Source organism: Geotrypetes seraphini, chromosome 2 (assembly GCF_902459505.1).
Source record: "Geotrypetes seraphini chromosome 2, aGeoSer1.1, whole genome shotgun sequence".
NCBI lineage: Eukaryota > Metazoa > Chordata > Amphibia > Gymnophiona > Dermophiidae > Geotrypetes > Geotrypetes seraphini.
The window spans coordinates 7,954,162-8,979,317 of record NC_047085.1 but is presented as its reverse complement, the minus strand read 5'-3'; the positions used below and the strand labels follow the sequence as shown (position 1 = coordinate 8,979,317).

At 45.2% G+C, this 1,025,156-nt stretch overlaps 2 protein-coding genes across 2 annotated transcripts; both read left to right on the top strand.

Moving 5' to 3' along the window:
• Window positions 1–297,642: 297,642 nt before the first annotated feature.
• PLEC (plectin) lies at window positions 297,643–821,531 on the top strand. The gene is given in 72 exon segments (XM_033935291.1): window positions 297,643–299,805; window positions 404,084–404,145; window positions 435,267–435,356; window positions 442,391–442,468; window positions 446,769–446,861; window positions 463,622–463,788; window positions 478,085–478,200; window positions 479,013–479,119; window positions 481,482–481,601; window positions 493,337–493,432; window positions 498,685–498,812; window positions 501,340–501,433; window positions 502,800–502,954; window positions 505,768–506,074; window positions 507,245–507,322; window positions 513,100–513,261; window positions 514,488–514,592; window positions 515,661–515,756; window positions 516,270–516,395; window positions 516,527–516,679; window positions 518,443–518,597; window positions 519,893–520,019; window positions 521,327–521,510; window positions 523,244–523,401; window positions 523,891–524,069; window positions 526,718–526,856; window positions 528,061–528,417; window positions 528,643–528,726; window positions 537,245–537,349; window positions 538,017–538,115; window positions 548,955–552,335; window positions 558,662–561,397; window positions 561,399–564,995; window positions 597,695–597,771; window positions 599,477–599,606; window positions 636,729–636,875; window positions 637,342–637,487; window positions 650,405–650,564; window positions 651,832–651,916; window positions 656,638–656,879; window positions 659,203–659,322; window positions 670,953–671,060; window positions 674,408–674,626; window positions 680,192–680,395; window positions 683,247–683,478; window positions 683,558–683,784; window positions 691,016–691,138; window positions 692,427–692,528; window positions 696,180–696,281; window positions 705,096–705,251; window positions 713,342–713,497; window positions 717,882–718,082; window positions 721,465–721,593; window positions 722,793–722,963; window positions 723,071–723,226; window positions 724,634–724,840; window positions 725,869–725,988; window positions 732,519–732,688; window positions 735,916–736,075; window positions 748,942–749,139; window positions 753,392–753,517; window positions 757,304–757,447; window positions 764,078–764,266; window positions 770,157–770,271; window positions 774,617–774,786; window positions 776,775–776,937; window positions 782,648–782,802; window positions 803,285–803,359; window positions 813,281–813,398; window positions 814,901–815,076; window positions 818,390–818,510; window positions 821,384–821,531. Coding segments are annotated over 72 exon segments (21,390 nt in total). The 5' UTR covers window positions 297,643–297,875; the 3' UTR covers window positions 821,410–821,531.
• A 77,274-nt stretch (window positions 821,532–898,805) lies between these two features.
• On the top strand, window positions 898,806–1,021,319 carry LOC117355972 (epiplakin-like). Its single transcript, XM_033935175.1, is given in 4 exon segments — window positions 898,806–898,824; window positions 972,079–972,158; window positions 993,289–1,012,211; window positions 1,012,214–1,021,319. Coding segments are annotated over 2 exon segments (27,144 nt in total). The 5' UTR covers window positions 898,806–898,824; window positions 972,079–972,158; window positions 993,289–993,391; the 3' UTR covers window positions 1,020,538–1,021,319.
• Window positions 1,021,320–1,025,156: the final 3,837 nt, after the last annotated feature.

Below are 1,025,156 nucleotides of genomic sequence, written 5' to 3'. Positions count from 1 at the left end.
TTCAGAGTGAATGGTAAGCAATACACTTTTTTATCGGTACAGTAAAAGGAAAAAGAACTTTAGTGATGATGTAATTTTGAGTCAGCATCCGAAAAATTGCAAATAAAGTGAATCCGCAGATACAGAAACCGCGAATACGGAGGGAGAAGTGTACTTAATAGAGTTGTGATAATATCAATCTGTTTTTATTAGCAGGGATTGCTGAGTGGAATGTTGGGGGTGGGGGGAGAAAATTGGTTTGTACAGTTTGGTTATATATGTCTGAATATTGTTGGTTTATGGTATGTTATTTTGCTAAAACCAATAAAAATCATTTAAATATAAGTGTAACGGAGCTCGTTTTTGTATTGCTTTACCTCCCCAATTTATATTCATTGTAAACCACTTAGATTTTTACGCTGGTTTTATATTTGCGGTATATTAAATAAATTGAACTGGAACTTTAATATTATAATGGACATTAACGGCTCCTTTTACTAAGGAATAGCACGCGCCACGTTGCCGCGCACGCTAGACCTTAATGCAAGCATTGAGCTGGCATTAGCTCCAGAAGCGTAGTGTGTGGTGTAGTAAAAGGAGCCCTAAAATTCCCTAACCTGAGCAGATTTGGGAATCCAAGATGAATATCTGAAACACTCTGGAGTTATAGGGCAAGTGAGGACGGGAACCTCTAGGAGCTCCATATAAGAACGAAATGCACAAATTTAGAGCAGCTCATCGAAGTCTGTCCCAAGTAGCTGGAACTTGGTCCAGATTCTATCTGTTTGATTTCTGATTTCTTGGCATTTCGAAAAAGCCTGAAAGCCTATTTTTCTCGACTTGCCTTTTCAAATTTGGCCTCTTTGTAATCTTGTAATTGCTAGGCTTTAATTATTTTAAGCTATAGGATTAAGGCTGTTTAATGTAAGTTGTTATTTTATAATGATCTGTCATGTTTTGTTTTAATTTTCTACGTAGTTGTCATCCGCATAGATAGAAACATAGAAACATGACGGCAGATAAAGGCCAAATGGCCCATCTAGTCTGCCAGTTATCTCTTTCTCTCTCTGAGAGATCCCACTTGCCTGTCCAGAACTTTCCGTGGCTCCCCTGAACCTTGACCTTCTCAAAGAGCTGTGCTAGCTTCTTAAAAGGAGTTTGCCAAAAATCAGGTCTGCTGATTTTGCTCTGATGGCTCTTCATTTGTTGCTACCATTCAGAGTGAAATCAGATATGTCACCCGCACTCTAAAGGAGACTCGGCCTGCAAAACTCTGACCACCACTGTTGGGGGAATTCACAAATATATACTGCCTATAACAGTCCTTCTTCCCATTTAAAAAACTATAGCCTAATTAAAAAAAAAAGTACCAAAAATCACTTGGGGCAAATTTGGACCCATACCCATTTGCGCATGCAATCTAATGGAATAATGAGCCAATTAGTAACATAGAACAATGATGGCAATAAAGGCCAAATGGTCCATCCAGAGCATCCACTATCTCCTCCTCTCCCTATTGGCTAAGGCTCTTAACATTTGCATCTCCTCTCCCTATTGGCTAACATAGTAACATAGTAGATGACGGCAGATAACGACCCGAATGGTCCATCCAGTCTGCCCAACCTGATTCAATTTAAATTTTTTTATTTTTTTTCTTCTTAGCAATTTCTGGGCAAGAATCCAAAGCTTTACCCGGTACTGTGCTTGGGTTCCAACTGCTAAGGCTCTTAACATTTGCATCTCCTCTTCCAATTGGCTATGGCTCTTTACACCTGCATTGTGAGGTCATCGAAACATGATGGCAGATAAAGGCCAAATGGCCCATCCACAGCATCCACTATCTCCTCCTCTCCCTATTGGCTAAGACTCTTAATATTTGCATCTCCTCTTCCTATAGGCTAAGACTCTTAACACTTGCATTGTGAGGTCATAAAAACATGATGGCAGATAAAGGTCAAATGGCCCATCCAGATCATCCACTATCTCCTCCTCTCCCTATTGGCTAAGGCTCTTAACATTTGCATCTCCTCTTCCAATTGGCCAAGGCTCTTTACACCTGCATTGTGAGGTCATAGAAACATGATGGCAGATAAAGGCCAAATGGCCCATCCACAGCATCCACTATCTCCTCTCCCTATTGGCTAAGGCTCTTACCATTTGCATGTCCTCTTCCTATTGGCTAAAGCTCTTTACACCTGCATTGTGAGGTCATATAGCTTTATGGTTAGAGAAACCTGAAGGCAGATAAAGGCCAAATGGCCCATCCAGAGCATCCACTATCTTCTCCTGTCCCTATTGGCTAAGGCTCTTAACATTTGCATATCTTCTTCCTATTGGCTAAAGCTCTTTACACCTGCATTGTGAGGTCATAGAGCTTTATGGTTAGAGAAACATGATGGCAGATACTGTAAAGGCCAAATGGCCCATCCGCAGTAAGCATTATCTTTTTCTCTCTCCGAGAGATCCTACATGCCTGTCCCAGGCTTTCTGGAATTCAGACAGTCTCTGTCTCTACCACCTCTTCCGGGAGACTGTTCCATGTATCTACCACCCTTTCCATAAAAAAGTATTTCCTTAGATTACTCCGGAGCCTATCACCTCTTAACTTCATCCTATGCCCTTTTATTGAAGTTTGCTTTCAAATGAAAGAGACTCGACTCATGCGTATTTACATTACGTAGGTATTTAAACGTCTCTATCATATCTCCCCTCTCCTGCCTTTCCTGCAAAGTATACAGATTGAGATCTTTAAGTCAGTCCCCATACGCCTTATGACGAAGACCACACACCATTTTAGTAGCCTTCCTCTGGACCGACTTCATCCTTTTTATACCTTTTTGAAGGTACGGCCTCCAGGATTGTACACAATATTCTAGATGTTTGCTATGCGGGCTGCAAGTGTTTTAAATAAATAAATAAATAACAGATGTTTCAGCCCTGATAACAAGACAGAGGAGTGGTGATGACCGAATAGAGGGGCAATAGACAATTCAGAAGACCACCGGAATAAGAGACTTACTGTAAGTCCCAATCTCAAAACACTCATAACCACCCAACAAAGCAATGTTTCCGCATAGTGTGCTTGCGTCAGGAGTGTGCACATAAAAACAAACTTTAGAATCTGTTAATTCCGGATTTGGATCCAAGATGGCCGCGGTGCAGACGCTCTGAGAGCGACGCTTCTGATCGCTCCATTCTTATTTCCCTTCTTTCTTGTGAATTGGTTCGTTTCCTACCTAGGATGCCGAAGAGAAGGGGCAGGAATGCTGTTGGTGCCTCACGGCGCTCCGAGGTGCCCTCCTTCGGCAGGATCGAAGAAATGTTGCGGCGGATGCAGGAGGCAGCCCTGCCAGAGTCGGGAGCAAGCCCGCTGAGAGCACCAGATGGGGGCGAGACCGGCGATGTCTCTCCAGGGCTCGAGACCACCTTGAGCCCCGACCCGAGAGCTCCACCTCCGTGTCCCCGGTTGGCAAGTTCCCCAGGGGTGGAGGAAACCCTGGAGATGAGGGAAGTACTCCCCCTAGAGGCAGCAGGGTCATCATGGGAGACTGAGGCAGTACTCTCTGTTCAGGGAGCAGCTGCAGAAGAAGCCGGGGGAGGCCATGTAACCGGAGGTGAAAGATTCCAGCCAGGACCTAACCAGGGGAACTTTTCTTCTCTTGACGGTGAGCACTTTAGCATTCAGCACAGTTTTCCTATTATTGAAAAACCAGTACAAGTGACTTTAGATTCATTGTGGGATTTGATTGTAAATTTCACCAAGACTATTAGTCCCAATTTCCAACATATTGAAAGGAAATTGATTCAACATTCTAGAGAGCTCAAAGACTTGTCAACGGAAGTGACTATTTCAAAGACCACTACTCAAAAGCTTGATCAAGAAATATCTATGACCAAACAAGTTCAGCAGTCCCTAATTAAAGATAATATCAATTTACGGAAGAAAATTGAGACACTTGAAAATAATTCTAGGAATAATAATTTAAGATTAATTAATTTCCCTAGATTGACTTCGGTTACTCCTAGGGAAATGCTTAGGAGATATCTGATAGAAATTTTACAGGTTTCAGAAGAAACTTTACCACCATTTGTTCAAGTGTATTACTTGCCAAATAAAGAAGGGGCCCAAACGCAAGTTAATGTATTGAATCAAGCACCATTGAATGTATCTGAACTGTTGGAAACTTCAGAAATAGAAACAGTAGTACCCTCAAAAATGATCTTGACCGTAGCTCTCGCTTTGGATAAAACATGGTTGTTGAGACTTTTCTTTAAAAACAGAAAGAAAGAGTTCCTCGGTTGCAAAATACAAATGTTTCCTGATCTTTCTAAAGAAACTCAAAGACAGCGAAGAGAATTTTTGTTGTTGAAACCTGGAGTCACTTCACTGGGAGCAACATTTTACTTGTGACATCCGTGCAAATGTATAATCTGCTACCGTTCAATTAAATGTTTTCTTTGAACCACAACAATTAACAGCTTTTCTGGCCACGTCCAGATTGGATAAAGAGAAACTATCAGCTCCATAATTAATATATCTGCCTTTTCTCAGTTTGTCTGTAATTTATCTTCTAATAATATTACTTTAGCTCGCTTTAAGAAATCTTGGATCCACTTTTTGAGGACTTGAGTTGAGTTGGTTGGAAGATTTTTCCTGTTTTAATTTTACTTGGATAGTTTATGATTTATATTGTTATAGGTCATATCTCAACTAATTTACTTTCTGTACAAATGTAATTTGAAAATTAATAAATAATTATATCATAAAAACAAACTTTAATACTAAAAAAAAAAAGTGAAAACACGGCTGCGTCAGGTCACGGTAAATGCCTTGAATTTTTGTTATTACATCTGGCCTTACAGTAAATCCTCTGAATTATTTGGCGGAATCTGCTACTATTATTTTTTTATTTATAAAGCGCTACCAGACGCACGCAGCGCTGTACAACAAACACACAAGAAACTGTCCCTGCTTGCAAGAGCTTACAATCTGCATGGTCTGTGTCCCATATACGATGATTCGGTATAGGATGGGCTGGAATGGGCGTCAATGGGAATTCCACTAATTTGGAACATGGGGATGTCACTGGCCAGACTTTACAGTAGATATCCTGCACACAACGGGATGATTTGATGGGCTGGAGGGAGCTTGGATGTCAACTTCAGCATTTGGTGCCCGGGACAGTACCAGACTTTGCAGTCTATGGCTCGGAAATATCGAAAAAGAGACAAGTTCATTTGGTCATGTATTTTTGGGTGCGTATAGCTTATAGGCAGACTGGATGGACCGTTCAGGTCTTTATCTGCTGTCATTACAGTAAACCTCTGTGAATTTGCGGTTCACGAATCGCGGACTCGGTAATTCGTGGAATTTTCCGACCGTCACGTCCTTATACTAAAATCATGGTTACACCAATCAGGCTATCTGGCGTGTCAAATCAGCTCCTGATTGGTGTAGCCTGACTTTAGTAACAGGAAGAGGCGGTCGGAGCATACTGCGAGTGTTTTTCTGCACCTGCCAGCCTCTCCTGCCTTTTGACAGGTGAAAAACCGTATTCATGGTTTTTCAAAATTCATGGGATTTCCTGGAACAGAACCCCCGCAAATTTGGGGGGAGAACTGTACATAGTAATGCTACTTAGGTGAGGAATTATAAGGGACTAGATCAGTGTTCTTCAACCACCGGTCCATGGACCGGTGCCGGTCTACAGAAATTTTCTGCCGGTCCACAGGGCCAGCACATGCATCAGGCCCAAAACAGTGTTCTTCAACCGCCGGCGCGATCGATGCGGCGTTATCTTCGAGCCAGCTCCCTCTTCCTCTACGCTCGTCCTGCGCCTGAACCGGAAGCCTTCTCTCTGATGTCGCAATGTCAGAGGGAAGGCTTCCAGATGAGGCGCGGGACACGCAAGGAGCCGCTGCCCGCAGCTTTGTGCACTGCGTTAGTGAAGAAGAGGGAGCCGGCCTGAAGATGATACCGGGGGCGGCATAAAATGGCCAGGTTGGAGCAGGCCAGAAGGTAAGGCATAGCATGGAGGGAGGGAGACAACAAAGGTAGGGGGGAATGATTTTATTTTTGAATTTAGTGATTGAATTATGTCAATTTTGAGAATTTACATCTGCTGTCAGTGTGCTTTATATAGTTTAATTTTGTGGTTAATAAGATTATATTGGAAAAAATAGTGTTACAATTAGTACTATTATGGGGGCGGGGTCTGGCCCACGACTTAGCCTAGTGTTCTTCAACCGCCGGTCCACGGACCGATGCCAGTCCACAGAATAATTCTTTTATTTCTGCCGGTCCATAGGTGGTTGAAAAACACTGGACTAGATGTAGGGAATAAATTCTGCTGGGTTTCCTATCATCCCTCCCTTCTCTTCTCTTTCTTTCTTTCATTGGGAACCCCTCCTCTGGCACTTTCACCAGCCCTGATGATGGCATACTTGATAACAGAGTTGGCATATGGCAGCTCACGGACAACCAGCGTTACCTCTTCTTCCGGGGACGGGAGAACTTTGAATACAGAAACTAGTGACCCATAAAAGCAGCTGACTTTTGATTAGAGTGAACGAACTAACCTGAAGCAGCTGAAGTGAACGGACATTTTCTGCACACACAGCGAATACCAAATAATCTGTTGCACTGGTGAGTTCAAACATTGGGCATTATTAACAGAAAATGGCAGAATGGCCAGAAGAACCCAAATAAAATGAGAATTCCCATAAACACAGGAAATAACAGAAAATGAGAATTTTCTAGCTACCTATCCCTACAAATTTTATCCTAAGAATCTAACAACCCCCACCCCCCATGTCCCCAGCAATTGCTCTGGATCGGTGGCATGGAATGTTGCTACTCTTTGGGATTCTAGAATCTTGTTACGCTCTGGGATTCCGGAATCTTGCGTTTCTTTGAGATTCTGTATGGAATGTTGCTACTCCTTGGGATTCTAGAATCTTGTTACTCCTGGGATTCTGGAATCTTGCTACTTCTTGGGATTCTGTATGTATGGAATGTTGCTACTCCTTGGGTTTTGGCCAGGTACTAGGGACCTGGATTGGCCACCGTGAGAACGGGCTACTGGGCTTGATGGGCCATTGGTCTGACCCAGTAAGGCTTTTCTTATGTTCTTATAATTTCAAAACGTATTCAGCTATGATCTGAGCAGGACATTTCTAACGTTACCACTTCATCCACTTGTAAAGCCATCTTAATTCTAAAACGATGAGATAACAGGTGCCTTAATTGACACTACTTGGCACCAACTCACAGTTATGCACACAACTGCCCTTCGTTGAATGGGAGGAATAGGCAGAAGCTGATAAAGATAAGGCTGAATTGCTTAATAAATATTTCTGTTCTGTTTTCACAGCTGAAGCCTTGGGAACAGGATCGCAGAACAGAAAAATGAATAAGGACAAAGCGATGGGGCCAGATGGTATAAGGTTACCAGATTGTATGATTGTAAAATCTGGACATGTGGCCCTGAACACAGGCCCACCCGGTTATACCTAGCCCCGCCCTGTTCTGCCCCAGCCACACACCCCGAACCTGTTCTCCTTGAGATCGATGACGCAATGTGAACCTTTTCACGTTGAAACCCGAATTGGGTCTACAGCTCCATATTCTGAGGCTTTTTGACCCTGATTAATTGAGAATAATAAGTATCCACTATCTCCTCCTCTGCCTATTGGCTAAGGCTCTTATCATTTTCAGCTCCTCTTCCTATTGGCTAAGGCTTTTTACACCTGCATTGTGAGGTCATAGAGCTTTATGGTTATAGAATGATGGCAGATAAAGGCCAACTGGCCCATCTAGTCTGCCCATCCACAGTAGCCATTATCTCTTCCTCTCTCCGAGAGAGGCCCTTTTGAATTCAGACACTGTCTCCACCACCTCTTCTGGGAGACCTTTCCATGCATCTACCATGTGCCCCTCACTTCTTCTGCGTCGCTGTCAGTTACCTGTTTCAGGTCCTGTTGAAGCTCCTCAGCCCTCTGTGCCAGGTGATCTGCAATTGGTAACTTGGTCTCCTTCACCATGGGATTCATGGATTCCAGGCTCATCACCTTCTTCCGGGACTGCATTTTCCTCCAGGTCCTGGAGGTGTCAGAGGTTCTGTGGACTTAACACCCACCTCACCCAGAGAATTGTGGCTGTGGGGAAGAGTTCCTGAGTACGTTAGCTCAACAGACACTGAACTACGCAGCAAGTTTGTGGAAACATTTCAAGTCGATCCTGAATTTAAAAATATTTAAAAAAAAAAAATTCCTTTCAACCTTTGAGCTCATTTCATTTGTTCCTCTTTAACTAACCAGAAAGAAACAGATAAACCATTAACTTTGCCTTCACGCAGGGGTTGCAGCGCTTCTCTGCCCCACAGATCTTCTCCAGGTCAGGACATCTCCTTCTAATATTGGGATTAACACTAGATCAGGAACTCTCTTATCATAACCAAATTAGTTCAGTAGTTAAAAATTGCTTTTATAAGTTACGTCTCATCAGATCAATATCAAAAGCTCTCAACACTTTAATCCACTCATTAATCATTTCTAGGCTAGATTATTGCAAAACCAATAAAGAAATAAGGCGGCTACAGATAATACAAAATACAGCAATAAAAATGATGACAAATTCAGAAAAATATGACCACGTTGGCTCCCAATCACACATAGAATAACTTTTCAAATTCAACAATCGCATGCGCCGACATTTCTGGATCGAATCTTGATACCGTATTCTCCATTTCGGGCACTAGGATCAACACAACGACATTTATTAACTATTCCTCCTGTACAAATAATAGGGACCAGGAGATCTACCATTTTCTCGGTCATAACACCCGTTATATCTACGTAATGAACCTTCCTTAGAAAAATTCAAGCGGCTCCTTAAAAAGCTTTCGGTACAAGGACGCGTTCAAAATATAGATAGCAAAACTTACCAAGTACTAAATCTTCAGACCTTAATGAATCTTACGCCAAATTATTCTTCATTTTCTTTTTATGTGCTCCCACCATGTGTTCTTCCCTAAATGTTTCTTTTCTTTCTTTACATATTGTAGTTCATCCCCCTTGCCTTTTGTACCCGTTTGGATTAGAACGTATAGAATTTGTATACAATGTCTTGTTTTGTCCTCTCCCCTCAACCTCTCCCCTCTTCCTGTAATATTCCCCTACAACTCATCAATGCATCCAGCATCCACTACGTAACTTCTCTGAAACGTAACCCTTATTCTTCTACCTATCTTTTAATCTCTCCTCACGTCTCTAGTATGTAACCAGCTCCTTAAACTGTAATTTTTTCCTGGAAATGTCCAGTCATCTTCTGATGTAATCCGCCTTGAACTGCAAGGTACAGGCGGAATAGAAGTCATTAATGTAATGTAAATATATGATATTGCGTAGATAACAAAATTCTTTATTCATTTTTAAATGTACAATAAGTGCATCAATATAATATAACAAATAGATCATAAATATATCACTTAATAGTCATCAAGAGTACACATAAAATGCTATTAACCCCCACCCTTCCTATTATATAATCAAATCTTAATAATAAACAACTAATCAGCAGCCACACCTTAAAGGGCATTTCTCTGAGAAAGAGAAGCCTTGAGAGATTCCAGAAGGATCACCTGGGGATGCCCAATAAGAGTCAGAGAAAGGAAAATGGTAAAACCAGAGGACATAATTTGAGGTTGAGGGGTGGTAGATTCAAGAGCAATGTTAGGAAATTCTTCTTTACGGAGAGGGTGGAGGATGCCTGGAATGTGCTCCCGAGAGAGGTGGTGGAGAGGACAACGGTGACGGAGTTCAAAGAAGCATGGGATGAACACAGAGGATCTAGAATCACGGATGGACCATTCGGGTCTTTCTCTGCCGTCATCTACTATGTTACTATGTTCGGTCTTTTGAAGCCTCCAGTGCTATTTTCTCCTGCTTAATGCTCGTGCTTCAGCTTATATATTATTTTATTTATCTGTTTATTCAATTTTCTATACCTTTCTCCGAGGAGAGCTCAGAACAGTTAACACAAATTTATTCAGGTCCTCAAGCGTTTTTCCCTGTCTGTCCCGGTGGGCTCACAACCTTTCTTAAAACCAGCTACGCTCTCCGCTCTTACCACATCCTCTAGCAACGCGTTCCAGAGCTTAACTATTCTGAGTGAAAAAAAATTTCCTTCTATTGATTTTAAAAGTATTTCTCTGTAACTTTATCGAGTGTCCCCTAGTCTTTGTAATTTTTGACGAAGTGAAAAATCGATCCACTTGTACCCGTTCTACTCCACTCAGGATTTTGGAGACTTCAATCACATCTTCCCTCAGCCGTCTCTTTTCCAAGCTGAAGAGCCCTAACCGTCTTCGTTTTTCCTCATACGAGAGGAGTTCCATCCCCTTTGCCTTAGGCCATGAGAAACTTCCCCTGTCCCCCACCATTCCATTAGGAGATTTGTTTTCATAGCCCTCTAGGGTCATTGTCAGCCCCCATTGAACAGAGGACAAGTTATAACCTGTTTGGCTCCATCCTGGATTCAGAGGATTCGTTTCCATTGGAGACATTGGTGCAAAGAATTTTGCCTTCTGACTGGGAGTTTCCCATCCAAACTTGCTGACCAACATCTGCCGCAGTAGGTCAAGGCATGGAGCGTGCCAGCAGTGGCGTAGCCAGGGTGAGAGGCACCCGGAGGAGGTGTTGGCGTTCCTCCCCCGCCCTATTCTCTGCCCCTGCTCCTTCTCCGATCCCGCCTGCCGCGTCCACCCCCTTCCCTTCTCCCGTACCTCTAGTTGAAGTCGTTCCTTGCGTCTGTCAACAACGTGCTCCTCGCGACCCCATCTGCTCTCCCTCTGACGTCAATTTCTATGCGCGGCACCCAGAAGCGATGTCAGCGGGAGAGCCGACGGGGTCGCGAACAACAACTTCAGCTAGAGATATGGGGGAATGGGAACGGAAAGGGGGGTGCACGCGTGGAGGGGAGGAACGGGAAGAGGCCGGGGGCAGAGAGGAAGTGGGGTGCTGGCCCCTCCACCAACATGGTTCCCAGGGTAGACTGCCCCTTCATACGCCACTGCATGCCAGGAAAAGTCCACACCACCAAAATAGGGGGAAAGGACAGGAGGAGGGTGCAGCACGGTGGTTAGATCTGCTCCTTGTGGCCCTGCCGCCATCGTCATGTAAGCCCCCTGGCCCTTCTGCCACCACTTAAAAGCACCCCCCCCGACACCCCCTCCATCAGCTGGAGGGATGCCCACTCCCCCTGACACACATGCACCCCCTTCAATAGCAGGAGGGATACCCACTCCCTCTCATCGCTGATGACCCTCCCATGCCAGCGTCCCCTTTACCTTGTTCACAAAGACCAGCTGGAGGGATGCCTACTCCCTCCAGACAGCAGGCCCATCTCTTCAAAATGGTGGGCCTTCTCCTCCCATATGGGAGGGATCTTAGGCAGCTGAGCCAATCAGAGCCTTAGGCTTAGGCTTAGTCATAGGCCACAGCAGCGGTGATGGGAAGGAATGGGCTCCCTCCTGCTGCCAGAGGGTGCATGTGTGTCGGGTTGGGGGTGCTTGACAGTGGTGGTGGAAAGGAGTGGGCATCTGCATGCCTTCTGCTGCCAGAGAGGGTGCGTGTTTGTCGGTGGGTTGCTTGAGAGGAGGCAGGAGGGAATGGGCATCCGTCCTGCCAATCTTTGACTTGTGTTCTTTTTATAAAAAATTTGTGGGTGTATTCTGCGCATGTGCCAGTCGCTCTCACCAGCGGTTGGCATATGCAGATTTAGCGACTCTCCACGAAGCTCATTTGCATGCACAGTTTTTTGAGACTGAGTCGCTTTTTTTAAAGCGTTACATTAGCAGCCATGACAGCGACCCGTCAGAATCTACCGCGAGCATTAGAAACTTAGACGAGTATAAAGAGCTTTGGCACCTGCAGCCTTACCCTGGATGCATCAATGTAGGGAATGGTACAGGGGCAGTGGCTGGGGGGCAGCGCACCGTTTTTACTGTCCCAACCCCACCCAGCACGCACACAGGGTAAGGGGAACCTCACCACTTTTGCAGTCCTGGTCTCTCAAGAGGCATCACAGTGGACTGTTTTAACGATCCATTTTTTTCAGTCGGAAACGATATGTTTTCCTGCGGAATCCCTTTCTATTCAGCACTTTGTTAAGTGAATCCTCTGTGTCGCAGACCCTTTCTCTGAAGTGGCCGTGATAGGGCCGGAGAACAGCTTTGACAGCAGATGTTTCCTGGGGTGAGGGAGTTCCTGAAGACATTACGTTCATGGAAACACCACCAACCGTCTTTAATCAAGGCATCCTATCCTGACCTGCAGTGTAATCTCTTCTACAGATGATTCTCAGGGTTTTTGTGCCAAATGCCAAAGGATCTTCTGCACGTAGATGGGGGAGGGGAGTGAGATTCACCACACCAATGAGCAGGACCAGTGTTAAACACGCCGGAGCCCCCCCAAACCCACTGGCAGGCTGCACCTCTTTCAGATTTAGGTAGGCTTGGGACTCCCTGTAACATGGGGCTTGGGGCAATGCCCTATTTGCACCCCCTTTTCAACCAGTGCCATTGACATTTCAAGTTTATTAAAATTTTCTTGTTCAATATTTAACGCTAATCATGAATTCTAAGCCTTTTACCATTTATTTTTTTTTAAAAAAAGGGGGTAACATTAAACAGATAAGTACCGACTAGACAATATTTGACATATAAAAACAATAGGAAAGTGGGGAGAACTACAATTCTAAAAGCATAGGAAACATAAAAGGTAAAAACCAATAGGGAAACTAGGGAATAAAGATGAATAAACCACCTATTCAGCAATCATATGCATCTTGGAAGAGGAAGCATTTTAAAATTAGAGTTCCCTTAAATTTATCCAGGTTTTGTTCAGCCCTAATATGAGGTGGCAAGGAGATCATTACTGTGGGGGTCGTAATTGCAAATGAAGCGGCCCGACGCGTGCTAATGATTTTCAAAGACGGTGTGTGAAGAAGACTCTTAGAGGATCGTGTGGAATAAGGAGCTTGTGACTGAAGGCCGGTTCTTTAGTATTTTGGGACTTGGCAGAGAGAATAGCTATTTTAGATATGATTCAATGTGAGATTGGCAACCAGGGCCCACTTTTTAGTAAGGGAGTGACATGATCAAATTTTTTCCTGAAGGCCAGAAAGTGAGGGTTTTCAGGTGACGTTTTCAGAGGACAAAAAGGACAAACAGAATGCTAGGAATGATCAAGAAGGGGATCACGAACAGATCGGAGAAGGTTATCATGCCGCTGTACCAGGCCATGGTGCGCCCTCACCTGGAGTACTGTGTCCAGCACTGGTTACCGTACATGAAGAAGGACACGGTACTACTCGAAAGGGTCCAGAGAAGAGCGACTAAAATGGTTAAGGGCCTGGAGGAGTTGCCATACAGTGAGAGATTAGAGAAACTGGGCCTCTTCTCCCTTGAAAAGAGGAGACTGAGAGGGGACATGATCGAAACATTCAAGATAATGAAGGGAATAAACTTAGTAGATAAAGACAGGTTATTCACCCTCTCCAAGGTGGAGAGAATGAGAGGGCACTCTCTAAAGTTGAAAGGGGATAGATTCCGTACAAACGTAAGGAAGTTCTTCTTCACCCAGAGAGTGGTGGAAAACTAGAACGCTCTTCCGGAGGCTGTTATAGGGGAAAACACCCTCCAGGGATTTAAGACAAAGTTAGACAGGTTCCTGCTGAACCAGAACGTACGTAGGTAAGGCTAGACTCAGTTAGGGCATTGGTCTTTGACCTAAGGGCCACCGCGGGAGCGGACTGCTGGGCATGATGGACCACTGGTCTGACCCCAAAAGCGGCAATTTTTATGTTCTTAACAGACTTTGAAAGAACTGACTGTTGAATTTCTTTGCAAATGGAAGGAGCAAAACAAGTATTTGCCTGTAATTTAAGTAACAAAAATTTTGACCCGCATGCTCAAAACTCGCCCTGCCTTTAACGATGCCTTTTAGTATTTCAGCTATCGATGCCCAAAATGGTTAATCCCGATCTTTTCGAAGGTTTGTAGCAGCCTCCAATAGTCGTATGTGAAGGGATTGCAGTGAGGTCATTCTTTTTAAAATGAGTCCTTCAATTGATGCCCAGATAATGCACAAAACGAAGCACTGGCCTTTAATGATCTATAATTAGCAACAGGTTGAAATGCGTGTGCTAGAAGCATCTGCCAGCAGGTCTTGGCCGCTGATTGCGTGCGGAAGATCGTAAAAATACTTTTTATGCGATTGGGGACCATATAATATATGCATAGGTAAAGAGCACGCCTCATGCATGTGTGTTAGAGGCGCGTATGATGAAGCATATACTGGCTGGTCTGGGCCTGCCGATTGCATATGTCACGTTTGCATTGTTTGATGTCAGTTCTCCGCCCCTCCCCTCTTATGATGTACGCCAATGATGCGCTACAAAAAGGCACACCACTGCGTGCCAGGAAGAGTCCACAGCACCAAAATAAGGGTGTGGCACGGTGGTTCCTTGTGACCTTGGCCAAGTCACTTAATCCTCCACTGCGTGTGTCAGTTGCTTTCTCCTACGACCGATCGGATGGGATTGCAGAGATGCCAAGTCTCACTCGTTAGTGGCGATGCGCACAGAAATTTTCCATTTGCTTTGGCCATTTCAGGTGCCACTTATCTCATTTTCCATTAAAGGCAATTCTTCCTATTTTTGTCTCTAATATCAGGGTTTACCCTTCAAGTTTTACGACGCTTACAGAAAGAGGCTACCGGGCCCCAGAGCACTAAGGGCCTGATTCTCGAAATGCACATCCTAATTGCAGGCGGCGATATACATTCTGCCGAGTCTGGCAGCAAATCAGGATGCATGTTAAAAAAAAAAATAATATTGAGTGCGGACAGTCTACCGAGATGTATAGGGCATGGGGGTGGTTTTGCCCGGACTTGGCCTTGGGCATACTTAAGTGTCCCTATGCATTTCCGTCGGGCCGAGACAGACACCTTAAATGCTGGTCTACATTTAAGGCGTCTGTTCAGCAATGTAGATGCGATTCTCTTTAGGACATAGACACGTGATTGACACGCGATCAGAAGCTGCCTCTTAGGTGTCCCAAAGAGATCAGGCTCTAAGGGCCTCAGGGAAGGGGCGTGGGTGCACACGCGGTGGGGGGAGGAGTAGGAAGGGGAGACGGAGAGGAGGAGGGCCGGCGTCCCGAGGAAGATCACACCCAGGGTGGACCACCCCCCTCACTATACCACTGGCGACGAGGGCTCCTCAGCTTGGAGAAGAGACGGCTCAGGGGTGATATGATAGAGGTCTATAAAATACTGAGTGGAGTGGAAAGGGGAGATTTGAGTCGCTTGTTCTCTCTCTTCAAAAATACTAGGACTAGGGGACTTGCGATGAAGCTACTAAGTGGTAGATTTAAAACATATTTCTTCACACAACGTGTAATTAAACTCTGAAATTCGTTGCTGGAGAATGTGGTGAAATCAGTTAGCTTAGCGGGGTTTAAAAAAGTCATGACTTATTTCCTAAAAGAGAAGTCCATAGGCCTTTATTGAGATGGTTTGGGGAAATCCACTGTTTATTCCTAGGATAACATAGTAAATGACGGCAGATAAAGACCTGAACGGTCCATCCAGTCAGCCCATTAGTTATATCCATTAAAAATACATGATTAAATTAACTTGTCTCTTCTTTGATATTTCTGTAAAGTCCACCTGGTATTGTCCTAGGTTCCAAATGCTGAAGTTGCCATCCAAGCTCACTCCAGCCTATCCAACCATCCTGTTTGCAGGATATCTACCATAAAGTCTGGCCAGTAACATCCTCATGTTCCAAGTTAGTGAAGTTCCCATTCCTATACCAAATCACAAAATATAGGATACAGACCATACAAATCTGTCCAGTAGCGGTCTTAGTTCTTTAATTTACATCCTTCGTTTTCTAATTAGAGATCCTCAATGTTTATCCCATGGAATGTTGCTACTCTTGGGATTCTAGAATCTTGTTACTCTCTGGGATTCCGGAATCTTGCTACTCCTTGGGATTCTGTATGGAATGTTGCTACTCCTTGGGTTTTGGCCAGGTACTAGGGACCTGGATTAGCCACCCTGAGAACAGGCTACTGGGCTTGATGGACCATTGGTCTGACCCAGTGTACCCCCTTTTTATAAAGCCACTCTAGTGGCTACCTCGCTGCAAAAGCCCCCAAAGGCCTTTAAATCCCTATGGACTTCAGGACAGTTACCACAGTAGCAGCCGCTACTGTGGCTTTGTAATACGAGGGGTTAATAATGAAAATAAAGCATAAAAACTCATGCTGAATGTCTTAAATAAAATGTTATCATTGACTCATCACGATAGGATTTGATTCATTTAATCGATTTATTACACGTCTTGCTATCATTTCTGCTTTTATAATCGCATCTTTGCCTATTCATTGCACTTCCTTTATTAACATTTTATACCTCTTAATCCTCATAAATCACAGTGTAAATGATTATTTTACATCCATAAACAATTCAATGAGTTTTTATGCTTCATTTTCATTATAAACACCCCTCCCCCCCTTTACAAAGTCACCCTCGTGGCTGCCGCTGCAGTAACTTCCCCGAAGGGTTTCGCGGCTTTTGCCATATATAAATATTTTTCTATTTTATCTGTTTTTATAATGCATCTATTTCTTTGTAGATATGGGTCGTATAGTGTTATATTAATAGGGACTCATCAGTAGAGATTTATATCCCCGGCTGATTTTTATTTATTTTTTTTTTCCACATTTTTGGGATTTTGGCTTTGCTTTTGTGGAGAATTTCTTCCCTTTCTTTGTTGTTTCCTCCCAGAATATGCAAGTTTCCATGAAGCACAGCATATATGTATAAGTAGCATCTGTTCTAAAGTCATTCTTTCCACATGCATAATAGTTTGGATGTGCGAATGGTGCGTTATGTCGCAGGCTACATATGTTAATCAATATAGCCAAAAGGTGGCAGTGTAGCTCAAAATATCCAAACTAGAAACCCCACAGAGCACTCCCTTGCTTTCTCACAGTGCCTGTGTGTAATATTACTATGACACAGACGTTTAAGTATCTGAAAGGTATTAATATAAGCAGGAGAACTAGAGGACATGAAGTGAAGTTGAAGGGACGGGGGTCGACTCAGGAAGAAAGTTGTCATGGAAAGGATGATGCCTGGAAGCCTTTCCACTGGTAGGAGGGTGGGAGGAGGGGTAGGGAACATAAGAATAGCCTTACTGGGTCAGACCAATGGTCCATCAAGTCCAGTAGCCCGTTCTCACGGTGGCCAATCCAGATCACTAGCACCTGGCCAAAACCCAAAGAGTGGCAACATTCCAGAATCTCAGAGTAGCAAAATTCTAGAACCCTAAGAGTAGCAACATTCCATGCAGAATCCCCAAGGAGTAGCAACATTCCATGTTACCGATCCAGGACAAGCAGTGGCTTCCCCCATGTCTTTTGCAATGACAGACTATGGACTTTTCCTCCAGGAACTTGTCCAAACCCTTCTTAAAACCAAACCTACGCTATCCGCTCTTACCACATCCTCTGGCAACGCATTCCAGAGCTTAACTATTCTCTGAGTGAAAAATAATTTCCTCCTATTGCTTTTAAAAGTATTTCCCTGTATGAAGTATAGTAGGCCAAGGATGGTGAACAGTGTGACGGAGTGTTGTAGAACATTGTATGAGAAAACATGGCTTGGTTAGACATAGGATGAGGCGAATCAGCGTTTGAGATTCAAGTCAGTGGAGAGTCTGGTCCTTTGTCAGAAGGTCCGGGGAATTAGGATCAGTGCATTCCCATTGTTAACCTCTTTTAACTGAACCTTCAGAATTTGTGGGACTTCGTCTAGAATTTTTAATAAAAATTAATAATTTGGCTTCTCCCTCTGTTTCCCTGTCTTGCCCCCTCCTTTTTTTTTTTTTTTTTACAAAGCCGTTCTAGTGGGGGGTGGGGGGTTGGTTTGGACAAGACAATATAATGATAAAATATTTAGGGAGCATATCAACTGTTCAATGGCAGTAAAATAAATAATACTTTGGAATATACCCACATTCTCAGACTGTCTTTTGAATTGTGGCTACTGAACTTTGGAAGAGGTCACTGAAGTGGCATTCATTATTGCCATTCAGTTTTTGTGCTCACGTTTGGGTTGCTACGTCTTTACCATGGATTCAGCTCCTCTCTAGTCCATTCCAGGTTAGGCAAGTCCAGGTCAATCTGGCAATGCCCTGGATAAGTGGCCTTCTAATTCAGCAAGGCCAGCAATCAGCTCCTCTTTAGAAACATGGCGGCAGATAAAGGCCATCTAGTCTGCCCATGCACTCTGATTAGCGCTGTCACAACTGCTCTCTACCCCCAAACACACCCTCCTTGTAAAAATATTATTCATTTATTTATTCAATTTTCTATACCGTTCTTCCAGGACAGCTCAGAACGGTTTACATGAATTTATTCAGGTCCTCCAGCATTTTCCCTGTCTGTCCCGGTGGGCTCACAATCTATCTAATGTACCTGGGGCAATGGGGGGATTAAGTGACTTACCCAGGGTCACAAGAAGCAGCATCGGGGTGCTGAGGCTGACACACTCTCCCCTGGGCAGTCAATCAAATTTACCATGTGCGTATCTTATGGTAAGCCTTTTTAATGTGTGGTAAGAACATGCTAGCGCTTACTGCAACTTAGTAAAAGGATCCCATCGTGACAAGGAGATGAAGAAGATTACCTTAAAACAAGATATTCAGTGTATAAAGATCATCCTTGAGGCTAGAATGAAATTCTAAGAAGAAATGGCACGTCACATTTAATTCAAAGTATATGGCCACAGAAAACAGTAATGTGCGCTGAAAGCTTACAGGGATAAAAACTTTTGGGGTCAAATGTACAGGGAAAACTATAGGGTCCTTTAACTAAACTATGATAAGCGCTATTGCGCACTTACTACACATTAAAAAGGCTTGCCGCAATACGTGTGTTGCCATCCCTGGCAAATTTTCCCGTTTGCATGCAGTAAAAAAATATTTTGTAATTTTCACAAATGGGGCATGTATAAGAGCAGAGAGTGGGCTTGATGGCGCTAAGCCGTTAGTATGTAGGGCATTACCACTTTCTAATTTATTAGAATGGGGTTAGCGCATGGGCCCTTGCTGCCTATAAAATAGGCAACTTTTTTGGATGGCCATAGAGCAATGGTGAAATTAGCAAATGGCCACTAATTTGAAGAATGGGAAGACAGCCATTTTCCAGCTGTGGCACAAGTGGCCTTAGCTCATAGGAAAGACATACGTAAGCAGCACGCTAAGGTCACTTGTGCTGCAGCTTTAGTAAAAGATCTCCTATATAAATAAATAACAGTATGAGACCCATATAGCACAGCTCTCACTGTACCCCATCTTGGACTAAACAAGGAAAGAAAATATTGGGCAATCTTTATACACTGAATATCTAGGAATTTTACCTCCCTAGCACTTCCTCATGTAACATTTATCCAGTCAATATCAGGGTAAGTAAAGAAATGAGCCGGGGAGGGTGGGAGGGAATGAAGACTAAGCCAGGCCCTGCTTTGCCTGCCAGAGACTATCTCTAGCAGAAAGTTCAAGGTTAAAAACTGTAGAACTATAAAAGGCTATTATTCTATGAAGACTAAGTAAAGTTTGCTCTTTTAAGATGTAACTGTCTATGTAAGTGAATCTACAATTTAGCTTTTATCCACAAACTTATCAAAACTCAGAGCAAAATAATGTATACTTACCCAGAGATATGTCTTCTACTCCTCTCCTCTCAGAAAGATGTGTCCTCCCAGAAAGAGAATGTCTTCTTCCCTCTTTTCTCTCCTCTCAGAAATGTTACTAGTTTTTAGGGTTTTGCCAGGTATTAGTAACCTGGATTGGCCACCTTGAGGGTGGGCTACTAGGCTAGATGGATCATTGGTCTGATCCAGTAAGGCTATTCTTATGTTCTTATGTAGTTGACTACTTTGTGAGATCCTCATAAGAAAAGCTCTTTTAAGAGAAATGTACCCTCCATATAAGTATTTATACTATTGTTCCCTGTGAATCGCAGACGTCAGTTTCACTAATGGCTTACAAAGAGACCCTCCAGTAATTCAGCAGCAATCTCAACTCCCATGGGACCATGCTTCAACTCCCTTCTGAAAGTTCAAGACTGGCAAATCCACTCATAGAACGTTAAGAGTAACAAGATACTATAGGCATTACATCACCCCCCCCCCCCAGCAAAAAGGTCTCTTCCACTTGTTCCAAAAGTGGTATAGTCTAAGAGTAGAAGTATGAGAGATTCTGGTGAGTTTAAAAAGAGTAAAAGAGAGAGAAGACATCTCTGAAATCAGGAATTTTATTACAGGGCCGGCTGAAAGGACCATGGCAACCTGAACTAACTTTTGCATTGGCATCATTACCAAGGGTTACCATATGACTCCAGAAAAAGGAGGACAAATTGAAATATCCGGGTTTTACTTCCATTGGTGTCAAAAACCCTGATATCTCTGTCTGTCCTCATTCCTTCTATTGCTTTCAATGGAAGTAAAACCGGGATGTCTCAATCGGTCCTCCTTTTTCTGGAGCCTTATGGCAGGGGTCTCCAAAGTCCCTCCTAGAGGGCCGAATCTAGTCAGGTTTTCGGGATTTCCCCAATGAATATGCATTGAAAGCAGTACATGCATATAGATCTCATGCATATTCATTGAGGAAATCCTGAAAACCTGACCGAATTCGGCCCTTGAGCAGGGACTTTGGAGACCCCTGCCTTATGGTAACCCTAACCCCTATCACCCCAGCTCCTCAATCTGCTATCACTCTCCTTGCCCCCTCTCCCCCCCCCCACCTGTGATCCAAAATCTTTCCCCTCTCTTTCTCAAGTTTCATTGCATTGATGATAAAAGGTGCCAAAATCCCAGTCTGGCATCTATTCCTCTAAAAGGCTGAAGGTCTGCAATTTTGGCAGACTTTATCATCAGTACCCTGAGCTACGGCCTTACCTGGTCCATAGGTTGAGCCGGCCCTGAGAATTTGAAAACCAGAGTACAATTTGAGCAGACAGGTTCTGCCAGTGTGTCCAGGGGGTTCGTACTACTCTGTCTCTGTGAGCAAGGCTGCTCTGACAGCTGTCCAGACTTCGGCCTCTCTCTCTCTCCTTAGCTGTCTCTGGCAGCATGCATTCAGGAGGAGGAGCTTGAACAGCAGACACATCTGGAGATCATCTGGAAGCATACTGGTAAGGCCATGTCACACAGCTAGAGTTAATGCTGACTGCCAGGAAGATGAACAAACGCCGCATGCACATACATTAACACAGCATCACCCACTTGAGCCCAAAGGGGGTGGGCACTGAGAGGGCAGGAGCTGGGCAGCCTGGTGGAGAATGTGTCCCCTGGATTCTCAGCGACCCTGCCTGGTTCCGCCTTGCCTGGGTCTCTGCTCTGGTCCTGGGCACCATCTTTATCTGGATCCTTTTCATTTACTGCTCTCTGCGGAGCCGGCAGCCAACTTATTTCATCACATTTCAAGCAGGTACCGTACAGGACAAGATACTGGATCTCCCTCTCTGCCGTCCTTGGCTCTTTCTCTTCCTTTCAGCCTCTCTCTCCCTCTCTATGTTCTTTTTTCACCTTATCCCTTTCTCTGCTCCCCCTCTTACTTCTTGGTGTCTCTCGCCCTCTCTTTCTGTTTTTCTCCTTCCTTGTCTGTGTCTCCCTCTCCTTGGTCATCTCTTGGTATCTTTCTGTCTTTCCGCTCCTTTGCCTTCCCACTTTCTTTGGTGAGTCTCGACTTTCTCCTTCTCGGTCTTCCCATGCTCCCTTGTTTTTCCCACACACATGACATCTTTCAGGTTCCTTTAGCTCTGATGTAGTGCTGGTCCCAGAACTGAAATGAGAGTAAGGACGGTGCCCTACCTTTTCCTAGGCTTGCTGGGACAGACGTTGGCCACACAGCAGCAGAAAATAAACTTTCTGAAGCGTATATAATGGCATCGAGAGTTCCCAGTGATAAGGTTCGGTCCAGGAATACAGATGCTGACATCTGGATTCCATTTGCTTCTAGCTGATGCTGGCTGTAACACTCCTTAGAAATGTTTTAGATGGCACGTGGGACAGTGGAAAGAAGGAACAGAACAGGGGCAGAAAGACGGAGGATTGCGATGTCATAGGACACAACTCCTTCCAGGGTGTTGCATTAGCTCCCTGCTGCTCTGAGGATGTCACTCAATAATATTTACATGGGTAAGAGCGGATAGCGTAACTGGTTTTAAGAAAGCTTTGGACAATTTCCTGGAGGAAAAGTCCATAGTCTGTTATTGAAAAAGACATGGGGGAAACCACTGCTTGCCCTGGATCAGTAGCATGGAATGTTGCTACTCTTTGGAATTCTAGAATCTTGTTACTCTCTGGGATTCCGGAATCTTGCTATTCTTTAGAATTCTGAATGGAATGTTGCTACTCCTTGGGATTCTGGAATCTTGCTATTCTTTAGGATTCTGAATGGAATGTTGCTACTCCTTGGGATTCTAGAATCTTGTTATTCTTTGAGATTCTGTATGGAATGTTGCTACTCTTTGGGTTTTGGCCAGGTACTAGGGACCTGGATTGGCCACTGTGAGAACGAGCTACTGGGCTTGACGGACCTTTGGTTCTGACCCAGTAAGACTATTCTTATGTTCTTATGATTTGCGCTGTTTCTTATTATTTTCAGTTGGATCCTAAACTTTCTGTTTCATTTTCTATCTGGTGACTGAGATGCAAGAGAAAGTTAATAGGTGTTGCCCCCATCACATTCTCAAGAGGAACTCAAGTCACCATTTTAAGTAAGCCACCAAGACCTTTGTTGAAGGTAAAAGTGTTACTGCATCATACTACAGGTCCTGGCTGTTCTGAGTAACTTTTACACATGAAAGCTTGTTCTCAAAGGAGCTCTTTTGCAACAAAGCCAACCAGAATTAGGTACATCCTTCCGCTCTGACTCCTAATGAGATTTATAGAGCAGAGCTGAGGCTGTATCTCCTGCCTCCGATGTCACAATATTGTCATCTTAGAGTACCTAATAGATAACGTAGAAAGAACAAATGGCACGTCAAATGCAAGGCACCAATAAGGAAGGCAAAGAGAGACCTTGAAAAGAAGATCATGCTGGAAGCAAAAACACACAGTAAAAACTTGTTAAGGTATATTAAAAGCAAGAAGCCAGGATGAGTATCGGTTGGACCACTAGATGATCACAGGCTAAAAGGGGCTGTCAGGGGAGACGAGGCCATAGCGGAGATATGTGGGGAAGTTGCCAGTGCTAGAAATGGTATTCAGTTCTGATGAATCAGAGAAACTCAAACAAATCTCTAACACTGGATGATGTAATGGGTCAATTTGACAAATTGAACAGTAGTAAATCGCCTGGACCGGATGGTATACATCCCAGAGTACTGATAGAATTGAAAAATGAACTTGTAGAGCAGTGGTCTCAAACTCAAACCCTTTGCATTTTGGATTTGTAGGTACTTGGAGGGCCGCAGAAAAAATAGTTAATGTCTTATTAAAGAAATGACAATTTTGCATGAGGCAAAATTGTCATTTCTTTAATAAGACATTAATTATTTTTTCTGCAGCCCTCACAGTTAAAGTGTGACATCTTTCCTTTCTTAGAACTGACACATTTCAATCACTATATTGAAAATAAAATAATTTTCCCTACCTTTGTTGTCTGGTGACTTCATTTTTTTATGCTTTTAACTATGTTTTCAGGGCCTTCTTGTCCTTTGACTCTTTTTCTCTCCATCTTCACTTTCTGCCTTGCATCCATCTTTGGCATTAACTTAACATTCAGTTTTTCCATTTTTCTGCTTTCTTCTCAAAATCTACTTTTCCATGCCTTCCCTTCCCTTCCAATCTCTCTCACCTTCTCTCCCTATTTCCATGGTCTGACAACTCACTCCTTCCTTTCGTGCCCTCCCTCCTTCCTTTCTTTCCCCTGGTCTGGCATAGAAACATAGAAACATAGAAACATAGAAAGATGATGGCAGAAAAGGGCTACAGCCCATCAAGTCTGCCCACTCTTCTGACCCACCCCATCAACTCTGAGTGCTAATGACCCAGATCCTTAGCTCGACCCCCACAGGGATCCCAAGTGGATGTCCCATTTATTCTTAAAGTCTAGCATGCTGGTGGCCTTGACCACCTGCACTGGAAGTTTGTTCCAGTGATCTACAACCCTTTCTGTGAAGAAATACTTCCTGGTGTCACCATTAAATTTCCCTCCTCTGAGTTTGAGCGGGTGCCCCCTTGTGACCGAGGGTCCCCTGGGGAAGAATATATCGCTTTCCGCCTCGACACGACCTGTGATGTACTTAAATGTCTCAATCTGTCTCCTTCCCTCCCCCCTCCATGCCCTGGCATCTCTCCCTCCCTCCTCTATGGTCTGGTATCTCATTTCCTTCTTTCCTTTCCCTCCCTCAGACTTGGCATCTCTCGTTCCTCTCCTCTCCCTTGTCTTCCTTCTCCCTCTTTCTCTCTCCCCAATCAGGTGCAGCAGCATTGCCCTCCCCTCTTCCCTGTGCAGCAGCAGCATTTCTCTTCCTCCTCTCTCCTTCCCTGGATGCAATGATCGAGAGTTGGCTCCCTTTCTGCGGACTTTTTTCTATTCAAAGCCGCCGGGGGCGGCTCCTCGCGTGATGTGCGCCTATGTCGGAAGCCTTCTCTCTGACTCCGTGACCCTACTCCATCCTGGGACCTCAAGGTAGTTTTAGAACAGTTGATGATAGCCCCTTTTGAACCATTAGGGTCTGCATCTCTTACTTGCCTTTCCTGGAACACAGCTTTTCTTATCACATCAGCTAGAAGAGCTTTAGTCACATATTATCCTTACTTACAATTTTCTGCAAATAAAATGCTGTTACGGACTCATCCTAAGTTGCTTTCCTAAGTGGTTTCAGACTTTTACTTTAACCAGATAATCACTTTACCATCGTTTTTTCCACCTCCACACTCCTCTGAGACAGAGGAACGCCTTCATTCCCTAGGTTGCAGAAGAACACGTCTTTTTTACCTCAAGGCAACTTCTCATCTTCACAAATTGAGTCAACTTTCATTTCCTAAAACCCAGCTACCTCTGGCCAACCAGCAACAAAAAGAGCCATATCCTCATGGATTACACATTGCTTCGATTTTTGCTACACAAGAGCTCATATACAGCCCCCTGGTTCAATTGAGGCACATAAACTGTGAGCTACAGTGGCGTCGACAGCCAACTTGAAGTCCATCTTAATCCAGGATATTTGTAAAGCAGCTATCTGGTCTTCTGTACTAGAGGTCTGCACGGGAACGGGGATCGCGGGGATCCCGCGGGTCCCGCGGGGATCCCGCGGGTTCCCCCCCTGGCCCACGGGACTCCCACGGGGACGCCCCCTGGCCCACGGGACTCCCACGGGGATGCCCCCCTGACCCACGGGACTCCCACGGGGACGCCCCCTTGCCCACGGGACTCCCACGGGGATGAAAACAACCTACCTAAATTCTGGCGATGCAAGTATGCAGCTTACAAGTCTGGCGTCGGGTCGGGAAATAGCCATGTTGAGCAGTGAGCTCAGCACGTACACAGATGAAAGCCTTGCTTGCTGATTGGTCCGGCGGCCCCGCCCCACCGTGCCGCCGGACCAATCAGCAAGCAAGGCTTTCATCTGTGTACGTGCTGAGCTCACTGCTCAGCATGGCTATTTCCCGACGCGGGCATTAGGCTGTTTTTTGTCATTTCGGGTGGGGGATGGCAGCGGCAGCAGCAGCCTGAAAAAGAAATCATCCTGGCCGGGTTCGGTGTCATGCTCCGGAGCTTCTACAGCCTTCCTATCTCCCTCTCCCTTCTACCTGCGGCTCTCTTCGGCAACAACGATCGACACAAGCTTCTGGCGTCGGGGCCTACCCTCTGCGAGTCCCGCTTGTTTCAACTTCCTTTTTCCACAAAGGTGGGACTCGTAGAGGGAAGGCCTCGATGTCGGCAGCTTGTCTTGATCACCGCTGCTGACGAGTTGCTTAAGAGAGCCGCGGAGCAGGGGGGTGTTGCCAGGTGCAGGTAGAAGGGAGAGGGCCAGATGCAGGACTCGTGGGTGAGGGAGGAGAAGAGAGAGGGGAGAGAAACAAAAGGAAATATTTCATACTGGGCTGGGCCGGAGTGGAGAGAGGGTGGAAAGATTCTGGCTACAGGGTGCAGTAACAAAGGAAAAGGGGGGAAAGCTGAAAATGGAGATTGTGACACAAAGAAGAGAAAGGGTAAGCAGGACCTTCTGAATAAGGATAGAGATACAGAGGGGACATGAAGAGGAGGTGAAATAGAGACATAGAAGTAATGCTGAAAAAGTGTGTGTGGGGGGGGGGGAGATAAAGACATTGAAAGGGCAAATGGTGAATATGGGGTAAAGACAAGGACAGAGACAAATGAAGATTCTGAAAAAGTGGTGAGATACGGATATAGGTGAGATGGACACAAAGAAGGGTGATGCTGGAAAATAGGTGGAATGGTAATTCTGACAGACACAGAAGGGAAATGCTGGATCAAGGAGAGATGGGGCTCAGGCTGGATGGAATGAGGAGAAATGCCTTGTTGGCCCGGAACTTCCTCTCCTACGTCAGAATTGACGTCAGGGAGCGGAATGCTGGTCAGCGCGACGCTTCTGCAGGGAAAGCTTGGGACAGCGGTGGCTTGGGGACTATTCCCCGATGGCGGTGGCAGCAAACCGAGTGGCTTGGGGGAGGGCACGGAGAAAGAAAGAAAGGGGGCAGACAGAGAGACAGAAAGAAGGGGGAACAGGGAGACAGAAAGAAAAAGTTGGGGGAGAGAATGAGGTCTGGAGGAGAGGAAACATACAGGAGGCTGAAAGAAAGGAAGAAAGATTGGATGCACAGTCAGAAGAAGAAAGTGCAAACAGAGACTCATGAAATCACCAAACAGCAAAGATAGGAAAAATGATTTTATTTTCAATTTAGTGATCAAAATGTGTCTGTTTTGAGAATTTATATCTGCTGTCTATATTTTGCACTATGGCTCCCTTTTACTAAACCGCAATATTGTTTTTTAGCGCAGGGAGCCTATGAGCATTGAGAGCAGCGCGAGGCATTCAGCGTAACTCCCTGTGCTAAAACCTACTATTGTGGTTTAGTAAAAAGGGAGGGGGTGTATTTGTCTATTTTTGTATTTTGTTACCGAGGTGACATTGCATAGAGTCATCTGCCTTGGGAAATGTATATGGCAGATATCTTTGTTTTGTGTTCAAAAGAAAAGGAAATGCATTTCTGGTTTTATTTCTACAGTGTTGAAGTACTTGTTGGCCCTTGCTGTGACTGGTGGGGATCCCCAAGCACCGCCAGCAGAGGACCTCCTCTAGAGATGGTCAGAACTCCCCTCCACCAAGCGCAGCAGTCGCTGGCAGCATCCATGAGCCACTGAGGTGCCAGCATCTGTGACTCAGGGACGCTACTGCTGCCTGCCAAGCTTGGCAAAAGGGACCCCAGGCCAACTGCAAAGGAAGTCCTCAGCTGACAGTTTGTGGGTTCTCATCAGCTGAGTATTTATATTTTATATTTACATTAGAGGTTCTGGTAGAAACCCATTTACAAAGTATGTATTCTTCCCAATTAATATTTCCAAATTAATAGTCTCTTTGCTTATTTGTAAATGGGTCTCTACCAGAGCCTTTAATTCAGTAGCATAATTAAATAAAATAACTATTTCTGAAGTTTATAGGGAAGGATGGTGACGGAGGGGATTCCTCGCGGGGACGGGTGGGGACGGAGGGGATTCCTCGCGGGGACGGGTGGGGACGGAGGGGATTCCTCGCGGGGACGGGTGGGGACGGAGGGATTCCTCACGGGGACGGGTGGGGACGGAGGGATTCCTCACGGGGACGGGTGGGGACGGAGGGATTCCTCACGGGGACGGGTGGGGATGGGTGGGATTTTGGCGGGGACGGGTGGGGACGGGTGGGATTTCTGTCCCCGCGCAACTCTCTATTCTGTACATGCTTTCACCAAGCACTACTGCTTAGATCAAAGTTTGGCTCAAGTTGTTCACTTTGGTCAATCAGTTTTACGTAACCTCTTTGCATTATAGACTGTTTCCACCTCCCGTATGCTTTTTCAGGTTGGGACTCACCATCAAGTGGGGCTGCATAGCCCCTGCTTGTCTCCAGAGAAAGCAAGGTTACTTACTTGTAACATGCATCTCCTCATCTCCACTTCTTCTATTGCTAGAGACAAAACCAATAGAAGGAGGGGAGGGGGCTCAAGGAGTAGGGCTTCCTGCACATGCTCAGTAAGCTTTAGCTAGGGGAGGGCAGCGACACACTAGGCTCAGTCAGAGACTTCACGTCATGTCATGTTGGCCACCCTCCAGTCTTCCAGTACTATGCTGGATTTTAGAGAAAAATTACTAACAATAGCTCTGAAAGTTCATTTTTCAGTTCTATCAGTACTCTGGGATGTATACCATCTGGTTCAGGCGATTTTCTACTGTTCAATTTGTCTTCAAGGGTGATTTTTCTACAGGTGTACTGAAGTCCTGACCTGTTGTACTGCATTCAATGTATATTGACAGAGGAGATAACACATATTCATTGATGGTGCTAACAAGTAGCTGACTCTTGAAAAAGGCACGTGTTGAGTCCAGACTAATAAAGACTTTCTTTGTTGTACTACTTCCTGGTTGTTGACGTCTCTTTCTCATGACTCCTGTGTTTGGGTTCACCACACTTCCACATTCCGTTCCTAACATTTTGGATCCCTGTTGGTGAACCTGTGGTGGATAAAGCACTTTTTGATGTCTGAGTGACCTTCGGAAATAAGTCACATCCTGTATTTGTGACACAGCATACATCTCACCACCGTGTGAACCCCTGGGACTGGCTGTGGGGGAGCCTTTGCCAATAGAGTAGAGGCGGGGTAAACATTTCCTAGTTGACTCATTCCTCAGCAGCAGCTAGGTATACAAGGGAGTCCTGGAAAAGCAATCCTCAGCACTGCAGGGAAGGTGGATTTACAGGAAGCCTGTATGGGAGATTTCTGGATGGAAAAACATACTTTCTTAAGGAGAAACATCATTACCTGAGGGTGACCTTAAAGGGCATATTTTCAAAACCTTTCAAGACCCAGGTAATGCAAAATAAGTCAAATGCATGTCATTTGGCCTAGGAGAACAGGTCGGTGTGAAACTCAGGGGAATAATACTAGGAAATATTTCTGTTACTGTTTTACCCAGTCTAACTTAGAGCAGCCAAAGTAACTTTAACCCCAGCATCCACACTTGGGATTCAATAATGTCAGTTCGGTAAACAAAAAAATTAGACAATTTTGTTAGACATAATGCGATGGCCCTGGAATACCATGTGGAGCCTGATTTGGAGAAATGGTTGCCCCCTTTCTTTAGCCAAAAGGTATAATGCTAGAAAAGGAAGATCTTGCCAACGTTTATACTTAGGGGTTTGTGTAGCAACCTGAGAACCTGGGGAACTACGTTTAATTCCCACTGCACAAGACACGTAACCCTCCAATGGCCCAGGTACAAAATATGTACCTGTATGTAAACCAGGAGCATAGTTACAAACAGGCCTGGGTGAGCCCTGTCCACCCTATCTCAGCTCAGGCCCAGCCAGTCTCTCCCACGGTGGGTTTTAGGGTTATCAGCCATCCGGATTTCCCCAGGCATGTCTTCCTTTTGAGGACATGTCTGGGGGCCAGACAGCTTTTCAAAACCCGGCACTTTGTCCAGGTTTTGAAAAGAAATTGCGTCAGGAGGGGGCATCCACACGTGCGTGGATGGAACACGGTGTCAGCACGCATGTGACATCGGATGCCTTTATGTCTGACGGACAGGCAGTGGGGGCAGAGCTGGGGCATAACGGGGCAGGGATAGGGGGTCCGGATTTTACTGACATAAAATCTGGTAACCCTACCCGGATGATAGCCCAGCATTCTCCCATGCAGCGCAGGTCATGGAAGGGCTTGCCGCAGTGGCCAGGCTACAGCAGCGGTCCTTCCAGGCAGCCCAGTGCTCTGCCTCTGGGAAGGGCAAGTCCTGCCCGCCGCAGTCCCCGCTCTGGAGTTGAGGGGCAGGCAGAGCTCAATGGCGCGCTTGGTGGGGGATGGGAGGGAGGAAAAGAGAGATGCTGCATGGGCTGGGAGAGTGGGAAGGGAGGGAAAGAGAGAGAGATGCCCGCTTTGGGCTCAGGCCCACCCAAAATTGGCTGTCTGGCTTCACCGCTGATGTAAACCACTTTGATTTAACCAATGAAAGGCAGAATATCAAGTTCCATTCCCTTAAATTCCACACAGTACACTGGACAGAGCCCAAAATTCAATATATGAGCCAAAGCAATTGAATAACAACACAATATTAAAGACACTAAATAGAAATATGATGGCAGATAAAGGCCAAATGGCCCATCCAGAGCATCCACTATCTCCTCCTCTCCCTATTGGCTAAAGCTCTTATCATTTGCATCTCCTCTTCCTATTGGCTAAGGTATTTTACACCTGCATTGTGAGGTCATAGAGCTTTATGGTTAGAGAAACATAGACCTGATGGCAGATAAAGGCCAAATGGCCCATCCGCAACATCCACTATCTCCTCCTCTCCCTATTGGCTAAGGCTCTTAACATTTGCATCTCTTCTTCCTATAGGCTAAGGATCTTTACAGCTGCATTGTGATGTCATAGAACTTTATGGTTATATAAACATTGTAACCACTCAAGATGATATTCACACAAACGTGCTATCAGAAATAAAGTGCTCAACTTATACCAATAATGAAAACGGTATAGACCTCAGTGTTTCCCAAGATAAATCTTGTGAAACAATCAATGTCAGTATTAATACTAACATAGGAAATACATCCTTGGTCTAGTCATTTACCGTTCCTTCTTATTTCCAGATTTTTAATAATATAGTTTTCAAAATTTTATAGAAAAGTGAGCACTTATCTTATTTTCTTCTGATGGCCCAAAATCACCGCAGCTGCAGTTTTAGCGGTATTTACATACACCGCTTAGGATCAGTATCAAAATTGGTAAATATCCCAACTGGTAAATATCCCAACAGGCCCTGTTTCGCCCTACGGCTGCATCAAGGGATTATTATTTAAACATGAGCTACTGCTTCATTGATTCCTAGTAACGAAACTGAGGTCTATACCGTTTTCATTACTGGTATAAGTTGAGCACTTTATTTCTGATAGCACGTTTGTGTGAATATCATCTTGAGTGGTTAGAAATTTGAAGATATTCAGCTTGCTTTTTGCATAGTATATATAAACATTGTAACATGATGACAGATAAAGGCCAAATGGCCCATCCAGAGCATCCACTATCTCCTCCTCTCCCTATTGGCTAAGGCTCTTAACATTTGCATCTCTTATTCCTATAGGCTAAGGCTCTTTACAGCTGCATTGTGATGTCATAGAAATTTATGGTTATAGAAACATTGTAACATGATGACAGATAAAGGCCAAATGGCCCATCCAGAGCATCCACTATCTCCTCCTCTCCCTATTGGCTAAGGCTCTTAACATTTGCATCTCTTATTCCTATAGGCTAAGGCTCTTTACAGCTGCATTGTGATGTCATAGAAATTTATGGTTATAGAAACATTGTAACATGATGACAGATAAAGGCCAAATGGCCCATCCAGAGCATCCACTATCTCCTCCTCTCCCTATTGGCTAAGGCTCTTAACATTTGCATCTCTTATTCCTATAGGCTAAGGCTCTTTACAGCTGCATTGTGATGTCATAGAAATTTATGGTTATAGAAACATTGTAACATGATGACAGATAAAGGCCAAATGGCCCATCCACAGCATCCACTATCTCCTCCTCTTCCTATAGGCTAAGGCTCTTTACACCTGCATTGTGATGTCATAGAATATCTGGTTGGCCCATCCACAGCATCCACTAAAGAGGTTTTTAATCACTTTTAGAGATAATCATGCACAGGGTTACCAGACGTCTGGATTTATTCGGAAATTTCCTCCTTTTGAGGACTTGTCCAGGGGTCCGGATGTTTTTTCAAAACCCGGTTCTTTATCTGGGTTTTGAAAAGCCTCCTCAAATCGCGTCAGGCAGGGAGGAAGTCCGCGCATGTGCGGATGCCATGCTATGATGTCACGCACAAGCGTTCATGCGTGTAACATCTTTGCGTGGCATCCACACATGTGCGGCCTTCCTCCCTGCACAAGAGGAGGCAGCGGTGGGTGGGACTGAAGGCGGGATTAGGGCATTACATGGCAGGGATGGGTGGAACTGGGAAGGGCGGGGGTGACGTGACAAAAGCGCGTGAGACAATCGAGTGCCGACAATACAGAGCAGACAATTGTGCGCAGGACATCAGCACGATGGACTTAAACTTAATTTTAAAGTGCTCCGAGGGGGGGGGGGAGAACCCCCTCCCCACTTAAGTTAGTACTTTTGCCACTGCCATGGGGAGGGGGGGGGGGAACTCCCACACACACAGAAAACATTACAAAGGAAATTGACATTTTTCCCTACAAAAAGGGAAAAATGCTTCTTCTCTCTGTAATGGGGGGTTCCCCCACCCAACATCCCCACCCAACGGCAGCGCAAACAGTACTAACTGCGGGGGTTCCCTCCCCCAACCCCCCTCGGAGCACTTTAAAATTAAGTTTAAGTCCATCGTGCTGATGTCCTGCACGTTTTTGACTATGAACCGGGGGCAGGTCTGGGGGGGGGGGGTCCAGATTTTCCAATTGCAGAATGATGGGAGCTATATGGATTATATAGTCTGGAAAGGGATCTAAATTGAAATTCAACCAGCTTCACAGGTCCCCGAGGCACGGTGAATTGGACCTGCCTAATTTTAAATTATATTTCTAGGCCTTACAAGTGTCAGAAATTGCAGGCTGGTAGCCGAGTCTACACCCGAGTGGGGGATTGGCTTCTTCTAAAGAACTGCAAGATCTTCTGTATCAGGAAGGTCATGATGACAGTCTGGTTACTTGTCACATGTAGTCAGGGACTGTAAGTGGGTAAAAGCACAGAGGTTTGGGGAGGGAGGGAGACCCATGAGTTAACCCTATATAAAAAGCACCCAGATGTATTAAATCTAGAAGGATATATTTACAGGAAGACAGGAACTTACAACGCTAGAGACATTTACATAAGAACATAAGAGCTGCCATACTGGGACAGACCGAAGGTCCATCAAACCCAACATCCTGTGGCCAACCCAGGTCCCAAGTAGTAAAACAGATTTTACGCTGCTTATCCTAGGAATAAGCAATGGATTTCCCCAAGCCATTTCAATAATGACCTATGGAAATGAGCCAAGCCTTTTTTAAACCCTGCTAAGCTAATTGACATTTGAACAATGCAACAGAGTCTGGTGCTAGTAGATCTAGCATTCTGAAACAGTGGGTGGATAAGGGTCTACCTTTCTGGCAGTCCCCAAACACCAATCCTTCACTCATTGAGAAAAAGATCCGATCTTTCTAAAACACCTTCATTGGTTCATTCCCTAAAATATGCCAATAGTAGGAAATGTCCATACAAGAGACTCAGTCCTGCAGTGATAGGTCATCTCCCAACTGGATTACTCTTCTACCTGTCTTCCAAGATGTCCATCACCTCATGACACCTCGAGCAATCACCCAACTCATTCTATCTAAAGACTGCCCCTGGATACTGCTGTAGATATTAAAACTCACATTGAAGCTTCATGTTACACTGTGTTATGGTGTGCATATATACCACCATTCTTGAATCAAATTTTAACCTGAAAAAGTTTATAAAATGTACAAAATATACAACAGTAACACATAAATAATCAAAAATACGTCAATTACACTGGCCAACACTCCTTTTGGTGCCTGTTTCTGGGAATATTTGACCTGCTGATTTGAAAAATGGCACCAATTTTCTCCTATCAGCTCTAGGTTTTGAGATACAGAACATGTGCCATATACCACTCTTCACTCTGCTCGACCATTAAAAAATCAGGATATTCTAATGTAGTGTTTAAATTAATATCTGTTAAGCATGAAGGAAACATTAAAAATTAAAAGAAAAGTATACAACATGAAAATCTACTTATTTCATACCAAAAACAAAAGTTATGATACAAACTTTCCAGTCATTCAACACACAAGAAGCTCCTTTTGTAAGACTTCCGAGAGCGGGATCTGCCAGGACAATCCCGCATAAGATTCCAACAATAGTCGGCCATCTTGCTTGGTATCTGGCTTCCATTGTTTCTAGGTCTTGGTGAAATCTTTCACCTTGCTCTTTGTTTAAGTCACCAAGATTCCCTGGAAAGCGATCTACCGGTATGTGACTGTGCAAATAATGGACTCATGTTACAGCCAAGCCTGTTGAAATGAAAGTGCATATCCTCTACTAATTGTATATAGTTGTCTGCCTTCTTGTTGCCAAGAAAGTTTTTCCACAACAAAAACAAATGAAGACCAGGCAGATGATTCGATTTCATTCATCTAAGCTATGAAATGTGGGTCATTTATAAGTTATCTGATCTGTGGACCATCTAAAATTGCTGCCTTCAGTTTTTCCATGGTAAGTCCAGGTAACATATGCGCTCTGCATTCAATGCACTTTATTCAAAGCCTTTACAAATCGTTTCATCAGGCCTAGCTTTATATGTAGTAGTGGCAGTAGGATTCTCTCTCGTGCTACCAAAGTTCATCGATTACGTTTTCTCCTCCAACCACCATATATTCCCTCTGAGGCCAATCTTTTTTTGGCTCTACTATCTCAAAGGCATATCTACGGTACTGTCCCATACTATCTAAAAAACTAGAGCTGATGTGGTCTCTCCATAGCAATTTTCTGAATCAGTGCCCCAAATAACCCCAGGAACAGTTCAAAAAACCCAAGGCACCAGGAAAATTTTGTTGTTGTTGGCCTATGTTATATACAATGATGTTGATGTTATTTCTGTTGTCAAGGTAGATGTTTGATACAGATGTTGATGCTTGCTGTTGACATTGGATATTGGTGATGTCGATACCCAAGTTTAATTATTTATTTTGGGATTTAGCTCAAGCCTTTTCACATTCATGTCAGTAGGCATTTGCAATAGTGGTTAGCGGCAGTGTGAGAACCAGGGAGACCAAGGTTCAAACTCCACCGATGTTCCTTGTGGCATTAGACAAATCCCTTCATCCTCCATTGTCTCAGACACAAACTTAGGGTCTCATTAAAAATAAATAGTTTTATTTAAAACACATTAAAGAGAATTAACAAGCATTGAGTTGTTAATGCGTGTTAGCAAAATGAGGGCCTAACTTTGTACCCGAGGTGGTAACTTAGCCAAAGTCGCAAGGGGAGACTCTGGAAGAAGCAAGATTTGAAGCCTGGTTCCCCAGCCCTTAATCTGCTGCGCTAATGATGATGTTAATGTTGTTTCTGAGGTCTGAAGCAGAAGATGTTGATGTTGGATGCCGGATATGTTGGCAGACAAACTTAATTCTGTTCTTAGAAGTTTTTGATGTGGATTTTCCATGCCAGTATTGATGTTCGGTGCTTGCTGTTGATGTTGGATGATCTGCCCACAGTACTGGTGAGCTCCTTAGCCTCAGGAGTCAAACAAAATGAGCCAGAGACCATGTTACGAGGGGGTGCTGAAATGTTCTCAGTCCAACCAACCAGCTTCCTAAATTGTGAGCGTTATTTTGCCACTGTAGCTGAACATAAGAATTGCCGCTGCTGGGTCAGACCAGTCCGCTCACACGGTGGCCCTTAGGTCAAAGACCAGTGCCCTACTTGAGTCTAGCCTTACCTGCGTAGGTTCTGGTTCAGCAGGAACTTGTCTAATTTTGTCTTGAATCCCTGAGGGGTGTTTTCCCCTCAGGAAGAGCCTCAGGAAGAGCGTTCCAGATTTCTACCACTCGCTGGGTGAAGAAGAACTTCCTTAAGTTTGTACGGAATCTATCCCCTTTTAACTTTAGAGTGCCCTCTCTACCTTGGAGAGGGTGAACAACCATGTCATTCTCGTCTTGGTTGAGCTGAGAACTTTTCAGCAGATGGAAAAGAGAACTTAAATCTGTTAGAAACATACTGGACCTTATGAGTAAAAGACAAATATGATGATTTTCCAAAAAAAGACCATACCATTTCCCAAAAATGTCAAATTCTTGCCAAATAAACAAGAGCTTAAACACTCTTTAGAATATGTAGCTTAGCCTGAGGTTCAGTTTAGTCTGGCTATACAAATATTATAGGAAATATAGTGATGGCAGATAAACATAGAAATAGACGGCAGATAAGGGCCACGGCCCATCCAGTCTGCCCACCCTAATGACCCTCCCCTACCTTTACTCTGTGAATAGATCCCACGTGTCGATCCCATTTGGCCTTAAAATCAGGCACGCTGCTGGCCTCAATCACCTGAAGTGGAAGATTATTCCAACGATCAACCACCCTTTCAGTGAAAAAGAATTTCCTGGTGTCACCGCGCAGTTTCCCGCCCCTGATTTTCCATGGGTGCCCTCTTGTTGCCATGGGACCCTTGAAAAAGAAGATATCTTCCTCCGCTTCGATACTTGAATGTCTCGATCATGTCTCCCCTCTCTCTGAGTTCCTCGAGCGAGTATAGCTGTAATTTATCCTCGTACGGGAGATCCTTGAGTCCCGAGATCATCCGGGTGGCCATTCTCTGGACTGACTCCATTCTCAGCACATCCTTACGGTAATGCGGCCTCCAGAATTGCACACAGTATTCCAGGTGGGGCCTCACCATGGATCTATACAATGGCATAATGACTTCAGGCTTACGGCTGACGAAACCCCTGCGTATGCAACCTATGATTTGTCTTGCCTTGGATGAAGCTTGCTCCACTTGATTGGCAACCTTCATGTCCTCACTGACGATAATCCCTAAGACTCGTTCTGCTACCGTTCTTGTTAGGATCTCGCCATTAAGGGTATAAGTCATGCATGGATTTTGGCTGCCCAGGTGCATAACTTTGCATTTTTTGGCATTGAAGCTGAGTTGCCAGGTCCTAGACCAGCACTCCAGTAGGTCGTGCATCATGTTGTCGGGCATTTAATTTTTGTCCGTTGTGCTTTAGCCCACTACATTGCTTAGTTTGGCGTCATCGGCGAATAACGTTATTTTACCTCGGAGCCCTTCTGCCAAGTCTCTTATAAAGATGTTGAATAGGATCGGGCCCAAGACCGAGCCCTGGGGCACTCCACTGATCATCTCCGTCATTTCGGAGGGGATGCCGTTCACCACTACCCTTTGAAGCCTACCTTCAAGCCAGTTCCCAACCCATTTCGTCAATGTGTCGCCCAATCCTATAGAACTCATTTTGCTCAGCAACCTGCGGTGTGGTACGCTATCGAATGCTTTGCTAAAGTCCAGGTATAAGATGTCCAGGGACTCTCCAACATCCAGCTTCCCCGCCACCCAGTCAAAGAAGCTGATCAGGTTGGATTGGCAGGATCTCCCCTTAGTAAATCCATGTTGACGGGGATCCCGTAGATTCTCCTCATTCAGGATCATACCCAATTGGCGTTTGATTAGAGTTTCCATTAGTTTGCTCAATATTGATGTGAGACTCACTGGTCTGTAGTTTGCTGCCTCCATCTTTGAGCCTTTCTTGTGGAGTGGAATGACGTTAGCCATCTTCCAGTCCAACGGGACGCTGCCTGTACTAAGGGAGAGATTGAAGAGCGCGGACAGCGGCTCCGCCAAGACATCACTCAACTCCCTGAGCACCCTGTGGTGTAGGTTGTCAGGCCCCATTGACTTGTTAACCTTGAGCTTTGACAGATCACTGTAGACAATCCAGTCGGCCCATCTGCAGTAACCATGATCTCTTTCGCCCTCTGAGAGATCCCACGTGCCTATCCCAGGCCCTTTTGAATTCAGACACAGTCTCTGTCTCCACCACTTCTTCTGGGAGACTGTTCCACACATCTACCACCCTTTCTGTAAAAAAGTATTTACTTAGATTATGCCAGAGCCTATCACCTCTTAACTTCATCCTATGCCCTCTCATTCCAGAGCTTTCTTTCAACTGAACGAGATTCAACTCAGGCACGTTTACAACATGTAGTATTTAAACGTCTCTATCATATCTTCCCTCTCCCGCCTTTCCTCCAAAGTACACTTCCCCCTCTGTATTCGCGAATTCCTTATCTACGGATTCGCTTATTCGCAGTTTTAAATCAAAAAATACATTTTAATTTTTCAGGCTATTTTAAGCCCTGTAAGTCCCCTCTTAAGTCTTCCCACGCTCCTGCAGATCGATCACAGGAAATGGCTCGAGAGACTACGGGAACTCAAGGCAGCCATTTCCTGTGAGCGATCTGGATGGGTCAGAAGCGTGGGAAGATCGCTCCTGCCCTGAAAACCCGCTAGACCACCAGGTAAGGCTTAAGGGGGGGCTTTCAGGGTTTAAATAGCCAGGGGAAGCGGGGGTTAGGGGCAGAACCGGCCCGAATATTATTCACGTTTTTTAAATATTTGCGGGCCAGCTCTGCCCCTAACCCCCGCGAATACGGAGGGGGAAGTGTATACAGATTGAGATCTTTAAGTCTGTCCCCATTCGCCTTATGACAAAGACCACGCCCCATTTTAGTTGCCTTCCTCTGGATCGAGTCCATCCTTTTTATATCTTTTTGAAGGTGGGGCCTCCAGAATTGTACACAATATTCTAAATGAGGTCTCACCGGAGTCTTATGCACTGAATCATGTAGCCTAAGGCATTAGAAGGGAATACAATACAATCCAACTTTTATTTGTATTCTGCCAATACCTCTTCGAAGTTCACAGCGGTTCACAAACAATAAAGCAGTCAATATTAGATGCTTAGAAAATATCCCTAACTGTCCAAAATCAAGGGAAAAGTGTAACAGTAGTTAATACACAACAGCTGTCAACCTAGAAGAGATGCAAAATCATAACATCACTTGAGTGGCTATTCCTTGCATGGTAAAAAAATAAAATATGAGACTCTTATCTCAAAACAGAAAACTTAGGGCTCCTTTTACTAAGGTGCACTAACCGATTTATTTAAGCATTTATATACCACTTATAGCCTAAGTGGTTTACATTCAGGTATTCAAGCGTTTTTCCCTGTCTATATGGGCTCCCAATCTATCTAATGTACCTGGGGCAATGGGGGGATTAAGTGACTTGCCCAGGGTTTGAACCCACAACCTCAGGGTGCCGAGGCTGTAGCTTTAACCACTGCACCACCCTAGAAATCAAAATGTAGCAAAAGGGATCCAAGTGTAGGACAATCCAGCCATTGTGACATCACTGATGAGGTTGGCTCTTATTGGTGGAATAAGGCATTATGATGTCACAGTACCAGCTCTGGTTATCAGAAGCTGAAACGTTTCACGCTATTGATTTATTCAAATTTCTATGCCATTCTCTCAGGGAAGCTCAGAATGGTTTACATTAATTTATTCATGTCCTCAAGCGTTTTTCCCTGTCTGTCCCGGTGGGCTCCCAATCTATCTAATGTACCTGGAGCAATGGGGGGGGGGGGTTAAGTGACTTGCCCAGGGTGTGCTAATCGATTTAGTGCACGCTAATTGCTAAGGCACCTACAGAATATAAATCGGTTAGCTTGCCTTAGTAAAAGGAGCCCTTAGTGACAGACAAAATTTTTTATCAACAAAAGAGTTTACTGAATCTGTTTTCTCACCCTCGCATTCTCTAATCATGAACTCTTCCCTCTTATAAGAGTTTCCGTAAAAAAGAATGTAATTAAATAGCAGATGTGGCAGTTATATCCAACTGAAACAAGGTCGTTCTTTGAGCCGAAATGTGGTAGTTCACATCCAAAGAACTCGCATATGCCACGCAACTGAGACAAAGTTGAAAAATTAACTAGAAGCACCTCCTAAGGCCATATTACAACAAGTATGGCAATGTTCACGTACTTCTTTTTTTTCATACTGTATTTCTTTATTTCACACTAGTCTTTAAGCTCGTTACATTAACAGGTGCTAGAATAGATGTGTGTGTGTGTGTCTGTCTTTCTTTCTTTCTCTCTCTCTCTCTCTCCTTGGCCGCTGTCTGTTTTTTTTCTTTATCTCTCTCTCTCTCCTTGGACGCTGTCTGTCTGTCTTTTTTTTTTTTTGTCTCTCTCTCCTTGGATGCTGTCTGTCTGTCTGTCTTCCTTTCCTTTCCCAGAGCAAAGCATGATTGCTGTCTGCCCCCGAGCACACCCCTTCCCCCAAAGCAGCCCCCTTTCCCTCTCCCCCTGGCCCCCTGTTGTGCCATGCCTGTCTGCTCTGTGGCACCCTTCTTTTCCCCCCCTCCCAGAGCAAAGCATGATTGCTTTCTGGCCCCCAGCACACCCCTCCCTCCAAAGCAGCCTCCTTTCCTTCTTCCCCTGGCCCCCTGTCTGCCTGTATTGCTCCCTCTTCTGGCCCACCGGCACAAACCACCGCTGCTGCTCCTTTTCAAAGCAGCCTGCTGAGGATCGCTGGCCAGCTGTAGCAAACTTCGCAGGCCGCTCTCCACCTCGGTAGCACGTTCCCTCTGATGCACGGGATCGCGTCAGAGGGAACGTTCTACCGAGGTGGAGAGCGGCCTGTGAGGTTCACTACAGCCAGTCGGCGATCCTCAGCAGGCTGCTTTGAAGAGGAGCAGCAGCGGTGGCAGCGGTTTGTTCTCTGGGGGAGTGAAGGCGGGAGGGGGGAGTCGCCGGCATGTTCCCTGCCTCCATGTTCGAAAATGGAATTTTGCACAGAGGGACACATCACACTGTCAGGGAACACGCCATCCTAAGTGCGCATGTGCGCTTAGGGTTTTATTATAGAGGATTTCTTATTAACAATCAAGTATAATAAATACTACTTGAATCAGATCAATAATTTCCAAGGAAAAAAAAAGAAAGAAATATATATTCAATTATATAGACCACAATATTTTGAGAGCAGACAACAGGAAATTAAAAAGAATATACAATTAATCAAACAAGTGAACACAAAACCCTGTTAGTCCTAGAGCCAAAATTTTGACAAGCTATATATCTTAAGTTACAAATGCTGCATCTTCCCTAGATTCTACAAATTCTAACAGCTGTTTAGGCTCCAAAAACAAGAAATTATTTGTCTGATGTGTAATAAAACATTTCACAGGAAATTTAAAAAAAAAGTTCCCCCCAAGGCTCGGATTCTTGGCCAATGTTCACTTACTTCACCTAAGACCGGAAATTATTAGGACACCCTGATCCCACTCATACCTTAGCAGAACTCACACAATCACTCATATATCATGCAGAACTACTTTTGCACCAAGTTAAAATATATATATATCTTTCTTTTTTTTTTTTTTTAATTTATATTCTTTTACAAGTTGAAAATACATCACTTGAAAGGAAATATAATAATCTAAAAAAGATAAATAAACAACATAATATACCAAACTAATGACTATGACTAAAGTCCACATTGGAGAGGAAGGAGATCAATCACTTCCAAGGGAAGTTGGATTTTAAGGAATTTTTTTTCTAAATTAGAGTACAGTTGGATTCAAATATATGGCCTGATTAGCAACTTCCATGGAAGTCTCTGGAATTCTTGCAGTTGCTTTACCTTCAAGAAAAAATTGCAACTGATCGGGTTAAAAAATATATATATCTATTAGCTTGATATGTAATGCAACATTTACAGGGAAAACTGGAAGGTCATTCCTAAATTCAAAACAGACTGACGATAAATCAGGAATTTTTTATGCCTGACTTGAGTCCACTTTGATACATCAGGAAAAATTGACTTTATTTTTTTTAAATAATTTTTTATTGAGATAGCAGCCATCACCATAACAAGGAATCAGAGGCTACAACACAACAGTATTAAATAACAAATAACAAAACAGGCAGGCTCGGGAGGACGACAGTAACGTTCAACCATGGCATTTTGAATCCATGAAATTCAACATTCTCAGTCCTATAAAATAGGCGAAGAATTGCTTCTTTGTCTTGAAGAAAAACAAGTTACCAGTAAAGTGGCAGTATTCATACTTTCCACCTGAGACGACTCCAACATACCAGTAAGATCCAATTCTCCTGGATGTTCGTCCCCTTTTTCTTTATCATCTTTGAACACATTTAAGTAATATAACTTTTGTAACGGTGGCATATTATTTTCTGGATATTTCAAAACAGAAATTAAAAATGATTGAAATAAATCCCTAGAAGACTGAAATCTAGAGACAGGAAAATTTAGAACTCTTAAGTTTAAGGACTCCTTTTACGAAGCCGCGTTAGTGGCTTCAGCGGGCCAACTTTTCATCACGAGCTAACCCCCGCGCTAGCCTAAAAACTACCGCCTGCTCAAGAGGAGGCGGTAGTGGCTAGCGCAGCCAGTGGTTTAGCGCGTGGTATTACGTGCGTTAAAACGCTACTGCGCCTTCATAAAAGGAGCCCTAAGTTTCTATTCGCGTTCTCCAGATTTTCAATTTTTCTAGTAAGTAAGTTCTTATCTTTCAATTGCAAATTAGTAGAAATCTTCAATTCTGCCATCGAATTCTCAACTTTGTCCATTCTAATGGATTGTTGTTGAAATTTCTCTTAAAAATTCTTGAATTAAATTCAAATTCTTGAATTAAAAGGTAAGGAAGGCTGGAAATAATAAACAAACTGTTAAAGACCATATAATTAACCATCAAGGAATAGTAATTTGCAGTGTTTCTGATTACCAGATCAGACCAAAGGTTATCACATTTCATCAATGTCACTGGGATGAGATGGTTCTAGAAATTCAGCCAAAGTAATCGGATCCATAAAATCCTTGGTGTGATTGTTGATGGTTACCCTGAGACTGGCTGGATACAGCATGCTGAATCGGGCATTATGCTGCTTGAGCCGCAGCCTATATGCGAGCAGTTGTTTTCTTGTTCACGCAGTAGCTTTACTGAGGTCAGGAACAAAAAATATGTTAAGAGGAGCTTGGATCTTTGCACATTGCATAATATTAATGAGCTGCCTGAATCTGAGTGAACGAACCACCACAGGTCTTGGAAACTTGTCGTGGTTGGAGTTTTGTGATGGGATGAAAATGGTCAAAAATTTAATTAAATCTTGGCCTTCTCGACCCTCAGGGAGCCCAAGAAATTGAAAGTTGTTCTTGTGAGCACAGTTGTTAACCTCTTCCAGTTCTTTTTCCAGCTGAGCCACATGACTAATATGGCGTCACATTTCTTTAATAAGTTCAGTCGTAGCTGCCGGTTTATTTTCTAATACATCTACTCATTGTTGAAATTGTAGCATATCTGTTTTCAAGACAGCTATAATCTCCTTTTATATCATCGACAATGTCCTTCACATTGGTCATAAAAAGCTCCACCATTATTCCTTGAACACTTCCTCTCCAGCAATAGATCAAACAGCTTTCTTTGAGCATTTTGAAGAAGATAGTTTCTTGCACAGTTTTTCAGTGAACATAAGAGCATAAGAATTGCCACTGCTGGGTCAGACCAGTGGTCCATTGTGCCCAGCAGTCTGGTCACACAGTGGCCCTTAGGTCAAAGATCAGTGCCCCTGAAAGTTGTTTGACCTATTGCATCTGTGATATCCATCCCCACCAGCCCACCTTCACACTTCATTGTGGGGGCATCCTCAAGGTCATGAGCAATTCCAAATGCATCCCCTTTTGTCTGTTGTCCTTCAAGCATGCCGCTCTTCCTCCTATCCACTTTCTCCTTGATCCTGAGCAGAGAGACAGATTAGCCAACCCCCCTCCCCCCCCAAACAATTGAGGTGTCTAAGAGCCGCCATTGGCAAACACTGCTCTAGATAGTTGATATACACGTAAAGCTGAGCAAAATACCTTTGGTACCATGTCAGTTAAAACTTGAAAAACCAATAAGAGAACATTCTACTGAATTCTGTATTCTGTATTAGTTTAAATCTTCTAGATGCGTGAATACTTGATCAAACCTAGATAAAACACCCTCCAGGGATTCAAGACAAAGTTGGACAAGTTTCTGCTAAACTGGAATATATGCAGGTGAGGCTGGACTCATTTAGAGCACTGGTCTTTGACCAAAGGGCCGCCGCGTGAGCGGACCACTGGTCTGACCCAGCAGCGGCAATTCTTATGTTCCTATGCTACTGCGTTCAGAGCTATTTCTGATTGGTCAGACTGACTAAATTTGGGATGATTCTGTTTTGCAATTTGGTGGTTTACAGTTTAAATCTGAATCCCCAATTAAAGGTTTGGGGAGTTTTTATAAATAGCTTTTTGACACCAGAAGCACAAATTTCATATTTGGTTATGAGAATATTCCTTTTAATGAGGAAATCATGCAGAATTAGAAGTTTCTTAAGTGGACCATCATTTTGATTGATAATTCCCGAACTTACGAGGGGGTGCTGAAACGTTCTCAGCCCAGCCAAGAAGAGAATGACCTGGATATGGTTCAATCAATGATCATGAAACTATATCAAAACCCAGAATTTCGTTTCTGCAAATCGGCACTTAACCCTCTTTTCAGCTCCAGTGGCAAAATAACGCTCAGAATTTAGGAAGTTGGTGGGTTGGGCTGAGAACTTTTCAGCACCCCCTCGTACTTAGTTCTCAGCTTGACTATTATACTGGAATTTGTATTATTTTGGTGCATCTATTTTGTTACTTAAAAGATTGCAAACTACCGTATACAAAATGTCACAGCAAGAGGGACTTTTTCAGTCCTTTTTTCTTACACAGCCACGCCTCTGTTATGTTCTCTGCACTGGTTACCAATCAAGGCACTTCTAGAATTTAAAGTAGCTATTTGGGTCTATAAGAAGGGAATGGACGGGTTATGTGACTTCTACTATTTTTGGCATGATGTTACTCCTCTTAAGCTAGGAATGTTCTTATCCAAAAGGGCATTTTTTTTCATCATTCATATCAAGTTACTCATGTTTGGAATTTATTCCAGATTTTATCTTCTGTTTCAAAGAATTTTAAAGGCACACCTTTTTACAAATTATCTGCTTGCCCTGGGATTGCTAGCATGGAATCTTGCTGCTCTTTGGGTATTCCTTATGGAACGCCGTTCCTATTTAGGGTTCCGGAATCTTGATTACTCTTTGCGATTCGGGAATGTTGCTACTATTTGGGGTTTTGGCAGGTACTTGTGACCTGGACTTGACCACCATGAATATGGGATGGACCATTGGTCTGACCCAGTAAGGCTATTCTTATGTTCTTATGATGTTTGATGATAGTGATAGATTTGATGTTGAAGTATTTTATTGATTTATTTATAAACTACTGTATTAAAGGAACAAATAATTCACATATAAATCATAACATACAAAATGAAACATATAACAAATTAAATACAAAATCTCACACTAAGAAAACCCAAGATAACACCATTTTACAGATTTGATGCAACAATATCATAGAATAAGGCCCAAGCCCTCTTCATCTATAAAGGCTAGAACAACAGAAATGTTAAATTCAGTAACAGATGTTGACATCCGAAGGCTTCTAGGAAGCTTATTCCATAAACCTGGATAGGTCAGGGAAAAAACACAAGTTTCAAGTTTAATAAAAATTTGATTGATCGTCTATCTTAATTCTAGGCGATGTACAATAACGTTAAAAAAATACGGGGCATTACACGTTTAAAATAATCAACCAAAACAAATTACTAAGACAAAACCAGACAAAAGGGAGAAGGGTGAACTAGAACAAAGTCAAGAGAACAAACAAGGAAAAATGAGAAGGGAGGGAGAGGAGTTTCATACAAGAGCTGCCTTAACAGATTTGAGGAAGGGTAGATACTGTGTTTCCCCGAAAATAAGCCCTAGCATCATTTTCAGGGTAGGTCTTAATATAAACCCTACCCCAAAAATAAGCCCTAGTTCTGGGATTCGCCGTCAACTGTTCAACCCCCCCCCCCCTATGCAGCTGAACCCCTGATGACCCTCCATCCTTCCCTCCCTGATGACAGCGAGCGAGCCCCACCTTCAACTGAAGCAGCATTGGGCCGGCAGCACTCTAAACAGGCTGCTTGGCCTTGTCCGTTGGGGATTTCACTCTGCCGTGTTAGTGCTGCTAGCCCGACACTGCTTCGGATGAAGGTAGGGCTCGCTCGCTCGCAGTCGGCGGGGAGGGAAGGATGGAGGGTCAACAGGGGTTCAGCTGCGTGGTGGGGGGCTGCTCAAGGGACGGGAAGGAGGGCAAGATGGATAGAAGGTGGGCAAATTTCTGCTGCACAGGGGGATGGGAGGGAGGGATGGATGGATAGAAGGTGAGCAAACTTCTGCTGCTCAAGGGATGGGAGGGAGGGAAGGATGGATAGAAGGAGGGCAAACTTCTGTTGCACAGCGGGATGGGAGGGAGGGAAGGATAGAAGCTGGGCAAGGGTTATGCTGCACGAGGGATGGGAGGGAGGGAGGGAAGGAAAGAAGGTGGGCAAACTTCTGCTGCACAGGGGGATGGGAAGGAGGGATGGATGGATAGAAGGTGGACAAACTTCTGCTGCTCAAGGGATGGGAGGGAGGGAAGGATGGATAGAAGGAGGGAAAACTTCTGCTGCACACCGGGATGGGAGGGAGAGAAGGTTAGAAGCTGGGCAAGGGTTATGCTACACGAGTGATGGGAGGGAGGGATGGAAGGATAGAAGCTGGGCAAGGGTTATGCTGCATGAGGGATGGGAGGGAGGGAAGGATAGAAGGTGAGCAAACTTCTGCTGCACAGGGGGATGGGAGGGAGGGGAGGAAAGATGCTGCACATGTGGGGAAGAGAAAGGAAAGAGGAGAGGAAGGGAGAAGGAGAGGAAGGGAGAGATGACATGTGCATACTCTGAAAATAAGACCTAGTGCGTTTTGTGGGCCCAAACACGGTAGTATCGGTGCTCGAAAGCATCGCTATATACGAAACATTTGACGGTCCTTTGAATTTCTCTAAGTTTACATTCATTAGATGCCTGATTTCACCCTGTATTGCTAGTTATTGATGTTCAGTTGTGAATTTGATGTTGGTGTACAATCTTTGTTAATATCTGATGCTAATATTGATGTCTGATGATACCATAGATTATTTTATTTATCTATTTTATGCTCCCTCCCTTTTATGAAGCCGCATTATTTATTAATTTTTTTATTACCAACTGTGGCAGTATTAGTTCCGACGCTCATAGGAAGTCTATGAGAGTCAAAGCTACAACTGCCGTGGCTTCATGAAAGAGGGGTTAGTTTGCTACTTTGGGGGATCTATTGCTTTTATGAAGAGATTTCCCCAAGGCAGTACATTTTTAACATAAAACTTACAATTTTATTAGCAGCATAACAAGAAAATGAGTTGTTGATGAGGATATCATGTGTTGCTGAAGCTTTATGGTGATATTGATGATTGAAGTTGATACAAGATGAGTATTGTTGATGTTTGATGTTAATGTCTGATGGTTATGTTTGATAAGCTACGAAGCGTATTGTGGACGTGTGATGTTGGTATGCAGTTTGTCTTGTTGATGCTGATACCAATGGTAACGTTTGATGTTGGCACATACTAAATATTGTTGATATCTAACGTAAGCTATATTTTACAGGAACGCAGAAGATTGGCGCTAAGCCCCAGACTGGCCCAGAGGTAAGAGAAATGGGCACTGACATTTCGTAACCTTGTTTTGCATGAGGTGATACCAGTTCTGTTTACCCATCCATCCATATCCATCCCGCTTCAGATATCTGTGCACCCCCTTACACACACACTCTCCCTCTCTTCTCTTCCCCCATATACCCCATTTTACACATCCATGAACACCCCTCCTGCATTCACTCGCACATTCACCTTTTTTTGTACTCCTGAAGCTTTCCTTCCAGTCATTAGACCTCAATCATTCAGTCAGTCACTCAGCTCACCCACCACTCATACCCCCTTTCCATTCTCTGACTCAGCTTCTTTATAACCCCATCCACTCACCCACTGATAGAGACACATAATCCAACCATGCAATCTTTCGGCAAAACTCACCTTTGAGCAGGGATGGAGTTCAGGCTTCAAGAACCACAAACAGGTCAGGAATTCAGGATATCCGTAATGAATACGTATGAGTTAGATTTGCTTACAAGGAGGTAGTATCCATGCAGGTCTATCTCCTGCATATTCTTTAGCGACATCCTGAAAACCTGGCCTATTTGTGGCACTCAGACCTGAATTCCTGCATCCCTGGTTTAAAGTATGCACTTCTCGACATGCTGTACTTTCTTCTTGACTTGAGGTTCCTAAAACCTCTACAGTAGACGACCACAAGAGGGCATCCGCTCAAAATCAGGGGCGGTAAATTTCATGGCGACACCAGGAAGTATTTCTTCACCGAAAGAGTGGTTGATCATTGGAACGAGCTTCCGGTACAGGTAATCGAGGCCAACAGCGTGCCAGATTTTAAGAGTAAATGGGATGCCCATGTGGGATCCCTAAGAGGGTAGAGTTGAGAAGTAAGGTCATTGGGAGTGGGATCTCTGGGAAGGTAAGCCTAGGTGGGTGGGTCTGTTAGGTGGGCAGACTTGATGGGCTGTGGCCCCTTTCTGCCGTCATTTTTCTATGTTTCTAGACTTCATTTAGGTCAAACAAAAGCTGTGAAGATGTGTCATCAGGCTGTAAGGGTGGCCAGATGGCCCTTCATTCTCACATGAGGAACTGTTACAGAGACCTCCTTAACTCCTACTCCTCCTGCTCTTAAATTTTGGGTCTCTGCTCCCTTCCTATTTGACCGTTTCTTGCACTCCTACAGAGGGAGAAAAGGGAGGGCACCAGGTGAGCCATGTATTAAAGCTGGTTGTACGAACCGGCCTCTCGTTTCTCATACCAGGAACAGGTAGAACTTCCAAAACATGTTATTAAGGGCAGTTCTAGAAGTAGCACCTAGAGTTAGGCGCTAATAATGTACGCCTATGATTGCCACCAGTTATATGCCTAAGCCTTAGGCCTAAGCCTAGAATCGCAGCTTGATAGGTTTCAATGGCCTACATTTTTGCCACCTAGGGTCACGTCAGAATCGTGGCCGGTGGCTCGTAATGATGCTGAAGTACGATGCCGCCCCCCTAACCACACCCCCTTCTGGGCGTCACTATGTGCCATTAGCCGCCAAGGAGGTAGGCGCCAGTCGGGTAGGCTGCTTAGCGGTGGCTATTTTTTTTAAGCACACTTTAATTGGTTTTAAACAATATGCTCAATTACTGCATCATTTATCACCAATTAAAACAAGTTAGGCGGAGGTAGGATGCCTACTGCGGCCTAACTTTCAGCAGCCCAAGGAGAATCAGCCCCTAAGTGTGCAACTGTTTAGGGATGTTAAGATGTATGGAGCCCGTTTACAGCTGCCATTTACGTACTGTATGTAGCCACGCCTATATTTTGGTTCGCCGGATGCCTGTATTCTAAAACAGCTTAGTCCTGCCTAAATGCCATCATAGAATGGGTGCTGAGTACGGCTGTTTTGTAGAACCTAATTTATGCTGTTAATTTACAGAATTGCCACAAAGAGTGTTGACAATAGATTTAGGTGTTGCCCCTCCCCCCCACAATTTTGGAAGTCTCTCTACTTTTAAACTAGAACCTGGGAGAAAGCCAGCATCTGCTCAGGAGTGAAAAATTAGCCTAACGGTTAATGCAGTAAGCTGAGGACCTGGGTTTAATTCCCACTGCAGCTCCTTGTGACCATGGACAAACCACTGCCCCAGGTACAAATAATACCTTAGACCAGGGTTGTCAAAGTCCCTCCTCGAGGGCCGCAATCCAGTCGGGTTTTCAAGATTTCCCCAATGAATATGCATGAGATCTATTAGCATACAATGAAAGCAGTGCATGCAAATAGATCTCTTGCATATTCATTGGGGAAATCCTGAAAACCTGACTGGATTGCGGTCCTCGAGGACCGACTTTGACACCCCCGTCATAGAGCTTTATGATTATAGAAACATTGTAACATGATGGCAGATAAAGGCCAAATGGCCCATCCAGTCTGCCCATCCGCAGTAACCATTCTCTCTTCCTCTCTCTAAGACAGGGGTGACAAAGTTCCTCCTTGACAGCTGCAATCCAGTTGGGCTTTCAGGATTTCCCCAATGAATATGCATGAGATCTATTAGCATACAATGAAAGCAGTGCATGCAAATAGATCTCATGTATATTCATTGAGGAAATCCTAAAAACCCGACTGGATTGCGGCCCTCCAGGAGGGACTTTGACCCCTGCCATAGACTGTAAGCCCACTAGGGACAAAGAAAGTCCCTGCATATAATGTGTACAATGCTACTTATATCTAGTAACACTATAGAAATGATGCATGATTCAGAGTAAGGTTTCTTTGAAGGATATTATGAAGACAGGGAAGTTATGGCATCCTGATAGAGAGATTGCAACTAAACTAAACTAAAGCTTAACTTTATATACCTGGTCATCAACCTAAGGAAGCTCGACTCGGTTTACAACAATTAAATAAAAACTAAAGAAAGTAAAAACAAAGGTTTCAAAAGAAATTAATTTTCAAAATGTTTGGCAAAAAGAAAAGTTTTTAGAAATTTACGGAAAGATTGGAAAGAACTGGGGCTCCTCAGAATTAAGAGGAGTTGAGAAAGTATAAAAGCCAGAGATTGACTGAAGATCTTAACTCCTTTAATTCCTTTTCTAGAAGGAAGGGAGAGTTTGAATTGTTGGATGCCTCTTGCAAAGGAAAATCTGTAAACATTCCATGATAAGGGAACGAGGGGAATAAAAATGCCATATAAAATTTTGAAAGAAATGCAAGCAAGCGATGCAAGCAGTGCTTTTAAAAGAAGAGGAAACAGAGATTAAAGATGGCAAACTATCCCTGTCCATTGCCAAGCAGGGTACAGTTACAAACAAAATATGAAAAATAAAAACAATTTGAAATTTGTGCATTTATTTATTAGGATTTATTGACTGCCTTTTAAAAAAAAAAATTTACCCAAATCAGTGTACAGAAAGAATAATCTGGATATGGGCAAAGGACAATGACAGAAGATGAAACTATTCAAAGAACAGGACACATTATGGCATAATATGCTATCTGCTATGTTGACACATTTTACTAGACAGCATAGGGTGTAAGTGGAAATAGAACTATAGACAGCATAGGGTGTAAGTGGAAATAGAACTATAGACAGATAAAATAGAGTAACATGAGTTAGATAAAAAGTAATGATGACTCATTTAAGGAAAATTGCACATGAAGGCAGAAAAAGTGCATACAAATCATCTCAGCATAGGAGTGGATAAGCAAGTCCTGCTACGGTATGTGCAGATGGTGTTAGCTCATGTTTTTGTGACTAGCTAGCTGCTTCTTCCATTAGGGCTTGGGAGAAGAGCCAAGCTTCCACTTGCTTCCTGAAGTAAAGTAGTCTTCTTGTGTTAAGTGAAACTTCCAGGGAGTGTGGGATACTTTGGAGAAGGCTCACTAGCAGGTATCACATCGCATGACATCCTATGGAGAGGGTGTCATTAAGGATACTCTTGATATGACCTTAGTGACCTTGGAGGTGTTCTTCAAGTACTCTGACCCATTGCCTTTAAGGGCCTTGAAGATCAGACATAAATTTAGCCCTGTGAAGTTTTTGCAGAAATGGTGTGACATTGCTTATAACCTGCTGCTACATTCTGAATTCATTGGAGCTGGTGTGAACCTTTTATAGACAGGCCAATGTAGAGTATATGGTAATCCCAGTCTTGATGTTATTACGGCATGAACCAATGTGACAAGACTTGCCTTCTTGATGTAAGGAGAAAAACAGCAAACAGTTACTCCTGCAAACGATAGAAGTAGCTCCTGAAGTTTTTTGGATTCAGGGGATCAACTTAAGGGTTGAATCCAGCTGTACTCCAAGGTTCACAACCCGAATTTTAAGGGGGAGTTTGTAGCTCTCAAAATAAATTTTGATATCAGGGATGTGACTGCTTGTATTAAGAATTCACAGTATACAAATGCTAGAAGCCTAAAAAATAAGTTGAGACTCATATAATATGTTGTCTCAGTCCAGGACTCTCTAAGTGAACATATGCTATACTTTCCAGAAAGTTAAACTTTAGCGCACCAACGCACATGTGGGGAAACCTTATAATTTTCTGAAATATAGTTTATTGAGTAAATATAGTAGATGTACCCACAGTCAGTGGACTTCTGAATATTGCAACTGAGACTGAAGATGAAGATTTGAGGAACAGAAGTTTTGTGGTAGAGGTGAGAGAACAGTTAGACAGTAAGGTATTCCAAGTTCCAGAGATGAAATGCTGAATTATTCATGTGTGTGGTCAGATAGCTTAAGATGAAAAGATTGGTCCTTTGTTTGGGAAATAGAGCCATATGGGTTTCAGCTGGAGGAGAAGTATGACTGACCCTGAGACAAAGGATTCTCAGGGAGCACTCATAAGGCTAGAGAGTGAAGAGAAGAGACCAAAAAGGATAGAACCTGGAAGCAGAAAGAGGTCATACCTTTGCTGACCCATCAGGGCAAAGGTTGTAGAAGTGACCAGGAAATACAGCAGTGAGACAAAGGATGAAAGGAAAAGGGAGGTCTAGCAGAAGAAAGACCACTAGAAACAAAGCTTATACAGGTAAGCAGGGGTGTTTCCGGAATGTATGAGACTAAATTACACATAATGCATTGCTCACATGTCATGGCAGAAAAAGACTGCAGCACTACAGTTCTAAAAAGTGAGAATAACATTAAGCACATCTCAGAGCTATGTCATCAAACCAGTGCAAGGCTGCTGGGGACAGAACATACAGCACTCTGGGGTGTATGCCATCCAGTCCAAGTGATTTGCCCTTCTTTAGGTTGCTCCTACCTCTCTCTTCTCCCTCACAAGCAAATGAGATGGAACTCTCTGTCCTCTCTCTGTCAAACAGATGTTACAAAGCCCAACCTGGCTCATTTTTCTCTTCTCTCTCACACTTCTGCCGAGGAAGAAGCAGTTGGGCCTGCATGGTGGGACATGTCCCCTTACTGTCTAACGAAGTCAAGCCAAGGGGTGCACACTACCAAAACCGTTCTCCATGCCCTCATCACCTCATGCTTACACTACTGCAACTCGCTACTCTCAGGCCTTCTGCTTAGACATCTCGCTGCACTCCAATCTGTCCAGAATTTGGCAGCTCATATTCCGTGAGAGCGCTATACTCACATTACCCCTCTCCTGAGTTCATTTCATAGGCTTCCCATCCATTTCCAAATACAATTCAAACTCCTCTAACTGACCTACAAATTCACTCACGGCTGCCCCTCACTATCTCCCTTCACTTATCTCCCCCTGTGTTTCCCCCCTCCTGCGAGCTCCGCCCAGCTAAGTCCTTCCTATCTGTGCCCTTCTCTTCAACTGCCAACTCCAGACTCCGTCCCTTCTGCCTTGCTGTGCTGTATGCTTGGAACAAGCTGCTCAAATCCTTATGGCGGGCTCCATATCTGGCATCGTTCAAGGCCCAATTAAAAGCCCACCTCTTTGAGAGAGCTTTCGACTCTTAATTCCTCTAACCTCACCCATCCCCAACCCTATATGTCATGTCTGTCTGTCCAAGTTAGATTGTAAGCTTTTCCAAGCAGGGACCGTTTATTAAGTGTCAAAATGTACAGCACTGCGTACGCCTAAGTAGTAGTAGATTGGATGTCACACAGCATTTCCAACTCTTCGATCTCTGTCACTACCCTAGGATCAAGTCTAATAGGTTTGTGAAAAAAAATCAGGCAGGGAATCAGATGAGAAATTCCTTCTTCTCACCGGCCCTCTGACATCTTCCACTGAATCAAGCAACTCCCTGGCCCTTCACACTGCCCATTGTCTCTGGGCTGCAGTAGAAATCGTCTCTGTTCTTTATCTTACACTGTGCTGAATAAGCATCTGTCCTCGGGGCTCATTAGCCGCCAGGGCAGGGAGCTTTTATTGCCTTCTCACAGAGCACACAGACGGGCATTCAGTAAACTGAGGGGAGGAGAGACAGCAAAGAATAGTCACAGTGTCCCCCAGGTCTCTTAAAAAGAACGTTTCAAGCCTTTCTCCATCGCTTGAGGACTGGAAGAAACAGTGGCAGAAGCTGGACCCCAGCCATGGCGATCAGCAGAGCACAAAGACTCTCCATTATCTGACACAACAGCATGGATTTATGGAGAAACCACTGGAGATTTATTGTCCAGCTTCTCTCAGCTCAAAGAGTGGAACAGTGCAGGGGAAGCTGACAGCTCCTGCAGTCCCAGCCTCTCCCAGCAGGAGTCACTGTAGAGAATGGTGTAGGAGTGCTGTCAGAAGATGAATTTTTAGGTCTTTTCCTTGATGGATAAGTCTCCTGCTGTTGTGTGCTCAGAGATGACAAGTTACCCAGGTCCAGGATGAAGATTGTTGACCAGTCCTGGTTTTGCCTTTACAACCCAAAGCATTGTGGGATGTGTAGTGCCTGATTCTGCCCTCGGACATCAGTGCAAAAAGACCCACAATGCAACAAGATGGGGGTGGTCAAAAATCCAGAACTGCCTAAAATCTCCACTCTGGAATTTTTTTATAGCATTCTTCCCAGGGAGCTCAGAACTGTTTACATGAATTTACTCAAGCATTTATCCCCGTCCGTCCCCTTGGACTCACAGTCTTATCAAATGTACCTGGGGCAGTAGGGGGTGGAGGGGAGAAATTAAGTGACAACCTCGGGGTGCTGAAGATGTAACGTTTAATCCCTGCGCCACATGCAGGCAAAGCAGAACTGGATATCTTGACAGTGCTGTGCAATCATTAGGGGCAAGTGATGGCCTGATATTGATATGACACTTAGGAGAAGGGAAGATTGGGGCCCAGTGGTTAGAATTACAGCCTCAGCACCCTGAGTTTGTGGGTTCAAACCCATGCTATTCCTTATGACCCTGGGCAAGTCACTTAATCCCCCCATTGTCCCAGGTACATTAGATAGATTGTGAGGCCGCCGGGACAGACAGGGAAAAATGCTGGAGTCCCTGAATAAATTCATGTAAACCATTCTGAGAAAAATAAATAAGTTAAGATATTTTCCCCCGCCTGGTTGCTGTTTGAGGCAGGGCTAAGATCACTGCCCGTAGCTATGGAGGGCTCCTGTATTTACATGTTTGGGTGAGTTTCATTTTTTATCTTGCAACCACTGCAGAAAAGGAGAAGCGTCAGGCTCTCATCAGTGCCCGGAGATCAACGGAGCAGGGAGGAAGGAACCGAGCGCACCAGGAGTGCAAGAGGTTGCCAGACAGGTAGGAATGGGGGTGCTGTGCAGTCAGATGCAGGCAGAGCAATCCAGGGGAGATGTGGACCGAAGGGTAGGAAATGGTATTTTCTGTTATGGAAGCTTCAAACAATCAGGCCATATTTTGACCTTTCCTGGGTCTCTGCATTTCCCCGGACATGTTCTCCCTTTCGAGGACACGTGCGGGGGTCCGGACAGCTTTTCAAAACCCGGCACTAAGTCCGGGTTTTGAAAAGCTTCCTGTAAAAATCACGTCGGGAAGGGGCATCCACACATGGGCGAACGCAACGCGGTGACGTCAGGCACACACGCGTGTGATGTCATCGGGTTGCATCCATGCATGTGTGGAGACTATCTGGAGGCGTGGCTGGGAGCAGAAGAGGCATGACGCAGGCGGAACAGGGTGGAACTGGGTGTGCCTGTGAGCATAGCCATGGGTAGGGATTTTCCTTTGGGAATATCTGTTATTTGTCAGCCTGTAAGAGAAACATCTGAAAAAATTTGACCGTGGGACAAAATATTACCAAAAATTGCACTGGCTGCCAGGGTGTCAGGTCAAAAGCGCGCCGGGACAAAGGCGCGCCCAGACAATTGAGCGCAGCGCGGAGGTGCGCGCTGCACAAAATTACTGTTTTAAGGGCTCTGACGGGGGTGTGTGGGGGGGAACCCCCCCACTTTACTTAATAGAGATTGTGCCGCGTTGTGGGGGCGTTGTGGGAGGTTTGGGGAGTTGTAACCCCCCACATTTTACTTAAAACTTCACTTTTTCCCTGTTTTTAGGAAAAAAGTTCAGTTTACAGTAAAATGTGGACGGTTACAACCCCCCAAACCCCCCCATAACGCCGGCGCGAGCTCTATTAAGTAAACTGGGGGGGCTCCCCAACAAAAACCCCCGTCAGATCCCCTAAAAACTGTAATTTTCTTTGGCGCGTGCCTCCGTCTTGCGCTCAGTTGTCGCCACGCGCCTTTGTCTTTCGCGGGGTTGTCTATGAACCGGCTGCCAGTTGAGGCGAGAATAGAAACATAGAAAAAAAAAAAAACATAGAAAATGATGGCAGAAAAGAGCTATAGCCCATCAAGTCTGCCCACCTATTAACCCTCCCTAACTACCCTCCTAGAGATCACACTCAGGTGGCAATACCTTTACACTGCCCTCATAGAGATCCGACATGGGCATCCCACTTATTCTTGAAATCAGGCACGCCGTTGGCCGTGATCACCTGCTCTGGGAGCTTGTTCCAATGGTCAACCACTCTCTGTGAAGAAATACTTCCTGGTGTCGCCATGAAATTTCCCGCCCCTGAGTTTCAGCGGATGCCCTCTTGTGGCCGAGGGTCCTTTAAGAAAGAAAATATCATCTTCCACCTCTACACGACCAGTGATATACTTAAATGTCTCGATCATGTCTCCCCTCTCCCTGCGTTCTTCGAGAAGGTATAGCCGCAATCTGTTCAGCCTTTCCTCGTACGTGAGATCCTTGGGCCCCAAGACCATCCTGGTGGCCATTCCCTTTTAGGAAGCGTCTAAAAACACACCTGTTCCTGAAATACCTAGACAACTGACCTGTTCTCCCCTACTCACTCACTCTTTCCGCTCTCAAGTCCAATTATTCTGTACCTTCTCTAATCTTTTGTAAACCGCATAGAACTTCACGGTATTGGGGTATATAAACTGTTATTATTATTATTATTCCCTGAACTGACTCAACTCTCAGCACATCCTTACGGTAATGTGGCCTCCAGAATTGTACACAGTACTCCAGATGAGGTCTCACCATGGCTCTGTACAATGGCATAATGACCTCGAGTAGAGAATGACACGGTGGCGGTTTACCCGCGGCCACCGCATTTTAGCCGTGGGTCACCCGCTGAAAACGGGGAAGAAAACTAGCAGTCGCTGCGGCGACGGGGACAAGGCCATTCACCGCCCGCGGGGCGGTGAATGGGTCTTGTCCCCGCAGTGAGGCATGAAGGATCGCGCGGTCCCGGCAGCTCACACCCGCCTGCCCAATCGATTCTAGTGTTTAGCCAGCTCTCTCCCTTCTCCTCACCTTAGTTTGTAGATTTTCTTTTTCGGCGACCCGCATGCTATCAGAGAGCTGCGCACCCGCCGCTGCTCAGTTTCGATCTTCTGCTCTGACGCAACCGGAAACAGGAAGTTGCAGCAGAGCAGAAGATTGAACACTGAGCAGCCGCGCGTGTGCGGCTCTTTGGGAAAGCGTGCAGGTCGCTGAAAAAGAAAGCCTGCAAATTAAGGTGAGGAGAAGGGAGAGAGCTGGCTAAACACTAGGATCGATTGGGCAGGCGGGTGGGGGCTGCGAGGACCGTGCGATCACCCGTGTTCCCGGCTCAGACTGTAAGGAGGGAGTGAAAGGGAAAAGGATGCAGCGGGGACGGTGACGGGGCGGTGAATGGGATGGCGGTGGCGGTGACGGGGCGGTGAAGGGAACGGCGGTGACGGGGCGGTGCAGAGGATGGTGGGCCGGTGACGGGGCGGTGATGGGGACAGATTTTTTCCCCGTGTCATTCTCTAACCTCGAGCTTCCGGCTAACGAAGCTTCTAAGAATGTTGTCTAAGTTTGGTTGTATCTGTTTTAAGTCTTTACCTAGTTCTTTTCTTGACCCCCTACACGGGGTTCGGGGCCATTTGACTTTCCATCTATTAAGGGATGCGTTTACAAGCGATTCTTTGGCAGAATTCTCTCTTATCAGGCCGGTATATGGGATAAACATCTTGGTAATGTTACATCAAGTTCCAACACTTATCTGGCACCTAGAAAATTGTTGAAAACATACTTGTTTGGTAAATTTTTTAACTAATGGATTGTAATTCACTGTGAATGTAAACCGCACAGAACTGAGAGGTAGCTACGCCATAGGAGCATATTGTTAGGTTGGGTTAAGGTAGCTCTGAAGGGAAAATGACAGCAGGCTTCACGCTGGACGTCTGAGTCTAAGGGCTCCTTTTAACAAGGTGCGCCTCGGACATTTCATCACGCGCTAACCCCCGTGGCAAGCCAAAAACCTAACGCCTCGTCAATGGAGGCGTTAGCGACTAGCTCGGCAGGCGGTTGAACGAGCGGTATTCCGCGCGCCAACCGCCTACCGCACCTTGATAAAAGGAGTCCCAAGTGACTGCTGCGCACTTGAAACCTATTCATTTCAAAATAGAAAGAAAGGGGGAAAGAGTTCCTTGAAAGAAAAAAAGCCCCGCTTGAAACCATGTGAGTGAAGTGTTCCAGCCACCTACTGTACCAAAGCTTGCCAAGTGCCAGTGAGCTTCAAATAAGGATCCGCGAGCTTCTTATAACCGCACAGAAAAAGCAGTATATTGAGTCCCAACCCCTCGACTCTTGTACCCTTCTTAGCCCAGACTTTACCCCTCACTCCGCCCCAGCTAAACATCCCCTGTGCTTATCCCAGCCTTTACACCTGTGACTCCCCCACCGTTAGGGATCCCCTGTGCTTATCCCAGCCTTTACACCTGTGACTCCCCCACCGTTAGGGATCCCCTGTGCTTATCCCAGCCTTTACACCTGTGACTCCCCCACCGTTAGGGATCCCCTGTGCTTATCCCAGCCTTTACACCTGTGACTCCCCCACCGTTAGGGATCCCCTGTGCTTATCCCAGCCTTTACACCTGTGACTCCCCCACCGTTAGGGATCCCCTGTGCTTATCCCAGCTTTTACACTTGTGACTCCCCCACCGCTAAGGATCCCCTGTGCTTATCCCAGCCTTTACACCTGTAACTCCCCCACCGTTAGGGATCCCCTGTGCTTATCCCAGCTTTTACACTTGTGACTCCCCCACCGCTAAGGATCCCCTGTGCTTATCCCAGCCTTTACACCTGTAACTCCCCCACCGTTAAGGATCCCCTGTGCTTATCCCAGCCTTTACACCTGTGACTCCCCCACCGTTAAGGATCCCCTGTGTTTATCTCAGGGTTTACCCCTCATTCCTCCATAGCTGGGGATCCCTCATAGGGCAACAGTCCCTGTGTGGTGCATCGCCAGGATGCATGACATGCGGAAGGGTGCCATCACATTTCAAGATGGCGGCACCAGAGGGAGATGTGAGTGGGCATCACACTCCTACTGCCTGTAAAAGTATGCAGGGTGGGCCTGGAGGAGGGGTCAAGTGTGAGAGAGTGCCCACTAGCGATTCAATTTGTATTAATCAGGGAAAGGGGGTGTTGGGTCGGAGGAAAAAGGTGAGACATTTGACTACCAGGGAAATACTTTGAAGGCTGGGAAGGGGAGGAGGGAGGGGAGCCACTAGACCATCAGGTGGACCTCAGGGAAGGTCCCGAAAGAAAATCCTGATGCATGGCCACGCCTCCCAGGTTCACTTACTTCCACCCACATCATGCCCCGTCCCAACCCCAGTCACACACCCCCTTTAACCCGTTCATGCTGTCCCGACGTCGGAAGCTTTTCAAAACCCGGACAAAGTGCCGGGTTTTGAAAAGCCGTCCGGAACCCCTAGGGAAGGAGAAGCGGGACCAGTGCAGATGCTGATATGTTTATCTTTTTTTTCAATTTCAGAGTATGAGCCAGTTACCGCCCACGCACTGGCAGGAAGGATGACATTTAGCAATGAGCTGTGCATTACTGCCGCGATTTGAACGCAGCAGTCATTTGCATGCTCATTGCTTATTCAAGTCGGTAATCTTGCAATACAGCTGCGGTTCTACCATGAGGTTCTCTGCATCGGACCCTGTCTTTCCTGTTATTTTACTTTCTCTATCTCTCTGCAGTCCCAGCAGGAGTCATTAGAGGGAATGGATCACAAGCATTGGGTGTACACTTAGTGCTGCCCGATTCAGAGAAAAATATTTCGATTCGATTCACCCTGTTGAATCGATTTTTCAATTCAATTCACTATTAATGACACAGCTTTTTAAGTTTAAACATTTTATTTAACCAAGGCAATATCATATCAAAAATTCCCAGCTTCCATCCCCAGCCCCCCAGACTCACCAGCCCCCCTGCCGATTCTGAGCTTCCATCCCCAGCCCCCCTGACGATTTCAGCTTCCATCCCCAGCCCCCTGCCAATTCTCAGCCCCCCCCCCTGCTGATTCTGAGCCCCCCCCTGCCGATTCTGAGCACCCCCTGTCGATTCTCAGCCCTCCCTGCCGGTTCAGTTACTTACTTGACTGGATGTGGAATCGCGGGGAAGAGAGGAGAAATGCAGAGACAGCCAAAAAATACCCTTTGCTTCCGACTGGTCCGCTACACGAGATCTGCTTGCTCCCCCTCAACGCTCCCACGTCCTTTCGTTTCTTCTGATGTAACTTCCGGTTTTGCAAAAATGGAAGTTACATTAGATGGGAATGAGTCCTGCGGCCGGCAGTGAAAAAAGAATGAACTTTAATCGGGATGAATCGGTAAGTCCGTTTTTTTTACAAAAACGAACTGATTCGAATCAGTGAATCGATTCAAATTGTGAATCAGGCAGCACTAGTGTACACAGCTCTTGCAATCCCAGCTTCTCCCTTCAAGCGCCACTACAGGACAGGGTGCAGGAGTGCTGGGTATAGAGGGGAGCTCACACTCCTGCAGTTCCATCCTCCTCCCAACAGGAGTCACTGTCTGGAACAGTCCAGGAGGAGGGAAGGAGGTTTTTGTCCCTTTTGGTTAAAGACCATTTTTTTAAGTAAACCTTCTGGCTCAGGCTACCAAATTCTGGCCTGGACTGAGTTGTCAAGTGCCAGTGGAGAGTGTGGTCATTACTGATCCCTACCTGGACCCCTCTCACAACTGCATACCTTTTATGTAAAGTGTTCTGCCTAAGACGCTACCACTTAAATTGGAGCAAGGATGGGGGTTGTCCATCACTACTAGAACAACAGTAGTTTTCAGGGTGAAGGGTCAAAGATTGTGAGCTCATAGATTAAAATGCTAAGTCACTTCACAAAAAGATTTATGTGGAAAATAGTACTTAATGCCCCATAAACATTCAATAGTACTGAAAGGGCCCCGTTTTCCTTTGTTTTCCATGCAAAGCTCATTTTTGCATAAGTCAACTTTTGCATTTAGTCCCTACACACGAAAGGTCATTTCTGTTCTGCTTTAATGAGTGGTTGCAATGCAAAATTATACAAAGCAGCTCAATAAAGTACAATATGGCAAAAAAATGAGCTTATACTCTACATGCCCCGGAGTCCCTGAGGTGGTTTATGTCAGTGTTTCTCAAGGGAGCCACTTGTGTGTGTGTGTTTGGGGGGGGGGTCATGGTACGGGTCTCCCATCCCCTTCCTCCAGTGGAATGCCCCCCTCCGCCAAGAGCCTTCATGTCCACGCGCTTGGGAAGGTCCTGTCGACTCCACCCACTTTGACACATTTGCGTCAGGAGGCGGTACCAACAGGGCCTCACGAGCGATAGACTCGAAGGCTCTGCTTCAGTTAAGCTGGCACCAGTGCCAGGCTTTGTACAGACTCTGGACTCTCTGATAGGCAGCAGGAGGGTGGCAGAAGACAGAGGGCTCTTCATCGCTGGAGTTAGCTTGGGGCCACCTGGAAGGCTTCCCTCCAAAGTGCCGGGTTTGAAAAGCCTTCCCGTTGCCTGCTCTAAAAAGAGGACATGTTTGGGTAAATCCAGACATCTAACAGGGCAGGGCTGTGGAACCGGGTGAGACCACATGTCCTCTTTTTCTCCATAAAAAATATGGCCACCTTAGCTATATCCCTTTGCAATAATTTGAATAGCCTTTGGGTTAATGCTTTGTAAAACCTACTACCACTGCTTCTTATCATTCCGATATCACTACTAGGCCATATTCAGAGTTGTACACAAACATGTACAAGACCGTCTCTGCTTCTCAGATAAGCTATTCAAGATGGACACCTATTATAAGAATAATTAAAACAACATGGGTACCGGACAGGAGACTTAAAACAGGCCTCAACAGGTGGGCTTTTAGCCTGGATTTGAATAGGACCAGAGAGGGACCCTGACATACTGACTTAGGAAGTCTGTTCCAGGTAGGGTGACCAACTCCCTTATTAGAGGGCTTATTTCTGTAGCATCAGCAACAAATACATTTATGAGGGGCTGCTGAAAAGTTCTCGGCCCAACCAAGGAGAGAATGTTGTGGAGCCAGGAAACTTACAAGTGATTCCACACATTCTTGATACTTTGTTTCAATGAGGCAAAAAAAAAAAAATCAAGCCATTGTGACATCACCGATGAGGTTGGCTCTTAGGCATTGGTGGAATGAGGCATTATGACATCACAATAGGAGGGGCCACTGAAAAGTTCTCAGCACAACCAAGAAGAGAATGATGTGGAGCCAGGAAACTTACAAAACACACTTTTTTGTTTCAATGATATAAAACGAAATGAAAAGTGTGGAGTAACTTGTGCATTTCGTGGATCTACATCAACATTCTCTTCTTGGTTGGGCTGAGAACTTTTCAGCGGTCTCTTATAGGTTAGGACTAACAAACATGCAAATTTGTACATTTTTATTCTATATTGTGAATTGTATATTATATAGTACATGTAAATTAATTGTTTTGCTTAATATTATCCGTTGCATGAACATTTGCTGAAGTGACACAACTAAATCTCCCTTAAATTCATGGCTGACATTTTTGCATCACCCTAGTTCCAGACCTAACATAGAAAAGGGCCACAGCCCATCAAGTCTGCCCGCTCTAATGGCCCACCCTCTAACTTCCTCCATGAAGAGATCCCACATGCCTATCCCATTTTTTCTTAAAATGTGGCATGCTGCTGGCCTCAATTACCTGTAGTGGAAGATCATTCCAGTGATCAACCACCCTTTCGGTGAAGAAGTACTTCCTGGTGTCGCCATGAAATTTCCCGCCCCTGATTTTCAATGGATGCCCTCTTGTTGCCGTGGGTCCTATAAGAGAAGCAGCACTGCAAGAAGGGTACAGATAACAGTGACTTACCAAATGAATGGAGCTCCTGGCAATGGCATAGTAAGCGGAGGGGGATCGTACCGCCTCAGGTGCTGTCTTGGGGGGGGGGGGGGCACCAGCACCTCTCCACATGCCCTCCCTTCCCCACCCTACCGTACCTCTTTAAAATCTTCGCCAGAGCCTGTTGCTCGCGCCGACCTGGCTCCCGCTGAAATCACTTCCTTATCACGGGGCCAGGAAGTGATGACAGAGGGAAAGCCAGTACGAGCTGCAGGCTGGATAAGGTGCTCCCATGGAGAAGATATTAAGAGGTACAGGGTGGGAAGGGAGGGTGTGAGTGTGGTGCAGAAGGAGTGGGGGGGGGTGCCTCCGCCCTGGGCGCCTCCTAGCCTCGCTACGCCACTGGATCCTGGGAGAGAGACAAGTGGAGAGATACTGAGGAGCTGCATTTGTAATTCAGAAAGAGGAATTTGAAAAAAGAAGTGTACCTTAGCGATTAGTGTACTGGGATTAGGGAACTGGGTTCGATTCCCACTGCAGCTCCTTTGGACTTGGGGCAGGTATTAGTTTTCAGCATCCTTCCCTTCACCTGCAACACCACCACAGAGACCATGTATTATAGCACCTCACAGAAGCTCTTTGTAACTCTGCATTGTAGCGCCTTTGCAGAAGCTCCTGCAAATCGCTCTGAATTGACTCCCGGTCATTAGTAGCTCTCAATAAACAATAAACCTGCACATAATTTCTTGCTCCACTGGTTCTGTCACAGTCCTTCTCCCGCGCTAATGGTTGCAAGATGTTTTCTTCAAATGCTTCACCCCTTTTTTTCTCCAACGTAATCTAGTTTGGTTGTGGCCGAATAATTGCATTTTTCATTTCATCAGACAGTAGCACTTTGTTCCCCAAAACTCTAGCTCCTCGGGGTTCTGTTATTCATCCAGAGGATGACTTGAGCTATGAGGTTGCCTTCTGTCAACCCTTCCATGCTGAAAATTGCACGTGGACAGCTACTCCGGAATCAATTACACAGTTCAGCAGCTCGTTTGGAGAGGTCTGTGGGTGCCATTGTGCAGATCTGATCTTGGGTGGGTCTATCAGAGATTTTTATTGGTTTACCAAATATTGCCTTGACTTCAATGGTTTGATGTAACTTCCATTTCATAAGAACGGCAGGAAAGACCCCCCCCCCCCCAGGAAAGAGACTTGGGAGTACTTGTAGACAAGCCAATGAAGCCATCTGCGCAATGCGTGGCAAAAAGGGTGAACAGAATGTTAGGAATGATTAACAGGATCACAAACACATCAGAGAAGGTTATCATGCCACTGTACTGGGCCATGGTACGCCCTCATCTGGAATACTGTGTCCAGCAATGGTCGCCGTACATGAAGAAAGACATAGCACTACTCGAAAGGGTCCAGAGAAGAGCGACTATAATGGTTAAGGGGCTGGAGGAGTTGCTGTACAATGAGAGATTAGAGAAACTAGGCCTCTTCTCCCTTAAAAAGAGGACACTGAGAGGGGACATGATCGAAACATTCAAGATAATGAAGGGAATAGACTTAGTAGATAAAGGCAGGTTGTTCACCCTCTCCAAGGTAGGGAGAACGAGAGGGCACTCTCTAAAATTGAAAGGGGATAGATTCCGTACAAACGTAAGGAAGTTCTTCTTCACCCAGAGAGTGGTAGAAAACTGGAACGCTCTTCCGGAGGCTGTTATAGGGGAAAACACCCTCCAGGGATTCAAGACAAAGTAGATAAAGACAGGTTGTTCACCCTCTCCAAGGTAGGGAGAACGAGAGGGCACTCTCTAAAGTTGAAAGGGGATAGATTCTGTACAAATGTAAGGAAGTTCTTCTTCACCCAGAGAGTGGTAGAAAACTGGAACGCTCTTCCGGAGGCTGTTATAGGGGAAAACACCCTCCAGGGATTCAAGACAAAGTAGATAAAGACAGGTTGTTCACCCTCTCCAAGGTAGGGAGAACGAGAGGGCACTCTCTAAAGTTGAAAGGGGATAGATTCCGTACAAACGTAAGGAAGTTCTTCTTCACCCAGAGAGTGGTGGAAAACTGGATGCTCTTCCGGAGTCTGTTGTAGGGGAAAACACCCTCCAGGGATTCAAGACAAAGTAGATAAAGACAGGTTGTTCACCCTCTCCAAGGTAGGGAGAACGAGAGGGCACTCTCTAAAGTTGAAAGGGGATAGATTCCGTACAAACGTAAGGAAGTTCTTCTTCACCCAGAGAGGGGTGGAAAACTGAAATGCTCTTCCGGAGGCTGTTATAGGGGAAAACACCCTCCAGGGATTCAAGACAAAGTAGATAAAGACAGGTTGTTCACCCTCTCCAAGGTAGGGAGAACGAGAGGGCACTCTCTAAAGTTGAAAGGGGATAGATTCCGTACAAACGTAAGGAAGTTCTTCTTCACCCAGAGAGTGGTGGAAAACTGAAATGCTCTTCCGGAGGCTGTTATAGGGGAAAACACCCTCCAGGGATTCAAGACAAAGTAGATAAAGACAGGTTGTTCACCCTCTCCAAGGTAGGGAGAACGAGAGGGCACTCTCTAAAGTTGAAAGGGGATAGATTCCGTACAAACGTAAGGAAGTTCTTCTTCACCCAGAGAGTGGTGGAAAACTGGATGCTCTTCCGGAGTCTGTTGTAGGGGAAAACACCCTCCAGGGATTCAAGACAAAGTAGATAAAGACAGGTTGTTCACCCTCTCCAAGGTAGGGAGAACGAGAGGGCACTCTCTAAAGTTGAAAGGGGATAGATTCTGTACAAATGTAAGGAAGTTCTTCTTCACCCAGAGAGTGGTAGAAAACTGGAACGCTCTTCCGGAGTCTGTTATAGGGGAAACACCCCCCCAGGGATTCAAGACAAAGTTAGACAGGTTCCTGCTGAGCCAGAACGTACGCAGGTAAGGCTAGACTCAGGGCACTGGTCTTTGACCTAAGGGCCGCCTCATGAGTGGACTACTGGGCACGATGGACCACTGGTCCGACCCGGCAGCGGCAATTCTTATGTTTACCTAAAATCATTAAGTTCTTGCATTTAATCTGAACAGAACACTTGCCTTCCAAGCAGGTCATCTAAATGATTGGCTGAGCAATATTATCTCACGCTCCTCCTCCTAAACTTCAGGAAATTACTAAAAACTAACCTATTTAACCGATTTGTAACCTAAGACCTCCTGCCCGACCCTTGTCTCCCACGATCTCTTTTGCTATACTTCTGCTTCCTGCCCACCTTACATTTGACCCTTTATTGTACCTGTTTCCTCCTTACGCATATTCATTGTATCTGTATTCAATGACTCTACTTATTCGCTGATTGTCCAGCCCTTCTTTGTTGTAAACCGCCTCGAACTACTACGGCTTTGGCGGTATATAAGAAATAAAATTATTATTATTATTAACATGAATTAGTAGCCATAATTAGCTTGCTTTAAGTGTAAAGGGCTCTGCTGTAAACTGTTGGGGGGGGGGGCCCTGTCCAGCATTCCCCCAACAAAGACACGTTCCCTACGAACGCCCATACGTCTAATGCTACCTATTGAGATGGAATTATGTGAACCAGCGTTAACTGCAGACTCTCCGTTAGCGTGTGCTAACCATATACATTGACTGCAATCTCCACCCATACTCTGCCCAGCCCCCGCCCCACCCTAAACCGTTAGCAAGGGGCATTTAGAGCGATAGTCAGAGTTAGCTTACGCATTGGACCAAGTGAGGCTCTAGCCCAGGGCGCCACCAATTAAGGGTGCCATAATACCCAGCCTCTGACCTCACCTAGACTCCCCCCTCCCAGTCCCATCTCTCCCCCCCCCCCCACACCGCGGGTCCAGAACTGCTTCTTCACCTCTCTCACAGCATCACAGGTTGCCTTCGGCCAGCCCCTGGGTCAGGGGTGTGGAACAAGGAGGTGCAATCCAGTCAGGTTTTCAGGATTTCCTCAACAAATATGCATGACATCTATTTGCATGTACTGCCAAGCCCTCATTCCTCACCACAGCCCTGGGTCTTCTCTCGGCTGTGTCCCTCTTCTGATACAATTTACTGTGGCTAGAACATCACACTGCTGCTGCCACCAACAACCAGCATAAACTTTACAGGAACGTGAGGGAGTGAGAGAGGTGAGGGAGAAATGCTGGACCCGTTGGAAAGGGGATACTGAACCAGTGGGGATGGGGGCACCATGGGGGAAGAGTGGGGCACCATAAGAACCAATAAGACCAATGATCCATCAAGACCAGTAGCCCATTCTCACAGTGGCCAATCCAGGTCCCTAGTACCTGGCCAATACCCAAAGGGTAGCAACATTCCAGAATTCCAAAGAGTAACAAAAGATTCCGGAACCCCAAAGAGTAGCAACATTCCGTGCTACTGATACAGGGCAAGCAGTGGCTTCTCCCATGTCTGTCTCAACAGCAGTTAAGAACATAAGAATATCCTTACTGGATCAGGCCAACAGTCCATCAAGCACAGTAGCCCATTCTCACGGTGGCCAATCCAGGTCCCTAGTACCTGGCCAACACCGAAGGCGTAGCAACATTCCATACAGAATCTCAAAGAATAGCAAGATTCCGGAATTCCAGAGAATAACAAGATTCTAGAATCCCAAAGAGTAGCAACATTCCATACAGAATCTCAAAGAATAGCAAGATTCCGGAACTCCAAAAAAGTAACAAAAGATTCCAGAATCCTAAGGAGTAGCAACATTCCATACAGAATCTCAAAGAATAGCAAGATTCCAGAATCCCAGAGAGTAACAAGATTCTAGAATCCCAAAGAGAGCAACATTCCATACAGAATCTCAAAGAATAACAAGATTCTAGAATCCCAAGGAGTAGCAACATTCCATACAGAATCTCAAAGAATAGCAAGATTCTGGAATCCCAGAGAGTAACAAGATTCTAGAATCCCAAAGAGTAGCAACATTCCATACAGAATCTCAAAGAATAGCAAGATTCTGGAATCCCAGAGAGTAACAAGATTCTAGAATCCCAAAGAGTAGCAACATTCCATACAGAATCTCAAAGAATAGTAAGATTCCGGAACTCCAAAAAAGTAACAAAAGATTCTAGAATCCCAAAGAGTAGCAACATTCCATACAGAATCTCAAAGAATAGCAAGATTCTGGAATCCCAGAGAGTAACAAGATTCTAGAATCCCAAAGAGTAGCAACATTCCATACAGAATCTCAAAGAATAGTAAGATTCCGGAACTCCAAAAAAGTAACAAAAGATTCCAGAATCCTAAGGAGTAGCAACATTCCATACAGAATCTCAAAGAATAGCAAGATTCCAGAATCCCAGAGAGTAACAAGATTCTAGAATCTCAAAGAGAGCAACATTCCATACAGAATCTCAAAGAATAACAAGATTCTAGAATCCCAAGGAGTAGCAACATTCCATGCTACCGATCCAGGGCAAGTAGTGGCTTCCCCCAGGTCTTTCTCAATAACAGACTATGGACTTTTCCTCCAGGAACTTGTCCAAACTTTTCTTAAAACCACCTCCAAGGCAAGTTGGCTCAGGATGCCACTATACCTTGAGCCGGCCCTGGTGATGGCTGTTAACATGCACTAGCTGTCAACCCGTGCTAGGGATAACAGTTAGCCCATGCATGTGCGCTTTTAGTAGACATGGCCCAACATTTCAGATAGTTGAAATTGCTACCTCGAAGATCTCTGAGATTTGTCTAGCTTTCCCCTGCTTTGTAAGACTGGATTATCTTCATTTTGAAATGTTCACAATTGATTAGAGAAGTCCATAATTGCTGAAAGTAGAACAATCACAAGCCATTAGGTTAGAACTTGAAGGGTCAAAGGGTTTGTTCAGGTGCTTCTCTCTATCCACCTAACCTCGTCCTGACTTTTGTGACCACCTCCTCACACTATTTCACCGCCTTGAAAGCCTCAGACACTATTTCCTCGAGGTCTCTCTCCTGGTCCTTCCACATCAGCCTCTTCCCCCTATCGTACGCAGCTCCTTTGGATTTCTAGAGCAGAGAGAGACAGAGGTCTGTTGCCCAGGGATATTCAGTAGATGGTGAAAAGGCTGCAGCTGGTACAAAGGGCTAATTCTGCTTCTTTTTTTTCTTTAAATGACAGTCGTTTTTTGGTTTATGGTTTTCTTAAGATGAATGTGGAAGCATCGCCTGCAGCTGTAACAGTTCTCCATGGAAGCAGAGAGGGAGGGAGATGTGGGCTGGGTGCAGTAAGATGTCCACATGTGCAAGATGACCCAGGGCCCCCGTCTTGCTCAAGAGGTAACCAAGACAGCAGCTTCAGCATCGAGGCTTCACCACGCTGCCTTCCCACTTCACATGTGTGGTCCATGCATGTCCTTGCTCAAAAAAGATATGGCGGAATTAGAAAAGATACTGAGAAGAGTGACGAAAATTATAAATGGTTTGAGATGAATTCCCTATGAGAAGAGGGTTTTTCAGCTTGGAGCAGAGACAGCTCAGGGGGGATATGATAGAGGTCTATAAAATACTGAGTGGAGTGGAACGAGAAGATGTGAATCGCTTGTTTACTCTGTCCAAAAATACTAGGACTAGGGGACATGTGATGAAGTTACTAAGTAGTAGATTGAAAACCAACAGGAGAAAATATTTCTTCACTCAACGTGTAATTACACTCTGGAATTCTTGGCTGGCAGTATAATTTACTAAAAGAAGTCATAACCAGTATTAAAGATGGACTTGGGGAAATTCACTGCTTATTCCTAAGAGAAGCAGCATAAAATGTTTTTCTTTTGGGGATCTTGCCTGGTACTTGTGACCTGGGTTGGCCACTGTTGGAAACAGGATCCTGGGCTCGATGGACCTTAAGTCTGTCCCAGTATGCCAACTCTTATGTGAGCCAAGTATGAGAAAGTCCAGCCATTGTGACATCACTGCTGAGATTGGCGCTTAGGCATTGGTGGAATGAGGCATTATGACATCACAATCTCAGCTCTAGAATGTTGCTACTCTTTGGGTTTCTGTCTGGTACTTGGACCCTGGGTTGGAAACAGGAAACTGGGCTCGATGGACCTTTGGTCTGTCCCAGTATGGCAACTCTTATGTGAGCCAAATATAGGACAACTAAGCCACTGTGACATCACTGCTGAGGTTGGCTCTTAGGCATTGGTTGAATGAGGCATTATGACATCACAATCTCAGCTTTGGAATGTTGCTACTCTTTGGGTTTCTGTCTGGTACTTGGGCCCTGGGTTGGAAACAGGAAACTGGGCTCGATGGACCTTTGTGGCAACTCTTATGTTCTGTGCCACTTGACCCAGGTCATCTTGATCTAATCTAATCTAATTCTTAGTCTTATATACCGAATCATCTCCTAAAAATAGGTGCTCGATTTGGTTTACATAATTAGATCACAAAGAAAAATCCATTAACATTCATTGGAGCTGTGGAGGGGCATAATAGGTCCGATTTGGACACAGGGCACTGGTTGCCCAAAGTCAGCAGGGAACAAATGTCCATTCTCGAAAAATACATCTGAAGTATACTTCCTTTTTTTTACGTCCAGGCGTTTGATCGTCCAGACTGCCACTACGTCTTCTTTATACCACATTCTCGTCCAAGTCCCAAATGCCCAGTACAAGAGGATGTGGGAAGGGCCAGCAATGTGATGGACTGGCCACCCAGACATGGCAACAGTGCAGAGGGGCACCTTACAGGGCACTGCTGTGAACTTCACATAAAGGGTGCCACATAAACATCTCACCAGAACTCCCATATAATAATCATAATAACTTGATTCTTTTATACCACCAACACTAGCAGTTCTAGGCGGTTTATATAAAAGAGAACTGGACAATCAGTGAAGAAATACAATTGTATAAAAAGTATACAGATACAGCAATATTGAGCCCCCCAAAACCCACTCAACCTACCTATCTATAACCCCAATAGCCCTTATGGCTGCAGGTGGCACCTATATGGCAGTACAGTAGGGTTATGGTAGGCTCATATTTCCCACCGTGAATGTACTGGTTAGAGTGGCTTATGGGCCTGGGTCCTCCTCTCTATGGTTCACTAGCCCCCCCCCCCCCCCCCAGGCTACTTAAGCCACCTCTGTGCAAATCTACTAGGCTTTCCTATAGCAAGTGCTGATGTTCTGGAGGCAGATATGTACGTTTTGATTTTGATTTTTATGGTAGGGGGGCAGTGATCACTGGGGAAGAGTGGGGGAGGGTCTGTACTTTGTGTCTGGAGTGGTTATCTGTTCACTTTGGATACCTTTTGGGCACTTAGACCTAGTTTTAGTTCACCTAAGTCACAATATATAAGTTCCATCCAGGCAGTCTCATCAAACTTACGATTATCCCTGCAAAACAACTAAGTCTAGGTCGGCCCACGTCCTGCCCTCACCAATCCTCCAAAAACGCCCCTTTCAGCTCCAGGCGCATAGCGGCATTCAGAAACCTAAAATGTCCCTGGATGGGTCTAAAAAGCTATTTTGATTATTGCCACTTGGAAGACCTGTCTTTTAGGTCATCCAAGTGCCAACTGTGCCAATTTGGGTGCGTTTTTAGATGTATTTCCGTTTTGATTATGAGCCCCATTAAATTTAAATCATGTTTATTGGAAATGAGGAATCACAACTGAAATAATGCCCGACAGGAGGGCTGACCGCAATATACAGGAACAGAGCAAACAAGGGCAGTTAGGTACTGCCCCAAATTCCAGAACAACACTTCCATAATGTTAGATATCAACCACACCCATACCCAACCACCCAAACCCACCCCGCACATTCCCAGTAGGCACAAAATGATGACCACACACCAAAATTAAAGAAAGTGCAGAACTCTGCTTCATGCAACATGTGGCATTGAGTCATAAGAACAGCCTTACTGGGTCAGACCAATAGTCCATCAAGCCCAGTAGCCCGTTCCCTAGTACCTGGCCAAAACCCAAGGTGTAGCAACATTCCACTTAGAATCTCAGAGTAGCAAGATTCCGGAATCCCAGAGAGTAACAAGATTCTAGAATCCCCAGAGAGTAGCAACATTCCATATAGAATCTCAAAGAATCGCAAGATTCCGGAATCCCAGAGAGTAACAAGATTCTAGAATCCCCAGAGAGTAGCAACATTCCATGCTACCCATCCAGGGCAAGCAGTGGCTTCCCCCATGTCTTTCTCAATAACAGACAATGAACATTTCCTCCAGGAACTTGTCCAAACCTTTCTTAAAACCAGTTACGCTATCCACTCTACAACCTCTGGTAATGCATTCCAGAGCTTAACTATTCTCTGAGTGAAAATTTTTTTCCTCCTATGGGTTTTAAAAGTATTTCCCTGTAACTTCATCGAGTGTCCCCTAGTCTTTGTCATTTTGGACGGAGTGAAAGATCGATCCACTTGTACCTGTTCTACTCCACTCAGGATTTTGTAGATTCCCAAGTCCTTTAGAAGAAGACAGGGAGTTTACAGAGGCATTATAACATTCTTAGTCTTGTTTACCATCCTTTTTCTAATAATTCCTAGCATCTTCTTTGCTTTCTTGGCTGCCGCTACACATTGGGTGGAAGGTTATTGTCCACATCTCTAATTCTCATTAAGCTTCTACAATGTAAGTTCTAATCTACAGGTGAGACTGAGGACAGTGTAGGAGTCAGCAGGACACGTTTCCATCTATAAAATGTGACAGCAGGTAAGGACTATTAAGTCCACATAACCTGCTGGATTCTGGAGCCATGGATCTGTGAAATGTTTCTTATGTCTTGTTCTAACCTGATGGACTCTGGAGCCACGGATCCTTGAAATATTTCATATGTCCAGTTCTAACATTCTGGGACCTTTGTGTCCGGTTTTAACCTGCTGGGTTCTGGAGCCACAAATCTTTGAAATGTTTCATATGTCCAGTTCTAATATTCTGGGTCCTGTGTGTCCGGTTCTAACCTGCTGGATTCTGGAGCCACAAATCTTTGAAATGTTTCATATGTCTAGTTCTAATATTCTAGGTTCTGATCTGCTGGTTCTGGAGTCTGGGTCCTGTGTATCTGGTTCTAACCTGCTGGATTCTGGAGCCACGGATCTGTGAAATGTTTCATATGTCTAGTTCTAACCTGTTGTTGCTGACGCTGAGTTCTCTACTGTCAACCCAGATTCAGAAAACAGGAGGCTGTGCAGAGCTGGAAACACTTACTTTCACCTTATCAGCACTGGCAGAAGCAGCCAAGCCTGCCTCTGACCATAAAGAAGGAATCCAACTGTCCCCCTGTCCTGTCTCATTCACTTTCTCTCTCTGTAGCTTGCATCTTCTTCCTGTCAGTGTCACTTCCTTCTTTTTCTTTCTCTGTGTCACTTGTGGCTTTGCTTCTGAGCCAGAAGTGCTGCGTTGCCTGCCTGTGTTGGAAACCCTCTGTATGACCAGTGAACACCCGTTGTACATCGGTTGGCATTGAGCCTCAGGTGAGGCTGCGTCAGGCAGCATGCCCCAGGTAAGCAGGCCAGTGACTGATCCCTGCTATGCTCACCGTGAGAACTAGGGGGCAGCTCAGACTGTCCTAGGCATTGCCTCTCTTGCTCCGTGATAATGGGCCCTGAGGATCTTTCTTAAATTGAAGATCTTGGAACTGGGCAGACTTTTATGGTCTGGATCCCGCAAACGACAAGATGGTTTAAATAAGCTTTGACGGCAACTCCAGCAGTTAGAACCTAAGGACAGTTCTGGGTGAACTTCTATAGTCTAAGGCCCAGAAATTCTTTTTTAAAAGACAATTTAATCATGAATTTATAATGCGTGCAACTAATGGGCAGACTGGATGGACCATTCAGGTCTTTATCTGCCGTCATTTACTATGCAACTGTGTTATCACTGTCGATAGAGGAACTCTGATACAGGAGCACAGTAAGTGGCTGATGCTTCTCTTAAAACATTGCTGACAGGGTGAAGGGAAGGTAGAGTTGTGTATGAAGGTTCCCTGATGAGAGCTCGATGGGGAGAATTAAGGCATGACGGTGGGAAGAAAGGAGGTAGTGAATGATATCAGGGAAAAATAGGAAGTATGGATTGCCAACAAGCAATTGACCACCTCCCTTACACCCCCAACTCGCCAGTCCACTAAACACATTTTACCTTCCCTCCCCTCAGCCCCCCTGGGTTTCACCAGCAAAAGATACAGCAGGACACATTATCTCTTTTCTCGTCTGCCAGGGTGTGTGTGTTGTGGAGAGGGATACCTGTTGCTCCCATGACCCTGGCCTGACGTGGATTCCTCTCTCCTTTTGCCTAGTAGGGGTGAGGAGGTGAAAAGAGGAGAGAGATACCTCCTGACCCTCATCCCTGAGGCCCAAAATACTTCTCTCCCTCTGCCCACAGGGAATAGTACTGCTTTGTCTTTTTGCTTGAGGTGGGAACAATGTCACTCCTTACCCTGGAACTAGGGCAAGTAGAGGGGGTACTTTCCTTGCCCTTGATTGGATGGTGGTAGCTCAGATGGGCCAGGCCTGCTGCAGTAACCTTTGTAGTATCCACTGGCCCAAGTAGGTGCCTCCAGGGCAGAACCAGCTATGATTCGGTTTCCCTGGGACTCCTCCAGAAACTATGGCCTCTGGTGGGCAAGGGAAGCCATCTCAGCAGGCTCACACTGTGGCCTTTTTCCACCAGCAGCAGCTGCGACTCCAGTGGGAAGCAGTGGGCCAGTTCGCCCATCTTCAGGTTGTTCCCCCGCTGTGCACAACAGCTGCAGGAACCGCATAGAAGCCATAGTGTCTGTGCCAGACCCTGGGGTTTAGATCCTTGGTGGGTTCTGGCCTCCTTTTCTCTTCCTCCTGCACAGATGGACCAGTGCAGACAAGCACACAAAGAAGCTGACAAAGCAGACTACAGCAGCAGCGTAACAACACGGTTTCTACCCAGTTCTGGTCTTCTATAATCAGCATCTCTGCCTTTCCTGCTGCAGATTTTGAACTTGTGTAAGCAGGAGGGATAAGGAGATTGGTTAAGTTCCTCGATAAGTGCCAGATAGGAGAGCGCAAAGAAAGAGTGATAGCAGGAAAGAACAAGCAGGAAAAATAAAATGAAAGATGCTTGGCCTAACTGGGGAGGAGGAGGAAGAGGAGGGGGGAAATCTGGGAAACAGTGGGGTTGGCTTCTCTAAAGTCCTCAAATGTACAGACTGGAAGCAAAATCTTACCTTGCCCGTGTCCTCCGACGCTGGTTAGAGGGACTGCAGTCTCTGGCACCTCCACACCACTTTATCGGCAGCTTCAGGAACAGAAACAGCTGGTTTAAGTTTCAGTTATGTGTCAAGTGCAGGCTGCAGAGGCTGATAAGCAGTTGGAGGTCTGAGGCGTTCCTGCACGCCTGGAACTTGTGAAGCCACTATGAAAGGGGAAATTTCATGCCAAAAACAGAGGGTTTGTGACATGAAGGAAAGGTCCTGGTAGGAGTTCAGGTGATGGAGGTGACCAATGGAAAGAGGTATCTTCCCTTTCAGTGTGGGTCATTCTGGAAGTCAGGGAAGGGGAAAAGCATGTTATAGGCATAAAGGTCCCTCTTTAATAGCTCTAGCAGGGTTGACTTCCCAAATTAGAACCTTTCCCGGGCTATTTAGAAGCTTCACACTGATTTTTTTTTGAACCTCTGAGCTGGTAAGGAAGAGGGTGAACATAAGGGGAGGCAGATGACATCAATGAGAGTGTCAGAGGTGGGGAATAATGTGGAAGGCAGGACACATTTCACATGATGACCAAGTAGAGCCTGGATGAAAAATTAAAGCCACCTTATTCTGAGTTAGGTTCAGCCCCTGTGACCTTGTTTAAATGTTGTCCCGAGCAAATGTTGACTTGGATGCTCGACTGAGTAAATTCCTCATTGTAGCACAGTTGAATGAGGGAGGGGTGACACCCAATTTGGAAAAATGAAGGGGCAGACACCTCAGTTGTATTATTTTTTTGGCCAATGTCATTGATGCCAAGTAACCCAGTTCCAGGGTGGAGACTTTTTGGCCAGTCCTGGTTTTGAACTTACTTCCCAGCTCAGAGGTTCAAACCAGGTCATAGGTGCCTGGCAGAAACCCAAATATAATGGGCCACTGAAAAGTTCTCGGCCCAGCCAAGAAGAGAATGATGTGGACCCATGAAACTTACAAGTTATTCCACACTTTTCTTGACACTTGGGAGGACAGGATATAAATCTAAATAAATAAATATGTATATTCTGGAAGAAAGGTGGGAGAGAAGGGATACGATAGAGACGTCAATATATCTACATGGCATAAATATGCATGAAGTGAGTCTCTTCTAACTGAAAGGAAGCTCCAGAGTGAGAGGGCATGGAATGAAGTTCAGAGGCGATAGACGTGGGAGTAATCTAAGGAAATACTTTTTTACAGAAAGGGTGGTAGATGCATGGCATAGTCTCCTGGTAGAGGTGGTGGAGGCAAAAACTGTGTCTGAATTCAACAAAGCATGGAACAGGCATATGGAATCTCTTAGCAAGAGAAGGAGACATCTGCCGTCACAGTTCTATGTTATTCTATGTTATTGATCTGGCCCATTGAAAGCAGTGCTGCAGGTCCCATAGTGCACCAGGATGGAGTGATCAGAAATCCAGGACTGTTCCAAACTCTCCAGCCTGGATCGGTAGCATGGAATATTGCTACTCCTTGGGTTTTGGCCAGGTACTAGTGACCTGGATTGGCCACCATGAGAACGTGCTACTGTGCTTGAGGGACCATTGGTTTGACCCAGTAAGGCTATTCTTATTTTCTGAAAGGAGATGGCTCTGAGTATTGCTACCTGTTTCATGGTGTTATCTGTCCTGAATTATTGTCAAGTCTTTTATGTGGGTTTACCATCTAGGTTAGGAAAGACGCTGTAGACTGGGGAAAATGGAGCAGCTTGACTGATAATAGCTTTAAAAAAAAGTATGAGAGTGGTTGGCCTTCCTTGAGGAAATTACACTGGCTTCCTTGTAGAGAGCGGTGTTTATTGAAACTCTTGGAAGTGACTTTTAAGGCGATTAAGGATGGAGGCCTGGGTAGTTAAGAGACTGAATAGGGAAGGGAAGGTGGAAGGGAACTTTGCAGTCACTCCAAGGTCATTTTTCCTACATCCTGTTGTAGGGAAGGTGCAGAGAATGAGTATTTTAGGGGCATTTAGGGTAACAGATCTGAAACACTGGAATAGCCTGTCTGAAGGACTGAGGCAGAAGTCATCCTGTGAGTATTTCGGGAAGGGTTAGAGATATATCGGTTCCCAGAGGGAGAGGACAGATTGATTTAATGGATTTGGGAGAGAGGCGTTGGTTTGGATTTTTGAGATTGGGATCTATATTGGGGGGGGATTGTATAGGGGGTATGTTTAATGGATCTGGGGGATGGGAGTTAGCTTGGGTTTTTGAGATAGGGTTTTATTGCTTGCAGTGGGGGAGGGGGGAGTGGGATTGTTTATGGGGCTGTGCTTAATGGATTTGCGGGAGGGAAGGTGGTTTAGGTTTTTGGGATGGTTTCTTTGTCATCTTCTTGATGTTTCAACCGTCCATACACATGTTCAGGTGTTTCTTGTTTCACGTTTGGATTACTGCAATGTGGTCTTTGGAGGGCATCACTAGGTCTCAATTACATCAACTCCAGACTCTTCAAACTACGGAAACCTGCTTCCTCTTTTGGGCCAGTAGGTTTGACTCCACATCCCCTTTGTTAAAAGAATTACACTGGTCGCCAGTCCCATTTTGTCTTTAATTAAAAGTTTTGTGTCTGACTTCTAAAAGTAACACAGTAAATGATGGCGGAAAAAGACCCTTACGGCCCGTCCAGTCTTCCCAAGAGGATACCCAGAGCCTCACCCACCACTCTATATAGGCTCGGGTCAGCCATGTTTAAATGCTGGTTATGACATCATCACCATCCCAATCATGATGGGCCGATATTTGGTGTATTGCTGATAGTATTCAACTTACCAGTCAAGAGGCCTTCCCCTCCCTTCAAAACTGCTCAGTTTCCCACTTGCAGTATGTGACACTAAAATGATCAACACAATGGAGTTGTCTAGGGTTACCAGATTTAAAGATAGACAAGCCCGGATGCATGGCCCCGCCTTGTTCTGGCTCCAACCTAACATTACATTACATTAGAGATTTCTGTTCCGCCATTACCTTGTGGTTCAAGGCGGCTTACAAAAGATTTATAAACGGGGGTTACAATGGAAGAACAATTGTCATTACTAGAGTAGTAAAGAGTAGATCATTTGACATTTTGAGAGTTGTTAAGAGTAAGGCGGCTTACAAAAGATTTATAAATGGGCGTTACAATGGAAGAACAATTGTCATTACTAGGGTATTAAATAGTAGATCATTTGTCGTTTCTAGAGTTGTTAAGAGTAAGTGAAGTTAGGGTTGTTTCAGGAATTTCTTGAAAAGTATTGTTTTCATTTCTTTTTTGAATGTCTTGTAGTCTGGGGTGGTCATCAGAAGGTTGGAGATCTGGTTGTCTAGCCTTGTGGCTTGAGTGGCTAGGAGGCCATCGTGTAGTTTTGATCGTTTTACTTCTTTGATCGGAGGAGGTATGAATGGGGAATGCGTTTTTCTGTGTCTGGTTGTGGATGCTTGGATGAGGCGGTTGTTCAGGTAGGATGGGCTGTCTCCATTTAAGGTTTTAAATAACATGCAGTAGAATTTAAATTGTATTCTTTCTTGGATTGGTAGCCAATGTGAGTTGATGTAAGCTTCTGTTCTGGTTCCAACCTGCCCTGTTCTGCCTCTAGTCCCACCTCATTCCACCTCCAACCCCACCCCCAAAAGGCCTTGTTTCTTTTTCCCCGACCTCCACTGTACTGTTGGGAGACTTCAATATGCCTGATATAGACTGGAACAAACTTTCCGCTATGACCAGCGGCAGCAGAAGGCTACTAACCTCCATAAGGGGAGCATGACTCAAACAGATGGTATTGGAGCCTACTAGGGATCAGGCGATACTGGACCTGGTGCTCACCAACGGAGACAGTGTCACAGAGGTTTCGGTGGGTGATGCGTTGGCCTCCAGTGACCACAACATGGTGTGGTTTCACCTCAGGAAGGGTTTCACTAAGTCAAACACATCCACAAAGGTCCTTAACTTTAAGGGCACTAACTTCAAGAGCATGGAGATTTTGTCTATGAGGCGCTGCAAAAACAGGACACAACAGATAGTATGGAGGTACAGTGAGTGGTCAGCTCTGAAATCTACCCTACAGGAAGCAACCAACCTCTATATTAAGACAGTGAGCAAACGACGGAGAAATAATAAACCCCAATGGTTCTCCGCAGAGATCTTGGAACTCGTAAAACAAAGAGAGCATTTGAAGCCTACAAAAAATCACAACGATTGGAAGCTAAAGAAGCCTATCTGGTGAAATCCAGAAATGTTAAAACAGCAGTCAGAGATGCCAAACTCCGGATGGAAGAAAATTTAGCTAAGAATATTAAAAAAGGGGATAAATCCTTTCTCAGGTATGTTAGTGACAGAAAAAGGAACACAGACGGGATAGTGCGCCTAAAGAAACCCGACGGTAACTATGCAGAATCGAACACCAATAAAGCCGAAGCATTCAATGATTACTTCTGCTCAGTCTTTACCTGTGAGGCGCTGGGATCCGGTCCACAGCTTCAGACAAGGGAGAGCTCAGAAGACCCGTTCCTGAACTTTGAATTTACTGCCGGCAGCATCTACCAAGAACTATCAAAGCTCAAAGTTAACAAAGCCATGGGACCGGATAAACTGCACCCCAGAGCACTTAGGGAATTGAGAGATGTCCTGGCAGAGCCGTTAGCTGCGCTCTTCAATCTTTCCCTAAGCACGGGAAGAGTCCCATTGGACTGGAAAACAGCTAACGTCATTCCGCTCCACAAAAAGGGATGCAAGTCGGAAACTGCAAATTACAAACCATTAAGTCTCACATCAATAGTGTGTAAACTTATGGAAATGTTGATTAATCTCAAATTAGATACGATCTTGAGCAACGAGAGGCTGAGGGATCCCCTCCAGCATAGATTTACAAAAGGAAGGTCCTGCCAATCCAATCTAATCAGCTTCTTTGACTGGGTAACAAAAAAGCTAGATATGGGAGAGTCCCTGGATGTCGTGTATTTGGACTTCAGTAAGGCTTTTGATAGTGTCCCACACTGCAGGTTATTGAACAAGATGAGTTCATTGGGACTAGGAGAAACATTGACTGCATGGGTTAAAGACTGGCTCAGCGGCAGACTCCAGAGGGTGGTGGTCAATGGTACTCCCTCCGAAACATCGGAAGTGATCACTGGAGTGCCGCAGGGCTGTCTTGGGTCCAATCCTATTTAACATCTTTGTACGGGACCTGCCTCAGGGACTTTGAGGTAAAATTGCATTATTTGCCGATGACACTAAACTGTGCAACATAGTTGGCAAAAGCACCATGCCAGACACTATGACGAAGGACCTACACTTACTAGAACAATGGTCTGCAACTTGGCAACTGAGTTTTAATGCCAAAAAGTATAAGGTTATGCACCTTGGCAGTGGAAATCCACGCAGAACTTACACCCTGAATGGTGAGACCTTAGCAAGAACTGTTGCAGAACGGGACCTAGGAGTAATCATCAGAGAAGATATGAAGACTGCCAATCAAGTAGAGAAAGCATCATCCAAGGCTAGACAAATGCTGGGTTGCATCCATAGAAGTTTTGTCAGCCGGAAGCCCAAAGTTATAATGCCATTGTACAGGTCCATGGTAAGACCTCATCTGGAATATTGTGTTCAGTTTTGGAGGCCACATTATCAAAAGGATGTGCTGAGAATGGAGTCGGTTCATCGAATGGCCACTAGGATGATCTCAGGCCTCAAGGATCTCCCATATGAAGAACGTCTAGGTAAGTTGCAGCTATACTCTTGAGGAATGCAGAGAGAGGGGAGACATGATAGAGATGTTCAAATATGTTACTGGCCATATTGAGGTAGAAGAAGACATCTTTTTCCTTACAGGATCTACGGCAACAAGAGGGCATCCGTTAAAAATCAAGGGTGGGAGATTTCATGGTGACACTAGGAAGTATTTCTTTACCGAAATCTTCCACTTCAGGTAATTGAGGCCAACAACGTGCTCGATTTTAAGAAAAAAATGGGATAAGCATGTGGGTTTACTTCGAGGAAGTGCTTAGGGGGGAGGGTTCTTAGAGTGGGCAGACTTGTTGGGCCGAGTGCCCTTTTCTGCTGTCATATTCTATGTTTCTATGTTTCTAGGGTTACCAGATGTACGGATTTCCTATTCATTGCATGTGATGTCATCTGCGCATGCTTGTTGAAGGTCCTCCAGGCAAAACTGGAGCTTGAGACTTTCCAAAACTCAGTAAAACTCCAAGTTTATGCTCCCTCCCTCCTCCTTTCCCTCCTTCCTTTGTCCAAAGTTTGTGCTCCCTTCTTTCCTTGTGTCCCAACGCGACCCTGCTTCTTCCTTCTTGTGCCAATGCGACCCTTTTCCTCCCTTCCTGTCCCAATTCAACCCTTGTCATCCTTCCCTTCCCCTGTTCTATGTCCCAAAATTTGTGCCACCCTCACCTGGGTGTTTTCTTCCTCTGGTTATCTCCCTCCTCCCAGCTGCATTGCTCTTCACAAAGCCGCAGCTGTGGTTCCTACACACAGTACACGTCAGATCCAAAAGCCTTCCCTCTGACGTCAGAGGAGGTAAACACCCTTGGGAAGGAGGCATGAATTTAGGACACAAAACAGAGGAAGGGAAGGATGACGAGGGGGGGGGCAATGAGACACGGAAGGTAGGAGGAGGGTCGTGTTGGGAATGGAAGGAGAGGCAGGACCCCAGTTTGTAAGTACAAGTCTGATGTAAGTCAGACATTCTTAACCTGGGGACTGCCTGTACTCTAAATGAAGTCTCACAGAGATTTATATAGAGGCACTATCATCTCCTCCTTCCTATTGGCCAATCCTCTCCCTATGCAACTTAGCATCCTTCTAGATTTCTCCATCACCTGTTTGGCCACCTTAAGATCATCACATACAATCTCATCCAAGCCCCGCTCCTCTTTTGTGCATAAAAGTTCTTCACCCCTAAATTGTACCGTTCCCTTGGGTTTTTGCAGTAGAAATGCATGACCTTACATTTCTTAGCATTAAATGTAGGGCTAGTCTCAGTTAGGGCATTGGATTTTGACCTAAAGGCCGCCGCATGAGCAGACTTCTGGGCACGATGGACCACTGGTCTGACCCAGCAGCGGCAATTCTTATGTTCTTATGCCAAATTCTAGACCATTCCTCAAGCTTTGCCAGGTCTTTCTTCACGTTCTTCACACCATCCTGGGTGTCTACTCTAGTGCAGATTTTGGTATCATCTGCAAAGAGGCAAATCTTACCTGACAGCTCTTCAGCAATGTCACTTACAGAAATGTTAAAAAGAACATGTCCAAGAACCAAACCTTACGAGATGTAATCCCTACTCACGCAATCCTCCCGGTTTCCTTCTTGTTTGAAAAGGAGACGCTGCTGGCTTTACGTCTCACTTGAACAAGAAAGATCTATTGTTTTGTGGCCAAAAGGGACAGGTTTTTCCAGATACGGCTCTTACTACTCAGTTACGTAGGAAGCCTTTTCTCCAGTCGAAGGCCCAGGTCCTTGTTTTAGATGCAGCCTTTAAAAAAAATTTTTTTTGTGACTCTTGCAAGTGTTTGGTTAGCTTTCAAGGAACAGCGATGACCTTTCTGGAGCCTCTGCAAAATGGCTTTCGGATTAGAAGGCGCACTAAAGTTTCTGCTACCGCTACTATGTATCATTTCTCTAGCGCTGCCAGACACGCGCAATGCTGTACAGTACATTAACCATGGAAGAGACAAACAGGACAATCGGGGCGGGTGGGAGTTAGGAGTTAGCAGCTTACTCATCTCCAAATCAAAACACACAAAACATCTACATCTCAAACGGGTCCTGGCACCCTACTCTATGGTCAGACCATTTCAAATATTCATTCACCATCAATTGGGCTCAAAATAACAACAAACCCATCCCAAAGAAAACACTCATCAAATTCAGACCAAAAATCGAACCTCACACATTCTGGAACACAGTCGACCCCGAAATCGACCCCAACAACCCCAAAGAATTCATAAACAGCTGGCGGACCCTCAGTGAATCTACACTAAACGAACTTGCTCCAATAAAAAACAAAAACAAAATAGACAGACCATCTAATAAATGGTTCGACGACGAACTTCTACAACTAAAAAGAAAATGCAGACAATTAGAAAGATCATGGAAAAAACAAAAACACAACCACATCAAAGATGAATGGAAAATCCTAATCAAACAATACAATACCAAACTGAAGGAAAAACGAAAAAACTACTACTCCAAACTCATCAGCACCGAAAAACCAGACACAAGAATACTTTTTGACATCTTAAAAAATCTCACCGATACCAAACCATTTCTCGCCACCCAAGGAAACCAAACTCCCACAGCCACCCAATTAGCGGATCACTTCAAACACAAAATCATCACAACCAGATCCACATTCAACAATTCAAGAATCAACATAGAAGAAATACGAATCAATCCCAAAACAGATGAAGCAATCCCAGCAGACAGGATATGGACAAACTTCCCAAAGATACAATGGTCAGACTTGAACAGGCTTTACAAAAAATACAGCAAATCCTCATGTGACTTGAACAACTGTCCCTCATACTTACTAGCAACAGCTTCCACCAAATTTAAAGCTAGCCTCACACTATGGCTTCAAACAACACTAAGTGAAGGTCATTTCCCACCGGAATTAGGAGAAATCATAATTACACCTATCCTAAAAGATCCCAAAGGTCCTATAGATAATCCTGCAAACTATAGACCAATCGCTTCAATCCCTCTATACATTAAAATAACAGAAGGCCTTGTCGCACAACACCTCTCCAACTACCTTGAAGACCATCACATACTACATCCATCACAATCTGGATTCAGATCCAACCATAGCACAGAAACTCTACTGGTATCACTATTAGACATTGCCCGACAACACCTCAGCAAAGGAAACAAGCTGCTTCTCATTCAACTCGATCTTTCTGCGGCATTCGACCTAGTTGACCATCACACACTACTCCAGATATTAGACGCAATAGGAATCTCAGGTAATGTTCACAAATGGTTCCAAAGCTTCCTCAAAACACGAACATACAAAGTCAAATCAAAAGAGCACATATCCGAACCATGGTCAAACCCATGTGGAGTACCACAAGGATCACCATTGTCACCCATATTATTTAACCTCTTCATAGCATCCCTAGGCATAACCCTAGACGCCCTAAACACAGTATCATTCAGCTACGCAGATGATATAACTATCCTCCTCCCCTTTAATATTCAAGACCCCTTATCCACAAACCACCTGAAAATGATAATGGAAACGGTAGAAAAATGGATGTCAAGTCATAAACTAAAACTGAACTCGGAAAAAACTAAATTCCTACTACTGGAAAGGGAAAAAAAACCTTCTCTCACAGAACTAGAAGTAAATACAATCAAGTACCCAATGCAAAGCACACTCAAGATCCTGGGAATCCTACTAGACAGAAACTGCACAATGCAGTCTCAAATCCACAAAATCATCCAAAGAGCATTCTTCACAATACGTAACCTAAGAAAAATAAGAAAATTCTTCAACAAAGATCAATACAAGATATTAGTACAATCCCTAGTACTGAGTATTGTAGATTACTGTAACAGCCTATATCTATCATGCCCAAATTACATGATAAAACAATTACAGACAGTTCAGAACACAGCCCTCAGAATCGTCTACTCACTAGGCAAATATGACCACATCACCAAAGCATACCTAGACTCACACTGGCTACCAATAAAAGCAAGATCCCAGTTCAAATTCTACTGTCTACTATACAAAGTAATACATGGAACAGCACCCAGCTACCTAAACAACAGACTACACCGTAACCTCTCACACAGATCAAGGAGAACTCAGAGCCTATTCACTCACCCCCCCTCTCAAAGGAACACGACGAAAGAAACTATATGACAGCCTTTTAGCGACACAGGCAGCAAAGATCGATACTACCATCACCAATCTACTGACCAAATCAATAGACATTAAAGCATTCCGAAAAGAAATCAAAACTCATCTCTTCAAAAAACACTTCCCATCATCATAACCTCACAAAAGTATTAGAAAATGCTCTCATGACTACCCTAACACCACCACCAGCAACACCCGAATCCGGACAGTATTATCTCTATTCGTCTAAACAGCAGAATCCGGACAATATTATCTCTATTCGTCTAAACAACCTATCACTATCTACTATCTACTACCAATCTATCCTGGAAAAGTCCAGAACAACAATTGTAACTTAACGCATTCTTGATTATATGTACTGCAATGCTACTGGAAATGTCCAGTCTTCTAACTTGTAATCCGCTTAGAACCGCAAGGCACAAGCGGAATAGAAATCACTAATGTAATGTAATGTAAAAGCAGCCTCAAAAAAAGTGGGGTTTTAGTTTCTGCTATGGATACCACTGGGAACTGCTTTGATTTGACTTTTTTTGTTGTTAATAATGGCGGTATATCAAATAAAAGAACTATAACTGAAATGGGCTGGATGGTTTAGGGTTGCCAGGTTTTATTACAGTAAAATCCAGATCTCTAGACCCGCCCCAGGCCCTCAATTCCACCCTAGCCCTGCCCCCTGCTTTCGTCGGGCAGGAGGAAATCCGCACATTCACGGATGCCACGTGATGAAGTCACGTGCATGCACGCATGATGTCATTGTGTGACTTCCGTGCATGCGCGGATTTCCTCCTGCCCAATGCAATCTAGAGGAGGCTTTTCAAAACCTGGAAAAGTGCCGGGTTTTGAAAAGCCGTCCGGACCCCTGGACATGTCCTCGAAAAGGAGGACATGTCAGGAGCTGGTAACCCTAGGATGGTTTATTTAACAGATGTACCTGTGTGTGGGGGAGGGGGTTCTTCCCCCGGAAGCAACTTTGAATTTCTTTTCTTTTGCTTTTCTATTTCACGATCTCTTTTCCTTGAGTGCTTGACACAGTTTAAAATCAGATGGCAATGTTTATACCATATATACTCAAATATAAACTGAGATTTCGGGGCCAATGGCCCGTAAATGGGGGGTCTTAGTTTATTTTCAGATTAGCTCCCACCCTCCCCCTCCTGAACCTGTTGCAGGTCTCCACCAGGCCTGCCGTAAGACCTAGTGGTCCAGGACAGGAGGGATCCCCTCCTGTCTCCTGTCCCGACTGACTCTAATAATTCTCGCCTCCCTCACGCCTCTCCGATTAAAATCCCTGGTGGTCCAGCAGTGAACCGGGGCAGGAGCAATCTTTCTACGCTCCTGCCCCATGCAGAGCCACTATCTGAACGAGTCCCAGGCGTTCTCCATCCTGCTTAACCCCAGGGGTAAGCAGTGGCATTTCCAAGATCTACCTTAATAATAGTTTACAACGTGGGTGGACTGGCAGGGATCTGGGCCCCCAGGAATAAGGATCATTCCCTTTCCCAGCCATAATATCAGCTATGCTGGGTCAGACCAAGGGTCAATCTAGCCCACAAGCTTGCTTCCAAGAGAGGCCAATCCAGGTCACAAGTACCAGGCAGAAACTCAAATAGTAGCAACACTCCATGCTACCGATTCCACAGCAAGCAGTGGCTTCCCCATGTCTGTTTGAATAGCAGACTAAGGACTTTTCCTCCAGAAACTTGTCCAAACCTTTCTTTTTTTTTAATTTTAATTTGTCTTTATTTAACATCAAAGAAAATACCTTTGATAAGGAAAATAACAATATCCAATTAGGAAATAATACTCATAATATTAACATAAACTGTACTATGATAATAGTCCACAATTAAGGAGAGAGAATCAAGCACGTTCAAGGGTAGTTGAATTATAAGGAAACATATACTCATAAGTACAGAGCAAATTGGTTGTACAGTGGTGCCTCACACAACGAACTTAATTCGTTCCAGGAGCAAGTTTGTTATGCGAAAAGTTCGTTATGTGAAACGCGTTTTCCCATAACAATACATGTAAAACAAAATAATTCGTTCTGCAGCATAAAATATGCTAAGATGACATAAAAAAAGATAAATTTTTTGTTATTATTTTCATTTAGATACATCTAAAAACACACATTTTTTAAATTTAAAGACAGACTAAGTAGAGTCTATCGAATCTTGCACATCTTCACTGTATGTTTCCTAATGGAGTGAGCAGGCAGTGCCATGCGTTAAGGCCTTGCCAAATCCAGCATCTACCACCTTCTGCTGTTCAGCAAAGTAAAAGGAAGGGACCCAATACTGCAGTTAAACGTCCATTTTTTTAATCATTATTGGAAGTCCTAGTTCTTAATTTAAGCATCCCTGTAAAATAGGGCTAGAACTGGAAAACCTCCAGACACAGAAGCTGAAGTTAGCCCCAAACCCTTCCGGGAAGAAAGCAAACGGTGGCTCGAGAGGGTCCGAAAGGGCGGGGCCCATCAGACTCACCCCACCACCAGGACCGTCAGCGCCGCCACCGCCAGGTAGTTGGTCTGGTAGTAGAGCAGGTTGCTGACCACTCGGTTGTTCCATTTGTTGATGTCCTTGAAATCGGGCTTGGCGAAGCGATCGGAGCCCGGGAAGAAGTCGGCCCAGGCCCGGAAGGGAGCCAGTTGCACTTCCATGACGGCCAGCGGCTGCTGCTTCTCTTCCAATGGCCCTGGGCTGCACCGGCTAGAGCGGAGCGCGAGCGTGGGATCAGCTGAGCGGCGCGAGCTCCGGGCTCCTCCCTTCACTTCCTGCTCGGGGAGTGGAAGGGCTGCCTTTTATGTCTAAAACGCAACGAAGCTCCCTAACGAGCAAACCGTCCACTTTTCTTTTCTTTTTTTTTAGCATCGGGGAAGCGGCGAGAGTAGCTCCGCCCCCCCCCAACGCATCAGCAGTAGGCGCGGATGCAGCTCGGGCGACTTCGTTGTGTGAAACGAAGTCCGTTGTACGGATCAAGACAAGAAGTTCGTTGTGCGCAGCGTTCGCTGTGCGAGGCGTTCGTTATGCGAGACACCACTGTATTATTATTAAACAGTCTGGACGGTGGTATCAGTAGGCATCTGTGAGGCTACGGAAGCAGCTTTTCCCTCCAGGAAAAATTGTAATTGGTCAGGTTCATAAAAGACATATCTATTCGTTTGATAGTTAATACAACATTTACATGGAAAGCACAGCTGTCCAAACCTTTCTTAAACCCAGGTATGCTAAATGCTGTTACCACATCCTCTGGCAATAAGTTCCAGATGGAGGATTTGATAGGTACAATTTACATCCAGACCTTCTGCCAGAAAAGCCTTATCTGGTATTCTCCAAGACCTAAATTTCTCTAGTGATAAAATAATAATAATTTATTCTTATATACCGCCAGACTATGAATGGTTCTAGGTGGTTCACAGCAGATAAGGCTGAACATCCAGCGAATATACAGTTCAAAAGTCTTTTTTGAACCAGCAGCAATTAGAAAGGGAAGCATTTTCCCTATTTTGTCTGTCAAGAGTCCAAAGCGCTTTGTGACTTTAAAAAATACAAAGATTGAACTATGGCTGCAGATGGAAGTGGTCTATTGGTGAAGGACCAAAATTCAGACCATTGGCGATTAATAAGTTGTGTATTCATTTCTGGGGACCATGAATTTTGAAGAGTAATGATGGAAGCATTACTTTTCATACAAAAAGAACTTAAAGCTTTTTGAAGCTGTTTTGCCTAAGGAGAGAGCTTGCAACAAGTTAGCCAAAATATCTGAATGGCCATATAAGTCTTTCTGTAGCAGTTTGCTGCTATCCCTTATACAAAATCTCAGTTGTAGGTATTTATAAAACTGTGATGAGTGTAGATCATATTTAGTCATTAGGATATCAAAAGAAAGAATTGCATTGTTCGAAGTTATGTCTTTTAAAGTGAAAACACCATTGTTAATTCAATCAGCCCAGTGACAGTAGAATCTCAGTCAACTGGTATTCCAAAAACCAGGACTCTCATCCAACCTAAAATTTTCCAGGAAAAAAAAGGTCCCCTGAAGCTTCAGTGGCTGTGGTCCTGAGCCGTGAAGCCCCCTCACTCCCTCAAGCCCCAAAGCAGTAGAAACAGTGGCAGTCCTGAGCCGCAAACCACCCCCCTCCCATCCTGAAGCACCAGCATGACAGCGGTCCTGAGCCACAAATCCCCTCCCCCCTTCCATCCCCGAAGCAGTAGAAGCAGGCAGTGGTCCTGAGCCATGAACCCCCTCCCTCCCAACTTTCCTTACCCAAAGCGGCAGCCAGTCAAGAGGCTGTGCTCAAAACAGGCTGCTTGTGGCCAGCCCTGGCAGGGCCTTTCCTCTGATGCGTGACGCATCAGAGGGAAGGCCCTGCTGGGGCTGTCTATGAGCAGCCTGATTTGAGCACAGCCTCCTGCCGACCTGCTACTGCTTCGGTTAAGGAAGGAAGGGAGGGAGGAATGGGGGGGTTTGTGACTCAGGACCACTGCCATGCTGGTGCTTCGGAGCAGGAGTCAGGGGGGGGAGGGGGGAACTGAGTTCTGGGTTAGACAAGGTTTCTAATACAGCACTCTCAAGCAACCAGAAAAACAGTTTTCCGGCATCCAACAATCCCCTTGGGTGCTGGATAACTGAGATTCTACTGTATATTAGTTTATCATTGATAGAAAATGAAAGATTATTCCATATCGGTGCATCGAGTGAAGAGGCCAATTTTTCTAATTGCTATAAGGGCACTATGCGATATATTATAGGGTTGATCGATAAATGTATGAATGCACCAACCCAATCTATAATATATAATTTGTGTTCAATGGGTGACCATAGAGGAAGGGGGGGAGGGGAGTTCATCTTCAGTAACCCACCAGCTACCGCTCTTAAACTAAAAACATCATTGCCATTTTCAAAGTTTGGAAAATGAACTCCACTCGTGTCTTTAGGTGCCTTTAATTTTGGGAGGGCAATTCTAGGAGGCTTTTCACTCCATAAAAAAATAAGATCAATGTCTTTAAAAACTTGGGTGGGAATACAGAAGGCAACATGGATAGAAGTCCGGGGGGGGGGGGGGAGTGGGGAATGGGGATGATTTTTGTTTTCTTATAATTGAAGTTAATTGTTTGGGTATTTGGGGGGTGGGATATTTGATTTGAATTTGAATTTGTTAGAATATTAAGTGATCTTAAAGTATAAAATGTTTTTTTAAATCTTATTTTGCACTTAATAAAAGTTTTACAAATGAATAAAGAATTTCCAAACGAAAATAATTCTGTAAGGAGTGACTATTGATTTCATTTTAGCCCTTTGAGTATACACGTCCAGGGTGGGGCTATACCATGAATTTAGGGCTCCTTTTACAAAGGTGCGCTTGCGTATTTAGCACACGCCCTGGATTAGCGTGTGCTATAGCGCGCTAACCGAAAAACTACCGCCTGCTCAAGAGGAGGCAGTAGAAGCTAGCACATGCGGCATTTAAACCGTACGTATGTACGAAGGACAATTATAGAGACCACCCCCGGCAAAAGAAAAGATGTGATAGTAGTAAAGGCTGCAACATAAGCAATATCAGCAACTCATTTCTTAGTATTGCAACGGAAAGTGAAACGACACAAAAATCCATACGAAAAAGGAGATTATCGCTGAAAAACAGCTGGAAAGCGATGACCACAAATGCTCGCAGTCTAAGCAACAAAGTTCATGATCTGCAAGCCCTGATATTAGAGGCAGATCTAGATATTGTTGCTATCACAGAGACATGGTTCAGTGAATCACATGGATGGGATGCAAACATACCGGGATATAATCTTTTTAGGAAGGACAGAGATGGTCATAAAGGTGGAGGAGTAGCTCTCTATGTAAAGATCAATATCCAAGCGACCGAAATGCAAGGGACCTGGGGAGAGGAAGAAGCGATATGGATTGCTCTGAAAAGAGAAGATGGAACTTCTATCTTCGTGGGTGTAGTCTACAGACCTCCGACTCAATCGCAGCAAATTGATAAGGATCTGATTGTGGATATCCAAAAGTTTGGAAGGAAAGAGGAGGTTCTGCTGTTGGGAGATTTCAACCTGCCGGATGCGGACTGGAATGTTCCGTCTGCAGAATCGGAAAGAAGTAGAGAGATTGTGGATGCCTTTCAAGAGGCTCTGCTCAGACAAATGGTGATGGAACCCACAAGGGAAAAAGCGATATTGGATCTGGTCCTCACAAATGGAGAGAGTATCTCTAATGTTCGAGTGGGTGCTCACCTGGGAAGTAGCGATCATCAAACGGTTTGGTTTGATATAACGGCTAAAGTGGAGAGCAGACGCATGATACTTAAAGTCCTAGAATTCAAATGTACGGACTTTAATGCTATGGGAGAGTACCTGAAGAAAGAGCTGTTAGGATGGGAGGACATAAGAGAGGTGGAAAGACAGTGGTCTAAGCTTAAAGGAGCGATAAAAATGGCTATGGACCTTTATGTGAAGAAAATCAATAAAAACAAGAGAAAAAGGAAGCCGATATGGTTCTCCAACCTAGTGGCTGAGAAAATAAAGGCGAAAGAGTTGGCGTTCGTGAAATATAAAAAAAACCAAGAAGAGGAGAGCAGAAAGGACTACAGGGTGAAACTGAAAGAAGCCAAGAGAGAGATACGTCTGGCGAAAGCACAGGCGGAAGAACAAATGGCTAAAAATGTAAAAAAGGGAGACAAACATTTTTTCAGATATATTAGTGAAAGGAGGAAGATGAAAAATGGAATTGCTAGGCTAAAAGATGCTGGGAACCAATATGTGGAAAGTGATGAGGAGAAAGCGAATGTGCTAAACAAATACTTCTGTTCTGTGTTCACAGAAGAAAATCCTGGAGAAGGACCGAGATTGTCTGGCAAAGTTACACGAGAAAATGGAGTAGATTCTGCGCCGTTCACGGAGGAGGGTGTTTATGAGCAACTTGAAAAACTGAAGGTGGACAAAGCGATGGGACCAGACGGGATCCATCCCAGGATACTAAGGGAGCTCAGAGAGGTTCTGGCGAGTCCTATTAAAGACTTGTTCAACAAATCTCTGGAGACGGGAGTGATTCCTGGGGATTGGAGGAGAGCGGATGTGGTCCCTATTCATAAAAGTGGTCACAGGGATGAAGCAGGAAACTACAGGCCGGTGAGCCTCACTTCAGTTGTTGGAAAAATAATGGAAGTGTTGCTGAAAGAAAGGATAGTGTATTTCCTTGAATCTAATGGGTTACAGGATCCGAGGCAACATGGCTTTACAAAAGGTAAATCGTGCCAAACGAACCTGATTGAATTTTTTGATTGGGTAACCAGAGAGCTGGATCGAGGACATATGCTAGATGTAATTTACTTGGATTTCAGCAAAGCCTTTGATACAGTGCCTCATTGGAGGCTGTTGAACAAACTTGAAGGGCTGAAGTTAGGACCCAAAGTGGTGAACTGGGTCAGAAACTGGCTGTCGGACAGACGCCAGAGGGTGGTGGTTAATGGAAGTCGCTCGAAGGAAGGAAAGGTGACTAGTGGAGTCCCTCAGGGTTCGGTGCTGGGGCCAATCCTGTTCAATATGTATGTAAGTGACATTGCTGAAGGGTTAGAAGGAAAAGTGTGCCTTTTTGCAGATGATACCAAGATTTGTAACAGAGTAGACACCGAAGAGGGAATGGAGAATATGAAAAAGGATCTGCAAAAGTTAGAGGAATGGTCTAATGCCTGGCAACTAAAATTCAATGCAAAGAAATGCAGAGTAATGCATTTGGGGATTAATAATAGGAAGGAACCGTATATGCTGGGAGGAGAGAAGCTGATATGCACGGACGGGGAGAGGGACCTTGGGGTGATAGTGTCCGAAGATCTAAAGGCGAAAAAACAGTGTGACAAGGGAGTGGCTGCTGCCAGAAGGATTCTGGGCTGTATAAAGAGAGGCATAGTCAGTAGAAGGAAGAAGGTGTTGATGCCCCTGTACAGGTCATTGGTGAGGCCCCACTTGGAGTATTGTGTTCAGTTTTAGAGACCGTATCTGGCGAAGGACGTAAGAAGACTTGAAGCGGTGCAGAGGAGGGCGATGAAAATGATAGGAGGCTTGCGCCAGAAGACATATGAGGAGAGACTGGAAGCCCTGAATATGTATACCCTAGAGGAAAGGAGAGACAGGGGAGATATGATTCTGACGTTCAAATACTTGAAGGGTATTAACGTAGAACAAAATCTTTTCCAGAGAAAGGAAAATGGTAAAACCAGAGGACATAATTTGAGGTTGAGGGGTGGTAGATTCAGGGGCAATGTTAGGAAATTCTACTTTACGGAGAGGGTAGTGGATGCCTGGAATGCGCTCCCGAGAGAGGTGGTGGAGAGTAAAACTGTGACTGAGTTCAAAGAAGCGTGGGATGAACACAGAAGATTTAGAATCAGAAAATAATATTAAAGATTGAACTAGGCCAGTTACTGGGCAGACTTGCATGGTCTGTGTCTGTGTATGGCCGTTTGGTGGAGGATGGGCATGGGAGGGCTTCAATGGCTGGGAGGGTGTAGATGGGCTGGAGTAAGTCTTAACAGAGATTTCGGCAGGTGGAACCCAAGCATAGTACAGGGTAAAGCTTTGGATTCTTGCCCAGAAATAGCTAAGAAGAAAAAAAAAAAAAATTTAAATTGAATCAGGTTGGGCAGACTGGATGGACCATTCGGGTCTTTATCTGCCGTCATCTACTATGTTACTGTGTTACTATGCTTCCCTGGGGCAGTGTGTGGGGGTCGGTACTTTGTGTCTGCAGTACTTATGTGGCCACTTTGGATACCTTCTTGTGACCTAGACCTGGTTTTAGATGGCCTAAGTCTCAACGTCCAGGTTCCGTCTAGGCAGTGTTGCAAAACTTTCGATTATACATGCAGTACGACTAAGTCTAGGATGGCCCACGTCCCACCCAAATCCTGCCCTCGACACTCCTCCTGACACGCCCCTTTTCGCTCTGGTCGTTCAGCAGCACTGTGAAGGCCTAAGTCGTTTTTAAATACGTCTAAAACCTGGTTTGATTATTGGCACTTGGACAACTTGTCTCACTGATCGTCTAAGTGCTGATTTAGGCTGGTTTTTAGACCTATTTCTGTTTCAGTCATGAGCCCCATAGCGTAGCTGGTTTTAAGAAAGGTTTGGACAAATTCCTGGAGGAAAAGTCCATAGTCTGTTATTAAGACATGGGGGAAGCCTTAGAATGTTGCTACTCTTTGGGTTTTGGCCAGGTACTAGTGATTTGGATTGGCCACCATGAGAACAGGCTACTGGGCTTAATGGACCATTGGTCTGATCCCCACCGTGATAGATTCTTTAGGGACCAGGTTTCACAAGATTTAACTTGGTTTATGATACAAGTAGAATTGAGGATTATGCCTTTAACAGAAAGCTTGAAGGCAATACCTAAATATTTTTAATCCATCTTTGCACCAGCAGATAGGTAGGAATGGGAAATTACTTCAGCTTTAGACCAACTGATTATGTATCCAGATACATTTGTTCTATCAGCTGAAAAGGGGCAGGAATAGAGGCCTCTGGATAAGTTAAATAAAGTAGTATATGCAGAGAGTTTGATCTGTTGTCCAGAGGCTTCAAAATCTTTAATTTCTGAGATTGTATGATGGCAAGTTACAGGGCTTCTGAGGCTAAGGACTTTTCCTCCAAGAATATGTCCAAATAAAAGAGAGGAGTACAGGGGGCAACCTTGCCGGGTACCTCTGATTATAAAAAAAATATGGAGATAAAGTAGAATTCAGCAATTCAGGCAACAGATTCGTCCATCTTTGCTGGCATCAAGGAACATTTCCAGCATTTAATAGACACTTATTTTCATGATTATCCAGTACACAGTTTAGGTTTTCTTAGAACCATGTCTGAAAGACAATCCAATTACCTTCCTAGATGATGTAAAAACATAAGAACATAAGCCGTGCCTCTGCTGGGTCAGACCAGAGGTCCATCATGCCCAGTAGTCCACTCACACGGCATCCCATCAGGTCCAGACCTGTTACGTAACCCTCTATCTATACCCTTCTATCCCCTTTTCCTTCAGAAAATTGTCCAATCTCTTCTTGAACTCCAATACCGTACCCTGTCCTATCACACCATCTGGAAGTGCATTCCAGGTGTCCACGTTGGGTGAAGAAGAACTTCCTAGCATTGGTTCTGAATCTGTCCCCTTTCAATTTTGCCGAATGCCCTCTCGTTCTTGTAGTTGTCGAAAGTTTGAAGAATCTGTCCCTCTCCACTTTCTCTATGCCCTTCGTGATCTTGTAAGTCTCTATCATATCCCCTCTAAGTCTCCGCTTCTCCAGCGAAAAAAGCCCCAGTCTCTCTAATCTTTCAGTGTATGAAAGGTTTTCCTTACCTTTTATCAAACGTGTCGTTCTCTTCTGAACCCTCTCGAGTATCGCCATATCCTTCTTTAGGTACGGCGACCAATATTGGACGCAGTACTCCAGTTGGGGGCGCACCATCGATCGATACAACGGCAGGATAACTTCTTTCGTTCTGCTTGTAATACCCTTCTTGATTATTCCCAGCACTCTATTCGCCTTCTTAGCAGCCGCTGCGCATTGTGTCGACGGCTTCATTGTCATGTCCACTATTACCCCCAAGTCCCTGAATCTTTGGCCGGGGACAGGGCAGGAATGGCGACAAACTTTCTCCCCCGTACCATTCTCTAGGTGGAACGCGTTTAGAGCAGACTGCTGGTGGGAGATGTTGAGCTGCCTATCGTCTCTGGGCTCTCGAGCATTGCCTGGTTTCTAGTATGGTCAGTTCACCCCTGGTTTATGAACTTTTTCGCCAGGAACCTTTTTAAACCAAGCTATGCTAACTGCTTTTATCATACCCTTTGTCAGTGAAAGCCAGAGCTTCATTTTATCTTGAATGTTTTACCATAGCTAATCGTAATGTTAGATAACAAATCACTACTACTACTAATCATTTCTATAGCACTGCTAGACATTCAACAGACAGCCCCTGTTCAGTAGAGCTTATAATCTAATCAAACAAACAAGAAAAGTAAGGGGTTAGGGAGTTTCTCAGGCATAGGTGCTTTAAAAAAATGAGTGGGAGTTAAGAGCTAAAAGCAACCTCGAAAAGGCCTACTTGACTAGAAGACGGGAGGGGAAGGCTAATCTCATTCCTGCCACTCCCAGAATTATGTAACCCTATCCGCAACGAGATCTCAAGCCTGGTTGGTCTGAAATTTTTGAGTTCTTTCAGCACTGTTAAGTACCATCTGGTCCAGGAGATTTACTATTCATTAGATTCCCAGATCTACCTATCTACATCCGAGATTTCACCAAGAAAAAGTCTCAGCCTGTCTGTCTGATTTTGCTGCCTGGATGTCCCGTCGCCACCTGAAACTAAACATGTCCAAGACTGACCTGCTCCTCCGTCTCTGTAAATGATGCTATTATCGTTCCTGTCTTCTCTGCTCGTAACCTTGGAGTCGTCTTCGACTCTGACCTCTCATTTTCTACCCCTATCCAACAGACTACTAAAGCCTGTCTCTACAACATCACCAACATTTGCCCCTTCCTCTCTGAGCACACTATCTGGACCCTTGTCCACACTCTTGTAACCTCAGACTACTACAAACCACTTCTCCCCCTTGCAATCTCTACATGGCTTACAGAACATCGACTTAAACTGAATCCAGATAAGTCATCAACCATGACATTCTCACCTATTGATAAGGCTAGTTTATCACATCAATAACAAACATAGAAGTACCTATTGTAGGGATTATTTTCGATCCAAAATGAACTTACCAGCTACAGATTTAAAGTGTGGTAAAACGCTAATTTTTCAAACTGAGATTAATAAAATCCATCCGAGATCTATTATACCCTGAAGCTTTAAATATACCAGTCCACTCTCGTTATCCAACAACTAGACTATTGTAATGCTCTTTATGCAGGTATCAGATAAAAAGAAATTCGTAGACTGCAAAACATCCAAAATAAGGCAATTCGTTGAATTTGATCACATTACTCAGTGCTTGAAAATAGCACACTGGCTGCCAATTGCTTCCAAAATCCTACTACTAACGTTTAATGTTCTCCACACAGAAGAACCCCCTTATCTGGCATGTCTTTTGAATTTATAAATGCCTTCAAGATCCCTCAGATCAGAAAATCAAAAACGCCATCGTACCGTGAAATAGAGCCACAACTTTTTCCGTGAAGGGCCCTCAACTCTGGAATGTTTTACCATTAACCACTAGATTACTGAGGAATTTGGATAAATTTCAAACAGATTTAAAAACATTAATTTTTTTCTGATGCATATCTGTACGATTAAGAGGGGTTTGGCATGGAGACAACCCTGGAGATAACAGACTAAAGAAATATTAGGCAGTTTTCATGTTTTGCTGTTTGATTGAATTTTTTTGTTAATTTTATTTTGATTATTGTATTTATCTTATTTTTATCTATGTAAATTAGCTGTTGGTTTTTATTTTATTTATTTAAAAAATTTCTATACCGTTTAGACTGTAAGCCACCCAAAAGGCTATGACCCTTGGCGTGGGATAGAAAATGTTAATATACTTGGAACTTGGGCGATCTGTACAAAACGCTGCAGCACGACGTATCATCTGCCAACTTCGCTGCCCTCACCTCACCCCTCTCCTCAAATCACTTGACTGGTTTCCTATCCACCTTTGCATACCGTTCAAACTCCTATTGCTAATGGACAAGTGTGTTTGGTCTGCTACCTCAGGATCTCTCCTCTCTCCTTAAACTCCTCCCCGATAATTCTGCTCCTCCGCCAAATTGCTTCTCTCCTCCATTTCCAATTCCAGACTTCATTCCTTTCATCTCGCTTCCTTGTATGGCTGGAATAAACTGTCCGTGCGTCATGCCCCACCCCTTCCCTTGTTCAAAAGTAGGCTGAAAACCTTTTTGAGACAGCCTTCAACTCATAACCTTACTCCCCTCTGCCCTCTGCTCACTACCCTAGCCAGCGGTTTAACCTTTCCCTCTAACTGTAACCCCTACCCTGGCGTCTTGATTGTTTAGACTGTAAGCTCATTCGAGCAGGGACTGTCTCCTTTGTGACTCTGTACATCTGGTAGCGCTCTAGAAATAATGAAATACCACTTCTGGTATGGGTATCTCCCTTACACCTCAGTAGAGACTGGCACATATAATTCCTTGAGTCTCTCCACTATGACCTTCGACTTCTGCCAGCACCTCTGTAAACCTTGAAGTTTCCACTTTAGTTCCATTAATTCCTGATTAATCCACCCAGTATTACCCTTACCCTAATTCTTTATGGGACATAATGGGGCTTTCTGATCTAACACACTTCCCAGGTGTCACCTAGATGTACGTTCAGTGGGATTTTGATGGGTTTTGGAAGACTCACATGTTCCACCATACGTGTAGTAGTTAGAATGGGGGATGGGCCTGAGTCCCTGTCTCCATGGTTGACTACACCACCCACCAGGCTATTCCAGACACCTGCTTGCTGCCATAACACCTGAAGTTATCATACAGGCAGGTATGTACTGTACTATTTCATTCCCATCATTGGGGGATAGGGGGGAGTCAGTGACTACTGCAGGAGCATGTGTGTGTGTGTTGGGGGTCATGTCTTCATCCCTCCAGTCGCAAGATTACGGCGGTATAGAAAAATAAAGTTATTATTATTATAAAGTTATTATTTGATCAATTTGGGCAATGTGTTGGCACTTATTCATTGTGGAAACAGGTCTAGCCCCAAATGTTCAATTATTGCAACAATAAAAATAAACAAAATCCCACATCCAAAGCATAAGTCCCACCCAGTCCATACCTCATGACACCCCCCCCCCCCAGATGCACATATATTGTAGACAACCCCCATAGAAATACAAATGCCTTGGTGGATGGTAAATGAATGGGTTGATGGTTGGTGACAGATGGGTGAATGAGGTGATACCTAATGGGCAAATTGGTTGATGGTTTGGTAGACAGTAGGAGAACGGATGTACATGAGGTGAGTCTTTATCAATTGAAAGGAAACTCTGGAATGAGACGGCATAGGATGAAGATGAAAGGGACAGATCCAGAGAATACTTTTTCCCGGAAATGGTGGTGAATGCATGGAACGGCCTCCCAACGGAGGTGGTGGAGATGAAGTCAAGAAAGCTTGGGAGAAGTACGTTGGATTTCTAAGGGAGTGGAATGAATAGTTGATGGTCTGGATAGGCCATGTGGCCCTTATCTGCCTTCATTGTTCTCTGTTTTTTTGTCATGGGTTGATGAATGGGAAGTGAATGACTTGGCGGAATGAACAGCTTGATGGATGGTTGGCAAATGGGATAGTGAGTGGCTTGATGGGATGAGAGGCAAACAGGTTGCTAGTGGGTGAATTGTTTTTGGATGGTGGTGGTAGCAGTAGCATAAACAGCCCTGCAATTTAGGTGGGGCCCAGGAGTCGACTGGGGGACAACACATTCCTCTCTCTCCTTACCACTAAGCAACAGATTTAAAACAAACCCAAGAAAATATTTCTTCACACAATGTGTAATTAAACTCTGGAATTTGTTGCCAGAGAATACGGTGAAATCAGTTAGCTTAGCGGGGTTTAAAAAAGGCTTGGATGATTTCCTAAAGGAGAAGTCCATAAGCCGTTATTGAGATGGACTTGGAGAAAATCACTGCTTATTCCTAGGATAAGCAGCATAAAATGTGTTTTACTACTTGGGATCCAGCTAGATACTTGGGGCCTGGCTTGGCCACTGTTGGAAACAGGATACTGGTCCTGATGGACCTTCGGTCTGTCCCAGTGTGCCAACTCTTATGTGAGCCAACTATAGGACAATCAAGCCATTGTGACATCACTGCTGAGTTTGGCTCTTAGGCATTGGTGGAATGAGGCATTATGACATCACAATTTCAGCTCTGGAATGTTGCTACTCTTTGGGTTTTTGCCAGGTACTTGGGACCTGGGTTTCCCACTGTTGGGAACAGGATACTGGGATCGATGGACCTTCGGTCTGTCCCAGTACGTCAACTCTTATGATCTTATGTGAGCCAAGTCTAGGACAATGAAGCCACTGTGACATCACTGCTGAGTTTGGCTCTTAGGCATTGGTGGAATGAGGCATTATGACATCACAATCTCAGCTCTGGAATGTTGCTACTCTTTGGGTTTCTGCCAGGTACTTGGGACCTGGGTTTCCCACTGTTGGGAACAGGAGACTGGGATCGATGGACCTTGGGTCTGACCCAGTATGGCAATTCTTATGCTCTCATATCCCCTCCCCCCCCCCCCCCCCCCCGCAGCTGTGCTAATAGTTTCTTTGCTAGCAGGGATGCTGAGCCCCACCAGCCAAATGACTACAGGGCCACCCCTCCCAGCTGCTTCCTGTCTGCTCCAAACATGCAGGCAGGAAACAGCTGGGAGGGGCTCAGCCTTCTCACCAGCAGGGTAAAATGGGGTGCTGGAGTTCTGGGTGTGCCAAAGCCCCCCCCTCCCCTGTGGGTATACCATTGGATGGCAGGTGAATGGGTGGAGAACAGTGGGCAAATGCGGTGGTGGGTGAATGGTCTGATCTTCCTTCCTCCCCTCCCCCTCTGCCAGCCCGGTCCTGCGCTCACCTTGGGCTTTGAGCTGTGTCTAGTTCGTCCTCCCAGAGGCAGATCCCCGCTTAATAATGCATTAGGCTGCCTTTGCCAGGAGGGGAGGGTTGGCGATGCACGGGCAGAGAAATCCAGCCTCCTGCAGGGGAGGGGCCGATCCGGGCAAAGGAGGAAAGAGGCGAGCGTGAAGCCCAGCCGGATCCATGAGCAGGGCCGGCGGCACGGAGCCAGGTAGGGCTGAGGCTGGGCTTGGGGCGATTTTCAGAACTGGGCGGGCATCTCGCTCTGCACCAGGCTGCAGAAACGCGGACCCCAGGCTTTTGCCACCATCTCCAGGCTCCGGAATGCTTTGTGCTGCCGTGTGAGCAGAAAAAAGAAAGACTGAAAAACACATCCCTAGAGGATTTTCCAGTCTACAGATAGTGACGGGGTGCAGTGGGAGGGATCCCCCTAGATTGATGGTCTATGTGTGGCTTCATTTAGGAGAGAAAGCAGACTAGCCTTATACCAGTGTTCAGACCATTCAATATATGGATAGGCAGCATGGGGTGATGTATATGTAAAAAAAAACCCCTGGATATTCAGTGGCAGTTGCCTACATAATGGATGCCATGAAAGCCCATCAAGGTACATTTAGTTATGCAAATACTTAACCTAGACCAGGGGTAGGCAATTCCGGTCCTCGAGAGCCGGAGCCAGGTCAGGTTTTCAGGATCTCCACAATCAATATGCATGAGATCGATTTGCATCTCAAGGAGGCGGTGCATGCAGATCCATCTCGTACATTTTCATTGTGGCTATCCTGAAAACCTGACCTGGCTCCGGCTCTCGAGGACCGGAATTGCCTACCCCTGACCTAGACAGCGGCACTGAAAATGATGACTGCCGGGATAAGCCTCATCCCCTCCCCGGCATTTTCTGTGTAGGACATAGTCAGTGGCGCTAGAGAATGACACGGGGACACATTTTTCCCCGTCCCCGCGGGAACTCATTTTCCCGTCCCGGTGAGTTCTTTTCCTGCCCCATTCCTGCGAGCTCCGTCCTCAGCTGCACAAGCCTCAAACACTGTATAATCAAATAATTTTTATTGAGCCAAATACAAACAGTACTGACAACCCCCTCTAAGTGGCACTATTCGGATGGCGCGGTGGCGATCTGAGGAACCTTAGAGGTCGACTGAATTTTGTTTTCTGTTGTGGTTGTAGCACTGAAACCAGCCCCAAATCTGTTTTCTGCCCAGGTTCAGCAGAAAGGTTATTTTAATTTTCAGCGCTGATTTTGATTTTGGCTGGAAATGACCGCGTATTTTTGGCGGAAGCCCAAAATTTGTGCGTTGTTCCATTTTTCTCCTTCCCCCCCTCCCCATACAAGAGCCGTCCCTCCTCGCGAACTCCCCTCAAATGCCTCTCCCCCAGCCCGTAGGCTACCCTAGGCCTGCTTTATAATCCCTGATGGTCTAGGGCTGTCGATGAGGCAGGAGGGATCCTCAGTTACCCCTGCCCATTCTGGCTTTGCTCTCAAAACACTGGGGCATCACTCCTGCCCCGACTACACCACTAGACCAACAGGTAGTCCTGAGGGAGGGGGCTACGCCTTATATTATTTTTGTGTTTTGTTATTACATTGCGCTTACGAGTAATGCAGTTATGGTCTTGCATGAGACATTTTTCCATTTTCCCTCCGTATTCGCTGTGACGGGATTAACAGAAAAAATGTGAATACATTTTTCACATGCTATTCCCTGTTTTCTATTAAAAACCATCGTGAATAGGGTGAAACCGCGAATAACATGGTGGGAGACCTGGCCTGTTCCTGAAGGAGAGGCAAAACACGGTGAAGAAAGGGCTGGGAATCGGCGATTTCTCTATGCAAGCTGATGCAATTTGGGGGGAGGAGCCAGCAAGCTAAAACCCACAAATAATCGAAACCGCAAATATGGAGGGATAAGTGTAGTTTATATAAGGAACATAGACTGCTCCAAATAAATGCTTTTGATACAAAATTTTAGCAGGCAATTGGATGATATAAGCTTCTTGGGAATGAGCTTTTCTGTGGAGTTATGATGTCAACTTCACTCTGACTGTAACGCAAAGTTTGCCGCTTGACAAGCACCGTGGGTTTTCATTAGCTGCAGTCCACGTAAAGGGTCAGGGATTTGATATACCGCTTTTAAACAAAAGTGGTTTACCTCTATCGTATACAGGCAATTTTGTTTGGAGGTGAAATAGGGACTTTCCTTATTTAAATGATTATATTCTGGCCTGTGGGTTTAGCAGAGGGACGCAGATCGCAAGCTCTGAGGATCCCCAGCAGCTCTCACTGGTTCACAGTCACACAACATAATGAGGTTTCGGTTTCAGGTTTGGCCGAAACTGGGGCTCTTTTCCCTAGAGAAGTGGAGACTTAGAGGGGTCATGATAGCGGCCTACAAGATCATGAAGGGCATAGAGAAAGTGGAGAGGGACAGATTCTTCAAACTCTCGAAAACTACAAGAACGAGAGGGCATTCGGAAAAATTGAGAGGGGACAGTTTCAGAACCAATGCTAGAAAGTTCTTCTTCACCCAAAGGGTGGTGGACACCTGGAATGCATTCCCAGAGGGTGTGATAGGACAGAGTACGGTATTGGGGTTCAATAAGAGATTAGATAATTTCCTGAAGGAAAAGGGGATAGAAAGGCATAGATAAGAGGATCACTATACAGGTCCTGGACCTGATGGACCGCCGCGTGAGCGGACTGCTGGGCATGATGGACCTCTGGTCTGACCCAGCAGAGGCACTGCTTATGTTCTTATGTTTTTAGGTGATGGGTTTTGGCTGCCGTTTCAGCCGAAAGTTTCCGTGGTGGTTTCAGTTTCTGCCAAAGCTGGAACCCCTCCCTCCCCCCTAAAAAACAAAAACAGTTTCAGTTGGGCTCCAGAGGAACTATTCAATGATAGTATCCAGACAGTGCTGTGGCAGTCATGAAATATTCAGTGGCATTATTGAAATAGTACCTTTGAATATTGGGCTCGTTGGCATTTATCCCTGTAGCGGGATCTGTTTCTGGATAAGCCCTTTTGAATATCAGCTTCATGGTTTTTATTTATACTGCTCAGCACACCAGCTGAAGTTTGTGACCCATGAGGTTCTAAGACAGGGGTCCCCAAAGTCCCTCCTCGAGGGCCGCAATCCAGTCGGGTTTTCAGGATTTCCCCAATGAATCTGCATGAGATCTATGTGCATGCACTGCTTTCAGTGCATATTCATTAGGGAAATCCTGAAAACCCGACTGGATTGCGACCCTCAAGGAGGGACTTTGGGACCCCTCTTCTAAGGAATGTTGTCCCACTTTAATGATTAATACCGTTATGGATCTAAGTCAATGGTCTCAAACTCAAACCCTTTGCAGGGCCCCATTTTGGATTTGTAGGTACTTGGAAGGCCTCAGAAAAAAATAGTTAATATCTTATTAAAGAAATGAGGTAAAACTCTTTATAGTTTATAAATCTTTCCTTTTGGCTAAGTCTTAATAATAATTTTGTCATTTATAGCTAAAGAGACATATGATCAAGAAACTGTTTTATTTTACTTTTGTGATTATGATAAATATACCGAGGGCCTCAAAATAGGACCTGGCGGGCCGCATGTGGTCCCCAGGCCACGGGTTTGAGAACACTGATCTAAGTAGATCGAGGTGTGACTGTGCTGTTCATAATCAGAAGATTCTGCTTCTTGCCTCTGTTAAGTTTGTGTCTTTTCTGCCTGGCTTCTCTCCTTCCTTTCCCTCTGGTTCTCATCAGGAAGCTGTCAGTGATCTCCAGGGTTTTTTTCCCCCTTTCCTGCCTTATCCTGTCCCATATTGTCATACACCTTAGAGACCATCTGCTTTTCTAACTGGCTGGTGGCATTTTCCCTGATGCCTGTGAGTGCTACTTCAGCTGCATTTGCAGAATGTGCTGGACTGATTTCTAGAAGCTCTCAAGATTTTTATTTTTTCAAGCTGTGTTTAAGGTTTTGGGGGATGTTCCTGTTTAAGGGTTTGATTTTAAAGGACACCTGCGTACATTAGGTGCAGAGAGGGGAATAACAGCAAAATGCAGGTGCAGAAAAACACCAGAACTCTTGCCAACTTTATGCACTGCAAGGAAAGTGCGGTAGGAGGGAGAAAAGGCAAAACATGAACCTAGGGCCCCTCAGGGTGCCTAGTATCAGAATACTTTTTGAATAGACAGGGCTGTTCTCTGGGCAGAACTGTGCCACTTTAGGGATTTGGTCTTACTGGGTACAGAAAATATTTCTGCACACAACGTGTAATTTGTTGCCAGAGAATGTGGTGAAATCAGTTAGCTTAGCGCTAGGATAGTTTCCTAAAATAGAAGTCCATAGGCCATTATTGAGATGGCTTGGGGACATCCACTGCTTTTTCCTAGGATAAGCAGCATAGAATCTGTTTTACTACTCGGGATCTAGTTGGATACTTGGGACCTGAGTATGTTGTCATTGTGACATCAATGCTGAGGTTGGCTCTTAGGCATTGGTGGAATGAGGCATTAGGACATCACAATCTCAGCTCTGGAATGTTGCTACTCTTTGGGTTTCTGTCAGGTACTTGGGACTTGGTTTGGCCACTGTTGGAAACAGGATCCTGGGCTTGATGGACCTTCAGTCTGTCCCAGTTCTTATGTGAGCCAAGTGTAGGACAATTGAGCCACTGTGACATCACTGATGAGGTTGGCTCTGAGGCATTATGACATCACAGTCTCAGTTCTGGAATGTTGCTACTCTTTGGGTTCCTGCCTGGTACTTTGGACCTGGTGTGGCCACTGTTGGAAACAGGACACTTGCCTTGATGGACCTTTGCTCTGTCCCAGTATGCCAATTCTTATATTACTAGTCTTTAAGCCCGTTACATTAATGGGTGCTAGAATATATGTCTCTCTGTCTTTCTGTCTCTCTCCCTACCCCTGTTTCTTTCTTTCTGTCTCTCTCCCTCCCCCTGTCTTTCTTTCTGTCTGTCTCTCTCCCTGGCCCCTTATGTCTGTCTGTCTTTCTGTCTCTCTCCCTGTCTCTGTGCCTTTCTTCCTTTCTTTCTGTCTCCCTCCCGCTGTCTATCTTTTCTCCCTCCCTCCGCTGTCTGTCTGTCTGTCTTTTTTTTATGTGTCTCTCCCTGCCCCCTATGCGGCCGCAGCAGCATTTCCCCCCTCCTCCCCTTCCCTTCCCGCGGTCTGGATGGCTCCCTTAGTCCCTTGCCAGAGTTATTATTAAGTTTAAAGGTGTTGCGGCGGCTCCACTCACGATCCCCGCTTGCATCGGAAGCCTTCTCTGATGCAGGTACAGCTTGTGAGAGGAGCTGTGGCAGCGGCTTCGAACTTAAAAATAAACTTAAGGGAGCTGGCCAGACCACAACATTATCTTGGTGTCCGCGAGTGTGGGGCCTTGAAAGCGCGCATGCGCACTCCTGCCGGCCACGGACCTACGGATCATGGATCACGCAGGTAGGAGTGCGCATGCGCGCTTAGCGTTTTATTATGTTAGATATTCTTACATGCAAATTCTGTGTGAAAGCACTGGAATCATGCAGTGCCAGGGAACCCGCCCAATGGCAGCTGGCCAAGTTATGCCAGTCAGTGAGAGAGATAAAGGGCACGGAGGGAGGTCAGGTGCAGGGCTGGCCAAGTCACTACCCAAGCTTGGCCTAGCTGACCTAATGAATCTGCAGGTCTCTGTGCGAAGTCCGAAAGTCTGTCAGTAGGAACTCATTCAAGCAACTGCTGCATCTCCAGAAAAACAAGACTTTTAGTCTTGGAAACTAAACAAGAATGACAACTTTTCATTAGCTGGCCCCAAACTCACTTTCCTGGGCCCTCACGAGAACTCCTTGTGCACCGCGGCAGGAAGTGCGGGCCACAGTGTGTGGAAGGTGGTGGACTTTAGCAGAGGACAAGGAAGGTTCGGTGTTGGGTGGAAGGGAAGATTTGCTTGTTTGCAGATGGCGCTAAGATCTGCAGTGGGAAAGTGATCCGAGGAAGTTCGACAGGTAAGATTCAGTGTGAAAAGGTGAAGAAATCCAAGGGCACATGATTGGGGGGGGAGGGGGAGGAACTAACCTACACCAAAAAAGAAAGGAACCTTATTTTAATCCAAAGGCATATATATATCTATCTATCTATATATATATATATATATACTACTAGTCTTTAAGCCCGTTACATTAACGGGTGCTAAAATAGATGTGTGTGTCTGTCTTTCTTTCTCTTTCTCCTTGGCCGCTTTCTGTCTGTCTGTCTTTCTTTCTGTCTCTCTCTATCCTCGGCTGTCCACCACCACCCCTTCCCTGCTCCCCCTATCCAGCAGTAGCCCTTCTCCCTTCATTTTACCTCCCCCTATCCAGCAGCAGCCCTTCTCCCTTCATTTTACCTCCTCCCTATACAGCAGTACCCCTTCCCTGCTCCCCCTGTCCAGCTGAAGCCCTTCTCCCTTTGTTTTACCTCCCCCCTGTTCAGCAGCACCCCTTCCCTGCTCCCCCTGTCCAGCTGAAGCCCTTCTCCTTTTGTTTTACCTCCCCCCTGTCCAGCAGCACCCCTTACCTGATCCCCCTGTCCAGCAGTATGCCTTCTCCCTTCCTTATACCTCCCTCGTGTCCAGCAGTACCCCTTCTCTGCTCCCCCCGAATCTAGCAGCACCCCTTCCAGCAGGGAATTTTTACCAGCCAGCATGGGACACCTCACAGCAGCCGCACAACACCCTCCAGCTGTTCTTCAAGGCGCCAGCTATCAGTAGTGAAACCGCCACCGCCGCTCAAATTCCTGCATGCGCCGACAGCCATCGCAAGGCGACGCATGCACCTCAAGCCGCTGCGAGCCACAAATAGAATACGACCATGGAAGGACACAGCACGCATGCATGCGCGCTTAGGGTTTTATTATAGAGGATGACTACCATGTTTCCCCGAAAATAAGACAGGGTCTTATATTAATTTTAGCTCTCAAAAAATACATTAGGGCTTATTTTCAGGGGATGACATTTTTTTCATGTACAACAATCATCTCTCCCTTCCTCTCCTCCACCCCAATTCTTCCTTTCTCCCCCCATGTGTAACATCTTTCCTCCCCTCTCATCCATCCCCTTGTGCAGCATCTTTCTATCCCTCCATCCCCCCTGTGCAGCAGAACCCCACTGACCCTCCCACCATGAGAGTGACATACCTCTGCTAGGAGGCCTCCAAAAACAGCGGCGGTGGCAGCGCTCTGATTGGGCTGCTTCGTGGCCTTCGCCGCCGGGGCTTTCTCTCTGCTGCATCCCTGATGATGTCATCAGTGACGCAGCAGAGGGAAGACCCCGGCGGGGAAGGCCACAAAGCGGCCCGTTCAGAGCGCTGCCGCTGTTTTGGAAGGCCTTGGAGGTATGTTGGTCTCACGGTGGGAGGGTCGGTGGGGTTCTGCTGCACAGGGGGATGGGAACCCAGAAATAGTGGAAGCCTGAATTTTTTTTTTTTTAACTAGGGATGGAGTCGGGGAGTGTCAAGGACATTCAGGGGGGCTTCAAGGTTGATCTAAACTAGGGCTTATTTTTGGGGTAGGGCTTATATTAGGAGCATCTTTAAAAATCATGCTAGGGCTTATTTTCAGGTTAGGTCTTATTTTCGGGGAAACACGGTACTTATCATTCTTGTAATGCTACCAGAGGCATACAGCGCCGTACATTAAACACACAAGAGACAGTCCCTGCTCAAAAAGCTTACAATCTAATTTGACGGGACAAAAGGGTAAATCTAGACATCCTACTCAGGTAGGGAATTACAGAGGGAATGATAAACACATAGGGGGGCTTTGCAAGTGGGTTGGAGTTGGGATTTCAAAGCAGCTTCAAAAGGTGGGCGTTTATCATGGATTTGAATACCGCTAGAGACGGAGCCTGGCCTACCGAGTCTGGCAGTTTGTTCCAGGCATACGGGGCAGCAAGTAGTCGGGAGTTGGCAGTAGACTTTCCTGATGAACGGAGTTCCCGGGGAGGAGTATAGGAAGAGAAAACATAAGAACATAAGAAATGCCTGCACCGGATCAGACCTGGGGTCCATCCAGTCCGGTGATCCACACACGCGGAGGCTCAGCCAGGCATACCCTGGCGAATACATTAGTCACTCGTATCCCTCAATGTGTCCTGCAAAAAGATGTGCGTCCAATTTTCCCTTAAATCCTAGAAGAAAGGAGAGATAGTGAACTTTCGCATCTCCCATCTTTTCTTGATAAACTCATCATCCCCTCTTGCCCTCCCCGGACCCTTAGATCGGCTGATCAGAATTTACTGACCAAGAATTCTACTACACTAGAAAAACTAACTTTTCCGTTGTAGCTCCAACTTTATGGAACGCCATGTCACCTCAACTCCGCCTCAAAAATTCACTCGACAAATTCAAGATTAAACTAAAAACGTTCTTATTCTAAGACGCATACCATAACGTCTAAATATTTCCTTTCCAACAGTCTGCAAAATAAACACGAACTGCTTTTAAGAAGCAACCCCCATTCCTGGTGTTTTATCCTCCCCCCTCTTCCCTTTAATTAATTTGTTTTTAATGATGTAATTGTTAACTTCCCATCCCCCTTTCTCCTCAAGCTCATGTTCGTATTTGTAATTTGTCTATTTAATGTTCACATTTCCCCCCCCCTCTACAAAAATTTATTTTAACCATTTGTAAACCAGCCAGGTGCACGTCGATGGTCGGTATATTAAAATTAATTAAACTTGAGACTTGAAGAGCTTCAAAGGGAATACACTTGAGGTCAATAAGAGGAATTTGAACTGTATGCGGAAACGGACAGGGAACCAATGACGTGACATGGGAGAGAGGGGTAATTGTGAGCATAATGCCTCTGGTAGAATATGAGGCATGCAGCAGAATTCTGAACTGACTGAAGGGGAGAGAGATGGCAGTCTAGACGAGAGGAGTGTGGATGAGGGTCTTACCAATGTGTTTGGAAAGAAGAGGCTGGATTATCGATGTTGTAGAGAAAGAAATGTTTGGTGGGCGGTGTTGGCTATATGAAGAGAAGGAGAGAGATGAGTCAAAGAGGATCTCGAGGTTACGAGCTGACGAGACACAGAAATAGAGAATGGAGGAAGAGAAGAGGTGGGTTTAGGAGGAAAGATAAGAAGCTCAATCTTGGACGTTTGATTTAGATGGCGGTGGGACGTATGATGTGAGTTTATCATTAGCGGTGAGATGGTTCTTCAATGTTCTACTGTCATAGATATGTTGAATGTTTTTAAGGATGTAACATTTGTCTTTTAAATTTATTTTTTAATTTATTAATTCTTATACAAGTTGAATGAACATCACTTGAGAGGAAATATTAAAATTTCAAAAGGAAATAAGTAACACTTTATTCCAAACTAGTGACTATTACTAAAGTCCACATTGAAGAGAGAGTTGATCAATCACTTCCAAGGGAAGTTGGATTTTAAGAAATTATTCTAAATTAAACCAAATTACAGAGCACAGTTGAAATCAATTATTGGCCTGATTAACAATTTCCATGGAAGTCTCTGGAATTCTTGTAGTTGTTTTACCTTCAAGGAAAAATTGCAACTGATCAGGTTCATAAAAAATATATCTGTTAGTTTGATACGTAATGCAACATTTACAGGGAAAACGTAACTGAAAGGTCGCTCCTAAATTCAAAACAGATTGACGATAAGCCAGGAATTTCTTATGCCTGGCTTGTGTCCACTTCGATACATCAAGAAAAACAGAAAGTTTGAATCCATGAAATTCAACAATATCAGTCCTATAGAATAGACGAAGAATTGCTTCTTTATCTTGGAGAAAAAACAGTTACCAATAAAGTAGCTCTAATCATTTCTAACTTCAGTTTTGAAATATCTGGAAAATAATATGCCACCTTTACAAAAGTTATATTACCTGAACCTTCCTAAAGAAGATAAAGAGAAAGGGGACATAGAACCAGGAGATTTGGATCTCACTGGTCTGTTGGCGTCATCTCAAGTTGACACTATGATTAGAGCTGCTTTATTGTCTTTATATGTATTATTACACATAATAACCTCAATAAAATAAAAAATAAAAAAAACACAACAACTAGGCGCTGGGTTTTTGGGTCCTCTGTGTCTTCAGGCCCCCACCTGGCTCAGGTAGTGGGGCTCTGGGGCCTCTGAAGATCCTCACATGACTCAGGCAGTGGAGTTCTGGGTCATCTATGTCTTTAGGCCTTCATGTAACTCAGGCACTGGGGTTGTCTTGTGTGTCTGGCTCAGGTAGTGGGGCTCTGGGGCCTCTGAAGGTCCTCATGTGACCCAGGCAGTGGAGTTCTGGGCCTCTGTGTTTTCAAGTCCTCACATGTTGTCTTCTCTGGGTCTCTGGACCTTGCAGGAGACCGGGGCAGTGGGATCCAGCCTCCCATATGGTTCTCAGTTTCTTCATCTGTTCTGCCCCCTTGTAAGCTAACTGAGCAGAATATTTGGCTTTTTCCTTTACCTCATTGCCAGGGACCTCCGATTACCTCTTGGTTGCTCTACAGCAGTGGTCTCAAACTCCAACCCTTTGCAGGGCCACATTTTGGATTTGTAGGTACTTGGAGGGCCGCAGAAAAAATAGCTAATGTCTTATTAAAGAAATGACCATTTTGCATGAGATAAAACTCTTTATAGTTTATAAATCTTTTCTTTTGGCTAAGTCTTTTTTTTTTTTTTTTTAAATAAATCTTTATTAATTTTTAAATATTAACAGTGCAATACACAGGTATAAGAATGATGTACTCTCACTACACAACCAGATAAACCTAAACTTAACAAGCCAATGTAAATTCAAATGTTCACTGTAATGTCACTGTCTGTATACAGTCCCTTCCCTTGTAAACCGCTTAGAACTGTTTGTGGTATGGCAGTATATAAAATAAAGTTATTATTATTATTATTATTATAAGAAGTCAAGAAAAGTACATTCAACTTACAGATATTCAAAATCAATCATTTTATCCCACTCACCCATTGATTAATCACTATGTATAAACTCTTTCAATAATCTACACTTATTTAAAATAATACAATAACACAAGTTTTCAAGTTTATTTAAAATTTCTTATACCGCCTTATCATACCTTCAAGGCGGTGTACAAAAAACGATGTATCACAGTAAGTTAACAAAACAATTAAATATGAAACTGGGAGATAGACAATTTTTAGTAAGATGGATAAACTGGAATAAAAGAAAGGAGGGTTGGAACTACAATTCATAGAGAGAAAAAGAACATTTATGGGAAGAACAAAAGGAAGGGAAACTAAAGGTAAAACGCCTTTCCGGAAACTGGATCGCCCTTAAAAGGGCAGTTTAGGTGTCAAATGCATCGAGAAATAAGAATGTCTTTAACTTTGTTTTAAAATTGGCAAGACTAGTTGTTACGCGTAAGTGGTTTGGAATACTCTTCCAAAGCGAAGGGGCGCTAACGGAGAAAATTGTAGTCCTCATTGGATGGATGTGGAAGGAGATGGCACAGAATTAAAGACAAAAAGCAACTACAGAGAAGTAACATAAGATGTCAGTTTCAATACGTTCCTATGCCCCAGCATGTCAGCATTCATTTTTTCATACCTATAACTAGAGCATAGGTTCGCCCACCCAAAAGGAAAATTCAGGCGATCGTAACTTTTCCAATCACGGGTTATCATCTGCATGGCTATCCCATAATTAGGAAAAGACGGCATTTATATCGGTCCATGAGGGGGCTTAATATGTAATAATGTTCCACATATGACCGCTTCATAAGTCAATGGAATTGATGACTCAAGTATAACATTTGGCTAAGTCTTAATAATAACGTCATTTATAGCTAAGGAGACATATGATCAAGGAACTGTTTTGTTTTACTTTTGTGATTATGAGAAACATAATACCTGACGGGCCGCATGTGGCCCCTGGGCCATGAGTTTGGTCTGGTTTCTACAGGGGAAGACTGGTGGCTGGCAGAAATTTTGGGGTACATATTTAGCCAGCCGCAGTGAGCGTTTTCCTGATGTCTGCCCACTTTAATGTACTATTTTAAGGCCAAATGGGATAGACATGTGGGATCTATTCAAAGAGATAGGTAGGGGAGGGTCATTGGGGTGGGCAGACTAGATGGGCCGTGGCCCTTATCTGCCGTCTATTTCTATGTTTCTATGTTTCTATATTGTTTCCCCCCCTTTTTAAAATTTGTAATACGCTTTGAAATATTTGACAATGCGTGCACATCAAATTTTAATAAAAACTTGAAATTTGAAACTTTACTCCCAGATATTCATTGCCGGGTCATGTTCGGGCTTTGGAACTGAAAATCTAGTGTTTGGAGTCCTGGCTAACGCTGAGCAGGTTCAGTTGATATTCACCCCTGAATTGGCCAGGGGTTACCACATAAAGGGGTCCTTTTACTAGTGCGCCTTAGTAAAAGGTCCCCAAAGTTAGGACTGACTTTTATGCAGTCCCTTTATGCGGTTACCCTGGCTGGTTAAGTGCTTTATATCGGCCCTTCACCAGCCAATTGCCAACTCTGCCCCCAGAATACCCTCGTTCACTTAGGCACTCGCCGCTAATTTTCAGTGGCGAAAACCGGTTGAGTGCCGCTGATCTTTAGCGGATAGAGCCCTGAATGAGTGATTTCACTGGTCAGTGGCTGATTCCGGCCAGGCAAATCATTTTGAATATTGACCAGTTAGAACTCTACGGGAGAAAAGGGGAATTCGGCTGAATATCAAACACGATCAGACACGCCCCATTCTAAACGCTTCAGCACCTGAAGCAAATAAAACAGAGCCAAGGAATTGTTGATGGAATAGAAAGCTCTTTGATAGGACAAATGATTAATGCCGATTTTAAGCACAGTGGTAGGGTTCATAGACAATGGCGCAAAAGACAAAAGCGCGCGCCGACAATTGAGCGCAGCGCGTGCCGCCGCGCTACTCTAAATTACAGTTTTTAGGGGCTCCGACGGGGGGTTTTGTTGGGGAACCCCCCCAGTTTACTTAATAGAGATCGCGCCGGCGTTGTGGGGGGTTTGGGGGGTTGTAACCCTCCACATTTTACTGTAAACTGAACTTTTTCCCTAAAAACAGGGAAAAAGTTAAGTTTTCAGTAAAATGTGGGGGGTTACAACCCCCCACACCACCCCCACAATGCGGCGCGATCTCTATTAAGTAAAGTGGTTCCCTCCCATGCCCCCCGTCGGAGCGCCAAAAACAGTAATTTAGAGCGGCGCGGCAGCGCGCGCTGCGCTCAATTGTCTGGGCGCGCCTTTGTCCCGGCGCGCTTTTGACCTGACACCCAGTGGTAGAGCATGGGGGCTGTGAGGGAACCGGCGTGCACTGTCATGGATCCCAGGGCCATCCCAACCAACCCGGCCCAGCTGGATGACCGGGTGTGAGGAGGGTGGAGTGCAGGTGACTTGGGAATGGGGTTGGTTGCTTTTTTTTTTTTTTGGGGGGGGGGATTTTTCTGAAAACTCTCTCCCCCTTGCTGGCACATCATGCTTGCTGTGCTGAGGTGCGTCTGGGAGCTATATGTTCTTTTCTATTGCCCATCCTGGACTGGAGAGAGCTGACAGAAGTGGCCTTGATTGTGGGTTCAAATCCCGCACTGCTCCTTTTGATCCTGGGCAAGGTACTTAATCCCCCAATTACCCAGGTACATTAGATCAGTGTTCTTCAACTGCCAGTCCGCACAGAGCTGGCGAGATCGGATTGGGGACATCAGCATCTGGGCTGCAACAGCGATGGGCGGCATCGGCATCTCCCCCCCCCGCGATGCAATTCAAGTTTGGCAAAGGGCCTCCTCTTCCCCGGGCATCAACAGCACTTCAACGCGGTGCTCAGCCCAAAGCTTCCCCTCTGACGCAGCTTCCTGTTTCCGCCCAGGCAGTTCGAGTCAGAGGGAAGCTTTGGGCTGAGCACTATGTTGTCGATCTGAAGTGCTGTTGATGCCCGGGGAAGAGGAGGCCCTCTTGAGTGCCGGGGGGGTGAGGGGGGTGGGCGGCATTGCCCATCTTGTTGCCAAAATCGGAAAGAAAGGTGAGAGGAAGGGAGAGAGATGGGCCTGTGGTGGATGGAGAGATTGAGAGAAGGGGGAAGATGATGGAAGTGAGGGGAAGTGGGAGAGAGAAGAGGGCAGATGATGGAAGTGGGAAGAAAGAGCAGATGATGAAAGTAGAGAGAAGGGGGAGAGAGAAGAGGGCAGATGATGGAAGTGGGGAGCAGGAGCAGATGATGTAAGTGGGGAGAAGTTGGAGATGATGGAAGTGGGGAGGAGGAGGAGAGAGAAGAAGGCAGATGATGGAAGTGGGGAGAAGGGGGAGATGATGGAAGTGGGGAGAAGGGGGAGAGAAAAGAGGGCAGATGAGGGACGTGGGGGAGAAGGCAGAGCAAATGCTGAATGGAAGTGGAGAAAAAGAACATATACTGGATGGAAGGAGGGATAAAGAAAAAAGACATATGCTGGATGGGGGAAGAAGATAGAGTTAGTGAGATACTGGAGGGGTGAAGGAAAGGGGTGGCATGCTGTGGGTAGACACAGTGAAAAGAGGGAAACTGAGGACTGCATAGTAAGAATTTGATTTAGACGAAGGCAGAAAATAAAGAAAGAAAAACAGAGAAGAAAAGGAAAGGGAGGAGAGACAGATGCCAGAGAACGGGGAAGGAGACAGAGACATCAGATTTGAGTGGAGGAAATGAGAAGAGAGAGATGCTAAAAACCACAGGAAAGAGATATGAAAGGAGAAAGATTCCAGCCCATGAGGGAACAGAGGGAAGATGATGGATGCCAGACTAAAGGGGGGGGGCCTAGATGAGAGATGGCAGGGGGAGATAGACAGTTTCTGGAAGGGGCAGACAGAGGATGGAACAGGCAGATGCTGGATTGAAGAGACAGGGCAGACGCTGGAAGGAAAAGAAGATGAAAGCAGAAACCAGAGACAAGAAAAGGTAGAAAAAAAATAATTTTATTCCTATTTTGTCATTAGAATAAATCAGATTTGAACTATATATCCTGCTAGAGACATAGCTGGGGACTGCAAAGCCCAGGGAGTGATTCTTTAGCTTCCAGCTGGCTTAGGGCTCTCTCTGACCAGGGGGCAGTTGCCCTAGTTGCACTCCCCTAACACTATTCCTGTCATATGTGACTACAGTATTCTGTTAGCATGATATTTCTGTATAGCATTCTGTAATAATTTGGCTTGTTCAGTTTTCTTGCTAGTCCCCGTTACTCTTTAATATTTTTCTTTCACCGCTATTAGAAATTTGCCAATCCATAGGCTTTATTCCATTTTCATATGCTGACGACATACAATTAATTCATCCTCTTGATCCAAATAATACCACTGAAGTTTCTTCTATCAATTACAAACTTGAACAAATACAAGACTGGCTTACCTCAAATAAATTATCATTAAATATTAACAAGACCAAAACTATGTTATTTAATTGGAAAAAAGACATACTATTATCAAAACCGTTTGTACTTAACAATATTACTCTTAATCTAGTATCCACTGTGAAAATACTTGGAGTTTTTTTAGATGATAATCTGACTTATCATGAACACATCTCCCACATAGTCAAAAATTGTTTCTTTAAACTACGGCAGATCAGATCAATTACCAAATTTCTAAATTTACCATCATTAAAGATTCTAATACATTCTTTCGTTATATCGAAAATTGATTATTGTAATGCCTTATTTCTTAATATTACACAAAAAGAAAAAAGGAGATTACAGACCATCCAAAATACTGCTATAAAAATAATATATAATGCAAAAAAAATACGATCATGTCTCCCCACTACTTAAAGACGCTCACTGGTTACCTATAAGTCACAGAACTCTATTCAAAACAATGCTTCTCATCTTTAAGACTTTATTATACAATGAACCACAATTTATTTCAAAATCATTAATCCCTTACACAACCCAACGCCCATTACGATCATCGGAACAAAACCTGTTAACAGTACCGTCATTGAAAATCATAGGTACACGAAGAGCTGACATGTTTACAGTAATGGGACCACAATGGTGGAATTCAATTCCCCAATATATCAGAATGGAACAGGACATTACAACTTTTAAAAAATTGCTAAAAACTTATTTATTTAAAGACGCTTTTACTTCTGACTGACCTATAAACGCTTTTTAATATAGGCTTGAAACTTATTGTTTTATCTTTTTTAAATTACTTACTTAAAGAGTCTTTTGAATTTCAAAGCGTTCACTTCCTTTAAAGACAGCTTAGCTTGTGTTCTGATATAGTTAAACCTATCCTCTTGTTTTTTCCCTTTTTTTCCGAACCCACAGTGTAACTTTATGCTACTCCTTACCCCTCATGTAGGTTTTATATAAAGTGTAATGTGTAATTTGTCAATATTTGTTATATTTTAGCCTCTTGAATACTTTTATTTTGTTAATGTACATCGCCTAGAAATTTTGTAATAGGCGATTCATCAAATATTCAATAAAACTTGAAACTTGAAAACTATATGTGAAGAGGAGGGGAGACAGGGGTTTTGTTGGTCCTTGCTCTGTATATTTGTATTTATAAAATGACAATTGTACAGAATATTGTTTCTTTTTATACTTTAATAAAATACGTTCAATATAAAATCATAACTGAGGCTTTTGCGGATGGGATCAGATGGTTTGTGGGGACCGAGCTCGCGGAGATGGGGCGGAAACGGGGTTTTTAAATTTTAGTCCTAGTAGTTTGCCGGTCCACAAAATAATTCTTTTATTTCTGCCGGTCCACGGGTGTAAAAAGGTTGAAGAACACTGCATTAGATAGAGTGTGAGCCCACTGAGACAGTTAGGGATAATGCTTGAGTACCTGAATAATTTGTAATCTGCATAAATTAACTAAATTGCTGTTAATGCCCCCCCCCCTTTACTTTTCAGGTCCAGGGTAAGTGTGAGCTCCTGCCTCCCCAGCCACTGCATTTCCAGTGATGGGAGCTAGGCAGGGGTCATGGACTGGGGGCTGGGGGGGCACAAGTGTAAACACATTAGTGAATGAGTATTGGGATTTCTGTGCTGAGGGTCCCTTGATAGCAGGCGCTTCCTTCAGCCCATCGATCCCGGGTCAGTCTGAACGAGCTGCACAGATGCCATTAAAAGCAGCTTTTTGATGAGAAGGCAGAATGCGCTTAATGAACTGGAGTGTAGTTGTGCTGAGCCGGGGGCAGGGAGGGGAGGGGCTCCTTGGCAGAGAGTGAATTTTCTGCACCCGTGCTTGTTTTGGCTGGGATGTGGGAGCATTTGAGCAATATAAGAACATAAGAATAGCCTCACTGGGTCAGACCAAGGGTCCATCAAGCCCAGTAGCCCGTTCTCACAATGGCCAATCCAGGTCCCTAGTACCTGGCAAACACCCAAAGAGTAGCAACATTCCATTCAGAATCTCAAAGAATAGCAAGATTCCGGAATCCAGGGAGTAACAAGATTCTAGAATCCCAAAGAGTAGCAACATTCCATGCTACCGATCCAGGGCAAGCAGTGACTTCCCCCATGTCTTTCTCAGGGGAGAGATTAGGTAAGGTCAGTAACGAAGGAGTAATGGCTCCACAAGAAAGAGACACCTTTCATTGGAAGTAAAACCCAGATGTCTCTTATCCAGTAACCTCAGCTGGAAATCCAGTGGTGTTGTAAGGAGGGGGCAGGGGGTGTGGACCGCCCCAGGCACTGCCTCGATGGGGGATGCTGGCACCTCTCCTCCAAGCCATGCTCATGCCATCCCTTCCCCCCACCCCCTACCTCTGTAGAACTTCACCAGTGTGAGCAACTTCTCGCGCCGGCCTGGTTCCCCTCTGAACCACTTCCGGGTCACGGGGTCAGGAAGTGACTTCAGATGGAAACCCAACCCTGGCGCAAGCAGCATGCAGGTGAAGATATATAGAAGTACATGTGGTGAAGGGAGAGCAGGAGTGTGAAGAGTGAGGTTTGAAGGAGGAGTGGAGGGAGGCACCTCCTACCCTCGCTACGCCACTGTGGAAATCTATTTTGGTGTCTACCAGTATCTTAATGGATGAATACTTTTCACATTCCTTTTCTCCTTTCCTCCTTCCTTCATTGACCCCCTTCTCTTCACAAGACAGATGTACAAAATGGGATACCAAAGAGTCAGTCTTATGATTCTTACTGTTTATAACAAGTTTTCCCAAACCTGTCCTGGAGAGTCCATAAATTGTCAAATTTTCAGGATACCCACAAGGAATAGGCATGAAATCAATTTGCATGCCATAAGAGAACAGGAGATGCTTCCCTCCCAGGTCGAAAGGCAAGGAACATCCCTTTCCACTGACGAATACCCTCTGCCGCCTTCCACACAATCAGTTCTTGACCCAGGCAGGGGGTCTATCCCGAGGGCAGTCACTTTATTTATCAGATGCCTAGAGATCTGCTGCATGGAAATTGATAAGAAAAGCAGCAAAGGTGACCTGAAGGGCTCAATCTCTTTACTGTATATTTTGAGATTCGACACATATGGTTTTGGCCAAAGGGTCTGCTTCGGAATAGTAATCTTATAAAGAGAATTGCAAAGTGCCTTTTTATTGATATCCTTGATGAATAATTAAAAAGCCTGTGATCTATTGCAAGCCAAAGGTGTCAGGTACGCATAGCCAAAAGTAAACATGTTTTACCAGTGGTGTGCCTCAAGGTTCAGTTCTTGGACCTGTACTTTTTAATATTTATTTATTTATTCAATTTTCTATACTGTTCTCCCAGGGGAGCTCAGAACGGTTTACATGAATTTTAAACATAGAAACATAGAGTATGACGGCAGAAAAGGGCTGTTGGCCCAACAAGTCTGTCCACTCGAATAACCCACCCCCCTAAGCACTTCCTCGAAGTGAACCCACATGTTTATCCCATTTATTCTTAAAATCGAGCACATTGTTGGCCTCTACTACTCCAGCATTTTTCCCTGTCTGTCCGGCGGGGGGGGGGGGGGGGATGTGCTCACAATCTATCTAATGTACCTGGGGCAATGGGAGGATTAAGTGACTTGCCCAGGGTCACAAGGAGCAGCGTGGGATTTGAACCCACAACCTCAGGGTGCTGAGGCTGTAGCTTTAACCACTGCTGAAGGGCCATTGGGTAACATTTGCCTCTTTTTGGATGATACCAAAATCTGTAATAGAGCAGATACCCAGGATGGTATGAATAACATGAAGAAAGACCTGGCAAAACTTGGTCTGAAATTTGGCAGCTAAAATTTAAGGCTAAGAAATGTAAGGTCATGCATTTCTACTACAAAAACCCAAGGGAATGGTACAGTTTAGGGGGTGAGGAACTCATGTGCACGACAGAAGAGCGGGGTCAATGGTATGTGATGGGTGTCAATGGTATGTGATGATCTTAACGTGGCCAAACAGATTGAAAAGCTGAGGGTGAAAGCTATAAGGATGCATGGGGAGAGGTCTGGCCAGTAGGAAAAAGGAGGTATTGATGACTCTTGTGAGATCTCATTGAGAATATTGTGTACAATTCTGGAGGCCCCACCTTCAAAAAAATATAAAAAGGATGGAGTCGGTCCAGAGGAAGGCTACTAAAATGGAGCGTGGTCTTCGTGAACCAACAAAACTGGTGAAGGGTATGGAGAGACTGGAATATGAGGATAGACTTATAACACTAGGATTGTTCTCCCTTGAGAAAAGGAGACTGCGTGGGGATATGATCGAGACCTTCAAAATACTGAAAGGAATCGACAAAATAGAGCAGAGAAGATTATTTACACTGTCCAATTTGACACGGACTAGAGGACATGTAATGAAGCTAAGGGGGGACAGGTTCAGGACTAATGTCAGGAAGTTCTGCTTCACTCAGAGAGTGGTTGACACCTGGAATGCCCTCCCAGAGGAGATTATGACGGAATCGACCGTCCTAGGCTTCAAGAGCAAACTAGATGCATATCTCCTTAAGAGAGGCATATAAAGATATGGTGGACTATAAATTACGCCAGGTGTACACCTGGCAGGGCCTCCGCGTGTGCGGATCGCCGGACTTGATGGACCGAAGGTCTGATCCGGAGATGGCAGTTCTTATGTTCTTATGTGATAAGGCGTATGGGGACAGATTTAAAAATTTCAATTTGTATACTTTGTAGGAAAGGCGGGAGAGGGGAGATATGATAGAAGATGTTTAAATACCTACATGGTGTAAATGCGCATGAGTTGAGTCTCTTTCATTTGAAAGGAAGCTCCAAAATGAGAGGCATAGGATGAAGTTAAGAGGTGATAGGCTCAGGAGTAATCTGAGGAAATACTTTTTTACAGAAAGTGGTAGGTATTTGGAATAGTCTCCTTGTAGAGGTGGTGGAGGCAGAGACTGTGCCTGAATTCGAGAAAGCCTGGGACAGGCACATGGGATCTTTTAGGGAGAGGAGGAGATTGTGGATGGGCCATTTGGCCTTTATTTGCCATCAGGTTTCAATAGTTTCCCCTGATGCAGCGGTAACGCGAAACAGGGCCTTGTCGAGAAATCTATTTTGGGATATTTTCATCCAGTGCTTCACAGTAGCAGTAACACTAGGAGTCGGGCAATTTACCAATGCCAGAGAAGAGAACATTCTCACAAGATAAGGGCCAGTTTCCTATTTTTGCAAGACAACATATTTGAATTTGAATGATAAACTTTTAGTTTGGAAAAATTAAAATAAGATATGGAATTTTTCTAGACCGGGGATGTATTTTCCTATGGTTGATGTTTAGCTGTCATAGAGTTTTCCAGGCGACGACTATCCCTGGAAATACTGAGGTCTTTTCTCCATTATCGTTTTGAATTTTTCATTTGGAGACTATCTGTTGATTAATCTCTGGTATTGTTATTTGTAAGAATATCTTTTTGGTGGCTATATACAATGTTTCTATAACCATAAAGCTCTATGACCTCACAATGCAGGTGTAAGGAGCCTTAGCCTATAGGAAGAGGAGATGCAAATGTTAAGAGCCTTAGCCAATAGGGAGAGGAGGAGATAGTGGATGCTGCGGATGGGCCATTTGGCTTTTATCTGCCATCATGCTTCTATAGCCATTAAGCTCTATGACCTCACAATGCAGGTGTAAAGAGCCTTAGCCTATAGGAAGAGGAGATGCAAATGTTAAGAGCCTTAGCCAATAGGGAGAGGAGGAGATTGTGGATGGGCCATTTGGCCTTTATCTGCATCAGGCTTCTTTGTATGCAAATTGATATAATGTATATTCATTGTGGCTTCCTGGAAATCTGATTGGCTCTGAGGTCCCCCAAGAGAGTTTTGGGAAGCCCTGGTTTATAACTTGGCAGCTATCCATTGAATCCTGCTGGCCAACGCAGAAGCAGAGGCACAGAGGTTAGCACCAGTTGGCTCTCTGTTCCCCACCCTAACTGAACCATGCTTCCAGAAACACCCACTTTATGAATGGCCAAATATCGTCACCTAATCTAGGTTCGTACAGTATATTTAGACGCTCAGCGGTGATAGATTTTTTCGAACCGTAGGTTTAGCTCTCTGCCTCCGTACTTCTTTGAGAATCTGCTGCAACAGAAGTGTCGTAGGTGTTGGGAAATAATTAGAAACACAAATATTAAAATTAGTTTCTAATACAAGATAAAAACAATCAGTAAAAAGGATACATCAGGTAAAATCAATAAAAGTTAAGACAATTGCTCAATTATCAAGTAAAAAGAATCATAATAGATTTGATAGTAACACGACAGGCGTGTTTTTAGTGATTTTCTAAAGTCGAGATAGGAAGTAGCCTCAAGGATTCATCTTCCAAGCCATGGATTCAGTTTGGCGGCCTGGAATGATAAAAATCTGTCAAAGAACTTCTTGAATTGGCATGATTTAAAAGAAGGATAATTAAATAGGTTTATTCTACGAGTTCTCCTGTTGGAACTATTCATGGAAAACTGGGAGGCAAGATAATCAAGGAGCATCCCAAAAACTGCTTTGTAGCTCATGCAGGAAAACTTCCAGTTCAAAATTTTTATTGAAGTTTCCAGTAAAGACGTAACAAAAGAAAATAAAGACAATGAACAACTTGAACAGAATTCTAGACTCCATTGGCAACCGGTGAAGTTTTTGATAGTAAGGGGTAATGTGTTCCCATTTCTTTAGACCAAAGATAAGGCGAACCGCAGTGTTCTGGATTAGTCTTAATTTTTTGAGTATTTTTTTTATAAGCCCCTAAATATATTATGGGTTCAAATCCTACTCTGTTCCTTGTTACCTTGGGCAAGCCACTGACTCCTCCATTGCCCCAGGGACGTTACATAGATTGTGAGCCAGACAGAGAAAAATGCTGATTGATACAGTATCACCGCTTGAGTTGTAGATGGGTGGAGGGTGGTGTCAAGAACGGATGGGTCTGAGCAAGTGGGCTGACCTGGAGGGTTTTCCTGTTGGCGTAGCTTCTGGAGCTGCTCTGATAGTTCAGCTGTAGAATCCTTGATTGGGGACCAGGTGCTGGCGGTGTGGGGTACTGGGGGGAATTCTCTAATTAGGTGCCTCTGGGTGGCCCAATGCAGTGCGGAGTGCACCTTATAATAGAACGGTATCTAACCCACATCAGTGCATCTAAGTACGTAGGCACACCCACTTACAGCGGGTGCCTAAGAGTGGCAAGCAGTTGCCTGCTTAAGTAGGAGAAACGCCAGTGTCCTGTCCACGCTTCATTCAAGTGTACATCCCTTGCAGTTGCACACGAAGCCGCTCACACGTACCCGTATGGAATAGCGTTTAAAGCACCTGGGTGGACAAGTGGACAAGTTCCTGGAGGAAAAGTCCATAGTCTGCTATTGAGACAGACATGGGAGAAGCCATTGCTTGCCATGGATCGGTAGCGTGGAATGTTGCTACTATTTGAGATTCTATATGGAATCTTGTAAAGAATGTTGCTCCTATTTGGGGTTCCGGAATCTTGCTTCCTCTTTGAGATTCTAGGATGATGTTGCTCTTTGGGGTTCTGGGATGTTGCAACTGTTTGGGGTACTTGTGACCTGGATTGGCCACTTCCAGTGGAAACAGGATATTGGGCTGAACCAGCCTGGCTATTTGTATGTTCTTAATCTTAACTGACACTTTTTCCTATAGGTACTACTCCTGGGGAATTTCTGCACTATAGTACTCCCCCAAAATTCGCAGAGGTTACGTTCTCTGAGTGACCGCGAATGTTGAAAACCCGCAAATACCGGAAGAGTAGTGTAATTGGCACTCCCCCACCTCCTCCTCTCTTGCTCCAGCCCCGCCCTCTCACTGGCACCAGACAGAACACAGACCCAATGGCTCCCTCAGGTCACAGAAGCAATAGCCGTTCCGCCCCAGCCCTCTCGCCTCCCTCCTCCCCGCACCAGCTCCTCTTTCCACAGCGCACGTGTCCCGCCTCTTCCTTCACACCTGCGCAGTTTAGTGAAACGTTGTTGGAACCGCGCAAGCCCCTGGATGCTCAAAACCTGCATGACGAGATTAACTGGACAAGCCAATGGGCTACCTGTCCTTCTGCAGTCATCTGCTACGGCATGTCTGGGGTAATTCATTTAAGCAGTCGTTCCTCTTACCAGAAAATCCGTCTTCAGCAACTGATATGTGTGCAAGTCTCCCAGCCTGTGTCATGGAAGGAGGAGCGGCTGGAGACGAGCGCAGGGAGGAGGGTTTTAAAGAAAAACCAACCCCCGCGAATTACTGAGTCCGTGAATTCGGAACCGCAAATTCGCGAGGCTATACTGTTCTATGCAATGCAGAATTCACCACCTTCCCAGACTGCGCAAAGTTCTGTACGGTCTGCTTTTACAGTATAGCACAGCACAGATTCAATTCCCAGCATTGAATTTTTAGATATATTGCCTGCGGCAGCCACGTATCTACCGATCTGCATTTTTCCGTGGCAAGACTTGTGGTTTCTGTCTGTTTCTCTGTCACAAAGCCTCTGTGTACTGCCATTTAACTGCTCGCACACAGAGGTTAGACGTGCAGCTCTGCTTGACTGAATTTTGTCACTTCTGGATCGTTTCTGAGCCACTCCCTAACCGCAGCCTTTTTCCTATGGATATGATGTCATACACGGACTTATGCAGAAGCACCTATCCGCGTAGCCGTATGACCATGTTTTACTATTTGGCGGACTATAACTACCGAATACGAATAATGGGCATTGAGCTTTAACAGAACAAATCATAGAAGCAGCAAGGTGAAATCGGAGATCAAGTGCGTAATGCGCATGAGTCGAGTCTTTCGTTTGAAAGGAAGCTCTGGTATTAGAGGGCATCGGATGAATCTAGACTCAGGAGTAATCTAAGGAAATACTTTTTTACGGAAAGGGTGGTAGATGCGTGGAATAGTAATAGAGACAAAGACTGTCTGAATTCAAGAAAGTATGGGACAGGCATGCGGAATCTCTTAGGGACAGGAGGAGATAGTGGATGCTCTGGATGGGCCATTTGGCCTTTATCTGCCATCATTGTTTCTATTTTTCTATAACCATAAAGCTCTATGACCTCACAATGCAGGTGTAAAGAACTTTAGCCAATAGAAAGAGGAGATGCAAATGTTAAGAGCCTTAGCCAATAGGGAGAGGAGGAGATAGTGGATGCTCTGAAGTGGCCATTTGGCCTTTATCTGCCATCATGTTTCTATGTTTCTCTAACCATAAAGCTCTATGACCTCACAATGCAGGTGTAAAGAGACTTAGCCTATAGGAAGAGGAGATGCAAATGTTAAGAGCCTTAGCCAATAGGGAGAGGAGGAGATAGTGGATGCTCTGGATGGGCCATTTGGCCTTTATCTGCCATCATGTTTCTATAACCATAAAGCTCTATGACCTCACAATGCAGGTGTAAAGAGCCTTAGCCTATAGGAAGAGGAGATGCAAATGTTAAGAGCCTTAGCCAATAGGGAGAGGAGGAGATAGTGGATGCTCTGGATGGGCCATTTGGCCTTTATCTGCCATCATGTTTCTATAACCATAAAGCTCTATGACCTCACAATGCAGGTGTAAAGAGCCTTAGCCTATAGGAAGAGGAGATGCAAATGTTAAGAGCCTTAGCCAATAGGGAGAGGAGGAGATAGTGGATGCTCTGGATGGGCCATTTGGCCTTTATCTGCCATCATGTTTCTATAACCATAAAGCTCTATGACCTCACAATGCAGGTGTAAAGAGCCTTAGCCTATAGGAAGAGGAGATGCAAATGTTAAGAGCCTTAGCCAATAGGGAGAGGAGGAGATAGTGGATGCTCTGGATGGGCCATTTGGCCTTTATCTGCCATCATTGTTTCCTGTGGTTCTATATAGGTGTACAATACATGCATGCTCCCCTCCAACCCCCCATTTGATTAGTTTACTGACGTTGGTACTTTTCTGCCTGTCTATAGGAGCCCATCCTCCCTGCTTCAGTACACAGACCTTGGCGTAGGAGTTTGTAGGCCTAGCATGTGAACATGCGTGTGACTGAATAATACAGTGATAGCGTGCGTTTGTGTGCACATGTGACTGTGAATAGCATGATGCCAGCGTGTGTATGTGTCGATGTGTTTCTGTGGCCAAGTGTACTTAGCTAATGGCTTTCTGTGGAAACGATACAACTGTTTGCTTACAGACATGCGTAAAACTCTCCGTGTGAGCACATGTGTAGTAGGAGTTAGCACTGATGGTTTTCATTTTAAAGAGAAAGAAAGGATAGTTTGACAGTTGTATTCTTGTCTCCTTCCTTTCCTTGCGTGAGGGAAAGCAACTAGTAGCGTCAATGGAAGCTTCTGGAAAGTGGATGCGTCTGTCCCATCCCGACTTCCCTCTCAGTTTATGCTCTCAAAGACCTTCAGAACAAAAACTGCCTTTGACAGAAGAAAGACACGCATGCCATGCCAGAGGAAAGCAGAACTGGCAGGGGGACTTTGTAGGAGCTAAGCTGTTACCCAGATTTTAATTTATGCTGGAAAGCTCTGAGTGGGAGCATTGCAGTATCGGGTTAACATTTGACTCCCTGAGGGTCTAGGCTGGACCAATGTGGGTTTATCTGCATTCTATGCTTGGAAATGAAGGAAATCAGAGCATGTGTTTATGGGGTAGGGAGGACCAGGATGACTCAAGCTGTCAGGAAGCAAATTGGGTTAGCTGAATCCAGCTGATTTCAAATGCTCCTGTCCTGCTTTCTAGGGAGGTCAGTGCCAAACCAGAGCACAGCGGAGTCCCAAAGTAGAGATGAACTCTTCAAAAGAGAAATATTTACTATCTGAAGGAAGGATTTAGCTCATGGCTTTTCAGAAAGTTTTCTACAGGGTATTTCCTAGAAGGTTTACAGTCTAACTTTGTACCTGAGGCAGAGGAAATCCAGCTCTATTTTAATCATTCCCACAATAAGTAATTCCGTAATCCCTCAAGTCTTGACTAGACTGTTCTATTGAGCAGGAACTGTTTCGTATGTGTTTAGAGTCCAATCCAGTGTGACCACGTCTCTGTAATTGTTACTAAATGCAAGTTAGCCTCGAGATCCAGAATCTGATTTTGCACACTAGGGGTATTAGTATATACTGCTTTCCAAATGATTCCCCTTTGGTCCATCTATGTAGAGGTATTTAGAACTTCACCCAGTGCCAACGATTCTAGTTAAAAGCTTTCGTTTCTTCTTTAGTTGGGATGGTCTTGCTTCCTTCACTTCTAATTTTATGGAAAGTAGCGTTGGGATGTTGATTCTGCAGGTTCTGCTGATTTATATCTACTTATAGCTTCTTCTTCCCTTCTGCTAGAGATAATCGATGCCTTAAGAAACATTTCATCCAACGTATTTCTCGTTGGCAAGGATGCTTCTCTGCCTCGCCACCTCTCCTCTCAGTTCTTCCACTTGCAGAACGATCCAGCTGCTATTTGTACTCTGTCATAAGAACAAAAGAATACCCTTAACTGAGTCAGTCCAATGGTCCATCAAGCCCAGTAGCCCGTTCTCACGGTGGTCAATCCAGGTCACTAGTTCCTGGCCAAAACCCAAGGAGTATCAGCATTCCAGACTCCCAAAGAGTAACAAGATTCCATGCAGAATCTCAAAGAATAGCAAGATTCTGGAACCCCAAAGTATAGCAACATTCCATTCAGAATCTCAAAGAATAGCAAGATTCTGGAACCCCAAAGTATAACAACATTCCATTCAGAATCTCAAAGAATAGCAAGATTCCGGAATCTCAGAGTAACAAGATTCTAGAATCCCAAAGAGTAGCAACGTTCCATGCTTCCGATCCAGGGCAACCAGTGGCTTCCTCCATGTCTTTCTCAATAACAGACTATGGACTTTTCCTCCAGCAACTTGTCCAAACCTTTCTTAAAACCATCTGTGCTATCTGTTCTTACCACAACCTCTGGCAATGCGTTCCAGAGCTTAACTATTCTCTGAGTGCAAAAAAAATTTCCTCTTATTGGTTTTAAAAGTATTTCCCTAGTGTAGTGAGCTTAATTCTGAATCTATCCCCTTTCACTTTCATCACATACCTAGAGTTTTCTTTCAATCGAAAGAGACTTGTCTCATGCACAGTTATGCTATGTAAGTATTTAAACATCTCTACCATATCTCCCCTCTCCCGCCTTTCTTCCAAACTCCAAAGTATACATAGTGAGATCTTTAAGTCTATCCCCATATGCCTTATGATGAAGACCACGCACCATTTTAGTAATCTTCCTCTGGACCGACTCCATCCTTTTTATATCTTTTTGAATGTGCGGCCTCCAAAATTGTACACAATATTCTAAATGAGGTTTCACCAGGGGCATCAATTCCTCCTTTTTCCTATTGGCTAAACCTCTCCCTATGCAACTTAGCATCCTTCTAGCTCTCGCTATCACCTTTTCAACCTGTTTGGCCACCTTAAGATCATCACATACAATCACACCCAAATCCCGCTCTTCTGTCATGCACATAAGTTCTTCACCCCCTAACTGTACTTTTCCTTCTCTGGTTTTTTCAGCCCAAATGCATGACCTTGCATTTCTTAGCATTAAATTTTAGCTGCCATATTTCAGACCATTCCTCGTGTTATCCGCACCATCAGGATTTTGATATCGTCCACAACGGCAAATCTTATCAGACAACCCTTCAGTAATCTTGCTTACAGGCCAAAGAACCGGACCTTGAGGTACACCACTGGTAACATTTTATTTCTCAGAGTGATCTCTACTGACCACTATTCTCTGCCACTTTCCACTCAGCCAGTTCTTGACCTAGTTAGTCACTTTGGGCTCATACCGAGGGAACTCAATTTATTTATGTGACACCTGTGTGGTAGAACATTTTCAAAGGCTTTGCTAAAATCTAAAGACACCAAATCTAGCGCTCTTGCTCTATCCAATTCTCTGGTCACCCAGTCAAAGAAATTGATCCGATTTGTCTGACAAGGCCTACCTCTAGTGAATCCATGTTGCCTCAGGATCTGTATCCATTGGATTTCAGAAACTTTACTAGTCTTTGTTTTAAAAGCATTCCAGAGCTTAACTATTCTTTGAGAGAGAAAAAAATTTCCTCCTATTTGTTTTAAAAGTATTTCCATGTAATTTCATTGAGTGTCGCCTAGACTTTATACTCTTTGAGAGTGAAAAACATACCTGTTCCTGTTGTATCTAGACAACTGACCCATACATCTCCCTCTCCTCAATATCGGTTTTCTAGACCTTTTACCTCTCTCGTTCACCTCTCTTATGTTCAATCATTTTGTACCTTCTCTTAATCTTTTGTAAACCGCATAGAACTTCACGGTATTGCTGTATATAAACTGTTATTATTATTATTATTATTAAAAATTGATTCACTTTTACCCCTTTCATACCACTCAGGATTTTGTAGACTTCAGTCATATCCCCCTCAGCCGTCTCTCTTCAGTCTTTCCTCCTACGAGAGGAGTTCTATCCCCTTTGTCATTTTGGTTGCTCTTCTTTGAGACTTTTCTGTGGTTATAATATCTTTTTGAGATATGACAACCAGAACTGAACGCATTACTCAAGGTGAAGACACACCATGGCGTGACACAGAGGCATTATAATATTCTTGAGCTTATTTACAATCCCTTTCCTAATAATTCTTAGCATCCTATTTGCATTTTGGCCACCAGAAGATTTCAGCGTAGTGTCCACAGCGATACCCAGATCTTTTTCTTGGGCGTTGACTCCTAAGGTGACTATGATTCGGATTATTCTTCCCAATGTGAATCCCTTTGCATTTGTCCACATTAAAATTCATCTGCCATTTGAAACATACCGTGTTTCCCCGAAAATATATTAATTTTGGGTCCAAAAAAGGCACTAGGTCTTATTTTTGGGGAGGTCTTTATTTTTTTTCCACGTACAATGATTATCTCTCCCTTCCTCTCCTCCACCCTAATTCTTCATATTTCCTTTCTCTCCCCCACATGTGAAGCATCTTTCCTCCCTTCCTCCTCCCTCCCATCCCCCTGTGCAGTATCTTTATATCCCTCCCCCCTCCTTCTCATCCCCCTGTGCAGCCTATATCCCTCCCTCCCCTTGTGCAGCAGAACTCTTGTAGCTTCTATCCCTCCCTCCTTCCCATCCCATGTGCAGCAGAACCCTTGCAGCTTATATCCCTCCCTTCCTCCCATCCCCCCGTGGAATATTTTTTAGTCCCTCCCATCCCCCCACCACCGCTGCGCATCCCCCTTCTCCCTGCTGACCCTTTCATTTCTCCCACCCATCTGATCCCCGACTGTGAAACTGAAATAGAGTACCTTATAACAAACCGCATAATCGGCAGCACAGGCCCCCATCGCGGCTTTCTAATGCCCAAGCGTTCCTCTGTCGCATTGCCTATTGGCTAAGGCTCTTAACATTTGCATCTCCTCTTCCTATAGGCTAAGGCTCTTTACACCTGCATTGTGATTTCATGGAGCTTTATGGTTATAGAAACATTCTATGTTTCTAACATGGTGGCAACTAAAGGCCAAATGGCCCATCTAGTCTGCCCATCCACAGCAACCATTATCTCTTTCACTCTCTGAGAGATCCCATGTACCTATCACAGGCTTTCTTGAATTCAGACACAGTCTCTGTCTCTACCACCTCTTCTGGGAGTCTTCCAATTTCCTAAGATCTGCCTGCAATTTTTCACAGTCCTCTTATGTTCAGAAAATTTTGAATAGTTTTCTGTCACCTGCAAATGTAATTACCTCACTTGACATTCTGAATTCCAGATCATTTATAAATATGTTAAAATGCACCGATCCCAGTACAGAACCCTGTGGCACTCCACTACTCTTCTCCATTGAGAAAAATGGCCATTTAACCCTTCTCTCTGTTTTCTGTCAATAAACAACTCCCAATCCATAACAAAACATTGCCTCATATACTATGACTTTTTAATCTTCTCAGGAGTCTCTCATGAGGAACTTTGTCAAAAGCTGTCTGGAAATCTAAATACCGTACACTATATTAACCAGTTCATCTTTATCCACATGTCATGCCTTCAAAGAAACGAAGCAAATTGGTGAGGCAAGACTTCCCTTGGCTGAACCCATGCTGACTGTCTCATTAAACCATGGTTGTCTATGTGTACCATAATTACAGTTTTTATAATAGTTTCTACTATTTATAGAGCCATCCTGCTAGCTAAAAAAATTTTTTTAGAATTTTTAATGTTACGTTTGGAACTGTGATGAGCATGACTTGGCCTCATTTGAATTACATATGCAAAAGCCTAAAACAAATCTGGAATGGGTATGATACAAGTTGTGGGAAGGCTTTCAATATGTCTGCTATTGAGTGGAAATTATTCTCTCCTCACTCCTTGCTATATTTGGGAGACCTCAGAGATGACCAGAGATGACCATCTTTGACACTATGGAGCTCATTTTCAAAAAAGATAGATGTCCAAAAGACAGCATAAACCAGCACTTGGATGTCTTACTAGACAAAACGTCCAAGTGGGCATTCTCAAAACAAACTTTTTCGACATCTTTCTGGTCACTTTAACATAAGAACATAAGAGTTGCCTCCGCTGAGGCAGACCATAGGTCCATCTTGCCCAGCGGCGGCCCATCAGGCCTATTGCCTGAAACAGTGGTCCCTGACTAATTTTATAACTTACCTCTGCCTCTATTCTTATCTGTACCCTTCTATCCCTTTGTCCTCCAAATACCTATCCAAAGCTTCTTTGAAGCCCTGTAGCGTGCTCCTGCTTACTACATCCTCCGGCAGCGCATTCCATGTATCCACCACCCTCTGTGTGAAGAAGAACTTCCTGGCGTTTGATTTAAACCTCTCCCCTTTCAATTTCTCTGAGTGCCCCCTTGTACGTGTGGTTCCCCTTAATTTGAAAAGTCTGTCCCTGTCTATCTTTTCTATACCTTTCATGATCTTGAAAGTTTCTATCATGTCTCCTCTAAGTCTCCGCCTCTAAGTCTAAGCCCCAACTTTTTCAGTCTGTCAGTATATGAGAGGTCCTCCATGCCCTTTATTAGTTTAGTTGCTCTTCTCTGGACTTTCTCAAGTACTGCCATGTCCTTCTTGAGGTGCGGCGACCAGTACTGAACACAGTACTCCAGGTGTGGTCGCATCATTGCACGATACAGTGGCAGGATAACTTCCTTCGTCCTGGTCGTGATACCCTTCTTAATGATACCCAACATTTTGTTTGCTTTCCTTGAGGCTGTGGCGCACTGTGCCGACGCCTTTAATGTTGTGTGTCTAAATCTTAAGGGGGGGGGTGTTAGAGGCCTGTTTGGGCGGGCTTAGGACATAGACATTCTGCGGAAATAATCAAACTTTTAACAAAATGTCCGGGGCACCATTTAGACATTTGGGGCTATACCTGTTTTTAAAATGAATAAGGATCACAAAGGTGCCCAAACTGACCAGATGGAGGGATTAAGGCATAATCCCTGCCCTTGCTCCCACAGGGGTCACCGACCCCCTCCCACCATCCAAATATGTGAAAAAAACTGTACATTCCAACCTGTCTTACAGATTCACATGGCTCATCTATGAGGGGAATTCAATAATTTATTTACCTGAGTATGAACGAAAGTAGCAAGCAAGTTGAAAGAAGTCTGTCTCAAGGTTACTCATGCACAGCTGCAGCTCAGTGTGAGTCTAACATTCCAAGAGACAGGATGTCAGGAGCACCGTTCAGTGTTAAAATTTCTCACAAAAGAAGGGGAAAAGCCAAAGGAGATCCATGAACGCATGACTGGAGTTTGTGATGGGTCATAAAGTAACATTTTGGAGCAAGCAGTTTAAGTGAGGTAGGGAGTCTATGGAAGATGACCCTCAAACTGTACGGCCTGTGGAAGCAACTTCCTTAGAAATGTGCAAGAAAGTCGAGGATTTAATTTTGTCAGACAGATGAATTAAAGTTTCCCAAATAGCTGAAGAAATGGGCATCTTGGCAGCTACAGTTTGGAAAATAATTCATGAAAAGTTGGGCATGTCCAAGGTTAGTACAAGATGGGTTCCAAGAATACTGATGTCATGTCAGAAGGCCAGAAGGCTCCAGTGCTGTCAGGAGAACTTGGAGATGCTCCATGAAGACCAAGATAATTTTTTTCATTGTTTTATGACTGGAGATAAGACTTGGGTCTGTCACAGAGATCCTGAAACCAAAATGGAGTCAATGCAGTGGAAGCACAAGTCATCTCCCACCCCAAAAAAGTTTAAGACAGAAAAATCTGCAGGCAAAGTCATGGCAATTGTCTTCTGGGATGACGAAGGGCTTTTGTTTCTGGAGATCATGCCGCACAAGACAACCCTAACTGGGGAGAGTTACGCCAAGACAACGATCGCTTTGCAGGAGTCAATCAAGGAGAAAAGACAAGAAAAACTCACAGCAGGCGTGCTGCTTCTTCACGACAAAGCGCCGGTGCACATGTCACGAAAATCACAGGCTGCCATCTGAGAAGGTGGGTTTCAGCAGCTGAACCATCCACCCTACAGTCCAGACCGGGCTCCCTCGGATCTTTTCCTGTTCCAAGTTTTGAAGAAATCTCCGTGGATGGTGGTTTTCAAGTGATGAAGGCGTCAAGGAGCCTGTTGACGGTCAAACAAAATAATTCTTTCAAAGGGAATAAAGTAATTGCAGGAAAAGTGGATGAAGTGTATGGAGCTATCAGGAGACTACATTGAAAAATAAAACAAACATTTTTTGAAAACTCTTTCCTACTGAGATATATAAATTATTGAACACCCCTCGTACATCTCCACAGCAGAGCAGAGGGGCATTCTAAAGGTTACTGCAGTGAATGTCACATTAAAAGTTCCATGTATACACTATAACTTGTTTATATTGCATGGTGAACCTTCCAAAATCTACTGTACCTACATAGAGATGACACCTGTAGGCATAAGGGCTATTGTTGGGTGTACAGGTGGGTTCAATAAGTTTTGGGTGGGATTTGCAGGGTTCACCATACAATATAAGCAGGTTATACCTTGAAATTTTTATGTGACATTCATGACAGTATCTCTCCGAGTGCGCCTCTGCTGTGCTCAGCTGTCTGTGAACAGTTTGCTAATCTAATCTCATCTTCCACTTGTGAGTCGTACAAAACCTCAACAAGCAGCTGGCTACTTGAAAGACCGAAAAGCTTGCTTTTGTGCATTTTTCATGTGGAAGTCTTTATATTCGAGAATGACCAAACAAGATAGACGTACTAAGAGCCAAAACGTCTACATAAGTCACCTGGGTTGGCCACTGTTGGAAAGAGGACACTGGGCTTGATGGAACTTCAGTCTGCCCCAGTATAGCAATTCTTAGGTTCTTATGTACTAAGGGCCAAAACGTCTATATAAGTCATTTAAAAAAAAAAAAAAAAGATAGATGTCTTGCACTTTTGAAAATGAACATTTTCTCTACTGGATTTCTGGACGTCTTTCTCAAAATGTCCAAACTCAGACTTAGACGTCCTATTGAAAATGCCCCTCCATGACTCACACTATGAATGAACATCAAATAGATGATGCAGACAATGGAAGGATGAATGAGGAACGAATGTTGATATCATTGAGAATGAATGAAGTTTTGGCGTTCATACGTACTTACAAAATGGTGTTACACTGATTTTATAAATTCTAGTCTACATATGGAACTTTACTATTATTTTTATGGCCAGAGATGTTCATTTACCTTTTGTTGCTTTCACAGATCTTTGTAGTGTTATTATTTGACATCCTTTCAATAAGCACGATATTAAGAAAAAACAAACAAACATAGACTATCTCAGTAGAGAAGCTGTAGTAGATGCAGTCAAGTGTCAGCAAGTGCATTCAAATAAACAATAGACAGAGCTAAATGGTTTCAAATTATCTAATCAACTGCTATGTCAGCTTTGAATACAAATAAAAAGCATACATTAAATTGTCTAGATTGAATGCCAGAAATCTAAAAAAATAAGATTGGAGAATTAGAGTGTTTGGCACTAAAGATGTTGACAAAATAGGCAGGAGACCTGGTGGAATGAGACATTGTAATACAAGGGTACAAATTATCCCCCAACCTGTGTACAGTTCTGGAGACTGCACCTTCATCTTTATATATATAAAATTGTAGGTATGTATATATGTTCCAGCATAACTCCAAAACACTTACTATCTGGGAACAAACACTGTGGGGGTGGGAAGCGGGTGACATGTAAAGAATCATCAAAAAAGACAGATATTGCTTTGACCAATTGTATGAAGCTTGGGGAATGATGTCACACTGTGCTGTGCTGTCATTGCTGTAACAATGTCTTCAAGGAAACGTATTGTAATTGACCAAGTACATTGAAAGCTACATCTAGAGCAGTGGTCTCAAACTCAAACCCTTTGTAGGGCCACCTTTTGGATTTGTAGGTACTTGGAGGGCCTCAGAAAAAATAGTTAATGTCTTATTAAAGAAATGACAATTTTGCATGAGGTAAAACTCCTTTATAGTTTATAAATCTTTCCTTTTAGCTAGGGGCTCCTTTTACAAAGCCGCGCTAGAGGGGTTAACGCAAGCGACTTTTCATCACGCGCCAACCCCCGCGCTGGCCAAAAACTACCGCCTGCTGAAGAGGAGGCGGTAGCGGCTAGTGCGTCCGGTGGTTTAGTGCGCGTTAAACCACTAGCGTGCCTTTGTAATATTGTAATTTATTGCTAAAGAGACACATGATCAAGAAACTGTTTTATTTTACTTTTATGATAAACATACCGAGGGCCTCAAAATAGTACCTGGCGGGCCACGAGTTTGAGACCACTGATCTAGAGCTTCAGAGACAGTCCAGCAGCATAAGGCCTGACTACAGGATATGAAAAAGAAAGCTGCTGCATCTAGAGCTTCAGAGACAGTACAACAGTGTGAGGCTCGACTACAGGATATGAAAGATAAGGGTCTAATCCATAGTTTTTGGGCTCACTGAGACATAGAGAGGGCCATTCTTGCTGCTGAGATTGGGATATCTGGGATTGAGATATCCGGGTAACGCTGGGTGATCAGTTAGTATGATATAAATGGGATGGAGTCAGTCCAGAAAAAGGCTACTAAAATTGTCATAAGACTTATGGGGACAGACTTAAAGATCTCAATACTATGGAAGAAATCTGCAGGCACAGTCATGGAAACTGTCTTCTGGGATGATGAAGGATGTTTGCTTCTGGAGGAGAGACGTGACAGAGACATTTAAATACCTACGTGGCATAAATGTGACCAAAATGAGTCTCTTTCAATTGATAGGAAGCTCTGCAATAACGGGATATGGGATGAAGGTGAAATAGGATAGATCCAGAAATAACCTCAAAAAAACACTTTTTCACGGAAAGAGTGCTGAATGCTTGGATCACCATCCCAGTAGAGATGGTGGAGACAAAGGTGCGTTAGGGCCTTAACGCGCGGAATAGCACGCGCTAAATTGCCGCAGGCGCTAGCATTGAGCGGTTTAGCGCGTGGTAATTTTGTGCGTGCGCTAAAAACGCTAGCGCACCTTAGTAAAAGGAGCCCAAAGAGCGTATCTGAATTTAAGGCAGCTTGGGCTAAGTATGTTGGATCTCTAAGGGAGAGGAAAGGATAATGGTGGCCGTGGTTGGGCAGACTAGATAAGCCATATGGTCTTTATCTGCCTTCATTTTCCTGTTTCTCTTTATTGTCCAGATCTTCTTGCGTGTTAGCTGGGTTATAAGAACTGTAAAAATGTAACATTAGAAAAACCTCAACTGTTGTAGACCACTGCTGACAGAATGGTACCTACTCAAAGCAAGAAGACCTGATGGAGGAGGAGGAGAGAGTGTGGCACAGTGGTTAAAGCTGCAGCCTCAGCAGCCTGAAGTTTTGGGTTCAAACTCATGCTGCTCCTTGTGACCTTGGGCAAGTCACTTAATCCCCACCCCCATTGCCTCAAGTACATTAGATAAATTGTGAGCTCACCAGGACAGACAGGGAAAAATGCTGGGAGAGCGGTATAGAAAATTGAATAAATAGTGTGAAAAGTTTGAGTCTCTGATAACCAGAGCTGGTATTGTGACGTCATAATGCCTCATTCCACCAATAAGAGCCCACCTCATCAGTGATGTCACAATGGCTGGATTGTCTTAGATCTGGCTTACTTTATTTTGATTTCTAGGGTGGCACAGTGGTTAAAGCTGCAGCCCACGCTGCTCCTTGTGACCCTGCACAAGTCACTTAATCCCCCCATTGCTCCAGGTACATTAGATAGATTGGGAGCCCATCAGGACAGACAGGGGAAAATGCTTGAGGACCTGAATAAATTCATGTAAACCGTTTTGAGCTCCCCTGGGAGAACAGTAGAGAAAATTGAATAAATAAATAGTGTTACTCCTTTATTAAGTTGTCTTCACTGGCTTCAGATCAAGCCAGGGTCACTTTTAAATTAGCCTGTTTACTTTATAATTGCCTCCACGGGGAAGCTCCAGAATATTTGGTTAATTTTCAGGTATTATCTAAGCTTAAAGGAATTACAAGAGCTAACGATGTATTGCTTCTTTACTTTCCATCTGTAGGCGGTTTGTGTTATAAGAAATACTTTATAAGCTCTTTTAATTTTCAGGCTGCGAGAACCTGGAACAATCTTCTGACGCCAAACTATGTAATATAGTAAGTGAATGCAGTTTACAAAATTATATGGCACAGGACCTGCTTACATTGGAAAGTTGGTCCTCAACCTGGCAGCTAGGCTTCAATGCTAAGAAATGTAAGGTCATGCACCTCGGAAGAGGAAATCCATGCAGGACGTACTTCTTGAATGGAGAAACTTTAACTAGGACTTCAGCAGAACGAGATTTAGGAGTAATCATCAGTGCAGACATGAAAACTGCCAATCAAGTGGAGAAGGCTTCATCTAAGGCAAGGCAGATATTGGGTTGTATCAATAGAAGTTTCGTCAGCCGAAAGCCTGAAGTCATAATGCCGTTGTACAGGGCCATGGTGAGACCTCATCTGGAGTACTGTGTGCAATTCTGGAGGCCACATTACAGTAAAGATGTGCGCAGAATTGAATCGGTTCAGCGGATGGCCACCAGGATGATCTCGGGGCTCAAGGGTCTCTCGTACGAAGAGAGACTGAACAAATTGCAGCTCTACACTCTCGAGGAACGTAGGGAGAGGGGAGACATGATCGAAACATTTAAGTATCTCACGGGACGTGTCGAAGTGGAAGATGATATTTTCTTTCTCAAGCCACAAGAGAGCACCTGCTCAAACTCAGGGGCGGAAAATTTCACGGCGACACTAGAAAGTATTTCTTCACAGAGAGAGTGGTTGATCATTGGAACAAGCTTCCAGTGCAGGTGATCGAGGCAGACAGCGTGCCAGACTTTAAGAATAAATGGGATACCCATGTGGGATCCCTACGAGGGTCAAGATAAGGAAATTGGGTCATTAGGGCATAGACAGGGGGTGGGTAAGCAGAGTGGGCAGACTTGATGGGCTGTAGCCCTTTTCTGCCGTCATCTTCTATGTTTCTATATTAAGGCTATTGAATTCTTATAGCTCCTTTCGTTGTTCTCTAAACTATTCTGTTTGCTGTTTTTCACGATTGGATGGTGTACTTGGTGGTAATTTTTCTTAATCTTCTTGTATGGCTAATGTACTGCTCTCTGTAATCTGCTTCGAACTCTATTTAGGTGATTTGGTGAAATGTAAGTGTCTAGATGGATTGGACACTGAAGAAAACTGAACCTGTAGCAATGTAATTTTAAAAAGGAAGCCTAAGATGAAATGAGGAAATCACAAAAACCCCTCAAAGGAGTGATTTCAAAGGCTAAAAGTTTACAAGAAGTGTGGATTCTATTTAAAAATACTGTATTGGAAGCACAGATTAAATGTATTCCACGCATTCAGAAAAGGTAAAAAAAAAAGGGCCAAAACCAATATTGACACGCTTAAAGGGTGGAGGGAAAGAGGCTAATAAAGCCTAAAAAACACCTTTCAAAAAATGAAGAGTAAATCCAAGTGATGAGAAAGGAATAGGGTAAAAGCAGGACAACTTAGAAGGTAAAGGACTGAATTCTATATATTGTGCCTAAAAATTCTGCACTGAAAAAACCCTAGCTATGTACTATTCTGTAAGCAGGACCTAAATTAGGCGCGGTTTATAGAATTGCGCTTACACCTGGGAGCCACGCCTAAAATTTGCACCAATGTAAGCGTGGTACAAAACCTCATACCTCAAATTAGGCGTGGATGTCCCTTGTTCTATAATTACCTATGTAACGTTAGGAACATCCTCAATCTGCCTATGACCCTCCCATTTCTGGGTCCCCTTTTTGACACCGTGTAAAAATTTTAGGCGCGAATCCTGCGCCTAAATATATATGTATGTATTTATTTAATTCATTTTCCCCAACAAATTCAGAGTGGGTTATGGGTTAATATACATAATATACAGTTAATGGGTTACAATTTGCCACAGCTACAGTACAAGTTTTATCAATATAAGATTTTTTTCCTAATGTGGCATATACTGAGATCTAGTACCAATATACATTTCTTTGTAATCCATCAGTCATGAGTAGGGGAGTTAGGTTTTTATTGCTTTCCTACAGTTGAGGAGCCCTTCAAGGGGGCAGTCGATTCCAGTGGCTCAGTATGAAGTAGGAGTAGGAACGTCGTTTAGCGGTTTACAGTTGAAAGGCACGACGAGAGGCCATTTTGAGGCCTATTTCATCCTGAGAGCGGAAGGACCTGTTCGGCACATACTAGACATCCTGGATAGAAATTAAACGTTGAGTTGAATGATGTAAAAACAGGTATAAATGCCAAGAAGTTATCCAAAGTGACCAAAGTAAAGACCCCCACACACTCTCCCAGTTTTCACTGACTCTGTCGCCCCCCCCCCCCCCACAAAGATCAGAATAAAAACGTGCATATCTGTCTCCAGAGCATCAGCACCTGGTATAGGAAAGCCTATAGCCTGGGGGTGGGCTAGTGAACTATAGAGAGGAGGACCCAGGCCCATAAGCCACCCTAACCACTTCATTTATGATGGAACATGTGCACCCACCAAAACCCTCCCAAACCCTACTCTGCTGCTATATAGGTGCCACCTGCAGCTATTGGGGTTGTAGATAGGTAGGTACAATAGTTTTTGGGGGTGCTTTGGGGGGCTCACCATAAGGGAATTCAGGTGAGATGTTTATCTATCGTTCGTACGGAATCTATCCCCTTTTAACTTTAGAGTGCGCCCTCTCGTTCTCCCTACCTTGGAGAGGGTAAACAACCTATCTCTATCTACTAAGTCTATTCCCTTCAGTACCTTGAATGTTTCAATCATGTCCCCTCTCAATCTCATCTGTTCGAGGGAGAAGAGGCCCAGTTTCTCTAATCTTTCGCTGTACGGCAACTCTTCCAGCCCCTTAACCATCTTAGTCGCTCTTCTCTGGACCCTTTCGAGTAGTACCATGTCCTTATTCACATACATACCAACCACACCACCCATGTATATACATGTTCAGAGGGTTGAAAAGCTGTCCTGTGCAATGCTCTCCCAACTTGTTAAAGTTGGAGAAACGCCAGTCTGTTGTTATCCAAGCTGTATTTATGAAACTCTGAATATTGCTTTTGGATGAGATGAGAGTAGCTTGAAATTTGGGTGGATCTACACTCTTGCTTTGCCTGGAGCTTAATGATATCCTGCTATATCAAGGACGCGGCAGAATTAAGTCTTGGAGAGCAAATTGCTAATTGGCTTCGTCCCCATCTCTGTTGGGCTTTGAGTTCCAAAGGGATCTGTTTCGTCTCCTTTGGAAGGTTTTTTTTTGTTTGTTTTTTTTACATCTGTGTGATCTTCTCATTGATATACGTAATTAAACCTATTAGGATTATGTTTTTATGTGAATGATTCATATCTGTTTTGAGCTTTGGTCTGAAGCAGGCATGGTGATTAATTTATATCTATTTGAAATCTTTTAATTGATGAAGTCAATAAACATACATTCAAAAAATATAAAACAATGTTTGAGAATCTTTAGTTTACAGCTTCTAAACAATATCCACTCCTATCTTCCTCCCAACCTTGAAACCCCTTTGTGGTAGGTGACATGAGCCAGGCCCCTTTAATTAACAGATTAATTTGTATTTAGACGGTATTTTGTACAGGGTGATTGAGAATAGGTTAACGAGTAAATGCAGAGGGAAGTGAGGTTGTGTTACGTGTGAGCAGGATGAGAACTGGTTGAATTTTTGATGGAGTGTCTCTTCCATTAAGAAGTAAAGGCAAGAGATTAGGGGGTGATATGACATTCCACCTTAATTTGGGGGAAAAAACTGTTGTGAAAAGTGGCTACATCTGCTTTTCTAAAGTTACACTCTGCTTGTTTCAAGCCATTTTCACTTTTCTGCTCAAAGACACGTACATAGCTTTTAGTTCATGCTTTTATCTGTGAACCCTACATCATCTGGACCCCTGAGGAAGTCAGTTTCACCGAAACACAGACCATATAGGCTCCGGTAGGACAATCACACGTGTACTACAAACTCAGACTTTTATTTGTATTTTTATGTTTTTATTGCGAAGAGCGAATAATAAATAATCTTTCAAAACATCCACTTCCACATTTTTTTCTTTTTGTCCATTTCAGACCTCAGATAAGTTTGCTTTTCATCGGTGTGTCCTGGGCTGGTTTTATTAGCCAGGAGTATTCTTAAAATCATAAGAACATAAGAAAAGCCTTACTGGGTCAGACCAATGGTCCATCAAGCTCAGTAGCCCGTTCTCACGGTGGCCAATCCAGGTCCCTAGTACCTGGCCAAAACCCAAAGAGTAGCAACATTCATACAGAATCCCAAGGAGTAGCAAGATTCCGGAATCCCAGGAGTAACAAGATTCTAGAATCCCCAGAGAGTAGCAACTTTCCATACAGAATCTCAAAGAATAGTAAGATTCCAGAATCCTAGAGAGTAACAAGATTCTAGAACTCCAAGGAGTAGAAAATTCCATAGTACTGATCCGATGACGTCTTCATAGGCGCCATGCAGCCCTTCTTTCTCCCCCCTGAGCCAGTACCACCTTTCCCATTCTGTTCTCTCACTGTTCTCTCACACTCTCGAGGAACGTAGGGAGAGGGGAGACATGATCGAAACATTTAAGTACCTCACAACGAAGCTAATAAGAGGTATGGAGAACTTGGAATATGAGGAACGACTCAAGAAACTGGGACTGTTCTCCCTTGAGAAGAGGAGGCTGCGAGGGGACATGATCGAGACGTTCAAAATGCTGAAAGGCATCGATAAAATAGAGCAGGAAAATAAATTATTTACATTGTCCAATGCAACACGGACAAGAGGACATGGTTTGAAGCTAAGGGGGGACAAGTCCAGGACAAATGTCAGGAAGTTCTGCTTTACGCAGCGAGTGGTGGACGCCTGGAATGCTCTCCCAAAGGAGGTTATTAAGGAATCCACTGTGCTGGGATTCAAAGGCAAATTAGATGCACATCTCCTTACGAGAGGCATAGAGGGATATGGGTGACTAAAACTACATCAGGTGTATACCTGACTGGGCCTCCGCGTGTGCGGATCGCCGGACTCGATGGACCATGGGTCTGATCCGGAGATGGCAGTTCTTATGTTCTTAAGTGGAAGATGATATTTTCTTTCTCAAGGGACCCTCGGCCACAAGAGGGCACCCGCTCAAACTCAGGGGCGGAAAATTTCATGGCGACACCAGAAAGTATTTCTTCACAGAGAGAGTGGTTGATCATTGGAACAAGCTTCCAGTGCAGGTGATCGAGGCAGACAGCGTGCCATAATTTAAGAATAAATGGGATACCCATGTGGGATCCCTACGAGGGTCAAGATAAGGAAATTGGGTCATTAGGGCATAGACAGGGGGTGGGTAAGCAGAGTGGGCAGACTTGATGGGCTGTAGCCCTTTTCTGCCGTCATCTTCTATGTTTCTATGTTTCTTGAATCACTACAGATAGCAGCAGCCCAGCAATTCGTACAGGGAGCCTCGAGACCTTTCACTAGGCTTTGCCCCGCCTCCGTGATGCAACTTCCTGTTTCCTTAGAGGCACAGTGTGGCCTATCAAAGTTTGCAAGTCTGCCTGTAGGAATTGCTGGGATGATTAACAAGACTAAGAACGTTATAATGCCCCTGTATCGCTCCATGGTGCGACCTCAAATGGAGTGTTGCATTCAATTCTGGTCTCCTTATCTCAAGAAAGATATAATGGCGCTAGAAAAGGTTCAAAGAAGAGCGACCAAGATGGTAAAGGGGATGGAACTCCTCTCATATGAGGAAAGACTAAAACGGTTAGGGCTCTTCAGCTTGGAAAAGAGACGGTTGAGGGGAGATAGGATTGAAATCTACAAAATCCTGAGTGGAGTAGAACGGGTACAAGTGGATCAATTTTTCACTCCATCAAAAATTACAAAAACTAGGGGACACTCGATGAAGTTACAGGGAAATACTTTTAAAACCAATAGGAGGAAAATTTTTTTCACTCGGAGAATAGTTGAGCTCTGGAACGCGGTGCCAGAGGATGTGGTAAGAGCAGATAGCGTAACTGGTTTTAAGAAAGGTTTGGACAAGTTCCTGGAGGAAAAGTCCATAGTCTGTTATTGAGAAAGACATGGGGGGAGCCTCTGCTTGCCCTGGATTGGTAACATGGAATGTTGCTACACCTTGGGTTCTGGCCAGGTACTAGGGACCTGGATTGGCCACCATAACAATGGGCTACTGGGCTTGATGGACCATTGGTCTGACCCAGTAAGGATTTTCTTATGTTCTTATATTCTTATCTGCAGTGATTCGGGACAGTGAGAGAACAGAATGGGAGAAGTGCTGCTGGCTCGGGGGGAGAAGGAATGAGGGTTGCTCGGCGGAGATCCAGGTGACTCTGGGTTGCGATTAGAAAGAGGTGCTGCTTCCCTGGGGATAGGAGAGGGATGGAGGTTGTTGGACCAGAGAGGGTGTCTTCTAAACTCGGGATGTGTGTTGGCAGTGATGAGAGAGAAGGATACTGCTGGAGGGGGAGAGTGAGGCGATCTGTATCTGGGAGGGGTGAAAGGGGGAGCACTTTTGGACCTGGGGATTAGAGGGAAAGGTGCTGTTGGATCTGGGTGGCTGGCGCTGAGTGAGAGAGTTGCTGCTAGTCTAGGGGAGGGAGAGGAGATGTGCTATTGGACCTAGGGGAGAAGGGAGAGAGGAGTACCGTTGGGTTTGGAGATGGACATCGCGGGGTTGTCCAGAAAAACCTAAGATTGGAAAAACTGTGCGAATTGAAATTTTTCCTATGAATCTGATTGTGCTTGATCAGAAAATAATTAAAATAAAAATTTAAAGCCTATCCTGGGGTCTCTCAAAGCTCCTTTTTTCTTAAAATTTACTATTATTTTTGCTTATGGAGCAAATTTCTTGATATTATAGTTGTATCTTTTATGTTTTCACACACGGTAATGATACATTGATAAAAAGACATTTTATGCAAAAGAAATCTATCCTTATTTTATTAAATGAACTAAACTAAACTAAACTAAATCTTGGGTTTATATACCGCATCATCTCCACAGGTGGAGCTCGACACGGTTTACATGGTTAGGGAAGGAACGGAACTCCAGTGGATTTATAGAAGAGGTAAGAGAGAGGTAGGCGTGATGGTACTAGGGGGAACGGGTTACTTTTTGGAGAAGAGCCAAGTCTTCAGAGTCTTACGGAATGGTAGAAGGGGGCTCGAGTCGCGGAGAGGGGAGGGGAGACTATTCCAGAGCTGAGCGATTCTGAAGTGGAGGGAGGAACCGAGTTTACCGACGAGGGAGATACCTTTTGGGGAGGGGAAGGATAATTTTAATCTTTGCGTGGATCTAGTGGAGAATGGATTTGAACCATCAATATCTGCACTTTTCTGTGGAAAATAACAGAAATTTGGCATACTTTGCTAATAGCTAAACGCCTACACTTCAGCAAACAGTTTTCAAGCAGGTTAACTGAAGCACGTCACTGGGAGACTTGGCTGGACCCGTATCACATTTTCTGTTTTACGCTGTAGGTATTACCAAGAAATAGTTGGCAAAGCCAGCGACGCGAAGACACTGGAGAGAAAGCCCAAAAAAGCCTCGACGACGACAGAAGCCCAGCACAACGGAGGAGTCGTGAGGATGAGAGGCCAAAATTTCAGCCACGGGTATACAGTGCAAAGTAGGCAGTGCTACTACCAATAAAGCTTACTTTGATACCCGTGGCTGAATTACTGACATCTTATCCTCACGACTCCTTGAAAGGTATTAATGGAGAACAAAATCTTTTCCAGAGAAAGGAAAATGGTAAAACCAGAGGACATAATTTGAGGTTGAGGGGTGGTAGATTCAGGGGCAATGTTAGGAAATTCTACTTTACTGAGAGGGTGGTGGATGCCTGGAATGCGCTCCCGAGAGAGGTGGTGGAGAGTAAAACTGTGACTGAGTTCAAAGAAGCGTGGGATGAACACAGAGGATCTAGAATCAGAAAATAATAATAAAAATTGAACTAAGGTCAGTACTGGGCAGACTTGCACGGCCTGTGTCTGTATATGGCCGTTTGGTGGAGGATGGGTTGGGGGAGGATCTTAAATTGGGTCTCCTGCCAAGCCACGGATTTCACAAAAGCGTACAAGGTGTGAAAGAGCTCCTGGAATGTATCAGAAGTATAGGACGTTGCGAGGTCCCCATTCCACAGTTCCCACAGAGGAGTTACAAAATGCTGCTTCTTGGTGATCAGACCCTGTTGGAAGCACAAGGCCTCACTGTACCTCAGCGGTGATTTATTTATCTGACCTTATTGACACTTAAACGAACGATTTTACAGTATTGGACTCAGGAGGGGACCATACCTCTGGAATGTTGGCTCAGTCAGATGTCTGAGCTGGCACGGTTTGAGCTTTGCTATCATAAACGCTCTACCAATCTGGAGGTCAGAACATACCTGGCTTTGTGGAGAATGTTCCAGCGGTTACCTCTAGTCTCCCGGCATGGGGGTGGGGTGGGTGGGGGTGTTTGACTGGGGAGCATGCGTGGTGGATGAATGAATGATTGTATGTCTATCAGTGTTGCCAGGTGTGGATGTTGCCCCTTGAGTTGGGGATTCTTTGGGGTGGGTAATATACGTTGAAAAATGTATGGGGGTCGCTGGAGGAAATGGAATATTCTTGCTGGTGAATTGTCCTGAGAGGGGGGGTTTGGAGTTCTCTGCCTCTTGCTGTTTTCTTTTCTAGGCGGGTGGTACTCGCTCTGCTCAGTACCCCACACTCTTTTTGGCCGATGCACTTGTTTCTGGTTTGTCCTCGGTGGGGGGTAGTGGATCCCTCCTCCCCTTTCTGCGATACATTGGCCTTTGTGTCGTTCACTGTTTTATCTGCTGTTATTGATTGTATGGCACTGTTACCAGCCGTTTCTTTTTGCATCTGGTTTTACTGTATCATGCCTGTTTCTCTGGTTGACTCTAATAAAAAACGTATTAAAAAAACCCCCCAAAAGAATTGAACTCTAAAATAAACCGGGAGCCAATGGAGACTCTGGAGCAACGGAGTCACGTGGTCAAATTTACGTTTCCCCAAAATCAATTTCGCAGCAGTGTTGAATCAGTTGCAATCTATGAAGACAAGATTTTGTGATACTGAGGTAGATAACATTGCAATAATCGAGACAAGATAATATAATTGACTGAACTAATGTGGAAAAATGTTAGTGATGAAAGAGATCTAAAAACATTTCTTTTTAATGATGCTTTTAATATTTAATTCAACAATTTTAAGGCCAGTGATTTTATTATTTTATGTTTTATTGTTGTTTGTTTCCCTATTGTGCTTTTCCTTTGCTTTTGCTCTTCTTTAATCAATTGTATTTCAAACCCCTATCTTACCTTGTGTAATGAGAATAATGTATTTGTCATTTACCCGATGTTATTATTTAAAGTTTGTATTGTTTTGTCTCCCATTGAATGTATTTTAAATTGTTCATCGCTTAGAATTTGATTAAGCGATTAATCAAGAGAAATAATAAACTTGAAACTTGAAACCTTCCCTCAATAAACACACTTAAATTTCTTAATTATAACTTCTGGCACGTACTTAGATTTCAGGAGGCATTTGAAAACATATCTGTGTACCAAGTATATAGGCAGCTAGGTTACGCTATTCAATTGTAATAGACGTAGTTCTCTTTTGTAAACCGCATAGAGCGGTACATGAGCGGAATGTTATGTTATGTCATGCTGAACTGATAATTGACTTTGCTGCTGGCATTACCACAGACACCCAGGGGTCCTTTTACTAAGGCACACTACCGTTTTTGCACGTGCTAAATATTAGTGCCCGCTAAACGCTAACGCGTCCGTTATAATCTATGGACGCGTTGGTGCTATTTAGCGTGTGCTGAAACGGCTAGCGCGCCTTAGCAAAAGGGCCCCACAGTGCAGCGTGAGGCCTGAACACCATCCCGACTGTCTCAAGAAGTCATTGACCCGCCCCAGGTTCGGCAAACGGCGCCTAAATCGGCCGTCACCCAGAAAAACGGCGCCGTTTACAGAATTGCGCCCAGCGGCGCCTATGTAAAATCTTAGGCGCCAGAAATGTGGGCAAGAGTTTTAAAGGCCAGCATTTCTTGCGCCTAAGTTTGGGGGAATCGTGCTTAGCGGCACCTAAGTCACACTCCGCCCACTTAGGCGTCAGGCGCCACTAAGGTCCATGCCATTAGCGCCAAATTGGGTTTTTTCCAATTATTCAGGATATTAAGGGTATTTTGCCAATTAACCCCCTCCCCCCTCCAGATAGTGACCCGGAGCACTAAATATTACTCCAATGTTCATAGCAGTGTCGGCAAAAAAAACCAAAATGGAATTATCCAAATCAGAATGATGTGCACTAAAAAAGCGACCTCCAACTCATCTGATATTGTGAAGATCTTTATTCCTCTATGACTCGACATGTACATGTGTCGGCCAACAGGCCTGCCTCAGTGTCGGAACATTTAGTGCCCTGGGCTGCAGTAGAAACCTCTACCGTGGCTTAGTAAAAGAGGGCCTAAGTTAGGCCCCATTTTTAACTTATTTTAAGCCCCATTTATTAACTTTTTTTAGTCCCCATTTTTAACTTATTTTAGGCCCCATTTATTAACTTATTTTAGGCCCTAATTTATTAACATTATTTTAGGCCCCATTTATAACTTATTTTAGGCCCCAATTTATTAACATTATTTTAGGCCCCATTTATTAACTTATTTTTGGAAAGAGAAAGTACGACCATGTTTCCCCACTGCTGAGAAAACTCCATTGGCTTCCAGTCCATCTTAGGATCCAGTTCAAGTGGGCATGTGTAGTTTTCAAACTCCTTTATGGAATATTTGACTCTTTGATTCCCCTCAGTGGGAATTCCTTTAGATCCTGCTATTCAAGAATTACAACAATTCACAAATTGGCATTTCCTTCTCTGAAAGGTATTCAATGCACTGGGAAGCTTAGTAAATCTTTTACTTTTAAATTGGTGAGAATTTGGACTGGACTTCCAGATTCTCTAAGACTGGTAGATCAATTATTTCAATTTTGAAAAAGTTTAAAAACCTGGTTGTTTTCACAATAGCTAATTTGATTTTAGCTGTCGTAGAGTTAATTTAAGCAATTCAACATACTTTTTTTCTAACTTTTTCCATCCATCTAATCTAACCAATTTCTGATTTTATCCCACAGTTTTTACTTGTTATGTTTCATTTTTTAACGAACTGTAAACCGAGTCGAGCTCCTTAGGGAGTAGATTCAGTATATAAAATGAAGATTAGATTAGATTAGAATCTGGCCCTGAATGCCGAGTGTTTGGAACGCCATTGGTAGATGACTACACCAAAGTGTATGTATCTAGCTATTAGAGAAGTATGTTAAATTTCTGTTATTTTCCGCAGTAAAGTGCAGATTCTGAAGGTTCATTTAATTAAAAAAAAAAAAAAATGCTAGAGTTTTAGCTCCAGAGGCATCGTTTTACTTGAAATTTCCATGTAAATGTCTTGTCAAGATACAGGACAATGAATTTGTATTTTGGGATTCCATACAATTACAACAATTTTTAATTGCTCCAGAACGGAAATAAGTTAGTACTTAAGAGGTTTTTGTTTCACTACTGAGATTTAAGAAGAGGAAATTAATAATCCCTTTTGAGTACGGAAGGGTTCGCGATTCACGAGGGCGAATCGTGGAATCGTGAAATTATTCCTTTTCTCTTACTTATTAACTTGTTTTTGAAAATGTGCCATGTCTCCTCATTAATGTGGGCTTAGAAAGGAATTATGATGGAATGATTATGTAATGTTATGTTTAAGGAAGGCCTTTTTTTCTATTGTTTAATATGACAATGTAAATGATTGAAATTTATTTTAAAAAAAAACAACAAACACCCCACAAAAACCTGCTAGATTATTTTACTTAAAATGTCTTTTCATCAATGTATCATTGCTAAGTGTGAAAACATAAAAGTTCTAACTATAATACCAAGAAATTTGCTCCATTAAGCAAAATCAATAGCAAATTTTAAGAAAAATGGAGCTTTATGTAATCAGTGGCTTTGAGAGACCCCAGGATCGGCCTTATTTTTGGATCAAGCGCAATCAAATTCATGGGGAAAAAACTTTCATTCGCACAGTTTTTCAAACTTTAGGTTTTTCTGGACAACTCTAACGTCTCCTCCGTGCTTAATTTGCACAAAAACTGAGCACGCTTGGGGAGTCCTAGAGCCGGCAGCTGGAGGCACGCAGTAGAGATCTGCGTTACGGAAGCAGCGCAAGGAGTGGGGGGATCAGCTCGGGCACCGCGTGTCTTTCACTGGTGGGGCTTCGGCATCACCGCCGTCAAAGGTATGTTTGGCACATGACAGGGCTACACCCCCCCCCCCCCCCCGCCCGCTTGGTCAGTGGTGGAATGTCATTGCTCAGACAAAAGCCCATTTGTTCCAACAGGCATTTCAGGGGTGGACATCAGAATAAGGAGAGGCTGTTGTTATTGTAAGGCAGTTGATATTTGCAGCGTAAGGGTAATAAAAAATACTTAAGAGAGGTTTACAACAGGATTCAAAACAGGTTAAGTTTCATATTTCACTTTATGTGGTCAGTATTTGTCTTAGTTGTTTTATGGATTTTAATGCTCGGTTTGAGTCCATTAGAAGTTGAGATGGGTGGCGTACACAGCTTTGTATGTTGTCAGAGTGGCACCACGCCTGGAATGTCCCCGAATCGTACCCACTTTTCAGATGTCTTTCAGCGTAGCTTCTAGAAGAGGAGAAGGAAATTCTGTGAGCCACTCAAAAGTGTCACTTACAAGCCGGGTAGGAAACCCCCGATTCAGCAGGCTGAGTTTTCTATCTGGAGGCAGGATGGAAGAGAATTTGAAGCCTTTACTTTAGTAAAATCCTACACCCAATCCCGCTCTAGCCCCCCCCCCCCACCCCGCTGTCTGCTCTCATGGGGCAGGAGAGCATCAGCACATGGGCGGATGCAACATAATGATGTCACGTGCGTGTGATGTCATTGCGAGGCATCCGAGCATGCGCGGAAGCCCACCTGCCTGACGTGATGTCAAGGAAGCTTTTCAAAACCTGCACAAAGTGCCGGGTTTTGAAAAGCCGTCCGGACCCCTCGAAAGGGAGGCCATGCCCGGGGAAATCCGGACATCTAGTAACCCTACAATTTGTAACATATTGGGGGGGGGGAGGGGTTGGAGCACAACTTGTGGCCTTCCATTACTGTAAGATGGATAATTTTGGTTATGTAATGATTTATTCTGTTCACGTATACACCAGGGGTGTAGCCAGCCCTCCAATTTTGGTGGTGCCCAGGGGTGGACTGGGGGGCAACACTTTGTTTCCTCCTCCTCTTCCCCCCCTCCCTGCGTGTGCTAAACATACCCATGTTAACGAGGGGGGTGGGGGTTATTGGTTGGCAGAATCAGCATCTCTCCTGCTGCAAGGCGGGGGTCACCACTGCTTTGGGGGGGGGGGGTTATTGGTTGGCAGCGGGAGAGATTGAACACCTCTCCTGCTGTTGTGTTTTTAGAGGGGGGGGTTCTTTTTGCATTTTTTTCTGCGCATGTGTTCATCGCTATCACCAGCCATGGGCACATACAAATTTAGCGAATCTTCGCTGCTGTCCACCAACCTCATTTGCATGCGTGATTTTTTAAGAATGACTCGCTTTTTAAAATTCCCTATCAAAACGGCTACGTTAGAAGACCGTTGCTTTTTAACGCGGTTTTTGAGAATCCTGGCCTTAGTCTTGTTAACCATCCCTTTTAAAATAATTCCTAGCATCATGTTTGCTTTTTTGGCCGCCGCCACACTTTGGGCGGAAGGTTTCATCGTATTGTCTGCCATGACAGCCAGATCCTCTTCTTGGAGTTGGTGTCAGCAGGCTGTTTGAGTCACTGGTCACTTCCACCCACCGCTAGACACATGGGGAGTGGGGGGAGGGGTGGCAAGAGAGACAAGGGGCAATGCCGGGTTATCTGCTGGAGAGGGGACACGACAGAGAGATGCTGGATTATTTGTGGGGGTGGGGAGGGAGAAGGTAAATGCTGGACTATTGTGAGGGTGAGGGAGGAAGAGACAGTAAATGCTGGACTATTTGTGGGGAGGGGAGAAGATAAATGCTGGATTATTTGTGGGGGATGGAGAAGGAAAATACTGGATTATTTGTGTGTGGGGTGGGGGGAGAAGGTAAATGCTAGATTATTTGTGGGGGGAGAAGGTAAATGCTGGACCATGTGTGGGGGTAGGGGTTGGGTGGAAGAAAGTGAAATGTTGGCCTGTATGTGGGAATGTGCCTTGACAATTTTAGCACTTTGTAAGTGTGTGCGAGATGACAAAGACTGAAAATCTTTGGTTCCTCAGGGATGTCGCAGATCTTAGTATGATCTGCAAAAAGACAAAAATCTTTCTTCCTTACCCCTCAGCAACATTGGTGACAAAGATATTAGGCATAACCGTTCTAGGGCTGGTCATGGTACCCACTAGTCGCCTCTCCTTCCTCAAAGTAAACACCCTTTGCCACCACTCTCAATCTGTCTCTTATCCAGTTCACCATCCTGGACTCACCTCCAGACTGCTCAGTTTTGTTAATAAGCCCCTTGTGTGAAATAATATCAAAAGCTTTGACGAAAACCTCATTGGATCAGAAAGTGAATAAGTGGAGAACTGGAGCATTTGATAATTGAGCCCCTGAGAAATTCTTAACTCTTATGTGTCAGCCCCTGAACACATTCTGTGTGGAATCGTGATGGACCACACTTATGAAAAACAAGTGGCCCAGTTACAGCCCAGGTGGTACAGATATAACATTCCCCAGAGCTTGAAGCTATGTAGATCACAGCCAGGTTACATTAGAAGTCCGTGAAAGATGACTAGAGGAGATATATGGTAGTATCAGGTGAACTGACCGCAGTGGGAAATCGATCGGCTTGGTTGTTTCAGCTTGTAAACGATTTGTCGAATTCTGTTACTTTGAAAGATGTTCCAGAAACAGGAATGTTGTCGTTTGAGGATTTGTTTCTATCAGGACTAGTTTGGACCAGAGAACAGGGAAGCAGATGCTCTTAGATTCTGATGGAGAGTTAGCAGATGCATCGAGGCTACCGAACGAGAGAGACCAGCAATTCTGATGCTAGGCCAGTTGATGTTCAGGAAGAGTTCGGAGTCGTTGATCCCCCCATCCCGCCGCTTCCCCACTGTGAATATGATGGAAATGAAAGAAGTTGCTTGGATCCTCTGCCTTAAAGCTCAGGGCTTTTCTCTTTCACTAGTAATGTTGCAGGGCCAACAGAAGAAGCTGTGGTCAGGAGGACCTTGATCAAAAAAAGCAAAAGTCATGATTCTAAGGTTCTGATTAATCGTTATCTGGTTTTGAACTTGCTATTTCTGAGCAAAGTGCTTGAAAAAGTTGTATACCAGCAAATATCGGAATACACAGATGCTGCAGAGTCTCTTTTTGCTCTTAAACTGGGCACGGTATAGAGTTGGCCTTGTCATCTGTGGTCAATTGTATTCAAATATGCATTGCTTTGAACTGGATCTGTCCATTGCTTTTGACGTTGTCCACCATCATCCATTTCAGTGACGATGGACTTGATAGAACACTTGTGCATTCTTTCTGCTTGCCTTCTTAACAAGGTATTGAGAGACGGGCTGCATTAGACCACCAGGGTGGGAGAACCTTTTGGAAGGAGGGAGTGGGCATCCTTCCTGCCGATCTTCAGTAGGGGGTGTGGGGCATGCCAGCAGGAGGGACTGGGCATTCCTCCTGCCAATCTGCATGAGGTTTGGGGGGGGGGGATCAATATGGGGCCACTAGACCACCAGACTTGTTTGTGGGCTCTGCAGAAGAGGAGGGAATCGGGGCCATTTGTTTTCGCTGGTGGGTCTGAGCTGCTTTATTCTCCTGTCAGAGCCTGAGCCAATCAACGCTCAGGCACTGATAAGAAAGTAAAGCTATGAAAGCTCAGACCCTGCCGGAAAATATCGACACTGATTCCTCGTAAATGGAGGGGCGTTCCTTTTTGAGAATTGCACAGAGGTCATTTTTTATATTAATGACCTTGTTGTACTACTATTTGAATATTAATGACCTTGTTGGGCTACATTTGCATAGTACAATCGGAGGCTGCTAAAAGGCACAGAGAAGACCGCGGTGAGCCATTTTGAGAATTGGGAGATAAAATACATCCATTTAGCGATGGTTTAATGCCATCGTTAAATGCATAATGAATTTAGAGCAGTGTCCTGCAAACTTTTCGGCACCAGGGCACACTAAACCCAGTGCTGCAGCCAGAAGGCACCCAGAAGTGCACAGCCATTGACGCGATGACATCACATGCATGCATGACATCATCATGTCAACATCCACGTATGCGCAGAGGCCCTAAGGCCGGACCCTGAACCTGCATACAGTGGGGGAGAGGAGGAGAGTCATCGGCTTCTCCTCCTTGCCAGCGTCTCTGGTCCTCAGTGAAATAGGGTTCACTCTGCTTCGCATGCCGTGGAGTTTGGCGGACTGCGAGGGTTGGCGTTATAACTTCGGTCTTATCCCTATTCTGGAGATCATCTGAGGCCTGAGGCAAATTTTCAGTTATTTGCAGCCAGTTTACAGCTGCTGGCACTTCTGATGAGACAAAAAAAAGGAGTGGGGGACAAAATGCCCACATGAAGGGAGTGGGAGAGGGTCAGGCAAAGGTCAGTATCCAGATGGCCTTTATTATCAGTTGTCAACCTTGATTCCAGCAGACAATATACGGTATATACAATCTCAGCTGTGATGTAAGCAGTTACACTTCGCCCTCAATATTCGCGGGGGTTATGGGCAGAGCCGGCCCGCAAATGTTGAAAAATTGCGAATAACTTTTTGGCCAGCTCTGACCCATCCCCGCCTCCCTCCCGCCTTCCCCCCAGCATCCCAGACCTTACCTGGTGGTCTAGGGGGCTTTCAGGGCAGGAGCGATCTTCCTAAGCTCCTGCCCCGTGCAGATCACTGAGACAAAATGGCTGCGGGGAGATCCTGTAGTCTCTCGAGACTATGATGGGAACTCCCCGCAGCCATTTTGTCTCAGTGATCTGCATGGGGCAGGAGCATAGGAAGATCGCTCTTGCCCCGAAAGCCCGCTAGCCCACTAGGTAAGGTCTGGGGAGGTCCGTAATGCAGCGTTTCCTGTATGAAAAAAGAATCATGAATAACTGAATCTGTGGATACTGAAACCGCAAATTTGAAGGGAGAAGTGTAGTGTAGATAGGACCCAACAGGGTCTGTGTTTCGGCATGTAATGCCTTCCTCAGAAGTCCAATCTTCTGTAGTAAAAGAAAGTGTGATGCAGGGGTTAAAGCTACAGGCTCAGCATCCTAAGGTTGTGGGTTCAAACCCATGCTGCTCCTTGTGACTCTGGGCAAGTCACTTAATCCCGTAGAATTCAACTGTTCGCCTACCCCTCGCTTAAGCTCTGTCATCTTAAAAGATTCCTAGACAAAACCTTCGCCTTCCAAGCAGCCAAGATGAACCCATGGATCGCCCAAATGATTCTCGAGGCTCCCACTTACCTCGACTTCAGAAAAACACTCAAAACTTACCTATTCAACAAACAAGCCCCCTAACGCCCCCTCTCCGGAATTACCTGGCCACATGCCCGCCCCTTTCCCCCTTCATTGATCGCTGTCTTCCAGCTCACTTACCCTCCTCCTTCTTCATCAGCCAAGTTCGGCTAAAGTTGTTGTAAATCCAATAAATCATGGTAAATCGGCCCGTTCGGCCCTTCCCCCCCCCCTTTATTGACCGCTTTCCTCCTTCTCTACTTCTCACTCCCTCTTCTTCAGCCATGTTCGGCAGAAGGTGTTCTAAATCCAATACATTGTTTGTATACCCAATACATTGCCTGTAAACCCAAAACATTGTTTGTAAATCGGCATGTCAATGCGGATCCTAATGTAATTATTGTGAACCGCCTAGAACTCGATGGGCATGGCGGTATATAAGAATAAAATTATTATTATTATTATTATTAATCCCCCCAGGTACATTAGATAGATTGTGGGTCCGCCAGGACAGAAACGCTTGAGTACCTGAATAAATCCATGTAAACCATTCTGAGCTCCCCTGGAAGAACAGTAGAGAAAATTAAATAAATAAACTAATAAAAATAATAGTCTGTTTTCAGGGAGGAGAAAATCACACCCACAATCAAACACCTATGATAAGACAAAAGCAGTTCCCAATTTGGGGGAATGTTTACAAGTGAAGGGGGTCTGCTTAGAGCAACAGAAACCCAGGATGATCCTACAAAATTTCCAAACTATTATGGATCAAACAAAAGAGGTAACTTGATATCTTTGGGGAGTGTGGCACAGTGGTTAGAGGTTGTGAGTTCAAACCCCATGCTGCTCCCACTCTGCCTAGTACATTAGATAGACAGTGACCCCACCAGGACAGACAGGGAAAATGCTTGAAGTACTTGTATGTAAAAAGGCGGTATACAAGTCCCAACCCCTTTCCCTGATGTCATAATGCCTCATTCCACCAATAAGAGCCAACCTCATCAGTGATGTCACAATGGCTTCATTGTTCTATACTTGGCTCACTTATGATATTGTATTGGAGGAGAGTGTGGTGTAGTGGTTAGAGCTCCAGCCTCAGCACCCTGAGGTTGTGGGTTCAAATCCCACGCTGCTCCTTGTGACCCTGGTCAAATCACTTAATCCCCCCATTGCCCCAGTTACATTGGATAGATTGTGAGCCCACTAGGACAGACAGGGGAAAATGCTTGAAAGACCTGTATGTAAACCGCTTTGACTGTGGTGGTAAAACTACAAAAAGGTGGTATGCAAGTCTCAACCCCTTTCCCTGATGTCATAATGCCTCATTCCACCAATAAGAGCCAACCGCATCAGTGATGTCACAATGGCTTCATTGTTCTATACTTGGCTCACTTATAATATTGTATTGGAGGAGAGTGTGGTGTAGTGGTTAGAGGTCCAGCCTCGGCACCCTGAGGTTGTGGGTTCAAACCCCGCACTGCTCCCTATGACCCTGGGCAAGTCACTTAATCCTCCACTACCCCAGGTACATTGGATAGATTGTGAGCCCACCGGGACAGACAGGGGAAAATGCTTGAAGGACCTGTATGTAAACTGCTTTGAGTGTGGTTATAAAACTCTCAAAAAGGCAGTATGCAAGTCCTCGCCCTTGTTTTAGGGTTTGTCTCTTCTCATGTTGTGTTCTGGGGTGATTTCTTTCTTTCATCCTCTCTGTTCCTAGTTATTATCATTTTGTGAACCGCCTGTTTGGGTGTAAATACTGAAAAAGTGATAAAGCACATCAATAAGCGCATTATTTAATAAGCAGAAACATTAAGAATTATGGAACCAAATGTGCTACATCTTGTCACAGCCTCTGGTCCTGAGCTGCCAGAGGAAACTGAGAGCTGCGGTTATAGAACGCGAAATACTTCCAACCAGAGTATGGCAATCTGTAGAAAGGGTGTGCTTTTTATTTTAATTTTGTGTCTATTCTCTGCAAGCCCTCAACATGGTGTCCAGTCAGGCACAGTAGGCATTTTCCCGTTCCCAGAGGGTTCACGATCTGAGTTTGTACCTGAGGTCATAGTGGGTTAAGTGACTTGCCAAGGTCACAAGAGCTGATGTGGGGCTGGAATCAGGGATGCCTGAACGTCTAGTCTGGTGCTCCAACCACAGAACCTACTCCTCGAATCCAACTTGAAATCCTCCCTCTGGTCTTTAGATGTCTCCATTGAGCTGTTCTGAAAGGCGATATAATCAAGTCCCATTCCCTTTACTTCACAAAATGTGCCCTGTCGGCCTTCGTAGTGATCTGTGTATTTTAGCAGTAAAACTGGACTCTCCATCGCTGGGGCTCAGTTGGTGCAAGACTGTGCTGTGGATCTCCTGGTTATGGGGTGATTCAAAGCAGCCCCATGGGCATTATTATTATTATTTTTGTACATTTCTATTAAACAAACATTATTTATTTATTCAATTTTCTATATTGTTCTCCCAGGGGAGCTCAGAATGGTTTTTGTGAAGGTACTCAAGTAGTTTTCCCTGTCTGTCACTCACAATCTATCTAATGTACCTGGGGCAATGGGGGGATTAAGTGACTTGCCCAAGGTCACAAAGAGCAGTGTGGGGTTTGAATCCACAACCTCAGGGTGCTGAGGCTGTGGCTTTAACCACTGCACCACTCTAGAAACCAAAAGGTAGCAAAAGTGAGCCAAGTGAAGGACAATCCAGCCATTGTGACATCACTGATAACTTTGGCTCTTATTGGTGGAATGAGGCATTATGACATCAGGGAAAGGGGTTGGGACTTGTATACTGCCTTTTTGTAGTTTTACCACCATACTCAAAGCGGTTTACATACAGGTACTTCAAGCATTTTCCCTGTCTGTCCTGGTGGGCTTACACTCTATCTAATGTACCTGGGGCGATGGAGGGATTAAGTGACTTTCTCAGGGTCACAAGGAGCAGTATGGATTTGAACCCACAACCCCAGGGTGCTGAAGCTGTAGCTTTAACCAGTGCACCACTCTAGAAATCAAAATGTAGTAAAAGTGAGCCAAGTATAGGACAATGAAGCCATTGTGACATCACTGATGAGGTTGACTCTTATTGGTGGATTGAGGCATTGTGATGTCACAATTCCAGCTCTGGCTATCAGAGGCTGAAACTTTTCACACTATTTATTCATTCAATTTTCTATGTTGTTCTCCCAGGGGAGCTCAGAATGGTTTACATGAATTTATTCAGGTACTCAAGCATTTTTCTCTGTCTGTCCTGGTGGGCTTACAATCCATCTAATGTACCTGGGGCAATGGGTGGATTAAGTGATTTGCCCAGGGTCACAGGGAGCAGCACTGGGATTTGATCCCACAATCTCAGAGTGCTGAGCAGTTGCCTTTACTTTTGGAAAAGCTCCCTTAGGGCTAGAGACCGATTCATGTTACCCTGCCTGCCTGCTGGTGACGTTCGACATCGGATAAACGTACCGCGGTCTTTAGGACAATGTCCACGCACCTGTGTTTGGCTGTGTCCTGTGCACAGTAAGTATTCTGCACTCCACCGATGTGCTCAGTTGGTGTCAATGCCTTCAAGAGTCCGATTCAGCACAAGTCATACTGAATCTTAATTAACCACTATCCTTCTCTTCCCAAGCTCTGAGCGCTAACATTTTATTAAGAAGATGTATTAGACTATTGCAGTAATTATAAAGAAGTCACCCAGATGGAGAGGTCAAGTAGGCATCGATTTGTGGCCCATTTGATGAGGCCACCAAGGTGCAGGTGTGTTTTTATCAAATACCCTCAGTAAGCTGCACCAATCGCAACTAAAATCTAGCTCTAGATGTTTCCATGTGCCCAGGAGCAGGGAAAGATCTGCGTACAAAGTTACTTGTGAACACACATAAATTGTGACTAGACCCACCGTGCACCCATAGCTTGCCCCTGAACATGTCTGTCGCATACAAGAGCATTTGTCCCTGACTTCATGTGTTCTTGTTCATGGAGAGTAATTGCAGAAGCAGCATTTATGTGCTTATACTGTAATTTTATAAGTGAAAATGCCTTTATAAATAAGAAAATAAGAGTTGCCATACTAGGACAGACTGAAGGTCCATCAAGCCCAGTGGCCAAACCAGGTCCCAAGTACCAGACAGAAACCCAAAGAGTAGCAACATCCCAGAGCTGAGATTGTGATGTCATAATGCATCATTCTACCAATGCCTAAGAGCCAACCTCAGCAGTGATGTCACAATGGCTGGACTGTCTCATACTTGGCTCACATAAGAACATAAGAGTTGCCATACTGGGACAGACTGAAGATGTGGCTCACTGTTAGAGCTGCTGCCCCTGCACCCAGAGGTTGTGAGATCAAATCCTGGTGCTGCTCCTTATGACCCTGGGCAAGTTGCTCAATCCTCTAGTGGCCACTGTTTTGAAATGCCAAAGCCACAAAAAGGCAGTATAAAGTCCCCATTCCCTTCACCATGAATGCAGCTGCCATGACAACTGCCCCGCTCTTGCATCTTTTGGCACTGACCCCTATAACGCTTATGCTCCCTTTCACTGAACCCAGTACAGCCATTTGTCTGGGGCACTAGCTCCTCTCTCTGCAGCCAAGCGTCTTCCTGGTCTTGTCACATAGCGTAGCCACTTTGAGATCCTCAGACACCATCACCCCGAGGTCTCTTTCCTGGTTTCTGTGTATATCAGTTCTCCCTTCCTACTGCACACAGCTCCTTTGGATTTCTGTACCCTAATTTGCCATTCTATATTTCTTCTCAATAAAGTTTAACCATTCAGTGTTTGCCCAAACTTCCTCGACTTAAGTCTTCGCATCATCCACAAAAAGGCAAACTTTTCCTTCTGACCCTTTAGTAATATTACTGATAAAGACATTCAGCAGAATCGGTCCTAGGACTGGACTGATGGCCGAGACTCTCCACTTCTTCCAAGTAAATTTCATTGATGTCCATCTTTGTACTTTAGCCCTAGGGGAAGTCCTCTGTTACTTTCCCAGCCCTGCAACCCTCTCACTCTAACTTTAGAGGAGGTCCCTTGAGTTTTCCAGACCCTGTTCCCCTTTCAGCATTGTATTACCATAGTAGAACATAAGAATAGCCTTCCTGGGTCAGACCAATGGTCCAGTAGCCCGTTCTCACGGTGGCCAATCCAGGTCCCTAGTACCTGGCCAAACCCAAGGAGTAGCAACATTCCAAACAGAACCCAAGATTCCGGAATCCCAGAGAGTAACAAGATTCTAGAATCCCAAAGAGTAGCAACATTCCATACAGAACTCCCAAGGAGTAGCAAGATTCCGGAATCCCAAAGAGTAGCAACATTCCATACAGAACTCCCAAAGAGTAGCTAGATTCCGGAATCCCAAAGAGTAACAGGATTCTGGAACCCAAAGAGTAGCAACATTCTGTTATCTCAGAGTAAGTAAGATTCCGGAACCCCAAATAGTAGCAACATTCCATGTGGAATCCCCAAAGAGTTCCAACATTCCGGAACCCTAAAGAGTAGCTCCATTCCATGCTACTGATGCAGGGCAAGCAGTGGCTTCCCTCATGTCTTTTCTCAGTATCAGACTATGGACTTTTCCTCCAAGAATTTGTCTAAACCTTTCTTAAAACCAGATACGCTATCTGCTCTTACCACAACCTCTTGCAATGCGTTCCAGAGCTTAACTACTCCTTCTATTGGTTTTCAAAGTATTTCCCTGTGCTGGATGTTATGATAACCTGGGTTCTCACTTGTTTCCTCAGGACATAATGTCGATGGACAGGAAGGAGAGGCTGAGGATGGTGGAGGAGAGCTCCAGTGGCAGCAGCGGATCTCCCACTCCCGGTGACACTCTGCCATGGAACCTGTCCAAGAATCAAAGGACCAGGAGATCCAAGTCCGTCTCAGGGAACGGAACCGTCCTGGATGCAGCAGAGAGAGCCGTCATCAGGATAGCAGGTAGGATGGAAATGTATGGAGGGAATGTCTCTCAGTATGTGGGATGGAATATCTCTGTGTAGGAAGGGAATGTCTCTCGTTTATAACATGTCCATTGGTATGTAGGATGGCATATCTCTGTTCATGGAGTCTCTGTGCACGGAGAGAGTGTCTCTCGTGTAACATATCCCTCAGTTTGTAGGGTGGCATATCTCTGTTCATGGAGTCTCTGCGCTAAGTGTGACTGACATGTGGCAAGCGCCATTTTTCTAGGCGCCATTTACAGAATCGGCCCCTTAGACCCGGATTTTCAAAACGGAGAGTTTCAGTCTTTCATGGGGTGTACAGCAGGTGCAGATGTGTCCCTTGTTTTCAAGACCGAGCTCAGTGAAAGCGTGCGCGCACAACCTGTTGCTCTGAAACGCAAGTAACCATGTGTGACTGCGTGCTGGAGAAACCTATCATGTATGTGTATATGTTATGAAATTTGCTCGCCAGCGTCCATCCTGCTTGCTTCACCGTTCTCTGCCCCCAGGAATGCCAGTACAGGTATCGCATTAGTAATCTTTGTGGGGGTAGTAAGGGTTGGAGATGGCCAGGATGGTGGCACCCCTGCTCTCCATTTGCACTCTCCCCCTCCCCCCCCCCCATACCTATAAATCTTCAGTACATGCGAATTTTCTCTAGTGTGCCCCTCACACTAGCATTGGATTTCCCTCTGATGTCACTTCCTGACCCTGTGACCCGGAAGCAAAGATCTATAGAGGTACGGGGTGGGGGGAGGGGGGAGGAATGGTGTGAGCATGGCATGGCAGAGAGGCCCCGGCGCCTGGGGGGGCAGTCCTTCCCCCCCTTCCCTTACTACACCACTGGGGTGCCTGCTTTTTTGTGTATAGGACCCTAGTGTAACTGGATGTAAGTGCGAGTAGTCCAGAAATAGGTGCCGAACTGTAAGTCACACGCATACAAATGTGTCCCATACAGGCTCCGCCCTATGGAAGATGCTCATATTTACAGAATAGCACTTAAGCCCTTAACTTCCTGCTCATGAAGGTATTCACCCCGAGTGGTTTGCATTACATGGAATAATCAGGTGCTCTTAAGTATTTTCCTTATCTGTCTCAGCAGGCTTGCAATCTAAGAGGGTTAAGTGATGGAACTCGCAACCTCAGGGTGCTGAGAAAGCAGCTCTAAGCTCTAGACCACTCCTTTATGCTGGAGTTCTGATCATTTACACATTCTGTTAGCAGAAAATAACCCCCATGTACCTAACACAGTCAGTTTTACGAGTGACTACCCAAGCCCGTGAGACGCTGTTCTGTGCTCTTGTATTCTTCTTCCTTAATCAGCCACGAATCTTTGTGCATTTTGCCAACTCCTTATCTACCTGGCAGGTCACCTAAGTTTGTCACAGCTGATCACCCCTGGATCCCATGTTTGATTTTTCAGAAAAGAATTTGTCCTCTCGACCATACTGTTCCCTTCAGATTTTGTGGTCCACATGTCTAAGTTGAAGTGGCTTGCCCTAGGATTAGTGAGAGGAGTGGAATTTGAACCCTTGTTCTCAAGCTGCAGTTTTCGCCACTAAGCTACCCCTCATTAGTGGCACAAAAGCAGGACTCGGTCTCTTCAGGTTGACCTGGTTGAGGCCCCAGCCCTGCTCATAACTAACATGAATTTTTTGGTTCAGTCTGTGTGTCGTAAAGGCACTGTGTGAGGTTCTTATTTACTTATCAAAACCCAAGCATAGTGGTTCAAAAACTAATGTGTGAAAAAAAACCATAAAAATGATTTTATCATTGGTGGAAAGTGCTCCGTGCCCTTTTCTCCTGCAACCAGAGCCGCTAAAAGGACAATTGTGCGACCATCATTTCACTTTTCAAGAAATAAATTACATTACATTACATTACTTTTCTGTCCCTATGTTATCGCTTTTAATAAATTGTAAACTTCTACACTATAACAGTTCCAATAAGATTTTAAACTTAGTTGCACTTTTCTCCAGTTCATAGAAGTAACAAAGTTGTCTTTTTGAAAGATGGAGCACGATTCACTTTAAAGAAGGCAAAAGAAAAAAGAAAAAAGAAAAAATCCTGCCGGGCCACTTTGCAGCTCCATCTTTCAAAGACAACTTTGTTACTTCTATGAAGTGGAGAAAAGTGCAACTAAGTTTAAAATCTTATTGGAACTGTTATAATGTAGAAATATACAATTTATAACAGCGGAACCTGGAGCGGCTCCTCTCACCCCGACCCACCCATTCCTGGGTCCCAGTAACACACCCCAAACCGTCATTGGTGAAACCTGGCCGCAGCCCTGTTTATTGAAATAAACGGTGTCAGGTCAAAAGCGCGCCAGGACAAAGGCGCGCCCAGACAATTGAGCGCAGCGCGGAGATGCGCGCCACAGAAAATTACTGTTTTTACGGCTGCGATGGGGGTGTGTGTGTGGGGGAACCCCCCCACTTTACTTAATAGAGATCGTGCCGCGTTTTGGGGGCGTTGTGGGGGGTGGGGGGGTTGTAACCCCCCACATTTTACTGAAATCTTTACTTTTTCCCTGTTTTTAGGGAAAAAGTTAAGTTTACAGTAAAATGTGGAGGGTTACAACCCCTCAAACCCCCCACAACGCCAGCGCGATCTCTATTAAGTAAACTGGGGGGGGGGTTCCCCAACAAAACTCCCCGTCAGAGCCCCTAAAAACTGTAATTTTCTTCGGCGCACACCTCCATCTTGCGCTCAGTTGTCGGCGCGTGCCTTTGTCTTTCGCGGGGTTATCTATGAACCGAAATAAACATATAACTTAAATAAATTATAACCATGTTTAACAAACAGGCATTGTAAACAAACACATCTTGAACCGGAGCTACTATGGGCATTAAATGGCCCCCCGACCCCGCCGTGCTAGCAAAGGTCTGAGGGGCGGCATGTCTCCACATGCCCCATTGTCCAGGGCCATCCGGCCCACCAGGCCCGGCTCCGCGCCGGCCCACCGCTCATCCCTTGATGAGCCCAGCAGCCAGTAGCTCAGGATACCGCCTCCCGAACTACCCCTTCCCTCCTTGACTCAGCATCGCGGGCAGGCGGGTGGGGGAGCAATCTCGGAGGACCCGGTGACCGTTTGGGTCCTCCCAGCTCCCCCCCTATTTATCACCCTCCCGTCGTCCCCCTCACCGCGGCCTCCCCCAATCCTGAGTCTTCACCACGGCAGGAAGACCCGATCCTTCCCCCTACTCTAATCCCTCTCCAAACCCCGCCCTTCCCCCGCCCCAACGGGCGATGTTGCGGGCCTCCAACTCCGCGTTAAATGCGCCTGTTGAGACGGGCTCTCGGGCTTTCTATTAAAAGCGATAACATAGGGACAGAAAAGTGAAATGATGGTCCCACAATTGTCCTCTTAGCGGCTCTGGTTGCAGGAGAAAAGAGCACGGAGCACTTTTCACCAATGATAAAATCATTTTTATCCCCACACTTTTTTTTTTAAATTATTATTTGAACAAATATGCTTGGGTTTTGATAAGTTATCATTATTGAGCATATGAGAAAGTTTGTATAAGCTCCTAGCAATATTTTGGGCGGAGCCGACTCAGATTTCCTCCGTTTGGTAGATGGGGGTTGTGGTGTTTTGGGAGGGGAGTTTCGGAACATTTCTGGGAATCTTTGCGGCTTTTGACAGCTTTATTACAGCTCGAGGAGGTCTGCAGTGTGTCCAGAGCAGAGCCACCTTAGAACTAGTCCAACGAACCAGGAGAGACAGAATCCAGACACGTTGGCACAGAATAGAATGTCCTTGAGACATGTCCCCTTTGGAGTAGGATAGGGTGACAAGGATTCTTCAAGTTCAGTTTATTTAATATATCAATTTTCCATCTTCTCTTATTCTGTAGCACTCCCATTTCCCATTTCACTCCTTTCCCAGCCTTCTATTTCCTTCTATCTCTCCTCTTCTCTCCTCTTGGTCCAACATTTTGCTCCGTCTCTTTTCTGTTGTTCTTCTTCCCTCCCCCCTTGATGCTGAACAATGAGATTGAACGGAAAAAATAAAAACAAGAGATGCTGCATCTCTATCTCCCTTCTACCCCCAGGCCTAACATTTCTCCATCCCCTTCCATCTCGAGATTCAACTTCTCTCCCTTTCTATTCCCAACTGCCCCCCATCCCATCTCTCCCCCTGTCTGCCTGCCTCCCTCCCCCCAGGTCCACCATTTCTCCCTTTCTCTTCCCAATGGTTCTCCCTCTTTCTCCACACTACCCCAGGTCCAACCTCTCTCCCTTCATCTCGCTCTCTTCACAACCCGCCATTCCTTTCCCTCTGGCGCTGGTTCGATGTCACTGCTGGGCCGGGGAATCTGCCGGCCTCGGCGATTTGGGAGTGCTATGCGTGGGTCCTCCTCCTTTTTGCCTGCCGCGGTCTGTCTCCAATGACGTGCAACTTCCTGTTTCCGCCCGGGTGGACCGTGGTGGACAGAGGGCAGGAGGGGGAGCCACGAACAGCATTACCGAGTCGCTGCCGAGGCCGGCGGACTTTCCAGCGTGGCGGTAGCGGATCGTGACTTAGGTTATAAGTCATATATTAAAAAAAAATAGAAGAGTGACCAGGATGATAAAGGGGATAGAACTCCTCTCGTATGAGGAAAGACTAAAACGGTTAGGGCTCTTCAGCTTGGAAAAGAGACGGCTGAGGGGAGATAGGATTGAAATCTACAATATCCTGAGTGGAGTAGAACGGGTACAAATAGATTGATTTTTCACTCCGTCATAAATTGCAAAGACTCAATGGCCACGAATTTGTTACTTGGAGGATAAGATATACAGCGTCTGCATCTATGAGACAAACATGTTTTTTCTTGTTACATAGAGTTTTTTGGACCCCTGTTCCTTTACAGAAATTGGATAGTTCTAAGTCTAATAGATGCTGGCACTGTCATCTCGATGTCGGGACATTGGATCATTTACTGATCTATTGTCCATTGATACTTAAATTTTGGAGATCCATTTGGGGTCAAGTGAATGAATTGTTGGAAAATCCAGTAGCATTAACGTATGACACCGTGCTTTAATGAGGGCAAAAAGCCAAATATCTTGGGAAGGGGTAAAACGCGGACCTCACGGACCTTACAGACCTCGCGGATCTAAAACCGCATGTCTTTAAAAATCTGAGGTCCGTGCATTGACAAGTCCGCCTTCGCTTTCCCTGCAGCTCAGCTCAGGCCCCCGACTCCCTCGCGGACCTCACGGATCTGAACTGCACGTCACGTCCTTAAAAATCTGAGGTCCGCACCACTTTTAGTCTCTGGCTCTGACAGAGCTCTATGACAATTTAACTCTGACGGATCCTAATCCTTTTCCCTCCCTATGCTAGGATCCGTCAGAATTAAATTGTCATAGAGCTCTGTCAGAGCCAGAGACTAAAAGTGGCACGGACCTCGGATTTTTAAGGACGTGCGGTTTTAGATCCGCAAGGTCCGTGAGGTCCGCGTTTTACCCCTTCCCAAATATCTTCCCATAATAATAAACTTCTCTTCATTATGACAGGGGTTGCCATACAACTTATTTTGAGGAATTGGAAAAACTGGGATTGGTAAAATTTCTGGTGGGAATCTCTATGCCACACCAGGGACATTATAGTAAATTCTGTAAGGAGTGATTGTTGATTTTTCCCTTTGATCATACACGTCCAGGGTGGATGGAGATACTTTTAATTTGAGTGCAATTGTTGGATATTTAGAAAGGGGGGGGGAGGATATATGTATTTGTCATAAAATATAATTTGATAGAATTTTAAGTGCTGTTAAAGTGTAAAATGTCTGTAAAATATGTTGCACTTATTTTTGGTTTTAAAATGAATAAAGATATTTAAAATAAAAAAAAAATATGACAAAGATTAGGGGACACTCGATGAAGTTATGGGGAAATACTTTTAAAACCAATAGGAGGAAATCTTTTTAAGCTCTGGAACGCATTGCTAGAGGATGTGCTAACAGCGGTTATGTTCATGTATCCTACTCCAAAAGCCTGTCGTTTGAAAAGTTTTTGGAATAAGACCCTGGTTTTTCAAGCTGGAAGAATGAATTCTTGGATGTGTTCCTTGACTGCTCACTCACATTCTTATTATGTTTTTAGGAAGTTAATGAAAACTCATTTGTTTGAAAAATTGGTAATTTTTACTATTGTGCTTTTTTTAATTGAAATTGTATTTTTACTGAAATGTCTCAGTTCTCTTGATGTGAACTGGCCAGAAGTATTGGTCGGGTGGTATCCCAAAAAAATAAATTATTATTATTATTATTAATGTAGATGGGTTTAAAAAAAGGTTTGGACAAGTTCCTGGAGGAAAAGCCCATAGTCTGCCCTGTTTGCCCTGGATCAGTAGCATGGAATGCTGCTACTATTTGGGATTTTTCCAGGTATTTGTGACCTGGATTGACCACTGTGAAGATGGGTTACTGGGCTGTTCTTATATTCTTACCAGAGTAGTCAGACTTTCCAGCCTGTAGTTCTCTACCACTTCCTTACTTCCACTTTTGTGGAGAGGGACCACATCTGCCCTTCATCACTCTTGACTCTAGAGACTCGTTGAAAAGGTCAGCCAGCAGAGCCTCCAAAACTTCTCTAAGTTCCTTGACTACCCTTGGATGTGCACCATCCGGCCCCATCGCTTTGTCTACCTTTCTTTTAGCTAGCTCCTCAAGAACACAACTCTCTGAAAATTGAACAGAGTCTACCACTACTCCATCCCGATTCGTATTAGTCTTCTACGGTCCCGCTCCCGGTGCTTCAGCCGTAAACACAGAACATATTTCTCCCCTTCACTTTTGAGTCTCACAATGACACTTTTTCCTGTCACTAATATATCTTAAAAATGTCTTGTCCCCCCTCAATTTACCGTGTCGGCTATTTTTTTTTTCTCTTTCATTTGCCTCTTTGCTTTCCTGACTACTCAACCAGCATCTCTTAACCTTTCCAGATATTTTTGCCTGTCTTCCTCTTTCTGCGATCTTTTGTAGTTTATGAAGCTAACCTCCTATTCCTTACCTTTGCAGCAACTACTTTTGAGAACCAAAGTGGCCTTCTTTTCCTCTTACCTTTGCTTACTTTCTTTACAAGATGGTTGTTTACATTTTTATTTGCCAGAACTTAAACAGTGTATGTTGTTTACATACGTACATGGCAGCATGTACGAGTATACTTTGTAATACCATGTTTGCTGTGCTATGTCTCGCCACACCATGCTGTGTCATATTATGTTTTACCATCTCTATCGGACAGTGCTTGCCATGCTATCTTCTACCATACTATGAGATGGTTTGAATAGGCGAGAGTCAGTTTCAACGGCAGCTCCAGTAGTTGGAAACTAAGGTCAGTATCGGGCGGACTTCTAAGGTCTGTAGAAATAACAAAGGGGAAAGACATTTTAATTTAGTCACGAAATTGTGATTACAGGGCAGACTGGAAGGACCATTCAGGTCTTTATGTGCCGTCATTTACTGAGGTTGTGGGTCCAAACTAGAGAGTGGCGTGGGGACAGAAATCCTGTCTGTTCCCACCAGTATCCCGCCCGTCCCCCCGAGGAACCTCCTCCGTCCCCGCTTGACCCCACAAGGAATCCCCTCCGTCCCCGTGAGGAATCTCCTCCATCCCCCCTTAAAAGTTACCTGACTTGGGGGGGGGGGGGGAGGGCAACCAAAAGAGAAAGCTGAAGTGTGCAGAAAATCTAGGGTGATTGTCGTTTTCATTTTTTTTACATGAAAAGATAAGAGTTTTCAGGGTTTTTTTTTATCCTTAATGTTTTATGTATGAAAGTCCCCCCATCCCCCCCCCCCCACACTTTTATAGTGGAAACTGGAAAGAAACAGTAGTATAGCCAGATGGCCAGTTTTGGGGGAGCCTGACTGAATTTCAACCCATTTTGTTCATAATAACTCCCCCCCCAACTGAATTGTACAAAATGCTTCATTAGGAGAGCTGTATATCAGGGAGAGTGTGGCGCAGTGGTTAAAGCTCCAGTCTCGGCACCCTGAGGTTGTGGGTTCAAACCCACACTGCTCCTCGTGACCCTGGGCAAGTCACTCAATCCCCCCATTGCCCCAGGTACATTAGATAGATTGTGAGCCCGCCGGGACAGAGAGGGAAAACTGAGTGCCTGAATAAATGCATGTAAACCGTTCTAAGTTCCCCTGGGAGAACAGTATAGAAAGTTGAATAAATAAACAGTGTGAAAAGTTTCAGCCTCTGATAACCAGAGCTGGGATTGTGACATCATAATGGCTCATTCTACCAATAAGAGCCAACCTCATCAGTGATGTCACAATGGCTTGACTGTCTTATACTTGGCTCACTTTTACTACATTCTGATTTTTAGAGTGGTGCAGTGGTTAGAGCTCCAGCCTCAGCACCCTGAGGTTGGGGGTTCAAACCCACGCTGGCTCCTTGTGACCCTGGGCAAGTCACTCAATCCCCCCATTGCCCCAGGGACATTAGATAGATTGTGAGCCTGCCGGGACAGAGAGGGAAAACTGAGTCCCTGAATAAATGCATGTAAACCGTTCTAAGTTCCCCTGGGAGAACAGTATAGAAAATAAATAAATAAGTGAAAGCTATTTTTATATCTGGCTGTTATCTCTCGTCACATCTGAAAATGCCCCGTGTAGTCTCAAAGGTTATAGCCAACATCGAGTTTGACGCAAGGCAGAACAGCCCCTGGCCTCTGAGCTGCGGATAATAATGCGTGCGTAATTGACAGTGGGGACTTTGTGTAGCTCAGGTGTTGCCGATGATATTCGAACATTTATTGAATGTCTTTTAATGTCGAGAATTGAAATATCTATTTTCTTTTTTTTAATACACCACTGAGGTCTATCAAGCTTTATATAAAGATGGTATTCTAAGGTCATTTTTCTCTTTTTGAATGAATGTGAATGTTCTGCTGACCTTAGTAAAACTATATTAGCCCAGATGTACACCTGGCGGGGCCTCCGCATGTGCGGTTCGCCAGACTTGATGGACCGAGGTCTGAGCCGGAGATGGCAGCTCTTATGTTCTCCCCCCCTTCTGACCCTCTCCCCTCCCCTGTCTCCCTCCCTCCCCCCTTCTTCTCTCCTTGCTATTCGCAACTCTACGATCAATTTGATATGCAACCACTTGTAACTACTATCTCCATGTTGTTTGCAACTCTATGACCATCTGGACATGTAACCACTTGTAATCTCTGTCTAACCAATGTGAACCGCCTAGAACTCTTCGGGGTATGGCGGTATACAAAAATAAAGTTGTTATTATTATTATTATTATTTTTAAAACTCACAGTAAATGTAACATAAAATACAATCATATTATACTTTAACATCACTTAATATATCATCTTTTTATGGGGGATTTTAATGTTCGGGAGGACTTGGCCTCAATGGTGTGGTTTGTAAGTACATTTTTACCAAGCTTTGTACAGGAGGACAGAGGATCCACTTTCCAACACACCGTAAAGGGCATACGATTAGATTTATTGTTTGTTCCAGCAGTGTAAGGTAATATACTCTCTTATTTAGAGCTGCAGAAACCCAGTCCCATTCCATGGCCAGACCATGATTTACCAGCAGAGAGGAAGGTCAGAGCAGAGCCGACAGGGGAGCAAACAATGCCCTCCTCCCGGACACACTCCAAAAGGTTCTTGGAATGGCTTTCACGACTTCAGAATTTTTCGCTTCAAAAAAATTTTTTTTTTAACGTTGGTGATACCTGCTGCAAGATAGTCCGGCTCCGGCTCACTCCACCAATCTGACAGAAAGAGCTGGAGCCCAATGGCCAGTCAGGAGCATCTCTGCAAGGAAGCTGATTGGCCAGCTCTATTTCCCCACTGGTGGATGTATGGCAATCGGCAACTGGATCGATGGAACATTAGGTAGACCTCAGGAACCCCAGTTCCATCCCTTTGGGAATCCCTTGAGCCTAGGGGGGATCCCTGTGGGAATCCCATGGATCGGGGGATCCCTGTGGGAGTTCCATGGATTGGGGGATCCCTGTGGGAGTCCTGTGGATCGGGGGTTTCCCCATGGGAGTACCATGGATCGGGGGTATCCCTGTGGGAGTCCTGTGGATCGGGGGTTTCCCCATGGGAGTCCTGTGGATCGGGGGTTTCCCCATGGGAGTCCCATGGATCGGGGGGATCCCTGTGGGAGTCCCGTGGATCGGGGGGTTTCCCTGTGGGAGTCCCATGGATCGGGGGATCCCTGTGGGAGTCCCATGGATCGGGGGTTTTCCCGTGGGAGTCCCATGGATCGGGGGGATCCCTGTGGGAGTCCCGTGGATTGGAGGGATCCCTGTGGGAGTCCCGTGGATCGGGGGTTTCCCCGTGGGAGTCCCATGGATTGGGGGAGGGGATCCTCGTGGGAGTCCCATAGACCTGGGGGGGGTCCCCGTGGGACCCACAGGATTCCTACAATCCCTGTTCCCGTGCAGACCTCTAGTTCAAACTCACGCTGTTCCTTGTGACCCTGGGCAAGTCACTTAATCCCCCCCATTACCCCCATTACCCCAGATACAGTAGATAGATTGTGATCCCTCCGGGAAAAACGGAAAAATGCTTGAGTACCTGAATAAATTCATGTAAACCATCCTGAGCAGCCCTGGGAGAACAGTATAGAAAATTGAATAAATAAAATAAATGACATTTTCACTTGTACTTGCCAGTATTTAAACAGTGTATGTTTTTTACACATGTAATAGCATCTGTGTATACAGACAGGGCATTTCTCCGCATCCACTCTCTTCAGAATCCATCCATTGCTACATGGTGTCTGTCTGTTTCTCCACATCCTGCCCCCCCTTCCCCCCATCCCTTTCAGAATTGTTTGCTATGCGGGAGGGGAGGGGGAGTGGTCATTCATCACTTTCTATCTCTTAAACGCAGCTTCCGTAGGATACATTTAGCGCCCCTGGTACTTTTTGAGGACTTCCTCAGCACTGGGGATGTTTTCTTGTGGCTCTTACCCCGGGAAAAGCTCTCATTGCTTTCTTCCTCCCATCCCCGGTGGTGGGTGACGCTCCCTCAGAGAGCACACCGTCTCTGCTGGAGATTCTCTGTCTGCCCTAGGAGACCAGGCATCTCTTCCCCTCCTCACTCTCCAGTTTCAGATCCCAAATGTGCACTCTGCCCCTCCAGAGATTGCATTTTCCACTAATGGATGCTCTCCTCCGCTAATGGATGCTCCCCTGTGACTCCCAGCTCACTTAGAGGGCGATCAAGGTCCTACATAAATGAAAGGGACCCCTCAAAGTTTCTGCTGAAGCCAAGAGGCAGTAGTTCAGCTGATTCCAGTTGGAAAACCTGATACTTAGGGGGACATATCCGTTTGTCTGCTTAAAATGCACTACTTGAATACACACAGATGGTCATGAATCCCCATGTACCCTCCGTACATCAATATTTTACAAACACACAGAGGGGTTTCTGTGTACTGAGGTCTCTTCTCAGGTTACCCCCCTGAAATTCTGGTCTCCGAACGTGTAGAGAGGGAAGAATGCCCCAGGTGGGAGTTCTGCCCGCTTTCTGGCACAGACACAGCCCTGGCCACCAGCTTCTGGGGGGTAATTTCACACTGAGGCTCCTTTTATGTCGTCTGGGTGTCCGTACCTCCCGAAGGCCTAGTTCAGGCAGATGGCAGGCGCGTGGCTGTGGATTCCATGAAATATCCAGGTATACACCGAGAATTCGTGCACACACAGCCACCCTGTTGTGCAAATTACCTCCTGTGTCTGGGACTGGATGGAGGGCTTTGGGGTGTCCTTTTGGATTCAAATGTGTCTTTTGAACCTCAACTCAATCAGCTTGTGTCGTCTAAGTTCTCTAAAACCCTGCTCAGGTTATTTTAATCCTTCATTTTGGTTTATTGTAATTTCTTGTATTGTTCTTCTCTGAAGATCCAGTAAGGCTATTCTTACGTTCCTATGTAGGACACTTGGCAGTTATCACAGAAGTTGCGTGTTTCTTGGAGAGTATTGTCTGCCTATTTGTGTTCCTGGTGGTCCCTTAGCACAGACAGGCTCCACTCCACAGGTGAATATTGGCAAATGGTTAGTAATCGCATTTGGTGCTGTTGTAAGTATCTCGGAATAATATACTCCTTCTGGATCAGTATCTTTCAAACTGTGTGCTCCGTAGAGATTCCAGAATTTGACTTTTTTTTTTTTTAAATTCCCTTCATAAGTATACACTAGAAAAGATGACGTTTACGTCATGTATGCAAGAGTCTGTCAATGTTATCGGCATCTGTGTGCGTAAGGATACAATCGCCCAGACAAGCATCGTTCCTTGACGCGATTGGTTCTTGAAAACTAACAGCAAGTCATTCTATTTTTTATGCAATAGTTATCCGAACTTGAGCAACAAAGCAATCGAGGCTTTGTCACCGTTTGGATCTTCTTATCTTTGCAAACTTGAATTTTCAGCTCTGACAGAAATTAAATTGAAAAAAAAAAAAAAAAAAAAAAAAGAGAACGACAGCAGATGGTGGATGCTGAAAGGCGTGTTTGCTTGTCAACTATCGAGCTGCGTTTTGAGTTAATTTGCACTAAAAAAACAAGCACATCCACCGCATTGATTAGCAATTCTAGTCTATCTAGTTTACCTCCCTCCCCACCCCATTTTACAAAACCACAAAAGCGGTTTTTAGCCAGGCCGGCACACTGAATGCTCTGCATTGCTTCTGACGCTCATAGAGCATCTTTGAGCGTCAGGAGCAGCGCAGAACATTCAGCATGCCAACCTGCACTAAAAAAACGCTTTCAGGGTTTTGCACTGTTGTTGCAATTACCCATACATAGCTTGAAGAACTTTAAAGTAAAGTGCTCCCCCGGTCATTCGCGGTCGGTGATTCACAGTCCCAGTCATTCACGGTATTTTCTGACCGCGAATGACTGGGCAGGAGAGGGCAGCCGGAGAGGCAGGAAAGAGTAGCAGGAGCGCCAGCGAATGAAGGAAATCACTCGCGGTATGCTTTGACCACCTCTTTCTGCACTAAAGTCGGGCTTCACCAATCAGGATCTGTGTGTCAAAGCAGGAAGAGACAGTCTGAGCATATCACGAGTGATTTCCTTCACTTGCCGGTGCTCCGGCTGCTCTCTCCTGTCTCCCCCGCTGAAAACCGTATTCGCTGTTTTTCAAGATTTGCAGGGGGTTACGTACTGTAAATAACTCTCAAATTTTATTTTTTTGTTGATTTTGCGATTTTATAATTTCAGTTATAATGTGCCGCGAAAAACATTTGCTCCATTTAGTGTGCCGGAGCTAAAAAAAAGTTTGAGAGGCGCTGTTCTGGAACCTTTGAAAACCAAAGCACGAACAAGCGCCTAGGACGCATCTCGCTTCTGTTTTCCTGTAAGCAAATACCTGTATGCAAATGCTCAGATTAAACATTCACCCATCTGATACTGGAAGGATTTTACACAGTAACCATTATCTGCCGTCATGACCTTCCCGTACCATATTACTACCTTCAAACACAGTCCCTGCATTGCTCGGCTTCACTATCTTTCACGCCCAAGTGCTCAGTGTACTCCGGCACCTAAATTGTTAATGACGTTTGCAGGAAGGAACATGACTATGACACCAGGCACTTCACTGCCGTGTCATGTAGAACCATTTCTTACACACTGAAAATCCATAAAATACGCAAGCTCTTCTCATCTTCTCTTTTGTCTTGTAGGGATAAAGAATGTTGGAATTCTAAACTAAACTAAACTAAACCTTAGGTTTGTATACCGCGCCATCTCCACAAGCGTAGAGCTCGGCACGGTTTACAGGGTTAGGTTGAAAAGGAGCTACAATGAAGGGTTATAGGAAAGGAGCTAGGAAGATAAAGAACCAAAGAGCGGGAGGTGTTAGATTTTTGAAAAGAGCCAAGTTTTCAGGTGTTTGCGGAAGGATTGGAGGGAGCTTGAAATTCTGTGCGGGATGTAAGGTTGTTCCAGAGTTCTGTGGTTCTAAAGGGGAGGGATGTTCCTAGTTTTCCTACGCGGGATATACCTTTTGCAGAGGGGAATGATAGTTTCAGTTTTGGGGAGGATCTAGTGGAATTAGGGTTAGAGGAGTTCCAGAAGAGTGGGATAACGGGAGGGAGGATGCCATGTAGGATCTTGAAGGCTAAACAGGCACATTTAAAGAGGACTCTGGAGTGAACTGGGAGCCAGTGAAGTTTGGACAGGAGTGGGGAGATGTGGTCGAACTTGCCTTTAGCGAAAATAAGCTTGGCCGCGGCGTTCTGGATTAGCTGAAGTCTATTCTAGACTTCAATTTTTTTCTAACCTGGAACAAAATACAGCTAAAAGCTAGTGTCGTCTAGTGAGGCATCCATCTCCAGACGTCAACATCAATAGGCGATGGTGGATGCCTAGGGTTGCCTAATTTTTTTTGTTTTGATTAAGTTTTGAATTGGCTGCGGTGGCTGCTTTAATTGTTCCAGATCAAGGAGAACTCAAGCACACATTACCCACCCCACAATCAAAGGCATGCAAAGCAAAAAAAAAGTATATGACGGTCTACTAGCCACCAGAGCAGCGAAAATAGACCGCCACCTCTCAAATCTGCTGACTACGACGCCCAACTAAAAAACATTCAGGGAAGAACTGAAAACCATAATATTCAAAAAATTTGTCAAATGATCTAACCAGACCGTATCGACCATTCCCAGATCCTGACGCATACTAAAGCTATCAACCTTGTTATCTCACTGAGAATGCCCAGGCTAATTTCTTGTTGTAAACCGTCTAGAACTGAAAGGTATTGGCGGGAAAGAAGACATCAGTGTAATGTGCCTTCTTGCCTATTGAGGTCAGGATCTCAGTATTTGTTGGAAGTGCCTTCTTTACGAGATATTACGAAGGCTACAACTCAAGCGCGAGTTTTTAATGTTGAAGGTCCACGATTGTGGAGTGCACTCCCTGAGCAGGTTCGTCAGCTTCCTTTACCTTTATTGTTATCTTTTTGTAAGCCGTTATTGAGATGGCTTGGGGAAATCCACTGCTTATTCCTAGGATAAGCAACATAAAATCTGTTTTACTCCTTAGCAGGGTTACCACATAACTCCAGAAAAAGGAGGATGGATTGAGACAATCCGTCCTCCTTTTTCTGGAGCCATATGGTAACTCTACTGCTTAGGAACTTGCCAACTACCTGTGACTTGGATTAGCCACTGTTGGAAACAGGATTCTGGGCTTGATGGACCATCAGTCTGCCTCAGTATGACAATTCTTAGGTTCCTATGTCTTGACGTTGCCTCAATCAGGCAGTTTTATAGAGATGGGCCTGACACTGCTCCAGGAGATGTTCAGACATACTAAAATTTTCTTGTAGCCATCCCCCCACCTTAATGCTAAAGTCGTTTTTGGCAGCCATATGTTCAGTGTGTTTAGACCTTTGCTTCATTTTTTGTTTTGATTTGGTTCATGCCTCTTTCTGAAGTAGTTAAGGCTTATAATCTAAATGTGCACCTGAGGCAGTGAAAGATTAAATGCCTTGCCCCAGATCAAACGAGCATCATTAGGATTTCAACCCTGGCTTTCCTGGTTCTGAGCCATTCTAACCTTTTGGACACTCCTCCACTACGAATTCGCTTTGTACCCTTGATTCATCTTGTAAGAGAATTCGGAAGGGCTCAGCCACTGTGCTTGGACACAAGTGGCCTCCTCTATTCAGCTGGTTATAGGCCTCATTAAGGCAGTTTTTGGAGTTAATTTGGGTTTGCTCTATGGCAGGTTGTGTAAAGACCTGTGCAATCAGAATTTTGGGTTTCTTATTCATATTGCTCTTTCAAATTAAGAGTGGATCAACCTCTGCTTTAACGTATTTTGAATTGTATTCAAGCCAGTAGAACGTGAGCAACCTACGAGAATGTGAAAAGGGTTACCCGCCCGTTGCATCTCATGTTGTCTTCAACAAGGGGATCTTCACCTCCCCATTTCATTTCCCCTTTCACGCGGGATCTCCTTCCTCTAGCTAACCTTCAGAATTCTCCCGTAGTCTCATGTTACAAATGAAGGTGATCTCTTTGGCCGTTTCAGAACAGGTCACCTAGGGCAGAAGTCCAAAAAGACGCCTGGGTTGGTCCAGTTTGATGGGCAACATAGCATCCAAACACCAGCCCCAAGAGCGCACATGAGCACCCCTCCCCCTCCCCCTTCCGTTCCGCCCAAACCTTGGTCCCGGGAAGGCCAACATGCGGGCCACATAAGACCAGACACTCTTAAAATACTACGCTGGAAAACCCTTTGCTACCTATGGAACAGGCTTTACCCACGAGAACAACTATAGGCTATCAACCACCCCTCCCCCCACTCCATTGCCAGGATTCACGTTCATATTTACGACTTTGCCTTTACTCCCCAAATGCAGGAGTTCTGCTGCTAACCGGAGACTGTTCTTCTGCTCCTCATTGACACCCGGATTGGACTGTGCCGACCCCTGACATGAGATCTTTTCCAGGTCCGCCTGGCGCTGTCGCTTGTGGAGACGGCTCTGTGTGCCATGTATCTCCTGTGGCAGAAAAGACCCCATTAGACCAGTATGATAGGGTCACTGCAGAGTGTAGAAAGGACATGAACAAGGACAGTTTCCAAGTTCGGGTGGTGGTTGGGGAAGGGGGTTGTCTGGCCAGATTAGATGTCTTATTTCTCCCATCTCTATGCCTCTCTGACTGTCTCTGTCCCTTCTTCTGCCTAGCATATTTTGTCTCTTTGTCTCTAGCCCTCATTCCTTAACCCCCCCTCCCGGCTGTCTCATATTCCCTCTCTATTCTTGTTCCTGCATCACACTCCCTCTCCTCCTCTTCCCTCCTCTCTGTCTCTGGCCCTCTCCCCCCCCCCCCCCTCCCTCTCTGCCTGTACTGTGCCCTCTACCTCCTGTGACTTTAAGAGGCCGAGCCCGGCTGCTGGAATGTCCCAGCTCTGAGCACTCAGGCTGGGCTGTGCTGAGAGGGGCTCTGTGTCCCTACTCTGAGTGCCCCAGCTAGACACGGACCCCCGCGTCCCAGACACATTGCCATGGCAGCCTTCAGCTTCAAGAATCTGCCTCCAAACCCAGAGGAGAAGGACTTTATCCAGGCTTATGAGGACGTGCGAGAAAAGTACAAAGGTACCCTTCCTAATTCTCCTTTCCGGCTGGGATCCCCCCTGCCAGCCCACCAGAATGGAGAGCCCCTGGGCAAGGGCAGGGAGACCTCATACTCGGGACCAGTTTGGGGAAATGCTTAGCGCAGAGCCATTGGTGCTCTTGCACGAGATTATCTGTGATTGTGCCTTGTGACAGGTGTGTGCACCTGTGACACCAGCAGCTCTCTCTGCCCCTCCCCCCAACCCCTGGAGTCCTGTCCGCAGCCGCTGCTCTCAGGGATGCTTCTGACAGCAGAAACAAGTAAAGAGTCACGGAGGAGTTCGGCTTCCCGACTTTCCCATAATAGGAGACTCCGGCAGGACAGGGCCAGAGGCTGGCGGGGCTGGCCCAAGTCTGAGGAATATCAGGAGCTCAGCAGGGGAAAGATTTGACTTTAGAGGTGCAGAGAGAGTGAAAGTGCCCCGGGAAAGGTGGCGGAAAGGGTGTACGTAGCGCTGCCAGATGGTGTTTTGGTGCTGGCGTGGAAAGACTCGTGGTTCTGCTTGCAATGGTGCGTTTGTCTCAGCGCTCTACCCTTCCCCCTCTGCTTTGAAGCCTGTTTCTCTTCTCAGCTCTGTGTAACATGTAAAGGACGGCTATTTGTGCACATGTCTGCTGTGTACGAAATGAAATTGATCCTGGGATGACGCCATGGCTGGGGTGTTATGGTTCTGTAGGGAGAATGGCTTTTCACGATGCCCTAGGGAGTCTGGATGTCCTGAGGAAGATAGGTCATGATGCCCTAGGGTGAAGTGTTGTCGTGTGCCCTGGAGTGTTAAGGAGAGCCGTTGCGGGTGAGGCGTTAGTGCCATAGTCTGTGTCCTGTGATATTTGAGCGTCGTGTTATCACGCGATTGAAGTGAGAGTGGCACAGGTGTGTGTTCATCCTCAGCTGCCCTCCCCTCCCCCCCAGTCCCGATGGCTTTGTATCTGAACTACCTGGATCGCACCTGTGCAGAGTGTGTTCACCCACCAGTGCGTACTGGATGAACACGTACACACTCACAGCGACTTCACAAACACTTCACACTCGAGTCTCACACCCGTAGCTGTAACACTGACTCTCAAATATTCATACCCATTCCTACACGCTTGCTCTCACACACGTACACTGTTACACAAACACATGTATTCACTTGTGCCCGTTTCACATAAAGCTATGTTACACGTATTTACAGTGACCACATCCATATCCACATTCAGAGCAGCTTTCGAAAACAGAAACACAGTTAAAATTGTATCTCTTCCACACACACAGTTACAACTGTATCTCTCTTACGCACACAAACAGTTACAACTGTATCTCTTACACACACAGTTACAACTGTATCTCTTACACACACAGTTACAACTGTATCTCTTACACACGCAGTTACAACTGTATCTCTTACACACACACAGTTACAACTGTATCTCTTACACACACAGTTACAACTGTATCTCTTACACACACACAGTTACAACTGTATCTCTCTTACGCACACAAACAGTTACAACTGTATCTCTTACACACACAGTTACAACTGTATCTCTTACACACACAGTTACAACTGTATCTCTTACACACACAGTTACAACTGTATCTCTTACACACGCAGTTACAACTGTATCTCTTACACACACACAGTTACAACTGTATCTCTTACACACACAGTTACAACTGTATCTCTTACACACACACAGTTACAACTGTATCTCTCTTACGCACACAAACAGTTACAACTGTATCTCTTACACACACAGTTACAACTGTATCTCTTACACACACAGTTACAACTGTATCTCTTACACACACACAGTTACAACTTTATCTTTTACACATACACAGTTATAACTGTATCCCTCTTACACACAGTTACAACTGTATCTCTTGCACACACACAGTTACAACTGTATCCCTCTTACACACACACAGTTACAACTTTATCCCTCTTACACACACACAGTTACAACTATCTCTCTTACACACACAGTTACAACTGTATCCCTCTTACACACACACAGTTATAACTGTATCCCTCTTACACACAGTTACAACTGTATCCATGTTACACACACACAGTTATAACTGTATCCCTCTTACACACAGTTACAACTGTATCCCTCTTACACACACAGAGTTACAACTGTATCCCTCTTACGCACACATAGTTAAAACTGTATCTCTCTTACACACACAGTTACTATATCTCTTACACTCACACACACACAGAGTTAGAACTGTATCTTTCTTACACACACACAGTTAAAACTGTATCTCTCTCACACACACACAGAACTGTATCTCTCTTACACACACACACACACACACACAGTTAAAACTGTATCTCTCTTACACAAACACACATGTATATACGTTCACCTCACAACAGACACTCCCCCCAGAACTAATACACATGCTCACTCTCACAAATTGTACTGACGCGACACTGTCTCTCACCCCCTACCCCCCAGGATGTGACTTAAAGCATACACTCTCTCACAAGCGCCCTTGGAACTCTGTCCTTCTCATGATGTAATTGTGTTTTTCTCTCGCACACATCCATTCATTGGGAGAGGGGGTTGGGGGTTTAAAGTGTACCTTTCGGTGCAGTACATTTTGCATCAGAAATTCTAGACAAATTCCTCTTCCTGCTACAGTTTGTCACTCTGTGGCCTGTCCAGAGCACCCAGGTAATGATTAGTCAGGACTTGCGCTGTCTCCGGCTTCCTGCGACTTCACACCTCCTGGGATGTATATGTCAGATACTATATAAACCCCCACCTCCCCTGGCCGCTATACTTCCTCTGACTCTCTAAGCACCCCCTTCACCTTCCTCTCAGGATGTGTCTCTCAGACTCTCTCTAAGTAACCCCCTGCCTCTCCAAGGTGTGTCTCCCTGGCTGTCTCTATGCAACCCCGTAGAGATGTGTCTCAGGGTCCCTGTCAGGGGGTGTCTCAGACTCTCTATAACCATGAGCAATTCTCAGCCTTTCTTCTGTAGTGACACACTTGAGGGACAGTTTATACAATTCACAGCTGAACAAATCAGAAAACCCTCATATCATTTCAATCTTGCTAGTGGTACAGGTGGGGTTACCAGGTGTCCTAATTTATCCGGATATGTTCTCTTTGTAGAGGCCTGTTTGGGTGTCCAGCCGGATTTTTAAAAAGCAGCAGTTCATCCGGGTTTTCAAGTTTGAGGCCGCGTCTTGAGGGCTTCCGAGCATGCGTGGGTATGATGTCATTGTATCACATCTGCGCATGCTCAGAAGAGAGAGGAGTAGAGGTTTGGGGACATGACTTGGGTGGAATGGGGCGGGGCTGTGGGTGGGGCCATGTGTCCAAGTTTCAGCTTAACAAACTCTGGAAACTCTAGGTGCGGGGCCAGAGGCCTGCAACACATCCAGTTGGGGCTGAGGACAGAAGCAGTTAAGGAGATTTCCAGTACCTGACTGGTTCCCAGCTCTCTCCACACAGAAGCCACAAACTTCCTGCCTGTGAAACCACTTGAAAACCCCTGCCTTAAGGCTGTGTCCGAGACCTCCTGTAAGGCCCCTTGGGATGTATATCTCAGACTCTGAATAATCCTCCCTCTCTTTGGGCTGGGGGGGGTCTCAGGACTGTTTCAACTGAAGCTTTTTGTACCTCTCTACCCCATCCCTTAGGCTGTGGGTCTCTGGGTATGCGTTAGAGACCGTATAATCTGCTTTCTCTCAAGGTATAAGTCTTAAGTTCTATGTAAGCTGCTCCCCCCCCACACACACACACATTTTGGGGAGTAAGGGAAAGGGATTGGGACTTGTATACCACCTTTTTGTAGTTATAAAACCACACTGAAAACATACAAGTACTTCAAGCATTTTCCCTGTTTGTCCCGGTGGGCTCACAATCTATCCAATGTACCTGGGGCAATGGGGGGATTAAGTGGCTTGCCCAGGGTCACAAGGAGCAGCGTGGGATTTGAACCCACAACCTCAGGGTGCTGAGGCTGGAGCTCTAACCACTAAGCCGTACTCTACTCTCAGCCACTGTGTAGTCCCCTTCTTTTGGGGATAGTAATCTTAGGCTCCTTGAAACGCCCGTTCTCCCTCCTCCCCCATTTTGGGGGTATGTGTTTCAAGCTCTCTGAAGTTCCCCTCCCAATTTTGTGGGTGTGGGTCTCAGGCTTCCTGCAACCTTCGCCTTCCTCCTTTTCCGGCTATATAAAACTCAGGCTTCCTACAACCCACCTGCTCACTCCTCTCTCTGAAATCTCCCTCCTTCTAAGTCCTAACTCCCCCCCCCCCCCGCCTGCAAAGTACCCAGGTCTATTTTGCCACTCGCTCTGTAATTCCGCACCCCAGCTGTCCTGTTTGTATGATTAGATTGTAAGCTCTCTGGAGCAGGGATTATCTTTTACATGTAATGTGTCTTGTAGAGCTATAGAAATGACTTATTGGTAGTCCTTCCCCCCCTCCCCATCGTAGGGGTTATGTGTCTCTGCTCTCTGTAGGGGTTGTAAGCCCACCCCCTTCTTTCAGTGTAAGCTTGCACCTTGCAGTGACACGTTGTTATGCGGTCTTCGGGCTTTCTCTGAGTCTCTTACAGTTGCAAGCGTCTCACGCTGTGGAATGCCCAGTGGGACTGCTCTTATGAAACCAGGAACAGGCATGGAGAGTCCCAGTGTTGCAGCCCCACCAGTCCAGTTCTGCACTTTCTCCACCGCTCCTACCTCTGCAGTATCCAGATCCCTCTTTAAGAAGAGTCTGAGCAAAGAGAATATACTCTTATGTGTGTGAACTATGCTTCCCCCTCTGTAAAGGAGCCTGAGAGGCAGCAAGGAAAGATTCTCCCCCTCCTTCACTGGGAACTGTGGAGCGAGATGGAGGAGCTCCCAGCTCTGTTTAAATTTAGCCCCACTGGGTGGGAGAGACCTCAGAACCGCTGCCAGAAATAACACGGTGACTCATGACACGGGGCTGTGCACTTACCACAGGGACACCCGAGGGCCCATGGCAACCCCTCTCCCCAATCACTATTTTTGGCAAATAACTGCATGGCTTCTTTCACGTTTGCCTCAAGGGAGATCTGATTCTAGAGGTGAACAGCTGTTTTGCACGTTATTATTGGGTGACCGGAGACACCCACTAATTCTGAAATAGTCTTAAACTTGGGGTTTTAAAAAATGTCCTCTGAAAATGAGATCTGTGTGGTCTGGGAGGCTAAAATCTGGGATTTAGCTAGGTTGGGATCTGGGTTGGCTACTGTTAGAAACAGGATACTGGGCTTGATGGACCTTCGGTTTGTCCCACTATGGCAGAGATCTCAAAGTCCCTCCTTGAGGGCCACAATCCAGTCGGGTTTTCAGGATTTCCCCAATGAATATGCATTGAAAGCAGTGCATGCACATAGATCTCATGCATATTCATTGGGGAAATCCTGAAAACCCGACAAGGAGAGACTTTGAGACCCCTGCACTAGGCCAACTCTTATGTTCTTATGTGAGCCAAGTATGAGACAGTCCAGCCATTGTGACATCACTGCTGAGGTTGGCTCTGAGGCATTATGACATCACAGTCTCAGATCTGGAATGTTGCTACTCTTTGGGTTTCTGTCAGGTACTTGGGGCCTGGGTTGGCCACTGGGCTTGATGGACCTTCGGTCTGTCCCAGTATGGCTATTATGTGAGCCAAGTATAGGACAATCAAGCCATTGTGACATCACTGCTGAGTTTGGCTCTTAGGCATTGGTGGAATGAGGCATTATGACATCACAATCTCAGCTCTGGAATGTTGCCACTCTTTGGGTTTCTGCCACGTACTTGGGACCTGGGTTGGAAACAGGAAACTGGGCTCGATGGACCTTTGGTCTGTCCCAGAATGGCAACTCTTATGTTCTTATGAATAGCAGCCAAGACGAGATCCTGCCCTCTTCTGAGTCTGTCCTGCAGTTCTCTGTGCTGAATTTATGTATTTTGTTTGTCCGTGTGGTGCCTGCATGTGTGGGTGAGGGCTGTGATGATGAGCAGCATAGCAGCACCCCTGATTTACGTAGATTCATAGCTGTGGGCGTGCATTAGCAGGAGGCCCTTGCAAACTGTTTTAATGCAAAATGATTTAATAGTCAGAAATGGCTCCTGGACAGTTAAATCACTTGTGTGGGGCTAGCCAGATAATTGGGGGTGTTCCAGGGGGCAGAGTCGGCCATTTAATTGCTGATATTTTTTTCCTTTAATTGGCCTGGTTGACCACCAAAACATGGGCCCTATCTTTATGTAATGCCCCACAGGCGGTTAAATACTGAATATTGCATGTAACCAGCTGTGGTTTAGCTGGCTCTGGAAACGCAGATGTTCAATGCTGGAGCCCAAATATGACCTGGCATTGAATTTCCGGCCATAATACTGGGGGCAGTCAGCTCAACACCGATCCCAACCCCTCTCGTTGATCTTTTAGAATTCCCTGCTCGGTACTTGACATCGGGGTTTCCCAGGCTGTCCCGGGACCCCACAGTCAGTCTGCTTTTCAGAATATGCACATATATAACATAACATAAAAATTTATTTCTATATCGCAATACCATTCTATTCGGTGTACAAAATAGAATTAAAAAGCTGCACATATACAGTTGAATATAATACATTAATGTCCTAAAAAACTGGTAAACAAATACGTTTTCAATTGTCTCCTGAAATGCTGATATGAGCAAGAGGTCGCTATTAGAGAATTCAGAGCTTTATCCCATTTGCAGCTTGAAACGACAGGAGACGATGACGATATTTTTTTTATATTGACAATCTTTGACTGAAGGAAAGAGAAATACGGCGCGCGTCCAGAGGGCTGTGAATTTACAAATGGGAACGAATTCACAAGATAATTAGTTGCAAGGCCGATCAATACGTCAAAACAAACGCGACCAAATTTAAATTTCACACGAGCCTCGACTGGCAACCCATGCACTTCATGGATATACATGAGATAGAGCTGCAAGCCCCGCCTCCTTCATATGCAAATTGTCCGCCTGTAGCCATTACACTTTGTAGTCTGAGAGGGGTGTGAGCGTGAAATGAGGGTTCCTCGTGTGTCACTAGCGTGTTCACAGTGGCCCCTTCCTGCCCCTTTACCATGTCTTCCTGTGTCCTGTAATGCGTAAGGGGGGGGGGGGCGGCACATCTCTCTCGAGCCTGGTGAACAGCTGGGGCGGCTTCCTGAGTTACTCTCTGGAATGGCCACTGAAGCATCTCCTGGGACCCCTCTCTAGGCTATTTGTCCAGGCTCTCATGGATATCATGAAAGCACGGACCCCCTCCCCCCCTCCCCTTCCCAGCTGCATCTGTCCAAGTCTGTCAGCACTGCAGGCCGACTTGGGTTATCCAGTTACATGGTATAAATAGTTTCATGATCTAGGATCCCCTGTTTATAGATCCGTGGCAAAAGCAGTCTCTGCCCCCAAGAGCTTGTGAACAGCTGCTGTGGGTTTACTGGTGAACCCAGTCTGCCCATTGGTGTATCTGCTGGGATGTCGCAACTCCTGCTCCGTTTGTGGTCGCTATAAGCCCTTTTCCATCCATTTCATAGCTTCTAATACCACATTTCTAGGAGCCAGAGAGACTCACACAAAAAAAGCAATTAAGCTTCCAATAAATAAGCACTGACTTCCAATGAGTGCTTCAGTAACTTTTCCACCCACCCCTGACGAATCTACTGTGAAATCCCACCCCCCGCCTTTTCTTCCTACCACATGCTGCTGCTATAAGGTTTTTCTTCCTACCACATGCTGCTGCTATAAGGTTTTTCTTCCTACCACATGCTGCTGCTATAAGGTTTCTTTCAGGGAGGGAAGGGCAGAAAATTCATAGGTCCTGGTAAGCCTTTCCCTAATGTCGAGCTGTTATTGAAGAGACCTCTGGTGCCAGTTAGCCTCTGGTGGACGTCCTTGGTGATGGTAGAGCCCAACCACAACCATGGCATTGAGATTTTTATCAAAGCTACTTGGGGGTCATAAGAACAGCCTTACTGGGTCAGACCAATGGTCCATCAGGCCCAGTAGCCCGTTCTCACGTTGGCCAATCCAGGTCCCTAGTATCTGGCCAAAACCCAAGGAGTAGCAACATTCCATACAGAATCTCAAAGAATAGCAAGATTCCGGAATCCCAGAGAGCAACAAGATTATAGAATCCCCAGAGAGTAGCAACATTCCATACAGAATCTCAAAGAATAGCAAGATTCCGGAATCCCAGAGAGTAACAAGACAAGATTCTAGAATCCCAAAGAGTAGCAACATTCCATACAGAATCTTAAAGAATAGCAAGATTCCGGAATCCCAGAGAATAACAAGATTCTAGAATCCCCAGACAGTAGCAACATTCCATATAGAATCTCAAAGAATAGCAAGATTCCGGAAACCCAGAGAGCAACAAGATTCTAGAATCCCCAGAGAGTAGCAACATTCCATATAGAATCTCAAAGAATAGCAAGATTCCGGAAACCCAGAGAGCAACAAGATTCTAGAATCCCCAGAGAGTAGCAACATTCCATATAGAATCTCAAAGAATAGCAAGATTCCGGAATCCCAGAGAGCAACAAGATTCTAGAATCCCCAGAGAGTAGCAACATTCCATACAGAATCTCAAAGAATAGCAACATTCCGGAATCCCAGAGAGTAACAAGACAAGATTCTAGAATCCCAAAGAGTAGCAACATTCCATACAGAATCTTAAAGAATAGCAAGATTCCGGAATCCCAGAGAATAACAAGATTCTAGAATCCCCAGACAGTAGCAACATTCCATATAGAATCTCAAAGAATAGCAAGATTCCGGAAACCCAGAGAGTAGCAACATTCCATGCTACTGATCCAGGGCAAGCAGTGGCTTCCCCCATGTCTTTCTCAATAACAGACTATAGACATCTCCCTTCTGTACTAAAATATAAAAATTATCATCTTAAATATCTGAGCAGCCATCATGGCAGCCAGTGCCAGCTTATAAATTAATGGAGAGGCTTTAATTGTGCAGTGGAAAAACTCCATTTCTCAACCTGTACCCTGTACCTGAGTCCTGTGCAATGCTTGTACTCTGCCCATGGAAGTCTGTCCCAGGTCCTCACCACTCTCCATATGGAACAATATTTGCTTACATTTCTTGTGAGCTGTTCTCCCGTTTAGCTTCATAGGAGAACCTTTCATCCTCAAGCTTCTCATTCTCTGGAGAACATTTCCTTCTGGAACTTTATTGAAAAATAAAGCCGAGATCTGAATGTTCGCATCACCTTTTCCCTTCGTTCTTCTGGCCCCAGATCCCTGAGCAGGTTAATGGAGTCCTGGTGTTACCACATTCTGCCTGATATTCATCCAGTGGTGGGCATTTCTTTGAATAGGAGATCAGGACTTAAGTGGTCCTGCTCCAGAACACCCCCAACTTCTCTGGATTTTTTTTCAAGGTTAATAACTGAAAATGCCTGATTAGCCACCGAGATGGTATAGCTGGTTTTAAGGAAGGTTTGGACAAGTTCCTGGAGGAAAAGTCCATAGTTTGTTATTGAGAAAGACATGGGGGAAGCCACTGCTTGCCCTGGATTGATAGCATGGAATATTGCTACACCTTGGGTTTTGGCCAGGTACTACCAAGATTTGTAACCAAGTAGACACCGAAGAGGGAGTGGAAAATATGAAAAAGGATCTGCAAAAGTTAGAGGAATGGTCTAATGCCTGGCAACTAAAATTCAATGCAAAGAAATGCAGAGTAATGCATTTGGGGATTAATAATAGGAAAGAACCGTATATGCTGGGAGGAGAGAAGCTGATATGCACGGACGGGGAGAGGGACCTTGGGGTGATAGTGTCCGAAGATCTAAAGGCGAAAAAACAGTGTGACAAGGCAGTGGCTGCTGCCAGAAGGATTCTGGGCTGTGTAAAGAGAGGCGTAGTCAGTAAAAGGAAGAAGGTGTTGATGCCCCTGTACAGGTCATTGGTAAGGCCCCACTTGGAGTACTGTGTTCAGTTTTGGAGACCGTATCTGGCGAAAGACGTAAGAAGACTTGAGGCGGTCCAGAGGAGGGTGACGAAAATGATAGGAGGCTTGCGCCAGAAGACGTATGAGGAGAGACTGGAAGCCCTGAATATGTATACCCTAGAGGAAAGGAGAGACAGGGGAGATATGATTCAGACGTTCAAATACTTGAAGGGTATTAACGTAGAACAAAATCTTTTCCAGAGAAAGGAAAATGGTAAAACCAGAGGACATAATTTGAGGTTGAGGGGTGGTAGATTCAGGGGCAATGTTAGGAAATTCTACTTTACGGAGAGGGTAGTGGATGCCTGGAATGCGCTCCCGAGAGAGGTGGTGGAGATTAAAACTGTGACTGAGTTCAAAGAAGCGTGGGATGAATACAAAGGATCTAGAATCAGAAAATAATGTTAAATATTGAACTAAGGCCAGTATTGGGCAGACTTGCACGGTCTGTGTCTGTATATGGCCGTTTGGTGGAGGATGGGCTGGGGAGGGCTTCAATGGCTGGGACGGTGTAGATGGGCTGGAGTAGGTTTTAACGGAGATTTCAGCAGTAGAAACCCAAGCACAGTACCGGGTAGAGCTTTGGATTCTTGTCCAGAAATAGCTAAGAAAAAATTAAAAAAATGTAAATTAAATCAGGTTGGGCAGACTGGCGTCATCTACTGTGTTACTATGTTATGTTACTATGGATTAGCCACCGTGAGAATGGGCTACTGGGCTTGATGGACCATTGGTCTGACCCAGTAAGGCTATTCTTATGAGACATGAGTTAGCCAGTTTCACTCACTCTGAATATCGTCAAGATTATGTGAAGGGGCTTGTATTTTCAGTCTGTCTCTTGAGTTTCCTAAGAAAAGCAAAACGGAATCTATGGAGTCAGTGGAGTAAAATCAGGACTGGATTTACCTGTCGTGAGAATCCAAATCTAGCAAGCAACCCTGGAACGATTCCATAACAGCTTCAGGCTCTCCATTCTGGCTTATAGTACAGTTCGGACACCATTTAGGTGGCCTTTTTTTTCTACAACCTCTGGAGCTGTTTCCACAGCTGCACACAGTACTGAAGGTAGATCAGGGAGCATGTGGGTGGGGGTGGGGGTGGGGAGCAGAGCCAGCCCCAAGGGACCAAGGGTGGAGGGCTCAGGACAAATCACTCAGTGGGCTCCATACCTGAAGATGAAAGAGGGATGGTAAGTGCTGGGACTGACTTTTTCTGCACCTGGCACAGGTATACAGAATTATGTGCCCCCTTCCCCTTTGATTGAACATAAAAATTGCTATCATGTTGGCCCCCCCCCCCCCCCCAGTACTAAGCTGGATTTTAGAGAAAAATTACAAATTACTAACAATAGCTCTGCAAGTTCATTTTTCAATTCTATCAGCACTCTGGGATGTATACCATCTGGTCCAGGTGATTTGCTACTGAGGGGCAGCTGCAGCACACTGCTCTGTCTTTCTCCCCCCACCCTAGCAGCAGCTACCACCCTCTTTCCCTTTCCCTTCTGCTGCTGCGGGACCAGCAGGCCTGTGGGTAATTCCATGGTTCATTTTTAAGGAGGGTCCATGGATACAAAAAGTGGTCCAAATAAAGGGACCCCTATCTCTGGACCTGGTTAAGATCATGCCCCAATACTGTGGATATCTTCATTAGAGGTCCCAATGTATCCCCTAAAAACATTTCAGCAATGTCTGGGATTGTCGAGAGGAAAATTCTGGCCCACTTGACATGGAATGACCCCCATTCCAAAGACCTCTAGGTTCCAGAAAAGCCAAAGCAAGCCTAGGAACTCTGCAGCACCGGCACATATAGGCCTTGCGGTGACCACACTCACTTCTCCCCCAGGACTTCGCCGGGGGGTGTTTGTAATTGCCAGCCCCAGACTGTGAAGGCCCATCTAGAACTTAAAACATAAACATAAGAACATAAACATAAGCAGTGCCTCCGCCGGGTCAGACCATAGGTCCATCCCGCCCAGCAGTCCGCTCCCGCGGCGGCACGAACAGGTCACGGCCTGTCTGAGTCACCAGAAGGGGCCCCCTTGCCACCTTGGTTTCCCATTGAGTCCTATCTTCCCATCGAAGTCCTAACCCTCCGGTCTTGCACATGCACGACCTGGTTGGATTTCTATACTTATTACCTGGTTAGCTTTCTATACCTGTGTTACATCCCAGCACCTCTCTCAGTATCCCACGATCCCCCTATCCCTCAGGAATCCGTCCAATCCCTGTTTGAATCCTTGTACCGTACTCTGCCTGATCACTTCCTCCGGTAGCGCATTCCAAGTGTCCACAACCCTTTGGGTGAAAAAAAACTTCCTTGCATTTGTTCTGAACCTATCTCCCTTCAGTTTCTCCGAATGCCCCCTCGTGCCCGTTGACCCCTTCAATCTGAAGAATCTGTCCCTTTCCACCTTCTCTATGCCCCTCATGATCTTGAAGGTCTCTATCATATCTCCCCTGAGCCTCCTTTTTTCCAGAGAGAAGAGCCCCAGCCTATCCAACCTCTCGGCGTATGGGCAGTGTTCCAGCCCTCTTACCAGTTTCGTTGCTCTCCTTTGGACTCTCTCAAGTACCGCCATGTCCTTTTTGAGGTACGGCGACCAATATTCATGCCAACTTCATGCCATTCATCGCTCCTGAGGTGCCAAAGTGGCTGAAATCATACCTGCCAAATCTATGCACGTTACACCCTCTCTGTCATCTTTATTTCTGATTTCATAAGTGTGATGATGCCCCCGTGACGCCTTATTCCCTCCCTCCCAAGTACTCCTCGATCAGTGACCCCCAAATCACGACCCCATTTCTTTATTTTCACTTGTCTGCTAGGCATAGTAAAAACATCAATTACAACCCTCTTGATAACGGAACTAATCATGCCGCAGGGTTCGGAAAGAACGTGAGATGGAGTATGCCACCACCCCCTCCTACATAAAATCCAAACTCCCCATCTACATTCTCCTCTCAGAAACCGCCCGCAAACGCTCCTACAGCCACTTCATTCCCCAACTCTGGAACCAACTCCCCCCTCAACTCAGACTCCAGAACTCACTAATGACATTCCGGAAAATGGTAAAGACCCTCCTCTTCAACTAAAGGTCACCCTCAGTCTACGCCCAACCCCTTAAACCCCACCTCTACCCTTCTTTCTCCATTCTAATCTTCTGCCTAAATTTCTGTATAGTCCACTCTCAGCCTATACTCAAATAACTTGAATCTAAACTAAACTATTTATAAACTGTTCTTAATTTGCTGTATAGTCCCTATATTTACACTGCTACACAGTCTCGTATGTCCAAGTATTTAAATCTACTGTATAATCTTGTATGTCCAATTCACTCCATTGTGAATGTTTACTTGTAAACCGTTCTGAGCTACTGGGAGGACGGGATAAAAATCTAAATAAATAAAACCACACAAGGGAGACCAACCCGCAAGAGGAAAATGCACAGCCTCTAGACAATGAAGCCCTGATGGAGCAACATTTTGAGCAGTTTCCAAAAAGCTAATCCCCTGTTATTTAAACACTGCAGTGAGTGCTGGCTTATAAGTACCGGCCGAGGCCATAATTGCTGAATAGTCAATGCCTGCTAATACCAGGACATCGGCAGTGAAAATCTGGGTAGAGATCGATGCTGGGGAAGTTAGGAGAGCTGTCTTCATTGGCGCAGTAAGGGTAGGAGGCGCCCCCCCCCCCCCAAGGCCTTCCTCTCTGTGCCCCTGAGAATGACCCCGGTGAGCGGCCCTTCCACCGGATAAATAACACTGAATTTCAGCCTCAGTAAACTTTCATTAAAGTCCAGAGACATAAATAACCAAAAGATGACCAATACAAACCATGTTTTGATCCTCTTCCAAAACTATGGGCCTGGCGTGCAAAGGGACCGGCCGCTACTCAATGTACAAACTTTATAGTTTCTTAAAACTTTTCTATACCCCCTTACCGACTCCTAGAACCCAAGCGGTTTACCAACTAATTAAAGTACTGAAAGGAACGAGGACAGCAATACCAACCATGACGAAAAAGAAATTGGGACAAACAGAAAAGAGATAAGAAAGAAAAAAAAAAAGGCAGGTTAAAAGTAAGAAAGCCAGAAGGTCTGGTAGGAAGACAAAAAAAAAGATGAGACTCGGCCCCGCCCCCCAGCCCCACCCTGGCCACACCTCAAACCCCACCCCACCCTAGCTGTCAGCTGTGTGCAAGCTATAATTGCGCCCTCTGCGACTTGCCCTCCATAGCGCCCCCTCCCCCATCCTTTTTTGCGCTACCCCAGGTGAGTTTTGTACTTTATTCAAAATGACAAATTCATTTCTTTTTTTTTTGGTTGTGGGAATGAGGCGGAAAATGTCATTTGCGTATGACATTATGCTTTCGTCTTCGAATTTGATGTTACCTAGAGAGCTCATGAAGAGATTGAATAGGATGAGGGAGAGTGGGGAGCCTTGTGGCACACCACAGAAGGCTTTCCAGGGGTTGGAGGTCTCTCCACTCTTATTGATGATATATTCTCTGTTTTTTAGGAAATCTGAGAACCATTTTAGCACTGTGCCTGTTATGCCTATTTCTGATAGTTTTATTAGTAGTAAATGGTGGTCGACTGAGTCTAAGGCTGCTGAAATATCGAATTGGAGGAGTATTGCTGAGCAGTTGTTTGGTTTTTGTGATTAAGGTGTCCTATTTACATCCATTGCTTTCAAAGGAAGTAAAACCTGGATGTCTAAATCTGCCTTCCTTTTTCTGGAGCTATATGGTAACCCTCTTATAGCTGCGCTTCCTTTTGGGTTGCACACAAGAAGATTCAGCTGCGGATCTTTACAGATCTGCAATGAAATGCAAATTAGAGCCAATTAATGTCAATTATCGACTGTTAACGGCTCATTAACTCATTTACTTTTAGGTGGATGGCAGGATCATGCATAATTGTGGGTGCTGAAATGTGGGCACCATTTATATAATCCAGAGGTATACGGGTAATTGCAGAGCAGAGTTGGGGCATGGCTCGTGTGGAAGGCCTCTCGCATTATTATCCAGGGCAAATGTGTTTGTACTGGATATTCGCAGCTGCTGACAGGCTGCCCACATTGGAGAAATGTGGCTGTGGAGTGTCAGAAGAATGGGTTGATTTATGGCACAGGATGTTGAAAGAGATGGACAGAGAAAAGTCTGATTGTTAAGAAGGAGGTGGTGAAAAAGAGAGTCTGCTTTCAAGGAGGGGAGGGACAGGGTAGGCAGAGCAGCAAGCTGTGGGCCAAGATGGAGACCCTTGCAGGGAGCGGGGGCGGGCAAGAAAAAGGCCCACAATGCTAGAGGGCAAGGAAGGGGACCAATAGGATGAGACTAGGGCACTGGGCGTGTCACTTAAGGGCACGGAAGGCAGCACCTGGCAGGACTTCAGCGATTGGAGGGAGAGGGTCACATGCGCAGTGGCTGACCTATCAGAGCAGAAATTGTAAGGGCGATCAGAAGTGACATCAGCACTGAATACACGTTAGCCCTTTAAAATAGAAACAAGTGCAAACCATGCGCACACGACTAAGGGGCACAATGCGTCCATTGGGTCAGTGTTCAAGAGCGTTTGTCTGAATAACAGTACCTGTCTGGATAAGAGCTGCTGACCAGGATATTCAGAGTCACTATCCGGCTAGGTTGGAGAGTGTGGAGCAGTGGTTAAAGCTACAGTCTCCGCACCCTGAGGTTGTGGGTTCAATCCCACGCTAATCCTTGTGACCCTGGGCAAGTTACTTAATCCCCCCATTGCCCCAGGTACGTTAGATAGATAGTGAGCCCACCAGGACAGACGGGGGAAAATGCTCCCCTGGGAGAACGGTATAGAAAACGAAATAATTCACTAGGAGGATAGTACCATCAGGCCTGTCCCAGAACTTACCTGGGTAGTGGCGATATTCAGAATGCAATTCAGATAACTTATCATCTCTGCAAAGTTAGAGGGGAGGTTCTCTGTATAGCAGACTGAATACTGCCCCTCTCTGGAGAAGTTCCGGTGCTTTCCTGCGGCAGCCATTTTTTTTCAGAGACTGCACAAGCAGGAGCGTTTGAGGATCGCTCCTGCCCCAGCTCCACGCTGGACCGCCAGGGTTGTGAGGTAGGCCCGGGAGGGGCCTGCAGTGGGTCTGAGGGGAAGGCTGGGTGCAGAGCCAGCTGACTGGGGCAGGACACCTCAGGGAAGGGAGGGAAGGCAGGAAGGTCAGTAGGGCCAGTTATGGAGTTGGAAGGGGAGGGCCAAAGTGCTTGTCATCGGTTGGGGACTCAAATATAAACCAAGATCTCCATATTTGGGCCCAAACATCTTGGGTTGTATCTGAGTATCTGTGCTGAGACTTCACTTAAAACATTAGAGAAAAGCACTGGAAAGTTATTATTTTTCTGTCTATGGGATTATGACACTCCATTATCTTAGCTGGATTTTTCCATCCATTATTGTGACTTTTTTTGCTGCGTTCCCAGCCGACCCAGCTGTATTTGTTTTCCATGTCCTATTAACCGACAACATTACCTCCCTCTATTGTACCCTAGATAAAGACAGCCCTTCAGGCTATAGTTTTCAACTTAATTATAGCTGATAGATTATTTTAATTGTTTGATTGTAACCCTGGCCTTCTACGGTGTGCTTCACTTCTGTACTCGAAACAAAGAGCAAAGCCGTGGAACGGATGCTCTTGATGCAAAGGTTTAATAAAAGTCTTCATAATAAAAACAACACCGTTCATCTTCACAGATAATGCAACGCAATAAAAGCCTTCACCAATGAAACAATGCACGTGAAACCCAGCAATGAGCGTGGTATGGACCTGACACGCTCCGCGTTTCGGTTAATAAAAACCTTCTTCTGGGGTCCCTCCAACGCTTGAATGTGCCACAAAGCACACGAGAAACTGGGAACTCTTGGGTTCTGGACTTCTTTGCTGGGCAATGCAGTAAAAGCAGTTGGTGAGCATGTTTCTGGAGGAAAAGTCCACACACTGTTATTAAGGTAGACCTAGAGAAAGTCATATCACAACATGGCGTAAGGGTGAAGCCAGGGGAAGGCTGTGTAAACTGTACAACTCACAGATAGCTCTCGAAAGCCCTTGCTCGGATTGTGCTGAAAATCTTGCTCCGGGGAAGAAGCCAAACAATGTCAACAGGCAAAAGACTTTTATCAAGCCTTTGCATCAAGAGCATCGGTTCCATGGCTTTGCTCTTTCTTTGGTTTCTCCGTCTTTTTATGGAACGCGGCCAGGAGATGATATGATATGATAGAGGTCTATAAAATTCTGAGTGGAGTGGAAAGGGTAGATGTGAATCGCTTGGTCACTCTTACCAAAAATATTACCACCGAGGGACCATAGGAGCAAGGAGAAAGAAATGGAGGCTACAGGAACCCAGCGGAGCTACCCAGTTTACTGCGTCGAATGTCATATGTATGACTACCTCCCCTCCGGGAGGCGGGCATACATATGCAGTCGATGTCAGGAACTGGATAGCCTGAAGAAGGAGGTCGTGAGACTGCAGATTCGAGTACAGGAACTGGAGGGACTGTGCACCATAGAGGAGCAGTGCTGGGAAAATGAAGACATCACCAGGGAGAACCACATCACGGAGCAAGTCAGAGAGCTCGAGAAGTTCATCGAGGAGGCTTGCAGGATGGTGGAGGCACAGGACGACCAACTCATCAGGAGAGAATCACTGACGACAAAATCCACCAGACAGAATCGGACGACAAAATCCACCAGACACCATGGAAGTAGGGCCTTGCAGGGAAACTGGACAGGCCGATGAGGAGGTGACCCAACAGAACCCGGAGGAAGAACTAGGTGACTGCGCCACTGACACAGACCTGAGACCGGAGAGACATTTGAGGAAGGGGAGATCTGCTATTGTAGTAGAAGACTCAATCCTCAGAGGAGTGGACAGTCACATAGCCGGAGGGAGAGACGACCGACTAGTGACATGTCTCCCCGGGGCAAGAACGAAGGACGTCATCAACAGAATCGAGAGGATCCTGGAAGGGGCCGAGACAGAGGAGACAGCTGTAGTAATCCATGTTGGAACCAACGACATCAGCAGAAGGGACTACAACAGGACTGCACTAACTGATCAGTTCAGGATCCTGGGGAGGAAACTGAAACTGAGGGCATGCAAGATAGCCTTCTCGGAGATCCTGCCAGTACCGAGAGCGGACGCACGGAGGCAGAGTGAGCTATAAGCAATAAACGGTTGGCTCAGGAGATGGTGCGAGGAGGAGGATTTCCTTTTTGTTCGGAACTGGACAACTTTCTTGGGAAAAAATAAACTCTACAGGAGAGACGGACTGTACCTGAGCCCGACTGGGACGAGGATGCTGGCACGCAACGTCCAGAGCGTCATAGACTTGGCTTTAAACTAAGGAAAGGGGGAAAGCCAACAGTCAATCTGACACATCGGACAAATGTATCAAAAAAGGATACTGAGCAAGGACATTGTACAAGAGGGCATGGACATTGTAAAAGAGGGTATGGGACTGAGTGGGAACTTTTGGGAAAAGGACCTAAGGAAACAATACAAGGGCCTAGGGCCAGGGACATTGAGCAAGGACATTATGAAAAAGGGACCGGGGCTGAGTGGGAATTTTCGGGAAAAGGACCTAAGGACGCAATGCAGAGGACCAGGGCCAAGGATATTGAACAAGGGCACTGTAAAAGAGGGCTCAGGACTGAGTTGGAATTTTTTGAAAAAGGACCTAAGGATAGATCGCAGGAGTCTAGGGCACAAATGTCCTGGGTAAGCAGGACTAAAAGAGAACAACGGATCCCAGAAAGACAACCAATAATGGGGAAACAAGCTGAGGAGGAAACAGATACACCACACGAGGAGGATGACCGAGACGAGGCTTGGAGACTAGCAACTTACGAGGGGGACGCCAGGAGTGCCAAACCACGAGGAACACCAGCAAGAAAGGAGAACAACCGGGAGTTACATTGCTTGTACACTAACGCTAGGAGCCTAGGGGCTAAAATGGGAGAGCTGGAAGTATTAGCCTGCAAAAAGGGCCTAGACAAAATCGGAGTCACAGAAATGTGGTGGACTGATGACAATAAATGGGATGTGGCCTTACCAGGGTTCAAACTCTACAGGAGAGATAGGTCACACAAAAAAGGTGGAGGAATAGCGCTATATATAAAAGATTCCATACCTTCAACCAGGATGGAAACAACAGTAAGGGTGGACGACTTGGAATCACTATGGGTTAAACTACCAGGAGGAGCAGGAACAGACATAAAATTGGGTCTGTACTATTGCCCACCTGGACAATCGGAAGAAATCGACCAGTACCTGGAGGCCGAACTGAGGCAGTTCTGCAAAAGCGGAAGCGTTGTGGTGATGGGGGACTTCAACTACCCGGGAATAGACTGGAGCATCGGGCACTCAAGCTGTACGAGAGAGACCAAATTCATGGAAGTCACGAGGGACTGTTTCATGGAACAGCTGGTCACGGAACCAACACGGGAAGATGCCACTCTTGACCTAATCTTCAACGGACTAGGGGGACCCGCTAAGGAGGTGGTGGTACTAGCCCCACTAGGAAACAGCGATCACAACACGATCCAGTACAGGCTAGAAATTGGACCATCAAAGGTGAAAAGAACCACAACGGCAGCACTCAACTTCAAAAAAGGGAATTATGATGCCATGAGGAAAATGGTGGGAAAGAAACTCATCGATACCACAAGGAAGATAGAGTCCGTAGAAAAGGCCTGGACCCTACTCAAGGGCACGGTGCACGAAGCACAGAACCTGTGCATCCCCAAGTTCAGGAAAGGGTGCAAGAAAAATAGAACAAAAAACCCAGTGTGGATAACAAATGCAGTGAAAAAGGCCATAAGCGATAAAAAGGCATCATTCAAAAAATGGAAAAAGGACCAGACAGAAGACAACCAAAAGGAGCATAAAAGACACCAAAAGGAGTGTCACCGAGAGGTTAGGAAAGCAAAAAGAGAATATGAAGAAAGACTGGCAGGGAAAGCAACAAACTTCAAATCATTCTTCAGGTATGTCAAGGGGAAGCAACCAGCTAGGGAGGAAGTAGGACCCTTGGATGATGGAGACAGAAAGGGAGTGGTAAAAGAGGAAAAGGAGATAGCGGACAGGTTAAATGAGTTCTTCACGTCAGTTTTCACAATGGAGGACACAACCAACATTCCGGAACCCGAGGAGATCGGAAAAGGAGATCAGGATGAAAATCTGGTCCAACTAGAGGTGAGCAAGGTGGATGTCCTCAGGCAGATAGACAGGCTAAAGTGCGACAAATCGCCAGGTCCGGACGGCATTCACCCAAGGGTACTCAAGGAACTAAGGAACGAAATAGCTGAGCCACTTCGACAAATATGCAACCTATCCCTAAAAACTGGAGAGATCCCAGAGGACTGGAAAATAGCAAATGTCACGCCCATCTTCAAGAAAGGCTCAAGGGGAGACCCTGGAAACTACAGGCCGGTGAGCTTGACCTCGGTCCCTGGAAAGATGATGGAAGCGCTGATTAAAGACAGCATTTAGGAGCACATCGAAAACAATGGGCAACTAAAGTCGAGCCAACATGGCTTCTGCAAGGGCAGATCATGCCTCACAAACTTATTATACTTCTTTGAGGGGGTGAACAGCCAGGTGGATAGAGGGGAATCCATAGACATCATTTACCTTGACTTCCAAAAAGCCTTTGACAAGGTACCACACGAAAGACTGCTAAGGAAGCTATGGAACCACGGGGTGCAAGGGGAGGTCCACCGATGGATCAAAAACTGGCTGGCGGACAGGAAACAGAGGGTTGGAGTAAAGGGCCATTACTCAGATTGGCAAAGGGTCACGAGCGGAGTTCCACAGGGGTCGATGCTGGGACCGCTCCTGTTCAATATATTTATTAACAACCTGGAGGCGGGAACAAAATGTGAGGTTATTAAATTTGCGGATGACACTAAATTATACAGCAGGGTCATAACCATGGAGGACTGCGAAGACCTCCAAAAAGATCTGACAACGCTGGAAGAGTGGGCCAAAAAGTGGCAAATGAGCTTCAACATAGGGAAATGCAAGGTCATGCATGTTGGGAAAAAGAACTCGATATTCACTTACAAGATGGGGGGATCACCGCTAGGGGTGAGCAACCTTGAAAGAGACCTGGGAGTGATGGTGGACGCAACATTGAAGGCGTCGGCGCAGTGCGCCGCAGCCTCAAGGAAAGCGAACAAAATGTTGGGTATCATTAAGAAAGGTATCACGACCAGGACGAAGGAAGTCATCCTGCCACTGTATCGTGCATTGGTGCGCCCACACCTGGAGTACTGTGTCCAGTACTGGTCGCCGTACCTCAAGAAAGACATGGCGGTACTTGAGAGAGTCCAGAGAAGAGCAACTAAGCTAATAAAAGGTATGAGGGACCTCTCATATACTGACAGACTGAAAAAGCTGGGGCTTTTCTCCCTGGAAAAGCGACGACTCAGGGGAGACATGAAAGAAACCTTCAAGATCATGAAGGGCATAGAAAAAGTGGATAGGGACAGATTTTTCAAACTAAGGGGAACCACAAGTACAAGGGGGCACTCGGAGAAATTGAAAGGGGAAAGGTTTAGAACAAACGCCAGGAAGTTCTTTTTCACCCAGAGGGTGGTGGATACATGGAACGCGCTGCCGGAGGATGTGATAAGCAGAAGTACGCTACAGGGCTTCAAAGAAGGTCAGGACAGGTACCTGGAGGACAAAGGGATTGAGGGGTACAGATAGGAGTAGAGGTAAGGTTATAGGGACAGGATTAGAGGTAAATTACAAAATTAGTCAGAAACCACTGTTCAGGCAGTGGCCTGATGGGCCGCCGCGGGAGCGGACCGCTGGGCAGGATGGACCTCTGGTCTGCCCCAGCGGAGGCAACTTCTTATGTTCTTATGTTTTTATGTTTCCCTGAAAATAAGACCTAATTGCTGGCAGCAGCGCTTCCCTCTGCCCCCGCTGACCCTCCATCTCTCCCTCCCATCCGAACCTTGACTGCAAGGCCGAAATACCTGGTAACAAACGGCAGCGTTGTTGATGACATCATCAGTGATGCGGCAGAGGAATGCCCGGGTGTGAGAAGGCCGCAATTCAGCCTGTGCTGCTCATGCTGCCGTTTGTTGCCAGGCATTTCGATCTCACGGTCAGGGTTCAGATGGGAGGGGGAGATGAAAGGCTCAGCAAGGGGGTGAGCTGTGGCAGCGGCGGGAGGAGGGATGGGAGGGATAGAAAGATGCTGCACAGGGGGGATGGGAGGAAGGGAGGGATAGAAAGATACTATACAAGGGAATGGGTGAGGGGAGGAAAGATGCTGCACATGTGGGGGGAGAGAAAGGAAATAGGAAGAATTGGGGTGGAGGAGAGGAAGGGAGAGATGATCAATGTGCATGAAAAATAAATAAGACCTACCCCAAAAATAAGACGTGGAGGGGCATAATAACCCCCCCCCCCCCCTGTTTAAGTCCCCTTTTGGCCTAAGGCCCTAAACACTGAAAGTAGCAGCAGGGAAAATGTCTATTCTCAACAAAAAACATCCAAAATGAGTTTTTTTTTTTTTTTTGAGAATGGCCTGCCTCTATGTTCAGCAGTTCAATCGCCCAGACCACCACTACGTCTAACCTTAGAACACATTATCAATCCCAAAATTGCTCAAGTCCCAAACGCCCAAAACAAGACATTTTAGGTGAAGGAGGGGTCAGTCCTTCGCCTAAAAGCTGGATTCTGTAACCAGCGTCCGTCAAAAATAACACCGGTTACAGAATCTCCCCCCCCCCTGGCAAAAATCGCGGCAGGAGGGATGCCTCATCTCCCCTGCCACAATCGCAATCCCACCCCCACCCCACCCCCGCGATCTGGCTTTTTGATCGTCCAAGTACCAATTTAGGCCACTTTTTGGACTTTTTTTTAAAAAAATTATTATTATGAGCCCCCTAGTGCCTTTTTTGGGCCCAAAATTAATATAAGACAGTGTCTTATTTTGGGGGAAACACGGTAGGACTTGGGGGCATGCGATGAAGCTACTAAGTAGTAGATTTAAAAGAAACCGGAGAAAATATTTCTTCACACAACATGTAATTAAACTCTGGAAAGTGTTGCCGGAGAATGTGGTGAAATTAGTTAGCGTAGCAGGGTTTAAAAAAGGCTTGGATAATTTCCTAAAAAGAGAAATCCATAGGCCATTATTGAGATGAAATCCACTGTTTAATCCTAGGATAAGCAGCATAAAATCTATTTTATTATTTGGGCCCTGGGTTGGCCACTGTTGGAAACGGGATCCTGGGATTGATGGACCTTCGGTCTGTCCCACTATGGCAACTCTTTTGTTTTTATGTGAGCCAAGTATAGGACAATCCAGCCATTGTGACATCACTGATGAGGCTGGCTCTTCGGCATTGGTGGAATGAGGCATTATGACATCACAATCTCAGCTCTGGAATGTTGCTACTCTTTGGGTTTCCCACTGTTGGAAACGGGATCCTGGGATTGATGGACCTTTGGTCTGTCCCACTATGGCAACTCTTTTGTTTTTATGTGAGCCAAGTATAGGACAATCCAACCATTGTGACATCACTGATGAGGCCGGCTCTTAGGCATTGGTGGAATGAGGCATTATGACATCACAATCTCAGCTCTGGAATGTTGCTACTCTTTGGGTTTCCCACTGTTGGAAACGGGATCCTGGGATTGATGGACCTTCGGTCTGTCCCACTATGGCAACTCTTTTGTTTTTATGTGAGCCAAGTATAGGACAATCCAGCCATTGTGACATCACTGATGAGGCCGGCTCTTAGGCATTGGTGGAATGAGGCATTATGACATCACAATCTCAGCTCTGGAATGTTGCTACTCTTTGGGTTTCCCACTGTTGGAAACGGGATCCTGGGATTGATGGACCTTCGGTCTGTCCCACTATGGCAACTCTTTTGTTTTTATGTGAGCCAAGTATAGGACAATCCAGCCATTGTGACATCACTGATGAGGCCGGCTCTTAGGCATTGGTGGAATGAGGCATTATGACATCACAATCTCAGCTCTGGAATGTTGCTACTCTTTGGGTTTCCCACTGTTGGAAACGGGATCCTGGGATTGATGGACCTTCGGTCTGTCCCACTATGGCAACTCTTTTGTTTTTATGTGAGCCAAGTATAGGACAATCCAGCCATTGTGACATCACTGATGAGGCCGGCTCTTAGGCATTGGTGGAATGAGGCATTATGACATCACAATCTCAGCTCTGGAATGTTGCTACTCTTTGGGTTTCCCACTGTTGGAAACGGGATCCTGGGATTGATGGACCTTCGGTCTGTCCCACTATGGCAACTCTTTTGTTTTTATGTGAGCCAAGTATAGGACAATCCAACCATTGTGACATCACTGATGAGGCCGGCTCTTAGGCATTGGTGGAATGAGGCATTATGACATCACAATCTCAGCTCTGGAATGTTGCTACTCTTTGGGTTTCCCACTGTTGGAAACGGGATCCTGGGATTGATGGACCTTCGGTCTGTCCCACTATGGCAACTCTTTTGTTTTTATGTGAGCCAAGTATAGGACAATCCAACCATTGTGACATCACTGATGAGGCCGGCTCTTAGGCATTGGTGGAATGAGGCATTATGACATCACAATCTCAGCTCTGGAATGTTGCTACTCTTTGGGTTTCCCACTGTTGGAAACGGGATCCTGGGATTGATGGACCTTCGGTCTGTCCCACTATGGCAACTCTTTTGTTTTTATGTGAGCCAAGTATAGGACAATCCAGCCATTGTGACATCACTAATGAGGCCGGCTCTTAGGCATTGGTGGAATGAGGCATTATGACATCACAATCTCAGCTCTGGAATGTTGCTACTCTTTGGGTTTCCCACTGTTGGAAATGGGATCCTGGGATTGATGGACCTTCGGTCTGTCCCACTATGGCAACTCTTTTGTTTTTATGTGAGCCAAGTATAGGACAATCCAGCCATTGTGACATCACTGATGAGGCCGGCTCTTAGGCATTGGTGGAATGAGGCATTATGACATCACAATCTCAGCTCTGGAATGTTGCTACTCTTTGGGTTTCCCACTGTTGGAAACGGGATCCTGGGATTGATGGACCTTCGGTCTGTCCCACTATGGCAACTCTTTTGTTTTTATGTGAGCCAAGTATAGGACAATCCAGCCATTGTGACATCACTGATGAGGCCGGCTCTTAGGCATTGGTGGAATGAGGCATTATGACATCACAATCTCAGCTCTGGAATGTTGCTACTCTTTGGGTTTCCCACTGTTGGAAACGGGATCCTGGGATTGATGGACCTTCGGTCTGTCCCACTATGGCAACTCTTTTGTTTTTATGTGAGCCAAGTATAGGACAATCCAGCCATTGTGACATCACTGATGAGGCCGGCTCTTAGGCATTGGTGGAATGAGGCATTATGACATCACAATCTCAGCTCTGGAATGTTGCTACTCTTTGGGTTTCCCACTGTTGGAAACGGGATCCTGGGATTGATGGACCTTCGGTCTGTCCCACTATGGCAACTCTTTTGTTTTTATGTGAGCCAAGTATAGGACAATCCAACCATTGTGACATCACTGATGAGGCCGGCTCTTAGGCATTGGTGGAATGAGGCATTATGAAATCACAATCTCAGCTCTGGAATGTTGCTACTCTTTGGGTTTCCCACTGTTGGAAACGGGATCCTGGGATTGATGGACCTTCGGTCTGTCCCACTATGGCAACTCTTTTGTTTTTATGTGAGCCAAGTATAGGACAATCCAACCATTGTGACATCACTGATGAGGCCGGCTCTTAGGCATTGGTGGAATGAGGCATTATGACATCACAATCTCAGCTCTGGAATGTTGCTACTCTTTGGGTTTCCCACTGTTGGAAACGGGATCCTGGGATTGATGGACCTTCGGTCTGTCCCACTATGGCAACTCTTTTGTTTTTATGTGAGCCAAGTATAGGACAATCCAGCCATTGTGACATCACTGATGAGGCCGGCTCTTAGGCATTGGTGGAATGAGGCATTATGACATCACAATCTCAGCTCTGGAATGTTGCTACTCTTTGGGTTTCCCACTGTTGGAAACGGGATCCTGGGATTGATGGACCTTCGGTCTGTCCCACTATGGCAACTCTTTTGTTTTTATGTGAGCCAAGTATAGGACAATCCAGCCATTGTGACATCACTGATGAGGCCGGCTCTTAGGCATTGGTGGAATGAGGCATTATGACATCACAATCTCAGCTCTGGAATGTTGCTACTCTTTGGGTTTCCCACTGTTGGAAACGGGATCCTGGGATTGATGAACCTTCGGTCTGTCCCACTATGGCAACTCTTTTGTTTTTATGTGAGCCAAGTATAGGACAATCCAGCCATTGTGACATCACTGATGAGGCCGGCTCTTAGGCATTGGTGGAATGAGGCATTATGACATCACAATCTCAGCTCTGGAATGTTGCTACTCTTTGGGTTTCCCACTGTTGGAAACGGGATCCTGGGATTGATGGACCTTCGGTCTGTCCCACTATGGCAACTCTTTTGTTTTTATGTGAGCCAAGTATAGGACAATCCAGCCATTGTGACATCACTAATGAGGCCGGCTCTTAGGCATTGGTGGAATGAGGCATTATGACATCACAATCTCAGCTCTGGAATGTTGCTACTCTTTGGGTTTCCCACTGTTGGAAATGGGATCCTGGGATTGATGGACCTTCGGTCTGTCCCACTATGGCAACTCTTTTGTTTTTATGTGAGCCAAGTATAGGACAATCCAGCCATTGTGACATCACTGATGAGGCCGGCTCTTAGGCATTGGTGGAATGAGGCATTATGACATCACAATCTCAGCTCTGGAATGTTGCTACTCTTTGGGTTTCCCACTGTTGGAAACGGGATCCTGGGATTGATGGACCTTCGGTCTGTCCCACTATGGCAACTCTTTTGTTTTTATGTGAGCCAAGTATAGGACAATCCAGCCATTGTGACATCACTGATGAGGCCGGCTCTTAGGCATTGGTGGAATGAGGCATTATGACATCACAATCTCAGCTCTGGAATGTTGCTACTCTTTGGGTTTCCCACTGTTGGAAACGGGATCCTGGGATTGATGGACCTTCGGTCTGTCCCACTATGGCAACTCTTTTGTTTTTATGTGAGCCAAGTATAGGACAATCCAGCCATTGTGACATCACTGATGAGGCCGGCTCTTAGGCATTGGTGGAATGAGGCATTATGACATCACAATCTCAGCTCTGGAATGTTGCTACTCTTTGGGTTTCCCACTGTTGGAAACGGGATCCTGGGATTGATGGACCTTCGGTCTGTCCCACTATGGCAACTCTTTTGTTTTTATGTGAGCCAAGTATAGGACAATCCAGCCATTGTGACATCACTGATGAGGCCGGCTCTTAGGCATTGGTGGAATGAGGCATTATGACATCACAATCTCAGCTCTGGAATGTTGCTACTCTTTGGGTTTCCCACTGTTGGAAACGGGATCCTGGGATTGATGGACCTTCGGTCTGTCCCACTATGGCAACTCTTTTGTTTTTATGTGAGCCAAGTATAGGACAATCCAACCATTGTGACATCACTGATGAGGCCGGCTCTTAGGCATTGGTGGAATGAGGCATTATGAAATCACAATCTCAGCTCTGGAATGTTGCTACTCTTTGGGTTTCCCACTGTTGGAAACGGGATCCTGGGATTGATGGACCTTCGGTCTGTCCCACTATGGCAACTCTTTTGTTTTTATGTGAGCCAAGTATAGGACAATCCAACCATTGTGACATCACTGATGAGGCCGGCTCTTAGGCATTGGTGGAATGAGGCATTATGACATCACAATCTCAGCTCTGGAATGTTGCTACTCTTTGGGTTTCCCACTGTTGGAAACGGGATCCTGGGATTGATGGACCTTCGGTCTGTCCCACTATGGCAACTCTTTTGTTTTTATGTGAGCCAAGTATAGGACAATCCAGCCATTGTGACATCACTGATGAGGCCGGCTCTTAGGCATTGGTGGAATGAGGCATTATGACATCACAATCTCAGCTCTGGAATGTTGCTACTCTTTGGGTTTCCCACTGTTGGAAACGGGATCCTGGGATTGATGGACCTTCGGTCTGTCCCACTATGGCAACTCTTTTGTTTTTATGTGAGCCAAGTATAGGACAATCCAGCCATTGTGACATCACTGATGAGGCCGGCTCTTAGGCATTGGTGGAATGAGGCATTATGACATCACAATCTCAGCTCTGGAATGTTGCTACTCTTTGGGTTTCCCACTGTTGGAAACGGGATCCTGGGATTGATGAACCTTCGGTCTGTCCCACTATGGCAACTCTTTTGTTTTTATGTGAGCCAAGTATAGGACAATCCAGCCATTGTGACATCACTGATGAGGCCGGCTCTTAGGCATTGGTGGAATGAGGCATTATGACATCACAATCTCAGCTCTGGAATGTTGCTACTCTTTGGGTTTCCCACTGTTGGAAACGGGATCCTGGGATTGATGGACCTTCGGTCTGTCCCACTATGGCAACTCTTTTGTTTTTATGTGAGCCAAGTATAGGACAATCCAGCCATTGTGACATCACTGATGAGGCCGGCTCTTAGGCATTGGTGGAATGAGGCATTATGACATCACAATCTCAGCTCTGGAATGTTGCTACTCTTTGGGTTTCCCACTGTTGGAAACGGGATCCTGGGATTGATGGACCTTCGGTCTGTCCCACTATGGCAACTCTTTTGTTTTTATGTGAGCCAAGTATAGGACAATCCAGCCATTGTGACATCACTGATGAGGCCGGCTCTTAGGCATTGGTGGAATGAGGCATTATGACATCACAATCTCAGCTCTGGAATGTTGCTACTCTTTGGGTTTCCCACTGTTGGAAACGGGATCCTGGGATTGATGGACCTTCGGTCTGTCCCACTATGGCAACTCTTTTGTTTTTATGTGAGCCAAGTATAGGACAATCCAGCCATTGTGACATCACTGATGAGGCCGGCTCTTAGGCATTGGTGGAATGAGGCATTATGACATCACAATCTCAGCTCTGGAATGTTGCTACTCTTTGGGTTTCCCACTGTTGGAAACGGGATCCTGGGATTGATGGACCTTCGGTCTGTCCCACTATGGCAACTCTTTTGTTTTTATGTGAGCCAAGTATAGGACAATCCAACCATTGTGACATCACTGATGAGGCCGGCTCTTAGGCATTGGTGGAATGAGGCATTATGACATCACAATCTCAGCTCTGGAATGTTGCTACTCTTTGGGTTTCCCACTGTTGGAAACGGGATCCTGGGATTGATGGACCTTCGGTCTGTCCCACTATGGCAACTCTTTTGTTTTTATGTGAGCCAAGTATAGGACAATCCAGCCATTGTGACATCACTGATGAGGCCGGCTCTTAGGCATTGGTGGAATGAGGCATTATGACATCACAATCTCAGCTCTGGAATGTTGCTACTCTTTGGGTTTCCCACTGTTGGAAACGGGATCCTGGGATTGATGGACCTTCGGTCTGTCCCACTATGGCAACTCTTTTGTTTTTATGTGAGCCAAGTATAGGACAATCCAGCCATTGTGACATCACTGATGAGGCCGGCTCTTAGGCATTGGTGGAATGAGGCATTATGACATCACAATCTCAGCTCTGGAATGTTGCTACTCTTTGGGTTTCCCACTGTTGGAAACGGGATCCTGGGATTGATGAACCTTCGGTCTGTCCCACTATGGCAACTCTTTTGTTTTTATGTGAGCCAAGTATAGGACAATCCAGCCATTGTGACATCACTGATGAGGCCGGCTCTTAGGCATTGGTGGAATGAGGCATTATGACATCACAATCTCAGCTCTGGAATGTTGCTACTCTTTGGGTTTCCCACTGTTGGAAACGGGATCCTGGGATTGATGGACCTTCGGTCTGTCCCACTATGGCAACTCTTTTGTTTTTATGTGAGCCAAGTATAGGACAATCCAGCCATTGTGACATCACTGATGAGGCCGGCTCTTAGGCATTGGTGGAATGAGGCATTATGACATCACAATCTCAGCTCTGGAATGTTGCTACTCTTTGGGTTTCCCACTGTTGGAAACGGGATCCTGGGATTGATGGACCTTCGGTCTGTCCCACTATGGCAACTCTTTTGTTTTTATGTGAGCCAAGTATAGGACAATCCAGCCATTGTGACATCACTGATGAGGCCGGCTCTTAGGCATTGGTGGAATGAGGCATTATGACATCACAATCTCAGCTCTGGAATGTTGCTACTCTTTGGGTTTCCCACTGTTGGAAACGGGATCCTGGGATTGATGGACTTTCGGTCTGTCCCACTATGGCAACTCTTTTGTTTTTATGTGAGCCAAGTATAGGACAATCCAACCATTGTGACATCACTGATGAGGCCGGCTCTTAGGCATTGGTGGAATGAGGCATTATGACATCACAATCTCAGCTCTGGAATGTTGCTACTCTTTGGGTTTCCCACTGTTGGAAACGGGATCCTGGGATTGATGGACCTTCGGTCTGTCCCACTATGGCAACTCTTTTGTTTTTATGTGAGCCAAGTATAGGACAATCCAACCATTGTGACATCACTGATGAGGCCGGCCCTTAGGCATTGGTGGAATGAGGCATTATGACATCACAATCTCAGCTCTGGAATGTTGCTACTCTTTGGGTTTCCCACTGTTGGAAACGGGATCCTGGGATTGATGGACCTTCGGTCTGTCCCACTATGGCAACTCTTTTGTTTTTATGTGAGCCAAGTATAGGACAATCCAGCCATTGTGACATCACTGATGAGGCCGGCCCTTAGGCATTGGTGGAATGAGGCATTATGACATCACAATCTCAGCTCTGGAATGTTGCTACTCTTTGGGTTTCCCACTGTTGGAAACGGGATCCTGGGATTGATGGACCTTCGGTCTGTCCCACTATGGCAACTCTTTTGTTTTTATGTGAGCCAAGTATAGGACAATCCAGCCATTGTGACATCACTGATGAGGCCGGCCCTTAGGCATTGGTGGAATGAGGCATTATGACATCACAATCTCAGCTCTGGAATGTTGCTACTCTTTGGGTTTCCCACTGTTGGAAACGGGATCCTGGGATTGATGGACCTTCGGTCTGTCCCACTATGGCAACTCTTTTGTTTTTATGTGAGCCAAGTATAGGACAATCCAGCCATTGTGACATCACTGATGAGGCCGGCTCTTAGGCATTGGTGGAATGAGGCATTATGACATCACAATCTCAGCTCTGGAATGTTGCTACTCTTTGGGTTTCCCACTGTTGGAAACGGGATCCTGGGATTGATGGACCTTCGGTCTGTCCCACTATGGCAACTCTTTTGTTTTTATGTGAGCCAAGTATAGGACAATCCAGCCATTGTGACATCACTGATGAGGCCGGCTCTTAGGCATTGGTGGAATGAGGCATTATGACATCACAATCTCAGCTCTGGAATGTTGCTACTCTTTGGGTTTCCCACTGTTGGAAACGGGATCCTGGGATTGATGGACCTTCGGTCTGTCCCACTATGGCAACTCTTTTGTTTTTATGTGAGCCAAGTATAGGACAATCCAGCCATTGTGACATCACTGATGAGGCCGGCTCTTAGGCATTGGTGGAATGAGGCATTATGACATCACAATCTCAGCTCTGGAATGTTGCTACTCTTTGGGTTTCCCACTGTTGGAAACGGGATCCTGGGATTGATGGACCTTCGGTCTGTCCCACTATGGCAACTCTTTTGTTTTTATGTGAGCCAAGTATAGGACAATCCAACCATTGTGACATCACTGATGAGGCCGGCTCTTAGGCATTGGTGGAATGAGGCATTATGACATCACAATCTCAGCTCTGGAATGTTGCTACTCTTTGGGTTTCCCACTGTTGGAAACGGGATCCTGGGATTGATGGACCTTCGGTCTGTCCCACTATGGCAACTCTTTTGTTTTTATGTGAGCCAAGTATTGGACAATCCAACCATTGTGACATCACTGATGAGGCCAGCCCTTAGGCATTGGTGGAATGAGGCATTATGACATCACAATCTCAGCTCTGGAATGTTGCTACTCTTTGGGTTTCCCACTGTTGGAAACGGGATCCTGGGATTGATGGACCTTCGGTCTGTCCCACTATGGCAACTCTTTTGTTTTTATGTGAGCCAAGTATAGGACAATCCAGCCATTGTGACATCACTGATGAGGCCCGGCCCTTAGGCATTGGTGGAATGAGGCATTATGACATCACAATCTCAGCTCTGGAATGTTGCTACTCTTTGGGTTTCCCACTGTTGGAAACAGGATCCTGGGATTGATGGACCTTCGGTCTGTCCCACTATGGCAACTCTTTTGTTTTTATGTGAGCCAAGTATAGGACAATCCAGCCATTGTGACATCACTGATGAGGCCGGCTCTTAGGCATTGGTGGAATGAGGCATTATGACATCACAATCTCAGCTCTGGAATGTTGCTACTCTTTGGGTTTCCCACTGTTGGAAACGGGATCCTGGGATTGATGGACCTTCGGTCTGTCCCACTATGGCAACTCTTTTGTTTTTATGTGAGCCAAGTATAGGACAATCCAGCCATTGTGACATCACTGATGAGGCCGGCTCTTAGGCATTGGTGGAATGAGGCATTATGACATCACAATCTCAGCTCTGGAATGTTGCTACTCTTTGGGTTTCCCACTGTTGGAAACGGGATCCTGGGATTGATGGACCTTCGGTCTGTCCCACTATGGCAACTCTTTTGTTTTTATGTGAGCCAAGTATAGGACAATCCAGCCATTGTGACATCACTGATGAGGCCGGCTCTTCGGCATTGGTGGAATGAGGCATTATGACTGAGTGACCAGAGAACAGGATAGAGGATGTGCTCTAGATTTAGGTTTTAGCAAAGCCTTTACCACACAAATGCCTAATAAATAAACTGAGTGCCCTCGGGATGGGCCCTAAAGTGAGGGCTAAACTTAATTAAACTAAACTAAACCTTAAGTTTATATACCGCATCATCTCCACGGAAGTAGAGCTGGGCACGGTTTACAGGAACTTAAAAATGAGAAAGGGTAGGAAAAGGTTTAAATAAGTTTATAAGTCGAGTGGAAAAGTAAGGGAAAAAAGTAATGACATGTTAGAGAAGAGCCAGGTTTTTAGTTGCTTGCGGAATAAATGGAGGGAGCTCAGGTTCCGCAGCGGGATGGTAAGGTCATTCCAGAGACCTGTGATTTTGAATAGAAGTGATTTTCCCAGTTTACCATGTAGGGAGGGCTGGGTCAAGAACTGGTTGAATGGAAGGCGACAGAGGGTAGTGATCAATGGAGATCTCTCTGAAGAAAGGGATGCAACAAGTGGTGTGCCTCAAGCTTCTGTTCTTGGGCCTGTTCTTTTTAACATTTTTTATAACTGATATTGCTGAAGGGTTGTAGGGTAAGATTTGCCTCTTTGCGGATGATACCAAAATCTGCAATAGAGTAGACACGCTGGATGGTGTGAATAATATGAAGAAAGACCTGGCGAAGCTTGAAGAATGGTCGGAAATTTGGCAGCTAAAATTTAAGGCTAAGAAATGCAAGGACATGCATTTGGGCTGCAAAAACCAGAGGGAACAGTATAGTTTAAGGTTTAAGAACTTTTGTGCACGACAGAAGAGCGGGACTTGGGTGTGATTGTATGTGATGATCTTAAGGTGGCCAAACAGGTTGAAAAGGTGACGTTGAAAGCTAGAAGGATGCTGGATTGCATAGGGAGAGGTATTACCAGTAGGAAAAAGGAGGTATTGATGCCCCTGTATAAGACTTTGGTGAGACCTCATTTAGAATATTGTGTACAATTCTGGAGGCCACACCTTCAAAAAGATATAAAAAGGATGGAGTCGGTCCAGAGGAAGGCTACTAAAATGGTGTGTGGTCTTCGTCATAAGGCATATGGGGACTGACTTAAAGATTAGAGAATGACACGGGGATCATTTACAGCGGTAAACCCCAAGTCACCGCAGTAAATCTGCAGGAATGGAGACGTGCAACTGGTTTACCGCAGGAATGGGGACAAGACCTTTCACCGCCCTGTGGGAGCGGTGAAACGTCTTGCTCCTGTGGTAAAAATACTGCGTCCGTGTCAGACTCGGCATCTCCTCCCCAGCTCTTCTTGGGCCTATTTTACCTTCAGGAGCCAGCCATGCCACGATGAAGACAGAAGAAACCCAAAACCAAAGCCTGAGACCAATGTGATTTGAAGAATAAAATTACCAGACAACAAAAGGTAGAAAAAAATAAATTTATTTTATATTTTGTGATTAGAATATTTCAGATTTGAAATATGTATCCTGCTAGAGCTGGTATTAGACATAACTGGGTACCGCAAAGTCCAGGTGCTTCCAGCTGGCTTAGGTCTCTCTCTCTGACCAGGGGGCAGTTGCCCTAGTTGCTCTCCCTTAACACTATTCCTTCCATGTGGGACTGAAGTATTCTATTAGCTTGATTTTTCTATGTAGCATTCTGTAGTAATTTGGTTTGTTCAGTTTTAACATTAGTGGAGGGGATATTTGTGTAAGGGAGGGGAGACAGAGGTTTTGTTGATCCTTGCTCTGTATTATTTGTGTTTATAAAATGACAACTGTACAGAATATTGTCTCTTTTTATACTTTAATAGAATAAGTTCAGTATAAAATCATAACTATTTGAGGCTTATGTGAAAGGGATGTGACAGTTTGCAGGATGGGGACTGAGCTCGCGGGGACAGGGCAGGAACGGGGATGAGCTCATAGGGATGGGACAGGAACGGTGATAAATTTTTTTCCTCGTGTCATTCTCTATTAAAGATCTCAATCTGTGTACTTTGAAGGAAAGGCGAGAGAGGGGAGATATGATAGAAACATATGAATATCTAGGTAATGTAAATGCACATGAGTTGAGTCTCTTTCATTTGAAAGGAAACTCTGGAAGGAGAGGGCATAGGATGAAGTTAAGAGGTGATAGGCTCAGGAGTAATCGAAGGAAATACTTTTTTAGAGAAAGGGTGGTAGTTGCATGGAACAGTCTCCTGGAAGAGGTGGTGGAGACTTAGACTGAATTCAAAAGGGCCTGGGATAGGCAAGTGGGATCTCTCGGAGAGAGAAACAAACTGAAGTGACAGACCAAAACAACAGATATCACATATTAATATAAGAGTTGCCATACTGGGACAAATCGAAGGTCCATCAAACCAGTATCCTGTTTCCAACAGTGGCCAACCCAGGTCCCAAGTACCTGGCAGAAACCCAAAGAGTAGCTGAGATTGTCATGTCGTAGAAACATGGCAGCTAAAGGCCAAATGGCCCATCCAGAGCATCCACTATCTCCTCCTCTCCCTATTGGCTAAGACTCTTAACATTTGCATCTCCTCTTCCAATTGGCTAAGGCTCTTTACACCTGCATTGTGAGGTCATAGAGCTTTATGGTTAGAGAAACATAGAAACATGGCAGATAAAGGCCAAATGGCCCATCCGCAGCATCCACTATCTCCTCCTCTCCCTATTGGCTAAGGCTCTTAACATTTGCATCTCCTCTTCCTATAGGCTAAGGCTCTTTACATCTGCATTGTGAGGTCATAGAAACATGATGGCAGATAAAGGCCAAATGACCCATCCACAGCATCCACTATCTCCTCCTCTCTCTATTGGCTAAGGCTCTTAACATTTGCATCTCCTCTTCCTATAGGCTAAGGCTCTTTGCACCTGCATTGTGAGGTCATAGAGCTTTATGGTTATAGAAACATAGAAACATGATGACAGATAAAGGCCAAATGGCCGATCCGCAGCATCTGTTCCGCACTTTCTTAAAGATAATTATTTATTTTTAGCGCTGGGGGCATGTTTGGGAATGGAGAGTGGGCGTGCCCAGTGCTAATGGATTAGTGCAACTATATCACCAGATGCTAACCAGGTAAAATGTGGATAGCATTGGAGCCCTCACTTATGGCCACAGGCTAATTGGGGAATTACTGCATGGCCATTAGTTGAGGAAATCGAAAATGCAGCATTTTACAGCCGTGCTAAAAGAAGCCTCAGCGTGAGGGAAACCAACGTGCTAGAGGCCAATTGTTAGCGTGGCTTAGCAAAAGGTTCCCACGTCATCCGTTTAGCAAAAATTCAGGAGCCCTCCAGTAATTCCAACCTCACCTACTCTTAGCAAAAGCAAAGCGTGAGGAACTTGATCAGATGCTGCTGCAAAACGATTTCACCTCCTTTACTTAAGGCCCGTTTACTTCAGAAACAATTTTGGTTCATTCAAGTTGAATGCTGAAAGGTGATCTGAAGAAATCTGCTGATGCAAGAAAGAATCATTTTTTTCTCTAGAAGTCAAGACTCTAGAATAATGTAGTTATACTGCGAATATTAGCAACTGATTTAACCTTCTGCTTTAATAGGAGCATCAGATGATACTCTATGTCAGGAGTGCTCCCACTTTTTGGGCTTGCGAGCTACTTTTAAAATGACCAAGTCAAATGATCTACCAACAATAAAAATGCTAAACATATATTTATTTATTTATTTATTTTATTTTATTTTATTTATATGTATATATATACACACCGAGGGTATTTTGTATTTATGTTCAAATCTGTTTTTTTATTATACAGCAAATACAGAATACAAAAATACAAAGCCAACAATAAACAAGAAACACAAGTAGCACAGAGAAAAAGACAACCTCCCCTACTCATACCAACCCACCCAACCCCCAGGACCCCCCCTTTCAAAAGATTAACAGTACCGTTGGCAACCCATGATAAATGCAAAGGTACTCCCAGCCAAAGGAAACTGGAGAGATACCACCCCCCACCCCACCCCCGAAGGCCTGCCCTCCCCACATCCATTTACCTAATTCCAGCAGGGAACAGTCTGCAGAGAGGATAGCTGGTACTTTAGAGATCCTTGCAGGTTGCCATAGGCCTCAGGAGCTGTCTTCCCTCTGCCCCAATCCTGTCTCTGACTCAGAGGAGGGGCAGGACCACGGCAGAGGGAAGACAGCTCCTGAGGCCTATGACAACCTGCAAGAATTGCTAAAGTACTCATTCGTCCCCTTTGGAGATCCCCGCAGGAACAAGGAAGTTAAATACAGAAGAGACATACCTCCAAGAACTGCCCCATGTGTCACAATGCTCATTAGTGGAATCGAATAAAAGATACTTCAGTGTAGAGGGGAAGATGGGTCATAGTTCAAGGGGAAGGGGGCCAAAAGGAAAAAAGTTCTAGTGGAACCTAGACAAACACAATGGATTTAGAAGGAGGTGGCGGTCCACCCCAGGTGCACAGCTTGGAGGGGTGCACAGCCGGCCAGGTCCGGGTCATCCTGCCCTTTCTTTTTCCCTGGTCCGCGCTCGGGGCTTGCGCCTGCTTGGTCCCGCGCTGCCGCTCGAATGGTGCCGTCAACTCCTGCGAGTCTCGCAATAACCAACAGGACCAGGCAGGCGCGAGCCCCGAGCACGGACCGGGGGAAAGGAAGGGCAGGAGGACCCGGACGGCTGTGCACCCCTCCAAGCTGTGCACCTGGGGCGGACCTCCCCCCCCAGTACGCCACTGATTGCGAGGCCGATTTTTGGGTTTTTATAATTGTATATCGGGCAGCACTAGGCCTCAGCTCTTACCTCAATCAACAGGCGCTTCTATTTCTTGTGGTGCGCTGAGCTCCATCCCCCACCGACCTTCACCCCGCCCTGCCAGCACTCTGATTGGCCGGCGTTCTTCAAGAGGCGGGCCAGTCAGAGGGGAAAAAAGAGAAGGGAAAAAGGGAACCCGCTCTGCGATCGACTGGGGTTACCTCCCCAAGCTACCGGTCGATCGCGATCAACGTATTGGGCACCCCTGCTCTATGTGTTAAAACAGAAGAGAAAATTCCTTGATGCCAGCCTACCCACACTCAGCCTGTCTGAGAGCTCAGACTCTCCTCACTCAGCTTTTCAGCAATCTCCACTTTCCCTGATTCAGCCTGTCAGAGATCCCCAGCTTCCCAGATTCAGGCTGGCTATCTGAGAGTCCCAGCTGTCCCAGATCAGGTTGTCGGAGCGCCCTATGCACTCTTGCTCCAGAACTGCCAAATGACCCAACTGCATGAGGGAAATTTTCAGCCAGCCCCAGGATTCTGATTGGCAGGTCTGGTTGCAAATAGTGCAGGCAGGGACTACAAATACCATGATGCCATGGGATGCATGTTCAGAAAGCAGGATTGGCCAAGAGTCTCCCTCCTGGGCCTGGGCCTTCAGCTGGAAAAGGGTTTAATAGGGGCAGCTCTGAGTTGTGTAGAAAGTAACTGGGAAAGGACACGGTGAAATGCCCTTTATAGGTGATTTCCCAAACTGCCAGATCACAGGGTGTCACTGTGGGATGTGACTGTCTCTCCCACCCTCTAACAGCAGGGGGGCTCACCCACATACAATGCAGGTACCTGAACCAGTCTCTTCTCCTTTCTGCAACGCTGACCTAGCAGGGTAGGCTGTACCCTGCTCTCTACTCCTGTCCAGGCAAGACCAGGCCTATAAATAATGCTGAACTCACAGGAAAAGTAAAGCCTGACCACAGGGTGGGGGCTGGAATGTTTTAATCCCCTAATAATAATAATAAAAATGTGCAGTGCCAGCAGCGCCGTCTGTCTGTGAAAGTGCCCTCCAGCCAAGAACTTAGCACAGAGCGGCGGGCTCCAGATCTGTAGATAACAACACTGCGGGCTGGTCAACTCCCAGCTCGGTGCAATTACATGCTAAAAATGCCCAAGAGCCCAGTACCTGAGCTGGAGATGGAAGGTTGTGGGTTCTAATCCCACCCTCTTAGAAATCATTCTTCATGTTTCGAAAGCTGTGTAAGGGGAAAGGAGCGGCGGAGGTTTTTCGAGCTGGGAGCTGAATGCTATAATAATCCCAGTAACTCAATACAGGCAAACTTTGTATCACGCTAGAGACGGATTTCTCATGTGTGAGGCCTACAAATCTCATAAGTGACCACTAAGGAGCTGATAAGAATAATCACGTATCTGGGAGAAAGGATCTTACGTTATATAGCAGCACTGAGGAGCATACAGAACATAAGAACATAAGAAGCGCCATCTCCGGATCAGACCTTCGGTCCATCAAGTCCGGCGATTCGCACACGCGGAGGCCCTGCCAGGTATACACCTGGCTTATTTTATAGCCAACCATATCTTTATATGCCTCTCTCAAGGAGATATGCATCTAGTTTGCTTTTGAAGCCTAGGACGGTCGATTCCACAATAATCTCCCCTGGGAGAGTATTCCAGATGTCAACCACTCTCTGTGTGAAGCAGAACTTTCTGACATTAGTCCTGAACTTGCCCCCCCTTAGCTTCATTTTATGTCCTCTTGTCCGTGTCAAATTGGACAATGTAAATAATCTTCTCTGCTCTATTTTGTCGATTCCTTTCAGTATTTTGAAGGTCTCGATCATATCCCCACGCAGTCTCCTTTTCTCAAGGGAGAACAATCCTAGTGTTATAAGTCTGTCCTCGTATTCCAGTTTCTCCATACCCTTCACCAGTTTTGTTGCTCGTCTCTGCACCCTCTCCAGCAGTTTTATATCCTTCTTTAGGTAGGGAGACCAATGTTGGACGCAGTATTCCAAGTGTGGTCTGACCATTGCCCTATAAAGCGGCATTATAACTTTCTCCGATCTACTCGAGATTCCTTTCTTTATCATGCCCAACATTCTATTTGCCTTCTTTGCCGCTGCCGCGCATTGTGCCGACGGCTTCAGGGTCCTATCTATCAGTACACCCAGATCCCTTTCTTGTTCACTTTTTCCCAGAGTTGCACCTGACATTCTGTACTCGTATTCCTTATTTTTACTGCCTAAATGCATTACCTTTCATTTCTCCACATTGAACTTCATCTGCCATTTCTCCGCCCAGTTTTCTAACCGACACAAATCGCTCTGGAGTTCCTCACTGTCCTCCTGCGATCTGATTTCCCGGCAGAGTTTTGTGTCGTCTGCAAACTTGATGATCTCACTGGATGTTCCGTTTTCCAGGTCATTGATATAAATATTAAAAAGGATCGGCCCAAGTACCGAGCCCTGGGGTACACCACTAGTCACTTTCTCCCAGTCGGAGAACTTCCCATTTATGCCCACTCTCTGCTTCCTATTTTCCAGCCATTTGCCTATCCATCTTTGTATATCTCCCTCTATGCCATGGCTTTGTAGTTTCCTGAGAAGTCTTTCGTGTGGAACTTTGTCGAACGCTTTCTGGAAGTCCAAGTATATTATGTCCACCGGCTTTCCACTATCAATTTGCTCGTTCACGGTCTCAAAGAATTGGAGTAAATTCGTCAAACACGATTTCCCTTTCCTGAATCCATGTTGACTGGGTTTCATCAAGTCGTGTGTGTCCAAGTGCTGAACTATGCTATCCTTGATCAGTGATTCAATCATCTTGCCGGGGACAGACGTAAGACTCACAGGTCTATAGTTGCCCGGTTCTCCTCTCGATCCTTTTTTGAAAATTGGCGTGACGTTTGCTTTCTTCCAGTCGTCTGGTATCTGACCAGTTCTGATTGACAGGTTTGCAAGTTTTTGCAATAACTCTCCGATTTCAACCTTCAATTCCTTCAAGACTCTTGGGTGAATTTCATCCGGTCCAGGGGATTTGTCACTTTTAAGTTTGTCGATCTGATAGTATATCTGATCTAAGTTCACTTCAACTGTGGTGAGGCTGTCCTCTATTTCTCCTGTAAACAGTTTCTCCGCTTCAGGTATTGTTGAGGTGTCCTCCTTCGTAAAGACGGACGCAAAGAAGGAATTTAGTTTGTCTGCACTGATAATCTTCATCCTTTCCACAGTGATCCCCCCTCCTCCTCCTATCTCATGCTATTCTGCAGCACTGAGGAGCTCCAGCAGTGTTGACCTTCATCCCCTTCACAATAATCTCTCTTCCTCTCTTGTTATATAGCAGTACTGAGAAGCATACAGCACGGATAATCTTCATCCTTTCCACAATGATCCCTCTTCCTCCTCCTATCTCATGCTATTCTGCAACACTGAGGAGCCCCAGCAGTGTTTCCCACCTATCTACAAATATAGGTGGAGAACAAAATCACATACAAAGTCATAATTTAAAATACAGACAAATACAAAACAGAATGTAATAGCAGGAAGCTGCTTTGGCTCAAACTGCCACATGACTAGCACCCAAAAAGCGCTCAAACAAGGGAAGGGGTAAAACGCGGACCTGACGGACCTCGCAGATCTAAAAAATCTTAAAAATCCTTAAAAATCTGAGGCCTGTGCCACTTGTAGTTACTTTCTGGCTCTGACAGACCTCGGTGACAATTTAGCTCTGACGGATCCGTCTCAGCATAGGGAGGGAAAAGTATTAGGATCCGTCAGAGCTAAATTGTCATCGAGGTCTGTCAGAGCCAGAAAGTAACTACAAGGGGCATGGACCTCAGATTTTTAAGGACGTGCGGGTTTAGATCCGCGAGGTCCGCGTTTTACCCCTTTCCCCTCAAACAATACAGTTTTCACCCCCTTTCTAAACTGCAAAAGGATATTCGATTGGCATTGCAATGACAGCGGCAAGGCATTCCACAACGCCGGACCCTGCACTGAAAACATAGATTTATGGTTCCCTGTAAGACGCACGGCAACTAAAGACGGAATTTCCAGTTTCAAACTATCTGACGACCGTAGCTCCCATGAAGGGCAATACCACTGCCAAGGAGAACGAACGCTGGACGGGCCATTATGCCGAAGCAGCTTAAACTTTGAATTCGACCCGCGGGCCAACAGGTAGCCAATGAAGCTCACAAAATATCGGAGTAATGTGGTCAAATTTTGAAGCATGAACCATAATGCGTGTGGCAGCATTTTGTGCCAACTTCAGTGTGTGCAAGACACATTTAGGCAAGCCTAGATAAATGGAATGACAATCGTGCAATAACAGCGTGATCATCGATGTGATAACTGTTTGAAAATTGTCATCAGATAGATAATCGTGTAGCCTCCGCAATAGACACAACTTTAAAAAAAAGCCAGATATTACTGCCTTAATATAAGAACATAAGAATAGCCTTACTGGGTCAGACCAAAGGTACATCACGCCCAGTAGCCTGTTGTCACGGTGGCCAATCCAGGTCCCTAGTACCTGGCCAAAACCCAAAGAGTAGCAACATTCCATTCACAATCTCAAGGAGTAGCAAGATTCCATATAGAATCTCAAAGAATCGCAAGATTCCGGAATCCCAGAGAGTAACAAGATTCTAGAATCCCAGAGAGTAGCAGCATTCCATACAGAATCTCAAAGAATATCAAGATTCCGGAATCCCAGAGAGTAACAAGATTCTAGAATCCCAGAGAGTAGCAACATTCCATACAGAATCTCAAAGAATATCAAGATTCCAGAATCCCAGAGAGTAACAAGATTCTAGAATCCCAGAGAGTAACAAGATTCTAGAATCCCAAAGAGCAGCAACATTCCATATAGAATCTCAAAGAATCGCAAGATTCCGGAATCCCAGAGAGTAACAAGATTCTAGAATCCCCAGAGAGTAGCAACATTCCATACAGAATCTCAAAGAATAGCAAGATTCCGGAATCCCAGAGAGTAACAAGATTCTAGAATCCCAGAGAGTAGCAACATTCCATACAGAATCTCAAAGAATATCAAGATTCCGGAATCCCAGAGAGTAACAAGATTCTAGAATCCCAGAGAGTAGCAACATTCCATACAGAATCTCAAAGAATAGCAAGATTCCGGAATCCCAGAGAGTAACAAGATTCTAGAATCCCAGAGAGTAGCAACATTCCATACAGAATCTCAAAGAATAGCAAGATTCCGGAATCCCAGAGAGTAACAAGATTCTAGAATCCCAGAGAGTAGCAACATTCCATACAGAATCTCAAAGAATAGCAAGATTCCGGAATCCCAGAGAGTAACAAGATTCTAGAATCCACAGAGTAGCAACATTCCATGCTTACCGATTCAGGACAAGCAGTCCATAGTCTTTCTCAATAATAGACTATGGACTTTTCCTCCAGGAACTTGTCCAAACCTTTCTTAAAACCAGCTATGCTATCCGTTCTTACCACAACCTCTGGCAATGCATTCCAGAGTTTAACTATTCTCTGAGTGAAAAAATGTTCTATTGGTTTTAAAAGTATTTCCCTGTAACTTTATCGAGTGTCCCCTAGTCTTTGTAATTTTTGATGGAGTGAAAGATCGATCCACTTGCACCCGTTCTGCTCCATTTAGGATTTTGTAGACTTCAATCCTATCTCCCCTTAGCCGTCTCTTTTCCAAGCTGAAGAGCCCTAACCGTTTTAGTCTTTCCTCACACGAGAGGAGTTCCATCCCCTTTACCATCTTGGTTGCTCTTCTTTGAACCTTTTCTAGCACCACTATATCTTTCTTGAGATAAGAAGACCAGACTTGAATGCAATACTCCAGATGAGGTCACACCATGGAGCAATACAGGGACATTATAACACTCTTAGTCTTGTTAACCATCCCTTGCACCTTGAAAGACAGAGTGGAATCGAACCAAACTCCAAGACACCTGCGCTGCCTTCGCACTGGGACAACCTCACCAGCAAGAGAAATATCTGAAGGACACAAAGCCAAATTCTTTCCGCGACCAATATATAACACTTCGGTCTTCTCCTATCATGTTACACAACTGCATTGAGGGGCACACAGCACTAATAATCCCCCACTCGACCCAGTAATCCTTCCTCCTCCCACTTTATATAGTACGGCTCAGGAGCTGTTGTCAGAGAAGCATTTTGAAGCTTTAATCAGTCAGCTGCTGGAAGTGATGGTTTAAGGTGATAATTAGGGGGTTTCATAGGTTTGCACATGCTTCCCACTTATCTCGTCGTATTGGTGCCCAACTGGTTTCTCTTAGCCCTGAGCCTGAATCGCTGTCATGTAGACAGATCAGGTGGTGCACCAAGGCCTCTGTGGAGCTTCTGTGTTGAGAGATGTGGGTCCCCTGCAGGGGCTGGGTGGGGCTGGTTTCCTCGATTCCAAAGAGACTTTTTTTTCCCCAGGGACCTACACCCAGCCAATCCTGGATGCCAGCTTTTGAAAATGTCAGGGGTATTAAGCAGAAACGAGATTGCTCAGTGTTAGGGGCTGATCAATTATTCACCGCCCGCACACAGCAGGAAAAAGTGACACCATCACCAGGGATTGACATAGCCAGCTGCACAGAGGATACCGGACACCCCCAGGGCACATTGCCTAGGCATGAGGGTTAGGAGAGCACTGTCCTGCTGTAAGTGCTGTCCTTCATAAGCAGGATATCTTCATCTCCCAGTCTGGCATAGAGGTAGAGAGGCTCTATCTCTCATATGCAGGACATCTTCCAGCTCTTAGTCCCCATTGTGAGGGGTGCTGTGCTGTCCTGTCCTACATATGCAGGGCTTTCTCCATCTCCCACTCCCCAGCATAGAATGAGTGATGCTGTGCTGTACTGTCCTTCATAAGTGGGACTTCCTCCATCTCCCTGATTCCAGCGTAGTGTGAGGGATTTTGTGCTGTTTTAGGCACTGTCCTTCATAAGTAGGACATAGAGTGGAGGTGTAGTTCCCAAATTTGCGTGCACTATTTAGCAACATTTATAGAATTTGGGGGTAAGTTCATAAGTATACAGAATACTGTCATTGGCGTGTGCATGCTCCTCAGTATCCCTCCTCTCTCATCTCTGCCCACACTCCCTCCCCCCCAGGCACTATCAGTGCCGGGGGGGGGGGAATCAGGTAAATCTCTCTTATAATAATAATAATAACTTTATTTTTGTATACCGCCATACCCCGAAGAGTTCTAGGCGGTTCACATTAGTTAAACAGAGATTACAAGTGGTTACATATCAAATTGATCATAGAGTAGTTAAACAGAGATTACAAGTGGTTACATATCAAATTGATCATAGAGTAGCAGACAGCAAGGAGAGAGTATTTACAAGTGATTACATATCAAATTGATCATAGAGTTGCGAACAGCAAGGAGAGAAGTAGTGGGAAGAGGAGGGAGAACGGGGGAGGGGCGAGGATCAGAAGGGGGGGGGGAAGAGGATTGGAAAGGGGCATTAAGGGTCTTGGTCTCGGAATAGGTGAGTTTTGAGTAATTTTCTGAAGTCGAGGTAGTTGTGGGACTTGAGGACCATTTGGGCTAGCCAAGGGTTTAGTTTGGCAGCTTGGAAGGCGTAGGTTTTGTCTAGGAATTTTTTTGAGTGGCATAGTTTTAGGGAGGGGAAGGCGAAGAGTTGAATTTTACGGGACTTCTTGTAGTTGTGGTTAAGGGTGAAGTGAGGGGTGATGTAGCTTGGGGATAAACCAGATATAGTTTTGTAACAAAAACAGGCGAATTTGAATATGATTCTGGATTCTAGTGGGAGCCAGTGGAGTTTATGGTAGAAAGGGGTGATATGGTCCCATTTTTTCAGGCCAAATATGAGGCGGACAGCGGTGTTCTGGATCATCCTTAGTCTCCTGAAGGTTTTCTTTGTGGAGCTTAAGTAGATGATGTTGCAGTAGTCCAGTATGCTGAGGATGGAGGATTGTACTAAGAGGCGGAATGAAGAGTCGTCGAAGTATTTTTTTATGGTGCGGAGTTTCCATAGTATCGAGATACTTTTCCTGACTGTGATATCGGTGTGTTTCTCGAGGGATAGATGTTTATCTAGTGTTACTCCCAGAACTTTTAAGGTTTGTTCAAGGGGGAATGTGGATCCTTTCACTTGAATTGTGGTGTCTTTGATTTTGTCATTGGGGGTTGCTAGGAAGAATTTTGTTTTGTCTGGGTTTAGTTTTAGTCTAAAGGATAGCATCCAGAGTTCTATCTGACTAATTATGCTAGTGAGGGAGTTGAGGAGTTCTTGCGTGAAACTGGTTAGAGGGATGACTATGGTAATGTTGTCTGCGTATATAAAGAATTTTAGCTTGAGGCTTTGCAGGAGGTTTCCTAGGAAGGTGAGGTAGATGTTGAACAGGGTGGGGGACAGGGGGGAGCCCTGTGGCACACCACAGGAGTTTTCCCATGGGTAGGAGAGAGAGTCGTTTTTGAATACCCTGTAAGATCTGTTCCGTAGGAACCCATTGAACCAGTTAAGGACCTGGCCGGAGATGCCAATGTAGGCAAGGCAGTCTAGGAGAATGTCGTGGTCGACTAGATCGAAAGCACTGCTCAGGTCCAGTTGTATAATCAGGGCACTGGTTCCCCGGCTGAAGAGTGTGTGTATGTGGTCTAGGAGGGAGGCTATGATGGTTTCGGTGCTGTGGTTGGAGCGAAAGCCTGATTGGTTGTCATTTAGGATATCAAAATTTTCTAGGTATGTGGTAAGTTCGGCGTTTACCACCTCCTTCTGCTATTTTGGTGAATAGCGGGATACTAGCGATAGGTCTGTAGTTGGATGGGGAGCTAGATGGTTCTTTCTTGTTTTTTATGATAGGAGTTATTGAAATGTGGCCTTGTTCTGCTGGGAAACTGCCAGTGGTTAGTAATAGGTTTACCCATGCTAACATATTGGCTTTAAAATGGATTGGAGCAGTTTTCATAATGTTGGGGGGGCAGGTATCCAGTCTGCAGAAGGAATTTGAATATTTGTTAAAATATGTGTTGAAGGTTGGCCAGTCGATATTTGTGAATTGATTCTAGCTTAGGTCTGTTCTGGATCCTGGGTCTAGTTTGGGCCTGTCTGAGTTGAGAAGGATTGGGAAGTCCCCGTGGGGGTTGGCTGGGGCAGATATCGATGATCTTAATTTTTGTATCTTAGTGTTAAAGAAGTCTGCAAGGGTGTTAGCGGTTAAAGTGGATTCGTTAACGCAGGTGTTGGCGAGAGTTTCGAGGTTGTAGAGGTCGTTGACCAGTTTGAAAAGGTTGCTGCTGTTGTTTGAAACATTTCCAATTTTATGGGCATAGAAATTTTTTCGTTTGTTCTTGGTAAGGTTTTTGTAGTTTTTTAGTTTGAGTCTCCATGTAGTTCTGTGTTCTTGGGCACCAGATTTAATCCATTGCCTTTCTGATCTTCTTAGGTCCCTTTTTGCCTGTAATAGCTCCGAATCAAACCATCCGTCCTGGATTGGAGATCTAGTTCTGCGTGTTTTTAAGGGGGCAATTTCGTCTAGGATATTTGTACTGTCTTTATCTGTACCCTTCTCCTCTACGGCCAATTCCAGACTCCGTCCCTTCTGCTTTGCTGCACCCTATGCCTGGAACAAACTGCCTGACTCGGTACATCAGATTCCGCCTCTAGCAGTCTTCAGTTCTAAAACTCTAGCTCACCTGCTAAGCGCCAATATCTGTCTTATTGTTCCCTCTGTAATTCCCCCACCTGAGCACAGAGTATTGATACACCTTGTTGACTAGATTGTAAGCTCTTTGGAGCAGGGACTCTCTCTTCTGTGTTTTCATAGGAGCGCTCTAGTAATATAGTCAGGTTTTCAGAGAATATGTATGAGATAAATTTGTGTATATTGCTGTCCCACTGGCCTAATGTTTATCTCAGGGCTGACTGATTAATTAGTCTTTTGGCTATGACAGCAGTTTCGGGAGGGGGGGGGGGGGGAACGACTTCCAAGAGCAGCTGCAGTCAGTATACACCAGTGGGCCCAACAGTATGAAAACCTAACCACCTGTAAGGAGGGGAAGCAATTTTCTGCTTGGAAATAGGCCCATGTAGTGACATCTATCAAGTATCTTCAGAGGACTGGTATTAGAGGATTATATAATCCTTGAATTTAATTGGTAAAATTGTGGGGTGGGGGCCTGAAATTCATTGGGGAGGGGTATCAGGCTGAAGGTTTGCCCAGGATTCTCAGTATTCTTGCACCACCCCTGGGTTAGATCATGGAGATGGGAAGTCTGGGTTCAAATCCTGCCTCTCCATCTGACATTCTTGTGACCTTGAGCAAGTCACTTCACCCTCTTTTGTGCTTAAGGTATGAGGCTTTGGTTACAAGCCCTCCGGGACAGGAACTAATTTTCATTTACCTTGAGTTTGGATTCAGAAAGGCAACTAGTTAAATCTACAATCCCAACCTAAATCTGTGTTTTCATACATCTCTGGGGTCCCCAGTATGGCCTTCTGGACTGAGGGGTGACAGGGCTGGGGGCTGCATTTTCTCAGTGGGTGGCAATGACCCCTCCCTGGATGCTACAGTAGTAAGTTTGTAAGAAGCCTCCGTTACTCTGCAGGAATGTGTGATCCAGCATCAGAGGCAGCTCCCCGTGAATTCTCCTGTGATTCATGCTGAGGGAATCTGGGAGGATTAATCTGCCTCCCTGGAGAACTGCTGACAGGCAGGGCCCAGGCAAGGAGCTCTTGGCTGGTCCCACATTTAGCACCAGTCTCCCATTGCATTATGGGATCTGGAGTCCTGCTTTATCACCATAGAGCCTGCAGGTTCCCAGACAGGGTGTCAGAAAGTGGTTCAAATTCTGCCCCCAGCTCTTGAGTCGCATCAGGCCTCAGTGAACATGCGTGGGAGTCATTTGAATTCAGCGCTGCAATCGCAGGCGGATTTATCTCTCGGTGGGGATATCCTGAAACCCGGCCTGGCTCTTGCTCGCCAAGGGCAGGTTGTGAACCCCTGTCAGTGCAGTCCTGAGTTTTAGTTCATTTTGTCACGTCAGTCCTGGGTTTGTGTCTCTGTAGCTGAAGGGCCTTGTCTCTCCTGCTGCTTTGGAATGAGTTAGAGCAGTGTTCTTCAACCACCGGTCCATGGACCAGTGCCGGTCCACAGAAAATTTCCTGCTGGTCCACAGGGCCAGCACGTGCATCAGGCCCAAAACAGTGTTCTTCAACCACCGGTCCACGATGCGATCGATGCGGCATTATCTTCGAGCCAGCTCCTTCTTCCTAACTGATTCAGTGGAAAAAGCCACGGGCAGCGGCTCCTACAAGCATCCTGCGCCTGAACCGGAAGCCTTCTCTCTGACGTTGCAACGTCAGAGGGAGGGCTTCCAGATGAGGCAAGGGATGTGCAAGGTGCAATTAATACTATTATGGGGGCGGGGTCTGGGGTGGACATCGGGTAGAGATGGGCGGGGTCTGGCCAACGACTTAGCCCAGTGTTCTTCAACCTCCGGTCCACGGACCGATGCCGGTCCACAGAATAATTCTTTTATTTCTGCCGGTCCATAGGTATAAAAAGGTTGAAAAACACTGAGTTAGAGTATTCTCATGGTCACTGGGAGAGGGGGGAATGCATTGTTATAGACCACTTAATGCGTAAGTGGTTTACATACAGGTACTCAAGTATTTCTACCTATCTGTCTTGGTGGACTCACAATCTATCTACCTGGGATAATGGGGGGATTAAGTGACTTGCCCAGGGTCACAAGGAGCAGCACTGGGCTTGAATCTGCAGCCCTAACCACTAGGCCACTCCTCCACACATAGCACAGAGAAAGGGGGAGGGGGGAAATACAGTGCGGGACCCGAATAGAATAGTTACTTACCTGTAACGTAGGTTCTCCGTGGACAGCAGGATAAGTCAGTCATATAATTCCAAGCCAAAGAGAGTATGCAAGTCATTTAATCCCCCCATTGCCCCCAGGTACATTAGATAGAGTGTGAGCCCAAAGAGACAGGGAAAATGCTTGAGTACCTGAATAAATGAATGTAAACTGTTTTGGGAGAACAGTATAGAAAATTGAATCAATCAATCAAACTCACTGTTGTCTGGCCTCACTTGCATAGTCTATCTTGCTGCAGTCTCTGATTTACACATGGATCTCTGCGGAGAGAGGCTTTGCACCAGAGCTTACTGCTGGCTGAGGTCCAGGGTGCCCTGCAGTTGTCAGGGTCTGAACCAAGCTCCAAGAGACTTCAACACAAACTTATAGGAGAGATTTCACCAACAGAAAAATAATGCACTGGAGGAAGAGCTCAGGGGCTGGGTCCTGTGAGGGGAGAGTTGACATGTCTTTTTCCTGTGATGAGCTGACATTGACATCATTAAATGCTTCTGTTGCATAAGGTTGCCAACCAGATCCAGATTTGCCCTACAGAGTTGATCCAGTCCTGGGTTTACCCCATTGCATGCAGGGACTTCTAATCTTGTTTTTCATAGGAAATCAGAACTACAAGTCCCTGCATGCAGTGGGGTAAAACCAGGACTGGATCAGACCTGTCAGGTGAATCTGGATCCAGTTGGCAACCCTACGGCAGATCCTGTTCTGGTCTCATATAGCGTGCTGTCCTGATCCCAGAGAGTATAACCTGAACACACCAACATACACAGGCAGTCTCTCTTAACTTTCAGAAATTTACTTTCTTGTTTAAATGTCGCTGATTTAGTCACAATTCAGATTCTCAGAAGTTCACTGCCTGAAGGCAAGAGATTCTGTAGTTCTGAATGTTGCCGCAGAAGATGAAGGTAGAAATTTGAGAAGAAGGAGTGATTAGCTAGATTAAAGTATTCCAAGTTCCAGAGATGAGAGGCTGAATTATTCGTAAGTATTCTCAGGAGGTGTTAGAGATTTGCTTCTAATGCAAGGTGACGCGTGTCTGACCCACAGGGACAAAGGGTCCAAAAGGAATGCCCACAAGGCCAGGGGGGAAGTGAAGGGACCAGTAGGAACAAGGCTTGACAACAGGTTACAGAGAGAGGTCATGCCTTTGCTGACCCATCAGGGCAAAGAGAGTAGAAGTGACCAGGAAATAACACCAGGCAGACAAAGGATTCAAGCTCGGTTGAGACTACCAGGGAAGCTTATATGGGTAAGCAAGAGTGGTTGCAGCATCCATGAGACTACATTACGCACAATGCATTGTCCATATATCACGGCAGGAAATGACTGCAGGACTGAAGTGAGAATAGCATTAATACATAGGGTTACCATATGGCTCCAGAAAAAAGAAGGTGGATTAAGACATCCGGGTTTTACTTCCTTTGAAAGGAATCCATCCTCCTTTTTCTGGAGCCATATGGTAAGCCCAAATATGTCTTAGAGCCGTATCATTAAAAAAAACTCTCCTATAAGGCTGATCCTTGCACCCTCCGTCCTTGATCTCGCCCTACATTCTGTCTTCTCTCCAAATCCCTCTCTCTAGGTGTCTGGGTTGGGTCACTTTTTGGTACAACTGATTTGGGAATGTCTCTTATCTTCTCTTTCTGTGTGTCTGGGTTGGGTCTCTATCTCAGCTGTATCTCTTGAGTTCTAACCCTTCCCCCCTTTCTCTCTCTCTTGCTCTGTATCTGGGTTTGGTCTCTGTCTTAGGTTTGTCACTTCTTCCTCCTCTGTCTCTGTTGAGTCTCGCTTTGGTGCTGCACTTGGTGTCTCTGATTAGGGCCTTTCTCTGAATCTCTCTCTTTCGTGAGTCTGGGGTGGGTCTCTGACTTGCTCTCTCTCTGGGTTTAGTTCCTAAACGCCTTTTCTCTTTATGATCTGGGTTTGGTCTCTCTCTCTCTCTCTTTCTTGGTGTACAGTATCTGGTTTGGTCACTTTCTGGTAATTTCTTGATTTTGTGTAACTGGTTTCAGTCAGTCTCTGGCTCCCTCTGTCTGTGTGTCTGGACTAGCTCCATTTCCTGCTGACTTCCTGCTATTCCATTTATTATTGCACTTTTGCATTTATTTTATATAGTGTTGTAATTGGTTTGCTTTTAATCTCCTCCAAGTTTTTGCTGAGGTGTGTCCTCAAATGAAAATAAAGTGACTATCAGACACTAGGGCCTCAGGGAGAGACTGCACATGTAACTGCCAAAGAGAAAATTTGGGCCCCTGAGGGGTGCCAGATCCCTCTGTTCAAGAGGAAGCAGCTCTGCTGCCTGTATGAGGGGCAGGTTTGGTGTCAGGCAGAAAGGGCACATCTGGAAGCTGAAACCTTTTGAATATGGCACAGCTGTACCCCTCGTCCAGGCTCTGGCAGTCTGTGGCTGCAGAAGACTTTGTGTCAGAAGCTAATTTACAGATCTGATCTGACCAATGGCCTTTGTGATAATATGCACTAGTTTGACCCTGTGCCTCAGTTCTAATCCCGGTTCTGAGTGACCTTGGATGAGTCACTTTATCTTTCTTTGCCTCAGTTCTAATCCCGGCTCTGTGTGACCTAAGATGAGTCACTTTATCTCCCTCTGCCTCAGTTCTAATCCCGGTTCTGAGTGACCTTGGATGAGTCACTTTATCTTTGCTTCAGTTCTAATCCCGGCTCTGTGTGACCTTAGATGAGTCACTTTATCTCCCTCTGCCTCAGTTCTAATCCCAGTTCTGAGTGACCTTGGATGAGTCACTTTATCTTTGCTTCAGTTCTAATCCCGGCTCTGAGTGACCTTGGATGAGTCACTTTATCTCCCTCTGCCCCAGTTCTAATCCCAGCTCTGAGTGACCTTGGATGAGTCACTTTATCTCCCTCTGCCCCAGTTCTAATCCCAGCTCAGAGTGACCTTGGGTGAGTCACTTTATCTTTCTTTCCCTCAATTCTAATCCCGGCTCTGAGTGACCTTGGGTGAGTCACTTTATCTCCACCTGCCTCAGTTCTATCCCGGTTCTGAGTGACCTTGGATGAGTCAGTTTATCTTTCGTTGCTTCAGTTCTAATCCCGGCTCTGAGTGACCTTGGGTGAGTCACTTTATCTCCCTCTCCCCTAGTTCTAATCCAGGCTCTGAGTGACCATGGATGAGTCACTTTATCTCCCTCTGCCCTAGTTCTAATCCCGGCTCTGAGTGACCAAGGATGAGTCACTTTATCTCCCTCTGCCCCAGTTCTAATCCCGGCTCTGAGTGACCTAGGATGAGTCACTTTATCTCCCTCTCCCCTAGTTCTAATCCCTCCTCTGAGTGACCTTGGTTGAGTCACTTTATCTCCCTCTGCCCCAGTTCTAATCCCAGCTCTGAGTGACCTTGGATGAGTCACTTTATCTCCCTCTGCCTCGGTTCTAATCCTGGCAGTGATCCCTAAGTGTGACTGTGGGTGTGTTACTTTTTTGTCCTGTTCTCAGCCTCCCCCCCCCCCCCCCCCGAAGTTTTGGGTGCCTTCCAGCTGTCTTGAATTACCAGCTGTACTGAGATATTGTTAATAATAAGTTTTGTCTTTCTACCCCAATGTGTGTATTTGTGCAGACTGGGTGCCCAAACGCTTTTGCCAGTTCTTGCACCCTTGAGCAGGGTCTTGGACAATTTGTCGCAGGCCTTTCATTGCGTCTGTGTTGAAACGTCCCGCGTTGAATCCTCCCATTCCACCCTGAGCATGCTGAAATCCTGAAGCACTAGTGACGGCATTATAAATCTCTAGTGATTTAGAAGCTTAATTACTTCCCTGCTAAGGCCTACCCTATTCAATTATTGACAGCTCCTTAGTTTTCCAGGGCACAAATCACTGGTTCTTTCAGCATGGAGTCCTGCTTGGATAAAGGATACTGGACTGTCAGGGAACAGGGGTCCCAGGCTGAAAAAGAGGGAGGGGTGGGAAGGTTCCCAGGCGCTGGGTCCTGCAGTGGACTCAGGCCTCATAAGTATTTTGAGGGCTCCTGGCTTGTTAAACTTTCCTGACTAATAAGAAGGGGAAGGGGGTGAATCTTCCAACTTTCTGGGAATTTAAAATGATTTGCCTATGTTCCCACATCTGGTAGTGGTTTCCAGTAGGGACACATTATCTGGGCTTTATTTGCCTGGGAGTCTTGTGCCATTTCTTCATCACGTTTGCCATCTGTCAATCTCTTACGTCCATGAGAAATCTCTACTGTTGTGTCTCAGAAGTATTTATACACCCCGACTCCGTAGGAAGCAATGCGGAAAACTCTGGCATTCACATACAATGTTTATTACAGGGCAAAGCTTGCCACCAGAGGCTGTGGAGGACACTGACGACCCACGGGGAAGCATATAGCAGATGATGGCAAACGAAGACCTGCGAGGTCCGTCCACTCTGCTCAACAGGATAAACTCGTAGCCCGAGGGCATTAGCACGGCATTACTCAGGAAGCGGTTAGAAGGCTCCAAATCATTCAAAATAGGGCCATTGGAATCATCTACCATGCCAAAAAAATGTGATCTTGTAACCCCTTTGTTGAAACATGCTCACTGGATACCAGTCTCACACCGGCTAACGTTCAAAACTCTGCCTCTTTCATAACATAACATAACTTTATTTTGGCGTCCCGCCACAATCAAAAGAATTCTAGGCGGTTCACACAAGAGAGAAAAAGTGGACGATCAGCGAAATACAATGTTAAAAGTGAGAATACAGCCTATTAATTAAAAAGACAATAAAAATGTAAGTGAAAGCGGTAAAATGGTTATATTAGGAATAAAAACATCGAATTAAGAAATAAATTTAGCAAATAATACCGTCTTAATTTCTTTTCGGAAGGCGCCGTAAGATAACATGGCTCCGCTAATATAATTACCCATCCAAGACTGTTGTTTACTTGCTTGAAATGCAACATCCTGTCTAAAAGAGACCTAACTTTACCGTCTAAAATTTTCGGATATGCAAATAAGTTACAATTCCTGGTAACCCTCATGGGGTCGTATAGCACGGAATGAGATAACAGATAGGTAGGGGCCAATCCCCAAACCAACTTAAAACAGAGACATGCGAATTTGAACATTACTCGTGCCTCCACTGACCAGTGTAATAACCGATAAGAGGGGCTGATATCAGGTGAAAAGCCGTATTCTGCACTATTCTCAATTTTCTCACGACTTTCTTTGGTGCGCCCAAATAAACAATATTCCAATTCCTCCCCCTCTCCCCATTTCTCTCATGTCCCAATGTTATATTTCTTATGTAATTATATCTGGGTTTTTATTCTACCCCACCTAGATTTTCTTAGATAAGTCGTTTATTGAAAACCTAATAAACTTGAATCATGGTGCGATATAACGCATGCATTAAGAACATAAGAATTGATGTACTGGGAAAGACCGAAGGTCCATCAAGCCCAGTCTCCTGTTTCCAACAGTGGCCATCCCAGGTACCTAACTAGATTCCAAGAAGTAAAACAGATTTTATGCTGCTTATCCTAGGAATAAGCAGTGGATTTCCCCAAACCTTCTTTAAACCCCGCTAAGCTAATTGATTTCACCACATTCTCTGGCAACAAATTCCAGCGTTTAATTACATGTGTGTGAAGAAATATTTCCTCTGGTTTGTTTTAAATCTACTTCTTTGTAGCTTCATTGCATGCCCTCTAGTCCTAGTATTTTTGGAGAGAGTGAAAAAACGGGCAGGAGAAGAAGAGGGGACGGGAACAGGGGCAGAACGGAGTGCAGAATTCTGCCAGGAGTAATAGGGAGCTGCAACTGTCCTGAAATCTGCCCTAGTTCCCAGTACTCTGCTGCAGGAGGGAAGCTTGGCAATGTTTCTGACTGGTTGCATAAAAGAAAAGTGAAAGCTGCCCCCCCCCAGCCTGCCTGGATTATTGTGTCTGGTTTTGGAGGGTTTGGGGGGGTACCTCCCCAGGGATACAGACAGCTTTAAGGTTGGCAGACAACCACAGAAGTGCAGACCTTTCCAGCATGGTGTTTCTAGCCCTGCCAGACTGCTGCCTGAAGAGGGGTAACATGGGGACCCTTAAAGCCACTGGCCTCTCCTAGGGCAACAGACGCTCTGCTCCTTGAGCTTAAGAGCCAGAACCAGCACCCGGGGCCCCTGCCCTCATTTCATGAGGAGGAGGGGTGGAGATACTGTTGGAGGGAGGGGGTTAATTTACCTGCTGCCCACTACTGAGAAGAGGGGTACTAAGGACTTGAGCCCAGCTGGGGGCACAGGAGGTCAGTGATGTGGAGGGGAAGGAAGCTGAAGTGAGATGGGGTGTGGGAAAGGGGAGAGAAGAGTCAAGGTGGAAGTGGGAGTGAGGATGTGATGTGACGTATGGAGCTGGCATGAAGTGAGGTATGGGAGGGGGGCACCATTGGTAGCTCTAGGGACACCCATGGTGCATGCTGTTTTCTCTATTAATGATGTAACGTATCCATTAAATATATAATACTAGGCACATTGCGGGATTTGCATTGGCTCCTGCTCAGACGGGGTTTCAGTCTTTGCAGTTAGTGATTCCCCCCACCCACCCCTCCTTGCTTCCCCCCCACGTCACCCGCTATAGTTCTAGGATGTCTGGATATGAGCACTGCTAGCCTTCAATGCTATCCCCCCCGATATGCCAGGGATTCAGAGCTGAGTTATTGGAGCAGAGACCTGACCTCTTTCATAACTGTATTGCAGTCTGTGTTTCAAGTTCATTGGGAACAGCCGAGGGAGAATTTCTCAAGCCCAGGTGTCTTCTCTTCCTAGAGCTGACAGGCTTCGTGGCCTTTCTTTCGTGGTCTTGTCTCTGATATCGTGAGCCCACTCTGCATCTAGGGATGGGTCACACATATTGTGATGGAGTGGGGGGGGGGGTATTCGACTCTCCTAAATTCTATAGGGGGGGGGCCTCTGAGCCACAGGTTTATTCCCTGAACAGGACAGGAAACTGCAGTGAGATCCAGGTGGATGGAGTAGAGAATGTCTCTTCAGATAGCGCCTGGATTATGAATACATCACAGACAACTGAAGCAAGAGAGCAGCAGTCAGACACCCAGACTATATGAATACAACATGAACAGCTGGAAGGAAACATCCAAATGGACTGACCAAATTTCACTCTTCAGCTGTCCGTGCTGTATTCATGCTTTACATGTGCTACATGGTGTTCTAGTAGAGATCTCTTGTGCTGTATGCATGCTGTATTTGCATTAGTCTGATGCCTGCCTGGGGTTCTGAGAAAGCCCTGTTCAGTTCTCCGTGCTGTATTCACACTCTGTATGTATAATAATAATAATTTATTTATATGCCACCAGTCTGATGCCTGCCTGGGGTTCTGATGAAACCCTGTTCAGTTCTCCGTGCTGTATTCACGCCCTGTATGTATTAGATGCTTGCATGAGGTTCTGCTGAAGATCTGCTCTTCCGTTCTCTGTGCTGTATGCGTGCACAGGTAGCTGATGAGGCAAGGACTGAAAATGCTAAAGGTAATCCAGCAAACTGCAGAAGTGAAGGGATGGAAGCAGCTGAAAAAGAGTCATAACATGCGGAGAGCACATTGGCTGTAGCTGTTTGTGCTGAATGAGATTTCCAGCAGCTGGGGCTCAGCCTTTCTTTTGGGGGAGTGGGCCTGGCCAGCGGGAAAGGTGGCAGGTGCCTTCCCCTGGGCACCGGGTCTGGAGGTGTGGAGAGAGCCTTCCTGGCTCTGCCGCAATCCAGTGCAGGGCTCTCGCAGATCAATGAACGGGCCAAGCCCGGGACCCCCTCCCTCCCAGCCCTGATTGGCTGCTGCCTCTGCAATGCACAGCCCTGGAGAAGGAGGAAGGGAAGGGAGGGACCCCGGCGTGAATTCCAGCAGCAGGACCGAGAGGGGACAGCAGCCTGCAGCTTACCATGGATACCTCCAGGTCCATCCAGCACGAGATCATCTCTCTTAAAGGTACCATGCATGGCAGGGCTGGCACAGGGAGATTCTGGGAGCTGTGGGGTCCTGGTAGCTTTAGAAAGTGAAGGGAGAGGCAGAAGGAAAGTGATGCCCTAGCCAGAGGACACGGGGTGAGGCTGGAGGGGGCTGCCAGTCTTTCCGGGGTCAGCACTGCAGTTTCTCATGGTTCTGGGATTTGGAGCTGTGTTTCTGGGGTGCATTTGTCAGGATGTTGGGGTTCTGCATTATTTTAGTGTATGCTGGGTGGGCATTCTTCTGCTCTGGAAGGTGGGAGGGGGTCCTTCTAGGCTCCCTATCTGCTGAGAGGAGAGCAGAGGTGGGTCTGAGAACAGAACAGCTGGAAGCAACATAATCTTGTCCTGAAAGGATCAACCAAAGTTTGAAGTGGGGACTCTGCCTTCCCCACACCTCTTCCCCCTACTCCCAATCTGTTGTGTCGCACCGGGTCCAGGGGTCCTCAGTGGTCCCGAGTGGGGGGTCCATCGTCTGCTTTGGAACAGTGACATTAAGGGAGCAGAGAGCTGCTTTTGTGCTTCCTGGTGTTTGCTCGGAGGGAGGGAGAGGGCGTGGGGCTGGAGCTGATAGCATGGGAATTGGTCAAAGCCTGCACTGGCTCGGGGATTGGGAAGAGGTGTTTGGCTGCAGAAAAGTCCAGGGTTGCTGCAGAGGAGCTGTTAAGATTTAGGAGCTCTGACATTGGTGCCTGCTGGATCCTCTCCCAGGCAGGTCCAGTGCCAGAAGTCCTGGAGGAGGATGGGGCAGGGGTGTACCCCTGACCCAGTGAGAACCAGCAGGGGAATGAGATCCCCCTTCTCTGTCAGGGAAGAGGGAAGAGAACTTTGTAAGCATTTGGAAAATTTGGGCTGCTTTTGGGATTGATGTTTTCTTCTCATGAAGTTTAGTGCCTGGACCTCAACTGTCCGCCTGTGGCAGCTCCTGAAACTGGGGGATGGAAGCAGAGGCTGTAAGGCAGTGTTAGGGGAACCTGTTTAATTCGGAGACCCCTTTGACCAAAGAGGCAGGAGCGCCTGGCAAGAACCAGGGTTATTTAGGATCTGGGGCTCCACCTGTGTCATGACTAGGGAATCCACGAGACACTAAGCTCACGTGTGTGGCAGGGATCGGAGATCCACGGGACAATCAGCTCACAAAGACAAAGGAGCAGAGAGAAATGCACGCAGGAAGTCAGCGCGCTGGATTAAAAGTTTAATTTAAAGCGCTCCGAGGGGGTGCGTGGGGCTGGAACCCACTCAGTTTACTTAGAAGTGTTGGCGCTGTCGGAGGGGGGAACCCCCTCCCCATTACAGAGGAAAGAGTAATTTTTCCCTGTTTTAGGGAAAAATTAGTTTCCTCTGTGTGTATGTGGGGGGGCAGTGCCAACTTCTAAGTAAAGTGGGGTGAGGAGGTTCCACCCCCCCTTGGAGGGCTTTAAATTTAACTTCTAATCTGGCACGCTGACATCCAGCGCGCATTTGTCTGAGCTCCTTTGTTTGTGCACGATTGTCTGGTGCGCTTTAGTCCCGTCACCGTGTAATGGATCTGAGATCCATGGGACACCTAGTTCACATGTGTGGCAAGGATCCAAACATCCACAGGACACATGGTTCACACATGTGGCAGATATCGGAGATCCACGAGAGACTCAGCTCACACGTGTGGCAGGGACCGGAGATCCACGAGATACTCGGCTCATGCATGTGGCAGGGATCGGAGATCCACAGGAAACTCAGTTCACATGTGTGGCAGGGATCTGGACACCCATGGGACATTTGGCTCACACTGTGGCAGGGATTGGAGATCCACGGGACACTTGGCTCACGCATGTGGCAGGGATCGGAGATTCATGGGACACTCTACTCATGTGTGTGGCAGGGATCGTGGATGTATGGGACACTCAGCTCACGTGTAATGGACCTGAGATCCATGGGACACTTGGCTCACGCATGTGGTAGGGATCGTGGATCCATGGGACACTTAGCTCATGTGTAATGGATCTGAGATCCATGGGGCACCTAGTTCATATGTGTGGCAGGGTCCGGACATCCATGGGACATTTGGCTCACACTGTGGCAGGGATTGGAGATCCACGGGACACTTGGCTCACGCATGTGGCAGGGATCGGAGATTCATGGGACACTCTACTCATGTGTGTGGCAGGGATCGTGGATGCATGGGACACTCAGCTCACGTGTAATGGACCTGAGATCCATGGGACACTCGGCTCACGCATGTGGTAGGGATCGTGGATCCATGGGACACTCAGCTCACGTGTAATGGATCTGAGATCCATGGGGCACCTAGTTCATATGTGTGGCAGGGTCCGGATAGCCATGGGACATTTGGCTCACACTGTGGCAGGGATCGTGGATCCATGAGACATTCAGCTCACGTGTAATGAATCTGAGATCCATGGGGCACCTAGTTCACATGTGTGGCAGGGGTCCGGATAGTCACGGGACATTTGGCTCACACGTGTGGCAGGGATCAGAGATCCACGGGACACTCAGTGCATTCACAGCTATGTGTGCTTGTGAGACCAAACCCAGTCTTTTTGGTCATTGCTACAGTAACAGGACAGCATTGACCTGGAGGTTAATTCTGCCCAAGAGAAACCCAGCTTTGATGAAAGAGTGCAGTGGGGTAGGGTACAAATCTCCCACCCCTCACCTTTACAGTGACACTTCCTCAGGGATAAAACCTCTGAATTAAATAAAAGCTAATCCCCATGCTACGTAAACAGAAATAAAGGTGATGGGTTCCCTTCCCTTGGCTGGGGTGAATTTTCTCATCAGATGCTCATGGAATGGACTAATGAGAAAGAGCTCACCGCTCTTCTTATCCGCCCTCTGAGGATTTTCATCTGTCTGATCAGGAGAGGGGAGCTCTGACAGAGTGGTCTCACCCCGCACCCTCTCTTTCTCCCTGTTAAAGACGCCAGAGTGGCTTCAGAGGCTTAGACCCCCCCTTTCTCCCACCTCCCACCTCCTTTCCCCAGAGTCCTGCGGCCTTTTTCTGTCAGATTATACCACAGTCTGCTTCCCACAAACTGGGAAATGGTGGTCTTGATGGGTGAAACAAGTTATGTGGCATTTATATGGGTTAAAATGAGGCTGTTTTCGCACGAAATGGCCACGTTTTATCCACAGAAGAGGCCAGTATTGGATGGGACAAAGGTGCAACCGGCACTTACACATTGAACGGTGGTAGTTCGGTGGCTCTTCGTTAAAGGTACGACTCTTAACCTGGGCTGTCTGGGTACTGGCACTGTCTCTGTCAGACCCCCCCCCCCTGCTCTTCCTCTGCCACCGGAGCTTTTGCTTGTTCAAGTGTTTATCGTCTTACTAGTTTGTCAAAACTTTAGAGGGGTTATGGTTTAGCAGGGGGAGGGACAACCCCGCAATAGGGGTGTTTTGGAATAGAGCGGGCCTAGCGCGGCAGCCTCCCTGCGCCCACCTTCCCTGGCCGTGGTGAAGCCTGTCGGCACCTGCCCGCCCCGTCCTCGGCTTCAGGTGTGTGAGCGAGTGCGTACACGCTGCAGTCTGAGGCTTTTTCCTCTTACCGCAGGTGAACTGTGGCACTGGACTCTGTCGGCCGGTGATGTCATGGTGAAGCAGACAGTGATGTTATCGGGTGGTTGGCTGCCAGGGCTTTGGTTTCGACACTGCAGAAAAAGATATAATTGTTGTTGGCGTGCTTGATGGAGGAGAGGGGGGGGGGGATGCTGTGCATTCCTTCAGATGCTGGCTCCACCTGGTGAGAGCGATCCAGGGGTGGCCTCTTGGGAAGGGAGCAGGGGAAGACTGCAAAACTGAAGAAAATGTGTCCTCCAAACCCATGCAGCACCTACAGGGTGCTGCCTTCTCACCGCTGTGCCAACAAAGGGTTAAGGGTTTCTGCTTGAGTGGGGTATTAATTCTCTCCCACACTCGGCTGTGCACCTGGCGCTGGGGGGGTCCCTTCAGGGGAAGGAGAGCAGCGTTCACGCTTCATTTCTTCCCGCAGCGTTCACAATGCCGCCGTCCTGTGTTTCTCTGTCACCATTGGGTCTCCTTTCCTTTTTCAGGGCTAATTTATGAATTCTTGTATTTCACATTTACTGGGAATAAAGGAGGTTAAAGTGGGGGGTGGGGGTGGGTGGGGGATGCTTTCTGTGTGGTTTACAATTTACATGGGGCGATGAAGTGTTAAGTGACTTGCCCGGAGCCACAAGTTGCTGCAGTGGGAATTAAACTCGCAACCTCAGGATAAGAACATAAGAATTGCTGCTGCTGGGTCAGACCGGTGGTCCATCCTGCCCAGTAGTCAGCTCACGCCGTGGCCCTCAGGTCAAAGACCAGTGCTCTAAATGAGTCCAGCCTCACCTGCGTACCTGAGGCAGCTGCTGTAACCACTAGGCCACTCCTCCATGGAAGAAGCGTAACTTGTAACTTTTCTTTTTAATAATTAAAGCTGTGCTCTTTCTTTTCTACGGTGTTCTTTCCAGAGTCTCCCATTCAGCTGCCCATGTTGTGTTCACACTTCACATTTATCTGTATGAAACCTGCATTGGGTGGGGGGAGAGGGAGTTCTGATGGCAAACAGCACAGATGTATCCCTGATGGCAAACAGCACAGATGTATCCCTGATTTACTGTGATGCTTCATATACAGTGGGGGGGGGGGGGGGGGGTTAATGTCAGAAAGGTTAAGATATAGGTTTGAACTAGAGGTTCCCTACAGAGCTCTTTCTGGGCTGTCTGTGTCCAACTTGTTCTCTGAAATCTCCCGAAATTTTTCTGTGGAGGGGATACACACACAAAAAAGGAACATTGCATGGATTCCTCTCAAAAGCATCCCGCTTCTCATCCTTGTCGATCTAATGTGGTAGGCATCAGATGGCAGAATTAAAATATTAATTCATTTATCTAGGAAGGGGTCAGTGTGGGTCGATGTTCAAAATGATTTAACTAGGCCAGGGAGGCTCCTGCCTAGTTAAATCGTACTGGGCAGCCCTAGAGCTGACCTAACTAAACGATGCTGCTAAGTATTACCACTTACCAGTTGGTACCAGGGCAGTCTGAGGAGTCTCGGGGAGCAACTGAGGGTCTTTGTGGACACCAGTGACATCAAGTGCTGGGGCCTGAACAGCTAATCTTGCAAACTGGGCCACACAAGAGGCAGTCCTAGCTTTGTCCGGTTATCTACCCTGGTACGGTACTGGCCATCGTCTGTGCCTGCATAATTTCCAGGTGTCGCCAAAGACTTGGATATTAAATGTTGTTCCTCAGATGAGTCCTGGTGCTGAATATTTAGCTGGCTACTTAAAGGAAGCAGAATATTGACTCGAAAAGGTGGATTCCACCAATTTATACAAAAGTATTTATGTTGGATCACGGCTAACACAGGAAATAATCATTAACGGTAGGAGAGCGTGATTTCATGGATGCATTATGGATTTTGTGAAGCCCCTTGACCTCTGTCGTTATCCAGCTGTTTGTCAGCTTCAGGCTGGTCTCTTGGGTGACTTTTGGTGTATGTGTGTGATTTGGTGCTTTGAAAGCAGGAGGACCCATTACAGTAGCATCTATCTCGAAATGACGATGTGGTGAGGTTTTGTCTTGTAATACGGGGTCATACTACATATCAATTCTGCATTAGTGTGGTGTGAACTCTGAGCAGGTGTACCATGCAGAGCCTAAGAGGAGGATACCTGGTGACGATGGGTGTGTGTGTGTGTGGGGGGGGGAATACAAGACATAAACCGTTCACTAGACAGGCAGATTTATAAATCCAAGAGATTTCCTACCAGACATACACAGCACTGTGCAAACACATAGTAGATCAGTACCTTTCCTGTAGAGCTTACAGTCTAAGAACATAAGAATAGCCTTGTACTGAGTCAGAGCAATGGTCTATCTTCGCGGAGGCCAATCCAAGTCACAAGTACCTGGCATAAACCCAAAGAGTAGTAGCATTCTATGTTACCGTCAAAAGCAGACTATGGACTTTTCCTCCAGGAATTTGTCCAAACCTTTCTTAAAACCAGCTACACTCTCTGCTGTTACCACATCCTTTGGCAATGCGTTCCAGAGCGTAACTATTCTCTGAGTGAAAAAATATTTCCTAAAAGTTGTTGAAACGCAGGCGTATTGTGAAAAATTGCAGACGGACCTTAGGAAATTGGAAGACGGTATCCAAATGGCAGATGAAATTTAATGTGGGCAAATGCAAAGTGATGCACATTGGGAAGAATAACCCGAATCACAGTTACCGGATGCTAGGGTCCACTTTGGGGATTAAGGCCCAAGAAAAGGATCTGGGTATCATCGTAGACAATACGATGAAATCTTCCACCCAATGTGCGGTAGTGGCCAAAAAAGCAAAAAGGATGCTAGGAATTATTTAAAAAAAGGGAACATAAGAAGATAAGACTTGCCGCTGTTGGGTCAGACCAGTGGTCCATCGTGCCCATCAGTCCACTCACGCGACGGCCCTTGGTCAAAGACCAGCGTCCTAACTGAGACTGGCCCTACCTGCGTACGTTCTGGTTCAGCAGGAACTTGTCTAACTTTGTCTTGAATTCCTGGAGGGTGTTTTCCCCTATGACAGACTCCAGAAGAGCGTTCCAGTTTTCCACCACTCTCTGGGTGAAGAAGAACTTCCTTACGTTTGTACGGAATCTATCCCCTTTCAACTTTAGAGAGTGCCCTCTCGTTCTCTCTACCTTCGAGAGGGTGAACAATTTGTCTACTAAGTCTATCTCTTTTAGTATCTTGAATGTTTCAGTCATGTCCCCTCTCAATCTTCTCTGTTCGAGGGAGAAGAGGCCCAGTTTCTCTAATCTTTCGCTGTATGGCAACTCCTCCAGCCCCTTAACCATCTTAGTCGCACTTCTCTGGACCCTTTCGAGTAAGAATGTTATAATGCCCCTGTATCGCTCCATGGTGCGATCTCATCTGCAGTATTGTGTTCAGTTCTGGTCTTCTTATCTCAAGAAAGATGTAGCGGCGCTAGAAAAGGTTTAAGAAGAGCAACCAAGATGATAAAGCGGATGGAACTCCTCTTGTATGAGGAAAGATTAAAACGGCTAGGGCTCTTCAGCTTGGAAAATAGACGGCTGAGGGGAGATAGGATTGAAGACTACAAAATCCTGAGTGGAGAAGAACGGGTACAAGTGGATCGATTTTTCACTCCATCAAAAATTACAGACTAGAGGACACTCGATGAAGTTACAGGGAAATACTTTTAAAACCAATAGGAGGAAATATTTTTTCATTCAGAGAGTAGCTAAGCTCTGGAACGCATTGCCAAAGGATGTGGTAAGAGCGGATAGCATAGCTGGTTTTAAGAAAGGTTTGGACAAGTTCCTGGAGGAAAAGTCCATAGTCTGTTATTGAAAAAGACATGGGGAAGCCACTGCTTGTCTTGGATCGGTAGCATGGAATGTTGCTGCTCTTTGGGTTTTGGCCAGGTATCAGTGACCTGGATTGGCCACCGTGAGAACGGGCTACTGGGCTTGATGACCATTGGTCTGACCCAGTAAGGCTATGTATCTTCATTGAGTGTCCCCTAGTCTTTGTAAATCTTGATGCAGTAAAACATCGATCCAATTGTACCCGTTCTACTCCACTCAGGATTTTGTGGACTTCAATGATATCTTCCCTTAGCTGTCTCTTTTCCAAGCTGGACAGTAAGAGACTTGGCAATTTAATGCATGATATTCAAAGAGGTTCCTGCCTGGTTAACCCCTGCAGTGCCGGACTGCTGTCGCTATTCAGAGCACTTAAGTTACATTCAGGTACAGCAGGTGTTTTTCTGTCCCTGGAAGGCTGACAGCCAACGCTTGTAGCCGAGAGTTAAGCGAGTTACCCAAGATCACCAGGGGCTGTGGTGAGATTTGAACCTAGCTCCCCTGGGCCTTCAGTTCTAACCCTTAGTCTGCTCCCTGCAGGGGTCCTGTGATGTCCCTGTCTTGCCTTCAGAGTGTAGGCGCATCTTCGGTACCTGGGGTCAGGGGGAACCAGGTAGGGCTCCCGTCTTTTGGCATTGTCCTTCATTCTGTTACTGTGTGTATAGTTGTAGATCACTTGGACCAGCCTGTAGCAATGGAGCGACATAAATCATGAACAGCTTTGTTTCTTCTGCGTGGTCTGGTTTCTTGGGATTCGCTGTCCAGTTTTGGTCTTGGTGTTTCTGTATCTGGTGAGGGTCTGTCAGTGTTTTGCATGTATGATTGAGGTCAGGTGTTCTGCCAGTGTGCAGGTTTTGCATTTGGATCTGTTTTCCCCATAGGAGGGTGTAACACTGGCCCCTCTGCAATGCTTTTATCACCATCTTTCTATAGGAACTGGTTCCTCTCGCTCTGATTCGCTAATTTACCCAGTTTCCTGCAGAGTTGTCTGTGCTGCAGTGACACATAGCGGGGGAGAGCGGAGGGAAGGGGCAGAGCCGCATGGGACAGAGGAGCAAACAGTGTCATAGGCTGCTGGGGGGGGGGTGGGGACTGGGCGTAGAAGGGATAATTAGAGGTCTAAGTGCTGTAAGGTGCTGCCAGAGCCATGGGGGAGGGACCTGCGGCTCCAGCTGGTTCCAGCTGTGGGATCAGCTGCTCTAGTGCTTCGGCTGCAGCACTAGGGCCGAGGCAGCAGGTGGTATAGAAGCTTGGGCTCGTTAGGCCTGTGGCAGGGCTCTGGTATTTGTACTGGTGCTGGAGACTCACTCAGGATTGATTGCAGGCTGGGGGCAGCCATATTGGGCCAGCAAAGGGTTAGCCATTGGTGCTGATGGGTTTTGGAGAGGACACAGGGCTCTTCTGTCACACAGCCACATTGAAACCTGCCAGACATTCAGCTCGGTGGTGGAGAAGTGACCTGGAAGAGCAACGTCTCCCTCTCCTCATCCTCTCAGGCTTCTAGAGAATATTAGATGTTTTGCTCAGGCAGAGGGTCACTTTCCCTGGCTTCCTTCCCGTTATGGGTCCGGAGATTCACAGGTTAACTCATAATGGCGGCCTAGCACCACCTCGCCCCCTGCTTTCCCACCGTTTGTGACAACCGTGCCCACCACTCTCTAGCCTCTGGTTATATCTGTAAAACTATTTACTGGTTTATGGAGTTTTTTGTTTTAAATTTTCAAACCTTTATTTTCTACATAAGGGGCAGAGCAAAGGTCCATCAAGCCCGGTTTCCAACAGTGGCAAACCCAGGTAACAAATACCAGGCAAGATCCCAAAAGAGTAAAACAGATTTTATGCTGCTTAGCCTAGAAATAAGCAGTGGATTTTCCCAAGACCAGCTTAATAACGGCTTATGGACTTTTAGGAAATGATCCAAACCTCTTTTAAACCCTGTTAAGCTAATTGCTTTTACCACATTTTCTGGCAAGGAATTCCAGAGTTTAATTTCGCATTGATTGTTTTAAATCTACTACTTTATTTATTTGTTTTCTATCCCGTTCTTCTGAAAGAGCTCAGAACGGGTTACAGGTTAAACATACATAAAAATACAATTAATGGGTTAGAATGTACCATCGTTAAAGGACAAGTTTTTTCCTTAACTTGACACATACTAGGGATCTAATATCAATATACATAATATGCAGTAGCTTAGTAGCTTCACTCCATGCCCTCCCTCCCCCCCCCCCCCTGAGTAAACAAGCAATTTCACATCTACTCTTTCCACTCCAGTCAGAATTTTATAGACCTCTATCATATCTCCCTTGAGCCATCTCTTCTTCGGACAAAAGCTATTATAACCGTCTCGTCTTTGTTTCCATTCTTTTCCTAATAATTCCCTAAAGAAAATATCAGAATAAGAAAGGCCACATCAGTGGGAATAACAGCAATACAACCTAAGAAATCAAGAAGAAAACACAGAATTTAGAATAATCTTCACAACCCACTATGACTTTCCACATTATACAGTTCCGACCTCTGTGCTGTCCACCTACTTCTCCTCAGAAACTTCTTTATCAATTGGAAATTTTTCAAGCTGATTTTTTTTTTTTTTAGGCTCCATCTTAAACATCTTTACTCTTCAACTGTCCGTGCTGTGTTCATGCCTTAGGTACATCTATTCCAGTGGTCTCAAACTCGCAGCCCACGGGCCATATGTGGCCCACCAGGTACTATTTTGAGGCCCTTGGTATTATAAAGAATGATTCTTTATGGAAAATTTGTGCCTATGTGTCCGGCGCTCACGCCAGCAGTTGCTGTAAGCTCACGCAAGCGCTTTCCTGTGTCTGTATGTGATTGTGAGGTGGAGAGGACAATCGAGTACAGATGCAGGAAAGCACTTGCGTGAGCTTACAGCAGTGAGGTGGGCAATGTTCCAGAATGTAAGGTAACCATTGGAGGAAGTGCAGCTTGTGCGTGCGTCCAGTGCTGGAGGAGGTGAGAGCTGAAGGCGGTTGCGGACGCGACCGCCGGACACTTAAGGCACAGGTTTTCCATAAAGAATCATTCTTTATAATACCGAGGGCCTCAAAATAGTTGGTCCAAAATCTTGTCTCTTGCAGTTGATAGTTTTTCCACTTTCAGCCGTATAGAGCTGAAATTATCAGAAGCAATTAAGGAAAGATTTATAAACTATATGACAACTTTGCATGAGGTAAAACTTGTTATAGTTACTATAACTTTCAAGTTTATTAAAAATTTGATCTACCACCTTATCATTTATTTCAAGGTGGTTATACATTTTAAAATAGGGTAAAAACAGATAATACAATTTAACATAACTTTAACAAAATAAAACATACAAAATTAGATAAAACAATGACATTCACGATTAGACAAACAGGTACGAGTGGAAAAAAGGGAAGAACTACAATGATTAAAGAAAAGTAAGATATAAAGATATAAACAAAAGGGAGGGATTAAAAAACAAGTAAGTCCAATACGAATGGACTTATAAAAGATAAAAAAATTTAAAATCCTTAAAAAAGGACATTTACACTTGAAATGCATCTTTGAAAAGGAATGTTTTAAGAAAAGATTTAAATTTCTCAAGATCAGTTATCTCTCTTAGAGCATTTAGTGCCGAATTCCAGAGGGTTGGGGCAACTACTGAAAAGATAGTGTTTCTTCTAGTGTTAATATGGGATTGCTGATAAATTTTGCTCCAAGGAACGAAGAAAACGCGATGTAGCATACGGCATCAAAAATTTATTAAAGAATTCTGGCTGTCCAGTATTTCTTATTTTAAAAGTCAATAATAGAGTTTTATAGATGACACGGTGGTGGATGGGAAGCCAATGGGCTTTTATCCGAAGAGGAGTTACGTGGTCGAATTTTTTGGCCTTATAGATGACTTTTACTGCTGTATTCTGGATTATTTGTAGATGTTTTAACTCTTTTTTGGTAATACCATGGCAACGAGTTTTACCTCATGCAAAGTTGTCATTTCTTTAATAAGACATTAACTATTTTTTTTCTGCGGCCCTCCAAGTACCAACAAATCCAAAATGTGGCCTTGCAAAGGCTTTGAACTTGAGACCACTGAAATATTCTGTTCATTGCACTTAATTTACTATGTTCTTCCCTAGAATTAGGTCCTGAAGCGGTTTACAAAGCCACACCCCACACCCCCTTTTACAAAACTGGTTTTTACCGCAGGCCGGAGCTCTGTGAGTGGCGGGAGCAGTTCAGCGATCCAGGCGCTGCGAAAAACAGCTTTCGCGGTTTCGTAAAAAGGGGGGGGGGGATGTTAAATTACAAAACAGCTCAGTAAAAAAATAGAAGAACTAATTCAGGACAAAGACCTGCCAGAATAAAGGGGGGAAAAAATTCTTGAAAAATTTAGGCCGCCTAAGTTAATTATCAAATGTCGTTTAAAAAAAGCACCTACCGGAACCTAAATGATAGCTGGAATCGCACCTATGTAGGCGCTTTAGGTCACCAAATGCCACCATGGATGTGGCTAACGCCGGAAGTGGCATTAGGTGGCCCTAAAGCACCTATTTACGTGCGATTCACAGCAAGGATAGGCGCCAGACATGTAGGCTCAGAAACGCCTAGTCTGTGTTTCCAGGGTCTGTCTTTCACAGAGGCGCCGTGGCGTGATTGACATGGAGTTGGCGGCCGCCAATATCGGCACCGTATACAGAATCCGGGCCCAAATGACTTTGGGATGGGGCGAAACAGAACACAAGAACCGATAATTCTAAGCTTAGTTGGGAGAAGATTCCAAATAGCTGTCGCTTTCTTAAGAAAAAGAGTGAGGTGGGCACGGAAAGGGTTGCAGTACTTTGGCCAATTTCTGGAGGGGGAGACTATCCTTGCTTTTCCTGAGCTCCAGGCCCTTTATAAGTTAGATTCTAGGGACCTTTTCCCTTTTCTCCAAGTGAAAAGTTATTTGCAAAGGGCTAAACAGGCTAATGCCGCGGTTTATAACTGTTCTGAATTTGAGCCGTTGTTGGGGGTCCCCAGTGCGCAGAGGATGCATTTCACTGTTGTATAAATGGGTGCATCAGGACAGGGCCCGGAAACCTTTGTATCTCGTGGCTTGGGAACGGGACTTGGGGCAGGTGTTTGATGAGGCCTTATGGGAAAATATCTCGCTTAGGATACACCATCTAGCAGTGGCTCCTGTGCTGGTGGAGAATGCTCGCTGATACATGACCCCGGTTCACCTGAGTAAGATGTCTGTTCAGGGCATAGCCTTCTGCTGGAGGGGCTGTGGGGAGTAGGGGACCTTTTTTCATATGTGGTGGAGCTGCCTTTTGGAGACAGGTGTTTAAGTATGTGGGGGCTCTTCTTCAGGTGTCCCTCCAAGAAAGAGCGGAGGTGGCCTTATTGGGGTTTCCCATGGGAGAGGAAGATGATGCCCAAGATAGACTGGTACGGTTGGCGTTCACAGCGGCTAGGCTGACTGGCTCACCATTGGCGAAGCATGACTATACCCACGCTAACTCTAATGAGAGAAAAATTGGGATGGGTATGTGAAAGATACAGGCTTTTGGCCCTGTTGACTGGACGATGGCAGCACTATTACGATATTTGGGGGAGACACCTGGAAGTGGAGGGATTGGATGTGGGGAGTTGGACCTGGAATGGACTTGGGCTTTGGGGTTTGTCTTATTCTGCTTATGTGCTTCTGTTTCTTCGATTCTGTTCTTTTTCTCCTTCCTTTTCTTAGGGTGCTTTGACGCCCATTGGGGGGGATATCTGGTTTAAGGGGGATGACGGTTGTTGTATGCTGCTACCGGGGGGGAGATGGGGATGACCTCAGTGGGTCTTGCTGTTCTGCAAATGGACTGACTGTACTGTTTTTGTATCGTACTGATGTGTCGGTATGAGGTTCTTTGTTATAAATAAACAATTACAAAAAAGAAAGAGTCCTCAACACAGCTTTAAAGGAAGGACAGGTTATATCAACCTTCCGGAACAATCTCCGATCCAGTTTATCTTATCAGGAAAGAGAGATATAAGACCGGTTCTTCAGGTACATGAGGGTGACCCCTTCCTGGAGCTTTTCTGCTGCGCATTCTCTACTCATGCTTTTTTTGGCTTGATTGTGTGAAGCCTGGGCTCTCTCTCGGTATGTCTCTAGCACTCCCACACAGAGGCAGGGAGCGGTGCTTGGCATGTCTGACTGCAAGGCTCGTGGGTGGGGATGAGCAGCTGCAGTTTTCTTGGATCTGGGCTCTGTGTTTACCTGGGACCCTCCTCTGCGCTGGTATGTGGACCTGTGTTTGCTCTGTCTGCATGGAACAATTCTGGCTAAGGACAGGGAACAATGCTTTGGAGACCTGCATGAGACAGTCACACGCAGGGATGGAGCCCTCTGTTTACTGGGTCTCCAATTGGATGGTTCTATGCAAGGATGGAGCCCTGTGTTTACTGGGTCTCCTTTTGGATGGTTCTGTACAGGGCTGGACCCCTGTGTTTACTGGGTCTCCAATTGGATGGTTCTATGCAAGGATGGACCTCTGTGTTTACTGGGTCTCTCTTTGGATGGTTCTATGCAAGGATGGACACCTGTGTTTACTGGGTCTCCAATTGGATGGTTCTATGCAAGGATGGACCCCTGTGTTTACTGGGTCTCCAATTGGATGGTTCTATGCAAGGATGGACCTCTGTGTTTACTGGGTCTCTCTTTGGATGGTTCTATGCAAGGATGGACACCTGTGTTTACTGGGTCTCCAATTGGATGGTTCTATGCAAGGATGGACCTCTGTGTTTACTGGGTCTCTCTTTGGATGGTTCTATGCAAGGATGGACCCCTGTGTTTACTGGGTCTCCAATTGGATGGTTCTATGCAAGGATGGACCTCTGTGTTTACTGGGTCTCTCTTTGGATGGTTCTATGCAAGGATGGACACCTGTGTTTACTGGGTCTCCAATTGGATGGTTCTATGCAAGGATGGACCTCTGTGTTTACTGGGTCTCTCTTTGGATGGTTCTATGCAAGGATGGACCCCTGTGTTTACTGGGTCTCCAATTGGATGGTTCTATGCAAGGATGGACCTCTGTGTTTACTGGGTCTCTCTTTGGATGGTTCTATGCAAGGATGGACACCTGTGTTTACTGGGTCTCCAATTGGATAGTTCTATGCAAGGATGGACACCTGTGTTTACTGGGTCTCCAATTGGATGGTTCTATGCAAGGATGGACCCCTGTGTTTACTGGGTCTCCCTTTGGATGGTTCTGTACAGGGCTGGACCACTGTGTTTACTGGGTCTCCCTTTGGATGGTTCTGTTCAGGGCTGGACCCCTGGGTTTACTGGGTCTCCAATTGGATGGTTCTATGCAAGGATGGACCTCTGTGTTTACTGGGTCTCTCTTTGGATGGTTCTATGCAAGGATGGACCCCTGTGTTTACTGGGTCTCCAATTGGATGGTTCTATGCAAGGATGGACCTCTGTGTTTACTGGGTCTCTCTTTGGATGGTTCTATGCAAGGATGGACACCTGTGTTTACTGGGTCTCCAATTGGATGGTTCTATGCAAGGATGGACCTCTGTGTTTACTGGGTCTCTCTTTGGATGGTTCTATGCAAGGATGGACCCCTGTGTTTACTGGGTCTCCAATTGGATGGTTCTATGCAAGGATGGACCTCTGTGTTTACTGGGTCTCTCTTTGGATGGTTCTATGCAAGGATGGACACCTGTGTTTACTGGGTCTCCAATTGGATAGTTCTATGCAAGGATGGACACCTGTGTTTACTGGGTCTCCAATTGGATGGTTCTATGCAAGGATGGACCCCTGTGTTTACTGGGTCTCCCTTTGGATGGTTCTGTACAGGGCTGGACCACTGTGTTTACTGGGTCTCCCTTTGGATGGTTCTGTTCAGGGCTGGACCCCTGGGTTTACTGGGTCTCCAATTGGATGGTTCTATGCAAGGATGGACCCCTGTGTTTACTGGGTCTCACTTTGGATGGTTCTGTACAGGGCTGGACCACTGTGTTTACTGGGTCTCCAATTGGATGGTTCTATGCAAGGATGGACCCCTGGGTTTACTGGGTCTCCCTTTGGATGGTTGTGTTCAGGGCTGGACCCCTGTGTTTTCTGGGTTTCTGGGTTCTGTTCAGGGTGGGACGTCATGCTTAGATGCTTAGTGTGTCTGGAGGAGGAGGCGTGTCCTATGTATGACATGGGATGTCCTGTATAGTGTTGGGGTTACACTATGTTTGTGTGGAAGGTCCTGTCTGAGGGAGGGAATTTGCTCTGAATGGGTCTGCCTGGGTTATTTTGCGCAGGGATGGGGTGCAGGGGTTATACTGTGTCTGTGTGTGAGATCCTGTGTCTGTGCAGTTACCTGGGGGGGGGACCTGTAACAGAGGGAGGGGGGAGCTGTGACTGTTCCCTGTGAGGTGGTACCGAAACCAAAGTGCGCCGGAGAAAGGCGCAACGACAATCCCGCGACAACATTTGTCCGGCATGCTTTTGACGGGTCACCTAGGTTGACTATGGTGAGGTGCTGACAGTTTTTGGAGTCTGTCTCATTCCTCAGAGTCTCTTCCATTTCAAGCTCTTTCAAGGTCTTCCCTGGACATCCAGAGACAGAGAGAAACACTTTCCTGTCTGGACAGACAGAGAGACAGACACACTGTCCTCCCAGGCTCTTTGTTCTGTCGGAACCCCTCAAACTCCACCCTGTCGGGTCAATCTTCTTCATGCCACAGCTTGCTTCCCACCATTAACCCTTTTCATCCCCTTCCGCTGCCAGGCTTTTTGGCTGTCCCAGGTTGCTTCTCTCCCAGGGTTTAACTAAAAACTTTTACAGCGGTCTCTGTTTCCAGAGACATAAACTGATCCTTTCAGTGCCTCCTGCTGGGAGAGGCTGGGAGAGGCTGGGTCTGCAGAAGCTGTGAGCTCCTCGCACATCCTGCGCTCCCGCATCATTCCCTACAGGAGGGGGTCCTCAAATATAGTCTTCAAGGTCCATAACCCAGCCTGGTTTTCAGGATTTCCTCAATGAATATTCATGAGATCTTTTTGCATTCACTACTTCCATTGTATGCAAATAGATCTCATACATATTTATTATGGAAATCCTGAAAACCAGACTGGGTTGTGGACCTCGAGGCCTGGATTTGAGGACCCTACTCTATACTGACTCCTGCTGGGAAAGGCTGGAACTGCAGCAGCTGTGAGTTTTCCCTACATCCAGTGTTTCTGCACCATTCCTTACAATGACTCCTCTCCCGGGTACAAGTGGATCAATTTTTCACTCTGTCAAAAATTACAAAGACTAGGAGACACTCGATGAAGTTAGAGGGAAATACTTTTAAAACCAATAGGAGAACATTTTTTTCACTCAGAGAATAGTTAAGCTCTGGAATGTGTTGCCAGAGGATGTGGTGAGAGCAGATAATGTAGCTGGTTTTAAGAAAGGTTTGGACAAGTTCCTGGAGGAAAAGTCCATAGTCTGTTATTGAGAAAGACATGGGGGAAGTCACTGCTTGCGTTGTATTGGTATCATGGAATGTTGCTACTCTTTGGGTTTTGGCCAGGTACTTGTGACCTGGGTTGGCCACCGTGAGAACAGGCTACTGGGCTTCATGGACCATTGGTCTGACCCAGTAAGGCTATTCTTAGGTTCTTATGATGCAGGTTGACATTGAAAGATGGCCACATTGAGTCTTTCATCGATAAAGTCGCCTTTTACCACACTGGTGTTCTAGTTTCAAGTTTTATTAAATTTTGTTATGTACGCAATGTCATAACATTTTAAAAAATGCGGGGCGACTGTGACTTTGACTACCTTGGGTGTGACCAGTCTCTCTCTTGCTTCTGTGCAGTCATTAAAAGCAAAGAAACCACCACATGACCCCTTCCATGTTGTTCGATGTTTTACCACCAGGGTCTAGGTCCTTCTTTCTGGCAATCTGCTTATCTTCATCCGAGGATTCAAGATCTTCTCTTAAATCTGATTCTCGCCCAGTTGTCCACTTTCCTTTTGTCTCCAAACTTTCAGAGTGTAACAAAATGGCTGTCTTGCCAAATCCAACATCCCAACTAGATGGATTTTAGAAAATCAAAATAATACAGAGACTGCGCTCATTGGCGTTACATTTTATTTTGCTCAGTGACCAGGAGAAAATTGTACTCCTTCGACCTCTCGGCAGCCTTTCACTTCATTGGCCATGATCTTTTCCGTAGATTGCATGGTATTGCTCTTACAGTTTGCTCCAGTCTTATCTCGGTAGTAGAATGAATACCGTCATTTGGTGAGATACAAAACCAGATCTCCCAGTTCTCAGCAGTAGCCTCTGTATTGACCCCTGTCCTCGTTAATATTTTTGTCATTTATTTATTTAAAAATTTCTATACCACATATTAGCTATGTGGTTTACAAAATTACAAACAAATCATCTTAAATTCCATATGCGAACAGCACCAAATCAGCTCAGTACAAGGCTAACATAGAAAGGGGATTAATAGTCAGACATTTTTATACATCTAAAACAGAGATGATACTATTTCCACGCAGGGAGGGTCAGAAATTACTCCGGAGCACACATAAACATAAATAAAACTACACTTAAGGCAGTCACTGAGGTAAATAATAATAATAACTTTATTCTTCTATACCGCCATCGTCGTGAGACTTCTAGGCGGTTCACACCGAAGAGAGCTGGACAATCAGCGAATTACAATGTGTTGAAGTCCAGGATACAGTATACAGAAACTTACAAAAAGCATATAGAATCTTACAAAAGGTCCAGGATACAGCATGGAGGATCTTACAAAGAGCATATAGAGTCTTACAAAAAGGCAGAGAGATGCAGCATATGGAATCTTACAACAGGCAGTGAAAATACAGCAAACAGAGACTTAAAAAGGTAGCAGAATAAAATGTTAGACATTTCAGATTTGAAAGCAGGAGTGGACATATGTAGTGTTAGGTGTAGATACTTTTTTAGGTGGCGATTTTGTTGAATAAGGCCGTTTTTATGGCTTTTCTAAAGGCCTTATATGTCAGTCTTGCTCCATTGATGTAGCTGTCTAACCAGTGTTGTTGTTTGTTAGTTTGGTACATAAAGGTTCTATCCAGGAAGGTTTTGTATTTGCAGCCGGTGATGCTTGGGTATGCAAAGAGGTTGCTGTTTCTGGTTTGTCTCATAGGGCTGTATAGAGTGAAGTGAGGTAGCAGATGGGTAGGAGCTAGTCCCCAAACCAGCTTGCAACATATGCATGAGAACTTGAATATAATTCGTGCCTCCATTGGCAGCCAGTGAAGTAGTTTGTAGTAGGGGCTAACATGGTCGCTCTTTTTTAATCCAAATATCAAGCGGACCGCTGTGTTTTGGACAATCCTAAGTTTCCTTACGGTTTTTTTGGGTATACCCATAAAAACAATATTGCAGTAGTCCAGCGTTGAAAGCACTAGTGATTGCACTAGTAGTCTAAATGATAGGGGGGGTCAAAATATTTTTTGATGGACCTTAATTTCCACAGTGTCAGGAAACATTTTTTTACTACTGGGGGTCATATTGGACCAAAAACTGAGCTACCACGATCAAATAAGTTCACTTGTGAGAACATTTCTATAAGTTAAGTCTGATCAGATCATTATCCGCATTCCTTGAGGAATCATTGTTGAATATTCTAATACATTCGTTAGTCATATCAAAAATTGACTACTGCAATGCTTTGTACAAGGGATCTACCTTAAAAGAAATACGTAGACTGCAAATTCTTCAAAATACTGCAATAAAAATAATTACTAATAGAAAAAAGTTTGATCACGTAACTCCCCTCTTAAAGGTTACCTGTAAACCACAGAATTACGTGGACACTTGGAATGCGCTACCGGAGGAAGTGATCAGGCAGAGTACGGTACAAGGATTCAAACAGGGATTGGATGGTTTCCTGAGGGATAAAGGGATCGTGGGATACTGAGGGAGGAGCTGGGATGTAACACAAGTATAGGAAGTTAACCAGGTAATGAGAATTAAACCAACCAGGTCGTGCATGTGCAAGACCGGAGGGCTAGGACTTCGATAGGAAGGCAGGACTTAAATGGGAAACCAAGGTGGCAAGGGAGCCCCTTCTGATGATTAGACAGGTCTTGACCTGTTTGGGCCGCCGCGGGAGCGGACTGCTGGGCAGGATGGACCTGTGGTCTGACCCGGCGGAGGCACTGCTTATGTTCTTATGTTCTTACATATAAAATAGCATTACTCACCCACAAAATACTAATAAACAAAGCTCTGCATTCTTAGAAAGATTTCTAATCCCTTTTACTCCCACGAAATCTCCAAGATCCGAAGATAAATCTTGACTGTTAGTCCCTTCATTAAAATTCATTTATTTAAGGAGGGACGCGACTTTTTCTGTTACAGCCCCTCAAATTTGGAACTCGCTCCTGATTAATATAAGAGAAGAAAAATTACTAAATAAGTTTAAAAGTCTTCTAAAAAGCTGGCTTTTAACTGAATCATTTCTAAGGATACTTTACAGAGGACTAGCAAAAATTAAGTGGGTAACCTCCCCCCAGCCTTTGGTTTCATTACCTAACCCTTTTTATTTGTTTACGAATTGTATTTAATCCTTTCATTTTTTTTTCCCTCCCTTTTTCATATGTCTTGTTTGGTAAATAGTACTAATTGTATAGTTTAATTATTATGACTATTTTGGGGTTTTTTTTAAACTCAATTTTATAAATAAATGTAAATAGCTTTGGATTTGGATTTTGCGATCAAATCAAATATTTTAAATAAACTTGAAATATAGTCCTGAATTTCATCCTCCCAGGATATAGCTGTCATTTAATTCTTTCAGGCCCTGCTGAGCTGCGACAGAGGTTTCTACCATGGCCCGGGGGTACTTAATGCTCGTACGCTCATAGGAATTCCTAAGAGCGTCAGAGCAGAGTTGGAGCACTTAGTGCCTCGGCCCGTGGTAGAAACTAGAGGTCTGAACGGGGATCACGGGAATCCCGCGGGTCCTGCGGGAATCCCCCCCTAACCCACTGGACTTCCATGGGGATGGAAGGCTTTGGAAGCAGGGTTCGTCCATATAATATAATGGACACGTCAGCCTTAGTAAAAGAGGGGGTTTATAAGTTAATTACCTGAACAGAAAACAAAAAAAGGATTCCACCAAAGAGATTCCACAAGGAAAACAGCAAAAGAAACTGTGGAATTGATGATCCTGTCAGAAGTAATTGCTGCTTTTTATGGGGATGGGCGGGGATGGAGGTAATTCCTTGCGGGGATGGGTGGGGATGGAGAGGGTCCTGGCGGGGACGGGTGGGGATGGAGAGGGTCCTGGCGGGGACGGGTGGGGATGGAGAGGGTCCTGGCGGGGATGAGTGGGGACGGAGAGGATCCTGGCGGGGATGGGTGGGGATGGAGAGGGTCCTGGCGGGGATGGGTGGGGACGGAGAGGATCCTGGCGGGGATGGGTGGGGACGGAGAGGATCCTGGCGGGGACGGAGAGGGTCCTGGCAGGGATGGGTGGGGACGGAGAGGATCCTGGTGGGGACGGAGAGGATCCTGGCGGGGACGGAGAGGATTCTGGCGGGGACGGGTGGGGACGGAGAGGGTCCTGGCGGGGACGGAGAGGGTCCTGGTGGGGACGGGTGGGGATGGAGAGGGTCCTGGCGGGGATGGGTGGGGATGGAGAGGATCCTGGTGGGGACGGAGAGGATCCTGGCGGGGACGGGTGGGGATGGAGAGGGTCCTGGCGGGGACGGGTGGGGACGGAGAGGGTCCTGGCGGGGACGGGTGGGGACGGAGAGGGTCCTGGCGGGGACGGGTGGGGACGGAGAGGGTCCTGGCGGGGACGGGTGGGGACGGAGAGGATCCTGGCGGGGACGGGCGGGGATGGGTGGGATTTCTGTCCCGTGCAACTGTCTAGTAGAAACCTCTACCGCGGCTTAGTAAAAGAGAGCCTTAGTCACTCGACCTAACCTCTTCCATAATATCTGGATACCAGCCCACAACATAGCCATATCCTCAATGATAAATTTGTAAAAACAGCCAAATGGCTCAAAAATCACAAATTTACGTTGAACCCAGAAAAATTGTATGGTCTTTTTAATTTTTTCTCAAGACCTGGTCTCACTTGCTTCTCCCGTTCTCATAGCATATCTTTTTCTGTTTCCATAGTTTATTTATTCTGTTTTTTATACCGTTCTCCCAGAGGAGTTCAGAATTTATTACATGAATTTGTTACATGAATTTATTCAGGTACTCAAGCATTTTTTCCTGTCTCTTCTGGTGGGCTCACAATCTATCTAATGCACCTGGGGCAATGGGGGGGGGGGGAGGTTGAGTGACTTGGCCAGGGTCACAAGGAGCAGCGTGGGTTTGAACCCACAACCTCAGGGTGCTGAGGCTGTAGCTCTAATCACTGCACCTCACTCCCCCCTTACTAAAGGTCTCAGTTGGGATCCTTGGCCAGTCCCTGGATTTTCACCACATGTGTCTAATGTAATTAGCTCTTTTTTTCAAACTGAGGGCAGGATGCACAAAGCTCCAAAACCATGGTAAAAAAATACTGTTGGGGGCGATGTTTCTTGACTGGGTGACATTCACCAGAATAGCATGCTCAGAAGAGCGATCGCTGGGCCCAGCTCCTCTCCCACATCCCTCCTGTGAAGATTTTCTTCTGCCCCACTGCTGCTCTCCCTGTTGGCTCATCTGATCGCGGCAGGGAAATCCCTGATCAGTTGAGTTGGTAGGACTCCCCAAAGCCTATCTTTGTGCTTCGGCTCAGAGAGAGATTGGTGAAAGAGAGGGATGAATTGGTGGGGGGCACTCCTTGCTTTCCCTGCTGGCTCAGTTGATCACAGCAGGGGAATCCCCCATCAGCTGAGCTGGCAGGACTCCCCAAAGTCGCTGAAAGGCAGCTTTGGGGAATCCTGCTGTCTCAGTTGATCCATCAGCTGATAGTGGCGAGCTGTGGACTTAAAAAAAAAAAAATAAATAGACACAGCAGTTGTGAGTGTGTTTGAGAACACAACACACACACAGCAGTTACCGGCAGTTCCAGAGCTGCTGGAAATTTTCTGCACCATTTGATGGTGGGGAAGGGGGGCATTCCCATTAGTGCATTATAGGCAGTGGCGTACCTAGGGTATGTGGCACCCGGGGCCCATCATTTTTTGACACCCCCCCCCCCCCCCCCCATGTAAAAAAATTTTTTTTTTTTTTTTTGCAATAATCATGAAATGGAATAAATGGTCAGAATAGAAACAGGCAGTGAAAATTTTCTTTTATTGAACCTCATATATGTAACCATTATTCCAAACATAACATAACATAAATTATGTCTGAATTGTCATGACATCAGAAGTACATATGGAGTAGTTGCAGGTGATGCTTGGGACAGTTCTGATTGTGTTAGTTCGGTTTTATGTGTTTTTTGAATAGAAGGGTTTTTATTTCTTTTTGAAGGTTTTGCAGTCTGTGGTTGATATCAATTGGTTGTAGAGTTGGGGGTCGAGTGTTGCAGCTCGAATGGCTAGGAGGTTGTCGAACAGTTTTTTTCTTTTGACGTTTTTGGTTGGAGGGTGTGTGAATGGTGCACAAGTTCTCCTATGTCTGTTTGAAGTGGATTGAATTATTTAGCTGAAGAAATTAGTTACCCCCCATTCCACACACATTAATTCTCTTCCATTTTTGTTCCCATTATAAAAAACACTGATAAGTTCCCAGAAAAAAAATACATTAAAATAAGAAGTGAAAACAAAGGCCCCTACAGATGAGAACATAACATAAGAATAGCCTAACTGGGTCAGACCAATGGTCCATCATGCCCAGTAGCCCATTCTCATGGTAGCCAATCCAGGACACTAATACCTGGTCAAAACCCAAAAAGTAGCAACATTCCATGCTACCGATCCAGGGCAAGCAGACACTTCCCCCATGTCTTAATAACAGATTATGGACTTTTCCTCCAGGAATTTGTCCAAATCTTTCTTAAAACCAGCTACACTATCTGCTTTTACCATAACTTCTGGCCACTTCATTTTTAAGTTTAGATCTTTCCTTTCAAACAGAGACCTTGCTAGATGTCAAATACAGCACAAGGTAACTTCACATGGACTTAGCTGTGCAGGAAATGTGAATCTCCTCATACACCCACCATATAGTGCAAAAATGTGCAAAGGTCTGTTTTTTTCTTTCGATCACTACATAGCCTAATGCCACACAAGCAGCGCTGTTACAAACATATTCTGTAGGTCAATGCTAAGGATAACAAAGTTTCCTTCCTTGGACCAGAAGGAGATAAACCACTGGAAGAGATCCCAAAACAACACCCAAAGACCCACTCAGTGTGTGAATCAGTTGAGTGGAGTGGACTAACTGGGGGGTGGAAATGGGCCCGGAGTTTGCTCAGCAGAATTTCCCAGACCACCTCTTCCTCTCAACACATTGACACGCTGCCACCATCACCACTAGGAACACCTCACTGGGTAGGCCAGCTATGCTATAAACTTTATAAAACACATTATTATATTTTCTTATAAAGCACATATTTTAACTGACCTCTCTGACATCCTCAGCCTTTCCATTCACAAAAATAGAAGGAAGAAAAGTTCCCATTTCCTGCTGTCTCATGTCCCCGGCCTATACAATATTTTTTTTCTGCAGACCCTTCAAAAGTCTGACCAAATCCTCGTTTCACTTGCATTATAAAGTACTGAGGATGCCATCTCTCCCCAATCCCAGGTCCTAAAGTCTAAGACAGTAGCGCAAACTAATGCTGCCAGATACAGGAAAAAAAAATTTTGATTCGATTCAGCCCTATTGAATTGGTTTTTCAATTCGATTTTCCTGCCCAGTTGGGTGATTTTTTTCAAAACTCCTGGTGGGTTTTATAGCTTTTTCACCCCCTTTGGCTTCTCCTAACCACACTGGCGCTGTGGTGTAAATAAAATAAAGAAACAAAAAGGACTTTTCCTCTTTCTGTTAAATCCTAGCTCACGTTTGCAGTCCAACACCAGCTCTGGCAGGATACACATTTCAAATCTGACATGTTATAATCACAAAACAGAAAATAAAATTAATTTTTCTACCTTTTGTTGTCTGGTTATATTTCAAATCTTGTTGGTCCAAGGCTCTGGTTTTCTTCTGATAACTTGCTTGCCAGGGTCTCCTTCTTTCTGCATGCTAACCATCCATCTGCCAACTCTGTCCTCCCTTTCCATTTCCCTTCCCTTCCCAGGAAGTCTGGTATCTTTCCTTTTTTTCATCTCCCTCCACAGATCCACCTTTTCTTAAATACCCTTTCATCCGGCATCTCTCCCTCCTTCCCCACCACCCCAGAGTCCACCATCTCTCCCTTTCTTTTCCTAATTACCCTCCTATCCAGTATCTCTATCCCTCCTCCACACCATCCCTTGTGTCCAATTTCTCTCCCTTTCTGTTCCTTCCCTCCCTAAATCCCATGGTCCATCATCTCTCTCCCTCTCCTCTATTTTCAGACCCATTATTTCTTCCCCCCCCCCCAAAGTTTGGCATATGCATGTCTCTTTGAACACCCCCTTCCCTCCGTGTACTTCTAAATCATGGTCCCCCCCCAAAGGCCTGTCCACCCTTAAAGGTCTGCCTGTCCCACCTTGAAGGCCTGCACCCCCCTTGAAGGCCTGTCCCTTCCCCTTGTAGGCCTGTCCCCCCCTTGAAGGCCTGCCTGCCTGTCCCCCCCTTGAAGGTCTGCACCCCCCGAAGGCCTGCACCCCCCCGAAGGCCTGTCCCCCACTTGAAGGCCTGTCCCACCCCCTTGTAGCTTCTCCCCCCCTTGTAGGCCTGTCCCCCCTTGAAGGCCTGCCTGCCTGCCTTTCCCCCCTTGAAGGCCTGTCCCCCCTTGAAGGCCTGCACCCCCTTGAAGGCCTGCACCACCCCCCTCGAAGGTCTGCACCCCCCTCCGAAGGCCTGTCCCCCACTTGAAGGCTTGTACCACCCCCTTGTAGCTCCCCCCCCCCCTTGTAGGCCTGTCCCCCCCTTGAAGGCCTGCCTGCCTGCCTTTCCCCCCCTTGAAGGCCTGCACCCCCTTGAAGGACTGCCCCCCCCCCCCGAAGGCCTGCACTCCCTTGAAGGTCTGCACCCCCCCGAAGGCCTGTCCCCCCCTTGAAGGCCTGTCCCACCCCCTTGTAGGCCTGTCCCCCCCTTGTAGGCCTGTCCCCCCTTTAAGGCCTGCCTGCCTGCCTTTCCCCCCCTTGAAGGCCTGTCTCCCCCTTGAAGGCCTGCACCCCACCTTGAAGGCCTGTCCCCCCCCCTTGTAGGCCTGTCCCCCCCCCTTGTAGGCCTGTCCCCCCCCTTGTAGGCCTGTCCCCCCCTTGAAGGCCTGCCTGCCTTTCCCCCCTTGAAGGCCTGCACCCCCCCAAAGGCCTACACCCCCCCCGAAGGCCTGCACCCCCCTGAAGGCCTGCCTGCCCCCCTTGAAGGCCTGCACCCCTTGAAGGTCTGCACCCCCCCCGAAGGCCTGTCCCCCCTTGAAGGCCTGCCTGCCTGCCTGTCACCCCCTCCCCCTTGAAAGCCTGCTTGCCTGCCCGCCCGCCCCACCCTGAAGGCCTGATGCCCCGACCCACCCCGAAGGACCGCTCGCCCCTCTGGCCTCCCCGCACCACCTATGAACAGCCGCAGCAGGATCGCGAAGTCAGCGTCAGCGATCCCTGCGCTGCTTCCTGCGCCACGGTCCCGCCCCTCCTCTGACGTCAGAGGAGGGGCGGGATCGCGGCGCAGGAAGCAGCGCAGGGATGCTGACGCTGACTTCGCGATCCTGCTGCGGGCTGCTTCACAGGTGGTGCAGGAAGGTCAGTGGGGCGAGCGGTCCTTCGGGGGTGGCGGGGGACTGAACGGCAAGGCCGGGAACACCCCCTTAGGGCTGGTACCCGGGGCGGCCCGCCCCCCCCGCCCCCCCCTAGGTACGCCACTGATTATAGGGAAAGCCCATTAGAATACTATTGAGCTCCTTGTAATGCAGTAGCATAGGATTCTCAATGGCCTCTACATCCTCAAGGATCCCTGCAAAAGAGGCCTGCATCCTCTCCAAAATCCATCAACACCATCACCCTTAGCTGGCCCAGTATGGCTACCCCCAGCCTGCAATCAATCCTGAGTGAGTCTCCAGAGCCAGCCCTGCCACAGGCCTAACGAGCCCAAAGCACACTGGCAAGCTCATATGCCACCTGCTGTCTCGGCCCTAGTGCTGCAGCCGAAACACTAGACTGGAATAGTTGCTCCCACAGCTGGAACCAGCAGACAGCTCTTCCTGGAGCCACAGGCCCTTCCCCCATGGCTCTGGCAGCACTGTTGCAGCTTTCTCCTTTTTCCAGGCTAGACCTCTAATTATCCCTTCCTCTCCCAGCCCAGCCCCCCTCTCTCACCCCTCCCGCAGCCTATGACAATTGTTTGCTCCTCTGTCCCATGCGGCTCTGCCCCTTCCCTCCGCTCTCCCCTGCTATGTGTCACCGCAGCAAAGATAACTCTGCCGGAAACTGGTAAATTAGCAAATCAGAGCGAGAGGAATCAGTACCTATAGAAAGATGGCAGTAAAAACTTAGCTTTGTATACCGGGTCATCATCAAAAGAAGCTCGACACGGTTAACAACAGTTAATAAAAATATACCAAAATAGCAAGAGAATTAATTTTTAAAATATTTTGCCAATAGAAAAGTTTTTAAAGATTTGCGGAAAACTTGGAAAGGACTAGGACAACACAAGGTTAAAGGAAGTTCATTTCACAGTTGAGAAAATTTTAAAACCAAAGAAAGACTAAAATACTTAATTCCTTTAATTCCTCAAAATCTATACACTGGCAGAACACCTGACCTCGATCATACATGCAAAACACTGACAGACCCTCACCGAAGATAGAAACAGAAACACCGAGACTAAAACTGGACTGCAAATCCCAAGAAACCAGACTGCGCAGAAGAAACAAAGCTATTAGCGGCCACAGAGGACCCTTTGGTGCATCAGCAGGGGAACTTTCTGTGCTAGTAAGACTGATTTTACAAGTCTTACCACCTGGAAAGCTTTTGAGCATCAGAGCCTGAGAAGGATCTATTTGTAGATAACCTCTTTACTAAAATTGCTCTTCGTGTCCTTACACAGTCACTCAACTGTAGCAATTTAGACTACTGCAATTCTCATCTTAATGACTTTGGGTTAATCACATCAGATGGCTGCCAATTGTTCAAAATATGGCTAAGAAACTAATGACTTGATTGAAGAATTCTACCATTTAGCCCACCATTACGAGATGAACTGGTTGCCAGCGGTGCTATATGAGACCAAGGATGTATTTCACTATGACAATATCATAGTTGCCATAGATAGTTTCAAAGGAATTTTCCTGAGAAACACTGAGGTCTCTTCCGCTTTTATAAATTGAAGAATTTATAGCACTTCTTTTCTGATAGTAGAATTATATGAATATCATTTTGGTGGAGTTATATTTTTGAAGATATTCAGCTTGTATTGTGATACTGGTACACAAAATTCACAATTCAGGATCTCTGTGTTTTCCCTGTTGGTTCATCCCCTAGCCTCCAGTTCTGTGATCCTCTCCTCAAGACTTCCCTACAAGTTCTTTAATTTAGGCACATCTGTCTAGATTTCATTAGGTCAAAGATATTAAGTATCGCCGGCCCCCTGTTATGGAACATTTTTCCATCTCTGCCTGGAAAGATTTTCTGAGAAATTAAAAAATGGACGACGGGCATCCCTTTTTCAGGATGCATTTGGCTACCATCTCACCTCAGCTGCCTGTCCGTTCTTTGCTGTCAATTCAACAGCTACGTGAGAGCTGTGGCTTTTGAACTGGTTTAACACAATTACTCTTTCTCTCCATGTCCTTTCAAAGATTATATTTCATTTTCTTATGATAGAATAATTAGATTTATTGACAGTAAATAGGGTTATCATATTTGGAAGTCAAAAAAATGGACACATGGCCCTGCCCCTGCCTCCACCAGTCTTGCTCCTGCCCTGTCCTACCCCCACTCTTCATCCATTTCTTTAGTCCCCCTTCCCACCCTCTGAACCCTTTATTGCTTTTTGTCTCTTTCTCTAACCATTGTAGGTGCTTCTCTCTTTCTTTCTGTCTCCCTCCTTCCAGCCCCCTCTTTCCCTCCCTTCCTCCAACACCCCTTTCTTGTGGGTGCCTACTTCTCTCTTTCTCTATCCCCCACCCTCTAACCCCCTTGTGTGTGCTTCTCTCTCCCTCCCTCCAACTCTCCCCCCCCTCTCCAGCAGGATGTGGGGCTTTCTCTCTCTCTCTAGCCATGGCTCTCTCCTGCCCCCCACCTACCTCCTCTGCTAGAGTTTTCAATCTTGCGGCAGGCCAGCAACATCAGCGAGGTGAGCCTGCTACCGTCGGCCAGCCCCAGAAGCCTTCATCCTGCAGTGACTTCCTGTTCCTGCGTAGGCGGGACAGGTACAGAATGAAGGCTTCTGAGGCAGGCCGACAGCAGTGGCTTCACCTCGCTGGCGCTGCTGGCCTGCCCGAAGATTGAAAATTTCAGCAGAGGAGGTAGGTGGGAGACAGTTGAGCCAAAGTTACCAAGCGGTCCAGTTATCCAAACAGTTCTCTAAAACGAGGACATGTCCAGGTAAATCGGACCCTAACTTTGAACAGCTCAGAAAGGTTTCTAATGGTGGTAGATCAAATTTTAATTAAACTGGGATTGCAGAAACTGTGAGCTCCCCCCTCCCAAATATAGCACTCTTGCACCATTCCCTACAGCAGTGTTTCTCAACTCAGTCCTGAAGTCCCCCCCCCATGCCAGTCAGGTTTTCAGCATATCCCCAATGAACCTTGATTTGCATTCACTGCCTCCATTATATGCAAATTTCTTTCATGCACATTCATTGGGGATATCCTGAAAACCTGACTGGACTGCCCTTCAGTGACTCCTGGGAGAGGCTGAGACTGCAGGAGCTGTGAACTCCCCCACACTGACCACTGCCGAACCATTCTCTTCAGTGACTCCTGCTGGGAAAGGCTGGGACTGCAGGAGCTGTGTTTCCCTTTCACAGCCAGGGCTTCTGCGCCATTCCTTATAGTGGCTCCTACTGGGACAGGGGGCGCTTACAGGTGTTGTGAGCTCTTAAATTCTCCAAGGCTGTAATCGAAAGCAGAGTTCAAAGTTCACGTCTCTTTGCAGAATTCTCTCTCCCAGCTATTCCTTTTGGATAATCTTTCTTTGCTCTCAGGGGTGTGATAGGGAGGAGCTCACCCCCTGTGCACACCTGATAGGGAGGGGGGGGGCTGGCTCTGGTGAAAAAGAGAAATGGGAGAGAGGAGCTTGCGGCCTTCCTCTCAGTCCACGGATTGAATTTGAAAAGCTCCAGATATGAGAAATGTTTCACGTTGATAAAGGTAAGAAACGGGAGACGTGACCGCTTCATGGCAGAAGGGGTGCAGAGGACACAGGGTAGGAGGCCCTGCAGGGAGGGGTCTTACGGGATTGAGAATTTAACGTGAGATTGTCTACAGTAGGTTTTTGGTTTCTTTCTCGATTAAAGGTTTATGGGAAGAGATGCTGCTGTTTACATTAGAAGCCAGCTCTGTGGAATTAAGATAGTCCACCTCACTCCTACCCTGCAGCACCCCTTCTCTCTGGAGCTGGGACCCCACACACAGTTCTACCAGCCTGATGAAGTGCAGGTGCACCTCAGGTTCCTGTCTTGGACAGCTTATCGTGAAGCAGTAATTCACTCAGAAGACGCCACTACTCATGCTCAAGCTTGCATTCTAGATTTTGCATTCAAAAGGGCCTGGGATAGGCACGTGAGATCTCTTGGAGAGAGAAAGAGATAATGGTTACTGCGGATGGGCAGACTAGATGGGCCATTTGGCTTTTATCTGTCATCATGTGTCTATCTTTCTTTGATTATGCTGCTCTGAGCAGAGAGAGAGAGCAGGTTCTACTGTAAGCGGGGCCATTTCTTGGCAGAAATGGGTACAAGTGGATCAATTTTTATTTATTTATTTATTTTACTCCATTAAAAATGACAAAGTCTAGGGGACACTTGATGAAATTACAGGGAAATACTTTTAAAACCATTAGGAGGAAATATTTTTTCACTCAGAGAATAGTTAAGAGCGGTTAATGTAGCTGGTTTTAAAAAAAGTTTGCACAAGTTCCTGGAGGAAAAGTCCATAGTCTACTGTTGAGACAGACATGGCGTAAGTCACTGCTTGTCCTGGATCGGTGGCATGGAATGCTGCTACTATTTTGGTTTTTGCCTGGTACTTGTGACCTGGATTGACCACCGTGAAAATGGGTTAGATGGACCATTGGTATGACCCAGTAAGGCTGTTCTTATGCTCAGGGAGCTACAAATACTGGTGATAGGCTTCTAACTTGTAATTCACCTCCCCCCCCTCAAAGTTTACATGATCAGAGAATGTATTTAACCCTTTGCTACTGTACCTTCAGATACTCACACTATGGGATTGCCATTTGGCTCTGGACAAAGGAGGGTGAAAACACTGGAAATAAAATCCGGATGTCTCAGTCTGTCCTCCTTTTTCTGGAGCCATATGGTAACCCTATTACAATACCTAGAACCCCCTTTCCCTTCCCCTCTCCCAAACCTCCGTGCTAGAGCCCCTCCCTGCCACTTGCAGTCTCATGGAGAAAGGTCTTTCCTAAAATTCAAAGGGGGGGAGGCTCTCTGTAGTGAGGACTTTCCTGGCCCGGCTCACTAAATCTTTCCCCTGGGTGCTACAGTTGCTACCTCTGTACCCATCGTAGCTCTACGGGTGGGCAGAAACTCATGGGGGAGGGCAGAGTGGGTGTCAGACTTGCCAAGTGCCCAGATAAAACGTTCAGACAGTCCTGGAGTTCAGACCTTCCTCCCTGATCTCTTAGGGTGCCAGCAAGATGGACAGAATCACACCTGCCACCCTGTCGTCTATCCAGGTTCAAGCTCCAGGCGGTGGTGGTGAATGACCTTGGTAGATGTTCGGGCCCTTCAAACTGTCACGCTTGACTGACTTTTTTTATCCTGTTCAGCCTGATGCCCACTTTCCGACTGTGATTCTAGTTGGCCATGGTAGGAGAGAATGGGTAGCCCCTTCCTGTCTCCCTGGATGACGCTGTATCCTGTGACTCTTTTCCTGGTAGCTGCAGCCCTCCCTGTATCTGGGAAGGCTAGTGGTCCAACTCCTTCCCAGAGGGGGGGGGGGGGCATAAACCAGACACCAGATGTGTTGTGGCAGGGTTGGCGAGCCATTCAATGGTCAGGATCCACACATCGCTGCACTGTCCCTAAGGAATATGCGTGGCATTCATTTGCATAGACACTGCCTCAATAGTATGTAAATCTATCATGTATCTTCTTTAGGGGTAACCTGAAAACTTGCTTGGTGTGTGACCCTGGCTGTCCGGGTGACAGAATTAATTGGGTACTGTAGGGGTGACTTTTAAGATTCATGGCATTACTTGCCCTGCTGCCATTGGAGCGCTGTGACCTGTTCCCTTGGGCGCTGTCTCCATATGGATTTGCCATGTATAAGCAATAACAGGAATAAATGATTCTTCTAAGACAGGGGTAGGCAATTCCGGTCCTCGAGAGCCGGAGCCAGGTCAGGTTTTCAGGATCTCCACAATGAATATGCATGAGATAGATTTGCATCTCAAGGAGGCGGTGCATGCAAATCCATCTCATACATATTCATTGTGGAGATCCTGAAAACCTGACCTGGCTCCAGCTCTCGAGGACTGGAATTGCCTACCCCTGACCTAAGACAGGATAAATTATCTAGGATTTCAGATGTTGAAATTTGATTCTGAAACTTTTCTCCTCGGGAGTCATAAATCTCACCACAAGATGTCACTGTTGCACAGTGAGCAAGGCTGTCTTCTTTCTGGGACCCTTGAGAGCCTGCCCCACCCCCACCCCCCTCGCAGTGCTCTCAGCTCCTGATGACTTAAGGAGGGGAAAACCAAACCCAGATGTCAAATTAGGAACTTTCCGCATGGCGGAGCACGACAATTTGAAATGAAGGGCACTCCAGACCTGGAGGACATGGTTTGAAACTACAAGGAGGTTGGGATGGAAAGGAAATATTTCTTCACAGGAGGAGTGGTGGATGCCTGGGATGCCTCTCGAAAGAGGCGGTGGAGTTAGTGCTGGAATTAAAAAAATATATGGGATATACCCAGAGGACAAAAGGATGGAAACCAAACATATGAGCATGACTTTTTATGATTCTTCTAAAATAAAAATAAAAATAAAAATTGAGGAGATAACCTGCACTACATGGCAGATACAGTGTCCCCCCCCAAGAAAGGTATGGAGACAAGACAGTAACCTAAAGTGCATGACAGCTGCAATCCCAACACCACAAGCAGGGGAAAAGTAACCTGCCCGGTGTGGCTTCAACTTGCCCTTATGCAGCCTGCCTCTGGTTCTTTTTGCAAAGAGGGTCCCTAACTCATGCAAATATCAGAGGGGAAATGCTTGTCCTCCCCGCATTGGGTTGTCCATGTGGACTTTTCTCCGGATCCACACACTGAGCTCAGCAGCAGTGCTTCCCTCTGAAAATAATCCTCGAATCCCGTGAAATGCTGTGCCTTTGCTTTTTCCTTCGGTCAGTTCACGCTTTGCGTGCCGCCTCGGGGGTTTGTGGCATGTCCCAGGCGATAATTTTCTGTGCTGTTGTGCATGTGTCTGGTGCTGTCATTGCAGATTCTCTGGATGGTCTGGGGCGTGGCACTCACTGTACTTGACATCTTTTCCCTGCAGTGCAGTCTCACTGGCTCCATCTACTGTCGGCTGTCCTTAAGAGCAGCTAGAGAAAATTCCCCAGCATGCTAAGGCAGGATGGCTGTGCTCACCGCTTCTGTTCAGCATCACACTTTATTCTATCTAATAACGCAGATAAAGACTGAAATGGCCCATCCCGTCTTCCCAGCGCGCCTCACGGGCCTCCACACTTTGTGTCTGCAGGGTCAGTGATAAAGGATTTAACAGGACTGACGCTTGAGACCCTGCTCTAAGGCCCCGTCTCTGGTCCGAGGGAATTCCATTTCTACCACCCTCTTGCCTCTTTCTCCCTTCCTGTGATTCAGGATGTTTTTCTGTGCTGGAAAGGATGAAAATATTTTGTAGCACAGCGAAAAATAAAAAAACAAAAGACCCTCCCCGTTGCTGTCTCTGTGCTGAGGGATTCAGGCTCTCCAGGGTTGCTGCCAACCCTGTTCCTAGTTTAGCTTTGCCATAAAAATGGCTCTACAGTCCCTCCCTGTTGCTAAATATTTGATGAACTGATTTCATGAACAGCCCTTTTTTCTCCTTATCTCAGTGGCCTTAACAGTGACTAGCTCTTGCTTATCTTGAGATCTTGTCCAAGAAAGATTGTACAGTATCCTTGCCCAGCTGTTGACAGGAAAGGAACGTCCTGATCTGTAGATCCAGCTGTTGGAAGGGAGGCAGGGAATGTCCTGATGTGGGGATGCTGCAGAAACTGAACCCTTTTTATCTGTGATGGTGGTACAAGGAGTTCTTAGCTTTTTTTATTTTTTTTTTAACTATATATAATTTAGCAGACTTTGTTCAACTGTATTTGCTCGTATGGAAAAGGTCTTTAATAAGAAGTGAGCTGCACATATACAGGCAGTCCCCGGGTTAAGAACGAGTTACCGTTTAAAGCTGTTCTTAAGTCGGATTTGGATGTAACTCAGAACTTGTAGATTTTAAGATTCTGCTCCCGGCTGACAAAAGGGTAAATTGACCCTCTAAGGCAGGGGTCTCAAAGTCCCTCCTTGAGGGCCGCAATCCAGTCGGGTTTTCAGGATTTCCCCAATGAATATGCATGAGGTCTATGTGCATGCACTGCTTTAATGCATATTCATTGGGGGAAATCCTGAAAACCCGACTGGATTGCGGCCCTCAAGGAGGGACTTTGAGATCCCTGCAGGTACAGCATTTGCACAACCGCACACTTTTCTTAAAGTGGCAGGAGAAGCGTAGGAGTCTCTGCCATTGGACATTCTGCTCAGTGAAATCAAATGAAGCCACAACCGCGTTCTTAAGTAGCAACATTCCAGAGCTCATATTGTGATGTCATAATGCCTCATTCCACCAATGCCTAAGAGCCAATCTCAGCAGTGATGTCACAATGGCTTGATTATTCCTATACAGGCAGTTCCTGGGTTAAGAACAAGTTATGTTTTTAAAGCTGTTCTTAAGTCAGAACTTGTAGATTTTAAGATTCTTGCTGCTTCCCTCTGCTCCCAGCTGACCAAAGGGTCAAGTGTTCCCTCTAAGGCAGGGGTGCCCAATACGTCAATCGCAATCGACCGGTAGATCGGGAAGGCAACGCGAGTCGATCAGCCTTCCTCTCCCCGACGTCCCCCATCGCCGCCCCAAGCTCTCCCTGTAGAAGCGTCGGACTGACCAGCATTCTGACGTGGTGGCCAAGGTGGTGCTGATGGCAATCCGGGGCGAGGTCAAAAATTACATTGAAAGAGAGAAAAATAAAGGCTGATAAAAACCATATAGGCGGCTAGTCTATCTATGCCAGTGTATTGCAACCTGTTTTCCGTGAGAGTTAAGTGTCTGTCACTGCCGGAGTCTTCCCCCCCCCCCCCCCCAGTATACCAGAATTTTAGGGTTATCAGGTGGAGAGATTTCCAAAACCTAGCAGTTTGACCGGGTTTTGGAAGCCCCCCTCCCCCCGGAGCTCAGGGCCGCATCTGTAGGGCCTCCAAGTATGCTCGGACGTTGATGTGATGATGTCAAGCACATGCGTGTGATGTCATTGGTCAACGGAGGCCCTCTCGACACAGCCCTCAGTTTACTGTGCCGTGGCTAAATAAAGTTTGCGAGACACTGATCTACGCCATCCACTATCCTTTACTCTCTCTTAGAGAGCCAATATTTATTTCTTTAAATGTTTATAGCCTGCGTATCCAACAATTCTAGGCGGGTAACAACATGACATACATAATAAGATCATCAAGATAAAATCTTCCAAAAACATGTCCACCAACCCTTTTGAATAAAAACACAAGAAAAGTCATATCCCTCTTCCCCGCCCTTGCGTCTCACCTGACAAAGCAACACTCAAACGAGGCCATGTTCAGACCTTCTCCAAACTGCAGAAAGGTAGAAACCTGTCTTAATTCCAAAGGTAGGGCATTCCAACCTACCAATAGGCCTGGAAAACCCTGGCCTACATTTCTGGAGCTTCCTTTCAAAAGAAAGAGACTCGACTCAAGTGCATTTATGCCACGTAGGTATTTAAACGTCTCTATCATATCTCCCCTCTCCCGCCTTTCCTCCATATTGAGGTCTTTAAGTCTGTCCCGATATGTCTTATGATGAAGACCCTCTTTTTTTGAGGGGGTACATGGGGGGACTTGATGAAGTTACAGGAAAATACTTTTAAAACCAATAGTTTTTCACTCAGAAAATAGTTAAGCTCTGGAATGTGTTGCCAGAGGATGTGGTAAGAGTGGATAGCGTAGCTGGTTTTAAGAAAGGTTTGGACAAGTTCCTGGAGGAAAAGTCCATAGTCTGTTAATGAGAAAGACATGGGGGAAGCCACTGCTTGCCCTGGATTGGAAGCATGGAATGTTGTTACTCTTTGAGATTCTAGAATCTTGTTACTCTCTGGAATTCCAGAATCTTGCTATTCTTTGAGATTCTGTATGGAATGTTGCTACTCCTTGGTTTTGGCCAGGTACTAGGGACCTGGATTGGCCACCGTGAGAACGGGCTACTGAGCTTGGTGGACCGTTGGTCTGACTCAGGAAGGCTGTTCTTATGTTATGTTCTTTCCATTGCTTGAAAAAAGTGACGCAAGTGTTAATGAAAGAGCTCAGGTTCTGCCCACTCAGGCCCGGATTCTCTAAATGGCGCTGATTTTTTTGGCGCCAAGTGAAAAATGCTGTTTAAATGACATTTTAAATTGATTTTCAAGGCGCCTAAAGAAATGGCACTGGAAATGCGCCTCCCTAGGCACTTTGTTATCTAACGCCACTCTAGGCGGGTCTAATGCTGGAAGTGGCGTTAGGTGCCGTAAAGCGCCTACTGAGTCTCGCGATTCTTGTCAGAGGTAGGCGCTGGAAATGCAGACCTGGAAAACCTTGGCCTACATCGCAGGCACCAGAGGCGTAATTCTCTAAAGGGCACCATCACGTGTTTGACATGTGCCCGGCGGACTCCGACAACGACTCTGGTTAGAGAATTTGGGCCTCAGTGCTGCCTTTTCACGAATTCTGTGGCTGGTTGCAGGGGGCTCCTCAATGATCACCCCAAGAATGGGGCACCTCTTTACCTAGAAAAAAAAATGCACCAAGGAAGGTCGAGCTTAATGGGGAAAGTCATCCTCCGGTTTTGGAGAAATGAAGAGCCATCACATGTCATAACTGTGAAAGAGAGTAAGAAGCTGACACGGATGGACGGTTGAGAGTTGCGGTACCAGTTTGAGGAAAGGACTTCAGAAGAATGGCAGGCGTTGGCCTTGAAATCTAGACGTGCCAAGGAAAATAAGGTTGAAGTGTCAGAGGGAGAGAGGGTGGAGGACTCCCGAAGGTGGTTTTCTTTCTCACTCTTTGTATTAGTATTTTTAGATAATTGCATAATTTTTCAACAACTGGAGATCTGTAAGCATTTGTCTTCATGCTCCAGTGCCCAGGTATTAGGAGTTCAGCTGCTGGCAGACAGGAGTGTCCTAGTCTCGGGAGCCACTAGGAGGAGCTGTGCCAGTGTCTGGGTTTTCGAGAGCAGGGAATGTGCTGATCTGGGGACGGGGGAGTCGGTGGTAGGAAGAGATTGGCATAGGGTGCAAGGAGCTTGTTCAGGGAAGGCCTCTGCACCGTCAGGCTACCAGAAGAGTAATATAGTAGACTCTCAGCTATCCGGCACTCATGCTGGATAACTGTAGTTTCTGGTTGCTTGAGAGTTACTGTAAAAATAGTTTTGTCTCCCTTCCCATCTCCCCCCCACCCCCACATGTAGCTCCAGGATCTGTTCTTCCCTTCTTTCTGGGCCACTTTCTCTCCCCCTTCTCTCCCCACTCCCTGCCTTACCTGAAGCAGCAGAGCTGGTCCTGACAACCCCCTCCATCCCTCCTTCCGTTCCCGAAGCAGCAGAGCTGGTCCTGACCCCCCCTCCCCCCCACTCACCTGAAGCAGTAGCATCAGCCAGTGAGCAGCGGAAGTGCCAGTAAACAGGCAACATCTGGCCAGCCCTGGCAGGCCCTTTCCTCTGCTGCTGGAGGGAGGGGAGGTGTTGGGTCAGGAGCGTGAATTTGCACATTTGTCTGAGGAGCGTGGGAGACAATTTTTTTTCTGGTTGGTTGAGAGTGCCATTTAACTCGGGGCCGGATTCTGTACAGGATACCCAGTCTCAGCTTTTGAGAATTGCACACAGGAGTCCTATATAGAATCGCGTCTGTCCTCATGGACAGATGCCAAACCAGCCTAACACCACGATTCTCTAACTGGCGTCCATGTCACAGGTGCCGGTAAGAGATTCGGGTTGCCGCTGAGCTTATCGCGCCAAGGGATCTCCCTGCCATGATAAGTTTAGCAGCAATCCTACCAGCAGGATGGATGCCCAGTCCCTCCGTCGGACCCCCCCCCAGTAAGGTAGCCTTCCAGACCCCCCTCCTCCACCCCCTGCCAGACCCTTCTATCTTACTCCCTGGACTTCCCCTCATCTCCCCCCAAGAACCTCCCCCACTACCTTATGCTGATGGCCAGCTGGAGGCATCCTTCCTGCACCCAGCCAGCTGGCTCGCCTTCTCTCAAATGGTGGGCCTGCCCCTTCCCGGTGCATCATGGGATGCACCGGGGAGGGACCATAGACCCTGATTAGCCCTGGTGCTTAGGGCCCCTCCCTAAGGGAACTGGCCAATCGGAATCTTGGGCCACTCCCAGTGCATCCCACAATGCAGTGCGAGAGGGGTCTAAGATTCCGTTTGGCCCAGGTGCCTATAAGGGATTATAGCCAATTGGCTGGCTAGGCAGCAGTAGGCTGCCTACAAGTGGGACGCTGTTTATAGAATTTGCCCCTGAGAGTCTACTGTATTTGAATTGGTTGCTCTTGCTTTGCTGGACCCTATGAATTTGAAGCACAGGATTCTCGTTTTCAGGTGTATTATTGACCGGATGTCTATTGCTCTTCTCCCAGAGACCAGTCTTGTTTTCTGCAGGTCTCCAGATCCTTTTTTATTCAGTATTCCAGGCACACAAGTGTGGGTTAGGCCAAAGATTTATTGTATGTACCCAGCCCATCCCTAGGCCTTGCCCTCCGCTTCCCCCTTGGCGATTCAAACCCGCTTTCCTCTAGCGCTAATGTTTAGTGCTCGAGGAGGTGAAGGGTGATGAAAAGAATTATTCGTTTCATGAGATTTTCTTAGAGCTTGCCGTGGGGGTGATTCTCAGTCAGTAAATTTGCTGTTTCTTGGTGAGAAGAGTTGTGGTTATTAATCAGACTCCATTGTCTCTCCTGAAGCATCTTGGCTCTTTGTGCTCTGTGAATCGCCATATTGAGTTATACTGGATACACTTCAAGCTCAGAAAAACTGGTTATCATGACTCTACATTACAGTATGTGGCATGCTGGAATTTGACGTGGCTGTACAAACCTCAGGGTACTCAGTGTAAGAGCAAGGCCAGCCATGATCAGCCCTCCCAGCTGAGAAGGGTTCTTGTGGCTTGAGGCCTGGGACTTGGGATCAGTTTTCAGCAGTGATTGTGGTCATCCGTTCGTGGAACCTGCCACTGATGAGCTGGAAATAATCACAGATCACTGCCCGCCCGCCTCTTCCAAGACTGAATGTTTCTCAGTCTTTGTCTAGCCTAGTGTTGGGGTCATGGGGGTCACTGAACTCTGCTCCTGTCCCCCAGTGTGGAACCCCATTCTTTCCTCTTCGTGAGAGGTGGGCCCGTGGCCTCCAGAAAGTGGCTGTTGAAGGGATGTGTACAGATGAAGCTTCTGACCTGTTGGAAAAAGAAGTGATGCTGTCCGGGGGGGGGGGGGGGGGACATCCTGTGCTCTGTGAACGCTCCCTTGACCACATCTTCTCGGCTACTCCACCCGCTTCCCATGCCCCCTGTTCTAGGGCTCAGTGCCTTTCATCATGCCAGGAGGCACACTGTGTAATGCTGGCAGGCACAGGCTGCCTGCGAAGATGCCAGACTGTGTCGACATTTACGAGACTGTCGAGATTTACGAGCAAAGCTACAGAGAGCGTGGGAGAGAACTCCATAAACCAGGGAGAAGAGGGTAGGGGAGCTCTGGGCCAGTGCTGTGGTTGGGAGGAAAAACAGTTGCCAGGTTCTCATGCATCCCATGTAATCAAAGCAGGCGTGGGGATTGGTTCTATGTCCTCCTCCTTGCAGTGGGGATTAGAGCTCTGCCCTGTCGGGATCAACGTGCCATCTCTTTCTTCTCATCTTAAGAACATAAGAATAGTCTTACTGGGTCAGACCAATGGTCCATCAAGCTCAGTAGCCCGTTCTCATGGTGGCTAATCCAGGTCCCTAGTACCTGGCCAAAACCCAAGGAGTAGCAACATTCCATACAGAACCCAAGGAGTAGCAAGATTCCAGAATCCCAGAGAGTAACAAGATTCTAGAATCCCAAAGAGTAGCAACATTAGATTCCGGAATCCCAGAGAGTAACAAGATTCTAGAATCCCAAAGAGTAGCAACATTCCAAACAGAACCCAAGGAATAGCAAGATTCCGGAATCCCAGAGAGTAACAAGATTCTAGAATCCCAAAGAGTAGCAACATTCCGGAATCCCAGAGAGTAACAAGATTCTATAATCCCCAGAGTAGCAACATTCCATGCTACCGATCCAGGGCAAGCAGAGGCTTCCCCCATGTCTGAATAACAGACTATGGACTTTTCCTCCAGGAATTTGTCCAAACCTTTCTTAAAACCAGTTACGCTGTCCGCTTTTACTACAACCTCTGGCGCGCACTTTTAAGGTTTGAAGCGGCTCGTTTAGATGCTGTTTTTTTCAGTCTCTGTCGTAGTTTTTTCCTTCTTCAGTGTCGAAGGTGATGTTTTCGGGGAAAGGGTGGGTTTTGGGGTTTGTTAATTTGATTTTATTATATATGTTATTTTGTAATCCGCATAGAATTGTCGGATATGCAGACTATAAATTTTAAAATAAATAAATAATTCTTGGCAGGACCTCAGCTCCTCGCTTAGGGTGTAAGCTCTCTGAGGAAGGTACCTATTGTGCCTCAATTCTAAAAAGGCTGTAAATCACCCTGAGAATCTTATGGAAAGTTGGACTAAAGCCCCCAAATCCAAAAAGGGATTAGCTCTCCTAATATAAGCAGCTGACATTTCCCCACTGACCAAATGCTTCGTCCCCAACCTGAGGAGCTGACACCCTGTCCATAATTCATGCTGACACCAGATGTTTGTAAAATGTTAAAATCCGAGCCAGCGATGATGAAAACTTTGGCCAAACCCTGGAGCTGAGAATCCTTTTGGAAAGTTGGGCGAAACCCCTCAAATCCAGGCCTCTTGTTCTCCCTTATGTCTGGGGATTGGGTCTCAGGGCTTATCGTTTCCCTCCTGGCACCAGCCCCTGAGTCTTGCCCAGGTTTTTAGGTTTTCACTTGAGGAAACAATCAGAGCTGGAGGTGCCAGTAGAAGGCTGGGTGAGGCTCTGCTTGATGGGAGCTGATGTAAGTTTCACGTTTTCTGTATTTTTCAAATACCGTTTATCAGACAGCTATAAAACGTCGAAAGTAAAAGAAATATCATATGAAAAGTTGAAAGTACGGGATCGTTTACGCACCAATGTGCATGAGACGAGAGGGAAATAGGAGCAGGGAGGTTTGTAAATAGATCGAAATAAAAATAAAGGGAGGTACGTGGAGAAGGGACTTTTACTAAGCTGAGGTAGCGTTTTTAGCACACGCTGCAGAGCCACGCGGAGAAAGTAACGCCAGCTCAATGGAGGCGTTAGCGTCTAGCGCAGCTTAGTAAAAGAAGCCCTTAGGGTAGGGCTCGCTTCCAAAGTTTTCCAAACTTCTTCAGAGAGTTTATCCAAGGACTTTGCGGGAGGCTCTGGAGGTTTTCTCCCTCCCTGTGGACGACTGCAGCCAGGAGAGCCGATGGCAGCCCAGCGTGCTGTGCGGGGAGGGGGGTGAGGGGGGGCTCAGCCTTTCTGCACCTGTTCTGATAAGGAGGCTTGTTTACTGAAAATGCTCAGATGGCAGGATCTGGGCGCCAGTGATAGTGGCGGCTGCTGGCATTCTCTAGGAATCGAGGAGCAGCGTTTGCTTTCGCCCTTGAGACATTTTCATGATATTACAGTGAAACCCCCCCCCCCAAACCACCAACTTTTGAAGGCATGTGTTTCCTGTTTAAATTAGGGTTTGCAGATTTGTTCGTGCAAAAAAAAGAGGCCACGTGCTCCTGGCCACACGCAAACCTCATCTCTTCTGAGTCCAGGCTGCAGCTGGAGAGCCTCTGAGCATGCACGGATGTGACGCGATGGCTTAGATCACAAAATCGAAGCAAGTTAGGAGATACAAACACTTGAAAAACCAGAACCATTGCCCTTCAAAATAAAATAAATTATTTGCAAGCTTAAAACAAAAAGCAAACTATGGGGTCCTTTTATTAAGGCATTTTAACCGATTTATTGCATGCATCCATTTAGCCTGTAAGGAACCAGAGATGTTCCGAATCTCCCAAATCCACTCCTGGCATCTCCAAGGAATCTGTGACTCTGCTGCTACTTATAATTTCTATAGTGCACGGTCCCTGCCCAGTAGAGCTTACAATCTAATCGAATAGACAAACGGGACGAGTTAGGATTAGGGAGTTTCTCAGGCTTGGGTGCTTTATAAGTGAGTGGGGGTTAGGACTTAATAGTAGCCTTGAAAAAGTGGGCTTTTAGCCTGGAAACCCCCCCCCCCCTCAAGAACTACTCAGACCTTTTCGTAACTTAATTCACTCACTGGTTATATCACACAGACCATGTATCTGAGTCTCAGGGATCTTAAGTGCAGCTGATGATTGGGAAAGGGGGGGGGGGGCAGACTGTTAGTAGGTTTGCTGTTGACTTCCCCATTCTGTATCTCTGTGCTTTGTAGTACTGGGAACGCAGTAGCGTCTTCTAATTTAGCCAGTTCCTTTTTCATTCCACATATCTTACAACTCTATGTGGATTACAAATTGTTCAGGTCCTGAAGCATTTTTCCCTTTCTGTCCCAGCAGGCTCACACTCTATCTGGGGCAAAGGGGGGATTAAGTGACTTTCCCAGGGTCACAAGGAGCAGCGTGGGTTTGAATCCACAACCTCAGTATGCTGAGGCTGGAGCTCCAACCACTGCATCACTCTAGAAATCAAAATGTAGCAAAAGTGATCCAAGCGTAGGACAATCCAGCCATTGTGACATCACTGATGAGGTTGGCTCTTATTGGTGGAATGAGGCATTATGACGTCACAATCTCAGCTCTGGCTATCAGAGGCTGAAACTTGTCACACTACTTATTTTTCAATTGTCTGTACCATTCTCCCAGGGGAGCATTTTTCCCTGTCTGTCCTGGTGGGCTCACAGTCTGTCTAATGTACCTGGGGCAATGGGGGGATTAAGTGACTTGCCCAGGGTCACAGGGAACATTGTGGGGCTTGAACCCACAACCTCAGGATACTGAGGCTGTAGCTGTAACCACTGCACCACAGATCACCCCGTGCAACTCTGTTATTGCTCTGAGTATTTGATCAAGCCTATCTATATTTTCCTTCTTTTGACTCTCCAGGTTTCATATGCCTGAGCAAACACTCAAGCCTCCTCTCTCCATTTTTCTACCTGTCAGCCCCCCCCCCCCCCGTGTTGCCTGTTTCCTGCCCTTCCCAGTGTCCTCTGTGTCAGACCTTTCCCAGTAGGCTTTTCCAAGAATTTACCACCCTTTCAGCGATGACTATTTCCTCGTCTTTTCCGTAAAGAATCTTCCTCCCTTTGACATCATATCCTGACCTGTTTATCTTTATTAAGATTTGATAAACCGCTCCTGCATGTCACCGACCTAAGCGGTTTACAATGCAACAATTGATTTAAGAAGGGAACTCCATTGAAAATAGAGATAGAGATAAAATACGTAAATCCTAACAAGCATTCAGTGAGGATGAAAACTAAGATTGCATTAAAAATAAAAATACCAGTTCATTATAAAATTAAAAGATTAAGAAATTAAAATTAATTTAAAAAATTAGATAAATTAAATAAAATTAATTTCCAGCAGATCCTAGGTCCTGTCCAGTCCGAGACTCCAGCCCAGTGGAGACAAAGAAGCCTCTTGTCCTTGTGTAAGGAAGATCTCGCCTCCTGCTTTTCTTAAAGCTTTTCATATATTTAAGAATGTTATCTGGTTGCCTCTATTCCTTCCTTGATTCAGTGAGTTCTTTTGCGTTTTCTTTGTAGGGTATTTGTTACAGGCTTTACACTGTTTTAATATCACAAGGAGAGAAGTATTGGTAGATGCAAGGAGAGGTGATGAGGAGCATAAAAACATAAGAATAGCCTTACTGGGTCAGACCGAAGGTCCATCAAGCCCAGTGGCCAAACCAGGTCCCAAGTACCAGACAGAAACCCAAAGAGTAGCGACATTCCAGAGCTGAGCTTCTGATGTCATAATGCCTCATTCCACCAATGCCTAACAGCCAACCTCATCAGTGATGTCACAATGGCTCAATTGTCTTATACTTGGCTGTCATAAAAATAGCCATATTGGGTCAGACCAATGCTTCATGAAGCCCAGTAGCCCGTTCTCACGGTGGCTAATCCAGGTCACTAGTATCTGGCCAAAACCCAAAGGGTAGCAACATTCCATGCTACCGATTCAGGGCAAACAGTGGTTTCTCTCATGTCTGTTTCAATAGCAGACTATGGACTTTTCTTCCAGGAAGTTCTCCAGGAGCATCAGAATGAAAGAATGGATAGGGGAGAGGGAGTGGGACCTCCAGGGCATGAAAACAGATGGATAGCAAGACAGTTCATAGGGTGAAAAGCAAGGAACTCATAGATAAAATGAGATCCAAACTTACTCCTCCTCCCTGTTTGCTTTAGTTCTAAGCATATCCTGGTATATTTATTTTTCAGTTCTGATTAGCACTGAACCATGAATGAGTAATTGGCTGTTCCCACTTCAAAGCCATGTGGCTTCTAGGTCAGTGTATTTTTTTTGGAAAGGCTACGGGCATTAGTACACAAGACCTTCCAACCTCTGTGTGCGGTCAGGGACCAGTGATGCATGCCCGCTATTTTTTATCACATGGGCAGTGTACGCCGATACCAAAATGACCATGTGACGCCTGAGCGCACCCCGCGGTAAGGCAATTTAAGCTGCAGGAAGCAGGATCAGTGATTACTGCAGCTTTTTAAAAAGACCCCCAAGGCTGGTAGGTAAAGGAGGCATGGATCGGTGGTCCCTGACCGCACACCCAGGTTGGACAGTCATGGGTGCTAATGCCTGTAGCCTTTTCAAGAAACACACTGACATAGAAGCCATCAGACTGAACATTCTGATAAAAGCAGGTCTGAGGAGTAGCTTAGCGGACTGTAAACCAGGACCCCCTCCAGAAACAGACATTCTCCTCAATATTTGTTACCTGCAAACCTGAAGGCTATTGAGGATTATGGTTTATTTGCTCTTGATATACCGCATTCTCCAAAACCTGGATCTAAAAAAAGTATAGATAGAGACCAAGGGGGATTTAGGGGTTCAGACAAAGATCACCGTACAGGTCATGGGCCGCCGCGGGTGCGATGGACCTCTGGTCTGACCCAGCAGAGGCAACTTCTTATGTTCTTATATATAAAAGAAAGGAATTCCATTAAAACATATTAGGAAGACAGAGATAGACGGGCATTTTTGATAGTCTGAGTTTGGATGTTTTGGGAAAGTCCAGAAATCCAGTAGAGAAAATGTCCATTTTTGAAACTGCAAAACGTCTTTTTATTGTTTTTTTATTACCTTTTTTGGGTCATTTTTGAATACGAAAATGTCCAAATGAAAAACGCACAAAAAACAAGCCATTGGGACGTTTAAGCAACCAGCATTCTTAGCAAACTGATCATACAGATAGCTTTGCAGAGGGGCACTCTAGGGGGTACTGTGGTGGACGTCACATTATGGCACTTTAACCTGCTTATATTGTGTGGTGAGTCCTCCCAAATCCACCCCAAACTTACTGTACCCACAATAATACTTATGCCTGCAGCTGCAGTGGGTTTGGGAGGGCTCACCACGTGTACCTGGGACTTTTTAATGTGACGATCCCTGCAGTACCCCTAAGAGTGCCCCTCTGAACTGCCGAGCTATGTCTGGGTGGCCATCTGAACCTGGAACATACTGTTTCTTTCACATCTTTGGAGGGGGTCGGTGACTGCTGGGGAAGTAGGGGGCGGGGGTCAGGTCTTAATCCCTCCAGTGGTCATCTGGTCTTTTTGATCTAAATGATGTCCTGGATGTTCTGTTAAAGATTTGATTATCCTTGTTGAATGTCCAAGTCCTAACCCAGCCCCAAAATACGCCTCTAACATGTCCCCTTTAGATGTATTGGAGACAAAACGACCATAATGAGGTCTCGAAAGTCAGTTTCAAAAATGGCCACTCGGACGTTTTGACTAGTAAGACAACCAAGTGTTGGTTAATGCTGTCTTTTGGTTTCTACTTCCTAGCAAAGTTGATCAAGTGGATTCTAAATTGAGCACATTGCAAAAGAAGTGAGATTGCACGTTCTCTCAGCTGGTATCATGCTTGTTGCAAGTTTCCGGGTCTTGCTGCGCCTTGTAAGGTTTCAGTTGAACTTTGAACCGGCAATATTGGTTCTAAGTGAAAAAACAGAGGAAGATCATTATAGAGAATGACATGGGGGACAAAATTTTCCCATCCTGTCCCGATGAGTTTTTCCCTGTTCCTGCAAGCTCCATCCTCATCTGCCCTTTTAAATCCTAAGTAGCAACATTCTAGAGCTGAGATTGTGATGTCATAATGCCTCATTCCACCAATGCCTAAGCTCCGTCCTCATCTGCACAAGCCTCAAATGCTTTAAAATCCTAAGTAGCAACATTCTAGAGCTCAGATTGTGATGTCATAATGCCTCATTCCACCAATGCCTAAGCTCCGTCCTCACCTGCACAAGCCTCAAACACTTTCAAATCCTAAGTAGCAACATTCTAGAGGTCAGATTGTGATGTCATAATGCCTCATTCCACCAATACCTAAGCTCCACCCTCATCTGCACAAGCCTCAAATGCTTTCAAATCCTAAGTAGCAACATTTTAGAGCTCAGATTGTGATGTCATAATGCCTCATTCCACCAATGCCTAAGCTCCGTCCTCACCTGCACAAGCCTCAAACACTTTCAAATCCTAAGTAGCAACATTCTAGAGGTCAGATTGTGATGTCATAATGCCTCATTCCACCAATACCTAAGCTCCACCCTCATCTGCACAAGCCTCAAATGCTTTCAAATCCTAAGTAGCAACATTCTAGAGGTCAGATTGTGATGTCATAATGCCTCATTCCACCAATACCTAAGCTCCACCCTCATCTGCACAAGCCTCAAATGCTTTCAAATCCTAAGTAGCAACATTTTAGAGGTCAGATTGTGATGTCATAATGCCTCATTCCACCAATACCTAAGCTCCATCCTCATCTGCACAAGCCTCAAATGCTTTCAAATCCTAAGTAGCAACATTCTAGAGCTCAGATTGTGATGTCATAATGCCTCATTCCACCAATGCCTAAGCTCCGTCCTCACCTGCACAAGCCTCAAACACTTTCAAATCCTAAGTAGCAACATTCTAGAGCTCAGATTGTGATGTCATAATGCCTCATTCCACCAATGCCTATGCTCCGTCCTCAGCCGCACAAGCCTCACTTTAAAAATACTAAGTAGCAACATTCTAGAGCTGAGATTGTGATGTCATAATCCCTCATTCCACCAATGCCTAAGCTCCGTCCTCACCTGCACAAGCCTCAAACACTTTCAAATCCTAAGTAGCAACATTCTAGGGCTCAGATTGTGATGTCATAATGCCTCATTCCACCAATGCCTAAGTTCCGTCATCATCCGCACAAGCCTCAAACACTTTCAAATCCTAAGTAGCAACATTCTAGAGCTGAGACTGTGATGTCATAATGCCTCATTCCACCAATGCCTAAGCTCCGTCCTCATCTGAATAAGCCTCAAACACTTTCAAATCCTAAGTGTTCGAGGCTTCTGCGGTTAAGGCAGAGCTTACAGGAATGGGGCAGATACAGCGACAAAACTCGTAGTGCCGAGATGGGGAAATTGAGTTCCTACAGGGAGAAATTTGTCCCTATGTCATTCTCTAGATCATTCCTTAGCTTTGGTGCTAGTGGTGTGCAGTCAGGTAGAAAAGGCACTTCCCTCTTCCTAGTTCAATAAGACTAGGGGACTATGAACCTGGGTGCCTTGGTTTACAACCCACTGCACTGAACGTGAAGGTGCCCGCTTGCTCTGCAAGGACGTCTGTGTGCCCATTTCTGTCAAAATGTTTTGTCCATCTATATTTGGCGTTATAATGTGGACATTTCAGTTTGTAAAATGGCTGTTCACGTTAAGAACATAAGAATAGCCTTACTGGGTCAGACCACTATTTATTATTTCTATAGCGCTGAAACATTTTAACATACAAGCCCAGTAGTCCATTTTCATGGTGGCCAATCCAGATCCCTAGTACCTGGCCAAAACCCAAGGAGTAGCAATATTCCATGCTACTGTTCCAGGACAAGCAGTGGTTTCCCTCATGTCTTTCTCAATAACAGACTATGGACTTTTCCTCCAGGAACTTGTCCAAACCTTTCTTAAAACCAGCTACGCTATCCGCTCTTACCACAACCTCTGGCAACTGCATTCCAGAGCTCAACTATTCTCCAAGTGACAAAATATTTCCTCCTCTTGGTTTTAAAAGTATTTCCCTGTAACTTCATCGAGTGTCCCCTAGTCTTTGTAATTTTTGACAGTGAAAAATCGATCCACTTGTGCCCGTTCTGCTCCACTCAGGATTTTGTAGACTTCAATCAAATCTCCCCTCAGCCGTCTCTTTTCCAAGCTAAAGAGCCCTAACCGTTTTAGTCTTTCCTCATACGAGAGGAGTTCCATCCCCTTTACCATCTTGGTCGCTCTTCTTTGAACCTTTTCCAGCACCATATATCTTTCTTGAGATAAGGAGACCAGAATTGAACGCAATACTCCAGATGAGGTTGCACCATGGAGCGATACAGGGGCTTTATAACATTCTTAGTCTTGTTAACCATCCCTTTTAAAATAATTCCTAGCATCCTGTTTGCCTTTTTGGCCGCCACCACACATTAGGCGGAAGATTTCATTATATTGTCTACGATGATACCCAAGAAAAGGATCTGGGTATCATCAGACCCTAGCATCCAGTAACTGTGATTCAGGTTATTCTTCCCAATATGCATCACTTTGCATTTGTCCACATTAAATTTCATCTGCCACTTGGACGTCCAGTCTTCCAATTTCCTAAGGTCCACCTGCAAATTTTTACAATCTGCATGCGTTTCAACAACTTTGAACAGTTTAGTGTCATCTGCAGATTGAATCACCTCACTCATCGTACCAATTTCCAGATCATTTCTAAATAAGTTAAATAGCACCGGTCCCAGTGCAGAATCAATCCCTGTGTCCTTGAAATCTCTCTCTTCTTGCATTGTGTTGGGTGCTGTGTGGCTCAGTCTCTTTGGAACCTCTCTTCTTGTGTTGGCTTGACTTTATCATTTATTTAATTTTGATATAGTGCCAAATCTACAGTAGGTCCAGGCAGTTAAGAACAAAAGAGAGTAAACAGAAAAGAACTCCAGAGTCAATCGGAAAGCATAAAAAAAATCCGCCAGAATTTGACCCGTTCTTTCTCAGTCACTCGAAGGCTCCTTCAAGTCTCAGGGACCCAAAGCTGCATCTCCAAAAGCCTTACTGAACAGATGAGTTTTCAACAGTGTTCTAACTTGTTTGCAAGGAATTTCTGCCCAAATAAAAAATGGACGCTAATTCCAAAGCACTGGGCATGCCAAAAGAAAGCGTTGTCTCCGGCTGCTACCAGGCGAGCTGTAGGTGGCAAGAATTGCTACCTACAGGCAGCCAGAGATCTAAGAGATTTTCCAGGCATGTACGGACCAATCAAAGCAGCCAAATAAAGCAGAACGTTCCCTATACAAAGCTTACAGAATAAGGGCAAAACACCTCAAATTTATATGTCTCAAAAATATTTTATTTCCATTGTAGATCGCTTAGAAATTTTTTATAAGCGTTTTTATCAACTTTTAATAAAACCTGAAACCTGTCGTCTACATTAAGGGTTAGACCATATTCCATAAGCCACATTGATACAGCACCAAGATATAATTGGTATTAGTTTGTTTCTTAACCCTCCTTTTATACAAGTTTGTAAACTAGTTAGATTTTAACCCTGGTTTTATATTTGAGGATTGAACTTGAACAAAGCAGAACCTAGCGGCACTTCGCATATCATAGGACAGGCTGATGACATCCTACTGCTATCCAACAGCTAGAAAAATCGATCAGTCCAAAAAGAAATCGTTTCAGTACCTTCCCTGGAATTCCTATTGAGTGTAAACTAGATAGCTGAGACTGCCAATGCCATATGCAGGGACCTCATTAATGAATGCCACTGTCTCAGTACCGTGGCCTGCCCTGCTTGGTGATCTCCACATGATGAATACGTTGTTGTACCAACTTTTTCACAAGTTTTGCCGGAAAACAGAAGTCATATGTGGTTTAGACTCTTTGGGTTCTGTCTCCTTGGGTTAGGTTACATCTGGCTCAGTCTCTTTGGGTTCTCTCTCTTTGGGTTGGGTTGGGTTACATTGGGCTCAGTCTTTTTGGATTCTCTCTCTCTGGGTTGGGTTGGGTTACATTGGGCTCAGTCTCTTGACTCAGTCTCTTTGGGTTCTCTCTCTTTGAGTTGGGTTAGGTTACATCTGGCTCAGTCTCTTTGGGTTCTCTCTCTTTGGGTTGGGTTGGGTTACATTGGGCTCAGTCTTTTTGGATTCTCTCTCTCTGGGTTGGGTTGGGTTACATCAGGCTCAGTCTCTTTGGGTTCTCTCTCCTTGGGTTGGGTTAGGTTACATCTGGCTCAGTCTCTTTGGGTTCTGTCTCCTTGGGTTGTGTTACATCAAGCTCAGTCTTTTTGGGTTCTCTCTCTTTGGGTTGGGTTGGGTTACATTGGGCTAAGTCTTTTTGGATTCTCTCTCTCTGGGTTGGGTTGGGTTACATCGGGCTCAGTCTCTTTGGGTTCTCTCTCTTTGAGTTGGGTTGCGTTACATTTGACTCAGTCTCTTTGGGTTCTCTCTCTTTGAGTTGGGTTGTGTTACATTTGGCTCAGTCTCTTTGGGTTCTCTGTCCTTGGGTTAGGTTACATCTGGCTCAATCTCTTTAGGTTCTGTCTCCTTGGGTTCTGTTACATTGGGCTCAGTCTTTTTGGGTTCTCTCTCTTTGGGTTGGGTTGGGTTACATTTGGCTCAGTCTCTTTGGGTTCTCTGTCCTTGGGGTGGGTTATATCTGGCTCAGTCTCTTTGGGTTCTGTCTCCTTGGGTTGGGTTACATCTGGCTCAATCTCTTTGGGTTTTTTCTTCATATGTTTATTTGGGTACAGTTCATTAATCTTGTGTATCCAGCAGGTGTTAGAGACACTGTGCTGCTTTTTATAATTGGGACGTTCTTTACTCTCGGCAACCTGTTGGAGGAGTTGGCCTTCAGAGCAAGAACTCGCTCACATCCCCCGCATACCAATATGGTCTTAAGGAAGATGCGTTCCTGGTGGTACCGTCTTCCATAACTAGGACATGCTGCAGCTCCCCAGCACGGTGCTAGAGATATTCTCTTATCTAACATCACATTTGAAGAGGTCTCCTGAGGTTATACACCGACGATTGTCCTGTCTCAGTCTCTGCTTCCATCTAGAATTAAGAAACCCTTTTCTGTGTGGCTGACATAAGTGCACAAGGCCAGGTCACGAGACATCTTTTCTTAGCTGTAAGATGATGTTCTGGGTGATGAGCTCACCCCATAATCCCAGCCCTAGTTATGAAGGGCGGAGAAAGGACAAGAAAAGACCCAGCAGCTGCCGTACAGAGGGAGAGAGAAAGGGAATGTGAGGGGAGGAGGAGAAGGCAGAAAATAAAAAGAAAGACCGGGAGACTTGGCTCCCTCCTTTTGAAGACTATTCCAGTGTGTCAGAGAGAGGGGGGCTCTCTCAGAATTTTGTATTCAGACTATGCCTCTATGGGCAACCTATCCTGTGCCATGGTGGGAAGCCTGTGCTGTGTTGAGCAGTAGTCCTGCCATATACCAAGGCTCTGTTGTGTTCAGAGGAGTAATTGTCTTGTTACATCATTTTATCTCTGAAATCTGTGAGTGGGGCAGGCACATACAGAACATAAGAATAGCCTTACTGATGACCAATGGTCATCAAGCCTGATAGCCCTTTCTCACGGTGGCCAATCCTGGCCAAAACCCAAGGAGTAGCAATATTCCATGCTACTGATCCAGGGCAAGCAGTGGCTTCCCCCGTGTCTTTCTCAATAACAGACTATGGACTTTTCCTCCAGGAACTTGTCCAAACCTTTCTTAAAACCAGCTACGCTATCCGCTCTTACCACATCCTCTGGCAACGCGTTCCAGAGCTTAACTATTCTCTGAGTGGAAAAAAATTTTCTCCTATTAGTTTTAAAAGTATTTCCCTGTAACTTCAACGAGTGTCTTCCTACAATAGCCAGGCCCCCTGCAACCAACCAGAGGATTTATGAAAAAGCAGAATTGGTATGTGGAATCTGGGCTGTTTCATTAGTGCGTGGGGGCCATGAATCAATTATTTACGAGAAACTTGGAGCGATATGGGGACCAAAACTATGCCAGGGTACACCTGGCGGGGCCTCCGCGTGTGTGGATCGCCGGACTTGATGGACCTAGGGTCTGTTCCGGAGATGGCGCTTCTTATGTTCTTATGTTTAGCCGTTGTTGAAAAAGATGCCAGTACTCAGTACCCCTGAGCACCCTCCGACCCCAGAACCAGATGGATTCATTGCATATGCCATAACTTGTTACACTTCCAGCCTGATTCCTGGGGGCCCCCTCCCCAGTCTTCTGTGAGGGATTCTGTGTGTGGGCTGGCTGGTAATCAGATGCTGCATCGCTGTAGACAGAGCCCGTTACTCAAAGACGATTGCACATCAGGGTCAGAGGGAGCCATAAATGGACGCAGACATACCTAAATCACCAGCACCTGTGCTGAAGGGCCCCGTGCAGTGGCGTGTGATGGGCTCGGGGAGGGAAGAGAATCCTGGGATTGCTGTTGACCCACTTTGCTCCCTTCTCTGCCATGCTGTAATTTCACTGTGCAACAGAGGTTTTGAGGGCATAAATAGTGATTTGGGTTTGCTGAATTCAATCTGACCTTAATTTTTTAGTAAAACCCTCTGATTTTTGGCAAAAGAGCATTATAATGCAAAAATTAACATTTTTGCTATATTTTCTAACGCTTGGAGTAAATGTTATAACAATCTCTGAAATATTCAAGCAGTTTGCCTCATGTTGCATTTGAGATCACAGAAAGCTTTAAGCATCGTCTCCACCATTTGGACGTAGTTTGGTGCCTTCCTACTGCCCAGAAAATTCTCAATTACATTCTTCAATGCTATCATTAAAATTAATACTTTAGCTTACAAATCTAATTTGTCACTAAAAATTCATTTTCTCTACTTGCATCTGGATTTTCCCTCCGATAATCTCGGTAGTGTTGGTGATGAGCACGGGGAAAGGTTTCAGCAGGACATTGCTACGATGGAGAAACGATATCGGGGCAGATGGAATTCATCAACGCTGGCCGACTATTGTTTATAAACGCACTTCCAACAGCAAAACGATTCTAGAAAATAATATTTCTAGGAACTCTTAAATCAGCGCAGTGCGTTACATTATGATTTCTCATGCTATAAATATGTGCGATTTGCTCAAAAACTAGACATGACGGGAGAAAACTCAGGCTATTTTCATACACAGGAGGTCAAATTCCATAAAGTGAACCTTATTTTCTTCTTGCCCCATAAAAAAAGTTAAAATTTGTTGCGCAGTGTTTTCTGTCTCCTCCTCTCCCCCGTCTTGGGTTTTGTGTGTGTGTGTGGGGGTTTCTTATACACTTCCCCCTCCGGATTTGCGGTTTCCGTATCTACGGATTCGATTATTCACGGTTTTAAAACAAAAAATGCTTTTTCGTTTTTCAGGCTGTTTTAAGCCCTGTAAGGCCCCCCCCCCTTAAGCCTTACCTAGTGGTCTAGCGGGTTTTCGGGGCAGGAGCGATCTTCCCACGCTCCTGCCCTGTGCTGATCGCTCACAGGAAATGGCTGCCTTGAGCTCCCGTAGTCTCTCGAGCCATTTCCTGTGAGCGAAGATTGCTCCTGCCTGAAAACCCGCTAGACCACCAGGTAAGGCTTAAGGGGGGGGGCTTTCAAGGCTTAAAATAGCCGGGGGAAGCAGTAGTTAAGGGCAGAACCGGCCCGAATATTATTTGTGATTTTTTTAATATTTGCGGGCCGGCTCTGCCCCTAACCAACACAAATATGGAGGGGGAAGTGTAAACTCTTTTGCCCTTCAGTTTGCAGGGTGTTGCATCTGACCCTTCCTTCAGTTTTCTGCTCGGATGTCAAAACCTTTCTCCTCACTTCTCTGTAATCTACAAAAGACCTGTGCCTGCCCTACTTTTGCTGCATGTGCTTTACCCCAGTAAAGTCAGTTTCTGGCACCAGCTGCCTGTTTAACCTTTTGGACTCAGCCCTTTACCCCGTCTCCTGTCCTCGGTCCTTTTTAACTAAACTCGCACTGCTGTCCAATTTAATGACACGCTTACACAAAGACATAGAGGCTGATTTTCAAGAGTATGCTGGATAATATCAGGAATAACAGCGGTGGACACGAACAGTCGGAACGGCAATGGTCACATTTGAATGCCTTTATTACAGTAACCAATGGATGCCATTAAAAAAGACTCGCTATGATTCGTGTTTCGACCCCTAAGGCCTGCATCAGGATTCCAAATGCTATGCTGGTTTCACAAACCTATATATCAGTGATTATTACATTTATTGTATAGCTCTGGAAAAGGTTTAAAGAAGAGCGACCAAGATGGTAAAGGGGATGGAACTCCTCTCGTATGAGGAAAGACTAAAACAATTAGGGCTCTTCAGCTTGGAAAAGAGACGGCTGAGGGGAGATAGGATTAAAGTCTACAAAATCCTGAGTGGAGTAGAATGGGTACAAGTGGATCGATTTTTCACTCTGTCAAAAATTACACTCAAAGTTACAGAGAAATACTTTTAAAAACAATAGGAGGAATTTTTTTTCACTCATACAATAGTTAAGCTCTGGAACGCATTGCCAGAGGATGTGGTAAGAGTGGTTAATGTAGGTGGTTTTAAAAAAGGTTTGAACAAGTTCCTGGAGGAAAAGTCCATAAACTGCTGTTGAGACAGACATGGGAGAAGCCACTGCTTGCCCCTGGATCGGTGGCATGGAATGCTGCTACTATTAGGGATTCTGTATGGAATCTTGCTATTCTTTGGGGATTCCACATGGAATGTTGCTACTATTTGGGGTTCCAGAATCTTGATACTCTTTGAGATTCTGGAATGATGCTACTCTAGGTTTTTGTCAAGAATTTGTGACCTATATTGGCCACCATGAGGACGGGCTACTGGACTAGATGGACCATTGGTTTGACCCAGTAAGGCTATTCTTACTTGCAAAATTACTACGTCACCTGCAGGTCATATAAAATGTGGCAACTTAACTGGATTTTGGAAGGACGGGAAAGCGAGAGGGCAGCCATTTGTAATGCATTTACGTTGTGGCTTTAGATTTTTGGTCCCAGCTCTCTTTTCATCAGTTCAGAGTTCTAGTAAATATATCTCCTTGCTGTAGGTAGTTGTTTTGGTTTTTTTAAGGGTAGAAGTTGAGTGGAAATGCGTAACCTTGGCCTTTACAGGTAAAGAAGGACTGTTTGAGGTTTTGATGAAATCTGGAGTCATGTTTGTACTATAAATTCTTTGGGCATGTTTGTCTCAAAACTAGTGTTGTACTATTGGCAATTTAATTGTATCAGCATTATCTATCTCATTGTGATCTCTTTGGAACAGTCTTGGTACAGGCGGAATACATATACTGGAATTAATTTAAAATCGAGTTATCTCTAAGCGGATTGGGTTGGGTCCCACTAGATATCAATCCTGGGAGCAGTAATTGTACTGTGCCTCGTAGACTGATCTGTGATGAACACTATCTCAGTGCAGTGCAGCCATTTGTAAAGCGAATTGAAAAAAGCAAGACATTCTTTAAAAAATCACGCATGCAAATGAGGTCGGCGGACAGCAGTGAAGATTTGCTGAATTTGCATGTGCCCAACCCTGGTGATAGATAGCCCACACTCTCCTGCTGCCCTGAAATCCCAGCCACGCACCACACCCCCACACCCCCTGCAGCAGGCGAGATGCCCACACTCTCCCACTGCCAAGAAATCCCGGCCGCACCCACCCCCTGCAGCGGGAGAGATGCCTACTCTCCCCCACTGGCAAATGACCCACCCTGCCATAGAACACCTCCCCCCCCACCTCCGATGCCCCCTTCCACTTCCCTCTAAATTGATGCATGGAGGGACATGGACTCTCTACTCCCAGAAGTTCTGCGTCATTGAAAATGGCCCTTTCCCTCCCTTGTGCATGTTGGGATACACCAGTGAGGGGCCTGAGGCTCTGATTGGCCCAGGTTGTATAAGGCCTCTCCCATGGGCCTTAAGCAACTTGGGCCAATCAGAGCCTCAGGCTCCTCCCTGGTGCATCCCAAGATGCACCGGGGAGGGGAAGACTCATTTTCGATAACGTGGGACTTCTGGGAAGAGGGAGTCCGCGTCCCTCCGTGCATCAGTTTGGAGGTAAGGGGGAGGGGGCATCAGAGGTGGGGAGGGGAAGATGTTCTATGGGAGGGATTCACTTGCCAGCGGAGGGGGTGCGGCCGGGATTTCTTGGCAGCAGGAGAGTGTGAGCATCTCTCCCGCTGCATCACAATACAGGCTTTCTAGCAGTCTGACACTGGCCGGCACCCCTTGACCAGTCACTTATTTTTGTCGCCAAACACCGATGCCGCTTATAGAAAATGGTGTGGCATTTTTTTAAGAATCCACCAGAGGGCTCATTTCAATGCTAAAGAGCCCATTTACATGTCATTGTCGGAGACTGCTAAAAAGCTCGCTATTGACAGAGATAATCTCTTTTGATAATCCGCCGCTAAAATGCGTACCGGCTAAACCGTCGGTAAACAGTTTGGCGATGGCATTAAAGTTTTGAGAATCTGGCCCTCAGTGCTGTTGAGTGGTCTCTCAGTACTTTGTGGTCGATAGTTGTCCTGTGGCGAGCGGTCTCAGTGGTGCAGTTTGTGCGGTAGTGAACGGTCTCTCAGTGCTGTGTTGTCAGGACTGTCGCATGGTCTCTTGGTGTGCAGTCTGGGCTGTGGCGAGCAGTCTCTCAGTACGCTGTGGTTGGTAATTGTGCTGTGGCGAGCAGTCTCTCAGTGCTGTGTGCTTGGTGATTGTGCTGTGGCGAGCAGTCTCTCAGTGCTGTGTGCTTGGTGATTGTGCTGTGGCGAGCAGTCTCTCAGTGCTGTGTGCTTGGTGATTGTGCTGTGGTGAGCAGTCTCTTAGTGCAGCCCAGTCCGGGCTATGATGAGGGGTTTCACCAGCTGCGCAGTCTGGAATGTTTTGTGGTTAGTTGTGCTGTGGTGAGTTGGTCTCTTGGTGTTGTGCAGTCTGGGCTGTGGCGAGCGGTCTCTCAGTGCTGTGTGCTTGGTAATTGAACTGTCTCCTTGGTGATGGAGGAATATTTTGCCTCCCTGACTGCTTTTGCTGCGTTCCTGCATGTCTGTGGTTGAGAGATGATTGTTGCCTTCTGTGTTTGATTACCGTCTCTGAAAAAATTTCTCCTGTCCAGGCTCTGTAGTGTCTGTCAAATCCCTCTCCCCCCCCCCCCCCCTCTAATATATCTCAGCTTAGTAGTGACTGTGATAGTGCCCCCTGGTGTTTTTGTTCAGTAGTGATGGCTGTGAGCGCCCCTTTAGTATCAAAAGTGTTTTCTGGCATTGGTGTCTGTTGCCAGCAATAGAGGTATGGACTCTCCTTTGAGCCCCCACTAGCTGGGCAAAATATAGCAGGCTGCCCCCTCTGCCCAGGCCCCTTCCTTCCCCGTTGTATGCCAAGTAGAGAGCACCCGCTGGTGAGATGGGCTGGCGTCTGGGTTTCAGCCGTTAGTTTGTGGCCGGGCAGTGCCAGCTGCTGATGGCTACGGCTTCCCTGGCTGCAGCATTGCAGGAAATGAGGGTTTTCATGTGCAGCCTGACTCATGATGGCATCTTCTGAGCTGCCTGCTACGCGGGCTTTTCCGAAGACATGTGGTACTGCAGGATGCAGAACGTGGCATGTGAGGGGAGGAGGTTGGTCAGCTCATGACTAATTGCCAAAGCCTGGAGTTTTGTAGAATGAGGTGGGGTGGCCAGTACCAAGGAACAGTGAGTGGGAGATTGTCTGCTCCGTGAAAAATGGAGGTGGCTGGTAGTGGAGACCATGTTTCTGGTGCAGCTGCTCTGGACAGGGGAGTGTCAGCCATTACCTCATGCGTAACCCTCTCTGTTGCTCACAGCTAAAGAGAGTCTTGAAAATGAGTTGTATTTTTGGGGGGGGAGGGTTGTTAGTGCTCCAGCTGCCTTCATAATCCACTCCTGGGACAGCAGAAGCCCCTGGTGTTGCATTTTGCCCCATAAAAGGATCTCCTATAGTCTTCCATTTCTGTGCTGTTGCTAGGAGGAAGAGAGGGAACATTTGGGAAGAGCTTGGCTACTGGTGGTGGGTGAAATGGAGAGAGGCTGCGGAGCCGGAAGCAGGAGCTGGACCCCTCCCTATGATCCTAGAAAGCAGAACCGTTTCTTATCCCTCTCCTGACAAACGATTCTTGTGCGTTACACACACACAAAAAAAAAAATCCGTTCTTTTCACTCTCCCCGATTGTTCATCTGATTACGTGTCCTTGTGCTGTCAGAAATCATTTAAAAAATAACTAAAGAACGCCAGGGTACCGAAAGGACAATTCTCAGGTCCTGGCACTGGTCCGTATTGTTCCTGATCCGGTCACATTTCTTGCCTGGTAGCAGGATGAAACATGAAGCTGTTGGAGCTGAGGCTCCCCTGAGACCTATATAGAGTTTTTCCTGCTTGTTCTTTGATTCCCCCCGCCCCCCCCACTCTCTGTCAGTTTTGGGAATGGTTGTCTCTATATCCTTATACTGTGCATAGTGCAGTTCAAATGCATTCCTCTGTTCCTATTTCTCCAGTGTTGCACTAGGTAGCGTCGGGCTTCTTGGCGTTCCCAGTTCAGTATTTAGGTGTTTCTGTTTCTAGGCCAGAGCCTCCTGAGATTTGAGGTGTACCGCGAGACGCTGGCGAGGAGGAGAGGTGCCGGCGCTGGCTGACAGCGGCGAGAGGCACGCCCTTCTCTCGGCGCGTCTTTCCTGCCGGCACCCCACCACTGGCGGTTCAGGGCCCGTCTGGAGTGCTTTCTTGCTCGCGTCGACGATGACATCACGCAGGCGCGTGACATCCTCATGTCGATATCGGCGCACTTCCGGATGCCTCGAGTTGCGGCCACTGTGCCTCGGGTCGACAAAGTTTGCGGGACACAGTTCTAGACTCTTGTGTCCGTGTCCTGCGCAACTGAGGTGATTTCGTTTTGCTCGTGTGTAATTTCTGTGCCAGCGTGTTCAGTTTTCCCCACAGGAGGTGTGTTGGCGTTCTGGGGCCCAATGTTAAGGACGTGCATTCAGGATTGATTTTGCAGTCTTTTCTTCACCTCCTTTTGAGACACCAGCAAAGCAGGTCCACTAGGGGCACATTCAGTTCAGGAATGCATTTGAATGTCGCTCAGCTCGTCTTCAGGATCATTTTTAGCTGTAGGTATTAATTATGGCTCATTGAGATTTGATTGTTTTATTATTAGAACTGTTATTGTTGAGATGTTTGCTATGATATTTTATGAAAAAAAATTAAAAAAAAAAAAAAAACTTTTGCTCTTAATCTTTGGACTGAAGCTAAGGGGGGACAAGTCCAGGACAAATATCAGGAAGTTCTGCTTCACACAACAAGTGGTGGACACCTGGAATGCTCTCCCAGAGGAGGTTATTGTGGAATCCACCGTTCTAGGATTTAAAAGCAAACTAGATGCACATTTCCTTACGAGAGGCATAGAGGGATATGGGTGACTAAAATTACGCCAGGTGTATACCTGGCGTGTGCGGATTGCCGGACTTGATGGACCGAAGGTCTGATCCGGAGATGGCGCTTCTTATGGACTTTTGCAATTCACTAAACATAGGTTTAAGAGCCAAAGAAATCCGCCGTCTTCAAAATATTCAAAACACTGCCATTGAACTCACGCATAATGCACGTGCTACTTCTCTGCTCGAAGGTCTGATCCGGAGATGGCAGTTCTTATGTTCAATTTTTAATGGAGTTCTTTTCTTGATAAATATGAACTTGGATCCTGTTACGCTGTTATACGGTATAGAAAGTTCTTAATAAAGATAAGCATTCAGGTACAGGAGGAGAGCTCATAATGGAAGTCTGTATCTGAAGCAATGCAGGGTTAAGTGACTTGCCCAAGGTCACAAGGAGCAGCAGTGGGATTTGAACCCTATATTCATCTGGTTCTCAGATTGCTGCTCTAACCTTTAGGCTCCTTCCCCACACCTTAAAAATTAACTACTAGCCCCTGCTGCTCCTTGTGACCTTGGGCAAGTCACTTAATCCCCCCATTGCCCCAGGTACATTAGATAGATTGTGAACCCACCAGGACAGACAGGGAAAATGCTGGAGTACCTGAATAAATTCATGAAAAGTATAGAGTAGACAAGAATAAATAAATAATGTGAAAAGTTTCAGCCTCTGATAGCCAGAGCTGGTATTGTGACATCATAATACCTCATTCCACCAATAAGAGCCAACCTCATCAGTGATGTCACAGCTTGGATCACATTTGGATTTCTAGAGTGGTGCAGTGGTTAGAGCTACAGCCTCAACACCCCCATGCTGCGCCTTGTGACCCTGAGCAAGTCACTTAATCCCCCATTGCACCAGGTACATTAGATAGATTGGGAGCCCAAAAAAACAGGGAAAATGCTTGAGTGCCTGAATAAATTCTCTGAGCTCTCCTGGGAGAAAAGTATAGAAAATTGAATAAATAAGTAGTGTGAAAAGTTTCTGGTATTGTGATGTCATAAAGCCTCATTCCACCAATATGAGCCAACCTCATTAGTGATGTCACAATGGCTGGATTGTCCTACACTTGGATCACTTTTGCTACATTTTGATTTCTAGAGTGGTGCAGTGGTTAAAGCTACAGCCTCGGCACCCTGAGGTTGTGGGTTCAAATCCGCACTGCTCCTTGTGACCCTGGGCAAGTCACTTAATCCCTCCCATTGTCCCAGGTACATTAGATAGAGTGTGAGCCCACTGGAACAGGGAGGGAAAAACGCTTTGATTACCTGAATAAACTGATCTGAGCTCCTCTCGTAGAATGCTGTTATAGGAAACTGAATAAATAAATGACAAATTAATGCCCACTGTTCTGGAAGTCATAGCACATGTTAAAAATGTTCCATTAAAATTTATGTCTGAAACGAACTGACATCCCTCCCCCCCTCTCCAAAAGCCAAATAAGGTGAGAATATTTTCAGTGCCTTTCTCACGGGCGGGGCTGTTGCTGTTTGCACAACCCAAGTTTGCTTTGTGGTTGGGTTTTTTTGGGGTTCGGATTTTGTGCTATTTCACGGAGTGTCTGGTAGTGAAGGGAGTTTCTGTCACTGTCAGTGTGGGGGCACCAGTTGCTGCATATATTGTCAGGGTTGTTTCTATGTAGGGGAGGTAATGAAGTGCCCCAGAAGTTGGAAGAGGAGTTCCTCAAATTTCTTGCTTCTGTGCTTTGGAGGGCAGAGCTTTTTTATTTTTATTTTTTGCACTACCACCAACTTAAGCAGTTACCCTACGGCCCTGCTTTTGAGTAGGTGCAGGATGATACTCGGGTTCTGGGCCATTCTAAATACTTTCTGGACAATGACAGACTCCAGACCTCCCTCCCGTGTAATAAGGTGGCTGAATGGTGCTTTCAGATGGTTTTAATAATAGTTCTCCTGAGGAGTGGAAACTGACCAAAGGCTTGTAAGTCAATCTGTCCTTTCTTTGGGGAGGGGGAGACGTTGAGTGACAGGGGCAGATACTACTCTCGTACTCAGTTATATCCTGGAATGAATGAATGCGAGGGAGGAGCCAGTCCTGGACGGTTGAGTCAGTGACTGAGTGAGCCCCGAGCCTCACGGCGCATGTTTCCGTGTGCTGTGGGTGTGTGCCTGTTTCTCTTTCGGACTGGATTTCTTCCATGCACTGCTTCTCTTCCTCCCGGTCCTGGTGGCTGACTTCGCCAGCTCTCTTCTCTTGCAGCTTGGGGCGACTTCTCCTCCCTCATCTGTGCCCAACGTAGGTGGAGCCACCACATTCTCCAGAGCTGTGAGCTTCCGAAGAGGGAGGGAAAGAGAGACACTCTATCCATTTCTTATTTTAGACACTGCTGAGAGGCAGAAGAGAGCCCTGCAGCCAGCTGCAACCTTTTCATACAGGGAAGCCCAGCAAGTGGCACTCACTGGCAGCCGGATCTGCCAGGTTTTTGCTTCAGGGACCTTAGCTTTCCGGGACCCATATCTGCCACATTCCTTCCCCTCACTTCCTTCTTGGTGCCAACAAATAGGTTTGCAAGATGGTGGCAGGCATGCTGATGCCGCTGGACCAGCTCCGAGCGATTTACGAACTCCTCTTCCGAGAAGGGGTGATGATTGCCAAAAAGGACAAGCGACCACAGAGCCTACATCCTGAAATCAAGGGAGTCTCCAACCTGCAGGTGATCCGAGCCTTGGGATCGCTCAAGTCACGTGGATATGTACGGGAAACCTTCGTCTGGCGTCACTTCTACTGGTACCTGAACAATGAAGGCATTGTGTATCTCCGCCAGTATCTTCACTTGCCACCGGAGATTGTCCCAGGTTCCTTGCAGAGAGTACGGCGTCCAGTGGCCATGGTGATCCCTGCTCGACGGGCCATAGGGCCTCATGTCCAAACTGTGCCAGGTCCAACTAGTTATGTACCCAAGCCTTCCATAAGGGAGGAGAGGTGGGCATCTAACCAGGAACGGCAGGAGTACCGGAGGAAAGAGTTGATGGAAGAAAACCGTAAGGAAATGCTGTACTCAACAGGCCAGTCCAAACCAACTCAAGAGCGCCCAATAATGAGCAAGAATCAAGGGTCCAAGGAAGAGTACCAAGGATTCCAGAGGAATGAGGAGGTGAAAGAGAGCCATATGGATATGCTGTTTCCAACAAGTATGTCCAAGCCAACTCTAGTGCGTCCAACAAGGAGTGAGAACCAAGGGTCCAAGGAAGGGCGCCAGGAGTTCCAGAGGAAAGAGATGGTGACAGAGAGATATAAGGAGACACTATCTACTGTGAGAGTGTCCAAACCTAGTCTAGAAATTTCAACAAAGAGCCAGAACCAAGGGTCCAAGGAGGAGCATCAGGGTTTCCAGAGAAAAGAGAATGTAGTTGAGAGCCATAAAGAGACAACTATTGTGGGAGTGTCTAAGCCAGCTTCAGATTGCCCAAGGAGTGAGAAGAAAGGGTCCAAGAAAGAACTGAAGGGACTTGGAAAGGAGGAAGAGGATGCAATGAGCCATAAGGAGCCACTGTACACGATGAATGTGTTCAAGCCAGCTTCAGAGAACCCAACAAGGGAAAGGAGTCAGGCGCATAAACTGGAGACAGAGGAGATACCAGAGATGAAGGAGAAAACATTGACTCCCAAGCCATCTCAGGAACATCCAGCAAAGAGTGAGAAGCAAGGACCCAAGCAAGAAAGCCTAGAATGCACAAAGAGAGAGAAGGTAGCAGAGAGCCATATAGAGATTGTTTCCATAGTAGAAGTATCTGTGGTGACTCCAGAGTCCGTGATAAGAAATAAGAACCAGGAGTCCAAGGAAGAACCGCGGGAGATCCTGAAAACTATGAAAGTCAACAAGATGCACATGGAGACCGTTTCCAGAGTGGGACTGACTAAAGCATCTCCAGAGCACCCGATGAAGGATGAGAGTTTGAAGACCAGGCCAGAGCATCAGGAGATCAAGGAGGCAGAGGAGACAATTGAAATCCTCGCGGAGACACACTCTAAAATAGGAATGTCCTTGCCCATTCCAGAGCCCCAGACAAGTCAAGGCTCCAAACCAGAGCATAAGGACAATGAGAATGTGGCAGAGGAGCATGTGGAAGTGATGGCTATGTTAGAAGTGTCCAAGCCTGTTCCAGAGTTCCCAGTAGGGGATAATATCCATATACCAGAGTACCAAGAATGCCAGACGAAAGAGGTGACACAGATCCTAAGTAGTACAGTATCTGCAGTGGAAACATCCAAGCTAGCTCCAGAGGACCCAATAAGGTGTGACGGACAGGGGTCCAAGCAAGAAAGTGAGGAGGTCCTAGGGGCACAAGAAGTGGTGGACAAGGGCATGGTTATACCCGTAGTGGAAATGTCTGAGCTGGAAGATAAGGATCCCTTGAGGACAGAGGAAGTGGCAGAGACTGGCATGGAGACGGTACCTGTGGTGGGAGTGTCTGAAATGGAAGAGCCCACCCCTGCCGAAGGTTAGCATTCTAACTGTTTAAGTTTGCTATGTTGCTTGTAGGCAGGCCGCGTCCTTGGATGATCCTTTTGGTGGCAGGGGGTGAAGGGGAGCTTTGGTGTGTTTGTCTCTTTGTGTTGCTATGACTTTTCTGTTAGACTGACGTGTACTTCAGAGCCTCGATGAGGGGAACGGAGGCAGGAAGGGAGGAGGAGCGAGAGGGAGAGAGACGGGGAAGCTCTTGTGGGTGCCAAGCCGGTCTGGGACATTTTTACCCCTCTCTGCCTGTCTTCAGCACCGTGTGTCCATTGTGCCCTGTTTGCAGAAGAGGAGGAAGGAGGGGTGGGGCAGGAAGCAGGGGAAAGGACTTCTACCTCTTAGTGGGCTTTAAGGTTTCTGCTGTAGTAAATCCAATGTGGTGATAGTGAATCTTCCATTTGCTTTTAAAGTGAGGGTAGTGGGGGGGGGGGGGGGGGAGGGCAGGGTGTTTGTTTACTGCAGCCTGACTTCAAGCACATGGGTTTCTCTCTTCCTGTCACCTGCCTCTCTGAGACTAATTCCTCCCCTCTCTCCTTCTGCCCCTGTATTCCCAGTCCTGCCCTCCTCCCTTGCTCCCTCCCATTCCTGGCTTGCGTTAACCCCTTTACTGCCAGTGTTCCCCACCCCTCTTTCCTTGCTTCGATTCGCAGTTCTGCCTGTTCTCCCCACGGCTTTCCTATCCCTCGGCCCTCTGTCCTCCTCCTGCCTGAACTATGCTGTATTCTTCAGCTGTGGTTACGTATGAGCTAAACATATCTATGCCGTGGCATTAGGCCTGGCCGCAATAATAGTTACTAATGGGCCACGTGCAGAGAGACCACCAGGGATCGTTGAGTCTGTGGCTTGTTCTATAAACGGGGCTGGTGGGCATCCTACTGGAAGAGGCAAAGCCATTTAAAAATGAATTTTATTTATAATCCGCTTCCTCAACTAAGCAGCTCACAAGATCATTAGACTAAATTCCGTTCATCAGACTTTACAAAGCCACACCTAAGATTAAAAAAAAAAAAAAGAAAATATAGGCGCCTACAAAACTGGGGCCTTGACAGCGTTTACAAGGGCACCTTAGAACACGCAAGCTAAAGCTGAGACAAACTTAGGCATCTCCATTGGCGTGATTCACGCCAGATATAGGCAGCGGAAATGTAGGCCTCGAAAACCCTGGCCTACATTTTCAGCGCCTTACGTTTGAGGTAGCTGTGATTGTACAAACGGCGCCATCGCGTGACTGATGTGCCGTTGGCGTCCCCTTTTTTAGGCAGATGCCGATACCTGCGACGTTTCTAGAATTCGGCCTTTAGTACTCAAGGCCTTCTGGGAGGCATGGCTAAACCTCTGTCCTCTACCTCCCCCCACCCCTCACCCCACGCATGAAGAAATAGTCCCTTTCTATTGCTAGACTGCGTCTTATCTTGAGGAATGTTTCATTATTTATTTATTGGAATTTTATTAACTGCCTTTATGAAGAGATTCACCCAAGGTGGTGGACAGCAAGTATAATTCAACATAAGAATAGCCTTACTGGGTCAGACCAATGGTCCATCAAGCCCAGTGGCCTGTTCTCACGGTGGCCAATCCAGGTCCCTAGTACCTGGCCAAAATCCAAGGAGTAGCAACATTCCAAGCTACCGATCCAGGGCAAGCAGTGGCTTCCCCCTTGTCTTCCTGAATAACAGACTATGGACTTTTCCTCCAGGAACTTGTCCAAACCTTTCTTAAAACCAGTTACGCTATCCGCTCTCACCAAAACCTCTGGCAATGCATTCCAGAGCTTAACTATTCTCTGAGTGAAAAACTATTTCTTCCTATTGGTTTTAAAAGTATTTCCCTGTAACTTCATCGAGTGTCCCCTAGTCTTTGTAATTTTTGACGGAGTGAAAGATCGATCCACTTGTACCCGTTCTGCTCCATTTAGGATTTTGTAGACTTCAATCCTATCTCCCATCAGCCGTCTCTTTTCCAAGCTGAAGAGCCCTAACCGTTTTAGTCTTTCCTCATACGAGAGGAGTTCCAGCCCCTTTACCATAACATAAAACGTACAGTGTTGTTACCAGCATAACGGTAGTAAAAAGACCAAATAGAAAAATAAATATAATGAATGAGGTAAAGTTAAAATCAGTAAATTGAGACTTAATAATAGGATTTTTATGAAACAGTTTCAAAAATATACTTATTAACAGCACTGAAATTCAAGAGAGAGATAATCTATACTAGGGTTAACAGACGTCCGGATTTCACCAGACATGTCCACCTTTTGAGGACATGTCCGGGGGATCCAGATGGCTTTTCAAAACCCGGCACCTTGGGGGGAAGGGTCTCTGCAGTCTCTCTCCAACCCTGGGTCCTTTGTGGGGGGAGGGTCTCTGCAGTCCATCTCCCACCCTGGGTCCTCTCAGGGGGTCTCTGCAGTCTCTCTCCCACATTGGGTCCTTTGTGGGGGGGGGGTCTCTGCAGTCCCTCTCCCACCCTGGGTCCTTTGTGGTGGGGGGAGGTCTCTGCAGTCCCTCTCCCACCCTGGGTCCTCTCAGGGGGTCTCTGCAGTCTCTGCCCCACATTGGGTCCTTTCGGGGAGGGGGACTGTCCCACCTTGCATCCTCTCTGGGGGGGGAGAGGTCTCTCCCACCTTGGATCCTCTTGGGGGGGGGTCTCTGCAGTCCCTCTCCCACCCTTGGTCCTTTGTGGGGGGGTCTCTGCAGTCCCTCTCCCACCCTGGGTCCTTTGTGGGGGGGGTCTCTGCAGTCCCTCTCCCACTCTGGGTCCTCTCAGGGGGTCTCTGCAGTCTCTGTCCCACATTGGGTCCTTTCGGGGAGGGGGACTGTCCCTCCTTGCATCCTCTCTGGGGGGGAGAGGTCTCTCCCACCTTGGATCCTCTTGGGGGGGGGGTTCTGCAGTCCCTCTCCCACCCTTGGTCCTTTGTGGGGGGGTCTCTGCAGTCCCTCTCCCACCCTTGGTCCTTTGTGGGGGGGGGGGGTCTCTGCAGTCCCTCTCCCACCCTGGGTCCTTTGTGGTGGGGGGAGGTCTCTGCAGTCCCTCTCCCACCTGGGTCCTCTCAGGGGGTCTCTGCAGTCTCTGTCCCACATTGGGTCCTTTCGGGGAGGGGGACTGTCCCACCTTGCATCCTGTCGGGGGGGGGAGAGGTCTCTCCCACCTTGGATCCTCTTGGGGGGGGTCTCTGCAGTCCCTCTCCCACCCTTGGTCCTTTGTGGGGGGGGGTCTCTGTAGTCCCTCTCCCACCCTGGGTCCTTTGTGGGGGGGTCTCTGCAGTCCCTCTCCCACCCTGGGTCCTTTGTGGGGGGGTCTCTGCAGTCCCTCTCCCACCCTGGGTCCTTTGTGGGGGGGGTCTCTGCAGTCCCTCTCCCACCCTGGGTCCTCTCAGGGGATCTCTGCAGTCTCTGACTTCAATCTACTCTAAGTTTCAGATATAGCACTTCTGTGTATTTAAAAACTTTAGATCAGATCTCACTTGTGTCATGAAAGTGCTCTGGACTTTTGGAAGTGTACAGCCAGACTGCCCTGTGCCCAGCGTGTGCGTGTTAGTGGGGAGGGGGGGGGGAGTTCATACCTGTTCTCAGAAATGAGATTGCTGACAGTTTGTGCTGCTTTTCTCTTCTGGGACTTTTAGTGTCTGCACTGAATTTCTTTAATAGCTTTGATGTCTGTGAAAGGTTGTGTCAAACATGTTGGCTGATTTACAAGTTCCAAAAATGAGAGTGACAGACAGACAGACAGACAGACACCTGCGTGCATGCACACTGCCTCAACGTACACACTGACACATATAGGGACCGGGGTAAATGCTCGAGTACCTGAATTAATTCATGTAAGCCATTCTGAGTTCCCCTGGGAGAACAGTATAGAAAAGTGATGAAACATCCACGCACACACATATACCTCCGTCAGTCAGAAAGGACCAGAGGGGATTCCTTTTATGGTGTAATCCCGAATCCTGCTTTCTTCTGCTGACTGCACCATTTAAGGTGATGTATCAAATCAATTACCTGGAGACAAGATATTAAGGGAATGTCAGCATCAGGAGGAAATGATAGATCCCAGGTGTAAGCTCTTACAGAGTTTGACAAGAGGATCCTTAGCTGTGGGGGGAGTGAGGGGTAAAGCCTGGGGGAAACACAGAGGGTCCTTAGCTGGGAGGGAGTGAGGGGTAAAGCCTGGGAGAAGCACAGAGGATCCTTAGCTGGGAGGGAGTGAGGGGTAAAGCCTGGGAGAAGCACAGAGGATCCTTAGCTGGGGGGAGAGTGAGGGGTAAAGCCTGTGATAAGCATAGGAGATCCTTAGAGTGAGGGGTAAAGTCTGGGATAAACACAGAAGATCCTTAGCTGGGGGTGGGGGGTGGGGAGTGAGGGGTAAAGCCTGGGCGAATCACAGAGGGTCCTTAGGCGTGGGGGGAGTGAAGGATAAAGCCTAAGAGAAGCACAGAGGGTCCTTAGCTGTGGGGGGGTAGTGAGGGGTAAAGCCTGGGAGAAACACAGAGGATCCTTAGCCGTGGGGGGAGTGAGGGATAAAGCCTGGGAGAAACACAGAGGGTCCTTAGCTGTGGGGGGGGAGTGAGGGGTAAAGCCTGGGAGAAACACAGAGGATCCTTAGTGTTTGGGGAGGGGTAAAGCCTGGGATCCTTAGCTGTGGGGTAATAAAGGAAACCAGAGATGTAGGATATGTGGTTTTCGAACAGGAAGGGCTGAGCCTGGAGGCATTTCTTTGTGTTTTGGCGTGGGCAGCGCTTTTGTGCATTTGGATAATTTATGCAGTAGGGACTTTTTATGTCTTATTTGCCCATTTGCACAGAGCACTGGCTGATCTACTCGCAAGTTGGTGGATTTCAGGTTTAGGTTTTGTCGTCTCCAGAGTGAAGGGGGGGGGCAGCCCCCCTTTCCTTGCCTGCCTTGAGCTCTGGCTGTGACTCATTCCATGCACAGTGCAGATTTTCCAACAGGAAACTTTAAAAATAGGCAAAAAGAAAAGGGTGGGGCAGGGTGGGGTTGATTCCAGCCGAAGGAGGCCAGCTTCCTCCTCAGCCCTCAGCCCTGCCATCCCCTGCTGACACCTCGGCCCTTCTGCCAGTTCTTGAGACTAGAAATCCAATTGTTACTGTAACAGCCTTCCAAAATGGGTCAGTACGCTCATGTGAGCCTTATAGTATGCATACATCACATGACTAGCGAGTTACTTGAAATTCACGCATGAAATACTGACTGCCACAAACAGACAAGCTAACAGATGTGTTGTTTGCACAGTCTGACTGCTGGAGGCGGTGTGTGTCTACAGCCTGCAACCTCTCCCCCCCCCCCCTGCCCATTTCCCATCAGGCATCATTCAGGGATGGAGGGGGTTGGGAGCAGAAAAGGGCTCCAGTGATTTTAGGAACGGTTCTTCCAGGAACTCTGGGTCTGGCCGTGGTGTGAAAGTGATAAGTGGTATTATATTATACCAGGGGGTATAGCTGGCCATTACTTCGAAGCCCTGCAGAATCTGCCCCTTCTAGTCATATCCTGCCCTGGGAGAGATCCAGGGTTCCCGTCGGTGAAGGAGAATGTCAGTAATAATGCCAGAGATGAATTGAGTAGAAACATGATGGCAGATAAAGGCCAAATGGCCCATCCAGTCTGCCCATCCGCAGTAACCATTATCTCTTCCTGTCTCTGAGAGGTCCCACATGCCTATCCCACACCTTCTTGACAGCCCTTCAGCAATATCTCTTAGAAACATGCTAAAAAGAACAGGCACACCATTGGTAACATCCCTTTCTTCAGAGCGATCGCCATTGACCGCTACCCTCTGTCGCCTTCCACTCAATCGGTTCTTGACCCAGTCCATCACTTTGGGACCCATCCCGAGGGCACTAAGTTTATTTATCAGACGTCTGTGTGGAACACTGCCAAAGGCTTTGCTAAAATCTAAATACACCACATCCAGCGCCCTCCCTCTACCCAATTCTCTGTCATAAATTCGCAGGGGTTTAAATAGGCAGCCCCTTGAAGTGTGTGGCTATTCACATAGCAGACCCCACGATCATTCATATAGTTGGTACAGTGACTGGTTTATCTTAACTTTCATTTACATTCACCAGAATTGTGCTGGCACAGAAGGCCTAAACCAAACATCCAGGCAGTGGTTGAATGTCGGCGCTGTCCAGATATCCTCTATTCCAAAAATAATAGTAACATAGTAACATAGTAGATGACGGCAGATAAAGACCTGAATGGTCCATCCAGTCTGCCCAACCTGATTCAATTTAAATTTTTTTAATTTTTTCTTCTTAGCTATTTCTGGGCAAGAATCCAAAGCTTTACCCTGTACTGTGCTTGGGTTCCAACTGCCGAAATCTCTGTTAAGACTTACTCCAGCCCATCTACACCCTCCCAGCCATTGAAGCCCTCCCCAGCCCATCCTCTACCAAACGGCCATATACAGACACAGACCGTGCAAGTCTGCCCAGTACTGGCCTTAGTTCAATATTTAATCTTATTTTTTGATTCTAGACTCTTTGTGTTCATCCCACGCTTCTTTGAACTCAGTCACAGTTTTACTCTCCACCACCTCTCTCGGGAGCGCATTCCAGGCATCCACCACCCTCTCCGTAAAGTAGAATTTCCTAACATTGTTCTTGAATCTACCACCCCTCAACCTCAAATTATGTCCTCTGGTTTTACCATTTTCCTTTCTCTGAAAAAGATTTTGTTCTACGTTAATACCCTTCAAGTATTTGAACGTCTGAATCATATCTCCCCTGTCTCTCCTTTCCTCTAGGGTATACATATTCAGGGCTTCCAGTCTCTCCTCATACGTCTTCTGGCGCAAGCCTCCTATCATTTTCGTCGCCCTCCTCTGGACCGCCTCAAGTCTTCTTACGTCCTTCGCCAGATACGGTCTCCAAAATTGAACACAATATTCCAAGTGGGGCCTTACCAATGACCTGTACAGGGGCATCAACACCTTCTTCCTTCTACTGACTACGCCTCTCTTTATACAGCCCAGCATCCTTCTGGCAGCAGCCACTGCCTTGTCACACTGTTTTTTCGCCTTTAAATCTTCGGACACTATCACCCAAGGTCCCTCTCCCCGTCCGTGCATATCAGCTTCTCTCCTCCCAGCATATACGGTTCCTTCCTATTATTAATCCCCAAATGCATTACTCTGCATTTCTTTGCATTGAATTTTAGTTGCCAGACATTAGACCATTCCTCTAACTTTTGCAGATCCTCTTTCATCTTTTCCACTCCCTCTTCGGTGTCTACTCTGTTACAAATCTTGGTATCATCTGCAAAAAGGCACACTAATGGACAATGGACAATATGTTGGATACTGGACCCCAGTATTGTTCAAATATTTTTCCATAATATATAGATAACCAAATTACACATTCGTTAGTCACTGGTCAATGGATAACTTGGTTTGAATATAGCGAAGGTGATCGTAATGGGAATGAAGAGAACGTCATCCGCGTGTGATAACAGGCATTCATGATTGACGAATACAGTGTTACCGAGAACGCTCATGAATAGGTTGAATATTACTGGGGAGAGGGGAGAACCCTGGGAAACTCCACAGAAGGCTCTCCAGCTGTTGGAGAAGACTCCATCTTTCCGGACAAGGTATTCTCTCTTTTCTGGGAAGTCGTTAAACCAACTAGGCACAGTGCCTTTGATTCCAATTTCAGTAAGTTTCTAGGTCGTTTATAAATATGTTGAAGAGCACAGGCCCAAGCACCGAACCCTGCGGCACTCCACTCGTGATGCTTTTCCAGTCCAAGCATTGTCCATTTACCCCCACTCTCTGTTAGCTATCCGCCAACCAGTTTTTAATCCACGTGAGTATATCACCCTCGATTCCATGGCTCGCATTTTTTCGAAGTAGACGTTCATAGAAACATGATGGCAGATAAAGGCCAAAGAGCCCATCCACATTAACCATTTTATCTCTTTCTCTCTCCGAGAGATCCCACGTGCCTATCCCAGGCCCTCGTGAATTCAGACAGTCTCTGTCTCCACCACTTCTTCCATGCATCTACTACCCTTTCTGTAAAAAAGTATTTCCTTAGATTTCTCCGGAGCCCATCACCTCTTAACTTCATCCTCTGCCCTCTCATTCCAGAGCTTCCTTTTAAATGAGATTTGACTCGTGTGCATTTACATTACGTAGGTGTTTAAACGTCTCTATCATATCTCCCCTCTCCCACTTTTCCTCCAAAGTATACAGGTTGAGATCTTTAAGTCTGTCCCCATACGCCTTATCACGAAGACCACCCACCATTTTAGCAGCCTTCCTCTGGACCAACTCCATCTTCTTCATATCTCCAGAATTGTACACAATATTCTAAATGAGGTCTCAGCAGAGTCTTATACAGGGGCATCTATACCTCCTTGCTTACATACATGAGTTTCTAGGAGTTTGCTAGGTATGGGGATACCTGCTATGGGTCTGTAGTTTGAGGGGATGGATAGGTCAGCATTTCGATATGTTGGTATGGGCGTGAGAGCTAGTTGGCCTTGATTTACAGTAGAAGGTTGTTTAGGAATTTGGTGATCCAGGTGACGATTACTTCAGATGCGGTAGCTAAGAGGCATGAGGGGCAGTTGTTGAGAGCATTGCTGTGGGCGGGTAGTTTCTGTTGAAGACTCGCATGTTGTTAGTGGAGTTGAGGGTGTTTCATATCTGATCCGCTGTGCAGGCGTCATCAGAGTTCTGGAGTGAGGTATGTTTTTTCGACTTCTGTTTATATTGTTCTGATCATATTGTGGAAGAAGTCTGTGAGGTCTTGGGCTGTCGGTTGGGTGTTATATCCATAGGTGCCCTTTTCCGGTGGTGCTGTAAGGTTGCGTACAAGGCGGATTAATTTCATGTTCTCAACAGTTTTATTTTCTATTCTTTGGGCATAACAGTTTTTTTTAAGCCTCAGCAATATTAAATTTGTTTTTGGGGGGGCTTCTTCACTCAGAGAATAATTAAGCTCTGGATAGCATAGTTGGTTTAATGAAAGGTTTGGACAAGTTCCTGGAGGAAAAGTCCATAGTCTGATACTGAGAAAGACATGGGGAAAGCAACTGCTTGCCCTGAATCGGTAGCATGGAATATTGCTGCTCCTTGGGGTTCCAGAAGCTTTTGTTACTCTCTGGGGATTCTATAATCTTGTTACTCGGGGATTCTGGAATCTTGCTATTCTTTGAGATTCTATATGGAATGTTGCTACTCCTTGGGTTTTGGCCAGGTAATAGAGACCTGGATTGACCACTGTGAGAACGGGCTACTGGGCTTGATGGACTGACCCAGTAAGGCTATTCTTGTGTTATTATGTGGTGGTGTAAGGGGGCACGAGAATCTAGGGTGTTTGTGATTTGCTCCTATTTGACAGCATTGCATTGGCCGAGTCGGTTCTGTTGGTTCGTGAGACAGCAATTTTGTTCCAGAATTGGGTAGGATATATTCTGCCACTTACTGGTTTATTATAGTAGGAGGAATGGCTGGTTGTAGTTGCCAAGTGGAGATGTAGGTTGAATGAAAGGAGATAATGGTCTGACCGGGGAAAATGGGTGGTGTGGAGGCAATGAACCCAAAGCCTCAGGGTGCCAAGGCTGTAGCTTTAACCACTGTGCCACACTCTCCGCTTGAGTTTGTTTCTCTGGTTTTACCTGTTAAGGCACTTTCCAATTGCTGGAGAGATTGACGTACAGCAGGTAGCAAGACTGTGCACAAGAACCAGGATTTAGGGAGTGTGGAAGAGATACTCATAGGCTGTAAATGAAGGATACCTTTATTGATGATCGAGTTTCTGTTCTTGAGTTGCGCCGGGAACTGCACCAAGAAGTACGCTAAGAAGCGCGCCTTAGGTGATGTGCTGAGTGGTGGTGTGCTGCCTTAAATGGCGGCAAGTTGGGGGTGGAACGACTCTCCCACGAAGGCCCCAACTTGCTCCCCTCCTCTGGCCCTTGAATTCGTTGGGGCAGCTCCTACGGCCCTGAAGGCCACAGGGTTTCCTACTGCAAGGGCGTTACATCAGAAGTACATCAGGGGTGGAGCAACTCTCCCACGCCAGCCCCCAACTTGCTCCATGTCATTGACGGCCCTTGGATTCATTGGGGCAGTGAAGTGCTGTAATTTTGTCTGTCTTGATCTCTGATGTCTCTCGAACACAACCTATATCCAATGAGGTTGCCGTTGACAGGTCCCTGTCTGATCCCACCAGATAATGGAAATGAGTCCAAACTTGTTTTTCTTTTAGACATTTACAATATTAGATTATCGCTATGTTGAAAACTTGTCAATGAGAAAATGAAGCTAAAATGTTAGGGCTCCTTTTATCAAGCCACGCTAGCGGGGTTAGCGCATGCAACTTTTAATCACACGCTAACCCTCGTGCTAGCCAAAAAACTACTGCCTGCTCAAGGCAGGCATTAGCGGCTAGCGCGGCTGGCGGTTTAACGTGCGCTATTACGCACATTAAACCACTAGTGCGGCTTGATAAAAGGAGCCCTTAGTGTCAATAGCGGGTAAATAAATAAGATTAATTGATAATTGAGGCACAAAAAGCATTATGGTAATATGCGATGCAAACACGTGAAAACTCTTAAACATATTTCAAGTCAAAAGTTTTAAGTTTTTATTAAAATTTGATTGAAAACAAAAACATAACTAAAATAAAAACAACGCCAATAACAGGACAATTAAAGGAATTTAAATGAAACATCAAATAAATGGCGTACTAATGGTTGATAGATTGAACAACAAACATGAGACAGAAAGGAAGCTGGGTTGCAGCTACAAGTTATATAGGAAAGAAAGACGAATAAGGAACAAAACAAAAGGAAGGGGAACATGTTTCTTTAGAGGAATTAGAAAAATGAAAAGAGAGAAAAAATCAAATGTTGAAAGCTTCTTTGAATAGATGGCTCTTAAGTAGGCCTTTGAAACGGTCAAGGTTGTTCTCCTCCCTTACGGGAGCTAGGAGGGTATTCCAAAATTGTGGGGCCATCACTGAAAAAATCTCATGCCTTTTTGTTCCTATTATTCGGAGGATGGGGACTGTAAGCAATTTACGGTCGGACGATCTAAGAATCCGGGATGGCTCATATGGAATAAGATATTTATCGATGAATTGAGGTGATTTGGAATGTATTGTTTTAAACGTTATTAATGAAATTTTATAAGAAACTAGTCTTTAAGCCCGTTACATTAACGGGTGCTAGAATAGATGTGTGTGTGTGTCTTTCTTTCTTTCTCTCTCTCTCCTTGGCCGCTTTCTGTCTGTCTGTCTCTCTCCTTGGCCGCTGTCTATGTGTCTTTCTTTCTGTCTCTCTTTCCTTGGCTGTCCACCAGCACCCCTTCCCTGCTCCCCCTGTCTAGCAGCAGCCCGTCTCCCTTAGTTTTACCTCCTCCCTATCCAGCAGCACCTCTTCCCTGCTCCCCCTGTACAGCAGTAGGCTTTCTCCCTTCCTTTTACCTCCCCCCCCTGTCCAGCAGCACCTCTTCCCTGCTCCTCCTGTCCAGCAGTAGGCCTTCTCCCTTCCTTTTACTCCCCCTGTCCAGCAGCATCTCTTACCTGATCCCATGTCCAGCAGTAGGCCTTCTCCTTTCCCTGCTCCCCCTGTCCAGCATCCCCCCAAAGCAGCCCCCTTTTCCTTTCCCCCTCCACTTCTTACCAGCATGACACAAACCGCCGCTTCTTACCAACTCGCAGTGCAGTGGGACACCTCACAGTCGTTGCTGACACAACCGTCGCTGAATTCTAAGCTGCACGCGTCACAAGCCACCTGAAGCCACCCCATGCGCTGCAAGCCCGCATTCAATCAAATTTGTCACAGAGGCACACATCACGCTGTCAGGGAACAAGACGTAAGTGCACATACGCGCTTAGGGGTTTTATTATAGAGGATTCTTTGATTGGTAACCAATGGGCAGTCATTTGTATATTTTTGCATAATTTCTTAGAAATTTCAGGTTGGTAAATAGCTCATCATACAAAATGGAAAGCGAGTTGTTGATTTTCCACATGAACTTGTAGCATTTTTTCACTCGTGCTTTTTCAATTATGACATCTCCAAAACTGACACACCCTAATAAGTAGTGAGTAGATTTAGCCCAAATTGCAGCTCTTGTGTGCCATATGCAGGTCTTAGCAGGAGTGAATGTTGGATAGATTCAGGGCATTCACTTGACACTTGGCAGCGCCAGATCACGTCTCCTTTCTCTGTGGAATTTTTTGTTGGCAGAACATAAGAATAGCCTCACTGGGTCAGACCAATGGTCCATCAAGCCCAGTAGCCCGTTCCCTAGTACCTGGCCAAAACCCAAGGTGTAGCAATATTCCATATAGAATCCCAAAGAATAGCAAGGTTCCGGAATCCCAGAGAGTAACAAGATTCTAGAATCCCAAAGAGTAGCAACATTCCATTCAGAATCCTAAAGAATAGCAAGATTCCAGAATCCCAAAGAGTAGCAACATTCCATACAGAATCTCAAAGAATAGCAAGATTCCGGAATCCCAGAGTAACAAGATTCTAGAATCCCAAGGAGTAGCAACATTCCATGCTACCGATCCAGGGCAAGCAGTGGCATCCCCCATGTCTTTCTTAATAACAGACTATGGACTTTTCCTCCAGGAACTTGTCCAAACCTTTCTTAAAACCAGCTATGCTATCTGCAGATTAGAACATCCCACGATGAAGGTTTGGATCTGCCACCAGGAGTCTCTCACTTAGAAACCCCCGCCCCTGCCCCCCTCCCGGTGAATTTTCCCTTGCAGCTACCAAATCTATGCACTGGGCCTCCTTCCAGAACCCTGCAATAATGGGCCTTGAACCTATGGTCGCATGTCATTGCTTTCTGACCCAACACTGGTTCCTATCAGGATGTTTTTAATTCCCATAGGGGGCGCTGTTAGGGTGGCTCTCAAAATGGGCTTTCTCAGAGTGTCTCTGCACTCTGATCTACAGGTGATCAAATTCTCTAGCTCTGGAACTGTAGGCACTGCCTCTTCTTTATTGTCAGGCTCAGGGAGAGGGAATTGAACCCAGATCCCTTCCATAGCAGTGCATAGGAGTTCTACTGTCATATTTTATTGCACTGTGCCCCATCTTGTGCAGTTGGAAAGGTGGACACGATGCAAGTTCCTGGTACCGTTTCTAGTGCCTCAGACCACCACAAGTAGGGGAGGGGAGATAGCAGGACTGAGAATAAGGTCTCCCTCTCCTGTTAGCCAGGCCTGAGATGGGATTCCTTGCTACCGGGGAGGAGAGGGGGCGGCGGGTTGAACATGTGGTAGGATTGAAGTTAGTAGCCTATTCTTCCCTCTCCCCTGTTCCAATGGACTAGACCTGCAGTCGCCTGAGGGTGGGGGGGAGGGGTGCATGTGGCAGGACAGAAACAACCTCCATTTTCCTCTCTCCAGTGGGTCAAGCTTGGGGTGGGTCTACTGGGAGTGACTGAGACTAGCTTTGGACAGTGGTTAGGGACCCCTTGAACTGGGGAGGGGGGAAAAAATACTGGGAGACTAGCCTGTCCCCTTCCCTCTGGAGGGGGGATGTCTCCATGCAGTGGGGCTCCTTGGTACCCATGGGTAGGGTTACCATGTGGCTCCAGAAAAAGGGGGACGGATTGACCCATCCGGGTTTTATTTCCGTTGGTTTCGATGGAAGTAAAACCCATATGTGTCAATCTGGCCTCCTTTCTCTGGAGCCATATGGTAGCCCTTCCCAAGGGGATTTGGGAGTAGGAGGAATGAGACCAGCCTTGCCCCACCTCTTCTCCTATTGGACAGTCCCGACTTCTCTGTGTGGATGGGGCTGCTTGGTACCCGTGAGGGGGGCTGGGAACGAAAGGCCTACAGTAGCATTCCTCCTTCTCACTCCCATTTTTCATTTTAGGTCTGGCAGAGGCCCAGTGAATTAGGGCCTGGGGGGAGGAGGAGAGAGCTCTGTTCCCCCAGTTTTTCACCTCAGAAGGCATTTGCTAAAGTTTCTTCAGACTGCCGGCGGCACACATGGAGTGAATTTGGTAGAGGAGGTGGGGGCTGTCTCGCAGCGGCCAGGGTATTATGGCTTGGAATGCTAATTGAAGAAAGATTTGGCTATTTTTGGAGGCTCTTTTCCAGTGTGTACAGGGGAGGGGGGGGGGGTTGCTCTTCTGGTTATTAACCCTGCGCTCACCCTGCGGCAGGGCAGAGCCGGGCTGCAGCTCCTGCACACCCTGCTCTGACTTGTCTTGTGGGCCTGGCTGAGAGGCAGGAGGGGGCCGGGTGGATACTGCAGCGGAGAACAAGAAGGTGTGTGTCTGAGTGTGTGTGTCGTAGGCTGAGAGCCGTGCTCGGGAGCAGACGGGAGCGTGTGACCGTGTCTGCGCTCGGCGTTCCCCCAGGTAGAGACCCCGCAGCTGTGTCCAGCTCGTACCAAGCATGGAGCTGGACGATGATGGAAGGTACTTTATGGAAGACCTAATTCAGCAAGGACAAGGTAGGAAGCAGAGTGAACCCCCCCCCCCCCACGTACCACCCGGCATTTGCAGTCCCAGAGACTGTCTCTTTCCAGGGACCTAGTAACTTCACCAGTAGCGCTGCTGTCTGTGAGTGTGTGCGGAGCCGATGGGATCTCCGTAGAGAGAAAGGTACAGGGAGGGCAGGGGCGGGGGTGGGGAAGCTACCAGCACGCACACTGCCGCTCTTAGGATTACTAACCACTTTGGGTGACTCTCTTCATGAAAAGGCGGTTAATGCATCTAAATAAATAATAAATGACTGCCGAAAAATGTGAGAGGGAAAATCACTTTCTCCTGCCTGCTCTTGCTGTGGCTACAGTTCTTTCTGTTTCGTTCTCTTTTTTTCTTTTCTGCTTTCCTCTGTCTGTGCACTTCTTTTTCTCTGTGTGTCGGTTGGTGTCTCTCTGTCATTATGTGTGTTTCTGCTTGACCGTCTCTCTTCTCCCTTCACTCTCAGGATAGAGAGGTAGCATTTTAACCCCCCCCCCCCCTTCCCACCTAAAAGAGGCTGGTGTAAAGAAATGGCCAGGGGGTTGTGGCAACTGGTTCAAGGAAGTGACCTCTGGCCCCTCAAATCCCCTCTGCTATTGGATGAGAGCCCTCCCTGGCTACTGGGTTGCTTTTCTTGGAACTCATTTGGTTGTTCTTTGTCTCCCTGAGCACAAGTCACTCTAAAAATAAATCCCTTACCTACATCTCCCTTCTGAAAGTATTTCTTGCATTGCTGCCAGGGGCTGAGTTTACCTGTGGGCTGCCTGAACTGAAGCTTTCAAAGGCAGCCAACTCTGCAGGGAACATTCCTGTTTCATCTACAGAGACTCCACACACCTCCAATCCCAGAGAAAGAATCCCACACCTGCCACTGTGAGACAGTGCTGATACACCTCCAACTCCAAAGGGAAATCCCACTGCTGCCACTATGAGATATTGTCTCCACATTCCAATCCTAGGGAAAATTCCCACTGCTGCCACACCTCCGACTCCAAAGGGAAAATCCCACAGCTGCCACTACAAGATATTGTCTCCACACCTCCATCCCCAGGGAAAAACCCCACTCCTTTTAATATGCGATTCTGTCTCCATACCTCTAAACCCAAGGAGAAATCCCACTCCTGTGACTGTGAGACACTGCTGCCACACCTCCAACTCCAAAGGGAAATCCCACTGCTGCCACTATGAGATACCTTTTCCACACCTCCAACCCTGCCACATTGGGTACACCACCAACTCCAGGGAGAAATTCCACTACTTTTACTATGAGGTGCTACTGTCACACCACCAACCTCAGAGAGAAATCTCACTCCTGCTTTGAGAGACTGCTGCCACACCTTCAATTCCAGGAAGAAATTCCACTTCTCCAACTCCAGGTAGAAATCCCACTCCTGCCACTATGAGACACTGCTCCCACATCTCCATCTCTAGGGAGAAATCCCACCACTGTCATAGTGGGTACTGATGCCACGCCTCCAACACCAGGGAGAAATCCCACTCCTGCCACTATGAGACACTGCTCCTACATCTCCATCCCTAGGGAGAAATCCCACCACTGTCATAGTGGGTACTGATGCCACACCTCCAACACCAGGGAGAAATCCCACTTCTGCCACTATGAGACACTGCTCCCACATCTCCATCCCTAGGGAGAAATCCCACCACTGTCACAGAGGGTACTGATGCCACACCTCCAACACCAGGGAGAAATCCCACTCTGCCACTATGAGACACTGCTCCCACATCTCCATCCCTAGGGAGAAATCCCACCGCTGTCACAGTGGGTACTGATGCCACACCTCCGACTCCAGGGAGAAATCTCACTCCTGCCACTATGAGACACTGCTCCCACATCTCCATCCCTAGGGAGAATCTTGTTCCTGTCACTATGAGACACTGTCTCTGCACCTCTGACTCCAGGGAGAAATCCCACTCCTGCCACTATGAGACACTGCTCCCATATCTCCAACCCCAGGGAGAAATCTTGTTCCTGTTATTATGAGACACTGTTTCTGCACCTCCAACTTCAGGGAGAAATCCCACTTCTGCCACTATGAGATACTGCTCCCACATCTCAATCCCTAAGGAGAAATCCCACCACTGTCACAGTGGGTACTGATGTCACACCTCCAACACCAGGGAAAAAACCCACTCCTGCCACTATGAGACACTGCTCCCACATCTCCATCCCTAGGGAGAAATCCCACCACTGTCACAGTGGGTACTAATGCCACACCTCCAACACCAGGGATAAATCCCACTTCTGTCACTATGAGACACTGCTCCCACATCTCCATCCTTAGGGAGAAATCCTACCGCTGTCACAGTGGGTACTGATGCCACACCTCCGACTCCAGGGAGAAATCCCACTCCTGCCACTATGAGACACTGCTCCCACATCTCCATCCCTAGGGAGAATCTTGTTCCTGTCACTATGAGACACTGTCTCTGCACCTCTGACTCCAGGGAGAAATCCCACTCCTGCCACTATGAGACACTGCTCCCATATCTCCAACCCCAGGGAGAAATCTTGTTCCTGTTACTATGAGACACTGTTTCTGCACCTCCAACTTCAGGGAGAAATCCCACTTCTGCCACTATGAGATACTGCTCCCACATCTCCCTCCCTAGGGAGAAATCCCACCACTGTCACAGTGGGTATTGATGCTACACCTCCAACACCAGGGAGAAATCCCACTTCTGCAGCTATGAGACACTGCTCCCACATCTCCATCCCTAGGGAGAAATCCCACCACTGTCACAGTGGGTACTAATGCCACACCTCCAACACCAGGGATAAATCCCACTTCTGTCACTATGAGACACTGCTCCCACATCTCCATCCCTAGGGAGAAATCCCACCGCTGTCACAGTGGGTACTGATGCCACACCTCCGACTCCAGGGAGAAATCCCACTTCTGCCACTATGAGATACTGCTCCCACATCTCCCTCCCTAGGGAGAAATCCCACCACTGTCACAGTGGGTATTGATGCTACACCTTCAACACCAGGGAGAAATCCCACTTCTGCAACTATGAGACACTGCTCCCACATCTCCATCCCTAGGGAGAAATCCCACCACTGTCACAGTGGGTACTAATGCCACACCTCCAACACCAGGGATAAATCCCACTTCTGTCACTATGAGACACTGCTCCCACATCTCCATCCCTAGGGAGAAATCACACCGCTGTCACAGTGGGTACTGATGCCACACCTCCGACTCCAGGGAGAAATCCCACTTTTGCCACTATGAGATACTGCTCCCACATCTCCCTCCCTAGGGAGAAATCCCACCACTGTCACAGTGGGAACTGATGCCACACCTCCAACACCAGGGAAAAATCCCACTTCTGCCACTATGAGACACTGCTCCCACATCTCCAACCCCAGGGAGAAATCTTGTTCCTGTCACTGCACCTCCGACTCCAGGGAGAAATCCCACTCCTGCCACTATGGGAGACTGCTGTCACACCTCCAACCCCAGGGAGAAATCTTGTTCCTGTCACTGCACCTCCGACGAGGGAGAAATCCCACTTCTGCAACTATGAGACACTGCTCCCACATCTCCATCCCTAGGGAGAAATCCCACCACTGTCACAGTGGGTATTGATGCTACACCTCCAATACCAGGGAGAAATCCCACTTCTGCAACTATGAGACACTGCTCCCACATCTCCATCCCTAGGGAGAAATCCCACCACTGTCACAGTGGGTATTGATGCTACACCTCCAACACCAGGGAGAAATCCCACTTCTGCAACTATGAGACACTGCTCCCACATCTCCATCCCTAGGGAGAAATCCCACCACTGTCACAGTGGGTACTAATGCCACACCTCCAACACCAGGGATAAATCCCACTTCTGTCACTATGAGACACTGCTCCCACATCTCCATCCCTAGGGAGAAATCCCACTGCTGTCACAGTGGGTACTGATGCCACACCTCCGACTCCAGGGAGAAATCCCACTCCTGCCACTATGAGACACTGCTCCCACATCTCCATCCCTAGGGAGAATCTTGTTCCTGTAACTATGAGACACTGTCTCTGCACCTCTGACTCCAGGGAGAAATCCCACTCCTGCCACTATGAGACACTGCTCCCATATCTCCAACCCCAGGGAGAAATCTTGTTCCTGTTACTATGAGACACTGTTTCTGCACCTCCAACTTCAGGGAGAAATCCCACTTCTGCCACTATGAGATACTGCTCTCACATCTCCCTCCCGATGACGCCAAACTAAGTAATGTAGTGGGCAAATGCACAACAGACGAAGATTCAATGCCCGACAACATGATGCACGACCTACTCCTGCTGGAGCGCTGGTCTAGGACATGGCAACTCAACTTCAATGCCAAAAAATGCAAAGTTATGCACCTGGGCAGCCAAAATCCATGCAAGTCTTATACCCTTAATGGCGAGATCCTAGCAAAAACGGTAGCAGAATGAGACTTGGGGGTAATCGTCAGTGAGGACATGATGTCTGCCATAAGAACATAAGAACTGCCATCTCCGGATCAGACCCATGGTCCATCGAGTCCGGCGATCCGCACACGCGGAGGCCCAGTCAGGTATACACCTGATGTAGTTTTAGTCACCCATATCCCTCTATGCCTCTCGTAAGGAGATGTGCATCTAATTTGCCTTTGAATCCCAGCACAGTGGATTCCTTGATAACCTCCTTTGGGAGAGCATTCCAGGTGTCTACCACTCGCTGTGTAAAGCAGAACTTCCTGGCATTTGTCCTGGACTTGTCCCCCCTTAGCTTCAAACCATGTCCTCTTGTCCGTGTCGCATTGGACAATGTAAATAATTTATTTTCCTGCTCTATTTTATCGATGCCTTTCAGCATTTTGAACGTCTCGATCATGTCCCCTCGCAGCCTCCTCTTCTCAAGGGAGAACAGTCCCAGTTTCTTGAGTCGTTCCTCATATTCCAAGTTCTCCATACCTCTTATTAACTTCGTTGCTCGTCTCTGCACCCTCTCCAACAGTTTTATATCCTTCTTTAGGTTGGGAGACCAATGTTGGACACAGTATTCCAAGTGTGGTCTGACCATTGCTCTATAAAGCGGCATTATGACTTTCTCCGATCTACTCGTGATTCCTTTCTTTATCATGCCTAACATTCTGTTTGCTTTCTTTGCCGCTGCCACGCATTGTGCCGACGGCTTCAGGGTCCTATCTATCAGTACACCCAGGTCCTTTTCTTGTTCGCTCTTACCCAGAGTTGCGCCTGACATTCTATACTCGTATTCCTTATTCTTACTACCTAAATGCATTACTTTGCATTTCTCCACGTTGAACTTCATCTGCCATTGCTCTGCCCATTTCTCTAACTGATACAAGTCGCTCTGGAGTTCCTCGCTATCCTCCTGCGATCTGATTGCCCGGCATAGCTTTGTGTCGTCTGCAAACTTAAGCTTTGTGTCGTCTGCCAATCAAGTGGAGCAGGCTTCATCCAAGGCAAGACAAATAATGGGTTGCATACGAAGGGGTTTCGTCAGCCGTAAGGAGGAAGTCATTATGCCATTGTATAGATCCATGGTGAGGCCCCACCTGGAATACTGTGTGCAATTTTGGAGGCCACCTTATCGCAAGGATGTGCTGAGACTGGAGTCGGTGCAGAGAATGGCCACCCGGATGGTCTCGGGACTCAAGGATCTTCCATATGAAGAACGGCTTGACAAATTACAGCTATACTTGCTCGAGGAGCGCAGAGAGAGGGGAGACATGATCGAGACGTTCAAGTATCTTACGGGCCGCATCGAGGCGGAGGAAGATATCTTCTTTTTCAAGGGTCCCACGACAACAAGAGGGCATCCGTGGAAAATCAGGGGCGGGAAACTGCGAGGTGACACCAGGAAATTCTTTTTCACTGAAAGAGTGGTTGATCGCTGGAACAGTCTTCCACTACAGATGATTGAGGCCAGCAACGTGCCTGATTTTAAGGCCAAATGGGATAGACACGTGGGATCTATTCACAGAGAAAGGTAGAGGAGGGTCATTAGGGTGGGCAGACTAGATGGGCCGTGGCCCTTATCTGCCGTCTATTTCTATGTTTCTAAATCCCACCACTGTCACAGTGGGTACTGATGCCACACCTCCAACACCAGGGAAAAATTCCACACCTGCCACTATGAGACACTGCTCCCACATCTCCAACCCCAGGGAGAAATCTTGTTCCTGTCACTTCACCTCCAACTCCAGGGAGAAATCCCACTCCTGCCACTATGGGAGACTGCTGTCACACCTCCAACCCCAGGGAGAAATCCTACCACTGCCACACCAGATACCAATGTCACACCTCCAATGCCAGAGAAAAATCCCACTCCTGCCATTAAGAGACACTCTGCTACACTTCCAAACCCTGTGAAAAATCCCATTCTTGTCACTATGCGATGCAGTTGTCACACTGCCAACCCCTAAGGCAATCTCGCTCCTGTCACCACAGAACTACCTCCCACCCCAGGGAGCAAGTCCTCCTCTGCCATCAAAGGGCACAGCCATCCCACTACCACCTGTCATAAATCCAACTTTAGAGCATTTGTACGGCATCCACAGTGGCACGGTGTCACCATGTTTGTCACAGAGAGGGAGGGCAGCTGTTTGGAGCCATCGCTTTCCCTAGGAGAAGTGTATGCTGAAGGGATTCATTTCCCCTAGGCTTGAGGCCGAGCTCCTCAAAGCATTTTGGTTCTGGTATTACTGTCGCTGTGTGTTTATGATAAACCTTGAACCCTTTGTGTGTCTGATGTATGTCTTCCTCTGGGGACAGAAGGCAGTAGCATTTTTTTGCTGGTTCGTCTAATACACGAGGGTGTAATTCCTGGCTAAAATGTCACGCTTTTACCGTAAAACATTGCTTATTTAGAAACGAAACTTTGATAGTCTGTGTCTGCAGTTTACGAGTCGCACGGGATACTGCAGAGTTAATCTTGCAGAGGAAAATCGATCTGTGCCTTCCTCCTTCACACCTCCTTATGCAGAGGAAAAGAGGATCCAGTTGGAAAGCTTTTTTCCCCCCCCTGTGTTGGGTTCCTAAAAATCTGTGAAGGGGGAGGGACACAACTGCTATTTCTCAACTGAGTGGCCTCCGTATTTATTCAGGTTGCTATAGTGAGCCATAGGTACCAGCTCTGCAGAGCTTTCCTCCCTGTACAGAGTGAACTCTCATATTTCTCCGTCTTCATTGGCTTCTTGGAGTTTGCAATTCAGTTTCTCTGTGTGTCTGGTTTTAGTCGGGTATCTGGTGAGGGTCAGTCTGTGTGAACAGTGGAGTTCAAGGGCCTGATATAATATTTACTGAGACTCTAAAGGTCCGCATTTTGGCTCCAGTATAGCATAAAGGTCTCTCAGGCCCGTTTGGGGCAGGACGTGGCAGTGCTTCTTGTTTTGTCCCAGGCTGTTCCCTGCGTTCATTGGAAGACATGAGGTCTGTAATTATCCCCTTCAACCTCTGAGGCTCTGGGCGTTCCCTAGCAAGGGGAAAGGGATTGGGACCTGTATATCGCCTTTTTTGAGGTTTTACCACCACACTCAAAACGGTTTACGTACAGGTACTTCAAGCGTTTTCCCTATCTGTCCCCGGTGGGCTCACTATCTATTTCATGTATTTGGGGCAATGGGGGGTTAAGTGACTTGCCCAGGATCACAAGGAGCGGCACAGGATTTGAACCCACCACCTCAGGTTGCTGAGGCTGTGGCTCTAACCACTACGCCACACTCTCCGCATTCCCGTCTCGGGGATGGGACATTCTTCCCAGGCATTCTCTCTGGGGGGTGGTGCCAGGGTTCCGATTTGGGCAACTGTTTGCTTTGCCAGGGGCTCTGGGCACTGTCATGCCACGGGAGACTTCGATGCCACGATCGGCTGTGGAGAACCCGGAGCCCTGTGTGCAGAGTCCATTCTAGGGGTCTGGGCCTTTCCTAAGCGTGGGAGGGGAGGCAGAGGGAGATCTTTTCCCTTCAGCTGAGCAGCTGGTTCCTCGCACCCTGTACCCCGATTCATCCATCGGCCTCCACAAGTGCAGCTGGGATGGGAGTTGGGGGGGGGAGCATAAGAACCCCCAGCATTAACTTACTTAGGACACGATGGACCCCCCCCCCCCTCAAAAAGACTTTTTTGAACTCACCATTTGACATCTTGTTCTCAAGGCAGATGAGATCCTGGATTAGCTGAAGTCTGTTCCTCTAAGATTGCATTCTAAACTTTACACAAATAATGAGGGCAGTTTTTCAAGGTCATTTACTCAGGTAGATGGGCAGGTTGAAGACTGTCCACCCTACTTGCTGATAAAAGTACTGGATGATTTTTTTTCCTCGTCCCCACTGGTTTTGTCACTGTCCCTGCCCCATTCCTATAAGCTCTGCCTTAACTGCACAAGCCTCCAACACTTAGGATTTTAAACCATTTGAGGCTTGTGCAGATGAAGACGGAGCTTAGGCATTGGTGGAATGAGGCATTATGACATCACAATCTGAGCTCTAGAATGTTGCTACTTAGGATTTTAAAGTGTTCGAGGCTTGTGCAGATGAAGACGGAGCTTAGGCATTGGTGGAATGAGGCATTATGACATCACAATCTGAGCTCTAGAATGTTGCTACTTAGGATTTGAAAGTGTTTGAGGCTTGTGCAGAAGAGGACGGAGCTTAGGCATTGGTGGAATGAGGCATTATGACATCACAATCTGAGCTCTAGAATGTTGCTACTTAGGATTTTAAAGTGTTCGAGGCTTGTGCAGATGAAGACGGAGCTTAGGCATTGGTGGAATGAGGCATTATGACATCACAATCTGAGCTCTAGAATGTTGCTACTTAGGATTTGAAAGTGTTTGAGGCTTGTGCAGAAGAGGACGGAGCTTAGGCATTGGTGGAATGAGGCATTATGACATCACAATCTGAGCTCTAGAATGTTGCTACTTAGGATTTTAAAGTGTTCGAGGCTTGTGCAGATGAAGACGGAGCTTAGGCATTGGTGGAATGAGGCATTATGACATCACAATCTGAGCTCTAGAATGTTGCTACTTAGGATTTGAAAGTATTTCAGGCTTGTGCAGATGAGGACGGAGTTTGCAGGAATGGGGCAGGGACAGGAAAAGAACTTACCGGGATGGGGAAAATGAGTTCCCGCGGGAACGGGGGAAAATTTGTCCCCGTGTCATTCTCTACGCCTACTGTGAGGATCTCTTGTTTTGTTTTCCCTGCAGCTGCTCCTTGCTGCCCTGATCTTGCTTCATGGTGAGGCCAGCCCTGGTTTTGAGTCTCTCCTGTGATCTTTTCCCTGTTCAACATAGTATTCAGTGTTTGAGCCTTTCTTCCCTGTGCTGTAATTGTATTGTCAGTGGTCAGTAGAGGGAGGGGCCAGTAGCTGAAAATGTCCAATCCCAACCCTGTCTGGTAAAGTGTGTCTTTTTGCAAATGATACCAAACTCTGTAATTGGATAGACACTGCCAAAGTAATTGGCAATGAAGATTTAATAGAAAAAAATACAGGGCCATGCAAATCCAAGAGAACAGTACACTTCTTCCTCCGTATTTGCGTTTTCAGCATTCGCAGCTTCGATTATTCCCGGTTTTTAGCTTGCTAGCTTCTCTCCCCCCCATTACGTCAGCTTGCACAGAGAAATCGCCAATTCCAAGCGTTTACAAAGAAAAATCGCCAATTCCCAGCCCTTTCTTCACCGTGTTTTGCCTCTCCTTCAGGAACAGGCCAGGTCTCCCACCCTGTTATTCGCGGTTTCACCCTATTCACGATGGTTTTTAATAGAAAACAGGGAATAGCATGTGAAAAATGTATTCACGGTTTTTCTGTATTCGCGGGTCTGTTAATCCCCTATCACAGCGAATACGGAGGGAAAAGTGTATAGCGGAGGGGACAAAGTACTTCTGTGTAGGAAAGGAGAGCAGGACAGGGGGGTGATTGTGATCTCAAGGTAGAAAAGGCTCGTCTTCGGCATACCCATCCTGATGTTTTTCCCTTCACTGTCTTTCTTTCCTATCCATTATTGAATTTCTTACCCTCATCTCCCATTGGGCACCCTATGTCCTGTACATCTTTTGGAAGTCTGCCAGTTGGTTCCCTTTGAATATCGTAAATATTTTTTTAATATTGACGTTAATCGCTTAGAATTTTGATTAAACGATCAGTCAAATTTGAAATGAAACTTGAAAACATAGGGAGAGGAATGACCACTATTGCCATTATATAAGTCTCTGGTGAGGCCCCATTTGGAATACTGGGTGCAATTTTGGAGACCCCCACCTTCAAAAAGATATAAAGAGGAAGGAGTCGCTCCGGCCTTTATCATAAAGCTATGAGGCCAGACTTAGAGACCTAAATACGTATATGCTGAAAGAAAGACGGGAGAGGGGAGATATGATAGAGATGTTTAAATTCCTATAAAACTTAATTAAAGATAGCCACCATATTGTTCGCTTAAAGTTCCTCAGAGTGCCACACGATTTTAACGCATGGTAGCTGTCCTCACAGGAACTTTTATATTATGCGATTTTTCAATATATTATTTTATAGTTTTCTTTTAAATTATAAAAGTGCTCAGTTTTCTTTTAAATTATAGAAGTGCTCGTGCTTAATACTATATTAGTAGCCAATGTAGCTGTTACTTAGCTTTTTTGTAAACTGGGTCTGGCTCAATCCCCACCGACGCGTTTCATTTTTTCATCAGGGTCGGGGAAGGAGAACACTATAAAGAGCAAAACTTTGTGTTAGCTTAAAGTTTTAAACCCAGCAATATTAGCCTTAGCCTATAGGAAGAGGAGATGCAAATGTTAAGAGCCTTAGCCAATAAGGAGAGGAGGAGATAGTGGATGCTGCAGATGGGCAATTTGGTCTTTATCTGTCATCAGGTTTCTCTAACCATAAAGCTCTATGACATCACAATGCAGGTGCAAAAAGCCTTAGCCTATAGGAAGAGGAGATGCAAATGTTAAGAGCCTTAGCCAATAGGGAGAGGAGGAGATAGTGGCTGCTGCGGATGGGCCATTTGGCCTTTATCTGCCATCATGTTTCTATAACCATAAAGCTCTATGACCTCATAATGCAGGTGGAAAGAGCCTTAGCCTATAGGAAGAGGAGATGCAAATGTTAAGAGCCTTAGCCAATAGGGAGAGGAGGAGATAGTGGATGCTCTGGATGGGCCATTTGGCCTTTATCTGCCATCATGCTTCTATAACCATAAAGCTCTATGACCTCACAATGCAGGTGTAAAGAGCCTTAGCCTATAGGAAGAGGAGATGCAAATGTTAAGAGCCTTAGCCAATAGGGAGAGGAGGAGATAGTGGATGCTGCAGATGGGCAATTTGGTCTTTATCTGTCATCAGGTTTCTCTAACCATAAAGCTCTATGACATCACAATGCAGGTGCAAAAAGCCTTAGCCTATAGGAAGAGGAGATGCAAATGTTAAGAGCCTTAGCCTGTGTTGTACGAGTGTAGATTGAGGGGAGTTGGCAGGTGAAACTGGAAAGAGTCGCCTTCTTTAGAGCTGACACTGCTCATGTCGCCATTCCACAAACACAGGCAGCAACTTGATGGCAACAGCTGCGGCAAGGATCGAGTTGCAAATGGAGGAAAAAACCTTGAGATGAACCATTGCATTATTCACAACATTAGGTTGTGCTTTTATACCAAAGCCATAAAATGCACAGCAAGTGGAGGCGTGGCCTAGTGATTAGAGCTTCTGCCTCAACACCCTGAGGTTGTGGGTTCAACTCCAGCGTTGGTCCTTCTGACCTTGGGCCTCTTATCAAGCCGCGAGGCTGGCGAGATAAATGCTCCAACGCTCAATCAATTCCTACGAGATATTAGAAGTTTTGTCAATGCTCGCAGATATGATCATATTGCTCCAGTTTCTAAAGAGTGTCATTGGCTTCCTGTGAAATATCATTTGATGCATAAGGCTTTAACTTTAGCTTTGTCAACCTGATTATTTGACAAAATTATTAGTCCCGTATAAGCCAACCTGTAACCTGCTCATCAATTGATCTTACCTTTGGTTCATTTACTCCATCTCCTCTCCCCCCTTTTACAAAACCGTGCAAGAGGTTTTTAGCACCTGCCGATGCACTGCTCCGATGGTCAAAAAAAAGGGGGGGGGAGGGTTTAGTTGGCTTAGCATCAACTCATAAGTCATAAGAACATTATGTTCTTATGTTCTTAAGAATAACCTTACTGGGGCAGACCAATGGTCCATCAAGCCCAGTAGCCCGTTCTCACGGTGGCCAATCCAGGTCAATATTAGCTGGCCAAAACCCAAGGAGTAGCAACATTCCATACAAAATCCGAAGGAGTAGCAAGATTCCGGAATCCCAGGAGTAACAAGATTCTAGAATCCCAAAGAGTAGCAACATTCTATACAGAATCTCAAAGAATAGCAAGATTCCGGAATCCCAGGAGTAAGAAGATTCTAGAATCCCAGAGAGTAGCAACATTCCATACAGAATCTCAAAGAATATCAAGATTCCGGAATCCCAGAGAATAACAAGATTCTAGAATCCCAAAGAGGAGCAACATTCCATACTACCGATCCAGGGCAAGCAGTGGCTTCCCCCATGTCTTTCTCAATAACAGACTATGGACTGTTCCTCCAGGAACTTGTCCAAACATTTACTTCATCGGCCGGTGCTAAAACGCTCTACCAGTTATTAAATCCCAATAAATAAATAAATTACAAGTATGACAGAAAAAGTTGTTTGAATTCCTACCTAGAGCCATTTCCAAACATTCAGTAGCAACAGATCAGCCAAATCCGAGGGGCCGCTGACAAGTTCTCAGCCTAGGCAACAAAGTTGGGGCACTCTTCATCGAGGCCTTTACACTTAGTTCACTGATTTTCCACTTTTTTTCGTTCCGTTGTTTTAATCATCAACTCGTTTTTAAATAAATGATTATTGAGGTTCAATAAAAGGCAGAAAACAGGGTAAGATAACAACCCAATAGCAAGTACATAAGAATCCAGGTAATGCCACAAAGAGCACCAAACCCAATAACAAAAAACCTACATGCAACTGGCCAAACTTTTAGGAATTTCTGCCCAGAAGGAATGCCAGGTGTTCCCTGTTTATCCACAGTCTTGTTTCTCTGAGCAAATCACTGCTCACTGATATTCAGGGCAGATAAGGTCTCATAATGCTGGCCTGGTAGATTTGCTGCCTGGTTCTGAAGGGTTTGTGTTGCTGAGATTAAACTGGAATTAGAAGCTCCACCACTATTTACCACTTCCATAGCGCCATTAGACATATGTAGGCCATCCTTGCTCAACAGAGCTTATGGGGGGGGGGGGGCAGTAGATGCTGAGGGACTGTGGCTGAATGGGGGCTGCAAAGTACGACTTCTTATACTTGCCCCAGCTTTCAATGTGGCCTTTAGGGGCTGAAGCTTGCCTGCAAAGTGGGAAGTTGTTCTCTTACAAAAAGTTGGCATAAATCCAGGACTGGCCTGGAATCTCCCTTATGGAACTGGGTAACTTAATAGCTCTATGGCTGTCCCACTCAAGTCGCTGTGCGGTTTCTCTCCATTCATTAGAGTTTGGTTCAAGATAAGAACATAAGAACAATGATCCATCAAGCCCAGTAGACCGTTCTCACGATTGCCAATCACTAGTACCTGACGGAAACCCAAGGAGTAGCAAGATTCCAGAATCCCAAAAAGTAGCAACATTCCAAGTTACCAATCCAGGGCAAGCAGTGGCTTCCCCCATATCTTTCTCAATAGCAGACTATGGACTTTTCCTCCAGGAACTTGTCCAAATCTATCTTAAAACCAGCTACGCTATCCTCTCTTAGCACAACCTCTGGCAACACGTTCCAGAGCTTGACCATTCTCTATCCTTGACACAGAGAAAGCTTATTATGCTAATAAGACCCCTTAAGCTCCCCTTACACCCCCCACAAGAACGTTAAGCTCTCTTGATTCTTAGGGCAGGATGTGCAACCCTCCAACACCATGAGCCCACAGCTCAAGCCCAACATCCTCTGTAATGTCGGCGGTGAACTACCTGTCTGAAATGGAAGTTGATCCTCGCTGCAGCGAAAGAGTTGCGGACTTTTGAGCCTTTCGTTAACAGCTGACGTGCCTCTGTTTGCCGTCCAACCAAGCCGGCCGATAACCCTGCGAGGACCCAGTTGAGGTCATCTTTTAGTGCAGTGATTTACTTTTGCTTTTTTTCTCTTAGGCTTCCGTGGCTGGCGTCATGATTGTTGCAGCTTTTTGAGTCTCGTCGTGTCTGGGTAGGTAGATCCGACGTTTCAGCCATCGTGCTGTGGCTTTCTTCAGGGTGTGTTGTGAGGTCTGCAATTTGGCCTCAAACCTGATTGGCTGGACCTTGAGATGATTGAGGCAGGAAAGTCCGTTGGTCACCAATTTGAATTTTGTCAGGAAAGACAAACCGCAGACCTCACAGCACACCCAGAAGAAAGCCACAGCGCGATGGCTGAAACGTCGGATCTACCTACGCAGACGCGGGGAGACCCAGGAAACTGCAACAGTTATTTTTCATTTTTCCACGTGAACTATAGTGCACTCCAGAAGCAGTAAAGGTTTAAAAATGCAAAATTCCAGGGTTAAGCCATGGTGCTAAAAGAGAGTGCGGTTGGTGGCATGGAAATTGTATGTAAACCGCCTAAATTTGGAATTACGCCCTATGTAAAAAATGTCATAACTTTTGGCCTTTCCTTTTTTAAACGTTCCCTTCAGTGTAGCCTTGAGCAAAGTTAGATGAGGTGATGTGCAGCAAGTGGACCCAATAGCCACACCCACCCTGAGACTTTGCTGACTGGGGCATGCCCGGTCCCCGCCCTCAGCACAGGGAGGCCCTTGACCATTAACAGTTACCTGGGCCATAACATTTTGGCAGGTGGGGTGGACAGGGAGTCCAGCCAGCCCCGGCTCACACGCTGACAGGAAGGGGGTATTGCAGTGTGATCCTTTTCCCACTTCGCCCTCCTATGGGCTGTTCACATTTCTGGAGGGGAGGATAGGGTGTTACTGCACTGTTTTCCTTTAGGCCAGGGGTAGGCAATTCCGGTCCTCGAGAGCCGGAACCAGGTCAGGTTTTCAGGATCTCCACCATGAATATATATGAGATGGGTTTGCATGCACTGCCTCCTTGAGATGCAAATCGACCTCATGCATATTTATTGTGGAGATCCTGAAAACCTGACCTGGCTCCGGCTCTCGAGGACCGGAATTGCCTACCCCTGCTTTAGGCTGTTAGGGTCTCTATGTACGGGGGGAGGAGGAGGAGAGAAGGGACAGGGTGTTATAACCTGGCTTCGTCAACACAATTTAATCTCAATCCGGGTAAATCTAGTTCCATTATTTTCAACGCCAAAGGACTACCTGACTTACCAGCACCTACTGCGGCCCCTCTAACAAGCACGGTTAAAGTATTAGGTAAAACCTTAGCTTCACAAATCTCTGTTACCCCATAAATATCGCAGCTTATAAAATGCTTCTTTTTTTAAGCTTCATTTCATTTCTTTGATTTGCATTCTCCTCCTTCCCTCAGCATTAAATATACTAGTCCACTCCTTAGTCATTCAGCGCCTGGACTATTGCAATTCACTAAGCATAGGTTTAAGAGCCAAAGAAATCCGCCGTCTTCAAAATATTCAAAACACTGCCATTGAACTCACGCATAATGCACAGCGATTTGATCGCGCTACTTCTCTGCTCGATAAAACAGCGAGGGCTGGATTCTCTAATATCACCGGTAAAATCTGACGGGCCGCTGTCGCGGCCGTAAATGTAACGATTTCAAAAAGACGAGTCGTTCTCAGAGAACCACGCATGCAAATGAGGTTCACGGAGGGTACCAAATTTGCGTGAAATGAGTCGCTGGTGATAGCGACTAGCACATGCGCAGAATAGTTCACGGGAGAGAGGTGTAAATGTGCGCATGTGCCGGAGAAAAGCTGCGCCGTAGGCCCACTTATCGTAGGCGTGCCTTATTGGAGTTCAATACTGGGTGCCCACAAAACCACTCCTTCATTTGGAATGGTTACAAAATCAAAACTTATTGGACTATGTTTATCGATGAGATGACAGCAAATACAAGTCCCGAAAAGCACAATCGTTTGCACTTTCACCCTTATAAGCTGCAATTTTCAACCTTCAGACAATGCAATACGACAAAATGTTCCTTAAGTGGCCCCCGAGATCACCGGCCATTACTGTTTGAGACTTTTTCCTTTGAGGGTACATTCCTCCACTACCCTTAACTACGCAGGCTAGGCTAGTCTCAGTTAGGGCCCTGGTCTTTGACCAGAGGGCCACCGCATGAACGGACTGCTAGCTCGATGGACTACTGGTCTGACCCAGCAGCGGCAATTCTTATGTTCTCTCCAAGGTAGGGAGAACGAGAGGGCACTCTCTGAAGTTGAAAGGGGACAGATTCCGTACGAACATAAGGAAGTTCTTCTTCACCCAGAGAATGGTGGAAAACTGGAACGCTCTTCTGGAGGCTGTTATAGGGGAAAACACCCTCCAGGGATTCAAGACAAAGTAGATAAAGACAGGTTGTTCACCCTCTCCAAGGTAGGGAGAACAAGAGGGCACTCTCTGAAGTTGAAAGGGGACAGATTCCGTACGAACGTAAGGAAGTTCTTCTTCACCCAGAGAGTGGTGGAAAACTGGAACGCTCTTCTGGAGGCTGTTATAGGGGAAAACACCCTCCAGGGATTCAAGACAAAGTAGATAAAGACAGGTTGTTCACCCTCTCCAAGGTAGGGAGAACGAGAGGGCACTCTTTAAAGTTGAAAGGGGATAGATTCCGTACGAACGTAAGGAAGTTCTTCTTCACCCAGAGAGTGGTGGAAAACCGGAACGCTCTTCCGGAGGCTTATAGGGGGAAACACCCTCCAGGGATTCAAGACAAAGTTGGACAAGTTCTTGCTGAATCAGAATGTACGCAGGTAGAGCTAGACTCAGTTAGGGCATTGGTCTTTGGCCTAAGGGCCACTGCGGGAGCAGACTGATGGGCATGATGGACCACTGGTCTGACCCAGCAGCGGTAATTCTTATGTTCTTATGGATGATCTGCAGGAACGCATCGCTGAGGCTATAAACGCGATCACGCCGGATGTGCTTTGGAGAGTTTGGTCCGAGCTCGGTTGTCGCATCGATGTTTGCCAAGTAACAGGTGGGGTGCACATCGAGTGGATGCAATCCCATATGAAACTTTATGAGTTGATGAAACTGTAGCCTCAAAGGTGAAAGACCAAAACAAGCGGCTGGATTAGAGGCTTCATTTGGGGTAGTCACGTCACATTCCGGACCCCTGAGGAAGGAGTGTTTTCCGAAACACGGACCGTGTTGGGTCCTGAGGACCATTTTTCATACTTTTCTTTGGTTTTATTTATTTTTCTGAATGCTACACTGAATCTTTTCTAATAAAGATTAGTTTTACACCTCGTACATCATATCTTCAGTTTTTTCTTCTGTTTTGGTCTTTCGACTTTTAACTGCAATTCATCTGGATATCATTTTTTTTTGCTTTTGCCTCAAAGGTGAAAGAATATTCCAATAAATTTTGGCTTTGTTAACCGTTTAAAACCAAGGGTGGGCACCCTGTATATGCAGACGTCATAAGCGTGCATCACATGCGTCCGTTGTGTCAATCATAGGCGTGCCAGCGCTATTGGATGAAGGGAAGGTGCAAACGTCAGCTTTCGACATGTGCACACAACACAAGGCTTTAGTGCACACGCCTGAGACACGTGCATTTGAGATTTTTTTCCCCCACAAAACGATTATACAACTATACCACTATAATTTATGTTTATAATTTATTGATGTATTTTGATTTTGTATTTTATCATGAGCCACATCCAGAAACACACGCTTGAGACATGATTTTCACAGTTCCGGCACCTCCGGACCAGCCAGTAATTTCTGGTCAACAAAAGCCAACACCGTTCTTGGAGAATCACCCCGAGTGCTTAGTTAAATATTAATGAGTCCATTTTACTACCATTTTAATATTTGTAATCTATTTGCACGGCAGAGTCGGAGTCTGTCAGGAAGCTCAGAAAAGACCACGGTGAGCCATTCTGAGAATCGCGCGGTAAAGTACTGCCACGCTGACCCGGCTGGGGCCGGTTTAGCGACTCATCATTAAAGGCACAGCAAGTTTTGAGAATCTGGCCCTGAGTCCCGTATAAAAAGTCCTGTGCTCGGGAGAAGCGCTCCGTCTGTCCCAGCACCGTATTCAAAATGTGCCCTCTCGATCACTCCGATCCGCTCATCAAAACTGACATACCGAGATACCATACTGGAACGCACCCGTGAGTCCATTTTTTTCAGTTCGTGCTCTGGAACTCACTCCCACCTTCCCTAACTTTTAAAATCTGATTTTTAAAAAACTTTTCTCTCTGCCAAAGCGTAGACAGAACTTTCTGTTTTCCAGTTTTCTTTTGACAGCTTTAGAGTTGAGCGTGCGAAAACTCAGGTGTGCCCTCATGTTTTACCCCTCCCCCACTATCCTATTATATATTGCAGTTCTCTCCCCTTACCTCGCTATCTTGTCAGTGTCTGTAACTATAATCGCTTTTTCTGATTCGATCGTACGCCACTTAGAAGGCATCGTTCAATATATTACCGCTGCTATGTAACATTTCTATAGTGCTGAAAGGCATACGCAGCATTTGACATGTAATAGATGGTCCCTGCTCTGAAGAGCTTACAGTCTGCTTTGGACAGACAGACTGGACATATAGGGGTAAGAATATAAGAATAGCTTTACTGGGTCAGACCAATGGTCCATCAAACCCAGTAGCCTGTTCTCACGGTGGCCAAAACCCAAAGTGTAGCAACATTCCATTCAGAATCTCAAAGAATAGCAAGATTCCGGAATCCCAGAGTAACAAAATTCCAGAATCCCAGAAAGTTACAAGATTCCAGAATCCCAAAGAGTAGCAACATTCCATGCTACTGATCCAGGGCAAGTAGTGGCTTCCCCATGTCTTTCTCAATAACAAGACTATGGACTTTTCCTCCAGGAACTTGTCCAAACCTTTCTTAAAACCAGCTACGCTATCCGCACTTAGCACAACCTCTGAGCTTAACTATTCTCTGAGTGAGGGGAATTCCTTGCAGAGAGAACGGTAGGAAAGACACAGATCATTTTACGGTGAGTGGGAGTTAGGAGTTGAAAGTGGGCTTTTTGTCCACTATGCACTTTTTTTCCATGGAGCTCTCTGGCTACAGGGGAGGGGTGGCGGGGAGGGAGGACAGGGTGTTACTGCCCTGTTTTTCTTTGGGCTGTTAATGTCTCTAGCAGAGTGCAGTGTTTTCTTTCTCTCTTACCGAGTAATGTTCTAACTGTGGAAGAATGATGGCTCTTCTCACTTGATATTTTTATCTCATTAAATACCCTCTCCCCCTCCCCCCCCCTTCTGCCAGCCCTGGACAGAGGGGAAGGTTTGACATTTCAGCAGCCTGATAACGCAACCCCTGAAACCCTCCCAGTGAGTGCCACGCAGCCCTCAGCAGTGCCCGACTCCCTGAGCCCCTCGCTTCTCCTCGCTTTGGGTCCTTCCATAGGGGACGAGGATCGTTTTGGCCCATGAAGATCGTACCGGGTAGGTCACGCGTGACCCTCATGCTGCCGGCACGCTCCTCCCGGCTTGTGTGTATATTCAGCCTTGCTTTTTTGGGAGGGATATCCAATCTGCTCCTGCTATTCCATGTTCTGTTTATAGCTAAAGAGCTCTGACGCCCGCCGGGTCTGTCTGGACGCGGGGTAGCCGCAGATGGCGGCTCTGTGTGCGTGGTCCTGTCCTGATCTATGTGTCCCACCTCCTCGTTCTGTTCCTCTGTCACTCCCAGCTCTGTAAAGTTTAGAAGTGAGTCTGGACAAGAGACCACCCTTTCTCCCTGGAGCTGGGATTATTGTGGATAGGAATGCTTCCCTCTCTTTAACCCAGAAGGACCCTGTGCACGGTCAGTCCCTTCTATAAAGCCTTCCTGGTTATAAAGTTGCTCCGTGGCGTTAAGAGTCAGGTGTGAGCAACACAGGACTCTGGGCGGGGGGAACACCCTTCATCGAGGCTTTAGAGGGAGTCATTGGGGTATTTCAAAAGAGGTTCAAGGAGTTCAGGTATGTTTCAAGAGAAAGAAAGATTTTGGTGAAGGAGGGGAGTATATTTCTAGAAGTTGAGTATCTTTATTTATTTGGATATATTAACTGCCTTATCGTAAGAGATTCACCCTCTTAAGCATTTTCCCTCGCAATATAACTGTGGTACCTGGGCCAATGAAGGGTTAAGTGACTGGCCCAGAGGCAGAGGGAACAGGCTGGGATTGAACTCGCAAGCTCACGGCGCTGAGACAGCAGCTCCGACCACTAAGCCACTCCTCCCCTAGGAGGTGGAGGTTGTTTCTGTAGAGATGGGTGTATTTGTACGTTGGGGGAGGGGGAGGGGGGGTTTAACTGTGGAGAAGGGTGTTTCTGGAGGGATGTTGGACATGTGTTGGCACATTTCCAGAGAAGGCCAGTGTGAGGATTTCTGGAGGAGACTGAGGGATGTTTCTGAAGGGATATTTGGGATATTGCTAGAGATTTTTTTTTTCTGGAGGAGATCTGGCATGAGGATAGTTGCCGGGGGTGGAGGTGGGGGTGTTTCTAGAGGAGCACAAACATAGGGAAGTGAGTGTTTCTGGAAGAGATGGGCTTTAATTTAGCATGCATGGGATGAGAGATTATTCTGGAAGAGTGAGGAGACAGGAGAAGATGCTAGCTGTGTTTTGGAAAGGGGTTGTGGGGTTGAGGGAGACGAGATGTGCCTTTAGAGGTTTCAGTTGTATTTGGAGGGATATTTGGGTTTCTGGAGTGGGATTATGGGTTACTGTGTTTCTATGGGAGACCAATGTATATGGGTAGGTGTTTTTGGATAAGACTGGGTAGGGAAGGGGGATGTTTCTGGAACAGATATGTTTCTAGAAGAGGTTGATGTATGTAGGAAGCTAGATCTCTTCATGGGATATAATGAGGTTCTACTGAGCTTTGAGATGCTGATTTGGGGCATAGGAAGGTGCTTATTTTCCTGGGAGCCAATCCCTGCAGCGACTTTCTGTCTGTCTGTCTGTCGGCCAGTCTTTGGATGCCCACCTGGTGAGAGAAGAGCACAGGATGGTCCTCTGGTTCCCCCTCGGCTTATCCTGTTATATTGGGCTGGTGATGACCTGGTACCAGGTACAACCCTATAAGAGCATAAGAATTGCCTCTGCTGGGTCAGACCAGTGGTTCATCATGCCCAGCGCCCTGACTGAGACTAGCCCTACCATTGTACATTCTGGTTCAGCAGGAACTTGCCTAACTTTGTCTTGAATCCCTGGAGGGTGTTTCCCCCTATAACAGCCTCCAGAAGAGCGTTCCAGTTTTCTACCACTCTCTGGGTGAAGAAGAACTTCCTTGCGTTTGTATAAAATCTATCCCCTTTCAACTTTAGAGAGTGTCCTCTCGTTCTCTGTACCTTGGAGAGGGTGAACAACCTGTCCTTATCTACTAAGTCTATCCCCTGTGTTACTAATTATAGTAGACTCTCAGTTAACCGGCACCCATGGGGACTGATAAGATGCCAGATAAACGTAGTTTCTGGTTGCTTGAGAGTTAATATTAAAATAGGCCTAACTAATACTATACCGCAACATAAACTGTTCCAGACAAACTACCGGAACTGCGTTAGATAAAGCGTGGGCGTACTCGGGTGTGGCGTGCCAAATTTACTTAAATTTCCAGTATTCCAGTATTTCTTTGATTTTTCTTTTGCTTGAGTTCCAGTTAACAGAGAGTCTACTGTATCCCTCCCTCTGCTGCTTCAAATGCAGGTGATATACATAGGCCAGTGAGCTCTGAGCGCCCCAAATATTTAGCCAGGGGGGGAGCAATTTCTTTTGTGTTTGGCGCTTCCAATGTGGCTTATTGATATCTGCTTGGAAGAGGCTGGGGGCAGTGCAATTTGTGGCTATATTTAGGAGACTGTAGGGGAAGGGTTTTGATGGGGGATTAGGAGATAGGCTGGTGTTTATGGGAGCAATTTTATTGAGTTGGGGTGTATTCGTTCTCTCTCGCTTAGCCATTTTGTTTTTCGCTCGTGTGGATTGTATATGCAAAAAATAGGTACATTTTCTTGTTTCGTGTACCCTATACAGCCTGGTGGGGGGGGGGGGTCTCTGACTTGAGCTATTTTAATGAAATTATTCCTATTTCAGATATATAATATCTCACGGACTCAGAGTAAGGGCTTCTAGTAACATAAGAATAGCCTTACTGGGTCAAACCAATGGTCCATGAAGCCCAGTAGCCCATTCTCATGGTGGCCAATCCAGGTCCCTAGTACCTGGCCAAAACCTAAAGAGTAGCAACATTCCAGCATCTCAAATAATAGCAAGATTCCGGAACCCCAGTGAGAGCAACATTCCAGAGCTGAGATTGTGATGTCATAATGCCTCATTCCATCAATACCTAAGAGCCAACCTCATCAGTGATGTTACAATGGCTTCATTGTCCTATACTTGGCTCACATAAGAACATAAGAATAGCCGTACTGGGTCAGACTAATGGTCCTTCAAGCCCAGTAGCCCATTCTCATGGTGGCCAATCCAGGTCCCTAGTACCTGGCCAAAACCCAAAGAGTAGCAACATTCCAGCATCTCAAAGAATAGCAAGATTCCAGAACCCCAATGAGAGCAACATTCCAGACCTGAGAGTGTGATGTCATAATGCCTCATTCCATCAATACCTAAGAGCCAACCTCATCAGTGATGTTACAATGGCTTCATTGTCCTATACTTGGCTCACATAAGAACATAAGAATAGCCGTACTGGGTCAGACTAATGGTCCTTCAAGCCCAGTAGCCCATTCTCACGGTGGCCAATCCAGGTCACTAGTACCTGGCCAAAACCCAAAGAGTAACAACATTCCAGCATCTCAAAGAACAGCAAGATTCCGGAACCCCAATGAGAGCAACTTTCCAGAGCTGAGACTGTGATGTCATAATGCCTCTCCACCAATGCCTAAGAGCAACCTCATCAATGATGATACAATGGCTTAATTGTCCTATACTTGGCTCATATAAGAACATAAGAATAGCCTTCCTGGGTCAGACTAATGGTCCATCAAGCTCAGTAGCCCGTTCTCACGTTGGCCAATCCGGGTCAGTAGGATCTGACCAAAACCCAAGGTGTAGTAATATTCCAAGCTATCGATCCAGGGCAACCAGTGGCTTCCCCCGTGTCTTTCTTAATAACAGACTATGGACTTTACCCTAATGAAACATGAGCTTATGTAGGATCTGCGGTGGGAATGGAACTTGGCCGACTGGATGGACAGAGGTTTTCTCTGACTCTTTGCCCCCCACATACTATACAAAGAGATGGGCATGGGGACAGGGAGAATGGGAAATCTGCGGGGATGGTATAGGTTACCAGACGTCCAGGGAAACCCGGACACGTTCTCTTTTTAGAGGACCGTCCAGGTTCCAGGACGGACTTTCCAAAACCCAGAGGCTTGTCCGGGTTTTAGAAAGCCCCGACGAGCTCCGGCCGCATCTGGTGGGCCCCTGAGCATGCACGGATGACGTCACACACACGTTCGCGCATGCTCGAGAAACCTCCATGTGTGGCCGAAGCTCGTCGGGGAAGAAGATGAGGCTTTGAGGGGGCGGGGCTTGAGGCGGAACAGGGTGGCGCTGGAAGAGGAATAAGGTGAGGATGGGAGTGCAATGGAGTGTGGTGAGGCTTCCAATAGACTACTAGAGTCATTCTAGATCAGGGGTAGGGAACTCCGGTCCTCGAGAGTCGTATTCCAGTCGGGTTTTCAGGATTTCCCCAATGAAAATGCAGGAGATCTATTTGCATGCACTGCTTTCAATGCATATTCATTGGGGAAATCCTGAAAACCCGATTGGAATATCAAGTATCTCACGGGCCGCATCGAGGTGGAAGAAGATATCTTCTTTTTCAAGGGTCCCGCGGCAACATGGGGGCATCCGTGGAAAATTAGGGGCGGGAAACTGCATGGGGACACCAGGAAATTCTTTTTCACTGAAAGGGTGGTTGATCACTGGAATAGTCTTCCACTTCAGGTTATTGAGGCCAGCAGCGTGCCTGATTTTAAGGCCAAATGGGATAGACACGTGGGATCTATTCACAGAGAAAGGTAGGGGAGGGTCATTGGGGTGGGCAGACTAGATGGGCCGTGGCCCTTATCTGCCGTCTATTTCTATGTTTCTATGTTTCTAGATGGTGGGGGTGGGGACCAGATTATGTCCCCATGCACAACTCTTTTTCCGCATTTGTGTGAGATTTTTCCATACTTTTTCTTCCTGTGAGAGTCTCCCAAACTGTCTAACGTTATTGGACAAGAGTGTGCTCATTTGAATTTATGACCTGAAACATGTTAGTTCTGGGAAACGCGTGTTACAGATGTCTTTGCATGCTGAATTTGATTTCTTGGGATTTCCAGTTCAATCTTTGACGTCATATTTCTCTTTCGAATTTCTGATCTCTTAGTAATAGATTCTTGATATACTGCCTTTCTCTGCTTCAGCAGGGTGATGTACACGTTACATACATGTGCTTTCACAGTAACACAGTAAATGACGGCAGAAGACCCTCCTCTGACCCTTGTTCTGTGTTTGGTGAGGATCTGCTGCTGTTTCGTGTGTCGCGGAGATGCTGGATTCCTTTTGCGTGTAGTTTCTGAGTGAAAATCCGTAGCAGCCTCGCTTGTTCTGTTTTACCTGTACTAGGTGTAGTAATATTTTAGTGTTTGTAGTGCTAGGGTTCTGGATGCCCGAATCATAGGATTTTTGCTACTGTTGTATGGTGGTGGGTTTGGTACCTGAATGCAGCGGCGTAGTAAGTGAGGGTAGAAAAACGTCATCTTGGTGGGGGCACCGGTAACTCTCCGTCTCCCCCTCCCCCCATATCACTTTGGCCTTTTGAGGGTTGAGCAGCATCTCCAACCTGCTGTTTGCACTGACCTGGGCTCTCTCCCTCTGACATCACTTCCAGGGACCAGGAAGTGACGTCAGAGGGAGAGGCGAGGCTGGTGTGGGCAGCAGGTTGGAGATACTTCTCGTGCTGGCAAAGAGTTCAAGAAGTACGGGAAAAAAGGAAGGTGCGTTCGCAGAGGGGGTGCCATCTACTCTTGCTACGCCATCGCCTGAATACGGAGTTATGATTTTTTTTCTTCCCCTCAGGTTTTAAATTGTTTCACGCTGTGCCAGATATTGGAGAGATTTATGTTGCTTTTGCTCAGATAATATGAGAAACAGAATATGGGTTTGAATTTTGACTTCCACTGGGACAGACAGGGAAAATGCTTGTACGTAAAAAGGCAGTATGCAAGTCCCAACCCCTTTCCCTGATGTCATAATGCCTCATTCCACCAATAAGAGCTAAGCTCATCAGTGATGTCACAATGGCTTCATTGTTCTATACTTGGCTCACTTATAATATTGTATTGGAGGAGAGTGTGGTGTAGTGGTTAGAGCTCCAGCCTCAGCACCCTGAGGTTGTGGGTTCAAATCCCATGCTGCTCCTTGTGACCCTGGGCAAGTCACTTAATCCTCCACTACCCCAGGTACATTAGATAGATTGTGAGCCCACCGGGACAGACAAGGAAAACGCTTGAAGGACCTGTGTGTAAACCGCTTTGAGTGTGGTGGTAAAACTACAAAAAGGCGGTATACAAGTCCCAACCCAACCCCTTTCCCTGATGTCATAATGCCTCATTCCACCAATAAGAGCCAACCTCATCAGTGATGTCACAACGGCTTCATTGTTCTATACTTGGCTCACTTATAATATTGTATTGGAGGAGAGTGTGGTGTAGTGGTTAGAGCTCCAGCCTCAGCACCCTCAGGTTGTGGGTTCAAATCCTATGCTGCTCCTTGTGACCCTGGGCAAGTCACTTAATCCTCCGCTACCCCAGGTACATTAGATAGATTGTGAGCCCACCGGGACAGACAGGGAAAACGCTTGAAGGACCTGTGTGTAAACTGCTTTGAGTGTGGTGGTAAAACTACAAAAAGGCGGTATACAAGTCCCAACCCCTTTCCCTGATGTCATAATGCCTCATTCCACCAATAAGAGCCAACCTCATCAGTGATGTCACAATGGCTTCATTGTTCTATACTTGGCTCACTTCAGATATTGTATTGGAGGAGAGTGTGGTGTAGTAGTTAGAGCTCCAGCCTCAGCACCCTGAGGTTGTGGGTTCAAATCCCATGCTGCTCCTTGTGACCCTGGTCAAATCACTTAATCCCCCCATTGCCCCAGTTACATTGGATAGATTGTGAGCCCACTTGGACAGACAGGGGAAAATGCTTGAAAGACCTGTATGTAAAAAGGCGGTATACAAGTCCCTTTCCCTAAATGCCCTAGTTTTGATCTGCATCTGTTATTGTGTGTGTGTGTGTGTGTGTGTGTGTGTGTGTGTGAAAGGGGGGGGGGGGGCAGGGGAGGTTGAATTTTTGTGGATACAGAACATATGTACATTGAATTCATAAGAACTGCTAGACTGTGACAGACCAAAAGTCTGTGTGAGGGGAGAGCAACGTCCGTCCTTTGGTGTGCCTTGACTGAAAAAAAAGTTGAGAACAGCTGCTCTGTGCTAATCCCAGGCTTTTTCCCAGTTGAGGTTAGACAGAAGATAGTGAAATGGTTGTTTGTAGGGTTAGAGAGAGAGGCTGGGAGAGGGTGTGAAAGTGCCAGGGCTGTTTGCAGGATTACAGGTGGAGGTTAAGACGGGTGTGACAGTGACAGAGCTGTCACAGGCTTACAGGCAGACACTGGGGCAGGTGTGACAGTGACAAGGCTGTTTGCAAGTTACAGGTAGAGGTTGGGACGGGTGTGACAGTGACAAAGCTGCAAGATTATAGGTAGAGGTTAAGACGAGTGTGACAGAGCTGTCACAGAATTACAGGTTGAAATTAAACGCGTATGACAGTAACAGAGCTGTTTTCAAGATTACAGGTAGAGGTTAAGATGGGTGTGACAGTGCCAGGGCTGTCACAGGATTACAGGTAGAGGTTGGGACGGGTGTGACAGGGACAGGACTGTTTGCAAGTTACAGGTAGAGGTTGGGACGGGTGTGACATTTACAGAGCTGTCACATAATTAAAGGTAGAGGCTGTGGCGGGTGTGACAGAGACAGGGCTGTTTACAGGATTACAAGTAGAGGTTAAGATGAGTGTAACAGTGACAGAGCTGTTTGCAAGTTACAGGTAGTGGTTAAGACGGGTGTGACATTTTCAGAGCTGTCACAGGTAGACGCTGGGGCAGGTGGCAGGGTCAGGTGTGGCGGGTGTGACAGGGTCAGGGCTGTTTGCAAGTTACATGTAGAGGTTTGAACGGGTCTGACATTTACAGAGGTGTCACAGGATTACAGGTAGATGCTGGGGCAGGTGTGACAGTGACAAGGCCGTTTGCAAGTTACAGGTAGTTGTTGGGACGGGTGTGACAGGTACAGGACTGTTTTCAAGTTACAGGTAGAGGTTGGGATGGGTGTGACATTTACAGAGCTGTCACAGGATTAAAGGTAGAGGCTGTGGCGAGTGCGACAGTGATGGTACCCTGTGTAAAGTCAAGAGTTAGAGGCCTGGCAGCCTGCCTTGAGTGGTAACAGCTGCTCTTTATTAGGGTCTCAGGAAGGAGGGGGAACGGCAAGGTTGAGGACGCACAATGGAAACTCTCCCAGAGTGACTCAGTGAAGGGCAGGATATGTTCCAAGGCTGTATCTGGGGTGGCATCAGGATTCAAGATGACCTTGGGCGCTCGGAACCTGGATGATTCTGAGAAGGAAGGGGCTGGGGTTACTGCACAAAAATTTCAGAGCCATCTCGTGTTTTGCTAAAAGTCGTGCTGCAGAGTGACTTTGCAAACCTAACGAAGGCAAAACAGCTTTACCAAAAGGGCAGGGCAGGGCCCTGCGAACTGAAACCTTGGGCTGAGCTCGGTCAGGGAGGAGCGAGAGGGGGCCAGGAAGGAGAGTGGAGAGAAGGGGAGTCAGGAGGGAGAGGGGGGGAGGGAGTGTGTGAGGAAGAGTGCCAGTTGAGTGTGCTCCGAGCCTGCAGTGCAGAGGAGAATCCGCCCTCCGGAGCGGTGTGGGGACAGCCTGGGAGGCAGGGTGCCACCCAGCCTGGGGCCCAGGAGTGAGTGTGAGAGAGAGAGAGAGAGAGTAGCTTGTCACTGAGCAGGGAGGCAGGGTGCCACTGAGTGAGGGGCTGAGGGCGGTGTGTTTCTGAGATCGAACGGGGAGGGGGTGTGAGGGCTGAGGGCAGTGAGTGAGAGAGACTGAGAACTGCCTGTCATTGAAGAGGGAGGGAGGAAGGCAGTATTGTCTTCTGCACACTCACCCCCAAGGCGGTACATGCCTTGTGCCCACAGCCCTTCTCCGGCTGTCCCCCATGAACCCGTCGGACAACAGCCTCTTCCCCTCGCTGGTGGTGCTGGGGCATGTGGTGACTCTGGCAGTGGTGTGGCACTGGAGGAAACGCAGGAGGGCACGGGAGGAGGCAGAAGGTAAGTGGAACCTGCAGGATGGCACTTTAAACGTGGCAGTGCCAGGCAGGGAAGGCAAACACCAGCTGGCCATTCTCTCTGTGTTACATGTCTGTGGACGGGACTGCGGAGGCACAACGCCGGCCGGCTGTCTCTCTGAGAGTTACATACATGTGGGCGCTTTAAACGGGGCGTGTGGAGGGGAAGCAGTCACTGTCTCTGACATACACACTCACACACGTGCAACCACATTAACCCCCTTGTTGCCGGCCGTCTCTCCATGAGTTTGCTTTTTGCTTTGCTCTGTTTCTGGTGCGTCTGTGCAGGCGGTGCCTCCTCTCTTGGCCGGGGCTGCGACAACTGCATAGGAACAAAGAGTACTAGCAGGAAATTGGACTGGAAAGTCAAAGAGCCTGGGAGATAGTTTATACAGCACCGGCCCTGTACACAGCACTGTACAGTTACAGAATGGGGTGAGAGGGGTTATTTATACAGCACCTTCAACGTACACAGCACTGTTCAAAGAGATGGGAGGATTATCTGTGTCATCTGTGTACACAGCATTGTACAGTTCCAACAGTCAGGGTGGGTTTTAAACAGCACCATCAATGTACATAGCACTGTACAATCCCAGAATCAGGGAGATTATTTATACAGCATTAACAATGTACACAGCACTGTACAGTCCCAAACCCGGGGGATTATTTATATAACATCATCGGTATGCATAGCATTGTACAGTCCCAGATTCAGACACTGGCAGTGTACACAGCTCTGTACAGTTCCAGAGTAGCACCATCAGGGTACACAACACTGTACAGTCCCAGAGCCCAGGGGATTATTTATACAGCACCATCAGTGTACACAGCACTGTACAATCCCAGAGTCAGGGGGATTATTTATACAGCATTGTACAGTCCCAGAACCAAGGGAATTATTTATACAGCACCATCAGTGTACACAGCACTGTACAATCCCAGAGTCAGGGGGATTATTTATACAGCACTGTACAGTCCCAGAACCAAGGGAATTATTTATACAGCACCATCAGTGTACACAGCACTGTACAATCCCAGAGTCAGGGGGATTATTTATACAGCACCATCAGTGTACACAGCACTGTACACTCCCAGAGTCAGGGGGATTATTTATACAGCACTGTACAGTCCCAGAACCAAGGGAATTATTTATACAGCACCATCAGTGTACACAGCACTGTACAATCCCAGAGTCAGGGGGATTATTTATACAGCACCATCAGTGTACACAGCACTGTACAATCCCAGAGTCAGGGGGATTATTTATACAGCACTGTACAGTCCCAGAACCAAGGGAATTATTTATACAGCACATCAGCGTACCCAGCACTGTACAATCAGAGAGTAGGGGGATTATTTTTACAGCACCGGTAGCAGAGACAGCATTGTACAGAGAAAATATTTGGAAATGTTACTGGTTGACTTTTTTCCACTCTCAGAAGGTTTCTCTTCTGTTCTACTTGTTGATTCATATTTTGGATGTGTTGATTCGGCTCTTTTATCCTCTGAGGTCTATATACAGATGTTTGTGCTGTAGTTGTGTGTTGGCTGTAATTATCAGTTTGTGGATGATGAACAGAGCAGTAACACCAGACTGATTCAGTGATAAGTTTGACTTCTGCTTATGAATACGGCTATAGCAGGGGTAGGGAACTCCGGTCCTCGAGAGCCGTATTCCAGTCGGGTTTTCAGGAGTTCCCCAATTAATATGCATGAGATCTATTTGCATGCGCTGCTTTCAATGCATATTCATTGGGGAAACCCTGAAAACCCGACTGGAATACGGCTCTTGAGGACCGGAGTTCCCTACCCCTGGGCTCAAGTATTGCTCTTGGTCTCAGAATAAATTATCATTTTTTTAATAGGGCCAATTAATAAAATGATCTTGTGATGCCAGGACATTTGGGACTCCTCAGTATTCTTGTGAAAGTCTTGGAGGGATTCCTTTTTGGTGTGTGTGTGTCAAGAAGGAAAATGCCACAGGCGGAACTCTGTTTTTAAATTTATGTAAGGTGAAAACAGTTTCTATTATGGGGACATGTACTTTTCACTCCCTCGCTCTCTGGCTTATTAAGCTGCAGTCCTCTTTATTTTGGGGTTTGGCTATGTGTTCTTTCACTCTCTATTTGCCACTCTTTTTCTCTTCTTACCTCTGTTCTTTGTTCTTTTTTTATTGGTCTCAGTTTTCTTCCGTGTTCATTTTTTTTCCTTCTCTGTTTTGTTTCTGCATTTGTCTCTTTTACTCTTGTCTGTCTCTTCCTTGCTCCTGTCTCTAATTCTCTCTCTCCATATCTCCGTCCTCCTCCCCCCTCCCCTTCTCTTCTGCTCTCCACTCTCAGATGAAGTTGTCTTTTTATTCACTAAAATTTCTTTGCTCTGGAGCTGAGGAGGAAATTATGTAAAAAATAATTCCCACTGTCCTATTTTGTTTTGTGGAAATCTAACCCCCCTCCCCAACCTTTGACGAGTAGAGGGTGGTTTCAGCAGAGAGTGAGGTTAAGTGCATAGAGGTTAAGAGGCTCATAATCAAAACATCCAGATGTCCAAAAACCCGCCTAAGTCTGCAGTTAGATGTCTAATGAAAGGACGTAAAAGTACCAATTTTTGAAACCAATATTCTGACCCTATGTCCCGTTTTGAAAGGGACCATCCTGTTTTTAATTAGCTTGTCCTGTTGTCCTGCCCGTTTTTAAGCAACCCACTACAGTGTTCTCCCTAGCGCAGGGGTGCCCAAAACAAAGGCGATCGCTCGGGAACAATGTCGAGGCAGGAACAGATCAAGTGTGTGCAGCAACTGCACAAGCCTTCTCCCCTCCACGACATCAATTCTGACATCAGAGAGGAAGTTCCGGGCCAGCCAATCGCTGCCTGGCTGGTCCAGAACTTCCTCTCCGACATCAGGGGGAGGCTTGTGTAGTCGTTGCACGCACCTGGCCTGTTCCTGTGGTGGTGGTTTGGAGAAATCGACAGCGGCAGCGCATGGGGGAGCCAGGGAGAGAGAAAGAAAGAAAGAAAGGGGGGCAGGGAGAGAGAAAGAAAGAAAGGAAGGATGCACAGTCAGAAGGAAGTGCAACCAGAGACTCGCCAAGTTTCAAGTTTAATAAGATTTTGATTAATCGCTTAATCTTGATTCTAAGCGATGTACATAATAAAAAATACAGTGTTGGGTAAACAAAACAATGCATGACAAAAACTAAGTCCTACAGGACTATTAACAAACTTGACAAAACTAAAAACAGGAGGGAAAAGGAAAAGAACTACAAGTTATTTGACAGAAAGCGAGACATTCAGGGAAAAAACATGGGGGAGGGGGGGTGAAGTTAAAAAGCTTCAATAAAATAATAGAGTCAGATTAAAATTGACTGGATAACTAATTTTCAAAGGCATCTTTAAAAAGAAAACTTCAATTTACTCTTAAATTTTTCCAAATTATATTCTTCCCTCAAGTAAATAGGAAGAGAATTCCAGGCTTGGGGAGCCGTAATAGAAAAAATAAATTGTCGCCTTGTATTAATAATTTTGACAACAAAGGTAGAAAAAATGATTTTATTTTCAATTTAGTGATGAAAATGTGTCAGTTTTGAGAATTTACATCTGCTGCCTATATTTTGCACTATATTTGTCTATTTTTCTATAGTTGTTCCTGAGGTGACGCTGCATATTTTAAAGTCATCTGTCTTGACCTCTTTGAAACCCCCCCGAAAATAAATGACAATTAACATTTTTCTGCATACAGTGTGATTTGTGTTTTAAAAATTTTTTTATGGTTACCATTATAAATTAATAAGATATTGTGTGTACATGAAAAATGAATGGAAGAAATTGGAGGCGGGGCTAGGGCGGGATTGGGGGAGGGACTGAAAATCTGTAGATGCCCCGTTTTGAGGAAAAAAATAAACAATCACGTTAAGAAAGACGTCTAAGCTGTTGTGCGTTCAGAACTCAAAGGGCTTGTTGGGAGGAGGGATATGGGCGGGCTCTAGTCACGCTTAGACTTGGATGACCTGCAGGGATGTTTGGCAGATGTCCTGGACGGAACTTATACGTTTAAAGTTAGACCTGTTTTAAAAGGGTTAAAAAGGTACCCAAAGGGACCACATAACTACTACAGAGATAAAGACCCCACGCACAGATTTCCCCAGACCCCCTCACATCTCGGAAAGATCGTACCTGTCTCCAGAACGGCAGCATCTGGAATAGGAAAGCCTAGTAGACCTACACACAGGGGCCTTAAGTAGCCTGGTGAGTGGGCTAGTGAACCATAGAGAGGAGTAGCCAGTCCCATAAAACACTCTAACTACACTTCCCCCTCCCCATTCGTGGTTTCAGTAATCGCGATTTCACATATTCGTGATTTTTTGGGGAGGGGGAAAAAAGAAAAAAAAAACATCCTTAAGTCTTCCCCCCGGCATCCTGGCCTTAGCTGGTGGTCTAGCGTGCTTTCGGGGCAGGAGCGATCTTCCTACGCTCCTGCCCCGTGCAGATCGCCATTAGGAAATAGCTGTAGGGAGTTCCCGTCACAGTCTCGAGAGACTACAGGAACTCACAGCAGCCATTTCCTAATGGCGATCTGCATGGGGCAGGAGCGTAGGAAGATTGCTCCTGCCCCGAAAGCCCGCTAGACCACCAGGTAAGGCCGGGAAGGCGGGAGGGAGGTGGGGTGGGTCAGAGCCGGATATTCACGGTTTTTCGCCATTCGCGGTCCGGCTCTGCCCCTATCCCCCGCGAATCCGGAGGGAGAAGCGTACTACATTTATGGTGGAAAGTGTGAGCCCCCCAAATCGCACCCAAAACCTACTGTACTGGCAGGTTCATAGTCATTCGCGCGCGGGACTTCGGCGCGCTGACATTGCAGCGCAGACAAATCGGCGCAAGACCCTAGCGCGCCGCCTAAAAAGTGACTTTTAAAGAGCTCCGACGCGGGGTGAGAGTGGGGAACCCCCCCAACTTACTTCATACTCTTTGCGCTGCCGTTGGGGGGGGTTGGAACCCTCCATTATAGAGTAAACTTAACTTTTTCCAGATTTGTTAGGAAAAAGTTAAGTTTTCTCTATAATGTGGGGGGTCGCCCCCCCACACACCCTCCCCAACGGCAGCACGAAGAGTATGAAGTAAAGTGTGGGGGGGTTTCCCCCCCACACCCCCAGTCGGAACTCTTTAAAAGTCACTTTTTAGGCGGCGCGCTGGGGTCTAGCGCCAATTTGTCTGCGCTGCAATGTCGGCGTGCCGAAGTCTCGCGCGGTTTGGTCCCGTCACCGTACTGCCATATAGGCGACATCTGCTGCCATGAGGGCTATTGGGGTGGAGGACAAGCGGCTACAGTAGGGTTTGCGGGAGTTTTGGAGGGGGTTCTGGTGAAATATGTACCTGGCATTTTCCAGTCGGAAAATCCAGCCCCATAGACCGTCCCCCAGGCCTGCCCATTCCCGCTCCCGCACCTGCTTTTGTCGGAAACTAGGAAGTCCACGCATGTGCAGATGCCACGCGATTACATCATCACACGGCAACGGCGCATGCGTGGACTTCCTCCGTGCCCGATATGATTTAAGGAGGCTTTTCAAAACCCGGACAAAGCACCGGGTTTTGAAAAGCCATCAGGACTCCCGGACATGTCCTCAAAAGGGGAAATCCGCACGTCTGGTAACCTAACCTGGCACCTTTTATGTGAAGTTCACAGCAGTGCCCTCTAAGGTGCCTCACTGCCCTCTTGGGGTGTCTGTGTGACCAGACCATTAAGATGCTGGTTCCTGCCAAGTCCAAATGGGCTCGATTCGGATATTTTTGTATTTGAAAATGGCCAAAAATGTTTGACGTCCTAAGGACCAAAACATCCAAACAGGTCAATTTCCCCCAAAACAATTTCGAAAAGGGATGTTTTCCCTCCCCAACTTTTGGATCTTGCAGGAAACGTCCAAAGTCGGACTTTGACACACTTGCTCTGTACTTTCCAAAGATTTCTGGTGATTTGGTGGGCGAGCTTAGGTTGAACTTATAAATATGAGAAAATGAATGCTGACATGAACATAGAACATAGAAGATGACGGCAGAAAAGGGCCACTGCCCATCAAGTCTGCCCACTCTGCTTACCCACCCCCTGTCTATGCCCTAATGACCCAATTTTCTTATCTTGACCCTCGTAGGGATCCCACATGGGTATCCCATTTATTCTTTAAGTCTCGGGCATAATAAGATATTAAAATTATTTTGGGGTCCATTGACGTCTTTTGTAGATTTGCTATAGCTGTCCTTTATCTTGATCTTTATTTTCCATTGTTTTTCATCCACACATCTGGTGGGGGTGGGGGGGAGCGGGGGGGGTATATCTTTTGTTTTGGTATTATTCCTGATGGATGGGGGAGGGATTTTTATCTTTTGTATAGATACTGATTGATTATAAGTGCTTGGTTGATTATCATTATTTGTATATTAATTATATTGCACTTTTTGTTGGCATTAAAAACTAAATAAAGTTCCAAAAAAGGAAATGAAACAGGTCAGAAATAGCAGCCTGGACCCATCCGGGGAATTGTAATCCTTTTTCTAGTCTTAAATAACTAAGCAATGCCATGCATGATGGCCTCCTGATAAGAGCTAGATGTAAAGGGGCAAATAAGCCATGGGTGAGTAAGGAGAGATGATTCCCTGATGAGAGCAGGATGGGGTTGAATAAGGGAAAGAATTTCTAGGATGCCTTCCTGATAAGATCAAGACCCTCCCCCCCCCCCCCATGCTGCTGGCTCTGATACGGGTGGGTGGCTGTATTATTTGGTCCTCCACCTCTCTTAGAGCCCTGCCCTGTCCCTCTTACACTGTTTTCCAGGTAATTACTGTCTGTGTTTGGCACAAGAGTTGCCCAACCGGTTGTGGAGCTGCACTGCTCAGGAAAGTGGTTTGAGTTCCCCGAGGGCCTCTCACTGAGGCAGTTTCCTGAAGCGGTCTAAGTAGTGTGAGACAGATATTGGATGTCAGCTCTAAGGCAAAAGAATGGGAATCATGGGGAGAGGGGTCTAAGTACTTGCTTAGGGTCATTTGGAATCTTGTAGGTATGGGAGAGGTTAAGTAACTTGCTTAGGATCATTTGGAATCTTGTAGGTATGGGAGAGGTTAAGTGACTTGCTTAGGGTCATTTGGAATCTTGTAGGTATGGGAGAGGTTAAGTGACTTGCTTAGGGTCATTTGGAATCTTGTAGGTATGGGAGAGCTTAAGTGACTTGCTTAGGGTCATTTGGAATCTTGTAGGTATGGGAGAGGTTAAGTAACTTGCTTAGGATCATTTGGAATCTTGTAGGTATGGGAGAGGTTAAGTGACTTGCTTAGGGTCATTTGGAATCTTGTAGGTATGGGAGAGCTTAAGTGACTTGCTTAGGGTCATTTGGAATCTTGTAGGTATGGGAGAGCTTAAGTGACTTGCTTAGGGTCATTTGGAATCTTGTAGGTATGGGAGAGCTTAAGTGACTTGCTTAGGATCATTTGGAATCTTGTAGGTATGGGAGAGGTTAAGTGACTTGCTTAGGGTCATTTGGAATCTTGTAGGTATGGGAGAGCTTAAGTGACTTGCTTAGGGTCATTTGGAATCTTGTAGGTATGGGAGAGGTTAAGTGACTTGCTTAGGGTCATTTGGAATCTTGTAGGTATGGGAGAGCTTAAGTGACTTGCTTAGGGTCATTTGGAATCTTGTAGGTATGGGAGAGCTTAAGTGACTTGCTTAGGGTCATTTGGAATCTTGTAGGTATGGGAGAGCTTAAGTGACTTGCTTAGGGTCATTTGGAATCTTGTAGGTATGGGAGAGGTTAAGTAACTTGCTTAGGATCATTTGGAATCTTGTAGGTATGGGAGAGGTTAAGTGACTTGCTTAGGGTCATTTGGAATCTTGTAGGTATGGGAGAGGTTAAGTGACTTGCTTAGGGCCATTTGGAATCTTGTAGGTATGGGAGAGGTTAAGTGACTTGCATAGGGTCATTTGGAATCTTGTAGGTATGGGAGAGCTTAAGTGACTTGCTTATGGTCATTTGGAATCTTGTAGGTATGGGAGAGGTTAAGTAACTTGCTTAGGATCATTTGGAATCTTGTAGGTATGGGAGAGGTTAAGTGACTTGCTTAGGGTCATTTGGAATCTTGTAGGTATGGGAGAGCTTAAGTGACTTGCTTAGGGTCATTTGGAATCTTGTAGGTATGGGAGTGCTTAAGTGACTTGCTTAGGGTCATTTGGAATCTTGTAGGTATGGGAGAGCTTAAGTGACTTGCTTAGGGTCATTTGGAATCTTGTAGGTATGGGAGAGGTTAAGTGGCTTTCTTAGGGTCATTTGGAATCTTGTAGGTATGGGAGAGGTTAAGTGACTTGCATAGGGTCATTTGGAATCTTGTAGGTATGGGAGAGCTTAAGTGACTTGCTTATGGTCATTTGGAATCTTGTAGGTATGGGAGAGGTTAAGTGACTTGCATAGAGTCATTTGGAATCTTGTAGGTATGGGAAAGCTTAAGTGACTTGCTTAGGGTCATTTGGAATCTTGTAGGTATGGGAGATGTTAAGTGACTTGCATAGAGTCATTTGGAATCTTGTAGGTATGGGAAAGCTTAAGTGACTTGCTTAGGGTCATTTGGAATCTTGTAGGTATGGGAGAGCTTAAGTGACTTGCTTAGGGTCATTTGGAATCTTGTAGGTATGGGAGAGGTTAAGTGACTTAGTGAAAGTCATGTAATCATTCACTTATAGGGGGGGCGGTGGTTGCTCAAGGTCATGTAGTTAAGCAGTCAGCAAGAAGTCTCGAGGAAAGAGAGGGATCTGACGGGAGATCCCAGCTTCACTTTAACCTTTGCCCTCCTGTCTTGGGAGTTCAGGCACCACCAACCCTGGGACCCTTCCGCTGCCTCAGAATTCTCTGGATTTCACTTTAATGCATTCACCGAATCTCAGGTTTTCTGAAGGTTACCCAGAGAACAGCTCAAGACTAGGCTTGGAGGAATGGGAGGGATGCAGCATTCCAGAGGTGTGACCGAAAGATGTGGTTTGCGATAAAGCAGAAGCCTCCCACCCGCTCGCCCTGTCACACAGCATTCTTACCTCTATGCTTGAAATGCCTGCAATACTGGACAGAAAGCCATTAACCTCTATGAGGACCTAAGGTGAATCCTCCTGGGACATAAGAAGGTGTCGCAGGGCAGGAGTGAGGTTTTTGCTGGGTTGTATGTGGATTGCCCTAATGTGAGAGGGGAAGGGTGGGTGGAAATATATGCATGGCTTTTCTGTGTCCTTCTTAGGCTGAGCTGGGTATCCTGGCCTGGATTTTGCCTCCTGCCCCAATGCAGCTGCCTCTTCTTGTTTGGCTTTCCTCTGAAGTGTAAGGGGAGTTAAGAGAGCAGGGGGCAGGAGGGAAAGGTAGTTGAGTGTCTAGGGTGAGAAGCAGGGCCCCAGGAGAGATGCAGGAAAGGGGGGGACACAGGGTTGGATCGGTTTATAGAAATCCTTGGCACAGCTCCCTGACATCTGGCAGGCTATGCTGCATTCAGAGATGTCTGATGTACCCTCCTCTTCGCCCTGGTAGATCAATGCTGCTCCATCACGGCCTGCCCTTCCTGGAATTTGCTGCCAGTGGCATGCATTGGGAGGAATCCGTCGGGCTCTGGTACTTAGGTTGGCGCCTGTCTTCCTGTGGTGCCCCGTAGAGATTTGCCTGCTTCTGCGGCCCTCTGTATCTGGAGGCCAGAGCACATCAGAAAATGTTTTGAGTAGCTTTCCTGGTTGAATGGACACTAGCATTGGGGCACATGGATGTAAGAATAGCCATGTCAGGCCATGAATAAGTGTGTTTGTGTCTCCAGCTGAACTGTTCCATGTAGAGAATGACATAGGGACAAATCTTTTCCCATGCCCGCAGGAACTCATTTTCCATCCCGTCGAGTTCTTCTCTTGCCCCTGCACCATTCCTGCAAGCTCCGTCCTCATCTGCACAAGCCTCAAATGCTTTAAAATCCTAAGTAGCAACATTCTAGAGCTGAGATTGTGATGTCATAATGCCTCATTCCACCAATGCCTAAGCTCCGTCCTCATCTGCACAAGCCTCAAATGCTTTAAAATCCTAAGTAGCAACATTCTAGAGCTCAGATTGTGATGTCATAATGCCTCATTCCACCAATGCCTAAGCTCCGCCATCACCTGCACAAGCCTCAAACACTTTAAAATCCTAAGTAGCAACATTCTAGAGCTGAGATTGTGATGTCATAATGCCTCATTCCACCAATGCCTAAGCTCCGTCCTCATCCGCACAAGCCTCGAACACTTTAAAATCCTAAGTAGCAACATTCTAGAGCTCAGATTGTGATGTCATAATGCCTCATTCCACCAATGCCTAAGCTCCGTCCTCATCTGCACAAGCCTCAAATGCTTTAAAATCCTAAGTAGCAACATTCTAGAGCTCAGATTGTGATGTCATAATGCCTCATTCCACCAATGCCTAAGCTCCGCCATCACCTGCACAAGCCTCAAACACTTTAAAATCCTAAGTAGCAACATTCTAGAGCTGAGATTGTGATGTCATAATGCCTCATTCCACCAATGCCTAAGCTCCGCCATCACCATCATCATGAGGCATTATGACATCACAGTCTCAGCTCTAGAATGTTGCTACTTAGGATTTTAAAGTGTTTGAGGCTTGTGCAGATGAAGACGGAGCTTAGGCATTGGTGGAATGAAGCATTATGACATCACAGTCTGAGTTCTAGAATGTTGCTACTTAGGATTTTAAAGGGTTCGAGGCTTGTGAGGATGGAGCTTGGAGGAATGGGGCAATGCAGGAAAAGAACTCGACGTGATGGGAGAATGAGTTCCTGTGGGTATGGGGAAAAATTTGTCCCTGTGTCATTCTCTAGGCAGGGACTCCTTCCGACATATTTCGCCGTCAGTCTGAATAACAGGTGAGTTCCTTGAAAAAGCCTGACGGCGAAACATGTTGGATGAAGTCCCCGCCAACATGAAACTAAGGCCCCCTTTTATGAAGCTGCGTTAGGCTTTTTTGTGGCCCTAGCTTTGACGCTCATAGGAATTCTACAGGTGATGGAGCTTTTAAGGGTTAAGGAAAATAATTGTGGTCAAAAAATGATAAATTTAAAAGAGATAAAATATATTTAATAAGTATGCATTTTGTATATATATTTAAAAAACTTAAAGACCGATGAATACGGTGTAGTGCGCTAAACTCGGTGACACTCCTGGGGTCTGAATTACTCTGGCGTTAGACAGTTTACTGTGCTTTTGGGAATGTCTCAGCTTTCTGTACTGCTGTTGATGGTGTTCATTTGGGGTTTTCTGCTGCTGCTTCTTATACACATGTTCTACGTTTATATACGTGTATTGTAAGGCTTTGAGAGGGCACCGGGGGTGTTCTTGATGTAATCCTGTGACTGGCACCTGCCCACACTGGGAGCTTTGATGACTGAGGTTGTGATAAGCTCGTCACACAGTTTTCCTGCCGGCTGCGCTAAAGCAAAGCAGAGAGGAAACCTGATCACCAGGCCGGGCTGCGGTTGTCACCATGGTTTCATCATTGCATATAGAGATAAACAAACTGAAGGGGATGGGGACCGCTGCGAGGAAGCTCACGCTGCCGGATCAGAGCCAGCACTGACAGGGCACTGCTGTGAGGAAGCTCACACTGCCAGATCAGAACCAGCACTGACAGCGCACTGCTGCGAGGAAGCTCATGCTGCCGGATCAGAACCAGCACTGACAAGGGCACTGCTCTGAGGAAGCTCACACTGCCAAATCAGAACCAGCACTGACAGGGCACTGCTGTGAGGAAGCTCACACTGCCGGATCAGAACCAGCACTGACAGGGCACTGCTGTGAGGAAGCTCACGCTGCCAAATCAGAACAAGCACTGACAGGGCACTGCTGTGAGGAAGCTCACGCTGCCGAATCAGAACCAGCACTGACAGGGCACTGCTCGAGGAAGCTCACGCTGCCAGATCAGAACCAGCACTGACAGGGCACTGCTCGAGGAAGCTCATGCTGCCGGATCAGAACCAGCACTGACAAGGGCACTGCTCTGAGGAAGCTCACACTGCCAAATCAGAACCAGCACTGACAGGGCACTGCTGTGAGGAAGCTCACACTGCCGGATCAGAACCAGCACTGACAGGGCACTGCTGTGAGGAAGCTCACGCTGCCGGATAAGAACCAGCACTGACAAGGGCACTGCTCTGAGGAAGCTCACGCTGCCGGATCAGAACCAGCACTGACAGGGCACTGCTGTGAGGAAGCTCACGCTGCCGGATCAGAACCAGCACTGACAAGGGCACTGCTCTGAGGAAGCTCACACTGTCAAATCAGAACCAGCACTGACAGGGCACTGCTGTGAGGAAGCTCACACTGCCGGATCAGAACCAGCACTGGCAGGGCACTGCTGTGAGGAAGCTCACGCTGCCGGATCAGAACCAGCACTGACAGGGCACTGCTGTGAGGAAGCTCACGCTGCCAGATCAGAACCAGCACTGACAAGGGCACTGCTGTGAGGAAGCTCACGCTGCCGGATCAGAACCAGCACTGATAAGGGCACTGCTCTGAGGAAGCTCACGCTGCTGGATCAGAACCAGCACTGACAGGGCACTGCTGTGAGGAAGCTCACGCTGCCGGATCAGAACCAGCACTGACAAGGGCACTGCTCTGAGGAAGCTCACACTGTTGGATTAGAACCAGCACTGACAGGGCACTGCTGTGAGGAAGCTCACGCTGCCGGATCAGAACCAGCACTGACAGGGCACTGCTGTGAGGAAGCTCACGCTGCCAGATCAGAACCAGCACTGACAAGGGCACTGCTGTGAGGAAGCTCACGCTGCCGGATCAGAACCAGCACTGACAAGGGCACTGCTCTGAGGAAGCTCACGCTGCCGGATCAGAACCAGCACTGACAAGGGCACTGCTCTGAGGAAGCTCACGCTGCCGGATCAGAACCAGCACTGACAAGGGCACTGCTGTGAGGAAGCTCACGCTGCCGGATCAGAACCAGCACTGACAAGGGCACTGCTCTGAGGAAGCTCACACTGCCGGATCAGAACCAGCACTAACAGGGCACTGCTGTGAGGAAGCTCACGCTGCCGGATCAGAACCAGCACTGACAAGGGCACTGCTCTGAGGAAGCTCACGCTGCCGGATCAGAACCAGCACTGACAGAGCACTGCTGTGAAGAAGCTCATCTGCTTCCTAACATGATCCTAGAACATAAAATATTTCATTTATATATTTATTGGGGTTTTATTAACCGCCTTTATGAAGAGATTCACCCAAGGCGGTGGACAGCGAGTATAATTCATAAAATGTACAATGTTGTTACCAGCATAACGGTAGTAAAAAGACCAGATAGAAACATAAATATAATGAATGAGGTAAAAGTAAAATCAGTAAATTGAGACTTAATTTTTATGAAAGTTTCAAAAATATATTTAGTAACAGCACTGAAATTCAAATGAGAGAGATAGAATATATACTGAAAGGGAGAACTGTCCAATTCAGGGAAAACATTTTTGATTCGATTTGATTTTGTTAATTGAATTGATTTTTCAATTTGATTCACTTTCTGTGATATAGTTTAAAATTAGCTGGCGGGTTTATTTTGTGGCCTCTTCACCCACCCCACCCCCTTTTGCTCTCTCCAACCCCACGCTGGCGCTGTCATGTATAAACAAAACACTGTTAAGTCCTCACTCATGCTCACTGTCTTAACACCAGCTCTGGCAGGATACACCTTTCAAATCTGACATACTGTAATCACAAACTAGAAAATACAATTCTTTTGTCATTTTATTCTTCAAATCATGTTGGTCCCAGGCTCTGGTTTCCGTTTGCCTTCTGTTAACTCACTCTCCAGGGTCTCCTGTCCATTTGACATTTTCTTCTTTCTCCATACTCATCATCCATCTTCCATCTCTGTACTTTCCCTTCCCTTTTCTCTCCACCTCCCTGTAGATTCAGCTTCCCCCACCCCCAAGGCCCAGCATCCTCTCTCCCTTCCCTCCAGAACCCCCTACACCCTATGTAGTCAGCATCCTCTCTCTCTTCCCTTCCCTCCAGCCCACCCCATGCCCTGGCATCTTTCTCCTCTCCTTCCCTTCTATCTCTCCTTCTCCCTCCCTCTCCATGCTCTGGCATCAGTGTTGTAGTAAGCGGGGGGAGGGGGGTGGATAGTCCCCCCGCATTAAATGTTTGCTGGCAGCATCTTCCACTTGCTGCTCGCACTGGCTTTGGCTCCCTTCTGACATCCTTTCCAGATCGCGGGACCAGGACGTGACGTCAGTTGCTGAGGCCGGCATGCGCAGCAGGTGGAAGATGCTGCTTCTACTGGTGAACATGACAAGAGGTATGTGGGGGGCAGGGGGCACTCAAGCAGTGGTGAAGAGTGGGGAGTGCATGTCAGGTACTTCTCTCCTCATCGGTGGCAGTCTTCTCAACTCACTGCTCTGCCAGTGTCAGGCCTTCCTCTCCGCTGGCCCCGCCTACTTCCTGTTTCCGCCAAGGCAGAACCCAGCAGACGCCAGGTGAAGGCTGGCACCACCGCTGCTGTCAGAAGGGGAAGAAGTTTGGATGCTGAGCCCAGGGCAGACTGCCCCCCGTGGTGCCTGAATCGGTGCCAAACTGAATCAGTGAATCAATTTGAATCGTGAATCAGTCAGTACTACTAAAAGAGACAAAATATTTATGAAGCATCTAATCAGCGCAAATCAGAACATTCAAACACCATAAATATGATGCGAATGCTTTTCTATATTACAGCTTATCCTATAGCCAAGGGGGTCAAATGCCAATATTAGATGGGGACAAGATGGATGCCACAGAGTGTGTTGGGATCGACAGATGGGAGGCTAGACTCAAGGCAAGTTGTTTATACATTTAGACAAGGTACAAGGACCTGAGTTAGTGTGTGTGTGGCAAAAGTAGCCATACTGGGTCAGACTAATGGTCCATCTAGTCCAGTAGCCCGTTCTCACGGTGGCCAATCCAGGTCCCTAGTACCTGGCCAAAACCCAAGGATTAGCAAGATTCCGGAATCTCAGGAGTAACAAGATTCTAGAATCCTATAGAGTAGCAAGATTCCGGAATCCCCAGAGTAGCAACATTCCATGCTACCGATACAGGCCAAGCAGTGGCTTCCCCCATGTCTTTCTCAATAATAGACTATGGACTTTTCCTCCAGGAACTTGTCCAAACCTTTCTTAAAACCAACTACACTATTCGCTCTTACCTCATCCTCTGGCAACGTGTTCCAGAGCTTAACTATTCTCTGAGTGAAAAAAATATTTCCTCCTATTGGTTTTAAAAGTATTTCCCTGTAACTTCAAGTGTCCCCTAGTCTTTGTAATTTTTGATGGAGTGAAAAATCGATCCACTTGTACCCGTTCTTCTCCACTCAGGTTTTTGTAGACTTCAATCCTATCTCCCCCCTCAGTCGTTTCTTTTCCAAGCCGAAGAGCCCTAACCATTTTAGTCAGTTCTGAAGTACCCCTTTCCCAATCAGTGTTTCAGGATATATAATATATATAATGGAGGCAGTGTATGCAAATCAAGTTTATGCATATTCATTGTGGCTCTCCTGAAAACCTGACTGGTAAGGGGGGACTCCAGGACCGACTTGAGAACCACTGCCCCAGAACACCAGAATATTTACTGTCAGACTGTTACAGATCCCTACATCGAAACTAAACACTAACAGAATACCTCACAGAAGCCACCTGCTAGGAGAATACCAGCCTAGCGGCTAGAGCGGTTGTCAGTTCAATTCCCACTGCAGCTCCTTCTGACTCTGGGCAACTCACTTTACCCTCCATTGTCCCGGATACAAAAGAAGGACCTGCTTTGATTGTAACCACACAGAAAAAGCCATAAATCAACTCCCATTTCCTGTACATCTTGGCCACACTATGAAAAAAAGCTGAAACGAGGAACCACACATCAATAAGAGATATAAAAGCGAAAAAAACTGAACTGGAACCCTCAAAGTCATACTTGCTTATACAACAATAGTAAAGGAAGAGAAACTGAAATTCAAGAAATCAAAGAAATGTCTATGCATTTGCCAACACTGACATTGTTTTTTTTCACCTGTGTTGTCTGAGAATTTTCTTTTTCCGTTTGCTTGGCTCCCAGTGTCTCTTTTCTGGTTTTCTCTTGCCTGGATCTCCTGTCCATTTCACCTCTCTCCATGTCCACCGTCCGTCCTTTCCCCATCAGTCCAACATTTCCCCTCTGTGATCCCAGTGTTCACCGTCTGCTCTTCCAGAGTCCCTGTTCCTGTCTCTCCCTCTGTCCAGCATTGTACCCCTAAATCCCTGTCCCTATGTTCCCTTCATGCCTAGCATCTTTCCCATCCCTTATCTAATTGCACCAGCACCCCTCCTCCTTTGCAGGTGCAGTGCCACCGCGGCTTCCTCTCATTTTTTTCACTCCCAGTCCCACCATGGCTCACTTTGCTTTCAAAGCAGCTTGAACGAGCCTGAACAGTTGGGGAACAAGCATCAGATGAAGGGGGAGTGGGATTCCATTACTCCACTGGAGGCCCATAATGGCTGTAGGGCTTGGATTTTCTAAAGCCCCTGACACCCTTGAGGGTGTGCCACGTTAGCATCATGCTGTTTGATTGGTTGAGCAGCTGCCTGCTCCACCAGTCAAATTGCTTGAAGCAGAAGTGACACGCCCTAGGGCAGGGGTCTCAAAGTCCCTCCTTGAGGGATGCAATCCAGTCGGGTTTTCAGGATTTCCCCAATGAATATGCATGAGATCTATGTGCATGCACTGCTTTCAATGCATATTCATTGAGGAAATCCTGAAAACCCGACTGGATTGCGGCTCTCAAGGAGGGACTTTGAGACCCCTGCCCTAGGGGATTCAGGAGGTGGTATAGAATCCCAGCCCTACAGCCATGCTAAGGATGAAGTAAAGAGCAAAAGCTGGGAGCATTTAGCTGTGGATCCCCAAAGGCCCTGACCGCATGCCACTGCATGTGGCCCATTTAGATTATCCTATTCATTCCTGGACCTGATCTCTTTCTGTTTAACTTCTAACCTACCTTTCCAAACTGAAAAGGACCCTCTAAAATGGCCTCAAATAAGTCACAGGCAGACTGAATGGACCGTTCGAGTCTTTATCTGCTAAGGCACTGCTGTGAGGAAGCTCACACTGCTGTATCAGAGCCAGCGCTGACGACACTGCTATGAGGAAGGTCACAGTATCGGATCAGAATCAGCACTGCTAGGGCACTGGTGTGAGGAATCTCATGCTGCCGGATAAGAACCAGAATTGACAGGGCACCGCTGTGAGGAAGCTCACATGTCTGTGTTCCAGGGGAAAGTTTCACTCTGAGCCACCTCACACTTCTCGGATTATTTGGTGTGGTTTCTGAGGTGGTGGGGGAGAGGGGGGAGGAGGAAACTTATTTTCTAGGACTTTACTACAGTCTGTCTAGTACAGAGCTGGTAGTGGGGGTAAGAGCGCCATGCCCCTCTGTGGCATGTGAGCTGGGTTACAGGGGAGAAATGGAAGGAGCTTGCCATCATCAGTTCCAGGTGCCTCCTGTGCTTTTCATTCCTAGGGCTGGCTTTGGTTTCTGGGTCCTTTCAAGGGGGTCTGGGGTGCCAAAGATAACGTGCTGGAGAAGCTTGGTGGTGAGGAGGGGGGAGAGAGAGTGCTCAGTGGTGACACCTAGTGGGCAGACTAATACACATTCCAGATGGAGCTGTGGCTTGTGGCCTAGGCTCGTGGCCAAGAAATGTCCTAATGTTGGCCCTGCTGAATTGGGAGTGAACAGGGAAAAATCCTGAGGGCAGTTGCTGGCAAAGATTTATTCTGTTAGATCCCGGCCCTGGTTCTGCTGTAGTTAAGAAGGAAAAGGGGAAGGGAGGTAGTGGTGGGCTCAGAGCGATGTAGGAGGTGCAGCGCTCTTCCCCCAGGAGTGGAATAGCTCTTTCCGCTCAGGAGTATCTTAGTCACAAAGTTCCACTAGGGGATGTTTCTCTGCTGACTCACAGGAAAAGGAAGCAGGAGGCCCCGGCCCTCTCCGAGAGCCACAAAAGGGGGGAGGCTCTGGCACCGATGCTATTCAGTTTGGCCAGCATGGCCCTATGTCTGCAATTTGCCTGGTTCTCTTGAGTCTCGGTACCACAGTAGATCCCTCACTGGCCGGGTAACACCAAGCATAAGTTATAACCCCACCCCCTTCGGCCTCAGTTGTGACACCCACAAACACAGTCTCCCCACTTCCCACCAGGCAATTCACCCCAGGGCACTCCGTCCTAAGTATATTTTTGAAACTGTTTCATGGTACTTCTGTTATTAAGTTTCAATTTACTGATTATGCTGTTAACAACATTATAACTTTTTTCTTGAATTCCGCCTTGGGTGAATCACTTCTTTTCAGTTGTCTGTGCTGTATTCATGCTTTCTATATATTAGAATTATGTCTATATGGGGCTCTGGTGACAATCCACTCTTCAGCTGTCTGCGCTCTATTTAATCTTTATGTATATGTGAATGGCATTTGAATTGAAAACCAGTCTGAAACCAATATCCCACGTGCCGGGAGAAAGACTGTGAAGTTCCAGGAAGGTGCTAGGTAGGTTATGCTCACGTGCAAGCGATCTCAGTTTCGGGTCTCCTCTGCGCTGGCGGGGCGCACACGCTGATGCCAGGGATTTGCCATTATTAGAGAAGCTGACGCTGTTCCCCGTCCCCAGCCAGTGCGCGCGTGCAAAGGCTGGGGTATGTCAGCCTACGGAGCGTTTGGGTGGGTGCAAAATAAAATAGTCACGCGCGTGGAGGGAGAGAAAGGGGGCATTGTAAGCGAGCGGGTGAAAGCTGAGCCCTGTGTCTGAGCAAGAGATGAAGGGGAGTCTGGCCCGGGTTCAGAATTCCTGGAGCTTCTTTACTTTCCAAAGGCTCAGACTCGACTGTTACTCAAATCCAGATGTTGTATATATTACTGAGAAGGAGGGCTGGTCCTTGTAGTTAGAGCCAGATGTTGCATTGGGGGGGGGGGCTGTGGGCTCAAACCTAGGTTGTGCCCGTGTTTGGGGGTGTCGTATTAATATCTAGGTGGTGCACTGAGTGTGTGTGGGGGGGGCAGAGATTTATTAGCCTGAGATCCAGATGTTGCAGAGAGCGCCGGGGCAGCTGCTGCCCTTGGATGCGGACTTTGGATCTAATTCCAGGGGTTTCTAGGCCAGTCGATGCTGAGAGCTGCTTTTGCCACTCTCCGTGACCCATCGCGTCCTTTGAAGGCTGCAGGTCCGTCCGGCTCCTCTATGGGAACCCTACCTCACTTTTCAGGACGGGGCTGGAGCTGCTCTTAGCCAAACCTTATTTAGCACAGTGCAGTGCCCCTCTCTCCGTCTAATGAGGGAACGAAGCTGAGAGCAGCCATGTACATATGCCAGGGGCAACGGCTGATTAGTCAGCAGTCAGACAGAGCCGAGCCCTGTAGCAGCCCCCAGCCTGTAAAAAAAAAAAAATCCAGACAACCAGGATCTAGCGGCTTCTTTGTTTGGATGCCCTGGATTCTGGCCGGGAGCCTCCCTGGGTCTTTGGTTGGGTACACCGTGGCCTGCCAGGCTCCGTGGCTGAGTGGCGCTATCTGTTGCTATCGGGCCGGTCCCAGGAGGAAGGACTGCTAGAGCTGGGCTGGGCTGTAATCGGCCTGGTTCCTCTGGTCTGGGCGGGGTGTCTCTCTGCTCTCAATGGGAGGGGAGATGTGGTTAGCAGCATGAGGCGGGGAGAGGAAAAGTCCTTGCCGTGTAACTGGAGCTTTTATTCACTGAGTGTTTTTGTGTTTTTGAAATTCCGGGCAGCAGTGTGGGAGCAGGCTCCGGGGTTTTTCGCCGTGCCCAGGCCAGAGATGGCAGGGGCCCGCAGTGGCCCTGCTTCCATGACCTGGTATTACATGTTTAAGCGGGAGATGCTGCTGGAGGGGTCCGATTGGCTGAGCGGAGCCTCGGAGCAGGAAAGGAAAGCCTTCCTCTACCAGAAGCTCTGCTGCGTAGGTGGGTATGGGCTGTCAGTGGGAGGGGGGCAGGCCAAGTTCTGCATCTGTGGGTGCCCCCGTGCCGCTCTGTGCGAGGCAGGTGTGCACCAGCTCTTCTGTTTCTATAAAGTGGGTTATGCCAGGGGGCAGGCTGGCATCCGGCATTCATTCTCTTGGGGGCAGGGAGAGAGGTGAGTCTGTTTGAAAGACCTCTGACACTGGAAGAAGGAAACGGGACAGACTTTCTGTGTCCTGGGAGACAGTTATGCTCCAGTGTGTCTTAGGCATTTGTCTACCTGCAGCTGAAGCCAAGAGGGCCCCCTCCGTTCCCTAGAAGGGTAGGTTAGAAAACACCAGCTCCTTAGCAGCGTGGAGCAGAGAACCGAATCAGTGGGTGCCGAGCTCTGTCCTCCCCAAGCTCTGTTTTTTCATTATTTGTGCTTAAGGTTGTGGTTAGGGGCACACCACAATAAAAAAAAATCCCCCTCCCCCCCACGCTCCAGGTATATGCATTGGGTGCATTCTGTGACTATTATTCGCAAAGCTGTGGCAGAATTCACACAGTAACAGGGTCTCCGCCCCAAAGAGCTTACAGTGCTAAGACCTGTTTCAGGAGGTTGTACTGGGAGATGTTGAAAGGCAGTGGACCTGAACAGAGAAGTACAAGGAAAAGGGGAGGGGGAGGAGGGGAGTGCAGAGCAACGTTTGTGTGAGAAGAGGTGAGGGCAGTCACAGAAGGAATGTCTTCTCCTCCCACAGGAGTGAGAGACCATCTGCCCCGGGGGGGAGGGGGGGGTCTGTACCCCTGCTCTGGAAGGTCTCAGGTCTGGCGCTCCTGCCCCAGGCTGTGGAAGGGTCAAAGGTCTCTCACCTGGATGCGCTCTGCCGAGCGCAGGGAAAGCGTGGGTGTTTGGTTGTCGTTCCCATAGAGACAGATCTCCAAGTACTCATCAACCAAAGGCTGGGCGGTGTCTGGCCATACACCTGCTAGATCTGGAGAGGGCACAGGCTGCTTCATTTGCAGGAAAGCCTCGGCTCTGGAAACGGGGTTCCCACTGTCCCCCAGGTCAGCTAAATAGGGTGATCCAGTAGACGGTTACTTGAGACAACAAACTGGAGGGAGCGCCTTCTTCACCCGCTCGTTCTAGCGCTGTTTGGACGCTTAGAATATAGAACCGTAGAACTTGTGCAAGGAATGCTGGGTGCATGCTGAGCGTGCAAATACAAGGGGGCGTTGACAGGGGGGAGGAGCTTAATTGGGACCAGCGTTTACAGCTAACGCACTGGAGGGTTGCATGTCGGAGCATTTACGCCGGCTGTAGGAGGGCGTGGCTAAACGCAAGGGCGTACGTGCTGACGTACACATGGTAGAAATAGGCACCTGCAATTCTCTGACCTTCCAGTGTGAGCTCTCAAGCACCTGTTGCCAGCCCCAGAAGTTTTCTCTGCTCAGCTACCTGTTCCTGGTGGGTGGGACGCTGCAGAGAGAGAGCTTCTGGGGCCGTCGAGAAGCGAAGCTGCCTTGACAGCTGACGCCAGAAGGTCGGACAACTGCAGTAGCATCTTGGTAGGGAGACGCCGGACACCCCCAAAATAGCAGATTTTGGCTTGAGTGGCAGGGATAAAAGACACGCTGGACCACGGGAAGGAAGGAAGTGAGAAGGACACCAGACTGCACAGCTTGTGGGGTGGGAAATGCCGAACAGTATATGCACTGCCACTAGGGGAGCCGTAGCCAACAATGAAGGACCTGGAGCAACAAAGCTCCCCTCCCCCTGTGGCTTTTCCCCTGCTTCTGAGTGAAGAGAGTTTATTCTGATTTGGTTGAAGCCTATCCCACCCCACCCCCCACCCCAGTGTGCCCCATTGCATGCAGGGAGATGTAATTCTGATTTTCTTGATGGAGTCAATCAGCTTTCAGGGTAGATGCAGTCTGGGGAGAGGTGTCTATCCCGTCTGAATAAGCTCCCCTCCCTCATGGGGGGCAGAGAGAGGAAACCGATCCCTCTCAGTCAAGCAGAAGGGGACCCCATGACAAAGGAATGCAACCAGGTTCAGACAAGTCCGAGGAGGAGACTCCATCTGAGTCCCTGTCCCCTGGGGAGATAGAGTGATGGGCGGAGGCGGAGGCTTTGTTTCCTTAGTTTTCCAGATGGAGAGTGAGACTTAGCTCTCTGGGCAGGAGGGCGATGGGATGGGAAGAGTGTCCTGCAGAGGTCTGCAAGCCCACCTGGAACGGACCGTGGGTCTGACTGTGCAAACATCACGGAATGCGGAAGTACCTGAGAAGCTGTTACTATAGCAAGCAGGTGGCCCAGCCAGTGAAGTAGTGAGGGTAGGAGGCACCTGCGGTGGTGCCCCTCTTTGCCCCCCCTTTCAGCGCTATAGAAATAATAAATACTAGAATATAATGGCCGTGTTAGCATTCAGTGCACGGCAAATCGGCTAGCTCGCCTTAGTAAAAGACCCCCTCAATCTTCACTAGTGCGAGCAGCTTCTCCGGCCTGCTGCTTGTACCGGCATTGGCTTTCCCTCTGACATCACTTCCTGGAAGTGATTTTAGAGGGGAGCCAGGCTGGCACGAAAGCAGGCGGGAGAAGTTGCTCGTGCTGGCGAATATTTAAAAAGATAAGGGGGAAGGGAGGGCAGGAGTGTGGCACGGGGAGCAGAGAGGTGCCAGCGCCCCCACCAAGATGGCAACCGGGGCAGTCTAGCCCCCTCCCCTTATTACGCCACTGAGCCCAGTGTAGGCCACGCAGCACCCCAGAAGCCACGTACTGCCTGCTCCTCTTGGCTCCTCCAACCCTTTCATTCAACGTGGTTGGCGCTCGCTGGAGTACTTGGCGCCCGTCAACTCATCTCTCAGTAGTCCAAACATTGGCATCACTCATTGTGCCATCCATCCTAGGAAAGCTTTTCGGTCCTCAGTAATAATATTTAGACAAAGCTTTTATATTTGATGCCAAGCAATTGGCACTGATAAAATTTTACCCTCGGCTCCTAGCCTATAAGTGGCACGCAGAGTTGGGCACTGCTCCTAGAATTTATACGAAATAAAACCTGGTGCAAATTCTCACGCCTAGATTAGGTGCGGATCGCCCCTTTACTGTAAAACTGCGCCTAAATTCCAGGAATGCCCCGATGCACACGTGTCCCTCCAATGGCTTTGCGTTCTTTTTGGAGCCACATGTAAAATTTCTAGTACGGATCTAGGCACCTGAAAATGTGCACTTAAATTTTAATTCAGGCCCATTAGCCCTGATACCAATTATCGGCGGTATTTGGATTGTTAGTGAAATAATTGCACATGAAAATTGGATGCATGTGTAAGGTAAAAGCTCTTTTGCTGTCCTAACTTTGTATGGTTGGAGAGCTTAAAATTGCCGCTAAGTAGATGCTCCACTTCAGTCCATCCACCCTTAAACTAATCAGTTAGGAGATGGCAGATTAACAGCAATTCTCAGTGGGAAGAGTGTGGTGCAGGGGTTAAAGCTAGTCTCAGAAGAGTTTCAGCCTCTGAGCTGGTTTTGTGACATCATAATGCCTCATTCCACCAATAAGAGCCAACCTCATCAGTGATGTCACAATGGCTGGTTTGTCCTACACTTGGATCCCTTTTGCTACATTTTGATTTCTAGAGTGGTGCAGTGGTTAAAGGTACAGCCTCGGCACCCTGAGGTTGGGGGTTCAAACCCAAGTTGCCCCCTGTGACCCTGGGCAAGTCACTTAATCCCCCCATTGCTCACATTAGATAGATTGTGAGCTTGAGTACCTGACTATATTCATGTAACCATTGTGAGCTCCCCTGGAAGGGGACCCTCGGCCACAAGAGGGCACCAGCTCAAACTCAGGGGCAGAAAATTTCATGGCGACACCAGAAAGTATTTCTTCACAGAGAGAGTGGTTGATCATTAGAACAAGCTTCCAGTGCAGGTGATCGAGGCAGACAGCGTGCCAGACTTTAAGAATAAATGGGATACCCATGTGGGATCCCTACGAGGGTCAAGATAAGGAAATTGGGTCATTAGGGCATAGACAGGGGGTGGGTAAGCAGAGTGGGCAGACTTGATGGGCTGTAGCCCTTTTCTGCCGTCATCTTCTATGTTTCTAACAGTATAGAAAATGAAATACCATATTTGCCGGCATATAGGACGCAGCAGCCTATAAGACACACCCCCTTTTTAATAATATATAGCTTTATTTATATCCTATCATGCCTTTCAGTTCAAGATGGTGTACAATAAGAGGTGCTGATAATAGCGAGTTAACATCGGTTGGAATTGGAAAGGGGTAAGTGGGCAGTTATGCGGTTGGGCAGAATAGGGGGTGGGAGGGGGAACGTGTAAGAAGAGGTAGGTGTGTTCAGACAAATCTGTCGAATAAGTGTGTTTTTACTGATTTTCTGAATATGCGGTATGTTAGTGATTCAGGATTAGGTCACTCAGTGTTGTTCCATATCCCTGCTTGGAAGGCGAGAGTCCTGTTGAGGAATCTTTTGAATCGGCATCTTTTGGGGGAGGGGAATGTAAACAGGAGTGTTCTGTGTGGGAAGCGGAGTTTGTCCTGTAGGATGAAGTGTTTCAGGAGGTAGGTGGGAGCGGTGCCGAGGAGAGTCTTGTAGCAGAAGCAGACGAATTTGGAGATTATTCTGGCCTCGATGGGTAGCCAGTGAAGTTCCTTGTAATATGGGGTGATGTGTTCGGATTTTTTCAGGCCAAAGATTAGTCGAACGGCCGTGTTCTGGATTAGCCTCAGTTTCTTGATGGATTTTTTTGTCCGACCCTAGGTAGATTAGGTTGCACTAATCCAGTGAGCTCAGGACCAGCGACTGGACCAACACTTTAAATGATGCGAAATCAAAGAATGGTTTGTTTGCGTAGTTTCCATAGCAAGTGGAAGCATTTTTGGATTAGGATGTTGGTGTGGGCTTCGAATGTCAGTTGTTGATCTAAGGTGACTCTTAGGATTTTAATGGTACATAAGAACATAAGAATTGCCGCTGCTGGCCCAGCAGTCCGCTCACCCGGTGGCCCCAAGGTCAAGACCAGTGCTCCAAATGAGTCCAGTCTCACCAGTTTAGCATGAACTTGTCCAACTTTGTCTTGAAACTCTGGAGGGTGTTTTCCCCTATAAGCCTCCGCAAGAGCGTTCCAGTTTTCTACCACTCTCTGGGTGAAGAAGAACTTTCTTATGTTCGTACGGAATCTATCCCCTTTCAACTTTAGAGAGTGCTCTCTCGTTCTCCCTACCTTGGAGAGGGTGAACAACCTGTCTTTATCTACTTTGTCTTGAATCCCTGGAGGGTGTTTTCCCCTATAACAGCCTCTAGAAGAGTGTTCCAATTTTCCACCACTCTCTGGGTGAAGAAGAACTTCCTTACGTTCGTACGGAATCTATCCCCTTTCAACTTTAGAGAATGCCCTCTCGTTCTCTCTACCTTGAAGAGGGTGAACAACCTGTCTTTATCTACTTTGTCTTGAATCCCTGGAGGGTGTTTTCCCCTATAACAGCCTCCGCAAGAGCGTTCCAGTTTTCTACCACTCTCTGGGTGAAGAAGAACTTTCTTACATTCGTACGGAATCTATCCCCTTTCAACTTTAGAGAGTGCCCTCTCGTTCTCCCTACCTTGGAGAGGGTGAACAACCTGTCCTTATCTACTAAGTCTATCCCCTTCAGTACCTTGAATGTTTCTATCATGTCCCCTCTCAGTCTCCTCTTTTCAAGGGAGAAGAGGCCCAGTTTCTCTAATCTCTCACTGTATGGCAACTCCTCCAGCCCCTTAACCATTTTAATCGCCCTTCTCTGGACCCTTTTGAATAGTAGGATCAATTGGGAAGTTTCTTCCATTTAGGCTGATGGAAGGTTTGGAGGGGAGGCCATAAATATTTTGGTTTTTCCCGGGTTAGTTTTCGTTTGGAATTTGTGGACCATGGTTCTATTTGGTCGATGATTGAAGAGACGAAGTGTCTGGTTTCGGTTGATAGTGTGGAGATGGGGACTAGACACATTTTTAAGAAAAAAAAAATCATAGTTTTCTACATTTTTTCATGAATTTCCATAATGATATACTGTCCTAATTTTATAGTTTATATGTCTGCAAAAAAATATAACTAGGGAACACTGTATTTAGGTGCCTTTTAATCTTCATCCTCAAAACCCAGAAACAACGTGACGCGCATGTACAGTGCGTGCTTGTGAGACCTCAAAGTATCCGAGAGAGCGCAGAAGTTTTAGAATTTAGACTGATTGAAATTTCAACTTATAAATTTGATTACCGGCGCATAAGACGCACCCCATATTATAAGTATATTGTGAGGGGAAAAAAGTGCATCCTATACACCGGCAAATACGGTAAATTATAAGTTGAATGCAGAGACGTTCAGGACTTTTCTTCCCTACTTGGGCGCACATTCCAACGGACCTGGGAGCCTTTTTGGAACACTTTGACCCCAAGGGCTCGTAGTCGCTTACTGAACTGTTGACTGGGCTGCAGCTTACACTTGTTGCTTTCTCTAGAAATTTATGTATCTCTATCTTGATTGGTACCTTGGGGTGGACTTGAAGGAGGACCAGGGGTGGTTGGGGGATGAGTAATGGAGGTAGGGATTGGTTGGTACAGTATTTGCCTTTCTTATGGGCTTGTCTTCTCTGTTGGACTATATCCGATTACTTGTGTCTGGTTTGCTCCTTTGGGGCACCAGGTATTGGGGCCCTGTCAGGGATTTGAGCTTGGGGTTGGGAGCTATATGGGTGAACTGGTGGGGGGGGGGGGTTGTTTTTCTGACGATAATAATGTGAGCTTGTTCTGTCTTACATTATCCTTCTGTTTTCTCATTTGTTGAGCTCAATAAAATACATTTAACAATAAGTTAAATGCTTCTAGATATCACATACCAGGTTTAAACAAGCAGGAGCCTCTCCTGCCTATTTATTACCTTTTGAATATCAGGCGATGTGAGTCTAGCTAAGTGGTGCACTAGTCAGACCCATGTGGTTATACAATTTTGTACATAGGATAAGCAAGCACAAATGGAAGTGCGCAATTGACATAACATCTGTGCGCACTTCTATCTGTGCTCAGTGTTCTGGATACCCAGTGCAGAAAAGGGATTTGTGTAGAAAGGTGATATGATAGAAGTCTATAAAATACCAAGTGGAGTGGAAAGGGTAGATGTGAATCGCTTGTTCACTCTTTCCAAAAATAATAGGACTAGGGGACTTGCGATGAAGCTACTAAATTGTAGATTTAAAAGAAACCAGAGAAAATATTTCTTCACATAATGTATAATTAAACTCTGGAATTCGCTGCTGAAGAATGTGGTGAAAGGAGTTAGCTTAGCAGGGTTTAAAAAAGGGTTGGAACATTTCCTAAACGAGAAGTCCATAGGCTTATTCCTAGTACTACGATGTATTATTTCTATGGCGCTGAAAGGCGTACGCAGTGCTGCTGTACATTCTAACACACAATAGACAGTCCCTGCTCAGGACATTTCAGGGTTGGGGAGATTATAGTGGGTCTAGGTATCTGACAGCAGTGAGGGAGAGTTAAGAGTTGAAAGCAGTTTCAAAAAAGTGGGCCTTTAGCTTGGATTTGAACACTGCCTGGGACGGAGCATGGCGTATTGATTCAGGCAACCTGTTCCAGGCATACTGCATCGCAAGAAAGAAGGGACGGAGTCTGGAGTTGGCAGTAGAAGAGATGGGTACAGATAAGAGGGGCTTGCTTGATGAGTGGAAATCACGGTGGGGGGGGGGGGGAGATGAGTGAGGAGAGATATTGGGGGGCTTCAGAGCGAACGCACTTGTAGGTCAGTAAGCAGAGTTTAAACTGTATTTGGAAATGGACGGGGAGCCAATGAAGCGACTTGAGGAGAGGGGTAATGTAAGAATAGCGGCTCTCACAAAATATGAGTTGCACAACAGCATTTTGAACGGATTGAAGAGACGAGAGAAGGGCGCGCGGGAGGCCCGAGAGAAGTACGTTGCAGTAGTCTAAGCGCGAGATGACGAGAGCATGGAAAAGGGTTTTGGTCTTGTATTCAGAGAGAAGAGGACGGATTTTGGTAATATTGTAGAGGAAGAAGCAGCATAAAATCTGTTTTATTACTTGGGATCTAGCTAGGTTCTTGGGATCTGGGTTGGCCACTGTTGGAAACAGGAGACTGGGCTTGATGGACCTTCGGTCTGTCCCAGTACGCCAGTTCTTATGTTCTTAACAAGTCACTAGTAGCAGAACCAATGAACTTACCGCAGCTCTTGTTTTCAGTCGAGGCAGTGGCGTAGCGAGCGTGAGAGGTGCCTGGGCGGTGCGCCCCTCCCCCATACTCTTCTCCGCCCCCTTGCTCCGCTGCTTCCTGACCCCTCTGCTGCAGGTGCCCTTCCTCCCTGCCTGCGTCATGTTGGCTCTTCCTCTGATGTCACTTCCAGGAGCGGGACCCAGAAGTGACGTCAGAAATAGCCGACACTGACAAAGGCAGCAAGTTCATGATGCTACTCGCGCCGGGAAAATTTAAGAGGGAAGGGACGGGACGCACGAGCGCAGCAGGGGGGGGGATGGGAAGGAACGGGTAGTGGCGAATATGGTCCAAAAGAAACCCCCATGTCCACCCCAACTTCTCTCTCCCCCCTTGATCTCAACCCTCTCCACATCTATCCCTAGCACCCCAAACCCTGTCCCTGTGATATTTCCAGCTCCAACACAATTTTCACAACTTTTACGAAGCCGATTCCACGGCGCCAAAGCCCTTCGGAAATTAATGGGCTTCAGTGTCATTGCCATGCAACTTTGTAAAAGTGGGGTTCATTTTGGTAAGTACAATATCATATACCATCTTTTATAGAAAAACAATCTATACACAGTTCAATTTTATGTAAAAAAAAGAGACTTTTTAAATTAATTTATCATAATTTGTAAACCGTCTTTCCTGTCCAACTCAGCCACAAAAACGAAAGCAACAGGACAGACGCTTCTAGAACCACAAGGGAGCGCAAGAGACAGCGCTTAAAAGCTGCCACTCAGGCCCCTCTGTCTCATTACAGAGCTTTGCAGGCCTCGGGCTGGCTTTGATTCAGCGCTGCACACTTTATCCCGGTTCATAGACAATTGCGCGCAAGACAATTGCGCGCGGACAAAATCGCGCAGACAACTGGGCGCGAGACAACTGAGCGCAAGACAAATGAGCGGAAGACAATTGAGCCTTAAGACAAGTGAGCGCAAAGACAACTGAGCGCAAGACAACTGAGCGCAAGACAACTGAGCGCCAGCAACTGAGCGCAAGACAACTGAGCGCAAGACAACTGAGCGCAAGATGCGCTGAATTGTCTTGGCGCTTAGTTGTCTTGCGCTGAATTGTCTTAGTGCTGATTTGTCTGCGCGCAATTGTCTTGCGCGTTTTTGACCTGTCACCCTTTATCCCAGTGGTCCTCTATCTTTATCCCAAGCTTTTTGGAATTCTGATATTTATTTATTAAAAAATGTATAGACCGCATAAAACGATGCGGTTTCCATAGCACATACATAGAATCTTGTTTCCCTCCGATTATCACATATAACATAGACATGTCAAGACAACATCGTTGATCGTCCCCGATATAATAGGGATAGAGCACAAATCTGATCAGTTCAGAAGTACAAACAAGCTTTAAATCATACACTGATGTCAGAAAAATTCTAGAAGGCGACGATCAAGTGAAATAATTCAGTTCTTAGCATTTTCTTCAAATCCATTCAAAACCGCAGGGTATTTTTATCTCTACCTCAGGGAGGGCCTTCCTAGAATCCACAATCCTTTTTGATGAAATTCTGCTTGCTGGCCAGAGTCTAGGCTTCATATTTTGACAGCCTGACCTATAACTTCCTTTCCGCTGAACAAATACTTTTCAAATATTTTAATGTCTCGGAGGCTCCTCTGTTTCTCATCCTCTCCAAGAGGCACACTTAACCAGTCAGTTCATTCAGAATCGCTAAGATAAATGTGCATGTGTTGGACAACCATTGTATGCAAATGAATCTCATGCATATTCATGGTGAAATTCCTGAAAATGTGGCTTGGAGTGCCTCCTGGAGAGGAAGGAGAAGCATAAGAACATGTCATTCTGGGACAGACTGAAGGTCCATTAAGCCCAGTTTCCAACAGTGGGAAACTCAAAGAGTAGCAACATTCCAGAGCTGAGATTGTGATGTCATAAGGCCTCATTCCACCAATGCCGAAGAGCCAACCTCACCAGTGATGTCACAATGGCTGGACTGTCCCATACTTGGCTCACATAAGAACATAAGAGTTGCCATAGTGGGACAGACCGAAGGTCCATCAATCCCAGGATCCCGTTTCCAACAGTGGCCAACCCAGGGCCCAAGTAATAAAACAGATTTGATGCTGCTTATCCTACGAATGAGCAGAGGATTTCCCCAGTTCATCTCAACAATGGCCTATGGACTTCTCTTTTAGGGAAGTGATTGATTGGTCGGTTTATCCTAAGTCAGTCCTGGACTAACCCCTCGCCGGTCAGGTTTTCAGGATATCCACAATGAATATGCATGAGATTCATTTGCACACAATGGAGGCAATCTATACAACTCGGTTCCATGCATATTCAATGTGGATGTCCTGAAAACCTGACCGGTGAGGGGGTGACTCCAGGACCAACTTGGGAAACACTGACCTAAAGCAAATTGACTGTCACTAACGCTATTCCTAAGAAAATAATCAAAAGATTCTAGCATTCAAAACAATAAAGACGTTTCTAGAAGCGTCTGTCCTGTTACTTTCGTTTTTGTGGCTGAGTTGGGCTGGAAAGACGGTTTATAAATTAATAAAATATGGGGTCCTTCTACTAAGGCGTGCTAGCGGATTTAGCGGATGCGTTACCGTTTAGCGCAGGCTAAATCGGCTAACACGCCTTAGTAAAAGAGGGTGGTAAGTTTTTTTTTGTTTGTTTTGAATTATTAACGCATTGAGTGAAAAAAAAATTCTCCTCTTCCAAGTCTCCGGTCACCCAGGTGATAAAACCAATCAATCAACTTCATTTCATACAATCCGCCTCAGATCTTGTTACCCACAGGGCTGTCTTCAGTCTTTCGTGTGGGGTTCTCCATTGCAGCCTTTTCTCCTAATCCACAGAACCGTCCCCAAAGATCTGTTAAATGCATCCTCCAGAACCTCGCCAAGCTTCCTCAGCATCCCGGGACGTATCTCATCCAGCCACAAGGATTTGTCCACATCCATAAGAATAAGAACCTAAGAATAGCCTTAGTGGGTCAGACCAATGGTCCATCAAGCCCAGTAGCCCGTTCTCCCGGTGGCCAATCCAGGTCCCTAGTACCTGGCCAGAACATTCCATGTAGAATCCCAAGGAGTAGCAAGATTCCGGAATCCCAGAGAGTAACAAGATTCTAGAATCCCAAAGAGTATCAACATTCCATGCTTCCGATCCAGGGCAAGCAGTGGCTTCCAGTTTTTGCTCTCCTGTAACGGCTGTCATAGCTATCCCACTCACATGTATAACTCTTCCAACTGCTAAACCAAAGTATTAGTTCAGCATTTGGGGGGGTGGGAGGTGTCGGTAATTCCCTCATCACCTTTTAGCTCTCACCTCCACCTCTGACTTTCCTTCTAACATAGTAACCTAGTAGATGACGGCAGATAAAGACCCAAATGGTCCATCCAGTCTGCCCAACCTGATTCAATCTAAAAATTTGTTGGTTTTTTTTCCCTTCTTTTTCTTAGCTATTTCTGGGTAAGACTTCAAAGCTCTGCCCGGTACTGTGCTTAGGTTCCACCTGCCGAAATCTCTGTTAAGACTTACTCCAGCCCATCTACACCCTCCCAGCCATTGAAGCCCTCCCCAGCCCATCCTCCACCAAACGGCCATACACAGACACAGACCGTGCAAGTCTGCCCAGTAACTGGCCTAGTTCAATCTTTAATATTATTTTCTGATTCTAAATCTTCTGTGTTCATCCCACGCTTCTTTGAACTCAGTCACAGTTTTACTCTCCACCACCTCTCTCGGAAGCGCATTCCAGGCATCCACCGCCCTCTCCGTAAAGTAGAATTTCCTAACATTGCCCCTGAATCTACCACCCCTCAACCTCAAATTATGTCCTCTAGTTTTACCATTTTCCTTTCTCTGGAAAAGATTTTGTTCTACGTTAATACCTTTCCCTTATGCACCCTCTAAAAGCCCTGTCACCCCGCTTTGGTGCTATAAATGTCTGCCCTCCTGATTTCTTTCTGCATTTCCAGATAGTCTTTCCTGTGCTCTTGTTCACGAGACCCATTTACTTTTCAATGCTAATCATTTCAGCTGTATTTTTTCAGCCACCTCTTTGGAGAATTGTATCAGTTTCCTTTTCCTCTTACTACTGTTAACTTTACTGACGTACGAGCTGTTGCCCTTTTCAGTTTAATCCAATTCTCCTGCCAGCGTTTCCTTATGGTACTTTCCCAGTTTACCAAAGCCAGCATTTTGCGACGTCTGTGTACACCTCCCCCTTCGCTAGCTGTTATATCAGAGTGTACTGTCAGATTACTGGTGCTCAGGTGGAAACCTAACGGGACGTTGGAATTACTGTCTCCGTTTGTGAGTTCCAAGACTGGCATCACCCCTTCCATGGTAGGTTCAATTGCCTTTCTTATAACTCCAGGATCTTTCTACTCCACAGGTTCAAATCTCCCACCATTCTCATCTTCCGGAGGCCAGATTGCTCTTCGGTTTCTCCATTTGAGTTGGAGGTCTGTAGACCACACAGGCGTGGATGGAAACGTCATCGTCACTTTCTGAGACGGGGCACAGCCCTCCCCATTTTCCTCACCCTTCGATTGCTTTTCCACAAAGAGCTTCTGCTCCCGTTTTCCTGCCAGCTCTGTTTTTCCTAAACAGACAATGACCCAGTATGGCCACACAGAACCATGACTCTATGATCACAACAAAATGTGAACCTTGCCTCCGGGGCTGTGGAGGCTGAGTTGGAAGCAATTATGGGTGCAGTCAGAGTTGATTCCAGTTTAAAAATAACAAAAACTTAACATATGGCATACTTATCACTTTATACCTATATACTGTAGACATATTATTGTCCTGAATCTAAAATAAAATAAAAGTTATATTTACCAGTACTTTCGATCCAGGCCACAAAAAATGTAAAGCCTTAATAGCAGTAGGAGCTGGAGCTGGTCTTGAAGGTTTGGTGTACCAAATCCACAGCCCTGCTTCCCCTCCACTGGTGTTTCATCGCTTAAGACCATAAAAATTGCCATACTGGACAGATCGAAGTTCCATCAAGCCCAGTATCCCAAGTAGCAAAAGAGACCATATGGTGCTTATAAAAACATAACAGTTGTTGCTGCTGGGTCAGACCAGTGGTCCATCATGCCCAGCAGTCCGCTCACACGGCGGCCCTCCGGAGTAAGCAGTGAATGTCCCCAAATTGTCTCAATAATGGCCTATGGACTTCTCTTTTAGGAAATTAGCCAAACCTTTTTTAAACCCCGCTAAGCTAACTGATTTTACCACATTCTCCGGCAATGAATTCTACAGGTTGTGTGAAGAAATATTTTCTCCAGTTTATTTTAAATTTACTACTTAGTAGCTTCATCGCATGCCCCCTAGTCCTATTATTTTTGGAAAGAGTGAACAAGCGACTCACATCTCCCCTTTCCACTCCACTCAGTATTTTATAGACCTCTTTCATATCACCCCTGAGGCGCCTCTTCTCCAGGCTGAAGAGCTCTAGCCGCTTTAGCCTTTCCTCATAGGGACGTCGTCCCATCCCTTTTATCATTATTGTCACCCTTCTCTGTACTTTTTCTAATTCTTCTTTATCTTTTTTGAGATAAGGCAACCAGAACTTCACATAGTATTTACATTACGGCCATACCATAGAGCGATACAAGGGCATTATAACATTTCCATCTTAGCTGCCACCACATAGTGAGCTGAGGGTTTCAACGTACCCTCACCAATGACACCTAGATCCTTTTCCTGGGCAGTGACTCCTAACACAGAACCCAGCATCACGTAGCTATAGTTCGGGTTCCTCTTTCCCACATGCATCACTTTGCACGCTCACAGTAAACGCCATCTGCCATTTTGACGTCCAGTCTTCCAGTCTCACAAGGTCCTCTTGCGATTTAACAACTCTGAGTAACTTTGTCCCAGATGTACTATAGCCAGCTTTAGCGACAATCGCATTTGCTGACCCGCTGCAGAAAATGGCTCACCAAGCCTCGGTATGATGCTCCAATTGCCTCTCACTGTATTTCAAGCCTCATTCTGGAGTCACCATAGATTTTGACCACACTCCTGCAGGAATCCCATGGCATCTTCTTCCATTCCAGCAGAAATCTAATCTAATCATTTCTGAGTCGACTTACAATGTTAGGAATTGCAGAATGTATATAATATATTACCAACGTCACCAGATCTTTCCCCCGGATCCCGGAACCCATTAAATATAGTGCAAAATATAGACAACAGATATAAATTCTCAAAGCTGACACATTTTGATCACTAAATTGAAAAGAAAATAATTTTCCTACCTTTGTTGTCTGGTGATTTCACGAGTCTCTGGTTGACTTTCCTTCTGACTGTGCATCCTTTCTTTCTTTCATTTCTTTCTCTCTGCCCCCACCCTTTCTTTCTCTCTCCCAGCCCCACCCCCCCCCCGTTTCTGTCTTTCTTTCTCTCTCCCAGCCCTCCCTTCTTTCTGTCTTTCTTTCTCTCTCCCAGCCCTCCCTTCTTTCTGTCTTTCTTTCTCTCTCCTGGCCCCCCTTCTTTCTTTCTGTCTTTTTTTTGCTCTCCCAGCCCCCCTTCTTTCTTTCTCTCTCCCAGCCCCCCCCCCCCCGTTTCTGTCTTTCTTTCTCTCTCCCAGCCCTCCCTTCTTTCTGTCTTTCTTTCTCTCTCCCAGCCCTCCCTTCTTTCTGTCTTTCTTTCTCTCTCCCGCCCCACCCTTTCTGTCTTTCTTTCTCTCTCCTGGCCCCCCTTCTTTCTTTCTGTCTTTTTTTCGCTCTCCCAGCCCCCCTTCTTTCTTTCTCTATCCCGCCACCCCCCATTCTGTCTTTCTTTCTCTCTCCCAGCCCCTCTTTCTGTCTTAATTTCTCTCTCCTGCCCCCTCTATCATTCTCTCTCCTGACCTTGCCCAGGCCCCCCCCCAAGCCGCTGCTGCCTATTTGTCAAAGCCACCGCCGCACTAACATCATCTTTGTGCAGAGACTGCACAAACCTCCCCCCCCTACTACGTCAATTATGACGTTAGAGAGGAAGTTCCAGGCCAGCCAATCGCTGCCTAGCTGGCCCGGAACTTCCTCTCCAATGTCAGAATTCATGTCGGGGGGAAGGCTTGTGCAGTTGCTGCACGAAGATGATGTTAGTGCGGTGGTAGCTTGGAGAAATAGGCGGCAGCGGGCCGTTTGTAGCTCGCCTGTCCCGCTCCTTCTGAAAACGGGACATTTCGGTGTCCCGAAGCTGTGCGTGGGGACAATGGGACAGGCGAGCTAAAAATGGTCACCTTATATATTATAACAATTTGAGGAGGGCCAAATTATGTATGGGGTAATAGGGAGGGAGAATGGAGGTTCTATAGCTTCACTGTTATAACATTTGGGATGAGTATGAGATTTATTGTCCGGTATTTCACGTTAGATGTCTACCGCACTGTTCTTCAACCGCCGGTCTGCGGTCTGCGGACAGGAAATTTCTGCTGGTCTGTGCAGGGCCGGCAAGATTAAAGTGACCATAGGTCCGTTTTCAAACCTCCTGTCCCTCCCTCCTTCCTTTCCCCGGGGTCCCCTTCTCTTACCGCCCTGCCGCTGCTGCTAAAACTGACAGGAAGTCTTCTTTCCGACGTCAATTCTGACATCGGAGAGGACGTTCTGGGCCAGCCAATCGCTGCCTGGATGGCCCAGAACATCCTCTCCGACGTCAGAATTGATGTCGGAAAGAAGACTTCCTGTTGGCTTTAGCAGCAGCAGCAGGGCGGTAAGAGCAGGAGAAAGGAAGGAGGGAGGCGCTTTTTTTTTTTTTTGCGGGGCAGGGAGGGAAGGAGGTAGGCAGGCAAGCAGGCTGGCTTTGGCCAGGGAGGGAGGGAGAAAGGTAGACAGGCAGGCAGGCTGGCTGGCTTCGGGGGTGGGGGTGGGACAAAGTGTGGAAGGCAGTGAGAGGGACATAGGAAGGAGGCACAGGGGGCACTAAAGAGATATGAAGGAGGCACTGGGGGCACCAAAGACAAGAAGGGGCACTAAGGACATGGGAATGAGGCAATGGGGCACTGAAGACAGGAAGGGGCACTAAGGACATGGGAAGGAGGCACTGGGGGCACTAAAGACATGGGAAGGAGGCACTGGGGGCACTAAAGACATGGGGAGGAGGCACTGGGGACACTGAAGACAGGAAGGGGCACTAAGGACATAGGAAGGAGGCACTGGGGGCACTAAAGACATGGGAAGGAGGCACTGGGGACACTAAAGACAGGAAGGGGCACTAAAGACTTGGGAAGGAGGCACTGAGGACACTAAAGACAGAAAGGGGCACTAAAGACATGGGAAGGAGGCACCGGGGGCACTAAGGACATAGGAAGGAAAGTGGGAGGGAATAGAAAGGGACAATTCTTGGGCCTGAGTGCAGAAAGAAAGAAATGAAAGAAAGGATACACAGAAGGAAATGCAACCAGAGACTCATGAAATCAATCACCAGACAGCAGAGGTAGGAAAATGATTTTATTTTCAATTTAGTGATCAAAACGTGTCGGTTTTGAGAATTTATCTCTGCTGTTTATATTTTGCACTATATTTGTCTATTTTTCTATAGTTACTGAGGTGACCGAGCTCGCGGAGATGGGGCGGAAACAGGGTTTTAAAATTTTAGTCCTAGTATTTTGCCGGTCCACAAAATAGTTCTTTTATTTCTGGCGATCCACGGGTGTAAAAAGGTTGAAAAACACTGGTCTACGGTGGGTATGCTTTCAAAGAAGAGAGTTTTTAATTTTTTTCAGAATCTGTTGTAGAATATTTCCATCCTGATGATTGTTCCAGGTCTTTGTGCCAAAGTAAGTGAAGAGCGACTCGAATGTGCGTTTGTATTTAACCCCTTTGGGAGATGAAAGGAGTAGATGAAGTGATTTTTAGTTTTCTGGTTTGACATTGACCTGAAATTGATGAATACTTTCATGAGCAGTTTGGTGGTTTTTGCTTATAAAATTTGGAGCATTATACATGATAGTTTGAAGATGATATGAGTTTTGACAGGTAGCCAATGTAAGTACTTGTAGTAAGATGAGACAGTCAAATTTTTTTAGTTTGAATATTAGGCTGATCACCATGTTTTGAAGCATTCACAAGTGAGGAAGAAACACATATTTGGAAGCTGCTTTGGCTCAATGGGTAAAAGCCCTGTTCCCATCTTCCAGAGATCATAGGTTCAAATACCAACATATATTTTAATTGTGGCATTCTACCTTCCAGGTGCACCTTGATGATCTCACAATGAGGTCAGCATTGTGCAGCTGCTCACCTCCATTTGCAATGAAGTAGAAGCCATGCTAAGGTCTGTATCTGTCTTTTTCTGTTTTTAACCTTTTGCAAATGAAGTAATCTATATATTTTTCTTATGCGCTTTGTATTCTGAATATACACTTCTCCCTCCTGATTTGCGGGTTTAGGACTCGTGACTTCGGTTATTCGCGGCCGACTTTTTATGGTCTGAGTCCTGAGAATGAAAAGAGTGGATCTAGAGCACGTAGCTACGTATATTTTATACTATATTCATATCATATGAGAAAAGGTCTTGCATATCTCGGGGGAGGGGAAGGCATCTTATAGTGGAACTTTAACCGGTAAAATGTAATACTGGATTGTTGGTTCAACATTGTCTTGGTAATGAATGGGCAGATTGGATGGACCAAGTAGGTCTTTATCTGCCGTCATTTACTATACTGGAGGGGGGAGGGCACTGTAGCTATCAGGCTGTCAGAGCTGCTATACCCTTGTTGAGGAAGCTGTGGACACCGTGTTCTGAGGTGGCAGGATGATGGGTGAGCAGTACTGATGTATGTGTGTTTGGGGGGGGGGGGGACGTTATAGGTATTTCCTGTATGACAGAGGATGATGTCGCTGGGGCTAGAACTTCCCTTACCCCTTAATCCTTAAAAGGGGAAGCAGCCAGTGTCGGATTAGCTGCCTGTTCTCAATTAGGAACCTCATACAGCCTGCCCACAGACATAAATGAATAACAGGGCCCCCTCCTCCCCCCCACCCCCGCTCTGAATGTGGTGTAGTGGCTAGAGCTACAGAGATAGCACCCTGGGGCTGTGGGTTCAAACCCACGCTGCTCCTTGTGACCCTGGGCACGTCACTTAATCCCTCATTGCCCCAGGAACATTTGATAGATTGTGAGCTCCCCAGGACAGACAGGGAAAATGCTGGAGTACCTGAATGTAAGCCGCTTTGAGTGTGGTTGTTTAACTAGAAAAAGGCAGTCTGCAAGTCCCTTTCCCTTTAGCCCTGGATTCTAGGGTGGTTTCATGGGACGAGGAGACACAGAGTGTCGTAGGAGTGGAGCTGTGAGGGAGAAGGAACATGTGCTGTGGGCTGGACTTTTCTCTTCTTCACAGTCCCCAGAAGAGGGCGCCACTTGCTCAGCCTGCTTTCAGGTGGGAAGGAGTCTTCCAGGTGTCTTGTACACTCTCCCAGTCCAGTTTCTCCAGGTTATGAACCAGCCACTGGATGCTGTTTGCTAATCAGCTTCCTCTTGTTTCATAAATAAATCCCTGCAATGGCTTCCTGCCCCACCTGCCTTCTTACCTTTGTATATCTTCGTGAAGCTCTGATCTTCTCTTCAGCTGTCTGTGCTGTATTCCTGCTTTATGTTCATTAATCACCCTGATGCCTGCATGGGGCTCTGCAGTGATCACGCCATCATCGCCTTGCTTTGTCTATATACATTTCTACATTTCTAAGAAGACAGTTTGCTGTGCCGACAATTATAAACTTAATAAAAATCAGATCAAAACAGGGCCGTTTTATTTTATTTTTTCTGCCATCTGTATTATCTAAAAATGTATTTCTAGCTGTGAGAAAGTGATTCTGTTCTAGAACAGTTCACAAGGGTTAGTTTAGGGGTCACGTGTGCTGTTGCTGCCGTCCGGAAAGTCCCCACTTCAGTACCACAGCCTGGCCTGTGGCCTCTTTGGTGGTCAGAAGAGGGAATCGTGGTCATTGTCCAACAGCAGCCCCCAGTGGACAGATTTAGGTCCCAGAAGGAGCTCTGAGGCCTGGCCCAGCCCAGGACCGCCATTTCAAAGACCAGGCCACTTATTCTTGGAGGACTGAATGAGATATCAAATAGGTAAATATTCCCTGGGTAGTTGGGACTCCAGACTCGTGCTACCAGATCTCAGCCTTTGTTCTTACTAAGCTGAAACCCAAAGAAGCAGTAGGAGAACGCGTGGCCCAGCGAACGAAAAGCAAACTCAGAAGCAGAGAGAGAATTCCCAGTTTGGGAGGTCTGTTTCAGAGCGAGGGAGGAGATTCGTTTATCTCCGTGTCCTTAACTAGATTTTCTTGGGAATCTGAGGTCAATGACAGAGCAGAACTCTAACGATGTTAATTAGTACTTAGAAATGAGTGCACCTTCCGAGTAATTTGAACGCTGTCTTGTCTTGGAAATTAATGCAGTACATCTGTTTTTTTTCTCCACCCCCACGTCATAATTTTGGGGAAGGGGCACGCTGTCATTGAGAGGGGGATGTGTTGGGTGATAAGCCTTCATCCTGCACTTTTAACCCTTTCAGGACCATAAGGATCGTAGGCCAATTTTTGTGGTTTTGACGACATTTTTATGGTAAAAAGGGCTTGCAGATGCCAAAAAATTGATTTTTTTTGTGAAATATCATTATTTTTATTTAAAAAATCACACTTCTGGCTTATGGACAGTGTGGCAAGTGAATCTTCTCGTCAATCTGGCAACGACGCTAATGAATGAATGTCGGAACCAGTTTGTTTACATAAAGGCAGTATCCTATGGAATCCGTACATATCAAATTTAGAACTGTAGACTATCCCAATCAAAATTGATAGGATTTTAAAGTTATGGGACAAATATGTCCCTTGGTCCTGAAAGGGTTAAGAGAATACTGGGAGCAGATGGGGAATGTAATAAGTGAAGTGAGTTGGGGGGGGGGAGGTTGATGCCACTAGGTAAGTCGGGGTTGTTTGAAAGGAGCTGACTGGACACCCCTATATAAGACAACTTACGGACTGGGTGTGGCAGGATGGGGATGAGCTGATGGCACTTCTGGGTGCAGTCCCATCAGTGCGTTAAGCTAGGGAAGGAAGGGCAAAGCTTGCGGTGATGGTGGGGGTCCCTGCTGATGCTCCACAAGCCAGCAGCTATGTCGGAGCTCCTACTCTTTTCCTACAATTGCTGTGGGGACCTCTTGGCAAGGCACAGTGGCACCCCCTTGGGCAGTCACTCCTCTTCTGATGGCGTTGCCCAACTGTGTTAGTGGAGTAGACAGACTTGGCAGGAGTGGCTGTGACAGGAGGACAATGCCTCTAGGTGTAACACTTTAGGGTGTGACTTGTGTGGGGTGACTGTAAGACTCCTCTATGGTTGTCAGCTTAGTACTCAGTTGGGCAAGGCCCAAACGGGGTTAACAGGATGGACTTCCTTTGCTATTTCAATGGAGTAGATTGTGGGCTGGGGTGTGAACTGTGACTTCCCTAGATGTACCAGTGGACCCAGCCCGACACTCCTCCTCATTGCATTTATCCGAGACTCTAATTGATTTATTAAAGTATTGTTCGAACCTTTATTGGCATTTTGGCAGATTACAATAATTCAATAAGGGACTTTTCTCCATTTACAGTCAAGATGACGTCTTCCACCAGCTCTCACAGAGCACAGCTAAATCCAGAATTTTCTGAGCACGCACAGGACTTAATGTGCAGCCACGGCGGCCTCCTGAGACCCTTCAGTCTAATTCCATCTGCGCTAAAATTATTTTCTCATGCTTCCTTCTCTCTGTTAAACTTGGATTTCATGTGGCGAGCTGCTGCTTTGATGCGCTGGGGAGCTTAAAAAATGCGCTTGTGGGTAGAAGATGGCTTCCTTGGACATCTGAGAGACGGGTTTGTGCAATCTGGGGCTGGACTATGAGATTTCTAATTGCAAATAAAATGAGGTTAAATCATAAAGTAAAGGCAAAATACATGTAATGGCTTTAATAGAAGGAACTGTGAGCAATTGAATAGTCCCCATGCAAGACGACGCATTTGTTGTATTGTTCAACTACCGGTAGCTTCTGCATTCCTGCAGAGAGGTTTTGTGGCTGCTCCCGAAGCTTCCTTTACTTCATCATGCTTTGTCTTTTGCTCTTCTAGTTGCAGTGATGCACCCATGTCTGGTCATCGGTGACAATTCTCTCCAGAATACTCGTATCTTCTTCGTAGCATCTCGGGAACTGGGTCGTAACCTCCACATGCTGTTGCATCCCAAGTCGTATCCCAAGTGTATCCCATGCACTATGGCAAATGCAGATTCGTAGCCGATATCCAAATTTGCAGCAATTGAGAAATTGTTATCCGTCGATCTTCCGTAAGCAAGGCATCCGCCCTGTCAATGTGCTCTTGGGTGAACGATGTTGATGGGCGACCAGAACGACCTTCGTCGGCTACCCCTGTTCTTCCCGCTTTAACCCTTTTTTCCCCACTCATAAACCTTTTGTTGATTCATGGTGCTATGTCAAGACTGAGTCAATAGTGAGTTTCCACAGGCTTCACTCCCTCTGCCCAAAGATGGTGCAATCTTGCAATGGAGCGTCCGTGTTTCTGTCCTCAGGGCTGCCACATGGCTAAAGGCCAAGAGCTGCACTGTGCATGGACGAACTATCCAACAGGCAATGCACGAGTACATGTGTTGCATTTCGATAGCTCTGTCCCGTTATTCACAATTTATCAACTGCCTTTAATTTTTGATTCGCTCTTGCAGATGGGGAAGTCAGAAACTTCAAGATGAAGGAAGTGCTATCGGATTCACTTCTGCCATTTACAATATATGAAAAACGGTGCAAAAAGTGACTCTGTTCCTTTCTAGGCTTAATCACTGAACTCCAGGAAGTGGTTTCTCTCAGGAGACACTTAGAAGGAAGCATTGTATAGGCGATATCCCTCAAAGCATGAAGATAGCAAAGCAAGCCTGTAGCCCCAAATAGATGTCAGTGTGGGGATCCTCAGACCAAGATAGCACTGCCGATGCACAAGGCTCAAGAAGTCAGTGCTGGAAGACCCAGTGTAAAGCCTGAGTAAACACTCAGGGGCTCGTAATCAAAACTTAAAACACGTCTAAAAACCTGCCCAAGTCAGATTGTCCAAGTGCCGATAATTGAAACGGCTTTCAGGGACATTTTAGGCCTCTGAATCTCACTGTGCACCCAGAGCTGAAAGGGGTATTTTTGGAGTGGTTAGGGTGGGATGTGGGCCGACCTAGATTTAGTCGTCCTGCAGAGATAATCAAAGGTTTTACGAGACTTCCTGGACGGAACTTATACGTTTTGAGGCGATGTAAAGACAGGTATAAGTATCCAAAAGGTATCCATACACTAGGATCCCTGAAGAAGACGTGTGTAGCCGAAACAGGGCCCGTGTGGGTCCTCTTATGATATATGTGGACAGAGTTTTTATTGTGCTTATCAAGAATACTTCGAATAAATTACAACCAAAGGCCCATGAACATTGAGTTATCATAAGAAGAGCTGCTGCTCGCACCAGCGAAATGCTAGTCGTACGAGTCGGGGAAGTTTTCATGTTTCAAGTTCTATTAAAATTTGTTATACTGCCTTTAGTAACTTCTAGACCATCTCCATGAAGAATCCTCTTTGGACAGATTTCTATTCAAGGACGCATCACACTCTCTCCATCTTCCCTCCCCCAATGTCTTCCTCTTCTATTCGGAAACGTAGCTCTCCCCTCCAAGCCCTTGGAATCAAATGTACATGACCCAAGCATTGTTCTGTCTGTTTGACGTCCTGTAAATCTTAATGTTTGTTTGCCATTTATTTATCATTTTATTATTGTAAATTGCCTAGAATAGGCATGGGCGACTCCGGTCCTCGAGGGCCGAAATCCAATCAGGTTTTCAGGATTTCCCCATTGAAAGCAGTGCATGCAAATAGATCTCATGCATATTCATTGGGGAAATCCTGAAAAGCCGATTGGATTCCGGCCCTCGAGGACCGGAGTCGCCCATGCCTGTTCTAGGCAGTTTACAATAATAAAATGATAAATAAATGGCAAACAAACATTAAGATTTACAGGACGTCAAACAGACAGAACAATGCTTGGGTCATGTACATTTGATTCCAAGGGCTTGGAGGGGAGAGCTACGTTTCCGAATAGAAGAGGAAGACAGTTAAGGTGAAACCATTGGGGGAGGGAAGATGGAGAGAGTGTGATGCGTCCTTGAATAGAAATCTGTCCAAAGAGGATTCTTCATGGAGATGGGAAGGCATGGAGTGCCATAATTGTGGGGCTGTGACTGAAAATATGGAGGAACGTCTAGTATTGTAGATAATTTGTTGAGGTGAGGGTGTTCCGAAAAGATTTTGATCTAAGTGCATACGGCGGGGGAGGAGTGATAAGGAGCAGAGGGGGAGAGGTGTTAGCACCCCCCCCCCAAGACGGCACCTGGGACAGTCTGCGCCTCCCCCCATAATTAATTAATTAAATCCATTTATATACTGCCTTATGTCTAGGCGGTTTCCAGTATCAAAACAGTCGTAAAATTCCATAAAATAGACCAACATGACATCACACGATATCTACATTCCAATAAGTACTTGAACGCAACCATCATTCACAGTCCGCGCAGATGTGACAACCACATATCCAAAGCAGCGTGGAATCAATTATATCCCTTACATAGAGGCTTCGACAAATAATTGAGTTTTTCATTGTTTCTTAAAGCTGCCCCGTTCTGTGCACAATCTCCGATGCCTAGGAAGACACTTCCACAGATGTACAGCAGCGACACTTCCCTGATTGCGGCTAATTTCATCCCTCTCTCTGATCTTAATGTTCCCGGTTTGTATATCTCCCACAATGCTGGGGCCGACCTATACAAACATAAGAGCATAAGAATAGCCTTACTGGGTCCATCAAGCCCAGTAGCCTGTTCTCATGGTGGCTAATCCAGGTCACTAGTACCTGGCCAAAACCTAAGGAGTAGCAAAATTCCATTCAGAATCTCAAAGAATAGCAAGATTCCGGAATCCCAGAGAGTAACCAAGATTCTGGAATCCCAGAGAGTAACCAAGATTCTAGAATCCCAGAGAGTAGCAACATTCCATTCAGAATCCTACAGAATAGCAAGATTCCAGAATCCCAAAAAAGTAACAAAAGATTCTGGAACCCCAAAGAGTAGCAACATTCCATGCTACCGATCCAGGGCAAGACTTTTCCTCCAGGAACCTGTCCAAACCTTTCTTTAAACCAGCTACACTATCCGCTCTTACCACATCTTCTGGTGGACAATCGTAAGACCTTTACTACTCCACTGAGGAAATGGTTATTTGATATACCGCCTTTCTGCAGTTACCATCAAAGCAGTTTACGCATTATATGCAGGTACTTATTTTGTACCTGGACAATGAAGGGTTAAGTGACTTGCCCAGAGTGACAAGTAGCTGCGTGGGAACTCATCCCAGTTTCCCTGGTTCTCAGGCCCCTGCATTAACCACTAGGCTACTGGTAACAGAATTGAAAAAGGGCGGGGGACAGATCAAAGGATCCCCTAGTGGCAAGATGATGGCCACAGACGGCTGGGATAATTGCGTGGCAGAGGCTCATGGGATAACCTGCATGGAGCAGCAGTTACAATCACGAAACAGCATCCTGGGTAGATGGGATGGGCCATATAGCAGACGTTTTCATACAGAAGAAAGCCCTATTGCAAGTATCATAGACCCAGAAATCAGCATCAATCCCCCCCCTCCCCCGGGGCCTCACCAGAGTGAACGAAGACCACCCAAGACATTGGGACAGCCTAACACCACTTCATCTTTTTCAGACTATTTGCTGTAAACGGTCTGCCTAGGTGGAGGAAGACTAGAGATTTCAGTATTGAAAATAATACATCAGAGCTGTGGCCTTCCATATCAGCCTATAGCTACTTCCTTCCTTAGGCAGAACAGCGGAAAAGGTTCTGGAGGTGGAACAGAAGAAAAGCTTTGCGGCATTAGACTGAGGTGCAGTGCCAGACCAGGTGGATCCAGGGCTCGGAGCTCATTTCCAGGGATTAGCAACGGATCTCCCAAGCCTACCAGGCTAATCATTTTTATGGACTTTTCCTCCAGGAACTTTTCCAATCCTCTTTTGTATCCCACTACGTTAGTCTTATTGTCCATGGACTCTGACAGGAGATTCACAACTTCATTATGCGCTGTTAGGGGAAAAAAGGCTTTTTACGAATGTCCTCTTGGTTTGTGTTCCTTGACAGGTTAAACAACGGTTCCCTCTTTAACCATTCCACTGCGCTCATATTGATTGTATAAACCTCTATCAAAGGCTTCTGTCGCAGATATTTGCAGATCTGTGAGACTGAAACGGGGCCTGAGAGACCTCAGTGAGTTGTTTTTTTTTGGGGTGGGGAGAAGGGCTCATGTCTTGTTTCTTAGATGTGGAAGGCCAGTTATTCTTCCTAGCGCTCCAGGGTGTGTACACTCTCCGCATGTTAATTAACCTTCTGCTCAGGGATTTTCTCCGCTTCCTAGTTCAGTCCAGGGTCTCCTCTCTTTCAGATTCTCAGCAGCCCTGAGAGTTTTCACAAAGAGCGAACTTCTATAAACGGTACCTAAGTTAATTCGGCAAATTAATGTTAGATTTAAAGAACCTACTGGCGTTGGAATCGCGCCTCCGGCGATGCCTACTGGCGCCTAACGCCATAAAGCACCTACACAGGGGTGATTCACAGCAGAGATAGGTGCTGGAAGTGTAGGCCTTGAAATCCCTGGCCTGCATTTCTGGCGCCTATCTTTCCCAGAGGTGTGATTCTCAAAATGGCACCGTCGTGTCATTGGCACGCTATCAGTGCCGTTTAGAGAATCCGGGCCAAAGTGGCTAGTGACAGTAGCTGCTGACCTTCACAGAAAGGGAAAGTTTGTCTTTCCTTGGTTGATCAAGGACTCCGTCCCCAAAGAAGCCAAACTGCTAGAGTTTCATCACGTATTATCCAAAATCAACCTTACGCCTGTTATCGTGATTCCAGCGGCTTCTGGATCTGGGAACAGACCGACTACCAGAAGTCTCATGAAGTGAAAGGTTTCGTCCCTCGTAAGGGGCTCACCCTCACTTCATGTGGCAATTTCAGCGAATGCTAAAGTTTCTGCCCACTAGGTTCTTTGCTTCCTGGAACGATGGAAGATGGGCAGATGGAGGGGCTTCCGTTCCAACAAGCTCAACACGAAGTCTCTTCTCAGCTCACAACCTTGGAGCCATCTTTGAGTCCTCTCTCTTTCTCTGCGCACAGCCAACAGACTGCTAGAATAATTCATCAGTAAGACCTAAACATTCAGTGGGGCAGGCTGTCTGAAATCTAGGCCCCGCAATTACATGGACCGTACAGCTGTCTTAACTGTGACGAGGGGTGGGCAATTTATAGTATTTCATAGCGACATGGGTGAGACGCAGGACTCATTATGTTTACACATCCCTTACAGAACAGCGCACATAAATGAACCCGTACCTGTGTATTCTATACATTATTAATACCATTTTCAGGAACTTTAGAACTGGTTGGATTTTTTTGTTGTTGTTCAATAATCTTTATTGAATTTTGACACTTACATAAGTAACAGAATACATTGGCCATCTACCAAAAAGCATCCATTAAACAGAAATAATAAAAAGTGCTGGTTAGATTTAATGTTGGTACCTGCATAAATTTAGTAGAACAATGGATGGTAGCATTTCAATTGAAATTTAACAATGAAAACCCGCCCAGGTTAGTGGTAGAGGAAAGCCTTTTGTCTGTAAATAACATAGAGTATCCATTGGTTTTGTCATCAGAATTTGGGGAGTACATTTTGATAAGAAGCCGTCATTATTGCCTCAAGTTAATATATTGATCGGAACATCCTTTGGATTCTTTTGAGGATTCAGAAATATTTTGGAACAGCATCAGTTTTGCTTATTGGTTCAATCTCTGTTTCTATCAGTAATTGATTATTGTAATATCACATTTCTGGATTGTCCTAAAATGTTATTAGCAAACGTTACAAAATATACCCACCCCTTTTACAAAAACGTGGTCTGCGCCGTTCCGACACTCATGGGAACTCTATGACTGTCGGAGGTGCGCAGGGTTCATAGACAAAACCGCGGAAGACAAAGGCGCGCACCGACAACTGAGCGCAAGACGGAGGCGTGCGCCAAAGAAAATGACAGTTTTTAGGGGCTCCGAAGAGGGGGGTTTTGTTGGGGAGCCCCCCCACTTTACTTAATACAGATCGCGACGGCGTTGTGGGTGGTTTGGGGGGTTGTAACCCCCCTCATTATACTGTAAACTTAACTTTTTCCCTGTTTTTAGGGAAAAAGTGAAGTTTTCAGTAAAATGTGGGGGGTTACAACCCCCCAAAACGCGGCGTTATCTATATAAAGTAAAGTGGGGGGGGGTTCCCCCCCACACACCCCCATCGGAGCCCCTAAAAACAGTTATTTTCTTCGGCACGCGCCTCCACACTGCGCTCAGTTGTCGGTGCGCGCCTTTGTCTTCCACGGTTTTGACCTGACACCGTGCGCGGCCGGCACTAAAAACCTCTTCTGCGCTTTTGTAAACGGGGGGGGGGGGGGGGGGTGAGGGTGTTGTGGTTTTTTTAAGCTTTATAAATGGGAGCGCTGTATCTCAGAAGACTATAAGAGTCCGAAGGGTTCTGAGTCTTTTGCTGATGTTACGTGTCGGGGAGGGTTAGGGCTGGAGGATTTCTTCTTGTTCTTTGCCACCTGGGAGGGTGATAGTGCCTCATTCCGTGGGTTGGGACAGTTTTTTCTTCGGTGACGGGACAAAAGCACGCGAGACTTCAGCGTGCCGACATTGCAGCGCCAATAATTCTGCGCAAGAAACCAGCGCGCCGCCTAAAAAGTGACTTTTAAACAGCTCTGACGGGGGGTGTTCTTTACTTCAGACTGTTCGCGCTGCCGTTGGGGGGGGGTGGAGGGTGCGACCCCCCAAATTATAGAGAAAATTTAACTTTTTCCTAAAAAATCGGGAAAAAGTTAAGTTTACTCTATAATTTACCCCCCTCCCCGAACGGCAGCGCGAAGAGTATGAAATAAACTGGGGGGTTCCCCACTCACACCCCGTGTCGGAGCTCTTTAAAAGTCACTTGTTAGATGGCGCGCTGGTGTCTTGCGCAGAATTGTCGGCGCTGCAAGGTCGGCGTGCTGAAGTCTCGCGCGCGAATGACTAAGACCTGTTTTCTTCACCTTCCACACATTGTTTTGATTGTACTATGAGGCCAATCCAATCCTTAGGGCTCGCGACTTTTCATCACGCGCTGACCCCCGCTGGATGAAAAACTACCGCCTGCTCAAGAGGAGGCGGTAGCGGCTAGCACGGACGGCGGTTTAGCGCGCCGTGGCTTAGTAAAAGGAGCCCTTGGTCTTATTTACCGGGTCATTCCCCTGAGGGAGTCGAACCGCTTAACAAAATTAACTTAAGGCAACATTAGTGAACAACAATCGAACAGGAGAAAGTCAGGTCATGTCAACATTCAGTCGTCAACTGGATCCATCATCTTTCAGTTCTCCGTTAGAAATTTCTTAAACAGATACGTTTTTTTGAATTATTTGTGTATTTAAAGTGCCTTCTGTGCAGTGTTTATGTTTAAATTCATTGTATGGCACTGTTAACATCTGAAAATTGATAAAGATTTAAAAAAAAAAAAAAAGATATGTTTTTCAAGTTTTTCTAAAGCAAGTCAGTGCAGACGCCGGGATCTCAAAGTCCCTCCTTGAGGGCTGGAATCCAGTCGGGTTTTCAGGATTTCCCCATTGAATATGCATTGAAAGCAGTGCATGCATATAGATCTCATGCATATTCATTGGGGAAATCCTGAAAACCCGACAAGGAGAGACTTTTAGACCCCTGCACTAGGCCAACTCTTATGTTCTTATGTGAGCCAAGTATGAGACAGTCCAGCCATTGTGACATCACTGATGAGGTTGGCTCTGAGGCATTATGACATCACAGTCTCAGCTCTGGAATGTTGCTACTCTTTGGGTTTCTGTCAGGTACTTGGGGCCTGGGTTGGCCACTGGGCTTAATGGACCTTCGGTCTGTCCCAGTATGGCTATTATGTGAGCCAAGTATAGGACAATGAAGCCAATGTGACATCACTGATGAGGTTGGCTCTTAGGCATTGGTGGAATGAGGCATTATGACATCACAATCTCAGCTCTGGAATGTTGCTACTCTGGGTTTCTTCCAGGTACTTGGGACCTGGGTTTCCCACTGTTGGAAACAGGAGACTGGGCTTGATGGACCTTCGGACTGTCCCACTATGGCAGGGATCTCAAAGTCCCTCCTTGAGGGCCACAATCCAGTCGGGTTTTCAGAATTTCCCCAATGAATATGCATTGAAAGCAGTGCATGCACATAGATCTCATGCATATTCATTGGGGAAATCCTGAAAACCCGACTGGATTGCGGCCCTCGAGGAGGGACTTTGACACCCCTGCTCTACCTTGTGTGAGTAAGGGGTGGGGTTTTATGACGTTTATTGTCATAGAATATAGATCAAGTTATGTATGGAGAGTTGTTCATGTATTACAGTATGGTTCTTCTTTTGAAAATCAATACAAATTGTTGGGGGAGGGGAAGAGGGATTCGGTTGTTCTGCCGTCTGAAGGAAGGAGATAGCCTTTCTCCATCCGTGATGAAATTACACTGGCTCCCTGTCGGAGCCAGGATTATGGATACATTTTTTTGCATGTTGTTGAAAATACATGAAGGAATAATACCTGACTATAGGCCTCCGTTGTTCAAAAAAGGTGCTATTAATTTGAGAGTAGAATCTCTTTCGATTTCCTGAAATGAAGGGCATAAAATACACTAGAATGATTAATTTGGCTTGGGCCTACCGAGCAGTGAAATTTTGGAAAACCCCACCTGATCAGATTAGTCACTTTGAAAAAGGCTTTCAAGGCCATTTGTTTGAGGAATAATACCTTCTTAGTCGGTTTTAATGTTTTAAGGCTTTTGTCATTTTGACTTCTTGTAAACCTCTTTGAACTTCAGAGAGCTATTGCTTAGGGTTACCAGATTTTACTTTAGTAAAATCCGGACCCCCCCCCTAGACAATTCCCCAGGCCCGCCCAGTTCCACGCCTCCTGCCCGACGCGATTTCAAGGAAGCTTTTCAAAACCCGGTCGAAGTGCCAGCTTTTGAAAAGCCGTCTGGACTCCCGGACAGGTCCAGAGAAATCCAGACGTCTGGTAACCCTAGTATTGGCAGGATACAAATAAAGTCTGTATGGTAGAGAGTTGAACGGGGACAGAAATCCCACCCATCTCCACCCGTTCCTGCCAGAACCCTCTCCGTCCCCACCCGTCCCCACCAGGATCCTCTCCGTTCCCGCCAGGACCCTCTCCGTCCCCACCCGTCCCCGCCAGAACCCTCTCCGTCCCCACCCGTCCCCGCCAGAACCCTCTCCGTCCCCACCAGGATCCTCTCCGTCCCCACCCGGATCCTCTCCGTCCCCGCCAGGACCCTCTCCATCCCCACCCATCCCCGCCAGGATCCTCTCCGTCCCCGCCAGGACCCTCTCCGTCCCCACCCGTCCCCATCAGGATCCTCTCCGTCCCCGCCAGGACCCTCTCCATCCCCACCCATCCCCGCCAGGATCCTCTCTGTCTCCACCCGTCCCCACCTGTCCCCACCAGGATCCTCTCCGTTCCCGCCAGGACCCTCTCCATCCCCACCCATCCCCGCCAGGATCCTCTCTGTCCCCACCTGTCCCCACCAGGATCCTCTCCGTCCCCGCCAGGACCCTCTCCATCCCCACCCATCCCCGCCAGGATCCTCTCCGCCCCGCCAGGATCCTCTCAGTCCCCACCGGTCCCCACCAGGATCCTCTCCGTCCCCGCCAGGACCCTCTCCATCCCCACCAGGATCCTCTCTGTCCCCACCCGTCCCCACCAGGATCCTCTCCGTCCCCGCCAGGACCCTCTCCATCCCCATCCATCCCCGCCAGGATCCTCTCCGTCCCCACCCGTCCCTGCAAGGAATTACCTCCATCCCCGCCCGTCCCCATAAAAAGCAGCAATTACTTCTCACAGGATCATCAATTCCACAGTTTCTTTTGTGTTTGCGCTGCTCTTTTCCTTGTGGAATCTCTTTGGTGAAACTCTTTTTTTTGTTTTCTGTTCAGGTAATTAACTTATAAACCCCCTCATTTACTAAGGCTGATGTGTCCATTATATTATATGGATGAACCCTGCTTCCAAAGCCTTCCGCCCCCGTGGGAGTCCCGTTAGCTAGAGTGGGGGTCCCCGTGGGAGTCCCGTGGGCCAGAGGGGGGTCCCTGTGGGAGTCCCATGGGTTAGGGGGGATTACCGCGGGACCCCCGCAGGACTCACAGGATTCCCGCGATCCCCGTTCCCGTGCAGACCTCTACTGTATGGTATTGCTGTACACTCAGTTGCCCTTATCTGTGGTCCTTCTCTGCATTTTTAAGACCCGCCCTGATGTGCCATTGTGGGCGTCATTGGTGATTCATAAGGTGATTGCCCTCTTAAGGTATGACTTTGTCGTGCTGATAACAATTATCAGTCTGAATCTCTTTCCGACCCTTTTGCGACTCAGATCCAGAAAACAAACAAGAGAGGCCAGTAGCAGCCTCCTGGCTTCCTGCCAGAGCTCTCAGTCAGTCAGTCTGTCCCTGACCCTCTGTCCTACATTCTCTGCCTATAAATCTTTCCTTTTGGCTAAGTCTTAATAATAATATTGTCATTTATAGCTAAAGAGACATATGATCAAGAAACTGTTTAATTTTATTTTTGTGATTATGATAAACATACTGAGGGCCTCAATATAGTACCTGGTGGGCCGTAAGTTTGAGACCACTGAGGTCGAGTGTGTGTATCTGTGCATAGCTAAAGCATACCCCCCCCACCACCACCACCACTAACAAACAAAGCCTAGGTAAGGAAGCAGGGTGTGTCTGTGGAGCAGGAAGTGATTCAGGGTACAGGGTTATGAATCAGCCCTTCTACAAAATCCTCCCTCAATTGTCCTAGGACGATTCAAGGACACCGTGGGTAGCAGGATAGAGGCTGACTGCCCCCTCTCTCCCCCCCCCCCATTCTGGGGTACATGCTACCACTGCCCTCGTTCTCCCCTTGCCAGACACAGTTCTGGAAATGGGAAAAATCCCCATCTCTGACTCACTGAATAAGTCACTTAGTGGGGAGTTTTTTGCTCAGAAGTTGGTGTTTCCTTTTGAGTTTGCCGCTTTCTCAGAATTGGGGGGGGGGGGGTCCCCTTCCCTCCCATGTTGTTGTAACTTTCCGCCTCAACCACCTGTTGCAGTAATGCTTCTTGCCCAAAGGGAGGGAGGGAGAAGCAGAGACAGGCCGTGTCGGAGCTCCTGGCTTGATGAGGGTTAATAAGTGGGATGGCGTATGGATAGAGGAATGTGTGGCCCAGAGGTACTGGCTGGTTTTGTCAGGGCAGGTTAGAGGAATGTAGGGACCTGGGTGTGTGCTGGAGGGGCGGCTTCATCATATCCTATGCTCCCCCCCCCCCCCCACCTCCATACACATACACTGAAGTCTGGGGAAGTGTGAGTACAGCTAAGATCAAAGAGAGTTTTTGTATCCAGTGGAGGCTGCCAGGGCAGCGCATGGATCTCGCCTATCCTTTCTGACAGTGGTCGGGTTACCCCAGTTGATATCACTGATATACACTAGGGTCCGTTTGATGCCAGGGATCCTATGAGAAGGAGAAATAAGATTGGGAAGTGGCTGGTCACTGCCCGTCCTGGGCTCAGTACTGCTCACGAGATGCCAGGGATGCCCTGTCTCTGCTCACCAGTGGGGCTTTGAACCCATGTATGACCAACGTGCCCACAGCAATACCACCCCTCCTTCTCAGATAGGACTGAGCGGCACTGGCAGAGCTGTATGTGAGGGTCTCAAAAGCAGAAGAACAGCGCACTTTGAATTTGGGCGACCAAAATCATTGCATCATGTAACTTAAATAGACAGGTTTCCCCCGCATGTTCCCCAGGGGGTGCTGCAGGGCAGGAATGAGGTGCACTGTGCCTGTCTCGCATTTCTGTCACGTTCACAGATGTGGCACTGCCTCTGGGAATCTCATAGGATGTAAGGGTCAGGCTGAATCCTGTTGGAAATACTCCAAGGAAGCTGAGAATCTAAGATGAGGTTAGCACTGTTAACATCTGTCTAGCTCCAAGAATTAGAACCAGGGTTCTGTTAGAGAGCTGAGGCACCGTTTGTTTTCAGGTTTTGCTCTCAGCCCTGAGGTCGTGTCCCCTGGCTGCACTGGAGGAAAAGTCCATAGTCTGTTATTGAGAAAGACCTGGGGGAAGCCACTACTTGCCCTGGATCAGTAGCATGGAATGTTGCTACTCTTTGGGATTCTAGAATCTTGTTACTCTCTGGAATTCCAGAATCTTGCTATTCTTTGAGATTCTGTATGGAATGTTGCTACTCTTTGGGATTCTAGAATCTTGTTACTCTCTAGGATTCCAGAATCTTGCTATTCTTTGAGATTCTGTATGGAATGTTGCTACTCTTTGGGATTCTAGAATCTTGTTACTCTCTGGGATTCCGGAATCTTGCTATTCTTTGAGATTCTGTATGGAATGTTGCTCTCTTTGGGATTCTAGAATCTTGTTACTCTCTGGGATTCCAGAATCTTTCTATTCCTTGGGATTCTGCATGGAATATTGCTACTCTTTGGGATTCTAGAATCTTGTTACTCTCTTGGATTCCGGAATCTTGCTATTCTTTGAGATTCTGTATGGAATGTTGCTACTCTTTGGGATTCTAGAATCTTGTTACTCTCTGGAATTCCGGAATCTTGCTATTCTTTGAGATTCTGTATGGAATGTTGCTACTCTTTGGGATTCTAGAATCTTGTTACTCTCTAGGATTCCGGAATCTTGCTATTCTTTGAGATTCTGTATGGAATGTTGCTACTCTTTGGGATTCTAGAATCTTGTTACTCTCTTGGATTCCGGAATCTTGCTATTCTTTGAGATTCTGTATGGAATGTTGCTACTCTTTGGGATTCTAGAATCTTGTTACTCTCTGGGATTCCGGAATCTTGATATTCCTTGGGATTCTGCATGGAATATTGCTACTCTTTGGGATTCTAGAATCTTGTTACTCTCTGGAATTCTGGAATCTTGCTATTCTTTGAGATTCTGTATGGAATGTTGCTACTCTTTGGGATTCTAGAATCTTGTTATTCTCTGGGATTCCGGAATCTTGCTATTCTTTGAGATTCTGTATGGAATGTTGCTACTCTTTGGGATTCTAGAATCTTGTTACTCTCTGGGATTCCGGAATCTTGATATTCTTTGAGATTCTGTATGGAATATTGCTACTCTTTGGGATTCTAGAATCTTGTTACTCTCTGGGATTCCGGAATCTTGCTATTCTTTGCGAATCTGTATGGAATGTTGCTACACCTTGGGTTTTGGCCAGGTACCAGGGACCTAGATTGACCACCATGAGAACGGGCTACTGGGCTTCATGGACCATTGGTCTGACACAGTGAGGCTATTCTTGTGTTCTTCATCCCTGCTCTTGCTCTGGTCATACAGCGAAGGGTTAATGCTCTGGTGCTTCCCTGGGGCTGGGTTGCACTGTCTCTGCATATTTGCATTTCAGCCTTCCATGCATGTGGCTGTGTGTACAGATTCACCTATTGTTTTTTTTATTTCTATTCCGCATATCCTACAGTTCTGTGTGGCTTACCAATTATTCAGGGACTCAAGCATTATTGGGTGTATTTCCTAAAGCAGTTACCAGGGCCAGGCCAGTAAAGTCATCAGAAAGTACAGTAGTGCATGTCGCGTGTCTTTGAGGTTTCCTGTCTGGCACGGGGCCCCAAGAGAGAGCAGGGGCCCCGGGGAAGCCCTGGGCGTGGGGACACACCTAGCTGGGGAGAGGGAGGAGGAGCAGCCCAGAGGAACCAGCTGAGGCAGGCCTGGGACTGCTGAGAGGGAGTGGGCAGCAACAGCCAGGCGAGAGGCGTGTGCGGCACCAGACACACTCACTCACACACAGACCCGGCTGCCAGCAGAGCCTCTGAGCTAGAGGAAAGGGCTGTGCCCAGACGGCCTGTGCAGAGGGCACCAGGGGCTTTCCTGCCACACCAGCTCAATTAGCACAAGTCTGAAACCCGGCAGCAGTGGTGCCAGGCTGCACAGCACAAACGAGAGAGAGAGAGGGCGTCTTGAGACAGGAAGAAATGGCTCAGCAGCTGTACCGGAGCACTGCAGCCGTGCCCAATGCCACGGGTTCCTTCCGGCAGAGGACCGACTCCGAGGATAATCTTTACCTGGCAGTGCTCAGAGCCACTGAAGGCAAAAAAGGTACTGGGGGGGATAAAACAGCCCTTTCAGAAGCTCTGCCCAGCACTGAATGAGAGCCTCCACAGGGATAGGCAACAGGTGACTTGGGCAAAAGAGGGGCACAGCCACAGTGTGCTTTGAAGCCTAGAGCACCCCCTCAGGCCCTGTCATATTGTCTTTGGGCCTGGGAGGGTGTCACAAGACCAGGGTCAAATGTGGCTCTGCCAGCTCACTTGCTGCATAGACCAGCACGATGCTTTTGAGTTAATTCCACTTTGCTCTCCTTTGAAGGAGGAGAGTGTGGTGCAGTGGTTAAAGCTCATAGCCTCAGCACCCTGGGGTTGTGGGTTCAAATCCCGCACTGCCCCAGGATTGATAGGACATGGCACCTATTTTCAGTGCCACACCCCCTATTTATAAAAATCCATTTTCCTGACTTTTTCTTTCTCCTTTCTGAACTGTATTTCTGCTTTTCATACATCAGGGCGCTGCCCACATGGGATGCTGATGAAGCACCTCTCTTCAGCCGTCCATGCTGTAGTCATGCTTCATGTAGCAGTGTGATGAAGTTCTTCTCCAACTGTCTGTGCTGTATTCATTAGCGTTGCGTTACTAGGTCAAAGCAAGGATCCAGTAGAGGTCTGTTCTTCAGCTATCCGTGCTGTATTCATGCTCTACCTGTATCTGTGCGATAGTTACATGGAACTCTGCTAAAAATCTACTTTTTGGCTGTTTCATAAATTGGGAAAGCGCCACAAATACTTGGCTTTGGAGTGGTGGAATCAATTTAGCAAAAGAATGTTTCTGTAAAAGTCCGAATAATTTGAGGACTCTCTTGATTTTCTTGACTGTAAATGCTGCCCACAGACTCCTACCGTTGAATTTTTGGCCACTGTGTAAGCGCTTTGGACTCCTGCTAGGATTGGAGAAGAAAAATTGGAGAGCGCACCCTCCTGCAATATTTCATTCTCTTCTGCACTCCCAGTTCTTCACCTTTAGCAGTTAACTGGGGGCTTTTAAAGGGCAGAGAATGGCAGGAAATGAAGTCATTCCAGTGATCTCTGCCCTGCTGGCTTCCGCTGTGAGGGTCTTGTGTCTATAACCCCGGAGGGGCCTGAATCTATCCTGATCCCAGCAGAGGATTTGGTGTCCCTCTCTGGAAACCAGGGGATTGGGGTGAAACCCTGCCTCTGACGCTGCTTAAGGTCTTGGCTAATTGGCTGCTGTAGGCTGTAAGCTCTCAGGGGCAGGGACTCATACTGAAATATTTTTGTGTTGATCTTTCTGGATTTACTGTAGATTCCGCCACCCTCCCCCCCCCCTTCCAGGCCCTAATCTTTCTTTTCTCCTGAATGTCTTTCTGGCCTTAGCACCTGGCTTCCTGCAAGGGTAGAACAGTGTACATCTTTGCTGAGAGGAAGGGGCGTGGGTGCCTCTCTGTGTGCTCTCCCCCTCGGTCTCTGGATTCCCCCACCCTACGGTGATAAGGATCCCTGGAATGTGAGTGAGAGGTGGATGTCGTAAAGTGATGCAATAACCTTTGCCAGGGAGGAGCTCAGCTGACGATCCTTCTTTATAGGCCTCTCAAGGTTTTGCTTAGGACACTCACTTATCCAGTGGTGTGATAATAATAAAATCTGTATTTATATCAAAAGAACATCAGAATCAAGCCCAGTAGCCAATCCAGGTCCCTAGTAACTAGCCAAAACCCAAAGAGTAGCAACCTTCCATCCAGGGCAAGCAGAGGCTTCCCTCATGTCTTAATAATAGACTATGGACTTTTCCTCCAAGAATTTGTCCAAACCTTTCTTAAAACCAGCTACGCTATCCGCAGTTCAGATCAAGAGAAGCTGTCAAACACATGCCTGAAATACACCACTGAGATAATTGAAATAAATTTATCATATAAGTAAGTTTTCAGAGATCTTCTAAATGTTTGATGTGGACCTGTGGCTCCATCTCTCTGTTCTAAAACACTAAACTGCTTTCCTGTCTGCGGCATGGAGAGAAATAATGGAAAGGAGAACTAGGAGTAAGACCAGCAAAGGGAAGGAAAGGGGGGAGGGGTGTGCTAAAAATAAAACCATTTGTGCAGACGGTGCTGTGTGTAGCGGAGTGGAACAGCTTGTCTCTTTAGTGTATGCACAGGAGGTTAAGTGATTTTTGAAGGTCACTGAAGAGAGCTTGCCTTTGTGAGGCCCTGAATGCTCCAGCATCTGTGTCCAATTTGTGGTTCGTTCACGTGACTGCAGCTAATAACCCAGTTTCCAACCACTGACTACTGCATCCTGAGCATTGCTTTGATCCCTCTCTGAAGATTTGGCGAGGAGCCCTGATATACAGCAGTTCCAAGCCCCATCTAGTGTGAAACCCTTCAGCTAGGGGAGGTGTAGAGGGGGGGGGGGTCTTCCTTTCGCCTGTGAAGGGAGTGGGTGGCACATTCACAGTCTGGGTTAGGGGAGAAGTGGGGGCCTGACTGGAGGCAGCCAAAGCCCCCAGCCCGCAGGATTACAGACACTTTTTGGAAAATTCCACTCTGTTCTTTTCCCGCTTCTTTCATGGCTGGCAGGAGATTTCCTCAGTGAGACTGTGGAGCAGGCTGGGAGGGAGGGAGGGAGGGAGGAGCAAACCAAGCCGAGACAGGCAGAGCAAGAATGAATGAGAAGAGACTGCAAACCCTCAGGTCAGGGAAAATCAATGAAAGGATGAGGAAGGGGTGAAGCCTTCCCCCAATACCCTCCTCAGGTCAGGAGAAAACAGTGAGAGGAGGGGTGAAGCCTCCCCCCCCCCAATACCCTCCTCAGGTCAGGGAAAACAGTGAGAGGAGGGGTGAAGCCTCCCCCCCCAATACCCTTAGGTCAGGGAAAACATTGAGAGGAGGAGGAGGGGGGTGAAGCCTTCTTCCCCCCCCCCCCACAATACCCTCCTCAAGTCAGGGAAAAGCAGTGAGAGGAGGAGGAGGGGGTGAAGCCTTCTCCCCCCCCCCACAATACCCTCCTCAAGTCAGGGAAAAGCAGTGAGAGGAGGAGGAGGGGGTGAAGCCTTCTCCCCCTCCCCCCCCACAATACCCTCCTCAAGTCAGGGAAAAGCAGTGAGAGGAGGAGGAGGGGGTGAAGCCTTCTCCCCCCCCCCTACAATACCCTCCTCAAGTCAGGGAAAAGCAGTGAGAGGAGGAGGAGGGGGTGAAGCCTTCTCCCCCCCCCCCCACAATACCCTCCTCAAGTCAGGGAAAAGCAGTGAGAGGAGGAGGAGGGGGTGAAGCCTTCTCCCCCCCCCCCCACAATACCCTCCTCAAGTCAGGGAAAAGCAGTGAGAGGAGGAGGAGGGGGTGAAGCCTTCTCCCCCCCCCCCACAATACCCTCCTCAAGTCAGGGAAAAGCAGTGAGAGGAGGAGGAGGGGGTGAAGCCTTCTCCCCCCCCCCCCCACAATACCCTCCTCAAGTCAGGGAAAAGCAGTGAGAGGAGGAGGAGGGGGTGAAGCCTTCTCCCCCCCCCCACAATACCCTCCTCAAGTCAGGGAAAAGCAGTGAGAGGAGGAGGAGGGGGTGAAGCCTTCTCCCCCCCCCCCACAATACCCTCCTCAAGTCAGGGAAAAGCAGTGAGAGGAGGAGGAGGGGGTGGAGGGGGTGAAGCCTTCTCCCCCCCCCCCACAATACCCTCCTCAAGTCAGGGAAAAGCAGTGAGAGGAGGAGGAGGGGGTGAAGCCTTCTCCCCCCCCCCCCACAATACCCTCCTCAAGTCAGGGAAAAGCAGGGAGAGGAGGAGGAGGGGGTGAAGCCTTCTCCCCCCCCCCCCACAATACCCTCCTCAAGTCAGGGAAAAGCAGTGAGAGGAGGAGGAGGGGGTGAAGCCTCACCCCCAAGTCCTATAGCGGCCAAGTTCCGGGTAATTTTGCTTTAATGACGAACCCTTCACAGCAGGGCAGAATGCATCACGCATTTTAGCTTTTGTCCCTCCAAATCAACTGAGCCTGTTTCTTTCTCACTAGTTTGGGCAAAGATTTTTATGTGACTTTAGTACTTTGACCCTGTTTCGTGTAAACAACAAGTTTTTCTGACAGGTGGAGATGCTGAAAGAGCCCATCATTCAAGCCCCCTCTGCTCCTTGGCGGTTTGTACTTTGAATCCCTCTCTTCCTTCCACAGTTATCGTACCTGACAGCTGACTCACTCTCCAGCCCCATTTCCTCTGCCTACGGATTGAGTCAGTCTTCCTCTCCAGATGTGGCAGGAAGGGTTCCCGTGCTCCCGCTTTCCGTTCCCACCAGGAGCGGCTGGGGCTGGCGCCCTGCTCATCTCTCCCCGGAGAGCCTGGAGTTGCTGGTCCCAGCCACCTCTGTTGTTTTTACTTTGGATTTGCAGTCACTGCTGAAAAACCATTGGAAGGGCTCCAGATTTCAGGGCAGGCTGATCCAGTCCTGGGTTTACCCTACTGCATGCAGGGACTTGTAGTCTTGCCTTTCAGAACTGCAAGTACCAGCATGCAGTGGGTCAGCCCTGAAATTGTGGAGACAGCTGGCATTGGATATGCCCAACTCCTGACAGATAGCAATAGCCTGCCATTTGAGTAAGATACCTGGGCCCCTGAGTATCATAGAAATCATAGAAACATGGTGGCAGATAAAGGCCAAAAGGCCCATCCAGCCTGCCCATCCGCAGTAACCATTATCTCTTTCTCTGTCCAAGAGATCCCACGTGCCTATCCCAGGCCCTCTTGAATCCAGACACAGTCTTTGTCTCTACCACCTCTTCCGAGAGACTGTTCCATGCATCTACCACCCTTTCTGTAAAAAAGTATTTCCTTCGATTACTCCTGATCCTGTCACCTCGTAACTTCATCCTATGCCCTCTCATTCCAGAGCTTCCTTTTAAATGAGACTTGACTCATGCGTATTTACATTACGTAGATATTTAAACATCTCTATCATATCTCCCCTCTCCCGCCTTTCCTCCAAAGTATATAAATTGAGATCTTTAAGGCTGTCCCCATATGCCTTATTACGAAGACCAAACACCAGTTTAGTAGCCTTCCTCTGGACCGACTCCATCCTTTTTATATCTTTTTGAAGGTGAGGCCTCCAGAATTGTAAACAATATTCTAAATGAGGTCTCACCAAAGTCTTATACAGGGGCATCAATACCTCCTTTTTCCTACTGTCCATACCTCTTCCTATGCAACCTAACTTCACCTTTTCAACCTGTTTGGCCACCTTAAGATCATCACATATAATCACACCCAAGTCCCACTCTTCTGTCATGCCCATAAGTTCTTCACCCCCTAAACTGTACCGTTCCCTCAGGTTTTTGCAGTCCAAATGCATGTACTTGCATTTCTTAGCCTTAAATTTTAGCTGCCAAATTTCAGACCATTCTTCAAGCTTCGCCAGGTCTTTCTTCATGTTATTCACACCATTCGGTGTGTCTACTCTATTGCAGATTTTGGTATCATCCGCAAAGAGGCAATTCTTACCTGACAGCCCTTCGGCAATATCATTTATAAAAATGTTAAAAGGAGTGTCACTGATTGCTTGTGTTTGTAAATCAGTGGCGTGTGGGTCCCTGAGACTCGCAGAGAATGTACCCAATGTTAGGATAATATTCTAAATCGAGGCTCTTTTTTTTTCTCTTCCAGATGAACGAGATCGAGTGCAGAAGAAAACGTTTACAAAATGGGTCAACAAGCATCTCATCAAGGTGAGAGGGGAGTGAAGGTCACCCATGGGGAGAGTGCACTGCATGGTGGAAGGTAAACGGGGGGAGTGGGAGGGGGGAAGGTGGGGTATGTCTGAGAGGACAGGGAACGCTGGAGGAGAAACGTAAGAGTGTGTTCCTGCAAATCGCAAGAACCTGGGTACGACATGGTTATCAAACAGGCCAAATTTCATGCACTCGCTGAATGAGGGACCAAGCCTGGAAAAGGAAATGTGTCCGGTCCTCAGTTTCCCAGTATCCATCTGTCTTTCAGAACGAATGACCTCACGCTACCAGATTTTTCCCTCCTCTGCCTCTCTTCAGGTTGAAGGAGCTCGTAGAAGGGCAGGGAGTCTTTGAATGTCTCGCAGAGCATTTCCTGAACCCCTCAATCAGTCCTAAGGAGAGGTTGTTGGGGGAAGTTCAGTGTGAGAGCTATTCCTCCAAAGTCTACAGACTGAGATCTTTAAGTCTGTCCCCATAGGCCTTATGATGAAGACCACATACAAACAAGGTCTTCCCATCTCATGGATGGAAGGTTGGTGATACTCTTCACCCAAGATCTACTGCTAATTATTTCTATAGCATTAGCAGACATATATGGCGCTGTACACATATGCCACTTTCTCTCTCCCTAGTGGGTCACAATCATAAGTTTTTGTTGCTAGGGCGATGGAAAGTTAAGGAGCTGCACTGGGCTTTGAACTCGGTTCTCCAAGATCTCATCCTACTGTTTACAAAATCAGGCCATAGGGTAGACGTTGGTAGGGTTACCAAATGTCCTGGAATACCCAGACATGTCCTCTTTTTAGAGGGCTGTCCGGGTGCCTGTATGGATTTCCAAAACCCAACAGTTTGTCCAGGTTTTGGAAAGCCTCGAGCTCGGGGCTGCGTCTGGAGGACCTCTGAGCACGCTTGAATGAAATGCACGTCATCACATCGCATCCATGCTTGGAGGCCCTGGAGACGGAACGGGGTGTGAGTAGGAGCAGAATGGGGTGGGGCCACGTGTCCTCTTTTATTTTGTTTAATGAGGAAATCCGGTAACCCTAGACATTGGGGCTCTTTCAGCATCAGCAGTTTGGCAATTGAGGCTCCAGTCGGAGATGCTTTTCACACTCGGATCATCTTTTACACTTCCCAGCGGGGATCTGACTGCAAGGAGCTTTTTGAACATCAGCGTATCAGTAGATTATGACTTAAATGTTTGACTGTTTTCTAAACTGCCTTTAGTCGATTTAAGGAAGGTGGGGTGTAACCTTGGCATGCAGCAGTGTGTCTGTTGTAAGTCTTCCAGGACGCATATCCCAGCCTATAAACATGCCCCCTGGAAATGGGCTTTCGCAAGGTTGCCCGTGCTGGGTGCATTGGTCCACAGGGCGTGTGCGCATTGAGCGAAAGCATTCCCAGGGGCAGGAGTAGGGCAGGGATTGCAACAATGTATTTAATTTGATAGATTAATTGCCTCTGTCCTGGAACCCAAAGCAGTCTGCAGTTTAAATAGTCAGGAGAGGCTTCAGCCACCGGGCAATGCCGCTGAATATTGGCTCCTGAGCACCCATGTAGAAATTGAGCAGGTCAGGGGCGCTTTTGGGGAGGAGCCGGCAGCATTCAGTGACTCGTGGTTTGGTTAGTTATGCAGGTTCTGGCACTGTCAACTCATACCTTTTTACCCCTCTTAGCCAACTTCTGTCCCCCTCACACCCATGGCATTAAGAACCCTCACTCCTGGTCTCAATAGGCCTCCCTGTGCATTTTGTGAGGTCATCGTGTGGGCGTGATCAGAGCTGACTTGCAATTGGTTGGTGCCTTGTGATGTCATGGTTGGATCACCCAAGGGGGTTTGGCATAAAATGTCCGACGTCATCTGACCGGTCAAAGCCAAAGTTTTCTCATTTGGGAAATTGGTTTCTGGGAAGCGAAAAAAGCACTTCTGTGCCACCTAAAGATTAGAGAGGGCTGGAAAGCCGATGGTTGGCCTGGGGTGTTGACGTGAGGCGTAGCTAGGTGGAGTGCGAGGGAAAGAGCCGCTCCCTGAAACAAATTTTGAATGAATGGTGGCGATGCAGATTGGCCCTTCGGCCGTGCACTGGTACCCTTTTTACAAAAGGTCTGCTCTCCCTGGGGTCAAAACCTGGCTACGCTTCTTCTTCAGGCTATAATGAGGGTGGGGATCACCCGAGTCCAGCCATCTACGTCTCTCTACTCTGCAACATCTCCTCTGGAGCAATTGCCCCTCCCCCCTCCCCTCCCTTCTGAAGCCATTCTTCCTTCTCTCCTCTCCACAGCATCCTCATCCCTGCGACGCGTTTCCCCTTCCTGCATCAGCTGCTTCCCTGTATCCACTTCCCATCCTGTAATACCCGTTCCTCTTCCTCACCCCTGTAGCCCTGTTTGCCTGTCTTTCTCTTTGTCTTTCTCCTGTACAGCTGCCCCCTCTTTTTACCCCCTGTTGTGGATCATCCACCCCCATCTTGCCTCCCTTGTATGCCCTATTCCACTCCTCAGCCTCCACATCTGTATTCACACACTTTGAATATATTCTAGCAGTGTTAAAAAAGCTTACATTGGCTTATCATTTGGCAGAAAGGCATGGGGGGAAGCCACTGCTTGCCCTGGATTGGTAGCATGGAATGTTGCTACTCTTTGGGATTCTATATGGAATCTTGCTATTCTTTGAGGATTCTGTGTGGAATGTTGCTACTCTTTGGGGTTCCGGAATGTTGCTACTTTTTGGGGTTCCGGAATCTTGCTACTCTGAGATTCTGGAATGTTGATACTCTTTGGGATTCTATATGGAATCTTGCTATTCTTGGAGATTCTTTGTGGAATGTTGCTACTCTTTGGGGTTCCGGAATGTTGCTACTTTTTGGGGTTCCGGAATCTTGCTACTCTGAGATTCTGGAATGTTGCTACTCTTTGGGATTCTATATGGAATCTTGCTATTCTTGGAGATTCTGTGTGGAATGTTACTACTCTTTGGGGTTCCGGAATCTTGCTACTCTGAGATTCTGCAATGTTACTACTCTTTGGGATTCTATATGGAATCTTGCTATTCTTTGAGAATTCTGTGTGGAATGTTACTACTCTTTGGTGCTCCGGAATCTTGCTACTCTGAGATTCTGGAATGTTGCTACTCTTTGGGGTTCCGGAATGTTGCTACTTTTTGGGGTTCCGGAATCTTGCTACTCTGAGATTCTGGAATGTTGCTACTCTTTGGGATTCTATATGGAATCTTGCTATTCTTGGAGATTCTGTGTGGAATGTTACTACTCTTTGGGGTTCCGGAATCTTGCTACTCTGAGATTCTGCAATGTTACTACTCTTTGGGATTCTATATGGAATCTTGCTATTCTTTGAGAATTCTGTGTGGAATGTTACTACTCTTTGGTGCTCCGGAATCTTGCTACTCTGAGATTCTGGAATGTTGCTACTCTTTGGGGTTCCGGAATGTTGCTACTTTTTGGGGTTCCGGAATCTTGCTACTCTGAGATTCTGGAATGTTGCTACTCTTTGGGATTCTATATGGAATCTTGCTATTCTTGGAGATTCTGTGTGGAATGTTACTACTCTTTGGGGTTCCGGAATCTTGCTACTCTGAGATTCTGCAATGTTACTACTCTTTGGGATTCTATATGGAATCTTGCTATTCTTTGAGAATTCTGTGTGGAATGTTACTACTCTTTGGTGCTCCGGAATCTTGCTACTCTGAGATTCTGGAATGTTGCTACTCTTTGGGGTTCCGGAATCTTGCTACTCTTTGGGTTTTAGCCAGGTACTAGTAACCTGAATTTGCCACCCGTGAGACCCAGTAAGTCTACTCTTATGTTCTTATGATCTTGGTATTAATTCTTAGGGCCTTGAGGTTCAAGGCACCCTTGAGCGTTGTGTCTTCTCGGAACATTTATGTACCACAGGGGTGTCCAACCTGTGGCCCCGTGAAGTATTTTGTGTAGTCCCAGTCAAGGGCGATGAAGTGTTTTCCTCTGCTGCCCCCGGGTGTTTACTGCCTTGCCGGCTCCCTCCTCTGTCTTGCTGCAGCGTTTGCGCCTTTGTGCGGCCCCAGAAACATTTTTTTCAGCCAATGCGGCCCAGGGAAACCAAAAGGTTGGACACCCCTAATGTACCACCTTGTCAGATTTGTTCCTTGAATAAAGGTCCCTTTTTTCTGACAGGTTCAATCCGCAGACTCGCCCGTCATGATTTTCTCTGAGAAATTATATAGCAGTTAGTTTTTTAAAAGCCTGTTTATATAGGCCCGCTTTCCTAATTTGAATATTAAGCTGAGTTTGAGATAATATCAGTGATTTTAAGGTCTTGTTTTAGTTTTTTTATTCAGTGTATTTTATGATGTTTTAGGTATGTAAATTGCAATATGTACGTTATTTGTGAACCACTTAAGATTATTAGATAATGTCAGACACAGATTTTGTAACTGAAGCTGAGTGGGCACCCCGGCAGTCCGGAAATCCCCCAGAAAGGGAACAGCAGTACCTGGCAAGCCTGTGGCTCTTAATCCTGTATCTTTAGGCCCCAAGGCAGAGTGTGGGCAGTTCAGGAGAGCAGGGCTGAGTGGAAAGTGTAAGATCCCTTTTGAAGTTTGCGGAGTTCCCCTGATACAGAGCCAACCCTCCAGAGCAAGGGAGCTTCTTGTAGACTGAGGGACAGAACCTGCTCTGAAACGACATCCAGCTTTCTTCAAATTTCCAACGCTTATCAGTGCTGGAAAGCCAGTAACCTGCTCTGTGCAATGTGGGCGCTAAGCCCGAATATCCCTAGTGAAGTTCTATAGAGAATGACACAGGGACAGAATTAGTCCCCGTCCCCATGGGAAACCATCCTGTGTCATTCTTTACTATCTATCTCAACCTCAGGCCTTCTACACCAGCATTCTCAAGAATGCCATATTGCCCCTGTATCGCTCCTTGGTGCGACCTCATCTGGAGTATTGCGTTCAATTCTGGTCTCCTTATCTCAAGAAAGATAGAGTGGCGCTAGAAAAGGTTCAAAGAAGAGCAACCAAGATGGTAAAGGGGTTGGAACTCCTCTCGTATGAGGAAAGACTAAAACGGTTAGGGCTCTTCAGCTTGAAAAAGAGATGGCTGAGGGGAGATAGGATTGAAGTCTACAAAATCCTGAGTGGATCGATTTTTCACTCCGTCAAAAATTACAAAGACTAGGGGACACTCGATGAAGGGGTGTCGGGTGGAGTGACTTGTAGGATTCATGGCTCCACATCATTCTCTTCTTCTTTGGTCTGGGAACGTTTCAGCGGCCTTTCGTATTCTAAGATAAGCAGCATAAAATCTGTTTTATTACTTGGGCCCTGGGTTGGCCACTGTTGGAAACGGGATTCTGGGATTGATGGACCTTCGGTCTGTCCCACTATGGCAACTCTTATGTTCTTATGTGAGCCAAGTATAGGCCAATCCAGCCATTGTGACATCACTGCTGAGGTTGGCTCTTTGGCATTGGTGGAATGAGGCATTATGACATCACAATCTCAGCTCTAGAATGTTGCTACTCTTTGGGTTTCTGCCAGGCTTGGGACCTGGGTTGGAAACAGGAAACTGGGCTCGATGGACCTTCGGTGGGTCCCAGTGTGGCAATTGTTATGTTCTTAAGTCCTTTTCGGCTTTCAGGCAGTGTATAAGAAATTAAAATAAATCTTAACTGCTAGCTTGAACACAGTGACTGGTTCACAAACCATGAATGGCAGCTTCTCTTCAATAGATGAGGCAAATTGACCCCCCCCCCTCCCCAAACAACTCTTATAATGGTATTTTTGTAATTTTGCTGCTGTGTCTTGTGATGCTGTTTTGGGCAGACTAGATGGGCCAATTGGCCTTTACCTGCCTTCATGTTTCTATGTCTGATATTTTTAGGATTTTCCATAAACATGTGCAGGCATAGTTTTTATGGGAGCCATTAGTAAATGATGATGGAGAGGTGGCAGGATGCTCTAACATTGATGTATTTATGACGTATTGTGAGTTGATGGCTTTTGTGATTTGCTATGGGCTGAATGACTATGGCATCTTCTAAGTTCAATAAATGGATATAAGAACGTAAGAACATAAGAATTGCCACTGTTGGGTCAGACCAAAGGTCCATCATGCCCAGCAGTGCCCTAACTGAGTCTAGCTTTACCTGTGTTTGTTCTGGTTCAGCAGGAACTTGTCTAACTTTATCTTGAATCCCTGGAGGGTGTTTTCCCCTATAACAGCCTCCGGAAGAGCGTTCCAGTTCTCCACCACTCTCTGGGTGAAGAAGAACTTCCTTACGTTTGTATGGAATCTATCCCCTTTCAACTTTAGAGAGTTCCCTCTCGTTCTCCCTACCTTGGAGAGGGTGAACAACCTGTCCTTATCTACTAAGTCTATTCCCTTCATTATCTTGAATGTTTCAATCATGTCCCCTCTCAATCTCCTCTGTTTGAGGGAGAAAAGGCCGAGTTTCTCTAATCTTTCATTGTACGGCAGCTCCTCCAGCCCCTTAACCATCTTAGTCGCTCTTCTCTGGACCCTTTTGAGTAGTATGATGTCCTTGTTCAACTACGGCGACCAGTGCTGGACGCAGTACTCCAGGTGAGGGCACACCATGGCCCGGTTCAGCGGTATGATAATCTTCTCCGATCTGTTCGTGATTCCCTTCTTAATCATCCCTAGCATTCTGTTCACCCTGGAGTAAGCTTCAATGGCAACTCCACTAGTTGGAACCTAAGGCCAGTAGCGGGTGGACTTCTAAGGTTTGTGGACCAGAAGACAAAAAAAATACAATTCAATCATGAAATTGTAATGCATGTAGTTATAGGGCAGAGTGGATGGACCGTTCGGGTCTTTATCTGCCGTCATTTACTGTGTTACCATGTTTCAAGCAAACACGTATGAGCCACTCTAAATTGCAAACCATGAAGCGCAGTTTCCCGGCAGAGATAGCTGTGATGGAGCCGTTGGGCGGACGGCTGCTCCTTCAGGTCCGCCTGGGTCCCTCTTCCCAGATATTCCCACAGTGCACAGAAGCCTGAAATACCTCTGTTCCGATTTCTCAAAGGGAAGTGAGTGAAAACATGGTGATCTCCTTCTCGCCACTCCAAGCATCATCTGAAGAGACAGCAAAAGCCAGCTTGTTCCAAAAACCGAGAGAGAGAAATAGAGCCCGAAAAGTAATCTTCTCATGACACGCAGCCTCGTTGGCTTCAGACGTCCATCTCACGACACTACTGATTTGCCTGGGAAGACTGCCAACATGAGAAATAATGCACAGATACCGGAAAAGCTCATTAATTGTAGCTCGTGTAATGTAACACATTTCAAGTTTGTTTCGATTTGATATTCCCCCTATTTTAGAGTCTAAGCAGTTTACAATGACATTTACAAATATATATTTATTTTTAGCATTTATATACCACTTATAAACTAAGTGGTGTACATTCAGGAACTCAAGCATTTTGCCCTGTCTGTCCTGGTGGGCTCACACTCTATCTAATGTACCTGAAGCAATGGGGGGATTAAGTGACTTGCTCAGGGTCACAAGAAGCAGGTTAATAAAAACAAAGACAAATTCGAACATCAGAATAACAGTACCGAAAATAAGCCCTCGTCACCGTCAGCAGTGTGCCCCCCTCCCCCCCCACCGACCCTTCCATCTCTCCCATCCGAACCCCGACTGCGAGACCGAAATACCTGGTAACAAATGGCAGCGTCAGCAGCACAAGCTGCATTGCGGCCTGCCCTTCTCACGCCCGGCCGTTCTGTGCCGCGTTGCTGATGACATCATCAGTGATTCGGCAGAGGAACACACGGACGTGATGCAGCCTGTGCTGCCGTTTGTTTCCAGGTATTTCGGCTCGCATTCAGGCTTCGGATGGGAGGGAGAGATGAAAGGGTCAGCAGGAAGGGTGAGGGTGTGCGGGGGGGGGATGAGAAGGATAGAAAGACGCTGCATAGGAGGATAGGAGGAAGGGACGGATAGAAGCTGCAAAGGTTCTGCTGCACAGGGGAAGGGGAGGGAGGGGGAGAGATAGAAAGATACTGCACAAGGGGATGGGTGAGAGGGGGAAGGGAGGAAAGATGCTGCACATGTGGGGGAGAGAAAGGAAATAGGAAGAATTAGGGTGATGGAGAGGAAGGGAGAGATGACATGTGCATACCCCAAAAATAAGACCTAGTGCCTTTTTTGGGCCCAAAATTAATAAGACAGTGTCTTATTTTCGAGGAAACATGGTAGGTTATAAAGTTACAAGTATTTTTAAAGGTAAAAAAGAGAGAACAACGGAGGAGGGGGGAAGGGGCAATAAAAGATATTCAGATAAGCGAAAAGAACGTCTCATCTTAAACCTCAAAAGCATCTTTAAACAAAAATGTCTTAAGATTTGATTTCTATTTAGAAACGCAGTTTCCCTGTCTAAGATCGTTAGGAAGGGCGTTCCATAACGTGGGCGCCACCATTGAAAAAAGAGTTTTGCAGGTCGTATCATGAACTCTCTGTTGGGTGGATGGAATTGAAAGAAGCTTTGGTTGCGTAGATTGAAGTAGTCTTGAGGTATTATATGGTACTAATAATCGATCAATAAATGCCGGGAAATGTTCTGATTTTACTTTGAAGGTAAGAACTAGTATTTTCAATCTAATCGGTGAGCGTCTTTCCGAAGCGGGGTAACATGATCCTATTTTTTTGGCTTTATAGATCATTTTTACGGCTGCGTTTTGCATAATCTGAAGCCTTTCTGTGTGATTCCTTGATAAAGAGAGTTGCAGTAATTTAAACCTTCCTTTTTAAAAAAAAAAAAACGCAATAGCAGTTTTTAGCACAGACTGGCAGGTTGAATGAATTCTATGAGTGTCGGAGCTGTTACCACCATGACTGGCGCTAAAAACTGCACTACGGTTTTGTAAAAGGGGAGATATTTGTTTATTTAGTTAAAACATTTATATCCTCAAATCTATGCGGGTTACAAAATAACATTCATAAATTATACAACACATTTTTAATTTCTTAGTACAATCAAAACCAAAAATCATTCTTATATAAACCAACAATGATAAAAACAATAATTTTAAAAAAAAATTTGCATCACAAAACTTTTAAAGCCTTTGAAAAAAAATAAGCCTTCAAACTTAAGAAAAAGTAAAAAGGAAGAGATCTAATGAACAGTATCAGGAGGGAACTCCATAGTAGAGTTCTCCCTCTGGATTCACAATTTCCTTATTTGCAAATTTGATTATTCGTGATTTATTTTCGTCTATTTTTCTTCTATTTGCAGGCTGCCCGAACCTCCCCAGACCTTACCTGGTAGTCTAGCGGTGACGCGGGGCAGAAGCGATCTTCCTATGCTCCTGCCCCGTGAGTTCCCGCTGTAGTCAAAGAGTAAGCAAGATTCTGGAACCCCAAAGAGTAGCAACATTCCATGCTACCGATCCAGGACAAGCAGTGGTTTCCCCCCCCCCCCCATGTCTTTCTCAATAACAGACTATGGACTTTTCCTCCAGGAACTTGTCCAAACCTTCCTTAAAACCAGCTACGCTATCCGTTCTTACCACATCCTCTGGCAACGCGTTCCAGGGCTTAACTATTCTGTGAGTGACAAAAATTTCCTCCTCTTGGTTTTAAAAGTATTTCCCTGTAACTTCATCGAGTGTCCCCTAATCTTTGTAATTTTTGATGGAGTGAAAAATCGATCCACTTGTACCCGTTCTGCTCCACTCCGGATTTTGTAGACTTCAATCCTATCTCCCCTCAGCCATCTCTTTTCCAAGCTGAAGAGCCCTAACCGTTTTAGTCTTTCCTCATACGAGAGGAGTTCCATCCCCTTTACCATCTTGGTTGCTCTTCTTTGAACCTTTTCTAGTGCCACTATATCTTTCTTGAGATAAGGAGACCAGAATTGAACGTAATACTCCAGGTGAAGTCACACTATGAAGCGATACAGGGGCATTATAACATACATAGTCTTGTTAACCCTCTCTTTTTTAATAATTCCTAACATTTTATTTGCTTTTTTGACCGCCGCAGATTGGGCATAAGGTTTAATTATATTGTCTATGATGACACCCAGATCCTTTTCTTGGGCGCTAATCCACTAGGGGCAGGAAAAGTACCTGTGTATAAGATGTGGCCAGCTGTAAAATGGCCTATTTTTCACATCAGGGGTCCATAAACAACCTGCAGTGTTTGAACTTCTGCAATTTTTAAAAACAATTTGCACATAAAAATATGGAGTTTGTACTGTTTGCTCTTATAAAATCAATTAAAACCTCATTTTTTGTATCTAGCGGCTTTAGTCACCGTTTCCATGAGATGGACACGTAGGTAAAGCACTTTGATTGTACCACACAAAGATGATACATGTCCAAAAGACGGCCTAAATCGGCACTTGGACATCTTACTAGTCATAACATCCAATTGGCTTTTTAAGATGTCTTTCGGGTCGTTTTGTCTCCTGTGTGTCTAAATCCTAAGTGTGCATTTTTGAGATGTGTTTTAGGTGGGATTAGGGTGGGTTTAACTCTTGGACGTATTATAGCGATAAACAGTTTGCAAAACATCCAGGGCACAATTTGGATGTTTTGGGCTAGACCTGTTTTTAAAATGAATAAGGACTAAAAAAAATACCAGATGGCCACTGTAGGGATGAAAATAGGGCTCTCCCATCCCCAAATATCTGCATCTCTATAACAGTCCTAGTAGAACTGCCAGCAGGTCTCTGGAGTAGCCTAGTGGGCAGTGTAGTAACGGGACCCAGGCCCATATGCCACCCTATGATGGAGCACCAAAAACCATATAGGTGGCACCTGCAGGCATAAGGGCTATTGGGGGGAGGAGTAGACAGTAGATTTTGGGGGTGTTTTGGAGGGCTCACCATATAATTTACAGGGGTTATGATGAGACGTGTACCTGGCACCCTTAATGTGAAGTTCACAGCGGTGCCCCCTAGGGTTTCCCACTGCTCTGCTGACATGTCTATGTGGCCAGTCCATTAAAAATGCTGGCCCCTATTTGGATGGATTTTTTTTTTACCATAATGGCAAAAAAAAATTTAGATATCTAGTTGGAGAGCACATCTAGTTGGGCCATAAAAAAAAAAAATAGACATTTTCTCCACTCGATATTTGGATGTTTTTCGCAAAATGTCCAAAGTCGGACTCAGACATCCTATCAAAAATGCCCCTCAAATGTGTGCCCTGTTGTCAGCCAAACTTGGGAGCTGAGGTTTTCAGCTGAAAATTCATTTGCATTTAGGAACATAAAATTTTTATGTTGTTTATTGACCTAGATTTATGGGCCTTAATTTATGAACCTTTTGCCGAAAATCCTGACTTTTCCCTACCCTAAATTTGCAGCTGCTCTAATCACTAGGCCACGCCTCCACATCATATTAAATTGCCAATTAAACTGTTTTGTCTAGTTAATAATAATAATAATAACTTTATTTCTTCTGTACCGCCATAATCTTACGACTTCTAGGCGGTTCACAGTGAAGAGAGCTGGACAGTCAGCAAATTACAGAATACAAATGGCGAGGATGATACAGTACAGTCAATGAATTACAGATTACAATTAGTAAAATACAATACAGTTAGTACAGTACACGTATTTCTCAAGTTATCAGCATGGAGTTAATCGTTTAGAACTGGTAACTGATTAGGAGATAAATCTGTTGAATAGTGCTGTCTTAATTTCTTTCCGAAATGCGACGTAGGTCAACCTAGCTCTGTTGATGGAGTTGCCTAGCCAGGTCTGCTGTTTGCTAGCTTGAGACTTCAAAGTTCTGTCCATAAAGGACCTGTATTTGCAATCAGTGATCTTGGGTAGGCAAAAAGATTGGAGTTTCTGGTTGTCCTACTGGGAATGTGTAGCTCGAAATGTGGTAAGAGATAGGTAGGGGCCATTCTCCACACCAGTTTAAAGCATAGGCAAGAAAACTTGAACATTATTCGCGTCTCCATTGGTAACCAGTGTAGCAGTTTGTAGTAGGGGCTAACAGTTCTGCACTATTCTTAATTTTTTTTACAGTTTTTTTAGGTAAACCCACATAAATGATGTTGCAGTAGTCCAATGTGGAAAGGACCAATGACTGAACCAGAAGTCTAAAAGATAGAGGGTTGAAATATTTTTTAATGGTCTTCAATTTCCATAGTGCATAAAAGCACTTTTTTGCCACTAGGTTTGTGTGTTCGATCATGGTCAGTCTAATGTGACTGATAGTATTTTTATGGTTTTTGTTATTGGGTAATGCTTCGAAGACTGATTACTTCATTAACGTGTAATTAAACTACTGGGTTGTGTTTAATTACACTGAGGATCTATCTGTTGCCTGTATTGTTCAGTTAGAGTAGTTACACTGCTCGGTCAGTGGTGCTTAATGTGGTTTCACTGTTGGGTTCCTTAGATACAGTGTAATTACACCATGAGTAACTGTTGCTTAGTTACAGTGCAATTACACTATGAGGAACTGTTGCTTAGTTACAGTATAATTACACTATGAGGAACTGTTGCTTAGTTACAGTGTAATTACACTATGAGAAACTGTTGCTTAGATACAATGTAATTACACTATGAGGAACTGTTGCTTAGATACAATGTAATTACACTATGAGGAACTGTTGCTTAGTTACAGTATAATTACACTATGAGGAACTGTTGCTTAGTTACAGTGTAATTACACTATGAGAAACTGTTGCTTAGTTACAGTGTAATTACACTATGAGAAACTGTTGCTTAGATACAATGTAATTACACTATGAGAAACTGTTGCTTAGTTACAGTGTAATTACACTATGAGAAACTGTTGCTTAGTTACAGTGTAATTACACTATGAGAAACTGTTGCTTAGATACAATGTAATTACACTATGAGAAACTGTTGCTTAGTTACAGTGTAATTACACTATGAGAAACTGTTGCTTAGTTACAGTGTAATTACACTATGAGAAACTGTTGCTTAGATACAATGTAATTACACTATGAGAAACTGTTGCTTAGTTACAGTGTAATTACACTATGAGAAACTGTTGCTTAGATACAATGTAATTACACTATGAGAAACTGTTGCTTAGTTACAGTGTAATTACACTATGAGAAACTGTTGCTTAGATACAATGTAATTACACTATGAGAAACTGTTGCTTAGTTACAGTGTAATTACACTATGAGGAACTGTTGCTTAGTTACAGTGTAATTACACTGTTGAGTTGGTGGTGCTTAGTGTGGTTTCAGTGTTGCTTAGTGATGCTGTAGTTACAGTTACTGTGTAATTACAGCTCTAGTTTGATGGTGCGCTGTGTGATTTAACTGTTGGGTTGGGTTGCTTAGTTACAGTGTAATACCACTGTATGTCCAGAGCACTTCACCTCTCTTACTTCATAGCCCATTAGTCACTGTGTCTCTGTTGTGTAATATGGAAACTCTTGTCTGTGCCACAAATGACAGGGATTCCTGCACCAGTGGTTGCCCACCTCCATCGACTTCCAGCCATTCTCTGCTGGGCAACTTTCTATTTTAATGGTACACGCTCCTCTGGTTATGCATCCGAGTCTCGGTGGAAAATGTTACTCTGCATCTGGCTAACTTATGCCTCGCAAGCCCTCGTGCAGAACCATGTATGCACACATCAGAGAGAGAGTTTGTGACATACACCATTGTACACACACAGATACCGAAGCCCTGCCTTTCTTGCACACAGTTAAAGAGCGAGAAGGGAACCGGCAGAGAACTTGTGACATATGCAGAGATGGGAAGAGACAGAGATGCGATACTCAGGATCAGACAGCTTTTATGTGTCTTATCAAAGTAATACACACTGCCAAGCACACCGACGATAAGAGCATAAAGAGAAGCTTGCACCCATTGCTTGGAACTTGTGATAGTCGCCAAGCGAGCGAGAGCGAGGGACAGCGTGAATCCAGCCTTGTGACATAGCCACCGGCTCTTGCTGGCTGCTCAGAATAAACGTTGCTAGCAGTGAATCACGTCTTTTTGTCCAGGAAGGGGAACCTCATCTCTCGTGGTCTGCTTTGTCAGAGCCTGGGTGGGGTTTCCTGGCAGAGATGAGAGAATCCCTTCTCTTTCCTCTTTTGTGGATAAAAGGCCGTTGCCTTCTCTTTAACCACTGGTCTGAAATACCGTCTCATCAGAGCCCGAAAGACGCAGCTAGGCACATTAGGACAGAAAGGAGACATCTCCAGTTTCAGCCTCACTGCCATAATTACAGGTCCTCGGTGCTTTTCTCAGTTCTTGCCTCTCTCTTTGCTGATGATGATCCTCTGTGGCGGCCACTAAATGGGTTTTCAGCTGAATCTAACTTTCGGCCTCCCCCGTGGCAAGATTTAAATACTGGGACTGTACATGAGGTGCTTATAATTCCCCTTAGCGGTCGGTTTATCTGCCTATCCCCTTTTTGGGATTTGTTAACTGCTTAGACGTATTTTATATGATTTTGCGATATATCAAAAATAAAATGATATCTCAATTAGAGCACGTTATGCAGCCATCATTCCAGCGATGTTCCTAGCCGTGGTGTTGACGCCTCCAGATTGATGATCTTTCAACGTGCATAACTCTTCCACAGACGGCATTCACGGTCCACTTGAGAGTAACAGAAAGACAACACATTTCATAGATACTTAAACGTCTCCATACTTTGGAGGAAAGGCAGGAGAGGGGAGATATGATAGAGACGTTTAAATACCTACGTGGTGTAAATGCCCATGAGTTGGGTCTCTTTCGATTGAAAGGAAGCTCTGGAATGAGAGGGCAGAGGATGAGGATGAAGTTAAGAGGTGATAGGCTCAGGAGTAATCTGAGAAAATACTTTTTTACGGAAAGGGTGGTAGATGCGTGGAAAAGTCTCCCGGAAGAGGTGGTGGAGACAGAGACTGTGTCTGAATTCAAGAGGGCCTGGGATAGGCACGTGGGATCTCTTAGAGAGAGGAAGAGATCATGGTTACTGCGGAGGGGCAGACTGGGTGGGCCATTTGGCCTTTATCTGCCATCATGTTTCTATATTATTCTACTAAAAGAGAATTATTCATCTATAAATAACCTTATTACAAAATAATAAATGATTAAATTGCTAAATAGTGCTCAGTATAGCCTATAAAAACTCAAAGGCATGAGGACACGGGCTCTGCCAGTTCAGGCTTTATTCATCATAGCACTCCTTCCTTCCTGCCAAAAACAGCTAAAGACAAAACTCTTAAAGTAGCTAAAGTTCAAAAAAAATATATATATAGCATTCAGTGAAAGTCAAACAAGAGGAGAACTTATCTCTGCTGAAACTGTCTGAAGTCCCGGGCCTCAGCTGCTGCCAATTCAAAGTGCTCAGTTCTAAAAAGTGCTTCGTGCTTAAAGTGCAACAAAAAAAGAAAAAAACAAATACAGTCCAAATCATTAAAATTCAACTGCAAGGCCCTGCTTGTCGTCCACTGCTTCCTCCTTCCTCTTTTTCGGCAGGGCCGCTGCGGACCGGACAGACGGACGCGGGGGAAGGACCACTTAAGCGAGATAATCGGCTCTTATCCGGCTGTGGGGCGCTGCATAAGGTTAAGACTGACTTTTATGTGGTCCTGCTTATGGTACCCTGGCCACTTAAGTCCTGAATAATGGCACTTACTCCTACTTGGCGTAAGCAGCACTGTACATTTTGGTATTTATAGACGGTCCCTGCTCAGAAGAGCTTACAACCTAACTTGGACAGACAGACATGACATACAGGGTTGGAGGATGTAAAACCCAAGGGGAGAGCACTTAACCAGCCAAGCAGTGACCCCCCCCCCCCTTGGGACACCCCCAAAGTTGCAATACAACTGGCTGAGGGACACTTCTGGTTAGTTAAATTGCTTTGAACATCGACCCATGCGATGTTGAGCTCCAGAGCTAGTCACTATTAATTCTTGCATAACTAAAGACAGTCTACTCTCTGTGTTTAGGAAGTTTTCTCCACACGGCTTCTGTCTTCTGCTGTTGGATATAATAACCGTCCTTTGTGTGCTGGTGAAAGGATGGCTCTCAGCTGGCAGTGGCGAGGGCTGTCCCCAGCAGCATTGCGCACGGCTTCTTTGGTTCCTCCAGCCTGGAGCCCTGTGAAGTCCTGATGAATGCAGTCCTCAGTCCTCTGTTTGGGCCGGTGCCCTGCGTTCTCTGAAACATCCAGCGTCCCTTCAGGGTTCACTGCGTGGAAAAGCTCTAGCGGACCGCATGACGCTGTTGTGAAACGTTGCACGTCTGAAGGACGCAGCATTCAACTGTTTAGTTAATATTGGCTGTGAAGAGTTCTAGTGGCCGGTTTGGTTCTGGAGAAGTCCGATACCCATTAACGGATTAGTAGCCAAAGCTCACAGGTTCAGATTTTGGCCCGCTCTGCTTAACGGGTCTCTTGCACCCCCGAAAGCTCACCAATCATTTTCAAATCATTTTTGAGTCGGTTGAATAAGCGTCCAGAATCAATCGGATAGGTTCACCGCACCCTATTCCCTGCATGTTACCATCACATCGGTACAGTTCTGGATTTGACTGAAGAAGCTGAAACGAGAAAATGTTTATTATTATGAGTGGTGAGAAATAAAGTGAATATATGGCTTGGAAGATTAATACCTGAGGCCACTTCCTATCTTGATTTTAGAAAATTACTAAAAACACGCCTGTTTGATATGCTTTCTTCCTAGTTATGTTACTGTCAAATATATCATGATCTTTAATAGCTTCTTACTTGCCAATTTGAGCTATCGTCTTAACTTTTTACTGATTTTACTTGATAAGAACATAAGACTTGCCACTGCTGGGTCAGACCAGTGGTCCATCGTGCCCAGCAGTCCGCTCACGCGGCGGCCCTCTGGTCAAAGACCAGCGCCCTAACTGAGACTAGCCCTACCAGTCCTTGTTCAGCAGGAACTTGTCTAACTTAGTCTTGAATCCCTGGAGGGTGTTTTCCCCTATGACAGACTCCGGAAGAGCGTTCCTGTTTTCTACCACCCTCTGGGTGAAGAAAAACTTCCTTACGTTTGTGCGAAATCTATCCCCTCTCGTTCTCCCTACCTTGGAGAGGGTGAACAACCTGTCCTTATCTGCTAAGTCTATCCCCTTCAGTACCTTGAATGTCTCGATCATGTCCTTGATGTATTCTTTTACTGATTGTTTTTATTCTGCACTAGATATCAAATGTTAATTCTGTATTTTAATTATCTGCTGTATGTATCCTTTGTTGTGAACCGCTTAGAACTTCCGGTATAGCGATATAGAAGAAATAAATTATTATTATTATTATTAGAGCAGAAATTTTAACTAGAGCTGGAGGATTTTGTTTTCTAGAGCAGGGATTTGATTTTCTGAAGTGGATGTACAGAGTCATCACATGTATTGTTCACATTCTCTTATCTATAAATATATAATTTAAAATGCATTAAAGTTGGAGTTTCTATCGCTCATCTACACAACATATCTGCTCGTTCATTGTAAAAAAAAATAATAATAATATTATAGAAATAGTCAAAAAGTTATTATAGATACATGCCAAACATGGAGCTTCCAAAACTTCCAGGTAGTTGTGGAAGGTGTAGACTACATAAAAACATAAGAGTTGACATACTGGCACAGACCGAAGGTCCATCAAGCCCACTATCCTGTTTCCGACAGCGGCCAATTCATATCACAAGTACCTGGCAAAATCCCAAAGAGTAAAACAGACTTTATGCTTCTTATCCTAGAAATAAGCAGTAGATTTTCCTAAGTCCATCTTAATAATGGCTTATACTGTAGACTTTTCTTTTAGGAAATCATCCAAACCTTTTTTTTTAAACCCTGCTAAACTAACTGCTTTTACTACATTCTCTGACAACAAATTCCAGTGTTTAGTTACACGTTGAGTGAAGAAATATTTTTTCCAATTTGTTCTAAATGTACTACGTAGTAACTTCATTGCACGTCTACCTTCTCCTTTCCACTTCGTTAGGGGCTAAAAGAAAATTTCAGTTGCTTGAATATTCCTTCAGGCACTGCCAGGTCCATCATTACAAAGTGGAAACAGTTTGGTACCAAGACCCCTATCTCAGTCAAGCTGTTCCTCCAGAGTCAGGATCTGTGGGTTAAGAAATTGGCTGAGGAAGGTCACCATGGGTCTAAGATTCCCATCAAGTCTGCTTAATTCTCTCTGGTTTTCCACCATTTTGGGAAGATGAACCTACTTAAACCAAAGCCATCAAGTTCACCCACTGTCTTTTACCCAATCACCCGGCCCTGTTCCCATTTCTGCCCTCTCTTTGTCCCAAACAAGCTTCCAGCTTCTGCGTTAGATTACTTCAGCTGTCTTGGAAGTCCAGGTTCTGCTCTGTTGCAGCCATTAAGTTTGCAATTCTGAAACTCTCTTTGCCAGTTATGTCAGCCATCTTGGAAGCCCAGTGCAGTTAGTTATATATTTTTCTGCTTAGGACATGGTGAATGTTCTGTGTGTGTTATTTAACTGGGTGTCATTCTCATATAAAATGTGAAGGACCAGCATGTTAACCAAATACCCCACAATGCTGTACTGCAGATTATTGCTTTCTGGCCTGTAATTAACTGTAAAACCTCATCAGATGTTCCCAGATGCATGTGGCTTATATTAACAGTTTGGTACTGTAGCTTTGGGTAAGCAGTAAGGGGAGGGGAAAATCAGGGACATGGATTTGGATGATAGATTTAATTATTCATCTTTTCTAAATGTGCTCTGAAGGGGAGAGACTATCCAGTCCATGAGGATGAAAGCATGGCATGCTGCTGCTTTTTTTTTTTTTTTTTTTAAATATCAGCTGGTGTCATCAATACCAGCCACAATGGATTATCCTGAGTGGAGAAGAAAGGGTAGATGTGAACCACTTGTTTACTCTTTCCAAAAATACTAGATGAAGCTACTAAGTATTAGATTTAAAACATGCTGGAGAAAATGTTTCTTCGCAGAACGTGTAATTAAACTCTGGAATTTGTTGCTGGAAAATGTGGTGAAATCAGTTAGCTTAGCGGGGTTTAAAAAAAGGTTTGGATACATTCCTAAAAGGGAAGTCCATAGTTCTTAATTGAGATGGTTTGAGGAAATCCACTGCTCAGTCCTAGGATAAGCAGCAAAAAAAACTGTTTTACTACTTGGGATCTAGCTAGGTACTTGGGACCTGGGTTGGCCACTGTTGGAAACAGGATACTGGGATCGATGGACCTTTGGCCTGTGCCAGTATGGCAACTCTTATGTTCTTATGTGAGCCAAGTATAGGGCAATCAAGCCATTGTGACATCACTGGTGAGGTTGGCTCTTAGGCATTGGTGGAATGAGGCATTATGACATCACAATCTCAGCTCTGAAATGTTGCTACTCTTTGGGTTTCTGCCTGGTACTTGGGACCTGGGTTTAGCCACTGTTGGAAACAGGAGACTGGACTTGGTGGACCTTCGGTCTGTCCCAGTATGACAATTCTTATGTTCTTATCCTATTCCTTGTTACAAAATCAGTGGCCCTGAGCCAGTATCTGGCAGAACAGTCGTGATTTTCGAAAAGGTTCCAGCAGCTTCCCTGAATATGAAATTCTTCGAGAAAACACAATTCCAGCTCATAGTTCAGTCCCTAATACTAGGCCTACTTGACTACTGTAATATCCTCTACCTCCCATGCCCTACAACCATAACAAAACAACTACAAACTATCCAAAACACAGCACTAAGACTCATCTATTCATTAAAGAAACATGATCACATTACAGAAGCATATCTCCAATCACACTGGCTTCCGATCCCAGCAAGAATACAATTTAAATTCTACTGCCTACTATTTAAGACTTTATACGGAGACAGTCCAAATGACCTGAATAACCGCCTCATCCACAACACCTCAACCAGACATAGGAAAACTCACACCCCATTCTCATACCCCCCAATTAAGGAGGTCAAACGGAAAAAACTATATGATGGCCTCCTGGCCACTCAAGCAGCCAAACTAGACAACCAAATCGCCAATCTACTGACGGCATCCCTCGTCTACAAGACTTTTAGAAAAGAAATAAAGACCATACTCTTCAAGAAAACTCTGAAAAAAGAAATAATACCGCAAGTCTCAAACTCCACCTCTCACTAAAGCCAACTACCCCAAACAAATAACCTTACCCATTTCTTACTCTTTTTGAAAATGACCAATTTTTTTTTTTTTTTTTTGTAAGTTCTTGTTGTAATACATCTTGGATAATTCTTTTGTAATCCGCCTTGAACTGCAAGGTAATGGCGGAATAGAAATCCCTAATGTAATGTAATATGGCATAAAAGCCCAGGAGTAGGAGCAGTGGATGGTGGCGCCCAGACTCGAGCATGCCCGTAATAACGTTGCCACCACATGTCCCTGCATAATGCTAGAAAGTGAAAGAGCAGCAGATTATATGAAGGGATATACCAAGCCCTCTCTTTATTATCCGTGGCATTAAAAGATCACCAGAATTGTGGTCACATCCCAAAGAGACTCTTGTGCCACGCCCAGTCGGCTTTCATCTGAGCACAGCGAGAAGTCATTCCTCTCCAGTGAAGGACTTGGAAAAATTCCTTATCTCGGGCTTGATCTGCCAGGATCACATTCCAAGAGCGCTTTGTAGCTGTTCTTGCATGTTTCTGTTGAAAGTGAGAGCTTTGAAGCTCTTGGCTTAGTCATTTTTTTTTTTTTTTCAAGGGCCCAATCACATGAAAAACGGCAGCAAATAAAGACTATTCTCTCTCTTTTCTCTTCCATTTGTGTGAGTGGGATTGGAAATACTCTATACTTTTATTCCATCCTCTTCCCATCTAGGGATTCTCTGTGTGTGTCCCATGCCTTTTCGAATCCCAGTCCTCCGTACCACTTTCCAGGGATCCATAGAAACATCTGCCAAGGGTTGTAAAGTTAAAAGATTTCAACAGTGTCTGCTGTCCTTTCAGGCGGCACTATGGGATAAGGATTTAACTTTCTTAATTATGTGGATTGACTCTTATCTACTATTTCAATGTGTCTTAAAAACGTATCTTATTACTGAATGTTTTGAAAATTAGGCATGCTCTGCCTTTCTTCTCATCTTTTGTATACATAGTCTTAAGAACATAAGAATATAAGGTCAGACCAATGGTCCATCAAGCCCAGTAGCCCGTTCTCACGGTGGCCAATTCAGGTCACTAGTACCTGGCCAAAGCCCAAGGAGTAGCAACAATCCATGCTACTGATCCAGGGCAAGCAATGGCTTTCTCAATAACAAGACTATGGATTTTTCCTCCAGGAACTTGTCCAAACCTTTTTTAAAACTAGTTACGCTATCCACTCTTACCACATCCTCTGGCAACGCGTTTCAGAGCTTAACTATTTTGTGAGTGAAAAATAATTTCCTCCTATTGGTTTTAAAAGTATTTCCCTGTAACTTCATCGAGTGTCCTCCATCTTTCTTGGAGGTGTGATTTTCTTTAAACGGTATAGAAAGTTTTTAAATAAATATACGGCACTAGTCTTTAAGCCCATTACATTAACAGGTGCTAGAATAGATGTCTGTCTGTCTTTCTGTCTCTCTCTCTCCTTGGCCTCTGTCTTTCTTTCTTTCTGTCTCTCTCTTTCCTCGGATGTCCACCACTACCCCTTGCCTGCTCCCCCTGTCCAGCAACAGCCCTTCTCCCTTCCTTTTACATCCTCCCTGTCCAGCAGCACCTCTTCCCTGCTCCCCCTGTCCAGCAGTAGGCCTTCTCACTTCCTTTTACCTCCCCCCATCCAGCAGCACCCCTTCCCTGTGCCCCCTGTCCAGCAGCAGCCCTTCTCCCTTCCTTTTACCTCCCCTATGTCCAGCAGCACCTCTTCCCTGCTCCCCTTGTCCAGCAGTAGACCTTCTCACCTCCTTTTGCCTCCCCCCTGTCCAGCAGCATCCCTTCCCTGCTTCCCATGTCCAGCAGTAGGCCTCCCTTCCTTTTACCTCTCCCCCTGTCCAGCAGCACCCCTTTCCTGCTCCCCCTGTCCAGCAGTAGGCCTTCTCCCTTCCTTTTACCTCTCCCCCTGTCCAGCAGCACCCCTTTCCTGCTCCCCCTGTCCAGCAGTAGGCCTTCTCCCTTCCTTTTACCTCCCCCCCTGTCCAACAGCACCCCTTCCCTGCTCCCCCTGTCCAGTAATACCCCTTCTCCTTTCTCTGCTCCCCCTGTCCAGCATCCACTAGCCCGGGCAGCCTCGGGGCTTTTGCTAGGCTGGCCCACCTCACATTATCGAAGTAGGCCGGCCTAGCAAATGCCCCGCGGCTGCTGCGTTTGCTGGTCCGGGGGGTGAGAAGAGGCGTCCCAGCAGCGATAGCGCAGGAAGTCAACCGGCATCGGAGATCGGAGCAGAAGGCAGGCAGTGTACATGTGCGGCACAGAAGCACACATCACGGCGGCAGGGATCACGGCATCGTAAGTGCGCATGTGCGCTTAGGGTTTTATTATAGAGGATTATGGCATGATTGGCGTGATCAGCAGCTGCTTTTTCGGTGGTCGCCAATAACGGTGCCATATAGAGAATCCAGGTCTAAGGGCTCACACAGTATTTAAGAACGTCCATCGTTGTCCCCCGCCCTTCGTAAAATATTTTTTAGTGTATAGTTAGTTCAGGTATGTTTAGCAACTGTGCATCCTTAGGTTCAGCCTAATAAAAGGGGCCCAATATGACCAAAGAGGCAAAAAAATTTAAAAAAAAAGGAAAACTCGAATCAGCTCCTAAAATGTTTTGGCTGGTGTCATGTTCTAAATAACCCCTCTTTTACTAACGCGTAGTAAGGGTTTTAGCGCCGGCAGCGGCGGTAACTGCTCCGACGCTCATAGGGATTACTGCCGCTGCCGGTCCTCAAACCCACGCTACACATTAGTGAAGGGAGGGGGGATGTTTCCAGTCCTGTAAAGCTGCTGCTGTCAACGCAGGGCCTGATGCTCAAAGCCCTTCAAAGCCAGTCAAAATTAAACCTTATCGTGCGGCAAAATGCACGGAGGCTTTTGGCACGGAAGCAGCGACCGAAAGTCCTATGCTAATGAGCTTGTTAGTATTAAAAAGAGCTCATTAGCGATTCCCTCTAATATCACGGCGCATGAAAACCCCTGAGAAAAGGCCACTAACGTGACTGGATTTGGGAGCGTGTTTTCTTCGACTTCCGCGGCTCGTATCATGACTGTAGCAGTTTTCTGGGTGGGTCTTGTCGCGTCTGTGTAGAATAATAATAACTTTATTTTTTCTATACCGCCATAATCTTGCGACTTCTAGGCGGTTCACAGTGAAGAGAGCTGTGCCATCAGCGAATTACAGCGTACAAATAGGGAAGATGTCACGGAGCCGTCAGTGAATACAGAATACAATCAGTGAGAATACGCAGGATCTACATGTTGAGTAATAAGTTTTTTGAAAAGGGGGGAGTTGTCTGACTAGAACGAACCGATGTTTCAGCCATCATGCGGTGGCTTTCTTCAGGGTGTGCTGTGAGGTCTGCAGTGTGTCTGTATACAAATATGGTGGGTTCACGGAGCTGACTGAGAACAGGGCAGTCTGTGGGTCATGAATTTGAATTTTGGCGGGAAAGTTTGTGAATCTGGGACCATTCAGCCCCCTGCTCATCAACCCCAGCACAGCTCCTGAGAGAAGGCCCACCCTTCCGTGCCTACTGCACAGCTCTTTTGGGCATGCGCCAAGGACGTTCCAAGCTCTTTAATGACCAATGCTCAACACTAACAGAGTATATATAATTTGCATACGTTGGTTGCGGGGAAAAAAAAAATAATCAGTGCTGCATCCAGTGATTCCCGGCACTGTAGAGAAGAGCGCTGGAGTTCTGTGCTCCTCCTCCTTGGTGCGAGTCGGCTATACCAACCCCACTTTTCACCTTCTTCCCAGTAGATGGGCTCTTGGGTTTCTAAACCTAAAATGTGTTCATGTTTTTTTAACTTATGTTCTGGAGGAGAGTGTGGTGTAGTGGTTAGAGCTCCAGCCTCAGCACCCTGAGGTTGTGGGTTCAAACCCTGTTCTGCTCCCTGTGACCCTGGGTAAGTCACTGAATCCCCCCATTGTCCCAGGTACATTAGATAGATTGTGAGTCCACCAGGACAGACAGGGAAAACGCTTGAAGTACCTGTATGTAAAAAGACGGTATACAAGTCCCAACCCCTTTCCCTGATGTCATAATGCCTCATTCCACCAATAAGAGCCAACCTCATCAGTGATGTCACAATGGCTTCATTGTTCTATACTTGGCTCACTTCTGATATTGTATTGGAGGAGAGTGTGGTGTAGTGGTTAGAGCTCCAGCCTCAGCACCCTCAGGTTGTGGGTTCAAATCCCATGCTGCTCCTTGTGACCCTGGGCAAGTCACTTAATCCTCCACTACTCCAGGTACATTAGATAGATTGTGAGCCCACCGGAACAGACAGGGAAAACGCTTGAAGGACCTGTGTGTAAACCGCTTTGAGTGTGGTTGCAGAATACAAGTTGAATTTTTTTTTTAATCCAAGGCAGATAACAAAGTAACGCACAAAATCACAATCTGCAATATAAACCAGCAAAATAGAAAGTCCAAAAGTTGAAGCCTCAGCAGCAATAGATGGCATTTTGAATTTATTTTTTGTCTTTGATGTTATAATTATTTCTACATTTCTTCTTTTATTGTTCTCTGCCCTGGAGCAGGCTGAGTTATAAATCTAAACGTAATCACCTACAAGGTACAATCTAGGGTCCTTCCGTCCTTTAGCACTGTTTACACATTAACACAGTAAATGACACCAGAAAAAAGACTCACGTGGTCCATCCAGTCCGTCCAACTCTCCAGGTCTAACGGCGCCAGAGGTTGGTCCCTTATCTTAAAATCTGGGATAGCTACGTTGCTTGGAGGGGGGTCTCCTCTCCGTTATAGCTGTAAGACTGTGTGCTGTTTTCCTGTGGGGGTGGGTGGAAAGGGGAGGGGGGTGTTGGCCTAAGGGGGGGGGGTTGGAAGGATCTAAGGGAGGGACTGGGTGGATTGCTGGGAAAGTGATGCTGCTTTTGTTTGGATTGCATTCTGAAAAAGATTTTGGAAAGATGCTCCAGATCTGTCTTGTTTAGGGGTACTATATGGCTCCAGAAAAAGGAGGATGGATTGAGACATCCGGGTTTTCCTTCCATCGAAAGCCATGAAAGTCTAATGTGGACATCTCAATCCGTCCTCTCTTGTTGGTAAATCATTTCAAGCAAAGACAGTTCTCCCTCCCAGCTCAGCACAATAACATGTCGTTCATACTTTTTATAGGATAATGTCTCCTTGGATTTACTGAAGCCTGCTAAACATTTAAATGCTTCTATTTTAAGCTCCCCCCCCTTCAGTTTCTCTTGTAGAAGTACATTTTCCGTTTCTGGTCCTTCAGCCTAGCCGTGGGGAAGTGAGTGTAAAGCCAGAGACCCAGGACGGTCTGCAGTAGTTTAGTAAGAAGGGGGGATGGGCAGCTAAGTGAGGTCCTCTTTCTGGATCTGCCATTTTCTGTTTTTCCAAAGATTTGATGGCTCTGCAGTAGTTACCCACAGAAGTGATTGTTGTGCAACGCCTGGCTGGCCAGTACCAACTTCTAAAAAGCATTATCCACCATGGTTACTGTGACGGGCAGACTGGATGGGCCATTTGGCCTTTATCTGTCTTCATGTTTCTCTAACCATAAAGCTCTATGACCTCATAAAGCAGGTGTAAAGAGCCTTAGCCAATAGGAAGAGAAGATGCAAATGTTAAGAGCCTTAGCCAATAGGGAGAGGAGGAGATAGTGGCTGCTCTGGATGGGCCATTTGGCCTTTATCTGCCATCATGTTTCTATGACCTCACAATGCAGGTGTGAAGAGCCTTAGCCTATAGGAAGAGGAGATGCAAATGTTAAGAGCCTTAGCCAATAGGGAGAGGAGGAGATAGTGGATACTCTAGATCACAGTTCTTCAACCGCCGGTCCGCGGACCGGTGCCGGTCCGCTGAAAATTCCTGCCGGTCCGCGCAGGGCCGGCGAGATGGACGCTGTTAAATTTCCTGCCCTGGTGGTGTTCGGGGAAATCTTCTGTTCCTCCCAGCCTCGGGCAATCAAGACAGGCTGCTGACGTTGGGCATTCCCTCTGAGTCTTGCCTATGCGGAAACAGGAAGTTGAAACAAAATAGGCGGGACTCAGAGAGGGAAGGTCCCGACGTCAGCAGCCTGTCTTGATCGCGGCCCCTGCCGAGTCGCCGAAGAGGGCCGCGGGGAAGCGGCAAGTAGAAGGGAGATGGTCAGCGTGCGCGGTGGGGGGCAGCGTGTGGATTGGGGCCATCAGCAGCGTCTGTGCTGAGAGTCTGCCCACGTGCAGGATGCGGCGGATAGGGGCCTCCGGCTCGTCTTGGGCGGCAGGGCCTGCGATGCAAAGCTGTTTTTGCCGGCTTGGGAGGGGGGGTCGCGAATGTGCAGGGACCCTTCAACAGTGGCTGTCTCCTCTCCTAGCAGTTTTGTACTTACCAGGGCAGTGATTCACTTTGGCAACTTCCCCTTCCTCAGAGGCAGCAACGACCCAAGGCTGCCTAAGGAAATCACTGCTGCAGGCAAGTACTGAGAGCTGCTGGAAGGAGAGGAGGCCACTGTTGGAGGCTGGGAAGCTGATGGATAAAGGGAGAGCTACTACTGGACCTGGAGGGAGGTAGAAGGAGAGATGCTGCTGGGAGGGGAAGAGGGAAAGGGATGGGAAGAGAGCTACTGTTGGATAGGAGGGAAGGGAGAAGGTAAAAAGGAAGGAAACAGCTGGCAGGGAGATTAGAGGAGGGAAAGGGGAGAGACAAGAATGAGAAAGTAGACAGAGATTGATGCTGGAAAGGGGGTCAGCAGAGAAATGAGAGAGGGATAAATATGCTAGATCTGGTGTAGGAGAGATAAAAATGAAGAAAGCAGTGAAGCTGGAATGAATGATGTAAAAAGGAGAGAGGAGGCACAGGCTGGATGGAAAGGAGAAAGGGGCATCGAAAGAAGTCAGATACATATGGAAGGAGGAGAGGCCAGACAGTGGATGGAACGGGCAGACGCTGGAAGGAAGAGTGGAAAGAAGATGAAAGCAGAGACCACAAAAGGTAGAAAAAAATAATTGTATTTCTATTTTGTCATTACAATATATCAGATTTGAAATATATATCCTGCTAGAGACATAACTGGGGACTGCAAAGCCTAACACTATTCCTATCATGTGTGACTGCAGTATTCTGTTATGATATTTCTGTGTAGCATTCTGTAATAATTGGCTTGTTCAGTTTTCTTGATAGTAGAGGAGATATATGTGAAGGGGAGGGGAGACAGGGGTTTTGTTGGTCCTTGCTCTGAATATTTATATTTATAAAATGACAATTGTACAGAATATTGTTTCTTTTTATACTTTAATAAAATACGTTCAATATAAAATCATAACTGAGGCTTGTGCAGATGGGATCAGATGGTTTGCGGGGACCGAGCTTGCGGAGACGGGGCGAAAATGTGTTTTTTATTTCGGTCTTAGTAGTTTGCCGGTCCACAAAATAATTATTTTATTTCTGCCGGTCCACGGGTGTAAAAAGGTTGAAGAACACTGGTCTAGAACACAGTTCTTCAACCGCCGGTGTCGGTCGGCAGAAAATTTCTGCCGGTCGGCGCAGGGCTGGCGAGATCAAGTCGGCAGTTAAATTTCCTGCCAACTGCGGTTCCTGCTGACTAATGTTCCTCCCAGCCTCAGGCAATCAAGATAGATTGCCGACGTCGGGGCCTTCCTTCTCTGAGTCTCGCCTGTTCGGAAACAGGAAGTTGAAACAAAATAGGCGGGACTCAGAGAGTGAAGGTCCCGACGTCGGCAGCCTGTCTTGATCGCCGCCCCTGCCGAGTTGCTGAAGAGGCTGCGGGGAAGTTGCGATTAGAACGGAGAGAGCTGCAGATTCAGGTGCAGGTGGAGGGAGATTGTCAGCGTGTGCGAGCAAGATCCTGGGGAGCCTTCACAGTGGCTGTCTCCCCTCCCACCAGCTCTCCTACTTGCCAGGGCAGTGCTTTACCGGCAACTTCCTGCAGGCAAGTACTGAGAGCTGCTGGAAGGGGAGGAAGCCACTGTAGGAGGCTGGGAAGCTGCTGGATAAAGGGAAGGGAGAAGGAAAAAAAGGAAGGAGGGAAGGGAGAAAGAAAAAAGGAAGGAAACAGCTGGCATGGAGATTACAGGAGAGGAAGGGGGTCAGGGTGGAATGGAGAGATCAGATGAGGGAAAGGGGAGATAGAGGAATGAGAAAGTAGAGAGACATTGATGCTGGAAAGGGGGTCAGCAGAGAAATGAGAGAGGGATAAAGATACTAGATCTGGTGTAGGAGAGATAAAAATGAAGAAGGCAGTGAAGCTGGAATGAATGATGTAAAAAGGAGAGAGGAGGAACAGGCTGGATGGACAGGAAAGAGGGGCATAGAAAGAAGTCAGATACATATGGAAGGGGGAGAGGGCAGACATTGAATGGAACGGGCAGATGCTGGAAGGAAAAGGGTGAAAAGAAGATGAAAGCAGAAACCAGAGACAACAAAAGGTAGAAAAAAATAATTTTATTTCTATTTTGTCATTAGAATATATCAGATTTGAAATATATATCCTGCTAGAGACATAACTGGGGACTGCAGTATTCTGTTAGTATGATATTTCAATGTAGCATTCTATAATAACTTGACTTGTTCAGTTTTCTTGATAGTAGAGGGGATATATGTGAAGGGGAGGGGAGACAGGGGTTTTGCTGGTCCATGCTCTGTATATTTGTATTTATAAAATCACAATTGTTCAGAATATTGTTTCTTTTTATACTTTAATAAAATACGTTCAATATAAAATCATAATTGCGGCTTGTGCAAATGGGATCAGATGGTTTGCGGGGACCGAGCTTGCGGAGATGGTGCGTAAATGGGGTTTTTAAATTTTAGTCCTAGTACTTTGCCGGTCCACAAAATAATTCTTTTATTTCTGCCGGTCCACGGGTGTAAAAAGGTTGAAGAACACTGCTCTAGATGGGCCATTTGGCCTTTATCTGCCATCAGGTTTCTATGTTTCTCTAACCATAAAGCTCTATGACCTCACAATGCTGGTGTAAAGAGCCTTAGCCAATAGGAAGAGAAGATGCAAATGTTAAGAGCCTTAGCCAATAGGGAGAGGAGGAGATAGTGGCTGCTCTGGATGGGCCATTTGGCCTTTATCTGCCATCAGGTTATTATGTTTCTCTAACCATAAAGCTCTATGACCTCACAATGCAGGTGTAAAAAAGGCTTAGCCTATAGGAAGAGGAGATGCAAATGTTAAGAGCCTTAGCCAATAGGGAGAGGAGGAGATAGTGGCTGCTCTGGATGGGCCATTTGGCCTTTATCTGCCATCAGGTTACTATGTTTCTATGCTTCTGAAAGCAAAGACTTCCTCTGCTAAGGTCTATTATGAGCTAATAGGTGTCACCATGGGATTTAGTTGAAGTTAATAGATGGTGCAGGAGAAGTTTCTTGTGATGAAGAATGACCATCAGCTCCTGGTCAGAAGGTTTAATGCAGACATCATAGGAATTGATTTTAGCTGACCGTTTGTGCATGTGCAGAGCCTAAAATTTTCTGTGCTTTAAGCTGGGGTTACCATATTGTGAAAAAAAGGACATGTGGTTCTGCCCCAGCCCAGCCCTCGCACAAACCTCGTCTCCTCTCCTTCCCTGAACTCAGGGCCGTGTCTGGAGGACCTGCGTGATGATGTCACATTCATGTGTGTGACATCATCGTGTCGCATGCTCAGAGGCCCTCCAGATGCAATCCCAAGCTCTGGGGCCTCCTAGAACCTGAACAAAGTGCTGGGCTTTCCAAAAATCTAACTGGATATCCGGACATTCCTCTGAAAAGGGTAAATCCAGACAGCTGGTAACCTTAGTTTAAGCTCCTGAACACTTGAGGGGTTAAATTCTTCCTGAGATGTCAACCAGGTTATACTGTGCTGAGCCTTTGGGTTTGTCCTGCAGGACTCCAGCCACATTAGCCCGTAGCACCCTCCAGCCAGAGCCTCTGAGGGCCACACGTGGGCTAATGACTTAGATTTTCTCTGTTAATAATCTTTGTTCTCTTTTCTTCCTTGTCTCTTCCTCATCCCCCCCCCCCCTTCTTGTTTTCATTGATCAATCTTCCTCTTTCTTTTCCTGTGACTGTTCTTTCCTTCTGGTTCCTTTTCCTGTTTTTCTTCTGCCTTGCTTTTCAACTCTCTCTTCCTCTTTTCCTTCTTCTTTTTTCTCTTCTTATTTCACCCCTTCTCTCTCATCCCCCCCTCTTCTTTCCTCATCCCATCCCTTTCTCTCATTCTTTCTTCCCTTTTTTCCTCATTCTACCCCTCTTTTCTCTCCCCTCTTCTTTTTTCTCTTCGCTCCTGAATCCATTTCTTCCCTTCTGGTCCTTATTCTGTCTTTCCTTTTCCCTCTTCTTTTCTCTTTCCTTCTCTCTACCCCATTATCTATTCTTGCCCCTCCCCTCCCCATTCTTCCCTCCTCTCCTCATTCCACCTCTTTCTCTTTTCGTCTCTTCTCCCTCCATCTCCCCTAATGTCTGTTTTCCTCGCAGCACTGGAGGGCAGAGGTATGTTTTGCCCTGGGTGTTTCCTCCTCTACACCTGTCGGCCTGATGTGATCTTGATTCCTCTGCATGTCTCAACTCACCTGCTTCTCTCCCTGCTGTTCCTCTCTCTGTTCCCCTCCGTCCCCGATTCCCAGTCACCTGCTTTACACATTGTGCACAGCTGTGGGCCAGACTTCCCATACTTTGCAATTTTGAGTTCTTATTTGCTTTGATGAATTTTGCACTTATCTATATTAAATCACTTTAATAATCAAAGTGAGAAGGGGGAGAATGATATCACGTCCAACACCAGGGTTAAGTGCCTGGGTGAGGGCAGCAGATGAAGGCTTTTCAGCTTTTGGGCTTTGTAAGGGGAGGGGGAGAGTGTTCTGAGCACAAGCTCTGTGTGGAGTGAATGTGTCAGCTGTTTGTACGTCTGCTCCAATCCACAGGCATTGAATTCCTATGCACTCGCTTTCTCCCCCCCCTGCCCCAAATATTGTCCCCTGCATCGCCGCCTGTAGATTTAGTTTTCTCCAGCACCACTGGTTTCTCTCTCACTCCCTCCTTCTGCTTCCCACAGGCCCAGCGTCACGTCAGCGACCTGTATGAAGACCTGCGGGATGGACACAACCTTATCTCCTTGCTGGAGGTGCTCTCGGGGGACAACCTGGTAAGTGCCCTTGCCTGCGTATCCTTCATCTCTTTCTGCCTGTCTCTTTTCCTATTGCTGTCATCATCCTTTGATTTACTACTGTCTGTCTCTCTCTGTCTTCCTGTCTCTTCCCATCTCTTTTCCTGCCTGTCTCATCTTTCGTTCCTTTTATTTCTCTTTCTGCTTTCACTAATATGGCTCCTTCCTTTCCCTTAATAAGCCCATAAGATACCCCAGACTGGAAAAGCCAGTTTGGTGGCTGTCCTTTCAAGGATACCCCAGCCCCTTTCTGAGGTTTCCGAGATAATTTTAAGTCAGTGTTTAAAAAAAAAATACAGTATTACTAAGTTTCCCAGGATGTGGCAAGAACTCCCATTCAATGTGGAGACAAGCAGCGCCTTCTTTCAGGGTCTGCTGCGTGGCGTGATACAGAGCACTTTTCACCAGTATTTAATTAATTAATTTAAGATTTTCTAGTCTGTATATACCAGCGGTCTCAAACACGCGGCCCCCCAGGGACTATTTTGCGGCCCGCGATCTGTCCTTGCCTAAAGCAGGGGTCCCCAATCTGCTTCCCTTCCCACTGCCCTCCCCCAAGCCACCGCATTCGGGGAACAGGCCAGCGCCCGAGGTCTTAGCTCTCCTTGCATATCTTCCCCAGCTCGGAGCCGACCAATTCTTGCCACCCGACGTTCAATTCTAATGTCGGGGAGGAAGTTCCGGGCCAGCCAATCACTGCCTGGCTGGCCCGGAAGTTCCTCCCCGACGTTAGAATTGACGTCGGGTGGCATAAATTGGTTGGCCCGGCGCTGGGGAAGATAAACAGGGAGAGTTAAGACCTCGGCACTGGCCGGTTCCCCGATTGTGGCGGCGGCAGCTTGTTCCCCGATTGCGGTGGTGGCTTGGGGGAGGGCAGGGAGAAGTAAAGAAAGAAAGGGGGGCAGATAGACAGAAAGAAACAAGGGAAACGGGACACAGACAGAAAGGGGCATGGAGAGAGAAAGGGCGGGCATGGAGAAAGAAAAAAAGAAAGAAAGGGGGCACGGAGAGAGAGAGAGAGAAAGACAGACATATAGAAAGAATGGGGGCATGGATAGAGAGAGAAAGAAAGAAAGGGGCAGGGTGAAAGAAATAAAAAGTTGGGGGAGGGAAGGAGACAGATGCCAGACCAGGGGAAAGGAAGGAAGGAGGGATGGAGAGAAAGGAAAGAGATGTCAGACCATGGAAATAGGGACAGAAGAAGAGAGAGATAGAAGGGAAGGTAAGACATGGAAACATAGATTTTGAAAAGAAAGCAGAAAAAATTGAATATTAAGTTAATGCCAAAGATGGATGCAAGGCAGAAAGTAAAGACGGAAAGAAAAACAGTCAAAGGACAAGAAGGCCCTGGAAACATAGTTAAAAGCATGGAAAAATAAAGTCACCAGCCAACAAAGGTAGGGAAAATGATTTTTTTTTTTTTAATATAGTGATTGAAAAGTGTCAGTTTTGAGAAAGGAAAGATATTAAACTTTAAATGAAAAAATAGTTAATGACAATTTTGCATAAGGTAAAACTCTTTATAGTTTATAAATCTTTCCTTTAACTGTTAAAGGAAAGATTTATAAACTATAAAGAGTTTTACCTCATGCAAAGTTGTCATTTCTTTAATAAGACATTAACTATTTTTTCTGCGGCCCTCCAAGTACCTACAAATCCAAAATGTGGCCCCGCAAAGGGTTTGAGTTGGAGACCACTGGTATATACCTACGCTGATTACAATAATCTTTCAATTATACATAAAAACACCAACATCATACTATATAGTGCTTCTGGCCAGCAGAACTCAACTTAAACCTGTGCATCAGGGGAGTTGCCACAATCCTGAAAGCTCAACGCGGGGTTAGGGAGCTGGGTGTGGGCTTTAGTTCTTGCCCAGGCCCCTTGTCTGAGTTTGGATGGTAGCTCCACTGCTTTGGTCCCACACCAGCCCTCATAGCCCCTCCCCCTTGTTCTGTTGCCTTTTGCCATGTGACCTTCTTAACACGTTAACATTACTTTGGCTTTTGATAATTGTCTTGCCTTCTTAGCCTTCTTTGTTTTCTTCTGTTTGCTGAACTCTGCCCTGACCTTTGCCCTTTGGCTTTTGCCTCCCTTCTTGCACTGCTCTTGCTGGGTAGCCGAGGGAACGAGACGTTCTCAGGAACTTGCGGTTGGTGAGTGGGCCCTGCTCATGTTTTGCGACCAGCATGTTCTTGCCATTAGCATGTTAGTCTGCTATTGGTGGCTTCAGCTATGATGTCACTTCCTTTCTCAGAGACCATATGCATGTCATAGCAATTAATGGGCCAAGGGTTCCGTGATTGGCTGATATGGAGACAGTAGGTGGAAGTGACATCACATTAAAGGCAGCCAATCAGAGCGCTTTGCTAAAACCTCTGCTAACCATGACTGGCAGACTTGGTCTGAAGAAGCGCAAGTGAGGACTGAGCAAATGATGCATGGCAGCTTCCGGGGTGGGCATGAATTCCTGAAGGATCTCTCTACCAGGCACTTGCCTGCCACTGGGCCTTGGAGATGCTTTGAAAATTTGCAGTGAGATTGCTCAGGACACTTGTGGGCTTTCAGTGAGAGGCAGGTCACGGGATTAGAGGAAGAGAGGGGTGTCTTGGATCAGCTTGTTTAAAGGGAAAACATTATATCACTGATTCTGTACATCGTCCTCCCCTTCCCCTGAGCCGTGTGTTAAAGCATGGTCCAGGACACTCCCCCCGCCACTCTTCTTCATGAAACAGGGGAACCAGTGAGTTGGGAGGAGAAAGTGGGCAGATGATCCATTGTTAGCTGCACTGAATCCTTCTTGGAAAATTTGCAGGAAGTTCTCAGTTGGGTTGGGGGACTTGCTGATGAAGAGGTGTCTTGTACCCATTCTCTCTTTGTTTTATCCCTCTCTCCCTTAACCCTGAAGGAGTCGTCTTGTGTAAGTTGCCCTTGCTGCCTCCGACATTAGTAAGCTCTCACTGGTTGTGTTGGGACTTCCAGGCTCCGTTCTTTGAAGGAACTTTTGGTTGGTAGGGTGGAATGATTCTCCTTCCCAGGGTCCGGACCCTTCGAGGCACTAAGCCACGGGGTTTCTGCATCGGCCACCCACGCCGGCTTAGATAAATTGTTACGGATGAGGAAGAAGCGAGTATTGACAGGCACACAGGAACGTCTTTCTTATCTGGCGACGCAGGTGTTGGGGGGGGGGGGGGGGGGAGGGGATCCTGGGCATCGCCATCCATGGACTTGCCTCACCATGACCGAGACCTGGAGAGCCGGAGTGTACAAGGCTGTTAGCTGTGACCTGAGCCCCGCCCATCGTGGCTGGCCTGTGGTTCTCAGTCCCCGCAGTCTCCAAGAGAAGCCGCTTGACATAATGTCAGGATAACAGTGAAAAATTGTGGTCCCAGCCCCCTGCCCCACCTGCTTAGAATGGCACGAGAAGCACGAGTTGCGGAGTGGATCCGTGGCAGAACAGAGTCTGGGCAGTCTTGGATTCTCCTATGAGTGACGAGAGAGAGAGAGAAGGGGGTGTTGCCTTCTTGGACAGCTACTAGCGCAGCTCCCCATCTTCCTGTACTTTCTTCCACCCGTTCACCTAAGCAGACACCTCTGGCGTCTCGTTCAGTGCATTGCTCAATTCCGTAGTGTACCTACCGGACCAGCTTTTAAGGGCGTGGGGTGGGGCGTGGGGTGTCCTAATCTCCCACCGAAATGCTCTGGCCTCTGCCACCACAAAGCGCTGGAAGAGAGGGTGACTCTGCCCAAATAAAAGGAGAGTCTAAATCCTAAACGTCCCTGCCCACCTGCGTCTGCCCCCGACATGGAGCCTGGGTCACCACTCCTGTAACATGACACGGTGTGACAACTGGATGCCAGCATAGATCACGTTCCCGGCTGCTTCTTCTCAGGAGGGTGCTGAGCAGACCATGGCCGGGGGCTGCCCTTGCTGGTATTTTCTTTGGCACCACTTTCTTCCCCTCACTCTGCAGGATCACCACGTCCCCTCTGAGGGGATTTCCAGCAGACATCCTAAACCCATCTCCGTTGATTGGCTTAGACCCTTTCTCAGAAGCGTGGGGTGGAGCCCACTTCCCTGACTTCCTGTCTCCGGCCTTTGGCGTGGGTTCTGAGCCGCAGGGCATGCGTGAGCCTGCTTCAGAAACTTAGTGTTCAGAAGGCCAAAGAAACTACAGAAGTATGTCGCATATATCAAGAAAGTAACGCTTAAGAAAGCTCTCAGAACCCTCAGAGCTGATAAAGTAGTGCCAAAGCCCAGACCAGATGAATTACTCTCCTTCCGAATCAGGACGCAGCCTGCCATGCTTTGATGCTGGTGACGCTGTCCTTAATCACCTCGACCTGCTCCATCTCCCAGAACAAAATCCACTTGGCAGGGGCATGGATCTTTATCGGTCAAGCATAAATGCAACCTGGATAGTCGAAGAGGGTGTCTAAAGTCGAGCTGTGTGCAAAAATCACATTGACACACACAGAGCATGATTACAGCACAAATACGGTAGCTGAAGAGATCTTCATCAGAGCTGCGTGCAAGGATCATATTGACTTACATAAAGCCTGAATACAGCACGGACAGATGCGCACGCATGCATGCGTCACACCGATGCACATGAAGCGTGAATTCGGCACAGACAGCTAACTAGATCTTTATCGGATGCCCATGCAAGCATCGCAGTGATACAAATGGAGCGCAATTTTCAGCTCTGAGGGTTTGCAATTGGATTATTTAAGGCAGGGGTGTCCAATCTTTTGGCTTCCCTGGGCCGCATTGGCCGAAAAAAATGTTTCTGGGGCCGCGCAAACGCTGCAGCAAGACAGAGGAGGGAGCCGGCAAGATGGTAAACACCCGGGGGCAGCAGAGGAAAACACTGCATCACCCTCAACCGAGGCCGCACAAAATACTTCACGGGGCCGCAGGTTGGACACCCTTATATAAGGGAAACTCGTTGTAGTATTTCCCTTTAAAGATTTACTGGTCCGCCAGTGCCATGGGAAGGATTTCCTTGATAACTTACAAGTGTTGGCAGCTTTTTCCTATTGAGGGCCGAGAATAAACACTTTATCAGTGAATAAACACTCATTTAAAGCGTTTACAGAAATCTGCTTTGAGATTTCCCAAGTAAAGCACAGATATACCATGGCTGCCTCGGGTGACTCTTCGTCCACCTGATCCATATAGGCTTCCGACTGACGCATGTAGTGCCTGGATTGTGTCATGGACAGGTGAAGAGCATGAATACAGCACAGAGAGCTGAAGAGCAGATTGATACAAGAAGCCACTTTGATACAAGAAGAGTGCGATTTCCAGTTCTTTTGTGAAGCCTGGCGTCCATGGATTTGCAGTTAGATTTTTCAAAGGAAACTCATGTTTCCGTTTAACCCTTTAAATGGCAGATGGTGAAACAGTTGCTTTACGTAGCTTGATGTTGAATGAGAGCGACAGTGCCAAGGAAACGGGCATTTGGAGATGCATGTCTCCCCTAAGAGCCATAGAAGACACATGTTGCTTCTGAGCAACAATCCCAAATAAAGGGTTAAATTGGCCTCTTTGAAAATAGGGCTCAGTGCCTACATTTTATTCAAAATTTCACTAAACTCCATAAATTTAGAAGCATGCAAAGTGGGTGGATTTAAGAGGAGGGATAAAATGCTCATAAAAGTGGTTAGCTTAGCAGGGTTTTTAAAAAGGTGTGGACAAGTTCCTTAACCCTTTAATTGAGCGATGGTGAAACAGTTGCTTTACGTAGCTTGATGTTGAATGAGAGCGACAGTGCCAAGGAAACGGGCCTTTGGAGATGCATGTCTCCCCTAAGAGCCATAGAAGACACGTGTTGCTTCTGAGCAACAATGCCAAATGAAGGGTTAAAGGCCTCTGGTGGGCCAATGTCATGGGAAGGTTTCCCTGCATACTTTACAAGTGCGATCGAGCAGTATCATTCGTCTCCCAACTGAGGCCCGGAGCAATATTTTAAAAATCCCTTTGCAAATTTCCCTAGTGAAACACAAATATGCCACGGCCACCTGAGGGGCAGAACTTTATCCAGGCATCATTGTGATGCATGAACGTAGCACAGAGTCCTCTGTAAGCATTACAATAAAACATGAATACAGCATGGACAGCTGAAGCGTTGGCTAAGGCGAGAATATTGTGTCCGGGCAGGGGTGGAGAATGGAAATTAATGCAAATCCATTCAAATATAAAGAGTGACGGGTGCATTCAGAGGTAGGTTGGCAGCTAGTCTGCTACTAATGGGTTCTGTGCAGCATGACGAAGGTGTCAGTTGATATTTAATGGAGGGTTTTAGGAAGAATTGTGGCAACCAGAGCCGATGGCAGCATTTTCAGGCCACCAGGGAAGGGAACTGGCTCTAGAATCTCTGTCCCCTCTGTCAGCTGCCCTATGAAGGGGGTGGGAGGCTCGTGGCCCTGAGAGCTTGAGGAAGGGGGGGGGGGGGGCAGCTCAGGACATTGAGTATCGTTGCTTTGGGGGAGGGGGGCCCCGGGACCTTGATTACTGCTATGTGGTTCGCATGTGCTCTCTGTGTGGTGTTCCGTGTATGGTATGTGAGTTCTGGGGTGGGGGAGGGAATTGTGTTTTCTGGAAAGAGGTTCCTCCCTTGCTGCTCTCTCCCCTCAGTGATCTGACGCATCGTAGCATGTGGCAATTCTTCCGTGGAAAGTACCATTTACAGCCCAACTTGATAACAGTCCCAGGTATCTCACCTGGTGGTTGCAATGCAGGATAGGTTTAGGTGTAATAAATTCTCAGTATTTCTCAGCTGCTCAGGTTTTCAGGATTCCCACAGCGAATATGCAGGAAGTGGATTAGCGTGGTCTGTTTCCCATCTCGTGGGTATTCCTTGTGGTAATCCTGAAGCCTGCCTTGGCTAGGCATGTCTCCAGGAGAGGCTGAGCGGTAGCGCTCTCTCTCTATCCAGGTGTCTCTCACCCTGTGACCGTTTCCCATCCATCGCTCAGTTTGGTAACTTTTCCACTTGTGCTTTTTGCAGCCCCGGGAGAAAGGCCGGATGCGCTTCCACAAACTCCAGAATGTCCAGATCGCCCTGGATTACCTGAAGCACCGCCAGGTGAGTGCCTTCTCTTAAGGGGTGCAGGGGGAGCTTCGTGCTAACCCGTGATCATAGCCTGCTGAGCAGAAAATTCTTCCTGCGCTGTCAGACTAGCCAAGGGCCTTCCCTCCCCCCCGTCCTGGTCTATGAATTGTACCGGATTAGAAATCCAGGCTAAAAGCTCACTTTTTCAAGGTTGCTAACTCTTAACACCCACTCACTTATAAAGCAAAACTCCTTAACCCCCTATTTGTCCTGTTTGTCTGTTTGATTACATTATAAGCTCTACTGAGCAGGGACTGTCTTTTGCATGTTTTAACATACAGCACTGCGTTCGTCCAGCAGTGCTATAGAACTGATAAAATAGTCGTATTAGCAACCGTCAAAGCCCGAGATGTCCCTGAGAAACCCCACCCGTTATCTGAGGCGTTATGTATCTCTCTGTCATATTTATTAATTGTTGTTCCAACAGAGCTTAAAATTTCAGTTCCCCGTAATGTTGCAAGACACTTTTCTGTCTTTACTTCATTCCCTAGAATCTTGTTACTCTCTGGGATTCCGGAATCTTACTATTCTTTGAGATTCTGTATGGAATGTTGCTACTCTCTGAGATTCTAGAATCTTGTTACTCTCTGGGATTCTGGAATCTTGCTATTCTTTGAGATTCTGTATGGAATGTTGCTACTCTCTGAGATTCTAGAATCTTGTTACTCTCTGGGATTCCGGAATCTTGCTATTCTTTGAGATTCTGTATGGAATGTTGCTACTCTCTGAGATTCTAGAATCTTGTTACTCTCTGGGATTCCGGAATCTTACTATTCTTTGAGATTCTGTATGGAATGTTGCTACTCTTTGGGATTCTAGAATCTTGTTACTCTCTGGGATTCCGGAATCTTATTATTCTTTGAGATTCTGTATGGAATGTTGCTACTCTTTGGGATTCTAGAATCTTGTTACTCTCTGGGATTCCAGAATCTTGCTATTCTTTGAGATTCTATATGGAATGTTGCTATTCTCTGGGGATTCTAGAAACTTGTTACTCTCTGGGATTCCGGAATCTTGCTATTCTTTGAGATTCTGAATGGAATGTTGCTATTCTCTGGGGATTCTAGAATCTTGTTACTCTCTGGGATTCCGGAATCTTACTATTCTTTGAGATTCTGTATGGAATGTTGCTACTCTTTGGGATTCTAGAATCTTGTTACTCTCTGGGATTCCGGAATCTTGCTATTCTTTGAGATTCTATATGGAATGTTGCTATTCTCTGGGGATTCTAGAATCTTGTTACTCTCTGGGATTCCGGAATCTTGCTATTCTTTGAGATTCTGAATGGAATGTTGCTATTCTCTGGGGATTCTAGAATCTTGTTACTCTCTGGGATTCCGGAATCTTACTATTCTTTGAGATTCTGTATGGAATGTTGCTACTCTTTGGGATTCTAGAATCTTGTTACTCTCTGGGATTCCAGAATCTTGCTATTCTTTGAGATTCTATATGGAATGTTGCTATTCTCTGGGGATTCTAGAAACTTGTTACTCTCTGGGATTCCGGAATCTTGCTATTCTTTGAGATTCTGAATGGAATGTTACTATTCTCTGGGGATTCTAGAATCTTGTTACTCTCTGGGATTCCGGAATCTTACTATTCTTTGAGATTCTGTATGGAATGTTGCTACTCCTTGGGATTCTAGAATCTTGTTACTCTCTGGGATTCCGGAATCTTGCTATTCTTTGAGATTCTATATGGAATGTTGCTATTCTCTGGGGATTCTAGAATCTTGTTACTCTCTGGGATTCCGGAATCTTGCTATTCTTTGAGATTCTGAATGGAATGTTGCTATTCTCTGGGGATTCTAGAATCTTGTTACTCTCTGGGATTCCGGAATCTTGCTATTCTTTGAGATTCTGAATGGAATGTTGCTATTCTCTGGGGATTCTAGAATCTTGTTACTCTCTGGGATTCCGGAATCTTACTATTCTTTGAGATTCTGTATGGAATGTTGCTACTCTTTGGGATTCTAGAATCTTGTTACTCTCTGGGATTCCAGAATCTTGCTATTCTTTGAGATTCTATATGGAATGTTGCTATTCTCTGGGGATTCTAGAAACTTGTTACTCTCTGGGATTCCGGAATCTTGCTATTCTTTGAGATTCTGAATGGAATGTTGCTATTCTCTGGGGATTCTAGAATCTTGTTACTCTCTGGGATTCCGGAATCTTACTATTCTTTGAGATTCTGTATGGAATGTTGCTACTCCTTGGGATTCTAGAATCTTGTTACTCTCTGGGATTCCGGAATCTTGCTATTCTTTGAGATTCTATATGGAATGTTGCTATTCTCTGGGGATTCTAGAATCTTGTTACTCTCTGGGATTCCGGAATCTTGCTATTCTTTGAGATTCTGAATGGAATGTTGCTATTCTCTGGGGATTCTAGAATCTTGTTACTCTCTGGGATTCCGGAATCTTACTATTCTTTGAGATTCTGTATGGAATGTTGCTACTCTTTGGGATTCTAGAATCTTGTTACTCTCTGGGATTCCGGAATCTTGCTATTCTTTGAGATTCTGAATGGAATGTTGCTATTCTCTGGGGATTCTAGAATCTTGTTACTCTCTGGGATTCCGGAATCTTACTATTCTTTGAGATTCTGTATGGAATGTTGCTACTCTTTGGGATTCTAGAATCTTGTTACTCTCTGGGATTCCAGAATCTTGCTATTCTTTGAGATTCTATATGGAATGTTGCTATTCTCTGGGGATTCTAGAAACTTGTTACTCTCTGGGATTTCGGAATCTTGCTATTCTTTGAGATTCTGAATGGAATGTTGCTATTCTCTGGGGATTCTAGAATCTTGTTACTCTCTGGGATTCTGGAATCTTACTATTCTTTGAGATTCTGTATGGAATGTTGCTACTCCTTGGGATTCTAGAATCTTGTTACTCTCTGGGATTCCGGAATCTTGCTATTCTTTGAGATTCTATATGGAATGTTGCTATTCTCTGGGGATTCTAGAATCTTGTTACTCTCTGGGATTCCGGAATCTTGCTATTCTTTGAGATTCTGAATGGAATGTTGCTATTCTCTGGGGATTCTAGAATCTTGTTACTCTCTGGGATTCCGGAATCATGTGATTCTTTGAGATTCTGGAATGTTGCTACTCCTTGGGTTTTGGCCAGGTACTAGAGACCTGGATTGGCACCGTGAGAACAGGCTACTAGGCGTGACGCACCTTTGATCTGACCCAGTAAGGCTATCTTTATGTTCAGACAATTTTTGTTGAAGACAATGCAAAATATCAGCAATAAAGGTTTCACAATACAACTGGGTCTTCTTAGGTAAAGGACATCCCCCCCATCCCTTCCCCGTCTCCTCTAACCAGAAACAATCATAATATCTTCAAAGGATGGCCAAGCATTACCATAGTACAACAGACCAACACTTTATATATTCCCCCTCCAACCCCTCCACCTCACTATATTCCCCCCACTAACTCCCCTCCCCCTCACACCTGAAAGGCCGGCTGTTTTATGGATTTAATAGCATATTTATTGCTGTAACGTGTTCTGGAGCCTTGTAGGGAGGGGTGGTATATAAGGTTAGAAACTGGATGGTGGTTTGGCAGCTGTTTGCACATAAGAATAGTCCTAACACCTGAGGCTTGGGATCAGGCCTGGTAACTTTGGTTTGAGATTTTCTGTAGCCTGGAATAACCAGGGTTGGGGGTTTCCTCTGTTTTAATAGCAACAGAAACCAGATGCTCTGAATATGTCTTTAAACACATGTACACACATAGCATAGCATAGGATGGAGTTACCACATGGCTCCAGAAAGGGGAAAGAGGTGGTCATGAATCTTTTAGTATTACAAGTTCTAAACAGCTTAGAAAATCGCATCCACTGTCTTCATTCCCCTCAGTTAAGGGATGTAAATACAAGAAATTTCAGGCAGCCTCTTAGATTAGGGATTTAATTCATATATTTACATTTCCAATTTCATAGCAACAATTTTGTCGTGCCTTAAAACATATCTTTTTAGGGAATCTTTTGGAAGTTAGAATCTGGATCCTTATTCATTTGTATTACTAATTTTTGTGAACCGCATAAAACTTAATGGTATTTGCGGTATACAAGTGAGTTTTATGTTATGTTATGTCATCTGAGGAATCTTTGAGCTGAGAGGTCCTACGTGCATTGACCTCATCCTGTGACATCTCAAGTTTCCTAGACCAAGAGGAAGACACTTTGAATGGGGAGAGGGCGAGCCATTTCCTGCGCAGTTTGTGGAATGCTCAGCTGACGGCTGCGTTATCTTTTGTAGGTGAAGCTGGTAAACATCAGGAATGACGACATTGCGGATGGGAACCCCAAACTCACCCTAGGCTTGATATGGACCATCATCCTTCACTTCCAGGTGAGCTGCATCCTTCCAAATCATCTGTTTTACAGGAATGTCAGTCAAGAGCCCTAATCCCTAACCAGAGGGGAAGGGTAAACCTTGAACTCGGCTCTTCAGCACCATCACTATTAAAGAATGACAAGGGGGCAAGTTTTTGGAACTCATTTTCCCATTCCCTGCCCCGTTCCGGCAAGCTCCGTCCTCATCTACACAAGCCTCAAACGCGTTAAAATCATAAGTGTTCGAGGCTTGTGCGGTTAAGGTAGAGCTTACAGGAATGGAGCAGGGACAGCGACAAAACTCCCGGGGACAGGGAAACAATTGCCCCCATTTCATTCTCTATTGTGTACCGAAGCTCAGTTTGCTAATATGTAATGTAATGTAATTTATTTCTTATATACCGCTCCATCCGTTAGGTTCTAAGCGGTTTACAGAAAATATACATTAAGATTAGAAATAAGAAAGGTACTTGAAAAATTCCCTTCCTGTCCCGAAGGCTCACAATCTAACTAAAGTACCTGGAGGGTAATAGAGAAGTGAAAAGTAGAGTTAGAGGAAAAATAAAAATAAAATAAACATTTTAACAAGACAGCATTGATCTAAATACTTTGGAAGGTAGAAGAGAGGAGAGAAAGGAATAGAAGCAGAAGGGGGAGCCGTTGAACAGTAGAATTCTGCAGCATCCACTATCTCCTCCTCTCCCTATTGGCTAAGGCTCTTAACATTTGCATATCTTCTTCCCATTGGCTAAGGCTCTTTGCCTGCATTGTGATGTCATAGAGCTTTATGGTTATAGAAACCTAGAAACATGATGGCAGATGAAGGCCAAATGGTCCATGTAATGTAATGTAATGTAATTTATTTCTTATATACCGCTCCATCCGTTAGGTTCTAAGCGGTTTACAGAAAATATACATTAAGATTAGAAATAAGAAAGGTACTTGAAAAATTCCCTTACTGTCCCGAAGGCTCACAATCTAACTAAAGTACCTGGAGGGTAATAGAGAAGTGAAAAGTAGAGTTAGAGGAAAAATAAAAATAAAATAAACATTTTAACAAGACAGCATTGATCTAAATACTTTGGAAGGTAGAAGAGAGGAGAGAAAGGAATAGAAGCAGAAGGGGGAGCCGTTGAACAGTAGAATTCTGGAGAAATTTAAATGATAGAAATAGAACAAAACAAAGACAAAAGGCAAAACAATAGATAAGATTAAAGATAAATCATAAGCTGGAAAGAAAAATAAAATAAAACTTTGTCTTCAATCCACGGTTTCAGCGTCAGTGATGAAGTGGAGCAAGTAAGTTTAGGAGGAACGATTGACGTTTCCAGAAATATACATGCAAAAACTTTTCCATTTGCCTTAAGCAAATTGTATGTAGATAATCTGCATGCCAAAAGTATGATCAAACATGGGAGAGCACGCTGGTCGCCAAGGTAGCGTGCGCATCCAGCATCTATTAACAACAGAAGCCATGTTCCTGGGTTCTGCACATACGGGAGCACAGAAGAATTCGCAAAGGTTGCGCATTGTGCAGAATGGAGCGGTTAGGCTGGTTTTTGGATTGAAGAAATATGATCACGTCACTGCCTTTTTTCACGCACTGCGGCAGTTGCCAGTGGAGGCTTAAGTGACTTGGCCAGGGTCACAAGGAGCAGCGCTGGGATTTGATCCCACAACCTCAGGGTGCTGAGGCAACAGCTCTACCACTGAAAACCTTCAGTTTCACTTTATTCCCACATTCGTTATTCCATATCCTGATGACTCAAAAACCAACTTACCTTATAGGAATGCGCTGATGTCATCCACTGGTAGATAAATGTGGAAACCCGTAGCTCGAAACCCGATTGAAACTTCTTATTTCTCAGTTGCGCCTTAAGGGTCTCGGATGATTCATCGCAGACAGTTCAGCGCGATAAACTAGCTGCAATGAATCATCCAATTTCAGTATTGGGGTGGGGGCCCCCCAAAAAAAAATTTCTGCATTTGGGGAGTAATGCCCCCCTTTCCCCCCAAAATTATAACCTTCCACTCTCATCCCTGTTCGTAATCTGGCACCTCTGCGGAGGCTAGTGGGGAGCCTGGACCCTGAGGGGAGAAGTTGGCACCAGAGTTGCCATGTCACCATGCCTGCCCTCTGACACTGGAGCTGCTGCGTCACGTCCCACCCGCTACTTCCAGAGTTGCTGCATCGTATCCCTGGCCCGGGGGGGTGGGGGAGAGGGGGTTAGCAGCCATCAGAGCTGCTCCGTCTGCTGCCAAGCCCAGCCTCCCCGTAATGGAACAATTCATCGAGGCCGATTCATTGTGGCCATCCGTGAATCGTTCCATTCCGACACTTTAACCCTTCATGCAGCAACACCATCTCCCTTCCATTCCTTTCAGTGAAAGATAAAGGTTATGGCAGGAGAGTCACCAAACTCACTTCACCCCTCTCCTAAAGTCACTTCGTTGGCTTCCCATCCGTTTCCAAATACAATTCTAACGCCTCTTACTCACTCGGCTGCCCCTCACGATCTCTCTTCACTTATCTCCCCCCGCGAGCTCCGCTCAGCTAAGTTCCTTCTTATCTGTGCCCTTCTCTTCCTCTGCCAACTCCAGACTCCATCCCTTCTGCCTCGCTGCGCTGTATGCTTGGAACAAACTGCCCAAATATCTAATCTAATCTTCGGTTTATATACCGGGTCATCTTCCAACGGAGCTCGACTCGGTTCATATATAATTAAGGCTGGAGTACATAGAAGGGGAACATGAAAGAATTAAGAGCTATAGTATTATCATTTTGTTGATATTGTAGATAAGCCGTTTAAATATTGCGAGAACAACAGAGTTTTCAGGGCTTTTCAAAATAGTTGCAGCTGGCCTATTAGTCTAATGGAGTCAGGGAGTCCGTTCCAGATCTCTACCAACTTAAAAACAAAAGATTGACTAAGCTTCCCAGTAAATTTAATTCCCTTAAAGCAGGGGTGTCCAACCCGTGGCTCAGTGAAGTATTTTGTGCGGCCCCGCTCGAGGGTCGAGGGCGATGCAGTGCTTTCCTCTGCCGCCCCCGGGTGTTTACCGTCTTGCCGGCTTCCTCCTCCGTCTTGCTGCAGCATTTACTCAAAGCCGTGGGTAGCGGATCCTAGTTGCCTCTTGCGGCTGACCCAGAAGTGTCTCCTCTGACGTCACAAAGTCAGAGGAAACGCTTCCAGATCAGCCGCAGGAGGTGCGTGGAAGCCGCTGCCCGTGGCTTTGAGTGAACGCTGCAGTAAGATGGAGGAGGGAGCAGGCCGGACGGTAAACACCCGCAGCACAGAAGGGAGGGAGAAGGGTGTGTTGGGACTTGAGAAGGAGGTGCTGCCTGCGGCGTTCAGCGAAAAATGACTAGCAGTGAGGAGGGAGCCGGCCTGAAGGTAAACACCAGGGGCACAGAAGGGAGGGAGGGAGAAGGGCGTGAGACTTGAAAGGACTTGAGAGGGAGGGAGCACAAACTTAGGAAAAATGATGGAAGGAAGGAGGGAGGGGCATGAACTTAGGACACAGAATGAAGGGAAAGATAGAGGGGAGCATAAGCCATAAGATGGAAGAATGGAGGGAAAGAGATGCAGAGGTGAGGGAGATAATAGCAAGGGAAAATTGGGTGTCTGAGAGAGGGAAAGAGATGATGCAATTGGGGAGATAAAGAAAGAGGAGAACTGTTGGGCAGAGAGAAGAGGGATGGAGACAGAGAGAGAATTATTGACATAGTGGTGAGAGAGGAGTGAGATAGAGATGCATGGGCTCAGAGAGAGGGGAAGAACATGCCGGGCCGAAGAAGCCTCCTGGACTTTTTATTTTTTGGGGGGGAGGGTATTAAAAGAAGTGCCAGATTGGGCGTGGAGGGAGAGCTTATGGGACCAGAAACAGAGGACAGAGAGAGAGAGATGATGGGCAATGGTCTGAAGGGAGAGAAATTGGATGGTGTGGAGGAAGAGGGAAAGAGATACTTGAAGAGAGAACTGTTGGAAAGAGAAAGAAAGAAATGGTGGACCTGGGGAAGGGAGGCAGGCAGGCAGGCGGAGAGATGGGTTGAGGGGCAGTTGGGAAGAGAAAGGGAGAGACGTTGGATCTGGGGTTGGGAGGGAGAAATGTTAGGACTGTGGATGGAAGGCAGAGCGATGCAGCATCTCTCTCTTTTTTTTCTCCATTTCATTGTTCAGCATGAAGAGGGGGAGGGAAGAAGAAAAACTGAAAAGAGAGGGAGCAAAATGTTGGACCATGGAGATAGAGGAGGAGAGATGGAACCATGGGAGGGCAGGAGGGAAGAGAGCTGGGATAAGATGATGCTAAGGGATGGAAAGAAAGGGACAGGGAGTTATAGCTTGACCAGTTGAGAGAGGGAGGGGGATTCTGAAAGTGGTGAGCCATGTGGATGAGGTCAAAAGGGAGATGACAAGATAGACTCATAGAAACATAGAAAAATGACGGCAGAAAAGGGCTACAGCCCATCAAGTCTGCCCACTCTACTGTCCCACCCCATTAAGTCAGAGTGCTGCTCGACCCACGTAGAGATCCCACGTGGATGTCCCATTTATTCTTAAAGTCGAGCACGCTAGTGGCCTTGATCACTAGATGATTGAGAGAGCAGTGAGTACAGTGGTAGAAATGTGGTAATGGGGAGTAGATAGAAGGGAATAGGAGGCTGTGAAAGGAGTGAGATGGGAAATGGGAGAGCTAGGGACTGAGAGAAGATGGAGAATTGAGAGGTAGCTGAACATTTAAAAACAAGGGCGAGAAAGAAGACAAGGTTTGAGTGGACAGATGCGAAAAAGTTAAGAAAGCTGAAAAGGAAAAATCAATACATTGGAGACAGGCATAAGAAGGAAATGGAATGAGAGAAGAGGAGAAAAAAATGGACAGCAGATACTGGAAAGAGAATTAGTTGAAGATAGAGAAAAAGCAGAAAGAGAAACTGGGACCAAGATGATGGAAAAACAAAACATCCAGACAACAAGGTAGAAAAAATTGTTTTATTTTTAATTTATTAACTTGAAAGCCAAAGGGGGGGGGGGAGGGAAGGCAGCCGCTCTGCAATATTGCTGCCAGCTGCAGAACTTGGGAAGTTGGAGGGGAGGAGGTGGCCGTCAGTTGGTGAGACTTGAGGATCCCTACTTGCTACAGCAGGGGTGATGTTCATTTTGAGGCAGCCTAAGCTCAAAGTGAGAGGCCCAAAAAAGCAGTAATATTTACCCTGACTGAACGATCCTCCACGTGCCCCTCTGACAGCTGATTCAGCATCCCCACTCTGATGAGGCTCACCTCTGAAGAGGCTCACCGTAGCTGTAATAGAAGTGAATGGGAGAACTAGGAGCACGCATCCCTGCTCATCAGAGTGGGGATGCGGAAGCCTGTGGCTGCTCCACTGTCAGCGGAGCACGTGGAGGATCACTCAGTCAGGGTAAGCATTACTGCTTTTTTGGGGTTCCTCTCCAGTGTCCCTTTAATGAAGGTTTATTATTAGATACGTACATCTTCTATATTAGCGATTGCAAATTTGGGACCTGCTCAACCTTTTTTTGGCTCATCGGCTAGTGTTAGTGTTTGTGCGGCCCCAGGAAAAAAAAATTTCGGCCATTGCGGCCCAGGGAAGCCAAAAGGTTGGACACCCCTGCCTTAAAGGAAGGGAAAGATAGTTTATATTTCTGTGTATTCCTCAGATGAAAAGATCTAAGGGGACTAAAAGGTCAAAGAAGCTTGACGATTCTTCATGCACATTTAAACTGGATCCTAAAACGGGCTGGGAACCAGTGAAGCTTTCTCAACAGAGGAGACACATGATCATACTTGTGTTTCCCAAAAATAAGCTTAGCTGCCCTATTTTGTATCAACTGAAGTCGTTTTAGACTGCCCTGCTTTCTGCCCAGATAAACTGAATTACAGTAGTCTAGTCTAGCTGGTCAAGCACAGTGGATTGCAGCAACACTGAGAAATGTTCTTGATGGAATAATGATCTAACTTTCCTCAACATATGCAGACTGAAAAAACACTTTTTTGTCAAATAATTTATCTCTTCATGAAATGTAAGTGATGATAATAACCAGGACTCTGGAAGAAAAATCTATATGTAGTGAAATGCCTGATTTCAGTATAACAGAGGAAGGGATTTTTTTCTACTCTTGGCCAACCCAAAGCAGTTTGGTTTTAGCAGCGTACAATTTCATTTGGATAGACAATGCCCACATTTGAAGTTTAGAAACGCAGCCGTCTATACTAGAGACCAAATTTCTAAGATCGGGGTCAACTTCTAATAGAATGAAAATATCATCTGTGTAAGTAAATATAGTCTCTGGCAGTGTTCAAGGCCCAGTTAAAAGCCCACCTCTTCGAGACTGCTTTCGACTGCTCTCGCCTCACCCAACCCCAAGCATGTCTGTCCAACTTAGATTGTAAGCTCTTCCAAGCAGGGACCGTCTATAAATGTCAAAATGTACAGCGCTATATCAGTGATAAATAGTAGTGGTACTAATAACTTTTACTCCTCGGATCACAGAAAACCATTTGCCCAACCGTCTGGTCTTTTGTGTTCTATTGGGACTTTCCTTTAATAGTTAACCCTTTCATTACCATGGGATTTTAAGTGAGCAGCGTGCTCATGTCTTCATGAATCGTTTCATACAGCTTTCTTGTGCACGGGGCAGCTAGACTAGTGCAGAAAATGGTGAACTGGACTCATGTTAACCCCCTGCGCTCAATTACGATGGCCATTCAAGACGGTAAAGGGACTCATCCAAAGAAGCAAATAGAATGCTAGGAATAATCAAGAAGGGTATCACAACCAGAACAAAAGAGGTTCTGATCAAGATGGCGTCGGGAGCGGACGCCTGAGCGAGCTCTCCGCTCGTTTGTACTTGAATCTGTGTCGGTGCCTCTTACCCGGTGGTGTTATGGGGAAGAGGAAGGGAGTCGCCCGCGCAGTTCCTTCGGCGGCTGATTCAATCTACCATAACGAGCGCTTTTGCTCGCTTGGGTGAGGCGACCCCAGTTACTTCGGGAGGGAACCCGGATCTCTCGGCGAACCTCAGCGCAGAGAGTCGGACTACTTTGAGTCCGGACCAGAGGCTGGTTCCTCCCCAGCCCGGAAGTGCGCAAGTGCAGGGACTGCTTGGAGCCCGACAGCCCCGAGAGGGAGAAAGTGACTCCAGCATTGGAGGGACATCCCTATCAAGCCTTTCATTGGAAGGAGGAGATGGGAGCCATCAAGAAATTTCCTGCACTTTGGAAGAAGAGGTGAGAGGTGCCTCGGGAGGGAATGCTATCAGTTTTGGGGAGATGAAGAAACCAGATAAGATAGATATGGAGGCGCTATGGCAGGCCATATCAGTCATGGACTCCAATCTCAAATTGACTTTATCTACAATTAAAACAGATTATGGAACTGTTTTCTCCAAAGTGGAGCAACAAGGGGTGCTTCTTACTAAGGTTAATGAAAGGTTGGAGAAACAGGAAAATAATTTGAATGAAGTAAAGAAGGTTCAGGTGGATCTGGTTAAAGAGAGATCTTATGTTTCCCGTAAGATGGAAAATTTCGAAAACCAACTGAGGAAAAATAATTTAAGATTTTTGAATTTTCCTAAGTGTCCTATTATTTCACCAGTTGAGATGGCTAGGAAATATTTTCGAGAGACTTTAGCCATTCCACCAGAAAATTTGCCTCCAATTGTTAGAGCTTACTACTTGAATTTAAAAACAACACAAGGGGAATCCACACCTATAGAAACCCCAGTGGATAAAGTAGTGGACTTGAATCTGTCTTCATTTCTGGAAAATTCCCTTGAGGTTGTCACTCAAAGAACTACCATGTTGTTGACTTTAGCCTTGGAGAGTGACAGGGAATTTATTCTTCGTATGTATTTTCGACATATAAATGATAAGTTTTTGGGTTCTAATGTTCGAGTTTTTCCTGATTTAGCTCAGATAACCCAGAGACGTAGGAAGGAGTTCTTGTCCTTGAGGTCAAGGACCCTGGCTCTGGGGGCTACTTTTCTTGTTAAATTTCCTGCAAAATGTTATGTATCTTTTCAAAATAAGAATTTTCTTTTTTTCGAGCCCAAACAACTTTTGGAATTTATTGGATCAAAGGAGAAAATGGTAACCATGACTAGTAATGTATGACTTGCCAGCTGGTTGTAACTTGGGAATCTAATGCCGTGACTTTGTTTAGTTGATTTGTTACTAATGTTTTAGAAGTTTATTTCCTTTCTTGATCTTTAAATTGTGGTTTAAATTGTGGACTAAATAAGACATAATGTTTTTCCTAAATAAGTTTTGTTGAAATATTTTTTCTGGATCTTTTGCATTGTATAATGTAATGCTTGTATTAAAATGGAAAATCTTATAAATAAAAAAAAATAAAAAAAAAAAAGAACAAAAGAAGTTATCCTGCCGTTGTATCAGGCGATGGTGCACCCGCATCTGGAGTACTGCGTCCAATCTTGGTCGCCGTACCTTAAAAATGATATGGCGATACTCAAGAGGGTTCAGAAGAGAGCGACGCGTTTGATAAAAGATATGGAAAACCTTTCATACGCTGAAAGATTAGAGAAACTGGGGCTCTTTTCCCTGGAGAAGCGGAGACTTAGAGGGGATATGATAGAGACTTATAAGATCACGAAGGGCATAGAGAAAGTGGAGAGGGACAGATTCTTCAACTTTCGGCAATTACAAGAACAAGAGGGCATTCGGAAAAATTAAGAGGGGACGGATTCAGAACCAATGCTAGGAAGTTCTTCTTCACCCAACGGGTGGTGGACACCTGGAACGCGCTTCCAGAGGGAGTGATAGGACAGGGTATGGTATTGGAGTTCAAGAAGAGATTGGACAATTTTCTGAAGGAAAAGGGGATAGGAGGGTATAGATAAAGGGTTACTATACAGGTCCTGGACCTGATGGGCCGCCGCGTGAGCGGACCTCAGGTCTGATCCAGCAGAGGCATGGCTTATGTTCTTATGTTCTTAAGTAGACGCAAGATTAGAAGCTGAGGCAGAGGGGAAAAAAAATGACTCACCCAGAAAATGCTTGATTAGAACTGAGGCGCGGAGAAAGTGATACCCATCGTCTCGGAGATAGTATTAGAACTGAGGGCCATGAAAATAAAATAGATTACCAAGAAGGACGTAGAAAGTCAGTAATGGGCTGGGATTAGAACTCATGCATGGAGAAATAAACTGATTCACCCAGAATAATGTAATGTAATGTAATGTAATTTATTTCTTATATACCGCTAAACTCCGTTAGGATTCTAAGCGGTTTACAGAAAATAGACAATAGTGTGCATTAAAATTATAAGTAATATAGAAGTGACAGAGAAATGAGATATAGGCAAGGGTGCCAGATTTCCAATCAGAAAATCCGGACCTCTAGACACGCCCCCCCAGACCCACCCATCCCTGTCCTAATCCATCCCCCAGTCCCACCTGAGCCCCCCACCCCACCCCCGCTGCCCAATCTTGCCCGCAAATCGCATTGAGCAGGGAGGAAGTCCGACATGATTTGAAAAGCCGGACTCCCGGACATGTCCTCAAAAGGAGTTCATATCTGGGGAAATCCGGACGTCTGATAACCCTAGATATAGATAGGTTGACCGTAGAGTTGTTGGTTAAAGCCCTGGAAAACCCTGATGCATGCAGGGAAATGTAGTCCTGATTTCTTTCAGCTGAAGAGGAGCACGACTCCCCGCGCACGCACTATGGAAAACCAGGATCCATGCCGCTCAGTCGATTTGACATGAATTTATATTTTCTCCCTGAGCATAAGGAAATCACATGATTTGTGCCGGTTTGGGATCAGAGCTTCTGAGATGGGTGCAGGGACTTCCTGGCCTGAAAGTCGAAGGTGGGGGGGGGGGGAGGGGGGAAGAGAAGGAAGGGTGCGGTCACACACAGAATGACTCACCAGCCCACTGCTTTGGATTCCTCTCCCCCTCAACAAGCCTGTTCTAATTCTCTTTAATAGAAGCAAGCCCTGGAGGGGGAGGGAAGGTGCCAGCTTCTTCATTGCCTTTACAAGCAGGCAAGTGCTTCACCCCTGTGCCAGGAGAATACCAGCCTGCAGGGGCAAAATCAAACAGGAACGGGGGAGGAGAGGAGACATGAGGAGAAAAAGACAGAAAGAGGGATCAGGAGGCAGGGAAGTAGTGGCGGGAAATGAACAACAGAGGCGGTTGTTTGCGGACTTGTACACAGCACTGTACAGATACACAGAAGGGAGGGTCCCTGCTCCATGGAGCTTCCAAGCTACGGAAAATGCCCAGAGACCAAGAGGCTTTAGTAAATCAGCCTGGTCATGATTAGGCACTGAGGTTTAGACAAGTTCCTGGAGGAAAAGTCCATAGTCTGTTATTGAGAAAGACCTGGGGGAAGCCACTGCTCGTCCTGGATCGGTAGCATGGAATGTTGCTACTCTGGGGATTCTGGAATCTTTTGTTACTTTTTGGGGATTCTGGAATCTTGGAATTCTGTAGGATTCTGAATGGAATGTTGCTACTCCTTGGGTTTTGGCCAGGTACTAGGGACCTGGATTGGCCACCGTGAGAACGTGTTACTGGGCTTGATGGACTATTGGTCTGACCCAGTACGTCTATTCTTATGTTCTTATGAGTGTGTGCGTGTGTCGGTGGGGGGGGGGGGGGAGTTCGAGTGTCACAGTTGGCCCTGCACTGCTTGCCAGGCAGAGCCCCAACAGCTGGCTGATAAAGCAGTGCACCGCATCAGCATTTTATTCCTGTATTCAGCTGTCATATTCCTTTAAGGGGCACTGCAGAACGTGTATAAACAGCGATCACTGCTGTCACTTAGCCCTTCAAGCTAGGCCTACTATTGAACCCCGTAACCCCACCTCTACAGATCTTTTTATCATCCAGATGTCCAGAACAACTTTTCCGGAGAGCAACATCTGCTTTCTGGCCAAGTGTCACTGGCAGGGACCAGTCGTTGATTTATTTTGCACTTTTTAGCTTCAGTGTCCACCGCCAGGCTCTGCATCCTGCCCCCCTCCCTGCCCTAGCCTCATACCTCACCTGACGATCTCCAGTGGAGGTGCAGCGGGCAGGAGCAAACTTTCTGAGTTCCTGCCCCGCTGCTAACCAGCTGCCGCGAGATCGTTTCTTCGGCCGCTGAGCAGGAGCGCGATTTGGCACTGCTGCTGGGTGCTGAGCAGCTTCTTTACTCTCTAGGAGGGAGGGTGCAAAGTACGACGGGGGAAGAAAGGAAAGGTGCTGGGTGCAGAGCATGACAGGGGAGGGAGGGAAGGGTGCAGAGTCTGATGGCAGGGAAGGAAGAGGGTTGGGTGCAGACCCTGACAGGGCAGGGTACTTGAATATTAAGCCGCCCGACTTATATTCGAGTCAACCATTTTTCCTCCTTTTGGAGGGGAAGGGAGGTCTCGACTTATATTCGGATTGACTTATATTCATAGTCATGTGAATGTGCAAAGGTGCACCAGACTTACTGTATTTGGTAAGTTGGAAGCATAAGTGGCACCTCCGTCCATATCTCTCCCATGTGAATGCCACCTTTCGTTTAAACACTGCTGCCCTTACAGCTTGAAGGTAATAGCACAGAAGTAGTAAAGGATTTCAATCTCCTGGGCTCTTTTGTAAACAAAGAAGCAACTAGCAGGGAAGAAATACTCGGCAGAATAGCCCATGGTCGTTCTTCAATGAAGACCCTCGACAAAGTGTTCAAAGGCAAGGAGATAACACTCCAAATGAAGATCAGACTTGTCCACGCACTCATTTTCTCTAGTGGTCAGTTACGGATGCGAAAGCTGGACACTACGGAAACAAGACAGAAAGAAGTTTGACTCTTTTGAACTTTGGTGCAGGAGAAGGATTTTAGGCGTGCTGTGGACAACCAGAAGAACTAACAAATCGATTCTGGAAGAGATCAAACCGGCGAAGTCACTCGAAGCAGTGAATGATACGGGGAAAAAATTTATCACTGTTCCCGCCCCATCCCCGCGGTAAACCAGTTGTCCCCATTACTGCGGGTTTACTGCGGTGACCATGGTTTACCACGGTAAATGGTCCCCATGTCATTCTCTATCTCGAAGCCCAAATGATGGAAGTTACAACTGTCTTATTTTGGTTACACCGTCAGAAGAGAGAGATCACTGCAATCAGATGGCTGGACACGTTGAAAACAGCCATGGGGATGACACTGGAGGACTTTTTTAGGTCCGCAATTCATCAAGCCGCTAGGACACGAAGACGTGTCGACAGCACCTAACTGCAACAACCCTCAGTCAGTTTAACAGTTTACTGTCACTCAGGCGCATAAGCATCCTCTGTCCCTTTAAAAGTGCTGGTATTCTGTCTGAGGATGACCCTCCTTGGGCCTGACAGACTGAGGCAGCAAAAGGCTAAGCATTGACTTTGTAGAACTCAGTATCTGTCAGAACAACCCTCATACAGCCTCATCGATTCCAGTGTTCTCCTCACTGCAGTGTTTCTGAACGGTAAATACGTCCTCCCATCCAGCTCCCAAGTTGCAGAAGCTCCAGTGTATCCTTACATTTGTTTTGTCTGCAGAAGTTTTGTCAGCGAAATCTGATATATCCTTACCTACTATGTCTGCCAGAAAAGTATTCTTCAGGTCCTGTGGTTCTCCCTCATACCTGAAGCATACAGAATAAATATTGCATAGCCTGTTGTACCCTGTCTCCAGACGCGGTGTCGTTCAAACCCATTGTAGTCCAACCCTCTTGTGTCCGCAGAAGGGCTCTCTCTCTTCATCATGGTGTATCCTAGTCCTCCTGGGTCTGCAGAAGAGGTATCGCTCGTACCATAGAAACATAGAAACATAGAAATAGACGGCAGATAAGGGCCACGGCCCATCTAGTCTGCCCACCTTAATGTCCCTCCCCTACCTTTGCCCTGTGAATAGATCCCATGTGCCGATCCCATTTGGCCTTAAAATCAGGCACGCTGCTGGCCTCAATCACCTGTAGTGGAAGACTATTCCAACGATCAACCACTCTTTCAGTGAAAAAGAATTTCCTGGTGTCACCTCGTAGTTTCCCGCCCCTGATTTTCAACGGATGCCCTCTTGTTGTCGTGGGACCCTTGAAAAAGAAGATATCTTCCTCCGCCTCGATGCGGCCCGTAAGATACTTGAACGTCTCGATCATGTCCCCCCTCTCTCTGTGCTCCTCGAGCGAGTATAGCTGTAATTTGTCAAGCCGTTTTTCGTATGGTAGATCCTTGAGTCCCGAGACCATCCGGGTGGCCATTCTTTGCACCGACTCCAGTCTCAGCACATCCTTGCGATAATGCGGCCTCCAGAATTGCACACAGTATTCCAGGTGGGGCCTCACCATGGATCTATACAATGGCATAATGACTTCCGCCTTACGACTGACGAAACCCCTTCGTATGCAGCCCATGATTTGTCTTGCCTTGGACGAAGCCTGCTCCACTTGATTGGCAGACTTCATGTCCTCACTGACGATTACCCCCAAGTCTCGTTCTGCTACCGTTTTTGCTAGGATCTCGCCATTAAGGGTATAAGACTTGCATGGATTCTGGCTGCCCAGGTGCATAACTTTGTATTTTTTGGCATTGAAGTTGAGTTGCCATGTCCTAGACCATCGCTCCAGTAGGAGTAGGTCGTGCATCATGTTGTCGGGCATTGAATCTTCGTCTGTTGTGCATTTGCCCACTACATTACTTAGTTTGGCGTCATCGGCGAATAATGTTATTTTACCTCGAAGTACCTGTTACACTGTCTCGCCCTTGTGCATGTTTCCAGTTCTCTTCAAGTTTCCGGTGTGGTTTAAACATGACTTGTGGTGGCAGAGTGGTTTCTAGTCTATAAATTCTTCTTTCTCCGGCTGGACCAGGCCCTGCAGTCTTCTCTGTGAAAGAGGAAACTGATACAACCCTCGTGGCCCTTTCTTCTCCTTGAGTCCTGCGTTATGCTTCCCTCTTCCATCTCACACACCCCAAGATCTCTGGATGTGTAGCTTATATTTATAGCATTATTAAAATTTCGCTTTTTCCAAAAACATCTCAAAGTGAGTTACTTTAAAATAAATTAATAAACAAAAACCAGGAGTGGCCTTTTGGTTTATGCAGCGTATTCTCTGCAAATTTCTACGCAGTTGTTCTTTTGGACTGTTTATTCCACGTATCTAGTATCTTAGGACTATCAGGGACCCCTGAAGACGACTATCTTGTCGAAACACGGACCGTGTTGGGTCCTACACTCTCAGCGGACTAGATCCTTAAGGTTTTTATGTGGATCATTTTACTTTTATGTGGACTGTTTATGTTGATTTTTGGAACTTTTAAATTTTCAATAAAGTCCATTTCAGGAACAACGTCATTCCACAGTGTCTTTTGTTTTCGTTCTGGTGGTTAGGGTTGCAGGTTCAAGCCCAGAGCTGTTCCTTGAGACCCTGGGCAAGTCACTTAACACTTCAATGCCCCAGGTCCGTTAGTCAGATTGTGAACCCACCAGGACCGATAAGGAGACTCTAGAGTAGGCAAATTTGCCGAGGGAGGGTTCTTGAGTGGGCAGACTTGTTGGGCCGCCGGCCCTTTTCTGCCATCATACTCTATGTTTCTATGAGAAATACCTGAGTACCTGAATGTAAAACCACTTAGGGCTCCTTTCACGAAACATGACAGAACAGTGAAATAATAGTAAGAACATAAGAACATAAGCCAGAGCTGAGGTCCATCATGCCCAGCAGTCTGCTCACGCGGCGGCCAGTCAGTAAAAGAAACACTGCCAAATTTATTTTCCTTTATTTCTCACCTGATAGTGAAGTGCTTAAGTCAAGTTACACTAAATTAAAAAAATAAAAATTATAGCATGTGCCAGATTTCTAAAAAAATATTCTAAACTTTCTTTTTATGTACCTCCGTGAGGTAAATGCGCACGAGTCGAGTCTCTTTCATTTGAAAGGAAACTCTGGAATGAGAGGGCATAGGATGAAGTGAAGAGGTGACAGGCTCTGGAGTAATCTAAGGAAATACTTTTTTCAGAAAGGGTGGTAGAGACAGAGACTCTGAATTCAAGAGGGCTTGGGATAGGCACGTAGGGGTAATTAATGGCAATCTCATCAAATTGCCAAGAAACATAAACAGTGTCTTCTCATAAGCTGGCGCTTACAGCTGTTTGTCTCCACCTGCTGGCTAAGGGACATAAACCAGGGGATCTATCCTCCTGATATTTAGCGAGCATATCCAGCAACTGGCATTGAATATCCAGTCTAATTTTTAACTACTTCAACTTAACCCGTTAGGCGCTTAGCGGTTAAAGATCGGCCTGCTATTTATGTAGCCTATTTTAACTGCTAAATGTAGCTGATTTGGTGCTGAATATCCATGCTTTACTGGCTATGTAGTACAATATAGTGGCTAGCTACTTACCACGAATATTCAGCAGAGATATTGGGTTATCTCCCACTGAATATCTGCAGTTAGGTGCTTAAATACTATTTAACTGGCTAGGAACTGTTCTGGCCAGTAAAATTGTTTGGAATATTGGCAACTATGGGCTCCTTTTACAAAGCCGCGTTAGCGGCTTTAGCGCACGTGATTTTTAATCACGTGCTAACCCCCGTGCTAGCCGAAAAACTATCGCCTGCTCAAGAGGAGGCGGTAGCGGCTAACGTGGCTTGTAGTTTAGCGCGCAGTAAACCGCTACCGCGCCTTCGTAAAAGGAGCCCTATGTTTCTATGATTCCAGGCAAAATCCAATAAATAATAAAATAACATCAAATCAGCAAAAATCATATAAAACATATCACTAACAAAACCCTGGCAAAATAAAAAATCAGACATCAAAAATCAATCACAATAAGTTTTGTAAGGATGTAAATGTTAACCTTACATGACCACATTATAGAGGACTTTATGACATGAAATACGCAGCAAGTATTGTTTGTTCATTTTTGAAATGTATTTTGTATTTTGAAGTATGCAGCTTACTGTATTATTTGTTCATATTTGTATTTAAATAATTTTTAATAAAATGTTTTTTAAAAATCAATCACAAACATCCTGCCCAACATGATGAAAACCAAATGCTTTCAATAAATTCAGTTTCAGAAACAGTGTTTAAAAGATTTGATTATGAATCCTCCCAAATATGAACTCAAGATGAGTTACATAGAGGTGCAATAGGTATTTCCCTGTCAAAGAAGGCAATGGTGGAGAGGCGGGGAGGATGTTTGTATTTAAGAACATAAGAATAGCCATACTGGGACAGACCAAAGGTCCATCAAGCCCAGTATCCTATTTTCAACAGTGGCCAACCCAGGTCCCAAGTACCTGGCAAAAACCCAAAGAATAGGAACATTCCAGAGCTGAGACTGTGATGTCATAATGCCTCATTCCACCAATGCCTAAGAGCCAAACTCATCAGTGATGTCACAATGGCTCCATTGTCCTATACTTGGCTCACATAAGAATTGCCATACTGGGACAGACCAAAGGTCCATCAAGCCCAGTATCCTGTTTTCAACAGTGGCCAACCCAGGTCCCAAGTAGCAACATTCCAGAGCTGAGACTGTGATGTCATAATGCCTCATTCCACCAATGCCTAAGAGCCAAACTCATCAGTGATGTCACATTGGCTCCATTGTCCTATACTCGGCTCACATAAGAATTGCCATACTGGGACAGTATCCTGTTTCCAACAGTGGCCAACCTTCCTGTGTCTGCAAAAGTGATTAGGAGATTATTGGGTCATATGAGAGCTAGGAGTTGGTTGAAGGCGGAGTAGTCATGGTATCTGCTTGTGCCTTTCAGATCTCGGATATCCAGGTGATGGGGCAGTCGGAGGACATGACGGCCAAGGAGAAACTGCTGTTGTGGTCTCAGCGTATGACAGAAGGCTACCAGGGACTACACTGTGACAATTTCACCACTAGCTGGAGGGACGGACGCCTTTTCAATGCCATCATCCATCGCCACAAGTATGAGAATCGTCCTAAACAATGGGAACACATTGGAAACAGGCCAAGTACATATTACCTATAACCCAAGCAAGGATATGGGGACCCATGTAACTATGACACAGAGCAAAGACGTATGAGCAAGCACAAGATAGACACATAGACACATAGAGTAAGGGTCCGCATGCATACAGTGTAAGTTACAGAGCAGAACCTGGTGTATGAATAACCCTAGGAAAACAGGAGATGCCGGAAAGTGGAGAACAAACAGTGAAGGAGGAAATTGGGCAATGGATTGCGGCAATGGATTGTGGATTAGGACTGTTACACCGGCTCTCAGAGCTACCTTTTAATGCTTTATAATATTGGTTTTTGAAGGATTGAGAAGATTATCGTATTTATCAGCACTCTGGATCCAGACTCCTGAGGCAGGCCCATTTGGGGCCGAAACACGATCGTGTCGAGTCTTGATACATAATAAAAGGCACTGAACCCCAGAGCCTCCTTCGCTGTTTGCTCTCCACTTTCCAAGTATGAATAACACCGAAAAAATGGTCTTCTCATTTACCTAGGAGAAAATTTATTGTTGGCAAATGTGGTACAATCGGTTAATGTAGATGGGTTTAGAAAAGGTTAGGATAAACTCCTGGAAGAAAAGACCATCAATTTTACCTGGGAAAGCCACAGCTTATCTTTGGGAGGAAGTAGTAAGGAATCGTATTACCAGTGGCATGCGGCGAGGGCTGTCAGAGGATTCGGTGAATCCCCAGCTCTAAAGCCCTGACTTTTTTTGTTCATGCAGTTCAGTCAAACTGCATCAAACAAAGAAACAGAAAAGAAAGCAGGGCTTTTGGGCTGGGGATTCTACCAACCCCCCTGAAGGCCCTGACAGTACTGATCTGAATTTGATTGGCTGAGCAGCATCTGCCTGTTGCCTGCTCGACCAATCAAATTCAGAGCAGTGCCCTCAGGGCCTTTAGGGGGTGGGGTGAATCCCCTGAAGGCCCTGACTGCTTATTACTTTCTGGAATTTCCATGTACTTATGACATGGCCCGTCCACTGCTAGAAATACCGGGCTCGGTGGATCTTTGATCTGACCCAGTATGGCAACTTCTATGCTGAAGCACTTTGGGACACTTTTTGATGATATCTGTACAGACTTGAAGACACGCATGCACAGTCACCCAACGCCTCCAGTTGCTGGAGAACTGGGTAAGTCTCGACATAATGTGCTTTTCTTCTGCGCTCCTTATTTCAAAGAGACCAGGTATACTCTGGCAATCATAGCGGCAGCTGCAGAGAATGACGGGAGCAACCGGAAATTCTGCCTTCAAGGCTAGTCCCCAATGCCTGGAAACATACGATTCTAAGACCAAAAATGAGACACCACCGTTAGCAACCTGTAATAATTACTGGCCTGATTGCAAATCTCAAAAGTAGCAGAATCAGACTTAATGACCTACATCCCAATCAGATGGGATTTTGTAAACACCACAGTACAGAGACCGTTCTGTCTCATGCACAGACCTTTCAATATCCCTCGACCTGTCGTCCGCTTTTGACATAGTAGACCAGGGGTGTCAAAGTCCCTCCTCGAAGGCCGCAATCCAGTCAGGTTTCCAGGATTTCCCCCATGAATATGCATGAGATCTATTTGCATGCACTGCTTTCATTGTATGCTAATAGATCTCATGCATATTCATTGAGGAAATCCTGAAAACCCGACTGGATTGCGGCCCTCGAGGAGGGACTTTGACACCCCTGTCTTAGACAGACTACATCAACTAGGAATACATGGCCAAACGCATATCTTTCCAACTGATCACACACAGTTCTCTTCCAGAACACTACATATTAACATAGTAGATGATGACAGATAAAGACCCAAATGGTCCATCCAGTCTGCCCAACCCTACCCACTCTTTAAATTTTCCTTCTTCTTAGCTATTGCTGGGCCAGAACCCAAAGATCTGTCCGGTACTGTGCTTAGGTTCCATCTACTGAAGTCACCATCACAGTTCACTCCAGCCCCCCCTCAACCAAACGGCCATATACGGACATAGACCATGCAAGTCTGCCCAGTACGGGCCTTAATTTTTTCTGATTCTAGATCCTCTGTGTTCATCCCACGCTTCTTTGAACTCTGTCACCGTTTTCCTCTCCACCACCTCTCTCGGGAGCACATTCCAGGCATCCACCACCCTCTCGTAAAGTAGAATTTCCTTACATTGCTCCTGAATCTACCACCCCTCAGCCTCAAATTATGTCCTCTGGTTTTACCATTTTCTTTTCTCAGAATCCTGTTCACTCCCATCAGGCGTCCAAACAAGGTTAATAGCTATCGCCATATTTTTCTTTCGCCTCGGTCCCTAGATTTTACTCCTTACGCCTACACCGATGACAGCCCAATTTGCTTTACCCCCTTGATCCCACATATACATTAACCATAACATAAAATCTTTGACTGATTGGATCCACAATAAAGAACTCATTATTAACCCACAGAAATCCAGCTGAACACTCTTCATGACCTCCTTGATTCAGCTGGCTGAGAGATGCTCCACAATCCCACCACTAGAACCTACCACAGAAATCTTGGGTATGATCCTGAATACATCCCTTGTGAAAAAATGCTTCTTTAAACTGCGATTGGTAATTTGCTTGATCAAATCCTTAAGACTTCCACCAGCACGAATATACTAATCCATTCCTGGATTATTGGCCAATTAGATTATTGTAATTCTTTATAGAGTGGCTTAATGAAGAACGATGTACGAGTAATACAAAATACAGCAGTAAAAGTTATCAGCGGTGCAGGAAAATTCGATTACGTGACCCGTGTCCTCAAGGATCCCCACCGGTTGCCAGTATCTCATCGCACCATGTACAAGATTCTGGTTTTGGTATTTAAAACACAAATGTACTACAATCCACTCTGTCTGTCTCGCTTATTGGCACCTTATTCAAATCACAGGACTCTGAAAATCCTCGTCACATATACTTCTGACAATATCTTCGTTTCGTGAGATTGATTTAAAGCATTCAAAATGGTTTACAATTTGTAAGCACTTTGCGTTAGATCTTTCAGCGTCTGTTCAATGAAGCTCCTAACCTGGAAAATGCTTTTCTTTCTACTGGTGATACATCGGCCTAATGAGTGAGTGAACTTCAGGTCTCCAGATTCGCTGGAAGGTTTTTGTTAAAAGTAGTCCGTTGTATTATCTACTTTTTTTTTTCAAAGCTGAATACTAACAGAACGAACTAGTAGCCTTACTGGGTCAGACCAAAGGTCCATCAAGCCCAGTAGCCCGTTCTCACGGTGGCCAATCCAGGTCCCTAGTACCTGGCCAAAACCCAAGGAGTAGCAAGATTCAGGAATCTTTAGATCCCTTTAGATCCCAATAAAGCATCAGACATCATATTAATTAATAATAAACTCGAACAAATCCATCAATGGCTAGATATAAATAGGTTGGCTCTTAACATTGAGAAAAACAAAAACATTACTTTTTCCATGGAAAGAAACTCCTAAAATTAGTGCACCTATCACTATAAAAAATATTCCTTTACAATTAGTTAACAGTATTAAAATTTTAGGAGTTATATTTGACAGCAAATTAACCTTTCATGAGCATATAGGCAGTATTGTCAAAGCATCATTCTATAGACTCCATCAAATTCGATCCCTGTCACAATATCTTTGTTCTAAATCATTAAATATTCTTACACATTCTTTAATAATTTCCAAAATCGATTATTGCAATGCCCTTTTTAAGGGAATTGCACAAAATGAAATAAGACGGTTACAAATAATACAAAATACTGCCATTAAACTAATAACCAAAAAGAAAAAATTTGATCACGTGACGCCACTTCTTAAGAACGCTCACTGGCTTCCAGTAACCCATAGAATAACATATAAAATATGTCTACTTACCTTTAAAGCAATGCTTTTTAAAACTCCTGCTTTTATTTATAAAACACTGATTCCCTATTCCACAAATAGAATATTGCTGTCTAACGAACAGCATTTATTGACAATTCCATCTCTTAAAATTATAAATACCAGAAGACAATTTATTTTTTCTGTTACTGCACCACAAATGTGGAATTCCTTGCCAATCTACCTAAGAAAAGAGCATGATATTCAAAAATTCAAGATTAATTTAAAAACGTTCCTTTTTAAAGACGCCTTTGATTAATAACTTATAATCTGGATCACAATAATTTAATAATTAAAAAAAAAAAAAAAAAATTTTTCCCACCTTATGTTTTTCCCCAACCTTCTTTTTATTATATTTTGTAGTTCTTATCCCCTTTTCCCTTTACTCATGTTTTGTTAAATATGTATTTAGGATTTTTTTTATTTTTTTTATTCTCTTTTAAATTAATTTTTAAGGTCATGTATAATTAATGTCTTAATTTCTATTTTTTATATTTCTATTTATATATATGTATGTTCATCGCTTTGAAAAAAAGACAAAGCGATTAATCAAAAATTTTAATAAACTTGAAAAAACTTGAATCCAGATCCCTAGTACCTGGCCAAAACCCAAGGAGTAGCAAGATTCCGGAATCTCAGGAGTAACAAGATTCTAGAATCCTATAGAGTAGCAAGATTCCGGAATCCCCAGAGTAGCAACATTCCATGCTATCGATCCAGGGCAAGCAGTGGCTTCCCCCATGTCTTTCTCAATAACAGACTATGGACTTTTCCTCCAGGAACTTGTCCAAACCTTTCTTTAAACCAGCTACGCTATTCGCTCTTACCTCATCCTCTGACAACGCGTTCCAGAGCTTAACTATTCTCTGAGTGAAAAACTATTTCCTCCTATTGGTTTTAAAAGTATTTCCCTGTAACTTCATCGAGTGTCCCCTAGTCTTTGTCATTTTTGACAGGATGAAAAATCGATCCACTTGCACCTGTTCTACTCCACTCAGGATTTTGTAGACTTCAATCCTATCTCCCCCTCAGCCGTCTCTTTTCCAAGTTGAAGAGTCCTAACCATTTTACTCTTTCCTCATACGAGAGGAGTTCTATCCCCTTTACTTTACTTTGGTGACAATCATTTAAAGAAGAAATAATACAAGGTAGAAGTGCTCCACTACAAACGTATGTGGCACAGAAGATCAGATACAACACGGCCGTGTTTCAGCGGGGGACGCCTGCATCAGGAGTCACATCATCCAAAATTGTTATTGACAAAGACGCGAGGAAGCTACTACTTGCCCTGGATCGGTAGCATGGAATGTTGTTACTCCCTGGGGTTCTGGAATCTTCCTATTCTTTGAGATTCTGTATGGAATGTTGCTACTCTCTGGGGATTCTAGAATCTTGTAACAGCAGGATCTGGATAGACACTGCTGCCACCGACCCTCCACCCTGGGCCCCAACCGCACCAGCAACCACAAGAGCTGACAACGCGGCAGCCTTGGAGCGGCGCACTGGGCGATCACGCTCCTCCCCTGGTCCCCGACCCACCTGTTCCTCAGGCTCCTCGGAGAACGAGTCTCCCGCAAGCAGAGAAATCTCCGCTGCAGCCGCCTCATCTCCTTCCCGAAGCGCTCCATCTGACTCCATCCCGCCCGCTGCCAAAACCGCCAAAAGGAACAGTTGAAAAAAGCCGCCCTGGAGGACCCAGAAAAAAACGAGTCCTCCAAGGTCCCGGCTTTAAGACCTCCTCCGATGCCGCCCACTTCTACCCTTTAACCAATCGCGCACCAGTTTGTTGGCGCGCCTCTCTCCCACACCGAATTCAACTTTTCCCCCACTACAACTCTTAACCTATGCTCCCCCAGACTCGGGGGCGACACAGGGCTCCCAGCCCCGTGTTATCATTCGCCCATCGAGACGGGCTTTCGGGCTACTCTTTACTCTCTGGGATTCCGGAATTTTGCTATTCTTTGAGATTCTGTATGGAATGTTGCTCTCTTTGGGATTCTAGAATCTTGTTACTCTCTGGGATTCCGGAATCTTGTTACTCTCTGGGATTCCGGAATCTTGCTATTCTTTGAGATTCTGTATGGAATGTTGCTCTCTTTGGGATTCTAGAATCTTGCTACTCCTTGGGATTCTATATGGAATGTTGCTACTCTCTGGGGATTCTAGTTATCATTGTAGATTTCAATTGCACGGTGCTTCTCTTGAAGACACAGTACCTTCGGCCAGGTGGTATTTCAGGGACTATTAAACTAGCAGCTGATTCCTCCATCCTGTTTCCCTTCGTCCCCTAAAATGTGGCAAACCAAAAGAGAAGAGAACCCTCAGCTTGGGCTTCTCCGCTAGCAGCTAATATTATTATATGTGTCCTTATATTTACTGAGCCAAGACCCTGAGAGCTTTACTCCTTGCCAGCACTGTGATTGTAGGAATCGCCGGGGGCCGGGTAAGGGAGGTATCAACATCTAACAGATATGGTCTGTATTGAAGAATAATAATAATAATAACTTTATTTTGTATACCGCCATACCCAGAGAGTTCTAGGCGGTTCACAGTAGTTAATGAGATTACACATGAAAATACCGTTGGAATTTACAGATTTTTGGAATGTACATGTCGTTGAAATTAACAGGAATTTAACGAGATGAAGTCGATATAAAATACCATCAGTAGGAATATACAAGTAATATTCAAGGAGAATACAAGGAATATGCAAGGAATATACTGGGAATATAGTACATGGAATATACATGAGTGACCGGGAAGTTAATAGGTTTGGAGGGGACCTAGGGGGGGGGAAGGTGGGGGTTCAAGTGTATTGAAGGGAGTAGAAGTCGCGAGAGGGAGTGTTAGGGATTCTGTCTGTGGAATAAGTGAGTTTTGAGTTTTTTTCTGAAGTCCAGGTAAGTGGGGGCGTCAAGTATAATTTGGGCAAGCCATGAGTTTATTTTGGCCGCCTGGAAGGAGAAGGTTTTGTCAACGAATCGTTTGAGAGGGCATAGTTTTAGGGAGGGGAAGGCGAATAGATGAATTCTGCGAGAATGGCACCTTCCTTCCCCAGAACCCCCCAAATGAAAAGAATTCGGAATAGGCTAAACCAGGGGTGTCCAACCTGCGACCCGAGGGCCACATGCGGCCCCGTGAAGTATTTTGTGCGGCCCCGGTCAAGCGTGATGCAGTGTTTTCCTCTGCTGCCCCCGGGTGTTTACTGTCATGCGGCTCCCTCCTCTGCAGCGTTTGTGCGGCCCCAGAAACATTTTTTTTGGCCAATGCGGCCCAGGGAAGACAAAAAGTTTGACACCCCTGTGCTAAACAGTCCTGCCTTAGGATCCTAAATCCAGCCCATCACTTGGGGTACTAAGGATTGATCCCCTAGTCCTCTTCAACTCAGCACCGAGGTGCTTTAAAAAGTGCAGACAGGGCTGGGATTGGAACCCAGGTACAGAAACAGCTTCAAGTGCTTGAAACTGATGCCTTGTGGGAGCCTTAATTTGTGAAGGAAGAGGTAAAGTATTTTCCTCAGCAAGGACCTAGCCAACAGTGGGAGGATACTGGACTCCCCCCCCCTCCCCACCCCCTCAGGCAGGTAAACCCTGAGATTGGGCCCTGCTAAGTTACAGAAGACAAAGAACAGATTCTGAAAACAGACATTTGAGCCTCCTGCTTTAGGTGAGACAAAACCACAAGAGGTAGAAAAGTTGAGGTGGGAAGTGGGGGGGGGGGGGGGCGAAGGAAAGAGCCACTAACAGAAATAGACACATACCCAGGTTTAGCGAGAGACACCTAGACAGACAGACACGCACTGGTGTGTGTTTCAAATCAGTCGCCGGAGGCTAGATCTGAAGTGCCTATTTAATTTTTCCAGTTTAGACTATAACAAGTATTAGCAAGGAACTGGCCCGCCCTGTTCCTCTTGTGAGCCAGACTTGGGCAGGTTTGCCTGCTCCTGGGGCTCAGGGCGGATTAGGAGGGGCAGAGGGAGGGCGGAGGCACCTGGCTGGGAGTCTGCAGTGAGGCTCTTCGCTCCAGCGTATTCCCTGGCATGCTGGGGGACCTGGAGCATTGCGTGTGGGTCTGAAGGGGCCGCAAAGGCTGGAAGCACTGGGACTCCTGCCAAGGACTATCGAAGGGGGTGTAGGAACAAGGGAAGTGGGAGCAACATGAGCACCCCCAGCAAGAAGAAGAAGAAGGTGAAGCGACGGGGCGCCAGGGCCACCCACACGGGGTCTCTGAGCAAGGAGCACGACAAAGTGGTGATGGTGTGCGAGGAGGTGCCTTCGGAGGTGGACTCCAGGAGCTGGCAGGTCTCACAGACACTCCCCAGAGCCGGCCTGGATGTGCTGATGAACGGGCTGGAGTGCGAAGAGAAGGAAGTCACTACCTTCACTGGCTCCCTGTACTCCATCCGCTCCGCACTGCAGCTGAAAGAAGTGTAGGCATCTCTCCATCTTTTCCATCATTCCTGCTTGCCGTCCATCTGTCCTTCTCTTGCTTTGCCCTGCCTGTCTTCTGTTCATCCTTCCTCCCATTCTGCTTTCCGCTTCTTCTTCCTCTACCCCCCATCAATTGTTCCTTCCAGTTGCACGAGGGACGAGGTGAGAGTTTTCTTGATGTTGGCAGGCAATGCACTGGCTTCCTCTGCCACAGACTGTCGGGCAGAGGAGATGGGTTGTGCCTGATATCCCGCTAAACACTGGGCCTGAACTGGAAACTTGCCATCACTGGTAGCCGATTGGTCTAGTTCTTCAGAAGCAGCCTAGTTGTGTGCCAGGGAGGAGAAGATGGCCTACGGTAGGTGGTATCTCATTTCTAAGAGAAGAACGAGCAGTGGCATCTGAAGCCAGGCGAGAACTCTCTCATTGTACAGCTTAAGGGTATAGAGAAAGTGAATAAGGACAGATTCTTCAAACTGTGGGGAGCCACAAGCACTAGGGGTCACTCAAAGAAATTGAAAGGGGAAAGGTTTAGAACAAATGCTAGGAAGTTCTTTTTTACCCAGAGGGTGGTGGACACATGGAACGCGCTTCCGGAGGAAGTGATAGGCCAGAACTCGGTACAGGGGTTCAAGGAAGGTTTGGATAGGTTCCTGGAGGATAAGGGGATAGAGGGGTACAGATAGAACTTGAGGTAGGTTATAGAAGTGGCCAGAAACCACTTCACAGGTTGCGGACCTGATGGGCCACCACGGGAGCGGACCGCTGGGCGAGATGGACCTCTGGTCTGACCCAGTGGAGGCAACTTCTTATGTTCGTCTCTTTCTGAGACTGTAGAGTCATAGTTGGGCTCTGGATCCTGGTGCATCCTTAGATCAGAGCAGAGTGAAAAGGGGAGAAACTGTTACGAGTGTCGTCAGGACTCCCCCTAACTTCACTCCAGGCTTTCTGTTTCTGTTCCGTGTTTTATTATTGGTTGTGATGAGGTCGCTGTCTCTTAGCTTGTAATAGTGTTAACATTTATTTATTTATATATTTATATACCACTTATAACTCAGGTATTTTCCCCTATCTGTTCCGGTGAGCTCACAATCTATCTAATGTACTTGGGCCAGTGGAGGATTAAGTGACTTGCCCAGGGTCACAAGGAGCAGCATGGGATTTGAACCCACAACCTCAGGGTGCTGAGGCTGGAGCTCTAACCACTACACCACACTCTCCTCCAATACAATATCTGAAGTGAGCCAAGTATAGAACAATGAAGCCATTGTGACATCACTGATGAGGTTGGCTCTTATTGGTGGAATGAGGCATTATGACATCAGGGAAAGGGGTTGGGACTTGCATACCGCCTTTTTGTAGTTTTACCATTCAAAACGGTTTACATATAAGTCCTTCAAGCATTTTCCCCTGTCTGTCCCGGTGGACTCACAATCTATCCAATGTAACTGGGGCAATGGGGGGATTAAGTGACTTGCCCAGGGTCACAAGGAGCAACGTGGGATTTGAACCCACAATCTCAGGGTGCTGAGGCTGGAGCTCTAAGCACTGTGCCTCGTTTGCCGAGGGGCTAGCAAAACTAATGACCCTATGCGGCGGACAGGCACGAAGGGACGTTCCCCAGCAGGCCTAGAGGCTATGCAGTGACCAGAAAGCCATTTAGTCTGTCTCTGCACTAGTAGGAAAGTCACCTTAATTTTATTTCATTTTAAGCTGATTAAGGCGCAGTTTTGATGGAACCCTGAAGGCAATTAAATGAGTCATTAATCAGGCAGTCTGTTTCGGACCCTGAGGGTGGGTGTTAGGGGCCCAGTCCATGATCTAATCTGAATTTCTGTATCATAACGAAGCCTGGGGAATAGTGGAGACATCACATCAGTGAGAAAGGAGATAGGGAAGTGGGAGAAGGTAACACCGCATAGAGGGGAGGGAAAAACAGACTTAATGGGGTGGGTCAGTAGAGTGGGCAGACTTGATGGGCTGTAGCCCTTTTCTGCCGTCATCTTTCTATGTTTCTATGTTTCTATGTATTACAGAGCTATTGGCACCCCTAACATTTAGATGCAGAGGCATAGTAAGGGGAGGGGCACTCCGCTTGGACACCTTCTTGGTGGGGGTGCCAGCACCCATCCTCCTTTCTGACCCCCCTCCCCCCCTCCCCCCTGCACGTGTACCTCTTTAATTTTCCCAGTGTGTACAGCATCGCAAAGTTACTGCCTGCGTTAGCTTGCTCTGACATCATTTCCGGGTCCCGCACCTAGGAAGTGATGTCAGGGGGAAAGCCGACACGACATGGACGGAAGCTGCTTGCACCTGGAACATTAAAATATCTACAAAGGAAGGGAAGGGGGGGCCCAACAATGAAAGAGAGGGTTGGGAAGGAGCAGGATGGGTGGGGGAGGGGCGCGCCCCCCCCCCTCGCTAGGCCACTGTTTAGACACCCGCAGTTACACCAGTCGCAGACCTAAATGCGGGCAGGAAGGCACAAAATTTACAGTATTCGGTGAGCTAGATGTGTCCCGGGGACCCTCCATCTGTGGGCACACCCCCTCGATGATAAGTGAAGTGGGTATTTCAGGGGCAGACTGAGCTCCTAAGCACCTCTCAAAAATGGTTGAACTAGAAGGAGGCTAGGGAAGGTTGAACACTCCCTCGGCACAGCCCCGTTGTCAGTCCACTCCTGCTGCCACTTACGTGGTTAATTGTATACCTGCCTGTCTACGTGCTGGTAATTCTAGACATCTTATTTTATTTACCGCCTATCAAGGTTACAGAAACATAGAAATTCTCTTATGATGGCAGATGAAGGCCAAATGGCCCATCCAGAGCATCCACTATCTCCTCCTCTCCCTATTGGCTAAGGCTCTTAACATTTGCATCTCCTCTTCCTATTGGCTAAGGCTCCTTACACCTGCATTGTGAGGTCATAGAGCTTTATGGTTAGAGAAACATAATAACCTGATGGCAGATAAAGGCCAAATGGCCCATCCAGAGCATCCACTATCTCCTCCTCTCCCTATTGGCTAAGGCTCTTAATATTTGCATCTCCTCTCCCTATTGGCTAAGGCTCTTAACATTTGCATCTCATCTTCCTATTGGCTAAGGCTCTTTACACCTGCATTGTGAGGTCATAGAGCTGCCCATCCGCAGTAACCATGATCTCTTCCTCTCTCTAATAGATCCCACATGCCTATCCCAGGCCCTCTTGAATTCAGACACAGTCTCTGTCTCCACCACCTCTTCCGGGAGACTGTTCCACGCATCTACCACCCTTTCTGTAAAAACGTATTTCCTTAGATTACTCTAGAGCCTATCATCTCTTAACTTCATCCTTTGCCCTCTCGTTGCAGAGATTCCTTTCAAATGAAAGAAACTTGATTTGTGCACATTTATATTACGTAGGTATTTAAACGTCTCTATCATATTTCCCCTCTCCCGCCTTTCCTCCAAAGTCTACAGATTGAGATCTTTAAATCTGACCCCATATGCCTTATCACAAAGACCACACACCATTTTAGTAACCTTCCTCTGGACCGACTCCATCCTTTTTATATCTTTTTGAAGGTGCGGCCTCCAGAATTGTACACAATATTCTAAATGAGGTCTCACCAGGGGCATCAATTCCTCCTTTTTCCTACTGGCCAGACCTCTCCCTATGCAACTTAGCATCCTTCTAGCTTTTGTCGTCACCTTTTCAACCTGTTTGGCCACCTTAAGGTCCTCCTTTTTCTGGAGCCCTACCTACAAGTGGACTCACTCTGCAGCTCCTCTTTATCTCTCCCCAGGAACTCCATTCTTCAGGTAAGTCTCTCTCGTCTGTACCCTTCTCCTCAACTGCCAACATCCCAGTCTGCCCCTTCTGCCTCGCTACGCCATCTGCCTGGAACAACCTGCCTAAATCAGTACGCCAGGCTCTATCTTTGGCGGTATTCAAATCCAGGCTGAAAGCCCACTTTTTTGACGCTGCGTTTAGGTCCTAACGCTTCCAACTTGTAATATGCTCTGTTTCCCATTCCCTCTCTACCGCCTCATCCCTTTCTTATCCCCCTTCATGAACAACATATCTTGATCCAGCCTTTGTCCTGTGTGTGATCATTCGATTGTAATGAGCAGGGACCTTCTCTCGCATATCTCGCGTGGATCTGGCAGCGCTATAGAAATAAGAAATCTTCGTAGTATGTAAGTGGACTCAGTATTGCCGAAATCCAACAATGATGTCCATGCCTCAGAAGTGAGAGGAGAGAACTGTGTTAACTCCAGAAAGCAGATTGCCGTGTCACCTGATGCGCCACCAAACGACAAGGCCACAGCAGGGCTGCTCAAGTCACAGGTTCAGCATAGTGAGGGTGTGCGGTGCCCCTCTCCCCTCTCTTCGGTGCGAGCAGCCAAGAACTTCCTGCTCGCGTCGGTTTCGGCGTTCTCTCTGACATCACTTCCTAGACGCAGGTTCCAGAAGTGATGTCACAGAGAGCGCCAAAGCTGAAGATTGTGCGAACTGAAGATAAAAAGATATGGGGGGAGGGAAGGGGAGGTGGAGAGCAGGAGGGGTGCTAGTGCCCCCAAAGAAGACGGTATGCCCTTAGTACGACTCGGTTCTTGAGCAGTAACTAAAAGGCATGGCTTCTAATCCCACACTGGTAGATCCTTCCAAGGCAAAAAATGTAGAGAATGACGGGGATCTCATGGGATCTCTCTATCCCTGCGAGCTCAGATTGTGATGTCATAATGCCTCATTCCACCAATGCCTAAGCTCCGTCCTCATCCGCACAAGCCTCGAACACTTTAAAATCCTAAGTAGCAACATTCTAGAGCTCAGATTGTGATGTCATAATGCCTCATTCCACCAATGCCTAAGCTCCGTCCTCATCCGCACAAGCCTCGAACACTTTAAAATCCTAAGTAGCAACATTCTAGAGCTCAGATTGTGATGTCATAATGCCTCATTCCACCAATGCCTAAGCTCCGTCCTCATCTGCACAAGCCTCAAACACTTTCAAATCTTAAGTAGCAACATTCTAGAGCTCAGATTGTGATGTCATAATGCCTCATTCCACCAATGCCTAAGCTCCGTCCTCATTTGCACAAGCCTCAAACACTTGAAAATCCTAAGTGGCAACATTGTAGAGCTCAGATTGTGATGTCATAATGCCTCATTCCACCAATGCCTAAGCTCCGTCCTCATCCGCACAAGCCTCGAACACTTTAAAATCCTAAGTAGCAACATTCTAGAGCTCAGATTGTGATGTCATAATGCCTCATTCCACCAATGCCTAAGCTCCGTCCTCATTTGCACAAGCCTCAAACACTTGAAAATCCTAAGTGGCAACATTGTAGAGCTCAGATTGTGATGTCATAATGCCTCATTCCACCAATGCCTAAGCTCCGTCCTCATCTGCACAAGCCTCAAACCCTTTAAAATCCTAAGTGTTTGAGGCTTGTGCAGTTAAAGCAAAGCTTGCAGGAATGGGATATGGACAGAGCTCGCAGGGATCCCGTGGGGACAGGAACAAATTTGTCCCCTGTCATTCTCTCTGGATTCTTTCTTGTTCCATTTGCTATGATACTATATACTTGAAAGGTATCAATACACAAACAAATATTTTCCAGAGACGAGAAAACAATAAAACTAGAAGACATGTATTGAGGTTGAAGGGTGGTCCAGGAAGGAGTAACAGCAGGAGGTGCTTTTTCATGGAGAGGGAAGTGGATGCCTGGAATGCCCTCCTGGGGGTGGTGGTAGAGGAAGAGCATGGAATCAAAGCAAAACTTGAACAGGGTAGAAAAGGGTTAAACCTGCATGAGTGGCAGCTCCAGCTCCAACCTCCTTCCTGGACAGACCGCTTGGGCCATACACCATCACTTACTCTGTATTTTGCCTGTCTAGGTCCTCGCTCCTTTATTTCGTCTCCGTCTCTAGAACATTTTTCCCTCTTGTCTCCTCAGGCCTGTTCTCATTGATATGAACAAAGTCTACCGCCAGACGAACCTGGAAAACCTGGATCAGGCTTTCAATGTGGCGGAACGGGACCTGGGGGTCACACGCCTGCTGGATCCTGAAGGTAACCGTGGAATGGTCTGATGAGAGAGGGCTGAGGGCCTGAGAGCAGTCAGTCCTTGGGCACTTCTGCTCCCCGTGGGATGTCCCGACCTCTGCAGGTCGTTTCCTGTGGGATGATCGTCATAGTTCTGGAGCTCCCCCTGGGTCTGCTGTCACCAAGTGTTAATATTGGGGAAGACGCTTTTCAAATACCATTTACCTCTTTGAAAACTCCATCCCGTGGTCATTTGTATGGTACTTAAGAGTCAGTGAAGAAAAGTAGACATTTAAACGCAAACCTAAAATCGATTTTTAGAGTCTGTGCAGCGCTGTGTGCGTCTGGTAGCACCATAGAAATAATTAATAGTAGTAGACCGCATAACCCGGCCAGTTCTGTGCGGTGTACAAAAGATTAAGGAGTTAGAACCCTAAGAAATAAAAAAAATTGAAAGCAAATTAAAGGGTATTAATTACCTAGGAGCTTTGAAAATCAATCAGTTTTCAGTTGTCTTCTAAAATGTGCGTAGGAGGCCCTTGAAGTCTTTATCCCAATTTGCAGCCCCTAACATTTGAGGTGCGCTACAGGAAGTAGGGCGGTGATGCTGGATAGTCAGGTCTGGGTCACATAGTGACGCACAGAACCGCCTTAAAAAATGGAGGCTCTAATGTCTCTGGGCAGGCACTGGAGGGCCTCACCTGCAATCTCAGAAAGCGTAGAGATCAGAGAGAGACTACCAAACTGGAGACGAGTCTTGAAGAGAAAAGAGACAGGGGGATAAGAATCTAAAGAAAGCGAGAAGGTCGCCTGACCCTGCATCTCTCTTTCCTCGGTAGATGTTGATGTGCCACAGCCGGATGAGAAATCCATCATTACTTACGTCTCATCGATGTATGATGCCATGCCCCGTGTCCCCGACGTACAGGATGGGGTGAAAGCCAATGTAAGTATGAGTGACAGGGAGGAAGGGCTTGGATTTGCAAAGAAGCGAGGGCGTAATGACCACCTGGGAGTGGAGTGGAGTTTCTCCTCTAGCAGACAAAGACTTAGATTGCCTGGAATGTATCTGACTTTGCAGCCTGGTTGAGATATCCCTGGATCTCTAGCCTTAACCCTACGCATACTAATGGGTGGTAGTTCCTGCTCTGGGACGTTGAACCTGGTATCCCTAGATCTTTAGGCCTAATCCACACTCATATTAATGGGACATAGTTCCTTCTCTGGAATCTCAGTCCTGATTGAGGGATCTCTGGATCATAGCTCCACTCATAGTACCCTACTCATAGTAATGGGTTGCAGTTCTGGTTCTGGGTTTTAGCCCTACTCGTAGTTGTAATTCCTAATGTGGAGTCTCAATCTTGCTTGAGAGATACTCCGATTGTTTAAATCTTAGCTTCATTGATAAAGTGGTTGTTTTTTTTAATTTCTTGCCACTGGTTAAGGGACCCTAGTTCTCGAGGTCATAGCTGCATTGACAGTTTTGTGGTTGTGATGAAAGAAATTGAAATGTTTTTGTTGATGGGTCAGGACCCTTGTATGAAGACCTGTCTTCTTAAACCCAGAAGATATTATACTTCACAGTGACAGTCGAATGTGATAATACTGTAGACTCTCAGTTAACCAGCACCCATGGGGATTGGTAGATGCTGGATAAATGTAGTTTCCAGTTGCTTGAGAGTTTATATTCGAGGGCCCCCCCCCCCCCCAAGACTACTGTCACTGCTGTCCTCCCATTCCAAACTCCCCCCCTCCAATCCAAATCCCCCTTTCCCGAGTAGAGAGTTGCGCGGGGACAGAAATTCCATCCATCCCCGCCAGGATCCTCTCCGCCCCCACCCATCCCTGCAAGGAATTACCTCCATCCCCGCCCGTCCCCATAAAAAGCAGCAATTACTTCTGACAGGATCATCAATTCCACAGTTTCTTTTGCTGTTTTCCTTGTGGAATCTCTTTGGTGGAACCCTTTTTTTGTTTTCTGTTCCGGTAATTAACTTATAAACCTCCTCTTTTACTAAGGCTGACATGTTCATTATATTATATGGATGAACCCTGCTTCCAAAGCCTTCCATCCCTGTGGGAGTCCCGTGGGCCAAAGGGGGGTCCCCGTGGGAGTCCCGTGGGGTAAGGAGGGATTCCCGTGGGACCCCCGCGGGACCCGCGGGATTCCCGCGATCCCCGTTCCCGTGCAGACCTCTATTCCCAAGACAACTGATGCTGCTATCCTCCACTCAAACCCTTCCCCCCCCCCGAGGCCTTCAGCGCTCTCTCCTCCCTTCATGCCCAAGTTAATCGGCACTGCTGCCCACCTCCTCCACCCACTGACTATCACTGTGCTTACCGTACCCATGCCAATGTTAAAAAAGCCTGACACTGATATTCTGCGCTGGACCACTGCGGGGCCTTCAGCATCTGCACGTGCTCAAGGCCTTCCAACTCCCATCCTCTTTGATCTCGGGGGGTGGCCATGGGTAGGGGGTGGACTTGCAGTGGCGGACAGCAGTGCTGGTGGCCTTGGGGGAGGGATTGGAGTGGATGGTAGCAGCGAAGGTGGTTTTGAGGGGGGGGAGATTTTTTTTTTTTTTGCTGGTTGCTTAAGTTCCGGTTAACAGAGAGTCTACTGTATGATCTTATGTACAATAACTTGTGCTTTCTTTGTGAATGGATTTTGCCATTCCTGATTTTATTATTTCGGCATGTCATTGTGGTTCTCTTCGATTCCAAATCAACTTGGCTCATCATAGCACGTCTCCTTTCCTACTGTGTTCTGGGTCCCGAGAAATGTCCTTACAAAGCAAAACTGAATTAAGGATAGGTGAATCCGTACAAGCGAGGAAGCACGGGAATATGTCAAGCACTCCACAACACATTCCTGTAGGCATGTCATTCTGCTGGCATGCAGTCAACCAGTTTAGATGAGAGGCTTTGCACCTTGCCTGAGCCTAATCTATTGACAGAGTAGCAATTGTAAGAATTGGTGGTCTCTGGTAATCATGGGTTGGGGGCTAGGGGCAAATTGTTATGGAGTGATTTTTGGTTGTGGACGGTGAAAGGGATTTGTGCTTAGGATGGAGCCAGTGGTTCCGATGATAGGTAAAGGGAAATGTTTGGGTATTTGTCATGTAATTACGTTGGGGCATTTGAGTATGATGGTGGATGGAATAGTTGGTTACGTTTGGTGTGGTGTGTGACTGGGGTGGTAGGTTGTGATGGTGGATGGAGTGCGATGGAAGGTTGAGGTGGTTGGGATGGGGCTTTGGCTTTTTTGTTCAGACCGTGGACTATACACCATGCTTCTGTCCACTTAGGAACTGGAACTCAGATGGCATGAGTATTACGAACACGTCACGCTGCTACTTCAGTGGATCCGCCGCCATACCGTAATGTTTGAAGAGAGGAAGTTTCCATCCAGCTATGAAGAGATTGAGGTGAGCTGATACCTAGTCATCCCACCCCCAATCTGGGTCTCTTTTTCCTTCTGAGGACCCTGGGCTAGTCACTTAATCCCCCCCCATCGCCCCAGGTACATTAGACAGATTGTGAGCCCACCGGGACAGAAGGGAAAAAATGCTTGAGGACCTGAATCAATTCATGTAAGCCATTCTGAGCTCCCCTGGTTGAGCAGTATTTATTCTTTATATAGCAATCCCCCTGGGATGTCCATGATCAATTGTGGCACATTTTTCCTAAATAATTTCAGCAGTGGCACCAAGTTAGTCAAAGATAGAGAAAGGGCTTTGGTCAGTGTTTTCATCACCATAGCACTCTGCTCTTTCCGTTAGACGTTATCCCTGCTCTGCCACCTTGCTGTTTCTGGGAATATTTGCCTAATGTGTCACAGAATGCTTAGTGTTAAAATAATGCAGCTCATCCCCTCCTATTCCTTCCTGTTGCTTTTTCTCTGATATAGTTTATGAAGGGTGGTATAACAAACCGCTTTGGTTTAACAATCTTGTTAATAATTGCGGTATATCAAATAAAGTAGCTGTAACATATATGAATAAATTTTACGATAATTATTATAAATAAATTAACTCTATTCTCCCCATAAATACTCCATTCTCTATCCCTGTGAATATACTCTAAACACTGTTGGCCTGACATTCGGCGGGGAAGTTAACCATGTTGGCCAGAGTTTAAAACAAATGCTAAGTCTTATCTGGATATTCGATATTGAATATCTGACTACAACAGGCAACGTCTGGAGGTTTTCAAGGGTGATGATGCAGAGGAACTGAAAAATTTTTTAGTGAATCTGGAAGATGTACTAAACCAAATTGACAAGTTAAAAAGTGATAAATCACCTGGACCGGATGGTATACATCCCAGGGTACTGAAAGAACTCAAACATTAAATTGCTGACCTGCTGTTAGTGATCTGAAACCTGTTACTAAAACTGTCTGTAGTCCCTGAAGATTGGAGGGTGGCCAATGTTACGTCGATTTTTCAAAAAAAGTTCCAAGAAGATCCGGGAAATTAAAGACAGGTAAGTCTGACTTCAGTGACGGGCAAAATAGTGGAAATAATTATAAGAAATAAAATTGTGGAACACATAGACAAACCTGATTTAATGAGACAGAGTCAGCATGGGTTCAGCCAAGGGAGATCTTGCCTCACCAATTTGCTAGACTTCTTTGAAGGTGTGAATAAACATGTGGATAAAGGTGAACCAGTTGATGGAGTGTATCTAGATTTTCAGAAAGCTTTTGACAAGTTACTCATGAGAGGCTCATGAGAAAATAAAAGTACCATGGGATAGGTGAAAAGTTAATTTGTGGAATAAGAATTGGTTTTCGGATAGAAAACAGGTTAGGATTTAATGGTCATTTTTCTCAATGGAAGAGAGTAAACAGTGGAGTGCCGCAGGAGTCTGTACTGGGACCAGTGCTATTTAACTTATTTATAAATAAATTGGATCGACGAGTGAGGTGATTAAATTTGCAGATGACACTAAACTGTTCAAAGTTGTTAAAACGCATGCGAATTGTGAAGAATTGCAGGCGGACCTTAGGAAATTGGAAGACTGGGCGTCCAAATGGCAGATGAAATTTAATGTGGACAAATGCAAAGTGATGCATATTGGGAAGAATAACCTGAATCACAGTTACCGGATGCTAGGGTCCACCTTAGGGGTCAGCGCCCAAGAAAAGGATCTGGGTGTCATTGCAGACAATATGCTAAAACCTTCCTTCCAATGTGCGGCAGCGGCTAAAAAAGCAAACAGTATACTAGGAATGATTAAAAAAGGGATGGTTAACAAGACTAAGAATGTTATAAAGCCCCTGTATCGCTCCATGGTGCGACCTCACCTGGAGCATTGCGTTCAATTCTGGTCTCCTTATCTCAAGAAAGATATAGTGGCGCTAGAAAAGGTTCAAAGAAGAGCGAACAAGATGGTAAAGGGGATGGAACTCCTCTCGTATGAGGAAAGACTAAAACGGTTAGGGCTCTTCAGCTTGGAAAAGAGATGGCTGAGGGGAGATAGGATTGAAGTCTGCAAAATCCTGAGTGGAGTAGAACGGGTACAAGTGGATCGATTTTTCACTCCGTCAAAAATTACAAAGACTAGGGGACACTCGATGAAGTTACAGGGAAATACTTTTAAAACCAATAGGAGGAAATATTTTTTCAATCAGAGTAGTTAAGCTCTGGAAAGCATTGCCAAAGAATGTGGTAAGAGCGAATAGCGTAGCTGGTTTTAAGAAAGGTTTGGACAAGTTCCTGGAGGAAAAGTCCATAGTCTGTTATTGAGAAAGACATGGGGAAAGCCACTGCTTGCCCTGGATCAGTAGCATGGAATGTTGCTACTTTTGGGGATTCTAGAATCTTGTTACTCTCTGGGATTCAGGAATCTTGCTATTCTTTGAGATTCTGTATGGAATGTTGCTACTATGTGGGGTTTTGCCAGGTACTAGTGACCTAGATTGGCCACTGTGAGGACGGAGTACTGGTTAGATGGACCATTGGCCTGGCCCGGCCCAGTAAGGCTAGGTTCCTAGTACCTGGCCAAAACCCAATAAGTAGCAACATTCCATTCTAGCGATCCATGGCAAGCAATGGCTTCCCCCATGTCTATCTCAGTAACAGACTGAGATGGACAACCTGGACATACAGATGGATAAACTGGACATACTGGCCTCACTTGTGTATGCTGGACACTACAGACATTTTTAACATATATTTTCCCATAGCCAGGCCCAGCCTGTACCTTGCTGTCTGTGAAGACATGTATCCTTTGAAATGCTAATCTTTGTGCTGCAAAGTTCCTGTCTCCATTCCCTGCTGGGAGGATACTTCTCCAAGGTTCTGCTGAGCTTTATCAGTGCTGTATGACTTCACATATGCCAGGCACCCTGGAAAGCCATAAAACATTTATAACAAGCAACATTCCCTGCAGGATGACAGGGGAGTAAGAGATGTAGGAGCCTGATACCAAGACAGAACTCTTACCCAGGCTGGCCTGTCTCTGAAGCAAGTTATGGAAACCCAGCACAGCTGGGGTGCTGGAGGTCACCCTTGCCAATTTTCTGCATAAGACTATCTACAAGGACGCCATCCTGAAGATGCACAGAATTGTAAAACCACAAATTAGCATCTGCAAAGTGATAAGGATCTCAGAGCTGGAGGAAGAAAGTTCATGAAGAATTTTCTGTTTCTGCTCAGGCCCCCCTCCTGGGGGGGGGGGGGGAAATGAGAGAGGCATGGACTGGGGGGTGGTATAGTTAGGTATACATTTTTGTACCAATAGGGAAGTACATGACCAGAGTTCAGGGATGTGCTTTTTGAAACAAAGGAAGAATTTATCTATATAACAATCCATGCATCACTTGGGTATGCCAGCAGGGACATTCTAGCCCCCTGCTCGGCATGTGGGTGTAAGTTCTACTCTCCATTGCATATTCTGAACTGACAATATATTTCTTCTGCTATGCCTTTGCTGCTGAAATTTTGTAAGTCTTTATACTAACAATAAAAAATATTGTCTGTTTTTGGAAAATACAATGCCGTCTCTTAGTCATTCCAATGAGGTAAAATAAGCAGCATTTACTTCAAGACTATGGACTTTTCCTCCAGGAAATTGTCCAAACCTTTCTTAAGACCAAAAGTACAAGCTGTGAAATCTAGCATGGGCGAGCACGGCAGCAGAGCTTTCAAAGCTGCATCATAAACTAACTTTTTAATCCCGTCATTAGAATATATAAAAGTCATCTTACCTGCAGGGTTTCCAACTCCTTCCCCGACTAAGCTGTGAGAAACTGACATCAATGCTGAGTTTTCAACATCTTTTAAAATTGTATCCGCTTAGCTCGTCAACATAACTGACCAGGAAGAGCATTCCAAATCTTCACCCCTGCAGTTGAGAGCATCTTTGCTCCTACGTTAGCATAATGTATGTTCACTGACAAGAACCTACCTCTGACCTTAATCTCCTCCCTGGTTGATATAATTCCAGCAATTGCTGAAATTATAGTGGAGCACGATGAATAATAGATAATACCTTAAACTGTACTCTTTGCAATACTGGCAACCAATGCAAACTCTTCAGAATCGGAGTTATAGGATCTGATCTTGCAGCACCTGTGATTAATCTGATATCCCTAAATACAGGTCATAAAATCATCTAATCTCAACAATATCATTCCCCGCACAACAGTTCTGAAATCAAAGGGGGATAACGTTGGCTTCCAACGAAACCGAAGACAAAGTTGTGCAAAACCTGATTGAATAGTTTTTAGCCCTTGAGCACTTGTGCTTAATTTTGAATCCAAACTTACCCCTCGGCTTTTCATTCATTGCTTCCAAATGTTCTCGCCAACCTCACATGAGACAAACATTGCTCCCATTAAGATGTAATCCATGCACTGTCCTCTAGAGCTGTAGGAGAGGAGGGACAGGGGGGGGGGGGGGCGGGAATATGATAGGTATCAATATAGAACCAAATCTTTTCCAGAGAAGAGAAAATGGTAAAACTAGAGGGCATAATTTGAGGTTCCAAGGAGGAAGACTTGGGAGCAATGTTAAGAAATTTGTCTTCACGGAGAGGGTGGCAGATGCCTGGAATGTCCTCCCGAGGGAAGTGGTGGAGAGGAAAACGGTGATGGGATAAACAATGAAGATCTCTAATTAGAAAACGAAGGATGTAAATTAAAGAGCTAAGGCCGGTACTAGGCAGACTTCCATGGCCCGTGTCCCATATGTGGTGATTTGGTGTAGGATTGGGCTGGGGAGGACATCAATGGGCACTCCACTAACTTGGAACATGGCCTGCAAACGGGATGGTTGTATAGGCTGGAGGGATCTTAGATGGCAACTACAGCAGTTGGAACCTGGGACAATACCAGACTTTACAGTCTACGGCCCAGAAATATCAAAGAAGAGTATAACTAATTGGCAGACTGGATGGACCGTTCATTTTCTAGGCTACTATGTTCGAGTCCTGGTGGTTAGTTCAGTTTTGGCTAGGCGGGTTTGGTTGCTACACAAGTGCTGAGCGTAGGCCGAGAAATGGGTTGTCCCACGGGGGCTACGGCCCCACCAACCCAGTACCAGCAGTTAGAGAGCTTGTGGCAGGGCTTGGTTGGCCCACTGCCCCTTGTGCCGGCAGTCGAAGTAGTTTGTTTCCTTATTACTGTGGTGAGAGCAGAATTTGAATACTCCTTTTGCATACTAATGTAATGTAATGTAATTTATTTCTTATATACCGCTCCATCCGTTAGGTTCTAAGCGGTTTACAGAAAATATACATTAAGATTAGAAATAAGAAAGGTACTTGGAAAATTCCCTTACTGTCCCGAAGGCTCACAATCTAACTAAAGTACCTGGAGGGTAATAGAGAAGTGAAAAGTAGAGTTAGAGGAAAAATAAAAATAAAATAAACATTTTAACAAGACAGCATTGATCTAAATACTTTGGAAGGTAGAAGAGAGGAGAGAAAGGAATAGAAGCAGAAGGGGGAACTAAGTAGAAACATAGAAAGATGACGGCTGAAAAGGGCTATAGCCCATCAAGTCTGCCCACTCTAATGACCCCACCCCATTAAGTCTGAGTGCCAGTGACCTAGTTCCTTAACTCGACCCTCGTAGGGATCCCACATGGTTGTCCCATTTATTCTTAAAGTCAAGCACGCTGGTGGCCTTTATCACCTGCACTGGAAGCTTGTTCCAGTGATCTACTACCCTTTCTGTGAAAGTAGTCCTACTCTGCGGATCTGGAGGTACAGGTTTGGGTTTCCGTTCCATTCGGATTGGCTCCCTGTGACCCTGGGCCAGTCCCTTAACCCTCTGTTGACCCGGATATCACAGTTAGATTTTGAGGCTGCCGGGACAGAAAGGGAAAATGCTTAAGAGTGAATCTCTTCACGAAAAGGCAGTTAATAACCAAACCCCCCCTCCCCCCTAAAACTAAAAATGAGGTTGGTTAATTTACACCCTTAAGTAATGTTTAATAGCTATATTTTTCTATATACATTTGTTGCCTATAGGGCTGTTGGAGCTTTTTCTTGAAGTCTCTTTCTGGCCAGTTTAAAACTTCCAGCTCAGGTTTAGCTAGGCAGAGTCTGCTATATGCTCTGCTTCCTGGAAAATCACAATTTTGGTCTTTTCTACAATTCTTAGGTCGTTAGCAGCTTTATAATAATAATAATAATAACTTTATTTTTGTATACCGCAATACCACAAAACATTTCACAGCAGTTTACAGGAGAAGAGACTGTACATATACAGCGAAGATACAGAGAGTTGGTTAACAAGTGTATAATATAATCAGTAGCAATTACAAAATAATCCAATAATCCTGAAAGCCTTTTGGGCTAGAAGAAGTCTTTGGCTTTCCTCCTGCTCTCACTCTCATCCTCTTTTGGCCCTCTCCTTCAGTTTTCCTCACTTCCTCTCTCCATCTGTCTGATGAGGGAGATGACTCCACCCTTTGCACTTTCTTCCTGTTGCTCCCGCCCCAGATGGATCTGGGACTTCAGGCCATGCAGTTAGTGCGTGTCTTTCAAATTGCATTCCCTGAGGTTCATCCAACCCCTCCCAAACCATGCTGAACCCCAGTGTCCTTTTTATCCCTGCAGGGAACAGCAAAGGCGTTGCTCAGCTTCTCGTGTGTGAATGGTTCCATTCATGTGGTAGCCCCGCCTGGGAGCTCTGGCAGCAGATGAAAGTTCCTGGCAGTGGGGAAGTGCCCCCTGGGCGGGGCTGCATTACACTGATGGGTGTACTTCATTTGTGCCACTGCTTTGCAAGTCTCTCCATGCACATGTTGCTTGGTGAGCTATGTCTAACCTTTCTATAGAAGCTTCCATCCACTCGCCAAGTCTTCTGAATGATGAGTTCCATAGTGGCATAGTAATGGGGGGAGGGGACCACCCTAGGTGTTGTCTTGGTGGGGGCGCCAGCACCTTTTAGGTCCCCCATGCCATACTCGTGCCTTCCCTCCCCCCACCCTCCACACCTCTTTAAATCTTTGCCAGCTTGATTAACTTATGTGGTCTGCTGCTCATGCTAACCTGACTCACCCCTGAAATCACTTCCTGGTCATGGGGGTCATGGATCCTGGTGATGGAGTTAGTCACAACAACATAAGAATATCCTTACTGGCTCAGACCAATGGTTCATCAAGCCCAGAAGCCCATTCTCATAGTGGCCAATCCAGGTCACTATTACCTGGCCAAAACCCAAGGAGTAGTAATATTCCATGCTACTGATCCAGGGCAAGCAGTGGCTTCCTCCGTGTCTTTCTCAATAACAGACTATGGACTTTTCCTCCAGGAACTTGTCCAAACCTTCCTTAAAACCAGCTACGCTATCCGTTCTTACCACATCCTCTGGCAATGTGTTCCAGGGCTTAACTATTCTGTGAGTGACAAAATATTTCCTCCTCTTGGTTTTAAAAGTATTTCCCTGTAACTTCATCGAGTGTCCCCTAGTCTTTGTAATTTTTGACGGAGTGAAAAATCGATCCACTTGTACCCGTTCTACTCCACTCGGGATTTTGTAGTCTTCAATCCTATCTCCCCTCAGCCATCTCTTTTCCAAGCTGAAGAGCCCTAAATGTTTTACTCTTTCCTCATACGAGAGGAGTTCATCCCCTTTACCATCTTGGTCGCTCTTCTTTGAACCTTTTCTAGCGCTACTATATTTTTCTTGAGATAAGGAGACCAGAATTGAACGCAATACTCCAGATGAGGTCGCACCATGGAGCGATATAGGGGCATTATGACATTCTTAGTCTTGTTAACCATCCCTTTTTTAATAATTCCTAGCATCCTATTAGCTTTTTTGGCCACCGCCACACATTGGGCGGAAGGTTTCATTGTATTGTCTACGATGATACCCAGATCTTTTTCTTGGGCGCTAATCCCCAAGGATGTACCAAGGCATCCAGTAACTGTGATTCAGGCTATTTTTCCCAATGTGCATCACTTTGCATTTGTCCACGTTAAATTTCATCTGCCATTTGGACGCCCAGTCTTTGAATTTTCTAACTGGTAATAGTTGCCAGGCTCATGAAAATATCCACATTTCTGCCAAAGACTTTTGCTGTTTATAATTAAATGTCTCCATTTGTGTCTTTAGGTGAGTGATGCTGTTTGGTTAGAAAGCATACTTCTAGCATACATACCTGTCTTCATGGCAGGACTGTATCAAGGGAAAGGTGATGGGATTTGACATACAATCAAAGCAGTTTACGTATTATATACAGGTACTTATTTTGTACCTGGGCATTGAAGGGTTAAGTGGCTTGCCCAGAGTTGCAGGGAGCTGCAGTGGGAATTGAACCCAGTCCTCCTGATTTGTAGAACACTGCAGTAACCATTAGGCTACTCCTCCATGCTACCAACCATATATATCGAATATAAACCAATCTGAACATAAACTGAAGTAATCTCCCTCCCCCTTAAAAAAAGGAGGAAAAATTGTTGACTCAAATATAAATCTCCAAAGGTAAAGAGAACACAAAAAAAGAAACAAGTAAAAATAAGCAACCAGACCTTATGTTTCCCAAGGCATCACTTTTAATCAAATAATTATTGCCCTTTTTAAGATAAACAATTCTCTGATGGTCATTTGGTCAAGTGACTTGTGCTGTGCAAAGAGCTTAAAGTGCGGGTATTAACTATGAGGCGTACATGAACATTGCCTGATATAATTTATGTGCAATGGCTTATGGAAGCAGAGCCCCTGACGAAAAATGTGAAACGGTTGGGCAGCCGTCGGGCGAGTATGAGAAGTGCTTTCTGTTTTTGGACACTTTATGCACTTTATTGGTTGAATTTTTTGCACAGCGCAAGTCACTTGACCAAATGACCATCAGAGAATTGTTTATCTTAAAAAGGGCAATAATTATTTGATTAAAAGTGATGCCTTGGGAAACATAAGGTCTGGTTGCTTATTTTTACTTGTTTCTTTTTTTGTGTTCTCTACCTTTGGAGATTTCTGTTTTTTTGGACAATTTTTGTTCTCTTCATTTTTTGTTGATTTGACTCAAATATAAACCTAGATTAGAAATTGGGATATGTGAGGCCATCTGTCAGGCATCACGACATTATTCTGAACTCATACAGTGTGCTGCCGCAGTCCAGGAATCTCTAAGCAGACATAGAGTATCCAGAAAGTTAAACCTTAGCACAGAAAGACACACAGGAAACCCTTCTAATTTTCTGAAATATACTTTATTGAATAAATATAGTACATCTAGTCACAGCTGGTAGAGTTTTGAATATTGTAGCTGGAGGTGAAGATTTGAAGAACAGAAGATTTGTGACAGAGGTGAGAGAATAGTTAGACAGTAAGGTATTCCAAGTTCCGGAGATGAAATGCTAAATTATTCATGTGTGTGGTTGGATAGTTTTACGTAAAAAGACTGATCTTTGTTCGGGGACTACAACCAGGTGTGTTTGAGATGGAAGCATAAGTGTGACCAACTCTGAGACAAAGGGTTCTCAGGAAGTACCCATAAGGCTAGAGGAAAGACGAGCAAAGACCAGTAGGGACAGAGCTTGGCGACAGGTAGCAGAGAGACCCGTCAGAGCAAAGGATGTAGAGGTGACCAAGAAGTACAGCAATGAGACAAAGGAATCAAGCTTCGATGAGAGAAAAAGGGAGGACGACCACTAGAAACAAAACTTATACGGGTAAGTGGGAGTGGCTGCAGTATGTTTGGGACTACATTACACAGAATGCTTTGCTCACACATCAAAGCAGGAAATGACTTCAGTTCTATGAAGTGAGCGAGTTATGTCATAAACTAGCATGAAGCTGCCGGGGGCAGAACAGCCCTAAAAAAAATCCCATAGATAATCCAGGATAAAGCATGATGCATTGTATGTATTCAGTGAGTACTGTTTAATCAAGTAGACTACATTTAAATAACTTTCAGGTACGGTGTGTCCCAAACAAACCCCCTCCTTTACTAACGCGTAGTGCAGGTTTTAGCGCCAGCAGCGGCGGTAACTGCTCCGACGCTTATAGAATTCCTGTGAGCGTTGGAACTGCCGCTACCGGTGCGAAAACCTGCACTACGCATTAGGAAAGGAGGGGCAAAGTATGCGTTTAAAAAATACATATACAGTACCCACCCGATATTCGGGGGGGGGGGTTCTATTCCATGAACCCCTGCAAAATTTTGATAACCGCGAATACGGTTTTTCGCCTGTCAAAAGGCAGGAGAGGGCAGCTGGAGCGCTGGCAAGTGAAGAAAATCGCTCGCGGTCTGCTCCGACCGCCAGGAGCTGCTTTGACACGCAGCTCCCGACTGGTGTAGCCCAACTTTAGTACAGGAAGAGGCGGTCGGAGAATACCGCGAATTAGTGAGTCCGTGAACCGCGAATTCGCAGGGGAACACTGTATACATAACTCTAAAAAAAAAAAAAACTTACAAACTTTAATCCCCTTCTAGTACCAATAAATTAATATCTGAAAAAATGGACAGCAGACAATGGAAAGAGAATTAGTAGAAGACAGACAAAAAGCAGAAAGAGAAGCTGAGACCAAGATGATGGAAAAACAAAATGTCCAGACTACGAGGTAGAACAAATCGTTTTATTTTGACTTTATTAAGTGGAATATGTTAGCTTTGGGACATGTGCATCACAATGATTAAGTCGTGGAAATGGCAATTGAGGACTTGGACGCCGGCCGACCAGGGCGAGGCGCAGCAGTCAGGACCAAAAGGTGATCAGACAGTCTGAAATCAATAGTCCACTTCATACAGTGGAGCAAGACTCTCCGGACATCCAACTTGCGTAAGGTCTGGTCTTTGCGCTCTGAACCTGTCCAAAATGGCCGCCACTAGTGAATTCATGCCAAAAAAGGCAAAAATAAATGAAACCTAGCGTATGGAATCCGGAAGGGATGTAACAGAATGGCAGTTTTTATATACATAATTTGGTCTCTCTTTAATTTATGTGTAAAGATATGCGCAGGGCCAGTTCTAGACATGCTGGGGCCCAGGGCAGAAATTAAGGAGGGGGGGCCTCTCTTCTACCTGCCCGTGTCCCAGTTTCCCCACCCACCTTTAAATGACTTCTTCACACACAAAACAGACATCAGACCTTCACCAAATACAAAACAACGGATCATAAATTAAAAATAGAAATATGAATGCTGAAACCTTGGATGCAGACTGAATGGACCGTTTAGGTCATTCTCTGCTGTCATCCACCTCTCAAGCCTCGTCTCCTGACCCCCTTATTTTCCCCTGAAATATTATTCTCGCACGTATTTGAAGCTCTCTGTTGTCTGTTTTGTCGTTCTTCTCTTCTCCTGGCGATTAAAGAAATGAGAAATTCAGATCTTGGGTGTAGAAGAAACCCTGGGAGGACTTTTAGAGGGTTTACTAAACAGTAGCGATCTGCCTTTGTTTTCAAGCCAAATGGAAAGGTTGGTTTCATTTTGTTTAGGGTTTTTAGTATGTGTTTGTGCAAAACACAAAGGAAAGAAACCACAACAAAAAGTGAACAATTCTAAACAGCCTTTCCCCCAGAACGAAACAAAACGCGGGCAGCGGGCGCCCCGCTACTGAAGCGCTGGGTCTGCCCCGCCAGCGGCAGGATGGCGCAGGAGCACAGGAGGCTCCTGGGATCTGTCAGCTCCCCCAAGACGTCCTGTTAAGCGCGCAAGGTCTGCTGCCACTAACGTCATCCTTCTCCCTCTTTCCCCAGATCTTATGGCGTCAGTTTCTGAAATTCAAAGAAACAGAACTTCCAGCCAAGGAGGCGGACAAGAACCGATCCAAAGTGATCTATCAGTCCCTGGAGGTGAGTTTCGTTTCCTATTGCTTGTCTCACCTCTGACCTTTGAATTCTTTCTTTAAAATCCCCAAACTGACTGGACCTCCTCCCCGCTGCTTGCAAGAGCTCTTTAATCTCAGGTTCACCCCTCACTCCCCCCCCCCTCCGTGCGTATCACAGGTTTTACCCCTCACCCCTCTCCTCCTCTGTGCTTCTGCGCATGCCCACCTTCCCTTCCCCTGTACCTTTTTAAGTTTCCAGGTGAGAGCAACAGCACAAACTTGCTGCCTGTGTGGTGTCGGCTATCCCTCTGATGTCACTTCCTTGGCGCAGGGCCTGGAAGTGATGTCAGAGAGTGGATAATTAAAGAGGTATGAGGGAAGGGGTGCACGCATGCGTGAGGGGGGGGGTGGAGAGGAAGTTGAGGTGCCTGCGCCCTTTACAAAGACCGCACCCAGGGCGGACCGCACCCCTCTTACTACACCAGTGACTATTACAATTTATCGCTTATATAGCGTTGAAAGGCAAACACAGCGCTGTATATTTTGACATTTAATAGATGGTCCCTGCTCGGAAGAGCTTACAATCTAATTTGGACAGACACGACATGAACCTAAGGTGAGAGGAGTTAGGAGTCAAAAGCACTCTCAAAGAGGTGGGCTGACATTTATAGACGGTCCCTGCTCGGAAGAGCTTATAATATAATTTGGATAGACAGACACGACATATAGGGTTGGGGATGCAGAACCCAAGGTGAGAGGAGTTAGTTACATTTTCCATCCCTTCTTTCCAGATTTACCTGCAATTGTGTGGCTTTAATATGACGCTCCTCCTCCTCCTTTTCTTCCTATATCCCAAAGTATGCACTCACTTGGCAAAAATAACCCTGGGTTGTGTTGAGCCACTGAACTTCTTAAATATTTAATCAGAACGAGCCTCAGACCCACAGGTATCATAAGGACATTTTTTAAACTATGCTTCTATTCCCATTGTAAGAGAGGCGATGTGTGCATTTGCCCCCTTGGAATCTGTATTTGTTTAAATAGTGGTTTTCTGAAATGGCTATTTACACCTTTATGAAATCTACGTGTGCACTGCATGTGTTATTCTGATCTTGATGATTCTGATGTGTCCAGTCCTGATCTGCAAATTTCACCCCCACACCCAGGGGATGATTCTCAAAGGTTGGCGGTAAAATCCGACGGGCCTTAGGTCCCTCCCTAGAGCATCTGGGCAGACGGGATGGACTGTACAGGTCCTTGTCTTCTGTTATCTATTATGTTACTACGTTTGGATCCACCGATATCTGAATTAGAACCCTTTTCAATCCTATAGCCAAGAGATCAGCGTTCAGGAAATATCAGATTAGAAGAGTTTCCATACTGGGACAGACTGAAGGTCCATCAAGCCCAGTCTCCTGTTTCCAACAGTGGCCAACTTAGGTCCCAAGTACCAGACAGAAACCCAAAGAGTAGCAACATTCCAGGGCTGAGATTGTGATGTCATAAAGCCTCATTCCAAAGTGATGTCACAATGGCTGGATTGTCCTTTACTTGGCTCACATAAGAACATAAGAGTTGCCATAGTGGGACAGACTGAAGGTCCATCGAGCCCAGTCTCCTGTTCCCAACAGTGGCCAACCCAGGTCCCAAGTACCTGGCACAAACCCAAAGAGTAGCAACATTCCAGAGCTGAGATTGTGATGTCATAATGCCTAAGAGCCAACCTCAGCAGTGATGTCATAATGGCTGGACTGTCTCATACTTGGCTCACATAAGAGTTGGCATACTGGGACAGACTGAAGGTCCATCGAGCCCCGTATCCTGTTTCCAACAGTGGGAAACCCAGGGCCCAAGTACCAGACAGAAACCCAAAGAGTAGCAACATTCCAGGGCTGAGATTGTGATGTCATAATGCCTCATTCCACCAATGCCTAAGAGCCAACCTCAGTAGTGATGTCACAGTGGCTCAATTGTCCTATACTTGGCTCACATAAGAACATAAGAGTTGCCATAGTGGGACAGACTGAAGGTCCATCGAGCCCAGTATCCTGTTTCCAACACTGGCCAACCCAGGTCCCAAGTACTTGGCAAGATTCCAGAAGAGTAAAACAGATTTGATGCTGTTTATCCTAGGAATAAGCAGTGGATTTCCCCATGTATGCATAATAATCCATCTTGTTCATCTGTATAATGCACAGATGCGACTTGCTAGGATCAGGCAGTATGAAGTGAGAAGCCTTTGTCCAGGTAACCTTGACTGGGCCTGAACCAGTCCAACCAGATGACTGTTGCATATCGGCCAGGATGTGGTTACTTGTCACATGGGAGTGTCCTTTTCCTTGGTGTCTGAATCTGCTTTCAAAGTAGCATGCGTCCTCATCCTACTTAGGCACAGACTCTCCTGAGCCTTGGATTCCCACTTCTAGGCATGCCGGGAGTGACTTGATGAGCCGTAAAGCAGAGGGATGTGCCATCGGCTTCGGTGGGTGGGTATTTGCAAGCGATCACAGCAGAGGCTCTGCATACAATGCAGCCCTATTTCTTTGCCTCCCCAGCCTTTCTTTACCTCCCTTTCTGCCGTTGTCGATCTCCTGCACACAAGCTCTCAACACCTGGTTATTTGCATGATTCACTGAGGAAACAAACGGTCGGCGTCTGGGGAGGTCGCGGTACTGGCATAGCAGGGCACGTTGCAGAGCAGGAGTGAGGTGCATTGGCAAAACTTTATTGGGGGGCGGGGGTCTCCATCTAGGAATAGTAGAGGGATACTGCAGGCCAGGTACATCGGCAGAGCTATATGTGGGAAGGAGGGGTGTGCAGGTCAGGAATAAGGTGCGTTGAGTGTGGAGGGGGCAGTGTCTTGGTATTGGAACAGTGGGGTTTCTGCAAGATATGAATGAGGTACATTGGCAGGAAAACTGGAGTGTGCTGCAGAACGGAGGAAAGGGGTCCATCTCCCCATCTGCCCCCCTGAACAATGCTCTCCTCACAGGTGTCTTCCCTGGATGTCTCTTTTCCTATCTGCTCTGCTTACAGTCACTCCTTTCCCATTGGTAGCAGAGCCAATCTAATCTATTTCTTCATCACGCAAACCTAAGCAGGCTCAAGGCGACGTGCGAAGAGAAGTGAGAGGAAGCGGAGAGAGGCAGGGAAGAGAAGGGGAGGAGAAAGAGGGGGATACATTTGGGCAGGGGGTAGCGGATTCCCGGCTTATTCTGTCTTCAGCCTTAAGCACAGATGGGGGTGGGGGGGGAGAGGAGGTGATTTATTCAGGTGCTTTCTGGCCCCACCCTGCAGATTACCTGTGATCCTTTGATGCCATGGTATTTTAATAGAGGCCACTGTCATCCTACCAACATTTCAGGACACCCCAGACCCCAAAATAAAGAACGCCAGCACAAGGAATTCCAAGCTCAGCACTCTGACCCTAACAGAATCTACATATGGACCAAAACTTTTGTCCAGAAGGAAATGCTAGAACCTAACCATAAGCAGCCTAGGACAGAATCCTGACTGGCTACAGCTAAGCTCCAGAGTCGAGGAAGACCATTACTGAACACTAGAATGAGAGCCAGAGAAGTCGGTTGAAATCCTCCTGGGAACAAGTCACTTTGCCCTTGGTTGCTTAGGAAAAATCTTAGGGCTAGCTTTTCTAAAAAGGGCTAGCAGCATAGGTCCTTTTTTTTTTTTTTTTTGCAATGTTGACTGCATTACCGCATGCCAGTATGGTAATGCACTTATGCAAATGTAGCCCTTAGACTGTGAACCCTACTGCCCCCCCATAAAGCTCGCTTTGAAATAGCAAGATCCAAAGAAAGAAATTGCTAAATGCAAGGATGTAGGGGGGCAAAATGGGGTGGGATTCAAGAAAGCTCTGGATGATGGCGGAGGATCAAAAGTGTTTGGGGGGAGGATTGTTCAGGGTGAAGAAATTAGGAGACTGGATAGGCTTACTGCTGCTTCTGTTCCGTATTGCATTTTTGAGGTCGTCCGTCTCCCACCCCACCCCTAGGTTCATATTGTGACTCGCTTTTCTCTGCTTTGCAACTGATATGGGCATATTTCCTACGTCTGACTCCATTCCTTCAGATCCCTATAATGTTAGTGCAGGCTTATGCACAGGGGATGGAATTTGCACGATGGCTATGCCTGAGAACTGGTCTGTGATTACGCGGATAGGATTTATTTTATCTTAACTTAATTAAAATGACATTTATATATACTGCTGCTCTCCATTATTAGGTTTGAGGCAGGGTCAGATGATAAACCAATGTAATTCAAATATATTGAAAGCCCAGTTTTGGAAAGAAGATGAAGGTGGGGATTGAGAAATCCATTTGCGATGTGCGCCATTCCTCTCGTATTTTGCAACGGCTCTGCACATCCTATCTCCTCACGTCCAACTGGAGCAGCGATTTTGAAAAGCTGAACTTGGGGGGGGAATATGTACTTCTTCTATTCAAGAAATCCATCAAGACAAACTAACACCGCAGGAAGCATTTCAATCTCCCCCCAGATCCCACAACCTTCTAACTAAATTATCTGTCTTGTAATGACCCTGAAACAATGTCCAGATCTCCCCTGAAGGAACCTGCTCCTCTTTGTAACTCTCCTGGAAATGTCCAGACAACCTCTTGTGTAATCCGCCTTGAACCGCAAGGTAATGGCAGAATAAAAATCACTAATGTAATGTAATGCATATCTGACATTGATTCTGCCACTGACATCTAATCCCTTTTCCCCTCAACAACAAGTATATCCCCTCAGCATCTGATCCCACCTCTTAGATAGAAACATAGAAACATGATGACAGATATAGGCCAAATGGCCCATCCAGTCTGCCCATCCACAGTAACCATTATCTCTTTCTGTCTCCTGAGAGATCCCACATGCCTATCCCAGGCCCTCTTGAATTCAACAAGAGTCTCCTTGGCATCTGATTTCACCAACCCCACCCTCCCCAGAAAATTTCCACCTACCTCAGTATCTTCTTCTACCTCCTCCCCCACCCCATGGTCTCTGGTATCTAGTGAGAGCAGGAGTGATCCTCAGTTGCTTCTACTCCCTCGGTGTCCCAGGTTCCAAAATGGTATTTCTGCTAGGGAACACGCTTAACCAGCCAGGATTTCAGGATACCCGCAACAAATATGTATGAAATAGATTTGCATATGGTGGAGTAAGTGTATTCAAACCTATAGTGGACCTGAAGATGATGGAGCTGGGGTACGGTTAGAGACATCTCATTGTAATCTGATTTCCTCCCTATGTGTTGTACAGGGAGCAGTCCAGTCTGGTCTGTTGAAGGTCCCCCCTGGATATCATCCCCTGGATGTGGAGAAGGAATGGGGCAAGCTACACGTGGCTATCCTGGAGAGAGAAAAGCTTCTAAGGAGCGAGTTTGAGAGGTTAGTGAGGGAGCTGAAAAGAGGTAACTGGGGGGGGGGGGAAGGGGGGAGAAGGAAAAGACAAGAGTCTTCCCAACTGGATGAAATTGGATATAGCCTGGGTCATTGAAAGATACCCAGTGATTCTGCTTTAGGAGGCAGAACCTGTCTTGGTGAGATCTTCTCTTTTTAACAGATCCACTGATGAAGAATTGGAGTTCCCTGTGAAATGTGTGGGACTCCCCCTCCCCAACATTCTTTTTCACGGGTCTAGGTTCTAATTCTGATGTGGCAAAGTGTGGTGTGCAACCTGTGGAATGGAATGGAGTGGGCCACCTTTTCTAATTTACAGAACACAGAGGCATAAGAGCATAAGACTAGCCTTACTGAGTCAGACCAATGGTCCATCAAGCCCGGAAGCCCGTTCTCATGGTGGCCAATCCAAATCACTAGTACCTGGCCAAAACCCAAAGAGTAGCAACATTCCATGCTACCCATCCAGGGTAAGCAGTGGCTTCCCCCATGTCTTTCTCATAAACAGACTATGGACTTTTCCTCCAGGAACTTGTCCAAATCTTTCTTAAAACCAGTTACGCTATCCGCTCTTACCATAACCTCTGGCAATATGTTCCAGAGCTGAACTGAGTGAAAAAATATTTCCTCCAATTGGTTTTAAAAGTATTTCCCTGTAACTTCGAGTGTCCCCTAGTCTTTGTAATTTTTGACGGAGTGAAAAATCGATCCGCTGGTACCCGTTCTACTCCACTCAGGATTTTGTAGATTTCAATCCTATCTCCCCTCAGCCATCTCTTTCCGAAGCTGAAGAGCCCTCACCGTTTTATTCTTTCCTCATGCGAGAGGAGTTCCATTCCCTATATCATCTTTGATCGCTCGTCTTTGAACCTTTTCTAGTGCCGCTATATCTTTCTTTAGATAAGGATATCACAATTCGAGGGACCGCTGAAAAGTTCTCAGCCCAACCAAGAAGAAGCCATGAAACGTACAAGTTATTCCACACTTTTCGTGATGCTTTGTTTCAGCGAGGCAAATGCATTTAGTAAATGGGCCCAAGTAGAGTAAAATCTTGGATTGCGAGACGAGCAAAATGTTTTATTAAATTTTAAGTTGATAAATGAACGATGTCTTGCAATACAAGTACAGTATTTTCTATTAAAATTTTGGGGTTGTAGAACGAATCGTCTGCATTTCCATTATTTCTTACGCTTTGATACACGAGTGCTTTGGATTACAAGCCTATTTCCGGAACGAATTATGCTCGCAAACCAAGGGAAACCAAGCTATTGTGATGAGGCTGGCTCTTAGGATACTGGGGTGAGATGGACCTGTGGTCGGTCCCAGTATGGCAGCTCTTGTGTTCACATGGTTTTTAGCTGTTTTTTTTTGTAACCAACCTAGAATGGCGACATAATGCAGGCTAAAAAGATTTTAAATAAATAAATACTGCAGGAAAGGCAGATCCGTCAGCCAGAGGAAAACGCACGTTTCCTTCAACACTGTTAAACTAATGGCAGACTGAAGAGAGGGGTGTCCTCCGTCAACGCACACACACTGCTTCCAGGTCTCCTGTGCACAGTTTTCTGGAACAGATTGGACGGCAAAGCTGGTTGGCGTGAGATGCTTGTGGAGGCGGAGCCTGGTCTCCCAGCCCTGCTGCCCCACCCTATACACAAGCTGTTCTAAAACACTGACCCATCTGCTATTCCTGTGACTCATTTCTGCCATTCAACCGCTGTGGTTAGAAACTGGCAAAAGCACGAGTTTCCACTCTGCAAGTCAAGTTGAAAGCAAGGCAAACAAAACCCTCCAAAAGTGAGCCAGAGCAGTTAATAGGAAGCATACGGGAGTGAGTCAGCTCCGGATAGTGAGGAGAGGGGAAGGCTTACCAAGGGCGGGGCACATCTCTTTTAGTTTTTCTTCCTTTCCCAGGCTGTTGCCCTCAACCAAGCTGATTTACTCCGGGCAGGCTTGCACACATACTTAGATTTGAGATCTGGGTCGCCTGTGACACACATACAAACACACGTCCTGCCACGAGGTCCTGGGCACATATCTGGCACCCCTCACTCACACCCGGCTCTACAGTGCAGAGCACAGATCTAAAGCACCTAACTTAAAAGTCTTGCAAAGGACCAACACACACTGGCACACATTCTCCAAGGGCACAAGGACTGGCATAACGCTGCCTTCTCCGGCGTACAAAGCCTTGCGTGCACATCTTCTGCTTCAGGACGCACAGATTTCACAAAACGGCCACTTCCACTGAACAGTGTCAAGGATTCAGCCAAGGCAGGACCTTTGTCTAGGGAAATGAGAAGCCAGAGAGACCAGGAAAAGGATTGTGGTAGGAAGGCCGAAGAGAGGAGGAGACCCAGACACCTCGCCGAGGTATTCATTACTCTTTGCTACCACTCAGTGGGGATTCTGGGGAACAGCATCCTTCTGACATGTCCCAAGCTTATATCCAGGGGTCTGTCTTTAACTATGTGTAACCTGTGAAGTAACTGGTTTTTTTCCTCTCTGGTGAAAGGTTGGAGCGTCTGCAACGCATCGTCATTAAACTGCAGATGGAGTCTGGACTGTGCGAAGAGCAGTTGAACCAGGCCGATGCCCTGCTGCAGTCGGTAAGAGCCACAGGGAGAGGGGTTTGGCACTGCGGGATGTGACAGTATGCTATAGTTAAGAAGAACCATAGGGGGAAGGCTATCCAGGCTGCAGTGGAGAAACATGGCCAGGGCTAGGTATGGGACAGAACAGAAATATGTCTTAAGCAATTCGGCCTTTTCTTTGTCAGCTTCTACCTAATTCCCCCCTTCACTTCTGAGTCTCACAATTCCACTTCTTCTTATCACTAATATATCACAATTCTTATCACTAATATATCACTATTCTATCACTAATATATCACAATTCCACTTCTTGTTATCACTAATATATCACAATTCTTATCACTAATATATCACAATTCCACTTCTTCTTATCACTAATATATCACAATTCTTATCACTAATATATCACAATTCCACTTCTTCTTATCACTAATATATCACTATTCTATCACTAATATATCACAATTCCACTTCTTATCACTAATATATCACAATTCTTATCACTAATATATCACTATTCTATCACTAATATATCACAATTCCACTTCTTGTTATCACTAATATATCACAATTCTTATCACTAATATATCACAATTCCACTTCTTCTTATCACTAATATATCACTATTCTATCACTAATATATCACAATTTCACTTCTTCATATCACTAATATATCACAATTCTTATCACTAATATATCACTATTCTATCACTAATATATCACAATTCCACTTCTTGTTATCACTAATATATCTAAAAAATGTCTTGTCCCCCTTTTTACCCTGTTGGCTGTTTTTCTTCCATTTGCCTCTTTGCTTTCCTGACTATTCGAACAGCCTCTTAACTTTTAAGAGCTGGATGGGTAAGAACCGAGCAGGAGAGAGATGGGTGTATAGGATGAATGTTGAAGAGGGTTGAATAGATGTGGGAGGAGGGGGTGTAGGAATTGCTTTCCCACCCCAAGAGGAGAAGGAGGATGGTTGCACGTCAGGCCACATTCTGCTCTTCTTCTACCCAGTGAATCATGCAGCCATTAGGCCCATGGCCCGACTTTCAGCCGCTCTCCGCTTCCTCTTGGAGTGAGGATGGCGGCAAATCACCCAAGCCGCAGCTGCTGCTGCCTTCTGAATTCTGGGCAGAACCCTTTAGGGTCGGTGCAGAATTCTTCCCAACAGTAGAATTGCGCGCAATTTGCACCATTGCACTGAATTTTCCCCAAAGTATAGAATACATACGAGGCCCTAAAACAGATGTGGTAGAAGGGTGGATGAGCAGGCTAGATGTGGGAGGGGGATGGAAGATGTTGGAGGATGCATCTGTAAGTAGACAGTAGAGATGGCTACCTTTTGGGTCACGCTGCTCGTTCTTGGGTGCCACCGCAGGACATCCGTTTGCTGAACATGGGAAAGCAGCCACAGCAGTTGGCGGATATTGAGCGTGATCTGGATAAGGCTGATGGAATGATCCGTCTACTCTTCAATGATGTACAAGCTTTGAAGGATGGCCGTCATCCACAGGGCGAGCAGATGTACAGAAGGTAATGTCTCCCTTTTTTGCTTCCCCTTGAAAAGACTATCCCCCCGATATTCAACTGGCAGCGGTCATTGTTTTTTAAGCGCTGATCACTGCCAGCTAAATTACGCCTAAGTATTCAGCACTGGGCCATGTCCGGGCCCCCCTGCACTGAATAACGGGGCATAACGCCGGGTGGCCAGGTTGCCTGGAGCTTATGCATTCCTGGCTGATTTCAGCTGGGGCCTACTTAACTCTTATGCAGGCCCCAGCTGAATATCGGGCCAGGGCCTGCATATGTATTTAAAAAAAAAAGGCCCTACATCTCCTCCCACCCCCACCAAATGTTTCTTCTTGCCTCCCCCGCCTGGCCAACCCCTCCCAAAGTATAGGCAACCCCTACCAGCCCAATCAAGAATGCAGTACAGGGTACCCCAGGAGGTGCACAGGGGTGATGGAGCAAGGAGGACGGAAGAGATGCAGCACTTCGTTCTGGGGGTACGTGTCCCGCATCTTGGAAACCTCTGGCCTAGAGGACGAGGCAGCAAAGCCAGGTGCAGAGAGACCAGGCGATGAGGTCGAGGCCAGGGAAGTTATGGCCAGCATTCACATCTCCAGAATAGACTGTGCCAGCTATTTTGTAGGTAGACTCAGCACTTTGTCTAGAGGTTTCTACCGTGGCCCGGAGCGCTAAATGCTTCGGCATTCATAGAATTCCTTTGCGCGTCAGAGCAGTGTCGGAGCATTGAACGTTCCGGGCCACGGTAGAAACCTCTACCACGACTTAGTAAAAGGGGGGATAAGTTAGGCAACCAAATTGGACCTTCGTTTTACGGTGTTGCTTAGGCAGTTAAGTGCAGAATATCTAATCTAATCTAAACCTTAGGTTTGTATACCACATCATCTCTACATTCGTAAAGCTCGACACGGTTAACAAGAGTTACGGTAGAAAGGAACTCCAGTGGAGGGAAGAGGCAAAATGAAGAGAAAATTTAGAGAACTAGAATAACCAGAGAGGGAGGAGGAGTTACATTTTTGAGAATAACCAGGTTTTCAGATGTTTACGGAAGAGTTGGAGGGAGCTCAGATTCCTAAGAGGGGAGGTAAGGTTGTTCCAGAGCTGAGTGATTCTGAAAGGGAGGGAAGAACCTAGCTATCAGACTTAAGCGCATAAAGCTGGATATTGGTGCCGGTGCTCAGCACTGAATATCTGCGAAGGATGCCAGCGGCGGCTAAAAACCACTGAGGGCTGCCAGTTGAAGATTGGTTCCGGGGTCTTCTTTTTTTTTAAATTCTTTATTCATTTTAAATTTTAGATTAAGTGTTTGAGTAAAACAAAAACATATTAATTTAGATACAACACTTAATATTCTGCAATAATCCATTTTAAAAAAGTTTATCACCCTCCCACCCCTCCCTTCCATATCAGAAATATAACAGATCTATCATATAATAAAACAATTCCTAACATTTCATTCAGTTATAGAAAGACCAAACTCTATCCCCCCTCCCCCCATCTTGGACATATTCTATAAAAGGGAAAAATGGTATCTAATCATTACAATAATTTGTTAATGGCTCCCAAACATCTTGAAATTTCCTTAAATACCCCTGCTGTATAAGGTTCCGTGGTCTTAAATTTTCTTCCCTCGGCTCCGGCACAGAGGCCCACTCTGTCGTCCCTTGTTTGCTGGGGATCTTTCTGTTCAGCATAAGGTCAGCTGTCTCTAAGATTAAGAGTCCTTCCTTCCTTTGAACTTATTTGGGGAGAGGGTTTTGGTCAACATTTGTGACAAGGATCCTGGATCGCTGGGAGCTGAATAATGTCTGTTTAGGGCCAGAGCTCACAGTTCTCAAGTCTCCAACTGGACTGGTCTGGTTGCAGTGGCACAGCAAGGGTGAGAGGCTCCGCCCCATCCTCCTGCCACGTGCCCAACGCTTCCCTTCCCCCGTAACAGCATTGGCTCTTCCTCCGACGTCTCTTCCTAGGTGTGGGTCCAGGAAGTGACATCAGAAGAAGAGCCAACGCTGGCATGACAGTAAGTTGGGGGTTGCTGTTCACGCCAGGAACGTTACAGAGATATAGGGGAAGGAAGCTGGCACACACGTGTGGCGGGGGGGGGGGGGTAGAGAGGAGGACAGATGCCTGCACCCTCAACCAAGACGGCGCCCAGAGCGGACCGCCACTATCTGGCTGGACTCATAAAAAATTTTTCCCATTTCCCTTCCTCCTAGGTATTGAGAGAAACCATCTTTGCATCCTATCGTGCACATATACTTTAGACGCATGTCATTTTCTCCTTGTATATTTGCATATTCGGTGACAGGACAAAAGCGCGCGAGACACCAGCATGCCGACAGTCGAGCGCAGACAATTTGGCGCAAGACACCAGAGTGCCGCGGGGAAACTTACTTTTAAAGAGCTCCGACGGGAGGTATGGGGGGAACCCCCCACTTTACTTCATACTGTTTGCGCAGTCGTTGGGGGGGGGGAGGTGTGGGGGGTGCAACCCCCCACATTATAGAGGAAACTGAACTTTTCCCGAAAAAATCAGAAAAAGTTCCATTTCTCTATAATGGAGGGTTCCAACTCCCCCAACCCCCTCCCCCCCCCCAACGGCAGCGCGAACAGTATGAAGTAAAATGGGGGGGTGGGTTCCACACTCACACCCTGCTTCGGAGCTCTTTAAAAGTAAGTTTTCCCGCGGCGCACTGGTGTCTACGCTCGATTGTCAGCGCACTGGTGTCTCGCGCACGAATGACTATGAACCGCATATTCAGAAAAAACCAGCACTGTCGTATGTTTGATAGGTTGTCTGTGTGATTCTCCACACGCAGGGTTTACAGACTCCATGAGCGTCTGGTGGCCATTCGCACAGAGTATAACTTGCGGTTGAAGTCTGGGTCCCCACAGCTCACCCAAGTGACTCTGACCTCTCAGAGGGCACGGCCGGAGATGGACGATGCTAGCCTGCGCTATCTACAGGAGCTGCTGTTGTGGGTGGAAGAGAACCAGCGGCGCATTAACGGTGCCGAGTGGGGAGTGGATCTGCCTAGTGTGGAGTCCCATCTGGGCAGCCACCGTGGGCTCCATCAGTCCATTGACGAGTTCCGTTCGAAGATTGAGCGGGCACGAGCTGATGAGGTAAGAGTCCCCCATTTGGGAGAAAGCGTCAAGCTGTGTCTGTATTTGCTAGTTTTGTTCCAGCCACATAAAGGTCAAAGTAATGGAGTTAATTTACTTTTAGGAGCACTCAGTGAGAGGACAATCCTACAGGAAGCAGTCCGAAAGAAGCAGCTAGCATTGAAAAAGTAATCCAATAAGAAGGAGGAAGCCTAGTGGTTAGAGCTCCAGCCTCAGCACCCTGAGGTTGTGGGTTCAAATCCCTCATTGCTCCTTGTGACCCTGGGCTAATCACTTAAACCCCCTATTGCCCCAGGTACATTAGATAGAGTGTGAGCCCACCAGGACAGACAGGGACAAATGACTGAGTACTTGAATGTGAACCACTTTAGGCCAGGATCCTCAAAAACCCGTGTCAAAAAGCGACGGTCTGCTAACACAGCCGTTTTGATACCGAATCTAAAAACCCGAGACATTCTTAAAAAATCACACATGCAAATGAGGTCGTTGGATAGCAGCGAAGATTCGCTAAATTTGCATGTGCCCATCACTGGTGATAGCGATTGGCACAGGCGCAAAAAAAGTGTTGCCAACGCCGTAATAAAAACCCAACCCAACACACAAGAACAGCGGGAGGGGCCTTGAACAACCTGGGCCAATCAGAGCCTCAGGCCCCTCCCCGGGTGTCCGGGCCAATCAGAGCCTTAGAGCTCTGCCTAAGCAGAGTGTGGAATCCTTTTGAAGATCTCTCCTAGGTATTTGGGACCTGGGTTGGCCACTGTTGGAATCGGTCTGTCCCAGTATGGCAATCCTTATGTTCTTACAAATTGAGCCAGTTGTTAGTGACTCCCAGTAGAAAGTGATAGACTAATCCCACTGAAAACAGGGTCATTCAGTCAGAAGCTGTTTTCAGTGACAGGATAATCCCACAAAAAAAAGCCATTTGCAATGCCAGAGAATCCCCAGTGATATAGTAACCTGACTGGAAACAGAGTTCCGTGATAGGATCGTCCCACAGGAAGAGCGCATGACGTCAAGATAATCCCAGTGACAGATTACAGTGACTGGGTGATCCTGCTGGAAGCCATGAGTGGTGGGGAGGGGGGAGGGGGATAATTGTAGTATATGACAGGGAAGGTGTTTGAATTCTCATGACTCAAGTCATTTCTCCTGTGGTTTTGGTCTTTGCAGTCACAGCTCTCACCGGGTTCTCGGGGCTCCTATCGAGATTGCCTGGGCAAACTGGACCTACAGTATGCCAAGCTGCTGGTAAGGAGGAGTTTAACTCCATCACTGGGGAGGGGGGGGTCAATGCTGGGGCCTGCAGTAGGGGCTTGGCAGAGATAGAGTAGGACTTGTGGTGACATAATAAAAAGGGGCAACTGGACAGACTGGCAGGGTCAAGGGGATCTCATCTGCTCCTACGTAGCTCCCGAGAAATTGCACGCATGGATTTGGGAAACACACAATTACATCCTTGTTCTAGAATGTGAGCGCACGAAATCAAGTGCCATTTGCACGCTCAGATTATAAAATACTGCCAATTTTGTGCGTCAGTGCTAGCGGAAAGCGTAGCTGCTTTTAAGAAAGGTTTGGATAGTTTCCTGGAGGAAATCCATAGTCTGTGTTCTTGGAGGAAAAGTCCATAGTCTTTTATTGAGAACGACACGGGGATGCCACTGCTTGCCCTGGATCGGTAGCATGGAATGTTGCTACTCTCTGGGGATTCCAGAATATTGCTGCTCCTTGAGATTCTGAATGGAATGTTGCTACTCTTTGGGATTCTGGAATCTTGTTACTCTCTAGGATTCCGGAATCTTGCTATTCCTTGGGATTCTGTATGGAATGTTGCTACTCTTTGAAATTCTAGAATCTTGTTACTCTTTGGGATTCTGGAATCTTGTTACTCTCTAGGATTCCGGAATATCGCTACTCCTTGGGATTCTGAATGGAATGTTGCTACTCTTTGAGATTCTAGAATCTTGTTACTCTTTGGGATTCTGGAATCTTGCTATTCTTTGAGATTCTGTATGGAATGTTGCCACTCTTTGGGTTTTGGCCAAGTGCTAGGAACCTGGATTGGCCACCGTGAGAACAGGCTACTGGGTTTGATGGACCATTGGGCTGACCCAGTAAGTCTATTCTTATGTTCTTATGGGTGTTAAGAGGTATTCTGTAATCTCATGAAAATGCAAGGGGGGGTGCTGTTCGTATAGGCAGGGCTTGGGCCACTTGCTATAGGGTAGTATTAATGGCACACCAAAGTGCAGCTTATAGGCATCTGCCTTTTCACCTGCTGTAGACATGGCATGAGTGGTGGTCTGTAAATAATGGCTTATACAAGTATTCTAGGTCAGAATCTGGGTACCCACTTGTGCTTAGCATTTTGGCCCCCTTTTCTCTGGCCTTTCTATCAATTCCAAGTCCGCTTGATAGTAGAAGCTGGCAACTGCTTTGCTTTAAAAGAATTTATGTCGCTATTTGCCAGTGGCATGCGGTCAGGGCTTTCAGGGGATTCGCCCCACCCTCTGAAGGCCTTAGGGCCCTGCTCTGAAGTTGATTGGTTGAGCAGGCGACAGGCAGATGCTGCTCAGCCAATCAAATTCAGATCAGTACTGTCAGGGCCTTCAGGGGGATTCGGAGAATCCCCAGCCTAAGAGCCCTGCCCTGGCTAAGCAGGCTACCTACTCCACCAATCAAACTGCGTCAAGCACAAAGTTAACCAAAAAAATAAAAAAGCAAGGCTACAGAGCTGGGGATTCACTGAATCGTCTGAAAGCCCTCACCGCACGCCTCTGCCGTTTGCCATGTCCTGTATCGATTAGTTTCTATATCGTGGTAACCCCAGCCAGAGTGGGCCCAGAGTTCGGGGATCACTAGGCGACGGGTATAATCACGCCGAAGTCTGCAGCTGTTGTCAAATAATATTGTCAAAAGTTGCTTTTATCGTCTGCGTTTAATTCGCTCAATGTCTAAGTACTTAGAGCCAAAATCATTAAATATTTTAGTCCATTCTCTCATAATTTCTAAACTAGATTATTGTAATTCATTGCTATTAAATATTACATATAAGGAACAAAGACGACTACAAATAATACAAAATATCGCTATTAAAATAATCCATCATGGGAAAAAATATGAACATGTAACTCCCTATTTAATAGATTCACACTGGTTACCTATAAACCAAAGAATAACATACAAAATAGCTTTATTAGTATTCAAAACAATAACTACTAATGAACCACAGTTTATTGACCGTTTTCTAATTCCACACACCTCAAATCGTCTTCTCCGGTCCAATACTCAAGAGCTATTAATGGTCCCTTCACTAAAAATAATAGGAACTAGACGCCACGATATCTTCTCAGTCAAGGCGCCGCTTATCTGGAATACACTCCCCTTATACATTAGAAATATTAAAGATCTCAATTTATTTAAAATTAATTTAAAAACATTCCTCTTTAAGGCTGCATTTAACCTCTAAAAAAAAAAAAAAAATTTTATTTTCTCTCTGATAATTTAAAAATTTTTGATTTTACTTATATCCCACCCTATTGTTTTACCCTTCCCCCTCCAACTCTCTTCTCCTCTATCTAGGAAACAAAATATTGTAACTTTTTTCCCTAATGTTCTTTCCTATCCTATCCAGTTTTGTCCGTATTGTCAGATAAGAAAGCACTGTTTTTAACTTAAAATAATAATTATATTAATTTTCTTTTTTTAATGTTGTTACCCTAATTGTATTTTCTTATGTAATTCGCTTAGAAATGTTAAGCGAACCATCAAATTTAAATAAACTTGAAACTTGAACTTGAAACTTGTCTTACCGGATTAATATGAGAAACTGCAGGAAATGTCTCAAACGCTGGAGTGGGAGTGATTTAATTTTGAAAATCAAGTACTTGAAACTTTGTCAGTGGGGAGGAAGTCTGAGAACTCGAAGTCCTGAAGGTGGAGGAAGGAGAGGCATGAGCGGATCTTTCTGCACCGATAGGAGCAGCTGTGGACATAAACTTTATAAGAAGAGGAATGGCTACTGGGCTCTTTCCAATTAGTCCAAAGACACCTGAAAATTTGGCTAGTTTCAAAAATGTAAATTTCCGCTTCTCACTGTACTTCCCTTTTAATTTTTTGTAATCTCTTGTAAACCGTGTCGAGCTCCATATTTATATAAGCTTAAGGTTTAGTTTAGTGATAATTACGTCGTATAAGTCTCTGCTGAGGCCCCCATTAGAATATCGTGTCCAATTTTGGAGACCCCCCACCTTTAAAAAGATATGAAGAGGATGGAGTCAATCCAGGGGGGGCTACAAAATTGGTTAGTGGTTTTTGTCAGAGACCTTAATATCTATACTCTGGAGGAGAGAGGGGATATTTAAATATTTCCGTGGCGTTAATGTACAGGAGGTGAGTATTTTTCAAATGAAGGAACATTCTGGAAGGGGAGGGCATAGGATGACGTTAAGAGGTGATAGGCTCAGGAGTAATGTAAGAAAATACTTCTTTACAGAAAGGGTGGTAGATGCCTGGAATAGTCTCCTGGTGGAGGTGGTGGAGACGAAGACGGTATCTGAATTCAAGAACGCATGGGCCAGTTCGGCCTTTATCTAGGGCAGGGGTGCCCACACTTTTTGGGCTGGCGAGCTACTTTGAAAATGACCAAGTCAAAATGATCTACCAACAATAAAATTTTAAAAAAACACAAAGCACACTGTACGCAGAGAAAATGTTAATTATCATTTATATTCCACGGGTTTTCAAAGAGGTCAAGGCAGATGACTTTATGCAATGTCACCTCAGTAACAACTATAGAAAAATAGACAAATATACCCCCTCCCTTTTTACTAAACCGTGATAGCGTTTTTTAGCGCAGGGAGCTGCGCTGAATGCCTCGCACTGCTCTCGACGCTTATAGGCTCCCTACGCTAAAAAACGCTATTGCAGTTTAGTAAAAGGGGGCCATAGTGGAAAATATAGACAGCAGATAAAAATTCTCAAAACGGACACATTTTGATCACTAAATTGAAAATAAAATCATTTTTCCTACCTTTGTTGTCTGGTGATTTCATGAGTCTCTGGTTGCACTTTCTTCTTCTGACTGTGCATCCAATATTTCTTCCCTTCTTTCAGGCTCCTGTATGCTTCCTCTCCTCCACACCTCATTCCCTCCCCCAACTTTTTCTGTCTCTCTCCCTGCCCCCCTTCCCTTTCTTTCTTTCTCCCTGCCCTCTTCTTTCTTTCTTTCTGCCTGTCTTTCTCTCTCCATACCCCATTTCTTTCTGTCTCCCTACCCCCCTTTCTTTGTGTCTCCCTGCGCGCCCCCTTTCTTTCTTTGTCTTTTTTTCTCCCTCCCCTCCCCAAATCCGCCACCATTGGGGAACAGGCCACCGCCACCGAGTTCAGCTCTCCCTGCTTCCCGACGCCATAAAGAGGACGCAGGAATGCTGGGCCGAGCAGCCTTCCCCACCCAACATCAATTATTTTTCTTTTTTTTAATTAAAAACTTTATTGATTTTCAAAGCTAAGCTAAAACACAGTTCCATAAATTATATAGACATGAATAACAATATAAGCACTTAAATTCCACTAATAACAATGCATAAGATAAATGCCCCACCCCTCCCCTCCATCAATTTTATCAAAAAAATAATTCAAAAAGATATCCCTCCACCCACCCTCCCCATCCTAGACATGTATAAAAATGAACAAAAGATTTTTAAACCTAGATAACTATATTGAATTAACAAAGGATGTCAACGGGCCCCAAACCAAACTAAATAATTTACTATGCCCGAACATAACCGCATTCATCTTTTCGTATTTGTACCCTAAACATAAACTGGCCCACCAAAACGAACCCAACGTCGGTGAGGAAGTTCCGGGCCAGCCAGACAGTGATTGGCTGGCCCAGATCTTCCTCTCCAATGTCAGAATCGATGTTGGGTGGGGAAGGCTGCTCGGCCTGGCGCTTCTGCATTCTCTTCACGGCGTCAGGAAGCAGGTAGAACGCGAAGGCTCCGCGATCGACTCGTGTTGCTTTCGCGATCTACTGGTCGATCGCGATCGACCTTTTTGGGCTCCCCTGATCTAGGGCATAATTTGAAGGGTGGTAGACTCAAGAGTGTTAGGATATTCTTCTTTACCGAGAGGGTGGCTGATGCCTGGAATGCATTCCTGAGGGAGATAGTGGAGAGGAAAACTATGACAGTTCAAAAAAGCATGATATGATGTGTGGTGTGGCTCACTCTGGTGCGCATATGATCGAATCCAATCTAGGATTTATGGCTATGCACTCACTCCATTTGCAAACTAACAACCTCAAAAAAGCATGGGATGAACACAGAGGACCTCTACTGGTATATATTGAAGAACTAAGGCCAGTGCTGGGCAGACCTGCATGGTCTGTGTCACATATATGGCCATTCAGTTGAGGATGGGCTGGGGAAGATTTTGATGGCTGGGATGGTTAAGATGGGCTGGAGTGAGCTTTGATGGAGATGGAACCTAAGCACAGTATTGGGCAGATCTCTTGGTTTCTGACCCAGAAATATCTAAGAAAAAAAACAGTTTTTAAATTAAGGGCCTCTTTTACAAAGCCCTGTGCTAACGGCCCCGAAGCCCATAAAGATTTAAAGGGTTTCGGGGCTGTTGCCGCACGACAGCCGCTAGTGCGGCTTTGTAAAAGAGGCAGTAAGTCATTAATTTATAAAGTGGATGGTTGAGCAGACTGGAAGGACTATTCGAGTCTTTATCTGTCGTCATTTACTATGTTACTAAATCATATTTCTACTCTCCATTTAAAAAAGGAGCCCCTAAATCACAGTCCTTTTCTGTGGGTAAAACTGCTGATGTAGGTACAGTAAGTGACAGGCAAAGAAGGTTCGGGAACTCCATTAGTCCTGGAAGGTATACACAGTTATAGCTCAAGGCTGGAAGGGAACATCACAGAGCCCGGGACTGACTAGGTGTTGAATTGTACTCTGTTCTTGGGGTAGGGATCTGTCCTTTTGCTTCATTTAACCTAAGTATGCCTTTCCTTCTAGAATAGCTCCAAGTCTCGCCTGCGGCACCTGGAGAGCCTCCATGCTTTTGTGTCTGCTGCCACCAAGGAGCTTATGTGGCTGAACGACAAAGAGGAGGAAGAGGTGAACTTCGACTGGAGTGACCGCAACACCAACATGGCCGCCAAGAAGGAGAACTATTCTGTAAGCAGCATTGTTGTTGGTTGTGTTCAAAGGCTGTCAGTGCCCCATACACAGCTTTCCTTTTGCTGGCTTTAAGTGGTCTGTCTAGTGGCCACGTGTGTAATTCTAGAAGCCAGGAGATACCACACCACCAGCCGTACATGTGCCCACCGAGACCAAGAGGTGTGTGTGCACCACAGCTTCCCACAAACATTTGTGGACAGAAACGAGGGCACAAGTCTGCAAAGAAACCAAATCAAACGCACCAAACAAAAAATAGCTGAGTGCAAAAAACATTACCCAACTATTACACAGTCGGAAAGGTGAGCTTTATATTTCATCTGTGTGATTCACAGAAATCCTACTCCAAGTTGTAACCATCAATCCAAAACATTCCTTTTCTATATGCCCTCTGAAATTCAACCAGGAATATATAAGCTTGGAGGCAGTCAGCATACACTCTTCCATCCCCAACTCAGAACCTTCCACACCACCCTCCTCGGATTCCAGCAGGCTCCATTCCCTTCCTTCCTAGCCTCAAAATTCCATGGACCCCATTCCCTTTCTCCATCTCAGCATGCTATACTCCTCCGTGCCTCTCTCCAGAACATGCAACCTCTATTCCTATCCCAACTGTAAGACCTTTCTTCCCCTCTTCCTAGCCCAGTCCAAAAACTTGGCCTTCTTCCTCAATGTTTACACCTTCCCAGCTCTTCCCACACAAGTGGCAAATGGAGCCTTGCAATTGTTTTGTATGGGGCCACAAGATGGACTCTGCCGCCCTCCTCTGGCTGTAGTCATACTTGCCAGTGTCCAAGCCTCCTTTTAGCCTGCACAACAGCCATATGTAATGGTGGGGGGCACAGCCTCTTATTAACATACACACAGTCCTCTTACAGTTCTGGCAGTTTAGGGACTCAGAATCTGTCTGTAGTTGTTGGCAACTTGTACCTTCCAGTACTGTATCTGGAATTTTCTGTCATGGAGGCAGAAAATTACAGCTTTCTGAAGCACACACTGTCACTGTTTTGCTACCCAGTCTTCATAGGCTGTCTCTGCCATCTCTTACTATGGGTTTCTGTGTGATGAAGCTTCAGTCTCTCTTCTGTCTCATGGCCAGTTTCTCCTATCACTCGTACTGTGTGCCTCTTTGTGATGAAGCTGCAGAATCTTCTCTGTCTTAAGGCCTCTATGATGAAGTTGCTGTCTCTCCTTTGGTTGATGATGGAGTCTCTTCTCTCTTTCAGGGACTGATGCGAGAGCTTGAACTGAAGGAGAAGAAAATAAAAGAAATTCAGATATCAGGGGACAGGCTGCAGCGTGAGGATCATCCTGGCAAACAGACTGTGGAGGTGAGACATTCCCCAAGTAATGACAAAAGGCGAGCTCATGCCTAGTCTTTTCCATCAGACTGGATTTGCTCACTACTGTGAACAGGTGTCTTTGTGACCCTGGGCAAGGGTTACCATATGGCTCCAGAAAAAGGAGGACGGATTGAGATATCTTCTTTTTTCTGGAGCCATATGGTAACCCTACCCTGGGCAAGTCACTTAACCTCTCCATTGCCCCGATACAAAAACTTAAGATTGTGAGCCCACTGTATTCTGGTAATTCTGGTTTGGTTATACTATAGAAAGATGGTCTATCAAATCCATGATATACGCACAGACTGATGTCTGGGTCTGGTCATTGCTGTGAGCCAGTGTCTAGGTGCCTGAACCTAGTTACTGCTGTGAGCCAAGATCTTAGACCTATTCATTAGCTGCAGCTGCATCCCATTCTCATAAACTTGTAAGTCCTTCTCTAGGCAGAACATTGTAATTCTGTGAGTTCTCATGTTCAGCAGGTTTGAGTAGGGTTACCATACTTAACGATGGACCAACCTGGAAGCACAGCCCTGCCTTACTCCACCCCCAGCCCCGTTTTGTTCTGCCTCCAACATTCCCCATTTTGCCTCCAGGCACATAGAAACATAGAAAAAAGCGGCAGAAAAGGGCTATAGCCCACCAAGTCTGTTATTGAGAAAGACATGGGGAAAGCCATTGCTTGCCCTAAATTTGGTAGGATGGAATATTGCTACTCCTTGGGTTTTAGCCAGGTATTAGTGACCTGGATTGGCCACCGTGAGAACAGGCTGCTGGGCTTGATGGACCTTTGGTCTGACCCAGTAAGGCTATTCTTAGGTTCTGCTTCCAGCTTTGCCCCCAAAAAGCCATTTGTTGAAGGCCCCCCAGATGTGGCCGGAGCTCGGGACTTTCCAAAACCCAAACGAACTGCTGGGTTTTGGAAAGTCCTTTAAAAGAGGACCTGTCTGGGTTTTCCTGGACGTCTGGTAAGTCTAGGTTAGGATCCTATGGATTTCTGTGGGTTTGAGTGATGCCTAGAGAGATCTATTTCTTGCATGCATTGCTGTCTTTCAGGCTTTCCAGGCCGCTCTTCAGACCCAGTGGAGCTGGATGCTACAGCTGTGTTGCTGCATCGAGGCTCACCTGAAGGAGAACACGGCCTACTTTCAGGTAACCAGCGAAACAGATCAATAATTGCACTGAGGGATTACTGTGGGTAGCAGGGCTTAAAATGACGTGGAGAAGACTATGTCCTGATTACGAAGGACACCACCTTCAGCAGAACAGCACGGCTCACTGTGAGAGATGAAACGTGTATTATTAGGAAAGTCAGCAGCACAGCGATTGCTAATACCATGCTGAGGTACTGGTAGAGGCAGCATGTCCTTATTATGAAGGACAGCAGAGGGGCTGTTCCTAACATCATCCTGGGGCGTATGTCTTGCTTATGAAGGGGTTTTGGTAGCAGGTGTGCGTAAAACTGTGCTGGGGCATGCCGGGGAGCCGACAGGTGTTGCGTGTCCTGTTTATGAAGGACAGCAGAGTCTCCATGCTGGGTCTTTGGTAAGCAGCTGTGCACCCTGGTTATGAAAGGCAGCTGCAGGGGTGCTGAGCCGATGCAGGTCCTTGTTTCTGGTGACGAGGGAGAGGAGCTGCTGACGCTTCTCTGGCTGTTCCTCACAGTTTTTCTCAGACGTGAAGGATACCGAGGAGTACCTGAACAAGACGCAGGAGACTATGAGGAAGAAGTACCAGTGTGACCGCAGCATCACAGTAACCCGGCTGGAGGACCTGCTGCAAGACAGCATCGTAAGTCGTGTTCTTCCTTTTCTTCAATTCTGTGGTGATACATGGTTTACCTGCAGATCTGTGAAGGGTCAGGACATACCACCTCACGCTTGAGTAACTCTCACTTTTCTCTCTGCTCCTCTCTTTTGTAGGACGAGAAAGACCAGCTGACAGAATACAAAGGGCAGCTCTCGGCCCTTGCCAAGCGTGCCAAAACCATCGTCCATCTGAAGCCACGCAGTACTGCTCATCCTGTGAGAGGCAAGCTGCCCTTGCAGGCGGTCTGCGACTACAAGCAGATGGAGGTACGTGGCCTCGGTGCCCACCTAGGACTCTGCCGTGGGTAGTCACGTATGGCTCCTCTGTCAATCCTGCCCATGGCCTCGTCATCTGTGGACTTTGTACCTGCTTTATCTCGGTAATGTGTTGTACTTTCTCTGTCAGCCCCCTGGAACTTGTCTTCCCCCCCCCTCTCCTCCCTGCAGCTTGCTTTAGCCTTTGAGTTGGGGGGAGAGAAGTGTTCAGCCTCAGATTTGCCTGGCCAACTCCCTTTGAAAAGTGTCCTCATATGCATAGAGAAACATATTAACATGATGGCAGATAAAGGCCAAATGGCCCATCCAGAGCAGCCACTATCTCCTCCTCTCCCTATTGGCTAAAGCTCTTAACATTTGCATCTTTTCTTCCTATTGGCTAAGGCTCTTTATACCTGCATTGTGAGGTCATAGAGCTTTATGGTTAGAGAAACATAGAAACATGATGGCAGATAAAGACCGAATGGCCCAACCGCAGCATCCACTATCTCCTCCTCTCCCTATTGGCTAAGGCTCTTAACATTTGCATCTCCTCTTCCTATTGGCTAAGGCTCCTTACACCTGCATTGTGAGGTCATAGAGCTTTATGGTTAGAGAAACATTCTTTGTTTCTAACATGATGGCAGCTAAAGGCCAAATGGCCCATCCAGAGCATCCACTATCTCCTCCTCTCCCTATTGGCTAAGGCTCTTAACATTTGCATCTCCTCTTCCTATTGGCTAAGGCTCTTTACACCTGCATTGTGAGGTCATAGAGCTTTATGGTTAGAGAAACATAGAAACATGATGGCAGATAAAGGCCAAATGGCCACTTCAGAGCATCCACTATCTCCTCCTCTCCCTATTGGCTAAGGCTCTTAACATTTGCATCTCCTCTTCCTATTGGCTAAGGCTCTTTACACCTGCATTGTGAGGTCATAGAGCTTTATGGTTAGAGAAACATAGAAACATGATGGCAGATAAAGGCCAAATGGCCACTTCAGAGCATCCACTATCTCCTCCTCTCCCTATTGGCTAAGGCTCTTAACATTTGCATCTCCTCTTCCTATTGGCTAAGGCTCTTTACACCTGCATTGTGAGGTCATAGAGCTTTATGGTTAGAGAAACATAGAAACATGATGGCAGATAAATGCCAAATGGCCACTTCAGAGCATCCACTATCTCCTCCTCTCCCTATTGGCTAAGGCTCGTAATATTTGCATCTCCTCTTCCTATTGGCTAAGGCTCTTTACACCTGCATTGTGAGGCCATAGAGCAGGGGTAGGGAACTCCAGTCTGGTTTTCAGGATTTCCCCAATGAATATGCATTAAAGCAGTGCATGCAAATAGATCTCATGCATATTCATTGGGGAAAATCCTGAAAACCCGACTGGATTGCGGCTCTCGAGGAAGGACTTTGACATCCCTGGTGTAGATCATGATTTGCTCTGAGAGAGCTACTGTGGATGGCGCTCGTTTCAGCTCCAGTGTGCCATATCAATCCACACGCTGTGTCACGGAGTACGGCGCAGTTTGTCATGCGAGGTTGTCGCCTAACCCGCAGTGCTCCGGTATCTGCGTGGGCCTTTATATGTCGTACGCAAGGGGAGTGTGTGTACCTGTCCGCCTGCGTCTTTGGAGGTCCTGCATTTGCCTGGATCATGAAGGCAGGCGAGAGGTAATATTTGCCTACGATTGGGGGGGTCTGGCATGTCCACATGTGTTGGTGTGTCGGTGCCTTCATGTAGTGGTTAAATCTGCCTCTGCTTCTTCCAGATCACAGTGCACAAGGGAGACGAGTGTTTGCTACTTAACAACTCTCAGCCTTATAAGTGGAAGGTCTTGAATGCCTCAGGGAGTGAGTCAATCGTCCCCTCCGTCTGCTTCCTCATCCCCCCTCCAAACAAGGAAGCTCTGGACGCTGTCAGCAGGTAAGAGGAAACCCTCCCCCCCCCCCCCCCCAATATACACTCAAATATATTTTTATTTAAGTATTTATATACCACTTGTAGCCTAAGTGGTTTACATTCAGGTACTCCAGCATTTTCCCTGCCTGTCCTGGTGAACTCACAATCTATCTAATTTACCTGGGGCAATGGGGGGATTAAGTGACTTGCCCAGGGTCAAAAGGAGCAGCATGGATTTGAACCCACAACCTCAGGGTGCCGAGGCTGTAGCTTTAACCACTGCACCACTCTAGAAATCAAAATGTAGCAAAAGGGATCCAAGTGTAGGACAATCCAGCCATTGTGACATCACTGATGAGGTTGGCTCTTATTGGTGGAATGAGGCATTATGACGTCACAATACCAGCTCTGGTAATCAGAGGCTGAAACTTTTCACACTATTTATTCAATTGTCTATACTGTTCTCCCAAAGGAGCTCAGAACGGTTTACATGAATTTATTCAGGTACTCAAGCGTTTTTCCCTGTCTGTCCTGGTGGGCTCACAGTCTGTCTAATGTACCTGGGGCATTGGAGGGATTAAATTCATGTAAATGAGCTCCCCTGGGAGAAGAGTAGAGAAAATTGAATGAATGAAAATGTTATGACCACCTACATGAGCCATGGAACTGTGTCCGTCCCATTCACGCTGAACAGTTAAAAATATCCAGGCTCCCCCCACCCCTTATGTCTCCCCCATGCATGCAGAACTTGGCTCATATAACCTCCCCTGGAAGCCTGTTTCAGGTGTCCATCACTACCTCAGTTCTAAAGTATTGTTTCCCATATTTATTTTATTTCAATTGCTAGTAGACAATATCTCCACGTACATAATACTTGAAAACAGTAGTAAAGAGAGACAAAACATCAGAGTTTAGATTCACAGTTAATCTTCGATCAGGACAAGTCAGACCCTATAAAAAAGTGTCCCTTCAGGCACATGAGGTATTTTTCAGTCCAAGGACTGGGTTGAAAACCCCTAACATAGATGAAAGACTCCTTAATTTACTTACAGAGTTGCAGACAGCCCACGCTAACGTTTGCATCAGCCTCAAGCAAATGTAAGACTAAGGCCCGGATTCTCAAAACAGTCCTGGAGGGGGTCACAGTCTCTGTTTCCGCCCGAGGCAGTGGACAAATAAGGGACTTGCCCAAGATCACAGGCGGCTGCAGTGGGATTGGAACTGGGCTCCCCTGGTTCTGAGCCTCCTCCTTCTCTAACGATTGCATCTCTTGTTCGCTGACCACTGAATTGATTTGCGGTTTCCCCTCTGCTTCGTAGGTTGGAAAGCAGTCACCAGACGCTGGTGACAATTTGGCATCGCCTGCACGTGGACATGAAAAGCTTGCTCTCCTGGCAGTACCTGATCCGAGATATCCAGCAGATCCAGTCCTGGTCCCTTATCATGGTGAGCCTCGTGCACACGTCTACTCTAGCGTGAACCTGAGCTCTTCGGCAAATATTGGAAATGCTCTCGCTTTGCTTCTGTGCCACCTAGGGCCAAATTCGCAATGCAGCGCTTGAAGTCAGGTGGGGGTAGCTGCCCTATTCACCCCTAACTTACCCCCCTTTTTGCAAAACCGTAGTAGCACCAGCCCTGGCGGTAACAGCTCTGACACCGCTACGGTTTTGTAGAAGGGGGGTTAATTGGGTTTAAGTAGTGTGATAATTATCGTGCCATTAAAACTCAATTAAAAATTCATTTTATTTTTTTTCTTCTAGAATTTTGTGGTATGGACCTTTGACTGTATACTTACCTGATCTCTTTCTGTCTTATTCATAGTGATCTTCAGTATGTTTATTATGAGCACTCATTTTGTTGCTGTATTTACCGATTTGATAGCTCTCTGTTTGATTTCGTATGATTATTATCAGAAATATTTATTTCTGACATTGTACACACTTGTCACTCATCATTTCATGTTTCTTATCATTATTGATGGCTGATGTTTTCATATATACCTGTTGTATCGTATTATTGCTTATTTTCTGTAGCCCGCTCTCCATTGTTATGCAATGTGATATACTTGATGGTGTCCTTCTCTCTCGATTTCTTCCGTAGTTTATTTTTTCGGAAGCTTCTCTTACATTTCTGTAACTCTATTGTTTATAAAACCAATAAAATTACTGGAACTAAAAAAAAAAAAAAATTCATTTTAAAAAAAGTCCCCGCTATGCGGCCTTCTTGACCAGTGCCTTGGTCCATGACGCCTAGCGATGCCAAAGGCCGGCAGTGGGCATGGTTAGGGACGGTGCTGGCCTTCGGGGTCACTAGGCGATGCTGGCCACGATTCATGAAAGACCCTATGCGCCAGAAATGTCAGCCCGTCAAAACCCTGGCCTATATTTCTAGCGCCTAGGGTCCTCCAAGGTTCTGGAATGCCCAATTCTATATGCATCGCCTGTCAGTGATTGACACGAGAAGGCACCGCGTATAGAATCAGCCCCTTACTGTATAAGGCTGTCGCTGCTTGTAGGTTTATGATGAGGATTATGAGATGGACCAAACCAATGCAGTCCGAGGTCTTACACGGTAAGAGGCATCTATTGTCTTTCAGTGGGAAAGCGCTCTGAAGATTTGTAGCATTTGAATATTTTTTTAAATGTTGTCCCCCCCCCCAAACTGATTTTCTATTGCCACTGTGCTGATGGGATAGGATGGGTGTATGGAAGAGCCTGGCTCCAGGTGCATTATGGCTTCATCTATCCCCGCAGTTCCGCACTATGAAGCCCGAGGATTACAAGCAGGCCCTGCGGAATCTGGAGACGCATTACCAGGAGTTCATGCGGGACTCCCAGGATTCAGAGAACTTCCTGCCTGATGACCGCATGCAGATAGAGCGCGAGTACAACAACTGTATCCAGAAATACGAACAGCTGCTGCGCACTCAGGAGAAAGGTAAGACCCGCAACTCCCTTCCACATCTCTTGGCCAGGATCCTGTTTCCAACAGTGGCCAACCCAGGTCCCAAGTACCTGGCAGAAACACAAATAGTAGCAACATTCCAGAGCTGAGATTGTGATGTCATAATGCCTCATTCCACCAATGCCTAAGAGCCAACCTCAGCAGTGATGTCACAAAGGCTCACATGAGAACATAAGAGTTGCCGTACTGGGACAGACTGAAGGTCCATCAAGCCCAGTGGCCAAATCAGGTCCCAAGTACCTGGCAGAAACCCAAATAGTAGCAACATTCCAGAGCTGAGATTGTGATGTCATAATGCCTCATTCCACCAATGCCTAAGAGCCAACCTCAGCAGTGATGTCACAATGGCTCACATGAGAACATAAGAATTGCCATACTGGGACAGACCGAAGGTCCATCGAGCCCAGTATCCTGTTTCCAATAGTGGGAAACCCAGGTCCCAGAGCTGAAAATCCAAGTTTGCTTAAGTTAGGATAACTGCTCATAAAAAAAAATAAAACTAAAAGGACCAATCACGTCAAAGAATGATGCTTGTCTGGGCGGTTGTATCCTTACGCACACAGACGCCCATAACATTGACAGACTCTTGCGTGTGCGACGTATTTGTCATCTATTCTAGGGAATTTTAAAAAATAAAGTCAAATTCTGGACTCTCTCATGCAATACCTGAAAACTCGTTGAGGCACCCAGTTTGAGAGACAGTGACATAAGGAGTAAGATTAATGCAGGAAAATCGGAAGTAAAAGGTAGCGCTCAAACTCATGGCCTGGGGGCCATATGCGGCCCACCAAGCACTATTTTGAGGCCCTCGGTCTGTTTATCATAATCACAAAAGTAAAATAAAACAGTTTCGGGGATTCCTCCGTGCACCCTGACCGGTGACTCTCGAGCGCGGTTGATTGTGGTTTGTCTGTTGGGTGCTAGGTGTGTGGCTGTTGTGGCTTGTGCGGATTGTTTGTGCTGGATAGTTCTGTCTGTTGGCTGGTTGGGTGATTGTAGGATGTGGGGTTTCTACTAACGGAAAAATGTTTTTGCAGTCTTCCTTCTCTTGAGGAGGATGCTTTCGGGGGCATCGAGTGTGTGTTTCTCCGTGACGGCTGTTACGATTGCTCCTCCTTTGCTATGAGGCATCTATATTTCCTACTGTTTCGCTTTGTTGTTGTACCTGTTCTGTGGTCATGTGCCTGACCACTGTTGTGTATATTTGACTGCTTTTTCAATAAAAAATTATATTAAAAAAATAAAAAAAATAAAAAACAGTTTCTTGATCATATGTCTCTTTAGCTATAAATGACCATATTATTAGTTAGACTTAGCCAAAAGGAAAGATTTATAAACTATAAAGAGTTTTACCTCATGCAAAATTGTCATTTCTTTAATAAGACGTTAACTACCATATTTTTTCTGAGGCCCTCCAAGTACTGACAAATCCAAACTGTGGCCCTGCAAAGGCTTTGACTTTGAGACCACTGCGCTAAAGGATATCCAGACTTATTACTTCGGCCTCACATTGCCCATAATTGAGTCTATTGCCCACTGCCATGGTATCCTAGACTCACCCCCGTTCAACTCGCAAATGCACGTCCACTGAGTTGTGTAACCCTACTCACCATTGTAAGCTCCAGACAGGTACGCACAAGTAGGAGAGACTGCTGGACAACCCTCGACTGTGACAGTAAAAATGTGCTTTGATTCTGACTCTGCAGGGGAGCAGGATGAGGTGACCTGCAAGAACTACATCTCACAGCTGAAGGACATCCGACTACAGCTGGAGGGTTGCGAGTCCCGCACCATCCACAAGATCCGGACACCCATGGAGAAAGATCCCATCAAGGAGTGCTCACAGAGGATCAGCGAGCAGCAGGTGAGCCCTCAGCCAATCAGAGAAGCAAGTGAGACCCCCCCCACCACCACACCCCATAAGTACACCCTCACATTCTGCTCAGAGCAGACCAACGAGCAGCAGGTGAACCCCACATTAAAATATACGCCCTCAGCCAGACAGAGCAGTAAATGAGCGCCCCCTCCCCCACTACGTACGCCCTCACACTGCTGTTGGTGGATCAGTGAGCAGCAAGTGAGTCCCCACCACGCCAATAAACACACACTCGCATGGCTCACAGCAAATCAGCGAGCAGAAATTAGATCTCCCAATACGTTCATCCTTTCCCTCTGCTCATCTTCATGGCTTATTTCTCCTGCAAGTCTCTCTCTCTTTACTGAGACAAACCACTGAAGCAGTAGACACTAGTTAGAGATTTGATCGAATTCTAATTTTTCTCTCTCCTACCTTCTTCCCTTCTCTTTCTCATGTTTCTGCTTCCCTCTTCCATTGGTTTTAATTCCTAAACAGCAAATCCACTTTGAACTGGAGGGCATCAAGAAAAACCTGAATAAGGTCAGCGAGAAGACACTGAAGGTTTTGGCTCAGAAGGAGCAGTCCTCATCCAGCCCCTTACTGCGCACGGAACATGAGATCACTCATCAAAAAATGGACCAAGTCTACAGCCTTTCCTCCATCTACCTAGAGAAGTAAGTCAGGACTACAGCCTCTCCTCCTTCTACTTGCCTAAATCAGGGCTACAGCCTCTCCTCCTCCTACTTGCCTAAGTCAGGACTACAGCCTCTCCTCCTCCTACTTGCCTAAGTCAGGACTACAGCCTCTCCTCCTCCTACTTGCCTAAGTCAGGACTACAGCCTCTCCTCCTTCTACTTGCCTAAGTCAGGACTACAGCCTCTCCTCCTCCTACTTGCCTAAGTCAGGACTACAGCCTCTCCTCCTTCTACTTGCTTAAGTCAGGACTACAGCCTCTCCTTCTACTTGCCTAACTCAGGGCTACAGCCTCTCCTCCTCCTACTTGCCTAAGTCAGGACTACAGCCTCTCCTCCTACTTGCCTAAGTCAGGACTACAGTCTCTCCTCCTTCTACTTGCCTAAGTCAGGGCTACAGCCTCTCCTCTTTCTACTTGCCTAAGTCAGGACTACAGCCTCTCCTCCTTCTACTTGCCTAAGTCAGGGCTACAGCCTCTCCTCCTTCTACTTGCCTAAGTCAGGGCTACCACCTCTCCTCCTTCTACTTGCCTAAGTCAGGACTACAGCCTCTCCTCCTTCTACTGGCCTAAGTCAGGACTACAGCCTCTCCTTCTTTTACTTGCCTAAGTCAGGGCTACAGCCTCTCTTCCTTCTACTTGCCTAAGTCAGGGCTACAGCCTCTCCTCCTTCTACTTGCCTAAGCCAGGACTACAGCCTCTCCTCCTTCTACTTGCCTAAGTCAGGACTACAGCCTCTCCTCCTTCTACTTGCCTAAGTCAGGGCTACAGCCTCTCCTCCTTCTACTTGCCTAAGTCAGGGCTACCGCCTCTCCTCCTTCTACTTGCCTAAGTCAGGCCTACCGCCTCTCCTCCTTCTACTTGCCTAAGTCAGGACTACAGCCTTTCCTCCTTCTACTTGCCTAAGTCAGGCCTACCGCCTCTCCTCCTTCTACTTGCCTAAGTCAGGACTACAGCCTTCCCTCCTTCTACTTGCCTAAGTCAGGGCTACAGCCTCTCCTCCTTCTACTTGCCAAAGTCAGGGCTACAGCCTCTCCTCCTTCTACTTGCCAAAGTCAGGACTACAGCCTCTCCTACTTCTACTTGCCCAAGTCTGGGCTACAGCCTCTCCTCCTTCTACTTGCCTAAGTCAGGAATACAGCCTCTCCTCCTTCTACTTGCCTAAGTCAGGGCTACAGCCTCTCCTCCTTCTACTTGCCTAAGTCAGGTCTACAGCCTCTCCTCCTTCTACTTGCCTAAGTCAGGTCTACAGCCTCTCCTCCTTCTACTTGCCTAAGTCAGGACTACAGCCTCTCCTCCTTCTACTTGCCTAAGTCAGGGCTACAGCCTCTCCTCCTTCTACTTGCCTAAGTCAGGGCTACCGCCTCTCCTCCTTCTACTTGCCTAAGTCAGGACTACAGCCTCTCCTCCTTCTACTTGCTTAAGTCAGGACTACAGCCTCTCCTCCTTCTACTTGCCTAAGTCAGGACTACAGCCTCTCCTCCTCCTACTTGCCTAAGTCAGGACTACAGCCTCTCCTCCTCCTACTTGTCTAAGTCAGGACTACAGCCTCTCCTCCTACTTGCCTAAGTCAGGACTACAGCCTCTCCTCCTTCTACTTGCCTAAGTCAGGACTACAGCCTCTCCTTCTACTTGCCTAAGTCAGGACTACATCCTCTCCTCCTCCTACTTGTCTAAGTCAGGACTACAGCCTCTCCTCCTACTTGCCTAAGTCAGGACTACCGCCTCTCCTCCTCCTACTTGTCTAAGTCAGGACTACAGCCTCTCCTCCTTCTACTTGCCTAAGTCAGGACTACAGCCTCTCCTCCTTCTACTTGCCTAAGTCAGGACTACAGCCTCTCCTCCTTCTACTTGCCTAAGTCAGGACTACAGCCTCTCCTTCTACTTGCCTAAGTCAGGACTACAGCCTCTCCTTCTACTTGCCTAAGTCAGGACTACAGCCTCTCCTCCTCCTACTTGTCTAAGTCAGGACTACAGCCTCTCCTTCTACTTGCCTAAGTCAGGACTACTGTCTCCCCAGTTTACTCTGGTTAAGTTATGTTAGGTAGTTGTCCCAGCTTTACAGGTATTTGTTATTTTTGTTGTAGAAATGTTACTGTTAAAATAAAACCCTCTAGAGGCAGTTTTCAGAATATTTTTCTTGGGTTAAAGAAACCTGCCTTCCAAAAATTGCTCCCCCCACCAACACTCTTTTTTTCCATAGGGGAAAGTGTTGTTGGATCCATTCTTGCAGTGTTTTAATTTCTTGTGTATACTTCCCAGAAGAACATTTGCATGTGAAAACTTTGTAGCAGTTTTGTGGAGCTGCTGTCCCTGCCACAAAATACATTTTCAAAGGAATACTCCCTGGCGCATTCCCCTTTGATCCGGTTTGATGTCCATACCACGATAAGAATGGCTCTCTGTTACTGCCAGCGAGGTGGGGGTTATTTAAACAGGAACAGCAAGCTGGGTTATGAGTGCCCTGTATCCTCTTGTGGGGTACTGGGCTTCAGCCAGCTTAGGGTCACTTTTACAGTTTAAATGTTTCTTTCATGGTTCCAAATGTTCTGTGTCTAGACCCAGGGTCCAGAACACAGAGAATTGCTGAATCAAAGCTGCTTCTGTAACTTCATATCTGCCGGTTTGCAGGCTGAAGACCATAAACCTGGTGATCCGGAGCACACAAGGAGCAGAGGAAGTGGTTAGGACCTATGAAGACCAGTTAAAGGAGGTGCATGCCGTCCCCTCAGATAGCAAGGAGCTGGAAGCTACCAAGGCTGAGCTGAAGGTGAGACTCCTGGGAGCGCTAACAAAAGGCCACGTGACCCAGGGTTGAGAGGGAGACGGGGGTTTTTCATTTCAGTGAGACCCCCACCACCACACCGTAAATGCACCTTCACATTCTGCTCGCAACAGACCAGCGAGAGCAGCAGGTGAACCCCCACACTAAAAAAATGCACCCTCACACTCTGCTCTCAGCCAATCAGAGCAGTAAGTGAGCACCCCACCCCACCCCTCCAATATGTAGACCCTCACATTGCTCTTGGTAGATCAGTGAGCAGCAAGTGATTCTGGCCTTGAGGTGCACTTAGATAAGAGAGATGTATCTTGACGTTGGTACTGTTCTGGGGGGTCCCTGATGAGGGGGAGACTGATAAGATCTTATTGTGTGGTAGGGTTGAGGGATACTAGCTGTCCTGTCCTAACTGGGGAAGAATTAGGGACTTGTGTCTCATGGGCTGGCCGTCATTCTCACCCTAAGATGCACTGGAAATCCCATTATGACAAATGGGTTCAACTTCCCTTCCTTACAATGCCTGGAGAAAATCCCACCTTATTAGCGGCCTTGGGGTTTACAGGGAAGGATCCCAGTGGACAGCAGCAGGAAATCGCATCTTGATGAAGGCTCTTTATGCCATCCACACCAAAGTCTGGTGTAGAATAAGCTAATATGGAATGGGACAAGATGGGCAGCTCCTAAATGTTCCCATTTGCTGGTTTTACGAAAGGTTTGGACAAGTTCCTGTAGTCTGTTATTGAGAAAGACATAGGGAAAGCCACTGCTTACCCTGGATCAGTAACATGGAGTGTTGCTACTACAGTGAAACCTTGGTTTGCGAGCATAATTCGTTCCGGAAGCATGCTTGTAATCCAAAGCACTCGTATGTCAAAGGGAATTTCCCCCTAGGAAATAATGGAAACTCAGACGATTCGTTCCACAACCCAAAAACTTCAATATAAAATACTATATGTACTCATATTGCAAGACATTGCTTGTATATCAAGTTAAAATGTAATCAAATGTTTTGCTTGTCTTGCAAAACACTTGCAATCCAAGGTTTTACTGTATTTGGGTTTTGGCCAGGTACTAGGGACCTGAATTGGCCACCATGAGAACAGGCTACTGGGCTTGATGGACCATTGGTCTGACCCAGTAAGGCTGTTCTTATGTTCTAAGTCTTGACACGAGGCTCTTTCATTTTCTTCCACAGAAATTACGTAGCCAGGTGGAAGGTCACCAGCCTCTTTTCAACACTCTGGAGGCTGATCTGAACAAAGCCAAGGACGTGAATGAGCAGATGCTGAGGTCCCACAGTGAGCGGGATGTGGACCTGGATCGGTATCGAGAGAAGGTGCAGCAGCTCTTGGAGCGCTGGCAGGCCATCCTAGTTCAGATTGACCTGCGGCAGCGGGAGTTGGACCAACTGGGACGGCAGTTACGGTACTACCGGGAGACCTATGAGTGGCTGATCAAATGGATCAAGGATGCAAAGCAGAGGCAGGAGCAGATCCAGTCGGTGCCTATCACGGACAGCAAGACCATGAAGGAACACCTCTTGCAAGAGAAGGTAACCGCCCTTCATTACTTGTCAGGTGACCCGAAAACTGGAAAAGGGCTAAGAAATGTGGGTGTTTCTTGTCAAGTGACATGGTAGACTAAAGGGTAAGGCGGGTCGAATATCTTTTATTTGGGACATGGAACAGGTGTTGCTTGGGCACAAAGAAGGATCACGTGGATTTGTTGAATTATAACTGTATAACGAACACTATACTTTGGCCCCATGTCTTCACAGAAACTTCTGGACGAGATTGAGAGTAACAGAGACAAGGTCGATGAGTGTCAGAAATATGCCAAGCAGTATATCGATGCCATCAAGGTAAGATCGTGCCTCCATGTCTGTCTCATCTATTACTACCGAAGATGCTGCTTTGACGCTCTCCTGCCACAGCCGAAAGACCAGCAATCCCTGTGGAAGGACTGTATGCTCAACTGCGTGCCAGAACCCAACTGCCCTAGAAATCTCTCATGTAGATCACGTCTCCACTTAGCTGGAGAAACTGGGGCCTTGGAGGATCTGCTGTGTACTCTTATACGTATGCTCTAGATAAATTGAGGAGCTGGATGGGATTTTTTGCTTTCTGGCTTGCTTCCCTATTACTAATCTCTTCTTTTTGGTGCATTGACCTGTTTTATCCAGAGCAGACCATTTACTTTACCAGGTACGTGGGGATTTTGGCTGCTGTATTGGAAGCACTGATTTGAGTCCAGCAGACTACCGTATTTTCACGCAAATAACACGCACCCGTATAAAACGCGCACACGTGTATAGCGCGCAGAAATCACGATGATAAGCACAAAAACTTTGGTATAACGCGCTCACGATTATACCGCGCATGCTGCCCGACTCTCCGTTCACCCCCCTGACTTCCGTGCACTGCCCCGCCTCTCCGTGCGCTGTCCCGACTCTCCGTTCACCCCCCCTGACTTCCGTGCACTGCCCCGACTTTCCGTGCGCTGTCCCGACTCTCCGTTCACCCCCCCTGACTTCCGTGCACTGCCCTGAATTTCCGTGCGCTGTCCCGACTCTCCGTTCACCCCCCCTGACTTCCGTGCACTGCCCTGAATTTCCGTGCGCTGTCCCGACTCTCCGTTCACCCCCCCTGACTTCCGTGCACTGCCCCGCCTCTCCGTGCGCTGTCCCGACTCTCCGTTCTCCCCCCCCTGACTTCCGTGCACTGCCCCGCCTCTCCGTGCGCTGTCCCGACTCTCCGTTCACCCCCCCCTGACTTCCGTGCACTGTCCCCCCTTGAAGGTCTGTCCCCATCCTGAAAGCCTGATGCCCCCCCCCCCCGACGTCCGATACATCCCTCCCCCCGAAGGACCGCCGACTCCCCAACAATATCGGGCCAGGCGGGAGCCCAAATCCTCCTGGCCACGGCGACCCCCCTACCCCCCCCCCGCACTACATTACGGGCAGGAGGGATCCCAGGCCCTCCTGCCCTCGACGCAAACCCCCCTCCCCCCAACGACCGCCCCCCCCCCAAGAACCTCCGACCGCCCCCCCAGCCGACCCGCGACCCCCCCTGGCGACCCCCACGACCCCCCCACCCCCCTTCCCCGTACCTTTGGTAGTTGGGCCAGAAGGGAGCCCAAACCCTCCTGGCCACGGCGACCCCCTAACCCCACCCCGCACTACATTACGGGCAGGAGGGATCCCAGGCCCTCCTGCCCTCGACGCAAACCCCCCTCCCCCCCAACGACCGCCCCCCCCAAGAACCTCCGACCGCTCCCCCAGCCGACCCGCGACCCCCCTGGCGACCCCCCCCCCCCCCCTTCCCCGTACCTTTGGTAGTTGGCCGGACAGACGGGAGCCAAACCCGCCTGTCCGGCAGGCAGCCAACGAAGGAATGAGGCCGGATTGGCCCATCCGTCCTAAAGCTCCGCCTACTGGTGGGGCCTAAGGCGCGTGGGCCAATCAGAATAGGCCCTGGAGCCTTAGGTCCCACCTGGGGGCGCGGCCTGAGGCACATGGTCGGGTTGGGCCCATGTGCCTCAGGCCGCGCCCCCAGGTGGGACCTAAGGCTCCAGGGCCTATTCTGATTGGCCCACGCGCCTTAGGCCCCACCAGTAGGCGGAGCTTTAGGACGGATGGGCCAATCCGGCCTCATTCCTTCGTTGGCTGCCTGCCGGACAGGCGGGTTTGGCTCCCGTCTGTCCGGCCAACTTCCAAAGGTACGGGGAAGGGGGGTGGGGGGGTCGTGGGGGTCGGCCAGGGGGGTCGCGGGTCGGCTGGGGGGGCGGTCGGAGGTTCTTGGGGGGGGGGACGGTCGTTGGGGGGAGGGGGGTTTGCGTCGAGGGCAGGAGGGCCTGGGATCCCTCCTGCCCGTAATGTAGTGCGGGGTGGGGTTAGGGGGTCGCCGTGGCCAGGAGGGTTTGGGCTCCCTTCTGGCCCGATATTGTCGGGAAGTCGGCGGTCCTTCGGGGTGGGGGTGCGAGTGGTCCTGCCGGGGGGGGGGGGATGTATCGGACGTCGGGGAGTCGGCCGGGCAAGAGGGCTTGGGCTCCCTCTTGCTCCGATCGTGGATGCGGGTGCGGGTGGGAGCGCGTGCGAGTGGTCGTTCGGGGTGGGGGTGCGAGTGGTCCTGCTGGGGGGGTGAATCGGGCGTCGGGCGGGGTGGGAACTATGTTTGAAAACTTTCGTATACCGCGCTCACGCATATAGCGCGCGAGGGGTATGCGCGGTAGGTAAAAACGCGTATAACGCGCGCGTTATATGCGTGAAAATACGGTAATGAACGTAGATAAAGACCATATGGCCCATCCATGCCATCTACTATCCCTTAGAGATCCAAGCGTTGTTGAATTCAGATACATTTATTCAGTATTTTTTTTTTTTTAGTTCATTCAGTTTTATTGATTTTATAAGAAAATAAAATTCCAACAATAGAGTGCTCCCAAAAGGAGAGCACATAAGAACAAATATTAACACTTGCCTAGTACATTAAATTGCAGAGAATGGGAAATTATACATATGCAATACAAGTAAAATAGAAATACCAATACTCATGATAAATTACAAAGGTATCTGAACAAGTAAGATAGACAATGATAATAATAAAGACAATGAAGAGCAGTAAATGAGTGCCAGTGCAAAATCCAGAGGGTAACGAAAAGACTAGAAGCACAAAATATGGAAATAATTATAAGGATACATGAATGAAAGATATCTCAAAGGTCAGTTTTACAGTAATCAAGTAATAGGGACCAAGTTTTGTTGTAGGAGGGTAATGAGCGGTGACGTTCAAATTTAGCGTGTAAGCAAACAGAGTTCCACCACTGATTTGCATGCAGTTTAGAGGAGTCCTTCCAATTTTGAAGGATAAGTTGAAGGGCTATGAACAACAATAAAGTCAGATTATTCAGTATTTTATTTTAGTACTAGCTGATGCTCCGGCGTTGCACGGGTATTTAATTATAGCAATAACACTGTAAATGGATTCAAATAAAGATACTTTATAGTGGTGAATGAAATTATTTTTTTACAGCTTAATAAAAAGTACAATATTCAAATTATAATATGAAATATTTGACAAAATGAATATAATACAACTAACACAAAACTTGATTATAAACAACATTTTTAGTTTCACCTCCAGGAGCAAGAACATATAAATTCTTGGGTGAAGAGACCCCCAGAACATATCACCCCAGGTAGTGAGGGATCTGCATACCAAGTTTCGTTCAAATCGGTCAAGCCGTTTTTGCGTGATCGCGGCACATACACACACACATACACACATACATACCTCCGATTTTATATATATAGATTTATATAGCACTTATGGCCTAAGTGGTTTACATTCAGGCACTCAAGCATTTTTCCCTGTGTGTCCTGGGGGGGTTCACAATCTACCTAATGTACCTGGGGCAATGGGGGGATTAAGTGACTTGCCCAGGGTCATGAACAGTATGGATTTGAACCCACAACCTCAGGGTGCTGAGGCTGTAGCGTTAACCACTGCGCCACTCAAGAAATCAAAATGTAGCAGAAGTGATCCAAATGTAGGACAATCCAGCCATTGTGACATCACAGATGAGGTTGGCTCTTATTGGTGGAATGAGGCATTATGATGTCACAATACCAGCTCTGGTTATCAGAGGCTGAAACGTTTCACACTATTTATTCATTCAGTTTTCTATGTCGTTCTCTCAGGGGAGCTCAGAATTGTTTACATGAATTTATTCCGGTACTCAAGCATTTTTCTCTGTCTATCCTGGTGGGCTCACATCTACCTAATGTACCTGGGGCAATGGGTGGGTTAAGTGAGTTGCCCAGGGTCACAAGGAGCAGCGTGAGATTTGAACCCACAACCTCAGGGAGCTGAGGCTGTATCTCTAACCACTGTGCCACATACTCCCATGTTTCATCTCTACCGCCTGTAGGGGAAGCCGTTCCACGTATTCACCACCCTGAGGTTATTCCTTAGTCTGTCCCCTTTCACCTTCATCCTGTGCCAGTTAGGATCTAGTTGATAAAGAGACTTTCTGCTGCTGTAAAATCCCTTTACCAATCTGACCCATAAACTTAAAAGGAGAGGAATTGGCAACTCCTGAATGAGCGCACTGTTAAGTAGACAGCCCTATTCTGGTAGGATACAGAAACAATGTGTTCTCCCCTTCTCTGGATTTCTGTTCAGTACATTCTGCGAGAGAAGGAAGTTAGATGAGCTTCACACCTGAGATCTGTTCAAATTCTTGGATGAGAGCAACTGAGGGTCCTGTATTGGCTGTCGATGTATGTTGCTGGGAGGAATGGCCCCTCCCCGTTCCTCAGCTTAGCTATGTAGAAGCATAGACTGGATGGACCACGCAGGACCACGCAGCACCAAGGATGTGCTGAGACTGGAGTCGGTGCAAAGAATGGCCACCCGGATGGTCTCGGGACTCAAGGATCTACCGTACGAAAAACGGCTTGACAAATTACAGCTATACTCGCTCGAGGAGCGCAGAGAGAGGGGGGACATGATCGAGACGTTCAAGTATCTTACGGGCCGCATCGAGGCGGAGGAAGATATCTTCTTTTTCAAGGGTCCCACGACAACAAGAGGGCATCCGTTGAAAATCAGGGGCGGGAAACTACGAGGTGACACCAGGAAATTCTTTTTCACTGAAAGAGTGGTTGATCGCTGGAATAGTCTTCCACTACAGGTGATTGAGGCCAGCAGCGTGCCTGATTTTAAGGCCAAATGGGATCGGCACATGGGATCTCTTCACAGGGCAAAGGTAGGGGAGGGACATTAAGGTGGGCAGACTAGATGGGCCGTGGGCCCTTATCTGCCGTCTATTGTTTCTATGTTTCTAGGTCTTTATCTGCCGTCATTTACTGTGTTACTATATCACAGAAGGTTGCCTTTGAAAACAAAATGGAGTAGGAGGCAGGTTTACAGATAGGGAAAATGCTTGAGTACCTGATTGTAAGTCGCTTTGATACCTTAAAAGGTGGTATTTAAATACCTAAGCCTCAGGCTCAATTATCTAAGGGCCTGTTTTTATAACAGGACAGCTAGAAGAGAAGTCCGCAAAGGTGTCTGTTTTATAAAGCCCTTTCACAGAGTCTTCAAAATGATCAAGTAATCTACATTTTGAGCTGGAAAATTAAGATATAGGAGAGACAACATTAAGTCAATTCTAATTAAAATGCAAAAGAGAAAAAAAAGATTGTAAAACTTAAAATACAATTATAAAAGCAGCAACTGCAAATTTGCAAATCTCTCCCCCAACAATACTTACCCCCTTCTTATACGAAACTGCAATAGCAGTTTCTAGCGCAGGGAGCCCGTGCTCTCCCGACACTCATAGGAACTCAGTGAGCATCGGGAGCAGCGCGGGCCATTCAGCGCAGCTCGCCGTGCTAGAAACTGCTATCGCAGTTTGGTAAAAGGAGGCCTAAATATCCCCTGATTGAAGAAAGCAATTAAGAGTATGCCAATTCAAAAAGATACGTCTTTAATTGCCAATTTTCATTGATTGTCAATAAACCTCAGACTTGCCAGTTTCCTAAGTCCACCTTGCTGGTTTTGATTACCAGGATTTGTTTGTTCCCCCTAATACTGTGCAAAATATAAAGATAGCAGATGTAAATATGAAAAAACTGAAAAAGACCAATCGCCACTTTACAAATAAAACAAAAAATGGAAACTAAGAACATATCATTTGATTGGATTAATCCATTTCAGAGGCCAAAACCTCTTTTCTCATGTCTGTACATTATACTACTGTTATGAGATCCTGTCCTGACCTGAGGAAGGGGGTTTTGGTATCTAAAAGTTAATTTTAAAAATGCATTAAAATTAATCCAATAAAAAGATGATCTTATTTCCATTTTTCTTTTTCTGTCTCCAATCCCTTCCCATCCTCTAACATCCCTCTTCTCCTTTCCTTCTCTCCTTCCCACTCCACCCCACTCAGTGGTCTGGCATCTCTGTCTGCTACCCTTCCCCCCCCCCATGCCCCGGCATCTCTCTCCTCTCCTTCCCTTCCATCTCTCCCTCCCCTCCATTCTCTGGAATAGCCTTTCCTTCCTTTCCCTTCCTCCCTTCTCGATGGTCTGGCATCTCTGTGTCCTTCCCTTCCCTCCTCCATGCCCTGGCATCTCTCTTCTTCTTCCCTTCCATCTTCCCCTTCCCCTCCATGCTCTGGCATCTCCTCTCCTTCCTTTCCCTCCCTCCCTATGGTCTGGCATCACTCTCTCCTCTCCCTTCCCTTCCTTCTCCCTCCCCACTCAATTGGACGGCTTTCTTCCTTACCCCTCCCTCCTTCAAGTTGGGTGCATGATTTTTCTACCCACCCACCCTCCCCTGTTTGATGCCTTTCTCTCTCTCATCGTCAGCAGCATTCACAACTCCTTGCTATGCTGGCGTCAGGCCTTCCTCTCTGCTGGGTCCTGCCTAATTCCTGCTTCCTAACAAGGTATCTAGGAACCTGCATTTAGGTGAATGAAAAGCAGGCCTATATTTGGACATCCACATTTAATACTTTTTCTGTCAGAGGTTTGGCTGAAAATTCTCCTAAATTCAGATAGTCAGACTAAAGCAATGAGGGAAATAGAAGGGCTGTCAATACTTAAAAATGTCCAGATAAGTTTCAGATTTTATTAAAATAAACTAAACCTTAAGTTTATATACCACATCCTCTCCATAAAGATAGACCTCGGCATGGTTTACAGGTACTTTAATAAATGAGGGAAGAACATAATAAGAATTAGTGGTTATTAAGAGGGTAGTGAGCTTTACATTTTAGAGAAAAGCCAAGTTTTCAGACGCTTTGGGAATAATTGGAAGAAGCCCAGATTCCGCAGCAGGGCAGGAAGGTTATTCCGAAGCTCAGTGATTTTGAAGAAAAGAGATTTCCCAAATTTTCCTTAATAGATGATGCCTCTCTGCGTTCTTCCGATCAAAATTTATTAACTGTGCCCTCTTTGAAAATCATTGGAACGAGAAGAGCAGATATGTTTACTGTTGCAGGTCCACAATGGTGGAACTCCCTTCCCCAGTATATTAGAATAGAACGTGACATTTCAGCATTCAAAAAGTTATTAAAAACTTACTTGTTTGGGGATGCTTTGATCTCTAAACTTCAAAATTTTTCAATTCTATTTTAATTAATATTTATGAAGTGTGCTTTGAATAATTTTTACCCTTCCTTTTGTACTTCCCTTTTTTTCTACACCCTAATTGTAACTCTACCCCCTTTCCTATCTTTCATGTTAGTCTTTATTGGATTTTATTGTTATTATGCTAAAGTTTTTTATTATTATGTACATCGCCTAGAAATTTTAAATAGGCGATTCATCAAAAAGTGAAAATAAACTTGAAACTTGATAAACCTTTTAACGAGGGGAAAGATAGTTTAAGTTTTTGGGTGGATCTGGTAATGTCAGGTCTTGAAGAATTCCAAGATAATGGAATTAGGGGAGGAAGAATGCCATGTAGGATCTTGAATGTTAGGCAGGTACATTGAAAGTGAACCCTAGAAATCACCGGAAGCCAGTGAAGTTTTGACAGAAGCGGGGAAACATGATCGAATTTGCTTTTTGCGAAGATCAACCTAGCCGCAGTGTTCCGGATCCGCTGAAGTCTTTGAAGATTGTTCTTGGTTAGACTTAGATAGACGGAATTACAATAGTCCAGTCTGGAAAGAATGATTGATTGTACAAGGACAGCAAAATGTTGTTGGCAGAAGTAGGATCTCACTTTCCTCAACATGTGAAGACTAAAAAAACATTTTTTTTTACCAGAGAGTTGAGATGATCATTAAAGGAAAGTATAGAGTTAATAATGATGCCCAAAACTTTGCTTGAGAATTCGATCTGCAGTGAGGGACCAGAAGGTAGTGATTTGTTGAAAAATTCCAATACCTTATCAATCCAAGTGAAATTAAAGAAACTTTTGAATTTTCATTTATGCATTTGGGGATATGTAATGTGCTTTTCGCATAGAGAGCAGTGATGAAGATATTATCTTGTTATAAAAATGAAGCACATCGATCCGTCTGTTTAAAAATTATCACATGTTTAGAGAATTTTTTTTAATATATTTATTAATTTTTAAAGAAACTAATCAGTACATATAGGAATACATACAGAAACAGTTATAAAAACAGCACTAATGATATTTTACATAATTTTTTAGAGAATAATTTAATAACAGTGCCACCCCTAATTTCACACTGTTCCTTCTTCCCCCAAACCAAGAAGAGAACAGGTGGGAGAGCAGGTGGCACTTATCGGTGGTATCTGTAGATCCGGAAAGTCACAGGACTGAGCTTTAAATCCTTGAAAGGTTTTCAGCTTCTTTGATACAGTCTCTGACCGTCTTCTGCTCTTTCTTTGGCAGGACTATGAGCTCCAGTTAGTGACGTACAAGGCACAGGTGGAGCCTGTCGCTTCTCCAGCCAAGAAACCCAAAGTCCAGTCTACATCGGACAGCATCATCCAGGAGGTAGGAAAGAAGAAAACACTGAGCGGGCTTTACTGGGTTTAAGGGCCTCGCAACAAACTTTGCCAAACGCGGTGGCTGCCTTACGCGATCCGTACGTGCCTTCACGTTCATGGCGTTCACAATTTAAGCAGTTATCGGTTGTTCCGATAGTTCGCGATCTATAGCTAAGTCATCAATTCGTGCTCGTGTTTTTGGGGTGGTGGGTCCACAATTGTGGAATGCTCTTCCTGATGTTATTTGCCGCATTGATTCTTTTTTTTGTCTTTTCGGGCTTTCTTTTTCAGAAGGGCCTTTCAAAGTTTAGGAATTCACTGCCTCTTTTACAAAGCTGCGCCAGGGGCTGCCACGCGGCAGCAGCTCTGAAGCCCTTTCAATCTCTATGAGCTTCGGGGCCGTTAGCGCAGGGCAGCGGCTAGCACGGCTTTGTAAAAGAGGCCGTCAGTGTTGATAACAGGGGTATTGTTTATGACTTTCTGTACCCGTTTATGTTTTATGCAAATGTTTCAACTGATTTGTTTTATTAGATGTTAGGGTTTGTTTGTTCTGCTTTTATGTGTGTATTTTGTGACCCACATAGATTTTTGGATAGGCGGCATATAAAGGTTTGAAATCAATAAATACTAAGCCCATGGATTGTGATGAAACACATGTCTCTCTGTGTCTTAAGTATGTAGACCTCCGGACACGCTACAGCGAGCTGACCACCCTGACCAGCCAGTATATCAAGTTCATCACTGAGACGCTGCGTCGGCTGAACGATGAGGAGGTATGAGACTGGGGTGGCAGGTCTGTAGGCTGCTTTCAGCTGTGCAAAGCGCCATCCATAGCTGCTTCACTAACTCCAGCTTGCAAGGGATCCCAGAGCCCAGTGAAGAGCAGAGCAGGGCACACGTTTCCTCACTCGCAGCTTCTGTGGAGCAAACCAGTAGCACTTCTTCCGTTCACTTCAGATAGCTGAAACAGCAGACCAAGAACTGACCGCTGACTCCCCCTGAGACTTATCTTGTACTGACCGCTGACTCCCCCTGAGATTTGCCCTGTGCTAACACTGACCGCTGACTCCCCCTGAGATTTAACCTGTGCTAATACTGACCACTGACTCCCCCTGAGATGTATCCTGTGCTAACACTGACCGCTGACTCCCCCTGAGATTTACCTTGTGCTAATACTGACCGCTGACTCCCCCTGAGATTTATCTTGTGCTAACACTGACCGCTGACTCCCCCTGAGATTTATCCTGTGCTAACACTGACCGCTGACTCCCCTTGAGATTTACCCTGTGCTAATACTGACCGCTGACTCCCCCTGAGATTTATCCTGTGCTAACACTGACCGCTGACTCCCCCTGAGATTTACCCTGTGCTAACACTGACCGCTGACTCCCCTTGAGATTTACCCTGTGCTAATACTGACCGCTGACTCCCCCTGAGATTTACCCTATGCTAATACTGACCACTGACTCCCCCTGAGACTTATCTTGTGCTAACACTGACCGCTGACTCCCCTGTGCTAACACTGACCACTGACTCCCCCTGAGATTTACCCTGTGCTAAAACTGACCACTGACTCCCCCTGAGACTTATCCTGTGCTAACACTGACCGCTGACTCCCCCTGAGATTTACCCTGTGCTAATACTGACCGCTGACTCCCCCTGAGATTTACCCTGTGCTAATACTGACCACTGACTCCCCCTGAGACTTATCCTGTGCTAACACTGACCGCTGACTCCCCTGTGCTAACACTGACCACTGACTCCCCCTGAGATTTACCCTGTGCTAAAACTGACCACTGACTCCCCCTGAGACTTATCCTGTACTGACCACTGACTCCCCCTGAGATTTACCCTGTGCTAAAACTGACCACTGACCCCCCTGAGTTTTTTCCTGTACTGACCACTGACTCCCCCTGAGATTTACCCTGTGCTAAAACTGACCGCTGACTCCCCCTGAGATTTACCTTGCAGTAACCCTGACCAGTCACCTCCAGAATTGGATGCTTCATTTGGAGACACTTCTGTTGGAAGTTTCTTCCCAGGCATTAACAAATTCAACCAAGCTGCAGCGGTCATGGGGTCACATTATGCAGCCCACAGAGACAACCCCAGGCCTCTTCGAAATGTGTGCAATGACTTACTGTTTGTTTCATCTAGGGGGCTGGGCGCTAGTGTTTTGGGCAGTAGGAGACACTTCCCAGATACACTGTGTGCGTGGAGCTCTACGCCCCACGGGGCTCGCTCGCTCTGTCTGTCTCTCTCTCTCTCTTTGCCTGTGTATTGCTCCAGTTTCGGCTGCATGCATGCAGGGAAGGTGGGATTTTAACTGTAATTAATTCTCTGCTTTCTGGCCTAGAATCGCCGTTTTTGCTTTTGATTTCTCATTTGTTTTGTGGTAACAATTCTAACTCTTCTTCCTTTTTTTTCCTTTTTAACTTTTGTTTTCTTTGTGGATTTTGCATTTGAACTTGCTTTCCCCCAAGCGCTTTGCTCAAGGAGCTATGAAAGGGTGTTTTTTGCAGTTTAGGAGCTAAAGGAAAGTAAAAAAAAAAAAAAAAGAGAAGCCGCATCCCTCTAAATTAAATACTTCCCCAAACTCCTTCCCCCTGAGGTGGTTGGTGTTCCTGCATCAGGTACTTGTCCTGCGGCATGCATGCCTGTGGGTTGCCAGTATCCCAGATCTGCATCCATCTTCCTGCCTGGCTCCTTCTCTCTCACCTCCCCCCCCCCCCCCCCCCTGCTCACTGCACCCACCTTTTTCCTCTGCACAAAAAGCTCTTTGCAGATTTGACTCCCGCCTCTGGAAGAAAGGGAAAGGGAGTAGGAGGAGAGCGATCTCATCACTTTAGGCTTCTTGATGGAGACAGAGATGGTAATAACTTTAAAATGAAATGGGAGATCCTCCAGCGAGGACTACTGACCCAGATGTACGGGTCAGAATGGGACAGATCAGTAGCAAGTGGCAGCAGCTGGAAACTATCCCCCAACAAAGGCTCTGTGCACCTCTTAGCTTGGTTTTGCACTTGCAATACAGAGATGAGTTTTGTGTACAAAGCCTGGTATCAACACCAGCGCAGCACGTATTTCGGTCCATGCCAAGGAAGGATACAGAGAAGACCAAAAGCCAGGGTTAGTTTGTTCTTCTGTGGTTGCCAGCAGTGGCACAGTAAGTATGTGTGGGGGGGAGAGGTCTGCTCCGGGCACCATGTTGAGGGGGGGCTCTGGCACAGGCCCCCTATCTTTCCCCCATGCCTCTCGTTGTTCGCCGCTGCAAGCAACAACTTCAAAGTATTCCTTGTGACCAAGCCAGATCTCCTGCTGATGTCACTTCCAGGTGCCACGTACAGGAAGTGATGTCAGAGGGAGAGCCACATTGAAGTTGTTACTTATAGTGGGGGAAGGGCAGGGAGGAGCGGGAAAGGGGCGCATTTCACCCTCGCTACGCCACTGGCCACCATGAATGAAGAGTACATCCGTGTTTCTTCTCTGTAGTACAAGCATAGAAGGTCCATGAAAAACAGACAGAACTGAGGAAAGGTGTGCCGGAACAAAGAGCAACGTGCTGGAACATAAGAATTACCACTGCTGGGTCAGACCAGAGGTCCATCGTGCCCAGCAGTCCGCTCACGCGGCGGACCTTAGGTCAAAGACCAGCACCCTAACTGAGACTAGCCCTACCTGCGTACGTTCTGGTTCTGCAGGAACTTGTCTAACTTTGTCTTGAATCCCTGGAGGGTGTTTTCCCCTATAACTGACACCGGAAGAGCGTTCCAGTTTTCCACCACTCTCTGGGTGAAGAAGAACTTCCTTACGTTTGTACGGAATCTATCCCCTTTCAACTTCAGAGAGTGCAATCTCGTTCTCTCTACCTTGGAGAGGGTGAACAACCTGCCCTTATCTACTAAGTCTATTCCCTTCATTATCTTGAATGTTTCAATAATGTCCCCCCCCCGAAAGCCTGAAGTCATAATGCCATTGTACAGGGCCATGGTGAGACCTCATCTGGAGTACTGTGTGCAATTCTGGAGGCCACATTACAGTAAAGATGTGCGCAGAATTGAATCGGTTCAGCGGACGGCCACCAGGATGATCTCGGGGCTCAAGGGTCTCTCGTACGAAGAGAGACTGAACAAATTGTAGCTCTACACTCTCGAGGAACATAGGGAGAGGGGAGACATGATCGAAACATTTAAGTACCTCACGGGACGTGTTGAAGTGGAAGATGATATTTTCTTTCTCAAGGGACCCTCGGCCACAAGAGGGCACCCACTCAAACTCAGGAGCGGAAAATTTCATGGCAACACCAGAAAGTATTTCTGTGTGGTTGATCATTGGAACAAGCTTCCAGTGCAGGTGATCGAGGCAGACAGCGTGCCAGACTTTAAGAATAAATGGGATACCCATGTGGGATCCCTACGAGGGTCAAGATAAGGAAATTGGGTCATTAGGGCATAGACAGGGGGTGGGTAAGCAGAGTGGGCAGACTTGATGGGCTGTAGCCCTTTTCTGCCGTCATCTTCTATGTTTCTATGTTTCCTCTCAGCCTCCTCTTTTCAAGGGAGAAGAGGCCCATTTTCTCTAATCTCTCACTGTACGGCAACTCCTCCAGCCCCTTAACCATTTTAGTCGCTCTTCTCTGGACCCTTTCAAGTAGTACTGTGTCCTTCTTCATGTATGGCGACCAGTGCTGGATGCAGTATTCCAGGTGGGGGCGTACCATGGCCCGGTACAGCGGCATAATAACCTTGTCCGATCTGTTTATGATCCCCTTCTTAATATTTCCTAGCATTCTGTTGGTCCTTTTCGCAGCTGCGGACGGCTTCATTGACCTGTCAACCAATACTCCCAAGTCTCTTTTCTAGGAGGTCTCTCCGAGTACCACACCGGACATCCTGTATTTGTGTATAAGATTTTTGTTACCGACATGCATCACCTTACACTTATGCACGTTAAACCTCATTTGCCATGTCAGGGCCCATATCTCAAGCTTGTTTTTGTCACGTTGCTGGTCTTCGCAAGCCTTCTGCATCTTCATTACTCTGAATAACTTCGGATGGATGCCATCCGGTCCCGGAGATTTATCGTTTTTAAGCCTATCAATCTGCCTGCATACCTCTTCTAGACTGACCGTCAACCCTGTCAGTTTCTTGTCTTCAATTCCTGCGTATAACCTGTCGGCTTCCGGTATGTTGTGTATGTCCTCTTCGATAAATACAGACATAAAAAATGTGTTCAGTTTTTTGGCAATGGCTTTGCCCTCCTTTAGCTCCTTTTGCCCCCCTTTATTCCATGGTCATCCAAAGGCTCCACCACTTCCTTCGCGGATCATTTCCCCTTAATATATCGAAAGAACGGCTTGAAGTTTTTTGCCTCCTTGGCTATTTTATCCTCTAAGTCTCTTCTGGCCCCTCTAACCGCCTTATGGAACCTGCTTTGATATTGTTTGTGCTTATTCCCTTCATTATCTCTGTTTTTGACCTTTTCCATTCCTTAAAACGAAGTCTTCTTGTCCCTGATTGCTTCCTTCACCTCTACAGTGAGCCACGCCAGTTCTTTGTTTTTAAGGACTGTGTCCTTAAAAAGGGACCAAGCTTGCTCTAGCGTTTTTACAGTGCTTATCCTCTTCTTAATCTTCTTCCCCACCATGAGTCTCATCCCTTCGTAATTCCCTTTTCGGAAGTTCAGTGCCGTGGCCGTCATTCTGGATCAATGTTTTGCCCTTGTGTCCAGGTTGAATTGGATCATATTGTGATCACTGCTTCCCAGCGTCCCTTCTACTTATATATCTTGCGTCGGTCCTCGTAGTCCATATAGAATTAAATCCAGAATTGCATTTCCTCTTGTATTTTCCTTGACAAGTTGTTCCAGGAAGCAATCGCCTACAGCATCCAGGAACTTGGTCTCCCTACCGCAGCCGGAGGTGCCTAGATTCCAGTCTATCCCCGGATAATTGAAGTCACCCATGATAACTGCGTTGCCTTCCTTGCACCCTTGCAGTTGTGTTTAATATCATCCGTCATTTCTTCATCAATTTCTTCGGACTGCCCTGGGGGTCGGTAGTAGATGCCGATCTTCGTTTTCATAAGAACATAAGCAGTGCCTCCGCTGGGTCAGACCAGAGGTCCATCGTGCCCAGCAGTCCGCACACGCGGTGGCCCAACAGGTCCAGGACCTGTGCAGTAATCCTCTATCTATACCCCTCTATCCCCTTTTCCAGCAGGAAATTGTCCAGTCCTTTCTTGAACCCCAGTACCGTACTCTGCCCTATTACGTCCTCTGGAAGCACATTCCAGGTGTCCACCACACATTGGGTGAAGAAGAACTTCCTAGCATTGGTTTTGAATCTGTCCCCTTTCAACTTTTTCGAATGCCCTCTTGTTCTTTTATTTTTCGAAAGTTTGAAGAATCTGTCCCTCTCCACTCTCTCTATGCCTTCCATGATCTTGTAAGTCTCTATCATATCCCCTCTAAGTCTCCTCTTCTCCAGGGAAAAGAGTCCCAGTTTTTCCAATCTCTCAGCGTATGAAAGGTTTTCCATCCCTTTTATCAGACGTGTCGCTCTCCTCTGAACCCTCTCAAGTAACGCCAAATCCTTCTTAAGGTATGGCGAGCAATATTGGACGCAGTACTCCAGATGTGGACAAACCATTGCCCGATACAACGGCAGGATAACTTCTTTCGTTCTGGTTGTAATACCCTTCTTGATTATGCCTAGCATTCTATTTGCCTTCTTAGCGGCTGCTGCGCACTGTGCCACCGGCTTCATTGTCATGTCCACCATTACCCCCAAGTCCCTTTCTTGGGTTTTCAGCTCCATTTGTTCTCAGAATTTTGACCCATAGAGACTCTACCTTATTTTTCATTTCTGGCATGTTCTCAATTCCCTCTTTGACGTATAGGGCACTACCCCCACCTTTTTGACCCACTCTGTCTCTACGGTATAGCTTGTATCCCGGTAGCACAGTGTCCCAGACGTTTTCCTTGTTCCCCAAAGTTTCCGTGATGCCGCTGATGTTGAGGTTATCTTTTTGTGCCATAGCTTCCAATTCCCCCATCTTATTCCTTAGGCTCCTTGTGTTCGTGTAAATCAGAGGTGTCAAAGTCTTTCCTCGAGGGCCGCAATCCAGTCGGGTTTTCAGGATTTCCCCAATGAATATGCATGAGATCTATTAGCATACAATGAAAGTAGTGCATGCAAATAGATCTCATGCATATTCATTGGGGAAATCCTGAAAACCCGACTGGATTGTGGCCCTCGAGGAGGGACTTTGACACCCCTGGTGTACATACACTTGAGTTTGTGGCCTGTTACTTTCTTGCATTTCCTTCCCTCTTGTGTCCCTTTTGATCTGTCAGGATTTCTGTCTTGCCTATGATCCAGTGAGTCTTCCCCGCTATTTTCCTGCACGGTATCCTCTGGGTATACTGGTTCCTGAACCATCGACTCTTGGTCGACTGTCTGCTTTCCCCTTCTTCCTAATTTAAAAACTTCTCTCTTGATGTTGCTTGCAAACAGCCTCGTTCTGTCGCCACTGAGGTGGAGTCCATCCTTTCTGAATTAGCTTGCACTTCCCCCAGAATGTCATCCAGTTGCGCACGAAGTGCAATCTTTCTTCCTCGCACCAGGGCCTCATCCATTTCTCACAAGCTCACTCCTGCCTATCCAAACCATCTCATTTGCGAGATTTAGACTGTGAAAGTCTGCCCTTTCACAATCCTCTGTGTTCATCCCATGCTTTTATGAATTCCGTCACCGTTTTCCTCTCCACCACCTCCCTCAAAAGGGTGTTCCAGGCATCCACCACCCTTCTTTGTACCTTGGGCACCGGAGGGTTAAGTGACTTGTCCATCCAATCTGCTCAACCTGATTCAATTTAAATTGTTTTAATTTTTTCTTCTTAGCTATTTCTGGGCAAGAATTCAAAGCTCTACCAGGTTCTGTGCTTGGGTTCCAACTGCCGAAATCTCTGTCAAAACCTACTCCAGTCCATCTACACCCTCCCAGCCCATCCTCCCCCAAACGGCCATGTACAGACTGTGCAAGTCTGCCCAGTACTGGCCTTAGTTCAATTTTTAATATTATTTTCTGATTCTAGATCCTCTGTGTTCATCCCTTGCTTCTTTGAACTCGGTCACCATTTCCTCTCTACCACCTCTCTCAGGAGCGCATTCCAGGCATCCACCTCCCTCTCTGTAAAGTAGAATTTCCTAACATTGCTCTTGAATCTACCACCCCCTCAACCTCAAATTATATCCTCTGGTTTTACCGTTTTCCTTTCTCTGGAAAATATATTGTTCTACGTTAATACCCTTCAAGTATTTGAACGTCTGAATCATATCTCCCCTGTCCCTCCTTTCCTCTAGGGTATATATATTCAGGGCTTCCAGTCTCTCCTCATATGTCTTCTGGCGCAAACCTCCTATCGTTTTCGTCGCTTTTTCTGGACCACTTCAAGTCTTCTTACGTCCTTCGCCAGATAGTGCTCCTGGTTTATAGGCCGCTGCACTAACCATTAGGGCTAGTTCTCCACTCCCAGAGAAGAGTGTACCTTGGATGAATCTCCTCATAAAGGTAGTTAATAAATCCCAATAAATAAAGCCAGACAGGAACCAGCAGCTGTGCTGGGGTCACCAGTTTTCTCTGCTGGAATGTAAGATCTATACTGGATGGCTGCTTGCTGGTGATACTGGGAATAGAACATAATATCTAAGGCTTCTTCCATATCATGGTGGGACTTGGGGTTTTCAGACAAGCATAGGTTGGTTTCCTCATCTCTCCATGAAAATTAGTTTAGCAAAGATGATAAAAAGTTTAAATTATTCCCTGTTAAACCTTACGTTTTACAATAGTGAAATGGTCCACCTAGAAGTATAAAAACAGTCAATGAGGTAAATTTGGAGATGACAAATTGAATCCTTGTCAGAGGACTAACTGTACAATTTCAAAAATAGACACGTTTAACGCAGAACAACCATATAACAGAAAATTGTAAATATCAGTTTAAAACAAATGATACTTTAATAGTCAACAATCATATAACATACAGTAGATGTCACCACAGTACAAATTAAAGCATTTAAGCTACACATCAGAACAATCAAACAATATAGATATGATGCTCATAATGTCGGTACAATGCAATGAAACATCTTTAGAGGCAGCCAAGGGGGCATGTGCGGTTGAGACATAGAGATAGGGCAAGGTTCTTGGCAGAAATAGATGGGTGGCTAAAATTGAGGACCTGGACTTAGTTACAGAACGTGTGGCAAATTAAGAACATAAGAGCTGCCATAGTGGGACGGACCGAAGGTCCATCGAGCCCAGTGTCCTGTTTCCAACAGTGGCCAACCCAGGTCCCAAGTACCAGGCAGAAACCCAAAGAGTAGCAACATTCCAGAGCTGAGATTGTGATGTCATAATGTCTGATTCCACCAATGCCTAAGAGCCAAACTCACCAGTGATGTCATAATGGCTGGATTGTCCTACACTTGACTCACATAAGACAGGCGGAAGATAAATCAAGCCCAGAATCCTGTTTCCAACAGTGGCCAACCCAGGTCCCAAGTACCTGACAGAAACACAAAGAGTAGCAACCTTCCAGAGCTGAGATTGTGATGTCATAATGCCTCATTCCACCAATGCCTAAGAGCCAACCTCAGCAGTGATGTCACAATGGCTGGACTGTGTCATACTTGGCTCACATAAGAACTGGCGTACTGGGACAGACCGAAGGTCCATCAAGCCCAGTCTCTTGTTTCCAACAGTGGCCAACCCAGGTCCCAAGTACCAAGCTAGTCCATGTGAATTAAAGACTTGGGAGACGAGCCAGGTTTTCACCTGCTTCATGAAGAAGAGGTAGTCTTGGGTTAGGTGTTGCCTCTCTGGGAGCGAGTTCCAGAGTATGGGGGCTACTCCTGAGAAGGCTCACTGGTAGGAGCCACATTTTGCAATTTCTTCTAAAGAAGGTACAGATAATTATCCTCCTTGAGAGGACCTTAAAGGCATCAAAGAAGACTAACTTATACTTTAGGTAGTCTAACCTATTTTGTCTGAGGGCTTTGAGAACCAAAGATGGAGTTTTGCATTTGGCCCTGTAAGGCAGTGGGAGTCAGCACAGATTTTTCAGGACTGGTGTGATACTCCTTCTTTACGATCACTCCTTCTTTACTTTCTGAATTAGTTGGAGCTGGTGCAAACTTTTTGTTTGGTAAATGAACAGAGCATTAAAGTAGTCCAGGCCTGACATTGTCATGATTGGACTCTCTTCAATATAAAGAGAGAGATTTCATAGTTTCCACAGGTGATAGCAACAATTTTTAAAGACCTTTTGAGCCTGTGGGATCAAAGTAAGCGATGATTCCTGACCTTTGATATTAGGGGAAGTTCATACTTCCCAAAAGGTATTTTGGAAGTCAGTTACTTGTCCACTTGTGTTGGGAACCCACAGGATCTCTGTTTTGCCTGGGTTCAAGCAGAGTTTGCTGTTTCCTGCCCATTCCTGAGTTGCCGTTAATGTGACACTGAGTTTACTCAAAGCTGTGGGTGTACTGGCTACGAGTAGTTACCCACCGTTGGCATAGATGTAGAGTTTTGTGACCATTGACTGAATCTGCTCAGCTAAAGGCATTGTGTGGACTCGTGTCCCGCAAACTTTCTTGAGCCGCGGCACACAAAAGGTAGTAGCCGTGGCTTGAGGCACCTGTGCGCGTGACGTCGTCACGTCGGAGTGCACGAATGGCCCTGAGACGTCAGTGGGGGGGGGGGGGGTTGCCAGCAGGGAAGATGGCCGGAGAGAAAGAGAGGCGCGGGCGTTCGCTGATTGCCTACAGGACGCGACACTCGCCACGAGAGGCGTGTCCTGTAGGCAATCAGCTGGCGCCTCTCCTCTTTCTCAGTGTGCCTCTCAGGAGGCACACAGTTTGCAATACAATGGTGTAGACATAAAATTAAATAGGTGACAGTGTGGATTCTTGTGGTACCCCACAGTTCAGAACCCAAGAGATCTTGCTGAACAGAACCGATTGCTGTCTGTCTCATAAAAGTCCCGTTGCTCTGGTGAGGACAGAAACGGGGGTGGGGCTGCTCTGATCTCCCTTCAGTTGGCAATCTGAGGCTGGGGGGGGGGAAAGGAAGGAGGCCTGGTGTAGGTGCGCAGGTTGCTACTGCTGTATGCCTCCCCCTCCATCCCACCCTGCTTTGGGCTTTGGTGCATGCTTACAAATCGGCTGTCATGTTCTCGCTAGACCCTGGAATGCCGTGCACCTGTGAACAGCTTGATTGAGAGCACAGAGCACCTGCTTCGCACACTGTTCCCTTTCAGCTACCATCTCCGCTCAGCTCTGGTCAGTGAAACACACTGGTCCTGCTCCCTTATCTGTTGTCTGTCTGATGGCCTAAGCCACTGTCCGGCATCTCCGATTCTTCTGACCCCTTAGGGGGGCTGTGTGCCATTTTACATACATTTCTAACCCTCTTATGTTAAAAACCATTTACATTTTAACTTTCATATTGTATATTTGAATTCATCCGTTTTCCATCAGTTTTATTTTATTTCCTCTTCTCCTCCCCTTCCCCTCCCCTTCCCTTTAATTTTCCTCGTCTGCCCCTCTAGAAAGCTGCTGAGAAGCTGAAGGAGGAGGAGCGGAGACGGCTGGCCGAGGTGGAGGCCCAGCTGGCGAAGCAGACGCAGTTGGCAGAGGCCCACGCCAAGGCCAAAGCCCAGGCGGAGAAGGAGGCAGAGGAGCTGCAGCGGCGCATGCAGGAGGAAGTCAGCAAGCGGGAAGTGGTGGCCGTGGACGCTGAGCAGCAGAAGCAGACCATCCAGCAGGAGCTGCAGCAGCTGCGGCAGAACTCTGACATGGAGATCAAGTCCAAAGCAAAGCAGATCGAGGAGGTCGAGTACAACCGCCGGAAGATCGAGGAGGAAATCCACATTGTCCGCTTACAGCTGGAGACCATGCAGAAGCACAAGGCCAATGCTGAAGATGAGCTGCAGGAACTGAGGGCGCGGGCGGAGAAGGCGGAGCAGCAGAAGAAGGCGGCTCAGGAAGAGGCCGAGCGGCTCAGGAAGCAGGTGAAGGACGAAACGCAGAAGAAACGAGAGGCCGAGGAGGAGCTGAAGCGCAAGGTCCAGGCTGAGAAGGAAGCAGCACGCGAAAAGCAGAGAGCCGTGGAAGACCTGGAGAAGTTTCGGAGTCAGGCGGAAGAGGCTGAAAGGAGGATGAAACAAGCAGAGGTTGAGAAGGAAAGACAGATCAAGGTGGCTCAAGAGGTGGCCCAGCAAAGTGCTGCAGCTGAGCTGAATAGTAAACGCATGTCTTTTGCGGAGAAGACAGCACAGCTGGAGCTATCCCTGAAGCAGGAACACATCACAGTCACACACCTGCAAGAAGAGGCAGAACGCCTGAAGAAGCTGCATGATGAAGCGGAGAAGGCCAGAGAGGAAGCTGAGAAAGAACTGGAGAAATGGCACCAGAAGGCCAATGAAGCTTTGCGCCTCCGGCTCCAGGCCGAGGAGGTGGCCCACAAGAAGACTTTGGCTCAGGAGGAAGCAGAAAAGCAAAAGGAGGATGCTGAGCGGGAAGCCAGAAAAAGGGCAAAGACCGAAGAATCTGCTTTACGCCAAAAAGAACTTGCCGAGGATGAATTGGAGAAGCAAAGAAAATTAGCTGATGCCACTGCCCAGCAGAAATTCTCGGCTGAGCAAGAACTGATCCGCTTGAAGGCTGAGACCGAAAATAGTGAACAACAACGTCTTCTCCTTGAGGAGGAGCTCTTCCGCTTGAAGAATGAGGTGAACGAGGCCATCCAGAAAAGAAAAGAAATGGAGGAAGAGCTGGCTAAAGTGCGGGCAGAGATGGAGATCCTCTTGCAAAGCAAATCTAGGGCAGAGGAAGAGTCCAGATCCAACACTGAGAAATCCAAGCAGATGCTGGAGGTTGAGGCCAGCAAGTTAAGAGAGCTGGCCGAAGAAGCAGCCAAGTTACGTGCTGTGTCAGAGGAAGCCAAGAGGCAGCGTCAAATAGCAGAGGATGAAGCCGCCCGCCAGCGAGCTGAGGCCGAAAGAATTCTTAAAGAAAAGCTTGCCGCTATCAATGATGCCACTCGCTTAAAGACTGAGGCCGAGATTGCCTTGAAGGAGAAAGAAGCAGAGAATGAGCGTCTCAGACGACTGGCAGAGGATGAAGCCTATCAGAGGAAGCTGTTGGAAGAGCAGGCCACCCAACACAAGCAAGACATTGAAGAGAAAATTATCCTGCTGAAAAAATCCTCTGATAATGAGCTGGAGAGGCAGAAGAACATTGTAGAAGACACACTGCGACAGAGGCGAATTATAGAAGAAGAAATTCGCATTCTCAAGGTCAACTTTGAGAAAGCCTCTGTAGGCAAGTCTGACTTAGAACTGGAGCTGAATCAGCTCAAGAATATTGCTGAAGAGACCCAGCGCAGTAAGGAGAAAGCAGAGCAAGAGGCAGAAAAGCAAAGACAGCTGGCCCTGGAGGAAGAACAACGCAGGAAAGAAGCAGAAGAAAAAGTCAGAAAGATTCTGGCGGATGAAAAGGAGGCTGCACGTCAGCGCAAAGCAGCCTTAGAAGAGGTAGAACGCCTGAAGGCTAAAGCAGAAGAGGCCAAAAGGCAGAAAGAGTTGGCAGAGAAGGAGGCAGAACGGCAGATTCAGTTGGCCCAGGAAGCTGCTCTAAAAAAGATTGATGCTGAGGAGAAAGCCCATACTGCCATTGTCCAACAGAAGGAGCAGGAGATGCTGCAGACCAGGAAACAAGAGCAGAGCATCCTAGATAAGCTGAAGGAAGAAGCTGAAAGGGCCAAGCGAGCTGCAGAAGATGCTGATTTTGCCCGAACCCGAGCTGAGCAGGAAGCCGCTCTGTCACGCCAGCAGGTGGAAGAAGCAGAACGTCTGAAGCAGCGGGCTGAAGAGGAAGCCCAGGCCAAAGCCCAAGCTCAGGATGAAGCAGAGAAGCTTCGGAAGGAGGCAGAACTTGAAGCTGCTAAGAGAGCCCATGCAGAACAGGCAGCACTCAAGCAGAAGCAGCTGGCAGATGAAGAGATGGACAAGCACAAGAAGTTTGCAGAGAAAACACTGAGGCAGAAATCTCAGGTGGAGCAAGAGTTGACCAAGGTTAAGTTGCAGCTGGAGGAAACAGACCACCAGAAGACTCTCCTGGATGAAGAGCTGCAGCGCCTAAAAGAAGAAGTGACTGACGCCATGCGCCAGAAGGCTCAGGTGGAAGAGGAGCTCTTCAAAGTCAAAATTCAGATGGAAGAGCTGATCAAACTGAAACTGAGGATTGAGGAGGAGAACAAAATGCTCATCATGAAAGATAAAGACAGTACCCAGAAGCTCTTGGTAGAAGAGGCTGAGAAGATGAGACAAGTGGCCGAGGAAGCGGCACGCCTGAGCATTGAAGCGCAGGAGGCAGCCCGCATGAGGAAACTGGCGGAAGATGATCTGGCCAACCAACGAGCCTTAGCTGAGAAGATGCTGAAGGAAAAGATGCAAGCAATTCAGGAGGCCAGCAGGCTGAAAGCAGAGGCAGAGATGTTGCAGAAGCAAAAGGAGCTGGCCCAAGAACAGGCAAGGAAGTTCCAGGAAGATAAGGAACAAATAGAGCAACAGCTGGCCAAAGAGACTGAGGGCTTTCAGAAGAGCCTTGAAGCCGAGCGTCGACAGCAGCTGGAGATCACTGCCGAGGCTGAACGTCTCAAGCTGCAGGTGCTGGAGATGAGCAGAGCTCAGGCCAAAGCAGAGGAGGATGCCAGTAAATTCAAGAAGAAGGCCGAGGAAATTGGCAACAAGCTGCACCAGACTGAGTTGGCCACCAAGGAAAGAATGGCTGTGGTGCAGACCCTGGAGATACAAAGGCAGCAGAGTGGCAAGGAAGCCGAAGAACTCAGGAGAGCCATCGCTGAGCTGGAACATGAGAAGGAGAAGCTGAAGCGGGAAGCTGAGCTGTTGCAGAAAAACTCACAAAAGGTACCTAACTTAACAGCCTTCTCTTTGACATTATGTTGTTGGGAGACCTTCATGTCTCAGCAGTGCCTACCAGACCTCTCTATATAGAAAGGGGGGCATTCACACTCCATGTCATGAGATGTTATTCCACTCTTGTTTTTCTCATATCTTCTACCCTTTTGTGGTAGTACAAGCATCAGACTGCACGGGGATGAAATCTAGAAAACCTGGACTGGAGTAACATCTTTAATGAGATGGCGTTAGCTGGTAGCACTGTTTTTTGTTTTTAATAAGACTAATGATAAGTAAATGAAGTTCTTTTCTGCCACCTCCCAGATCCCCCATGAATTACCTTCCCCTCCTTCATCACTATTCACCTCACAATTAGTTACCTGTGTGTAGTCTTTTCCACAATAATTAATCCACCATCCCTGTCTAATGGCAATCCCACCTTCTCCAGTGCTTGTTCACTCCTAGTTCTTGAGGGCTACTGACTGTTCAGACTTTCAGGATATTCCTAATGAATCTCCCTGAGAGATTTACATACAGTAGAGGTAGTAGGCCTGCAAATTTCCCTCATACATACAGGATTCATTAGGGATATTCTGAAAACCTGGCCTGTTGGTGGCCCTCAAGGACTGGGAGCTAAGACCAGGGACCTACTCGGTTGTGAAACAGGTGGGTTAGCACACACATGAAACCTGTGAGGAGCAATGCCAGCCTGGAGGCTCAATTCAGCTCACGCTATTCATTCAACTTCTTGTCTCTCCTAAGCGTTCGCTATCTAAATCCAGCGGACCAACCCAGGAATTAAGGCAGAGAGTGTGCAGATAGGTAGCACACACAAAGATGTTTACCTTTAATGACCATCCCCAGCATAGAGGTTCGTTTTATCTCTGTCCTTACTCCCGTTTTTGTCAACGCCATGTATATACATATGGTACTGGACAAAACAGGACAACTTGCAGGCTGTTTTTTACCTTGTTTCAGGCCAAGGTGAGAGTGATTCAGAGATGAGGATGTATGTGAACTATGAAGAGCTCTGTGACATTCACAGAGAGTAACGTCTCTGGATAATTCCTTTGTGCACCTGATCAAAGGTACCACAGCCAACGCAGTGTCTGGGTTACTACAGTATATGGAAAGTGAATGCTCAAGGGAGGTGAATGACAGCAGCAAGGTTGAAGTTTTGATGGTGGCATTCCTGTTGGCATGTTCAAGTTTCAAGTTTCTTTATTTTTGATATACCATCTATCAAAACAAATGTCTAGACTGTGTACAATATAAAAAGATTGTAAGGGACAATTAAAATAGGTAAATAAAAGCAATATTTTATCAAATATTAAAAATACTAGATGAATTTGGATTACCGTACATGAGACAGAAGGGAAAGTTTGTTTAAAATACATGCCTCTGCTGATGTGTGCTATTCCTGTGAGTCTAGGTGTTCTTAGACTCCAGAATTTCCCAAACCAACACTTCATATCCTTAGTGAGAGCTGAACATATTGAAGCTCCAAAACTCTTTTAAAATCTGGTACACAATTTCTGGGTAATATCTTAGATCTGAAATCTTACTAGGTGAGAGAAAACAGGAGATCCCTCCTTCCCAAATCGTGGAAGGCAAAAAGAAACAAACATAGAAGGTGACTGGTTGGTGCTTGATCACCTTTATTAGATAACTAGTCTTTAAGCCCGTTACATTAACGGGTGCTAGAAAGCAGCCCCCTTTACCTCTCCCCCTCCAGTTCCTCCCTAACTGTCTCTCCGTAGCCCCCCTTCTGTCTTCCCCCCCTAAGCAAAATGATCTGCCTCCCAGCACACCCCTCCCCCCGAAGCAGCCCTCTTTCCCTCTACCCCTCCAATTCCTCCCTGACAGTGTCTCCGTGGCCCCCCTTCTGTCTCCCCCCCCCCAAGCAAAGCTGTGTGCCTCCAAGCACACCCCTCCCCCAAAGCAGGCCCCTTTCCCTCTTCCGCTCCAGTTCCTCCCTGTCTCTTCGTGGCCCACCCGATTTTCTCTTCTCGCGGTCTGGCCAGCTCCCCTAGTCCCTTGCCGCCGCCGCCACCCCCTTCCCTTCCCACGGTCGACAAACCTCTTGGCTCCAGCAGCGGCCACAGCACTGTAAACACGCTGCTTCGCGGCCTCTACTGCCCCGATTTGCTCTTCCGTGTCTCTGATGACGTCATCAGAGACACGGAAGAACAAATCGGGGCAGTAGAGGCCACGAAGCAGCGTGTTTACAGTGCTGCGGCTGCTGCTGGAGCCAAGAGGTTTGTCGACTGCGGGAAGGGAAGGGAAGAGGGTGGCGGTGGCGGCGGCAAGGGACTAAGGTAGCCGGCCAGACCGCGAGAAGAGAAAATCGGGTGGAAGGCTCAACGGGGATTGGGGGGGAGGGGCGAAGACGACAACGAAGACTGAGCCCTTGCTTTCTCCCTAGCTCCCAGTGCCCTACCGGTCTGTACACCGCGATCTGGAGAGCAGGGAGTGCAACGGTTGCGGCTGGCAAGCAATGCGGCTGGGAAGCAGTAAGGCTGGGGACTCGCGCATGTGCACGTCTGCAAAGTCACGGACATACATCTCACAGATCAGGTATTTCAGATCACGCAGATCTGAGTGCGCATGCGCGTCTAGTGTTTTATTATATTAGATATGATATTGACTCGACACGATCGTGTTTTGGCCTAAAAAGGCCTGCCTCAGTTTCGGTTTCATAGGGGATCACCCATTGCCTTCAGCCACTCCATGTGGGTTACAAAGCGGAAATTTTGAACCGTATCCATCTTTCCTTTGCCGACAGGTGAACAAATAAAAGTCTTTTTAAAGACTAAAAGAGAAGTGTCACATATTTGTGAATCCCTAAAATATCTTGTTCTTCTCAGTTTACAAAATCTGAGGCAGGCCTTTATAGGCTGAAACACGATCGTGTCGAGTCAGTGTCATATTATCTAATAAAGGAGATCAAGCACCAACCAGTCACCTTCTTTATGCTTTTTCATTAACTTACTAGGTGAGCCTGATTGTTCTCTCTTATTCTGCTGGAATGCCTCACTTTCCATATTTGAGTTAACAAATTGCTCACGAGCTAGCAGCGTCCACCTGGGAGTGCGCTTCACTCTCTGAGCTACTCTGCATTTTGCCAAATAAGATTAGAAACCTTTGTCCGGATAATCTAGCTTCCCTTGTCCATACTGGATCAGTCCAGGCAAGTGAGTTATGGTCCTCTGCCAGCAGATAGAAAAAGAAGCTCCAAGCTTTACTTCCTATATGGATGTAGTCATATTGTGAGGCTCCAAGGCAATGGTCCTTGGGCCATCCTTCCCTAGTGGAGCAGGACCTAAGGGCAGCAGACTTTAGGTTGCTTCTCCTGGTAGAATACGATCCCACGGGCTCTATCCCTAGTTGAGTAGGCTTCCAGGATTTGTGTGCAGTTAGCTAAGGACACCATTTATTGGGGAGTCTTCTTGCACTGGAAGATGGTCGTTAACTTTGCTAATCGGAGCTTGTGATCTCTTTTAATCACTAAGGAGACAAGCCAGGCACTTCATCTGGTATCTTAGGATACCTTAGCAAGTCATCTTCCAGGGTTGATTAGCGCAAGGCCCTACAAATATGTTTGGAGATACCATGAGCAACTGTGCCAGTACGCCAGTAAAAGGAGTCTCTTCGGCTTCTAATCCAGCATTAAGAAATCTGACCCTCTCATATTCCAGATCATTTACTTTTACAGCCATCGCCAGACAAATCTTTCTGGTCAACCTTCTCACATTTATCCAGATAAAAATGCAAACGAATACCTAGATAAGTTTGAGTGAACCAAAGTCGTCCGCTATTGGTGTGGTCCAATCTGTCTGCTCAGATTAATCAACACAGGGCAGACAGCGTGCCAGACTTTAAGAATAAATGGGATACCCATGTGGGATCCCTACGAGGGTCAAGATAAGAAAATTGGGTCAGCAGAGTGGGTAGACTTGATGGGCTGTAGCCCTTTTCTGCCATCATCTTCTATGTTTCTAAGTTATAGAGCTGTCCAGCTAAATTTGAGACCCCCCCCCCAGCTGCACTACATCTCAACATCAACTCTCCTGTCGTCTGGGTAATTGTGCACAGCAATTTTTGTGTGGGCAAAGTTACCCAGATAAAACAGGATATTTATGCGAGTAAAATCTGATTTTATCTGTGCCATTTTTCTGAATATTGACTTTATGCTGAAATAAATGGTATTACTCAGAGATTGTGTAGTGCTCATCATGGTACAATCCCTAATCCTAGGTCTAATAGACTACTGCAACATACTATATCTCCCCTGCACAGCAACCATGATAAAACAATGACAAACGATACAAAACACAGCCCTAAGACTGGTCTACTCACTGAAGAAACTCGACCACATCACAGAGGCATACCACGACTCACATTGGCTCCCAATACAAGCAAGAATACACTTCAAATTTTCCTGCCTACTATTCAAAGCAATAAACGGAGACAGCCCAGTCTATTGGAACAATCGACTAGTTCAATCCACCTCAACCAGACATAGGAGAACCCACACACCATTCACACACCCTCCAACCAAAAACATCAAAAGAAAAAAACTGTACAACTTCCTAGCCACTTGAGCTGCAACACTCGACCCCCAACTCTACAACCTACTGACCACGACCACAGACTACAAAACCTTCAGGAAAGAAATAAAAACCCTTCTATTCAAAAAAACACATAAAACCAAACTAACACAATCAGAAATGTCCCAAGCATCACCTGCAACTACTCCATATCTACTTCTGATACCATGACAATTCAAATGTAATCCTTAGCAACTCAAAGAAATGTACAAACTACTCCCTAAATACTTCTAATGTCCTGACAAACCACTTGTAATCCGCCTTGAACCGCAAGGTAATGGCGGAATAGAAATCCCTAATGTAATGTAATTATCTCCCTGTAAAACCCACAATTTTCCATCTGGATCTTTTATTTCAGTTTTTGACCATTTCCATTATGGATTTCGCTGCTGATTGGGTTTCCCCATCCACCTTCCAGTGATAATAAGAATGCAGCTCAAAACAGGAACCCATGGGCTGCGGCCAGGGAATTTAGTGTGTGTGCTTGAACAGAGCTGCTGTGAACCTAGAACCTCAGTCTTAGCTATCGGTTCTCGACAGAAATGTCACCAGCCTGATCTACATTAGAGCCTGTTGATAACTAGTCCCTCAGTTAGGTGCACTGGAGTCCAAGATGACTGTCCAGATCACGACCAGACATATGATGGTCCATAGTCACATTCTTGTCATCCCTCAACCGTGACTGAGTTGAAGAGAGATTGATGTGCACTGAAGGGATGAGCTTCAGATCAGGGTTCAGCTACTAGGCGAAAGAACAAGTCCTGTGTTGGAGTGTTCCACTTGGATCCATTTCCCAATAGTAATGAAAATTGCCAAGCTTTGATCTTTTAGTTTCACAACAAGGGGTCTAAATTTAAGGTAAAATCACTTTTAGTTAAGTACCTGGGAATTATACAGTGAAAACATTACTACAAAGGCCAGGTTGAATTTCTTTTCTGGAATGACTGTCTCAGCAAGGTAGAGACAAAAACAGATAAATCACAAAAGACAGATAAGATCAGAGGATATTTAGCCCTGGGGGAATGAGAGGTGATGCCTGGGAGAAGCACAGAAGATCCTTAGCTCTGGGGGGAGTGAGGGGTAAAGCCTGAGAGAAGCACAGAGGAGCCTTATCTATTGGGGGAGTGAGGGGGTAAAGCCTGGGGCAAGCATGTCACTTGAAGTGAGTAGAGCTGTTCCTGAAGGCATTTGTGAGCCTTAATCTGAAAATACACCGATGTAAGCATAAAAGAGCCCAGAAAAACGTGTTCATGATATAGAGCAGCTGTAAATGTAATTTTTAAAACAAAAATGTGTGCTTTCATTTGTTTTGAAAACTTGCCAGTATCTGCACAGGATGTGTGTATTATTTATGCCTGCGATATATGACAAAACGATCCCTTAGATGTACTGAAATAGATATTTTAATGGATGGCTAAACGGATGCCATAGAGCTATAGAGCCAACACACACAGCTAAAAATCATTTTTCTGTTCAATTTTCACTAATAGGAGATTAACCGTAAACGTTGTTTTGAGGCATTCTCCTTCCCTGCAATATTGCCCTTTTACCATTACAAATAGGAGAGGTTGCAAGCGATTTACCCCCCGTCTACCATTTTTTTCCTGGCAACCTCTTCTTCCCTGACCTCAGACTGAGCGTTCTCCCCATTCCATGTTTGTCTCATGTAAGTGGATCTCCAGTTAACACATTTTTTCTTTCTTTCTTCCCTTCTTGTTTCCATAGATGCAGGTGGCTCAGCAAGAACAGTTGCGCCAGGAGACTCAAGTCCTCCAGACAACCTTTCTATCTGAGAAGCAGCTCTTGCTCGAGAGGGAGAAGTACATCGAGGAAGAGAAAGCCAAACTAGAGAATTTGTATGAAGACGAAGTCCGCAAAGCTCAGAAGTTGAAACAAGAACAAGAGCATCAAATGAAACATCTAGAAGAAGAGAAGGATCAACTGAAAGTCAGCATGGATGATGCTATGAAGAAACAAAAAGAGGCCGAGGAGAATGTCCGCCGTAAGCAGGATGAGCTACAGCAGCTGGACAAGAAGAGGCAGGAACAGGAGAAGCTCCTAGCCGATGAGAACAGGAAACTCCGAGAGAAACTTGAACAGATGGAGGAAGAACACAGAATAGCTCTGGCCCAAACTAGAGAGATGAGGACTCAGACTGACGACCTTGCTGGCAATCTCCCACTCACACCCACTGTCGTAACACAAACGAAAGCTATGCCCAATGGCAGAGATGCCTTAGATGGCCTTACACAAAATGGAATGACGGAACAAGGGTTTGATGGCTTACGGCAAAAGGTAACAGCAGAGAAGCTGAGCATTGCAGGCATCCTGACCAAAGAGACTTTAGAGAAGCTGAAGAGGGGCCAATTGACAGTGGAAGAGATTTCCAAAAGAGATGACATTAAGAAGTACTTGCAAGGGAAGAGCAGTATTGCTGGTTTACTGTTGAAGCCAAACAATGAGAAGATAAGTATCTATCAAGCCATGAAGAGAAAGCTTGTAACCCCTGGTACTGCTCTCATTTTACTGGAAGCTCAGGCTGCCTCTGGCTTCATAATTGACCCTGTGAAGAATAAAAGACTTTCAGTTAATGAAGCTGTGAAGGAAAATGTCATTGGTCCTGAGCTACACAATAAAATGCTTTCTGCTGAAAGGGCAGTTACAGGCTACAAAGATCCCTACACTGGAGATAAGATATCCCTATTCCAGGCCATGAAGAAGGACCTCATTGTAAGGGACCATGGCATTCGTCTTCTTGAAGCCCAGATTGCAACTGGAGGCATCATTGATCCAGTTGATAGTCATCGCTTGCCCCTGGAAGTTGCTTACAAACGTAACTACTTTGATGAAGAGATGAACGAAGTCTTATCAGATCCTACTGATGATACCAAAGGGTTTTTTGACCCCAACACCCAAGAGAACCTTACCTACTTGCAGTTGATGGAGAGGTGTGTAACGGAACCAGAGACGGGTCTCTGCCTGCTTCCCCTTACAGATAAAGCAGCGAAGGGAGAACTGGTTTACACCGATGCAGAAGCCAAAGATGTGTTTAAGAAAGCCACAGTGTCTGCGCCATTTGGTAAATTCAAGGGAAAGACTGTCACCATTTGGGAAATCATTAACTCAGAGTACTTCACTGAAGACCAGAGGCGAGATCTCATCCGTCAGTATAAAACTGGGAAAATTACAGTGGAGAGGATTATCAAGATCATTATCACTGTAGTGGAGGAGAATGAGAAGAAGAAACAACTGTGCTTTGATGGCCTCCGAGCTCCTGTGCCAGCAGCTGAACTAGTAGAAAGTAAAATCCTTGACAAAGATCTATACAATGAATTGCACCAGGGCAAGAAAACCGTGAAGGAAGTTTCTGAGATAAACTCTGTTAAGAAATACCTGAAAGGAACCACTGCCATTGCAGGTGTCCTGGTAGAACCCACTGGGGAAAAGCTGACTTTCTATGATGCTTTGAAGAAAAATCTGTTGAAGCCAGAGGTTGCTTACAACCTTCTTGAAGCTCAGGCAGGCACCGGCTACATAATTGATCCAGTTAAGAATGAGAAGTTCCCTGTTGAAGAGGCCGTTAAAGCCAGTGTTGTTGGACCTGAATTCAATGAGAAGCTCCTGTCTGCAGAGAAAGCTGTAACGGGCTACAAAGATCCTTACACAGGCAATACTATCTCTTTATTCCAAGCTCTGAAAAGAGGCCTGATCCCTATTGAAAATGGAATTCGCCTTCTAGATGCCCAACTTGCCACAGGTGGCATAATTGACCCTGTTAATAGCCACCGGGTTCCACTTGACATTGCCTACAAAAGAGGATACTTAGATGAAGAGACAAATAGGTCCCTAACAAACCCCACCGATGAAACCCAGCGTTTCTTTGATCCCAATACTCAGGAGAATGTCACCTATTCCCAGTTGCAGAAGAAATGCAATGTGGACAAAAAGACTGGCCTTTATATTCTGCCATTATCAGAACAAGCAATACAGTCTCAACAAGAAGAAATCTACACCGACAGCCAAGCCAAAGATGCATTCAAAAAGGCAACAGTGGAAGTCCCAAGTGGCCCTTTTAAAGGCAAGACTATTACCATCTGGGAACTGATTAACTCTGAATATTTCACTGAAGAACAGAGGAGAGAACTACTTAGGCAATATAAGACCGGCAAAGTCACAATTGAAAAGATTATTAAGATAATGATCACAATCATTGAAGAAACCGAAACAAAGAAACAAGAAAAGCTGACATTTAGTGGCCTACGAGCTCCAGTTCCTGCAGTTGAGCTTCTGGAATCCAATATAATTAATAAGACACAGTATGACCAACTCAAAGAAGGCACAAAATCAGTGAAAGAGATCTCTGAGACTGACTCTGTGAAAAGATACCTTCAAGGAAGTGACTGCATTGCTGGAGTCTTCGTAGAAGACACCAGAGAAAAAATGAACATTTATCACGCCATGAAAAAAAGACTTGCTTAGGCCAGGCACAGCTCTTGTTCTTCTGGAAGCCCAAGCTGCAACTGGTTTCATAACCGATGCAGTGAAAAACCAAAAGCTGTACGTTAACGAGGCTGTGAAAGCCGGTGTCGTTGGACCAGAACTCCATGAAAAGCTTCTCTCTGCTGAAAAAGCAGTAACCGGGTATAAAGACCCATATTCGGGAAAAACCATCTCGGTTTTTGAAGCTATGAAAAAGGGACTTATTCTTAAGGATCACGGAATTCGTATTCTAGAAGCTCAGATAGCCACAGGTGGCATTATTGACCCAGTGCACAGCCATCGCGTCCCGGTAGATATTGCCTACAAGCGGGGTTACTTTGATGAAGAAATGAACAAGATCCTGTCTGACCCAAGTGATGACACTAAAGGTTTTTTTGACCCAAACACCCAAGAGAACCTCACCTACTTGCAGCTAAAGAAGAGGTGTATTAAAGACCCAGAGACAGGCTTGTATCTCCTATCCCTGAGTAAGCAAGCAAAGCCTGCAGCAGTGGAGGCAGCTCCAAAATACAGCGAGGACGAAGCTAAGAAGGTGTTTGAGGAAACAAAGATTGATATCCCTATGGGTACCATGGCAGGGTCTTCTATGACCTTGTGGGAATTAATGCATTCTGACTTAATCCCAGCTGATGAAAGGGAGAGACTGATGAAAGAATTCCGAGCGGGTCAACTAACAAAAGAGCGCATGATTATCATCATCATTGAGATCATCGAGAAGACTGAAATTGTTAGACAGAACGATTTGCACTCCTATGACTTTGTCCGCCACAGGATCACTGCTGAAGAGCTTTATGAGTCCAAGATTATTACTCTTGAGATCTATAACATGCTGAAGGAAGGATCTAAAACCATTCAAGAGATTATACGGATGGAGACAATTTGGAAATATTTGTATGGAACTGGCTGTGTTGCCGGCATCCAAATTCCTACCACCAAAGAGATAATTAGTTTCTATCAAGCACTGAAGAGAGGTCTTATCTCCCCTGAAGTAGCACATGTATTGCTGGATGCCCAGGCTGCCACCGGCTTCATTATAGACCCTGTGAAAAATGAGATGTTGACGGTTGATGAAGCTGTCAGAAAAGGGGTGGTTGGGCCTGAATTACATGACAGGCTTCTCTCAGCTGAACGAGCAGTAACAGGCTATCGAGATCCCTACAGTGAGCAAATGATCTCCCTTTTCCAGGCCATGAAAAAAGATCTGATTCCCTCAGAGCAAGCACTGAAATTGTTGGATGCCCAGCTGGCTACAGGTGGCATAATTGACCCACGCTTTGGATTCCACCTACCAGTAGAGATTGCCTACCAGCGTGGCTATTTTAATAGAGAGACTAATGACAGACTTTCGGAGCCAAGTGAAATCAGGAGCTACCTTGATCCAAACACTGATGAGAAACTCAGCTACTTGCAGCTCCTCAAAAGATGCAAACAAGATGAATATAGTCATCTTTACCTGCTGTCACTGTCAGACAAGAGAAAGCTAACTTTCAAAGGTCTGAGAAAGCAGATCAGTGTGGAAGAGCTGGTCCGATCACAAGTCATGGATGAAACTACAGCCCAAAGGCTCCAGGAAGGGTTGACATCTATAGAAGAGGTTTCAAGAAACCTCCAAAGGTTTCTGGAAGGCACAAGCTGTATTGCTGGGGTCTATGTCGAGGCTTCCAAAGAAAGGTTTTCTGTCTACCAGGCAATGAAAAAGGGATTCATAAGACCTGGAACAGCCTTTGAACTCCTGGAAGCTCAGGCCGCAACAGGGTATGTGATTGATCCAATTAAATGCCTCAAGTTAGCAGTGGAAGATGCAGTACGAATGGGCATTGTAGGCTCAGAGTTCAAAGACAAGTTGATCTCAGCCGAGAGAGCAGTGATTGGTTACAAAGATCCTTATTCTGGCAAGTTGATCTCCCTTTTTCAAGCCATGAAGAAAGGGCTAATTCTAAAAGATCATGGAATTCGTTTGCTTGAAGCTCAGATTGCCACGGGCGGCATCATTGATCCAGAAGAAAGCCATCGCCTCCCGGTAGAAGTGGCCTATAAGAGAGGACTCTTTGATGAGGAAATGAATGAGATCCTTTCTGATCCTAGCGATGACACCAAGGGATTTTTTGATCCAAATACAGAAGAGAACCTTACTTACCTCCAGCTCATGGAAAGGTGTATCACAGATCCAGAAACTGGACTCTGCCTTTTGCCCCTGAAGGAGAAGAAGCGTGAGAGAAAGACCTCTTCAAAGTCATCAGTCCGCAAGCGCAGGGTAGTTATTGTAGATCCTGAGACCGGCAAAGAGATGTCTGTATATGAGGCTTATCGCAAAGGCCTTATTGATCAGCAAACCTACACGGAACTTTCAGAGCAGGAGTGTGAGTGGGAAGAAGTTACTATCTCCTCCTCAGATGGTGTTGTCAAGTCAATAATTACTGATAGAAGATCGGGGAGACAGTACGATATCGATGATGCCATTGCAAAGGGTCTTATAGACCAGTCCTCCTTGGACCAGTACCGTGCAGGCACCTTGTCCATTACCGAGTTTGCAGACATGTTGTCGGGCAATATGAGTGGTTTCCGTTCAAGATCATCTTCTGTCGGGTCATCTTCCTCTTATCCTGTGAGTCCAGCTGCTGCAAGAACACAACTGTCCTCATGGAGTGATCCGAGTGAGGAGACAGGCCCAATTGCTGGTATTTTGGATACTGACACTCTTGAGAAAATATCCATCACAGAAGCCATGCATCGCAGCCTTGTAGATAATATCACTGGCCAACGGTTACTGGAAGCTCAAGCCTGCACGGGAGGGATCATTGACATCAACACCGGGCAGAAGTTCTCTGTCACTGATGCTGTGAATAAGGGCCTTGTTGACAAAATCATGGTAGATAGAATTAACCTTGCTCAAAAGGCCTACAGTGGCTTTGAAGATCCAAGAACCAAGACAAGAATGTCTGCAGCACAAGCCCTGAAGAAGGGTTGGCTGTACTATGAAGCTGGCCAGCGCTTCTTGGAGGTACAATATCTGACTGGTGGACTGATTGAACCAGATCTCCCTAACCGTGTCAACTTAGATGAAGCTTTGCGAAAGGGTATCATCGATGCACGCACTGCCCAGAAGCTGCGGGATGTCAACACTTACTCCAAATATCTTACTTGCCCCAAAACCAAGTTGAAGATCTCCTATAAGGAGGCGATGGAGAAAAGCATGGTTGAGGATGGCAGCGGGCTGCGACTTCTGGAAGCCTCCTCCACATCCAGCAAAGGCTATTACAGTCCATATAACGTCAGTGGCTCTGGTTCCGCTTCCGGTTCCAGATCAGGTTCCAGAACTGGGTCACGGCCTGGATCCAGGAGAGGCAGCTTTGATGCAACAGGCAGCTCTGGTTTCTCCATGAATTTCTCATCCTCCTCTTATTCCTCCTCAAGCTATGGGCGCAGATACACTGCCACTCCACAAGAGAGCACTCTTGATGCAGCTGAACTGGTTCTTGCCTTGGCCAGCCTGAGCAGGGGCTGTAGTTGGGAAACCAGCAGAGACTTTTTAGCACTGCAGGGTCCTCATCCCACTGTGGCATGAGCCGAAAAACACAGGAAAACAAAACCCCCAAACATTCAAAGGAATGTTTCCACTTATCCTGCTCTGCATGTGGTGAAGCTGCTTGCTGAAAATAATTGAGTTTAGTTTTGAATTTTTTTTTTCCAATGTTTTATTCTTTTTCGTACTCCAAAAGCAGTGCCTAAAATGTAACCAAAAAAGGAAAAAACTGGAGAATATACTAAATATTACCAGACTAATATATTAATATATTCTTGTTCTTATGACAGTATTTGTATATTGAGTGCTAAGAGAACCCTACTAGAGTGGGAGTAATGTTGAAGATTTTTTTGGGGGGGGAGGGGAAGGGGTTGTTGCATAGCGTGCGTGCGTGTCAACCATCTGCAGAGCAGAATAAATGTAAAAATTAAAAAAAAAAAAAAATGCAGAAAGAACAGAGGAAGACAAGCCAGCGTAATAACCAAGACAAATACAGAGAAGCCAAACTTTTTAGACTTTGGTGCCGTGGACTTCTATGCACTTATCCAGCTTACCAGAGACTTTCTATTAAAGAAAAAAAAACCACAAAAAAAAAAAAATTATATATATATAAATAAAATAAAACCTATACCAGCTTTCTTCCATGACAACTGCCCTGCCCACCCTCATTCTAAAGAGAAGACACTATATTTTGCTTTTTGTTCTGCTGTCTATGCAAATATCACTCCACACTTCCATGCAACGGAGAAGAGACGCCCTGACAGACTGCTGGCTTTGGGACACTCTGTTGACCTTTTTCCTTATCCTGTTCAGTGCACACATGTCGCCATTCGCCGCCACAGCTCAGCTCTCGGGTGATTGACTAGGAGACCCTTAGGCCCGCATCTTCCCCACCGGCTCTGTACTCTCTGGCATGGGAGTGGAAGGGGTCAGGGGAAGGGAATTCCTGGCCTCCCGATTCCAGAGTGACCCTTGGAAAGAACGTTCCTCTCCTCTCTAGCTCCTCAGCCTTCAGCACCCAGCAGTCAAACTCCCACAGCTGTAAGTCCACACTGCATTTGCCTTGATGGATGGGTCTTCTGCCTGCCTCTTGCCTGCTCCAGCTCCCGCCGCACTTGAATGCTGTTCCCATAAGCTTCTGCTCGTGTCTACTCCTGAGCTAGGTTGCTTAACTTCCTGGTGTATTAAGCGAGAGTGGGAAGATTGTTGGGGGGGGGGGGGGAGAGGGAAGGAGAGCGCTGCTTGTTTTTCTGGGCTGTTTTTGAGCATGTGTTTGCATGTCATGTTATGCTGTTTACAGTCTTCCTATTGGTGTATCTGGGAAGTGTTCGTTGCCTTTCAATTGATTCTGTGTTACTCTTTTATTTAAATTAATAACACTACATGTCCTCCATCTAGCCCCGTGTGGAGAATCCTCCAATTCCAACCTATAAGAACATACGATGTGCAGTGCTGGGTCAGAACATTGAAGTCAACATCTGTCTCCAAGAATGGCCAGTCCAGGTCACGTAGAAGTCCCCCCAAAATACTAATGGGTGGATCCATTCCTTGCTGCTCCTTCTCGGAGCTGATGCTCTGTTCTTCTGCCTGACCAATAATTGCTAACGGAAGCTTGTCTCTTGCATTTTCTAAACTCACCTATGCGATTGATTTCAATTACATTCAACAAGAAATATATGTTGAGAGCAATACACAAAATGGCAAAATTGAGCATTGTTTTTATTACAGGTGACACAATAATGAGATGCAAAGCGTACAAAACACCTCATCTGTTGTGTAACTTGGCACAATGCAGTACTCCAGGAAAAATAATGCCATCTCAAAGCTGGCGTTAGCTTCCCTGCCTGGGAGCATAAGACCCTATCTTCAAGGGGACAGGGCCATCAAACAGATGTGCGATCGGCGGGACCTCCTTCCTTTAGGAGAAATGCTCTCTGAGGATACCCTGAAGCCCCTCCCCCAAAGTGATTAGGCCACACCACTAGCCTCCACTGGACACTCCACTCCCAAGCTCCCTCTCCCTTGCTTAGGCCTCCCTCAGCACCTGCTTTCAGTAAGCACTGGTGGATCAGGAGTCTTTGGACAGGAGTGATCCCCAGTCCCTCCTCTCCCCGCAAGTGCAGGCTTCAAATTGGTATCCACAACCAGTAGCCCTTATGCGGCAGCTTGACTTGTAGTGGTAGTACCTTGAGACTACCACTAGGGTTTGCGGATACCTTTTGAACCTGGAACAATTGCTCTGTGACTATTGGACCACCAGTGGTCACTTAAGAAAGGGTAGGAGCATGTTGGGGTCCAACAGGAAGTAGAAGGACACTTACAAAGGATCTTCAAAAAGTTTCCACATTTTTATAAACACTATTTATTAAATATCTGTAAAGCAAGTTACATCACTGCCTGCAAGGTGAGCCGGCTTGACTGACACATTCTACAAAACAAACACCCTCTTACCACTTCTCCCGCCCCAACCATTCCCTGCGAAAATATGAAAGTGCGGAAAGTTTTTGAAGAGCCCTCTTTTGCATCTTTGGGGACGTGATGGCCTGGGAGGGTTGGAGATGTCCTCAGAGTAGGGGGCCAGCCTCCCCAGGAGCAGACGAATGCAGCTTGCAAGGTCGATCGCAAATTGTGTTATTGTTTCACCACACAGGTTACTAACATGTGCTATAATTTCCCTCTGTGCATTGACTGAAAAAAATGTTTCCATAACTTTGTCGTAAATAGTTTTGTGATGGGCTCCCTAATCCCTAGTACTGGTTGAAAGGATAAACAACCCTGTCTTCTGTACCCGTAGAAAAGGTGGCCTTGTGGGTGGAGTTGGATTTTATAAAATGCATACTTATGTGCTTAGTTTATATAAGTTTCAAGTTTATTAAATACTTGATACACTGTCTATCACAACATATCTAAATGGTTTACAGTAAAAAAAATAAAAGCAGCTCTAGCTAAAAATCAAGGGGGAGGAGACTAACACGAAACCGGGAGGGAATGGGAAACTCGTATAATTCCATCGAGATGATAAAATTTATAACGAGAAAGGATGGGAAATCACAATAGAGTGGGAATCGCTTCTTAGGAAAAGTTTGTCAACCTCAACTGGAAAGTTCAGTGTCAGACTCTAAAGGCATCTTTGCAGAAGAAAGTTTTGAGTTTACAGTAGATTTTAATTTCTCCAGAGAAGATTCTAAGCTAATATACTGTACACAGGCATAAGAGCAGGTGGACATTAGTGAGAGAGTGTTTCTGCACACATGGGGATGGATCTGGTAAGAGCGGATAGCGATGGTTTTAAGAAAGGTTTGGACAAGTTCCTGGAGGAAAAGTCCATAGTCTGTTATTGAGAAGGACATGGGGGAAGCCACTGATTGCCCTGGATCGGTAGCATGGAATGTTGCTACTCTTTGGGGTTCCAGAATCTTGTTACTCTCTGGGATTCCAGAATCTTGCTATTATTTGAGATTCTGTATGGAATGTTGTTACTCGATTCTAGAATCTTGTTACTCTCTGGGATTCCGGAATCTTGCTACTCCTTGGGATTCTGAATGGAATGTTGCTACTCTTTGGGATTCTAGAATCTTGTTACTCCTGGGATTCCGGAATCTTGCTATTTTTGAGATTCTGTATGGAATGTTGCTACTCTTTGACATTCTAGAATCTTGTTACTCTCTGGGATTCCAGAATCTTGCTATTCTTTGAGATTCTGTATGGAATGTTGCTACTCTTTGACATTCTAGAATCTTGTTACTCTCTGGGATTCCGGAATCTTGCTATTCTTTGAGATTCTGTATGGAATGTTGCTACTCTTTGACATTCTAGAATCTTGTTACTCTCTGGGATTCTGGAATCTCGCTATTCTTTGAGATTCTGTATGGAATGTTGCTACTCTTTGACATTCTAGAATCTTGTTACTCTCTGGGATTCTGGAATCTCGCTATTCTTTGAGATTCTGTATGGAATGTTGCTACTCTTTGACATTCTAGAATCTTGTTACTCTCTGGGATTCTGGAATCTTGCTATTCTTTGAGATTCTGTATGGAATGTTGCTACTTCTTGGGTTTTGGCCAGGTACTAGGAACCTGGATTAGCCACTGTGAGAATGGGCTACTGGGCTTGATGGACCATTGGTCTGACCCAATAAGGCTATTCTTATGTTCTTATAAAGGCACATGGAAAATAACCCAAACAAAAAACGGGACAATAGTATTTGGTGAAAACTGTGAAGGATCAAACAGCAAACAAGAGAAAAAAAACCCGGTGACCACAAAATCTTCCTGTGCTGGAAAGCTAAGTAGTCAATGAGAGACCAAACTGGAGTCAAACTCCAACCCAAAATCTCTCCTTTTTCAATCATAGCACATGAAACCGTCTTTGAAATAGAAACACCACACTGTCCTCTGCAAACTTTACAACCGTCCATATGCATTTGTCTTTGTAAACACGTAGCGGGTTCGGACGCGTTGTGCCGGAGCTGCTTCAGAAACCCCCCGAAACAGGAGCTTTACACTATGCTGGTCTCGCTCTGTATTTTTGCTTTCTTATTTTAAAGTTGAACACACATGGACAGGTTTAAGTTTGCAGAGGACAGTGAGGTATTTCTGTTTAAAAGATGGTTTCACGTGCTATGATTGAGAAGGGAGAGATTTTAGGTTGGGGCTTGACTCCAGTTTGGTCTCTCATTAGCTTTTTCTGAGCACCACGTACCCTCTCTTTTATGAACGCATAGCGTGGGATTTAACACTGGCAGCGGCGGTAACTGCTTCGACCATCATAGAATTCCTATGAGCGTCGGGGCAGTTACCACCACTGCCGGCGCTAAAACTGACGCTACGCGTTTGTAAAAGAGTGGGTTAGTGTTCCAGCACAGGAAGATTTTGTGGTTACCGGGGGGAGATTTTTTGTTTGCCTGTAGAAAATATGCATAAAATAGGTGCCTTATTTCACATTAACTTAGGGGCACTGCTACATATAATTACCTCCCCCCCCCCCTTTTCCCCATGTTGTCTGAATGAAATTCAAATTGGGAACCTTCAGTTAGGGCCACATCTCAGGCCAGTAGCATAGGAAAGGGGAAGAGGTGGACATCCCTGGGTGCCATCTTGGTGGGGATACCAGCACCTCTCCATCCACACCCCCCCCCCCCCCCCCCCCCCGGTAGCTCTTTAAAGCTTCTCCAACGTGAGCAAGTTCTCTGGCCTGTTGCTTGCGCCAGCCTGGCTCCCCTCTGAAATCACTTCCTGGTTGCAGGTCCAGGAAGTGACATCAGAGAGACCCAATGTTGGCTCAAGCAGCAGGCCGGAGAAGGGCAGAACAACCCAGAATCAGCCCAAGCATTTATTTATGCCTGCCATTGTATAATACGAGCATGAACATCTGCTCCACTCAGACTATGTCCCTGGAACCCCCACTCGCAGATTATTTAAAAGGAGGGGTAATCTGGTGATGCCCATAGTTATAAGCATCTGTGTTTCTTTAGGGGAGCAGCTGAATGGCTGAGAACCAGAGGAGCCCAGTTCAAATCCCACTTCAGCCCCTTGTGATCTTGGACAAAGTTACTTACTTAACCCTTCGTTGCCTCAGATTGTGAGCCTACCAGGGACAGAAAGTATGCTTAACTCCCTGGGTTATTCCCTGGGTTATCTCAGCAGTCCATGTATCTCCCTTGACCCATCTTGCTCCTTTCGCGATTATAGTGACAGAGGAGATGGCCCGCTGCTGAAATTCTACTGTAGCAAATCAATAAATTCGACATTCAGTTGAGATTATTTACTAGGGTACCATCAGCAGTGCATTGGCTGATTTTTTTTTTTTTTTTTCCTTACCAAAGCCAGCGTGGATTTAGCCTCATAATGTATGAAATACTTAGGCCCTGTTTTACTAAGCCAAGATAGAGATTTCTACTGCGGCCCTGGGTGTTAATGCTCGGACGCTGCTCTGATGCTTATAGGAATTCCTATGAGCATTGAACCATATAGCACTCCAGGCTGCACTAGAAATCACTATTGCGGCTTAGTATAAAGAGGGGGGGGGGTTAATTAAAAGTAAATCAACTGATACAGTGTATCTGGATTTTTAGAAAGCTCGTGAGCGATTCCTGAGGCAATTAAAATGCATAATACCCTAAGTGCCTCCAGCAACCCCATTCGTTTATCCATGCCTTCTGGTCTTGTGTGAAAATCAAACGTTTTTGGCGGCAGGTTGTAACATATGTGGAGAGCGTCTTTGGTACTACATTACCTTTTTCTGCCGCTGGTCTCTTGCTGGATAAGTATGAGGCCTTCCGCTTGTCTGATTTGGGTCAGCGGCAGTTTATGAGACGGGTGGGGGTCTTGGGGAAGAAAGTAATTCTATCTGTCTGGATTGGGGAACTTTCTCCATCCTTTTGGGAATGGAGGAACCGTTTGCATGCTCTGCTGCTGCTGGAGTGTAAAGATGCGTCTTATAGCTTACGACGGAGGCGACTCTTTCTTCGGATCTGGGATTCTTACCTTTTTTCACTCTCACCACGGGCTAGAAGTGACATTCTAAATTCCTTGTGACTTTTTCGGAGACCTGGGCTTGTGTTCCATCCTTGAGGGGCGCCAGGTATGCTTCTTTCTCTTTCTTTCTTCTTCTTCTTTGCTCTCTTCCTTCTTTCTTTCTGTGTTGGTGTTCCTTATTGTCTTGGGCAGTGGGCTATCTGAGTCCAAGCCTACTGCACTCACTTTTTCTCGTCTCAGACTAGGGGGTTTGGGGGGGGGGGTGGTGTGGGTGGGATTGTTGGATCTCCTATTTTGTTTCTGCTGTTTTCCATTGTTACTGTGGTTCTGACCTATTGGTCTGTTCTGTGTTATTTGATAATAATAAAAATTGATTCAACATAAAATGCATAATAACATAGTAAATGACAGCGGATAAAGACCTGAACGATCCATCCAGTCTGCCCAACATTCATGGTTAAATTGTGTTTTCTTTACAGTAGACCATAGTCTTTAGGTTCCCACTGTTGGATTTGCCATTGAAGTCCACTCCAGCCTCTCCTAACCATCCTGTCACTGGAGCTTCTATCAAGGCCCTCCCCAGCTCATCCTAAACCAAATCACCATATACGGGACATCCAGTACCGGCCTTAGTTTGTATTATACCATTCATTTTCAAATTAGAGATCCTTCTGTGTTCATTCCATGCTTTATTGAATTCCGTCACCGTTTTCATCTCCACTAGGTCCCTCGGGAGGACGTTCCAGGCATCCACCACCCTCTCCATGAAAAAAGAATTTCCTAACGTTACTCCTAAGTCTGCCACCCCCCAACCTCAATTCATGCCCTCTAGTTTTACCATTTTCCTTTCTCTGGAAAAGATTTGTTTCTATATTAATACCTTTCAAGTACTTAAACGTCTGTATCATATCTTCTCTCCTCTAGAATATACAAATTCCAATCTCTTCTCATACATCTTTTGACGCAAGCCCATACCATTCTCATGACTTTTCTCTGGACCGCTTCAAGTCTTTTTACATCCTTAGCCAGAGACGGCCTCCAAAACTGAGCACAGTATTCCAGGAGGATTTCAATTTCTAACAAGATAGAAAATAGAGGGTAGGGTTAAGTGATCAATATTCTCAATAGAGAAGGGTTAAATAGTGGGGTTCGCTAGGGATGTGTGCTGGGACTGCAGCTTTTTAACTTATATATATAAATGCCCTGAAAACGGGACCCCAGTATTCAACCAGTGGCAATTAGCGTTTTGCTGACTGCAGCCACCTCCGGTAGCACGAACAGCAGCCGGTTGCCCTGGGAGTGACTCACTAAGATGCTGGATGGTTGTTAGAGGTTTCTGGAGCCATGCACACTTTAGTGCCTCTGGCAGTTGCTGACAGGGGGCGTGCTCCCAAGTGTGCTCAATTGGGTTGATGTCTGGGGAATTTGGAGGCCAGGGAAGTAGCTGTAAGTCTTGGTCGTGTTCTGTGAACAATTCTGACAGGATAACATGTCACATTGTCCTTTTGAAAGATCCCATTGGCCATAGGGAAGACCGTCAATATGTACAGGTGTACTTGATCGGCAAGGATGGAGAGATGCCCATATTGGTTGAAAGTGCTTTCCAAAGGTATCAAAGGACCCAGACCATAACGCTGCTGTCACAAGCTTCTGTACATCCAACAATGGTTTCCTGGGTGTTTGTTCTCGGTGGTTTCAAGCCTAATATGTCACATTTTGAGCTCCATCCATTTGAAGGAGCTCAAAATGTGACTCATCGGAGAAGACAACCCTCTGCCAGTCAAGTGTAAGTCCAATGTCAGTACTCCTGTGCAAATTTCAGCCGTTTGTAGCGATGGGCCCTTGTGAGCATGGGTGCAGTCACCAGCCATCTGCTCCGGAGCCCCATGTACAACAGGGTTTGCTGCACAGTCATTTTGGGGACACATCTGGAAATCCACTGGTTCATTTGGTTGATGAGTTGCTCCATGGTAGCATGCCAATCAGCCCACACCGACTTGCGCAGCTAATGTGTACCTGTCGCATCGAGGGCTTGTATTGCCACACAGTTACCACGTCAGGTCATTGAAAAAGGTTCATTTGTCCACTCACGGTACAGTTTAACCACAGCAGCCAGTGAACAGTTCACAAATTCTGCCGTGTCTGAAAATTCTGCTGCCCTTGGCCCAGGAACCGATGATCATGACTTTTTCAATGTCTGATTAATTGTAGTTTTTCCACGCATGACAGCCATGGTTGCTATATTGGCAACTTACTGACATGCCACCTTATATATCCACAAAGTCTGCACGTGACATGTGCATTCATTCATTGGCTATGTGTCCCTGATGTCAGAGGTAGGCGGTGGTCATACTAATGTGACTCGACCGTGTATAACTCCCTGCCTTGTATAGATTTGATGTTGGCAACTGGAGAAAAACTCAAGATCGAGAGAACATCAAAGGTGTTGGGTGTAATTATAGACTCAGATCTTACCTTTACTAACCAGATTAATTCCTTGGTTAGAAAGTTTTTCTTCAGACTAAAACAATTAAGAGCAATTAGATCTGCTCCGAGTCAGGCTAGCTTTGGGGACAGTAGCTCAAGCAATCCTGCTCCCTTACTTAGATTACTGCAATTCCTTGTATTGTGGCATTACTGAAAAAGAATGGGGGAGATTACAGCTCCAAAATATGGCTGCCAGACTAATCTTCTGATGAAGCCAATTCAAGAGCGTTACCCTGCTCTTAAGGGAATTACACTGGCTACTCGTAAGGAAGAGAATTCAATATAAAATTGCATGCGTGATCCACAAAGCCATTTAAGGGGAGATTTCCATAGGAATAATTGTTATGAACTCTTTTTTTTCAACTCGGGATTGATGCAGCACTTTAAGCTATCTTTCCGTTCACCTTTGCATGTACACCGAAAAAAGTTATAGGAAGTTTTTTTTTCACCCAAAGGGTCGTGGACACCTGGAATGCGCTACCGGAGGAAGTGATCAGGCAGAGTACGGTACAGGGATTCAAACAGGGATTGGACGGATTCCTGAGGGATAAAGGGATCGTGGGATACTGAGAGAGGTGCTGGGATGTAACACAGGTATAGAAAGCAAACCAGGTAATAAGTATAGAAACCCAACAGGTCGTGCATGTGCAAGACCAGAGGGTTAGGACTTCGATGGGAAGATAGGACTCAATGGGAAACCAAGGTGGCAAGGGGGCCCCTTCTGGTGATTCAGACAGGTCGTGACCTGTTTGGGCCGCCGCGGGAGCGGACTGCTGGGCAGGATGGACCTATGGTCTGACCCGGCGGAGGCACTGCTTATGTTCTTATGAATCCACTTTTGTGTTACAAGGTCCCAAAATTTGGATCAGCCTCCCACAAAACCTGCATCAACCAGACACATATTACAACTTCAGGAGAATGCTAAAGACTCGTCTCTTCTCATCAAGCCTTTAATTCAAAATACAAAGACATTTCTACTTCTTCAAACCTGTAATTAGAAATTTTGTTGTAAACCGCATTGATTCCTTGTCAAAACTTACAGTATAGAAGAAAATGGTTATCTTTAAACGGTTAAGTGCTGACTCTGTCCCCTGAACCCCCCTAAAATAGCAAGTTTGGTTTGGGGGCTGATAGGGCATTTTCAGAGGTACTGCCCGGTTAAGTGCCACTGAAAACGCCTGGTCAGTCCCAGACGGGCAATTTAAAGGGCCAGGAGATATTCCTAACCCGTTAAATCATTTGAACATCAAACCCAGAAATAGCAAGCAAAGAGATAAAATTTGTAGATGCCACATTATTATTCAAAGTTGTTAAGTCATGTAGACTGTGAGGCTGAAAAGGTTAGGGAGAAGAGATGGCTGAGGGGAGAAATAGCAGAGGTTTTTAAAAAAAAATCCTGACTGGAGTTATCTTTGATAAAGATCTTACTTACCATGATCAAATCAGTTCCTTGACCAAAAATTGCTTCTACAAACCTCATCTAATTTGATCTATAACCTCTGTTCTTGAACCCTCTTCAATCCAAATTCTAATTCACTCTCTAATCATTTCACATATAGACTACTGCAACTCTCTTTAATACGGTATAACTCAAAAAGAAATCCGTAATTACAACTGATCCAAAATACCGCAATCAAACTCATTTTTAAGGCCAAAAAATATGATCGTTACTCCACTTTTCTGGGAGTTACACTGATTACCGATCTCTCACTGAATTACATATAAAATTCTCCTCCTAACTTTTAATATTAAGACCTCTCATCTTCCTGGCTTTTTAGACAAATATCTTACTCTACATACCCCTTCTAGGGTCATTAGATTCACGAATCAAAACCTATTAACAGTACCATCAATAAAGGACCTATATTACACCAGAAATTCCATTTTTTCAGTAGTTGCACCTTCGCTCTGGAACACAATGCCATTCCATCTTCGCAATAAAGATTCCCTAACCAAATTTAAAACAAATCTTAAAAGCTTTCTCTTTAAAGATGCCTACCAATAAGTAGGAAATAAGTGTGAGAGAGAAAAAAAAAACACTTTTAAGAAGCGATGTTTGTTTATAAAAAAAAAAAAATTTTCCTCTCCACAATGGTTATCCAGATACTTGCTAGTGTCCGACCACCTGTAATCACTGACCGCTCAGTGACCTCCTATCTATTTAGTTTACAGTAATTCACTGATTGTACAGTTATTCTTCATTGTGAACCGCCTAGAAGTCGCAAGATTGTGGCAGTATAGAAAAATAAAGTTATTATTATTACTTCCCCTCCCTTTTACTTTTATTTATCATTGTAATTAATACTTTTCTATCCCCCCCAAAAATCCTCTCGTTTCTAATCAGTCTCAGTTGTCATAGTTTTAAGTTTACCCATATTATTTTATTTTACCTATTTATATTAAACCTTTTTAATTTTTAATATTATAAACCGCCCAGATACATGTGATGGTCAGTATATCAAGCCATGAATAAACTTGAAACTTGAGTGGAATAAGTATATGCAGATCGGTTCTTTACTCTTTCAAAAAGTACAAAGACTAAGTAGGTCCACTTGAAGCAAATCAGATATATTTTTTCCACTTGAACTAAGTTCTCAAATGTATTACCAGATAATGCGGCAAAAAAAACATTTAGCGTAGCTGGACTGAAAAAGAGAAAATATTCATTCACGTTCCCGAAGGAAAAGTTCATAAACCATTATGAAGGAGACTTTGGGGAAGGTCATTGCTTATCTCTGAGAGTTGGTTGCATGGAATCTTGCTACTTTAGGGGATTCTGCCAGGTGCTTGTGACCTGTGGACTGGCCACTGTTGGAACTTGATGGACCTTTGATCTGACCCAGTATGGCAATTCTTATGTTCTACCTTGGCTTTTTTTAAATTGAATAAATTTGCTGCCGATGTGGAATCTCTTCCTTTCCTTTGGTCATCCAGACTTCTTTATTCTCTCTCCTTAGACATCTCTTTCCAGCCCCATTAAAGAAGGCCTTTCACCTCAGGGAGAGTTCCTCAGCTGGGTGTCCGATGTCAGCAGATCTTGGGTCACTCCAGCGGCAGGGCTATCTTGTCTCATGCAGGTGAGTTATAAAGTCTACTTTGAGTAGGGTCTAAGAGATGGAGGAGAGCATTAGGGATGGAGAGTCTGAGGACAGGGAGCTAGTGGAAATGGAGAGCTCAGAGGATAGAGGGTCATTGGGAATGAAGAGTTTAGGTAATGGAGGGCCAGTTGGAACAGTGCTTTCTGAACTAGTAAAGGTGTCAAGTTCTGAGATACCCTCAGGAACCGTTTGAAGAGTGTTATGTGTTCCATAAAACATTATAGATGCAATGATATAAAGGGAAAATTGAGATGCAAGTACAGTATGTAGAAACCCACCACACCAAGGACAATGTGTGGGTATGTATGTGCGTTGTGTTTGTATGTGGGTGTGCCAAAGATTTCAGGAGTTGGAACAAAAAATTGTTTTTCCTCACCAACTTTCTTTCACCTTTTTTACTTTTGCTTTTTCTGAAACAATTACACAGGCCAACAACAACAACAAAAATTATTGGTGCCTTGGGTTTTTTGACCTGTTCTTGGGGTTATTTGGGGTGCTGATTCAGAAAATTGCTTTGCAGAGACCACATCAGCTCTAGTTTCTTAGATAGTATGGGATAGTACCATAGATATGCCTTTGGGATAGTAGAGCCAAAAAAGATTGGCCTCTGAGGGAATATATGGTGGTTGGAGGACAAAATGTACCAATGAACCTTTGGTAGCACGAGAGAGAATCCTACTAACACCACTACATATGAAGCTAGGCCTGATGAAACAATTTGTAAAGGCTTTGAATAAAGACAGTTCGTGCATTGAATACTTATGGTACCTGGACTTACCATGGAAAAACTGAAGGCAGGAATTTTAGATGGTCCACAGATCAGATAACTTATAAATGACCCACATTTCATAGCATCAGTGAATGAAATCAAATCATGTGCCTGGTCTTCATTTGTTCTTGTTGTGAAAAACTTTCTTGGCAACCAGAAGGCAGACAACTACACACAATTAGTAGAGGATATGCTCTTTCATTTCAATAGGCTTGGCTGTAACTTGAGTGATAAAGTCCATTACCTGCACAGTCACTTAGATCGCTTTCTAGAGAATCTTGGTGACTTAAGTGAAGATTTCACCAAGACCTAAAAACAATGAAAGCCAGATACCAAGCAAGATGGCCGACTATTGTTGGAATCTTATGCGGGATTGTTCTGGCAGATCCCACTCTCGGAAGTCTTACAAAAGGAGTTTCTTGTGTGTCGAATGACTGGAAAGTTTGTATCATAAATTTTTTTCTTTTGGTATGAAATAAGTAGATTTTCATGTTGTACACTTTTAATTTTTAATATGTTTCCTTCATGCTTAAAAGATATTAATTTAAATGCTACATTAAAATTTCCAGATTTTTTTTTTTTTTAAATGGGCGAGCAGAGTGAAGGAGTGGTATATGGCACATGTTCTGCATCCCAAAACCTAGAGATGATAGGAGAAAACTGGTGCCATTTTTGGAATCAGCAGGTCAAATATACCCAGAAACAGGTCTAACATTTGAGGCACCAAAATGAGTGTTGGCTTGGATTGTTTTATCTAGTTTTCCATTTTTTTTTTCTTTTGGTTCATATTTGTTGCCTTTTTTTGTAAGATTTTCTTTCTAGAGGGATTCTTTTCAGCTTCTCCTATCTCTTCTACTCCTGGGATAGTGTCTGTCTCCTTTCCCGCCTTTTCTGCCTGTTCTGTTCCTCACCTTCTTTTGGCCAACCTTTGCTCTAGTCATCCTGGACCTTGGAAATGGGTCTCCTACAGCGGGCTGGCTCTCAGATCTGTCAGTTGCCACAGCAGTAGCAGCGGTTCATTTCAGGCCCTAGGCTAGCCATAGCGGGGAGTTCTCCTGAGCGACCTGGGACCCAATGCTTTATGTGAATGCAAGTTGAGGAGTATTTTTCATTTAAGTTTGGTTATGTTGTTTCATCTCATCTACTGAGTTTCGTGTGTCATCTCATCAAAGCCCATTTTCTTTCTTCTTTGTTGGCTTTATTTTAGTGAGGACGGATGTCCGTGTGACCATTTGTTCTTCATTATGTGATGTGGAATCTGTTGCCCTGTACTGGAGGAAAGGGACTGGAAACCAGCACCGAAGACTCAGAGCTAGTACAGAGGGAGGAATTATGACCTGGATTTGGTGGTGGGGGGGATCAATGGACCCTTCTTTGGTCCTGGCATAACTAAGGCGATGTTTCATTCCCATTGACAAGAGACTCTTCCCATCAAGCAGCCAGGCATAGCTGTGCTCTTGGAACCATCTTGTAGGCCTTGGTTAATGAAGCTCTATAAAGGCTGGGCGGGGAATCTTATATGAAAAGGAAGCTCCCTGCTGCTGCTGGACACCCGGATCACCTGGAAGTGGGAGGAGGGAGTGGAGGAGGAAAAAATGGGAACAGTTCTCTGCTGAAATGAGCAGCAGCGGGTCCAGCAGTGAGCGCTTCTGTTAGGACACCAGGCTCTGGAAACATTTAGTCAAACCTGTTGGCCCAGCTGGACGGGCAGCTCTGCAGGCTGCAGCTGGAATTGTCCTCTGGCTTAGCACTGCAGTCTAATGCCATTCCATCAGCAGGAAAAAGGTCTAAAAAATGTTTTTCTCTCATCTGGTTGTGAAGCTGTAAAGGAGAAGGTGCCTCTGGGAGAAGGGAGAGTGATGTCCAAGACATCAGCATAGGACTTTCCACTTATAGGACTCTCAGGTGTACATAGGATCGCTCCTACACCCACCACGCAGTGGTAATGCTGTTAAATCTCCTTGCAACTTGAAAGCACTTTACGATAGAGGTTGTATGAAAGGAGAGTTAGACATATTAAACTCATCCCTTCCTCTTCTCTTCCAAAATTACTGTACGCTGTCTACAGCAATATACTGAGACTGATGGCCGTAAACGGCCACCCAAAGCTCTAAAGATCCGAAGCACTTGTCCTCATGATCATTATAAACAGCAGAATCGTTTTTTAAAAAATGCTTCCTCCCTCCCCCCTTCACCCTTTGGTTTCTGAGAGGCCGCAGCCATCCAGTTTCAGTACGTTGCTACGTGTAAAACGTTTTACCATTTAAACCTTTTGCTTTATATTTGTTTTTTTTAAATATTAATATTATAATTGTAGTTATGTTATGGTCTGGTTTTATCTTGCATGCCATACTGATGTTGGCAATAATATAATACGATTCGGGCCCAGCCCTGGATCGGTCTTGTGGGTCTGAGTATACATCTTTCCACTGGTGCCAGATACCTCCCCCCCCCAAAAAAAAAAAAAACCAGAGCAGTGGCAGTGGTGTAAGGAGGTCAACTCAGGATTTTTAAGGATGTGTCCTGCCAGGCTTTCACTGGTTCTCTTTTACAAGGGTGGGCAAAAACACTAAAAGAAATGAAATGCGTAATAACTGTATATAATCTGGTGTATGTAAAAAAAAAAAAAATGTGGCATGGAGCTACGGCCTCTCCAAAGATAGGAAATATGAACAAGGATGGTGTACGAAATAAACAGTGTGCCTCTCCTCTCTTTCCGTATCTGATTTTGAGTCCTTTGCATTGATCCTGGGAAAAATCTGGATGCCTGATGTTGGGCTAAGAGAAGAATTATCCAAAGAATGACACACTTGGGCCTTCCAAAGCACGCATGTCCCATCCTGAGGTGTGGCCAGAGGAACTTTAGGTGAACTGGGTCTACAACCAGCAGATGAGATTTAAATGTGGATAAATGTGCTGGGGGAATGGGATCGATTGATTCAGTGTAACAGGGCGATACTAATACTGACCAGAAAGAAGCCCCCAGGAATACTGGATGACCGAAGGCAGAAAATGATCAGTAGCAGCCGTATCTGTACACATACTGATGTGCCCGAAACAGTGATGGGACCAAAACTGAACGGGCGCCAGACTTGAACCCTGCACTCCAAATGTGGTCTGATGAACACCTAACGTTGTATAATGTACTCACGCCTTACTTCGGTCTCCTCTCTGTTTCGGGCGGTTCATAGTCATTCACGCACGAGACACCAGCTCGCCGACAATCGAGCGCAGATAATTTGGCACGTGACACCAGTGCACCGTGGGAAAACTTACTTTGAAAGAGCTCTGACGGGGGTCCCCACTACTTCATACTGTTCGCGCTGCCGTTGCGCGGGGTGTAACCCCCCACATTATAGAGAAAACTGAACTTTTCCTGAAAAAATCGGAAAAAGTTCCATTTTCTCTATAATGGAGGGTTCCAACTCCCCCAAACCCATCCCCCAACGGCAGTGCGAACAGTATGAAGTAAAGTGTGTGGGGGGGTGTTCCCCACTCACACCCCACTTTGGAGCTCTTTAAAAGTAAGTTTTCCCACAGTGCACTGGTGTCACGCGCTGAATTGTCTGCGCTCGATTGTCAGCGCGCTGGTGTCTCGTGCGTGAATGACTATGAACCGCCCGAAACAGAGAGGAGACCGAAGCCAGGCGTGAGTACATTATACCACGTTAGGTGTTCATCAGACCACATTTGGAGTGCAGGGTTCATCAGATCACATTTGGAGAGCAGTCTGGCGCCTGTTCAGTTTAATTATATCACACGAATGCGGTGGTTCTTAACCCAGAACACGGCCAGATAGGTTTGCAGGAGATAGATTTGACAGAGCAGACAAATCTACTTAATCAGTGGCATAGCGAGGGCAAGAGGCACCCTGCCCTCGTCTCCACCCCCAGTTGCTCAGGGCGGTCAACAACGTGTTCCTTGCGACCCTGTTGGCTCTCCCTCTGATGTCACTTCCTGTGCGCGGCACCCAGAAGTGACGTCAGCGGGAGAGCCAACAGGGTTGCTAAGAGGTATGGGGGAAGGGAAGTGGGGACTCATGGGAAGAGGCAGGGGAGGAGGGGTGTCGGCACCCGCACCAACACCCCCTCCCCTTCCTACACTACCGTACTTAATGCATATTCCTTTTGGATATCCTACAACCCCTGGGACTTAGCAGGTAAGTTTTGTACTAACACAGCTGCAAAGCAGACTCTTAAGGCTGGAGTTCTCAACTCAGTCCTCAGGATGTCCACACTGAATATGCATGAGATAAATCTGCATGCACTACTTCTATTGTATGCACATCTATGCATACATAGTCATTGTGGGCAAGCTGAGAACCCGATAGACCCCCCCCCTGCTCTAATGGGAAAATGATTTTACCACCCTTAACAAGGAAAGCAGGGAAATGAGGTGATGTAGCAGCCTACCATATGAATCAATTCAAAAGTCATTTGGAGGAAGATCTTGGTTTGCTGATAAAGCCACTGAGTCGGGAAACGTGCCAGGGGGAAGGCATTTATTATGCTCAGTGATGCCAACCTGGCCCCAGATATGCAGAACTGTTCCCCCTGCTCCTGAAGTACAAACGAGAGGCCTCTGTCGGGCTTGACGTGTCTCCGGTATCTCAGTCTTAGAGATATATGGAAAAGCTAAACCAAGGAAGCATCCATGAACATGAAATCATAGAATTCCCACGATGACTGTGTTCAACAGAGTATTTGACTGTGCAATGACTGTGGATTAGAAAAATGCAACTTTTTGATCTTGAGCTAAATTTTGATGTAAGAGAAATTCACTTGAAATTAATCTTGTAGCAAAATAAATCATGCCTGACAGGAAAGAAACGAGAAGAGCTGGCTTGCCTGAGTTGTAACTGAACAGCTGTGTCAGGGCCTAGCAGAAGTCTAGTGGCAGGAGGCAGCCATATTGAATGATTATCAAAAGCTCCTCATTTTGGTTTTGTGTCTGCAATAAATGTCATTTCTTGTAACAGGTTGGCAAGACACCGAAAAATAAGGTGAGATAAAAAAAACTATTGACAGGGCTGATCTTTTTGCCTCTCGCCCAGGAACAGTCAACAGGAGTCTGCAGAGCCCCATGAAGTTCTTTTGCCCTCCTGTCCTCATGGTAACTGGGAAGACAGGGATGGTGGGGCTGGATTAGTACGAAGAGCCATTCTGCTCCTTGCTCTAGGATTGATGGGTGCAGTGTACAAGCAGAGGAAAGGCTAAAGGGAATTGGGCTCTTCAGCTTGGAAAAGAGACGACTGAGGAGAAGTACGATTGAAGGCTACAAAATCCTGAGAATCATCGAATGGGTACAAGTGAATCCATTTTTTTACACCATCAACCTGGCTTTTCAAGTCAGTTAATGTTATCAATTTTTACCAATCTCGTCTTGATTTATTTCAGTTGAGAAAAGACTAGGGAAAGTGAACAGGCACCAGGGAAAACTACCCTTCAGGCTACCAGAGTGGCCTGTACCTAGCTTGAAAATAGACTTTTGTTTTGTACCTCCTGGTCAGGGTACCCTACCCAAAGAGCTTAGCTAGTGCGCAGGACAATTGGTGAGAGTCCACAGTTACAAGAACTATCTTAAATTTCTGAAAAGATAATTCCAGACAAACGTCCAGAGGTAAATTATTCCAAAGTGTAGGTGCAAGCAAACTAAAGCATGATTCACTAACAGTATCTAAATAGGTGAAAAAAGATTGGATGACCAACAGATTCTGACCAGATGACCTAAGGGTCACGGAGACAAATATTCAGGCCCATTCCCTCACCGTCCTTGCAGTCTTAATTTTCTTTCCCACATCTCCCCATTCAGAGCAGAGAGATGATTTTATAGGCCTAATGCATTGCAAATAAACATTTTAAGCCTGTAGTGGGAGGGAGGGGGAGGGTCGTCTAACTTTTATTTTTGTTGAAAGAACATCAATAAAAGTACAACTTGTGAGGTATGCTGGGTTCTGCATTCCACACATAAAGCCAAGCATCTGCTCAATGCTGGTGATATTTTAGACCAGAAAATTTTAATTCTAATTTTCCTGCGCAAAACATCAAGAAGAGCCCTCAGAATATCACACACAAAATTAGTGCTTTTTTCCCAGTATAAAAGCTGACCAATAGCAAGTTTCAAGTTTAATTTTATTTGATGTATCGCTTATTACAAACTAAGCGATTAACAAAATATAACAAACATTGTTAAATTATATATTATTGAACATTAAAGGGGTAAAATAACAGTATCTTAGTACTACTTTAACTAAAAGGAATTGGACACACAAAACAATATTAACATACTATGACACATATGGAATGAACATGAGGGCTTAAAGTTACAAAAATATTTTCCCGAGAGGGAGAAAGAGTGGTCTGAGAGGGGAGGGAGGAAACATTAGGAAGGGATTGAAAGTTCTAAGATAGAAATTAGCAATGAAGTGAATTTAGAGGTCAAAAGAGATTTTAAAAAGAAATGATTTTAAATTAGTTTTAAATTGATTTAAATTTTTATTTTTTCTGATATATAAAGGAAGGGAGTTCCAAGTAAGAGGAGCCACTACAGAGAAAATATCGTGGCGTTTTGTCCCTACTATTTTTAAGGAGGGAACCATTAATAATTCTTGGGTTTCAGAACGTAAAGAACGATTTGAAGAATGGGGGATTAATAAACGATCTATAAATTGTGGTTCATTAGTATTTAATGTTTTGAAAATCAGTAGAGCTATTTTATAAGTTATTCGGTTATTTATGGGCAGCCAGTGTGATTTGATTAGCAGAGGTGTTACGTGGTCATATTTTTTACCATTATGGATTATTTTAATTGCTATGTTTTGTACAATTTGTAAACGTTTTTTTTCTTTTTGAGTGATATTTTGTAGAAGAGAGTTGCAGAGAGCACATGGCTTAGTACTTTTCTCAGTGTGAAGGCAAACCAAACAGCACAGACAATGTCAGCAAATTAAAAAAAAAATTCAATTAAGTAGAGTCTTCAGAATATCATATGTAAATAACTTACACAGACCCCTCCCCTTTATGAAGCCCTATTTTTCTATTGCCAGCCAAAACATAAGAATAGCCTTACTGGGTCAAAAGTTCATCAAGCCCAGTAGCCTGTTCTAACAGTGGCCAATCCAGGTCACTAGTACCTGGCCAAAACCCAAAGAGTAGCAACATTCCATACAGAATCCCAAGGTGTAGCAAGATTCCAGAATCCCAAATAGTAGCAACATTCCATGCTACCGATCCAAGGCAAGCAGTGGCTTCCCCCATAACAGACTATGGACTTTTCCTCCAGGAACTTGTCCAAACCTTTCTTAAAACCAGCTATGCTATCCGCTCTTACCACAACCTCTGGCAAAACGTTCCAGAGCTTAACTATTCTCTGAGTGAAATAAATATTTCCTCCTGTTGGTTTTAAAAGTATTTCCCTGTAACTTCATCGAGGCTTTGTAATTTTTGACGGAGTGAAAAATTGATCCACTTGTACCCACTCTACTGCACTCAGGATTTTGTAGACTTCAATCAATCTACAATCAAGCTATGATGCTCATCAAATTCCTACTGTAACCGCTGTGGCCAGTGATAAAAAATGCTTCATAAAAGTGGGTGAAGCGCTTTTCTGTCGGACATTTCCATGAACTTTGAAACCTATACAGGCAATCCTTAACATTAACTTTCAGAAAAAGGACAGCTCGAGATATCCAGATTTTACTTCCATTGAACCCAAAGGAAGTAATACCCAGATGTCTCAATCTGTCCTCCCTTTTCTGGAGCCATATGGTCACCCTAGGGCAGGGGTAGGCAATTCCAGTCCTCGAGAGCCGGAGCCAGGTCAGGTTTTCAGGATATCCACAATAAATATGCATGAGATAGATTTCCATCTCAAGGAGGCAGTGCATGCAAATCCATCTCCTACATATTCAAGTTTTTATTCGTATTTAATGAATCGCTTATTTAATTTACTAAGCGATGTACAATATAATAAAAAAATATACAAATAAATATCGGGTGCTGACGTACAAAGTGACATTGACCGTATAGGGTAAAACTAACGTGAGTCGTGAGGGAAAAAGGGGGGAAAAGTTACACTGCTGATCAAGTAAGAAAGAAAAACATTAATGGAATGAACAAAAGGGAGGGTAAATTTGGTGCCAAATTGGCTTCATATATTATTAGATGAAAAAAAAGATTATTGAATGGAAAGTAAAAGATCGAATGCATCATTGAAAAGGTATGTTTTTAAGGTGTTTTTAAACGATGATAAGTCTTTTAGTTCTCTAATATGTTGAGGTAAAAGGTTCCATAGTAGAGGGGCCATAACCGAAAACATGTCGTGCCTTCTGATGCCTATGATTTTCAGAGAGGGAATGGAAAGAAGATTATGGGAAGTCGAACGGAGAGATCGTGGGGGATTATATGATATTAACATCCTGGTCACGAATTGGGGCTCATTATAACATTGTGGATATCCTGAAAACCTGACCTGGCTCCGGCTCTCGAGGACTGGAATTGCCTACCCCGGCCCTAGAATAATGGTCTCCGCTAATTTTTAAATGAGGGCCATTTTGAGTCCAAAAGGGCTGAAGGAGAATCAACAAATATCTTCCTACTTGGGGCCATGAAAACAATAACTTTTCTCAGCCTTCATTCCTACCAGAACACCTGGCCTTGGTCACACACACAGAACACAGATTAACCCTATGCAAATATAGGACCACAAACTAAAAGCACTGATATACACAAAACCCTAAGATGCCAGACTCTGCATGGAGTACAAAACCAGAGAAACTGAAATAAATTAATTTCTTCCTCAACAGCAGATGTAAATTCTGAAAACTGACACATTTTAATCACTACATTGAAAACAAAATCACTTTTCCTACCTTTGTTGTCTGGTGATTTTCTTTTTCTATTCATCTCCTTCTGTCTGTGCTCTTACCTCTGTTTCCAGGGATTTCTTATCCATTTGCTGTTTTTCTCTCCATCTTTGGCATTAACTTTTAAGATTCAACTTTCATTTTTCTGCTTTCTTCTCAAATGTTATATACTTTTCCCATGTCTTCCCTTCCCATCTATCTATATGTGCCATCTCCTCTATCGTTCTTCTCCCATATTCCCATCTATTCATAAACAGCATCTTCCATCTCTTTTCCCTTCCCCACCCATCCCTGTGTACCATCTCCTCCTTCACTCTCCCATGGTCTGACATCTCTGTCTACTCCTTGCCCCTCCTGTGGTCTAAGAACATAAAAAGTTGCCTCCACTGGGTCAGACCAGAGGTCCATCGCGCCCAGTGGCCCGCTCCCACGGCGGCCCATCAGGTTCGTGACCTGTGAAGTGGTTTCTGTCTAATCCTATAACCTACCTCTACTTCTTTCTGTACCCCTCAATCCCCTTATCTTTTAGGAACCTATCTAGACCTTCCTTGAACCCCTGTAGCGTGCTCTGGCCTATTACAGCCTCCGGGAGCGCGTTCCATGTGTCCACCACCCTCTGAGTGAAAAAGAACCTCCTAGCATTTGTTCTAAACCTGTCCTTTTTCAATTTCTCCGAGTGCCCCCTTGTGCTTGTGGCTCCCCACAGCCTGAAGAATTTGTCCCTGTCTACCTTCTCTATACCCTTCATGATTTTGAAGGTTTCTATCATGTCTCCCCTAAGTCTCCGCTTTTCCAGAGAGAATAGCCCCAGCATTTCCAATCTGTCAGCATATGAGAAGTTTTCCATACCCTTTATCAACTTTGTCGCTCTTCTCTGGACTCCCTCAAGTACCGCCATGTCCTTTTTGAGGTACGGCGACCATTACTGGACACAGTACTCCAGATGTGGGCACACCATCGCCCGATATAGCGGCAAAATGACTTCCTTCGTCCTGGTCGTGATACCCTTTTTTGATGATACCCAACATTCTGTTCGCTTTCTTTGAGGCTGTCGCACACTGTGCTGATGCTTTCAATGTCTGTCATCTTTCTGTCCACAGTATGGAATCTCTCTCCTCGCTTTCCCTTTTCTTCTCCCTCCCCTAGACTGGAATCTCTCATTCAAGTTTCAAGCTTTATTAGTGCTTGATAAATCGCTTATTAAATACCTAAGCGATGTACAATTCGAATAAAGTTGGGAGACAAATTCAATGACTTTAAATTAAAACGTACTGGGTAAACATACATGAGTCGTGGGGATTGGAGGGAAAAGTTACAATATCTTTGTAGAAGAAGGAATACATTGAAGGAAAGTTAACACGAGGAGGGGTAAAAAGAATTATAAGATGTTAAGCCAGGTAACAAAGGATTCTAAATCTGAGGGTCATAGGTTGAACGCATCCTCTCTCCTTCCCTTCCTGTGGTATGGTATCTCTCCTCTCCTTCCCAGAGATTAGCCACACTGGTAATCTAGAGGCATTTTGGGGTGGCAGGAAACACTCCACTCTTTCCTGCCCACTGTTGCTGGACCCGCTACTAATGCATTTTCAAAATGACTGCCGAGATTTCATGCTGCAGCCTTATGATACTTCTGCGAACCTTGCCAGGCTGCCACATGAAGTCTTGACAGCCATTTTGAAAAAGCAGTGATGAGGGGAACACTAGCAGCAGTGGGCAGGAAAGGGTGGAGTTCTTTCCTGCCCCCAAAGAAACCACTAGACCAGTGTTTCCCAACTTCTTCAAGTCAAGTACCTCCTAGGTCTAAAATTTTTCAACTGAGTACCCCCAAGTTCCAAGCAGCAGAGATTTTAGTAACTAACTAGGCCAACCAAAAGAATTGACCCAATGTATCCATATGAGTCGTAATAAATACAGGTCACTGCAACTAGCATACAGACCGAAGCATTCTTGGCGTGATCTGTTCTTATTTCAGTCTGATATAAAGTGTCCTTTTGTCAGGTGGTGTGTCACTCTTACAAACTGAGTGAAAATGAACAATGATAGACTGGAGCATATTTATAAGAACAGGAGAAAAAGAAGATCTCCACAAAATTTGCCATTATTGACCAATACGGTTTCAATGCTAAGAAATATGACCATGTCTCACCGTTGTTGATAGATGCCCACTGGCTTCCAATTGGCCATCGGATCATTTTTAAAATAATGTTGCTTATATTTAAAACTCTAGCATTCAACGAACCCCAATTTATATTAAGATTGTTAATACCACACAGTACTCAACGCCCACTTCGTTCATCAAGCCAAAATCTCCTTTCAGTTCCTTCTTTGAAAATTATAGGAATAAGAAGATCGGACATGTTCTCTGTGATGGGCCCTCAATGGTGGAACTCTCTGCCAGAATATATTAGAAACGAAAAAGATCTCACATTGTTCAAAAAATCTTTAAAATCTTATCTTTTTAAAGATGCTTTTAATATCTAAACTTTTTAAGAAAGGTTTCAAAAATGTGCTATAGTTTAACCACCTCCCTCCCTCTTGTTTTTTTCCCATTTCTACCAAGATGAAAATTGTAACTTTTCCACTTTCCCTCCCGACACATGTGTGTATTTTATGAAAGAATATTGTCAATATGTTAGTTTCTTTGTATTATACTCTATTTTTAATTTTGTTTATCGCTTAGTAATCCTAATAAGCGATTCATCAAATATATTAATAAACTTGAAACTTGAAACTTCTTGGTCGCAGTGGTCAAGTTCTCTCACACACATCCCACCTGACCTCAGCCACTCTGTCCTCGCTCAGAGACCTTGTTGCTTTTTTTTTTTTTTTATTAATAAATCTTTATTCATTTTTATACGTACAATAAGTGTGATAATACATAAACACATTTGCACATTGAGAATATCACTTAATATTCAGCAATAATACCAATCATAAAATCTTACCTCCCTCCCTTCCCACCCCTTCATAATAAGTAATTAAATTACTTTATATAAGATGTTATACTTAAAATCCGCCCCCTGAAAAATGAACTTTAAGAATCAAGGGAAAAGTAACAACTAATCATTACAAAATTTTGTTAATGGCTCCCACACATCTTGAAATTTCCTAATATATCCTCACTGTGTTGCTTTTACTCTCTCCATTTTATACATATGACATAATGAATTCCACCAAAAATTATAATTTAGTCTACTCCAGTTCTTCCAGTTATAAGTAATTTGTTTAATGGCAACACCAGTCATTATGAGTAATAGCTTGTTATTATTTGATGATATCCAACTCTTTGCTCTCATTGACATACCAAATAATACAGCATCATATGACAATGACAATATGACCTTGTTGCTTTTGCTGTCTCATGAGATCGAAAATTACAAGATCAAAGGGTTCTTCTTGCACCTCAACACATATCAGTTGCTGGAAATCTGATGTTATAACAAACTACATATATTAAAAAGTTTCGATATCACCTCAGTAAGGCTAATACATAATCCTGTCACTTGTCATATCAAAACAGCATTCACACCCAAGACTCAAAGAGCAACAACCTTACTTGTGAAAAAATGGACCATAAATATTGCACCAGGTCCTAAAACACTAAGGCCCAGATTCTATAAACGGCATCCCGATTGTAGGCAGCGGTAGGCTTCCTACCACTGTCTAACCAGCCAATCAGGATGCAAGTTTTTAGAAAAAAAGGTCCCGAGACAGGCCGCCTCCATTGGAGGCACCTCCGGGAGCCTAGCGTCAGCTTCTGAGACCGGACATCCTATACAGAATCCGGGCCTAAAGGCCTTTTTTTACAAAGCCCAATAATGCAGGCCAGCTCTAAATGCACTGAAGCCCATAGGGCCAGGGCAACACCTATCCCACCACCCATGTTGAACAGCATCTATCCCCACTCCCCCCGTGTTCAGCAGAACCTATCCTGACTCACCCTCCTCTTCAGCTGCCTGTTAAATTAGCGATTCCCTCAGGCAGCCTTGTGGTCTTTGTTAGGATGGGCCTTCCTCTAGAGGAAATTGCTTATGAACATAAGAATAGCCTTACTGGGTCAGACCAATGGTCCAACAAGCTCAGTAGCCCATTCTCATGGTGGCCAATCCAGGTCTCTAAAACCAGCTAAGCTATTCGCTCTTATCACATCCTCTGCCAACGTGTTCCAAAGCTTAACTATTTTCTGAGTGAAAAAAAATTTCCTCCTATTGGTTTTAAAAGTATTTCCCTGTAACTTCATCGAGTGTCCCCTGGTCTTTGTAATTTATGACGGAGCGAAAAATCGATCCACTTGTACCCGTTCTACTCCACTCAGGATTTTGTAGACTTCAATCATATCTCCCCTCAGCCATATCTTTTCCAAGCTGAAGAGCCCTAACCGTTTTAGTCTTTCCTTCATTGGAGGTTGGCCTAGCAAAGCCCCAACTTTGCCTAAAGCAGGGGTGTCCAATGTCGGTCCTCGAGGGCCGCAATCCAGTCGGGTTTTCAGGATTTCCCCAATGAATATGCATGAGATCTATGTGCATGCACTGCTTTCAATGCATATTCATTGGGGAAATCCTGAAAACCCGACTGGATTGCGGCCCTCGAGGACCGACATTGGACAGCCCTGGCCTAAAGGAATCACTAATTTAACCGGCAGCTGAGCAGGGAAGTAAAACCCATGTGAGCTGCTAATCCAAGGGAGGTGGGTGGTAGGGGAGAAGTGAGAGTAGGGGGGAGGAGAATTGGAGAGATGCAGTTGTGGTGCTGACCTCTTCCTCATTACCGCAGTAATGGTTCCCTTGTCACTCTCTGCTCTTGAAAGACAAAAGGAATTAGGCAACTACAATGACTCGAATAATACACTTGATAAACAATGATATATATCTTAACACAGTGGTCTCAAACTCGCGGCCCGCCAGGTACTATTTTGAAGCCCTCAGTATTATAAAGAATGATTCTTTATGGAAAACTTGGGCCTTAAGTGTCCGGCGGTCGCTGTAACCTCACATAAATGCTTTCCTGCGTCTATGTAACTCTAAGTACTTTCTCTTCATCTTAATTAATCTTACTTATTGCATTTCTTCTGTTTCTACTGTAAACCGCTTAGAACCTCACGGTACAGCGGTATATAAGAAATAAAATTATTATTATTATGTGATTGTGAGGTGGAATCCAATTGTGTGCAGATGCAAGAAAACACTTGCGTGAGGTTACAGCAGTGAGGCGGGCAGTGGGATAGGCACGTGGCATCTCTCAGAGAGAGAAAGAGATAATGGTTACTGTGGATGGGCAGACTAGATGGGCCATTTGGTCTTTATCTGCCGTCATGTTTCTGTGTAACCATTGGAGGCAGTGCAGCTTGTGTGTGTGTCCGGTGCTGGAGGAGGTGAGAGCTGAAGGCGGTTGCAGAGATTTCCCTAATTTTCCAATGTAGATAACCCCTTTTAATGAGGGGAAAGATAATTTAAGCTTTTGGATAGATCTGGCAATATCACTAGTTTTGTCACTTTTACTTGTAAAGAAGTACAGGAAGCATTTGTTACTTTTACCATTTTTACTACTAAGAAGATAAGAGTTTCCATACTGGGACAGATCGAAGGTCCATCAAGCCCACTATCCTGTTTCTAACAGTGGCCCACTCAGGTCAAAAGTACCTGGCAAGATCCCAAGGAGTAAAAGTGATTTTATCCTAGGAATAAGCAGGGGATTTTCCCAAATCCATATTAATAATGGCTTATGGACTTTTAGGAAATTACTTATACCATTTATAAACCCTGTTAATTTATAGCAATTTTTATTGAAAGAATCAAATAAGAAATACAATAAGATAACATAAAAATACATTCATTACAATAAGAATCATAATAATGATATTTCATACATATGTCATTCCTTCAAATTAAATTTCCATATGAACGAATCCAATCTTATCTACACCCCCCTTAATTCCAGCCCCTACCCCACCCCCCACACCTTTCCCCCCCCCCAAATGAAATCCCCCACCCTGGATGAAAGTTGGCAAAAATAAATAAATAAAATAAATATCTGGAATGTAATTAGAAAACCGAAGTTTCATAATAAATCATTGAGAACCAAACTTCTTATTCTTGGTGAAAGATTCTGAATATAAGGATCCCAAACCTCCATAAAAAGACGAGTTTTTCTAGGTGAACGTCGAACCTCCCAACTCTCAAATAAAAATAAACGATGCAATTGATTCCTCCAATGCCAGAAACTTGGAGATTCTTTCTGCAGCCAAAATTACATAATACATTTATGCCCAATCATGTAGGCTTTCTGAAATAAAAGACATTTTAATTGGCCAAAAACCCCACAAGCTGCTGCTTTACCAAAAATTATTCCTCTAGGACAACCCACTATTGGGTTACCCCATAAAGAACCCAAAAATAATAGGATGGCAGACCAAAATGAGTTGATCAAAGGATACAACCAAAATGCATGAGATAATAGAAACATAGAAACATAGAAAAAAGCGGCAGAAAAGGGCTATAGCCCACCAAGTCTGCCCATTCCAAGTGCCAAGATCTTTATTACATTTAATACAAATTGGCGTATCAATTAAATTCGAATGAAAAGCTTGAATTGGGGAAAAATAAGCCCTATGTAAAACTTTATAAGTACATTCTCTCCAAACAAACCCAGTAATAACTTTTGGTAATCTATTAATAGATTGAGTAAAATCAAGAAGAGAAATCTGAATTCCCAACTCCTCATTCCAATTGTGTAGAATTTTATCATAGGTAATATATTCCGCCACCACTTGTGTAATAAAGAAACATCATCACATTGATTAAAAAAAGAAATAATTCAATCTATTCAATTTATTAATATAATTTGCCAATTGCATATACGCATATAATAATCCAGGACCCCTTCCCACTACAATAGAAAGGTCAGGAAAACTCTTAATCTTCCCAGTTTCATCCAATACTTGTGATAAATAATAAATACCTTTAAGCCCCCAATTTCTAAAAATCCTAGATGTCATTACATTACATTACATTACATTAGTGATTTCTATTCCGCTTGTGCCTTGCGGTTCTAAGCGGATTACATTAGAAGATGGCTGGTCATTTCCAGGCGATGATACCACGTTGAAAATCTCCATTACCCTGAATAGGTAACAAATCTATTATACGTGGGTTAAATCTCCATAATTTCATTAAATTTCCCCAAACTGACCTCATTGAAGATAAAATAGGATTATCTCTAAAATGAACCGATAATTTAGACGGATGTATCTGAAGAAGATATAATAAATGAAAAGGGTAATAGAAGGCTTTTTCGTATAATATAGGAGAAAATAAACCATCATCAAACACCCAATCCCTAATATGTCTTAGCAAGCAAGCCTTCCCATAAATATGAAGATCAGGAAGACCCATGCCACCTCTTGTTCCTAATCCTAGTAAAAAATCAAAAGATAATTTTGGCTTTTTCCCATCCCAACAAAATTTAGTAATAACTATTCTTAATTTCTGCCAATCTTTATTTGTCAATTCTAGGGGAAGCATTTGTAATGTATATAACCATTTAAAAAAGAGCAATACGCCCACCTAAGGATAAAGGCAAAGACTGACATTTTAATAACTTTTGTTATGTGTGACTCATCAAATCGGGAATATTAGAACTATATAAAAATTTAGACTCTATTGGAATATAAATTCCCAAATATTTAAATTTATCTTCCATCCATCTAAGAGGAAAATCAGGACCCCACTGTAATCTTAAACTATCATTAGTGGCCAAAGCTTCAGATTTATCCATATTTAATTTGAATCCTGAAAAATCACCAAACTCAGCAAAACTTTCCAATAAGGATTGTAATGAAATCCTAGGATTAGTTAAATGTGCTAAAATATCATCTGCAAAAGCAGCTATTTTAAAGGTAGAAGATCTGATATCTACTCCGCAAATATCTGGATTAGCCAGAATCTCACGAATCAACAGATCCAGGGTCAACACGAGAAGTAACGGAGACAAAGGACAGCCTTGCCTCGTGCCTTGTTCCGAAAGGCAACCATTAACAAAAACTGTAGCCCAGGGGTTGGGAACGCCGGTCCTCGAGAGCCGTATTCCAGTCGGGTTTTCAGGATTTCCCCAATCAATATGCATTGAAAGCAATGCATGCAAATAGATCTCATGCATATTCATTGCGGATTTCCTGAAAACCCGACTGGAATATGGCTCTCGAGGACCGGAGTTCCCTACCCATGCTCTAGCCTGAATATCTGAATAAAGGGTTTTAATAGCATCCTGAAAATAACCCTTAAACCCTGTTAAGCTAACTGCTTTCACCACATTCTCTGGCAACAAATTCCAGAGTTTAATGATACATTAAGTACTTGGTAGCTTCATTGCATGCCCCCTAGCCCTAGTATATTTGGAAAGAGTAAACACACAATTCACATCAACTCCGTTCCACTCCACTCAGTATTTTACAGACCCTGAGCCATCTTTTCTCCAGACTGAAGAATCCTAGCCCTGGCCATGTGAGGGGGAGGGGAAGAGGGCTGATGTCTATCCTGACCGCCCGCAAAGCAGGGCATTATGGGTGCAACAGAGTGGGAGTGCCTGCCAGCTACTGTAGGCCATGCCGGAGTGAACTGGGGAGGGCTCATACCTGCTAGCAGCCATTAATTCCCCCCTCCCACCACCACCACTGTTTTCCCAGTATCACTCCCACATTTCCCCAGACTGGGAATGATGACCTTCAGGTGGTTGTGTGAAGCCCCTTCACATCACTAGGACACGTTTCACCTGCACATCAGGCTCTGGTGGCTGTGTATGTGGTGGCAAACAGCTTTGGGGTTGAACTTCTTCTGACTTGGATGCTGGAGGGGCAAAGACCGAAATATTGGTTAGCTGTGGCAGGTTAAAGAGATGGCCAGGAGCCACATCTGCCCCCCCCTTTCCCAATGCAGATATTAGCTTGGAGGAAGAAGCAGGACCCAGTAGGCTGCAAGTGACCACTCCACAGAATGCAGGACCCCTAAACCTGCCCCCAGGTTTAGGGACCCCTAAACCTGCCCCCAGGCCCGCCCAGTTCTACCCATCTCCGCCCTCAGCCCCACCCCCTTGCTGCATGTTTGTCAGGCAGGAAGGCATCCGCGCATGCATGAATGCAACAAAATGGCGTTGCATCCGCGCATGTGTGGATGCTCCTTCCTGATGCAATTTCTTTTCAAAATCCGGACAAAGTGCTGGGTTTTGAAAATCCGGCTGGATCCCCCAACATGTCCTCAAAAGGAGGGTGAAGATGAGCCACTTTTGGAGGCCATAGACCCACCTCCCACAGAGTTTTCTGATGAGGGTGGTAAGCTGAGGGAGGACAGCCTGCCCAGAGAAGGGAACCCCAGCGACAGCACCAACAACTAATCCGCCTGGCTCAGAGTCTTCTGGGACACAACATATCCCTCCCTGATTTAGCAGCAGAACGGCACAGAGGGAACAGATTTTGCAAACCACCACAGGCATCAGTAACCAGCTGCAATTCAGAACCTCAGTAGCACTCTGGAGAGCACCCAGCCCTCGGCTCAGCAGCTCATGGCCTCCAGCAGAGGGCCACTGCAGAAGGGTAAATGCATCAGTCCAATTGGGCCATGGGAGAGATGTCCCAATCCTAGGTCCCACACCAGCCATCTGGAGAGGCCATTACATGGCTGGCATTTCACATGGCTGCATCTGAGCCCAACACCACCAGCGAAAGTAGCACATGGGATGAGGACTCAGGCTGCAGAAGAGGTCTCCTGTGCTTTTGGATTAAGATGGGGGGGGGGTTCAGGGAAGGCTTGGAGGGGACATGGGAGAGGGAGGGGGAGTAGGCAGGGGGCTCTAGATGTGGCTCTTTCTGTGTGGGTGTGTTGGGGAAGGGGAGAGTGTTTGGGATAGGAGGAAAGGGAGTGTGAGGGTGTAATTATCACACCAGGATGTCCAGTCTCTAGGCACACCCATTGCACGACCACATTTTGGACATCTTTTTTTTTTTTAAATCCTTTTTACGATTTAGACATTTTCAGCTTTTAGACGTCTTTTTTATCATCTTTGGAGAGGAAATCTGCTACTCTGGGTTCCCACACATATAACAGAGTTTGCCATCAGATGAAAAACTGTTAGAACAACAGATAATGATTCCAAAATTATGAAAGCCTTCTCTGTAATTGGTCAGCACGATGACAACAAAGATAAAGATGCTATGAAGAATGAAACTAGGTTATCTCTAACGCAGATGAATATCGGCCTTTGACTGCTAATATCGCTTTAAGCAGATACAATTCTAACTCCCTTCCCTTAACATACATATAGTATCATAGTAGATGACGGCAGATAAAGACCCAAATGGTCCATCCAGTCTGCCCAACCTGATTCAATTTAAATTTTTTTTTTTTTTTTTTCTTCTTAGCTATTTCTGGGCAAGAATTGTATTTCATCCCTCGTCCCTCCTGTAATCATGTTTGTATGTCTTAGTCAATTATGATTATCCGTGAATTTTTTTATTTTTAGCCTTTTAATTCTGCACTTTGCTTAGACAATTATATGTGGTAAATCAAATTTAATTGAACTTGAAACTAGATGATGATAAAGCGTTCTTTACAGAAGTCACGTGTTGCAGACAGAGATTCCCCTTAATACCTGCAGACCAAGTCAGAAGTCATAAATCGCATCACAGCCTGGCCTGATTTAAAGGGACTTTTAAATCAGGCTGAACAATCCACTTACTTCTAGAGTAGTTGAACATCTTCTTAGCTGTATTGGTTTCTTAGTGACTCAAAACTGCACATAGGTGAATGACAGCCATTTTCAAAATGTAGTTTTACTAAAAGCAAAGTGGATTGAATTGTAGAGCAACAGAATTATTGGGATAAAAATGTTAATGATTTACTTTTATTTAAGTAATTCTTTTAATGTGTTCTTCAGTGTTACAATATACATTTATTATACGTTTACTTAAGTATTTGACCTAGTATTTTGAACAATATTGAGTTCCAGTTCTGCCGAAGCCTATGTGATGGATCTGTGATGTTCTTTTCTGACAGAGACCACCTCAGAGAGAGACCTTCAGCTCAGGGAATAACTGGGAGGTCTCAAGGGAGGACGTACAAGAGACAGAAAGGTTAGAACATTTACTACACTGAAGGTCGGAGCGGTGAGCAAGAGTGGGAGGTGGTCTTGGAAGATACTGAGTGGTGCACTCTCCTGTAGGCCTCTTTTCCATGTTACAAGTGCTCTGTATATGTATGGAAGATGTTGAATGGTGTGCCCTTCTGCAGGTTTGTTTTGTCTTACTTGACCTCTTAAGGGAGGGAAATAAAGGTATGGAAAGTGCTGAATGGTGTGCTCTCATGCAAGGGTGATGAGATGGATCATGGATGGTGTTGGGTGTAGGCAAGCCTCAGCTTATTGACCTTGCTCACTATTTAAAAGTAGCAAGGATATATATATATCTAAGCTCTTGGGTGCAGTCCTTATCTTAAGTGTGTGTCTTCTTGAGGAATAAGTATAAGGTAGGCTATCCTCCCAATGACCTGTTTTTTAAAGATGTTGAATGGTGCGTCTTCCTGTAGACCTGTAATTATGAAGGTATTGAGTAATATATCTGATCTTCCTAAGCAGAGGTGATGTGTGTGGAATTCTCTTGAATGTCTGTAGTTTGAAGGTATTGTCTGATGTGTCTTCCTGTAGCTATGAAGGTGTTGTGTGGTGTGTCCTCCTTCACTCTTGCACTTTTGAAGATTTTGGATGCTATGTCCTCCGGCAGTCCTATAGTTATGAAGGTATTGGGTGATGTGTTCTCTTGTAGTCCTGTATTAGTGAAGATGATGAGTGCTGTGTCCTGTAGCTAGAACATAAGAATAGCCTTACCAATGGTCTATCTAGCCGAGTAGCTCGTCCCCAAGGTGGCTAATCTAGTTCCCTAGTACCTGGCCAAAACCTAAGGAGTAGCAACATTCCATACAGAATCTCAAAGAATAGCAAGATTCCGGAATCCCAGAGAATAACAAGATTCTAGAATTCCCAGAGAGTAGCAACATTCCATATAGAATCTCAATGAATAGCAAGATTCTGGAATCCCAGAGAAGAACAAGATTCTAGAATCCCCAGAGAGTAGCAACATTCCATACAGAATCTCAAAGAATAGCAAGATTCCGGAATCCCAGGAGTAACAAGATTCCAGAATCCCCAGAGAGTAGCAACATTCCATATAGAATCTCAAAGAATAGAAAGATTCCAGAATCCCAGAGAGTAACAAGATTCTAGAATCCCCAGAGTAGCAACATTCCATATAGAATCTCAAAGAATAGCAAGATTCCGGAATCCCAGAGAGTAACAAGATTCTAGAATCCCCAGAGAGTAACATTCCATGCTACTGATCCAGGGCAAGCAGTGGCTTCCCCCGTGTCTTTCTCAATAACAGACTATGGACTTTTCCTCTAGGAAATTGTCCAAACCTTTCTTAAAACTAGCTGTGCTAGTTATGAAGGAGTTTTTTGAAATTAATATTTGCTATACTGCTATCTTCTGACTGGCAGGAAATGTGGTTTATAATTAATAAAGACATGGAAAAAAAAGATAAGGAATTTGATAAAATATAGGAACGAGACATCCATCCATAACAAACAGTAACTTATGTTACGTCCCCTCGTTGACACTAAAACTCCAGGCCCAGTTTCCCAAAGACCAAAGGAGGTGTGATGTGTCCTCCTGTAATCTTGTAGTCAGGAAGGTTTGGGTGGAGTGTCCTCCAGTCTTGTAGGTATCAGAGTGTTATATGCTGTTCCTCCTGCCAATCTGTGCTTATGTGTTTTGCTCTCTCTCAGGGAGGGGAGAGAATCTGCGTGGATGGAGTGGCGAATGGAAGTGCAGGAACAGCTGAAATCCCTAAGACACTGGCTCGAAATGATGGAAAGTACCTTTCCTGTTCCAAACCAACAAATTGTGGGTCTAGAGGTAAGAAAGAAAAGTCAAATCCTGCTCTCACAATTCCCCAAACATTTTCTGACCCATGCGGACAGAACACATCCAGGGTAAGTCAAGTGATTGCTCACTGCTGTTGAGCTTTGCTGGTTCCTTAGTTAAACCCATACATAAGTGATTTGAGGATCTCTTGGAAGCAGATGTCTCCAAATGAATACGTTTTTCATCAGGGACATGTCTCAAGATAGGTTAGGTCTGTGCATGCGAGTATAACTGAGAATATGTCTGGAGACTATTAAAATTAGGTAATAATGTGCCCAGTTATGAAGAATAAGACTCACACTTTATGGGCATAATCACAACCAGCTTTTGCAGTAACGTAACACTCCTTTCTCTCCCCTCTTACTTCTGGGGATTTTGATTTACCTCCGTCCGAGATAGCTGGAAAGAAGAAGAATGAATCGGCAGACGCTGGCTTCTCTCCACATTTGAGAAGGGTGTTGTTGGCGTGGAAGGGAACAGTTGCCTCTCACACCTCTGATCATGCGTTCTGCTTCCAACACGCTACATTGCTACACACAGACTGTCTGATTAGGTGGCACGGAACTGACCACACTAGAGCAATTATTGAGAGAGGACGATCAGGATTCACACGAAAGGCCAGTCCCAATCGCCATGACATTGTTCCCACCCACTCTGCTGGGAACAGCTTAGATCTTATCTTTTTCCTGCTTCTGCGCTCCTCCCTTTTTCTCTCTCTTCCCTGGAATTCTCATCTTTTTCTCTTTCTTTCTCTCTTCTTCTTCCAGCACCCAGCTTTTCTTCATCCCCTATCAAGTTTCAAGTTTATTCAAAGATTTTTTAAACCGCTTAATCAGGTTTCTAAGCGGTGTACAATATAAAATTTACATTAAAATCATAATAAAGCACTGAGAAGATGTATAGACCTACTTCAGACAATAGGAAAAAGCGGAAGAACTACAATCGTAAAAGAAAAGTACAACAAAAAGGGAAAATACAATAGGTTAGGGTAAAAAGTAATAATTAAGAGGACAGTTGTTATCCAAAGCCATCCTGGAACAAGAATGTTTTTAATTTAGCTTTAAATTGTTTGACATCCGATTCACTGCGCAAATGGTTTGGCAGCGAATTCCAGAGAGTAGGGGCAGTGACGACAAAATTATTGGAGCGCAACAAATTGATTAATTTTAAAGAAGGTATGACGAGAAGATTCTGAGACATTGAACGAAGAAATTTTAAAGTATTATAAGGAATTAAAACTCTGTTAATGAACTCCGGTGGATTGTTTAATTTTGTTGTAAATGTTAAAAGTAAGATTTTATAACTGATTCTATGTTCGACTGGTAACCAATGTGCACTAATCAGAAGGCGTGAAACATGATTGTATTTCTTTGCGCCACAGATGATCTTAATAGCTGTGTTTTGTACAATCTGAAGCCGTCTAATTTCCTTTTTTGTAATGCCCTTATACATGGTATTACGGTAGTCTATACAAGGAGTGGATCAATGTGTTCAAAGAGGCTGGTTTTAGTAACTTTGCAAGGGAAAGTATCATCCTGAGTCGATAGAAGCATTTCTGAACGATCGTGCTAATGTGAAAATGATAAGAAAATTTACTGTCAAAAGTACCTCCTAGCAGTTTTAGAGTAGGGACAATTTTGATGGGGATCGATTCAAGCTTCAGGGGGGCCTGAAGCGTTGTTCCTTCTTTAAAAGGAAAAATCATAAGTTTCGATTTGTTAATGTTAAGAGACAGTTTATTTGAGTCTAACCATGATTTAATTTTTCCTAATTTATGATTAATGGATGCTACCTCTTCTGTATTGTTGAGATTGATGGGATGGATTAATTGCACATCGTTGGCGTAAACAAACGTGGTAAAGCCAATAGAGTGGCCCATCGTCAGAAAGGGCGACAAAAAGATATTGAAGAGCAATGGTGACAAAATGGAACCCTGTGGTATTCCGTGTTTGGTGGAAAAAGGTTCAGACGATGTGACATTAAAAATGACCTTAGATGATCTGTCGGTAAAGTAGGAAACAAACCAGTCCATGACCTGGTCGGATAAACCGATTTCATGAAGTCGCATTAATAGCAGGCTGTGATCTATAGTATCGAAGGCAGAGGAGAGATCTAAGGAAATAAGCAGTACTGATTGATGATGATCAAGATGGTATAGTATTTTAGTAGTAAGTCCTACAAAGAAAGCTCTGTAGAATGGTAATGACGAAAACCAGTGTGGTTAGGATGAAGTACGTTTGTTTTCTCAACAAATTCGGAGATTTGATGGAAAACTATTTTTTCAGTAAGTTTTGCCATGAATGGTATGTTTGCTAAGGGACGGTAATTAGACATGTCCTGAGTGCTAATGTTTTGATCCCTAATGATTGGATAAATGATCGATTGTTTCCAAATCTTGGGAAGAGATCCTGATGATAAACTGGAATTAACCAGGTCTTTAATGTATGGGCTGAAAATAGAGAAAAATCATTTTAAAAAGAAAGGAGGGATAACCTCTATGCTAGTCCCTTTTAGATTAAGCGAATTAATAGAACATAAGAACGTAAGAATTGCCATCTCTGGATCAGACCCTGGGTCCTTCAAGTCCAGGTGATCCGCACACGCGGAGGCCCCGCCAGGTGTACCCTGGCATAGTTTTAGTCCCCATATCACTGTATGCTTCTCAAGGAAGATGTGCATCTAATTCAGCCTTACCCGTATCACTCTATGCCACTCTTAAGGAGATGTGCATCTAGTTTACCCTTACCCTTATCACTCTATGCCACTCTTAAGGAGATGTGCATCTAGTTTACCCTTACCCGTATCACTCTATGCCACTCTTAAGGAGATGTGCATCTAGTTTACCCTTACCCTTATCACTCTATGCCACTCTTAAGGAGATGTGCATCTAGTTTACCCTTACCCTTATCACTCTATGCCACTCTTAAGGAGATGTGCATCTAGTTTACCCTTACCCGTATCACTCTATGCCACTCTTAAGGAGATGTGCATCTAGTTTACCCTTTAAATCCTAGAACGGTGGATTCTGCAATTACTTCCTCTGGGACAGCATTCCAGGTGTCCACCACTCGCTGCGTGAAACAGAACTTCCTGATATTCGTCCTGGACCTGTCCCCCCTCAGCTTCAGTCTATGTCCTCTAGTCCGTGTCACACTGGACATTGTAAATAACTGCTTTCCCTGCTCCATTTTGTCGAATCCTTTCAGTATTTTGAAAGTCTCGATCAGATCCCCTCGCAGTCTCCTCTTCTCAAGGGAGAAGAACCCCAGTTTCCTAAGTCGTTCCTCGTAGTCCAGGTTCTCCATACCATTCACTAGCTTCGTTGCTCGTCTCTGCACCCTCTCTAGCAGTTTTATATCTTTCTTTAGGTATGGAGACCAATGCTGGACGTAGTATTCCAGGTGTGGTCTGACCATGGCTCTGTAGAGCGGTATTATAACTTTCTCTGATCTACTTGTAATTCCCTTCTTTATCATGCCTAGCATTCTATTTGCTTTCTTCTATTTGTATTTCCTCCAAGCAGGAAGGGTGAAGCGAGAGCATTTTGAATAGGACAGGTTAGTTGAAGTATTAGAGTCTACATAATCTGCAGAGTGACTAGGAGTAGAGATAAGCGGGAAAGTGTCTCTAATTTTCTGTACTTTGTCGATAAAGTAAGTGCCGAGGGCTTGTGCTGAAGGTGTAAGATTGGATATGTTCATTTCTTTTTTCTTTGTTGTTAAGGATTTAACTATTGCATATAAAGTGGAGGAGTTTTTAGCCTTCTTAATTTGTTTGGTATAATATTCTTTTTTGGTTCTATTAATTTCGGATCTGTAATATGCGGCATATTCCTTGAATTTATTAAGATTGATAAGTGTTTTATTGTGCCTCCGTTTTCGCACAAGAGAATGTAATTGTTTTTTTTAATGCTGAGTACCATGGATTTTTTGTTTACGGGGAGAGATCATGAAGGTGATTGCTGGTGCGATAGAATTTAAAAGTTTACCGATGGACTGGTTCCATGCTAAAATTTTATCTTCTACAGTAGAGCTGGTAATTGTTTTAAAGTAAGGCTGAAGTTAGATGAGATGTCTGCAGCTTCTAGCTTACTATAGTTTCTGGTAGTAATTGTTTTAGGTTTTAAATTACTTTGGTAATTTGAGTTTAGTTGTTGAAAAGAGACTAAAAAATGGTCTGACCATGGAACTTGTGTAGTAGCTAATATTTGGAAGTTGTTTCTTTGGGATGCTTGGGTCAGTACCATATGGGTGGGACTTGTTATCAAGTAGTCTTTCACTAAATCCTTTCTCCGCTCTATCACCAGTTCCCTAAACTACCACCTTTGCCATCTCAAGTCACTGAATTTAATACCTACGCATTTTATAAGTTAAATAAGAAATTAAGAATAGCCTTACTGGGTCAGACCAGTGGTCCATCCTCCCAGTGGCCAATCCAGTTCACTAGTACCTGGCCAAAACCCAAAGAGTAGCAACATTCCATGCTACTGATCCAGGGCAAGCAGTGGCTTCCCCCATTTATTTATTAATTTCTATCCCATTCTCCCAGAAGATCAGAACAGGTTACAAGTAGAAGGGACAACAGGTACGAGGGGGCATTCGGAGAAACTGAAGGGAGATAGGTTCAAAACGAATGCAAGGAAGTTTTTTTTCACCCAAAGGGTCGTGGACACTTGGAATGCGCTACCGGAGGACGTGATTGGGCAGAGTACAGTACAAGGATTCAAACAGAGACTGGACGGATTCCTGAGGGATAAAGGGATCATGGGATACTGAGAAAGCTAACCAGAAAATAAGTATAGAAACCCGACCAGGTCGTGCATGTGCAAGACCGGAGGGCTAGGACTTTGATGGGAAGATAGGACTCAATAGGAGACCAAGGTGGCATGGGGGCCCCTTCTGGTGATTTGGACAGGTCATGACCTGTCTGGGCCGCCGCGGGAGCGGACTGCTGGGCAAGATGGACCTATGGTCTGACCCGGCGGAGGCACTGCTTATGTTCTTATGTTCTTATGTTCTTAGACATTCACAATCGTTTGAAAACAGACTAGTCATGACAACAAATAGGTTACAGTAGACAATAACAGCTTATTCTAGAGACCAGACTGGTCATAACAAAGAGTACGAGGAAATTATATTGAGAAGTCAGTTTTTAATGGCCCGATTGGCGGAAGAGGAAGGTCTTTACTGCTCTGCAGAAGGTCATTAGTGAGTCTAGTGACCTGATATGTGTGGGTAGTCAGTTCCATAGCTGAGGTAGGAAATGGCTGTAGGATCTTTTGTGCGCTGTACTCATTCGGAGGGATCTCCCTGCGGGAATGCTGAGTCTTTGTTCTGCTTTGGAACGGAGGGGGCAGTTAGGGGTGTATAGGCGTAGCTTTGATGCTATGTAGGCTGGGTTTTTTTGGTAGAATGTCTTGTGTGTCATGACCAGGGCTTTGAAGATGCATCGCTTTTTGACTGGTAACCAGTGAGCTGCATAGAGCGCTGGAGTAATGGGATCATGATAGCTGAGGTTGTATAGGAGTCGAATTGCTGAGTTCTGGACTTTTTGGAGGCATTTTAGATCTCTTGCAGCGATGCCATTAAATAGGGAGTTGCAGTAGTCTAGTCTAGAGAGTACATAGGGATATAGCAGTTGGGCTAAGTCTGTTTCTGGGAGATAGGGTTTGATCCTTCGCAGTTGGCGTAGGTAGTAAAAGATGTGGAAACTACCTGCGAGATGTTGGCGGAGTGGGACAGGTAACCATCCAGTATAATTCCAAGACTTCGTACCTGGTCTTTTGCTGTTAAGGGGGGTGGATTCCCAGGATAGTGTCGGACGGGTGAAAGTAGTCTTCTTTTTCCTGATCCAGAGTAGTTCAGTCTTTGAGGCATTCAGGTGGAGTTTATTGGCTGTCATCCAGTTTTTCATATCAGAGAGGCGATGTAGGAGGTTAGTGAGTTGGGTTGGCCGATTGTCACCTAGGGGGAGCAGTAGTTGAAGGTCATCGGCATAGGAGCAAATCTTAATGTTGTATTTGTGTGCAATGTCGATGACTGGCCTGATATACAGATTGAAGAGGAGAGGTGATAGCAAGGCACCTTGGGGAACTCTGTATTTAATTGATTTGGGGTTTGATTTAGCTGTCCCTAGTAGCACAGATTGTCTTTCTCAATAACAGACTATGGACTTTTCCTCCAGGAAATTGTCCAAACTTTTCTTAAAACCAGCTATGCTATCTGCTTTTTATTTTTCACTCTTTCCTTCCCACTTTGTAGCAACATTCCATACAGAATCTCAAAGAATAGCAAGATTCTGGAATCCCCAGAGAGTAACAAGATTCTAGAATCTCAAACAAAGCAAGATTCCGGAATCCCCAGAGAGTAACAATATTCTAGAATCTCAAAGAAAGCAAGATTCCGGAATCCCCAGAGAGTAACAAGATTCTAGAATCTCAAAGAAAGCAAGATTCCGGAATCCCCAGAGAGTAACAAGATTCTAGAATCTCAAAGAAAGCAAGATTCTGGAATCCCAGAGAGTAACAAGATTCTAGAATCTCAAAGAAAGCAAGATTCCGGAATCCCCAGAGAGTAACAAGATTCTAGAATCTCAAAGAAAGCAAGATTCTAGAATCCCAGAGAGTAACAAGATTCTAGAATCCCCAGAGAGTAGCAATATTCCATGCTACTGATCCCATGTTGCTTCCATTCCCTATCTCAATAAACCCACTCTCCCTGGTTGTCCTCCAAGCTCTGCCTCCTCACGCCAAGAGAAAGTAGCACAAGACACGCTCTGATGCCACTCTTCAACTCCTCCAGATCCAGCTATGGGAATCTAGCCAAATGTGAGTATTTTGGCAACAGTAGCGCCATCTTTGTGTGGGCACCCTCACCTCTCCTCCACTCCCACCACCTTCTAGTTCTTCCCCAGCACCTTCAACCTAGGAAGTGACATCAGTGCAGGCAGCAAGTTGGTGATGCTCCCACCGGGAAATTAAAGAGGTATGGGGTAAGGGAAGATGGGATTGCACATGGCAGGGGGGCACAGGGAAGGAGCGGGGAGCAGAGAACGGGATGGGGAGGGTTGCACTCACTATGCCACTTTCTGTTTCCCTGAATCAATCACTAGCCCTTTTAACTTACCCCTTTTCTTCTCGCGCTGATGCTTAGCTACCTAAAACCTCTTCCTGCACCAGTAGCGCAATGCATGTTATTTCCTCTAACCCAGGGGTGTTAAAGTCCTTCCTTGAGGGCCGCAATCCAGTCAGGTTTTCAGGATTTCCCCAATGAATATGCATGAGATCTATTATCATACAATGAAAGCAGTGCATGTAAATAGATCTCATGCATATTCATTGGGGAAATCCTGAAAACCCGACTGGATTGCGGCCCTCGAGGAGGGACTTTGACACCCCTGCTCTAACCCAAGAATAAAGGACAATACATTCAAAGGATGGCGTGAAATGCTTGACATATATGGGAACTTTGTCCTTGTCCCTGGGAGCTTACTGCCTGAATACAGGGGACTTTCTGAAAGCCACATACAGAAAGGCAGAGGAGATAGCAGGACTGGGGCTCCAGCTTTGAAGGTCTGCAGTGACAGCCCCCTCCCCTCTCTCTCTTTGGAGCAGCCCTCAGCAATGGTTCTTTTTTTCAAGCTCTTTATTCCCCTTCACAAGAAAGACTATGGGGGGGGGAGAATTTACTCCTCCTCCCTTCCTTTCTCTACAAGGACCAGAGAAGGGGGTTAAGGCTTGTTAAGGTGCCTTCCAGGGAGATGTAGGGAACACACGGCCGGGTAATGCTTTCTCAGGCTTCTTTCCTGCCAGTCTATGAATGAAGCTGCAGAGAGAGCACCCCCCTCCCCCCCCCAAAAAAAAAAAAAACACCAAGCCACCACACACACACATGCTGGTCCCTTTCTCTGGCTGAGAAATGCTCTGTACAGATCTCTCTGCATACATGACAGATTAAACTGAAAGGCCCGGCTGGGCAGTGACGCTCAGAGACAAAGAACGAGGGGGGAGGATGGAGCAAACGTCCAGGAATCAGCTCATGGGAACTTTTCCTACCCTTCTGTATCTCAAGTGTACAACACAGCCCTGTATCGTTTTTAATTTAGGAGACTGGTAAGGATTGGAATAAAAATAGCCATTTCCTGGACCCACACGAAGCCCCTAAAAAAAACACAAAAGTAGAGAGAGCTATGGAAACAATATGGCACACAAGCCATTAAAATAGGGTCACTAGGTCTTACGATTGTAAATCCGGACTTCTGGCCCCACCCCCAGGCCCGCCCAAACCTCTTGGCCTTGAACTCGGAGCGTGTGCAGGTGTGACGCGATGACCTATGCATTTGACGTCACCACGTTGCATCCACCACGCATGTGCTGATGCCCTCCAGACGCGGCCCCAAGCTTAAAGCTTTTCAAATCCTGGACAAAGGGCCGGGTTTTGAAAAGCTGTCCGGATGCCTGGACAGTCCTCTAAAAAAAAGGACATTGTTCGAGTAAATCCAGATGTCTGCTAATCCTACATTAAAACAAAGTAAAATGAAGGCAAAAAGCATCAGATGTGTTCAAAGGATTTACAAATTTGTCCCCATCCCCGCAGGAACTCAATTTTTCCGTCCCCACGGGTTTTGTCACTGTCCCTGCCCCATTCCTATAAGCTCTGCCTTAACTGCACAAGCCTCCAACACTTATGATTTTAAAGTATTTGAGGCTTGTGCCGATGAGGCGAAGCTTAGGCATTGGTGGAATGAGGCATTATGACATCACAATCTGAGCTCTAGAATGTTGCTACTTAGGATTTTAAAGTGTTTGAGGCTTGTGCAGGTGAGGACGGAGCTTAGGCATTGGTGGAAGGAGGCATTATGATATCACAATCTGAGCTCTAGAATGTTGCTACTTAGGATTTTAAAGCGTTTGAGGCTTGCGCGGATGAGGACGGAGCTTAGGCATTGGTGGACTGAGGCATTATGACATCACAGTCTGAATTCTAGAATGTTGCTACTTAGGATTTGAAAGTGTTTGAGGCTTGTGCAGATGAGGACGGAGCTTAGGCATTGGTGGAATGAGGCATTATGACATCACAATCTGAGCTCTAGAATGTTGCTACTTAGGATTTGAAAGTGAGACTTGTGCGGATAAGGATGGAGCTTAGGCATTGGTGGAATGAGGTATTATGACATCACAATCTCAGCTCTAGAATGTTGCTACTGTTTCCCCCCAAAATTAATATAAAACACTGTCGTATTTTCGGGGTAGGGCTTATTTTTTTCATGAACATGATCATCTCTCCCTTCCTCTCCTGCACTCCAATTCTTCCTCTTTCCTTTCTCTCCCCCACATGTGCAACATCTTTCCTCCCCTCTCACCCATCCCCTTGTGCCTCCCTCTGCAGCATCTTTCTATCCCTCCCTCCCATCCTCATCAGTGATGTCACAATGGCTTGATTGTCCTATTCTTGGCAAACATAACATCATAAGAACAGCCATACTGGATCGGACCAAAGGTCCATCAAGGCCAGTAGCCCGTTCTCACAGTGGCCAATCCAGGTCCCTAGTACCTGCCAAAACCCAAATCAGCTGCAGCTTTTCTGACTTTGCTTCTGCTTGAGGACAGAATGAAATCTTTTGACAGCTCATTGCAAAGTGAAGGACCTTCTGATAACTCAGATGGATGGGAACATGGAGATAGGTTTCTATCAGGTCCAAGGTAGTAAAAACCTCTCTGAGCTGCATCTCTGTCTGAAAACTGGGAACCTTGAGCCCTCGATTCACTCCTTTGGGATCCAACATGTTCCCTCCTTCTTTGGAACTACCACATAGATGGAATACCACCTCGCTAACCTCTCCTTGTAGGGAACTGGACAGGCAGCTTTGAAGTCTAGCAACCTTGATAGGGTCTCCCTGACAACCCCCGCCTTCCAATGAGACCAACAGGGGGATGCCACAAAGGCATCCCACAACCGAAATGTGAACTCCTAGGCAAACCCATTGCAAGGACCCACTGGGCTTTTCTATATTCCGTTTCTTCCCTTTCTCTCCCTTCTTCTGCTCTGTCTGTCTATTAACGGAGAAAGCCCAACCTACTGGAATAACCGACTAACTCAATCCTCCTCAACCAGGCACAGGAGAACCCACTCACTTTTCACACACACACCATCCAAAAATGTCAAACGAAAAAAACTATATGACAACCTAATAGCCACCAAAGCAGCTAAACTGGACAGACAAATCACCATTCTGTTGTCATCGACCACAGACTACAAAACCTTCAAGAAAGATACTAAAACCCTACGCTTCAAAAAATACATAAAACCTATCTAATACGACCAGTTCCTACCTAAACCCCACCTACCCTCTCTATACCCTTAATATACTCTAATATGCCTCTAACTACCCAACGAATTCTAAAATGCTTCTAATTACCCAACATTTATCACCTTAAGATCTCGACAACTCTTTGGTACTTCTTAAGTAACTATTATGACACCTTTTATGTAATTCCTGACAACTTTTATGTAATCCACCTTGAACCGCAAGGCATTGGGGGAATAGAAATCACTAAAGTAATGCAATGTAATATAGTCCTCTGTCTCTTTCAACTGCCTCCCAGCCCCCCGTGTCTTCCCATGCCAAGTTTCCAAGTGTATTTAAAATTTGATATACCACTTAAAAATTGTTAAAGCGGTTTACATTACATTTTAAAAGGAGAATATAAAAATGTTGGGGATATACAATTAAGACATAAACCAAAAGAAGACAGACTGAAACATACTGGAAAGAGGGCTAGAACTACGGTCGCAATAGGAAAGAAAACCAAAGAGGGTTGACGCAAAGGGGGAGGGGAAGCTATGCTCGTCTCTTATTTAAGTAGGTGGTCTAGGACGGAGAGAGTATTATCTATCGTAAGCGTCCTTGAATAAAAAAGTTTTTAGACTCATTTTAAATTGAGCAATCTTTTCTTCCTCTCTTAAGTGGAAGTGAGTTCCAGTGAACGAGTTGGGTGATTGAGATGGGTGCAGTTTCCTGGTGGTGTCGTAGAAAAAGTGTCTTACAAATGGGACATTGCCATAATTCTGCCTTCAGATTAACTTCTTCTGCTCTTCTGTCTAGTCCAAGAGTCTCTATCTAATACTGCATCACCAGGTGCTGTGTCTCTTGCCTCTTTGCCCCCCCCTTCCTCAGCATGCACATTGCCTGTTCCCCCTCCTGGTTTCCATAACAGAACAAGAACTACAAGTCCCTGCATGCAATGGGACAAAACCAGGACTAAAGCAACCTGTCCCAGATATGAAATCTAAATGCATCCCCTAGCAGGAAACTGGTGAAGAGCCCTCTCAGTTTTTAGGCATCTGGCCCTGTTGTAGGAGTGAATGTGGGCAGGGGCTAAGCTCCTTCTGGGTTTTCATTCCTGCCCCAAAGTGTTTGACATTGCAAGAACGCCAAGAGCATTGCACAATGAAAGATGTACTGGAAATCCAGGACTTGCTGGAGCCTGGCTATCGTTCTCTGAGAGACAGGAAGGGATCGACAACTTTGCACGAAATAGATTTGTCAGTAAATAGGTTGTCTATATTCCAATGGATATTATTACAGAAACTTCTGATTTCTTCACACACCTCTGCAATCCAGAGAGAAGAGAAAGCTTTTCATAACCTTATTCTGTGTGGCTGACTTTCCTTAATCTCAGTATTATTCTTCAAAAATTAAGAAAGGGGTCAGATGCATGTCTAGAGGGGGGGGGGGGAGTTCACCACTTGTGCCCTTCTATTTAATGGGTCTGAGCTGAATTAGTGACCAGTGTCCACAGCCACTTCTCAGCCCTCCGCCACCGATGGGAGCCTTTGAATTCTGAATGAGTGGGGGAGGGGATGCTCTTTGGCCTCCCCTCTTGTGTTTGTCTTTTTAAGTCGTGGAGGGAGGGGTTGATTAACATATTCTGGGGTCTTAGGGAAAGGTTTCAAGGAGGGCCCCTCTATACACTACAATTCGATTTATCGTTTTCGATCTGACGACCTCAAGTGGGCGCATTCCAAGCCCAAACACAAGTGAGCCTCTGTGTTCACTTAACAAGAACAGGCCTAGCTGTCACAGATTCACCCCTCCCCCTTGGACGTAATCACAGAGTAATGCTTTAATTTATAACTTTTTATTGAAGGAATCAAATAAGTATACAATAATATAATACAAGATATTCATTACAGTTATATTCACAATAGTAATTTTTCATAGATATTTCTATCGTTCCTCCAAAATATATTTCCATATGACCTATTTCATACCTCTATACATTCCCCCTATTCCTACTCCCCCGCCCCCCCCCATTGTTTTTATTTCAATTCTAACATTGTAATTAATGAATTAAGCAAATATACAATTCAAGTATCCCTCCCCCCCCCAGAATGAAATGAGTAATGCTTTAATGCCAGCTTCTGACAGGATAGGTAAACCTTGGCCTAACCCAGTGTAGTCTAACTCAGTGACAGCGATGGGGAAGCCTCGGCTCCATTTCTGACAACAGCCTTCACTTAATCTTGGGATCTGGTGGGGATTATTGTCATTTGGAAATTAGACGCAGGACGGGTCTGGGGGTTTGTCTTAAGCAGTAGTTTTCTACAAAGGAAGAAAGATGAAGCCAAATGTCTGGATTTACCCGGACCTGGCCTCTTATTTATTTTAATTGTTTTATTTATAACAATTTGTATTGAAAGATTCAAATAATCAGTACAATAGGATAATACAAAAATACATTCAATACAATAAGAATTATAATAAATTCCATACAAATTTAAATCATTCTTTCAAATTTAATTTCCATATGTATTAATTTAATCTTATCTACACCTCCCTTAATTCCATCCCCTACCCATTATCTTCCCCTAAATGAAATTCCTCCCCCTGGATGAAAGTTGACAAAAATAAAGAATTAAAATAAATAACTGGAATGTAATTAGTAAACCTAATTTTCATAATAAATCATTGATAAGCAAACTTCGTATTTTTGGTGAAAGATTCTGAATATAAGGATCCCAAACCTCCATAAAAAGACGAGTTTTTTTAGGCGAACCTCGAACCTCATAACATTTTATTGAAGGAATCATATTAATATACAATAAGATATTCATTATAATTATATTCAGAATTCTAATTTTTCCATACATATTATTATCATCCCTCCTGTTCCCTCCCTTCCCCCAGAATTTTTATATCCCGCAAATCCAACAATGCCAAGTGGGTTCCAAAGTTACTTACATAATCAAATAAAATAGAAAAAGTAAAACACGTACAATAACAAACCATCACCAGACAAAGCCACCAACCTTCGTCCGCCCAGTAACAACAAATTTAAAACATCATAAAAACTACAGAATAAAAAAAGCAAGTCATAGAACTTCCAAACCGGGATTCAATAAGACCCATCTCAAATACATTTATAAGCTCATGAAGCGACATGCAAATAGAGGACGGTCCCGGTGTCCAGATGGATTTGTCCGGGTTTTGGATGGCGCCGGCTCTGGAGGGCCACCGACCGTGCGTGGATAGAAACATAGAAACATAGAAATAGACGGCAGATAAGGGCCACAGCCCATCTAGTCTGCCCACCCCAATGACCCTCCCCTACCTATCTCTTTGAATAGATCGCACGCCTATCCCATTTGGCCTTAAAATCAGGCACGCGTGATGATGTCATGCTCGGAGGCCTTCCACAAGCGACCCCCGAGCTCCGGGAAGAAGAGGAGATGAGGTTGTGTGGAGGCAGGGTCACATGTCTTGTATGTTCTGCATATGTTTGACAAACTTCCCACCTTGGTTTCTGAGGCTCATTTTCAGTAATATTTAAGGGAAGTTTGTCAAGATTGAAATTGATTTTTGAAGTTAGATTTGACCTTTATAAAAGTTTTCTGCATATGTTTGAGACATAAGTGAGAAAAGGATTGTGGAGGAGAAGGGCTGATGCTAGATTGCATAAGAAAGTCTTATTTATTACAACTTTTATCCTATGCAGTTTAATAGGGTTACCATATGGCTCCAGAAGACATCCAGGTTTTACTTCCACTGAAAGCAATGGAAGTAAGGAGGATGGATTGAGACATCCAGGTTTTACTTCTACTGAAAGCAATGGAAGTAAGGAGGATGGATTGAGACATCCAGGTTTTACTTCTACTGAAAGCAATGGAAGTAAGGAGGATGGATTGAGACATCCAGGTTTTACTTCCACTGAAAGCAATGGAAGTAAGGAGGATGGATTGAGACATCCAGGTTTTACTTCCACTGAAAGCAATGGAAGTAAGGAGGATGGATTGAGACATCCAAGTTTTACTTCTACTGAAAGCAATGGAAGTAAGGAGGCCGGATTGAGACATCCAGGTTTTGCTTCCACTGAAAGCAATGGAAGTAAGGAGGACGGATTGAGATGTCCGGGTTTTACTTCCACTGAAAGCAATGGAAGTAAGGAGGATGGATTGAGACATCCAGGTTTTGCTTCCACTGAAAGCAATGGAAGTAAGGAGGACGGATTGAGATGTCCGGGTTTTACTTCCACTGAAAGCAATGGAAGTAAGGAGGATGGATTGAGACATCCAGGTTTTGCTTCCACTGAAAGCAATGGAAGTAAGGAGGACGGATTGAGATGTCCGGGTTTTACTTCCACTGAAAGCAATGGAAGTAAGGAGGATGGATTGAGACATCCAGGTTTTGCTTCCACTGAAAGCAATGGAAGTAAGGAGGACGGATTGAGATGTCCGGGTTTTACTTCCACTGAAAGCAATGGAAGTAAGGAGGATGGATTGAGACATCCAGGTTTTGCTTCCACTGAAAGCAATGGAAGTAAGGAGGACGGATTGAGATGTCCGGGTTTTACTTCCACTGAAAGCAATGGAAGTAAGGAGGATGGATTGAGACATCCAGGTTTTGCTTCCACTGAAAGCAATGGAAGTAAGGAGGATGGATTGAGACATCCAGGTTTTGCTTCTAAGAACATAAGAATTGCCGCTGCTGGGTCAGACCAGTGGTCCATCATGCCAAGCAGTCCACTCACATGGCGGCCCTTAGGTCAAAGACCAGTGTCCTAACTGAGACTAGCCCTACCTTCGTACGTTCTGGTTCAGCAGGAACTTGTCTAACTTTGTCTTGAATCCCTGGAGGGTGTTTTCTCCTATAACAGCCTCCGGAAGAGCGTTCCAGTTTTCTACCACTCTCTGGCTGAAGAAGAACTTCCTTACATTTGTATGGAATCTATCCCCTTTCAACTTTAAAGAGTGCCCTCTCGTTCTCTCTACCTTGGAGAGGGTGAACAATCTGTCTTTATCTACTAAGTCTATTCCCTTCAGTACCTTGAATGTTTCAATCATGTTCCCTCTCAATCTCCTCTGTTCGAGGGAGAAGAGGCCCAGTTCTCTAATCTTTCGCTGTACGGCAGCTCCTCCAGCCCCTTAACCATCTTAGTCGCTCTTCTCTGGACCCATTCGAGTAGTACCGTGTCCTTCTTCATGTACGGCGACCAGTGCTGGCGCAGTACTCCAGGTGAGGGCGCACCATGGCCTGGTACAGCGGCATGATAAAAAAAAAAAAGATCCGACTGTATACTAGCTTTGACTGTACACATGCAAATTCACAATCCATTTGTCTGCGCATTATCGTTTTGAACCAAATAAAATAATATATCAGAGTTACCAGCAAAAAAACCAAACAATTGATGCAGTCTGAAATCCCAATTACTTCTTTCTCCGCTATGATATAGTTACTGAGGATGTAGCGTTATTTCAGTGTATTCAGAAGGGCCAGAGACTCCTTTCCTACAATGGGAAGACACTGGAACTATTCACCATGACAGGGACACTTGGTCACTGTCACACACTAATTCTGTCGCACTATAGGAGGAAAACTCTATCATTGTCACAGGGAGACCATCTTTGGGTGAGCTCTGCCCCCCAGTACATAATAAACCCCAGAAGGAACAAGAGGTTTGAGCAGAAAAGGAGAGAATGGGGTTCGGGCCTTGTGTGTGTCTAAAATGAGGCATCCTGGATGAAAAGACAGAATTTACAGCGCTGCGTGCATCTAGAAGCGCTATAGAAATAATAAATAGTGGGAGGGGGAGGGGGAGCCAAGGAGACAAAATGGTGCTGGTGGGAGATTTTGTCTGGCTTATCGGAGAGGGGCTGTAAGGAGGGAGTCGCCCCTCCCCTTATCCCAAATAGTTTTGAAATCTCAGTGGGTTTCCCTGGCAACAGGTGGGGATTGTGCACTTAACCTAAGCTGGCTTATTGTATTAGTGAGAGGGTTTGTGGGTCAGCTTGGCGTTGGGGGGGGGGGGGAAGGGGAGGGAGAGGAGGTGGAGGGATGGGAGGACAATCTGTTCTTAACTCTAGGGTCTGTCCATCTGCACAAATGCACCTTGCTGCTGCTCCCTGTGGGCTGGGATGCCCCCCGCATCAGCCCCATGGCCATCTATGCCAACGTCGAGCAATCTGCCTTTCTGAGAGTTTGAAGCAGTCTGGGATCTGTCCCTGAGAGAGGGATGAGCAGGTATCAAACAGTCCTGGAGATTTCCATCCCAAAGGAGCCAGCACTCCTTGTGGGGTCTCTGCCTTCCTATCTCCCAAATCAGATTTGCAGATTCAGGATGCAAGTGGCTGACAGAGTTGCAACGTCAAGGGACAATTGCCTCTGGGATGGGGAGCCCCCACTATGTAATCAGTGGCTTCTCTCTGACTAGCTTCTTACTGGACCTTCATGGCTGCCGCTGGGTGGCATGGCATCCCAGATCCAGAACCAGCATTGCGTGAAGATTCCTTGAACTCAAACAATAGCATTTAGGAAGGAGGGAAAAAAAAGTAGGCGACCAAAGCCTTCCAGGGACTGTGTCTGCAGGAATCCCAGCCTCATTCATTCTTTGCAAGGTGCTGTCCTGGGCAGATGCCAACATGAAATCAGGGATCTCCCCATAATTTCCTGGCTTGGCCATGCGGTGCTCCTCAAACCATGCGGCAAAGGAACCCTTCAGGACTCCTATAGAAGCCTCTGAAAGAGGGAGCTGGCTGTGATGGGCTTTGGGGGAAGGCCAGGATCTCCTGCCTGCAAGATCTCCAAGCTCTGCATGCAACCAGGAAAGTATCAAGTGGTGTAGGTACCTTTAAACAACTTGTGACTGAGTGTTTGAGAAAGTCTTGAAGTACAGAGAGGCCTGGGAGTGGCTTTCCGAATAGTGATGGCTTTTCTCTGCTCACGTTAATTCTCTCTTTGTGCACTGTGTGTATTTCCAAGCCTCAGCCTGGGGTCTGTCAGTCAGTCATTGTGTGCTCTGATATGTCTGTCTGTGTGGCTCTGTTTTCAAATGTGAGAGTGCCTGTGTGTCTGTCCATCTGTAGCTGAGTCTGACTGTCCATTTACACTCATAAATAGCTGTGAATTCATATTGTCTAGATCAGGTGTGTCCAACTTGTGGCCCAAGGGCTGCATACGGCCCCGTGAAGTATTTTGTGCGGCCCCGGTCTAGGGCAATGCAGTGTTTTCCTCTGTTGCCCCCGGGTGTTTACCGTCTTGCCGGCTCCTTCCTCAGTCTTGCTGCAGCATTTGTGCAGCCCCAGAAAAAGGTTGGACACCCCTGGTCTAGATATTGATGAGGAGAGTAAAGGATAATTAGAAGAGAACCCTGTTCTAAATTCACAAGTGATGTCTTAGCAGATATTGATGGCTATGTGACTCCAGCTAGGAGATGAACAGATGTGACTTGAACTGGAAGATAGATGAAGGTGTGACTATGGAGTTGATAATATCAATTTGTGAGAATAACAGGAAACTGTTGATTAATCAATTGGGACTATAAGATATGTGGATGATTAACATATGAGGGAGTGTTGCAAAGTTCTCAACCCAACCTAAAGAGAATGATGTGGATATGGTTCAATGTCAAAACAGAGAATTTTGTTCCTGCAAATTGGCACTGAACAAAATAAGATCACACTCTTTTTCAGCTACGCTGGCAAAATAACGCTCAGAATTTAGGAAGTTGGTTGGTTGGGCTGAGAATTTTTCAGTAGTATTTGACTTTCTGCCAGGTACTTGTAGCCTGGATTGGTCACGATTGGAGACAGGATAGTGGGCTGTTCTTATGTGAGCCAGGTATAGGACAATGAAGCCCTTGTGACATCACTGATGAGGTTGGCTCTTATTGGTGGAATGAGGCATTATGACATCACAATCTCAGCTCTGGAATGTTGCTATGAGGGGGGCTGAAAAGGTCTCAGTTCAACCAAGAAGAGAATGACATGGATGTGGTTCAATCAATGATCTGAAACAACGTCAAAACATAGAATTTCGTTCCTGCAAATTGGCACTGAACGAAATAAGATCACCCTCTTTTCGGCTACAGTGGCAAAATAATGGCTCAGAATTTAGGAAGTTGGTTGGTTGGGTTGAGAACTTTTCAGCACCTGCTCGTAGATATGATATGTAGCATAGTAACATGGATGGTCTCCTTCCCGTTTTCATCACTTCTCCTGACCTAAGAATGCATATAAAGAGGGTGAGTTCTTTGGGAGACTCTCATTCGTTCACTTGATTCACAGACATACAGTAATGCATTTGGCAATTTTTTATTTGAATGACGAGGAGAATATGTTGAGCAGAAACTGACTTGCTGGCAGATGCATTGGTTGGATTTGGCTCACACCTTTCTCCATAGTTTAAGGCACATTACAAAGAACCTAAGAATAGCCTTACTGGGTCAGACCCATGGTCCATCAAGCCTAGTAGCCCGTTCTCACGGTGGCCAATCCAGGTCACTAGGACCTGGCCAAAACCCAAAGAGTAGCAACATTCAGATACATTCTGGTAGAGCTGCTTCCTCCACATCCACAGGATGCCGGGTTTTGAAAAGCCATCAGCTCACCCGGACCCGTCCTCTACAAAGAGGACGGGTCTGGGTAAATCCGGACGTCTAGTAACCCTCCTATGGCCATTTGTACAGCAGAAATGACCGTATGTCTTATCCGATGATTTTTTTCCCTTTAGTCAACTACGCTGTTCTGCACAAGTGGGTAATTATCTCCTACTACTAGCTGATGAAGGTAGTTTTTAAAAAAAAACACTACGTTTTACCAGTGACCTTATCAGTATTAGCTGGTGGTGCTCCCTGGAAAGATCCAATATGCATCTGCCAAAGTAAGCAGAAGGTTCCCCTTTGTAATGCACCCATGACCCATTAACCACTGCAGCTGCAATGAGAACCAAGGAGGGTGGAACTCAGGATAGAGCGATCTCACGGGAAACAGTGAAATACAAAATACTGCAATAAAACTTATCCATAAAGTAGGCAGATACGACCATATCACCCCTCTTTTAAAAGAAGCACACTGGCTCCCTATTACTCACCACATCTTACTATCCTTTAAAATAAAACTTTCTCATCTGCCCTCATTCCTTGATAAACTTCTCATTCCCTACTGTTCCTCACGCACTCTGAGATCAACTGATCAAAAACTTCTTTTTATCCCCTCTATCAAAGACTTCTACAATACACGTAAAGTAAATTTCGCAGTAACTGCCCCTACCCTCTGGAATTCCCTGCCACAGCTACTCCGCGACGAATCATGACTCGACAAATTTAAGACAGATTTAAAAACTTTTTTATTTCGTGATGCTTTCGCTAACACCTAGAGCCATCATTCCTTTTTTTTTTTTTCTTTTTTTTTTTTTTAATTATTTTTTTTTTTATTCTATTTATCAATAATAACCGCTTTCTTTAAAGCGTCCCTCTCCATTATGTTTTATCCTAACCCTACTATCTCCATTTTTCTTCTCAAATATGTAACTTCACCCTCCCTTCCCTTCTATCCTCACTGTCTAGTTCGTCTGGTAACGTTATTTGTATATACACAATACCTTTTTTTTTAGTTTCTTTTAGCTTCTCTTTCTTTTAAATATATTGTTAACCGGCCAGATATTAACTTGATGGTTGGTATATCAAAATTAATAAAACTTGAAACTTGAAATGGACAAATTGTTATATCTCTCCTGTTATTAAAAGGGAAAGCAGAGTGCACACTCAGGCCTAAGTCAGATCGGTGTAGCTGATTAAGGGAAAGAAATGTGTCAGATAAAATATAAAGTAATTTATCCTTCCTTAGCATCTCGTACACTGTTCTGTACAATTGGGATGTACCAAAGCAGACCCCCCTGAACGATGTCAATGTCCAAACACACCCTGGCTACAACGTCCAACATGTAATATTTACATAAGAACATAAGAATAGCCTTATTGGGACAGATCAAAGGCCCATCAAGCCCGATATCCTGTTTCCAACAGTGGACAACCCAGGTCCCAAGTACCTAGCTAGATCCCAAGCTGTTCACAGCCATTGCCTGGACTTCCTTTCTTCTCATAATATTCTTGACCCACTTCAATCGGGCTTATGCCCTCTCCATTCTACAGAAACTGCTCTTGCTAAAATCTCTAATGACGTGTTCCTGGCCAAATCCAATGGACTCTACTCTATCCTCATTCTTCTTGATCTGTCTTCTGCCTTCGACACTATTGATTACCACCTCCTTCTTGACTGGGATTCCAGTGTTCTGTTCTCACCTGATTTTCTTCCTATCTCTCTCATCGTACTTTCAGTGTATGTTACGATGAATCCTCCTCCACTGCCATCCCACTTTCTATTGGCATGACCCAAGGCTCCGTCCTGGGCCCTCTCCTCTTTTCCGTATATACCTGCTCTCTTGGTGCACTGATCTCCTCTCATGGTTTTCAATATCACCTCTATGCCGATGACTCCCAGATCTACCTCTCCACACCAGAATTCAGGCCCAAATCTCAGCCTGCCTGACATTGCTGCTTGGATGTCTTACCACCATCTCAAATTGAATATGGCTAAAACTGAACTCACTTTTCCACCTAAACTCACCTCCCCCCTTCTCACTGTTCTCTATTTCTGTGAATAACACTATCCTTCTCCCTGTCTCGTCAGCTCACAACCGTAGGGTGATCTTTGACTCCTCTCTCTCCTCCTCTGCTCAAATCCAACAAACTGCCAAAATCTTTCACTTCCTCCTCTATAACCAAAATCCGTCCTCTCTTCTCTGAACACACTACCAAAACCCTTATCCATTCTCTCATCACCTCATGCGTAGACTACTGCAACGTACTTCTCTCTGGCCTCCCGTGCACCTACCTCTCACATCTTCAATCCATTCAAAATGCTGCTGCACGACTCATATTCCGTGAGAGCCGCTATTCTCACATTACCGCTCTCCCCATCCATTTCCGAATATAGTTCAAACTCCTCTTACTGACTTACAAGTGCATTCACTCTGAAGCCTCCCAAAATCTCTCTTCACTTATCTCCCCCTATGCTTCTCCCCGTGAACTCCATTCATCGGGCAAGCCCCTCATATCTGTACCCTTCTCCTCCACTGCCAACACCAAACTCCCTTCTTTCTTGCTGCACCGTATGCCTGGAACAGGCTGCCTGAATCAATACGTCATGCTCCATCCCTAGCAGTCTTCAAATCCAAGCTAAAGGCCCACTTTTTTGAAACTGCTTTCAACTCTTAACTCCCCCTCACTGCTGCCAGATACCTAGACCCACTGTTTCATTTCCTCTACCATAATCTCCCCAACCTTGAGATGTCCTGTCTGTCATGAGCAGTGACTGTCTATTGTATGTTAAATGTACAGCACTGCGTATGCCTTTCAGAGCTTCTCCATTGAGAATATTGACCATTTAAACCTACTCTCTGTTTTCTATCTTTCAATCAGTTCTTAATCCATAGTAGGACATTATCTCCTATCCCATGACTTTCTAATTTTCTCAGAAGTCTTTCTTGAGGTACTTTGTCAAATGCCCTTTGAAAATCCAAATACACAATATCAACCGGCTCGCCTTTATCCACATGTTCATTCACCCCTTCATAGAAATGCAGTAGATTAGTAAGGCAAGATTTCCCTTGACTAAATCCATATTGGCTTTCTCTCATTAATCCATACTTACGTATATGTTCTGCCATTTTGTTCTTTATAATAATCTCTACCATTTTGTCCGGCACCGACATCAGACTCACCAGTCTACGATTTCCCGGATCACCTCTTTTTAAAAATCTCAATGCCCACCCTCCAGTCTTCCGGTACTATGCTGGATTTTAAATAAAAATGGCAAATTACTAACAATAGCTCGGCAAGTTCACTTTTCAATTCTATCAGCATTCTGAGATGTATACCATCCGGTTCAGGTGATTTGCTACTATTCAATTTGTCAAATTGACCCATTGCATCATCCAATGTTAAAAAGATTTGTTTGAGTTTCACTGATTCATCAGAATTGAATACCATTTCTGGTACCGGTAACTCTCCCACATCTTCCTCGGTGAAGACTGAAGCAAAAAATTAATTTAATCTCTCTGCTATGGCCTTGTCCCTGAGAACCCCTTTTATCCCTTGGTCATCCAGTTTTTGCTGTGTGTTTTGCTTCCAGCGCAATCTTCTTTTCAAGGTCTCTTTTCGCCTTCCTTATTAGCGCCTTGCATTTGACTTGACATTCCTTCTGCTGTTTATAATTATTTCAGTCAGATCCTTCTTCCACTTTCTGAAGGATTCTCTTTTAGCTCTAATAGCTTCCTTCACTTCACTAATTTACCATTATGGCTGCCGTTTGGTCTTTCATCCTCCTTTTTTAAAACATGGAATATATCTATTCTGGGCTTCCAAGATGGAAGTTTTAAATAACATCCACTCCTGATATATATTTTTGACCTTTGCAGCTGCACCTTTAAGTTTCTTTTTTCCCATTCTCCTCATGTTATCAGTCTCCTTTTTTAACGTTAAATGCTGTTGTATTGGATTTCCTATGTGAACATATTCCAGGGATTCTATCAAATCTCATCATGTCATGATCACTGTTATCAAACAGCCCCAGCATCTTTACTTCCCTCACCAGTTCATGTGCTCCACTAAGAATTAGATCTAGAATTGCTTCACCTCTTGTCGGTTCCTGAACCAGCTGCTCCATAAAGCAGTCCTTGATTTCATCAAGGAATTTTATCTCCCTAGCATGCCCTGATGTTATTTACCTAGTCAATACTGGGGTAGTTGAAATCACATATACAAAAGTCTCTTTATCCTCGTCTATTAAAGTAGAGGAATTGTTAAACGCAGCATACGATGGAGAAAAAAGACCTCACTTTATATCAAAGTGCTTATGAGAACAGCATAAGTGGAAAGAGAGTAAGTCCTTTAATCGTCATTGGTCATGAAAAAAAACTCCACCGGTATTGCAATAATTGTATTCTTCTTCCAACACTAGGAAAGACACGTTGTCAATAAAAAAGGTGGGAAGATGCAGTCGTATGGACCTTTGACTGTACACTTACTTGATCTTTTTGTCTTACTCATAGTGATCTTCAATATGTTTATTATGAGCACTCATTTGGTTGCTGTATTTACCGATTTGATAACTATATGATTGATTTCGTATGACTATAATCAGACATGTTTATTTCTGACATTGTACGCACATGTCACACATCATTTCATACTTCTTATCTCTTTTATATTCACGCTCATTATTGATACCTGTTGTATCGTATTATTGATTATTTTTTGTAGCCCACTCTCCATTGTTATGCAATGTGAGATACTTGCTGGTGTCCTTCTTTTTCGATTTCTTCCGTAGTTTTTTGGAAGCTTATCTTACTTTTCTGTAACTCTATTGTTTATAGAACCAATAAAAATTACTGGAACTTAAAAAAAAACAAAGCAGCAGCAAATCGAAGACAAGTCTCGGTGGCCAAATACCGCAGTATTGCAACGCTGAAAAGTAATCTCAAACCAGTTGTGAATTCAAAATAAAGGTCCAACATATACGAGTAGCCCATAAAGTCTTAACAATACTTAGCTCGGATAGATGGTCCAATCCCCCAAACATGCCGAAGATAGCTATCGAGTGTTTCCTAAGTAACCACTTCGCTATTTCAGTAGTTCCAAAATCGTATTGCTTTTCTGTGCGTTTGCATAAAAACGGTGCTGACAGATGGCTTATTTCTCCTGAATTGAGCAGCAAAAGGAGTTAAGCTAACGATGCAGAAGCCCATTACAAAGAAGACACATCTGTCCATCTGCCTTTTACCCTACCTCGCTGTCTTGTGCTTTTATTCATTAAAAAGAGAATGTGAATTAGCAGATCTTAATGAGGCGATCCCATTCATTGTCTCATTAAGACAATCTGATCTGCATTGGAACAACCCAATCTCCCGGATCCTACAGATTTATTTCAGACGCACAGCAGAAGACTGAACAGTACTGAACAAAGGCAAATGATGTTAGGTCTTAGGGTTTTCATGAACATTTGCTATACAACAACTTTGTAGGAAAAATGGTTCTGATGCAAAGTACTCACAATTAACGAGAAGAAACTCAAGGTCGTTATAAAGCCCAACATTAAAAGTAAAACTCAAAAGACCATAACATGTTGCCATATAAGAACATAAGAATTGCCGCTGCCAGGTCAGACCAGAGGTCCATCGTGCCCAGCACGCGGCGGACCTTAGGTCAAAGACCAGTGTCCTAACTGAGACTAGCCTTACCTGCGTACGTTCTGGTTCTGCAGGAACTTGTCTAACTTTGTCTTGATTCCCTGGACGGTGTTTTCCCCTATAACAGCCTCCGGAAGAGCGTTCCAGTTTTCCACCACTCTCTGGGTGAAGAAGAACTTCCTTACGTTTGTACGGAATCTTTCCCCTTTCAACTTTAGAGAGTGCCCTCTCGTTCTCCCTACCTTGGAGAGGGTGAACAACCTGTCTTTAACTACTAAGTCTATTCCCTTCATTATCTTGAATGTGTCGATCATGTCCCCTCTGTCTCCTTTTTTCAAGGGAGAAGAGGCCCAGTTTCTCTAATATCTCACTGTACAGCAACTCCTTCAGCCCTTTAACCATTATAGTCGCTCTTCTCTGGATCCTTTTGAGTAGTACCGTGTTCTTCTTCATGTACGGCGACTAGTGCTGGACGCAGTACTCCAGGTGAGGGCGCACCATGGCCCGGTACAGCGGCATGATAACCTTCTCCAATCTGTTTGTGATCCCCTTCTTAATCATTCCTAGCATTCTGTTCACCCTTTTTGCCGCCGCCGCACATTGCACGGACGGATTCATCGACTTGTCTATTTCCTGGGGGGTCTCTCCGAGTACTGCACCGGACATCCTGCATTCGTATATAAGATTTTTGATACCGACATGTATCACCTTACACTTATCCACGTTGAACCTCATTTGCCATTTATCGGCCCATTTCTCGAGCGTGTTTATATCACGTTGCAGGTCTTCGCAATCCTTCTACGTCTTCACTATTCTGAATAACTTCGTATCGTCTGCAAATTTTATCACCTCGCTCGTCGTGCCAATTTCCAGGTCGTTTATAACTATGTTGAAGAGCACGGGTCATAAGAACATAAGAACATAAGCAGTGCCTCCGCCGGGTCAGACCATAGGTCCATCACGCCCAGCAGTCCGCTCCCGCGGCGGCCCAAACAGGTCATGACCTGTCTAAATCACCAGAAGGGGCCCCCATGCCACCTTGGTTTCCTGATGAGTCCTATCTTCCCATCGAAGTCCTAGCCCTCCGGTCTTGCACATGCACGACCTGGTTGGGTTTCTATACTTTCTCAGTATCCCACGATCCCTTTATCCCCCAGGAATCTGTCCAGTCTCTGTTTGAAGCCCTGTACCGTACTCTGCCCGATCACTTCCTCCGGTAGCGCATTCCAAGTGTCCACGACCCTTTGGGTGAAGAAAAACTTCCTTGCATTTGTTTTGAACCTATCCCCCTTCAGTTTCTCCGAATGCCCCCTCGTACCTGTTGTCCCCTTCAGCCTGAAGAATCTGTCCCTATCCACCCTCTCTATGCCCCTCATGATCTTGAAGGTCTCTATCATATCACCCCTGAGCCTCCTTTTTTCCAGAGCATCAAACCCCACGGCACTCCACTCGTGATGCTTTTCCAATCCGAATATTGTCCATTTACCCCCACTCTCTGTTTCCTATCCACCAACCAGTTTTTAATCCATGTGAGTATTTCACCCCATATTCCATGACTCGCAATTTTTCAAAGTAGTCGTTAATGCGGAACCTTGTTGAACGCCTTCTGAAAATCCAGATATACAATGTCGACCGGGTCACCCTTGTCTATCTGCTTGTTTACTCCCTCGAAGAAGTGCAGCAAGTTCATCAAGCACGATATTCTCTTGCTGAAGCCGTGCTGGCTGGTCCTCATCAGATCATGTCTGTCAAGGTGATCAATGATGCAGTCCTTTATCAGCGCTTCTACCATCTTTCCCGGTACCGAGGTCAGACTCACCAGTCTGTAGTTTCCCGGATCTCCCCTCGAACCTTTCTTGAAGATCGGCGTAACATTTGCCACTTTCCAGTCTTCTGGAATCCTTTCCAATATGATCGACAGATTGGCTGTTAGTTGAAGCAGTTCAGCTATAACCCCTTTCATTTCCTTGATTACCCTCGGATGGATACCATCCGGTCCCGGGGATTTATCATTTTTAAGGCTATCAATCTGCCTGCATACCTCTTCTAGATTGACCTGTCAGTTTCCCCTCTTCGTTTCTCGCGTATAGCCTGTCGGCTTCCGGTATGTTGCGTATATCCTCTTCGGTAAATACAGATGCAAAAAATGTGTTCAGTTTGTCGGCAATGGCTTTATCTTCCTTTAGTATTCCCTTTATTCCATGGTCATCCAAAGGTCCCAACGCTTCCATCACGGGTCGTTTCCCCTTAATATATCGAAAGAATGGCTTGAAGTTTTTTGCCTCCTTGGCTATTTTTTCCCCGTAGTCTCTCTTGGCTTCTTTTATTCTATGTTGATCTGTCCTCACCGAATACTTCTTCTCTGCAGACACACACACTAGAAGAGAGAATTAGTTGAACAGTTATCTGATCCTCTCTTGAACAAATGCTTTGAGTTCTGGCCCTCAGTCCACTGTAATAGTCTTCTTGCCATTATGCCAATTTTTTTCTTAATGTTTACCTGTAGGACATCTCTCTCAAGGGACCCTAGGCCATTCTCAAGGGACCCTCGGCCACAAGAGGGCACCCGCTCAAACTCAGGGGCGGAAAATTTCATGGCGACACCAGAAAGTATTTCTTCACAGAGAGAGTGGTTGATCATTGGAACAAGCTTCCAGTGCAGGTGATCGAGGCAGACAGCGTGCCAGACTTTAAGAATAAATGGGATACCCATGTGGGATTCCTACGAGGGTCAAGATAAGGAAATTGGGTCATTAGGGCATAGACAGGGGGTGGGTAAGCAGAGTGGGCAGACTTGATGGGCTGTAGCCCTTTTCTGCCGTCATCTTCTATGTTTCTATGTTTTTATGAGGGGCCGCTGAAAAGTTCTCAGCCCGACCAACAAAGTTGGGGCAGTATATAGTGTATAGCCCTCGGTGGAGACTGCCCCTACTTTTGTTGGGCTGAGAACTTTTCAGCGGCCCCTCGCACTCCTCCTCAGCACATGCAGGTGCGTCTCAAAGCGCTGCGCACAGAACAGCTGGATGGTTGGCAGCTGCTGAAAGCCAGAACCAGCACAAACAGATGAGTTATAGTTGGAGTGAACGTACTTCGGCTGGTTAATTCTTTTAGAGAAACGTTTTCCTGGCATCGGCGTGGCCCTGAGGTTTAATCAGGAAATGCAAGCAGGGCTGCTGAAAGAGTTTTAGGATCTCTCACTCCCAGGGGTTCTCTTACTAAAAGGTCTGGCACGACACACAAACAAAGAGAGCTTCAAGAAAACAAGATCTCAATGCTTGGTAGCAGTGTGAGCCAGGCTGTATCACAGTCACCACACTCAGCCCCTGTGGAGGGGGAGGGAAGCAGGGGAGAAGGCAGAGACTGCTAGCACATGTCTTCAGAGGTTTCGTTAGCCCTCAGTGCCAATCCCTCTGCCAGGAAACCTTTTTTTCTCTCACTCTAATCTCCTGAACTCTAAGTCCTACCACAGGCCTTAACAAATTTTCCTTGAGCTAGAACTAGAAGTCAACCCCAAAACTTAGGAAACGGCAGCCAAGAGCTTCTCAGGCTTCCTGTTGTCCCTAGCAAAGCTAAAGAGTGAGAGAGGGAACATGTGCGGTATGTTTAAGGCCTGGGAGTCACTGAGTGTTTTCCAATTCTGTGGCTAGGGGGGGAAAAAGTGTACTACGTAAATCAAGCCCCTATACTTAGGATTACCAAATTTTTCTCCAGGACATCCCATCCCATTCTGCCTCCAGCCCTGCCCAGTTCCGCCTTCAGCCACCCCCCTCCCCCCCCCCCACACAAAGCCTCCTCTCTTCTTCCAGATGAGCTCCATGTCTGGAGGGCCTGGAGCAGGTGCGGATGTGCCTGATGTCATCCGCACATGCTCAGAGGCCCTCCAGATGTGGCCGGAGCTGTTTGGGGCTTTCCAAAACCCAGACAAATGCCAGGTTTTGGAAAGGCCATCCGAGAGCCCAGACAGTCCTCTAAAAAGAGGGCATGTCTGGGTTTTCCCGGACGACTGGTAACCCTATCAATACTCCCCCTATTCCATTCCCAGCAAACTTGCAGCCATGAGCCTACCACTGCTGCCCGCGCCAAACTTACAAAAGGTACAGGGAAGGGGAACGCATGCGCATGGCGGGAGGGGCGCCCCTCACCCTCGCTACACCAATGACCACCAAGAAAGATGAAGTAAGTCCAGGCACTTCCTCAAGCACCTGCTAGAGCACTATGTTCCTGTGCAGTCGGGGAAATTCTAAAAGCGGTGCACTCCTGGGGCTTAAGTTAATTAAAGAACACGTTAGAAAAGGCAAAAAAACAGCGAGGTCGAAATGTCTACCAGCGCCTAAATAAAAGGCACCAGAACTGCACCTACGTAGGCCCTTTAGACCGCCGAATGCCAAAGTAGGTGTGGCCAATGTTGGAAGTGGCATTAGACAGTCTAAAGGGCCTACTTAGGTGTGATTCATGCAAAGATAGACCCAGAAAACCCTGGCTTACATTTTCGGTACCTATCTTTCCCATACGTGCGATTCTGAGGAGAATGTTACAACAGAAATTTAGAGAAGCAGCTACAATGGATGTTAATGTTATTCAAAAATATTATCCTGGAAGCCCAGACTAGATATATTCCATATATTACAAAAGGAGAAAGGAAGACCAAATGGCAGCCAGCATGGTTAACGAGTGAGATGAAGGAAGCTATTAGAGCTAAAAGAGAATCCTTTAGAAAATGGAAAAAGGATCTGACTGAAAATAATTGTAAACAGCAGAAGGAATGGCAAGGCTAATAAGGAAGGCAAAGAGAGACCTCGAAAATAAGATTGTGTTAGAAGTAAAAACACACAGTAAAAACTTTTTTAGGTATATTAAAAGCAAGAAGCTGGGAAGAGATTCGATTGGACTGCTAGACGACCGAGGGATAAAAGGGGTTCTCTGGGAAGACAAGGCTGTAGCAGAAAGATTAAATGAATTATTTGCTTCGGATTTCACTGAACCATTTTTGCATACATACAGTTGAAGAGGAAAATCCTCTTTAAAAAATATTAAATGCATAAAAGTCATATGCAATGATTGGAGGGTGAGCTCCACGATGGGGTATGTCTTCACAGAGCTTCGTGTCTCTGAGCATAAGTGAAATGTTCTCGTATTGATAAAGTTCTTTTGAAAATGTTCATATAGTACAGTTTTACCAAACCCTGTCCTGGGGGACCTCCAGCCAGTCGGGTTTTCAAGATATCCCTAATGAATATGCATGAGAGAGATTTGCATACCTGCCACTTCCATTATATGCAAATCTCTCTCATGCATATTCATTAGGGATATCTTGAAAACCCGACTGGATGGGAGTCCCCCAGGACAGGGTTTGGAAACCACTGATATAGTATATGAGGAAGACTTACATATATTTTTGTGGTTTGACATTTTTTCTTTCTCAATTCGTTTGAATTACATACCCTTGTTTGTTGTTTGTGTTAATTTTATCAACAGTAGAAGAGGTAGGGTTACCAGACATCTGATTAAACTTGGATATGTCTTCCTTTTTGAAGACTGTCCGGGTGCCCAGATGTTTTTTTTTTTTAATTTGGGGAGTCTGTCCGGCTCTCCCAATTCCCCCACCTACTTTTTCTCCAGGCCCGGCTGTGGTAATTGAATCTCAGCACCCAGATAAGCCTGGTCCTGCCGGCCTGCCCTGGAAGCTACCTCTCTGCAAGTCCTGCCAATGCAAGAACAGGAAGTTACTGCAGAGAGGCAGCTTCTGGGGCAGGCCAGAGATAGCAGGTGCTGCTGGCTGCCCAAAGATTCAATTACAGTGGCTGGACCTGAGAAGGAGGTAGGTGGGGGAGTTGAGAGCTTGAGAGGTCATGAGGGGAAGCAGTGACAGAAGGAGGAAGGAAGGAAGGAGGGAGGGAGGAGAGAAAGAGCATGAGGTGGAGTAATAGCATGAAGGGAGGGTGGGCTGGAGAGGCATTATAGAAAGGAGAGAGTGCTGGAGAAAAGAGCAAGGAATAGGGTAGTGCTAGATGGAAGGGGAGAGACAAATAGCAAGAGAGGAGGTTTGAAGGAGAAGGGCACCTAGAAGGGGGTGAGGGTGGTTGGGGGTTGGAAGGAGAGAGAGATAGAACCACCCATATGGGAGAAGGGTTGAAGGAAGGGAGGGAGAGAGAGAGAGAGAGAAGCACTAAAAGGGTAGAGGAAGGGAAGGGGAGCCAAGTAAATGGGTGGAGTGTGGGTGGGGCTGTTGGTGGAATGTGGGTAGGGGTTATTGACTTATGTGTCCTGTTTTTTGTCTTCACAAATATTGTAACCCTAAGAAGAGGTTTGAGAGTATGTGGTGAGAAATGTATAATGACAAACAAACATCGAAGGAAGACTCTGGTGCTGAAATGTCTTTTATTGAGATGACGTGACTCAACACGACTGTGTTTGGACCCCAACTGGGCCTGCCTCAGGAGTCTATTAGCAGGATGATGTAATGCCTAAATCATGTATCACTATTTGAAACACGTAACAATTGACGCTGAAAGCAGGCGTAGCGATTCGTGATTGAAAGGCACAATTCCCTACAAACGAGCATTACATCATCCTGAGGCAGGCCCAGTTGGGACCGAAACACGGTCGTGTCGCGTCACGTCATCTCAATAAAAGACATTTGAGCACCGGAGTCTTCCTTCGCTGTTTGTTTGTCACTTTCCAAGTTTTGGGAAGTAATCATCTCCTGTTCTTCCGATACAGGATCAGTTCTTGCTGCTAGGAAAGTGGTTTCTTTATGTCAAAAGGACATCAAGGAGGACCTTCCAGTCTAACAAGATGGGGCAAGAACAGATCTTTTCTATGTTCTATTCTGACAGGGAATGGAGGGAGGGTCATGCTCATGAGTGAGTGTTGTTGTTTGTCTGTGTCCCCAGGCGTGGTTCTTTTCTGTCCTATGCTGACCCTCTCTACCAGCACTTTGTTCAAAGTATACAGATTTGAATTGTTTTGCCTTCTTCTGTGGTACATCGTGACCCCGGCACTGCTGCTGAGCACTGAATGCCTCTCTCTGGGTCGCTAATCGTGGAGACTGAACCTCCTCCCTTGTCCGCTTGAAGTGATCTGTGGTATCACATCCAAAATGGCAGCTGATTTCCCCTCCCCCCTCTCAAAAAGGAAAGGGATGACTAGAACTAGGATTTGGAATTCAAAGCAGGGGGATACAGGAAGAGAGAACAGCATCCTCCAAATTCTTGTACATTGGGCAGAGCACGGAAGACCAGGAATTTTGTAATCCACTGTGATTGGACCTCTGACCTCCAGCATAAATTCCTTTAGTCTGCTTAAGGTCTGTTTTAGGTTTTTTTTTTACACATTTAGAGGGTAGTTCTATAAGGAGCCCCTAAATTTAGATGGCCAGTAAATGCCAGGATTCTAGTCATCTATTCAAGTATGTAAACATGTGGTTTTCAGCTACTTACTGCTCTGTTTCGATGGGCATTCACATAGATGGGGCACGCACATAGAGAATGACATGAGGACCAATTTTTCCCATCCCTGTGGGATCTCTCTATCTCCGTCCCCGTGAGCTCTGTCCCTGTCCTGCCCCATTCCTAGGTTACCAGAAGTCCGGATTTACCTGCACATGTCCCCTTTTTAGAGGGCACGTCAGGGCGGCTTTTCAAAACCCAGCATATTGTCCAGCGTCACATGCGCAGATGCCTGACCAACCAACAAGAACAGGCTGAGGGGGGGCAGAACTAGGGGCAAGGCTGGGGCATGGGCGTAATGGGGCGGGGATGGATGGAACTGGGCGGGCCTATGGGTCCCTACCCATTCCTGCAAGCTCTGTCCTCATTTGCACAAGCTTCGAGCACTTTCCAAAAGTGTTTGAGGCTTGTGCAGTTAAGGCAGAGCTTGAGCTCGTGGGGACAAGACGGGGATAGAGAGATCCAGTGGGGAAGGGGGCAAATTTTTCCCCCTATATACATCCACAATCTAAGCACTACTGGTTGGTAGAAGTGCTCGTGGGCTAAAATAGAGGCACATATTTGACCGATTACACTAGTATTCTCCAAAAAATAATGTAGGTGCCTACTTTTCTTTATAGAATAGGCTCCGAGTTGGCACACTCTTGGCACCTAAAAGTAGGTGACCTTTTCTAGAATTACCCTCTTAGGGTGCAACTTGAAAAGAGTTGAGTTTTATTTTCATTAGGCAGCTCCCATGGAGTTCCCCTTTGAAAATTTGTGCCAGGAGGATGTAGGCGCTTTGTACCCTCACATTTTTTCCAATGATTGCTAAGTCAAGGACATACCGAGCATCGTGTGTCTTTCTTCTGTGCTGGACCATTCATTGCAGCACGTGCTGTCTGGAAGTCACCAGAACAATTCAATGCTCTACGCAGCCACATGAATACTCTCTTCTTCCTGCAAACACTCTTGTTTTTATTTTTTTTTCCAGCTGTTTGTTCTCTAATCTGCTGTGACTTGGTGGTAATGGCAACACACTCCTTATTTGTTTCAGGCTTGGCACGCGAAAGCCTGGTTGATGCTTCTACTCCTCCCTCCCCACGTCCGTTCTAGACTTGTCCTGCTTCTCTTATGTCATGGGGAATTCGGTCAGCAGGCCCAGCTGCCTGGGGGAGAAGGGCAGGAAATCTGAGGAGTTCCTGAAGGAGTGTTACCTCAAGAAGGATTCGCTTCTTGACGCAGCCAACTCAAACGGGAGGAACAATTCTGAAGCTAACAATGGGCCTCCTGACAAATCCCTCACCCCAGTGGTGATAGAAAATGGATGGAGCTTGTCCCCAGGATCAGCCAAATGCCAACAAATCTGCCCACTCCCCAAGCAAAACAATATAGAGCCCAAGGTCCAGAATGGGATCATGAACTGTGCTGTGAGAAATGATAAGCCAGATTCATCAGTCACTGTATGGTCTCCCCAAAGAGGAATCATCCAGAGGAATTCTGGAAGCAGCTGGTTATGGAAGCCCTTCACCACAAGGGAGGTCACTGAGATTACTGAAGTGACAGAGACTATTGTCACAGAGATTGTTGAGGTGACTGAATACCCATCAGGGGAGAAAGGTGGTCAGCCCATCATCACCAGGACTGTGAAGGTGCTTACCGAGTGTGCTGGGGAACTTGCTGAGGTTAATAACTTCTCATTTTCATTTTTATATCTGGTGACTTGTTTAGTAGATTGGTGTAAATGGTAAAGTAAGGAACGAGTGCTGATGGACATAAACAATAGAAGGTGCCGATAATAGGGAATAATGATGGAGTAGAGTTGTTGCTTGGGATTAATAAAGATTGAGGTGGAGGTGGAAATAGGGATTCATGGTGATCAAGATGGACAATGTGATGGTGATGCAGGTTGCTAGGGTGAATATGGTAGAGATGTTGGTTGGTTGTAAAGGTTGCAATAGCTATGGTGGAGATGTGGGTTGTTGATGATGGAAATGGTTGATGTGGTGCATGTGTGATGTGGCCATGATGGAGACAGGAGAGGTGTTTGAAGTGGTGAGATATGAATGATGATGTAAATGGTGGACATGGTGAAAACTGGATTTGGTGAATGTGGGTGTTAGTGGTGAGTAAACCAGGAGCAGAGTTTTACTGATCTTCAGGGATATTCATAGAAACATAGAAAATGATGACAGATGAAGACCTTATGGCTTATCTGGTCTGTCCATCCATAACAATTTAGTTAGTTAGGTGCTATTGACTCACGTTTGATGAATTACAGATCTAAAAAGAAATAGGTTTCCTGTTGATCCGATAAAGGTCCTCTAGCATCATCCCCATGACTGTTTTTAACGTGTCAAGCTATCTAATTGCCCCATAACAACTAATAAGCTCTAAAAGCCTCTCTTTTCCCTTAGATATCCTTTTTGCTTGTCCTATGCTTTCTTGAATTCAGATAAAGTCCTCTTCTCCAGTGCCTCTGCAGGAAGGCCATTTCATACATCAACTGTCCTTTCTGTAAAGAAATATATCTTTAGATTAATCGTGAGTATATACTCTTCCACCTCCAACCTATGCCCTCTTATTCCAGAGCTTTCTTTAAATTGAAAGAGGTACACCTCCTGTGCATTTATGCGATGGATGTATTCACATAGTAACATAGTAAAAAAAATAAAGACTTGCGGTGTCCATCCAATCTACCCATAAGTCACGTTCGTTATTAAGGCAATGTTGAACCAACAATCCAATAATTGTTCATTTTACTTGATAAGTTCCACTATAAGATGCCTTCCCTTCCCTCTGAGATAGGCATGACCTGTACTCAGACGATGTGAATGTGGTATAAAATAAGGGTTCTTGCTCCTGATCCATTTTGCTGCATACAGGACGCAGACTGTAGAAGTCTGTCCGGCATCGGTTACACTTCCCCACTGCTGGAGTTGCTGTCAAAGCTAACTCCAGACAAACTCAATCTGTCTTTCCAAAGACTGAAGAAAGCCGTCCAGCATTGGCTTCACTTCCCCGCTGCTGGGGAAGTGAAGCCAATGTCTGTCATATCGCCCCACTCCTGTCTTTCTTCCAAAGTGTACACACTGAGATCTTTACGTCTGTCCCCAAATGCTAAATGATGAAGACCGCTGGCCACTTTAAAAGCTGATTTCATCTTGTTTATCTTTTTTGAAGATGTAGCCTCCAAAATTATACCTACTACTTCAGCTGTGGTCTCACAGAGATGTACACAGAAGCCCTATCACTTCCTTCTTCTCTTTCTCTATGCATCCAAGCATCCTTCTGGGATTTAGAAACATAGAAACATAGAAACATAGAAAATGATGGCAGAAAAGGGCCACGGCCCATCAAGTCTGCCCATTCTAATGACCCACCCCCCTAACTTCTTCCCCTAAGTGATCCCTCATGCCTATCCCATTTTTTCTTAAAATCTGGCATGCTGCTGGCCTTAAATGCCTGCAGTGGAAGATCATTCCAATGATCAACCACCCTTTCGGTGAAGAAATACTTCCTGGTGTCGCCATGAAATTTCCCGCCCCTGATTTTCAGTGGATGTCCTCTTGTGGCCGTGGGTCCTTTAAGAAAAAAGATATCATCTTCCACCTCGATACGGCCCATGATATATTTGAATGTCTCAATCATGTCTCCCCTCTCTCTACATTCCTCGAGTGAGTATAGCTGCAATTTACTCAGCCTTTCCTCATACGGGAGATCCTTGAGCCCTGAGACCATCTTGGTGGCCATTCGCTGAACCGATTCAGCTCTCAGCACATCTTTTTGGTAATGTGGCCTCCAGAATTGTACACAATATTCCAGATGAGGTCTCACCATGGATCTGTACAACGGCATTATGACTTCGGGCTTCCGGCTGACGAAACTTCTACGAATACAACCCATCATTTGTCTTGCCTTGGATGAAGCTTTCTCCACTTGATTGGCAGTTTTCATGTCTTCTCTAATGATCACTCCTAAGTCTCTCTCGTTCTCCCTACCTGTTTACCATGCCCCTGGCTGTCTTTGAAAAATCTTAGTGGAAATATTTTTTTAAACAGTTTAGAAAACTCAATTTTTCTTCACCAAGATCGCTTTTCTTCACTTTAATTCCTTCTTGGTTTTCAGTTTTCTTATGAGCTTGCTTTTATGTCTGAGCCACCCCTTTACAAGCTCCTTCACGTGAGGCTTTATCACTTGTGCTTTCATATAGACTTTAAAAAAAGTCATGCTAATTTTGTGACATTCTTTTCTGGTTTGTTAATTTGTGGTTTACGTGGACTGATCATCTTTTCTCGGGTATATAATTTTGTGTTTCTTTGTTTTTTTCTAGAAATGTAGACACAGATCAGAATGACATTATTTGTTATTATTTTTATTGATTATCTATTTTGCCTTTATGATATTTTGATTGTCCTGGTACCATATTCTGATTTGTTGTTCTCCTCTTCTATTAGATTGGAAATTCATGCTTTGGTCTTACTGTTAAGCGATTTGTTCATTTAATTGTCTCATTGATTGGAATTTAATGGCTTGATGAAATTATATTTCATTTTTCTATGCTTTTATCAAGCGATTTGTTCATTTAATTTTTTTTGATTGAGCTGTATTTAATTTATGGAGTTGCATTTGGTCGCTTTAGGTTGGTAACATTGCTCTAAATACGTACATTTAATTTATATTCAATTGTTTTAAATTCATACTATCCTTTTATCTACACATTCAAATTATTTAAATATTTATCCACAAATGTCTTTTTAATATTTGGATATTACGAGTATATACCTTTAATTTATAGGTTTTGTATTTTGATGCCTGTCTTTATTTATGTTTTTGCATCAGAGAAATTTGCAATTAAGAGGCCATGAGTACTTTGATTGGCCCTGTTTATCATCTCCACTGTTTTGTCACTATTGTTTGTGTGGTGTGTGGAGGATCGACCTTTTAGTTTGGTTGTTAGCAAATATACAAACCAGATAACATTAACAAGTGAACCCCGCAAGAGACTTCGAATAAAGGAAATGCTATGTGAAGATAAACCATATGTAAGCTAGAATAATTAACAAAATCCAGCATCCCAACTAAGTATAAATAGAAACGCAGAAGAAAATGAAGGATAGCACTTTGCATTCCTGCAGTCTTAAACTGTTTCTCGTCTTCTTAGCTTTCCCAGAAAGCCATAGCCTCAGCCGAGGAGCCACCCTTGGAAATGATACTGAGCTGGGTCTCTGACATGGAGGATCTGATATCCAATCAGAAACCCCCTTCTTCAGAAGTGAAAGTGGTAAAAGCACAGCTCCAGGAGCAGAAGGTAAGATTTTTCATAAAGGACCACTGGGGCTCACACACAAGCAGTGGGCTGTGTGTTAGGAAAGAGCTGTGGGGAGCTAAACAAGCTGGAAACGGAGCTACATGTAGGTACATATAAGTAGGGTTTCCTTGACCTCTCACCTTTTAAGACACTGTCTTGTGACCCTTCTTCCTTAAGATGTTGTTTTCTGAACCCTGGTGGAGTCTGGTTTTCTGCTTGAGACCAGTGGACAAGAATCAGTGGTAGCCCTGGATCAGGGGGAAGTCCCCATGGTGCAGCGGCTGTTCAAGGTTTCTTTAAGGACCTGCTCAGACTCTAACACTAATGTATGCCACTGTGGTTTACACAATGCCCACATATGTAGACTGACTATTGTTTGCCCGTTGAATTCCAAATGTAATAAACTGACCATTGATGTTATCATCATTGGGATAAATGTTTAAAAAGATCTTTTGCCCTCACACAGCTCCTGCAAAGACTACTGGAAGAGCGAAGGCCCCGATTAGAGCGTGTATTACAGGACATGCAGACATCAGAGTCAGGAGAGGAGAATGCCAAACATGGCAGCCTTCAAGCAAGATGGGAAGCACTGATCCAACAAGCAGATACAAGGTAAGGCGGGAATAACGGGGACTTTGAAACAAGGCAAGAAGGATGCAGTGCAGTGCTGTCTACTCTCCTTCTGTCCAAACCTCCTCCTCAAATGGTACAATGCCCATTTGACATCTGAGCAGTAGTGGAATGCTCTTCCCATTGCTGTATTTTTGGGGTATCACTGCATTGGGCTTCTAAGAAGATATTTGAGCTGCATGGGTGAAACAGTAGTTACTTACCACCCTTATGGCAGGCATCCAAGAAGACGGAGTTTCAATGAGCATCAGTAGGCCAAATTATTTTGGAGAACAGTCTTATTGCTTTTGATGTCTATAGTGACTAGTACAAAACTTGGTGATAAGACATGGAAGGGACCTGGGTGTTGGATGAGGCGTAGATGGCAATGGGGACAACCAGCACTTTTACAAGATTTTGGTTGCACTTGGGACAGATATGGAGAACAGCAACTCCTGTCAAATTTGGTTTCCGATTTGATTATGGCACTGAGAACCTTCTCCTTTCATTCATGGACTTTGCCCGCCTAGGTTTTAATCAACGTGAACGTTTTCTCTTGGTTCTTCTTCACCCAGAGAGTGGTAGAAATCTGGAACGCTCTTCAGGAGGCTGTTATAGGGGAAAACACCCTCCAGGGATTCAAGACAAAGTTAGACAAGTTCCTGCTGAACCAGAATGTCTGCAGGTAAGGCTAGTCTCAGTTAGGGCACTGGTCTTTGACCTAAGGGCTGCTGCGTGAGCAGACTGCTGAGCACAATGGACCACTGGTCTGATCCAGCAGCGGCAATTCTTATGTTCTTTGGCACTATCCACCATCAAGTGCTGCTAAATAGACCTCTTTCCATTGACCTATCAGGCACAGTGTGGAAATGATATAAAAGATGGACCCAGACATAGGACCGACAAGAACTTTGGACAAGACTGAGCCTGTAACTCTTCTAGCCAAACCTATCGCCACAAGGAACAGCATTTTCAATTTGATGCCCGTAATGTAGGCCTCTGAAAGAGGCTCAGAAGTAGGGTTACCAGATTGTCCAGAACAAAAATCCGGACCCATGGCCCTGCCCCCCAGGCTCGCCCCGTTCCGCCTGAATCACGCCCCATCCCACCCCAGCCCCTCCCCCCCTTAACCTGTTTGCTTGTTGGGAGCGCATCTGCACATGTGCTGGTGATGATGTCACACACACGTGAGCCTGCGCATGATGCCACCACATTGCAACCACGCATTCACAGATGCCATTCCGACGTCGCTGCTAGCTGGAAGCTTTTCAACACCAGGACAACGTGCCGGGTTTTGAATGCTGTCCGGACCCCCGGACATGTCCTCAAAAAGAAGGAGATGTCCGGGGAAATCCGTTTGTCTGGTAACCCTACGTAGAAGGTGCTTTTAATACCACGGAGAGAAAAGATTTGGTCCCCATTGTCGCCCCACCAGACATTAGAATACAAAAAGAACAAACGGTGTCTGCTTTCAAATTTCCCCAGTCACTGCAGGGCTGCTTTCAGCCAGTTGTTTGTACCACCTTCCCCTCACAGCTCACAGTTCACAGTTTTCTTGCACTAGGGTGAGAACATAAGAACTGCCATCTCCGGATCAGACCTTCGGTCCATCAAGTTTGGCGATCCGCACACACGGAGGCCCAGCCAGGTGTACACCTGGCGTAATTTTAGTCACCCATATCCCTCTATGCCTCTTGTAAGGAGATGTGCATCTAGTTTGCTTTTAAATCCTAGAACGGTGTATTCCGCAATAACCTCCTCTGGGAGAGCATTCCAGGTGTCCACCACTCATTGCGTGAAGCAGAACTTCCTGATATTTGTCCTGGACTTGTCCCCCCTTAGCTTCAGTCCATGTCCTCTTGTCCGTGTCACATTGGACATTGTAAATCATTTTTTTTTCCTGCTCTATTTTGTCGATTCCTTTCAGTATTTTGAAAGTCTCGATCATATCCCCTCGCAGTCTCCTTTTCTCAAGGGAGAACAATCCCAGTCTCTTAAGTCGTTCCTCATATTCCAAGTTCTCCATACCTTTTATTAGCTTCGTTGCTCGTCTCTGCACCCTCTCCAGCAGTTTTATATCCTTCTTAAGGTTGGGAGACCAATGTTAGACACAGTATTCCAAGTGTGGTCTGACCATCACTCTATAAAGCGGCATTATAACTTTCTCCGATCTACTCGTGATTCCATTCTTTATCATGCCTAACATTCTACTTGCTTTCTTTGCCGCTGCCGCATTGTGCTGCTGTTTCTGCTTCTACACTGTTCTCAGGTAGAAAAAAACTCTGATTCTTTCAAAAGAGCCAATAGAAGCTCTCTGCTCTTGGCAGTGGGAGGAGTCCAGACAGTGTGCATGACAGCTTCCCCGTTGCTATGACATCAGAGGCCTGTTTGTTGAATTTCTGCACTTTGAAAGATTTAGTGAACACGGGAATCCCCCTCCTTACAAATGTAAACTGCTTTGGAAAAAAAAAAATCATATTAACTAGTCAATTTCTCTTGCAAAGTTTGATGAAAATGATAGTTAGAAAGACCCAAGGCAGCTCCGTTGATTAACTAAGAGAACAAAAGGGTTTTGGTGGTCAGATTATCTGTTAGTATCATTTAGAGGACCTAGGAAAGGAACAGCAGCATTAAAGGTGATGTTGGACCACTAGAATGAGGAGGTCATTTTCTGTTGGGACTGGATTTTCAATGAAAAGCCTTTACCACAGATTTTCACTGAAACTTCCTCAGGTTTTCACTATAATGTAGGGACTCCTCAAAATGGCCAGGCAAAGTTAGCAATTTTCTGAGGCTCCCATTCAGTTAACTCCTACTCCTGTAACCTTAGTGCTATCAGCCAGACTCTAGTTTTTTGAACAACTTTCTTTAATAACTTGATATAAGGAATAAATACTCACAGTTTGATGATTTCAAGGCAGTTCAACTTTGTTTACAGAATCTTCTCATTCAACCAGCACATCCTTGGTCCAAGGGGAAGCTGGGAGTGTGTCCACACACCTTGTGGGGAATCACAGTGTGCTCTAGACTTAGATACTGAACCTAAGCTATATTAGGCTATCAGAAATAAAGGGTGAAAACCTGGTGAAAGGACAACGTTAGATCCAGGTTTTCATGCAGCCATGAGGCCTCACGAAATGGATGCTATTCTCTCTCAAACTGAAGAAGAAGGTAGGCTCTAGTAAGCTACAGTCACACCCCATGAGAGTAGCTAAGCACTCTGGGAGATTGAGTTCACAGGGCACACTTTGTTTACACATTTTGGAACAAATGCTCATCATTTCAAAGCTGGATTACTGTAACTCATTATTAAAGGGCATTACTCAAAAACAACTGAGAAGACTACAATTAATCCAAAACACCGCAATAAAAATAATAACAAACAAAAAAATACGATCATGTAACTCCGCTTCTAAAGAATGCACACTGGCTCCCAATACCCCATCGTATCTCCTGTAACATTGCACTATTATCATTCAAGATCCGTCAGTCAAACCTTCCTACTTTCCTAGATAGACTGTTGATACCACATACATTTTCCAGATCCCTTCTTCAACCGAACAAAATCTACTCTTTGTACCCTCTTTAATGATTATCGGCACTAGACGGGCCGAGATCTTTCGGTCGTCGCACCAGTTATGGAACTCACTCCCAGGCTATATCAGAGAAAAACCTACATTAGACAAGTTTAAAATCTCATTGAAAACCTTTCTTTATAATAATAATAATAATTTTATTCTTATATACCGCCCTACCCTTTGAGTTCTAGGCGGTTTACAATAATTACATTAGGATCCGCATTGACATGCCGATTTACAACATTTTATTGGATTAACAACAAATTTAGCCGAACTTGGCTGATGAAGAAGGGAGTGGGTAGAAGCGAGGGAAGAAAGCGTTAAGGAAGAGGGAAGAGGGCCGCGAGTGGGGCCCGGTAATACCGGAGAGGGGCGGTTACGGGTCTTGATTGTGGAATAGGTAAGTTTTGAGAGTTTTTCTGAAGCCGAGGTAAGTGGGGGCCTCAAGTATCATTTGGGCGAGCCATGGGTTCATCTTGGCTGCTAGGAAGGCAAAGGTTTTGTCTAGGAAACTATTGAGATGACAAAGCTTTAGTGAGGGGTAGGCGAACAGTTGAATTCTGCGGGATTTTTTGTTGGTGCAGTAAAGGCTAAAGAGGGGGTTGATGTAACTTGGCGAGAGGCCATTTACCGATTTGTAGCAGAAGCATGCGAATTTGAAAAGTACTCTGGATTCGAAAGGCAGCCAGTGAAGTTGGTGATAGAAAGGGGTGATATGATCCCATTTCTTTAGGCCAAAGATGAGACGAACGGCGGTGTTTTGGATCAGTTTTAGTCTCCTGGTAGTTTTCTTTGTGGAGTTTAGGTAGATAATATTACAGTAGTCTAGTATGCTGAGAATGGCAGATTGCACTAGTAGGCTGAAGGCGGTGTTGTTGAAGTATTTTTTTATAGTGCGTAGTTTCCAGAGTACCGAGAAACATTTCCTGACAATGAGGTCGGTGTGAGTTTCTAAGGATAACTTTTTATCGAGCGTGACTCCTAGAATTTTTACGGTGTTTTCGAGGGGGAAAGTCCTTTCAGTTGAATTGTGGTATCCTTGATTTTGTCATTGGGGGTGGCAAGGAAGAATTTTGTTTTGTCGGAATTTAGTTTCAACCTGAATGCTAGCATCCAGAGTTCAATCTGGTTGAGGATGTCGGTAATGTAATCGAGTAGTTCTGGTGAGAAACGGTTAAGAGGGATGAGTATTGTGATGTCGTCTGCATAGATGAAAAATTTGAGCTTGAGGGAAAGTAGGAGGTTGCCTAGGGAGATAAAGATACCTTCGAAAATTAAAAAAACTTCATTCAACAATAACACTTCCTTTGGAATATATTTTCATTATTTTAGTTAAAAACGATCTACTCTTTCTTTTTTCCCTGACCTATCGTGTTACTCTTTAATGTCGCCATTCTCTAAAATATTGCAGTCCTACTCCCTCTCCTCCTGTTTCTGTTTGTCTGTGTTCAGAATCTGTCCTTGTACGTATAATTATGAGTTTCTGTAACCCCTGATTTTTAATATATGTAATTTGCTTTGAAATAATATTATAAGCGTTTTGTTTATTTCAGTTCAAAATTTTTTATTGATTTTAGTATATAAAAGTACAATAAATGAATGTTAACATGGCAAGAGATATGCACGCTGCATCAATACAAAGAGTCACAAAATATTATCAACATAATATAATACAGCAGGCAGACCCACGCCTACCAAGAAAGAGGAGAGTAGCAGCCCAACACGCAGCCAAAAAAGATCGTAATATCCAAAACACAGAGAGACACCTATAGGAATGTGTGTAATGAGCCGTAGAGGAAAAGCCAGGTTCAAAGGGTGATATCCATGGTACAGCTGAATGTCATCAGCCTGTGTTGCAATAGAAGTCAACCGGACTCCAGATTTTAATATAGAAATTCATAGCCTTGTGTTTTTCTGCAATGATGCTTTCATATTTTACTGTAAGGCATAGAGTAGCATCAAATTTTAATAAACTTGAAACTTATACTTGTTTTATATAAGAAACTGAGAAACTGCTGAAGACTTTAAACATAGAAACATAGAGTATGACGGCAGAAAAGGGCCGACGGCCCAACAAGTCTGCCCAATCAAGAACCCTCCCTCCCTCCCTCCCTTGAGAATCCGTCTATATAGAAACATAGATTATGACGGCAGAAAAGGGCTGACGGCCCAAGTCTGCCCAGTCAAGAACCCTCCCTCCCTCCCTCGAGAATCCGTCTATATAGAAACATAGAGTATGACGGCAGAAAAGGGCTGAGGGCCCAACAAGTCTGCCCACTTGCTGCTAAAGTCTTCATCGATGGTCTCACACAACAACCCAATTTGCTGTATAAGTAATATATTTATTAGTAATCAACAATAGTCAGTTTACAGAACAAGTCTTCAGCCAATTGAGTTAACAGAGCATATACAGAAAGCCGGCTTTCGTATTCCTGGTGTCTGTTCTGATTAGTCTATCCATAAGCTGGCCTTTTATACATTCTTAACAACCTAAGACCACATTCTTGATTTCTATTGGATATTCATAATTGTCATTTTCCTTATCAGCTCATTGATTGGTCAACACTTATACTTTCTGAGTCATATTGAAGCGTGATGCCTTATTGCCAAATGGCTTTCCTAACTTCCCCTGACATATGTGCTTTTAATATCAAGAATCACTAATTTCCGAGCAAGGCCCATCCCATTCCTAGAATTATTTGCAGTTATCAATTTAATATCCTTTTGGTATTGTTTTCTGGTAAGTCCACTTTGACCTAAGTTATAGAGATGTGGTAATTCCCTTTTGATGCTGGTAATTTCCATTCTCACAAACTTCTTGTTTGTCATAGCAGATGTGTGCTAGTTTCTGTGTGAAAGATGAGTTCCACATGAAACCTGCTTATGTTGGCAGAGAGAGATATATGAGAGATGTGATTCTTCTACCGGTTTGTTCAGTGTGCTTTCAGGCCTATAATAGTATTGCCATATTTCTGTTAATCTGGAGTTCACAGGGGTCTGTCTTCACCTTCAGTTTCATGGAGGTAATTGCCACTGCTGGGTCAGACCAGGTTCATTGTGCCCGGCAGTCCGCTCACGCGGCGGCCCTCTGGTCACCCTGAGAATAGCCCTACCTGCGTACGTTCTGGTTCAGCAGGAACTTGTCAAATTTAGTCTTGAATCCCTGGAGGTGTTTTCCCCTATGACAGACTCCGGAAAAGCGTTCCAGTTTTCTACCACTCTCTGGATGAAGAAGAACTTCCTTACGTTTGTACGGAATCTATCCCCTTTCAACTTTAGAGAGTGCCCTCTCGTTCTCCCTACCTTGGAGAGGGTGAACAACCTGTCTTTATCTACTTTGTCTTGAATCCCTGGAGGGTGTTTTCCCCTATAACAGCCTCCGCAAGAGCGTTCCAGTTTTCTACCACTCTTTGGGTGAAGAAGAACTTCCTTACGTTTGTACGGAATCTATCCCCTTTCAACTTTAGAGAGTGCCCTCTCGTTCTCTCTACCTTGGAGAGGGTGAACAACCTGTCTTTATCTACTTTGTCTTGAATCCCTGGAGGGTGTTTTCCCCTATAACAGCCTCCGCAAGAGCGTTCCAGTTTTCTACCACTCTTTGGGTGAAGAAGAACTTCCTTACGTTCGTACGGAATCTATCCCCTTTCAACTTTAGAGAGTGCCCTCTCGTTCTCCCTACCTTGGAGAGGGTGAACAACCTGTCCTTATCTACTTTGTCTTGAGTCCCTGGAGAGTGTTTTCCCTTATAACAGCCTCCGGAAGAGCGTTCCAGTTTTCCACCACTCTCTGGGTAAAGAAGAACTTCCTTACGTTCGTACGGAATCTATCCCCTTTCAACTTTAGAGAGTGCCCTCTCGTTCTCCCTACCTTGGAGAGGGTGAACAACCTGTCCTTATCTACTTTGTCTTGAGTCCCTGGAGAGTGTTTTCCCTTATAACAGCCTCCGGAAGAGCGTTCCAGTTTTCCACCACTCTCTGGGTAAAGAAGAACTTCCTTACGTTCGTACGGAATCTATCCCCTTTCAACTTTAGAGAGTGCCCTCTCGTTCTCCCTACCTTGGAGAGGGTGAACAACCTGTCCTTATCTACTTTGTCTTGAGTCCCTGGAGAGTGTTTTCCCTTATAACAGCCTCCGGAAGAGCGTTCCAGTTTTCCACCACTCTCTGGGTAAAGAAGAACTTCCTTACGTTCGTACGGAATCTATCCCCTTTCAACTTTAGAGAGTGCCCTCTCGTTCTCCCTACCTTGGAGAGGGTGAACAACCTGTCCTTATCTACTTTGTCTTGAGTCCCTGGAGAGTGTTTTCCCTTATAACAGCCTCCGGAAGAGCGTTCCAGTTTTCCACCACTCTCTGGGTAAAGAAGAACTTCCTTACGTTCGTACGGAATCTATCCCCTTTCAACTTTAGAGAGTGCCCTCTCGTTCTCCCTACCTTGGAGAGGGTGAACAACCTGTCTTTATCTACTTTGTCTTTAGTCCCTGGAGGGTGTTTTCCCCTATAACAGCCTCCGCAAGAGCGTTCCAGTTTTCTACCACTCTTTGGGTGAAGAAGAACTTCCTTACGTTCGTACGGAATCTATCCCCTTTCAACTTTAGAGAGTGCCCTCTCGTTCTCTCTACCTTGGAGAGGGTGAACAACCTGTCTTTATCTACTTTGTCTTGAATCCCTGGAGGGTGTTTTCCCCTATAACAGCCTCCGCAAGAGCGTTCCAGTTTTCTACCACTCTTTGGGTGAAGAAGAACTTCCTTACGTTCGTACGGAATCTATCCCCTTTCAACTTTAGAGAGTGCCCTCTCGTTCTCCCTACCTTGGAGAGGGTGAACAACCTGTCCTTATCTACTTTGTCTTGAGTCCCTGGAGAGTGTTTTCCCTTATAACAGCCTCCGGAAGAGCGTTCCAGTTTTCCACCACTCTCTGGGTAAAGAAGAACTTCCTTACGTTCGTACGGAATCTATCCCCTTTCAACTTTAGAGAGTGCCCTCTCGTTCTCCCTACCTTGGAGAGGGTGAACAACCTGTCCTTATCTACTTTGTCTTGAGTCCCTGGAGAGTGTTTTCCCTTATAACAGCCTCCGGAAGAGCGTTCCAGTTTTCCACCACTCTCTGGGTAAAGAAGAACTTCCTTACGTTCGTACGGAATCTATCCCCTTTCAACTTTAGAGAGTGCCCTCTCGTTCTCCCTACCTTGGAGAGGGTGAACAACCTGTCCTTATCTACTTTGTCTTGAGTCCCTGGAGAGTGTTTTCCCTTATAACAGCCTCCGGAAGAGCGTTCCAGTTTTCCACCACTCTCTGGGTAAAGAAGAACTTCCTTACGTTCGTACGGAATCTATCCCCTTTCAACTTTAGAGAGTGCCCTCTCGTTCTCCCTACCTTGGAGAGGGTGAACAACCTGTCCTTATCTACTTTGTCTTGAGTCCCTGGAGAGTGTTTTCCCTTATAACAGCCTCCGGAAGAGCGTTCCAGTTTTCCACCACTCTCTGGGTAAAGAAGAACTTCCTTACGTTCGTACGGAATCTATCCCCTTTCAACTTTAGAGAGTGCCCTCTCGTTCTCCCTACCTTGGAGAGGGTGAACAACCTGTCCTTATCTACTTTGTCTTGAGTCCCTGGAGAGTGTTTTCCCTTATAACAGCCTCCGGAAGAGCGTTCCAGTTTTCCACCACTCTCTGGGTAAAGAAGAACTTCCTTACGTTCGTACGGAATCTATCCCCTTTCAACTTTAGAGAGTGCCCTCTCGTTCTCCCTACCTTGGAGAGGGTGAACAACCTGTCCTTATCTACTTTGTCTTGAGTCCCTGGAGAGTGTTTTCCCTTATAACAGCCTCCGGAAGAGCGTTCCAGTTTTCCACCACTCTCTGGGTAAAGAAGAACTTCCTTACGTTCGTACGGAATCTATCCCCTTTCAACTTTAGAGAGTGCCCTCTCGTTCTCCCTACCTTGGAGAGGGTGAACAACCTGTCCTTATCTACTTTGTCTTGAGTCCCTGGAGAGTGTTTTCCCTTATAACAGCCTCCGGAAGAGCGTTCCAGTTTTCCACCACTCTCTGGGTAAAGAAGAACTTCCTTACGTTCGTACGGAATCTATCCCCTTTCAACTTTAGAGAGTGCCCTCTCGTTCTCCCTACCTTGGAGAGGGTGAACAACCTGTCCTTATCTACTTTGTCTTGAGTCCCTGGAGAGTGTTTTCCCTTATAACAGCCTCCGGAAGAGCGTTCCAGTTTTCCACCACTCTCTGGGTAAAGAAGAACTTCCTTACGTTCGTACGGAATCTATCCCCTTTCAACTTTAGAGAGTGCCCTCTCGTTCTCCCTACCTTGGAGAGGGTGAACAACCTGTCCTTATCTACTTTGTCTTGAGTCCCTGGAGAGTGTTTTCCCTTATAACAGCCTCCGGAAGAGTGTTCCAGTTTTCCACCACTCTCTGGGTAAAGAAGAACTTCCTTACGTTCGTACAGAATCTATCCCCTTTCAACTTTAGAGAGTGCCCTCTCGTTCTCCCTACCTTGGAGAGGGTGAACAACCTGTCCTTATCTACTTTGTCTTGAGTCCCTGGAGAGTGTTTTCCCTTATAACAGCCTCCGGAAGAGCGTTCCAGTTTTCCACCACTCTCTGGGTAAAGAAGAACTTCCTTACGTTCGTACGGAATCTATCCCCTTTCAACTTTAGAGAGTGCCCTCTCGTTCTCCCTACCTTGGAGAGGGTGAACAACCTGTCCTTATCTACTTTGTCTTGAGTCCCTGGAGAGTGTTTTCCCTTATAACAGCCTCCGGAAGAGCGTTCCAGTTTTCCACCACTCTCTGGGTAAAGAAGAACTTCCTTACGTTCGTACGGAATCTATCCCCTTTCAACTTTAGAGAGTGCCCTCTCGTTCTCCCTACCTTGGAGAGGGTGAACAACCTGTCTTTATCTACTTTGTCTTGAATCCCTGGAGGGTGTTTTCCCCTATAACAGCCTCCGGAAGAGCGTTCCAGTTTTCCACCACTCTCTGGGTAAAGAAGAACTTCCTTACGTTCGTACGGAATCTATCCCCTTTCAACTTTAGAGAGTGCCCTCTCGTTCTCCCTACCTTGGAGAGGGTGAACAACCTGTCCTTATCTACTTTGTCTTTAGTCCCTGGAGGGTGTTTTCCCCTATGACAGACTCCGGAAGGACGTTCCAGTTTTCTACCACTCTCTGGGTGAAGAACTTCCTTACGTTCGTACGGAATCTATCCCCTTTCAATTTGAGAGAGGTCTTTCTCCTTCCCCTTCCTCACCGCCTACATAAAATGGAGGCAGAACACATTTCTTTTGCATACTTTTTTTTTCAAAAATGGGTCGCGTTTAAAGCACATTCAACTAGGGCACAAGCATCCCCTTTGTACAGCATAGACCAGCCCCACTACAGGATATTTGTAGGGTGGCCGTAGAGTCATCCTTGCTTTCCTTTGGTATGATATAGAGGCTTGGCAGGACATGGCCTATGGTGTGTGGATAGTAGAGGCAGGCTTGTCCAGATTCATGTTGTGATAGATACGGCTTTGGCACTTCCAACGTGTTTTGCACTGGTCTGGAGAAACAAAGAAGAAGGGGAAATTTAGATCTTAGCTGCTGATTTTGTTTGCTTGAGTCCCAAAAGCAAAAATAATGCTGTGGAAAAGGTATTCTTGACGCAGGCATTTCTTCAATCCAACACATAAAAAATTGATGGTGCATTATTTTTGTTTTTGGTTTCGGTGGAATTGCTGGGCTTCTTTGGTTGTTTCTTTAACTCCCACCAGCCCAGTCCAGAACCTGCTTTGGAAACTGAAATGTTCAGGGAGCTGTATTCAGAGTTTTAGAGCTAAGGAGAGTTGCTCTTGTTCGTTTCCAGTGATGTGGGCTTGTAGTTCAGTATTGCTTGACAGGCTTTAGGTGGCTCAGTTCTCAGCTCATTTTGGACTGCCTCGGACTCTGTTGGGTGATGTCATCAAACCACTGGTTCTCAGTCTCCATAAACCTACACATCTGGACTGGTCTGGAGGGATTAAAAAAAAGAAAATTAGCAGGTAGGATGCAATTCCCCATTTATGCATGCTAGAACAAGAACAAACCTTGAGCCTAACCTAGGGTATGTTGAGTACAATCTAAGTGTCTCAAATTTAATACTAGTGCTTATATTAATACAGTGGTGCCTCACACAACGAACTTAATTGGTTCCAGGAGCAAGTTTGTTATGCGAAAAGTTCGTTATGTGAAACGCGTTTTCCCATAACAATACATGTTAAAAAAAATAATTCGTTCTGCAGCATAAAATATGCTAAGATGACATAAAAAAAGATAAATTTGTCAAAATGGTGAAAATGGTGGTCTTGCTGAGGCCAAACTCTTTGACGAGGTCACACTGTTTTACCCCACATTCACTCCTTCTAATTATTTCCCATTTCATTTCAACAGAAATCACCTTCCTGCTTTTTTTAGAAGCCATGATCTATAAAAAATATTGAGTTTATCTTAAAAGGACGACTGTATACAGTGAGAGAGGGCAGAGTCTCAGCGGCAAAAACTGGGACTTAACTTTTCTTTTTTTTTTTCTAGCATCGGGGAAGCGGCGAGAGTAGCTCCACCCCCCCCAACGCATCAGCAGTAGGCGCCGGGCCCCTCCATAAAAGGAGGCGAGCCGACGGTCCGCCACTGCACAGGGAGCCAGGCGAAGGGCTGTGAGAGAGGGCAGTTAAGCGCAGTGACTAACGACTGCCTGCAGTGCCTGCGCGGAAGGATGCAATACATCGGCAGCTCGGGCGACTTCGTTGTGTGAAACGAAGTTCGTTGTGTGAAACGAAGTTCGTTGTGTGAATCAAGACATGAAGTTCGTTGTGTGAGGCACCACTGTAGTTACATTGTGCTAGAAAGAACTTCCTTCTAGAGGTCATAGGCTGCGTTGCTCTGGACAGGGAGGCCAATGCATTAGGTGAGCTAAGTTTTAACTGTTTTTTAAAGCTCTCTGAATGCAGGACAGTTGACTGCTGGAGGTGTACCCATCAAACAGAAGATAAGTGGAAAGATGACTAATACTTTTTCTTCTATCTTTAAGTGCATATAATTTAAATAGCACCGAGCAGCGCTTTTATCTATCTGCAATACAACAGAGGTTTTTTGCCACCTTTAACCACCTTTTGTCGTGGTGGGAGGGCCTCAGTCTGAGGCTTTTTCCTCTATTTTTGGAATTGCACATTGTGATCAGGCCTGAGCGGAGCTATGGGTATCCACTAGACATGATATATATATTTTTTGTGAAAGTGTTTATTAGATCTATTGGGTTTTCACGACACCCGAGTCTTGTGGCTTATGCATGAAACATTTCTGCATATTGTTTCATCTCTGGCAGGAACAGACGCTTGGAGCAGATTTTGCCGGCAGCACAGGCCTTCCAAGAATCCCTCAGTGCCTTCCAGGACTGGCTGTGCGCTACAGAGAAGCACCTTGCTGAGCTCTGGCAGGTTGACAGCTGTCTGAGCCAAATCCAGGAGGCCCATCAGCAGATCCAGGTACAGGATGGCCTGTGAGACAGATGAGCTAAAAGCAGGGCTCCTCAAATCTGTCCTAGGATCCTTCAGCCAGTTATGTTGTCAGGATATTCACAAGATAAATTTGCATGGAAGCCTTGAGATTAGGTATGCAAAGGACCCCCATGTCAGATAGGACAGGCTGAGCCACTCCTGGTTTTACCAGACAGCATGCATCCAGATGTAATTCTGATTTCCTTAACCTTTTCCTATCGTAATAAATTTTACGTTACGCTGGTTCCAATCGTAATTATTTTAGCAAAGTTTTGTATTATTCACCGTTATCATTTACGGCTATTGTAAACATAATGTAAATAAGTCATAAGTCTGTCAATTCAAATATTTTGTGTTCCTGGCTCTTTATTAATCCATACAGACTGTTTATCCATGATGGCAACGACATTTTTGGAATGTCCCGTCATCCGGAACACACGATAGGAAAAGGTTAAGAATGGAGGCTCACTCCAAGCCATTTTAAACAAGCTGATCCAATCCTGGCTTTGTTCTGTTGCATGCATTGAGTTGTAGTTCTGATTTGCTTGGGAAATAGATACATAAGCCAACATAGCATAAGGCAAAGGCAGGATTAGATCACCTTCTCTTAGTTGACCTGTTAATTCTAGCAGGACCTGATATCCATGAATACAGCGAGACAGTGGCAGAGGGGGGGGGGGGGGGCGACCACCCCAGGCGCTGTCTCAGTGAGGGAGCTGGCACCTTACCACCCCTTTCCCCATTCCCACCATACCTCTGTACAATTTTCGAGCAACTAATCTGGCCTGGCTCCCTTTGAAATCACTTCCAGGTTGCAAGGCCAGGAAGTGATGTCAGAGGGAAAGCCAGCAGATGGAGAAGTGGTTCGGTGGGAAGGGATGGCGCAAGTGTGGTGTGGGGGCATAGAAGGATGACGGGGGGGGTGAAGAGGAGGGCTTGGGGGTGCTACCGCTCCAGGCCCCTCCCTCCCTCACTACACCACTGCATTGAGATAATGCCAGTGTGAAAAAAGTGTGTAGATGAGGGATTGGAGTTTGTTGCCCTTGATTCACAGCAAGAGGGAGGACGGGTCATTCATATAATGGGATGTGAAGGGCTTGACCCTGATTTATAAGAATATTGTATCCACCGTGTGCAGTGCACTATGATGAACTGCTGCCGTGGGTATGATTGATGGCTTTGTTCTCTGCCTTATTCTCGTACTATGCCAAAGACGTTTCAAAGGATTGATATGAGGTCACATTCTTCTCTTCAGGTTCTTTGCAAGGACGTTCGGTTAAAGTCTGGGGAGCTGGACAGAGTTTTGGAAAACGGGCAAAAGGTGCTGGAGCTGGCTTCAGGCAAGTGAAGACCGGAGAGCTTTATGAAAAAGATGGAATGGGATTGGATCCTTAAACTTTTCTTTAAAAATAGATCTAAGGACTTCCTGGGCTTCCATATTCAGATATTTCCTGATGTCTCGAGAGAGACCCAGAAGAGAAGAAGGGAATTTCTAATGTTGAAACCATGTGTGACTCAGATATGGGGGTCTTTTCTTTCTTAGAAATCCTTGCAAATCAGTCATTAAATACCGTTCCTTAAAATATGTGTTTGTAGAACCGGCTCATTTGACTGCTTTCCTTTCTCTGAAGCGTCTTGAGAATGAAGAAACACCCGTACCTAAGTAATTAGCTCTCTTTCAGCAGCAGATTAAGTGATTTTGTTTGCTTGTTATGTAAATTACTCTTATCGTTAAATCTTGGATCCTAAAATTGAGGACTAGTGTGTGATTAAATTAAGATGTGCTTCTTTTTATAGTTTGATTTATTTTCAGGACTGAAAATAAATTTAAATATTATGTTTTCGTGATTGCACTTTCTGTACAAGATGATAATAATGTGAAAACCTTATAAATAAATAAAAAAAAAAAGAAAAAGATGGAATGGCCCACTGCCAGCTTAAATCCACCTGCCGGCAGAGAAAGAACTAAGGAGGGCTCATGAAAAGTAGCAAAAGACAGAACAGGGGGAAAAAATCTATCTATCTATTACCACTCCAGAACCCTTCCTCTCATGTCTCCGTCACAAATTGAGGACAAAATGTAGGGCAGAATTCACTGGTTCTTAGAAATCTGACCTGGGCCACAGTGTGAAGACTTAGAGGGTAATTTTTGAAAAACAAATATGTAAATAAGGCAGTGAGTTACATACAATTTTAGTCTTTGAAAACATTGTTTTTCCTATATGCGTATAAAAGTTCTACATCTACACCTATATAACTTTATCTGTTTATTCAATTTTCTATACCGTTCTCCCAGGGGAGCTCAGGTTCTCAAGCATTTCCCCTGTCTGTCTCAGTAGGCTAACAATCTATGTAATGTACCTGGAGCAATGGGGGGATTAAGTGACTTGCCCAGGGTCATAAGGAGCAGCGAGGGATTTGAACCCACAACCTCAGGGTGCCGAGGCTGGAGCTTTAACCACTGCGCCACTCTAGAAATCAAAATGTAGCAAAAGGGATCCATGTATAGGTCAATCCAGCCACTGTGACATCACTGATGAGGTTGGCTCTTATTGGTGGATTGAGGCATTATGACGTCACAATTCCAGCTCTGGCTATCAGAGGCTGAAACTTTTCACACTATTTATTCATTCAGTTTTCTATGTCGTTCTCCTAGGGGAGCTCAGAATTGTTTACATGAATGTATTCAGGTTCTAAAGCATTTTTCCCTGTTTGGCTCAGAACCCTAGTCCAATCCCTCGTACTGAGTCTGCTTGACTACTGTAACATCGCCTATTTAGCAATTTCCCAAAAGAACATGCAGCGTTTACAATTGATGCAAAATGCAGCGGTCAAACTGATCTTTGGGCTGAGGAAGTTTGACCACGTGACACCCTACTGGCTGCCAATGGAGGTGCGCGTAAAGTTTAAATTTGCCTGCTTCTGCTTCAAAGCACTACACGGACTTGCCCCTAAATATATAACTGACCTTTTCGTCTTCTCAGCCAACAGACACAAGAGAAGCTGACATTCCAACTTCGTTTCCCCCCCCCCCCAGTGAGAGGTTGTAAACTGAAAAAACACCATGAACATCTTCTCTCGCACCAAGCAGCATCATGGGGTAAAGACCTAGAACAATTGCTTTCGCCCACTACCTATGAGGAATTTAGGAAACGTCTGAAAACACACCTGTTCCTAAAGTATCTAGACAACTGATCCTCTCTTCTCTCTCCCCTCTATAGCGATTAACTTGTTCTATTGATCACTCTCTCCTCAAAAATGGATTTCCTGTCCTAAGTCAATCAATTTGTACCTTTGCTTAATCTTTGTAAACCGCGTAGAACTTCACGGTATTGCGGTATATAAGCTGTTATTATTATTATTATTGTTATTAATAATGTAACTGAGCCAATGGAGGGATTGAGTGACTTGCCCAGGGTCACAAGGAGGTGCTGAGGCTGGAGCTTTAACCACTGTGCTACATTCTCCCTAAACAAGGTGAAGGTCTTCTAGGGATATAGTTAGGGAGGGATTTTGAATTTGTGTGCCTAATTTTGAAAATAAACCATCTATCCACAACAGCATATAATAAACTTCAAAGTGCCTAATTTCTAAGTGATCTTTTTTTCAGATAATACCTTTCTAAGTACTTCTATGGTCTTCAGTTCCAGCCAAATTATTTGAAGGCTTGTTTCTCTTTCTGGCTTTTATTCATCATCAGACCTTAGTTTTTTTTTAATGTGCTTGTGCTCTATATTCTATGTTTTGTGCAAATCGATAAACTTTTCTTATACAACTTTAAAGCTAAGTACAAAAGTTTTAAAGTTGTATAAGAAAAGTTTATCGATTTGCATTGGTGTGTTATAGCGATGGAGACAAACCAAGTGGATGGTGAGAGTCACTTTTAAACGCCTTTATTTACAGAAACCAATGGATGACATTAAAAACACCTGACACAATTCGTGTTTCGACCCCTAAAACCTGCATTAGGAGTCTAAATGCTATGCTGGTTTAAAAAAATATATATTTATGTCAGACCTAAAACATTAAATCCTTAACTACTGAAAATGTTACTAATTTACAATACATCCAAATGTCAACATGTCCACAGTAAACGCTCCTCAGTAGAAACATAGAAGATGACAGCAAAAAAGGGCTACAGCCCATCAAGTCTGCCCACTCTGCTTACCCACCCCCTGTCTATACTCACAAATGAAAGTCAGTCTTCTTAAGCTTCCCCTTTGCCATCCTTGTTCAGAACGTAGACTTAACCTGGTGTTTCAGGGTCTTCGGAAGCTATTCTTTGAACCTCTTAGAAAGGTGACTCTAAAAGATCTCACCTTCAAGTCTCTATTTCTTGTAGTCATTACTTCTGCACGTAGGATTTCTGAACATCAGGCTTTGTCATGCAGAGATTTCTTCCTCCGCTTCTCTGAGGCTGGGGTTCCTTTCTTTCTCCCTAAGATGGTTTTGGCATTTCACATGAACTAACAATAAGTACATAAGAGTTACTATACTGGACAGACCGAAGGTCCATCAAGTCACCAACCCAGGTCACAAGTACCTAGCAAGATCCCAAGGAGTCAAACAGATTTCTTCTGTCTTTCCAGAGGGAAGATTATGGGAAGGAGCATGACATCCTCCACTTCCTGGATGTCCACTGGGTGCTCCTCCAGTACCTTCAGGTCGCCAATGAATTTTGGCGTTTTGATCATCTTTTCATCTTCATGGCTGGGGCCAGCAAGAGGAGCATAGCCTCAAAGGCAACGATTGCTTGTTGGATTAAATAATCGGTTTCCCTGACAGCATGTAAACTGAAGCAATAATCTTCAGTTGTCCAGATGTCTTTCCATATCTTGGGTGGAATTACCATGTCATCTTCACGTCATATCTTTTCCAGGCACTATCACCTGGATTTATTGGTTCCGTTAGAATCATCTTTTGGAGCATCGGTTCTCTCTGCAGGTGCTTCTGGTTGGTATCATGCTTTGCTAAATCCCACAGAAGTCTTTGGATTCATTTGCTGCTGATGACAAGGAATGAAAAATGATTTTCTTTCCTTTAATCACAGCTGATGAATCCAGAACCCCTTCCCTTCCACTCTTCTCTCTATATGTGGTATCCTGTTTTAATTAGCAGGCATTTCAGTCTGTTTCTCTCTTTAGGTTTATTGTTCCAAGTTCCAAGTTGTTATGCTTCAGATTTTTAGCCACAAATTATACCTGTCTTCTATGAGGAAGGAAAAATATTTCTATACTACGGTAATTTCTCTTTCCGCTTTTGCTAAGAGCAATACTAAGCGACCAAAGAGCATACCAAGAATTTAGTTCAGTGCACTCTTATCTCTACCAACTGGTAGATGGTCAAAACCCACACGTCTATGGATTCATTTGCTATGATTAAAGAAAAGAAAGCTATCAGGTAAGACATAATTTTTTCGATATGGGAGGCTGTCTGTCTCTTGGAAGTGGCTACAGTCAAGAGTGTGACTATATGTATATGGGTTGTTGTATGTCTCTGGGAGTGAATGTGCTCTCAGGAGTGTCTCTATAAAGTGCTTTATCGTGTGTGTACATGGGGTGGCTGCAGTCTCAGGGGTCTAGCTGCATAGTTCAGTGTATTGTCCTGTGTGTACATTGAAAGCTTTATAATAATACAGTAATAACTTTATTTTTGTATACCGCCATACCACAAAGAGTTCTAGGCGGTTCACATTAGTTAGACAGAGATTACAAGTGGTTACATATCAGATTGATCATAGAGTTCCGAACAGCAAGGAGAGAAGTAGGGGGGGAGAGGAGGGGGATGGGGGAGGGGAGTAGATCAGAAGGGGGGGGGGAGGAGGAGGATTGAAAAGGGGCATTAAGGGTCTTGGTTTCGGAATAGGTGAGTTTTGAGTAATTTTCTAAAGTCGAGGTAGTTGTAGGCCTTGAGGACCATTTGAGCTAGCCAAGGGTTTAGTTTGGCGGCTTAGCTCCAGGGGGGAGGGGTGCATTCTAAGTGAGCGTCCTAGTGACATACTGTTGTATCCTACAAGCGTGGAAAACTTTCTGTGTGTCAAGGTCTACTTTTCATTATCCAGGTGAGGAAGAATTGCTCACTCAGGAGAAGCTGGACTCCCTACGGGTCAGGTACCTGATTACTGCCCAGAGCAGTGCAGCTATCCTTCAGAGACTGGAACAGACCCTGGAAGCCTCCTCCTGCGTGGATCCGAGCCAGGAAGACTTTAGTCTATGGTTGAGCCGCATGGAGAAAGAGGTGGCATCCCATGGTAGTTGGGACGAGGACAGAGAAGGGATGTTGAGCACTGTGGACAGAGACAAGGTACAAATTAATGCATACCTCATCCTATCCCAGAGGCCATGAATAAAGCACAGGAAAAAACCCAAAACAGTTGTTGCCGACACCCTCTTTAAGCACAACTGATTATGCACTGGCCAAGCATCCTGTTGTATGTTCAAGGAAGAACTGACCCTTACCTGCCCACTTTTGCCCTTTCTAAATATTCTTTCTTAAGGTAATATCCATAAAACACCAACAAATAACATCGCTTGTTGTCATTGCGTCCTCTGAGACTGCTGTATGAGGAAAGACGAAAACGGTTAGGACTCTTCAGCTTGGAAAAGAGACGGCTGAGGGGAGAAAGGATTGAAGTCTACAAAATCCTGAGTGGAGTAGAATGGGTACAAGTGGATCAATTTTTCACGCCGTCAAAAATTACAAAGACTAGGAGACACTCAAAGTTATAGGGAAATACTTTTAAAACCATAAGGAGGAAATATTTTGTCACTCAGAGAATAGTTAAGCTCTAGATGTGGTAAGAGCAGATAGCGTAGCTGGTTTCAAGAAAGGTTTGGACAAGTTCCTGGAGGAAAAGTCCATAGTCTGTTATTGAGAAAGACACGGGGGAAGCCTCTGCTTGCCCTGGATCAGTAGCACAAAAAATAAAGTCACCACATACATCAATACGCTTAGTAAGCTTATTTCTTACTTAGAACTCTGCTCAGAGACATGAAGGCTGCGTCAGGGAACCGACAATAACAGCTGAGTTTTAAAGCTGGTAGTGAAGTCACATTAGATTACAAAACTGGATATCTCGAAAAGTGTTTCTTCTTGGTCGTTTCAAACCATCTCAATAATGACTTACGGACTTCTCTTTTAGGAAATTATCCAAACTCCGCTAGGCTGATTTCACCACATTCTCTGACTACGAATTCCTTGGAGAAGATAGGATATAAATAAAATTAATTAACTAAATAAATAATTACACATTGTGAAGAAATATTTTCTCCGGTTTGTTTTAAATCTACTAATTAGTATCTTAATTGCATGTCCCCTAGTCCTAGTATTTTTGGGAAGCGTGAACAAGCAATTCACACCAACTCTTTCCCCTCCACTCAGGATTTTATAGACTTGTGTCATATCATCCCTGAGCCGTCTCTTCTCCAAGCTGAAGAGTCTTACCTGCTTTAGTCTTTCCTCATAGGGAAGTCGTCCCATCCCTTTTGTCATTTTTGTTGCCCTTCTCTACCTTTTCTAATTCCGTTATATATTTTTTGAGATACGGTGACCAGAACTGCACACAGTATTTGAGGTGCGGCCGTACCATGGAGTGATACAAAGGCATTATAACATTTCCATTCCTTTCCTGATAATTCCTAACATTCTCTTTGCTTTCTTAGCAGCCGCCGCACATTGAGCTGAGGGTTTCAACGTACCCTCAACAATGACACCCAGATCCTTTTCCTGGGCAGTGACTCCTAACACAGAACCCAGCATCACGTAGCTATAGTTCGGGTTCCTCTTTCCCACGTGCATCACTTTGCACTTGCTCATCTGCCATTTTGTCGCCCACTCTCACAAGGTCCTCTTGCAATTTTTCACAATCCTCTTGTGATTTGACAACTTTGAACAACTTTGTGTTTTCAGCAAATGTAATTATCTCTCGAGCTCATTGATAAATATGCTAAAAAGCAGCGGTCTCAGCACAGACCCCCTTGTGAACCCCACTATTTACCCTTCTCCATTGAGAATATTGACCATTTAAACCCACTCTCCGTTTTCTGTCTTTCAACCACTTCTCAATCCATAAAAGGACGTTACTTCCTATCCCATGACTTTCTCATTTCCTCAGAAGTCTTTCATGAGGTACTTTGTCAAATGCCTTTTGATTATCCAAATACACAATATCAACCGGTTCACCTTTATCCACATGTTCATTCAACCCTTCAAAGAAATGCAGGAGATTGGTGAGGCTAGATTTCCCTTGACTAAATCAATGTAGGCTTTCTCTCATTGATTCATGCTTATGTATGTGGTCTGTCATTTTGTTCTCTACCATTTTGCCCAGCACTGATGTCAGACTGTGGATCTAGTTCTGGACTGGTATTCCTATATGGGATGAGGTGGGAAATGGTAGAGTGAAGTAGGGTGCGGCAGAGTAAGATTGGGGAGTCTGGTGAACTCTGGTGAGATGAAGACACTTCCCCTGGCATATAGCTGCCTATTGGCTTTGTGTTGCCATCCTCCATGGATTTATCTCTTGTGGCCTGTCCATGGCTGTCTTACTCAGCACTGATTGGTTTACGAAGGTGATTATCTGGGACTTCCGGTGAGCAGCCTCTAACTCCCACTGTTTCTGCTTCAGTTTGAACAGATTATAGAATTGGAGCATACCAAGATATCCCGGATTGAAGATCGCCTCGAGGAGCTCCGTCACATCAGACTAGACCCATCTCAGCTTCAGTCCCAGCTCCGTGACCATAAGGTATGGAACTGTTATAACCAGCACTGGTAGTCCATAATCACAGAGAGGCAGTTTTGTTGGTTCAGCCCAAATCAGCTCAGTGTTGGCCAACCAAAGTAAAACCACACGTCACAACCACCAGCCAAAGATAGTATTTGTAGAGTAAACAATTTTTATTGATGACAACCGATAAATACACAGCAGTGAATAGCAAATCAGTCAACTTCTAAGCAGTGGCGCACCAAGCCTATGTATAGATAAACTGGACAGCATAGGCTACACTCCAATTAAAAAATGAAGGAAAAATCCTCAGAACAGGCCCTCCCTCCTCCACCGAAGTGGTTTACAATGGTGGTCAAGCGATAACCTCACTTGCAAAAAACCTTCAAAATGTATTGGAAACTTGAGCCTTAAGCTGTGCTTCACTCATAAATATCTGATAGAAGAAAATATTCCACTTATCTTCTGCTGATCGGTAACATCAACGGTGGCCAGCGTTTCACAAATAAGCTGCCTCAGGGTCTATCCCGACCGATCAGATTTCTGAAAAACACAACGGAACAGAGGAGGGAGGGCCTGTTCTGAGGCTTTTGCCTTCATTTTTTCATTGGAGTCCTTACACTTTACCTTAGGACACTACAGTTTATCTATATTGAAAGTGTTTATCATCTTATACATTTTGTTTTCATGATATCTGAGTCATATTTGGCTATGTACCTAGCCTATGTGACACCTGAGGCCCATCATTTTTTGACACCCCCCCCATCTGTATGAAAAACGAGATTTTTAGTAACAATCCACATGTCACACAAGAGTATACCTAGGAAAAGGCAGTACAACATCAATACACCCATTGTAAAACTAAACAAGCCAGACTAGTACAGATCAATCTTACACCGTCAGAAAACCTTGTCTTTCAAACACACAGAACACAGAAATCACCTTCGCCTAGTATGTAATCACAAACTAATCCCTCCCTCTTTTACAAAACTGTAGTGTGGTTTTTATCCACGGTGGTAACAGCTCAGACGCTCATAGAATTAACATACACAGTAGATGACGGCAGATAAAGACCCGAATGGTCTATCCAGTCTGCCCAACCTGATTCAATTTAAATTTTTTTAAAAAATTTTTTCTTCTTAGCTATTTCTGGGCAAGAATCCAAAGCTCTACCCGATACTGTGCTTCGGTTCCAATTGCCGAAATCTCCGTCAAAACCTACTTCAGCCCATCTACACTCTCCCAGCCATTGAAGCCTTCCTCAGCCCATCCCCCACCAAATGGCCATATACAGACACAGACCGTGCAAGTCTGCCCAGTACTGGCCTTAGTTCAATTTTTTTTTTTTTAGTTCAAAAAAAATTTTTATTGGTTTTTGGAAAACATAAAAAAAAACTGAAGTACAAAAAGAAGAGCTTCCAAGGAAGCACAGGTTATAAACCGGGTGATGACACCCATCCAGTATATTCAATTACATAATAAGAAGTGGCAATAACAAGATAAATGAACAGTAAACAGTATATCAATCATGTTAGTATGCACATCATAAAAGCCTATAAGAATGAGGAACAAGCTTCGTATGGGATAGTGAAGGGAGTAAATCGAGAGAGATAAGATACAATATAGTCCACGCTAAAACAGTACACATGTGACTGTATATCGTCAGCAGACAATGACAAAATAGTATGAAATAAAATAAAGAGAAAATAAAGGAAAGATCAAACCAGAATATTATAGGTAAATGATCCGGTTTATGGTCAAGGGTCTAAGTGCTGATGTTTGCCAGAATCGACCAAGTTTTATCAAAAGTCGCTCTAGATTTATGGCGGTCAGCCATATGTCGTTCAAATTTATTGTGGAGGCACATTGAATTCCACCATTGGTTATAATCTAATTTTGTAAAATCTTTCCAATTATGTAAAATAAGTTGAATGGCTAGAATTAATAAAAGGGTAAAAAGGCGGTCATGATACACAGATAGATGGGCAGTGAGTGCCGAGGAACCCAGAATCAAAATATCAAATGAGAAAGGATCAGTGATAGAGAAAATTTTAGAAATCGTGTGCCAGATCGAATTCCAGAAAATCTGCAAATGGGGGCAATCATAGAGCATATGCCGCAAGGAGCCTTCAGATGCTTTGCAAGACCAGCAAGAGTTAACTGAGGACTTCATTATTTTGGCTGATTTAATAGGAGTCCAGAAGGCTCTATGATAGAGGAAAAGAGCTGTTTGTCTATGAGAGGCTGAGTGAAGGGATTTAAATAATCTGGGCCATAACGCCAACCATAATTGCTCGGTAATAGGGGATTGCAACATCGGATCCCATTTAGAGATGGATTCGACGAGGAAAGGATATGATTTTGCCTGCATATACTTGTACCAATTTGAAGATTGACCTTTGGAAGCAGAGAAAAGTTGTATCTTTGAGTGGAGGTCAGGAGTAGTATGCAAGGATGCGGGAGATGAGAACCTCGCAGTAAGACAATGATGCAGCTGAATCCAATTAAAATATTGGGTGGGAGGGATATGGAATTTTGCCATAATGTCCGAGAAGGTAATCCATTTATTCGCGTTGATAAGATGCGCAATAGTACAGAGACCTTGCTGTTGCCAAGATTTCCAAAGTACCACGGAATTATCAATTTTAAGTTTGGGATTATGCCAAATAGGTGCCGCTAATGAATCAGCTAATTTGTTCTCTGAGATGGAGTCAATATGGTTAAGTGTTTGCCAAGTACTATGTAAAATCAGATTGCGTTTGGCCACTGAAGGCAGAGGAATGGCAGGTGCATGTTGCATGATGTACGGATCGAGTAAAGAATGCTCTAAGGATAACCACGTGGGCGGTGTGCTTATGAGGAAAAGATTAGACCATAGGGAGCCTTGAGATAATAGAAAAGCATAATGGTATTCCCGAAAGCTAGGGAAGTTGACACCTCCCTGGTCCCGAGGACACTTTAATTTACGCAAGGCAATCCGGGGCTGTTTGTTGTGCCACAAGAAGGAAGAAAGGAGACGCTCAATACGAGAATAGACGGAGGGAGAAAAAAGACATGGAAGCATACTGAGAACATAATTTATTTTGGGAGTTATCATCATTCGTATTGTAGAAAGTCTGCCCCACCAGGAGAGGTTGAGGGGGGACCATTTGGAAGTACAAGTGTGAATGATAGAGAAGATGAAATCAGAATTAAGTTTCAATGTGGATTCGAGAGTAGGACCAAAGAATAAACCAAGGTATTTAATTTTGGTAGGGGACCATATGAAGCCAGAGTTAATTGCATCAGTTTGGACATCGATGCAATTTAGCGGAAGTATTTCTGATTTAGTTATGTTTAGCTTATAGCCAGATATGGCTGAGTACTGTCTAATTTGTTCAAGAACAGGAGAAAGAGAGTCCGGGGTGATGTAGAGCAGGATATCGTCTGCATAGGCCGAGAGTTTAACTGAAAATTGGTCAGACTGGAAGCCATTAATTCTATGGTCGTGTCTGATAGCCGCTAATAACGGCTCCAGAGCGAGATTAAAAAGTAATGGGGATAGGGGACATCCTTGTCTGGTGCCACGGGATGGATAGAAAGGTTGCGAGGTACGGCCATTAATCATAATCCGAGTCGTCGGGTGGGAATATAAAACTTTGATCATATCAATAAAAGGATCTGGGAATCCATACCAACGGAGAATATGAAAAAGAAAGTGCCATTCTAGGCGATCAAAGGCCTTTTCAGCATCGAGGGCCATAATCAAGAGTCTGTCTGGATGAGATGTAGTGTGGTGGATGATATGTGACAAAAGGCGGGTATTATTGGAGGAGTATCGGTTATGGATAAAGCCAGATTGATCAGGGGAGATAAGAGATGGAAGAACAGATTGGAGCCGGGTAGCAAGAATTTTAGCAAAGATTTTAGCATCCACATTAATTAGAGAGATAGGTCTATAGTTTTTGACATCTTGGGGGTCTTTGCCGGGTTTGGGAAACACAATAAGGGTAGCCTCTGTAAAGGAGCCTGAAGAATCGCCCTGATTGCAGAGAAACTGAAAGAAAGATAGCAAATGTGGAAGCAGAGTAGGAAGAAAGGCCTTGTAAAACTCAACAGTAATGCCATCGGGGCCTGGTGATTTATTCGAATTTAGAGAGTTAATGGCGTCCTGGAGTTCCTGAGCAGAGAAGGAAGAGGAGAGAGGAGACGTCTCGGTAGGTAAGAGTGAAGGATGGGGAAAAGATAAAAATGAGGTAAGCTGAGGAATAGAGGGGGAGGTTTCTGATGAATATAGTTGTTGATAAAAATCATGGAAGGCAGAAGAGATGGAGGAATAGTCTGTAGATAACTGCCCAGATACATCTTTAATAGAAGATATGGTAATCTTATCTTGAGATTTTTTCAGATAGTTTGCAAGTAGATGACCCGGTTTATTATTGTCGGCGTAATATGTGGATGCTTGAACAAAAACAGAGTTGGCAGCAGAGGAGCTTAAAAGAGAGTTGTATTGCAATTTAAGATTGCGAAGATCAGTTAGAGCTTGTATATTAGATGTATCAGAGATATGGATGGACTCAGCCAAACGAATGCGGGATTCCAGATCCCGTTGTGCAGTTTTCTGAGAAGAATGAAGTTTGGCTGAGAATTGAATAATAGTGCCACGAATAAATGCCTTAAAGGCGTCCCAGGTAACAATCCAATTAGTATGTGTGGGAATGTTGAATTTGAAAAATTCTTCAATGGCAGCACTAATGCAATCCGAAAAATGGTCCTCAGCAAGGAGTGAAGAATTAAACCGCCATTGCTTACTGCGAGGTTCTAGGGAGAAATGTGTGCAATTTATTGTAATGGCAGCATGATCTGAAACAGTTATGGAGTGAATGTCAGATGAAAGAATGTGTGTTAAGATAGATGTGCTGACAAGGAAATAATCAATCCTGGAGTATGTGGCATGGGGGGCAGAAAAGAATGTAAATTGTTCATCATCCCTATGGTGGATTCTCCAAGGATCTGTTAGTTGTAACTGAGTCATAATATCATGCAATGCATACCATGATTTTGATTTTTTATAGGGGGCGTGCGATTTCCGGTCCCTACTAGGGTCCAAAATGAGGTTAAAATCCCCCCCTATTATTACGGGAGTATCTGGATCCTGCAATATATGGTTGGCGATATTATGAAAGAAATCTGGAGAATCAATATTAGGTGCATAGATGTTAATGATTCGCAATGCATGATTGGAAATAGAAAGCTTAGCACTTACCCATCTACCATGTGTATCATGAGAGCTAAAAAGTGTGGAAATGGAGGGATGTTGTCTCACCAGAGTAATGACACCATTCTTACCATCCTCAGCAGGGGAGAAAAGGGGAGGAAGAAAACCACGTTTGGTAAACTTGGCAGAGTCAGCAGAATTAAGATGAGTTTCCTGTAGCAGAATAACATCAGATTTAATATCATCCAAATATGACATTAACTTCCGTTGTTTTATTACATTATTAAGACCCTTGACATTCAAAGATGTTATTGATAATGACATTTGAAGATAATAAAAAGAATCTGATAATTGTCTGCATATAAAACATAAGGAATGAAATACCCATCAGAAACTGCATACATATCTGTAGTAAATAGAACAGGAGTGATAAATATCAGTGAAATACCAATAAAGAGAGAAAGAAGTAAAGAGCAATAAAATATACTGGAAAAGGTGAGAAAGCCCCCTGCTAAATAGCAGCAGGCCATAAAATATGGGTGGGCTGAGAAGCCAAGGCCCAGGCCGAAGGACAGCACACACCAGCAAACCTATTGACAAAGACTGTGAAAACAGGAGCTCTTGCTGCAGGAAAACAAAAACAGGATATCAGCAAGTTCAAGCAGTAAAACCTTGAGTAAACAACTGACCTATTAGGCTAATTGAAAGATAACCAGTCATAACAATCCAGGTAGCAAAAACAGTTGAAGCAGAACTAACAGGGCTGAACAGATACAGGAGCACGCTGTGAGTGAAAACAAGGTGTCAGAGTGACCGAGGAGAAAGCAGAAGGCAGCCGCACACAGTGAGAGGCTAGAGAGAGAGAGCCGAAAACGGCTCCTGAGACAGATGCAGGCAGCATTAAATCTAATGGTGCCGAGGCCCAAGGCGGGAAAGGAAACAAACAGAGAGCACATTGTCAGCTCGTGGTGCAGAGGAGTGCAGTAGAGGTAAGGAGAGTAGGCAGACATTGTGCAAAAAGAAAAAAACTTGAGCCATAATTACAAAAGGAAGTAATGCATCGTGGTGAGGAAAATTCCGGTACTCTGAAGTAGAGAGTCACTCTTTAAAGCACAGCCATGCTTCTGCAAGCAGAGCAGGGCAGATCAGACTCACACATTGTCAATCGGGGTGGGCGAAGTTTCTTCTATGTAGGTGGCCAAGAGCTCCGGATCGGTGAAGTCTTTTGTTTGGTTTAAATATGTCACCCGCATCCGCGCCGGATAAAAGAGGCCAAAGCGGGCGCCCATCTTCTTTAGCTGGGGACGGAATGCTAGGAGTTGCTGCCGGGTTTTGACTGTGTTCTTATGAAGATCCGGGAGAATAAGAATCCGGTTACCCTCATAAGTAATGGGAGCCATAGATCTTGCTTTTTGTTGTATAGCAATAACTTGAGGGTATCTCAGGATTTTCATCACGATGGGTCGCGGTCGACGGTCGCGTGGGAGCCTGGAAGATGGTGACCGGTGGGCTCGCTCAATCTCGAAGTCGTGGGTGAATGAAAGATCCAGCAGTTTGGGGATGAACGCTTCGAGGAAGGTGACCATATTGTTTCCTTCCTGCCCTTCCGGGACCCCCAAAAGACGCAAATTGTTCCGGCGAGAACGATTACTCGCATCTTCCATATCTTTCTCCAGGGCCAGCATGCGTTTCACATGGCCCTGAAGTGCTTTAACATTAGCCTCCGTAGTTGCCGATTTGATTTCTAAATCAGCCAATTTGGATTTAAATGAAGACAAATCAGTGTGAATCACTGCCAGATCTTCTTTAAGCTCCGATATTGCATCTTTGGTGTCTGTCATAAGTTCTTGAACTGTTTTAATTGCTTCCCACAAGTCAGACATGGAGGGAGATGCAGCAGTATCAGAAGCCTCTGAATTGGAGTTTTTCACCGGAGAAGGTGGGTCTGGCTTGTGTCTTTTGCCCTTAGTAGTTGAAGCCATAGTTCATACAGCTGAAGGTGGTAATTAGAGGGGTGAAAAACGAAAATATTGCAGCAAAAAGTAAAGAAAGGTTGCTGGAGCTAGTTGTTCAAGCGACCATCCCAGTCGGGCTCAACAGCGCCCCCCCCCTTAGTTCAATTTTTAATATTATTTTCTGATTCTAGATTCTCTGTGTTCATCCCACTCTTCTTTGAACTCAGTTACAGTTTTACTGTCCACCACCTCTCTCGAGAGCGCATCCCAGGCATCCACCATCCTCTCCGTAAAGTAGAATTTCCTAACATTGCCCCTGAATCTACCACCCCTCAACCTCAAATTATGTCCTCTGGTTTTACCATTTTCCTTTCTCTGGAAAAGATTTTGTTCTACGTTAATACCCTTCAAGTATTTGAACGTCTGAATCATATCTCCCCTGTCTCTCCTTTCCTCTAGGGTATACATATTCAGGGCTTCCAGTCTCTCCTCATACGTCTTCTGGCGCAAGCCTCCTCTCATTTTCGTCGCCCTCCTCTGGACCGCCTCAAGTCTTCTTACGTCCTTCGCCAGATACGGTCTCCAAAACTGAACACAATACTCCAAGTGGGGCCTTACCAATGACCTGTACAGGGGCATCAACACCTTCTTCCTTCTACTGGCTATGCCTCTCTTTATACAGCCCAGCATCCTTCTGGCAGCAGCCACTGCCTTGTCACACTGTTTTTTTGCCTTTAGATCTTCGGACACTATCACCCCAAGGTCCCTCTCCCCGTCCGTGCATATCAGCTTCTCTCCTCCCAGCATATACGGTTCCTTCCTATTATTAATCCCCAAATGCATTACTCTGCATTGAATTTTAGTTGCCAGGCATTAGACCATTCCTCTAACTTTTGCAGATCCTTTTTCATATTTTCCACTCCCTCTTCGGTGTCTACTCTGTTACAAATCTTGGTATCATCTGCAAAAAGGCACACTTTTCCTTCTAACCCTTCTGCAATGTCACTCACAAACATATTGAACAGGATTGGCCCCTGCACCGAACCCTGAGGGACTCCACTACTCACCTTTCCTTCCTCTGAGCGACTTCCATTAACCACCACCCTCTGGCGTCTGTCCGACAGCCAGTTTCTAACCCAGTTCACCACTTTAGGTCCTAACTTCAGCCCTTCAAGTTTGTTCAACAGCCTCCTATGAGGAACTGTATCAAAGGCTTTGCTGAAATCCAAGTAAATTACATCTAGCATATGTCCTCGATCCAGCTCTCTGGTCACCCAATCAAAAAATTCAATCAGGTTCGTTTGGCACGATTTACCTTTTGTAAAGCCATGTTGCCTCGGATCCTGTAACCCATTAGATTCAAGGAAGTACACTATCCTTTCTTTCAGCAACACTTCCATTATTTTTCCAACAACTGAAGTGAGGCTCACCGGCCTGTAGTTTCCTGCTTCATCCCTGTGACCACTTTTATGAATAGGGACCACATCCGCTCTCCTCCAATCCCCAGGAATCACTCCCGTCTCCAGAGATTTGTTGAACAAGTCTTTAATAGGACTCGCCAGAACCTCTCTGAGCTCCCTTAGTATCCTGGGATGGATCCCGTCTGGTCCCATCGCTTTGTCCACCTTCAGTTTTTCAAGTTGCTCATAAACACCCTCCTCCGTGAACGGCGCAGAATCTACTCCATTTTCTCGTGTAACTTTGCCGGACAATCTCGGTCCTTTTCCAGGATTTTCTTCTGTGAACAAAGAACAGAAGTATTTGTTTAGCACATTTGCTTTTTCCTCATCACTCTCCACATATCGGTTCCCAGCATCTTTTAGTTTAGCAATTCCATTTTTCATCTTCCTCCTTTCACTAATATATCTGAAAAAATTTTGTCTCCCTTTTTTACATTTTTAGCCATTTGTTCTTCCGCCTGTGCTTTTGCCAGACATATCCCTCTCTTGGCTTCTTTCAGTTTCACCCTGTAGTCCTTTCTGCACTCCTCTTCTTGGTTTTTTTTATATTTCACGAACGCCAACTCTTTCGCCTTTATTTTCTCTGCCACTAGTTTGGAAAATCATATCGGCTTCCTTTTTCTCTTGTTTTATTGATTTTCTTCACATAAAGGTCCGTAGCCATTTTTATCGCTCCTTTCAGCTTAGACCACTGTCTTTCCACTTCTCTTATGTCCTCCCATCCTAACAGCTCTTTCTTCAGGTACTCTCCCATTGCATTAAAGTCCGTACGTTTGAAATCTAGGACTTTAAGTATCGTGCGGCCGTTATATCAAACCAAACTGTTTGATGATCGCTACTTCCCTGGTGAGCACCCACTCGAACATTAAAGATACTCTCTCCATTTGTGAGGACCAGATCCAATATCGCTCTTTCCCTTGTGGGTTCCGTTGCCATTTGTTTGAGCAGAGCCTCTTGAAAGGCATCCACAATATCCCTACTTCTTTCCGATTCCGAAGACGGAATGTTCCAGTCCGCAGCCGGCAGGTTGAAATATCCCAATAGCAGAACTTCCTCTTTCCTTCCAAACTTTTGGATATCCACAATCAGATCCTTATCAATTTGCTGCGATTGAGTCGGAGGTCTGTAGACTACACCCACGTAGATAGAAGTTCCATCTTCTCTTTTCAGAGCAATCCATATCGCTTCTTCCTTTCCCCAGGTCCCTTGCATTTCGGTCGCTTGGATATTGATCTTTACATAGAGAGCTACTCCTCCACCTTTTTGACCATCTCTGTCCTTCCTAAAAAGATTATATCCCGGTATGTTTGCATCCCATCCATGGGATTCACTGAACCATGTCTCTGTGATAGCGACAATATCTAGATCTGCCTCTAACATCAGGGCTTGCAGATCATGAAGTTTATTGCTTAGACTGCGAGCATTTGTGGTCATCGCTTTCCAGCTATTTTTCAGCGGTAATCTCATTTTTTATATGGATTTTTGTTTCGTTTCACTTTCTGTTGCAATACTAAGAAATGAGTTGCTCATATTGTTTATATTGCAATCTTTACTACTATCACATCTTTTCTTTTGCCGGGGGTGGTATCTATAATTGTCCTTCATACATACACCACCCCCACCTTCTAGTTAAATGCCTAGAAACATATTGTCTAAATTTCTTTGCAAGGTTGTAGAGCTGTTACCACCACAGCCGGCACTAAAAAACACTCTACAGTTTTGTAAAAGCGGAGATAAAATAGATATACGTAGATAAAGGTTAAATTGAACCACCAAGAAGTTGGACTCTGCATACAATGCAACACCACAGAAACAGCGATGCATCTCCCCTAATGCAAAAAAATAAATAAATTGAATTTTTTTCTACCTTGTCTTCTCTGGTTTCTGCTTTCCTCATCTTCTTGTTACTCTCTTCCTTTTATATGGCATCTTTTCTCCTTCTATTCCCCTTCCAGAAACTTTATGCATCCCCCTTCCATCTCCCCCTTCACCTCCATTGATCTGGTATCTATCTTCTTCTTTTCCCTCCTCCAATGGACTAGCATCTCTCTCCTCTCCTCTTCTTCCCTTTCCCACAAGCCCATGGTCTGGCATTTCACTCTCTCCTCTCCCTTCCCCCCACTTCCATCAGCATCTGCCCCCTTTCGTTCCCTCTAACCCAATTCCATCCAGTATCCTTCCCCCTTATGTCTCTCTCCTCTTTCCCTGAACACCAATTCCATGAGCATCTGCCCCCTTTCTTTCCCTCCAACCCAATTCCATCCAGTATCCTTCTCCCTTATGTTTCTTTCCCCTTTCTCTGCACACCAGTTCCATCAGCATCTACCTACTTTTTCTCCTTCCACTACCCTTCCATACCACCCTGCCCCTTTCTCTCCCTTCACCACCCTTCCATACTTCCCTGACCCCCTTTCTCTCCCTCCACCACCCTTCCATACCACCCTGACCCCCTTTCTCTCCTTCCACCACCCTTCCATACCACCCTGACCCCCTTTCTCTCCCTCCACCACCCTTCTATGCTCCTCTCTCCCTCCAAGCCAACAAGGTCCTGCAATGACTGTTTCTGCTGCCTCTGCTCCAGAAGATGTAAGTGACATCAGAGGGAGTGGGCCAGCAGATGCAGGGAGTTGTGGCAAGGTCCCGCGATGACTGTGGCTACTGTTCCACCCCCTACGATGTCACTGACGTCTTCCGGAGCAGAGGCAGCAGAAGAAATCATCACGGGACCTTCCTGCACTTCAGCGTGGCTGCCAACTCTGCTTCGGAAAAAGTACGGCTGCACTGAGGTGCAGTTTAGAGCACTGCAGGAGGTTCTGGACCTGGCCAGCTGGCTTTGCATCTCCCTAGGGCTGGCACCCAGGGCCGTCCACACACCCCACTCCACCCTTGGCACGCCACTGCTTCTAAGGTAGATAAAATGAAATACATCCATGGAATATTCAGTCTGTGGTCATCAAACACTCTTTTCCAGACCACCAGCAGGACTTTCATGGCTGTGAAGGCTTCCAGCACCTCTAACAGCAGAGTTCTGTCTTTCAGATCCTGGCAGTGGAGGTTCTGCAGCAGAAGGGAATCATCGTACGTCTGATGCGGGTGTCTGATGCGCTGCTCAGCCTCTGCCCACAAACCACACGAGAGCGCCTTCAGGTAACAAACTTCTCCTGAACTGAGGCAGGATCTCTGACCGCGACCCAGACATTATAAAGCAACACAGACGATAAGAACCATTTGTCCCACCTAGTTGCCCTTGCCTGTACTGGTCTAAGTCCATGCCCTGACCACCAGGAGTGGTTAAGGAGATCTTCCAGTAATTCTGCTGTCTCAGGCTGGGTGACTCATATTTTTCCCACCTCAGTTTTTACTCAGAGTATTCTAAAGGGCCACTATTACATAGTAACATAGTAGATGACGGCAGATGGTCCATCTAGTCTGCCCAACCTGATTCAATCTAAAAATTTGTTGGGGGGGGGTTCTTCTTCTTCTTAGCTATTTCTGGGCAAGAATCCAAAGCTGTGCCCGGTACTGTTCTTAGGTTCCAATTACTGAAGTCTCCGTCAAAGCTCACTCCAGCCATCTACTCCCTCCCAGCTATTGAAGCCCTCCCCAGCCCATCCTCCAGCAAACGGCCATATACAGACACAGACCGTGCAAGTCTGCCCAGTACTGGCCTTAGTTCAATATTTAATCTTATTTTCTGATTCTAGATCCTTTGTGTTCATCCCACGCTTCTTTGAACTCAGTCACAGTTTTCCTCTCCACCACCTCTCTCGGGAGCACATTCCAGGCATCCACCACCCTCTCCGTAAAGTAGAATTTCCTAACATTGCCTTTGAATCTAACACCCCTCAACCTCAAATTATGTCCTCTGGTTTTACCATTTTCCTTTCTCTGGAAAAGATTTTGTTCTACGTTAATACCCTTCAAGTATTTGAACGTCTGAATCATATCTCCCCTGTCTCTCCTTTCCTCTAGGGTATACATATTCAGGGCTTCCAGTCTCTCCTCATACGTCTTCTGGCGCAAGCTTCCTATCATTTTCATCGCCCTCCTCTGGACCGCCTCAAGTCTTCTTACGTCCTTCGCCAGATACGGTCTCCAAATTTGAACACAATACTCCAAGTGGGGCCTCACCAATGACCTGTACAGGGGCATCAACACCTTCTTCCTTCTACTGGCTACGCCTCTCTTTATACAGCCCAGCATCCTTCTGGCAGCAGCCACTGCCTTGTCACACTGTTTTTTCACCTTTAGATCTTCGGACACTATAACCCCAAGGTCCCTCTCCCCGTCCGAGCATATCAGCTTCTCTCATAGAAACATAGAAACATAGAAAGATGACGGCAGAAAAGGGCTTCAGCCCATCAAGTCTGCCCACTCTACTGACCCACCTCATTAAGTCTGAGTGCTAATGACCTAGTTCCTTAAGTCGACGCTTGTAGGGATCCCCACGTGGATGTCCCATTTATTTTTAAAGTCGAGCACGCTAGTGGCCTTGATCACCTGCACCGGAAGTTTGTTCCAGTGATCCACCACCCTTTCTGTGAAGAAATACTTCCTGGTGTCACCACTAAATTTCCCTCCTCTGAGTTTGAGTGGGTGCCCCCTTGTGACCGAGGGTCCCTTGGGAAAGAATATGTCATTTTCCACCTCGACACGACCTGTGACGTACTTAAATGTCTCAATCATGTCACCCCTTTCCCTGCGCTCCTCTAGAGTATAGAGCTGCAATTTGCCCAGTCTTTCTTCGTATGAGAGACCCTTGAGTCCGGAGACCATCCTAGTGGCCATCCGCTGGACCGACTCAGCTCGAAGCACATCTTTACAGTAATGTGGCCTCCAGAATTGCACACAGTATTCCAGATGAGGTCTCACCATGGTTCTGAAAAGTGGCATTATGACTTCAGGTTTGCGGCTGACGAAGCTTCTCCCAGCATATACGGTTCCTTCCTATTATTAATCCCCAAATGCATTACTCTGCATTTCTTTGCATTGAATTTTAGTTGCCAGGCATTAGACCATTCCTCTAACTTTTGCAGATCCTTTTTCATATTTTCTAGTCCCTTTTCGGTGTCTACTCTGTTACAAATCTTGGTATCATCTGCAAAAAGGCACACTTTTCCTTCTAACCCTTCTGCAATGTCACTCACAAACATATTGAACAGGCCACTGCTCTGTGCCAGTAGTTTTGCCAGCTCTCCTTTTTGCCTTCAGCAGATGGGCGTATATGGTCCATTTCTCTACCTAACTCAAAGCAACCCTCTTCCCCCTTTCCTTTTAACCTGTCCTTCCCCCCCCACTTCATCTTGCATTCTCTCACTGCCGCTATGCAATGGCATAGTAAAGGGGATTAGTCCGCCCCAGGTGCCGTCTTGGTGGAGGCGCCAACAACCGTCTTCCCAACCCCCCACCACCACGCGTGTGCGTCCCTTCCCTTCCCTCATAACTCTTTAATGTTCCTGGCGTGAGAAGGATCATGAACTCACTGCCCACGTTGGTGTCGGCCCTCTCTGACGTCACTTCCGGGTCCCACGCCGAGGAAGTGACATTAGAAGGAGAGTCGACACGACGCGGGCAGCAAGTTTGTGGAGATGAGAGGTCCAGGGGAAGGGAAGAGGGCGTGTGTCGGGAGGGAGCGGGGGAGGGGCACTACTTACCCTCGCTACACCACTGCTTAGATTCTGTCGTGGTTTGGGTTACGATGACCTCTGCTGGCAGTCTGCGCCAGGCACCCTCTGCCCCTCTCTCTCACTTCCTGTACACTGTGTGTTGCGTAGGACAGAAGACATGAATGATGAATGGTTTCTGCTGCAGGAAGTTATATGTGATATACAGTGTTCCCCCGGTTGTTCGAGTTGTAATTCATTGCCAGAGAATGTGGCAAAAGCAGTTAGTTTAGCAGGGTTTAAAAAAAGTTTAGATGATTTCCTTAAAGATAAGTTCATAAGCCATTATTAAGATGGATGTGTGAAAATCCACTGCTTATTCTTAGGATAAGCAGCATAAAATCTGTTTTATTCCTTGGGATCTTACCAGGTACTTGTGACCTGGGTTGGCCACTGTTGAAAATAGGATACTGCCCTTGATGAACCTTCAGTCAGTTCCAATAGGGCAACTCTTGTACTCTCCCATCTAGCCTCTGACCCTACTTCTCATCCTGCTCTCATCAGGTAGTCATCATGTATGGCTTCTTCCCCTACTTTCTGCGTTCCATCTCTCATCAGAAATCTTTCATAAATAGCCAGCTGTCATCAGGGAACCATCATGTTTGTCTTCTATCCCTATTTCTTCTAATCAAGGAGTCGTCGTATGCAATATTAAATTTTATTTTATTTTTTGCAGGTTTCCTGCTGGTCCTCTGGATCATTTTGTTTTGCTCATTACTTGACAAGAAGAAGGGGAAGCAGACTGACCCCATAGCTAAGAGTGCCATTTCTTCTAAGTAGGTAGAACTCCAGCGATATGACCTTCGGTTGCCACTTGTGTTTCTCTTTCAGCCACTGTTAGAGTCCCTTGGGGAGCGAGCGCCTCAGATCTACCTCAAGAGCTCAGCCTACACAATGTGTCTCGAGCATGCTCAGACTCTGCTGTCCCAGTTCTCAGAGACGCACGAGGAGCTGTTACCATGGCTTGAGGAAGCCCAGATGCTCATTGCTCCACTACCTCCTTGTTCCATCAGCTGTGGCTCCTTCAAGCAGCAGCAAGAGCTCCTTCAGGTAACGGCACCCAGTGTTTTCACTTATTTTCACCAGGAAGTGGCTACCAAGCTTCCACGTTCTGTGGCAGAAATTCTCATTGGAGAATTGAGCTTGATTTGAGTACCGGCTTTTAGGAGTAAGTGGCTTTATGAGTACCAAGCTTCAGAGATGCTTTGGAGGAAATACAGTTGCGAGTGAAAGGTTTTGAAGAGTTGTTTGACTCTGAAGTTTCCTCGGTAGATGGTCACACTTGAAGCTAGAAGAGGTGTGCACTGAACCTTGCTGGGCTTTTTGAAATGTCGAGACATCTCTTGCATCCGTGTTTCCCGGCTCTGTCCTGGAGACACACCTAACCAGTTGGGTTTTTAGGAGAGCCACAGTGAACGTGTAGGAGAGAGACTTTCATACACTGGGTCTCCAGCGTATTTAACTATTTACTAAACCTTAAGTTTGTATCACCACATCATCTCCATAACGATAGAGCTCGACACAGTTTACAGGTAATTCAATAAATGAGAGAAGGACATAATAAGAAATTAGAGGTTATGAAGAGGATAGCTAGCTTTACATTTTAAAGAGATAGCTTTACATTTTGGAGAAAAGCCAGGTTTTCAGATGCTTTGGGAATGATTGGAATGAGCCTAGGTTCCGCAGCGGGGCAGGGAGGTTGTTCCAAAGCTCAGTGAATTTGAAGAAAAGGGATTTCCCTAATTTCCCTGCATACATGACGCCTTTTAACAAGGGGAAAGATAGTTTGAGTATGTGGGTGGATCTGGTAGTGTCAGGTCTCAAAGAATTCCAGGATAGTGGAATTAGGGGAGGAAGAATGCCATGTAGGATCTTGAATGTTAGGCAGGTACATTTAAAGTGAATCCTAGAAATCACCGGAAGCCAGTGAAGTTATGACAGAAGCGGGGAAACATGATTGAATTTGCTTTTTGCGAAGATCAACTAGCCGCAGTGTTCCGGATCCGCTGAAGTCTTTGAAGATTTTTCTTGGTTAGATTTAGATAGATATTTCTCATCCATATTCATTATAGATATCCTGAAAACCTGACAGATTAAATGTGCCTCCATATCAGATCTGAAAACCTCTGCTCCAGCACATCAGATTTCTCCAGATAGGATCAGACAGCCACTGGTGATGCCATACGACTAGGCCCTGGGACCCTGGATAGAGTAGCTCTCCTAAAGCTCAGAAAGGTTTTGAAAAAGAGCCCTTCTGAGCAAGTGCCACCCCCCAGAACTATTCCATCCATCAGATTTTGACACCAGCATGTGACCGTGGCTGGGGCATAGGCAGGTCCATGTTTAGGGGGACCCGGGAGTGGGCTGGGGGCGCCATATAGTTCTTCTCACCTCTTACCCCCCCAAGCAGTATTAAATCCTACCTTTACTGGTGGAGATGCCTAAACACACCCAGCAATGGAGTCGTGAGGCTAAGATGTGAAATCATTACATTACATTAGGGATTTCTATTCCGCCTGTGCCTTGCGGTTCTAGGCGGATTACATTATGGAAGATATCTGGGCAGTTCCAGTAGAATTACATTTCAGGATAGGAGTATATTACAGTAACAGTAAAGAGTTATGATACTTCAAGTTCACAGAAGATAATACTTATCACAGAAGTTATTACATATAACAGAAGATAATGCATTTTGCAGAGGTAATACTTGGCAACTCGATCGTTTAAATCGGGTGTAAAGTAGAAGAGTTACAGTACATTCTTGGTCATGGACAAAGAGATAGTTTAGATGGGTGTTTCCGAAGTCGTTGGTTGGGAACTCATTGGGTGGTGGTTAGAATGATGGGAGGTATTTTTTGAACAGTAGTGTTTTTATTTCTTTGCGGAACTCTTTTATGTCTGTTGTTTTGGTCAGTAATTTTGAGATATCAGAGTCTATTTTAGCTGCCTGTGTCCCCAGAAGGTTGTCGTAGAGTTTCTTACGACAAGTTCCGTTGAGTGGTGGATAGGTGAAAAGGTTCTGTGTTCTCCTTCTTCTTGGTGGGTGGTAGTGATGAAAACGGTTAATTAGGTAACTGGGTGCCATGCCATGGGTTACTTTGAAAATGAGACAGTAGAGTTTGAATTGTGTTCTTGCTTTTATTGGTAGCCAGTGAGATTTTAGGTATGCATTGGTGATGTGGTCGTATTTGCTGAGTGAGTATATGAGTCTGAGGGCTGTGTTCTGGATGGTCTGTAGTTTTTTTATTGTGTTGGTCGGGCAAGGTAGGTAGAGGCTGTTGCAATAGTCGACAATACTTAGCACAAGGGATTGGACAATGATCCTGAATTGGTCTTTGTTAAAGAATTTCCTGATTTTTCTTAAATTTCGCATTGTGAAGAATGCTTTTTGGGTGACCTTTAGGATTTGTGTTTGCATTGTGCAGCGTCTGTCTAAATGTATTCCTAGGATTTTGAGGGAGGTCTGTATTGGGTACTTGCCAATCAGCCACGGGGATACACTTCTGGAGTCACTTTATTGATAGATATGCTATAAAAGCGTAAAGGCTCGACACTTGCAGTGTTTTGGCGTCTGTGCCTTTATCAAGAGTCTTGAAGCGTTGACACAGTGCACGCGGACACTCTGGATGAAGCGCTGGTTAAAAGTCTGACGGAGCAGCAAATAAACCAGTGTCCAAAGCGAAGCTAAGGGTCACGAGTAAACTTTGGACACATGCTCCGTCAGACTTTTAACCAGCGCTTCATCCAGAGTGTCCGCGTGCACTGTGCCAACGCTTCAAGACTCTTGATAAAGGCACAGACGCCAAAACACTGCAAGTGTCGAGTCTATACGCTTTTATAGCATATTAGTGTTTAAGCCCGTTACATTAACGGGTGCTAGTAAAGCCTCTTTCCCTCACATGTCCCTAAATTTTCAGCCCCAGCTCCAAACCCAGAGCATTTAAAGGCCTGTGGCTTCCCCCCTCCTCACAGCGAGGCAAGAAGCAAAGGGGGCCGCGCACCATACCTGCGTTCAGCGGGCTGACGAAGGCTTCCAGCCGCGGGCGCTTTCTTGTGTTCAGCGACCCGCCTTCAGGCCCGCACCAAGAGCCATGGCTAGCTTGTGCCCGGGCTCTAAGGCACAACGTCAGCCCCCCCTTCGGGACTGCTGCGGGAAGATTAATAACATAGTAACATAGTAACATAGTAGAAGACGGCAGATAAAGACCCGAATGGTCCATCCAGTCTGCCCAACCTGATTCAATTTAAATTTTTTTATTTTTCTTCTTAGCTATTTCTGGGCAAGAATCCAAAGCTTTACCCGGTACTATGCTTGGGTTCCAACTGCCGAAATCTCTGTTAAGACTTACTCCAGCCCATCTACACCCTCCCAACCATTGAAGCCCTCCCCTGCCTATCCTCCACCAAACGGCCATACCCAGACACAGACCGTGCAAGTCTGTTTTTTAGAGACGCTCCTCTGGCAACGCCTGGCAGGAAGGACTGAGAGCCGTCTCCCCCGCCGCCGAATACAGCCACGGAGGGCAATCGGGGTGGCCAGGATGCATGCAGGGAGAGAGCTTGCCTGCGCTTCTCCAGCAGTTGGTGAGTGAGGGCAGGAGGAGGGGATTGGCCAGAGTGTTCCCTGCCGCCACGTTCTAAAATAGAATCCGGCCATGGATCAGAAAACATGGCGGCAGGGAACACGAAACCCTAAGTGCGCATTGGGATTTATCAATAAAGTAACTCCAGAACAGTATCCCCGTGGCTGATTTCACATCTTATCCTCACGACTTCATTGCTGGGTGTGCTTCCCTCGTCCATGAGGCCTTTCCTTGGCTTCCTCTTCAGGAGATGCCTAAACCCCACTGGCTGAAGCGGTTCACTGCCTGATCCTCCTCCTTTGCTGCCTGAGCAGTGAAGAAGTTGGGGTGTTTCGTGTTGCTGAACTCTGCATGCAAGGGAGCGCCAGCATTGGCGACTGAAGTACACCATTGACTTTTTCGCTGCTCGGGCAGCGTACCGCTTCAGCTGGCAGACCTTGGGCATCTCTGCCAGCCATTATTTTGGAGAGAACCTGAGCCTAAAATGAGAGGGCCCAGGCCCCCCTCAGCCCTGTTTGAGGTATTGTAAATAACCCCGTGTTCCTAAAAGTCACACTGGAAGGCTGACCAGGGAATTAACCGAGAGGTGCCCATACTTCCTTATCATAAGGGGAGCCCTGCGCTGTGCTCACATTGTATGTGACGCTCTTCCCAGTATCAGTGGCTTCACACCTCAGAGACAGAATATGGGGGGGGGGGGGCTAGGGATACTGTAACTACAGGGGTAAGAAAACCCTAGGGTGACAGAGGGAGGAATCTTACAATTCAGTGTCCCGCAAACTATGTCGAGCCGAGGCTCGATGCATCCGGAAGTGCGCAGATGACGACAGGATGACATCACGCACATGTGTGATGCCATCACCTTGACATCTGCCCATGCGCAAAGGCCCTCCAGATAGGCCCTGAGCCACCAGTGCCGGCAGGAAAGATGCGCAGAGAGAAGGTGAGGCGCTGGTGCCGGCTGATTGCCTACAGGATGTGGCTTTCGCCCTCCTCCTGCCTAGCGTCTCATGGCACACCTGAAATTTCAGGGGACACACAGTTTGCGATGCACTGTTATAATCGCTCTTTAATGGTAACACATTGTGGGCAGTTTTATAAAGGGGTCCTTTGGTTTAAGCACCTAGAGGTTACCTAATTGGATCCTATTATATTAAGGGATGTAGGTGCCTGTTTTCCTTTATAGAATACATACGTGCCTATCTGGTTAGGTGTCGGCATTTGTGCAAGCCATAGAGCTGCTGTAAATGTTTGCCTTTAGATGCACAAATGCAATTACTAGAATCCTCCTCCCATAGTGTGCTCATGTGTACACCCATCTGTGTAAGATATCGCAGTGCCTAGCCAGATTGTTGGCCCTTGGCATGTACACATGTTGCAGTCATTTGCTCACTTGCTGTGACCTCTTCCTCCCCCTAGTGGCCAGACTTAGCACGTACTGTAGTTATGTTGCTCCTGGCGGTTTTTGGTCGAGGGCTGAACAGGGAAGGGATCTAATAGCGGGAAATCCTTGATAGCACATTCCAGCCCTCATTCTGATCCAGCTGGAAGCCGGAACAAGCAGCTGTGGCTGTTACAAGAGATCTTGAAATTGTTAAGACTGTGTACCATGCGTGCTTTTGAAATTTATGTGGAATGCATTGTCTGGGCCCTTACGGTTCTGGAGAAATCTATTGCAATTTAGAAAGTTGCTTAAGATCCATTTGTTTGTTTAAGCTTTTTTAAGCAAATATTTGTCTTCTTGAGTTAATACTTTACTTTCTGAATATCATCTTTGTAAGTTATATAATTTATAGGTTGAGATGGTATAATCTTATGATTTTTGCTGAAATATGGGATCTTTATGTTGTGCAAATCCTGAACTATGTATGTAATACTGGATTGTAACTCGCTGCAAGATTGTGGCGGTATAAAAAAATTAAGTTATTATTATTATTATTATTATTATAAAGGCGGATTAAAAATGCTTTAAATAAAAATAGTGCCCAGCATGATTTGGGGTGGAAATCCAACGGCCTTATTCTTCCCTTAGCAACTACGGGAGGCCATCGCAGAGCACAAGCCCCTGGTGATGAAGCTCCAGAGGGTCTCTTCGCAGCTGGCTGAGCTCAGCCCAGACGGAGGTGCCGAGTTCCAGCGGAAGAGCAAGATGGCCGAGGAGCGCTATGCCAGCATCAGGGAATGGGTGCGTCTGGCAGCTGCTGTGCTGGAGGATGTCATGCCTCGGTTCAGCCAGGTAAGCACCAATGTAAGATGGGGAAGCCCTGCGTCCAGGAGAGGCCTGGGAGAGTCAATAAGTGCAGCATGCAATATAATGAAAGCATGTACGCCGGAAAGAGGCATCTCATTGCTCTTCACTTCCAGGGAATTGGAGTTCTTGTTCCTCTTTAAGAAACTGGATCTACAAGTTCTTGGATTTGTTAAATAAAACCCGGACTGTGCAGAAACGTGAAGTCACCTGACAGCCCTACAAGAAGAAAACTGTTCCCACAAAATCTCATGCAATCCCTTTAAGATCACTGCCACAAAAAGCATCTAGTTTGCCCATCTGCAACATCCACTATCTCCTCCTCTCTCTGAGAGATCCCATGTGCCTATCCCGGGCCCTCTTGAATTCAGACACAGTTTCTGTCTCCACCACTTCTTCTGGGAGACTATTCCACGCATCTACCACCCTTTCTGTAAAAAAGTATTTCCTTAGATTACTCCGGAGCATATCACCTCTTAACTTCATCCTATGCTCTCTCATTCCAGAGCTTCCTTTCAAATGAAAGAGACTCGACTCATACGCATTTATGCCACATAGGTAGTTAAATGTCTCTATCATATCTCCCCTCTCCCGCCTTTCGAAAGGGTCCAGAGAAGATCAACTAAAATGGTTAAGGGGCTGGAGGAGTTGCCGTAGAATAAGAGATTAGAGAAACTGGGCCTCTTCTCCCTTGAAAAGAGGAGATTGAGAGGGGACATGATGAAAACATTCAAGATAATGTTAGATAGATAGTAGATAAAGACAGGTTGTTCACCTTCTCCAAGGTAGGGAGAACGAGAGGGCACTCTCTCAAATTAAAAGGGGATAGATTCCATACAAATGGAAGGAAGTTCTTCATCCAGAGAGTGGTAGAAAAATGGAACGCTCTTCCGGAGTCTGTTATAGGGGAAAACATCCTCCAGGGATTCAAGACAAAGTTAGACAAGTTCCTGCTGAACCAGAACGTAAGCAGGTAAGGCTAGACTCAGTTAGGGCTCAGGTCCTTGACCTGGGGGCCGCTGTGGGAGCGGACTGCTGCGCATGATGGACCACTGGGCTGACCCAGCAGCGGCAATTCTTATGTTCTTACGTCCCTCCAAACTATACATGTTGAGATCTTTAAATCTGACCCCATGCGCCTTATCACGAAGACCACACACCATTTTAGTAGCCTTCCTCTGGACCGACTCCATCCTTTTTATATCTTTTTGAAGGTGAGGCCTCCAGAATTGTACACAATATTCTAAATGAGGTCTCACCAGAATCTTATACAGAGGCATCAATACCTCCTTTTTCCTACTGGCCATACCTCTCCCTATGCAACTTAGCATTCTTCTAGCTTTCACCATCACCTTTTCAACCTATTTGGCCACCTTAAGATCATCACATACAATCATACCCAAGTGTTTTGCATTCTCTGCGTGATAGATCTCATCTCAAGCATGGTAAGCATCCTTAAAGAAGAAGGCTTATGTTTTGGAATTAAATTTGTCCAGGAAGGGCTCTAATCTAATGTCTAATGGTAGAGGGTTCCATGGAGAGGGGGTAGTGACCGAGAAAATAGCTTCATAGAATATCTCCCTTATGGATGGAATTGCTAGTAAATTTGGATTATTAAATCGGAGTGCCCGGGAGGGAATATGGGGAATCAGATGTTTGTCAATGAAAGCTGGGATATTAGTGTGTTTGGTTTTGAAAATAAGCAGAAGCATTTTGTATAACATAGTAACATAGTAGATGACGGCAGATAAAGACCCGAATGGTCCATCCAGTCTGCCCAACCTGATTCAATTTAAATTTTTTTAATTTTTTCTTCTTAGCTATTTCTGGGCAAGAATCCAAAGCTTTACCCGGTACTGTGCTTGGGTTCCAACTGCCGAAATCTCTGTTAAGACTTACTCCAGCCCATCTACACCCTCCCAGCCATTGAAGCCCTCTCCAGCCCATCCTCCACCAAACGGCCATATACAGACACAGACCGTGAAAGTCTGCCCAGTACTGGCCTTAGTTCAATATTTAATATTATTTTCTGATTCTAAATCCTCTGTGTTCATCCCACGCTTCTTTGAACTCAGTCACAGTTTTCCTCTCCACCACCTCTCTCGGGAGCGCATTCCAGGCATCCACTACCCTCTCCATAAAGTAGAATTTCCTAACATTGCCCCTGAATCTACCACCCCTCAACCTCAAATTATGTCCTCTGGTTTTACCATTTTCCTTTCTCTGGAAAAGATTATGTTCTATGTTAATACCCTTCAAGTATTTGAACGTCTGAATCATATCTCCCCGTCCCTCCTTTCCTCTAGGGTATACATATTCAGGGCTTCCAGTCTCTCCTCATACATCTTCTGGCGCAAGCCTCCTATCATTTTCGTCGCCCTCCTCTGGACCGTCTCAAGTCTTCTTACATCCTTCGCCAGATACGGTCTCCAAAACTGAACACAATATTCCAAGTGGGGCCTTACCAATGACCTGTACAGGGGCATCAACACCTTCTTCCTTCTACTGACTACGCCTCTCTTTATACAGCCCAGCATCCTTCTGGCAGCAGCCACTGCCTTGTCACACTGTTTTTTCGCCTTTAGATTTTCAGACACTATCACCCCAAAGTCCCTCTCCCCGTCCGTGCATATCAGCTTCTCTCCTCCAAGCATATACGGTTCCTTCCTATTATTAATCCCCAAATGCATTACTCTGCATTTCTTTGCGTTGTATGTTCTCTCTTTTTCCTGTGTTTTCCTGTTATACTGTTATGTGACTGGATTCAGCAGCCGCTGTTCAATATTTGTATCACACCATTGTTTTTATCTCACTCCCCACCCCCCACCCCGCTCCCCAGCTTACAGAGAGGATGGATCTCATGGCAGAGTGCATAGAACGATTGCAGGATCGCTTCCAGCACCTTCCTTCCCTCCGAGGGGAGTCAGTTTGCATCCGAGAGCAGATCCGGGATAATACATTGGTCCTGGGGGAGCTGGAGAAGCTGGGGGTGTCTCTGCATACGATCCAGAGACACGTGGAAGAACTTCTCTCCAACACCCAGGCAGTGGGTTCCGAGCTCACAGCTAAAGGTACCAGAGGTGGGAGGTGATAACAGAGAAGGGTGACAGGGGATGCCAAACACTTGACCCACTAACCTCTCTTGTGCAGGGATCCAGGACCAAGCAGAGCTGCTGTTGGGGCAGTGGCAGAGCCTCCGAAGTCAGGCCGAGGAGCGGGAGTGCTGGTTGAAGAGTCTGCTCACCCTGGCCGACCGTTTCTGGCATGGATTCTCAGAGCTGACCATCACCCTGAATGATACACAGCAGATGGTTCTGGACATAGAAGAGGCCAGTTCTGACCCAGATTCCATCAGAACAAAGCTAAACACTATGCAGGTATTTATGAACAGAAAGGCGAATATCTCAAACGCATCCCCTTTCCCTTATGAGAGGAAGCCCCTGCTCTGGGGGAACTTAGTCTCATCAAGGCACAGAGGGAAGACAAATAGGAGGTTTTTAGAACATTTACCATGAGAAATAAGACTAAAATCAACCAGTTTAGTAGCTTTGAAAAAGTGAGGGGTTTGAGTGGGATTTGACGAAGGCTAGAGAAGGGAACATGTTAATAATAATAATAATAACTTTATTCTTATATACCGCCAACAATCTTGCGACTTCTAGGCGGTTTACAATAAAAGAAACTGTAAATACAATCAAGAGAAACTTTACGTACAGCGAATTAAAGAGTATAGCAGTGTACATCTGATAACATTAATAATGTTAACGTCAGTTTGTGTGTTGCAAGGCCAGGAAGTGCCAAGTTGTTTACACAAAAGTAGAAATATTCCATAAGTTCATAGAGTGTTCATATTTAGCGAATAGGGGTTGGGGTTAACAGTTTGCACGTTCAGGTATGTGGTGATGTTACGAGGGGGGTTGATGATCCGGTTCGTTGCCTAGGTATTTCAAGAATAGGTGAGTTTTTAGGTGTTTTCTGAATTCTTCATAGTTGTTTGTGTGTGCAATTAGTTTTTCTAGGTCTTTACCCCATATGGCTGCTTGATATGATAGCAGTTGTTGATGGTGTCTCTTATATTTGCACCCTCTAGCCGTTGGGGAGACAAATTTCATGTGTGTTTTTCTTTCATGTCTGTTGGTTGGGAATGAGAAGAGGTCTGTAATGTATTTTGGGGCTAGACCATTTAATACTTTGAAGCAGAGACATCCTAGCTTGAACTTCGTGCGCGCCTCCATCGGCAGCCAATGTAGGAGTCGGTAGGAAGGGGTTATGTGATCGGACTTCTTCAGCCCGAAAATCATCCTGACTGCTGCATTTTGTATCAGTTGTAGTCTTTGCATTTGCTTCTAGGGGATTGTCAGATGGGTGATGTTGCAGTAGTCCAGGTGGTTTAGTATTAGGGATTGTACTAGAATTCTGAAAGCTGAAGTGTGGAAGTACGCCTTAATGGACTTAAGTTTCCAGAGAGTGAAAAACCCTCTTTTGATTACACCATTCAGAGAGCTCATTTCAGATCTATGTTACAGTCAAGGATCACTCCAGCAGCTGATGAATTTGGCAGCCAGATTAATATCTAGTACGCCAAGGTTTGAACATCTTATTCCAGTTCTAAGAAAATTGTATTGGCTTCCATTCCCTCAGCGAATATACCACAAGGTGCAACAGGTGGTATATTCTTCTGCTCCGGCATGTTTCCAAAATCTTTGGAAAGCTTACCAGCAGTGTTCCCGCTAAGCTGCGCTGGCGTGCGCTGGCGCACAAAATATTACATCGCAGCGCACAAGTTTCACGTCACAGCGCACACTCGAGCGGAGGTGAGAGGAAGCGGCGGCGGTCTGCCCTGATCGCCTAAGATGCAGCAGCGGCGGCATCCCCGTAATTTACGGGGATCATGAAAGGAGCCGCCGCTGCTGCATCTTAGGCGATCAGGGCAGACCGCCGCCGCTTCCTCTCACCTCCGCTCGAGTGTGCGCTGTGACGTGAAACTTGTGCGCTGCGATGTAATATTTTGTGCGCCAGCGCACGCCAGCGCAGCTTAGCGGGAACACTGCTTACCAGACTAATCGTAGGCTACGATCTGAGGGTTGTATGAGGCTTATAAATGATAAGGAAACTAGGATTTACCACAAGAAAGCAAGAGATATGATGTTTCAGTAGTGGGCGTTACAGCTCTGGTACTCCCTTCCCAGAGTTATGAGACTGTGTAAAGATCGTACATGTTTCAGGAAACAGTTGAAAACGCAACTGTTCGTCGATGCATTTATAATAATAATAATAACTTTATTTTTCTATACCGCCATAGTCAAACTGACTTCTAGGCGGTTCACATAGAAAGAAGGCTGGACAATCAGCGAATTACAAAATGCAAGAAGAAGGAAGTTACATCGTGAATTGGAGAAACATGGTGAAAGAATACAAGAGAGAAGAAAGATGTTACATAATACAATGGGGTTATAAGGTGAAGGAAAAAAAAAAAAATCCTGAGAGAGGTGATCTCATTAAGCAAGGAATTTGTCAAATAGAACGGTTTTAATTGATTTTCGGAATGTGTTGTAGGTCTGTCTGGCTTTATTTATGTGGTTTCCCAGCCAGGATTGCTGTCTGTTTGCTTGGAACATGAAGGTTCTGCCTAGGAAGGATTTGTATTTGCAGCCTGTGATCTTTGGGTAGGCAAAGATGTTTTTGTTTCTGGTTGTACGTGTGGGGTTGTGTAGAGTGAAGTGTGTTTGCAGGTAGGAAGGTGCTAGGCCCCAGATACAAGCGAATTTGAACAGTATTCGCGCCTCCACAGGTAGCCAGTGTAATTTCTTGTAATAGGGGCTAATGTGGTCTTTTTTTCTTAGTCCAAAGATCAAGCGAACTGCAGTGTTTTGCACTAATCTTAATTTTTGTACTGTTTTTTTGGGGGGATGCCCAGGTAGGCGATGTTACAGTAATCTAGGGTAGATAGGATCAGCGACTGCGCCAGTAATCTGAATGATGTTGTGTCAAAGTATTTTTTAATAATCCTTAGCTTCCACAGCATGTAAAAGCATTTCTTCACCAGTAGGTTTGTTTGGTCAGTCATGGTTAAGTGAGTATCTAGAGTGATGCCTAGTATTTTTATGGTTTTGGCGATTGGATATTCATGGCCGTTTATTTTTAACGATGTTTTCGTGTATAGACTAAACGCTGAATAAATCTGGCGTTGCATTGTCCCCTATGGTTTAATGTAGTGATGGCTTGCAACTTCATAGCATTAGCCGCCTCTGTCTTCACCAACGTGGCCAGCGTGTTGCGGTTCAGTTGAGAAAGGCTGGAAGTTTGAATGAAAAGAGAAAGCCGTTCGTAACATGAATGAATCCTGAAGCAGCAGGATGAACAACTGAACCATGAAACGCTATGACGCTGTGAGACTGCACAAAAGCGTGGGAGCAGTTCTGATTTACCAACTTGAACACAACATTCCAGATAAGTACAACTCTTTCGACATTCTTTGACCTCATCAGTTTTTCTCGTATATCACTTTGATACAAGCTGTCACTGAACGTAATCAGGCTGTTTTGACTCTCCTGATAGTAATACACAGTGATAAAAAGTCTAAAGAGAAAACAAGAAAAGTAAAAAAAGATTAATATATGAAAAAAAAGATAAAAGGTAGGATGGTGGTTTTGGCTGATGATTGAAATCAGGAGCAAAAGCAAAGTTGGAGACTGAGAGGGGATATGATCAAAACATTCAAGGGGAATAGACTTAGTAGATAAAGACAGGTTTGTTCACCCTCTTCAAGGTAGAGAGAACGAGAGGGCACTCTCTAAAGTTAAAAGGGGATAGATTCCGTACAAACGTAAGGAAGTTCTTCTTCATCCAGAGAGTGGTAGAAAACTGGAACGCTCTTCTGGAGGGTGTCATAGGGGAAACACCCTCCAGGGATTCAAGACAAAGTAGATAAAGACAGGTTGTTCACCCTCTCCAAGGTAGGGAGAACGAGAGGGCACTCTCTAAAGTTAAAAGGGGATTGATTCCGTACAAACGTAAGGAAGTTCTTCTTCATCCAGAGAGTGGTAGAAAACTGGAACGCTCTTCTGGAGGGTGTCATAGGGGAAACACCCTCCAGGGATTCAAGACAAAGTAGATAAAGACAGGTTGTTCACCCTCTCCAAGGTAGGGAGAACGAGAGGGCACTCTCTAAAGTTAAAAGGGGATAGATTCCGTACAAACGTAAGGAAGTTCTTCTTCACCCAGAGAGTGATGGAAAACTGGAATGCTCTTCTTGGGGCTGTTATAGGGGAAAACACCCTCCAGGGATTCAAGACAAAGTTGGTTCCTATTGAACTAGTACGTAAGCAGGTAGGGCTTATCTCAGGGTACTGGTCTTTGATCTGGGGGCCACCGCAGAAGCGGACTGCTGGGCACAATGGACCCAGCAGCGGCAAATTCTTATGTTCTTAACACTGGTTGGTGCATATGCTCCAGATCTGAGGCTTTTTCCCAGCTTAAGATAGGAGAGAGAAACTGATATAAGAAGAACTATCCAGATATAAGAACATCATTTTAGCATTATGGTACAAATTCAATGGATTACAAAAGAATACTAGTCAGTTTATATTGTAGGATCCATTGTGTGTGAATTTCAATCTATAGAATGCCAGAACTTGCACAAGTAAATGGCAGAAAGCCCGGATTCTCTAAATGGTGCCATGCCGAACGCATCTCCATCATGTGACGGCACTGTTTAGAGCATTGCGCCTCCGGCAAAGGTAGGGGCCGGAAATGTAGACACAGGTTGATGTGAACCGCCGGTAGGTGCCTTCAGAGGCGAAATTCCAGCGCCATTTGTATGGGTCATGGCAGGCACCTTGAAATTTTATTTACGTCCTGTTTGAAACGGCATTTCCCTCTTAACTTAGGCGCTGGTAGGGATCCTAACACAGAACTTCCTCCCAAAGTGATTAGGTGCTGTTCTGTAAGGGCACACGTAAGAGGCCTAGAATGTCAATCAAGGGGGCGTTCACACATGGAATTGATCGAATACTGTAAGCTAGATGGGCCTTTGCCACATTTAGGCCAGGCCTGTGGCTTTTCTATCTGTAGACGTGGAAATGTAAGGCGTGCCGGTGTCAGGTTATGCAAGTATTCTATAATGGATTCTGGGTAGAATCGACTCTCACTATTTATCATCTGGGCGGCAAAAAGGAGGCGACCCTGAGGGGGCAATTCTGTAGTGGTGCACCTAAGATTGTAGCGGGTGTAAAGCTGTGGAATACCCTGCCAGGAATTCTGCGTTTGTGCGCTGCGAGAATGAAATTTAAGAAAATGTTAAAAACTCAACGGTTTGTGAAGGCTTTTTGGAACTGAAATTTTATATTCAAACTGGATTTGAAGATTTCTGATGTTTATCGACCATTTTTAAGAGTGTTGAACTATGTATGTTTGTTTAACATTTTATGCTTGTTACTATGGAAACCGTATAGGTAATATACGGTATATAAATTTTAAAATAAATAAATATCAGTCCCCAGAGGGCACTTATTCGGCTTCTATTCTATAAAGGGTAGTAGGCGCCTGTGATTTAAGCAGCCATAGAACTGCAAGACGTGCCCAAGCGAAATACTTCTTTAAGTTACACCATAAGCGTGAGTAGGGCTACCAGACGTCCTGATTTCCCTTTTGAGGACATGTCTGGGGGTCCAGACGACTTTTCAAAACCCAGTGGACTTCCTCCCTGCCTGACAAAAGCAGGCAGCGGGAAAGGGGGCCAGGGCTAGGGGAGACTGGGGGGGGGGGATTAGAGCATTACAGGGTTGGGATGGGCGGAACTGGGAAGGCCGGATTTTCCGATTGGAAAATCTGGCAACCCTAAGCATGAGTCCGGCCCACACTCGGCCTAGGTTCCACTTAGGTGTGCGCCTACCTGCAAAATAAGCATTCTGTAATATATGCACGTGGAATCCTTTCTTGCCTGGTGAGCTTAAGTGCAAATGATTTTAAGTGACTTTTTTAAGGTTTGTAGGGAGGTCAGGGCCGTGACCAGATTGAGCTGGGATGCCAGTTGGCCCCACAATCTACGCACTCAGCAGTGAAAGCAGTCCAGAATATTAATTCTGAACAAAATGGTTTCCTGTAACTTGGATTCTTCAGTCCAGTGGCATGTGGTGAGGGCTTTCAGGGGATTCAGTGAATCCCCAGCACTAAAGCCCGGCTTTTTTTTGTTTTTTTGTTTACTTTTTGCTTAATGCAGCTTGATTTGTTAAGTAGGCCGCCTGCACAGCCAGTCAAACTGCATCAAACAAAAAGTCTAACCCCCCTCCAAAAAAAGCAGGTTCTTGGGCTGGGGATTCTCCGAACCCTTGAAGGCCCTGATAGTACTGATCTGAATTTGATTGGCTGAGCAGCATCTGCCTGTTGCCTGCTCAACCAATCAAATTCAGAGCAGTGCCCTCAGGGCCTTTACGGGGTGGGGCGAATCCCCTGAAAGCCCTGACCTCACACCACTGCTTCAGTCAAACTTAAGAAAAGTGCTTAATAGTAACTCCTGTGTATACAGCAGTACTAAAGCATGAAAAACGACTGAAGACTTGCTATATGGTCTTTTAAGTAGATTGGTTCTTGGGAGCCTCTATCTGAATAGAAGTCCCAGGTCATAGTCCTGCAACCTTACCCTGTCTGGGGCTCCTCTCCCAGATGGTAAGTCCTTTGTCCTTCAAGCTCAAAGTACGTTCCCCAGATGAGAGTCTGCTGTTAGTTGTGTTATCATTGTAGATGTTTTGGGACTCCTTCCTACTGGATCTTTTAGTGATCTAGTCCTCCTTCTTCTGTGAAGGTAGTGACAGTAGTCTACTTCCCGCCAGAAATCAGTTCAGCAGCAATCACACCATTCTAGTCCCCTATGCATTGGCTGGGCTAAGAAGTTATGAGCTCCTCTTACTCAATGGTGCAGTGACCAGGAAGTAGGAGCCAAAGACAAAAACTTCCCCTGGGCTTGGTGTTTATATGAGCCCAGTTTTCCCTCCAAAGGATGACTCCTCCTACTGCTGTCACTCCAGACAGGAGGGCCATTCATTATTCCAGTAAAGCCTCTAGAGGTCTCTGTACACTTAAGCATCACAAAACCTTAGTGCCTCTACATGAGCAGTGATCAAGTGAAAATTTGGCATTTATACACATATAGGTCTTATTGTAATCACTTATGCATTTTATAGAATTACCCTCTGAGAGGAATTTGAGTTGTATAATGGAAGTGGATAGGGAGCCAATGAAGTGACTTGAGGAGAGGGATTATGTGACTTTAGTGATACTAATGGAAGATAAGTCATGGAACAGAATTTTGAAGGGGAGAGAGATGGTTTAGTGGGACATCTGTGAGGAGCAGATTGCAGTAGTCTAAGCGGGAGGGGATAAGAAGAAAATAGATTTTGGTGACATTATAGAGATAGAAAAGCAACGTCAGTAGTGTTTCGGATGGGGCAGAGACATGTGGAGGATGAAATCGAGGGACATGGATGATCTGTAGATAATTTGCTGTGTGTTTGATCTGTGGGCTATCTGCCTAATCTGAGGAGCCCTGTGATGACTGTCTTGACCTGCCGGCATTTAACTAACCTTCCTTCTTCTTCTATGCCCTGTAAGGCTCTTCGAGAGGACGTTGACAATCTGCAAAATGACCTGGACACCTTGGGCATTCTTGGTGTGGAGCTGATGTCATCCTGTGGAGACATGGACAAGCCCAACGTTACAAAGAGTTTGGATGATGTGAGTACGTAGAGGACAGGAAGGAAGAGGATGTGTGACAGGTGAGTAAGGCAAGGGTGATTCCCTGAGGAGAGCCAGATGAGGAGTGAGTGGAGGAGCTATGCATATTGGGTCCCTGATCTGAGCTGGATGGTAAAGAGAGAAGCCAGACGATTGGAAAGCGTAGGACGTGTTTGATGGGCTCTTGAGGAGAACAGGATGGTAGAGGATAAATGGGAATGGTCACTAGGGAAAAGTGGGAATGGTCACTAGGGAATATGACCCCCCAAATGATGCAGACTCTGAAACAGATGGGCATTTCCTGCCACATTATTTGGTGAGTCCTGGTGGGGAGAGGGAACGGGCCAGGGAACTGAGTCCATTCGTTTGCTCTATTTGGAAAGTGTCTTTCATTCTGCCACTTCAGCTGCCCCCCAAAAAGTGGACTGTTGGAAACACGACTGACAAAGAAAAGCACTTAGCTTTCCTGAAAGTCTGCCGGGGCTCCAAGGTCACCACAGATGAGTGAACTTGGCACGTGAGCACGGAAGAGTGGGAAAATCCTAAAGAGGAATTGTTAGAAAAGGAGACAGAAGGAAAAATGATTTTCGGAGCACATAGGGGCAGTGTAGTAACTCTTACTTTGGGGGAGGGGAGAAGCAGAGCACGGATTGGGCTTTGGGACTGCAGAACATATGTCCAGTTAGGCCTGGATTCTGTAACCGGCACTGATTCGTTAGGTGCCCAAACTTAGGGTTACAAGATGTCCTGACACGCATCCCTCCCTAGGGTTACCAGACATCAGGTTTTCCCCGGACATGTCTTCCTTTTCAAGGACATGGCCAGGGGTCTGGACGGCTTTTCAAAACCCGGCACTTTGTCTGGATTTTGAAAAGCTTCCTCGAAATCGCGTCGAGAGCAAGCAGCAAAGGAGGGGACAACACTGGGGCAGGACTAGGGCAGGATTGGGGGCGCGCCTTGGGCATAACTGGGCGGGGATAGATGGAACAAGTAACCCTCCCCCTTGCTATTAGCCACAAGTTTAGCACACATAAAATTTGAATGTATTTAACTCTGCATGGCACGGTGTAATAGTGGAGGTTTTATCGGGAAAAGTTATTATATCTGGCACGGTATTATGCTCATGGTGGAAGCTATGCACTCAAACATGGATGCATGGCACTACCATGAGGCTTCTACATTGGCCCCATGGTGGCCCTATATATGTGGCAGGGAGGGGGCAGGAGTGGCAGTGGGCAGTGCAAAAGAGAGATGCAAAAACATGATTCTTCCTCTTCCTTTCTTCTAGCTTTATGCTACCTGGAACAGCCTGAATAAGGTGTGGAATGAGCATTACAATAAATTAGAAGCAAGTCTCCAGGCGTCACTGAGCTATCAGGAGGCCATGCAGGTAAGGAGTAGCAATATTCATACCTCAGGCCCATTAACTATAGAACCAGGGGGGTCTTGAAAGAAGAGAGAGAGCTGTGTGGGTGCTTCGCTGTATCAGGCTCATCTCAGTTCTTCATTACAGATGTATTTCAGCAGTCACTCTATTCCTTATCATCAACAGAAGATGAATCCAGAGACCTGTGGGTTATGATCATCTACCAGCAGGTGGCGATAGAGAGCACTGAACTGAACTCTGTCATAGGATGGAATGTTCCATGGTCAGTCAATATATCTCCATCTCCAGCAGGTGGTAGATGGTAACTTTATAAGCTCCTGTTTTGGAGACACTTAGAGGCATTTTCTGAGGTGGAATCTGTTTCTCTTCTGTCTCTCCCACATTCCAAGGGAGGCATATCAACAGCTTTCATTCCTTCTCATATCTCTGAGGGGCTTGAGGAAGGAGAGATTTTAAATGATGAAGCTGATGATCCTACAGCAGTTTGGGGCTTCCTTAAAGCAGAATTACCTTCTTTTATTACCAAGGCTCTGGACGTTCTCAACATTTTTGCACGAGTCTCAGGCTCCTGCTTCCTCTAATCCTAAAATGGATAGCACTAAGAAACCATCTGTCTTTTCTAGTACAGGAGACCATGCAGGAATTAATTTCTGCTAAATGGTCCACTCCAGATGCCAGCCATAGAGTTACCCAGGCCAGATGGCTGGACATGTTGGACCCTGTAGGACCCTACCAGACTAGCACAAAACAGATCTCTTTTTAGTCTCTAGGCCTCGAGCACGAGTCGAAGGCACAGAACTAACTAAGTTTGATGTTTGATTCATTTCTTTGTTAAGGGCTTTCGTTACATACTCTGTTCATAATTGCACTTGTTCTATTATTTACCCTATTGCCTCCATGAGGAAGGTGAAATATAGTGCCGAATTATTCCTTCTGCTTTGTTATGAGAAATACTAAAGTGTGGATTCTAATTGGCTGTCAATCATTCGAGGGCGCCGATTACAGAATCACGCCTATTCAGTCAAGATAGGCGGATGAAATGTAGGCCCGGAAACCCCAGGCCTACATTTCAGCTGCCCATCTTTGCCACTAGACTGCAGTAGCCGATTGCGGCTAGGGAATTCCCCCCACCCCCATTAGCTGACTGACAGGGACTCCCCAAAGCTGCAATTCTGTAGCCGGCGCCCAAGTCGGATTGCCTGTCAATCATTCAAGGGTGCTGGAATGTTTACAGATTCTCTTTTGCAAGAGGCATCCAACAATTTAAACTCTCCCTTCCTTCTAGAAAAGGGATTAAAGGAATCAAGATTTGTAGTCAATCTTTGGTTTTTAAGTTTTCTCAACTTTGGAATGATCTTCTGTTTATTTTAAGGAGTTCTGGTTCGCTTCAATTTTTTCGTAAATCTGTAAAAACCACTTTATTTGCTAAACACTTTGAAAATTAACTTTCTTGAAATTTTGCCATTATTCCTTACGGTTTCTGTTTGTTAAGTTAACTACTGTAAACTGAGTCGAGCTTTCTTAGAATGATGACTCGGTATATAAAGCCAAGTCTTAGATTAGATTAGAATCGTGGCTTTGGGGAGTCCCTACTACTCAGCTGATGGGGAAGGAGGGGGAATTCCCCTGCTACGATCAGCAGATCCAGCTGCTACAGACAGAGACTCCCCAACTGGCCCAATCCCTCCTGCCAGCACCCCTCCTCCAAACACATGACTCCCCCCCGAGCACCCCCTCCCGAAACCCACTCGGCCCCCCCTGTACCTTTATCTGCAAGGCCGGCCAGAGGGAAGGGCCTGGTTGGCCTAGGTGCCTAAGGCCCTCCTGCCGGGGATTTTAGGGGGGTGCCAGCAGGAGGGAGTGGGTATCCCTCTGGCCAGCCAACTTGCGGTGGGGTTTGGGGGGTTTCCCTGATTAAAGCAGGAGAATTCCTCTCCCCATCAGCTGAGCGGCAGGGACTCTGCAAAGCTGAGATTCTATAACCGGCGCCCTCGAGTTATTGACAGGCAATCCGACTTGGGCGCCGCTTACAGAATTGTGGCTTTAGGGAGTCCCTGCCGCTCAGCTGATGGGGGAGGGGGAATTCCCCTGCTGTGATCAGGGAAACCCCCCAAACCCCACCGCAAGTTGGCTGGCAGGAGAGATACCCACTCCCTCCTGCTGGCACCCCCCTAAAATCCCCGGCAGGAGGGCCTTAGGCACCTAGGCCAACCAGGCCTTCCCTCTGGCCGGCCTTGCAGATAAAGGTACAGGGGGGCCGAGTGGGTTTCGGGAAGGGGTGCTCGGGGGGGAGTCATGTGTTTGGAGGAGGGGTGCTGGCAGGAGGGATTGGGCCAGTTGGGGAGTCTCTGTCTGTAGCAGCTGGATCTGCTGATCGTAGCAGGGGAATTCCCCCTCCTTCCCCATCAGCTGAGTGGTAGGGACTCCCCAAAGCCACGATTCTAATCTAATCTAAGACTTGGCTTTATATACCGAGTCATCATTCTAAGAAAGCTCGACTCAGTTTACAGTAGTTAACTTAACAAATAGAAACCGTAAGGAATAATGGCGAAATTTCAAGAAAGTTAATTTTCAAAGTGTTTAGCAAATAAAGTGGTCTAGCAGCAAAGATAACCACTCCTTGCCCTGTATCGGTAGCATGAATGTTGCTACTCTTTGGGTTTTGGCCAGGTACTAGTGACCTGGATTGGCCACCGTGAGAACGGGCTACTAAGCTTGATGGAGTGAGGCACCCACACTGCAACTTTTTCTCCTTGTTGTATCCCATGTAGTAGAAGAACGTTGCTGTATCTGTACGTATATTGGTAATGTTTATAGTGTTTCTATCTAAAGCTTCATCCAATCAGAGCCGTTCCTCAATTTTCCAACCTGTGAACCTGAGATTCTCCACCAGTCCGAGGGCTTGATGCTATCCCTTGTAATACACAAAGGTGCAAAACCACTCTTGAGAAGTGGCTTTCACAAACTCCTTCATCGAAAAAGCTGGTCCAGTGCTGGTATTGCTGTTTTTAGAGTACCCGACATGTTCCCTGGAAACGTTTTCAGCTGTCTTTCTTTCCCTCTTACTCAGCAGATGGTTTTGATGTCTCTCATTTTTTGGTTAATTTTTTCTGAGGCCTAGGGCTGCCATGTTTCTTTTGTTTTTTGGCCAGTGTATCGTTGACCTTTAACTACATCTTCTCCATCTGGTCAGTAGGAACTCACTTCGCTTGATGGAAGCCATGTTTGAACTATTTTTCTGTTAATAATAAAAAGAACTGATTATAATATTCAGAGAAGTCAAACATCACCATATTTCTTCCTCTGACCTGACATAAATTAAGGAAGCGACTTTATTTAAGAAATCTCAGCCATACAAATAATATAATTTGGAATGTATTTGTTTTGACAAATCTGTTTAAGAACTTCAATTAATGTAGTCCGATATGTAATTCCATCTGTGTCTGTTGTAAACCGCTCTGAACTGTAGCGGGTTATAGATAAATTTGAAACTTGTTTACAGGAGAGGTGAAGTTAATTTAGCTCATCACCTTTGCATTTCTCAATAAAACATTATTTTTAAAAGGAAAGTTGTATAATTAAGGGGCTCTTGGAGTGATTCTTCTGATATAGACACTTCCTGAAAGTTCAAGCTATTTCTCTGGCCCTTCACAGAGGCTGTTTAATTGGCTGGACACGGCAGAGGCGAGGCTTTCGGAGGAGTTCCTTGTGGGTGGAGACCTGGACATGGTGAAGCGGCAGCTCTTGGATTTAAAGGTACGGATGAGTCTTGGGAATCCTGAGTTAGGGGAAAGGGGCATCATGCCTTCCTCCACCAAACCTGATGGAATAAGTGCTGCAAATCTCTTGAAGCATTTGATCATGAAAGGCAGAAAGTCCAGAGAAGGGAAATAAGGAATTCTCCACAGCTGAGAATTTCAAGATGACAATGAGATGGTCCAAAGTGTTTGGGTACCCCCTCCCCCGGGTCAAATACACGCTTGTAATATTCCTAGCTAAGCAGGCAAAGGTAGGACTGTCTTTTGTGCGGTCCTATCTGCTCAATTAGCTATGTAAGCACCAGTGTGGAGTATAACTGGTGCCTGTATAACTGCCAGCATCTCCCCAACTCCACCCACACACCACCCCGGCACTACCAGGGCTGTACTGCAGCAACATGGAAGAAACAGCAGGCTAACCCCCCCCCCTCACTTGGAACACGAAACGGTGAACTCACAAATAATACAAAGAGAGTATATGACAATAGAGAAACAATAATTATAGTATATGTACATAGATGGTATAAATAGGTAAGATTCACATATATTTAGCTCATGTACATAGAAACATAGAAGATGACGGCAGAAAAGGGCTACAGCCCATCAAGTCTGCCCACTCTGCTTACCCACCCCCTGTCTATGCCCTAATGACCCAATTTCCTTATCTTGACCCTCGTAGGGATCCCACATGGGTATCCCATTTATTCTTAAAGTCTGGCACGCTGTCTGCCTCGATCACCTGCACTGGAAGCTTGTTCCAATGATCAACCACTCTCTCTGTGAAGAAATACTTTCTGGTGTCGCCATGAAATTTTCCGCCCCTGAGTTTGAGCGGGTGCCCTCTTGTGGCCGAGGGTCCCTTGAGAAAGAAAATATCATCTTCCACTTCGACACGTCCCGTGAGGTACTTAAATGTTTCGATCATGTCTCCCTTCTCCCTACGTTCCTCAAGAGTGTAGAGCTGCAATTTGTTCAGTCTCTCTTCGTACGAGAGACCCTTGAGCCCCGAGATCATCCTGGTGGCCGTCCGTTGAACCGATTCAATTCTGCGCACAGCTTTACTGTAATGTGGCCTCCAGAATTGCACACAGTACTCCAGATGAGGTCTCACCATGGCCCTGTACAACGGCATTATGTCTTCAGGCTTTCGGCTGACGAAACTTCTATTGATACAACCCAATATCTGCCTTGCCTTAGATGAAGCCTTCTCCACTTGATTGGCAGTTTTCATGTTTGCACTGATGATTACTCCTAAATCTCGTTCTGCTGAAGTCCTAGTTAAAGTTTCTCCGTTCAAGAAGTACGTCCTGCATGGATTTCCGCTTCCGAGGTGCATGACCTTACACCTTTACTGAACCTCATGAAAACTGTTCAGAATTGACTCCCCAGTCATTAGTAGTGGTATAGAAGCTTCCAATAAACAATATTAAGGGACACTGCTGCATGTCAGCGGGTAGATTGCTGGTAATGTCAGTGCAGAGAAACCTTAGGGCTCCTAGTCATTCATTACTTCTAAATTATAAGCGATTAAAGTTAACAAAGAACCCTGATAGAAGTCTGAGTGGTTCCATAGTTTTAGCAGAGGTGCTAAGGTCTAGTGTTTAAGAATAGCCTCAGCTGCATATTCTTAAAGAGCCATTGTCACAGAGAGATACTGGAAAATAACAGAAACTCAAGTCTATGAGGGACAGACCTTGCCCTCTGCTTTTGTTCTCTTCACACCTCATATACCCCCACCCATGAAGACACAGAAAAAGCATTCATATAAAACCTCTTGCCTGCTTTTTCCAGGTCTTTCCTTCTTCTTTCTATCGTCAGCTTCTGAAAACACATACAAATTCCTGCCTCTCTCTATCTTCCCTTTCTTTCTTGCTCCGGATTCTTGCTTTCTTGTTTCTTGGCTCTTGGCTCTCTCTCTCTCTCTCTCTCAGCCTGTCTTCCCCCTCTTATCCCCTCACACCTCCACATCTCACTTATTCAGAGACACACATTCAGGCAGGTAAACTGTCCTTTCTCTCTCATTTACACACACATAAGCAGCCTCTAAATCTAACTGCATACTCTGTACTTGTAAAAGCCTATTTCTCCCTCTATAATAGAATATTTTCTATACTTTAGTGCCAAGCATATATAGTATATGATATATCTTTCTTCTTTAGCACTCTCCAGACCAGTAGAGGTTAATCTTTACAAAATTTTCAGGTCTCTGCCTTTGGGGTCCAGGCGGCTATTTGTGGGGGGCTGGTCGCTCGCGCCGTGTTTCGGTGGGCTGAGCGTGTCCTGGATCGGGAGTCTGATGACTGGTCTTTGGTGGATCAGGAGGTGGCGAAGATTGAGATGGCTGCCTCGTTCCTCTCAGATGCTCTTTATGACTTGGTGCGGATCTCGGCTAAGTCTATGGCCTTTGGCGTGGCCGCGCGGCGTATTTTGTGGCTGCGCGCTTAGTCGGCGGATGCTGCGTCCAAAGCTAAGCTTACTAAATTTCCCTTCCGGGGGTCTTTTTTGTTTGGGGAGGAATTGGATAAGTTGATTCAGACTCTGACGGACTCAAAGGTGCCCCGTCTGCCTGAGGACCGTGCCCGCCCTGCGTCTCGGGGTTGCGCTGCCCGGGGGCGTTTGCGGGAGTTTCGCAAGTATCGCCCTGGGCGTGGGGCTGCTTCTTTCCCAGCTCCAGGGTTTTCCCGGGGTCGGTTCTTCAAGCGCATGCAGCCCTTTCGGGGGGCCCGTCGGGGGGCAGGGAATCCCTCCACCGGTTCTCCCGCTTCCCATCCTGCACAATGACTCCTTGCCGGCGCCCCCTTTGGTTCCGGTGGGGGCATGGCTGCGCAAATTTTTCCCCAAATGGGCCGAGATCACGTCCGATCAATGGGTCCTGGAGATGGTGCGGGACGGTTATGCCCTGGAGTTCGCCCGCTCTCTGCCGGACCTTTTCCTAGCCTCTCCATGTCAGACTCCTTGGAAGACGCAGGCTTTTTGCCAGACCCTTCAGCGCTTGCTAGATCTCAAGGCAGTTATTCCAGTGCCCCCTCCAGAGTGGGGCACCGGCAGGTACTCCATTTACTTTGTGGTGCCCAAGAAGGAGGGGACCTTTCAGCCCATCCTGGATTTGAAAGGGGTCAACAGGGCTCTCAAGATTCCCTCTTTTCGCATGTAAACTCTGCGGTCGGTCATTCTGGCGGTTCAGCCGAGGGAGTTTCTCACTTCTCTCGATCTGACGGAGGCCTACTTGCATGTTCCCATTCGGGCCTCTCATCAGCGCTTCCTTCGCTTTGCGATCTTGGGTCGGCACTATCAGTTCTGTGCGCTTCCCTTTGGTCTGGCCACGGCTCCACGGACGTTCACCAAGGCGATGGTGGTCGTCGCGGCAGCCTTGTGGTCGGAGGGCATTCTGGTGCACCCCTACCTGGACGACTGGTTGATTCGGGCAAAGTCATTGCAGGAGAGCTCCCGGGTTACGGCTCGGGTGGTGGAGTTTCTCCAGTCGCTGGGCTGGGTGGTCAACCTTTCCAAGAGTCGGTTGGTCCCGGCTCAGCGTCTGGAGTACCTTGGGGTTCTGTTCGACACCTCCTTGGGGAAGGCCTTCCTTCCAGAGGCCCGGGTGAGCAAATTGCAATCTCAGATTCGCCTGCTTTTGGCGTCCCGGTGTCCTCGGGCGCGAGATTTCCTCCATGTCTTGGGGTCGATGGCGGCGTCCCTGGACGTGGTGAGGTGGGCGCGGGCCCACATGCGTCCTCTTCAGTATGCTCTGCTCCGGAGGTAGTCACCCCAGAGGCACGGTTTGGATGTTCCTGTCCCCCTGCGAGGCATGGCGCGCTGCAGTCTGCGTTGGTGGCTCCGGACCCCTCACCTGGTTCAGGGGGTGGGTCTGGATCTCCTGCAGTGGACGGTGCTCCTTACGGATGCGAGTCTCCTCAGTTGGGGGGCTCAGTGTTTGGGTCACTCAGCTCAGGGCACCTGGTCAACGGAGGAGGCCTCCTGGTCGATCAACGTGTTGGAGACCAGAGCGGTCCGTCTGGCGCTGTTAGCTTTCCGCTCCCTTTTGTTGGGCAAGTCGGTCAGAGTCCTGTCGGACAATGCCACGGCGGTGGCTTATGTCAATCGTCAGGGGGGCACCAAGAGCACTCAGGTGGCGCAGGAGGCAGCTCGGCTCATGGTTTGGGCGGAGTCCCATCTTCTGGACCTCTCGGCCTCTCACATAGCCGGGATAGAAAATGTTTAGGCGGACTTCCTCAGTCATCACTTCCTGGATCCAGGAGAGTGGTGTCTCGGCACTGTGGCATTTCAGTTGATAGTGCAAGCTTGGGGGCAGTCCCTGATGGACCTGATGGCCACGAGTGGCAACGCCAAAGTGCCCCGCTTCTTCAATCATTGCAGGGACAGTCTGGCCGAGGGTCTGGATGCTCTGGTCCAACCGTGACCAACGGAGGGGCTGTTGTATGTGTTCCCTCCTTGGCCATTAGTGGGCAGAGTACTTCTTCGCATTGTTCACCATCCGGGTCTGGTGGTTCTGGTGGCTCCGGATTGGCCTTGACGTCCGTGGTATGCGGATCTGGTGAGGCATCTGGTGGCGGATCCTCTTCCTCTGCCTTTCTTGGACGATCTTCTGACGCAGGGTCCCATTCCCATGTTCGACCCGTCTCCCTTCTGTCTTACAGCTTGGCTCTTGAAAGGGGTCGCCTTAGTAAGAAGGGATATTCAGATAAGGTGATCTCTACACTCTTGGGGTCCCGGAGGCTTTCTACCTCTCGGGCTTATGTGCGGGTTTGGCATCTCTTTGAGAGGTGGTGCCGGGGGCGGGGAGTGGTCTCTTTTCGCGCTTCCCTGCCTAACATTCTAGAGTTCTTGCAGGATGGCCTGGATAGAGGCCTGGCTTGGTCTTCTCTCTGGGTTCAACTTGCGGCCCTGTTGGCTTTTCGAGGATTGGTGACAGGTCAGCGTTTGTCGGCCATTCCTGATGTGATTCGCTTTTTGCGGGCGGCCAAGTTGCTCAGGCCTCCCCTACGGCCCTCTGTTCCCTCTTGGGATCTCAATCTGGTTCTCTCTGTTTTGGTGCGCCCGCCTTTCGAGCCGTTGGATGGCTGTTCTTTGAAGGACCTTACTCTGAAGGCGGTCTTTTTGGTGGCCATTACTTCCGCTAGGCGTGTTTCTGAGCTACAGGCTTTCTCTTGTAGGGCTCCTTTCTTGGAATTTTCTAGGGAGCAGGTTGTCTTGCGGCCTGTTCCTTCCTTTCTGCCGAAAGTAGTTTCTCCTTTTCATGTCAATCAATCGGTGGTCCTCCTGGTCTTGGGTAGTCGGGAGGGCTCTTCTGAGCAACGGCAGCTGTGCAAGTTGGATGTCGATCGGGTCCTTCGCTCTTATGTGCAGCGGACCCAGGAATACCGGAAATCCGATCATCTCTTTGTCCTTCTGGCTCATTCCACTCGGGGTCAGGCAGCTTCTTGGGCTGAGTCGTCGTTCGTGCCTCCAGTGGATATTTGTAAGGCTGCGGTTTGGTCCTCCTTGCATTCCTTTGTTAGACCAGCCCCCTACAAATAGCCTCCTGGACCCCAAAGGCAGAGACCTGAAAATTTTGTAAAGATTAACCTCTACTGGTCTGGAGAAGCTAAAAGAAAGTAAATTAGCAGGTAAGAACCTAATGAATCTCGGTTATTGTAAACCTATTTCTGCACAATATAATCTTTATGCAACCACTCTTGGCTGTCATTGTCATTAATTTTACTTCCTGCTGAACCTCCTCTGAGGGTGCATTGTGGGGTCACATCCTTACAAGGGCAGGCCTCAATGGGAAGCCAGTGGAGTTATTTATAATAAGGCATGATGTGGTCTGATTTCTTCAGGCTGAAGATGAGACGTACGGCTGAGTGTTAAATTGTTCTGAGCCTGTTGTAATGCTTTTGAGGGCGTGAGAGATATATATCACACCTTCTCCCCAATGCCACCCCCTCTATTGCCCTCGACCTGCCTACTTTTAACATGGTCAGTCGGAGCCGATATTCAATATAACTGCCCTGTTTACTGCCTCTGAATATTGGGGGTTAGGTGGCCACAAGAAATATAAGCGAACAGGAGCCTTTTTTGCCCGCTTAATTGCTTTGAATATTGGCTGGTTATTTGTTGTACAAATGTTTATGTTGATGCTACTGGTTATTTGTGTTTATTATATTTGATTGTAAGTTCTGATAATGATCAGCTTCTTTGTTGGAATCCGCTTTGAACCATTTCTGGTATTTAGTGGAATATGGAAATTGTGAACAATTAGATCTTATTTTGAATTTACTGCTTTTAGATAAGTGGTTCAATCGTTACTACTGAGTCTTCTCGATTATTGTAATATTATCTATCTGACAGTCACCAAGAAAGAATTAGCAAGACTTACGTACGAAATACAGCAGTCAGAATATCGAAGGGAAAGAGAACTACCGCGACAACTTTTAACTTCAAGAAAGGAAACTACGAAGCGATGAGGGTAATGGTAAGGAAGAAACTTAGGAACACTGTAGAGCAAGCCTGTAGACTGTAGAGCAAGCCTGGTCTTTATTCAAGGACACGGTGAGTGAGGCGCAAAATCTGTATATCCCCCAGATTCAGAAAAGAGCGCAAAAAGAACAGAACAAAGGACCCGGCGTGGATAACTAAAGAAGTGAAGAAAGCGATAGGTGATAAGAAGAATTCTTTCAAGAAATGGAAAAAGGGCAAAACCGAGGAGAACTGGAAAGAGCACAGGAAGTATCAAAAAGAATGTCACCTTGTGGTTAGAAAAGCAAAAAGAGAATTTGAAGAGAGGCTAGCCAGGGAAGCATGAAATTTCAAACCGTTCTTCAGATATGTTAAAGGGAAACAGCCGGCCAGGGAGGAGGTGGGACCGCTGGATGACAGAGATAGGAAGGGAGTGGTGAAGGAGGAGAAAAAAGTGGCGGAGAGACTAAACATGTTCTTTTTGTCAGTATTTACAAAAGAGGACACATCCAATATACCAGAACCTGAACAAATCTTCAAAGGAGACCAAGCAGAAAAACTAACATCCATGGAAGTAAGTCTTGAAGATGTTCACAGGCAGATAGAAAAACTAAAACCTGACAAATCACCGGGCCCAGACGGAATCCACCCTTGGGTTCTGAAAGAACTGAAGGAGGAGATTGCGGCACTACGTTTTTTGATTTTTCAGTGGGTTTTTTGATAATAATAATAATAATAACTTTATTCTTCTATACCGCCATAATTGTGTGACTTCTAGGCGGTTCACATTGAAGAGAGCTGGACAGTCAGCGAATTACAATATGCAGATTCTTAAAATACAGTGAATTACAATGTACAATTGATTAAAAATACAACATTATACGCAAGAGTGGACCTATTAGAAGTAATAGAATTGGATTTAGTGTTTGGTGTAGTTACTGTTTAGGTCAGGGGTGTCCAATGTCGGTCCTCGAGGGCCGCGGTCCAGTCGGGTTTTCAGGATTTCCCCAATGAATATGCATGAGATCTATTAGCATACAATGAAAGCAGTGCATGCAAATAGACCTCATGTATATTCATTGGGGAAATCCTGAAAATCCGACTGGACCGCGGCCCTCAAGGACCGACATTGGACACCCCTGTTATAAGGGATACATTTGGCTATTAGAATCAACTTTTTAAGGTCACTTGTTTCTAATTTTATAATCTAGTTGATACTGGAACACAGCTACTATAACTTTACTGTTCAAATAGTTTTATTGGTTTTAGATATAAAAATACAACGTAATACCAACAATATGTGTGCTCCAAAAAAGGAGGCACATAATAACTTTTACAGATCATGTTTCAAAACTGGATTGAGACGGTCCAATCAGCACATGTTATTTCTGACCAGTCAGGAGGCTGCTTTCATCAGCCAATCACAGTCCAGATGTCTAGGTAACCCGAAAGCTATAAAACGTACAGGCTTTTTGGGTTTCAAACACTTTCTGCATCCACCATGAACATGACTCGGAACCTGACGGAAGAGTGTGTTCTTGTGTCAGTGAGTGAGATAATCAGCAAAGTTGGCTGTAGTCAGCGCAGTAGGAAAGATTGTAGAAAAAAAGAACTGTGCACTTCACATTTCATTGACCAATTGCAAGTTGACCTCAGCTACTGTGTGAGTGGTCAGACGAGTGTCACGTCAGTATCAACTCATTAACACAAGGGTAGGGAACTCTGGTCCTCGAGAGCCATATTCCAGTCGGGTTTTCAGGATTTCCCCAATCAATATGCATTGAAAGCAGTGCATGCAAATAGATCTCATGCATATTCATTGGGGAAATCCTGAAAATCCGACTGGACCGCGGCCCTCGAGGACCGACATTGGACACCCCTGGTTTAGGTGATAAATCTATCTAATAATGCAGTTTTTATGGCTTTCCTAAAAGCGTTGTACGTCAGTCTAGCTCCATTAATGTAGTTGTCTAGCCAAGCTTGCTGTTTGCATGCTTGGTACGTTAAAGTCCTATCCAGAAAGGTTTTGTATTTGCAGCCACTAATGCTTGGGTATGCAAATAGATAGCAGTTTCTGGTTAGTCTTATGGGGCTATATAGCACGAAATGGGGTAGTAGGTAGGTAGGAGCTAGTCCCTAAACCAGCTTGAAGCATACGCACGGAAACTTGAATATTATTCCTGTCTCTACTGGCAGCCAGTGCAGCCGTCTGTAGTAGGGGCTAACATGGTCGCTGATGTCATGATAAAACCTTAGCCATGGATTGAAGTCAGCAGCTAGTTGTTGAAATCTGATGATAAACATTCCTCACTTTTCTGCTGTCCTGTTAATTTTGGTAATTACTGCACCCACGTAGGAGTTCAAGAGGGAACTTTACCAGCGCAAGGTTGAGCTAGAGAGCCTCCATCACCGCACCCTGCCTGTGAAATGCGAGGACAAAGAGACTTCAACTCGGCTGAATGATTTCCGGCAACGATGGGAGCGACTGGAGGAGGAAGTCGTGGACAGACAGGTAAAAAGCATCCTCCTACGTAGGATTACCAGACGTCCGGATTTCCCTGGACATGTGCTCCTTTTGAGGACATGTTCGTGGGTCAGAACGGCTTTTCAAAACCCAGCACTTTGCCTGGGTTTTGAAAAGCTTCCGACGTTGCGATGGCATCCGCGAACGCACGGATGCGGCGTGATGTCATCGAGTCACATGTGCACATGACATCACCGCATTGCATCTGCACCCGGACAGATGCTGTCCCGACGCACGAACAGGTTAAGGGGGTGGAACTGGACGGGCCTGGGGGCTTGGCTTTGGGTCCAGATTCCCCTTTAGGAAAATCTGGTAACCCTACTCCTACATCAGTAACGCTACATATTGTACTGGTAGGGGTTAAGTGATTTCAGAATTAGGATTGCTTATCTAGTGATTAGGATTTGCCTTTTCTGAACATTTTGCCATACATCCGCCTGCATGGCTGCAGAATCGAATACCTTAAATCAGGGTTGTCAAAGTCCCTCCTCGAGGGCCGCAATCCAGTCGGGTTTTCAGGATTTTCCCAATGAATATGCATGAGATCTATTAGCATACAATGAAAGCAGTGCATGCAAATAGATCTCATGCATATTCATTGGGGAAATCCTGAAAAGCTGACTGGATTGCGGCCCTCGAGGAGGGACTTTGACACTCCTGCCTTAAATAGATCATCAGATGCTAGAAATATCAGAACCTCCAGCAAAATGCAGAACCGCGAGACAGAGATAACAGAAGCTTCCTAAAAATACTGCAACAAACAAAAAAAGCACTGGGGGGGCCTCTTGAATCGGGAAAATGAGGTTGTCTGTGTCGGTAGACCCGACATGAGCTGTGTTTTGGCATAAACGGCTGCCTCAGGGGTCAGTGGGACAGAACCTCAATCGGAAATGGTCAGAGAATACTGAGCAGGGACGTGAAACTCAAACCGTAAATCACAAAAATGCTAAAATAGACAAAGCTGATTCCATAAAGGTTGCCTAACTTACGCCATTCCCCCTTTTATAAAACTGTACAAGAGATTTTTAGTGCTGGCTGGCTGGAGCTACTCCGATGTTCATAGGAACTCTGTCTCTGTCAGAGCAGTATGGAGCATTCGGCACGCCGGCTGGCGCTAAACACCTTTTGCGTGGTTTTGTCAAGGGGGAGGGGGTGTTAATTGGCAAAATACCCTTATCAGCCTCAATCATTGGTTAAAAAAATAGAATTAGTTGATAGGCGCCTATCACAATGCACTTAGCAGTGCCTAACGCCTAAGTCGGTGTTTCTAAGGAGGAGGCGTGAGCTCGGCGCAGCCAAGTGTGATTCTCTAAAAACGTAGGCGCCTGAAATGTAGGCCTTTAAAACCCTCGCTTACATTTCAGGTGCCTTTTATCAAGGTGCGGTAGGGGGTTTAATGCGCGCAATACCGCGTTAGCCGCTAACGCCTCCGTTGACGAGCCGTTAGTTTTTTGGCTTTCCGCAGGGGTTTGCGCGTGATGAAATGCGCCTTGATAAAAGGAGCCCTAAGTTTTTATGTAGGCATACTAGCCAAGATTCTGTAAACGTGACCTAAGCATGATCGACACGTGATCTTATCAAGTTTATAGTGGAGACAAACATTCTTGTCGTTGGGTAAATTCCTGTGGAGTCCCTCAGGGTTCTCCTCTATCTCCGACATTGTTCAACATTTATCTTGCATCAATAGGGAATTTATTGCAAAGTTTAAAAGTGAAATTCTATTTCTATGCAGATGACATCACTATAGTTGTTCCCCTTACTAACCTGACTCCTGAGATAAAAAATCATTTACCTTTTATTTTAAACCAGATTGAATTGTGGATGACTGAATTTAAATTGAAACTTAACTCTGAGAAAAACAAATTCTTTCTGGCGAGCCCTAATGACAAAATTAAAGATACGTCGATCTTTAAATGGTCAGGATTTTCCTATAGACTGTTCCATAAAAATTTTGGGACTGACATTGGAACGGCATCTCACTTTAGAAGAACATATGGATTTGTTTGTCAGAAAATGTTTCTCGGTCTTATGGAAACTCCGAACCATTAAAAAATATTTTGGTGTAGCATCATTTCGTCTGCTAGTTCAGTCATCCATCTTAAGTATGCTTGACTATTGCAATATTATTTATTTGGGAACATACAAGAAAATAATAATAATAATAATAATAACTTTATTCTTATATACCGCCAACAATCTTGCGACTTCTAGGCGGTTTACAATGAAGAGAAACTACAGACAGCGAATTACAGAGTATAGCATTGAACATCTAGTGATAGTAACAGGAGAGTTACAGGGTTGTGTATTACATGGTTTCACAATGAGTAGCATTATACAGTCGACGATATTCAGAGCATAAGTAGGAGAAGAGAAAGGAGATTGCGCTTTGAGTTACAAAGGTGCAAGGCTGCGAAGGTGAAAAAGATAACATAAGATGTTGATGAGAAGTAAGTTGTTAACTTGGTACATTTGAACGAAGGACGGGCACCAGTGGGAAAAACTGGTAACAATTAAAGATAGAAATTTTGGCAGAAGAGGGTAGACGGACTCCTTGGGATGGGAGGAGGCTCCGATTTTAGGGGAGAAGTCTGGTTAGGTTATACATTTCTTAAACAATGTGGTTTTTAGTTCTTTCCTAAAGATACTATATGTTTCTCTGGCGGCATAAGTGAAGTAGCCTGTCCAAGTTTGCAGTCTACCTGCTTGGAATTTGAATGTTCTATCAAAGAAGGTGCGATATCTACAGCCTATGATATTTGGGTAGGTAAAGAGGTTACGGTTTCTGGTAGGCCTAATCGAGGAGTGGAATTCGAAGTGAGGTAGTAGGTAGCTGGGGGCCAGTCCCCAGATTAGTTTATAGCAGAGGCAGGAGAATTTGAATAATAACTAATAATAATAATAACTAATATAATAATAATAATAACAGGATAATTTGAATAATAATAATATCTTTATTCTTCTATACCGCCACAATCTTGCGACTTCTAGGCGGTTTACAATCAAGAGTGCTGGACATTCAGCAAAATACAATAAGTAGATATTCAGAGGAAATACAGAGATCAGAGACCTCAGGAGGCAATAGTAGAAAACTTTGAGTTATTCAAAATTCAGCAGTTCGGCTGATTTTTGGTTTGAAAAAAATGGGAATATATTACTCCCTATTATCAAAACTACATTGGTTACCGATGGAGGCAAGAGTTTGTTTAAATTTTCCTGTATCTGTTTTAAATCAATATTTGGTATGGCTTTTTTCTAGACCGTTTTAAGAGGCCTACACGCAGAATCCATAGGTTTGCTTACCCAACAGAAAGTGCTTGTCGCTTTAAAAGATTTCTGGATAGAAATCTTGCAATTCAGACAGGAAAAATGAATGACTGGCTGGGTAATATTATTATGCGTGCTCCATCTTATTTTATTTTTTGAAAATTAGTAAAAATACAGTTGTTTGATCGATTTGTAACCTAGGGTGCTCAGGGAGTTGTGTGATGTCTTGGCGGAACCGCTATCCGCGCTTTTTTAATCTCTTCCTTAGTACAGGTAACGTCCCGATGGACTGGAAGACGGCTAACGTCATTCCACTCCACAAGAAAGGCTCCAAGATGGAGACAGCAAACTACAGACCAGTAAGTCTAACATCAATAGTGAGCAAACTTATGGAAACTCTAATCAAACACTAATTGGATACAATCATGAACGAGGAGAATCTACGGGATCGCCGTCAACATGGATTTACTAAGGGGAGATCCTGCCAATCCAACCTGATCAGCTTCTTTGACTGGGTGACGAGGAAACTGGATGTTGGGGAGTCCCTGGACATCGTTTACCTGGACTTCAGCAAAGCATTCGATAGCGCACCACACCGCAGTTTGCTGAGCAAGATGAGTTCTATAGGATTGGGCGACACATTGACCAAATGGATTGGGAACTGGCTTGGAGGTAGGCTTCAGAGGGTAGTGGTGAACGGCACCCCCTCCGAAATGTCGGAGGTGTTAAGTGGAGTGCCACATGGCTCCGTCCTGGGCCCGATCCTGTTCAACATCTATATAAGAGACTTGGCAGAAGGGCTCCGAGGTAAAATAACATTATTCGCCGATGACGCCAAACTAAGCAATGTAGTGAGCAAAAGCACAACAGACAAAAATTCAATGCCAGACAACATGATACACGACCTACTTCTACTGGAGCGCTGGTCTAGGTCTTGGCAACTCAGTTTCAATGCCAAAAAATGCAAAGCCATGCACCTGGGCAGCCAAAATCCATGCAAGACTTATACCCTTAATGGCGAGATCTTAACAAGAACTGAAGCAGAACGAGACTTAGGGGTGATCGTCAGTGAAGACATGAAGACTGCAAATCAAGTGGAGCAAGCTTCCTCCAAAACAAGGCAAATCATAGGTTGCATACGCAGGAGTTTTGTCAGCCGTAAACCTGAAGTCATTATGCCATTGTATAGATCCATGATGAGACCACACCTGGAGTACTGTGTGCAATTCTGGAGGCCGCATTACCGTAAGGATGTGCTGAGACTAAAATCGGTCCAGAGAATGGCCACCCGGATGGTCTCAGGACTCAAGAATCTCCCATACGAGGAGCGGCTAGGGAAGTTACAGCTCTACTCACTCGAGGAACTCAGAGAGAGGGGAGACATGATCGAGACATTCAAGTATCTCACGGGCTGCATCGAGGTGGAAGAAGATATCTTCTTTTTCAAGGGTCCCTCGGCAACAAGGGGGCATCCATGGAAAATCAGGGGCGGGAAACTGCACGGTGACACTAGGAAGTTCTTCTTCACTGAAAGGGTGGTTGATCGCTGGAATAGTCTTCCACTTCAGGTCATTGAGGCCAGCAGCGTGCCTGATTTTAAGGCCAAATGGGATAGATATGTGGGATCTATTCGCAGAGATAGATAGGGAGGGTCATTGGGGTGGGCAGACTAGATGGGCAGTGGCCCTTATCTGCCGTCTATTTCTATGTTTCTAATGATTCACAGTTTTAATTTTTTATCGTTTTATCCTGTATGTATTTCTGATGATTTGTATTTTTTTTCACTGATTGTCCAGTACTTCTTATTGTAAACCGTCTCGAACTATTATGGCTTTGGTGGTATACAAGAATAAAATTATTATTATTTTTTTTTTTTAAGGTGCCAAGTGATTTAGGCACCATTTATAGAATTAATTTGTGATTCAAGCGGCCTTTGGGGCCTGATTCTCGAAAACGCGCGTCCCGATGGCAGGCATGCCTTAGGTCGTCTGGCAGTTTCTAAAAGAAAACTCTCAGAGCAAGAAGTCCACATTGTAGGCCTCCGGAGCACATATACGTAGATGCGTAGTGACACTTAAGGACGCCCAAGGCGGGGCATGGGCATGGCTTCACCCAGATGTAGCCTTGGGCAAGCTCATGTGTCACTACTGGTCAAAGCAGCTCCTGATTGGTGAGGCCCGACTTTAGTACAGGAAGAGGCGGTCGGAGCATATAGCGAGTGAGTTCCTTCACTCGCCGGTGCTCCGGTTGCTCTCTCCTGCCTCTCCCGCTGCCCTCTCCAGTCTCCCCCACGAAAAACCGTATTTGCGGTTTTTCAAGATTCGCGGGGGGGGGGGGGGTCCCTGGAACGGAACACCCGTGAATATCGGGGGAGTACTATACTATGATTCCCTCTCCTTGCTGCTGGACTGAAAATACTGCGCAGAGATAGGTTGTTATGTGCCAGTAACCTTTGGAAGAAGGAAACCAAAGCCCTTACTTAAGAACGTTCACAGACTGATATTCAGAGATGCTTAAACAGCAACAGTGCTAACCGCATAAAACATTTGCACCAGTTATATGTGTGCCTTTGGTCATTTTAATTGCAAAACAGCTAAAGTGATGTTTTAGTTCAAAATGTCTTCAGGAAACATAACATGAACATAATGTAACTCATAACATTGTTCCAGGGGTCAAAGGCCAAAATGCCCATTTGTCTTCATCAGTACAGCACAGAAAAAAAGGATGAATTCTCCACAGAACAGCAGGACTGAGACAAAATGGTGGAGAAGGCGGAAAGAAGATAAACTTTATGGATATTCACAACAATGGAGGTAGACGGATGGATGGACATCCAGTGTAAGATTGGGCTAGGGAGGGCATCGATGGGAACTCCACTAACTTGGAACATGGGGATGTTACTGGCCAGACTTTATGGTAGATATCCTGCAAACAATGGGATGGTTGGATAGGCTGGAGTGAGCTTGGACGGCAACTTCAGCATTTGGAACCTGGGACAATACCAGACTTTACCGTCTACGGCCCAGAAATATCAAAGAAGACACAAGTTAATCTAATCATGTATTTTTTAATGGGCAGACTGGATGGACCGTTCAGGTCTTTATCTGCCGTCATTTACTGTGTTACTATATTATGGCCTTTGACCCCTTGGATAGTATTTTGAGTTATAGTGAAGAAACCTCTTCAATGACTCTCACCAGATCCCTTATCTACAGAAGAACCAACATCACCTTTTCAGTTGAACATCAAACAAGTATGATAAATTTGAAGCAGAATGAGTTACACTATGCAGCTATATTACAGTATGATTCCTCTTGTTTGAAACTCTGGAAAGAGTTGGCTTGTTCCTAACCAATCAGCTCTGCCTTGTATAATAAAATGTCACACAGCTCCAGATATGAGTGACTGCGGTCTCTTGTCAAGGAGAGCCATGAGAAAGTGCATTGACGTGCACCAGGAAGTGCAGAAGCCCGAGAGGAAGCAGCAGTCCAGAGCTTGGATGCCGAGAAATCTCTCAGGCAGTTTGGACTCCAGTCCCTCTGCCCTGCAGGAGAGTTCAGCCAGAAGCAAACAGGAAAGAAAGTTGCTTTGTCCCCTGAGGAAGGCATTTTTATGCCGAAACCAGGATCCTAGTTGGGACTTTCAATAAAATTTGTAAGGTCGAATATAGATGTCTTCTTTGCCTTCTTTTTTGTGTGCTTCTCGTATTGGGCAAAGAGAGTTCCCTTCTTCCTCTGGTATAGCTCTGTAAAGGAGAGCCATGAGAAAGTGATCTGTAGTAGAGAATGACACGGGGACCGTTTACTGTGGTAAACCGTGGTCACCAAAGCAAATCCGCAGTAATGGGGACAGTTACAACTGGTTTACTGCAGGAATAGGGACAAGACCTTTCACCACCCCGCAGAAGCGGTGAAAAGTCTTGCTCCTGTGGTACAAATATTGCGCCCGTGTCAGACTCGGCATCTCCTCCCCAGCTCCTCTTGGGCCTATTTTACCTTCAGGAGCCAGCCATGCCACGATGAAGACAGAAGAAACCTAAAACCAAAGCCTGAGACCAATGTGATTTGAAGAATAAAATTACCAGACAACAAAAGGTAGAAAAAAAATAAATTTATTTTATATTTTGTGATTAGAATATTTCAGATATGAAATATGTATCCTGCTAGAGCTGGTATTAGACATAACTGGGGACCGCAAAGTCCAGGTGGTGCTTCTTTAGCTTCCAGCTGGCTTAGGTCTCTCTCTCTGACCAGGGGGCAGTTGCCCTAGTTGCTCTCCCCTAACACTATTCCTGCCATGTGGGACTGAAGTATTCTGCTAGCTTGATTTTTCTATGTAGCATTCTGTAGTAATTTGGTTTGTTCATTTTTAACAATAGTGGAGGGGATATTTGTGAAAGGGAGGGGAGAAAAGGGTTTTGTTTATCTTTGCTCTGTATTATTTGTGCTTATAAAATGACAACTGTACAGAATATTGTCTCTTTTTATACTTTAATAAAAATAAGTTCAGTATAAAATCATAACTATTTGAGGCTTGTGTGGACAGGGTCTGACAGTTTGCAGGACGGGGACTGAGCTTGCAGGGACAGGGCAGGGATGGGGGAATGAGCTCGCAGGGAAGGGGCAAGGACGTGGACGAGCTCATGGGGTGGGGGCGGGAATGGTGATAAATTTTTTTTCCGTGTCATTCTCTAGTAGCAGAAGCATCTGAGGACAGCTTGCATATAGCATGGGGGGTGTGTGGGGCAGGGGAACTATGTTCTAAAGAAATGAATGGGCATCCCCCTGTAACCTCCCTGAACTCTCTATTTACAGCATCAGCTGGAAGCAGCCCTGCTAGGTCTCGGCCAGTTTCAGAGCCAGTTAGAGGAGCTCTTGCAGTGGCTTTCGCACGCTGCTGACCAGCTGCAGGGCCAGAGGATGGTCAGCGTTGACCTGCAGAGCTGTGAGATTGAGCTGGCAAAACACAAGGTACGTGACCCTGGGTGAATCACTTTGAGAGCAATTCTGCAATTTGCCTTCATTTATGCGCTGCGGCGGTGTTTCCTTGGCACCAATTCCGTAACAGCATCTGGATGTGCCTAAGTCATTATAGAATACTAACTTAAAGCTGGTTTGGCATCCCAAACTTTAGAAGTGTAATAATATATAAGGGAGCAAACGTCATGTTTTCAGCAATGTTGCATTAGATCATAATAAGTTTGCTAATGACGAGTTGCAGGAAGGGATAAACTGGGAAAAGTAATGATTCTCAAATGGTAGGCCTCAAAACCAGGAAACAGGCTTCCCAATATTCCAGTGTTGGGATCAGAAGCCCGGCCTCACAACGGATCGTTTTTCGCTGAAACAGTGAGAAGCCGTGAAACAAGGCGCCCTTGTCAGGATTGGTTTTCCTCTCTGGCTGGATGTAGGGACGGCTGAAAATAAGCTTGAGGTGAAGTTTCATCAACTCGACAGAAAATCTTCCTTTGCCCGAGAGGTTTACATTGGCATTTTACATTACATTACATTACATTAGTGATTTTTATTCCGCTTGTACCTTGCGGTTCAAAGCGGATTACATAAGAAGAGAACTGGACATTTCCAGGATGGTACATGACAATAGAGAATACAGTTTGAGGATAGAGACTTAATAACAGAATGATAGTAAAGACTTAGTAACATCGGAAGATGTTTTGGACGGCAGTGTTTTGGTTTCTTAGGGGATGGGGTGAGGGAGGTTAGGTAGATTGTATATGCTTTTTGAACAGCAGTGTTTTGATTTCTTTACGGAATGTCTTGAGGTCTGATGTTGTGGTTAACAATCTGGTGATGGAGGGTTCGAGTTTTGCAGCATGTGTTGCCAGGAGGCTATCGTAAAGCTTTTTGCGGTGAGTACCCTTGAGTGGTGGGTATGTGAATGATGTCAGTGTTCTTCTTGTTCTGGTTGGAAGGTTACGGTTTAGGCGGTCATTTAGGTAGGTGGGTGCAGTACCGTTAATTACTTTGAAGAGTAGACAGTATAGTTTGAATTGAATTCTGGCTCGAATCGGTAGCCAGTGTGAGTCTAGGTAGGCATTGGTGATGTGGTCAAATTTTCCGAGTGAGTAAATTAGTCTAAGGGCTGTGTTCTGAACAGTTTGAAGTTTTTTGATCATGTTTGTGGGGCATGGTAGATAAAGGATATTGCAGTAGTCCACGAGACCTAGTACCAGGGATTGTACAATTATCCTGTAGTGTTCTTTGTCAAAGAATTTCCTTATTTTTCTTAAGTTGCGCATTGTGAAGAATGCTTTTTGGGTAGTTTTGTTTCTTGAACTGCGGATGATTTGCAGAAGGGATTCTGATTTGGAATGATAAGAGTCTGGGGTTTTGAAGAACAGTCTTTGTCTCGTCTCTTAGGCTTCCGCGGTTGGCGTCATGATTGTAGCAGTTTTCCAGGTCTTGCCATGTCTGGGTAGACCCAGAAAACTGCTGCAGTCTTTTTCTCTTTTCCGACTGATAAGAGCAAGCCAGAGATATGAGCTGGGCTTCTGATCCCAATAGTGGTCTATTTGGAAGCCTGTTTCCTGGTTTTGAGGCCTACCATTTGAGAATAATTACTTTTCCCAGTTTATTGCTTAGTGCAACTCATCATTAGCAAACTTATGGTTATCTAATGAAACTTTAGGAGCAACCACTTATGGCTGGTGTAAGCTGGCATGCCTAAGTGTATCATCCAACACGCATAACTGATATTATTCCACAAGTTGCATGGATCAGTTAGGGACACACCTGAGTCTTACTCATGCTCCACCTACCTGCATATCCTGCATTAAGTCACACTGCATGTGGCACACTGCATAAATACCATCTAAGACACCACTTTCATGTGCAAGACACGTGAACTACATGTGCCTAGTTATAGAGTTGTCCTGGTTATCTCCCTGTGCCTCAGTTCCAGTCTCAGTCCTGTCTTTAAACTTGTGTGGCTCCACTTGAGTCACTTTATCTCTGTGCCTGAGTTCTAATCTTTACTTCCAGCTCGAAGTTCTGTGTCAGGGCAAGTTGCTCTCATGGATGTATCAAATCATTTAACGCAGTGTTTCTCAACCTGTGGTATGCATACCCTAGGGGGTACGCAGGCCACCTGTTGGGGGTACGCGGGCTGGCCACCGCCCAGGATCTCTCCCTGCCTCTCCTACCCACTGAAACCGCAGCTGCGTCCGATTTCTCCCTGCCTCCCCACCCCACCCCTGAAACCGACTCTGCCACCAGACACACTCTCCCCCCACCAACGCTGACACAGCAACAGGGATGGGCCAGGCGTGTGCAGTGACTGCACAAGCGCCGGCCCACAAGCCTTCCCATCCCCTCCGATGTCAATTCTGACGTTGCAATGGAAGTTCCAGGCTAATCAATCCCTACATGGCTGGCCCGTAACTTCCTCTCTGACATCAGAATTGACGTCGAGGGGAAGGCTTGTGGGCCGTCCGCTTGCGCAGTTGCTGTATGCGCCTGGCCCATTCTTGCTGTTGTGGCGGCATCAGCGGCGGTGGGTAAGGAATGGAGTGGGGTGGGTAGGGCGGGGAAGCAGGGAGAAATTGGCTGCAGCGGAGGTGACTTCAGGGAAGGGGGGAGCAGGCAGGGAGAGAGGATGAAAAAGTTTAAAGTTGGGGCAGGGAATGGAGTGTGGTGGGTGGCGGGGGGCAGGCAGGGAGAGAGGAAAAAAAGTGGGACTCATGAAGGGACAGAGAGAGATGTTGGTTGGGGAATGGAAGGAGGTCTGGAGGAGAGGAAGCATGCAGGAGGCAGAAGAAATATTGGGTGCACAGTCACAAGACCAGAGACTCCTGAAATCACCAGACAGAAAAGGTAGGAAAAATGATTTTATTTTCAATTTAGGGATCAAAATGGGTCCATTTTGAGAATTTATATGTACTATATTTTGCACTATATTTGTCTATTTTACTATAGTTGTTACTGAGGTGACATTGCATATTTTAAAGTCATCTGCCTTGACCTGTTTGACCCCCCCTCCCGAATATAAATGATAATTAACATTTTCTCTGCGTACAGTGTGTTTTGTGTTTTTTAAATTTTGTGGTTACCATTATGTATTAATAAGATTATATTGTGTTTATATGAAAAATGGATGGAAGAAATTGCATTACAATTAGTACTATTATTATGGGGGTGGAGTCAGAGGTGGAGTTTGGGTGGAGTCAGGGGTGGAGTTTGGGTGGAGTCAGGGGTGGAGTTTGGGAGGGTCTGGGGCAAAGTTTGGGCGGGGATACTCGGATGGTATTTGTTAGGCTTAGGGATTACTTGGCTTGAAAAGGTTGAGAAACACTGATTTAGCGTATGGGCATCAGAATAGGGGAGGCCACAGTTGCCATGGCCTCCCCCAAAAGTTCCCGCCCACCCATCCCCCTCCCGGCATGTACTTTTAAATCTTTGGGCAGCTGCTGTGCAGCGTCAAAGAGCAGGCCTGCCCCGGAACCCTTCATTGGGCTTCCAGGAACAGGTCTGCTCGTTGACGTTGCGCGTCGGCTGCCCCAAGATTTAAAAGTAGGGGGGGGGGGAATCAGGAGTTGGTGAGAGGCTGGGTAGGACGGAGCCTATGGGGTGCCCCCCATACAAAATGCTGTTCTGCTGCCTATGATTTAGTGCATCCATGGGTTCATAGTCTAACGCGCGCGAGGACAAAGGCGCGCCGACAACCGAGCACGGACAGCTGAGCGCAGGACTTTATCGCGCCGAAGAAAATCCGTATTTTAAAAGGCTCCGACGGGGGGGGGGGGGGTGTTGGTGGGGAATCCCCCCACTTTACTTAATAGAGATCGCGCTGGCGTTGTGGGGGGTTTGGGGGGTTGTAACCCCCCTCATTATACTGGAAACTTAACTTTTTCCCTGTTTTTTAGGGAAAAAATTAAGTTTTCAGTATAATGTGGGGGGTTACACCCCCCACACCTCCCCAACATGGCAGCGTGATACCTATTAAGTAGAGTGGGGGGGGTTTCCCCCCACAGCCCCCATCAGAGCCCTTTAAAATACGGGTTTTCTTCGGCGCGATTAAGCCCTGCGCTCAGTTGTCCGCGCGCCTTTGTCCTCGCGCCTTTGTCCTCACGCGCTTTTGACCCGTCACCGCATCCATGTCAACTTTGTTACTAAGCTAATAAGTATCTTATAAATCTAGAATTCTATTATCTGAACACATTCAAAGCCCTCGCCGACAAAATCCCAGAGTACCCGAACGTATGGAACACATCCATTTCTCTCATGTCATCCCTTCCAAAGCACTTGGTTGGACTTTAGTTAATAACGTCTCATGGAGCTTGTTGTAGATGTCAGTGGGAATGTGCCCGCTAACGGTATTTGGGGCCGTGTCTGACAGGTTTTGAGGAACGATGTCATGTCCCACGCACGGACGGTGGAGTCGGTGAATGAGGTGGGCCAAGGGCTACTGCTTCAGGCCAGCCTTGGAGACAACACGGACACATTGCAGTCCAGCTTACAGCAAATGAACCAGCGCTGGGAATTTGTCCGCACCCAAACGGAGAGGAAACAGCTGGAGTTGGAAAATGACCTCAGCCAGGTAACAAGATTGTGAAAGCATCAGATTCCGGAACTGAGAGACCAACGTTTTCTATGGATTATGCTCTAGAGCAGTGAGTCACGGACCCCTTTAAGAATCTGATGAAAGCGATGGACCACCTTCCCCAGAAATGTTCACATAAATACAACTTTGCATGCAATGAATATAAGGTGAGGAGTCAAAACCACGCGAGACAATGTCGGGCAGACAATTGCATGCAGGACGTCAGCACCCTGGATTAAAACACTATTTTAAAGCTCTCCAAGGGGGGGGGGGGAACCCCAACTTTACTTAGAACAGTTGGCATTCCAGTTGGGGGAGTGGGGGGGAACCCTCCACCATGACAGAGGAAACTATAATTTTTCCCTAAAAAAAGAGGGAAAAAGGCTGTTCCCCCCAACACCCCCCACAACGGGAGCATCAACTGTTCTACGTAAAGTGTGTGTGTGTGTGTGGGGGTTTCCCCCACCCCCCCTCGGAGCGCTTTAAAATTGTGTTTTAATCCAGCATGCTGACGTCCTGCGTGCGATTGTCTGCCCGTTAGGGAAGCTGGTCTTTGACCTGGGGGCCGCCGCGTGAGCGGACTGCTGGGCATGATGGACCACTGGTCTTATTACATTCCATGACATTAGGGACTTCTATTCCGCAGTTCAAGGCGGATTACAAAAGAGCTAACTGGACATTTCCAGTGAAGTTACAACAGTTTTGTTTTTTTTTGGGGGGGGGTTGGTTACAAGGGAGGAGAGGTACCTGGATTAATTCCGGAAGAACTTGCAAATTGGATATTAAATTAAATTAACTGTACGTTACTGTGTGATATAACAAATAGATTACATTATGTTCGTCTGTCTGCCTGGCAATGTCTGCTTGTGATTGTCTCGCGCGGTTTAGTCTACGGAATATAATGTATTTTATTTATCAAGATTTGATTGCCTCATACAAATATGACATACACAAAGTATTATTAAACTGTAAAGTAAACAATCTTTTTTATGCAAAAAGTAATGGCCACTCATTATAATTATGAAATACAATCCTCTTGTGCAAATTAACAGATCTGGTACCACTATGTTTTCTAAGAACATAAGAATAGCCTTACTGAGTCAGAACCAAAGGTCCATCAAGCCCAGTAGCCCGTTCTCACAGTGGCCAATCCAGGACCCTAGTACCTGGCCAAAACCCAAGGAGTAGCAACATTCCATACAGAATCCTAAAGAATAGCAAGATTCCGGAATCCCAGAGAGTAACAAGATTCTAGAATCCCCAGAGTAGCAACATTCCATACAGAATCTGAAAGAATATAAGGATTCCGGAATCCCAAAGAGTAGCAACATTCCATGCTATCGATCCAGGGCAAGCAGTGGCTTCCCCCGTGTCTTTCTCAATAACAGACTACGGACTTTTCCTCCAGGAACTTGTCCAAACCTTTCTTAAAACCAGCTACGCTATTCGCTCTTACCACATCCACTGGCAACGCGTTTCAGAGCTCAACTATTCTCTGAGTGAAATTTTTTTCCCTCTTATTGGTTTTAAAAGTATTTCCCTGTAACTTCATCGAGTGTCCCCTAGTCTCTAATTTTTGACGGAGTAAAAAAAATCGATCCAGTTGTGCCCGTTCTGCTCCACTCAGGATTTTGTAGACTTCAATCCTATCTCCCCTCAGCCGTCTCTTTTCCAAGCTGAAGAGCCCTAACCGTTTTAGTCTTTCCTCATATGAGAGGATTTCCATCCCCTTTACCATCTTGGTCGCTCTTCTAGCACCACTATATCTTTCTTGGAAATGGAAAGTTCTCAGACTGGGAGAAAGTGACTAGTGGTGTGCCCCAGGGCTCCGTGCTTGGGCCGATCCTATTTAATATTTATATCAATGACCTGGAAGACGGAATATCCAGTGAGATCATTAAGTTTGCAGACGACACAAAGCTATGCCGGGCAATCAGATCGCAGGAGGATAGCGAGGAACTCCAGAGCGACTTGTATCAGTTAGAGAAATGGGCAGATCAATGGCAGATGAAGTTCAACGTGGAGAAATGCAAAGTAATGCATTTAGGTAGTAAGAATAAGGAATACGAGTATAGAATGTCAGGCGCAACTCTGGGTAAGAGCGAACAAGAAAAGGACCTGGGTGTACTGATAGATAGGACCCTGAAGCCGTCGGCACAATGCGCGGCAGCGGCAAAGAAAGCAAACAGAATGTTAGGCATGATAAAGAAAGGAATCACGAGTAGATCGGAGAAAGTCATAATACCGCTTTATAGAGCAATGGTCAGACCACACTTGGAATACTGTGTCCAACATTGGTCTCCCAACCTAAAGAAGGATATAAAACTGTTACAGAGGGTGCAGAGACGAGCAACGAAGTTAATAAGAGGTATGGAGAACTTGGAATATGAGGAACGACTCAAGAAACTAGGACTGTTCTCCCTTGAGAAGAGAAGGCTGTGAGGGGACATGATCGAGACGTTCAAAATGCTGAAAGGCATCGATAAAATAGAGCAGGAAAATAAATTATTTACATTGTCCAACACGACACGGACAAGAGGACATGGTTTGAAGCTAAGGGGGGACAAGTCCAGGACAAATGTCAGGAAGTTCTGTTTTACGCAGCGAGTGGTAGACGCCTGGAATGCTCTCCCAAAGGAGGTTATTAAGGAATCCACTGTGCTGGGATTCAAAGGCAAATTAGATGCACATCTCCTTATGAGAGGCATAGAGGGATATGGGTGACTAAAAATACATCAGGTGTATACCTGACTGGGCCTCCGCGTGTGCGGATCGCCGGACTTGATGGACCATGGGTCTGATCCGGAGATGGCAGTTCTTATGTTCTTATGTTCTAGAAGAACCGAATTGAATGCAATACTCCAAATGAGGTAAAACACTATAGTTTATAAATCTTTCCTTTTGGCTAAGTCTTAATAATAATATTGTAATTTATAGCTAAAGAGACATATGATCAAAGAAACTGTTTTATTTTACTTTTGTGATTATGATAAACATACCCAGGGCCTCAAAATAGTGCCTGGCGGGCCGCGAGTTTGAGACCACTGGAGTAGAGGTATGTGTGTACTAACTGACAGATCACATGCTCTTTTGAGTACAGATATTGCATTTTTAGGAATGTCTGAGCCCCCTTTTTTCTGTGCATGTAATAAGTGACATAGCATGCTCCTTGGAGTACAGTTTTGCATAAGTCGTAAAAGACCGAGATGCTCTTTTGTGTATAGATATGTGTAATAATGAATACTGAGCATGTTCATTGGAGTCCAGATATATAGAATAACTGTCAGAACATGCTCTTGGGAACAGGAAGTAATTTTAATGATTCTCTTGGGATAAGCAATGTAGATAGTGCTACTTCAGCTGTTTGCATTCTCCGCAGGTGCAAGACGTCACTCTGGAAATCACGCACCTTCTCCAGTGGCTGGAAAACGTAGAGCTCAGACTTTCTTTCTCTAAACCTGCCTGGGGTCAGCCCGAAACCACGAAGGAGAAGCTCTCCTTACACCTAGTAAGTGGCAGCCCCCCTGGTCACAGGGAGACCATTTTCGGGAAGGGGTAAAACGCGGACCTGACGGACCTCGCAGATCTAGTCCGCGTTTTACCCCTTCCCCGCTGACAGACCTCGAAGAGATTTTTAGCGCTGACGGATCCTAACACTTTTCCCTCCCTATGCTGAGACGGATCCGTCAGCGCTCAAATCTCATCAAGGTCTGTCAGCGACAGAAACTACAAGCGCCACAGACACGGACTTCAGATTTTTAAGGCCGTACGGGTTTAGATCCGCGAGGTCTGTCAGGTCCGTGAGGTCCGCATTTTACCCCTTCCCACCATTTTCATGTAGCTATACTTTGAGAACTGACTAGGGCTGAGCACATACATTTAGGCTTATTTTCATTCAGAACCCAACTAAAGATCCTGAAAAGAATGAGTGGCTGCAAGGGCAGAGTTAGAGATGGGATTTTCAACACTAGGAGGTACATAATCGAAACAGAAATACATCTAAAAACCCACCTAAATCGGTGCTTGGACGACCAAAAAGACAGGTCGTCTAAGTACCGATAATCGAAACAGATTTTAGACGTTTCTAGAGGCATCTTAGGCCTTTTGACTTCTGGCGCTTTTCAAGGAGTGGTTAGGGTGGGAGGTGGGTGGGATGTGGAACGAACAAACTTAGTCATCCTGCAGCGATAATCGAAAGTTTGACGAGACTGCCTAGACAGAACTTATACGTCATGACTTAGACGATCTAAAAAGAGGTATAAGTGCCCAGAAGGTATCCAAAGTGGCCAGATAACTACTGCAAGGACAAAGTACAGACCCCCACACACTCTGCCAATGATCTCTGACCCCCCCCCCCCCCCAATGCCATCATAAAAATCAGAATAAAAATGTACGTACTTACCTCCAGAACATCAGCACATGACATAAGAAAGCCTAGTAGAACTGCATAGAGGTGGCTTAAGAAGTCTGGGGGGTGGGCTAGTGAACCAGAGAGAGGAGGACCCAGGCCCATAAGCCACTCTAACCACTGCATTCATGGTGGAAAATGTGAGTCCACCCAAAATCTCAAAGCAGTTTACATTTAGGTACTCAAGCATTTTTCCTTGTCTGTCCTGGTGGGAACCACTGCGCCACACTCTCCTCTGCTTTCACCTATAGATTTTATAAGGTACCTGACCCTCCCCCCTCTCTCTTATTCCTTTCCAGGAGTTATGGAAGGAGATGGAGTGCAAGCAGCATGTGTATAACAGTGCAAGGGACCGCCTGCAGCGGCTGCTGGCCTCCTGCCCCCTCTCGCGGGGTTCTGTCTCAGAGCACAGCCTCCATGTTCTGGAGCAGAAGTGGGAATCCGTCTACACCAAGGTTCAAGACAGGAAGGTGAGCTGGGGGTGCAATGTTTGGGCCTTGCTTGCAGGACTCTGTTTTTGCGCATGTGCGTACAGAAATGCAGTTGCTGTGTTAGTCATCTTCCTTTTGCCATCCAGGAGTGCCTGACAGAAGGGCTGTCGGTGACTACGGAGTTTCACAGCTCAGCTCAAGACCTGCTAAAGTGGATCAGTAGGACAGAGGACACCCTCCTCACTCTGCCTGCAGCCAGTCTGGTGCTGGAGACGGTAACCAACCAGATTCAGGAGCACAAGGTTAGTGAGGGTATGGGTAGGTTTACCAGATTTTCCAACTAGTAAAGCGCATGACCACGCCTTGTTCTGCCCTGGAACTGCCCCGTTCTGTCCCATTCTGCCCCCCAAACCTAGCCGCACACAAGCCTCATCTCTTTGGGCCAGGGCTGGAGTGTATCTGCCCATGTGCAGACGGGAAGTAATGCTGTTGCTACTCTTTGGGATTCTCTATGGAATGTTGCTGTTCTTTGGGGATTCCGCATGGAATGTTGCTACTATTTGGGGTTCCGGAATCTTAATTCTTTTTGAGATTCTGGAATGCTGCTACTCTTTGGGATTCTCTATGGAATCTTGCTATTCTTTAGGGATTCTGCATGGAATTTGCTACTATTTGGCGTTCCGGAATCTTAATTCTTTTTGAGATTCTGGAACGCTGCTACTCTTTGGGATTCTCTATGGAATCTTGCTATTCTTTAGGGATTCCGCATGGAATTTGCTACTATTTGGCGTTCCGGAATCTTGATACTCTTTGAGATTCTGGAATGCTTCTACTATTTGGTTTTTGCCAGATACTTGTGACTTGAATTGGCCCCCATCAAGATGGGATACTGGTTTAGATGAATTTTTTTGAGGGAAGGGGTTTGGGGGGTTGTTTTTGTGATATTCTCATATCCTGGAAAATTGGTTCAAAGTGGTTTCTATTAAACACAAAAACTAAAATGATCAAAGTAAATCATTGAAACACAACAAACATATTGCAATAACCTAAAAACAAGTGAACGTTGACAAATCATTTGGCAATTGATTCTGTATTCTAAGACCAATCATTGAGGAATCTCTCATACAAGCAACTGTAAGAATGGAATCATTAAAATGGTTTTCGAAACATGACCCAACCAGAGGTTTTAAAGTATTAGGCAAGAAGCAAATCAGACTTGCTCAGCTCTCTTCCCATACTTGTCTCTCTTAACAGTGGCACAGCGAGGGTGAGAAGCGCCCCTCCCCCACTCCTCCCTTATCCCCCCTTCCCCCATACCTCTAGTTGTTCACGAGCAACAAGAACCTCAACGTACTCCTCGCGACCCCCGAGGTGTGGCACCCGGAAGTGACATCAGCAGGAGAGACAATGAGTCGCAAGGAGTACGTCAAAGTTGTTGCTCGCGGCGGTGAACGGGGGAAGGGAAGAGGGTGTGCACGTGGCGGGTGGAGGTGTGGGAAGAGTCAAGGGCGGAGAGTAGGAGGGGTGCCAGCACCCCCACCAACATGGCGGCCGGGGCGAACCACCCCACCCCCACCCCCTCTTACTACGCCATTGAGAAGAGAGACTGTTGAACTCAGATCTGGTGCTAAGTCTCCTCTTTGACTTGGAGAACATGATACAGACTTCACCTGGTCTTCTTTCTCTCCCGGCGCCAATCCTTTGCCCAGGTGCTGCTGACCGAGGTGAATGCCCGTGGGGAGAAGCTGGCAGGCCTGGAGCGATCTGCCTGCCGCCTGAAGGATTATAGCAGCAAACAGGATTGCGCTGTGATTCAGAACCTGGTGCTGACGGCACAGGAGCGCCTTTCAAAGGTCCAGCAGTGCACTGTCGCGAAGGGCAGAGAGCTGGAGGACTCCCGCAAACGAGCCAAGCAGGTGAGTCGGGGCTGTTGCCTCAGTGTCTGGCCAGGGCTCTTGTATCGCTGCAGGCAGAAGACGTAGCCAGAGGAGAGCGCAGCGTAAGAAGATCCCCGAGCTCGCAGAACATTCATAAATATGCAAGCTTTTTCTCTCCCTGGCTAGTTGAACTAAGGGGCGGGTTCAAGATAGGCGGAGCACACTAGTTCTCCTTGTTCCTTCCATAAGATGCTCGTTGAATGGGCTAAAAGTTTTTAGTGCAGTAGTTCCCAAATGGTGATGGGGATCCCAAGATTCTTGTTTGGAATTCACAACCATAGCGCTAAAAAGCAAGGGTAGACGAGTAGCATCCGTCCAACCACAGCTTACTATAATGGAGGCTCAACAGGACACGGGGCCATGTCTCGTCACTAGTCGTTTCTCAGAAAGAACCTGAGAAGATAAAGTTGCCGAGGGTAGATTCCTTGATAGCTGCAGATTCCTTGACCAAAAAGATCACTCTTCTTGTTGAGGGTGATATAGCTTTGAAGGGTGTTCAGAACAGAAAGCTGAAATCGTGCTTGATAAATCTTGGGAGAAGCACAGAGGGGGGAAGCCTATATTGGTGGCATGGAATCTTGTTACTCTCTGGGATTCCGGAATCTTGTTACTCTCTGGGATTCCGGAATCTTGTTACTCTCTGGGATTCCGGAATCTTGTTACTCTCTGGGATTCCGGAATCTTGCTATTCTTTGAGATTCCTTATGGAATGTTGCTATTCTTTGGGATTCTGGAATCTTGTTATTCTCTGGGATTCCGGAATCTTGCTACTCCTTGGGATTCTGTATGGAATGTTGCTACTCTTTGGGTTTTGGCCAGGTACTAGGACCTGGATTGGCCACCATGAGAGCGGGCTACTGGGCTTGATGGACCGTTGGTCTGACCCAGGAAGGCTATTCTTAGGTTCTTAGCGGTGGGGGGAGTGATGGGGAAACCAGATCAATTGAGGTCACAGGTATTGGAACAAGGACTTTTCTCCCATCATATTCTTGGTTTTTATGTTCTAGTTCAGTGAGTCTCAGCGACTTCTCTTGGACTGGATGGAGGAGGTAGAGCTGACCCTGGAGAAACAGGTGGATTCATCTCAGAGCCAGGATGACATCAAACAGCAGCTTGCGGATCACAAGGTAAGGGAGAGTCCCAGCCCCACCCCCACCCCGCCCTATCCCATACCTGAAGGAGTAGCTGTTCCCTGACATCTCATCTGGGTTGCCAGCGTTTACCTGAAAAATGAATGCAAACATGTAATTCAGTTCTTTTTCTCTTTCCTTTCTATGTAAAAGTATTCACACATTCAGTTTTCAAATTTCGCTGTGTATATAAAATAAAATTCAAAATGAATTAAACAAGAGTCTGTTTCTCTGCTCTATACAACATACTTGGCTGCCCCTTGTTACCTCTCTTCGCTTATCCCCCCCCTCCCTCGAGCTCCACTCATCTGGTAAGTCCATCTTATCTGTGCCCTTCTCCTCCTCTGCCAACTCCAGACTCCGTCCCTTCTATCTTGCTGTGCTGTATGCCTGGAACAAGCTGCCCAAATCCCTACGGCGGGCTCCATCTTTGGCAATGTTCAAGGCCCAGTTAAAAGTCCACCTCTTCGAAACTCTTTTTAACTCCTCTCACCTTGGGTTCTCCATCCCCAACCCTGTACGTCATGTCTGTCTGCCCAAGTTAGATTGTAAGCTCCTCCGAACTGTCTACTAAATGTGAAAATGTACAGTGCTGCGTACGCCTTTCTGCGCTATATTAGTGATAAATAGTAGTAGTCTCCATTTTCAATAAAAATTGTCAAAAGGAATTAAGAATAAGAAACTAGAGAATGACACGGGGAGCAATCCCCGCAGGTAACCGCGGTGTGGCTGTGGTTTGGCTGCGGGCTATGGAGACTCCATAGCCAAATCACTGCAGACACGGGGACAAAAGTTTTCACCGCCCGCAAAAACGGTGAAAAGATTTGTCCCCGCAGGCAAATGTATCCCCTTCTACATACCGCAATTTACCGGGTCTTCACCGTGTGTTCGGTTCACTTCGGGACAGGTGTCTGATTTTTTTTCCGGCGGCCATGCTTGTCGGCCATGTGGTCTCCTCCAACTCGTCTCTCTCCACCCGACTTGCACGTTGCCTGACTCCGCCCCCTTCAATATTCTGGCTCCTCATTAGTCAGTTCTTTCCTGCTCAAGAAGGGGACCAAATCGCTACTGCCACACGTGATATTTAATGGGTTGCAGTAGCGATTGGAAATCGGGGGATTTCGGAGCTGAGAGGCAAGCCCAGGATTTTTTTTGGAGTCGCTGCCTGGATTGGAGAGGAGTCACTGCTTCAGACATGGAGGAGCTGAAATTTCATTGAAAACTTCGACGCTACAAGTACAGGTAAGGTGCACACTGTCCTACTACTTGCCTGCCCAGGGTTGGCGGCGGTGGCGGCGGCAGGCGTGGGGGGGGGGGATTCTTTGATCGGTTGGAGACGGGAGTCTGGCTGAGCTGGTTCTTTTTTTTTTTTAATCTGAGTACTGTGCTGTGTCCATTCCCATGGGTTACTGAATCCTATTCCTGAACATGTGCTGCAAGAATGGAGGAATCCCGCACATGTTCAGTATGTAACCCATGGGAATACGTTAATAAAGATAAGTATATAAAATCATACCTGTTTGAGGCTTTTATGCATGCTGCGGTGACGGTGACGGGGCGGTGAATGAGATGGCAGTGGCGGTGACGGGGCGGTGAAAGGGATGGCGGTGACGGTGATGGGGCGGTGACGGGGACAGATTTTTTCCCCGTGTCATTCTCTATAAGAAACCACAGACTAGTACTTAGTGGCTCTTCACGCATTCATTTTCTCAGTCGTCAATTTTGGATGCGAAAGATGGACAAGACAGAAAGAAGATTGACTTATCTGAGCTTTGGTGTTGGAGAAGGATTTTATGTCTGCCAGAAGAACTAACAAATCGATTCTGGAAGAGATCAAACCAGCTGGGTCACTCAAAGCCCAAATGATGAAGTTACGACTGTCTTATTTGGTCACACTGTCAGAAGAGAAAGATCATTGGGAAGATCGAAGGAACCAGGTGAAGAAGTCGACCTGCAATCAGATGGCGGGACACGTTGTAAACAACCATGGGGATGATGCTGGAGGTCCTTTTCAGACTAGCACATAACCGATTTCTTTTTAGATCTGTAATTCATCAAGTCGCTAAGACTCGAACACAAGTCAATGGCAACTAACTAACTAAAAGATTGAAAACCGAGAGTAGGGTTACATGATTACGGTAGATAGTGGGACCGTTGCTTTTTGACAATTATAAATGATCTAGAGATGGGAATAACTAGTGAAGTATTTAAACTTACTGATGACACAAAATTGTTAAATTGAAGAAGATTGTGACAAATTAGAAACATAGAAACATAGAAAATGGCAGCAGAAAAGGGCTATAGCCCACCAAGTCTGCCCATACCAAGTATCCGCCCCCCTGAATTCACTCCCTTAAAGATCCCACGTGAGTATCCCATTTTCTCTTAAAATACGTCACGCTGCTGGCCTCAATCACCTGCGGTGGGAGTCTGTTCCAGTGGTCCACCACTCTTTCGGTGAAGAAGTACTTTCTGGAGTCGCTATGAAACTTCCCTCCCCTGATTTTCAGCGGGTGCCCTCTGGTGGTCGAGGGTCCCATGAGACAGAAGATATCATCTTCCGACTTGATACGACCTGTGATGTACTTATATGTTTCAATCATGCCTCCCCTCTCTCTTCTTTCCTCAAGTGAGTACAGCCGCAATTTTTTTAGTCTTTCTTCATACGTGAGATCTTTGAGCCCCAAGACCATCCTGGTGGCCATTCGCTGAACCGACTCGATCCTCAGCATGTCCTTACGGTAGTGTGGTCTCCAGAACTGAACACAGTACTCCAAGTGAGGCCTCACCATAGATTTGTATAATGGCATCATGACTTCAGGTCTCCTGCTGACAAAACCTCTACGGATACAACCCATCATTTCTCTTGCCCTGGAGTAAGCCTTCTCCACTTGATTGGCAGCCTTCATGTCATCACTAATGATCACCCCTAGATCGCGTTCTGCCGTGGTCCTAACCAAGGACTTTGCAAGATTGGGAGACTGGGCCTCAAAATGGCAGATGACGTTTAATGTGAGCAAGTGCAAAGCGATACATGTAGGAAAGAGGAACCCGAACTATAGCTACATGATGCTGGGTTCTGTGTTAGGAGTCACTGCCCAGGAAAAGGATCTGGGTGTCATTGTTGAGGATACGTTGCAACCCTCAGATCAATGTGTGGCGACTACTAAGAAAGCAAACATAATGTTAGGAATGATCAGGAAAGGAATGGAAGGCAAAGATGGAAATGTTATAATGCCTTTGTATTGCTCTATGTTATGGCCTAATATAAATACTATGGGGCTCATAATAATAATACATTTTAAAAAAACATCTAAAAAGTGGCCTAAATGGGTACTTGGACGATCAAAAAGCCTGATCGTCCAAGTATCCATAATCAAAGCTGGTTTTAGACGTATCTAAAACCAGCTTAGGCCTTTCCCCTGCCACTAAACGCACAGAGAGAAAAGAGGCGGGCGGGAGGTGGGCTGACCTACACCTAGGCGTACAATACGTATAACCAAAGATTTTGACAGGTTGCCTAGTTGGCATCTATACGTTTTGACTTAGATCAAGTCAAAACAGGTATAAGTGCTGAAAAAGGGGCTGCTGAGCTGATGGCGGCTGGCGCGATCAGTTCAGCGGCCAGGCAACCTACCCCCCCACCACAACCATCGCAGCAGAAGAGATGCCTCATCTCCCCTGCCGCGATGCGATCACCCCTCTACCCGAACTGCCGCGACCCGCGACAGGAGAGATGCCCAATCTCTCCTGCCGCAGGTTGTGGCAGTTCGGGTAGAGGAGAGATCGTATCGCGGCAGGGGAGATGGCCAATCTCTCCTGCTGCGATACATCACCACCCCCCCCTGACACGAGCAGGGCAGGAGGGAGCTCAAACCCTCCTGCCCTGGCGAACTGCAACCCCCCGCTGACATTGGGGCAAGAGGGAGCCCAAACCCTCTTGCCCCGCGATCCCCAACCCCCCTCCCCCCCCCCACGATCCAGCCAGGAGGGAGTCCAAGCCCTCCTGGCCCGGCAACACCCCCTAATCCCCACCCCCACTAAAAAACGGGCAGGAGGGATCCCAGGTCCTCCTGCCCTCGACGCAATTCCCCTACGACCGCCCCCCCCCGAACCGCCGATCACCCCCCCACTGACCCACGACCCCCCTGCCGACCCCCCAACCCCCACCCCCTTTCCCCATACCTTAAAAATTGTTGGTCGGTCGGACGGGTGCCAAGCCCATCCATCCGACAGGCCAGCCATCTCCGGAATGGCTGGCCTTAGGGCCTGATTGGCCCAGGCGGCTCAAACCTCACCCACAGGTGGGGCTTGAGGTGCCTGGGCCAACCGGAATTGGCCCAGTTGTCTTAGGCCCCTTCTGTGGGCGGGGCCTTAGGCACATGGGCCCAACTTAGACTTTTTTTTTATTATGCCCCTCTATGTGAAGTTCTGGTTACTTTATCTCTCAAAAAAGATACAGCAGAATTAGAAAAAGTAAAGAGAAGGGCAAAAATAATGATAAAAAGGATGGGATGACTTCCCTATGAGGAAAGGCTAAAGCGGCTAGAGCTCTTCAGCTTCAAGAAGAGACAGCTCAGGGGTAATATGACAGAGGTCTATAAAATATTGAGTGGAGTGGAAAGGGTAGATGTGAATCGCTTGTTCACGCTTTCCAAAATTACTAGGACTAGGGGACATGTGATGAAGCCACTAGGCTTAAAACTAGATTTAAAACAAACTGGAGAAAATATTTCTTCACACAGCATGTATCACACAACATGTAATTAAACTCTGCAATTCGTTGCTGCAGAATGTAGTAAAAGCAGTTAGCTTAGCAGGGTATAAAAAAGATTTATATAATTTCCTAAAAGTTCATAAGTCATTAATAAGATGGACTTCAGAAATTCAGTGGCATACATAGAGTATGTGATACCTGGGGCCGATCAGTTTTAACACCCCCCTAATATAAAAAGGGATCAGAGGGGCACTCCCTAGGAGCTGCACCCGGGACGGACCTCCCTCTCTCCCCCATTTTGCTTTCCTCCTCTACCCCCCCCCCCCCCCTTGGTATGCCACTGCCTGTGGAAGGGAATTTTGGTTCCAAAAGTTAGTAAAAATGTATTAAAATTAGTCCAATAAAAAGATTACCCTTTTTCTAGTTTCTATTTATGTTTATCAATTGAGTTACAATACTATTTTATTCTAAAGCAACGAAAAATATTTTTTTCTATCATTTGTCATCTCTAATCTAATCTTTAGGTTTGTATACCGCATCTTCTCCACGTTTGTAGAGCTCGGCGCGGTTTACAGTGGAAGAAATAGGAAGAAACTACAACAGAGGGTTAGAGGTAGTAGTGTGAAGAAAATTTAGAGGACTTGGGATGCCAAGATATAAGAGTTTCCTAGAATTCCTAAGTTGGAGGGAGACTTACATTTTTGTGAAAAGCCAGGTTTTCAGATGTTTGCGGATTCTGCTTTTTTCATCTGGTTTCTCTGGTTTCTGCTTTTTTCATCTCTCTTCATTCTCCATTCCATCCAGCATCCACCCTCTTTCTCTGTCCCTTCCATTTTCCTCTTTCAGTCTCAACTCCCTCCTGCATGCTCTGGCATCTCTCTCTCTTCTCCTTTCCTTCTCTCCTTCCCACCCCAACTCACCCCATGGATTGGCATTTGCTTCCCTTCCCGTATGCCCTGGGATTTTTCTCCTCTCTTCTCCTTCCATCTCTCCCTCTCCTTCCATGCTCTGGCATCTGCTTTCCTTCCTTTCTCTTCCTCCCTTCTCTCCCGATAGTCTGGCATTTAAGTCTCCTTCCCTTCTCTTCTCTCCCCCCATGCCTTGGCGTCTTTTTCTTCTCCTATCCTCTCCTTCCCTTCCATCTCTCCCTCTCCCCTCCATGGTCTGGCATCTTCTTTCTTTCCTTTCCCATGCTCTGGCATCTCTCTTTCATCTCCTCTCTTTGGTCTTCCTTCTCCCTCCCTCTCCCCAATTGGATGCAGCATTTCTTTCCCCCTCCCATGCCCGCCCTCCCTCCTTTTGTCACCCTACAGTTGGCAGTGCAATATTCACAATTTGCTGCTTCTGCCAGCGTTAGGCCTTCCTCTCTGCCGGGTCCCTCCTATTTCTTGTTTCTGCTAAGGCAGGACTCGGCAGAGAGGAAGGTCCGATGCCGACAAGAGCAGCGAATTGTGAACTCTGTTTATGCTGCTGGGAAGAAGTTATTGATGTTGATGGCTCTTAGAGGAGTCATCTGAGCACCCCTTTTAGGTACGCCTACGGGGGGGGGGAGGGGAAGGGGGGAGAAAATCCACTACTTTTTTCTGATAAGCAGCATAAAATTTTTTTTACCCTTATGAGATCTTGCCAGGTACTTGTGACCTGGATTGACCATTGTTGGAGACAGGATACGGGGCTCAATGGACCTTTGATCTGTTCCAGTACAGCAACACTTATGTTCTTATCTAACCATGTGTACTCTGTCACACAGTTTCTTTTCTCTTCTTCTTCATCTCTGCCACTCTCTTTTCATATCTGTCCATCCTTTTAGGAGTTTCAAAAAGTGCTGCGCACCAAACGGCCAGTATATGAAGCCACTCTGCGAAATGGACGCTCACTGCGTGAGAAGGCCCAGCTCCCTGAGGATGTACAGAAACTGGATGAATTACTGGGAGAACTGAAGGAGAAATGGGATTTAGTCTGCTGGAAATCCACAGAGAGGTGAGCCCACTAATCTCCCCAATCGTCCCCACACACACTGTTCTCTGAGTAGCCATGTCTTTTCTTGTCTTTACCCTCGCCAGTCCTGGTTTTCTATTATCTTGCCCCTTTTCCTCTCTCTGTTTTTGAATCTCTTCTCCATCTAGGTGATACAGAGGCATTATAACATTCTTAGTCTAGAAAAGGGATGGTAAAAAAGACTAAAGATATTATAATGCCTCTGTATCACTCCATTGTGTGACCTCATCTGGAGAATTGCGATCAATTCTGGTCTCCTTATCTTAAGAAAGATATAGTGGCACTAGAAAAGGTTCAAAGAAGAGCGACCAAGATGGTGAAGGGGATGGAACTCCTCTTGTATGAGGAAAGACTAAAGAGATTAGGGCTCTTCAGCCTGGAAAAGAGAGGAGATAGAAGTGAAGTCTACAAAATCATGAGTGGAGTAGAACGGGTACAAGTGGATCGATTTTTCACTCTGTCAAAAATTACAAAGACTAGGGGACACTCGATGAAGTTACAGGGAAATACTTTTAAAACCAATAGGAGGACATTTTTTTTCACTCAGAGAATAGTTAAGCTCTGGATCGCATTGCCAGAGGTTGTGGTAAGAGCGGATAGCGTAGCTGGTTTTAAGAAAGGTTTGGACAAGTTCCTGGAGGAAAAGTCCATAGTCTGCTGTTGACACAGACATAGGTCATTAGCATGGAATGCTTCTACTAATTGGGTTTTTGACAGGTACTTGTGACTTGGATTAGCCTCCATGAAGATGGGCTACTGGGCTAGATGGACCATTAGTCTGACCTAGCAGGGCTTTTCTTATGTTCTTATCTATCAGTTTCCAGCCTCTTCCATTCCTTCATTCCTCCCTTGTCCACACTCTCACCCTCCAATCCTCACCCTCCTCATAAGAACATAAGAATTGCCGCTGCTGGGTCAGACCGGTGGTCCATCGTGCCCAGTAGTCTGCTCACATGGCGGCCCTCTGGTCAAAGACCAGTGCCCTAACTGAGACTAGCCATACCAGTGCACGCTCTTGTTCAGCAGAAACTTGTCTAACTTTGTCTTGAATCCCTGGAGGGTGTTTTCCCCTTTGAAAGACTCCGGAAGAGCGTTCCAGTTTTCCACCACTCTCTGGGTGAAGAAGAACTTCCTTACGTTCGTACGGAATCTATCCCCTTTCAACTTTAGAGAGTGCTCTCTCGTTCTCCCTACCTTGGAGAGGGTGAACAACCTGTCTTTATCTACTTTGTCTTGAATCCCTGGAGGGTGTTTTCCCCTATAACAGCCTCCGCAAGAGCGTTCCAGTTTTCTACCACTCTCTGGGTGAAGAAGAACTTTCTTACGTTCGTACGGAATCTATCCCCTTTCAACTTTAGAGAGTGCTCTCTCGTTCTCCCTACCTTGGAGAGGGTGAACAACCTGTCTTTATCTACTTTGTCTTGAATCCCTGGAGGGTGTTTTCCCCTATAACAGCCTCCGGAAGAGCGTTCCAGTTTTCCATCACTCTCTGGGTGAAGAAGAACTTCCTTACGTTCGTACGGAATCTATCCCCTTTCAACTTTAGAGAGTGCTCTCTCGTTCTCCCTACCTTGGAGAGGGTGAACAACCTGTCTTTATCTACTTTGTCTTGAATCCCTGGAGGGTGTTTTCCCCTATAACAGCCTCCGCAAGAGCGTTCCAGTTTTCTACCACTCTCTGGGTGAAGAAGAACTTTCTTACGTTCGTACGGAATCTATCCCCTTTCAACTTTAGAGAGTGCTCTCTCGTTCTCCCTACCTTGGAGAGGGTGAACAACCTGTCTTTATCTACTTTGTCTTGAATCCCTGGAGGGTGTTTTCCCCTATAACAGCCTCCGGAAGAGCGTTCCAGTTTTCCACCACTCTCTGGGTGAAGAAGAACTTCCTTATGTTCGTACGGAATCTATCCCCTTTCAACTTTAGAGAGTGCTCTCTCGTTCTCCCTACCTTGGAGAGGGTGAACAACCTGTCTTTATCTACTTTGTCTTGAATCCCTGGAGGGTGTTTTCCCCTATAACAGCCTCCGGAAGAGCGTTCCAGTTTTCCACCACTCTCTGGGTGAAGAAGAACTTCCTTATGTTCGTACGGAATCTATCCCCTTTCAACTTTAGAGAGTGCCCTCTCGTTCTCCCTACCTTGGAGAGGGTGAACAACCTGTCTTTATCTACTTTGTCTTGAATCCCTGGAGGGTGTTTTCCCCTATAACAGCCTCCGGAAGAGCGTTCCAGTTTTCCACCACTCTCTGGATGAAGAAGAACTTCCTTATGTTCGTACGGAATCTATCCCCTTTCAACTTTAGAGAGTGCCCTCTCGTTCTCCCTACCTTGGAGAGGGTGAACAACCTGTCTTTATCTACTTTGTCTTGAATCCCTGGAGCGTGTTTTCCCCTATAACAGCCTCCGGAAGAGCGTTCCAGTTTTCCACCACTCTCTGGGTGAAGAAGAACTTCCTTATGTTCGTACGGAATCTATCCCCTTTCAACTTTAGAGAGTGCTCTCTCGTTCTCCCTACCTTGGAGAGGGTGAACAACCTGTCTTTATCTACTTTGTCTTGAATCCCTGGAGGGTGTTTTCCCCTATAACAGCCTCCGGAAGAGCGTTCCAGTTTTCCACCACTCTCTGGGTGTAGAAGAACTTCCTTATGTTCGTACGGAATCTATCCCCTTTCAACTTTAGAGAGTGCCCTCTCGTTCTCCCTACCTTGGAGAGGGTGAACAACCTGTCTTTATCTACTTTGTCTTGAATCCCTGGAGGGTGTTTTCCCCTATAACAGCCTCCGGAAGAGCGTTCCAGTTTTCCACCACTCTCTGGGTGAAGAACTTCCTTATGTTCGTACGGAATCTATCCCCTTTCAACTTTAGAGAGTGCCCTCTCGTTCTCCCTACCTTGGAGAGGGTGAACAACCTGTCTTTATCTACTTTGTCTTGAATCCCTGGAGCGTGTTTTCCCCTATAACAGCCTCCGGAAGAGCGTTCCAGCTTTCTACCACTCTCTGGGTGAAGAAGAACTTCCTTATGTTTGTACGGAATCTATCCCCTTTTAACTTTAGAGAGTGCCCTCTCGTTCTCCCTACCTTGGAGAGGGTGAACAACCTGTCCTTATCTACTAGTCTCCCCCATTGTGTACTGTTAGATGGATAGAGTTGAACTTGGTGTGTGCACTTTCCACTGTGTATTCTTAGAGCTGCCATTTCTTTCTCCTTCTCTTTCAGGCAGCACAAGCTGGAAGAGTCGTTGCTTTTCTCAGGGAAGTTCACCGATGCTCTCCAGGCCCTCATGGACTGGCTGTACTGGGCTGAGCCTCAGCTGTCTGAAGATGTGCCCATCAGGGGGGACAAGGACTTGGTCAGTGACCTCATGGATAAGCACAAGGTTAGACTTTACCTCCCCTAATCCAGGCCTCTCCACTAATTACGAACTTGAGGGCTCCCCAGGACTGAATTTTCTTGGAGCCTAAAAATGTACTTCCAGACTCACCTGAAATATACTTTATCCTTAATACAACGTATATTTATTTTATTTATTGGGATTTATTAACTGCCTTTTCATGAAGAGATTCACCCAAAGCAGTTTACAATACATCGAACAGGAAAATGGTAAAACCAGAGGACATAATTTGAGGTTGAGGGGTGGTAGATTCAGGGGCAATGTTAGGAAATTCTACTTTACGGAGAGGGTGGTGGATGCCTGGAATGCGCTCCCAAGAGAAGTGGTGGAGAGTAAAACTGTGACTGAGTTCAAAGAAGCGTGGGATGAACACAGAAGATTTAGAATCAGAAAATAATATTAAAGATTGAACTAGGCCAGTTACTGGGCAGACTTGTACGGTCTGTGTCTGTGTATGGCCATTTGGAGGAGGATTGGCAGGGGAGGGCTTCAATGGCTGGGAGGGTGTAGATGGGCTGGAGTAAGTCTTAACAGAGATTTCGGCAGTTGGAACCCAAGCACAGTACCGGGTAAAGCTTTGGATTCTCGCCCAGAAATAGATAAGAAGAAAAATAATTTTTTTTTAAAATTGAATCAGGTTCGGCAGACTGGACGGACCATTTGGGTCTTTATCTGCCATCATCTACTTTGTTAAAGTATTTTCCCTATCTGTCCTGGCAGGCTTACAATCTCAGTGGGACAATGGAAGGTTAAGTGACTGGCCCAGGGTCACAGGGAGAAGCTGGGATTGAACTCGGAACGTCAGGGTTGCTGAGGCTGTAACCACTTCCCCTCATATTACATCATGACCTGGAAACGCAGCCCATTTATATCACGTATCTGGTGAAGCTCTAGCAGGAAGAATTAATGCATGAGTTAACAGTACATTTGAGAAACTGAAATCACATTCAGCAAATCATGGTTACTATCATGATATGTGCAAAACAAAAACACCAGCCACAAAGGTGAAAGTCACAGCGAAAGAGCAGAGCGAGGCTAGGTCTCCAGTCCCACTTTAATAGCAACCAGTTAAAACCAGGCATAAAACAAATCTTGTCAATCATAGGCTTCTGGTAAAAACATGTTTCGGCTAGAGTGCCTTCATCAGGAGTGCCAATGAGAAGTAAGAATCAATCCCGTGAAAGAACAGGTGTGGCCTCTGCGCTTTTCCTTCGGATTTTGAGGTGGAAAACGAACCCATCTGGAGACAGGTCCCCCTTCAGATGCTGCAACTCACTTTGGAGCGACCTTGCAGGATGCCTTACTTCAGGCCTGCACAACTCTGGTCCTCGAGGGCCGAATCCAGTCGGGTTTTCAGGATTTCCCCAGTGAATATGCATGAGATCTATGTGCATGCACTGCTTTCAATGCATATTCATTGGGGAAATCCTGACAACCCGACTGGATTTGGCCCTCGAGGACCGGAGTTGTGCAGGCCTGCCTTACTTGATGACCCCATGTTCTGTTTTTACTTTAAAAAAAAAATTAAATTTAAACATTATTTTTTTTTTTTTTTTCCAAATATTTTTTATTTTCTAATTTTTCATAAAGTGTACATAATAATTAATTACAATTTATAAATACATATTATCACTTTTATATCTAATACATTATATATCTGAATTTGATTTTCCCCCCTCACCCTCCCCCCTCCCTTTCATTACTTTAATATAATATTTTAATTTTCAAATTTTTATAAAAAGTATACAACATATTAGAATACTATTGATACATATTCAATAACTTTTTTATATCTAATACAATATAATCTAAACAATTTTTATCCCATTTCCCTCCCCCCACCCTTTTATTACCTTTTTTTTCATACGTTACATTTTGTATAATATATTATAACATACTATGTATAAATTAATTTTTCTTACCCCCCCTTTATGTGTGTCATAAAAAAAAAAAATCCTTAAAAAAAAGAAAAGAAGAAGAAAACATCATATTATTTATTCATTATAGTATTTTGTCAATGGCCCCCATATTTTTATAAATTTAATATATGTCCCCTTTTGTACTGCTATTGTTCTTTCCATTTTAAAAATATGACATATTGTATTCCACCAAAATGTGTAATTTAGGTTGTTGTAATTTTTCCAATTGTTAGTTATATGTTGAATGGCAACCCCTGTCATAATTAATAAAAGCTTATTATTTTCTGGTGAAATTTGACTTTTTTTTCTCATCATTGTTCCAAATAAAATTGTATCATATGATATCGCAATATGATTTTCCATTAATTTATTAATTTGTGGCCAAATTGAATTCCAAAAAATTTTTATATAAGGACAATGATATAATAAATGATCTAATGTCCCTGGTTCTAGATTACAATGCCAGCATCTATTAGACTTAGAACTGTCTAATTTTTGCAAACGGGTAGGGGTCCAAAAAGCTCTATGTAATAAAAAGAACCATGTTTGTCTCATAGATGCTGACACTGTACATCCCATTCTCCAAGACCAAATTAGTGGCCATTGAGATGCATTAATTTGATGTCCAATCTCAATGCTCCAAATGTCTCTTAGACCATTTTTTGGTTTTTTATTTACATATCCAGATATTAATTTATACCACAATGCGGCTTGATGTCCTAGGAAGTCTGCTTTAAAGCATAAGAATTTTAAACTATATTGATTGTTTAAAGATTTCCATTCAGGGAACCCAACCTGAATGGCCTGCTTCAATTGCAACCATTTAAAACTTTGTGTTTTATTGAGACCAAATCTATGTTGCAATTGTGAAAAATCCAGCAGTTTACCTTCTGATATAATATCATCTAGAGTTCTAATGCCTGCATTAATCCAGTTCTTCCAAAGGATTTGAGCTCCGCCAATTTTGATCTTGGAGTTTATCCATATGGATTGATTAGTTGATTTGTATATTGGGATGGGTGTTAATTTATCAATAAATCTCAATGTTTTCCAAGTATCCATTATTATTTTATTTTCTTTGTATCTTTTAGGTATATTAATACTTGGTAGATGAACTAAATTTAGGGGAAACATAAGGCGCCATTCCAAATATAACCAATCTGGTGCATTATCTATAAGTTCTGGGAGGATCCAATACATACCCTGACGTAGAATATAGGCTTGATGGTACCTATAAAAATTTGGAAAATTTACCCCTCCCTCCTTAATTGATTTTTGTAAGGTTACTAAAGCTATTCTAGGTGTTTTACCAAGCCAAAGAAATTTTGTTAAAATTCTATTAAGCTTTTTATAAAAGGACCCCTGAAAATAAATAGGTATCATACTCATTTGGTAGCAAACTACAGGCAACATCATCATTTTAATGGTTTGAACTCTTCCCCACCAAGAAATATGTAATGGGTTCCATTGCTCACATAACTCCGTAACTTTTTTTAATACATATTTTTCATTTTCTTTTACAGTATCTTCAATTGTTTTTTTAACTTGAATGCCTAGATATTTAAATCCTTCTTCTTTCCATATGAATGGAAAAGTATCAAATAATCCTTTTACACAGTGAACATTCAGAGGTATAATTTCAGATTTATTCCAATTAATTTTATAACCTGAAAATTTGCCAAACTTATCAATTAATTCCAATAAAGAAGATAAGGTAGACTCTGGATTTCTCAAATAAAGCAAAATATCATCAGCATAAGCCGAAATTTTATATTCCATATCTGAATATGGAATACCTTGTATCTCCCTCGTTTGCTGTATTGCTAATAATAAGGGTTCTAATACAACATCAAATAACAAAGGAGATAAAGGACAGCCTTGCCTAACTCCCCTCTGCAATTGAAAACCATCAGATATCACATTATTAATATTTAATCTTGCAATCGGGAAGCTATACAAAGTTTTTACCATTTGTATAAATCCAGAACCTATACCAAACCATTCTAAAGCCTGATACATAAAATTCCATTCTACCCTATCAAATGCTTTCTCAGCATCTAATGAAACTGTAAAAGCCGGTTCATCCATTTTTTTTGACAAGTTTAGCATGTGAAATAATAGTCTAGAGTTATTGGAGGAATGTCTTTTAGCAACGAAACCCGTTTGATGCATATCTATAATATGTGGGAGAGCTTTGGCTAATCTCAAAGCCAAAATTTTCGCTAAGAGTTTATTATCAACATTTATCAAAGATATAGGCCTGTAGTTTGAAACCAAAGTAGGATCTTTATTTGGCTTAGGCAAAACAATTATTATTGATTCAGCCATAGTACCTTTTATATTACCTTTTATAAGTTGTGTCTGATATAATTTTAATAAATGTGGGGAGAGGATATTTTGAAATGTTTTATAAAATTCTACTGTGTAACCATCACCACCTGGAGCGGATCCAACTCTAAGAGATCTCAATGCTGTTTCTAATTCTTTTAATGATATAGGTTCTTCTAAACTTCGTTTTATATGATCAGGAATTTTAGGTCCATTAATTAAATCTAAAAATTTTTTTCCATCTTTTTGTTTCTCCAAATAAGGTTCGGAAGAATATAGATCCTTATAAAAATTTAAAAATTGTTTTAATATTATATTTGTTTGATTTGTTATTATACCATTATCATCTTTTATTCCATTAATATTAGTTCTCCTTTTTTTTGCCTTAAGATAATTTGCCAATAATTTTCCCGCCTTATTGGAATTTCCATAATACACTGTTTGCTTAGAAAACAAATCCCTTCTTATCATTTTTGAAGTTAATTCATTATATTTACCTTTTACTTTCAATAGAGCTTGCAAAACTTCATATTCCCATTTACTTATCAATTTAGCTTCTAATATTTTTATTTCTTTTTCTAATTCTATATATTGTTTTTTAATTTGTTTCCTAATAAAAGCTGAATATGATATAATATTACCCCTCATAGTTGCTTTAAATGCATCCCATATATTCTCTATAGATGTATCTTCCACTAAATTTATTTGAAAAAATTCATTAATTTGTGTTTTAAAATTTTCCAAAAATTTGTCATCCACAAGCAATGCATTATCAAATCTCCAAAGAGGTCTATTATTTTCTAATTGATCTAATTGTAATTCTATCCATATTCCCGCATGATCCGAAATAATAATAGGATCAATGGAGGCTTTAATCACCTGTTGCACTTTATTTGTTGAAACAAAAATATAATCTATTCTTGAAAATGATTTATGAACCTGTGAACAAAATGAATATTCCTGATCATTAAAATGAAGAATACGCCATATATCATTCAAGTCGCATGATCGAACTAAATTATCTAGACCTAAAGATTTAATATTTTTACCTGGTTTTTTATCCAATAGTGGATCCATTACAGCATTAAAATCTCCCGCCACCACTAAATTAGAGGCAGCCAGTGGTAATAACATATTTTGTAGCTTTTTGAAAAATTCTGATTGATTCGAATTAGGGGCATATATATTAAATAACGTCAGGGTATCATTTCCCATACCTATATCGATATGTATCCATCTTCCATGTGGATCTGAACTTTTTACCTTTATATTGGCCATACATTTTTTATTTATAAGAATTGCAACCCCTGCTTTTTTACCCACTGCTGGAGCAAAAAAACATTCCTTTATCCATCCACCTGATAATTTCTGTGATTCCTTTATATTAAGATGGGTTTCTTGCAGACAATAAATATCTGCATTTTGCTTTTTTAAAAATGTTAATATTTTTTTCCTTTTAATTACATGATTCAGGCCATTGACATTAAGAGAATATATTTTAAAAGACATTATACATTTTAATACTTTTCATTATCTTATTCTTCCTCTCCTCTTTCATTTCTAATATCCAAAAAATTTTCTTCATGACACACATATTTAACCCTAATGTATCTCCCTTAATTAGTCTTTTAAATATTCTCCTTATCCCTCCCTTTCCCACCCAATACATTGGCTGCTTAAGGATACACATTGGAACTGTAATCCAAACATTCTCCCCATTCCAGGCAATCAATATTTAATATTTAAACAAATTTCCCTTCTATCTATCTATATTGATCTTTTATATCTTTAATCATTTTCCATAACATTTCATTAATGTATCATTTTCCATTTAACAATAAGTTGATTTGTATTTCCTTAGTATTATGATTTCAACATATAATTATTTTTAACATATATGTAGTGTATTATTTAATAAATTTCCTATATTTTGTTCTTTCTTTCTATTATTATTGTCTTTTCTTTGTATTGTTTTCTTCCTTTTCTTCAGATATTTCAAATATGTCATATTTTCTAATTTTTCATAGAGTCTTCAAAACCATCTTAATGTTCTATGTTAAAATATCATAGGTTCTGGTTTAGAGAGAAAATCTTTTAGTTTTTCGGGATCTTCAAAATATAAGGATTTGTCACCAGATGAAACTCTCATTTTCGCCGGGTAGTATAGACCATATTTAAATCCTTTTTCTTTTAGTAGAGGTCTCATGTCTAGTAGTCTTTTTCTTTTATTTGCTGTGTTTTTGGCAAAGTCTGGTAAAAACCATAATCTTGATCCTTTATAATTTAAGTTTTTATCTTTTTTTGCAGCATTTAGTATCTCTAGTGCTTGTTGGTATCTCAACATTTTGAAAATGATTGGTCTTGGTCTGTTTTTATTTTCTAAATTTTTAATTGGGATTCTATGCGCCCTTTCAATTTCAATTGGTTGTTTCAAGTCTAATTGTAGTATTTTTGGAATTAAATTTTCAAGGAAAAGGATAGTATTTTTTCCCTCTAAATTTTCTTGTATTCCAAAGAGTTTGATGTTCTTTCTTCTTCCTCTATTCTCGTAATCCTCCAGTTGATCTTTTAATTTATTTAATTCCAGGCTGTCGTTTTTACATCTTTTTGATTCACATTCTATAGTTTCCATTTTTGATTCTAGTTCAGTTGTTCTTTTGTTGTTAACTTCCATTTGTCTATGTATATTTAAAATTTCTTCTTTCATTTCAGACATATTAGTTATAGTTTCTTTAAGCATTTGTTTGATTTGTTTTAATTCTTCCATGACTTCAGCTTTGCTTAATATGTCTGGTTCATCAATAGGAAGTGGTATCTTGCTTGGTGTTGTTTGATCTTGTTTCTGTCTTTTTGCAGATGTACCAGCCTCATTTTTGTTTTGTCTTGTACTTGCCATGTTGTTATTTTCTTTTTCTTGGTTATTCTTATTTCTTATGTTTAGTCTCTTGGTTTTATATTTGGTATTTTTATGTTTTTAATTCCTTTTCTTTTTTCCCTTGTCCTTTTCTCTTTTTCAGATATCTGTCTCAATCTTAAGTACTCCTTTTTAGTGACTTTTTCTCTTTAATATTGATAAAAAGTTCTTTGGAGTAACTATCAGTTTTAATTCCAGTTCTATATATGTAAAAAAAAAAAATGAACTAGTATTCCTTTTTGGTTCTTTTCCTTTAAGCCCTTTCACTTTCTCAATAAAGAAGGGGGATTTTTAGATCAACTACCTTTCCTTCTTTTATATCTCTCTTATACTTGTCAGGTTATTTCATAAATTACCTTTGGCATTTATTTTTTCTTATTGATATACAGTTTTAGCTCTGAACAAAAATGTTTAGTAGTCCTTTCCCCTAGCTCTCCTGTCACAAGCCCAATCGCAGCTCCGACCGAGGAGAGCAACACTTTATATAATTTTTTCCTCTTATTTGACAAATTTGAAGCTACTGTTCTCTGTTCTTTCTCAGCGTCTCTCAACTGCCTCAACTCCTTGCTGCTTCAGTTTTTTTTTTTAAAATTCCGTTGACCTTTTTCTCTATCTCTTTTCTCACAAGCCCAATCGCAGCCCGTCAGAGAAAAGTAATTTTCAGTTACTTAGTAAGGTCATTCACAGCGTTTCTGAACTTCTTCAACGTCTTGCTGTTTCAGTTTTTTTAAAAAGTTCCGTTGACCCTTTCCTCTATCTCCTCATATCTCATTCTCAAGCCCAATTGCAGCCCGTCAGAGAAGAGTAATTTTCAGTATTTCAATTACTTAATAAGTTAACATTTATTTATTTTCCGCTCTTCTATGATTAATCATTGAAGAAAAATGTCGGTATTCCTCTCTCAGTATTTCTCACTGTATTTCCCTTTCAGCGTCGCCAAAAGGTAAACTATTTCCTCTTTATGAGTTTTCTATATCTGATCGGGAAAGAAATTTTATTCAAACTCTCCCCATCAATCTTGTTATTTACTCACTTAAACCTCGCGAACTCAGTACTGCAAGTTTAAATAAACCGCCGAAATCTTAAACAGCTCTCAGAAGTTTCGGCTCCCGTCAGCGCATACTTCGCCTCAACTGTAGCAAATTAGGATTTCTTTTTAGATCATTAGCTCAGCTTCTTTCATATATGCTTTCTATATGCTTTCAACAAGCTCAATGTTTGGCTGGTATCATTCACCCTAAGTTTTCTCTTCTCTCCAGCAAACCCTTTCTTCAATCTCCTTCTGTTTCAGTGAAAGTAAAAAGAAATTCTCCGATTCTTGCCTTCAGGGTTCAGCGTCTGCCTCAAACCGCCATTGCTTTACCCTTCTTTAAATTCCCTTCTTTTCAGTTTCTTTCAGTCACGGCAGGTTAAATACTCCTTCAGATCTATTTTACCTATTTTACCAGCTCTGCCAGTCACTCATTCTTAATATCATGCCGTTTCAGCGCCAAAAAAAAGTCGGCAATCCTTTCTTCTGGCTCTCCTCTCACAAGCCCAGTCGCAGCTATGATAGAGGAGAGCAACACTCACTCTAATAATCCTTTTTTACTTCTTTTATTTCAATAATCTATTAAGCAATTAACTTTTATTTGTTCTTAGCGCCTCAGAATTCAATTTTGCCGGTATTTCTCTCTCAGCTTTTTTCTCTCTCAAGCCTCTTTAATTTCGTTTAAAGGTTGGCAACATTCAACGGTTTATTTTTATAAATTATGTTAGTCCACATCGGGACACAATCCTTCTCAATCACTGTTTCACTCTCTCTGCATTTTGTTTACTCACACAGTTCACTATTTCAGCGCTGCAGTTGAAGTCTCATAAAACCGTTGAAGAAAAAAAACGGCACTCTGCCTTTTCAGCTCCTATTACCTCAGGCTTCGTTTTAGCTTCAGTAAAAGAAGATATTTTCATTTGTCTTATGTTCCGTTTCTTTAGTATTTATTTCTTAATGAAAATTATTTAGAAGGGAATAATTTTTTTATATTCTGTGCCTAGAAGATGAGGAGCTTTGCGATTACGCGTCCATTCGTGTTCGCGTTAAGCCACGCCCTCTCAAATTTAAACATTATTATTACAAATAATAACAAAGAAAGGATTTTACAGACAAATCATATAATAAATAAAAATACACCAATTGGTCACTATATCCTCTAGTCCAGTGGTCCCCAACCCTGTCCTGGAGGATCACCAGACCAATCGGGTTTTCAGGCTAGCCCTAATGAATATGCACTTCTATTATATGCAAATCTCTCTCATGCATATTCATTAGGGCTATCCTGAAAACCCGATTGGCCTGGTGGTCCACCAGGACAGGATTGGGAACCACTGCTCTAGTCCACATCATGGGAGAATAACCTCATCAGCTAGGAAATACAAACATAATCATGATTTAAAATCAATTATCAATGGTGCATAATATTCATTCCGAACTCCTATTCCAGGGGTAGGCAATTCCGGTCTTCGAGAGCCGGAGCCAGGTCAGATTTTCAGGATATCCACAATGAATAGGTATGAGAAGGATTTGCCTCCTTGAAATGCAAGTCTATCTCAGGCATATTTATTGTGGATATCCTGAAAACCTGACCTGGCTCTGGCTCTTGAGGACCAGAATTGCCTACCCCTGTCCTATTCTATTTATTCGATTCATGCAATTTCAAAAATTCACAATCTTTAAATTTCAAAACACATTTACATGGAAACTTAAGATAAAATGTGGCTTCCAGGGCCAATACTCTGGATTTTAAATCCAAAAATGCTTTCCTTTTCAATTGAGTTGCCTTGGTCACATCTGGAAAAATTAAAACTGTATCTCCACGTAATTTTACATGTTTATTTTGGAAATAAGCTTTCATTTATTAAAGATTTATCTATTTCCCTTGCACATGTCACCAATAGAGTTGCTCTAGAATGAATTGTGTCTTGAGAGTCTTCAAGGAAACCCGTCAGATCAAACTCTATTGGTTCTAATTGATCTGTTCCGAGATCAGCGGAAATTTTTTTCTTCTGTGGGATATAGTAGGAATTTGTTATGGGCAAGGTTTCTGCGTCAGTCAGTCTCAGAACTTCTTTAAAATATTTTCGTAACAAAATATCTGATGTTTTTGGAAAATTGTCTAGGCGCAGATTTGTTTTGCCCTCAACATATCTTCCATGAGTTCAAATCGAGTATGAATAATATGTGAATCCTTAACAGCTGAAGAGGAAACCACTTGTAATGTTGTAATTTGGGATTCAGTTATTACAATACATTTCTCCAAAACTTTCAAATTATTATCAACATTTTCTAATTTATGTACTACTTCAGAAAATGTCATATTCTGAGTTACTACTGACTTCAATAACCCCTCCATTCCAGTATTAATCGCCCATAAATTTATTTTTTTTTTTAAATATCTTTATTAGCAATTGCAAAGGGAACATACAACCAAAAAGGGGGTGTAGATAAAAGCATGGTAAAACAGCCAAGTAACTGAACAAGTGAAAGAGCATGGCAACAGTGAGACAAAGTACAAGGACCCCTCGATTGGATGCCCAGCACAATTGACATTTTAAGTAATATAATCCCCCCAGCCAAACACAGTCAAACCCCAACCAACCGGCCTCAAGTCACAACAATCACACACCAGGCACCCAGCAGTCACACCCCCCAAACAACCAAACACATGTGCATGTGCCCACAAATCTTGTAAGGAAACATCCTGAGGCTCTTTCCGGTTTGCCTGTTCGTCTTGAAAAGATAAGGCTTTAGGCGTCTCCCCAAATACCAATAGAGAAGGTGCTAGTTGCACAGGAGAGCCAGACGGAAGAGAAATGGACCCCCTTATCGGATCTTTACCTCCAGATATACTTGGAGGAAGTGGCGGAGTACGCTCTAAAGGGCTGAATGATGCCCCCGAAAAAGAATCAGTGTTCACAATTTGACCAGTCACACTAGGTGTCCATCCATGGGGCCAGCTGAAATAGGCATAGAAACTTTAGCCTTCACTTTTCTCTTCCCCATTGAGAGAGAAAAAGGAAAAATAAAATCTCACTTATCTTCACTATACAGAAGTATTAACTTTCTCTGACTGGGCCCCACCCTCCTGGCTAAGCCAACTAGCTCTTTTTTATTATTCTGGCCCAACAAAGAAGTGCAGCTAAGGAAACCCCGGTTTATTCCAGGCACTCCCTCATAGGGTCTACACTTCCCCCTCCATATTCTCAAATTCCATATCTATGGAGAATTTTTTTTTTCATTTTTCGGGCTATTTTTAGCCCTGTAAGCGCCCCCCCCCCCCCCCCAAGCCTTACCTGGTGGTCTAGCGGGCAGGAAATGGCTGCCTTGAGCTCCCGTAGTCTCTCAAGCCATTTCCTGTGAGCGAACTGCACGGGGCAGGAGCATGGGAAGATCGCTCCTGCCTGAAAACCCACTAGACCACCAGGTAAGAATTAAGGGGGGGCTTACAGGGCTAAAAATATCTGGGGGAAGCGGGGGAGAAGGGCAGAACCGGCCCGAATATTATTCGCGGTTTTCCCATATTCACGGGCCGGCTCTGCCTTTAACCTCCGCGAACACAGAGGGAGAAGTGTATATAGTGATCCTACTACCTCTTGGTCTTATTTTTTTTTAGTTCACTGGTTGAGCTAACCCTAAGGTTGTGAGATCAAACCCTGGTGCTGCACTTTGTAACCCTGGGCAAGTCACTTAATCCTCTACTGCCCACCATTCTGAATGTCAGCTTTGAAATGCCAAAGCCACAAAAAGCAGTATACAAGTCCCCATTCTCTTTCCCTTTCATCAAGCCCAGGACCCTGTTTCCAACAGTGGCCAACCCAAGTCCCAAGTACCTGACAGAATCCCAAAGAGTAGCAACATTCCAGAGCTGAGATTGTGATGTCATAATGCCTCATTCCACCAATAAGAGCCAACCTCATCAGTGATGTCACAATGGTTCGATTGTCCTATACTTGGCTCACATAAGAATATAAGAGCTGCCATACTGGGACAGACCGAAGGTTCATCAGGTCCAGTATCTTGTTTCCAACAATGGCCAACCCAGGTCACAAGTACCTGAAAGAGTAGCAACATTCCAGAGCTGAGATTGTGATGTCATAATGCTTCATTCCACCAATAAGAACCAACCTCATCAGTGATGTCACAATGGCTTGATTGTTCTATACATGGCTCACATAACATAAGAATTGTCATGCTGGGTCAGACTGAAGGTTTGGCTCACTGGTAGAGCTGCTGTCTCTGTACCCAGAGGTTGTGAGACCAAATCCCAGTGCTGCTCCTTGTGATCCTGGTCAAGTCACTTAATCCTCTACTGCCCACCATTTTGAATGTCAGCTTTGAAATAGCGGTATACAAGTCCCCATTCTCTTTCCCCTCTTTGGGTCCATCTTGTGATTCTATTGCCCCTTCCTCTTCTCTTCTTTTGGGATCTATACAGTGGTCTGTCATCCCTTCATGTTCTCTCCTTTAGGGATTCCCAATATCTCTTCTTTCTCATGTAGCACTCCCCCTGGCTTTGATCCCATGTCATTGCTTACATGACTTGTCCTGCTCTATCACATCGCTCTTCACCCAGGAAAATCAAAATGATACAAAGAGAGACTCTTCAGCACCATATAATGTGTTGTATTCCTCTTTCTCTGTTCCCCTCTCGCAGATATTCCAGAAGGAGCTGGGGAAAAGAGCCAGTTGTGTAAAGACCCTGAAGCGCTCCATGAGGGACCTGACCCGTGGCAGCATAAGCACTGACTCCCAGTGGCTGCAGAAGCAGATGGAGGAGCTGAACCATCGCTGGGAAGTGGTCTGCAAACTCTCAGTCGGCAAGCAAGCACGGCTGGAGGCCTCGCTGCAGCAGGTCAGTATACCTTACCTTCCAAAAATTATTCTGATTCCTAAATAAGCATCTACCTTCAGTATCCAACAAACTTCCTCCTTCATTATTAGGTAATTTTTCTTCTGTAACCAGTATATACTGATATTCTCCACTGTACCCTGTTATCACTTGATTCCCTACTATGAAATTCTTTCGATAAAATCTAGATCTCTCATAATTTATAATCCTCTACCACACCATGTAAAGTACATGAATCATTGTTACGTAATTCTCTCGGTAATGTCCAGATCTCTTCTAATTTGTAATCCGCCTAGAACCGTAAGGCACAGGCGGAATAGAAATCACTAATGTAATGTAATGTAATGTAATGTAATGTAATGTAATATAAGGGTAGGAAGAGAGGTGAAGGATAAATACATTGAGGATGATATTCAGATGGCATTTGTTAACATTGCAATGTTAATCAGGTTTTCTATTCAGTTCCAGGTTGGGTCAGTTACCCAACGAGTTACAGGTGGATCAGTACAACTAGCAATACAATTAGGTCATAGTTTTAACTATATAGTTACAAGTACAAGTAGGTGATTGTTGGTTCTTTGTTTTGTCCCGGGAGTTGCATTAGACAGTTTAGAAATGGGCTTTTACACTTATCGTTACAGTTTCTTAGGGTTGGCTCCCTCTCTTGGTACAGAAATGCTTTTAGAAGTTTCCTGAACCTGAGATAGTGGTCACAAGATCGTATGGTAGTTGGTTCCAGCATTTTGCTAATTGATATTGGGTGGATAGGGTAATTTGCCTTGTAGAGACTTTATATCGTTGAATGTTGGGAATTTTAATTGGAAAAGATTTCTGTTGGAGTCAGCCTGGAGTAGGACAGCCAACTCTGTTAGGTAGTCGGGGGCATTCCCTCTCAAAGGCAGTGATACCCAATTTAAACTTGATCCTTGCGGTTATGGGCAGCCAATGTAGTTTCATATAGTAGGGTTGCAGGTGTTCCGATTTGCATTGTCCATATACGAGTCTTAGCGCTGCATTTTGAGCTAGTTTTAAATGTGATAGCAATGTTATAGAGCAAAGAACTAGCGTTATATTACAGTAGTCCCGGATGGTCTCGGGACTCAAGGATCTCCCGTACGAGGAACGGCTGGATAAATTACACCTATACTCACTCGAGGAATGCAGAGAGAGGGGAGACATGATCGAGACGTTCAAATACCTCAGGGGCCGTATCGAGGTAGAAGAGGATATCTTCTTTTTCAAAGGTCCGATGGCGACAAGAGGACATCCATGGAGAATCAGGAGCGGTAAATTGCGCGGCAACACCAGGAAATACTTTTTCACCAAAAGAGTAGTTGATCGCTGGAATAAACTTCCACTTCAGGTGATCGAAGCAAGCAGCGTGCCTGATTTTAAGAAGAAATGGGATCGTCACGTGGGATCTCTACGCAGAGTTAGATAGGGGAGGGTCATTGGGATGGGCAGACTAGATGGGCCGCGGCCCTTATCTGCCATCATTTTCTATGTTTCTATGTTTCTAGTCTAGTCGAGGTAGGATTAGGGATTGTACTAAAATTCAGAAAGCCTCTATTTTGAAGTGTTTTCTGATGGATCTTAGCTTTCTCATCACAAGGAAAGATTGTTTTATTATGGATTGTACGTGGCCTTTCATGGATAGGTGGTTATCAATTTCTACTCCCAAGATTCAGGATTGTAGCTCTAATGGGTATTTGTGTCGTCTACTGTGATCCTTGGAGTATAGCTTGGGTTAGCCAAGGTTTAAAGCAGGAAGAACAGGTGTAACCAACTAAGATCATTCTGGTTGCCCATCACAATCGCTCACACAAGATCACATTGACATCCCGGATGTCTTGATTAGAGAAGACCGACGGATAACGGTGTCTCAGTTGGGTGCAAATTTAAATATCAGCTATGGATCTGCATGTGCCATCATGCATGATGACTTGGGATACGAGAAAGTCTGTGTATGATGGGTTCCCAAACAGCTGACTGATCTGCACAAGCAACAGCGTGTGGAGGTTGCGACCCAGTCCCTGAGACAGTATGAAGAAGATCTGAGTATTCTAGAGAGAATTGTCACTGGCGACGAGACATGGCTGCATAACTGCGACCCGGAGATCAAGTTCCATTTCCTTTAACCCCAGCTGAGGCAGGGGTGTCTCCCCTCGAAGCCCCATAGCTGTCCTAAGACTGTGACTCTTGAAGCTTCGGGCTCTGTTCCCTGCCACAATAGATTAGAGGGAATATTAGAGGCGATAACATTGGTTGGATTTAAACACTGATTATAGGGATCGGTTTAAATGGTGATCTCAAAAGAGAGAAAATGTTGGTAACTCATGGAAAAGTTATTTAGTTTTTCACCGCCTTGATTTGGTCTTAAAAAAAGGTATTATGTTAAATTTAATAAGCAACAAATTGTAAATAAAGCTTTATACAGGAGGGAGAGTTTAGGTTTAAGAAATGATGGAGACAGTCATGAGAGGGTATTAGCAAATAGAGGTGAGGGCCAATAGTCTTTGTATATGAAATCATTGGCTATGAGATTTCATATTGTTTCTTTTCCTATCCAAACTAATAAAAATGATGACTGTTGCCCCCAAAAAGCTGGGCTGCAAAGAGAGAGGCATAACCAGCAGAAGAAAGGAGCTGTCCCTGTACAAATCAGTGGTGAAGCCCCACTTGAAATACCGTGTCCCAATTTGGAGGCCGTATCTCCCCAAAGATGTAAAAAGCCATGAGGCGATTCAGAAGAAGGCAACAAAAATGGTGCCATAAGACGTATGAAAAGAGACTGAAGAACCTGAATATGTGTAAGCTGGAGAAAAGGAAGAGAGACAAGTGATATGATAGACATTTAAGGACTTGAAAGGTGTTAATATTCAAACAGACCTCTTCCAGAGTAAAACTAGAGGACAAGAATGGAGGTTGCAGGGAAGTAGACTTAGGAGTAACGTCAGTAAATACTTTTTCACTGAGACGGTAGTGGATGCCTAGAATGCCATTTCGGAGAGGTGGTAGAGTCAAAAATGGTGAATGATTTCAAATGTGTTTGGGATAGACACAGGGGATGCCTAAATAGAAATGCCTTATCTTGGGCAGGAGTGGTGGGAACTGAGGCTGATGTGGGAAAGAGTTCTACGGTCTGGGTTCCACAAATGGCGAGAGGCTAAATCCCTTATGGGGGATCTGAGGCTGATGCCGACAGACTTCTATCCCGCAACTGATATGAGATAGGTGAAATTTCAACAACTCCAGTATGTTAAATCATTTTATTGTCATGTGCTGTGAGTGGGGTGCTGTACAGTTTAGGGGGACAGGAAGGTATCTTGACTGGTAAGTTGAATACTTGGAGTCTTGGTTATAATCGTGGATCATTCCCGTCATTTTTGGCCACCCATATGGTTGGAATTATGATGACTTCACACTCAGCATTTAAACAAGGGTGACTTAGGCCTATACAGAATGGCGGGCATGGCTCTGGGCACCTTATTGGGCAGACTGGATGGTCCGTGAGGGTATTTTTCTGCAGTCATTTACTGTTTTAAGAGAGAGTGGCCCTATCCTGCACTACTTTGGCTAGGAATAAATGATGTTCATTCTAAGGGATTTCATTAACCTGTGATATCTGACATTACAGGTTAGGAAACATTTCTGACTTGTAAACTGTCAGGTTATTTTTTATTTATTTATTTTTACCACTGTTTAAATATGGGTGGTCTTAGTTCTAAATGTAATCACATGACCCTTCTTTGAATATTAAACTCTAAATTTAACTAAACTTTGTTTGTAAGGATAGACTATGAACTTTGGGGAGGGGGGGGTTTCTTCCAGTTTTTCTAATTCTGACATGAGTTCTCCGACAATGAACCAATAAATAAATTATTTTTTTTCACAGACTACTTAGCATCCACCTTGTGGTATACATTTGCTCTGAGCCTCTGATAGAGGCTTTTAGGAGCTGCCATGCTGCCTGAGAGCATTGTGTCCGCATGGCTGGGCCTTTTATGTTTATTCCTTGCTTGTGCCCTGTATTGTATGTACATTTCCTTTACAGAAGAGAAGGGTCACCTCTAGTTACTGTCCCATCCAGTTTCCATGTATTGCTCAGAACTAACACACCTCCTGTGTTTTCCAGGATTAGCTACTCAGGGTATTCAGAAATGTTCCCATCACTGCTCAGTGAATATAGGTGTCCTATACTACACATTTTGTGGTCCTGCTCTCTATGCCTGTTTCCCTCATTTCCGTTTCTCAGGCAGAAGAGTTTCACACTCTGGTGCACTATTTCCTGGAACGTCTATCTGAGGCTGAGAGGACCCTGAAGTATGGTGTAATCCCAGAGGAAGAGAAGGCTTTGCAGGAGTGCCAAAAGCAGCAGCAGGTGAGTAAGAGAAATAATAGCAAGAAGAATACTGAATCTTCATCAGTGTTACTAGGTGCTGTCAGAAAGGGGTGGGGGTGGGGGGATTATCTACCCTAGCTCTGGAAGAGCTCACTGTGTGTTAGTTTAGTGGCCAGAAATCATTTGCCCCAGCTTTCAGCTTCAAAGTTGGTAAATCCATAAAAAGATTGTGAGAAATTGCAGGGGGACTTTGCAAGACTGGGCAAATCGATTAATTACTGAGATGTCAAAATATGACCATATCCTCCTTAAAAAACTCACACTGGTTACCTATCGAATTCTGAATTGTGTACAAGATTCCGACAATAATACACCATGTACTTTATGACGTGGCACCAGAGTACTCGACTCGAATATTGAGAAGATACATTCCAAACCGAAATTTACGATCAGAGTTGACGATGACGTTGATTGAGGAAAACAACCAGGATGTACATTAGAACCCCTCCCCCCCCCAGCAATGCTGCTGTATCTGTAGCAGGGCCAAGGCTTTGGAACTCAATGAAAGGCACATTGAGAATATGTGCAAATTTCAAAACGTTTCAAAAATCACTCGACATGAGCGCCTTCTCTTGATGGTTTCAAATTGATAGATGATGGAGTATTGTCATAAGTATTGACAACAGATGATGAATTTTATGACATGATCTTATTGTTGATCTTTGATAAATTGGTAGAGTCTTTTGTTACCTGCTTAGGATTTAAGTGGGATAGAAATTTTTCAAATAAATAAATGACCGATGAAATTGAAGTGGACAATTCCAAAGTGATGCAAACTGGAAAGAATAACCCACATCATAGCTACTTGTTGCTAGGTTCCACATTGGGGGTTATGAGCCAGGAAAATGATCTAAGTGTCATCATAGACATTATGCTGAAATCAAACAGAAGGTTTGGAATTAATAGGAAAGAAATAGAGGATAATTAAAGAATGTAATAATGCTTCTGTATCTCTCTATCATGCAACCACATTTTGAGCAATGATCTAACTGACCTTCTCAGTCTATCCCCAGATCCTAACGCTTCATCTAATTAACTATCTTGTAATTTCACTGGGTATGTCCAGATCACCTCTTTTGTAATCCGCCTAGAGCCACAAGGTATTGGCGGAATAAAAGACACTGATGTAATGTACGGAGAAAGGTGACCGACATGATCAAGGGAACGAAACAACTCTCACATGAAGAAAGGCTAAAGAGGCCTTGGTTGTTTACTCTTTCCAAAAGAACAAAGACTAGGGGGACACTAAGAAATCATAGCTAACAGGTTGGCACCGGTTTCACCTTCTTTAATAGCCGAATCACAAGTGAGTTTTGTCAACGATATAGAGTTGTCTCCAAAAATATGAAATGCATTCTGACAGCTTTGGAAAGGGCATAGTGAGGTGGCTCCCTCTCACTTCTCATTAGCTTTGATAGAGTGGTGTAGGGGGCTCCTCTTTGGCATTCTGAGGGCCTGTGGAATGGGACACTTATTAGGGCCTAAAGGAAAAGCATGGGCTAATGATATCCTATCGGACACATTTTCCATTCAGAGGGGAACTGGTCAGGGTTGCCCTCCATCCCCTTTAATTGGGGAAATCCAGAGATTCACAGTTTGAAAGTTCGCAACAACATATTGTCACATACTTCAAATTTGTGAATAGAATATGCCCCAGTCCGGGATCTAAAGTTGCTCACTAAAGAATGACACGGTGGTTGTTACCCGCACTAGCCGCAAGTAGCTGCGGGTAACCTGCCAAAACGGGGAAAGAAAAAATAGTGGTCGCTGCGGGGATGGGGACAAGGCCATTCACCGCCCCGTGGAGCGGTGAATGGTCTTGTCTCCGCAGTGAGGCAATCAAGGATCGCGCGGTCCAGCAGCCTCCACCAGCCGGATCGCAGCGTTCCGCCATCTCCCTCCCTCCACCTCACCTTAGATGCAGAGTTTGCCGGCTTTCTTTTTTGCCCAGCCGCAGGCTTTCAAAAAGCCGCGCACATGCGGCTGCTCGAGTTGTTCAATCTTCTCCTCTGCTGCAACTTCCTGTTTCCGGTTGCGTCAGAGGAGAAGATTGAACAACTGAGCAGACGCGCGTGTGTGGCTTTATGAACGCGTACGGCTGGGCGAAAAAGAAAGCCGGCAAACTCGGCATCTAAGGTGAGGTGGAGGGAGGGAGCTGATGGAACACTGCAATCGGGCGGGAGGGGGCTGGTGGACCGCGTGTTCCCGGCTCACACTAGGAAGGAGGGAGTGAAAGGGAAAGAGATTATGGGCCAAGGGGATGAAGAGGGAGAGAAAGAAACTCACAGCAGGAAAGAATGGGGAGGGCAGGCAGGTGAGCCAGATGCTGGAAGCAGGGGGGGTGGGGAAAGAGGGAAAGAAGCGAGACACATTGGTGTGGAAGAGGAAGAGAGGGGAAATCTGGACACAGGAAGGTAACAGAAACAGAGGGGAAATTATGTGCATGGGGGCATAGGGACAGAGAAATAAAGGGGACATAGATGCCATGGGGATGGTATATGGACACAGGGGGGGCAATGCCAGATACATAGGGGAGATATTAGAAATGGGGAAAATAGGAACACAGAAGTGAGATTGTGTGGGGACCGAGCTCGCAGGCTCCAGCGGCTTGCACAAATTACATTGTAACGTGCCACGATAGTAAGAGGGAGGACGGTAGATAGGTCGCGCAAGAGGAGCTGAAGGGTGGTAGAAAGGAACAGATGGTGAAGGAGGGAGGGAAGGGTGGTGGTGAAAAGGAATAGAACAGACATTGAAGGAGGATAGAGAGGAACAGACCCTGAAGGGAAATGTGGAAGACAGAGTGGGGAGAAGACGCTGGAAGGGAAGAAGACAGATGCTAGACTATGGGGGAGCGGAGGGAAAAAGATGGGTTCCAGACCAATTGGGGGGGGGGGATGAAGGGAGAGGCACAGTAACAGAGCAAATGGAAGACGCAGAGAGAAGACACACAGTGGATTTAAGGAATTGAATGAGAAGATGTGGAAAGCAGAAACCAGACAACAAAGGTAGAAAAAAAAATTCTATTTATTTTCTTTTTCTTTTTGCTTTAGGATAAAGTAGTATATTAGTTGTGTTGATAAAAATTTATAAATAAAGCCCTGCCAGCTGAACATCTCTTTCTCTAGTTCAGCAGCAGGAACTTTAATTTATAAGGAAGGAATAAGCTAGATATTGCAGTACTGAGGCTTGTATAGATGCTGTGGGGACGGTGACGGGGCGGTCAATGGGATGGCGGTGACGGTGATGGGGTGGTGAAGGGGACGGTGAGTCGGGGACGGGACAGTGACAGGGACAGATTTATTTCCCTGTGTCATTCTCTATTGCTCACCTTTTCCTCTGTAAACGGTTGTGTGTACAAAAGATTCTTTAACAGAATTTCATCTTATGAGACAGGCGTATGGGATAAGAATTTGGATTATCTGATTTTAAGCTCCAATTCCTATTCAGCTTTCCGAAAACAATTCTTGAGAGTTTTATGCATCAGTGGAGTGGACATGTCCTCCTTTTCAAAACCCAGCACTTTGTCCGGGTTTTGAAAAGAAATCGCGTTCGGAGGGGGTGACATCACACGCATGGCATCCGCACATGCCTTCCGGGGATGGGATGTGTGAAACTGGGCGGACCTGGGGACAGGTCTATTTGTCCGGATTTGACTGACGTAATCTCTCCCTCACTCATTCAGTGTAAATTGTCAGATAGCACCGATTTCAAATTGGTTCCTTACCACAAGAGGTCTCGCTTCTCCTCTTCTTTCATCTCCAGGAACTGATGAGTGTCCTGCAGTGTCAGAAGCTGGCCCTGGACTGCATACTCTCTCTGGGTGAGGAAATCTTGAACTGCTGTCATCCTGAATCCATCATTACCATCAAATCCTGGCTCAATGTCACCAAAAGCCGTTACCAGGAGGTGAGAGCTGCTATCCTATTCCCCCCCCCAAAATTCTTTTCTTCCTTGGTCCACTGCGTTCCCTTCTACGCTCTCTCCCTCTCTCTCTTCCTACCATCAGAAGGAGTGTCTCGGAATTGATTAGTTTTGTGTTTACCATGACAGTAATGGATGTTACTCCTAAGCCAGGAAAATAAATGTATTGGGATTTATTAACACTTTTAAGAAGAGATTCCCCCAAAGTGGTGTACAGCAGGTATGTTTTAATTAATTAATAAATTTCATCTTCTATCCCATTCTCCCCCAACGAGCTCAGAATGGTTTACAGGTATAAGGATGCATTTGAGACTTAGATAGGATAATTCGTTTATCATTAATGCTTATGCTCTAATACATAATTTTAATCAGACCTTATGTATAGGTCGCAATCTTCTTTACTTGTCATGATTACTCTTTGTTAACCTCCAGATGTTTTTTCCCTAAATGTTTCTTTATTTTCTTTAAAGATTGTAGTTCATCCCCCTTTCCTTTTGTATCGGTAATTATTTGTACGTATATACTGTATATTTATTTGTATAAAATTGTTTTTTTTGTCTCTTATTTTTAAATTGTCATACGCATTGAAGTACTTGACATTGCGTGTACATCAAAGTTTTAATAAACTTGGAACTTGAAACATATATAATATACAGTTAACATAAATGACATATACAATACAGTACGGAGAGGAGAGACCGATGCCTAGAGCCAGGAGAAGCATCGAACAGCATGGAACCCGGCCTATTCTCTGCCATGAAGCTGGCATCTGAAGCGTATATGAAAACCGCTCTCCCCGCTTTCCAGATGTGCCGGTGGACAGCTTGGAAATAACTATAAAATATGAAATAATTATTGGATGCAACAGCTTTAAATAGGGAGGAGCACCCCGCTAACGCGAAACTCGAGTCGAAGGGAGGCAAGGTGGTTTTCATCACAATGGGTCGTTAAGGGGTGATTGAATTATAATGCCATATGCTAGAATTAGTGGGAGTCACGTTCGACTGTAAACTTACTTACATTATATTACATTAGAGATTTCTATTCCGCCATTACCTTGCGGTTCAAGGCGGATTACAAAAGATTTATGAAAGGGGGGTTACAATGGAAGAACATTTGTCATTACTAACGTTGAAAAGAGTAGATCATTTGTCAGTATTTGAAAGGTAAATAGTGGAGAGGAGTAGGTCAAAATTTAGGAAGACGGGGAAACTAAAGGAAGATCATTTGTTGGGGTATTTTTGAGGTTGTTTTTTTTAATCAGGTTGTACAATGGAAGAACATTTGTCATTACTAACGTTGAAAAGAGTAGATCATTTGTCAGTATTTGAAAGGTAAATAGTGGAGAGGAGTAGGTCAAAATTTAGGAAGACAGGGAAACTAAAGGAAGATCATTTATTGGGGTATTTTTGAGGTTGTTTTTTTTAATCAGGTTGTACAATGGAAGAACATTTGTCCTTTCTAGAGTTGTTGAGAGTAGATCTTTTGTTATTTCAAGAGTTGTAAAGACTGGAACATGTCAGGATTGTTTCAGGAATTTCTTGAAGAGTATGGTTTTTTAGTTCTTTTCTGAATACTTATCACTTACATATTAGTACAGTGGTCCAACGCTGCTTCTATCGATTGCGCATGATTAAAGCTTTAGCAAAATTGTTAGAGCCTGCGTCCCTGAACATTTTAATCCCTTCCCTTGTTATTTCATGCATAGATTACTGCAACGCCCTCCTCAAAGGCATAACAAAATAGGAAATAATACAACCATGTTACCCCTCTTTTACATAAAGCTCATTGGTTACCAATAGAACATAGGATCACCTATAAGATTCTTCTACTAACTTTTAAAACCAGAGAAAATAACCAGCCAGAATTCATTAATAACCCCTATAATCAAACAAGGACTTTAAGATCTACGGCCTACAACCTTCTTACCATCCCCTCATTGAAACATATCAGCACAATGAGGACTACAATTTTCTCTGTTAGCATCCCGTCTCTTTGGAACAGATTCCCAAATTACTTACGTGAAAAACCAACTCTTGCCATTTTTAAGGTGAAGTTAAAGACTTTTCCTTGATGCTTTTGTAACTTAAACTGTCCTTTTAAGGACGACTTAGATTCAAGAAAGGTTTTGACCTTCAGTTCCCCCTCTCTTTGTTATTCTTTCCCTTGTGTGTTCTCTTTCTCTCTATCAATTGTAGTTCTAACCCTTCTTCCCTTTTGTTCCCGTTCGTCAATGTCTTTAAAAATTGTCATTACCCCGGTCTGTTTCTGTTTAAAATGTATTTTATTTGGCATATTGTTTTGGCGTTTTTGTACACTGCCTAGAAGGCGTGATTGGGTGGTATAAGAAATGTTAAATAAACTTAAAACTTGATACATTTAGAGTGAGTATTCAGTACTTGGAGGGTGGTGTATGGGATTTTCAAGTGCCATGATGGTCCCGGCAAACAACCAGCGTTCTGAAAACAAAGGCTAACCCTAAATATGTGGAAACGAATGCCATGACTTTCACATGGGCAGGAGTCAAGCTATGGAATGGCCTTGTTGGCCACATTCGAAAATTTGGAGAGAGGAATTCATTCAGGGAAACGTTACAGACTCAACTATTTGTAGATGCATTTCTCTGAGCAGTTGATTTTATGTAAGACTGAATTGGTCTGTTTTTATTTTTATCTTGTTTAGATTCTTAATATTTTATGTATGTAATTCCTTGTAAGCCGTTTTGGAAAAAAAACGGTCTAGAAACTTTGAAAATAAATAAATAGTACGTTTGTTTGTACTTCATAGCACTATATAGTTAGTTGGTGATCTGAGCACTTTAATTGCAATTTAATTGAAGTATTTATTTATTTTGGATATAAATAACAGACACTATATAGTTAGTTGGTGATCTGAGCACTTTAATTGCAATTTAATTGAAGTATTTATTTATTTTGGATATAAATAACAGACAGTAAGAACGGGTTGCGATTGCTCATGGCCTAGTATGACATATACACAGTCCAAACCTAATATAAATATTATGTAAATGAGGAGAAATGGATGACCACTGAGGGACCCCCATAAAAAGAAGAGGAAAAAGCATCTCCGAGAACTTATCACCTATTTCTTAAGTACCCGTTAAACCAATTAAAAACAGTACATACCGTAATTCTGAATTCAGATAATTTGGCCAAGAAAAAAAAAATCATGATCCACTGCATTAAGTTGAAGTTTCAAGTTTATTAGGTATTTGCTGTAGTTTCATCCATCAAAGGATATCTGAGTTGTTTACAACATCGTACACCAACAGGGAAGAAAATACCAAAGTTAAGTAGAAGAAAATAAGGGTAAAGAGATAAAGGGTTGAGTAGGGGGAAAATAGAACTACAATAATAGGCAGAAAAGAGGGGCATTAAAGAGAAGGGGCGCGAAAGATGGCTTCTGTGGGTGGGACCCTCGATAATGGAGAGGAAAAAGTCATACTAAGCAAATAATACAAGGGAATAAGAGACTCCGTCAAAATCATTCTAAACAGAACAGTCTTGAATTTTCAACCAACGTCCTACATGCCGAGCGTTATTCTGCCACTGTAGCTGAAAAGAGTGTTAGCTTATTTGAAAAGTGTCAGTTTGCAGAATCGTAATGTTATGTTTTGACATTGTGTCAGATCGTTGATTGAACCATGTCAATGAAAGTGTGCAATTTTCAAGTGCGGAACTCCGAGCCCTCGTGAAGTTCCTATTTCTGCAGAAGAAAACTCCAAAGGAAATCCATGAATGTATGATGCAAGCACGGAATGACAAATGCCTGTCATACTCCACAGTGAAGAAGTGGTGTGCAATCTTTCAGCGTGGAGATTTTGAGATTGAAGATGCAGCAAGGTCTGGGAGGCCTCAAACGGTGTCAACTCCTGAAATTATTAACCATGTCCTTGACCTGATTCTAGCAGATCAGTGAATAGAAGCATGATGGCAGATAAAGGCCAAATGGCCCATCCACAGTAACCATCTCTTTCTCTCTCTGAGAAATCCCAGGTGCCTATCCCAGGCCCTCTTGAATTCAGACACAGTCTCTGTCTCTACCACCTCTTCCTGGAGACAGTTCCATACATCTACCACCCTTTCTGTAAAAAGTATTTCCTTAGATTATTCCGGAGTCTATCACTTCTTAACTTCATCCTATGCCCTCTCAAAGCAGAGCTTCCTTTCAAATGAAAGAGGCTCAACTCATGCACATTTACATTACATAGCTAAAACAATTGCTGAGCTACTACAGATATCCAGGGAATGGGTTGGGTGTATAATCCATGAGCAGATGGGTATGCAGAAGCTATCAGCCAAGTGGATGCCCAACTGTTTGAATACCGACGAGAAACGATGTTAACTGGACACTTCCAAGTTGATTTTGCAGCATTTTCAGTGAGCTGGTGCCAACATTTTGGAATGACTTGTTACTGTTGATGAAGCATGGTTACACCACTATGATCCTGAGACAACAACAGTCCATGCAATGGTGGCACTCAGGTTTTTCAAAGCCAAGGAAATTCAAGACCCAAAAGGCAACAGGAAAGGTCATGGCCACAGTATTTTGGGATCAGGAAGGTGTTATAATGACTGACTCTCTTCCAAGGGGCAAACAGCTAGTGCAAAATACTACTGGAACATGCTGTGCTGATTAAAAGAGGCATTGAAAGAAAAAAGGAGAGAGAATCTGCAGAAAGGACTTCTCATATGGCAAGACAATGCATCCGCTCATAAGGCTGGCAAAACAATGGATGCTTTGGTGCAGTTGGGATTTCAGTGCATAGACCCTACCAGATAATAATAATTTTATTCTTCTATACCGCCATAGTCAGATGACTTCTAGGCAGTTCACATCGAAGAGGGCTGGACAAGGAATGGACAGAAGGAAAATATAAATCTTCTGTGCTTCTCCCAGACTTTATCCCTCACTCCCCCCTCAGCTGTGCTTCCCCCAGGCTTTACCCCTCACTCTCCCCCATGGCTAAGGATCTTCTGTGCTTCTCCCAGGCTTTACCCTCCACCCACAGCTAAGGATACCCTATGCTTCTCCCAGGCTTTACCCCTCACTCCCCCCTTCAGCTAAGGATCATCTGTGCTTCCTCTAGTCTTTACCCCTCACTCCCCTCCACAGCTAATAACAACTTTATTCTTCTGTACCGCCATAGTCAGATGACTTCTAGGCGGTTCACACCGAAAAGGGCTGGACAACCAGCGAATTACAAAAAGTAAATGGTGAAGGTACAACATATTTTACGAGGAACAGACAGAAGAAAAATATAAATTTGTAAGGCTTCTGATTAGGAGATGAATCGGTCAAACAGTACGGTTTTAATTACATTCCGAAAGGCGCCGTAGGTCAGCCTGGCTACTCTGATGTAGTTGCCCAGCCAGGACGGCTGTTTGCTTGGAACATGACAGATCTGTCCCAAAAGGATTTGTATTTGCAGCCGGTGTCCTTGGGTATGCAAATGTGTTACAGTTTCTTCTTCCATCTATTTTCTGTTTTCAAACCTTAAAAACAGTTTGAAAGGTGACAATTTTTGAGTGATTCAGAGACGATTGCAGCAGCGGAGCACTATTTCAGTGACCAGACATCAGAGTATTTTGTGGAAGGGTTACAGACACACTTCAGACATGATGTGCCAAGTGTGTTGAACTTAGGGGGTGAATATGTGAACATAAGAATTGCCGCTGCTGGGTCAGACCAGTGGTACATCCTGCTCACGCGGTGGCCCCAAGGTCATGACCAGTGCTCCAAATGAGTCCAGTCTCACCAGTTTAGCAGGAACTTGTCCAACTTTGTCTTGAAACCCTGGAGGGTGTTTTCCCCTATAACAGACTCCGGAAGAGCGTTCCAGTTTTCTACCACTCTCTGTGGAATAACTTGTAAGCTTCATGGCTCTATGTCATTCCTTTCTTGGTTGGGCTGAGGACGTTTCAGCACTCCCTCATATACAGTATACGTAAAACCTAAAAGCAGTGGCAGCCTCACAGGAAGAGGGAAGGGGTAGGTAAGGTGAGAAGCAGGGAGGGTTGGGTGGGTGAGAGACAGAGAGATGGACAATAAGGTAGACTTTGATAAGTCCTATCTTGTGGGTATCAAAATATTCCCTTTCCCCAGCAACCATGTGCAGTTCTCGTCTCTTTTTCCTTTTCCTCCCCTGTGTTCATGTCCAACATCTCCCTTCTTCCTTTCCCCATTTCCAACACTTGTCCCTCCCTTCCTCTGCCATCCAGCACTGCCCCTTTCTCTCTCTGTCTCTTTTCCCCAGCCATCCAGCATGGCTCCTTGCTCTCCATCATCCATAATGGATCCATCCAACCCTATTTCTTCCCCCTCCTATCCATCATCATCATCACCTGTCTCTCTCCCTCTACCATCCAGCCTTGCCCCATCTCTACTCTATCTCTGAACCATACAACATCACTCCATCTCTCTCCCTCCCCACCACCACCATCAAAACAAAACCCAACCTCCCTTATACCCAACCATCTAGTATTGCCTTGTCTCCCCCATATACTGCATTGCCCCATTTCTTCTCTCTCCTCCCCTATATTCTGCATTGTACTGTATCCCCTAGTTATTCTTCCTTTGTGTCTATGTTTACAGGTTTTGAACTGGGCTGAACAGCAGGGAGAGCGCATCCAAATGCAGAGTGTGTCACTAGCCACTGAGCGAGAGGAAATAGCCCGGCTAATAGACTGGATCACTGCCGCAGAGGAATCCTTGAGCTTGAGAGACCAGGATCCACTACCAAAGGAGATGGAAGCGCTGGAGGACTTGATTTCACAGCACACAGTAAGCAGCAACCCCTTCCCTTCAGACTCCCTGTATCCGGGCACATGTGTCTTCTAAGGCTCCCTCCTTTCCATCAGAAGCACCCGGATCAAAATGATGATCTTGCCTGTGGTTTGTTACCAAATGGGTATGATACCAGTTTTTTTTCAGGGGTCTTTCTACCAAAATTTAAATAGTATTTGGCTGGGTAAAATTGTTAGAATTGCTTTAGTGTCTACAAAGACCAATTGCGGAGGGAAGGGTAAATTTTCCCAATTTTTATAGATATCATCAATCCTATATTATGCGCCAAGGTATGTGTTGGGTCCTTCCAGAGCCCACTGAAAATATTCTAGATTGAATATGGTTGGAATGGCGACTCATGTTTCCTCTGTGACTAAACCCTGTTCTTAGTATCAAAATGCCTAGGATATATAAAGAAAACAGAATATTAGTAGATACATGGAAAAGATAAGTGAATAACCTAACACCTATTCCAATACATAAATCAACAAATCAAACTATATGGCTTAACTCCAAGATTCAAATTGGCAGATTTAAGATCATCTGGAAATATTGGGTAATGGCAGGTATACGTACTTTAGAGGATGTTATATCTAATGGTAAGCTGCTTGACTTTTCATAGTTGCAACATAAATTTGGCCTTAATAAATCACAAAGTTTTAGATGGTTGCAGCTGAAGCAGGCCATTCGGGAGGGGTTCCCTGAATGGAAAAATCTCAATAATCAATATAGGTTGGAGTTCTTATGTTTTCAGGTGGACTTCCTGGGATACCAGGCCGTACAGTGGTATAAACGGATATCTGGATTCATGAATAAAAAACCAAGTACTGGTCTTTGGGACATTTGGAGCGTTGAGATCAATATCAAATTACGGCGTCTCAGTGGCCACGAATTTGGTCTTGGAGGATGAGATGTGCAATGTTTGCATCAATGAGACAAACTTGGTTTTTTCTGTTCCATAGAGCATTTTGGACCCCTGTTCGTTTACAAAAATTAGATCGCTCTAAGTCTAATAGATGTTGGTATTGTCATCTCGAAGCTGGGACTTTAGATCATCTTTATCCTATTGTCTATTTATTTTGGATTTTTGGAAATCAATATGGGGCCAAATAAATAGGTTATTAGAAAATCCGGTGGCTTTAATAATAATAATAATAATAACTTTATTTTTCTATACCGCCATAGTCAGGCGACTTCTAGGCGGTTTACAATGTAAGAAGGCTGGACATTCAGCGAATAACAAAGGTCTTAGTACAGTACAATGCTAATACAATACAATAAGTCCACATATAATACAATACAGTGAGTCTAAATACAATACATATACTATTTTATTTGTTATGTCAATGAGAGTGAAGAGTCAGATTTCTTCAAAAAAAATAATAAGCTTTTACTTATTATGACAGGAATTGCCATTCAACAGATTACATTTAATTGGAATAATTGGAGCAGATTAAATTACAGTTTATGGTGGAATTCTTTATGTCATCTATATAAAATGGAAAGAACATTAGCCACACAGAAAGGATATTTTAGTAAATTTCGAGATGTTTGGGGACCATTAACAGATTATTGTAATGAGTAGTTAACATTTTCCCTTAATAATACAATTGAAATGATGGGATAGGGATGGATTCTTTATTAAATGTTTGGATTAATAGGAAAGATTATATTGTATAATATATGTGAATGCATATGATATGGGAGGGATAGGATGGAGGGGATTATAATTTCATTAATTTAAGTTGATTGTAATAGAATATCAAGTGATGTTTTTAAGTTCTTGATACACTTGTTGTAAGATGAATAAATGAATAAAGATTTTTTTTTTTAAAAAAAAAGAAGCACCCGGATCCCACTCCCACTCCCACTCAAACCGGAATGCAGAAGTAGATTTCCGGGCCTTTCTTCTAGTTGGTTAGTTAGGTACCATCGACTCGTGCTTGGGTCCAAGTGACTTGATGAATTACAAATCTAACAAAACAAAAAAATCAGTTTTGTGCTCGTCCGGAAAGGTCCTCCGTCGTCATCCCCATGGTGGTTTTCAACGTGTCCAGCCATCTGATTGCAGGACGCCCTCTTCCCAAACATGATATCCTTTTCCAATGATCTTTCTCTTCCGACAGTGTGACCAAAATAAGACGGCCGTAAGACTTCTGCGCAGTATAAATTCGGTGTGGTCGCCCTTGTCGCATCGAACGCGATCCTCCGCCTCCAGCACTGCCCGTGTGCTTCTGCCCAGATGGGCGGTACGTCGTTAGTCCGACAACTGCGCCAAATCCTGTCCGCTTTCCGAGGCCCTGCTGGGAATGAAACTACCGACGGCAGAGCTTTCAGCTTGACAGAGGCACGCAAGCCCCAGTGGCACACCAAGTGACTTCACACGTTATGTACCTTTCGTTTCTTCACTTAATGGCACAACTGTATGGACTAAGTCAGATTTAGCTGTATTTTCCTCCTTTTCCTTTATTTCTTTCAAGCAATTTTGAAAACCATGAAAATATACATTTAAAATGCTCAGGAAAACTCTACCAAGTAGGCGTTAATAGTCGAAATGTGTGTTGTGCCCAATTCTGTAAGCACATGCATATCTTATACCCAGTGGCGTAGCGAGGGTGCGAGGCACCCCTCCCTTCGTCTTCACCGCCACCCTGCTCCCCCCCTGCCGCAAGGGTGCCTCCCTGCCCTTCCCCCGTACCTCTGGTTGTTCACCACCGCGAGCAGCAAGAACGTCAACGTGCTCCTCGCGACCCCGTTGACTCTCCTGCTGATGTCACTTCCCGGAAGTGACGTCAGCAGAAGAGATGACGCGATTGTGAAGAGCAGGTTAAAGTTCTTGCAGCAGTACAGGGGAAGGGAAGGAGAACACGCGCATGGCGAGGGGAGGAGTGGGAGGAGGGAGGGGCACCCAGGGCGGACCACCCCCACTTACTAGGCCACTGCTTATACAATGCATATTTTAGAGATGAGTCTGCTGTTTTTAGGGTTGCCAAATTTCCTCTTTGAAAAAAGGAGGGTGCCTGGCCCCGCCTGCTCTGCCCCAGTCCCGCCCCATTCTGCCTCTGGCTCCACCCCATTCTTCCCCAGCCACGCCCCTACACGAACCTCCCTGAGCTCAAAGGCCCAATTTGGAAGCCTTTGCGCACGCGTGGACATTGACGCAATGATGTCATACACATGCACAAGAGGAGAGAAGAAGAGTCCCTGCAGATGTCCTTAGGGCATAATGCTCAGGGCTTTACCCCTGATTTAGAAGCCTATTTGGCTTATCAGGGTCATTCTACTCTGTCTGGGGTACCATCAGCTGTTGGTCAAGGGGGTTTGCCCCCTCAGGGCGCAGTGCCACCTTCAAAGGTCCTCTGCAGGAATCGGAGGTCCAGTCGGAGAATGACTGGGAGGCCTTTACTCCCTCAAAAAGAATCATCAGCTTTGGAGGATTCAGGGTCTCAGGATGGGGATCACAGTCAGGACTCTGTGACAGCCCTGCACCTTGGAGAGGACCCGATGGTGTGCCACTTTGCTGGAGGTCATCATAGAATCATTGCGGATTTGAAACTGGAACCCCCGCAAACCTCTGCTGCTTAGCGTTCTGTCATGACCTGGCAAAGCTTGAAAAATGGTCTGAAATTTGGCAGCTAAGATTTAATGCTAAGAAATGTAGGGTCATGCATTTGGGCTGCAAAAACCCAAAGGAACAGTACAATTGACGGAAGAGCGGAACTTGGGTGTGATTGTATGTAATGATCTTAAGGTGGCCAAACAGGCTGACAAGGTGATGGCGAAAGCTAGAAGGATGCTAGGGTGCATAGGGAGAGATATGGTCAGTAGGAAAAAGGAGGTATTGATGCCTCTGTACAAGACTCTGTTGAGACCTCATTTAGAATATTGTGTACCTTCAAAAAGATATAAAAAGGATGGAGTCGGTCCAGAGGAAGGCTACTAAAATGGTGGGTGGTCTTCGTGATAAGGCGTATGGGGTCAGACTTAAAGATCTCAATCTGTATACTTTGGAGGAAGGCGGGAGAGGGGAGATATGATAGAGACGTTTAAAGGGGGGAAGCCTCTGCTTGCCCTGGATCGGTAGCATGGACTGTTGTTACTCTTTGGGATTCTGGAATCTTGTTACTCCTTGGCCTGGTACCAGTGACCTGGACTGGCCACGGTGAGAACTGGCTACTGGACTTGATGGAACATTGGGCTGACCCAGTAAGGCTATTCTTAGGTTCTTAAGAGGATACCTTTTTAATTGGACTAACAAAGCCAATAATTTCTTCTTCATGTGTTTTCTCCCTCAATCTGGCATCTTCTCCCTACCGTTCCCTCACCTTAGCCTGAGTCCAATACTGGCGGCAGTAAGACAAACCCCTCCCCCCCCTTTTTTATTACTTAGAATATCTTCTCAGATTGCAATGGCTACATTTGGCTTTTGTGAAACGCTTCATTTCAGGGGCAGTCTCCTGACAAAGGCTGTGCGCCAGAAGTTTACTGTTTCTTGATTATACCTAATAATGAGCCCAGGATTCAAATAATCACCATACTATATCAATCAAAACAAAATATATCGACATCTAAAACACAAAACCAAAATATGATTGGTGTGAAGTGCTCAGACCCACAACCTTCGTGCTAGAACTGTGAAATAAGCAGAGCTTGCTAACGGGACTATCGCAACACTTGCCCAGTCCCGTGCCACTCCCATCAACGAAAAACCATCTTCTTAACACAAACAACAACTTAAGTGCGATGTGGACACGGTGACAAAATTCATCACCGTTCCCGTCCCCGCGGATAACCGCGGGAAACCATCTTCATGTCATTCTTTAAGGAGAGAGCGAAGAATCAGAGTATAATTGGGCACAACCACTGACCCACAAGCTTTGCTTTGAAGAATGCTGGTGTAGAAGGATTGAGATTGAAATAGACACTAAAAAATGACATGGGTTTATTTCCCGCGGGGACGGGAACGGTGATGAATTTTTTCACCGTGTCATTCTCTAGGGCAGATCTCCAAACTTCTGCTTTCCTCTGCTTGTGTATATCATTTAACGGTGTAATCCCGTTTAATATCTGAACCCTCTACTCGAGATTCGCTTAGTCGCTTCATCAGGTGGGTATAAGCTCATCAGTGCTGGGACATTGTTACTTTCCTTGATGTTCCCGCCATTTCCTGTACATGGATCGCAGCATTTACTAAGAGCAGCCATGACCTAGGAAGTATTTTGTTGCTGGTTCTTTTTCTGGCATCCGATTTTTTTGTTTTTTTTTAACTTTCCTTCCTGCCCAAGAAAGTGTACGGGTTGCACAGTGGATTGTGTTGGCCCTGGCTAGGATTACCGGACAGCCGAGAAAACCCGAACTTGTCCTCTTTTCAAAACCCAGCAGTTTGTCTGGGTTTTGGAAAGCTCTGGTCGTATCTGGAAGGCCTCTGAGCGTGCACAGATGATGTCATGCATGCCTGCGCATGCTCAGAGGCCCTTGGATGCAGCCCGGAGGGTGGGGGTTAGAGACAGAACGGTGTGGGGGGCTGGAGTGGAACAAGGCGAGAATGGGGTGTGGCCATGCATCTGGGAATTTGGGACACAAAATCTGGTAACCCTAGCCCCGGCCCATATGGCTCCAGAGGAAAGAGAACAAATTGAGAAATCCGGATTTTACTTTCATCAATGAAAGTAAATCCCGGATGTCGCAATCTGTCCTCCTTTTTTCTGGAGCCATGTGGTAACCCTAGGGAGCATAATATTGTGTGGGGAAATAAGTATGGAAGACACTTCCTTAAACACATGCTGTAACCTCTCTATTTTATACAAAATATTAATGATGGTTGCTTCAGAGCGTCATTCAGTTGTAAGATAAGCTTTGCTCACTCTCGTCTCCTCATACCCCGTAGGTGTTCATGGATGAACTGGATAAGAAACAGCCTGAAGTTGAAAAGGTGACCAAGAACTGCAAACGGAAGTTGGGGACAGAGCTACGGACTCCCGCCTCCCGCCGAAGCTCATCCAGTAAGAGCTCTTCTGCCCTCCCCTCCCCCATCTAGAGCTACGGAGCTCCACCTCCTGCCTCATATCAGTAAGAGCTCTCCTACGTTCCCCTTCCCATTACAGGGAAAGAATGACAGACACCCCCCTCCCATCCCATGTCCTTTCTTTGGGCAACTGGGCTTGATGGACCATTGGTCTGATCCATTAAGGCTACTCCTAGGTTCTCTTCCATGTATAAGGACACAATTATGGACTTCTGAGTCATACAAAGTGTCATAAGAACATAAGAATAGCTTTACTGGGTCAGATTGATGGTCCATCAAAGCCCAGTAGCCCATTCTCACGGTGGCCAATCCAGGTCACTAGTACTTGGCCAAAACCCAAGGAGTAGCAAGATTCCAAACAGAAGCCCAAGGAGTAGCAAGATTCCGGAATCCCAGAGAGTAACAAGATTCTAGAATCCCAAAGAGTAGCAACGTTCCATGTTACCGATCCAGGGCAAGCAGAGGCTTCCCCCATGTCTTAATAACTTTTCCTCTAGGAAATTGTCCAAACCTTTCTTAAAACCAGCAATGCTATCCGCTGTCCGCTCAATAAACTGTCTTCTAACATAGTAACAGGGTAAATGGTGACAGATAAGGATCTTCCTGGTCCAACTGGTTTTCCCAGAAGTCACATTCATGATCAATTCTCAATTAAATCAACAATCCAAAGTCCTGGATTTCAAACATGCGGACTTTAGCAAAATGAAAGAGAAGAACATAAGAACATAAGAAGTTGCCTCCACTGGGTCAGACCAGAGGTCCATCGCGCCCAGTGGCCCGCTCCCGCGGCGGCCCATCAGGTCCGTGACCTGTGAAGTGGTTTCTGTCTAATCCTATAACCTACCTCTACTTCTTTCTGTACCCCTCAATCCCCTTATCTTTTAGGAACTTATCTAGACCTTCCTTGAACCCCTGTAGCGTGCTCTGGCCTATTACAGCCTCCAGGAGCGCGTTCCATGTGTCCACCACCCTCTGAGTGAAAAAGAACCTCCTAGCATTTGTTCTAAACCTGTCCTTTTTCAATTTCTCCGAGTGCCCCCTTGTGCTTGTGGCTCCCCACAGCCTGAAGAATTTGTCCCTGTCTACCTTCTCTATACCCTTCATGATTTTGAAGGTTTCTATCATATCTCCCCTAAGTCTCCGCTTTTCCAGAGAGAATAGCCCCAGCATTTCCAATCTGTCCGCATATGAGAAGTTTTCCATACCCTTTATCAACTTTGTCGCTCTTCTCTGGACTCCCTCAAGTACCGCCATGTCCTTTTTGAGGTACGGCGACCAGTACTGGACACAGTACTCCAGATGTGGGCGCACCATCGCCCGATATAGCGGCAAAATGACTTCCTTCGTCCTGGTCGTGATACCCTTTTTGATGATACCCAACATTCTGTTCGCTTTCTTTGAGGCTGTCGCACACTGTGCTGATGCTTTCAATGTTGTGTCTACCATCACCCCCAGGTCTCTTTCAAGTTTGCTCACCCCCAGCAACGATCCCCCCATTTTATAGTTGAACATCGGGTTCTTTTTCCCTACATGCATGACTTTGCATTTCTCAGTGTTAAAACTCATTTGCCATTTTTTTGCCCAGTCTTCCAATCTCGTTAAGTCCCTTTGCAGGTTTTCACAGTCTTCCTTGGTTCTAACCCCGCTGTAGAGTTTGGTGTCGTCCGCAAATTTAATGACCTCACAGTTCGTCCCTGTCTCCAAGTCGTTAATAAATATATTGAACAGGAGCGGTCCCAGCACCGACCCCTGTGGGACTCCACTCGTGACCCATTGCCATTCTGAGTAATGGCCCTTTACTCCAACCCTTTGTTTCCTGCCTGCCAACCAATGTTTGATCCATCGGTGGATATCCCCTTGCACCCCGTGGTTCCACAGCTTCTTAAGCAGCCGTTCATGGGGTACCTTGTCGAAGGCTTTTTGGAAGTCAAGGTAAATGATGTCAATGGATTCCCCTTTATCCATCTGTCTGTTTATTCCCTCAAAGAAGTACAGCAAGTTCGTGAGGCATGACCTTCCCTTGCAGAAGCTGTGCTGGCTTGCCTTCAGCTGCCCATTTTTTTCTATGTGGCCGCAGATGGTGTCCTTAATCAGTGCTTCCATCATCTTTCCCGGAACCGAGGTCAAACTCACCGGTCTGTAGTTTCCCGGGTCACCCCTTGATCCTTTCTTGAAGATGGGCGTGACATTTGCTATTTTCCAGTCCTCTGGGATCTCCCCTGTTTCTAAGGAAAGGTTACATATTTTGCGAAAAGTTTCTGCTATTTCGTTTCTCAGCTCTTTTAGTACCCTTGGGTGGATGCCGTCTGGACCTGGTGATTTGTCGCTTTTTAGTCTGTCTATCTGACGGAGGACTTCCTCCCGGCTTACTTCTAGTTTGACCAGTGGAGTAGATTTCGCACTGTTCATGGAAGAAAGTGTTTACGAAGAACAGGAAAAACTGAAAGAGGACAAAGATACTCCCAAGGACACTGAAGGAGCTCAAAGAGGTTCCCATGGGCCCTCTTAAAGATGTACATAATAGATCCTTGGAGACAGGCGAAAAGCGGATATGGTCCAATTTCACCAAAAAATGTGACAGAGAACAAGTGGGGAAAATTAATGGAAATGCTGAAGGAAAGGACACAGAACAGAAACATTTGTTAAGCAATTCGGCCTTTTCTTTATCAGCTTCTACATATTCCTCCCCTTTATCTTTGAGTCTCTCAGTGCCACTTTTGCACTTCTTCCTATAGCTAATATATCTAAAACAAATGTCTTGTCCCTCTATTTTACTGTGTCGGCTATTTTTTTCCTCCATTGGCATCTTTGCTTTCCTGACTGCTCAACCAGCCTTTCTTAACTTTTCCAGATATTTCAGCCTGACTTCCTCTTTCTGTGATCTTTTGTAGTTTATGAAAGTTTACCTCTTAATCCTTACCTTCTCAGCTACTACTTTTGAAAAACAAGGAAGCCTTCTTTTCCTCTTACTTTCACTTGCTCTCCATACAAAAAAAAATGGCTTCTTGCGCTTACATTAGCTCCTTTCAGTTTTGCCCACTGCTTTCCTACTTCTTCCAGATGTTCCCATCCGGACAATAATTCCTTGACATAATCCCCCATCTGAACAAAGTTAGGCTCCCTTTTATGAAGCTGCATTAGGGTTTTTAAAAAAATCTCTAGCCACGGCAGTAAAATCTTTGATGCTCATATGAGCATCGGAGCTTTACTGCAGCAGCCAGCGATAAAAAAAAAGCCCTAACGTGACTTTACAAAAGGGGAGGGGATTATTTTTTTAAAGTCTAGAACCTTTGCTTTTGAATGAGCCTCTCTATACCCATCTTAATATTAAACCGATGCCAGATGATCACCCACGGTAACATCAGAAACACTTTCCCCGTTTGTAAGCACTAAGTCAAGTATGACCCCATCCAAGTGGGTTCCATTACCAACTGCTGGAACAATTCTCCTTGTGGAGAATCCAGGATCTCCCTTCTTCTAGAAGACAATAGGGATACCCGAATCAATATCCAGCATGTTAAAATCACCTATTAGTAAGACTTCCCCTTTTTTAGATATATTCTGAATGGAGGCCTGTATATCACACCAATGTAAATACATTTTCCTTCCCTCTTTCCAGATTTATCCACAGTGCCTCTTCTTTACCCTGTAGATCCTGCAATTGTGTGGCTTTAATATGATCTTTAACATATAATGCTACTCCACCTCCTTTTCTTCCTAACCTGTCTTTCTTGAATAGATTATAGCCCGGTATAACTACATGATGTGGAGCCAAGAAACTTACAAGTGATTCCACACATTCTTGATACTTTGTTTCAATGAGGCAAAAAAAAAAATCAAGCCATTGTGACATCACCGATGAGGCTGGCTCTTAGGCATTGGTGGAATGAGGCATTATGACATCACAATAGGAGGGGCCACTGAAACATTCTCCAAAAAGAGAGTGATGTGGAGCCAGGAAACTTACGCACTCTTCTTGACACTTCATTTCAATTATATGAAATGAAACAGAAAGCATGGAATCGCTTGGAAGTTTCCTGGCTCCACATCATTCTCTTCCTGGCTGGGCTCAGAACTTTTCAGCGGCCCCTCGTATACATTAACTAAAAACCTTATACACATTTGCTACCATTTTTAACTTACAAAAAGAAACCCCCTATAAAATGCCTATCGGTAGGAAAATTCACTGTTAAATTTCTCTTTCTAGTATGAACCATGCCTTCCCATAAATGGCCTCATTTCCTCATCTCTCTTCTCCCCTTCCTGTCTTTCTCTCTCTCTTCTCATTCTCCTTGCAGTAACTTTTCTTGTAATTGATACAGAAAGTCAAAGTTCGGCAAAAGCATCTCAGACCTCTCCCGCAGCATCCCTGATGAACCTGGAAGCCCAGACCCCTCTCATGGCTCAGCTCCTGAACCGCTGGCAGCAGCTCTGGTTTCTCACCCTGGGTAGACAATGCCAGTTGCAAACTGCTCAGCAACGACTGCAAGAGGTAAGGGGACACCGAAGAGGCACCTTTCACTGTCGCTGCCCTTGTATCTCTGTCCCTTACCATGGCTGCTACTTGCCTCGTTCTCTGCTCTCCTTTCCTCCCTACTTCATCCTCTCTCATCTCCTCCCCTATACTTCATTCCCTCCAAAACCCACTCCCCATCATTTCTCCTCTCTTACCTCATTCCTCGCCATTGCCCCTCTCATACCTCATTCCACCACTCATCCCACAGTGTTCCGCATCATTGCTGTTTTCATACCCCATTCACTGCTATCGCTCCTCTCTTACCTCATTCCTCGCCATTGCCCCTCTCATACCTCATTCCACCATTCATCCCAGTGTTCCACATCATCGCTGTTCTCGTACTCCATTCCCTGCTATCGCTCCTCTCTTACCTCATTCCTCACCATTGCCACTCTCATAGAAACATAGAAATAGACGGCAGATAAGGGCCACGGCCCATCTAGTCTGCCCACCCCAATAACCCTCCCCTACCTTTCTCTGTGAATAGATCCCACGTGTCTATACCATTTGGCCTTAAAATCAGGCACGCTGCTGGCCTCAATAACCTGAAGTGGAAGACTATTCCAGCGATCAACCACCCTTTCAGTGAAAAATAATTTCCTGGTGTCCCCGTGCAGTTTCCCGCCCCTGATTTTCCACGGATACCTCATTCTATCACTCATCTCACACTATGTTCCGCATCATTTCTGTTCTCGTACCCCATTCCCTGCTTTCGCTCTTCTCTTACCTCATTCCTCGCCATTGCCACTCTCATACCTCATTCCATCACTCATCCCACACTATGTTCCGCATCATTGCTGTTCTCGTACCCCATTCCCTGCTATCGCTCTTCTCTTACCTCATTCCTCACCATTGCCACTCTCCTACCTCATTCCATCACTCATCCCACACTATGTTCCGCATCATTGCTGTTCTCGTACCCCATTCCCTGCTATCGCTCTTCTCTTACCTCATTCCTCGCCATTGCCACTCTCATACCTCATTCCATCACTCATCCCACACTATGTTCCGCATCATTGCTGTTCTCGTACCCCATACCCTATCGCTCTTCTCTTACCTCATTCCTCACCATTGCCACTCTCCTACCTCATTCCATCACTCATCCCACACTATGTTCCGCATCATTGCTGTTCTCGTACCCCATTCCCTGCTATCGCTCTTCTCTTACCTCATTCCTCACCATTGCCACTCTCGTACCTCATTCCATCACTCATCTCACACTATGTTCCGCATCATTGCTATTCTCGTACCCCATTCCTTGCCATCCATCCTTCCATACCGTAATCCCCGCCATAGCTCCTCATGCACTTCATTCCCTATCATAAACCCCCTCGTACCTCATTGCCCGCTATTGCTCTTCTCATATGCCGTCCAGTCATCGTTCTTCCAACTGTGCGCAAGCATTTCCCACCACTCACATTTAATGCTTTCTGTTTTTAATCCAAGAATGTAAAACCTTTGAAATCAAAATAAGGTATTTGGAGACCTACCAGACAGGATTTAACGGAGATCTGGGCTTTCTTTCCCACTATAAAGACATTTAAAACTGCTCCTGCCCACCCCCACCCCCACCTCTTCCTATCCCCAAAATGCTTTCTTGTTTTCCTTATATACACTATACTGATATCTGTCAACATTTGCTTTTTTTGATCTGAAGAAGAGTTACCTTCGAAAGCTCATCATAAAATGCATTGAGTTAGTCTGTTTTTTTTTTTTTTTTTTAAATTTCTGTTACCTTGAAAAGTGGACTAACCTACCATTTTGCTCATTTTTAATATTCTTTTTCCTAAAGTCCCCATTCTCTACCCCCGAGTGTTGTGAAATACAGTCATAGAACCATTATTCCATTCATAACTCTGCCCTCCTCAAACTGATATTCTGCAGCTATACATTCGGTACGACTCAGAAATCAGGCGTTTTGCCTTTCATAACACCTCAACCTCCACATCTTGTGTTTTCCACAGCTTCAGGACTTTGCTCACTTTGACTTTGGTGTCTGGCGAAAGCGTTACTTGGAGTGGATCAGCCGCATGAAGTCTCGAATCCTGGACATTTTCCGAAGCATCGACAGGGATCAAGATGGAAGAATAAGTCAGCAGGAATTTATCGAGAGCGTCTTATCCTCCAGTGAGTATAGAATCGTCACCGATGATCTCTGGAACTCGGAGCCAACACAAAAAGTCTCTAGGTCCCTCCACACTCCCAGACAGATGGTGAACCCCAGCACAATGCTTGCTGAACATAAGAATAGCCTTACTGGGTCAGACCAATGGTCCATCAAGCCCTGTAGCCTGTTTTCATGATGGCCAATCTAGGTCACTAGTACCTGGCCAAAACTCAAGGAATAGCCATACAGAATCGCAAAGAATCGCAAGATTCCGGAATCCCAGAGAGCAACAAGATTCTAGAATCCCCAGAGAGTAGCAACATTCCATACAGAATCGCAAAGAATCGCAAGATTCCGGAATCCCAGAGAGCAACAAGATTCTAGAATCCCCAGAGAGTAGCAACATTCCATACAGAATCTCAAAGAATAGTAAGATTCTGGAATCCCAGAGAGTAACAAGATTCTAGAATCTCAGAGAGTAGCAACATCCCATACAGAATCTCAAAGAATAGCAAGATTCCGGAATCCCAGAGAGTAACAAGATTCTAGAATCCCCAGAGAGTAGCAACATTCCATACAGAATCGCAAAGAATCGCAAGATTCCGGAATCCCAGAGAGTAACAAGATTCTAGAATCTCAGAGAGTAGCAACATTCCATACAGAATCTCAAAGAATAGCAAGATTCCGGAATCCCAGAGAGCAACAAGATTCTAGAATCCCCAGAGAGTAGCAACATTCCATACAGAATCTCAAAGAATAGCAAGATTCCGGAATCCCAGAGAGCAACAAGATTCTAGAATCCCCAGAGAATAGCAACATTCCATATAGAATCTCAAAGAATCGCAAGATTCCGGAATCCCAGAGAGTAACAAGATTCTAGAATCCCAAAGAGTAGCAACATTCCATACAGAATCGCAAAGAATCGCAAGATTCCGGAATCCCAGAGAGCAACAAGATTCTAGAATCTCAGAGAGTAGCAACATTCCATACAGAATCTCAAAGAATAGCAAGATTCCGGAATCCCAGAGAGTAACAAGATTCTAGAATCCCCAGAGAGTAGCAACATTCCATACAGAATCGCAAAGAATCGCAAGATTCCGGAATCCCAGAGAGTAACAAGATTCTAGAATCTCAGAGAGTAGCAACATTCCATACAGAATCTCAAAGAATAGCAAGATTCCGGAATCCCAGAGAGCAACAAGATTCTAGAATCCCCAGAGAGTAGCAACATTCCATACAGAATCTCAAAGAATAGCAAGATTCCGGAATCCCAGAGAGCAACAAGATTCTAGAATCCCCAGAGAATAGCAACATTCCATATAGAATCTCAAAGAATCGCAAGATTCCGGAATCCCAGAGAGTAACAAGATTCTAGAATCCCAAAGAGTAGCAACATTCCATACAGAATCGCAAAGAATCGCAAGATTCCGGAATCCCAGAGAGCAACAAGATTCTAGAATCTCAGAGAGTAGCAACATTCCATACAGAATCGCAAAGAATCGCAAGATTCCGGAATCCCAGAGAGTAACAAGATTCTAGAATCCTAAAGAGTAGCAACATTTCATATAGAATCCCAAGCAGTAGCAACAGTCCATGCTTCCGATCCAGGGCAAGCAGTGGCTTCCCCTATGTCTTTCCAATAACAGACTATGGACTTTCCTCCAGGAAATTGTCCAAACTTTTCTTAAAACCAGCTACTGCCCACATTGCTTCCCAAAGTTCCTCTCCCCAGGGCCTATTCTGCATAGAGGTTAAGGCAGGGGTAGGGAACTCTGATCCTCAAGAGCCGTATTCCACTCTGGTTTTCAGGATTTCCCCAATGAATATGCATGAGATCTATGTGCATACATTGCTTTCAATGCATTGGGGAAATCCTGAAAACCCGACTGGAATACAGCTCTCGAGGACCGGAGTTCCCTATCCCTGGGTTAAGGGATATATTCGCTCCTAAATATTGTGGCACCATATTTGCCTGATGGTTGAAAACTGGGGTTAATTCTTGTTCATCTTAGATTCTGTTTCCGGCAGAGTCCTTGACTTCAGGAGCAGAAACTCTCCTGTCTTTGGTCCATAGAAATCCTGAGTTTTACTTAGCAGATAAGAAACATTTGACCCATCCTATCCACCTGGTTGCCCTATATATCTATTTCTGTGGCTGTCATCCTCTCATGTCTTGATAATCTCCAAGGATATTTTTCAGCTGTAAGCATTGTGGCAGGATAATAGGCAAAGGCCATAGCCCGCCTATACCAAGTCAAGCAGAAACCTTGGAGTAGCCAAATCAGAATTGCATTCAAACCACTTTATGCAAAGGTGTCTTTCTTAGGCTCTCACCTGAGCCAACACAAAAGAAAAAGAGAATTTAGCTTATTTTTCCTTCAGTCTGACTGCTCTAATCAGTTCCAAAATCCTGACAATTTCCCATTCTCCTAGGACAAGCAGGATGAGTCAGCCACATATGGGTGTTGTCCCAACAGCCACATAATCACATGGTTCAAAACAAGCTTAAATTCTTCCAGCTTCTTGCCCTCTTTTGCATCAGTCTCATCGAAAGTCCTTTTCTTTTCACCATCCAAGCCTCTTAAAAGAACATAAGACATGCCGCTGCTGGGTCGGACCCTTGGTCCATCACGCCCAGCAGTCCGCTCACACGGCGGCCCTCAGGTAAAAGACCAGTGCTCTAAATGAGTCCAGCTTCACCTGCGTACGTTCTAGTTTAGCAGGAACTTGTCCAACCTTCTCTTGAAACCCTGGAGGGTATTTTCCCCTCCGCTCCAGCTTTCCCCCACTCTCTGGGTGAAGAAGAATTTCCTTATGTTTGAACGGACTCTATCCCCTTTCAACTTTAGAGAGTGCCCTCTCGTTCTCCCTACCTTGAAGAGGGTGAACAGTCTGTCTTTCTCTACTAAGTCTATTCCCTTCAGTATTTTGAACGTTTCGATCAAGTCCCCTCTCAGTCTCCTCTTATCTTTAAAGCTTGGGCTTTTGCTTCTTAGGTCAGAAGGCTTGTAAGCAGTCCTCTTTACACTGCAATCGGATGACCAGAGACAAAGACAAAGGATTCTAACAGGGCTGGGGCTTTCTACCAATAGCAAATTCCTTCCATTACCTCACTGGTTAGGAGAGCCTTCTCTTGAAGCCGTGGGGATATTCACACTCAGTCTAGTGTTCTCCCAGGACAAGCAGGATGAGTCAGCCACATATGGGTGTTGTCCCAACAGCTCCCAATTTGCGGATAAGCTCTCCAATAGCTTGGAGAGATTTTTTTTATTTTTTTTTTCCTCTGAGCACGTGCAGTGCCCGGGCCCCACTGGGCATGCCCGAGCCCTACCCATTTCCCCCTGCTTCCCCCTAATCCCCAGTCTTTAGTTTCCGCCCATTCCCATCGGTCGGATTTTCTACAGCTCTCCATTACAACTTTTCTACTCATCACCTTGAAGATGCCTGAATCATCTAAAGAAACAACTGGGATGCAGGAGGAGGATGAAAACACTGGATCCTCATGAATTGTGTGCCCACTGATTGGATCCGGCGCTCGAGGTTTCCGTGTTGCTTGCATTGTGCGCACATGTCACCACGTGCACGCAAGCTAAGGAAGAGGGCACTGAGAGACTTCATGAAGAGAAGTGAGGCCCGAGAATCTTCCTCCAGCATCCATCCTCATCGGAATTCAGCAGCGGGGGATCAATAAGCTACAGCGGCAAGGAGCCTCCAGGATGCCCTGGCTCAGCTAATCCCTCCGCCTGCACTCGGCCCGCCAGAGAAATCTCTCCCGGAGTCCCTGCATGCTGCCGCGTACAGCCAGCCCCTGCAGGGCAGCCAATAGGAGTCTCACAAGACCGAGAGATCTCTCCCGGAGTCACTGCATGCTGCTGCGTAAAGCCAGCCCCAAATCCTTTCATTTCTTCTGAGAAACTTTTCCCTCTGCGTTTCTACCATCAATGTCCACCCAACCTTCTTGTTTTAGCAAAGGGCGTACCAAGAGGGATTTCCCCCTAGTCATGTCCGTTAGTTGAGGCTCTTCTAGATAGGCAACTGTACAATGAGATCCTGTTGCTGTCTGAGATGCCAGCTTCAGCATCCATATAGTCTGTGCAATAATACTGTCTTTAGTTAAATAACTTAAACGTGCTTAAATGCTTTTAGGATTCTCAGAAATAAGTGCACTAATCTTCCGTAATGCTTTTAGAAGAGCTGCAATAGTCGTCATCGATCCTTCAGCAATGTGTGTATTATATCAACTTTTTATCAGTTCTTTTAATGTTTATAATATTTATTCATCGGGTCTAGATCAGGAGGCGAGAATTGCCTTGAGAAAGCCGTTAAGGCGAAACATGTCATGTCGGCAAAGCTAAGGGCTTTAGCGTATTAATTGGAGAATATTTAAGTATTTATTGAGAGTTTCTAAACTGAATAAATATTATAAACATTAAAAAAACTGATAAAAAATGGATAAAATACACACATTGCTGAAAGATCGATGATGACTATCGCAGCTCTTCTAAAAGCATTATTTCTGAGGATCCTAAAAGCATTTAAGCACAGTTAAGTTATTTAACTAAAGACAGTATTATTGCACGGACTACATGGTGATCAATAGACAACCCACTGAAATATAATTCAAAATAGCTTCAGCCTCTTTATAAGCTTGGTTATCCGGGACCCAAGCATGACTACGGTCTGCTTTCTGCCTCCCCGCAAACTCGTGCAATTATGATGGAAGACAACCACTGTTCACAGACATGGGTAGGAGCTTCCCTGAGCAGAGGACTGGGATGCATCTTTGATTCTCATACGTTGGGGTTGCCCAGTGGGGTTAGGTAAGAACATACGAATTGCCGCTGCTGGGTCAGACCAGCATCGTGCCCAGCAGTCTGCTCACGTGGAAGCCCGTAGGTCAAAGACCAGCGCCCTTACTTGCATATGTTCTGTTCCAGTAGGAACTTATCCAACCGTGGCTTGAATCCCTGAAGGGTGTTTTCCTCTATAACAACCTCCAGGAGAGCGTTCCAGACCTCCACCACTCTCTGAGTGAAGAAGAACTTCCTTACGTTTGTACGGAATCTTTTCCCTTCTAACTTAAGCGAGTGTCCTCTCGTTTCCTTCTCGTTTTCTTCTCGTTTTCCTCTCGTTTTCTTCTCGTTTTCCTCTCGTTTTCTTCTCCCCACCCCCACACCGTACAGATGATTACTTTCGGCCAAGAGGCCATAAAGGGACCATCGTCAGCTCATGACTCAGACCCTGTACTTGATCTGACTCAAAAAGAATGATAGAAATAAATGGGGATAGCCAGGTTTCTCATGGATAGTGTTGGGCTGTCACTTTATTTCTTATTTGATTTTTCAGCCCATCCTTGCAAAAGAGCTCAGAACAGGTACTCAAGTATCTTCCCTAGCTGTCCCAGTGGGCTCACACTCTATCTAGTGTACCTGGGCCAGTGGAGGATTAAGTGACTTCCCAGGGTCACAGGGAGCAGTGTGGGGTTTGAACCCACAACTTGAGGCTGCTGAGGCCACACTCAAAGTTTTAAAGAAACGTAATCTATTAAAGCCATATGTAACCCCAATTACCATCCAGGCCTATTACAACCATGCCACTTGGCATGGGAGGCAGAAGAGGAGACTGAAGCACGTCGCAAGCAATACCCCAATCAGTTATGGATGAAGAATAGGAGAGAAAGCCGGGTTTTTCTCTATAAATACTAAAGGATCAATTAATGCTCTCTTCCAGAATTCCCGACCAATTCTCTGGAGATGAATGCCGTGGCCAGCATCTTTGATTATAACGGCGATGGCTTTATCGATTACTATGAATTTGTCAGTGCGCTGCATCCGAGCAGGGACACCCTAAGGAAGAGCCTCGATGCCGATCAGATCCAGGATGAGGTAAGCGAGAGTCGAGGAACGCTGTTGATAAGCTGGATCTCTTCAGCACCTTTACAATCCCAGTATTCCACAACGGAAGAGAGAAAGAGACTTCAGTCCATAACCCTACTCCCCACTGCCCACCAGCCCAGCCAGCAGATTAACCGTTCCCCTTAACTGTATCCTGTTTGTCTGTCTTGGCCGTTTAGATTGTAAGCTCTTTGGAGCAGGGGCTGTCTTCGTTGTGACTCTGTACAGCGCTGCGTATGCCTGGTAGCGTTATAGAAATAATGCATAGTAGGAGTGGTAGTATCCTGAAAGACAGCTTAGTAGACCTCATTGCAAACAGCAAGTACGGTGCTCTGATAGAGCAATCAATTTCTTCCAAAAAAGGGCTATTTGAGACACCCCTGATGAAGCTAATGGTGATTAAGTGAAATGGAGGCAGTGCCCGTCGGGAGAAGAAATCAAGCGTTCTCTTTCTGGAGTATCACGACTCGGTAAAGTCTTTTTGATAACATGTACATCACATTAATTGAAAATTATCATGTGGGAGAGATTTTTTTAAGGGACTTATGAGTAGCACAAGACCCCTTAAAGAAAGATATTAAGTTAATGTCTTCCAATGAGGTCTGCTAAGTCGTCTTTCTCTTCAGTCTGTTTTTCTCTTCAGTTTTGACCCTTTTATAATCTGGTAGCTATCGGTCGATAATATAGTGCATTAGGTTTGATGCTGGGGTAAGGGATGCCATGGCATGTTATTTTTTTATTCTAAATCAACTTTCCTGTCAGGGCCTGAGCCAATCGGCCCAGACACTGACCAAATTACTTCTACTATGAATCATTTCTATATTAATGCAGAATAGTGAGCCGCTAATTAATACTGTGATTTGTTAACGCAGCATTAATTTGCATGCTCGTTATTCTGAAAAATTTGCCCTACTAGATTTGCGGTAGAACCTGATTGTAAACTAAACTAAACTAAACCTTAAGTTTGTATACCGCATCATCTCCACAGAAGTAGAGCTCGACACGGTTTACAGGAATTACAAAAGAAAGGAACTCCAATGGGAAGAAGAAGAGCTTGGTAAAGATGGGAGAGAGAAGGGATTAAGTGTAGAGGAGAGGGAGGGAGTGGTTACATTTTAGAGAAAAGCCAAGTTTTCAAATGTTTCCTGAAGCGTTGGAGGGAGGTCGCACTCCGGAGAGGGGCAGATAAGCTGTTCCACAGCTCGGTGATCTTGAAGAGGAGGGATGTTCCAAGTTTTCCTGTATGGGATATGCCTTTTAAAGAGGGGAATGATAGTATGAATTTCTGAGAGGATCTGGTGGAGTTGGGATTCGCGGAGAGCCAGGATAGTGGAAACAGGGGAGGAAGGATGCCGTGTAGAGACTTGAAGGTTAGGCAGGCGCATTTGTTGTGGACCCTGAGGAGAACTGGGAGCCAGTGAAGCTTAGATAGAAGCGGGGAGACGTGGTCAAATTTGCTTTTTGCGAAAATTAATTTAGCCGCGGTATTCTGAATCCGCTGGAGTCTGAGAAGACTTTTCTTTGTTAGGCTTAGGTAGATGGAGTTGCAGTAATCCAGTCTAGATAGAATAATGGATTGAACGAGGACAGCGAAGTGTTGTTGGTGATTGGACTGTGAACCATAGAAACATAGAAACATAGAAAGATGACGGCAGATAAGGGCCATAGCCCATCAAGTCTGCCCACACTATTTACCCACCCTCTTAAATCTACTGACCCCCTAAAGAATAATTGTAATTATACTGTCACTCTACTGACCCGCTCATTCAGTCCTAGTGACCCTATCCCTTGTAATTATACTGTCACTCTACTGACCCGCTCATTCAGTCCTAGTGACCCTATCCCTTGTAATTATACTGTCACTCTGCTGACCCGCTCATTCAGTCCTAGTGACCCTATCCCTTGTAATTATACTGTCACTCTACTGACCCGCTCATTCAGTCCTAGTGACCCTATCCCTTGTAATTATACTGTCACTCTACTGACCCGCTCATTCAGTCCTAGTGACCCTATCCCTTGTAATTATACTGTCACTCTACTGACCCGCTCATTCAGTCCTAGTGACCCTATCCCTTGTAATTATACTGTCACTCTACTGACCCGCTCATTCAGTCCTAGTGACCCTATCCCTTGTAATTATACTGTCACTCTACTGACCCGCTCATTCAGTCCTAGTGACCCTATCCCTTGTAATTATACTGTCACTCTACTGACCCGCTCATTCAGTCCTAGTGACCCTATCCCTTGTAATTATACTGTCACTCTACTGACCCGCTCATTCAGTCCTAGTGACCCTATCCCTTGTAATTATACTGTCACTCTACTGACCCGCTCATTCAGTCCTAGTGACCCTATCCCTTGTAATTATACTGTCACTCTACTGACCCGCTCATTCAGTCCTAGTGACCCTATCCCTTGTAATTATACTGTCACTCTACTGACCCGCTCATTCAGTCCTAGTGACCCTATCCCTTGTAATTATACTGTCACTCTACTGACCCGCTCATTCAGTCCTAGTGACCCTATCCCTTGTAATTATACTGTCACTCTACTGACCCGCTCATTCAGTCCTAGTGACCCTATCCCTTGTAATTATACTGTCACTCTACTGACCCGCTCATTCAGTCCTAGTGACCCTATCCCTTGTAATTATACTGTCACTCTACTGACCCGCTCATTCAGTCCTAGTGACCCTATCCCTTGTAATTATACTGTCACTCTACTGACCCGCTCATTCAGTCCTAGTGACCCTATCCCTTGTAATTATACTGTCACTCTACTGACCCGCTCATTCAGTCCTAGTGACCCTATCCCTTGTAATTATACTGTCACTCTACTGACCCGCTCATTCAGTCCTAGTGACCCTATCCCTTGTAATTATACTGTCACTCTACTGACCCGCTCATTCAGTCCTAGTGACCCTATCCCTTGTAATTATACTGTCACTCTACTGACCCGCTCATTCAGTCCTAGTGACCCTATCCCTTGTAATTATACTGTCACTCTACTGACCCGCTCATTCAGTCCTAGTGACCCTATCCCTTGTAATTATACTGTCACTCTACTGACCCGCTCATTCAGTCCTAGTGACCCTATCCCTTGTAATTATACTGTCACTCTACTGACCCGCTCATTCAGTCCTAGTGACCCTATCCCTTGTAATTATACTGTCACTCTACTGACCCGCTCATTCAGTCCTAGTGACCCTATCCCTTGTAATTATACTGTCACTCTACTGACCCGCTCATTCAGTCCTAGTGACCCTATCCCTTGTAATTATACTGTCACTCTACTGACCCGCTCATTCAGTCCTAGTGACCCTATCCCTTGTAATTATACTGTCACTCTACTGACCCGCTCATTCAGTCCTAGTGACCCTATCCCTTGTAATTATACTGTCACTCTACTGACCCGCTCATTCAGTCCTAGTGACCCTATCCCTTGTAATTATACTGTCACTCTACTGACCCGCTCATTCAGTCCTAGTGACCCTATCCCTTGTAATTATACTGTCACTCTACTGACCCGCTCATTCAGTCCTAGTGACCCTATCCCTTGTAATTATACTGTCACTCTACTGACCCGCTCATTCAGTCCTAGTGACCCTATCCCTTGTAATTATACTGTCACTCTACTGACCCGCTCATTCAGTCCTAGTGACCCTATCCCTTGTAATTATACTGTCACTCTACTGACCCGCTCATTCAGTCCTAGTGACCCTATCCCTTGTAATTATACTGTCACTCTACTGACCCGCTCATTCAGTCCTAGTGACCCTATCCCTTGTAATTATACTGTCACTCTACTGACCCGCTCATTCAGTCCTAGTGACCCTATCCCTTGTAATTATACTGTCACTCTACTGACCCGCTCATTCAGTCCTAGTGACCCTATCCCTTGTAATTATACTGTCACTCTACTGACCCGCTCATTCAGTCCTAGTGACCCTATCCCTTGTAATTATACTGTCACTCTACTGACCCGCTCATTCAGTCCTAGTGACCCTATCCCTTGTAATTATACTGTCACTCTACTGACCCGCTCATTCAGTCCTAGTGACCCTATCCCTTGTAATTATACTGTCACTCTACTGACCCGCTCATTCAGTCCTAGTGACCCTATCCCTTGTAATTATACTGTCACTCTACTGACCCGCTCATTCAGTCCTAGTGACCCTATCCCTTGTAATTATACTGTCACTCTACTGACCCGCTCATTCAGTCCTAGTGACCCTATCCCTTGTAATTATACTGTCACTCTACTGACCCGCTCATTCAGTCCTAGTGACCCTATCCCTTGTAATTATACTGTCACTCTACTGACCCGCTCATTCAGTCCTAGTGACCCTATCCCTTGTAATTATACTGTCACTCTACTGACCCCTCATTCAGTCCTAGTGACCCTATCCCTTGTAATTATACTGTCACTCTACTGACCCGCTCATTCAGTCCTAGTGACCCTATCCCTTGTAATTATACTGTCACTCTACTGACCCGCTCATTCAGTCCTAGTGACCCTATCCCTTGTAATTATACTGTCACTCTACTGACCCGCTCATTCAGTCCTAGTGACCCTATCCCTTGTAATTATACTGTCACTCTACTGACCCGCTCATTCAGTCCTAGTGACCCTATCCCTTGTAATTATACTGTCACTCTACTGACCCGCTCATTCAGTCCTAGTGACCCTATCCCTTGTAATTATACTGTCACTCTACTGACCCGCTCATTCAGTCCTAGTGACCCTATCCCTTGTAATTATACTGTCACTCTACTGACCCGCTCATTCAGTCCTAGTGACCCTATCCCTTGTAATTATACTGTCACTCTACTGACCCGCTCATTCAGTCCTAGTGACCCTATCCCTTGTAATTATACTGTCACTCTACTGACCCGCTCATTCAGTCCTAGTGACCCTATCCCTTGTAATTATACTGTCACTCTACTGACCCGCTCATTCAGTCCTAGTGACCCTATCCCTTGTAATTATACTGTCACTCTACTGACCCGCTCATTCAGTCCTAGTGACCCTATCCCTTGTAATTATACTGTCACTCTACTGACCCGCTCATTCAGTCCTAGTGACCCTATCCCTTGTAATTATACTGTCACTCTACTGACCCGCTCATTCAGTCCTAGTGACCCTATCCCTTGTAATTATACTGTCACTCTACTGACCCGCTCATTCAGTCCTAGTGACCCTATCCCTTGTAATTATACTGTCACTCTACTGACCCGCTCATTCAGTCCTAGTGACCCTATCCCTTGTAATTATACTGTCACTCTACTGACCCGCTCATTCAGTCCTAGTGACCCTATCCCTTGTAATTATACTGTCACTCTACTGACCCGCTCATTCAGTCCTAGTGACCCTATCCCTTGTAATTATACTGTCACTCTACTGACCCGCTCATTCAGTCCTAGTGACCCTATCCCTTGTAATTATACTGTCACTCTACTGACCCGCTCATTCAGTCCTAGTGACCCTATCCCTTGTAATTATACTGTCACTCTACTGACCCGCTCATTCAGTCCTAGTGACCCTATCCCTTGTAATTATACTGTCACTCTACTGACCCGCTCATTCAGTCCTAGTGACCCTATCCCTTGTAATTATACTGTCACTCTACTGACCCGCTCATTCAGTCCTAGTGACCCTATCCCTTGTAATTATACTGTCACTCTACTGACCCGCTCATTCAGTCCTAGTGACCCTATCCCTTGTAATTATACTGTCACTCTACTGACCCGCTCATTCAGTCCTAGTGACCCTATCCCTTGTAATTATACTGTCACTCTACTGACCCGCTCATTCAGTCCTAGTGACCCTATCCCTTGTAATTATACTGTCACTCTACTGACCCGCTCATTCAGTCCTAGTGACCCTATCCCTTGTAATTATACTGTCACTCTACTGACCCGCTCATTCAGTCCTAGTGACCCTATCCCTTGTAATTATACTGTCACTCTACTGACCCGCTCATTCAGTCCTAGTGACCCTATCCCTTGTAATTATACTGTCACTCTACTGACCCGCTCATTCAGTCCTAGTGACCCTATCCCTTGTAATTATACTGTCACTCTACTGACCCGCTCATTCAGTCCTAGTGACCCTATCCCTTGTAATTATACTGTCACTCTACTGACCCGCTCATTCAGTCCTAGTGACCCTATCCCTTGTAATTATACTGTCACTCTACTGACCCGCTCATTCAGTCCTAGTGACCCTATCCCTTGTAATTATACTGTCACTCTACTGACCCGCTCATTCAGTCCTAGTGACCCTATCCCTTGTAATTATACTGTCACTCTACTGACCCGCTCATTCAGTCCTAGTGACCCTATCCCTTGTAATTATACTGTCACTCTACTGACCCGCTCATTCAGTCCTAGTGACCCTATCCCTTGTAATTATACTGTCACTCTACTGACCCGCTCATTCAGTCCTAGTGACCCTATCCCTTGTAATTATACTGTCACTCTACTGACCCGCTCATTCAGTCCTAGTGACCCTATCCCTTGTAATTATACTGTCACTCTACTGACCCGCTCATTCAGTCCTAGTGACCCTATCCCTTGTAATTATACTGTCACTCTACTGACCCGCTCATTCAGTCCTAGTGACCCTATCCCTTGTAATTATACTGTCACTCTACTGACCCGCTCATTCAGTCCTAGTGACCCTATCCCTTGTAATTATACTGTCACTCTACTGACCCGCTCATTCAGTCCTAGTGACCCTATCCCTTGTAATTATACTGTCACTCTACTGACCCGCTCATTCAGTCCTAGTGACCCTATCCCTTGTAATTATACTGTCACTCTACTGACCCGCTCATTCAGTCCTAGTGACCCTATCCCTTGTAATTATACTGTCACTCTACTGACCCGCTCATTCAGTCCTAGTGACCCTATCCCTTGTAATTATACTGTCACTCTACTGACCCGCTCATTCAGTCCTAGTGACCCTATCCCTTGTAATTATACTGTCACTCTACTGACCCGCTCATTCAGTCCTAGTGACCCTATCCCTTGTAATTATACTGTCACTCTACTGACCCGCTCATTCAGTCCTAGTGACCCTATCCCTTGTAATTATACTGTCACTCTACTGACCCGCTCATTCAGTCCTAGTGACCCTATCCCTTGTAATTATACTGTCACTCTACTGACCCGCTCATTCAGTCCTAGTGACCCTATCCCTTGTAATTATACTGTCACTCTACTGACCCGCTCATTCAGTCCTAGTGACCCTATCCCTTGTAATTATACTGTCACTCTACTGACCCGCTCATTCAGTCCTAGTGACCCTATCCCTTGTAATTATACTGTCACTCTACTGACCCGCTCATTCAGTCCTAGTGACCCTATCCCTTGTAATTATACTGTCACTCTACTGACCCGCTCATTCAGTCCTAGTGACCCTATCCCTTGTAATTATACTGTCACTCTACTGACCCGCTCATTCAGTCCTAGTGACCCTATCCCTTGTAATTTATACTGTCACTCTACTGACCCGCTCATTCAGTCCTAGTGACCCTATCCCTTGTAATTATACTGTCACTCTACTGACCCGCTCATTCAGTCCTAGTGACCCTATCCCTTGTAATTATACTGTCACCTCTACTGACCCGCTCATTCAGTCCTAGTGACCCTATCCCTTGTAATTATACTGTCACTCTACTGACCCGCTCATTCAGTCCTAGTGACCCTATCCCTTGTAATTATACTGTCACTCTACTGACCCGCTCATTCAGTCCTAGTGACCCTATCCCTTGTAATTATACTGTCACTCTACTGACCCGCTCATTCAGTCCTAGTGACCCTATCCCTTGTAATTATACTGTCACTCTACTGACCCGCTCATTCAGTCCTAGTGACCCTATCCCTTGTAATTATACTGTCACTCTACTGACCCGCTCATTCAGTCCTAGTGACCCTATCCCTTGTAATTATACTGTCACTCTACTGACCCGCTCATTCAGTCCTAGTGACCCTATCCCTTGTAATTATACTGTCACTCTACTGACCCGCTCATTCAGTCCTAGTGACCCTATCCCTTGTAATTATACTGTCACTCTACTGACCCGCTCATTCAGTCCTAGTGACCCTATCCCTTGTAATTATACTGTCACTCTACTGACCCGCTCATTCAGTCCTAGTGACCCTATCCCTTGTAATTATACTGTCACTCTACTGACCCGCTCATTCAGTCCTAGTGACCCTATCCATTGTAATTATACTGTCACTCTACTGACCCGCTCATTCAGTCCTAGTGACCCTATCCCTTGTAATTATACTGTCACTCTACTGACCCGCTCATTCAGTCCTAGTGACCCTATCCCTTGTAATTATACTGTCACTCTACTGAACCGCTCATTCAGTCCTAGTGACCCTATCCCTTGTAATATGCTGTCACTCTACTGACCCGCTCATTCAGTCCTAGTGACCCTATCCCTTGTAATTATACTGTCACTCTACTGACCCGCTCATTCAGTCCTAGTGACCCTATCCCTTGTAATTATACTGTCACTCTACTGACCCGCTCATTCAGTCCTAGTGACCCTATCCCTTGTAATTATACTGTCACTTCTACTGACCCGCTCATTCAGTCCTAGTGACCCTATCCCTTGTAATTATACTGTCACTCTACTGACCCGCTCATTCAGTCCTAGTGACCCTATCCCTTGTAATTATACTGTCACTCTACTGACCCGCTCATTCAGTCCTAGTGACCCTATCCCTTGTAATTATACTGTCACTCTACTGACCCGCTCATTCAGTCCTAGTGACCCTATCCCTTGTAATTATACTGTCACTCTACTGACCCGCTCATTCAGTCCTAGTGACCCTATCCCTTGTAATTATACTGTCACTCTACTGACCCGCTCATTCAGTCCTAGTGACCCTATCCCTTGTAATTATACTGTCACTCTACTGACCCGCTCATTCAGTCCTAGTGACCCTATCCCTTGTAATTATACTGTCACTCTACTGACCCGCTCATTCAGTCCTAGTGACCCTATCCCTTGTAATTATACTGTCACTCTACTGACCCGCTCATTCAGTCCTAGTGACCCTATCCCTTGTAATTATACTGTCACTCTACTGACCCGCTCATTCAGTCCTAGTGACCCTATCCCTTGTAATTATACTGTCACTCTACTGACCCGCTCATTCAGTCCTAGTGACCCTATCCCTTGTAATTATACTGTCACTCTACTGACCCGCTCATTCAGTCCTAGTGACCCTATCCCTTGTAATTATACTGTCACTCTACTGACCCGCTCATTCAGTCCTAGTGACCCTATCCCTTGTAATTATACTGTCACTCTACTGACCCGCTCATTCAGTCCTAGTGACCCTATCCCTTGTAATTATACTGTCACTCTACTGACCCGCTCATTCAGTCCTAGTGACCCTATCCCTTGTAATTATACTGTCACTCTACTGACCCGCTCATTCAGTCCTAGTGCCCCTATCCCTTGTAATTATACTGTCACTCTACTGACCCGCTCATTCAGTCCTAGTGACCCTATCCCTTGTAATTATACTGTCACTCTACTGACCCGCTCATTCAGTCCTAGTGACCCTATCCCTTGTAATTATACTGTCACTCTACTGACCCGCTCATTCAGTCCTAGTGACCCTATCCCTTGTAATTATACTGTCCCTCTACTGACCCGCTCATTCAGTCCTAGTGACCCTATCCCTTGTAATTATACTGTCACTCTACTGACCCGCTCATTCAGTCCTAGTGACCCTATCCCTTGTAATTATACTGTCACTCTACTGACCCGCTCATTCAGTCCTAGTGACCCTATCCCTTGTAATTATACTGTCACTCTACCTGACCCGCTCATTCAGTCCTAGTGACCCTATCCCTTGTAATTATACTGTCACTCTACTGACCCGCTCATTCAGTCCTAGTGACCCTATCCCTGTAATTATACTGTCACTCTACTGACCCGCTCATTCAGTCCTAGTGACCCTATCCCTTGTAATTATACTGTCACTCTACTGACCCGCTCATTCAGTCCTAGTGACCCTATCCCTTGTAATTATACTGTCACTCTACTGACCCGCTCATTCAGTCCTAGTGACCCATATCCCTTGTAATTATACTGTCACTCTACTGACCCGCTCATTCATGTCCTAGTGACCCTATCCTTGTAATTATACTGTCACTCTACTGACCCGCTCATTCAGTCCTAGTGACCCTATCCCTTGTAATTATACTGTCACTCTACTGACCCGCTCATCAGTCCTAGTGACCCTATCCCTTGTAATTATACTGTCACTCTACTGACCCGCTCATTCAGTCCTAGTGACCCTATCCCTTGTAATTATACTGTCACTCTACTGACCCGCTCATTCAGTCCTAGTGACCCTATCCCTTGTAATTATACTGTCACTCTACTGACCCGCTCATTCAGTCCTAGTGACCCTACTCCCTTGTATTATACTTTCACTCTCCTGACCCGCTCATTCAGTCCTAGTGCACCCATCCCTTGTAATTATACTGTCACTCTACTGACCCGCTCATTCAGTCCTAGTGACCCTATCCCTTGTAATTATACTGTCACTCTACTGACCCGCTCATTCAGTCCTAGTGACCCTATCCCTTGTAATTATACTGTCACTCTACTGACCCGCTCATTCAGTCCTAGTGACCCTATCCCTTGTAATTATACTGTCACTCTACTGACCCGCTCATTCAGTCCTAGTGACCCTATCCCTTGTAATTATACTGTCACTCTACTGACCCGCTTCTTCAGTCCTAGTGACCCTATCCCTTGTAATTATACTGTCACTCTACTGACCCGCTCATTCAGTCCTAGTGACCCTATCCCTTGTAATTATTACTGTCACTCTAACTGACCCGCTCATTCAGTCCTAGTGACCCTATCCCTTGTAATTATACTGTCACTCTACTGACCCGCTCATTCAGTCCTAGTGACCCTATCCCTTGTAATTATACTGTCACTCTACTGACCCGCTCATTCAGTCCTAGTGACCCTATCCCTTGTAATTATACTGTCACTCTACTGACCCGCTCATTCAGTCCTAGTGACCCTATCCCTTGTAATTATACTGTCACTCTACTGACCCGCTCATTCAGTCCTAGTGACCCTATCCCTTGTAATTATACTGTCACTCTACTGACCCGCTCATTCAGTCCTAGTGACCCTATCCCTTGTAATTATACTGTCACTAGGACTGACCCGCTCATTCAGTCCTAGTGACCCTATCCCTTGTAATTATACTGTCACTCTACTGACCCGCTCATTCAGTCCTAGTGACCCTATCCCTTGTAATTATACTGTCACTCTACTGACCCGCTCATTCAGTCCTAGTGACCCTATCCCTTGTAATTATACTGTCACTCTACTGACCCGCTCATTCAGTCCTAGTGACCCTATCCCTTGTAATTATACTGTCACTCTACTGACCCGCTCATTCAGTCCTAGTGACCCTATCCCTTGTAATTATACTGTCACTCTACTGACCCGCTCATTCAGTCCTAGTGACCCTATCCCTTGTAATTATACTGTCACTCTACTGACCCGCTCATTCAGTCCTAGTGACCCTATCCCTTGTAATTATACTGTCACTCTACTGACCCGCTCATTCAGTCCTAGTGACCCTATCCCTTGTAATTATACTGTCACTCTACTGACCCGCTCATTCAGTCCTAGTGACCCTATCCCTTGTAATTATACTGTCACTCTACTGACCCGCTCATTCAGTCCTAGTGACCCTATCCCTTGTAATTATACTGTCACTCTACTGACCCGCTCATTCAGTCCTAGTGACCCTATCCCTTGTAATTATACTGTCACTCTACTGACCCGCTCATTCAGTCCTAGTGACCCTATCCCTTGTAATTATACTGTCACTCTACTGACCCGCTCATTCAGTCCTAGTGACCCTATCCCTTGTAATTATACTGTCACTCTACTGACCCGCTCATTCAGTCCTAGTGACCCTATCCTTGTAATTATACTGTCACTCTACTGACCCGCTCATTCAGTCCTAGTGACCCTATCCCTTGTAATTATACTGTCACTCTACTGACCCGCTCATTCAGTCCTAGTGACCCTATCCCTTGTAATTATACTGTCACTCTACTGACCCGCTCATTCAGTCCTAGTGACCCTATCCCTTGTAATTATACTGTCACTCTACTGACCCGCTCATTCAGTCCTAGTGACCCTATCCTTGTAATCATACTGTCACTCTACTGACCCGCTCATCCAGTCCTAGTGACCCTATCCCTTGTAATTATACTGTCACTCTACCGACCCGCTCATTCAGTCCTAGTGACCCTATCCCTTGTAATTATACTGTCACTCTACTGACCCGCTCATTCAGTCCTAGTGACCCTATCCCTTGTAATTATACTGTCACTCTACTGACCCGCTCATTCAGTCCTAGTGACCCTATCCCTTGTAATTATACTGTCACTCTACTGACCCGCTCATTCAGTCCTAGTGACCCTATCCCTTGTAATTATACTGTCACTCTACTGACCCGCTCATTCAGTCCTAGTGACCCTATCCCTTGTAATTATACTGTCACTCTACTGACCCGCTCATTCAGTCCTAGTGACCCTATCCCTTGTAATTTATACTGTCACTCTACTGACCCGCTCATTCAGTCCTAGTGACCCTATCCCTTGTAATTATACTGTCACTCTACTGACCCGCTCATTCAGTCCTAGTGACCCTATCCCTTGTAATTATACTGTCACTCTACTGACCCGCTCATTTCGTCCTAGTGACCCTATCCCTTGTAATTATACTGTCACTCTACTGACCCGCTCATTCAGTCCTAGTGACCCTATCCCTTGTAATTATACTGTCACTCTACTGACCCGCTCATTCAGTCCTAGTGACCCTATCCCTTGTAATTATACTGTCACTCTACTGACCCGCTCATTCAGTCCTAGTGACCCTATCCCTTGTAATTATACTGTCACTCTACTGACCCGCTCATTCAGTCCTAGTGACCCTATCCCTTGTAATTATACTGTCACTCTACTGACCCGCTCATTCAGTCCTAGTGACCCTATCCCTTGTAATTATACTGTCACTCTACTGACCCGCTCATTCAGTCCTAGTGACCCTATCCCTTGTAATTATACTGTCACTCTACTGACCCGCTCATTCAGTCCTAGTGACCCTATCCCCTTGTAATTATACTGTCACTCTACTGACCCGCTCATTCAGTCCTAGTGACCCTATCCCTTGTAATTATACTGTCACTCTACTGACCCGCTCATTCAGTCCTAGTGCCCCCTATCCCTTGTAATTATACTGTCACTCTACTGACCCGCTCATTCAGTCCTAGTGACCCTATCCCTTGTAATTATACTGTCACTCTACTGACCCGCTCATTCAGTCCTAGTGACCCTATCCCTTGTAATTATACTGTCACTCTACTGACCCGCTCATTCAGTCCTAGTGACCCTATCCCTTGTAATTATACTGTCACTCTACTGACCCGCTCATTCAGTCCTAGTGACCCTATCCCTTGTAATTATACTGTCACTCTACTGACCCGCTCATTCAGTCCTAGTGACCCTATCCCTTGTAATTATACTGTCACTCTACTGACCCGCTCATTCAGTCCTAGTGACCCTATCCCTTGTAATTATACTGTCACTCTACTGACCCGCTCATTCAGTCCTAGTGACCCTATCCCTTGTAATTATACTGTCACTCTACTGACCCGCTCATTCAGTCCTAGTGACCCTATCCCTTGTAATTATACTGTCACTCTACTGACCCGCTCATTCAGTCCTAGTGACCCTATCCCTTGTAATTATACTGTCACTCTACTGACCCGCTCATTCAGTCCTAGTGACCCTATCCCTTGTAATTATACTGTCACTCTACTGACCCGCTCATTCAGTCCTAGTGACCTATCCCTTGTAATTATACTGTCACTCTACTGACCCGCTCATTCAGTCCTAGTGACCCTATCCCTTGTAATTATACTGTCACTCTACTGACCCGCTCATTCAGTCCTAGTGACCCTATCCCTTGTAATTATATTCTCACTCTACTGACCCGCTACATTCAGTCCTAGTGGACCCTATCCCTTGTAATTATACTGTCACTCTACTGACCCGCTCATTCAGTCCTAGTGACCCTATCCCTTGTAATTTATACTGTCACTCTACTGACCCGCCTCATTATCAGTCCTAGTGACCCTATCCCTTGTAATTATACTGTCACTCTACTGACCGCTCATTCAGTCCTAGTGACCCTATCCCTTGTAATTATACTGTCACTCTACTGACCCGCTCATTCAGTCCTAGTGACCCCTACTCCCTTGTAATTATACTGTCACTCTACTGACCCCGCTCATTCAGTCCTAGTGACCCTATCCCTTGTAATTATACTGTCACTCTACTGACCCGCTCATTCAGTCCTAGTGACCCTATCCCTTGTAATTATACTGTCACTCTACTGACCCGCTCATTCAGTCCTAGTGACCCTATCCCTTGTAATTATACTGTCACTCTACTGACCCGCTCATTCAGTTCCTAGTGACCCTATCCCTTGTAATTATACTGTCACTCTACTGACCCGCTCATTCAGTCCTAGTGACCCTATCCCTTGTAATTATACTGTCACTCTACTGACCCGCTCATTCAGTCCTAGTGACCCTATCCCTTGTAATTATACTGTCACTCTACTGACCCGCTCATTCAGTCCTAGTGACCCTATCCCTTGTAATTATACTGTCACTCTACTGACCCGCTCATTCAGTCCTAGTGACCCTATCCCTTGGCATGACCTCGTAGGGATCCCACATAGGTATCCCATTTGTTCTTGAAGTCTGAGATGCTGCGTGCCTCGACCACCTGCACTGGGAGCTCGTTCCAATGCTCAATCACTCTCTCCGTGAAGAAGTATTTCCTGGTGTCTCCACGAAACTTCCCTCCCCTGAGCTTTCAGCAAAGGAGCTGGGATTAGAACTGAGACACAAGGGAAAAAAAAAAATATCTCACCCCGAGTCACAAAGAGTCGGTGGCAGGATTCGAAATTGAGGCACAGAGAGCTAAGGCCCAGATTCACTAACCTGACCAGTTTGCGACCCTGACCCGATTCGCTAACCTTCCTCCCGATCCGCTCCGCACCCGATCCGCTCCACGCATGCAAATGAGGGGCATGGCATGCAAATGTAGGAAGGCGGTGATTCACTAAACAATTTCCGGAACACCGACTGGGCTGGCCGATCAAAAAAAGAAGCGACTGCTGAAGACCAGCCGCTCACGTCCCTGCTGACTCTCCTGCCCCTCTTAAGAAGCAATTTCTCACCTACAGACTCCATGGTCCCGAGAAAAAAGTGGGAAGGAAAGCAACTCAGCTGAGGCCCATCTCCTGCTCTTGCCGCCCCGACTCTCCTACTCTCTGCCACCCTTCCCTGCAGTTTGCTTTCGCAGAGCAGTTGCGGGTGCCTGGCCTTCTGCGACTCCAGCTTCACTGCCACCTCCTTTCCATTGGTTATATTAATGGCCAGGTAAATGTCCCCGAAAGAGGCCGAGCTGATTTTCCTGACCAGTTTGTACTTCTCCCCGACTTGAATTCAGCTTTGGAGCCGCTGCCACTCGCCATGGGCTCCGGCCTCCGACGGCGAGAGCCCCGACTCGCCTGCTCTCTGCCGCCCTTCCCTGCAGTGCGAGCCCGTGGTTTTAACTCGCGGGTTTAAAGCGGGGCTGCACTACGGCGTGTTCTTTTAAATTCCAGAACACGCCGCGGTGCAGCCCCGCCTTAAACCCGCGGGGTTAAAACCACGGGCTCGCGAGAAAAGTCAAAAATTGGCTCACGAGGAAAGTCAAAAATTAAAGCAAAAAGTTTAGAAAAGTGCTGGGTTCACGGGGAGCAAACGCATGTGCAGACCATCTGCAGGCAAAGAAGATGGTCCGCTCGTGGGTCAAGATCGCTCTACAGCGATCCGTGTGGTCGGTGTGGGGCGTGCCTCCGATCGCCACCATTTGCATGAGGATCGCCCATGGACTTAAGCGGAGTCGACTGTAGAAATATACAGTAAAACCTTGGATTGCAAGTAACTTGGTTTGCAAGTGTTTTGCAAGACAAGCAAAACATTTTATTAAATCTTAACTTGATATACAAGCAATGTCTTGCTATACAAGTATATACAGTATACACCCATCCCAACTGAGCCAATGGTTCTTCTCTCTTACGCTGCAAGAATGTAGTGACTGTTCTAAAGTTTTTGGGTTGTGGAACGAATCATCTGAGGCTCCATTATTTCCTATGGAGAAATTTGTTTTGATATACGAGTGCTTTGGATTACAAGCATGCTTCTGGAACAAATTATGCTCGCAAACCAGTATCGGTGAGCTAAGTGAATCCAGCCCTAAGTGATTCTTTCAGCATGATTTACAGAGTCAGTGGCAGAGCTGGAATTAGAAACTGAGGCACAGGGAGATTAAAGGGCCCCATTCAGAGAATTAGTGGCAAAGATGGGATTAGAGCTGAGGCACAAAGAGATAAAGGGACTTATTCTTAAAACAGCAAAATGACCAACCTTGAAAACGGTTTTGTTCCAGCATTTTTTAGGTAATAGTTCTAATGAATGAAGATAGATTCCTGTTTTGCAATCTGTGTAAACCGAATCGAGCTTCAAACTCTAGGAAATGATCTGGTATATAAATCTAAGATTTAGATTAGATTAGAAAGTGACAGCTAGATGGGGGCAGGGTTCTCGCAAAAAACTGTCGAAATAACTCATTTTAAGACTTTTTTTTCCCCGCAATTCGTCTAAATGTCAAGGGGGGGGGATGTTGGCGGTGTGTTTTGGGTGGGACTAGGGCTGGCTTACGATATGGACAGTTTTCTGTAATAATAATGGAACATGGTCAAAATGTCCAGGGGAAAATAAAAAGGACATTGGGCTCGATTCACTAAGCAAACCGCTCGTTTTGCGCTCACTTTCCGACTCTGGCTCGATTCACTAACCTTCCTCCCGATCCGATCTGCGCATGCAAACGAGTAAAAAGGCGTGTACATTTCTTAACGCGTCGATTCATGAAACTATTTCGTCCAAACTGACTGGCCTTTCCAGTCGTTTACAGCCTCGCCGACTATTTCTGCCTAGCAACTGAGGCGTGCATGTTAAGAACCCCATTAAAAATATATATCTACCCCTCCAAAAATCCAAAATATATCTAAACTTTTAAATGTATGTAAACTTTCATGTACATAAGCATTAGAAATATTTCTTATTTCTTTTTTTGGAATGCGCATAGCGAGCGCGGGAGCTAATCTTGGATTTGTAACGTACATGGCGAGAAAATCACATTGTACATTTCAAATATCAATGGCAAATAACAAAAAAAATCTTTACTCAAATAAAACTTTTATGGGCCAGCTATCCCTCCCCCCCTTCCTTCCAGCTGGATTGTCGCGTGCATGTGACGTCAGTGTGTCGCTAGTGGTTGCTACGTGCAGATAGAGCCGCACAGCCTCCTGGGATTCGTAGGCTGTCCATAACAGCGCCTGATCCCAGCGCATCCAACAGCTCTTAACGGTTCTGCCTTCTAGCAACTTAACAGTACTTTTCCGAAGAGAAATGGACGGCGCTCGTCGGATATGGTCACAGCTTGCAACAGTACTTCAGAAAAATGACGGTTGGCAAGAATACTTCCTTATGTTGCCTTTTTTACGACAACAATGCTTTGCAGTAGGCGCATTCGGAGCCCGCTAATGACGTCTGCGATTAAACCACGCCCCATTTCTACGCAGTGAAGTCCTTCAAAACCAAGAAGGATACAGTGCGCACGCGCGTCGATCGGTGTTTCAGCGCTAATGGCGACGTGTTTACGATTGGATCATTTGCATGGACAAGCTTTACTGAATCGATCGACTACAATGACTCGGAAACGGATAGGACACGAATAGGATAGATTTCGGGACTTTAGTGAACCCTGCCCATTATTAGCTAGACCAGTATTAGTAACAGGTAAGTGCCAAAAAGGTGCCCAATCTGAAAAGATGACCACTGAAGGGAGAAAAGCACAACCACGCCCTCCCTCACCCCCACACACACTTAATCCCCCAGTGGTGACTGACCCCCTCCCACCCCCCTAATAGGAAAAAGTGACCGTGCATTCCAGGCTCTAGGACAGCGGGAGACATAATGGCCATTCCTCCTCGAGCAGCGAGCAGATCCGTAGAGTGATTGCCCATCTCCTGTTCCTGTTTCGCTTTCGTTGGCGTGAGAAGCATCTCCACCTTGCTGCCCACACTGGCGTGGGCTCTCCCTCTGACATCACTTCCTAGTTCCAGGACCCAGAAGTAACGTCAGAGGGGATCACCAAGGCTGCTGCTCGCGCCGGCAAAGAGCTAGAGTTAAGGGGGGGGGAGGGGAGGGAATGTACGTGTGCAGCAGGAGAAGAGTGGTAAGGAGCGAGGGGCGAAGAGGAGGAGAGGTGCCGTGCAGGGGTTAAAACTACAGCCTCAGCAACCTGAGGTTGTGGGTTCAAAATATGCACCGCTCCCTTTGACCCTGGGCAAGTCGCTTAATCCCCCCATTGCCCCAGAGACAATAAATTAATGTAAACCATTCTGGTATTGTGACATCATAATGCCTCATTCCACCAATAAGAGCCAACCTCATCAGTGATGTCACAATGGCTGGATTGCCCTACACTTGGATCCCTTTTGCTACATTTTGATTTCTAGAGTGGTGCAATGGTTAAAGCTACAGCCTCAGCACCCTGAGGTTATGGGTTCAAATCCATGCTGCTCCTTGTGACCCTGGGCAAGTCACTTAATCCCCCCATTGCCCCAGGTACATTATATAGATTGGGAGCCCCCCAGGACAGACAGGGAAAAATGCTCCCCTGGGAGAACGGTATAGAAAACGGAATAAATGAAATCAAGATGAGAACTGCCCTCCCCGTCAGTAGAGTAGCTCTTGTGGTAGAAACTGTGAGCATCCAAAACCCCACAAAATAAGGGCTATTGTCGTGGAATACAGTTGGGTCCGATGCATTTTTTGCTGTTCCTGGGAAGTTCACTGCGTGGCCCTAGGCTGTCCCTGCTCTGCTGGGATGTTTGTGTGGTTAGTCCCCAGATGTCCCAATGGCTTGGCTTTTGTCTATGTGTGTGTTCTCTTTTTGTTTGTTTGAAAGCAAAAAGTCCAAAATAGACCAATTTTTGAACCATAGAAAGATAGACATTTTTCTGGGTCAAAAATGACCGTGTTTGGCAGTAAATTTTTGATGGGTTGTTGTTTTTTTTTTTGCATAACGCCCCAAAATTGGATTGGACGTCATACCAAAAATGCCCAAGGTCACAGTCCAAGGTCAAAGGTCCCTCTGAGGCATTTGTTACTAAGACACGTCGGAGCGATTTCTGCTTCCGAGGGCAGCAGAAGTCAAGCTGCATCAGATGAACCGGAAGAGTATTATTTGGTTTCGCCCCTAAATACATAACTGACCTTTTCTCTTTCTCAACGAATAGACATAAGAGAAGCTCACACTTGAATTTTGTTTCCCCTCCAGTTAGAGGATGTAAACTAAAAAGACACCATCAACACCTTTTCTCACACCAGGCAGCATTAAGGGGTCAAGATCTAGAACAACTGCTTACGCCTACTATGTATGGGGAATTCAGGAAACGCCTCAAAACATATCTGACCTGCACAATCTCATTCCACAATAACTGATCCCTAGGGCTGTTAATCACTAGCTTTTAACTTTGTTAAATCCACTCAATCGGTAGCATCTTTTAATCATTGTAAACCGCATAGAACTTCACGGTCCTGCTGTTATTATTATTACTAAATCTGGCCGCTTCGCTGTTCAGGTGCTGGCACTGACCATGCCCACATAACCTGGGGCTCCTCCCCCGTACCACCCCTGTCCTGCCTACGTATTACTTGGGCGGACTGAGGGGATTTTCACTGACCGGAAGCAATTTAAGAAGGCGAGAGAACCAGTGGCATAGTAAGGGTGGGGTCGGCCCCGGGCCCTCGTCCTCCTCTCTGCCCCCTTCCCACTCCTCTCTTGCCGCGCTCACGCCCATTCCCCCGTACCTTTTTAACTTTGGCATGGGCAGCCACCAACTTGCTGCCCGCGTCGGCTGTGGCACTCTCTCTGACATCACTTCTGGGACCCGCGCCTAGGCAGCGACTTGGTGGCTGCTCGCACCAAAGTTGGAAAGGTACGAGGAAGGGGCGTGCGCACGTCAGGGGGGAGTGGGTAAGATGGCGGGGGAGGGGTGCCCCTCACCCTCACTACGCCACTGGGGAGATCTTCCCACTCACTTAAATCCTCCCGCAGAGCAACCCGAACACTCCCTGTCCTCCTCCAGACTCTTCAGCTGAAGGGAAAGTGCTGCGCCCTTCCTTCATTCTCCCCTCAGAGGTCGCTATCATGTGCTTGGCTAAGTCTTGCCATTCTTTCATGCTCATCTTTGCTTATATTACAGGTGAACAGGCAGGTGGCTCAGTGTAACTGCACCAAACGTTTTCAAGTGGAGCAGATCAGTGCCAACAGGTATAGGGTGAGTAGGATCAACGGCAGGGGGGAGGGGGGCTACCCTCCATTACTTGCACTCACTGGAATTCATCCCCACATCTGCCCTGAGCATTCATCCCCTGCATCCTCTACCACTGTGCTCAGGTCACCCATTATCTGCACTCCTTACCGCTTGGATCCTTTTTGGGCTATATACGCGGTTTATAACGTTTTGAATAAACATAAGAGCTGCCATACTGGGACAGACCACAGGTCCATCAAGCCCAGTCTCCTGTTTCCAACAGTGGCCAAACCAGGGCCCAAGTAACAGACAGAAACCCAAAGAGTAGCAACATTCCAGAGCTGAGATTGTGATGTCATAATGCCTCAGAGCCAACCTCAGCAGTGATGTCACAGTGGCTCAATTGTCCTATACTTGGCTCACATAAGAACATAAGAATTGACGTACTGGAACAGACTGAAGATCCATCGAGCCCAGTTTCTTGTTTCCAACAGTGGTCCCAAGTAGTAAAACAGATTTTAGCAGTGGATTTTTCCAAGCCATTTCAATAATGGCCTATAGACTTCTCTTTTAGGAAATTATCCAAACCTTTTTAAACCCTGCTAAGCTAACTGATTTCACCACATTCTCTGGCAATAAATTCCAGAGTATACTTACACATTGTGTGAAGAAATATTTTCTCTGGTTTGTTTTCAATCTACTACTTAATAGCTTTATCACATGTCCCCTAGTCTTATTAATTTTAGAAAGTGAACAAGTGATTCTCATCACTCAGTATTTTTTACACCTCTTATCATATCACCCCTGAGCCGTCTCTTCTCCAAGATGAAGATCCCTAGCTGCTTTAGCCTCTCCTCATAGGGAAGTCATCCCATCCCTTTTATCATTATTCTCTCCCCTCTCTGTATCTTTTCTAATTCCGCTATATCTGTTTTGAGATATGGCGACCAGAAACACACACAGTATTCGAGGTGCAGCCGTACCATACAGCAATATAACATTTCCATCTTTGCCTTCCATTCCTTTCCTGATAATTCCTAACATTCTCTTTGCTTTCTTAGCCGCCGCCGCACATTGAGCTGAGGGTTTCAACGTATCCTCAACAATGACACCCAGATCCTTTTCCTGGGCAGTGACTCCTAACACAGCTATAGTTCGGGTTCCTCTTTCCCATGTGCATCACTTTGCACTTGCTCACATTAAACGTCATCTGCCATTTTGACACCCAGTCTTCCAGTCTCACAAGGTCCTCTTGCGATTTTTCACAATCCTCTGCTAATCAATCTCTGTACTGCTCTGCTCTGTCCATGCGGTCCCACATTCTTTCCCCTTCTCCAGTCTGTTTAATCGATCCATCTGTGCGTGCAGGACACAGGTCTCTAAGACAAGAGCAGGTGACCAGAGTAGATTTCACGGAGCTAGGGAAGCTCCTTGAGAATGGAGGAACTCTTCTCTGTCAGGGGATAGATGATGGTTCTCTTTGTCTGGATTCCTGAGACCAGGACTGGATCCCTGAAAGGCTGGAACTGCTCTGGATTTTATGGTGTTGGTTTTATTCCTTGCACTGTTTTATTTTTATGAATGTTATTTTCTAAACCATTCTGGATGCTGTCAGGCGAACAGGCTAAGTAATGGAATGAGTAAATAAATCATAAAAACAGCCTTCCTGGGTCAGACCAATGGTCCATCAAGCCCAGTAGCCCATTCTCACAGTGGCCAATCCAGGTCCCTAGTCTAGTACCTGGCCAAAACCCAAGGAGTAGCAACATTCCATACAGAATCTCAAAGAATAGCAAGATTCTAGAATCCCAAAGAGTAGCAACATTCCATACAGAATCCTATGGAATAGCAAGATTCCGGAATCCCAGAGAGTAACAAGATTCTAGAATCCCCAGAGAGTAGCAACATTCCATACAGAATCTCAAAGAATAGCAAGATTCCGGAATCCCAGAGATTATCAAGATTCTAGAATCCCAAAGAGTAGCAAGATTCCATACAGAATCTCAAAGAATAGCAAGATTCTGAAATCCCAGAGAGTAGCAACATTCCATACAGAATCTCAAAGAATAGCAAGATTCCGGAATCCCAGAGAGTAACAAGATTTTAGAATCCCCAGAGAGTAGCAACATTCCATACAGAATCTCAAAGAATAGCAAGATTCCGGAATCCCAGAGATTATCAAGATTCTAGAATCCCAAAGAGTAGCAAGATTCCATACAGAATCTCAAAGAATAGCAAGATTCTGAAATCCCAGAGAGTAGCAACATTCCATACAGAATCTCAAAGAATAGCAAGATTCCGGAATCCCAGAGAGTAACAAGATTTTAGAATCCCCAGAGAGTAGCAACATTCCATACAGAATCTCAAAGAATAACAAGATTACGGAATCCCAGAGAGTAACAAGATTCTAGAATCCCCAGAGAGTAGCAACATTCCATACAGAATCTCAAAGAATAGCAAGATTCCGGAATCCCAGAGATTATCAAGATTCTAGAATCCCAAAGAGTAGCAAGATTCCATACAGAATCTCAAAGAATAGCAAGATTCCGGAATCCCAGAGAGTAACAAGATTTTAGAATCCCCAGAGAGTAGCAACATTCCATACAGAATCTCAAAGAATAGCAAGATTCCGGAATCCCAGAGATTATCAAGATTCTAGAATCCCAAAGAGAGCAACATTCCATACAGAATCTCAAAGAATAGCAAGATTCTGAAATCCCAGAGAGTAGCAACATTCCATACAGAATCTCAAAGAATAGCAAGATTCCGGAATCCCAGAGAGTAACAAGATTTTAGAATCCCCAGAGAGTAGCAACATTCCATACAGAATCTCAAAGAATAACAAGATTACGGAATCCCAGAGGTTATCAAGATTCTAGAATCCCAAAGAGTAGCAAGATTCCATACAGAATCTCAAAGAATAGCAAGATTCTGAAATCCCAGAGAGTAGCAACATTCCATACAGAATCTCAAAGAATAGCAAGATTCCGGAATCCCAGAGAGTAACAAGATTTTAGAATCCCCAGAGAGTAGCAACATTCCATACAGAATCTCAAAGAATAGCAAGATTCCGGAATCCCAGAGATTATCAAGATTCTAGAATCCCAAAGAGTAGCAAGATTCCATACAGAATCTCAAAGAATAGCAAGATTCTGAAATCCCAGAGAGTAGCAACATTCCATACAGAATCTCAAAGAATAGCAAGATTCCGGAATCCCAGAGAGTAACAAGATTTTAGAATCCCCAGAGAGTAGCAACATTCCATACAGAATCTCAAAGAATAGCAAGATTCCGGAATCCCAGAGATTATCAAGATTCTAGAATCCCAAAGAGTAGCAAGATTCCATACAGAATCTCAAAGAATAGCAAGATTCTGAAATCCCAGAGAGTAGCAACATTCCATACAGAATCTCAAAGAATAGCAAGATTCCGGAATCCCAGAGAGTAACAAGATTTTAGAATCCCCAGAGAGTAGCAACATTCCATACAGAATCTCAAAGAATAACAAGATTACGGAATCCCAGAGAGTAACAAGATTCTAGAATCCCCAGAGAGTAGCAACATTCCATACAGAATCTCAAAGAATAGCAAGATTCCGGAATCCCAGAGATTATCAAGATTCTAGAATCCCAAAGAGTAGCAAGATTCCATACAGAATCTCAAAGAATAGCAAGATTCTGAAATCCCAGAGAGTAGCAACATTCCATACAGAATCTCAAAGAATAACAAGATTACGGAATCCCAGAGAGTAACAAGATTTTAGAATCCCCAGAGAGTAGCAACATTCCATACAGAATCTCAAAGAATAGCAAGATTCCGGAATCCCAGAGATTATCAAGATTCTAGAATCCCAAAGAGAGCAACATTCCATACAGAATCTCAAAGAATAGCAAGATTCTGAAATCCCAGAGAGTAGCAACATTCCATACAGAATCTCAAAGAATAGCAAGATTCCGGAATCCCAGAGAGTAACAAGATTTTAGAATCCCCAGAGAGTAGCAACATTCCATACAGAATCTCAAAGAATAACAAGATTACGGAATCCCAGAGGTTATCAAGATTCTAGAATCCCAAAGAGTAGCAAGATTCCATACAGAATCTCAAAGAATAGCAAGATTCTGAAATCCCAGAGAGTAGCAACATTCCATACAGAATCTCAAAGAATAGCAAGATTCCGGAATCCCAGAGAGTAACAAGATTTTAGAATCCCCAGAGAGTAGCAACATTCCATACAGAATCTCAAAGAATAACAAGATTACGGAATCCCAGAGGTTATCAAGATTCTAGAATCCCAAAGAGGAGCAAGATTCCATACAGAATCTCAAAGAATAGCAAGATTCTGAAATCCCAGAGAGTAGCAACATTCCATACAGAATCTCAAAGAATAGCAAGATTCCGGAATCCCAGAGAGTAACAAGATTTTAGAATCCCCAGAGAGTAGCAACATTCCATACAGAATCTCAAAGAATAACAAGATTACGGAATCCCAGAGGTTATCAAGATTCTAGAATCCCAAAGAGTAGCAAGATTCCATACAGAATCTCAAAGAATAGCAAGATTCTGAAATCCCAGAGAGTAGCAACATTCCATACAGAATCTCAAAGAATAGCAAGATTCCGGAATCCCAGAGAGTAACAAGATTTTAGAATCCCCAGAGAGTAGCAACATTCCATACAGAATCTCAAAGAATAGCAAGATTCCGGAATCCCAGAGAGTAACAAGATTTTAGAATCCCCAGAGAGTAGCAACATTCCATACAGAATCTCAAAGAATAGCAAGATTCCGGAATCCCAGAGAGTAACAAGATTTTAGAATCCCCAGAGAGTAGCAACATTCCATACAGAATCTCAAAGAATAGCAAGATTCTGAAATCCCAGAGAGTAGCAACATTCCATACAGAATCTCAAAGAATAGCAAGATTCCGGAATCCCAGAGAGTAACAAGATTTTAGAATCCCCAGAGAGTAGCAACATTCCATACAGAATCTCAAAGAATAGCAAGATTCCGGAATCCCAGAGATTATCAAGATTCTAGAATCCCAAAGAGAGCAACATTCCATACAGAATCTCAAAGAATAGCAAGATTCTGAAATCCCAGAGAGTAGCAACATTCCATACAGAATCTCAAAGAATAGCAAGATTCCGGAATCCCAGAGAGTAACAAGATTTTAGAATCCCCAGAGAGTAGCAACATTCCATACAGAATCTCAAAGAATAACAAGATTACGGAATCCCAGAGGTTATCAAGATTCTAGAATCCCAAAGAGTAGCAAGATTCCATACAGAATCTCAAAGAATAGCAAGATTCTGAAATCCCAGAGAGTAGCAACATTCCATACAGAATCTCAAAGAATAGCAAGATTCCGGAATCCCAGAGAGTAACAAGATTTTAGAATCCCCAGAGAGTAGCAACATTCCATACAGAATCTCAAAGAATAGCAAGATTCCGGAATCCCAGAGATTATCAAGATTCTAGAATCCCAAAGAGTAGCAAGATTCCATACAGAATCTCAAAGAATAGCAAGATTCTGAAATCCCAGAGAGTAGCAACATTCCATACAGAATCTCAAAGAATAGCAAGATTCCGGAATCCCAGAGAGTAACAAGATTTTAGAATCCCCAGAGAGTAGCAACATTCCATACAGAATCTCAAAGAATAGCAAGATTCCGGAATCCCAGAGAGTAACAAGATTTTAGAATCCCCAGAGAGTAGCAACATTCCATACAGAATCTCAAAGAATAACAAGATTACGGAATCCCAGAGGTTATCAAGATTCTAGAATCCCAAAGAGTAGCAAGATTCCATACAGAATCTCAAAGAATAGCAAGATTCTGAAATCCCAGAGAGTAGCAACATTCCATACAGAATCTCAAAGAATAGCAAGATTCCGGAATCCCAGAGAGTAACAAGATTTTAGAATCCCCAGAGAGTAGCAACATTCCATACAGAATCTCAAAGAATAGCAAGATTCCGGAATCCCAGAGAGTAACAAGATTCTAGAATCCCCAGAGAGTAGCAACATTCCATACAGAATCTCAAAGAATAGCAAGATTCCGGAATCCCAGAGATTATCAAGATTCTAGAATCCCAAAGAGTAGCAAGATTCCATACAGAATCTCAAAGAATAGCAAGATTCTGAAATCCCAGAGAGTAGCAACATTCCATACAGAATCTCAAAGAATAGCAAGATTCCGGAATCCCAGAGAGTAACAAGATTTTAGAATCCCCAGAGAGTAGCAACATTCCATACAGAATCTCAAAGAATAGCAAGATTCCGGAATCCCAGAGATTATCAAGATTCTAGAATCCCAAAGAGTAGCAAGATTCCATACAGAATCTCAAAGAATAGCAAGATTCTGAAATCCCAAAGAGTAGCAACATTCCATACAGAATCTCAAAGAATAGCAAGATTCCGGAATCCCAGAGAGTAACAAGATTTTAGAATCCCCAGAGAGTAGCAACATTCCATACAGAATCTCAAAGAATAACAAGATTACGGAATCCCAGAGAGTAACAAGATTCTAGAATCCCCAGAGAGTAGCAACATTCCATACAGAATCTCAAAGAATAGCAAGATTCCGGAATCCCAGAGATTATCAAGATTCTAGAATCCCAAAGAGTAGCAAGATTCCATACAGAATCTCAAAGAATAGCAAGATTCTGAAATCCCAGAGAGTAGCAACATTCCATACAGAATCTCAAAGAATAGCAAGATTCCGGAATCCCAGAGAGTAACAAGATTTTAGAATCCCCAGAGAGTAGCAACATTCCATACAGAATCTCAAAGAATAGCAAGATTCCGGAATCCCAGAGATTATCAAGATTCTAGAATCCCAAAGAGAGCAACATTCCATACAGAATCTCAAAGAATAGCAAGATTCTGAAATCCCAGAGAGTAGCAACATTCCATACAGAATCTCAAAGAATAGCAAGATTCCGGAATCCCAGAGAGTAACAAGATTTTAGAATCCCCAGAGAGTAGCAACATTCCATACAGAATCTCAAAGAATAACAAGATTACGGAATCCCAGAGGTTATCAAGATTCTAGAATCCCAAAGAGTAGCAAGATTCCATACAGAATCTCAAAGAATAGCAAGATTCTGAAATCCCAGAGAGTAGCAACATTCCATACAGAATCTCAAAGAATAGCAAGATTCCGGAATCCCAGAGAGTAACAAGATTTTAGAATCCCCAGAGAGTAGCAACATTCCATACAGAATCTCAAAGAATAACAAGATTACGGAATCCCAGAGGTTATCAAGATTCTAGAATCCCAAAGAGTAGCAAGATTCCATACAGAATCTCAAAGAATAGCAAGATTCTGAAATCCCAGAGAGTAGCAACATTCCATACAGAATCTCAAAGAATAGCAAGATTCCGGAATCCCAGAGAGTAACAAGATTTTAGAATCCCCAGAGAGTAGCAACATTCCATACAGAATCTCAAAGAATAGCAAGATTCCGGAATCCCAGAGAGTAACAAGATTTTAGAATCCCCAGAGAGTAGCAACATTCCATACAGAATCTCAAAGAATAGCAAGATTCCGGAATCCCAGAGAGTAACAAGATTTTAGAATCCCCAGAGAGTAGCAACATTCCATACAGAATCTCAAAGAATAACAAGATTACGGAATCCCAGAGGTTATCAAGATTCTAGAATCCCAAAGAGTAGCAAGATTCCATACAGAATCTCAAAGAATAGCAAGATTCTGAAATCCCAGAGAGTAGCAACATTCCATACAGAATCTCAAAGAATAGCAAGATTCCGGAATCCCAGAGAGTAACAAGATTTTAGAATCCCCAGAGAGTAGCAACATTCCATACAGAATCTCAAAGAATAGCAAGATTCCGGAATCCCAGAGAGTAACAAGATTCTAGAATCCCCAGAGAGTAGCAACATTCCATACAGAATCTCAAAGAATAGCAAGATTCCGGAATCCCAGAGATTATCAAGATTCTAGAATCCCAAAGAGTAGCAAGATTCCATACAGAATCTCAAAGAATAGCAAGATTCTGAAATCCCAGAGAGTAGCAACATTCCATACAGAATCTCAAAGAATAGCAAGATTCCGGAATCCCAGAGAGTAACAAGATTTTAGAATCCCCAGAGAGTAGCAACATTCCATACAGAATCTCAAAGAATAGCAAGATTCCGGAATCCCAGAGATTATCAAGATTCTAGAATCCCAAAGAGTAGCAAGATTCCATACAGAATCTCAAAGAATAGCAAGATTCTGAAATCCCAGAGAGTAGCAACATTCCATACAGAATCTCAAAGAATAACAAGATTCCGGAATCCCAGAGAGTAACAAGATTTTAGAATCCCCAGAGAGTAGCAACATTCCATACAGAATCTCAAAGAATAACAAGATTACGGAATCCCAGAGAGTAACAAGATTCTAGAATCCCCAGAGAGTAGCAACATTCCATACAGAATCTCAAAGAATAGCAAGATTCCGGAATCCCAGAGATTATCAAGATTCTAGAATCCCAAAGAGTAGCAAGATTCCATACAGAATCTCAAAGAATAGCAAGATTCTGAAATCCCAGAGAGTAGCAACATTCCATACAGAATCTCAAAGAATAGCAAGATCGGAATCCCAGAGAGTAACAAGATTTTAGAATCCCCAGAGAGTAGCAACATTCCATACAGAATCTCAAAGAATAGCAAGATTCCGGAATCCCAGAGATTATCAAGATTCTAGAATCCCAAAGAGAGCAACATTCCATACAGAATCTCAAAGAATAGCAAGATTCTGAAATCCCAGAGAGTAGCAACATTCCATACAGAATCTCAAAGAATAGCAAGATTCCGGAATCCCAGAGAGTAACAAGATTTTAGAATCCCCAGAGAGTAGCAACATTCCATACAGAATCTCAAAGAATAGCAAGATTCCGGAATCCCAGAGAGTAACAAGATTTTAGAATCCCCAGAGAGTAGCAACATTCCATACAGAATCTCAAAGAATAACAAGATTACGGAATCCCAGAGGTTATCAAGATTCTAGAATCCCAAAGAGTAGCAAGATTCCATACAGAATCTCAAAGAATAGCAAGATTCTGAAATCCCAGAGAGTAGCAACATTCCATACAGAATCTCAAAGAATAGCAAGATTCCGGAATCCCAGAGAGTAACAAGATTTTAGAATCCCCAGAGAGTAGCAACATTCCATACAGAATCTCAAAGAATAGCAAGATTCCGGAATCCCAGAGAGTAACAAGATTTTAGAATCCCCAGAGAGTAGCAACATTCCATACAGAATCTCAAAGAATAACAAGATTACGGAATCCCAGAGGTTATCAAGATTCTAGAATCCCAAAATATAGAATCTCAAAGAATAGCAATATTACGGAATCCCAGAGAGTAACAAGATTTTAGAATCCCAAGAGAGTAGCAACATTCCATTCAGAATCCTACAGAATAGCAACATTTTAGAATCCCAAAGAGTAACAAAAGATTCCGGAACCCCAAAGAGTAGAAACATTCTATGCTACTGATCCCAGGACAAGCAGTGGCTTCCCCCATGTCTTTCTCAATAACAGACTATGGACTTTTCCTCCAGGAACTTGTCCAAACCTTTCTTAAAACCAGCTATGCTATCCGCTCTTACCACAACCTCTGGCAACGCGTTCCAGAGCTTAACTATTCTTTGAGTGAAAAAAAATTTCCTCCTATTGGTTTTAAGAGTATTTCCCTGTAACTTCATTGAGTGTCCCCTAGTCTTTGTCATTTTTGACGGACTGAAAAATTGATCCAATTGTACCCGTTCTACTTCACTCAGAATTGTGTAGACTTTGACAGTAGGGTTGGTTCTCTGAATCTGGAGTTGAAGGAATCTCTGAGACCACACGTGGATCTCTTCTTCCAGGGCTATATCCTTGAATCTAGGGCAAGATCTCAGTTTGCATACAGTGGTTTTCGTGACATATTCTTCTCTCCTGCAGTTTGGCGAGTCACAGCAGCTGAGAATGGTCCGTATCTTGCGAAGTACACTGATGGTGAGGGTTGGTGGAGGATGGATTGCCCTGGATGAGTTCTTGGTGAAGAACGACCCTTGCAGAGGTAGGTGAATGAAACTCTTACTATGCCGTATGTACAAAAGGCGAGATAATTACTCTTTTCTAAGGGTAATAATCATCTGGCCAAAATTCTGTTTGTATCATTGGCGATAAGGAGGATGAAAGTGTCAATTTCATATAATTTATTGGGCAAAATGGTAGAGACTATTATGAAGAACAAAATGGTGACTTAAATTTGGAAAAAAGATTAAAATCAAGGTATGCAATCCTCGAATCTCCAAACTTATCCCTGAACCTCAGCAACACCACTCGAGGCTCAAACACTTCATTGCCTCAAGCTTTGTGTATCAGTTCGTTATAGATTCTCAACCCAATAATTTAATTTTTCTGTTAACGTTAATAATCCTTTTAAACTTACTTTTTGAAACATTCAGATATAATTTAATAAATGCACTTAGCTTCGTGGTCTTGAGAAGGAGAACTAGGCCTTTACCAGGACTATGGAAGGAAGGAGGGCAGGCCACTAGACTACCAGGCCAATCTTTTGAACTGCATGTTGGGTTTTGGAGACGGGGCTGATGCATAAGAACCTAAGAATAGCCTTACTGGGTCAGACCAATGGTCCATCAAGCCCAGTAGCCCGTTCTCACGGTGGCCAGTCCAGGTCACTAGTACCTGGCCAAAACCCAAAGAGTAGCAACATTCTGAATCTCTGAGTAGCAAGATTCCGGAACCCCAAAGAGTAGCAACATTCCGGAATCTCTGAGTAGTAAGATTCCGGAACCCCAAAGAGTAGCAACATTCCAGAATCTCTGAGTAGTAAGTTCCAGAACCCCAAAGAGTAGCAACATTCCAGAATCTCTGAGTAGAAAGATTCCAGAACCCCAAAAAGTAGCAACATTCCATGCTACCGATCCAGGGCAAGCAGTGGTTTCCCCCGTGTTTTCCTCAATAACAGACTATAGATTTTTCCTCCAGGAACTTATCCAAACTTATCTGCAGGTTAGGCTACTAGATACCCACTGCTCACAACCAACCTTTCTATGGTGTCCCTAATCCTGGTGTGAATTTTATGATGGTAGTTGTGCAGACAAAGCTTCTTTTTTATGTTTTGTATGACGCAGAATCGATTGAGATACAATTGTGGTAAGGATTTCCATGCTGAAGCCTTTTCTCCATTGCTTTCCCATAGCAAAACCCGCAGTAACTATACAGGAAATTTTCCACATCGGCCCTCAGTGAGAAAACTGGGTAGGGGTCTGACTGGCATTTAAAATAGGGAAATCCAGACCCACAGCCCCAGCCCTGCCCCCAGACTGCATGTGTGGACATGACCCAATGACATCACCGCGTTACGTCCGCGCATGCGCAGATGCCCCTTTCTGTGATTTTGACTGAAGTTTTTCAAAACCTGGACAAAGTGCAGGGTTTTGAAAAGCCATCGGGGAAATCTGGACGTCTGGTAACCCTAATTTAAACTAATGCTAACTGCCCGATATATGCGTCATGCCGATTGACTGAAATCTGTGCTATATCTCTGAACAGTAAAAGGAAGAACCAACCTGAAGATTAATGAGAAATACCTGTCCAGGGAATCCTTTGCCGGAACGCTACTCAGATGTGCTGGTAACCAGTCCAAGGTGATGTCTCCCAGCAGGTCTAACTCCAGCCTAAGTCTGTACAGCAGTGCCTCAGCCCCCAGCAGCCCCCTGCCCATGAAGGTGAGCATCCGACGGGTGGCATTAAGAGTAAGGAGGACATAGAAACATAGAAACAGACGGCAGATAAGGGCCACGGCCCATCTAGTCTGCCCACCCCAATGACCCTCCCCTACCTTTCTCTGTGAATAGATCCCACGTGTCTATCCCATTTGGCCTTAAAATCAGGCACGCTGCTGGCCTCAATAACCTGAAGTGGAAGACTATTCCAGCGATCAACCACCCTTTCAGTGAAAAAGAATTTCCTGGTGACCCCGTGAAGTTTCCCGCCACTGATTTTCCACGGATGCCCCCTTGTTGCCGCAGGACCCTTGAAAAAGAAGATATCTTCTTCCACCTCGATGCGGCCCGTGAGATACTTGAATGTCTCGATCATGTCACCCCACTCTCTGCGTTCCTCGTACGGGAGTACAGCTGCAACTTATCCAGCCGTTCCTGGTAATTAGAGAGGACCCCCCTGTCTCTGCCACCCTAATGCACACTAACAGATGGCAGACAAAGCCCATCCGCAGCATCCCTATTGGCTAAGGCTCTTAACATTTGCATCTCCTCTTCCTATTGGCTAAGGCTCCTTACACCTGCATTGTGAGGTCAGAGAGCTTTATGGTTATAGAAACATGATGGCAGATAAAGGCCAAATGGTCCATCCGCAGCATCCACTATCTCCTCCTCTCCCTATTGGCTAAGGCTCTTAATATTTGCATCTCCTCTTCCTATTGGCTAAGGCTCCTTACACCTGCATTGTGAGGTCAGAGAGCTTTATGGTTATAGAAACAGAGAAACATGATGTCAGATAAAGGCCAAATGGCCCATCCAGTTTGCCCATCTGCAGCATCCCGTGTCTCCTCCTCTAATAACCCCTACCATTTGCAAACACGCATTTCATCATCCACCATCTTTTTTTCGGTTTAATTTCTGTCAGAGCTGAAAATCCAAGTTTGCAAACATAAGAAGATCCAAACGGTAACAAAGGCTTGATTGCTGACCTTATTTTATGCACATAAAAACATAGTAACAAAGTAAGTGATAGCAGATAAAGACCAATGGTCCATCCAATCTGCCCATTAGCTATACCCATTACAAATACATGATTAGATTAACTCGTCTCTTCTTTGATATTTCTGGGCCGTAGACTGTAAAGTCTGGTATTGTCCCAGGTTCCAACTGCTGAAGTTGCCGTCCAACCATCCTGTTGTTTGCAGGCCAGTAACATCCTCCTGTTCCAAGTTAGTGGAGTTCCCATTGATTCCCTCCCCAGCCCACCCTACATCACATCACCACATATGAGACACAGACCGTGTAGGTCTCTCCAGTACCGGCCTTAGTTTTCCTCTCCACCACGTCCCTTGGGAGGACATTCCAGGCATCTACCACCCTCTCCGTGAAGACAAATTTCCTAACATTGCTCCCAAGTCTTCCTCCCTGGAATCTCAAATTATGCCCTCTAGTTTTACCATTTCCTTTTCTTCTCCAGAAAAGATTTGTTTCTATATCAATACCTTTCAAGTCTTTAAATGTCTGTATCATATCTCCCCTGTCCCTCCTCTCCTCTTGAGTATACATGTTTAGGTCTTCCAGTCTCTTCTCATACTTCTTTTGGTTCAAAGCCCTTACTATTTTCGTCGCCTTCCTCTGGACCGTTTCAAGTCTTTTTATATCCTTCACCAGTTACGGCCTCCAAAACTGAACAGACTACTCCATCAACGACCTATTCAGGGACATCAACGCCTCCCTTCTTCTCTTTCTATACAGCCTAGCATCCTTCTGGCGACAGCCACCGCCTTAGCACGCTATTTAAATGCCTTTAGATCACAAGTGTCAAACTCAAGGCCCACCTGTCCATTTTATGCGGCCCACAGTGTGATGCTGTGTTTTCATTGCCGCCCCCGGTGTTCTCTTTTGGCCAGCTCCCTTCTAACTGCTGCAGTGTGCACAAAGCCGCAGGCAGCGGCTCCTACGCACGTCCTGCGCCTGGACCGGAAGCCTTCTTTCTGACGTTGCAACGTCAGAGGGAATGCTTCCAGATGAGGCCCGGGACGTGCGAGGAGTCCGCCGTCTGCACACTGCGGCAGTGAGGAGGAAGGAGCCGTCCAGAGAATAACACCAGGGGCGCCTCGTTACTTCGATCTGTAGAACACTTGGAGTTACAAATTCCATCTGTGAAGCAATTGAAACTGACGGTGTCAAGGGATAGTATATTCCATTGTGTAGGGCTGAGGGAATGCAGCAGACGAAATACAAGGGGTGAAATTATGTTATTAAGGAGACGATGATAATAAGGTCTTGGTCGCCGCTGTATTTTATGGTTTGTATTGTTTTGCATTGAACTGTGGAAGCATTTATTGCTGACGATTTGTGTATTTTGTGATGTAATGTTATGATTTTATATGTCAGTTTGGGTAAGGGCAGGATATAAATGAATAAACAAACCAACCGGGCATATCCAGCTCTCCTTAGTTGGACAGTGCCACCAAAAAATGTCTAAGCAAGAACCAGCTCTTTTGTGGGCGTTCCAGAGCAGAGTCGACCCTTAAGCGGCTAAGATAACGGCATAATAGGTCTGTGTTTTATGCAGTCCTGTCTTGATGCGGTTCTTCGTAGTCAGTTGCGTGCCGAGTATCGCACTTAAGCGGCTGTGTTTTCGGTGTCAGGTCAAAAAGCGCGCCGGGACAAAGGCGCGCCCAGACAATTGAGCGCAGTGCGGGGGTGCGCGCCGCAGAAAATTACTGTTTTTAGGGCTCCGACGGGGGGGGGGGCGTGTGGGGGGAACCCCCCACTTTACTTAATAGAGATCGTGCCGCGTTGTGGGGGCGCTGTGGGGGGTTTGGGGGGTTGTAACCCCCCACATTTTACTGAAAACTTCACTTTTTCCCTGTTTTTAGGGAAAAAGTTAAGTTTACAGTAAAATGTGGACGGTTACAACCCCCCAAACCCCCCATAACACCGCGCGATCTCTATTAAGTAAACTGGGGGGGGCTCCCTAACAAAACCCCCCGTCGGATCCCCTAAAAACTGTAATTTTCTTCGGCGCGCGCCTCCGTCTTGCGCTCAGTTGTCGGCGCGCGCCTTTGTCTTTCGCGGGGTTGTCTATGAACCGTGTTTTCACCTCTGGTGTTATCCCCAGAAATTCAGTGTCAGAGCCTGGACGTGACCCGGCTTAGAATTTCTGGGGATAACGCCGTTGGCTGAATAAATATCTGACACTAGCCCCACGTTACTTATGGGCTGCATTTGTCATTCTTAGTAATGGAGTGGGGGTGTTCTCTCACTCTCTCAATTGCCTGTGAATGTAACAGAGCGTCTCCCTGTCTCCCAGCCTGTGCTGCGTCGGACGCACTCCGGCGATCGCTGTTCCAGATCCAGGTACTCTTTGACCTCGGACACAGGAGAGGTGAAGCTTACAGTAGTGGACACTGGAAGGACTAAAGCAATGTCAGGTATGAATCGGACCCCGGAGAGGCAAAATTGGGGAATTTGTATGATAAAGTGATTCTGCAGAGTTAGTGACTGTGTTCAACAGCAAATGTATCAGCTACCTGTGGGTCGTGTTACAGCGATTGACCCTGGAGTAAATCAGCCCATGATGTAATGTTACATGATAAATGATGGCAGCATTCTTTAGAGTGACTCCTGCTGGAAGAAGCTGGGACTGCAGGAAGTACGAACTCTCCACACCCAGTACTCTTGCACTATTCCCTATAGTGACTCCTGCTGAGGGAGGCTGGGTCTGCAGGAACCTTCCCAACCTTCCCAACCTAACTATCTTATCAAAGATTGTATATCTTTCTCTTTCTAACTCTTCCTTTATTTGGCTTTTAATCCACTTTATATTTTCTCTATAAGAACATAAGCAGTGCCTTTGCTGGGTCAGACCATAGATCCATCATGCCCAGCCGTCCGCCCATGCGGCAGCCCATCAGGTCCAGGACCTGTATAGTATTTTTCTATCTATACCCTTCTATCCCTTTTTCCTTCAGGAATTTACCTAATCCTTTCTTGAACCCCGATATCGTGCTCTGTCCTATCACACCCTCTGGAAGCTCATATCATTGTAATTAATATTTGTAAACCGCTCAGTTGTTCCGCAATGGGCGGTCTATTAAGTGTATTTAATAAACTTGAAAGTGCTCCTGGGCCATTTAATAGAGTGACCTCTGCTGGGAGATGCTGGGACTACAGGAGTTGTGAACTCCCCTCCACATCCAGCACTCCTGCAGTGTTTTCTGCAGTTCGTTTCAAGTTTATTAGGGCTGTGTTTTATGATTGATGATATATTCCAAGATCATGCAAATTAAAGAAATAAATAGACAGTTGGATGGGTGGGAACCAGTGGTGTGCAGTCAGGGCACTGCTCTGAATTTGATCGCCCCCATCTGCCTATTGAAGTTTCCTGAATTCATCGGACCTACCCAGATGGGGCAGGTTCGTGAATCTAGCCCTATGTCCTAAATGGAAAAAGGGCCGCACACCCCACCCCCACACACATGGGCTCACACATACACAACCTGAGCACTCAAAATCAGAAAATGAACAAAGAAAAGTGGAGAAAAAGCCTCAGTTCAGCTCCATTTGGCAAAAAACCTCCACTTTCTAGAAAACACTCAAAGGTTAGAAATACTTGTACTTGCACACATGTGGTGGTTATTATAGGTGGAAAAGCTTGTCGCAGCCCTCAGAGGAACCATCCACATACAAAGGCACGCCAAAATCAAAAACCAAATTGTGTGACCAAGATCTGTACAATAACATAAAGTCACTAACAACTTCAAAAAAATCCCAAAGCAGAAAAAGACAGAGAAACTTAGCAGTTCACAGAGCACTTCGCTCGGTGCTTCACCCTCCAGACACCACAGCCAGTAAACCCGACGGGAAATCTCCGTTTTGCACTTCTGCTTCAGGGGTTACTGTCTTTCTGCCATCCAGATGAGAAGTCGGGACCGTCTGTTCAGACCAAGTTTAAGTTTCAAGTTTCAAGTTTATTAATTGATTTGTTCAATCGCTTAATCTGATTTCTAAGCGATGTACAATAAAATATGCATACATAAGGAGACAAAAACATTACATACACTTAATTAATTATAATATAAACAAAAGGAAAGAGGGAATGAAATCCATTTTTATAGTAAAGAAAGGACATACATGGTAAATACAAAAGGAAACTGGGAAGAGAAAAAAAGAAATAAAAAAATAAAATAACACTTTATAATAAAATTTAATTAAGTAGCAAATGCATCTTTAAATAAAAAGGTTTTTAATTCGCTTTTAAATTTCCCAAATACCTTCTCCTCCCGTAAAAACACCCCAAACACAGAGAAGTTCTGGTTTGGAGAATCCCCAGCTCAAGAGGGGGTGGGGGGTTACTTTTTGTTTGATGCAGTCTGACTGGTTAACAAATCAAACAAAAAATGAAAAAAGCAGGGCTGTAGAGCTGGGGATTCACTGAACCCCCCTGAAAGCCCTCACCTCACACCACTGGTGGGAACCTACCTAGATCTGCTTGGCATTTCAAAGTAAGCATTAATTTCTGTCAACTGAGGTAGACATTTCCCCCTCCCTATTCGTGGTTTCGATGTTCGCAGTTTCGATTATTCGTGAATTATTTCCTCCCCCCTGAGAATTGCTTGTTGCAGCCCGTATCGAAAAACAACGGCCCCGGGACTTGGATCGGGGCGAGGAGGGAGGCAATTGGAGGAGGGGGGCGATCAGAGGCAGAAGAGGTGAGCAGCCACCCCAGGAGCATGGACTTTACCTGGTGGGCTAGGTGTGACATGGGGCAGAAGCGATCTTCCTACACTCCTGCCCCGTGCAGAGTCGTCTCATGAGACCAGGGGAACTCGCAGAATGGCTCTGCACGGGGCAGGAGGGTAGGAAGATCGCTCCTGCCCTGCCTCACTGCTAGCCCACCAGGAAAGGTCTGGGGGTGGGTCAGAGCCCGCTCAAAAGTTATTCGTGAATTTTCCCTATTCGTGGGCCGGCTCTGCCCCTAACCCCCGCAAATAGGGAGGGAGAAGTTTACAGGAAACCCCTGGAACAAAGAATTATATTTACTCAGTTTGTTAGGCTACACCAGGGATGTCCAACCTGCGGCCCAGTGAAGTATATTGTGTGGTCCCGGTCGAGGGCGATGCAGTGTTACCTTCTGCTGCCCCCGGGTGTTTACCGTCTTGCCGGCTCCCTCCTCTGTCTTGCTGCAGCATTTGCGTGTTTGTGCGGCCCCAGAAACATTTTTTTCGGTCAATGCGGCCCAGGGAAGCCAAAAGGTTGGACACCCCTGAGCTACACCATTCTAAAATCTTCTTTGTGTTTACAGAAAGCGCCGAACATCCTCCAACATGACCCTGGCCTCCTTGGACCTCTGAAGAATGACCAGCCTGTTTTGGCAAAGGCAGGCTCTGCCAAAATGGAAATGCACGCACACACGCACACACACACACACACACACACACACACACACACACATGCTCATGCTAGCCAATCACAGCTGGGGTTCAATGCCCAGCCTTGACCGGAACTTTGGATGCTGCAGGACTTGGGGCTGTCAACAGCTTCAGATCAATCTAAGAAAGGTCTCATCTACTTCTGGGTGTGGTCTGGAGGTCATGTCCTTCCACAACAGAGAATGGGGAAGAGAGAAGGAACGAGGAAGTGAGAGAAGAAAGGATGAGTAAGAAGAAGAGATGAAAGGAATCGGAGGGAGCAGAATGAAAGGCAGTATTTCATGTGCATTTGGTCTGTTAGCGTGCCTTACAATTTTGGGTTCACTCTAAATTGCTTTAATGTGCGTTAAACTACAAATTAACGAAAATTAAGTCACTTATTGATGTGTTAGAAAGTTGAAACACGCTTGTACACTTTTTTTCTTTAAACGTATGACCATATGAGAAAAGGCCAAATGAACTGAAAATGGAACTGAACTATTTTTCCCTATCCACATCCCTAAATGAGAAAGCATGGGAGGCTTACTCATATCACGGAAAATTCCAGGATTTCAGACTTCAAATGATACACAATATGTGTGCATATGCATGTGTTAATGTATGTGCTTGCTTGCATGCATGCGTGGCTGAGGTGACTGCTAGGGCATAATTGCATTTTTCCCGTGCATGATGGATTCCACATTGGTTCCATATGTCTGACTAGGTTCTTTTCGAGGTTTCTTTCACCTTTCAGTACATAGCCATAGGAGAGAGGCAGGATGGGGAATGTGACTGCCTGAAGTCCGCAGTGAGGCACTCCCCCCCGCAGACCCCGGTGAAAGTTCTGTCATTTCTATTATTAAATCTAGTCAAAATTACTGATTTAGTAACCCATATCCAGCATTCCTGAAACCATTTACAGAGACTCCTGCTGGGAGAGGCTGAGACTGCAGGAACCGTGGGATTCCATTCCCCACAGTGACTCCTGCTGGGAGAGGCTGGGACTGCAAGAGCTGGGTTTCTGGTGCCATGAGTTTCCACAGTTACCCATTGCTATTTTGCAGTTTAATCGACCCTCTCTTCCACTGTACCTAATCTGACTATTGGAGCATCAGCACTGGGGTAGATAATGGGATCTAGACCCAGTCATCGATGCTGTCCTTAAGGATGAGCACAAGTCCCTCCCCCCTGCCTCCACAGAATGCAGAAGATCTAACTCAAGGATTGAACCAGGGCTCCTCCATTTATCTTTGACAGTGTAAAAAATGCTGTACTTCCAGCAGCTAGACCCACTGGCAATTAGCATCTGAAATGAGCAAACTCCTGTATACCTAGCAATAGAAAGGTACTCTTGCCAAGCTAGAACCGTTAGCGTCTAGTTGTATTATAGACGTGCACAGCTAACCTCCCTTCTCCAGCCTGTATCTAACCACCCTGAGTGTAGCAGAATGGAACTAGTAAACATTTATAATGTGCTCTGTATAATAAACCTTAGCTTTTTATAATCACTAAGTGCACATGCATTTTCTTTTTAGATACATGCAAAACATCAACAGATATGAACCATGTGTTCCACTGAGTCTTAATCTCATCTACTGCATTCTCTAGTGCTATTAGATGTACACAGCACTGTACAGATGGGCAGCCCCTGCTCTGCCGAGCTTATAGTCTACGTCAAAAGGGTACAGGGAGATATATTAATGTAGTCAGAAAATTACTGAATGATAGAAAGAACAGACTGACTATAATAGTAATGATAATGTTTAACAGTGAGAAGAGAGTGGAACTACTGGTATTCAAAAAATGCTCAGAGAAGTGAAACCCTGAAGAGGGGGTGAAAACCACCTCTTGAGAGGAAGAGTTTACCATCCAATCATTGCATTCACATGTAGAAAATCACTCTCTGGTCACTGGTGAAGATGTGACTTTATGACTCTTATGTAGTATTATTCCAAAAGTTATGTCAGAAAACTCTCTATATGGACAAAATAAGATTGCACTTAGCTTGCAAAAAGACTTAGAAAGGTTAACAGTCTCAGGGGTCCCAACGTGGCCCCGTTTCGAGATCTTCTGCTTCAGGAGACCCAAACGTGTTTGTTTAAAGCCCTCTGTGCAGACTTAGTAGAAACAATTTTTGCCAAGAGAAATCTGAAAGAAAATATATATACATTGTTACAAAACTCCCCCATCGCAGCAGTATTCTCAAACTTGCTGCAAAGAGGGAAAAAACTTGACATCTTTTATGGCAAAACAATGAGGAAAAGAAGAGCACAAACTCACATACCGGTCTTAAGATTCAAAAATTCCAAACGACAAGGAGCACGAACCGCCTCACCCGATTTATATCAAACAGAGGGGGAGGGGAAGGTGACCTCCGTTGGAGCGTGATGACGTCAGCAAAACGTCAAAACTATTTCTGCTGACACAAGCCAGCTGTTATTGTACATAAAGCATGTTGAAGAAAGAAAAAATAGAAAAAAGAGGGAGTGAGAAAAAGAAATCACAAAAACGCAACCCACTCAATTTCACTGTTGAGCCCATGTGGGTGTAGAGTGTTCAATGTATAGATCCACTGCTGTTCTTTACGCCACAATGTCCTTTGTACATCACCCCCCCGAGGTAGAGTAACAATGTCCAGAATAGAAAATTTTAAATCAGATGTGCTATGAGCATGATGAAGCCAGTGTTGAACCAGCGGGGCTTCTTGTACACCGGATCTTATTCTACTGAGATGTTCTCCTATGCGGGTCTTTATGCTCCGAATGGTGTGGCCCACATATTTCATGCCACACGGGCATTGGATGATGTATACCACTTCTTTGGTATTACAATTAGAGGCCAAAGAGGTGGATTTCTTCTTCGTGGTTAAATGCATCTCCTGAATGGGGACACTGTGCGGACACACTTTGCAAGTGCCGCACGGTGTATGCCCACTCACATCCGGGGAGGCTGCTGCAGGTATGCTGAAAAATTGTGAATGCACCAGGCGTTGTTTAAGATTCTGGTTCTTGGTGAAGGCAAAACGAGGAACAACATGAAACTCAGGGTGATACTGCATGATGTGCCACTTCTGTTTAATGATACGTTTGATGTGGAAAGCCAAATGTGAATATGGTAAAACACATACCAGGGGTTGTTCTACAACTGTAGGTTGAGACTCCAACAACAGGGAACGGTTGGCATACAGCCCCCTCTTGTATGCTTTTCGAATGACTCCAGCTGGATACCCACGTTCTTCAAATCTCGATCTCATAGCATCCGATTGCTGAATATAATCTTGTGTAGTAGTGCAGAGTCTCCGGAGTCTCAAAAATTGACCCGCGGGAATATTATCCCTCAAGTGTCTAGGATGAAAGCTGTCATATTCCAAAAGATTGTTACGATCGGTAGGTTTGCGGTATATGGTTGTTTGAAAATGACCATTAATCAGTAACACATTAATGTCTAAGAAAGGGACTTGATGGTAATTGATGGTCATAGTGAACTGTAAATTACCGTCACAAGCTTATAGTCTAGTCAAAGCACCTATAGAGGAGATTCTGAAACATTTTTACCTATGATAGACAACTGATTAGAATCTGCACCGATACCATTAGGGCTTTCCCCCACCTTCCCTTTAGGAGGCATTTGGAGTATTGTGTTCAGTTTTGGAGACTGTATCTGGCGAAGGACATAAGAAGGCTTGAAGCGGTCCAGAGGAGGGCGACGAAAATGATAGGAGGCTTGCGCCAGAAGACGTATGAGGAGAGACTGGAAGCCCTGAATATGTCTACCCTAGAGGAAAGGAGAGACAGGGGAGATATGATTCAGGCGTTCAAATACTTGAAGGGTATTAACGTAGAACAAAATCTTTTCCAGAGAAAGGAAAATGGTAAAACCAGAGGACATAACTTGAGGTTGAGGGGTGGTAGATTCAGGGGCAATGTTAGGAAATTCTACTTTACGGAGAGGGTAGTGGATGCCTGGAATGCGCTTCCGAGAGATGTGGTGGAGAGTAAAACTGTGACTGAGTTCAAAGAAGCGTGGGATGAACACAGAGGATCTAGAATCAGAAAATAATATTAAAAATTGAACTAAGGCCAGTACTGAGCAGACTTGCACGGTCTGTGTCTCTGTATGGCCGTTTGGTGGGGGATGAGCTGGGGAGGGCTTCAATGGCTGGGTGGGTTTAGATGGGATGGACTAGGTTTTGACGGAGATTTCAGCAGTTGGAACCCAAGCACAGTACCGGGTAGAGCTTTAGATTCTTGCCTAGAAATAGCTAAGAAGAAGAAAAAAAACAACAAATTTTTAGATTGAATCAGGTTGGGCAGACTAGATGGACCATTCGGGTCTTTATCTGCCATCATCTACTATGTTACTAAGAGTAATGTTAGGAAACTCTTTTTCATGGAGAGGGTAGTGGATGCCTGGAATGCCCTCCCGAGGGAAGTGGTGGAGAGGAGAACTGTGATGGAATTCAACATTTGTCCAGTTCCTCCTCTGATTTCTAAAAAACTCTTTTGGTCTCTGTGTTCCTCACTCAAAGCACATGTAAAATATATATATGTTGCATACTAAATCTTCTATTGTTTGGTGTAAAGAGGACTCCTTTGCAAAACCGGGTCTGTCTACTTTTGGACGTTAGTTGGGTGCACGACGTTAGATGGACACGACTTAGGTGTCACTTAAGCATGCTTCTATTTTGGGGGATATAGAGGACTCCAGTTTGATACTTAGGTTAAAAGATGTTTAATAATGCATTATTTAAGCAAAGCACATGAAAATAAATAAATAAATATATTACATTACATTAGTGATTTCTATTCCGCCCTTAACTTGTGGTTCAAGGCAGATTACAAAAGAAGTTATCTGGCCATTTCCAGAGGAATTGAAGAGAAGAGCGAGTTGCTTCAGAGAATTGGGACGAGTCTTGTGGTGTTAGTTTGTTTTCAAGGATGTCTTGAATAGGATGGTTTTTATTTCTTTTCTGAACGATTTGTAGTCTGGGGTTGTTATCAGTAAATTGAAGAGTTGGTAGTCTAGTTTTGCTGCTTGTGTGGCTAGAAGGCCATCATACAGTTTTTTTTTGTTTGACGTCTCTGATTGGGGGATGTGTGAACGGTTTGTGGGTTCTCCTATGTCTGGTTGAGGTATTTTGGATTAGGTGGTTGTTTAGGTAGGCTGGGCTTTCTCCGTTAATGGTTTTAAATAGTAGGCAGTAGATTTGAATTGTACTCTTGCTTGTATTGGGAGCCAGTGTGAGTCAAGGTATGTTGCCGTGATGTGGTCGTGTTTCCTCAGTGAATAGATAAGTCTTAGTGCTGTGTTTTGAACTGTTTGTAGTTGTTTTATCATGGTTGCGGGAAAGGGGAGATCGAGTATGTTGCAGTAGTCTAGAAGACCTAGGACTAGGGACTGGACCAAGAGCTGGAATTGTGTTCTGTCGAAGAATTTTCGAACTTGCCTTAAGTTTCTCATGACCGCAAATGATTTTTGTATTGTTTTCTTGATTTGTGGTTACATGGTACAGCATCTGTCTATCGTCATTCCTAGAAGTTTTAGAGTGGGTTGTATGAGGTATATGATTGAGTTTATTACTAGATTTGTTATGGATGGGGTTTTATTATTTTCGAGGAGAATTAATTTTGTCTTGTCTGGGTTCAGTTTCAGTTTGTGATTTTTCATCCATGTTTCTACTGTTTCAAGTGTCCTGTGTAGTGTGTCTGTCATGGAGGACGTTGGTTGGTCAAAAGGAAGGAGAATGGTGATATTGTCTGCATAGCTATAGGAGGTTAAGCCTAATTTGTCCAAGCAGGTGCCAGGGATGCAATGTAGAGATTGAAGAGAGTTGGGGATAGTGGAGATCCTTGGGGTACGCCGCAGGGGTTGGACCATAGTTCTGATTTTTCTTTGTTCAACTTGACTCTGTAAGTTCTGGATTGTAGGAAACTTTGAAACCATGTGTGTACCTTGTCTGTGATTCCTATTGTTTCTAGTATTTGTAGTAGGATGTTGTGGTCCACCAGGTCAAATGCTGCGATGAGATCCAGTTGTATAAGCAGCATTTTTCTACCTGTGCTGAGGTGTTGTCTAGCTGTGTCCAGGAGGGAACCTAGTAGAGTCTCTGTGCTGTAGTTGGTTCTGAAGCCCGATTGTATAGGATGGAGTATGTTGTGGTCTTCTAGGTAGTTGGTGAGGAGTTTGGCTACCAGGCTATGGTATTGTTTGGCTACCAGTTTGACATAAAATGGTATTGAGGCTATGGGTCTGTAGTTGGATGGTTGATCTGTTGCTCCTTTAGGGTCTTTTAGGGTTGGAGTGACGACGATTTTGCTGAGGTCTTACGGGAAAAGGCCATATGCAAGCATGGTTTGTATCCATTGTAAGAAGAGAGCGCAGAATTTAGTACTGGAGGATTTTAATAGGTATGGAGGGCAGTGGTTGAGGTCATAGGCTGAGTGGCTGTATTTTTTGTAGAGTTTGTTAAGGTCAAACCATTGTATAGTGGGGAAGTGGGACCAAGTTCTGTCTGCCGCAGCTGATTCTTTTTCTGTGTGGGGCATTGTGATCTCTTCTAGGCGGGTTGGGCTTCCGATGAGGGTAGTCCTGGCAGTTGTAATTTTGTTTTTAAAGTATTCAGCTAAAAGGGTGGCTGAGGGGGGAGGGGTGTTGTTATTGACCAGATAGGGTGTAGTGTCTGTGAGTTCTTTTAGTATTTGGAACAGTTTTTTTGTGTCTTGGGTTTCTTTGCCTATTAGGTTGGTGTAGTGTGTCTTTCTTTTTTCTTTTAGTTTTAGCTTGTATTGTTGGTTTAGTTTTCTCCATGCTGTTTTCGTGGGTTGTTGGTTATTCTCTCTCCATTTTCTTTCTAGTTGTCTGCATTGTCTTTTGAGTAGGAGTAGTTCATTATTGAACCATTTATCTGATCGATTGATAATTCTGGTTTTTGTTTGTATTGGGGCTAGCTCATCTAGGGTAGCTATGCTTAGCCTGTACCATTGTGAGATGAAGTCCTTGGGATTGCATTCTTGGATTGTTACGTCTGTTTTAGTCCAGAATTTGGAGGGGTCAATATATTTATGTGATTTGTAGGTTGATCTTTGGGGTTTTGGTTTGGTTTTGTCTTTGGCCCAGTTGATGTTGAAGGAGTATGTGTAGTGGTCTGACCAGAAGGATCAAGACCACTTTCCATTTGATGTTTGAATCTCTGGCAGTAAGGGCTATTGGGTCATGAAGGCTGAGATGTCTAGTTGGTGACCTTTCTCATGTGTGATTTGTGGGTCTAAAATCTTGTATGTTAGGGCTTTGAGGATTGACAGTAGGTTTTCTACTTGTTTGGAGGATTGGTCTTCAAGATGGAGGTTTAGGTCTCCTAGGATTAGGTTGTAAGTTGCCGTTAGTGAGTTTTGGTATATAAAATCTTCAGATTCAGGTCTTGCTGTGTTCCAGTTCCCTGGTGGTATGTAGCAGAGCATGCAAGTTATGGATCCTTTTAGTGTGGTGCATGAAAGTTGGCAGGCTAGTAGATCCATGTAAGGGGTGGACATTTTGGCTAATATATTCAGGTTTAGGGAGTTTCTAGCTATGATGGCTAGACCTCCTCCTCTTTTTTTTACCCTGTTATTTTGTATCCCTTAGGGCAGACTTCCGTTATCCTGGGATCTGAGTCTGATGTAAGCCAGGTTTCTGTGAGGAAGAGGCAATCAAGATTCTCGTTTTCTATCCAGTCTTTTATGTGTTCTGTCTTTGGGCCTAGAGCTCTGATGTTGATGTAGGCACATGTGAGTTTGTGCACTGTTTATTGTTTTTGGGTAGGTGAGTGAACATAAGAACATAAGAAGTTGCCCCCGCTGAGTCAGACCAGAGGTCCATCTTGCTCAGCGGTCCGCTCCCGCGGCGGCCCATTAGGCCTAGTGCCTGAACAGTGGTCCCTGATTAATTTTGTAAATTACCTCTAATCCCATCCCTATAATCTAACTTTACTCTTATCTGTGCCCATCAATCCCTTTGTCTTCCAAGTACCTATCCAAAGCTTCTTTGAACCCCTGTAGCGTGCTCCTGTTTATCACATCCTCTGGTAGCGCGTTCCATGTATCCACCACCCTCTGTGTGAAAAAGAACTTCCTGGCGTTTGTTCTAAACCTCTCCCCTTTCAATTTCTCTGAGTGCCCCCTTGTACTTATTGATCCCCTTAATTTGAAAAATCTGTCCCTGTCTATTTTTTCTATGCCCTTCATGATCTTGAAGGTTTCTATCATGTCTCCTCTAAGTCTCCGCTTTTCTAGGGAGAAAAGCCCTAGCTTTTTCAGTCTGTCAGTATATGAGAGGTCCTCCATGCCCTTTATTAGCTTAGTTGCTCTTCTCTGGACCCTCTCAAGTACCTCCATGTCCTTCTTGAGGTACGGCGACCAGAACTGAACACAGTACTCCAGGTGCGGGCGCACCATAGCACGATACAGTGGCAGGATGACTTCCTTTGTCCTGGTCGTGATACCCTTCTTAATGATACCCAACATTCTGTTTGCTTTCCTTGAGGCCGTGGCACACTGCGCCGACGCCTTCAATGTTGTGTCTACCATCACTCCCAGGTCTCTTTCAAGGTCGCTCACCCCTAGCGCTGATCCCCCCATTTTGTAAGTGAACATTGGGGTTTTTTTCCCTATATGCATGACCTTGCATTTCCCTATGTTGAAACTCATTTGCCACTTTTTGGCCCATTTTTCCAGTGTTGTCAGATCTTTTTGGAGATCTTCGCAGTCCTCCATGTTATTGACCTTGCGATATAGTTTGGTGTCATCTGCAAATTTAATAACCTCACATTTTGTTCCTGCTTCCAGGTCGTTAATGAATATATTGAATAGGAGCGGTCCCAGCACCGACCCCTGTGGAACTCCGCTCGTGACCCATTGCCAGTCTGAGTAATGTCCCTTTACTCCAACCCTCTGTTTCCTGTCCGCCAGCCAGTTTTTGATCCATCGGTGGACCTCCCCTTGCACCCCATGGTTCCATAGCTTCCTTAGTAGTCTTTCGTGTGGCACCTTGTCGAAGGCTTTTTGGAAGTCAAGGTAAATGATATCTATGGATTCCCCTTTATCCACCTGGCTGGTTACCCCCTCAAAGAAGTATAATAAGTTCGTGAGGCATGACCTGCCCTTGCAGAAGCCATGCTGGCTCGACTTTAGCTGCCCATAGTTGTCGATGTGTTCCCAGATGCTGTCTTTAATCAGTGCTTCCATCATCTTTCCCGGGACCGAGGTCAAGTTCACCGGCCTGTAGTTTCCTGGGTCTCCCCTTGAGCCTTTCTTGAAGATGGGCGTGACATTTGCTATTTTCCAGTCTTCCGGAATTTCTCCAGTTTTTAGGGATAGGTTGCATATTTGTCGAAGTGGCTCAGCTATTTCGTTCCTTAGTTCCTTGAATACCCTTGGGTGAATGCCATCCGGACCTGGCGATTAGTCGCTCTTTAGCCTGTCTATCTGTCTGAGGACATCCACCTTGCTCACCTCTAGCTGGACCAGATTTTCATCCTGCTCTCCTTTTACGATCTCCTTGGGCTCCAGAATGTTGGTTGTGTCCTCCCTCGTGAAAACTGACGTGAAGAACTTATTTAGCCTGTCAGCTATCTCCTTTTCCTCTTTTACCACTCCCTTTCTGTCCCCATCATCCAAGGGTCCCACTTCCTCCCTTGCTGGTTTCTTCCCCTTAACGTACCTGAAGAATGATTTGAAGTTTGTTGCTTCCCCTGCCAGTCTCTCTTCATATTCTTTTTTTGCTTTCCTAACCACTCGATGACACTCCTTTTGGTGTTTTTTGTGTTCCTTTTGGTTCTCCTCTGTTTTGTCCTTTTTCCATTTTTTGAATGATACTTTCTTGTCACTTATCACCTTTTTCACTGCATTTGTTATCCACACTGGGTTTTTTGTTCTATTTTTCTTGCACCCTTTCCTGTACTTGGGGATGCACAGGTTCTGTGCTTCGTGCACTGTGCCCTTGAGTAGGGCCCAGGCATTTTCTACGGAGTCCATCTTCCTTGCGCTGTCGTTGAGTTTCTTTCTCACCATTTTCCTCATGGCATCATAATTCCCTTTTTTGAAGTTAAGTGCAGTCGTTGTAGTTCTTTTCACCTTTGATGATCCAATTTCTAGCCTGTACTGGATCGTGTTATGATCGCTGTTTCCTAGTGGGGCTAGTACCGCCACCTTCTTAGCGGGTCCCCCTAGTCCGTTGAGGATTAGGTCAAGAGTGGCATCACCCCGTGTTGGTTCTGTGACCAGCTGTTCCATGAAACAATCCCTCGTGACCTCCAGGAATTTGGTCTCCCTCATGCAGTTTGAGTGCCCGATACTCCAGTTTATTCCCGGGTAGTTGAAGTCTCCCATCACCACCACACTTCCGCTTTTGCATACCTGCCTCAGTTCAGCCTCCAGATCCTGGTCGATTTCTTCCGTTTGTCCAGGTGGGCGATAGTACAGACCCAATTTTATGTCTGCTCCAGTTCCTCCTGGTAGCTTAACCCATAGTGATTCCAAGTCGTCCGCTCTTACTGTTGTTTCCATCCTGGTTGAAGGTATGGAATCTTTTATATATAGCGCTATTCCTCCACCCTTTTTGTGTGACCTATCTCTCCTGTAGAGTTTGAATCCTGGTAAAGCCACATCCCATTCATTGTCATCAGTCCACCACGTTTCTATGACTCCAATTATGTCTAGGCCCTTTTTGCTGGCTAGGATTTCCAGCTCTCCCATTTTAGCTCTTAGAACATAAGAACATAAGAACTGCCATCTCCGGATCAGACCCATGGTCCATCGAGTCCGGCGATCCGCACACGCGGAGGCCCAGTCGGGTATACACCTGATGTAGTTTTAGTCACCCATATCCCTCTATGCCTCTCGTAAGGAGATGTTCATCTAATTTGCCTTTGAATCCTAGCACAGTGGATTCCTTAATAACCTCCTGTGGAAGAGCATTCCAGGCATCCACCACTCGCTGCATAAAGCAGAACTTCCTGACATTTGTCCTGGACTTGTCCCCCCTTAGCTTCAAACCATGTCCTCTTGTCCGTGTCGCATTGGACAATGTAAATAATTTATTTTCCTGCTCTATTTTATCGATGCCTTTCAGCATTTTGAACGTCTCGATTATGTCCCCTCGCAGCCTCCTCTTCTCAAGGGAGAACAGTCCCAGTTTCTTGAGTCGTTCCTCATATTCCAAGTTCTCCATACCTCTTATTAGCTTCGTTGCTCGTCTCTGCACCCTCTCCAGCAGTTTTATATCCTTCTTTAGGTTGGGAGACCAATGTTGGACACAGTATTCCAAGTGTGGTCTGACCATTGCTCTATAAAGCGGCATTATGACTTTCTCCGATCTACTCGTGATTCCTTTCTTTATCATGCCTAACATTCTGTTTGCTTTCTTTGCCGCTGCCGCGCATTGTGCCGATGGCTTCAGGGTCCTATCTATCAGTACACCCAGGTCCTTTTCTTGCTCGCTCTTACCCAGAGTTGCACCTGACATTCTATACTCGTGTTCCTTATTCTTACTACCTAAATGCATTACTTTGCATTTCTCCACGTTGAACTTCATCTGCCATTGCTCTGCCCATTTCTCTAACTGATACAAGTCGCTCTGGAGTTCCTCGCTATCCTCCTGCGATCTGATTGCCCGGCATAGCTTTGTGTCGTCTGCAAACTTAATGATCTCACTGGATACTCCTTCTTCCAGGTCATTGATGTAAATATTAAATAGGATCGGCCCAAGAACCGAGCCCTGGGGCACACCGCTAGTCACTTTCTCCCAGTCTGAGAACTTCCCATTTATGCCCACTCTCTGCTTTCTGTTTTCCAGCCATTTGCCTATCCACCTGTGTATATCTCCCTCTATTCCATGGCTTTGTAGTTTCCTGAGAAGTCTTTCATGTGGAACTTTGTCGAACGCCTTCTGGAAGTCCAAATATATTATGTCCACCGGCATTCCACTATCAATTTGCTTGTTCACGGTCTCAAAAAATTGAAGTAAATTCGTTAAACATGATTTCCCTTTCCTGAACCCATGTTGACTGGGTTTCATCAAGTCGTGTGTATCTAGGTGCCGGACTATGCTATCCTTGATCAGTGCTTCAACCATCTTTCCAGGGACAGACGTAAGGCTCACAGGTCTGTAGTTGCCCGGTTCCCCTCTCGATCCTTTTTTGAAAATTGGCGTGACGTTCGCTATCTTCCAGTCTTCTGGTATCTGTCCAGTTCTGATTGTCAGATTGGCAAGTTTTTGCAATAGCTCTCCGATTTCAACCTTCAATTCCTTTAAACTCTCGGGTGAATTCCATCCGGTCCAGGGGATTTGTCACTTTTAAGTTTGTCGATCTGGTAGTATATCTGGTCCAACTCCACTTCAACTGTGGTGAGGCTGTCTTCTATTACTCCACTAAACACTTAGGCTCCTAGCATTAGTGTATAGGCAAAGTAAGTCCTGTTTGTTCGCCTTTCTTGCTGTTTTTCCTCGTGGTTTGGCGCTCCTGGCCCCCTCGTGAGTTGCCAGACCCCAAGCCTCGTCTCGGTCATCCTCCTCCTGTGGTGTGTCTGTTTTGTCCTCAGCCTGTTCCTCTGTTTTTGGTTGTCCCTCTGGATTCTGTTGTTCTCTATTAGTGCTGCTTGCCAGTTTTATTTGTGCACAAGACCCCTGCAATTCTCCCTTAGGTCCTTTTTCAAAAAGTTCCCACTCAGACCTGAGCCCTCTTTTACAGTGTCCTTGCTCAATATCTTTGGCCCGGGTCCCCTGCATTGCGTCCTTAGGTTCTTTTTCCAAAAGTTCCCTCTCAGTCCCGATCCCTTTTTTACAATGTCCTTGCTCTATGTCCATGGCCCTGGGCCCCTGTGTTGTATTCTTAGGTCCTTTTCCCAAAAGTTCCCACTCAGTCCCCTGCCCTCTTTTACAATGTCCCTGCTCAGTATCCTTACTTGATACTTTTGTCCGATGTGTCAGATCGACTGTCGGCTTTCCCCTCTTCCTCAGTTTAAAGCCAAATCAATGACGCTCTGGATGTTGCGTGCCAGCATCCTTGTCCCAGTCGTGCTCAGGTGCAGTCCGTCTCTCCTGTAGAGCTTATTCTTTCCCAGGAAAGTTGTCCAGTTCCGTGCAAAAAGGAAACCCTCCTCCTCGCACCATCTCCTGAGCCAACCGTTTATTGCTTGTAGTTCGCTCTGCTTCCTTGTGTCCGCTCTAGGTACTGGCAGGATCTCTGAGAAGGCTATCTTCCTTGCCCTCAGTTTCAGTTTCCTCCCCAGGATCCTGAACTGATCGGTTAGTGCAGTCCTGTTGTAGTCCCTCCTGCTGACATCGTTGGTTCCAACATGGATTACTACAGCTGTCTCCTCCGTCTCGGCCCCTTCCAGGATCCTCTCGATTCTGTCGGTGACGTCCTTCGTTCTTGCCCCCGGGAGACATGTCACTAGACGGTCCTCTCTCCCTCCAGCTATGTGACTGTCCACTCCTCTCAGGATTGAGTCTCCCATCACGATAGCAGATCTCCCCTTCCTCAACTGTCTCTCTGGTCTCAGGTCTGAATCGGTGATGCAGTCCTCTATTCCCTCCTCCAGGTTCTGTCGGGTCTCCTCCTCATCTGCCTGTCCAGATTCTCCGCAAGGTCCTACTCCCATGGCGTCTGGTGGATTTTGTTGTCCGTCTGTTAGTTCCCTCCTGATGTGCTTGTGGTCCTGTGCCTCCACCATCCTGCAGGCCTCCTCGATGAACTTCTCAAGTTCCCTAACTTGTTCTGTAATGTGGTCCTCTCTGGCGGTGTCTTCCGTTGCCCAGCACTGCTCCTCTATGGTGCAGAGTCCCTCCAGTTCCTGTACTCGAACCTGCAGTCTCCCAACCTCCTTCTTCAGGCTATCCAGTTCCTGGCATCGACTGCATATGTACGCCCGCCTCCCGGAGGGGAGGTAGTCATACATATGACATTCGATGCAGTATACTGGGTAGCTCTGCTGGGCTCCTACTGCCTCCATTTCTTCTATCCTGTTCCTATGTCCCATGGTGCGTATGAGTGGTGCCTGGCGCGCAGCTAGCTGAAAGAGTAGAGAGAGAGAAGAGTGAGAAGAGAAGAAAAGTACTTAGATTTTTGCTGCTGGGCTGCCTGGGCTCCTTCTCAAGGCTCCTTCGCAAAGGCGCTCTCCGTGCGCCGTTGGCTCCTCCCCTTTTAAAGGGGAGCTCCGGGTCTGCTGCCGGTGATGTCAGGGAGTGGGCGGAGCTAACTCTCGCCTCAGCCCCTCACCCTCTGCCTCTCTCCTGCTCCTTCCCTACTGCCTCCACGTGTCTCCTCTGTCCTGCCTTCTGCTTCTCTCCTCTGCCTGGTCTTGGGTGAGGGTGTGGTTTGGTCTTAGAGGGGTTTGTTGGTCGTCTTCCCCATGTTGGTGTGATGGTGTGGTATGTATAGGTCTGGCAATTTATGTTCCTGTCCACTGTGATTCTCCTGGCTGGGTGGTGAATTCTGTTAGTAGTTGAAATAATTGGAATTGGGGAGATGTTGTTTGCTGCCGCCTTCCAGTTGGTTAGGAGTAGGGTGATCAGTAGGATAGTTTGCGTTTGTTTTTCAAGTTTCAAGTTTTATTAAAATTTTGATGTATCGCAATATCATTAATTCAAAGCGATTTATAATTTAAAACAGGGTCTTAGGTTTCATTGTGAAAGATAGGAGGAAGGAGTTGGTGGGAGTGCGGTTATAGGTGGTCTTTTGGGGTGGAGAGGTGTTTTTTTTTCTCTTGGAAGTTGGGATTTTTGTGTGCTTGTGTGTGTGATCAGCGTTGCAAGGGCCATTGGGGGGCGGAGCTGGTCTCCTACACCCAACCAACTCCTTCCCTTGCGGCTGCCTCAGTTGGGCTGGGTTGGGGCAGCTCCCGAACCAAGTGCATACTAAACCTTCTATTTTGGGGGATAAAGAGGACTCCTCTTTGATGATGATAGAAACGATGTTTCATAATGCATTACGCAAGTAAAGCACATGATGAGAACTAGTAAACCATCATATATCAAACCCAAGGACTCAGTGGCAGGAGATGCTTAGCCAGTCACAGATAGGCGGCCAGGGTGCCCTGCCTGGATGGATATTGTTCAGCAACACCTCTGAGGCTGTCAGGTTAGCAGTTTTTCTAACAATACAAAGATCACCCGTCTTTACTCCTTGAGCAGGTAATTTCTTGTTAATAATTACAGCACAGCATGAGTCCATGTCAGATGCGCTCCTGCCAGACGAGAGCAGGCAGCGAGGGGCAGAGCTAGGGCGGGATTGGAGGTGGGACTGGGGCATTATGGGGCGGGCATTGGCGGGCCTGGGGGTCGGTCTAGGGGGCCGGATTTTCCAAACAGAAAATCTGGTAACCTTAGTTAAGCTGTGTCCCTCAAGTTCATCAGATTCTGGTACTTCATAATTCCTTAGCCGTTCTCAATGTCCAGGAACAGAGAAAAAAATAAACCGCCAACACCCTGGCTTCTGGTTGCCTTAAGAAACAATTATATATAACATAACTTTATTTTTCTATACCGCCTTAATCAAAATAATTCTAGGCGATTTCCACAAAAGAGAAAAACTGGACAATCAGTGAAATACAAAATAATAAGAAAAGGAATACAGCCTGTTACATTAAAAAGACATAAAAAATGTAAAATTAATGGAGTAAAATTAATTATGTTAAAGATAAAAGCACAGATTAAGAGATAAATTTGTCAAATAATACTGTCTTAACAACAAGAGTCCTGTGAAACCGAAAATTAAGGGAAACCAAATAGAAGTCAAATAATCTAACCTGCAATTAGGCAGTGCTCAAGTCCATGTGCTCGTTCTCTATGAAGAGCTCCGGGGAAAGTGCTTGTTCCTCAGGGATATCAGCATCAAACATTTCCCAGTCATTGGAAACCGGCTGTTTGGCTTCTCTGCTCTCGCCGTTTGCTTTTAGCTCTACCCTGTTCTCCAGGTTCTGGCTCAGCTGGGGAAAAGGGCTCTGCATTAGCTCGCCCTCCCCCCCCCCCCCCCCCGATGCAACAGACAGGTTCTTAAAGGCGCCCTTAATACTAAGCTGGGGCTATCTTAAAGGCACTGTGTTAAAAATTCTAGTGCTGCGCTATTTCCTTCTGCCTCTTTGAAATGGCCCTGCCCTGCCATAGGGGTAGGACTGGGGAAGTTATTGTCCTGTGACTCGGGGATAAGGAGGTGCAGCGCAGGGTCCCTGTCATGTCCCTCTACCATGCACACACCTTCACTTCCCCCCACCGGCATGAGCAGCAACTCCAACCTGCTGCTTGTGCCAGCATCGGCTCTCCCTCTGATATCACTTCCAGGTCCCGTGCCTAGGAAGTGACATCAGAGGAAAAGCCAATGTGGGCAGCAATTTGGTGGTGATGCTGCTCGCGCCGGGAAAGTTAGAGGTACGGGGGAAGAGAAGTGGTATGTGCATGCGGCAGGGGGAGCGGGGGCGTAGAAGAGAGCAGGGGAAGGACGCCACTGCCCCGGGTGCCTCTCAACCTCACTACACCACTGAGCCAATTAACAATATATGGCCAAGTTAAAATAGATTTAGTATGAAAGTTCCATTAGCTTCCTCTATTTAGAACACAAACAGGGGAATGTAGCCTTTCTGGTTTTCCCCTACTTTTTCCCGGAACCAGTCGGCTGTGGCAGCAAATCAGACAGCCTGCTCAGGCCAACCTGCTCCTCTTCCTGATACTTCCCACCTATGCAGAAGTGGGAGTTGTGTCAGAGAGAAGACTTGGGGGTTGCCACGAGCAGGCTGTCCAAATCGCTGCCTGCTGCCAGCAACTTATACAGAAGAAATTTTATTATCCCAGGTCACTGGCTGGGGATGGGACAGGAGTGACAGAAAACTTCAATGGCACACCCGTTGAAAAAGGCTCTTCTAATATATGGGCTGTTCTGTTTGTAAAAAGTTTCAGCCCCCTCTCTTTTTCACAGCTGGTGGGGGCTGATAGTGAATTGCTCTGCTGAAGACTTTCAGCTCTACCCTTTTCAACAGCCTGTAAGGGTGGCTAATGAGATACTCTGGTTTCCTGCATAGAAAATGGTTGTTCCTACAACTCCCGGAGGCTTGGCTTCCACCCAACCTGTGTAACTCTCTTTTTGGGTATTACAAACTCCTGCTCTTCCCCTTCTAATGTTTGAAACACTTTCTCACCTAAAGTAAGTTTTTTTTTCTGAGAATCATTAATCCATTCTCAGCCTTCTTTCCTGTGCTGGTCATAGAAAACAGTGCCATCCATTGATTGGTAGAGGGATGTCAAGTTAAATGGTATGTAATGTAATGTAATGTAATTTATTTCTTATATACCGCTACATCCGTTAGGTTCTAAGCGGTTTACAGAAAATATACATTAAGATTAGAAATAAGAAAGGTACTTGAAAAATTCCCTTACTGTCCCGAAGGCTCACAATCTAACTAAAGTACCTGGAGGGTAATAGAGAAATGAAAAGTAGAGTTAGAGGAAAAATAAAAATAAAATAAACATTTTAACAAGACAGCATTGATCTAAATACTTTGGAAGGTAGAAGAGAGGAGAGAAAGGAATAGAAGCAGAAGGGGGAAATTTAAATGATAGAAATAGAACAAAACAAAGACAAAAGGCAAAACAATAGATAAGATTAAAGATAAATCATAAGCTGGAAAGAAAAATAAAATAAAACTTTGTCTTCAATCCACGGTTTCAGCGTCAGTGATGAAGTGGAGCAAGTCAATCCACGGTTTCAGCGTCAGTGATGAAGTGGAGCAAGTAAGTTTAGGAGGAGCGATTGACGTTTCCAGAAAGGGCTTCTTCAGGGAAGAGACTTGGCAGACAGTATGGTTGCTGCATTCCCTTTTCACAAGAGAAGATACTGAAGAGCACAGATTGGGACTGTCTCTTGAGAACTGTCCCTACAGCAGTACCTTGTCTCAATGTTGTCCGACAGCGTGAATAATAGACAAGAGAGTGGATGGTATAGATTCCCAGATGAACATTTAACTGGATTAGTGGAAATAATCTAAGAATATCTAGTTTGGTGTTTCTGGTGTAATGGATTACAAAGACTGGGTGACTGACATAACGGCACAACATTATTTTATTATTACTATTTTGAACAAAGAAAACAGGGCAAACCAACAATATATCAAAATCCCTTCTCATTGAGCACCTTAAAATTCCAATGAAAGCAGAAAGGTCTTTATTTTTTTAAAACATTAAATCCTGTTCTCTCTGTAGGTTTTCTGGAAGCAAATTCCACAGGGAAGAGCTACGAACGTAAGAGCTTGATTACAGAAGCCGTAGGTGTGACCAGTACCTTCCATTGTCCTGATTTTTCAAAGGAGATAATTCTGGCAACAATAAAGCTTCCAAGTTTATTGTGTTTTTACTACCCCGCGCCTTGGGGAAACCTTCAGGGCGGCTTACAGTATAAAATACAGTACGATACATACAGTGAGTACAAAAGTCATAGTTAGACTTAACGAGCATGCACTCATGTAGAATCTTAAAACCAGACAGATATTTGACTTGAAGACAACTAGACTAGCAACCAGTGAAAATCCATCAAAACCGGGTCGAATTTCTGCCTCCCACTAGTACGATGAGTAGCCATACTCTGTGCCAAATGTAAGAGGCTGTAAAAGTGCTCTGGAGGACCCTTGTACGACATATTACAGAAGAAGATGGTAGAATAAGTGCTTAGACCATAGCCCTAAAATTCAGGGTCTCCAGAAAAGCTTTCAATCTAGTAACCAAGCATAGCTTAAAAAAACACTCCTTCACCTATGGGCAAATTCTAAAAGCAGAGTCTAAAATCATCTCAAGATAATCTCTTTGGACCTCTCAATAATAACTGACCCAGAAGGGTCATATAAAGGGTCACTCTAGAGAAAGCTTGATTTCTGCCATCCCAGACCATTTTGCTGTAGCTCCAAAAGTCTTTCTAAGTCCTAGAGGCTGCGTATCATCATCGGTCTGAAACGGCATGAGCAATAAAACATCATCCACGGACCTGAGATTCAGCCAGCACTGGTCAGCATTTTGCAAACCATCGTCGGCTCCTGCATTAAATTTCCAGAAGCAGCCAGTTAAGAAAGAGGTTACAATCAAAGCGCTTTACATATAACATACAGGTATTTATTTTGCTCCAGGGACAATGGAGGGTTAAGTCAAGTGGTTTGCCCAGAGTCACAAGGAGCTGGCGTGGAACCTGAACCCAATTCCCCTGGCTCATAGGCCACTGCACTAACCACACAACTACTGCGATCTTCAGCACTTAAGTGGCCTAAACAGGATTGCATAAACGTCAGTCCTACCTTTAGCTGGTTTAGTGCTGACTTCACCCCCCCCGGTACAACTCCTCCCCCCTCCCTCGAAATAGCTAGTTTTGCATTAGGTGCTCGCAGGGTATTTTCAATGACGCTGTCCAATTAAGTGCCACTGAATATGCCTGGTTAAGCGAGATCATTGGTTACCTTTCGAGGCACGCATTCTTTTTAAATTAGGTTGTCTTTGCTTTAAAGCTCTTTTTGGTTTGGCTCCGGGATACCTATCCTCTCAATTCAATTTTTATAGATCATTAAAAAATACTCGTATTTATGGACCCTTCTGTTCAGGCTTGTCGTTAAAAGAGATATTTAAACAAGACATTTGCCTTTCAATTAGGAAATGTGAACTCTTGGTTAAGCCCCTTGATCTTTCAAATGTATTCTTATAATGTTTTTAGAAAGTTTTTAAAAACACACTTGTTTGATAAGTTTGTTACATAAGTTTGTTCTTAACTGTATTTTTATTATGTTTTTTTTCTGAACTTATGTATATTTCACTGATTCTACAGTTTTTCTTCTTTGTGAACCACCCGGAACTTCTATGGATGGGCAGTATACAAGAATAAAGTTATTATTATTATTTATTAAATGGATCGGGCCCCACAAAATATCTAAAACATATACACAGTTTATGCAATACACCACAAGATGGTGCCCTCGACATATTCAAAAGAATGGGACATACGGTAAGTCTAGGCATAGACTACAAAATGAAGAAAAAGTTCCTTATTTGGCAGACTGACATAGAAACATGATGACAGTTAAAGGCCAAAAGGCCCATTCAGCCTCCCATCTGCAGTAATCATTATCTCTTTCTCTCTTCTAGAGATCCCACATGCCTATCCCAAGCCCTTTTGAATTCATAAGAACATAAGCATTGCCTCTACCGGGTCAGACCAGGGGTCCATCGTGCCCGGCAGTCTGTTCCCGCGGCGGCCCCCCAGGTCCATGACCTGAAAGTGTTCCCTACCTAACCTAAAATATCCATACCCTATTCGCTCAATGTCCTGTAAGGTAAACCTCTATCTGTACCCTGTTATCTCCTTCGCTTCCAATTCAGACAGTCTCCGTCTCCACCATCTCTTCCAGGAGACTGTTCCATGCATCTACCACCCTTTCTGTAAAAAAGCATTTCCTTAGATTACTCCGGAGCCTATCACCTCTTAACTTCATCTTATGCCCTTTCATTCCAGAGCTTCCTTTTAAATGAGACTTGACTCATGCGCATTTACATTATGTAGGTATTTAAACATCTCTATCATCTTCCGTCTTTCCTCCACAGTATACAGATTGAAATTTTTAAGTCTGTCCCCATATGCCTTATGACGAAGACCACATACCATTTTGGTAGCCTTCCTCTGGACCGACTCCATCCTTTTTATATCTTTTTGAAGGTGCGGCCTCCAGAATTGTACGCAATCTTCTAAATGAGGTTTCACGTTTCAAGTTTATTAGTTACTTGATATACCGTCTATCAATACCTCCTTTTTCCCATAAGCCCCGTGCAATGTGTCCTAGGATGCACCAGTGGAGTCCTTTTGTAATACTTCTGAGAGTAGGATCTATCAGGACAATTCCGCATAAGATTCCAATAGTCTGTCATCATGTGTACATCCCATCTTCTTTGGTATCTGGCTTCCATTGTTTTTAGGTCTTGGTGAAATCTTTGCTTAAGTCACCAAGGTTCTCTGGAAAGCGATCTAAGTGACTGTGCAGGTAATGGACTTTAACACTCATATTACAGCCAAGCCTGTTGAAATGAAAGAGAATATCCTCTACTAATTGTGTGTAGTTGGCGGCCTTCTGGTTTCCAAGAAAGTTTTTCACAACAAGAAGAAATGAAGACCAGCCACATGATTCGATTTCATTTATTGAAGTAGCCAAATAGTTATGAAACAAAGGTCATTATATACACAAAAAATGTGGGAAGAACATAAGAATAGTCTTCCTGGGTCAGATCAATGGTATCAATGGTCCATCAAGCCCAGTAGCCCGTTCTCACGGTGGCCAATCCAGGTCACTAATACCTGGCCAAAACCCAAGAAGTAGCAACATTCCACATAGAATCTCAAAGAATAGCAAGATTCCGGAATCCCAGAGAGTAGCAAGATTCTAGAATCCCAAAGAGAGCAACATTCCATACAGAATCTCAAAGAATAGCAAGATTCCGGAATCCCAGAGAGTAACAAGATTCTAGAATGTCAAAGAGTAGCAACATTCCATACAGAATCTCAAAGAATAGCAGATTCCGGAATCCCAGGAGTAACAAGATTCTAGAATCCCAAAGAGTAGCAACATTCCATTCAGAATCCCAAGGAGTAGCAAGATTCCGGAATCCCAGAGAGTAACAAGATTCTGGAACCCCAAAGAGAGCAACATTCCATACAGAATCTCAAAGAATAGCAAGATTCCGGAATCCCAGAGAGTAACAAGATTCTAGAATGTCAAAGAGTAGCAACATTTCATGCTACTGATCCAGGGCAAGCATTGGTTTCCCCCATGTCTTTCTGTTAGGTCCCATCCGGTTTCCATATGCTAGGTGTTCAATCCTAACCCGCAGTTCGGGGGTTGCAGACTTGGTCATTTTAAAAGTAGCTCGCAAGCCCAAAAAGTGTGGGCACCCCTGCTGAAAACGGTTCAGGCAGTAGAATGGCTCTACTAACATTTTACCCGCTACAACAGTGTCCCGCAAACTTTGTCAAGCCATGGCACAGTAAACGTAGTGGCATCCAGAAGTACGCGGACGTCGCCATGATGATGTCACATACATGTGCAATATCATCGCGTTGACATCCGCGCATGTGCAAAGGCCCTGAGCCGCCAGTGGGGGGAGCCAGAGCGAAGGAGAGGCACTGATTGCCTACAGGACGCGCCTCTCACCAGGAGTCAGCCGCTGCCTCTTCTCCTCTCCAGTGTATCGCGGCACACCGTGTGAGATTCACTGCGTTACAACATCAGCCTGGGGCTGGGACCAGCCCAAAAGATGTTTCACTTTGCCTGTCTTAAGATTTTGATAAACTCAACAATCGCAATGACCCCCGTCACCACCCCTTTCAGAATAAGCCTGTAAATGGCTTTAGCACAGCAGCAAACTCTGCAGAGCAAACAGTATTTACAAAGCCTCTTTATCTTCTCAACATTTGGTGACTCTGAACTGTGTGTTTGATGATTATCCAGCTAAAGATAAGTGTTTATTCTAACTTTCCTGTGCACACTGGTTTGGACCTTTTGGAGATATGAAGCGAGTTTTAGTTTTCTTTTGTTTTTAATAATAGTGATAAGATTTAAGGCAGCTAGAAGTTTATTTGTGTTGCTAGTACTTACCTTTGAGGCTTTTTTCCCCACCTGTTTATGATCGGTGGATACGCTGTAGGTTTCTTCCACAGCCTGGCGTGGTAACAATTTCAATAGAGCTGTATCTCTGCAGTAGCACAGTGAGTGGAGTGGGAAGAGTAGATGTTGTTCACTCTTTCCAAAAATACTAGCACTAGGGGACATGCGATGAAGCTACTGAGCAGTAGATTTAAAACAAACTGGAGAAAATCTTTCATCACACAATGTGTAATTAAACTCTGCCATTTGTTGCTGGAGAATGTGGTGGAATCAACTTAGCGGGGTTTAAAAAAGGCTTGGATAATTCCCTAAAAGAGAAGTCCATAAGCCATTATTAAGATGGACTTGAGGAAATCCACTGCTCATTCCTGGGATAAGCAGCATAAAATCTGTTCTCCTAGGACAGGGATGTCAAAGTCCCTCCTCAAGGGCTGCAATCCAGTCGGGTTTTCAGGATTTCCCCCAATGAATATGCATGTGATCTATTGTATTAGCATACAATGAAAGCAGTGCATGCAAATAGATTTCATCCATATTCATTGGGGAAATCCTGAAAACCAGACTGGATTGTGGCCCTCGAGGAGGAACTTTGACACCCCTGTCCTAGGACAAGCAGGATGAGTCAGCCACATATGGGTGATGTCCCATCAGCTCCCATTTGCGGATAAGCTCTCCAATAGCTCAGAGAGTTGGGGGGGTTTTTTTCTCTCTCTCTCTCTCTCTCTGAGCATGTGCAGTGCCCGGGGCCCCACCGGGCATGCCTGAGCACTACCCATTTCCTCCTGCTTCCTCCTAATCCCCAATCTTTAGTCTCCACCCGTTCCCATCAGTCGGATTTTCTACAGCTCTCCATTACAATTTTTCTACTCATCGCCTTGAAGATGCCTGAATCATCAAACAAATGCCTGGGATGCAGGAGAAGGATGAATGCACTGGATCCTCGTGAATTGTGCATCCGCTGATTGGATCCAGTGCACGAGAACCAGTGCTGCTTGCATTGTGCCTGCATGTCCCCACACGCATGCAAGTTGAACCAGCCCTGCTTGCATTGTGCACACATGTTTTTGTGCACAGGCAAGCTGAGGAAGAGGGCACTGAGAAACTTCATGAAAAGGAATGAAGCCTGAGAATCAGCCTGCACGAGCCAGCCTGAGCGGAAGGCAGCAACAGGGGATGTAAAATCGGCAGAGGTAAGGAGCCTCCAGGATGCTCTGGCCCAGCCATTCCCCCGTTTGCATCCTGCTCTGCAGAGAAGCCTCTCTCTGAGCCACTGCATGCAGCCGATCAAGGTAAGTCCCTGCATGCATCTGATAGTGGTTTCCCCCCCCCCCCCCCCATCTGCCTGCTTTGGGAAACTTCTGATAACTCCTCCAGCCATGAGGGTTCTGCCCCTCCCACCTCCCAATCTGAAAAAAAAAGCCCGATGCTTCTTTCCCTCATCTGGACCAGCAGATCCCTCCTACCTCCTGAACCCCCCTGGGATGACCAAAATGTCGGGAAAACCCTTTGCAGCACCTCGGGTCTGCCTCTCATTATTTCTCCCTATCTCTGAGAACTCTATTAAGCACCGGAGTTTAGCCATGTGCATGGCAGTGGGGCAACCAATCCCAGAAGTGTCCTTCCCCCCTGCCTCAGCAACCGGCCATGGTAAGCAATCATTACAGGTAAGCAACTACACTTTTCCGCCTGGGAGGACCAGGGCAAAGGAAAGCAGGGAAGGGAGGCGTAGGCAGCTGTTCAGATTGGCTTCCGCGGCTGGAGACCTCCTGCAGGAAAAAATGGATTTGTCAGCGATGAAAGTGACATATTGATCTGGTAACATGGCCCCTTATTGGAGCTGTCTGTTGAGGTCTAGACCAGGAAGGCCTCCTAGAGAATTTGAGCCATCTTTCAATATTTATAGTATATATAAAGTGAATCTCAATCTTTACACCAAAACAGTTCACTCCAACTTAGATAGTATAGTAGCGCTGGATAATATATAATGTTTCTTTACAACAGTACATCTTAGGAATTCAGATATCCACCCTTATCAATAGATACAGGTGGTGGGATTCTTCATGATTCCAAGTACTGTTTCCCAACTATTTACTTATTTCATCAATTATTTTATATAATAATAAATAATAGACTTAGCTTATTCAAAGTCCATTCCCCTTCCCGACGCGTTTCGCCGAACATTACAGCATAGCTTCTACTAGTAACTAGTGTAACCAGCCATTCTCATATCATGCCACATACAGTCCCAGGCCAAATGATTCCTTCAAAAGGTTTGAGAGCAGCAGATGCCACAAATGCAGCCATAGCAGACGCAATGAAGGTGGAAAAAAATCAAATTAGAAGCCATGACCAATTATCATGCTACCAATGACCAGCATGGAGCAGATTTAGAAAATGGGGATCTGAATTCAAGTGTTGACGAAAAATCTCCATTACCAGATTTCCAAAGAAATGAATTGACCCTTAATTACATAAATAATCGGAGAGAGCAGTGCAGTGGACATAATAAGCAGAGAGAGTTGATTTACAAGGATCCTGGTGATAAAAGGTCGCTCAAAACTCCTTGCCGAAGATCGCCACCGCAAAGCAGCAGCGCTGATGACTCCACCCACTGGAAACAGCTCTGGTAGCCAGCACTTTAAATTTCCCGCCTCCTGAAGGCATGCGCCAAAGGTCCATTACTTGCTCCTTAATGCGCTCTTCGTGTGCTTCCTTCATGCCCTGCTAAATTGTTCTCCTACGCCTAAAATAAAAATTAAAAATCTGTTTTGCTACTTGGGATCTAGCTAGGGACCTGAGTTGGCCACTGTTGGAAACAGGATACTGGGCTTGATTTATCTTCCGCCTGTCTTATGTGAGTCAAGTGTAGGACAATCCAGCCATTATGACATCACTGGTGAGTTTGGCTCTTAGGCATTGGTGGAATGAGGCATTATGACATCACCATCTCAGCTCTGGAATGTTGCTACTCTTTGGGTTTCTGTCAGGTACTTGGGACCTGGGTTTCCCACTGTTGGGAACAGGATTCTGGGCTTGAAGGGCCTTCACTCTGTCCCAGGATGGCAACTCTTATGTTCTTATGGTGCCTGGGGCAGTGGCACCTGGTATCCCTGCACCATGCACTCCCACTCATCCTCACTGCTCAGGGCACTGAGGCTGTAGCTCTAACCACTGTACCGCAGTCTCCCTTTGGCTCTTCTAAGCTGCTGACCATTGTCTGGAAAGGGTAAACCTCCAAAGCTAGCAACATCTCTTCTTCAGGTAAACAGAGCATAAAATATTCAGACAGACAATATGTACTTTTGGGTTACTATGTACTGGTTTTGTCTATTTGCTGATGAATAAATAAGGTAAAAATTTCTAGAAAGAACTAGTGTTGATCGTCTAAATACCTTGGGGGGGGGGGGGTACCATCTTTTGTTCAGATCCTAGAGGACCAGGGCAAAGCTCAGACTCTTTGACCATTTCTCTTAAGACCTATTTAAGGAAACTAAAATGACTTTTAGCCTCCAAGTTGCAGCATCTGGTTTTCTACTGAAAGAAATGGTCTTTGCAGTGGCATAGTAAGAGGGGGGTGGTCCTCCATCTTCCCTCCCTCTCTTCATACCTCTTTAATTTTCCTAGCACGAGCAATATCATGAACTTGCTCCCCGAGTCAGTGTCGGCTCTCTCTGACATCACTTCTGGGTCCCGCACTGAGGAAGTTGCATCAGAGGGAGAACCGACACCATGCGGCCAGTACGTTGGTGATGTTTCTCATGTGGGAAAATGAAACAGGTATGGGGGAAGGGGGCGCATGTGTGGCAGGAGGGGTCAAGAAGGAGTGGGGGGGATGAAGAGCGGGGTTCCGGGGGGTTCTTACAACTGAATGCAGAAGAATGAAGATAGGCCCCCCTATAACAGCTTCTCTCTCAAACTACTGGGGTCTGGGGGAAGGAGGAATCCCATCAAAGTTCCAGAAAACCAATCCTACAATGAGCAAGCTCATTCCAGACTTACATTGGGAAGAAGAACCTGAATCACAGTTACTGGATGCTAAGGTCCACTTTGGGGATTAGAGTCCAAGAAAAGGATCTGGGTGTCGTTGTAGACAATATGATGAAACCTTCCAACCAATGTGCGGCGGCAGCGGCCAAAAAAGCAAACAGGAAGCTGGGAATTATTAAAAAAGGGATGGTTAGCAACACTAAAAATGTTATAATGCCCCCGACCTCATAAGAACATAAGAATTGCCGCTGCTGGGTCAGACCTGTGGTCCATCGTGCCCAGCAGTCCACTCACGCGGCAGCCCTTAGGTCAAAGACCAGTACCCTGACTGAGATTGGCTTTACCTGCATACGTTCTGGTTCAGCAGGAACTTGTCTAACTTTGTCTTAAATCCCTGGAGGGTGTTTTCCCCTATAACAGACTCCGGAAGAGCGTTCCAGTTTTCTATCACTCTCTGGGTGAAGAACTTCCTTACGTCTGTACGGAATCTATCCCCTTTTAACTTTAGAGAGTGCCCTCTTGTTCTCCCTACCTTGGAGAGGGTGAACAACCTGTCTTTATCTACTAAGTCTATTCCCTTCATTATCTTGAATGTTTCGATCATGTCCCCTCTCAGCCTCCTCTGTTTGAGGGAGAAGAAGCCCAGTTTCTCCAATCTCTCACTGTAAGGCAACTCCTCCAGCCCTTTAACCATTTTGGTCAGTCTTCTCTGGACTCTTTCGAGTACGGCGACCAGTGCTGGACGCAGTACTCCAGGTGAGGGCGTACCATGGCCCAGTACAGCGGCATGATAACCTTTTCTGATCTGTTCGTGATCCCCTTCTTTATTATTCCTACCATTCTGTTTGCCCTTTTCACCACGGCCGCACATTGCACGGACGGCTTCATCAAATTGTCGATCAGAACTCCCAAGTCTCTTTCCTGGGAGGTCTCTCCAAGTACTGCCCCGGACATCCTGTATTCGTGCATGAGATTTTTGTTACCGACATGCATCACTTTACATTTTTCTATGTTGAACCTCATCTGCCATGTCGATGCCTGATTATGTCACGTTGCAGATCTTCGCAATCCGCCTGCGTCTTCACTACTCTGAATAACTTCGTATTGTCTGCAAATTTAATCACCTCACTCGTTGTAACTATGTCCAGTTCATTTATAAAGATGTTGAAGAGCACGGGTCCAAGCACTGAGCCCTGCGGCACCCCACTGGTGACGCTCTTCCAGTCCAAGTATTGTCTATTTACCCCCACTCTCTGTTTCCTATGCTCTAGCCAGTTTTTAATCCATGTGAGTATTTCACCCTCGATTCCATGGCTCGCAATTTTCCGAAGTAGTCGTTCATGCGGAACCTTGTCAAACGCCTTCTGAAAATCCAGATATACAATGTAGACTGGGTTGACCTTGTCTATCTGCCTGTTTACTCCCTCGAAGAAGTGCAGCAAGTTCGTCAAACAAGATCTGCCTTTGCTGAAACCATGCTGGCTGGTCCTCATCAGACTGTGTCCATCAAGGTGATCAATGATGCGGTCCTTTATCAGCGCCTCCACTATCTTTCCCGGTACCGAGGTCAGACTCACCAGTCTGTAGTTATCCGGATCCCCCACTGAACCTTTCTTGAAGATTGGCGTAACATTCTCCACCTTCCAGTCCTCCGGAATCTTTCCCTATTTGGCTATTAGTTGAAGCAGTTCAGCTATGATCCCTTTCAGTTCCTTGATGACCCTCGGATGGATGCCATCCAATCCCGGGGATTTGTCACTCTTTAGTCTATCAATCTGCCTGCATACCTCATCTGGAGTATTGCGTTCAGTTCTGGTCTCCTTATCTCAAGAAAGATATAGTGGCGCTAGAAAAGGTTCAAAGAAGAGTGACCAAGATGGTAAAGGGGATGGAACTCCTCTCGTATGAGGAAAGACTAAAACGGTTAGGGCTCTTCAGCTTGGAAAAGAGATGGCTGAGGAGAGATAGGATTGAAGTCTACAAAATCCTGAGTGGAGTAGAATGGGTACAAGTGGATCGATTTTTTGCTCCGTCAAAAATTAGAAAGACTAGGGGACACTTGATGACGTTACAGGGAAATACTTTTAATACCAATAGGAGAAAATTTTTTTTCACTCAGAGAATAGTTAAGCTCTGGAACGCATTGCCAGAGGATGTGATAAGAGCAGATAGCGTAGCTGGTTTTAAGAAAGGTTTAAGAACATAAGAATTGCCACAGCTGGGTCAGACCAGTGGTCCATCGTGTCCAGCAGTCCACTCACGCGGCGGCCCTTAGGTCAAAGACCAGTGCCCTAACTGAGTCTAGCCTTACCTGCGTACGTTCCGGTTCAGCAGGAACTTGTCTAACTTTGTCTTGAATCCCTGGAGGGTGTTTTCGCCTGTGACAGACTCCAGAAGAGCGTTCCAGTTTTTTACCACTCTCTGGATGAAGAAGAACTTCCTTACGTTTGTATGGAATCTATCCCATACTGATGGTGCCATTTATAGAATGAAGCCCTGAGTGTCTGATGTCTCCTTCTCCTCTCGACACAGCTCCACTATTCCTCTGGGCTGTAAGAAAGCCCCTCGCATGACTCCTTTGCAGAGCCCTGGGCGCTCTTCACTGAACGCTAAAAATAAAACCACCTTCGTTCCTCTTCATCGGGTCAAGAGATTTCACTTCTATTTCTCCCAAGGGATCTCCCAGGGACAGGCTCCTCCTTTGCTTCGTCTCTGCTTTCTCCTGATGGACTCCCTCTTCTGGACATTGACTCAAAATCCTCGAGGTCCACTACCAAATCTCTGTGGGCCGTACCATGGTGTTTACCACCATACTCCATTGTAGCACAGCAAATGGTTTAATCTATTCTACACTCACCTCTTGCTGTCATCTGCCAAACATTAGGAGAGGCCCAGACCTAAAGAACAAGGCAAACTACCTTCACATGTTGAAGAAACAGCTTCCAGAATGGCGTGCAAACGATTATAACAAACTGTCAGTGTTTCTGTCCACTTTCACAACACCTTCATTTCCTCACAAAGGTGATAATTCCTCTAGAAAAAGCACATCAATCACCACTGTGCATTGGGAATTAGGCCTTCATAAAGGGGGTGCTGGCAGAGGAGTAACACCATTGAGGCCATGCAAGCAGAAAGGAATGAGGCCTTTGCCCAACACCTACTCACAAGCAGTGAGGCTGATTTGTTGCTGAATGCAACACACCCTTCCAGAGAAAATATTTATACAGTTCCCCAGCTGCCTGACGGCTGGCAGAGATCCAAGCACCCATAAAAGCAGAGGGATTATGACATTATAAGAATCTGGAGCGTCATATCTTGAACATCTACTGTCTGACATCCCCAGACATGCAGGGCCGAGAGGTAACATGACTGGTACCATCTGACCCAGTAGATCAGTGTAACTCTCAAACTTTTTTTAGCTCTGGCACACTAAAATGGAGCAAATGGTTTTCACAGCACATTGTAAATGAAATTATAAAATTGCAAAATCAACAAAAAATTACATTGGCGAGTTATTTTTTTAAGCTACGTATGGGTAGCTGTAACAATGGTGAAACTAAAGTAGATAGAATAGAATTGCTAATCAATGTGATGGATGTGTTTGTTTTTGAATGCAAATTAACTCAAAACACGGCTCGTTAGTCAAGAAGCAGACACGCATTTCATCATCCACCATCTGCAGTCGTTTCTTTTTTTCCAATTTGATTTCTGTCAGAGTTGAAGATCCAAATACATAGTAACATAGTAACATAGTAGATGACGGCAGATAAAGACCCGAATGGTCCATCCAGTCTGCCCAACCTGATTCAATTTAAATTTTTTTTTTTTTCTTCTTAGCTATTTCTGGGCGAGAATCCAAAGCTTTTCCCGGTACTGTGCTTGGGTTCCAACTGCCGAAATCTCTGTTAAGACTTACTCCAGCCCATCTACACCCTTCCAGCCATTGAAGCCCTCCCCTGCCCATCCTCCTCCAAACGGCCATGCACAGACACAGACCGTACAAGTCTGCCCAGTAACTGGCCTAGTTCAATCTTTAATATTATTTTCTGATTCTAAATCTTCTGTGTTCATCCCACGCTTCTTTGAACTCAGTCACAGTTTTACTCTCCACCACCTCTCTCGGGAGCGCATTCCAGGCATCCACCACCCTCTCCGTAAAGTAGAATTTCCTAACATTGCCCCTGAATCTACCACCCCTCAACCTCAAATTATGTCCTCTGGTTTTACCATTTTCCTTTCTCTGGAAAAGATTTTGTTCTATGTTAATACCCTTTAAGTATTTGAACGTCTGAATCATATCTCCCCTGTCTCTCCTTTCCTCTAGGGTATACATATTCAGGGCTTCCAGTCTCTCCTCATACGTCTTCTGGCGCAAGCCTCCTATCATTTTCGTCGCCCTCCTCTGGACCGCCTCAAGTCTTCTTACGTCTTTCGCCAGATACGTCTCCAAAACTGAACACAATACTCCAAGTGGGGCCTCACCAATGACCTGTACAGGGGCATCAACACCTTCTTCCTTCTACTGACTACGCCTCTCTTTATACAGCCCAGAATCCTTCTGGCAGCAGCCACTGCCTTGTCACACTGTTTTTTCGCCTTTAGATCTTCGGACACTATCACCCCAAGGTCCCTCTCCCCGTCCGTGCATATCAGCTTCTCTCCTCCCAGCATATACGGTTCCTTCCTATTATTAATCCCCAAATGCATTACTCGAAATGATAACGAAGCCTTGATTACTTTGTTGCTCAATAAAAATAAAACTGAAATGACTCGCCGTTAGTTTTTAAGGACCAATCACGTCAAAGAATGATGCTTGTCTGGGCAATTGTATCCTTATGCACACAGATGCTCATAACATATAAACATAGAGTATGACAGCAGAAAAGGGCCGTCGGCCCAACGTCTGCCCACTCGAATAACCCACCCCCCTAAGCACTTCCTCGAAGTGAACCCACATGTTTATCCCATTTATTCTTAAAATCGAGCATGTTGTTGGCCTCTACTACCTGAAGTGGAAGATCATTCCATCGATCAACCACCCTTTCAGTGAAGAAATACTTCCTAGTGTCACCATGAAATTTCCCACTCCTGATTTTAGCAGATGCTCTCTTGTTTCCGTAGGTCCTGTGAGGAAAAAGATATCTTCTTCCACCTCAATACGGCCAGTAACATATTTGAACGTCTCTATCATGCCTCCCCTCTCTCTGCATTCCTCGAGAGAGTATAGCTGCAACTTACCTAGACGTTCTTCAAATGGGAGATCTTTGAGTCCTGAGACCATCCTAGTGGCCATTCGCTGAACCAACTCTATTCTCAGCACATCCTTTTGATAATGTGGCTTCCAAAACTGAACACAATATTCCAGATGAGGTCTCACCATGGACCTGTACAGCGGCATTACCACTTCAGGCTTTCGGCTGACAAAACTTCTTCGGATGCAACCTAGCAATTGTCTAGCCTTGGATGAAGCTTTCTCCATTTGATTGGCAGTCTTCATATCTTCAATATGATTACTCCCAGGTCCCGTTCTGTAACAGTTCTAGTTAAGGTCTCACCATTCAGAGTGTAGGTTCTGCATGGGTTTCTGCTACCAAGGTGCATAACTTTACACTTCTTGGCATTAAAACTCAGTTGCCAAATAGTAGACCATTGCTCCAGTAAAAGTAGGTCCTGTGTCATAGTGTCGGACATGGTGCCTCCGCCCACTACATTGCATAATTTAGCATCATCGGCAAATAATGCAATTTTACCCTGAAGTCTCTGAGGCAGATCCCGTACGAAGATATTAAATAGGATTGGACCCAGGACCGATCCCTGCGGTATTCCACTAAACACCGACGTTTCAGAGGAAGTACCGTTTACCACCACCCTTTGAAGTCTGCCACTGAGCCAGTCTTTAACCCATGCAATTAATGTTTCTCCTAGTCCCAGCAAGCTCATCTTGTTCAATAATCTACGGTGTGGGAAACTATCAAAAGCCTTACTGAAGTCCAGACACACTACATCCAGGGACTCTCCCTTATCTAGTTTTTTCGTTACCCAGTCAAAGAAGCTGATTAGATTGGATTGGCAGGACCTTCCCTTTGTAAATCCATGCTGATGGGGGTCCCACAGCCTCTCATCGTCCATAACCATATCTAATGTGTGTTTAATCAACGTTTCCATAAGTTTACACACTATTGACTTACCGGTCTGTAATTTGCAGTCTCTAACCTGCATCCCTTTTTGTGAAGCGGAATGACGTTAACTGTTTTCCAGTCTAATGGGACTTTTCCCGTGCTCAGGGAAAGATTGAAGAGCTTGGCTAACGGTTCTGCTAGGACATCTCTCAATTCCCTAAGCACCATGGGGTGCAACTTTTCCGGTCCCATGGCTTTATTCACTTTGAGCCTTGACAATTCTTGGTAGATGCTGCTAGTGGAAAATTCAAAATTCCTGAACGGGTCTTCTGAGCTCTCCCTTTTTTGCAGCTGTGGACTGGATCCCAGCATCTCACAGGTAAATACTGAGCAGAACTATTTGTTCAGTAGTTCGGCTTTATCGGAGTCCGATTCTGCAAAGTTGCTGTTGGGTTTCCTCAGGCGCACTATCCCGTCTGTATTCCTCTTTCTATCACTAACATACCTAAAAAATGATTTATTCCCTTTTTTAATATTCCTAGCTAAATTTTCTTCCATCTGGATTTTAGCGTTTCTGACCTCTGTTTTAACAGTTCTAGATTTCTCTAGATAAGCTTCTTTGGCTTCTGGTCGTTGTGATTGTTTGTCGGATACAAATGCTCTTTTCTTCTGTTTTACGAGTTTCAAGATCTCCGCAGAGAACCATTGGGGTTTGTTATTTTTCCGCCGTTTACTCACGTTTTTTATAAAGAGGTTGGTTGCTTCCTGTAGGGTAGATTTCAGAGCTGACCACATTACCTCCATATTATCTGTTGTGTCTTGGTTTTGCAGTGCCTCAGAGACAAAATCTCCCATGCTCTCAAAGTCAGTGCCCTTAAAGTTAAGGACCTTCGTTGACGTGTTCGACCTCGTGGATCCCTTCCTGAGGTGAAACCACACCATGTTGTGGTCGCTGGAGGCCAACACCTCACCCACTGAAACCTCTGTGACGCTATCTCCATTGGTGAGTATCAGGTCCAGAATTGCCTGATCCCTGGTGGGCTCCATTACCATTTGTTTGAGTCGTGCTCCTCGTATAGAGGCTAGTAGCCTTCTGCTGCTGCTGGTCATAGCTGAAAGTTTATTCTAGTTTACATCCTGCATGTTGAAGTCCCCTAACAGTGCAGTGTCTCCACGCAGAGTGATGGTCTCGATGTCTTCGATTAATTCTTTGTCTATGTCGTCCTGTTGTTTAGGAGGTCTGTATACAATGCCCAGATACAGGTATTTGCCACTTCCCCTGGCAAGTTTCACCCAGAGGGACTGCCCTGTATACTTGACCCCTGTGATTCTGGTAATTTTGATTTCCTCCTTGATATATAGCGCTACCCCTCCTCCGTTTTTGCCTACCCTGTCTCGGCGGAGTAAATTATATCCTAGTCTAGCCACATCCCATCCATGGGAATCCGAGAACCAGGTTTCAGATATTGCCACCACATCTAGGTCGGCGCTCCTCATTTCCATCTCTAATTTCAGAATTTTATTGCCTAAACTGCGAGCATTAATATACATAGCCTTCCATACTTCGTGTTTGCACGCTCTGTGTGGAGATTTTCCCGTTTGACTTAGTTTTTCCCTTATTTCACCGCATTCTTCCCTTTTCTGGTCAGGTGAAGCCCGTCCGATCCCTGTAGTCCTTGAAGTGCTTCTCCATGGTCCAGGAAACCAAAGTTCATCTCTCTGCACCATCCGTGTAGCCACTCGTTTGTCTTCTGGATACGATCTTCCCTAGCTCTACCCTTGCCTCTCACTGGAAGGATGGAAGAGAAGACCACCTGCGCTCCCATCCGCTTCAGCTTCTCACCCAGGGCTCCAAAGTCTTCAGGTATCTTCTCCGGGGTGTTCCTGGCGGTGTCATTTGTCCCGATGTGGATGAGAAGCATTGGATAGTGGTCTTGGGGCTTTATCAGTCTTCCTAAGCTGGTGGTCACATCCTGGCTCCTGGCTCCTGGCTCCTGGCAGACAACAAAACTCTCTTGATTGTGGATCTGGTCTACATATTGGCCCCTCGGTGCCCCATAGCAGGGAGTCCCCAATGACTACCACTCTGCGCTTCTTCGGGGGGAGCTGAACCATTGTCCCCGGAGCCGGAGGCATCCGCTGGAAATCCTCTTGAAAGTCGTCCTGAAAGTCACTGGCTGGTCCTTCCTGTAGAAGCTGGAACCTGTTCTTCAAGGTGATCTGTGGGGTTGATGTTGATGTGAAGCAACTCTGTTTGCTTGAAGAAGAGGAAGGTCTTCTGTATTTGCTTGTAGAGGTAACCAGCTGCCAGGAGTCGACATCTCTAGCCTCTTCTTGCACTCCAACCGTTACTTCCAAGGCTGCAGGTCTGGTCGGTCTAGGTGTCTCGAAGATGGTCTTGTCTCCTTGCGCCTGCTCGGAGATTTGGGACAGCTCCTGGAGAACACCATCGATGAAGGCCTCATCTTCCCTGATGCTTCTTAGACGCTTCACCTCTTCCCTCAGGCTCATCAACTCTTGCAGGATGTCTGTCAGGCTGTTGCTGGTCGACCACTTCTGTCTGTACTGAGACTGAAGACTCTTGGGTACGCAACATACAGTACATGTCATCTATTCCAGTGTATACTTATGAAGGGAATTTTTAAAAATATAGTACAATTCTGGAATCTCTCATGGCACACCTAGAATCTCTTCGGGGCACAGTTTGAGAGACACTGCTGTAGAGGAAATACGTATTTTGACATGAAAAGCGCAGGCACATACAGAATAGAGGCCCCATAGCCACCAGTAAAAAGGGAATCCGATCCAAAATCAGATTAGTTAAAGCTGTTTTGTCTTGTAATTGGTGTTCTATGATCTATAGCAGGGATAGGCAATTCCGGTCTTCGAGAGCCGGAGCCAGGTCAGGTTTTTAGGATATCCACAATGAATATGTATGAGATGGATTTGCATGCACTTGAGATGCAAATCTATCTCATGCATATTTATTGTGGATATCCTGAAAACCTGACCTGGCTTCGGCTCTCGAGGACTGGAATTGCCTATCCCTGCCCTATAGCAATGGAAAGAGCTGTACAGAAGGGTCTTATGACTCGATCGCATCGTATTACAGTGATGGTTTAGAAAGCTTCTGGGCATATGTTGGTCTTTCTCATATCTTTCTGGATCTGCTGTCGCCTCTCCCTTCTCCCAGTGCTTTGGTGTGTCCCTAGCAATGTTGGTGTTGCTTTTCTCGTCTTCCAGTGTTTTGGTGTCTCCATGGCAATACTGATGTTGCTTGGCCCCTCTCCCAACATTTTGGTGTGTCCAAGGCAATGTTGGCATTGCTTTTATCATCCATCATTTCTTGAACTTGATATACCTCCTTTGTTGTGGTAATTTAAAAAAAAAAAAAGTAAGTAAAAATAGAATGCCATTAAAAATAGGACAGTAACACACACTCATACCAGAGACATAAACATTCCCTTGCTGGTGCTTCAAGATTATACTCCTCAACACTTTCATTACCGAGATCAATGGTTCCTAACCCTGTCCTGAAGGACCTCCAGCCAGTTGGGTTTTGGGGATAACCCTAATGAATATGTTTGAGAGAGATTTGCATATAATGGAGGTGACAGGCATGCAAATCTGCTCCATGCATATTCATTAGGGCTATCCTGAAAACCTGAGTGGCTGGTGGTCCTCCAGGGTTGGCTGAAAACCTGAGTGGCTGGTGGTCCTGTAGGTCAGGGTTGGGAACCACTGACCTAGATTATCATAATATTATTTCTAATTATCTGGTTATCTAATTTGTCTCTTAATTGTATTCTTTTTAATTTTTTGTAAACCGCATAGAACTTCACGGTCCTGCGTTATATTAATTGATTATCATTATTATTCCTTTAGCTAATAAAGAGCAAAGACTTGTTCGAAAAGGTGGGTTTTTAGAACCATGTAGAAGTTAGTTAAAGAGGAAATGATTTTTCACTCAGAGAATAGATAAGCTGTGGAACACAATGCCAGAAGTTGTGGTAAGAGCAGTTAACGTAGCTGGGTTTTGTTTTTGTTTTTGAAAAAAAGGACTGGACAAGTTCCTGGAGGAAAAGTCCATAGTCTACAATTGAGAGAGATATGAGGGAAACCACTGCTTGCCCTGGATCAGTAGCACGGAATGTTGCAATTCTTTGGGGTTCTATATGGAATTTTGCTACTCTTTGGGGTTCCGGAATCTTGCTTACGCTGAGATTCTGGAATGTTGCTACTATTTGGCTAACAGCCCTAACTTCAAGCTTACCGTCCTTCCTCCCCCCCCCCTCTTCCCGCCACTACATAACCTACATAACCTACATAACCTACTCTTTACCTCTCTAGAAAGGGCAAATGTTCTTCCATTGTAACACAACATTTTTCATCTCTTTTGTAATCCGCCTTGAACCTCAAGGTAATGGCGGAATAGAAATCTCTAATGTAATAACCAGGGATTCATACTTGCCAATGGAAGATGTATTAAAAAATAAGCAGCGGTGATCAGACCATGACACAGGTAATGAAGAGAAAGAGAGGAAAAATGCAATGAATTAGTTGATTGTGTAATGATGAGGTCCAACGTATGGCCTGCTGAATGGGAGGGGTAAGATAAGATACATGTTGACAAAGTCCAACATCGGTTAATAATAGTAGAACTTGATGAAATCTCAGACGAAATGGCACTTCTACACAGGTATTAAAATCTCCTAGTATAATAAGGCTGTGATAGCTTAATGAGCTTTCGTTGTACATTGGTAAACTATGTCCCAGTTCTATTTTTGAAGCAATGAGGAACAGTGCAAAAGATGAAAAGCTCCGCCCTTTGGCCTAGTGCAGCTCGACCTTCTGCCACCAGCACACCCAGTCAGTGTCTCAGTGCCCTAGGTCTTCCAGAAACCAGATTCATATAGTAAATCAAAACCATCCAAATTAGTTGTCAATGGTTTAGTAGCCAGACCTTCTGTGATCTTAAACAGAGGGATCCTTTGACTAATGCGTGCTTACCGCAGGTTAGAATCCCCTAGCGCAGGGCATATGCAGGCATCCTGTGGCAGTTTTCAGATCTGCATACATTTCCCACGCGCTACAAAATGCTTTTGATTTTGTAGTACTGGGAACATGCTGGGGGGGTGGGCGGGGGGTACATGTGTGAAATTCCGTGTGTCAGTTCCATGGTGGACTATGGGTGGAGTTCACTCATATGCCCAGGTTATAAAATTCCATAATTTCTCTACTTGCGGAAAATATACATTTACAATAGCCCTTGAACTTGTAAGTGTGAGGCCCACCAATACACATAATGGTCACTGTGGATGGGCAAACTAGATGGGCCATTTGGCCTTTATCTGCCGTCATGTTTCTATGTTTCTATTATATAAAGTCAAGTAGGCTGTATTTTCCCGTTTCACATTGACAGACAACAAACATATTTGAGTCTCCTTCTTGGTTGCCTCCTCCCTGGATGACATGGCAGCCTACACTCTGATGATGGTTGAGCAGGTGTTGTTCCTGATGAGGGTTGTATCGAGTTTTCTCCTCCAACACGTTAGTGTTGACAGTTTTAGACCATCTCATGCCCTGCTGGCATTAGGGAGGACTCCTGAATAGAAAGACTGAATTGATCAGAGGTGTGCCACCAGGCAGCAGGGCGTGTGACCTAGAAGAACCTGCAGGTACCTGTCTTCAGCCTCTGAGCAGTGTCCAGGGCTGTTGAATATTTGTTTTCTAGCGTCATCATGTTAACAGGAGCCTAAGGGGAATTCAACAGAGCAGTGGTTGTCTCTTGAGATGACAAGGATTTTCCACATTTGTATTATGCATCATTTGGGGCAGGTCTCAGTAGTCTGCTGTACTGCAAGATTGCACATAGGCTAGAGTCTGGAATAAATTTTCAGATGAAAACTGCTTGGATGGGTTCCTACAAGTAGGTATTTAAACGTTTCTATCATATCTCCCCTTTTCTGCCTTTCCTCCAAAGTATACAGATTGAGATCTTTAAGTCTGTCCCCATATGCCTTATGATGAAGACCACAGACCATTTTAGTAGCCTTCCTCTGGACCGACTACATCCTTTTTATATCTTTTTGAAGCTGCGGCCTCCAGAATTATACACGGATGTACAGTACACTGGGGAATCCCTTTGGGTAAATTTGGCCAGAGGGAAGGACAAATGCCTGTATCTTGGCGTAGTATACAGACCCCCAAGACATCAAGATGACCTAGATAAGGAATTAATCGGAGATATAGAGAATATCACCTTACGGGGTGACACAGTATTGGTAGGTGACTTCAACATGCCTGATGTGGATTGGGTCACACTTTCCTCTGCTTCCGGCAACAGCAGGAAGCTATTAAACTCTTTGAATGGAGCAAGACTCAGGCAACTGGTATCTGAACCAACAAGGGATCAGGCAATACTGGACCTAGTACTTACCAATGGGGAAAGTATCACAGAGGTCTCGGTGGGTGAAACTTTGGCCTCCAGTGACCACAATATGATATGGTTCAATCTCAGGAAAGGTTTCACGAAATCTACCTCAATGACCAAGGTTCTCAAATTCAAAGACACAAACTTCCAAGACATGGGAGACTTTGTTCACCAGGCGCTACAAAGCCAAGCAGACACCGACAGCGTGGAAGAAATGTGGTCAACTCTGAAAGCCACCATACAGGAAGCAACAACCCGCTATGTTAAATCAGTAAGCAAACGGAGTAGGAACAACAAGCCACAGTGGTTCTCTACGGAGATCTCAGACATCATCAAAGAGAAGAAAAAAGCATTCATCTCTTACAAACAATCAGGGACACAGGACTCTAGAGTAAAATATCTGGCCAAGTCAAGGGCCATCAAAGCAGCAGTTAGGGAGGCCAAATTCCGCATGGAGGAGTCTCTAGCAAAGAACATCCAGAAAGGAGATAAATCTTTCTTCAGGTATATCAGTGACAGAAATAAGAACTCGGGAGGGATAGTACGTCTCAGAAAACCAGACGGAGACTATGTAGAAACGGACTCGGAAAAAGCCCAACTGTTAAATAAATACTTCTGCTCAGTCTTCACCCGCGAGGCGCCGGGAATCGGCCCTCAGCCACAGACAAGGGTTAAATCAGTTGACCCGTTTAGTAATTTCAAATTTACACCCAGCAGCATCTATTGTGAGCTGTCAAAAATCAAGGTCAACAAGGCAATGGGGCCTGACAACCTACACCCTAGGGTGCTCAGGGAGTTGGGTGATGTCCTAGCGGAACCGCTATCCGCGCTCTTCAATCTCTCCCTTAGTACAGGTAATGTCCCGATGGACTGGAAGACAGCTAACGTCATCCCACTCCACAAGAAAGGCTCCAAGATGGAGATGGCAAATTACAGACCAGTGAGTCTCACATCGATAGTGAGCAAACTAATGGAAACCCTAATCAAACACCAATTGGATAGAATCATGGACGAGGAGAAACTAAGGGATCCCCGCCAACATGGATTTACTAAGGGGAGATCCTGCCAATCCAACCTGATCAGCTTCTTTGACTGGGTGACGAGGAAGCTGGATGCTGGTGAGTCCCTGGACATTGTCTACCTAGATTTCAGCAAAGCATTTGATAGTGTACCACACCGCAGGTTGCTAAGCAAGATGAGTTCTTTAGGTTTGGGCAACACATTGACAAATTGGGTTGGGAACTGGCTTGGAGGTAGGCTTCAGAGGGTAGTGGTGAATGGCACCCCCTCCGAAATGTCAGAGGTGATAAGTGGAGTGCCACAGGGCTCCGTCCTGGGCCTAATCTTGTTCAACATCTACATAAGAGACTTGACAGAAGGGCTCCGAGGAAGAATAACATTATTCGCCGATGATGCCAAGCTAAACAATGTAGTGAACAAGAGCACAACAGACAATAATTCAATGGCAGATGATATGATGCATGACCTACTTCTACTGGAGCACTGGTCTAGGTCCTGGCAACTCAGTTTCAATGCCAAAAAATGCAAAGTCATGCACCTGGGAAGCCGAAATCCATGCAAGCTTTACACCATAAATGGCGAGATCTTGACAAAAACTGAAGCAGAAAGAGACTTAGGGGTGATTGTCAGGGAAGACATGAAGTTTGCAAATCAAGTTGAGCAAGCTTCATCCAAAGCAAGGCAAATCATAGGTTGCATACGCAGGAGTTTCGTCAGCCGTAGACCTGAAGTCATTATGCCACTGTATAGATCCATGGTGAGACCGCACCTGGAGTACTGTGTGCAATTTTGGAGGCCACATTACCGCAAGGATGTACTGAGACTGGAATCGGTCCAGAGAATGGCCACCAGGATGGTCTCGGGACTCAAGGAGCTCCCATACGAGGAGCGGTTGGGGAAGTTGCAGCTCTACTCACTCGAGGAACGTAGAGAGAGGGGAGATATGATCGAGACATTCAAGTACCTCACGGGTTGCATCGAAGTGGAAGAGGATATCTTCTTTTTCAAGGGTCCCGCGGCAACAAGGGGACATCAGTGGAAAATCAGGGGTGGGAAACTGCACGGTGACACTAGGAAGTTCTTCTTCACCGAAAGGGTGGTTGATTGCTGGAATAGTCTTCCACTTCAGGTTATTGAGGCCAGAAGCGTGCCAGATTTTAAGGCCAAATGGGACAAACATGTGGGATCTATCCGCAAAGATAGATAGGGAGGGTCATTGGAGTGGGCAGACTTGATGGGCCGTGGCCCTTATCTGCCATCTATTTCTATGTTTCTATGTTTCTAATATTCTAAATGAGGTCTCACCAGGGGCATCAATTCCTCCTTTTTCCTACTGGCATACCACTCCCTATGCAACTCAGCATCCTTCTAGCTTTCCCCGTCACCTTTTCAACCCGTTTGGCCACCTTAAAATCATTACATACAATCATACCCAAGTCCTGCACTTCTGTCAGGCACATAAGCTCTTCATTCCCTTGGGTTAAGCCCAAATGCATGACCGTGCATTCCTTAGCATTAAATGAAGGGTCTAAGAGCCAATTATATTGACGTATGCTTTCTCCACTTTGGTCTTTATGATTTTGTTGTTATTTTGGTCGAATGCTGTGTGAGATGTGAAGTCCCAATAATATCTGAATAAGCTGAGCGTTTTGTGTTTGCATTACTAACAATCCAAGGACAGAAGCTTGTGAGGTATGCCAGGGATTTGGGACCAGGGCCAGGACCAGAACCAAAACTAACAGACACTGGAAGGCCATAGGAAGTTTCGCCACAAATACCACATTCTTCACACACTTAACAATTCAAAGTCTCCGATATTAGTGTTCTGAACTAGTGAATTTCCTGGAAAGTCAGGCAATTAACTGGGACAACTACAACAGCAGAGGCAGTCACTTTGTCAGAGGCAGTGTTTGCACAGTATTTACAAAGTCTCTTTATGTCCCTAACATCCTTCCTCCTTGGCAGAATATGTGAATATTTCTCTCCTGAACTCTCTGTAATAACTGGTAAAAGAACTTTTCCATGAGAATTAGGACCTACAATCTTAGTTGTGTGATACACTGTGAGACTTGGGGATAATGAACTTCCTAACCAGTACTTTAGGTACCTGGGTCCTTTTTAAATTCCTGATGGTCCTTCAGCCTCTAGAGTTGTTCCAGGATCTGGTACAGGATGCAGGTGGTTCTGGTCGACCTGTTGGAAATACATAGCTCTGCTCAGTTTCTCCTTTACTCTTTGGTCCAAAGATTGGGTGAAACAGTTTCTTTGTTCCCACTGTCCCAGTAACAGCACAGAGCATATGAGGCTGTTATCACTGCTAAGGGCTCCTGGGTTTCTCCATATAGATCTTCCTTGCTAGGGCAGCCGAGTATCCCTACTTTCTATATTTGCTTGGGCTTAGATGAATTGAGGGTCTGGGCATGATGGCTGCCCCCTCACATGCTGGTCATTATCCAGGAAGGCAAGAACTCAAAGCCAAAGATGTCAATTGTGCCCAGGTTTTTATATCCCTAGCTAATTCCCTTGTTTATTAAACTGGACTCAGGGAAACTGTCAAGTAAAACTGTATTATTTTAGTAGATCCTCCAAGCACTCTTAAAGCAGGAGCCCAGGGTCTCTACACTAGCAAATAAGAAGATAGCATTCTGATATGACAGCATGGGGTGGAGGAAGTGATTTTCAAGCAGTCCCTGAAATGTGGTCTGGTCAAAGGCTTCCTCGGAGAATTTGTATTACACTGCCTGTCATTAAACATGACACATGGGCACTCTCTCATTTCAAGTAGTCTTGATTCAAAGCTGAGACTGTGATGTCATAATGACTTGATTGTCCTATATTCAGCTCACATAAGAATACCCATACTGGGTCAAACCAATGGTCCATCAAGCCCAGTCCTCATCTGGAGTACTGCGTCCAATATTGGTCGCCGTACCTTAAGAAAGATATGGCGTTACTCGAGAGGGTTCAGAGAAGAGCGACACGTCTAATAAAAGGGATAGAAAACCTTTCATACGCTGAGAGATTAGAAAAACTGGGACTCTTTTCCCTGGAGAAGAGGAGACTTAGAGGGGATATGATAGAGACTTACAAGATCATGAAGGGCATAGAGAAAGTGGAGAGGGACAGATTCTTCAAACTTTCGAATAATAAAAGAACAAGAGGGCACTCGGAAAAGTTGAAAGGGGACAGATTCAAAACGAATGCTAGGAAGTTCTTCTTTACCCAACGTGTGGTGGACACCTGGAATGCGCTTCCAGAGAGCGTCATAGGGCAGAGTACGGTACTGGGGTTCAAGAAAGGATTGGACAATTTCCTGTTGGAAAAGGGGATAGAGGGGTATAGATAGAGGATTACAGTTCAGGTCCTGGACCTGATGGGCCACCGCGTGTGCGGACTGCTGGGCACGATGGACCTCTGGTCTGACCCAGCGGAGGCACTGCTTATGTTCTTATGTTCTTATGTTCTTAAGTCTCCTGTTTCCAACAGTGGCCAACCCGGGTCCCAAGTACCTGACAGAAACATAAAGAGTAGCAACATTCCAGAGCTGAGATTGTGATGTCATAATGCCTCATTCCACCAATGCCTAAGAGCCAACCTCATCAGTGATGTCACAATGGCTGGACTGTCTCATACTTGGCTCACATAAGAGTTGGCATACTGGGACAGACTTAAGGTCCATCGAGCCCAGTATCCTTTTTCCAACAGTGGGAAACCCAGGGCCCAAGTACCAGACAGAAACCCAAAGAGTAGCAACATTCCAGAGCTGAGATTGTGATGTCATAATGCCTCATTCCACCAATGCCTGAGCCAACCTCATCAGTAATGTCACATTGGCTTCATTGTCCTATACTTGGCTCACATAATAGCCATACTGGGACAGACCGAAGGTCCATCAAGCCCAGTGGCCAACCCAGGCCCCAAGTACCTGACAAAAACCCAAAGAGTAGCAACATTCCAGAGCTGAGATTGTGATGTCATAATGCCTCATTCCACCAATGCCTAAGAGCCAACCTCATCAGTGATGTCACAATGGCTGGACTTTCTCATACTTGGCTCACATAAGAGTTGGCATACTGGGACAGACTTAAGGTCCATCGAGCCCAGTATCCTTTTTCCAACAGTGGGAAACCCAGGGCCCAAGTACCAGACAGAAACCCAAAGAGTAGCAACATTCCGGAGCTGAGATTGTGATGTCATAATGCCTCATTCCGCCAATGCCTAAGAGCCAACCTCAGCAGTGATGTCACAATGGCTTGATTGCCCTATACTTGGCTCACATAAGAATTGCCTTACTGGCACAGGCCAAAGGTGCATCGATCCCAGTATCCTTTTTCCAACAGTGGGAAACCCAGGTCCCAAGTACCTAGCTAGATCCCAAGTAATAAGTAAGATTTTATGTTGCTTATGTCGGGCAAATTAATGAGGTTTGGGGAAAGGGAAGGGGCACATATGTGTGGTATGGAGAAGGCAGGGAAGGAGCAGGGGGTGTAGAAGAGGGCGGGGGTTGCCACCCACCCGTGCTATGCCTCTGGAAAGGGGAATTGTATTTTGAAACTGTCCCCTAGCTGAATGTGCTGAATGAGACCCATAATTTTAAAAGAGCTGAATGCATGGAGGCATTTTGGAAACTGAGCTGCATTTTGTTTTGGAAGTCAAAAAATTGAAAGTGAGGCATCACCTGGCAGAGAGAGTTTGGAAAGCGCCTTCAGCTGGAGTGGAAATGTTGAACCTAACTTGATCATTAAGCCTTCTAAATAGAAATGGTAAATACTGGTTGGATTAAGTCAACATTCAACACGGATAGAGTTACCAAAATCCAGACCCATGGCCACACACCCCAGGCCACCCCAGCCCCGCCCCCCAGACAGCACCAACGTATGTGTGGACATGACGCAATTTTGACAAAGGGCCGGGTTTTGAAAAGCCCGGAGGACCCCCGGAGGACATGTCTGTGGAAATCCGGACGTCAGGTAACCCTAAACACGAATGCTATCCTAACATGGAAAGGTGATAAAGGGGATGAACTTTGAGAGAAACTGTCATGTCTTGTACTGGGAAAGGAACAACCTTACCTCCCCTCTTAGGAATCTGAGCTCCCTCCAACTCTTCCGTAAACATCTGAAAACCTGGTTATTCTTCCTCCCTCTCTGATTATTCCCTTCTACTGGCCTAATTTCCTCTGCCGCGTCCCTGATGATGTCATCAGGGACGCGGCAGAGGAAATTAGGCCAGTAGAAGAGCCAAAGCAGCATTTAGTGTGCCTGGGACGCTGCTGCTCCTGCCAGGTTTGTCAGCCCTGTAGCGGTAGGAGGGTCAACGGGGGTTTCAATTGTGCCGGGTAGGATCGGCGGGGGGGGGGGGGGGTCGGGTGGAGGGAGGCAGGCAGGCATCGGGGTGGGGGGAGTTTCAGTGGAAGGGGAATGGGAGGCAGGCAGGCTGGCATCGGGGGGGGTTCCATGGAAACATGCTATTCAGGGGGATGGGAGACAGGCAGGCAGACTGGCATGGGGGGGTTCGCTAGAAGGGGGATGGGAGGCAGGAAGGCTGGCATTGGAGGGGGGTGGGGGGTTCAATGGAAGGAAGGCACGCAGGATGGCATCGGGGGGAGGGGTTTTCCATGGAAATATGCTGCTCATGGGGATGGGAGGCAGGCAGGCTGGCATGGGGGGGTTTCAATGGAAGGGGGATGGGAGGCAATGGAGGGGGTGGGGGGTTTTCAATGGAAGGCAGGCTGGCATCGGAGGGGGGGAGGAAGGAGGCACTGGGGGCACTAAGGACATAGAAAGGGGCACTATGGACATAGGAAGGGGCACTAAGGACATAGGAAGGAGGCACAGGGAGATTCACAGACAGAAAAAATGACAGACAGGCAGCATGCAAGGAGAGAGAGAGAGAGAGACAAAGAAAAAAAATACCCAGACAGACAGACATGAAGGGAAGGGGGGCCGACAAAGAAGAGGACTCGAGCCACAAGGAAGAAGCTGGGCCTGCCTGCCTGTGGGGAACGCTATAAGGGAAGGGGGGGCCATGGAGCAGGCTAGACCACGGGAAGGGAAGGGAGAGGAGCTGAACGGAGCAGCCAGATCGCAGCAGGCCACAACGCGGGGGAAGGGACGAATGGAGCAGGCCAGATCACAGTAAGGGAAGGGGTGGGGGAAATGCTGCAACTGCTGCACAGGGACCTGGAGGGGAAGCCAAATACCGCTGCTGCTGCACAGGGAAGTCGGGGGGGGGGGGAGGGAAATGCTGTTGCTGTAGCTGATCCATAGGGAAGTGGGGTGGAAATGCTGCTGCACAGGGAAATGGAGGCAAAGAATGACAGACAGACAGCAGGAGGGAGGGAGACAGACAGAAAGGAGACTGTTCTATGCATCTAACATCCTTTCCCTAAAGAAGTATTTCCTCAGATAACTCCGGAGCCTATTACCTCTTAGCTTCATCCTCTGCCCTCTTATTCCAGAGCTTCCTTTCAAATGAAAGAGACTCGACTCATGCGCATTTATGCCACTTAGGTATTTAAACATCTCTATCATATCTCCCCTCTCCCGCCTTTCCTCCAAAGTATACAGATTGATATCTTTTTTTTTTTTTTTTATAGTTCAAAAAGTTTTATTGATTTTATAAAAGATGAAATACAAAGCCAACAATATGCATGATATCTTTAAGTCTGTCTCCATACACCTTATGACAAAGACCACACAGCATTTTAGTAGCCTTCCTATGGACCGACTCCATCCTTTTTTTTTTTTTTTTAATTTTTCCAATTTTTATTTCATAAGAAATTTAAAATAATAATTAAATTGCAAGTTTTTGTCTGGAAACACATTAAAATATTCAGCCATTATTTTCCCTGTGTATTCCTTTAGTATAAACAAGTAAGCAATTTTTTCTTTAAATCTAATTACCTCACTGTGTGCACACAAAGATTAAAAAACCTCCCCAAACCTAAAGAAAACCTCTCTTCCGTTTGCAGACTTTCTTGCATTGACTAACACTGGAACTGGACTACTCTTTTTTTTTTTTTTTTTTTTAATTCTTTATTCATTTTTAAAATTACATTAAGTGTTACATAGATTCAATCACATTAACAATAAATATATCACTTACAGACTATCATTTGCACATTACTTAAAATCTTATCCCTCCCCTTTCCCTCCCTCCCTACCATATATTCCAGTATAATATAAATATGTATTAATAAAATATCCCCACCCTACCCAATTAATACTAATAAATTTAAGGGAAACAAACTCTACTACTCCGTACAATATTTTGTTAATGGTTTCCATACATCCTGAAATTTCTTGAAATAACCCTTTTGTAATGCAATAAATCTTTCCATTTTATAGATATGGCATAGAGAGTTATTGTATATCACATTCATTGTTGGTTTAATTATGAATTGATAATGAGTATGACTGTTGGGCTCTTTGTCTGCCGTCCTTTACTCGGCTACTATGTTAGCATTTCCCTCAAATTCACATTATTCTGTCCTGTCCCATGCAAGGGTCCCCTCTCCCTCTCCCTCTCCCCCTCCCCTCAGACTCATTCTATTCAGTCCCCCTTCTTATTGTTATTTTTTCCCTATATCATTCAGTCAATAACAGTTTGTGTTATTACCACAGATAGAGCTCACAAATTAGCCTCTCCTAATTATTTGATAAATACCTGTAATTACCAGCTATAAAAAAAGGATGATACCATGACATGGGCTGAGTCTGTGCCCGCTGCGTGGCCTGGAACTGTTCAGTCATGTTACAACGTGGGCTGGTCTGCCTGAGTCAAGTGAGAGAGAAGGAGCATGCCTTCCTCTGAAAAGATTTGATTCTTGGCCATTATTTATGCTTCTCAGGTGTTTTGAATGTTTCTAGCATATCGCCATCATCCTTCCTGTGCTGCAGAGAAAAGGCAGTCCTTCACTGAAGTCCCAGCATCCCCTGTGTGTACCATCATGACTCTAGTGCACAGGAGTGAAAGGAAAAGAAGAATCTCTACTTCCTGCCCTAACACTCCCCCCCCCCCACCTGCTTTCTGGAGTGCAGCCTTTATGTACTCCATTCTCTTTGCTTGGAGTGGATATTGCTCCTGGCCGGGATACTTCTTTTCTACAATATGTCAAAAGTTCTCAAGATGTCTAATAAATAAACTGAGTCTCCTTGGTGTGGGCCCCCAAAGTGACGGGCTGGGTCAAGAACTGGTTGAGTGGAAGGCGACAGAGGGTAATGATCAATGGAGATTGCTCTGAGGAAAGAGATGTTACAAGTGGTGTGCCTCAAGGTTCTGTTCTTGGGCCTGTTCTTTTTAACATTTTTATAAGCAATATTGCTGAAGGGTTGTCAGGTAAGATTTGCCTCTTTGCGGATGATACCAAAATCTGCAATAGAGTAGATGCCTGGGATGGTGTGAATAACATGAAGAAAGACCTGGCGAAGCTTGAAGAATGGTCTGAAATTTGGCAGCTAAAATTTAATGCCAAGAAATGCAAGGTCATGCATTTGGGCTGCAAAAACCTGAGGGAACGGTACCAATTAGGGGGTGAAGAACTTATGTGCACAACAGAAGAGCGGGACTTGGGTGGGATTGTATGTGATGATCTTACGGTGGGCAAACAGATTGAAAAGGTGATGGAAAAAAACTAGAAGGATGCTAGGGTGCATAGGGAGACATATGGCCATTGGGAAAATGGAGGTATTGATGCCCCTGTATAAGACTCTGGTGAGACCTCATTAAGAATATTGTATACAGTTCTGGAAACCGTACCTTTGGAAAGATACTCATAAAACAGAATGGAGTTGGTCCAGAGGAAGGCTTCTAAAATGGTCAGTGGTCTTCAGCATACGGTGGACAGAGACAACAATCTCAATATATATATTTTAGAGGAAAGGTGGAAAAGGGGAGATATGATCTAGATGTTTAAACACCTATGTGGCGAGTCTCCTTCAATTGAAGCTCTGGATTGAGGGGACATTGTAAAGGAGAGAAGGAAATGGCATGGTTGGGAAGACTAGACAGGCCTATGGTCGTTATCTGTCTTCATTTTTCTCTGCGTCTATGTTTCTTCCAGGTCAATACTGCCGATTCTATTTCTTTGAAACAAAAGTCAAAATGTCGTGTTCCTTAGAGTTCTCTTCTGTCTCTCCTTCTTTTTAACCTTTTCCTCAGTCCCCTTGCCTCACTTATTCAGTCTACCAGAATTTCTACTTCTATGCTGATGACTTTCCTTTTCTTTCTCCGACTGACCCCTTCTCGCCAACTTTAAAACCATTCTTTGCTTGTCTTTCCCAGGTAGCACACTGGCTTCAAGAACACAAACTATTCTTCTAGAAGGATAAGACTACTGTATGTCAGTTCACTAGTACCCTACTTGACCAATAGGCCCTGTGAATCTTTTCAGGACTCAGATTACCCCAGTACTGTCCTTCCGCTTTCTTGGGATCACCCTAGATCGGTGTTCTTCAACAGAAGGCCCGGGGGGCAATGGCGGCCCCCCTGACACCTCTGGGGAGGCCCGCATCACCTTTCTGGGGGGTGGGGCTGTTTCGATACACCATCAAAAGTGCGCCAGACTTTGGCATGCTGACAATCCCACGCCTCTTGTAAGTCTTTCTGTTTGTGCTGTGAGAGGAGTGGGGGAACCCCCCTCCCCACTACATTTACAAGTCCTTGCGCTCCTGTTGGAGGGAGGTTTGGGGGGAACCCTCCCAATTACACTGAAAACTCCCATTTTCCTTTCCGTTTTTGCTGTTTAGGAGTTTTAATAATAATAATTTATTTTTATATACTGCCGAACCAGCAGTTCATAACAGTTTACACAATAGGTACTCAGCATACAATATAATAATAACATCATACATAATAAAATTCTAAGTACAGTACTCCCCTGAAATTTGTGGGGGTTCTGTTCTAGGAACCCCCGCGAATCTTGAAAAACCGCAAATACGGTTTTTCGTGGGGGAGACTGGAGAGGGCAGCGGGAGAGGCAGGAGAGAGCAGTCGGAGCACTGGTGAGTGAAGGAAATCACTCGCTGTATGCTCCGACCGCCTCTTCCTGCACTAAAGTCGGGCCTTACCAATCAGGAGCTGCTTTGACATGCAGCGCCTGATTGGTAAGGCCCGACTTTAGTTCAGGAAGAGGCGGTTGGAGCATACAGCAAGTGATTTCCTTCACTCGCCGATGCTCCAGCTGCTCTCTCCTGCCTCTCCAGCTGTCTTCTTCTGGTTGGCGGTCATGGTCAGAAAATACCACGAATGACTGGGACCGCGAACCGCCAACCGCGAATGTCCGAGGGACACTGTAACTAAAACATAACATAAACTAAAATAAGTATTGATAAAAAGATTAAAAGTACATTATAACTATATGATAATATGAAAATCAGTAATGTATATTATATTGTTTAAATAAGTGGGTTTTAAGATCTTTTCAAAACTGATAGTAAGTAAGAAATGGAGAAACAAGAAGATTGAAAGATGAATTCATTAATCCAATGAAGTGAGGGGGGAATTCCCCACCTACACCCCCCCCCCCAATGGGAGTGTAAATGTAGCAGGAGGGTTTCTCCCCACACAAACCCTCACAGCACTAACAGAAGGGTTTAAAAGCAGTGGAAGCAGCAGTGTGCACATGTCCTGCATGCAAATGTTGCCGCGGGATTATTGGCGTGCCAAAGTCCAGCACGCTTTTGACGGGTCACCTTTTTTTCTGGTACTCTACCTTTCTACCCAGGTGCAGGATAGAAAGGGGGAAGTGAACTGGGGATGAGCCTCATACTTGAAGGACAAGAAAATACATTTGTAAATGGAATAGGAAGTAAAGAGCTTTGGTGCATTTACTTTTTGGTTGTATGTTCCCTTTGCAATTGCTAATAAAGATTTAAAAAAAAAAAAAAAAATTGCTACCATGGCTTTGTAAAAGAGTGCGTGTCTCTCGGTCATTCCCAGGAACCTTGAAACCTCTCCAGGCAATCCTTAATATTAACTTTATTGGGACCTCTGATCTAGATATGGGAATAACTAGTGAGATCATTAAATTTGCTGATGACACAAAGTTGTTCAAAGTTGCTAAATCGCAAGAAGATTGTGAAAAATCGCAAGAGGACCTTGTGAGACTGGAAGACTGGGTGTCAAAATGGCAGATGACGTTTAATGTGAGCAAGTGCAAAGTGATGCACATGGGAAAGAGGAACCCGAACTATAGCTACGTGATGCTGGGTTCTGTGTTAGGAGTCACTGCCCAGGAAAAGGATCTGGGTGTCATTGTTGAGGATACGTTGAAACCCTCAGCTCAATGTGCGGCGGCTGCTAAGAAAGCAAAGAGAATATCAGGAATTATCAGGAAAGGAATGGAAGATAAAGATGAAAATGCCCTTGTATCGCTCTATGGTACGGCCACACTTTGAATACTGTGTGCGGTTCTGGTCGCCGTATCTCAAAAAAGATATAGCGGTTTGGCACGACTTTCCTATGAGGAGAGGCCAAAGCAGTTAGGGCTCTTCAAGTTGGAGAAGAGACGGCTGAGGGCTGATATAATAGAGGTCTATAAAATACTGAGCAGAGTGGAAAGGGGAGATGTGAATCGCTTGATCACTCTTTCCAAAAATACTAGGACTAGGGGACATGCGATGAAGCTAGAAAGTAGTAGATGTAAAACAAACCAGGTAAAATATTTCTCCAAATGTGTAATTAAACTCTGGAATTCATTACCGGAGAATGAGGTGAAATCAGCGAGTTTAGTAGGGTTTTTCATTAGGAAACTTTCCAAGCTCAATTGGAGTCTCTGCCTTTGCTTTTCTTACTAAGCTTATGGAAGGTCTGGTTTCAAGTTTCAAATACATTTGATAAACCGCCTTAGGGTTAGTCCCTTCAGAGCAGTGTACACAAAAATTATAATTAAAATTGAGTAAAAACAAAGAGGAGGACCTGCGTGATTTAAAGGACAGGGAAGGGAACGGCCTGCAGAGCCAAAAGAAATGTTGAGACTAGTTTGCTACAACAGACAAACATCTTGTGGTTCAAAAGTGCTATAAATTAAGGACTCCTTTTACGAAGCGGCTTTAGCGCATGCACCTTTTTAGTGTGCACTAACCCCTGCGCGGCCGGAAAATTAGCGCGCGTTAAACCGCTAACGCGGTTTCGTAAAAGGAGCCCTAAATCTCACAAAATATGAAATAGAACTGAAGGGTTAAGAGGAGCCTCAGAATATGGAGTCTTGTACCCAATTCGGGTTCTGTCGTGAAAGTCTTTCACATACTCCTGCTCACATCACAGGCTTTCATCACCCTCCTCACACTCACTAATTTTATTATTTTTTACCTTGTTTTTTCTCTTTATTAAATAATTTTTTTCTCTTCAAAGGCAGATTCCCTAATCTCGTGCTTCTACCTGAACATTTCAACCAGCTGTTTTCACTCGTATCGCTGGCTAGCCTAACAGATCATTTCATTATAGAGTCGACAGACTAGCAGGGGTAGGCAATTCCGGTCCTCGAGAACCGGAGCCAGGTCAGGTTTTCAGGATCTCCACAATGAATATGTATGAGATGGATTTGCATGCACTTACTCCTTGAGATGTAGAGGGAGGAACCTAAGGTCCTGATTGGCTCAGATGCGGAAAGGGAGAACAGAATGCTAGGAATGATTAAGAAGGGGATCACGAGCAGATCGGAGAAGGTTATCATGCCGCTGTACCAGGCCATTGTACGCCCCCACCTGGTACTGCGCCAACACTGGTTGCCTTACATGAAGAAGGACACGGTACTACTCGAAAGGGTCCAGAGAAGAGCATTTAAAATGGTTAAGGGCTGGAGGAGTTGCCGTACAGTGAGTGATTGGAGAAACTGGGCCTTTTCTCCCTTGAAAAGAGGAGACAGAGGGGACATGATCGAAACATTCAAAATACTGAAGGGAATAGACTTAGTAGATAAAGACAGGTTGTTCACCCTCTCCAAGGTAGAGAGAACGAGAGGGCACTCTCTAAAGTTAAAAGGGGATAGATTCTGTACAAATGTAAGAGAGTGGTGGAAAACTGGAATGCTCTTCTGGAGGCTGTTATAGGGGAAAACACCCTCCAGGGATTCAAGACAAAGTTGGACAAGTTCCTGCTAAACTGGAACGTACACAGGTGAAGTTGGACTCATTTAGAGCACTGGCCTTTGACCTGGGGGCCGCCGTGGGAGCGGAATGCTGGGCATGATGGACCACTGGTCTGACCCAGCAGCGTCAATTCTTATGTTCTTATGACCCCCACCAAGGGGCGAGGCCTTAGGCATCTGAGCCAATCAGGGCCTTAGGACCCTCCTCATGTATCACATGATGCACCAGGGAGGAAAAGGACAGCCATTTTGGGGCAGCGGGCCTACAAGCAGGACGGACTGAGCTTTAATCTTGCTCTGTCTCTAAATGGGTACTGGGGGGCATCGGGAGGGGGGCAGGGAACGGGGGGACTTCCAGTGGCATGAGGGAGTGGGCATCCCTCCTGCCAATTTTCTTTCATGGGGGGGTAGGTTTGGCATGGCAAAAGTAAATGGGCATTCCTTCTGCCGTCAAACTTTTTAGTGCATCAGTCAAAAAACTGGATTGGTGTAGACCCACATGGTCATACCGATCCTCTTAGTGCATCTTGCCCCAAGTGAGGACTCCCTCCTCAAACTGAGTTCTCTCCAGATTTTTATCTTCTGCACATGCACATACCAACCCAGTTCCTGCACCCCTACACACTAACACCAGGTTTTGCTCCCCTCCTCCTCCCTCCAGCAGCCCCCACCCTCAAGAATTCCAGAGAAACAGAAATGCAAATGCAAGATATCAGAGATGCAAATTTCCCAAAACTGACACGGTCTAGTTGATAAACTATTCTAAGCATTTTATTTTCCTCTTCAATTTGTTCTGCTTTCCTCTGTTTCTCCTGACTGCTCAACATTTCTCCTCTCCATGTCCCTCTGTCCTCCCCAGCATTTCTCCTCATTGTCCTTGTTCCTATCTTCCTCCCATGTTCGGATCTGCTCTTTTAGTGTCCCTAATCCCCCTTACATTCAGCATTGTTCTATGGGACCCTCTCCTTCCTTTTGGTGTTCCCATCCTGCCCATTTTCCACCATTGCTGTGTCCCTGTCCCCAGTCTTACTCTATGCCCAGCATTTCTTGTCTGTGCCCTCTCTCTCCCCTCTCTTCCTCCCATATCTCTCCTTCTCTCCTATGTGGCCCTTTTCATGGTCTGGCATAACTCATAGAAACACAGAAGATGACGGCAGATAAGGGCCATAGCCCATCAGGTCTGCCCACTCTACTGACCCACCCCCAAGTCTACTATCCTAGGGATCCCACTCCTGGTGACAGGTTCCCTTGGCTTAACCCTCTAAGGGATCCCACATGGGCATCCCATTTGCTCTTAAATTCTTGCACGCTGTTTGCCTCGATCACCTGCACCGGGAGCTCGTTCCAAGGATCAACCACTCTCTCGGTGAAGAAATATTTCCTGGTGTCGCCATGAAATTTCCCGCCCCTGAGTTTGAGCAGATGCCCTCTTGTGGCTGAGGGTCCTTTGAGAAAGAGAATCTCTTCTTCCATCTCGATACGGCCGGTAATATACTTAAACGTCTCAATCATGTCTGCTCTCTCCCTACGTTCCTCAAGTGAGTACAGCCACAAATTTTTCAGCCTTTCCTCGTACGATAGATCATTGAGCCCCGAGACCATCCTGGTGGCCATCCGTTGCACCGACTCTACTCTCAGCACATCTTTTCGGTAGTGTGACCTCCAGAATTGCACACAATATTCCAAATGAGGCCTCACCATGGTTCTGTATAATGGCATTATGACTTCAGGCTTCCGGCTGACGAAACTCCTGCGGATGCAACCTAACAACTGTCTTGCCTTAGATGAAGCCTTCTCCACATGATCAGCAGTTTTCATGTCTGCGCTGATGATCACTCCCAAGTCTCATTCTGTTGAAGTTCTAGCTAAGGTCTCACCATTCAAGGTGTAAGTTCTGCACGGATTTCTGCTGCCGAGGTGCATGATCTTGCATTTCTTAGCGTTGAAGCCCAGCTGCCAGGTCGAGGACCAAAGCTCCAACAAATGTAGGTCCTGTGTCATACTATCGGGTGAATTGCCATCTCTCACTATATTGCATAGTTTGGCGTCGTCAGCGAATAACGTTACCTTACCTTGAAGCCCCTGAGTTAGGTCACCTATGAATATGTTGAAAAGGAGCGGGCCCAAGACTGAGCCCTGCGGTACTCCACTGGTCATATCCGATGTTTTAGAAAGGGTACCATTAACTACCACCCTCTGAAGTCTGCCACTCAGCCAGTCATTGACCCATGTAGTTAGTGTTTCTCCCAGCCCCATTGATGTCATCTTGCTCAACAGCCTGCGATGTGGGACACTATCGAAAGCTTTGCTGAAGTCTAGGTATACGACGTCCACAGATTCTCCCAAGTCTAACTGTTTTGTTACCCAGTCAAAGAAGCTGATGAGATTGGATTGGCAGGACCTACCCTTGGTGAATCCATGTTGACTGGGATCCCATAGATTCTCCTCATCCAAGATTGCGTCTAATTTACGTTTGATTAGTGTTTCCATGAGTTTGCATATTATTGATGTGAGACTCACCGGTCTGTAGTTTGCAGCCTCTGCCCTGCAACCCTTTTTGTGCAGTGGAACGTCGTTAGCTGTTTTCCAGTCTATGGGGACTCTCCCTGAACTGAGGGAGAGATTGAAGAGTCCTGATAGCGGTTCTGCCAGGACATCACGCAGCATCTCTCCCCTCTTGTGTTCATCTTCCCAGCAGGTCCAGCACATCTCCACCTCCCTCCATCTCTCTCCCACCGCAGGGTCCAGCAATCTCCGTCTTCTTCCAGCCCACCTCCCACTCCAAGGTCCAGGAATCTCCACCTTCCTCCAGTCCCCACCCTGGGTCTAGCAATCCGTCTTCTTTCAGTTCCCCTCCCACCGCAGGGTCTCCATGCATTTATTTTATGGAACAGGATGATGTGGCCACTGACTTTTAGTGGAGAGAGCTCTGGCTTCCCCATTTCTCTTTAAATATCTCCCTGTTAAAGTTCTAACTCCTTATTGATTTAGTCAGATACAGTTGACACCGGTTTCTAGTTTTCAATAGATTTTCCTGCACCTCATTTTGCAAAGCACAGTTAATCCCTGTGTGCATGACAGACAAGACAAAGTAATCTGTTTGACAAGTTAGTGTAGATGAATGCACAGAAGTAAAGGTTAATAAATAGTAAATTATATATACATTGTAGGGGTAATCTGATACCTTCACAATTAATCACCCTCCCCCTCCAACACGCCCAGTCACCTCCAAGAGGTTTCGAAATCTTCAAGCCCTCGATCCTTCCACGCTCTCAACCACTGTTTCACCTCTCCTTGCCTCTCCTATGTTATCTAAGTCTGTCCACGAGGATGTCTCGTCATACAACTCTATTCTCTGGACACCCATGCTCCCCCTCTTCCTCGCTCTGTCAGGCGTGCCAAACCTCAACCTTGGCTCACTCCCAGTGCCGTTACTTACGTTCCTGTACCCGCTGTGCCAAGCACCTTTGGTTCAAATCTCACACATATGCTGACTTTCTTCACTTTAAATTTATGCTGACCTCCTTTTATTCTGCACTTACATGGGTCAAGCAAGACTACTACATCCAACTAGCTAACTCCCTTTCTTCCAACCCTCTTTGCAACGCTTAACTCCCTTATCAAAGTGCCCCCACTTCCAACCCTTCCTTCTCTCTCTCCCCAGACTATGGCTGATTACTTCCATGACAAGGTCCACAAGATCGCCCTTGAATTTACTACAAAGTCACATCCTTCTCCCCTACCCACCATCCACTCGCCTGAACTTCAAAGTCGCACCACCACTTCATCCTTCACTCAAACAACTCAGGAATCTTCTCCTCTCTAGTCCCACCCTACTGTTGACTTTTCTTCCTTCTCTGAAATCACAGAGGAAGAAACTGCACAACTTCTGTCTTCAGCCAAGCCTACTACATGCCCCTCAGACCCTATTCCTACCCCTCTACTCGACCCCATCTCACATACTGTTATTCCTTCCATCTGTCATATTCTCAGTCTATCTGCTTCCACTTCAACTGTCCCTGCTGCCTTCAAACATGCAGTGGTTAAGCCGCTTCTCAAAAAACCCTCACTAGACCCCATCTGCCCGTCCAACTATTGCCCTGTCTCCCTTCTTCCGTTCCTATCCAAGATACTCGAGCGTGCTGTTCTCCGTCACTCCTAGACTTCCTTTCAACTTGACAGATTCTTGATCCTCTACAATCTGGCTTTCACCCCCAACACTCCACAGAGACTGCCCTCAATAAGGTCTGCAGTGACTTGTTTATGGCCAGATCTAAGGGCCTTTCCTCTATCCTTATCCCTCTTGACCTGTCTGTTGCCTTCGATACTATAAATCACAGCTTACTCCTTGATACGCTGTCCTCTCCTGATTTGCCTCCTACCTTTCCCAATGCACCTTTAGTGTATGTGTTGGTGGGTCCTCTTCTGCTGCTACCCCACAAGTGGTTGGTGTACCCCAGGGTTCGGTCTTAGGACCTCTTCTCTCTCTATACTTTTATGTTCATGACTCCCAGCTCTACCTCTCTACAACTGAAATTTCACCTAAAGTCCAAGAAAAAGTCTCGGCTTGTTTGGCTGACATTGCTGCCTGGATGTCCTGGCGTCATCTGAAACTAAATATGTCCAAGACTGAGCTGCTCCTCTTTCCTCCTAAACCCTCTGCTCCTCCTCTAACTCCTTTCTCCATCTCTGTAAATAATACTGTCATTGTTCGTTTCCTCTGCTCGCAACCTTGGAGTCGTCTTTTTCTACGTATATCCAACAAGCTGCTTTGACCTGTCACTTCTGTCTCTTCAACATCACCAAAATTCACCCCTTCCTCTCTACGCACACTACCTGGACCCTTGTCCAAGTTCTCGTAACCTCACGCTTAGATTATTGCAATCTACTCCTAACTGGTATCCTTCAGCGTTGCCTCTCCACCCTGCAATCTGTGCAAAACTCTGCTGCACAACTCATCTTCTACCAACCTCGCTTCACTCATGTCATCCCTCTCCTTAAGTCACTTCACTGGCTCCCTATCTGCCATCGCATACGGTTTAAGATCTTATTGCAGACCTACAAGTGTGTTCTTTCTGCTGCCCCTCAAGATCTCTCCTCGCTTCTCTCTCCTTATACACCTCCCAGAGAACTCCGTTCCACAGATAAGTCGCTCTTAGCTTTACCCTTCTCCTCCACTACCAATTCCAGACTTCGTTCCTTTCATCTAGCTGCCCCCTATGCCTGGAATAAATTACCTGAGTTTGTCCGCCAAGCCCCTTCACTTCCCTTGTTTAAAAGCAAACTGAAACCCACCTTTTTGATATAGTTTTCCATCCTTAACCCTACTCCTCTGCCCTCCAACCCAGCCCCCTTAACTGTATCCATGACATCCTGTTTGTCCGTCTTGGCTGTTTAGCTTGTAAGCTCTTTTGAGCAGGGACTCTTTTCTTCTTTGTGACTGTGTACAGTGCTGCGTATGTCTAGCAGCGCTGTAGAAATAATTAATAACAGTAGTAATGCTATAATTATTCACAGAAGACTGTTTTTTTATTATATGGATGCTGCTAGATTTTCACAGCAGAAGTTTGTGTGTGTTTGCACTTTGAAAATGCTTCCTGGAAAACCGTGCACTTGCTGGCTGATATGCAAACTTGTGAAAAATCCCATTTTGTTGCTCAGACTGCTTCATCCTCCCTATTTGCTGCCCTAGGAACATAAGAACTAGATTAGCTTTCCATATGTTAAATTTAACAAAAGCTATGGAAGATCCTTGGATGCAGAGAAGGCCTTTGATCGTGTAGAATGGGCCTTTATGTATCAAGTTCAAGTTTCAAGTTTATTAGGTTTTAATATACCGACCATCAAATAAATATCTGGCCGGTTTACATTACAATAAAAAAAAAAATATATAGGTAAGAAAGAAAAAAATTAATATAATAAATATTTAGAAGTACATATAGTGTATATTAAAACATAAACAAGACAAACTTGATAGTGAGGAGAGAGGTTTATGGGAGGGTAAAGTTACATTGTAGAGAGAAAAGGGAGAAAGAGGGAATGGGAATAAACATTTGGGTGGGGAAAAGTCTTTTTAAATATAATTTTTGAAGGTAAATAATTTAAAATATCAGGAAAAGTAGAGACTAAACTGAAGTGAATGCGTCGCGAAATAGAAAAGTCTTGCAATGGAAAAGTCAAGCAATGGATTGGTTTGATTTTGGTTCTGGATTTATACAAATGATTCAAAGCTTGTATAGTTCTCCTTATGCCAGATTTATATATCAATAATACTTTTTCAGAACGTTTTGAAAAGCCGTCTGGGGAAATCCAGACGTTTGGTAACTGAAGTAGGGCAGCTTGAACTCAAGCAAGGAGCTACCAGTCTGCAAGAGATTGAGCCCCCGATGCTCAAAGCTAAATACCATGTTGGAAGTGGCATTTTTTTTTTCAGGCGATGCTCGGCACAATACCATGCAAATTATACGCATTCTATTTGCACGGAACAGCCCCAGTAATAGGGAGAAGAACTATGCCTGGTGCCTGCTCAGAAGAGCACATTGCTAGGCCCAGCTCCTCCCCCCACGCCCCTCTCTGCCCAGCTCTGCAGTTGCTGCTGTTCTCCCTCCTGTCGGCTCACCTTGACTGCGATCAGCTGAGTTGGCAGGTCTCCCCAAAGCCACTCAGCTGTTCGGGGCTTCCCCTGATGCTCAGCTGTTCAGGGCTTCCCCTGCTGCGATCAGCTGAGCTGCAAGAGATGCCCTGAAGCTGTCAATCGGCGGCTTCAGAGTCTAGTTGGCTCAGCTGATCAGGGCTTCCCCTGCCGCTCAGCTGATCGTGGCTCTGGAGCCATGATCAAAATGAGCCAGCAGGGAGAGGAGGGCCTGCCTGCTTATCTGTGTGTGTATGTGTGTGGGGGGAGGGGGGAGCTGTTGTGCATGTGTTGTATGAATACACAACATGAGCACAACACCTACTAGCAGCTCCAGAGCTGCCAGAAACATTTCCCCGTAAAAGGGGGCATTCCCTTTAGTGCATCACAAGGATAGAGATACCAGATTTCAGGTACAAAGAAGGGTGGTGGATGCCTGGAACGCCCTTTTGAGGGAGGTGGTGGAGAGGAAAACGGTGACGGAATTCATAAAAGCATGGGATGAACACAGAGGATTGTGAAAGGGCAGACTTTCACAGTCTAAATCTCACAAATGAGATGGTTTGGATAGGCAGGAGTGAGCTTGTGAGAAATGGATGAGGCCCTGGTGCGAGGAAGAAAGATTGCACTTCGTGCGCAACTGGATGACATTCTGGGGGAAGAGCAAGCTAATTCAGAAAGGATGGACTCCACCTCAGTGGCGACAGAACGAGGCTGTTTGCAAGCAACATCAAGAGAGAAGTTTTTAAATTAGGAAGAAGGGGAAAGCAGACAGTCGACCAAGAGTCGATGGTTCAGGAACCAGTATACCCAGAGGATACCGTGCAGTAAAATAGTGGGGAAGACTCACTGGATCATAGGCAAGACAGAAATCCTGACAGATCAAAAGGGACACAAGAGGGAAGGAAATGCAAGAAAGTAACAGGCCACAAACTCAAGTGTATGTACACCAGGGGTGTCAAAGTCCCTCCTCGAGAGCCACAATCCAGTCGGGTTTTCAGGATTTCCCCAATGAATATGCATTGAAAGCAGTGCATGCACATAGATCTCATGCATATTCATTGGGGAAATCCTGAAAACCCGACTGGATTGCGGCCCTCGAGGAGGGACTTTGAGATCCCTGTATTAGGGAGAGGGCAGGACAGTGCACTGTATGAGCTTGGGACTGTATAGGAAGGCTCCAGAAAAAGGAGGACGGATTGAGACTTCCAGGTTTTATTTCCATTGCTTTCAGTGGAAGTAAAACCCGGATGTCTCAATCCATCCTCCTTTTTCTGAGCCATATGGTAACCCTACCCACACCAGAGCATAACACAACACATTTAGATCCATGGATAGACTCACGTATAGATCACCTCCCTGACTTACTGGCTTTTAAATTAATTGTTAATGTTCAGATCTATATGTGAGTATCGACAGTATGTATTTCTGATTTTCAGTTTGGACTCACAATGAGGACAGGTAGACAGAGGGAAATTCTAGAACTATCTCTGAAGGAGATTCAGCAGGAGCTCAGCCTGGCACCAATGTCAGACTCTACAATTTCCTGGATCACCTCTGGAACCCTTTTTAAAAATCGATGTCATGTTGGCCACTCTGCATTTTAGAGAAACATAACAAATTACTAACAATAGCTCTGCAAGTTTATTTTTCAATTCTGTCAGCACTCTAAGATGTATACCATCTGGTCCAGGCGATTTGCAACTGTTCAGTTTGTCAAGTTGACCCATTACATAGTCCAGTGTTACAGAGATTTCTTTGATTCATCAGAAATGAATACCATTTCTGGTACCAGTAACTCCCCCACGTCTTCCTCGGTGAAGACTGAAGCAAATAACTAATTTAATATCTCCGCTATGGCCTTGTCTTTTCTGAGAGCCTCTTTTATCCCTTGGTCATCTAGCGGTCCAATCGATTCTCTTCCCAGCATCTTGGTTTTAATCTACCTATAAAAGGTATTACTGTGTGTTTTTGTTTCAGCGCAATCTTCTTTTCAAGGTCTCTCTTCGCCTTCCTTATTAGCGCCTTGCATTTGACTTGTGCTGTTTACAATTATTTTCAATTTGATCCTTCTTCCACTTTCTAATAGCTTCCTTCACCTCGCTCGTTAACCACGCCAGTTGCCGAATGGTTTGTGCACGTATGCATGTGATTTACGGTATATGCAAATAGGAAGACCTCCTCCAACAATCTAGGCACTGTTTTGCAGGATGTGTGCTAGGATTATATAAAGACACATAGGCACCAAAAACAACACTCTACCCACTACTTATCCCTTTCCACGTATTGCCACCTTGGATCTGATAGTTTCCTTTTTTCGAAAGTTGATATACAAACTTGTAAAATCAACGCCTGATGGTAGGCATAGAACTCTTTCATGGCAATTAAGTGAGGTTTAGTTTTCCAGGAAAATTTGGTTCATTCCAATGTTGTATAAACCCCTTGTAGAAAGCGCTGATGTCATTCTATTTGCCGCTCCAAGATATTACATAGGTGAGATCAGCATTGCCAGAGATTGCGGTAAAGCGGTTAACGTAGCTGATTTTAAGAAAGGTTTGGACAAGTTCTTGGAGGAAAAGTCCATAGTCTGCTATGGAGACAGACATGGTGGAAGGTCGGTAGCACGGAATGTTGCTACTCTTTGGGATTCTATAAGGAATCTTGCTATTCTTTGGGGATTCCGCATGGAATGTTGCTAACTATTTGAGGTTCCGGAATCTTGTTTACTCTTTGAGATTCTGGAATGTTGCTACTATTTGGGTACTTGGATTGGCCTCCATCTAAACGTGATACTGGACTAGATGGGCCATTGGTATGACCCAGTAAGGCTAGTCTTATGTATTTTTATTCCTATCGGGAGCTATTCATCTAGCTCTCGCTTACAGAATATCCACATATTTAATTCCATCTCCACGCCAGTGAAAAGGGAAGGGTATCTACCTGTCAGTAGGTGTTTTGTGGGAGCTTTGGAGAGATTTAGATGCTACGCAGGGGGCACATTTCATTTTGAGCAGTAGCAGTCCACTCAGTCGTGGCCCAGCTCGAAGCCTTTGAACCCTGTGCTTTTTCTCTTAAGGAAGTACCAGAAAGAAGGGTAGTGGAATGGAAATGATCGCTGACGGCTTGATAGGTGCAAAAATACGGGAGACTCCGTTTCGTATGCAGAAACTTTTGAGAAAGTCCTTTGTGAACTTTGCAAGGGCGGGAATTGCTTTAATTCATTGAAAACCATAGAGGCAGCAGATAAACACATTCAAGGGAGTTGATATAAATTCTTCTGCCAAGCCTTTTTTTTTAACTTAGATTTTAGTTTAATACAATGAACTAAAAATGTGTTTTTCCACATAACTTCCAGTAACCTTTGCTGCTCATTCACCTCTTCCTCTGAGCTGGTGCCAGTGAGACACAGACCTCAATGACTACAGCTCTGGCACAAGGCATAGAAATTTGCAAATCCACCCAGAAATGCAAAGTGCAATGAAAAAATGCAAGGCCTGGAATACACCCCTTGCATTCCAGAAACAGAAAGGGACTTTATTAAGGCATGGGATGAACACAGAGGAACCTTACTTGCACAAGAGAGGAACCTTACTTGCACAAGAGTGAAACAGTGTGCACAAATTATTTCACAGCTGGGTCCAAAACCAGAATACCGAAGAAGAAATGTAGGTTCTGAGTCTGTTAGCAGGTAATGTGGGGCTTAGTGGTAATGGGAGCTATTTAGATCATATTAGCATGTTAGAATCAAACTAGCAGCCAGGTCCATTTGACAGGCCGAAGGTTCTAGTGGAAAGAGGGGCTCGCACAGCTGGAGCTGACTGGCAAAGGATCTAGGAGGCCTGGGTGGATCCTCGATGTCCACATTAATATTGATGGCTTAGCATGAGGAAGGTTGGACGCTAGAGGGAATTAAGTGAGGAATCTGTGTACTCAGTCAAGCTCCGTCTCTGGCAGTGTTCAGATCGAGGCTAAAAGCCCACTTTTTCAAGACTGCGTTGAACTCCTAACTCCCACTTGCTTGTAAAGTATCATTCCCTCTCTGGGCTTGATGGACCATTGGTCTGACCCAGTAAGGCTATTCTTATGTCCATAACTCCCTACTTGCCCTGCTTCTCTGCTTGATTAGATTGTAAGCTCTACTGGGCAGGGACTGTCTCTTGAATGTTTAATGTACAGCGCTGTGTAGGTCTAGCAGCATTTTAGAAATGATTAGTAGTGGTGGCCTTTCTAAAAAGCATTTTTGGGTGAAGGGGGCCAAATAAATCTATTCCCCCCCCCCCCACACACACACATTTTTTAGTTGCTGATGCTGTGATGGGCAAAACATTGATTTGGCCATGCCACAGTCTATGGCCAACAAAGAAGGAAGGAGAAGATCATACATGAAATTCTGATTCTTCTCCCTTCATGTACAATGATACAATCAGAGGCATTTTCAAAACACTAAGACGTCCACAAAACCACATAAATTGGCACTTGTTTGTCCTAATCGCAACACGACCAAGTGTCAAGCTTCAAAACCATCTTTCTTTCTTGCGAGACATCCCAGCTGCTGTATGTCTAAAACTAAAGGCATGTCATGGGTGGACTTTGGGCAGGCTTAGACATGGACATCTTCTGGTAATAATCAAACCTTTCCCAAGACATCCTGGATGGAACTAAAACGTAGAGAATGACACGGCGTCCTCGCAGGAACTCAATTTCACTGTCCCGTCCCCCGCGAGTTTTGTCTCTGTCCCTGTCCCCGCCCCATTCCTGCAAGCTCTGCCTTAAGCACACAAGCCTTGAACACTTATGATTTTAAGGGGTTTGAGGCTTGTGCGGATGAGGACGGAGCTTGTAGGAACAGGAAAAGAACTTGCCAGGACGGGGAACAATTTGTCCCCTTGTCATTCTCTACTAAGATCTTCTAATCTACACCTGTTTTCAAAGCATCCCCCTCCCACCCCACAAAGATCTGAATGAAACAGTACATACCTGTCTCTAGAACAAGAGCACCTGGTATAGGGAAGCCTAGAAGAGCTGCACTTAGGTGTCTTAAGTAGTCTGAATTTACCCAGATCCAGGGCCTGTTCAGCCGGTGGACCAGGTGAGGCCTTAGCCCAGGGCGCTGGTGATAGAGGGTGCCAAAATCCAGTCCAGTCTACCTTCAGACTTCAAGAGAGATAGAGTGCCCTGATCCATTGCAGACAAGAGAAAGGGAGAGGGGAGAGGGGAGAGATACCAGCTTGCAGGGGTGAGAGGGGTGCCAGTGCAAAAGTTGGCTCAGGATGCCACTGTCCCTTCAGCCAGTTCTGCCCAGATCTAATAGAGGTAACTGCACAAAAGCATCTGGCACTACTGATGTATTTTAGGTTCTTAACTAGAGTTACCATTTTTCGGGCCTCAAAAATCCAGACACATAGCCCCACCCTGTTTCAACTTCAGCAAAGGAAGCTCTGGAATGAGAGGGCATAGGATGAAGTTAAGAGGTGATAGGCTCAGGAGTAATCAAAGGAAATACTTTTTTACAGAAAGGGTGGTAGATGCTTGGAACAATCTCCCGGAAGAGGTGGTGGAGACAGAGACTGTGTTTGGATTCAAGAGGGCCTGGGATAGGCACGTGGGATCTCTCAGAGAGAGAAAGAGTTAATGGTTACTGCGGATGGGCCATTTGGCCTTTATCTGCCATCATGTTTCTATAACCATAAAATTCGACGACATCACAATACAGGTGTAAAGAGCCTTAGCCAATAGGAAGAGGAGATGCAAATGTTAAGAGCCTTAGCCAATAGGGAGAGGAGGAGATAGTGGATGCTGCGGATGGGCCATTTGGCCTTTATCTGCCATCATGTTTCTATAACCATAAAATTCGACGACATCACAATACAGGTGTAAAGAGCCTTAGCCAATAGGAAGAGGAGATGCAAATGTTAAGAGCCTTAGCCAATAGGGAGAGGAGGAGATAGTGGATGCTGCGGATGGGCCATTTGGCCTTTATCTGCCATCATGTTTCTATAACCATAAAATTCGACGACATCACAATACAGGTGTAAAGAGCCTTAGCCAATAGGAAGAGGAGATGCAAATGTTAAGAGCATTAGCCAATAGGGAGAGGAGGAGATAGTGGATGCTGCGGATGGGCCATTTGGCCTTTATCTGCCATCATGTTTCTATAACCATAAAATTCTACGACATCACAATAAAGGTGTAAAGAGCCTTAGCCAATAGGAAGAGGAGATGCAAATGTTAAGAGCCTTAGCCAATAGGGAGAGGAGGAGATAGTGGATGCTGCGGATGGGCCATTTGGCCTTTATCTGCCATCATGTTTCTATAACCATAAAATTCGACGACATCACAATACAGGTGTAAAGAGCCTTAGCCAATAGGAAGAGGAGATGCAAATGTTAAGAGCCTTAGCCAATAGGGAGAGGAGGAGATAGTGGATGCTGCGGATGGGCCATTTGGCCTTTATCTGCCATCATGTTTCTATAACCATAAAATTCGACGACATCACAATACAGGTGTAAAGAGCCTTAGCCAATAGGAAGAGGAGATGCAAATGTTAAGAGCCTTAGCCAATAGGGAGAGGAGGAGATAGTGGATGCTGCGGATGGGCCATTTGGCCTTTATCTGCCATCATGTTTCTATAACCATAAAATTCTACGACATCACAATACAGGTGTAAAGAGCCTTAGCCAATAGGAAGAGGAGATGCAAATGTTAAGAGCCTTAGCCAATAGGGAGAGGAGGAGATAATGGTTACTGCGGATGGGCATACTAGATGGGCCATTTGACCTATCTGCCATCATGTTTCTATATTAACATGATAAAATAGTTTAATGCCCAGCTCACAAGACTTAACAAACATCTCATTATAAAGTATAGCATTATACTACCTTGTCATGTTCCAATTACGCATCCACCTCTCCCCTCATCCTACTACCATTTATCACTTCTATAGCATTAAAAGATGTACATAGCACTGTGCATCCCCAAACCCTACCTGATCTGACAAAAGCTTCTAAAAATTACATCTTTACTTTAATAAAAAAGGTATCAGCGTGTTTTCCTTTCTAGTTAAAAGCCCTCTTATTATAGGTGGGGGAGTTTGGAAGGCTTGGAATGAGGAGGGGAATTAGCAAGGGCTGTAACCCTGAGGACACGGATTCTTGGCATTCCTTTCCCTTGCCATGTCATGTTATCTTGTTCCCTTGCATTCCCTCCTGCAGACGCTAAAGCTCCCGAAAATGAAAGACTTCTCACAGAGAAAGAGCAGGAGAAACTCTGGATAATGCCGCAGGAATCAGGAAAAGCTGAAGTCAGTCATGTGACCAGATCATCCTCACTTTCCTTGATGGTCATTTTAATTTATTTTATTGCTGTTAGCTCTGTTTTGTTAACCTTTTCCCTGTTATGCAAGTCCTGAAATAGTCCAGAGGAAGGTGACGAAAATGGTAGTGGCCTTGCGCCAAGACATACAAAAAGAGACTGGAAAACCCGAATGTGTATACTCTAGAGGAGAGGAGAGATATGATACAGCGTGAAAGCAGTGGTATAGCTGGACATCTAATTTTGGACAAGCCTGAGCCCAAAGTGAGTGGGCATCTCTCTCTCTTTCCCTCCCCCCCCCCCCCCAACCTGTACAGCCTCTCTTTTCCCCTCCCTCCCTTTCCCACCCACAGTCTCTGCAGCATTTCTGTTTCTCTTCAGGTCACAGGCAGTGGTTTCTACATGCTGACAGTGGCTGACTTGGAAGCCTTCCCTCTGACACGTTTCCATTTTGCATCAGAGGGAAGCTTCGGGGTAGGAACCGCTGCTGGCAGTCTGTGGCTGCTAGGAGGGCAGAACTGAGCCCAAACTGGGTGATCCAGGACCATCCTGTGACTGCGCACCTGTTTGAAAGATATTAGAAACATAGAAACATGATGGCAGAGAAAGGCCAAATGGCCCATCCAGAGCATCCACTATCTCCTCCTCTCCCTATTGGCCAAGGCTCTTAACGTTTGCATCTCCTCTTCCTATAGGCTAAGGCTCTTTACACCTGCATTGTGAGGTCATAGAGCTTTTGGTTAGAGAAACATGATGGCAGATAAAGGCCAAATGGCCCATCCAGAGCATCCACTATCTTCTCCTGTCCCTATTGGCTAAGGCTCTTAACATTTGCATCTCCTCTTCCTATAGGCTAAGGCTCTTTACACCTGCATTGTGAGGTCATAGAGCTTTTGGTTAGAGAAACATGATGGCAGATAAAGGCCAAATGGCCCATCCAGAGCATCCACTATCTTCTCCTGTCCCTATTGGCTAAGGCTCTTAACATTTGCATCTTCTCTCCCTATTGGCTAAGGCTCTTAACATTTGCATCTCCTCTTCCTATTGGCTAAGGCTCCTTACACCTGCATTGTGAGGTCATAGAGCTTTATGGTTAGAGAAACATTCTTTGTTTCTAACATGATGGCAGCTAAAGGTCAAATGGCCCATCCAGTCTGCCAATCCACAGTAACCATTATCTCTTTCTCTCTCTTGAGAGGGAGTTTCTGGCAAAAGGAATAATGCAATGGGTATCTGGCATTGACTGAGAGCTAAAAATAGAAACAGGAAATTGGGCAAGCTAGACTTACTAGAGGACATAAATTGGTCGACTTAAGAGTAATGTTAGGAAATTATTTTTCATGGAAGGGGTGGTGGATGCCTGGATTGCCTTCCCGAGGGAGCTGGCAGAGAGGAAAACTGTGATGGAATTCAAAAAAGCACGGGATGAACACAGAGGATCTCTAATTAGAATACGGATAGTATAAATTGAAGCAGTAGAACTGGTGGGAGGCAGATTTGCAGGGTTTGTGTCCTGTATATTGCAATTCAGTTTAGGATGGGCTGGTGAGGGATTTGATGGAAACTCCAGTTATTTGGAGGAAAAGTCCATAGTCTGGTATTGAGAAAGACACGGGGGAAGCCACTGCTTGCCCTGGATTGGAAGCATGGAATGTTGATACTGTTTGAGATTCTAGAATCTTGTTACTCTCTGGGATTCCGGGATCTTGCTATTCCTTGGGATTCTGGATGGAATGTTGCTACTCTCTGGGGATTCTAGAATCTTGTTACTCCTGAGATTCCGGAATCTTGCTACTCCTTGGGTTTTGGCCAGGTACTAGGGACCTGGATTGGCCACTGTGAGAACGGGCTACTGGGCTGACCCAGGAAGGCTATTCTTATGTTCTTATGGCTATTTCATCATAGGACATTTCATAGAGCGTGAAATGGCTGAGATTAATCGTCCCATTCGGCCTGGCTTCTCCTTTGCATTTCCACCAGACCTGCATTTACCTTCTCCAGGGTGGACGTTTCTCATTCCTTTACCTCCACAAGGGGAAACCCAACTTTCCCGAGGTGCCCCACTCCCCCTCACCAGCCTGTATGAGCCTGCCCTCCGGTCCTCATTGGCTGCCTGTCAGCAGTGCTCACCACCCTCTAGCCGAGAGCTGTTCTCAGCCATCTCAATGCCCACTGGGACTACAGACACACAGAAACACACCCACATGTCAGAAATCTGAAAGAGAAAAAAAGAATTCTGAGCAAATGAAAATTAATTACCAAAGAATGGCTACGAATAAATACTAGTGGTGGTTATCTGACATTAGATACCCAGTGAAATTCTTGGGAACTGTATTGAAAAGAGAAAACCTTTCTATTATATGAAAGTGGTCATTGTTAGTGAAACCTGGAAGCTAGCCAAAGACACAAATTGTGAAACTTCTCTGTATTTGTCATAGGAATATTTGTAGTAATAGCATTATTTAATGATTAATTGCAAAATACATATGGAAGTGAACTGGAAATGTACACTCATGCTTTTTAACTATTATCATTTATTTTTATACCACGTATAGCCTAAGTGGTTTACATTCAGGTACGCCAGCATTTTCCCTATCTGTCCCAGGGGGCTCACGCTTTGGTCACAAGGAGCAGCATAGGATTTGAACCCACAACCTCAGGGTGCTGAGACTGGAGCTCTAACCACTACACCACACTCCCCTGTCTTTTAAAAAAGAATAATAAGACTATGTAACACGATTTTTCTTCCTGGGCAGTAAATGTACTTTCCTAATTGCTCATGCGTAAAAAGTACAGAAAATGGCTGTTTTTTCCATAAAACTTTGATTTTGTGACCAGGATAGTCACATTTTGCAATTTACCTCTTTAAAATGTGAAAACACCAAATTTTCATCCTTTCATTCTTCTAAAGTTCTACAAAGCAATATCCGAATCACAATTAACATGTATATATATATTGAAGTTATAAAAACTTTGTCAAGACAAGCCAGTGTATTACACCCCCGATGTTCGTGGGGAGCCTACTTCCCTAAATATCTTGACCCATTCCCTTGTGATTTCCTGCATTGATTACTGTAATGCGCTCTTTAAGGGCATAACCAAAAGAGAAATAAGAAGACTCCAAATTATGCAGAACACTTCAGTGAAAATCATATTCGACGCAAAGAAATTTGATCATATTACTCCCCTCCTTTAAAAAGCACATTGGCTTCCGGTTGAACATAGAATCACATATAAAATTCTTTTACTGACGTATAAAACTAGACAAAATAGTCAACCGGAATTTATCAATAACCTGCTTATCCCCTAAAGTCTTTAAGATCTGTGTCTAAAAATTTGTTATCTGTTCCATCTCTGAAGTTTATCAACACAATGAGGTCAACCATTTTTTCTGTCACTGCACCATCTCTTTGGAATAATATTCCGGCCCACTTACGGGAAGAATCAACTCTTCGCCATTTTAAAATGAAACTATAAACATTTCTTTTTCTTGATGCTTTCGAGACCTAAATGCCCTTTTTAGGGCTACGTAGTTTTAATCTGGTTTTTTTTTACACCCTCCCTTTTGTCCTTTCACTATACGTTCTCTTTCTTACTTGATAAATTGTAGTTCTTTCCTTCTTCCCTATTGTTTTGGTATTGTTTTTAATGTTTTAAATTATGACTGTTGTTTCAAAGGATGTATAATTACCCTATATATGTTTTTTAACATAATGTTCACCGCCTAGAAGGTCGATTGGGCGGTTTATTTAAATTTTTGAATAAACTTGAAACTTGTTCCAGGAACCACCGCAAATCTTGAAAAACCGCAAACACGGTTTTTCGTGGGGGAGACTGGAGAGGGCAGCAGGAGAGGCAGGAGAGAGCAGCCGGAGCGCCGGCAAGTGAAGGAAATCACTCGCTGTATGCTCTGACCGCCTCTTCCTGCGCTAAAGTCGGGCCTTACCAATCAGGAGCTGCGTGATTTCCTTCACTTGCCGGCGCTCCGACTGCTCTCTCCTGCCTCTCTAGCTGTCCTCTCCTGGTTGGCGGTTCGTGGTCGGAAAATACTGCAAATGACCGGGACCACGAACCACCGACCACGAATGACCAGGGGAACACTGTACCTCTAATAACTCTTATCCTATGATCCGTACCTGACCCTGTATCTCGCCTGGTAATGTCCAGCAGCCTTCTTTTGTAATCCGCCTAGAACTGCAACTGTTCTTTTGAAGGGCACTTTATGTGATTTTCTGATGATTATATGCTAATGTTTGTTTGTTTATATTTGTTTTACTGAATTATGTATGTAACGATATGTAAACCATTTAGGTTTAAACGGTATGTAAATTTTTTAAAAATAAAATAATGTAAAGTTATGTACAGACCACAGAAATGAGTAGTTTTTCAAAATTTGCAATTTAACTGGTAAGGCACTTTCACGAATCAGCCCTCAGATGTAGTCTCACATTATGTTCTTATTATATTTGCCTTGGTAGCGGTGTTTGAAGTCCAGTAGATCCTGGTGGAAGAGCTCACCTTGCTCCTCTGGGTATGCTTCCATGTTCTCCATGAATGTCTCAAGATGTGCATCAAGGGCATGGACTTTGAGAGACACCCTACAGCCCATTCTACTGTAATTCTTCACCAGATTCTCAACCAACTCCACATAGTTTTTGGCCTTGTGATTTCCCAGGAAGTCTCGAAACACTGCATCAAAGCCGTTCAAAACTGCTTTCTCCTTCCTAGTTTGCTTCTTGGGAAATTCCTTGAACTTCAGGGTTTTCTTTATCTGTGTCTGACGAAGACACCAGCTTTGACCTTTGCCTCAGACAGTTTAAGGAAGACGTCTTGAAGGTTTTTGAAGGCTGCCGACTCCTTATCTGGAACTCTGACAAATAGTTTCATTAGGCCCAATTTGATGTGCAGTGGTGGCACCAGGGGTTCACCAGTGGTTCTCATTTGACATTGTTTCTCCCCCAGATAGAACCTGGTCTACTGTGGCCAGTCCTGCCTTTGGTAGCATGGCTTTGTGTCCCTGCTGTTCCAAAGGCAGAGATAGCAAGGAAACTTGGTAAAACCATCTTGGAGACCCATTAGGAATGCCACTATGTTGACGTCTCTGATGACCTCCCAGCTGTACTCATTACATTACATTTGTGATTTTTATTCCACCATTACCTTGCGGTTCAAGGCGGATTACACAAGAGGTTATCTGGACATTTCCAGGAGAATTACAACGTAGAGCTGGTTATCTGGACATTTCTAGGAAAGTTACATAGTAGAGCGGGTTACTTTGGGGGAGATCTGGACATTGTATCAGAGTCATTACAAGACAGATAATTTAGTTAGAAGGTTGTAGGATCTGGGGAAGATTGAAATGCTTCCTGCGGTGTTAGTTTGTCTTGAGGGATTTCTTGAATAGCAGGGTTTTCATTTCTCTTCTGAAAGTTTTGTAGTCTGGTGTCGTGATCAGTAGATTGGAGAGTTGGTGGTCTAGTTTCGCTGCCTGCGTGGCCAGTCGGCCTTTGTACATTTTTTTTGCATTTGACACCTCTGATTGGGGGGGTGAGTGAATGGTGTCTGGGTTCTCCTTTGCCTGGTTGTGGTAGTTCGGATAAGGCAGTTGTTCAAGTAGGCTGGGCTTCTCCATTCATGGCTTTAAATAGTAGACAGTAAAATTTGAATAGAATTCTTGCTTGTATTGGGAGCCAGTGTGTGTCGAGGTATGCAGTGGTGATGTGGTCGTATTTCTTCAGCGAATAAATCAGTCTCAGGGCTGTGTTTTGTACTGTTTGTAGTTGTTTTATCATGACTGTGGGGCAGGGAAGATAGAGGATGTTGCAGTAGTCTAGAAGTCCTAGGACTAGGGATTGGACCATGAGCTGGAATTGCTTTCTGTCGAAGAATTTTCAGATTTGCTTTAAGTTTCGCATGATCACGAACGATTTCTGGATTGTTTTGTTGATTTGTGGTTGCATGGTACAGCATCTGTCTATCATCACTCCTAGTAGTTTTAGGGTGGTTTGAATGGGGTATGTGATTGAGTTTATTGTATTTGAGTTTATTGTACTTGAAGTACTCATCGTACTTCAAGGCGCCTAGTAATGGCTTGATGCTGTAGTAATTCTCTTTGAGGAGCATTGAGTGAGTCAGTGGAAGAGACAGGTACCTGTTTCCATTATGAAGCAGCATGGCTTTGATGCTCTTGGGTGAGCTGTCAGTGATGAGATGCCACTCTTTCGGGTTACAGGTGATTCCAATTGCCTCAGACTGGTCACATTGTGGCAGAAGCAGAGCCCATCTTGATGGATGAAGAAGGTGGAAAAAGCGTGGTGATGCTGCCTCTGATCTGTGACTTCCACACTTTCATCCAGCAAGATCCACTGCTTGAGCCTAGGCATTAAAAGCTTGGCATTGGACTTGGTGAGACCAAGATCTCTGATCAAGTCATTGAGGTCTTTTTGGTTTGCATTCTTTCATCAGCTGCACTATTGATAAATTGGATCTACAACGTCTCCCTGACTCTCTGACATGCTGCTCTCTCTCTCTCTGGGGGAGTGGGCATGGGAAGCTCAATGCAATGTGGCACTGGGGCGATGGATGAAGAAATGCCCAAATATGTAATTGCAGATGCATGCTTGCTAGTTCGATGTTTGGAAGGGCCCCTAAGTTTACCCAGCTTGGAATCAATCTGGAATGTTCTGCAAAAAAATGTAAATTTCAAAATATCAATGTCCTGGTCACAAATGCAAAGTTTGAGGGGAATGATAGCCATTTTCTATATTTTTCTGGTGCAGGCAATTAAGAAAGAACACCTATTACCCAGCAGCAAAAATAAATAAAATTTTGTTACGTGGAGGGACATTTTCGATAGTCTGAGTTAGGATATTTTGGGAAAGACATCCAGAAATCCAGCAGAGAACATGTCAGTTCTCAAAACAGCAAGATGTCTCCCATAAAAGGTAGATCAACCAGAACACAGCTGTTCGATTGATTTTCAAGTTGAAAAAATCAGAGCCTGTGACAAAATACTGTCGGATGTTGCAATGGCTTCCCGTCGAGGCGCGGATACTCTTCAAATTGGGATGTTTTTGTTTCAAAACGTTAGCGGGCCTTGTGGCAGATTATTTCATTGATTACTTCATATTTACGGACAGAAAATTAAAACTGCACAAGCTAAATATATTTACATTTCCTTCAAAGGCTGTGTTTATAGGCGTTTTGCTTTTTTTTTTTTTTCTAAGAATTTTAGCCTATCAGGTAGCGTCATGGGCAAGGCCAGATTTTCCTATAGGCTTCAGCCTAGGGCCTCAAGATCAAGAGGGTCCTACATTCAAATTGTTAGCAAAATTAAAATTACACTATTCTAAAAACAGTGAACACTAAAACACTGAACCGAAAATAAGGAGAAATTCTACGCTTCGGATCGGAACCAGCTCCGGCCGCAACGGGGCGCCGACTCGGTTTCTCCCTTTCTTTTTCTCGCCCTGGGAGGAGGATCGGGGAGGGAAAGACGTCAGTCTGGAAACAGCTGGGCAAAGCCCAGCCCCGTGGGGAGAGAGGCAAAACATGGATCCGTCAGGACAGGGCGGCCCAGACTGGCATAGGGGGTGGGGGTGTTTCAGTGGAAGGGGGATGAGGGCATTGAAGATGTTAATTAACTCTGCTGCAAGATGAATTCCTGGGGTTTCAAGGATGTCACTTATAACTCCAGTTCTGAAACAATTGCATAGGTTACCCCTGCAGCAAAGAGTGCATTTTAAGATTCAACCATTCATCAGATCTTGTATCATGTTTCCCCGAAGGTATTACAAGATTTTTTTAAATCTTCCAACCTAGAAGATATCTAAGATCAGAAAATAGTATGAAATTGAGTCTAGAGAGGAAGATGTCAATTATGCATGTGGGGATTCGGGCAACAATGATGTCTGTGACAGGAAAGCCATGCCTGATATTTGGCGATTTTGTGCTGGGAGGATTCATTTCAAGAAAATGTTGAAAGCGTAACTGTTCATTAATGCCTTTCTCTGGTAATCCCTCTTCGTGGTACAATTCTCAAGAATAATCTGAATATGAACTTGTCTATTAATGTCTTTCTGTTTTAATAGTGTTGCAATTTGACTTGCTAATGTCTGTTCATGCTTTTCTGGAATTTTGTGATACAGTGTCAGGAGGATGAAAGTTCACGAACTTGTTAAAAGTACCATGAACACCTTGAAGATGTTATATTTTCTGTTATTGTTTCTCTTAAAATTCAATAAAAACTTTTGGGGAAAAAAAAAAGTGTCTGTTTTACCTTCCTGTGTTACACTTGTTGCAGTCTTTTTATTAATCACAGGGAGCTCAAGATAATGTGTATATAATTTGTAAACTGCATAGCCAATATGCAGTATATACATTTGTAAATAAATAAATACAATAAATATAGGGTTGGGGATGCAGAACCCAAGGTGGGAGGAGTTAGAAGTCAAAAGCACTCTCAAAGAGGTGGGTTGATATTTATAGACGGTCCCTGCTCAGAAGAGCTTACAATCTAATTTGGACAGACAGACACGACATATAGGGTTGGGGATGCAGAACCCAAGGTGGGAGGAGTTAGAAGTCAAAAGCACTCTCAAAGAGGTGGGTTGATATTTATAGACGGTCCCTGCTCAGAAGAGCTTACAATATAATTTGTATAGACAGACACAACATATAGGGTTGGGGATGCAGAAGCCAAGGTGAGAGGAGTTAGGAGTCGAAAGCACTCTCAAAGAGGTGGGTTGATATTTATAGACGGTCCCTGCTCAGAAGAGCTTACAATCTAATTTGGACAGACAGACACGACATATAGGGTTGGGGATGCAGAACCCAAGGTGAGAGGAGTTAGGAGTCAAAAGCACTCTCAAGAGGTGGGCTGACATTTATAGACGGTCCCTGCTCAGAAGAGCTTACAATCTAATTTGGATAGACAGACACGACATATAGGGTTAGGGATGCAGAAGCCAAGGTGAGAGGAGTTAGGAGTCAAAAGCACTCTCAAGAGGTGGGCTGACATTTATAGACGGTCCCTGTTCAGAAGAGCTTACAATATAATTTGTATAGACAGACACAACATATAGGGTTGGGGATGCAGAAGCCAAGGTGAGAGGAGTTAGGAGTCGAAAGCACTCTCAAAGAGGTGGGCTGATATTTATAGACGGTCCCTGCTCAGAAGAGCTTACAATCTAATTTGGACAGACAGACACGACATATAGGGTTGGGGATGCAGAACCCAAGGTGAGAGGAGTTAGGAGTCAAAAGCACTCTCAAGAGGTGGGCTGACATTTATAGACAGTCCCTGCTCAGAAGAGCTTACAATCTAATTTGGATAGACAGGCACGACATATAGGGTTAGGGATGCAGAACCCAAGGTGAGAGGAGTTAGGAGTCAAAAGCACTCTCAAGAGGTGGGCTGACATTTATAGACGGTCCCTGCTCAGAAGAGCTTACAATCTAATTTGGATAGACAGACACGACATATAGGGTTGGGGATGCAGAAGCCAAGGTGAGAGGAGTGAAGAGCTCTACTGTATACACTTCTCCCTCCGTATTCGCTGTGATAGGGGATTAACAGAACTGCAAATACTGAAAAACCGCAAATAACTTTTTCATAATTTGGGGGGCGGAGCCAGCAAGCTAAATACCGTGAATAATCGAATAGCTATGCTGACAACCGCGAAATGCTGAAACCATGAATACGGAGGAAGAAGTGTACCTGACAATTTTTGATGTTATAATTTTTATGTGAGATGTCCATTTGTGCTTTTTTTTTTTTTGCTTACACTTCGCTTGAACATTAGGACCAGCGACTAAAAAAAAAAAAAGAAATAGACCCCTCCTTTACTAAATGAGATCTCAGCCTGTCACATATCCACAGCCACATGGTCACAGTGACTGTGTCTGTGTTGTGGGTGTGTGCCTAGTCTGTGTGTGTGTATGGGTAGGATCTTCACTGGAAAGTGGCTGGAGGTGGAGAGCCCGGAGGGGTGGAGAGAGAAGCGACTGCCCTCATAAATCAGGGCTGGGAGGGTGCAGTGAGTGTCTCAGTCCTGCACTGAATGAGCAGCTGAGTCAGGGAGCAACTGCGCCTAAGAGGTAAGGCTGGCACTGACGGCACTGGGCTTATCTTCTGCTCAGGAATGCTTCCTTCCTTCTTCCTTTCCTCTTTCTCATTCACTCTCTTCTCTCCTATCTCCCTTCCCTCTCTGAGTTCTCTCTTTCCTGTCAGAGGTATGCTCTGTAGAAACACACTATGCAGCTTCAGTATTTCACTGGAGCTGCCCTGCTGAGGATAGGGATGTGAAGTGAGCCCCCCTGCCCATCTCGCAACCCCCCCCCCCCTCCAAGGTGCAGCAGTTGATGAATTATTCTAGGGTTTTGTTTTTAAATAATTTATATGCCGCATATCCTACAATTCTATGTGGATTACAAATTATTCAGGTACTCAAGCATTTTTCCCCTCTCACTCTATCTAATGTACCTGGGGCAATGGGGGGGATTAAGTGACTTGCCCAGGGTCACAAGGAGCAGTGCAGGATTTGAACCCACAACCTCAGGGAGCCGAGGCTGTAGCTCTAACCACTGCACCACACACTCCCACAGTGTTGTCCACACCAGACTCTCATGCCCTCTCCTTCAGCTACAGACACAACAGTAAGGGCCACGAGGTCAGGCCCCGGAGCAGAACCTGCTGCAGCACGCTTCTAGGTGAAAGCGCATCATTTCTCCAGCTTACTCACCTCTAATTGCTGAAGGATAATATGACGGATAGTAATTAGCCTTCAGTCACTGCATTGTTCTTTCTTGTCTCTCCGTTGTGAAAGCTTTTCTGCTTCAGGCACCAGGAACACACTGGCAGGCTCCATCCACCTCAGAGGTGGCTGTACGGATGTTTCTGTAGCTGGTTGGGTGCAGAGAACTATATAGAAAAGCCCCATGGTAGCAGAAATGTGACCATCTCGGAGAAAAGGTGACCAAAGTCTCCAGAAATAAGCTCTGTTAGAGCAAATACAACAGTCCAAATCCCACCTTTTTATGTGAGAAAGTTAAAAAGTGACAGATGCTTTTGCAGACTGATTATGGACCGGTGACATGAAAAATCGATCTGAGTCTTTAGTTACCTTTTCACAGAGATGGCCACGTTTGTGAGGTTTGGACTTAAGACGGAGGAAAGCAGAAACCAGAGAAGTGAATGGCCCAAAGGTAGAAAAAATAATTGTATTTTTAATTCATGATACAGTAGTGTGCTACCTGTGTTTATTAAGGTTAATAAAAATAACACGGTATCTTTTCACTTACCGTATTTTTCTCTCCATAAGATGCACTTTTACCACCCAAAAAAGTGGGTGGAAAAAAGGGTGCATTCTATGGAGCGAATACCCAAACCACCCCATCCCCGGTTACCTTATTTTAATTTTGGTGCCTCTCCAGCGGCAGCCTGCCTGGTCGGCTGACGTGGCTGCCTCCTCTTCCCTTCTGTAGCTGCAGAGTGGCGCATAAGGCTGATCGCCTGGTCCCACACCACTTTCGTTCTCGCGGGAAGTGGCGCGGGACCAGGCAGGCAGCCTTGTGTGCCGCTCTGTCGCTACAGAAGGGAAGAGGAGGCAGCTGCGTCAGCCGACCAGGCAGGCAGCCTTGTGCGCCACTTTGCTGCTGGAGAGGCAGCTGGAGACAGTGAGTCCTGCTTCCTACACACTCCCCGTGGGCTGGGCGCAAGCAGCAGCCATCGGATCCGTAAGGCGATGGGAGTCCCGGCATGGCGGTGCAGCCTTGAAGAGAGCGAGCGGCTGCAGCAATAGTAGCAACGGCGGCTGGTTCTGGCCTCCCACTCTCTTCCCTCCTTTCCCCCATGGCAGCGTTGGGCGGCACATCCAGGCCTCAGTTGCCTCCACCGCCGCTCCTCTGAATCACTTCACGTTCGGGCGGGACATGGAGGAACGGGCCCGTCAAGCTGCGCCGGAGGAACTAAAGAGATGGGGAGAGGTCGGAGGGGGTACGGGGAATGTGTGCCTGCCTGCCTGACTGCTAGCCTCGGGGGGGGAGGGGGGCTTGCCTTGCCTGCCTGTCTGTCTCGGGGTGGGGATGAGGAGTACAGTAGTTAAGAACCAGGGCAATCAGGGGAGGAAAAGAGACAGATCAAAGAAATGCTGAAGGAGGAGGGAGCATAGGGACAGGGACAAGGAATAATGCTGGAAAGGGGAGGAATAAAGATATAGAGATGTGATACTTAATGGAAGGGGAGAAAATGGATAGTGAAGAAGAGAAGAAAGATTATGCACTTTGGGGGGGCCTGCTTGCCTCGGGATGGGGGGCCCTGCCTGTCACTAGGCCACTAGGCCTGCCTGCCCTGTGCCCTGTCCTTGCCTACCACTAGACCACCAGAAGGGGGTCAGGGTGCAGAGCCTGGCAGGGAGAATTTGGTTCAGAATGGGGGGTTTTCTTGTTTTCCTCCTCTAAATTTAGGGTTCGTCTTATGGTCAGGTGCGTCTTATGGAGCAAAAAATGTGGTAAATACTTTTAATACATTTTTGACCAACTGTCAAAGGCCAAAACCTCCTTTCTCAGGACAGCTCACTGTTTTGACCTGGGGAAGGAGGTTTTGGCCTCTGAGAGGTAACTGAAAAATCTTTTAAGCCCTTTCAAAAAAAAAATTGTTATGGGGAATGTATTGGGCTGTAAGCCAAAAGCGAACACTCAATTCTGGCCTATGTTATAGCCAGAGGTGTGAAATGACAAAAGAAAAGCATAGGCTGGAAAGTTTAAATGGTTTATTCAAAAATAATAATTAAGAATTATTTAATTGATTTGCAGTACAATTTGTTCAAGTTATAGGTTACTCTGTATCTGGATTACAAATACTAATTATTGATGGCAAACTTGTCCAGACCTGCAAAGGGGATGCACACCTGGGTGGAGTGCGAGAGGATGTGAGGGTGTCTCCAACATTAACAAAAGAATAAGGGTCTGAAACAATGTCTTCCAGCCAAAGTACAGTTTTAAAAAATCAAGTCTTTTTTCAATGTAAAGTTTAATTATAAGGAACCGTGTTTCAACGGACTCGATACGGAGCCAGTACGGAGCCTCGATATGGAGCCATGTTTCGAAGGACACCCACCTACATCAGGAGTCACAGATTTCTATATCGTGTAAAAACTAAATGATCCCAATAAAAACAGGAAAACCAATTTGAAAATCTCTCAACGCCTGGTGTTTACTGTTGCAGGAAGTTTCTTTGTGAAGCACAGTGAGAGATTTTCAAATTGGTTTTCCTGTTTTTATTGGGGATCATTTAGTTTAGTGAACTGTCCAAGACACGCACTAAATCTACCAGAAAGCTAAACCTTGACACTCACACACACATACACACACAGAGGAAATCCTTATATCTTTTCAGAAATATATTTTAATGAGAAATATAATTGATTTACTCACTTTTAGCAGGTGTCCCTCAGAGATTTGTTCCCCTCATACTTCTTAGTTTCAGAATCTTTCTCTAGTTAGTAGATGAGGATGCGGAATTGGAAGGCAGGAGAATAGTCCAGCAGAACAGGAAGGTTTCAGGGCTGGGGGGGCTGAAGCATCCCTGCATGGTAAGGACGAGATTTGGCCGGAGGGAGAAGGGAGAGAGGCAACGCATTGGTCCCCAGGCCACCTCTGGGCTCCCCTCAAATTGGAGGGTTGGCTACGCCCCTATAGCTGCTTTTATAATTGGCGTTCAATGCACAACAGCAGCACATCTAACTGAAGCTGCTAAGTTCTAGACTTGTCCCATAAATCTTGAAATTTGACAGGATGAAAGGCAGCTGCAGTCAATGAATTAGACTCAGGTATTAGGTGTTGGTCCCTCTCCAGGTACTGGTATTGATCATACAGGACTGGGACAGCTGCTGGGAATTAACTAGATACCACTGATGCTCGGTGGCAGTATCTGAATAGCCACCTAGATTAACCAGGTAGCTATCCAGGTGCTGCACTGAATGTCTCGCTCTTGCACTGACACTAACTGCGGAGTGCCATGGCAGTCTGCCTGGATTTTCAGTAGCAATATCCTGCAATATGCTGATAAAAAGCTAGGTTGGACTCAATCACCAGACATGTGGGGAGAGTGTGGCGCGGTGGTTAAAGCTAGGTTGTGGATTCAAACCCCACGCTGCTCCTTGTGACCCTGGGCAAGTCACTTAATCCTCCATGGCCCCAGGTACGTTAGATAGATTGTGAGCCCACCGGGACAGAGAGGGAAAATCCTTGAGTACCTGATTGTAAAAACCGCTTAGATAACCTCGATAGGCGGTATATAAAATCCTAATAAACTTGAAACTTGGAGCAAAGCCGGGCCTGGTGGGAAAGGTGTTGTCTTGGTTATATCGAGTAAGAATCCAAGGTAGCCTTATACCCTGAGGTTTACACTCCTTCCCCAAACCTCTCCGGAACCGTTCCAAATTATCTCTCTAAGTTGTACTGTAATAGAATCTCAGACAGTTCTATTGCACCCTTCCACTGGACTAAATTGTATGTCCTTAAATTTGCACTGTAAGTCACCTTGAATCTTCTTAGGTGTAGCACGACTCATAAATCTAAGATTAGATCAGATCAGTATTATCTCTTGCTTTTTAGTCTTTACATGAGTCCAGTGGTTCAAGTAGCTACTAAGTAGTAGATTTAAAACAAACTAGAGAAAATATTTCTTCATTCAGTATGTAATTAAGCTCTGGAATTCATTGCAGGAGAATGTGGTGAAATCAGTTAGCTTGGCGGGGTTTAAAAAAGGCTTGGATAATTTCCTAAAAGAAAAGACCATAGGCAACATAGAATCTGTTTTGTTACTTAGGATCTAGCTAGGTATTTGGGACCTGGGTTAGCCACTGTTGGAAACAGGACACTGGGCTGGATGGACCTTTGGTCTGTCCCAGTTTGGCAATTCTTATGTTAAGTACAGGACAATCAAGCCATTGTGACATCACTGCTGAGGTTGGCTCTTAGGCATTGGTGGAATGATGCATTATGACATCACAATCTCAGCTCCGGAATGTTGCTACTCTTTGGGTTTCTGTCTGGGACTTGGGACTTGGGTTGGCCACTGTTGGAAACAGGAGACTGGACTTGACTGTCCCAATGTGGCAATTCTTATATTCTTATGTTCTTAATCTGCAATGTTATGTCATATATTTGCTGATGTCAGCAAAAGAAAAGAAAAAAAGTGTAACAAATATGAATGTACTATCTACACCTCATCACAAATTAATGCAACCCAGATCCCCAGTGACACCACTTTAGGCTCAAATGATTCTCATAACTTTTCATCAGCTCTTTGACGATGTGGTCTAAAGAGCCGGTGAAAAGTTATTAGGGATTAAGCCTTGACAAAACACAGGGTGAAACATGTTGGCGAACTTTAGAGACCAGAAAAGCTAAGTATATAAGAAATCTCTAATTCTAGGAGCTCTCAGAAATAGAAACTTGGCTTTCCCACTGTTAAAGGAAGAAAAACTATGGCCAATTCTTGTTGATCATTTTCGTTTTTATTCGTAAAAGTTTGGAATGCCCTTCCTTCTATAATTAGAGTTCTCTCTCATCTACCCACTTTTCGTAAAGTACTGAAGTCATATTTATTTCACAGATTCACTAATGATTCTTCTTTTTCAAATAATCAGTCATAAAAGATAAAATTCTGGCCTAAAAGATATTGTTTCTGTTCTAATCTCCTCTATAATTTTATAAATATATTGTTAACCGAGTCGAGCCCTCCAGTTGGGATGAATCGGTATCAAAAATCAAAGATTAGATTAGATAAAATTATACAATTATTGATTAAGGGAAGCTTAAACCTAATAAGTAGAAGATCCAGTGACGATATGAGAGGTGAATCTTATGAGCCTAAAGTGCTGCCACTGAGGGTTGGGGGTGCATTAATTGGTGATGAGGTGGGTGTATATGTTGAACGATACTGGGTCATCCCAATGGACCATCAAGCCCAGTAGCCCATTCCCACGGTGGCCAATCCAGGTCATTAGTACCTGGCCAAAACCCAAGGAGTAGCAACATTCCATGATACCGATCCAGGGCAAGCAGTGGCTTCCCCATGTCTTTCTCAATAACAGACTACGGACTTTTCCTCCAGGAACTTGTACAAACCTTTCTTAAAACCAGCTATGCTATCCACTCTTACCACATTGCCTGGCAATACGTTCCAAAGCTTAACTATTGTCTGAATGAAAACTTTCCTCCTATTGGTTTTAAAAGTACCATATGTACTCAAATATAAGTCAAGACCCCCATTTTCCCCCAAAAAGGAGGAAAAATGGTTGACTCGAATATAAGTCGGGCGGCTTAATATTCAAGTGTCCCGCCCTGCCAGGCACTGCACCCAGCCCCCTTCCCTCCCTCCCCCTTTAAGGCTCTATTCCCAGTCCCTGTGAGACTCTGCCCCCTGCCCCCCTCCCTGCCCTGTCCGTTATACCTCCTCTGCCGATCCCTGGCACTCTTGTCCCTCTGCTAACCCGGTCGGTCGGTGGCTGCCACGAGTTCTGGTTTCTTCAGCCGCTGAGCGGCACCCAGCAGGACCGTGCTTTGGTGCTGCTGCTTGGCGCTGAGCGGCTTCCTGACTGGCTTCTGCAAATTCTAGCAATCCACATGCATTTTAACAACTTTGAACAGTTTAGTGTCATCTGCAAATTTAATCACCTCACCCGTTGTTCCAATTTCCAAATCATTTATGAATAAGTTAAATAGCACCGATCCCAGTACAGACCCCTGTGGCACTCTACTGTTTACTCTCCTCCATTGAGAAAAAATTACCATTTAATCCTACCCTCTGTTTTCTATCCGATAACCAATTCCTAATCCACAACTGAACTTTGCCACCTATCCCATGACACTTTAATTTTTTCAGGAGCCACTCATGAGGAACTTTAACTAAAGCTTTCTAAAAATCTAGATACACTATATCAACCAGCTCCCCTTTATCCACATGTTTATTTATACCTTCAAAGAAGTCAAGCAAATCGGTGAGGCAAGATCTCCCTCGGCTAAACCCATGCTGACTCCGTCTCATTAAATCATGTTTGTCTACCTGTTCCACAATTTTATTTTTTTATAATTGTTTCCACCATTTTGCCCAGCACTGAAGTGAGGCTGACCAGTCTGTAATTTCCTGGATTTCCCCTGGAGCCCTTTTTAAAAATCAGTGTAACCTTGGCCATCCTCCGACCTTCAAGTACTACAGACGACTTTAGCAACAGATTACAGATCACTAGACTAGCTGTTCTGCCATCTTATCCTACGCACTGGTAGTTTCCAGGTTTTGTACATGAGTTGTACGCTGACTGGAATATCCAGCTTCCCCTAATTCTCTATAGGCCGAGATCCCTCAGAAGAATTTTCCATTAAACTGTACTGCTGGGGGCAAAGTCTCCAAACGGATTAGTTTTGCTAATACCATGAAAGAAATGAGCTTCCTTTCTAAGCCAAGGTATGTGGGCTATGATCTCATTTTCTCAAATTCACTGCTAATGCACACCATAGTACTTGCATCGTGCCAAAGAGATCTGCTTTCCGGAGTTCAAAAGATGTAACATGTACAGGCAATTTATTCAGAATGATGGGAAAGGTCTCTGTAGCTTTCTGTCACATTATATTGGTCTTCGGCAGATCTTGGGAGGAGAGTTTGGTGGTTAGAGCTACAGCCTTATAACCCTCAGGTCGTGAGGTCAGACCTGTGACCCTGGGCAAGTCCCGTAATCCTCCACTGCCCCAGGTACATTAGATGGACTGTGTGAGCCCACCTGGACAGAAAGAGGAGATGCTTGAAGTACCTGTATGGAAGCCATTTTGAATAGGGCAGTATACAAGTGCCAATCCCACCCCAACACCTCTATGATCAGTGCTGTTCTGGGTTTTATCTCTTCCTTGCATCCAGCTTTTTATCTGTCAGAATGGTAACATAGTAGATGACGGCAGATAAAGACCCAAATGGTCCATCCAGTCTTCCCAACCTGATTCAATTTTTAAATTTTATACATTTTTTCTTCTTAGCTATTTCTGGGCAAGAATCCAAAGTTGTACCTGGTACTGTGCTTGGGTTCCAACTCCTAAAGTCTCCGTCAAAGGTCACTCCAGTCCATCTACACCCTCCCGGCCATCGAAGCTCTCCCCAGCCCATCCTCCACCAAACGGCCATATACAGACCCAGACCTTGTAAGTCTGCCCAGTACTGGCCTTAGTTCTTCAATATTTACGGTTATTTTCCGATTCTCATTCTCCGTGATCCCAGCACATTGCCAGGAGAGCAATATTGTGATGCTGACAAAGTTTCCAATGGATGAGACTTGCCAATTTATTGTGTCTTTCTGTACAGGAATTCTTCCACCCATGAGATCACGTAGGTGCTTTCATTGCCTGGGTTTATTAGGGTCTCATCGCTTGTAAAATCCAGGACCAACCTAGTTGCTAGACTATTGAGTCGCACCAAGGAGACTAACACCCCCCAATACAATTTGATCTTTACAATGATTGTTTTCTCCACAACCTTCCACAGGGACGGGGCACAAATCAGGGAAGGTGTTTTCTAATGCATCATCCCAACACCTAGTGCCCAGAAGTAGAGAATGACAAGAGGACAAAGTTTGTCCCCCTCCCCCACAGGCACTGTCCCTCTTCCCACAAACTCTGCTCCTGCCCCGTCCCCCTGGACTCTGTCCTCATTTGCACAAGCCTCAAACACTTATGATTTTATATTTAAATCTTTTTATTAAAGTATAAAAAGGGACAATATTCTGTACAAATTAGTCTTCCATTTTGATTTGGTACAACCTTCCCAAAGATTCAGTTGTTTATGTTTTTACATCATCTGGGAAAGTAATTGGATTGTCTTTCAGACATGGGTGTAGAAGAGAAGCTCAACTATGTAGTGGATGAAGAGGAAAATAAGTGTCTATTAAATGCTGGAATTGTTTCTTGATGCCAGCAACGATGGATGAATCTATCGTAGTAACAGTAAGATGCCTGAGCAGCTGGGCACATGATGGAAGGATATTGCAGATGGCAGACAAGACACAAATGATGTCACTTAACAGTAGCTCATTGAAATCCAAAAGCAGTTTCTGCAGGGGGGGGGGGGGTTAATCATTGAATTCAGTAGCCAATTGTCTAAGATGTGTTAAATTTTAAATATTGATACTAGTCTCAAGTGTTTAAAGAATGGCACAGGGAAAAAGATTGTCCCTGTCTCCATGGGTTCTGTACCTGTATCATTCCATACCCAGGAGGCTTGCAGTGTCTGTATAGGAGACTATGGAGGGTGTTCTAGGTATTTTATTTTCCAATTTTCTATACCGTTCTCCCAGGGGAGCTAAGAATGGTTTACATGAATGTATTCAGGTACTCAAGCAGTTTTCCCTGTCTGTCCCAGCAGACTCACGATCCATCTAATCTACCTGGGGCAATTGGGGGGGATTAAGTGACTTGCTCAGGGTCACAAGGAGCAGTGTGGGTTTGAACCCACAAGTAGCTTTTAACCACTGCGCCCCACTCTTCCCCTGAGAAAAGAGCCTGCCCCATATCAGCCAGGGTTGGAGCTGGTTCCACTCAAGGTCCAGTATATCCACGACACACCCTAAACCTGTCCATTTGCATTGCTTCAAAGCAAACTTTGGCATAAAGCAGAGTCCTTTGTACATGCAGCCAACTAAAAGTTGCTAACAGAGGTGCCAAAGGCTCGATGTCATCAGACCAGGCTGTCTCGGTCCTTGCTTAGTGCATGGCAATTATGGGCCTGTAGCTCTGATTTCCTTAGGCAACAATCAGAGCCACAGACCCATGTGTCCGGGGGGGGGGGGGGGGGGAGGAGGAGGGGAACCTTAGGCACGTTTAACTACTACTACTTATCATTTCTATAGGTGTACACAGCACTATACATTTAATATTCAATAGACGGTCCCTGCTCAGAAGAGCTTACAATGTAATAGATAGAACCTTTAAGTTCCAAGCGAACAGACAGCAAATCTGGCTGAAAAACCACATAATCGAACCCAATGTAACTTATAATGCATTCCGCAAAACAATCAAAACTGCCCTATTCGCAAAATACATTGACTAAAACGGTCCCCAACGCCACCAGGTCTCCTCTCCCCGTTAAACGCATTTTCTCTCTCTCTACAAACCCCTCATACCTTGATCTCCTCGAACCCAGAACTCCAACTCATGGTTGTTCTAAATCCCTCAGACACTCATTACCCTTAGATCTCCAATCAATTAATACGTAACTTTCGCCTCTAAACTATTGTATTGCATTTAGACTCTTTGTACGATATTGTATTTAGACTTAATGTATAGTATTGTATTTAGACTTAATGTATAGTATTGTTATTCAGACTCACGATATTGTATAGTATCGTATTGTATGTGGATCTATTGTTTTGTTTTGTATTGTTTTAAAACCTTTAATATTCGCTGAATGTCCAGCCTTCTTACTATGTAAACCGCCTAGAAGTCGTCTGACTGTGGCGGTATAGAAAAATAAAGTTATTATTATTATTATTATTAATATGGACAGACAGACAGGACATCTGAGGGTTGGAGAGTTTCTGGTAGAAGGAATGATACAATAGGTCATGGTATCTGACAGCAGTGAGTGGGAGTTGACTTCAGAAAAGCGGACGTTTGGCTAGAGACGGGGCATGACGTTTTCACTCTGGCAGCGTGGCAAGAAGGAAGGGGCAGAGCCTGGAGTGGGCGGTGGAGGAGAAGAGGGGGGTAGCATCGGGGGAGAATGAATGCGGTTGTAAGTCGGTACCAATTGCGCAGTTATTCCAATGCACGCTTCCAATTATAACATAAGGCTGCTTGCCAAATGCCACCCTATATGTTGCTCTCTGACCTCTTTAGCAGATGGATATACAAGATCCTCTAAGTAATTCACACCGAGCACCCGAACTCCTTTTAAGACATCACTCCTTTTCCAATTAACATTTATTGATTTCCTTTCTCGGTCTTTAGTAGACGGCATGGTTAGGCAGATCAGATAGGTCATATGGTCTTTATTACTTGGGACCTGGGTTGGCCACTGTTGGAGACAGGATTCTGGCTTGATGGACCTTCGGTCTGTCCCAGTATGGCAACTCTTATGTTCTTATGTGAGCCGAGTATAGGACAATCCAGCCATTGTGACATCATTGCTGAGTTTGGCTCTTAGACATTGGTGGAATGAGGCATTATGACATCACAATCTCAGTTCTTGGATGTTGCTACTATTTGGGTTTCTGCAAGGTACTTGGCACCTGGGTTGGCCACTGTTGGAAACAAGATACTGGTCTTGATGGACCTTTGGTCTGTCCCTGTATAGCAGCAATTCTTATTTTTCTATGTTTACTGTTCTCGATAGATGCACATACACAACTTCCTGTACGCTACCAAGCGTCATGCCAGAATGGAAATATACAGTCAGTCCGGGCTTCTGGATCATTCTGGTGCCTGTTGCGCTGATTCCAAATCCCAGAGTGCACTAGAAAGGAGATTCAAAAGCCAACACTGGCCTCAAGTCTTTCTGTCTGGGAACTGGGCACTGCGCAGCCCTAGCTATGGAGCACAGCAATGTGGGACTGCGGTATCAAATGCTATCCATCTTCTTTAAGATTTTCATCAGTGACCTAGAAGAAGGAACATCCAGTGAGATCATCAAGTTTGCAGACGACACAAAGCTATGCCGGGCAATCAGATCGCAGAAGGATAGCGAGGAACTCCAGAGCGACTTGTGTCAGTTGGAGATTGGCAGATGAAGTTTCATGTGGAAAAGTGCAAAGTAATGCATTTAGGCAGAAAGAACAAGGAACACAAGTATAGAATGTCAGGTGCAACTCTGGGTAAGAGCGAACAAGAAAAGGACCTGGGTGGACTGATAGGACCCTGAAACCATTGGCACAATGCACGGCAGCGGCAAAGAAAGCAAATAGAATGTTAGGCATGATAAAGAATGGAATCACGAGTAGATCGGAGAAAGTTATAATGCCGCTTTATAGGGCAATGGTCAGACCCCACTTGGAATACTGCGTCCAACATTGGTCTCCCAACCTAAAGAAGAGATGCTGGAGAGGGTGCAGAGATGAGCAACAAAGCTAATAAAAGGTATGGAGAACTTGGAATAAGAGGAACGACTTAAGAGACTGGGATTGTTCTCCCTTGAGAAAAGGAGACTGCGAGGGGATATGATCGAGACTTTCAGAATACTGAAAGGAATCGACAAAATAGAGCAGGAAAAAAATTGATTTACAATGTCCAATGTGACACGGACAAGAGGACATGGGCTGAAGTTAAGGGGGGACAAGTCCAGGACAAATATCAGGAAGTTCTGCTTCACGCAACGAGTGGTGGACACCTGGAATGCTCTCCCGGAGGAGGTTGTTACGGAATCCACCGTTCTAGGATTTAAAAGCAAACTAGATGCACATCTCCTTACGAGAGGCATAGAGGGATATGGGTGACTAAAATTACGCCAGGTGTATACCTGGCTGGGCCTCCGCGTGTGCGGATCGCCGGACTTGATGGACCGAAGGTCTGATCCGGAGATGGCAGTTCTTATGTTCTTATGTTGTTCTTAATGAAGTTCTTAGCATGGACTCTGCTCTCTCTCCCCTTCCCCCACTACCTGCTCCCATCAAGAGCTTCAGCAGCAGAGACTGGAACACCCTATGACATTCTGCAGGTTACCCTGACCTGGAGACACCTAACCGGCTGGTTGTCAAAATATCTGGCATTGATAGACATCAGGTTATTTGTAAGCACTGGAAACTCAGTGCAGACATATCTACTTGACACATAGGTGTGTCTGAAGGACTGGATGTTGGCAAGGGGAACCTGTGCTATCTGAAACCAGTGTCATCATATCGGCAATCGTGCACGCCCCTGGACGGAGCAGGCTCCCCTCTCTTTCTTGTGCTGGGGGGTAGAAATGTGGCCCTTTTCCCACTATTTCTGTGCAAAAGTTCTAATGAATTTACCGAGAGGCTATTTCTCAACTTGACTGCTGCCTCTCTAGGTCTTGGTTCATGTTTCAGCCTCATATTTGAACTCTTTCCGTGTGAAGGCATATTTTTGTAATTTGCTTCCCCCGTTGCTCTGCTCAGATTTATAAAGGCAGTGGGAGGTTTAATATCCCAAAGTAGCTCAGAAATGAAAACGTACATAGTAACACGGTAAATGACGGCAGATAAAAGACCTGTGTGCCCAGCAGTCCTGTTCATTCTCAAGGCAACAAACCAGTAGTTGCTCATTTTACTTGCTACGTTTCAGCAGAAGATTTTTTCCTCCCACCTAAGATACTCGAAGCCAGAGTTATTTTTAAATTCGGCTGCATTTGCTATAAAGCCCTCTTCGGGCTACTACCATCATACTTATCCACCCAACTAAAATTATTCATATCAAATAAGAACACAACTCGTTTTAAAAGTTTTCTAGACAAAACTCTGGCTTTTCAAGGGGGGAAAATGAACTCTTGGATGTGTCCTCTAATTACCCAATCCCAGTCGTACTATGAGTTCAGAAAATCGATGAAAACCTATTTGTTTGGTAAATTTATGCGATGATTTTGCATTGTGTTATATTGCATTGTATTGTACTGTATTGCATTCCACTGAATTCTACTGTATTTTCTGTTTTCGCTGATATGTCTCAGTTCTCTTGCTTTGAACCACTTCTGGTTGGGCGGTATATGAGAAAATAAATTATTATTATTATTATTATTCAGGTGATTTGGACTAATAGACGAAATGCTACCCAAATGTTCGGGGAATTCAATTGTAAAAAAAAAATTTCTTCCGAAACTCCTAGTTTCCATTGTCTCCCCTTGAGAATGTAGACAGCGATCCCTGCGTTTTTCCCATGGAAGTCATCTTGGGTGAGTGCTTTGAGGACTGCCTGTGATTCTGGTGTCAAAGGGACAAAGGCACGCGCAGACAATTGAGCGCAGTGTGGAGGCGCGCGCTGCTGAAAATTACTGTTTTTAGGGCTCCGACCGGGCTTTACTTAATAGAGATCGCGTCGCGTTGTGGGGGCATTGTGGGGGGGGGGGGTTTTGGGGGGTTGTAACCCCCCACATTTTACTGAAAATTTCACTTTTTCCCTGTTTTTAGGGAAAAAGTTAAGTTTACAGTAAAATGTGGAGGGTTACAACCCCCCAAACCCCCACAACGCTGGCGCGATCTCTATTAAGTAAACTTGGGAGGCTCCCCAACAAAACCCCCCATCGGAGCCCCTAAAAACTGTCATTTTCTTTGGCGTGCGCCTCCGTCTTGCGCTCAGTTGTCGGCGCGCGCCTTTGTCTTTCGCGGGGTTGTCTATGAACCGTGATTCTGCCTGGATCTCTTCAATCGTGTTAAAACGGCGCCCTTTCAGTGGTAATTTCATTGGGGGGAATAGGAAAAAAGTCACAGGGGGCAAGGTCAGGCGAATAGGGAGGGCGTGAACAGACAGAAATGCAATGGGCCTTCTGTTCACCAGTTAGCAGTCTTGGCACATATTTCGCAGAAATGCGTCTCACGTTCAATTAGTCCGACAAAATTCATTGAACTGCCCCGTATCTCACAAACATCGTTGATAGTTTGCCTGCGATCTGCAAGAATAGTCTTTGCTATGGTTTCCAGTGTTGTGCGTGCTGCCGGTCGTCCGGAACGGTCATCGTCATGGACAGATGTTCATCCGTCCTTGAAGCGTTTGCACCAAAGAATACCTCACAATCTACCTGGAAAAACATAACCTACTCCACCCCTCACAATCAGGATTTCGAACCAACCATAGTACAGAAACACTACTTGTCTCTCTTCTAGATACAGCCCGGCAACACATCAGTAAAGGAAAAAAGATGATACTAATACAACTTGACCTCTCTGCTGCATTTGACCTAGTTGACCACACCATATTACTACAGATACTCGACGCCATAGGGATCTCTGGCAAAGTTTACAACTGGTTTCAAGGGTTCCTCAAATCAAGAACCTACAGGGTAAAATACAATGATATCAAATCAGAGCCATGGGCAAATCCCTGCGGAGTTCCACAAGGATCACCTCTCTCACCTACACTCTTCAACCTCTTTATCTCCTCCCTAGGAGCCACCTTAGATAACCTAAATGTCACATCCTTTAGCTACGCAGACGACATCACCATACTCCTCCCCTTCGACCCTTCAGAGCCCACCACCACCGCAAAGCTGGAAACAACCCTAGATACAGTAGAAAAATGGATGATGGATCATAAACTAAAACTAAACTCAGAAAAAACAAAATTCCTCCTGCTCGAAAAAGCCAAATCTCCTACCATCACAGAACTGATAATCAAAAATACCAAATACCCAATACAACCCGAACTAAAACTACTAGGAGTCACCATAGACAGATGTTGCACAATGCAGTCCCAAATCAACAAGACGACCCAGAAAGCTTTCCTAACCATGAGAAACCTACGCAAAATCAGAAAATTCTTCAACCAAACACAATTCAGACTAGTCGTACAATCCCTAGTCTTAGGTCTGCTGGACTATTGCAACTCCCTATATCTTCCTTGTCCAGCCATTATGATAAAGCAACTCCAGACCATACAAAACACCGCCCTCAGACTGATCTACTCACTTAGAAAATATGATCACATAACAACCGCCTTCTTAGACTCCCACTGGCTACCCATACAAGCACGAATTCAATTCAAATTCCTCTGCCTATTATTCAAAGCAATACAAGGCTCTTCCCCATCCTACCTAAACAACCGCTTAAACCAGATCTCCACCACAAGACAAAGAAGAACCCCAAATCCTTTTGCCTTCCCTCCACTCAAAGGCACACAACGCAAGAAAATGTTTGACAACCTTCTGGCAACACAAGCAGCAAAACTCAACCATTCCATCTCCAACCTGCTGACAACATCGGACGACTTCAAAACATTCCGTAAAGAAATCAAAACCCTGCTTTTTAAAAAATTCATCCAAAAACCTTAAACCACTTCACCTACCTCCAGCTAAGTTCACCTACCTCCAGAAAATTCACCTACCTCGACTGAACTCATCTACCACCAGATAATCCTCCCCCAAATATCACACCTAATCACCCTTCAAGTAAACAGACCATAAAAAGATTGTAATCTTGCCTACTCTAACTGTATTCCATTTGCTAATATCACACAGCTAGGCACTGTCAGTTTTCTATCCAACCCATAAGATCCCCAAGAAAAAAAAAAAAAAAAAATTTGTATCCTCACTGGAAAATGTCCAGTAAAATCCTCTGTAATGTGATCATCTCTGGAAATGTCCAGTCAAATCTTTTGTAATCCGCCTTGAACTGCAAGGTATAGGCGGAATAGAAATCCGTAATGTAATGTAATGTAATGTAATGTTTTGCTTTGGCACATGGCATTATCTCCAAAGACTTCCTGGAGCATACGATGGGTTTCTGCAGCAGTTTTTTTTTAAAGTTTGAAACAAAATTTGATGCAGATTCTTTGCTCAATAAAATCTGTCATATCGAAATCCGCCGAGTCACTAAAACACAACCTGACAAGGTCGCACAGAACAAAACAATGTGACCATTCAGCTGCAGGCCCATTGACACACTGATTCACAAAGCATACTGCTAGACAGCTCTAGCGGTGGAAGGGCATACTATATCCAGTTCACGCACACTGTTCAAATTCCCCGAACTTTGGGATAGCACCTCGTAAAGTATTTGTAATTGCTCTTGAACCTTTTTGCACCTGTGGGACGGATACCATAGCAGTCCATCCAGCATCGTCTTCACTTCCCGCTGCTGGGTTTCGATTTAAGCACCACTCCTGCGCATCAGAAATAAAGATATCGTTTTTCATCTGTCGAGTTTTGTGTCGATACTATCCTCTTTCTGTTTAGGGATGCTTTGTGTCTATCCCATGCATTTTTTAACTCCGTCACTGCTTTTCCCTCCACAGGAAGAGTATTCCAGGCATCCACCACTCTCTCCATGAACAAGTGGATCGATTTTTCACTCCGTCAAAAATTACAAAGACTAGGGGACACTGGATGAAGTTACAGGGAAATACTTTTAAAACCAATAGGAGGAAATATGTTTTCAATCAGAGAATAGTTAAGCCAGAGGATGTGGTAGAGCAGATAGCGTAGCTGGTTTTAAGAAAGGTTTGGACAAGTTCCTGGAGGAAAAGTCCATATGAGAAAGATATGGGGGAAGCCACTGCTTGCCCTGGATCAGCAGCATGGAATGTTGCTACTCTTTGAGATTCTAGAATCTTGCTATTCCTTGGGATTCTGTATGGAATGTTACTACTCTCTGGGGATTCTAGAATCTTGTTGCTCTCTGGGATTCCAGAATCTTGCTATTCTTTGGGATTCCGGAATCTTGCTATTCCTTGGGATTCTGAATGGAATGTTGTTACTCTCTGGGGATTCTAGAATCTTGCTACTCTCTGGGATTCCGTAATCTTGCTATTCCTTGGGATTCTGTATGGAATGTTACTACTCTCTGGGGATTCTAGAATCTTGTTGCTCTCTGGGATTCCAGAATCTTGCTATTCTTTGGGATTCTGAATGGAATGTTGTTACTCTCTGGGGATTCTAGAATCTTGCTACTCTCTGGGATTCCGGAATCTTGCTATTCCTTGGGATTCTGAATGGAATGTTGTTACTCTCTGGGGATTCTAGAATCTTGCTACTCTCTGGGATTCCAGAATCTTGCTATTCTTTGGGATTCTGAATGGAATGTTGTTACTCTCTGGGGATTCTAGAATCTTGCTACTCTCTGGGATTCCAGAATCTTGCTATTCCTTGGGATTCTGAATGGAATGTTGTGACTCTCTGGGGATTTTAGAATCTTGCTACTCTCTGGGATTCCGGAATCTTGCTATTCTTTGAGATTCTGTATGGAATGTTCCTACGCCTTGGGTTTTGGCCAGGTACTAGGTACCTGGATTGGCCACCATGGGAACAGGCTACTGGGCTTGATGGACCATTGGTGTGACCCAGTGAGGATATTCTTTTGTTCTTATGACCTTACTCCTAAGTCTACCGCCCCACAACCTCATATTATGTCCTCTAGTTTTAGCGCTTCTCCATCTCTGAAATAGATTTGTTTGTAGATTAATACCCTTCAAGTATTTCAACGTCTGTCTCATATCTCCTCTATCTCTTCTTTCCCCCTGGGTAGAAGCCTCTTCTCATGCGTCTCTCAGTGCAGTCACCTTCCTCTGGACCGCTTCAAGTCTTCTGACTGCAAATTCTCTCCCCCCAGATCTCCTGTAGCCTGTCCTAAGGGTTAAGCACATGCCCCTACGAGGCTTCCAGAACTCTCCTCTGTCCTCCATCCCGCTCCTTTCTTTCAACCAGTCATAGGCTCTGCTCCGTCCTCTTCCTCCACTCTAGCAGATGTGGCTCAGGCCTTGGTCAGCAATCAGGAGCCTGTCATCCCTTTTTCCAGTCTGCAAAGAGGATGAAAAGGGCAATCATCGCTCTCTCTTTCTCTCTGATGTATCCCTCTTTTTCCTTTGCTCTGAGACCAGGTTGGGCTTCGGGGTCCAAACCCTCTTCAAGGCTGCTGAGTTCGCCGCCTGATTCTGGGTGGCAAGCAGTGGCGGAGTAAGGGACAGCACCTATCCTTCTCTCCGCACACACACCCCACCCCACACTCCTTCCCACACCCCTTCCCTCCCCTCATACCTCTTTAATTTATGAACTTGCTGCCCGTGGCGGTGTCGCCTCGCTCTGATGTCACTTCCAGGCCCCGCGCCTAGGAAATTACGTCAGACGGATAGCTGATACAATATGGACAGCAAGTTCATAATGTTACTCATGCCTGGTGAGAATGGAAGGGGGGGGCAGGTGCGGGATAGGGGGAAGAGGGTGGAGAAGTGGCTCTCAAATGCTCCGGTTGATAATAAACATAAGTTACATCTATATATTTACAAGGATAAGCCAACAACGTAACACCTAAGGAGAAACCTTGTTCTCTCAAAGTCAGAATAGCTTCAGGCTAGATCCAAATCTTTTCCCCATAGAACAAAACTTGAGCCTTGCGAAAATATAACTTCATTATTAAATTAACATCCCTTTCAAAGACGAATGATATCAGTAGCGTTGATCTTTCGGAATTTTCACTACTGATGTCTTGAAAATAATACATTAGCGTAGAGGTAACCACTGGAGTTTCTAAAGAACAACAAGAGGAAAAAAACCAACACAGTAAAAAGAGCACAAGACAAAACAAGGAAAGCTGCAGACAGATGTACAAAGATGCAGGCTAAATTTATTAAACCAAAATCACGAATGCGGTTAGTGTTACCACCTTGAACCAAACCACCTTGAACCAAACCAAAGGACCCGTGTCGGGTCCTTTGGTTTGGTTCAAGCTGGTAACACTAACCGCATTCGTGATTTTGGTTTAATAAATTTAGCCTGCATCTTTGTACATCTGTCTGCAGTTCTCTTTGTTTTGTCTTGTTCAAAATCAACCTTGCAATGCAGCATTTTGAATCATTTTACGCTGTAGTTCTGTCCTGCCCCATCCCCCAAGAGCTAGTGAAATGCCTTCTTTTTTTAGGGTACAAATATAGAGCCAGCTCTTTTTCTTTCCGGCTTATATTTGGTTCCTGAGGGTATATCACTGTTTACATTTTATAAACCACTATGCCACACTCTCATTGAAGCCTCAGATAGCATGTGAACGGATAGCTGAAGTGTGGAGCTTGATCAGAGTCCCATACAGATGGCAAACTGCTATCGCTACTAATGACTGGGGAGTCAGTTCAGAGCGGTTTGCAAGAGCTTCGGTAAAGGTGTTACGCTATATGAGCTTCTTTAGAGATGTTACCATACAGAGTTATTAATGCCGGCATAATTATGCCATAATCATTCATCCTACTTATGTTACTGGCACATCGATCATCCTACTTATATGCATATGTTCATACTAAATCAATCATCCTACGTAGATCACATATAATACTAGGTTTACTATTGCAGCTATGTATTGCTATGTACTTTATAAGGCATGACTACAGCATAAATAGCTGAAGAATGAATCTTCATCACAAGCCCATGCAAGTGTTACAATGATACATGTAAAGCAAGAATCCATTATAGGCTGCTGAACAACAGATATTTCTCAGGCAGGAATTGCACGGATTCATGCAAAATATGGGGAAAACTTTCAAAGGGCTGGCGTAAGAAATATGGCAGAGGCAGGTGACACCCTATAGACTAACAGGTTGACAGAATACGTTGTGCACGAAGTTTCAGATTATTTGAATTTCCATCCGTGAAAGGCTGCCAATACTAAAGATTCTTTAATCAAATTTTGGCTTATCAGGCGGGTTTATGGGAGAGGAATTTTCATTCTAAGATCTGATTCTTGCGTAAGTCGGTCCAGCGGATGGCCACTAGCATGGTCTCCGGACTCAAGGGTCTCTCATACGAAGAAAGACTGGGCAAATTGCAGCTCTATACCCTAGAGGAGCGCAGGGAAAGGGGTGACATTTAAGTACGTCACAGGTCGTGTCGAGGTGGAAAATGACATATTCGTTCCCAAGGGACCCTCGGTCACAAGGGGGCACCCGCTCAAACTCAGAGGAGGGAAATTTAGTGGTGACACCAGGAAGTATTTCTTCACAGAAAGGGTGGTGGATCACTGGAACAAACTTCCGGTGCAGGTGATCAAGGCCACCAGCGTGCTCGACTTTAAGAATAAATGGGCCATCCACGTGGGATCCCTACGAGGGTCGAGCTAAGGAATTAAGTCATCAGCACTCAGACTTAATGGGGTGGGTCAATAGAGTGGGCAGACTTGATGGGCTGTGGCCCTTTTCTGCCGTCATCTTTCTATGTTTCTATATTTCTAAGTTGTAGGAAAACATTACAAACTTATCTATTCGGAAAAGTTTTTAAATAAGCTGAACTGTATCTCCCTGCGAATGTGCGGTATCTTAGAATTGTAAACTGCACAGAACTGCAAAGAAGCTGCGGTAATACAAATGATTTGTTATGTTATGTTTATAAGTTACCACCTGCCTCAGTCATTTATGTTAAGCATGGAGAGCTGAAGAGCTGATCTTTGATATTGTGTAGGTATCGCACCAATAACTGAAGGAAGAAGAACTGGAAAAAAATAAGGATAATCCTAATACAAGGCGGAGTGGAGGGGCATTTTCAACAGAAAGTCTAAGTCTGACTTTGGACGTTTTGAGTAAGACATCCAGAAATCCAGGAGAGAAAATGATCATTTTCAAAAGTGCAAGACATCTATCTTTTTTTTTTTTAATGACTTACCGTATTTTTCGCTCCATAAGACGCACCTGACCATAAGACGCACCCTAGATTTAGAGGAGGAAATCAAGAAAAAAACATTCTGAACCAAATTCTCCCTGCCAGGCTCTACATCCTGTCCCCCCTCCCTGACAAGCTCTGTATCCTGCCCCCCCTCTGGTGGTCTAGTGGCAGGCCGGGGCAGGGCACAGAGCAGGCAGGCCTAGTGACAGGCAGGCCTAGTGACAGGTAGGCCTAGTGACAAGTAGGCAGGCCTAGTGGCAGGCAGGCCCCCCCAGTACCTTAAATCATCCCCATATATCTTAAATCATCCCCCATACTACATGCCTCCAAGTACCATAAATCATCCCCCACATACCCCCAGTACGTTTTTTAATCATCCCCCGTATCTTTAATTATCCCCCCTCGGTACCTTTTTAAATTTCTCCCATCTTTCCCAGCCAGCAGCGCACAGGCCAGAAGTGCAGAAATCAGGAGCAAGTCCACCACGCTTCTGCCTGGGCCCGCACCGATCTCCGAATGGCTGCAGTCAGTTCTCGCGAGTCCCGCAAGAGCTGACTGCAGCCATTCGGAGATCGGCATGGGCCCAGGCAGGAGCATGGAGGGCTTGCTCTTGATCTCTGCGCTTCTGGCCAGGAAATTCCCTAGACCACCAGGTACGATGGCAGCGAGTGAGCGAGCGGGCGGGTGGGATTAAACTTACAGCAGTAGGGAGGGTTTATATGCAGCGGCAGCAGTGGGGGAGTTACAAATATGCGGCGGCAGCAGGGGCGGTGGTTTAAAAATGTGCAGCGACGGCGGGGGTGATAGTTTAAAAATATGCAGTGGTAGCAGCAGCGGGCTTAAATTTGTATCTTTGCTTCATAAGATGCACTTACTTTGCACCCCCTTTTTGGGGGTGGAAAAAGTGCATCTTATGGAGCAAAAAATACGGTATGTAGATGTTTTGGCCATTCTCGAATATGAAGACATCCACATGCAAAATGCAGAAAAGCAGGCTTTTCGTTTGTTCAAGCAGCCAGCATTCATAGCAAACTGTTCACAGACAGCTGAGCACAGCAGAGGCATATTCTGAGATACACTGTAGTGAATGTCGCATAAAAAGTCCAAGATATACATCACTATAACTTGCTTGTATTGTATGCTGAGCTCTCCAAAACCCACCCAAAACTTACTGTACCCACCTATACACCACAACAATATCTCTTATGCCTGCAGGTATCTCTATGAAGGTACAGTAGGTTCACTATGCAATATAAGCCAGTTATAGTGACATCTGACCTGGAACTTTTAATGTGACATTCACTGCAGTAACCCTTAGAGTGCCCTTCTGCCCTGCTGTGGAGATGTATATAAGCCAGGGGTCTCAAAGTCCCTCCTTGAGGGCCGCAATCCAGTCGGGTTTTCAGGATTTCCCCAATGAATATGCATTGAAAGCAGTGCGTGCACATAGATCTCATGCATAGTCATTGGGGAAATCCTGAAAACCCAACTGGATTGTGGCCCTCAAGGAGGGACTTTGAGACCCCTGATATAAGCCCTGTGAATCTGTAAGACAGGCTGGAACATACTGGGGTTTTTTTTTCACATATATGGGTGGTGGTCGATGGTTGGAGACTATTGTGGGAGTAAGGGTGGGGGTCATGCCTTAATCCCTGGACAGTTTGGGCACCTTTGTGATCCTGATTCATTTTAAACATGTAAATGGTGCCCGGACGTTTTGTTAAAAATTTGATTATCTCTGCAGAACGTCTACGGCCTAAGCCCGCCCAAACCATGCCTCTAACACCCCCTCCTTAAGATTTAGAAACACTGGAGAGAAAGTGACCAGAAAGGCGTCTAGAAAGTCTGTTTTTAGAATGTCCACATGGACGTTTTAGTGCTGGTGTTTGCCGTCTTTTGGACGTCTATCTTTTTTGAAAATGAGCCCCAAAATAAGAATATATTTTTAAAACATACAACACAGATTAAACACAACAATTAGACCTCAAGCGGAGACAAGGCCTAAAGAGGCGGCTCTTTCATTTGAATGGTGTGGCTGCTTCTGTTGCTTTCAGAGCTGTTTGTTGACAGGTTACCCCAGACACAGCAAAGCAGCCAAAGAGTGAGAACTGCTGACAGCTCCTTTCTGCATGAACCCTTGACATAGCCCTGAGCGGAGCTACCCTTCCTGCTGAATGCACCGCACAGGCCTTTGAACTGTTTCTGGAAAGTTGCCCGATCTGCCAAGCCCAGATCGGGGTTGGAGTATCCCCCTCCACACACACACACACGCTTCACAAGGAGATGTACACAGTCCGCTAGAAAGACCATTCATCTCCCAGCCTCGCCTGCCCTCACACACTAGCACAAGGGGCGACAGCTCCTTTTGTATCCTGGGAGGCCTCTCCACTGGCTCCGCTGGTTTGGCCACTTTCAGCTTTGCCATTTCCATACAAGGCATCTGCATGTCCGCCACCCGCCCCTCTCTGGTCACTTTGGGCCTTCTTGTCCTCTCTGGGCCTTCTTTCTTCTCCGCTCTCGATCTTGCACTGACCTTCCTGCAAAAGGTTTTGCCATCTGTGCTGAGGGCACACTGTACTGCCTTTGTTCCACTGGCAATTTTACCATCCTGACGGTCTTCTCTGCTTCATTTGACCTTTCCAGCTATTTTGTCTCCTGTCCTCTTTTTACAATTCCCGGTGTTTTTTTTTTACCTTTGCTCTTTTCAGCCGTAACCGGCACTGTTGTTCTCCACCCAGTCTGGCAATTCTTATGTCTTTATTTCTTTACACAACTGCAAATTGTTCAAAATACACCCGTTGGGATATTGGCTGATGCTCGTGGGTTTAACCGTGATTCACCACCACCGGCTCCTGGTCCAAAACAGAATCCAACACAAATCTTAGCACTAACCCTAGTAGAAGAGCTGCTTCCTCCGCACCCTGAGGTTGTAGGATCAAATCCCAGTGCTGCTCCTTGTGACCCTGGGGAAGTCACTTAATTCTCCATTGCTCCAGGTTCCAAATAAGTACTGTATGTAAACTGTTTTGAACGTGTAACCACAAAAAAGCAGTACACAAGTCCCATCCCTTTCTTTTCCTTTTACCCGGCTTCACTAATAACAACAGAAGAATAGCCTTACTGGGTCAGACCAATGGTCCAGGTGGCCCGTAGCCAAAAAAAGAATCCCTTCCACCTGCGAGGGAAGGGTATAACCCACCAGGATCTCCAAATAGCACCGGACCTCCAGCCAAAAGACGGAGATAGTTGCTTCCGACCAGAGACCATGTGCTAAGGAGTTATCAACCCGGCGGCATTTCAGGTAGCGCCCTGGGGATCTGCTGCACCAAAGGAGCCAAGGACGCCACCCGCGCGCAGCAGCCCAGGTGCAACAGGTCCTTATTAAAATGAGGGCGATCAGAAGAACACCTCCCACCAACCGCACGGATCAGTGGAGAGTGATCCTGACGCATGCGCAGACCATCTTCCTCGCCTGTAGATGGTCTACGCGTGCGATAGTTTGCTTATCCGTACGGGCTATATTGTGGAGAAGAAGTGCATCCTGAATCATTGGCTTCAGGACTCCCCACCCACCTTCTGTATTGGCGCAATAAATTTCATCTTTTAATGGTATGGGAATCTATGTCCGCTCGGTTTTCTCGTTCTAGGAGTCAACTTTTCTTGTCCGTTTGGGCCTCTTATTTGGATATTTTACCCCCTATGATCAAAAGCCAAGTGGTCAATAGATTACGGAAGCCAGTGGTTCCTTTATTGCCAGTGGTTTGAGGGCAGGTTTGGGGAGTGGGGGGGGGATGGCGGTTGGTGGGAGGGTGACAGGGTTGGGGTAGGGGTGGGGCTTTTACCGGGGTGAGGAATATCTGGGTCCGGGCTAAAAGAACACAAGCCTGGACCCCCACTTGTTTCCATGGTTCTATCTGTTGGTTGCTGTATATTGGAAAATGCGATATCTGCTCTTTTGCGTATAGTTTGTCTTTTGAATAAACAGTTCTATAATAAGGACCCGTTGTGGATCAGTCGGCCTGCCACAGATCACACACGGATCAGACACGATCGGGCAGGTTTTTCATTTGAAAAAAGGAATTTCCAGGGCGTTGGCAAGAGTGTCTCTCCCTCTCTCCCTTCCAGTCCCTCTTGTTGTCTCTCTAATCTCTCCTCACACACCCCCCCTACAACATCTTTAAACAGTGCTTTGTGCTCTTTCTAATCTCTCCCCTCCCCCTTCTTTAAATAGTACTTTGATGGCACACAAGTGGCGACAAGTCCACCTCTAATTTGCTAAGCCAGCTTTTCACTGTGAGCAGGGTGGGGGGACACAGTGGGGGGACACAGTGAAAAGCAAGTCCTAGTATCAGGGGGCCAGGATACCAGTGGATTCTTGCACAGAACGATATACAGGACAGGAGGAAACGCAGTCTGGCCTGGCAATAAGTAAATGATAAGGACCTCTTTGACAGGGTTACCATATGGCTCTAGAAAAAGGAGACATCCGGGTTATACTTCCTTTGCTTTCAACGGAACTTATATCCGGATATCTCAATCCATCCTCTTTTTTCTGGAGCCGTATGGTAGCCCTCCTCTTTGGTTTAAGTTCCTCATTGTGATTTTTCAAGTGGTTACAGCCTGAGTGCCTCGGTCACAGCACCTTTACTGTTAAATAGTATGGAAAGTACATGTTCTTGACGCTCCTGGGACACACTGTATGAGTCGGTTTGCCAAATAAGGACATTTTTACCTTATTTGGTAGTCTGGATAGACACAAGCAAATAAGAGGGAAAAAGTCCCTTGTATAGCAGATTGACCCTTGTGTCATGCATCCCAGGATGCACTGTGTAGGGTCAGGCACCTCTGTTTTGGAAGATAGCGGTGTGGCTGGAGGAGTAAGTAGATATCGCGCCTGCATCGTCTTCAAGTTTTGGAGAGGGGATCTGAGGTGCCGTGAGAATGGGGGAGGGGTTTCCACTAGATTAACAAGGATTTCGTTTTGGGGGGAAGGGGGGGGGGTGACATGAGGGGGCCCTCTCTCAGGTGTGAGGATTGAAGTATGGAAGGGTTATATCGGTTTGGGGGGGGGGGGGGATGTGGGATTACCTGACTGAAGTAACCCTGTAGGCAGTGCTCATGCTTTTCTGCCTGTTGCTCAGTCTTAAAGTTTTCTGGGCATCAGGGCTGAGCAGCGAATAGCTTCATTGACATTCATTGTCCTATACCCAGTGGCGCAGAAAGGGGGGGTGGTCCGCCTCGGGGCCCCGCCCCTTTCTGACCCCCTTGCCGCATGCCTGCACCCCTTCCCTGTCTTCCCTGCACAAGCCACGCTGCGAACTTGTTGCCCGTGTCAGTGTCACCTCTTCCTGACGTCACTTCTGGGCCCCACGCCTAGGAAGGCATGGCCAACACGATAAGAGACTTAAAACTCCCTTCAACTATTTTGTTACACACTTGAAACATTCTTATTTTCACAGCATTTTGCAACTTGTTCCGTTTCACGACTAACAGCAGATCAGCAACTTCACGTTTGAGTTCTTGCAGTACCCTGGGGTGTATACATAAGAACATAAGATTTGCCGCTGTTGGGTCAGACCAGGGGGTCCATCGTGCCCAGCAGTCCACTCACGCGGTGGCCCTTAGGTCAAAGACCAGTGCCGTAACTGAGACTAGCCTTACTTGCATATGTTCTGTTCCAGTAGGAACTTATCCAACCTTTTCTTGAATCCCTGGAGGGTGTTCTCCCCTATAACTTTCTCCAGAAGAGCGTTCCAGTTTTCCACCACTCTCTGGGTGAAGAAGAACTTTCTTACGTTCGTACGGAATCTATCCCCTTTCAACTTTAGAGAGTGCTCTCTCGTTCTCCCTACCTTGGAGAGGGTGAACAACCTGTCTTTATCTACTTTGTCTTGAATCCCTGGAGGGTGTTTTCCCCTATAACAGCCTCCAGAAGAGCGTTCCAGTTTTCCACCACTCTCTGGGTGAAGAAGAACTTCCTTACGTTTGTACGGAATCTATCCCCTTTCAACTTTAGAGAGTGCCCTCTCGTTCTCTCTATCTTGGAGAGGGTGAACAACCTGTCTTTATCTACTTTGTCTTGAATCCCTGGAGGGTGTTTTCCCCTATAACAGCCTCCGGAAGAGCGTTCCAGTTTTCCACCACTCTCTGGGTGAAGAAGAACTTTCTTACATTCGTACGGAATCTATCCCCTTTCAACTTCAGAGAGTGCCCTCTTGTTCTCCCTACCTTGGAGAGGGTGAACAACCTGTCTTTATCTACTTTGTCTTGAATCCCTGGAGGGTGTTCTCCCCTATAACTTTCTCCAGAAGAGCGTTTCAGTTTTCTACCACTCTCTGGGTGAAGAAGAACTTCCTTACGTTTGTACGAAATCTTTTCCCTTCTAACTTTAGCGAGTGCCCTCTCGTTCTCTTCACCTCGGAGAGGGTGAACCATCTCTCTCCCTCTACTAAGTCAATTCCTTTCATTATCTTGAATGTTTCGATCATGTCCCGTCTCAGTCTCCTCTTTTCAAGGGAGAAGAGGCCCAGTTTCTCTAGCCTCTCGTTGTACGGCAACTCCCCCAGTCCCTTAACCATTTTTGTCACTCTTCTCTGGACCCTTTCGTGTAGTACTCTGTCCTTTTTTGTGTACGGTGACCCGTGTTGGACGCAGTATTCCAGGTGGGGGCGTACCATGGCCTGGTTCAGCAGCATGATAACCTTTTCAGATCTGTTCGTGATCCTTCTTCTTAATCATTCCTAGCATTCTGTTAGCCCAGGCAATTTGCCACTCTTTAACTTATCAGTTTAAATCAGTATGTGATCCAGATTCACTGAGATTTCTTTCAGTTCCTCTGTGTCGTCACCCTTAAAACAAACAAAAAAAAAATCATTTCTGGTTCAAATAGATCACTTAAGTCTTTTTCCGTAAAGACCAAAGGAAAGAATTCATTCAGTCTCTTCGCTATGGTCTTATCCTCCCTGATCATCTAATGGTCCCACAGATTCCTCACAGGCTTTCTGCTTCTGATGTACCTGAAAGAGTTCTTACTGTGAGTTTTTCCTCTGTGGCAGATTTCTCTATTAGCTTTGTTTATCAATGCTTTGCATCGAACTTGCCAGTGCTTATGTCTCTTCATTTGGATCCTTTTTCCATTCTTTTGGCTCAGTAAATATAGACAAACGAGCAGCTGTCCCACAAGCAGTGTTCCTGCACCATTCCTTATATTGACTCCAGCTGGGAGAGGCTGAGACTGGAATACCTGTGAGCTCCTCCTCCACACCACAGTGACTCCTACTGGAAGAGGCTGGGACTGCAGGAGCTGTGAGCGCCCTTCCACTGCCGCTGCTCCTGCAGAATGCCCTACAGTGACTCCTGCTGGCAACTGGGAGTGCAACACGGCTGACCTTTATAGTACTCGGCTCTCTTGTACTTTCCTCAGCAACGCCTGAGATAATTGAAATCAAAACAGTTGAGTTCTTTCCAGACAAACGATCGATCTCCATTTGCTCAAGTCTCAGTTTCTAGCTGAGCCTTGGCTCCCCTGGCATGTTTGAGCACTCAGAGCATGTGCATTGTAGCAGTGAACAGGGAGGGAAAGTTGTTGGTGAGGCTTTTGGTCTGTGGCTAAGTTTCTAGGAAAGAAACGCCTATTTATACGGACAGATCAAAAGATGCTGCTGGTTGTAGCCACTATCAGCATTCTTGTCCCCCAGGGGAAGCAGAGTAACCGGGCAAAGGGTAGGACACACCCAATGCGAATATGCTCTATATTTATTTATTTATTTAAAATGTTACATAGTAACATAGTAGATGACGGCAGACAAAGATCCAAATGGTCCATCCAGTCTGCCCAACCTGATTCAATCTAAAAATTTTGTTATTATTTTTCTTCTTCTTCTTAGCTATTTCTGGGCAAGAATCCAAAGCTCTGCCCGGTCCTGTTCTTAGGTTTCAACTCCTGAAGTCTCCGTCAAAGCTCACTCCAGCCCATCTACACCCTCCCAGCCATTGAAGCCCTCCCCAGCCCATCCCCCACCAAACGGCCATACACAGACACAGACCGTGCAAGTCTGCCCAGTACTGGCCTTAGTTCTTCAATATTTACTATTCTTTTCTGATTCTAGATCCTCTGTCTTCATCCTGCCTATAACCTCTCTGTGGAACCCGGAGCCTACAGCCTCTGGCACCAGCCTCTTCCCTGGCACCTCAGGTCTGCTTATCATTCACTAACTAGACAGGGGCAACCTTCACACCGATATCACATGCAGACTTCTAGGAATTCCTGCAGGATGTCACACTGCAAAATATGATGGCAGATCAAGGCTAAATGACCCATGCAAAACGTGACCACTTATTTTTCCCCTCAAAACGGGACCGGACTTCTCCCTTCCCCCGCAGCCCATTAAATATAGTGCAAAACATAGACAGCAGATATACATTCTCAAAACTGACATATTTTGATCACTAAATTGAAAATAAAATCATTTTTCCTACCTTTGTTATCTGGTGATTTCATGTCTCTCTGGTTGCATTTCCTTCTGACTGTGCATCCTTTCTTTCTTTCATTTCTTTCTACCTGCCCCCCTTCTTTCTGTCTTTCTTTCTCTCTCCCGCCCTGCCCTTTCTGTTTTTCTCTCTCCCAGGCCCCCCTTTATGTCTTTCTTTCTCTCTCCCGGCCTCCCCCCTTCTTTCTGTCTTTCTCTCTCCTGGCCACCTTTCTGTCTTTCTTTCTCTCTCCCAGCCTCCCCCTTCTTTCTGTCTTTCTTTCTCTCTCCCGCGCGCCACCTCCAAGCCACCACCTATTTCTCCAAGCCACCGCCACACTAACATCATCTTCGTACAGCAACTGCACAAGTCTCCCCCCCCCCCCACCCACCCCCCCCACCCCCGACGTCAATTCTGACTTCGGAGAGGAAATTCCAGGCCAGCCAGCCAACGATTGGCTGGCCTACAACTTCCTCTACAACGTCAGAATTGGCGTCAGGGGGGAAGGCTTGTGCAGTCATTGCACGAAGATGATGTTAGTGCTGCGGTGACTTGGAGAAATAGGCGGCAGCGGCCTGTTTTTAGATCACCTGTCTGGCTCCTTCTGAAAACGGGACATTTCAGCATCCCGAAACTTTGCGCGGACACATTACCCATGTAGTCTGTCTATCTGCAATATCCATAGTCAACTAATACATGGAGATGAAATGTGAAGTAAGAGGTTCAAATTGATGAATCACACATAATATACGTAATACAGAGTGGAAGGCGACAGAGGGTAGTGATCAATGGAGATGGCTCTGAGGAAAGGGATGTTACCAGTGGTGTGCCTCAAGGTTCTGTTCTTGGGCCTGTTCTTTTTAACGTTTTAATAAATGATATTGCTGAAGGGCTCTCGGGTAAAATTTGGCTCTTTGAGGATGATACGAAAATCTGCAATAGAGTAGACACACCGGATAGTGTAAATAACATGAAAAAAGACCTGGCAAAGCTTGAAGAATGGTCTGAAATTTGGCAACTAAAATTTAAGGCTAAGAAATGCAAGGTCGTGCATTTGGGCTGCAAAAACATTGAAACATGATGGCAGATAAAGGCCAAATGGCCCATCTAGTCTGCCCATCCGCAGTAACCATTATCTCTTTCTCTCCCCGAAAGATCCACATATTGGGCGGAAGGTTTCATTGTATTGTCTACGATGATACCCAGATCCTTTTCTTGGGCGCTAACCCCCAAGGTGGACCCTAGCATCCGGTAAATGTGATTCAGGCTATTCTTCCCAGTGTGCATCACTTTGCATTTGTCCACATTAAATTTCATCTGCCACTTGGACGCCCAGTCTTCCAATTTCAATTTCCTAAGGTCCGGCTGTAATTTTTCACAATCCACATGCGTTTTAACAACTTTGAACAGTTTAGTGTCATCTGCACATTTAATCACCTCACTCATCGTTCCAATTTCCAGATCATTTATAAATAAGTTAAATAGAACCAGTCCCAGTACAGACCCCTGTGGCACTCCACTGTTTACTCTACTCCATTGAGAAAAATGACCATTTAACCCAACCCTCTGTATTTTATCCGATAACCAATTCCTAATCCACAACTGAACTTTGCCACCTATCCCATGACACTTCAATTTTCTCAGGAGCTTCTTGTGAGGAACTTTGTCAAAAGTTTTCTGAAACTCTAGATACACCATATCAACTGGCTCACCTTTATCCACATGTTTATTCACACCTTCAAAGAAGTCAAGCAAATTGGTGAGGCAAGATCTCTCTTGGCTGAACCCATGCTGGCTCTGTCTCATTAAATCAGGTTTGTCTACTTGGTCCACAATTGTTTCCCAATATCTAAATCACATCTCTAAAGATATTTTTATGACATTAAAATAATAAAGTTGTAAAGTGCTCAGACCCTATAACCATCTATTTAGTGGTAACACCAAACTGTGGTTATTGTTGGGACCAAGACCACCCGCTCAATGCAATCAATAATGAGTACTAAACGTTTACTTATCTCAGGTGGCTGACGGAAAATATTATCAATAACCACAGATGAAAATAAAGTGCTTAAAGTGCTTAAACATGCTGTAGTAGAAAACTGATAGCCATTTTAAAATCGCTGTCCCCCCCCCCCCAGACTCGAGTTTCGTTCACTCTTCCTCAGGAGGGGTCACTGTTGGTTAAAATATATAAACACAACTTTATTATTTTAATGTCATAAAAAAATCTTTAGAGCTGTGATTTAGATATTGTGATTCGATTTTGTCATCACAGATTATAATTAATTATCTCCCTAGAAGTTTGAGTTCATAATTGTTTCCACCATTTTGCCCAGCACTGAAGTCAGGCTTACCGGTCTGTAATTTCCCGGGTGTTCCCTGGAACCCTTTTTAAAAATCGGCGTAACATTGGCCACCCTCCAATCTTCAGGTACTTCAGATGATTTTAGCGACAGGTTACAGATCACTAACAGCAGGCCAGCAATTTCATTTTTGAGTTCTTTTAGTACCCTGGGATGTATACCATCCGGTCCAGGTGATTTATCACTTTTTAACTTGTCGATTTGGCTTAGTACATCTTCCAGATTCACAGAGATTTCTTTCAGTTCCTCCGCATCATCACCCTTGAATTCATTTCCAGTTCTGGTAGATCTCTTACATCTTTATCCGTAAAGACCGAAGCATTCAGTCCTTATATTCCCTGAGTGCCCCTTTTGCTCCTTGATCATCCAACGGTCCCATGGATTCCCTCACTGGTTTTCTACTTCTGATGTACCTAAAGAAATTGTTTTGCCTCTTTGGCAAGTTTCTCTTCATATTTTTTCTTAGCTTTCTTTATCAATACTTTGCATCTAACTTGCCAGTGCTTGTGTTTCTTCTTATTTTCTTCATTCGGATCCTTTTTCCATTCCTTAAAGGATGTTTTTTTTTGGCTCTAATAACCTCTTTCTCTTCACCTTTTAACCATGCCGGCTCTCATTTCCTCTTCTTTCCACCTTTGCTAATATGTAGGATACATCTGTTCTGGGCTATGATAACTGGGTATAAATAGGGAAGGGACGTGGTACAAGTTCCCAGTCCTGACACTGATTGAGCTGGAAATCCGATAGGAGCAGGACGAAACGACTGGACTGAAACCATAGAACAGCTCTGAACTCACACCCTCACCTTGGCCCTCCAGGAGAGAACACAGGGACCATTTCATGCAACTAGAAAAGATGAACGTTTTCTGTAGCTGGGGGCTCTAAGGCCTGGCCTCCTGTTGATCCCACCCAGGGGAGAGGGTAGGGAAGACATATTTTTTTTTTTCCGAGCTGTATTAAGGAAATAGAGGAAAGGTCATACCATACCTCATGATGACTAACACAAAAGTTGTTCTGGATCTGAACCAACATGCCAAATCCTCATTCAGGTGGGGAGGGGGGGGGGGGGGGGGGATGTTTGCTCAGAGATCTGCATTCCAGCTGGCTTAGATACAGGCACTTGCTTGTCCCTTCCATTTCGCTGGAAACTCCTTATTCATCCAAAACAAGACAAGAATGTGGACACCATCATGTCTTACCACAAACATAGTAAATAACAGAAGACAAAGACTCAAATGGTCTATCCAGTCTGTCCAAAAGTCACACTCATTATATATTCATGATTAAAATGTCTTTTCTTTAATATTCGTATGTTCTTAATGGTCCACAGAAGTCTGCTGGATTTGCCATTGAAGCCCACTCCAGCCTCTCCTAACCATCCTGTCACTGGAGCTTCTATCAAGGCCCTCCCCAGCTCATCCTAAACCAAATCACCATATATGGGCCTTAGTTTGTTTTATTCCATCCATTTTCAAATTAGAGATCCTTCTGTGTTCATTCCATGCTTTATTGAATTCCGTCACCGTTTTCATCTCCACTAGGTCCCTCGGGAGGGCGTTCCAGGCATCCACCACCCTCTCCATGAAAAAAGAATTTCCTAACGTTACTCCTAAGTCTGCCACCCCCCAACCTCAATTCATGCCCTCTAGTTTTACCATTTTCCTTTCTCTGGAAAAGATTTGTTTCTATATTGATACCTTTCAAGTATTTAAAATCTGTATCATATCTCTCCTGTCCCTCCTCTCCTCTAGAATATACAAATTCAGGTCTTCCAATCTCTTCTCATACATCTTTTGACGCAAGCCCATACCATTTTCATCACTTTTCTCTGGACCGCTTCAAGTCACTTAATCCCTCCAATGCCCCATGTACATTAGATAGACTGTGAGCCCATCAGGACAGACAGGGAAAAATAATTGAGTACCTGACTAAATTTATGTAAACTGTTCTAAGCTCCCCCGGGGAAACAGTATAGAAAATTAAATAAATAAAAAGTGTGAAGAGTTTCAGTCTCTGGTAACCAAAGCTGAGATTGTGATGTCGTAATGTCTCATTCCACCAATAAGAGTTAACCTCATCAGTGATGTCACAATGGCTGGATTGTCCTACACTTGGATCCCTTTTGCTACCTTTTGATTTCTAGGGTGGTGCAGTGGTTAAAGCTCCAGCCTCAGCACCCTGAGGTTGTGGGTTCAAATCCCATGCTGCTCCTTGTGACCCTGAGAAAGTCACTTAATCCCCCCAGTGCCCCCATTAGATAGACTGTGATCCCACTGGGACAGACAGGGAAAAATGCTTGAGCACCTGAATTAATTAATGTAAACTGTTTTGAGCTCCCCTGGGAGAATGGTATATAAAACCTGAATAAATCGTGTGAAAAGTTTCAACCTCTGATAAGCAGAGCTGCTACTGTGATGTCATAATGCCTCATTCCACCAATAAGAGCCAACCTCATCAGTGATGTCACAATGGCTGGTTTGTCCTACACTTGGATCCCTTTTGCTACCTTTTGATTTCTAGGGTGGTGCAGTGGTTAAAGCTCCAGCCTCGGCACCCTGAGGTTGGGGGTTCAAACCCTGGGCAAGTCACTTAATCCCCCCATTGCCCCAGGAACATTTGATGCTTGAGGACCTGAATACACTCATGTAAACCGTTCTACGCTCCCTTGGGAGAACAGTATAGAAAACTGAATTAAAAAAAAAATCATCCATATGATCCAACTCTAGCCACATGATCCACCTACATGTATGTAATGCTGTCTGTCTCTTTATATTTTATTTATTTATTCACTTTTCTCTACTGTTCTTCCAGGGGAGCTCAGAACAGTTTACATGAATCTATTCAGGTACTCAAGCATTTTTCCCTGTCTGTCCTGGTGGGCTCACAGTCTGTCTAATGTACCTGGGCAAAGGGGGGATTAAGTGACTTGCCCAGAGTTAGAAGGAGCAGCATGGATTTGAACTCATAACCTCAGGGTGCTGAGGTCGTAGCTTTAACCACTGCACCATACTCTCCAGATGAGGATTGCAAGGTTTGTGGGAATTCACTTGTACAGGATGATTATCGTAAGGGCTACAGTACTGTGTATGTAAGACGGACTCATGAGCCCAGAAGCCCAGAGCCATCACCAGCGCCTGTTTCTTTCCGTTCATCTCTTTCTAGTCACAGCCCCACATTCTTGCCCTCTGCCTTGTAGATTCCAATAGACACAAAACTGATGTTGCAGCAGGTGACCTTTTTAGACCAGACGGGACATGAAAAGGTACCTTAGTGGTCTCACTCGTCTTTATGCCAGAAAACAATCTTTACAAGTGGTTCTAGCTTAAACGAGTGCAAAGGCTAGGATGGAGAGAGACAAAACCACGACCCAGTTGGAAACCCTACAAGTTGACTTCCTTTCATTTCAATGTACAGTATACACCTTTTATCTAATCACGAAAGTGTTTTATAACAGCAAATTACAATAATCAAGGCTAGGAGTGGTTTCAGCAAAATCAATTGCACAAATAATTCCAAGAAATTGAATTCCAGCAGTTTCGCGTGAGCAAACCTGACTCCCACAACGTTTAGCCTGTAATCACATATTTCAAAGCCATCTAGAACAACCAAAGGGGGGTGAATCAGCGGATCTTATCCAGGTAGGCGCAGCTGTTATTGGCTAAATCCTGCTGAGTCATATCTAGATAGTCAATGGCATTTTTCTGGATAGAGTGGTTAGTGCCAGGCCAGAGTCAGAGCAGATCCAGGAGTTTCCCAGTTGAACGCTCGTCAGATAATTATCCCCAAAAGATTGGGACAGCAGAAAGGCGTTCCTGACCATCCAGATAGATTTGTGGGTATCGGTCTGAAAATTGCCAGTGTCTGTGTAACAGTCGGCAACTTTCCAATCCCTGGATATTCTGCCGTTGACTATCAGGGCTAATTAGTGCCTACCGAGTTAGACACCTAACTTAATTTTTGCAATTGGTTATTTGGTGCTGACAATTGAAAGTGCCATTATAAACCGCTTAAAACACAATTTAGAAAAATTAATATGCCAGTAGGCGCCTAACCAGGCAGGCACGACGTAGGCATCTACATCGAGGAGCCTACCCAAAAAGTAGGCATGGTTAAGGGCAGAGCTTGTGCATGGATTGAGTTAAAGTGCCAGTAGGTGCCTACCTTACACACTGGTATTTTAGGCCAAGAAAACCCTGGTTTTATTTATTTAAAATATTTATTAACCGCCTGAAACCCAGGCGGCTTACATTAATACATCCATCTAATATAATAAAGCCCTAAGCATGCATGCGCATTCCCACCTGCGTGCTCCCGTTTTCCGTGAGCTGTAGGGACTCGCAGGTAGGAGTGCGCATGCGCACGGCGGTGCGGAGCCTGTCGGCCCTCAGCTACAGACAAGGGTTGGCTCAGTTGACCCGTTTAGTAACTTTGAGTTTACGCCCAGCAGTGTCTACGGTGAGCTGTCAAAGCTCAAGGTTAACAAAGCAATGGGGCCAGACAACCTGCACCCCAGGGTGCTTAGGGAGCTGAGTGATGTCTTGGCGGAGCCACTGTCCGCGCTCTTCAACCTCTCCCTTAGAACAGGCAGCGTCCCGTTGGACTGGAGGACGGCTAACGTCATTCCACTCCACAAGAAAGGCTCAAAGATGGAGACAGCAAACTACAGACCAGTGAGTCTAACATCGATAGTGAGCAAACTTATGGAAACTCTAATCAAACACCAATTAGATAAGATCCTGGATGATGAGAATCTACGGGATCCCCGACAACATGGATTTACTAAGGGGAGATCCTGCCAATCCAACCTGATCAGCTTCTTTGACTGGGTAACGGGGAAGCTGGATATTGGGGAGTCCCTGGACATCGTGTACCTGGACTTTAGCAAAGCATTCGATAGCGTACCACACCGCAGGTTACTGAGCAAGATGAGTTCTATAGGATTAGGTAACACATTGACGAAATGGGTTGGGAGCTGGCTTGGAGGTAGGCTCCAAAGGGTGGTGGTGAACGGCACCCCCTCCGAAATGACGGAGGTGATTAGTGGAGTACCACAGGGCTCAGTCTTGGGCCCAATCCTATTCAACATCTTTATAAGAGACTTGGCAGAAGGGCTTCGAGGTAAAATAACATTATTCGCCGATGACACCAAACTGAGTAATGTAGTGGGCAAATGCACAACAGATGAAGATTCAGTGCCCGGTAACATGATGCACGACCTACTCCTACTGGAGCGATGGTCTAGGACAGGGGTGCCCAATACGTCGATCGCGATCGACCGGTAGCTCAGGAAGGCAACGTGAGTCGATCACAGAGCCCATCCCAGGCTCCGTGATAGACTCGCGTTGCCTTCAAAATCTACCGGCTGATCAGCCTTCCTCTCGCCGATTGCCTGGTGAAAAGACAGCTTCCCTCCCTTCCACTCACTCACTGCCCTCTTGCCTACAAGCAAATTGAACTCAGGCTACGGGGCTTTAACACTGCGTGTGCTGGCTTCCCTTCTTCGAAACAGGAAGTTATGTCATTCCTGTTTCAGAAGGGAAGCCGGCGCGCGCAGTGTTAGAGCCCGCCCCCCCCTGCCTGGGTTCAGTTCCTCTAACAACGCGTGCAAACTCCGGCCTTGGGGCGTGACACTCTGGTAGCTGGCTGCAGCCGCAGACACGTCCCGCACAGCCACAGCGGCAAGTATTTGGACTGCTGAAGGAGCAGGAACTGGCAGCCATGCTCTGAGCATCGCCTTCCCTCCCCCGTGGAACGTTTCCGTTCGTGTTCGCCCCCGAGGAGAGCAACGCCGAATATAAATGGGTGAGTGCCGTTCTCCTCACATATTTTTCTGTCACCTCCCGCTCCAGCATCCCCAGAGCCAGAGAAAGCAAGTGGCTGCTCCGTTTCTTCACTGGGGCTTCTCCAGAAGGCAGGGCAAGTAGGGATTAAAAATAAAACAAAAAATATTATAATGCATCTATATTGCTTGGCCACTAGCCGGCAAGTCTGAGAGGCCCAAATCGGACATTATAACTGTGGGGTGATGCCGCCCTTTACCTCCAGCCTGTCTACCAAACATGGAGGCGGCAGCAGACGCACAGTAAATGCCACGGGCTTCCAAGAAAAGGGAAGGAAAAGAGAAACCAGAGAAGGGAAGGAGACAGATGCCAGACCAGGGGCAAGGAAGGAGAGAAAATGCCAGATAATGGAGGGGGAGGGATAGATAGAAGAGAAGGAGAGGAAAAAGATGCCAGGGCATGAGGGGAGGGACGGGAAATTAAGAAGACAGATGCCAGACCAGAGAGAAAGGAAGGAGAGGAGATGCCAGAGCATGGCAGGGGAGGAAGAGATAGAAAGGAAGGAGAGAGATGCCAGGCCATGGGGTTGAGTAGGAAGGAAAGGAGGCATGAAGAGAGAGAGAAAGAAAGGGCAGGGGAGAGCAAGAAAAAGTTTAGGGAGGGAATGAGGTCTGGAGGAGAGCAAGCATATAGGCTGAAAGGAAGAAATATTGGATGCACAGTCAGAAGAAGAAAGTGCAACCAGAGACTCATGAAATCACCAGACAACAAGGTAGGAAAAATGATTTTATTTTAAATTTAGTGATCAAAATGTGTCTGAATTTATATCTGCTGTCTATATTTTGCACTATGGACCCCCCTTTTAATAAACCACAATAGCGGATTTTAGCGCAGGGAGCCAATGAGCATCCAGAGCAGTGCTGGGCATTCAGCGCAGCTCCCTGCGCTAAAAACTGCTATTGTGGTTTAGTAAAAAGGGAAGGGGGTATATTTGTCTATTTTTGTATGGTTGTTACTGAGGTGACAGTGCATAGAGTCATCTGCCTTGACCTCTTTGAAAATAACCCGGAATAGGAATGATAATTAACATTTTCTCAGCGTACAGTGTGCTTTGTTGTTTTTTTTAAATTTTATTGTTGGTAGATCATTTTGCCTTGGTCATTTTAAAAGTAGCTCGCAAGCCCAAAAAGTGTGGGCACCCCTGGTCTAGGACATGGCAACTCAACTTCAATGCCAAAAAATGCAAAGTTATGCACCTGGGCAGCCAGAATCCATGCAAGTCTTATACCCTTAATGGCGAGATCCTAGCAAAAACGGTAGCAGAACGAGACTTGGGGGTAATCGTCAGTGAGGACATGAAGTCTGCAAATCAAGTGGAGCAGGCTTCGTCCAAGGCAAGACAAATCATGGGCTGCATACGAAGGGGTTTCGTCAGTCGTAAGGCGGAAGTCATTATGCCATTGTATAGATCCATGGTGAGGCCCCACCTGGAATACTGTGTGCAATTCTGGAGGCCGCATTATCGCAAGGATGTGCTGAGACTGGAGTCGGTGCAGAGAATGGCCACCCGGATGGTCTCGGGACTCAAGGATCTACCATACGAAAAACGGCTTGACAAATTACAGCTATACTCACTCGAGGAGCGCAGAGAGAGGGGGGACATGATCGAGACGTTCAAGTATCTTACGGGCCGCATCGAGGCGGAGGAAGATATCTTCTTTTTCAAGGGTCCCACGACAACAAGAGGGCATCCGTTGAAAATCAGGGGCGGGAAACTACGAGGTGACACCAGGAAATTCTTTTTCACTGAAAGAGTGGTTGATCGCTGGAATAGTCTTCCACTACAGGTGATTGAGGCCAGCAGCGTGCCTGATTTTAAGGCCAAATGGGATCGGCACATGGGATCTATTCACAGGGCAAAGGTAGGGGAGGGACATTAAGGTGGGCAGACTAGATGGGCCGTGGGCCCTTATCTGCCGTCTATTTCTATGTTTCTATGTCTGAAGGATAAAGCCAAGTATGTTGCCGCCACCTCCGCCCGGAGAACACGCAGTCAACCCATCCAGCTGATATCCGCGACAAATTGACTCGCACTGCTGTTCTGAAAGGGCCACCGTTCCCCCTACTTGCTCCCATTGCAATTCAAGCAGCGTCTGCAGCACTCTACACACGTTGCTTCGGGGCCTTCTACTGCCCTGATTTGCTGGGCAGTAGAAGGCCCCGAAGCAGCAGTGTATAGAGTGCTACAGATGCTGCTGGAATTGGAAGGTTAGTCGGGACCGTGGGAAGGGAAGTGGGGGGCGGTAAGGGACCAAGAGAGCCGGCCAGACCGCAGGAAGGGAAAGGGGGGGTGGGGGAAATGCTGCTGCTGCACAGGGAAGTGGTGTGGGGGGAGGGAAATGGAGGGGGAGGGGATGCTGCTGTGGCTGCTGCACAGGGAAGTGGTGAGAGAGAAATGCTGCTGCATAGGAGGCAGGGAGAGAGACAGATAGATAGAAAGAAAAGAAGAAAGACACAGGAGCAGGGAGAGACACAGAAAGACAGACAGATAAAGGGGGCCAGGGAGAGAGACAGACAGCAGGAGGGAGAGAGAAACAGAAATAAAGACACACAGACATATATTCTAGCACCCGTTAATGTAACGGGCTAAAATACTAGTAATCAAATAAAACAGTTACAAAATAAACATGTAAAATAATCATCCCTCTACCCTCAATTTCATACTTTAAAAAGACCCTTTATTTTGTATATCTGCATATGAGCTATTACCGGATTGCAGATAAATGGACTGAGGAATTAGGAGTGGGAATTAGTGAGGTAATAATGGAAAAGGCTCTTCGATTAGGCATTTCCTCAATTATAGAGAGAGTCTATTTCGAATGGTTACGTTTTGGTTGTGTTGAGATAAGAATATGCCTAAAATGTAAAAAAATGGATAATACATTGGGTCCTGCTTTTTGGTTATGTCCCAGAATTCAGAAATTTTGGAATGCTGTTTGTGTTTTTCTTGGATCAATTATTTCTAGAATTGTGGTTCCTTCCCCCCCAGATGGTATTATTTCTTCAATGGAACAGGATTTTTAAGAAAGGGGTCAGGGAATTATTTCGTAAATCCTTTATTGTAGGTCAAAAATGTATTTTACCACATTGGTTGGAAGAAAGTCCACCCTCATTTTGGCCTTGGAGGGCAGCATTTCACGCTCTTATGATTATGGAAGCTAGGGCGACCCCCCCTCCCTCCCCATCTTATAAAAACCAGAGTAAATTTGGGGTGACCTGGGAACCTTCTATACAGCAATTATCAGTCAGAGCACGAAGTTTTGGAGTGAACTCATTACATTTGTAATCAGAAAGTGAAGCACTATTTATTAGTAATATTTGGGAATGGGGTGGGTGGAAGGGGGAAGGGGGGAGGAGTGTTGGAGGTATTTTATCGTGCTTGTATTGTGGTGAAAATTGATTGTGGATTTCTTGAAATTTATATATCTACAATCCAGGGATTCAAGACATAGTTAGACAAGTTCCTGCTGAACCAGAACGTACGCAGGTAGAGCTAGTCTCAGTTAGGGCGCTGGTCTTTGACCTGGGGGCCGCCGCGTGAGCGGACTGCTGGACACAATGGACCACTAGTCTGACCCAACAGCGGCAATTTTTAGTTGAGATGATATTCTTTGTAAGATTTTTGTTATGTATATTTTATTTTTAAAACTCAATAAAAGTTATTGAACACTAAAATAATCATCCCCTCACGCCATCAAATTCTCAGTATCACACGGAACCTTCTCCAAAGAGAGAGCAGGCCTCAAATCCATAAAATGCCTGAACAGAAAAATGTTGTCAGGAATTTTCTACACCTCAGAATATCAGCGCAGACGGCAAAACTATACACAAATCCCCTCCTTCAAAGACATGAAAGACAAAAGCACCAGGGCAAGAATACTCCCGGTAATGGCCGCCAACGTGGTGGAATGAATGCCCTACCGAAGGACTTAAAGCTAGAACGGGAGACCGGAAGGCTAAAGACTGTCCTTTTCTCAGACTACTTCATCTAAAATTAGAACTTTTAGGGATGCGTGTAAAGAGATTATATGTACCTGAAATGGCCAACCTCCTTAGGAGCTGTGTAAATATAGTGCTCCTTTTACTAAGCTGAGCTAGTGGCTTTAGCGCGCACACTAGATGCTAACGCCACCATTGAGCTGGCATTAGTTTTTACGCGTAGCGCGGGGGGCAGCGCGCTAAAAACTCTAGCGTACCTTAATAAAAGGACCCCATAGTGTATTTAGCTGCAATAGTAAACCTAATATTATTACACTTCTCTAAACTAAACTAAACTAAACTTTGGGTTTATATACCGCACCATCTCCACGAATGTGGAGCTCGGCACGGTTTACAGGAAGAAGGATGAGAGAGGAACTACAGTGGAGAGATTAAAGAGTTAGGTGTAAAGGGGGAAGGTGAGAGGCCTAAGAGGGGGGAAGTGTTACAGTTTTGAGAATAGCCAGGTTTTTAGGTGTTTGCGGAAGAGTTGGAGGGAGCTTGAGGTTCGGAGAGAGGAGGTGAGGTTATTCCAGATCTCAGTGATTCTAAAGGGGAGGGATGACCCAAGTTTGCCTACATGGGAAATACCTTTTATGGAAGGGAAGGATAGTTTAAAAATTTGGGAGGATCTGGAGGAAGTAGGGGTTGGGGAGTTCCAGGATAGAGGGATAACGGCAGGAAGGATGCCATGTAGGATCTTGTAGGCCAGACACGCACATTTGAAGTGGATCCTGGGGATTACCGTATTCGCTGTGATAGGGGATTAACAGACCCGTGAAAACAGAAAAACCACGAATAACCGTTTTCATATGTTATTCGCTGTTTTCTATTAAAAACCATCGTGAATATGGTGAAACCGCAAATAACATGGTGGGAGACCTGGCCTGTTCCTGAAGGAAAGGCAAAACACGGTGAAGAAAGTTGCCGGAAATTGGCAATTTTACTTTGTAAACGCTTGGAATTGGCGATTTCTCTGTGCAAGCTGATGTGGGAGAGAAGCCAGCAAGCTAAAGACCGTGAATAATCGAAGCCGCAAATGCTGAAACTGCGAATAGAGAGGGAGAAGTGTATGTGTATATACTGTGCATAGGGCAATTGATTTGGTATGAATGTGTTCACATAAGAAGTGGGATGATCGATATGCCAGTAACATAAGGATTTCCCTGGACATGTCATTTCAAAAAGTAATGAAATCAGGAAGCAGACGCCGGGCCTCCTAGGAACACCTCAGTGGCTGAGCATTGGCTAAGCCCCTTGTAGGATGAACTGAATCTGGACTCTCGGAAGCCGTTTCCATCCCCGATTCGCTGCCCTTCAGCGTGTGTTCAGCAGGGAATGTTTTACCTCACGCGAGCAATTCAGCCAGTGAGGACAGCCTGGGTAGTAGGTGGGATCCAGTGTGCAATTTCGGGGTTTAATTCATAACAGAGTTGCCTGGCTAACTTCCTATGCAATTGGGATTGAGTGAGGGATGAGACAGTGAAATTCTGCCCAGTTTAAACTCGACCACGCTGCTTCTCCGCTGACCCTCTCAGTTCTGTCTTAGGCCAGTATAAAGGTTGGTGAGAAGAACTAACCCAGCGATGACAGAAGGGGAGAATTTTCATAAAAACCAGTCCAGCTGGAAAGGACACTGTTGGTTTTAACATGTACTGTATACTGTATACACATGTGCAAACAGGAAATATCCACATTTTCTCTCATAGAAAACATGCGTGCTTTGAAATTCTGTGTGCCACGCCTGTGGCTTCTGCAGACAGAGGGGGGGGAGGGGGATAGACAGTGAATATACATTTGGAAATCAAAGATTTACCCACTGTTCCTCTCCCTCTGTTTAATGCAAGCCTTCAGTCGCATCTGAGGGGGGGAGGGAGGGGTCAAGTTTCATTCCGGTGCTTTTACTCTGGTCTACGCCCTTTCCTCGCCCTTCCTCTCCCCATCTCCCCCTGCAAAAAGTCAAATGAATTGAATAACGTAGGGCTCCTTTTACAAAGCTGCGATAGCATTTTTAGCGCACGCAGAATTTTAGCGCTCGCTAAACCCACGCTAAGCGGCTAGAACTAACGCCAGCTCAATGCTGGCATTAGCGTCTAGCGCGCACGGCTAAAACCGCTAGCGCAGCTTTGTAAAAGGAGCCCATAGTAACATAGTAAATGACGGCAGATAAAGACCTGAACGGTCCATCCAGTCTGCCCATGATTAGATTAACTCGTCTCTTCTTTGATATTTCTGGGCCGTAGACTTCATCGAGCATCCCCTAGTCTTTGTAATTTTTGACGGAGTGAAAAATCGATCCACTTGTACCCGTTCTACTCCACTCAGGATTTTGTAGACTTCAATCCTATCTCCCCTCAGCCGTCTCTTTTCCAAGCTGAAGAGCCCTAACTTCTTTAATCTTTCCTCATACGAGACGAGTTCCATCCCCTTTATCATCTTGGTCGCTCTTCTTTGAACTTTTTCTAGTTTCGCTATATCTTTTCTGAGATAAGGTGACCATAATTGAATAGACAGGCAAACAGAAGAATACCTCGCTTTGGGATACAGAGAAAACAACAGAAGGCAAGGTAGACGTCCTTTCCACCCAAAAACAAAGTCTTTATTTGAAAATATGGTGCCAACAAGGATCCTAGTATGAACGCCTTCCTCAGGGGACCCTGGGGGGGTTTTAGAGACGCCCAGTAGCTCTGGAAATCCGGTGTAGGAAGCCATGGTGAGTCCCAGTGAGAGATTCGGGTAAAGTCAGGGCTGCGGGAAGTAGGCCACATCGGGCTGCTGTCTCCTCGACTTCTCTGTACTTTCTTCCTGGCTTTCAGCAGTGATCTACATCTTTCCTCATCAGCACCTCAAGGTTTTGACTGAAATTTGACATCTTCCAGCCAAAGAGAACAATGTTGGCCAGAGACTCTCCAGAGTGAATTCCTTATTCTCTGCCAGTGGCAAAAAGTTCAGTCTGTGCAAGGTTTAACACTGTTTATATGTTAAAAAGACTGAAGCTGGTTTCAGTGCTCGTTAGATCCAGGGTGTCTGTAATCTGAGAGAGGATATGATAGAAGTTTATAAAATCATAAATCAGGTGGAACACTTCAGTTGTTTAACCTGTCAAACAACAGAAAAACTGATCTCATATCCCCGTGTCCCAGATGTAAGGAAGTTAAACCATTAGCATGCTAACATACACGAAAAAAAACCTTATGATCTTCTGGATTATGCTTTATTGAATAAATATTGCAATTGTTCTCACAATTAACAGGATTTTCTCAGATGTCATCCTCTGGGTACAGACTTCTTGGTTTCAATCTGATGTGGAAATAGGGGAAGGACTGAAGAGCAGGAATCAGGAAAAGCAGAACAGTGTAGAATTCCAGATGCCTGGGAAGAAATACAGAATTATCCTTGCGTGAGGTCAATAGACAGTCCTGGGGGTTTCAGCCATATGGCTGATGCAGGCAGAGGCAGAAGTGTGACCCTGAACAAAGGAACAGAGAACAGCACCCAAGGCGAGGGCAGGGGGTGCAAGAGAGAGCCCAATAGGATCAGAATTTAACACCAGGTAATAGAAGAAAGGTCACAACTTGCTGACCTTGTCAGGGCAAAGGTATAGAAATGATGAGGAAGTGAGAAGTGAGACAAAGGAGAAGAAGGGAGGTGGTCTTGGGAGAAAGACCATTGGCAGATAATTTTTTATAGGCAAGCAGGTGTGGCTGCGGCATATGTAAGACTACTTGCTTGCGTAGCTCACATATCCTGGCAAGACATGGATAAACAGTAAAGTTCTGTGACATTACTGAATCACATAAAACATATCTTGAAGCTCTGTCACAACCAGGGTAAGGCAGCTGGAGGCATTACACTCCCCACCTGGTATCAGTAGATGCCACTATCTTTGTTTACATGCAATAAACCATATATAGTCCAAAGTTCATAATCACTGAAAACAAATTGTAAAACGTATTTTTTCCCCATGCAGCACATAATTACACTATGGAATCTGTACAGCGCTCATCTGTAGCGCTATAGAAATAATTAATAGTATAATAGTAGTAGGAATCTGTTGCTGGCAGATGTGGTCAATGTGACCAACATAGTGGGGTTGAAAAGATGTTTGGAGAAGCTCCTGGAGGAAAAGTCCATAAAAACAATTGGCCCAATAGACTTTGGAGAGCCATCGCTCATCTCTGGAAATATACACTGTGGTAGGTGTGGGCAACTGCGTTCCTCGAGAGCTGCAACCCAGTCAGGTTTTCAGGATTTCCCCAATGAATATGCATGAGATCTATTTGCATGCATTGCCTCCATCATAAGCAAACAGTTCTTATGCATATTCATTAAGGAAATCCTGAGAACTTAATTTGGTTGTAGACATCGAGGACTGAAGTTGCCTGTTCCTGAACTATGAGAAATAGATCTATGTTATGGGATCTGATGGGCACTTGTGACCCAGACTACACTCTAGAGCAGGGGTGGGCAACTCCGGTCCTCGAGGGCCGGAATCCAGTCGGTTTTTTTAGGATTTCCCCTGATGAATATGCATTAAAAACAGTGCATGCAAATAAATCTCATGCATATTCATTGGGGAAATCCTGAAAACTCGACTGGATTCTGGCCCTCGAGGACCAGAGTTGCCCAGCCCTGCTCTAGAGGATGGACTCAATAAACCGTAGTCTGACTGTGCATGGTTTCTTAAGAAAACGTCACAGATAGAATTTCTCGAGGAAGGACTTCGTGATCAGAAAGTGATCAGGTTTCATTTGAAGACTTAACAACTTTTTATGAATCCTGCATACTTAGGAAAGAGAAACAATCGCCCTTCACACCAGGGTCTTCACTCCCAGTCCTTGAGGGTTGCCAGTGAGTTTCCAGGACAGATCTGCTGGATGAGAGAGATTTACATACAACAGGGGGGTAGTAGAAACACATATTAAGGATATTCTGAAAATCCAAATTGCTGGTGGGCCATGACTGGGCTCCAAGCGTGAAATCCAAGTCCTTAAACCAATGTCAGTGACTTTTTTTAAAGAGGAAGCAGCTCCAGGTTCCTGTGGGCTCTTTGTGGAAAGAAAAGCTCCTGCTAATATCATCTCTGATTTCAGAAGGATGAGAGTTCTTCAAAAAGTTTCTCCAATATAATAATGCTCAAGTAAAAGCCGTTAGACCAGTGGTCTCAAACGTGCGACCCACCAGGTACTATATTGAGGCTCTCGGTATGTTTATCATAATCACAAAGTTTCTTGATCATCTGTCTCTTTAGCTATAAATGACAAAATTATTATTAAGACTTAGCCAAAAGGAAAGATTTATAAACTATAAAGAGTTTTACCTCATTTCTTTAATAAGATATTAACTATTTTTTTCTGAGGCCTTCCAAGTACCTACAAATCCAAAATGGGGCCCTGCAAAGGCTTTGAGTTGGAGACCACTGCCAAAAGTCCATCAAGCCCAGTATCCCGTTTCCAACAGTGGCAGAAACTCAAAGAGTAGCAACATTCCAGAGCTGAGATTGTGATGTCATAATGCCTCATTCCACCAATGCCTAAGAGCCAAACTCAGCAGTGATGTCACAGTGGCTCAACTGTCCTGGCTCACATAAGAACATAAGAATTGCCGTACTGGGGCAGACCAAAGGTCAGTGGTCTCAAATTTGCAGCCCGCCAGGTCCTATTTTGAGGCCCTCGGTATGTTTATCGTAATCACAAAAGTAAAATAAAACAGGTTCTTGATCATATGTCTCTTTAGCTATAAATGACAATATTATTATTAAGACTTAGCCAAAAGGAAAAATTTATAAACTATAAAGAGTTTTACCTCATTTCTTTAATACGAGATTAACTATTTTTTTCTGAGGCCTTCCAAGTACCTACAAATCCAAAATGGGGCCCTGCAAAGGCTTTGAGTTGGAGACCACTGCCAAAAGTCCATCAAGCCCAGTATCCCGTTTCCAACAGTGGCAGAAACTCAAAGAGTAGCAACATTCCAGAGCTGAGATTGTGATGTCATAATGCCTCATTCCACCAATGCCTAAGAGCCAACCTCAGCAGTGATGTCACAATGGCTGGATTATTTCTATACTTGGCTCAGATAAGAGCACAAGAGCTGCCATAGTGGGACAGACCAAAGGTCAGTGGTCTCAAATTTGCGGCCCGCCAGATACTATTTTGAGGCCCTCGGTCTGTTTATCATAATCACAAAAGTAAAATAAAACAGTTTCTTGATCATATGTCTCTTTAGCTATAAATGACAATATTATTATTAAGACTTAGCCAAAAGGAAAAATTTATAAACTATAAAGAGTTTTACCTCATTTCTTTAATAAGACATGAACTATTTTTTTCTGAGGCCCTCCAAGTACCTCCAAATCCAAAATGTGGCCCCGCAAAGGGTTTGAGTTGGAGACCACTGCGTTAGACTGTGAATTGCACTTTAGTGAAATAGATTACTCTAAGGCAAAGCTTCCCAAACTGTGGGACGGGACTGCAAATGAGGTCATAGTGCGTCATCATTCTGTACCCTCCCCGTCCCGTCGCCATGAGTGTTGCCATTGTCGCTGTCCCTGCCCCATTCCAGTAAACTCTGCCTTAAGCGCACAAGCCTCGAACACTTATGATTTTAAAGTGTTTGAGGCTTGTGTAGATGAGGACGGAGCTTGCAGGAATGGGGCAGGGACAGGAAAATGAGCTCCCAAGGGGAGAGGGAAACATTTGTCCCTGTGTCATTCTCTAGTCTCGGCTACAAAATGATTGATAAGGACCTCACAAAGGCCAGCAATTCAAGTCATGTCCTATAGGTTCAATGTGCTGCTTTCTATAGAGCTGGGTCTCCAAAAGCAACGCAGTAGATAAAGCCAGGTCTGATTCAGTTGTTCCTTGCAGAGGCATAGCCAGATGACTGTTTATGGGTGGGCTTGAGCCCAAGATGGGTGGGCACAGAACTCGTCTTCCTCCTCTAGACCTAGCCCCAGACTTCTCCCGCTCTCTGCTCTCCATCCTTCCCTTTTCCCCCTAAATACCTGAGCTGGGGGAGATTCCCAAACCCCACCAGCTAGAGTTCCTCCTTTTCAAGCAGCCAGCGCTCTTCCAAACCGCAGCGGGCAGCCTTGAGCTGATGCCAGTGCCAGCGGGTCATGTAAGCTCAGTGCTTGCACATACATGTGTGAAAATTAAACATGGGCGGAGAAACCAGTGATGTCGTCAGCCTGAGGCAAGTGCCGCCAGCTGCCATTTGGAAGGGCACTGGCTGCTTGAGGAGGAGAGGAAATCTTCAGTTGGCAGGGTTTGGAGATGCCTCCCAGCCACAGCAAGAGTGCCACAATTTTTGCCACTGATTCCTAGGCTGGCAGACTCTCTTTCCACCTCTCCCCCTGCCTAGCCTGTAGTGACAGCTGGAAAGGGAGAGCCGATGACTTCAGACTGCAATAACAAGGTGTGCTTCTCCCTCCCACCTGGACAGGTGCATAGGAAACCTCTCCCCGGAGTGTCATGATAAGGAGTGCATGCATCTTGCCCAACTGCTCTTCCTCCACGCTGAGCAGAATCTCTGTGGTATGTAACAGTCATTCATCCGTGTGTTATCTTCAAGGCTCTGGGGCTCTCTGCCAAGTGACAAAGTGCTGAGGGTCAGGCATTTGCCTGGCAGCTGTTTGGCGAGCAGAGCAGTCAGTCCTGGGACTGCGACCAGGTGCTCGTAGGAAAGCCAAAAAGAGATGGACAACCTACCTGCTGAAGCCAAATGAAGGGCCTCACTCGTGTTAACTGTTCTTGCCTAGGAAACCCTCACCTCAGCCCTCTGCCCCTTTCCCAGAGCCCAGGCAGGACCTGAAACAGGTGATGTCATCTGCAGAACTGGTGCACCGTTCAGGGCAGTATTTCCCCCCTCCATGCCCTAATCCTGCACATTCAAGCAATCGGCGGCAGAAAGAAGCAAACACAGTGTACACAACACACCCAAAAATTACAGGACAGAGAGCTAACAAAACACTGGCAGTGTCAGCTGCTACTGCTAGAATTGGAAAAAGTGCATATTAGACTATTAAAAACTTTGTCCTTGTGTAGATTTAGGGCTGGATTTCTCTAATATCGCCAGTAAAATCCGACGAGTCACTGCAGCGGCCGTGAATGTAACGACTCAAAAAAGACGAGCGATTCTCGAAGAACCGTGCATCCACGTTTGCATGAACCTCTTCGCGGAGGTTCGTGGAGGGTCGCCAAATTTAACATGAGATCAGTCGCTGGTGATAGCGATCAGCACACGCGCAGAATAGTCCACAGAAAGAGGCGCAAATGTGTGCGTGTGCCAGGAAAAGCTACGCCGTAGGCACGCCAGCGCTACTGGACGGAGAAGAAGGGAGGGGAGGGGCAATCGTCAGCTATCAATAAACACAGGCACTCGAGACGTGTGCTTTTGAGATTTTTTTCCCATTACTATCCTCTATAATAAAAGCCTTACCCGCGCATGCGCTGTTGACACGGTGTGATCCCTGCCACCATGATTCCTGCTTCCGTTCTGTGTTCCATTTGCGGCGCACGGCGGCTTAAGAAACCAACCTATACAATCTTAGTCCTCAACAAACGATCGCTAGAACTATCAATCACTAAGTCTGTACTTTGTTTATTCCATTCAATCTGTAACATTTCTAATCATTGTAAACCGCAAAGAACTTCACGGTCCTGCGGTATATAAATTGTTATTATTATTATTATTGGCAATTTATCTTTTCGGTAACTGCTCCACAGACTTGGAACGCCCTCCCAATTTACTTACGAAAAGAGCAGGATTTAGGAAAATTTAAAAGTAATCTAAAAACATTTCTTTTTAAAGATGCTTTTAATATTTAATTCAACAATTTTAAGGCCAGTGATTTTATTATTTTATGTTTTATTGTTGTTTGTTTCCCTATTGTACTTTTCCTTTGCTTTTGCTCTTCTTTAATCAATTGTATTTCAAACCCCTATCTTACCTTGTGTAATGAGAATAATGTATTTGTCATTTACCCGATGTTATTATTTAAAGTTTGTATTGTTTTGTCTCCCATTGAATGTATTTTAAATTGTTCATCGCTTAGAATTTGATTAAGCGATTAATCAAGAGAAATATGAAACTTGAAACTTAAATGGTTGCGCCTACATGTTAGTCACGCGTCCGGAAGTTACGAGTGATTCTATAAAGTGCGCATTTCATAGAATCGTGCTCATTGCTGGCCTTCTCTGTGCCAACCTGTTAAGCATCGTATATAAGAACATAAGAATTGCCAGACCAGTGGTCCATCCTGCCCTAAATTATGCCTTATTTTGCCTGTATAGAAATAGGAAGCTTTATCACAAGCCATTTCTCTGTTGGATGTGCATCATTATCTTTACAAATGAGCCGTACACAGGCTCTCCAAATGCTCTGGGAAAACTCCGCTCCCTTCGCCAGGGCGGTTCACTCTGAGCTAAAGATGGCACCATCTGACTGATCACGTGCGTTACCGCTTGCAATGTTTGTTCTTGGAACTGAATTCGCTCCTCTAGTTGCCACATTAATCCATTTAGAAAGAAAGGTCACTGAACGAGTTTCAGACAAAACCTCATTATTAGATTAAGAACACACTTTTTAGCACGCATGGGTATGGAATGACAACACCCAAATTCTGTTACCATCTGTTGGAATGTGTGAAAGTGTCAAAGCGGAGCGAGAATCATGAAAGAGAATGGGGCAAAGCACAAATCTTAGGTCTTCTACTATTTATGTATTCAGTTGTTTAGCCTGTTCTTCCAGGGGAGCTCAGAACGGTTTACATGAATTTATTCAAGTCCTCAAGCATTTTTTTCCCGTCTGTCCTGGTGGCCTCACAATCTATCTAATGTACCTGGGGCAATGTGGGGATTAAGTGACTCGCCCAGGGTCACAAGGAGCAGCGTGGGGTTTGAACCCACAACCTCAGGGTGTTGAGGCTGTAGCTTTAACCACTGCACCACTCTAGAAATCAAAATGTAGCAAAAGGGATCCAAGTGCAGGACAATCCAGCCACTGTGACATCACTGATGAGGTTGGCTCTTATTGGTGGAATGAGATATTATGACATCACAATCTCAGCTCTGGTCACCAGAGGTTGAAACTTTTCACACTATTCATTTATTCAATTGTCTATATACCATTCTCCCAGGGGAGCATTTTTCCCTGTCTGTCCTGGTGGACTCACAATCTATGTAATGTACCTGCGCCAATGGAGGGATTAAGTGACTTGTCCAGGGTCAAAAGGAACAGCGTGGGTTTGAGCCCACAACCTCAGGGTGCCGAGGCTGGAGCTTTAACCACTGCACCACTCTAGAAATCAAAATGTAGCAAAAGGGATCCAAGTGTAGGACAATGCAGCCATTGTGACATCACTGATGACATTGGTTCTTATTGGTGGGATGAGGCATTATGATGTCACAATACCAGCTCTGGTTATCAGAGGCTGAAACTTTCCAGACTAAATTTTCTATACCGTTCTCCCAAGGGAGCTTAGAACGGTTTATATTAATTTATTCTGCTGCTCAAGCATTTTCCCCTGTCTGTCCTGGTGGGCTCACAATCTAGCTAATCTACCTGGGGCAATGGGGGAATTAAGTGACTTACCCAGAGTCACAAGGAGCAGTGCAGGGTTTGAACCCACTACCTCAGGGTCCTGAGGCTGTAGCTCTAACCGCTAGGCCACACTCTCTTACTACTATTTAATATTAATGCAACAGACGGTCCCTGCTCGAAAGACCTTACGACGAAAGTCTAAAGATGAGGAAGGAGACCAGTCCTCTACTAAGTCACCTATTTCTGCCTTTCTCCATCCAATAATTTGAAATTTGCTGGGGGGGGGAAAGTTTTTATTCCAAGAAAATAAGTTTGAGATCTAACTGCATTTCTTTGTGTTGTAGCTCCGTAGACTAAAGAGGGATCACGTGGCTTTATTTAGCTTTGAAAGCAAACATTGCGGATTGAGACACTATCAAGCTGATCTCACCCGGCTTAACTCTTGAAACCTGGTCACAAACTGAGCTCAGTGCCGTGCAAATGCTGCACCTACAGCTTCCTTGTTGTCACTCATTTCTGTGCATCTACAAGAGATAATACAGCAACGGCGCTGTTTGTTACGGAAAGAAGCCGAGGGTGAATTTGTGCAATAAATGACGGGAAGAGTTACTTAGCTCTGGTAAATATGATAACGTGCTCAGACTTCATGCCAAAACTGGGAGTCAGCAACAGGAAGCGGATCTTCCCACTATGTACTGGGATTTATTAACTGTTGTTATGAAGGGATTCGCCAAAGCGCAGCTTGACATAAAATCTACAATTGTTAATAACATTACAACAACAAAAAGACCAAATATCAACATATATACAATTGCAATAGGGCAAACACCATACAGTAACAGAAATGCAATAAAACCTTGGATTGCAAGTAACGAGCAAAACATTTGACTATATTTTAACTTGATATATAGCAGACCCTCAATATTTGCGGGGGTTAGGGGCAGAGCCAGCCCGTGAATATTTAAATATCGCGGATAACTTTCAGGGCCTGCTCTGACCCACCCCTGCGTCCCGGACCTTTCACAGACCTTACCTGGTGGTCTAGGGGTGAGGCGGGGCAGGATCCATCGTCCTTCGCTCCTGCCCCATGCAGAGCTATCACCAAAATGGCTGCCATGACTTTCTGTTGTAGTCTTCAACTCCCATATTTCATACTGCAAAACAAATATCTCTTCAATAACTTCTTAAAAACGCCAAGGTTCCATTCCCGAGGGCCCATACAAGAGAAGATACTTGCACGTGATATATTCAATCTCAAACTCCCGACAGGAGGAACGAACAATTCATCACGGTGGACAGAATGTAATTTGGTAATGGGTCATAAGATTGAATAGCGCCCATCAGACATGCTGGTGCCAAACCACGGACGCACAGATAAATCATCACCAGCAGTTTGTAATGGATACGGTCTTCCAGTTTTAGCCAATATAACGTCACATAATCACTCCTCTCCAATTAAATGTACGCTGAACTAAATCCACTCTATGTACGTGAACTTAAGATGATAAAACCAATTTGTTCACTTAAATTGTAGGCTAAACTTGACTGTCTTCTGAGACCTCCTTCGCCAAACACAAACAGTGCAGAGGGCGGCCAGTAAAATCGCCAGTGGTCTCATCATAAAGCATATGGGGCCAGATTTAAAGATCTCAACTTGTATACTTAGGAAGAATGGCAGAGTAGGAGAGATATGCTAGAGACATGCAAATACCTCCACGGTATAAATGCACAGAAGACAGGTCTCTGAGTTGAAAGGAGGCTCTGGAACAAGATCATAGCAATGAGGGTGAAAGGGGATAGACACAAGTAACCTTTTTTTTAAGTTCAATAAGTTTTATTAAGTTTCAAATATGAGTACAAACGCAAAAGCAGTAAGAAAAAACAATGTGAAAAATGAACATAGAAGTGCATTATAGAAAAGTACAATAGCACAGTATCTAATCATGAAATGAGAAGAACAATTCAATCGAACAGTCAATTCGAAATAACCCAATACAGTGAAGAAATCAATAAATCAATAAGATCAGAGCACAGAAGGGAGAGAGATGTCCAACAAGAGCTGCCAATTACGTTCAAATGAATGCAATGTTTTAGATTTAAAGGCAGCAGCCCTCTCATATTTCGCAGTGGCACAGACCATGTTCCACCACATATTGTACGATACAGCTGAGACATTTTTCCAATTTTGTAGGACCAGTTTAATACCCAATTGCAACAGTAAATTAAAGAGTTTCGAGTCAGTTTCCAAAACTACATTAGCAATGGCATGAGATCCCAGTATAACAATAACAGGGGTGAGTGGAATGTTAATGCCAAACGTCTCACTAATCGTTTTCCAGATTGATTGCCAGAAAGGAGATATCAGAGGGCAGTGGAAAAGTTGATGGAGAAAAGTACCTTTATCCTTATTGCATGACCAACAAGCTCCAGTCTCAGAGGTCTTGAAGTGAGATATTTTATGTGGAGTCCAGATAGCTCTGTGTAGAACAAAATACATTGTTTGTTTCAAAGAGGAGGAACAGGAGGAGCGCATCAGTGAGGCCCATATACACTTCCAATTGTCCTCCAAGGGAGAGGTTTGTAAGTCAAATTCCCAAGTGTGTTCGGTACCAAGTGGATGGCAGTGAGTTTTGTCTTGTAGCCATTTGTACCACCTAGAAGCGCATCCTTTAACTGCATGAAATTGACTGAGAACAGGTAGGAGATCAGGAGTATCAATGGCAAGAGTAGAAGTGTGCATCTGTGAAGACAAGCAGTGAACCAGCTGTATCCATTTGAAATGCCGCGAGCTGGCAAGGTGATACCGTTTTTGCAATTGGGAGAAAGACAACCAGGATGAGTCATCTCGGAGGTCCCGAACAGTCCATATTCCTGCATCTTGCCACCCTGACCATTGTATGGGTTGGTTATGAATCTTGAAGTTAACATTATTCCAAATCGGAGCGCTCATCGTGGAAGTCCGAGGATGGGGCAAGTTCTTCTCAAAAAGACCAACAACTGATTTAGCACTATGAAACAGAGGGTTAGCGGATTTGGTCAAGTGCTGGAATGGCAAAAGATGGAGTGGTCGGCCCTCATAGCAGGCTTGTTCCCAAGAGAGCCAGAGAGGTGAATATGTATTGTCCGAGGGTAAAAACCAGTAGGAAGTTTGCTGCATAATAAAAGCAGCATGATATGAGTGAAGATCCGGGAAGTTAACTCCACCCTTTTCCTTACTTGCTTTCAACTTAGCCAGCGCTATTCTTGGTGGTTTGGAGCGCCAAAGGAATGAGACAAGCAATTTTTCAACAGCAGTGTAGAAAGTGTTTGGAAACAAAATAGGGATCATGTTCAGGAAGTACAGGACCTTGGGTGCAATCATCATCTTGATAGTGCTGAGACGACCCCACCAGGTGAGTCGTAAAGGTGACCATCGTGATAAAAGATCTTTGACCATGGATGTTATTTTGTCAGTGTTAAGCAATAACATTTCTTCCACAGTAGGCGCAAAGTAGATTCCTAGATATTTGAGGATATTATCAGACCAGGCAAAGTCAAGAGGTTGCATGGAGTGTTTAACCTCAGGATGGCTCAGAGGCATAATTTCGGACTTAGAACGGTTGAGCTTGTAGCCAGAAACTTTAGAGTATTCAGTGATCGTAGTTAGAACATGTGGAAGAGAGTCAGGAGTAGTATACAGCAATATATCATCTGCCTATGCCGAGTATTTGACAAGGGTATTACCATTTGATATGCCACAGATATTGGTGTTGTGTTTAATGTGCAAAAGAAGAGGTTCCAGGGCTATGTTGAACAGCAGGGGGGACAAGGGACAACCTTGCCGAGTACCACGGCTGGGGCGAAAAGGGTTAGATAGTTGATTGTTGATTTGAATCCGAGTGGAGGGTGAAGAATAGAGGACACCAAACATATTAATTGCAGAGTCTGTGAAGCCAAAGCGCTTGAGTGCAGAGAACAGAAAGGACCATTCAATTCTGTCGAACGCCTTTTCAGCGTCGAGACCGATGGCAAGATGGTGACTATCTTGCTCCTCCACTCTCCTAAGGATGTTGAAGAAGAGTCTTGAGTTGTCATGGGAAAGGCGACCCTGCATGAAGCCTGTCTGTTCGGCAGCAATCAGTCGTGGTAAGAGCGATTGCAAGCGTCCCGCTAATATTTTAGCGTATAATTTAGCGTCCACATTTATCATAGACAGGGGTCTGTAGCTTTGCACTAATTGTTTATCTTTGCCAGGTTTCGGAAGTACCACTATCACAGCTTCTGTAAAAGAGCCCTTAGCTGCCCCAGTTTGAATCAGATGTGCAAATAGACCCTGGAGTAATGGTAGAAAGAGAGATTGAAATTTGCTGTACAGTTCTACAGGAAAGCCATCAGGGCCGGGTGTTTTCCTCTTCGCCATACTCTGCAAAGCTATGGCAATCTCAGTTTCAGTGATAGGAGAACACAAAAATTCATTATCATCCACGTTAAGGGAAGGACAGTCCATCTTTTCCAAAAAAGACTTAGTATCTGCAGATGTCGGAGTTTGTGAGGTATATAATTCCTGATAATATTCATGAAAGCGAGATAGTATATCTGATCTGGAAGTAAGAACATCCCCTTTCTTCGATTTTATAGAGGTTATAAAGGACCTCTCTGATTGGGATTTTAAATAGTTGGCTAAGAGGTGACCAGCAGTATCATGTTCTGCATAATATGTTGCTTCTTTCATAAACAAGGCCTTTCCTGCGGTGGAAGCCAGGAGACAGTTATATTGAAGTCGAAGTTTACAAAGCTGTTCATAAAGGGCTGCGTCTGACGGGTTCGCACAGAAAAGCGATTCCAAAGATGCAATCCGGTTTTCTAACTCAGCACGACACTTTGCTGTTTCTTTGTTCTTCTTGGACTTGAAGGAGATGATGATCCCACGCAAGAACGCTTTGAGAGCGTCCCAGAAGGTAAACCAGTTGGCATGTTCCACAGTATTGAATTCAAGAAATTCTTGCATAGATGCGGTAAAGCAAGTTATAAAGTTAGGGTCATCGAGTAAGGTGGAGTCAAATCTCCAACATGGTTTTGTAGAGTAGGGATCCATTATTTGAAGGTCCATGCTAATCATAGCATGATCAGATACAAGGATAGAATAAATATCTGCTTTAGTGACACTGGAAAGAAGGGATGGAGAGGTCAAAAAATAATCAATTCTTGAAAAAGAAGAATGAGGCGGAGAAAAAAAAGAAAATGTGCTTGCATCTGGATGTAGGGTTCTCCAGGGATCACAAATATTCAGATGTTGAATGATGTCCTTCAGAGCCTGCCAGGCCTTAGAAGGCCTGTGTGGAGCCAGGGATTGTCTGTCCATTAGAGGATCTAAGACGAGATTAAAGTCACCTCCAAGGATAAACGGTGTACTTCCCAGATCGGTGATGGAGTTAGCCAAGCTGTGGAAGAACTCAGGACAGTCTTTGTTAGGGGCGTATAGAATATGGCCAGAGATGAGTGTTGATGAGATAGCGTAATCCTCACCCATCTGCCCTCTGAATCACAGGTCTGGTCTGTTACTATGATGTCAGGGTGTTTTCTAACTAGAATGAGAACTCCATTCTTCCTATCTATTGCAGGAGAGAAAATAGGGGGAAGGGCCCAATTACATGAGAGTTTAGAAGCTTCCGCAGCACCTAGGTGCGTTTCTTGCAGAAGGGCCACTTCTGGGTGAAATTGGGTTATATACTGAAGAATTTTAATCTGTTTCAAAGGATTAAGTAAACCTTTCACGTTAAGTGATATGCATTTGATAGGCATATGAGCAGAAAAATATGACAAGAAAATATACTGTGCATAAACACATTAAGCAAATAACACTTCCATATTGCATCCTTTCCTCATGCAGAATAACAACCTCTCTGCAAAAGGAGAAAAACATTGGGTCAGTAAACAATGAAAGAACAACAGGTATGAATGAGCAACAGCAAACAACTGCAAACAGTGCAACATTCTCAGTTTTACACAGAGAAAAAGGAGAAGATTTGTTAGCATAGAAAAAGGAAGGAGTAGAAGAAAAGAGCAAGAATCAAGGAAAAGCAATAGAAAGTGTAGTATGTTGGTAAGTAAATCTGACACGAAGAGAGCACAAGCTACTTGTTAAAGGAAGGAAAAAAGAGGCCGATAACAGGCCTGGAAGAAGAAGACGATGTCCAGGAGAAGGGACTTAGCAGGGCAGCGGTAGAAAAAGAGCAAAGCAGGGAAGCTATCACAATGGTACAAAAAGATGAGCAGAATAGCAGGCAAGGAGAGAGAAAGGGGAGAAGCTATCAGAATAAAAGCATGGGAGATAGCAGAACAGCGCAGGAAACAGAAGGGCAACAATAAGAAGCAGCCCTGGGCTCATTTGAATTTGTGGAGGAGAAGAAAGAGGATGAGAATGGGAGAATAAGAGGTAAGAAGAGATAAAAGTAGTAGGATTATACACAGTCAGGCAGTTTATAGCAAATTAGATCCACAGATGCTAAAGCAACAGTCAAGTAGCATCGATGGTGCTGGGTGAAATAGATTCTAGATAGTCTCCAAGTTGATTGGGGTCGGTAAAATCTTTAGTGCGATTCTGAAGGGTGACTCGCAGGCGAGCAGGATAAAACATCCCGAAGCGGGCGTTGAGTGCTTTAAGGCGAGGGCGGTACTCGAGAAGCTGTTTCCTTAAACGAGCAGAGGACTTGCTCAGATCGGGGAGAAACATCAGGCTTTTGCCCTCGTATTTCAGCGGCGCTTTCAGTTTGGCTTTTTGCATAATTTCAATAGTCTGATTGAAGCGGAGGAGACTTAGGATGATCGGCCTGGGAAAATTCTCACGTGGCACACGTTGTGAGTTGATACGGTGAGCAGCTTCGATTTCAAAGGGCTGAGAGAAGGTAATTTCTAGCAAAGCAGGGATGGTATCTTGCAGAAATTTGATTAAATTCTGCCCTTCACGACCCTCTGGAATTCCAAGGATACGAATGTTCCGTTTCCGTGCCCGATTGTTTGCCTCGTCCAAATCCCTCTCGAGCTGTGTCACGCGCTTAAGATGGCGCTGGAGATCTTTAACACTTTCGTCAGTAGCACGTTGTTTTACTTCAAGAGATTCCACTCGGGTTCTAAAGTGTAACAGGTCAGTTTTCATGACGGAAACATCCTGCTTAATATCTTCGATATTAATATTTGTTTCCGAAAGCATATCCTTCATAGCGCGCACTTCCTCGAGCAATAGAGACATCGGGGAATCTTCCAATTTAGAGGCCTGCGGCTTAGAGGGCGAAGGGGGGTCGATTTTCGTGCGCTTGCCCCTCTTAGTAGCTGACATGGTCCAATAAGGGAAATAATTAAGGACCCAAACTCACCGAAAGTCGAGAGATAATTTGAGCCACCAAAGTGCAGGCAGAAAGCTGTGTAAAATAGATTTTAGTGCAGTGTTTCGCCGGAGCTCGAATTCAAGCTGCCATTCTCTCAAGTGCTCACTAGCGCCCCCCAGACACAAGTAACCTATGGAAATCTTTCTTTATGAAAAAGGGTGATGGATGGAGGAGGTGAAGACAAGGACCATACCTTTAGAATTTAGAAAAGCACGCAACAAATGCTGAGGATCTCTGACGAAAATTATGGAAGGTTTGGGACGACGTCCCTATGAGGAAAGGCTAAAAGGGCTTGGAAAAGAAATGGCTCAGGGGTGATTAGAGAGAGACAGATAGGGGAAAATGCCTGAGTAGCTGAATTTAAACCACTTAATAAATATGATAAAGGTCTATAAAATACTAAGTGGAGTGGAAAGGGTAGACTCTTTCCAAAAATACTAAGACTAAAAGGCATGCGATAAAGCTACTAAGTAGTAGATTTAAAACAAACCAGAGAGAATATTTCTTCACATAACATGTAATTAAACTCTGAATTCATTGCCAGAGAATGTGGTGAAATCAATTAGCTTAGAAGGGTTTAAAAAAGGTTTGGATTATTCAGGCCATAGGCCATTATTCAGATAGCTCGGGGAAATCCACTGCTTATTCCTAGGATAAGCAGCATTGAATCTGATTTGCTACCAGTACCTGGGATCTAGCTGGGTACTTGGCACCTGGGTTGGCCTCTGTTGGAAACAGGATACTGGGCTTGGTGGACCTTCGGACGATCCCAATTCTTATGTGAGCCAAGTATAGGACAATCCAGCCATTGTGACATCACTGCTGAGGTTGGCTCTTAGGCATTGGTGGAATGAGGCGTTATGACATCACAATCTCAGCTCTGGAATTCCTACTCTTTGGGTTTCTGTCTGGTACTTGGGCCCTGGGTTTCCCACTGTTGGAAACAGGAGACTGGGCTCGATGGACCTTCGGTCTGTCCCACTATGGCAACTCATGTTTCTATGGCATCTGTATCCTTGAAAGTTCATGTGTGACGTCATCTTTGGATGAATCTTCTAAGTTTCAATATTTAATAGCCCTCATTCCTTCTGGGGTCTGTGCACTCTCTCTGAGACTTCATCACATGGAAATGGCTTCCAGCCGCATTCCTGACCGCATTCTGCTGATACACTCTCACCCTCTTTCCTCACTGCAACTAGAAACGGAGTGAGCTGCCAGATAAGACGGGGGTTAAGGCTACCAGAGGGACATCAGAGAGAGAATGATGCAGTAGTGCATGTGTTCACGTTTTCCTAAGGGAATCAGAGGAAAAGCACAATATGGGGGGGGGGAGGAGGATAACCGTGAAACCACTTCCTTCAGTAAACGAGTACTTTGCCTATGAAAATGGCCATTTACAGAACTGCCCATCCTCTCTGTGTGGGAAGCATTTTACCAGAAGTTTGGGCAGGATTTGCACTCACACCCAGACTCTTGCATGTTCAAAAGTGTGCCTGTGTATTTTCTCCAGAAAATTGTATACGTGCGTCTAATTTGATATAACTGTGTGGACAGATTTCCTGAGATAATTTTCAAAACAAAAGCATGTCTGTACTTTAATTTTGCAAAAGCAGCACACCCTCTGCTAACACAAGTAGTTCTAAAGTTACCCTGTAGGGCTTATTCCAGCATGGTTGTACCAAGTCCAAGAAATCAGATCTATTTGTTTCACTGAATTCAAGCAGAGATGTGTGGTACATCGATCTCCGTTTCAGCAAGGCTTTTCATTTATTTATTTAATTAGTTCGATTTATATCCCGTAACATTTATAACAACAAGGAACAGAAGACTAATGCCATAGGGTACAGAGAGATGCTCCTAGTTCTGGATTAGCAGACACTTGGAGCCTGAAGCGTGCACAGGAAGAGGATCGGTTGACTATCTATTAAGAATACTGTGGTTTGTTATTGTGAGATGATATTTGGCTTTTAGCTCTCATCAAAGTGCCAAATAGCACAGTGTCTGACTCTGATGAGAGCTAAAAGTCAAATATCATCTCACAAAAACAAACTTCTCTTTATTATGACAGGGGTTGATGGGAGTCTTTGTGTCACGTATTTAAAATGGAACGTATTATAATAATAATAACTTTATTTTTATATACCGCCAACAATCTTGCGACTTCTAGGCGGTTTACAATATAAGAAACTGTAAATACAATAAAAATAAAGAGAAACTTTACGTACAGCGAATTGAAGAGTATAGCAGTGAATATCTCGTACAACGAATTAAAGAGTATAGCGGTGTACATCTGATAACATTAATAATGTTAACGTCAGTTTGTGTGTTGCAAGGCCAGGAAGTGCCAAGTTGTTTACACAGAAGTAGAAATGTTCCGTAAGTTGAATAGAGTGTTCATATTTAGTGATTGGGGGTTGGGTTAACAGTTTGCAAGTTCAGGTATGTGGTGATGTTACGAGGGGGGTTGGTGTTCCGGTTCGTTGCCTAGGTATTTCAGGAATAGGTAGGTTTTTAGGTGTTTCCTGAATTCTTCATAGTTGTTTGTGTGCGCGATTAGTTTTCCTAGGTCTTTACCCCATATGGCTGCTTGATATGATAGCAGTTGTTGATGGTGTCTCTTATATATGCACCCTCTAGCCGGTGGGGAGACAAATTTCATGTGTGTTTTTCTTTCATGTCTATTGGTTGGGAATGGGTATTATTGCTATCCAGTAGAGACATTATAAGAAGTTTCTGGAAATTTGGGAGCCATTGACAAAATTTTGCAAAGAGTGATTGTTGATTTTGCCCTTTGATCATGCATGTCCAGGGTGGGTGGGATGGAAAATATTTTTAATCTTTAGTTTGAGTGTAGTTTTTCAATATGAAGATGGGGGGATATATACCGTATTTGCCGGCGTATAGGACGACTGGGCGTATAAGACGACCCCCCAACTTTTAGTTAAAAAATAGAGTTTTGTGTTATACTCGCCGTATAAGACGACCCCTTCTTCCTTCTCCACCCCTTTGTATTCCCCCATGTGCTTTCAGCGTTCTTCTCCCTCCTCTGTCTTCAAGTGCTTTCAGAGTCCTTCCCCCCCCCCTCCTGTCTTCACCATGGCATTTCAGCGTCCTTCTCCCCCCCCTCCTTCTCTACCGCCCCGGGTGCAGCACAGCCAGCCAGGTCCCCTTACTTTTGTGGCACTTCCCCGACCGACCGACAACAGCCCGGGTCCGACAAACTTCCCTGCCCTTAACCGCGAATCTAAATTACCTTCTTACAGCTGCTGTAAGAAGGTAATTTAGATTCGCGGCTACAGGGCAGGGAGGATTGTCGGACCCGGGCTGTTATCGGTCGGTCGGGGAAGTGCCACAAAAGTAAGGGGACCTGGCCGGCTGTGCTGCAACTGGGGCGGGGCAGCCGCCCCTCTCTCTTGGTACCGCGAGGCTACTCTCCTTCTCCTTACCTGCCATGCCTGCAGCACAGAGCCGAACGGAAGTCTTCCCGACGTCAGCGCTGACGTCGGAGGGAGGGAGGGCTTTGTTTAAGCTTTGTTTAAGCCCTCCCTCCCCTCCGACGTCAGCGCTGACGTCGGGAAGACTTCCGTTCGGCTCTGTGCTGCAAGCAGAGAAGGTAGGGAGAAGAAGAGCCGCGCGACTGAGTACATCCAGCCCCGCAAGTAAGGGCATGTAAACTGTACCCGGCGTATAAGACGACCCCCGACTTTGGGGAGGATTTTAAGGTACTAAAAAGTCGTCTTATACGCCGGCAAATACGGTATATTTGTCAAAGATTACAATTTTGATTTAATTCAAATGCTATTATAGTTTAATATGATTGTATAATATGTTGCATGTGTTTTTTGGCTTCAAAATGAATAAAGATATTTAAAAAAAAGAATACTGTGGTTTGGGAGTAAGAATCTTAGAATCCCATTAATAAATGATCAGCCTGCAAGGAGGACTTGGGCCAATTCTTTCAGATTTAACACATCAGATATCAAAAGATTATGGAGTCTACTTGGAAGACCAAGGTCATGCACTCAGAGGCCTTTTCATTATTGACGATGAAGGAGTTCTTGGGCAAATTACAATGAACGACCTTCCTGTGGGCCGCTCAGTAGCTGAAACTCTCCATCTAGTCCAGGCGTTCCAGTGCACTGACAAACATGGAGAAGTTTGCCCTGTAGTGAAAGAATAATACCAGATCCAGAAGCAAAACTGAAATATTTTGGCAAACAAAACTGAAAATACACAGATCTTGTCCGTCATCACTTGTTCAAATGGATTGATTACCAATACTTGATCAATTTTGACATATTAAAAAAAAAAAAATAATAAATGAGCAGCCTGGAGGCGAGGATGGGATTAGAAACTGGTTAAGTGACAGACGGCAGAGGATGACAGTAAAAGAATCCACTTGGGAAAATAAGGGTTACCAGCAGAATATTTCAGAGATCCCGGCCAGGCTGCTTCTGCTCGGAAAGTGGCCCATCCAGTCTGCCCAGTGAGGTGGTTAGAGCTGGAACTGGAGCCTTTCCATCCAGTCTGAAAAAAGGAGGGGAAAGTTAAGAGCAGACAGACCTCTGGGGCTGCTGCAGTTCATGAGGGGTGAAAAGAAGGTCCTCGGCTGAGTTGAGAAGAAAACAGCTAGAGCTGGCCTTCTTTCTTGCCCACAAAGGGAGGTGTGTGTGTGTGGGGGGGGGGGGGGGGGGTTAGGTTCTGAAGAACGACACGCCATCTTTAAAATTGTATGGTATTTCTTAAATATTCCAACTCTTCAGTAGGTTCATTTCGGGAAGTTTTCTGTTGCAAGTCCAACTATGGTTTTAAGAAGGGCTTGGACATGTTCCTGGAAGAAAAGTCCATAGTCTGTTATTGAGAAAGTCATGAGGGAAGCCACTGCTTGCCCTAGATTGGTAACATGGAAAGTTGCTACTCTGGGATTCTATAAAGAATTTTGCTATTCTTTGGGGATTCCACATGGATTGTTGCTTACTCTTTGAGATTCCGGAACCTTGCTATTCTTTAGGATGGAACATTGCAACTCTTTGGGTTTTGACCAGGTATTAGGGACCTGGATTGGCCACCGTGAGAACGGGCTACTGGGCTTGATGGACCATTGGTATGACCCAATAAGGCTAGTCATATGTTCTTATGTTCTCTCCTTCTGTTCAAGAAGCAACTGAAAACCTATCTACAGTATTTGAGAGAGCATTTTGCTGATTTGTATGAAATCAGTGCTGTAGGTCCATAATACACCAGGATAGGGGTCCAGAAATCCAGGGCTGTCCCAAATTTTCCAGCCTGGAACTGGGTAAATCTGCTACTGTTTTGAGCTGGAGTACTTAATACCCTGGGCTCCATTTCCATAGTAAAACATAGTAACATAGTAGATGACGGCAGATAAAGACCCGAATGGTCCATCCAGTCTGCCCAACCTGATTCAATTTAAATTTTTTTTGTTTGTTTGTTTTTTTTTATTTTTTCTTCTTAGCTATTTCTGGGCAAGAATCCAAAGCTTTACCCGGTACTGTGCTTGGGTTCCAACTGCCGAAATCTCTGTTAAGACTTACTCCAGCCCATCTACACCCTCCCAGCCATTGAAGCCCTCTCCAGCCCATCCTCCACCAAACGGCCATATATAGACACAGACCGTGAAAATCTGCCCAGTACTGGCCTTAGTTCAATATTTAATATTATTTTCTGATTCTAAATCTTCTGTGTTCATCCCACGCTTCTTTGAACTCAGTCACAGTTTTACTCTCCACCACTCTCTCGGGAGCGCATTCCAGGCATCCACCACCCTCTCCGTAAAGTAGAATTTCCTAACATTGCCCCTCAACCTCAAATTATGTCCTCTGGTTTTACCATTTTCCTTTCTCTGGAAAAGATTTTGTTCTACGTTAATACCCTTCAAGTATTTGAACGTCTGAATCATATCTCCCCTGTCTCTCCTTTCCTCTAGGGTATACATATTCAGGGCTTCCAGTCTCTCCTCATACGTCTTCTGGCGCAAGCCTCCTCTCATTTTCGTCGCCCTCCTCTGGACCGCCTCAAGTCTTCTTACATCCTTCGCCAGATACGGTCTCCAAAACTGAACACAATATTCCAAGTGGGGCCTTACCAATGACCTGTACAGGGGCATCAACACCTTCTTCCTTCTACTGACTACGCCTCTCTTTATACAGCCCAGAATCCTTCTGGCAGCAGCCACTGCCTTGTCACACTGTTTTTTTGCCTTTAGATCTTCGGACACTATCACCCCAAGGTCCCTCTCCCCGTCCGTGCATATCAGCTTCTCTCCTCCCAGCATATACGGTTCCTTCCTATTATTAATCCCCAAATGCATTACTCTGCATTTCTTTGCATTGAATTTTAGTTGCCAGGCATTAGACCATTCCTCTAACTTTTGCAGATCCTTTTTCATATTTTCCACTCCCTCTTCGGTGTCTACTCTGTTACAAATCTTGGTATCATCTGCAAAAAGGCACACTTTTCCTTCTAACCCTTCAGCAATGTCACTCACAAACATATTGAACAGGATTGGCCCCAGCACCGAACCCTGAGGGACTCCACTAGTCACCTTTCCTTCCTTCGAGTGACTTCCATTAACCATCCTCCTCCTGTTCAGGAATCCTGTACAGTATATAGAAACATAGAAATAGTGATGGCAGATAAAGGCCAAATGGCCCATCCAGAGCATCCACTATCTCCTCCTCTCCCTATTGGCTAAGGCTCTTGACATTTGCATCTCCTCTTCCTATAGGCTAAGGCTCTTTGCACCTGCATTGTGATGTCATAGAGTTTTATGGTTATATAAACATAGAAACCTGATGGCAGATAAAGGCCAAAAGGCCCATCCAGAGAATCCACTATCTCCTCCTCTCCCTATTGGCTAAGGCTCTTAACATTTGCATCTCCTCTTCCTATAGGCTAAGGCTCTTTACACCTGCATTGTGAGGTCACAGAGCTTTATGATTAGAGAAACATGATGGCAGATAAAGGCCAAAGGGCCCATCCAGTCTGCCCATCCACAGTAACCATTATCTCTTCCTCTCTCTAAGACAGGGGTGTCAAATGTCGGTCCTCAAGGGCCACAATCCATATGAATATGCATGAGATCTATTAACATACAATGAAAGCAGTGCATGCAAATAGATCTCATGTATATTCATTGGGGAAATCCTGAAAACCAGACTGGATTGCGGCCCTTTGACACCCCTGCTCTAAGAGATCCCACGTGCCTATCCCAGGCTTTCTTGAATTCAGACAGAGTCTTTGTTTCCACCACCTCTTCCAGGAGACTGTTCCAAGCATCTATCACCCTTTCTGTAAAAAGTATTTCCTTAGATTACGCCAGAGCCTATCACCTCTTAACTTCATCCTATGCCCTCTCATTCCAGAGCTTTCCTTCATTTGAAAAAGACTCACTTCCTGTACTTTAATGCCACAGAGATATTTAGACATCTCTATCATATCCCCTCTCTCCCGAATTTCCTCTCCATTTTTGTCTTCAGCACCACCATGAGGGCTTTCCAGGCACCCACCACCATTTCCATGAAAAAGTATTTCCCACGATTGCTCCCGAGTCTACCTTCTTGCAGCTTCTTATCGTGCCCCCCAGTTCCAAAGCATCCTCTCCTTCTGGAGAGATTTGTTTGTTCATTAATTCCTGTAGGGGAAGTGTTAAAACGTTTTTGGAATGCAAAAAACATTAATGGGATAGAATTACTTGGCTCCTGGTCTGAAGTGCGCATTTGACTTGTGTATTAATTTACCTGTTAAGAGCTCTGAGTTGTTTCTCTGATTTATGGATTACAGTATTAACTCTTCGTTCTGCTCAGAACTAGGAACAGAATATACAATTAAACTAATAAATTAGGGGAAGCAGCTTCAATATAGTGATATAAATTAATTATTTCACATTGTCACCCTAAATTTTTCTGGTCTTTGGGATTCTGCTTGGAATGTTGCTACTATTTGGGATTCCAGGATCCTGCTGTTCTTTGGGATTCTGCTTGGAATATTGCTACTATTTGGGATTCAGGAATCTTGTCACTCTTTGGGATTCTGCATGGAATGTTGCTACTAGTTCAGATTCCGGGATCTTGCTGTTCTTTGGGATTCTACTTGGAATGTTGCCAGTATTTTGTATTCCAGAATCTTGCTATTCTTTGGGATTCTGCTTGGAATGTTGCTACTATTTGGGATTCCGGGATCTTGCTGTTCTTTGGGATTCTGCGTGGAATGTTGCTACTATTTGGGATTCTGGAATCTTCCCACTCTTTGGGATTCTGCTTGGAATGTTGCTACTAGTTCAGATTCCGAGATCTTGCTGTTCTTTGGGATTCTGCTTGGAATGTTGCTACTAGTTCAGATTCCGAGATCTTGCTGTTATTTGGGATTCTGCTTGGAATATTGCTACTATTTGGGATTCCGGGATCTTGCTGTTCTTTGGGATTCTGCGTGGAATGTTGCTGCTATTTGGGATTCTGGAATCTTGTCACTCTTTGGGATTCTGTGTGGAATGTTGCTACTATTTGGGATTCTGGAATCTTCCCACTCTTTGGGATTCTGCTTGGAATGTTGCTACTAGTTCAGATTCCGAGATCTTGCTGTTCTTTGGGATTCTGCATGGAATATTGCTACTATTTGGGATTCAGGAATCTTGCTATTCTTTGGGATTCTGCTTGGAATGTTGATACTATTTGGGATTCCGGGATCTTGCTATTCTTTGGGATTCTGCTTGGAATGTTGCTACTATTTGGGATTCCGGGATCTTGCTGTTCTTTGGGATTCTGCATGGAATGTTGCTACTATTTGGGATTCTGGAATCTTGTCACTCTTTGGGATTCTGTGTGGAATGTTGCTACTAGTTCAGATTCCAGGATCTTGCTGTTCTTTGGGATTCTGCTTGGAATACTGCTACTATTTGGATTTCTGCCAGGTACTTGTGACCTGGATTGGCCACTGTTAGGAACAGAAAACTGGGCTAGATGGACCATTGGTCTGACCCAGTACAGCTGTTCTTATTCATCCAGCGCAAATGAGATAAAGAGACACAATGGCAGCTCAGTGAGACCTTACTTTGTCCCAGCCCAGTGGATGATCTGAGAACACTAAAATTTAAGTTCGATCATTTATTGGCAGAGCTCCTGAATGTTTCAGAAGTGGAGGGAGAGTCTCCTTTTCTCACTGTATGAAGTCATTGCAAAATAAATGCTGGTGACAGCACTTGGCAGAGAGCAGAGACTGGGCTGCTTCTCTGGCATTTCATCAAGATTTGTACTCAGGAGCCGGCTGAGTCAGACCCACTTCCCAGTTAAGGCTGGGCTCCAGCCCTCCGGGTCTGTCCTAGGAATGGGATGGGCACAGAGAAGCCTTAGTTGTGGGGAGCTCAGGTATTGCAACGGTTGTTAATCAGAGCAGACTACATGAGTCTTGCAGTCATTTTCTGTCGTCACATTTGATGTGGTCTGTGCGTTTCAGGAACAGATGCAGGATTCCAGATAAAAGGAACAGGTGAGTCAGTCTTGGATTTCCGCCTCCTCAAAAGCATTCAGAATCAGAACACCAAAGACTTGGATCCTAAGACCTGAAGCAGGGCTGTGATTTAAGAAGTACCCAGTGTAACCCAGGGTTCAACGATATATCATAATGGACTACAGTTCTGTTACTAAATTTGGGGAAACTGGATCCAGCCAATACACTTCCTCTTACCTTGGGTTCTGCATCCTTGACCCTACATGTCATGTCTGTCTGTCCAAGTTAGATTGTTAAGCTCTTCCGAGCAGGGACTGTCTATTAAGTGTCAAAGTGTACAGCGCCGCATACGCTATATAAGTGATACTTTCTTCCTCTGTACTGCTCTAACCCACAGCCCTCAACCTTCCCCACACCATGACCCCAGTACTTTCAAGGGGGCTCCAACCCTTTTCCCTTTGTATCATTCTGTGGTGTGACCACACCTTGAATATTGTGTGCAGTTCTGGTCACCGCATCTCAAAAAAGATACCGCAGAATTAGTATAGTGCTACAGCCATCTAGCAGCGCTACAGAAATGATTAGTGGAAATAGTAATAGAAAAGGAACAGAGAAGGGCATCAAAAATGATAAAAGGTTTGGAACAACTTCCGTATGAGGAAAGGCTAAAGCGGCTAGGGCTCTTCGGCTTGGAGAACAGACGGCTCAGGGGGCGATATGATAGAAGTCTATAAAATGCTGAGTGGAGTGGAAAGGGTAAATGTGAATCGTTTGTTTGCGCGTTCCAAAAATACTAGGACTAGGGGACATGCGATGAAGCTACTAAGTAGTGTTACACTATATGAGTTTCGGTAGAGATGTTACCATACTGAGCTACGAAGAGCTTCTGCGAGGTGTTACAATACAGAGTTATTAATACCACCATAATTATGCCATAATCAGTCATCCTACTTATATGCACACATGGGATCTCTCAGAGAGAGAAAGAGGTCATGGTTACTGTGGATGGGCAGACTAGATGGGCCATTTGGCCTTTATCTGCCATCACGTTTCTATATCAAATCAATCGTCCTATGTATCTACATATATAATAATAATAATAATAACTTTATTTTTGTATACCGCCATACCACAAAGAGTTCTAGGCGGTTCACATTAGTTAGACAGAGATTACAAGTGGTTACATATCAAATTGATCATAGAGTAGTTAAACAGAGATTACAAGTGGTTACATATCAAATTGATCATAGAGTAGCAGACAGCAAGGAGAGAGTATTTACAAGTGATTACATATCAAATTGATCATAGAGTAGCAGACAGCAAGGAGAGAGTATTTACAAGTGATTACATATCAAATTGATCATAGAGTAGCAGACAGCAAGGAGAGAGTATTTACAAGTGGTTACATATCAAATTGATCATAGAGTAGCGAACAGCAAGGAGAGAGGTGGGGGGGAAAGAGGAGGAGACGGGGGAGGGGAGTAGATCAGAAGGGGGGGGGAGGAGGATTGAAAAGGGACATTAAGGATCTTGGTCTCGGAATAGGTGAGTTTTGAGTAATTTTCTGAAGTCGAGGTAGTTGTAGGCCTTGAGGACCATTTGGGCTAGCCAAGGGTTTAGTTTGGCGGCTTGGAAGGCCTAGGTTTTGTCAACACTAGGTTTACTATTGCAGCTAAACACACCTCCTAAGGAGGTTGGCCGTTTCAGCTAAATATAATCTCTTTACACGCATCCCTGAAAGTTCTAGTTTCCTTTCTCTATCAGCTTCATAATTTCAGTTGACGTAGTCTGAGAAAAGGACAGTTTTTATCCTTCCGGTCTCCCGTTCTAGCTTTAAGTCCTTTGATAGGGCATCCCCAGCAATGAAAGCAGAGGGGGCCCAGGCCACTGGTGCCGACTTCCCACCCTTCAAAGCAGTGAGGAGAGTGGGGGTGCAGAGGCACTGCACATGGTCCTGCTCTCACTGCTTTACATAGTAGATGACCGCAGATAAAGACTCGAATGGTCCGTCCAGTGGGCCCAACCTTACCCTCTCTTTAAATCAGTGATTTAATTTAAATTTTCCTTCTTAGCTATTTTTGGGCCAGAACCAAAAGCTGTGCCCAGTACTGTGCTTAGGTTCCATCTACTGAATTCTCCATCAAAACTCATTCCAGCCCATCTAAACCATCCCAGCCATCGAAGCCCTCCAAAGCCCATCCTCAAATGAATGTCAATATACAGAACACAGACTGTGCAAGTCTGCCCAGTACTGGCCTTAGATCTTTTCTGATTACAGATCCTCTGTGTTTCCCTAATAAGTTGTTTGTCTCCCCTATATTTTTTATTGTACATCACTTTGAAATTCTGAAAAAGCGATTTTATCAAATTTTAAATAAACTTGGAAACTGTCATCATTTTCTACTCCACCACCTCCCTCAGGAGCGCATTCCAGCCATCCACCACCCTCTCTATAAAAAAGAATTTCCTAACATTACTCAAATTATATCTTCTGGTTTTACCATTTTTCTTTTTCCTGAAAAGATTTTGTTCGTACGTTAATACCTTTCAAGTATTTGAACATCTGAATCTCCCCTGTCCCTCCTTTCCTCTAGGGCAGGGGTGTCAAAGTCCCTCCTTGAGGGCCACAATCCAGTCGGGTTTTCAGGATTTCCCCAATGAATATGCGTGAGATCCATTAGCATACAATGAAAGCAATGCATGCAAATAGATCTCATGCATATTCATTGGGGAAATCGTGAAAACCTGACTAGATTGTGGCCCTCAAGGAGGGACTTTGACACCCTTGCTCTAGGGTATACATATTCAGGGCTTCCAGTCTCTCCTCATACGTCTTCTGGCGCAAGCCTCCTATCATTTTCGTCGCCCTCCTCTGGACCGCCTCAAGTCTTCTTACGTCTTTCGCCAGATACGGTCTCCAAAACTGAACACAATACTCCAAGTGGGGCCTCACCAATGACCTGTACAGGGGCATCAACACCTTCTTCCTTCTACTGACTACGCCTCTCTTTATACAGCCCAGAATCCTTCTGGCAGCAGCCACTGCCTTGTCACACTGTTTTTTCGCCTTTAGATCTTCGGACACTATCACCCCAAGGTCCCTCTCCCCGTCCGTGCATATCAGCTTCTCTCCTCCCAGCATATACGGTTCCTTCCTATTATTAATCCCCAAATGCATTACTCTGCTTTTCTTTGCATTGAATTTTAGTTGCCAGGCATTAGACCATTCCTCTAACTTTTGCAGATCCTTTTTCACATTTTGGTAGGCAGAGGGGATTGAGACAGCTGCCCTGTCCTTCTTCAGGTGTGGAGGAGGAAGAGGATGGTCCTTCTTGGTTTCTTTGGTGGGTAAGGAGGTGGCTTTTGTCATGTTTGCTGTCTCATGCTTCCCCCTCCCCCACAGGGGAAGAAAAGCCACCGCTTTAGACATAGGAAGATCTACTGCTACTGATACTACTAATAGTTTCTAAAGCGCCATTGGATGTACACAGCACTGTACACATTTTATGCAGGTGCTTTTTCTGTCCCTAGTGGGCTCACAGTCTATGTTTTTGTGCCTGCGGCAATGGAGAGTTAAGTGAACTTGCTCAGGATCACAAGGAGCGGTGGTGGAATCGAACCCGGTTTCTCAAGATCTTAGTCCGCTGGAATGGGAGCATGTAGACCTAAATCTACACTCAAGAGCTTGGTTTACACTTTTCTTCTTAACTTTTGGGTCCTTGATCTCATCCAGAGATTGTGGTGCAGTGGTTAGAGCTACAGCCTCGGCACCCTGAGGTTGTGGGCTCAAATCCCGCACTGCTTCTTGTGACCCTGGGCAAATCACTTAATCCCCCAATGCCCCAGGTACGTTAGACAGAGTGTGAACCCACCAGGACAGAGAGGAAAAAGTGCTTGCGTACCTGAATGTAAACCACTTAAGCTATAAGTGGTATATAAATACTGAAATTAATAAATAAGAGAGCTGATCGCTCCTCAGATATTAGACCCCTAGCAAAGGGAAGACAAGAGGACACCCACTGACTGACGTTATTTATTTATTTCAGACTTCTTTGACTGGGAGCCTAGATCAAGGCCAACATCTTGTTCTCGACTGGGTCCCAAAAGGAGGGAAGCAAATAGCAAGGTACGTGGAATGCATTCAGATGATAACGGCAGAAAACTTATAACATATCCATTCTGAAAATCACTGAAGAAGAACATTTGTGAAGGAATCAGGATAGATATTCAGACGGAAACGATCAGTGTTTGTTCCTGGTCAAAACGAAAAACTCTGTGGCGATGGTGATATTCAAGATGCAGGCTTTATTTGAAAATGTACAATTGGATAATCCACATAAAATATATTTAGGGCCTAGACCATTGTGAGATATAGACCCAACACGGTCTGTGGTTCGACAATGCTGTCTTCCTCTAGGGTCCCTAAAAGTCCTGATATTAAAACATGTAGATTAAACACTGAAAACGATACTGAGTCGTGACTGTGCGGATGAGGATTCCTCAAAAGCTTTTAGGGACCACTGAAGAAGACAGCACTGTCGAAAACACGGTCCATGTTGGTCCATAGAAACATAGAAACATAGAAGATGACGGCAGAAAAGGGCTACAGCCCATCAAGTCTGCCCACTCTGCTTACCCACCCCTGTCTATGCCCTAATGACCCAATTTTCTTATCTTGACCCTTGTAGGGATCCCACATGGGTATCCCATTTATTCTTAAAGTCTGGCACGCTGTCTGCCTCGATCACCTGCACTGGAAGCTTGTTCCAATGATCAACCACTCTCTCTGTGAAGAAATACTTTCTGGTGTCGCCATGAAATTTTCCGCCCCTGAGTTTGAGAGGGTGCCCTCTTGTGGCCGAGGGTCCCTTGAGAAAGAAAATATCATCTTCCACTTCGACACATCCCGTGAGGTACTTAAATGTTTCGATCATGTCTCCCCTCTCCCTACGTTCCTCGAGAGTGTAGAGCTGCAATTTGTTCAGTCTCTCTTCGTACGAGAGACCCTTGAGCCCCGAGATCATCCTGGTGGCCATCCGCTGAACCGATTCAATTCTGCGCACATCTTTACTGTAATGTGGCCTCCAGAATTGCACACAGTACTCCAGATGAGGTCTCACCATGGCCCTGTACAACGGCATTATGACTTCAGGCTTTCGGCTGACGAAACTTCTGTTGATACAACCCAATATCTGCCTTGCCTTAGATGAAGCCTTCTCCACCTGATTGGCAGTTTTCATGTCTGCACTGATGATTACTCCTAAATCTCGTTCTGCTGAAGTCCTAGTTAAAGTTTCTCCGTTCAAGAAGTACTTCCTGCGTGGATTTCCGCTTCCGAGGTGCATGACCTTACATTTCTTAGCATTGAAGCCTAGCTGCCAGGTTGAGGACCAACTTCCAATGTAAGCAGGTCCTGCGCCATATAATTCTGTAAACTGCATTCACTTACTATATTACATAGTTTGGCGTCATCGGCGAATAGTGTTACTTTACCTGAAGCCCTTGAGGTCAGATCCCCTATGAATATGTTGAAAAGGAGTGGACCCAGGACCGAGCCCTGCGGCACTCCACTGGTCACCTCCGATGTTTTAGAGAGGGTACCATTAACCACCACCCTCTGAAGTCTGCCACTCAGCCAATCATTGACCCATGCAGTTAGTGTCTCTCCTAACCCCATTGATTTCATCTTGCTTAGCAGCCTGCGGTGTGGGACACTGTCAAAAGCTTCCTGAAGTCCAGGTACACGACGTCCAAAGACTCTCCCAAGTCCAACTTTCTTGTTACCCAGTCAAAGAAGCTGATGAGATTGGATTGGCAGGACCTAGCCCTTGGTGAATCCATGCTGACTGGGATCCCGAAGATTCCCTTCATTCAAGATCATGTCCAAATTTGTTGCTAAAGACTTTGAAAATTAATTTTTCCTGAAATTTATCCTTCATTTTTATGTTTTTTATCTGTTAACTATTGTAAACCGAGTCGAGCTTTCTTAGAATGATGATTCGGTATATAAAGCTAAGCCTATAGATTAGATTAGAAGTAATCCATAATGAGCAGGAGATAGGAATGCTTTCACTACAACGAGGAAAGTGGAAACGAGCCACAATTAAAGGAAAATTGAGGCTGAAGAAGGTATTTCTGTTTGCTGAGAGACAGCATAGAAATGCAATGGAAGAGCATGGTGTGTGTTTATTAGGGTTAAGCCAAGGTTGAAGTGAGGCAGCACATTGTCACAGTATTTTTGTTAGGCTAGAGAAATTTCGGGGGAGGGATTACTTAACCCTTCCTTGCCTGTGAAGATTTACAAAGGGACCTGAACAAACTGGGAGAGTGGGCGAATAAATGGCAGATGAAGTTTAATGTAGAGAAATGCAAAGTCTTGCATGTAGGACACAGAAACCCGATGGGGGGCTGGTAATGGGTGAGAAAGACTTAGGGGTAATGGTAGACAGATCAATGAAGCCGTCGGCGCAGTGCGCAGCGGCCTCAAAAAAGGCAAACAGAATGCTTGGTATAATCAAGAAGGGTATTACAACCAGAACGGCAGAAGTTATCCTGCTGCTATATCGGGCGATGTTGCACCCCTGGTCGCCGTAGCTTAGAAGGACATGGCGATGCTCGAGAGGGTTCAGAGGAGAGCGACAAGACTGATAAAGGGGATGGAAAACCTAACATATGCCGAAAGATTGGAGAATCTGGGCCTCTTTACTTGGAGAAGCGGAGGCTTAGAGGGGACATGATAGAGACTTACAATATCATGAAGGGAATGGAGAAAGTGGAGAGGGACAAATTTTTCAAAATTTCGAAAAATACAAGAACAAGGGGACGTTTGGAAAAGTTAAGAGGAGACAGATTCAGGACCAATGCTAGGAAGTTCTTCTTCACCCAGAGGGTGGTGGGACACCTGGAATGCGCTTCCAGAGGGTGTGATACGACAGAGTACGCTAATGGGTTTCAAGAAGGGTTTGGATGAATTCCTGAAGGCTAAGGGGATTGAAGGGTATAAACTAAACTAAGCCTTAAGTTTATATACCGCATCATCTCCACGGAAGTGGAGCTGGACACGGTTTACAGAGCTTAAAAATATAAAGAAGAGAGGGGAGAAGGGTTTACAAAAGCATATAAAAAGAGGGGATGTAGACAGGAGGAGAGATGTTATATGCTAGGGAAAAGCCAGGTTTTCAGTTGTTTTCGGAATAGTTGGAGGGAGCGGACTGCTGGGCGAGATGGGCCTCTGGTTTGACCCAGCAGAGGCACTGCTTATGTCCTTATGCCAGTGCTAGTAATAGCAGTGATAAGAGTTCTAATTTTTTGAGCCAACAGAAGGGCTGGGGGGGATACCAACCAAGGGAGGAATACCTCTACCTCACTGAGTTAGAGATGGTATGAACTTAGTGAAATAACTGAAGAGTGTGGTGAAGTGTAGAGAGTTGCGCGGGGACATAAATCCCACCCATCCCCACCCCTCCCTGCCAGGATCCTCTCCGTCCTCACCCGTCCCCGCCGGGATCCTCTCCGTCTCCACCGTCCCCACCAGCATTCTCTCCCTCCCCACCTGTCCCCGTCAGGATCCTCTCCGTCCCTGCCCATCCCCGTCAGGATCCTCTCCGTCCCCACCCGTCCCCGCCGGAATCCTCTCTGTCCCCACCCATCCCCGCCAGGATCCTTTCCATCTCCACACATCCCCGCCGGGATCCTCTCCATCCCCACCCGTCCCCGCCAGGATCCTCTCCATCCCCACCCGTCCCCAACAGGATCCTCTCCGTCCCCACCCGTCCCCATTAGGATCCTCTCCGTCCCCACCCGTCCCCGTCAGGATCCTCTCCATCCCCACCCATCCCCGCCAGGATCCTCTCCATCCCCCACCCGTCCCCAACAGGATCCTCTCCCTCCCCACCTGTCCCCGTCAGGATCCTCTCCGTCCCTGCCCATTCCCCGTCAGGATCCTCATCCGTCCCCACCCGTCCCCGCCGGAATCCTCTCTGTCCCCACCCATCCCCGCCAGGATCCTTTCCATCTCCACACATCCCCGCCGGGATCCTCTCCATCCCCACCCATCCCCGCCAGGATCCTCTCCATCCCCACCCGTCCCCAACAGGATCCTCTCCGTCCCCCCCCGTCCCCATTAGGATCCTCTCCGTCCCCACCCGTCCCCGTCAGGATCCTCTCCATCCCCACCCATCCCCGCCAGGATCCTCTCCATCCCCACCCGTCCCCAACAGATCCTCTCCTCCCTCCCCACCTGTCCCCGTCAGGATTCTCTCCGTCCCTGCCCATCCCCGTCAGGATCCTCTCCATCCCCACCCATCCCCGCCAGGATCCTCTCCATCCCCACCCGTCCCCAACAGGATCCTCTCCCTCCCCACCTGTCCCCGTCAGGATTCTCTCCGTCCCTGCCCATCCCCGTCAGGATCCTCTCCGTCCCCACCCGTCCCCGCCGGAATCCTCTCCGTCCCCACCCAACCCGTCAGAATCCTCTCTGTCCCCACCCATCCCCGTCAGGATCCTCTCCATCCCCACCCATCCCCGCCAGGATCCTCTCCATCCCCACCCGTCTCCAACAGGATCCTCTCCGTCCCCACCCGTCCCTATTAGGATCCTCTCCGTCCCCACCCGTCCTCGTCAGGATCCTCTCCGTCCCCACCCATCCCCGCCAGGATCCTCTCCATCCCCACCCGTCCCCAACAGGATCCTCTCCCTCCCCACCTGTTCCCGTCAGGATCCTCTCCGTCCCTGCCCATCCCCGTCAGGATCCTCTCCGTCCCCACCCCTCCCCGCCAGAATCCTCTCTGTCCCCACCCCAACCCGTCAGAATCCTCTCTGTCCCCACCCATCCCCGCCAGGATCCTCTCCATCCCCACCCGTCCCCAACAGGATCCTCTCCATCCCCACCCGTCCCTATTAGGATCCTCTCCGTCCCCACCCGTCCTCGTCAGGATCCTCTCCGTCCCCACCCATCCCCGCCAGGATACCTCTCCATCCCCACCCGTCCCCAACAGGATCCTCTCCCTCCCCACCTGTTCCCGTCAGGATCCTCTCCGTCCCTGCCCATCCCCGTCAGGATCCTCTCCGTCCCCACCCGTCCCCGCCGGAATCCTCTCTGTCCCCACCCAACCCGTCAGAATCCTCTCTGTCCCCACCCATCCCCGCCAGGATCCTCTCCATCCCACCCGTCCCCAACAGGATCCTCTCCGTCCCCACCCGTCCCTATTAGGATCCTCTCCGTCCCCACCCGTCCCCGCCAGAATCCTCTCTGTCCCCACCCAACCCGTCAGAATCCTCTCTGTCCCCACCCATCCCCGCCAGGATCCTCTCCATCCCCACCCGTCCCCAACAGGATCCTCTCCATCCCCACCCGTCCATATTAGGATCCTCTCCGTCCCCACCCGTCCTCGTCAGGATCCCTCTCCGTCCCCACCCATCCCCGCCAGGATCCTCTCCATCCCCCACCCGTCCCCAACAGGATCCTCTCCCTCCCCCACCTGTTCCCGTCAGGATCCTCTCCGTCCCTGCCCATCCCCGTCAGGATCCTCTCCGTCCCCACCCGTCCCCGCCGGAATCCTCTCTGTCCCCCCCCCAACCCGTCAGAATCCTCTCTGTCCCCACCCATCCCCGCCAGGATCCTCTCCATCCCCACCCGTCCCCAACAGGATCCTCTCCGTCCCCACCCGTCCCTATTAGGATCCTCTCCGTCCCCACCCGTCCTCGTCAGGATCCTCTCCGTCCCCACCCATCCCCGCAAGGATCCTCTCCATCCCCACCTGTCCCCAACAGGATCCTCTCCCTCCCCACCTGTTCCCGTCAGGATCCTCTCCGTCCCTGCCCATCCCCGTCAGGATCCTCTCCATCCCCACCCATCCCCATTAGGATCCTCTCCGTCCCCACCCGTCCCCGCAAGGAATTACCTCCATCCCCACCTGTCCCCATAAAAAGCAGCAATTACTTCTGACAGGATCATTAATTCCAGTTTCTTTTGTGTTTGTGCTGCTGTTTTCCTTGTGGAATCTCTTTGGTGGAATCCTTTTTTTGTTTTCTGTTCAGGTAATTAACTTATAAACCCCCTTTTTTACTAAGACTGACGTGTCCATTATATTATATGGACGAAACCCTGCTTCCAAAGCCTTCCATCCCCGTGGGAGTTCCCGTTGGCTAGAGGAGGGTCCCCGTGGGAGTACCCGCGGGCCCTGTGGGAGTCCCGTGGATTAGGGGAGAATTCCCGCGATCCCCGTTCCCATGCAGACCTCTATCCCACACTGCTCCTTATGACCTTGGGCAAGTCATCTTAATCCCCCATTGCCCCAGGTATATTAGATAGAGTGTGAGCCCACTGGGACAGATAGGGACAAATGCTTGAGTAGCTGAATGTACACCATGTAGGTATATAAATGGTTATATAAATGCTAAAAAAAAAAGTGAATAAGGTGAGAATAATTTAGCCTATGAGAGAGCATGAGAATGCCTTGCAGATTTGCATAGTGGTCAGTTAACCTAGAAGGAATTAAAAGAGAACTGAAGCCACTTATAAGCCAGGCCAAGCTGAAACCTTGAGGGGGCTGAGTTAGGGTTACTAGACGTACGGATTTCCTCGGACATGTCCGTAGGGTTCAGACAGCTTATTCAAAACCCGGCACTTTGTCCAGATTTTGAAAAGCTTCATTCACGTAGTAGAGCATCCGCGCATGCGCGGATGTCCTGTCCAATGAGAGCAGGCAGCGGGGGCTGGGGCGGGTCTAGGGGGGGTCCGGATTTTCTAGCCTGTGTTATAGAAGGAGTGACAAAAGCTAGGGATAAGGAATCCAGCACCTGGGTTTTGCTGTTTGAAATCCCCCAAGGAAGAAGTGCGTGGGGCTTAGTTTGAAACTGCTATCCAGTGAGATTAGACTGCAACCAGGAAGTGATGTCAGAGGGAGCGCCGAGGCTGGCGCAAGCGCGGCTGCTCACACCGGCAAAGAGCTAGAGCACACACGCGTTGGGGGAAGGATGGGAAGGAGTGTGTCGAGGAGGAGAAGATGTCAGGGTGGTCACTAGTGATAGTTACATTATCATAGACGGATAGTATACAAGGAAGAGTCAATTACAGATTCACGTATGGTTGAAGGATTATGCGGAAATAGAGAAAATGCAGTGTACGAGAAAAGATTTGTAAGGTCCATGAGATGTAGTGTAAAGGGCCTCTGTCTGAATACGAGAAAGCTCCGAGGGCCACCAGAAGATTTCAAGCCTATCCTAGTTATGGTTCTGTTCAACTCAGTGACTATGTTAAACATTTTCCCATAAATAAGACCAGGCATACATTTTCTTAATTCATACAAGCAAACGTGTCTCTAAAAATAAATTTTAAAAAGCAAACACCATATACTCGAATATAAACACCATCCAAATATAACCAAGGTAATCTTTTTCCCCAACAAAAGGGTGAAAAAAGATTGATTTGAATATACACCGAACCGGCAGCAGTCCCGCGAGGTTACTGTGGGAACTCACGTCGGCCATTTTGAGTAGTTGAGATCACTCTTGCTCTGGCTCAGCACTGAACTAGCAGGGCTTAAGGTAAGGCCCAGGGAGAGGCTTGCGATGGGTCTATGTTTGTTTTATTGTTCCCTAACCTCTATTTGTCTCATTTGTCTGTTTTAATTAGATTGTAAGCTCTATTGAGCAGTGATTGGTCTCCTACATGTTTAAATGCACAATGCTGCGTACGTCTAGTCCGTAGTTAAGACTTGAATATAAACCAAGAAACCCAAAATTTAGGTTTACATTCGAGTATATACAGTACTCAGTCAGTAGAGCTCTATGACATTAAATACGTAACAGTGATCTGCTTCAAGATATGAACTCAGGTGTCTTTCATGGTCGCATGTGACGCTATCATTTCTGAGCCCCCCCCCCCCCCCCTATCTAGGGTTACCAGATTTAACAAGAGTAAAATCCAAGCCAAGTGCCGGGTTATGAAAAGGCCGTCCGGACAACCTGGACAGTTCTCTAAATCCGGACGTCTGGTAATCCTAACTCGTACCCCCTATACACTCTTTCAAATTTCGGAGGAAAGCCTGGCTGTTTTATACTGAGCAGTAGGGTTAAGGTTGTTTCAATAGGCAACATGCCAATGTCAACAAGTGAAAAGAGAATTAGGCGTGCCTCAACTGTTGTTGTCTACACTGGCTACAACAGCAGATCAAACAATACAGTAGCAAAGGAATTTAGAGGCAGCATAAACAACCCAAATCCTGGCAGAAGTCCAGCACGGTATATATACAGCTTAATGGATTTACTCAGGTTGATATAGTAATAAAGCGACTCTGGCTATGGCCCCAAAGTTAGATCAGTTACCCACTACCTTCTGGTCCCACATTGCAGATCAAATTCTCAAGCAAAGTTTTGGGCATCATTATTGACTCTACACTTTCCTTTAATGATCATCTCAACTCCTGGTAAAAAAAAATGTGTTTTTTAGTCTTCACATGTTGAGGAAAGTGAGATCCTAACTTCCGCCAACAACATTTTGCTGTCCTTGTACAATCAATCATTCTTTCCAGACTGGACTACTGTAATTCCGTCTATCTAAGTCTAATCCAAGAACAATCTTCAAAGACTTCAGCGGATCCAGAACACTGTGGCTAGGTTGATCTTCGCAAAAAGCAAATTCAATCATGTTTCCTCCCACTTCTGTCAAAACTTTCACTGGCTTCCGGTGATTTCTAGGATTCACTTTAAAATGTACCTGCCTAATTTTCAAGATCCTACATGGCATTCTTCCTCCCCTAATCCGACTAATCCCTGGAATTCTCCGAGACCTGACACTACCAGATCCGCCCACATACTCAAACTATCCTTTCCCCTCGTTAAAAGGCGTCATGTATGCAGGTAAATTAGGGAAATTCTTTTCTTCAAATTCACTGAGCTTTGGAACAACCTCCCGGGACCCTCCCTAGGCTCATTCCAATTATTCCGAAAGCATCTGAAAACCTGGCTTTTCTCCAAAACGTAAAGCTATCTATCCTCTTCATAACCTCTAATTTCTTATTATGTCCTTCCCTCATTTATTGAATTACCTGTAAACCATGCCGAGCTCTATCTTTATGGAGAGGATGCGCTATACAAACTTAAGGTTTAGTTTAGTTTCTCTTCCTCTCTTTTTTTTTCTCTCTCTTCTTTTTTCTCTCTTTTTTCCTCTCTCTTCTCTCCCCCCCCCCCCCTCTTTTTTTTCCTCTCTTTCTCATTTAAAAGGCGTCATGTATGCAGGTAAATTAGGGAAAATCTCTTTTCTTCCAATTGACTGAAGCTTTGGAACAACCTCCCTGACCCTCCCTAGGCTCATTCCAATTATTCCGAAAGCATCTGAAAACCTGGCTTTTCTCCAAAACGTAAAGCTAGCTATTGAAAATGTAAAGCTAGCTCTCCTCTTCATAACCTCTAATTTCTTAATATGTCCTTCCCCCATTTATTGAATTACCTGTAAACCGTGCCGAGCTCTATCTTTAGGGAGATGATGCGGTATTATTATTATTATAGAAAGGTTTAGTTTAGTTTCTCTTCCTCTCTTTTTTTTCTCTCTTTTTCTCCCTCTCTCTCTCCCCCCCTCTTCTTTTTTTTCTCTCTTTCTCATTAAAAGGCATCATGTATGCAGGTAAATTAGGGAAATACCTTTTCTTCAAATTCACTGAGCTTTGGAACAACCTCTCTGCCCCGCTGCGGAACCTAGGCTCATTCCAATTATTCCGAAAGCATCTGAAAACCTGGCTTTTCTCCAAAACGTAAAGCTAGCGATCTTCTTCATAACCTCTAATTTCTTAATATGTCTTTCCCCCATTTATTGAATTACCTGTAAACCATGCCAAGCGCTATCTTTAGGGAGATGATACGGTATACAAACTTAAGGTTTAGTTTAGTTTAGTTTAATAAAGAGCTAAAAAATTGGGCTCATTAGGCCTATTTCCCCAGTTCTGGGGCATTTCTTGTTCACTATTCGTTCCACACAGTTGTTTTATTAAAATAAAATTTATGTACATTAAAACTTTTTAGCCTGTGAGAATAATCGACTTTAATGCTTGTTGGAGGTGAGGCCAGGGATCCCAGACGTCACGATTTACCAGGAAATGTCCTCTTTTTAGAGCACATGTCCGGGCGTCCGGACAGCTTTTCAAGCCTCGGCACTTTGTCCAGGTTTTGAAAGCTTTCAGCTGGGAGCGGCAACGGAAAGGCATCTCTGCACCGCGCAGGCGGATGTAATGGGGTGACATCACACACGCATATGCGCAGATGTCCTCCTGACACTGCTCCTAATACTACTATTTATTATTTCTAAAAGCGCTGAAAGGCGTATGCAGTGCTGTATATCTTAACATACAATAGACGGGTCCCTGCTCAGAAGAGCTTACAATCTAATTTAGGCAGGACATTTCAGGTTTGGGGGGGTTATAGTGGGACAGCAGTGAGTGGGAGTTAGGAGTTGAAAACATATTTAAAAAGTGGGCCTTTAGTCTTGGATTTGAAGACTGCCAGGGACGGAGCACGATGTATTGATATCAGGCAGCCTGTGCCACAAGAAAGAAGGGACGGAGTCTGGAGATGGCAAGTGGAAGAGAAAGGTACAGATAAGAGAGGCATGCCCGACGAACGGAGATCTCGGGAAGGAGCATATGGGGTGACATAAGTGAAGAGAGCTATGAGGGGGGCTTCAAAGCGAGCGCACTTGTAAAGTCAGCAAGAGGAGGTTTAAACTGTATTCGGAGATGGACGGGGGAGGCAATGAAGCGACTTGAGGAGAGGGATAATGTGAGATAGGCGCTCTCATGGAATATGAGTCGCGCAACAGCATTTGAACGGTATTGACGAGGCATGAGTGGGCACGTGGGAGGCCCCAAGAGAAGTACGGAACAGCGGTGAACAGGTTGAGGGACGGGGCTAGGAGCGTAACTGGACATGGCTTGGGTGGGAAACACGGTGGGGCCAGGCATAACTGTGAGGTCGTGGCCGTGGGTCCGGATTTTACTTCCGTAAAATCTGGTAACCCTAGCTGAGGAGTGGTGGAGTTGCTGCCTCCGCACCCAGAGGTTGTTGGATCAAATCCCAGGGCTGCTCCTTATAACCCTGGGCAAATCACTTAATCCTCCACTGCCATAGTTACAAAATAAGTACAGTGGTACCTTGGTTTGCGAGCATAATTCGTTCCAGAAGCATGCTCGCAATCCAAAGTACTCGTATAGCAAAGCAACTTTCCCCATAGGCCATAATGGCAACTCGGATGATTTGTTCCACCCAACCCCTGAGCCAACACCCGAACTGACCCTTGAGCTGACACCCAAACCAACCCCGGGAACTGGAATTATTGCTCCCCCCGAGGCCACTGGCGCTGCTTCCTCCCTTCATGATCGCCTCCTCATCACACACACCCCCTCCCCCCCCCCCACTGACCGGCCCTTTCCTTACCCGTGCACCGCCGGTGTTAGAAAGTGCCTGCCGCCTGTTTTCTGCTGGGTCTTGAGCATCTGCGCATGCTCAAGGCCTTCTGGATCTCACCCTTTCCAAGATTCTCATGAGACTCGAGAAAACCAGCGGCAGGCACTTTCTAACACTGGCGGCGCACGGGTAAGGACAGGGCCAGTCAGTGGGGGGGGGAGAGGCGATCGCGAAGGGAGGGAGCAGCGCTGGTGGCCTCGGGGGAGCAATACTGCCGGTTCCCAGGGTCGGTTCGGGTCGGGTGGGGCTCGCAAATCGAGTCAATGCTCAGTTTACAAGTTACAGTTTGCGCGAGTGTTTTGCTCATCTTGCAAAACACTCGCAAACTGCGTTACTCGCAAACCGAGGTTTGACTGCATCTGTGTATATGTTCTGTTAATCAGGTTTTCTATTCAGTTCAAGGTCAGATTATATTACAAGAGGTTGGATCAGTTACCCAGGAGGTTACAGAGGACAGTTTGACGCGGGCATTCCATGGGGTTGCTAGTACAGGTAGATCAGTACAATTATTAATATAGTTATAAAAACGTAATTATAAGTTCAAGCAGGTCATCGTTGGCTCATCATTAGACAGTTTAGAAACGGGCTTTTACAATGACCATTTCAGCTACTTCCGGGTTGGCTCCCTGTCTTGGTACAGAAATGCTTTTAAGTTTCAACAATCTTTATTAAAAACTGCACCTGGATACAAACAAATACCGAAGCAAGACAAAATAACATGCGGCCGAAGCAATACTGGAAAAATACACAAGATGCCAGTCTGGTCCACTTACAAAAAGAGATAGCAAAGATCACCCAAAGATGCAGTATCATTATTACATAAAAATCACATACAAAACTCAGTTTTTTTCACACACACACACAACCCCCCCAGTCCCATATAACAAGCCACTGCTATCACTACAAAACTGTCTCCAAACAACCCAAATCCCAACCTTCCCTTCTATCCCCCACCCAAAATCTAGGTTCCTGAGGTATGTGGATGAAAGAGAAGTAACCAAGCTACCAGTGTTTGCAATTATAAAACATTCAAAGTCTGGCTGCACAATTTATGTGAGAGGGAATGTAAATAGGGATCCCAAATCCTTAAGAAGTACTTCTTCTGTATATATGTGCCCCCAGCATCTCTGGCCTCCCATCCTATTAACTCATAAATACTCATTTTCTACCCCCAACAAGAGGGAGAGCTATCCAATGTCCACTCTTTTAAGATGGCCTTTGGCTTCCAGACCCAAAAGTGTAGGACATCCTCTCCTGAATCCGGTTTGAACCTGGCAGAGCCAACACGCTCTCTTTCAAATCTCAGATCAGTTCTGTGGTACAAAAGTGTTTCTTCAAACTAAAAATGATTAGATCTCTCAAATCACTACTTAACCCGAATTCAATGAATATTCTTATCCATTCTTTAGATTATTGTAATTCACTTTATCAGGGCATCACTCAAAAAGAGATCAGGAGATTACAAGTCATCCAGAACACTGCTATAAAAATCATTTTTAACGCTATAAAATTTGACCATGTAACACCTCTCCTCAGAAGAGCTCACTGGCTACCCATTTCACATAGAAATACTTTCAAAATACTACTTCTTACTTTTAAAGTTCAATCTAATCACATTCCATTCTTTATAGATGGGATGTTAATCCCATACGATCCACATAGAACTCTACATTCTTCCCAATTAAACCTTTTAGTGGTCCCTTCAGTCCGCCAACTGTTTTATGATACAACGCGGAAAACAATCTTCTCTGTGACCGCTCCCACATTGTGGAATACATTTACACTCTGACCTAGAGACAAGAAAATAATCTCAATCATTTCAAATCTAATCTTAAAACATTTCTTTTCAGAGATGCTTTTGAGATTTATACTTAATTTTTTAATTCAAAATCTCAGACATCAGGCCTTACATTAATGAGGAGATATGATAGAGACCTACAAGATCATGAAGGGCATAGAGAAAGTAGAGAGGGACAGATTCTTCAAACTTTCAAAACATATAAGAACAAGAGGGCATTCGGAAAAATTGGAAGGGGACAGATGCTAGGAAACAAATGCTAGGAAATTTTTCTTTACCCAGCGTGTGGTGGACACCTGGAATGCACTTCCAGAGGACGTAATAGGACAGAGTACGGTACTGGATTTCAAGAAAGGATTGGACAAATTCCTGCTGGAAAAAGGGATAGAGGGGTATAGATAGGGAGCTACTGCGCAGGTCCTGGACCTGTTGGGCCGCCGCGTGAGCAGACTGCTGGGCATGATGGACCTCGGGTCTGACCCAGTGGAGGCATTGCTTATGTGCTTATGTTTTGTTTTTTACCTCCCCCTTTTTTTATTTTATGCAATGTATCCTCCCCATTTGCCCATCTGTATCGTGTTGTGCCTGTATGGTAATTGTGAATGTGTTCCCTTTATTTTATTTTTTTTTAAATCTTTTTAAAATTTTGTATTAATTGGAAACCGCTTTGACTATAAAATAGGTATATCAAGATTTAAATAAACTTGAAACTTGAAAAGGTCTCTGGAGAGATAACCAATCTTTGTCCCAACACACTTTCAAAAGGCTTGAACAGCCAGACAGAGTCAAAGGGCATAAAAAAAATTGGCCTTCTCCAAATTGCACTTCGAGGATTAATGTGAGGGTAGATAACCCATCTGGGAAGGTCTTGTTCCCATTGTTGCCGCAATAGGTGAAAGTCTTTAAAAGGTCCCATAATCGTTAAGGCTTTATGAGTTCCCAAAATGGATATTCTTCCCGTGAAAATAGACTCAAAGAATTGTTGCAGTTTATCCCCCATATGGAAGCCTATGGCATATTTATCTTGAAAAAGGTAATAGTGTTTGAGTTGACAAAAGGCATAACAGTTGCCCCATCTAAGGGTTACTTTGCCGGAAAACTGTATATAAGTAATCAAGGCCCCATTAGGATCAAACAGATGTCTTAAAAGAAAAATACCTACTTCCTCCCTAGAGTCTAGATTCATCCTGATGGGCAATAAATCAGACACATTCAGGTTACTCTCCGTACGAGACACCAAGAATTTCCACGCCTTACATAACGGTTTAATCACCCGACTATGTTTGAAACTAATGGGTAAGAGTTTTATGGGTACCTGTAGGATGGAGTTGAAGTGATAAGGAGGTACGAGTTCATAGGCACGTTCTACGAAAAGAAAGCCATAGTAGAAACTACCTTGCAACCAACTATTGACATGACTAAGGAGACAGGCAACACTGTAAGTACAGATATCAGGTAGGTCCAGACCCCCCAAATCCAAAGATCCAAATAAAGAGGGAAAACAAATTTTCGATTTCTTATCTGCCCAACAAAATTTCCGAATCATCCTACTGAGAATTAAGAGATCTCTAGCCTTCAGCTTCAGAGAGAGAACCTGTAGCATAAAAAACCACTTAGGGAATACAACCATTTTAAGGACAAGGGAAGGTATGCCCAATTCTCTAGATGTTGTTTAGTGTCCTCCATAAGATGCAGGACATTAAATAGTATATAAATCTCTGATATTTTTCAGTAGCTGAATGCCTAAAAAGCAAAATGAGCGGTCGGCCCATCGAAGTAGGAAGGATGTCCCCCCAGTCCTGTCTCAGATTCCTGACAGGCGCCAGGGCCTCTGACTTTTCCAAGTTTAATTGTAAACCAACAAAATCCCCATATTCCTGAACAATCATCAACAGCGATCTTGGGTCCTGAAGGTATACCAATAAGTCATCCACAAAAGTGTCTATTTTGAGTTCCTGATCCACTATCTCCACCCCTTTGGTCTCTGAAATAGCTGCTATCTCTCTCAACAGAGGGCCTAAGGTTAAAATAAACAAGAGGGGTGATAGGGGACATCCTTGTCTAGTCCCCTTGCAAATAGGAAACTGGGCGGAACCACAGCCATTCACCCAAAGATAAGCCTTAGGATCCTTGTATAGGATGCGGATGGCTTGCACAAAATATCCCTCAAACTCTTAAAATTGAAGAACTGGAAAGAGGAAGTTTCATCTCACTCTATCAAAGGCCTTCTCTGCATCAAAACTACAGAGAAGGCTTCTGTTCCCTCATGATGACATGATGATCTGCCTCATATTCTTCACAATATATCTCCTTTTCACAAAGCCTACCTAGGACTCATGGATCAAAGAAGGAATAACACTCATAAGGCAGTTGACCATCACCTTAGCTAAGAGTTTGGTTTCATAATTCAAAAGCAAGATGGGCCGATATGAACCTGGGAGTGTGGAGGGTCTCTGATGGGTTTAAGAAGTACCACTATCTTAGCCACATTAAAACCCGTCAGCAAGCACCTATTCTCAGTACAAGTGTTAAACATCCGCACCAATGAGGGGGTGATTTCACTCAGGAGGAGTTTGTATAAATTGAAGACATCCACACCAGGGGCCTTGAATAAGTACACTAAATCATACTGCGTTTTGGACCGCTGTCCCCCAGAAATTATGAAAGCAGCCCCTTTAGACTTTAAACTAACTTTGTTGAATTATTTGACCGATAATTTAAAAAATGGAAAATTCCTTACTAATAACAGTCACATTATAATAACCCCAATTCCGAAAAATCATAAAGAATCACTAGCATTAGTAACCAACTACAGACCAGTAGCATCAATTCCATTTTTCGTAAAAATCATGGAAGGATTGGTACATACCCAATTGATGGAATATCTTGACCAGTTCTCTCTTTTGCATGAAACTCAATCTGGTTTCAGACCTATGTTTACCACCGAGACAGTAATTGTGGCCATCCTAGATAATTTACATTCCTTGTTTAGTAGGGGCCTTAATGCCTTGATCATGCAATTTGACATGAGATCTGCTTTCGACTTAGTGGACCATGGGAAATTGTTACAATGCTTAGATGCAATTGGTATCAGAGGAGAGGTGTTAGACTGGTTCCGAGGTTTCCTTATGTCCCGCTCAAACTCAGGGGCGGAAAATTTCATGGCGACACCAGAAAGTATTTCTTCACAGAGAGAGTGGCTGATCATTGGAACAAGTTCCAGTGCAGGTGATCGAGGCAGACAGCGTGCCAGACTTTAAGAATAAATGGGATACCCATGTGGGATCCCTACGAGGGTCAAGATAAGAAAATTGGGTCACTAGGGCATAGACAGGGGGTGGGTAAGCAGAGTGGGCAGACTTGATGGGCTGTAGCCCTTTTCTGCCGTCATCTTCTATGTTTCTATGTAATTACAATCTCTCTGATACCTGGAGTAATCCATCTGGTGTTCCGCAGGGGATCACCATTATCCCCATTGCTTTTCAATGTTTACATGTCATCATTAGGTGTGCAACTGTCTCAACTGGGGATAAAATTATTCAATTACGCAGATGACTTTACGATCATTATCCCATTCGCCACCTCTCTCTCAGAAGTTACTCCTATGGCAACAGAAGTACTAAATTTGACGGAACAATGGATGACAGAATTTAAACTGAAGCTTAATTCAGAAAAAACGAAATTCTTCGTAGCTTTGTCACACCCACTAGATACTAAAACATCACTGTGCATCAACAAACTTAGTTACCCTATTCAATCTACTATGAAGGTTTTGGGTGTAACACTGGATCAGGGCCTAACCATGAAAGACTAGGTGGACTCTTTGGTTAAAAAGGGTTTTTTACTCTCTGGAAGCTTCGGTCCATTAGAGCAGTGTTCTTCAACCACCGGTCCATGGACCAGTGCCGGTCCACAGAAATTTCCTGCCGGTCCACAGGGCCAGCACGTGCATCAGGCCCAAAACAGTGTTCTTCAACCGCCGGTCCACGGTGCGATCGATGCGGCGTTATCTTCGAGCCAGCTCCCTCTTCCTAACTGATTCAGTACACAAAGCCACAGGCAGCGGCTCCTAGAGGCATCCTGCGCCTGAACCGGAAGCCTTCTCTCTGATGTTGCAACGTCAGCGGGAAGGCTTCTAGATGAGGCACGGGACATGCAAGGTGCAATTAGTACTATTAAGGGGGGGTCTGGGGTAGAGATTGGGTAGAGATGGGCGGGGTCTGGCCCACGACTTAGCCTAGTGTTCTTTAACCGCCAGTCCACGGACCGATGTCGGTCCACAGAATAATTCTTTTATTTCTGCCGGTCCATAGGTGTAAAAAGGTTGAATAACACTGCATTAGAGCATATTTTGATGCTCCATCATTTACAATCCCTTATACTGAGCCAACTCGACTACCGTAATATCGCCTATCTGGCAATTTCCCAGAAGAATATGCAGCGATTACAACTGGTGCAAAATACGGCGGTCAGGCTGATTCAATGGTTGAAGAAGTTCGATCATATAACTCCTTCCTACCGACTCCTGCATTGGCTGCCGATGGAGGCACGTGTGAAGTTTAAGTTTGGATGTTTTTGCTTCAAGGTACAATTGGGTATAGCCCCCAAATATATAACTAACCTTTTCTCTTTTCAACATTTTGTTTCTCCACCGGTTAGAGGATGCAAATTTAAAAGACATCAGCAACATCTTTTCTCATATCAGGCAGAATTATGGGGTAAAGATCTGAATCAATTACTCATGCTTACTCAATACTTACGGGGAATTTATGAGACACCCAAAAACATATCTGTTCTCCACAGCCTTTCCCACAATAACTGAACTCTAGACTTTAACTCTGTTAGTTCTACACAATCTGTAACATTTTTAATCAATGCAAACCGCATAGAACTTCACGGTCCTGCGGTATAGAAACTGTTATTATTATCTAATCCCCCATTGCCCCAGGTACATTAGATAGAGAGATAGGGGGAAATGCTTGAGTACCTGAATGTAAACCACATAGCTATAAGTCTGGTGTATAAATACTAAAAATAAATCAATACTCTCTGTTTTCTATCCAATAACCAATTCCTAATCCACAACTGAACGTGGCCTCTTTAATTTTCTCAGGAGCCTCTCATGATGAGCTTTCTGAAAATCTAGATACACTACGTCAACTGGCTCACCTTTATCCACACCACTTTTTGGGCAGTGGATGGGTGGGAGGGATAGCAACAGCTGATCCCTCATGTCAGGCAACAAATTACCTTCAGCCACCCCTGGATGTATTACTTGGCTTTCCCGAATTCAAGCTTAAGACAAGCTAATATTCAGATACCTGTGTCGTTTCCTGCCTAGCCTGCTTTACAATCTGAGGGAACAGAGAGTGAGGTGGCATGCCAAGGTCACAAAGAATCTTGGTGGGAGAAGCAGGATTTGAACCTTGACTCCCCAAGTTCACAGCTTGCTTCACTAGCCACGAACAGGGCAGATCTATAAACCGAAGGCTAACTTCAAGAAGTCTACTATATGCGTCAATGTTTAGAAACGTATATACCAGATACACGAGTCTGTTCCATGTATTTATGGCAGCTCGTACTCTGTACAGATGTGACTGGCTTGTATAATGTGTATTTATAAGGGATGTACACGGGGGAAGCATGGGTGGGACATAGGGGTGTCTGCCACTTACACACATAACTTACAGAAAGGTAGCTGAGAAGGGTGAGAAAGGGTGAAGTTTAAGTTATGTAAGTTACGAGTATAAGTGGGACCCTATTCTGTAGGTTATGTGCCCCTTTCCATCCCTTTCCCGCATCTCTCCCTTCCTCCTCTCCAATTGTCCCTCTTTTGCCCCTTCCCCCATGCAGCATCTCTCTCCTTCCCTCCTCTACCAAACCCGCAATTCTCCCTTCCTCCTCTCCAATTGTCCCTCTTTTGCCCCTTCCCCCATGCAGCATCTCTCTCCTTCCCTCCTCTACCAAACCCGCAATTCTCCCTTCCTCCTCTCCAATTGTCCCTCTTTTGCCCCTTCCCCCATGCAGCATCTCTCTCCTTCCCTCCTCTACCAAACCCGCAATTCTCTCTCCCTCCACCATGTCCAAAAACGATGCCTCTCTTTTCTCTTCTCCACTTGCAGCATCTTTCCTTTCATCCCCTCTCCTTCCAAGAATTCTCCCTCTATCTTCCCTTCCTCCTTCTCATTATCCAGCATTTTCTGTATCTTCTCCATCTCCCATAAGAAACATCTCTCTCTTCATCAGGTCATAAGAACATAAGAATTGCTGTACTGGGACAGACTGAAGTTCCATTAAGCCCTGTCTCTACTACTACTATTAATTATTTCTATAGCGCTACCAGATGCACGCAGCGCTGCACAGAGTCACAAAGAAGAAGACAGTCCCTGCTCCAAAGAGCTTATAATCTAAACAGGCTAGACAGACAAACAGGATGTCATGGATAAAGTTGAGGGGAAGGGTTAATCTGCTGGCTGGGTTGGAGGCCTGAGCAGTAGGGTTAAGGATTGAAAGCTATATCAAAAAGGTGGGTTTTCAGTCTGCTTTTAAACAAGGGAAGGGGCTTGATGGACAAACTCAGGTAATTTCCTGTTTCCAACAGTTGCCAGCCCAGGTCCCAAGTACCTGGCAAGATCCCAAGGAGTAAATTGGCAATGGCATTGATGCCCACACCCTACGTGATGTTAACCCTGAAGCCTCCCTTCTGCTGTGTCCCACCCCCTGCTGTCACAACTTTCTATTTCTGCCTGGGTGAGACACAGCAGACAGCATGTGGGAATCGTTACTGCTGCCAGGGACCCATTAAAGAGAGAGCAGCACTTCTTATGGGAGGGAGATGCATCCATGGAACCCAGTTTGTTCCCCTCCCCATGCCGACGCTGTCAGGGGTGCTCTGCTGCAGGGTGGGCCCAGGCCCAACCAGGCCTATTCGTGGTTATGCCCTTTTATTACACTTATAACCTACAGAATACTCCATGGTGCGCCCTCACCTGGAGTACTGCGTCCAGCACAGGTCGCCATACATGAAGAAGGACACGGTACTACTCGAAAGGGTCCAGAGAAGAGCGACTAAGATGGTTAAGAGGCTGGAGGAGTTGCCGTACAGTGAAAGATTAGAGAAACTGGGCCTTTTCTCCCTCGAACAGAGGAGATTGAGAGGGGACATGATCAAAACATTCAAGGTACTGAAGGGAATAGACTTAGTAGATAAAGACAGGTTGTTCACCCTCTCCAAGGTAGAGAGAATGAGAGGGCGCTCTCTAAAATTGAAAGGGGATAGACTCCGTACGAACGTAAGGAAGTTCTTCTTCACCCAGAGAGTGGTAGAAAATTTGAACGCTCTTCCGAAGTCAATCATAGGGGAAAACACCCTCCAGGGATTCAAGACCAAGTTCGACAAGTTCCTGCTGAACCGGAATGTAGGTAGGGCTAGTTTCAGTTAGGGCGTTGGTCTTTGACAAGAGGGCCGCCGCGTGAGCGGACTGCTGGACCACAGTCACCACTTACAGATCCCACTTACACGCGTAACGTACAGAATACTGTAAGTTACGAGTTACCTGTATCCCTGCCATATTTAGGCAGCTCTATGGCTGGTGTAAAAGTTGGTATTGGCACCTGGGTAGCTAAGTTCCATTCTACCACCCAATTATAAAATCACCCCTAATTACAGTTCCACTCCATTTTATACTGGCACCTGTTCAGTCCATGCTGCACATTTTCTCCAGAATGCACACTGTGAAGTTTGATCTCTGTCTTATTCCTGGCCTATATGCTTTTCACTCAGGACCTTACACGGCTTTGAACAAAAAATATTTTAGCTTGTTCCTGAATCATTTTTAGCAAATATTTTGCTACACTTACTTTTTTATGTATTGCATGTTGAATAAGAATAAATATAAGTTCAGATAGTGAAGGCTCAATCTTTCTTACTCTAATATTCTCATTCTTGAAGAATTGAATTTGCCAGTTGCTTATTTGCTCTTTATTTTCTTTCTATCAACAGAGACCATTGCTTTTTTCCGAAGGAGAAATGGACGGTTAGTAGCAAAAGGAGAAGATATAGAGCTTGACATCTTAACAGTGAGAAATTACACCAGTCAATCATCATGAAGAAAACATTCCATGAAACCGCTACATCAGGTCTCAAAAGTCAAAGACAAAGTCACGACCGGAGGTCCAGACACAGCCAAGAAGAAGTGCATCATAGACAGAGTCAAGGACACTTACACGATCAAGATCAAAGGCACAAGTGTGGACAGGATCAAAGTCATGAGCATGATCACACACAGGGTCATGGCCCCAGCGACGATAAATGTCACGGATTTACTCAAGGATGTGATCAGGGTCACGAACACAAGGAAGTTTGTGGAAATGGTCATGAGCTCCATCAAGGACACGAACATGATCACAAAGAAGGTTTCACAAATGGTCACTGGCCTGATCAAAGTCACAATGCTGATCCTAAGTCTGGTTCAGGAGACCATCAGCTGCAGAGAACCTTCCATGAGCTGCAGTCTGGAAAGGTCGCAACCCACTGTGGTAATGTCAACCCGCTTTCCCCTGGGAAAAGCAGTATTGCTGGCTTCTTGGTTGAACCTACCAATGAAAAAATGGGCATTTATCAAGCCTTTGTAAACAATAAAGTGTCAGAAGAAACAGCCTTAGCCCTCCTTGAAGCTCAGGCTTCCACTGGCTGCATCACTGACCCAATCAAGAACCAGAAGCTCACAATAGTGGAGGCTGTCCAGAAAGGTATCGTTGGTACCAAATTACAGCAGCGGCTGCGTTCTGCAGAGGAAGCGGTGAGAGGTTATAAGGACCAAGGCAAAACTATTTCTATCTTCCAAGCTCTGAAGAAGGGTCTCATTGTGAAAGAAAATGGCCTGCGTTTTTTGGAGGCTCAAATTGCTACTGGCGGTATTGTTGACCCTGTGAGTGGTAATCGTTTACCTATGCCAGTAGCCTTCGATCTTGGTTATCTTGATGAAGAAACATACAAAATGCTTTCCCTGTCTGAAAGGACCTTCAAATTCTACCTAGACCCCAACACTAAAGAGAATGTGACATACTGGCAACTATTGGAAAAATGTATCATAGATTCAGAAACTGGCCTTTGCTTCTTTCCCCTTCAAGCTACATTGCAAGGGTTGAGACAGCCTATAACAATGGAACAACTTTTTAAGAGTGACATCATTGACCAAACATTGTATGATGAGTTCAAGCAAGGCAAGAAAAGCAAAGAGCAAATAATGAAACTGGAACAGGTCAAGCAATATCTCCAAGGTACTGGGAGTATTGGTGGTATTTATCTGGAGAGCACCAAGGAGAAACTGAGCATTTGTGAAGCTACACAACGGAATCTCCTCATGGCTGATTCTGCTCTTCCTCTTTTAGAAGCCCAGGCAGCGACTGGATTCATTATTGACCCCATAAAAAATGAAAAATTCTCAGTTGATAAAGCTATTAAAAATGGACTTGTGGCACTTGAACTGAGAGAAAAGTTGCTTTCTGCAGAGAAAGCAGCAACTGGTTTCACTGACCCTTACACAGGAGACAAGGTCTCCTTGTTCCAAGCTATTAAGAAGGAACTCGTTGACAGAAACCACGGTATTTACCTGCTGGAAGCCCAGCTTGCCACTGGAGGTATTGTTGACCCAGTACATAGTCATCGTGTCCCCATACATGTGGCCTACAAATGCGGGTATTTTGATGAAGAAATGAAACTGGTCCTGTCTGATCCATCTGAGGATATGAAGGGATTTTTGGATCCTAATAGCAATGAAAAAGTCACTTATCAGGAGCTGAAAAAAAGGTGCTTCATTGATCCGGACAGTGAGCTATACTTGCTTCCCCTAAAAATTGTTTTTCAAGGACTGAGAGGAACAGTCACGAGTATTGAACTGCTAGATTCCACGATCATTGACAAAGACACTTTCAAAGAACTCCAAGAAGGAAAGATTTCAGTTCAAGAAGTATCTCAGAAGGAGTCAGTGAAACAGTACTTGGAAGGGACTGGAAGCATTTCCGGTGTTGTCTTACTTTCAACAAGTGATCGAAAAAGTATCTACCAAGCCATGAAGGAGCACCTTCTCATGCAAGGAACAGCTACAGTTCTTCTAGAGGCCCAAGCAGCCACTGGCTATCTGATAGATCCGATAAAGAATTTGAAGTTTTCTGTTGACAATGCTGTTAAAGTTGGCGTTGTTGGACCAGAGCTTCGTGAGAAACTTCTCTCTGCGGAAAGAGCTGTGACTGGCTATAAAGATCCTTTCACAGGAGGCAAGCAATCCCTATTCCAAGCAATTAAGAAAGGCTTCATTATGAAGAATCATGGCATCCATCTCCTAGATGCCCAAATTGCCACCGGTGGCATAATTGACCCAATCAAGAGATGCCATGTCCCATTGGAAAGTGCATACAAATGTGGGTACTTTGATGACGAAATGAACCAGCTCATCTCAGACTCCACAAATGACAGCAAAGGATTTTTTGATCCAAATTCAAAGGAAAATCTCAGTTACGGGCAGCTGATTCAAAGATGCCTTGTTGATCCAGATACAGGGCTCTTCCTCCTTCCACTTTTTGACAAAAAGGATGAAGATGTAGTGACACATTTCTTCATAGACTATCAAACACAAGCAGGACTGAAAGCAACAAAAGCATCTTTAGATTCTAGTAAATTTAAAGGACAGTCAGTGTCACTTTGGACACTTCTCTTCTCAGATTACTTTAACACTGAGCAAAGGAGATCCCTTATTAACCAATATAAATCTAGGGCCCTGTCCATTGAATCATTAGCCAATGAGGTTACTAAAACCATTCACCAAATTGTGTCTACTACCAAAGTAACTTTTGAGGGTCTAAGGGTACCTGTTACTCCTGGTCAGCTGTTAAATTCTGACATAATTAATAAGAATCTGTTTGAAAAACTACAGCATGGGGAAGCATCAGCTCAAGATGTTACCTCCATGGATACAGTCAAGAAATACCTTCAAGGAACTGGAAGCATCAGTGGGCTATTATTGCCAGACTCCCAAGAAAAAATTGGGATCTACCAAGCAAGGAAGAAAGGCCTCTTAAGACCAGGTACATCTCTTATCCTTCTGGAGGCACAAGCTGCAACTGGATTTATTATTGATCCAGCTAAAAACAAAAAGTATTCAGTAGATGAGGCTCTAAGAGCAAATGTGATTGGCCCAGATCTCTATGAAAAGCTGCTGTCAGCTGAGAAATCTGTAACTGGATACAAAGATCCCTACAAAGGAGAAAAGATTTCCCTTTTCCAAGCAATGAATAAGGGCTTGATTGTGAAGGAACATGGGATTCGACTCCTTGAAGCACAAATTGCCACTGGAGGCATCATCGACCCAGTCAATAGCCATCGCATCCCCGTAGAAGTTGCCTACAAGCGTGGCTATTTTGACAAAAAAATGAACTTGATCCTCTCTGATCCTACTGATGATACCAAGGGATTCTTTGACCCAAATACCAATGAAAACCTTACTTATCTACAATTGAAAGAAAAGTGTATAGTAGAGCCTTCAACAAAACTATGTCTGCTACCTCTTGTTAGTAAGAAAAGACAATTTAGCATTGATAACTATACCAAAGAAGCATTGAGGAAATCAGAGATCCTAGTCAAGTATGGTCGATTCAAGGGACAAACACTTTCTCTGTGGGAACTAATCACCTCCGAATATTTCAGTGAGATAAAAAGAAGAGATTTGCTCAATCAGTTTCGACTGAGAAAGCTTACGTTGGAACAAATCACTAACATCTTGAAAGAAGAGATGAAAAAATGGACAGGTATCACTTTCCCAGTATTACGGGGCAATGTTCCACTCAACCAGCTGCTAGAATCCAAAATCATTGACCAAAATCTGTTTGAACAGGTAGTAGAGGGAAAACTGACCTCCGAGGAACTGCTTAAAACTGACTCTGTAAAAAAATACTTGTATGGTACAGGTAGCATTGGTGGCATCATACTAAAACCTTCTAACCAAAAGATAAATTTCTATGAAGCTATGAAGAAGAATGTTTTAATGCCAGATGCTGTCCTCCCACTGCTTGAAGCTCAGGCAGCAACAGGTTTTATAATAGACCCAGTGAACAATCGAAGGCTGTCTGTCGATGAAGCAGTAATAAAAGGGATTATTGGAACTGAATTCCATGAAAAGCTAGGGTTTGCCGAAGAAGCTGTTACTGGTTACAATGACCCATACACAGGAAAAAAGATCTCCCTCTTCCAAGCTATGAAAAAGGGTCTGGTTGATAACAAGCAAGGTGTTCAGCTTATCGAAGCTCAAATCGCGACAGGGGGAATCATTGATCCGATCCATGGTTTCCACCTCCCCACAGAAGTTGCCAACAAGATTGGTTATTTTGATGAAGAAATGCACAAAACTCTTTCCAAACCTACAGATGATACTAAAGCATTCTTTGATCCAAATGCCAGAGAGAAGGTAACTTATGCCCAGCTAATTGAGCGATCTCAAAAAGATGAAAAGATGGGTTTCCACTTACTGCCTCTGCCACAGACCATTTTGCAAGCTCAGGTGGATAGCATGTACACGGATGAGCAAGTAGAACACATCTTCAAAACGACCAAGGTTGAGGAAAAAAAAGTCACATTGTGGGAGTTGATCCATTCTGGCTATTTCACTGAAGATCAGAGAGATGACTTCTTTGCAAAATTCAAATCAAAGAAGATAGCTATTGATGAGCTTGTTGCTATGGTTTTAAATCTTATCAAAGAAGAAGAGATAAAACATACAACTAATATCACATTGGAAGGCATGCGAGGAAAAATACCTGTAGTCTGGCTACTGGATATGGGCATAATTTCTGAAAAGACTTTTGAAGAGCTGGCCAAGGGTGTGAAGACAGTAGAAGAAGTGTCAGAGATGGACAGTGTGAGGAAATATTTGCAGGGTACAGGTTGTATTGCAGGGGTTTATCTACAGCCCACTAACGAGAAGATGAGTGTGTATCAAGCTATGAAGAAGCACTTACTCATGCCTGGAGCTGCACTGAGGCTATTAGAAGCTCAAATGGCCACTGGGTTTTTGATTGATCCCATCCAGAATCAGAAATATGACGTTGAAAATTCAATCAAAGCAGGCGTCATTGGTCCTGAGCTCCATGAAAAGCTACTTGTGGCAGAAAGTGCCGTAACTGGGTACATAGACCCATATACAGGAAACAAAATCTCTTTGTGTCAAGCAATAAACAAAGACCTAATTTCAAAGAAAGACGGAATGTCCCTGCTGCAAGCCCAATTAGCCACAGGAGGGATTATTGATCCAAAGTACTGCCACCATGTTCCTCTTCATATAGCCTATAAGCAAGGATTATTGGATGATAAAATCGGCCAGAGCCTCTTGCATCCCAGTGATGACACTAAAATCTTCTTTGACCCAGACACTAAAGAAAATCATACCTATCAGCAACTGAAAGAACGGTGCTATGTGGACCCAGAGACTGGCCTTCACTTGCTGTCCCTCTCAGAAAATCCAGGTTTTTACACCCAAGAGCATACCATAAACGTTCTGAAATCTGTGATGGTCACTCTCGATGTAGGAAGGTTCAAAGGACAAACAGTTTCTCTTTGGGACTTACTGAACTCAGAATATATCACCCCAAGCAAGCAGAAAGAGTTGCTGGAGATGTATGAATCAAAAAATTCAGATTTGCTTCAAAAAATCATCAGCATTGTTACCTCCATCATAGAGAAGACTGAAGATCAAGCTAAGAAAATCTCCTTTAGGGGCCTCAGAAAACAGATTTCAGCAAGCGATCTCTTCCAGTCAGACGTAATAGACAAGAAAACACTTGATGAACTTAGTCAGGGCAAGACAACCATAGAAGAGGTAAAAAAAATAGACAAAGTAAAACAATACCTTGAAGGAAGTAATTGCATAGCTGGAGTCATCCTACAATCCAAAAATGAAAAAATGAGTATCTATCAAGCAATGTTTAAAAATATTTTGAGACCAGGAACTGCCCTGGTACTTCTGGAAGCACAGGCAGCAACTGGATTTATCATTGACCCGGTGCAGAATAAGAAACTCTCAGTAGATGAGGCAGTATCTGCTGGTTTGGTTGGACGAGAAATCTATGAAAAACTTCTGTGTGCTGAGCAAGCAATAACAGGCTATTACGATCCATCCACTGGGGAAAAGATCTCTCTTTTTCAAGCTATGAACAAAGACCTAATCCTGAAATGTCATGGTATTCGGTTGTTGGAAGCCCAGATTGCAACTGGAGGCGTAATTGATCCAGTGCACAGCCATCGTGTCCCTGTGGAGGTAGCCTACAAGAGGGGATATTTTGATGAAGAAATGAACCGGATCCTCGCTGACCCTAGTGATGACACTAAAGTATTCTTTGATCCTAATACTCATGAAAATCTGACCTACTTGCAACTCATAGATAGGTGTGTGCAAGACCCAGAGACTGGATTATATATGCTTCAAGTGGTGACAAAGGGAGAAGAGTATTTTTATATTGATGATACGATAAAACAAGATTTATGCACCAAGTCCGTTCAAATGCCTGTAGGGAAGTTCAGAAATCAAACCATATCACTTTGGGACATTCTCTCTTCTCAATATATTTCAGTGAATGAAAGAAGAAAGCTAATCAAACAATACAAACAGGGAGCTTTAACCGTCCAACAACTCAACGCAACCCTTACTGCCATTATTGAGGAAACTGAAGCTAAAAGCCATCTTCTAAAGTTCAAAGGCCTTCGAAAAGAGGTTACAGCCGCAGACTTGTTCAATGCTGAGATTATTGACAAGAAGACACTTGATGAGCTACAGAAGGGCGCAAAGACAGTGGAAAGCGTGGCCAGGGCTGATGCCATAAAGCGATACTTGGAAGGAACCAGCAGCATAGGTGGAGTGATTGTGCCAGACACAAAAGAGAAGATGGGCCTCAGTGATGCAATGAAGAAAGGTATTTTACCGATGGATATTGCACTTTCACTTTTGGAAGCCCAGGCTGCCACTGGATTCATCACCGATCTGGTGAAAAATGAGAAGCTCTCTATAAATGAAGCTGTTTCCAAAGGAATAATAGAAAAAGGAATTAAAGAAAAGCTTCTGTCTGCAGAGAAAGCAGCAACTGGTTATACAGATGCCAACACAGGAAACACTATCTCTCTCTTCCAAGCTATACAGCAACACGTAATAGAGAAAGATCAAGGAATTCGTCTGCTAGAAGCCCAGATGGCTACTGGAGGCATCATTGATCCAATATATAGTCACCGTGTCCCTCTGGAAGTAGCGTACAAAAGGGGATATTTTGATGAAGATATGAACATCATGGTCTCTGATCCAGTAGATGGCAAACAAGGATATGTTGATCCCAATACACAAGAAAAGATAACTTACAGGAAGTTAATAGACAGATGTATCAAAGACCCAGACACTGGGTTGTATTTACTACAAGTGGTGGGGGAAAAAAAAGATTACTTCTTCATGGATGAACCAACCAAAAATGTCTTGCTGTCCACCACTGTTAAAATACCAGTAGGAAAATATAAAGGTCAAACTCTTTCGGTATGGGAACTTATCTGCTCTGAATACACTTCAGAAGAAAAAAGAAAAGAGCTACTCGAGACATACAAAACAGATATTTCAGCAATCCAACGTGATGTTATTAATGTTATCTTAGCAATCATTGATGAAAAAGAAAAATCTCAAAGCAACATTTGGTTCAAGGGACTAAGACAACAAATTACTGCCTCTGAACTGTTCGGTGCTCAGATTATTAATGAGAATATACTGGAAAAACTGAAACAAGGCAAGCAGACAACAGATGAAATAGCAAAAATGGACCCGGTAAAGAGATACTTAGAAGGAACGGGTTGCATAGCTGGAGTCTATGTACCTTCAAAAAAGGAACCACTCAGGAAAGAAAAAATGAGCATCTACAAGGCCATGACAAATGGTGTTCTAAGACCAGGAACTGCAGTGGTACTTCTTGAGGCTCAGGCTGCCACCGGATTCATCATTGACCCCTTGGAAAATAAGAAACTTACAGTAGATGAAGCACTAGCAGAAAGAATCATTGGACCAGAATTGCATGGAAAGCTTCTCTCAGCAGAAAAAGGGGTGACAGGCTATATAGATCCTTTCACGGGAGACAAAATCTCTCTTTTCCAAGCCATGAACAAAGATCTGATTGTGAAAGACCATGGTATTCATCTGCTAGAAGCACAGATTGCAACCGGAGGCATAATTGATCCAGTACACAGTCACCGTATCCCTGTGGAAGTAGCTTACAAACGTGGTTATTTTGATGAAGAAATGAATCGGATTCTCTCTGATCCCAATGATGACACCAAAGGATTCTTTGACCCCAGTACACATGAAAATCTCACCTATACTCAGCTCCTTAAAAGATGCACAAAAGACCCAAACACTGGATTGTATATGCTTGAACCTTTGGAGAAAAGTGCACCTAGATCACAGACTCCTGAAAGGTTGCAAACCATTCTACGGGACAAAAAAATTGATGTAAGTGTAGGCCATTTCCAAGGACAAAAAGTTTCTGTTTGGGAACTTCTCTATTCAATCTATATATCTGAAGAGCAAAGAAAAGAACTCTTAGGGAAGTACAAATCAGGTGATATTAGCACTGAGGAACTTATCTCGATTATTCTCTCTACCATTCAGAATACAGAACTAGGGCCTCTCGTGAAACAGGAGACCATGTCAAAGGAAGATGAAAAAGAATCTGATGAAAAAGTCAAGAATTCCTTACTCTCTGAAAAAATTATTCTCACAGTAGGACAACTTAAAGATAAAAAATATTCTGTTTGGGAAATTTTGCACTCAGAACACATCTCGGAAGTCAAACGGAAAGAAATCTTAGCCAAATACAAGATGGGAAAATTGTCTTTGGAAGATGTCATAAAAATTATCACCACTCTTGTTGAGAAAGCTGACGAGAAATCGGGTGAACCCAAAGAAGAAGTAATAAGCAAAGCGATGACAACACCAAAGTTATTTACAGTTGATCCCCCTTTCCAAGATGATGACATAAAAAAAGCTTTGCAATCTATCACCGTTGATGTATCTGTTGGCGATTTCCAAGGGCAGCAAGTTTCCCTGTGGAATCTTCTCTACTCCAAATATATAACTGAAGAAGAAAGACAAAGCCTCCAGCAGAAGTACAAATTCAGTATAAAAGAAATGCTGGTAATGAATTACAGCAAAGAGAAGGAAGAGGAGAGTGCCAAACAAAACGTAAAAGGCCTAGGTAAGCCTAGGGACAAAGACCTCTTTCATGTAGATGAAGGACTTCAGAAAACCTTAGATAATCTGACTGTTGATGTCACTGTAGGTCAATTCAAGGGTCAAAACCTCTCTGTGTGGAAGCTACTCAACACTAAATACTTATCTGAAGAGAAGAGGAAGGAGCTCATCGAGAAATTCAAAACTGGAACTTTGACTGAAAATGAGCTCATCAGGATTATAACCACTATCGTTGAGGAAACTGAGGACAGAATCAGCAAGCTCAAATTTAAAGGACTCCGGAGGCAAGTTACAGCATCTGAGCTCTTCAGTTCTGCAATTATTGATCAGACTATGCTTACTGAACTGACCCAAGGTAGCAAAACTGTTGAAGAGGTAACACAAATGGATTCTGTAAAGAAATATCTGGAAGGAACAAGCTGTATAGCAGGTGTGCTTGTCCCAAGCTTGAAAGACCCATTGGTTAAGGTAAAAATGAGCATCTACAAGGCCATGTTGAAAGGTATTCTGAGACCAGGAACTGCACTGGTGCTTCTGGAGGCTCAGGCTGCAACAGGATTTATCATTGATCCCTTGCAAAATAAGAAACTTTCAGTAGATGAAGCACTATCAGCCGGAGTAATTGGACCCGAACTGCATGGCAAACTTCTTTCTGCAGAAAGAGGCGTCACAGGTTACATTGACCCCTACACAGGGGACAAAATCTCCCTTTTCCAAGCCATGAAAAAAGATCTGATAGTGAAAGAGCACGGAATTCGTCTGCTGGAAGCCCAAATTGCAACTGGGGGTATCATTGATCCAGTGCAGAGTCACCGTATCCCTGTGGAGGTGGCTTACAAGCGTAGCTATTTTGATGAGGAAATGAATCAGATCCTGTCTGACCCCACTGATGACACTAAAGGATTCTTTGACCCCAATACTCATGAAAACCTTACTTATTTACAACTCCTGAAGAAATGTGTTAAAGACCCAGGCACAGGATTACATATGCTTGAACTTCTGGACAAAAGATCAGTCCTCTTCCAAATAGACAAGCAAAGGCAAGCTTCCCTAGAGTCCAAAACAATTAACGTTACGCAAGGTCATTTTCAAGGGCAGACAGTGTCTTTATGGGAACTGCTTCATTCTCAATACATTCTTGAAGAACAAAGAAAAGATCTTCTAAAGAAGTACCAGACAGGGGAATTAACTGCTGAAGAACTTACAACATCCATTATCACCATAATTAAGGAAACAGAAGATAAAAATAATAGTCTGAGTTTGGATCAAGCAATGGAAGACAGCAAAGCAACCACATTTCAGGCCAAGCACCATCAGCCAGGTGAACAAATTCAAGCTGTCTTACAGTCTAACATCATCACTGTTCCTATAGGTGAATTCAAAGGACAAAAACTTTCCGTATGGGATCTTTTAAATTCAAAATATATTCCTGAAGATAAAAGGAAAGAGATACTGGAGAAGTATGAAACAGGGAATATGCACACAGAGGAAATGTTCAGGGTCATCATTTCTAGCATTGAAGAAAAAGAAGCAAAAGGTGCCAGATATCAACTCAACGTCATAGGTAATGAAGCGAAGGAGCCTAAACCCACATCTGCTGGCTTCTCACAACCTGAAAATCAAATTCAGGAAGCCCTAAATTCTATCAGAATTGACGCCTTCACTGGAGAATATGAAGGGCAAAAAGTCTCGGTGTGGAAGTTTCTAAACTCTAAATTTATCTCAGAGGAGAGTAGAAAAGATCTCTTGAGGAACCACAAGATAAAGGTGGCAGATATTGCACAGATTATCAATAGTGTGATCGTAAAAGAAGGAGAAAAATGCAGCAGCGGCATTGCAAAGAGTTTGGGCAATGAGAAGAAGCCTTCCGAGGTGAACAAAAGAGATCATACACACACTGATGAACAAATGCAAACCACTCTACAATCAACAACCATTGATGTCAGTACGGGAAAACTTCAAGGTCAAAATCCCTCCATCTGGGACATTCTTCATTCTGAATACGTATCTGAAGAGAAAAGGAAAGAGCTGTTGGCAAAGTACAAAGAAGGGTCTTTGACTGTCCAAGAAATGATAAGAATCCTCAAAGCCATCACTGCAGAAAGTGAAGACAGAAAGAATAAACGTCTGTTCCCAGGCCTCAGGAGAAAAGTTACAGTGTCGGAACTGCTCTCCTCTAAGATTATTGATCAGGCTACTCTAACTGAATTCACCCAGGGTAGTAAAACTGTGGAAGAGATCACCGAACTGGATTCAGTAAAGAGATACCTTGAAGGGACAAACTGCATAGCTGGAATTCTTTTACCTTCAAAAGGAATTCAATCAAAGAAAACTAAAATAAGCATCTATGAGGCCATGCAGAAAGGTATTCTGAGACCAGGAACTGCCCTTGTCCTTCTAGAGGCACAAGCTGCCACTGGATTTATGATTGACCCCCTGAAAAATAAGAAACTGTCCGTAGATGAAGCATTAACAGCTGGATTAATTGGTTCCGAAGTGCACGAAAAGCTTCTCTCAGCAGAAAGAGGTGTGACAGGTTACAGAGATCCTTATACTGGAGACAAACTTTCCCTTTTCCAAGCCATGAAAAAGGATTTGATACTGAAAGACCATGGTATCCGTCTCCTGGAAGCACAGATTGCAACTGGAGGCATCATTGACCCAGTACACAGTCACCGTGTCCCTGTGGAAGTGGCTTACAAACGAGGGTATTTCGATGAAGAAATGAATCAGATCCTTTCTGATCCCACTGATGACACCAAAGGATTCTTCGATCCCAATACTCATGAAAATCTAACTTATATGCAGCTCCTCAAGAGATGTGTTAAAGACCCAGACACTGGACTGAGCATGCTTGAAGTTTTAGGGAAAGGTACAACCTCTCTCCACAAAGTAAAAACAACACTTCAATCTGAAACAGTTAATGCCAACATATGTCAGACAGAGGTTCAAAGGTTGCAAAAAGAGGCAACACCCTGCCAAACAGACCAAATAAAAGCTGCTCTAGATTCCAGAAAACTTACTCTTACTGTGGGTCCCATGCGTGGGCAGACAATGACGTTATCTGAACTTCTCCATTCCAAGTACATCAGTGAAGAGAAAAGAAAGGAACTCTTAGAGAAGTACAAATCAGGTGATATGAGCACTGAGGAACTTAACTCGATTATTCTTTCTACCATTCAAAATACAGAAGCCAAAAGCAAGGACTGCGATAAAGTAGGAGATATCGTCAAAGAGGAGGCCATGTCAAAGGTAGATGAAAAAGTCAAGAATTCCTTACTCTCTGAAAAAATTATTCTCACAGTAGGACAACTTAAAGATAAAAAATATTCTGTTTGGGAAATTTTGCACTCAGAACACATCTCAGAAGACAAAAGGAAAGAAATCTTAGCCAAATACAAGATGGGAAAATTGTCTTTGGAAGATGTCATGAAAATTATCACCACTCTTGTTGAGAAAGCTGACGAGAAATCGGGTGAACCTAAAGAAAAAGTAATAAGCAAAGCGATGACAACACCAAAGTTATTTACAGTTGATCCCCCTTTCCAAGATGATGACATAAAAAAAGCTTTACAATCTATCACCGTTGATGTATCTGTTGGCGATTTCCAAGGGCAGCAAGTTTCCCTGTGGAATATTCTCCACTCCAAATATATAACTGAAGAAGAAAGACAAAGCCTCCAGCAGAAGTACAAATTCAGTATAAAAGAAATGCTGGTAATGAATTACAGCAAAGAGAAGGAAGAGGAGAGTGCCAAACAAAACGTAAAAGGCCTAGGTAAGCCTAGGGACAAAGACCTCTTTCATGTAGATGAAGGACTTCAGAAAACCTTAGATAATCTGACTGTTGATGTCACTGTAGGTCAATTCAAGGGTCAAAACCTCTCTGTGTGGAAGCTACTCAACACTAAATACTTATCTGAAGAGAAGAGGAAGGAGCTCATCGAGAAATTCAAAACTGGAACTTTGACTGAAAATGAGCTCATCAGGATTATAACCACTATCGTTGAAGAAACTGAGGACAGAATCAGCAAGCTCAAATTTAAAGGACTCCGGAGGCAAGTTACAGCATCTGAGCTCTTCAGTTCTGCAATTATTGATCAGACTATGCTTACTGAACTGACCCAAGGTAGCAAAACAGTTGAAGAGGTAACACAAATGGATTCTGTAAAGAAATATCTGGAAGGAACAAGCTGTATAGCAGGCGTGCTTGTCCCAAGCTTGAAAGACCCATTGGTTAAGGTAAAAATGAGCATCCACAAGGCCATGTTGAAAGGTATTCTGAGACCAGGAACTGCACTGGTGCTTCTGGAGGCTCAGGCTGCAACAGGATTTATCATTGATCCCTTGCAAAATAAGAAACTTTCAGTAGATGAAGCACTATCAGCCGGAGTAATTGGACCCGAACTGCATGGCAAACTTCTTTCTGCAGAAAGAGGCGTCACAGGTTACATTGACCCCTACACAGGGGACAAAATCTCCCTTTTCCAAGCCATGAAAAAAGATCTGATAGTGAAAGAGCACGGAATTCGTCTGCTGGAAGCCCAAATTGCAACTGGGGGTATCATTGATCCAGTGCAGAGTCACCGTATCCCTGTGGAGGTGGCTTACAAGCGTAGCTATTTTGATGAGGAAATGAATCAGATCCTGTCTGACCCCACTGATGACACTAAAGGATTCTTTGACCCCAATACTCATGAAAACCTTACTTATTTACAACTCCTGAAGAAATGTGTTAAAGACCCAGGCACAGGATTACATATGCTTGAACTTCTGGACAAAAGATCAGTCCTCTTCCAAATAGACAAGCAAAGGCAAGCTTCCCTAGAGTCCAAAACAATTAACGTTACGCAAGGTCATTTTCAAGGGCAGACAGTGTCTTTATGGGAACTGCTTCATTCTCAATACATTCTTGAAGAACAAAGAAAAGATCTTCTAAAGAAGTACCAGACAGGGGAATTAACTGCTGAAGAACTTACAACATCCATTATCACCATAATTAAGGAAACAGAAGATAAAAATAATAGTCTGAGTTTGGATCAAGCAATGGAAGACAGCAAAGCAACCACATTTCAGGCCAAGCACCATCAGCCAGGTGAACAAATTCAAGCTGTCTTACAGTCTAACATCATCACTGTTCCTATAGGTGAATTCAAAGGACAAAAACTTTCCGTATGGGACCTTTTAAATTCAAAATATATTCCTGAAGATAAAAGGAAAGAGATACTGGAGAAGTATGAAACAGGGAATATGCACACAGAGGAAATGTTCAGGGTCATCATTTCTAGCATTGAAGAAAAAGAAGCAAAAGGTGCCAGATATCAACTCAACGTCATAGGTAATGAAGCGAAGGAGCCTAAACCCACATCTGCTGGCTTCTCACAACCTGAAGATCAAATTCAGGAAGCCCTAAATTCTATCAGAATTGACGCCTTCACTGGAGAATATGAAGGGCAAAAGGTCTCGGTGTGGAAGTTTCTAAACTCTAAATTTATCTCAGAGGAGAGTAGAAAAGATCTCTTGAGGAACCACAAGATAAAGGTGGCAGATATTGCACAGATTATCAATAGTGTGATCGTAAAAGAAGGAGAAAAATGCAGCAGCGACATTGCAAAGAGTTTGGGCAATGAGAAGAAGCCTTCCGAGGTGAACAAAAGAGATCATACACACACTGATGAACAAATGCAAACCACTCTACAATCAACAACCATTGATGTCAGTACGGGAAAACTTCAAGGTCAAAATCCCTCCATCTGGGACATTCTTCATTCTGAATACGTATCTGAAGAGAAAAGGAAAGAGCTGTTGGCAAAGTACAAAGAAGGGTCTTTGACTGTCCAAGAAATGATAAAAATCCTCAAAGCCATCACTGCCGAAAGTGAAGACAGAAAGAATAAACGTCTGTTCCCAGGCCTCAGGAGAAAAGTTACAGTGTCGGAACTGCTCTCCTCTAAGATTATCGATCAGGCTACTCTAACTGAATTCACCCAGGGTAGTAAAACTGTGGAAGAGATCACCGAACTGGATTCAGTAAAGAGATACCTTGAAGGGACAAACTGCATAGCTGGAATTCTTTTACCTTCAAAAGGACTTCAATCAAAGAAAACTAAAATAAGCATCTATGAGGCCATGCAGAAAGGTATTCTGAGACCAGGAACTGCCCTTGTCCTTCTAGAGGCACAAGCTGCCACTGGATTTATGATTGACCCCCTGAAAAATAAGAAACTGTCCGTAGATGAAGCATTAACAGCTGGATTAATTGGTTCCGAAGTGCACGAAAAGCTTCTCTCAGCAGAAAGAGGTGTGACAGGTTACAGAGATCCTTATACTGGAGACAAACTTTCCCTTTTCCAAGCCATGAAAAAGGATTTGATACTGAAAGACCATGGTATCCGTCTCCTGGAAGCACAGATTGCAACTGGAGGCATCATTGACCCAGTACACAGTCACCGTGTCCCTGTGGAAGTGGCTTACAAACGAGGGTATTTCGATGAAGAAATGAATCAGATCCTTTCTGATCCCACTGATGACACCAAAGGATTCTTCGATCCCAATACTCATGAAAATCTAACTTATATGCAGCTCCTCAAGAGATGTGTTAAAGACCCAGACACTGGACTGAGCATGCTTGAAGTTTTAGGGAAAGGTACAACCTCTCTCCACAAAGTAAAAACAACACTTCAATCTGAAACAGTTAATGCCAACATATGTCAGACAGAGGTTCAAAGGTTGCAAAAAGAGGCAACACCCTGCCAAACAGACCAAATAAAAGCTGCTCTAGATTCCACAAAACTTACTCTTACTGTGGGTCCCATGCGTGGGCAGACAATGACGTTATCTGAACTTCTCCATTCCAAGTACATCAGTGAAGAGAAAAGAAAGGAACTCTTAGAGAAGTACAAATCAGGTGATATGAGCACTGAGGAACTTAACTCGATTATTCTTTCTACCATTCAAAATACAGAAGCCAAAAGCAAGGACTGCGATAAAGTAGGAGATATCGTCAAAGAGGAGGCCATGTCAAATGTAGATGAAAAAGTCAAGAATTCCTTACTCTCTGAAAAAATTATTCTCACAGTAGGACAACTTAAAGATAAAAAATATTCTGTTTGGGAAATTTTGCACTCAGAACACATCTCAGAAGACAAAAGGAAAGAAATCTTAGCCAAATACAAGATGGGAAAATTGTCTTTGGAAGATGTCATGAAAATTATCACCACTCTTGTTGAGAAAGCTGACGAGAAATCGGGTGAACCTAAAGAAGAAGTAATAAGCAAAGCGATGACAACACCAAAGTTATTTACAGTTGATCCCCCTTTCCAAGATGATGACATAAAAAAAGCTTTGCAATCTATCACCGTTGATGTATCTGTTGGCGATTTCCAAGGGCAGCAAGTTTCCCTGTGGAATCTTCTCCACTCCAAATATATAACTGAAGAAGAAAGACAAAGCCTCCAGCAGAAGTACAAATTCAGTATAAAAGAAATGCTGGTAATGAATTACAGCAAAGAGAAGGAAGAGGAGAGTGCCAAACAAAACGTAAAAGGCCTAGGTAAGCCTAGGGACAAAGACCTCTTTCATGTAGATGAAGGACTTCAGAAAACCTTAGATAATCTGACTGTTGATGTCACTGTAGGTCAATTCAAGGGTCAAAACCTCTCTGTGTGGAAGCTACTCAACACTAAATACTTATCTGAAGAGAAGAGGAAGGAGCTCATCGAGAAATTCAAAACTGGAACTTTGACTGAAAATGAGCTCATCAGGAATATAACCACTATCGTTGAAGAAACTGAAGACAGAATCAGCAAGCTCAAATTTAAAGGACTCCGGAGGCAAGTTACAGCATCTGAGCTCTTCAGTTCTGCAATTATTGATCAGACTATGCTTACTGAACTGACCCAAGGTAGCAAAACAGTTGAAGAGGTAACACAAATGGATTCTGTAAAGAAATATCTGGAAGGAACAAGCTGTATAGCAGGCGTGCTTGTCCCAAGCTTGAAAGACCCATTGGTTAAGGTAAAAATGAGCATCTACAAGGCCATGTTGAAAGGTATTCTGAGACCAGGAACTGCACTGGTGCTTCTGGAGGCTCAGGCTGCAACAGGATTTATCATTGATCCCTTGCAAAATAAGAAACTTTCAGTAGATGAAGCACTATCAGCCGGAGTAATTGGACCCGAACTGCATGGCAAACTTCTTTCTGCAGAAAGAGGCGTCACAGGTTACATTGACCCCTACACAGGGGACAAAATCTCCCTTTTCCAAGCCATGAAAAAAGATCTGATAGTGAAAGAGCACGGAATTCGTCTGCTGGAAGCCCAAATTGCAACTGGGGGTATCATTGATCCAGTGCAGAGTCACCGTATCCCTGTGGAGGTGGCTTACAAGCGTAGCTATTTTGATGAGGAAATGAATCAGATCCTGTCTGACCCCACTGATGACACTAAAGGATTCTTTGACCCCAATACTCATGAAAACCTTACTTATTTACAACTCCTGAAGAAATGTGTTAAAGACCCAGGCACAGGATTACATATGCTTGAACTTCTGGACAAAAGATCAGTCCTCTTCCAAATAGACAAGCAAAGGCAAGCTTCCCTAGAGTCCAAAACAATTAACGTTACGCAAGGTCATTTTCAAGGGCAGACAGTGTCTTTATGGGAACTGCTTCATTCTCAATACATTCTTGAAGAACAAAGAAAAGATCTTCTAAAGAAGTACCAGACAGGGGAATTAACTGCTGAAGAACTTACAACATCCATTATCACCATAATTAAGGAAACAGAAGATAAAAATAATAGTCTGAGTTTGGATCAAGCAATGGAAGACAGCAAAGCAACCACATTTCAGGCCAAGCACCATCAGCCAGGTGAACAAATTCAAGCTGTCTTACAGTCTAACATCATCACTGTTCCTATAGGTGAATTCAAAGGACAAAAACTTTCCGTATGGGACCTTTTAAATTCAAAATATATTCCTGAAGATAAAAGGAAAGAGATACTGGAGAAGTATGAAACAGGGAATATGCACACAGAGGAAATGTTCAGGGTCATCATTTCTATCATTGAAGAAAAAGAAGCAAAAGGTGCCAGATATCAACTCAACGTCATAGGTAATGAAGCGAAGGAGCCTAAACCCACATCTGCTGGCTTCTCACAACCTGAAGATCAAATTCAGGAAGCCCTAAATTCTATCAGAATTGACGCCTTCACTGGAGAATATGAAGGGCAAAAGATCTCGGTGTGGAAGTTTCTAAACTCTAAATTTATCTCAGAGGAGAGTAGAAAAGATCTCTTGAGGAACCACAAGTTAAAGGTGGCAGACATTGCACAGATTATCAATAGTGTGATCGAAAAAGAAGGAGAAAAATGCAGCAGCGGCATTGCAAAGAGTTTGGGCAATGAGAAGAAGCCTTCCGAGGTGAACAAAAGAGATCATACACACACTGATGAACAAATGCAAACCACTCTACAATCAACAACCATTGATGTCAGTACGGGAAAACTTCAAGGTCAAAATCCCTCCATCTGGGACATTCTTCATTCTGAATACGTATCTGAAGAGAAAAGGAAAGAGCTGTTGGCAAAGTACAAAGAAGGGTCTTTGACTGTCCAAGAAATGATAAAAATCCTCAAAGCCATCACTGCCGAAAGTGAAGACAGAAAGATAAACGTCTGTTCCCAGGCCTCAGGAGAAAAATTACAGTGTCGGAACTGCTCTCCTCTAAGATTATTGATCAGGCTACTCTAACTGAATTCACCCAGGGTAGTAAAACTGTGGAAGAGATCACCGAACTGGATTCAGTAAAGAGATACCTTGAAGGAACAAACTGCATAGCTGGAATTATTTTACCTTCAAAAGGACTTCAATCAAAGAAAACTAAAATAAGCATCTATGAGGCAATGCAGAAAGGTATTCTGAGACCAGGAACTGCCCTTGTCCTTCTAGAGGCACAAGCTGCCACTGGATTTATGATTGACCCCCTGAAAAATAAGAAACTGTCCGTAGATGAAGCATTAACAGCTGGATTAATTGGTTCCGAAGTGCACGAAAAGCTTCTCTCAGCAGAAAGAGGTGTGACAGGTTACAGAGATCCTTATACTGGAGACAAACTTTCCCTTTTCCAAGCCATGAAAAAGGATTTGATACTGAAAGACCATGGTATCCGTCTCCTGGAAGCACAGATTGCAACTGGAGGCATCATTGACCCAGTACACAGTCACCGTGTCCCTGTGGAAGTGGCTTACAAACGAGGGTATTTCGATGAAGAAATGAATCAGATCCTTTCTGATCCCACTGATGACACCAAAGGATTCTTCGATCCCAATACTCATGAAAATCTAACTTATATGCAGCTCCTCAAGAGATGTGTTAAAGACCCAGACACTGGACTGAGCATGCTTGAAGTTTTAGGGAAAGGTACAACCTCTCTCCACAAAGTAAAAACAACACTTCAATCTGAAACATTTAATGCCAACATATGTCAGACAGAGGTTCAAAGGTTGCAAAAAGAGGCAACACCCTGCCAAACAGACCAAATAAAAGCTGCTCTAGATTCCACAAAACTTACTCTTACTGTGGGTCCCATGCGTGGGCAGACAATGACGTTATCTGAACTTCTCCATTCCAAGTACATCAGTGAAGAGAAAAGAAAGGAACTCTTAGAGAAGTACAAATCAGGTGATATGAGCACTGAGGAACTTAACTCGATTATTCTTTCTACCATTCAAAATACAGAAGCCAAAAGCAAGGACTGCGATAAAGTAGGAGATATAGTCAAAGAGGAGGCCATGTCAAAGGTAGATGAAAAAGTCAAGAATTCCTTACTCTCTGAAAAAATTATTCTCACAGTAGGACAACTTAAAGATAAAAAATATTCTGTTTGGGAAATTTTGCACTCAGAACACATCTCAGAAGAAAAAAGGAAAGAAATCTTAGCCAAATACAAGATGGGAAAATTGTCTTTGGAAGATGTCATAAAAATTATCACCACTCTTGTTGAGAAAGCTGACGAGAAATCGGGTGAACCCAAAGAAGAAGTAATAAGTAAAGTAATGACAACACCAAAGTTATTTACAATTGATCCCCCTTTCCAAGATGATGACATAAAAAAAGCTTTGCAATCTATCACCGTTGATGTATCTGTTGGCGATTTCCAAGGGCAGCAAGTTTCCCTGTGGAATCTTCTCCACTCCAAATATATAACTGAAGAAGAAAGACAAAGCCTCCAGCAGAAGTACAAATTCAGTATAAAAGAAATGCTGGTAATGAATTACAGCAAAGAGAAGGAAGAGGAGAGTGCCAAACAAAACGTAAAAGGCCTAGGTAAGCCTAGGGACAAAGACCTCTTTCATGTAGATGAAGGACTTCAGAAAACCTTAGATAATCTGACTGTTGATGTCACTGTAGGTCAATTCAAGGGTCAAAACCTCTCTGTGTGGAAGCTACTCAACACTAAATACTTATCTGAAGAGAAGAGGAAGGAGCTCATCGAGAAATTCAAAACTGGAACTTTGACTGAAAATGAGCTCATCAGGATTATAACCACTATCATTGAGGAAACTGAGGACAGAATCAGCAAGCTCAAATTTAAAGGACTCCGGAGGCAAGTTACAGCATCTGAGCTCTTCAGTTCTGCAATTATTGATCAGACTATGCTTACTGAACTGACCCAAGGTAGCAAAACTGTCGAAGAGGTAACACAAATGGATTCTGTAAAGAAATATCTGGAAGGAACAAGCTGTATAGCAGGCGTGCTTGTCCCAAGCTTGAAAGACCCATTGGTTAAGGTAAAAATGAGCATCTACAAGGCCATGTTGAAAGGTATTCTGAGACCAGGAACTGCACTGGTGCTTCTGGAGGCTCAGGCTGCAACAGGATTTATCATTGATCCCTTGCAAAATAAGAAACTTTCAGTAGATGAAGCACTATCAGCCGGAGTAATTGGACCCGAACTGCATGGCAAACTTCTTTCTGCAGAAAGAGGCGTCACAGGTTACATTGACCCCTACACAGGGGACAAAATCTCCCTTTTCCAAGCCATGAAAAAAGATCTGATAGTGAAAGAGCACGGAATTCGTCTGCTGGAAGCCCAAATTGCAACTGGGGGTATCATTGATCCAGTGCAGAGTCACCGTATCCCTGTGGAGGTGGCTTACAAGCGTAGCTATTTTGATGAGGAAATGAATCAGATCCTGTCTGACCCCACTGATGACACTAAAGGATTCTTTGACCCCAATACTCATGAAAACCTTACTTATTTACAACTCCTGAAGAAATGTGTTAAAGACCCAGGCACAGGATTACATATGCTTGAACTTCTGGACAAAAGATCAGTCCTCTTCCAAATAGACAAGCAAAGGCAAGCTTCCCTAGAGTCCAAAACAATTAACGTTACGCAAGGTCATTTTCAAGGGCAGACAGTGTCTTTATGGGAACTGCTTCATTCTCAATACATTCTTGAAGAACAAAGAAAAGATCTTCTAAAGAAGTACCAGACAGGGGAATTAACTGCTGAAGAACTTACAACATCCATTATCACCATAATTAAGGAAACAGAAGATAAAAATAATAGTCTGAGTTTGGATCAAGCAATGGAAGACAGCAAAGCAACCACATTTCAGGCCAAGCACCATCAGCCAGGTGAACAAATTCAAGCTGTCTTACAGTCTAACATCATCACTGTTCCTATAGGTGAATTCAAAGGACAAAAACTTTCCGTATGGGACCTTTTAAATTCAAAATATATTCCTGAAGATAAAAGGAAAGAGATACTGGAGAAGTATGAAACAGGGAATATGCACACAGAGGAAATGTTCAGGGTCATCATTTCTATCATTGAAGAAAAAGAAGCAAAAGGTGCCAGATATCAACTCAACGTCATAGGTAATGAAGCGAAGGAGCCTAAACCCACATCTGCTGGCTTCTCACAACCTGAAGATCAAATTCAGGAAGCCCTAAATTCTATCAGAATTGACGCCTTCACTGGAGAATATGAAGGGCAAAAGATCTCGGTGTGGAAGTTTCTAAACTCTAAATTTATCTCAGAGGAGAGTAGAAAAGATCTCTTGAGGAACCACAAGTTAAAGGTGGCAGACATTGCACAGATTATCAATAGTGTGATCGAAAAAGAAGGAGAAAAATGCAGCAGCGGCATTGCAAAGAGTTTGGGCAATGAGAAGAAGCCTTCCGAGGTGAACAAAAGAGATCATACACACACTGATGAACAAATGCAAACCACTCTACAATCAACAACCATTGATGTCAGTACGGGAAAACTTCAAGGTCAAAATCCCTCCATCTGGGACATTCTTCATTCTGAATACGTATCTGAAGAGAAAAGGAAAGAGCTGTTGGCAAAGTACAAAGAAGGGTCTTTGACTGTCCAAGAAATGATAAAAATCCTCAAAGCCATCACTGCCGAAAGTGAAGACAGAAAGAATAAACGTCTGTTCCCAGGCCTCAGGAGAAAAATTACAGTGTCGGAACTGCTCTCCTCTAAGATTATTGATCAGGCTACTCTAACTGAATTCACCCAGGGTAGTAAAACTGTGGAAGAGATCACCGAACTGGATTCAGTAAAGAGATACCTTGAAGGAACAAACTGCATAGCTGGAATTATTTTACCTTCAAAAGGACTTCAATCAAAGAAAACTAAAATAAGCATCTATGAGGCAATGCAGAAAGGTATTCTGAGACCAGGAACTGCCCTTGTCCTTCTAGAGGCACAAGCTGCCACTGGATTTATGATTGACCCCCTGAAAAATAAGAAACTGTCCGTAGATGAAGCATTAACAGCTGGATTAATTGGTTCCGAAGTGCACGAAAAGCTTCTCTCAGCAGAAAGAGGTGTGACAGGTTACAGAGATCCTTATACTGGAGACAAACTTTCCCTTTTCCAAGCCATGAAAAAGGATTTGATACTGAAAGACCATGGTATCCGTCTCCTGGAAGCACAGATTGCAACTGGAGGCATCATTGACCCAGTACACAGTCACCGTGTCCCTGTGGAAGTGGCTTACAAACGAGGGTATTTCGATGAAGAAATGAATCAGATCCTTTCTGATCCCACTGATGACACCAAAGGATTCTTCGATCCCAATACTCATGAAAATCTAACTTATATGCAGCTCCTCAAGAGATGTGTTAAAGACCCAGACACTGGACTGAGCATGCTTGAAGTTTTAGGGAAAGGTACAACCTCTCTCCACAAAGTAAAAACAACACTTCAATCTGAAACATTTAATGCCAACATATGTCAGACAGAGGTTCAAAGGTTGCAAAAAGAGGCAACACCCTGCCAAACAGACCAAATAAAAGCTGCTCTAGATTCCACAAAACTTACTCTTACTGTGGGTCCCATGCGTGGGCAGACAATGACGTTATCTGAACTTCTCCATTCCAAGTACATCAGTGAAGAGAAAAGAAAGGAACTCTTAGAGAAGTACAAATCAGGTGATATGAGCACTGAGGAACTTAACTCGATTATTCTTTCTACCATTCAAAATACAGAAGCCAAAAGCAAGGACTGCGATAAAGTAGGAGATATAGTCAAAGAGGAGGCCATGTCAAAGGTAGATGAAAAAGTCAAGAATTCCTTACTCTCTGAAAAAATTATTCTCACAGTAGGACAACTTAAAGATAAAAAATATTCTGTTTGGGAAATTTTGCACTCAGAACACATCTCAGAAGAAAAAAGGAAAGAAATCTTAGCCAAATACAAGATGGGAAAATTGTCTTTGGAAGATGTCATAAAAATTATCACCACTCTTGTTGAGAAAGCTGACGAGAAATCGGGTGAACCCAAAGAAGAAGTAATAAGTAAAGTAATGACAACACCAAAGTTATTTACAATTGATCCCCCTTTCCAAGATGATGACATAAAAAAAGCTTTGCAATCTATCACCGTTGATGTATCTGTTGGCGATTTCCAAGGGCAGCAAGTTTCCCTGTGGAATCTTCTCCACTCCAAATATATAACTGAAGAAGAAAGACAAAGCCTCCAGCAGAAGTACAAATTCAGTATAAAAGAAATGCTGGTAATGAATTACAGCAAAGAGAAGGAAGAGGAGAGTGCCAAACAAAACGTAAAAGGCCTAGGTAAGCCTAGGGACAAAGACCTCTTTCATGTAGATGAAGGACTTCAGAAAACCTTAGATAATCTGACTGTTGATGTCACTGTAGGTCAATTCAAGGGTCAAAACCTCTCTGTGTGGAAGCTACTCAACACTAAATACTTATCTGAAGAGAAGAGGAAGGAGCTCATCGAGAAATTCAAAACTGGAACTTTGACTGAAAATGAGCTCATCAGGATTATAACCACTATCATTGAGGAAACTGAGGACAGAATCAGCAAGCTCAAATTTAAAGGACTCCGGAGGCAAGTTACAGCATCTGAGCTCTTCAGTTCTGCAATTATTGATCAGACTATGCTTACTGAACTGACCCAAGGTAGCAAAACTGTCGAAGAGGTAACACAAATGGATTCTGTAAAGAAATATCTGGAAGGAACAAGCTGTATAGCAGGCGTGCTTGTCCCAAGCTTGAAAGACCCATTGGTTAAGGTAAAAATGAGCATCTACAAGGCCATGTTGAAAGGTATTCTGAGACCAGGAACTGCACTGGTGCTTCTGGAGGCTCAGGCTGCAACAGGATTTATCATTGATCCCTTGCAAAATAAGAAACTTTCAGTAGATGAAGCACTATCAGCCGGAGTAATTGGACCCGAACTGCATGGCAAACTTCTTTCTGCAGAAAGAGGCGTCACAGGTTACATTGACCCCTACACAGGGGACAAAATCTCCCTTTTCCAAGCCATGAAAAAAGATCTGATAGTGAAAGAGCACGGAATTCGTCTGCTGGAAGCCCAAATTGCAACTGGGGGTATCATTGATCCAGTGCAGAGTCACCGTATCCCTGTGGAGGTGGCTTACAAGCGTAGCTATTTTGATGAGGAAATGAATCAGATCCTGTCTGACCCCACTGATGACACTAAAGGATTCTTTGACCCCAATACTCATGAAAACCTTACTTATTTACAACTCCTGAAGAAATGTGTTAAAGACCCAGGCACAGGATTACATATGCTTGAACTTCTGGACAAAAGATCAGTCCTCTTCCAAATAGACAAGCAAAGGCAAGCTTCCCTAGAGTCCAAAACAATTAACGTTACGCAAGGTCATTTTCAAGGGCAGACAGTGTCTTTATGGGAACTGCTTCATTCTCAATACATTCTTGAAGAACAAAGAAAAGATCTTCTAAAGAAGTACCAGACAGGGGAATTAACTGCTGAAGAACTTACAACATCCATTATCACCATAATTAAGGAAACAGAAGATAAAAATAATAGTCTGAGTTTGGATCAAGCAATGGAAGACAGCAAAGCAACCACATTTCAGGCCAAGCACCATCAGCCAGGTGAACAAATTCAAGCTGTCTTACAGTCTAACATCATCACTGTTCCTATAGGTGAATTCAAAGGACAAAAACTTTCCGTATGGGACCTTTTAAATTCAAAATATATTCCTGAAGATAAAAGGAAAGAGATACTGGAGAAGTATGAAACAGGGAATATGCACACAGAGGAAATGTTCAGGGTCATCATTTCTATCATTGAAGAAAAAGAAGCAAAAGGTGCCAGATATCAACTCAACGTCATAGGTAATGAAGCGAAGGAGCCTAAACCCACATCTGCTGGCTTCTCACAACCTGAAGATCAAATTCAGGAAGCCCTAAATTCTATCAGAATTGACGCCTTCACTGGAGAATATGAAGGGCAAAAGATCTCGGTGTGGAAGTTTCTAAACTCTAAATTTATCTCAGAGGAGAGTAGAAAAGATCTCTTGAGGAACCACAAGTTAAAGGTGGCAGACATTGCAAAGATTATCAATAGTGTGATCGCAAAAGAAGGAGAAAAATGCAGCAGCGGCATTGCAAAGAATTTGGGCAATGAGAAGAAGCCTTCCGAGGTGAACAAAAGAGATCATACACACACTGATGAACAAATGCAAACCACTCTACAATCAACAACCATTGATGTCAGTACGGGAAAACTTCAAGGTCAAAATCCCTCCATCTGGGACATTCTTCATTCTGAATACGTATCTGAAGAGAAAAGGAAAGAGCTGTTGGCAAAGTACAAAGAAGGGTCTTTGACTGTCCAAGAAATGATAAAAATCCTCAAAGCCATCACTGCCGAAAGTGAAGACAGAAAGAATAAACGTCTGTTCCCAGGCCTCAGGAGAAAAGTTACAGTGTCGGAACTGCTCTCCTCTAAGATTATTGATCAGGCTACTCTAACTGAATTCACCCAGGGTAGTAAAACTGTGGAAGAGATCACCGAACTGGATTCAGTAAAGAGATACCTTGAAGGGACAAACTGCATAGCTGGAATTATTTTACCATCAAAAGGACTTCAATCAAAGAAAACTAAATTAAGCATCTATGAGGCCATGCAGAAAGGTATTCTGAGACCAGGAACTGCCCTTGTCCTTCTAGAGGCACAAGCTGCCACGGGATTTATGATTGACCCCCTGAAAAATAAGAAACTGTCCGTAGATGAAGCATTAACAGCTGGATTAATTGGTTCCGAAGTGCACGAAAAGCTTCTCTCAGCAGAAAGAGGTGTGACAGGTTACAGAGATCCTTATACTGGAGACAAACTTTCCCTTTTCCAAGCCATGAAAAAAGATTTGATACTGAAAGACCATGGTATCCGTCTCCTGGAAGCACAGATTGCAACTGGAGGCATCATTGACCCAGTACACAGTCACCGTGTCCCTGTGGAAGTGGCTTACAAACGAGGGTATTTCAATGAAGAAATGAATCAGATCCTTTCTGATCCCACTGATGACACCAAAGGATTCTTCGATCCCAATACTCATGAAAATCTCACTTATATGCAGCTCCTCGAGAGATGTGTTAAAGACCCAGACACTGGACTGAGCATGCTTGAAGTTCTGCAGAAAGGTAAATCCTTTCTCCGATAAATAGAAATAACTCTTTGAGCTACACAGTTGCTGTCAATTAAGGTCATTTCCAAGGTACATCAGTTAAGAAGAAAGAAAGGAGCTCTTTGAGAAGTGCCCGTCAGGTGATATGAGCATAGGGGAACTTCTAACAATTATCATTACCTCCATTAAGGACCGAGAAGCCAAAAGCAACAACTGACAGAAAGTAGATGTTCCTTACAAAGAGGTTTCAGGTGTGTGAAAAAGAGCCATCTCTTTACTCAACGTGTTCTTATTATTGTTTGTCTTCCAATGATGTCGTGTGAGCTCCTCTATTTCAAGTACATCACCAAAGAGAATGGAAAGGATCTCTTGCAGTAGTATAAAACAAAGATCATTAACACTGATTAAACTTTTAACAATTTTCATCACCACCACTGAGGATACCCACTGAGGATCCGTGACTCATATGCCCACTTCTGTGACTGCGGTCCAATAAAAGTCACAGTTTGCTTTCATGCTTTTTACATCTTTAATGTGAAACCTACTTCATTCTCTTGTTAGATTTTTGTAAAGCTACACTCTGTAATTGCACAGTTAATTTGTGCATGATTCCTAAGAGGGGAAGCTCAGCTGACTTCTGCTGACCGTGCAAAACTGAATGGAACATTCTTAACGGTTTCTCTAGTTTTCTCACTCATTCTGAAGGACTTTTGAACTTTATTTTAATTTGAATGGACAATCAGAAGGGCTTTCATGCTTATTTTTTACTTTTATAATATATCTTTTCTGTGAGTGGAGGGACAAATAAAAAGATTTAAAATATTTATTGGCGTCATAGAAAGTGAGTTGTCTCATGTCACGAAATGTATGTCATACATAAGGGAAATAATTGCACCTGGCAAACTTTTCTTCCTACAACAGGTAACCTGGAGACGATGTAAACGTTTTCTTTTCACAAACACTTTATTTAAAGCTGAATGAAGCAGAGCTGGAAGGTTGAACAGGACAGAGTTATAAGACAGTGTTACATCACTGATGTCAGGCTGATTGAGTCTAAGCCCATACTATCTGTGGAAATATATTTATATTTTCAGAGCAAGACTGCATCTCTCTTTGTGCAGTGGTGTGAAATCAAGCCTGGACCAGCTTGTCTTGTGTTGAGGCATTTGTTAACCCTACGGAAGAACATTTTTTAGTTATGTAATCCTTTCCTGCTCAGGTCAATCTTGTTTAGTGAGCTGTCCCAGACATGTGCTAAATCTACTAGAAAGCTAAACGTCTGGCACACTGATACACATGCAGGAGATCCTTATATCTTTTCTGAAGTGTATTTTATTGAACAAACATAAAGGTACTCGCATTTAGCAGTTCTTTCTCAGACATCTTAGTTTAAGAATGTTGATCTAGCAGATAAGCATAAGAAATTGGAAGGTAGGAGAATAGTCCAGCAGAATAGAAGGTTTCAGAGCTGGGTTATATATAAATATATTGGGGTTGATACTCAGGTGGTGGCTCTTAGTGTTTTGATGACTACCATTGGCTTTTTGCTTGTATATTCAATGCCGGATCATGTTCAGTTACCAGCACTGAATGGACAAAACATAGCTGGAGTGAGCTTAGACGGCAACTCCAGCATTTGGAACCTAGGACAATATCAGGTGGACTTTACAGTCTATGACCCAGAAATATCAAAGAAGAGGCAAGTTAATTGAATCATGGTACTATAGCAGTTTAGGTGTGATATTCAGCACTTAAGTGGCTATGATGAACCACATAAAGATAGAACTGTGTTTTATGCAGCTCTTAACCTTCTAAGTGCCAACACTGCCTCTGGAAAGCCCATAAAATAGCTGGTTTCGTCTTGGCGCTAACTTGGCATTTTCTGTGCTGTTGAATATGTCCAGTTAGCCTTTGACAGGTAATTAAAATGGACAGAAGCTGTTTCTGGCTGTTTAAATTGCTTTCATTGTTTACCCTATTCATTTTTGTTGGTGGGTCCAGATTAGGACCGTAATTATCGGGGAGCCTTGAGATAAGAATCCAGACTCTCTAATCACCTCTGGTACTCAAGAACTCAGTTCAGATCAGGCAAAAACCCAAAATAGTAGTAGCAAAGACTTAACAGTCACTTATTTGTTCCTTCAGTAATTTCTGCTCCTTTTACTTCAGAGATGGTTTATCAACAGCTGGAGATACTCCTCTTCTCTTTGTTTTTCCCAGGGAAGGCCCTATGTCACCTTCTGCTTCTTGAGGCTAGGATTCCCTGTTGTTTCAAACCACAAATAAAGTGATAACTGGCACCAAAGTATTTTATTGGTTAAAGGAATACATGAAAAGTGAACAGGACCCAACAGAACCACGTTTCAGCAAACGCCTGCGTCAAGAGCAATTGGACGTATCTGTGTGTGTGTTGTGTATGTATATGTTCCAGTGTAACTCTGAAATGCATGGAGAGATTTCAATCAAACTTGGTATACACATCTTACTATCTGGGGGAAAATACTGTGGGGGTGGGAATAGGTCACACACACAGATACATCCGATTTTATATACTGCATATACATGGAGCTGCTTTGACCAATTGTGTGAAGCTTTGGGAATGATTTCATATAGTCATTTAACAGTATATGTTCCAGCATAACTCTGAAACACATGGAGAGATTTCAACCATACTTGGTATACATATCACTTACTATCTGGGAAAAAATACTGTGGGGTGGGAAGGGGGTGACGTAAAAATTATCAAAAAACACAGATTTTACTGTCTAATCCATAGTTTTCTGGCTCACTGAGATGAATACTCAGCATAACTCTGAAATGCACAGAGAGATTTACTATCTGGGGAAAAATACTGTGGTGGTGGGAAGGGGGTGACATGAAAAATAATTGAAAACCACAGATTTTAGCGTCTAATCCATAGTTTTCGCCCTCACTGAGATTAATACTGACACTCCCGATGCTGTTTAAGTCCAAGTTCAGCCCCATACAGAGGGTCATTCATGCTGCTAAAAATGCAGATGTCCACGAAATAACCAATCAAATACTTCCCGTTTTACCAGATATAATCACTGAATACAAGTCTATCGATACTGGAAGATTAGGATATACCTCTGAATCAAAGTGTGGCATAATATGCTACATTACAATGTCAACACAATATGTGGTAAAACATTGTTATAGGCATCATAGGATGTAAGCAAAGATGGAGCATATAGGTAGAGAAGAGAGTCCCCTTACTTTCTTACTTCTACTCTATATAAGTTGCACATAAAGCAAGAATGGTGCTTGAAAATTCTTCACATAAACATGTTTGCCCGTGTCTCTCCTTGTATGTGTGACTAGCAAGGTAGTTTTATTTATATACCGCATAAAACTATGCGGTTAACATATTGGTTGTACACATAATATACTGATCGCCCTTTAGACGCATGGATATGAACACACAATAGACAAACATCATAGCAATAAAACTGTAAAAACTTAAAACCTAGATATTCGTTGACACTTTATCTTACAGGAAGAAGAAAAGTAGCAACATTTCATAGAAAAGCATTAACGAAGAGCTGCATTTGCAACATTTTCTTAAAACTGATCTTTCCAACACAAAATCGCAGTACACCTGGTGGAGCGTTCCAAAGTTTGACACCCGCCACTGACATCATTGATGCTCCAATTCTAACATGAATAATAGGCATCCTACCCTCGAAACTCAATTTCAGAGTGTTTTTCAGACCTTAGATTTCTTCTAGGTTGGCAAATTTCAAACAATTCTTTTAGTACCCTTGGGGCAATATGGTACAATATCTGATGATAATAATAATAATAACTTTATTCTTCTATACCGCCATAATCTTGCGACTTCTAGGCGGTTTCCATTGAAGAGAGCTGGACAATCAGCGAGTTACAATATGTAGAATAGTCCGTGAAATTATAGTAAGTAGAAACTTAAAAGAAATGCAGCGAATTACAATGTACAGTTTGTTAAGAATTTCAGAGGGGACATATTATGGAAGAAGCAATGGAATATGTGGTTGGTGTAATTACTGTTTAGGTGATATATCTGTCGAATATGACTTTTCTAAAAGCATCGTAGGTCAGTCTAGCTCCATTAATGTAGTTGTCTAGCCAGTGTTGTTGTTATTTGCTTGGTACATAAAGGTTCTATCCAGAAATGTTTTGTATTTACAGCCGGTGATGCTTGGGGATGCAAATAGGTTGCTGTTTCTGGTTTGTCTTTTTGGGCTATATAATACGAAGTGAGATAGCAAGTATGTAGGAGCCAGTCCCCAAACTAGCTTGAAGCATATGCAAGAGAACTTGAATATTATTCGTGCCTCGATTGGCAGCCAGTGCAGTAGTCTGTAGTAGGGGCTAACATAGTCGCTTTTTTTCAATCCAAATATCAAGTGGACCGCTGCGTTTTGAACAATTCTAAGTTTCCTCACTGTTTTTTTATTTGGGTATACCCATATAAACGATATTGCAGTAGTCCAGTGTAGAGAGCACTAGTGATTGCACTAGTAATCTGAATGATAATGGGTCAAAGTATTTTTTGATGGTCTTTAGTTTCCATATTATCAGAAAACATTTTTTTACCACTATATTCGTGTGTTCTGCCATTGTCAATTTTGTGTCTAATGTGACTCCCAATATTT